The 1,127,260-nt window shown below is 43.8% G+C and overlaps 2 protein-coding genes, 6 long non-coding RNA genes, 1 other non-coding gene and 2 pseudogenes across 26 annotated transcripts; 8 read left to right on the top strand and 3 right to left on the bottom strand.

The window, feature by feature from the left end:
- The first annotated feature begins 17,003 nt into the window (after positions 1 to 17,003).
- Positions 17,004 to 17,730, top strand: LOC112868717 (succinate dehydrogenase cytochrome b560 subunit, mitochondrial-like; annotated as a pseudogene).
- Positions 17,731 to 31,206: 13,476 nt separating this feature from the next.
- RFX3 (regulatory factor X3) lies at positions 31,207 to 330,199 on the bottom strand. 12 transcript variants are annotated; one of them, XM_086684925.1, is made up of 19 exons: positions 317,269 to 323,191; positions 198,335 to 198,459; positions 158,076 to 158,173; positions 137,796 to 138,054; positions 119,683 to 119,757; positions 110,136 to 110,317; positions 106,562 to 106,681; positions 94,027 to 94,148; positions 92,143 to 92,255; positions 87,828 to 87,943; positions 87,236 to 87,390; positions 83,210 to 83,307; positions 79,989 to 80,138; positions 72,594 to 72,802; positions 60,848 to 61,001; positions 41,388 to 41,430; positions 38,064 to 38,296; positions 37,892 to 37,893; positions 31,207 to 37,803 (listed from the first exon to the last, which is right to left on the bottom strand). In XM_086684925.1, the coding sequence occupies exons 1-19, from the start codon at positions 317,372 to 317,374 to the stop codon at positions 37,740 to 37,742; spliced, it is 2,424 nt and encodes an 807-aa protein (XP_086541051.1). In that variant the 5' UTR covers positions 317,375 to 323,191; the 3' UTR covers positions 31,207 to 37,739. The 12 variants fall into 12 exon arrangements, with proteins under 12 accessions (XP_086541051.1, XP_086541041.1, XP_086541042.1 ...); XM_086684915.1 differs by lacking the exons at positions 31,207 to 37,803; positions 37,892 to 37,893; positions 317,269 to 323,191 and adding exons at positions 278,037 to 278,110; positions 329,609 to 329,875 and having other exon boundaries at positions 38,024 to 38,296; XM_086684916.1 differs by lacking the exons at positions 31,207 to 37,803; positions 37,892 to 37,893; positions 317,269 to 323,191 and adding exons at positions 278,037 to 278,110; positions 291,508 to 292,605 and having other exon boundaries at positions 38,024 to 38,296.
- Positions 330,200 to 557,290: 227,091 nt separating this feature from the next.
- Positions 557,291 to 1,061,470, bottom strand: GLIS3 (GLIS family zinc finger 3). Of its 5 annotated transcripts, none has more exons than XM_086684912.1 (12): positions 1,061,315 to 1,061,470; positions 988,333 to 988,819; positions 858,904 to 859,111; positions 850,745 to 851,870; positions 659,635 to 659,796; positions 655,860 to 655,985; positions 655,449 to 655,559; positions 624,649 to 624,793; positions 604,911 to 605,058; positions 586,718 to 586,893; positions 562,399 to 562,581; positions 557,291 to 561,557 (listed from the first exon to the last, which is right to left on the bottom strand). In XM_086684912.1, the coding sequence occupies exons 2-12, from the start codon at positions 988,718 to 988,720 to the stop codon at positions 561,421 to 561,423; spliced, it is 2,910 nt and encodes a 969-aa protein (XP_086541038.1). In that variant the 5' UTR covers positions 988,721 to 988,819; positions 1,061,315 to 1,061,470; the 3' UTR covers positions 557,291 to 561,420. The 5 variants fall into 5 exon arrangements, with proteins under 5 accessions (XP_086541038.1, XP_086541035.1, XP_086541037.1 ...); XM_086684909.1 differs by lacking the exon at positions 1,061,315 to 1,061,470 and adding an exon at positions 1,001,901 to 1,002,039; XM_086684911.1 differs by lacking the exon at positions 1,061,315 to 1,061,470 and adding an exon at positions 999,754 to 1,000,669.
- Positions 731,507 to 733,802, bottom strand: LOC112868684 (deoxyhypusine synthase pseudogene; annotated as a pseudogene).
- On the top strand, positions 818,982 to 819,088 carry LOC112868760 (U6 spliceosomal RNA). The gene has a single exon (XR_003224354.1). It is a non-coding gene; the product is annotated as a U6 spliceosomal RNA (small nuclear RNA).
- Positions 875,366 to 902,268, top strand: LOC147574695 (uncharacterized). The gene is made up of 3 exons (XR_015243419.1): positions 875,366 to 875,564; positions 876,739 to 876,867; positions 901,917 to 902,268. It is a non-coding gene; the product is annotated as an uncharacterized LOC147574695 (long non-coding RNA).
- On the top strand, positions 964,630 to 968,251 carry LOC147574694 (uncharacterized). The gene is made up of 2 exons (XR_015243418.1): positions 964,630 to 965,039; positions 967,999 to 968,251. It is a non-coding gene; the product is annotated as an uncharacterized LOC147574694 (long non-coding RNA).
- Positions 1,000,858 to 1,001,623, top strand: LOC112868675 (uncharacterized). Its single transcript, XR_003224321.2, has 2 exons — positions 1,000,858 to 1,000,975; positions 1,001,066 to 1,001,623. It is a non-coding gene; the product is annotated as an uncharacterized LOC112868675 (long non-coding RNA).
- Positions 1,025,444 to 1,040,869, top strand: LOC147574693 (uncharacterized). 3 transcript variants are annotated; one of them, XR_015243416.1, is made up of 6 exons: positions 1,025,444 to 1,025,754; positions 1,032,602 to 1,032,713; positions 1,032,798 to 1,032,883; positions 1,033,079 to 1,033,171; positions 1,038,208 to 1,038,873; positions 1,040,175 to 1,040,869. It is a non-coding gene; the product is annotated as an uncharacterized LOC147574693 (long non-coding RNA). The 3 variants fall into 3 exon arrangements; XR_015243417.1 differs by having other exon boundaries at positions 1,032,798 to 1,033,171; positions 1,038,208 to 1,038,339; positions 1,038,690 to 1,038,873; XR_015243415.1 differs by having other exon boundaries at positions 1,032,798 to 1,033,171.
- On the top strand, positions 1,042,179 to 1,043,764 carry LOC112868699 (uncharacterized). The gene is made up of 2 exons (XR_003224324.2): positions 1,042,179 to 1,043,390; positions 1,043,507 to 1,043,764. It is a non-coding gene; the product is annotated as an uncharacterized LOC112868699 (long non-coding RNA).
- A 42,566-nt stretch (positions 1,061,471 to 1,104,036) lies between the features above and the next one.
- LOC147574692 (uncharacterized) lies at positions 1,104,037 to 1,105,092 on the top strand. Its single transcript, XR_015243274.1, has 3 exons — positions 1,104,037 to 1,104,129; positions 1,104,676 to 1,104,803; positions 1,104,946 to 1,105,092. It is a non-coding gene; the product is annotated as an uncharacterized LOC147574692 (long non-coding RNA).
- Positions 1,105,093 to 1,127,260: the final 22,168 nt, after the last annotated feature.

Here is a 1,127,260-nt window from a genome sequence, read left to right as displayed (position 1 = left end):
ACTTCATATTAAAACTTAAGAGGCCTTCTCTGGCCTCCTTCGCTGTCTCGTCTCTTATCATCTAAGCACCATGCTCTTTTTACCTCATTCTCACTTCCTTACCTCATATTGTCACTTCTCACAAATCATGGCTTTGATTTGTGCCCTCAGAGCTTCCAGGAATCAGATATCCAGGAGTTGGAGCTGTGGAGAGGGTTTCTGGGGTGGGGACCACAGAGCACCTGCATGCTGCCCCACCCCCCATCCCTCACCAACCAGGCTGCCTGCAGTGCTCCCAGCCTCCTCAGAGCACTCTCCTGCCCTTCCCTCATCCTTTCCCCTTACTACCCACTGCCTGGATGGCGCTAAGTACTTTCATGCTGCTGAAGACCCCTAAAGTAGCTCTTGAACCTCCTTATCCTTCTGTCAAAAAAGCCTGTTCAGCCTTCATATGTTGTCTGAGGCTAAGTGGAAAGTAGGCCGTGGGGGGGGGGGGAATGTCTGATTTCTCCTCAAAGTGAAAGGTGGGGGCGCCTGGGTGGCTCAGTCTGTTGAGCCACTGATTTGGAGCTCAGGTTCGTGGGTTCAAGCCCCGTGTCAGGCTCGCGGCTGTCAAGCACAGAGCCCGTTTGGGATCCTCTGTCCCTCTCTCTCTGCCCCCCCATCTCTCTCTCTGTCTCTCTCTCAAACATAAAAAGAAGTGAATGGCGGATGAAAATGACTCATAAAGCATCTCTAGGGGCAGCTGGTTGGTTCAGCCAGTACAGCGTGCACTCCTGATCTCTAGGTTGTGAGTTAGAGCCCCGCATTGGGTGTAGAGATTGCTTAAAAAAAAAAAAAAAAAAAGAAAAAAGCACCTCTAAAAGGGCACTATCTTGACCTTAGTAGAACTCCCACCATACCCTCAAGAAACCAGGAGTTTTGTGACTTAAACAAAAAAACGTAATGGCAGTCTTGCCTCCACATTAATACGGGGGGCAGAGACTCAACTTCAGCTAACTGGAGCAAAATATCAAAATATTGTGATTCACTACGAAACTGGGAAAGCTAAGCTTTGGTCATGACTAGATGTAGGGACTCAATTAAGGTTACCATATGGTCTCGCCTCGCCTCTTACAGGAAGGTCTTAGTCATATGCTGGAAGCAGTCGCGGATTTCCTCCATTTCAGCAAAGGCAAGGCCCCTTCTACTCGCTCCAAATCAGCTTGGGTCAGTGGACAATAACCGGCTTGCTGTGCTGGGTCTACCCAACCGCGGCCTGGGCCAGGGAGACTGGGAGCCTTCCCGAATTTGCACCATCAGAATGAGGGATGAGCAGACACCCACCAGAGGAAGGTAGCTGGGATGCGAGCGATGGCATCTCTTCGTGCTTACCCCATGCCCGGCGCGGGCCCAAGCATATCATGTGCATTAATGCACTGACTCCTCCCCGCCACGCTGAGAGAGAGATACTGTGATTACCCTCATCTTTACTGATGAGGAAACTGAGGCACCAAAGAGCAACGCACTCGCCCGGGTTCCCAGCTGAGAAGTCGCAGAAGCCCTCTCCAACGGTTCAGACACAAAAGTAAGTTTGGAATAGCCCTTACTACCATTTTCCAACATCAGAAGCTAGGAGCCTAATTTCTTAGTATTCCAAATGGATACAGCTCAAGGCCCCACAAGTGTGGGCACAGAAATTCCTACTCTCCTTTCCTTCTTGTCTTCCCAGGCTCGTGAAGATGTCTAAGAATTCCTTAGGCTTCCCCTCCCTGGAATGTTTCACCTTCCAGCCGTTGTTTTTACGGTATCTGAGCGGTATCTGCCCGGGTCCAAGCACTGGGAGAAAGGGAGTCATTTCTTCTTACCTTTGTGTTGAACATAAGGCAGATCCACTCCATCTATTGAACCATCTAATTGAACCACCACGGCTTTCGACTCTCTAGCGTATCCCAAGCTTCTGTTTTCTGTCCGACGAGGCCGTCTCCTCGTTCCGGTCATCAGCATTTTCTTCTCGGGGCCATCCAGCTTTGTTTTACTCAGTTCGGGAGGGTGGCTGAGACGACACAGGGGCCCCACCGTGCAATGGAGCGCTCGTGGAGACCAGCTGGGCACACGCACCTGCTGAGGTCCCGTCTCTGGTGGGCCGGCCTCCGACAGTGCCAGGGGTGGGGGTGGGGGGATGTGTCCCAGCTATCCGTAGGGACTGAATGGAGGTCAGAGGATCAAATGGGGAAACCACAGCCGTGATCCAGAGTTTTCCTCTTGTTTATCCCCTAGACGGAGCAACTCCTGTCAGAAGTGAGAGGAGGACCCCCGGAACACGATTTCCCTGAAACCACCCCACCTCCATTTCCGCCTACCAATGGACTCTGTTGTCAGCGCAGCATCCAAAGCCCTGACTTTTCTCATGAGGATAATCTGTCCAAAGCTTTGAGAGATGATTTCTACCCTCTTCCTTCTCCCAATGACACTTGGAAAGCGACCTCTGGCCAACCTCTTCTGCCCGGGGCCTGTGATGGCAAGCTCGGCATCCAGAGGGACATCGCCGGACAGCTGCTGAGCTGAGAGCAAAGAAACCCAGAACTGGGTGCATTCCCGGAGGTCAGATGGTCTCTGGGTGAGCCTCTGCCCCTTTGTCTATCTCTTGCCTCCCACAGGGAGCAGCCCAATCTGGTAATGGGCTGCGATTCCATAGGTTGAAGTCTAGACCAAGGTCTTCAACACCCCCCATGGGCTCTCCCTCATACCTCTTAGCAGATCCCACCTCCTGGTCCACACGTTGCTTCAAAGGAACTCGGACCAGAGTGCCTCCTGCCCCCTTCTCCTCACTCTGAAGTGTATTATCCTCAGCAATATGGTAGCCATACCACTTGACATGGTGTTCCACAAAACTATCTGCTTCTCAGCCAAACAATTAGAAACAAATGTCTACATATCATGGTCATGCATATGGTCACACATCATGGTCTGATGTCATGCATAAGGAATTAAAACAGAATATGGTAATCTGCACATGATCTAGACCATTCAACAGTGGGATTCAAACTCTTATTTGAGGGACCCCTGGGTGGTTCAGCCGGTTAAGTGTCCGACTCATGATTTCGGCTCAGGTCACGATCTCACAGTTTCTGGGTTCAAGCCCCACATCGGGCTCTGTGCTGGCCTCATGTAGGAGCCTGCTTCGGATTCTCTGTCTCCCTCTCTCTCTGCCTCTCCCCCACTTGCCCTCTCTCAAAAATAAACATTAAAAAAAAACCCTCTTACTTGGGTTTCCCATATTTGTGAATTCACCTACTCACTGAGGTTTATTTGTAACCCTCAAATCACTATTAGCAACGTTTGATGATCATCTGCAGACACGTGTGGGGCGATGAAAACTTTGTGTCACCTGATGAGCACAGGCCCAGCTGGGATTGAATGAAGCCACGCTCTGTCTTGTTTTTTTGGTTCTTCTACTTTAAAGACTGGTCTTTTGCAGTCTACGTAGTATCACATTGTTCACATTTTATGCTCTATTTATTGGTGATTTTGCTGTGTAAAATAGTCCCCGAGGGGCACCTGGGTGGCCCAGTCGATTAGGCTTCAGCTCAGGTCTTCAGCTCAGGTCATGATCTCGTGATTTGTGTGCTCGAGCCCCTCATCAGACTCTGTGCTGACGGCTCGGAGCCTGGAACCTGCTTTGGATTCTGTGTCTCCCTCTCTCTCTGCCCCTCCCCCACTTGCACGCGCACTCTCCCTCTCTCTCTCTCTCTCTCTCTCAAAAAATAAACATTAAAAAAATTTTCTTAAACAATCCCCAAGCACAGTGTTATCCACTGCTTGTAACCGCAGTGGTTACATATCATCTTTGTTTAGGCATGGCTTATGGTGCTGTTGTTTGTGAGCTCGATGTCAGTGAATAAATAGTACATATGCAACAATGTGCCTTTAAACAGAAATACACCTAAAACAGGTCATATATTGATTTTTGGACGAAAATATAACCAGAGGCTTATAGAAACGTAACACTGTATTTCCCCTAAGAGCAATGGTTCCGTACTTGCTAACTCAGTGTTAGCAGCAGCCTTAGAGAATATAACTACTGTGAATGACAGGAATTGGCTATATTTTACAACAATAATTCATCTTAATGGTGCTTGGCAAAGAGGCCTCTGTGACGACCAGACAATGCAAGATACCATTTCAAAGCTCTGGCCCAGCTTTTGCGTTTATGACTTGGTGATGGGCACGCCTTCTATTCCTGCAGGTGTAGAATGAGGCAGTTTGAGAGAGGGGATGGGGTGCTGATTCCATTATGAAAGACGGGGAATATTATGGAGAAAGATCGTAAGGATGTTTACCTTCTTCCTTGGAAAACAAACTCTATTGAGAGAGACGGGAGGGAAAGAGAGAGAATGATCCACACTTCCTCTCTACACCCATGGGCTGCATGCCGTAGTACGTGAAGACCCAGCACGGAGGATTTTAAGGGAATGAATTTCCAGATCTACTTCCATAAGTACTTTTCGTAAAATTGATCGTCCTAAGAAATATGCATAACAAACATATTCATTTTATTAACAACAGGAGCCTCTCTCCCTTAGCCTAATCTTACTAGAACTAATTGCCACGGAGTATAAACACATCCAGGACACCAAATAAAGAGACAATTCAAAATATTGGTCTAAGTATACAGAAAGTAAAGGAATACAGTATTTTTTAAAAGTCAGGTAGGGGCGCCTGGGTGGCTCAGTCAGTTAAGCGTCTGACTTCAGCTCAGGTCGTGATCTTACAGTTCATGGGTTTGAGCCCTGCGTTGGGCTGTGTGCCGACAGCTCAGGGCCCGGAGCCTGCCTGGGATTCTGTGTCTCCCTCTCTCTCTGCCCCTCCACTCCCCCCCACTCAAAAATAAAGTAAACATTAAAAAAAATTTTTTTTAAGTCAGGTAATATCCAATTCTTTGTTTTTAATGAAATTGGAGACCTAATGGAGTTGTCAACTGAGAGATCATTAAACATAATTTGTTAATTTTTTAAATATTTACTTTAGAGAGAGAGAAACAGAGCACGAGTGGGGGATGGGTCCAGAGAGAGACGGCGACACAGAATCTGAAGCAGGCTCCAGGCTCTGAGCTGTCAGCAAAGAGCCCCACGCGGGGCTCGAACCCAAGAACTGCCAGATCATGCCGGAAACAAAGTCGGACGCTTAACTGACTCAGACACTCAGGCGCCCCTAAATATAATTTTTGACGACAGATTACCATATAACTTTTGGCAACTCCCAGCAATCACGAGGGCCATGAAGTAAGAGCCCCGACGCCTAAATTTTCTTAGCTTCCTGGCACAGTTGTACTTCTGCTGGCCCCACTGGGAGGAAGCAGCACTTTCCCTGGAAGACTGTGTCCAGGGGCACCTGGCTGGCTCAGTCATGGAGCATGCAACTACTGATCTGGGGGTCTCAAGTTCAAGCCCCACATTGAGCACAGAGATTGCTTTAAAGAAATAAAAAAAACAACTGTGCCAGGGTTACTGGTAGTTACTAGCAAGAAGGGAGAGGGACCCCCATAGCTTTGGGAATGTAAAGAAGGAATAGTTGTGCTGAGGGGAAGGCGAAGGGGTTTGGAAGGAAGCAGGTTTGGGGCCGATCCCAGGTGCATTCCTTACTACCTGAGCCATCCAGGCAAACTCCTCAGATGCCCTGAATTTATGGAAGCTTTCACAGTAAACCCAGAGTAACCCGGTACGCTTACTGTGAAATGAAATGACACTGTAGAGCAAGCCCCGGACATACAGTGACTAATATTACTACCATGACCCGTGGAAGGAAATATAAAAAAGGAAAAGTAAAAAGACCATATTCCCTGAAATAAACCATATTCCCTCACCTGAGGGCAACCTTTGGGTTTATTTTAGAAGAGTTATCTCTAACATTTTTTTTTCTTTTTTCAACATTTTATTTATTTTTGGGACAGAGAGAGACAGAGCATGAACGGGGGAGGGGCAGAGAGAGAGGGAGACACAGAATCGGAAACAGGCTCCAGGCTCTGAGCCATCAGCCCAGAGCCCGACGCGGGGCTCGAACTCCCGGACCGCGAGATCGTGACCTGGCTGAAGTCAGACGCCTAACCGACGGCGCCACCCAGGCGCCCCTAACATTTTTTTTTTTTCTATTAGTCAGCTAATCTTGGCATTAAGTCAACTTTTTTTTTTATCGAAAGAGAAAAAAAATAGTGTGAATATCCTTAGGTATGAGAGAGATAGATAGGATTGACTCCATTTTCCCCCAATAAGAGGAAAAAAAAAAGACTCATTAGTTACAAGCCATGTGAGTTGCAGCTTGTACGTATTTTTGTTTTTGTTGTTCTGTCATTTATTTATGGCTTGTGATTTATATTGTACTCATGCCCAGAGGCACATTGGCATGTTTTGTAAACTATCAAATAAACAGCTATATTCCAGATCCGTTTTGTATGAAGGTGAAAGCAAACACACACACACACACACACACACACACACACACACACACACACAAAGATTAGGGAAAACAAGCTGGATTGAGAAGGGAGTGGAGAGTGGGAGGGGCACTCTGAAAAACCAACATAATTATTATTAATCTGCCAATCCACACTTAAATCCACGGTCAGACCTGCCCCTCCCCCACCCTGCAGTTATCAGTTACAAAGAAATTACTTTGTGGATCATCAGCTTGGAGTCCTCCCCAGACAGGTGATGTGTTTGTACGAGATCTACAAATCTGTGATTTGTCACGAGGTTCTTTTCTTGAACTCCAACCAGTAATTACAAGGCGGACTAGTAAACTGACTGACCCACCTCTCATTGTCTTAGAAACTCACCAGAAGCCAGAATACACTTGTTCATCTGGTTTATTAGAGAACGCTGCAGAAGGAATAAAAGGGATGATGCCCAAAAGTGCATCAGTGTATGTTTCACTAACACACCCACACTCGTCACTCCTCGCACACCTAGAAGGAAGTCGGGAGGCCACAGTGTCTGTAGATTCCGAATAGTAGCTGATATTTATTCACGGCGGCCCCAGCTCACATTAATGCTCCCATCCAGGGGCCACAGTGTCTGTAGATTCCGAATAGTCGCTGATATTTATTCACGGCTCCACACGCACCCTTGTTTGTACGTATCACATACTTGCAGATTTACCTTTAGGCTGGTATTAGCACCAGTCCACATTCTGAAGGGCAGTGCTGGCCAACCCTCATCCAGAGTCATCATTCGATTTCTCCCAAGATCTCTGGTGATGCCCAGGCTGCCCGTGGTCCACGCTCACGGTATCTCGCTTCTCACCTTGGGAGGCGTTGCGGCCAAAGGCAGGCTGCAGGTTAAAACGTGCAGCAGCTGCGGAGGAAGCTGACAAACCGCATGCAAATGATGGGGGGGGGGGGTCACTGTCGCATTCAGTCGCAAGTGATTGGGATTTGCCGCTGCCTGGTTCTGCCACAGACATTTTAAACTGTTTCCACATCCTTCCGAAGCTGTAATAACAGCTTGTTTGTCTTTTCAGGGCGGGGGGGGGGGGGGGGGGGGAGGAGGCGGGATGTTGACACAAAATTTCCAGAGGGGTCAGATGAGGGAGAGGGGGATTGTCTTCAAGAGCCCTAACTCCATGCTTGTAAGCCAACCAATCAGCCCCTCCCTTTGATCCCTCTGCAATGGCTGCATGGGCATCTGAAGGAGGGTATGAGAAGCCCTTCTTTTCACCTCCTCCCCAGCTCTTTGAAGTCCTCCTCTGCGAAGTGAGGGTGGGGACTCCAACAGCAAAGACCTGATGTGAAGATGGAATGAGTGATGCATATAAAAGCAAGGGTCCAGCCCGGGCAAGTCACCCCTGACCACCTGCCCCCCCATTCTCTGCGGGCACCTCTTTTCTTTCAGAACACTCACCGGAGATTATACCTGTATACGTAGGGGGGCTGTGCGCGTGAGGATTTAATCCTCTCTCTCCCCCACCCTACTGGAAACCCCACAAGCCCCAGTTCCGCTCACTGGTCGAATCCACGATGCCGAACCCAGCTCCTGGTTCTTAGCGGACACTCAGAAAATATTTATTCAGTGAATGACTGCATTTGGCCCATGGTAAAAGTTCAGTGAATGTCGATTTACGACATGGATATATACGCAATATTCGGTGCAATCGCAACGAGACGTGTAGAGGAGGGAGGCATCCTTAATAATTAGGAATCTGAATCGGACGCCGGAACTGGCTACAAAGTGAACACGGCATTTGCAGGGGACTCTGAGGTTTTTCGCGGCAACCAAAGCCAAGACTGTCAACGCTTGCGCGTCAGAGCTGGGTCTTTACTTCCTAGCGAAAAACGGCTGAGCCGCTGGTCTCTTGGGTCCTCCCTGTTTGTTTAAGAACCTACTTCGTCTCTGATTCCTGCAAATGAATTGCCTGTTGCTTCTGAGTTCTCCTTCCTAATGGGAAATTTAAATCAGCGATAAGCAAGGAACCTCAGCATTTACAAGCACAATGCGGATTTGCAGCTCAAATAGCTCCTGTAGGTATGCCAGATTTGGCAAATTTATAATGATGGTCTGGGGAGGGGCGGGGAAGTGCTCAATTAGATTGCCAAGAACACTGACACCCAGAAAGCCTACACATTTTTACCTTTCGAGGATCCAAATTAATTTTTGGTACGAGGACATTATTCGTGTGACAGCTTTACTGTGCAAGTTAAAAGTAGGACTTGCCTAATAGGACAGAGACACCCTATCATTGAGCTCTTCGTCGAGGGCCACCGAGCGTTTTCTGGGAAGAAAGAGAAATACACAGCTGAGTCCCTGAGGCGGAAGTGGGACAAGGAGCCAACATATACAAACTAATTGCAGACAATAAAAATAAATCTTCAGACAATTTTTTTTATATACGCACAAATGCAAAGTAGGCCATTTTAGACAGCTCTCCCAAGCTTTGCCGTCAGATCTAAACCCGCAGCGCTTGTCCTGCTTGTCGAATACCGCGTTAGCTTGGAAAGCTTTCAAAATAAAGCCAGATCCTCTGTATTTCGCACGAAGGGTCTACTCTCCTTCTGCCACTAAGTGTTATACTTGGGAAGTTATGAAGAAAAGGCTGCAGAAGTAAGATCTCTGGATATGTATGCGTGTAGTTTTCGGTTTACTATGGTGCAGAGACAGGGGTCCAGGTCAGCACATGTGGCCCTACTCTCACACCTGTTAACCTCTCTGTGCCCCAATTGCCCCCCCCCTTACAAGAGGGGGATATAACAAAGCTAACCTCGGAAGGTAACGGCCAGGGTTATCTTCTTAATCTTTATTTACTTGCACTGATTTATTTTTTTAAAGCTTTTACTTATTTAATTTTTTTTCAATGTTTATTTATTCTTGAGAGAGAGACAGAGCATGAGCGGGGAAGGGTCAGAGAGAGAGGGAGACCCAGAATCAGAAGCAGGCTCCAGGCTCTGAGCTGTCAGCACAGAGCCCGACGCAGGGCTCAAACTCACAGAGTGCGAGATCATGACCTGAGCCCAAGTCGGACACACAACCGACTGAGCCACCCAGGCGCCCCAAGCTTTTACTTATTTATTTTGAGAGACACAGAGACAGCATGAGAGAGAGAGGGAGAGAGAGAATCCCAAGCAGGCTCTGTGCTGTCAGCATGGAGCCCAACGCAGGGCTTGAACTCATGAAGTGTGAGAGCATGACCTGGGCTGAAACAAAGAGTCGAATGCTTAACCAACTGAGCCACCCAGTCGCCCCTGCTTGCACTGATTTAAGAATCGTGTTCTGAGTGCCTGAGTGGCTCAGTCAGTTGAGCGTCCCACTCTTGATTTCAGTTCAGGTCATGATCTCACGATTCATGGGTTCAAGCCCTGCCTGGGGCTCCGGGCTGGCAGTGTGGAGCCTACTTGGGATTCTCTCTCTCTCCCTCTCTCTGCCCTTCCCCTGCTCTCACTCACTCTCTCTCTCTCTGTCTCAGTCTTTCTCTGTCAAAAATAAATAAGCAAACTTAAGAAAAATAAAAATAAAATTTATTTCCATTCCCCAACAGCCATAGTTCCATAGCATACGCATGAGGTCTGGCAATAGGAATAATATATGCAAATGTGCCTAGTAATACTAAGAACTCCACCAAGAATTTTATTAATGTTATTCTATATACCTTCACAAGGAAGGAAGGCACAAGGAGGCTGGCCATTGGCAGAAACAGCCCCAAACGGTCACCCGAGAGCCCTAGCCGCCCACAGGTTTGCTCTACCCACGCCTCCTTAGCCCTTTCCGAGTGGGCGATGTTCAGCACTTTGCATTGACCTTCAGGAGTACCTGCCAATTATCTCCCCCAGGTACCAGCTAAGAGGGGCTGCACTCTAGAGTAGCTGCAATCTTGCTCCTTAAAAATAGAAAACTACTTTAACTTGTGTAGGCTTAACACAAATGGGGACAGAGAACTACCTCGACCTTAGTACATTCGGATTTTTCCTCCTCCGTATCTTGAAACAATCTGGTTTTTTCTTCAAGTAAGAACCTGTTTCTCTGAACATCAGAAATGAAGTGGCCAGATAGCACATTTAATTGGTAAACCAATTATACATATAAATGAATAATTACTTTCCTAGTTTTTTAGGCATAGTACTACAATGGAGAGAAATCCTCAGCCTTGAGGATAATTTGATTTTTCAATTTGCAAATATCCCTTAGTGCACAAGCTATAAGCCACCAAGTCACCAGAAACAAAGGAAATACAAATGCTTTTCAGACTTAAGTTCAGATGTTCGAGTTCGATTTGGAAAATGTGAGAGAATCTTTTTTGCGCTTTGTAGAATCACAAAAGATTTTAAAAGTTGTGATGGGTAAGCATTCTGCTCGTTGATGATGGTTCGGTACATCGGGAAATTTCTTTGGAGGATAGCATCTATCAAACTTCAAACTATCTGTCTCATTACTCAGCAATTCCACTTCTAAAAATGGACTACAGACTCAAAGCTCATGAGGAAGCCCAATTTTTAAGGTCAAAATCTAAGCAATCTTTACAAATTTCCTCTGAAATCCCTTCCATACCCCTTAAGTACAGCCTACCCTCTAGAGTTCGATTATAATCTGCATATAAGAAATATGTAAATGTTAGAGATACATATGTAAAATGTAACTTTACAGTATTTCCAGCAACAAAGGATGATGAGACCGGTCACTCTATCTGCGTTAAAAAGACAAAGCTGAGTTTATTGAGGATTGTAGTAAAATAAACAAAGGGGAATTATGCACAAGCACATTGCCTCTGCCTAACAGCAGATTGCTGAGTTTCCTTGGGTTGTTTTTGTTGTTTGTGTTGGAAAGCACGGAGTTCGGGGCTTGGGGCTTTTCACAGGTGTGAGCAGACCCGATTTCAGCGGTGCTAGCCTGGCCACTTGATGGGTCAATGGGACAGTTTGTCGGTTGGATACTGAGGCGAGTCTATTGGCCTGAGTCTTGTCCCTGATTGGCTGGCTTCCAGAAGGCCAGGTTGATTGCTTGGCTTGTAAAAACATGTTCATAAGGTCGATCCTTTGGTTTAAAATGAGTTCCGATGGCTCCTCATGATCATGGCTGCAGGGCAATCCACCTTTTCCAAAATTTGTGGCAGCTTTTTCATTACTAGTTGAGCTCACACAAATGCCCTTTGCTGCAACTCCATTTCATAATCACGCAAGTGCAGATGTGTAGACAAGGATATTCGCCGTAAACAACTGGAACGAGGTGATTACATAATTTGGTAATTCTTCCTGTGGAGTACAACGTAACTGGTTTTTTTTTTTTTTAATGTTTATTTATTTTTGGAGGAGAGAGACAGAGCTTGAGTGGGGGAGGGGCAGAGAGAGAGGGAGACCCAGAATCCGAAGCAGGCTCCAGGCTCTGAGCTGTCAGCACAGAGCCCGACGTGAGGCTTGAACTCACAGACTGTGAGATCATGACCTGAGCCGAAGTTGGGTGCTTCACCGACTGAGCCACCCAGGCGCCCCAACATAACTGTTTTTAAGGAAGGAAGCTAGATGTACTGATGCCCAACAATCTCCACGATGTGGTAGTGAGTGAAGAAAAAGCAAAGTCTGTGACACGTGTTTACTATAGACACAGAACTCTCTGGAAGGGGAAGAAAGAAACTGATAAAGAGTATTTGCCACAGGAGAGAGAAACCTGGAGCCCTTGGGTGGGAAGAATAGACTTTCATTAGAAAGTCAGCATTCAAAAGCGAGAAATCTTGGGCTCCAAATGCCATTCTCTTTCCACGTGGCCCATCAATCTCCTGTCCCGCACCTCATGGTTCAGACTGCTCACAGAAGGGGACCCCCAACACAGTCCGTAGAGTGTCTTTAAGGACGCATCACGTAACACCGTCAGCCCGGATCCCCCTCTTCTCTATTCATTCCCAACTATTTGCTTTGTTCGACGGTTTGTTCAAGGTTTGGCAAGCCTGGGCGACCAGCCTACCCTAGGACTCATCCTGAGGCCGAACTGTCCTGCCGGGGGGATCACACTTGGTGAGGAGGGGCGCTCCCAGCATGACCTGCGGCCCACAGGCAGCCGGAAGAAGGTGCTGCAAGAACAAAATGTTCGCACCGCTGTGTGTGTTTCCTCTCTTGGATGGGGGTGGGTCGATTAAGTAGGCGGATTTATACATTTGTATCTGACTCCCCACAGTGACCCGGGTACTCCACGGGTGCTGTGAAAAAGCAGAAACTATGTACCAGTAAAATGAACCAAGTACAAGCCAGCAAGCCCGTGCATCCGGGGACAATTATTGTTAACATTTTGAGGCACATACTCTAGATATTTTTCTCTCTACCGCTACAGACGTTTAAATTTGCTTTTATTTTTATCTTTTTACATTTTTTTTTTTAACGTGTATTTATTTTTGAGAGACAGAGACAGAGCAGGAGCAGGGGAGGGGCTGGGAGAGGGGGAGACACAGAATCCGAAGCAGGCTCCGGGCTCCGAGCTGTCAGCTCATGTTGGGCTCGATGTTGGGCTCGAACCCACAAACCGAGAGATCGTGCCCTGAGCCGAAGTTGGATGCTTAAGCGACTGAGCCACCCAGGCGCCCCTAAATTGGTTTTTTTAATTTATATGGGATTCATTGGTATATCATAAAGGTTGAGGACTTTTTGTCATTTTGTTCCTAATTGCAGCAAAGCCTTCTTCATTGTGTGCATCTCACCCAGTGTCGGATGTGTGGTCCACCATGGGGCTCCCTCATTTGCATTTAGCTACCTCGTTACAACCTTTCTCTGTGACCGGGTGCTTTCACCCAAGAAAGAATTCACTGAAGACTGAGGCGAACAGACATTTATTTGGGCAATTAGAATTGCAATTCAGAAGACACAGATTTAGGTAGAAGCTTGGATACCGTTCCCAGAGAGACAAAGAGGGGGCAAAGTTACGAAGGAGAAAGATTAGGGTGCGGTTCTCATTTATGTTCTGCTATGCAGAAGAAATGGAAACTGGGTGCACTGGGATTGGTTGGGTCAATATGCAAAGGCTGGTTTGAAGCCTGCTGAACCGGATTAGAGGCTTTTGAAGTGAAGACCACAGATGACCCCAAGTGCCTTGGTGACGGGGGCGGGGGCTTCAGTCCAGGCTGAGGGCTTGTGGCCAGCTGCGAAGTTCAAAAAGTTCATAGTTCCTCCCATAAAGATATGCATAAGTTTCTCCTCCCTTATGGCCTACAGATCCTATCTTATCTTGTTTTACTTTATTTTTCAAGTTTGTTTATTTATTTTGAGGAGTAGGGGGCAGGGGGAGAGGGAGAGGAGAATCCCAAGCAGACTTTGCACCATCAGCGCAGAGCCTGATGCAGGGATTGGACCCATGAACTGTGAGATCGTGACCTGACCCCAAATCAAGAGTCGGATGTCTAACTGAGCCACCCGGATGCCCCGGGGCAGACCCTATTTTAGAAGACGCTCTCTCAGCTAGGCTTGACCATTCCAGTTTGAAATCTCTTTTTACGGTGCCCTCTGATGGAGGAGTTTTGTTGTTGTAGCTGTTTATAACGTGGGCAGGAGTCTAGGTGGGTATCTGTGCTTTGGAAAGTGGCATCTGATTGCTTTTCAAAGAGGACTCCCTTGGTCTTGAAAATATCATCCATGAAGGCCCTCTGGTGACCCAGATGAAAACAAGAGCCACCGTGTTTTTGTTTCGGACTGAGAAGTTACCTTCAGTGTTGTAAACGGACTTGAGAGAGGCAGGCATCTAGTTCAACATTATACATTCTGTGGTAGCTTCAGTTCGATTGTTCTAGGCAGAGGCGAAGTTTGCCCTACCAAATCAGGCTTCAGTCTGAACGGTGGCTAGACTCGGCTGCTCAGGCTGCCGTGCTAAAACGCCACAGGCTGGGCGGACAACGGAAATGTATTTTCCCACAGTTCTGGAGGCTAGCAGTCCAAGATCAAGGTTCCAGCTGATGTGATGTCTGATGAGGACTCTCCGCCTGGCTCAGAGATGGCCACCTCCTTGGGGCCACGTCCTCACATGGCTTTTTCTTCAGCGTATGCACGTGGGCAGAGACAGCAAGGGAGCTCGCTTGGTATCTTTGAAAGAAGACTTTGGCTGTCTCCATTTTGACCTGAAACTTTTTAGCTGGGTTCTTCTCTCCAGCGTGTCACCTGCCCCAGGGGCATCTTCCGTGCGCCATTTTGCTCGGGAATCTTTCTGGTCTGAAATTGATCTAGATACACCAGAATACGAACCTCTCAAGCGATGAGGACTGCCCTGAGCCAGCAACACCAGCCCCGACTGGCCACACGGCAAGCATCGATTTGACCTTCGCTGCCTCCCTGCGTGCACCCGACCTGCCCACCTCTGTCCCACGTGTTCCTTATACAAACTTGGAAGTATCTTCGGCATTCTGGAAAGACAGTCTTTGACAGGTGAGTCGCCTGTCTTCCAGGGGCCGGCCTCGCCTTTGGATTTTGTCAGCAGCAGGTGGCCAAATCTGGTCTGTTTGGGCCCCTCCCCCACCCGCCCACCCAGGGGTGTTCTTGCACCCCTGCTCTGCAGCTGTATCTTTTCTTACAAGGGCATTAATCCTATCAGAGGAGGGCCCCACTCTTAGGACTTCATTTAAGCTGAATGACTTCCTTAGAGGCCCCATCTCCACATACAGCCATATTGGGCAAAGGACACAGACCTCCAGTCCAGAAAAGCCCGGATGCCCGCCTGATGGTGGCATTTAAGACTGACTAGCCCTTGGGGGGGGGGGGGGTAATGTTAACCTGTCCGGGGGCCTTGCCCGGATAAGGGAGATTATGCTCTGAGAGCGAGCGGACATAAAGCTCCTCACAAAATTGGAGGGGGTTCTTCCCACCTGTCATGGTCAGGGAGAAGCAGCCGTGTGAGGCTGCAAAGTAGAAGTGAAGCCTTTATTTTCTACAAGCCCCTCAGCACCTGGGGTCATGCTGGGTGCTGAACAAGGATTTGGGGCGTTACAACCACGGTGAAGAGCTCTGGTTCCCAGTCAGCCGAATGCAAATGCCAACCGCACCTCTTATCTGCTGTCTAGGGACTGTCGTCCCCCGGAGGCCGGCACAACAATTATCTATGCGCGTCACGACATGAAAGGAATTAGGAACCACTAAATGAGTTTCCTCATCTCTAAAAGGGAGCTTGGCACTTAGCATGGCCCCAATTGGTTCACTGACTTCCTCCATCTTTTCCGCTAAGTGTCGAGTCTACCCGGACCTCAGTTTCGTCATCATTCTACGACGATGAAAAAAGGGAGTTAGACCAAATCACGGCCGGGGTTCTTTTTAACCCCGCAATGCTGCCACAATCACGGGTATTGAAGAGAAACCATCTTTCCACCGTGTTTAGGCGAACGTGTCAGAAACGCTTTTATCACCCACCCCCAATATAGGGGGCAGCAAACGGACAGCCAGGGCCAGCGTCCCCTGTACAATCGAGAGGGTCCACCATGAGTTTATAACCTCATAAGTGATTGACCAGAGGTTAAAAAAAAAAAATTTGAATTGTTACTAACTCTAGGACCAGCTAGGTTTCGTGACTACTCAGATCGTTCACGCATTCACTCACTGTTCTGCAGTGATATATGGGCCTTTACGAAAGGCCAAATTACTTGGGCACCTGGTGGCTCAGTCGGTCAAGCATCCGACTCTTGATTTCTACTCAAGTCACGATCTCAAAGTCTTAAGACTGAGCCCCGTGTCGGGCTCCGCGCTGGATGTGGAACCTGCTTAAGAGTCTCCTTCTCCCTATTCCTCTGCTCCTCCCCTGCTCACATGTGTATGCTGTCCTTCACCCTCTCTAAAAAACAAGTCCAAATTCCTTGACCCGCTGATGCTTACGGTGGAGGAAGTAGTCAATAAACAAATAAACAATACAGAATATGGATGTACAAAGTACTATGGGATAAATGAAACAGTGTGAGGGAGATGGGGAATGCCAGTAACACTAGATGGCTTCTCTGATGACATCTGAGTGGAGACTGAAGGTGGGTGACAGTCATAGTGTCCCAGACAGTATCAGGGGAATAGGTTCCATGACAAATCTTAATGTCCACAGGATTAGCGCTTATAATTTAAAAGACACTAAGAAGAGGGGCGCCTGGGTGGCTCAGTTGGTTAAGCGTCCGACTCCTGATTTTGGCTCAGGTCATGATCTCACAGTTGGTGAGTTTGAGCCCCATGTCAGGCTCTGTGCTGATAGGGTGGAGCCTCCTTGGGATTCTTTCCCCTCTCTCTGCCCCTCCCCCGCTTACACTTTCTCTCTCTCAAAAGTTAATAGAACTTTTTTAAAAAGACCCTAAGAATACACATACACATTTCCTACATATGAGTAAAGTTTAAATAATACTAAAATAAAACAGACGTTGAAACACCCACCACCCAGCTTGCTAAAAAATATTGGCCAGTAACTAAGAGAACCCTCACACCAGTCTTTAATGTTTACATTATTTTGCAAAAGAAGTTTTAAAGAAGAATGTTAGAGGGCAAGAGAGAAATAGTCAAGTTATATTGCTAAACGAAAGAGGCAGGTGAAAAACAGCCTTTACAGCTTCTGTTCAGGCCAGAACCCAAGATGGCCACACTCTTGTTGAGAAACAATGGTGATCATTGCTTCCGTGCCTACTTTAGTCCTTGACTCTGTATCAGAAATGCTGTTCCTTTGGAAACCACAGCCAAAAAAAAATAGATGGAGTGGTTCTGGAATAAGAGCACAGGATCAAACGGTCCTTTGTCTCCCCATATCACTTTCCCCAGCTGGTCTCTTCCCATGGTGATGCCTTACTCCCACAGCGGCCAGGAGAATGGCCTTGTTTGCAGGGGTCTCTCTTTGGCTTATCAGCTCTTTTGCTGATATGAGTATCATTTGGAACTTGTGAGGTCCCTGTGTCTGGGGAAGCACTGATACACACGGCCAAGTTCGCATCCATTTTCCCTCTTATGCATCACACCTGGAATGAGATCAGACACCCGATGTGGGACCCAGAAAAAGACCTAAAGTTACCCCAACTATACAAGTCTGGAACCGCTATCTTTTTTAAACATTATTTTAATGTTTATTTATTTTTGAGAGAGAGAGAGCAGGGGAAGGAGAGAGAGAGAGAGAGAGAGGGGGGGAGAGAGAGAATCTCAAGCAGTCTCTGTACTGTCAGCGCAGAGTCCAGTCTGGGGCTTGAACGCACAAACCATGAGCTCATGACCTGAGCTGGAGTCAGACACCCAACGGACTGAGCCACCCAGCCGGCCCCAGAACGGAAGTCTCGATGACCGTGTTATGCTCTGTAGGACCGGCCGCTATGTAAAGAGCTGAAGATTCTAACATCTTCTCCTTACAGATTATGGCACTGACCTGTCTCCTGCCTGTCCCTCTCATCTGCAGCTAGGGCAGAGCTCTCCTGGTCTGTGCAGACCTTTTGTGCTTGCGGATCCCCTTGAGGCTCAGCATCAGGAGAGTGCCTTCTAGAAGCCACAATGGTGGATTAGGGCCCAGGTTTCCCCTTGCTTCTATAGATGGTGATGGGGTTCAGACTGTGCCAAAATCAGGTACCTTGACATACTGAGCATTTTCTGCTGAAGAAATGTGAGAAACAGCCCTCACTACTGGCGAGGAAGATAGGAAGGCAGAAGCTTGCCCAGTACACATAACATGCAAATGGCAGGCGGAGGGCCATGACTTGACATTTGGCCGCCATCTTGCCAGGCATGCTGGCAAACATTTTCTTCTTTATCCCACCACACTAACCCTGTAGATTTGACACTCGTTATATCTAAGGAAGCCACCTGTTAGAAACGGGTTTTTGTTCCTCCCATGACACATATAGTCCAGGAATCAGCTTCATGGTTCTCTACCCTTGACCTGGGTGTTTGATAGTAAACATATGTAGAGTTTTTCTCTGAAGTTTTTCTCTGAAGTTGACTATGTTGTATAGGTGGAGAACGATTCTGGAATCGTCGAGAGAGGTAAACTGTGACTTTGGAAAAAACAAAGGAAGTACATATAAGGGATAAATTTGAACAAACATTTCCTGAATGATACAATAATAATTACGAATCATGGTTTTCTTTTACAAGCAAAATTACAATACACTAATATATCAATTGTAACATATAGTTTTGAAGGTAACGGTGGAGTTAAATTGTTCTAAGGCCCATGTGTTATCTAGAAAGCAAGTACAAGTGTTGACACTTTTTAAATCTTGACTCTCTGTATATAATAATGATAATATATAAAAGTGCCTCAGTGGCTCAGTTGGTTAAGTGTCTGTCTCTTGATTTCCACTCAGGTCATGATCTCGTGGTTCATGGGATCAAGCCCCACGTCAGACTCTGTGCTGACAGTGCGTACCCTGCTTGGGGTCCTCCCTCCCCCCTCTCTCTGCCCCTCCCCTGCTTTCTCTCTCTCTTCTCTCAAAATAAATAAGTAAACTTAAAACACCAAATAACGTATATTACATATCATATCATGTGCTATAATACATACTATTTCTTTCAAGAACCAATAAAAGAATAGCAAAAGAGTACATAACTTTCTTAACCAGCTGAAAGGAAGATGGAATGATAGAAATGAGCCAGTCCAACTGAAGGGACAAACCAAGAGAAAAAACACAGGATGGGGAGGGCAAATATAAGGGTCAAATAAGATGGTGGAGGAAACCTAATGAAGTCAGCAATTGTACCAACTGGAAACAGTCCCCATGCTCCAGCCGGCAGGAAAAACGCTGTGTCCGAAAACTCCAACTTTAATCTATTTACGAGAAAAACATCTAAAACATTAAAATATGTAAAAGTAGGAGGTAAAATGATGACAAAAGGGTAAGCCCCAAAACACTGGTGTATCTACATCAATTTCAGACCAGAAAGATTCCCGAGCAAAATGGCGCACGGAAGATGTGCGGTCACTTCGTGACGGTGAAAGACCCAGTCCCCAAAGCGGAGTGCAAGTGGTTGCACTCAGAACAACATTGCCTATAAATTAATTCATTAAATAATCATAGAATAACTGTAAGGGGGAATTGACAATCGGAGGGAAGGATGAAAATTCACTTGAGTCCCTTACAGAACCAGCAGACAAAACGTGCCAAGACGGATACTGAAAACACAAACGATCAGCTACCAACTTGCGCAAAATCTGTGTGCATTGCTGACTACCACACATTTTTGACGGCATGCACGCTACTGGGGGAAACCGACTATGTACCGGGTCACAAAGTAAACCTACGCAAGTCTCAAAAGATGGAAATCCTACAGAATTATTCACTGACAGCAATGTAATGAAGGGAAAAGCAATCGCAACATGACAACCAGAAAAAGCTCGTACCTGGGGAAAATATGACGCAGACTTCCAAGCTGTCCATGGGTTAATCAGGAAATGATCATAAACTAAACAATGTTTAGAAAGGAAGGACCACACACACATATCAAAATGTCCCTGAATATCTTTATGCCAAGAGAGTGAAAGACTTAGACAAAATGGAAAATTTCCTTAAAAAAAAAACAAAAACAAAAAACTTACCAAAGCCGATTTACAAAATAATTAAAACCCTGAGTCATAACATAACCATTAAATAAATTGAGCCAGTCATTTAAAATCTCCCCCAAAAGAATGGGGGCATCTGGGTGGCTCAGTCAGTTAAGCGCCCGGTCATGATCTCACAGTTCATGAGTTTGAGCCCCACATCGGGTTCCACGCTGATGGTGCAGAGCCTGCTGGGGATTCTCTCTCTCCCTCTCTATGCCCCTTCCACATGTGTGCTCTCTCTCTCTCTCTAAATTTTTTTTTCAACGTTTATTTATTTTTTGGGGGACAGAGAGAGATAGAGCATGAACGGGGGAGGGGAAGAGAGAGAGAGGGAGACACAGAATCGGAAACAGGCTCCAGGCTCTGAGCCATCAGCCCAGAGCCTGACGCGGGGCTCGAACTCACGGACCGCGAGATCGTGACTTGGCTGAAGTCAGACGCTTAACCGACTGCGCCACCCAGGCGCCCCTCTCTCTCTCTTTCTAAAATAAATTAATAAACTTTAAAAAATAAGAAAAATAATAAAATAAAATAAAATCTTCCTTAAAAGGAAACTCTAGGTCCAGGCGGCTTCATTGGTTAAGTCTACCAAGCATTCCAGAAACAAATTTAAAAAACAAGATAGGGGGAGTGACGGAGCAGCATTACTAAAAGAAAACATATCTGGGAAATCCGTATAGAGAAGAAAGACAGAAGTTAGTATTTGAGTTCCTGCACCGCACCTGAGAGGCCCTTCAAAAGAGTTCCTTATTTGCTTTCCTAGCAGTCCAGAAGGCAAGACTGGAATCCCAGGGAAAAATCATTCCCCTCCAGCGTAATTATAGCCAGGACCGACCAAGCCTATCCCCCCGAGCTGCCACGGGGACAGTGGGAGAGGGCTGCAGACCCCCCACAAGCGGGTCCCCCCACGCCTGGCCTCCGACAGAGTTCACCAGGGCGGGGGGGGGGGGCCCTGAACTCGTGTGTTAGCTCATTTAATCCTCACACACCACTGTGCTGTGGGTCCCGTTCGTAGCTTGATTTTACAAATGATGAAACTGCCCTTCAGAAAAGTGACCTTCCTGGTCACATAGCAGACGGCGAGGCCGGGTCGGAAGACAGGCCGCTGGGAAACTCAAACCCTTCACTCTTCCGCAACGATAATCCGATGGAGCTCAGCCTCCCAGCGAGATCCGTCGGGGGTGTTTGCCTGCCCACGGCCCGCCCCGTCCTGGGCATAGACAGACCGGGGCTGACTGCTTCAGGGCAGCACATGGTGCGAGGATGGACCTTGGAGAGCCGTTGGCAGAATGCCCACGCAACGAGGCGCGTGCCCTCGTGCGACCTCAGGTGGCCAGCGGTTACACGGAACAGGTGTTCGCAATTTCACTCGACAAATATTTATTATCTCCATAAAACAGGGCTCAATCATGGCAACGATCCTACAGGGGCCTGGGGATCACTCAACGAGTCAATGTATGTCACCTACCGCGAAACACACGGGCAGCGTCTTCTCAAGACTCTCGGACCATTCTATCACGGCCAGCCGGGTTCCGAGGCTTCTTGGTCTCTATTGTCTGCATCGCATGCGGCGTCCGTCTGTCCAGCCCCGCCTGCGTCTTCCATGCCGAGGGGCACTGGCCCCCCGTCACGAAGAACACCCAGATTTCACGGTGTTTGCTCCTTTTAGAGCAGAAACATCCCGCCTCTGAAAGGAAGGCCGGAGGTTGATCAATTCCATTCAATTACCGAGCGTACACTTCTCCCCAGGGCTCTTGGCTCTGGCTTCGTCACCCGGAGCCAAGGAGCTGCCAGGTGCCTTCTGGAATAAATTTCCCATCCAGACACACTACCTTCCCTCCCCCGAGAGCTACCGGGTTCGGCACTTTGATTCCTCAGGGATTTTGCTGCACGAATCAGTCGGGTGTGTAACACCACGTCCAAGGGACCGTGAGTCCTGCTTTCCACGTTTCCTATTTTTATCTCCACTCGAGTGAGGTGGGGTTTTAAAAGAGGTTGGTTCCCCTGAACCTGTGTTTTCAAATCCATTCTTAGCTTGAAAGACAAGAATTGTGAAGTCGAATATAAAGAGCAACCTGCTCGTAAACCCACGACCGAGCTGCTCCCAGGGAGCACGGACAGGCCAGGGCACTAGGGCCACCGGGACGGCAGGATGGTGATGGGCCCCCTCCCTGCCAGCTCCTCCTGTGGGTCCTTCAGTCCTGAGCGAGAACATCAGAGGGCCCAGGGGGCTGGGGCCCCTGACACGTACTGGACTGGAAGCCACAGACAAAATAACGTAACGGATTCAGCTCCTGGTAAATCCGAGCTCCGATCTAAAAAGAATGAAAATTTTGGAATGTGCTGAAGTTGAGAGAGAGGATGTGCCGGGGCCAGGAGCATCGACTCACCGCTCGGACCTAGGAGTTTTCGCATCGGGCACACATGACCCAGAAACTCAACTCTGTCCCAAAAGTATTTTTTAAAGTCTCCATTTCCAGCTCCCCTTCTGTGGTTAGCAGTCAACTGAATGGCTGTTACCGTTTGAAAGGAGAATTCGTTTGGGAGGAAGGGCTGTTTTTACTTCATACACATCCGTTGGATTTTGCTTTGCTATTTTATTTATTTATTTTTTTAAAATTTTTTTTTTCAACGTTTATTTATTTTTGGGACAGAGAGAGACAGAGCATGAACGGGGGAGGGGCAGAGAGAGAGGGAGACACAGAATCGGAAACAGGCTCCAGGCTCTGAGCCATCAGCCCAGAGCCTGACGTGGGGCTCGAACTCACGGACCGCGAGATCGTGACCTGGCTGAAGTCGGACGCTTAACCGACTGCGCCACCCAGGCGCCCCTGCTTTGCTATTTTATGAAAAAGGGTCCAGTTTCCCTAACTCCTAATGAATCCTCCTTGGACCACACCCAGGTGAGCTCCGTTACTCCACAGAAAAGCAGATGATGGATGGCGGCGCTCTAGAATGTTCTAGGTTCTTGCAGCAGAGCATGACTCACAGGTATATTCTCCCCCAGAAGCCACCCTGGAAAAGCAGATGTTAGGACTGAAATATCTAGAGTATTATCAAGAAATTGGGCCTCTAAAACATATATGGGGGCGCCTGGGTGGCTCAGTTAAGCGTCCGACCTCAGCTGAGGTCATGATCTTGTGGTTCGTGGCTTCGAGCCCCGTGTCGGGCTCTGTGCTGACAGTTCAGAGCCTGGAGCCTGCTTCCGATTCTTGTCTTGCTCTCTCTCTGCCCCTCTCCCACTCATGGTCTGCCTCTCTCTCTCTCTCTCTCTCTCAATAATAAATACACATTAAAAAAAAAAAAATATATATATATATATATATATAGAAACGTTCCAGTGCCAGAATACACAGTTGAATAAAAGCTAGAAGTTGAGCAGTGGGATCAAAAGGGAGGGCAGACAGTCAGTATGGACACCCCCAGGGGCCCCGTCACTGAGAACCAGCAAGGTCAGGGACACCTACAGGAGTGGGGTGGACAAGCCCTGGGAGAGTCCCTCTCTAGCTCTCTTCATGCGTATGACACTGCTGAGCAAAGCGCTTCTAGGCAAGAGTGTGACTGTCGCTGTTTCACTGGTCCTGAGCTGTGCGGCCTTTGGAATTCTGCAAATCATCCAGGAGGGCCACACTGCATCCCAAGTTTAACTGTCCGGGATAGGGCATCGCGCAGTGAGAGCATACCTACCCAGCAGGTAAGCCATTCTATTTCTGCGGGGCAAACGGGGTGATTTCCTGCCCAAAACATCTGCTGATTTCAGGGCTTCCCCTGGACATACTCTTGTGGTCTTGGTTTGCTGTCAAGACAAGACATGACGCCGAGGCCTCCGAATTCTAAAGCTCACCCGGCTGCTCGTCTCACACACAACACCTGTCTGTGGATGCTAATGGTCTGCATAGCCATTCGGGCAAAGGGCAAAACCATTGGACCCCCCAGACCAGTGAGAAACACTTCCACCGCATAGGGACCGCTGGTAAATCTGGGAGGCTTTCCAAAATTTCCTGTCACAGACGGTATCCTTTGCCGTTAACTGACCGGGCACTCAGAGAGTTTTAAAAGAGAAGATTCTTGGGATTGCTTTGTTCGCTCAGATCAACCGCAGCAAATAGATCCTTTAGTGATAAGATATAAGAAATCAGGTTGGCAGTATTCACTCGTGAGCACTGAAGCAGGAACGTTTCAGGGCTGCTGCTGGTTCAAGACATCATTAAATAATGGGATTAAAAGTGTAGCTGCATTTGGGGTGCCTTTCGATACGTATGCGTAAGTTAAGACATCGTTAAAGAAGAAGTCAAGTGCTTCCCAGGAGGTTTAGAAAACCGTTGGGGCGATTTGAGATTTTAAGTCACGATGCTCTGCTCACCAGTTGATCTAGACCCAGACTAGTTTTAACGTGTGTGTGTGTGTGTGTGTGTGTGTGTGTGTGTGTTCATCAGCTCTGTAAATTCTCTCAAACAAATGCGCAGATCACTGCTACACGGAACAAGAAAGCGAATGCTGTTAGCCTCCAAAAGCCTTGGGCTTTTTCTCAATTGCAAATGTCTTCTCCTCTCCAAAGGTAAACAATATATCACAATATGCTTCTTCCTGCTTTTGAACTTAAACAGAAAAAATGTAACACATTTTCCTCCATGTTTGGCTTCTTTCGCGCATGTCATGTTTGTGAGGTTTACCGTCTCGCGGCTTGTATTTGCTTTAATTTACTAACGCGTGGTTTTTCGGTAGACGAGTAGCCTGTAATTTCCTTCTTCTTTCATTTGAAGGAAACGGGTTGTTTTCAGTCTGGTGAGATTATGAGTCATCTTTCGCAGCAGAGGACTTAAAAAAAATTTCTTTTCATACTTTAAGGAACAGTCCCCTTAACAGACATAATGAGCTGTTCTGAGAATATGCAGGTATGTTTAATGGGCTACAATTAAAATGACAGAGTTGCAATAATATGGTAATGTAACTGCTTAGCATTGTATTTCCAATTCATATTCCATGGTTAATTTAAGAATAATTACTTGGGACATAATACCGAAGTGCCTATGCAATTAATACAGCAATTGTTCAAGAATGTTCCTAATAATCAATTATCATTTTGCTGAGTAATCGTTTTGCCAGATTATTGAGGATATTTTCAAGTGTTCATTTCTCTGCCTGTAAAATGACAAGTGGCCCTAGGTCAAATATAAATTGCTTTTGAGGGGCACCTGGGTGGCTCCGTCGGCTAAGCGTCCGACTTCGGCTCGGGTCGTGATCTCGCAGTTAGAGAGCTCAAGCCCCGCATGGGGCCCTGTGCTGACAGCTCGGAGCCTGCTTCAGATTCTGCGTCTCCCTCCCTCCCTCTGCCCCTCCCCTGCTCACGCTCTGTCTCTCTCTCTCTCTCTCAAAAAATAAACATTAAATTGTTTTTGAGACAGGGAAACTGAAGGAACCCCATGAGAGAAAAAGCTGTTTTTTTTTGTTGTTGTTGCTTTTTCCTTTGCTTCTTACCCGGCTTCTATCCTTGCTAGGACCTGCACCCTGCCCCACCCGACAGGTGCCTCAGAACGCAGATAGTGTGGAACCTCCTTGTAAGGGACAAGGAATTCTCGACAACAGATAACATCTAATGAAGGACCAGGTGAGAATGATGGGAGGCCACGATCACACGTGTATTCCAGCCCACAGGTGCTGGACATCTTGACACTGAGACTCCGGGTCAGGGAATAAGTGACTTATGATCGACACCTGGACCTTGTTGTTCTGACCGGTTCCTGGATGCCTGAGAGGACACGTCCGTCACACCACAACTGTGAGTAAAAACCCCAGACCCCGAATAAAGACAGAACTCTATCTTTTTCCTTTCCAAGTGTCCCAGATGCTGTGTTGCTTTTTATATATTTTCAATAAACTCTGCTCTCACCTCCTGATGGCTCACGTTCGATTCCCATCCTGCATGAAGCCAAGGACCCTCCAGGCTGAATCTGTGGGAGCCCCTCTGGGTCCTCTGACTCCAGACTCCACCTGCCTGCATCCATTTTACAACTTTTTTTTTCCCCAGTTAATTGTTTTCTAGCGATTGGATTCAGAGCCACTAAAGGAATTAGAAACTGGTTTAAGCATTCACAGTAGAGTTTCGCAAGGTGCTCCGAAACATTTTTGCCACGTATGAGCCCCCAAACTTGTCTTCTAGAAACGTGTGTAGAGAATATATGTGTATGGGAAAATCAAAATAAATGCCCATGTTCAAGGTGCATCATTAAGAATTATTCGTAAGAGCGGAAACAATATCAACCTTAAATCGTATAATCATTAGGCATAACCTTACTACCGGTTTCTTAATTCATGCCACAAATGTTTGTTGACGGAATGGTGTGCAAAGGGCCGAGCTCGTGGGAATTCTGTAGTGATCCTGACCGAAAGGTCTCTGGGGTTCAGGGCCAAGATGGCAGCTGGGAAGAGTCTGAACTCACCTCCCTCCCACAGACACAGGGGAACGCCAGCTCCTTATGGAAGCTTCCTCTGGCAGGTCGGGGGGGAACAAAACCCCTAAAGCCTGGCTGAGCAACTCCTACAGCTCCACCCGCCGAGAGGGACGCCACATGGAAGCCGGGAGGAGAGGCTGGGCCACGGCCTGGCCGTGAACCTCACCCCTGGCTCAGGGAGGAGCACCAGGCGGGAAGTGGAAACCCAGCCCTTGTCCCTGGGGAGCCAGGGGGGTCATACCCCACATCGGGAACCCCGACTTTAACCACCTGCACCTAAGAGGTGAGACCCCCTCCCCCCCAGATAGCTAAAACATTTGGAAACCCATACGGGGCTCGTGTCTTAGAGACCTGCTCCTTAAGGACTGGCCGGTGGACTTACCAGCCCGGGGCTCAGCGTAGCGGCCCCCCATCCCGTCCAGGCTTGACGTGAGAAAGGCTCCTCTGCTTCTAGGAAAGCGTGTCGGCCTGCGGAGCCATCGGGTTGACCACGCACGTCTCAGGCCGGGGCGCTCTCTGCACCTGCAGCGACGGGACTGGAGGCCGCCATCTTTGTTTCTACCCCGGTGGGTCGTGCGGTCCTTCTGCCAGCAGGGGCCGGCCTCACGCCCTCCCCCGGAGGGAGCTTTCTCTCTGGCGTCTGGTGCCTCAGCGCCTGAAGCCGCTGCCCAAGGGGTGATGCCCTTGATCCTGGCTCAGCAGGCCAGGAAGGGCTTGCATTCCTAGGTCTGTGGGACTGTGACAATCCGAGAGACAGTTCTTGGCAGCCGCCCCCCAGGGCACTGCATGCGACAGCGGACTGACACACACCCCAGTCTTTGGGGAGGGAAGCTCATTTGCTTGTCCAGGAGCTTTGGCCTGAGGGGCACGCCTCTGGTTTGGGACACTCCTTGGGGGCCCTGTGGGGGGGGGGGTGCTGCAGCTGGCCACCGTCACCCAGGAGGGAGCCTGTACCCTTGCCTGGCAACCCCGAATTTTAAGGTTGCCACCAGGGCACCTCGAAGTGCCACGGATCTGGCGGCCAACAGGGCAGAGGCTCAAGAGTCCCCCAGGACTGTAACCAGTGGAGAAAGACAGCCATCACCCCCAGGGCACAGCAAGAGAGGCAGGCATCTCATTAAAGACAGAGAGGCCCCTGAAATGATGAAGTTTGGGATTATCAAGGGAGACAGACATTAAGCAAATGTCCTTCCAAATATGAAGTTAGTGTTAAAAGTGGTGAGTGCTCTACACACACGGGTTCAACACCTTGAGTTTGGAGAGCTCTTTACATCTTTTGGATACAAGTCCTTTACCAGACGTATGCTTTGTAAGTATTTTCTCCCAAGTCTGTGGCGTCAGGGGCTGTGAAGGGTCTGATGTTTTTTTCCTGCCGGCAAAGTAACATGTGAGCCTTCTAAGATGTCCAAGATATTAGCCTTCCCAGATTTCCACGATATTGGCAGGACACACAAGGCTCCGGGGTTGGAGAGAAAGGACTTTGGAGCCTCATATTTGCCTGTTTCCTTAGCTCCCAACCCTCTACCCCCGGGACCCAGGAGGGTTGTGGAAAGACCCGGGCAGGTACTGCCGCGCACACGGTGGGTTTGTGTTGCACCTGAGACCCCAGTCTTTTAAAGAGGGCTGGTAGCAAGGCCGCCCAAACTTTGCCCTGGAGAAGATACTCTTTATTACACTGTCAGGAAGCAAATGTACCTTCTGCCCCGGAGGGAGCCTTTCTCGCTTTTTGCTAGATCAATCCTTTAAAAAACAGTCCAGAACAAAAGTGGTTAATGCGTTTGCTCCAAACACATGCCGAAAAATGAGAGACCCGAGGAAAACCTCTTCCCCGGAATTATTTTTTTCACTCTCTTAAGCTGCATCTTTTGAAGAGCAGAAAATTTATTTTTGATAAAGTCTAATGTATCAGTTTGATTTTTGTATGCATCATCCTTGGAGTCGTGGCTAAGATAGCCCTGCCTGACCCAAGATCTCAAAGAGTTTCCTGATGTTACCTTCTAAAAGGTTTATAGTTTTAGGTTTTATCTTTACGTTTATGGTCCTTTTTTTTTTTGAAGTTTATTTATTTTTGGGACAGAGAGAGACAGAGCATGAATGGGGGAGGGTCAGAGAGAGAAGGAGACACAGAATCTGAAACAGGCTCCAGGCTCCGAGCTGTCAGCACAGAGCCCGACGCGGGGCTCGAACTCTCGGAATGCGAGATCATGACCTGAGCCAAAGTCGGACGCTCAACCAACTGAGCCACCCAGGCGCCCCAGGTTTATGGTCCTTTTGAGTTCATTTTTGTATATGGTGTGATCAAACTTTTTTTTTTAAACCGATGGTATCTTTTTGAAAGATTCTCCATCAAATTGCCTATGACCATTTGTCAGAACCCAGTGGTCCATAAATGTGTGGCTCCATTTCCACACTCAATATTCTTTTCCATTGATCTATGTGATAGAGCGTATTGATCGACTTCAAGTCCGATATCGCACTATCTTGATGCGCATAGTGTATAAGAGCCTTGCGTTCAGCTGTGGGTAGTTCTCCAACTTGGTTCTTCTTTAAAAGCTGTTTTAGCTTATACTCCATCCTTTGCATTCCCATATGAATTATAAAATCAGCTTGTCATGGTCTATGAGAAGCTTGCTGGGATTCTGATTAGATTGTGTTGACTCTGTACATTAAACTGGGGAGAATTAACATCTCAGCAATATTGGGTCTTCTGCTTCTTGAACACAGTGTATCTCTCATTTATTTAAGTCTGGAGTTCCCCTGAGAGATGTTTTGTAGTTTTTAGTGTACCTGTGTTTCACCTCTTCTATCAGATTTATTACTAATTATTCCATAGAGTTTCCATTTTTTTTTTCTTTCCCTCTTTTTTGCTTTCAACCTCTGGGAGCCCTTTTTCTTGTACACAGTATAAGAGATCTGTTCTCTTTAAAAGAATCCTGGTTGACAACCTTTTCCTTTTAATTGCACTAACAGTGAACTCATATTTACTTTAATTCCAAATATATTTGTGTTCAGACAACTCGGACACAGCTTCCCATCTGCCCAGGCACACATGGGATACTTTTTAATCTTAGGGCCAGCAGGAAGCAATGAAAACCAGGTCTCATCAGGATTGGGAAGCTACGTCTAAGCTACGCGTAAGGTCCATCAGTCTAAGCGCTCGGACATCCAGTCCCTGTAAGGGGAAGCAGACTCCTCCTCCCGGTCCAGAGGTGGCTTCAGAAAGAAGCAGGCCAGAATGAGAGTGTCCTCCTCCTCCCTTCCCCTGATTTCAAATATTATCCTCCGCAATATGGCAGCCATGTTATTCATTTTGGTGTTCCATGGAAAATAATCTGTGCTTCAGCCAAATGATGAATGGCAAATTTCTACACACATTACTTTTAGACCATAATGGAAGGAAAATATTGGGTGGGTTGAATTGAATCCGCTAATGAAAACCAGTGATATTTCTCAGGCTGAGTTCAAGTCTTGAAATGTCCAAGTTCCAAAAGAGAAGGAAGAACTATTAAAAGACCTCTGGTGGGAAGAATATTGTAACCAAAGGACGTGCAGTCATTACAGGATATATTTGAAAGACCTCAGAGTTTTGAGAGAAACCAAGTACAAAAATAAGGCTAGCAAGTGGGAACTCGACTTTTCGCACAAAAGTTCCCAATATTTCACAAGTGTTTATGCAACGCAAAAAGGCCCAAAGGGGTCAGATCCATTTTCTTCCTAGCATAGTAGTGTCTCTAACACGGGCTACAATTCTGTCTGCCTTTCTCTCATGTGCTTAAGTAATGTCATTTGGTACATTTCTGTGTTACTGGATTAAATGTCCATATCAGAATGATTTTGGTGCTTCTGTGGGCTAAGATGTCAGTATTTTTGGTTTAGAAGTAACTTTGTACTATGACTTGAAAACATCACGCTGATTTCCCAAAGGCTGTTTTGTGTCTTGCATTTTTCTCTTTTCCTTTTTTTTTTTTTTTTTGAGAGAGAGAGAGAGACAGAGAAAGAAAGAAAGGCAGGGAAAGAAAGAGGGTGAGAGAATCTTAAGCAGGCTCCATGCTGAGGCTCCGTGCGGAGCTTGATCTTATGACCCTGGGATCATGCATGACCTGAGAGCTGAATTCAAGAGTCAGATGCTCAACTGACTGAGCCCCTCGGGTGCCCCTTGCCTATCTTTAAAAAAAAAAAAAATCAAAACAAATTGGGCATTTCGTATTCCAGGAGGGGGCCCTATCCACACACACGCTCTGGTTAAAAAAATGTTTGCAAGGGGAGATAAAAATGTTTTAAACTTGATTGTGGTGGCAGTTACATGCCTGTCTCCGTCAAAACTCACAGTAATGTACCCTAAAAAGAATAAATCTTTCTGTATGTAACCGTGTAATCCAAAGGAGAACAAAATGGGGGTAGGGCATCTTTTTAAGCGTGTTAAGATGCATTTTGATAAGCTATTTCAATCTAAGCAAGGAACTTGGGTGCCAAATATCAATGTGAAGTGACATAAAACAAACACATTATGAACATCCAAAAATCTGGACTTACAATGGAAATGTTGACAGCTTCTGAAATTAAATGGCACTCAATCACTAATTTTCTTTGAGGGTAAGATTTGTACCCTGCTGGGCTTATAATTCTGTTTTCTCTTTTTGCGCTGTTCATGTGTAAATATTGCTAATTTCATTTGACACAAAAACGGCAAACAACTTAATTTTGTCTCTAAGCTAGTCGATGACACAGAGGCTACCTTCTAGATGAGGCAGGCAAGCTTCGTGGCAATCATTTGCGGGCGGGGTGGAAATCAAGGCATTTCAAATGTATTTGTAACAAGGAAACAAATTTATTGATTTTAAAAGACAAGACACCATTTTGTTTTGAAAAACACAAGAAAGCTAGCCTGAGTTCAAGTCTGAAATATTCAGAAAAATCCTACTAATATCTTTAGTATGTTCCAGTCATTTGTTTAAACAACACACTAAAAGTTAATATATATTTTTATAATTATAAAAGTTCCCCAGTTATTGTACAGTACACAATACAAATCGCCCACAAACTATTATTTAACTCCTGCCAATTTTGAGAGGACATGATATACTAAAAGATTTAGCATTTCTCACAAAAATCACATCAGGAAATACGTATTTACAAAATCAAATACATTATACAAAAAACCATCACATGTTATTCGGTAAGGATGTTTTTAAATAATTAAAAAGTTTATTCAACTGGAGTCCAAAAACTGGAAAAGAACATTACATTATCTCACACATACAATCTCTACAAAAGTTGCTTACCTCATTTACATAATATATTCAGTCGATTGTAAAATAAATGTTCAAATATCTCCTAGTGTTACTATGTTTCTGTGCTTGTGGGACTGAATAATGTAATCTGCCACTTACTAAGTGAAGTTTAAATGATGGCACTTAAAAAAAATACAGTATTTTAAAAAAAAACACAATGAAAGAAGTTTTACCTAGAAGGTACGAAAGCCCTGAGTGATAGTAGAATTACTGATTGGTAAGCACTACAATTAACCTAATTAAAAGTTTACCACCCCAGGCACAAATTTCCAAGTTTTCTCAAGGCACTCACAACGCGTTGGTCACCACCATAGGGTCCCAATTGATGATGGAGATGAGTAGAGAAAAAAATTTGCTTTGGTACAAAAGATACTTTTCAAACGAATAAAATTCAATACCTCCTTTATTGGGTCATTTAAAATTGTGTTTAGCAGGTTAAAACAAGGCAATCGTTCATTCAAAACTATTAATTCGTTGAAGGAAAAATTTACTCAGTTATCAACAGTCAGTGGGAGTTTTTGTTTTTTTCCTTCCTCCCCCGGAATCAAAATTCTTCTGACAGTGATTTGTCGTTCTCATTATTGAGCCTACGCAACAATTCTTACCAAAGATTTCATTACTCAGGGCTTCCAATCCCAACATCGTAATTTATTTAAAAAACAAAGGAAAGAAGGGAGGGGGTGAAAAGAATCAAACACCAGAACCAAGTAAGAGACAAAACACAGTTCTGAAAATAAGACGGATTACCGATTACTCCAAACAAAGGAAAAAAAGAAATCCTAGGCAGTCACTTTGTAAGTGGCTTTTACTATTTAAGTAAAATTGGTAAACTAAACTCAGGTGTACTGGCACATAAAATCACTAGCAGCAATGATCAGAGCATGCAAACTGAGAAGCATTTACAGTAAATCATCATGAAGAATCCAAAAGAAGAGAGTTAAATTAAAACCCTTTGAGTATTGCATGTTAACACATGAGTAATTTGCATGGTTTGACTTCCTACGCCGTCTAAAAAAAGCCATGTTCACGGCAGACTTGCACTAAGCTACGGATGTCCCTTCCCCAGACATCGGAATAGGTCACACTCTGCCGTGCGCCCGGCCGGGCCGCCGCGCACATCTGCAGACGACACCGCTCTCAGGCTCCGTCGCGCAGGGGACAAGGGGGGACCGAGTGCACGCAGAGCGGCCCGTGAACGAAGTCGGCAACTCTGGAGGCAGACTGGCATTTACAGATCTCGGAAGCAGTCGCCACGGCCCCTCCCGACAGAGGAGCTGAAAATCAAGTGCTTTGCTCTCCATTCTATCTATGTCTACTGTTTTGGACAAAGTGTTAAAGGTTTTGGAGCACAGATAAAGATAGGCCCTGTGTGAAAGTCCCAAATGCTGTTTTATGAGAGCTCTAACTCCAAATAGCTTACCTGCCCCCGAAGAGTTCAGCTTTGCTTCACCCACTCGAACCCATTTCTTCCTAAGGCTTCGCTTAACAATTGTACTTCCTAAAGCTAAATTAACGCGATCTTTTTGTTTTGTTTGGGGAAAGAAAAAAACAAAAAAGAAAAGAAACGTAACCCTTTCTTTATCATACCTTTTAAAGGCAATCTAGGTACTTTTCGATGTGCAGAGATCAGTTAGGACATAGGTCTACAGGCCCATGTATCTGTTCTCCTTTTCTAGAGTCATGATGTGATGCTAGAAAAGTTGATTTTTTTTTTTTCTGTAAACAGTACACTTACTTAGATGGCAGTGAATATTTGGGAATAAATATATCAAGCCCTCTTGAAGAAGAAAATTAAGAGTTGTATATAAAATGCAAGTGTTCAGCATGGAAACACTTTCTCTTCCTCCCCCTCCCCCCCTTTAAAAAAACAGCATAATTAGACATTTGGATATAGAGTATATTTTACCGGTCTAACTCTAAATAAATGATCTGAAAGGCTTTTGTCCCCCATTGTATATCTTACAATGCTCAAAGGGTTAATACAAGGCATTACATCAAAGGGGTTTTCTAATACTAGAACTAAGCACTGAATTAATGCTTCTATTCCAGTTTTTTTTTTTTTTTTAAATCACCAAACTTGCAGAAATACTAGGATTCCATTCATTGATTTGTTCTAACCATATACATGGAGGTTGATCTGATCGAGTGACAAGCCCAATTTTCATAGCACTGCATGTCAACCCCTCTCCCCCATGTTCTGCTATGATTCATAGAGATCGTCAGTTCGGATTTCGATTTTTTTGCGAGTGGTTTTCTCACCAAGAATTTGGGGGAGAGAAGGTTATAACGAAGGTCAATTTGCTGTATATAACTACTGCCTCAAATCGTACAGGAAGGCGATTTGCCAAAGTTGTTTACTTTCTACTTGTGTCCACCCAGGGAGGGCCAACATCACCGTGACACTCATTTTTTTTTCCCCCTTTTACACTAATGTCTCAAGCACAGCATCGTTTTAGACATCTCAAATATATCATCTGAAGAATTTTTTCCAATTTGAAAATGCATCACGTTTAGCACTTCGAGAGAGTGCATTCATGTAAAAAGGTTCATGATTACAGTAATGAAACCGTAGTCATTCCCGGATGACTCTGACAGCGTTATTCCACGAGAAACGTGTTCATTTTTACTCACCCACTACAAATCAAAGGCAGTCAACGTTGCACGCGACTAATTTTAGGTATGCAGTGTTAAAACCATTTTCTCAAATTTGCTTTTGTTTTTTTAAAGTACACCATCTAAAGAGAGGTGCGTGAACCGTCCTATACAGTACAAGAAAAAGCACAAAAAGGAAAGCAGATTTCTGAAAAGGCAGTAAGACTTAAAGTAGTCAGTCCAAACATGGTCTGGATGAGAATCCTGAAAAAGTGACCAGCCATTTGATATCCAAAGAAAAATTTTAAAGTTGGGCCCTGTGTTCCGAGGAGATGGTCCCCCCATTTCACCCCATTGTTCACTGGCTTCATGAAACGTAAATCTTCCAGGTATGGTTCTCAAAGTATGTATGTGAAGGTCAAACCATACCCACGAGACGCAATCCTCTTATACGGAAGTATCTTTTCTAAAACTTAAAAACAGCCAACATGCCTTCCTTACATTTTCGTTGCTGAAAGTGTAGCACTTGGTCTGTGTAGATAGTTTCCATGACTAGTGGTTTGATTACAACGTCAAGAAATGTCAAGAAGTCCTTAAAGTGTAGACTTGTCACTTGTCAATACATCTACTCTGAGAGTCTTAGTGTCACGGTTACGTAGAAAAGTCACAGTTTCAATGAATGAGAGAAAAGAAAATGAAATGTCAAATCAAAGCAATACTTGGGATCGTTCGACTCTCCTCAGACGTACAAAGGGTGAGGTTTGAGTTTTCTAATATACCTCACGAGGCCAAGTCAAGATTGGCTGAGATGTCTGTGTCTGACTAGGGGTGTGTCCTATCTTACTGTGGACGACAGATCGCCAGAAGTAGCAAAGAATGAAGACGCGCTTTTGTCTGTTGGTCAAAACTATCTGCCCTTTTCACAGATGAATGCTCCCGTGTTCACAAAGGAGCCCAGAACGTGTTTAGCGAGTCAGGCTGAAAAGTGAGAATGGTTCATGCAAACCACGAACACCTAGAAGAAATGTTGAATCCTGGAGGCTCCCCAATCCCTACCTTTCATCCATCGAACTTTGCCCATTATGATCAGATCCCTCTAATGATACAAACATACCCAACGTTAAACAGTGATAATAGATACATTTAAAATCGTCCAAGAAACAAGACGAAAGCAGCAAAAACGTTTGGTCCGATACAGATGGAACACAGTTCTGGGGCTGGTGGGCGGGGGAGAGGAAAGCGAAGAAGCGTCTCAGAAAGGAGAGTTGAAATGAGGGGGGGTTCTTTTTCGTCTTGTGGTTCAAACTAATTCCACCTGTAAACGTTCCCCAACGCACGAGGAGCTAGACGTGTGGGGTTTTCGTGGTGAAGGTGTTCTGTGTGTTTGCCTTTTTTGTGCGTGTGATGGTACCAACCCATCACCTCTTTTGGGGAGAAGAATGAGGGGGAGGGCCACTCAAGTGATACTTGGGTGAGGTGATGGTCGAATGCTCGTGAAGACTTTCCAAAGAGATGCGTGAGTTGAGTCATACAAAATTACATCTGAAACGTTTCAAGCTGACTTCAGAAACTCTGTTGATCTTGGTTACGTGAATAGTGTGAGGCAATCGGGCCACCGGAGGGAAAACACACCGCGTGGTACCCGATACGCCATTTGGTATTTTTCACTTTACGGACTGGCTCATCCCCCTCTTTCCAAGCCCTCTCGCCCACCCCAGGAAAACCGGAAAGACAAACATCTTGAGTTTGAGACAGGCCTCATTAACAATCTGTAAATCATGTGTGCTTTCCCTTTCTTTTTTTTGGGGGGGGGGAGGGGGCTTTATGTGTTTATGTATTATTTTTGCTGATCAGCTTTCTAAAAACGATTAAAATGAATGGCTGTGCCTGTTTTTGTTTTTTGTGTGTGTGGCGGTTGTTAATAACTCGAGTGTTTAAAAGAACCTTGGCTTTCACGTAAATTAACATAAGGATGGATGGGGGGTGGGTCCCGTCTAGGACCTCACCTGACTTTGCAGCTGACTCCCGCCCGCGGGCACGTGTGTATGCCGTGGACACACAGACACCAAGAGGCAGACACAAACATTTAGACTGACAAGATGCACTTCGATAAGTCCCTGCTTATTTCGTCAACTTTCTTACATGAGAACTAGATACAAACGGTCTGAAACACCTGTGATGGTACGCGACAAGTTGGTAATTAAAAACCAGTCCGCTGTTCCACGCCCTTAAGCAATCTGATGGGTAATCGAGTCATAGTCAGCTCTACGAACAAAAAGTACGTCCGCGGTCACTCCAAGAGGGGAATTGAGTTTTCGTCTTTTTGCTTTGCTTTGTTCGCCCTACATTTCCTTTGAAGAGCGCGTAACCTGTCCTCACTTCGGGAATCGGAAAGGGACAGGCACACCTTGTCAAATGGATTGCGGAGGAATTCACATGAACAAAATAAGCCTTACTAAAACCTTAACTTCAGTTCTGTTTTAAGGCACCATGTAATAGCCGAGGTACGATGATCCCTGATGTACATTCTTCAATGGCACTGGTCCATCCAGCCACCTATCCAAATCCTACAGAAATGGGGATAAAGCAACAGTGTGGTGAGCCAGCTATACTGCCCTCAGGTTGTGTTTACAATTTAAAATCCACACCCTTTAGAAACCAGGAAATAGATTTGAAGGAAATAACGATATGCAGGTTGCTACATTCCTTGCGTTCTATAAATTTTCTTTTATAATAGCAGCAGAGGGAACTACTATTAGGAAAAAGACCTGGAATAAAAGAAAGTCATCCAAATGGAATGGTTTCCTGTATGTCCAGTTCAGCATAAGTAGCATGTACACTTAAAAACAAAACGAAACAAAACGAAACACAAAAAAAGTCAAGTCATTTTTTTTTTTCAGCTTCAGTATCTAACTATAACAGCCCCGCTCAACAGCAGAATGCGTCTGTGCAGTGGTCCCAAATACAGAATCAGTAGTCTTTAAACAGAGGAATCGGTATGCAAATAACGGTTAAAATGCAATGTTTAACGGAAGCTTGCGTTAATAGGGTTTAATAATTATGTACACAAATTATGTACATATTAGCATAATCTCTTGCAGGTCTGTCATTTACTCTGAACAGATAAATGCACTAGCTCCAGGTTTTTTCTCCGGAGAAAAACAGATGACCTTCCCAACCCTCTAGCGCCATGATAAAAATGCTCTGTATTCTCTCTCCGTACCAAAGAGTTACCGAAATCGTGTCTTGTGGTTCCGTCCAATGAAAAGCACCTTTCAAAAGCAAATTCAATGCATCTGCTGCCAAATGGGCATGCCTCCAGTGTAAATCAAAGGAATTCATTTCTTTTGATATTTCACAGAAGTGCATCTAATTAAAAACTCACACGTGAAATCATACACCAAGACTAACAATCAACAATCAAATATTTTAAGCTACAAAAAAATGTAAATTACTTTTTAATTATAAGAAAACGAACACATTGGCATTAAGTGTGGTAAAAATCCTTCTTGACACCTGAAACTAAAGGAAAAAAAAGAACAACTTATTATTAAGAGGCAAATGATTTTTTTTACGTTAAAAAAACAACAACAACAACAAAAAAAAAAACACCTGGCAAAATACATACATCCATTCCATTTCACAACTCCAAAAAGGTAATGTTCAGCACAGATAGAATTTGACAACAGTCGACCTTCAGGCTTATTAAAATTTCACCTTAAGCCCAATATATCAACAGGGGTAACGTTAGCTGGAAAAATACGCTTTAATATTCTTTAGACCGCAGTGTAGGTGTTTCCCGTGGCGCTGCACTGTCTGATAGTCTGACTACTTGTGACGATGTGCTCGCTGTGAATTGGATTCAGGAGACTGGGCTGCACGCCGCTCTCGAGAACGGGCTGCATACAACCCACTTGAAACGCCTGGTTCAGCTCGGTTTTCTCCCTTTTGGCTTGGGGCTCCGAAGAGTCGTCCAGTTCTTCGTCCATTTCACTTTCCACTTCGCTGCCTTCATCTGCACAAACAACACCAAGACCGTTACCGGAAGACAAACCCGGATACAGCAATCAACACGGGCTTTGGAAATTCCTCCACGGCATGTGAAGAGAGCAACTGGTGGGCGATTCTCAGGGGACGGGGCCCGTGGGTTTGCGGCCAGCGGATTTCATTTGTATCCACACTCTCTTAGGGCATCCACTGTTCTTTCACACACAGCAGAAGTAACTTACTTTTGGCTGGTTTGTGGTTGGTACCTTTAAGAGTTCTTTCAGGAAGACCTCCAGGATTTCCTGAAGTCTTTGTGCTAAGTAGTTGGCCTCATCTGAGCGACCCTAAAGTAGTCACTTCGGTACACTGTGCTGGCTTTGGGGGGAATCTATCCAGCTGAGAAATGCTTAACTGAAGAAAGGTCGGAAGGCACAACACTCTCAGTCTCCTCTGAAATCTACACTAGGGGTAAATTTCATCTGGGTGCATGTGAATGTAGGTGAGACCTCTGCTGATTTGTAAAAGAATATAATGACTGGGGCGCCCGGGTGGCTCAGTCGGTTGAATGTCCAACTCTTGATTTTGGCCAAGGTCATGATCACAGTCGTGAGATCGAGCCCCTCGTCAGGCATGGAGCCCACTTGGGATTCTCTATTCTCTCTCTCTCTCTCCCTCTGCTCTTCCCTGGCTCGTGCACATGCGCTCTTTCTCTCTCTCCAAAAAATTAAAATGAATATATATATATATATATATATATATATATATATATAAAAGACTGAGATGAGATTTACTGACTAGACAGGACGTAACGCATCGCTAAGAGGTGAACACAGAAGTGCTCTTAGATGAGACCTGGGTTGTCTTGGTTCGTCTACTTTATCCCACTCTCTTTGTGCCTCTGGGAAACGGATTCGATAATAACAGAATTTGTCAGAACAAGCACCTTCAAAGGGCTAGTGGGCTGCAGGGAAAGGGATGCGTTTGGTAGGCAGTTGCTTCCTGAAGAGGGTATCATTGATCACATTTGTACGACACATTTGCGTTTTGGTTTTGTATTTGCTTATATATAAACAAACAAAAAAAAACATCTCAAAGGATACTCACACTCAGTTCTTACTGGTCTTTCAGGGTTGTGACCACGAAGATTCACTTTTTATAGTTCCTACATCTCCGTATTATTTGAAATTTTTATATAGAGCTAGAATTACTTTTATTATCAGGGAAAAAAAAAATTGTGGAAAAAGGCCACAAAAACGCTTGGAGATTTCACATTCGAAACCCAGGCCCCGACTCATGCCAGTGTGGCCAGATCCCAAGAAGCACGGGGTCCGGGGGTGGATGGGACCACCGGGGCCACCCCAAGGTGAGGATAAATCACACTGCTTCCCGACTCCCTCTCCACCAACTTTTCTCTGCCTGAGAAATAGTATCGAGATAATAAAAGAGGCAGCATTGAAAGGAAAGAAGTCATTTTGAGCTGGTAGGGGAGAAAAGAGAGTGGAGAAGGCCCTTTCATTGGCCACGTGGTGCATGGAACCGACGATGGGATAATGGCCTGAACTCCCCTAAGTCTCCGAGGCCATTTCTCTCTAGGCCCACTTGTGGGCGACGGGGTTCCCAGGGAAACGCTACAAGGCGGTCCACGAAAAGCAAGCCCTTTCTCCAATTGTGAGGGCAAATGGAGGCAATTCCGTAGCCATTCTCTACTCTTGTACAGACTCGAAGACATGTCCTAGAAACACCCTCAAGGTTACAGGAGTTTGGTGCACAGAAACTAACGTTAGGGACTACTGAAGTTCAGTGAGGACTTTGTCTCAGTTCAGCACTTGACAGAGAAGGCTGGCGGCCATTTAGTGGCCAAGGAGGAACACCGTCCACGCTTCTGCACCGGCGACAAAAACGCTCGCGCGTGGGTCACAAGACCTGGCTCGGGGCATCCTCAGGGTTCCCTCAGGTCGGACATGGGTTTCAACTCCCGCCTGGGCGGAGGAGGCCCAGACCCACAAAGACACTGGTGCAGAACGCTCCAGAGAAGAGTGCTGTCCTTCGCGTATGGATTCCCCGAGCCCCGCCTCTTGCCTCAGTTTCCCCACCAGCTCTGGCTCTGTCCTGGAAGGGCTATTGTTCAGTATCCCCCTGCCTGTGCATTTTGTCCTTGACTCCAGAACTCAGTTCCTGGAAACCTCAGGATACCTTCACTTTTCGTTTTTTGTTTTATTGAAGAAAGGACTGTATTTTCTACTGTGCTTATCTAGTAAACATTTTACAGTTTGTTTTTTTTTTAACTGAGCTAGTATATTTTTGAGAGAGGGCAAGCGCGTGCACAAGCAGGGGAGGGGTAGGGAGAAGGAGAGGCAGAATCCCAAGCAGGCTCCGCGCCATCAGCACAGAGCCGGATGCGGGGCTCGAACCCACCAACCGTGAGATCACGACCTGAGCCGAGATCGAGAGTCAGCCGCTTAACCAACTGAGCCCCCCAGGCGCCCCTGAGCTGGTATTTTTATTAGGATGGCTTTTGCTTGCATGGGCTCTATCTATCCCGACCTCATTTTCCCTGAGCCCTATTCCTTTTTTCTGTGCGGTCTGGAAGGTCCCACGTTTCTTCAGGAATACATAGCTGAGTTGCAATGTTGTCTCTGTTGAGTAGCAAAGGTGGTTTTAAAATCTAAAGACTACGCATCTGAACCCTCTCCTCTGCCCCACTACTGATCTCGCTTTTTACCGTAAACATCACTGCTGTCTCTGACTTGTTTTTTCCAGTGAAAAGAATGAACTGGTGAGAAGGGGCGGGCTGAGAAATCTTTTCTCCTGCTGAGTGGGCCTGGAATAAAATTTTATCACTTTTCTCCAGGACTCTGGCAACGGTCAGAAATAATTTCTCGCTACCTGTGCTGAACGGCAGGCCAAAGTCAAGACGAGTTTGTGACTGCATTTACATTCAATTCCGGCACTTAATAGCCCCGACATAAAGAAGGTATAGAAATGGAGAAAGACCGCAGATTCCAAAACACATGGCGGTCATATTCATCTAGGGTTGTGTGTCGTTTCCACACACACCACAGTTTTCTCTGAGAATTTCCCAGTCAGAAAAAGTCCTTGACATTATTTTCACTTCTTACCTTTATCCAGATTTCCAGGAGATACAGCATTTAAATCACCAAACTGCAAAACAATAGTCATGTGGGCAACAGTTATTAACAGGTAGAATAAAATAACCTTCTATCACTCTGAGGCAAAAACGCCACGGTAGGACTTTTTAAAACTGTAAACCAGTGACCATTTTGATCTCTAACTACACGGGTCACCTAATTTTCCAATCAAACTTGTCGAATCTGAACAGTTTTCAACTGTGTCACAATTTAGCTGTCTGCCTTGGCCTCTTTGCAAAGGATGACAATTTCTCTCTGCCTTCTGTGCTTCGTTTTACTTTTCATTATTATTTCAACTGAGCAGTGAAGAAATAGGGGCCTGGCTGGCCTGCAGATGACGGATGTGGTGGGATAAATTTGGAAATTTGGTGACGGAGGGCAGATCAGCTCCACCCCCATGGCCAGTCCAAAAGTTCCCCGGGGAGGCAACATGACAGAAACTTGGTCCAGCTGCTTGGCTGAACTCTTTCTTTAAAGCTTTCATTAACAGAAATAAAAAGCATAGTGGGAACCCCAAAGTGTAAAGTGTTCATTTTTTAAAAAAATCTCAGAGACTTCTCTTGTAACTTGATGTTTGATAGCAGGGTCCCATCTTTAGAAAGAAAGGATGTGTCTGTTACCAATGCAACAAGAAAGACCTTAAAACAAAATGGCACCATTAATAACCTTCGGCTTAGATTTTATTTTCTGTCCTGGTTCGAAAGCTTAACTAAAGTAATAAAACTGACCTTATTTTGCAAACATACACACACACTTTTCCCCCTTAACCTACACGTGTATTATTCTTCATAGTAGCTATCGTGGGAGCGTTTACACTTATTCCGAGGTCCAAGGCTCTGGAATTCCTTTCACGATCGAGTTCAAGAGTTAGTTTATGCATCGTTCAAGAAAGCCCATCTTGTGATTTTACATCCAATTGTGACTGCAGATAACGCTCCAAACTGTAGTGATTGCCAGAGGTCCTGGGATGATTTCTGATTACTCACTAAAAAGCAAATTCACCTCTGTCACAATTCAGGATATTCAAAATAATATGTCGTGTTACTGTTATTCCTTAGCAGTTCAGAGATAGTTTAAAAAGAGGCATTCCACAGCATGTGGAGCTATGGCAGCATTATTGGCACAAGCGTGTAGTCTTCCTAGGTGACTGCTTTGAAGGGGACAAGGGCCTCCTGGATCCATAACTCCAAGAATCTGTCTTTGGGAAAAGCGTCCCATTACTTTATGGCTACATCCTGTTGGGCAACAGATATAGAATGATCAACACCGAACTGTGGTTTGGGAGTTGTTCCTGATCACGTGGTAGTCTAAATAAAAATCACAGTTTAGATTATGTAAAATGTCTTCAATTAAAGAATCTAAGCAACAAAAACAAAATCAATGGGCCTCTTCATCTATTTTTGGTGTTATTTAAATATTTTAGAACTAAAAACAGAATGCCCAAAGCTGAAGGATCCTTTATAAGTTATTTCTAACTGATGCAACACAGTAAGGTTTATACATCTTTTAAATGAATGCTTAATGACACTTAAGATCCAATTCTGGAAATATGTTGCAGAGAGGAGTCTTAAACATACCTCTATAACCTCTAAAATGTGAATATTCCTCGGGGCACATGCAACAATAGCCAAATTGTGGAAAGAGCCCAAATGTCCATCAACTGATAAGTGGATAAAGAAGATGTGGTTTATACACACAATGGAATACTACCTGGCAACGAGAAAGAATGAAATCTGGCCATTTGTAGCAACGTGGATGGAACTGGAGGGTATTATGCTAAGTGAAATAAACCAGGCAGAAAAAGACAGATATCATATGTTTCCACTCATATGTGGAACTTGAGAAACTTAACAGAAGACCATGGGGGAACGGAAGGGGGGAAAACAGTTTCAAACAGAGAAGGCGGCAAACCGTAAGAAACTCTTAAAATTTTTTTTTATGTTTATTTATTTTTGAGAGAGAGACAGAGCACAAGTGGGGGAGGGACAGAGAGAGAGAGGGAGACACAGGATGTGAAGCAGGCTCCAGGCTCCGAGCTGTCAGTCCCGAGTCTGATGTGGGGCTCGAACCCACGAACCACGAGATCGTGGCCCGGGCTTAAGTTGGACACCCAACCGACTGAGCCATCCAGGCACCCCAAGAAACTCTTAAATACAGAGGATAAACTGAGGGCAGGAGAAGAGGGGAAAATGAGTGATGGGCACTGAGGAGGGCACTTGGTAGGGGGAGCCCTGGGTGTTGTATGTACGCGATGAATCATGGGAATCTACTCCCGAAGCCCAGAGCGCACAGCGATATCTGTATGTTAGCTAACTTGACAATAAACTATATTTAAAAATAAATAAGTAAACGAATGAAATGTGAATATTCCATTTGTTTTCAAAAAAATCTCAAAAGGCTGCCTGACACTAAATTATTATTGCCATTAGTAATTAATAGTCTCACACAAAGTGGCTGACACCAAACTCTGGCCGCATCTGGAATTCTTCTTCCAAGGAACCTGCTTTTAAGTTGCTGTTTAGCTGGAAGCACAGCAACTTCCTTCATGTAAAGGTTTCCCTCTGAAAGTTTCTGCTTAACCCGAGTGAATGCATTCGGTTATTCAGGATGCTAAAAATCACCACGGCAACCAGTATTTCCACGACTGCTGTGGTCCTTCATAAATAAACACGTGCCAACTAAATACTCTGGGCTTGTGCCCCTGCGGGGTGCTGAACACGGTACAAGTAATCTCAGGGACACCGTTGGCGCCTCTCGTGTCTCTGGGATCAGTAACAAAGTCGCACGTGATGGCAAACGGAGAGAGTGGGTTCAAAATAAAAATCTTGTGAGGAGAGGTAGGATTTTGGTACCCGATACAGAAGAAGGGGAAGCTTTTTAACATGCATTTCCCATGCGAGGAAAGAATTCACATGCGATTAAGGAAAAAACCACGAGACAGGCCGTGATTTCCGGAATCGGTGCATTCACGCGTTAGTCAACGAACATTTACTGGAAGCTTCCTGCGTGCTAAGCACTGTGCCAGCCAGTTCCAGTCTATCCCCTCTTTCTGGAGGTGAGGGTCAGAAGTTGTTTATATCAGGAAGGGCAGGTGGTTTAGTCAACGAAAGGAAGCAGCCTAGGACAGCTGAGATGGTTTTAGAAGCATGGGCATCTCAGAAAGGGAAGTCAGCGGTGGGGGGTTGGGGGTGGGCCGCAGGGTCAGGGCGGCTGGACGGCAGAACATGAACGATGATGGCAGAGAAGACTGGGAGTCGGCATAAGGAAGACAGCGTCACAGATGGGGGACAGATGACAGGCGCCGAGACTAGACCGGCACAAACCAGAAACAAAAGAGAAGGAAGACTCGGAAGGATCTGGATGAACAAAATGGAGGTTCGCCAGAAAAGCACGGAGGTTGCCGTCAAGGTTTAGCTCCAGCAATTGGGAAAATGACGGAGCTTGCCAAGTTCCCTTGCTGCGCAGGGCACTGGAGGGGCCACTGCCTGGCAAGGTGACATCTCAGAGCTTATAAAGTACTTTCACGGCTCCGTGTATGATAGGCTTTCTTTCAAATATCATGACCTCCATATCACTTCCTCAAGATGGTTTCCTCAGAGAGGCTTTTCCTGACAGGTCTATCTGAGCGTCTCCTTCCCTGTCGGGTTGAATCGCTTCCTCCCAAGCATCTACAACACCCAACACTTACATTTCTTCCTCTTCTAACATCTGACTTCCCAACCCGAGTGCCGGGGCTGTGAGGGCAGGGGCCTTGTTGTTTGTCCTCTGCGTAAATGGGTCCCAGGATCTACCTCGGCACCTGATAGATACCAAAGGTGGACTACATACCAAACGAATGAATTTGCTTCTTCAGTGCAGCCTCAGAGAAAACCGACGAATTTGGCACGGTAGAGAGCTTAGGTTGAATCTTACCGCTATTAAAAACAAGGAACTGGGGCGCCTGGGTGGCTCAGTCGGTTAGGCGGCCGACTTCGGCTCAGGTCATGATCTCGCGGTCCGTGAGTTCGAGCCTCTCGTTGGGCTCTGTGCTGGCAGCTCAGAGCCTGGAGCCTGTTTCAGATTCTGTGTCTCCCTCTCTCTCTGCCCCTCCCCCGTTCATGCTCTGTCTCTCTCTGTCTCAAAAATAAATAAACGTTAAAAAAAATTTACTTAAAAACAAGGAACTGATTTGTAGAACGTTTGTAGGAAACGTGGTGGTGGGGGATAGGAGACCACATATTCTGACCCTCACTTTAGGAATCTGAGACATAGCGGGAGAGGGTAAAGGGGGAGGAGGGGGAGAAAAAGGGGGAGAGAGAGAGAGAAAAAAAGAGAGTGTGCACGATCCATACATGGAGGAAGGAAAATAAATTAAGGGGTTTAAGATGAGCTCTGGGGTTAGAAAGCATCTGGCCTTTGATGTACACAGGAAAAAAATCCTGCCAGCAGAGTGACAAATAGGGAAGGAGAAACCGAATAGAACAACAGGACGGATATCTGGTGTTTCAGGAAGAAAAGCCTCCTATCCCAGAAACCACCTCCTCCGGGTCCTGACAAGGGTCCTAATGACGCACGCCCTCCTGGACAAGAGACGACTGACCACTGTGGTGGGAGGGCGAGACCACAACTTCATGAGGAGGCTGGTAATGGCTGGGAAGCATAAGTGGGCGACACACAGGCAGGACCCTTGAGGGAGGGCCCGGGTGCGACCCTGACTTGCGGCCCATCGGCTGAAGAGTGGTTCATCACGGGACCAGTGGGTCTGCCGCCTGTCCTGGGGCACGGGCACCATGACCGGAACCGGCCACAGCTCGGGAGATGCAGCCCACACGGGCCCCGAAGAGCCCACTACCCGTTAGATCCAGCAGCTGGCAACTCTCCAGAGGGAGGGGGGTAAGGCGTGTGTGCTAACACTTGGAAACTGAAGCAAGGCGGTGGAGGTCAGGGTGCAGACGGCCAACAGGCAGGAGCCCAGGCGGGGCCACAAAGCAGAGACTGGGGACAGGAGTCAGGGACAGAAGGAAAGCTTTGAGATGAGGACTTCACCCGTGGGAACACGTTCCCTGCTGGAAGAGTTTCCCCCCATCCTGGGGGGGAGAGGATTAGGGAGTCATCATAACCACATCCTCTTGGGCAGGCAGGTAAGCATCCCCTCTAGAAACCTCGTCTTCCTAGAAAATCCGTCGGTATGTCCAGACTTACAGGTAGACAGACACAATCACACACAAACATGTTCTATTCGCTCATTGAGATATCAGCCGTCCACGTCTAAAACCACCCTGTTAACTAAGCTACTATGCTCAAAAGAGCCTAACTGATTTTCTGGTGGCATCGGATTATGAAAACATAGGATCTAGAACAACGGTTGGCAAACGTTTTTTCTCAGTGGAAGGTCAGACAGGAAGTATCTCAGGCTCTGTGGCTCTGTCGCAACTACTCAACTCTGCCACTCTAGGGCAAACACAGCCACAGACAATAGGTATGTGAAAGGGTGCGACTGTGTTCCAGTAAAACGCTAGTTACCAAAATGGACGATGGGCTGAGCCCTGGCTGGAAGAAGAGCCCGTAAACTTCTTAAGGTCCCCAGTTTACAAACAGTGAAGGGAATGGAAGGTTTTATCTTTAAGGAAGGTGTGAAGACGTTGGTCACAGGAAGGATATGGAACCAGAAAGAGCTAGCACGGCTCAGGCACATGGGCATCAACAGGTCCCAAGGAAAGAAACTGAGGTCGACTTTTAAGGATGGAAGTCCGTCAAAGGACTAATTTTCCTCTTTTTTCTCTGGAGGCTTGCACGGAGAGACAGAGATGGACCAAGGTTGGTGTTTAATTGTGGGAATTAGTGGGGGAAAAGGGAATATGTCTGGGACATGAGAAAATATTACAGGGAAGGTTGCAAGGAAAGAGATGTGGGCAAAGGTGACACGTGTTAGTAGTTCAGATGGGGTGGGGGGAGTCTCCCTAATGGGAAGCTTGTCCCAATTTGGACCAGTAGGTGAAGGTGTGAGGAGATAGTCTGACAACGTCATGTTCTCCACTGGTGAAAGCCAATGGAGACTAGTTTCTGGTGAGGACGATTTCCAGGGTGGAGTCATCAACGGAGAAATGACGTACATATGTTGAGGAGAGGAGGAAGTAAGAATAAATAATATACTGAAGGAAAAGCCTAGAACACCTAAGTCATGACTGATTTTACTCAGAATATAGCTTTCTACGGTAGTAATTTCCTATGGCTGCTGTCACAAAATGCCACAAACTCAGTGGCTAAAACAACACAGGTTTATTATTTTCTAACGCGGGAGGTCAGAATGCCAAAATGGGTCTCCCTGAGCTGAAATCAAGCTGTTGGCTGCATTGTATTTATTTCTGCAGATTCTAAGGGAGAGGTGTTTTAGGGTTTTTTCCCCCTTTTCCAGCTTCCTGAGGCTGCTTACAACCCGTGGCATGTGGTATGCCCCCCTTCCATTCTGAGAGCCAGCCACAGTTTATTTCTTTGGGGGGGGGGGGGTAGGGGAGGGGCAGAGAGAGGAGGAGAGAGAATCCCAAGCAGGCTCTGTGCTGTCAGCATGGAGACCGACAGGGCTCGAACTCACGAACGGTGAGATCATGACCTGAGCTGAAATCACAAGTCGGACACTTAACCGACTGAACCACCCAGGCACCCCCGCCTGCCTTCCACTTTTAAGGGCCCTTTGTGATCACACTGGGCCCACCCAGATAATCCATGATAATCTCATTTTAACGTCAATTAATTAGTAACCTTAATTGTGTCTGTAACCTAACACATTCACAGGTCCCAGGGATTGGGATGCAGACATCTTTGGGCGCCCCTGATATTGCCTGCCATTCATATCTAAGATATTTTGTAAAACCTGCTACATCTGCCTGAATAGAAACCATTTTACTTCCCCCCCCCCCCCCCATTATTAGGGGAAACACAGCCTCCGGGTTAAGCCGTTCAGAACACACTGATATTTTTCCTCAGTTCTGTCTTCTGTGGTCTTCACTGGGGGTGAGGTGGGATAGTACGTGGCCACGAGTTCGTCTTCTAGGACAGATTTGTCACTGGTCGGGGGGGGGCGCACGTGCTTCAGTTTTCATTGACAGACTTTGAATTTTATATATAACTTCCTATCCGTCTGAAAGTTTTTACGGCACGCTGGCTGAAATCATACGTGCATGCAAAAAGTTTACCAGGACCCCAGAGAGCCCCCGTGTATCGGGGCAACCTGATGGTTCTGCAGGGATCTACGCCGTATAGACCGGCAGCCAGATGCCAACGTGCTGGCAGGTGCTTAGCTGCTGAAGGAAGTGACCATAGGGAGCATATGCAGCAGAACCCGCAGTGAACTTTACCACGTGACCCTGGGCATGCCTGCTGACCTGGGGGCCAAGGTCATTAGCAGCTGATACGCCAAAGAGTCGAAAGTTTTCACTAGAAACGACAGCTCATATGAGGGCCTCAGCTACTCACAGGGTCAGTCGCTACATAGATTCACAAAATCTATTCAGATAAAGTGATGCTTCGATCTCATCCCGCTCCCCAGTTCTGCCACAGCGGTAACCTTTGATACACGCGTGTAGGGAAGAAATTACGTACGCGTGTGTGTAACTGTACATTTTTCCAGTTTCTGCCAATGAACTGCTTGCTCTAGGAAAGAAGATCTTTAAGCTGTCATAGGCACTAAGAATAGAGAACTGTAAAATTCTCTGAAGTGGTTTCTATCTCCTAGTTGGAATAAGATGTCTCTTTGGAACTTACTTTTACCCTTTAACTTGAATAAATTACACAGAGACAGTAACTGTATATATAACACTTTCTCCCCATTTCACAAGACCTTTCATTCATTCCTACTAGTTCAAATTTGATACAACTCTAGCTATGATTGTCTAATTATGATTATACGTCTTCCCTAATATTGCCATCTTTTTTCTAAATGACTTATTTCTACATTCTATTTGGTTGGCTCTGTTTTCCAGATCATTGAATTACTTTGCCTCTGATTACCACTTTGGCTCCAACCCAAAGAATGCTGTCGGAGTCTTCATAATTCCACGAATCATTTGTCTCAACATTCAAATTTGTGTACAGGCTATTTTTCCCCTTGCAAAATAATTTTATTAAAGCCTCCACATGCCTTTATATGATCTGTTTCATGAATTTCAGCTTCTAAGCTCATCTTTGTATGGTCGAAACCATGAAGGTCTAATGGTGTACACGATCAGCATAGAATCAATACTGAAAAATCTGCCCTGGAGTCGAAGACAATCAAAATACAGTCTCTCTGAGTAATACACACAGCTTCAGATCTACGTGTGTATGTACATATGTATGTATGTATGTATCTATCAATGACCTATCTATCTATCTATCCTTGTGGAAACGAAATGGAACCAGAAAAAAATTAGGTACCTAATATGTGCCAATCTGCCCCCCCCCCCCCGACCATCCACTCCATCCATCTACCTACCCCTACTTACCTGTGCCTAACTGCATACCCATCTAATTTTATCCTCACAACAGGCTTGGGAAGAAATTCCTCATGCTTATTTTGTTGGTGAGAAAACTAAGACTAAAGCAAGAATATATCTTGCCCAGGTTGCAAAGGCATTAAGTGGAAAACAGGCACCAGCATGGTAGAGAAGAACAACATGGGCCAGCCTGACCCGGCTTTGAACCACAAGTCTACCACTACCAGCTATGGGATTCCAGACATGTTACTCTTTGATCCTTAGATTTCCTTTTTGTGAAACACACAGGGTCTACTGGCTTCAAACTCAACTTTCCAATACTAGTGACGAAGTCTCAGAATTCCATGCAACCGTAAGGCTATAAAGATGGTGACTTCAAATAAAATGGCTGTAGCTGAGTGGGACCACAAGATGTGTTGCCTGAGAAGGGAAGTGTCCTTAGACCTTGACTTGAGAGTCTGACACTATGAGCTCCATCAAGGGCTGCAGTTGAAGATGGCTTATGTGCTGACCAAGGCTTTAATGATTCAAGCAAATACCATGAGAAGGGTGTCCTAAACATGGATGGGGTGTGTGTGTGTGTGTGTGTGTGTGTGTGTGTGTTTTATGTTTAGTAGAATGGGGATGATCACATCATGAGAAATTGCTGATGAACTCAGATGAATATCAGCATGTAAATCCTGGCCCAACCAGTTGACTCTCTCCTCTCTCTCTTCTCTCTCTCTCTCTCTCTCTCTCTGGTCTTCTGAGAAGTCAACAAAGGAATTGAGAGCTTTAAAGCTTTCCTTCCCTATAGAAGCAACAAGATAGTTCACAGGCAGGTTTGGAACTTCCTGACCCAACTCTAATCTTTCAACATTCCACACTTAACTCGAACTTCGTGAAGTTCTGAACTGTACAAGTTGAGTTTTTACAACTTCATCACGTTGTTAACTTTACAGCTCCAATGGAGCTGGGCAATCTCGTATTTCAGTTCTGCCGCCTGAAGTTCATAGAACTTATCACAAAAGGATTAGTTAGTGGCAACTCTTCTGGACGTTATGGGTGGTGGCGAGAGAGGTCTTGGAATTTTAATCTTATGATTAAGATTTTGGGATTTTGGGATTTTTGGGGGATTTGGGAGCATTATTATTTTCTTGAAATGTCTTCCAAATGAGAACCAAATCAATCAAAGCATTTTACATTTAGCATCGGTACAGGGTTTCACAACGGAGGAAAAGAGTCGCTGATTTTACAGTGATTTCCAATTTTACAAAATGTGCAAGGAATGCTTATGCTACATTTGGTAAAATCCCATGTTCCTTTGGTGACTTTTCTTTCTGTGAGTGTCTTTTCCAATGTATTTCCAAATGGTGTTGTCAATGGCCGAGATTTCTGCCAGTTTGCTTCAAACCGAAGCCAAAGGGGCCCTACAATTGCTGTTGGTCCTGCTCCTTCGGACTAGCCAGGTATACTGGCAACATGTGCTGTGGGTCGCCCTGTACGCAGGTAGCATATTTTCATCCCGGGTCTAACCGTTCAGTCATTTTTTGTTCCCCTCCACCCCCTGGGAACCCAGTGACACATGTACCTTTACCCTGTTTCCAAATCTCTAAGAAGCATTCGTGAAGTAAGAATAGAAGCCTTAGTTCCTCTTGAAGAAACAACAGGAACTATTTTCAACAACAGGAACGCTGAACGATAAGGATCGTTAGGCCAAACCAAGAAGGGCCTCTGTCCGGAGACCCATGTTATAAAGAGCCTCGCCTTGGCTTTCCTGTGGCTGTGGCCCTCTCTGCGGTGTAGGGAAATCATTGGGCCAAGTAGAGGTGTTCTCTTGGTGGCTATCTGTCCCTCCCACCCCTCAGACCATACTTGTGTTATCTAAGACCTTGGAACTCCCTATGTAAAGGCCTTGAGTTCCCTTCGTGCAGATTTCTTCTCCAAGTGCACTCTTCAGAAGAAAAAAGGGAGAGCCAACGAGGGGCAGAGGTTTGCCAAGGCTGGACACAACCTGAACGTTGGCGTGAGTTGTTCAGAGGTATTCACAGCATGGGATCGGGAGTGATGCCTAAGAGAAGTGGTCTGGGGCTGGATGCTGGGTCAGGGGCTGGCTAGGTCTATGTCATTATCTTCTCGCACAGATCCACGGGGAGCCTGAGAATCTTACATTTAAACATAGCCTTCCAAGTTGTTATCAAGGCATATTTATCAACCCAGCTGGACGGAATAGATTTTACTTAGAGTTCGACTCATAACTTTTGAAATGTTAAGACATAGGGTACCTTAGGCTCCGCAAATATTAGGGGCTGAGCTGAGAAGCATATGCTTTATGGAAATAAAACCATGGGTTCCAAAGAAAGAACCTAACTTAAGACAGGCTTCATGTGAGGCTACCTTCATCGTCTAAGAGGAAACCTTGGCATCAGTTTATTACCTGAGGGGAGATATTTCTTAATTTTAATTCTACCACCCCTCTTTTGCAGAAATTATTTTAATTTTTTTCTTTGATGTTTATTTTTGAGAGAGAGAGAATGAGAGAGACAGAAGGAGGGAGAGAGGGAGGGAGGGGAAGGGGGAAGGGCAGAGAGAGGCAGACACAGAAAAGGAAGCAGGCTCCAGGTTCTGAGCTGTCAGCACAGAGCCCGATATGGGGCTCGAACTCACAAATCGCAAGACCATGACCCGAGCCAAAGTCGGACGCTTAAGTGACTAAGCTACCCAGATGCCCACTTTTGCAGAAATTATTAACCGGACAGACAGTGGAGGCTGGCTGGGGCATGCAAACATGTCCTCTTTGTGCCAAGTAGCCTGAGTCAGGTTTGAAGTGCTTCTAGTATCAAAACATCTGGCCTACACACTTGGAGAAAATCGTATTTACGGAAGTGTATTTTATACAGTGATGGTGAAAAGTCGAAAACGACTCCTGTGAATTGAGGCACTTGTGATCTCAAACGAGAGCCGTTTCTTTATGGAAGGACCAGTAAGCACCCTCGTCGCCTGTTTGTGAGCAAAACTACCAGAAAGACAATGGCAAGGCCAGAGCCACCTGGACAGGGCAGGGGATAAGAGTGTCGAGGTGGCCAGCAGAGGGAGCTGTCATGCCTAATCTGTGCCGCAGGATCTCCCACGCCTTGCTGGCCCTGTGGTCGGTTGGGGATCTCAGGCTCACTCTTTTCCTAAGCAAAATAGCCCAGGGGTGGACTTTGCTGAAGAGAACAGGGTGCCGAGATTTCTTTCCTGATGTGTCCAATGACCATTTTAGTTCTTGAAGTACATGAAGAATTCTTGAACTATTTTATCTTCTTTTCCCACTTCTGAACGCTTTAGGGGAACTAATCTCTAGTTGAAAGCACTTATGAATGCCTGGCTTGGTACAGAGGGTCTCTGAAATGTTGACAGACACATCTTAGGGAGAAGGAGCACTTCTTGGTCTAGAAGTTTTTTTCTCCTGATAAAAGAATCCAGTAGGTAAATCATGAAATCGAGTGAGAAGTTCTACACATTGGCAATCTGTCTTTCCATCATTCTTTTGTACTTCCTTTTTTTTTTTTTTTTTTTTTTTTTAATGTTTCTTTATTTCGAGAGACAGAGAGAGTGAGGGCAGGGGACGGGCAGAGAGAGCAGTGGGGAGGGAATCCCAAGCACTTTCCGGGCTCTATCTCACAAACCATGAGATCATGACTTGAGCCTAAACCAAGAGTCAGACGCTCAACTGACTGCACCACCCAAGAGCCCCTACACCTCCTTTCTTGAATGTCTTTTGAGCACCTATTAGAAGCCTGTGTTTCGACCACAGTTATAAGCGAAAGTCTATTCTTCGAAGAGCCTAAGAGATGGGGTTACAGCCCAGAGCAAGCAGGAAGGAAATCAAGTCCAGGTTGCTAAAGAGCAGGAGTCCCAAAGGAAAGGGCTGTGGCCCTGGGCGGCTGAGTCAACAGGTGCTTTTCGCACACTCAGAGAAAGAAAGGAACAGAACGACAAACCAGGAAAGAGAAGGAAGAATGGGAGAGCTTCTACAAAGCCAATTCTTAGGAAGGTGTAGAAGAAAGGCCTCCCATGCCTCTGCTCCGGGAGGTCACTTTGATGATTTATTGTCAAGCTGTCAGAATTGAGCTCATGTAAAGGAGCACATTTACAGCTAAAAGCAAACTCCAAATTCCAAAATGATGATTCTGACTTAGGTCCGGTCTGTGGGTGGGCGCAGAGGAGCTGAAGGGTGTAATTTATCGTTGGAGCTGCTTCCCAGCAGACTAAGCTTTCCAGTTACAATTTGCTTAGGCTAATATTCCAGTGAGTTTGCATATTCTAGACGTCTACGAACAAACAGTAGGGAGGGAAAGGGTGGTGGGACCATCAGGGTGCATCCTGGAATGCAGAGAAGAAACCCTGGGACAAAACAATGAAAGCTTCCACACTAGGCATCTGGTGCGTGTGTGACGGTGAATGTGTGCATCTTTGGGGGAGCTGAACAGTACAGACGGAAGTAAGTTTGAATCGGTCTGCAAAAAAATTGTACGGTGAGATACTAAAATGTGAACGGAACGGAGCCCACATGTGGCGATTTGGAATGATACGGTCCTGCTTTCTGCCGCATGCTGGCTCTGCTTCGGGGAAACTTTCAACCTGTTTTCCCATCTTTTGCAAGGTTCTGGAGAATATTAAATAAGAATGTGAAACATTTCGCACAGTGATTATCACGAGGCAGTTCCTATATTAATTAATTAGAAAAACTTAGTACATACGAATAAACTTTATTATAAAGAATAAGTGATATCACTTTCGACAAGTATTCATTACATTTTTTAAGCTCCTGCCGTTCCAAGATAGCTTTTTGCTGCAAATGATTGTAACTTGTGGTGCAATTCATTCATTTTAAAATATTCTAGAGCACATCTATTATTCCACAGGTACGTTTTCAGTGTATTCCCTAGTTGCACTGGAGTAAAGTCACTGAAATTTATCTTTCATTAAATTGATTTTGCCTTAAGAATCCATGCTTATTTATCACGATTATCCTTCTACCAAATGGAACTTTTTCACCCAACTTTTATCCTAAAAGCTTGCCTGTGGAATTATTATTGCTCTTCTCCAATTTTTAGGTTTTGAAGATTTTTTTCTCGTCTACTTTGAGTACATCAACTTTGATAAATTCACATTTTTCTTTGGATGGTATATTCTTAAGGGATCTTCCATTTTTTTCCCTAAAAATATTACTAAAGTATCATCTTTTTTTATGTTGACATTCATATCTGAATAAGTAAAGCATCTTTTGGTTTCTACTTTTTATTTCAAAAAATTGGTTATATGGGCGGCTCAGATGTAATATTAAGTATAATGAGATTATGACAAAGAGAATTGAAATATGTTTAATAAATTAAAGGTAACAATATTTATCACAGAAAATCGTTTTACAAAGCAACTAAAATTTATAGATTCAGAGAATGTATTAATGGACTCTGTCTATTTTGAGGAAAAAAAGCACACATACCATAAACTCCCAAATTGATTCCAAAGAGTCCTAAAATTCAAATAAAAGGATAGTTTTCCACTCAGAGCTGTGCAGAAAGCCCTGAGTTTAAAAAATTTTTTATTTAACAGGTGTGCAAACAGCTGCAACTTGCTTATTCTGTTTTATTCCTGCTCCTAAAATTGCACCACTCCCAGAGAGTCTGTGGGTATATTTATAATATTAAAGTTCAAAAAGGTATATAATTTTAGCAGTAAATAAGTTCTGTTTCCTTTTTACCACCCAGGCAAAAAATATAATCCTGAAGCTCTGAAATTGCACATGCTTTAAATAACTTACTAGTCAGCATTACTGTGGCAGCTGACTGACATTTAGAAGAAAACGTGTTGGGCTGTGATGCGCTATCCGTTTCCTCTGGGGGCGCCATTGCATGGTGGTCTGCACGTCAACCGAAATGGTAGTGTTAACGGGGATGCAAAAAACAGTAGTTTTGTACACCCGTATACCGTGCTTGTGTGTGCAACGGGTATCGGTCTCTCCTGCCTGCTCAAAGCATGTAAACAATTGTTAATCCTCAAAAGTACCTGTTGAATTCTCATTAATGAAGATACATTAACTGTCCCTAAGTTGCTTTCAGGGACAACCTCTCCCCCTTGCTTCTGGATCTAGCTGGCTGTCCGCCAAATAATGTGCGCGCAAGGCAAAAACCGACGGTCCAGCCAAGTTTGTGACTACTTCCCAGGCTTCTTCTCGCTGACTTCCCAACTGTTCTTGCTCCCGTCCCCCATTCTGCAGTGTTTTTGCTCGCCCCACCCCCATTCGTGCAGCAGGTGACGAGCATGGTGGTTTAACAGCAAGAACTTGGGGGCCAGACTGCTTGGTTTTGGAGCCTGATCTCACCACTTAAGGGTTGGGTGACCTTAGGCGAGCTACCTGACGGCTCTGTGTCTCATGTCATCATCTGTAAAACAGGTATAATAAGGGGCGCCTGGGTGGCTCGGTCGGTTAAGCGTCCGACTTCGGCTCAGGTCATGATCTCGTGGTCCGTGAGTTTGAGCCCCGCGTCAGGCTCTGCGTTGACAGCTCAGAGCCTGGAGCCTGCTTGGGATTCTGTGTCCCCCTCTCTCTGCCCCTGCCCCCCCCCCTCAAAAATAAACATTAAAAAAACTTTTTAAACAGGTATAATAATTTTCATTTATAGGGTTGTTGTGAGATATTAAGTTAATAGCCACAAAGCACTTAGAACAGGGCCCGTCACATAAGTAGTATGCACGTCGCTTGAAATTTTTGGGTTTCTTTCCTGATCCAATTCGACTTCTTGTTGACTGAATTTGATGGTATATATTGGGTCTTGCTGGTGTCTGACCTTCAGATTTTCCACGAAAGCTTCCCCTTGGCCATGCTCCCTTCCATTTCAGGTAGGACCTGTGTGCCTGTGGTGGTCTCCACCCCTTATCCCCCAATTCTCACCAACTTCACACAGTTATGAACTCTTTTTGCCCTTTAGGTATCACTTCAAACATCATTTCTGGAGGGCGGGGGGGAGCCTTCCCTGGCCCTCCCAGGCTAGATGAAGGCCTCATGCTTCGAGCATTCCTATTTCTCTTTAATTCTGTAGCTCTACAGTTTTGTGAATATTTAGTAAATATAAATTCAAAAACTAAAATGTAAGCTTCTTGAATGCGAGGTCAAAATCTCTTTTGTTCATTATTATAACCTAATCATTACAGCATTTGGTCTAGAGTAGGTATGTAAGAAATATCTGCTAAACAGAGGCACCTGGGCGGCTCAGTCAGTTAAGCATCCAACTTTGGCTCAGGTCATGATCTCACAGTTCATGGGTTCGAGGCCCACATCGGGGTCTGTGCTGACAGCTCAGAGCCTGGAGCCTGCTTTGGATTCTCCCACTCTCTCTGCCCCCGCCCCTCCCTGCTCATGCTCTCTTTCTCCCTCTAGAATAAACATTAAAAAATTGCTTTTTATATAAAAAATATGTATTAAACAAATGAACAAATAAATTTCAGAGGTAAGTCTGAGAGTCAACATCGGTGAACAAGATTTGCCCAAGATTATACCACTATAAATGTCAGAACCATCAGGAGAATTCAGTTCTCCGGACTCAAAGTGCTCATTTTTTCCAGGGCATTAAATCTTTGGTTACACACATCATACAAAGAACCATGCAATTAGTGTGGTGTAGGTTCTAGAATGAAAAGTAAATGTACAGATCAGAGAGAACGGGGGTATCTAAGGTAGTGGGGGGGAGGGGGAACTGGGCTCCCCTGAGGAACTGATATTTAAGACATGATGTAGGACTTAGCATGAGCAAGGGGGAGTTGGGCAGAATATTCCTGGTAGAAAGAACCATTGACACAGTGGGCCAATGATGAGAAAAGCTTGGTGAATAAGAACAGAGCAAAGACCACTGTGATTGCAACAAAAGGAATAGGAGGAGGGAGGTTGAGGTTAATCGGAGAGGCAGGGCCAGATCATGTATCACCTCGTGCACCAAGCAAAGAATTTTGTTCCTTACCTAACGGAAGAGAATACCAATGATGGGTTTTAAGTAGGGATAACACAACCACCTTGGCCCTTTCATAAGACAATACTGACTGTACTAGGGGAGGTTTGGGAAAGAACAGATTTAGTAACAGGGTGGACATAGGGGTCCAGACAGAAAGACATGTAAAAGAGGATGCCCAGGTGTCCAGCATGATCAACTGGGAGAATCGTGGTACCATTTACTGGGAAGGAGCCATTGGTAGACAGATCAAGAGTTTGATTTCATTAAGTATGTAATGAATAAATAGTAAGAACTATTATTGGGTTTGTGGTTGCTGTTGTGACTGATGATTGAAAACCAATTGCTGCGATTGAGGGTAAGGGTGACTTTTATGGATTTCAGTGGATTTGGGCCCGAGGTGTTGCCCCCACAGGCACTTCTGGACTTGGTGTCTGAAAAGGGCAACCACCTAAGGGGCTAATGCAACTGAGCCTCAACATGCAGAAGCCCCCCCCTTTTTATTTATTTTTTAACCTCCAATCTGATTTCTAGTGTAGGCACGGGATAACATGGGAGGGACACATGAGAAAACAGCCTTTCCTTTTTCTTGAATTTCCTTCTCCTCCTTTCAAGAATTGAGAAATTTCAGAGACGCTAATATGACTATGATCTACGGGTCTATTATGGCCAACAGACGTTAGGAGTCCATCAGCGTTGTATGGGGAGAACAAACCTAGAAAACTACGCTTAATTGGCTTGGGCTGAATAATGGATGAGTAAAGACAGCTCAAAGGATTGTCCTATAAATCGGGTAAGGGAGAGAGTAGGCAAAGAAATCAAGAGGTGTGTGTATTAGATTGCGGAGCTCACACAGGTGTCTTACACCATATTTTCTGATCTAGATCTTTACTCATATTATATCTTTACCTCATGGGGGAATCTGTCATATTCATCTACATTGTTTACATATAGTAAAAAAAAAAAAGAAAAAGAAAACAGAATGCCTATGGGGATGGTTAATTGGCAGCACTGACTACGTAAGACCGTTTTGACCCTGCTGAGCCAGCAACACCCACACAAGCCTGTGAGGGGGTTTCTCAGTCTTCACACTGTGTGACCGGCACCTGCCCACTGCCCTTCTTCCCTCGAGATGTGAGGGAAGCAAAGACCACACACCTGATGATTAGTCACATGGTATTAATTAGAATCCCTGTTACCATTATCCTGACCATCTTCTTAAAGAAGTCCCCGGAACATACGAGGTGGTTGGCAGACATGTTAAACAGACCAAGAGGCATGTCTGTTTCCAAGGTGTTGGGCCCTGACTTGAGAAAACTTACAGTACTTAATCCACGCACCAACTGGGCATTTGGCAACCAGGTATCTGTAAGATAACTACTGAAAAAGGCACTAAGGGGAGGTCAAATCTAAGAAAAGGCCAGATGGTTTTGGTTCCATGAGGTCCCACCTATCTCAGCGATTCTTGCTAAATCTCACACACATATATACATCGTTGGCATCATTAAAGCAAAAGCACCATTGAGCGTCTTACAAACACATAACACATCAGCGCACAGCGAGGGATTTTAAAGAGGGACAAAGGAATCTTTTCAAGAACATTCTGAATAAGTCTGACATGTATTTTATTTGTATTAGAGCACTTATAAAGGTCCTTGAGGTATTTTAATGTATTTTTAATTTATACCTTTATTATCTTATTTCTTAAGCTAGGAAAAGGGTCTCATAATTATTTTGACTTTAAATTTAAACAAGCACATACACACAGCTTTAAAAGGCACATGTCTTCTTTACTGCTTTGGGTAATTTGTAATATGGCCAAATTTGGTGCATAATCTAGGAACGTCGGAAGGACCCCCGATTCAGTACAACAAAATACACTGCTGCAGAATTACTGGAGGATTTGTATCTATTCCTCATCATATTAACCAATCCTTGTGTAAATTTACATCAGAGTATCAGCTTTTTGACGCTCGCTGAAAATAAGATATTTTTATTTTCTATCTAAAAATTCTGAAGATGGGGCGCCTGGGTGGCTCAGTCGGTTGGGCATCCGACTTCGGCTCAGGTCATGATCTCATGGTCCGTGAGCTCGAGCCCCGCGTCGGGCTCTGTGCTGACAGCTCAGAGCCTGGAGCCTGCTTCAGATTCTGTGTCTCCCTCTCTCTCTGACCCTCCCCCGTTCATGCTCTGTCTCTCTCCGTCTCAAAAATAGATAAACGTTAAAAAAAATTTAAAAATTCTGGAGTTACTTTTTTTTTCTTTCTATCTTTAGCAATTAGAAGCCGGGGTTCGAAAATCAGAGTCTGAGTCTTTGAAACAGGTCTCCACCACGCATCAGCCACATAACCATTTCACCTGTGTCCTTAGCTTTCCACATCAACCTCAGAAACGCACTGTAGAATAGGATAACGTGGTACCTACCTCAAAAAGCTAAGTGTCCAATTCTCTGTCACCTATAAAGGTTCTCAAACTGTGCCTGACACATAGTAAGTATCCCCAAAATGTTAGCTATCCTCACCACCATCACTATTACTAGCCTTCTGAAATTGGATCATTTCTTCTGTTCCTGGGCACTTGGAGGAAGAGTCTACAAAATACATATTTAATTCTGCCCTCTGTGTTTGTAGCCCTGCACCTTACCAGAAACATCAATATTTCTTATTTTCTCTTCAATGGAGGTTCAATCACTTATTTTCTGTTCAATCACTGTTCAGGCCAGTGATTCTCAAACTTTTCCTTTCCATAGACACCTTTACAACATACTGAAACAGCCCTCGAACTTTCACGTGATATAATTTGTAATTTTAGAAATCTTTTCATTAAGAAAGTAAATATAAGAGGGATTGAAGGACCCCCCCCCCCCTTTAATAACTCTACAGTCCCTCAGGATCTTCCTCCATGGTCAGAAACAATTGTTTTCATCAGTAAATAATATATTTAAGTTAAAATGAAATTCAGTTTCTTTTCTCAAAGCCCCGTGAGTCACGGCTCTTGCGGCCTCTCTTACCTCGCCCATGACTGCAATGGGTGTTTCTCCTGTTGCCTGAGCAACACGATGCTCTACTAAGTAGAACATGTACTCGTCGTAGAGGAGACGGATCAGGTGGAAGGAGCCAAAGCTAGCAGCACTGCGTAAGGTTAAGTCCCGAATAACCATTGAGCTGTTTCAAGAGAGAAGACATATATGCAGCCAATGTTAGTGACCAGTTCAACCTACATTTCTTCCCAGACGAAGTTAAGCGAGAGGGTCTAAGAGGCCGGTGTAGCACACAGCCTGCCACACAATAATTTCATTACTGAAAGCAGTTGGCTCAACTCTTTTCAACAGAGTGGGAGCGACGCTGGGGGCGGGGGGAGGGGGGGCGGTCTCGGTTAAGTGACCGACTTCAGCTGAGGTCATGATCTCCTGGTCTGTGGTTCTAGCCCCACCTTGGGCTCTGTGCTGACAGCTCAGAGCCTGGAGCCTGCTTCTCCCTCTCTCTCTGCCCCTCCTCTGCCCGTGCCTGTCTCTCAAAAATGAAAAAATGTTTAACAAAATTTTAAAAAAAGAATAAACAGGGTGGGAAAGAGGTAGCCCTTAGTGGGTTTCGTTAGATCCTTAGCAGACCTAGACAGCTCATCACTGGGAAAAACCATTTCATTGTCACGGGCGAGCCTTCTGATTGCATTACTCTCGCAGATGGATCAGAACTGAACAAAAAAGATTTTTGAAAGACTAACAACTCATCACCACCCTAAGGAAAAGCAACTTTGAGGGAAGCCTTACTGACGGGCAAACAACACATCACCACCTCTCAGCGATAACAATTCTGGACGCACACTTGGGAAGAAATAGGTATCTGTGCCACACAAAGGTTGTGAAATATACTAAGTAATGCTCCCAGATGTGGCAATCTGGAATGGAGGTACATACGGGGACCCCTGCGAATCCCGTCAGAAGGCAAATTTATTAAGTGATTTCAACTTCTGACTGATTTCCATTTAAATTAAGGTGATTTTCCATTAGAAATAAGAATAATACAATTAATTAACAAATGCATATGTTTGAAAAAAGTGAACGTTTAATTTATAAAATATGATACCAAAGTGTGAATATTAACACTAACAATATATTGTTATAAATATATATTGTATATATAAATACAAAAAATAAATATATATATGCATATATCTATTTAGAAAGAGAGAGAGAGAGTGCACACATGAGTGCATGAGCAGAGGAGCAGAGGGAGAGAGAGAGAGAGAGAGAGAGAGAGAGAGAGAGAGAGAGAGAGAGAGAATCTCAGCTGGCTCTAGGCTCTGCATGGAGCCCAGTGCGGGGCTTGATCCCACGACCCTGGGATCATGACCTGAGCTGAAATTAACAGTCAGATGCTTAACTGACTGAGCCACCTAGGTGCGTCTTCTCTAGTATAATTAAAACAGAAAACAGTCCTAAATGATCCTGGCCTCGCTGAAGATGTGTCAGTCTTGGAGCCTGTCCATGCACTTCAAACCTCCTTAATATTTCTATCTTAGAGTCAGCGGTGGCTCTGTGTGTGTGTGTGTGTGTGTGTGTGTGTGTGTGTGTGTGCATGTGCGTGCACACGTGTGTTTCTTATCACTTTCATTTTGTGGTCTTTTTTAGAGATTTTTGGCCCAGGAAAACTCAAACAGCCATTATATTCTCGGATAGATGGAATCTATAAATGAAATCTCATAAATGTACAGGCTGATATTCCTATGGCCTGTTTTGCAACGAAGAAATGTAAAATGTCAGGCAGATGGAAAAAGACTGTGCTTCTGTTTTCTGTTTCATTGTCAACTTTATTTATGTAGGGGCTATTAATATATCAAATTCTATACATTTAATTTGGCAAGTGGCAGATCACCAGGGTACATCTGAAACTCTAAGCCCTACATTCTGAATCCGGCTCTTCATTAATTCACTGTCAACTTCAAACAAACCATTTCCCTGAGATTGGTTTTCCTCTTGGGTAAAAATAAAAGCCACATTTTTGGTCTTACCTAACTTATATGATTATTTCAAGGATGTTAAATAAACTTATGAATGAACAGATCACTACTTAAATAGAAGTGGTTACAATTATAATACACAGGAGAAGCTGAGTTTCTCAAACTCAGTTGGTTATAGCAGCAAGAACAGAAGGTTATTATATGATGATGGCAGGGGACCTCTTATTGGTGGATTTACTTATTAAAAAGAAAAGAAAAAGCAGGAATTTGGAGTGAGGCAGAGTCATGTTAACCAGAATGTGATTTTAAGTGTAAGCATGTCATTCAACATTTTAAGGTTCAAGGTTAGTCTGAGGGTCAAATGAGATAATGGATAGGAGGTCTTCAGAGAACTACCCATTATGGGGCACCTGAGTGGCTCAATTAGTTAAGGATCCAACTTTGGCTCAGGTCATGATCTCACAATTCACAGGTTCGACCCCTGCATCAGGCTCTGTGCTGACAGCTCGGAGCCTGGAGCCTGCTTCAGATTCTGTGTCTCCCTCTTTCTCTGCCAATCCCCTGCTCATGCTCTTTCTCTCTCTCTGTCTCTCACGCATAAACATTAAAAATTAAAAAAAAAGAAAACTCCATTACTAATTTCTCTGACATTGGTTGTAGCAACATTTTTCTAGGTATGTCTCCTAAAGCAAGGGAAACAAAAGCAAAAATAAACTATTGGGACTATGTGAAAATAAAAATTTTCTGCACAGTGAAGGAAATAATCAACAAAACCAAAAGACAACCCGAGGAATGGGAGAAGATATTTGCAAATGACATACCTGATAAAGGGTTAGTATCCAAAATATATAAAGAACTTATATAATTCAACACACACACACACACACACACACACACACACACACACACCCCAATCTAAAAACACACAGGCAGAAGACACAAGCAGACATTTCTCCAAAGAAATCCAGATAGCCAACAGAAACATGAAAAGATGCTCGATCTCACTCATCATCAGGGAAATGCAAATCAAAGCCACAATGAGATGTCACCTCACACCTGTCAGCATGGCTAAAACTAAAACACACAAGACACAAGAAGTGTTGGTGAGGCTGTGGAGAAAGAGGAATCCTGGTGTGCTACTGGCAGAGATGCAAACTGGTGTAGCCACTGTGGAAACCAGTATGGAAGCTCCTCAAAGTTAGAAGCAGAACTATCTTATGATCCATTAGTTGCACTACTGGGTATTTACCCACATATATAAAAACACTAATTCAAAGGAATACATGCACCCCTCTGTTTATTGCAGCAACAATAACCAAATTACGGAAGCAGCTCAAATGTCCACTGAGAGGTGAATGGACAAAGAAGTGGTGTATATATTCAATGGAATATTACTCAGCCATAAAAAATAATGAAATCTTGCCATTTGCAACAGCATGGATGGGGCTAGAGCGTATAATGCTAAACAAAATAAGTCAGGGGAAGACAGATACTGTGTGATTTCACTCCTATGTGGAATTTAAGCCACAAATGAGCAAAGGAAAAAAATGACAGACAAACCAAGAAAGACTCTTAACTCCAGAGAACAAACTAATAGTTACCAGGGGGGAGGTGCGTGGGAGGACGGGTGAAACAGGGATGGGGATTAAGAGCACACTTATCATGCATGTTGAGCACTGAGGACCGTATAGAACTGTTGAATCACTATATTGTGCACCTGAAACTACCATCACACTGTATGTTAATTATGCTGGAATTGAAAAAAAAAGGAAAACTACTCATTACCACAGTACTACATATATTAGAGTTAATAATACATTCATTGTCATAAACCGTAGTTCTAGTGAATAATTCCTTAGACTCAAATACCTTAGTGAATACCTCAAGTTTAGAACTCAGGAAGTGAGCTACTAGAAATAGATTAATTCTTTCATTCCTATGCTACAGATAAAAAATTATGTTTATAATTCTATGCACGCCTTTCCTAAAATTTAATGACACATAACCCATTTGTAAAAATAATAAATATAAACACAATACCTATTTGAAATTAAACATTTGTTTTCCTATGGAAAAATCTTAAAAGGCAGAGAAATCCCTCTACTTAAAAAAGCAAAAGCAGGGGCGCCTGGGTGGCGCAGTCGGTTGAGCATCCGACTTCAGCCAGGTCACGATCTCGCGGTCCGTGAGTTCGAGCCCCGCGTCGGGCTCTGGGCTGATGGCTCAGAGCCTGGAGCCTGTTTCCGATTCTGTGTCTCCCTCTCTCTCTGACCCTCCCCCATTCATGCTCTGTCTCTCTCTGTCTCAAAAATAAATAAACATTAAAAAAAAAAAAAGCAAAAGCAAACACAACACAAAAGTAACAGTAAAATGTTGGATAACATTTTTACCTAAACTGATCCAAACTTGATCAGCTGGAGTAAATAATTTCGAATTGACGCAGAATATTTGCTAATTGCATCTCTTGTTAAAGACAGAAAATATTCATAATATATCCCAGAGAAGACAAAAGGCTAACAAACATACAAAATTTCACTAACCTTACTCAAAATTACAAATTAAAACACCACATATCATCTATCGTACTGTAAGAGATGAAAAGGTCCGGTGCTGCCGAAAAAGATGGGAAAATAACTCTCGTTTACTGTTTTTGCGAGTATACATTCACAAAACTTTTGTGGTGAAGGGAAATTTGGCACTATGTCTCAAAACTAAAAAGGCAGAAAACCGTTGACTTACCAATTCTAATTCCATACATTCACACAAATGAACAAAGATCATTTTAACTGTAGCAGTATTTATACTGGTGAGAAACTAGGAGGGAACACTAAATATCCATTAGTTGATGGTGGTTAAATAAATGATGGCTCATTCATATATCAATTGTATGCAATAGTTTAAAGAAATGAGGGAGATTGGACATAAAGGTAGTAACATGGAAAAGTATGATATAATGATATAAAAGTATGATATAAACTATGATATAATGTCAAGTTAAAGAAGTAAAATGTGTGGGAGTCATTTTAATATAACAACTGTCTTACAATTAAAAAAAACCTTATCCTTAAATAAATGGGGATGTGTAATATTTTATTAGCATTGAGAGAGCACACTTCATTAATACTGTGTTAGTCACTTCAAAAAGTTCAACCTTTTTTACCAAAATGTGTCTGAAGATACATGGCCAATTTCATGCAAAGATAATCAAGACAGTATTTTTTATAATTGTATCATAATGCCAAAAGCCACCAAAATGCTTCAGAATGAGGGGAAAAGGTAATGTTTAAATAACACATGACACGTACACATAATAATATTGAATATTGTGAGGACATTAAAAGTTATGTGTTTGAAGATGTTTAATGATGAGAAATGCTTAAGATATAATGTTAAATGAAACTGCTTACGGAAAGATACAGATAATAAACCATGGTAAATAACTAGATTCCAATTTTATATAACACTAAAAAAACTCAACAATTTACCAGTGGTTATTTTGGGGTATTGAAATTATGATGTAAGTTTATTCCTCATTATTTTTTCAAAGATTTTTTTAAAAAGTTTATCTATTTGAGAGAGAGAGAGAGCGCACACCAGCAGGGGAGGGGCAGAGAGAGAGAGAGAGAGAAAGAGAGAGAGAGAGAATCCCAAGCAGGCTCCATGCTGTCAGTACAGAGCCTGATGTGGGGCTCAAACTCACAAGCCACAAGATCATTGCAGGAGCTGAAACCAAGAGCCAGACGCTTAAATGACTGAGCCACCCACATGCCTCTTTAAAAAAAAAGATTTTAAGTAATCTCTACACGCAACGTGGGGCTCGAACTTACATCTCCCAGATCAAGAGTCGTTGGGTCTACTGAGTGAGTCAGCCAGGCACCTGTGCTTGTTATTTTTAGTATTTCAAATATTTTCCAAAGCGAGTGCATCTTGATTTCATTTTTTAAAAATGTTTATTTTTGAGAGAGAGAGTGCAAGTGGTGGAGGGGCAGAGAGGGAAGGGAAGAGAGAGAGAAGGGGGGAATCTGAAGTAGGCTCCAGGCCCCGGGCTGTCAGCAGAGAGGCCGAAGTGGGGCTCAAACTCACGAACTGCGAGATCATGACCTGAGCCGAAGCCAAATGCTTAACCGACTGAGCCGCCCAGGCGCCCTTTGATTTCATTTAAAAATGTTTATTTTCCCTCTCTTTCTGTTCCTCCCCTACTTGCACTCTGTCTCTCTCTCTCAAAAATAAATAAACGTTAAAAAAAATTAAAAAAAAATTTTTTTTAACGTTATTTTTGAGACAGAGAGAGACAGAGCATGAACAGGGGAGGGGCAGAGAGAGAGGGAGACAGAATCTGAAACAGGCTCCAGGCTCTGAGCTGTCAGCACAGAGCCTGACGCGGGGCTCAAACTCATGGACCGCGAGATCATGACCTAAGCCGAAGTCGGACGCTTAACGACTGAGCCACCCAGGCGCCCCCCAAAAAATTTTTTAATGCTTCTTTTATGGGGCGCCTGGGTGGCTCAGTTCGTTGGGCATCTGGTTCTTGATTTCAGCTTGGGTCATGATCTCATGGTTTCTGGGTTCGAGCCCCAAGTTGGGCTCCACACTGGCAGCTCAGGGCCTGCTTGGGATTCTCTCGGTCTGTCTCTGTTTCTGCCCCTCCCCTGCTCATGCTCTTTCTAGCTCTCAAAATGAATAAAATAAACTTTTAAAATGTTCATTTTAAAAGATGGCTTTATAAATATAAAAAAACAATTCTGAGTCAGTTGAATGTCAATAAATCTTTGCAGGGATAAATATCACAGATAGAGAATGAATTATATATAATATATATTTCTAAGTTCAAATTTTAGGCCTTTATTCCCTTAAGATAGAAAAACCCTGAAATAATGTTAATGACTAAGGAAAATATTCACACTAAGTAGCTTTCTGATAATACTCTAATATGCAGAGTCCACGGATTTTTTCCAAGAGAATTTACCTCCATCCACTCAATAGATGTTTACTGCATTCCTACTCTGTGCCATGGTCTTATTCTAGAACCAGTTAGGCAAAATTTTGGTTTTAGCAGAACTCACCTTCTGGTAAAAGAAAACAGTTGAGGAAACACGAGCAGATGCAAAATATAAAGGTAGGTAAATCCTACGGACACAGTAGATCAGGGAAAAAACCATAAATCAGGAAAAAAAAATAAATCCTATAAAAAAATACAGAATCATGGGGACGAGCATTTCAGTTAGGTTGTCAGCAAGACTCTTTCTGAAAAGGTGGTATCACTGAGCAGAAACTGGAATGAAGTGAGCCAAGCGAGAACATGCGAACTTTGCTGGCAGAAACAGGAGCAAATGAAAAGACCCTGAGGCAGACCCGGGCTTGATGTGTTCAAAGAACAGCCAGGAGCCTAGTGTGGCTGGAAGAAAGTCAGCAAAGAGAGAATATACAACAGGTCTGGGGGCACTACCTCCTGGTCCGTGTCGGGTCTCCAGGACGGAGCCTTGGATTTTATTCGGAGTATTTTGTAAATCTTGCACGGTTAGGCAGTCACCTTATTTCAGCATAAAATACACATATAATCCTGAATTCTGGTGGAAAATTAAAAACAATCCGCTGACCTTCAGTTATAACACCTAGTGATTTTTAGAAAATGCTGATAAGCATGAAATTATTTTTTTAAATTTTTTTCAACGTTTATTTATTTTTGAGACAGAGAGAGACAGAGCATGAACGGGGGAGGGTCAGAGAGAGAGGGGGACACAGAATCGGAAGCAGGCTCCAGGCTCTGAGCTGTCAGCACAGAGCCCGACACGGGGCTCGAACTCAAGGACCGAGAGATCGTGACCTGAGCCGAAGTCGGATGCTTAACCGACTGAGCCACCCAGGCGCCCCAATAAGCATGAAATTATTGTCCCATGTTTAGAAAAGAATCAGTTGAATCATGTTATCGATGCTACTTTAGTATCCCCTCTATGTTGGGCCTTTGCCCTACAGGCCAAGTATTAAATGACACATTTAACAGTTTAGTTGGAAACTTTTTGTCTGACTCGGACTTCCGTAAGATATGTTGCAAAAACTGACTAAGTGAATTCCATGTTGCTAAGTTACCATGAATTCAACTTCTTGTACACTCAGACTTATCAAGTTAATTATTTTGTCATGGATGAGAGACGTATGGTCTGGGCACTGAAACACAGACCCTAACAAATGATCCTCTTCGTGTATTGGGGGAGCTATCACACCCTTCCTCAGAAGAAAAGGGAGAACATCCCTCCTGTGACCCCCATGCAAACTCTCTTTTAAAACAGTGCTTACAGTTGATTCCAAAAGAATATTACTTTTTGGAAGATTTATAAATTGTCCAGTTGTAAGCAAACTACATTCCCTGTCCCCCCTTTCGAGTCACTGTATCAGAGCTATAAATTTTGTTCTTTAAAAATGGGATATTTGGATGACTCTCAGGGTAGCTCTGAGGAATGTTCTGTTCTGTTAACCACAAAACACACAAGCTGAGAAATGGCCCACATAACTTCTCCATTTCTGCCCAGGAAAGGTGGTAATATTTTTTCCCGCCTCCTGGGGAGCCAAGAGTAGTCCTTCCAAGCCAGGTTAGCAAGGAGAGACCCCCATTTGGAGCAGAGGGTGTCTGTAGCAAGGCTTCAACCTGCTGCCGTCACAGTTCTCTGCCAGCCCATTTCCCCATTTGTATGCATGTAAATAGATACAGAGACCTTGAGAAATTATCAGATTAACTGACTTCAGAACACCAAGGGTCTGTGTGTGTGACTGCCAAACTCTTATTACAAGGCCAAAACTGTGAAGAAGAAAAAAAAAAAAAAACTCTATAATTCCGCTTCTCTGATAGTTTGTGAATGCAGTTTTCATTACTCAGTATGTTATTGAGCCCCACTAAAAAACAGTTCGGATTTAAGGGCTCTTCGTTTCTAAGCTGTGGACTTTGCCTATAAGCAGGAGGTATGCATCTGTCTGAATATGCCTTTCCTTCTGTGGTCCTGCACTCTACGCCTTTGAGTCTTTTTGAAATGAAAATAATACCCATAATAGTGTCTAATAATAACAAGCCAATTATCCCCAACTCAGGGAGGACAGAGGGCAGACAAGTGATGGTCTACGGGGTTTGTATTTCTGCAGAGAACAAGAAATACAAGTAAGTAATTTTCTCTCCTTTCAAGATACTTGCAACGGATCTCTGTGGAGACGAAGGCTCCAGGGGTATATTTCTAAAACGATATCAACTAAATATAGAAAAAAAAAAACCCACAGGAAGGAGTAAGTGCAAGTCTGACATAACAACATAAGAAAGCAGTTAGGAAGGAAAAAAAAAAACACCTTGCTTTTTTCTGATCTAGAGAATGCACCCGGCTTTTGGCCATATAGGTTTTGGAATAACTGGCTTGTATAACTGGTTTCATCCATCGTTCATGAAATACATATACCATCTGTATGACTTTCTGAGAAGAAAATGTTTGAATAAAAAAAGTCAAGTCACAAGCAAATGGGAAAATACCTGAAACCTTCTTAAGAAATGTTCTCAAATTAAAATTTGGAATTCTACCATTACTATGACTATTGCTGTATCTTCTTGGAGACACTGTGACAATGCTTTCCAAATCTTCTCCACGTAGCGGGGAAAACTTCAACAGTCCTCATCAACATTTTTCTCATTCACACCCAGATCTAAGCTAACACTGGTTTTACCGCACCGTGCCAGGGGGTCACGGAGTCAGGCAACATCTTAATAAAGCGCTTCTCAAATCACATGCGTTAAAGGTATTATTCAATGTAGGAGGCACCGAGCTGTGGAATTACGCCATTCCAAAAACAAGACAATAATAGAAAACCGGCAGGCTTCCTTTTACTGAGTTGGACCCTGGGCTAAACATGAGACCATTTTCAGGGTGTAAGAGTAAGCTAACTTGTAATTAAGCACCTATAAAGGATCTATGGTACTACTTGAGCTTCAGAAGTAAGAATTGGATGAAATCAAGTAAAATCAGCTGAAAGAAAGAAATCGCTTCCGGTAAGAGGCGAAGCAGCTGCCGACATAATTCAAAGATGCCTGGCATCTTCATGAAGGGGGTCACAATGAGAGGGTGTGGGCTTCCGGGTTAACAGGTATACCAGTTCCTAAACTCTGTTGCTTATTTATATACCTTCTCCCTGCAAAGCTAGCTCTGGACTCACCCCTGGACTCACTCATCACCATGACGACCCCAGTGTGCCCGCAGCCAGTCTGGTATGTCCTGTGGTCACTACCTTCTGACACCTACATGGGAGGACAGAATCTAAATCAGGAACCACCTAAACCTCAAGGTAGATATGGCCATCACGCCCGAGGCAGTGGGGGCATCTCCATCCAAAGAAGCAAAAAAAACCCACTAAACTCCTACCGGTAGAAAAAAAAATCCCAGGGTTAGAAATATAACTTAACTAATTCATGTTACGAAATGCAAGTCTATCCCTCCGTTCATCCCCTGTATTTCTGGTGTATAAGCCTATGTACAAGGCTCTGCCTTTAGCCCTTGCAGGAGACATATGGTCAACGACTCATCCCAACATTTGATGTCATACATCATGTAATCTGAAGGGCTTTCTCTTCTGGGGTTCCAGGTCTACTAGATTATTGGTTCTTAAACCGGCTATGCATTAGAATCACCAAGAGGAAGCTTTCTGAAGACATTTTCCCATCACCTCTATCCCTAATCACTATTACCCACCCGCCCAGATTTTGATTCATTCAGGAGGGTTTGGGGAGGTATGTAAGATTTTTGTTTATTTTACATTCTAACACGCAGCCAGGTTGTACCTGATAAAATTAAGAAATTAACTAGATGGATGTGAGCATACATCACAATCACCTAAATGACTTTTTTTTTTTAAATTTTTTTTTTTCAACGTTTATTTATTTTTGGGACAGAGAGAGACAGAGCATGAACGGGGGAGGGGCAGAGAGAGAGGGAGACACAGAATCGGAAACAGGCTCCAGGCTCTGAGCCATCAGCCCAGAGCCTGACGCGGGGCTCGAACTCACAGACCGCGAGATCGTGACCTGGCTGAAGTCGGACGCTTAACCGATGCGCCACCCAGGCGCCCCTAAATGACTTTTTTAAAAGCACAGAACAAACTGAGGGTTGGTAGGGCGGGGCGGGGGGGGGGGGAGTGGGTGATGGGCACGGAGGAGGGCACTTGTTGGGATGAGCACTGGGTGTTGTATGGAAGCCAATTTGACAATAAATTATGTTAAGAAAAAATAAAAGCACAGATTGTTGCTCCCTATCTGATTGGCTCTGCCGTTTCTGATCCTAACGGTTTGGAGGCCGGGGCCTGAGAATTCGCTTTTCGAATACGTCTCCTGATGCTCCTGGTCTAGGGACCACAGCTTGCAAATCACCTCACTAGAGAATCAAGCGAGTGGTGTTAAGTCTTCCGGAAAGAAGCCTACATAATGCCTGTCTGCAGCAGAGAGGACGACACCGGCCCTTTTCTGTCGCTGCACACGGCAGCTATGAGACGTCCCCAGGTGAGAACTCCAGGGCTGGGAGCAAGAGGTTTCCTCCTCCTGACAGGTTATTCCCGTAAAGCTCCTGGAGCGATCCCATGATGCGGGCATCACCGGGGGTGGGCGGAGCGTCATCACGACAGGGAGTCTGCACTCCAAGCCTTCACTCGTGTCTTGTCTGTTGTCTGAGAAGCAGGTACATGCACACACGCACGCACACACGCGCGCACACACACACGCGCGCGCGCGCATCCGCAGCGCGTGGAGAATAAAGCTTGGGAAAAAGTGAGCACGATACCTGTAGAAAGACCATTTTAGCAGGAACTGCCTGGCAGCTTTAGGGAAACTGGGCCTCCCCTCGTAGGGCTTCAGCGCCTGCATCATCACGTTGTCCAGCCACGCGGCCCACTGCTCCAGGGTGCTCTGCTGCTGGAGGGTCATCTTGAAGTCCGTCTCCAGTCTCTGAACCATGCTGTCGTCACACTGGCACACCCAGGAGGCCTGCTCCTGGGACGGTACACAGAAAGCAGAGGAAAAGTTCAGCCCCACACCTTTTCCTCCAACAGCAGCCTGCAAACCGGGGGCACGGCGGGAAATTAGCACGAAGGCTTCAAGCCACCAAAGGAACTGGGAAGGTGAACAACAGCTGTCAAGGAAATGAACACCGCCTGGGTGCACGAAACAGCATGACTTGGGTTTTTCCACGTCAGCTGGTCTGCGTGAAGGATCAAAATATGCGATCTCCGGGGGCGCCTGGTGGGCTCAGTCAGTTACACCTGACTCTTGATCTAGGCTCAGGTCACCATCTCACAGTATGTGGGATCGAACCGAACCCCGCATCGGGCTCTGCGCTGATAGTGCGGAGCCTGTTTGGGATTCGCTCTCTGTCCCTTTCCCAGCTCACTTTCTCTCTCTCAAAATAAATAAACATTAAAATGGTGTGGAGCCTGCTTGGGATTCTCTCTCTCCCTCTCTCTCTGCCCCTTCCCAGCTCGCTTTCTCTCTCTCAAAATAAATACACATTAAAAAAATTAAAAATAAAAATAAAATACATGATCACCCACGAAAAAGAGAATCTGAGCCAACAGTCTGCAATCTTTCCTTCTATTGTTTTTATACTGCCTTCAAAAGTTCTCTCTCTCCCTTCCTCACCGCCCCCCCCCCCCGCCCCGGCCCCCCACAACCCAATCAGATAAAACTTTAAAGTCAACCCATTTGAGAAGATTTAGGGTAAGTCGGACGGATGAACTCAATGGTACTGGGTGGAAACACATGCTGTATGAGGTTTAGGCTTTGGGAACCACACAACTGAGATACAACAGTAGCAAAAACAAAACTACTTTTGAGAAAATGCAGACATCTACCTGCCAAGGATTTCGATTACTACTGTTTTCCTTCTGGCTCTGATTGGGAAGTTTCATGGTTGGTAACAGCTGTGGGAACAAGAACTTTTAAAGCTACGTTTCAGTAGTTGCTCTAAGTTTTAGGACGTTTCCAGGGCTATACTGTATTTTAACATTAAAAAGTATATACTCTCAATGTCGAAATATAATCATTTGGTAATATAACGTTTGGCGGAGAATCAGAGGACATGGATCTTTTTATTTTTTTTTTTATTTTTTTTTTTTTAATTTTTTTTTTTCAACGTTTATTTATTTTTGGGACAGAGAGAGACAGGGCATGAACGGGGGAGGGACAGAGAGAGAGGGAGACACAGAATCGGAAACAGGCTCCAGGCTCTGAGCCATCAGCCCAGAGCCTGACGCGGGGCTCGAACTCACGGACCGCGAGATCGTGACCTGGCTGAAGTCGGACGCTTAACCGACTGCGCCACCCAGGCGCCCCAGGACATGGATCTTAATACAGGGCGCAAATCAACTAAACTGACCTCAAGTAACCCACGTAATCTATGTGGGCCTCGTGTTCCCAGCATATAATAGAGAAATGAAATGTGACAGGAACTTTTAAGCCGGGTTCACTGCATGCAGATAATGTTTTCGAGATAAGCTCCCGTGGAGGGGTGTCTGTGAAGGTCCTAATTCTACACCTAAAACATTGTGATTATGTGTGTATTTTTCTGCAAAGGGTGTTTATAGCTTCCATTCTCCGAGCTCTCAGAGGACAAGTTCATTCGCATAGATAGTTTCGGCTGAATAAACCCCTAATCTTCATTCTCTGGTTCCAGCGTCTCTTCTGATCGTATAGACATTACCTATTCAAGAGACATTTCAACCGGGAGGCATTTCAAATACAAAATGCCCAAACTGAATTTATTTTATTTCCCCAGGGAGACCTCCAGTTTCTTCTAAATTCTCAACAGATGACACCATCCCCTATCCTTCTCTTACCTAATTATTAGCCATAAAGTCTTTCAGAATTACCTCCTAAGTATCACTTTCAAATGTTTTAAGTGCACTAAGACAGAATTATAGAAAAACCTGAAAATACAAACAAGCACAAAGGAAAAAAAATATTAACGGTAGCTAAGATGTCAACGCTAAGAGCTAACTAAAACATGCTGATGTGTAAACCTTTCAAACTTTGCACATATGATATGTGCTGATGCATATATAAATACTTAGGGAAGGATCCTATTATACATTCTAGTAGAGATCCTGCTTAGTTTCACTTAACCTCCATATGATAACTGAATTTCCATGTAGGCAAATGTAGAGCTATATTTATTGTTGAATGACTGAATTTGCTGTAAGGCACGAATATGCCATTATTTACAGAACCAAGTCCATCGGTTCCAGTTTTTTACTATTAGGAAGAACGATGGAACCATCTCTCTTGAAACTATTATCTTTGCAAATTCTGCACTTACTTCTTTATGATAGAATTACATAAGAACAGCTAAGCTCCTTCAACACACCCTGTCAAATGACTCGGAAATTTTATATCAAGAGTTTTGGAGAGTACCCAGGGAAGAATTTAGGCATCAAGGAAAGGACTGGGAAGTTTGTTTTTGTTCTTTGCATTAATGTCCAAGCACTTTAAAAATTGTGGTGAAAAACACGGAACATAACACATATCTTCTTACCCATTTTTTAAGAGTGCAGTCTAGGAGTGTCAACCATCTGCTTTTTATTATGCAATCGATCTGCAGAACTTTTTCATCTTGCAAAAGTGAAACTCTATACTCACTGTAGGAGGGGGTGTTTTCTGTTTGTTTGTGCCCTGAGACTAGGGGAGGATATCGCACTGGTATCTTTGGAGGAATTTCATTTCATTTCTTACCATAAATTCAAACTCACTATCTACTTGGAAGTTAGCTGTAAGGAAAGACAGGATGATGGGGAACTGAAACCTAACTCAGACAAATAAAACCACAGGACATTGTCTGGCTTTTCAAATGACATTATACGCCATTTTACTACTCTGGAGATTGAAAACATACTGATAACAGAGTACGCTGTAAATATTCCCTTGTGAAACAATCTGGACATTTCAACTCTGTAAACGGCCAAAGCTAAGGGTGACCATTAGAGATGTTCTCAACTTACAAATAAATTATATCCAAAATGATGAGGAGTCGGTAGCTTCACAATCAGAATGTCTTTTAAATAAACAACCACAAGCGTATGCGATGATACCGCATCAGGTCGACCTACCAAACCTACTTGCCCGTAATGCAGATGGAAAACTTACACATAAAAACGGTGCCATTGTAATGCTATCGATTCAATGAAACAGAAAATCAATAATGTGGCGGTAGAAAACTCATCTTGAACGCATGCGGAAAAGAAGATTTAATTAGGGGGGAATGCAATGGTGATGAAGATTTATGGATATCCTGAAGGAAACCTGTTAGAACTTTCGAGCTCTTCGGAGCGTTATGTTATTTACACTGAAATGTAACCTCATTGTTTTACATTAAAGTCTCCTTGATGCAAGAGCCATCACCCCCACGGGTGTCCATGCTACTGAGGTCAATCTTAGAGGGGCAGGGGCAACTTCCAGGTGAACAGGAGAGGGTGATAAAATCGGAATGAGAAACGGAAGAAGAAGGAGAACTCCAGGGGACTCTAGGAAAACCCAGCAAACCTCCAAACAGAAAAGGAAAGCCAGAAGGGAGTAGAGACGGAATGTAGCACCCTAAGAAGGAGATAACTGATTAAAACGAGGGTGCCAAGTAAGGTGTAGGGGGGCATGAAGGGAATGCCACTGTTGTTCCTGGTCCCCCGAGGAAAGGAAAGAGGATAGAGGGTAGAGGGTAGAGCATACACGTCCCAGCACTAATAACTGTCACGCAGACCCGGGAAAACTTGGGAGCTGAAAGCAGAGCAAGGGAAAAACGTAGCCTCAATTGGTGGGCAGAGGATGAGAAGAGAGGAGGTATGACCCACCATGTATATGCAAAGACGGTCTCAAGGTTGGCAGTTATAACCCAGAAGAACTCACTTGCATAAATACTTCATAGGGTTACAGATGCACAAATATTACAGAAGACCCTTCTCAGCTGTTTATTATTGGGAAGTATTCTTTTTTTTTAAATGATATATAAAAAGCATGTTATTTTACTTATTTTCCCTTTAAATTTATTTATTTAAACTCAAGTTAGTTAACATACAGGGTAGTCTTGACTTTGGGGGTAGAACCCAGGGATTCTCATCACGTACATATGACACTCAGTGTTCATCCCAACAAGGGCCCTCCTTAATGCCCGTCACCCGTTTAACCCATCCCCCCACCCGCCTCCCCTCCAGCACCCCTCAGTTCGTTCTCTGTATTTAAGAGTCACTTATGGTTTGTCTCCCTCCCTGTTTTTATCTTATTTTTCCTGGGGAATCGTTCTTAAATATATTTTCTGCTATTGAACTTACATTACTTTTTGAAACTACAAGTTACCTTATTACTTCAACTTTTAAAGATACTTTTTAAAGTATCTTTTCTGAATGAAGATTTGAAAGAAACATTGTAGGAGAAATTTTAAGGGAATATGAACTTATTCTCATGAAAATCAGTTGATGTAAAATTTCAATGAACTATGTAAAGTCAATGGCTTTGCAAACCTGAGACAGTTTGCTCTTATGAACGTTTTATGTTTGCATGTGTGTATTTATATGTGTTAATACATAGATACATAGAAAGATACATCTTAAAAAATTTTTTCCCCATAACTAGGAGTTTGAGCTCAATCCATGAAAGTCAGAATGAACTTAACTAATTACTATGCCTTAGAATGAATCAAGCCCAAATACTACTTTTTGATATATTTAAGTAACGGAAATAGACCAGAACTGTGGATTAAAATTTCTAAGAAATGGGAGTCATTAATGGTTTATTTTTAAGCCAAAGTGTATTTTTTGTAAGTTTATCTATTTATTCTGGGGGGGGGGGGAGGGCAGACAGAGAATCCAAAGGCTGATGCAGGGCTCAAAATCCCTAACCATGAGATCATGACCTGAGCTGAAATGAAGAGTTGGATGCTTAACCGACTGAGCCACCCAGGTACCAGGTACCAGGGTGCCACCAGCACCCCAAGATATTGATTTTTTTTAAGTTTTATCGAGATATAACTCACGTATCATATAATTCACTTGTGTACAGTATAGCATTCAATGGCTTCCCGTAGTACATTCACAGAACTGTGTACCCGTCACAATTTTAAGACGTTTTCATTTCCCCCAAGAGAAACCCCACACTCCTTGTGTCCTATGTCACCCTTCAATTCCCGGTCCCCCAAATCCAGGCAGTCATGGATCTTTCTGTCTCTTACAGATTTGTCTATTCTGCACATTTCATATAAATGGAATCATCCACTCCGTGGTCCTTTGTGTCTGGGTTCTTTCCCTTAGCATAATATTTCCAAGGCTCATTCACACTGTAGCAGCCATCAGAACTTCATTTCTTATTATTGCTAATGATATTCCATTGGGTGGATATGCCCCACTTTGTTTATACTCTCAGGAGTGAACAGGCAGTGGGTTGTTGCCACTTTTATGCAGCAAACGTGAATAAAGCTGCCACGAATGTCCACAGACAAGTTTTATGTGGACACGATTTCCTTTCTCTCCGTAGGTACCTATGGGTGAAGTTGCTAAGTCATCTGGTAAAACTCCATGTTTAACCTTTTGAGAAATTGCCAGACCGTTTTCCAAAGGGGCTCATCGTACGTTCTAATCAGTAGTGCACGAGGGCTCCATTTTTCACCATGACCACAGAAGCGTGCCCTTCATCTCGCCCTCCATCTGACTTCTCGCACTATTTGTTTTCATCGGTAATCTCTTTCCTAGGGTAGCATAGTCCACCCTTAACTCCCTTCATTTTTTTTCTGATTACCCGCCTCATGATAGCCATTTTAGCGTGTGGGAAACAGTATCTCCTGTGGTTCTGACTTGCATTTCTGTGGTGGCTAATTACGTTAAGCATCGTTTCAGGTCCTTGTTGGCCACTGGTAGATCTTCTTTGGAGAAATGGCTATGGAGGTCGCCACCCATTTTCTACCTGGGCCATCTTTTTATTATTGGGTTGTAATAGCTCTTTACATATTCCAGATACAATTCTTTTATCAGATATATAATTTGTAAAAATCTTCTCAATTCTTTTTTCAAATGTATGTATGTATGTACGTAGGTAGGTAGGTATTTCTATGTAATAATGATTTCAGGAGTAGAAAATTTCATCAATTCTTATCAGTTGTTGTTTCAGTTTTTTTGCTGGTCTCTTGAAGCACAGAAGTTTTTGATTATGTTCAGTTTCTGCATTTCTTTCTTTTTTTGCTTGTACTTTGAGTGAGCAATGTACTATTTTTACATGGTAACAACTAGTTTCATCACCTTAGTATCTGAAATAAACTATTTGTGGGATTTCATAATATTCCTAAATTAGCTGTCTTTTTAAGTGTACCTTAAAGTACAAGTGAATAGTTTGATCACAATGTTCAAGTACGTTTTTTTTTGGACGAACAAAACAGTCAAACATCTTGCACCTAATTCCTTTCAAATGAACAAATATTTACCAGGCACTCTGAAATAGAATTTCTAAGTCTTCCTAGTTCTTTCAAGGGGGAGGACTATTTTTTTTTAATGTTCATTTTTGAGAGAGAGAGCGAGCAAGCACACAAGAGGGGGAGGTGCAGAGAGACAGGGGGACAGAGGATCCAAAGCAGGCTCTGAGCTGACAGCAGAGAGCCCAACACAAGCCTCAAACTCATGAACTGTGAGATCATGACCTGAGCCAAAGTTGGACGCTGAACTGAACCACCCAGGTGCCCCTCAAGGTGGGGCACTATTAAAAACATACACCTCTTGTATGTTACGGTGCAAAGGACTTCATGTATTCCTACGTATGTCAACAATAATTTAAGATAGGTATTATAAGGTGTGGAAGGGAAAGCCCAGAGCAGTTAAATAACTTGCCCACCGTCCCACAACTAGTAGCTAAAAGAGTTTAATCTCTTGCCTACCTGATTTCAAGGACTGTGAGCGTCCCTGCTCCATTAACTATCTAGCAAACCCTGCTGACATCTGTTCCCATCTAGTACTATAAATCTTAGCAGACTTGACTTTAACCACAAAACAGAGGAGCAGTGAAGTCTTGGCCAAGTCAAACTCTCATCTTGCAGGACAGTGTGGACATAGATGCCGTCTGTGCGCGGATGCAACTATGGAAACAAATACGACGATCCTCATGAAGAAGAATGAGGCGTCTTTCCTCAAAAGACCCATTTTGAAAGGAAACGGAGTACCTGGACATTGGCAAAGTCAACGCGGTTGAGGTCATTGAGCATCTGGTTGATCTGAGAAGTGTTCTGAAGCACTGCGCGAGCTGCCTGGGCCAGGTGATTGAGCGACGTGTATCTTCGCAGAGTCTGGGCAAAGGCACTTACAGCGGCGACCTGTAAAGAAATCCCATCAAAATCGGGTAGTTGTTTCTCTCCAGAAAAAGAAACCACTGTAATCTTCAAATCTTTATTGCCCTGCCAAATTTTAAATGCTTCCTTCTGATACTTGGTTCAAGTTCATTTCGTGCGAGAGCTTACTTGTAAATTATAGCATTTAAATCTCTAAACTCGAGTATTATTTTCCTTTTGAGTAGGTAGAGGTCAACACTAAAACAAACTCCCATGTTCTTCGACATCTGGGTGCAGCACTAATTAAACCAGTCTTGCAGGAAATGACTTTGTCTAGGGAAGCAGGAAAAATGTTGCCTTTCGTTTCTTTTTTACTCTCTGTAGGACCCTCAACGACAAACTCTGTAAATACAATTTTTTTCTTTTTTTTTAGAAAACCAAACTATATAGCCTCACTTTTTTAAATGGATAAAAAAAAATAGACTCTTCAGAGCAATGTCATTCAGATTCACTCTTATCGCCTTTACTTTGTAGAAACCTGGGAATTTTTCAGGTGAAACAAGAGTGTTCATAGCTTCTATCAGCAAATACATAGCCGATAAACTGATCAGACATAAAGCAAAAATCTCAATCTATGTGCAAAGGCTATCCAGGATTCCTCCATTTGCCCCTCATCTACCTTCTATCCTTCTTCATTTCGCTCTGTGCCCAGGAAGACTACTCTGAATGGACTACATTAACCACTTTCCTTAAACTCTGGCTTCCAGTTGGGTTCAGCCAATGATAGACACTGGGAGGGGACACAAGGATAGGAAAAAAGAGAGTTGAGTTCAAAGTATGCATTCCCCTACAACCTCTGCTCTCTCCCTGTTTTGGCAAAGCCAGCTTTCCTGGTCTAAGACCACAGTCCTGGGGCGGGGGATGGGGGGGGGTGGGGTGGGCGGGGAAGGAGATGATCTCCTAAGGCCATAGCTTTTACCTCTTTCCCCTTCAGACCTAGGGATGCTCAGGACTTCTCACTATTGTTAGTCCTGGGGTGCTTCACCATTCCTCCGGGTTTTCTTAACTCTGTTTACACCTTTGGAAACAGACCCTTCTTAAATTTTTTTCAATTAATCTCCCTTTGGATATACCATTTGCTTCCTGCTGAGACCTTGAATAAAACAGGTACATTGAAAGATATCAAAAATAATGTCAAAAAAAAAAGTCTTCAGTAAATATCTAAATCTCACGATCTCCTGGAAACTGATCACATGCAGAGGAAACCTAATGACCATTTTACCATATTGATAGGAACGTATGGTAAGCCATTAAATCACGATGGGCACGTAAGCAGCAACTGATTAAATAGTCCATACTGGTGTTCCCAGGTCAAAGGATGCTGTGTTCTGATAGACGTTTCAGGACTATGTGGAACATGGGAGGAGTCACATTCTTTCAAAAAATAAGTCTTAACACTTTCTTTCCATTTCCGTGATTTATATTAACTGAGTACATCCTGTGTGCCAGAAACCACGGTAAGTGCCTCACATATATTACCTTGTTTAATTCTTAGAACTATTATATTAGACACATGTTGTGACCTAAAGGGATTCTATAGCTTGCTCAAGGTTACACAGAAACTAAGTTACAGTGATGGAGTATGTTTGATAACAATGGCCAGTCATAACCTCATTATGCTCTTTCCCCTGTCACGGTAGATTATCTTCACTGAGGGAGTGCTCAGCTAAAAAAAAAGGCTACACGTCACTGACAGCAGAAAAGCAGAAGGCACCCTCTACCAAGGCAGGTCATCCAAATCGACTCTGGGGACCGATGAAATGGCCAATATGGCAGACTGCTACCACAGTTGCTTTGGTAATACTGGGAAGGGAGGTGTTTTTAACTGTTTGAAGTATTGTTGTGAATATGACTGACTTCGCAAATGGGAAAGCGTTCCTGTAACCATCATAATCAAACGGCACCTCTTGTCTTTGTCCACCTCAATGTGGCACTCTAGAACTTTCAGCAATGATGGAAATGCTCTATGGAAATACTGCCAAATATGGTCGCCACTGGTCACGTGGGGCTATGGCCCACTGGAAACATAGCTAGTGTGACTGAAGAACTCAAATTTTAGTTTAATTTAAAGGTAAAATTCAAATTTAAGAAGTCAATGTGGCTATCCTTAATGCATGCGTTAACAGCATAGCTCTAGAGCAGTAATCTAAGGTGGGAATACCGATGAAATGTTCCTTCAGTGTGTTTTATTTTTTTGCTTAGCTGTGTTTTGTTTTGTTTTTTTTTTCCTGCACACTTTAGAAAGTGTTATTGCAAATCTTAACTCAAAGCAGAAAGAACTGGGAGCTACTCGTGCTACCAACGAGACTGGCCAGCGACAAGAACTTCAATCTCTCAACTATGCCCCCAAATTGAAAGACAAGGTGTGTAGCCGAAGTCTGACAGTGGATACAGTCATTGAGAAAAAGCCACGAATGTAATTTTTGGTACAAAGTTTAGACAAAATCAGTCCCATCTTGCCAGAGGATATGTTCACAGATTAACCTAAAGTAGTAAGGTTAGGAGGAGACAAAGTGGAGATCAGGATTCATTTCTCTAGCTAAACAATCCACGTTCCTTATAAACACTGATCAATTATGAGACAGTTGCTCACTTTAAGAAATGACTACCTAGTCACAAAAGCATGCTCCAGTGTTGAAAAAAATAAAACATGCTGAAAATCAAAAGAGTATCAATTTACATGAACGTTTCGCAATATAATGAGTATAGTTGGGGACTTCAAAAAGCTAAAACTCACTCAAATGGAAACTACTTAACATTCTAGGTGATCCTCTTTAATTTTTGAAATTAAGCAATCTGGAACATATACTTTGGAAAAAGAGCTTATAAATACACCGCACTTGAAAAGATTCTCTAGTTTCTTTGAAAGGAGCATTATCAAACAACATCTCCTGTGAAAGTTCTTTATTACATGGTGATAAAGCAAAAATAAAAAATCGGTTTGAAAAGTTCAATATATTACGATACCAACATAATACAGAATAATTTTCTACATTGTACATAATACAGAACAATTTTCTAAATACAGAGGAAAAAGCAAAAACATAAAAACTTACCTTGGTTTGTATCATTCTCTGTGGGATATTGTTCATGGCATTGGAAAGCCAACCTTCAAGGCTTTTTGCAAAATTTCGAATGGCTTGGGTCAAGGCACCTAAATGTTAAAGAATAAAAGCAGAACGAAAAAGACACCAAAGAACATTAATCTTTATTCCAGGAGAAGAGAAAAAATGTGTATATGACATTTCAAATAACACAGAACTTATACTGCCCTCATTGACAAGACTTTTTTAACATTATTTCTAACTTTGAAAGCATCCAAGAATTGTATTTTGGGTTTTTTTTTCTTTTAAAGCTATTTTTTTCCCAGATATTTATGACACTTTGTTGGGAAATGAAAACATTCAAACGTTTCTGCTTATAGCGACATATACCAGTTGTGAATATACTTAATGGAATTTTCTATCTTAAACGAGACACTCTTTCGTTAACAGCTTTATGCTCAAAGGCTAAGTATTTTCTTTATAAATTCTTCATCTTGATTTGTTAAGCTCTTAGTCAATTTTCCTTTCTTCAGTTAAAAAGAAAATATTGCACAGCTTTCTCCCTTCCTCTACGTATTTATTCATGCTAGAACATATCATATTAGTTATCTGTTACTCTTGTTGAAAAGTAAGGAAAAAATTAAAATTGCCTGACTTGAAAATTTTGGATAACTATTCTCCATTTCACTTGGCAGGTAGAGATAAAAAGATCAATGTGATAAAATTGCTGTCACAGAGACCGGTATTCTTAAGATATTCCTAAAATAGTCCGTTCCATGTTCTTGATGAATCTGTTAAGACCTGAAAGAGGGCTGGGTCCCATGAGAGTAGTTTTTATAGTGGTCATAAAATGACTGGAAGCATCATCAGTTATCAGTAATGACTACAATTATTTTACAAGAAGGGACTGTCGTATAATAGAAAAAAAAAAAGACTTCTTCTCTTGTTCAACAAAGTAATTCAGTCAATAGCATTTTACTTCATCTGTACCCAACGCTCCTCAGTGTAGGGGACAGTTTCAGACATTTAACAGAAAAGTGTCTGAAACACCCACAACATGAAATTAACCTCTGTGGGTTCTCAATAACGTGGTAGGCATTCGAATTTGTAGTCTAGTCTAAGACACACAGAAGCTATGTTTTTCTCCAAGGCTACCAAGGATATTAATGTTAATGCTGGGATTAAATTCCTTGCTTTTTCTTCCTGTGCTCAAATGAGTCTGACATGCTTCTCTCTATCATTTTTGTTAAAGCAGGGTTAGAAATAATTTAGCTTGCTCAAGTCGCTTGCGAAAGATACAAATTTCACTATCCCAATCATAAAAACAACTGTTTTTTTTTTTTTTTTTTTAAATCCTTTCTTTCACTGGTCAAATGATAGAACAGAGGTTCAAATGACTCAATTTTGATCAGGAAAAACACTCAAGAAGTATCGACTCTTAAACATGACAATCATCTACTGGAAACATGGACTTGGAAATTTCTAGAGAATGAATCTTGTGAAATTTCCAGAGCTTCCCACTTGAGCCAAAAAAAGAAAAAGAAAGAAAAATATTTTTCTGCTGTCTTATGTATTAGAACCATGGAGGGCAGGCATGAATGGAAATGAAAAAAGAGTGAAAAAAAATTAACGACCCTTTTTGAAACTCAGTAAAATTTTGTTCAAAATTCAACTTGGCTATCTGCATTTGCATGTTTTCTACTGTTAACATAGAACGCATTACTCGATCAGCATAAAAAAAACCAAGAAGCAAGAAAAGTTACTTTAAAAAAAAATATTTAGCATGGGTCTTGTTTCATCTGGACAAATTTCATGCTAGGGAAGATTATTAGAGAAAAAGATGTTTTGTGTATCAAGTGACTGTAAGCTTTTGCTTTCTTGTACTACATGACATCGGGGGCCACCTTTACATACGCTCAAAATTGTACCTAAATGTTACTGGTTGAGTTCTTATGCAATTCTTACACTTCACTGTTTTTTCATTTTCAGATAAATGTATTTTAGAATATAGTAGCTTCAAGCTGACTTCAAATTAGTGTGATATGCAGACATTTTTTGGCTAAAAAAAGGAATCCCATCTGGACAGTAAACGGTAGAGTGAAGTACTTGTAGCCAGGAAAGTATAATTTTTAAAAATAAAATTAAGTTTGCTCTCTCTCTAGGGATTCATGTCAGATCAAATTGTGCATTCTGACTCTGACAACTTTTTCTCATGAATGGATGGTTTACAATTGAAAACGATTCCAAAGCTAACTTGTCTCAACCTGCTTGCGATTGATATTAAAAGGCACATGATCGGAAGATAGCTATTTAAGCTGTAATTTAAGTCGTATTTTCTTAAGTCTTGTTGCAGAATCAGAATTAAATCTCCAAATGTACTTTGGACGGTAGCACATTAATGTCCCTGGTAACTTCACAGAAGCTATCAAACTAACGTCAGGTGAAAATTCCTGAAGTTGAGTTGTCTGCTAAATGTAGAGACAAACTTCTGGGCAGAAGAAACGGGTTTTCGAATCAAAATTTGCACAAAACAAAGGTCAAGTGTACTGTGCGCTTAAAATGATGAGGCGTAGAGTCAATTAAAATTGATACATGACTTAGTTTAGGAAACTTGTTGACTTCAAAAGTCTTCTGGTGCTAACAGAAGCAAAAGGCTTCAGAACTGTTTAAGATTATCACTCAGAGCACAGGGAGCAAGACAAAAACAAGGAAAATCAAGATTCTGGAACATAACTCAGTAGAGAATTTACACACTGCAATTTTCCATGACAGCGTCATTTTTAATCAATTGTCAGTCAGGAAGCTTGCTGCAGATAGAGTGGAAAATACTAGCAATCGACAAAAATGTGAGACAGTGACAGTTGGATTTCTTTTTCCTAAACTTATTTCTATACAAACTTATGTGTGTTGGTTGATATTATATGCAAATGAGTATCTAAGCATATATTTTAAGATGGCGGGAAACAGGTGGAAAGCACGATCTTCCACTGTTTGCCATATTTAGGAAAAAAAGGAAATATAAACATACACATGCTGATATCTTCACCTTGCCTTCTACAAAATCCCTCCTTCAAGACTTTGTTAGGATTTAACATCAATCAACTGTGAACAGTGTACTTGAAGCACATGGTTGCCAATTTCACAAGCTAAAAGACTGCTTTTACTTTATTCATGTCATTGCAGAGTGGAAATTCTGTCCCACTTCTTGAAAAGTTAAGGTCACTAGTATGTGCTCGTCAAGGTGTTCGCATAAAATCATTTCAACTGCCTACCTCTCCCACAAGTATCCACGGTAGCATTTATATTGACACGTGCAGAAAATGACTTTGTTTGTTCCAAATATGCACCATCCCTTAAAAAAGGAAACCTAATTTATCTATGTAATTTCTACTTGCTTCATGGTGGGAATGCTCATGTATTTATATATATATATATATAGAGAGAGAGAGAGAGAGAGAGAGAGAGATTTTTCTCTCCAAATGCCAGTTAACCATTACTGTTAATGGAAACTGCATTTGTGGTTCTCAACGTGATGGAGGGTGACAAAGTAAATGCTTTTATACAGGAATTCAACTTTAGTGGAAACCAAGATGAATTCATTTCAAATCAAAAGCAACCACGAAGGAAGGAGGCTGGCCCCACAATTACAGATTTCATAAACTTTTGGCTTTCTGAAGGGAACTGTGTCCTTGGGGAGAATAATTTTTACAAGGTTGCCTGGCTTGGGAGTGTTCTGATAATAATTAGTCACTGATGGCTGTCACATCTTTAGGTTATCTTTTCTATTGAAAAGAAAATGAAAGATTGGAAAACAGATCGTGGTTTTTTTTTTTCCCCGTTTAACTACAGTTTTGCTCTAAGCTGCTTTCATTCAATATTCTTTTGTGTTGCATGGTTTTCTGTTTTTGTGTTTTTTTCTTTTATTTGGCAAATCGAAATGAGGTTAGAATCACCCTAGATCGCGACGTCGCTTCCCCAAACTTCTTGGGTGGAATGTATGAGAATAAAAGCATCCGTACTTGTCTGCATTTAACTTACTAGGAATAGGTCTAAGCACGTCGGGGATGAGAATCTCCACCAAAGCCTGGTACATCCCATGGTCACAGTTACACATCCATTTCAGGATAGACTCATGTTTGCACAGAGTTATCAGCTTTGCTTTCGGAAGTCGACTTTCTATTTCACTCAGATTGCTGGTGTGAATAAATGTAGCAAATGAACAGATGGCAAATGAGGATAAAAAAGAAAATGGACTTTAAAAATAGTTTTAGTTTATCAAATATTACTGAGGTTAGCACTATACCACCATTGCACTGGTTCCGTACGGCTGGATACATATAACACGCCCCCAGAGCTGCCTGTGCACGTTAATGCTTTCTGACGGCATGAGAGGCAGGTGTGATACTAATTCCATGAGGATGAAACAGCTCTACCGCAGTCCCCCAAATCAATAAAAATGGGAGCTACCACACACACACCGAAACCTCCAGAGAGCACTTTGTGGTTCATTTCTATCCATTCATTTAATGTCATCACGTAAGGTTCACAACTGGTATACATATCTCTCGTTTATTAGCTGTGACATCTACTCGGCCATGAAAATGAATTGGAAAAGCATATTGATTCTGACCTTGATTCGGTGATGGTAGTGCCGTCGGTTGGAGTAGAGGGAGAATAGCGCCAGAAGGTTTGCCACAGTTTTTCTATCAGGCTAAACTGAAGATTCACGACAACGTCCAATATTGCCTAAAAAAAGAAAACGGTTATATCCGCGTTACCTTACGATGCTTCTCAAGGGGATGTGCGGAGAGCGTGTTATGTGTCGGGATGGCAGTGGTGAAGACACCTGTGGTTTCGTAAGCTATACGGTGAACGTGGAGTAAATTTTGCCAACGGAAGGCAAACAGAAGAGCTCAGGCAGGGAGAACATAATGTCTGGAAAGACTGACGGGATGGCGTGTATTCCTCCAATAGTGGCCTCGTATCGTATCCCAGCCTTGCTTTACCTCTCTTTGTCCTCAACTCCCCTTCCTCTCCATTTTCTTCTCTTGCTTTTCTTTCGTTCCTTCACACACGGCTTCCTTCGGCTTCCACGGCCGCTGCCACTCTTCCTATTCTCAGACCCAACGGGCACACAGCAAAGATGCCATTCACACCAGTCCCCAGAGGGTTGGGTGTGTTCCTGGCCGTCAAAGATGGCGGAAGCAAAGGGTGTGGAGCTGCTTGGGCCTGGTGGACAGAGTCAAGGCTAAATGGGCCTGTCTAGGGCGGCTGACTAGGATTCCGGAGTGTTCCCAGGCAACCAGAGTCTGGACCAGGAACTACAATGACAATGGCCTTCAGAGGACAGCACCTGTCTGGGCAGAATAAGGGTACCTCTGTGGTCAAGCCACACCTCCATCTCAATCCTCCCTCGGCTTACTCCCTTCAGAGAGGAGCTTTAAGACCATCCCCTTTTCTGACCTTGGGGGCAGGAGCCGCATCCTCCTTCTCCTTCATTTTATCTCCCAGAACCATTTCCCAGCTGCATCAAAGATGCTTTTTTTTTTTTTTTTTGATGATGCTAAAATTTTCCCCCTTCATTAAATTTTGATGATCAGGTTTAATTTCACCCTGCCATGGCAATTAGTTTATAAATTCGTCTTCAGATAAAAGCAGTCACAAAACCAAAGAATCACTTGTTTGTGCAAAGAACATGTGATTCTGTGATTATTTTGAGCATAAAAGACAGAAGTCATCAGCATAATGTGTTTGATGCTGGCAGTACTGAGAACCAGGACAGGTAAAACAGGCCCATCGAGATCTACACAGTTCACAGAAGCAGAGGGACAACAGGGGGCAATCAGGAGAGTCCATCTGGGTATTTGAGGCAAACAGAGGAAACTGTAACCACAATTCTATAGTCTCCGCCACCTGTGTCGATCTGGCCCTACATAGGATACGGAGAAAAACTGTCCTTCTATATAAACACACTGAGACCCATTCAAATGTGAAGCAAAATACGTTTGAGGGCATGTTCTGGTAAGCAGTAGGGAATGTTACACGTCATTGCATAATGAAGACGGAGGGAAGGGAATGAATGAATGAACACACTCCTCACCCTATGATACTAAGAACAATTAAGATGCAAGTATCAGCCTTGACAGTGAAAGACAGATAGATGTCCCTCTTCCCAGGCAAAAATGTTCTCAAGAGGCAAATTATTAAACTGCTCTCCCAACTGTACCGTGGGCACAGTCTAAGAGATATCTACTAACAAAACAACTACTAACATCATATATAATACCTAGGTATCTCTATCTATGAGAAAACTAAATTTTAGGGGCGCCTGGGTGGCTCAGTCGGTTAAGCATCCGACTTCGGCTCAGGTCATGATCTCACAGTTCGGGAGTTCGAGCCGCATGCCGGGCTCTGTGCGGACAGCTCGGAGCCTGGAGCCTGCTTTGGATTCTGTGCCTCCCTCTCTCTCTGCCCCTTCCCTGCTCACATTCTGTCCGCCTGTCTCTCAAAGATAAGTGAACATTAAAAAAAAATTTTTTTTTAAATAAAAGAACACTAAGCTTGGAAAAAAAGTTACTGCTACAGCAGCTCGTGTAGAAAATTATACCTGCTCCTTACATAACAAGTGATACTTGTGAAATATCTTTGATTAACAAATCATGAGAATTCCAAATAAAATAGGGATATTAATCTTTGTTAAAAACATAAATTGTACAGTTGGGGTGCCTGGGTGGCTTGGTCAGTTAAGTGTCTGACTTCGGCCCGGGTCATGATCTCATGGTTTGTGCGTTCAAGCCCTGCATCGGGCTCTGTGCTGACAGCCCAGGGCCTGGAGCCTGCTTCAGATTCTGTGTGTCCCTCTCTCTCTGCCCCTCCCCTCCTCATGCTTTGTCTCTCTCTGTCTCTCAAAAATAAATAAACGTTGAAAAAAATGTTTTAAAAAACATAAACTGTACAGAATATGAAAAAATAAGGCAAGTAAAGAATTCAGTGCATCTGAAATGCAATCTCTCCAAATTAAATAATTTCAAATAATTCTTTTGAAAAGGACATTCCCATCAGCCTCACTTGGGACATTTTTACAAGCGAATAAAACATTTTATCATTTGTCCACCCACTTTCAAATACGTTCAGACTGAAATATACAGGCAGATGTATTTTTAAATAATCCTTATTGTACTGGTTTCGGGCAGGTGACTATTTACAGGAGAGGAGACGAGACTGAGACACCTGTACTTCAAAAGTCTGGAAGTCTGACATGAAAAAATAATCACGATTCTTCTTTTCCATACCTGCCGCCATGTCTCCCGAGAAATGGCGTGAATGTTTGTAACTCTGTGAAAACATGGGGATCATTCTATGGACCGCCATTCCCCACATATACTGATTACCATACCCATCCATCTCTCTTCAGAGACTATTTCCGGATGCTGGTATGTCAGTGAAATTTTTGTGATCCTGAAGATACTTTCGTCTCTCACCTTATTGGTGGAGCTTTTCACTTGGAATAAGCTTCCCGTACACTCCTTAGTAATACAAAGGATCGTGCTCCAACTTGTAGTTTGAACAAAGAGAAACTTCAAAAGAATCTAAATTATATTTGTGAGGGTTGGGTTGCTTTAAGAAGGATTCACCTGAACACAGAGAAGTGAGAAGTTGCTTAGAGAATCTTTACCTAAAAATCTTGAGTGAATATACGTGATATTTATGTACAAAGAAAGAATTTTTTTCTAGACACGTAAGGCTCCTCCAGGAATTCTTCCAGGTTGGGAGAATTCTTTCGAGTGTAGTCAGCTGGATACTAAGCGTCTTTATCATGCCAACAAATGTTGGGAACAAAGAGAGGACTTGCCCTTGGTTGTTAATGATCTAGCACCCTTGACAAGCACTCGGATTCACTCAAGCAGTTGGTATTTCTGGAGTGGGAAAGAAATCTGGGAACGCTGTGAGCTGAGACTTCTCACTGCATACTGCCTTGTCCGCAGTCAGGAGGGCTGTCCGTGAAAGGCAAGGGAACATCTTCTACTCCTGAGCAGATCACAAATAGCCCTGGAATAAAGCTACTTAAGTTCTAAACAGACTCCTCTTTCAAAAAGAGAGGCACTTAAGACGATTCTTACGGCGATCCCTTACGCCCTTTCCACCAGGTGAGCTACAGGTACATTAACCCGCTGTCCTGGAGACAACGAGCCAGTTGCAATGGGGCACACTGCCAAAAGGAGGAGAAGCAGGGATGGAAAATACCAAGAGAAACGTTAAGTAACCACAAAAACAAAACAAAACTAGAGCCTCATTAATCCTTGGAAGGAACACCTAAAGCGCTTCACTAAGCATTTCTAGAAAATACTCTTTTTTTTTTTCTTTTTTTAAGTTTATGTATTTATTTAAGTCACGTCTACACCCAACACGGGGCTCGAACTCACGCCCCTGAGATCAAGAGTCACATGTTCCTGGAAGAGTCACACGTTCCACATCCTGGAACTTATTCCTCATTAGTACACTTAGAAGTGTCTGTTCTTTTTAATGGCGGCACAGAATTCTGCTCAAGGGACCGTATGTACCATGTTTTATTCAGTTCCCTTGCAGATGTGGACGCTCCAACCAATCTTTTGCGCTAAAAGCCGTAATGCAATGAGTTCCTTGTACACTTATGTCTTCACCCAGGTGGCATACTTTGTCGGGTGAGTACCTAGCGGTGGTGGAATTGCCACGTCTAAGGATTCAGACTAGGAAAGGCTAAGGAGACGGAGAGTAAAACGTATTCTCGTTTTCTTGCGTCCATCATTTCTTCAGGCGGAGACCGGAAGAAAGATGAATTTCTCAGTGTTCAAAGATACATGAACTAACTTTACCTGTCCTCTAGGAATAAGCTTGATTATTTTAGTTTAGCAAGTTGTCTGGCAAAAATGTTAGCGTGCGTTCATACTGCGTTTGAAAAAACTTACCTCACAGTGCTCTCGATAAAGACTCTGCAGTGACTTGATATCCTCAAAGGTAGTACCATCTGGCAGAGAAGAGATTTCAACTTCTCCAAACTCTGGAAGTGCTCGAGATGCATCTGTTGCCATGACAACACAACAGAAAAAAAAAAAAACAAACCTCTCATGGATTGTGCCAATTACAGATTAATGAGGGAAAATTTAAGAAGACTAAAAAAAGGAAAAAAAAACACCCATAAAGGCCAGAGGTCCAACGATGGAAGAACTTCTCATAGTAGTACGTTTCAAACAAAATGTAGCAACAGCATCAGTGGAGGGGAATTGAGGAGGCACTGAAAAATTGTGGAGGAACTAAATTTTCACTACGATTATACTAGAAATAACATACCATAATGTCTCTCAACATAGGGCCTCTACTAAGAGAAAAATATCTCGAGCTGGTCACTATTGGTTTTAGTTATTATTGTGTCGTGTTACTTAGGAATATAAAAAACTAAACGTAGCTTTAAACTCAGTAGGCTCATACTTCTTATAACATCATAAACTAAAAGAGCTACGAAATGAACACACATAAAACTACAAAAATAACATTAAACTTAACAACATTAATTTGATATGATGGACGAGACTGCTGTCCTATCACGAAATTCCCGCTCGCAACATGAATACGGTATTGACTGCTGTGGCCTAGAACTTTTGAGTTTGACAGGCCTATACCAACATGTCCTTGGTGGGGCTGATTCTCCCATTATTATCCTGTATTCAAAGCTGTGGAACCTTCCTCCACAAAGCACTGGGACGTCATTTAGCCTTCCCTTGGGATGAATTACATAATTTATGTAATTTACCTGGCAAGTCTCTCCCTGTTCTTTTCTCATTAGCTCTGGACAATTCGTGCAATGCACTTCGGTGCCTGCTTTATCCTAAATTCAAATCCAGATGCGCAAACGAAAACTGCACAACGGTTTTCATTCTACTCTTCTAGATAATCCAGAAGACGCTCCTGTTATAATTTTTTTTTTTTTTTACAGATTCTAATTGAAATAAAAACAAAGTAAAAAAAAAAATCAAAATTCTCGTTGAGAGCTCAGGCTCTCCAGAATACACGTGACGACTCCAGTTTGAGAAACGCTGCCGTAATGCTTTCAACATCAGTATCTACTCTGCCCTGAGAGGCCTTGTGAATTGTTTGTCGGAAAGTCCACATCGACAAGTATACACACGCCACAGACTCACACACACGCAAACTCTTTGCTGGCTTCTGTCTGTCTTGATCTGCTGCACGGACACTATGTGTTTTCATCTCGACAAGAGTTGTAAGTTAAAGTGCCATTTTTTGCACATCTAGCTATCACAGGGATGTGCGGAATGTTCCAATTCCTAACTCTTTAAGTAATAAGAAACACGGACACCATCTACAAAGTTACAAGAATAGGACAGACTGTGATTAGTTTGAATGAACAGCTTACTTTTCCAAAGTTTCTAGCAATTTTTTTTTTTTTTTCTAATCTGGGCCTATGCGTTTGCAACGTTATCGGCAGGCAATGAGAATTCTTGTTGGTACTTGAAGTAAACTACTGAAAGTGGACACAACGCAATTTTCATCACAAAAACCCCATGAATACAAATTCTGCAAGACGAGGTCACGGCTATGAGCCTTTCATTCATAGGCACTTAGAAGTCCTACGCAGCTTGAGATTTTTTAAAAGCTCTCGGGAACATGAGAAAGTAGAAATGATCTACAGCTATCATAGGATATACACGGAGACACACAAATCTTTCTGGGTAATTAACATCTGTAACAGACACAGCACTTGGAGAAAACACTAGTATTGTTCTCTTCTTTTCAACATGCTAATAGCAACTAATACGCATTACACCTTAACATACCTAAAAACTGTTGATGATGTTGACTTTGGGCAATTACAGTTTGCTCAACAGATGTGCCTGTCTGTTGACCACTTCCTGTGAAACCATCTGCAACCCCATCCACTTTCTGCATAGGCTTGTACCTAAAATATTAGATGGGAAAAAACAAATAGACCAAATTATTCCTTGTTGGTTATGTACTACACAAAACTCCCACGGCATTCAATTTTATTCTATCTTCTGTAATGTCTCATGATAGTTGTCGGATGAATTCTCAAAAAGTTAGGGTGAAGAAATGGTTTTCAATTGTGAAAAGAAAAAGGAGAAGGGAGGGGGCTTAGGAGAGGGACCAGTTTTTGAAAATTCAGAAATTGAAGAACAAAAAGAGTTACGAGGTATTTCTCTGGACAGCAGTAGCAAAGGTGCCCACGGTTAAGTGCAGTCTGAACGTGACTCTTAATGGCCAATGGATCAAGGCGAAAACATTTTAAATACGTTGGGACTTTAATCTGAAATAAGATCGAGGAGCTGGGGCCTGAGAAACGTTAACGAATGGCTTTCAATTAAAAGTATCTCTCAAACATGATTCAGCCTACAAGCTCTACCATACTCGTTTTCATATTTCCTAAAGCCTCCCATGCATCTCAAGACATCCATCCCCAACAACCCCTATCCTCGTCTGCAAATGCAAAGACCGTAAGCATCAGCTTGTAGCAAAATAAATGCGAGGTTCCATCTACAAAGTAGGTTAGCAAATTAAAATAAATAAATAGAAAGCATCAAAGTCTGCTACAGTTACGCATTTATGTTCAGGTCCTACTTTTATACAAACTCATGAACTCTCTTGCTAAGACACAGCAAACAGGCTCCTGCACGGGAGAGAAGGAAACACTCCTCGGGAGAGAAACAGCACACATGAAAATCAGCCCGGGTGAGTCTCTTAAGACGGGCAAATACAAAATAAGAAAAGAAGCGGCAACTGTAATTTCTCCTTTTTCTAAGATTTCAATTGTTTTCCTTCATTTAGAAATTCAGAAAAACACATAACCCTAAGCCAAAAAATGAAAATCGACAATAAGCTTATTACCTAGAGATAACATTCACTTTATGTTTCTCCTCCCATTTTTCCCCATTTCTGATCATATTTCTAAACAAAACCACCTAATGTTCTCTCCACCCAGACACTTAACTCTTACAAGTCAACTGCACCACTGGTATGGAATTACTGTGAATAACAATGTCCCCGGTACATGAGCAAGATATGCGCACGGGCACTGGCACTGGGTGACAGATACGAAATGAACAGACATCGCACAAACTAAGGGTCGAGCAGTGTTAGGAAATGATTCCATCTTGAATGTTATTAATGAGCACTTAGATAAATAAACCTTCCCAGAAACAAACTGTAATCCCTCCTAATGACATTTGCGTTCATTTCTTAGGCGACAGTCTCTCACAGAGAACTACGAAAAGCAAACAAAGTCAGGGGCGCCTGGGTGGCGCAGTCGGTTAAGCGTCCGACTTCAGCCAGGTCACGATCTCGCGGTCCGTGAGTTCGAGCCCCGCATCAGGCTCTGGGCTGATGGCTCAGAGCCTGGAGCCTGTTTCCGATTCTGTGTCTCCCTCTCTCTCTGCCCCTCCCCCGTTCATGCTCTGTCTCTCTCTGTCCCAAAAATAAATAAACGTTGAAAAAAAAAAAAAAAAGAAAAGCAAACAAAGTCAGAAGACGAACAGGGTAGGAAAAGAGGACAAGTGACTTCATCCGTGTTGGCCCTGTGCCACCAAAATGTGGATTGTTATTCTGTAAGGACATCAAACAACTCAAACCGATCCTTTTATTTACCGGGAGAAAAAAAAAGAACTCAAAGTACTTTTGCATTGGGGAAAATGTGTTAGAAGTGTCACTTATGAAAAAAATGGAATGTTTTGATTTTTTTTCCTCCTTAAAAAATTATCGTGGAGAGGCAAAAAAAAAAAGACTTTGTGAGGCAAGTACTTTGAGTACTTGTGTGGGAAAGCAGTTGCCAACCATTCTGTTCTGGAAGATGTGAATGATTTTATCCTTAGGGAAGTTTCTCATCCTCTTTAATCCATTCCAGGTTTCCCTTGATTTTAGCCCCCGCTTTTAGTGCTACGAAATTTTATACCACTAATACAAGAGGCAAAAACCGTTTAACCGTGTTTCTTCCTTTAAGTTAACGGAGTTTGGGATGCAGGGAGTTAACAGACAAGAGGTTAAAAGGATCTGAATGATTTCCCCTGCAGAAGAGAAAATGGAAATATTTCCTATCAATTTCAACTACATTAAACTTAACAGAGGATTGGAGAGTAATTAGGAGAGTTTGCCTGGCTATGCTTTATCAAGCTTCCTTTGTGCTGCACAGCACCTAGTACACCACGGGTGTTGTGTAGGCACAAATGTCAAGGATAAGTATAAAAGGAAATGATGTTGGGGCGCCTGGGTGGCTCAGCCGGTGAAGCGTCTGACTTCGGCTCAGGTCATGATCTCACGGTTTGTGGGTTCGAGCCCCGCATTGGGCTCTCTGCCGTCAGTGCAGAGTCCGCTTTAGATCCTCTGTCTCCCTCTCTCTCCCTGCCCTTCCCCTGCTCACGCTCGCTCGTGCTCTCTCACAAAAATAAACAGTAAAAAAAAAAAGAAAGAAATGATGTATATTCCTGTGGGACCGAAAGTTTTCAGAGGACAGACGACGCTGTGTCGCCATCTACTTGCACACAGTACTTGTCAAGCCTGAAGCTCGCAGGCAGAATGATCTGCTTCCTCAGAAAGACGGACACAGAGGAAGTTCGTAAGGGGAAGGGACACATATGGTATTTTAAATAAGCATCCAAAATCAGAGTACATTATAACTAACGCACGATTATGCTTCCTAATAATGATATTGAGTGGGAGGGGCTGATTAGAGGTACGCTCTATTACACAGGAGATGGAAAACACATCAAGAGTAGCCTGTAGATAAAAAGGAAGGAAGTTGGTGAATTCTGAAGAGACCGTGCAGGTCAGTACTTAACAACAAATCTCATATAGGATAGGTAAAGAGAAAAAAAAAGGGGATTTATTCTAACCATAAGAATAGCAAGGTGAACGTTGGATTGAATGGATACACTCTGGTTGCCTTGTCAACGGGACCTCTGGAAGCCAGAACCTGAGGTTGTATCTCCTCAGAGAAGGGTTGGGGGGTGAGTCTGGGAGTGGTGGGTGCCATAAATGGCACCGATATGGCTCACAGACAAGAGCAGTATCCTTGGGAGCCTCGAAGTATGAGAGAGCTCCAAGGTAATGCTGATTTGCGTGCTTCGTTTTAAGTAATAAGTCACGTAGGGGCTTATGCTCAGGGTACTGCCCTGCACGGGACTGGCATGTAGAAAGAACCCCCAGAAATCACAAACACTGGTCGGAGGAAAGCTACATGTTGATCTTCCTGATGATCGAAGGAGAACATCTTATCGCTACCATCACCTCAGACTTGAGTCTCCACCACTCCAACAGGAAGTCAAGAATAGTCCGATTACAAACAGGCTGAACAACTATCTGTGGTAACTGATTCTTCCCGGAAGAAACAGTCATAGATGATATGATCTTACATTGGGTTTTGAAACCTAAACGTGTATCCGTATCCGGGTAGCTTTCCAAAAAATTCAAGAGCTAGGCTCACCCTAGGTCTAGCCAGCAAAATTTTTAAAAATGGGGCTTAGGAATTGGCCATGTTAACCTGCCTCCCAGATATGTCTTGAGTAGCCTGCACAGAACTAGTCGGCAGGAGCCTCTTGGCCCGATATAAATTCCTTCAGCCCAGGGCTGTCCACGTATACCCATAACGTCAGAGAAAAGCCATTTTTTGTACACTGAGTCACCAATTTTCAATTTGTTCCCAATAAACAATGTTTGGGACATAACTACCAGTGAGTGGATAATAAATGAATGAATGAATGAATGAATGAATGAATGCTCAAGGTCACATACTTCATTTGATCATACTACCAATTGGTCTTAACATGTATCAAATCAATTTAACAATTATTTATTGAGCATTTACTATGGGTTAAAGACTTTAGGGGCGTGGTTTTGAAAAGGCTATGTACAAACAAAATCTTTCCAGGAGATTTTTTACATTCTGCTGGCTTTCATGATAACCCAACACTATATTAACCCTGGGTGAATTTCAACTGACCTTTTAGCGTTGAAACACAGCTTTCAAATTTCCTGCCTCCTTAGCTTCTTCATAAAATACCCACTATTCACACACTAAACCGTAAAAACCCAGAGACACTTTTCTCCTGAAAAAAAATAAATTCTTTGTTGAATCTTTTAAAAAGCTGCACTTTTTAGTATTTAAGAGTATTTTCTCGGGGCGGCTGGATGGCTCAGTCGGTTGAGCGTCCGACTTTGGCTCAGGTCATGATCTCGCTGTCTGTGAGTTCGAGCCCTGCGTCGGGCTCTGTGCTGACAGCTCAGAGCCTGAAGCCTGTTTTGGATTCTGTGTCTCCCTCTCTCTCTGCCTCTCCCCCACTCATGCTCATGCTGTCTCTCTCTCTCTGCCACAACTTTAAAAAAAAATTTTTTAAAAAAGAGTATTTTCTCTATCCCATCTATTTTAGAAATCCAATAGCTTTAGATATATTTTCTTCCAGGAGATTCTTAGTGCTCCTGAGTATATGTGCTCTGAGAAAGACCTGTGCTACATCAAACGAAGAAACAGCTCTTGGTTTCAAAATTAGTAAGAGGCAAATGATAATTTTAACAGCTTGCAGCTCCATGGGCAATCAAAGCTAAAGTTGTTAATGATTAAGAAATCAAAGAAAGTCTAATGCTTTAATAGCGGAGCGTGTGCACGAAACCTGTCGCTAACATGGAAAACACGGTAAATTGTTAGGAATCTTCCCCCATGGGGTTAGTCATACCTGTGATTTAGAACTTGGACAGCTGGAACTCTACTGTAAAATAATATCTAATTCTGTCAATAATCTCACATGTGCAGACACTGAAGGAATCCAGTGAAAGGCAAAGAGTGGCCTATATTTATTATATTGACTCTCTTATATTTAGCAGTACCGGGATTTTCAGTGGGCTGAGTGCAACATTTGGAAAAGTCCCTCTGAAGCAGGTGAAAAACGCACAGGAAAAATGCAAACTCTCAACCGCACGGGCCAAGAAAGCCTTCACCATTCTAGGAAGGACACAGTCGTCTGACATGCACGAACAAATTGAAATGTTGAGCTCAGAATCAGGGACAGAGGCTCAAGTTGTCTATCGGAATCTTGAGATTCTCTTTAGAACAAGCACCTCAGAAAATCTTTAGGTGGCTCGAGGCCTGGAATGATATAAAACGTGAACAGGTCAGAGGAAAACCGGGAGGGCTGAGAACGCCTTTCTTTGAGAATACCGACTCCCTGATGTCCCACTCGGCACGTCTCTGTCTCCACGACTTCGAACATCAACCCTGCTGGTTAATGACAGTGGCTCTGTCTCTTCCCTTCTTGTGGGCGGCTCGGGAAGTACCTGTCTCTTCATTAGCTCTACATCTACCATGGGGCAAAGGAGAGGAGGGGACAATTACATTCAGATGGGGGTAGTTGTCTTAATTGCAGCGGGGTTCATGCGGAAAGGACGAGGTTGAAGCTGTTGGCTAAAATGAAAGCCCGGATCATTCGTTCACTTGACAAGTAACGTACGGAGCGCGGACAAATGAGCCAAGGGCCCTCTTTAGGTGCTGAGGCTATAATGTTGAAAGAGGCAGATGCTATTCTCATCTCACGAGTTTCTCCAGTGGGTCCTCCCAGTGGCCCTTTCCGTTACACCCATTCTAGAGGGATGTCCCCCTTCCTCCTGTATTTGGAAAATAACAACGCGACGCCACCTGACGCCAAGATGGCAACAACCACAGGAGAGAACAACCCGAGGCTCTAAGAAGCAACACATCAGTGACCTTCCTGCATACGGCAAAACTAAATGGGTCTCGATTTCCTTATCGGTAAATAGCCCACGTAATTGCCAAATGAGTTCTTGCATAGAAAGAGCTTACTGAAGGACATTTTAAATGGGCAATAAATGTCTGTCCGAAGGGGGAGTGGTAGCTGTTACCCTTAACAAACTTTACACGAATTACCATAGTTAATAATTACTGAACTGTGATTATCTGTGATTCTCTTACCGTCAGGGGAAACCGTCTTGACATCAGGGACTACATACAGCAGTGGCCTAGCAAACATTAAATATTTCAGTGCCCGAGATTCCTTATGTTTCCAAAAGCCAAAGGCAGAGCACCTGATCAACTTCCCACTAAAGATTCCTGCTACCTTTTGCTCTCTCAGACCAACCTGCCAGGTCTAGATGCTAAGCTCTGTAATGACCCCGGGGGGTTCACGTTCTAGGAAAGGGATAAGACACTATTAACATCAATCAAAGCTGAAAACCACTGGGGAAGAAAAAGGAAGGAAGGAAGGAAGGAAGGAAGGAAGGAAGGAAGGAAGGGAGGGAGGGAGGGAGGGAGGGAGGGAGGGAGGGAGGGAGGGAGGGATGGAAGACTGGGAAAGAATGGAAAGAAAGAAATGGAACCCAAAGTTGCCCAACTGCTTGGGTTCATTCTCCTCTGAAACAGCCTTATTCTTAAAGAAATATTTTTCCCTGGTACACATAGTATAATAGTACAGAATAATAGATTACATAATTCTTGAATATTTCCAGCTATTAAAAAAAACATTTATATACTTTTTTCCACCTGAACTTCAAAACAATCTCTGAGGTGGTCTACTCTTTATATTTTTATTTTGCAGATGGAGAAACCAACGTTTGGTCAAGTTCAGTTACACACACTGCAGAAATGCCAAAGCAGCCTGTACTCTGACTCTCAGTCTGTGAAGTCCAGACTAAGGAAGGTCTTCTAATGACAAGGGTTCTTGTCCTCCGTCACTGCTTCGGAACATGCGTGCTTTCACACTAGTCTACAGCAGAGCAAAAGTAGCCTTGCTCTATCATCTTTCCACCTGGCCTCAGTTTCCCCTCCTCCTAGTGCCACAAAGTTTCCTTCTTTCACAGAATCCACTTCCTGTGAAGGGACCACTCAAAGAGGCAGGAGGTGACACATTCCCTCACTAGTATGGACATACTAACGTGTTGTTATTTCCTTTTTTTTTTTTCTTTAAGTTTATTTAGTTTTAGAGGTTGGGGGGAGAAAGAGAGAGGGAGAAAGAGAATCCCAAGCAGGCTCTGTACTGACAGCACACGGAGGGCTTGAACTCACGAATCTCAAGATCATGACCTGGGCGGAAATCAAGAGCTGAACTGGCTGAGGCACCCAGGTGCCCCCTCCTTTTCTTTCATATGCAAAAATTTATCACATGTGTATGTTTCTGTTTGGGTTATCTTCCCTCTTTAAAGGTGGCATTCTTTTTCTTTCTTTAAAATTTTTTTCATATTTATTTATTTTGGGGGGCAAGAGAGGCAGAGCGTGAGTGGGAGAATGGCAGAGAGAGAGGGAGACAGAATCCGAAGCAGGCCCCAGCCTCCGAGCTGTCAGCACAGAGCCCGACGCGGGGCTCGAACTCAGAAACCGCGAGATCGTGACCTGAGCCGAAGTCGGATGCTCAACCGACTGAGCCACCCAGGCGCCCCAAGGAGGCATTCTTATAAGGACAAGCGGACTAGGTTCCTGCCCTGGTTGTTACATGATTGTGGGCAGGTTATTTAACCTGTACGGGCTTCAGTTTTCTCATTAAGAGGATGAGTTGGACTAGGTGACCTCTTCCTTCCAGCTGCACACTCTATGATTCTGTGGTATCTCTGTTGGAGGTGATGGACATATTCTCTACGCAGCTGCTGGTTGCTACGTGTTTGCTGGAGGAATGATTAATGCGCTTTAATAGTTTGAGAACAGATCAAACTGAGATCAAACCCCGCCCAGCCCACGGTCAACAGCACTGGGCTCTCTGTCCCACCACTTCTGCTACAAGGATTTGGAAACATAACTAAGATAGGTATGCCAACCTTATGCTCTTTAGGTACGTCTCTGAAATATTAAAAATAAACTGCAGCAAGCATTTTTACCTGGTGTGCACAGCTGAAGATTACTGATCTTTGGGCTCTATGATAACCTAACTTATTTATTATCTGAATGAGGGCAGGCCAATTATCCATGAGTAAATTGCCTTGAAAAATGGAAGATTACATTTAAGTGCAGAAGTTATTTTCGTAAGAAATATTTTCAACCGGGGGCGCCTGGGTGGCGCAGTCAGTTAAGCATCCGACTTCAGCCAGGTCACGATCTCGCGGTCCGTGAGTTCGAGCCCCGCGTTGGGCTCTGGGCTGATGGCTCAGAGCCTGGAGCCTGTTTCCGATTCTGTGTCTCCCTCTCTCTCTGCCCCTCCCCCGTTCATGCTCTGTCTCTCTCTGTCCCAAAAAATAAATAAACGTTGAAAAAAAAAATTAAAAAAAAAAAAGAAATATTTTCAACCGAAGATATTAAAAGAAGCTAGTACACATTCTCTTGCTTTCTTGACCAGGACACTTCAGCTCTTCTCGATTACCTAGAAGGTCACCAATATGCCAAAGGCATTACACTGTGTTAAGACTAGATTCTAGTCCCTCGACTGATGATACTCGAAGGGCTTCTGGACTACCTAGGTCTCCTTGGCCCTCCACTGAATGTGCACACGTTGTCCTGTTGGATAGCCCAAGAGTAAACAGAAGACCCTTGTCACCTCGTCACTTCTATTTCCTCTTGCCAGCTGTTATACCTCATGAATGCCTCGGAATCAAGGGGGCTCTAATCTGCTCCTTTAAGGACATGGCTTGACGATGGCTTCCTCTTTTCAATTAAGCTCAACTATGGGTTCTGTGACATCTGTTTTTTTTTTTCCAATCAGAAGCTGTTTCCATTTATTTCCAGACTCATGGCTATGTTCCATATGGTGGTGTTGCTGGGAATCGGATTTGGAGACAAGTGAAAATTTCCCCTACTACCCCAGCAAATCTTCAAATGAGACACCATATGTAAAGAGGTTCTAAAAATTATAAAGTTACACAGAACAATAATCATTAGTACTTCTACAACTACTATGATTCCAGCCTTAAGAGAAAAGTGTACAAAAACTTCACTCCTCACTGATAAAATGATCACTGCGTACGCTTGAATTTTCATCCCCTATGAACACAGAAGACATGTAAATTTATACTACGGAAGATGTGCGTCTTTCGATGCATGTACTAACGCTTGAGGCGTTTAAACCATTTGAATATTCTAAAATATCAAACACAAGAGCTGCTATAAAATATCTGAAACCTTTCACATGTCACTTGAATTTTAACAAGAATGGCAGGCTCTTCTCACGTACAATTTAGTATCTTCGATAGAATCATTTGAGTTTTATAAGCCGCAAAATGAATGCTACACAATACTTTCTTTTTCCACGGTCTTTCAACAAATACTCTTAACCCCTACATCCAGACTTGGGGCGAGAAAGACTGCCTCAGTGGCTTCTACACAATGGAGTAGGTGGCTTCAGTTAAAGCCTATGAATGCGGCCAGTTGGTAGGATCCTTCAGAGAGAGAACAGAAGCCTCCCTCTGTCCTGCTGGTCCCCACGAGGGGGCTGTTGAGGTTGATCACACTAACCGCAATCAGTTAGCAAGACACCATCACAAGAGCCCCCCGTCCACAAGCCACAACTTGTGTCATTAAAAACAAACAAAGAAATGTCGGCACAGTGTGCCCTTAACACGGATTTGAAATGCGCAGATCCACGTACATGCAAACTTTTTTCGATAAACTCAGTACTGTAAATGTATTTTCCTTATGAGTTTCTTAATAACATTTTCTTCTTTCTGCCACTTTACTGTAAGTATACACAATATCATACATATAACAAACAAAATATGCATTAACTGACCGTGATCGGTAACGGCTTCCGGTCAATAGTAGGCTATCAGTTAAGTTTTTCCGGGAGTCAGAAGTCATACCCAGGTTTTGGACCGGGTGGGGGTCAGTGCCCCCAACCCCCAAGTTGCTCAAGGGTCAGCGGTGTTTCTTTGCTCCTCTAACATCCTTATGTCACAAGAGAGCGAACACCACAGGAAACTAAAGTTGGTACAATTTATGAATATCACTGAGAATTTTATCAATACATCCACATTATGTCTTATTCTAAAAGCAACTACAATTAGACTGAGATGGCAGGGTTTTCATGGCTTATTAACCTTTAGAGCTTTGGAATCCATTTCAGAAGGAGACCTTTCTGAGTTCTAGGACTTGCTTCCCTAACCCAGGCTTTTTTTTTTTTTTTACAAAGAATGTCCCTCGAAGGCTACCATTTCCGTGAGAACTTGCTGGGATTCCCTGCAGGTTAAATCCGCTGTCTCGAGTGCAACTTATCAAGTGGTTGTCCACATTTAAGTTGGAATATATGTTAGTTTTGAATCAAACTTCTCTTTTTTTGGTTTCAACCTCCCCATCAGCTCCACTGTGCACGATGTACAACAGCAATTTATTACAATCCACACAAACTCCATCTCCATATAAGGGACTGTTCTGTGATTTATTTTACTGTATTTTTCTGAGCCCCTTTAATGTATCTCCTGGGCTATACACCCCAAAAACCAGAAATCAGCAACTTGAAAAAAAAAAAAAAGGTCGAGAAACCGTGAATTAAAAAGCTAAAAACCTGGAGATAACCTTGACTTAGCAGCCAATCTTGAACTGACTCTTCAGTCTGGGACACTCGCACCGGAAATTATGATGGTGTTAAACTATTCAACAGGCATCTTTACCTCCAGCCCGCTCCCATTAAATGTCTTACCCAAAATAAAAAAGTTATCTCTCCAGAAAAAAACTCTAAAGGTTTCACCGTTCTGCTCCAAAGCCGTACACGGCTTCCAAGCGCACAGAGAACAAACTTGCTAGCTTCGTATACAACCAAGGCCCCTAAGCCATGACCCAAAGTATGTTTTAAATCTCCTCTCCCGCTGAGCCAATCTTCTTCTCGGTTCTGCCCCTGCCATGCCAGCCTCCCCAAATCACACCGTCCTTACCAAGGACATCCTGGACTGTACCCCTGTTTACCCGCGTCCTTGTCAAACCGCACTTCCTCTATGACACTTCTCAATCCTCCTCTCTCAGGGTTTGCTTAAAATTCCTCTGTATTTCAACAGTTCCTGGATCAAAGCTTTACTTCAGCACATCACACACTGCGTTACTTAAGAAAAAAGTTTCGTGTGCCTTTCCTTCTAATTTCTGAATTCCTCAAAGTTAGAGACTGCGTCTTCTCTGGGCCCATGGGGTCTAGCAGGTAGCAGAGACGTAATCAGTGCTTGCAGACTAAACAAAGGACGGACCATCGCAGGATATATTGTTTCTCTGGCAGTGACTTGGAGCCAATGCTTCCGACTAAGCTAGTATGGATGTGAAGGAGATCTGGCCAACCATCCCAGATCAATAAAATGAGTAAAGTGAGGCAGATCATCCGACTCTCTTGTGTTCAGCCCTCCTTTCTCCTACCTAACTCTGCATGTTCAACTGAAAAGAAAAATTATGAGACACCTGGTTGGCTCAGTTGGTTAAGCGTCCGACTTTGGCTTAGGTCATGATCTCACGGTTTGTGGGTTCAAGCCCCATGTCGGGCTCTGTGCTGACAGCTCATGCTCTATTTCTCTCGGTCTCTCAAAAATAAATGAACGCTTTTCATTAAAGAAGTTTTTTAAAAGAAAAATTATAACCATTATTATGGCTGAGCTATACTGGTAAAAAGGGAGAGATTTTTCTATTATTTACTCTAAACTGTGATATAAGCCACATGAGACTAGAAGGCCCCTGGCTATATAACAGTATTATGAGCTTGTGCAAATCATTTAGCCTCTCTGGGACTGAAGTGAAAAACAGAGCTATGAAGGCTTTGATTGTCACAGGGCTGAGGGGCCAGACAAGACAGAGGTATTTTTTTCAGTTCTAAGCTCTATGATCCCACCCACACATCCATCCACCCACCCACCCATCCGTCCGTCCATCCATCCATCCATCCATCCACCCATCCATCCATCCATCCATGAATGCTGGAGATCTCTCACAGCTCTAATATCTACAATTCTCCACCTATGAAAGCTGGATTCAAAGAAAATGCAAGAAGTCCTAAACAGTTTGCCACCACCCGTGTTATGTCAAAAAGAACGACTGAGGGAGGTGCAAGACTGCAAGCGAGGAACTCACCAACACTGAAACAAGTTTCTCCAGGTGGCGTTTGCTTGGGTTCACTCCTTACGTTTTGGGTTTGGTGTCATTGGCCGAATAGTTTGGGAGGTCACAGTGAAACTTAAAAAGGGGCCAAACAGGCCAAAATTAAATAAGGAATCGCGAAAGATTTGGAAAACCGACAGGGTGAATGCAATCCTACTAAATCATATCTGAGAACGGTCCATGTGTAAAAAGCAGGCCGGCCACAGTCACATTCGCGTACGCTTCGGTATCTGCTCTATTTGCTCAGGGGAAAAAGGAGACTGAACATCTAAAGAAATATGTGGCTTTGACAGGTCAGCGATAATTCCGGAGTCTACCTTTGTTTCTGTTGCATGGGTTGCTGTCTCATAGCCATATACTGCATGTCTTCTTGCAGACGATTAAGAGGGGAATCTGGCTTGACACGGATCCCATAGTAATGGTACTTGGAGTTTCCTCTTCATAAAAGAACAACAAACATTAGAGACACAAAAAGTCAGTTAAGCCAGTATCAATCAGACAGGACGTCTACCTCACTTCACATCTGGAGAGATTAGGTAAAAGCAGCATATTCGCGTCACAGACTTACGATCTGCCTGTTCCACATCATACCTGTCCATTTTTATGGTGGCTACCGCTAAAGAATCAAAATAAGATTTCGAATCGATCAGCGCAGGGCCCTGGGAAAACTCTCTCCTTATAAACTTAGATACCAGTACAATAGCTCACTTATTCCATTGAAGTTACACTTTGAGTTTCAAATTTGCGTTTTAGATTTCATTTAGAAGGGGTAGAGGTGGAAAACACACCTGGCTGAGAAAAATCCATTAAGAGGATAAAGGGCTATACACTAGAGGGGAATTTACTATAAAGTAGTTACACAAAAGGAAGAAAAGGAATCTAATTCTGTGGTCTTGGGTAAGTCAGGTCTACATCTTTGCGACGTCTATTACTGCAGGATGGGGGAGGTAACCTGACTGATACAGAATGTTGTGGTAAAGTCTATCATGTGTTATTCTGAAACCTAAAAGGAGGCGGGCATTGAATCCATTGGTTTTGAAACATATTTTATTAGCCTCTGTTTTAACGAATTCTTATCAGTTTGCAGGCTGAATACGATGTGTCACAACAGACATGGGGAAGTTTCTCTGTGAAAATGGCAAATTTCCACCTGGATAAAAACTGTCACAATTTCCCCATCTTCATGAGAAAGACCGTGTTTGTTATTAGACATGACAAAGTTTTGCTCTGAATGAAATTTGCAAATTCTCGCAAAAATAACATCTTAAATATGTAAATTTTTGCAAAGGGAAAATAGCTTTTCACAAGTCTATATATAGCAAGACATCAGCTGCTTTTCCATTTTTTTCTTTCATTTACAAAAAAGAAATGCAAAAGTGTGGATTAAATATTTTATATAAAAATAGAACAGAATTTTACTTCCAAGATTAAAGAACATAGATTAAATGAAGCCTATATATTCAAAAGCATTACAATCTTATTACATAAATAATATTGCTAGTTTTAAAAAAAAGTAGGGCGTCTGAATATCTATATAGTTTCGGCAAAGTATGTAACAGTATGGAAACTTAAATGCGTTCCACTTGCAGAGATAGATCTTGTCTCCAAAAGTCACTGCAAAATAGAGCAAAAACACGAAAACAAAAACTCAATTAGTAGTGTTCTCCCTCACAAACTGGAGTAGGGGTAGTAGTAGAGTGGGGAGAAGAAGGGGAAGCAGGCGACAGTCCCCAGGGGATGTAGCCAATGACAGCTACAGAGTAAAACGGGGTCTCCCTTGTAGACGGAAACAGATGAAGTGTCTAGTTCCTTCCATGTTTCCTGCAAACGAGCATTTTTGTTGGGTTGGTGGGGAGCCGGTTGGGGGAGATCAGCACGTCTCACGGTCTTCTTTGCTTAAACTTAATTTGCAGATGGATCTGAACAAAAGACACCTTTTGATTTGCCTTTCTTTAGAAACTTGGTTTTCACCTAGCTCTAAAACCTCAAGAAATGGCCCAGTTCTGCCTCATGATTTATACTCACTTTCTTTCTGTTCCCTGGGTTAGGAGGAGTAAATGAGTGCTAAACCACTTTCCGTGGTAGAAAGGATCTCCCTCACCATCGGCAGTGTTTCTACCTTAGAGTTCTGCTGCCTTCATAACACAGTATTTGTTTAAACTTTCCCCATCGGATTTCTTCTCTCCTCATTTCTCTAAGGCTTTACTTTCCATCTCTCTTTGAAAATACCACATATAATTTTAAAAGGAACGGGAGACACAATTGTTACTTAGTGAGAGGGCAAAAAAGAACATCAGAAAGTAAAAGCTGTGATGTTGCGAAATGTACTTGTGGAGTATAGATTCTACTCATTCACAAACCCAAACAACCCCAATTTTGGTCCTTTCTATTTTAAAGATGTGTTTCAAGGTCTGAATGGAGCCTCAAAATAGGACCCATTGAAATCCCTTTCGACAACAAAAGGAGCACAACAATACCGCTATTAGAATGTTGAATAAAGCCCAGAGTCTCAAAATATTGGCATGGTATGCGTAACTACTGAGCCTGAGCCTTCCGCTAGCGGATAAGAGGTTAGATCCCCAAATAATGATTTTTGTGGTTCTGGCAAAAGAAACAGGAGAGAAACAAAGAGCTTTTTTCAAGGGACTGAAAGCTTTACTTCCTTTAGCCTGAAAAGACAATCATATTCTCCCGTTTAAAATATACTATCTTTTCAAGTATAGGTAGAAGAAAACATATTTATGAGAGAGCTGAACCTCTAGCAATCTGAAAGCTGGACGGTCACTTGAAACACAACGGGAATGGAGTAACTCACGCTCAGGATACTTAGAGACCTTGTAAATGACATAAAACTGACACTCCCTTTTTCTTAGCATAAGCCTACAATGAAGTCAATTAGTAAGGGTCTCTTTATTAAATAGTCTTTACTAGAATACTATGAAGCTGTGACTTAAAACCAATTAAAGGAAGAACGTCCAACGTTATATGGTGTGGTATCTTTATTTTTATACTTTTTATTAGGGATTTCTATAAGCTTTAGGAAATAAAAAACATCCATATCCTTCTGCCCAGCTTCTCAAAATATTCATGTTATGATAATTTGTAAAAACTATAGAAAGGCACAAAAATGAATCTCTACAGTTCCAACTATTATTTTCATCATATTTTGATTAGGAAAAACACTCCTTTCTCTTTCCAAAGGAAGGAAACGAGAAGCCAAGAATCTTCTTCACGTTACTGGTTTCCATGCTACGGAAGCACGCTATCTTTTTGCTTCTATACACGTATGGTTGCGTAGCCAAGATTCTAAAGAAGGCTAATAAGAGGTTAAACAGAACCATGTCATTACCGAGGGCTTCCAACACCCCAGCTTTTCAAGTTCAACAAATGATTTTTCGTTGATCTCCAAAAATGAAATGAAAAACTCAGCTTTAATTTCATACTCTATTCAAATAGAAGTTATTTATAAAGACATTTCAGTATAATTTTGCAAGAGTCAAGAAATAACATAGTTTTTCATTTACTATGTCACTTACTCATCACTTCTGGTATGATTATTTTTCAAAAGAGAAACAGGGAGATACGTTAATTTTTAAGGCACCGTGTGTAAATCTTACGTTAACAGTTTGGCTTGCTGATTTCTGTATGACGTGAGAGAATCAGTTCTCAAAGCTTTGGTCAGCTGATGTGTAAGACAATGCATCGTCCCCTTTTGCAGCATTCACTGAATAACGACCTTTCCTTTTCTCAAGAGACTGTATAAACTGAGCTATTTCCTCATTTTTTCTTTATATGTCATCTGTAATCAAGCACTTCTGCTCACGCACTGTCCCGAACTGCGTTAGTGTGAAAAAGAGGAATTCGTTTAGGATCTTATTTTTTCGTACTAACCTAGTTCCCAATCTCCTGGTTCGGAGCCCCATAAAAATTGACCTTATTAGTTTTCCAAAAGAAGCAGCATTGACTGGGTCCAGTTTGTGTTCCTGACAGTGTCGTAGGTAGTGGTTATACAGCGTGCTTCTAGGAAGGCTCACTCCTTCTGCGGTCTCGTAATTGTCCAACAGCCACTGGAGCTAGTGTAAAGAAGACAGGGTAAACACAGAGAAACCATATCATTTACCAGAATGTCTACAAGACCCTACAGATACAATGGACAGAAATACTTAGATACTCATCAAACCTTGTAAGAGGCTAAACTGTTGGAAGTCAAAGGCTGCCGTAACCAGACCTTGAAAACTCTCAGAAACGTAAATAAATAGCTGGATGTAGTTTATGACCTCGGACCACGTCCATTCCTCAAACAGTCAAGCGCACGTAAAAAGTACTCTTTTTCCCTGTATTGACTGCCATTTTGCAGACAAACACCTCTTCGGGGAATTCAAAGAGTCCCATTAACTGGTCAGATGTAAAATTTATAATTGCTACAGAACAAGACAGATTACCAAGCCTGGCAGCCTGGCACAGAGTATGTCTCTAGTGTTGGTATGTTATGAACAGCAGGGTGCCTTGTATGAGTTTTTGTATGAAGTTTCTATTCACTTCCCTAGAATTTTAATTTACTTATCTAATTTACTCACACAGGTCAGTACAACACTATTATCTACTGGGTAGGATGCTGCAAGCAGAAAGGAAAAAAACAAATTCAGTCATTTCTTCCCCAGAAGGAAAGAAACTCACTAGACATTGATTTAAAAAAAAAAAATGTAATAAAAAGGAATCATTTATTACAGTCATTTGAGTTTTCCTACCTGAGTGCTGTGTTCTTGTTTTTGTTTCATAATTTTGGAAGATACGCTATAATGGTAGTTGGTAAAGTAACATTTTCTCAGTTTATAGTTTACATTTGAAAAGCTTCTGTTGTCCTATGTGTATTTCTTTAAAGTGTAGAAAGTGCAAAGATACTTCAGAAAGTATAAACTAGGTATATATTATTAAATTTCAACATTAGGAAAATTAAGTTATTAATTCGTTCATTTATTTCTTTACAAAAGGAGAACTGAAGAACATTTAAATGACTTTCTGAAGGTCGCATGGTCTCAGAGTGCGATCTGGTTCCCAACACATATTTTCTGATTACCTGCAGACCAGTTGTTGTTTCCACAAAGCAACAAAATACTTCACAGTATTTGTCTCAACAAAATTTCCATACCATATATAAGAGATGTGATCAAGAAGTGATATTTTACGTGCAATGTAAATTAAACGTAAGTTATGGAAGCCTAAGAATTTCTTTAATGTGCATCAGTTATGAGCCGGGCAATGTGGTAGGCACCTAGGGATGCAGAAATGAATGTGATCGCACCCCTGTCCTCAGGAATTTATGATCACAGTCCAAAAAAGATAATATGGACACTCAAATATACTAAAACATTTCTCCATTTTGCTTACTTATTTTAAGATCTGTGAACAAACTCAGAACCTGAACCTTCAGACTCCTGGTATTAAAAACACTTTCAGAATTACTGCCTTTAACTATGACAAGTGAATTGTCCAGAATCATTTTAATTTCAAATATTCCTACAGGATGCTTATGTTTAATTAAAATCATGTCATTAAACTCATACTGATGTTGGCTTAGAAAATATGGCCACCAAGCCTACAAGACAGAGCAGAGTACTTTTAAAAATAAAGTTCACGTTCCCGTCAGGGAGACTTGAAGTTCTCTGCGAACCACTTAGGCATAATGAATATGTACATTTAAACATACCTGTTGCCTCTATAATGTATACAGCCCTCCCTCTTCAAAAGGTTACACAAAATAAATGTTCATTTACATAATGACAAAAAATTAAAGGTCAAAAAGAATTCTTTAGAGATGAGTCATCTGTAACCTGACTGTCAGTAAAGAAGTTTTCCAGGGGCGCCTGGGTGGCACAGTCGGTTAAGCGTCCGACTTCAGCCAGGTCACGATCTCGCGGTCCGTGAGTTCGAGCCCCGCGTCGGGCTCTGGGCTGGTGGCTCGGAGCCTGGAGCCTGTTTCCGATTCTGTGTCTCCCTCTCTCTCTGCCCCTCCCCTGTTCATGCTCTGTCTCTCTCTGTCCCAAAAATAAATAAAAACGTTGAAGAAAAAAAAAAATTTTAAAAAGAAGTTTTCCAGAGGCAATGATTTCTAAGTATTCTAAACGACACATGAAAAAGTTCACTTACACATATTCATTTGGTATAAAAGAGGAAGGGGTAAAAAGCTTGGGAAATCTAGGGACTATGGCTCAGAGTAGTATTCTGCCTACAACGGGGGGGGGGGGGGGTCAAGATGTCTCTAGCCTTTCTTTTTAAATTTTAAGATTCTGTAGCTTAGGAACACAAGCAGGGTGATGACGCACAAAATATGGCCATACAAACCTGCCTCATAGATTTCATCCACGTGCCTCAGTAAGATGACGGGAATCTGAAAGCATGGTTACCTCACTTGAACGGTGTCGGAGAAGTTCTAGGGAACCATATTGCCCAAAAGTGCTAACTCTGGCTTTGTGTGCATGTACTAGTTAGGGCCTTCCACTGGTATTCTAAATATATAAAGAATATAGAAATATAAAACAGAGAAAGTAATATTCTTTGAGAAATTCAGTTTCTGGAGATGAAGGAATAGAAAGGAAACACCAAAAATAATCCTCAGAAAGGGAAACGTATAAAAACTCTAAATATTTTGTGGAAAACAAGTATTTTGCAAATGAGTTAACAAAGCGCCCATATCCACAAGCATGGAACAAAGTTAAAAATGCCAAAGGTATGTTTGTATATATTATCTGTGCTTCCTCATACAAAAATACATGTTGTCACAGCCAAACAGTATGATTTTGTAGCAAAAAAATACTAAAAATCAAATATTCCCTCCTTTATGAATGAACAGAACATACATCTATTCAGGAAGCGAATAAAGATACAAAGCAAATAAAACAATTTGTTTAATTAATGAGATACAAATGGAAAATTTCTGTAAACTGCCTTGACTATTTACTAGTTTTCTTGCAATATTTCATAACTTAAAAGTAAAGACAGGTATCTGAAAAAAATGAGAGTTTACTAATGTTTCATGATGAAGACCACTGTCTTATAGATAAAAGAATCTGAAAAAACAAATCTAGTAATAAAATATGTGTAGGGTATGGTCTTAAGGTGCCTTTCATAAAATGAAAAGTAGTGCAAATATTAAAGTTAAACATAAAATATTTTGGGTCCAAAGGTATGTTTACATATATAAAAGAGTTAATCAGACAATTCTTTGTCAAAGAAAACTTACCACAGAAATAGATAATTCTAGCAAAAGTGGGCTTAAAACACTCGGAAGCCTAAATAATATTACTCAAGGCCCAAAAGAACAATTTAGAGAAGATGAAGTATTTATTGGATTGGCGGTATGGTCCCCTGAAAGGCTAAGCAAGTCAAATAACCTGGACAGACCGCTTTGCAAACTTACTGTTCTTTTTGGACAGTTTCACATTCATACCGATTCTTCATTTCTAAACCAGTTTTTCAAAAACCTGAGTTCCTTTGTAATATGTGTGAGTATGCGTGTCTGCACATGCATTTGTGGGCATATGTATTTCTATATGTATATAATGTTATTACACACACCACACGCTTACACACATAAAATAATCATTAGTGGGTGTGAAAACCTCCCTAAGAGTGGGTGTGCTGACGCCTACCACTCTGACGGAAGCAAAGGTGCATTTTGTTCCCTGCCTCTTATTCGCAGGAAGTTGCCAGAAGGCTGGAGATCACTTTGGAAGAGCAGAAGGAGGTCGAATGGAGGCAAAAAGCCCGGAAGGAGGGAGATGGCTACTGCTGCGGCCGTAACTCTTCCAGCTAGGAAGCCTGTCAACAACCGTGTCACCTAAGGGTAGTGCCCCGTGTCACCTAAGGGTGGTGCTCCTAGGAGCTCATGATGGAAGTAGAAACTGGAGCTACCAGATAAGATTTTGCGATCGAGCAGGGGACTATGTGCATTTTACATGCCAGGATTTAACCTTCCAGTTTGGACACAGTGATCGCACTGTAAATCAGATATTGGAGTCTGAAACACAGTATAAGAAAGGATTAATTTTATCGTACGAGCAAGTTGGTTGTTGAGTGTAACCTAAAGGCATACACTTCTTGTGTTGCCCAAGGGAAGTTCATGCCTGTTACAAAATACAGTTTGCTTGGGTTTCGTCGGACGCTAAAATTCAATACCCTTAACATTTAGTAGTTGAGATCTAAACTATTACAATTTTTTTTTTACTCTTTATAAAACGTTGTAAGATATTTGTTTACATTTATGGTTTTAAAAGCCCATAAAATACCACAGGAACTTTTAACCTTTATCTTTAAAACTTGATTATTCTACTAATGAACCAACATAAATTCACGTAAGAGTGGAAGGCATGATAATTGCATCTTTCAACCTTTGCATTTAATCTATATTAATCAGGGTAGATTAAGGAAGATGAACAGTTCCTATTTTTCCCAAAGGGAAATACTGATTGACAAATTTAAAAAAAAATACATATTGCATTCCCCAATTAACATCTAAATGTAACATTTGGCATTTTTTCCCAGATGGATTATTATCCATTAGGATTCATTTTAAGTTCAGTTCACTGATGATATGCATTTTGACAGGGCTTATTTCTGTCATAACTTATATTTACAATACAGCAGAGTTGAAGGGAAGTGAGTATAAAACTAGGGTTTGCTTTGAGCTGAATACATTTCAGTAGCTAAACCCGGCAAAAATCATAAAACAACTATTTACTAGGTTGTAAAAAGTATGTAAAATAAATGCCTAATGCTTTTTATATACTCTAAATGGAATTTAAAAAAATGTACATGTTCTAGAACGTTATGTGGGAACTGGGAACAATTAACTTAAGAACATTTCTGCACTCACATTTACAATCTAAAATATCTCACATTGGATACAAAATAATCACTAGATGCCAATTTCTATTAATTACAATGGAGAAGGAGGATAAAGTAAACCTTGAGTCTGCAGTGACACTCTGGTGCATGAGACAGACTATACACATCATTTACCCCCACAGCATCTTCACATACAAAATATTAAGACACAGAAATATTTAAATAAAAATTATGATAGCAACAGACTGAATTCCATGAAGCTAAATCACAAGCGCCATTCTAAAGACAAGGAGATAAATGAGGGCACCCTTGGCTCGTATTTTCTTGCGGGGTTAAATTATTTGGAGGGGGGGAAAAGTTGTCCACGCTTACACTGAAGGTTGCCCCTGGGGAAATGATAGAGCGATAATATGTTCTTTCACTCACGTGGTATGCAGGGAGAAAGCCACTTTCTACCAACAATGTTCATACACCAACCGACCGAGGCATGCGTGATAATAAAACAATGCATGCGGGAGTCCCCAAATAAATGCACACATGACTGGCAAAGGTACTTAGAATACGGAAGGTAAGATCAGGTCTGCTCCCTTCTACTGTTTCTTATGTTCGTCCATTTGACAAATATTGAGGAAATTTCTCCCACGTATCAGGCACTGTTCTAGGCACCAGGGATGCGTCAGGGAACAAAACGTATAAAGTCCTCACTCTCTTGGGACTTTAACTTATCAATGTATATTTACTATCTGCCTGCGTGGTGTTACTACTGAAATAATTGCCATTATGTGAATACTAACAATATAGGTCAATATTGACAATGATAGGAAAAAAAAACGGCCCTCGGTGTAACCATACTCAGTTTACAAGTGGGGCGCCATACAGGGTATGAAATTGAGAAGTTATACATGCATTTCAAGCTGGAGAATAGTAGCAAGATAATGATAAAAACAGACCAGTAGTACTAAGTATTCTTAAGAATACGCTAAAAAAGAGACACAAAATTCAACACCCCATTCCACCCCGCTCCATCTTCTCATGTGTTGAAAGGTTAAAAGCAAAGTGATTGAGTTGGATTCTAATGACAGGAGATTATTTGCTTGGACCCTAAGAAGAATTTTCTGAATTACTGTAAGCCATCAAGTGTCTAAAGAGAAAATAAGAAACCCATTCAATTCCATATTCCAAAATACAATGAGAATAGACACTCAGCTCCAAAATCATGATTCAGATGCCTCTTTAGAAACTAGCAGGGGCACCTGAGTGGCTCAATTGGTTAAGCATCTAACTTCGGCTCAGGTCATGATCTCGCAGTTTGTGAGTTTGAGCCCCGAATCAGGATGCTTCGGATTCTGTGCCTCCCTCTCTCTCTGCCCCTCCCCCCGCTCATGTTCTGTGTCTCCCTCTCAAAAATAAACTTTAAAAAAAATTGAAAAAAAAAGAAACTAGTAAATATGGGGCACAAATTATTGATCCCTTCTCCTACTTGTTTGCCTCATGAAACTGATCCTCGGTAGAAACCAGTAAGTCGGGAAATGTCATCACAAAGTTGGATTCATGTTCACTTTAAAGAATTCCATATCATGTCCTATACAGTGACGGATAAAGGATAAACTTATAGTTTGTTGACATTTAAAATATGAACAGCATATTTTTAAGAAACATTTCCATTAAGTTGGTGCAGCCACTCTGGGAAACATTATGGAGGTTCCTCAAAAAATTAAAAATACAACTACCCTACGACCCAGCAACTGCACTACTAGGTATTTATCTGAAGGATACAGGTGTGCTGTTTCAAAGGGGCACGTGCACCCCAATGTTTATAGCAGCACTATCGACAATAGCCCAAGTATAGAAAGGGCCCAAATGTCCATCGATGGATGAATGGATAAAGAAGATGTGGTCTATATATACGATGGACTATTACTCGGCAATCAAAAAGAATGAAATCTTGCCATTTGCAACTACGTGGATGGAACCGGAGGGTATTATGTTAAGCAAAATTCGTCAGTCAGAGAAAGACAAATATCATATGCCTTCACTCATATGAGGACTTTAAGATACAAAACAGGTGCACATAAGGGAAGGGAAGCAAAAATAATACAAAAACAGGGAGGGGGACAAAACCATAAGAGACTCTTAAATATGGAGAACAAACAGAGGGTTACTGGAGGGGGTGGTGGAGGGGGGATGGGCTAAAGGGGTAAGAGGCACTAAGGAATCTACTCCCGGAATCATTGTTGCACGGTATGCAAACTTACTTGGATGTAAATTAAGAAAAAATAAAAATAAAAGAATCGTTTCCACTAAAATTCTTCTTTGCAACTGAACACCACAAATTAACTTAACAGAATTTAAAATGCCCTTAGCAGGTGGTGATCAGCTAGAACACATGCAGTAGCTTATTTCAGCTTTTGGATCAATCTAACAAAAATTAGGAGCATCACTAGATTTCCAAGGACAGAGAAACAACAGGGTCCTGTTACGTGTTCAGGGAGAAACCTGACTGGTCAGCAGAAACGTGGTCCTTTCTTTACTGTTTCTATGCCATCTGCAGGATCATCTGTGTTTCAAAAGACTTGACTATATATGTGCTTTAGACGAATTTAACTACCTCAGACGTGTAATAAAAATGAATCAGGACATCTAGTGAAAGATTATCACTGCATTAGCAACATTTAAGCCCACTGTATATCCTGAAATGTCTCCGGGAGTTAGAGCCTGATGAGGGGCTCGAACTCACAAGCTGTGAGATCATGACCTGAGCCGAACTCAGACGCTTAACCGGCCGAGCCACCCAGGCGCCCGATCATTAAATATCATTTCATGAGTTACAAGAGAATGGTAATTTCAAAGAACCCCAACACATCTGAAAAGTTTCAAACAAATCAAAAAATAAAAATGTACCAAAGACCCCCCACGTTTTTATACCTATGTTACTGGTCATGAAACACTAATTAATAAATAGAGGTAATTTAGGTAAAAATTAAATATCACATATTTTACTAAACTATACAATTCAAGTGAAAACGAGGTATGAACTGAATAACAAAACACAGCTTCTTAGAAGCCTGACAGTTCAAAAAACTTCAGGTGTTTTTTTCTTCTTCTTCTTATGTCCCTGTACATTTTTGACTAAAAGTGAACAGTATTTTTAATTGCCATTTTCAAAACACAAACACCAGTTAGTCATTACCCACCTCCCAAAAACATACATCCTACTAACACACAGTACATCAGCCTTTATACACAACTATAGAGTCATGCTAACACAGCAGGGATATACTTATGAAACACATAGAAGAGTGACATATTGCACACAAATTTTCAGGCGGGGGAAAAATCACATTCCTTAAATGGTTTCAAAAAGAAAGGCCAAAGTATATATTATTTTGAAATTTACAACCTAAAATTTTTACCAAAATTGCAGGCATTCTCCAAATTGGCTAACCTGTTTTTATTTGCCATGATACTTCCCCTTGAAAAAGAAAGAACACACAATAGGCATCTAAAAACAAATGTGTAAAACACAAGGAAAGTACTTAGTGTCATGTTGGAATATAAAAATTTAAACATTTGGAGAGGCAATGATTTAAAAAGCATAGTGAAAACATTTTCTGTGAGTTAAGGTTTTCAGATTTATTGGGTGATCCAATTTTGGACTTTTCAGTCACAAAATACGGGGAAGAATTTAAAAATCCTAACAACTTATCTGTAAATTTAAGAATACGTTGTCAGATGGGAGGGAAGACTCTCTTACTGTACTATTGTACATTGATATTAATTTAACAGATTTGTCTAAAACAGATGGAAGTCATAGGTCTCTTCACTTTGCCCTGTATATTCAGAAATACGAAAACAAAATTAATTTTTATTCGACATTTCCATCGGTTCCCCCAGTTTTACAGTTTCACAAAACTGTCATTGCTCTTGTCAGACTTACCAGTGTTAAAGTGATGGCTGCATCTGATAACAAAGGCTTCAAGGCATAGCAACAATAATCCTGTTTAATATCAATTATTAGAAATGTATGGCTTATCTAGAGTCTCACTTTTCTCTGTAGGTCGCAGACCTGAGCTCATCTAGGTCCCTGTTTCCTCCCACCTTATACGGCCTTACCAGTAAATAAATAATTTTCAGACAGTTTACTACTGGGTTTGGCATTAATAATCTTTTTTCACTTAAAGAATGTTACTGGTCTTACAAGTAGACACGACTGTTTCTTTGCTTCAGACCAGAAGATGCGGATTACAATCCTTTGCTTTGAGGTAAATTAATATCAAACTAGAACACTTTAAATACTTAAAATCCCCATTAATTAATTTCCACAGGTAAATGGCAGCTTGTTATTAACTTGGAAATGTTATATCTGTACCAGAACAGTACAAAAGCCTAGTAAAGCAGTATATTGGGGGCTCTATTATTTTTAGATATCCCACTATACAAAAGAGCCATTAAGTGATACAGAGATCATAAGGGGCTGAGAAAGGAAGGTTAAGAAGCAAAATAAATAAGTAAATAAATAAAACAAGCATTTAGAAGCAAGCAACACATGCGGAACAAGCAAGAGATTAGTTTACGTGAAGAAGAGGCAACTTACATGGCTGTTGAGAAGAGAGCTTCTGTGAGTGGACAGACCGTCAGACTTTTGCAGCGTCTCAATCGCCATTTCAATCTGATAATAGATGTCATTAAAAAAAGGGCTCAAGACAAGACAGTAATAAACGGCTCACCAGAGAATTTTTGATAGATTCTTTAAAGTTCAATTTCTCCTTCAATGGTGGCTAATGAATAGCTCTCAATTAAATGTGTACTTCCCCCATCTTCCCGCCACCCCCAGAGAATAAAATAAAAATATGCACACTAATAATAAGTCTGATCACAAAAGTAAACCTTTTTTGAACATTCTGTAATTATAATCAGAATGGAGGCCTGAAAAGGAGGAACCCCAGTGGACTCTAGTTTCTAGCTATGAGGAAACAGTCTTGACTTTCAGATTTCGAGAGGTGGAGTAGTCACCACTCTCTAAACAGTATTTAATATTTGCTCTATTTTGTCATCAAAGAAAAATTACACTGCAGATCTTGTGTTTAACATGCATTAGTATTTTAATGCAAATGTACAAAGACACCCTCATTCGTGTTCAAAAGCTACTAAATCTATCCATTCCTCTCTTAACCCTGTATTAAAATTTGGACGTGGAGGGTCATTAGTATGAATAAACACTAAAATGTAATCATGGTCCCTACATTATATTTTAGGAAGTGGTGGTCAGGCAGAGCTGTTAGAAATGACAGCAGAAATGGAACACAGAAGAGAAAATAATTCAGAGTCGACAAAGAAAAGGGACAGAAACAGTCTGATTCCATGTAATCTTAGCATACCATGAGCAATCAGAACACCTTAATTAAGTAGCAGGTGCCAATAATAAATGAGATGCGCTCTTGATAACTTCATATTCAAGGATCTCTATCGCTCAGCTCCTAGCCCTAAAACACATACTGTAAATTCAGGTTCGGAACACCCTACCCTGTATTTGGTTACTGGGTTATACCAACAGTATTAACTGAAATTAAATTTTAAAAAATCACATGTGAGAAAGAAAATTGATTACATTATTTTTATTTCTACCATCTGATCAAATCAACAATTTAGTATAAGCAGCTATAAAAAATATTTAGTGCTTTCAAATGTAAACTGACTCATACTTTACAGCGGCTATGGAAATTAATGATGCTTTGAAATTCTAACACACAACATCCCCCTTCACCCCGCCCGGACCAGCACAAAAACAACGGATAGCAATGTCCATAGCAAAGTCTTTTTTCCCCCATCAATTTGCCAATTTCTTTCTGGTGGAACTTTATCCACAGAATGTTCAGTCTCATTTAGATCAACATTAAATCTAATTTTCTCCCAAACAACTTGGGAATTTAATAGCTTTAATTTTATTTTATGCTATTTCCACAAGTTACTGGTTCTTCCTCTTGAGAGTTAATAAAATAGAATACTGACAAAAATGTTAGGTCAGAAACTATAGAAACAATATTTTTAAAATAGATAGAATGCTTCCTAAGATGATGTAATACAATTTGTTTCACTGCTAATTTTTTTTTTTTTTTTTTTTTTTTTTTTTAAGAACACAAAATTAGGTAACTTGGCTTCTAAAGCATTTTCCCTGCCAGGTGGAATGTTCTATTCGTAGAGTTTACCAGCATACTTGGAAATAAACTGGAGAAGGTGATATTGTACAAGTGAAAAAAGACACATGACAGAAACAGCAATGTAAATGTAATGAGTAACCAGTTTACTAAAATGTGAACCTGGAAAACTATAAAGGACCTCAGTATTGCATCTCTTACAAGGGCATCAGTAAGTGTTCTTGTTTTCAAAGAAAACACATACATAAAGAAAAAAAAAAACAGCTGAAAAGCCTAATCCTCATGTGACATTAGATCACTTATATGAAGAATTCGCTCAAAACTCCAATTTGCTAAACTGCCTACATTTCCTTTCAAGCTTGAGTGTGGAAAATTCAAGGTTAGATTTCAGTCTGGTAAATAAAAATGAAATGACCTGTGTCGTGTGGTTTTTACACGTTTAGATGAAAGGTAAAAATTATCAGGAATGTAGCTGTCATACTGGTGGAGAAACCCATGTCTGCATTTGTTTTATTAATCAGCAATTTTAATTTCTTTAGGACTGAAAGGATTGGAGGTTGCTGTTTTTTATCATTAAAAAGGGGGCATGTTAAACAAACACTTTCCGTTTCTTCCTTAAGCCGGTTAAGCTTCAGACTGCGATTATGCATGAGGTTATTTTTTGAAAAGTCAGTTCTCTGAACGAAGGTTCGAAAGGTGCCCGGTTGCAGCTCTTACTGAACAACCATCCTTAAGGTGAGTCGCGAGTACCTCGCCTCTCTGTAGTTATCTAATGCTAGGTGACACGGGACTACTGTCTCATAATCAGATAAGAGACTATGGCAACTCTTCTGAGATCAAGTGGCGGCATGCTCCGTCCGAGAAGAGACGTCCAGCCTGGAAAGACAGGCCCTCAGAGCTTTAAGTGAGATTAGTGGGGTGAATGAGGCCAAGAGACTCCCTGTGGGAAAGAGCAGGTAAGAAACCGCTGTCCAACGCAGCCAGTCTGGGCATGTGACTCCCTAAAAAGTCTGGAAGACAAAGAAGATCCTTATCAACATACTAGGGACTATTTCAGACCTGCCAGCTTCAGCAGCTAAAACAGGACTCCCGTGAGAGTGGGAATGTACTCTGGGGGTGGTTCTCAGCCAGAGATAGGAAACTCTGGTCCAGTTCAACTGCAGACATACTTTCAGAAATGGGAGAAGAGGACTGTGCACCGTGTTTAGACAGGCTGCTGAAACATCAGAGGGATGGCAGGCTTCTGGTATGGAAAAGCCAGGAAAATCAATGAGGCGCTGTCCAGCCCTGGGAATCGTATGTGGTCCCAAAGCCTCAGATGCAGCCCAGAGACAGAATGCCTGGCCAAGTCCCAAGAGTCACAGCTCAGGTAATGAGAACTTCCTACCCCAACATGCCAGGTTGCTTTCTGACCACACATTAGCTGGAAGATACAGAGACCTCTTTCCATCGTGTCATGTGACAAGGTATCATGGAGCGTAGTGTGCAAAATCAGACCCGCTTGAAACAACTTGCTGAGAGAGTCATTTCCAGTGAAGCCTATTCAGAGAAATCAGACTTCATCAGAGAGCAACAGGGACTTCCATGAGTTTTGCTGTCAGTGAAGCTGAATTTGGGCGAAGAAAGAGGAAAGGGACCCTAGCTGCTATAAAAAAAAATCATTTGGGGCGTCTGGATGGCTCAGTTGGTTAGGCAGCCGACTTCGGCTCAGATCACGAACTCGCAGTCCGTGAGTTCGAGCCCCGCGTCGGGCTCTGTGCTGACAGCTCGGAGCCTGGAGCCTGTTTCGGATTCTGTGTCTCCTTCTCTCTGACCCTCCCCCGTTCGTGCTCTGTCTCTGTCTCAAAAATAAATAAACTTAAAAAAAAAAATCATTTGGGATTGTGTCACATTCCCATTTAGGAACTGGGGAAGTAAAGTGAATAGAGGTATAACACTCAGCTTCCCCAACCAAACGTTGAATTCTCAAAAGACGGAATCCCAGGGAACGCAGTAAGTGGGGTTCCTTCACTTGGGCACATGGCTCTCCACCCTAGGCCCGGAGTGCTAGTTAGAGACTATACCAACTACTTTCCTTCTGGTATAGAATGTGGCATGACCACAGGGCAGGAAACAGACTTTAATTCTCGTGTGATGGATTTAAGAAGGAAAAACAAGTGTGGACTCTGTAAGGGAGGGGACACCCCTATTATTTTGAGAGTATAGCAAATATGCACAATCTGTGGCAGTCTGTGCCAGAGAAGGAAATCTTTCCTGATTTCTCAGGAATCAGGATCAGAAATTCGGAAGAGGCCAGAGAGGTGCTGTATTTCATATCCAGGAGAGGAAAACAAACAAACCAACCCACAAAACCTCAGTGGCGCTCCTACAAAAAGAGAGCAAACCCTCTAAGAAGGACACCTGTTACCTGATGGGGGGATAGATACACAGTATGAGAGACGTGTGGCCTTAAGCCCAGGCGGCAAACTCTTTTCCAGTCACTTTAGTGCTAATGTCCTTGTTGGAATCAAGGACAGGTGCAGAGCCTCCATCCAACCAGCCGGGGATACCTTGAGGCTTGTGCCATACCCAGCCAAGAATCAGTGTCCCCAAAAAGGACTTCAGAGGAGAGTCCCACCCAAGCCCTTAGGAAAGGAGACTGGGAGAGGGAAGAGGGGTCAGAGAGTATCTGGAGGTCCAGGAGATACTTTGTTTGTATCCTTTTTTCCCAAGCTCAAAGAAGGGATCAATATTGTACTGTTTTTTCCCTAAGGCAGCAAATACTTATAAAGATAAAATTGAAATCGGAAAAAAAAAAAAAAACATTTTATCCGTTATTTATAGAACTCCCCATTATTACTTATAATTGGTATTTATAATTTCCCGTGATATTCTATTATGGATGGCCCCTTACTATTCTAGGATTGCCCCTTGTTTTGCAAAGTTGCTCCCAGCCTCAGGGGTCAAGAGATTTACAGAAGATGGGGACCTGGGAAGACGGAGGTCAACGTTCACCTCACATGCAGGAAGAATGGGCCGACTGTGGAGGGCAAGGTGGTGCAAAGAGGCTTCGCGTGACTGTGCTCTGGAGAGCATGGTGCTAAATCCTCAGCTTCTGCCCCGAAAAGTCTTCAGTAAAATCTAGGCCACTCACAGATACTGTGGGTACAAGTAATCAAGGCTGGCTGGAGCACAGGGTCCGCTTAGGGGCGGGCAATAATGTCAAAAAGGTATAAACCGCCATTTGAAATGCAGCCAAATGAGAAGAAATGAGTCTTTTGCATGAGTTACACGGGGCTAGAGAGAGGCTCCCCGGACATGTGATTTTTATACCCATTTATGAATGTGTATGCAATGGGTCAAACAGAGTATCTCATATGTGGACAATTAGGACTTTCTCTTAATGTAAATATCAACCAGTCAGTCATTCCATTACATGCTAATAAAGCTGAAGGAAAAAGAATAATTCTGTCACCTTATTCATTGTCTTCATAGGTCAAGGCACATTCTCTTGACTCTGAAATGGCTTTTTAATCTATTTTAAAGACTAAAGGTCAAGATTGATATATTCAACCACCACTCTAATTAAAATTTGGTCTCTTGGTAGAAACGATTTCCTTTCCAGAACTGTGAAAGAAAGGGATTTAAAAATAGAAAGAATATTATGATGCTTTCTGGTTTATAAAACTTTTTTTTTACATTAATTCTCGTCTGATCTTCATAGCAACTTTGTGAAACCAGAAAGGCAAAGAGTATCATCTCCTTTTCACAGATTAGAACACTGAGGCTCTCTGGGATTGAGGGACTTTCTTACAATTACTTACATGTTAAGTAGAAGACTCGAATACAAGACTCATTCCTCTAAATTCACTATCCTTTCCATTTTACGTAAATATAACAGAAATATAAATCATGCGGGAATTAAATCAAAATATCAAAGGTATCAAATGAAGCTATCTTCTGCAGAGTAGCCTGTAAAATTAAAATTTGCCAAATGGTTTACTGCTAACAAACAAGACTGACTTTCTAAAAGGAAAAGGGTTTAAATATGATTGAGAAGTATTACTTGAAAATGATTTCAAAATGACCAAGTTAAAGGCAACAAGTTTGAAATGGATGGTTACATTTTAATCATCATAAACGTAGCTGTCTTACATGTATAATAATTGTATTTTCTTGTCAATATAGTTTACTCTGTTAACCTCACCAATCAACACTTAGAGAAATAGCATTTTTGTTTCTGTGTCAAAGATTGGTAAATTCTCTAGAGAAACCCAATGAGGAGCACACTGAAGCCTGGAAATTTCCAGGGGCATCTGGGTGGCTCAGTCGGTTAAGCATCTGACTTCGGCTCAGGTCAGGATCTCACAATTCGTGGGTTCCAGCCCCGTGCCGGGCTCTGCGCTGACAGCTGAAAGACTGGAGCCTGGAGCTCTCTCCCTGCTCCTCCCCTGCTCATGCTGTCTGTCTCTGTCTCTCAAAAATAAATTAAGAAATCGAGACTGGAGATTTCCTTTGGGGTAATTCCTCCCCTGAACTCTAAGACTTCACATTTTGTTTGCATCTGAAATTAAGTAAGGCAGAAATATTTCTACTTGGTGGCTTTTGTCCAGAAAAGGTATGTGTGACTGCTAACATGACACAAAGCCACCACCTTCACGCCTGTTGGAAATGACATCCTTCTGCTGTATACAGGTAGGGTGGTGGGGGGACGGGCGGTTTCCTACAGGAAGCACTTCAGCCAGCAGAATCAAAGGAAAGAGCACTTTCACTTGGTATCTAGTCTATAGGATCACTCCAACACAGGGGTTTTCAAAGTGTGGCCCTGGACACCGGTTAGAAATGCACAACAACAACACCACACCTGAACACAAAACAACGGAGACTGTGGCCAGGTCTCTCATACAGGTACCGCCACGGCTCTGCTCTCCTCTTCAATTTGCCCAAAGCTGTGCTTTGCGGAATGCAAGGTGCAATCCACCAGCGGGTTATGATGTCAAATATGTGGGTCCTGGTCAGCAGTTTTCGAAGATTAATGAAATCCAAGAGAGTAGCAACTAATCAGGAGTCCCTGCCCAGAGCATGGGTAAGAACCGTTTTGTGGACCTTTGGTTTCAGTCACTGGTCTACGAATGATATATGCACATAGGTAATATATGTGTGCACATACAGATGTGTACTCAGGAATGTATGTGGGTGTGAGCACCGGGCCACAGTATAACAGTATTTCTTATTGTGGGTTGTGATCCCAAAACTTTGAATGCTCTGCACTAACCAGGTGAATCCGTTCCCTGTGGGTCACTGGATCCCTTCTTCTAAGCATCTAGAGATGTCTCTTGGGCCCAGGAGGCCTGGCAAGTTAGACAGTAATGCTCTGACTAAAATACCGCTCCCTTAGCTGTATATTTAGGCGGTACAGAAATCAACATGTAAATATGTCACACCAAAGCAATGTTCACAAGAAGCTTCACTCTGACAGAGTCAGGACATGTTGTTCTTTTAAGGCTTAAAAAAAAAAATCAAAAATGCCCAGACGACACTCCTAGCCAGCTTTGGTTTGCATCTCCTCTTAAACCAGAAAGTGGCTCAAGATGAAACCTCAATCGTACACACTGAGCATTTAGCGCCAAGAGGTTCCAAGTCTTGTAAACGTCTCAAAAATCTTCTCTATCCACATAATTCTATGACATTGAGAGAACAATTTTAAATTGCTACGCTTTCAACACGAAGTTCTGGCAGTTTTGTACCACCTGAAGCTGTTCTGAAATATTTATGAGAAAAAAAAAAAACCATTTGGATAAAAAAAAAATTGCATAAATTGAATGTGTTCTGAGAATATTTGATTTAAGTTGGTGGATTGAGACCAAGACTGTTGTTTTGGTTCCTCTGATCATTCTGTACAGCCCACATCCCTCCACCCTCACCAGGACCCAAAAGACTGGCATTATCAGTGCCTGACAATAAAACTATTTTCTAAGACATCTATTCCATAAGCACTCAGGGCTAGAATTACCCTTCAGGAACCTGCTGGGTTAGAATTCAGGGATAGGATTCAAGGCCAAGTTTATATTTGCAAATGTATAAATGAGATTTCCAATCTGCCCTTTGCAGACTATTCTCGGTATTAAGAACGTTTTTTACATTGTATTCAGCCTGTATGATCACTAAAACAGAGGATTTCTCAAAGTGTGGTCCTGGATCTGAATCACCTGAGCACCGGTAGAAAATGCAAATCGTGGGCCCTTCCCCACATGGGAGTCAAAAGCCCTGGGGAAGGGTTCCAGTGATGTCTTTAACAAATTCTCTAGAGAATGCCCTCTCAAGTTGGAGGAACACTGCACTAAAATATTCCCCCCCCCCAAATTTTTTTCTTTACCAGGGTCAGACTGCAGTAAGCAGCAAGGTGATGGGCATCCCTACAATGGTGCTGGTTAACCCTATTAAAGAGTGACTTTGAAGTCTAAGTATTATTTGGAGTTTTGCTTCTCTCTTCGTTCTCTTCCTACCCAATACAATCCAACCCAACCTTTAGGCAGTTTTGCAATTTATATATTAGCAACAGGATCAGAAGGTAATCAGAATTTTGGTGAATCTAAAATTAATCAATTTAAAACACATCAACGATTTTGTGATTTAAAAAATAATGTGGTGAGAGAGAAGATAAAAGTCCTCACTGAAAAGAAGTTTGTGGATTTCCATTTTTGCCTTTGAGGATTAAGTAGCTTTCTGGTTGACCGGAACTGGCTCCAGTACCCATCCTGTAGAAGCAGAGAGCCTGGTCCACAGGGAGAGCTCAATAAATGGGTAAGTGAGCGATTAAAGAAAATAATCAAGACACGAATAGAAACACAATACATTTACTTTCGCTCCAAAATCCCGTGTAAGAATAGATCCAAGATTCTTTACTAAATGCAATGACAGTTGCCATTTTGCGAATTTCCAACAGTCTTAATAAAGGATGACTTTTTCTGAAGCCTAGGAACAAGGTTTAATTTGAGTTGTGACACCTCATGGACAATCTTTACACGGGGCACATGAAGAAAGGGTTGTGTCGGTTACACGTATTTGGGGGACATGACCAAATAGATACGCTTAATCATCAAGGGCTTGCGTGAAATTTTTGCAAGTCATAAATCACTTTTTTTTTTAATGGATAATGTATTCACATGCCTCCGTGTGTATTTTTTTCTTCATGCATTCTTCTGGAGATATCTCTGTGCTTATATAAGCATATGCAAATGCAGGTTTCTATTTAAACACACGTAACCTCTTGCTTTTTTCCTTTTATAATACGGAGATCTTTTCATCTCTCTATATCTAAATCTATGTATGTTTCTCCCTATTCATGTAAGTACATACACTTACTTCCTCATTCTTGACCGGCCGTAGAAAATCCCACTGAATGAAGAAAAAGGCACCAAAACATATTTACCTAGCTCCCTGCTGATGGGTTAGTTAAGCCTTTTCCCAATTGTTCTATTATAAAGAACCCTCAGTGGAATACGGCTGTTTATGCATTTTATGTATGGAAGAGTATCATAGGTAGGATAAATTACTAGAAGTACACAGTACACTCTGGGGGTGAAAGGACATGTGTGTTGTCAATTTTTATACAAATGTCCACACTGCTTTCCAATCCTGTGCCAGTCTAGATTCCTACCAGCAGGGCGGGAGAGGTCCGGGTTCTCTCCACCCGCGGTAAGGCTTACTGACTCTCCTGGCTCTACCTGCGTGAAACATAAACCACAGTCTCTTTTGGGGGGTTATTTTCCATCTCCTTCTAGGGGGACTGCTCGTTCATATACTCTCCCCATTTCTTGGTCTTTTTATTTTTCTGAGGGGTTTATAAGAGTGGTCTGTATATGAAACAGATCAGTTCTTCAGATGTAATGTCTCTGAACTTTATGCCCAGTTTTTCTTGCCCCATTGCCTTTGTTTACTGCGGTTTCGGGCACATGGAATGTTTTCACTTTTATGTAGCAGATTTTATCGAGATACTCTTTGTAGCTTCTGAATTTCACATCAGCTTCACCACTACAAAAGGATAATAATAAGATGCGTTCTTCCATCCAAGCGCAATTAATTTTTGCATAAGGAGTTAAGGTACGGAACCAACCCAATTTTCTCTCCTAGTTATCCAGTTGTCTTTATGGATAATCCATTATTTCTCCACTGACAGGCAGTGTGACCTTTATCATATATTATATTCCTCCATACATTTGACCTGTTTATGGTCTTTAGTCCAGCACTGGGCTAGACTGATCTAGTCATGTGCTGACCATTCTGCCTTAATTATTATAATTTTATAATATGTTTGAATCCCACTGTAGGGCTGTTAACATTATTCTCCAGTATTTCTCTTTTTACAAAATTCCCTTCGCTATTCTTACATGTTTATTTATATAAACACGTCTTTCTCATAAACAGAGAAGAACCTATTGGTATTTTGATTGGGATCATACTGAAATATTAAAATTAACAGGATTCAAAATGTTTGATGCTGAAACTTCTTTTTAATTATTCAAACTTCTTTTTGTGCCCCTCAGGAACATAGAGAGTTTTATTAAGCTGGATCTTTTTTAAAAAATTTTTAATGTTTATTTATTTTTGACAGAGAGAGAGAGAGAGAGAGAGAGAGAGACAGAACATGAGGGGGGAGGGGCAGAGAGAGGGAGACACAGAATCTGAAGCAGGCTCCACGCTCTGAGCCGTCAGCACAGAGCCGGACGTGGGGCTCGAACTCACTGACCATGAGATCATGACCTGAGCCGAAGTCAGACACTCAACCAACTGAGCCACCCACGCGCCCCATATTAAGCTGGATCTTATGCAAATATTGTTCATTTACTGCCTGGTATATTTTAAATTTATTATAAATGAGATCTTTGCTTTCATAATATTTTCTAATTGCTGTTATTTGTATCTAGAAACCTTACTGATCTCATTGAATATGAATTTTACTAAATTCTCTTATTATAGTTTTTCATTTGGTCTCTAGGGTTTTTAGCAGGTATACAATCATATCATCTGCAATGCTAACCTCCTTATCTCCTTTGAATTTTCATATTTTCTTTTTCTTCTCTAACTACATCTTTCTTGTAATTTTGAAAGCACGGTTAAAAAACTCCCATCTTCCTTTCCTACAAGGCAGATGGGAAAGGTACTGAAACTTATAATGAGTAAATTTAAAATAAATGTGTACAATTATTTCTAACTTTCTACAGTTAGATTACAAAACTCCTAGCCAGTGAAATTTATGGGTACCGACAATTATAACCAAACACAGTAGCTAGATTTTAAAAGAAACCATATAATTCTGTGGCCAATAAAAACAACTACAGTTATGCATGCTGAGAAAGTGGTAATCAAATCACATGCTTTTGTAGGATAAATTGATAAACATGGGAACATGGAGAAATTCTCTCTCATTTGAAAACTGGTAATTGGTCATACGTATTGTGTTGTAATTTCCCTCATTAAACAAAAAGACATGGGCCAGTGGAAGAGGAAGTGTGAAAATTTTATGGGTCTAGCTACCCTACACTGCAATACTGGATATTTACCAAAAAATACAAAACAAAACAAAACACTAATTCAAAGAGATACACGCACCCCTATGTTTATTGCGCCATTATCTACGATAGCCAAGATATGGAAGCAGCCCAAGTGTCCACTGATAGATGACTGGATTAAAAAGATGTGGTATGTATAAGCAATGGAATACTACTCAGCCACAAAAAAGGACAAAATCTTGCCATGGGCAACAACATGGATGGAGCTCGAGAGTATAAGCGAAAGAAGTCAGGCTGAGAAAGACAAATACCATATGATTTCATTCAGATGTGGAATTTAAGACAAAAAACAAGCAAAGGGGGAAAAAAGAGAAACAAACCAAGAAACAGACTCTTACCTATAGAGAACAAAGTGATGGTCACCGGAGGGGAGGTGGGTGGGGGAGGGGTGAAATAGGTGATGGGGATTAAGGAGGGCACCTGCTGTGATAAGCACCAGATGTATGGAACTGGAGAATCACCATATTGTATACGTGAAACTAATATAATATTGTAGGTTAACTATACTGGAATTAAAATTAAAACTTAATAAAAAAAAACTTTATGGGTCTCATGATTCATATGTAACTCTCAGACTACAGTGTACTTTAATTACCACCAATACATTTCATATTTTATCTGGATTGCCTGGTCTTCAGGAGTGAAACATGTTTTTTTTTCTTCCTTCAAACTCTAGAGTAGTTTCGAACTAATAAATTAATTTGAAATTTCATTTATAAATACAAGGGTAAAGCAAAAGTTACTTATTCCTCTATTTATAAGAATTTACAAATATCATTAAACCTTCCTAATTGCACAGTTGTAAGACTGAGCCCTACATCGGGCTCTGTGCTGACAGCACAGAGCCTGCTTGGGATCCTCTCTCTCCCTCTCTCTCTCCACCCCTTTTCTGCTCATGCTCTCCCTTTCTCTCACAAAATAAATAAATTCATTTTTTTTTTTAAAAACCTTCCTAATCTTGATTTCACATGAAATAGAATCTAGCCATCTCTCACAGGTTATGTAACAGACCTGTGTTCTGAAATGCTGTTTCTCTAGGAAATAGCTAAAAATAAAAATAATTCATTCTATTTGTGCTTTAGAAATGGAAGGGAATCCATCAGCTAGGCTCAGGAGAGGCTGAAGGCCCCTGTCATTCTGTTTGTCTTAACCTTCTAGTTTATCAAGATTTCTAGGAGTGGAATGTCTTACAGCCTTAACCGTAAAATTACTGCCTCCAGATCTTATCAGCCTCAAGGCTGGAGTGGAGTGGAACTGACTGACGGCTGAATGGAATTTAGATGAAGCGATGGAGACCACCAGTCACTCAAAGTCCCATTTTATTAAGTGCTTCGAAAATGAGGTCCCAGAACCTTCAGTCAATTTAGGATTTAGTACAGGAAGCAGAAGATTCACGGTACTCTCTCTGAGGAGGTTCACGTGGGGGTTCAAGTTGGCCTAGAGCAAACACGGCACAGGAAAACAGAAAATGCTATGATCATAATGGACATACAGGCTTCTACCAAATAAATGGAGTGCTTTCTTTCTGTGTTTTTGTCATTGGGATTGCCTGGAAGACTAAAAAAAATCATTTAAAATAGAAATTACTATGTCTGTAATATATGAAATATGACATATAAAATAACTGATGCATGCATAATTTATGCACGCTTTTAAATTAAAAGATTTTTCTTCCAAGCATATCTTTATATATGATAATTAAACTTGGGGCACCTGGGTGGCTCAGCTGGTGACGCGTCTGACTTTGACTCAGGTCGTGATCTCGCAGTCCAGAGAGCCCCAGAGCCCTATCAGTTTGTTCTCTATAGTTAAGAGTCTGTTTCTTAATTTGTTTCTCTCTTTTTCCCCCTTTGCTTGTTTTTTGTCTTAAATTCCACATCTGAGTGAAATCATATGGTATTTATCTTTCTCAAATGTCTTGAACCCCACGTCGGACTCTGTGCTGACAGCTCAGAGCTTGGAGCCTGCTTCGGATTCTGTCTCCCTCTCTCTCTGCCCCTCCCCCACTCACACTCTGTCTCTGTCTCTCAAAAATAAATAAACGTTAAAAAACTTAAAATTAAAATGAATACTCAAAGAACTTGATGCACTCGTTGTCTCCAAGGAAAAACCCCGCAGAACAGCATCAGGAGACCACCTCACCATGCACACTCCTAGATCTTTTGAGCTGTGCTACTTAAAAATATGTAGCTAATGCATATACAAAATTGATAAAAACCAAAGGAACGAGAAGGGCAAAAGCATTTTCTGGAGGCACTAAACATATTCATTTGTCTTTAAGTCATCACTGTACCCAACATGGGGCTCAAACTTACAACCCCAAGATAGAGAGTTATTCGCGCTACCAACTGAGCCAGCCAGGCACCCCATTCATTCATCTTTTTAGAAAAAAAAAATTCTCTTACATAAAATCCATGAACATGTAAACCCAAAAATAAAGGAAAAAAGCATCTATAACTCTTAAGCAAATTCTTAACTTTCTATAAATTATATAAGCTAGACCAGACTTTTGTTTATATAGCGTCAGATGGACATTCAAATTTTCTTCCAGATAAATCAAAGAAATTAGGATATTTTACATTAATCAAAAGAAGGAGAGGTATGAACAATATTAGTTTCAATACATTTTCCTTGTGCCTTTTGGTGGGATCTACTTTTAGCAAGAGGCATTTAACATATATAATTACTAAATGTATATATAGAAAGGTATAAAAATTAGCTTTCATATCACAGTCTAAAAAATGATTAATGTAATCTTATTTAGTTAACAAGAAGAGAAAAAAAAAACCCTCCATAAATAACCATCTAATTATAAGAACACAAATGTTATTTTATAGAGAAGTGAGTAAATAAAGCTTCTTAAATTGCTAATTATTATAAAGTCTGGGATAACTATGTTGTGATGAGCACAAAAATATCACTAACTACAATCACAAGCTTCTGAGCCTCAAACGCAAATTGGGCTCAGGTTCCAAAATTCTAAACATTCTACAAATGGTATGGTTATACAGAAAAACAATGAAGAAAAATCACAGTTTTAAACGGATAAAGACATACAAGGAAACATCATGGTGATGCGGTTAGGAGAAAGGTCAGAGTATATGACGAGCTAGAGCCGTGACTGAAGCTAAGTGTTCTGCCATAATGTCCATGTGCACTGACATATTAACAATAAATAGATCCCTGGAATTACTAGTTTTATAAAATGTAAACCATTTATTCAGGTAGCAGCGTAGCTGAACTCACATCCAGTGATGTTCCAATAGAAGTGCTCATCGTTTTGACACTTATTTAATACTAGCAGTAGGAAATGCCTATTAAATGTGTGTATACACATGTTTGTGTAAGTAAAAACATATATACCTATTATATAAAGTTTATACACATGGACCCCACTGACCAAGTAAAAAAAAATAGAGTAAGTAAAAGGAGAAGTAGTATTTTGGCCAAATCTGAATGTCAGTGGTTTATACCATAATACATTCGTAAAATAAAACTATATTTGTTACTATCATAATCTTTTAGAAAATTCTGATATTTCTACGTAACTTGAAATCTGGACATTTTTACAATGCAGGGATCAAATACGAAAACATGTTATATAAAATATTTTTTCACTTAAAGGTATGAAACTAAAGGAAATCATATGCTCAAAAGCAAATCCTCTGTTAATGATGCAGAGAGCCTTCTAGTATAAGACAGATGGTTGTATACTGAGACTAGGTCAGAAAATATTTCAAGTGCTATTTCTTTATTTTTCTTAGTAACGGCGTCAATGTAAAATGATCTTTTCGTTCCCATTGGCATATCCTAGGAACTGGTTTGCACATTGGAGTAAACCTTCCTTTGATTCAGAAGTTATTCCTACTAAATTCAGATAGACGTATTTCTGTACAGACTGAGGCCAGATATAAGAGAGCGAAGGCAATGATTCTGAGAACTGGAGCAGGAAACCTTGCTACCCATAAACCGAGTAAAGGTTTGTGTTGTTCCCAAGAGCTCAAACTAGCTCCGCATCAACCAAATCAACTGACTACACATTCCACTTATTATAGCCTCTTAAGGAACAGCCCAACTGACTATTTCCCAGGAGGGAATTCTGACCACAGCAGAGGCCACTGCTACCTGGTCAGCTGTGTTAGGCATGCCACAGGTGATAGGCTGAACTCTATAGAACAGCCAGAGAAAGAAACTTCAATGGCACAGCCCCGCTCAATGTTTGAAAGAAATGCCTTGAGTCTTGGCCAACAAGTTGTTAGAGATTGTGCTCATGCACATTCTTTGTTTGGGTGTGCAGAGAATGAAAAAGCTACATGAAAATCAGTAAATTCCCTTTAAGGACATGGGCTCTCTCAAAAAATCTTGAGTTCTAGGAGTCTAAACAATCAGAAGCCACACATTTTCTAACGTTTGGCAAAAGGAGAATGGTAGAAAATCTTAAATAGGTTTCACGGCCCTTCAACTTTGTTAGCTTTACTACAGTAACAGATGTGAAACTGTGCACACAGCTGTGAATGATGGAGATGAAGATATTCAGGACTATCGGGGGGGGGGTCTAAATCAAATATAAATCTTGGTCATAGATGTAAGATAATACAATAAACACTAGCAGATGTATATTTAGACAGTATGTATCCATCACAGGACACTGTCACATGTGCTTTGAGAAGGCACCTTATGAGTTTTCCGTGCAAAAGCCATCTTTTTATTTCACTTTTTTACTCCTTTTGCTAAAAAGGAAATTTTCTTGTAAAAGAAGAAAACAAGCTACCAAAGAACATCCTTAAATATTACCCTTAAACATTAATTTGGTGAGAATAAATTAATATATACAATTAACACTATGAATTGACTATTTTTTTTAAAGAGGTTTCCACTATTCCCGGTGATTATAATTCAGTTATTTTAAGTGTTAGTTTAATTTACCAATTAAGATAATAAAAATCACACACCAAATCTGTGTGATGGATAACTTAAGGAGCAATGCCACTTCTCACGGTCTACGTAGAAAACCAACAAAACAAAACCTATAAGACTTCCTTCGTTACGTTTGCACCTGTATCACCACGACCCAGAATAATCAATTTCATTAACTCAGCGATAACGCTCATACATTTAGTAAACCCCCATCAAGTGGATGAAGATGTTTAACAGCGAGGCTGCCTTCAGTGTGAAGGCAAGCAGGAGAGCCAGGAGAAGGATTGGGGATGGACAGATGGTACGCCAGCATGGGAGAGGGTGATGAAAGCAAAGTGGGAAAGAACTCTTTCTCCCCATTCGTCAGTCTTCCTAAGGCCTTGATAAATGACAAGTGTTTCTCTTTCCACTGAAAATGACTTTTCTGGGGGGCCCTTACCAGGCGCGCTATAAAGTACCAGCACCTAATCTACCTCTTTTCCTTTAATGGTCAGGGTGGAGTTACTTTTACATCTAGAACATTTTACGATTCCTTTGTAAATATTATGATTTTTAAAGCTGGGAGGAAATCAGGAAATCACTCGGTTTAACTAAGCCCTTGTTTTGCTGCGAGGGGAACTGAGGTCCAGAGAAGCCATGATTGCGTCCCTAATCTACATAAATATCCTGGCGTGACAAAAAAAGTTTGGGGATGCCACATTTAGTGTTATTAAAAGCAAGAGACGGACACACATAAGAAATGCTTCACAACACAAAGAAAAAAAGTACAAAAAAGAGCTCTCCCTCAGAATGGCTAGGTCATCTTGTTCTGATGTTAGCAGGAAATGGTAGATTAAATATAATGGGCTTTAAGAAATGGAGTAGGGAAAAGGTACTAAATGATGAAAAGTATGAACACGTGTATTGATTACCAACCAAAAAATTACGTACAAAATACTTACCAAGTACATATTATATCTCGAGGAAAATCCATAAAATGAGAGCTATAAAGCCTCTCGTAATTATTTTCTACCAAGTGTGTTTCTATCTCTGTTTCGTTGTAAGAACAAAACATACGGTAAGATCACGAAATGCACTGAATTCAAATCCCCAGCTCCCCTTCACATGAGGCACCTATGAGCTCAATTCCATTGCCACTTCCTCCAGGCGAATATTCTCCTTACACTTAGCTGCGGTGAGCAGGGAAACCTTGGGATAGAGTTTGATGATATCGAATTCTCCACAGCTTTCGATTCCTACTTCTATGACGGCCTTTCAACACGTGACAATTTCTTGTGTCAAAATAAGTATTTTTCTTAAACTTTAAAAGCGTGAAAATTCAAATATGTAGGTGTGTTCGGCTTCCTCATGCCTATCATCAGAGCCAACGTGGATGCTTTTTTGCTGGAATCACCTAGATCAGTGCTTTCCCAAGCGTCTCTGTGGCAGAATGCAAACTGACTTTACAATATGGCACCTGGGTAAACACTTTTGTTGTCACTATTTAAGTATGGGTTTTCATGGACTTTAGAAAAAAAGGACACACGGTTTTAGAAGTGAATCCATTTTAAAAATACGTTAAGTAAATAACAGTAGAGGTGGTGTGAATATGGCCAAACTAAATATGTAAGGTTTGGGAAATGCTATTCTACATATGGTAACTTCTCCAGTGATGAGTTAACATAAATATCACTGTTCGTGAAAATTCCAAACTAAGTTGTATTTTACTCTATTACTTCCTGGCTTTTATCTCATAAAGCGGTGTCAATCCACATAATACGAAAGTAATTTCTTTCCACAGAAATTAATTTTACTGAATATCACTGAAGGAAGCCTATGAAAATCAGCATTAATGAGTAAGACACACCCATCTTTCCATTATTAATAACAACTTCCCAATTCACCTAATTGTGGGCCACAACATCAATATTGTTCTGCACAATAATACCACACGTACCACACCCTGGGTAATGCCACAGTACTCAAACTGCTCGACACAGTCTTGCCCAGCCCAGTCTGTGTTGTTTTCTCCCCTCCAGAGAGGAAAATGTACCGTAGGCGCTAGCAAGAAGCTAAATGGAACAAGTCAAAACTGAAATACTTACTGTCGCTGGGGAGGCCCGAGTAGTGTGTGTCACTGAGTGACCAGAGTTCTCCATAGAATTGCCGATAAGATAGGTTCCTCCAGAGCTGCTGATGAGTTGTCCTCCGGTGACGCCCATCTGAATCCCACCGGTGCCCACCATGCTGTGGGACGAAACCACGGTAGTCACCTGCGCAGAACTCCCTTGAGTATCAAAGTAATTCCCTCCAGTGTTTTGGCTGTACATCTGCGTTTCTGTGTAAGGGTAAGTTGTTGTTCGGCTTTAGAAGAAGAAGGAGAAAGGAAGCAATTTAGTAGCTTATTTCTATCATCTGAATGATTTTTTTTTTCTAGCGTGAATATATGTTTAAATGACATCAGTTAGCTTATTACCCTTTGGAACAAGGCAAGTTTGGCATTTTTGCATGAAACTTACTCCGGACATAGTTGGGTTGACTTCCCAAATTAGAGTACCTCAGCATTCCTCTGTACTTGAGAGCTTTTTTGCCCTCAGCTAGTGCCTACCTCCAGCGTATAGATAAGTTCAGGTCTCGTCCATGTAAGAAATCTTCCTGAACAACTTGTCCGATTCCTTACAACACTTCCTGCGGATCCCAGTTTTAGGAAGGGGGCTGATGAGTCAACTCGCCCTGCTACTCCCCATTCCTGGATGGCCGCTAAGCAGCTTTCATGACCAAGGGAGCGGGCTTGGATCTCTTTCTGGCCACCGTAAGGACCTTGTTCACTCACCCTAGACCCTCAGTCCCGCTCTCTACCCCCTTCTCTTCCTTCACACTCAGGTTTCTGTTGGAGGAGAAGACTGTGCCATCTTTGCATGCCCTCACTTTCCACTTGGCAACACGTGGAGTTAAGCTTCTGCCCTTGGCTTCTCAATGCAGTTGCTTTTAATAAGGTCACTTGTGACCAAATCTAAATACCAAGCTAAAAGGCTGCAGTCAATCCTTATCTTTTTTTTTTTTTTTAATTTTTTTTTTCAACGTTTATTTATTTTTGGGGCAGAGAGAGACAGAGCATGAACAGGGGACGGGCAGAGAGAGAGGGAGACACAGAATCGGAAGCAGGCTCCAGGCCCTGAGCCATTAGCCCAGAGCCTGACGCGGGGCTCGAACTCACGGACCGCGAGATCGTGACCTGGCTGAAGTCGGACGCTTAACCGACTGCGCCACCCAGGCGCCCCAATCCTTATCTTTTTTGACCAGTCTGTAGCATAACGTTGTTGACCGCTCCGTGGAGCCCTTTCCTTCCTTCTCCTGTTCTGATTAAGTAGCTTATTTGCCTGATTTATTTTCCATCTCCAATGGACTCTAACTCAAATTTTAACCTGACTTTGGCTTTTCACTTCTCATTCTGAAATAATTAGAAGCTCACCACAAGTTGCAAAAGTAGGACGGAGAGGTATAAAATACTTTTACTTAAAAAAATTCAAATATCAAAAAGTCAAATATTAAAATTCCCGGTTCTATCATCATTCTCTTCAACCTGCCACACTCCAGAGCTAGCCACTCCAGATAGTTTGGTGTCTATGTTCTCGGCTCCCCTCTATGTATGCATAAAGTAACTCGGTCCTAACCTCTCTCATTTCTTAAGTTTCTATAGCATTTCTTCTCCACTTTTTTCCACCATTACTTTTCAAAAACCTTTTGGAAGCTCCAGCTTTCTGGGATTTTAAATACTAAGAGTTTCTGAGGTCTCCATTTTTAGTTTTTTTCTTTCTCCTTTTTATTCAGATCACCTCTTTTTACCATGCTCATAGTAAATGACCTTACCTAAATTAATCTCTCTCTCTACTTTGTGATTATATCTTTAAGAATTTAAAATCTGGTTTCTAACAGCCACCTGGGTATCTCTACCAGGAAACCCCACGATACATGGGAAGTCCCCTGTGTAAAATTTAACATTCGACCAGAAAGAAATTCTCCATCTCTCTTGCTCCTTTTCGCATAGTCCCCCCACTTCCAGGCGGAGGGCAGCACCACCACCCTCAGCTTTGGAAATTATTACTGACTCTTTCCTTGTCCAGCCCGACATCAGTCACTAAGTCTTCCTAATTTTACCTTCTAAACAATTTTTCAATTCTCCTTTCCATTTTCATACTCACTGCCTCCACTCACAATATTCTCTTTTATAATTGCCCTCTCACTGGCTTTCTTTCCTCTAACTTGGTTCTCTTCCAATCCGTCTTCAGATCTGCGGCCAGGGGAACTAACTTTTCTAAAATTCAAATCCGAAAATAAAAGTTTTCTTAAAAACCTCTCCATGAATCTCCCTGGCCTCCAGAAGAAATTCTAAACCCTTGATCTGCCTTACAGGAAGCTGCGAGGGCCGGTTCCCCCCCCCCCCCCCCCCCCCCCCCCCCCCCCCGTGCTCTCTGGACGTGGGACTAGCCATGTCCTCAAAAGCTTTCCTCACTCACACCACGCGGACCTTTTCACTGGTTCCTCCCAGAATTATTTTTCTGCACCCCTTGCCGTCTATGGCCACTCCCAGTAGGGCTGTTCCGTTTGTTCCCTGTCGTCTCCCAACAACCTGTGCAAACCTGAAACACTTACTGCTAATTTCCAGTAATGCACTTACTGCTGATTTCCTCATGTCTCCGTACTCCTGTGAAATCACATTTTATTCCCATCTGTGCCCTCAACACTTGACGCACCTGCTGGTATCCAGCAGGCACACTAGTCAACAAATAAAAATACGATTCTATTTAAAAGTATATTTGACATAATAGCCACTTTCATCAATTTCTAAAACATAAATCCTTCTTTGTTTTGTGAACACATGAGAAGTTACGTAAACTATTCCGAGATGTTTTGGTGTCGCTGAAAGCAGGTCATTTAAACCCATTACGATGGATACTTGTAATATAATTTATAATGTACATTCTAGTAAAATAATAAAGATGTTCTAAAAGTATTCTCCACTCGGTAAAGTTACTGCTTTCCTGAAAGAGCACAGATCCAAGTACAAAATTTAGTTTGGGGTGATGATTGAAATAACTCCACAGAGAACGCTTTTTTACACATAGAAAGATGTCATTTAAAATACATATACATCACGGTTCTATTTCCCAACTGGAAGTCCATTTATATTTCAAAGAATAGCCATGTTGATTTCAAATTTAGGTAAAAAAGAGAAATGCAGTCACTTTAATTTATCCAAATATGACAATGACCCTATGTCATTGCGCTGAAAATAACCGTCTTTTGTTGCTATTTAAGTAAAGCCAAGTAAAGTGTAGAAATAAATAGGTGACAATAAATATTTCCACAAAGGTGGGTATGCTGCTGGCCTTCCTTTTCATGGTCCAAACAAAATGATTACGCGTGCTTCTAGCACTAACTTGATTTCACAAATGAAACACCCAATAGCTAATAATAGAGAATATTTCCTGACCAGTTCTGATGCAACAGGCACTATTTTACGTGCTTTTCAGATGTTAACTCATTTAATCCTCATTACAACTCTACGAGATGGGTACTATTCTAATTTCTATTTCACAGACAAGGTGAGTAATTGTTTAGAAAAGGTTAGATAGATTACATAGCCTTGCCCAAAGCAAACAGCTAAAAAAAAAAAAAAAAAAAAGATTTGGAGTCTGCACTTAGCCCATGCTTTCAACCATTTCATCACAAAGAAATAACTTTTTATGCATGTCAAAAATATTTGTGAACGACCATGGGAAGAAATCTCTACAAGGTGGTCCAGGGAATGCATGAACTTCCTGTGGCTACTGGGGATTTCCTTACACCTGAGCTCACTATCTCCTAGCACCACAATCGCAGAAGACAGACGCGCAGTGATCAACAAGGAGAGATGGACAGGGCAGGGTTGTTTCAGAGGACACATAACCGCCTCACACTTGGAGTTTAGAGGGTCTAAGATCATGGAAGAACCAAGAGTAGAGTAGAGTAGATCGCCACTCTATCATAAGAGAAACGCTCCTAGGGATCTGAATCACTCCATCTGTTGGACATGCCTCCTCGATATACTAAGTACTCAGTGAACAAGGGTAATACAAACAAATGCACCGTAGGTATACAAAATCTCTATAGCCCGCAAATCAGTATGAAAATATGGCAATTGACTTTTATTTTCATACATCCTTCTAGTAGTTAGAGATGATTCGTGAGCTAGAAAGTGAGAAAAGAACGCGAGGAGGGGAAAAGTCACTGAAGGATGTGCCTCATCCATATTTGACATCACGTGGGGGGAAAAGTCTTGGCTACTGCACAAACACATATTGGGGTAAAGACTGACAATTTCAGCTGGGGGGGAGGGGCAGGGAAGAACACATTTTATCACGAAATCAAGTGTCGTGAATGGTTTCTGAATTTGTCTCTGACAAATCAACACTTACAGTGGGAAGAGAGGAGACTCTTAAACTGGGTCACAGAGGCAGACCACAATATCCTTAGTCCTGTCCTTCAAAGGTTAAGAAGATAAGCATTAACCCAGTGCTGGATTTCTGCCTGGAGCTGGAGCCAGAGCCATGCACAGATAACTCCTAAAGTTCTCTGTCATGTCTGCATGCTCTAAACTCCTGGATAAATACTGAAAAATGTATGTAAAAAAAAAAAAAAAAAGCAGACAACAGCCAAAACAGTTCTTTCTTACGTAGTAGAAGCAACGACTCTTTAATTCTGATACCTGAGATCAGCCTATCTTTCATAACGTATCATGAATACATGTGAGTTATGGCTTGCACACTATTTCCCAACCCCCCCCCAAATTTCCAACACATACGTTCCAGAAAATGTTCCAGAAGCTTCTTCGTAGCTGACTCTTTTATAAGGTTCTGTGTGAATGTCAGGACTGATCCAGTGAATTCAGGAAATTAGTGCTGTTTGTATCCCATGATGCCTCAGCATACACTCTGGCTAAGCATGACCCTGAATAGTCCCAGCCCGCTTATTTACTAGAATGATTATGTCAATTTACCCTAGCTATAACCTATTTTCTATTTTCTTTAGCGTCAAGTGTCTTATCCGCAAGTCCAGCTATATAATATCTGCAAACTACGTGCTTTGTGTTTTACCCAGGTTTTGAATATCCTCCCACCAATAAGCCAGTCAACTACAAAATTAAGCAATGGCATGAAAATGGTAAATTAAGGAAATAAAATATCTTGCAAGTTTTTTTTTATTTTATTTTTTTTTTAATTTTTTTTTTTTAACATTTATTTATTTTTTTGGGACAGAGAGAGACAGAGCATGAACGGGGGAGGGGCAGAGAGAGAGGGAGACACAGAATCAGAAACAGGCTCCAGGCTCTGAGCCATCAGCCCAGAGCCTGACGCGGGGCTCGAACTCACGGACCGCGAGATCGTGACCTGGCTGAAGTCGGACGCTTAACCGACTGCGCCACCCAGGCGCCCTCTTGCAAGTTTTATTACATAAAATTTATTATGAAGACAGAATATGGTAATGTGGATCATGATAATATCTTACATTGGTATAATGTTTTATTCTTCACTGGCTACTCTGTACACGTTCTTGTAACAAATATTTACTGGGCATCTATTCTAGCACCCAGAATAAAAGGAACAAGACAGACAGGACATCTACTGTCATTAAGGGCTATATGATATAAGGAGTAGGTGATCACAAATATATGAAATAAGATAATTAGGAATTTTCCTAAGTTCATGAAATAAAAATTGAATACGAAAGATAATAAATGGAAGGGAGCATATCAGTCAAGTAATGTAACCCCAAAGAAGAGATATGTAGATTAAAACTAAAAGAGGAAAAGGGGTCCTCTCTATGGAAAGCGGAAAGAAAAACCTATCGGGAAGAGAGCACAGCATGTGCAAAGTCACAGCACGACAAAGATCCTGATATTTAGGAAGAAATTAGAAATGAGAAGGATATTAGAAAGAAGTGAGGTTTAAAACGTAGGTAAAATATTAAACATGCAAATAGCTTAAATATTTTTTTAAACTGTCGGTCACATTTACAGTTTTAACAGGTCACAACAGCATTACAAAAAGAGACTAGCGTGGCCAGCCGACAGGCTAGCATATTATACCTAGTGAGGCGAAGGGTTATTTTGAGGAACGTTTGTTTCTATCATATAAATACATGGTGTGTGCATGCATATGCTCACGTGTGCATTGACCTGAGGATAAAATGTACATCTAACTGTGGATGGTAGTTTACAAGTTTGAAAAACACTGTTATGAACTCTGGCAAGAAATCTGAATTTAGTACTAACGTGGGGCAGGGGTAAGGAGGCTTGGGTCCGGAAAGGTGAAGGAATGTTCCAGCCAGAGAAATAACCTGAAAAAAAAAAAAAAGCCTGAAGCCAAGGAGGTAGCTGGAAACCATGAGAAAAGGGAGTGGCAAACGGGTCCCAGTGCTGCAGGTGAGTCATGTGACATGATTCTGGAACATGTTCATCAGACATGATAGGAGGTGATCTTATTCCAGAGTGTTTCAGTGTCCTGATAGCAATATTTGATTTATTGGAGTAGACTGAGGAAATAGGTAACTGAAGGCAGCCAGAATGTCTTTTAAATATTTTCTAAAACTTTGAGAGCACCACGGAGAACTTGGAAAATTTGGGAACTAGGAGGAATTATTTTTAAATATGGGAGATATATTATCTCACTTAATCGGTATGAGGTGAATCACGTGGGTGAGGAATTGTTGGGGCACCTGGGTGGCTCAGTCGGTTAAGTGCCCGACTTTGGTTTTGGCTCAGGTCATGATCTAATGGTTTGGGAGTTCAAGCCCCGTGTTGGGCTCTGTGCTGACAGCGTGGAGCCTCCTTGGGATTCTCTGTCTCCCTCTCTCTCTCCACAATGCTCTCTTTCAAAAATAAGTAAGTAAATATTTTTCAAAAAAGAGAACTGCTACCCCTCTTACATAGTCATGAGCAGAATTTAGTGGTAGCAGAGGCACATTGGGCTTCTTGGACGGGGTTTTATCTATGGTCTGGGTGCTGCCTAACCTTTTTCAGTCATACTCTGCAGACTTCTTCAGTCACAAATACCTTTCGATAAATCCTGTGTTTTGCTGAAAGAAGCCAGAGTTGGTTTCTGTTGCTTGAAATCAAGAGCCTTGCCTTCAACAGTTTTCCATTATGAAGGTTTTATGTGCATCACAAATGCCCCGCATGGAAGGAGCCACATTATTTGGAACCTTCCACAAACTGCGTTCATACGGTATATAATCTCTGGCTGGCCGGCATGTATGATTTATTTGAGTTTCCAAACAGATCTCCTCTTGAATACTTCAAGTCAGACTGAAGCCAGAGGATGCAACAGAGGAGCGGTGACATATCCATTTTGTGAAAGACACCAGGGGGAAAACAGTAGTTCAGAAAGGAATTCACGTGACACGACACTTAACCTCTTATTATTACCCAAGAATAAAAAACAACAGATTAAAATATAAAGTAAGAAATACTACTCAGAATCACTAACAAAACACTTGGCTTGATTTACATTCAGAAGGCAAGCTTATTTCAAGTAAGTAAAAACTAAATGCATTTATTGATTTGTTGCCAAAACGACTAGGGAGGAAATGAAAGAATGAATGTTAAGCTTTCTGGCAGCAACTAATTGAACTTTCTCATTCATCCGTAGGATTTTCATTACTATACATGTTGATAATGGACAAGGTATTGGAATTGAAACTTCAAATTTGTATCATCCTATTACCATTACATGCAGATAACTGGATGTTTATACTTTGTATTTAAATTCTTTTTTTCTCTAAAAAAGGAATGTGGTTCTCACACTTGAGCATCCATCAGAATCACCAGGAGGGGTTGTTGAAACACAGATTATGAGACCCCGCTCCCAAAACTCCTGATCCTATAGAACCAGGCTGGTGCTTCTAACAAGTTCTCAGGTGATGGTCAGTGCTGTTGGTCTGTGGAACTCTGAGAACCACTGGACTGAAGGATATTAAAAATGTACAACCCCTATCTCACAGGTATGAGGGAAAAAAGTACTGTGTCACAACTATTAGCTCCTTTAGTCTGAGTTTTTTCAAAAGTCTCAAGTTGGCTGTTATAAAGGAGTTTTCTAGTCAATTGCAGCTAACCCAGAGGAGCATTACTAAAATTTCCATTGCTCCCAAGTGGTTTTTTAAGCACAGCAAAAAGGTACACGTAGTAAGTACATTTGTCCTGACAACATAAGTCAGGAAAGTGCATGTGCACTCAAAACAACTGTGGTTGAAACAGATCATAAAAGATTTTGATCCAGAGTCCCTGGTCTAAATTTATAAATAAGCAAAACCGAGCTGGATCAAAGGGTAGTTCTATTTTTAACTTTTTGAGGAAACTTCATACTGTTTTCCATAATGGCTGTACCAATTTATGTTCCCACCAACAGTGCACAAGGATTCCTTTTCTCCACATCCTCATCAACACTTGTTATTTCTTGTCTTTTTGATAATAGCATTTCCCTGATGATTAGTGGTGCTGAGAACTTTTTCATGTACCTGTGGGCTGTGTGTATGTCTTCTTTGAAAAAATGTCTATTCAGGTCCTTAGCCCAATCTCTAATTGGATTATTTGCCGTTTTTTTTTCTTTTTTTCTTTTTCTTTTTTTTTTTTTTTTTTGGCTTTTGAGTTGTGCGAGTCTCTTCTGTATTTTAGATAGCAACTTCTTTCAGATATACGGTTTACAGATATTTTCTCCCATTTGGTAGGCTGCCTTTTCATTTTGCTGATGGTTTCCTTTCTGTGCAGACAAGCCTTTTAGTTTAATGAGTATACTTTGTTTATTTTTGTTTCTGTTGCCTGTGCTTTTGGTATCAGATCTCAAACATCACTGCCAAGACTGATGTCAAGGAGCTTACACCCTATGTTTTCTTTTAGGGGTTTTGTAGTTTCAGGCCTTATACTTAAGTCTTTAATCTATTTCAATTTTTTTGAGTGCTGTAACATAGTGGTCCAATTTCGTTCTTTTTTTTTTTTTTTTTAACTGAATGAAAGGCTATTTTTTTTTTCCAACGTTTTTTTATTTTATTTTTGGGACAGAGAGAGACAGAGCATGAACGGGGGAGGGGCAGAGAGAGGGAGACACAGAATCCGAAACAGGCTCCAGGCTCTGAGCCATCAGCCCAGAGCCTGACGCGGGGCTCGAACTCATGGACCGCGAGATCGTGACCTGGCTGAAGTCGGATGCTTAACCGACTGCGCCACCCAGGCGCCCCCCAATTTCGTTCTTTTGCATGTGGACACCCAGCTTTTCTCAACACCATTTACTGAAGAGATTACCCCTTTCCTATCGTGTATTCTTGTGCCTTTGTCAAGGATTTGTTGACGGTACATGCTTGAATGTATGGGCTGTTTCTGGACACTCTGTTCTGTTTCAGAGCTGCAATATAATGTGGCGATGCCGCTCTGGGTGCACGTCTGAAGGAAATGAGACGAGTGTCTCGAAGAGGTGTCTGCCCTTGCACGTTCACAGCAGCATTGTTCGTAATAGCCAAGGCGTGGGGACAACCTAACTTGTTCATCAACAGATGAACGAATGGATACAGAAAATGTGGTATGCATAGAAACAGTGGAGTATTGTTCAGCCGTTGCAAAAACATAGATAAACTTTGAGGACATAATACTAATTACTAAGTCAGGTAGACAGAGATAAGTACTATATAATCTCCCTTATATGTGGAATATAAAAAGTTTAACTTACAAGAACAGGGAGCAGAATGGTGGTTGCCAGGGGCTGGAGCTGGGAGAAATGGGAGATGATGATCAAAAAACATAAACTTTTCAGTTAACGAGTAAGTTCTGGGGGGGTCTAATGTATGGCACTGTAATGATGGCTAATAATACCGTCTTGCACACTTGAAAGCAAAAACAAAAACTGAGCAACCACATACATGCACGTAAGCCCAAAAGTGTTTTGCAATGGAAAAAAAAGACCCTCCCCCCGCCCCCAAGAAAGCTGTGTGAATACCATGTTAACAGCATTTCCGCTTAGTTCCGATCGTTTTCCCTGATGTATTTAAAACAACCAAGTAACATTTCAGTAAAGCTGCAGGATATAAAATGAATACGCAGAAATCAGTTGTGTTTCTACACACTAATAACAAATTAGCATAAAGAGAAATTAACAATTGCATTTACAATTGCACCAAAGAGAATAAAATAGTTAGGAATACATTTAACCAAGGAGGTGAAAGACCTGTACTGTGAAACCTATAAAACACTGATGAAAGAAACTGAAGACACAAACAAATGGTGAGACCTTCCATGCTCATGGGCTGAAGGAATTAATATTGTTAAAATGTCCATCCTACCCCCTAAGCAGTTTACAAACTCAATGCAACCTCTCTCAAAATACCAGCAGTGTTTCTTATAGAACTAGGACAAATAATCCTAAAATTGTCTGGAACCACAAAAGACTCAGAGCGATCTTGAGAAAAAACAAGCTGGAGGTATCCCAATCCCAGATTTCAAGATATACTACACAAAGCTGTAGGAATCAAAACTGTATGATATGGGCACAAAAACAGACATATAGACCAATGAACAGAATAGCCCAGAAATAAGCCTATAATGTAGGCACATTTATATGATCAATTAATCTATGACAAAGGAAGTAAGAATAAACAAGGGAGAAAAGACAATGTCTTCAAAAAATGGTGATCCCCACCCCATACATGAAAATACACTCAAAACGGATTAAAGACCTAAATGTAAGAACTGACACCGTAAAACTCCTATGAGAAAACAGAGGTAGTAATTTCTTTCACATTGGCCTTGGCCTTTGCTAGATAGGTCTCCTCAGGCAAAGGAAACAAAAGCAAACATGAGACTATTGAGACTACATCAAAATGAAAGGTTTTGAACATCAAAGGAAACCATCAACAAAACAGCAAGGCAACCTACTGAATGGGAGAAGATATTTGCAAATGACATATCTGACAAGGGGTTAATATCTAAAACATATAAAGAACTTATGCAACTCAACACCACAAAGAACAAATAATCCAATTAAAAATGGGCAGAAGGCCTCAATAAACATTTTCCCAAAGAAGTTATACAGATGGCCAACAGACACATGAAAAGATGCTCAATATCACTCATCATCAGGGAAATGCACATCAAAACCACAAGGAGATATCACCTCACACCTGTCAGAGTGGATAGAATGAAAAAGGAAAGAAATGAGAGTGGTGAGGATGTAGGGAAAGGAAACCCTCGTGCACTGTCGTGGGGATGTAAGTTGGTACAGCCACTGTGGAAAATTGTATGGAGGTTCTTCAAAAAAACTAAAACTAAAATTATCATATGATCCAGTAATTCTACTACTGAGTATTTACCCAAAGAAAACAAAACAAACTAATTCAAAAAGATATATGCACCCCTATGTTTACTGCGGCATTATTTATAATAGCCAAGATATAGAACCAGCCCAAGTGTCCATCCATATAGATGAATGGATACAGGAGAAGTGGTATATATGCACAATGGGATATTACTCAGCCTTAAAAAAGAATGATATCTTACCATTTGCAACAACATGGATGGACCTAGAGGGTGTTATGCTGAGTGAAGTAAGTCATACAGAGAAAGACAAATACCACATGATTTCACTTATATGTGGAATTGAAAACACACAACAATCAAAAAGCAAAAACAGACTCAAATGCAGAGAACAAACTGATGGTAGCCAGAAGGGAAGGGGGTGGGGGACTGGGCACAACGGGGGAAGGGAGTGGGAGATCCAGGCCTCCAGTTATGGAATGAACGGATCATAGGAATAAAAGGTGCAACACTGAGAATGCAGTCAGTGATACTGTAACAGCACTGTATGGTGACACATGGTAGGTACACTTGTGGTGAGCGTCACAACAGAAAGAGATGTTGCATCACCTTGTACATCTGAAACTAATGTAACATTGTGTGTCGGCTGCACTTCCATAAAATAAATTTTAGAAGAAAGAAAAAATTCGCAACACAAAGAAAATAAAAAAGTAAACAAGACAAAAAAACTAAGTAGCCTGTTCTTGTGTTACACGTCATTAAATGCTACCTTTTAAATTTTTTTTTTCAACATTTTTTATTTATTTTTGGGACAGAGAGAGACAGAGCATGAATGGGGGAGGGGCCGAGAGAGAGGGAGACACAGAATCGGAAACAGGCTCCAGGCTCCGAGCCATCAGCCCAGAGCCTGACGCGGGGCTCGAACTCACGGACCGCGAGATCGAGACCTGGCTGAAGTCGGACGCTTAACCGACTGCGCCACCCAGGCGCCCCTAAATGCTACCTTTTACTGAATTCCTTCAACAAATATAGATTGGACACCTATCACGTATGACTATGACTGTTCTAGGTACTAGACAAGGAATGGGGAGCAAAACCAAGGTAATTAACCACATGAAACTGACATTCTGGTGGGGGAGGGGCAAAGGTTAGGTAACTTAAAAAGGGCATGAGAATGATGGATAGCCATGAAGTGTCGGGAAAGAAATGTGCTCTCTGGTAGAGACCACTTTCCCCCAGTGGGGGAAAGTACACAGAACTTAGGCCATAGAAAAATTATTTGGCCCATAATAAGAACGAAGAAGACCCAACAAGATAGGAAGAAAACAGAAGAATACAGTCAGAAAAGCCACAAGGAGGAGCATCTGGGCGGCTCAGTCCGTTAAGCGTCCGACTTCGGCTCGGGTCATGATCTCACGGTCCGTGGGTTCGAGCCCCGCGTTGGGCTCTGTGCTGACACCTCAGAGCCTGGACCCTGCTTCACATTCTGTGTGTCCCTCTCTCTCGGCCCCTCCCCTGCTTGCATTCTCTTTCTCTCTCTCTCAAAAATAAATAAACATTAAAAAAATAAATTAAGGGAAAAAAAACCCAGAAAAGTCAAAAGGAGATTGACTATTCAAGGAGAGAATAGGTGGTGGGGTTGGCTGTTTGAGATGAAGGAAATTCCATCTAGAAGAATGTCTATTAGACTTAACAGCCGGAGGTCACCGATGACGTTGACAAGTGCAATTTCACGGTAATGTGGAGAAGAAAGCCACCCTGAAGAATATGTGGCCAATCCTGAGAGGTTTTAGTATGAAGAAGAAGAGAGAGACCAGGCATTTGTCAGAGATGGAACACTCTGAAACATGGACAAAAGGAGTTAAAGCAGGTACGTGTGTTGTTGAGGCCAGAGCGCTAAGTCGAGGCAGACAGGCGGTGCTTCGTACCCTGAGTCAGGCCTGCTGTGGAACTGAAGGCAGGCCAGGGCTTCCAAGCACTCTGTGGGAGGCAGGTCTATTAGCTTGACTACTGCTGAGGGCCGGACTAAGATGTGTTGGTGCTGTCCTTTCTAGAACCTTCTTTCTGGTCATTACAGCTCAGCCTTTGTGAACCACTCTCAGACTTTTGATAGCCAAGGGCTTATACTCATATAATAAAAGACATTAATTAGCCTCCCTGTGAGGCACAACACCATGATTCCCAAATACATACCCTTTACAAACATACGCCTTCAACAAAGATTTCTCACTCCAGCTTCCAAATACAGTTTAAGTAGAGATTTTTTTTTATCAAGTTTTACTTTTGCAGTTAGTTCTATAAGAGTAGAGTACCTATACGAAAAGCGAATATATTTTTTTCAGACAATATTAATTATCCCATATCCCATTTCCCTCATTACTCCCTCCCATTCCCGTACCTGACCTGGTTATTAAGCAACGATTTTAATTATTAATTCCATTCCACAGATTAGGAAATCTGGCCACACAAATGCTGTTTGTCTGAGGTTACAATGTAGCCAGTAGAAGAACTCTTAGAACGTGGGTATCTGCAGTTCCATTAAGAAAATTGGTAACACAATTTGGTTCTACACCTAAAAAAGGGCAGGTGGATTTCTTTCATGTTTTCCTTTTTTAATAAAAGGAGGGAAGAGGAGAGGAGGAGAAAAGTTAAGTGTCTACACTCTTCCAAGTGTTATGGTCTAGAACTATTCTGGACATCAATCTAGTGGATATAAAATATCACAGAGCAAATTACCCTTAATGTGCATCATTTCATTTCTACTAATGAAAAATAACAAAAAGGGATATAGGCAGGACAGCCAGACAATAGCCTTTGTCTTGCAAACTATTTAACTAAAGTATTTGATGTTGAAAAATCATTAAGTATGGACTTTTCTATACATTTTATGAATATCCAAATAACATTATAAATGTATGAAATAAATGTAACTGTAAAAGTGTAAGACAATTTTTTAAATAAACACAAAAAGATTTTCATATGAATAACAACAGATTCTAAGTTTTAAAGAATAAAAAATATCATAAGTTCAACCATCTATCTACAGTAAGACACACAATCATGTAACTGGCCTTCCCTCCAATCTCCCAAATGACTCAGGATCAAAAGACCTTTACTTACAGATCATTGGAAAGGACCAACCATGCACTGAAGGTCAGAAAATAGGAACCCTAGACACTAGCTGGGCAACCTGTCAGGGCCTCTGTTTACTCATCTGTAAGGTGTAAGGGTTAGAATAAATGATGTCCATGACCTTCCCACTGCTGACATTTTGGAAGCCATATTTGAAAGTCTGCTTTATTTGAAAACAGGGAAATTTTTATGTTATTTATGAAATGGGCCCATCTGTAACTGGAGAGAGGCCTCAGGGAGGCAGTTCTCTCTCCAAGAACTTCCTAAGTTATCAGCGATATATTTCCTGAAACCCAAATGGCAAACCAGATCCTAGAGCAATTTGCATGTGCATATCAGGAGAAGCATACATGAAGAAAACACCCTCTCAATCTCAATTACAGAAATTCCACACCCCAGTTCTTCAGAGTAGGAAGCATTTAAATGTTCCTAAGAAAGCACAATCTTACCTGGAACCAAGAGACAAAGAAGGAACTTGAAGAGTATCCCTTTTAAGGTTTCTTATTAATCATTTTAAAAGTACATGAAAAGAAGAATTTAAGTGGCTTTGGAAAATGCACCAACTGTAAGATTTTCAAGAAGTGACCTTTTAAAATTTAGTCCTCTATGCATGCTTAGGGATTTTAAATAAATCTGCTCAGTGTCAATATATTAATGTACAACCTCTCAAAGTATACCATGTGATATGACTGCATGTTATTCAAGGTGAAAGAATTCTGAGGTTCAGTTTTTAATACACTGTCTTTCTTCTCAGAGGACTTCTCAGAGCCTTCAGAAGACTAATAGAAATTTAGAGTTCCTGAAAGAAAGAAAGAAAGAAAGAAAGAGAAAGAAAGAAAGAAAGAAAGAAAGAAAGAAAGAAAGAAAGAAAGAAAGAAATTTAGAGTTCTCAAAAAGAAAAGAAAGAAATTTAGAGTTCTCAAAAAAAAATGTAGAGTTCTCAAAAAAAAAAAAAAAAAGAAATTTAGACTTCTCAAAAAAAAAAAAAAAAAAAAAAAGAAAGAAATTTAGAGTTCTCAAAAGAAAGGCCTTTGCAGTGTTTTCCTGCTTATGAAAAGCACGGAACACTTTATAGGAATAACATTCTGTGAAACACAGTTTATAAAATTCTGTATCGGGGTTGATGAGAAATCTATAATCTAAACAGGAAGATTAAGAGAAGGCCTCCTCCAGTCTTTTCTTACTGCAACAGATATGCATACAATAAAGGCACTGTCATTTCAGAACACTGATCTTCTCTAAACAGTAGACGAGCTTCAAAGAGAGGGTGATACATGAAAATCCTTGAAAATTAAAAACATTTTTCAAAAAAGACTCTTAACTTGGCCATGATATAGTATGATGTCTTTATTTCCATTTTGACTAACACGATGAAGGAGTCATTGGTGGTGGGGGGGGGGGGGGACAGGAGTCAAAAAAGAGAGTAGGGAGAGAAAAAACAATCATTCCATTAAAAAAAAAAATGGATTTATTAGCTATGTGAAGAAACAGCAATTGCACTGGGCCGTGTCCGCATGGTATGTAATGTTCTCCAGCTGGGTTAATTACAGTGTTCTAAATTATTAGCGATCGTAAATTCTAAGAATCCGTACAAAAAGACAAGACTATGATCCAGGCTTTGGAAAAATATTCATGGGAAAACTATTAGAAGGAAAAGCAAATTAAGCTGCCTCCTCCTTTCATAAAAAACTATTCTCTAACAGCCAGCACTGGAACGTGGTCTCAAGTCCTTGGCTGAAACTAGGCATAGGAATCTGACTGGGGCCCAAGTTGGGGGTCAAACGCTACCTAGCTATTAATTCAGTGTCGTAGAGCAGAAGAATACGGGGGACTCTTTCCTAACATGCACGCAAGTGTAGCAGATAAAAGAGGGAATACCAAGACTCTAAAATGAACTTTAGAGACAAACACTGTACATAGTCAAATAACAGCATACAAAGTAATGGAAAGACTGAAATAGCTTAAGCTGAGAAAAAAAAAAAGTTTGTTATATTTGAGAAATAAATATTCATAGTCCCCTAGCTACTAAAATTTTGAGTAGAATTCCTGACGAGACAATGTGTCTTTAGTAAATATGAAAGTGATGCTACAGGATCTTGGTCAAAAATTGCACTGAAATTGAAATTTTAACGGGAGGATTTTTAAAGATGCATCTTCTCTCTCTACAGCAAGGGTTCATGCACTCTGTGATGTGACTGGCCAGAGATGCGGATACAATCTGAGCCCACACAGACCGGGTGGAAGCTAATGGGACTTTGTGGCAAATGAACTCACGACCCAGACCTCATTAGTCATGATCTAACCAACTGAGTCTGTGAGCCATAGAAAATTCATGTTGACACGAGGTATTTACTTGGAATCATTTCTGTATCTAAATGGGCTTTGTAGTTTTAGGAAGTCAACTTTAGACATGTTGTTTTTCCAAGGGTCTGTGAATGAATGAATTCACCGATCTCGCATCTACCTACGGTGTGGATGACCCTAACGGCAGTGGTGGGGTAGTTTTAAAAATGTACAAGGCAAGAGGCAGAATTCAGGGTCAAAAACACGAGTGGAAAACATAAAAAGAATAACCACAGTGCTTAATGTTACAGCAATAACTGAAGTTTACTGTTTCCTATTTATAACAATGCGACACGAAGCGCTTTTGAAAAAAGAACTCTCTGCATTTCATAGATGAAAACAGTGAGGCGGGTTGTGTAACTTTCACGAAGCCACATACCAGTAATCTCTCCGCCTTACCTTGGACCAGTGATGAAAAACTGTGTCAGACACCGTCTCAATACCCATTCCAATTGCCCCTTTTCCCCTGCTGCCTTCTGCCATACACACGGAAGCTACAGGCCAGTCTTCCCAGACTCCCTTGCAGCTAACCACCACTTTGTGACACGATTAAGATATAAGGCAAGGGACAGAAGCAAAAGAGAGCTGGACGTTTCTGGGAAAGCCTCCATGTGCTTGTGCGTGACATATATACACATATAAAAATATAAACACACACACACACACACACACACACACACACACACACACACATCCTCTTTTTCCTGTCTGAAATGTAAATATGATGATCGCAACCGAAGCAGACATCTCACAGACATACCAGAAAATTGTGGCCCTGATATTCTGCTGTGGCCCTGATTGCTGCGAAACTGATGTCAGCAATAGACTAAAGGAAGCACAGTTCTGGATGTTTCTAGAGGATCATCTCCTGTGGTCTTTTGGTAGCTTACCTCTAGATTGGCTCAGCAGATCTGAGTTAATCATGTTGCAAGACGAGGCTGATGGCAGAGTGTTTCACAGGCGCCAATCCCCACTAAGAAAGCCATCTGTCCCTACTACATACTCACTATCCCTTCTCCCTGGAAATACCTCACTCTGCGAGGCCAGACATCTACCAGAGCAATTCCCATGGTGTAGCCGGGTCCAGTTATGCTCCCTCTGCTATCTGTCAGCTTGTAAGGTTTTCTCCAATAAGCCTTTGTATTTGCACCGTGTCGTGCTCATGATTTGCACAATATGCTACCTTTGGACTTCTTATGACCCGACGAAAATAAAAGCCCTGATATTTTCAGACTTCTATTTGTCGGATTTGCTGGGATTCTCCACTGACAGAATGCTGTAATATATGTATGATAAAATGCTCCGAAATAAGACAGTAGAGTGGTAACTTAGCCCTCCACTGCAGGGGAGGTGGTTTGTTAAGGCTTTGCCTAGGATGCCTTTACTCTGGGGCTCTCGTGACAGATAAACCACAGGCACGAATGAAATGACAATACAACTGAGTGACCTCCAGCAGTGTCTAGAAACCCCTAACATTTTCCCTGGTAGAATACAAGTCCAATAGACGCAGGTGTATCTATTTCTTTGGTGAAAATGCCAACAGTCCTGTGGGTGTAGGGTAGAGATTCTAAAAGCAGGCTCCATCCAGGAGGCCCTGGTCCCACACAACAAACAGGTAAGAAACAGCCAGTGTCTACAATATGTAAAGAGTTACAGATTCGCTGGACCAGAGAAATTCACAGACCCTTTATTAGGTGCCAATCACCTCAACAGATGCAGAGAAAACAACAAAATGACAACAGTTCCCATTCGGAAAGATTTCTTCCCGGCTCGGTGCCGGAAGTGAAAGTCGGGGTACAGTGTTGTCCATACCCTAAAGGGAGAGGACAAACCAACTGTAGTGGAGAGTGAGGGTCCGTGTCACAAGGCGGGGATGATGATGAATCAGTGGATAAAGATCACACGAGGCTCCGCGTTGGGGGACTGGATAGAAGGCAGAGAAAACCGCATGTCCAGAAACAGGCTAGTAAGGGTAGTATCTGGGGAAAGATGCACAAAGCTGGTTGTTCCCAGGACAGGTGGGACAGGAAGCTGGACACGAAGGAATGGGGTGAATGCCAAGGGGAGAGCTGAATTTTATTTCATAGGTAATGGAGGGGTTAAGGCAGCGGGAATGTGGCTACAAGCGATGAGAACAGAGAAATGAGTCAAGATCAGTGAAGAGCTTTCAGTTTTCTATTGGCTATTGTCTACCAGGCCTTGTGTTAGTTGCTGTAACTGTATTTCCTCAAATCCCCACGCCAAGTAGGGTGAGATTACCATCCTCCCACCTTCCAGGGAAGAAGAATAAAAAGTCATGACTTAGTCACGACTATAAAACTCGTACAGAGTTAAACTAGGGTTCTAAGTTGTTTTGTTACAATAGCAAGAGGTAACATTAACTGAACTCCCGCCACACGTCATGCACTCTTCTGGTGTTCGATTTATTGCGGTGGGAAAAAAAAAAGAAGAGAGGGACAAAAATCCCTGCCCTTGTGGAGGTTATAGGTTGATGTCCTGGGAACCCACAAAACCAGGAGGTGCAGCAAGAATAAAGAAAGCATAGGTTTTCAACTGGGGGCACACCAACATAGAAGGGAGGCGGGCAGAAGAGAATGAGAGAACTTGAATTCATTTCAGGGACATGCAGAGATTCAACAGATTCCAGATAAACACTCAAGTGGTAAATGAAAACAATACTGGTGACCTGTAATAGTTCTTAGTCTCTTTACCTATAACATCTTGAATCTTAATCCAAGTGGCTGAAAAACACAATTGGCTGGGGCGCCTGGGTGGCGCAGTCGGTTAAGCGTCCGACTTCAGCCAGGTCACGATCTCGCGGTCCGTGAGTTCGAGCCCCGCATCGGGCTCTGGGCTGATGGCTCAGAGCCTGGAGCCTGTTTCCGATTCTGTGTCTCCCTCTCTCTCTGCCCCTCCCCCGTTCATGCTCTGTCTCTCTCTGTCCCAAAAAATAAATAAACGTTGAAAAAAAAAAATTAAAAAAAAAAAAAAAAAGAAAAACACAATTGGTATAAATTTACAAATTTACATTATTGTTGCTGCAAAGGTGATGAGTTCGAGGGGGAGGAGGGGGCGGACAGGAAGGGGGCAAGGACAAGTTCAGACAGGAAAAACAGATTTGAGTATCAGGTATTCTTATGGAGTTTAATAAATGCCCCCAAAAAACTAAGGTCCTCGTTGTGTATTGGCTTACGGACAAAAACATACACAAATCCACCTTACTTATAAAAACAACAAGTATAGGTTTTACAAGGTAGTAAGAAGATACGGAAATCACCAACAAGGAGTATACAGTTTTGTCATCCTATTGAAAACCATTCAAAGGCCTAACACTTTTCATAATTTGAAATATTCCACTGAGATGAAGGGAGAAGGAAAATCAACAGACATTCTTAACAGACACAGACTAATCTCTAAACATCAGTCTAATCTCAATAACTCTGTTCTGGTAAAAAAAAAAAAAAAAAAACTGTGAAAACAAGGGAACCATTTGGGAATAGTGGGATGTGTCAAAGAGTACCATTTCTCTCTAACCAAGCGGGAGAATTGAAAATACTCCCCCACACAAACTTACATTGCTCCATTGGTATAGACAGTATCGCTTCCTTCCACATACTGCACCTGGGCTGGGTACACATGTTGTACCTGCTGTACGGTCTGGACCTGCTGTACCTGGAAAACAAATATTAGGAGCACCGTAAGAAGCAGATACAACAGAACACACAGCCACGGCGTTAGATTTGCCTCAAGGATTTCTCTGGGGTGTTAAAACCTAGGAGCTTCAAGGTAAGTGCACGGTGGGTCCAAATCAACCGAAGCAATTATGTTGGATATGTTCTACACCATTTCTGCAGGTGTAGGTTGCGGACGTACATACTCCAAATATTTAGGGTGAAAAAATCTGGAAGCTCCTCACTTATTTTGATGATTTGTGAAGTTCTCTTCAGTCGGTCTGCTAAAGCTAAGTTCATTTTTCAATTTAAAAAATTCACGGGACACCTGGCTGGCTTAGTCAGCAGAGCACGCGACTCTTGATCTCGGGGTCATGGGTTGGAGCGCTGGGTTGGGCATAGAGACGACTTCCAAAAAATTAAAAGATAAAATGAAATAATTCACGACGGCAAATTTCATACACTCAAATGTAGAAAAAATACTACCATGAACCCCCTGGGCTCATCAAGATAAATAACTGCTACCAGCCCTCCCCTTTTAACCCCTTACAGGATTATTTAAAAGCAAGTGCAGAGATTTTTATCACTTCACTGGGAAAGATTTCATTTGGCCTCTGAGAGAGAAGGACTATTTTTAACATGAACACGATACTAGTATTACACATAAAACATTAACAATTCTAGGATATCATCTAAAATCCAGTCATTGTTAGATTCTAACTATTCCAACTTGAGCAAACCCAACTGTAATGTATAAACTGTATTTTGTATATTAGATATGTAACATAGAAATTCATTTTCATTTTAAAATTTCACTTGGGTTTGCTCAAGTCAGGATCCAAACAAGGTCTGCATATTATATTTGGCTTATATTTCCTATCGTTCTCCTCTAATCTCTAACAATCTCCCATCCTTTTTATCCTTGACTATTATTTATTGAAGAAACTGGATTATTTGTCTTGTAGAATTTCTAGAATTCAAGACTTGGCTGATAGCATCCCTGAGGTGTCATTTAATAAATTCCTCTATCTCCCGTATGACCTATAAACTGGTAGTTAGACTGAGGGCCTTGCACGGGTTCAATATTTGAAAAGCTGTGTACTACCTATCACGTCACATCAGGTGCTAACAACTGGCTGTCTCTCCTTCCGCAGTGTGACATATACTCGGTGGGGTCAGGTGTGGTCAGCTACATCCACTCATCCTCTTCATGTTTTACCTGACAATATTAGTAGCCACTGACGATCGTTTCCTAGGGCTAGTTTTGCAATTCATCAAGGCTGTAACTTTGGTAGTCTGATTCTATTATTCCTTCTTCATGTATTAGTAGGCTTCCATAAAGAAATTCCCCTCATTAATTATCTGGTTGCTTTGAAAGAAGGTTCGTATAGGAAGAAGATAAATACTCGATTCTTCTTCTTAGCAGTACTCAGAATAAGGATTTATCGCTCCCTTCCAAGGTAAGCAATGTGGTTTGGGGGCGGTTTGGTCTGTATCTTCATGATTCTTGGCTGTTAAGCATATCTGATGTTTTTCAATCACACCAGGGTTTTGGTGTGGGGGGAGGGGGAGCGATAAATTGTCCCTTCTCTTGACCCATGGTAGTCCCTTCAAACCAGATTCTGGATCTCGTGACATGATCACAGTAATCTTTCTTACCTCCCTTGCTTTCTGCTGTGATAAGATATTCTACGCTTATCTCTTACATTTTCTGTCCTAGATCTAGAAGCAACCATCTCTTCCAACAGCCTGGCTCCTAGTAGTTAGGAGTAATGTAAATACATAAAAACTGCTTAGGAAGGCAATTTACAAACAGACAAACCATTTGCAAACTCTGTGATTTCGTCTATTTCTATGTCTATTTACCCACGGAAAAGTTGCTGGACAGTATTATTAAAAGATACTGTTTATAAGAGCAAAAAGTTAGAAGGGAAAACCTCAATGTCTGAAAAGCAGAGTGATTAATTAGAAGAAAACCCTTCTGTAGATTATATGGCTAATGTTAAAAAACAAAACTGGATTCAAATTGATATGTAAGAGCTCTAACATGTTATCATGTAAAAAAAAGTACGTTGCAAAACAAAGCTTGCAGAATTTCTTTATGTTTAAAAATACGCATGTATCTAATTTGTGTGGACATGCATATATAAATGTATACAAGTATATAAAGGAAAACAGCAAGGATTCACATCAAACTCCCAAAAATGGTTACTCTGTTGAGTGACATAAAATGAGACGGGAGAGGTGAGGTAACTAGCGTCTTTTATTCTGCATATTTATATTACTCTTGGAAATTGTAAAATGAAAATGAATTCCTATGTTTCATACATAATATATAAAATACATCAATCAATATGTGGAAGAAGGACTTCCAATTCTGGCTATGATGAAATCAATACTATTAGAAATGCCCTCCCCACACCAAACAAGAAGGAAGCTGGACACCATATGTAAAACAACGTTTTCAGTCATTTGAGAAAAGACATCATAACAGCGTGATCCTTCAAAAGTAGAGAAACAAACAAGGTCACCCTTTAACGATCCCAGCTTTTGAAATGGAGGCATTTCCCAGACCGCTGAGCGGGAAGAGAGGAACCAAGTAGAGCACTGTGATCTCACTAAGGGGAGGAGACAGCTATCAGAACTGGGGAGGCTGGGGCAGCTGGAATTTGGGAGCACCAGCAGAGAGCACATTAAGCGGAGAAAGAGATCCAGAAATACTGAAAGAGATCGCCTCAATCTGATGCTGAATATGAAACTGCACACGTGTAGGGCACAGAGATATTCAGGTTCTAACCAGACAGAGTGAGGTGACCTTATTGAACATCCAGGGCATTCTGTAGAAACACCAAAAGAGCAAAGCCCTAGTAGTCGGGCTTAACTAGCTCTAGAGTAAGACTACTTCAGGGCCATCTTAATAAAACCGAGAAATAAGCCTTGAAAAGATCCAGGTGATTCACTTAACTGCCTATACAAAACAAAGTATAAAGCTTTAAAAGGAAGACAGCAAAATCCAGACGTACAAAACTGTAAGAATCAAAATGTCTAGTACCCAATAAAAAATGACTAGACATGGGAAGGAGCAGGAAAATGTGACCTACCAATAGGAGAGAAAAAAAAAAAAAATCAATCAATAGAAACAGATATAGAGGGGCGCCTGGATGGCTCAGTCGGTGAAGCGGCCGACTTCGGCTCAGGTCACGATCTCACGGTCCGTGAGTTTGAGCCCCGCATCGGGCGCTGTGCTGACAGCTCAGGGCCTGGAGCCTGCTTCGGTTTCTACGTCTTCCTCTCTCTGTGACCCTCCCCCGTTCATGCTCTGTCTCTGTCTCAAAAACTAAATAAACATTAAAAAAATTTTTTTAAAAAAGAAAGAAACAGTATAGAAATGAAAGAGAGGAAAGGGCAGAGACTTTAAGATAGTTATAAATACAAAAGATTTAAAGGAAAGCACAAATATGATGAGAAAAAAAGAAAGAAGCTATGCGGAACCAAGTAGAATACTGAAAAGTACAAGTTGAAAGACATAATATCTGAAGAGAAAAATTCACTCACTGGGTTTAAGAGCAGACTATATAATGCAGAGGCAAAGACCAATTTGAAAATCTAGCAATAAAAACTATCTTCCATGAAGAAGAGAGACAAAAAAAAGAAATGAGGAACAGAGAATCAGTGAACAACGGGACAACATGAAACGGTCAAACATAATGCAACTGGAGTCACAGAAGAAGAACAGAAAACGTAAGTTGAAGAAAGAGCAGCAGAAACTTTTCCATATTTGATTCAAACTGTAAACACGCAGATCTAAGCTCACTATACACAAATATATAGACAAAGAAAACCACATCAAAGTATATCACCACTAAAAGTGTTACAAATAGGGGCGCCTGGGTGGCTCGGTCAATTGAGCGTCCAACTCTGGTTCGGGTGATGACCTCGCGGTTCGTGGGTTCAAGCCCCGCGTCAGGCTCTGTGCTGACAGCTTGGAGCCTGGAACCTGCTTTGGATTCTGTGTCTCCCTCTCTTTCTCTCTCTCTGTCCCCCTCCCCTGCTTGCACTCTGCTCTCTCTCTCTCTCTCTCAAGTAAATAATCATTAAAAAAAATACTTTAAATAAATAAATAATAAAAGTGCTAGAAATCAATTGTAAGGAGAAAAATTTTTAAGCAGGCAGGAAAAGGACACATTGTAAACAGGACATCACATATGAGAAGGAGTGGAAGATCCCCAGTTAGAAATAACACACGCACAAGCCAAATGACATCTTTAAAGGCGTGAGGAGAAAAAATCTCAACCTAGACTTCCATAGCCAGGGAGGTGTCCCACCAAAATGAAGCAGAAATCTTTTTTCAGGCAAAAGCTGAGCAAATTCCTCTCCAGCAGACCGACCTCCGGTGGAGCTAATGACAAAGGAAGTTTTTAGAGCTGAAGAAAAATAAAACAGATGGAAACTGGGGTCTATACAAAGGAAATGAGGGTCACTAGATGTAACAGGTTTGCAGGCAAGTTAAAGCATTTCTCCTTTGTTTCCTCATCTTTTAATTTCTATAAAATATAACTGACTATGTAAATATGATAACAACGTGTAATGGAGTTCGCCACAGATGTAGAAGTGAAATGTACGTATCACTAAAATAGCACAAAGGACGGAAGAGGGAAACGAAAATAGGCTTTCGTAATATTCTTTATGTTAAGTGGTATAATGTTACATGAACACAGGTTATGACAAACTATGAGAAGTACCAAAAATCCTGGAACAAATATTAAATTTAAAAAATAGTATAGCCTGGGTGGCTCAGTTGGCTAAGCGTCCGACTTCGGCTCAGGTCACGATCTCACAGCCCGTGAGTTCGAGCCCTGCGTCAGGCTCTGGGCTGATGGCTCAGAGCCTGGAGCCTGTTTCCGATTCTGTGTCTCCCTCTCTCTCTGCCCCTCCCCCGTTCATGCTCTGTCTCTCTCTGTCTCAAAAATAAATAAACGTTAAAAAAAAAATTTAAAAAATAGTATAGCCAACAGTGGAGATGAAATGTAATAGTGAAAAACATTTAATGCATCCAAGAGAAGGCAGAAGCAGAGGAAATGGAAGAGCAAATGGAACAAATAGGAAAAAAATAACAAGATGCTAGAATTAAATGCAACCATATTGATAATCATAGTCAATATTCAACGTTTGAATCTCGATTGTCAGAATAGGTAGACGTGTGAAACCCAACTATATGGTCTCCATCAAAACACACTTTAGACGTACAGAGACAGAAAGGTTAAAAAAAAAAAAACCCAAAAGAATAAAGAAAAGATAAACTTTGCAAAGAGCAATCATAAGAAAAATGGAGCAGTTCTATTAGTATCAGCCAAGGTAGATTTCCAGACAAAGAAAATAACTGAAGATAAAGAAGACTATTTCATCCATAAAATTCTCAAGAAGAAATATCCTGTGTTTGCATCTAAGAACAGTGTTTCAAAATACATGAAGCAAAACCAGAGAGAATTGAAAGAAGAAATAGGCAACCCACAGTCACAACTGGAGATTTCAACATCCTTCTCTCCACAGTTGACAAGAAAGACAGAAAATCAGGAAGGACACTCAAGTTATCAACCGACCTGACCTAATGGCTTTCACACGGGCATCCACAGAATAGCAGACAGATACTCACACTTGCTAGTGTATGTGAGTAGGAAGCATGAAAGCTGAAATGCTGAAAAAGAAAACAAACCCTAACGAATCTAAAAGAATTAAAGCAAGAGAGTAAATTCTTTCAGCCAAAGAAGAATTCAATTTGAAGTCAATGATGGAAAGGTATGTGGAAAACACTCAAAGATGTATATGAAGAACAAAAAATACACTTTAGCCTACAGAGTCACAGAGAGAAAACTCACGAGAGAAATTTAAAACTATTTGCAGTTGAATGACGATGAAAATACAATCCATGGAAAGGTGTGGAGTGCAGGTACAGCTAGGCGTCAAGGGAAATTTATAGTTTTACATATTTTTATTAGGGGAAAAAAATCTCCAATATAATAGATCTAAAGTTTCAACTTGAAGACGCTAGAAAATAAAGAACAAATTAAACTTCAGTAAGGAGGAGAAAGGAAATAAAGGGCAAACAATCAATGAAACAGACACCTGAAAAACAATAGAAAAAAAAATCAATGAAATTTTAAACATGAAAGTAGTTTTAGGAGAAAAGTAAAGAAGACAAACTATGAATACTAGGAATGAAAGAGGAAATGCACCCGAAAGACAAAAAGAAAAATGGATAATAAAGACAACTTAATGTCAACAAATTCAACTACTTGGATTAAATGGAGAAAGTCCTTTAAAGACAAAATACCAGGGTGACTGGGTGGCTCAGTGGGTTGAACATCAGCTCGGGTCATAATCTCACAAACTCCTGAGTTCGAGTCACACAACGGGCTCTGTGCCGACAGCTCAGAGCCTGGACCCTGCTTTGGATTTTTGTGTCTCCCTCTCTCTGCCCACCCCCCCCCCCCCCCCGTCAGGGTCTGTCTCTCTCTGTCTCAAAAATAAATATAAACATTAAAAAAATTAAAAAAAAAAAAGATGGGGAAAGCAGCATCCTACAAGCATTTCATCACCATTCCCAGTAAGAGTATTTTCCATTTATCTTGGTGAAGTCTATTAAATGTCACCTTTTACTGCCTACCCTATCAAAGTTCTTGGGGAAAGGAAAAAGATGATCAAATAAATTCTACGGGAAATTAATTTTCTTTTAACTTCACTGTCTTTCTCAAAAGAAATTCAGTTGCATTTCCAAAGACAAATGTTTTTCACCACTTTCGAATTGTGATGAACAACAAAGAGGTGAAAATGTGAACTGCAAAGAGATGGACAAGGTAGAATTAGTAGGAACAATGAACTATTTCTATAGTGAACTGTTCAATGAATAGAATTGACCTTGAGCTAATTTCTGAAAGGTTACCTAGTACACCAGAATGTTGGCAGTAATGAGGTCTAACTACAGCATTCTCTACCAGAAATTTAAACATTCTCTGTCAAACGAAGGGGGGAAAACTCCCCTAAAATATAAATATATGCAACAATAGATTTACATTCATAGACACTACATGAATTAAGCAACTTACCCCTGTATCCTACTGATACACATTTAAATGGAAGCACCTCTTATTACTATTCACACATGAACTTGCTTAGTTTTGTACATTTTTATAATTCTTATTATTTATCAAGAAGTGAATACCAAAACAAAGTACAAACCACAGGAAAATTTCGACAGAATCAGTTGGTATATTTTGCGGACAAATTTATACAAGATGTTGCTTTGGATGTGCTTCAAAAAAATTAATAATAAAATGAATCACACTTCAAAACAAATCCTTTTCGATAGTAAATGAAATCATTTTTAATTGTTAAGCTTATTGGTCAGCTAAGAATAACAGTAATTTCTTCGTAAAAATGTCTTTGTTCTGTCAAGATGTTCACTGCCTTTCTAAGAGCATTCCTTATACACTTGGTTGGGACCAAACATTGCAAACCTTAGCACAGGCGGTCCTCCTAGACTTACGACGATCCAATAGGCAATAGGCACTCAGTAGAAACCATACTTTGAATTTTCAATTTCAGTCTTCTCCCAGGCTCAAGATAAGTGCTACCATGCTTTTTTCGTGACTCTGGGCAGGGTGGCTGCAGTCCTGTCGGCCACACGATCATGGGGGTAAACTGATACATTCGCCATTCCATACCCAACATCTATTCTGCTTTTCTTTTTAAAAAAAATTTTTTTTTAATGTTTATTTACTTACTTATTTTGAGAGAGAGAGAGAGAGAATGAATGAGCAGGGAAGGGGCAGAGAAAGAGGGAGATATAGAATCCGAAGCAGGCTCCAGGTTCTGACCTGTCAGCACAGAGCCAGATGTGGGGCTTGAGCTCACGAACCGCGAGATCATGACCTGAGCCGAAGTCGGATGCTTAAACAACAGAGCCACCCAAGCGTCCCCCTACTGTTCGATTTCAGTGCACTCAATATGCTACATGATAAAGCAGTCAACACTTTCTTATAAAGCAGGTTTCGTGTTAGAGGACTTTGTTCAATTGTAGGCTCATGTAAGTGTTCTGAGTATATTTAAGGCAGGCTGGGCTAACGATGTCTGGTAGGTTAGGTGTCTTAAACTCCTATCTGACTTAGGATATTTTCGACTTATGATGCGTTTTACGTGCATGTAACCCCATCGTAAGTCAGGGAAGATCTATACGAGAACTGTCAAAAACCGCATTAAGATGTCTTTAAAAGACATGTGCACAAGAGATGTGCAAGAGCTCTTAGCGGATTAAAAACATGGGATATTAGAGTAGCGACGTTACAGGATGCTATGCGAGTGACCAAGGTGAAACAGAAGGAAAAGAATCCACATCGGAACAGCTATTAATAAAAGGACAGTTGGGAAGAGGAAGACATCCAGAGTAGCGGCAGCGAATCAATTAGAAAAGCAACCTTGTGAGGAAAGAGAAGTAACAGAACTCATTCAGTATTTCTGGACCGGTAAAACTGTCGGGAATTGAAGGGACTGAGAAAAGATAAGTCATAAAGTTGAGAGAGCACGGTGTGGGTATGCTAGACGGGAAGGCTCAAGGAAAGAAAGAGTGTAAGGGAAAAACTAATTTCCTTAACACACACAGGTAAGGAAAACAGAAATCAGGAACCTGAAACCATTTTCTTTAGTCTTGGTTAAAAGTAAGTTACAGGAGATGTCAACAGGGCTATTTACTACATCTTGCAAGGAAGAACCCTACAAATATCGTGAATGTTCAAAATGATTTGCAAGTAAAAGAGGTTTATAACAGGATCACAGTGAACACGGTTAAGTGACAGGACAGACTGGGGGGAAAAATGTCACTTAAATCTCTCTCATTGGGTTTACTGAGAAAAACAAGAAGTTTCCCTAGATCTTTAACATTTGTTCACCAAGTTCTTCTGCGATAGTCAATGAGGACCACAGATCTAGGAAAGGAAGCCCTTCCACATCAAAGAATGCAGTGAACCTGAACTACTGGAAAACAGGGTGGTAGTAATTTAAATGACAGAATTCATTTTACCTAGAAAATGGAATCTGTTCACTTACACTGTAAACTCACTCACTGGCCCTGTGTTACTTGACTGACTCACTTATAAACTGTGTAGCTTCTTCTGTTTTTCAGAAACACTCAGATTTTGGGATATCGTTTTCTCTCGTAGTAGACTTACAGTAAATAAAGGATCGAGCACATTTGAATCCAATAAACATCACAAAGCCTACTTCTTCAACAGGGCTAGGGTTCAACATGAAACTTTAGCTTTATAGGAATTTTTACCAAACTGCATGGTTGCTACGGGCAACTACAAGTTGTTAGGAAAATGTAAGAATTATTGTTATACTTGGACTTCAAGTAGAATCATATGAACACTCAAGTGGTGGTAAATACAGTCCTGCCCGCACTTCTGATGATATGACAATAGGGGACTCAATTTGGAGTGAATTAGTTCAATCATCCCCGACTGTCTATGATGTATCTCCCAAACAATCACCTATCTGACTAGTAGCAAAGAGCAGAAGCTACTGGAGAGGGGTAAAGCAAGTTTCCAAAGGCCGGAGAGTGTTTCTGGGAGGAGGGAGGCGACTCAGAACAAATTTACTTTAGAACAATTTCTCAACGACATACTCGATGGATCTTACATGCAATGTATCAACCTGTTTTTGTGAGTCAAAAGGAAGAATGTAACAACTACTTCCTACAGGTAGAGGGCACTTTCTTTTTCAATTTAATTAATTAATTATTAATTAATTTTTCTCAAAGCAGAGTTGATGCGCAATGTTACGTTAGTTTCAGGTATACGACCTAGAGATTCGACAAGTCTGCAGTCATGCTAGGCTCACCAAAAGTGCAGTTACCACGTGATATGGTACAATCCTATGACCATATCATTGACTATATTCCCTGTGCTGTGCCTTTCATCCCCGTGACTCACTTACTCCACAAGTACCGGAAACCTGTATCTCTCTCTCCCCTTCCCCCATTTTGCCCATCCCCCGCCCCGTTGCCTCTGGCAACCACCAGTTCTCCGTATTTATGAGTTTGTTTTTGCTTGAGGAACACTTTTTTATTATGATTACAACACTGTCTTAAACATTATTTCCCTTGGGGCCCAGCAGGCCTCACCGATACTAAGATTCTACTAAACAAAGTAATAATTTCCGGGGCGGGGGGGGGGGGGGGGGAGGAATTTGCTAAATAATAGCCTAGTGACCAGAAAGAGCAAATGAGCTAAGGACACCAAATTTACTGAATTTACGGCAGCATTAGGAGAGGCCTTTGAACCAGAAAGATCCTCCAGTCTTTCTTGTAATAAATGAAACTACAGAAACATAAAATATCAGTAAACGTAAGCAGCGCCATCAGAAGATCTACTTCCACTGAAATCAAGTTTAGAATATGCACTTTAAATGTATTTTCTGGTGCAAATACAAAGATACAGATTCATACTTGCTCTGAGTGTCTATGATAATGATGCATCTTTCCAGGAGTAGGGATGCTCACTCCCCTGGGAGGGAGTGCTGGGAATTAGGAGAATGAGTTCTTAAGTGTTGCGAGCCGAAGGGGTGTGACCTGAGTTAACAGAAGTTCTTAGTTATAGACAGTTGTTAAGCTGGTGCTGAGACCATTAATAGTGACATGCACAGCATTTCACTGGATCCTCACCAAACTCCTGAGATGAAATAAAGGTCACAGGCATTTTTATCCCCGTTTTATAAATGGTACCGTAAATACAAAGACATGGTGATAACCCGAAGATGTGATCAATGACAGGCAGCAGTGACTCCAATCCTTGAATTCTTTCCTCACATTTGTGTTTCCCGCGGGTTTAATGACCCTGGTGGTACAGAGGCAAGGCATTAAATAATTATGAACCATACCCGCTAAGAGCTTACTCCATTTTCAATGATCTTTAAATCACTCTGATAAGGAAAACGTCTCAGTCTCTACCACTTGTGACACTTAATCTCACTCTTTTTAAAGGACAGTGAGCTTTGGTGTTGGTTACTGTCAAACAAGAGCAGCCAGTCAAATCATATGATGCTATTTCATATTTACTTTATTCCATTTACGTCAAGAGATACTACTTTTTCATTTTACACAGAAATGTAAGAGTTTCTTTTTAAATGAATTCATTTAAGTGATTTTATAGAAAACTAGGAAGTAAAAAATATATATATAGGGGCACCTGGGTGGCTCAGTCAGTTAAGCGTCCGACTTCGGCTCAGGTCACGATCTTGCGGTTCATTGAGTTCGAGCCCCACATCGGTCTCTGTGCTGACAGCTCAGAGCCTGGAGGCTGCTTCAGGTTCTGTGTCTCCCTCTCTCTAAGCCCCTCCCTTGCTCACGGTCTGTCTCTCTCTGTCTCTCAATAATAAATAAACGTTAAAAAAATTTTAATATATATATATATATATATCAATCAGACTCGGGATGGAGCAAAACCCTGAGGCAGTTTGCAAAAGACAAAACAAATGCACACTATAAATCATACTCTTTTTTTTTCAACTTTTTTTTTTTTTTTTTGGGACAGAGAGAGACAGAGCATGAACAGGGGAGGGGCAGAGAGAGAGGGAGACACAGAATCGGAAACAGGCTCCAGGCTCCGAGCCATCAGCCCAGAGCCTGACGCGGGGCTCGAACTCACGGACCGCGATATCGTGACCTGGCTGAAGTCGGACGCTTAACCGACTGCACCACCCAGGCGCCCCTATAAATCATACTCTTAATAAAGGCAGTAATATCAAAGGACTTTCCACTTTAGAGAGATTTACATTTCATTCATGAATTAAAACAGAAATAGTTACTCCATTGTACCAACTTATTAGTTAACCTATGTCCCTAAACAGAATGAGTACCAGTCATAATTCTACCATAGCAGGGGTCAAGTTACTGTTGAGGCAAGTGGTGGGTACATCATCTACTTTTTGGCAATATCGCATTTTAGTTCATCCAATTTGTGTATGTACGTATGTATATATGTATGCGTGCATTTATTTAAAAAAATTTTTGAGACAGAGAAAACAAGCCAGGGAGAAGGGCAGAGGGAGAGGGACACAGGGAAAGAATCGTGCTCAGCATGGAGCCCAATAGGGGGCTCAATCCCACAACCTTGGGATCATGACCTGAGACTAAAAGGAGAGTCAGGGGCGCCTGGGTGGCTCAGTCGGTTAAGCCGCCGACTTCGGCTCAGGTCACGATCTCGCGGTCCGTGAGTTCCAGCCCCGCGACGGGCTCTGTGCTGACCGCTCAGAGCCTGGAGCTTGTTTCAGATTCTGTGTCTCCCTCTCTCTCTGACCCTCCCCCGTTCATGCTCTGTCTCTCTCTGTCTCAAAAATAAATAAACGTTAAAAAAAAAAAAATTTAAAAGGAGAGTCAGATGCTCAGCCGATTGAGCCACCCAGGCGACCCTATCCCAATATTTTTATAATAAAAGTTGTAAATAACAACAATTTCCTAAGGGTCATACAATAAAGAAATCATCACGGTAAAATGTGATTGCCTTGTTTTATGCCCGCACTCACTTCCTGCCAGTCCCCTTCCAGGAGATCATGACCAACCATGGGACAGCATGCATCCCTCCAATCCTTGGACCCTAAATACACCTCATGTGTAGACATGTCTCTGTCCTGACCAGGACAGTTAACACTAACTGTACCAACAGACAATACCTAAATCTAAGCACTTTAACCCCTAAGTTACCCAGCCCGCAGAGGGCGAAAGAGGCGTGGCTCCCAAGGTCATTGAGAGACCTCGGTTAACCCAAGTTCTCTCCTGTGTCCTTTTATCATCCTGATACAGCCTTGCAGGAGGTGAGAGATCACAGAGGGGGAATCACAGCTCCTAAATGTCTTGCCTCACAAAGAGTACATGTCACTTTTGCTGACAATTCAATGCTCAGAATATGCACAGGGTCCAACCTGAATATAAGGGGAAATAGCTACCTGAACATTTTGTCTCTGACGTGGGATGTTTTGGTTGGAGAATACATATACGAAGCAGGTGAGATATGATGTGTTTTCCAGCTACTGGCTTTTCTTCACTTAACAATACGTCTTGGAGCTCTTCCCAAGTGTGTGTGTATGCGTGTCTGAATACACATGCAGGCACAACTATTTTTATGAGTTTCACAAGTACACCATAGTATAGATAGAGCTCAACTGATTTAATCACTCGACTAGTGATGACAATTTAGGTAACTTTTTTTTCCTAACATGAAAAAGCACTAGAAAGAAAGACTGCACCTGGTTTTTGTCAAACATTCTGTGGGGTGGATCTCTCCATATGTTTACTGGCCATTGTTTTCCATGTTTTGTGAACAGCCTATTGATATTCTTTGCCCATTTATCTACTGCATTGTTTGTCTTCCTGTAACGATTTACAGGACTCGTTAAAGATTATGGAGTTTGGGGGGGCGCCTGGCTGGCTCAGTAGGGAGAGCATGTGACTCTTGATCTCAGGGTTGTGAGTTCCAGCCCCACATTGGGTATAGAGAGTGCTTAAAAATAAAGTCTTACAAAAAAATGACATTTTTATTTGCCTGTATTTCTCATCTTTTTTTCCCTTAAACTTGTTTAATGGTGTTTATTAACTTGGCAAAATCAACCTTTCTCCTAGAAGCCTTGTGATGTTTTATGTTCCACATGAGATGATCTTCCCCTTTCGAAGATTATGAAAAAATACTTCCTGTTTTTGGTTGTATCGGTTTTGTCATTTTCAAACTGATTAGTTCTACAATCTATTTTGGATATTAAGATAGAGGTAGGACTTTGTTGTGTTTTTGTTTCCAGATACCCAATTTTCCTCAACACCATTTATGGCACAAGCCATTTATTATTTGAAATAATATATTTATCAGGAACAAAGTTCTCATTTATACATAGATCTGCCTATGTACTCCTCATCTGTCACCACTCAGTTTTTATTACTACAGCTCTGTGACAGCTTTCTGAGATCAGGTAGAACGAATTCTTTCCCCAGTGCTTTCCTTTTTGCCAAATTTTCTGGGCTATTCTCGTGTATATTCTTTTCCATTAGCTTTATAATCAGATATTCACGTTTCAGGAAAAACCCTGCTCTGTGTTTCAGCTGGATTATACTGAATTGTATCTCATTAGAGAACAGAGGTCTTCATGTTAATGGCCCTTCACATGTGGGCTACATGCTTCACCCCAGCTGGCTGGTTACGCGTGAGCTCCTATGAAGACTAATGCAGAGTGCGGTGGCCAGCAAGGTTCCAAAAATGTTCCCACCCTCAGATTCCAGTCCCACATCCCTGGAGCCCATGAATATGGTGAGGCATCTCTCCTGTGATTATGTTATGTTATATGGCACCGTTGAGCTCAAAATAAAGTAGAACTGATCTGGCCTCAGGAGCCCTTAAAGTGAGTGGAGGGCTTCCCTGGCTGATGGCCGAAGAGGAAAGTCAGAAAGTCAACGCAGGGATGGCCTGGCCATGTGACTGTTGCTGTGCAGATGTAAGGAGAGAAGCAATGCAGGCCACCTCTGGGAAGGGAGAGCGGACCCCAGGTGACAGCCAGCAGGAAAACAGAGACCTCAGTCCCGCAGCTCAAAGTAAGGAAAAAAATTCTGCCAACGACCTGAATGAGCGTGGAAGTCAAATCTTCCCCGAGACCTCTAGATAAAAGACCACGGTGACAGACACCTTAACTTCAGTCCCGTAAGACCGAGAACGGAGAACCTAGTCGAGTCCACTCAGACTTCCGACCTACAGAAAATCATGAGATCGTAAGCGGAAGTGCTTTAAGCCACTAAATGTGTAATTCGTGACACAGCAAGAGAAAACTAATAGAGTCCAGATAGACTTCAAGGCAATTGTTACCACCGTCATTCACCTCCGTGAGTTTTCAGGATTCCCAGGAAGATACGAAATACACTCAAAAGCACTTCCCCTTTCCTGGCTTATAGTGTCATGTTATTCCCTAAATAAGACCAACATATATTTCAACCTAAATCTCTAATTTCCTCTGAATTTTAAGGCGTTGGGGAAATTAAAGCCTAGTTCTTCCTCAAAACCTTCGAATATTTAAGATACAGAGTTAATCAAAACCAAAGATATCAAAGGGCAAAAAAATTATCGGGTAAAGCACAGAATAAAATTTTAGGAAAATAATAAGTATTATCAAACCCTAGGATCCCAAATCTATTTCATGAAAGGTCAGGATATGTACAATAACTAGGGTTATTTCAGTATTTATCTCCATATATGTGCTGACCATAATGTTTAAAGAAAAATACATTTTGGTAAAATGGTGATTGATAACAATCTCAATCCCACTCTTTTTTTTTTTTTTTTTTATTAAATTTTTTTTTCAACGTTTATTTATTTTGGGGACAGAGAGAGACAGAGCATGAACAGGGGAGGGGCAGAGAGAGAGGGAGACACAGAATCGGAAACAGGCTCCAGGCTCCGAGCCATCAGCCCAGAGCCTGACGCGGGGCTCGAACTCACGGACCGCGAGATCTTGACCTGGCTGAAGTCGGACGCTTAACCGACTGCGCCACCCAGGCGCCCCAATCCCACTCTTATAAACTCATATAACTCATTATATATAACTCATATAAACTCACATCAACACTGTTTATCTTTTGTTCTTAAGTGAAAATGCAAGTTTTCACATAATACATTAAATTTCTAAAACTCTCCATACTCTTAAGAAATACCGGAATCGGCTTAGAGAAATCTGAACTGATAGAAAGCTGAATTATGTAATTAAAAATAAAATTTTTTTAACGTTTATTTATTTTTGAGACAGAGAGAGACAGAGCATGACCGAGGGAGGGTCAGAGAGAGGGAGACACAGAATCCAAAACAGGCTCCAGGCTCTGAGCTGTCAGCACAGAGCCCGACGCGGGGCTCGAACTCACGGACCGCGAGATCATGACCTGAGTTAAAGTCGGACACTTAACCGACTGAGCCACCCAGGAGCCCCTGAATTATATAATTTTTAAAAAGATACCTTGAAAGAAAATTTACAATGGTCCCCCATGGCTAGACTGAAAATAAGGTAAGCTTCCCTACTTCTGTCTGCAGGCTCCTATTCTATCCCAGTCCTCTTCAATGAAACGGGTTGCGTGTAGCGCTCGTGTAAAACGTTTCAGACAAAGGAATGAATAAGGTAAAGCAAAAAAAAAGGTAACAGTGAATATGAAAAATGATGATTTCAATTTCCAGAGAATTGATAACAACACAGTAAGTTTTAGAATGAAAAAAACAAAATAAGAAAAGTAAACACAGAAAGAACTACTTAAAAATGAGAAAAGGTTCTAATACGGAATAACGACGAGCTACTTGTGAGAACTGGAAGTTGATTCTCTTCGTCAAAATAGGTTTTTAAAATTATTGACTTGTCTGCTATTGCTCTTCTCAAAATCCTAATTTTTCTGAAACAGAAGTTAAGAGAATTGTAGTGATATACTTAGGAAGCAGTATCTTTCTTGGAGCTCTGACAGATGGTCTTATCAGCAGGATAGACAAGGATCTTGTTTACTGAACTGATTTGTTTTGATGGTTTTCAAACTCAGTAAACAAAAGGTTTGTTGATCTAACTACCAAGGTGTCCCTGCGCTTTGGTAGAGCGGGTCTGCAGTTGACTTGACCATCCTCAGGAAAGCCAGCCACGCTAAAATCTATCTCCCACTTGCCAGCCAAACTGCCTGGAACCTCACGAGGGACAATGACTTTTTTGAGCTATTACTTTTCCCAACTCCTCAGGCACTGTAGTTTACAATTTAAATCTCACACTTTGTCATCCGTTCACATCTTATATAACTCACTTCCCTGCAAAAACAATGCTGGTTCTGACGTAGGGAAGAGAGGAGCGATTTTATGGGCTAAGGAAAGCCCACGAAGACAGGAACGACGTCTGTTGCCTTCCGTATCACCTGTCACAATGCCCGGCACACCGTAAATCCCCAGTAAGCATTCGTTGGAGGAAAGGAGACAGGCGCAAACTGAAACTCACCCAACAGCTCTGAGCTACCAAGGAACAACCAGGACGAAAAGTCCCACAGGCAAAGTGGGGAGGAAAACAAAGGGGAAGACAGTAGAGAAGGGAGCAGAACAATCAAATTCTCTTACTGCTCCTAACGAAAGGGGTTTCATTTTCCTTCCTTCACGACTTTCTCAGTTAATAGCTCCATCCCTATGCTATTTTAAGGAATTCATTGGAATGGGAGAAAAAATACAACAAAATTCTAGCATGAAAGGGCTGCTCCCGTACCAGTAAAAAGGTGGGTCCCTGGGAGTACTGAAGGCCCATTAGATTCCCTACCACGTTTACAGGAGCAGAGAGGCAAAAACACTTGACCTCAAGAACAAATCACTAAAGATATGGATCACAGAAACAGATGATGAATAATTTGGGGCTGAATCCATGAGTAGTTAGGTTTATGGACAAGTTGGCTTTTTGTTTTGTTTTGTTTTGTTTTGTTTTGTTTTTTGTTTTAATGGCCAGTTAGGGCATTTGAAATGGTCAAAAATGTATTAAGTGATCCCCAGAAAGTTAGTGAGTGTGTGTGTGTAGGCTGAATGTAGGAGTCAATTCAATGTTAATCCAAATTACGAAACATTTAAAAAGTCAAAAAGTAAAGAACATTAGGAATTACCGTATATTTTTCATGACAGCTTTTTAGAATCATGAAATCAATGTTCAGCTTTTACCTAATCAGTAGTTCAAGTCTTCAATTTCTTCAAATAAATAAGTAAATAATAAATTTTATTTCTTCAAATAAACTGTCAGTTTCTTTTATGAGGTACATAGTTTTTAAGAAATGAAACAAAATTTATTAATGGGTAATCTGTGAATTAGAACAGTGCTTGCTTCTTGGACTGGGGTGGGGGAGGGTAGAGTAAGACAGAGACATACTGGGGACAGGCCAGGAAATCTTGTGGGATGATAAAAATGTCCTATACCTTGATCAGAGTATAGGTCGGATGGATACAATCACTTCTCATAGACACGGACCTGTGTCTTAAGGTCTGTGTATCTCACTGTAAATACACTGTAGCTCACTAAAAACTCAAAGACAAAAAACATATGTATATAAAATACTACTGCTCTCTGTTAGATATGAAATACACTTATAGAATGCAATTAATTGCAAACAGAATAGAGGCTTTATTTTACAATGTCCAGATAAGTAATTCTGGCGTGCGTGTGTGTGTGTGTGTGTGTGTGTGTGTGTGTGTGTGTGTCTGTGTGTACGTATTTAGGGGGAAGAGTGTTTTCCCCAGAAAAGTGAAACAATAATTTATCAAGTTTCTCATAATGATATGTGGTCACAACAATACTGTAAAACATCTGTGGGAATAATGACCAAGAATCTAATTAAACAAAGGTTCTTCAAATTATTATGTTTTAACATAAAATGAATTCTATTTTTAGCGAAGCAAAATAATTACTGAATTATTTTACTCAGCTTAAGGAAGAAACCGATTAGAGGCGAAGTCATTCTAGTTATTGTTACAGCATATACAACAATGAAACGGGGTATTTCTAGCTGCTACCAGGGATGAGTTCTCCAAACATCAGAGTTCCTGTTCACAATCTATAGTAGCTTTCGTTTTGTCAGATGTTTCTCTTGTAACGCCAGCAACACAGTACTTTTTTTTTTTTTTTTTTTTTGGCCAATGGAGTTAATGAGACAAAGCAAATAAATTTAGATACTTACAAATAATGTAACCAATTCAATTTCTTCAGCATCGCAGTTAATTCCAGTGGTTTAATTTTAACTTCTATTAGAGCAAAGTACTTAGGATTAAATCAGTGTTTCCACTAACACAACTCAAAAATACATCATAATAACTATCAAATAATTGATACAGATATGCTATGACTTTGGGGATAATTTCAGTAATTTGTATAACTAAAATCACTTAAATTACCATTCAAGAGAGGGTAAATGATTAATAAACTAGGCAGTTTTACATGTGGCCAGAAACTTAAATTATATAAGACTTCAATAAATGTATTATCTTGAAAAAGCAGTTAGGGAAAATAGGCTCATCAACTTAAGCAAGATGAAGAGAAGTTGGAGAAAGTCCAGGAACGAATAATATAAATTACTAAGTGATTGGAAAATGACTTCACAAAGAAAGCCTAAAATAATTTGGGTTTGTAGGGAACAGAAGGCTGGGGTGGGAATTAATAACAGCCTTTATTCATCCAGCTGAAGCGGTACTCTGCACACAGACCTTCAGTGCTCCCTGCCCAGGAAGAAAAGGAGCTAAGAAGCTAAAACCAAGCAGCAACTAGGACAGCTATGGTTAGGTCCCAAGAAAAACTTCCCTTGCGGTTTCAGAACCTTTGAGCCTATTAACAAATATGGCTGTGAAGTCCAAAACTCTGAAAATGTTCAGCCACAACAGAAATTACCAAAGGTAGTCCTTTTTGCAATCCACGCGTAGCCTGTGTGGCAAGCGTCGCGTACCCCGTGTTCATAGGTGCCCACCGTTACCAATTCGATGCACCGTGGTCTAACTTTACACTACAGCCTCTCTTTGCCCGAGAGATTTCTCAGACCCTTAGTATCCTCTCTGGCCCCCTGCACTCCGCCGGAAATGTCAGGCTACTAACACCTGCTGTGAGGAGTTAAGGAAGTTCTCCTTAACTTTTTTAGGATAGAAAAACTATATCCTAAACTCCAGGCTTCTCTTCCCTCGGGCGGAATCACTCTCAGATGTGGCAAAACACTGGCTCCCAGACTGCCTTGCTGTGACCCGTTTCCAGTCATCTGCAGTTGGGACACGTATAATAGTAAAATCTGTATTGGATCAATTCCTTCCCTGGTTCACTTTCCCAGTATCCTACTGGCATTTCCAGGAATCATCTCCCAAATAAACGCCTAGCACTGAAATTTTTGTAACGGAGTTTGCTTCTCTCGAACCCAAACTAAGGCCACGTATATGTTGTTTCAATGTACCACCCATTTTTTTAAAAATATAGTTAATAGTTTAAGTGGTTCCTTAACTTAAATTTCTTGAAAAACTTTTACAGCTCAAAAAGAAATGGAAAACTTCTCTCTTCCCATTTTTATTATTATAATACACTCAAAATAAATAATATCCAAATAGTCATTTAATACTAGCCAGGTTCTGTTGCCTGATATCACAGAATCAGAATCCTGCTCTTTTTTTTTTTTTTAATTTTTTTAACGTTTATTTATTTTTGAGAGACAGAGAGAGACAGAGCATGAGCAGGGGAGGGGCAGAGAGAGAGGGAGACACAGAATCCGAAGCAGGCTCCAGGCTCTGAGCTGTCAGCACAGAGCCCGAAGCAGAGCTCGAACTCACAAACCATGAGATCATGACCTGAGCCGAAGTCGGACGCTTAACCGACTGAGCCACCCAGGCGCCCCGACTTTTGTTGTTTTTTTATGTGTGACTGTGGGAGTAGGGGAAGGTTAGCAAATATTTGTGAGATATTACAGATATACTGACCAAACTCACCTTGTTGATTACTTCAAGTGAGCGACAGAAAATGTAAAGGGGGAACAATTTCCTCATTCTGATTCAATGTTTTCTTAAATCTCTTTTGCAGAACGACCCGCAGTCTATCTTACCGTCTCAGACCACATAATATCACTTCATATCCCAATGGAAAGATACATTGCACACTTCAGAAACTATTAAGCTACGGAATAGATAACATTGAGAGAGCTCATTCACAATCTTACTCAGAGAAATTTATCAGAGATCTCTCAAGATTTCTCTGGCCCCTATATAATTTCAGAAACTTAAATTAAGAGTAAGGAATTGTAGTCTTCATTATCTGTGTGGTGGTGGGCAAGTCACTTCATTTTTCTGGACCTCAGTTTCCTGAACCTTAAAATAAGAAAGTCACAATGTAAAAAAAAAAAAGAGAAAAGAAAATTAAAAAAAAATGGGGTGCTGGGGTGGCTAGGTCGGTTGAACGTCTGACTGCAGCTCAAGTCATGATCTCACGGTTCATGAGTTTGAGCCTCGCATCAAGCTCTGTGCTGACAGCTCGGAGCCTGGAGCCTGCTTTGGATTCTGTGTTTCCCTCTCTCTCTGCCCCTCCCCCACTCACACTCTGTCTCTCTCTGCCTCTCAAAAATAAAGAAACGTAATAAACAAAAATTAAAAAAACAAAGTCAAAATGGATTCCTGTTTTTCTTCTCTTCTCCTTCTGGCCACTGCAGGAATACATGCGGTGAGCAAAAGGGAAGCCGTAAGATTCCCAGTCCGATTCCCTCAAAGCAGTTCTAGAAAGTTCCATCTTACATATCGATGGGTTTGCTAGATGGAAGAGGAGGGACAGACAGACATGGTAGCAAGAGAGGGAAATAGGTAGAGAGGAAAGAAGGAAGGGAAAGGGGAGGAAACAGACTAGAAAAGAAAGAACAATGTACAAACGGACTTCAAGGGGCACCTGGATAGCTCAGCCAGTTGAGTGCCCGACTTCTGACTTCGGCTCAGGTCATGATCCCAGGGTCATGGGATCTAGCCCCATTTTGGGCTCTACACTCAGCATGGAGTCTGCTTGAGTTTCTCTCTCTCTCTCTTCCTCCTCCTTCTGTCCCTCTTCCCTACTCATGTTTGGTCTCGTGCTCTCTCTCCAAAATAAAAAAAGCAAAAATAAAAAAAAGTAATAAAAACTGACTTCCAAAAACTATGGGTACCATCTTGCACTTATTGGCATGGGTGCTCTCAAAACACGGTGAGAAAACACGTTGATAAGGATGTGGAGAAACTGGAAAATCCTCGTGTACTGTTGGTAGGGATGTAAAGTGGTATAGCCACTAAGGAAAACAGTACAGCAGCTCCTAAGAAAAATTGAAAATAGAATATACCATATGATCCAACAATTCCGCTTCCTTTTTTTTAAGTTTTATTTATTTAGGGAATCTCTACCCCCCATGTGGGGCTCAAAATTATGACCCCAAGATCAAGAGCCCCAAGTTCCCCTGAAAGAGCCAGCCAGGCATCCCCAACAATTCCGCTTCTGGGTATATGCTGAAAAGAACCGAAAGCAGGGTCTCAAAGAGATCCTTGCACACCCATGTTCATAACAGCACTATTCACACTAGTGAATAGTGAACTTTGATTCACACTCGATTCCAAGTGTCTTTTGACAAATGAATGGATAAACGAAATGTGGTATATGCATGCAGAGGAGTATTATTCAACCTTAAAGGGACAGGAAATTCTGACAATGCTCCAACATGGGTCACCTTGAGGACATTATGCTAAGGGAAATAAACCAATCACAAAGAGACAAATGCTATATGACTCCCCTTATTTGGGTGTCTAGAAGAGTCAGATTCATAGGGACATAGAACAGGGGTTACCAGCGGAAATGGGGAGTTGTTTAATGGGTACTGAACTTCAGTTTTGCAAGATGAGTTGAGACACAATAATATGAAGGTAACTTAGCGACGTTGAACTGCACACTTAAAAATGGTTAAGATGCTAGATTTTAAGTTATGCTTGTTTTTCTGCAAATGAAAGTTTAAAAAATACAGGTTAAAAAACCCCACAGGACTAGAGGACTTTCCAGATCTCTTTCGGGTCCACAGTCTCTGAATGAGGATTAGTCACAATTATGTAATTTATCATGGTCATGATACAAGGGTCATGAACAAAATTAGAACAAAAAGTCATTTATCCCATAAATGTTATGCACAATAATTGCAGGAGGTGTATTACAACCATTAATCTCTATGACGCAAGGAACGAGCTTCAGTGGCTAAAACTTCCTCATGATTCTACACGATACTACAGAGATTCCCTAAACTATTACCTACATGTTGGAAAACTCGAGGCCGAATACAAAGTTCTGCAGATTGAAGATTACCATTAATCTCTCTGCAAAGCTGTCATCTCCACTTTGAAGGCCATTAATTCCCGGTCAGAATGAAGGGCGGAATAACACTGTGACCCTCTCACGGTCACTCCTGTGTCAGGATGAGAGGTACATGTCCACTACTCTACCTTGATTCTATATCCCAGTGAGGAGGACCTCACCATGCTGTAGTCCGTTTATCTTGTCTACCTCTGCCCATGATACACTGCAATCACCCCATGTTTCTTAAATGGATTTGGATTAGCATACCATCTACTCATAAATTCTCAAGTTTCTCAATACAAGCTGATGAGAGTTTTTCTAAGGTTAAAGAAGTCATTCCATGTCATTTTGTTGTATAATTCTGGTTATTTCTTACTGAAAATGTATAACCTGACCTAATTTATCATTAGATTAATGAGTTAATTTATCATTAGATTTTCTCTTTTCTTATTCCCCTGGGTTTTAACTTAAATTTTTTTAAAAAAAATTTGAACTCATCTAAGTTTATTTTAGAAATCCATTTAATTGGAGGCAAATTTTATATTTGTGGGTTTAAATGAAAGTAGAAATGGAAGAATAATAAACCACCAGTAGAGTATTAAAATATTAAAAGTAGTAATATATATATAGCTGGCGAAGAGGCACATAAGCTTCTCAACATCATTAGTCATGTGATAAATGCAAATTGCAAGCACAGTAAGGTACCACTACATAACTCACTAGCATGGCTAATATTAAGAACATTAACAATTCCAAGTTTTATAAGAACGTCAAGCAACCAGAACTCTTTGGAGACTTTTGGTAGAAATATCAAATGGTGTAACCACTTTGGAACACAGTATGGCCGGCTCTCACAATGTTAAACACCTACTGTGTGACCCAACAACTCTACCTCTAGGTCTTCACCCAAGAGAAATAAAAACATATGTCCACGTAAAGACTTAATCTATGAATGTTCAAAACAGGAAACAAACTAAATGTTCAACAACAGGTGTAAAGGATGAGCAAGCTGTGATACATTGTTATAATGGACAGTTATTCATCGGTGGGAAGGAATAAGCCACTAACAGACACAAGAACATGGATTGAATCTCCAAAGCATTATGCTGAATGAAAGAGACCAGACACAAAGGAGTGGATGTTTTATGATCTCATGTATTAGAAAAACTAGTAAAGAAAAAAACAATCTAAATGACAGAAGATCAGTATTTTACTGGAGAGAGGAGTGGGGGAAGGGAGCGACTGAGCACAAAGAGAGGCACAAGGGAGCTCTTTGGGGTGATGAAAATGTTCTATATTTTGATTGTGATGATGTCTACACAAGTATCCAAGTATTTGTCAAAAATCACCCATCTGTGCACTTAAATGGTGAATCTTATCACATGTAAACGACATCTTCCTGGAAAGTTATAGCTATGGTGGCAAGATTTTAGTTCGGAAGCTTCCAAGCTTTTGAATCATTTTTCACTCTTAAAAACAATTTATTTATAAACCACATACATATTCTATTGTATTAGAAGGATACATTTAGTAAAACATACAGAAAAATGGAAATTATACAATAAAACGCTGAAGATCAAATATTGAAGTGTCCTGTTAATTGAGGCAACTTCAGTAGTTAATCTCATGGCATAATACATACTTAGGTGAGAGGTTCATCGCTAAGATGTATGTCGAAAATCTTAGTACTAGGAACTTGTGGAGACAACTCTGAGCTGTGTAAACACATATTTGCTCTGTGACTATCAGAGAATTAGGGAAGCGTTCATTCTGCTACCTTCGTTGTTTCTGCAATTACGTGTGCTATCTTCAATCTGCAGTGTGTACGTGGGAATTTTTTAAGTTGCCTGGCCTGTCCATATTATGAAGTTAGTTTAATCAAAACTCGAGTATAGACTCCATTAATCCACCTTGTCGGAAACATAAAAAATGTAACAAACAAATGAGAAGGCTGTCATCAACCTCTCTTCCTCGGGATGCCTCCATTACCATGTGATATACATAGTTTCTTACATTTTAGCTGTGTTTCTTATTTTTAGGCAAAAATAAAATAACAGACATTCTAACATTTCTTCCTCTTCTTCTAATCTTCTTGCACAAACCTAGGAGTAGGTATTCTACTTTGGAGACATCCCATAGTGATAAATTTACACTATTCAGAAATTATAGAGTTTAAAAAACGGCACGTGTGCGTGTGCATATTTAACACTAAACATGTCATTAAGTATCTTCAGTCACTATTAATTTAGACACTCCAGTTATTAGCTAGTTCACTCATCAATTCAATAAATTGATTACTTACTGAGCACCTATTATGTGCCAGACAGGTCATGTGTATTTCGGCTGTACTATGGTAGCAGCAAAAGAAGACTTGGTCTGTGGATCATCAATTTATGATAAAGTTCTGGAGAAAGACATTAATCACATAAACCAATCAAAGTCACAATGACGAAACAGACTGTGAGGGAAAGGGACATGTGGCTCGAGCAATGTATGACAGAAAGACTCAGCCTAGTTTGGGGATCAGCCATGCCTCTCTGGTACCATGACTGCTGACCTCTAGTGTTCAATAAAATATTATTAAACATGTGCCAACATAAACCGAGGTATAAATAATGATACTTGTGGGGCCAACTAGTATGATGAAACTTCTTTTGTGTTCAGTCTATCTGTGGTCATCAATCAGCCTTGATCACTTTCATATTAAGGCTGCCTCCATTCTACCTCATTGGCCCAAGACAATTACAGCAATTCAAACATATATGAGAACACAATGAAACTGAACAGCGCTCTCAGTTATAATGCAGTAATTTGGATAATCTAGAACAAGTTCACAGTTTCACTGTAAGGATTATCTATAAACACACAAACACACACACGATTCCTGAAGAGATATCTATATCTCTTTGCCACATTCTGAGAAACACTGCTGTTCGCCATCATTTTCTTCCCTCCAGGTCCTAGCAAGAGTGTCTGATACAGTGAACCAATAATTCTGTCCTCAGACTTGCAAAATGCTGTGCACTTTACAAAGCACCATTACAAAGATTTTTCTCGTTTGATTCTACTAACAGTTCCGGGTACATCATCGGCATCAAGGATAAAGAAACAAAGACTGGGTGCTGCTCATCCAGGAAGTCCCCCCACAATTGCCTCCTCCGGCCAACTGACTCCCCTCCAAACCATACCCTGCTTCTTCTCTGTTCCTCTACCTCCTTAGGCAGTATATGCCTCACGCACCAGCACTCTCTGTGCCACCTCTGTTTACCTGCCCGTCTCTGTGCCCTAACCTTCAGGTTCCTCGTATACCCGGAGCAGGTACGGTTCCTGCCACATAACAGGTGCGCCATCACCAAGTGGAGCTCTGGGACACAGCTGTGGCAGCTGAAGGGCAGGCAGGTTGAAGTAACCTGCTCGATCCCACGTGGCGTGCAAGTGACACACGGGGCGTCCACTCACTCAACGCCTCCTGAGATCAAAGTCAAGCCACTGCTCCTTTATCCCACGTTTCTAATATTTTAGGGCGACTGTACCAGCGCTTCACAGGGAGCACCAACCACAACAGAGACATGAATATAAATTCAAACGTCAAAAACACCTCCCATGTGTGACATAAACTGTCTACCAAGACCTATTAGCATGGCAGCACTATCTATTTTTATACTGACTACTCAAAGGTGATGGGTTTTGTTTATGACACCAGCTTCTCTGGGCCACTTTCCCCCTAGATCCAGTTCCTCAACTTCTCTGATGGGGTTTTGCTTTGTTATTTTAAAACATCTATTTAAAATAAGTGCCTGAAGAAACGCTCAGTGTCTGTGAAATGCATTTATGAGATTGCTGAGAAAAATTAAGAGTAATCACGAGTTTTAAATGTATCACCGTCTACCAGATCAATGAACCACAGGCAACAGACACATTCGTGAACCTCAGTGTTAAGGCAAAGGCTCGAAAACAAGCACAATGACACAAAGGAAAAACCATTGGTAAAAAGGCTTTGTTTGCACAGAGTATGTTATCAGGGGTCATAAATGGGACTGTAATCAATGGTCTGGTCAGTTTCATAAGACACTCAGAAAAATTATTCCCACTGGGAATGAAAGCTTAGGTTCATTCCAAGTAAAATTAGTATCACTTTTCAAAAACTTCAGAAATAAGTTTGCCCTATTATTTCAACCTACAGATACGGTTTCACTTACAAAACAAAAACAACTCATATCCACGTATATTACGGTTTAATTCTGCTACTGATGACATGCAAAGTTAGCCTGAGATCCACAAATGGGACACAGTGCCTTTTGAACCTAATTTTATTAATCAGCATTTTCATTTAAGAATTACCTTTCTTCTGAGGCACTGTGTGGCTCAGTCGGTTAAGCATCCAAGTCTTGATTTCAGCTCAGGTTATGATCTCAGGATTTGTGCGTTCGAACCCCATGTTGGGCTTTGCACTGACAGCACAGAGCCTGTATGGGATTCTCTGTCTCCCTCTCTCTGCCCCGCCCCTACTCTTATTCTCTGTCACTCATTCTCCCTCTCAGAAATAAACATTAAAAAAAAAAAAATTACCTTTCTTCTTCTATTTCAAGTGCTATCTCTTCTTATTTATTTTTATTTCACTTTTCTTCTTTAACCCTAGTACTTTTAAAAAGCTAAAATTGCTAATAATAAGAAAGCACAGATTTAAGAGAATCCCAAGCTACCAAGACTTAATACACCAGAAACACCAAGTAGTAAAGGGAGAAAGAAAAAAAAAATCATGGCTTTGGATAGTGATACAGATTTATGAGAAACAGCTTGACCAACTCACAAACCAGAAATAAAAGTCCTGTATATTTCTATTTTCAGTTTCGAGGCCTATCTTTTTTGTCACCCATTAAAATGATACCTTATAGAAATAAAAGATAACCCCTGAAAGCAACCTTTAAAAATCAGGATCATAGGGATGCCTGAGGGGCTCAGCTGGTTAAGCATCTGACTCTTGGTTTGGGCTCAGGTCATGATCTCACAGTTCGTGGGTTTGAGCCCCATATCGGGCTCTGCGCTGACAGTGTGAGGCCTGCTTGGGATTCTCTCTCTCCCTCTCTCTCTGCCCCTCCCCTGTTCTCTCTCTCACTCTCTCTCAAAATAAATAAATTAAAAAACTTATTCTACCTGCTTCCCCATTCAATAGTTAATGTCGATTATAATATGAAGTTGGATGACTTTTTAAAAGCGCGCTAATCGAATGATTTGATGAGCCCAGTTTTCCTCAGAGCTGAGATGGGAGTTGTCTGGGCCTTTCTACACTTGGGATATACACTGGTACTAATTACGACAAAAATCAAAGCCACAAACAGGCCAGTCATCTTTGTTGAGTTTAAGACCTAATTTCTAACTTCTAATGCTTTTTTTTTTTTTTTTTTTTTTTGGTCTTTTTTCTGGAGAGTAATTTAGTTTGCATTTTCTAGCAACCAGAATTTTAGGCAGTCCTCAACTGTACCACCAACTCATTATACACATTTGTGTTCCTAAGAGTCTTAAAAATATCACCAGTTTTTAATTGATCTTTTTCTTTTTTTTTTCTTTTTTTTTTTTTTTTTTTTTTTTTTAATTTTTTTTTTCAACGTTTATTTATTTTTGGGACAGAGAGAGACAGAGCATGAATGGGGGAGGGGCAGAGAGAGAGGGGGACACAGAATCGGAAACAGGCTCCAGGCTCTGAGCCATCAGCCCAGAGCCTGACGTGGGGCTCGAACTCACGGACCGTGAGATCATGACCTGGCTGAAGTCGGACGTTTAACCGGCTGCGCCACCCAGGCGCCCCTGATCTTTTGCTTTATGTGTTGATCAATCCGGCTTGCTTGCATATGTATGTATGTACGTACGTACGTATGAATTTTCTTTATAGTACTTCTCAAAACTGGAGAGTTGATGAGGAATGTGGAGAGAGTGCAATAAAAATCTCAAAACCGATTTTCCTCTAGATGTTTTTCCTTTCCTTACTAGGAGCTCAAACTTAACAAACTTCGATTGGTATTGATCTTTTTTTTTTTTTTTTTAATTTTTTTTTTTCAACGTTTATTTATTTTTGGGACAGAGAGAGACAGAGCACGAACGGGGGAGGGGCAGAGAGAGAGGGAGACACAGAATCGGAAACAGGCTCCAGGCTCTGAGCCGTCAGCCCAGAGCCCGACGCGGGGCTCGAACTCGCGGACTGCGAGATCGTGACCTGGCTGAAGTCGGACGCTTAACCGACTGCACCACCCAGGCGCCCCACGAGGTGCTTTTTTTTTTTTTAATTTTTTTTTCAACGTTTTTATTTATTTTTGGGACAGAGAGAGACGGAGCATGAACGGGGGAGGGGCAGAGAGAGAGAGGGAGACACAGAATCGGAAACAGGCTCCAGGCTCCGAGCCATCAGCCCAGAGCCCGACGCGGGGCTCGAACTCACGGACCGCGAGATTGTGACCTGGCTGAAGTCGGACCCTCAACCGACTGAGCCACCCAGGTGCCCCTAGCCAACACTTATTTTTATATTATTATTTTGATAGCCACCCATATGAATGTGAAGTTGTATCTCAGTGTGGCTCTGATACGCATTTCCTAATTTCCTAACATTTATTGGACATTTGTGTATCTTCTATGTAGAAGGATAGAAGGTAACTCCTTTGCCCACAAGTTAATGGGTCGTTTGCTTTTCATGGTTGGCTTCTAAGGGTTTTTGTTTTTTTTTTTTTAATTTTTTTTTTTTTCAACGTTTATTTATTTTTGGGACAGAGAGAGACAGAGCATGAACGGGGGAGGGGCAGAGAGAGAGGGAGACACAGAATCGGAAACAGGCTCCAGGCTCTGAGCCGTCAGCACAGAGCCCGACGCGGGGCTCGAACTCACGGACCACGAGATCATGACCTGGCTGAAGTCGGATGCTTAACCGACTGCGCCACCCAGGCGCCCCGGTATTGATCTTTAAACGCTTTTTCTTTTGATAGGATTTCAGACTTCTGGAAGAGTTGCAAGAATTAAACACAATATTCCCACCTCTCCTCTCCCCAGATTATCTGAATAATAACATTTTTACTACATTGATTTTTATCATTTTTTCCTTCTCTTTTTCCCCCAAGGTTCTATCTTTACTGATGCTCATCCTTACAATCTGAGTTTAGAAAGGACTTTAGGAAGTTCAAGGTTTGTAATTTTTTTTTTTTTTTTACTTGCTAGTTATTTTGCTCGAATAGCTCCTTATACCTCAGTCGCTCTCACTTGCTTTGCCTGCGGGATTTCTCAAAACTGCACTGTGATTCACAAAGCTAACACCAATCCTTCTTGACATAAAGTATATTATGTTCCTTGCCGTGGGACCGCCGTGTTTAGCACTGGTATGTCAGCGAGCTTACACCATTTAACAGCTGATCTTGATAGAGCTCATCTGAGTGCTTTATCTCTGAGTACGCTTAGGTGCTCGGGCTGTGCAGTCAGACCCCTTGGCTACGACTCCTGGCTAAAAAGATCCTGACTGAAGGAAGGTAGATTAGTTTTAAACACCAGGTTTAGAACGTCGCACTGAGCAGCGAGGCAGCCGGGACGAAGAGGGTAGCTCAGATCTGCTTTAAACGGGGAGTCTATCAGTTAGAGAGGGCTGTGTGCGAGGAAAACAAAGCATGGGAGTCTCCGCACACACGGCCTTGACTGACGTCAACACAAATTTTTAAAGAAAATAAAGGGGCATCCCATGTGTGTCTGTTTCTAAAATCAGCCCTGGAGGAAAGGGCAAAATGATCACTTCTCGTGGACAGAAAAGATGGGCGTTAAGTGTTCCATAGAATTAACCTTTCGACGTGCTGCTTTAGTACAGGTGGTGAGACTGAAGAATTGTGATGAGCAATTCACCTGGTTGTAAAAGTGTCCGGGAGAGCAGATGACTCACCTACTGTGTTCCAGTATCCTGACAGCTTCCACAAGAGCATCTCGGGAACTGCTATCAGGGGCAAGAAAACCCGAAGTGGACATGGTTGTGACAAGTTTTAGAAATGACGGACTGATCATCAGGCACAGGGAATGGCAGACAACAGGTGCTCAGTAAATGGCAGTTACTATTATTTTTATTACTTTTAATGTCTGTTTATTTTTCAAAGACAGAAAGAGCAGGGAAGGGGCAGAGAGTGAGGGAGACAGAGAATCCGAAGCAGGCTCCACGATGTCAGTGCAGAGCCCAACGTGGGGGTTTGAACTCACGAACTATGAGATCATGACCCGAGTGGAAGTCGGATGCTCAACCAACTGAACCACCCAGGCGCCCCATGGCAGCTACTACTATTTGATTCCCTGTTTCCACTGGATTTCTGACAAAGTTGAATGGTGGTCAACTTCAAAATGAGTTATTACTGAAAACTCCAATAGCTTAGATTGTCAGACCAAGAGTCACCTAAGACCCCATCTCATCATTCACCCTTTGTTCCCCTCTCTCCTCCAGCCATTTTGACCCCACAGAAAACACTTTCATTCCCTCACTGGTTACTTCTACTCTTTAATCTTAGCTTAAAAGTCACTTCCTCTGGAAAGACTTCCTTGACTAGCTCAGACTATAAATCATTTTTATTTGGACCTTAAAATTTCTCTTTCTTTCAGATACTGACAACGAACAGGCTGAGTTGTATTGAGATCTATTATACTGGAAATGGATCTTTAGTACAGATAAAGAATTCCTCTGATTTGCTTTCGCAAACAGGACCAGAGTGCTCTGTTTAAATTTTGTGTCACCTTATTCAAAGTATATGTAAACTGAGGTGCTAGTTATCTTAAACTTTTCTACTTTCTACTCCTGTAAAACAATTTTATAGGACACATTGGATTTTCCAAGCAACAACAACAACAACAAAAAAAGTCCTGATGATGGGGCGCCTGGGTGGCGCAGTCGGTTAAGCGTCCGACTTCAGCCAGGTCACGATCTCGCGATCCGTGAGTTCGAGCCCCGCGTCAGGCTCTGGGCTGACGGCTCGGAGCCTGGAGCCTGTTTCCGATTCTGTGTCTCCCTCTCTCTCTGCCCCTCCCCCGTTCATGCTCTGTCTCTCTCTGTCCCAAAAATAAATAAAAAAAGTTGAAAAAAAAAAAATTAAAAAAAAAAAAAAAAAAGTCCTGATGTTGAAATTGATGGTTTGATAAGCAAATTAGATTTTCATAGGAAATATTACATACCTCTAATTCCATAATTATGGAATCACCTAAAATAAGTCTATACAACTAAGAGGATTATTGAAGAAGAAAATTTTCCACAATTCAATACTGGAAGGTCTTTTGGGATAGTTGCACTAAATGAATAATTCAAGTCTCTTCTAACTGGAAGCCCAAATTCCAATCAGTCTGGCTAAGATATTAATATAATATTCTTGCTTCATTTCCCAAACTCTTATATCTTACCACAACCCCACACGTGATCCAAAATTATTATATTTCATGAAGTGAATACAATTCTGGAGGTATTCTGGATATTGACTGAGAAATCCTCTGGCGTTTTCTCTAATCACTCCGGTGACCGCACTGGGTTCCGATCCAGGAGAGAGAATGCCAATGCTGCCCCTGCAGGTCAGACCAAGTTGGCGCCCATGATCTAGAGCCTGTGTCTCCCTAACTCGCAAGCCAGAGCAATACACAGAAGGACCACAGGTTTATGTTTAGTAGAGAAAATGAAAGCAACTGGTTTTAAGACTAAAATAGCTGCAGAGGAAGAGTTACTTGAGAGTGAGGGCAAAAGGGAAGACCCAAGGCCAAACCTTACGGTAAAGGGGGTCAAAAAACCCTCCAAATTAGAGGAATCAGACAATACTACTAATAACAAGGAAAAGACCAACAGGAAAAAAAAATTTTCTTACTGGAGGCTTATTATATACCAGGTACTACCTTAAATGATTTAAGAAATAGATTATTTAATATTTGCGGCCAAGTATACGCCAGATATTATTATCCCTCTTTTACATGAGGAAATTAAGTCTCAGGTAAGGTTAAGAATTTGCCCAAGATCATATAACTAGAAAGAGCTAGCAACAGGATTTGAACCCACAACTTCTAACTCTGAATCTCAGTCTCTTCACCTCTACAAAATCTGCTTCTTCCTGGACGAAGTAGCCCTCAAGAAATAAAACGGGAAGCCCAAAAGCCACAGAATATGAGAGATGAGGATAGTCAACAGTTTTCAAGTGTCAAGGAAAAAAACCAGAAAAATCCTAGAGAATATTGTTAGGTTTGGCTCCATCAAAAGTGCACATTATCCACAGTTGCATGAGTAGCATCCAAATTTCACAGGATTAAGAAGTGGTTGGACAAAAGGGAAATGTACGAGACATGTACAGATTGTCGAGAAAACTGGCAGTGGGGAAACAGAGAATGAAATACGTCAACGGAAGAGGGAAAAGAACGAAAACACTGGGGAGGGAGCACGTGTAAAAACACCACAAATACGTCATCTGACTCAACCTCCCGCAAGAAGTTCTTGGGAAACACACTCCCACATTCCTCACTTCCTAGCTCTGTCACCAACCCGTCAGACTCCCCGATTTCCCTTGGGCTCTTCCATGCCTGACTCTACCAGAAACGCTCTCCTCCGGTTTGTTTTTCTTACGCCCTCCAACTTTTCCTTCAGCACATGGCTCAAAGGTCACATCCATGGTGAAGATATTACTGATCTTTACTCCCAAGAACAATCTCCACTGTTTCCCCCTGAGGCGATCAGTATCCAATTTTGTAACAACAGCTGTCTCCCTCAAAAGTTAGCTTCCTACAGTCAGGCACTGTGTCAAATCACCTCTGGGACACCTCATGTGGATGCCAGTAAATCTCTTTGCTCGGCCATTCCAGTCGTTGCCGAAAGGGCCGATGAACCCACTGGCCATGAAAGCAGGCATGGAAGTCAAGCATGAGCTCAACAACATGGCTTCTACTCACTACAGATGATGTGGCTGTAACTATTGGATCCTAAGGTGCCATGGAATTAGAGACAGATACAACCAAGACCTCGAGACAAGATCCTGAGATAGAACCAAAGGGGAGAGGTGTTTTGCCTTCATGTGTCACTTCCTCCAGCTGAAAATCATACGCCAATCATTTTTAACATTATTTGAAGCTGATCTGTTGATTCTAACTCATGCTAAGTGTCTTATCTCAGCTGAAGAAATGAGTGAAGAAATGAGGCAAGTTTAACACAGTGCCTGGCATATTTCTCTGAAACTACAATATCCTAAACTGATCATAATGATCGAACTCCAGACGAGAAAGTATGTTTAAAGTCACTTAACAGAGAACCATTGCATATGATTACTCCACTATTTAAATAGTACTCAGCAGAGATGTTCAACTGAAAGGCCTTCATATTCGATTGGCACAATGAAATTTATTTCAATTGTAAATCAGCATGTTCCCTTGAAACACCTTTTTATATTAGATCCTAAAAATAAGCAGTTCTGGCTCTGAAAAATAAAATAAATATGCTCTTCAAGAGATAAAATCACTGCCTTTTGTTTTCCTACAAAAAGACATTCAACTGGAATTCATTTTAAAACGTAACCCCATCTTTTAGGATGTCTGTCACAGTCTTAATTAGGAGAACACTGTCCCCTTAGGTAACCAAGCCAATGGGAATCAAATCCCAAAAAAGAGCAAACCAACGAAAAATGTCTTTGTTTCTACTGATTAGATGAGATAAAGGTCTCAAATGAAAAGAATTCTATTTCTGTCCATCAAAGCTAGAATGCACAGAAAGCAACTCTATCTTGACCCTGAACAGAAAAGAAAAAGACAGGACTGATCGAGGGCACTACCTCAGGCTTAGCTCTCCAAACTAGCAAAGGGAGCCATTCGAGATATTACTGATCAGATTCTGAGCCAATACAATATTCTGTTATAGATTTAATATACTACAGACAACTTTCTGTTCCCTTTAATCACTGTTCATTGCTTCCATCACAAGAACTTTCTCACGGGCACGCTGCTAATCACAGTTTCTCGGGTTGTGACGATATATATACTACACGGAGGGAACATGGCAAACACGAGTGAGCATAAAAATGACCCCTTGTTGAAGGTGTGGTCTCATGTGAGGATCTCAGGAGTATTCGTAACAAAATTCCTTTCCTAAAATCTGCTTGCTAAAATTTGAGGCTTCGTTTTAAAGATACCTGTAATAAATAGATCTACCGGGATTCATTTAAAATCTACCCTTCTTGAAGACTGCCCCTCACCTAGAACCTAACTAACTGGCAATCCTGACTGAAGCTTGTGTCTCAAACAAAATGTCATTTATCCCTTTGACCACAGGGAGGAAATGCTCACTTGCCAGGATGTACCACAACTTATGTGGCAATGCTAAATATGTGACAGATTGACACTCACCAAAAAGAAACAATATGGCTCCAAAAGAAACCATACTCCCAGAATACGGCTATTCTATTCATTCTGATAACTCAAATTATAGAGAAGAGTCACTGCCCAGAAAGATGACTTATATAAAAACAGAGATTCTTACCTGAACATGATCTTGAAAGGAGTTTTCCTCCATCACATAAAAAAAGGTTTCAATGTCCCAGTTACATACCAAAGACCCGCTAGAAAGAAACAGAGTCCCTGGGCAGGAAACGGTAAAGACAGCAATCTCTGAATAATACAAGAACTTAAACAATGTTGACAGCTAATGTGACACAAGAGTTTTTTCTCTGAATTCAAACAGAAGCCCCTCGACCCCAGGGCTCCACTGAGCCTGGGATGTTATGTTTACAAGAAGCGGTACAGGGGCAACACTCGGATCCACTTTGACAGAAAACATGTGGGCTTTCTTCTAAGGAAAGAGGAAGATGGGCAGAGACCGTAGGCAGAGGAAGAACTGTAGTGGGAGGGGCAGTTAACACTGGGAAACATGAAAGGGAGAAAAAGTCCCGGGGCCCTGGTTCAGGGTGGATTAGGAATTCTCTTCTGAGTCAGCGCCATTATGGAATACCTGAAGCCCAAAATGAAAACAAGGAGTGTATGTTCGGACTTCTGTCTAGGTTCTGCTTTGAAAAGCATCTCAACTGGCTGGCTGTGAGAGAGAACTGAAGAGTGGAGGACATTTTCCTTCTTCCCTCTCCTGGATTTATCATTCAGTTCTAGAGCAAGCAGGGTCAAAGACCTCTCAGATTTAGGCATCTATCAGCCAAATGGAAGAACAGCCTACAAGAAACTGTAACAAATCACTCAAGGCAGGGGAAGGCAGGGGGGAACAACTCATTTCTAGCCATGGTCTATACAGTCTAAGAAGTCTTTTTATAGAGATGATAGGATGAGTAATATCAAAAGTTTAGTAACTAATCGAGATAGTGAATTTGAATATTTTTAGAGATTCTATTGAATTGGGCAACAACGTCCTTATTTGGAAGCTTGAGACTCTATGGTGTTTTGTGAAATGATGAAAAATTATAAAAGACAGGAAATTTGACAAAGTATTATATAACAAGACCATGTAGTCATTGCTCAGAATTCTCTATTCCTGAACCAGACTGTCTAAGGAAAGGTGGAAAGTTGATTCTTGAGATCATACAGAATAAATGAAAAACCACAGAAATAATTTTAGAACCAACATTTTACTTGGTACTTATTTATTACACAGTGAGATTAAAACCTTGGTGCTTTGAAGAAACAGAACTATATATATTAGATCTTAAAATTGTCTGGTCTCTCAACTTTCTAAAAAATATAGTATCACATGCCTCAACCTTAAAAAATTTTGAGCTATACACCTTGTCTTCACATCAAAGTGACCAAAGCAAAGACACAATGAAAGTTCAATCAATGTGGAGCACCCTGGATGGTTCAGTCAGTTGAGCATCCAACTTTTGATTTTGACTCAGGTCATGATCCCAGGGTCATAGGATCAAGCTCTGAGTTGGGCTCTACTCTCAGCATGGAGCCTGCTTAAGAGTCTCTCTCCCACTCCCTCTGTCCCTCCCCTGCTCACGTACTCTTTCTCTCAAATAAATAAATAAATCAAGTTGAAGCAATAGAAGTAACTACTTTTGACATCAATGCTATAATTTCAATATCCGTCATGGGTTGGTGACAAAGGTGAGAAGCTTTTAAAGGTGGGTCCCACCACGGTTTGAAAACTCAAGAATGACATCAGCACATTAACAATACAAAGGTTACACACAAGTTAAGAGCAGTAGGAAATTACTGCAGCAGCGATCTTATCAGTTATAGAAAATATATCCACAGGGACACTGTTAGAATGCACCAGGGAGTGTCAAACGTGACACTTTTCCAGGGGTGCCTGGGTGGCTCAGATGGTTAAGTGTCCGACTTCGGCTCAGGTCACGATCTCGCGGTTTGTGAGTTCTGGCCCCACTTTGGACTCTATGCTGACAGCTCAGAGCCTGGAGCCTGCTTTGGATTCTGTGTCTCCCTCTCTTCTCTGTCCCTCCCCTGCTCGCTCTCTCTCTCTCTCTCTCTTTCTCAAAAATAAACATTAAAAAATCTTTTTAAAAATGTGACACTTTTCTAGTTTCAAAAAAAAAAAAAAAGGAAGGAAAAAAAAAGAAAAGAAAAAAATGATAGAGGAGAAAAAATTCCTTCCAAATAAGCCTGGAAGGACTACATCACAGGTAACTCTGGGCAAATATCACACTAACCCACTATGTGAAATAAAACACTTTGTTGACAAAAAGAAAACAAAGAGTTCTCACCTTCTTTGCTTGGTGTAAGGGGGTGTAAAGGATCACCTGCCTGGAATGTCCTAGAGGAAAGAGCTAACTTGAGGCACTGAAAAATATGCCTGCTAAAAATGAGCCATATGGCCTAGCACAATGTTTTCCAAAGTGTGGTCCACGTGTACATGACATTATTTTCTACGAGGACACGGACAAGTTAATGTGTGCGTACATATGATCTTCTATTTATGGCTGGTGATACTGATTTTCCATTTCTGGTAGCAATTTTTTTTTTTAAGTTTCTTTATTTTGAGAGAGAGAGAGAGAAAAAGAGAGAGAGAGAGAGAGCAGGTGAGGGGACACACAGAGAGGGAGAGAGAGAATCCCAAGCAGGCTCTGCAATGTCAGCGTGGGGCCCGACACGGGGATCAATCTCACGAGCCCGAAGATCATGACCTGAGCTGAAACCGAGTCGGACGCTTAACCGACTGAGCCACCCAGGAACTCCACAATGTTTGTTTTGTAAGGTAGGTATTTCATATAAAAAGTGATTCTACTTAAGCACCAATCAGAGGCCCTCCACGAACTGCAAGCAGTGAGGGGGGTGACTGCTTTCCCTAACTTTGGTGAAAGTTCAGAGATTTATTCTTTGGCCTAATCTCTACACTAAGGAAGACCAACCGCGGGTGATACCATGTGAAAAAAAGAAGGATTAAGTGAATCGGGGCAAGAAATACCCAACTCTCGTCCCCTACTCAGCTTTCAGGAAGCCAAGTTTATGCTCCAGGGAAGAAGCTGGAGAAGTCTTCTTTAAAAATATGACAACCCGAAAAGAAAAAAAAAAAAGACAACCCAAGAGGAAAAACAAAGAACATCAGACGGTCCCCAGTTAAAAAGCCCAGTCAAATGACCCTGTATTGAAGTTAACAAGACCCACTCATGCATTCAAATCAGCTGTTTACCCTCATGCTTTTAAATATGGATAAACACCCAAAGATTAGTAGACATCTGAGAAAAGCCTCAAAAATAAAAGATAAAAAAAAAAAAACCTCACAAAACAAAAAACAAAGTAGTGTGAAGGAAACGGATTCTAAAGGAAAAACTTCCAACAAGTTTTAAAAAGTTAATAATTTCAGAGAAAAAAAAAGATACCATAAATCAGGAAATACAACATGATGTTATAAAAAGGAACATACAGATGGGGTGCCTGGATGGCTCAGTTGGTTGGGCGTCCAACTCGGCTCGGGTCATGATCTCATGGTTCGTGGGTTCAAGCCCCATGTTGGGCTCTGTGCTGACAGCTCAGAGCCTGGAGCCTGCTTTCAGATTCTGTGTCTCTGTCTCTCTACCCCTCCACCACTCGACTCTCTCTATCTCTTTCAATAATGAATAGACATTTTAAAAAAATAAAAAAGGAACATAGAGGAAAAAAATTTTTTTAACATTTTCTTTTTTTAAATTTCTTTTGTAATGTTTATTTGTTTTTGAGAAAGAGACAGAGAGCGAGTGGGGGAAGGGCAGAGAGAGGGAGACACAGAATCTGAAGCAGGCTCCAGGCTCTGAGCTATCAGCACAGAGCCTAATGCAGGGCTCAAACTCACAGACCACCAGATCATGACCTGAGCCAAGGTCACACGCTTAAGCGACTGAGCTACCCAGGCGCCCCCGGGAAAATGTTTCAAAAGCTTCTTCTTGGTGACAGCACTCTCCCTGTCCATCACACTTCTACCTCCTGAAAAGAATTCTACCTTAATCTGTCTGTCGTTTAGGAAAATACATCCCTTTCCCTAGTTACTTTTTTGGTAATTGTAAGAGCAACATTTGCTCAAGTTTCTCCTTGATACTAAGAAATTACAGGCAAATCTCAAGTCTCAAGAGAATGCTTGATACGATCTTTTTCATTTAATTTCTCACTACTCTTTGGAAGAAATGACAGGCCAAGGTGTTCACCATCCACATGACAGAACTATTATCCGGCATGAAGAGCATTTACCTCGTCAGTATCTTCCCGAAACAGACCGAGTGTCCTGGGTCTGAATAAGCTCTGTAGTAAACGTGTGATGATGAATTCATTCCCAATTCTTTACGTGGGATGAGTCAGATCTCCAGACCTTTAAGATCATTTAATTTTCATTCAACACTATTTTTTCAGTCGCCGTAATACTCAGACCTTTCCCAAAACATCACAAAGGTGAAATCCTTGCCTGTAAGGTACGCACAACCCCTCCATTAACTACCACTTACTGGGAGCCAATTATATGAAACTGTGATGGCTGATATTTCGGTAAGAGAGAAATAGGGTGTTGTGATAAAGAACAAGAGAGGGGAGAAGAGAGGGAGGATGGTCAAGTCAGAAAGCAGTGTTTTCTTTAGGAGTTAAGAGAGAGACTCTTTCAGAAGAGGGATTTATACAGTTGGGCTCCTTTTCTTTGTGTCCAAATAGCCCCACACGGAGAGAATCTGCCACATCCAGGAAAGGCTCAAGAAACATTTGCTGCATGAACCTAAGAACGGAACCAAATCAATCTTAGCACCCACAGGACTAGCAAGTGTAGTCTAAATCCCCTTTGGACACAGCTGCGTGGGAGAGTCAACACAAGGAGAGGCACAGCATTTCTCTGCGAACAGCAGCTCCTTACCTGTTGTTGTACCGGTACCTGCTGCACCACCTGGGTAGGTACCGCTGCTTGACTAGCCACAGATGTCTGTAAAGTCACTGTCGAACCTGTGTCCGACCCGGTCTCTGATGTCTGCATGATGGTCTCTGAAATACAGTATCAGAAAGAAAGTTTTAAGTGCTCTCCTTGCATGATTAGCTACATTACATTTGTTCTAAAATTCCTATACTTAGGGGCGCCTGGATGGCTCAGTTGGATGAGGGTCCGACTTCGGCTCAAGTCGTGATCTCGCGGTCCGTGAGTTTGAGCCCCGCGTCGGGCTCTGTGCTGACCGCTCAGAGCCTGGAGCCTGCTTCAGAATCTGTGTCTCCCTCTCCCTCTGTCCCTCCCCTACTCATGCTCTGTCTCTGTCTCTGTCTCTCTCTCTCTCTCTCTCTCTCAAAAATAAACATGAGGAAAAAAACCTATACTTAGAGTAACTTTCAACTCTCAGAATATTTCTTACCCCAACATACTGCCATGATATTCCAGGCAGCTTTATAGTCATTCTGTTCACTTTTTAAGTCTACACAGAAAATTACCAATTCACATTAAAAAAAAAAAATCCCCATTTACACTTCTTATTTTGAGGCTATAAAAGTTGAACTTCATTGAAATCTACCTTCCTTAGGTCTCATCTGTTAATAAAAGTTTCAATCATATTATAAACTGTAGACCAAAATTATTTTAAGATTCTCAATTTTCAGAACACAAACCCTAGCTGGATGCAAGTATGTCATAAAATTTTATTTTCTAGACACTTTTAGAGGCCATTAGCGTGTCCCCCAAAGGTGTACAATTCAGAATACATTATTCCTAACATCCTTTCCAACTTTCAAACTTACTATGCAGTGATCTAAAAAATTAATAATAATAATAATGTATATCCAAAACTTAACCAAAGGATCAAGCTCACTAATTTGCTCTGACTGTGGTATACTGTACTAAAATCAACCTTGATTTTACCCAGAGATAGCCAAACATCAACAACGTTTAGTATTTTGGACATGGGGAGGACCGCTATTATGTAAATGAGGCTGGTAAGCAAGACACGAAATTTTAGCTTCTCTCATTCACAGTTCAGCATGGCACATTTTTAAAGTTCGTATGTGCCTGATCTAGCTACACAGGTTAAATTTTGCAGTGTGTAATGTAACAGGTATGGTTTCTAAGACCTCCTGGTCTCAACATTCCCTTTTGCTACTTATAGAGTTAATGAAATAAATATTAATCTGTTACTGAGCAGGGACCAGAATTCTAATATTCTTTCCTGGGGGGCTGGGGGAACAATATTTAATTGGTAATTTAAGAAAAATACTGCACTGTGGTTTAAATCTGTGAACAGCAGGGTGAACATTAATTTACCCCAAGAAAATTCAAAAAGAGCATCCAGTTCTTTCAAGTAGAAAATTAAGCCCCAGGGGTGCCTGGGTGGCTCAGTTGGTTAAGCGTCCAACTTCAGCTCAGGTCATGATCTCATGGTTCGAGAGTTCGAGCCCTGCATCGGGCTCTGTGCTGACAGCTCAGAACCTGGAGCTGCTTCAGATTCTCTGTCTCCCTCTCTCCCTGCCCCTGCCCTGCCTGCACTCTGTCTCCCTCTCAAAAATAAACATTTTTAAAAATTAAATAGAAAAAAGAAAGAAAATTAAGCCCCTTACCATCTTTTGTCAACGCATCCCCTCTCTTCCAATGTTTCCCCCAAACCTTTTCTATCATCTCATTCAATTTTAGAAATGGACCTCTGAAGACATCTAATCTACTCTTCTCATTTTATAATGAGGACACTGAAACCCAGAGAGGTTAAGAGACTCACTCAAGGGGACAGGAACAGATGTGAGGCGAGGCCTTTTTGCTTTGAATCCATGCTTATTTTTCTTTTCTAGACCTTGACATTGGCATCTCTTTAGGTGATTTGCTTACTCTTTTTGTTAGCCAAGGCCCTCAAGCGGCACAATAAACCTTACCACTGCAACAGATACGGCAATGACAGCTAACACCGATTACATGTTCAACCTATGCTAAGGACTCTTCCAAATGCTCTACGTGTTAATTTATAAGTAAATTAATCCATGTAACACCCAGGTGTGACTGGTAGGATTATAATCTCCATTTACAGATGAGGGACCTCGGGCATACAGAGGGAAGGTGGGTAGGAGCTTAAAAAACAAAGGGAAAGTGATACAGACTGTGGCTACCACATCATTTACTTGGGTCAGCTCTTCACGCTCAGCTCTAAGACGTTGAGAATTTGTGGGAAGTCTCCCAATTATCCCAGAGAAAAAAGCTGGAAGTTCAGATTTTTATGTGAGATCTTCCAAATGGTGGCTCATTTAAAAAAAAAATCTAGCATTCATCTCCAAGCAAACACACACACACACACACACACACACACACACACACACACACACATCCCTCTGGGCTACCATTAAGATCATGGATATGCCTGAAATTGAGAATGACAGTATTCACCACACAAAGTTCTTGCCTAAGTAAGATGACTGGAGGACCCTTGGTCGTCAACATTTGGGGAAGGGATACACATGAGGAATCCTATCTGTATCTCTTCCTTTATTCCATCACAGAGGGGGGGAAATGCCCTCCCAAAAAGGAAAGCGAAACTCAACGTCCTTTGATTCACTACATGCTTATAGGCCATCAATCCCTTTTGTGCTACAGCAGAAGGGCTGTGAGTGAGGGGAGATGTCTTTCTGCAGAGAATGAGGAAGGAACCAGATGTTGCTTACCGCGTCTTTAGTGAGGTTTCCTTAGCCTCTCTAACTAATGCCAACCTAGGTGGAGGCCTCGGTCTGTTTAGTATACAAATGAAGAAAACAGAGTCGCCAATTATGTCCAATCAAAGGTGGGTGTTTCTTAGAGTGTAGTCACTCACCTAAAACTCCCTCCTATTTCTCCCAGTGCTGGCTGGGAATTTTCTCGAGGCTTTCTCGTGTGCCCATACGTTGTAATGCAGACCAGCCTACACACCCATTTTAGGCTACGACCCAACCTTGACATCGACTATTTTAGACCTAACATATGCAACAATAAAAAGAAAGATCTCTTTAAATATATTTTTAAAGCAATTCCTAAGAATTCTCCATAAACCACATGAGAAAGCTTATCAGAAGATACAGGGCATAGATCTGAAAACTGGCTTCTCAAGACTATATTATATTAGACTCCAGAGACAGGCTTTGGTTCAGAGTAACTACAAATTAAAATTCTTAATTGCCAATATTTAAATATCAGAAATCTGTGGTAAAAACCAAATTTCCAGATACAAAAAAATGTGAAGATTTAGAAAAGGTGAGCATACAGTGTATGTTTTATAGGCAAATTATTTAAATGGAAATACTCCTTCACTTGCCTGGCCTCTATAGGCATTTGAGTTCATGACACTTTTTGCGGTAACCAGAAATTCAGTCTTACCAATCCAGATTGAAAATGGAGAATTATTTTTTGGGTTTGAGACCATCTTAATAACATTTAAACTCATTCACTTCTTTTATACAGAATAGAAATACCCAGGTTTGACCACTTTACCAACAAAAATGCATAACCAGATGATTGGAACTAATATTTTCCCCATTTTACAGACGAGTCAACAGGAGACTCACAGACGTTAAGTCACTTAACCAAGGTCAAGCAGCTGGAGGTAGGAAAGGAGGGTTTGAACCTCCCACTGAAGTTCACGCACTAGACGACTAGACCAAGTGGAGAGTCCTGAATCGCACAGATAGAAGGGAGTAAAAGAAAATAATGCAAACTGGGGAGATTTTCAGAATGAGAAAGAAGGAAAAGGTCCCAACTACTTTATAGGAGCAACCTTTGCAGAACAGACTCGGGAAAAAAAAATGGATAGAAAATGATGGCTTTATAACCTCAGGTTAGAAAGTCACGACGAGCTTTCCATCCGGCCTCTGGCTCTACGCATATGCCACGTCAAAACCGGCACATAAAATCCCATCCCAGGCAACAAACAGCTGCCCCGGAACATCATCTGTTTACTCCTGAGTGGCTGATCCCCATCCTGTCTCACTGGCTCTTGGATCATAAAGGGTCATGCCAACTGATAAGAACTTAGTTTCTCCATCTTTCCTTGAAAGACACAACTTCATTCTCCTTTAATGGCATTGTCTTCCTCGGTTTTTTTTTTTTTAATTTTTTTTTTCAACGTTTATTTATTTTTGGGACAGAGAGAGACAGAGCATGAACGGGGGAGGGGCAGAGAGAGAGGGAGACACAGAATCGGAAACAGGCTCCAGGCTCTGAGCCGTCAGCCCAGAGCCCGACGTGGGGCTCGAACTCACGAACCGCGAGATCAAGACCTGGCTGAAGTCGGACGCTTAACCGACTGCGCCACCCAGGCGCCCCTGTCTTCCTCGGTTCTGAGGAAGAGGCTTTCTTTGCCAAAGCCTCATGGCTTGAGAGGGTCTCAGTCACATCCGTGGCAGAGACTGGCTCAAAAACTCATGACCATAATTAGGTCTCTCGGCTAACAAGTATCTCCCAGGTGCCACACATTATGCTGACTGCTTGAAATACTTCTCATTTAATCCTCTTAGGACTCCCATAATGGAAGCGTTCTTATTTCCACTTTAAAAATAAGGCAACTGAGGCACAAATGTACTCAATAACTTGCTGAAAGCCACAGAGCTAGTAAGGGGAAGAGCCTGAATTCAACCCCAGGTTTATCGGACTCCAAAGCCCGCGATGTCACTCTGGCTAGTACACTCTGGCAATATCATGATGATAAGGCTTCCAAATGAAAAGCTAGAGACTATTATTGATCTGAACAGCAAAGTCTTTGGGATTCTCAACCCACTGTATTTCATCTACACTTCCAATAACAACGGACAGACATCCCTTCTCTCTCCGACATCGAAATTAGGAAGTATTCTCTTTCTGCTGAGGCCATAATAAAACCTAACTAGTAAGTATTTTTCCAGAGGCATTTTAACGGATTAATTCTGAAGACCTGACTTAACAGCAGATCAATTAGAATGTTAAAGCATGTTCGAGGAGTATAACCCTCCTGCCAAATTTTGCTAAACAGATCATTTAAACCCACCGACGCATTCAGAGTATTCTGGTAGCTTTCCAACATTTCAGCAAAGCAAGAATCATCACGGAGGGTAGTGTCTGAGCAGGCTTCATTTGGAGGTTTTGTTTTAGACCCAACATAAGGTTTATGTGTACATTGGAGGTGTTCCTATTCATCTAGCAGTGGTTTCTGTGCTCTGTTTATGTTTGGGAGTAATGTGGTTAGTTTAGTTCCTTCACAGCCCCCTTTCAAGTGATATTTGTTTATCAGCCACAAATGCAGTCACATTAATCCATTCTGATAAGCTAAATAAGCCCCTGCAGCTGGTCCATGACGCAGCCCATATGTAAATGAGTTGTATATTCTTGCAGGAGAGACATGCGCGATTTCAGTTTCGTCTTCCTTGCCTCATGTGGCAGTCAGGTGTGTCAGGAGCAACCGATGCTTGTTTGACAAAGGACCTTTTTATTCTGGCTAATTAAGCAGTTGGACACACCCGCCTGTTAACGGTTCTGTTTTGCACAGCCAACTCTGGCTGAATCATGCGAATCTACAGCTAAATAGGCCACATTTTGAAAGAAGGCTAATTAACCCCTAGGAGAAGGAAAAGAATATTGCAAAAACCCAGCTGCTGAAAGCGACAAGATTAGCATTTCTTCAACCTGACGGGCAAAACCCAGGCAAAGCAAACGTGTTTGGAACAAACATGCGTTATTTGCAAGTTTCAAGGCGTTCAAACGTTCTTTATGGAACTTCCTGAAGATTATTTAATACACTCAAATTCACAGTTGGATTCCTTTTATCACACACAATATACACGCCAAATTAAATGGTTTAATAGTCTGACCTAATCAATTACTTTTCAAACAGAACTATCTAACTGGGATAGCTTAAAAATAGGTAGTATCCATCTAATTTTTATTGGGGTTTTTCAGCCTGAAATAATTTGCTTTCTAAAGAAGCAAAGTCTGCAAAGTTTGGCTCGACTACACTGACGATATTGTTTTGTGTGTGTGTGTGTGTGTGTGTGTGTGTGTGTGTGTGTGTGTTTTTACACTGAGGAATGTAACAGGTTCCAATTCAGTATAGAAAATAAAGACTTGTAATTTAATTTTCAAGTGCGACAGAGAATTTCCTTCCTTTTTCCTTAGTATGGAAAAACAAAAGATGTTCCTTCTAATTCCTAATTGAACCAAATTAACCAAAGTTAATATTACAATAGTCACTTAATGGGTGTAATAAAAATAAATCACATCTACAATGTGACATTCAACTATAAATTATTTACTTGAAAACCTGGTTCAACATAAGAGCATGGGAATTTACAAAAAAAAATTGGCATAATTTGAATTACTGTTTTAAAAATATAGAAAACTTTAACGTTGGTATGCCTTTACACAGAAAAACCCCAAATCATAATTGATGTTTTGTGACATGCAATTTTTACTACTAATATTCTGATTAAGCATCAGCATTGTTGAATAAACGTGAGAAAAAAAATAAATATTAGTATACATAATGCCCAGAGCAATTAAAATCTCTATTAAAATTAGATGACTGAAAAGAGCTGTGCTATTGGGGGGGGGGGGAGTTGACATTACTTACTTTCCTTAACATAAAATTAAATATGAAATGTATACATTTCTGACTCTTCTGGAGTAGATGGTGAAAACATTATGATTATTTCAATTCTATTAAAAAAAAGCCCTAAGGATATTAAGCAACTTTTAAAAACAACAATATAATATAAAACAGAGCATATTAGAAAGGTTATATACATAGGTAAATACTCCTAAGTTTAACTTTTTGAAACTGACAAAAACAGACTGAGCTGATTAATTTAGCTACAACTGTAAAAACACTGTGACTTTGCTTTCTTCCCCCACTTTATCCAGTACAAATGCTAGAAACTGGTAAAGCTACAGACTGCAGTCAGCCTTTTTAATTTAAAATACACCTCTGAAAGTTTATTCGTTGTAAAACACAGGGCTTTATCAAATCAATATATCAAGTAACTGAAGGGATTTATGATTTTTTATATTATAAAAGCTCTGCCTGTGTATTTAGGTTTAATGTTGTAATCCTCATGACTGTGTACAATTAATCTTTTGCACTAAATTGATCTGTAGAAAATGATGGAATGATAATAGTGTAGACTGTTAGGCAGTCATCTCTCTGTGATAGCTGATGACAGTGATTAATGTTGGCGACGATTAATCAGCACACTGGTAACATATACAGGTTGCCGGGGTAACTTTTTTCACTTTTCAAACAAAGGTTTTCGCTTAACTAATTCTTCCCTTGACTCAGAATAGAGTATGAAAAACTGTTTCTTTAGAGAAGAAAAATCAAATTACTTTAGCAGTTTTTATCTTAAAGGACCAATGCCAAAATAAAACCATCTACTAACATACTAGTAAAGCCAAACTAGTAAAATAATGTAAGAGCTATTTTATTATTTGTTATTCGTTTCTAGTCGTCAAGAGAAGCTGTCATCAGGCACAGAGGTAATTTTGGGGAAAAGAGACCCAAGTGCTTGTCCAGTCTATTGCTAGTGCCGTTCCAGCATTTTCTGCCACTCGTGGTCGTGAACAGGCAAATCAGGTCTTACCTACATGACGTACGCAAAAAAAATGACAGTGCTCAGACATCAGCTGAAAGAAAAAGGAAAGAAAACCAACCAAACAAAAACATCTAAGCATCCTACACTCTTTCCTACTGGACAGAGAGCCTGAGAACACCATGATGTAATATACAGAAAGATTCTAACCAAAATACATGAGACAAAGCTATAAATGTTTCTCCCTATTGGTCCATCCAATCCTGAGTGACCAGAACCTAATGGATGGAGCATTTAATGATGTTAACCCCCAGAACTGACAGATGATGAGCAATGAGCACTTTATTATAAATCTGTCATCTTCATTGTTAGAGATACTAATAAGAATAGCTGAGCACTTACTATGTGATGGATGCTTTGGACAGATTCAACCCTAATTTCACCCATAACGTAGACATTCCCGTTTTATGGCAGAGGAAAGTAACATTTAGAGATTAACTTGCCCAGGGCCATGAAGCTATTAAGAGATGAAGTCAGGATTCAAGCCCAGGCTTGTCTGACTCCAATAACAGCACACTGTCATTGGACCCTAGGTGGCCACACTGACGGCAGCAGCACTGAGGCTATTTTAGTGAAATCAACTTTAAAAGAGATAAAACAGTCTATGAAGACTTTGGGCACTGAGAAAGAATTCTAAATTTGAAGAGACACAAAAAAATCCCATAAATGGCAAATAGGTACTATACCTAGTATGTAACCAATACACTTTTATGAAGTCATCAAACCTGTAATTTTTATACTGGAAAAGCATACCATGGATTAAAAGAGTCATACACTGACCTTGTGTTCATAAAATATTTTATAGATGAAAGAGGTTATAATATACACTCATTTGCATTTGCATTCCAGAATTTATCCTTAAAAGCAAACAAGGGCCCAGTGAAATGAATGTGTACGTATCTATAACATTCTACATAAACACAAGGATATTCACTCAAATGCTGCATATGATAGCCAATAATAATAAGCCACCAAAATATCCATAATTGGGATACTTATAAATTGTTCTATTCTGTATCCCTTATAGTGGAGTACTACATACATCTATAAAAGCCAACATGGAAGATATTCCTATTTTAAGTATAAAAAGCAGGTTGTCAAATAATATGCAGCCCACCATGCACTCTTCTTAACAGATACATAATTGCTTTGGAAAAATGCTTGGGGAAATAGAATAACATTCATGCAACTTCTAGCTCCTGAAATACGGACCTTATCAAACCAACGACCATATACTTTGGGGGGTCTCAAGCTAACCTTGAACTTGCTGGCCAAAAGCAATATGGGCTCCAGTTTAGCCTGGGGCCATCCCAAAAAATCAGTCTTAGATTCTGTAGCCTAAAATAGACCTTATAATCTCAAACATAGCTGCAAAAATAGATTTTGATCCGTTCATTTGTGGGGCAAGAGCTCTGTCTCCCTTCCTACTAAGTGGCTCAGAACTCTAAAGGAGCTATAAAAAAAAACAAAAAACAAAACAAAACAAAAAAACACTTCAATGTTTCTGCTGGAATAGCCCATTTAAAAAATATAACTGGGGGCGCCTGGGTGGCGCAGTCGGTTAAGCGTCCGACTTCAGCCAGGTCACGATCTCGCGGTCTGTGAGTTCGAGCCCCGCGTCGGGCTCTGGGCTGATGGCTCAGAGCCTGGAGCCTGTTTCCGATTCTGTGTCTCCCTCTCTCTCTGCCCCTCCCCCGTTCATGCTCTGTCTCTCTCTGTCCCAAAAATAAATAAACGTTGAAAAAAAAATTAAAAAAATATATATATAACTGGAGATTATATCTACAGATCCATTCGTTGCTAGTTCCATGACCTATGTCATTTTCCGTTGAAGGAAAGAAACCTGGTAACATACATTCCCAAATGTCAAACAGCATCCCTTTCTCATGACACTCTCCAGTACCTACTGTCCAGTCCAGAATCGAGGCATGAATTTTAATTCTTCTCCCTTGTACACAAACTGATAAGAGCCATGGTGCTTCTTCCAAAGATTTCAAACTGAAAAGAGGATAGGGGCGCCTGGGTGGCTCGGTAGGTTAAGCATCTGACTTCGGCTCAGGTCAGGATCTCATGGCTTGTGAGTTCGAGCCCCGTGTCCGGCTCCGTGCTCACAGCTCAGAGCCTGCAGCCTGTTTAGGATCCTGCGTCTCCCTCTCTCTTACTTTCCTCTGCCCCTCCCCCCACTCATACCCTGCGTCGCTCTCCCTCAAAAATAAATAAACGGTAAAAAAAAAATTAAAAAGAAAAAAAAAAAGAAAAGGGGATGTGTAGGTGCATAATCTAGATGTTTAGTCCTACCAGGCCAACAAGTATTCCTTCCCCCTTTTTAAACTAGCTTTAGTCTCTTCTGTTCCTTCTTACTGCATACCCTAAACTTTATATACGTAACTCTACATACGTAACACACTCACTAGGATGGCTACATCCACACACATGTAAGTACCCATTCCAGCTTATGTTTTGGGATTGATAAACAGGAAAAGGCTTGCCAACAAGAGCTTCCCAACAGTCTCACTCTACTAGATGGGATGCAAACAAAGGGAAGGTAAAATGAGGCTAAAAGGCGGTATTATTTAAAGAACCACAAGAGAAAACAAGCAGGTAGTGTCACCCCTAAACAGGAGGATTTCCTCTGGGTTTGACAGGGAGTGAAGGCAAGAACAGGAATGCTTAATTTTCTTCACACCAGAGAAGGCTCCAGTAACAACTCTTGGATTCTCTTGCCTACACAAGAAAGTCGTCTATTTTTTTCTCTCATTTCTTTTTCTTTTTATAAAAATGGAAAATAGAGCCTTTTGCAGTTCCTAACTATCCTAATGACAGGCTCAGAGAGATCAACACATCTAAAAGGGGAAAATAATACTGTATAATACTACTACTAATAATGGAAATAATAAACCCCACTTTAAATGTACAGTATCTTAAGGAACTGAACTCTCATTACTTCCATTTTTTAGCAAATGTCATGAACAGGGGTGTGGGCGGACTCAGGGGGGGAAAAATCTATATATTCACACACATATAAATCCTGGAAACACTTGCTGTAAAACATGCTCTCATCAAATGAAATTTTTATATTGATTTTCACTGTAAAACACATGTGTAAACACTGGGAATAAAGGCTTGGACAAAGGATGACAAGTAAACCAGTTGAAGATTCCAGCCAACTCGGTACGTTCACGAACCTAACAGAAAAAATTGTTTATCTCTAAAAATCAGTAATTATTGAAATAAGTCAATCACACTGAATTAAAGACCCCGCCCCCTTGGAGCTTCTTTTACAGGAACTGGTAATGCGCTCCGTGTATGGCTGTCCCTCCAACTCAGTCTAAAGCATTTTCTTGGCTCCAAAAACAATAATTTCTTCTACGGTGGGTTATCTTAGGCTATCTCACAAATCTAGGGTTAACACCCCTAAGTGGTGTTATTAATCTGTTTAAAATCAACTATGCATTCTTTATGTTTAAAAGCAACTGTCGGGGCACCTGGGTGGCGCAGTCGGTTAAGCGTCCGACTTCAGCCAGGTCACGATCTCGCGCTCCATGAGTTCCAGCCCCGCGTCAGGCTCTGGGCTGATGGCTCAGAGCCTGGAGCCTGTTTCCGATTCTGTGTCTCCCTCTCTCTCTGCCCCTCCCCCGTTCATGCTCTGTCTCTCTCTGTCTCAAAAATAAATAAACATTAAAAAAAAATTTTTAAAAAATAAAAATAAATAAATAAAAGCAACTGTCATTATGTAATGTTTTATGCAAGTGTGAAATTTCACATAAGGAGTTATTTTCTGTCTTCCCTCCTCCTCTTACACTTTGATGGTGTTCCCCGGGGGCTAAAAAAAAAAAAAGGTAAGGGAGGGGCATCTGGGTGGCTCAGTTGGTTGAGCATCTGACTCTTGATTTCAGCTCAAGTCATGATCTCAGGGCTCATGGGAATGTGGGATGGAGCCCCACGTCAGGCTCTGCACTGACAGCGTGGAACCTGCTTGGGATTCTGTCTCTCCCTCTCTCTCGGTCCCTCCCCTGCTCACACTCCCACAGGGGCTCTCTCCCTCTCTTTCAAAAAAAAAAAAAAAAAAAAAGGAAGGGAATCCTTCTTTGTTCCTGAAAATACATTAATAGTAACTGTCCTATCCCAATCACTTCCTTTCTCACCATGTTTCCCTCTCACCTCCCCAACCTAATCAGTCCAAAGATTCTGCTTCCTCATAGCTCTTAAAATTCTATTCACATACCTTCCTGTCTCCGGAGCTCAGGTCACTCCCAGCAAGAGGTCCTCCAGTGCCGTCGGGATAAACTGCAAACCCCCCAACAGGGCTTCTAAGGCTCGCGAGCATACACCTCTCGCCTCCCATCTTCCGAAGACTACGTACGATCCAAACATGTTCTGCTTGTGGACTACTCTCAGGGCCCAAAACCTAGAGCCTCTGAATGAGGAGATCCCTCCAATTCAAAGCATGCTTCCTTCCTACGTTCTCTCATCTTCGCTCCAGCTTTCAGACCTCAGGATAAACTCCACTTCCCCCAGACAGCCTTCCAAACCACCACCACTCTCCTCCTTCTTCTTGGCAAATCTGGGACTGGGGTTCCCCTGGGTGCTCCTAGAGCACCTTATTTCTACTCCGTGCACAGCAAGTATCGTACCGTAGGGTAACTACCTCTCCAACCAGATTATGAACACCAGGGACACCTAGACTATGCCTCTTTCTCACCTGCAAATATGCAAGAGTGCCCTAACACACAGATCTTCAATTTGTTGAATGAAGAGGTGAATAAAAAAGGGATGCGTTAAAGACCCTACTGACACCCTAGAGTAGGCAGTATCAGAGGCAAATTCTGTAATAAATACAATTTTCTATTAGGACCATTTTCAATCAAGTTATTCATTAAGAATGTCTTCTCTTAATTTTCCAGTATGACTTTGCTTTCAATTCTCATTATGGCAGAATTTTATAACGACTCCCATACTCCAAGATGTGTAAGCCTCAACTGATTTTGTGTATAATTTAAAAAGAAAGGAAGAAAGAAAAAAGATAGGGATTAAATAAACTCAAATGAGCAAATTAAGTCTTCAGTTATAGCTCTGAACCTCCTGACACATCATTTAGTTTGTTTTAATAAGTACGCCTGATTCACTGAATTGTGGATTCAAACCCAATGCTCTAATCACGTCATCTTAGAAAAGGTGGCCTGGTATGCTTCCTTTGTTTTTATAAGACAGAAGCACTCAGAGATCTTTAATTTTCATAGCTGAAAGGCTAAGAATAAGTAATTAGCCTTAACAGTAATTGTTCTAACTTCATCATTAATTAAGCACTTGAAATTTATTTGAGCTTGGCAACATTCAACTGACATTCTTCTATGGTCTCTTAACAATCATTGAAACTTTTCACAGAACAAGGTATTTCAAGACGCCTCTAGTTACAAACTAGTTAAAACATTTTTTTTTAATTTTTTTAAATGTTTATTTTTGACAGAGAGAGAGAGAGAGAGAGAGAGACAGAGCATGAGCGGGGGAGGGGCAGAGAGAGAGGGAGACAGAATCCAAAGCAGGCTCCAGGCTCTAGGCTCAAAGCTGTCAGCACAGAGCCCGACGCGGGGCTCGAACTCAAAGACCAAGAGATCATGACCTGAGCCGAAGTCGTACGCTCAACCGACTGAACCACCCAGGCGCCCCCTAACACATTTTTTTTTAAGTTTATGTATTTATTTTAAGAGAGAGAGAGAGCGCGCGCGCGTGTGAGTGGGGGAGGGGCAGACAGAGGGAGAGAGAGAATCCCAAGAGGCTTGAACCCATGAACCGTGAGATCATGACATGACCCAAAATCAAGACATGGACACTTGACCAACTGAGCCACACAGGCACCCTTAGTTAACACATTTATGTAAGGATTCCACATGCATTACTTCATCTGTCCAGAAATCTCATGAGATAGGTACTACTATTTTCTCATTTTTATTGATGAGCAAACTTTGGCTCAAAGCTGAAATGACTCTATGACCCCCGAGGTCACACAGCTACAAAGTTGGCCAGAGTGAGGGCTTGAATGTATTATACCATCTACTAGGTTCCAGGAGAAAAATGTGGAATTTCTTCTTCTATTTTCTTCTTTTGTTTTGTTTTGTTTTTTGAACCCAGCCATATGCCGTAACAGGCTTATAACGCGACACCTTAAATGTTCTACAGATCAGCGATTATGTCGTCCCGTCTGAAGTAGCAGTCTCTTCCACATTTTAAAACTTCTACATTACAGGAATTGGACACGCTGTAATTTTTTTCACCCAGTTACTAGTTTTCCAGGATAGGTTAGCCTCTGAAATAATCTTAATTTCACTTCCCGCAACGCAAACGACACAATGGTGGTCTGTTTTATTCTGTAGAAATGGCCAGAACTAATAAAAATACTGAATCACGTGGGTTCTAACACTTGCTCTGCTGAGGTGGCAATACACATAGGCTTTTTGGAATTTGAATCACGGGTCAGAAAGTGTTAAAAAAAAAATAAAGGACACGATCTTTCCTTTCTAAAATCTTGTAGTTGAGTTCTTTGGGGTCCGCCATCAATGCCACCTCGAAAGCAACAGTTAGGACTGGGTGCAGCTTCTCAGATGCCAAAAGAAGGGACAGTCTTGATTAGTTAATTCACTAAAAAATTGATTTTTGGTGAAACCAAGGGGTCTTTGGCACAAGTGCCAGGAACTGTTGCTCCCTGACCTTTACATAGAGACACAAATTGCCTTCAGTAACTTCAAGAAAAATATATCCACTCTACGACCTAATGGCATCACACTGCAATTAGGCGCAACACCTGGGAAGCAGACAGAACTCTAAGGAACATTACTGGCCCAAGGCAGCGCTCAGGGAAACCAAGCACCTAAGCAATGAAGCCTAGGAGAGGCTTCTAGTGCAACTGCCATCTCCGTTCCTGTCTGAACACAGGACCACCTTTCCTTGACACGTGTCAAATCATTTGACCTATTTCATTGCTTCAAATAGTCACATAGGACATGTTTGGCCACAGTGATCAGAAGAGCAGAGAAAAGGGGCGCCTGGGTGGCTCGGTTGAGCGTCTGACCTGGGCTCAGGTCATGATCTCGCAGATGGTGAGTTCGAGCCCCGCGTCGGGCTCTGTGCCCTTTTTTTCCCCCTGTTTTTTGTTTTCCTTTTTTCTGGTTATAATTTTTTAATGTTTATTTATTTTGAGAGAGAGAGAGAGAGAGAGAGAGAGAGGGAAGGGGAGGGGCAGAGAGAGAGGGGGGCAGAGAGAGAGAATCCCAAGCAGGCTCCACGCTGTCAGCACAGAGCCCAACTAGGGGCTCGATCCCACAAACCGTGAGATCATGACCTGGGCCGAAATCTAGAGTCGGACACTCAACCCCAAGCCACCCAGACATCCCCCAAATACTCTGCTTCGAAAGACAGTAGTACTCTTTCATGATAGCTTCACTGTCTCCTAACCCTGGCAGAGACGAGGATCACAGGATGATGGAGTAGGTCTGTTTTGCCAAAAGCCAACTTGCTTAGGAATTTGCCGAATTGACCAATTCACTTAAGACTTGTATCTTTTTTTTTTCCACCTTTTTTTTTGGGGGGGGGGAACAGAGAGAGACAGAGCATGAACGGGGGAGGGGCAGAGAGAGAGGGAGACACAGAATCGGAAACAGGCTCCAGGCTCTGAGCCATCAGCCCAGAGCCGGACGCGGGGCTCGAACTCACAGACCGCGAGATCGTGACCTGGCTGAAGTCGGACGCTTAACCGACTGCACCACCCAGGCGCCCCAAGACTTGTATCTTTTAACCAGTGAAACTGTTGACATAATTTGTATGGTTTTAAAAAGGCCTTTTGAAGATTTCTTTGGTGCTCATGTTGATGAAGTCAAGGTTTGAATTTGTCGGGAATTCTGCTGTAAACCAGTGCCACAGCCTACTTTTACCTATATTCTGGAATTTTGCCACTTTCTGAGCCCATAACTTTTGAGAATAAGAGTCATTTATTTTAAATCAAAGGGTTGAGCGTGTCTTGAATACCAGGGAGTTGACAGATGATAATAGGGATGGTTTATTTTCTGCAACACGTTTTTCACCCATTAAGTACATTTCTGTACTTCTCTTCATTCACAGATTTGCTAACCAGTTTAAGTAGATAAATATGTCGCTTCTGTTTTAAGCAACTGAAAGGCATTCAGGATATGAAATATCACTGATAAATTTGGCACTCAGCTGAATTGGACTGATAAATATTTCTGTTGCCAAGTGTCTGCAGTGAAATTGCTATAGAAAAATTAAAAACAAATTAAAACTAATTAATGCTTCCCACCAAAAATTTCAAAAGCTTTTGCAACTATTCTATGCAGCGTGATGTGTGGTAAACTTTATATGTAGTTAACACAAACATATTTCGGGCAGTTGATAATTTGGAAAATTGCATCTTAGGCAAATTGATAAATTAGAGTACTTGGTAAGGATAACAAAACTGCCATTCAGTCTGCGTTTTAGAAAACTGCCTTTAGGAGAATTATTCCTTCAGTCAATTGATCACTCAGTACATTCTGGGTGGAGAGGTAAGGTGTGACAGGTTTTCAGATGACTGGCTTACCTCCCAGCATCACAGCAATTTAAACTCAAAGAATATCCAGAGATCATCCAGTTGGGGCCCCCTTTTCACAGGGAACCCGAGAGCAATAAACCAAACGGGCCTGTGCGTATCAGAGCTGGCGTTAGAACTCAGAACTCCCGATCCCCAGTCAACAGCTCTTTCTAACAGACTACGGTTTATAAGAGAAGAAAAAAGGAAGGCACTCAAAAAGAAGTAGCAAGGCCTGCCAGAATCTCAAAGTGCTTATTATACAATGAGAGAAATGCTCATAACACGGAGAATGAAATCCTAGAATAAGAGGGTCTCTTAGACGTTTCCAAGTTTCTTTCTCACATAAATGAATAAGGCACTGTTTGGGGGTGTTTAACAAGATTTCCAGTAAGTCAAACTTTGTGTGCGTGTGGAGATATCAACTGAAATGGTTCCCCGGATTTTATATTCTGCAGAAACTCTGGGTCATCTTGTAAAATATGGGATTTTTTTCTCGGCTACGTGGAGCATCTTAGTGATAGAGGTTCAGTATTCTATTACTATTTGGAGCGTCTGAGTGTTTCTGGCTCCCAGTTTTCTTGTTACCTCATCTCTGCATGTAACGTACAATACACAAACTCACTGTGTTTACACTGAGATAAAGATGCCAGAAAGACTCATTTCTAGTTTGCCGGGAAGAAGGGGTAAAAGCAAGATCCAACACCACGGTAATTGCCACTAAAATAAACAGGGAGCAAACTCTGAGTTTTCACTTGCAGCAAATAAGTGTAATTTCTGGGTGTGAGACAGAAACCTTTTAAATGCAATGGTTTGTGTAACAGCTTTTATAAGGTGCACTTTTCACCATCAAACAGCATAAAATGCTCATGAGGGTAATCAGTGTTGGATGGCAGGTTTACAAGCTTTCCGCGACGTGCACCCTTTATCCATGTTAAAATGTTTCGCAATTACCTTGTTCCGTATTCTGTTCATGCTTTCTTTTAAAAAGATTTTAAAGCCGTTTTGTACAAATGCAACTCCAAAACCAACCATATTGCTTGACTTCTTTACTCCCTTGATGCATACTGTTGGTTTTTATTAACTCACAAGTTGTCCACAGCTGGTTTACATAGAAGTGGTACTTCTGTAATAGCAGAGGATATTAAAGCAAGGTAGGAGCTAACGACCTCCTGATATAACCTACTCAAAAATGACGCCTTCATGTAACCGTTCCTATGAAGGTCATATAAATGATTTTCCTGTTGTACCAAAATAGTAAGCTAACAGTTACGTATTGGGTTCAAAACCATATACAAATATGTAATCAACATCTCATGGCTCATTTTTCACACAAACCAGATTTATAAGGATGGTGTTTTCTGAATGCAACTGAAAGGCTATTTACGTGCGAAAACTCCGTTCCTTTTCCTTACAAGGTTCCTTGACCTTGAAAGATAGATCCTTTTCAATTAAGGTAACAGTACAATGTTTTAAAAATGTAGGCTAGGGGCGCCTGGGTGGCGCAGTCGGTTAAGCGTCCGACTTCAGCCAGGTCACGATCTCGCGGTCCGTGAGTTCGAGCCCCGCGTTGGGCTCTGGGCTGATGGCTCAGAGCCTGGAGCCTGTTTCTGATTCTGTGTCTCCTTCTCTCTCTCTCTGCCCCTCCCCCGTTCATGCTCTGTCTCTCTCTGTCCCAAAAAAATAAATAAACGTTAAAAAAAAAATTAAAAAAAAAAAAAAGTTATGTGCAGATTTTCAACTGTGCTGTGGGGTCACCACCCTTAACCCCCATGCTATTAAAAAAAAAAATAAAAAAAAAATAAAATAAAAAATAAAAATGTAGGCTAAAAAAAAATCATTCTTCCTCACTCTCTCTTTCCGTCTCTCCCTGTCCCTTTCTCTGTCTTCTCTCCCTCTTTCCCCTACCTCCCAATTTCCCCACTCTGTTCCACCTTCCTAGAAGTGAGAATCTAGTGAGGCCCACATTTAAATAGGAGCCACACAACAGCCTCTCCAAACTGCACTCAGTATCTAAGCTGAGTCAGCAATATAGCTTCATGATACCAATCATTTTTTTCTTTGAGATTATTTTTGGGCAACTTAACAACTAATTGTGACATTAACCGTAGGCTTGACCTTAGTTACCGCACTTCAACACAGATGCCAACAGTAACAACTACACTACTCTTCACTTCTTATAGATAAGCCACATGGCCGAAGTGTTTGGTATATCAAAACAAAACTTCTTGTGAAATCGGATCACCAGGGCTGAATGTTCCTGGCTCGTACTTGTCCGATGACAGTAGAACCGCGTCATCATGAGACCACTAAAGGTTAACCCTAGTCATGATGCATTACTTTCCTTTATGTGGCTGTGTTCAGAGCAACTTAGGTTCAGAGACTCTAAGTTAGGACACACCCTTCAAGGTAAGGACCTTGAGCCATTGACTGGGCCATGATCTATCTGCTTGAATCACTATAATAAAGCACTTACCACACCACCTGACCAGGGATATTACGCACTGCAGAGTCGTGCTCTTAGCACGACCCCAAGGTAACTCTACTTATTTTGACGAACACAAATAGTAATGAGCAAGAGAAAGGCAAAAGAAGCGAACAGCTTAATAAGGACAGATTTATTAATTCATTTTGTCATCTTTCTTTTTTGAGCTTTCTCTAAAGCAAAATACCATTTTCCAGAGATAAATATATGGAGTGAAAAAAGGTACATAGGGTAGAGCTGGCATTTCAGAAGCTCAACAGTGGTTGCTCCAAATGCAAGCAGGCCAGTGGAATCAATGAGTCCTGGAGGTGGCTTCTAGAAACGCAATGCTCTTGCAACAAAAGCTATCGCCTGGCTCGGAAACGTTAAGAGGCCATCCATTTTTTTTAGGCATGCCAACCCCATTACAGAGTTATCTTTAGAAAGAGAGGGAAATTTATGACTATCTTTGAACTTCCAGAAAAAAAAACCTACAAATTTCTCACTTATTAAATTATTGTTGCTGGCAACTCTACTGTAAAATTCATTTTTCTTTCAAACTGAATATTAATAAAGCCACCATCAAGGCTGAAAACCTGTGTTTATTATTTCATGCGAGTTGAATAGAAATCAATAGAGGGAGAAAGAATAGGGCAATTTTTTAAACATAAAATTCTAACATGTTTTATATTGATGAATCTAAAAATGGTACTTCTTACGCTGGTTCTCAAAGCATGGGCTTTACATATATGAAAATTCATCTCGGTTTAACAGGAAAAACCCCAAAGCCCAAAAGACCCTTTCCTTGGGAAATACAGAAAATACACAAAGTTCTACAAAATCTGTCACTGTATATAGCAACATCCAATTTTTTTCGGTTACAACCTCTTCTAAAAAGAACTTGCCCAGAATGAAACATCTGTATCTTAGAAGAATGTTGTTAAAATACTTGTTAAAGCATCATATAACACACACCAAGCAGAACTTTTTAAGCGCAATTCACCCAATAAATTATTTTGTTGAAAAGTATGAATAAGACTGAACAAAATAACTAATAATTCATAATTTAAGTGATTAATGTTCCTTCCCAAGAGCAGATCATCAGACTATTTTTTGCCTGGGAGTTAAATTTATATTTTAGGGATATCACATTATAGCTTGTGATGGGAGCTGCTCAGGAGTGAACTCTTTGGATTTGAATTGTTCTTTTCATTCGGGATTTAGATTATACTCTTTTTCGTGAACAGGTTTAACCTGAGGGAAAAAAAAATCTCAATGCAGAAAATTATCTAAAAGGTATGGAAGATCCTGGGACACAATTTCTTTGAGGAATTCATCCACTGCTTCCCTTTCTTCTTGCTTTGAAGACAAGGAACAAATACTTCCTGAATATGGATGTCACCTAACAGTTCACTGCTTTAACACCTTCGGAGTCAAGAGAGTTGGAACAAGTATAAGCTAAGTTCTGCAGAGCTGGAGAGCAGTTCTGCCAGCAACTGTGAGGAAGGCTGCAAGTGAAAACCCTTTTATGCTTTTCTGCCTAGTATCTCAGTGTGGGAGGATGAATACTAAGTAATAAATTAGGAAACAGAAAAAAAAATGTATATCCTCCACCTAGATAAAATGAAGAAAGGTAAGGCTGGTGTTTGGGACCCAAAAGATTCTCCAGATTAATCAGGATTGTTTTATTCCGTCTTCAGCTCCTTACTCACATCCATTTTTTTTTAAGTGACCATTTATTGAATGCCTACAACTAAATTTAATACTTTAATTCTCAACAACCTTGTAAAATGTGTGTTGCTCTCAACTTCATAAAAATGGACACTGAGGTCCTCTGAGACCCAAATATTTTAAAGTTCCACGATTCGTAAAAGACACAACCAGGATCCACATGGAAACTCCATCTGACTCTAAAATCTACGCTCTTGCCATACCCCCTTCCACTTACAAGCTTGTGTTTCCCATGCTTCCACGTTAATGGAAACAAATTTGAGTTTCAAATTTGAAAGCTACCACTGGTATGAAATGGCACTCTTTTTAAAAAAAATTTTTTTAATGTTTTTATTTATTTTTGAAGGAGAGAGACAGACAGAGCATGAGCGGGGGAGGGGCAGAGAGAGGGAGACAGAGAATCCGAAGCAGGCTCCAGACTCTGAGCCATCAGCACAGAGCCCAACGCGGGGCTCGAACCCACAAACCGTAAAATCATGACCTGAGCCGAAGTCGGACGCTTAACCAACTGAGCCACCCGGGTGCCATGAAATGACACTCTTAAGACTAAAACCGTGGCCCTACAATATCAGCGAGACATTTACAAACAACATGGACTTCTTTAGTATTCATTACACGTGCCAGTTTGTAAGACTCAAAGATATATTTGCCATCTTTCCAAAAGAGCACATTATATGAGATAGGATTTTAATGGGTTCAAGAACAGTTCCCAATCTATTTAAGAACAAAACTAATAAATTATTCTCACCACTTACGTCCAACCCAAATTCAATAAATATTCATTTGCTAACTGCCACTAACGTTAGATGCTAGAAAAGACGGCAAGATGAGGAAATCATTAAATTCCCTGACCGCCTCATCTTTTATCTTTCCTTTACAAAGACTTATTCCCTTAAGACACATCCTTGTCCTGCTGTGTTTCACTCTGCACACACTGTCCCTCAAATGATATTTTGCAGTTTCAATGTTCACTTGTACACAAGTGACATACGCAAATCTATTTATGATGATTTGCAAATCCATTCTCCCAGCCCCTACTTCTCAATGACCTAAATTCTGATCCCATCATGTGAGCCGTCTCTTTGCAAATGCAACACAATGAGATCTGTGACATTCGCACTCATACCCACCCGCTTGACCTCTCTGACCCCTCAACCTCTCTCTCTGTCAATTCCTAGAAGATAGTGGGTGATGTCTCTGACTGTCCCAGCCTCCAGCCTTCATGGAACTTTCTTCACTGTCTAGGTCTCCTCTAAACTCTGAACCTATTTGGTTTAATTCTCAGACTCATTCACAGCAAGCTCATCTATATCAACAATGTCTTCCCTACATAGATACAAACATTTCTAGGTCTAAAGGACGTTTACATCTCCAGAGTTAATTGGCTGTGAAAATCAACTAAAAGCACTTACTGAGGAATTGGGCAGTAACTTCCATAATCCTTACATGGCAAGTGTTTCTGAAGTCCAACAATTGCCCAACAACCTAACTAGGTGCTTTATGAATACTACCCTGTATAATTTGGACAGCTGACATGGAAAACAAATGCTGTATGAACAGACAGAACAACAGGTGATGATTGCTACCCACATTCTAGGCATAAAACGGGATGGTTAAATAACTTGTCTAGCATCACACATCTAGCAAGCAACTGTGCTGATTCGAATCAAAGTCTAGCTGACTTCCAGACCAGGGTCTCTCACATGATGCTATGTTGGGCCTGTTTCTGCCATTTACTGCAATCACTTTAACCTGAGCCTCAGTTTTCTGATCCAGAAAAAGAAAGGATGTTATCAGTGCTCCTAGAGGAGGAATAACAAGCCAGTAGGACGGCATCTGAAGCGAGGCATTTTTCCAAGTTCCCGCATATGCACTAAACATGATTCCAGTATGGTCCTCTGTCCCATCACCCCAACTGCTGCTAAGGATCACTGGCCTTTCTTATACTACACATGAAAGGGTATAACATTATATGAAAGGAGACTGTGTTAAGTTAAAGAAGCATACTGTAAAATCACAGAGCAACCACTGAAAGAATAAAACAAAGAGGTATCACAGTAAGCCAATAAAGGAGAAAAGACGAAACCATAAAATTACTCAAGGAATCTGAAAGAAAAGAGCAAAGAGAACCAAAGAATAGGTGGGACAGATAAGAAAACAAACAGCAACATGGTAGAGTCAAACCTACCCATATCAATAATCACATAAAATGTAGTTTAAATAAACCAACGAAAAGGCAGAGATGATCAAATCAGAAAACAAAGACCAAACTAAATGTTGTTTCTAAGAAATCCAACTTAAATATAATGTCAGGGCACCTGGGTGGCTCAGTCGGTTGAGCGTCTGACTTCAGCTCAAGTCATGATCTCACGGCTTGTGAGTTCAAGCCCCACGTCAGGATCTGTGATGACAGCTCAGAGCCTGGAGCCTGCTTCATATTCTGGGTCTCTCTCTCTCTCTCTCTCTCTCTCTGCCCCTCTCCCACTCATGCTGTCTTTCTGGGTCTCAAAAATAAATATAAAAATAAACATTAAATATAACGTCACAGGCTAAAAGTATGAGGAAATGAGGGGCACTTGGGTGGCTCAATTGGTTAAGCATCCAGCTCCTGGTTTTGGCTCAAGTCATGATCTCACAGTCTGTGAAATCGAGCCTCGAGTTGGGCTCCTGCTGACAGCACAGACCCTGTTCAGGATTCTCCCTCTCTCCCTCTCTCTCTGCCCCTCCTTCGCTTGCGTGAGTGCTCCCTCTCTCTCTCTCTCTCTCTCTCCCCCTCAAAAATAAATACATAAACCTTAAAAAAAAAGAAAAAGGGTATCACTTCTCGGCCTTTTGGCCAAGATCAAGGGTAAAAAAAAAAATGGGTAAGAGGATTTGAAAAGATATACCATGCTACATTTTAATACCAAACGAAATAAATTTCTAAGCAGCAAATATTACCAGGAATAAGAAAAGCCATTTCATAACGAAATAAGAGCCAATCCATCAAGAGAATCTACAGCCCCAAATGTTTACGCACCTGTTAGCAGAACTTCAAAATGCGTAAAACAAAACCTGACTGAACCGAAAAGGAGAAATGGCAAAATGCACTCTCATCGATGGAGATTTTTAACACTCATCTTTCAGTAATTGATAAAACAATAGACAGAGAATCAGTAAGGATATAGAAAACTTGCTCATCACAGCCAACCTGACCTAATTAACATTTATGGAACATTACACCCAACAATCACAGAACACGTACCCTTCTCAACTATACACAGCACATTTACCAGGACAGATCGTATTCTGACCACCAAATAAGTCAAAGAATTCAAATGTTATCAAGAAATTTGATCACAACAGAATTAAATTCGAATCAACAACAGAAAAATATTGGGAAAATCACCCAATGCTCAGAAACTGAATAATTGACTTCTCAATAACCCATGGGCGCGAGAAAAAATAAACAAGGAAAGTAGAAAGTATTTTAACTACATTATAATATAACATGTGATAATTTATGAGATGTCTTACCACCCCAATACATAAGAGGGAAGGGAAGGAAAAAAGAGGAGTCAATGATTTAATCGACCAACAGAGTTTCAAGTAAGCAACATGAGAAATTAAGAATAAGAGAAAGGATCATGAATTCATAAAATATTAGATCTGGAAGAATCCTAGAAATCTTTCTAAAATGTGTAAACTCACAAAATTTACAGAAGAAACTGTTCCAGGAAGAACATATGATTTGCTTAATAGGATTTATAATTGTAAATATTTAAAAATGAGCAGCCTTTGCTTGGAGCTACACTATCCAGATATCTGTGTTCTTTAAAGGCCCATTTTCACCTAATAAAAGCAGATAAAGGTTTTGTGAAAACAGATGTGCACATCTGTTGGCCTGTGCCTGACTACCGCGAGCAATCTGTCAGTTCTCTGTATTTGAACGCAGAGCATATGACATTTCAGAGTACTGAATTCTCAGTCCACCTGGCCCAAATTCATACTCTGGCTTTACCCCAACGGGTGGCCATGACTTTGGGCAAGCTATTTAACTGCCAATGCCTCAGATTCCTCCACTGCAAGACAGAAATAAACCATAAAGTGAGAACACCTCCTGAAGTGTTTCTGAGGACCAAACAACTTAACGCCTTTTGTGGGCTCACAACAGCGCCTGATAGATAGCAAGAATGCAAAACACGACAACTATATTACACACCATTGTTTTATAACTACTGGAAGCTTATTAGTCAAGACAATGACTCTAATTTTTTTTAATTAGGTGACATCAATTAAAATAGGATATCAGCACAGAAAAATGGGTTGCTTCCAGTTCATAAGTGTTAAAAAAAAAAAAGAGAGCGAGAAAGAGAGAGAGAAAGAGAAGCTTAGAAATTATTTGAAAGCCGGTGTCAAAACAAAGCTGGGGCAATTTCTTTTCAAGGCAAGAGACAATGATCCAATGAAAACTGATCTATGACGTGAAGTATTTTTGGATCAACCAACAAGTTTAATACTATCACATGTGAGAGGATATTGAAGTTAGGCCTAACCTGCCGCCTTCAACTATTTCTTCTAAGTGTGTTCCATTCAACCAGAATTTATGGATTCGAATATTATAATTTTTAGAAGACAAAACATTTATTTCTAAATTTGTTTTTAAATAGATAAAAGGCAGCATTCAGCAGTGTATCATTTGAATGGATTCCATTTGGTATAAGAAAACAACAAAATAAATGTGGAACACATTTCACATTTTTTATTTTATGCAACTTCAATGCTTTCAACGCTGCATATATTACTAAAAGCACAAAAATAGATGCTGTACTATCAAATTATAAAGGATACCAAATTCGTATAATTATACTTTATAATTTCTTCCAAATTCAAAAGGACAAGCTCTTTTCTTAATTAAAATAATCTCGTACGTCTTACGTGCTCTGCAGAATAAGGTAAAACAAGTATGTTTTTACTAAGTATCTCCAAATTTTTCTATTTCAATAAAAACTATTATTTGTAACACATGCTCTGTTTTTGACCATGACCCTGCAGCTGCCTCGGCTGGGCTGAATGCGAATGAGCCTGAATCAATATGGTAATAAAATACCAAATAGGCCTGACTTTAGTCTACTGTGTTGACAAGTAGGTGGGTAGATGTTCTACACCTTTAATAACAGACGTAAAACTTCACCTACAACCTTAGTGTTTGTAAGACCATCTTCCTCTTCTCATCCCTTACACGCACTAATAAGGAAGGTTTGCCATGACGGCACACGTAGACCATGAGTGAGGCTACCAGGACGAGGCAGAAAGTACAAGGGGGGCCAAAGACACCTGCTCCTCTAAGCTGCCTCTCTGTCTCCCTTCATCCTCAGCCACCAGTACTGAATTAAAGTTCTCTCCACAGGCACGGCGCCTCCTTTGAGGGTTTTTTTTTTTTACAATGAACCATACTGACTAGTAGCTTTCCCCAGTGGAAGAAGGCTCAGGCCAGGAAAACACTCGTGCACGGGCACAGTACCAATGGGACATTCTGCGGGTCACTAAGCCCAATGCCTACGGAGAGGATGGGGCAGAAACCTGAAAACAGCAGCCCAGAGCACAAGAAGAAAGCTAAGATGATTCTGAAGGCTGAGTGTGGTCATCATTTCTCATCATTTTCAAATACTGAGGTAAGCTGGACCATTTACGGAATTTTTACGTAAATTGTTTTATTTGATTCTCACAACAGTCCTAGGAAGCCGGGGCAGAGATATTTTTATGGAAAACTATATATTTCGTGCGTGAAGAAACTGAATCAAGAAGCTTGAAAGACTTGTCTAAGGTCACTTTAACCAGTAAGTGAGCAAGAACTTGGCTTCTATTTTCCTCCAAACTAAATGCAGATTCCAGAGTTATTCCGCCACTTTGCTGTCTCACATATAGAGGAAGGCGGAGAGTTGCACTGAAAGGAGGCCGATCCCACAGTGGACAGATTCAGCAACTATCCCTGCAAACCACTGTATTTTTCCCTAATTGCCTGTAACCATCAGTCCCATCCCTTCCCTAACTTCCCCAGCCTCTTTCATTCCTGGTTCTTCTCTTCAGACAACCCAAGACATCAGAAATCATTTTGTCCATTTAAATCCCTTAGATCCTGATCTGTGCAACCAAAGATACCCCAGAGCCAACCCTGAAACCAGCAAATGTAGATCCTTCTCTTTTATGAAGTCTTGGGGCTATATCAGAAACTGGCCTAAGGAGTAAAGAAATCTGTGGAAATCAGAGGTATATATTCATCCTATGTGCATAAAAAGCAGGCAGACCACAAATAATGGATATAAGGTCTCCTGCATCTGGCCTGACTGCCCCCGATGTGTTCTGAACTCAGGGATTACGTTGTCTGGTGGAGTACGTCAAAACCCACTATGTGGAAGATGCCAGCAAAAACAATGGAGATGAAACCCCCAACGGATCAAATGCACTTGCTTAGAGAGTACTGCTTTTGCTTCAGAGCTTAAGATCCTCCTTTCACTTAAGACTTAAAATAAAATAAACTTCAATATAGAAAAAAAAAGGGGGGGGGATATGTAAAGAGCCAGACATCCAACTCCATAGAGATAACCACTGTTAACATTTTCTAGTCTATTTTATGAAAATATAGGACAGAAGGAGTATGCATTTTTAAAGCAATATCTAGTGGTTGGTACTGTACCGAAAAGCAATGGATTGAAACTCTTAGCATTCCAAGTCTTTCTCCAGTGGGAAGTCATTTAATCACCCCACTAACCCAATGACCTAAGTACTATTACCCCTATTTCACAGATGGGGAAACCAAGGCATGGAACTTGTTCACTCTAGTTGTAGAGGGGCTATAGGACCCAAATGAAATACAGAAACTAACCCTGAGAGAGTCCGTTTGTCTTCTTCACACATTTCCTTCTACTACATTTTCTCTTCGTCTCTGCCTCTCTACTCTTCTAGTGCCTGCACTGCGCACACGAGAGCCTGTCGCAAGGTCAACTCCAGCAGATGACTTGGGCCCATCGACAGGATATATGGTCCTGTTGACAGGAACTATTCACTCCAAAAGCCAAAAACAAAAAAAACAAAAACAAAAAAACCTGTGCTTTATTTCTGGAGAGAAAATAAAGAAAAGAAAGGAAGAATTTACCGAAAGAAACCTGATTTATTCTTTGGAATAGAAAAGATGCCTAAGAAAGGGCAGAAGCAGCTACAGAAAGAACCAGAGACACGGGAGGTTGGAGAAGAGCAGTCAGTTCATGGGATTTACTCCAGGTGAAACAGGTTCAGCGAAACCATCCCGGCATATGTACCCCTCCCCCGAGAAGAAGACGGGTCTTGCTTCAGCCCAGTTGACTTTTCTCTACATTGCTGAACTGGTCCTGAAATCAACTTGGGTTTTCGGTGGTGGCGGTGGTGGCAGGAGAGGCGCATGTATGTGTGTTTGTATTTTTTAAAAAAAAGTTGTCCTGAAGTCTAAGGCAAAAACACAATCACTATCTTGCCCCGGCATGGAGTGGATCTGTCCAACCTTACAGGATTCTGAGTTTACGGAATAAGTGCATTTTGAATTGCTAGTCAGTGAAGGAAAAACCCTGTAACATCTTATCAGAAGCAACCTCTTCTCTACTCCTTGATGCTAGCGGGAATAAAAGATCTTCTAAGAGATTTACAGATCAAATTCAACAACTCGAATCATCCATCATGCTAGTTAAGACAGCTCCATAATAAATCAGATTTATTTACTTGCTTAGGAAGCAAATAGCACATATTATAGAGTGAAAATATGATATTCGAGAAACCAAGAGACACTAACTGAGCACCTGCTATTTGTAAGGACCTGTTATATATGACACATTAAGAGGCAAATGGTTTTACAAAAATGAATAGCTTCAAAAGGAGAAACATATTTCAGAAATGTGATTTGTACATGATTTCAGGATGTTGCCTGACCGAACTGTTACAATGGAAATACATTAAAAACAAACACACATACAAAAAAAAAGAAAAGAAAAAAAAGCTCGGCAAAAATAGTACTCTTGTCAGAAAGCTCTAAATCCACAAGAAGCATAATAACTCTGAGAGGATAAAAAATGAAAACAGAAGTTCTTTCCTTCTTGTAGGACCATACTCCAGAACAGGCAAACATACCCTCTGGATGACTAGAGACTGCTTTCCTGACATCAATTTGACTCCATCTCAACATATGCTAAGAATTCTCTTCAGCTTTAAAAAAACAAAACCAAGCAAAACAAAAACACAACAACAACAAAAAAAAGCGAGTGGATGTGCATAAGCTAGAGTCATTATCACACGCTGCAGTGGGAATGTGAAATGGTACAACCACTCCAGAAAGTACTTGGTAAGTTTCTTCTAAAGTTAAACAGACACGAATCACATGACCCAGCATTTCCACTCATAGGTATTTACCCAAAAAGAAAACAATAAACACACTTGTCTGAATAAAGGCTTGAACACAAATGTTCACAGCAGCTTTGTTCATAATAGGCAAAAACTGAGAACAGCTACACGTCCATCAGTAACAGAAAGAACAAATTGTGGTAAATTCATAAAATGTAAGACTAATCAGCAGTATCAGCAATAAAAAGAAAAGAACTATTGATGCAACATCATGGAGAGGAATCTCAGCAACGCTATGCTAAGCAAAAAAAGAAAAAAAAAAAAAAAGACACATAAGAGTGCATACCATGATTCCATTTATGTGGAATTCTAGAAAGCGGATCACTGTTTGCCCAGAGCTGTGGATCATAGGTGGGCATGACATTGAGTAGGGGTGCAAGAAAGCTTCGTAGGGTATGAAAATGTTCTACATCTTAAAAACTCAACAGTGTTAGAGGCTATATTTCGTGTGGGTATTGTATATAATACGTGTACTTCAATTAAGGTGAACCAACATAACAAGGACCAAAACATGGAAGTCACATATTCTGAAGAGGGAAGTAAATATTCTCATTACAATAACTGTACCGTTCAGGTCACGTTAAGGGTATGGTGTCTACTTCTATGAACATGTTAAAGACAAGTGAAAATTCAAGAAGTTTAAGAGGAAGGGAAGTTCAATGGTGAGTGTATCTGGCAACGCTGTCATAGGTGAGCAGTGATTTGAGTGTTTACGCTGGTGACAGGACGATGAAATAGGGACATATAACCGCCCTCCTAAGCAGGAAGTGCTACCTTCCAAGGGGAGGAAATAGACTCGTACTGGGCGGAAGATAAACACACACAGATTCTGTCCTCCATGTATAGAGAAGCCAATTATTACTCTAATTAAAATTCACACTAAAAATCAAACCTCACTTCTTGCGTATTTACTGTATCCCAGACACAATGGCATGTGAACCTTCTCAGAAAGTAGTTACTGAGCTCTTATCACTGAGCTCTTCCTGGAGGGCATACTGGAGAGGGCAGGAGAGAGCAAGGCGGACCGGATGCCCTTTAGGAATCTTTCTGGAGTGTATTGGGTTCCCTTTACAAAACGAAGTAAATTTTCACGATTTCAAATGGCTCACCTTTAGAGGTGTTACTCGTACCATGCCTTTCACATCTGGGTGTTAATAAAGATTTCTCAAATTAAATTTTGCTTTGCTTTTAAAAATACGCTGCTGTTCATCCCTAGCATATCCAATGGGAAAATAAAATATACTTTAGAATGATTCACTTTCAGATGAAATTTCAAGTATTACTGACAACCCCCCCCCACCCCCCACAAAACAATCTGCTGACACAGGAAAAGATAACAAGGTATGTGTCCTACATGACCGGCCAGGAAAATTGGGTTGTTTCCTGCTGTCGGGGGAAGAGTTCCCTAATGGTAGGATCGAGAGAAAAGTTCAGACTTACAGTGGATAATGGCATATGTGATGGACATTAATCACCTCCCTTCACATCTACTCTCCGCTTTTCTTTTCTCAGAACCTCCGGGGATCCCCCAGGTCCCCAAGAAGTTAACTCCATCCACCCTTCACTCCAGGGAGGCAACACACAATCCATCATACAGCAGTTAGGACTTTCCACCATCATAGCCACAGCGACTAGTTCTGAGGAGGAGGTATGACGTACACTGGTTGAATCAAAACAAATTAACAGGATTTTTGTCAGAAATACGGAGACATATATTCTTTTTCCCAGGGGAGGTAAATATGGGAACAATAAAACTGAGGAGCTATCCTAGAAGTGGTCTCAGAACTGACACAGGAATACCAGAATGCAACCAACACCAGGGAGCAACAATGAAGAAGAAATCGAAGTCACCGAGCCCTGGTGACTTCCAGGTATATAAAACTCTAAGAGAGTACAGGCAACCTGGATTCTGATTCTGCTGTGTGCCTCTGAAGAGTGGTGACTTCTGCTCTCAAAACAACAGTATTACTGGCTGAACATCCTGAATTTTTGTCTTACGGGGAGGATTTTCAGGACAGCTTGAGGGGGGTTGCAAAGCCCTCTAGTTCGGCAGGATCAAACCTCTACCCTCGTCTTCCCTGTGAGGTCTAGTCTCAACTTGTTAGGGCGGATGTAGATAGAGTAAGCCTTACGCCACGACACCGTTGCCTACTCCTAAGGTGTGGACGTTTCGGTTTGACCACATTTAGAATTGGGGACTCCCGTTCCCGTACAGCTTTCTCCTTCCTGGTGCTCTGCTCCAGATCCCAGCGGCACCAAGAGCCTGAGACTGATCTCTGCCTTCTCAGTTCAAGGCATCCCTGTTGCTGCCTACACTCCGTATCCCTGTGACATAGACAGGAAACTGTCGGCAGAAAACCGGGGCAAACATGGATCTCTTCTTATTTAAAAAAAAAAAAATTTAATGTTTTTACATAGTTTTGAGACAGAGAGAGAGAACATGAGCAGGGGAGGGCCAGTGAGAGTGGGAGACACAGAATCTGAAGTGGGCTCCAGGCTCCGAGCTGTCAGCACAGAGCCCGACACGGGGCTCGAACCCACAGACCCCGAGATCATGACCTGAGCTGACGTCGGACGCTCAACCGACTGAGCCACCCAGGAGCCCCAGATCTCCTCATCTGAACTTGCCTTCTTTTTTTCTCGATAATCACAGTCCTGCACTGCCTGTTGTCTCTGCGTAAGACCAGCTGCCTCATATATTTTCTTCAGTTTTATCACTGCTCATGGAAGGTGGGTTAGACCAGGACTAGCTACTTTATCAAGGCCAGTTAACAGGAGCTCTTGTCCACGTTATTTTTAATGAATTCTTGTTTTCTCTCATTCTCTTCATCTGTATTTGTCTTCTTCTCTCCCCACCCTCAATTTCCATAATTTATGGTCCTGAGCTAAGTGCACCTACAGTGATAAATAATTCTGATATAGTATCTTATGACTTCAAGGCCTCATAATTGGATGATGGAACACTGAAAATCTTAACGTGACCCTAAGTTCTGCAGAGTTTCCAAAGTTTAAGCAAAAATGTTTTAAGTGTAATTTTAAAGGCCTTTCCTCCCATACTTATTTTTTTTTTCATGAATATGAAGAGTGCAATGAAAACCTCAGCAACACCGTGCTACCACACTGCCTTTCACATTTCATATTTCCTTTGTGGAAGTATATTTGCTCATTTCCTTTTAAGGCAAAATAAAAAGAACAGAAAAACTTCAAATTATCAGAATGATCTTCATTTCCCAGTTTCTCAAGTTGTCCCAATCTCAACCTTAACAAAGTATAAAGGTCTTCCTAGCTGTGTTTAAAGACTGTGGAAATAGCTACCTGTTCCCCAAATAAGAGAGTTAAATGAGAAATCAAACACAATAATTTTTTTTAAAAAATGTAAAACAATTATATGAAATGGTTAGTCACACAAACGAAGAATTTTTTTTTTTTTTTTACACTAAGCGTGAGTTTCTCAACTTATTTAGATCCTTGATATGCTAACACAAACAAATGCTTTAAGATAGAGCTGACTTATCATCAGGCACAGTGCCTACGGCCCATAACGCTTTCAGGGGCCCACAGCAAGTTTTGAATTTCTTTTAAAATCAATCAGAAGAAGAACTAAAAATTTAGAACAAAGAAAATGTTTAGCATTTCTTAATATATTTGTCTTTAAACCCACAGTCATTAAATATTGCTACAATTGTGTGTGTACGTGTGTGCGGGCGGGGGGGGGGGGGGGGTTGGCGGGGGAAGGACATCAATTGGCAACTGTTTTCAGATCTGCTGGGAACCTCAATTTCTCCACAGAACCTGACTCGTCTGATTTTAGAAAACGAGGCTCCCCAGCATTCTTCCGTTTAAGGTCCTGGAGGTGCTCATCTCACCCTTAAACCATTTGCCTCTGATCTTTCTAGTTTGCCTGAACTGAATTCACTTGCAAAGTGAGATGGGATAATTTGGGGTTGGATAGTACTCTGGGTAGCTGGATACCTCCAGGGTCTCTTTTAAGTTACTGTGTATCTTCCTGGCTGCTTCACATCCGGTTTACATTTGCTTTCTACCTGGACTTGCTGTCTCTTCCTATTTCAGAGCCCTCAAGCTCTTTGGAGCACCCCACAAAGTCACCGGTTACTGTCTAAGCAGTCCTGTCAACCCAAAGCCCGTCTGCAAAGCCAAGATAACAATCACGCTGAGAACCCATAAAGTCCCAAAACGAAACTGACTTAGGTTACCAGTTTCACCCACTTCTCCAGGTTCTCTATTTGATCATTCATGGGTGCTCAAGCCAGTGATGCTTTGTATTCAAATCATGACTGTATTGTTAACAATAGAAAGAGTCTCTCTGGGGACGCCTGGGTGGCTCAGTCGGTTAGGCGTCTGACTTCGGCTCAGGTCAGACGATCTGGCGGTTCCTGAGTTTGAGCCCCGCGTTAGGCTCTGTGCTCACAGCTCAGAGGCTGGAGCCTGTCTCTGATTCTGTGTCTCCCTCTCTCTCTCTCTGCCCCTCCCCCTCCTCCACGCTCGCTCGCGCTCTCTCTCTCTCAAAAATAGATAAATGTTAAAAAAGAAAGAAAGCAAAGAAATAACCTATCTGTCCACAGTGACTACCTTGGTTTTCGATGAGAGAAAAAGGCATTTTAAGAAAACAAAATGATGTTTTCAATAATGTTCAAGAGAAACCTAACAAGCAATCTAACACTCAGGATACCTAAAAGCAGAGTGCTATGGATTGAAGCTTGACATGAGAGATGGACGGCATCCAGGGAGCTAAACACTGAATCTCCTTAGATCCCTTTGTTTCAGGGAAGTTCAAGTAGTTCATCAGAAGACTTAGATCCAGGGTTCCAGCCCCATTACTGGTGCTAAAACACTGCTCATTGGCTAAACACCTGACTTTCTTGAGCAGCATCAGTTTTCTTATACATCAGGTAGACCTATAAACAGACGTCTTGGCGATGTCTGAAATACCATTAGCGTCAAAGAAACAATTTGTGCCTCAAAAAACACAGGGTAAATTTTTTTTTAAAAAACTAAGTAAACTTATATTTATTGTATTTTTTTAGAAAACGAAGTAAACCTATTACTTTTACTACGTCACCCTGCCACCAACATTCTTAAATCTCCTAGGCCTGCTCTCCATTCTTCAAGAGGGGATCCGTCACAAAGTTTGATCAGTCTTTGGATTTTTAAATATTCTTTACATATCAGGCTTCAGCGTGTGTCATTTGCATTACAGATGACAGGCTCATCATGTGTTGAACCACTGTTTTTCAGAAGAATTCAAATACGACCTATTCCATAAACTTTTCACAAACAAGTACAATTTAATCTCTGTTGTGCATTCCAAGCCATTTGTTTATACTGTAGATAACAGGGCAGCACATTCAGTCTCTAAAGGGTCAAAATGCAGTTGAGGCTTTGTGGGCCCATCAAGTCCCTGTCACGACTCCTCAAATATACCAATGCAGTATGCAAGCAGCCACAGACAATACACAAACAAATAGACGTTGGTGTCCCAAAGAAACATGATTTACAAAAACCAGCTGGCTTTGGCCTGGAGGCTGCAGTTTGCCAATTCTGCTCTAGAACTGTCCTTCTCAATCTTTACTATATATTCTAGTAACATGGGATCCAAATGCAGATTCTGAGTCAGTAGGTCTGTGTAGAGTCTGAGACTCCACATTCCTAACATTCTCCTAGTTCAGTGATGATGATGCTGGCCAAGGCATCCTATTTTTTGAGTAGCAACATTCTGATAAGCTCCATGAGAAGAAGGGATCCATCTAACTACTGTGTAGCCTCAGTACCCAGAACAGCACCTGACGCATAATAAAGCAAATATTTAGGGGCGCCTGGGTGGCGCAGTCGGTTGGGCGTCCGACTTCAGCCAGGTCACGATCTCGCGCTCCGTGAGTTCGAGCCCCGCGTCGGGCTCTGGGCTGATGGCTCGGAGCCTGGAGCCTGTTTCCGATTCTGTGTCTCCCTCTCTCTCTGCCCCTCCCCCGTTCATGCTCTGTCTCTCTCTGTCCCAAAAATAAAAATAAAAAAAAAACTTTGAAGAAAAATTTAAAAAAAAAAAAAAAATAAAGCAAATATTTAAGGCACAAATAAATAAACAAAGAATAAGCGTCTAACAGAATGTCACGCTCTGCCTTATATCGTGGCTGTGTGTCACCGAATCTTCCTTATGTTCATCCTAGCTTTTAAGCCTACCAAATCAAACAGTCTCTTTAACGTGGTAGATTTTCCAAAAAATGTAACTGAGCTAAATCGCACTCTTGGTGCATGTGGACGGCACAACAGCACAACGGTGCTGTTACAGATTCATTCCAAAGTCTTCTATGTTTCGTCCACAACAGTCACCTTTTCTGAAGAGTTCAACACTCCTTATACTTCAGTGCCTTTATACGTAAGAGTTTCTCTGTTAGAAACACCCTCCCCCAATCCATCAAGTAGAAACATAAAAGTCTTCTCTTTGGAAAACAGGGCAAAGAGGAAATGTCCTTACGCCCCCAAGACACTTCCCCACTCCCCACCTGCTCCAGATGTGCTTCCCACATTTTCATCATTTACACGGATGTGTCTCTGTCTGGGCTGGTCACTCCAACTGATTAACCAAATGGTGGTGGTGGGAGCCATATTTGGTCATGTGCATCTGAAATTAAATTTATAGAGTACGAAGAGGGAGAGACACACAGATAGAAGCAAACGTAAAAGGGGAGGAGTACACTACCTAGGTTCCTAATGGCTTTACTAATGGCAGATCCCATCCAGTTCCTCACAAGTCCACGCCGTTCTTTGGGATTGCAGGAGTTACCCTAATAACCTTCCACACTTCTGTTTTTAGGTAGACTGAAGTAGGTTTCTGATACTTAAAACTAGTAAAAGTATGTTAAAAATACAATAGTGTCTTTCTAACTGAATATATCCAGTTAATAAAGACTATACAAAAAAAAATATACACGGAAAACGTGTCAAAATTGCAAAAGGGGAAAATGTTAAATTGAGGAATCAAGGTTTTTATAACCAGAACCTAGTAATCAAAGGTCTGAGTACTATTAAACATTCTATTTTTAGTGAAAGGATAAATGTCATCAACAGATAACAGCATCGACGTGAACACGAACATATCCTAAAAGAAATAAATACTTCTATAATTCTTCCAGGGAAAAAGCTTCCCTCATGGAGCCTTTGGTTCCAAGATTTTTCAAAATACTTCATTCCAGGGGACTGATGCTAACTACACTTCACAAAGTAAAACATTAACAAATATTGGAAAGAGCCAATTAAGATGACAAATATTTCTTTAACCCAAAAGAAAAAGGAAAGAGAAAAATTCTAAGCAATATTTGGAATAGAAATGAACTTTAGAAGGGAGAAAGGGTAGGAAATTATCACATCCAAGTGGAATTCTATTACTCAGACATTCAGGGAAGAAGATGTAAAAACCAATGTGCTTGAGCCAACAAACTCCCTAAGAACCTCCTGCAAACAATCACCTCAAAATATGAATCGATTCTGCTTACCCCTGCAGCCAACTATTCCTACTTAATTTTTTACGTTAATTCCAGTTAGTTAACAAACAGGATAGTATCAGTTTCAGGCATATGATACGGAAATTCAACAACTCCATATATCACTGGCCGTTCATAACAAGTACACTCCTTAAACCCCATCACCTATTTAACCCACCCCCCCACCCCTCACTTAATTTTTTAAAAAATAATTTCTAATTGAGCAATCCTCACGTCTGTTAGGAAGTTAAAATGGAAATGACAAAATCCTAGCAGTTTGCTTTTACAGCACGATTCAAAGTAGCCATTATTTTCCAAGCAGCAAATGAAAATGTCAAAAACATTCTTGCTGTAGATATTTAGTTGTTTTCTGCCAAATTAATGAAAGGAAAATATTGCACTTTGAATCGGTTAATTACCATGAATCCTTCTGCAAAGGGCTCCTGCTTGCGGAATTAAGCCAGCTCAAGTTGGCACAATGCCCTAATATTCACGGAGACTAGACTATAGGCTCCACTGTACTCAAGAGACATTTAGTTTTTGGCATCCGTTCATCAGCTTACAAACCATCAGTCGGAACCACTATAGACACTCAACTGTCTGAAGTAAACAGGGCAGAAAGCACCTGCATTTAATAGGGATGTACCACATTCTGCTTCTTTGAAATTTTAAGAGCTAGACTTAGAATGGGGAATGAACAAGAATACCCTGATTTACATAGCTTCTAGAAATTAGAACTACTTCAACAAAAATCCTCTAGCGACAAAGCTACTCCAAGGAAATCCTCTAGGAACAAGGCAACTTCAGGAAAGGAGGAATCAGGAGTTCTTTTTCCTCAGTGCTAAGGACAGGGTGAACGGAGCTATTCCAAGTATGGGCCTCATGGGAGTCCACACAGAGAGCTCATATCTCACCATTTCCTAGGATTCAAGATAGATGAATACTGATTTTACCTATTTCCAAATGTGATAAAATAATCATAGCATTATTCAAGCCTAACCACATCTTTTCTTTCTCCCATCTTCATGCCATTCCTTTCTTTACAGAAATTATAAAGCCTGGAATACCCTCTTTCCGTGTGGATGACGCACTGAGTACGCTTCTTTAAAACTGAAGAGGAACATGTTTCTTGGCTTTTTGAAAAACATAATCCACCAAGCCGTTTATTTGGTGAAGAATGGGTAGAGGAGATGAATGACCCAACGCCAATATCATCCTCAATGAGGAAAAACTGACAGCTTTCCCCCTGAGGTAGGGAACAAGACAGGGATGTCCACTCTCACCACTGTTATTCAACATAGTATTGGAAGTCTTAGCCTCTGCAATCAGACAACACAAAGAAATAAAAGGCATCCAAATCGGCCAGGAGGAGGTCAAACTTTCAGTCTTCGCAGATGACGCGATACTCTATATGGAAAAACCAAAAGATTCCACCAAAAAACTGCTAGAGTTGATTCATGAATTCAGCAAAGTTGCAGGATATAAAATCAACGCACAGAAACCGGTTGCATTCCTATACCCCAACAATGAAGCGACAGAAAGAGAAATCAAGGAATGGATCCCATTTACAGTTGCACAAAAAAACATAAAATACCTAGGAATACATCCAACCAAAGAGGTGAAAAATCTATACACTGAAAACTATAGAAAGCTTATGAAAGAAATTGAAGAAGACACAAAAAAATGGAAAAAAGATTGCATGCTCCTGGATAGGAAGAACCAATATTGTTAAAACGTCAACACTACCCAATGCAATCTACATATTCAATGCCATCCCTATCAAAAGAATGGGTAGAGGAGAGATGCAGATAGAAAAATAACTAATGATTTATCTCTCTTTTTTTTCCTTTCTCCCTAAATAAAATGGAAGAAAACAATCCAAATCAAGGCAGATAAATACTGGTAAACCTAGGAATGCAAGCTGCCTTCTCAAGATGCTCTCCATATGGTCCTTAGAAGTAAGCACCCCTAGGCTTTCTGGGAGCCTGGCACCTTCTCACACAGAGTCTTCCATAAAGGAATGGAAAGAGCACAGAAGCCAGCAGTCGATCCTTAAAAAGGTCATTTAGCACCAATTATAATTTTAACTATATTAACATTTAAGTACTATGGCAAATATAAAACCAGCAAGAAATTTTTTAGGACAGCAAAATAACCCTTATAAATCTCTACTCAAAAACTCTTAGAAGATATTAGAAAATCAGATTTTGAGAAAGTGACATAAGTATATATATATATATATATGTGTGTGTGTGTGTGTGTATATGTAGGTGTATATATATATGTATGTATAGGTGTGTGTATATATATATTATATAGGTATGTGTATATATATATATATATATATATATACACACACACATACACACACACACTTTTTTTTTTAGGTTTTTTTAAATTTATTTTGAGGGTGGGGAGAGAGGGGCAGGAAGAGAGAATCCTAAGCAGGCTCCGCACTGTTATCACAAAGCCCAACATGGGGCTCAATCTCAAGAACTGTGAATCATGACCTGAGCCAAAATCAACAGTCAGCCGCTTAACCAACCGAGTCACCCAGGAACCCCTATATTTACTTTTAAATAAATTGATGCTAACCCAGACAATAATGAGAATGCTTAGAGTTTAGAAACTATGAAACAGTATATAAATAAACCAACAAAAGAAGGTTAAAAAAAAAAAAAAGGATAAAAAGGGAAGAAAGAATGGGCAAGACAAAGAGAACAGCAAGATGACAGACTTACAAACTGGATCAGTAATCACAGTAAATGTAAATGATCTAAACACTCCAATTAAAAGGCAGATATTATCAGACTCCTAAAAAACAAGATCCAACAATACGCTGCTTTTGAGAAATGTAACTTAAATCTAGATGTAAATAGTTTAAACAAAAGGACCAAAAGGCATATCATAACAACTAGCTAAAAATACCCAGGGTGGCTATACTAATAGAAAAAGAAATTTAGTTCAGAATAGAACTATTGCCAGGGACACAGAGGATAATTTCATGATATGGAGGTTAATTCATCAAAAGAATGCAATATTCTTAAATGTTTATGTACCTAATAAATGAGCTTCAAAATACATGAAGTAAAAACTGAAAGAAAGCAAAGGTATACAATATCCTGGCCATAAAACAAGTCTCAAATGTAAAAGGAGTCAAGATTTGTTCTATGTTTTCTGCCCACAACTGAACTAAATTAGGAAATAATAGCAAAGATCTCTGGAAAGTTCCAAGATGTTTTAGAACAAAATAAGACACTTCTAAATAACCAAAGAATCAAAGAAGATACCAAAAGTGGGGTTAAAAAGTATTTAAAACTGAATGAAAATAAAAATATACCATGTCAAAATTTTTTGGATGCTACTAAAGCAGTCCTTAGAGGGAAATCTATAGTAAAACAAACATCTGTAGTAGAAAAGAAGACAAATCTCAACCTAACGATCTCTGCTTTTACCCCATGAAACCGGAAAAACAAGTAAATTTTGTCCAAGGTAGAAGAGAGGAAATAATAAAGATCATAACACAATTCAAATAATGAAAGTTTTACCACTTCCTTATCAATGTGGATAACTTTGTTCTTTTTCTTGTCTGACTGCTGCAGCTAAGACTTCTAGAACTGTGTCAAATAAAAGTGATCAAAATAGACCTATCTGTCGTATTCCTGATCTTTCACTATTTACACGTGACATGACACTATACAGAGAAAATCCTAAAGACTCCACCAAAAAACTACTAGAACTGACAAATGAATTCAGTAATATTATAAGGCACAAAATTAACATACAGAAATCTGCTGCATCTCTAGACACTAACAGTGAAGTAGCAGAAAGGGAAATTCAGAAAATGATCCCATTTATAACTGCATCCAAAATAACAAAATAAAATATCTAGGAATAAACTTAACCAAGGAGACGAAGGACCTGTACTCCAAAGACTATAAAACATTCATGAAAGAAAAGGAAGATGACAAAAATGTAAAGACATTCTATGCTCATGGACTAGAAGAACCAATATTGTTTCTAAAGATCCATACCATCCAAAGCAATCTACAAATTTAACGCAACCTCTATCAAAATACCAACAGCATTTTCCATGTAACTGGAACGAATGATCCTAAAATTTGCATGGCATCACAAGAGGCCCCGGACAACCAAAGCAATCTTGAGCGAGAAGAACAAAGCTGGGAGGCACCACCATCTCAGATTTCAAGATACGCTACACAAAACTGTAGCACTCAAAACTGTATGGTCCCGGCACAAACACAGGCACACAGGTCAGTAAAAAAGAAAAGAGCCCAGAAATAACCCCATGCTTATGTAGTCAACTAATCTATGACAAAGGAGGCAAGAATACGCAGTGAGGGAAAAGATGGTCTCCTTGATACTTGATGCTGGAAAAACTGGACAGCTCCATGCCAAAGAAACTGAACCACTTTCCTACACCACATACACAAATAACTTTGAAATGGATTGAAGACCTAAATGTGAGACCTGAAACCATAAAACTCCTGGAAGAAAACCTAGGCAGTAATTTCTTAGACAGGGACCTTAGCAACATTTTTTTAGACATGTCTCCTCAGGCAAGGGAAACCAAAGCAAAAATAAACTACTGGGACTACACCTCGCACAGCAAAGGAGACTGTCAACAAAACAAGGCAACCTACTAAATGGGAGAAGATGTTTGCAAATCAAATATCTGATAAGAACTTAATATCCAAAATAACTAAAGAACTTATGGGCTCAACACCAACCCCCCCACACACAAGTAATCTGATTAAAAATGGGCAGAGGACCTGAATAGATATTTTTCCAAAGGAGACATAGAGATGGCCAACAGACACATGAAAAGAGGTTCAACATCACTAATCAACAAGGAAATGCAAATCCAAGCCACAATGAGATATACCTCTTTCCTGTCAGAATGACTAGAATGAAAAAGATGAGAAATAACAAGTGTCGGTGAGGAAGTGGAGAGAAAGGAATCCTTACGCAATGTTGGTGGAAAGACAAATTCGTGCAGCCACTGTGGAAAGCAGTATGGAGGTTCCTCGAAAAAAAAAAGAATAGAATTCCCATCTCACCCAGTAATTCCACTCCTGGGTATTTACACAAAGAATATAAAAACACTAATTTGAAAAGATATATGCAGCCCTACGTTTATCCTAACATTATTTTCAATAGCAAAGGTATGAAAGCAACCCAAGTATCCTTCGATAGATGAATGAGTAAAGAAGATATGGTATATATAGACAATGGAATATGATTCAGACATAAAAAGAATGAGATTTGCCGTTTGCAACAATATAGATGGACCTAGTGAGTATAATGTTAAGATAAGTCAGACAAAGACAGATACCATAGGATTTCACTCACGTGTGGAATTTAAGCAACAAAACAAATGAAAAAAGAAAACAGAGCCAAAAACAAACAAAACCACTCTTAAACAGAGAACAAACTGGTGGTTACCAGAAGGGAGGGGGGTGGGTGAATGGGTGAAACAGATAAAGGGGATTAAGATACACTTACTGTAATAAGCACTCAGTAATATAGAGAACTGTTGAACAATTTTTTAAAAAGATCATAGCAGAATTCAATAACACAGAAAACCGGGGAGCCTGGGTGGCTCAGTCGGTGAAGCATCCGAGTTCGGCTCAGGTCATGATCTCATGGTTTGTGGGTTTGAGCCCCACATCAGGCTCTGTGCTGACAGCTCAGAGCCTGGAGCCTGCTTCCAAATCTGTGTCTTCCTGTCTCTCTGCACCTCACAGCTTGTCCTCTATCTCTCTCTCAAAAATAAATAAACATTCATTTTTTCTCATTGCCATGTAGTATTCCATTGTGTATATAAACCAGTTTCTTTATCCACTCATCCGTTGATGGACAAATTCAGGCTCTTTCCATAATTTGGCTATTGTTGAAAGTGCTGCTATTAACATTGGGGTACAAGTGCCCCTATGCATCAGCACTCCTGTAATCCCTTGGGTAAATTCCTAGCAGTGCTATTGCTGGGTCATAGGATAGATCTATTTTTAATTTTTTGAGGAAATATGGCCTTCGGTAGCAACGTGGACGGAACTGGAGAGTGTTATGCTAAGTGAAATAAGTCATACAGAGAAAGACAGATACCATATGTTTTCACTCTTATGTGGATCCTGAGAAATTTAACAGAAGACCATGGGGGAGAGGAAGGAAAAAAAAAAAGGTTAGAGAGGGAGGGAGCCAAAACATAAGAGAACAAACTGAGGGTTGATGTGGGGAGGGAGGGAGGGAGAGGTGGGTGATGGGTATTGAGGAAGGCGCCTGTTGGGATGAGCCCTGGGTGTTGTATGGAAACCAATTTGACAATAAATTTCATATTTAAAATAAATAAATAAATAAATAAATAAATAAACATTCAAAAAAATTTAAATAACACAGAAAACAGAAAAATGGGAAAACTCAATGAAAGCAAAAGCTCATTATTTGAAATGGTCAGTAAAATTGATAAACCTCTAAATAGGCTGATCAGAAATTAAATGCAAAGACATAATGAGTATTCTAAAATGTTGAACCCAACAAGATCCATAAAGAATAGCACATCAAAACCACACTCAGATACTACCTCACGCCAGTCAGAGTGGCTAAAATGAACAAATCAGGAGACTATAGATGCTGGCGAGGATGTGGACAAACAGGAACCCTCTTGCACTATTGGTGGGAATGCAAACTGGTGCAGCCGCTCTGGAAAACAGTGTGGAGGTTCCTCAAAAAATTAAAAATAGACCTACCCTATGACCCAGAAATAGCACTGCTAGGAATTTACCCAAGGGATACAGGAGGGCTGATGCATAGGGGCACTTGTACCACAATGTTTATAGCAGCACTCTCAACAATAGCCAAATTATGGAAAGAGCCTAAATGTCCAGCAACGGATGAATGGAGAAAGAAACTGTGGTTTATATACACAATGGAATACTACGTGGCAATGAGAAAGAATGAAATATGGCCTTTTGTAGCAACGTGGATGGAACTGGAGAGTTAGTTATGCTAAGTGAAATAAGACATACAGAGAAAGACAGATACCATATGTTTTCACTCTTATGTGGATCCTGAGAAACTTAACAGAGGACCATGGGGGAGGGGAAAGGAAAAAAAAAAAAAAAGAGGTTAGAGAGGGAGGGAGCCAAAACATAGAGACTCTTAAAAACTGAGAACAGGGCGTCTGGGTGGCGCAGTCGGTTAAGCGTCCGACTTCAGCCAGGTCACGATCTCGCGGTCCAGGAGTTCGAGCCCCGCATCGGGCTCTGGGCTGATGGCTCAGAGCCTGGAGCCTGTTTCCGATTCTGTGTCTCCCTCTCTCTCTGCCCCTCCCCCGTTCATGCTCTGTCTCTCTCCGTCCCAAAAATAAGTAAACGTTGAAAAAAAAATTAAAAGAAAAAAAAAACAAACTGAGAACAAACTGAGGGTTGATGGGGGGTGGGGGGGGAGGGTGGGTGATGGGTATTGAGGAGGGCACCTTTTGGGATGAGCACTGGGTGTTGTATGGAAACCAATTTGACAATAAATTTCGTATTAAAACAAAAAAAAACCAAAACAAACAAAAAAGAATAGCACATCGAGACTAAGTGGGTTCAATCTCTGGATTTCAACCCTAAACCAGTTTAGGGTTTCAAGGCTGGCTTAAATGTAATTCACCATATTAAGAAACTAAGACAGGAAAACCTCATAATTATCTAAATAGACACCAAAAAAAAGTATTAGACAAAATCCAACATCCATTTCCGACAAGAATTCTCAACAAAGTAGAATTTCTTCAGCCAGATAAAGAATGTCTTAAAAAAAACCTACATTTGACATCATACTTAATGGTGAAAGTCTGAATGTTCCTCCCTTACGATCAAGAACAAAATAGGGGTGCCTGGGTGGCTTATTCGGTTAAACGTCCAACTTCAGCTCAGGTCATGATCTCGCGGTCCGTGAGTTCAAGCCCCGCATCGGGCTCTGTGCTGACAGCTCAGAGCCTGGAGCCTGTTTCGGATTCTGTGTCTCCCTCTCTCTGACCCTCCCCCGTTCATGCTCTGTCTCTGTCTCAAAAATAAATAAACGTTAAAAAGAAAATTAAAGAACAAAACAGAAATGGCAGCTGTCACCACTTCTATTCAACATCGTGCTAGACCATCTAGCCGGTGTAATTGGGCAAGAAAAAGAAATTAAATGTATCCAGATTTTAAAGGAAAAAGTAAAACTTTCTTTATTCACAAACATGATCTTCTATGTACAAAATCAGGGAGACTCTATACAGAAGCAGCGGTGTCCTCTAATACCAAATTCACACTCAATTTTTCCCAATTGTCCCCAAAATGTCTTTTGCAGCTGGCGTTCCCCCCCCAAATCAGGATCTAGTCAAGGCCCCCTCATTGGATTCAGTAGTTAAATCTTCTTTACTTTTGCTTCAAAACAGTCTCCTCCCTTTCCCCCCCTTAGTTTTTTATGACACTGAAGAGACTAGGCCAGTAGGTTGTGGTGTAGAATGAGCTACATGCTCGATTTAGTGGTTTCTGGATTGTGGGTTTAACTCATTCCTTGATCTCCTGCACTTTTTATAATCAAGAAGTTGTATCCCAGCACCATCCAAAGAAAAGAAAAATCAGACAAACCCAAATTACAGGACATTCTACAAAATGACCAGTACTGCTCAAAACTGTCAAGGTCATAAAAAAAAAAAAAAAAGAGAGAGAGAGAGAGAGAGAGAGAGAGACTAAGAAACTGTCAAGGATCAGAGAAAACTAAGGAGACATGAGGACAACACAGAAATGGGGAATCATGGATTGAATTCCAGAACAGAAAACAGGTATTAGAAAAACTGATAAAATCCAAATCAAGTCTGAAGTGAAGTGAATAGTAACGTACTAAGCTGGTTTCTTAGCGCTGACAAATCTACTGCGGTTATGTAAGATGTTAATAATAGGAGAAAGTAGATGAGGGGTGCACAGGAACTCTCTGTACTAGCTCTGCAACCTTCCCAAAAGTGTAAAATTTCCCAAAGGTAAAAGTTTATTGCAAAATTGGGTTACAGACTTAAATGTAAAAAAACATAAAGCTCCTTGAAAAGAAATACATGAGAAAAATATTTTGGACCTTCAGTAGCCCAAGTTTTTTTAACGAGGAGGCCAAGAGCACAATCCATAGAAGATAAAATTGGTAAATGGGACTTTGTCAAAATTAAAAACTTCTGCTGTTTACGACACCCTTGCTGGGCTAAAAAGACAAGCGGACTAGGAGAAAATATCTGCAAAGCAAACATCTGACAGAGGACCTGTACCCATAATAAATTCTCAAAACTCAGTAATAATAATAATAATAATAATAATAATAAGTGGGCAAAAGATGTGAACGGAAACCAGAGACGACAAAAGATGGTAAATAGGCAAACGAAAAGATGCCCCAAATCATTAACCTGAGAAGACGCAAATAAATGCCACTAAGAGAAACAACTACACACATCAGAATGATGAACATTTAAAAGACTGACCATATCAAGTGTGGGTTGGGATGCAGGGGACCCGGAACTCTCACACGATGCTGGTGGCAATGTCAAATGGTGCAACCGGTATAAAAAAAAGTTTGTGGACGTTTCTTAAAAATTTGAACATATACCTGCCATATGACCCAGCCATTCTATTCCTAAGTTATTTACCACCCAGCCACCCGCCCCCAACAAAGAAAGCGTAGGTCCATACAAAGTCTTGAACGCTAACAGTCATAGCTGCCTTAATCATAATACTCGATAACTGGACATAACTCATTTGTCCAGCGAGAGGTGACTATGTCCGTACCCCACACGATGGGATACCAGTCAACAATCAAAAGAAATGAACACTTGTTACATGCAACAGTATGGACGAATGACCAAGTAATCATGTCCCGTGAAAGAGGCTAGACAAAAAAAGAATACCTACCGGAAGATGTCATTTATAATATCAACTTCTAGGAAATGTAAACTAATTTACAGTGACTGAAAGTATGTAAGGGATCGCAGGGATGGGTAGGAGCGGTGGGCTCTGAGTTGAACGGGCAGGGAGAAGGGGAAGGAAGAAAACACAAGGAAACACAAGGAAACCACTGGTGTGACAGTATATTCAGCACCTTGACTGCAATGATGATCTCACAGACATATCCAAATATCCAAATCGTACTCTTTAATTATGTGCGGTTTACTGTATGTCAGATACACTTCAACAAAACCATTTGTTTTGTTTTGTTTTGTTTTGTAACCACCACCCCAAAACCTGGAACATCTGAGAATGCACCAAGCCTGGAAATGAGAAGCCTGAAGAAAGCCACGATGGCTTTTGGCAAATGGCCGATAGTGTGGCAAGTGAAACATGGATTAGAATTGGCCTAGAAATCCAAGCAAAGCATTTCGAACACGTAAACTCTACAATACTGCAAGACCACTATTATTCCCATTTTACAGATGAAAAATCCTAGGCTGAGGGAAGTTAAGGGGCTCTTGAGATTCAGGATCTGAAATGAAGTCTGTCTGACCCTAAAACCCAAGGATACAAGATTGCCTCCCAGTTCACTGAAGAAACAGGAGCCATCTGATGAATACTGCATGTGGTCCCTTGTTGCCCTCTGTAAACATTTTCTGTAATCCTGCCCAACTTATTTTTCCAAAATGCAAATTTTCTCCTGTTATTCACTCAGCTTCATTTCCTTCACTGCCTTACAAGTAAAGTCTGAACTCATCGAGATGGCCAGGTGAGAGATCTACCTGCCTACTTCCACAGCATCATTTCCAAAGATTTCTCCCGGATATTCCAGACATACCAAAATATTTACACGTCTTCTAAAAGCGCAATGCATTTTTTACTTGCTCTTCTCACTTTTCTGTGTGCCCTTCCTCTGATTTTCAGCCCAGTGAAGGAACTTCCATCCTTCCAGACTCAGTTTAAACACTGTCTCCTCTGCTGAAGTTTTCTCTGACATTCCAGAAACAATTAGATGTACCTTCTTTTACATGCACATCACTCTATTCGTACTGGTAATTCTTTGTGAATTTGTGGCATGCAATATATATACATACACACACAAAGATATCCTCAAAGAGTTGACTCATCTCTGTATCACAGGTACCCAAGCCCAACAGGAAAGGTTCCGTAAGTGCTTACTGAATAAATGGATGAACGACAGACAGGTGGATGAATAAGCAATTAAATGGATATGAAAACCAATGTGTGAAATTGAACAAGAATAAAGAGAACATAAGGGTTTTCCTTTCTGTGGAATATAAAGGAAATCATAATGCCTATGGCAGAAATATACCGGTTGCTATAATTATAACATATAGTATACCTTGTTAATTCTATATGTTTTCAACCTAAATTAGGTCTTAATTAAAGCAACTATTATCTAGCTTACTTGATTGTGGGGTCCTGTTAAAACACTTTATTTAATCAAAAGTAAGGTACTGTATAATTTGATGCAAGCATTAATTCTCCAGACTATAAAATGGTTGGAAACCAGGAAATCTGTGAACTACTCTGATTACTTGTCAAGGAGAAGAAAGCCAGAGGAATAACCTCTTTGTGACCCTCCTCCCACAAACAAAACTATTCACAGATTTTACCATTTCAAGATGTAACCTTGTTTAGTGCTCTCCTCCTGCAAATAACATGAGACATTAAAAAAAAAAAAAAAATCCCACCATTTAAAATTTCAGGCTCCTTTCTTCCTCGATTGTTTATGGTTTTGAAGTATTTTTATGCCTGGCAAATATATGTTTCATTAGGTTCCTAAAATTTAGTCTCAATATATAACTGGGATAATTTATGGTACCTTCTGGTTTGGGGAGGTTCTTTTATCATCTTTTTCTCTTGCCCAGAGCTCACATAAACATAATTTGGGTACCTTCTGCACACTGCTGTTTAATGTTAAAATCAGGCTAGAATGAATTCTTTTTTAAAAATGCAGAATAAGATAGAAGTGAAAAAAAAAGTCAAGAAGCTTTGAGAACTACTCTCAGCTAATGGAAAAATTATTTTAATTACATGAGAAATGTTCTAAAGCAATCTTCTGGGTGAAAACAAAGCATTACTTATTCGTTGAGGAAAATGCTTTCCCTGAAGAAAATGTTCCCATGTTCGGAAGCACTTCGTCTATGAAATTAATGCCTTATACATGTAGGTAAAAAAAAAAAAAAAAAAAAAAAAAAAGATTCACACCTTGGTAATTTTCTTCTAAAATGCTGCCTCATTATAGCAATAACATTTTGATTTACGCTAGAAAGGGTTTCTTTCCAAAGAACTAAAATGTATTTTAGAAACACACTTAAAAAAAAACAACAAAACCTGAAGTGTGCTCTATAAAGTACTAAACAAGTCCAGAGCAGTGGACTTTGCTTTAAAAGGACAAAAGAAGCCATTTTAAGCCACATTAAGTGTAATCATCTCTTTTTTTCCCTCTGAAACCTGACAGTAAAATGAACTGAATGATTTCAGAGCGCAGCAATGGAAAGTTTGGGACTGCAATATGAAAAGACAAAATTTTGAAAAAACCACCTTGGACGAAGACGTCCATTAAACACAAGGAGATATATTCCAAAAGCTGCTGTAATTTTTCTCGGATTAGCCTGAGAACACAGGATAGGCCATTTGTTTGGATTTTTCCCTTGACGATCTTCAACTTTGCTCCTGCATTTCCTTTCACAAACAAACAGGTTAACATAAGGAGGTAACTGATTGTGTAACTTATCACATTGTGATCTTTCAAGGGAAACGTTTCAGTTCATTCAAATTCTGTCTCCTCTCAACATCTCTCCTCTCCTGCATGAGAGGATGACAGTCTATAAAAGGAAAGGACACCATGTGTGAATTGAGTTAAGAAGGGTTCATGAGAGAACCGGAATCTAATTACATAAACACACTTCCCTACAGGTGGATATAAATTTGAAAATCTCTGAAATCTCATCTTTAAAGGCGAGCAGTGCTTTTTTAATTATGCTAAAAGTCCCTTGTCTGCTTGATCTCTCATGAACAATTTTAATCAGGCAAGCCTAATACACGCCGTCTCACAGACAACTTAACAGAGCTCTCAACTATGAGCTAATGGGAAGACAAGGAACCACAAGCATTTTTATTAAAAGGAAAAAAAAAGGCCAGCCTAGAGATTTGGCCAGCAATAAAGCAAGACTAAATCATGCTTTTCCCCCACTTAGCCTACTTCACTTCAAGAACTACAGACATACAATTAATTTGCTCTTGAGATTTATTTGGTAAACATAAACACACCGTGTTTAACATATTACATCCTCGCAGTTCACAGCGATTCTCCTCTCTCATTCACAAATGGCCTAACGTACATTGGAGCGACCAGTTGGCCAGAATTGAAGAATAGCCCCCACTAAAATTTATTCTCCCCGGAAGAGCCAAAAAGCACTCTCTCCCGTCTACAGGAATCCTGAGAAGGTCAAAGGGAATGTGAAATGATAATTAAAAGAACCCACCCTTCAGCCAATCCCCAAGCCCACTTGCTTAACCAGCTATGTCCAGGAGTTTTCAGCCCATTCTAAGGCTCTCCAGATAGAGCAGCCTACCAGAACCCTCATTTTTCAGCAGCTCTAAACCATCTGAACGTCACAGCCACCATTTTAAACTCCTTTCTCTTAACCAGTTCAACCCAGAACCCCCCCCTCCCCCAAAAAGTATCGTTAATCGCCCCAGGGGCTAAGAGTCTGCACCTACGCAACACTGAATTGGTTTCAGTCTATCTTGATTCCCCCAAACTGCTTGAAATGAAAACTTCCACTTTTTAAACCCTGGTCTGAGTTTACCTCCGATTAGTGGCGGTGTGATTTGCAAGCTATCCTCAAGCCACTCTGTGCCCCATTTCCTCCACCTGTAACACTGTAGTAATACTCTCCTTCAAAGGGTTGGTGTAAGAATTAAATGCCAGGAGACGGGAAAGGGCGGGTATAAAAATTAAATGACATAGTTCACCCAGCACATGGTACACCCTTCGTACACTCAAGTTTCCCTCCATTGTGTCCTAGATTAGTGTTTCCAGGTTCTTCGAGCATGGGCTTGATGGCTTCCGCTGAACTCTGAAGAAGACCCTGGGCGTCTCACGTGCTCCCTGGCAATCTGTGCCAGGCTTCAGACGCAAGAGCAACCCTTCCCCAGAACCTCGCTCTTATGATCTGCCCATCTCTATACTCAGCAACGTCCCTCTGGAGGCTTTCCAGCTATTTTCATTTGAGGGCTCCCTGGGCATCTCCAACTCACTCTGTTTTCCGGTGCCCTGAGTTAACGTTCGCTTATTCATCAGAGACTGCTTCATTTACCTTGGCTTCGGTTTTTCACCTGCCTGGCTCTCTTCCTCATTAGTGCTTCTGCTGCTTACTAATTGCAATTGCATGCAATCCATTTAAATCGAAGTTTTTCTATTTACACTGATTTAGAAGACTATTCTTTACAGTTAAGCTGCAAGAAAATTAAAATACAATAGGTGAGGACAAGTAGGCCCTGGGAAAAAAACATATGGTTAATTCTTAGAAAATGAGTTTTGTTTTGTTTTGTTTTGTTTTTACAATCAACACACATTTCACGCATTCGCCTATCAGATCTTGTGATTCTTCTGACCTGGTTGCTTGATGGGCGGTAACAATTCCGCTCTCTTACTGAAATGGTACGCAGATGCTGAAGAGTGAAAGGGGACAAAAGGCAGGGCAAAAGATAAAGAAGCTTTCAAGAAATGTTCACCAGCACCACTACGATTGCAAATACGTCCATACAAATCCTTTTCAAACCCCCCAAAGTAGTTGTCTAATCTATCTTCAAATATCTCAGAATAAGAAAATCTTAATTCTGGAGTTAGAAAGGCCAGATCTCTAATAAAGAATATTCTGAAATAACGTAAATCAGTTAGGACCACTGTCCAGATATTTTCACGATACTCAACAGTCATTTTTTTTTTGTTCCTTTTTACTTTTTTGTTCTTTTTTTTCCCTTTCACATTCTCTCCCAATCCTCTGTTGGGTACACAAATTTAAAATGCTTAGTGATGCAAAAGGAAGTATTATTCTTTACATGAATATGAATTACATGTCTTTCCGTACTCCATGCTTCTTAATTTTCCTAATGGAGTATCAAGTCTTTCCAATATCCTCAAATTAATCCCAACCTGCTTCAAATTACCATGTTTTGAAGTTCTGCCTCAGGTTCTGGTCAAGGATAAAGTGCCATCATGGGCAGGCGGCTTTCTTTAAAGTAATAGAAAAGAGTAATAAAATAATTACTTCTTAGAATTTTACTTAGAAATTCTTGTGATGATTCTACTCAACTCACTCAGGTAAAATTTCGATCCAGCAGTATTAACACAAAAATTATTTCAATAACCCAATTCATCACTACCTGAAACAATGGCAAAAACTTTCTTTTCCACTAAGTATTTGGTTTGCAAAAAGCTACTACACCTGGCACCCAGATCGTGGATTCTAACACCATTTTCCCATAAAAGGAACTAGGGCTCTTTGCAGAAATGATCCTAAGAGTGGAGTAGAAAATATAAGGGTGAATCTAATGCATCCTATAGTCCCAGACACTAAAAAAGTACTCAAAACAAAAAATAAAACTCAATGATGAGGTTATATCAGAGGGACAAGGGACACAGGGGCCATTTACAAAGCTCCCAATGATCAAAGCTGAGCCAATCGGAATAATAAAATGGTGTTGCATTATAATCCAAAGTATAAAATAAGTATCCACGAGGGGCACCTGGGCGGTCCAGTCGGTTCAGCGTCTGGCTCTTGGTTTCGGCTCAGGTCGTGATCTCACGGTTTCTTGAGTTCAAGCCCTGCGTCAGGCTCTGCACTGGCAGCACAAAGCTTGCCTGGGATTCTGTCTCCCTCTTTCTCTGCCTGTCCCCACTAGCACTCTCAGTCTCCCTCAAAACAAACAAATAAACTTAAAAAAATAAGTTAAAAAAAAATCCACGAATCCATACTTACATAAATAAATGACTGATTAAATACATACACAAACGGGGGGGGGGTAGAGACAAATCTCATGCAGAAGTATTCCAAGTAATTTATGAAGATACCCCACTCTTGTGGGAGTGGAACAGGACTCCCCACTCCTTAAGTGGGGGCCACACACAGTGCTTTCCTTCCAAAGGGGGAAAGTCTGAAAAGGGGGAGTAAAGAGTAACCTTACAGTGAGTGAGGGCAGCCATTGATGATATGGGAAACTGGGTGTGAGATATATAGGAACTCTCTGTACTATCTTCACAAGCTTTCTGTAAATCGGAACCTATTGTAAAATTTAACAATGTGTTCTAAAAGTTAGAAAAAAAAAAAAAAATCCGCTATTGCCTTTGGGCTTTCTGCAGCTTGCTACCCGGCTTACCGGCAGAAACTCTAGTCAGTTCTAGAGCACTTCGACTGTCCAATTCTCGATAGCACTCTCAAACCCAGCGGTCGCCAGCACTGCCTTGGATGGAAAGATGAGAGGCAGAGCCCTGCGTGGGAGTGTTGCTCTCCGTACAGCTCGGGGGACTCAAAGAACCAATTTCTTCATCTATACAATGGGGCAAACGTGCTTGGAGGGGTTAAGGACTCCTGGGCGGAGAGGGCTAATGCCTGGCTGCATTTCCACTGCACAACGTCTCTTCTACATCCAGTTCCACTTTCTCCCGCTTGGCCCCACTCAGATGTCAACCAGTGGCCAGACCTGGCTGCTTCCAGTTGGGTTCTGTAGACACGATGCTCAAATGTTACTTTTTTTTCCCCCCAAAATCAATTCATGTGAACTCTCTCTCTGGAAGAATAACTGGAAATTGGACACAGCGGTTGCCTCTTTGTGGGAGAAAGGGCGGCCAGAGCAGAAGGGAGCCATGATTTGCATTGTATACGCTCTCGGGCTATCTGAGTTATTTCCTACTACAGGTAAGCATTAGCTATTTAAAAACTTATGACAAAAGCAACAACAAGAAATCCATTATTACTCAAGGATTGCTATCATTTTCTTATTTCTACCTTTGTATCTGCAATCTGTGTGTTATCTCCTTTTGATATAGCACCATCCATCGCAAAGGCAAGAAGCGTGGCTCCAGGAGACTAGTCTAAAATGATTTCAATCAACTTCTTGTGTAGCAAATCAGCTGTTTCAAAATAGCATAGCAGTCTTGGAATCAGAAGTGACTTGGGATGGAACCCAGGCCTCCTTACTGAACCTCCCCAAAAGCCCAGCTTCTTCATCTATAACCCTGGAATAACAATACCCACACTTTATAGAGCTGTTGGAAAGGTTAAGTAAAGTAGATGTAAAATCCTTAGCACAGGGCCTGGTCCATCTATTACTGTCATTGTAGGTATAAATGGAAGTCTGTGGGAAGATCTGATTTCTCACTCAGATGTCTTTTCCACTCAGCTATGGATCCAGAAGCAACTTCCAAGATTCAACACCCCTAAGATGCGATCACTTTTCAGCAATTATTGTTCTAGTCTCCTAAAGAATATGTGTGAAATAACTAGAATGAACAGCATTTCAACACACGAGTCACACTATTGGTAATATAGTTAGAATTGAGGAATTCTTAAAACCATCAAAGCAACAAAATATTCAAGGACAGTAACATTTAACACCTGATTAAATGGGCAGAATGCTCCAGTTGAAGTTGTCTTTGGGATTGCGCTGGAAGATTGCATAAGTTTAAATGTTTAGATTATCTTCGCATCCTGGCCTAGTTTAATGCAAAAGGGCTTGTCCTATTTTACCAAGACACAGATTGTGGAGATTTGTAGTGATACATGTAAATAACCTTAATAAAAATGCAGGGTAGAGCGATGCATATAAACATCTTAGGTCCTTTAATGAATATTTGTTGAGTGGACTTTGTGTGCATCAATACGTGAATAAATACCATGTTATGAATGCATACTCCGTTCAGTGAGTCATTAGAAATATTATTCCGTTCCTGTCTCCAAAAAAAATAGCTATGTATTTTACCCTGATTTCCATTTTATTGTGGGTTTTTTTTTTAAATTTTTTTTTTTTCAACGTTTATTTATTTTTGGGACAGAGAAAGACAGAGCATGAACGGGGGAGGGTCAGAGAGAGAGGGAGACACAGAATCGGAAACAGGCTCCAGGCTCTGAGCCATCAGCCCAGAGCCTGACGCGGGGCTCGAACTCACGGACCGCGAGATCGTGACCTGGCTGAAGTCGGACGCTTAACCGACTGCGCCACCCAGGCGCCCCTATTGTGGGTTTTAAATGGAAAACACTTCAGGGGTGCCTGGGTGGCGCAGTCGGTTAAGTGTCCGACTTCAGCCAGGTCACGATCTCGCGGTCTGTGAGTTCGAGCCCCGCATCGGGCTCTGGGCAGATGGCTCAGAGCCTGGAGCCTGTTTCCGATTCTGTGTCTCCCTCTCTCTCTGCCCCTCGCCCATTCATGCTCTGTCTCTCTCTGTCCCAAAAATAAATAAACGTTGAAAAAAAAAATTAAAAAAAAAAAAAATGGAAAACACTTCAAAAACGAATGGTACGTTTCCACTCATAGGGTCTTTCGTGTGTTATTTGCATGGATACACACACAACAACATACACCCAGGCAACATTCTAGAGCAAAAATATACATGCATCTCTATGTGCTTGGATATAATTTAAGATACAAAAGTACTAAAGATGTATTTGACAATTTTTCATACTTTCTAATTTTTTGGCTTTAGGGCTTTGCCGTAAGATTCATTAAAGCTGCTTCTCGCTTTTGAGGTCACCGACGACAAAAACAGCTCATGTGTATCTGATTTAAAGTCCCGCTGAGCAACTTGAGGGCTGCTACGAGCCAAGTGGACGAGTGATTTTCAGGCTGCGCCTGTCAGGGAAGAATGGGATCTGAAGCTACAATGATAAAACTCTTACACAGTTCCAAACACTTAGGCTGGAGACCACTGAGGAAGCTCCATTCCATTACTAAGTCACCCTGTCCAATAATGGCCACGGTGGACACATTTTTTTTTCTCAATTCTTCCATCTTATGTTACGCTTCACCATTTGTAGGTCATTCGCAAGAACCATCTAATCCTGACAAAACGTGTGAGCCAAAAGTTGGGCAGTTACTTCAGGGACAGAAGGCCACCAAACTAGTAAGTGGCAAAACTGGGATTTGTACCCACATCCTCTGTCCCCAAATAGAGTGCTCTCTCCCCCATCCCACAGCTGAATTCCTTCCTCTTCTATGACAGGTCCTGATTCCCGGGGCACAACACCCCATCTGCCCATCCCCTCATCCCTCCATCCCCCCCCCCCCCCCCCCGCCCCACCTCTTCATCCATGGTCTGCAGTCCTCCCTTGGCCTGGGGCCGGTCAACTCAGCAGCGACACCGTCCCAAATTTAAATCAGCCTTCTAGATAAGTCCAGCAAATGCGGTTCACTTTTCCTCAACACAGAATAAACTTCTTACCCAAGTCTTCAGAGGCTGATGGTCCTGAACCCGTCTTCTTTTTCAGGTTTAGAGAGTGTCCTCTGTGCCCTAGAAAGGTTCCTTCACCCTGGGTCCCTTCCCTCCTGTCACCTAGTTAAGGTACACTCTTCCTCACCTCCAGCCTCACTGCCTCAAGCAAGCAGCAATCTCACTAACCAAACCAAGGGTCCCGACTAATCCACTCTCAGGGTGCCATGGACCTCGACTCCACTGGTGTGATCATAGCTGTAAGTCACATTTACTCATGGAATTGTCTGGTTAATGTCTGACTTTCCTCCCCAGACTGTCAGTGACACAAAGGGTAAAGATGAGGTCACTTTTTGGGCTCAGTCACTACTATATCCCCACTGCCTGGCACAATTTCCAGCCCCACAGGAAGTACGTGATACTTTTTTCTAAAGCTAAACAAATAAAGAACTAAGCAAATTCCTTTTTCAGTCTTCAAATATTTGAAAATAACTACTATTCTGACGATTCCTCACTCAACACACATACACACAAAAGTTTTGTTTGTTTTTTTAATTTTTTAAGGTTTATTTATTTTTAGAGAGAGATGGAGTTCTAGTGGGGGAGGGGCGGAGAGAGAGGGAGACACAGAATCGGAAGCAGGCTCCAGGCTCAGAGCTGTCGGCACAGAGCCCGATGCGGGGCTCGAACCCACGAACCGCGAGACTGTGACCTTAGCCAAAGTCGGTCGCTCAACTGAGCCACCCAGGCGCCCCCTCAAAAGTTAAGTCTTAATAAGGAAACCACTCTGATCCTTGGAAATATTCCTTATATGACAAAGTGCCCAGATACTTCTTAAAACCTGGAAGTATAAATGAACATATTGGTTTTTTCTCGTAAGTAGAGGCTGTACCTTTTCCATTCCACACCCTGTATTTGCAATAAAACACTCTAGGGGCACCTGGGTGGTTCAGTCGGTTAGGAGTCCGACTCTTGATTTAGGCTCAGGTCATGACCTCACTCTTCTTGAGACTGAGCCCCGTGTTGGACTGTGCACTGACAGCATCGAGCCTGCTTGGGATTTTCCCTCTCTCTCTCTGCGCCACTCCCCACCGCCCCCCACCCCCACACCTCTCAAAAATAAATTAAAAAACAAACAAACACACAAAAGTCTATGGCTGGGGCATAGGAGTAACAGGTAGATCACAAATTCCCAGGTCTTCCTCATAGGAAATGCTGTTAAAAACATGTCTGCTTGATTCTTGGCTAGTGTGATTTCAGTTTCAGCCAATCATTTCAGATGGCTAAGCCCCCCCCCCCCTTTTTTTTTTTGGTCCTGATTCCCTTACTCCAACCATTAGCTGTCACTCCCAGCTTTATGCGATATGTAAATGTGATGGACGTGTTTCATCGAAATTGGTGATATAAATGATTAACAGGACAAAGTGAAAGAAAGAGCCGAATCACGTCACCAGAAATCCCTCTCTCCAAGCTGACATCAGTTCATTCGTCACGTTTTTTCAACCGCCTAGGAATGTGCCCGTCCTCATAAAACAGCCCCTAATTTGACCATCTATCTCCTGAACACTACCACGAGACGCTCTGTCCCAACCCTTGCAAAGTCACCTTACTCCAACTGTACGGTAAAAAAGTTACACAAGCTTAACATGACACACATTTCCAGCGACCTTAGGTGGTCTCCGGAGGACCGCTTCTTTCCTAGGTCGAGTCTGCACCAAGTATCTAATAACTAATTAAAAGAATTTTCCCAAGCACAGACATGAAACAAACACGGGTTTCAAAATTCCACTTCTGGTTACATCGGTTATAACGTCCTACATTTACTCCTCTTCTTTGAAAATAAAGACAGTATCTGCATAACGATCTTTCTGGGGCGCCTGGGTGGCGCAGTCGGTTAAGCGTCCGACTTCAGCCAGGTCACGATCTCGCGGTCCGTGAGTTCGAGCCCCGCGTCAGGCTCTGGGCTGATGGCTCAGAGCCTGGAGCCTGTTTCCGATTCTGTGTCTCCCTCTCTCTCTGCCCCTCCCCCGTTCATGCTCTGTCTCTCTCTGTCCCAAAAATAAATAAACGTTGAAAAAAAAATTTAAAAAAAAAAAAAAGAAAATAAAGACAGTATCTGCATAATGATCTTTCGGCACCTTTGGTGCTGATCGTCACCGCTGAACCGTGACTGAACCGCTCGTGTCTGCACGTGATTTATTCCTGAGGCGTTAAGGGGTCAGAAGCACCAAAGAGCGTTCTCCCCGCTGCCTCGCCTTCCCTGGACTTCAGTGCCCTGGCTGCCATCCTGAGTCTCCTCTGCGGAACCCGAGGCTCGCTTCCTTGGGATAGAGAAGTTAAAACCAACCCAGGAGGAGTTCTGCAATTCTGCCTTTGTTCCGACATCCAGTATTACGCCGTCTGTCCCGAGACGTTCATGCTTCTTCTTGGTTTCCTTCACGATCTGAACACAATATGCTGTGATCCTTTCCATCTTCACAAGCCTCATTTTGAGATTCAGCCTCCTGAATGCTACTCTCTTTAGTACTACTTGTGTATTTGTGTTCCTACCCATCCTTACGTACGAGAATCATTTGTGCTCCTATTGTCGGTATTCCTTTCTGGAGAGCTTACACGTTTCATTTATTCGATTCATGTTGTACTGCTTGCCAAATATGTGCAGTTCACCACACTACAGCGAAGGATACAAAGATACCTAAGATGGGGCACCTGGGTGGCTCAGTCGGTTGAGCGTCTGACTCAGGTCATGACCAGGTCATGATCTCATGGTTCATGGGTTCCAGCCCCGCGTCGGGCTCTGTGCTGATGGCTCAGAGCCTAGAGCCTGCTTCGGATTCTGGGTCTCCCTCCTTCACTGCCCTTCCCCTGTTTGCCCTGTCTCTCTCTCAAAAATAAACATTTTTAAAAATTAAAAAGATACCTAAGATTTGGTCCCTCCCTTCAAAAAATCCAGAGAGAAAAGAGACTTTTCAGCAGAAATATAGGCTTCTCCGTTACCAAGATGAAAGCAAATGCTGAGCAAGCACAGAACACAACAGCTAGCTCAAGGAAGGGGCTGCTGAAGTCTTCACCAAGGAGATGACAGGAATTGAGTCTTGCAGAGTAAGGACGTAGTCACTGAAAAACTGGAAATATGTGCAAACAAACGGCAATATAAAAAGCACATTGTTTTCATACAAGAGCGATGAACTTCATGTAGCTGGAATTTCAGTTACATGGAGTACAAGATATATAGCCTGAAAATATGGAGTCAGTTAGAAGAAGGCCGTGTAATCTAAGTGTCCAATGTAAGATAAACAAAATGAAGCAAATACTTTCTGCAGAATACTAGGCAGCAGGTAGAAAAACACAATCAAGATGTATTCCCAAAAGTCTGGCAGCTCTTTAAAAAGTAAATGGTGTCTAGAGCACGATACCAGCAATGCAAAATTAAAACACATACGCATCCAATGTTTTGTGTGAACACACAATAAATCTACATGGTTAACAGGACACAGAACAGGATTCAGATCCAAAATAGGAAAATAGTGGGGCGCGCCTGAGTGGCTCTGTCGCTTAAGCGTTCACCTTCATCTCAGATCGTGATCTCTCAGTCTGTGAGTTCGAGCCCTGCATCGGCTCTGTGCTGAAAGCTCGGAGCCTGCAGCCTGCTTCGGATTCTGTGTCTCCCTTTCTCTCTGCCCCTCCCCTGCTCACGCTCTGTCTCTGTCTCTCTCTCTCAAAAATAAAGATTAAAAAAATTTTTTTTTTAAATATGAGAAGTTATCCATGGAGACGGAACATGAGGGGGGTGGGAAAGGAGAACCAACAGATTTCTTTTTAAATGTGCATGCACCTGTTTGAAGTCCAAAGACATCAAAAACGTAGAGTTTTCCTAGAAGTGACAGAAGTTATCAAGTTCAGGAATATGGCAAAATCGAATGCGGGTGGTTTTTAGGAAGAAAATTCGGGCCCGCATGAAGTCAAAGCTCTGTAGCTATAGTTTCTTCTGGAGTCGAGGAAGAGAAGTTCATTACCCTTTTTCTGCCTGTGCTGAGCAGGCTTTTATCATTCTGTGAGAAAAGGCAATGTATCAGACTAAACTGACCAGACTAAACCGACGGTAAGTAAAGTAAGATGCAGAACTTTCGGGAACAGGTCAAAGTGAAGACGAGCTTTGACACGGAGTCGATCACTACAGAGAAAAGCTGTATCTTAAGGCCCAAATCTGGGCTACCATCTTCTAGGAATTTCGTGTTTTTTAAACATTCCTGCACTGTGGTCAATGCCGGACTCAGGAAATATTGAGGATTTCACCAAGCTGAAGGTCTGTTGTTTTCTCAGGCGTGTGCCAGAGGGAGAGCAATGAGAAATTACGAGAAAGCCTCGCCGAGCAGGTCTCGGGAGCACAGCACGGGGATCCCTGTTAGAAACCCATTCAAGCCCTATCGCTTGAGAGAGGAATCTTGCTTTCTCAAGAACTGCTTCAGCTGTACAAACAGACTTTCTGCAGAACTGTAACTGAACACTACCAGCAGTAAGCCAGCGTTTTGAAATGTCATCAAGCTCTAGTGCCAGGTGACAATTGTTTGCTGTGACATGATTTATGCAGCACATTTCATCCACTTATCTTAGACTCAAAGGAATGTTACCAAAGGGTTCGCATTCAGATGAACAGGCATGATTTCTAGCCCGACCGTTGCGTCTGCGAAGAGTGAAAAACACACCTGGGAAGTTCCAGGACAGGATCCTACTGATTCAGTTTTGAGAGTGAAGAATTTAAGAGCCACAGCTCCGGCACCCTTAGGGGACCTCCCTCTATGGTGAGGACGTGGTTTGTCATTGGGATGCAAACAGTTGACTAAAATGTAACCGGAATCCAAATATATTGTTAATATCCTAAGTGACGTGCGCAAATGGTATGTACCATGGTTAACAATACTCTATGGATAGAACCTTCCGTTTCCACAGATGTGCTCTCGAGGGTCAGGCGTTCATGTCCCCCTTTGTGGTCTGTGCTTCAGGACCGTGAGAGGGATGTTTTTACCCTCTGACTCTCTGGCTCCTATTGAATTATCCACACCCCATCCTTCCATCTGCTCACCTATTCACGTGACGGCAATATTTTGATAGAAGAACACCTTTAAAAGAGAGAATCCTCCAATAATGACCCTAAGACAATTTCATTTTTTTAAATATTATTACCTAGAGAAGGTAATCTATGTTCTCTGTGGGTGGTGACATATGGGTATTAGGTCCCTTTCTCTATATAAAATATGTGTTGCTTTTGTAATCCAGAAAAACAGATTTAAAAATATTTTTTAAGTTTAGTTAGAGAGAGAGAGAGAGAACATGAGCAGGGGAGGGGCAGAGAGAGGGGGACAGAGAGAGAATCCCAAGCAGGCTCTGCACTGTCAGCAGAGAGCCGGACATGGGGCTCGAACCTACAAACTGTGAGATCATGACCTGAGCTGAAATCAAGAGTCAAACACTTAAGCGACTTAGCCACCCAGGTGCCCCCAAGAAAAAAAGATTTTAAACGACTATGTAGTGACATGATTAGGAAGACCTTATTATAAGAAGTTCTCATTTTAATTTTTTCAATTAGAAGTGTTTATTTATTGAGAGAGAGACCAAGTGCACGCTAGCAGGGAAGGGGTAGAGAGGTAGAATCCCAAGCTGGCTTCAGCTGCCAACGCAGAGCCTGATGAGGGGCTCGAACTCACGAACCGTGATATCATGACCCGAGCCAAAACCAAGAGTTGGATGCTTAACCTGACTGAGCCACCCAGGCGCCCCAAGAAATTCTCATTTTTAAAAGGTGGTTATATATCAAAGGACCTGGGTCTGGGATATCCCTCTTGCCTTCTGTCTTTACCCAGGCTTACAGCCCAACTTAGATGTGAATACACACACGAGCTTTGTCCTAGGATCTGTGACCGACTGGACAGTGGAAGGCAGGGGCTGAGCAAACCTAAAATTACCTATCAGCTACTCAGAAAAGACACTGAATCTAGTCGGGGCTCTAGAAATGAGATTATATTATACGAATATGCCAAATTTTCTTAGGATGAGACACACTGAATCGGCATCTCGGCAATTTATGCTCAAGACTAAATGGTTTCAAATAAACACATGGGGCGCCTGGGTGGCGCAGTCGGTTAAGCGTCCGACTTCAGCCAGGTCACGATCTCCCGGTCCGTGAGTTAGAGCCCCGCGTCAGGCTCTGGGCTGATGGCTCAGAGCCTGGAGCCTGTTTCTGATTCTGTGTCTCCCTCTCTCTCTGCCCCTCCCCCGTTCATGCTCTCTCTCTGTCCCAAAAATAAATAAATGTTGAAAAAAATAAAATAAAATAAACACAAATACTCTTATACCTCAATAGACACATGCACAAAATAACCATCTATCTATTATGTTATCTAACATAATAAATTTAACACTGTTAGAAAAAAAAGTCCTTGTTTAATGAAAAAATTATCACTCATATTTGCCCAGGTTTCCTCTATGTTATGCGCGCATCAAGATAAACATCTAAAACATTTGAAAACGTAACATTTCAACTTTTAATATTCAGCTTTACTTTTCTTAGCATTAAGCCTGAAACTAACACACTGAAGTTGTTGTAAAGCCTTACTGGTGTCACATATTCACCCCCTTCTTTGCACAATTTAACTGAAAGCAGCATTTCAGAGAGTTAGCTAGTACCTTACCTCCCATCTCAAGCTTAAAAGGATTATTAGGGGCTAAAAAAAGTCCTCAAACAGTGTATCACTAATTACATCATGAGAGGATAGTAGCTAGTGAAAAGCTACATGTGTCCACTACCAAAAAAAGCGCTAAAACATTGCTCACTATTTTCTTGCCATTTCCAAATATACAAACTTCAGTTTCTACAGCGAGAAAGGGTGATGCTTGGATATCACTTAACCAATTAATTTCCTAACAAGCAACATATTTTTACCATATGTGCAACGGAAAACTACAAACGCCTTCCAGTGCTTCTAATGTATTCTCACCCTGATGTATTGAATGTTCCCACAGATGATTTCTCTAATGTATTCTCACTCTGATGTATTAAATGTTCCCACAGATGATTTCTCTTGTAAAATGACAACGGGTCATGGTAACCTACAAAATCCAACATTTTCCAGTGAGTTCTAACACCCATTCCTGAGATCTACTTTTTTTTTCTTATATTCTTTCACTAATATTCATTTCAAATATAGGTTATAGTAACAGTCCCACTGCTGCCTTTAACAGTAATTTGTAACTCAGCTTTTTATGTCCCTCCATACAGGAAATAAATGTAAATACAGCTCATGAGGCAAGATGTTGCATAAAATATAATCATGCATAGTATCAACAATATGCTTAACGATTTAGTTTATAGCTACTGGTTCTTATATCTTATGTCATTAGGTAGGTGGTATTTACTGCAAGGTAAGCACTTTGCAAATTTACACAGGAGAGAAATTTCAAGTTCATGATTGTTATGAAAGGAAAAATAAAAAACAATCTATTTAAGCACCTTATGAGATTCTATCTCATATAATTTAAACTCTTCTGGTAGTTTTGAAATGTTATTCTAGGAAATGTTAAGAATATGCTAGGTGATTTACAAGGGCATCGAGTTTCTTGGTAGGGGGGTGGTGGTTACAGTCTGAGTTAGATAGCAAGACAGGTAGCAAATGATTTAAATCCTACAGTAAACTTTACAAGCTAATATTCTTGAAAGAACATAAGAGAATAACAAACTATTTGAATGGCATGAAAACACAAATTGAATTGCGTTTCTTTATTAAACATTATGGTTCATCATTTTTATTCACTTAATCCAGTTTCCCAATCCTCGAAGACAATTTTAACAGATACTGTGCTGGTCAGTAAATAGCATTTGGCATCATCCCAATCCTCACTTTCACAGAATATGCTTTGGATGAAGATAGATTGAACACCAACATGTAACATCCGTTCGATAAAGTCAATAAAAGTGATGACTAAGCAACGGGAACGCATGCCCCAGACTTCTCATCTCAAAAAGGTATAACTTAAGAACTATTGCACTCTCAAGGAATAGGCTCTTCCTCGGAGGAAGTACAAATAGAATATTCTGCCAGATCAAAGTTTTGAAAAAAAATTTTTTATTAACATTTACTTATTTTTTGAGAGTCAGAGAGCACGAGCAGGGGAGGTGCAGAGAGAGGGAGACACAGAATCGGAAGCAGGCTGAGCTGTCAGCACAGAGCCCCATGCGGGGCTCAAACCCACGAACTGTGAGATCATGACCCGAGCTGAAGTCAGTCGCCCAACCAACTGAGCTACCCAGGTGCCCCTGGATCAAAGTTTTTTAAAAAAATTCACCGTAACCTAATAATTAACCACTGACAAGCCTTTAAGAAGTTGAAGTACGCACAAAGCAGGACTTAATGAGCACATACAAGGGACTTTACAAAATGTTTCATGAACAAAAATAAATACAAGAATTAAAATCTCCATGAAATATACTATCATATATCATATATATGATTTATTGATATTAAATTCACACCCAAGGTTATTGAATTTGCATATCCAGTTTTACAAACACCTGTATGAACATACTGGCATAAGCTATTTTGGTTTTTGTTTTATTTCGGTTTTAGCTACAAACAACCATTTGGAGAATTTCTGAAAGTAAGAACATGCCCTTTCTCCTCGACTAAATATTTATTTCAGTAAGAAGAATTAAGTTGTCAGAGTAACAAAACTGACTGTATTTTCCAAATCATAAAGCAGTTGGTGTTTACCCTTCCCAAAAATGAAAGATGGGGAAACATTCCCCAATTCATTTTATGAGGCCAAGATTACCCTGACTTTTTTTTTTTTTTTTTTTTTATTAATGACAAAAACAAGAAAATTTAACTACTACCAATAGACCTCAGAAAAACAGACATAAAAGTGTCTGGAATAAAATGCTAACAAATCAAACCTAGTAACATATTGGGGCTCCTGGGTAGCTCAGTGGGTTAAGTGTCTGACTTCGGCTCAGGTCACAATCTCATGGTTCATGAGTTCGAGCCCCATGTGGGGCTCTGCACAGACAATGTGGAACCTGCTTGGGATTCTCTCTCTCTCCCCCTCTCTCTGTCCCTTCACTGCTCTCTCTCTCGCTCTCTCTCTCAAAATAAATAAAAATAAAACTTAAAAAAAAAACTCTAATAAACGTATAAAAAAATGTAATGAATCATGACAAAACAGGATTTACCCCAGAATTCAAAGTTGCTTTATCATCAGAATTATCAATCATAGTAATTTACCAGGTTAACAGACTAACAGAGAAAAAGCCCTGGATCATCTCAATTTAACATCCACTCATAAATATAAACTCCCAGCAAACTGGGAATAGAAAGGAACTTCCTCATCGTGATTAAGGGCATCTAGAAAGAACCTACAGCTAACATTAGATTTAATGGTGAAAGACGGAATGTTTTATTTCTAAGATCGAGAGGAGGACAAGGCTATCCTCCCTTACTATTTCTATTCAACACCATAGATCCTAATCAATGCAATAGGGCAAGAAAAATGAATAAAAGGCAGACAAATGAGAAAAGAAGACGTAAAACAATCTTTATTTGCAGACAACATGACTATCTATGCAGAACATCCTAAAGCATTTTTTAAAAATGCTATTAGGAATAGGAAGTACATTTAGTGACATTACAAGGTTATAAGGTCAATATATAAAAATTCAAATATGTTTCCATACTGGCCATATTGTATCTCATACTATTGAAATATATAGCATAAATTATTTACAATAGTGTCAAATATAGGACACACTTAGTGATAAAATTAACAAAAAATATATGCAAGAAACTAGAAAACCAGAAAGTAATAAGAGAAATTAAAGAAGACCTAAATAAATAGGTATGTCATGTTTACGGATTATAACACCCAACAGAACTAAAATATCAATTTTTGTGAAATTAATCCATAGACTCAACACAACTGCAGTCAAAATTCCAGAATTCCAGGAAGGTTTTTCTTGTGGATTTTGACAAGTTAATTCCAAAGTTTACATGCAAATGTAAAGGATCTAAAATAACCACCACAACTTTGAAACACAAGACAAAGTGGGAGAAACTACATACTATCTAATTTTAAGACTATAAAGCTACAGTAATCAAGAAAGTAGGATACTGACATAAAGTAATTAAAAAAAATGGAACAGAATACATCCATACACATACAGTCAACTGGTTTTCAATAAAGACGTCAAGATAACTCAATGGAGAAATTACAGTCTCTTCAACAAATGGTGCTGAAAAAAACTGGATACTCACATGGAATTATATGAAACTTGTGTCACACCATATATAAAAAACTAACTCAGAATGTATTATAGACCTAAAAATAAGATTACAAGCTCTTAGAAGATAACATGAGACAATGTAAGTGACATTAGACAAAAATTTTTCATATTTCACAAAAACCCCAAGAAAAAAAAATTGATACATAAAACTTCATCATAATGAGACGTATGTCCTCTGAAAGGGCAAATTTAAGAAAATCAAAGTGCCAGCCCATAGTCATGGGGAAAAAGTTTGCAAAACATATTTCTGATAAAGGATTTGTCCCCAGAATTATGTAAATATCTTAAAAGAACTAAATAAGAAGGAGACAAAAAAAAACACACATGATTTTTTAAAAAATAGGTAAATGGTTCGGACAATAACAAAAACAATATGCAAATGGCCAGTGAGCTTATGAAAAGATGCTCAACACCAACAGTCACTTTAGGGAAATACAAATGAAAACTAGAATGAGATACCACTACATTTTCACTGGAACTACAGCCACAATTAAAAGCATTGTCGATACCTTGCACTGGCAAGGACGGGGACAACTGGAACTCTTGTACCCTACCAACAGGGATATACAAGACGGTACAGCTACTTTGCAAAACAGTTGGGTGGTTACTTATGAAATTAAACATACCCTTCTCATAATGACTCAGCGATCTCTCTGCTACTCACTTACCTGAGTGAAATAAACACATATGCCCAAACATTTGTACTAAATGTACGTAACTGCTTGACTCACAATAGCCAAAAACTAGAAACAATCCAAGTACCCACCGATTAGTAAACAGAATAAACAAAGGGCAGTGCGGCTATACCGTGAACTACCATGTCACAGCGGAAAGGAACAAACTATGTGATGCACGCACCATCTAAATTCAGGTACAATCTGAAGAGAGCCAGGTACAAAAACCATATACTGTCATGTATATGCTGTGATAGGAAATTCTAGAAAAAAGACAATAATAGACATAAAGCAGATCTGTGGTCACCAGAGGCCAGGGAATGCAGTACAGGATCAACGACAAAAGGCTGGGTACAAATGTTTGGCAGTGATGAAAACGTTCTGCTTCTTGACTGTGCTAGTCGTACATGACTAGACACATTCGTCAAAATTTGCCACACTGCACACTTCACATTGGGGAATTATACTCTATGCAAACTGCACATCAATACAGCCAATTAAAAAAGGTAGCAATCAAACGTACATTGAAGATATACATTGGTGGCAATGTCGGACAGCTTACCTATCCAAGAAAGAATGGCACTTTGAATATGTAAAAATGCCAGTGCTAAACAACAACAACCAAAAACCCAAAGGGTATCAGTGGAAAAGTGAGTCTCTTGCCCAACCCTAGATTTCTAGGCTTTTTTTTTTTTTTTTTTTAACTTCATTTATACTCACAAGGAAACTATATTACAATATGAGGACCCGCTTACTAATTAAGGTATCTATATATTTTTTATTTTTTTTAAAGAGAGTATGTGTGCACCTGAGTGGGAGAGACAGGGAGACGGAGAGGGAGAGGAGAAGGGAGAGGGGGAGAAGGGGGGGCAGAGAGAGAGTGAGAGAGAGAGAGAGAGAGAGAGAGAGAGAGAGAGAGAATGAATGAATCCCAAGCAGACTCCACTCTCAGCACAGAGCCCAACATAGGGCTCGATCCCATGACCCTGGGATTATGACCTGAGCCAAAATCAAGGGTCAGATGCTCAATGAAGCTCCTAGGTATATATATTTTAAAGGATGCTTTATTAAAATAGAAGACTCTTTAACTGATAATAATACATAGCCCATTCCTTTCCAGAGGAAGACCTTCCCCAAAGGCTTTATACTCTGGAGACTTTACCCTGTAAGTCAGATTATCAGTGATCTGTCAGAATCATAGTATCCCACATTTAACAACCTGCCAATCCTTGTTCTAAACTTTATCTGCTGGCAAATACAATATAAACCATTACTTAACAATATGGCACCTTGGATATATTACAAGCCCCATTAAAACATCCTTAACGAGTAACTACAAAATCAAAGCTATTATTCCTGTATTCCAGGAGCTTACAGTACACCTGGGAAGAAAAGGCCTCCAACCTGGACATTTCTATTAAGAACCAGGATACTGTATATGCCAAAGTAGAACAGTGAGCAGTAAAGACACCAAGATTGCCATGGCTAAAAAGAAACCAAAGGGGACAGAATGAGATAGGAGACACTTGACCATTCCTGAACAAAGGGTTTGAAAAAATGAACGAGCCTGAGACTGACAGAGATGTGAATGACTACGTGAGCAACATTTTCACTGGAGAAAGTACAGACTCCTTACCGGAACTGGAAGATTAGAGACGAGTACAAGATAGGGTTGGAAAGATAGAATTCAATTATTATTATACGCCAGGCATAGTACAAAAATGGAGCTGTTTGGAAAGAAATTCTAGATTTAGGACTTTGGTCTTTTTACCCTGTAGTAGTAAAGTAATGGCAATTTCACATTCATTATCTCAACCAATCATCACAACAAATGATTTTATAGAATGGAGAAACAAAAGGCCTAGGAAGGCACATTCTTACACTTAAGGTAACACAGCCAAAGCCAGGGCAAAAAAGCCCAGTGCTCTTTTCTTTCTCTGTCTTCTATACCACTCAGCTCCTCTAGCCCAGAAAACAGTACCTCTTTTTGTTTTTTAAGTGTGATCATGAGGGGTGCCTGGGCTGGCTCAGGTGGTAGATCGTGCGACTCTTAATCTCAGGGTTATGAGTTCGAGCCCCACATTGGGCAAGAAGCCCACTTTAAAAAATTTGTAAGGTAGGGCACTTGGGTGGCTCAGTTGGTTAAGTGCCTGATTCTTGGGTTCGGCTCAGGTCATGATGTCACAGTTCATGAATTTGAGCCCCGCATTGGGCTCCACGCTGCTGGTGGGGAGCCTGCTTGGGATTCTCTCTCTCTCTCTCTCTCTCTCTCTCTCTCTCTCTCTCTATCCCTCCCCACCCTCTCTCTAAAAATAAATACACTTTTAAAAAATTTTTAAATAAAATAAATAGGGGCGCCTGGGTGGCTCAGTCAGTTGAGTGTCCAACTCTTGATTCAGCTCAGGTTATAATCCCAGGGTTGTGGGATCAAGCCCCGCTTCGGGCTCTGCACTAAGTATGGAGCCTGCTTGGGATTCTCTCTCTCTCTTTCCCTCTGCCCTTCTCCCAGTGGCAGTCTTCTTTTTCTAAGATAAAAAATTATCAAGGGAGGGAGGGAGGGAGATGTGATCAAAGCAATGTTTTAGTTAAATACATATGCTCAGGCTGTATGGGTTGAAGTAGAAGGCAAAGAACAAAGAAGCGAGGAGAGGAACTAGTACTCTACTATAATAATCCACAGACGGTGGGAACAATAGGAATGAAAGTTATCATTCATGGGCTGTTTAAGAAGATTCACTTGTTTGAAAATGCCAAGAGACTCACAAGATAACGAGGAGACCAGGAGAGCCGCTAATAAAATTGAAATGTCAATAAATAGATCCATTTTGTAGAGGAAATTAGTTACTGTTGTCAAATGATGCCCAAACACCAAGATATTAGGTCAAACATTATATGAGTCTCAACCCCCTTAAAACAAATACCCAGAGTTTACCCCTACTGGATATTTTATTTACAGATATTCGTTAATTGTCTGTACTTATAAACTCTAGACCCTCCACCAACTCTCAGAGGTATCCATATTTATAAAGCCCAGTAAGAGTTTATGCCCACTGTCTAGAAACCTTTAAAAATAGTTGGTACACCTAAATCTAAAGAATTAGCAAATATTACCTGTTTAATTAAATCTATCATTGAGTCGAGGCTTTCTTTCAGGGCATCGGGATTATCTGCCAATCCCAAGTAAACACCCAAAGGCGTGCAACTAAGAAAGTATTTTAAAATCTATAAAAAGATAAAATCTATCTTACCTCTTAGAAATTATTTCTCAGGGCAGGGTTCCATTTTTAAATTCTCCCAAGATTCTCAAGAATTCCATTCAACTATGATATTAGTTAAGGGACAAGAACACTGGACGAGTAGCTCCTTAAGAGCTGTAAGTCGATACCCCACACATCAAGTAGTCTTTAAAAGGGGTAACGAAGAGAGTTAGGACCAAGGGAGGGAGAGCTGAGCCCCAGTGAAATCCCATCCAGCCTGGAGCAAACAGAGCAGAGGTCAGTGCTGCTCTTTGCAATGGCCAGTAGAGGCTGCCAACGCACAGGGACACGAGCTCCCCGTCGACCCCACAGACACAGGAGGAGGTGTCCAAAACATAAAGCACTTCCCTGGTATAATGGGAAGACCAGCGTTTTCGGAGCTCATCACAGAGCATTATTCAACAGCAATCACCAAGAGTCTTTTCAACCATAGCTTCTGGGCATGTGTCACAGGAACAAAGGAATCGCAGTGCATCTTGAGCACTTTTGAAAGCTGATCACACTTAGCCGCTCTCTGACCAAAGGAGACCATCGAGCCTTATGGGAATACCTTTCCAGAGAGGATCCCTCAGACATGACAAAGTGGATAGTCTCACTTAGAATACCCGGATTTATCGTCTTTAAACCCTCGTCTGAATAGATGGATTAGTTGGCTTCTTCAATTAAGGTGAATCGTTTACAGCTGGAGGAAACGTTCAGTTACTGGATGCGAAGCCATAACCGGATCTCTAATTTGGAAGTATCAGTCTCAAATGACAAACATTAATATGCTTAGAAGGAACTTTCCTCCTCTTCAGCAGTCAGGTGGGATTCTGGCCGTCTGGGTCCCTCTCCCCGAGCCGGGAACAGGAGCGCTCAAACACGCCGAGCGGCGGTCGCATTTTAAAATTCACTTTGTGAATCTGCTCTGCCATTTTAAGAATTATGTATCTGGCCCTTTCTGCGCTCCAAACACTGCTATTTCGTGTGGAGGGGAACTCTGCCGTCAATCACAGCTCGCGTTCGCCTCGCAAATACACGCCGCAACTCTTACCTGTCACTGCTCTTACATGTAACGTAGGCAGCTCAGCACTAAATCAATTTAAGGAACTGCAGAAGTTAAATACATACGTTATTATTATGATGACAGAAAAGGCAATGAATGTCTTGAAGCTCCATTTGCTTTCTTTGTTAGGGAAGAAAAAGCTAATTATCTGTAGCTGTCAACCATGAAGACCCAGACCTATTTAAATCAACATTAGCCTTGGACAACTGAAACGGTTCTCATATTTTTGCCTGATTGTTTTCTTTTTTGCACCAAAAAAAAAAAAAACCCCATAATTTCATTACAAAATATTAAACATTCCGAAGGACAATGTAAAAACAAGTTGAAAGACTGTAAAACTACACATCTGTATCCCTTTTCGCAACCAATTTAATATTTCAAAAAACTGCCAGGTTTCCGTAATATCCATTCTTTAATTAGTATAGCCAAAATTTAGACAGATGTAAAGCCTCACCACACAAATTCCTATTAATAGCTATGATACTTAGAAAATTCAACTGAAAGCCCACAGACTTCTTGGTTACAATGAAATTATGTCACTGACGATCAAGGAAGAAGTCCATTTATTTAATTAACAAAAGAGAAAAAGAGAAACACAGTCCAAAGTTGAAATGCTGATAAGTGGGGCGCCTGGGTGGCTCAGCGGGTTAAGTGTTCGACTCTTGATTTCGACTCAGGTCATGATCTCACAGTGACATCGAGCCCAGGGTCAGGCTCCACATTGACAATGCAGAGCCTGCTTGGGATTCTCCCTCTCTCTTTCTCTCTGTCTCTTTGTCGCTTCCCTGCGCTTGTGCTTCTGAATGTGCATACACTCCGTCTCGAAATGAGTAAATAAATAAAACTTAAAAAAAAAAGAAATGCTGATAAGTGACAGAAAATTCACACTGGCTCATGGGCTTCTGGTGTGTATGTTATTGTCTTTAGTTCCCAAGCTTCCTTTCTCCGGTCCAGTCCTATTAGAATTTACAAGGAATAACTAGTTGGTCTTGAATTTTCTCTTTTCAGATTTAAGGATCAACTTGCATATTTCTAGACTATCAAATAAGAACTAAAAGAACATTCTTAAGAAGTCAAAGACAAATAAACCTATTATCATTTGTACATAAACTATGGTATCTCTTAACAACGTGCTCCTAAAAGTATGCAAAGATCATTATTCGTGATGAGGAATGCAAATATCCCCTGCATTTGCTCTCAGAGTTTTCCAGTGATAAACATTATTTTCTGCTATTTTCTTTAGAAGAGTCCTTCTCACACAAGTATACTTAGGAGTAGTTTACAATTTCACATTTTAAAAACTGCCTATTTAGTTTTCTGACGCATTTTTAAACACATGTAACCCCTAATATATGCAAAACACAGACAAATTGAAATGCACTCAATAACGGAAGATAAAAATTTGAGAAATGGCCTCACACAATTATAGTTTTAAAAATGATAGCTCCGGGGCGCCTGGGTGGCTCAGTTGGTTGAGCGCCCGACTTCAGCTCAGGTCACGATCTCACGGTTTGTGAGTTCGAGCCCCGCGTCGGGCTCTGGGCTGATGGCTCAGAGCCTGGAGCCTGCTTCCGATTCTGTGTCTCCCTCTCTCTCTGCCCCTCCCCCATTCATGCTCTGTCTCTGTCTCAAAAATAAATAAACATTAAAAAAAAATTAAAAAAAAAAATGATAGCTCCATACATAAATCCCTAAACCTGCCTTAAACAGAAAACTATTTCTAACTACAGCTGACTCACAACTCCAAGATTCTGATGTTCCACAACCCCTCCTTGAAATCTGAAGGAATCGCTATTGGAGACCGGGAGAAAAAGTCAAGAGCCATTAGTATCAAGAAGATAAAAAGCAAACTATCTCAAATCCCAAGAATCACATAGGAAGATGGCTAAGGTATACAGACATGGCCTATCGTGTAGGTAAGGAAGTTTAGTTAAGTAACTAACCTGCCAAAAACTAAGTACAGTTCTCACTGTCCAAAACTAGCAAGTGACAGAATCAAGACTCCATCTCAACTTTTGACAACAAAGCCCAGGTTCTTTTCACAACATGAGACTACCTCCAAGCAGAATTCTTCTCTGGCTTCACATTTCTAGAAATCTGTATCTATCAAGATTGAGAGACGGCTGACATCCTTTACAATTAATGATGCTGGTGACAGTGTTATTCTGTATGCACGCAAACATGGCAGAAATGACAGAAATATGATTAGGGGGTAGCCCTTTGTCTTAAAATAAGGAGGGGAAGATAGATGGTCTCCACGGGTCCTTCTAGCGCTAACATGCTAATATTCTTTGGGTTATTTATCTTGCTAAGATATTCGGGAACAGGTAAGAAGCCTCTGGCTATTTCTTTTCTAATTTTCCGAAATCTGTTCAAGATAACATTATAATTCCTACTTGATCACTGTTTTCTAAAAACTTAAAAACAGTATCCCTGCTAACATCATTCTCACAACTTGGTGAGAGGGATTATTATCTTATATAGGCGAGGGAAATGAGGCTCAAGAAGATTGTGGCGACCTGGCCTGAATCACCAAACTATAAATAACAGAGCAATTCCAAATGCAGGTCTGTCCTCCTCACACCTCAGGACAGCTGCCACCATGTGCCAGAGGCTACCAGAACAACAGCATTCATTTGTCCATCACCATTACTTTGTCACATCCTCCCTCCTTGGTTCTCAGAACCACCCTGTAATGAAATGAGGCAAGTAATACAATTCGGGCCCCATTTTACAAATGAGAAAATGGAGACTCAGAGAATTCATATCACTTGCTCAAGGATCCTCACAAAGGATGGCAAAGCCAAGTCTGAAACCCCGGCCTCCTGCCTCCAGAGCCCACTGTTTCTTCTGTTGTTATATTTCATTGTCAGTTACCGGTTGGCTCTTTGAAACATAGCTTTGAGACATCTCTGTGCCTACCCCGTGTAACCTGGTCTCTCTAAACCTGAACTTCACCGAGTATAATTGAGCTCACGAAGGCATTGCTTATGTGTGATACGGTGACTTCTGTTCACAATATAGATTTTATTTTCTAATCATATTTGTCTAGGCCAGTCAAAAAGATCCCCACCCGGACTTTGAATGATCAAGAATAAGATTTCTAATTATCAGGAAGATCCTACTTGAAAACCAACAGAAAAAAAGAGGCCTAATTTGGAAGCTTGTTAAATTATAAATCAGCCTTCTCTTCGTGTACATCCACTTAACAGGACAGACAGTGGTGCTGCCTCTCTGTCTTTAATTCCTCAGACTCTTTCTACCCGAATGCACTGCCATTACTGAAGGCCAGAATGATCTCATTTAGCCAAGCAGCTTCGTGCCCTTTCATTAGGCCCTAATCTAAATTATACTATAAAGACATAAGGCTCTGTACTTGTGACTGGCTCATGATAAAGGGCACTGGCTGGCCATGTGGCCTGATGAAGTCTTGGGACACAGAGGGTCTTTTTTGGACTTTATCAGTCTTAGAGCAAGCAATTTATTTTGAGCCAGAAAAATAAAATATAATCTTGGGCCATCTGGTTCTGTAACACTCTTTATTTGTTTAGAAAGGTCACTGTTGTCAAGTTATTGAATGTTATCTCTGGAATTGACAGGAAGAGAGAAGTTTCTGAAAGCAGGCCAGGAATATTAAAGCACCGGATATTAAGGTGTAAAGCAGTATTTAAAAGCCTGGGCTTTAGCGTTAAAGAGACTACAGTTCAAATCCCAGCCCCACCACCCACCAGTCAAATGACCTTGGGCAAGTCGCCAGCTTTCTTAATCCATTTTTCCTATCCATAAAACCTAGAGAGTGACACTCTAGAGGGATGTTGTATAATGGTAAAATGATGCAACATCGATACTCCTAGCTTGTAGTTACCACTCAAAATAATTATTATATATTAAATATTATATTATCATATATATTAAATATATTATATATAAAATAATTATTACATGTAATAATTATTCGATAATTGTTATTTTCTGTGTAATGTTTCGTTCTCCTTTTTCTTCAGTTTTGTATGAAACTACAATTTCCATTGCTTTTATAAATGCTTCTCTAAATACAGACTCACAATTTACGCTATGCCTGTCAAATATGTGGATCCAGAGCCTAATCCTCACAAAAACCTCATTCTACCTTAAGCGTTTCAGCAATATTCACTATTTTCCAAAATCAAATCTATGGCAGCCATTACTCTCTTGGGGGAACAACCAGGTGGCTGTGTCACCAAACGGTGAATAGTAAGAAGTATCAAACCCATAGCTGAACATCCTCAGTGGGCTGGGAGCACTGCGCCTTACTGGCCACCTGTTATCGTGTCCTGATGCTGTTATGCAATAGTTATTTTCTTTGCATTAGGTAGTCTTCTATTAACGTCTCACGGGCATCCTGAGGCCCAACTCCTGCAGGAACAAGATGATCTAGAGTTTTTGTAGACAGACTCGTTAGGCCTGGCCCCTTTGTGAGAAGAGACCGGCAATGTGATTAAAAATACGCAAATCATTAAAACCTACATCTAACAAGGCAGCTCGGTCAAAATTCCATCCAGAATGTTGCCAAAGAGCAGTGTTTTCAACTCAGCAGGCCAGGTTCCAGATCAACTTATCTAACCCCTCAGTGACCATCTCAAGGGTGGGCAAAGATTTCCCTCGCACGTTGGCACAAATGGCCGTCCTGACGTGTTGAACCGAATTATTCCCACATATGACTGGCTTCACCAGACCACAGCAGGCACTCCAAGCTAGAGCAAGGCTAGTATCAGGCTGGGAAGAACAAATCCATCTGTTTTCTACCCAGTATTAGCCGCGACACAGTTTCCTGTTTGGTGTCGACAGTTAACAGGCACACATCTTGCCTATGAACCACTGAGTTCTCTGTTTACTCCGGAAGACTGACCAAAGACAGGTGGCAGTTATGAAAGACAAACTTCAAGCTCCAAGATCTAGCAAAGACGGAGTACTTACAAACCAACAAAAATCTAAAACATACACACTGAGTCAAGGGCTACAAAGATAAACAGACCAGGGAAGTCGAGAAGCCTAGATGGAAAAACACGTAGGAGTTCTCTTGGTCAACCTTCGTTTGCCCAACTTAGCTGTAGGACACCACACCCTGCGCTTCCTCCCCAACCGTAGTAAAAGATGCCCATGGCGTGCTGAAAACTCCCAGCCTGCAGAGTCATCTCTGGGGCGCCCCTCACAGGTTTGCTACCAAGAGCTGAGTTGTGTGCACCCCCAACACCATTTTGTTCCAAAACCTCATGGGGGGGGGGGGGTATTGTTAGTGTAATTAGCTAATCTAATTAAATATTAGATAAGCCATGTAAGCAAAAATCAACAGTGTTCTGTCTTTAGAAACTAAATCAAAAGCTTAGGAAAGACTTAGAGGTAAGTCACTACACACTTTGCTGTTGAAATAGGTAAAAGTAAAAAATAGAAAAATGGGCAAAATCTAAAATATAGAATGGTGGTTCTCAAATTTTAGTGTGGAGGCCTTGTGAAAACAGATAACTTAGCCCCAGTCCCTTGGTTTCTGAATCAGGAGGTAAGGGGTGAAGCCAGAAATCTGTACACTAAGAAATTCCCGAGTAAAACTTGGGGCACCTGGGTGGTTCAGTCAGTTAAGCATCTGACTTCCACTCAGGTCATGATCTCACAGTTTGTGAGTTCGAGCCCCACGTTGGGCTCTGTGCTCACAGCTTGGAGCCTGGAGCCTGCTTCAGATTCTATGTCTCCCCCTTTCTCTCTCTCTGCCCCTGCCCTGCTCCTGCTCGGTCTCTGTCTCTGTCTCTCTCTCTCTCTCAAAAATAAACATGAAAAACATTAAGAAAAAATTCTCATGTTATGTAGAGCAGCTGGCCTGGGACCCACACTCTGAGAATCAGTGCCTTTCAATTCTCTAAATTTTAAAATCTACATTAAAGAAAGTGTAAAGTGGAAAGGGTTTGTCAGGAATGTAGATTAATGGGAGACGGGTTCCCCACAGCAAACCTACGATACAGGGAAAGGCCGGGGTCCTAACCAGAAGACAGTCTGTTATGTGCGTGATTTAAGATAAAACAGAATGTTAGTGGGATGTAGGCATCATTTTTTATGACTGACTGTTTTAAATGACTTTTTCAATTAATGGACAAGCTACGAACATCAAACTCATCAGAAGACATCCGTCAGATATGGGCCATTTAGACACCCCTGGGGTATGACAATCCATTCCCCCCCCCCCCCATCCTTCACTGGAAGAAGAAAATTCTAACTTGATAGCCTCCTTGGTTCCTAAAAACACAAGCTCACAGCATCAATGAGTCCTTTATGAAAATTAACGGAAGGAAACCTCACTGAGGATGGAGTTGGGAGGTCAGCAGGGGTAGCTCCCAGGCCCTGCCCCTCCTCTTCAACTGCAAATCCACAGTAGGAAGAGACCGGACCTGGCAGGCAGCTACCTCACTATTCCAGCCTTTTCTGCCCTGGCAACAGTCCAGCCAATGAGAGACAGTCACGACCCGGCCACTGAGAAGCCACTCTACTTGCGACCCCCAGTGTATGGCAGGGGACTTTTGGTTTCTAACAGCCCTCCCGAGTCCCCTTGCCTCTACAGAAGACCCTATCTCCCCTTTGTTCTCCAGACTTGCCAATGGTTTGACGACAGCTGGTAGCTCCCAGACTGCAATTCTCTGCTCTTCCCAAATAAACCCGTTTTTTGCCGGTAAAGAACTGGCAGTTGTGTTTTTAAGGTTAACGCCTTTAAAATGAAAGCTTAAGGGTGATGGGTATAGAGGAGGGCACCTTTTGGGATGAGCACTGGGTGTTGTATGGAAACCAATTTGACAATAAATTTCATATATTGAAAAAAAATAAGAAAAAAACACAAAAATAAAATGAAAGTTTAAGTACCACTATCCAATTTACACGAGATGTCCGACGCAGAGAGGGTAAGAAACATCTCTAGAGGTGCAAGTCAGCCTAGGGGCAGCCTCAAGCCTTCAATACGGATCTATCCCCAGATTCAATGTGTTTCACCCCACCCCCCAATTTTACGACATGGCAGTATAATCTCTGCAAGTGTCCAAGGCAGGTTAGAAACAACACTGGAGTCCCAATCACTCTAAATACCTGTAAAACATGAAATGCTCAAACGGACACAGCAGTGTGGACTAGGTGGATTATAAGCACTGCATCTGTTGTCTTGAACATCATCTAACATCATCTATAATCTGTAGAGGATCATCAAATATAGGGCACTGGAAGGTAGCTGGTCTACCAGCACTGAAGCCAAATTTTTGGCAATACAACTCCACTTAGGCAAGAAATGTGTGGAGAATGGATGCCAGAAAGATTCACAAGCAGATGCAGCAGGGCAAGTGAAATAGAGACAACCAATGTTCAGACACAAAGAAGCACATTAGGTACACAATGAAATAACGCATCTACAGATGTAACATTTAGGGCCTTCTTGGAAACAAGGGCAGAGCCAATCCAGTCATAGTAATCGCTACCTGACGACGCCTTTAAAGCAAGTTATTCATTTTAGAAACTAGAGGAAAACACATCAAAAAAAAAAAAAAAAAAAGGCAGCTTAGCTCTGTCTTCTAAGGTGGCAATGTGTTCACGTAGTATCATATGAATTCCAGAAGAGGACTAGCAGTAAATCAAGCAGCTAGGAATGATTAGAACAGCTGCTATTAAAAATAAAACAAAAAATACACAAACAGAAAATAACAAGTGTTGGCAAGGATGTGGAAAAATTGAAAGGCTTGTGCGCTACTTGTAGGAATGTAAATTGGTGCTGTGATTAGGAAAAACAGCACGGAGGTTCCTCAAAAGATTAAAAATAGAATTAGCATATATATCATCAAGCAATCCCACTTCCAGATATACACCCAAAAAAGCTGAAAACAGGATCTCAAAGAGGTAACTTGTACAGCCATGTTCACTACAGCATTATTCGCAATAGCCAAAAGGTGGAGGCAACCTAAATCCCCATCCGTGGATGTGTGGATAAAGAAAATGTGGTATACACATACAATGAAACATTATACAGTCTTAAAAATGAAGGAAATCCTGTCACATGCTACAACATGGATAAACCCTGAGGACATTCGGCTACATGAAACAAGACAGTCACCAAAAACACAGACACTGCATGATTCCACTTATATGAGATACCTAAAGTTGTCAAACTCAAAGAAATGGGAAGTAGATTGGTAGGTGTCAGGGGCTGAGGGGGAGAATTAAAGGGGAGTCATTCTTCAATGGGTACAGAGTTTCAGTTTTACAAGAAAAATTCTAGAGGTCAGTTGTACAAAAATGTGCATAGAGTTAACACTATAGCACTGCACACTTAAAAACAGTTAATATGAGTTTTAAAAACCAGGAATAAAAATGCCTGGAATACCCCAGTAAAGTGATACATAAAAAAGCATTAGAAATGTTCAAGAGACCTTGCTTAAGAAAACCAGAGTCTCACAAGATTAGATGCAGTTTTAATCATTGTAACCTCTTAATAACGCTAATTTCTGTAACACTCTAGACATCTAAGACTTCAGTGTGTTATCTGTGGTGGAAAGAAGGTATGCCACATTGGAATTACTCAGAGGTCGTTAAAAATATTACTTATTCTCACCCAGAGAGATGTTCCCAGTTGAGTGAGCCATCATTACAGATGCAACTGTGCTATATTCTTCAACTGTGCTGGGACTGAAAACAGATTGAGAATTTCATTTTTAAGTGATTGTTTAAATCAACAGTAAGAAAATTCAATTTCATCACTTTTCCCAGAATAAGGAAATTACATGTATTGTTTGATATAATTAAACTGTCTTCGTACCATAAAGCTAAACATCGGTTTTATTTTCTGAAGGCATATGTAATACATTATAATTGTGGCAGCTCTACACGACAATGAACAGTCTTTTTTTTTTTTTTTTTTTTAATTTTTTTTTTCAACGTTTATTTATTTTTGGGACAGAGAGACACAGAGCATGAACTGGGGAGGGGGAGAGAGAGAGGGAGACACAGAATCGGAAGCAGGCTCCAGGCTTTGGGCCATCAGCCCAGAGCCTGACGCGGGGCTCGAACTCACGGACCGCGAGATCGTGACCTGGCTGAAGTCGGACGCTTAACCGACTGCGCCACCCAGGCGCCCCGACAATGAACAGTCCTTGTGATGAGATTGGCTCTCCAGTGAGCTGAGCACCCATGGAGAACAGAATGAACAATATATGGAAAATGCAGATAGAAATACCTCGCAAGGCTTCTGAAATATTCTGCCCAGAACATTTCTCCAGTCAACAGCACCTTCCTATGTACATTTATCTCCAGGTACATCTTCCCAAGATCTACTCTGCCCTCCAGAGACATTGCTCATCTTTTCTTTTCCGCATTTAGAGGAAGGAAAAGAACTGAATTTTCCATACCCAAGCTTTCAGTGACAAAATAAAGGGGATCTCTCATTTCCATATATTTGCCATTTCATCTCCAGGGAAACAAAGCTACAACTTGAGAACCAAGGGTTAATGCAATCATTTCACACTGAGTTCACCTTGGTGCATCTTCCTTCTACCATGTTTTAAATATCTATGGATATAAAGTACCTGACAGTATTATAAAATTAAGCCCTGTAAGAGGATCCGTGAACCAATATGCTCTATTGGTAACATTTCCTTAAGAACAACATGAATAGGTTATTTGACCTGGAAGCTATACGTTATAATCTCTTTTCTACAAAGGTATACTGGAGCTCCATAAATCTATTTCTCAACTCTTGGTCTTTCCCTTGGTCTGTCTTTCACTCCCCTTTCTGAGTTCTTTTCTTAGCGGCTGCCCTGGAAATTACAAGGAGTATTTTTACCTTAAACATTCTAGTCTGGATTAACATTAACTTAATTTCAATAAGAATCAAAAACTTTCCTTAGATATACTTCCATTTTCTTCCATTCCTTTTTACTGTTATTGATAAGCAAACTATACTTTTACATGTTATAAGCCTGTCAATACAGGGGTTTTTTTTAATTGTTATTATTGCTTTATGCAGTTGCCTTTTAAAACACGAGAAAGACATTATGAAGACAAAGGCTTTTGTGAGTATTTTTCTGCATATGTCTCATAACTATGTAGTTACTTTATCATTTGTCTTTATTTCTTCATGTGGGTTAGTTTACTGTCTAGTCCTTTGTAGTTACTGCTTATTGTTTCATTCCAACCTGAAGGACCCTCCTTAATTATTTCTTGCAGGCAAGTCTGCTAACAACAAATTCTCCAGTTTTTTGTTTGATTTGGTATGTTGTTACTTTGTGGTTGTTGTTGGCAGCTGGTTTGGTTTGATAAATGTCTTTTTTTTTTAATGTTTATTTATTTATTTGGTGGGGCGGGGGGGAGGGGGAGAGAAAGTTGCAAGCAGGCTCCAAGAGGCCAGCACAGAGCCCAACAGCGGGGGCTCGAACTCACGAGCCCTGAGATATGACCTGAGCTGAAATTAAGAGTCGAATGCTCAACCGCCTGAGCCACCCCAGCGCCTCTCGTTTGGTAAATGTCTTACTTTCTCCTGAATCTTGGAAGGAGACTTTAGCCAGATACAGAATTCCTAACTGGGAGTCTTTTTTTTTTCTTTCAACACTTTGAAAATGTCTTCCAGCCTCCATGGTTTCTCATAAGAAGTCAGCCATTCATCTTACTGAGGATCCCTTTTATGAGATTTTTCTCTTCCTGCTTTCAAGATTTCTCTCCCACTTTTGTAAATTTGAACTAGGACGAGTCTAAGTGAAGATCACTTTGGGTTTGGGGTACACGGAGTTTCTTTCATGTGTAGACTAATATTTTTTAGCAAGTTTGGCAAGTTTTCTACCATCATTTCTTCAAATACTCTGCCTCTTTCGTTCTTCTCCTTCTAGGCCTCCCATTTTGCATACGTTGGGACCCTTGATGGTGGGTGACCCACAGGACTCCTGAAGCTCTGTTCATTTTTATCATCATTCTCCCCCTCACACTGGTTCATCTCTATGGAGCGACCTCTAAGTTGACTAATTCTTTCTTCTGCCAACTCCTATCTGCTATTGAGCAAATCTAGTGAATTGTTCATTTATCGTACTTTTAAACTCCAGAATTTCGGTATGGTTCTTTTTAGGTAATTTCTAGGTTTATGGATATTCCCTTTGGTAAGATACCATTCTCATACTTTCCTTTAATTCTTCAGATGCGGTTTCATTTAGTTCTTTGAACATATTTATAATAGCTCAAAGTCTGTGTCTGCGAAGTCCCTATCTGGGCTCCCACAGGGACATTTTTCTCTTGGCTGGTTTTTGCTTTTTCGTACCCACCGCCACCCCCCCCCCCCCCGTGTGTATGTCACACTTTCCCCTTTGTTACGTCTCACTTTTTCATTAAAAACTGGTCATTTTAGATAATATATTTTAACAACTGTGGTACCAGAATCCTCCACACTGCTCCAAGATATTTTATCACTGGTGGTGGTGTTGTCCTTTTCTCCGGTGCTGCTCGTTTGGCACTTTGATGAACTAATTCTGTAGGTTCTACAGTCCCTGTAGTGTGTGGCCACGGAGTTTTCCGCCAGATTTTAAGTTCTTGCTTTCATTTTTAAGCCTGGCTTCCAAAGAGTCACACGTGTATCTGTCTAACTCAGTGGCCAGCCACTGGTTGGTCAGATTTCCCTAAATGCCTCGCCTGGGTGTCTCCACCCTTTGCCAAAGGCATCTGTGTGAGAACTCACACTCTCAGACTTCTGTCAGGGGATAACACGGCCCTAGTTTTCACTTCCTGCTTAGGCAGAGCCTCAAGGTCAGAGGGGAACCTCCGCTTTCCTAGGTCTTTCACAGACACGTGCACAGCCTTGCACATGGCGCAGCCTTTTAGATGTCCAGGAATATGACGGGAGTTTTTCAGAGTTCCCTACAGTTGGCTAATTCTCCCAGATTTCCTTCTGAATTCCTGGCCAGGCTCTGGTTTGCCTCCACGGAAAGAAAAGCCTTAAGCGGTGGAGACACTGCCAACATTTGCTTTTGCTGCAGCAAAGCCCTAGGGGCTTTCTCTCCCCCCCCAACCGAGCAGAGCTCTGAGTCAAATCGAATAGCCAACCACTCTCTGGAAATAGACTTTTCCCAGGGAGCCGCAAGTTTGGACAAAATATGAACCGCGCTCTGGGGAAGGTGCTTTTAATGGGTCTCCAGGAGTGGCCGGATCTCTGCGTCATGTGCAACGCTGCCTGCTTCTGCTCAGCTGCCAGGCTGGGGAAGGAGGAGAGACGGAAGGAAGCACGAGTTAAAACGTCACGGACCCCGGTGTCCTCCCAGGTTTCAGGACTCTTCTCTCGGACGGAGGATCTGCGGTGCATTCGCTGGCTGCGGTTAACTGCCAGAATTCTGAAGGAGTTCACTTGGGCTGTTTTTGCTGTCGTAGCAAAACAGTTGTTTTGCTGTTGTTTCGTTTTGCTCTGTCGTAGACAGAGATCAAGTGCACGGAGGGCCTCACTCCGACCAATGTGGAAGCCAATCAACTCTGTGATATTTTAAATCTAGTTTCGCGTAGTTTTTAAGACAAAAAAGCATTTTAACCAAAACAAATTGTTTAAAAAATTATACCTTTTTAGGTCACCAATTCTTTATCTGGTGGAAACTTAAGAAAAAAAAAATCTATATTACAACAAATAGAAGAGAAACTGATCTGAGAGGGATTAAACTGCACAGACAATATCTCGCCGTACTGAATCTTTCCTGTTTAGTAACACATGCAAGGACTGAAAATAAAGATGGTCCCTGGTCTTATCCTCTCTTGGCCCCAAAGGCCTCCCAGGTCCTTTTTGGAGAACAGGAACAAGTTCACGTGAGGAAGAAAAAGGCTACTCCGTCGGGTCCTACTTGGCCGACCCAGGCCAATTCCAATTCCGTTCCGACAGGGATAAAAAGAGCCACAGAGAGTGGGAGCAGGAAACGCAGCAGAGAAGAGAAACCAGGGACCTGCACACAGGAAGGGACCTTATCTCCTGAGGTTTCTCTGGAGAACCTCCGCACAGAAAAATCACGCTTACCTCAGCATCACCCAAGTATCAGCCAGACCCATGTAGTCAGGACATGGGTCCTGACTACAAGCAAGACGAGCTTCTTGAAAGGAAGAGTGATTCATTCCTATTATCTCCCTTTAACACGGCCTGATATTGGCAAGCCAGGGAAAGTCCAAAACCATCAAAACAGGCCCCAAAAAAGTAAACACGCTTTAGCAAAAACTTTTATTTTCAAAACCATTCTTTTCCTATTTTTCCTTAGCTCTTCTTTAAGATTTTATTTCTAAGTAACCTCTACACTCAGCGTGGGGCTCAAACTTGCAACCCCAAGATCAAGAGTCATATATGCCCCACCCACTGAGTCAGGTGCTCCTTCTTTTGTCCTTCTTACTGCTGTTTAATCAACTACCCCAAAACCTACCGCTCAAAACAAACAAACAAACAAAAAAGACATTTTATTTGCTCCTAATTCTGCAATCTGGGTTGGGCTCGGCGAGGCAGCTCTCCAGCTAATCGTGCCGGCGATCCCGTGCACGGCGATCCCTTGCACGACCGCTTTCCACCGACGGGTGGGAACAGGGCTCGGCCAGAATACCAGCACGACTAGACTTCTCTCTCCATGTCGTCTCAGGGCCTCTCTCCCCCCACGTGGCCTCTTTTGCACACAGTCTCTCCAGGAAGGTAACCAAGAATCTTCCATGATGGTTCAGGCGCCCCAAAAAACCCAAAAACAAAAGCTACCTGGCCTTCTTAAGGCTTATGTCCAGACCCGGAAAAGCTTTCATTCTGTCACATTCTATTGGTCAAAGCAAGCTACCGGTTCAGCCCAGGCTGAAAGGAAAAGGACTTCCCAAGTGTGGGAATACCCAGAGGCGTGGTTCACCGTAACCGCCATCGACCCAACAGACACTGGAAACGTTTCGGCCACTTCCAGGCGGCTGGAACAGGAGCGACCACAGAAACCAGAAAATGGCGAAGCTAAATGAAGGCTGGGCAGTTAGATTCCATTCTCTGTTCCTCCCCACACTGAGGGTCAATCTGGCTTCACTGAGAATCTTAATTATGGGTAGGAGGGAAATAGAAACCTAATTAATCACTTACAAGCCACACAACCTGGGACAACTCAACCATTCTCTCACAGCCTCAGCTCCTCAAGTGTAAAATGAAAAATTACACGGGCCCTGCCCATCCTACAGTAAGACTAGAGAGGACAGATAAGACAAGAAATGAGAAGGGACGTCAAAAACCAGAATGTCAAATGACAGGATCCTATGTATTGTCAACCCAGCTAGGCTCCATTCTGTTAATAAAATTATAATAATCACAGTTAATTACCCCATATGCCAAACGACCACCACAGCAATGATACAACACGTCATAATGGGCTAAAATTAGGTTATATTGTGTTACTTATAAAGAGTAACAACACTCATACTGACTGTGGTTTATTGTTATCTAATTACACGTCAGGTGCTGTTAGGTGAACTATGACCCTTAAAATAACAACAAGGTAGGTTATTATTCCCCTTTTACAAATAAACAAAAGCCCATGGTCACCCAACTAGCACGTGAAAAATCTATTATAAATGTTTAAAGTATAATAGGCACATGATATATACCTGCTGTCTAAATTAAAAACAAAGCTAGGGCTATCTGGCTTTCAAGTAAGTCTTTCAACTACATCAAAGTATCTCCCTCTCACAATCTCTGTTTTTACATACAGCTACTGAAATTGTAATCACAGCAAACATATCTAATTAACAGAAAAAACTGATCACCTTCCTTGTCTGCAACGTGGCTTCCCATCTGAAAAGTAGCTTCATTTTTTTTAAAGCTCTAATCTTCAATCCATCTACTGAGACATTATGAGTAATAATGGCCTTATTATGATGTGGGAGTACCAAATGGGGAAAAAAAGTGACACATTTACATACCAAAATGTCTCGAAAACAAACCCCACCGAAACAGCAAATGTTTTTAAATGGCAAAATATGTACAGTATGACCAGTAAAGATCTATATCCTTATAGTTATGAGAAGACCTTGAAATTTAAAAGAGGAAGAAAAGACAATGCCCGGCAGGAAAATGGTCTAACCATACAAATGAGCCATCAACAAAAGATCTGACTAGCAAACATACTTTAAAAAAGGGTTTTTTTTGTCATTAGTTATCAAAGGAATGCAAATCCAAGGGAGACATTTTTCAACTACAGGATTGACGAAAATACAAAAAAAAAATTACAAAGATTAATCATCGTGTAGAGAGCATGCAAAGAAACAAAACATTAAAACACTCTTCTTAAAAAAACAAAACAACAACACTCTTCTTGAGAGTATACAGTGGCATGAGCTTTCTAGAGAGCAAGCTGGTGGTTCAAAAACCATTCAATACGCACCCAGCCTTTTGCCCAGCAGTTCCATCCCTCACAACTCATATAAAGGAATTAACTGGATGTTGCGCAAAGATGTATATACAACAATTCATCGTAGCACCAAACCATAGGGTACCACCTCAACGACTGGAGAACCGCTTAACTAAATCGATAACATTCATACAACGGCACCAACATGTTATTTACCACGAAAAAAATGTTGATAGGAGTGTCCAAGTTAAAAAAACAAACTGTAGGACCCAATTTTTGAGAGGAAGGGCACATATTTTTGTGTGTGAAGGGAGAGAGGGCACACGCGTGTGTGAGAAGTACGCCCAAGAATGCCAGATGCACTCGCTAAGAGACAAATCCTGAGAAGACAGAACAGTAATCTTGTGAGCACGTGGGATGTCATCTTTGAACAGAATGGTGATTCTTTTTTCGTTTCCTCTTTGTACCTTTCCGTATTTTCTGAATGTTTTACATTAAGCACGTATAATTTTTATAGCCACAACACAATAAAATAATTTTCATTTAAAATAATCTCAACCATCATTAGCTTGAGGTTCTGTTAACTTTCAGCCATTATTACTTTTACGATAAAATACTGATTAAAAAGCAGTTGATGTGGATACTGAATGAAAATTTCCACATATTCCTCTTTCAAATGACAAATGAAGACTCGTAAAGCCTTCATAGGACTGCTTCCACTCGCAAATTATTTAGAATTTGTAATTTCTTTTAAAACGTCCCTTAAAAGAGAAAAGTGGAGCGGCAATGGAGCAAGCATAAGTGTACTGCATTATGTGTCTGATAAATAACTTGCATATGTAAAGTCCTGGGCTGATTTGACTCTACAGTTCAAAGAAGAACACCATCGCTTGGTATATTAACTTGGGAGCTTAATACCTTATCCTCGTTATTTACACAGTATAATGAGAGGTCTCAATTAGCCATGGCTAAGATTATCCACAACTAATCTTGCTTCTCAGTTCAGCCCTTGTGCCCAAGTGGAAGCAGTGTAGTTATTTGCTTTGTAGATTTCTGTTCTGTTCACTTTGCATGAAGCCAGGATTCTAGAAAAAAAGAAATGCTTAAGATCAATTCTTCGACTTGGACAGTAGATGGGCAAGTGGCCAGCCACTATCCTCAGGGCTGAGAGTCTGAGTATCATCCAGATATACCACCCTGTCCTCCACCAGGGAACTTTGGAAACTCTGGGGGCCATTTTGGTTGTCACATGACTGGGGTGGGGGAGAGGTTCTAATGCCATTTTGGCCCACAGATGCCAAAACATGCTGCAACACAGGGTACCCCACCAAGAACTGTCCCGTTGACAAGGACAACAGTGTCCCTGTTGAGGGACCAAGGATTTTCTTGTGCAATGTTATATTTCTAGCCTACTACACAGCAGGCATTAAATAATTATTTGTCGAATACAGCTAAAACAAGCAACCGCCAGCACTGAGATACAAATAACATAAAATAACGAGGAGTGACAATGGAGAAGCCAGACCCACTGTGACCTGAGTCAGACTTTTGTGGCTAGGATCCATTACACTCAGGGAAATTCTACGATGAGACACGTCTGTACCCAAAACATGCAGAAAAGCCTAACAGGCCACACCCAAATACAGACGATACGAGGATTATCTTCCACCATAGATAGCCAGATATAGGTCTTCCTCTGTGAGCAAAGATCAGCAATTCTGTCAACTCAAGACACACACACGGGTGCCAACCGAGCTCCATCTTGCCTTGGCAAGCGGACGGCAAAAAGCATGTGGCTTCAGAGTAAGACTGTGGCCTTTAACTGTGGTTTTGCCACGCATTACCTGAGCAGTTACTTCACATCTTAACATACCATTCAAACCTTGGCAGTTTCCTTCACATCTTCGAAGATCAGCCTTCTCTTCTATAAAGTGGCATAATAAGGGGCGCCTGGGTGGCTCAGCTGGTTAAGCGTCCGACTTCGGCTCAGGTCATGATCTCACGATTCATGGGTTCGGGCCCCGCATCGGGCTCTGCGCTGACAGCCCAGAGCCTGGAGCCTGCTTTGGATTCTGTGTTTCCCTCTCTCTCTGCCCTTCCCCAGCTTGCATTCTGTCTGTCTCTCTCTCTCTCAGAAATAAACATGAAAAAAAAATTTACAAAGTGGCATAATGAAACGGGTTCACAACCCCCCATGCTAGGCCCCTGGGCCAGATAGGTCACATGACTCGGAATCTCTTTTGTAACTTTGGAAAGTAGTATCATATACATGTAACACCCCAGGTGTGTCTAGGGCAGCAACATATAATCATACACATTAATGTTTCCGTCGCTAAAAAGATGAATGTCCCATTTGTGGGATAAATAAAGACCCTTAAGGAGCCTTATCTCATTCAGCTCAGGTTCTGCAGCTAAATTAGCTTTCCCACAAACTTAGGGAAACTGGTGATTTTCAGAGCCTGTGGAAATCCACAAGTACGTATTAGGGATCACGGATCTGTAGTACCTACTTCCCTCGAAGAGATAACATGAGGATTAAGTTATTATACACAGAAGTTACTTACCCCAGTGCCTGACATACAGGTAGCACTTCGTATTGGTCATTGCTCTAAAATGTTAACTAGTTACTAAATGAGATACCAGGTGATGCAAGGTGGCTTAAGGGATTCGGCTGACTTGTGTTAGCTGGGGGCCGGGCTGGGCAGGGGAGGGGGGGTGATACAGGGGTAAGTACAGGTCAGGAGGTAACCGAAGACAATTACGCTAATTAAAATAAAACAAAATGACAATTTACTGCCCTTAAATTGCAAGAAAATAATGCGTCTGTAACACTGACCTCTTAGGTAAACATTTACTTCCTTTTGATAAAAGGCAGTTTCTCCAGGAGGTAAGATCTGAAGATACTTAATAATTTCTGCTTCACATGTGGTTTCCTACTTGCAACTCTAAACAGCGTTCTTCCTATAAGCGGGTCTGAAATTGAAGATTTTGCTTCAGGCAGGGCCAAAAAAACCCCGGTTTCTCCTTAGCGTAAAAGATTAAAATTAAAAAAGCAGTGAAGTTCTTATCGAGCATGGCAGGATTATAGCAAAATTTGAGAAGTTAAATGGTAAGTGCAAGAAGTATGTTGAACCCACCTCCCAAACGAGGGAAGTTCAGTTTACCCCCTTCTCCCCTCCCTGTTCTATTGGTTTTCCTGATCCAAACTCCTAGAGACGTAAGAGTCAACGGAGAGAATGAAGGGAACTATCACTTGTTAAGCACCGCTTGGTGCCATGTATCTTTGATTTATTTTCACAATTACAAGGCGACCGTCACTCTCCTCATATTAATAAGAATATTGAATTGGTAGGTGGGTAAACCATGATTCAAACTCAAGTGAGACTAACTCAAAACCCCACAGGCTACTTGGGACTAGACCCCCCCCCCTTACCAAAGGAGAGAGCGGCATCCTCACTTTCTTGACTCTTGCCTTCCTTTGTATTCTTTACCAGATATTTTCAAAGTGCATGCAATAATGTGGGACTTATATGATCTCTCAGAGTAAAGACATTGTCGTTCTTTCTATGATCCCAAATTGAAAATGTACTTTCGATGTGATCTTGTCTCTCAAACACTAAGGGGATCTCCATAAATTTCAGGCACTGTCTTTAGTGTTAAGAGCATATTTACATACGTATTGCATTGTTCCAATCAGCAGCATAATTATAATCAAAGAACCTCCAGCTTGGTAGAGATTTTAAGGATAAAACATATACTTAGTTGAATCACCGTTCTGGTCATAAAGATTTTTATGGGGTATGACCTCCCAAATATCCTTCTATTGCCACGTTAGAGTTTAATGATCTTTTCAAGAGGGTCTTCTTTATGACAAATTAGAATCACCCTTTCTAGAATTTCAGCTCATTCTACTTGGGTCTGACTTTCAAGGAGACGACTTAAGGCACGAACATACCTGTCATTTTACTTTTAGCTGAAAGTTTGCAGCACAAATTAAAAAGTACAAATATATTTCAAGACAGATTTCAAGGTCTTTCTCCCCCTTCTTCCCGTAAACTAAACAAGTGACTGCGGTGACTCGAACCTTTCCTCCCTCCTGTCAATGCCCATTCATGCTGCCCTTTCCAGTATCTCTCCAATTGTTCCGCGTCCCTAATGAGCTTTGGGGAAAATAATGGAACATTATTAAAGTGTTCAGTTTAGTAAACTAAGAGCTCAATGACTTAAGCTTTAAAAAAAATACTCCAGAGTCATGCTCATTTTTAAAAGTACAAAACTGTTGACCTATTTTCAATTTGTGGAATGCTATGATTTGCGTCTAAACAATTAGCCTCATCTTGAATTTGTGTGATTAACTTTTAACCGTTATTAAATTTCATGACGTCTTGGGTGGACCACTGAGGGGATTTATTTTTTATTTGCAGATAGGTAATTGCATAGGCTGTTACAGTAAGGTTTAAATGCATACTTGAGGAAGATGGAAACGTATTTGGAATCTATTATTGTCAAAGACTCTAGAATGCTATATGATGAAGGAACCGTGCTTTGATACTATTAACACTGTTACTGCTATAAATGCTACTATACCCTAGAATTTTCAAGGCTCTATACACACACAGTAACTAATGGAAACCACTTTTAAGAGCCACTGTACTTAACTGCCAGACTTGGGATTATGAAATACATTCAATATTTTAAATTGTATAAAAACTGATAACGCTTATCACTGTCACTTTATGGACAAGATATAATTAATACGGACAGTCTGCATTTGAGTTTTTAATAAATTTTTCTATTTTTGAAACCATCCTATCGTACTTTTTTTAATGTTTATTTTTGAGAGAGAGTGCACGCGCGTATGGTAGGGGCGGAGGGAGTGGGACAGAGGATCCCAAGCGGGCTTTGCACTGGCAGCAGTAAAAGCACGAAGCAGGGCTCAGACCCACAAACCGTGAGATCATGACCTGGTCTGAAGTTGGACGCTCAACCGACTGGGCCACCCAGGCGCCCCCAAAACTATCCTACTATTTTAAAACCAATTCTCATTGGCCCTGGTAAAAAGTGTATCCTGTGTGCTATGTTAATTCAGTAAGTACTGGTGGAGGAGAAACAGACGTAACGAAAAATGCCAAGAGGCTAATCTGTGTTTCTATCTCCACAATGCCAGTAGGAAAAGAGGTATGTAACCTGGATCCACGAGAGGCACAGTTCGTGGTTCTAATTTACAGTCCTTGCACAGAGGGAACCAGTGCAGAGCAGTAGCTGTAAAGCCCGATCTTCTAATGAACCTGCCTTTCAGGCCACCACCATTCCCAAGCATGGCTCCTGAAGAACTTTTTGACCAGAAAATATAATGTGAAAATTACTAACACAGTGGATAACAACAGAAGAAGAGTCACAAGATCTGGGTTCAAATTCCAGATTGTCTATCTACTAGCTCTGGAACCTTCAAAGGTGTTTCTTCACCTCTATAAATCTTAGTTTCCACATCCATAGCAAGGAGACAACCCCCACCCCATACAATGGACAAGCTGAGATAAATTAAATAAGATGCTGACCACACAAAACAAGTTTGTAAGGTGTGATCTGCTAAGTAAAGCATATATTATATACTATATGTAATTATTACATATACTATTATATATTATTATACGACATATATTATATTATAATTACTGTCTTACAAACTATGTTATAATATAAAAACAAACATTTTTCCTTCCTACCACTCCCCTTCCCAAGACAATTTCCTTATTTCACATACAACAAAGACACTCAGCGTTATCTGAGTGAAAGAAGGTCCAAAAATTGGATTCAAAGGAAAGAAGTGGGACGAACAGACACATTAAGAATTGTTCTCCACTGCTTCTCAGGATAACTCAAGGTAAGTTCATCTCCCACTACCTTGCCCAAGGGAAGGACTCCACCGACACACCTAGTGGTTACTTTAAATGTCCGCTGTTTTTAACAAACACTATCTGTAAGCACTTTTAGTAGCAGTATGCTATGGAAACCCGTTCTCCAGACCCAGGCTAGCTTTTGCAATTGGTAGGTGTGAGATCAACGTTCCGATCAGATGTACTCAATCATGAACGTCAAGTAATAGGGAAAAAATGTATCATATTCACGTGTTTCCTACAGACGACTCACACAGTTTGAGAAATGATAAAGTTGTAAGACTTCCTAGAGAAGCTATTTCAGAGTCGGTACTCTCTCAAACATACTATCTGTGTAAAGATTACAATAGCTCTTAAATTATAATTCCTATACATAAATGCGTGGTTTTTTGCTACAGATCATGTTACGAAGGTCTTAGACACAAAACTATTCAGTGTCTCCTTCTTGCAGCCTTATATCCATCAATAAAATATTGGAAAGTATATTTATATCCATAAATAAAATATTGGTGTACCCTGTGGAAAACTTTTATAAACGCACAGGTTTGAGATGAAGGATAGAGCTCCAGCTTATTTTTCTTGAATCTTGGTTAAGTCTCTTAACCGGTAGATTGTGTGATTATCTTCCCACAGGAGCTGAATATTGAAGAAATGCTAAAATAGCAATGTTTTATCATACTGAATGGGCTGGCAATTGCATTTCAACTATGTGGAAAAGTGAGGAAGTAACTTGGGTGCACACGTAACCTCAAAGACCAACAATGAGGCACAGCTCTACGCCTATCCCTCTGGTGCCCCCCTCCCCCCCCCCCCCCCCACTCACCTGACCCCTATCCCTGCTCCTTGCTCCTTTCTGAACACCAATGGAAGGCCTCTCTTTCAAGTGCTGTTGTACCGGAAGCAGAAGTCCCCACACCAAACTGCTGCGCCTTCCGGCATAACTAGCCCATTATTGAGTAGGAGAATTATGACATCAGCAGCACGTTAGCCAATTACTCTACCGAATAGTTCATGTCCACTGACCCACCTGCCGCCATGTCACGGGCTGGATCTCTTAAGAATAGCTGCTATAGTTTACTCTCTTTAATTTGAATTTACTGTGACACGGGCTTCACGTCTGACAATCTGTGAAACAACAATAGAAATGCATGTGGCATTCAGTTGCATTTTAGTTGACTGTCATTTTGGAATGCCACACCTAGACATCACGCAGGGCGACACGTGGGTACAAAAGGTGGGAAAAGACTAACTCAACAGTCTCATATTTACGTTCTCAGTAAAGCACCCTGAGCAGCCCCCGGAATTTCACATTACAGGGGCTCTGATGGTCTTTCTTACAATGTCTTACACATTTTCAGTGCAGGATGCCTTTAATCCTACTTAGGGCATGTTGGGGAGACAGGCGGGAGGGAGGGGTTCTCCTGTGGTTTCCAGAGCCCCACAGAAAGCTAAGCTATCCAAAACACTTAAAAATAACTACAACCAGGGGCACCTGGCTGGCTCAGGCCGTAGAGCCTACAACTCTTGATTTCGGGATTGTGAGTTCAAGCCCCATGTTGGGCACAGAGCTCACTACAAAAATAAAAAATTAAAATACGAAATAACTTTAACCACATAACGATGTGAAGAAGAGTTTAACACTATCATGTCTTAAACACATGCAAGCTGTGAAAGAAAATAAAGTTCCTCACGATGTTAACCATTGCCAACTATCAAGACAGAAAAAAACCTATCTCAAAATCTTATAAAAATAGCTCTCAAAAAATTTTGTACATGAGACCCTATACTAGATACATTACAATACTCTGCTTTGTGTACCTATAGTTCATACTTTATAGAGAACATGTGATCAATTACCTCATATTCTTTCCATGAGCCAAACTCAATGTATTCTCTACCATGAAATGCCAGAATGACCAAGTGGCCTAAAATATTAAAAGCAAAGAGAATCAGGTTAACATTAAAAATGAACTCTTTGACGTACACAAGCTATGTGGTCGTTTCATATTACTGAATCTGTGGATAAATATTAATTGCCATGTAACTGAATTATTTTCAAAGCATCTCTTTGCATGACTGCCTCTCTGTTTAGGTTTCCTATGTAGTCGAAAAAGAAATTCTTTTGACTTGACAGGGAAGGAGAGACAACTTCTGTCAAAGAATAAACATATTACTCTAATAATCAAGAAAATATAAGCGAGGAAAAATAATGGAGAGAAGGATTCTTTGAAAGAATCTGCTCTTCTAAATCGTGAAGACAAGAGACCAAACAATTTGAGACATCAGCCTGCCACTCACACTTTGTCTCTCTCTCTCTCAAAAATAAACATTAAAAACATTTTTAAAAAATTTTAGTAATAATAATTAAATAAGATTTGTTTCTTTTTTTTTTAAAATTTTTTTTCAACGTTTTTATTTATTTTTGGGACAGAGAGAGACAGAGCATGAACGGGGGAGGGGCAGAGAGAGAGGGAGACACAGAATCGGAAACAGGCTCCGGGTTCTGAGCCATCAGCCCAGAGCCTGACGCGGGGCTCGAACTCACGGACCGCGAGATCGTGACCTGGCTGAAGTCGGACGCTGAACCGACTGCGCCACCCAGGCGCCCCAAGATTTGTTTCTTAAAAATAAACAAGCAAAAACAATACATAAGCAGATCAGAAAGCTACAAAAATTAATAAGAAATGCATGATTATTCAGTCTTATGAAAATTTTAAAAAGAAATCTTCGGTTCAGCAGAGAACAAGCAAGATCGCTTTTATACTAATGATTTTTATTTGCTAATAAATTTTAGCAATACAAACATGTACTTAAGTGTACTTGCTTATTATATATGTTCATGCTTTTTTTTGCCCTAAATTTGACCCATGGGATCAGAGATCAACTTAGTACAGAATATATCTGATCACTTAGTCACTATAAACAGCATCAGAGCTACCTGGGGTGATCTAGCTTTGTTTGTTTTCTTTTTTTCTTTGAGGGTAAAGAGGACTTTAAGTGACAGTTACCATAAATTTTTATGTGGGCCCATTAAACTTAGAAAAATAACACAGAAAACAGGCACAGCTGAGTCTATATGAACAGGCAACAGTCTAAATACACATATTTGGGGTTACTTGAACGAGACAAGGATCACTAAAATAATCACAGGTGTTTGCTGTGTATTTAGTCGATGACGAGTCAGATACAGCCAAAGTGCAATCATCTACACTAATTAACACACCAGAGTTCTCAAAAAGAACTTGGCAATTTTAACGCTATTATCAGACTTTCCTGTTACTTTATCGTCATTATGAAATACAGAATATTTTCTGACCTGAGGTATTGTATAGTTATCGTCAACTAAGTGACTAGACCATACTTTGAAACAACTTTGAAGAAAAGAACTAGGACTATTACACAGCCACAATTAGATGTTTCTAAGATAACTCTCCCAGCTCCTTCAAGTTTTTTTTTTCTCTAACTACCCTCCCTTATACCTAACTTTTTCGGTGGCTAATCTACAGTTAATCAGTGTCCTCTACCCTCCTCCAAACAGGTTACAAGCATAACTTCCGGCCTGAACACCTTTCACCACCCTATCTGATACGAACACCACTGCGCAGAATCTCTTCATTTCTGGAACAGTCTCAGGTTCCTTGACCACCATCACAGTTCACTGATGGTACAAATTTGTGTTTGCCACGGGTCATTTTATTTTATTTTTTTTTTTTAATTTTTTTTTTCAGCGTTTTATTTTTATTTTTGGGACAGAGAGAGACAGAGCATGAACGGGGGAGGGGCAGAGAGAGAGGGAGACACAGAATCCGAAACAGGCTCCAGGCTCCGAGCCATCAGCCCAGAGCCCGACGCGGGGCTCGAACTCACGGAGTGCGAGATCGTGACCTGGCTGAAGTCGGACGCTTAACCGACTGTGCCACCCAGGCGCCCCGCCACGGGTCATTTTAAACTTAAAATCCAATTCGTTTCTTTAAAGCTGTTCTCATATAACATTATTCAATTATTCGTTTAAGAAAGAATGGCAACTACACTAGGTCCCACCCGTACCAGTATTAGATGTGCACAGTCCCCACACACAACTAGCTCGCACACTACCACGCCAAGCACAGCAAAACGCTTCCTCCCTCAAAGCTCTTACACTGGCCCCGCAAGAACTTATTTTCCTTCTTTATTCTATAATGCCTTTCTTCTCACGCCACTGGCGCAGCTTTTCAAGTATCTTCATCTTGCCCTTCAACATTTACTGAGTCGCAACCATGCACTTGGTAAGGTGCTAGAAGCTGATTTGGTGCCACAGGATACAACGGTGCGCAAAACGGTTACTCAGGGCCCTCCTCATCTGTCCTAACTTTCTCAGTGGCTTTATAACTCTCCTGCAACCCAGTGATCTTTCACCTTTGACGCTCTCATTTTTTCATACCCCACAACTCATCAGTAACCACATCCTGCTAATCTCATTCACGCTGGATAACTACCCAGGCAAAAGGGGCCACTTCCCTGGGATCTTCCCCATAAAATGAGAAATCTGCCCAGCCCAGGGCCATGCTCTCTGACTCCTCTGGACTCTGCCTTGGCAAATTTCCAGGAGTCGGATCCCCTCGCAGAGCCCTGGACTATCGGCCCCAGGGCAGATGGAGAGGCGGGCGTATCCACCTCCAGACCCAAGAGGTGGTCAAGACAGAGCTTGCAAGGAATAGGGCACATGGACACGTTACAGCAAAGAGCCTAGGAGACGGGGAGGAGGAGGCAGACTTCAGGACAGGGACAAGATGACAGAAGGCCAGTCCTCCCTTTGCCACTATATTCTAGAAGAGAACCAAAAAATCTGAGAATTGTTTTTTTAATTTTTTTAATGTTTATTTTTGAGATAGAGAGAGACAGAGCATGAGTGGGGGAAGGGCAGAGAGCAAGAGGGAGACATAGAATCCGAAGCAGGCTCCAGGCTCTGAGCTGTCAGCACAGAGCCCGACACGGGGTTCGAACTCACAAACCGCGAGATCATGACCTGAGCTGAAGTCGAACATTTAACCGACTAAGCCATCCAGGCACCCCTGAGAATTCTTTAATTTTTAATGTTTACTTATCTTTGAGACAGAGAGAGACAGAGACAGAGTGCGAGCAGGGAAGGGGCAGCGAGGGAGGGAGACACAGAATCCAAAGCAGCCTCCAGGTTCCCAGCTGCCAGCACACAGTGGGATGCAGGGCTCGAACTCTTGAACCGTGAGGTCATGACCTGAGCCGAAGTCAGACGCTCAACTGACTGAGCCTCCCAGGCACCCCAAAAAACTGAGAATTCTAAATGGTCATCCGTCATCTTATAAAGTTGTATCGGTCAAATTATGAGGTAAGAGCATATTTTACCTAACAGCGGATCCGCCGCACTTAAGTATGTAGAAACACAATGAGTGAGCTTCCATTTGTATTCTTATACCCATAAGGGTTAGGGCTGGGCCTGGTTTCCACATCTCATTTCCAATAACGGGTCTCCAGCTCCAATCTTCATTATAACGCATCAAACAAGGATTATTATGCCAGTAGTGTGGGGGTAGGAACAGTAAAAGGATCATAAACAGTATCTCTCACTGAAAGTCCTGGCACCGTACTGGCATCTAATCGATACTCAACTCGTCCACGCTCTTCATGTTACTTACAACCCCACTGGCTATTATATCTGCATAGTTTTACATTTTTATCCATGAACTGAAAGTCACAGAGCAGCAGCAGGATTCTAACCAACGTCTTTCGGAATTAAAAGGCCAGGTTCTTCACTCTATCTACTTCCTTTCAGATGATCAAGAGAAGTTTACCTTGCTTGACTCACTCCCTGCTCATCCACACACATCTGCCAGATTAATCTCCTTAGGGAGCACCATTTTCACCTTCACGTTTGAGCCCCGGTAAAAGTAAACGCTGGTTGGTTACGCCCTGTCCGGTGAAGTTCCAAATCCTTCGCCCGATTTTCCATTCCACTCCATCTGCTTCGTTATTTCCCAAGAAATTCTTCACACCAAGATGATGTGCCTCTACCTCTAGTACGTGCTGAACTCCTTCCTCACGGCAATACACCCATACACCCTTCAAGATGCATCTCATGTCCACCCTCCTTCCGGAAGACTTCTCTAAAATTATTCCAGACCAGAACCTTGTCTCCATTTTTCTGAGTCACCATAGTACTGATGGTCTCGAATCAGTCAACAGGTAACTAAGCTGTGTGCTCGTCACGGGGGGAACCACAAAGGACAGGGCTCTTTATAGACTTCAAATCGCTTCATGGAGTTATTCTCGTTGGAAGGCAGCATAGGAGAGACGGGTAAAGTGCCTCCAAAGGCAGAGCACCTGGCTAAAAATCTGCTTTGATCACACATTAGCATGGACGTTGGTGTGAAGTTGCATAGTAAAGTAATAAAAACCAGTTCTTTTCTAGTAAGCAGACTTTTTGGTCCTGGAACCCACTTAGGTCTTAAATTTTTTTTTGAGACCCCCAAAGGACTTTTGTTTCTGTGTGTTCTGTCTGGTGGGGCACTGATAAATGTCTGTCAGCTCCCCTTCCGACCCCTCAAAAGAGCCAGATTTGTAGCTTTTGCTCATTTCCATAGTGTAAATACTCCCAACATGACTCATTTCAAGCTAGCAATGTAACAACTGAATGTGGAATGCGGAGTTAAGAGGAGATGGGCAATGTTGACTCTCTCCAGCTAGTAATAATAAGCTTTGGTACGTCACCAGCTATGTCTATCCAGTCAGTATATTAGAAAATAAAGTAGAAAAGCAGTATTAATTTGAAAGTGACAATAAAACCATTACATCTTAACATAAACATGTTTATGAAATATACCTAAATTTTCCCAAAGAAAAAAACATTAATGAATTAATGAGAACAGTGGCATTGTTTTCTGTTTTTATAAATTTCTTTTAACATCTTGCTCAATAGAAGACAACTGGCTTCCCAGGGCACCTCTCCGACTTCGGGTCAGGTCATGATCTCATGGTTTGTGAGTTTGAGCCCTGCCTCAGGCTCTCTGCTGTCAACATGGAGCCCGCTTCAGGTCCTCTGTCGTCCCCCACTCCCCACCATCTCTGCCCCTCCCCTGCTTACACTCTCTCTCTCTCTCTCTGAAAACTAAAAACATTAAAATAAAAAACTAAAAAACTAAACAAGAAGACGATTGGCTTCTCACGTAGACTTCTCCACTCAATCTGCCATCTGGGTTGAGTATATTAAGAAAATGCAGCCTCACATACACATGGTTTTAAGAGGAAGGACCTCCTGGGGTTGGTGACCCTAGGTGTCCTCTGTTCACATGTAGAGCAGCATTTATGTACAGTATACAGTTTGCAGAAAACACGTTCATGTGAAAAGACCTTACCAATAGTGAGAGTTTAGACTAGTCTTGCAGTTTAGTTTTCTCACCTAGCAATTATCTCCATATGAGTAATTCTAACTTGAGACTGTACTGAAAAGCAAGTGTATGCTATCCCATACGTATGTGTGTATATTTACATACACATGTATATAAATGTGTATGTACACATACTATAGCTCCCCAATTCAACAACTCAAAGCAGTAAGAATCTCAAGGGGAAAAAAAAGATAACATGAAAAAGAGCAAGTGAAAACTTCTTCATTTGTAGGAGAAAAACTTCTATGCAAAGAGAGTATTTATGAAGCTAATGTATGAATCTTCACTGAGCTGGACATAATATTCAATTAAACATAAAAGGTACAATTATGTTCTACATTTTTACAAGTGGACAACTGTACCTTATGTACAAGATAAGTCAGAGTTACATATTCGTGGATGTCAAAAAACCGGCTTCTGTCAGAACAGAATTGTATTTCATTTGGCTCTGAAATTTAAAACCTGAAGATGATCTCATGGCTCATGAGTTCGAGCCCTGTATCATGAGTCTGAGCCTTGTATCAGGCTCTGCACTGACAGCATGGAGACTGCTCAGGATTCTCTCTCCCACTCTCTGCCCCTTCTCTGCTCTGTCTCTCAAAATAAATAGAACTTAAAAAAAAAAAAAAAAAACAATATAAGCACATAAATCATGCTCAGGAAAAAAAAAATTCATTGTTTTAAAATCACCAAACTACCAGCAACAGCTGGTGGTTCTGTCTAAAAGACTGTAGCTGTGTAGGGATGCCCGGGTGGCTCAGTCGGTTAAGTGTCCAACTTCAGCTCAGGTCATGATCTCACGGTTCACGGGTTTGAGCCCGCATCGGGCTCTGTGCCGACAGCTCAGAGCCTGGAGCCTGCTTCAGATTCTGTCTCTGCAACTCTCGGCCCCTCCCGTGCTCACACTCTGTGTCTGTCTCTCAGTAATAAGTAAACGTTAAAAAAAAAATAAAATAAAAAAAGACTGTAGCTGTGTAACCTTAAGTGCTATTTCCCCCTGCGTCTAAGTATCACAGTTGCTCAGTATTCTCCCTCTTAAAATATCAAGGCAACATTAAGCATTAAGCACGTTCTGTTCCGCCTCCTCTCCTTAAGCTAAGGCTGAAATTACCTTCTTCAAAGAATTGAAATAGGATAGCCATTGCCTAAACCAGTTTAATCCCACTAGCTACTTCAAACCATTATATTTCAAAGCCACTTCTATTCTTCTGAAAATACTATCTTCTCATTATATTAAATGCCTTACGGTCTCTTTAGCAACGACAGTATACGTGAAAACTTAAACTCGATTTTATAAATCAATGGTGAGCACATTGAACATTTTTTAGGGCTAGACCAAAAGGGAATGATCAGGTGTTTATGGGACTCCACTGTTGCCTTACTTCTCAACAGAAGCTGATATTCATTTTCAGATCTCCTAGATCAACAACGTCAAGTGTTAACACAAGCTTGGGCACTTCTGTCTGCTCTTACAGTTCTTTACACGCAAGAAGAACGTGAAGAGAGGCTTAAATGTTTACAGGATGTAAAGATCGCTGTACACATTTACCAAGATGAATAAACGTGCTCTATTCTTTAAATTCTACCTTTTGTGCAGGGAATAAGTATTTCATCTGTCCGGACGGACATACTGTTCCTATCAGTTGCTGCTCTTGCCACCTTTAAAGGTCACGTCCCCAGATTTGACTCTGTGAAAAGGGGTCGCTCCATAAAAGTTTTAAAAAACCCTTTCTACTGACCAATACTGGAATGACTTAACAAAATACACAGCGCATCGTAGCTCTTTGAAAACAATTTTGTTTCTAATTATATCCAGTTCCATGTTACTATTTTAGCAGCCACCCTCTTCTGCAAAACCTTCCTCATACCCTACCAGAGACTGAGCTACTGACCATCCACACCGGGATTGCGAATTCCAGATTGCCGTGCTAACTTAGCTCATTTTGTCTTCCGCTTTTTCATTCCAACCCAACTGAATAGGCAATATCTCCATACTTACATTAAAAAATATGAGATCAAAGTAGTGAAGGGATAAGTTTAAGGATAATGATCTATCAAATGACTAAACGGGAACTTGAACTCAGGTCTCTTCTACCCAAAAGACTAGGACTCACGCCTCTACCTAACAATTTTGCAAGCTGACGGTCCTCACGCAATACACATCAGGTATTTACATTTTGTAAGGTAGGGACGCGAGGAGTCATGGATATTTGTGTGTGTAGAATAGGCATGTGATTGTCTCACGTGGTACAGTTTGGGTCTTTGTGGAAATTTTACAGTTCCGTGCAAGCACTCCGACAGCCTTCTCCTAATATTGTGACGGTCCTCACAAACTTCCATATTCAAGATTAGCTGGAGCAGGTGATCTTCCCACAAGCCAGCTTCACAACGAACCTGTGTGTGTGTCTTCAAGAGTGAGCTGTGAGCTCACACTCAAGAGACGGAACTACAGTGCATCAGCAGGCTTCACCATGCAAAAGACAGGGACACAGTTACAAATGGTCAGACGGTGTAGCAGGCTCAACTACAATTCGGAATCACTGAGAGGAAGGTTCTAGAAAGTGCTATGCGGTCGCTATGCAAAATACGGATGCCACAATGTCAAGTGGCAGTAAACTTCAGAAATATCATGGAAGGTAACCACGGCCACATCGTAATTGTTTTCTCTAGAAAAACCAACAATTCCATCTTGTGAAAGTAATGCCTACATTCTCGTGTTAAACTCACTGGGACTCTACTGGCTTACTAAGGGGTAAAAAATATTAAAACTATTTCAGAAATTAGGGGCGCCTGGGTGGCTCAAGCTGCGTAAGCGTCCAACTTTGGCTCAGGTCACGATCTCACAGTTCGTGGGTTCCAACCCCATGTTGGGCTCTGTACTGACAGCTCGGAGCCTGGCGCCTGCTTCGGATTCTGCCTCCCTCTCTCTCTCTCTCTGCCCCTCCCCACTCGTGCTCTGTCTCTCTCTCTCAAAAATAAACATAAACTAAAAACGTTTTTGTAGCATTTCAGAAATTAATAATTGAGTGCTAAAACTTCCAAAAGTTTGGTTCTGCCTGCTAAAGGTAGTATTTACACTGGATTGGAATAATAATTCATCGGTTAGCAGAAAAAAGCCTCCAAGCTGATCCCTGGATCTCTGATGCCTCACAAGAAGATCCTCTCTACTGGGAAGCTAGGGCGAAGTCAGGTGGGGGCATTAAAATATCCTGATGGGAAAATGCCAATGCGGGTAAACTATTATAGAAATGCAAAAGAGCACGCCACACTCAACCACTGATAAACATCTCTACCTAAAGCAAATTTACTGTTTAAAAAAGAAATAGTTTGTATACGACGTGCTTGGTTCCATGCCATGCTCTTGCTTAAGAGGCTGATTCTACCTTTAGCTGAAGCCGTGTATTTTCTCATCTGTTTAGGGCAGCTGTCAAGTAATGAGAGTAAGCGGTGCCATTTTAATAAGGAAGTCTTTTAATGAAATATAATAGGTCACAAATACCTAATTTCTGCTCTTTACTGTAATTGCCAGTCTTTACTCTAACTGCCACTTTAACAATCTTTTCCAAATGCTGCCACAAAAGATGAACAAATCAAGGGTATTAGCGTGTGTGTATATTTACAGCTTCTTGCTGTCAAAGGCTGCGTGGCCCCAGTCCCAACTCCAGCAAGCTGTATGAGGATCTGTTTCTTTTGATGGAGGCATCCTGTTCCAGGTTATGAACGCATCTGAATTAATCTCTTTTTCATGGCTACATAAGCAAACGCACACTCAACAATGCACAGGAGAAATGCTGACAAAGTTATAGCACAGTATTACACCTTCAGGAATATCACAGACACTTTTCCCGTCACTGTGGGGGACTGTACATGTTGCCACTTCATTCTTCTTCGGTAAATCCTCTTCTCCGTCAGTTAATTCACAATTTCAAAAAACACTGTTTATGTATAGTTCAAATGGCATCTTTATAAGGTAAATTTTCAGTTCTCACGAGCATCAGGTTTATGTGCACACGCACTTAAACTACAAACAAAACTCCAAGAGCTGGCTACAAAAATTAATACGGCGGATCTCAAAGAGAGAAAACACAGCTCTGATTTTGATTTTTAAAAAGCATATTCGTTGTAACTGTTTTACCACGGCCCCATTTTAAGTTTATGGTTAAAGAGCCTTCAAGAACATAATTCCCTGGAAACTTCCTTACGTGATAATCCTTTCCTCTTTTTATGTTGAGCATCCTGTTTTTTTAACCAGTATCCTTCTGAATTTGGTAGCAGTCTTCCTACTTTAGTATCAGAAGCCCTGGGCACAAACGGTAGCAGTTTTATATGAAGTTTGCCCAGGTTTGAAAGGGGAGGCTTCCCTGAATCGGACTAGCTCACTGTGAAAAGAAAACCATGACAACTGTTTGCACCTCTCGCTTTATTATTACATCCGGCCTGGTCACTCTTAGAAATTCAGTCTATTACGGTTGCTAGGAGTCTGTTGCTGTGCAACATAGAAGGGTATGCTGTGCTGTCAGGCTAAGGAGTGCTAATAAACCTGTAGGCTTCCCTCTCGGAGTCTGACCAGTATGCTTAAAGGGCTTAACACTTTTCAAGAGTGACCGGCCCACAATTCAAGACACATCCTACTAAAAACAAGTCACACTGAGAGATTTCTCACAAAGGAACAAAACGCTAAACATACACAAATATTCAAAATGTATCCTCAGAATCCCTAACTAATTTGGTAAAACAAACAAAGAACAGATTATGATCTACATTTCAATTATACCACCTACTATCCCCAAGCTTTTATTTCCATATAGTCCCCTAAAAGGTTATAATGGACATAAATGAACAGAGAAAGTTTCAGGGGGGGATAAAAAAGCAGTACTAAGTACCTTCAACTTTGATTTAAAAGTATCTCGTACTTATATAAATTCCATTAATGGAAAAATAAACTAAACCTAGGAATCCAAAAGTACTTAAGTTAGCAAAAAACTAAACAGCATTCTCCCCACATCCCCAGGGCCACAAAAAAAATGAAAATAACAACAAAAAAAATCGAGAAAATGAAGAAATTCCAAATTTCATTTTATTATAAAAACAGAGAATTTTTTCGGGGCGCCTGGGTGGTGCAGTCGGTTAAGCGTCCGACTTCAGCCAGGTCACGATCTCGCGGTCCGTGAGTTCGAGCCCCGCGTCGGGCTCTGGGCTGATGGCTCAGAGCCTGGAGCCTGTTTCCGATTCTGTGTCTCCCTCTCTCTCTGACCCTCCCCCGTTCATGCTCTGTCTCTCTCTGTCCCAAAAAAATGAATAAACGTTAAAAAAAAAAAATTTTTAAAAAAAACAGAGAATTTTTTTCACTCCTTTGCTCAGTAATGACTTTATATTAATTCTAAACCTATCACAGGCATATTCTAGAACTTTAAAGATTAACAAATAAGTTATTCACAGAATTTCACTACAAATAGCTGGCATTACTTGAATGTAAATGAGAAGAAAAAAGTCTATCAATAAAATACTGCTAACAAATTGTGTAAAAAGGAATTTGAGAAGTGGGCAGCGGGTAAGAGAGGACTTCTAGCTACTTGAAAAGAAGAAATTTTTTGACTTTTATTGACTTATATTTGATAGGCCTTTCTCATAAAGTATTTGAAGACACAAATAGATGAAGCTGCTTTACCATAAAATACCAAAGACCATAAAGATAAATACAAATAATATAACTTTACAATAATCGTCTTAACTATAAAAATATTTCTAACATTTTCTAAGGATATTTTGGCTATACAAATAATCCCTACAACTTCTTCAAGTTAAAAACAGATTTTTTTTTTTTTTTTTTTGTTAAAGTCAGGCAACATCTTCCCTATAGCCATCGCAATATTTACTCCTTCCATCTAACTACTCTGAACTGGGAACGCTTTTTAAAATAGTGTCAGCTGCACTAGCATATTCTTTTTTAAAGAGCCTTGTATACCTGTCCTTCAAGGGTTGTTTCTATTTCTTCTTCTCATTACACACTCTGGGAAGCAGAGTAAAGGAATTTAAGTATTTTTTCTAAAGTACCAAGAAACAACAAACAGAGGAATGCAGAACACTATCCAAAAAAGAAAGACAAAGAATCCAATAATAAAGGAGAGCTGGTGCAGGCCAGGAGGTGGGAAGGCCAGCATCTGACCAAAGAACAGAGACCAAGGCAGGAAGATAAAGGCTTGGCTAAGAAGGTTTAGAACTGCAACAGCCTAAATGTAAAGCCAAGCAGAGCAGAACAGAACAAATGGGAGGAAAGAGGCAGAAAGGATGAGACAAGAGTGTGTTAGAAAGAGAGCACGTGAAAGAAAATCTGCAGAAAGAAACGGGGACTCATTTCACACGTGGAAAAAAGAAACATAGGAAAGTTTTATGTTCAATAACATCATTTTCCTTGATCCATCTTTAATTCTTAAGAGGGCATGCGTGCAACAACTCAGAAAACGTTCTTAAAGATGCGGTGATATCAATAACATTTATGATGTAAAAGCCAAGCGAGGAGTTGAAGACTCACGTTTACAATGAAGGAATTTGACCACTTTGGATTCTCATTTAGGATAAGAAAAATTTAACTTAATTCTAAAGCTGCAGGACCTAATCTACGAAAATGTTTCTGAAAGTAACAAAAATGGACTTTTCCCAAGAAGAACAAAACCTTAAAACACACACACACACACACACACACACACACACACACACACACACACACACAATGAGGTTATTAAAGCCAGATTCTACTCAGGAGTTCTACCGTTCACAGGGTATATGTGGACAGATGTGTACATTTTTAAAGCAGTTACTTAAGAGTTGGTCAGCTGCTAGTCAAGAGTATTTAAACCATACTGGACAAATCTGCTCTGAAGGAATCCAAGTTCTAAACTGGCTACATTAACACTTAGGATCCTGTCAGGCACTATTAACTAAAATGCAATGGGGCAAAATAAGGAATAAAAATTTTCTAAAGGAGAATGGATATCCCATAGCAGAAGTGTTGTTGGAAAGAGCCTTCTGGTACTTACTGGTTCCTCATGTCTTTAAAATCACAAAGCCACAATAATTAGAAAGTGTGGCATACTTAAAAGAAACCATAGGAGTATGTAACTATAGAGAATAACATACTCATCCATGGAATTAAGCCTCGTTTTTGCACGCAGCAGTTTTCTACAATTTGTAATACCCTATCATATTTGATTCATCTCCCTATACCCACCTTCAAAAAAAAAATCAAAGATCCTTCATAAATGTTGGCTATTTATTGAATTCTGAATTTTAAATTTCATAAACTTTTTGTCAAAAAATTGTAGCTTCTCTGATAAATCGCATAATCAGGGTAGGTCACCAATGAATTACAGGTTATAATTCTTTTCAGTGTCATATTTTACCAATTATAAAAAGAAATCGCAATGACAGCCATTAAAGATCACATTATTGCTCCTTCTTGCTGACAGATTTCCCAAAATACATTTTTAAAAAAATTTTTTTAACATTTATTTATTTTTGAGACAGAGAGAGACAGAGCATGAACAGGGGAGGGGCAGAGAGAGAGGGAGACACAGAATCTGAAACAGGCTCCAGGCTCTGAGCTGTCAGCACAGAGCCCGACGCGGGGCTCGAACTCACGGACCGTGAGATCATGACCTGAGCCGAAGTTGGACGCTTAACCGACCAAGCCACCCAGGTGCCCCATCCAAGATACATTTTTATATGATTTCTATCATTTCTTTGCCAAAGTCAAAAGGATATCAATATACAAAGGCAGCAGTTTTTTTTTCATTTTTTAAGTATTTAAAAAAAATTTTTTTTACATTTATTTTTGAGAGAATGAGACAGAGCGCAAGCAGGGGAGGGGCAGAGAGAGAAGGAGACACAGAATCTGAAGGAGGCTCCAGGCTCCGAGCAAGCATTCAGCACAGAGCCCAACACAGGGCTCAAACCCACAAACCGTGAGATCATGACCTGGGTCAGAGTCGGACGTTCAACCGACTGAGCCACCCTGGCGCCCCTAAATATTTTTATCGTATTCATTTTTGAGAGAGAGACAGAGCACAAGTGGGGTAGTGGCAGAGACAGAGAGACACAGAATCCGAACCAGGCCCAACGCAGGGTTCGAACTCACAAACCAGGAGATCATGACCTGAGCTGAAGTCAGATGTTTAACTGTTTAACTGACTGAGCCACCCAGGCACCCCAGCAGTTTTTTAATATTAAAATTTATAAAAGGAATGTGATACAAACATCTGACTAGAAGAGTGTTATCAATCCAAAACATATTTTAAAACTTCTTAAAAACCACTTTCACTTTGTACCTATTGCTACTCACGTTTATACATTCAAAAATTTGAAAGAAGGTATTAAGCCAACCGAAAAAAAAAAAAAAGGTACAATACTGGATCAATCAATTTCTGAAATGCTTAATTGGGCATACTGAAAAAGGCACCTTAAAATACATTCTATAAATCCAAGGGACAGTTTCAGTTACATCACATTGTAAATGCCAAAAACATCAAAGATACATATTTCACACTTTTTTTGTGATAGCAGATACACAAAAAAACGTTAGAAAACGTAAATAGAAACAAACCATCTTCATAAAGGGATAAATGTTACTCTCTCACAGAACACTAGCAAAATTCTGCAAAGCAAAGGACACAATCAACAAAACTAAAAGGCAACCCATGGAATGGGAAAAGATATTTGCAAATGACATATTGGACAAAGGGCTAGTATCCAAAACCTATAAAGAGCTCACCAAACTCCACACCCAAAAAACAAATAATCCAGTGAAGAAATGGGCAGAAGACATGAATAGACACTTCTCTAAAGAGGACATCCAGATAGCCAACAGGCACGTGAGAAGATGCTCAACGTCGCTCCTCATCAGGGAAATAAAAATCAAAACCACACTGAGATATCACCTCACGCCAGTCAGAGTGGCCAAAATGAACAAATCAGGAGACTATAGATGCTGGAGAGGATGTGGAGAAACGGAAACCCTCTTGCACTGTTGGTGGGAATGCAAACTGGTGCAGCTGCTCTGGAAAACAGTGTGGAGGTTCCTCAAAAAATTAAAAATAGACCTACCCTATTACCCAGCAGTAGCACTGCTAGGAATTTACCCAAGGGATACAGGAGTACTGATGCATAGGGGCGCTTGTACCCCAATGTTTAGAGCAGCACTCTCAACAATAGCCAAATTATGGAAAGAGCCCAAATGTCCATCAACTGATGAATGGATTAAGAAATTGTGGTTTATATACACAATGGAGTACTACGTGGCAATGAGAAAGAATGAAATATGGCCTTTTGTAGCAACGTGGATGGAACTGGAGAGTGTTAGGCTAAGTGAAATAAGCCATACAGAGACAGACAGATACCATATGTTTTCACTCTTATGTGGATCCTGAGAAACTTAACAGAGGACCATGGGGGAGGGGAAGGGGAAAAAAAAAAAAAAAGAGGTTAGAGTGGAAGAGAGCCAAAGCATAAGAGACTCTTAAAAACTGAGAATAAACTGAGGGTTGATGGGCGGTCGGAGGGAAGGGAGGGTGGGTAATGGGTATTGAGGAGGGCACCTGTTGGGATGAGCACTGGGTGTTGTATGGAAACCAATTTGACAATAGATTTCATATAAAAAATTAAATTAATTAAAAAAAAAAAAAACAGAACACTAGCAAAGTGTCTTTGTGGAGCCTGTACTAAATTGGAAGCTTTAGATTTAATTCCAACTCAAAATCTGAGACCATAAATATGAAAGGTCACTTTTTAGAATTTTAAGTGACATTTGTCTAGAAAGTCCCCTTTATTCTCTTTGTGATTATTTGTGCATCCCTCCATCCCTCCATCCACGGGACAGGGGGCAGACGGGGGTGACACAACATGGCAGAGCAGAGGAAGAGACTGGTAATCTGAGCACTAAGCATCAGTCTCTTTCCACACTGGTTCTCTTTCCACAGGTAACAAGTGAGGGAAACAGTGACAGGGTTGGGGGGAATGAAGACGCAAGTAAGGGAAACAGTGACGGGGTAGGGGGGAGTGAAGAGGTCAGTAAGGGAAACTGACGGGGTAGGGAGGAATGAAGAGGTAAGTAAGGGAAACAGTGACAGGGTAGGGGGGAGCGAAGAGGTCAGTAAGGGAAACTGACGGGGTAGGGGGGAGTGAAGAGGTAGGTACAGTTGAGACAAGATTCACCAGGAACTGTTAACTATTAAAGCAGGGTAATGGATAATGGGAATTCATTTCATTAGTTCATCAAACTATTCTATTTTTACATAGGTTTACATTTTGCCAACATAAAAAGTTGGGGGGTGGGGGGTGCAGTGGGTAAGACGGTAGACCTGCTCTTCAAAATCTTTTAGAGCTCCTACATGTTTTCGTAAACATGGTGGCAGTACAGACAAGTGATAATACTAAATTTAGCCTCTTCAACTTTTTATTTATTTATATTTTTAATGGCAGATATACCAGGAGCTCAAGTTCAAGAAACGCTGGCCTACAGGTTGCTAAAATGTGGGCACATCGGACTCCCTTCAGACCCGAACACCTGGGTATATCTGCAAGTATAATCATTTAACCAGCTTTTAAGGATGGAAAGTAGGATTAGAAATAAATATTATGCATATAATTATAGAAGTTCAAACAGAGAAAGGTAGTTTTTGTTTGTTTAATATTCCACAGCAGTTCCTGCTTCCTTAACTTAAAAATGTTAAAAATACCTCATACTATACTATACTGTATTATATTATATTATATTATATTATATTATATTATATTATATTATATTATATTATATATTTGGTACCGTTTTTGAAGTATTCCAATACAGCTACAATAGCCTCAAATACTGTCAAACTGTACGTTTCCTAATGGATGACAGGCACATAATGCTGAATATGTGACACTGAACTGAAATGGAAAATACGATTTTGACATCAGCACACTGAAAATCTCATTCTAAAAATATCAGTGTGACAATCTATTTGTCAAAATAACAGAGTTATAGACAACTTGATTCCATTAGTAACTTTTATTTATCTAAATAACCTCTCATTTATGTCTTTCTGCATATACCAAATTTTACAAATAAATGCAATTCATAAATCCATGATTAAAGGTGACTAGATAATGGCAGAACACGCTGCCACACAGATGTGACATTGTGGTTTCACATCTGGGACACTGAAGAGCATTTGATCACAGAAGCCGTCATCCGCAGATTCTCTCTCGGTCTGAATCACCCACACAGGCAAAGCGAGAGTGTAACCAACAAACTGCCATCTAGCTAATTCTAATTTCCATTTGCCCATTAATTGTGATTTTTTTTCTTTTTTTAATGTTTCACGTATCAATTCTTTCCGAATTTTTAGCACACGTTTTGTTACAAGCGTTTCAGAAGGCTCCCACTTGGAAGCAGGGAGGGTGGGCCTGAACGTTTTAATATCCGCTCCCTCCGCAAGAGAAAAACTAAACCAAACTCAAAGTGGTTTTTGAAAGAGTCTCTTACTCTGCTTGTTTCCTTCTAGAAAACAAGGTTCAGTCAAATATATCTCAAAGTAATGTATAAGTAAAAAGGCTATATATTCAGGGCAAAGCATGTAAAATCATAAAAGGCAAAAAAGGGAAAGGCAGAAAGAAAAGGACCATGTAAGGGCAAATATAAGCAACTAGGACTCTTCAGTATAGAAGACAGGCTAGCGTCAATTAGGGTGTCAATATTATAAATCTGTAAAGCCACACTTGAAGACATACACAAAATGTACTTCTGTCAGAGTTTACTCAAATGTCACCTTCTCTATCAGGTCTTCCTCATTCCTATTTGAAACTGCAACCCCTCATCACCCATCCTATGACCCCTCTTCCTTTCTTTCTGTTTCTCCAGAGCATCTGCAACCATCTATTATAAAACTCATTCATGTTGCCAACCCCCCATCCCCAGTTCTGTGAATGCAAGCCCCCCAAGGGCGGGGACCCGACCAGTTTTGTGCACTGCTGTCTCCTCCACACAGTGGGTGCCAATATTTGGTCAAGAAATAAGTGGATGAATACACAAACTGAAAATGAGCTTGTCCACTGGAATGGATTCTAAAACTGAACGGAGCCCCTGGAGTCTAAAAAGAGGGTCTCATCAACTCGAGACGGTAGTGAATGAAAACACACAGGTTAAGAGGAGAGCTGAGCTGGAGGGACCTATAGATGACAGTTCATATTTAAAAACAAAGCTTTTCCAGGGGAAAGTCTCTCCAGTAGACATCAAAGCAAATAACCCTACCTTACAACAGTGCCACCCTCAGTGGAATATCAAACGCAAACACAGACCCAACCACCGTAATAATTCTATGCTGATGCCACCAGCTGCCTTGGGGTAAGCTCGGAACTCGTGTCCTGTCTCTGCACTTTTGACATCCCAAAAGGAACAGGGACAATCGGTAGCAAAAGGTGAAACTCAAGAGTTTGGGGTATTCGAAGCAGCCCCCCCAAAAGCAAAGTTCTCACAATGCCCCCCACATTTCTCCCATAACAAGCAGCATTAGGAATTCCCATACCCTGCCACAACCAGAAAACAGGAGAAAGGTACTAGATCCTAACAAGTCACTTACCAACTTTTGAAAATAAGAAATTAGTCTTATTAGACACTAAGGAAAATCCCAGGCAAGCCTAAAATTTCATGCACACACCCATACATAGGTATGCACATGCACACACACACACACACACACACACACATACAGATATGAAATTCATGTATACCTACAGAGTTACTTCACAAAATGTCATTTGAAACGGTGAGAGGAAACCTAAGGCCAGCCCAAAACTACCATATGATGCTGTATATGAAGATACATACAAAATTCATGAATTTATGACATTAAGTCCAGTTTTTAAAAATACGAAGTAAACAAAGGTGCCTGGGTGGCTCAGTCGGTTGGGTGTCCAACTCTTGATTTCAGTTCATGATCTTCTTGTTTGGGAGACCGAGCCCGGCATCAGCTGATGCTCCAGGCTGACCGTGCGAAGCCTGTTTGGGATTCTCTCCCCCCCATCCTCTGCCCCTCTTTCTCTCTCAAAATAAATATACTTTTTAAAAAAATACTACGAAGTAAATCCATTTGGAATAAAAAACTGCATTGCTCTAATGGTCATTATAAAATCAAGGTTAGACAAAATCATAAAATGGTTAAATGTTGTTTTTTTTTTAGTTTATTTATTAGTTTTCAGGGAGACAGAGTGCAAGCGGGAAAGGGGAAGAGAGAGAGGGAAAATCCCAAGCAGGCTCCCACACCGTCAGCACAGATGCAGAACTCAAACTCAAGAAACTGTGAGATCATGACCTGAGCGGAAATCACGAGTCTGCCATTTAACCGACTGAGCCACCCAGGCGCCCCATTAAATCTGTTTTCTATAATTTGATTAGAGATGAAGATAATCTGAGATTTAGTAATTACTCATCGATTACTTCTACTAGGAAAGGACATTGGGGTTTGTGCTGAGTTAAAGAAACCATTGTGCAGTCTTCTGCCCTCAGGAAGCTTATAAACAATTTGGAAAGATCCAATGTTTACAAAAATCTAAATCACAATTCCCAATCAGTGCCAGGGTTGGTAAGACCTTCATCAGAAGTGAACTCATCAAGTTAGGAACCACTCTAATTTAGGAAAGATGAATTTAACTAGGGTGGGAAACATATCCTAAGTACCCTAAAGCATGAGAACTGTGGAGAAGAGAAAGGACAGGGCAGAATTCAAGTGACCCTAGGGGAGTAACAGCAATCGCCATGGACTCAGCACTGAAATGTCAGACACAGTGCTGTTTGCCTGTGTCCTACGATGTGATCTTTGAAACGATCTTTTAAGGTCGATTATATGAGCCCTATTTCACAGAGTTCAAGTAATCTGCCTAAGGGTAAACTAATAATCAGTAGCAGAGCTGAAATTCAAACCCAGGACCGTTCATTCTGAAGTCAGGCTCTTACCCAATCACACATCACCATACGCCAGGCTGGCCACAAAAGAGAATCTACAGGGCAGGTGGTGAAATACAAACTTGAAAATGTAGACTAGACTGTAAGCTTCTCCTCGCGGCACTGTGGTAGTTTCACAGCACTCAATACATATTGCTTACATGATTTTGATGAGGAGGCAATGAGGAACCCTAAAAGATGCTGAAGAAGCCTGAAACTCCGGGCTATCTGAAAACATCCAAAGTGCCTTCTTTTTAGAGGATTTTATTAATCCATATTTAGAAACACTTTAAGTAAAATTTTAACCAGATTGTAATTTCATAAGATACTAAGAATATATTCCATGTTTCAGATTCTTCCTCTTTACATCCAACAAATACAGCAGCCTAGTATTTAGTTACTACAGTAACTGAATCTCTGTATTCAAATCTCAGTTGAAGACTTCCCAGGATCTAGCTAGCGCTCTCTCTCTTAATATGAATTACACTCTTAATACTTGTATTTTTCGTTCCAGCCAGTAGGTTCACTGGCAGATCAGGAATATAGTTAACTCTAAAAGGAAATGATTTGAATCTCCCCCAGCCCCTCCCAAAAAACAAACAAAACAAACAAACAAACAAAAAAACGCTTTTCTCCATTTAACAGAAAGAAAAGTCAGTTTAATGCACTGTATTCTCAGTCTCTCCATTCAGATGGAACAACAGCATTAGATTTTTAAAAACTCCTCAAGACAGAGAATGAGGAACTTCTAGGCAAAACTGCAAGAGCTAACTAATATTTCATCATTCCTTTGTTTATCGCACCTCCGTTTTTATTGAAGGTGAAGATAAATCCAAAGGGAACAGTTTTACAAGAAAGGTCTGTCCATGGGGACTTACCTTGTTAAGAGCAAATGACAAATGGTTTTCCCCTATAGGAAACCTACTCCTGTTTTATATAAATGTATCCTTTCAGCTCTGGTACCACAAATGAGGCTGGGAAGAGCATCAGATTACTGCTAGAAAGTTCATTTATTTGCTATTTTCTTGGTCTGTCTTCAATGGGTTGTTTCAAATAACCAAGAGGGCTGGTGCTCAAATTGGGTACCTTTCTCACAAAACAGGATACCAAAACTAGGTGTGACCTCATAGACGTACTTACATAACACACACACACACACACACACACACACACACACACACAGACAAAATCTTGGTAATTACTTATTCCTGCCAGTCTCCTACTATTAATCAGTAAACAGCATATCCTTCCAAAAATCCAGATTAAGAAAACAAGAAGTCATACAATAGCATGGCTGCTGGGGCTGCCTCTGGTTGCTATGGAACACCGGGCAGGCCCCTGGCTCATTCCGCCGGCTCTCTGAGCGCTGCAACACCTTTAACACCCAGCCTGGGCAAGTCTCAGCTTGTACCACTGACATCAGCGGCCAGCATTTTACTTCTGTCCTGGAAGAATGACCTACAGGAAACACTGTTTCAGTTTTTAAAATTAATAATCCACCGGATTTTTACAACAATCTTTAGAATGATTAAAATCACCCTTACCCTCAAAACAGTAAAGAGGTGCGTGCCCAGTGGGAGAATTATTTACACGGATACATTCATTACGACACAGGTCACTAACATGCAGCAACCAGCAAGGAGAAATACAACGATAGGGATAAAAATATAACATTCCTTTAAAAAAAAAATCTAGCAAATATATTTCCCCTTAATATACAGCCTACTTGTGATTTGGGAAAATATTGAAAAATTTTATTTCTATGTCGTTCTAAAACAAAGCAATTAAGGAATGGCCAGTATGCCAAAACCTACAGCTGGAAATAATAAAAAATTAAGACATTTACTCAAACCTTACACAATTATAAAACTTTAATGCTTTTTCTAGAAAAAAAATAAATAAGGGGGGTGGAGGGTGGGCAGAGGAGGGGATTGGCCTAAATAACCTCCAAAATCTGTTCCAGCTTAAAAGTTCGGATTCTAAAATAAAACATCCTAATTATGTCTCCACTGGAATCCCACATATTTGTGCCATTTGGAAGCATGTGTAACTCCAGCGACAGACTTTGTCACCTCTTTAATCTCTCCCGGAGCAGCCTGGATGCCCCTCTGGGTCAGCTGTGCAGAGACAGACGAAGGAAGGGGGCTGAAGAGGAAGACAGTAGAGCAGTTAAACAGAAACAGGTAGAGAGGCTGGAGGTGAGCCCCTGAGGGACGAAGGCACTTCTCCTAGGGGGTCTGAGGTTCCAGCTCCAGACCCAAAGGCCTAGCGGCTCCACAAAAACAGGGTCGGGTTCTGAAATACCAATTCCTGAACGAAGCTCTTCTTTGGTGTTCTTCCAAATTAGAATATTAAGTTGTCTGCTAATGGGGAGTTGTTCCCATGCGGAGTAAGCGGACCAAGATTACACTTTTCACATTGGAAATGGCTTGTTTCTAAATGACGTCATGTGACATAAATGAAACGGGAGTCAATTTTTTTTTAACCTTTAAACACTAGAATTAAATTACCAGTGCTTTTATTGACACTGTATTGAATGTAAAATAATAAAAATCACAGAAAACATTATTACAAATAATGTTTACACTGATGTTGCATTAAGTTCATAATAAAATCCTCTATAAATATTAATGAAATTAACACGTATTCCATCATCTTTTGTTTTGCAGGGTTACATTTATGTTTTGTTCAAACACTGGCTAATTAAGCTTTAGAGTGGCATTCTCTTGTATACGTCACACCTTCTATCTGCTTTGGAAAGCTTAAATATGTGAGAATCTGATCATTTAGATGTTACTAGGACCTATAACTTAGATATTTCCTAATGGCAGAAGGAATTAACTACAACCCTTGGAGAAAAGAAATGGTATTTTAGCTATGGGATCAGATCGTTTAATTAGTGTGTCACTTTACCACTCTGTCTGGCTAGCAATAACCCCGTAGTAGAAATATTTTAAAAGACTGCCAAAATATTTTATGAAGTCATATACATTTCTATGGAACCTTCTGGATCAGAGAGAAGTTTAGCAATTAAAGTTACATAACCAAAAAATGCAGGCGTTATTTAATGTAATGAATTTACTCCTTCGTGCCTTATTCATCTAATTAAACAACAAGAAAACTCTGCTTTCAAGTAACGAGATTTAGGTCTACATTTTGTGCTGTTTATTAAAATGCCATTAATCATTGTTTGTTATACATATTAGTCTGCTCATTACAGAATAATTTCCAACATGAATAATGGATTTTTTTTTTTTTTGGCTATAGACTCTAGCATTGGAAAATATGCTTCTTTCACACCTGACTTCAGTCAACATTAACCTGCTGTGACTGATGCCCTAAGTTATCAGGACGTCCACTGTCACCAATGGATGGCTCTCTCTTTATAGATAGGCCATTACGTCCCACAACCGAGCAGCTAGCTCTGAAGGGAGTATCTTAGTGGTTGGTCTCTTCTCTCGGCAACTTACAAAGTGGCTTGTCACAGTTCATCCAATCTCCCTACACACAAGTCAAAAGAGTGATGTACAAAAGACAAACACCGTTGCACCTCTGAGGGGTGTGTCTCACACAGCTGTCTTCCTGTGTCCTGCAAACATGAGCTGCTGTCCTTGGGCTTGCCGCCTTTATAACGACAGGTCAAATTTCAAGTAGGAGAGCCTGGAATTACTAAGCAAAACACCTGACAAATAACTGAGAACAAACTTCCTGATTTAGAAATGCTGTGCTGAGAAAAAAATAACAGGAAGATTGATGAAGATCAATCACTCTTAATATTTTGTCTTCAACATAATGTAAGCATCTTTTCAAGCCTACATTGAGTCTTGGTTAACAAATTTAATTTTTTTCAGAGAAACACAGAATAAAGAGGGGTTCAAGTTTATTTCAATAAACAAATATTTCAAATGGTATAGCTTTAAGAACAATAGAGGGTACTAATCATTAAATATGTGTGATGAGCACAGGGGGTTCATTATGCTTTTCTCTCTACTTCAGTATGTTTTTAAAATCCCAAAATAAGAAAGTTTTAATTATATATACATTTATAGTGTACAGTTTTCCACTACCTATTGGCTTCCCAAATGGAAAGTGCTTTAGATATCAGATATGCTAATGAAATCCCAGCTGAATATATTCATTTTGGATGTTTCACATATAACTTCATAATAATAAAATAATTATGAGGAAATGGACACATCTCAACTTCATGCTTTTCTATATACAACATGAAGTAAAAGTACAACCCCAAGCAGTAACAAAGGTCCCACAGACTTACGATAAATATTTTCATCAAAATATTATATTGTCAACAAAGTACAAGCGTCTCCTATTAGTTAAAATCACAATAAGGCAAAAACAACGACTGTTCCTCTAGCCAATTATGTCACCATTCGTACTTTGATTTATCCACTTTATCTTAATCTCTCTTCTAAAAGTCTCCACTAATTTCATCTAACTGCATTTTCAGTAACTTCTTCTACCTTTCCTTTTTTGTGCTTCCAGATTCCCAAATATCAGCTCTTGTCATCTTTGTAGACTTCCACAATTTCAAACATTAAAAAATATGTTCACAAAGCTGGGAATATGTCATTTTGGTCTAATACTTTATTTCTCTCTCTTCTTTCAAAATGCTCCCTAAGGGGCGCCTGGGTGGCTCAGGTCATGATGTCGCGGTCCATGAGTTCGAGCCCTGCGTTGGGCTCTGTGCTAACCGCTCAAAGCCTGGAGCCTGTTTCAGATTCTGTGTCTCCCTCTGTCTCTGACCCTCCCCGTTCATGCTCTGTCTCTGTCTCAAAAATAAATAAACGTTAAAAAAAAAATTTTTAAAAAATGCTCCCTAAAACCCAATGGAAATCTGAGTCTTCAGGATTCCTAAATTAACCAAAATAGTATTGGCCCTAAATACAAATTGATATAAACTCTTTAATTCCTCACCCAAAAATAAAGCTAAAGGGCAACAGTGGAGAACTACAAGCTTACAGACAAACGTACCCAATTCTCTGAGGCCTCTCCTAGCATGTTTTTGAATCAAATATCAGAAATAATGTTAACAGCAGTGGTGGTAATATTGTTAGATACACTGAATATGGCAGACAGGGTTTACACAGCCCTTAAAATGACCCTTCTTTTTCTCTACACCATACTAATCATTTAGTTCATACTCTACCTTTTCCAATTATATGATCCTGCCCCGATTTACCCTCATTCTTACCCCATTCCTTCAGATCAAGGTGTTGTTCTGGGCATTGGGTGTCATCTCTTGGCATTCTTTCTAAGGTCTGTAAACCAAAAGGTAAACTGGAACTTCCAAAGCTCATGTATAATGCGTCACACAAGACTGTGCTGTGGGATTGGGAAATTCCAGACAGCAATGTGAATTAACAAAAATATAGTATAATAGAGAAAGCTATATCCTCCAAAAAAGAAGCTTTTACTGCAAAGTTGATCAAGGGCAGCAGGACTGGAGGTGAGTGAAGTTTCAGGATCGCTACGATGACCCTCTCTCATATATACTCCGATCGACATCTCCGGTCTGTGTCACCTGTGTTTCTAGCAAAACTAATAAATGCCCAAGCAGGTCTCATGCAATCAAAATATTAAAATGCATCCCCTTCCAATTTCAGAAACAAAATTCTACCTCACTTCCAAGCCATATGGCTCTCAAACCTATGCTGAAATAGAAATCCACATCTATTATAGAGCTCTACCCATTCAACATTATTTAAAAGGTTTTAAATTTCAAAACTCAGCAGACTTCTAAAAATAAAGGAACAGATCAAATGTTGATCCAGCCACATAATATCTTAATCTGCTATAATTGGAATGAATTACAATTTTTGTCTCTAACTATAATTAATTCAACTTCGGCATTCATGGCCTTTGTTAACTAAAGGTAGTCTCTACAAACCATCACATAATGTGAGGCACTATAAAAAGTTGTTTCCCAAATCACACAATGGTCATTCAAAGAACTTAAGTTAAATATTTCCCCCAATATTCCTTGCTTTGAGAAAACAGCAGTGGAGTGGTTCCAATACCATTACAAGACGTGTGCAACGCAAAAGCTAGTGGGCAATAGTCCTACTGATACAAGTTCCAAAATTGCAAACAAAACATAAATAAAAATGACTTTCTAAAGGTCTACACACAAACACATATATGGACAAAACACAATATATAAGCCAAATTCATTTTTCTTAACGTAGGTACACCCCACAAACATAAAGTAACTTTATACACAAAATGTTTTAAAACATTCTTTAGAACCATGCAATATGATCCTGACATAAAACAAAGAATCTAACTTTACGTGGTGTCTGTGTAGTGGGTTTTCACTGTGGCTCGTCAAAATACACATTGTACATTTAAAATGATAAAGGTGGTATTAAGATCACTAATATAGTATCTCTTTGTGTGTTTTTTATTAATGACCTTTACACTGACACTTCATTAAAACTCATCTCCAAGACCGTCACCAGATATAATCAGATGCCAATCGGCGAAAGCCTGATGTGACAGATTATACTCTTTGGTTCTTTAAAATGTCAGCCTAAATAGGCACAAGGGGAAAAACCGAGGTTCTACTGCAAAAAATACTTTCAGGAAACAATCTACCCAAAGCAAAATGTAAAGAGGTAGATGTAAGGCATCATTTCCATTATCTGCCACACAGACTAGATTTTCTCAATACTCCTTTATTTTATTCCCACCTTTCTAAAAAGCTGTGCACAACCAAATCACAATACAGGCTCCGTAGAAGGATATCACTGCATATCCACCAATGTACTAAGGGATAGACATAGATAGATACAGTCAGTCTTTAGGAGGAAAGGATCACCAACAAACATAAATAAGACACCTATCCTCACAAAAGCACATATAGTCTGCACAATACTACAGCAGAAAAGGAAAGAGATCTGGGAAGAAACACTGGATCAGCTGAGCCACCTCTGGCTGCCCCTGCCCATGCCTCCAGTTCCCACCCTACCCCCACCAAAGGTTGGCAGTCCAGGAAAAATAACCGCACAGAGTACGCAATGCACATGTGTTTAACAATGCAAACAGGATATGATTTGTAAATGTATCTGCTCTGCCTGCCTCTCTCCAGTATTCTCCCTCATCTACCTCCTCACAAATAAAGCAAGGAAGAGAGAAACCTTAGTGACAAGCAAGGACTTTCTAAAATGGTTTTGCATATTAAAACAAACTATGCTGACCGAGACAAAACAGGGTCAGATACATGTTTAAGAATGATAGTTAGGGGCGCCTGGGTGGCTCAGTCAGTTGAGCATCTGACTTCGGCTCAGGTCGTGATCTCACGGCTCATGAGTTTGAGCCCTGCGTCGGGCTCTATGTTGACAGCTGGGAGCCTAGAGCCTGTTTCAGATTCTGTGTCTCCCTCTCTCTCTGCCCCTCCCCTGCTCACACTCTGTCTCTCTCAAAAATAAATAACCATTAAAAAAAAATTTTAAAAAGAATGATAGTTATTACATTTGAAATTACAAAATATTAAAAACCGCTGGAATCTGGATGCAGTTCACACACTTAACTAGGTTTCTATAAATCAATAAAAATGATCATTCAAAAGTAGTCTTAAAAGCAACAATAACAATCTTTTAATCTCTCATACGCTTATCAGATTGGTAAAGGAGGGGACATCCAGCAGAACATAAGACTTATCTTGAACTCATGCAAAGAATGCTTCCTTCCACACTCTGCAATGCTCTACAATCTTGAGTCTGGTTGCCACATTACCATTAAAGTAAAATGTTATGAAAATGCACACTTCTTGACCAAAAGACACAATATTTTTCCTGCCATCAAACCTGAATTTTTAAAAAATGGTTATGTAAACATAAACAACATTCAGGGTGGGGAGGGGGAGCAGTAGGGATCACCAATGGAAAAGACAGAAAAGAATATGAGCATGAGTGAGGGGGAAGGCCCCCCCTGAGCAGGGCCCCAAAGTAATCCAAAGGCACTCGCCCAGACTCCTTGACAGGACTTCAGTTCTTTTCAAAAGCAGCTGAATAGCATGAAGAGAAGAAAAAGTCACGGCTATAATAACTGGGGAAGAAATGCTGAAAAATGAGATAAACAGAAATCTAAATTTTTATTTCTTTTGATGGGACAGCTCACATTATCCTCCCTCCCTTTCTCTCCCTCCGTCGAACTGCCTGTCCACAGACTTGGGAAACTATGTCCTGTTTTAAATATTTCATTGGTGAGCAACAGGCAGGAGCCCCAACTGTCAGACTCTTGTCTGGCACACACACACACAGAGGAGCCGGCTCGGAAGGAGCTCGGGCTGTGAGACTCAGCTAACTCCTATGTGGGTGAGGAAACCAGGGCACTTGGCCACCGCTCCCCACGGGGGCCACCGAAATGGTGGGACCTTCTGAGACTGGGTCAGCGGTGTGGCCATCGTGCTAGACCCAGGCTCCGGATTTGCTTTCTCTGCTGTTCTCACCAAAAGAAAGAATGGGCAAGCACATGCTAGCCTTTCAGTCCATCGGGAAAGGAAGTATCAATTCCCGGCTCTCTGTTATTGGTAACATTTCCCTTTGGTGCCAATCTCGCCACGGAAGCACCGACTACTGGTGCTCAGAGGGCTAGAGAGATCACATAGGCCTACTGCTTCATTTTACAGATGGGAGAAACTGAGACCCAGAGGGTTTACGTGACTAGCCTAAGGTCTGGCACTTAGTGGCAACCTGAGTACCAGAACAGACCTGCTTTCTCCTCTTTATCTTCCTTCAGCTGGCACTTTTGAGGGCTTTGTTTCCCAGCCCCATCGCCCTCTCTTCTTTCTCCTTCCACACTCCTTCTCAGCAGATCTGTCTCCCATCACCAGCTAGTACACCTTTACTTCCAGGCTAGCTGCCTCGCTCTTAGTTTTCCTGGGCTCAGCTCCGATTAGCCCTTACCCATTTTTGCCTCAACAGGAAGCATCAACATCCTCTGGTCGTCCCGACTGGGCAAAGCAAAGGCAGCGCTACTGAAAGGGCATTACAGCGTCTCTTAAGAGTCGTGAGAAAGAAGTTTCTAGGGATTAAGAGTCAGCAATGGACAGACATATGTGATGTGCAAACATAATCTTTTGGGGCTGGACTAGACATTTAAACTAAAGTGCTTAGCCAGAGGCCAGTGCATAGCCAAGACGAGGAAGGGAGCCTCCCGGAGCAAAATCATGCTCAGGTTACATCATTAGTGCAACAAGGAAATGCATTTGTTCAAGAGGGCAGTCAGACAGATAGAACTCGTAAGAAAATAATGACGGTATAACCTTGCCACCTAAGTCACGTTTCCTAGCTTTTCCCCATAAGTTCCTTTTAAAATGTGTGTGAAATTCACTGGAAGAAAAGAAGCAGAGGAGATGGCTGAGCTGGGAGTCTGCGTATTTTATATATATTAGCCTAATTATCTATAAAAAAGAATGGAAAGGGAGTCATATAATTAAACACTTAACAGGAATGGGGAGAGTGAGAACAGGTGAGACAAGGGAGGCAGGCAAAAACCCACTATTTATAAAAAGGCTTCAGGAAAAAAAAAATGAGGCGCAGTACTGAGTAAACTTTAACTGGGATGTATAACTCACATTTCCAGTTCAAGAAAGATCAGGACTATCTAGATCACTCTAAAACGAAACGAAAAAATCATTCTCAGTCAAAATGCTTAGAAAAAAAGACACATAGCAAATTACTAAATAGCAACTTCAGAGATAGTAGCCAACTAAAATGTTTCTTTAAACATCTCTAATCGCCAAAGAAAGGGAGCCAAAATGACATTTTTTCCTCTATAATTTCACATTACGTTTTACTGCATAACATTCCAAGGTTGCTTTATAGCTCAAGATTAGGGCTGGCAAATTATTCCAAAATTACTTATTGCTATAGGTCCACAAATGGTGACCTCACACATTTCTCTCCCCTTAGAGAACAATTCCAAGCAGCGCATTATGAAATTGTAGAAAAATTCTTTGATGAACTCATCTTTATACAGCTATTTATTGCCATTATATATTAATGACAACATTTTATACAAAGTCTATAAATACAGTACAAAATGTTCTCAAATGAACTCATGTATAACGTGTGCAAAAGAAAATATAAATTGGGCAATGAAATGGACAATGGGAATCCTAAGAGTGTATGAAATGCTGCATTATTAGTTCTCAGTCTGAGATCTCTGGACCAGGAGAGTTGTCCAAATGTAGGAAGGGGCGCCTGGGTGGCTCTGTCGGTCAAGCGTCCGACTTCAGCTCAGGTCATGATCTCACACGGTTTGTGTGTTCGAGCCTGGCATCAGGCTCACTGCTGTGAGCACAGAGCAAGATTAGGATCCTCTGTCCTTCCCCATCCCCCCGCCCATCCCCCACTTGCACATGCTCTCTCTCAAAAAATAAAGTAAAAACATTTTTAAAAATGTAGTAAAAGAATGCCATTGTTGTAAGGCTGCAGAGTTGAACTAAAATACAACTTTGGGCTAACATCCTATTAATTCAGTGTAATAGCAAGACTGGTTATCAAAAAGTAATCCAAACCTGTGATCGATTTTTGTCTTTATTTGTAAAAGTAGGGGAGGAGAGAATAATTATTTAATGAGGGCAAAATCTTTCAAAACTTAGGGGCCACTGAAGTGATCAGGAACATATTAAAAGAATTCTTAGGTGGGAAAAAGATTTGAATGGGCATCTTCTCAGTATTCTCTAATAGTAAGAATCAACGCATATTGATCATGTATTCTGTATCAAATACTGAGCAAAGCATCTTACAAGAATTATCTTTAATCTCCACAAAACCCCATAAGGCTGGTAAGGTGGATCCTGTTTTTCAGATGAGAAAACTGAGGCAAGTTAAGCTCAATAACTTGTCCAAGGCCTCACAGCTAATAAGATCATCTGAAATCTGACCCCAAAGCCTGTGTTCTTAACCAATTTACTTATCCCATCAATTTATTTAAAGAACAAAATACATACCAATTTGATACTCTAAATGTATTTCAATTTTTTAACTGATTTGTTTTCATTAAGTGCATCCTATACTTTGATATGAAAAATAAAACTTCAAAAATAAAGGCTCTAAAACGTCATAAATATACTTTAAAAATCTTGGGGCGCCTGGGTGGCTCGGTCGGTTAGGCATCTGACTTCGGCTCAGGTCATGATCACAGTTCATGAGCTCGAGTCCCGTGTCGGGCTCTGTGCTGACAGTTCAGAGCCTGGAACCTGCTTCAGATTCTGTCTTCCCCTCTCTCTGCCCCACCCCCGCTCACACTCTGTCTCTCTCTCTCTCTCAAAAATAAATAAGCATTAAAAAAAAAATCTTAGCGGCAGAAACTAACTGGTAAACCATAAAACCACACTGTAAAAGAAAAATGCCTAACCTATTTTAACAAAACTAGTATTTAAAAACAGTTGCTCTCAGGGCACCTGGGTGGTTCATTCACTCAGGTCATGATCTCACTGTTCCTGGGTTCAAGCCCCAGCTCCCTGCTGACAGCGCTGCTTGGGATTCTCTCTCCCCCCCTCTCTCTCTGCCCCTTCCCTGCTCTCGGGTACACCATCAATCAGTTATTCTCTCTTGATGTTTCTGGTTCTTTGACATTCCAACACATGAAGTACTTACTATCTCTTATAAAGGTACTCTGAAACATATCACATTTTGCTGATTGTAGTTAAATGTGGGATAATAGTATAGATCAACCCATACATCTATTATCTGAACAGAAAAGCTTATATGATAGACCTTTCTAAGCTTACTTGAGAAAGACGCTGGCTACCCCTGTCTCAATGTTTGTCTTTTGGAGTATATACTGCTGACAGAGGAAAGTCAATGATGCTAGAAGGGCCCAAAGATCGGATTCTATAGTTCCCCTTAAAAATTCTCGCTACACTAGGGGCATCTGGGTGGCTCAGTCAGTGAAGTGTCTGGCTCCGGCTCAGGTCATGATCCCGTGGTTCGTGAGTTCGAGCCCTGCATCTGGCTCTGTGCTGACAGCTCAGAGCCTGGAGCCTGCTTCCGATTCTGTGTCTCCCCCTCTCTCTGCCCCTCCCCAGCTCACACTCTGTCTCTATCTCTCTCAAATATAAATATGCAACATTAAAAAAAAAAAAAAAAACCTCACGCTAAACGCAGAGAAAACAATACCCAACCACTTCTAATTTAGAAGTATACGGCACAGGGCAAGTCAGAAAATCTAAAAGTTCTTAGATAATAAAGCCAAATTAAATTTTCAAACAAGACTACTCCAACAGCATCAAGTGGGGGCTGAATTCTCCAGACAATTTTAATATTATTACTGTTCTTGATTCAATTAGTCCGACAACTATTACTACCACTCACATGTTTGAGGCAGTTTTTTTTTAAATCATACAATAAAAGCATAGCATTAATTATGCCATACAAAAATGTTTTAAGAATATACAATATGTAGGGGTGCCTAGGTGGCTCAGTCAGTTAAGCGTCTGACTTCGGCTCAGGTCATGATCTCACAGTTCATGGGTTTGAGACCCGTTGTCGGGCCCTGTGCTGAAAGCTCAGAGCCTGGAGCCTGCTTCAGATTCTATGTCTCCCTCTCTCTCTGCCCCTCCCTCACTCATGTTCTGTCTCTCTCAAAAATACATAAACATTAAATATATATATATATATATATATATATATATACACACACACACACAATACGTTGATGTGTGCCAACAATACCAAATCTACAGAGCCCAGAGCCATACTGCCCAAACAGTGTGATTGTCAAGTTAACTGAAATTTTTGAGACAGAGAGATACACCTGCGTAGGAACAGGACCAATGTCCGTACCTAAAGGACTAATGCCGACATTCAAACTATGCCAAACAGATCAGTCTTGATATTTTATATTGTGCTAATATATATTATCCTAGCCAAACAGAAAGAGGCTCTGATACAAAATTGCCAATTAACATAGTATATTAAATTTAAGCTCCATAGAAATAAGACTATTATATGCTTGAATGCATATATAATTAAAATTTTTTCTTTAAATAAAAGTTCTAATCAGTTCACATTTGTGGTGATGATAATCTCATTGCTGCAAACAGCATAGCACCCCCTGGTGCATCTGTTATAAGATGTATAAAATTACCACAAAAAAAGGGATAGAATCAAAGTAAAAATGAACCTTAGAAATCAATAGGTTGATACCCTTTTATTTACTCTGGTACATATTTTTAAACATTAATGCTTAAAAACAATTTGCATTTAAAAAGACCACTTAAAAATGTTATAGAAACAACTGGAGGAGGTCAGGAAAATGTTTTCAATTAAAAAGATTTAAAATAATGAACAAACAAAATACTGGTTTCCAACATTTATCACTCATTAAAATAACGCTGTCAAAAAAAATTCTTTAAATATGACATCACAAAAGTTGTCCTGTTAACCAAATTTCACTTTATTTAAATCTGCTTTGGCTTTTCATTTCAGATAAACTTGACTGACGGTGTAAAATGTTCCAGAGTACTTTTTTCTGGATTCAAAGTGAATATACGATTACTTTTAAGAATTTTTAAGTTGTTTTGTGAAAGGATTTACAACTTATACAGTGTGAAAATAGAATGATAATCAGAAATAAAAGTCATTTTAATTAAATTACGAATCTTAACTTGAATAGTTCAAAACTTTTACTTAAAAAAAAAACTTCCTAGGAAAATAATTAACTCCGAAAGTATATTTCACTAAGGACAAAGCAAAGGATGCCACCTGCTTCAGATAGCCCTTTGTGAACCTCTACAAGTCCCAACACAATGTGCTAGAAATGAAAATGACACCTGTTTAAAGCAGCCATCTGTCCCTAACAAGCTGGATTTAGTCAAATCCACTTAATCTTGGATTTCTAAAATATGGGAACACTATGCACCTGTGAACAGAGAGGAACTTCAAATGTTCTGCCACGGCCACTGGGAATCTATACCAAACAGTTAAAAGCAAATGATTTCATTAGGGAAACTAAGTTTGGGGGGGGGGGGTTGTTGTTGTTGTTTTTGTTGTTGTTGTTTTTAAGTAACTGGAAGTGGAGCATTTTTGCCCAATGTTCAGTATAAAAACAACCAACCAGCAGGCTCTTTATAATTTAAAGGTTTACTTCCTTGAAGACTCTTCACAATTTAAAAGCTTACTTCTTTGGTTATTGTTGTTTCTTGTAACATAGTCTCACTAAAGATGCCAAGAACAAAGTAACATTTCTATAAGCCCAGTCAGGAAAAAAAAAAAAAATTTAACTCTTCTCACACACGATGCTATATACCCCCTTTTAAACATACATACACATACACACACACACACACACACACACACACACACACACAATTCCATCTACCAATTTCTTCAGTTGGAAGCTTAGAGAAAATCACTCACATCAACTTCCTCAAGAATAAAACATGTTACCGAAAGTAACATATCATCATTTAAATACATTGAATCTATCTTGACTAATAGTTCATTCATTTTCTGTTAATTTTTTAATGGGAAAAAGTCTACCATATTGAACTTGTTTAGGGTAAAAAATACCTGTTTAGTGTTAAAGGATGTTAAATGAATAAATTATAAACCCTGTGAGTCCCTGAGTACAAGACTACCTGAATACTAGAGAAACAATGTATTATTTTTTAAATTGGGCATAACTTGCTCATATAATGAAAATACTGTGGAATGATGCACTTTACAAGTGCATTTTAGCTTAGGATATTATGCGTGTAAATGTACTGCATAAATATGCCCACACCATTTAATGCAACTTACAGGCAAAACAATCAAAAAGATGTAGAGAGGCATTATGACGTACAATGGATCACAGATATTTAGCTACCGGAAACAAGTTACAATTAAGACCTATTTTAACACTTTTAGTTTTATAGCATGCACAGATTTTAGTCTAAAAACTGAGAACATAGGAGAATGCCAATACGTACTATAGTACTTCCAAGGAAAACCAGCACAGAGAGAAGAAACTAAATGCTAAGTATTCATCCTTGTGTTAAACTTTTAAAATTTATCCCTATGTTAGTACTTCTGGCGACAATTTACTCAATCCATATGAATAATGCTGACATACGTGAGCTCAAAGCATCTCTAACAGCAACTTTTATACCACCTAAGTGCTTTTAAAAGCGGGTAACAGAATTCAATTTAAGTTCTGCTCTCAAATCAACTTGTAAATGGAAAATCTCAATTAGAGAAAACTTGAGACAGCTGTAAGAAGTGAAATGCCTCGAACAAGTTCTTGGACATTGCAAATAAAAATATTAAACCATAATATTATAGCATATAATCAACTTGGCTGAAAACCTGTTATGTAAATGGCATAAAGTCTGAAACTGTCTCAAGACAGCAAAACTCCTATTAACTTTGGAGAGAGTTTATGGGACCCAGGAGCTTCACCACCCAAAAGTGTTCAGCCATTTGACACTCATCTGAACAGAAAACAAAAACAAAAACAAATTAGTATTAGAAATTTGCATGGAACCCAGGTTGGGGAATAAATATAAAGAGATTGGAGCGCTCTGAGAAAGACTTCTTCACAAGGAAATGAATTGAAAGAGAAGTTTGTTTCTTTTTTTTTTTTTAACCCCAACTCCCACTTTACAAAATATTAGCCTTAATGGCGTTACAATTACCCAACCTGGTCATTGACAATCTCAAGAATAATTAACACTGTCACATTATTCACAGGCTGCTCTGTTAGGTAAATCAATATGCATTTGCTGTGAGAAAGAAGACTGTTTAAACACGTTATTTTAAAATTCCAAATTAGAAACTTCAATATGTGCAAACAGAACAGTACATTATACGTCGTGTCTGTTTTAGCCCACGTTCATTATGAAACCCTTTACCCAATAACCTCCCAATTAAACGTGAGGCTGAAAAATGAGCAAATTTACAGGATCTGTAACACTGGGCTCCCTCTAACCAAGAGCCTAGTACTTGAGGATTAGTAAGTATTCAAAGCCACAGAGGGGGAAAAGATAGATTTTTTTTTTTTTTGGAAGACTTAAAAGGAAAAAGTTGTCTCTCGTCAGCAGGTTCCAAGTCACTGTCCAAAGAAAACCAAAAGAGTAAACAAAAAAGAGTATGTTAAGTACACACATGCCTAGATCTTAACAACCACAAAGAGAGTGAAATATACACACGTTTCAAGTTGAGAAGCTTCATACATTCTTTATGAACAACTTGACTTCGATTTCAACTCTCAAAGGAAAAGGAACAGAGAAGATGAAGAAGGGGTAAAAAAAAAAAAAAAAGAAAAGAAAAGAAAAACTCTTTAAAGTGCTACAACTGTCACAAATAACACCGTAAACTGAGTTCTCACAAGGCTTCCTTCGGTCCTGTCCCTATTCATCACACCCCAAGTCTCCTAACCACAATGAAAATTGTCAGCACTCTCCACTGCGGGGAGGGAGGTGCATCAAAGTGGAATGGAGCCTCACGACCACCCCTCCCACCCTCACAGGAAGGATAAAGCACTGTCAGTAACTACTAACCCAAGTATCACAGATGCCCTGCATCTGGTTTAAATCACAAGCGCGCGCGCACACGCGCACACACACACGCACACACGCACACACACACACCAAAAAAGAAAGAGAGCGGGGAGAGACTTGTTTTAAAAATCTTTTCCAGGGCAGCAAAGAGCCCAGCCAAGAGGCCCCTGGTTTCAATGTGTGTGCAAAGGGTCGGGGGGTGAGGGGGGGGGCGGATAGGAGGAGAAGCGGGGGGGGGGGGGGGGTGGGGAGGGAAGAGTGCTGAATGGATATTAAGACTGTTTGCAGCACAAAGAAAACACAGTTTTAAAAGAAAAGAAACAAGAAACAAGAAACCGTGCAGCTGAGGATGGCCAAAGGAGAGCAGCCCGTTTTAGCACAAGGCAAAGAGGGGCGACGAACGGAGGGAAGGGGCGGTGGGAAAAGTTCACCGTCGTACGAGGGCAAAAACAACGAAACCCGTAAACCAGGCCCCACAAGTGAACAACAACAACAACAACCACCACCACCACCACAAACCACCAGCTCTGGGGTCCCCCCGGCACGCTGCCGCCTGTTTCGGTTTTGCGACCAGCAGGAAACGAGCAGCTCGGGGGAAAGGAGGAAAACACGAGAGAAAGAAAGCCGGCCAGCCTCCTCGCTTCACCTGACCCGCCTGCTCCGAGCCGGACCTAGGGGAGAGCTCCGCCGGCCGCGCCGGGGACCCGGGGCTCCCGCTCCCGCCCGGCTCCGCAGCCCCCGGCGCTCCCGCTCCATCCCTGACGCGCGGCCGCCGAGGGCCGGGGCGGCGCGGCGCCCACACCCCCGAGCCAGCCGCCGCGCGCTCGGTCCATTGTAAACACGCCGCGGCGCCGAGCCCCTCGGCGGCGGCGCCGCAGCGGCAGCCCCCGGTGTCAGGAGTGAGACCCCCGCACAGCCACACTCGGCTCGCGCACACGGACACACACACACACACACACACACACGCGCGCGCACGGACACACGCGTTCACACGCAGCCACACGCTCCCACACACATGTACAGACCGAAGAATATTCACCTTGGCTGTGGATTATTGTGGTGTTGTTGGTGGGTGATGGAGATGGTGGTGGTGGGGAGGAGGAGGAGGAAGAGGAGGAGGAGGAGGAGAGGAGTAGTTGTTGTTGATGGGTAACAGTCGCCAGGACTACGGTGACTATGGCGCTTGATTCACAAGGCAACGGTTGCTATAACTCACAAAAGAGAGAGAGAGGGAGAGAGAGAGAGGGAGCGAGAGGGAGAGGGAGACACTCGCACGGGGAGGGGCGGGGAGGGAAGAGGGGAGGAGGCGGGCCCGGCGGGCCGCCGGAAGGGGCGGGCTCAGCACCGTGACGGACAGCCCCGACCCCGGGCCGGTGTTGGGAGGCGCGGAGGGAGGAGTGCGAGGCGGGGTTCCGAGCCAGGGCCCCGAAGAGCTGCGCTTAGCTTTGGCAGGGGCTGAGGTCACCCCACAGTCCTCTCGGAGGTGCGCTCGCTGCACGCGCCGACGAGGCAGCAGGGGAGGGGGACTTTCTGTGTGACGAAGGCTGCCAGTTCCGGCAGCCGGCTTTGTGCAGAGAAGCCCCAGAGCCGCGAGAGGGGAACGACTAACCCGGGAGAGGGGGTGTCGAGGGCCATTCCAGACACTCTTGTGGGGAGACCAACTACGGCGTAATAGAATTCACTTTCAAGAGCGCGCTCCTCCCTTTTTTTTTTTTTTTCCTGGCCTGAAACGTCATTTCCGGGGCGGGGCGGACGGAAAGTCCCGGATGTGCCGCCGCTCGCTCGCCCTTTTTTTTTTTCCTCTCTTTTCTCTCCCCCACCCCCCCCATCCCCCCGCCCCTTGGTTTGTGAGGCGCCGGCGGTGGTGTGCCCAGTTGCATCCGCCTCCCGCCTCCCAGGCGGCGCCTGGAGGCTTCGAGGCTCCGGGGCCCGCGCCGGACTGGAAGGTCCGAGCCGCCCGCGCCCTCCTGCTCGCGGCGCTCCGGCCCGCTCGCGACTCGGAGGAGCGCGGGCGGCGGGGTGTGAGCGAGCCGCCTCCGCCGCCATCTTAGAGCCAGCGAGCCCGGGGCGCGTGTGGGCCGCGCGCCGCCTCCCGCTGTCCCGCCGCGGCTTGGCGCGCGGACGGCCGGGTCCGAGCTCGCGCGGCCCCCGCTCCGGAGCCAGAGGCGAGGTGCACCCCTCGCTCCCTGCGGGGCCGGCCGCTGCCTTCGCCGGCGGAGGAGAGGCGGCCCCCCTCGGCGGAAGGCGTTGAGGGTGGGGTAACTCCCACCTGCCCGACCGAGCGCCCCGTTCGTCTCTAACCTCCCCCACCCCGAGATAAGGCGCTCTCGCCCGGCTTTCAAGCCGAGCGAACCGGGATCCGGGCTCAGCCCACCGTCCCAGTGCTGGCCTCGCTCGCCCTCGGCCCTGCTGACCACCCGCGCTGAGGGCCTGGGGTTTCCGGCCAGTGGCTTCCGCAGTGATGGATGCCGCCCGCGCCCCGCCGCGCCCACGGCTCCCCGGTCCTGGTCCGCTGCTCCGCGCCCGGGGTCCCGCAGGCACCTTCGCCCGCGCCCCCGGCCTCCAGCACGGCCGCTAAGCTGCTTATCCGAGACAATAACATTAGAACTAGAGCTCGAGGAAGTCCTCTCTCCTGAGGCTTAATTTTTGCACCTGCAAAATAAGGGCTCGGGGCTGAGATAAATTCCCGGGGCTAAAATAAGAATAGCGACCGTTCCTGAGCTCTTACACTGCCCCCAGACATTGTGCTTAGCGTCTTACATACATTATCTCATTTAATCCTCGCGGCACCGCTATTAGGTACGAAATATTCTCGTGTTAGGGAAAGCAGGCCCAGAGTCTTCATACATAGTGGTTTTATGTCACCGATCCGTGCCATGCAATATTAGATAAGGGTATTTTATGAAGCGACTCTTTAAACAATAGGCCGAAGAAAGTCATGTTGCCGTAAGGTGATCTCGTAAGGACCCCACAGAGGCTTACGCTCCTGTGTTCTAATGCAATAGTGCACGGTGGTGAGCTCGGGGCTACACCTCAAAGGTTTAGGAGGTAGACCCTTCTTTGAGCCTGAGGCAAAGGACAGTGCGGTGCCCGACAGCAGTTAAACCCTCCAGGTTGAGAAGAATCATTGTGACATCCACGTGGAAGATAAGGTACGCATTCCAGCCGTAGAAAAACTGGTAACCATTATGAATACTCGTTTCTAGTACGTTCACAGGTGCAAGACCTCTCTCCTCGTAATGGGGTGTGGGGCACTTTGCTCGCGCTGCATGGCACTGAAGGGCCTCTGCTGTTGCGGTCCAATCTTAACGGGTCGCATGTCCCTCCCCTGGCCGTCAGCTCTTGCTTCTTCACTGCTCTAAGGGAACGCAGTGGTAGTGGCCTCCCCACCCTTTTAATTGACTGCTTTCGATCTGCAGGCCAGAAAAACCGCAGAATGAAGCTTGTGCAAAACTGTGTCCCCAGAGTATAAATAGGTATTTTGAGGAACTCTTAAAAAAAAAAAAAAAACCCAAAAGTGTGTGACCTTTACATGAGGACGTTGTAACATCAGGTTTAAGCTGCTTAGAGACTTTTCTTTTTTCTTTTTTTTTCTTTTTTTTTTTTTTTTTTTTTTTTTTTTTTTTTTTTTTTTACCGACTCGATGTGACCTTTGCCAGAGTTAGGAATCAATAAACTTAAGTGAGTTCTTTAAAAGTTGGGATTTAGAATATTTCCTCCTGTTTTAGGATAATTGATGATGTGACTTGTACACCACTAGTGAGGTTCTGTAATAGGAAATTTTCGATGTGACCGCCAAACTGAATCAAATAACCAAGCTACCAGTTCTAGATTCAGAAACATGCCGGATTATACCTGGATGTATTGTTTTCTGCTGTAACTAGTTATGAAAGGACCCAGAAATCCCTTTACCTATAGCCAGTTCTTTTTTTTTTTTTTTAATGTTTATTTATTTTTGAGAGAGAGAGAGAAAGTGCAAGTGGGAGAGGAACAGAGAGAGAGGGAGACACAGAATCCGAAGGAGGCTCTGGGCTCCAAGCTGACAGCACAAGCCCCACATGGGGCTTGAACTCACGAACCATGAGCTCACGACCTGAGCCGAAGTCCGACATTTAACGCCTGAGCCACCCAGGTGCCCCCCACTGTAGTCAGTTCTAATAGGATCTTTTTGGCCATTGTTAAGCATCCTTGCACGTTCACATACGTTGTACATATATTTCTGAAACAAATTATGGGGGCGCCTGGGTGGCTCGGTTGAACGTCCAACTCTTGGTTTAGGTTCAGGTCATGATCCCACGGTTCATGAGTACGAGTCCCACATCATGTTCTGCGCTGACACTGAAGTCTGCTTAGGATTCTCCCTCTCTTCCTCTCTCTCTCTTTCTTTCTTTCTCTATGCCCCTCCCCCTCTCATTCTGTCTCTCTCAAAATAAATAAACTTAAAGAATTTTTAAAAAAGAAATTATGGAAGTCACAGAAAACACCCAGCAGTGTCTAGCATTTATCACCTGTCAGGAGGCTTAATAAGAAAAGATACCCAACCCCCAAATACTTCACATTCCTTGACACATGCAGTAAAGTGCCAGTGCAGTCACTATTTGTTGAGTATCTAAAATGGGCCAGACATCGTTCTTGTCTATAAAGTGCTCAGAGTCAGTATCTGTGAATTTAAAACATTGTGGCCTTGGGAACATGGACTGTTTTTGCTCTCAGCTCGGGCTGATTGGCAGAGACATCATTTAACGCATTTGTATCTGCACCACTTGAAAAACATGAAGCCTGGATTATGTATGGATGAATACTTTATAAATCACTCTTAAGGGTGAATTTCCTTTTCAGTATTGTCTTAGGTTATTTCCTCCTATTGGTATCTGCCGCATATTGAAAAACTAAGAAATAAACATAAATGCTTATAAAAGGAAAAGGTGAATGTGGAAAGATAAAATACTGATACGGGATAGGTTTACTTCTGAAAAATTGTAGGTATGAGAGTGTTGAAAATTAACATATTGGTCTGTGACAGCTTACCCCTGAATTTGTGGTGAATCTTTGTGTGAAGCAGAAACCACTCCTGTTTTAAACTTTTCACTTGATTATAATATCTAATTTTCTTCAATTAAGAGATGCCTAGAGTCTTAATTCTCATATGTGAAATGAATAGTTTCATCTCAACCTGTATTTATTGAGTACTGATGATATGCAGGCCACTGGGGAATTAGACTACTAGATTACTAATTGTCTTTACAAGTTCTAAAATTCTGAGTATATATGACTTATCAGTACTAATAGAGAATGGTAAAGGGCAAGGTAATTCAAAACTGTAAATAATTAAAATTGCCACTGTTCCCTGGAGAACTCCCAAATCTACCCATCCCCACCCAAAATATATTTTGGTTTTTTTTTTTTTTTAATTTTTTTTTTCAACGTTTATTTATTTTAGGGACAGAGAGAGACAGAGCATGAACGGGGGAGGGGCAGAGAGAGAGGGAGACACAGAATCGGAAACAGGCTCCAGGCTCCGAGCCATCAGCCCAGAGCCTGACGCGGGGCTCGAACTCCCGGACCGCGAGATCGTGACCTGGCTGAAGTCGGACGCTTAACCGACTGCGCCACCCAGGCGCCCCATATATTTTGGTTTTAAAAACATTGCGGGGTGCCTGGGTGGCTCAGTCGGTTAAGTATCTGGCTCTTTATTTCGGCCCAGGGCATGATGTCACAGTTTGTAAGATCAAGCCCCATGTCAGGCTCTGCATTGACACATGGAGCCTGCTTGGGATTCTCTCTCCCTCTAGGTCCCTCCCAGGCTCATGCTCATGCTCTCTCTCTCTCTCTCTTTCAAAAAATAAGTAAACATCAAAAAAAAAAAAAAATGTTGCAGTATTTTCTCTTCTGGTAGATTGGCCTTTCTAATTGTGTTTTCAGTAATACAAGCCAGGTGTTTACTCAGCAGTTTTGAGGTATGTCCATCCTTATATATAACCAGGAATGAAATTTTTACCCCGGCACGGAAAGATGGTAATAGAATCCTAAGTGGACTAACTTTTCTCGAGACCAAAATACACACATGAAGCTCTTTCCTTCAATTAATGCAGAATGTCAAATATAATAATTGCAACATTAAAAACAAATACCTGGAAACAGCCCAAATGTCTGTCAGTAAGAGGATGGAAAACAAATTGTGATACATTCACACAATGGAATACTATTGAGCAGTTCAAAGGAACTGACTCGTGAGACATAAAACAACATGGACGAATCTCAAAAACAACGTTCAGCAAAAGAAGTCAGGCACTAAGAGGACATACCACATGAATCCACTTGTGAAAAGTCCAACAACAGAGAAAACTAACCTGTATTTAGTGTTTCTCAGTGATGGCAGGGGTGATGAGATGGGATTTACCAGGAGAGCACGTAAGATAACTATCTAAAGTGATGGAAATATTCTGCGCTGTCCAACTTGGTAACCACAAGCCTCGTATGGCTATTAAAATCTTATTGTAGATCAATTAAAAATTTAAATTCAGTTCTGCAGCCACACTGGCAACATTGTAGGTACTCGGTAGCCACAGATGGCTAGTGGCCACCAAATTGGCTCACACAATTACAGACCATTTCTGTTGCAGAACTTCTACTGGAGAGTGCCGTTCCAGATTTTGTTTTAGGTGCTATTTATATGTGTGGTTGCCATTGTCAAAATTGTATACAGTAACACTGCATATGCATTATATGTTGATAATAGCTGCCCCCAAGCCCCAGACATCACCATTAGACCTATTTATTACCGTATCACCTACCCATTTGAATCCACCTTTGACATTTCACTCAACACGGCAGAGAAAACGAGAAGTAATAGTAAAATTATCCTCGGCAAATTTTCAAAAATGTGTTCAACGTGACCATACGGTAGACAATGTTGATTTGCCGCTCGAAGAAATGAGTTCTGCCACATTACAATCCTGAAAGCAACTAGAAGCCAAAGGAATTGCTTTTGAGGGCGTAAGTGAATGAATGCTAGATGAATAAAGAGATTTTTTTTTTTTCCTATTTCCCTACTGGGATGGAAATGTCCTAAACATGTTGAATGTCGTATAATCTTATTCTGAGGTAACGTTGGGAGTATTTGAGAGATATGCTGATTCTATGACCAGATTGAGGAAGCCATGTAAACTCTTTAAGTAACAGTTAAGACTCAATGCTTTTAGAGGTGGAAGAAAAGGTTCATAAATCAAGGACTGAATGATCCCAATTCTAAGCTTCTATTTTTTGTGCATTTTCATGACACACTAGGTGAATCAGTTTAAAATACTAAAAATATACGATCTTGTAATACTTTGTGAATTTAGGAAAAATTTTGGTGGAGTAAATACTTAACTATAAATAAAGTTAATAGGCATTTCCACCAGCATTTCTTAACTTTATGAACCGCTGGCATATTTTTACAAGATAATGAATGTGAACTGTATTGGAGATTATTCTTGTAACTTAATGAGCAACTAATGTCAATAATGCATGCTGGAAAGTATTCTATTTTTACTCAGCTATTATCAAAAGTTCTTTATAAAGAATGTGATTTGATTTAATCCAGTCTTTAGCTGGGAAAGAAATGCTTTTTAAGTTGGTTCTGTTTCTCCCTTTATTTTTTCCCCCCTTTAATGTACTGTACAGTCTGGAAAAAAAACATCTCCCAAGTTCCTGTAGGGCCATTATTCCTATTTTAAGTATACTAAAAGTATCTTCCCACTGGAACACGTCAAATATCTCACCTTCCCCCAACCGACATCACAATACATTATAAAGCCTACATTTAAATAGTTTTTTAAATACTTATGTCAACAGTTAAAGCATATGACTGAATTTTTTTCACCCTTTTAAATATTTTTTTACCAACTTAACTCATCCACTACTAAAGAAAAAATAAATCACAGATTCAAATTACATGAATTTGTCTCTCAGTGATGTTTTGTTTTCAAAAAGAGAATTTATGTGCATGGAATGTTTTTCCCAAAAAAAAAATTTTTTTTTGCTCATAAACATTTTTTTAAGTTTATGTATTTATTTTAAGAGAGAGAGCACGAACAGGGGAGGGGCAGACAGAGAGAGATAGACAGAATCCAAGCAGGCTCCACACCGTCAGCACAGAGCCCAATACAGGACTCAAAATCACAAACCGTGAGATCATGACCTGAGCTGAAATCAAGGGTCTGGACTCAACCAACTGAGCCAGCCAGGTGCCCCTGCTAACAAACATTTTTATTTTGAGGGACAGGGAACACAAAAATATACATTGTACAGTGGAATGTTTAAAACACTTCTCTCCAAGCACTATTTGAAATGTCATCTAGAATTTTCTCCCATGAAAGAGATTAAAGGTGGGGCGCCTGGGTGGCTCAGTGGGTTGGGCACCGGACTTCGGCTCAGGTCATGATCTCACAGTTCATGGGTTCAAGCCCCTCATCGGGCTCTGTGCTGACAGCTCAGAGCCTGGAGCCCACTTTGGATTCTGTGTCTCCCTCTCTCTCTCTGCCTCTCCCCAGCTTGCTCTCTGTCCCTCAAAAATAAATAAACGTTTAAAAAAATGTTTTTTAACAGATTAAAGTCATTTTTAAGATTCATAGATCTGGCTTAATGTGTAAAAGTTCTTATTAAAATGTGGTTTTGCAGACCTCCAGTCACATCATATCAAACATATTAAAATGCACTCATATATCACATAAAGTATAGATAACTAAGAATTGGGTTACAAATGACACATGGTAAGTTTGTAGACATCTAATTATTTGTTCATCCTGATGTATAGCTTTCTTTTCATATTTTGAAGTCAACTTTTTTTTTAGGATCACCAACATTTTCAGAGAAGCTTGAAAAATGTGTAAGTCCTGAACATAGTGCTTGATGAATAAAATGGCCCTGAAATATATAGCAGGAAAACTAAATTTAAAACAATTTGCCTCTTAATTTGTTTTTTGTTCTTCCTATGGGGGGGGGTGGTGGAGGGAGTGTTAATTAACCAAAAAATATGGAAATCCAATGAGATAACAAAATGTCAGTGAACTTTGAATACTAGTTTCATAAAGGTGAGAAAAAACTAATATACTCAAGAAATAGATTGTTTTCTAAGATGACTTAAGTGCATTTGAACTCAGTACCCTAATTTGACACAACAATCTTTACTTCATTATCAAATTACACAACTGGATTTACATTACCAGGACACCCTATTTGTAGCTTCTAATGTGTGACACCATAATTACAGACTTCTTGTTAAATGTGATATCATGCTTCACCTAGAAGAAGTAACCTTAAAGAAAGAACACTAATTTGGGTGAAGATTGATGAAAGAGAAGAAACATGAATGTGAATAATTTAAAGTGATATATAAAAAGTCTGACAAGGGGTTTTTCATAGGATTACATATGCCTATTTTTGAAAGTGAATAATTTTTTTAAGATTAAATTCTTCCTGAAATCACATCAAAAAGATAAAAAAGTAAAATCGCATAAAATAACCATGTCATTTTCTTTCAAGTCAGTGCTGATTCAGTGACCCAACAATGTAACACAAAGCACTGTGTTTCTGGAAGCACCAGAAAATACATCAGCTTCTAAGGAACCAGCTACAGAGATAGGAGAACTGAATGACACATAAATAAGAAGGTCTAAAATGGAGTTTTATCTGAGTGGGCATTCTTACTTCCTTGGTAAACTAGGGAGGTGTCCAATATAAATAAGAGTGATTCTTAGAAGAATGTTTTTAAGTTAACTTTGTTGTATAATCATAACATTACAACTTGTTAGCACTTCTTGGAAAGAAAGAAAGGAGAAAGAAAGAAAGAAAGAAAGAAAGAAAGAAAGAAAGAAAGAAAGAAAGAAAGAAAGAAAGAAAGAAAGAAAGAAAGAAAGAAAGGGAAAGAAAAAGAAAGAAAGAAAGGAAAGAAAGAAAAGAACGAAAAAGAAAAAGTGCTACATTTGGCAATCATCTTTGAGAAAGAAATATCCCAAAAGTTTATCATAGACTTCAAAAGATATAATGCCTACCTGTCAGAAACAGGTAAGGTAGTCTGGGGGTTATAACATGTTTGGAAAAGAAGTTGACACAAACTTAAATATCTGCAAACATCCTTAATCTGATGCCAACAATAATGAAGCAATACAAAGGTAAGAGAAGGAAACAAATGTAACCAGAAAATATCGTCAACTGAGATGGTTAGTATGGTCTTTTTTTTTTTTTTTCAAGTATTGTGGTTTGTGGGTTGATTTGCTCTGCTTTTTTTTTGTTTGTTTGTTTGTCTGTTGTTGTTTTTTTCATTTGTGGAGAATGAACCAACAAGAAACTATGAACCAACAAGAAACTTAACTACAGTTAAGACTTGGATTAGCACTCTAGCACGAGTGAGAGACACATTCTGAAAACCAGTAGGAAGGAAATACTGACAATATGTGAAAGTTACTGAGCATGAAAAACACTCAGTTCCCAGATATTTATTGAGGACATCCTACATATGCCATAGGAGTTATTGAGGGGAGGGGAAAGAAAGCAGGTAGGGAGCAAGAAGAAAGTAAGATACAAAAGAACTTAAAGGTGGAAGTTCCTCCCTGTACCAGCTATCTTTTATTTGTTCCTCCAGATTCACTATTCTCCACCTTCCTTTCTAGAAGGCTGACCGTCATGGGCCACCCTGTTGGAGTCCCATGCTTTCTGGTTTCCATCAGTGGGTAACACTGGCAGATTGCAGTTAGGGAGGAGAGTGAGATCTGGGTTTCCCCCTTACCACGTTGATTCAAAATAGCTGTATCCCTTGACTAAAGATTCTGATAAAGCCTCCTTCCCCATGTGCCTTTGGGTTTAGGGGTGGTTACAGTAACAGCCCCACTGCTCCCTAGGTTGATGCCCCATCCTGTCTGGCTCCCTTACACCCACCAGCTCCTTTGTCCTTTAAGTCTCCTCAAATTGTCCTCTTTCTCATGTGTGCTCTCTTTCTCTCTCTCTTTTTACGACTATTTATTTATTTAGAGAGGACAGAGAGAGCATGTCCAAGTGGGAAAGAAGGAGAGACAGAATCCCAAGCAGGCCCTGCACTGTCAGTCCAGAGCCCCACGCGGGGTTCGAACTCACGAACCATGAGATCATGACCTGGGCCAAAGTCGGACACCTAACCGACTGAGCCATCCAGGCGCCCCTGTCTAATCCTGTCTTATAAGGACACCAGTCATACTAGATTAGGGCTCAGCCTAACCAACTCATTTTCACTACAGAGCCTGTCCCCAAATACAGTTGCATTCTGAGGTAGTGGGAGTCGGGGCTTCAATATATGAATTGTGGGGTGGGGGCAGACAATTCGGCACATAAAAGACTAGTTGAAAGAGAAAGGCATGGAATAAATTAGAAAATAATCTGAAGGTTAGGAGGACAAAATACATATAAGACAAGGGTAGTATTACACTTTGAGCAGAACCTTAGAAAGGGGAAAAGAGGGGGACGAGCACAGTTTTAGGAATAAATGCTTCTGTAGGTGCTATTAAGCTCCTCCATAAGGAAACAGAGATTAAACTTCCCGAAACAACACATCTGTGGAGTCTAGGATTTCAACCAGACTAAGAATCGGGTCACTGTGTTGAGCCGCCTTCCCCTAGACTGATCTTACACCCAACAGTCCCCCTTATGGGGAATACGGTTACTTTTGAAAGTTACAGCCTAAAGGAGAGATTCGTAGTTGATTTTGCAACAGCGCTACACCGTCTACCCAAGGAGGGAAAGCAAAGGAAAGGAAAAACTTCGGCGAAGCCTTCTGCACATCCATCCTCTCATTCTGCTGCTTCTTTTAGCCTCAAATGGGCACAGTTTTGTTTACCCACAGTGTGTCTCTTTCTAAACTTAATTTCTGAGACCTTTACTTTGGAGCCCCTTGTGAAGCTCCAAAAAATGTAACATGCCTCTTCTTTGTACTTCTCCGCCTCTGATCAGCCCCAGAGGGCAAGAAGGTGTTTTAGATCTGAGCCACAAAGGAGCCTCCCTTGGCCGTATTCTGCCAGAACCCTTCTCAGAAACCCAGCTGGGATAATCTTTGGTGCCATCCAGGGGCAACTTCTGCACTTAATTGTCAGATTTCTCTTGAGAAAGACTCAGCTCTCAGTCAGGAGTCATCCTTATGGTGACAGTCCCTGTTGTGCTCCGTTTAGCAGCAGGACACCCTTTAAGAGTGTTACTGGGCTTTGTTAACCCCTCTCTTAGAGAAACCGGAGAAAAAAGGATTTTAAGGGCATCTTGATTTTTTTTTTTTTTTTTTTTTTTTTTAATGTTTGGAAAGAGGGAAAAAACTGGACCAGTGGAGACTGTTCCAGTCCCTTCCCATCTGGCCACACAAAAGGCTTCAGAAAGGCCACTGGATCTACTCGGAGGATATTAAGTCGCTATAATTCCATAAAGAAATAATGCAATAAATAAGGGACCCATTTACCCACTTGCCGTAAGAAGTTCTGAAGGCAGAACACAGAAGGCAAAGGACTTGTGATGTCTCTCACACAATTTGCTCTCAGGCTACAGATAGCACAGACCCTTACAAATGGCTTTATTAAGATGGGATTGTGAAATGAACGTATCCCTGTACGACTGCGGTTGTTAATTTCTACTCCTTCCAACCAATTTTTCCAGCTAACAGAGGCATTTGTAAAGTACATTCACACTCAGCATTATGCCGTCCTGGGGTACAAATAAATGCATATTCCTTTTTTTTTTTTTTTAAACAGCTTTATCGAGGTGTAATTCACATAGAGTAAAAGCCAACCATATTAAGTGTACAATTAGATACACTCTAGCAAGGTATGCAGTCATGTGGCCATGACCGTAATCAAGCTATGCAACATTGCTCTTACCATTAAAGTTTCCTTGGGGTTCTTTGTAGTCCATCATCTCTCACCCCCCTACACCTCACCCCTATCTGTGGCCCCAGGAAAACTTTGATCTGCTGTCATTATATTTTCCCTTTACTGGAATATTGTATAAATGGAAACATACAACATTGAAAGTTTTGGAGTTTTTTTTTTTTTTTCTTTTTTGGTCTGGCTTCTTTTACTTGTCAGGATATTTTTAAGATTTATCGGGGCGCCTGGGTGGCGCAGTCGGTTAAGCGTCCGACTTCAGCCAGGTCACGATCTCGCGGTCCGTGAGTTCGAGCCCCGCGTCCGGCTCTGGGCTGATGGCTCAGAGCCTGGATCCTGTTTCCGATTCTGTGTCTCCCTCTCTCTCTGCCCCTCGCCCGTTCATGCTCTGTCTCTCTCTGTCCCAAAAATAAATAAACGTTGGAAAAAAAAAAGATTTATCCATATGTTGTGTTTATCAGTAATTCCTTTTACTGCTGAGTAGCGTTCCATTGTATGGAATATAACAATTTGTTTTCTGACTTTTGTTATTATAAATAACGCCGCTATGATTGTTTGTGTACAAGTGTTCTTGTGGACAGATGTTTTCATTGCATTTCTGTGGATACCTAGGAGTGAAATTTCTGTGTCACGGTAAGTGTATGTTTTTACTTTATGAGAAATTTCTAGAATGCTTCCTAAGTGCCTTTATCATTTTGTACGCCCAGCAGAAATGTGTGAGGGGGCTAGAGTTACTCCACAGCCTGGCCAACCCTTTGGACAAGGGTTAATATGCCTTTTCAATTTTAGTTCTTCTAATGCAAATGTAATAATCTCATTGGGGTTTTAATTTGTGTTCCCCTAATGGCTAGCAATGGCGATCATTTTTTCACATGCTTGCTGCCCATGTGTATATCCTCTTTGTGACACGCTTGTTTATGTTTTGTATATTGTTGACTCGCTTGTTTTCTTAGTGACAAGAGTCCTTAACACAGTTGGGATGTAAATCCCTGTTTCTAAAATACTTGCAAGAAGTGTGCCTTTTCATTTCCTTAAAGTTATCTTTCAAAGAGCAAAAGAGTTTGGGGTGCCTGGGTGGCTCGGTTGGTTAAGCATCTGACTCTTGATTTCGGCTCAGGTGGTGATCTCACAGCTCATGAGTTGGAGCCCCCGCATCGGGCTCTGCGCTGACCGTGCAGGGCCTGCTAGGGATTCTCTGTGTCCTTCTCCCTCTGCCTCTCTCTCTCTGTCTCAAAAATAAATAAAAACATTTTTTAAAAAAGAGCAAAAGAGTTTAATTTTGATAAAGTTTTATTCATCAATATTGTATTTTAAGGTTTGCGCCTTTATCTAAGAATTCTTTGCCTAACCCAAGGTCATTTGACTTTTCTCCTATTAACAATAGTTTATTGGGGTGCCTGGGTGGCTCAGTCGGTTAAGTGTCTGACTTTGGCTCAGGTCATGATCTAGTGGTCTGTGGGTTCGAGCCCCGCGTCCAGCTCTGTGCTGACAGCTTGGAGGCTGGAGCCTGCTTCAGATTCTGTGTCTCCCTCTCTCTCTGCCCTTCCCATGATCATGCTCTGTCTCTCTCTCTCTCTCTTGCTCTCTCAAAAATAAACATTAAAAAAAAATTTTTTAAACAATAGTTTATTATTCTAGCTCTTAAAGTTAGGTCTATGAGACATTTTGGATTAATTTTTGTGTAGGATGTGGCGTAAGGGTTAAGGTTCACAATACCCAACTGTTCCTGTACCATTTGTGAAAAAGACTATCCTTCTCCACTGACTTGCCTTTCTACCTTTACTGAAATCAGTGGCCCAGACATGTGTGGGTCTATCTTGGGATTCTGTTCTGTTCCACTGGTATGTTTGTCTGCCTTTGCCCCCATACCACATTATCTCGATGACTGTAACTTTATAATAAATTTTGAAATCTGGTCCTATTAACCCTCCACTTAGGCCCTTTCTCAAAGTTGGTTGGGACATTCTAGGTCCTTTGCATTTCCGTGTGAATTTTAGAGTCAACCTGTCAATTTCTACAAAAAGACTTGCTGGGATTCATGTTGGTATTGCATTGAGTCTGTAGATCAATCCAGTGAGAAGTGACATCTTAATAGCAGAGAGTCTTCTGACCCACGGAAAAGACATATCTTTACTATTATTTAGGTATTCTTTCATTTCTCTTGGTAATGGGTTTTTTTTTTTCATTTTTTATATACAGGTCTTACACATCTTTGACATACTTATCCCTAAGTATATCATAATTTTTGATGCTATTGTAAATGATATTGTTTCTAATTCCTTTTATTTGTTGCTGGTGTAGAGAAATGTAATTGATTGTTTATATTGATCTTGCATCCTGATACGTCGTAAAAGTATCATTTAGTTATGGGTGTCGCTTCCATCACATAGTCTATGTAGAGAATCACGTTGGCTGTGAATCAAGACCATTTTATTTCTACCTTCGCAAACAGTAAGACTTCCTCTCCTAATTCTCCCTCCCCACTAAGGTCTCAGAGATGAACACTGTTAGCAATTTCTGGTTCTAATTCCTCTGGTAGTTCAAATTGAAATAGCGTCTATTGATACTTGACAATGAAAGATGCAAAATTTACCCTATTTTCCCCTTCCTGCATCCTGCTTTTCTCCCTGACTCCAATTTTTCAAATTACATTATACTTTTACATTGTCTAGATGTATAACAATTTTTCTTTCCATTTCTGATCATATAGTGGGGTAGGTAAGCTGAATAAACGCCCTTCAGTGAACGCCTAAGAACTCTGGGTGAAGTATTTTAAAACAGCTTATTAAATGCATTGCTGAGCTGGCAAGAAAGTAGGGGAAATTCTTAGACTTAGGAAAGAACAAAAGCCCCAATCAAAAAAAGTAAAACCAGTGTTGAAAAGAGAAATATACCATTCCTTAGTAAGCTAGAATTTCAATTTAATGGTCACTTGGAGACTGGAGACAAAGCCTTGGACCTCATGAGATGAGAATTATAATCTGAAATCCTTCCACAAAGCCAAGACCTCAAGGCTACACCCTCAATGAAAATGTGAATTAGGTAAAAGAAAACAGTCATACAAGAGAGAGGACAAAGAAGACAGAGAGGGCACGGGGGCCTTGGACAAAAGAGATCCCCATATACAATCTTTTGCAGAGTCAATTAAAACCTCCTTCATTTTTATTTATGTAATCATTATTTTCGGTGATTTTTTGATGAGTGTGGCTTCATTTTAATATTTTCTGTACTTTTCAGTTCGTCTTAGTCTCTGAATCCTTTTTCCCTGTGGTTATTGGATAGTGATGAATTTATGAACAGAAGAAGGAAGGAAGGGTAGTTTACCTTACTCTCAGCCCCGACCTTCAGTTTATCCACAGACAGCCAACATACAGTAAATACCACTGGCTGTCTTGGGCTTAAAGCAGATGAAAATGAATTTGAATTTAGTTGTTAAAATGTTTTTGTGCTTGCTAACGTGATCAGTATGCCACTCTTTGATTTTTGTTTCTCTTTGCTAGATGCTAATCTGAAATTTTAAGACGCAGAAAAATATCGGAAAGCTTTGTGTTTCCTTAAAAAAAAAATTGAAATCTCACTTCTTATATTTGTGTTTGTATGAAAAAAGTATCACTTTGACAAATACATCAGCAATAGTGAGTACGTGTCAAAAACTAGGAAGTAAAGTTATAGAAATTAAAATACAATACGAAAAGTTAGAAGTACAGTTTTTTTAAAAACCCACCAAATGCAATCCTTTGCTCCTCTGAAATATTATTCCTTATTGGTTCACAGTTTGGAATCCTTGTACGCTCCTAACTCCCCACAAATTGATTTTTCGTTCCATAAATTTCTTCCACAGACTATAGAAAAGTTTCTTGATTTCTTTTCTTTTTTTAATTTGTTTGTATTTATTTTGAGAGAGAGAGGGAGGGAGGGACAGAGTGTGCAAGTGGGGGAGGGGCAGAGAGAGAGAATCCCAAACAGGCTATCAGCACACTGCCCAACTCGGGGCTTGAACTCACAAACCCTGAGATCATGATGGGACCTGAAATCAAGAATCGGATGCTTAACTGACTGTGCCAGCCAGACACCCCAAAAGGTTCTCAATTTCTAATTTCTGTTTGGGCTATAGTTTTACTCCTTCACGAATTTGGAATTTTGTGAATTCTAAGTGGGATTTTTTTTTTAAAATTTTTTTTAACTTTTATTCATTTTTGAGAGACAGAGAGACAGAACATGAGCAGGGGACAGGCAGAGAGAGGGAGACACAGAATCCAAAGCAGGCTCCAGGCTCTGAGCTGTCAGCCCAGAGCCCGACGCGGGGCTCGAACCCACCAACTGCAAGATCATGACCTGAGCTGAAGTTGGACGCTCAACCTACTGAGCCACCCAGGCGCCCCTCAAACGGGATTTTAATTTTTTTTTTAACATTTATTTATTTTTGAGACAGAGAGAGACAGAGCATGAACGGGGGAGGGGCAGAGAGAGAGGGAGACACAGAATCGGAAACAGGCTCCAGGCTCTGAGCCATCAGCCCAGAGCCTCAAACGGGATTTTAAATGAACTTGGAGGCTATATAATTAGGCACTTTTTCTCCCTTCTCCAGTTCTGAAGGCTGCAGATGGTTACTTTTAAAGGAAGAAGAGGCATTTCCCTCTTCATCCAAATACACCTTCCTTCTCATATTAATGTGTTACTAGTGTTAGACCATCCTACATTTAGCTTTTCACCAATGGCCTCCAAAATGATTTAAAATACATTGCACTTCCTATTAAGAAAGGTGCATATTATCTGGTCAACTTCCTCCTGGCGATCTAGCATCACAAGAATTTACTCAATTTATTTTCAATTTGGGTTTTAGAACTAGCTTTATTTCAGTGTTATTTTGAGGAAATCACATCATCTCTCTGGGCTTCAGTGTTTGATCTCTAATGATCTATAAAAGGATTAGCGATGTTTAAAGTTTAAGGAATACCTCACTTTAAAGTTGATCGCCCTAAAAAGTGTGAGCAATGCAATAGTTTCACTGCAACTTTATAATTTAAAATGGTTACACGGTTTTTGGTGAAACAACCTGAAACAGTATCACGGTTTTGAGCTCCTTCTTGAATAGATACATACATATTTAAAAAAATTTTTTTAATGTTTATTTATTTTTGAGACAGAGAGAGAGACAGAACAAGAGCAGGGAAGGGGCAGAGAGAGAGAGAGAGAGAGAGAGAGAGAGAGGATGCAAAGCAGGCTCCAGGCTCTGAGCTGTCAGCACAGAGCCCAATGCGGGCTCGAACCCACAAACCTTGAGATCATGACCGAAGTCAAAGTCGGACGCTTAACTGACTGAGCCACCCAGGTGCCCTGACACATACATATTTCAGTGCAGTTTAGTTTTTGAATTTGTATAATTCCCACAGATGTTTAAAATGCTACATTCTACTTTCTATTAGTAAAACTCAATACAGGAATATTGCAATTGACATACTAGAATTTGAATTTTTACTAACTCTGAACCTTGTATAAAATATTTAACATAGTAAAATGTTGATGAAACAGCTATTCATGAAAGCAAATTTTATCCCTATTAATAGGCTTTTATGGATCTAATTAATGTAATTGTGTTTCACTATGGCAAACACCATGTGTTTGCATGGTCCATATATTTTTCTGTAAAGTTAAATGTGGCAAACTACCTTCTAAAAGCTGTGGGAAAGTTTTTGAAATACCATTGAAATTTTTCAACCATTTAGAAAAATAATTTAGACTTAGGAAATATTTTGGACTCTTTGTGCTATGTAAATCCAAAGTATTGTTTAGATATTCTTAACATATGTTCACTTTAACCACACTTGTCGCTATGTTTCTTTTATGTTTGATCTCTCAACATGTATACTGTTATTAATGTGAGATATAAATCTGTATATATATATATATATATATATATATATATATATATATATCCATCCATCCCTTAATAGTAGTTACAAATAATGATTTAAAAAAATCAATGCAGCATATAAATTTGCAATTTTTTAAAAATATGGTTTAAAAATTTCTTTAATGTTTATTTATTTTAGAGAGAGACAGAGTGCAAGTGGGGGTGGGGCAGAGAGAGAGGGAGACACAGAATCCGAAGTAGACTCCAGGCTCTGAGCCATCAGCAGAGCCTGATGTGGGACTCGAACTCACAAACCGTGAGATCATGACCTGAGCTGAAATTAAGAGTCAGACGTTTAACCCACTGAGCCATCGGGGTCCCCCTGCAATGTTTTATGCCCATGTTCAGGAGGAACATGATTTTACCTGAGGTGAAATTAAATAATGCAGTAGTGAGAGGAGATGTTTTCCAGTGGAATTTTCCTGTGTTATCCTGGATAATAATGACAACTAACATCTATTGAAGATTCTCCCTGTGCCAGTCAGTGAAATGTATATTCACTCATCCTTCCAAAAACCCTAAGAAATAAGTACTATTGTAATTCCCACTTTTGGATATTGAGAAAATGAGGCCCGGAGAGCTTAAATAATTGTTCCTAGGTCACAATTTTTGCAGCATTGTAGAGTCAGGATACATACACCTAGCTGAGGGCCTACAATTCACTCTGGTGCCCCTCCAAGGTATGGACAGTTATATAGGTTGACTAAACACAAATCCTTTTTTTTTCCCCCAAATAAATGAGTAGGCCAGCTTGAATTAATGATGAATGCAGACCTTTCAAAAATGCTTTAAAAGATATGCCTATTGGGACGCCTGGGTGGCTCAGTCGGTTAAGCGTCCGACTTCAGCTCAGGGCATGATCTCATGGTTCCTGGTTCGAGCCCTGCGTCGGGCTCAGTGCTGACAGCTCAGAGCCTGAAGCTGCTTTGGATTCTGTGTCTCCTTCTCTTGCTGCCCCTCCCCTGCTCACCGTCTGTCTCTGCCCGCCCCCCTCCAAAATAAACATTAAAAAATCTTTTTTAAAGATATGCCTATAAAGATAGCAAAAGGTAAAGTATGTGATTGCTGAACCTTTTGGTCTGATTCATTCATTAATCTAATGAAAATCAGGTACTCTAGGATCCTATAATGCCTCCAAAATCGCCAGACACTGATTTTTAGAACAGAAGAACTTCTCGTTTATGATAGAAGATATATACCTAGTCTGAAAACAAGAATCATCGTCTTCCTCCCTTTCCACGTGCTCATTTAAAAATCTGCATGTTCAGGAAGGCCCAGACTTCTCTGCTGATGGGCATCTCTACCTAGAGTCCCACAAACACCTTCAACTCAGGATATCTATCCGACACTTGACCTTACCATTTTTATCCTAAAATTTAATTTTTTTATCCTTTTCCTGATGAATGGCATCACCTCCATTCTAGTTGCCTGAGCTAGAAATCTGGTGGTCATGTTAGACTCCTACCACTAACCTCCTGTAGCCAGTGAGTCACCAAGTCCAAAACACTGTCTCTTTCATCATTTATCTCTTTCACGCTCACTGTTTTTCCTCCTTCCCCGCTGCCACTGTTTTAGAACAGTCCCGTCTCCCCGGGATTAGCTGAGCAGACATTCCCAATGGTTTTTCTTTTATCTGATCTAGAAACTGCTACTAGCATAAGCTTAAAATAGAAATCTGGGGGCGCCTGGGTGGCGCAGTCGGTTAAGCGTCCGACTTCAACCAGGTCACGATCTCACGGTCCGTGAGTTCGAGCCCCGCGTCGGGCTCTGGGCTGATGGCTCAGAGCCTGGAGCCTGTTTCCGATTCTGTGTCTCCCTCTCTCTCTGCCCCTCCCCCGTTCATGCTCTGTCTCTCTCTGTCCCAAAAATAAATAAACGTTGAAAAAAAAAATAGAAATCTGATGATGTCTTTCCTCTATGTAAACTCCTTCAGTGGTTCTTCACAGTTTTTTTTTTTTAACTTTTTTAAATGTTTATTTATTTTTGAGAGAGAGAGAGAGAGACGGAGAGAGAGAGCAGGGAAGGGGCAGAGAGAGAGGGAGACACAGAATCCAAAGCAGGCTCCAGGCTCCGAGCTGTCAGCACAGAGCCCGACATGGGGCTCGAACTCACGAACCGTGAGATCATGACCTGAGCTGAAGTCAGACGCTTAACCGACTGAGCCACCCCGGTTCTTCGTAGTTTTGAGGGTATTGTTCAGATTCCTAGCTGAACACACAACATTTACTACCATTTGGCCTAAGCCTATCTTTCTAGACAATTGGCCGGTCGTCCTCCCTGTCTGGTGGCGCAGGATGCCTCTCAGGCTAAGCTAGCGCGTACCCAGGAGGGTGACTGGAACGGTAAGGTATATCTCAGTTGTGGCTGCCGTTCATAGAGCCAGTGGGCAAATACCAAGAGCTGTGTCTTCTGGAGTGCATGGTGAGGTCTGCGATAACAGCCCAAACCTGAGAGCCAGGCTGAGAGCAGAGAACGAACCCTGGAGCCAAACCGAATTCAAAAACTGAGTAAATCAAGGATGCAGGAGGGTTGGAAGGAAGGTCCGTCTCAAGGAATTCCTGAGGCGAATCACAAATGTTTGTAGCCAACTTTTTGTGTTATTTCCATGCCAACTGCAAGGACATGCTGGGCTTCATGAAAATGGATTAAAGCAGAGGAGGTTGAAGCCGCATGTGTTTATCTAGGGATGCTACTCTGTTTCACGTGTCTGTGGCTAACCCAGGTCATTGCTTTTCCCCGAAAGTCTTCCTTCCATTTCCCTCTTCCCTAACTCCGACTCACCCCACACAAGCCTGTCAAGCATCACCTCGTCTGTCAGTAGTTAACAGCCAACATAAATTGAGCATTTCCAATCTTAGTGGCACTCCATCAAATGCTTTCGTACATCATCTCACTTAAACCTCATTAAGAAAGGTGCCTCTGTTTTCTTCACTTTGCAGATTAAGAAACTGATGTTTTGAAGGGCACCAGGGTGGCTCAATCGGTCAAGCATCTGACTCTTGGTTTCAGCTCAGGTCACGATCTCACGGTTCATGAGATTGAGCCCCACGTTGGGCTCTGAGCTGACAACACAGAGCCTGTTTGGGATTCTCTCTCTCTCTCTCTCTCACTCTCTCTCTGCCCCTCCCCTGCTCTCTCTCTCTCAAAATAAATAAACTTTAAAAAGTTAAAAAAAAAACAAACCAGATGTTTTGAGAGATGACTCAGCGTGCACAAGGTCACACGACAATTACATTATAGGGTACGGAATTAAACCCGGACATTCTGGCCCTCAGGTTTGAGCCTGTTAACCACTGCTGGCCCTTACCAATTCCCCAGGGTGATAGGAGATGCCTCCCCATGTGCATGTGTGTTTACACTCTTGTGACCCCAACCCTCTCTAATATAATCTTTTATTCATCCGTCTCTCCCAGTGGTTGAAAAACTCCTAAAAATCAGGGGTCAAATACCTATGACAAAAGTAGAATTTCAATAAGCATCAGTTTAATTAATTAATCATTACTGTCCATCAAGTCGCTAGGGTGCATAATTAAGGACTTTGGGTATTGAACCAAAAACATTCATGTCAACTAAATCTGGACTGTTGTATTATTCTTCTGTCCTTTGAGGATATTTCTTTAATAAAATCTGGGCTCAGTCCACAGGAATGAGAATATTCTCTCACTTAGACTGTATTAGATATGGATAAAATACCAATTTTCTTTGCCTTCATGCTTTATGCAATCAACCGTTTGCTTCAGGTAATCATTATCATACTACAGTTTTCAAGATAATTGTTATATATACAGTAGATTTAAGTAAAATGTTTTTCCTAACTCATTTTGTATCCAGCTTGGCCTTCATGAACTAGACTGTTTTTTCCTTTTTCTAAAAGGGTGGCTTAGTCGGTTAAGCATCTGACTTTGGCTCAGATCATGATCTTGCTATTTGTTTGTGAGTTCGAGCCCCGCGTCGGGCTCTGTGCCGACAGCTCGGAGCCTGGAGCCTGCTTCGGATTCTGTGTCTCCCTCTCTCTCTCTGCCCCTCCCACACTAGTGCTCTGTCTCTCTCTGTCTTTCAAAAATAAGTAAGTGTTAAAAAAATTTTTTTAAGATGTTTTCAACCAATTGTTTCAAATTGTAAATTTTCGGATTTTATTTCAGTCCACCAATAAGTGCCTCCCAGGCTTTTAAGGGAAAAATGGAGGCGGGGGCAAACCTGAAAATATACTACCAGGAAGGATATGCATTGTCCAGGCCCAACCAGGCTTGAGGAAATTGGCCATTAGTCTTGTTCAGGTAGGTGCCTCGAGCCCCACAGGAATGAAGCGAGCAGCAGATCTACAAGCAAGGAAAGCAGCTTGTAAGCTCTTCCACACCCTGCCTGCCCTTGCGCTCGCCCCCTGAGACGCAGCCAAGTGGTGTTCCTGTGCTTACGAAGTGGTCCGAAGGAACACGAAGAAGCTTCATCTCATTTGTTTCCAGATTTAATCCTGCTTCCATCAGTCCATCTTTTCTTTTTTCCTTTTTAAACAGGAAGTACAGACTGACAGAATAGGAATGCTCACCCAGGGGCACCCGGGTGCCTCCGTTGGTTCAACATCCAGCTCTTGGTTTCGGCTCAGGGCATGATCTCATGGTTTGTGGGTTCGAGCCCTGCATTGGGCTCTGTGCTGACAGGATAGAGTCTGATTGGGATTCTCTCTTTCCTTCTCTCTCTGCTCCTCCCTTGTTCTCTCTCTCTCTCTCTCTTTCAAAATAAATAAACTTTAAAAACTTTTAAAAAGGGGGCACCTGGATGACTCAGTTGGTTAAGCATCTGACTTTGGCTCAGGTCATGATCTCGCGGTCTGTGCTGACAGGTCTGTGCTGACATGATCTCACAGCTCCTCTGTGCTGACAGCTCGGAGCCCGGAGCCTGCTTCGGATTCTGCGTCTCCCTTTCTCTCTGGCCCTCCCCTGCTCATGCTCTGTCTCTTTCAAAAATAAATAAACATTTAAAAAAAATTTTTTAAACGAATGCTCACCCAAACAATATCACAGGGCAAAACAAAAACAAAGCAAAAAAAAAAAAAAAAAGGTTTAACATTTTTGTGAGCTAATTACAGCACTTCTATTAGAATAAAGGAGAGAAAGACATTAGGAGTTGTTCCGTCAAGGCCACGGATCTCACCAGGACACCTTGCAAGCTGGAGGAGGAGGCCCCACCTCCAAGGACGACCTCATTTCCCTTCAAGAGTAGAGGGCAGCCCTGGATCCCTGCCTTCGTCCTGGTGCTTTCCATCAGAGCAACCGTCCTGTGGCTCGTCACTCCCTTTGGATCCCCCAGCACACGGGCTAAGTCTCCAAATCTTTTCCTCATCCGTCATGATCTAGCCACACACTGAGACCTTGGAAGATGTGTGCAAGACAGCTGAAGGACAAGTGGAAGGAGACTTAGTTGGGCAAGAAACGATCACCTGTTGTGTCAAACTCCTGAGATGTTATAGCTGATCTGACCCATCAGCTGGCTCTACCCTAACCTAACTAGGTCTCCCCAGAACTGGGGTGGGTCTGCAAACCTGGGGGAAGGCTGTCTTGGGTCACTGGGTTTTTGTTCAATCTTTAATAAAAACTTTTTGAATGGCTCAGTCCTGGCTCTGTTTCCTGATATTAAAGGAAGGACCACAGGTCCATTTGGGGCCAGACTATTAAGGAAGAGCTGCTCATGTCTCAGACTAGATTTCTGGTGGTCCAGAATTAATTAGTGATACACATCAATGAAGAGACAAATCTGGGGGACAGAGCAGGACCATGTATGTGGTCCAGATCTTTGTTCCAAAGAGCAAAGTCCAGTTCCAACTCGAAATTCTAGCTTTTATGTTTTGTGTGGTTTTTTTTGGGGGGGGGGGGTTCCTTTTTTTTTAAAAAAAAAATTAATGTTTATTTATGAGAGAGAGAGAGAGAGGGAGACAGAGCGGGGAAGGGGCAGACAGAGAGGGAGACACAGAATCTGAAGCAGGCTCCAGGCTCCGAGCTGGCAGCACAGAGCCCGACGCGGGACTCGAACCCACGAGCCATGAGATCATGCCTGGAGCTGAAGTCAGAGGCTCAATGGACTGAACCACCCAGGTGCCCCAGGGGTTGTTTCCTTTAAGTTTTATTTTTATTAAGGAAGATTTTTTTTTTTTTTTACCAAGATCTTATCTGGTATACCCTTACGCATCTTTTAAAATATAAATGACTATGATTTTTTTTTTTTAATTTTTTTTTTCAACGTTTATTTATTTTTGGGACAGAGAGAGACAGAGCATGAACGGGGGAGGGGCAGAGAGAGAGGGAGACACAGAACCGGAAACAGGCTCCAGGCTCTGAGCCATCAGCCCAGAGCCCAACGCGGGGCTCGAACTCAACGGACCGCGAGATCGTGACCTGGCTGAAGTCGGACGCTTAACCGACTGCGCCACCCAGGCGCCCCGACTATGATTTTTTTTAATAAATAAATAATAATAAATAATAAATAAATAATAAATAAAATTTATTATTTTAAAAAATAAGTAAAGTTTTATTTATTTATTTTGAGAGAGACAGAGACAGTACAGTTGGGGGAAGGAAAGAGCCAGAGCCAGAGACAGAGACAGAGAATCCCTAGTAGGCTCCACGCTGCCAGCACAGAGCCCAGAGTGGGGCTCAAACCTGCAAAGTTGTAAGATCATGACCTGAGCTGAAACCAAGAGTTGGAGGCTTAACCAATTGAGCCACCCAGGTGCCCCTAACATATAAATGGCTATTATTAATGTAATATTACAGTAGCAAAAAAAAAAAAATATGTTGTCTTAAGTAGATTTCATTTCCATTGAAATATCATTTACAATTTCAGGTACATAGTTCAAAGTTAAACTCAAGTGTAGCCACTGGTCAAATTGCCACGTAACACATGTTGGTGGGATACAAATTGACTTTACTGCTATCAGTATGGTCAAGTGCTATCAAAATTTAGCAACAAAAATCAGTGAGATAGACAAATACATCTGAGAAATTAATCCTCCTACGGGAAACATTATGAAAGTTAATTGGTAAAGAAAAGTGAAATGTGTAAATGAAAATTAACTTTCACACTCAAAATTATTATGGAAGCATAAAAAGAAAGCCAGGAGAGAACGTGCTGCCACAAATAAACTTTCATCATGACATTCTGTGGCAAAATACAAAAACAAACAAATGAAAAACTACAGGGAAAAAAAAAATCTGTCTTCAAATTAAGACATTTCATATGTTGAGGTGGTCCCAAAATACAGCACATCAAACCCGTGTTGTTACAGGAGAAATCACAGGCAGCTAGAATCACAGAAAAGTTACTTTCCTTAAATATCACAACAGGAGATTCCTTTAAAAGCTCAGATTGTTTACGAACGAGGAAGAACAAGTTCCCGACTTTCTGAAGAATGTTTGGACTTTGGGTCCTGAACCCCCCCACCCCCCACCCCAAACAACACTAAACAACGTCTCAACATATTTCATTAACATCGCGTGAAGTCTTTGTTGTAGCATCTGACAAAGTTTCCGTGTTGAGCACTTCTGACATTTACGGTTCGAACGATTAAAAAATATAAAAGTGATACTCTCAGAAGCATTTGAGCGGTAAGAAAGGAAGCCTTTTCCAATGAATTTTACAATGCACCTGAATGGAATTAGCCCATCATTTTAAAGCTTAAATCATATCCAGATGGTTTTTCAGAAGACACTTAGAGCCAGAATCAACTTAGAAAACCAGGGACGCTCATATCTACACAGATTTATAGTTAAACGGTAATTGTTCCTTTGTCTTTTATAAATCACTAACAAGAATAATACTGTTAATTAATGGTGAATCAGGCTCCAGTGATCTATTCATATTCTCCAGCATGTTGCTCTGGAGGTGGTAAGCAGCGAGGGTGTTGATAACTGTATTGACTCAACTTGGAAAGAGATTAAGAATCTCAGTATGACAACTAATATGTATTTTCTTGTTATAAAAACATTTCGCTCTTCTGTTCAAAATCTACAGTGTCTTGCTTAGTCTTTTTATATAGCAGCTCAACTCCTCTGCCTAACCCTTAAGGCCCGTTGTCAATTCACACCTTATGCCCCTCAATGTCCTCGCTCAGATTCATTCTCTCTCTCTCTCTCCCCGACATAGATCTTTTTGCATCACTAAAGTTGCTCCATTCCTTCCCTTCCATCCATATCCACGCTGTCCTCCAAATCTGACTCAAAAATCAACCACAGGGGCGCCGGGGTGGCTCAGTCGGTTAAGCATCCGACTTTGGCTCAGGTCATGATCTCACGGTTCACGGGTTCGAGGCCTGCGTCGGGCTCTGTGCGGACAGCTCAGAGCCTGGAGCCTGCTTCGGATTCTATGTCTCCCTCTCTCTCTCTGCCCCTCCCCTGCTCGCACTCTATTTCTCGCTCAAAAAATGAATAAACATTAAAAAAATAATAACAAAAATATACACTTCAATGGAGGTTTGTTCCAAGCCTTTTTAAAATAAAAATTAATCAATTTTTAAAGCAGTTTTAGATTTATGAAAAACAGAAAACACATTTCTCATATCTGCTTACACTCCCCTACAATTTCCCCTGTTATTAACATCTTTCATTGTTATGGCACATATATTACAATAGAGGTGTAATGTGCATTGATGAGCGAATATTGGTACATATTAACTCAAGTCCATTGTGTCCACTAGGGCTCGCTCTTTGGATTGTACTTTCTATAGGTTTTGACAAATGTTTAATGATTTGTATCTAGCATTCCCACACCAGACAGCATAGTTTCAACGCCCTTAGGATCCTATCTTCTCCTTCATCCCTCTGTCCCCTTGATTCTCTGGAAACTGCTGATCTTTTTACTGTCTCCATATTCTCGCCTTTTCCAGAATGCCATATAGTTGGAATGTTACACTTAGGTAGCCTTTTCAGACTGGCTTCTTTTACTTAGCAATCTGCACTTAAGATTCCTCCTGTCTACTCATGGCTTGATAGCTCTTTCTTAATCACTGAAGAGTATTTCATTGTAGGAGTGTACCACAGTTGGTGAGCCCTTCGCCTATCGAAGGACCGCTTGGTTGCTTCCAACTGGGCAACTGTTAATAAAGCTGCTATAAGCATTTGTGTGCAGGATTCTGTACAGGCCAAAGTTTCCAACTCATATGGGTATGTTTCATGCCTTTTTGAAGAGACATGGCCTCGGGCGTGATGTCTTTCCCCTCCTCCCCCAACCAGTTAGAAATGGCAGATGGCATAGTCAATCTGGAAATCTTCCCCAGGTTTTCACTGAAGCCAGTGTTGCCTTGGCAGGGATTACTGAATACCCATTTGCCTTAAGAAGTCCACCTAGAGAGTATTTCCAAGGGCCAGCTCACTGGTACCTCTCACTCCTATCCACCCTTACCCAAAAAGTTTCCAGCAGGGAAAGGGCACCTCGTGAAGACACTTTAGGGAAAGCAACCAGCAGGGATAGGGGACTATGGGACGGCACCTTTAAAGATCCCTCAGGCCCGGCGGCTGTGGCGAGACGTGCCCAGCAGGTGTCTGATGGCCATCAGATGGGCCCCATGATCGAATCAGTCGCTGTACATCACCGTTGACAGGAAGCAGCCTGGGTGAACCCAAATGAAGCCAGAGCCAAGAACGGCTCTCAGACTTTAAAGGGAGGTGCCCATCTGGTACCTCATTGTCAAGTGGGACAGATGTCATCGTGGAGACCAACCAAGACAAAAGACAAGGCAGGCAGAAACACCCGCCTAAGCCTCTCATGCCCCTTATCACCAAAGAACTGCAAGGACCCCGTTGCTTCTGTCTTGAACACAGACTTCATCTTTGGAAACGGGAAGAGAAAAAGGAAAGAGATCTATAGGGATTTGAACTTTGCTCTAAAGGAATACTCCCCTGAAATGGATCTTAAGAGGCTTAATCTGCAGGATTTGGCGTTCTCCCTTTCATCTCTTGCCACTCACCCCTAATGGGAAATGAGGTCCTGTACCTGTAATGATGTCTAGGTCCTTAGAAGGAGGAGGACAAAAAGAAGGAAAAGGGGAAACGGGCAATCTAAGGGAGGGAGCTTGTTACATGTGCATTCTTTTTCTTTTTTTTTAACGTGTATGTATTTTGAGGCGGAAGGGGAGAGTGCGAGTGGAGAGAGAGAGAGAGAGAGAGAGAGAACCCCAAGCACCCTCACTTATCTTGAGCAAATTAAATAACCTGTGAGCATCCAATTCCTTCTCCATAAAATTAAAAAACAAAACAAAACAAAACCCAACTCCTAATGTCTGTTTCACGAGCTGCTGGGATGATTAAATAAGATGCATGTAAATCTCCAGCACAGTCCTTCACACCAAGTGTTATTAAGCTCTAAACTTTCCACTTGGTACAGGTCATATGGGGTATTTGACCTTAAATGTTTCATCGGTAAAATGAGGGAATTACTACCTCTTTCACACGTAGTCGTAAGGATTCAAGGGGGTAACTAAATAACGAGTGATCACATAGTAAACGTTCACAGCAAATCTGTTTCTTCCCCCCCCCCCCCCCACCTGCTCGGGACACCTAGAATTGACGAGAGGCTCTTTTAGCCCTTCCTTAAGGGTCTAAATTCACACAAGCTAGTTTCTGTTAAGAATTTCTGAAGTTTCTAGTGTGTTAGGGAGTCTGGTTAACCTCACGAACGAAGTGCACTTATAATGTGGACACATCACACCTTGTTTCTCCGTGCATTTTCCTTTTCCATTCTTACCCCACACTCCTCTCCCTTCACTTCCTGCGGTCCTCAGCCCTACCCAGACCTTTTTGCTGCAGGCCATGGGCTCCATACTTCTTTTACTAGCCAATCCTTCCCGTCTGCTGACCACTGAAGGGTTGGTGGCCTGAAAGTGGATCCCTCTTGGGTCTGCAATTAGTGATAATGTGCTAATTAGTGTGTCATTACTTCTTCCAAGGTGTCCCATTTTAACAGGCTACTCTGGTAGATTTTGTGCTATATCCCAAAGGAATATTTTTTTTTTTTTACAGTTCTGATGTCACTCTTGAGTGCTAATAATGAAATATTTTGAGGTTAGACACTCTTTGGGAGCCCCTCCTATCATACTCTGAGCTGTCTAGTCTGCCAACACATAGTATACCCTGGTCAAGCCGGTAAAAACACCGGGACACCTGAGAACGTTAATTTACCCCCATTTTACCCAGTGCCAAGGCGGGGGGGGGGGACACCTGAGAACGTTAATTTACCCCCATTTTACCCAGTGCCAAGGGGGGGGGGGGCGTGGAGCTCTGCATGCATAAACCAAACAAGGAAATTGACTAAGTGGAAGCAATTTTACTGACCTAGAGATAAAATTCTGGCCCTCAAACCCTCATTGGAGTTATATACATTTTATGTTGGAAACCGAAGAACACTATAAAATCCCCTTTGAATAGACATTTCACAAAGGGAGCGTATCAATAATGTGCTCATTGGGAACAGATTGTATTTATTCTGATAAAAGTCAGCTTTGTGCAATGATGGTGTCTGCCCTAAATTTGGGACGTTAAAACCTCCCAAATCCGTGGTGATCGTACAGGGCTTTCGTGCTTATCATCTTTGTTCTTTCCATGAAATATAGATGCAATTACCATTGCCTCTTATGTGGAGAATAAGAAAACACACTCTGCTCCCTTTGGCTCTCATCCAGAAAGGCGGGCTTTCTACTCTCTCCCCAGCCTGGCAGGGTGTCCATGGTGAGTCCTAGTATCTCTGATGAATCACTAACACTATGCATTTATTTACGTATTTTTTAAATTTCGTTTAATGTTTACTCATTTAAAAAATGTGTATTTAATTTTGAGAGAGAGAGAGAGAGAGGGAGAGAGAGAGAGAGAGAGAGAGAGAGAGCGGGGAAGGGGCAGAGAGAGAGAGAGGGAGACACAGAATCCAAGGCAGGCTCCAGGCTCCGAGCTGTCAGCACAGAGCCTGACGTGAGGCTCGAATTCACGAACCATGAGACCGTGACCTGAGCTGAAGTTGGACGCTTAACCGACTGAGCCATCCAGGTGCCCCACTAACGCTATGTATTTAGAGAAAACTTTAAGAGATCTGAGAACTGATTCATGACAGCATCTTGCCTAAAATATTTGAAAACTCCCTTCTTAATCATGAATTCATTTACTTGCAGTATTTGTTGAGCCTGCCTATTTCCTAGGCGCGAGGCTAGAAAGTGTGGTAAATACAAAGAATCCTTTCCCCGAATAGCTCCTAACAATCTATTCGAAAGGCAAGGTATACACAAGGTAGCTGGAATGTTCCTCTCACCCAGGGGATTGGCAAACTGCAGCCCCGTGGGCCAAATCTGGCTCACAGCCTGCAAGCTAAGAAAGGTTGCTCGTATTTTGAAGGGATTGTAAAAAGCAAAACAAGACAAAAACAAAGAACATGTGACAGAGTCTGTAAGTGGCCCCCAGAGTCTAAGATATTTACCATCTGGCCCTTTCCAGAAAGTTTGCTGACCCCTGCTCTACACAGTTCTGGATGTTCCTAATAGGATACAGTCCTTCTCCAAAGGCAAATGCTGGAGAACCTTCTCATGGTCCCCATATACACACCCATTACCCAACCTCCTCTCTGATGTGTTTCCAAGGGTCACATATGTTTCTTTATATCTTGAGAGAGAATTTCAGTCTGCCTGGGCACTGTGTCCTACTGCTGACTTGTGCAGAAGGACAAACGCAGCAAAATGGGAAAGCAACCTTGACCGTTAGTTGTGTCTACACTGGTAGTTGTGTCTAAAGCACAGAAATGAGGTGAATGCATGCTTTTCAAGGTTTGGGGGAAAGGCAGTTTCCCAGCTGACCTCTCCAGATGCAGCTGACAAGCAAGAGGCCAAAGTGTTGGAGCTCGTAGCCATCAGTTCTCAGTTGCCACAATGGCCACCATTTTCAGCACACGCTCCATCACAGACCCAGAATTCCTGCTCCCTTGGCCCCCAGTGTGATTCTCACCTAAGTAGTTGTGGAGGATCTTTTTATACCAGAGATCCTATATTCATCCAAACCTAGTTGCCTCGGAATATTGGCTTGCAGAGGGTTCTAAATTCAAATCCATTTTCAACGCCTACAGATCAGAAGATTTCATGAAGATCAGCCAGGGCGCTAAGGCAATGGGGCTGTGTCATGATGGCTGCAATGGAGAAAATCACCATTGCGTCACTGCTGCTTGGACCCTGAGGCTGAGTGTCTGATGCTACTTAACGTCTTCACGGGTCTGCCTCGCTTGTGCTTCGTGACCCCTTTGGTCCCTGTGGATGTTTGAGTTCGTAACTCCTGTTTTAAATCCTCAAAGTGCAAGAGATCGACTTTGCACCCATTAGGGTGGCTACTGTCAAAACCCAAAGCAAAAAAGAAAATGACAAGTCTTGGCGAGGACGTGGGGAAAATGGAACGCTCGTGCACTGCTGGTGGGAATGCAAAGTGGTGTAGCCACTCTGGAAAATAGTATGGCGGGTCCTCAAAAAAATTACAACTGCAATCACCACCCGGGTGCACACCCAAAAGAGTTGAAACAGGACTCCAGCAGATATTTGTACAATCGTATTCCTAACAGCATTATTCGTAGGGGCCAAAAGGTGGGAGCAACCCCATGACCCACTGACAGATGAACGGATGAACAAAAGGTAGTACGTATATATACGTACATACGCAATGGAATATTATTCAGCCTTGAAAAGGAAGGAGATTCTGATACGCGCCTGGGTGGCTCAGTCGGGTAAGCGCCAGACTCCAGCTCAAGTCATGATCTCACAGTTTGTGGGTTTGAGCCCCGCCCACATCGCGCTCTGTGCTGACAGCTCGGAGCCTGGAGCCAGCTTCGGATTCTGTGTCTCCCTCTCTCTTTGCTCCTCCCCCACTTGCAGTCTCTCTCTTTCTCAAAAAAAAAAAAAAAATAACAAACATTTAAAAAAATTTTAAAAAATAATACATCAAGACCACTTTCCCCATAACCGGCCAGTTAAATATTAACCACGTGATCGGGGGTAACTCAATCCCCCAATTCTATTTTCTTCCCTCCGAAACAGGCATGCTAAACCCTTAGCTCACTGCATTGTCGTGAGGCCGTGGTTTCTAAACTGCCTCATGGTGGAATCAACAGGTGAGCTTTTTCATACCCCCAACAGCAGATCGCACCTCAAAATGTTGGGGGTGGAAGCTAGACATCAGTAATTTCTAAGTGTTTCCTGGTGATTCCAATTTCCAGCAAAGCTGGGGAGTCACAGGTTAAGGAAATGAGACAACCTATAAAAAGCACCTTGCAGGTAGAAAGCGCTCAGTAAATAATCCATCTCGTTTACCAAATGTCTACTGGGTTCTCACATTGAATTGGCATTCTTTTTTTAATGTTTATTGGCTTTTGAGAGAGAGAGAGACAGAGCACAAGCAGAGGAGGGGCAGAGAGAGAAAGGAAGAGACAGAATCCCAAGAGGCTCCAGGCTCTGAGCTGTCAGCACAGAGCCCCGATGTAGGGCTCAAACCCACAAGATGTGAGACCATGACCTGTGCTGAAGTTGGACGCTTAACCAACTGAGCCACCCAGGCGCCCCTGCATTAGCTTCTATATTCATTACGTCTGTACACTCTCATCATATCCTTGTGATGTTTCATTATCCTGATTTCCCAAAGCAGGAAACCCCAAGTGATTAAGGAACTTGCTCAATGTCGATAGCTCATAATTCAGGGATGGTGATTCAAACCCATGTCGCCAGACTGAAGTCCCCACATTTCTGTCACATTGCATTAGGCTACGGACATTTTTTTCCCTTTTTTTTCTCCCTTGCTTTTCCAATCCTATAGAAACCAGTTCATCATAATGCTTTTCAAACTGACTAGGTTGCATATAAAGAAAAATTACATCTCTATTCTGTGGGGTTTCTAGCCACATCTTTAATGGTACTAATTTCCGCTCTGAGCCACAGAAAATAAGGGTTAACATGTGTGGCAGAAGCAGACTGAGCACGTCTATTTGATAAATAATGTTACTTGAGCTTCCAATGTGGGTTTTATCCCTTCACCGATAGGCCAGTTAAGTATGAACAGACTAGAAAGAGATGCATGGATGCCACTCAAGGCCCTACTGTTTTAAGTATCTTTTACATATGTAACATTTGCTATAAGAGAATTTGTACTGGCTTAAAGCGAACTAATCACCAACACTAGAGAATTAGGCACACATGTATACACATTTTATAGATGCACATAACTGTTTCGAAACAGACAAAATTCCTGGCGACACCATGATTATAACAAGGCCTGCAATCACCACGCTGCCCCAAACACGTTGTCACGACTGCCTCCATCTGTGGGTTACTTAAGACTCACGTCAATTTTTATCCTGTAGGAAGACACAGTCAACTGATTTCCCTAACTTTGGAAGTTACTCATTCCACATTTTTCTTTATTATTTTTTGGCATGGGAGGCTATTTTATTGCTCTGACCAAATGTCTATGCCTTGATAGCAAAAACATTTGCTTTCTTCTCATCTTACTTGATATTTTTGGAAGAACAATTTGACGACTCCCATGAATGATTCTGAGTTAGCGGGAGAGCATCTGTTGCAGGCCGGTCCTTCCTCTTGTCAAGTTCGCGCAGAACCTAGTTTCATCATTTCAAAAGCAAAAGCAGTGCCTGATCTGAGGTGACAATAAAAGGACCTTAGGGACGCCTGGGTGGCTCAGTCGGTTCAGCGTCCGACTCCAGCTGGGGTCATGATCTCACGGTTCCTGGGTTCCAGCCCCACCTCGGGCTCTGCGCCGACAGCTCAGAGCCTGGAGCCTGCTTCGGATTCTGGGTCTCCCCCTCTCTCTCTCTCTGCCCCTCCCCCGCTCATGCTCTGTTTCTCCTTCTCAAAAATAAATAAACATTTTAAAAAATTAGAAAAAAAAAGGACTCTGGATTCAAAGTCTTGACCCCTCACACCCATACAACCTTAACACGTTAACATCTCATTGGTAGACACCAATAAGTACTGTTTATACTAAGAAAGCATGTCTATAAATAGGACTCCTGAACGGGTCTATCTTATATCCACTTACTTAATTTGGGTCTTGACATTTATCTTTAAAAATTTTTTTTTCATATTTATTTATTTTTGAGAGAGAGAGAGAGAGAGAGAGAGAGAGAGAGACAGAGCACAAGTAGGGGAGGGGTACAGAGAGAGGGAGACACAGAATCCGACGCAGGCTCCAGGCTCCGAGCTGTCAGCACAGAGCCTGACGTGGGGCTCCAACTCACAAACCGTGAGATCATGACCTGAGCCGAAGTCAGACACTCAACTGACTGAGCCACCTAGGTGCCCTGACATTTATCTTTAAATTTTTGATATTCAGGTGGGTTCTATTTTCAAAACGTTTCAATGGAGAGACATGCACATTCATTGCATTTGATAGTACTTACGTGTTAAAATTGGTAAAAGAAGTCTTTTTCTTTTTTTTTTTTTTTTAAATTTTTTTTTTCAACGTTTATTTATTTTTGGGACAGAGAGAGACAGAGCATGAACGGGCGAGGGGCAGAGAGAGAGGGAGACACAGAATCGGAAACAGGCTCCAGGCTCTGAGCCATCAGCCCAGAGCCCGACGTGGGGCTCGAACTCACGGACCGCGAGATTGTGACCTGGCTGAAGTCGGACGCTTAACCGACTGCGCCACCCAGGCGCCCCGAGAAGTCTTTTTCAAAGAAATGTCATACTTTGTTAGTAAGGACGAAGGGGTTTATTTCTTCATTGTTCATAGCGTTAATTTTTTTCATCCAATTTTTAGCATGCCTTCAGTGGCCCATTTCTGCTACATGTTTACTTTATTGATTTTTTTTTAAAGATGTATCGATCATTAAAGATCTTTGGGAATATGTTCAAAAATGTTAAAATACTGGGCTTAATAAAATTACTACAGGCAGCATAAGCCAGATTGAGAATTATCTTGCCAAATAGTATTTCTCAGCAAGCCATTTGGAGAGACTTTTTTTTAAAGTAGCTGATACCTTGATCAAAAATATAATTTCTCCCTTCCCCCTTTTCTTAACATTAGTCTCCTTCTATACATATTAATTCCTATCTAGCCACATATTAATTCCTGTATAGCTAACAATTCTAAAGTATTCCTGGCATTTATATGCAGTCTCAAAGGGATTAAGAATTTTTCTTTAGAAAATCAATTTGGATTTCTGTTATACCTTTGGGTTCCAAAACCATGAGCTTTTTCCGAAGTAAGGAGGGGAGAGGAGAGATAATTCTCCTAGTAACGAACCCAGTATTTTTCTGAGTTTTCCTTGAGGAGAAAAGTGTATTTGAATGGCTGTTGACAACTCAGTCAGCTTTGTGATGCCAGAAAAGAAACTCTTGGCCTACTGTAGGTAACAGGTGGGTGTTGGGGTCATTGGAAATCTATCTGGATAGCGTGGCCAGGGAACGCCTCTTAGGTGGTAGATTTAAAAACTGAATTCTGAAGCAAGAAAAGGAGCAAATGGTGTGAAATGCGGAAGTGATGGAGAACTTTCTGGGCAAAGGGGAAGGCCCATAAAAAGGACTCTGAGGAAAGAGGTCCCTGTGTTTGAGGAATGCACAGTTCCTAAGCATGTCTGAAACGAAACGGGCAGGAAAAGAATGCCACGAGAAAGAATTATGATGGATAAGATGGCTCACGAGGGGCACAATAAAAAGTTCAAATGTTAATTTATTTATTGAGTAGAGTTTTAAGCAGAACAGTAATATGGTTTAACTTCAGTTTTAAGAAGATTACCGTGACCACTAGAATATAAACTAGAAGAGGCAAGACTAATTAAGAAGCTATTAAAAAACAGAAATCGGGGCGCCTGGGTGGCTCAGTCTGTTAAGTGTACAACTCTTGATTTTGGCTCAGGTCATGATCCCACGGGTGCATGAGATCAAGCCCCATTCCATGTCAGTTGGAATTCTCCCTCTACTCCTCCTGTTTGCACTTTTTCTCTATCTCTCAAAAAAAAAAAAAACCCCACATAAACATAAAAAAAAAAAAAAAAGAAAGAAAGAAAGAAAGAAAAGAAAAGAAAAAATGACCAGGGCACCTGGTTGGCTCAGGGGAGCAGATAACTCTTGATCTCAGGGTGGTGAGTTCAAGCCCCATGTTGGATATGGAGATTACTTAAAAATAAAATCTTAAACAAACAAACAAACACACAGAAATGACCTAACTGGTTCAAGAAGAGAACTATAGAACAAATCACAAAGGTTAAAGACTGATAACTTTTAAAAATTTTGAAATGTTTATTTATTTTTGAGAAAGAAAGAGACAGAGCATGAGCAAGGGAGGGGGAGAGGCAGAGAGAGAGGGAGGCACAGAATCTGATGCAGGCTCCAGGCTCTGAGCAGTCAGCACAGAGCCCAACGCGGGGCTCGAACTCACGGACCTCAAGATCATGACCTGAGCCGAAGTCAGATGCTTCACCAACTGAGCCACCCCAGGCGTGCCAAAGATTGATAATTTAAGCAGTACCAGGCACAGATGGTTTCAGAGCTGAATTCTTTCTAACCATCAATAAATATATAATTATTTTTAGTCTATCCATTCTAGACTGTAGAAAAACATGAACACTTTTGAATAAAGTTAGAATAGCTTTAATAAAAAACCAGACGGGGGCACCTGGGTGGCTCAGTCGGTGAAGCTTCTGACTTCTGCTCGGGTCATGATCTCACAGCTCGTGGGTTGGAGCCCTGCATTGGGCTCTGTACTGACCATGCAGAGCCTGCTTGGGATTCTGTCTTTCTCCCTCTTTCTGTGCCCCTCCCCCATTCGCCCTTTTCTCTCTCTCTCTCTCTCTCTCAAAATAGATAAATAAACTTAAAACAAAACGGATGAAAGTAACAAGAAAGAAGTTTCTACTTGCTGCTTTTTGAATGGAAGGTATCCATCAAGAGAGCTCAACACACCAAATATTGCAGGAGAAAAACCGCATGATTCTGTCAATGCTTTTCACAGAGTCATTTGATAAAATGCATTAGCCACTCCTAAGAAAAACTAAGTAAGACAGGAACACCAGAAAGCCATGTGGTAGGTCTTGGCAGCCGGAGGAGCAGGTAGTAAAAACAACTGTATCCACTGCTACAAAAGGACCAGTTTCTCTACCTGCCCGGCCCGTGTTCCAAGGACGCCTACCAGTGACAACCGGCATGGACACCTTCAGCACCAGTGGCAGGTGACCCAATACCAAGACCTATGACCTACTTCTGTTCCAGGGGCCTTCCAAGTGAGCAGTCCCGTTCCACCAAACACCTGTGCTCTGAGGACCAGCCCTTCAGTCCTCCTGACCGAGCCCGTGCATGGGGCAGTGGTCCCAAGGATGGGGCACTTTACAACTACTGTTGGGATATCTTCTTCCTTTTCCTCTCTCTAGGAGACAGGAGATTTTGGGGGGCTTGGCTAGTCAGGGTTTCACGACCTTGGTGCTAGGTGACGTTTTGGACCAGATAAGTCTTTGTCCTGGGGAGCTGTCCAGCAATTCTAGAAACCTTTGCAGCATCATTGGCCTTTATCCACGTGATGCCTGTAGCACGCAACCCTCTCCCCCAGTTGTAACATCCAGAAATGTCTCTGGACACTCCTGAATGTCCCCTGAAGGCCAAAATTACTGCAGTCAAGAACTGCTAGGCTAGAGGACAGCAGTATGACTGTGTTGGTCACAATTTATGGCTTTGTTGCATCTACACCAGTAAATTCTCACTTGGGAGACAAAAAGCGAAGCTATCTGTATTAGTTTGGGCTGACAAAACAAAATACTGTGGACTGAGTGGCTTAAGCAAGAGAAATTTATTTTCTCATGCTTTTGGAGGATGGAAGTCTGAGATCAGAGTACCAGCACAGTTGGGTTCTGGTGAGATCTCTTTCTGGCTTGCAGAGAACTAGCTTCTCGCTGTGTCCTCATGTGGTGGAGACAGTGCGAGCTTTTGGGTCTCTTCTTTTTCTCATAAGGAGACCAGTTCTCCACTCCCATCACCACGTTTAACCTTGATCACCTCCTTAAAGACCCTGTCTACAACACATAGCAAGCTATGGCTTCAACGTATGAGTTTGGGAGTGGCATAACTCAGTCCACAGCGACACCAATGCAAGATTTAAGAAAAACAATCTCTACTGAAACCCAACAACTACATTATATACAATGGGCATTTTTAAAATTAAAATCAGTAACAAGGCTGGGGTTTCTTCTATTATCACTATTCTTCAACACATTTTAAAGATGGATAAGGCTACAGAATAAAAGAAACAGTGTAATATGAGGAATGAAAAAATAATACTGTCTTCATTTCCAGTTGGTATGATTATGTACTTAGAAAATACAAGATATTCTGCTAAATATCTCTTACTACTAAAAAGAGAATTTGTTAATGTGACTGGCCACATACAAAATTAGTAGCTTTTCTATCAATATTATGTAATTAGAAATGAAAATAGGATATAATCCATTCATAAGCACAATTGAAAAATGAAGTATCCAAAATAAATCCAGGAAGACAGGAATTCGATCTAAATGAAGCAAATGATAACATTAAAATTTTTTTTAATGTTTGTTTATTTCTGAGACAGAGCACGAGTGGGGGAGGGGCAGAGAGAGGGTGACAACAGAATCCGAAGCAGACTCCAGGCTCCAAGCCGTCAGCACAGAGCCCAACTCGGGGTTCAAACCCACGAACTGTGAGATCACCACCTAAGCCGAAGTCAGTTGCTCAACCGACTGAGCCACCCAGGCGCCCCAACAAATGATAACATTCTATTGAAGGACATAAAACAAGACCCAAAATTGGAGAGATGGTCCTTTCTATATTAATACATTATATTTATTGCAGTTCTAATTAGAATCTCAATATAATACTTCTTTCCAATTGGTGAAAATAAGTTTTAAAATTCACATGGAAAAAGAATGTGCAGCAACTTTCCATTTTAAAAAATGACATTGGGGGGCACCTGGGTGGTTCAGTTCGTTAATCATCCATCTTCCGCTCAGGTCGCCATCTCCCGGTTTGTGAGTTCGAGTCCGTGTCGGGCTCTGTGCTGACAGCTCAGAGCCTGGAGTCTGCTTTGGACTCTGTGTGTCTCTCTCTGCCTCTCCCTCACTCACACTCTGCCTCTCTCTGTCTCTCAAAAAACTAATAAATGTTACCAAAAAAATTGAAAAATAAGTTTTTAAATGACATCAAGTGGGGACTCACTCTATCAGATACTAAAAGTACTCTGTACTCAAAACACTCGGTACTAGCGCAATAACAGACAATAGTTAACTGCATTAAAATGAAATCTAAAATGAACACAGTAAATGATAAAGCTGACATTTTGATTCCATAGAAAAAAAGGTTTTCTCTGTTAAATGATGTTTGCATTCCTAGTCAGTAACCTGAAGGAATATAAAAGTATCCCAACAATGCCTAAAGACAGAAGTATAAAAAATTTACAAGACAAAAATATCAGAAGAAAAATTAAGAGGCTTTTTTTTTCAAACCTTGGAATGGAGAGAAAGCAAGACAGTCAAGTCTTGAAAACATACAGAAAAAGCAGTAGGTTTGGTTACACGAAATTAAGAAAGAGAAGCTACTGCCGTTGCCCAGACGGGAGGGAAGAGTGGTCACAATGGTGGTGGCCGTGGCAATTGAGAGAAAAAGTTTTCATTCCCGTGGTAAGGTGGCAATAACAAGATTTCCAAAAAGATCAGATGTGGGTTTGAAAGTGGGGGAAAAACGTCAAATTAGATCACAGTTGCGTGAGATCATTTTTAAGAAAAGAAATACAAAATTACTCATCAAATTAGATGCAAAAGTGAGTATTTCTTTAGAATGAGAAAAGAAGCCACAACAAATTACAAATTTAAGAAGCTGCCAAATACTATAAACATCACTGAATCCAAGGAAATTAAAAAGACATACTATTTTTAATCAATCAACTGCTAGAAACGTTTTGGCAGTAAACTCTTTGTATCGCTTTTTATATGACAATGATTTTGTAAGATTATTTTGTAGATAAAGAAAAGGAAACTAATTCAGTCTTTGTTGTAGTCTGGTTGGTCAACTTCTGTCTTTTTATGATTGAGAAGTGGGATACATGAAACACGTGACGTCACATACAGATATACTTCTTATTTGTAGTACAGCCTCAACCTTATAGTCTATATAAAATATTCTGGTAAATTCTATTTCATGCAATTTTCATCCAAAGTATGGATTTTTTTTTTTTTTACAATTTAATATGTTTCATTATTGAGTATTTGTGGTGAGAGAACTTCTGTTTTGACGAGGCACCTTTATGTTTCAAATGTTCCAGTATTTAGCTAAGTAAATGCTCTAATATTTAGCTAAATAAACATTAAATACTACACATCTGATGACTGGAAGAATGTTCCACAGCCAAACTTCTGGGTCCCCAAAGTTCAAATATTACTTCTCCTCTCTACAAAATACCTCTCCGTGAGATAGGTCATACTCATAATACAAGACAACCATAGGTCCTGAGCCTTAGTGTCACAAAGCGAGGTGAGTCAGCATGGGGAGTGGTCAGGAACTTTCTAAAGTGCCCCCATGCAAGAATACCTAGTAAGAACTTAACTGTATGTAGGAGTATCTGTGGATAACAATGTTATCTCACTAAATCCAATCTAAATATATTCCTAACACAACTTCTTTGTAGCCACATCTCAAAAGTGTCTACGGCAATGGCATGAGGGAATATGATTAACGGTAAGTCAGAGATAAAAACAGTTTTAATTAATTGCAGATAAAATATGCTACTATTGCAAATTTAGAAAAAAATACATGATATACAAACACATTTAGGTCCCAATATCTTAGAAAAGGCTCCTGCAAATGAAGGACACTGAAACTTAAGCTTTATAATTCTTAGTAAATTCACTTCTGCTTGACAGAAGAATCATATATGATTCCAGGTTTCTGGCTAGAATAACACAAGCCAATCCCTTGTGTAAAGACGTCTCTCCTTGTTGAGGTTCATGGCATTTACCTAAAAAAACCAGGTGGCTGGGTAGCACTGGGAAGGGGAATCCTTCCATGATGGGTTGCCTGGACTACGAAGCTTCTTCCCTGTGGGTCAGAGACTCCCTTCCTCAATGTAGAGGCACCAGGCAGCCTGCCTGGGAAACTTTTCCTGCCCCTTCAGGCAGCACCATTATGGACCTTTGGATACCCTACTAGCATGAGATGAACCAAGTAGATACAATAGTACAAGAGCTCTGAAAATTAATTTGTAACTAGAACCACCATAGGGTGACTTATTGCTAAAATATAAGCTCTAAATAGGACCCAGTGTCTTCTAAAATAATAACCAAAATGTCCAGGATATGATTTTTAAAAATCCCGTTATATTCCAAGAACCCAGAAAATCACAACTCGAATGAAAAAGTGCAATAACCAAGATACATTACCCAACAAGGACTTTTTTAGAAGTAAGCTCTGTGCCCAGCATGGGGCTTGAATTCACAACCTGGAGTTCAAGAATCACATGCCCTACTGACTGAGCCAGCCAGGTGCTGCTATCAAACAGGGGTGGTAAAGCATTCATATTAAAAATACTTCAGTAAACCATTACAAATTCTGTTGAAGCAAAGTAAACAATAGAAAATCACAGAAGAGAAATAACAGTTTTTAAAAGAACGATGCTGAAAATGTAGAACTGAAAATACAATAGTAGAATTAAATATTTGCTTGATGGCTTCATAGTAGATTTGAAATGGCAGACACAGAATGAGTGAACTTGAGGACAGATCAACAAAATTTACCAAGTTTGAACAGTAGAGAAAAAAATAGACTGAAAAAAATTGAACAGAGTCCCTGAGCAAACGGAGGTAATAACAAACAAACAAAAATACATTAAGAAGGAGAGAAGAAAGAGAGTGGGCTGAAGGAATAGTGGTTGAGAACTTTCTACACTTGGTTAAAAAAAAAAGAAAGAAAGAAAAAAAGGGGGCAGGGGGGCATGGAAAGCCCTGAGACTGTATAATTAAGAAACTGAGCAAACTCCAAACATGATGAACTCAAAGGACTCCATGCAAACACATAAAATTATACTTCTGAAAACTAAGGACATAGAAAAAATCTGGAAAGCAGACAGAGAGAACTAACACATTAGCTACAGGGACCACCACTGTGAAGGTCAGTGGATTTCTTACCTGAAACGATGGTGGCCAGAAGGATGTGCCACCACATTTTTCAAATGCTGAAAGAAAATACTTGTCAATATCAAATTTTATATGTGGCAAAACTATCCCTTAGGAATGAAGAGGAAATAAAAACATTCCCAGATGAAGGAAAACTAAAAGCATTTGTTGGTAGCACACTTACTTTTCAAGATTGCTAAAGAACTTCCTTCAAACAGAAAGAAAATAATAAAAGAATCCATTTTGAGCATCAGGGGTTAAAAAGAAATGCCAATGGTAAGAACATAAATATGGGCACATACAAAAAACTATCCTTCTCTTCATGAATTTTGTAAATTGTATTCTATGATTAAAACATACTATGACCCTATCCTATACTCAAGACAATGTTACATAGAAGTGGGGAATGCAAAGGGAACTGAATGGAAGAAAGGATTCCATGTTTTACTCAAAGTAATAGAATGTTGATACCAGTAAAATGGTATAAGTTATATACATATTTTTAAAAATTTTTTATGTTTATTTATTTCTGACAGAGAGAAAGAATGTGAGTGTGGGAATGGCAGAGAGAGAAAGAGGGAAATACAGAATGTGAAGCAGACTCCAGGTTCTGAGCTGTCGGGCACAGAGCCCAACACAGGGCTAGAACCCACAAACCCTGAGATCATGACCTGAGCCAAAGTCAGACACTTAACCAACTGAGCTACCCAGGTGCCCCAGTAATATACATATTAAAATTTTTTTAATGTTTTTTATTTATTTTTTACAGAGAGAGAGAGACAGAGAGAGAGAGACAAAGACAGAGAGACAGCATGAGTGGGACAAGTGCAGAGAGAGAGGGAGACACAGAATCTGAAGCAGGCTCCAGGCTCTGGGCTGTTAGCACAGAACCCAACTCTGAGCTCAAACTCAAAAGCTGTGAGATCATGACCTGAGCCAAAGTCCAATGCTTAGCTGACTGAGCCACCCAGGTGCCCTCCTATTTTTTAATACCCAGAGCAACCACCATGAAAACTATACAAACAGATAGACTAGATAAAAACACTATAAATAAATGAAGATGGAAGGCTGAAACATGTTTATGTAACCTGCAAGAAGGCAAGAAAAGAGAGACAGAGGATCAGGAACCCAAGGAAATTAATAAAAAGACTGAAGTTCTAATACATCAGTAATTTCCCTTTAAGTGTAAATGAGTTAAATACAGACATTAAAAGTATATCAGAAAACACAAGCCAACTATATGCTGTTTACAAGAAACTCACTTAAAATTCAACAACATAGCCTAGAAGTGAAAGGATGGAAAAGTACACCATGCAAATATTAATTTTTAAAAAGCAGGAGTGGCTATGAATATTAGAAAAAGTAGACTTCAGAACAAGGAGTCTTATTAGAGGCAAAGAGGCACATTCCATAATGTTAAGAGGATTGATCCACCAGAAAGACATTTCAATCCTAATGTGTATGCGCCAAGGAGCACAACCTCAAAACACATGAACCAGAACTCAATAGAGCTGAAATGTGAAACAGACAAATTCACAATTGTTGTTTGGTCTTTTTTTTTTTTTTTTTTAATTTTTTTTTTCAACGTTTATTTATTTTTGGGACAGAGAGAGACAGAGCATGAACGGGCGAGGGGCAGAGAGAGAGGGAGACACAGAATCGGAAACAGGCTCCAGGCTCTGAGCCATCAGCCCAGAGCCCGACGCGGGGCTCGAACTCACGGACTGCAAGATCGTGACCTAGCTGAAGTCGGACGCTTAACCGACTGCGCCACCCAGGCGCCCCTGTTGTTTGGTCTTTAATACTCCCTCTTAGCAAGCAATAGAACTGATAGATAATCAGCAATAGATAATTAATACATACACAAAGAAGGTCTGAACAACACAATTAGCCAACAAAAAATTGATATGTAGAGAACACTCTACCCAACAAGAGCAGAATGGGCATTTTTCAAGCATCCATGGAACATTTACCAAATAGGTCACATCTTGGGCCATAAAACAAACGTTAATATAGTTAAAATAACTGAAATCATACAAAATACATTCTCTGACCCGATGAAATCAAACTAGACTCCAATGAGAGAAACACAACAGGAAATCTCCAAACACTTGGAAATTTAACAACGCAATTCTAAATAATGTATCAAAGAGAAAGTTTCAAAGGAAATTTTAAAATATACAGAAGTAAATTGACAATGAAAATACACTTTATTAAAATAGGTGAGATGCAGCTAAAGCAGTGCTGAGAGGTATATTTATTGCACTAAATTCTCTTTCATTAGAAAAGACGAAAGGTCTCAAACCAATAGTATAAATTCCTATCTCAAGAATTCATCAGAAAAAAGAGCAAAACAAGCCCAAAGCAAGCAAAGAGAATATATAGACCACTCTCAATTTCTTCACTTCTCTTGTTACCAGGCCTATAGTCCATTGTCCAGCATTATAATTGTTCCTGTACAACTGTCATTAATTACTTGCCTATCTCCTTGACGCTTGTACCCAGCCAGAAAAAAAAATGGTCTTCACATTTGTTAACAAGATTTCAATGTAATTGGAGAAAATCACAGTGCTATTGACCAGAGTCATTTCAAATCCATTACCATACCTCTCAGAGAGTCACTTGACACCGATATTATCCCAGTTTTCTGATGTATCTACTTTTCTACTATGTCAGCAGATGATTTCAAATCTCCAACATCCTCTTCCCCCTTTGTTCTAAGCTAATAACCTCTCTGCATGTTTTACACAAAAATAATACCATTCCAGTAAGAACTACCTACCTCGTCTTTCAACCAGATCGCCCACCAACCTATTTGTATCCGTACTCACATACTGGCCTCCCTTGTAGTTACAATAAAAAAGTCACCGCTGCTATCTGAGTTCAACCTCTCTGCTTCCCTGTTTTCCTTTTTTTTTTTTCAAAAAATGAATTTTTGCTGCCAGTTTTTCTTTCCCTACTCCATTATTACTTTCCACTGGAGCCTTCCCATCCAAACTGACGCGTACTTTAAGACGACCCATTGAAACAAACATACACACACACAAAAACAAGCAAACAAAAAACTTCCGTTGATTCCACACCCTGTCCCAGCTACGCCCATTTTTCTTTGCCTCTGTAGAAAAATAGGGCATTGTCTTACACTCACTGCCTCCACTATCTCACCTCCCATTTTCTCTTCGAATCATCTTAATTGGGTATTTCGAGACAACTCAAATTTATATCTCTAGCCTAGACCTCTCTTCAGAACTCCAAACTCCTATATTCTACTTGACATTTCAATTTAGATGTCTAATAGAAAACTTAAATGCAGTCAAACGGAATGATTAATACCCCTTCCCGATTTGCTGCTCCAAGATCTTCCACTTCTCGCCAGATCTGCCATCAACCTAACTACTCAAGCGAACACATAAAAACTTAAAGCTTTTGCAACCCTTGATTCTTCCTCTGCTCACAACACAGCCCATATCCAATCCATTGGTGCATACCGTTGGTGGTATTTTCACTATTTCCGGGACCTGCCCACTTCTACCATCTCCATAGCTACCACCTTAGTCCGCATTACCTACTCGCCTCACATTTGCTTCTTAACTGACTTTCTGAATCCACTTGAAATGGAGACATGGCTAACAGGTCATTTTAAAGCAGTAGTACCTTAAACTTCTCCAGAAGCACATATTGTGTATGACTGTTTGCTTTTACTTCGAGTCTTAAAATAACACGTTAGGGAGAAACGGCTTCAAATGTCATTTGAGACTGGAAATGTCTGAGCTTCTATTTTGAAAAGACAAAAAGCAAAAAGAGGAATAGATAACCGAAGTTTGTATAAAATAATAAGGCAAAAAGAGGGGGATTTGGAAAGTTATACTAACAAGCAAGAGAACAAATAGGAAGGGGTAGGCCCTCTGCTAGAGACAGATGGTGACAACAGATGACAGCAAGAAAGCCGGGCCACTCCGTTCCTGTTCTGCCTGTCTTCTGCATCAGAGACAATGATCTTCAGACTGGAGGGGGGAGAACAAACTAGTTTAAGAGGCACTGATGTCAAAGATAGGTGGGAAGATAGAGAACATCAAGTGCCCTGGCTGAGGTGAACTTCGTGAGAGGGTTGGAGAGAAGAGGGGGTGAATCTTCTGAATCCCCGGAAGAATGGTGGAGAAGGGGAGAGTGTCACAGGAGAGGAGAGCAGGAAATGCCGTGCAAATTTTCACTGGGAGAGAACAGGAAATTCTGCAATTATAAAGCAGTGAGCCTGACATTCATCCCTGTGCGAAATTATGGAACGGATTATTAAAATGGATGGGTTTTCAAACAGTATAAAATGAGAGCCCGTAAATTCTTACAAAGGGAAGTGATAGTCACTAAGACCCAGCATGGGCTCATTAAGATTAAGCTGTACCCGACTCACCTCGTTTTCTGTTTGGGTAGGTTAACGACTACTGTTAAGAAGAGCTAATATTCTTTTGCACTTCGTCGATGTTAGCGTCTAGGTTAAGTGCTTTATGTGCATTTTCTCATGTGGTCTTAAGTATTATTCCCTCTATTTTAGAGACGAGGTAACAGGGGTTTAGAGCAGTAACTGGCCCCAGACCACAATGCCAAAACTGGGGAACATGCATGTAAGCACAGGTTGGCACGTTTCAGAATTCACGGTCTTAACCTCTGCTCTATGATGCCCCTAAGGAGTACAGGTGTATCCCAAGAGTGCTATTCAAATGGCACACCTGGGGCACCTGAGTGGCTCCATCGTTTTAGCATCCAGCTTCGGCTCAGGCCATCATCTGGCGGTTCGTGGGTTCGAGCCCCGCATCGGACTCTGTGCTGGCAGCTCAGAGCCTGGAGCCTGCTTTGGATTCTGTGTCTCCCTCGCTCTCTGCCCCTCCCCCACTCATGCTCTGTCTCTCAAAAGTGAACAAACATTAACAACAACAAGAAATACACGAGTGGCACACCTGAATTACGTCCATGGCCACAAGATAGAAAGAGACGGAGCCACTGATGGTATGTTTGGGGTGGCCCGTAAATGATGGAATGACCATTTTCAAAGAGCAGTGGTTCATGTGTCATTGTTTTCCTGAAAAACAAATCCCCACCCATCCCAGAGCCCCATCCTTAACCAATTGTTGGTTAACATTTTCATGAACAACTGGCTAAGTAAGTAGATGGCATATTATCACATATGTGGGTGACCTGAAACCTAGCTGCCTAGTAATGGACTTCCCCAAAGATCTTAGCATAGGATGAATAAAACAGGAAGCAGTAGGTTAGGAATAAATGTAAAAATCTATCACTTGGGTTTTTCAAACTCTACCCAATATCACATAGGGGGAAAAAAAAAGACGAGCCAACAATTCATGAATAGCTCATGCGTGGTCAACGGCAACTCTGTAGTGTCACAGCCCCACGGTCAAACGTCTCACCAAGGCAGAAAGGTCAAATCAGGAAGTTTTAGACTAGATCATTGAACTCACTCTTTACAGAAAGGCTCCAGGATCACACAGGTATTACAAATAGTGCTAATAGCTGAGTTCAGAGAGTAACGCAGGGGAACATACTAGACAACAAGCTGCCAGGAAACTTAGCAATGGTACAGCTTTACAGCAGGAGACGGAGAAAGATTTCAGTTAAATCAAACTTTCTTTCTTTCTTTCTTTCTTTCTTTCTTTCTTTCTTTCTTTCTTTCTTTCTTTCTATCTTTCCTTTTTCCACTTTTTTCTTTCTTTCTTCTCTTTCTCTTCCTTCCTTCCTTCCTTCCTTCCTTTCTTTCTTTCTTTCTTTCTTTCTTTCTTTCTTTCTTTCTTTCTTTCTCTATACTGTCTTTTCCCCCTAAATGTATATAGCAGAAGGCTTCTAATTGCTGTGGGCTTTTATTATTTTCCTTTCCTGTACTGTAAGTAGGCCTTAAAGTAACTTTGAGAACAATGTTTCTTGGTTTACATCATCATTTTATTGTTTAAAAAATTAAAATGCTTTTAGGGTTTTTTAAATCTTTTCATGTGTATACTCTTTTAAAGGATTTTAGGCTTGAATATACATGTGTCCCTTGATGTTAAGGGAAATCCTTTTTCAGATTAAAAAAAAACTTTTTTAATGTTTATTTATTCATTTTTGAAAGAGAGAGAGAGAGACAGAATGTGAGCAGAGGAAGGCAGAGAGAGAGGGAGACACAGAATCAAAGCAGGCCCTAGGCTCTGAGCTGTCCACACAGAGCCATACATGGGTCTCAAACACACGAGCCATGACATCATGACCTGAGCCAAGGTCGGACGCTTGACTGACTGAGCCACCTGGATGCCCCATCCCCTTTCAGATTATTGTTGCTATACTGAAGCTTTCATTTTGTTTGGTTCCTGATAGGTGTTTGGGGAAGTACATATAGCACCTCTAAGGAGCCTGTGAAAATTGTATTTCATAGAAATACAAGTACAGAGTATGCTGTGGCCACCAAACAACATAAGATGATTTGATACTACATTAATTAAATTATGTATCCAGGAAGAAGAAATTGATCATCTCTCTATATATACAGCTAAACCCACACTTCGACTAATGCTTAGTTCTGACCCTTTAAGAGGATGCACAGACATGCCTGTATTTCCACAGGTGATCTGGGTGATGGAGAGATTTGGAATCATGTAAGATGAGCAACTTTTAAAGAAATTGGGATGTCTTTCCCGGATAAGACACTAGTCCCTATTTAGCACGCTGTAGAAGTGACAGGAGTAATAGGAGGTTATAAGAGCAAATGGAAAGATCAGAGTTTTGTCACTTTACACAGTAGTGTAGCGGTTATAGCGTTAGACTGGCCTGGGTATACAGCCCAGCTTCACTGCTTCCTAGCTGTTTAACCTTTCTCAAGTTACTTAACTGCTCTGTGCTACAGTTTTCCTATCTGTATGTGGTCAAAATGACAGTACACGTGTCATTAGGATTAAACGAATTAAGCTATGTAAAACACAGAGAACCGTGGCTGGCACCTGTTAAGCACTCAATACATTGTCATTACCGATAAAGCACAATAGAAATTTTCCTCTTGTTGGATGACAAACGGATGATTAGACTTCTGGTGGTGGTTCAATCCGGAAAGGGAATGATGGGGAAGGAAGGAATGATCAGGTCAGGTTTGAGAATTGGAGTTTGCTTGTGTTTCTCGTGGAGTAAATCTGGCTGCAGAAAAATGCACTATAATTACTCAAGTTAGGGTATTTAAAAATATCTAGTGACATCTCATAACCCAGCAAGATCAAACACAAACTCATTGCCATTTGATTTTTAACTGGACTGTCAAGAAGAAAAGTGGTCTAGCCGGCCTGGGCAAACGTCTTGGACTTTGCATGAAACAATACAACCCGCTGCAAGTATTCTGTAAAAATTACCGTGAAAGTTACCTCTCACTTTACTCTGAGCGGAGGTGGCCCGTCAGAATAAATTGCAGTCCTATGGATGATCTGATATAAGGAAAATGTGTACATACACATGAAGCAAGTTCTATCACGAAGTTAATTTTATTACATCTCTGGCCAATTGACATTTCTTTTTTTTTAATATATGAAATTTATTGTCAAATTGGTTTCCATACAACACCCAGTGCTCATCCCAAAAGGTGCCCTCCTCAATAGCCATCACCCACCCTCCCCTCCCTCCCACCCCCCATCAACCCTCAGTTTGTTCTCAGTTTTTAAGAGTCTCTTATGCTTTGGCTCTCTCCCACTCTAACCTCTTTTGTTTTTTCTTCCCCTCCCCCATGGGTTTCTGTTAAGTTTCTCAGGATCCACATAAGAGTGAAAACATATGGTATCTGTCTTTCTCTGTATGGCTTATTTCACTTAGCATCACACTCTCCAGTTCCAGCCACGTTGCTACAAAGGGCCATATTTCATTCTTTCTCATTGCCACGTAGTACTCCATTGTGTATATAAACCACAATTTCTTTATCCATTCATCAGTTGATGGACATTTGGGCTCTTTCCATAATTTGGCTATTGTTGAGAGTGCTGCTACAAACATTGGGGTACAAGTGCCCCTATGCATCAGCACTTCTGTATCCCTTGGGTAAATTCCTAGCAGTGCTATTGCTGGGTCATAGGGTAGGTCTATTTTTAGTTTTTTGAGGAACCTCCACACGTTTTCCAGAGTGGCTGCACCAATTTACATTCCCACCAACAGTGCAAGAGAGTTCCCATTTCTCCACATCCTCTCCAGCATCTATAGTCTCCTGATTTGTTCATTTTGGCCACTCTGACTGGCGTGAGGTGATATCTGAGTGTGGTTTTGATTTTTATTTCCCTGATGAGGAGCGATGTTGAGCATCCTTTCATGTGCCTGTTGGCCCATTGACATTTCTTGTCTACTGTGTTTACTGCTGTAAATCTTCTTCCCCAAAATGACTGTAAATCTGTAAATGCTGTAAATCTTCTTCCCCCAAATCTTCTTCCCCAAAATTTGAGAAACAGGAGCTGGGGAGCCATTGCCAATGTTGGGCTGGATTCTGTGGGTCCCAGAGTCTCCTGATTCCTTTATCCCTGTAGCAAATTTTTAGTGAGCTGTGTGCTAAACTCTCTCCCAAGTCCCAAGAAAAGAACAAAAAGAAGGCAGACAGTGTTGCTGCTCTCCTATAACTCACATTCTAGTGAGAAGACGCAAACAGGGAAAGGAAGGCCAGGAAGTATAGAAAGCGTTCGAAGAGAACTGAACAGGGCATAAACGTAGGACTCTCTGGATGGTTGCTTTGGACTGAGTGGCCGGGGAGGCCTCTCTAAGGAGCATCACGTCTCACCAAGACACGAATGACGATAAGTGTCCAGGACTGTGAGGCTCACCATTCTAAGGAAAGGCAGCATCTAGTACAACGATTCTAAGGTGAGAGAGAAGGCCAATTAGACTGGAAGGCTGTGGCTAGGGTGGATAATTTTTATGGGAAGTTCAGAGATGCAGAGTCCAGATCATTTACAGCATTGTAGGACAAGATAAGATATCGAGACCGTAGCTTCAATCAGAAGCCAGGCATTTGGTAGATTTTAAGCAGAGGAGTGATTTGATCTGATTGTATTTGCATACACCCATCTTGGTATTACATGGAGATTAGATCACAGAAAGCAAGAGAGCAAGCAAGGAGATGAATTGGAAGGTTATAGCAGTAGTCCAGGCAAAGATATGGAGATGACTTAGCATGAGATAGGGTAATGGACAGAAAGAGAAATAGTCAGGTTTGGGGTAGCTTTTGGTGTTAGAGTGATGGAACTTGGGAATTCTTCGGTGAAAGACAGAGAGAGCTGAATGATGGATGTGTTCTAAGCTTTTGGCCTTAGAAATCTATAGAAAGGTGCCATTTTCAGATATTTGGGAGTTTGGGGAAGGAATGGGTTTGGGTAGGGAAAACGAAAATTTCTCTTATAGACAGATTAAGTTTAAATGCCTATTAGCCATTCAAGAAGAACTGTCTAGTATGAATTTGGATATTTAAATCTAAGTTTCAGAGAAGAGGTGACAAAGGGAAGATATTGATTTGAAAGCCTTAAGCTACCTGAAACCATGAGAAAGGCTATACCACTTAAGAGGATAGGGCCAAGTTACCAGGCCAATGGGTACTCCAATATTTAGAGATCAGGTAGAAGAAAAGGAGGAGCCAGAATACAAGACTGAGAAGGCTCAACCAGTGAGTTAGGAGGAAAGGCAGGAGACATGCTAGCCAAGAGGCCAAGAGAAGAAATAATTTCAAGGAAGGAAGGATCAGTTGAGTCCAACGTTGCTACACAAAATAGAGACCACTGGATTTGGCAGTTTCAATAGAATGGTGCATTCTGAAGCTCAACTGGAGTAAACTGGAGAAGAGTATGTGAGGTGAGGAGACCAACAACTAATAGTACATCTAGACAATGTAATTAGTAGAGCCCTCTGAGACTGCAACAGCCTCCTCATGATACTGGAAGAGCTCAAAGAATGGTTCATAATTTTTTTAAAAAATTTGTTAATGTTTATTTTTGAGAGAGAGAGAGAGAGAGAGAGAGAAACAGAGCACGAGCAGGAGAGGAGCAGAGAGAGAGGGAGACACAGAATCAGAAGCAGGCTCCAGTCTCTGAGCTGTCAGCACAGAGCCAGACGCAGGGCTCGAACTCATGAACTGTGAGATCATGACCTGAGCTGAAGCCAGACACTCAACCAACTGAGCCACCCAGGTGCCCCGAGGATGGTTCATAATAATAACGAGGGGATTTGTGCACCTGTTACTGATTTGGACCAGATGACCTTGGAAATACCTATCATGTAATGGTGGTCTACGATTCTTTTATTCTCCAGGGTTTATCTGATACTGCTCTCTTGCTTGCCTAAATTGCCAGTGCGGTGTCCCCCACCTGATCCCTCCTCAACCTTATCGGGGATAGATAAATTATTTTCATTAGACTAAATAAAATACTGGAAATAGCTCTTGAATTTTTATTACCTTCACAGTAGACTCTAGACTGGGAACAATTGGCCTCATTCAACCGTCTCATAATGTAGATAAGGCAATTAAGGCTCTGAGAAGTGAAATGACCAGTCAACTACAAAATTCAAAGATAATAGCAAAGCTAGGGCTAGAACCCACGTCACCTCATTTTGGTTCTGATCATCTCATTACTTGCCCACTTTCGGTTTCTATCTCTGATTTTTATAAACTATCTGCTTACAATAGGAACTTTGAAAGTTGTGTTACAAATAGCAAAAAACAAACAAACAAAAAAGCAAACGAGAAACCAAGGAGCACCTCAAATTCTCAGCTTCGGAGAACGGAAGTTCTTTTTTTTTTTTTTTCAGGAATGAGCTAAGGCATTTGTTCCTCCAGCTGCTGGAGTAGTGACAGCGGATGGCTCGCAGCTGAGTCCCTCTCTGAGAAGTGTCAAGTCATAGGGTCGGGCAGACTCACTAGCAATCCATAAGATGGAAGAGGTAAATCCAGAACCAAGCATCGGCAGGACAGAGGGCACAATTAAGTTGCATTGGCATCTTTCCTTCAACACAAACCTATGGCCATATGACGGGTCCCTGGTGATTAGCTTACCAGGGAGGGAGAAGCCCAACAGATGGTTCACAGATGGGTCATCCTGATATGGAGCGCAAGCTAAAAATGGGCTGCTGTTGCACTAGCTACACTCAAGAGTGTCTCTGAAAGAAAAGTGTGAAGGGAAATCCTCACAATGGGCAGAGCTTCAGGCAATGCATCTGGTCATCCGCCTCGCGTGGAAAGAATGACAGACCAAAATGACCCTCTATATCAGTTCGTGAACCTAGGGAAATGGTGTAGCTCATTGTTCAAGGACCTGGAAAGAGAAAAATTAGCAGACTGGTGACCAGGGCACCTGGGGAAGATTTACATGGGTGGGCCGATGGGAATGAGCCCACGTGTGAAGATCTTGGCATCACGTGTAAAAATGCCTTCTGGAGAACATCCTCTTCTCCTTCATCATTCTTTGTAGAAGAGGCCCTAAACATTGAAAAATCCAGAATGGCATGGCCAGTTGCTAGCGGCTAGCCTCTGTTATTAGCCATTCCAGGGCTGGCATAATGGTCACATGAACAGAGAAGTCACAGTGGCAGGGACGGAGGCTATGCATGGGCCTAGAATGGCTGCCATTCATCAAGGTTAATCTTGCTACTGCCAGTGCCAGATATCCCACCTCCCAGCAACAGAGACCAGTGCTAAGTGCTGATATGGCATCATCTTCGAGGACACCAACCAGCTTCGTGGCGATAAACTGACCACTCTAAACCCCTTCCATTCTGCAATGCATCTTGGCTAGAATCAACAGATAGTCCAGGTCTGGTTTTGCCTTTGCGGTCCACAGGACCTCAGACAGCACCACAATTCAAGGGCTCACAAAGTATCTGATCCCCTGACATGGGATCTTGCACAACATTGCAATGGATTAAGGATGCGCTGGACAACAAAGGAGATGATAGCAGTAAACACATGACTGTGGTACCCACTGTTTTGATGACATACTGCACCACCCATAGGTTACCAGTCTGATAGAGTAGCCTTTTTCAAGTGTAACTGAGGCAATTGCCTTATGCTTATGCTCTAAGCATAAGCTTATGCTCTAAGACCTAGTAACTTAGGGCTTAGGGTTTATGCTCTAAGACCTAGTAACACCCTAGATCCATGACTACTATATGGTGCCATGTCCCCCGGTAGGTAGAATATATGGGTCTGGTGCCCAAGAGCAGGAAGTAGTGAGTATCCTTGCTCACCACCCCTCCAAGGGACCAACTTGTAGAATTGGTGCTTCCCGTTGCTACAATTCTAGACAATGCAGGTCTCGATGTTCTGCCCCCCCAAAGGGAGAAATGTTCTGTCAAAAGATGCAACAACAGTCCCATCAAACTTTTAGTTAAAACTACTACTGTCACTTTAAGGTCCTCATGAGGAGAAGAAAGCAAAGAAAGCAATGCAGAGAAAAAGGAGTCACGATCCTGACATGAGTGCCTGACTCTGAGCATCAGGGGGAGGCAGGGCTACTGCTTCACGATGAGGGCAGGGAAGAATGGTACCCATGTGGTTCCATTGGGAATCTCTTGATATGCTATACTGCCCAATTTTGACAATGATTGGGTAAGTGCCAACACCCATGGATTGAAAAATTCATGGTGCAGCGGTTTGGACCCACAAGACATGGGGGGGGGGTGTCACCCCATCATATACACTGGTTAGATCAGGCAGAAATGTTGGCCAAATCTGTGTGAAACCTACAATAAACAGTAGAGTAAGGACACAATGAAAACTTAATAAAATACGTAAGTGAATTCAAATGGCACAGGAAATAGACTTCAGCAAGTACTGTTATGTGTCATCTAGATTCCTTGTTCAGGACTGAGGAATTTATTACCTGAGTTGCTCGTAATATTGACAACTAATGGCTTTCAGCTGAATTTTTAGCTGTGAATCGCCCTAGCTAAAAGAGGTACTTTGCCCAAGGCCACACCTACTCCTGGGGCACAGTCCCCATTCAGTTATTGGATGATAAAGGGGTTCAAGGACTCAGGCCCTTTGCCTTAAGGAGGGACAACTCTGAAGGACCATCCCAGCTCCAGAGCTCCAGGCTCTTGTTTTTTTTTTAAAGTTTATTTATTTTGAGAGAGAGACAGAGAGAGCTAGTGGAGGAGGGGCAGAGAGAGAGAGAGAGAGAGAGAGAGAGAGAGAGAATCACAAGCAGGTTCCTTGCTGATAGCTCGGAGCCCGAAGCGGGGCTTGAACTCACAAACTATGAGATCATGACCTTAACCCAAACCAAGAGTTGGATGCTCAACCAACTGAGCCACCCAGGTGCCCCATAGCTTCCAGACTCCTTATTGCAACTTCAGTGTAGTTCCACTCCCCCCCTTGACTCAAATTTACTTCCTTTACCATCCCATTGAAGGGTTCATCCCAAGGGTGCTCACCAATGAAGTTACTACACACAACACAAATCTTTCTTAGAATCTGTTTCTCAGGGACAGGCAGTTCAAAAAGCACATGGTAGGTCCATGTGAGATAATATCTCTAATCATGAGGATTATATTGTAGTAGATAATTTCATGAAATTGGGAAAATTAGCTTAGGACAGTTGTGAAACATTTGCTCCCACTTTTATAAAACCAATGTGTACAAACATGTAAATACACCCTGAGAAGAAGTATAAAGTAGCAAAATATTAACAGAAGTTTCTTTGGGTACTAGGCTCAAGATGTTTTTCTATATTTTTAATAATCAATACTAGATATCTTTATTTTTAAGCTTATTTCTTTATTTTGAGAGAGAGAGTGCACGCAACTGGACGAGGGGCAGAGACAGAGGGAGAGAGAGAATGCCAAGCAGGCTCGGTGCTGATAGTATGGACCCCCACATGGGGCTCAATCCCACGAACCAAGAGATCATGACTTGAGCCAAGATCAAGAACTGGACACTTAACCAACTGTGCCACCTAGGTGCCCCTAGGTATGTTTATTTTTAATCAGATAATGCATTATTTTAGTGCAAAATTTTGAGTGTGCAATATACCTAGAAAAACAAAGATGCATGTATAAAACAGAAAGAAATAGAGGCAATAAACAGAGTCCAATATAATTACTATCTATTCTAGTTGACTCTTGAGTTAAGAATGGGAAATAATTTATCTCTCTTCTCTAATGCATCTACTGACTAATTGAAGTTACCGGGTAAGGTGGACAAACAGGAAACTAACACCTAGGAGTGGAGTTTCTGGGCCACACGGTCACTGTATCTGTAACCTTTTGGGGAACTGTCCGTCTGTTTACCAAAGTGGCTGCACCATTTTACAGTCAGTAGTTATAAGCCACATTATTTTTATACCCTTAGTTCAAGAAGATTTCTTTCATGGTCTGAATATTCTGCCAGATACAGATTAGTCATTTTTCTTAGATGGGTCCTAACACCAAGGAAAAGACTAGAGAAAAGCAGGAGAATTTGATTGGTTCCCAAGGCACCATCATATGGTGACAATGAGTTAAACATATTAGTTTTTCTTCAAGTTGGACACTCACCCCTTAGAGCATTTCCCTCACTGTTTCTGTCCATCCATTTAAGGTGTGCACTCATTAGCCAACCCACTCAAGAATCACTACATCAATTGTATAAATATACAATGGAATATTACTCAGCCATCAAAAAGAATGAAATCTTGCCATTTGCAACAACATGGATGGAGCTAGAGTGTATTATGCTAAGGGAAATAAATCAGTCAGGGAAAGAAAAATAGCGTATGATTTCATTCGCATGTGGAATTTAAGAAACAAAACAGATGAACATATGGAAGGGAGGAAAGAGAGAAGGAAACAAACCATGAAAGACTCTTCATGATAGAGAACAAACTTAAGGTTAATGGAGGGAGGTGCGTAGGGGATGGGCTAGATGGGTGATGGGTGATGGGTCCTAAGGGGGGCGCTTGTGATGAGCACTGGGTATTGTATGTAAGTGATGAATCACTGAGTTCTACTCCTGAAACCATGATTACACTATATGTTAACTAACTAGGATTTAAATAAAAATTTGAAAGAGAAAGAAAAAGTAGCTGGAAAATAAAAAGGATCACTACATCAAAAGTATGAATTTTTTTTTTTAGTGTTTATTTTTGAGAGAGAGAGAGAGACAGAGACAGAGACAAGAGTGTGAGCGGGGTAGGAGCAGAGAAAGGGAGACACAGAATCCGAAGCAGGCTTCAGGCTCTGAGCTGTCAGCACAGAGCCTGATGCAGGGCTTGAACCCACGAGCTGTGAGACCATGACCTGAGCCGAAGTCGGACGCCCAACCGACTGAGCCACCCAGGTGCCCCTAAAAGTGTGAACTTTTCTCATTGGCTTGTTTATCCCCAAGATCCTCTCAAAGAACCTGATTATTGTCCACTCAATTGCTTTACCTTGCATAGAGATCCAAACTTTAACTGAAACCAGAAATTGTGAAAATTGTTACCCAGGGCAAGGTTGTCTTGCTTACTTTTAAAAAATTATGCTATGGGGATGCCTGGGTGGCTCAGTTGGTTGACCATCTAACTCTCGGTTTCAGCTCAGGTCATGATCCCAGGGTTGTGGGATCAAGCCCTGCGTTGGGCTCCACACCGAGTGTGGAGCCTGCTTAGGATTCTCTCTCTCCCTTTCTCTCTCTGCCAGTCCCTTGCTCACACAGGAGCGTGCTCTCTCTCTAAAATAAAAATAATAAATAATTATGCTACGTAAATTTTATAAACAGGGTATATTTGCTTTTCCTTTCTCCTTTCCCAAGGCTGGATGATCCCAAAATTTGGAAAATTAGGAAATCTGCCATAGACTATGATTGAACATCAAGTTCAACCCCCAGGTTCTTGGCAGAAGTTCTCACCTTGTAAGAGGAAGCATACGGTTCTTAAGGTTTTTTTTTATTTCATTTTTTGAGAGATAGAATCAGAGCGTGAACAGAGGAGGGGCAGAGAGAGAGGGAGACACAGAATCCGAACCAGGCTCCAGGCTCTGAGCTGTCAGCGCAGATGCAGGGTTCGATGCAGGGCTCGAACCCACAACCTGTGAGATCATGACCTCAGCCGAAGTCAGATGCTTAACCGACTGAGCCACTCCGGCGCCCCAGGAAGCATCCGGTTCTTAAAACCATTTTTTCTGGTGCAAAATTTTAAGTGGGGAAATTATGATTTATTCAAGTGGCATCGCGGAACACAATGACCACGTCTTTAACAGATTCAAAGAAAATGCAGAAAAACAGTTTCAAGTGGGTGTCCTTGAGCAACTCTAAATAAAAGCCAAATGAATTCCATCAAAATATATTTTCAGTGAAGATTTTTTTTTGAGGAGGCTAATCAAGAACAACGTGGCTACATTTCACGGGATGTTGAACTTCCCTAATTTGAGGTGGGGAGGTTCTAAAACATTAATAAAGACTCTATGTATATATTTTGAAGTAATTCGCATCTCTTCCAATTATTAAAAATAATCAGGAATTACATAATTCAAAGCCAACTGGCTGAATACATTATAAACTGTGTTTTTGCTATTTTCTTCAAGAGGTGGCTAATTAGCTGGTGAACAGACCTGCCATCCTTTATCGGATCTAGTGACAGTTAGTTGTGAACTCCACTGATTGGAATTAAGTGATATTTCCAGGAATGTAGCATTCACACTCACGTAAGTACCCTGTGGTTAGCTTTCGGGTGTTCTACCTTCATAGAAGGAGAAATCCTTAACCTCTGAGGGATGTGACAAAGCCCTGGGTGAACATCAGACTTACCTGGAAAGTTATTTATAAGCCACATTTTGTTATGGGCATTACAGAAATACTATTTTTCAGTCCTTTCTGAATACATAATACTCTTGGGCTCAAATTTCAGAAGATACAAAAGGTTAGGCTGTGATAAAAGCTCTCTCCCACTCCTATCTGCCAACCACCCAGTTCTTGACTCTAGAGGCAAAACCCATAGTATCGTCTTTTTGTAGAAACTTCCAGAGATATTTCACACCTATATAAGCAAATACGTATATTCATCCTTCTTTTTAGCAGCACTGGGAGCAAATGATACACACTCTTGCTACTTTCAGTCCAAGTATCTTGACCATTGGCCTGTGTCTGTAGCCTAAAGTTCCTCATTCTTTATTGCAAACGCATTACGTATTATTTTATGTACGCACCGGAAGTGTTTCATCTACCTGGAAAGGTTTCAAAAATACATGTTCCTGGGCCCCCTCATCGCCCTATAGAACCAAAATCCATGGGGCTACAGTCTGGGAAGATGTATTTTCAGTAACCTCCCCAGGTGATTTTCGCCCATTCAGCCCAGCTTCTTCCTGCTGATTGGTTCCGGGGAATCGGCCTTCTGGGTTATCTATTCTGAGTATCACTATTGCCGGCTGAGCTTTTCACTGGCGTTACAAAGCAGAGGTTATATTTCCCCTACTCATCGGTAGTACATGTTTCTGACCGAAAGGAGGTATATACTATTCATTGTTAGATTTATAGAAATCTAACAGAAAAAAAAAAAAACAGAAAAAAAAAACAACCCCCCAAAAAAACAACCCCCCAAAAAACCAAAGCAGATTCCTACAGACTGGTGCCAGTAAAGTTCCCTATCGATTTACTACACCACACTCCGCTGAAATGGTTCTCCGTGATCCTCCACTTCTCCTCTGCTTTACTTAACCCCCCTCAGCCGCTCTGTCTCCCTGCCGCTCAGGGTTCTCAAGGGGAGCAGGAGCAGGAGAATGATGATGGCCACAGCGAAGGCTCTGATCAAATCGCGAGGGGAAGCGCACCTACCCAAACCGTGCAGAAAAACTGATTGTGATTCTCCAGGAAGGCCCTGAAAATCTCCTGGGTCATCACCATATTCGTTCGGCCAAGGGAAAATGATTTATTTTTTATCAAACAGAAGAATCAAAGGCAAAGGATGGCACATCTGTATCTTTTCCTTCCCCCTCTTACCAGAGTAGGACATGCTCTCTCCCCCGCCCAGAGGCTTGTGGTACAAGATAGTGTATCATCCAATGGTTTGTAATCACATCTGTATAAACTCCCCTCTCCCAACCCACCCCCGAACTGAGCCTTTCATTTTTTTTAACATTTGCTTCCCTTCTGGTGTTACCAGGTTCATCATCAGTGGGAAGGCGTAAGTAAAATGGTTCATCCCCTGAATGTGGCCGGAGGTCTTGCCAGTAGAACCCTACCGTAACGGATACGTTTTTTTTTGTCTGAGCGATTTGAAAAAAAAAAAAAAAAATTCTAACCGTTGCTTTAAATGGCTAAAATGAAAGATGTGGTGTTCCTTACTGCTTTGGAACCCTCAGTATCTTAATCAATGACAGCGACCTTTGAGATGGATTTTATGAGAGCAGGAAAGGAACCCACATGTACTGATAACATTCTCTGTCGATTACTTAGATTAATTACAGAAGGAGTGTTCATATGTCCCATTTCATAGATGGAGAGAGGAAGACTCAGAGAGTTTAAGTAATTTACCCAAATCCCACATCTGGTGAGTGACATAGCTAAGGCTGGAAACTAGTTCTGACTCCCAAAATTATGCTGCTTCTACTAAATCACGTTTACCATCTAGACAAATTACATAATTTACAGGCACATTTGCAAGAAGAAAATAGTAAACAAATTTAGATAAAACCTATTCGATATTTCATTATGAATCCCCATACTGGATAATTGAGGTGATTCAATTCCCTAGACAAGCATTTCTTTGGCTGAATGGATAATTATTGAACCCATTATGCTATCAGATCACTCAGATCGTGTGTTATTGAAGAGAGACGCTATTCTAAATATACTACTATACGTAAATTGCGCATTGAGTTTAGTTTTAGAATACTTTTAGCTATAACTGAGTATAACAGCTTCCTGAGCAAGTTCCAAACGGAAAAGTGTTTGCACATTTGTTGTTGTCGTTGTGGATCGGGAGCAGTTCTATACTAAATTTAATCAAACATTAGAAGTGGATATATGGATTTAAATATTGGCTTTAAAGATAGATCCTGATGCATACTAGGGTTCTCTAACAACATCACACTGAAAGGGATCAGCCTCAATAAGATTTTTTTTTTTTTTTTAGTCTAAAAAAATAAGATTGTTTTTTAAGGATGATGTTTATCTGTTTTGAACCTCCCTGGGTTCTGAAAGTATCTGTCCCTGTTATCAGGAACGCAAAATCTTTCCCTGTTGACTTCTGCTTTTGTGTCCCTGGTGAATACCAAGTCACATGGCTACCACAAGCTACAATAGTCTTAGGAGAGAAAATATTTTGCTTTTCCAACCTTAAAGCAGAAGTGGGCAAGTGGTGGGATGCCTGGGTGGCTCAGTCGGTTAAGCTTTTGACTTCGGCTCAGGTCATGATCTGGACATTCGTGGTTATAAGCCCCGTATCAGCCTCTGTGCTGACAGCTCAGAGCCTAGAGTCTGCTTTGGAGTCTGTGTGTCCCTCTCTCCCTGCCCTTCCCCCGCTCGTACTCCATCTCTCTCTCTCTCTCTCTCTCTCTTTCTCTCTCAAAAATACAATAAAAACATTTAAAAAATAATTAAAGAAGTAGGTAACTGGTTATGAGTTGAGTAGCCCAGCTATAGGAGTTTGCCGTGAGGCCCAGGAATCCTATGTGGCTGGGCAGAGTGACTGGGATTAACTAATGGGTTCTAGGGGATTGCTACCTTAGGTTAATCCCATAAAATGCAAAGTGCCTTCTTTGCTTATTAAGAGTCTTTAGCTCAGATTTCCCCAAAGTGTTCTCCTTGGACCACGACTTAGTGGGATGTCTCTCAAGCTTATTGATTTGATCACCATGCAATGTGGTCAAATGAGCTTGAAAAATAAGAATTGATTTACTACCTTGTTAAAATATATTTGTACAGTATTAAGTTGTATGTAATTTCTCGCTGTCTCAAAATTCCTGTTTCTGGTGTATTCCTCAGCACAGAGTTACTGCACTTTATTTTCTTCCCTGTTCATTCAGTTCATAAGCGTTACACTTTATATGAAATTATAGCATGTCAAGTCCCTTTACTCTAATTTCTGTTCCTTTATTCCAATTCCCTCGAGTAATATGAATCCAAAACATGGTTTTATTATCATTTGAGATTAAAATCACAGGACTTCTTCATCTCTTTCCTTCCAACTATTTTTATTTTTTTGAAGTTTAAATTATTTTTTTAAATGTATTACAGTCATACAGGCACATATTTATGACATCAAATAGTCCTAAAACTTTATAACAAGCACAATGTCCCCATGCCTCACCTCTCTCCTCCTCCCCAGGGACACTGTTCCCATATTTATACATCTCTCTGTCTATAAATAATATGCATATTATCTTGATTTTGTCCCCTTTTCCTCAATTATTATTTTATTAATAAAATTTCCCCATTTTCTTCAACTATTATTTTATTATTAATAATTACTTTTATTCAATAAAAATTATTATTTTTATGTTATATTTCAGAAAATTTCACACATATTTAACAGTAACAGAAAGAATACAATTAGCCCTCACGGACCCATCATTGAAATTTAACGATGGTCACCTTATAGCCATTCTTTTTGCATGTAAATCTCGTTCTTTTCTCCAGGATTATTTTTCCACTTACCGTTTTTCGCTGAAAATAGATACAGAAAAGTACAAGTGTCAAAGTGCGCTGCTCACTGCATTTTCAAAGGGAACATACCCACAAAACTAGTACCCAGATCACGAAGCAGGCAGGGCATCAGCCACCCCCAGAGTCCCTCGTTAGAGCCCCTCACTCAGGCCTCTTTCCAGTTGACAACCCCCCAAGAGTAACTACCCTTCTAACAGCACAGATTCAGTTCCTCCGTTTTTGTATATCGCATAAAGGGATTCGTACAGTATGGACTTTTTTTGTTCTGACTTCTTCCGCTCCATACTGTATTCCTGGTATTCATCCTATTGGGTGTCTGATGTACATTGTTCTTTCTTTCTTTCTTTTTTCAAATGTTTATTTTTGAGAGAGACAGAGACAGAATGTGAGTGGGTTAGGGGCAGAGAGAGAGGGAGACCCAGAATCGGAAGCAGGCTCCAGGCTCCGAGCTGTCGGCACAGAGCCCGACGCGGGGCTCGAACCCACAAGCTGTGAGATCATGACCTCAGCTGAAGTTGGTCGCTCAACCGACTGAGCCACCTAGGCGCCCCACATTGTTCTTTCATACTCCTGTTTGGTGTCACATTGTGTAAGTATGCTATGGGCTAGCCATCCCACTGTAGATGAGCGTTTCAGTAACTTTTTAGCTATTTCCAATAGCATGGCTTTGAATGCACTAAACACGCTTTTGCTGTCCATATGCTTGTGTTTTTGTTGGGTACCTAGAAGTGGAATTTCTGGGTCATAGAGTATGTATATATGTTCGGCTACAGTACATTCTTTCAAAAAGTTGTCAAAGTTTATTGTCTTAATACATACTCCCACCACACTAGATCGGAGTCCCAATTATTCCACATCCTCGACAACACTTTTTTTTTTCTTTCATTTTAGCCATTCTGGCGGGACTGAGGTAGTTTCTTATTATGGTTTTAAGTTGGACTTCTCTGTAGACTAATGAAGTTCAACACCTTTTCATATGTGTATTGGCCATTTGGATAGCTTCTTCTATGAAGTGTGTGGTCAAGTCCTTTGTCAATTTTCCTATGGACTTGGTGAAACTCCCTGTGTTTTGAATATGAGTCCCTTTTCAGATATATGTATTGACAATATCTCTTCCTACTAATTGGGTTGCATTTTCAGCCCCATAATAGTATCTTCTCATGAATGGAAGTTTTAAATTTGAAAATAGTACCGTTACTCATTAAAAAAAATTTGGCTGGTGTTTTCTATATGCTGTTTAAGAAATATTTACCTACCTCAAGTCATAAATATGGTCCCCTACGTTTAATTCTAAACTCTTTACAGTAAAGTTTACAGGTAAACTGTTTTCCCTTTCATGTTTAAAACTTCAATCTTTCTGGAATTTCATTTATCATGTGAGGTAGGTAGAGGCCAAGATTTATATTGTATACAATTGTATATATATGTGTGTGTGTGTGTGTGTGTGTGTGTGTGTGTATGTATATATATATATATACTATAATATATATAAGATATATGTTACATATGCAATATGTATAATAATATACTATTAGATATTATAAATTTATTATATATAATATATAATATATTATATAATATATAATTAATTAATTATATTATATTAATATAATATTATTATATTATATTAAATTTATAAATAATATTATAAATATAAATATTGATTCAGCACTATTTATTGACAATTTTTTCATTTTTCCACTGCATTAAAATATATCCTATTTGTCATAAATCAGTTGAGTACATGTGGATCTTTCTGGAATCACCTCTTTTCTGTAGGTTTGTTCTTACTGAAATATCACAGTTCAAGTCACCGTAGCTTTATAATAGATTTTGGCATCTACAGTGTAAGTCCTTCAGCTTTCTCCCTTTTAAAGATTGTCCCAGGGCACCTGCGTGGCTCAGTCGGTTAAGTCTCCAACTCTTGATTTCAGCTCAGGTCCTGATCCCAAGGTTTGTGGGAGCAAGCCCCATGACAGGCTCTGTGTTGACAGCTGGGAGACTGCTTGGGATTCTACCTCTCTCTCTCTCTCTCTCTCTCTTTCACTCCCTCTCTCTCTCCCTCTCTGTGCCTCCCCTGCTTGCTCTCTATATCTCTCTCAAAATAAATAAAATAAACTTAAAAAACAATAAAGATTCTAAGGTGTTTTTTTTCCAGTTCATACCATTTCCATATCAACTTGATAATTACCTTGTAATTGTTTGAAAAAATAATAATAACCTGCTGGCATTTTTATTGGATCAAATTGTGTACAGAGATTAATTTGAGGATAATGGGCCACTTTAGAAGATAGAGTCTTCTGACTCATGAACATGTTAAGTATCATCACTTACTTCGGTCTTATTTACCTTCTTTAAAACTGTGTTGTATTTTTTAGTGTCGCTGTTTTGTACTTCGTTAGATTTATTCCTTAAAGTATAAAGTATTTTATACTTTAAATTTTTTTACTCTCTCCCTTTATGTGGCTGGTATACAGAAAAACAATTGAAATTTGATTTTTTTTTTTGAGAGAGAGCATGAGCTGGGGAGGGAGAGTGAGAGGGAGAGGGAGAGGGAGAGGGAGAGGGAGAGGGAGAGAGAGAGAGAGAGAGAGAATCTCAAGCAGGCTCCACACCCAGTGCGGGGCCCGATGGTACTGTGAGATTATGACCTGAGCCGAAATCAAGAGTTGGATGCTTAACCGACTGAGCCAGCTAGGCACTCCTTGAAATTTGAACGTTGTCCTTGAACTCAGCAATCTTGTTAAGTTTACTGATCATTTAGATGCTTCTAGATTTTTCTAGATAATCACATTATCTGCAAATAATGATAGATTTCTTTCTTTCCATCCTTTTTACATTTTCTTTGCCCCCATTCATTTGCCTGGCTAGGAGCTCCTAGTTGGATAGAAATGGTGATAGCAGGCATCCTTGTCGCTTTGCCAATTTCACAGGAAACGTTGTCAGTCCTTCATGAGTATCGTATTAGTTATAGGTCTTTATAGATTTCAAAATCACATTCACTGTGATTAATGCAGTAAGTTTCTTCTATTCCCAGTTTGCCGAGATGTATTTTTTAAATCTTGTATCACAAATATTTCTCTTTAGATCAGGAGTCAGCAAACCAGAAGCCGATTGCCTCTTTTTAATAACGTTGTGTTGGAACACAGTTATACCCATTCTCTTACGTATTGTCTATAACTTCTTTTGCACCACCATGGCGGTGTTGGGTAGTTGCAGCAGAGGTCCATACGTCCTTCAAGCTTAAAATATTAAGAGTCTGGCTCTTTAAGAACAAGCTTGCCGGGGCGCCTGGGTGGCGCAGTCGGTTAAGCGTCCGACTTCAGCCAGGTCACGATCTCGCGGTCCGTGAGTTCGAGCCCCGCGTCAAGCTCTGGGCTGATGGCTCAGAGCCTGGAGCCTGTTTCTGATTCTGTGTCTCCCTCTCTCTCTGCCCCTCCCCCGTTCATGCTCTGTCTCTCTCTGTCCCAAAAAAATAAATAAACGTTAAAAAAAAAAAAAAATTAAAAAAAAAAAAAAAAGAACAAGCTTGCCAATATCTGATGTACATGATCACATACTTTTTTTCCCTTTTTCCGTTAATGGAGAAAACCACTGATAAACTGACATGGTAAACCAGTCTTGCATATGGGGAGAAGTCCCATTTGGTCGTGGCTATCCCTTTTATAATTTGCTGGGTTGGATTTGCTCATTTTTATGTATTTACGTCCCCTTTTTAACTGCCCCATTTACTTTTTAAAGTCTGCTGCCTCTTACCTTCCTTTCCACTTTTATCTGGGTTTTCTCTTTCCTCTTTCCCAGTGTCCCTGTCTTGCTCAATTTAGATTCTATTCCAAGAAGCGTCTCCTAAGTGTGACTTTGTCCCTATAGGTTTCCGGTTTTGCCAGTTACTGGGGCCATACAATTCCCAAATTTCAGAGCGTACAGTGACTCCTTTACTCATCTCAGTGCATTGGACTCTAACACTGGCTGTTTCAGATTCTGTCCTCAGATTGTCTCCTGGAACCTTCTAGCAAGTACCTGTTGGTGATTTTGAGGTTCTCCTATCCTCAGGACACCCTTTTGCCTTCCTTCAGCTTTCTCCTTCATACCACACAGATGTCGATGGAGCTACAGCGATGACTTATTTGTCACCAGTTGTTCATATTTTAGGCTCATGGGGATATTTTATTACCTAATTTAATTGTAAATGTTGTGCTTGGATTTTTCCTTTTGTTATTCTATTTGCTCTGTTTTATTATAATTCAGGGAGATTTACTGCCCACAGCAGCAGCCTGGAATCCTCCTTTATTTATTTCTAAATCAAACAACTGCATATTCTTTGTCACGTAGAAATGCGTACTTCAATTCCTGTACCACTAAAACTTTAAAATCACTTATTTAGCATGGAGTAATTCAAATACCACGCAGGATTAAGGGGGAAAAATACGTTCAATTCAATGCAGACCTCAAGTTGTAAACGCACACTCTGTAACAGGATTGGGATGTGTGTCGCAGAAAGAATCAGCTTTACCCAAAGAGAGCTCTGTCTTTTGCCTTGGCTGCTGGGAGATCTCTAGCCCCTGGAATATTTTGCCTGATAAGAGTGTTTTTGTTTGCTTGGGAGCTTTTTCTCTGAAGAGTCTACCAATGTGATATATGATAGGTGTTTTGGAATTTGCTGTATCAGTTCAAACTTCTAGAAGAACTAGAGATTCAAGGTATTCACCAGAACCTCCAGGAGTGGCTGACACCTAACGGCCAGCCACATGGGCAGCATGTGATCAAGCCCCATAAGATCCCTGGACGCCAAAAGCTCAGATGAGGCTTCCCTGTTGGGCAATACTCTGCATACTGTCACATGTGGATATGCCAGGAGGATGATGTGTCCCTGAGGCTGGTGAAAGCTTCATGTTTGGAACACTCCCAAACCTTGCCCTATGCGTCTCTCCCTTTGGCTGCCTTTGATTTGCTTTTTATTGTTGTGTTTGTTTGTTTTTGCTGTAGTAAAACTGTAACCCTACGTATGGCGCTTTCCTGAATTCTGAGTCATTCTAGCAAATTAGCGAAATTAAGGCGGGGAGTGGGAATCCTTGACTGTGTGGCCAACTGGTTAGCAGTGAGGATGGCCCGAGGAGTCCCAGGCTGGTGGCTGGTGTGTAAGGGAGGGCATTCTCGTGGAGGACTGTGCCTTTCTCCTGTGAATTGTGGTCCGATTTCCAGGTAGGAGGTAGGCATCATGACTTTTTATTTAAAAAAAAGGTTGGGCATCCACATATTGTGCAAATAAACACAGATTCAGTATAGACTAAGACAAATTAAGAAAGCATAGTCAAATGGCATATTATAGGGAGTTGAAATATACAACAATGACAAGGAATTAAAAACACATGTAGGAATTAAGGTGGCATTCGTTGCCAGTTGGATGCTATTCTTGCTGTGATTCTAGAATGCTTATCTCCTTCCTGCTTGTCATCCCCACAGGGCTCAAGATGCATCTCTAATAATGAAGATCCATAGGAAAATGGGAATCCACAGACAACAAACTGTTATTCTAATGCAGATCTGAGGGAAGTGCAAGGGTGACTGGGTCACTAACTACATAGCTGCCTGGAAAGAGGAGGAGAGAGAAGCAGATGACTAGGGAGGTGGCCTTGTCTGGCTCTCCTTGGCATGTGGAGAAAAGCAAGCAAAAAGTACAGAGTAAAAGGACATATATACTGTGCCCATGCATTTTAAGTTACACTCAACCCACCCACTAGTAATGACAGCCAGTCTTTGTGTTGGTGTACCTAGTTACATCTTCCTCCAAGTAGAGTTCTCTTTTCTCTCTTGGCCAAGTGTAGGAGGCCATGCCAGACCTACTCTACCAAAAACTCAAGCAGGTTCAATGATATGGTAAGAGACGCAACACGAAAGCATGTGCTCTGGCACAGATTCTCTTATGTGCAAATACTGTGCCTTCTACCCAGCTCAAGTAGTCCGCGAGACAACCAATGGGTCTATGTCCACCAGCCGGGAAGATGGCATATTTCATTTTGGGCCATCGTAATCACCCAGCTTCCGTGAAAGACAGCAGATGGTATTAGAGAACCCTGTCTACCCATCTGCATTCTTCATCACATATAATTTTGCACTTGATCTCCTATAATTTTGCTGGTTTGGTAATTTACAAAGTGCAAGTCACTTCGGACTGAGCCAAGTTGTCAATATTACCAGTATTTGCACTTAGAACATGTGTTCTGGTCTAGAGTTGTCTGTGGTTAATGAACAAGGTCAGTGGCAATGGGTGTGGACCATGACCGCAAGATTTTCAGGACAGACGTTCTATTTGCTCTGATACACTGCACATGAAAGGTGGCTTGTCTTCCAACCATGTCCAAGAATGTTGTCGTCTTCAATTTAGGATTATTTTCTGCATCCCTGAAGGAATGGCAATACATACAAGGATAGAACAGCAGGATGTGGGAAGCCCAGAGAACACTCAGCAATAAGGTAGTCATATACCATTTTTATCTGACTCCTCTAAGATTTTGTTAAATGTGCTGTTCTAGGATTCAGTGCACTTAGTGGCGGGGTGTAAGCGGTGCCTGGATGCAGGGAAGAAACTAAGTAAGGTCCGCCCTTCAGTGAGCCGTCCTAAAATCCTCACTTCCCTCAGAGTTACACGCATGATCATTTCCCCGTGTCCCCGGCAGCTAGGTCTGTCCCCCTCAGAATGAAGAATGAGAAGCTAAGGGCACCCACTTGGTTTGTAACTCTGACATTTGGTCATGTTACTTAGCTTTATTAGGATTTTGTTGATTGACAAGTATGGTTTCCAGGGTGTCGGTACAAGACTAGGCACTGTTTCTACTGGGTTTTCCATTCTGCTGATCATCTTTATGTGTTCCTCTAATATTTCAGCTGGGGAGGATGGTCTCGAGGACTAACAGCCATGATAGGTTCACCCTCTGATTACTTCCAGAGGTAACTACTTCCTTACTTCTTTGTGAGGAAAACCTTTCTGTTAATGGGGCACCTGTAATTATGAGAAAGCTATTCCCTGTGTTGTGACTTTCCACACCCCCCCCCCAGAACAATGTACAACAGATGTACTTCCTTTTCCAGAGGGCCAGATTTAAATGTATAAAGCCGGCTATCTACTCTTCTCTTCAGGCATTATAAACATATCCAATGACTTTATGTGTTCTGTGGTACACTTCTAGGATGTCACATTTCATAGACATCATCTAGGTAACTTCATGTCAATAAAAGGAGTTAAATGAGGCCCAGAGCAGTTGATGAAGGAAAACTCTACTTTAAATGCCAATTAATGAAAGTAGAAGGAATGAGAGAATTAGAAAAACATCATTTCAAAAACTTCTGTTAACATCAATTTGGATAAAGTGCATCAAAGTTAAAATCCTTGGGCGAATGGTTGATGGAAACCTGGACATTCATTTGGTGTCAAACTAATTCCACATAGAATACTTTCCAATCACAAGAGGTTAAGTAAAGTTGCACACAGTGGGTCCAGAGTGCAATCATTCCAATGAAGGTCAATTTTAGCAGATTAATGGTAGATCAGCTAGAAGTAATGTGTTTTCTGATGGGATACAAAACATGACGTATACAACATCATCTATGGTATTCTGTCCATGGTGTTTCACTTGAATCTATCCATTTAAAATCACTTGCAGAGGAAATACACTAAAAGAGGCTGTCACCAGATAAATCCAAAAAGGTAGAATATTCTGGAGATCAACTAGCCTTTAATGTTCAACCCAACTATTGAAGGAACTATTCTAGATTAAAAGAGACTTATGGGATATATGTATATATTTCAAAGATATACCCTAAGGTGTGGTGGGATGTGACATTCTTTTCTTTTTCTTTTTTTTTTTTTTTTTTTTTTACAATGAATATCGTGTATTCTTTCTATAACAATAAAACATCACTTAAAAAATGTATGGCCAGGGCACCCAGGTGGTTCAGTAGGTTAAGCGTCCGACTTCGACTCAGGTCGTGATCTCACAGCTCTGGAGTTCGAGCCACATGTCGGGCTCTATGCTGTCAGGACACAACCCACTTCAGATCCTCTGTCCCCTCTCTCTCTTTGCCCCTCCCCTGCTCACGTGCTCTCTTTCTCAAAAATAAATAAGCATTTAAAAAAAATGTATGGTCAACTTGGCTAAATGATTTAGGAGATTTTTTCCAGATGATTCCGTATGAGATTTTTTCCAGATCCTGCCATACTTGTCATCCTCCCCTGGCTGAATGCCTCCTCGCTATTATTGTTTTCACATGTGATTCCCATCATTTGGCAACACGCCTCAGATGTAATCTTACTGGTACACAGTGGAACTTCTGAGCTGACCATTATTATTAAGGCAACTGAAGACTACATTGCCTTTATGGAAACTCAGTCACACTGTTGACTGTATAAACAGTCTGTAGCCCCTTTAGAACACAAGTTAATGATTTAGAATAGACTATTTTAGAATATAAATTGACTATTTAGAATAGAGGTCAAGAACATGGACTCTGGGGGCGCCTGCGTGGCGCAGTCGGTTAAGCGTCCGACTTCAGCCAGGTCACGATCTTGCGGTCCGGGAGTTTGAGCCCCGCGTCGGGCTCTGGGCTGATGGCTCGGAGCCTGGAGTCTGTTTCCGATTCTGTGTCTCCCTCTCTCTCTGCCCCTCCCCCGTTCATGCTCTGTCTCTCTCTGTCCCAAAAATAAATAAACGTTGAAAAAAAAATTTTTTTTTTAAATAAAAAAAAAGAACATGGACTCTGGAAGTCTGGGAAAAATGATTTAATCTCACTAAGTCTCCATTTTCTCATCTAGAAAGCCAAAGAAACACTAGAACCTGTTTCACAGGAGTATTATGGAGGCTAAATGAGACAGCATAGCAAAGGAGTTGAGTATGGGGTCCGGTTCAAAACATGTAATAAATAAATGTGACCTAGTAAAAAAATTATTATCGTGGTTATAAACTCTTAGCATGAAGGTTGCATCATTTAGACTCCCTCTAATATTTCAAAATTACTTTGATCAAAAGTGGTGCATTTTAGCTAGGGAAAATGTCTTTTAATAAAAAAAGTAACCAAATAAGCAATTTTCTTCATTTGACAATAAACATACCACTGTATTTCTATTTTCCTTGTACTGCGAATTCTTTTGTTAACTCACCAACAACGGAACCTTTGAATGGTTAGGACCAGTGGGGTCCAGAAAGCACTCACTTGAGTGGAGTAACCCCTGGACTTCAGGGTAACACTTTAGGGGACTTTTGTGTGCACTGACATTCTGTGAGAAGACTTAGAATTTCATGAGTCACCTGGATGATCGAATGCTCTGAACTTTTCCATGCCACACAATTTGCTCTATATGGAGTTGGTATACTCACAATTAGCTAGTATAACAATGAAACCTCAAGACGCAGGAGGCAAAAATCTCAGAATTTTTTGAGAGCATTCATTAAAATGCAGAAATAAATACATGGTCACCTGCGTGAGAGGTAGGTAAAGTGATAGAGAATCTTAAGTTTAAAAACAGTCCCCAGGGCGCCCGGGTGGCTCAGTCGGTTGAGCGTCTGACTTTGGCTCAGGTATGATCTCATCATGGTTTGCAGGTTCAAGCCCCACATCGGTCTCTGCGCTGATAACTCGGAACCTGGAGCCTGCTTCAGATTCTGTGTCTCCCTCTCTCTCTGCATTTGCCCACCCCCTGCCCTGCCCAGCTCACACTCTGTCTCTATCAAAAGTAAATAAACATTTAAAAATAATAATTAAAAAAAATAAAAAATAAATAAATAAAAATAAAAACAATCCCCTGAAAATTCCAAACAAGCAGCCCAAGAACAGAAAAATATAGAGAAGTCGGATTACCTTAAAGTAAAACATTCTTTTGGAGTTTGACGTTATTTTAGTGATTTAAATGAAATCGCTAATTTTGCTATATTAATTAGGATTCTTTCCACTGCAAGTTACAGAAATTCAGGTGATTTCAATAATAATGAGATGTATTGATTCACATAACTGGTAAGTGTAGAGTAGGGCAGATTTCAGGGTTGGCTTCATCTGGCAGTATTAGCATTCTGTCCCAGAGGTTGTTCTTTGGGGCACTGTCCTCCTCTGTCTGTTGCCTTCATGAAATGGCAGACCCAGTTCTAAAACCTGTTCATCACCACTTCCAATGTTGTCATTTAAAGGTAAGAAAACATTTTCCATAAATTTCCAACAAGGTCCCCTTGACCTCCCTGGCCAGTACTGTGTCTTAGCCCCCATTCCTGAGCCAATCATTAACAAGGGGTGGGGTTACTTCTTTTTTTTTTAATGTTTTATTTACTTTTGAGAGAGAGAGAGAGAAACAGAGAACGACCAAAAGTGGGGGAGGGGCAGTGAGGGAGGGGACAGAGGATCTGAAGCGGGCTCTGCGCTGACAGCAGTGAGCCTGACTCGGGGCTTGAACTCACAAATCTTGAGATCATGACCTGAACCAAAGTCAGATACTCAACTGACTAAGCTACCCAGGTGCCCTAGGGTGGGATTACTTCTAAGGGAGCTGTGGATGAATGAATAAAAACTGGGGGATTCTTGGTAGGAGGAGAATCAGTGTTTTTAGTAGGTCACCCACAAGGAGTAGTTTTTGCAAATAGGAAGTTGGATGAAGCGGGGTATTACTTTATTTCCAGAAAATTAGTTTTTCTTACAAAACTTGGCTTTTAAACAATTATGAAGGGAAAGAATCCCATCCAAAACCAGATGGGAAGTTCTGGTTTTCCCCTTTGCTGCAATGACAATAGTAATTCTGAGCAGGAATATCAATATTGTTATATATCCTATCTCCACCAGGTTTTAGAATTCCCAAATGGCTATGAACACTTTCAAAATGTGTGTAGTTTGGAAAAACCTAAGTTTTATTACCTACGTGGTAATTTTCCCTTAATTTTTAGAATGTGGGATTTTTTAAAATGGAGGTGCAATCTGTATATAATAATCTAGACTTCAAAATGTTGTTATGTAACAGCTATTTGATGTTTGACAAGTTTTTGACACTCTTTAATGAGCTTGTTTATATCTTTAATCTTAGAAATAAATTTACCAAGTGCAAATCTAGCACCAAGTATGATGAATTCATCATTTTATCCTTGAAGAGCAGAGTGGCATCTAAATTCAGCAAGTCACTTCTTAATTTTCTTAAACTGAAAACGTACCTATGTGCCGTAATTACTTCCATCTCAGTACTTTTCTCTGGCTTTCATTTTTCTTTTTTTTTTTTTAACCAAATTAACTATCACTTTCTTATTATTTGGGACTTCTAAGCTATTGTATGTGGAGAAAAGCCTTTTTGCCTCTCTGAATCACCATTTTCTCCTCAGATCGCTAGAGTCCATGAATCATTCATTCATTCACTCAATAAACGTTTGACTGCCGATCATAGCATTAGGAATTCAGTTTTTGTTCTGTTTTGTTTTAAGTAGGCTTCACCCTCAGCACAGAGCCCAATGGGAGCCTTGAACTCACAACCCTGAGACCAAAACCTGAGCTGAGATCAAGAATTGGATGCTTGGTCTACTGAGCCACCCAGGCGCCCCAGAGTTGGGAATTTAAGAAGAAAAATTAAAAAAAGACTTGGTCCTGGCTTTCAAGGAATTTACAGTAAAATGACATCGACGGACATCTAGCACAAAGGAATTTTTAGAAGGGGTTCAGTCCAATAATGGAGATGGGAATGAGGTATTTTGGAATTACCTAGGAGAGGTAGCCTAAGTCACCTTCAATCTAGAGATGAATCAAGGGCAAGTTTTCTTGGAGATAATGATATTTGTGCTCAATACTGAAGGATGGGTGGGCATTAGCCAGGTAGACACAGATGGGAGGGGAGGTGAGGACATTCAGTGACAGAAGACCCTGCGGTCAAAGGCATGAAGTGAAAGCATAGCTTCATGCCAGGGGAAATTATAAGCTATTCATGTTATTGGAGGAACAAGTATGAAGCAGAGTGTGAGAAAAGCAAAGACGAAACAGGAACCAGGAGGCACTGGGAGATTTTCCTTCCTGTAGGTGACGAGGATTCATTGAAAGATGCTGTTTAAGGGTTAGATGGAAACATCAGTGTTTTTCTAATATGGTATTCTAGCCTTCTTTAATTCCACTTATGGATTTCATCTTCGACATTTGAAACAATCTGAAGGAAGCTGTCCCTGGTTTATCCTGGAATTTTCTACCTTCCCGACCTCACTACCACTGCACCGTGATTAGTATGGTGCTAGGATATTGACTGAATCCAAAATCCTTTCTCTTACTCAACCGAACCAAAATAGTTGTGGAACTTTCTTATGTCAAGGAAACACAACTGTGAATTAGTAAATCGTGTGTCAAAGGAGATCAGCAAAGCCCCCTCTATTACCCTGGATTATGCCACACTCAGTTCAATTTTCTTTCCATTTTCATAAGGTTAATTGTTCCCCCAGATACACAAACTTCAGAACTAGCAGAGTAATCTGTTGCCTTTGCACTCTCTGATACATACAGAATTCTGGGTATTAGAACCCATTTTCCTCCTCCTCCTCCTCCTCCTCCTCCCTCTTCTTGTACTCAGAAAAATCTCCCATTAAGATGCAAATTCTAGAAGTGGGGATTCATTAAGCTATTACCAGATAATGACAGCATGAATTTACTGACTCTTAGATGCCCAGTCGGAAGGGAAATGTATTTGTTGTCCAGGGTCAAGTGGCCAGAGGTGAAGAAGGGCCTGGAAGGCTGAGAAGGAAGGACCCAACATAAGCTCTGCCTTTTCATAGCAAGAGGGCCATTTTCAGCCACTATGGTTTTTCTAGTAAAGCAATCCAGGGTCAAGAAGTGCCTAATACTTCTTAACAAAATAATAGAAGGGTTTATTATTCAAAAGGTGTAAGTTCAAAACCATTAAACAGAAGCGCATTTCTTCAACGTGACTACAATCTTGTCCCAGAAACTAATAAAATGCTTGCCTTGTTGATGCACTAACCTCTCCTGGGTGACCAGGCAAGGAAAGTAACCACAGCTATGACAGGGAAACTGAGTTCAACTTAGAGCATCTATTATCTTCCTCCTTGCCTTGTCCATGCTGTTGCTTGAATGAACAGACGAGAGATGCCTGAAGTTCTGGCAAAGAATGGGGCACATTTCTTTCAGAGTTCCCCAGAAGGAGAGCTAGAGGCAGTAAAGAACACTGAGACAGTCCTACAGACAGTCTCTCTTGAATAAAGAGAGAGAAGAGAGGGGGCTGTGTGTCAGATAGGGAGGGAGAAAGCACACAAGAGGAGCATTTTCCTCCTGAAGCTTAAATCTGGAGAAGCTTTCCAGTAGGCTGTGTACAAGAAGGAGTGAGCCCTAGAGAACTCCTATGACCTCCAGTCTTCCTCATTGCCCTAGAAGGCTGGCGTCATGGATGCACAACCCGCGTAGGCTCGATTTTTAATTTGAACTTGATTTGGTAAGCGAAGTGACAAGGGAGCGTGAGCAGAGGAGATATTTGCAATATGGCAACATGCACGTGTGCCGCCATCGTCTGCCATCCCATTTGTGTCTAATGTTCAGGATGCCCCGTGAGCACAGCATTCCCCCGCACCCAGAGCGAGTGGGGATTTACTGGGATTCAAAGCAAGTATGTGGTAAGCTTGTTACACCCATGTCTGAATAAGCAGAGGCTCCAACAGCCGCCAATGGCCAGGCTTTCTCTTTGAACCAGAGTTTGCTTCAAATGCAGAAGGAAGGCAACGGTGTTGTAAGAAACACCAACTACCCGGTAACCTATCCCCGCCCACTTGTCTCACATCCCTGTACTAGCTAACTGCTTATGCTAAAAAGAATGTCAGTTCTTCCCTACTCATCAATCACTTAAGGTACGACGTGTTGGTAGGTTGTGCACAGATCAACAGAGGAACTAAAAACAATACTTCTGTGCCGTGGTTCCACTGTTGCAATGAGAACAAAATTCGTATGCAGATATGAGCTATGAGACAGGAATGTGTAAGTTCAGTGATCCAGCATACAGGTTCCTTGCTCTTTTATTTGCGTTTCAAGCTGGTCTTGCACAATAAAAAGAGTGGTACGATTGATGCTAATAATTAATATTTTGATTCATCTCTACTTGGAACAACATTAAAGAGCAAATTAAGAAAACGCCGTGACAATTTGAGAAAGCTTTTCAAAAGAAAAGAAAAAGCTTTAAGGTTTCATACCATTAATGATGTTCTTTTCCTGCTTTTTGCACAAGGGGCCGCGCAGTTCTGTTTTGCACCGGACTCCACAAATTACGTAGTCAGCCGTGTGGCCCTATCTCTTGAGATCTACCTGAACTTTCGGTTCAGATTTTTGTATTTCTTTTTTTTTTTAATGTTTATTTTTGAGCGAGGGAGAGAAAGAGAGAGAGCATGCAGGGGAGAGACAGAGAGAGAGGGAGACAGAGAATCCAACTTGGGGCTCAAACCCACGAACCGGGAGATCATGACCTGGGCCGAAATCAAGAGCTGGACACTTAACTGATGGAACTACCCAGGCGCTCCAAATTCTCATATTTCTTAACCGAACATGGTTGGCCCAGTGGGTCTTGCTTTCCAGCATGGCTCATCTCACTTATCTCCATCATGCTTTTTCTTGCAATCAGAAATAGGGTAGGCATAGCACTGCACTCCAGCCTCTACTCATGGTCCAACCCACTATTCTTCTTCTTTGTTAATTGGATATATCTGGCATGTAACATTATGTAAATTTAAGGTGTACAACTTGTCAAGGTGCCATATTTATATATTGTACTGTGATTGCCATTGTAGTGATTCTTAGCATCTCTAACACATTACGTAATTATTCCTCCTTCCAGCCCATGATTCTTAACACCTGTTATGAATTACCCTCTACCATTATTTGGGGGCCTTCATATTAAGCTCCAGATTTCACTAAAAAACAAAGGCTCATCTGCAATAAAATTCATGCCTCTAGCATCTTGCCTCCAAACGGAAGAAATACTATCTCTGTTGATTAAGCTTTGGTTAGGGGGCGCCTGGGTGGCTCATTTGGTTAAGCATCCAACGTCAGCTCAGGTCATGATCTCACAGCCCCTGAATTTGAGTCCAACATGGGGCTCAACATCTGGGCTGTTCTGACAGCTCAGAGCCTGGAACCTGCTTCAGACTCTGTCTGTCTGTCTGTCTGTCTCTCTTCTGCTCTGCCCCTCCCCCACTCATACTCTCTCTCAATAAATAAACATTAAAAAAAATGAAAAAGAAGTAAGCTTCAGTTCAACTACAAGTGACAGACAGCCCCCCCCCCCCCCCCCCAAATATTGGTTCCAGCAAGTTTGCAGCTCTTTCCTCTCAGAATCTGGAAGTAAGTGATTCAGGGCTGGTACATGCTCTACAGGGACGGTGGCTATTTTGTTACTTCTTTTTCTTCTCTTTTTCTTCTCCTATTTTGTTGCTCTGCTCTGCACAACCTTTCTTCCCAAGACTGCCTTGAAATTCAAGACGTCTGTAGCCATCAAACCTGTCTGTGGAATAGCTGGAATGCACAAAAGGAAGGAGAAGGGAATGCCCCTTTCCCTTAAGAAACTTCTAGAAATTACACAGACCACTTCTACCGATATCTTACTAGCCTGAATGTAGGCACTTAGCTATACTAGGTGCAACAGGGAAATTGTCACCGTTCCCAATTGAGTTTTCAGGTCCCCATAACCTTAAGCTTTCTGCAGAGTGTTCAATGAAGTCCTGTGGTGCAATGCCCCACACACAACATAGTAGGTGATTTTTCCTTTCCTTTCCCTTTCCTTTCTTTCTTTCTTTCCTTTTTAGAGAGAGGGAGAGTGTGAGCAGGGGAAGGGGGAGGGGGGAGGGAGAGGAAGGGAGAGGGAGGGAGAGGGAGGGACAGGGAGAGAGAGAGAGGGAGAGAGAGAGAATCTCAATCAGGTTCCATGCCCAGTGCCAAGCTGGACAACATGGGGCTTGATCCCACAACCTTGGGATTGTGACCTGAGCCAAAATCAAGAATTGGAGGCACAACTAACTAAGCCACCCAGGAGCACCTAATTTCTTAATGTTTGTTTTGGCTGATAAGTCAGGAGCAGATAAAAAGGAATATAATTCAAATGCAGTAACAACAATATTTAAAAAAAAGAATCGTGCTATGTTATCTGCTTTAGAAACTGGATTTATGTTTTAATAACAGATATTCTTAAAGTGGATTCTATCTGGAAATGATAGACAAACTTGAGTGTGCACAGATGCCTTTTGGGGGCAGCTTCACAGAAGACTGATTTCAGGATGCTATCAACAAATATTCTGACTCAGAACACTTGGGGTTGGGCCAGGAATCCCAATTTTCAGTAGGTACCCAGGGTAATGACCATGACAAATAATACCATAAGACATGGCAGTTTAGGTTGTCTTCACCTATAGTTGGCTCCCTCAAAGCCCAGCACAGGGCCACATCTTTTTTTTAAGTTTATTTATTTTGAGAGAGAGAGAGGCAGAGAGAGAGGGAGAGAGGGAATCCCAAGCACTGTTAGTGCAGAGCCTGGTGTGGGGCTTGAACTCACAAACGGTGAGATCATGACCTGAGCTGAAATCAAGAGTTAGAAGCTTAACCGACCGAGCCAACCAGGCATCCCTAGGACCACATCTCTAAAAGTAAGATTATGAAGTCGAGAACGTGATCATTCTTCCTGTACCTTCCATACACTACTGCTAATCCCAGGCTTAACTTATTTCTGGAGTTCCCTCTCCAAAACTACTATCTCCTTTCTATGTTTGCATTATTCCTGATTTTTTTTTCCCCATCAAGCCCCCTCTCGAGTTCTCTACAACCCAAGCCAAGAAGGCTGAGAAGCCTTGAGGACCGGCCGGGGCAAGTGCTGGGTGGTCAAGAATAAAATGGATGCTATTTGCCATTACACCCATTCGTTCATCTGATCCCTAGGTTGGTCAAACAGTAATGTCTTTACACAGTGTATTAATAGTACAGTTAATAAGCATGCATCCTAATGCAATACTTATGCGATATTTGGCTTCAGGTAGAATATACTAAGAATTAGAGTTTTGATATTGATTTTACCCTGTGATTCAATGTTTCATAAAATGTGCTATACATATCTTATATATACATGAGGTCATTTTAAGCGGTACCTCTGAAGATTTTAAATTTGAGTAGTTTCATTCTCACCTTGCATTTGTGGCACGCAGATCTAAATTTCTATTACTGGGAGTGACACGAAGTTTTCTTTTAATTGTTTTTAATGTTTTCATTTATTTGTGAGACAGAGAGAGACAGAGCATGAGCAGGGCAGAGGCAGAGAGAAAGGGAGACACAGAATCCGGAGCAGGCTCCAGGCTCTGAGCTGTCAGCACAGAGCCCGATGGGAGGCTCAAACTCATGAACCGTGAGATCATGACCTGAGCTGAAGTCCGACGCTTAACCGATTGAGCCACCCAGGTGCCCCTCTTTTAACTTTTCAAGTAAAGAAAATGACTTAACTTTAAACGAAGATATTAAGTAGAGGACTTAACAAAATGGGAATCATGTGCTTACAACAACAGAGAAAGTTATTTCTCCTTATGAAGGCAAAATAAACTATAAAAACTTGGATGCGAATTCTGGGTCTGTGTTGGGGGGTTTTGAGTGTACTTCCTAACCTCCCTAACCCTGTTTCTTCATGTGTAAAATGGGAATAATAACAACTCAGAGGATTGTTGTATTAAATGAAATAATTCATGTAGATAGTATGTTCAATATTGACAACTATTATTATTTAATATGGATCAAATTTATCTTGCCTTATCTTGATGTTCAATGTGAAATCTGCCCGGACAGTGAAAGATTCTCTGGGCTTTCCAAAAAAATTGGTTTCTCAAAAGGTGGCCTGAGAATATTTAAAAACAATTTTTTTTAATGCTTATTTATTTTAGAGAAAGAGAGAGAGAACGAGAGCAAGAGCAGGGGTGGGGCAGAGAGAGAGGGAGACAAAGAATCCGAAGCAGGCTCCAGGCTCCAAGCTGTCAGCACAGAGCCCCACGCGGGGCTCGAACTTAAGAACCACGAGATCATGATCTGAGGTGAAGCTTGCTGCTTAACTGACTGAGCCACCCGGGTGCCCCAAGATGGCTCGAGAATAAAGGTGGTAAATGTCCATCGATAGCTTACTAGGTAATTTATGATCGAGCAGCAAGATAGACGTCACATCTCTAAGGACACTAGGGACAGGAGGCACCATACCAACCCTGGCCTGCCTTTTTCCCCAGACTTTAGTATGTAAAAGACAAACAAAAAACTATGTTCTTTAAACTAAGGTTACTTTGGGTGTTTATTGTTTCCAGCTGAAGAAAACGAAAGCCTATACAATAGGTGATCGCAACATACCATACCAACAGCTTGCACAGAGGGGCTCCTGGCCCAGTCTTGGAGGATCCAGGGAGACTTCTGGAGGAGGTTGCTTCAAAGGAAATGAGATATATGAGTGCAGATCCAGTTCTAATGTATGAACACGGTGAAGGAAAATTGTGGAGGGGGGTGTGGGATATAGGACAGTATTTTAACAAATTTTCGGGCATGTAAAAAAAGGCTGTATATGTACATATATGTGTATATATAACGTAAGGAGTTATATTCTGCATAACATATATCCTATATATATAGACACGTGCACATGCAAGCAGCAAGAAGGGGAAAGCTGGGGTCAGGGGAGGGGGTGGTGAGGATCTGAAAAGACTTTATAGCAGAAATGAAGGTTGAGAGCATTTCTGAGAGTTGAGAGTGGTAGGCTAACGAAGGAAAGACCAGGTAGCTGGGACCGAAGAAGCACCTGGAACACAGGCAGAGATACAAGCAAAAGCCTGATTTTGTGAGCATGACCTCTGTGTAGAAATGCCAGCACCTCCGTGTGGCTCCGCTGCAAAGAGCCGTGAACCCTGGGGCACACCTAGAAACGAGTCTGGACGGCTGGGCACCAGATCACACAGAGGCTTAATGCCAGGCTAAGACAAGGGATCAGGGGGTGCCACGAGCGACCTTCAAGACAAGAAGTAATACCATCAGGACCGTGGGCTTGAAGGTTCACCTTGGTGACAATGCGGAGAGTGGTTTGTTGTGTGAAACGAGGGGCCATCACTACAGTCTAGACCAGAAATGGGGAAACAAAACAAAACAAAACAAAACAAAACAAAACAAAACAAACAACCCTTAGCAGGGGCGACTGCAGCGGGGGAAAGAGAGGAGGCAGCAGACAGAAGGACTGGGTGAGTAGAGGGAAACGGAGAAGCCAAGACTGATTGCCAAGTCTCTTGATGGATACAGAGTCTAGAACACAGAAAAGAACACGGCATCTAGGAGATACCAATGGTCGTTACAGAGATGGTGAACACAATTTACAATCGACTGTATTTGTAGTACCAAAGGCACATACATCCAAATGGCCATTAGCTCTGTGGGCCCGTGGGTCTAGTACTCAAGGGAGACAGGGCCATGGAGAACTGCCACCTCTTGGTTGTGAGCTCACCTCACATCAGAATGTTCCAGTGAAAACCTGTCTGAGAGAGTCTTTAATAACACAGCCCAAGATGAATCAAAGCAAGCGTGGAACGTCCTCTCATTTTTGCCTTGTGGTCTATTTCCACATCATTTGTGTCATGCTCTGGCTTCCCAAAGAGGATCTGGTCTAACTGCTCAGAGGACCCTTCCTAACAGCTCTAATTTCAGGCCCCTCTGTTTGACCCCGATTGATGGTCCAGTCTCCCCCATCAGACCAAAATGTCACAGCTTACCCCAAAAGTTCTGCCAGGAAAGGTCCTAAGACATATTTCCTATCTTGAGAGTGAGATGGCCTGTTTGGATAGGGGTGCTGAAATCAACAACAAAAAAACCTCACCTCCACAGTCCAGGGGTCTTTCTGGTACCCTGGTTATTGAATACACAGAATTCTGGATTTCTGCAGGTCTTGAAGACAGGGCTGTTTTTAAAGCTCGAGTAACATCCAGATGACTCTTTCACAGCGGGCAACTGGACGGCCCGCCTGTGAAGCCTCAGCATCACACGTGGCTCTGCCCGGTGTTCGCAGTGACCAAAGTGAATCGGGGCCAGAAGAGCCCCCAGTAAAGCTGCTCTTCTGACTCTCTGCCTCTGCCCTTCTTGCTTCTGCCACTGAGCAGATTGCAAGAGGCTGGTGCCAAGTCTACATTGCTTAATAATAATTCTCATTAGCATGCTGCCTTGGATGTGTACTGCAGAGCAAAATTTAGCTCCTCCTCGGTGTGCACCAAGAGAAGAGCCGTGAAATTCTCAGAGCGTGCAAAACGCTGGAAGTCCTTGGCGGAGGAGACCCCTCTGCTTGGTGACAGTTCCCTCTCCTTTTCTCTCCCCGACACGGTGGGAGAGACAAACAGGAATTTGGGCGCCGAACCGGGAACCTTAGGTTCCTTCTGCCTCTGCGTCTGCGCGGCCCCCACCCTGGAGATCTCAGTCGTTCCTGGCTTCCGACCACACGGTCTGATAAATTCCAAAAGCCCGCGGCCTGCGCATGCCCCGTGGCCCCGCAGAGCGGAAGTGGTCCGCCCTGGTCTGTGCATTTGACCGCGTGGCCACCGAACGCGTGCGCCGGCCACCCCATGACTTTCCTGGGGTCGCTTACGTTAGCGTTCATCATGAAAGCGACCGGGGCGCCGTTTACTCCCCTGCAGATGCCGGGGTGACCGGATGACACCTCGAGGGGGCACACAAAACCTTGTGCATTCACAGACCTCCATCGCCTCTCTAACAGGGGCCCCCTTTCCCACAAAGGCTTTCACATGCCATCTGCTGTCACATGATAGCCTGTGCCAGGTCCTTATAAGAAATGTATTTGATCACCCCGTTTCTCATGCCTTCTTTAGAAACGGCAAACTGAACAAGACATTACGGCGGCTTCCCACGGCAGGAATTATGTGCATATGAAATGCAGGGAATTAAAAAGACTTTTTATTGTAATTGCTGGCTGCCAAATGGCAAGCACACCCCCTTATGAAAAATGTACAGAAGTTATCGGACTTAGCATCTAGCAGAATAGATATTTTTCTGTGCGTGTGAATTTGCTTGCCAAGAAATGTACAAGGAGAGTCTGGGCCATTTTGTAGTTCTATATATACACACACGTATGTGTATATATACACATATACATACATATAACATATTACAGACATATATAATATATATGTTATAGATGTTTTATATGTATATGTTTTATATGCATATATGTTATATATGTGTGTTATATGTATATGTGATATATAGAATATAGAATATATATTATATATTATATAATATTATATATTATATATTATATAATATATTATATATAATATTATATATATTTGCATATTTTCTTTTTTTCCTTTTCCTTTTCATTCATGTTTTTCCTTTTTTCCTTGTCTTTTCTTTCTCCTGTTGCCACCATTGCTCTGGACTGATCGGAAGCTAAACTCCGTGGCCAAGAAGTGCCACTCTGTGAAAGCCACCAGAACAGAAGAGACAGAACGGGTACAAAGTGTCCCAGGCAACAAATGAATGAGTCCGTTCTGCCACGTCTCATTCTCGAAGAATGGCACTTCCTTTGTGAATTGAAAAGAAATGTAAAGTGGGGGAAATGGCGAAAAAGAAAATTAATAAGAAATAAAAGATTTCTGGCTCTCCTTTCTCTCTTCTCCTTCCTGACCTGTGACAGCGCACGGCCATGTTTCACAGTCTCGCATTTTCATGTATTATTCTGTTACCTGTCTGTAGGGAGCCTCGAACGGGCTGCCAGAGAGACAGTCTGTAATTGAATGTTCTTTCAAGAGAAGGACTTCTATCAGGCGCGCCAAGGGAATAGAGGCTCCACCTGCTGACTTTTTTATGTTTGCCGACTCCGAAAGAATGCAAAGCATAAAGAAATTGAATGGCAGTTATTTCTTTTATAATTTCTCCATGGAAATATAGTTTTCAAAACTATCGATGAGATACACCAGGCGAACTCGGGCTTTCAAGATGAAATTGCAATCTATAGCTTGTTCTAAGAGTGGGGATTATAGCTGGCTTCCCTGAACCAGCATAAGTAATTACTTTAATCTGTGACAACATATAAATTCATAAATTGTTGCCACCGTGGCTCTCAGGGAGTACTTGACTTTTCAAACCGTGGCTCTCGGCCGTAAATTTACACTACACGGCTGGTCCAAACGTGTGCTGTTTTAAGAAGCTACACAGTCCCTCGTTATAGTCTGGAAGCAATGCTAAGCGTTTTCGATCTGAGGAATAAAGATGAAATCCTAGTGAAAACATTAGTATTTTCAATAGCATAGACGCGATTTGAGTATTTGTTGCCCGCATTTCTGAGAGAAGCTTGGCTTCCAGACAATACCCACGTAAAATTCTAAGCCATTTGCTTGTCTTTTCCTTGGTTAAAATTGCTGTGAAAATGAGCATGGAATGCATTACTCATGTGCTTAGTTACTTAGCAGCTTGGACAGTGGGATCCTGGAGGGCAGGCACATCTCCCTACAATCTCCATGTGGTGGGTTTCATTTCTCATCGCGATTTCATTCACTGACAAATGATAATTTAATTACCTGTTGGATTCAATGAAATAATGGACCCTGTATTTATGGCCTGGGTTTTGTGCTTGGAAAGACAGCTTTACATTGTGTGTCTGTTAATTTTTTTAACGTTTATTTATTTTTGAGTGAGAGAGAGAGAGAGAGAGAGAGAGAGAGAGAGAGAGAGAGAGAGACAAGCATGAGTTGGGGAGGGGCAGAGAGAGAGACACACACACAGAATCCGAAGCAGGCTCCGGGCTTTGAGCTGTCAGCACAGAGCCAATGCGGGGCTTGAACCCGTAAACCATGAGATCATGACTTGAGCCAAACTTGGAAGTTTAACCGACTGAGCCACCCAGGTGCCCCTGCTTTACATTATTCTTAATTATGAGTATTTTTCTGTATTCTTTTCTGTACTCCTGTGAGCCACTCTAAGGGACAAAAGTGTATATACTCGAACATCCCCCCAGCCCAATGATGCTTATGGAGGTGTTAGTTAATGGGTTTTTTTGGTCTTCCCCATAACTCTTCCACTGGTGACACACTAAGTACCTCATGAGCTACGACACATCCCCACTTCTTTAGGGTTAGTCACATGACCCAGGTCTGGCCTCAACATCCTGGTCCAGTCAGAGATCTTCCCTGGGATCCATTACACTTCCATTACACATGGACAGTGGGAGGGAGAGGCTACCTCCTTTCTCAGGAGTTGTTAAGCTGTGGCTGTAGGAGGCCATGTTCTCTCCCGCGTGGTGAAAACATGGCTGACGTGGGGAAAAAGAAGCCTCAAAGCTAACTCAAGACTGACAGAGATGAGAGGCAGAGCGGGAGAGAAATACCTCAGCAGGGTCAGCTCTTGTTCCTGTCCCCGAGGCCCTGGTTCCTCCAGCCCCTTCCTTTGTTTCTGGGGGCTACCCTGGGGTCTCCCCGTGAATCCTGTCTCTGGATCACCTGACTCTGTGTTGGGTTTCTGTGGTTCACAACCGAAAGACAATTAAATACTTGCGGGGGAGTGAAGAGGCCGCGTTTTCTCTGTTTTGTAACTAGACTCACAAAGGATGGACAAAGAGGAGCAGAGACACTTCTCGAGAGTAGCAGGTAACAACACAACCCAGCATTTGGGTAGTGCTCTACAGACGGTCTTCCAAGTACTTCCATAACCATTTTCTCATTTGACCCTCGCGGTAGTTCTGTGACATGGAGAGAGGACGGTGCATAATTATACACATTTATAAACAGAACAGAGTGGCAAGTGGAAGCTTTGGCTGTGGTTCTGGAATTAGAGTGAAGGCCCACAGCCAAGAACAGAGGATCCTGAGGTGGGTTTACGTTCTGTATTCCGAGGACTCCCGGTTTGGGGACCTGGGCCCTCACTTTACAGGTTTACCGGGAAGGGAGCCAGTTTGGACAATCCACACAATGAACCCCAGATCCAGGGAGAGCCAAGAGAATCCCTTGTGAACAGAGGGGCATCCGTAAGAAGTGGTGGCTGGCGTACCCAGGCCTAGGCGGACATCCGTTTCACCAGGCTGCCTGAGTCTAAGCGGAGCACAGGAAAAAGGCAAGGCAGAGAAAAAGGGGAGTGGGAAACGGATGGCCAGAGAGGTTACTCTCCAAGGCCACAAGCCCAGGCAGCGGCTGAGCTGCGGTCTCCAGACAAACCACTGAGGTTCACGGTGTGAACACGCGTCAGAATCACGGGGTGTGAGCCTTGTACAGACTGCTCATCCGACCCCGAGTCCCTGATTCGCGAAGCCTGGTGAAAAGCCCAAGACTCTGCATTTCTAACAAGTTTCCAGGTGAGGCTGATGGTCCTGACCCGGCGATTCCGCTTTGAGGGAACCACTAATCTAGGCCAACTCACTTCGAATTCAGGATGTCTTGTGCACCGTCACAGCGCATGCTTTCACCAGCGCACCAGGAAGTGTTCGTTCCCTGTCCCACTGTGCTACTGACATATTGTCGATATTCTGAAATACGATTTTCCAAGAAAGAGGATTTCCTATCAAATATGCACTTTTAGCATACCTCTGCAATTTTGTACTATGGATCTGAAATGTGACGAAAGCTATCCTGGACAGGAGCTACCTAAGCCGATGTTGGAAGCAAATGTTCTAAACTATGAAGTCTGCGTTGCTTTTTCAGTGTACTTTAATTAAGAAACGTGCAGTTTAAAAGCAAGGCTGATTGCACCAGCATTCTTCTCAAAGCTAGAACAAGCCATCCTAAGGTTTGTACGGAACCACAAAAGACCCCGAATAGCCGAAGTAATTTTGAAGAAGAAAACCAAAGCAGGAGGCATCACCATCCCAGACTTTAGCCTCTACTACAAAGCTGTCATCATCAAGACAGCATGGTATTGGCACAAAAACAGACACAGAGACCACTGGAATAGAACAGAGACTCCAGAATTGGACCCACGAAAGTATGGCCAACTCATCTTTGACAAAGCACGAAAGATCATCCAATGGAAAAAAGACAGCCTCTTGAACAAATGGTGCTGGGAGAACTGGACGGTAACATTCAGAAGAACGAAACTAGACCACTTTCTTACACCGTTCACAAAAATAAACTCAAAATGGATAAAGGACCTGAATGTGAGACAGGAAACCATCAAAACTCTAGAGGAGAAAGCAGGAAAAAACCTCTCTGACCTCAGCCGCAGCAACTTCTTACTCAACACGTCTCCAAAGCCAAAGGAATTAAAAGCAAAAATAAACTATTGGGACCTCATGAAGATAAAAAGCTTCTGCACAGCAAAGGAAACAAGCAACAAAACTAAAAGGCAACCGACGGAATGGGAAAAGATATTTGCAAATGACATATCGAACAAAGGGCTAGTATCCAAAATCTATAAAGAACTCACCAAACTCCACACCCGAGAAACAAATAATCCAGTGAAGAAATGGGAAGAAGACATGAATAGACACTTCTCTAAAGAAGACATCCGGATGGCCAACAGGCACATGAAAAGATGCTCAACATCACTCCTCATCAGGGAAATACAAATCAAAACCACACTGAGATATCACTTCACGCCAGTCAGAGTGGCTAAAATGAACAAATCAGGAGACTATAGATGCTGGCGAGGATGTGGAGAAACGGGAACCCTCTTGCACTGCTGGTGGGAATGCAAACTGGTGCAGCCGCTCTGGAAAACAGTGTGGAGGTTCCTCAAAAAATTAAAAATAGATCTACCCTGTGACCCAGAAATAGCACTGCTAGGAACTGACCCAAGGGATACAGGAGTGCTGATGCATAGGGGCACTTGTACCCCAATGTTTATAGCAGGGCTTTCAACAGTAACCAAATTATGGAAAGAGCCTAAATGTCCATCAACTGACGAATGGGTAAAGAAGATGGGGTTTATATATACAATGGAATACTACTTGGCAACGAGAAAGAATGAAATCTGGCCATTTGTAGCAACGTGGATGGAACTGGAGGGTATTATACTAAGTGAAACAAGTCAGGCAGAGAAAGAGGGTTACCATATGTTTTCACTCATATGTGGATCCTGAGAAACTCAACAGAAGACCATGGGGGAGGGGAAGGGGGAAAGAAGTTACAGAGAGGGAAGGAGGCAAAGCATAAGAGACTCTTAAAAACTGAGAACAAACTGAGAGTTGATGGGGGGTGGGGGAGAGGAGAAAGTGGGTGATGGGCACTGAGGAGGGCACCTGTTGGGATGAGCACTGGGTGTTGTATGGAAACCGGTCTGAAAATAAATTATATTTAATATAAAAAAGTTAAAAACAATAAAAGCAAGGCTGAAGAGTAGCAGTGCACATGAGAAATGGTAGCCTTGGCTTTGCACATGAAATGTACATCAGGAGAAAAAAATAAAGCAGAAAATAAACAAGATGAACTCAAAATACTGTAGCAAATGTTGGGCTGAAACACTGCCAGGTGTGGAGGTGTAGAGAGATGAACACACATTTTGGTGGCAAGGCACAAAACTGTTTAAATCCTTTTTGCAGAAGTTTCTGAAAACTGTAATTTTGGCATGGATCTATGAGCAGAGTTACTGCTTTTATCGTGTAGGCAAACCAGCAATATTCTGTGAGAAGTGCCCTGTCCGGCCTTGAATGTTGTGTAACTTCCCAGAAACATCACCTCCACAGATGCCAAAGAATAGAACAGAGCAATGAAGTCAGAAGTTTTTTCTAGACAATAAAAATATACCAGAAGGTGTGAAGTCTCAATGAATGGTAGCTAGCTCGTGTTCTCTTAAGTAATCAAATAATGTTCCTACAAAGGACTCAAACTGTTATTTTGGGGTCTATGAGAACATGTATACATAGGTATATATAGATATGATTTTTTTTCTTTAAAATGTTTTATTAAGTTTAGCTTACTACAAATTTGAAAAATTATAACTTCTTCTTGCCAGTGTTGATGGCGGAGGAAAAGTTTGAGATGAGAGAAGACAGTATGTGTGTGTATGGTAGTGACCAGAAACTTTAAAATAAAGAACCTCAAATCTTCACTTATTGCCTAGAAAATGGTTGATGAAGGGGAGGAATGGAGGCAGGTACCCCTGAATATATTTGTCCTGCAAAGAAATAATGAAATATTCTAGCCACCACCTCGTCATTGCTCCCGTGGGAGAGGTTCTTGTCAGCCTTGAACTTCTGATTAAAGAACTCAAGGCTAATCAGGGGAGGGGAAGACAGAGAACTGTGCTCTCTGGCTTCTTCCTCCCTTTGTGACTATGGGGCCAACACCTAACCTTACACAGAAATGGAAAAGAAAGACCCTGACCCAACGAACTATCTTTATGTCTCAAAGCCCTCTCTGTGAAGTAGATTTTCTTAGGCAGGATTTCCAAACACTGAACCACGGTTTGGAAGGAAGACAGAAAAAGAAATATAGGATGCTAGGATGAGACCAGGAAGGAAGAAACCATGAGAAATTTCTATACTGGTGAGAAGGTTTGAGAAATGTCTTTGGGTTCACCCAGAGTTTTCTCCTTGGACTATTTCCAGCGGACTAAGTTTGAAGGTAACCCAACTAGATTTTTCCTGTTGCAAGCATAATAATACCAATTGTGTGTGTGTGTGTGTGTGTGTGTGTGTGTGTGTGTAAATTAGGTATGTACAGACCTTGCTCATTTCTCATCACTATTGTGTTCAGAGAGAGGTATTATCTTCATCTGACCGATGACAAAATTTAAGGGTAGGGGACAGCACAGCACTTATAAATGACTGATCTGGGGTGTTCCAAAACTGGCTCTCAGACTCCAGAGCCCTCTTGGCCTCTAATGGCCTCCCTGTATTGGGTGGGGGGGGGGGGGATTTTAGTGGAATCTAGTAAGTGAAAATATTCCTTAGTGGTTAACAACTTGTAATGGCTTTAGTTGAAAGTTGGGACGTGGCATAAACCTAGGGTAAGGGGAGGAAAGAAAGAAAAAGAGGAAGCCGTACTTAGGATACGGGCACGGCCATCCTGGAAGGAAGGACCAATAAAATTAAACCAGCTCAGCTTTTCACCCTGGTTGAGGACTGCCCTTGGCTATGTTATCCAAGGCATGTAGTACTTAATCAATTCAGCACATACTTATTTGGTGATTGGTTATTTACTGGGTGATTGGTTATTAAGCACTACACTTGGGTTCCCAAGACATAGCCCCTGCTTTTATGACTGACACTCACGCAATGGTTCTCAAACTATCACAATTAGAATATTCTGAGAATTTAAAAGGTCTGAGGCCAGGAACTATAGCTATTTGGATTCACTTGCTCTGAGGGGAGGTCTGGATACTGTTATCTTTTTAAAGCTCTCCTGGTGTTTCTAAGGTATAGCCACAAGTGCGAGCCTGTCTAATGGGGGAGACCAGTTCCCAATGGCAGGACGGGACTGGGTTATATATAGGTTTGTGGAGATAAAACGTCCCTTGGCTTTAGTAGTGGAGATACAATTGTCATTTCCTATCTACTATAGTATGTGAAAGGTTGGGAAACATTCAAATTATTAGCAAATAGATCACAGGCAAAGAGCACGGCGTATAGGCAGTCAGTATTCGTGTCCATGTGTCTCTGTGGGGGCTTGTGGAATCTGATCCATTATCTAAATAAGTGCTCCAAGCAGTCCCCTGCAGGAGCCCTCTCAGTAGGGCATAAAACAAAATTGGAAAACCGAGGGGATCTTAGAAATCTAGCCCAATATTTTTGTCTCAGAGATAAGGAAACTGCTTCAAGTCACAGAACATGTCAGGGGTGGACCCTGGCCACGGGCTCCATTCTTTCAGACCCTCCCCAAGTATCTTAATGGTAAATCATAACCATAACCCTGCATAGGATGTAGCGTTTCATTGCATCAAGTGAAAAATTAGGTGTGTGCTCAAGTCATATTTATAACGAGGCACCCCCCACCCATTGGTAAAATAATAATAATGATAATAATAATAACAAGGTAACACCCTGGGAGGACTTCACTTCTGCCTCTATCCCTATACTGCATACTGAGGAGAACCAAAGTCCAAGTGACAGAAACCCAAGCCAAAGGATCTGGGGACAGTCTGATCATTTTCTTGAGCCCCACGAGAGAAAAAAGAAGACACACAGAGCCTCCCCAGGTAGGTAAAATGCCAAGTTCCTGCCAAGCCTTCTTCACTCTCCCCGGCTGCCTCTCCATCCCTCTGCCAGATGCTGTTTTCATTGCTGTCGTTATTTATGTTTCTCTGAGGGGAGCAGAATGCTGCCAACCTGCTCGGCCCTCCTCAGACCCCCTCTTCCCACTGTTCCCTAAAGTGCCTTCCATCCAGCCTCTGGCCCATTTCTTTCTCTGGCCTTTACGTTGTTCCTCATTCTCCCCGAGGTCTTAACCATCCCGTCACTTACTTCCTGCCGCCATTGCTATCGCCGCTGCTGTGCTCCGCTGCCATTTTGACTGTAAGCACCACCATTTCCGGTGGAAATTCTGACCACTGGTCCTCAATCCCCAGTTACCTGGGGTGGATGGCTGCTAACATGGGCTCAGAACACGCATTGGGTGGAAACACTCCTGTGTTCTGCAGACACACTTACTACCAGGTTCTACTCCAGGACCACACTCTGGCACTCTGCCCTTTCTCTTTAACGCTTTCCTCAGGGGAAGAATATTCTACCTTCTTTTAGTAATAGAGGGCCACCTAGCTACAGACCGTGTCGTCCAGCCACCTGGAAAGGTGGTCCAGCTTAGGTAGTGGCTCAGTTTGGGCCAATGGATATGAGTATCACCTCATATCCACTTAGCATATTCTTAGCTTTTTAGAGTCCCCAAAACTATTCGACTGTGACCATCCCGCATAGTTGTTGAGTCTAAGGACTTTGCCCAGCATCCTGAGTTTGAATGTCAGCTATGTCACCTGCCAGGCGTGTGATCATGGGCCAATCAGTGACCCTTCCGAGCCTTTGTAAGTGGGGAACAACAGTGGTACCTACATCGGAGTGTTGGGGGGATTAGATGGAATACACATGAAATACACACGCACATGAAATACACATGCAGCACACTATTTGGGACACAGTAACTGCTCAGCGCCATCAGCTGTTGTTGGAATGTACCCTACCAATGATCCGTCTACAGGTTAGGATCTGGGTAAATTGCATACAAAATAAGAAGGTCATGGGCTTTCATCGCTCATGATGACTGATGTCTATTGATGGAAGTTTTGTCATTAGCCAGGGGTTTCCCATCACAGTTGCACATTTTGCTGGGATGCTCAACACAGCCTGGTGACCTTCGACTCTGCCCAATCTGTTCTCTATATGGCTACAAAGGCTATCCCTTTGTTTTTAGGTTAATGCCTACAGTTTTATATTTTCCCAGATTCCCATGAGGAATTCTGTCATATAAACTGTTTTCCCTTAAAATTGCCATTGCTCAGAGATCAGACCTACAGTTCCTGGCACTATTATTCTTTTTATTTTATTTATTTATTTTTTAATTTTTTTTTCAACGTTTATTTATTTTTGGGACAGAGAGAGACAGAGCATGAACGGGGGAGGGGCAGAGAGAGAGGGAGACACAGAATCGGAAACAGGCTCCAGGCTCCGAGCCATCAGCCCAGAGCCCGATGCGGGGCTCGAACTCACAGACCGCGAGATCGTGACCTGGCTGAAGTCGGACGCTCAACCGACTGCGCCACCCAGGCGCCCCACTATTATTCTTTTTAGAAAATACCCTATTTTAAAATTTTTGCGCAAGTATTTTTTCATATGATTTTAGTTAGGATATAGTGAAACTGCTGTACCAAAGGGACCCCAAATCCAATGGCTTAAATGGGATAGAAGTGTGTTTTTTCTCCCAGGTAACAGCCCAGAGGACTGTGTGTGGTCCAGGCACACAAACCACAGGTCGTCCAGGACCCTGGGTTCTTTCTGCCTTATTCTACCCTCTCCTGCGGTGTTGGCCTCATCTGCGTGCTTGAAGCTATTTCATCTTGACGTCTAAAGGGCAAAGTTCAGGATGAGTGGTTTCATCTTTATGGAAGTGACATCAAGGAAGTCTCACATATCGTTGATACTCACATCCACTGGCCCAAACTGGGTCAGCACCTGGCTGGACCACCTTTCCAAGTGGCTGGGCGATATGGTCTGTAGCAGGGTAGCCCCCTATTACTAAAAGAAGGAGGCAGAATAAATACTGGGGACAGTGAGTGGCCCATGCCACAGATACACATGATTAAAAAGCTCAGCTAGAAGGGAGGGGCGTATTATGAAAGTCACAGACACCTTCCTACCCTCTCATCTTCAACACCACTGCCCGAAGGAAACCACTAGCAGAATCCAACGTTGTGCCTTTTAGCTATTTTGATGACCGAGCTGCTTATCCCTACGTAATATCGTATAGACTCTAAACCGTCTATCAAAATCACGTATCTCTACATAACACCTCACTGATTTCCTGTAATGCCTCACTAGGTATTTTGTCCTCATGCTGTGGACAGCTAAAGAAGTTGGAGGAGCTGCACAAAGCACCTCCTTGAAAGCAGCAAAGACCTGCAAGACGGTAAGGAGACTTGGGGTTAAGATGTAAAAGAAGAGGGCAAACTAGAGGGAGGGAGAGAGACCCAACCCTCAACATGCTTTTTTACCAGAGGGCTTTTGCCAAAGTTGGGGACGCGGCTGCAAAGCTAGCACCCTTCTGGTGACATCTTGGAGATTGGCTCAGTCAGTTGAGCGTCTGACTTTGGCCCAGGTCATGATCCCATGATTCATGGGTTCAAGCCCCGCATCAGGCTCTGTGCTGACAGCTCAGAGGCTGGAGCCTGCTTTGCATTCTGTGTCTCCCTCTCTCTCTGCCTCTTCCTTGTTTGCACTCTGTCTCTCTGTCTCCCAAAAATAAATCAAAATTTAAAAAAATTAAAAAAAAATAGTGCAAGCAACTCTAACGTTGACGTTCTATTAAGGGGTTCTGGGAAGACCTTCATAGAGCAGTAACACCTACTCCTATTTGCACAAGCAAATGCATAGCTCCCCAGGAGGAAGATGTCACCATCCCAAGGCCTCAAATTTGCCTCCAAATAATTTGTAAAATATACTATCGAACATGCAATGAAAAATAACCAGGCTTGTAAGACAACAGGATGCAATGCTGAGTAACAGAAGAAACTTAAACAATGGAAAAAGAACCCCCAAACTTGAGTTATCAGAATTTTCAGAAATGGTTCATACAATAACCATGCTTGCTACATTTATTTCATAAATAGACGGTCTCACCATATCAGAAGTGAACTGGAAACTCTAAAATGCAATGTTGAGCCTTAAAACAAAACAAAACAAAACAAAACAAAACCCAAGATTAAAAACACAAAGAAGAAAACATCTGGAATGTAGCACAAAGAGACAAAGGAAGAACATTATAAAAAGAGAGGGTAAGAGGTATAGGGGATCAGTGAGAATTTCTAGCCTATAAAAGGTAGAGGGGTGCATGGGTAGCCCAGTTGGTTAAGTCTCCAACTTTGGCTCAGGTCACGATCTCACAGTTTGTGGGTTTGAGCCCCACGCAGGGCTCTATGCTGACAGCTCAGAGCCTGGAACCTCTTGGGATCCTGTGTCTCCCTCCCTCTCTGTCCCTCCCCCACTCATGCTCTGTCTCTTTCTCTCTCAAAAATAAATAAACAAACAGACAAACAAATAAAAAATCTTTTTTAAAAAGTGGAGAGAATGGGAAGGAGGTAAAATTTGAAGAAATGATAGCTCTGTCTTTTCCTTTTTTTTTTTTTTTAATGTTTATTATTTATTTTGAGACAGAGAGAGACAGAGCATAAGCAGGGGAGGGCCAGAGAGAGAGGGAGACACAGAATCCGAAGCAGGCTCCAGGCTCTGAGCTTTCAGCATAGAGCCGGACACAGGGCTGGAACTTAAAACCCTACAAACTGTGATATCATGACCCGAGCTGAAGTCGGAAGCTTAACCGACTGAGCCACCCAGGCGACCCAGCTCTGTCTTTTTCAAAAGCAATAAAGCCATCCGCACATGATCCCAAGAATCCCCATGAACCCTATGTAGGTTAAATAAAAATAAACCTGTACCTGGATACACAGACAAAAAATAAAATCTGTAGGGGCGCCTGGGTGGCTCAGTCGGTTAAGCATCCGACTTCGACTCAGGTCACGATCTTGCGGTCCATGAGTTCGAGCCCTGCGTCGGGCTCTGGGCTGATAGCTCGGAGCCTGGAGCCTGCTTCCGATTCTGTGTCTCCCTCTCTCTCTGCCCCTCCCCCATTCATGCTCTGTCTCTCTCTGTCTCAAAAATAAATAAACGTTAAAAAAATTTTTTTAATAAAAAAATAAAAAATAAATAAAAAATAAAATCTGTAAAACAGCATGAAAAAGAAAAGAAACATTTCAAAAGAAGGGCAGTTAGATTAAGCACTGACTCCTCTGCAGTAACAAAGGAAGCAGAGAAAACAGAATAATTTTAATTTTAATGTTAAAGTTTGCTATGTAAAGAAAATAAATTGTCATTTATAACTAGACCACTCCAAAAATTGCAGCAAGAGTACAACTTGGAAACTAATAGAGACAAAAAAAATCGAATTGTTACAAAGGGTAATGCAAATAAAGCAGTTGGGAAAAGTCACAGCAAATAAGACCACAGATTGAATTCAAACATATCAGTCATTCCATTGAACATAAAAGAACCAGATATTCAATTTGAATAAGGGATGTTCAGATTGCATTTAAAACTAAAGGAAAGTCAATTATACACTGGTTTATAAATATTTTATATATATTTAAAATAGAAGGATACAGAAAGCTTGAGAGTAAAAGGAAGAAAAATCATTTCAATACTAACTTAAAGAAATAACTGTAACCATACTAATACCAGAGTAGTCTTGAAGATGAAAAGCATCAGCCTAGTCTTTACAGAGAAATGGTTTCTACTTAATGAGAAGATGTCCTGCTCACTATGAAGAAATCATTTAAAATTTGAATGTACCTACTGACATGGCCTAAAAATATATGAAGCAGCATTGACCTAACTAAAACCAAAAATAGACAAAAGTGAGAAAAATTTAGTACATCTCCGTAACTGAAAGAACAAAGCAAAAGAAGGAGTATGTAAAATTTAAATAACATGATTAACAAAATAGACCTCAACGACACAACCTCAGAGTATACATAGTTCTCTAGTACACACAGCCATAACATTCTCAATAGAGAATTTATTTCCTGATAAGAGGAAATTAAAGTAGTGTGAATAAAAATCAGTAGAGCATTCCCATAAGTTTGGAAATTAAGAAACAGTCTGCTGAATAATTAATGGGTCTAAGAAGAAATCACAATGGAGAGTAAAAATCATTTTCACTTGGGGCACCTGGGTGGCTCAGTTGGCTAAGCATCTGACTTCGGCTCAGGTCATGATCTCACGGTTGGTGAGTTCGAGCCCCGCGTCGGGCTCTGTGCTGACAGCTCAGAGCCTGGAGCCTGATTCTGACAGATTCTGTGTCTCCCTCTCCCTCTGCCCCTCCCCGCCTGCACTCTATCTCAAAAGCAAATACACATCAAAAACGTTTTAAAATAAATATTACTATTTATTTATTATTACATAAATAAATAATAATAATAATAATAATAATAATAATAAATAAAACAGGGAAACTGCCAGAGATTCTACAGACATTACAAAGATTGTCAGAGGATGGTATGAGCCACTTTATGTCAATACATTTAATTTTTTATATGAAATGGAGAAATTCCTAGGCAAATTTAACTTACTGTTTAAGAAATAGAGACTGAGGAGTCATATAAAGTCGTATAAGAGTCACCAATTAAAGCCTTTCCCACAGAGCGCCTGGGTGGCTCTGTGGGTTGAGCATCCGATTGGTTCAGGCCACAATCTTGCAGTTGGTGAGTTCACGCCCCACATCGGGCTAGCTGCTGTCAGTGCAGAGCCGGCTTCGGGTCCTCTGTCCCCCCCTCTCTCTGCCCCTCCCCTGCTTGTGCTTGCTCTCTCAAAAATAAATAAAACATTTAAAAAATTCTTAAAAATTTTTTTAATGTTTTATTTTTTAAGAGAGAGAGAGAGGGAGAGCAAGTGTGTGTGAGTGGACGAGGGGCAGAGAGAGAGGGAGACACAAAATCCAAAGTAGGCTCCAGGCTCTGAGCCATCAGCACAGAGCCTGATGCAGGGCTTGACCTCATGAACCGTGAGATCATGACCTGAGCTGAAGTTGGAGGTTTAACCGACTGCGCCACCCAGGCGCCCCCCCCAAAAAAATTTTTTTTTAATAAAATAAAATAATAAAATCTTTCCCACAAATAAAACTCTAGGCCTACCCACATTGTTTCAATGGTGAGTTCTACCAAACACTTAAGGAAGAAATTATAACATGCTTAAATAACTCTTCCAGAAAATGAAAAACAGGGTATAGTCCCAAAATTTACTTTATGAGACTGGCATGACTTTGCTACCAAAACCTGACACTACAGTCAGAGAAAGGGAAAGCTTCCAGCCTTGTCACTCATGAATACAGATGCAAAAATCTGCATAAAATAGAAGCAAACATATGATCAAGTGATATTTTCCCAGGAATCCAAAGCCTAAGGTCGTTGAATTCAGCATGCATTTACAATAAAGACGCATAAAAAAGTTAAAAAGGGAACTTTCTTAGGCTGTTAGAAGATATCTACAGAGAAAAGAAATCTTTTAACAAACATTCTTAAAAAGGTTGAAAGTTTTCCTCTAAGATCGGAACAGGGTAACAGGAGAGACATACTGTGTTTCAACATCATGCCTTTTAACATTACTGACGGGTTGAGCAAGGCAAGAAAAGGAAATAAAGGGTTGGGAAAGGAGCGGGCAAGCTGTCATTATTTAAAGAATATAGAATTGTATATGCAGCAAAAAAACAATATAACTATGAATTACTCAAACTCATGAGCGAGTTTGTAACTCTGTAGGCTAAAATCCAGTACACGAAAATCAGTGTTTTCTATACATCATCAATAACAGAATGAAATATTTGAAAGGTTTAATATTAAATGACAGCAAAATACTATACAGACAGGAATAAATCCAAATAAAAAATGCCTAAGGCCCTTCCAGAAAGAACCATAAAAACATATTAAGAGACACTTAGGGAAAAAAAAAAAAAAAAAAAAGAGAGACACTTAGGGGGCGCTTGGGTGGCTCAGTCCGGCTCAGTCCGTTAAGCGTCCAACTTCGGCTCAGGTCATCATCTCATGGTTCGTGGGTTCGAGCCTGCGTAGGGCTCTGTGCTGACAGCTTGGAGCCTGGAGCCTGCTTCAGATTCTGTGTCTCCCACTCTCTCTCTCTGCTTCTTCCCCACTCATGCTCTGTCTCTGTCTCTCTCTCTCAAAAATGAATAAAAACATTAAAAAAAATAATAAGACATTTAGGAAGACCAAAAAAAAATGGAGAGTTGCCCTACGCACACAGATTGGAAGCTGAATGCAGTAAAAACTGTAATTTCTCCAAATTGATATATACAGTCAGTGTATCTCAGTCAAAATCCCAAGGGACGGTCCTCTCTGCCCTGCACTGGGTCTATGTGTCCACCCTTACGCTGCAACCACACTCACTTGGTATCGGGGGTACAAGTCCTTTCAGCTTGCTCCTCATCTTTAAGAGTATCTTGGCTTTTTTTAGCTTTTCACATTTCTTTTTTTTTTCCATGTTTATTTATTTTTGAGACATAGAGAGAGCACAAGCAGGGGAGGGGCAGGGAGAGAGGGAGACACAGAATCCAAAACAGGCTGCAGGCTCTGAGCTGTCAGCACAGAGCCTGACGTGGGGCTCGCACTCACAAACCGCGAGACCATGACCTGAGCCGAAGTCGGAGGCTTTACTGACTGAGCCACCCAGGTGCCCCAGTTTTCTGCACTTCGAAAATGCAGACTCAGTTTATCCAATTCCATTAACCAACAAAGAACGAGCCACACACACGTTCGGGCGGTAAACTTCCAACAAAGGCAGCAATGCAGGAAAGAGGGAAAAGATGGGCTTTTGGATGGATGGAACTCACGTCATTAGATATTTCAATGGGAAAAAAAGAATGAAATTGTACCCCTATGGCAGAGCATAACTAAATCAGTCATAGATGGGTTATAGAGTTTCAACGTGAAAGGCAAGACAGTAACCCTCATAGATGATACGACCGGAGAATATCTCCATGACTCCGCATTAGCGTGAACATCACACACTGCACCCCGAGTCTGTGCCGACACCCATACAACCTGTAGGTGAGTGGAGATTGGCTCCGTCTATGCTCAAACCCTTGCCGCCTTCTGGGAACAATATCCTGTCTGTAGTTTCCACGTGAGGATGCTTCCCTGCTGTGCTGAACCAGGATCACCACCGGGGGAGAGCCCCCTGCACCTTTATTTATAGCTAGGACTAGGCTTCTTCTTTTTAAAAAATTCTTTAATGGTTATTTACTTTTGAGAGAGAGAGCGCAAGCAGGGGAGGGGTGCAGAGAGATCCGCGAGATCATGAGCTGAGCTGAAGTTGGATGCTTCACCAACGTGAGCCACCCAGGTGCCCCAGAACTGGGCTTCTTGAAGTACCCGAGTCTGAGAACGTGAGAATCAGACATGAAGTTGGCAAGAAACCATGCGCCGTTAGAGGACAGACCATGGTGAATTGTTTCCACCCATTCTGAATGTTAGGTGTCAATTTTTTGGACGTGGCTTAGGGGGAAGGTATGGAATTAAGAGAAGAAAAAGGGATGGAAATAAAAAGACTTTGCTCTCTGCCAAAGCGACAGTCAAAAAAAAATTTTCTTGGTGGCTCAGTTAGCTGTGATCTCCCTGAGTTTGAGACAAGAAAAGCTTCAGCGTGTAAGCAAACGGGGCTTAGAGATGGAAGGCACGAGTCAGGTGGGTCCTGAGGGGGATCGCAGGTCAGGCAACTCTCCATCATCTCCAAAGAACTAGCTATCAAAGATAAGCCATATTGGACAGCATCTTACTGGAAAGATACAACAGCATCACAAAGCACCTCTCTCCCTTTACTCGCCCCTAAAGTTTCTCTGACCTTTCCCAACATGTCTGAAATTCCCCCTTGGAGGAATTTCTGTCGTTAATGCTTTGATCCTGATTACAACATGAGGAAAGCCACGGTTACCAGCATGTTGGTGTAAATGACTTACTGCAGAGAATAGGTCTTGATGAAGCAAAAACAGGAAGACTCACATGAGGGGAGGCAGAGGCAGAAAAGCAAGAAGCGAAACTGGAAGAACAGGTGCCCCAAGAAAAGGGAGGGACAGATGCAGTTCAGGTTTGGGGTTAAACCAACAGATCTGGGTTAGCACTGTGGCTGCATTGGACTAGTGATCAGAGCCTCGTTTTTCTTGGCTGTAAAATGGGAATATACACGACCTGCATTTGTTTAAGGATCAAAGGAGAATATCTGTTAAAACACCCGGTGGACTGTTGGACCCAGAGTGAGAATTCATTTTTAGCTCCCATATTGCCAGGGTTTCTTTTTTTTTTTTTTTTTTTTTTAATTTTATTTATTTATTTATTTTTGAGAGACAGAGAGAGAGAGACAGAGAAAGAGAGAATCCCAAGCGGGCTCTGAGCTATCAACACACAGCCAGACACGGGGCTCAATCCCATGAACTGTGAGATCATGACCTGAGCCAAAACCAAGAGTCAGATGCTTAACCAACTGAGCCACCCAGGCACCCCCAGGGTTTCATTTTTTAATTTTCCCACCAAGACCAATCTCCCTCAGAGCCAATTCCTTCATAGTACCTTACATCTATCTATTGATACGTTTAAAAACTTACGTCTGCCTGTGGCTTTTGGATTATGTAAGAAAAGATTCTTTAGGAAAAAAACCAGCATGAGTCAGTCCATTTTGTACTCCTCAGCTCTTAATATTTGTGGTACTATCTTTCAAAGGAACTATCAGGGACTGGAAGAAAATGAAAATATCATTTGCTTTCATAGTTTTTTCTTCTCAAGGTGACAGTGTTTTTTACAGCTCTCTCCTGACGAAATGTATCAAAGTATTGATAAAGGTACATGGTGATCTGAAATCATATAGGAATAGTTTGGACAGGACCCAAGGACAAGGGTATTTAGATAAAAGTCTACCTTCCCTAGAATCAATGATGCTGTCTTCGAACAAGGCCAAGAGAGAACCTAATTTATTGAAAAGGAACATAGCTATTTCTTTCCCTTTGGAGCAGTAGCTTTTAAACCTGAACCCACAGTAAGAAATATATTTTACATTGTGACCTGATACGTACACATTGTGTGTGTGTGTGTGTGTGTGTGTGTGTGCACGTGTATCAGTTTGAAATAAAAGTTTTTATGGAATAAAACTTACCCTAACTGTATTTCAAACACTCAGAAATGTTCCGTTTTACTCTGATCTTTTTAAATGCTGTGTGAGACCATTATATTGATTTTATGTTTCACACATCAAAAGCCACTGCTTCTGGATTTTACTCATTTTGCTTCTTTTGAGTGGAAAGCCGCCTCGTGTTAGTTCTAAGTGCACTTAATTTGGTCCGTTCCCATTCCTGGGATCTGTGTCTCCAGAGATAAATGTTAGCTAAGGTAGAAGAATACTGAGAAAAAGGAGTTTGTGATCGGGTTGGTTCATGGACCTGTCATGTAAATAAATGCAACAAGGAAACTCTTACCACCTTTTATATTTCCTGCCCGCTCAACTTTTATTATTCTCTATTTCCTTCTTTTCTTATTTTCCAAAGACTAATTTTCAGCTGATATTAGGCATAAGAGGCTATCGAAAGTAGGAGACGAGACTAACATTTAACGAGCATCGACTATGTCTAAGGTCCATTATTTCTTCCCGTCAATCGCTCAAGGTATTTTTGTTCTTTTATGTTTCAAAAAGAAGCTTTTACTTTTTTCCTGAGGAAAAATAAATTTCATATTTATATTACCTATATTTATATTATTTCCTTTCAATCTATAAAAAAGGGGAGATTTCTCAAGTGTCTCCTTGGACTTACAAAGTTTTACCCACACACATTAAGTATGATTCCATGTTTGCCCTTCGACTTAATATTGTGGCTCACCAGAAACAAAACATACTAGTACCCAAACATGGGTAACCACATTCATCTTGCAGCAAAAGCAAAGTAGGTTGCCCACGGTCCAAACGCTGAAAAACCCGGTTCATGGTAGAACGAAGCCACAAACCCAGATTTTTACACCAAATCCCCGCAGTGTATTTCCTTTATGTCAACATAAAGTTAAAACCATGAAAAAGAAAAATTAAACCTTATGTTTGTAATCGGCTAACTCCAGTAAAGCACACGCATATCGCTTCTCTTTGAATTATTTTGTTGTTGTTGTCAGACTCCTATATTTGCCAGTTATTATACAGAACATATGTTGAACCTTCCAGCACGTCTATGTGTATACATACTGCCAGCACACCATTTATCCATTGAGAGCACTCTGGAGCTTATAAGCTACTTCTGTCATTTTTCCCACAAGGATTCCATGTTTTCGGTTGGCCTCACAAAGAAACTCGGGATTCTAATTTATCTTTACACCACAACATTTGCTTTTATATTAACCCCCTCAACGTTGAAGAGAAAAATCAAAATAAAATGCTTTCCTTTTTAACCTCTAGATCTAAGTGAAGCCCGTCAGGGACTTTAAAATAATCACATTATAGTGGATTCTTGCTTTGGTAAACACTTTGCAGGAAGTGAAATAAGCTTTGCCTGTCCTAGGCGAGAGTGAAATCAAACAACAGTGCGTGTCACTTGCCTGAAGTGACAGGAATAAAGAATAGATTGTATCCACTTCTCTACTCCCACCGAAGCTGCCTCTTTCTCCTGAGATTGTATCGCGGAGATTCCGGGACACCTCTTAACCTACAGGAGACACTGGATCTAAAGCTGAGGCAGGGACCCCATGCCTTTTTCTAATTAACAGCTCTACTGAGATATAATTTACATACCAGAGCCCTGTAGTGATTCTCCCCATAACAAAATCTGTAACTCCGAAACTTGAAAGGCAAATAATACAAACATAAATTTCATGCTTTCACCAATTTACGCTCAACCACCCTCCCTTATAATTTTGCTCACTCCCTCTTCCCCATTTTTCTTTCCCACTGGCCCATTCTTTACTGCTCTGTACAGGCTATATTGAACACAGCAGCCCTGGTATTTTCACATGGGAGCGTTCAAGGATTCCATACCAATTATGCTTTATGCCAAGTAGGAACAACCATAGAATAGCATCATTATCCTTGAAAACGCAATCATCGCTGTGTTAGGGCAGAACTACAATTACACCTGATGCTTTCTTTTCAGAGAGAAATAAATTGGCAGGAGGGGTAGATTTCTGAGCTATGATTTTTCCCATCACCATTAACACTTAGTACCCAGGTTTCCCTCATAGCATTTGAATGGTGGCATGGATGGAGACAGATCCCAGGCCAGTGACTAAATAAAAGGCGACACTGACATCACACACATGAGCCCGTCTGTCCAAGCGAGGACTTCACATGCCAACCCTCTAACTCATTTCAAACCATCGTCAGGTACGTAAACGTTACTTTAGTGTCTGAAAGATCTTATGAAAACCCCAAGGAAGTTGACCCTCAGCTGCATTGCATCGTGAGTCTCCGAGATCCTGAGGTTGCGGTGGGAGATGCCATATGACAGAATGTCCTGCTGGAGGTGAATTAATTTGTGTTTCTTACTCTTCTATGGCAAAGGAGCATGCCCAAAAACTGACTTTGGAACTCACGTCCAGGGAGAGAGAAGATGAAGTCCTGGAATCAATGAAGTAGAGAGTGGGGCAAGGGCAAGGCATCCTTTTTTTGTGTGGAGAAAAGGGTAAGATGAGTCTTTTGTCCCCCGAAAGGTTTAATCGGGTAGAGGATGTTTTCAGGTTAGAAAAGGGACAGTTATCTAAACCCTGAGGGTATAGATTCCTGAAAGGCAAAGTTATCAGTGGAAAAGCTGATTATGAATAAAGCAACCGGGGGGTCTGGGGGTGGGGGGATGACTGTAGGGAACTTTTGGCCAAGACCAAAATGGAAAGAGCTGTATTTCTGGAAAGAGCTGGACAGGACAGTCAGGCAGCATCTCAGAGGGAACCGCGATCTCATGTGGGAGTGTGAAGGGCAAATTCACCACAGCAACAGGGCGGAAGAGCGAGACTCAACTCAGGTGTAGAAGTTGTACTGACTTCTGTTGGTCTATGTAAGGCTGAGGATTATTATCATTATCATTATGTTACAATTTATGGAAACGGGATGCATCAGCTTTCTATCGCTGCCATAACCAATTACCACAGATCCAGCAGCTTAAAACAACACGAATTGATGGCCTTACCGTTCTGGAGGTTTGGAGTCCAAAAGGGGTGTCTCAGTGGGCTAAAATCAAGGTGTTTCAGAGCTCCCTCCTTTCTGGATATTCCAGGGCAGAATCCATTTCCTCGTATGTCCCAGCATCTAGAACCTGCCCATGTCCCTTGGCTGGGAACTCGTTGGCTCTAACGCCTCACACTGAGTCCTCCTGGCACTGGCGTCTCTTTGGCTTTCTTGGTTCTGTCTCCTTTTTCCCCGTGTAAGGACCTCTGCGATTATACTGGGCTCACCCGGGGAGTTTCCTCATCTTGAAGTCAGCTGATGAGCTATCTTAATTCTATTTGCAACCTTAATTCCCCTGGGCCGTTAACCTAACACGTTCACGGGCTCCAGGGATTAGAAGTCAGGCCTCTGTGGGGAAGGGGCACTGTTCTGCCTATCCACACACAGGAACTCCAACAAGGACGTACTGAATGTCCCCGTAATGCATGCTGGGAGAAGGAGCACCAGCTAGCTGAGGATTGAATGGAACCGACCCTCGTTCTCAATACTGGCTTGCACGTGGAAGCATAAAAAAGTGCAATCGCCCTGGCTACACCCTCAAGTGTTTTTTAATTTTTATTTATTTATTTTGAGAGCAAGAGACAGAGAGAGCTTGCAAGCAGGGGAGGGGCAGAGAGAGAGAGGGAGGGAGAGAATTCCAAGCAGGCTCCACACGTCAGCACAGAGGAAGACTCGGGCCTTGATCCCACGAACCGTGAGATCGTGACCTGAGCCAAAATCAAGAGTCGGGTGCTTAAGTGACTGAGCCACCCAGGTGCCCCCACTCTCACCTGTTCTAATTTAACAGAATGGGTTTCAGACATGGTAATATGACCCAGGTGATGGTTATGTGCGGGTGGGGCTGGGAACCACTGACTCAGGAACTAGGACTTGCCATGCTAACTCCAGAGGGTGAGGACAGAAACCCAGATCACATATGTCCTAGAATTCTGGGTTCTTTCCTGACTTCTATCAGTTCAAGTACCACTTTTCTAATTTACCTCAAACCATCAAATGTAATGTGTGGGCTTTAAATACTCTTAGCAGTAAAGAAATCTTCCCCTAGGGGAAAAAAATATTATTTAAAATTGCATTTTATACATTTTAATGCACTTTCCCAATCTGTCTAAACTTGTTTTCCAAAAACGCTTTTCACTGAAAAATTACATCAAGGGTCCATCAATAATAGTTTATTTGACTATATACACACCCCGCTCACGAGTAATGAAGAGTTAAACTCTATTTCATTTACTTTAATGAAATCTATTTTCCTGAGGCTTCACTCTATAGTACTTACTTCATAAACACTTTGTGGTACTTCATTCAGTTTATGCTTTTTCTGTGTTGTTACTTTTCTTGTTTTATTTCATTCTTGCATATAAAAATTGTTGGTGGTTGCCATGGCAATTCTAATTGATTTCTTTCTGCTGTTTTTGTAGGCTTTTTAAAAGATTTGCACAATACATCACTCATATTGTTATTTTTATCTCCGTAAATTTGTAATGGTCTCTCCAAAAAAAAAAAAAAAAGCCATGTAACAAGAGCATCAGACGTTTCTTTGCTCAGTGGTGAAGGCTGGTGAGAACAGCAGAAAACAGGAAGCAAAGCCAAACTGGGAAGGGCGATGAAGAAGAGGGTTACAGTTCAGAAGTAAAAGCGTGTGCCACACAAAAGACAGAGTTCAGGTACCCAACTGAGCGGCCACGCAAGGGTGAGAGATGTGCTTTTACAGAGAATTGAACTTGTCAGTGTGAGTCAGCTCTGGAAGGACCAATAAAGATGGAGAGAGAGACAACCAGGTGACAATGTTCCCATTTTCTTTGTTTATCTCCTGATGGATCTGGAAACCATCTCTGCTACTGCCACACACACACACACACGCACGCACGCACGCACACACATATGCACGCACACGCACAGAGAAGCATGCCCTCCCAGAATGCAAAAATGTCTATTGTCAGGAGCAGCTAACATTTCCATAAACCAGAAATGTCTTCTCCGACAGGATGCTGCCTCCTTGTAGGGAATGAGCTACATTCCGTTTGCCGCCCTAGAGATCATCAGAAAAAGTAAAGAAAGATTCCTGCGGATCTGGAATGAATCGAATCAGATTTTAGGTTCGTTGTAGAACTCCAGGAAGTTTATGTTTTTTTTTTTTTTTTTTTACTTACACCACATTTCCACCCAAAAGCTAATTGCGGTAGGATACAAAAAACAAAACAAAACAAAACAAAAATACAAAAAACAGAAAAACAAAAACAAAACAAGACACCAATACAACCAAATAACAAGAAAGTAAAGGTAATTTAAAATCATTATGTTGTACACCTGAAACTAATACAATGTTATATGTCGGTTATGCCTCAATGAAAAACCGAAAGTAAGGTACACTGTGAGGTCTGCATGATGCTTAAAGACCAACTGGGAATCTGCCTCTGAGCTTCTTAGTAGCTAACGCAAGGAGGACAGCTTGATAAGAATCAAGATTCACAGGGGGGCCTGGGTGGCTCAGGCAGTTAAGCCTCCAGTCAAGCGTTCGTGAGATCAAGCCCCATTGCGGGCTTGCTCTGACGGTGTAGAGCCTCCTTGAGATTCTCTCTCCCTCTCTTGCTGCCCCTTCCCCACTCTCTTTCTTTCAACATAAATAAACTTAAAAAAAAAAAGAATCAATATTTACAGTGCCACTTATCAGGTGCACCGGAGAAACACAATCTTTCCCAGAATTAAGACAAGTAGGAGATTCCCCCGGAGGAAGGGATCATTGAATGTAATGGACAGTGGCCTCAAGAATTTCCCCGCCGTATGAAGCAACACATATCAGTCACATTGCCACTTTTCCAAAACTCCCATCGACTGAAGTCAAGAGCATAAGGCTGGAGCACTGCTCAGAGGCAGCTGCTGCATGAATGTCAAGAGTTTTGAAAGTCAACCCTACGCTCTATCTTTGTCTTGGTGGTGGAATTGACATTCCATCTGTCTTTATTGGGGAATCATCAGCTAATTCCCTGAAAGAGGAATTCACATATGAAAAAGGCGGCCACATTGTCTTAGTTCCAGAATCTAGTCTTCCTCTGGAATACTATCTAATCCCCTTCCTTATCATAGTGGGGATCTGTCTCATCTTGAGCGTCATTTTCATGATCACAAAATTTGTCCGGGTTAGACACAGAGCTAGAAGCAACAGCCTTCGTAAAGATCAACTTAAGAAACTCCCCGTGCATAAATTCAAGAAGGAATTCTTGGGAACTGGTACGGGGGAGAAGAGAAGAGAAGATTGGTTTATTTGCTAGAAAGAACTTTCATTGTTTACTCTACTAGTGAAGTAGGGAATAAGTGGCCGGGTATTTTCTCTACCAGAACAATAATTTTTGCTTTGAAGCTCATGAACCCAATTGTACATCTTCCCTGGGCAGATTATTTAAAATGTTTTCGTTATTATCTCTCGTGAAACCTGTATGTGTTTGAACCTAAATGTTCACTCTTCCATCGTTTACTTGAGGAAACGTATTCTAGTTGACTTAAGCCCTGGTCTATTTTGTTATTAAATTGCACAATTAAGTTTTGCAAAAAACCCCGCGTACTCAGAAGACAAAAGGTCTCGGGGACAGTAAACATGATTCATCTGAGGAACCCGTTGTAAAAATTACATTACACAGGCCTATGTGAAATATGCAAAAGCTTGGGAAAATAAATGCCCGGCATAACCTACCATAAAACTTTTAGATAAATTATTATGACCCTATTCCTCTGGTACAAGCGTAAATGTGTTTCCGATAAATGCATTTTATTGTGTTTTGCTTCGTAAGACCACCCTATTATAAATTCAGGATGGTTAAAAGAAAAATGCAAGATCGTCTCTTCCTTTGGCAGTCAGAACAAGGTTTTTTAAACCAAAAACATATGTTAAAATGTACCTCCACATGTGCCAGCTCGTTACTGACTGATTACTGACATGTGTTTGGGCTCCAGGGACCTCAGCTTTGCTCTCTGCTTCTCTCCTCAGCTCAAGACCATGCGTCTCTCTTTCTCTCTCTCACACACACTAACACGCACACCACACGTTGGGAATTCAGACATTTAGCAGGTAACAGGGACCTCGGAGTTCAGAGTAAACACGTTCCTTGATGGAAGAACAGTGTGGGACGAGGCACGCAGTACCTTACCCTGGTGGGGGGGGGGGGGGGGCGGGTCACGAGCGAATGGTTCTTGCCAAATTCTGAATACCCCCTCGAGCTTGTCTTGCTCGTTGGCTCGATGGTTTTCCTCTGAATGTTTCAGTCGTGTGCATGACGTACTAAAAACAGAGAATTTCTTCATCGGTTCTTCCCTACAGGTAAGTGAACCCACCATACTGCTGGTGGGACTCTCTTAGCAGCTTACGGTGAGAATACGGCTTCGCAAACAATCTAGTCTTGTTCCTCTCGGTTGCCAAACCCTGCGTCTGGTGGCCATGGGAACGGGCCACACGGACCCCCGACTGTGGGGAGCGAACCCACAAGGGCCCTCCAGCTGGTACCCTCTGGAACCCCCCCACCACATCTGGGCTTGGTGCTGAGGCCACACTTCCCAGGCTGCTCTTAGCCAGGAGCTCAGGGGGGCAGGGAACTGGGTGAGGCCCATGCCTGGGAGACCCGGGGGTCTTTTCACAGCTCCAGGACTCCTGACACCCTCGCTGAGGGGGATGCTTCAGTCCTTTTTCTCTCCTCCACTCAGAGTCAGACTAGCACCGGGCCTGAAGACACAGAACTTTTCCAGCTCCTTCCCCGTTTTCTCTCACACAGACAGTTCCCCTGAGGAAACCTTTGCCTATTTTAATCCTGGCTTGGCATCTGCTTCTTGGAGGACCAGGACGGATATAACATACTCTGTTTAGTTTCAAAGGTAGGTGATGTCACCTACGCTTAAGGAAATACATCCCCGCAGGGCGCCTGGGTGGCTCAGTCGGTTAAGCGTCCGACTGGCTCAGGTCATGATCTCACCGCTCTGGAGTTCGAGGCCCGAGTCGTGCTCTGTGCTGACAGCTCAGAGCCTGGAGCCTGCTTCGGATTCTGGGTCTCCCTCTCTCTCTGCCCCTCCCCCGCTCACACACTCTCTCACTCTCAAATATAAATAAATGTTAATTATTTTTTTTTTTTAAAGGAAAGACATCTTCCCAAAGACGGCGGCTCTCAAATAGTTTTCTGCCTGGAAGGGATGTATTACATTTTGAGCCTGATCTTGCCACACCCATAGATTTGGATCCTGAATTGAACCAGATTAAAATGCCTTATAATTGATGTTCCAAAATAAATTCCTAATTTATTCTCTTATCCCAAAAGTCACAATGCTTCCTCTAAGCCAAAAGTTATTGACAATCAATCCATTCTTCCTAAGAACGCTGAGACTTGGTTTCCTAGGGCTCTACTCTCGCATAAATCCTACCTGTAGATTTCATCAGTCGGAATGTACGAATTAGGGTATGTTCTGCGGCCTAAATCTCAGCCTTTCTCCTGATTGACAATATTGGCAATATTCAGCCTCATGTTGTTGCTTATACGAGAGATCCGTCCCGATATCATGTGGACAGGTAAGCATACATGTAAGATCACTCAAGGAAATGCAGCTTTTTGGTGTTCTTTGAAGCAGCCATCAACCCCTTCCCACCCCCCCCCCCCCCGCCACCCCTCAGAATTTGGAACCACAATGGAGTCAGATACAGATCAAAAGATCATCTTTTAATATTTGGTAGACCTTCTATCTAGACCATGGGTTGCCCATCGAACCTCCTAGTGCAAACAGATGACTGAAGGACTCCCAGCTGTGAGCCAGAGCATGGCCATGGATAGAGCACTGCATGTGGCCAACGAGTGATTCCAGAGAGAGGAGCAAATCCTTCCTGAGAACAGGCCAGCTCAGAAATAAAAGTGTCAGTCTATTCTCCCCCTCACGACTGACATAAGTTACTTTTGCTCTCTTGGGAAGTAGTGAGAGGGAGGCAGAAAGAAGCTTCCTACTTCTGCAAAGACAGCGTTTTTATTGTGTGGGCCACGATGGAAAATCAGAGAGTAAGACAGAGAAAGAGCTGGTCCCACCAAACCCCAGGCCCTGATCTACCACCGGGGAGGTCAGCCGCATTAACTCTGTGCGCAAAGGACAGAATGTCGCTGGGCCACCTCGGGTCTGGGGCTAGCCAGGGTAGACGCTGTGCGGAAAACAAAGCAGACTTTCCTTTCCTTCATTTCATTACTCTTCACATGTTTCAGAACAATTCATTCAGGATTCACATAAAGTTAGCTATGGGCTTTTCTAAATAGAGCTCTTACATCTTAAAAATAAATCCCAGGCTTTTAAAGCTCTGTAATTATCCTGTCTGTTATCTCGTCCGCTGTTTCGTCTCCCATTTGTTCCCTTGATCCTTTATCTGGATGGGGCTTTGCCATTTTTACATGGTTAAAGCACATTCGGGATATTTTCAGAGATGGGGAGGTAGGAGAACAGATATGTCACAGTTTGTATGACTTACTCATTTTTCTGGAAATTAACTCCTCAAGCACCTGATGAGTAACAGGCACCTGGGCATGTGGATTTTGAATAAGAATCTCCCTTGTATCATTTCACTGCTGTGATCACATTTAAGGATGAAAATTCCTACCATTTCCCGCTCCGTGGCACTTATATCTTTTGTTGCATTGCATTGTTTAAATTGCATATTTTTAGGGACCCCATTGTTAATGATTCATATAACTGATTGAGACCTCAGTGACCTCTGTGGAATAAGCTTGTTCTTTCGGGAAAGATGTGTAGAAAAAATGTGGATATACATCTCAGGGGGAAAAAAAAAATCATGTGTGACCGAAATACCACATAAACAGATGTAAATTTATGTAGAGTTTTCTGATTTAAAAAGTATTACATACTCATGCAGAATTTAGAAATTACAAAAAACATATAAAATGAAAAAAAGCATATAAAGTAGATTAAAAGCCATCTTTTAAATTATCATTTGATGCAACCATTAGCATTTGGGCATCTTCCTTTGCGGTGTTTTACCTCTCACACTCATACACACAATGGATCATACTAAGTAGGGCTTTATAACGAACTTTTTCAGATTGTGAGTCCTTCCAAATACCATGAAGTAGACATTAAAGTGTTTTTTAATGATGGCATACACACGAATTTATCATTAAGTATTTTATCCGACCCCTCTCCTTTTTTTTCTTTTTTTTTTTTATTATTTTATTTTTCATCATGATCCCCATCACCTATTTAACCCAATCCCCACCCCCACCCCACCTACCCTCTGGTAACCATCAGTTTCTTCTCTGTAGTTAAGAGTCTGTTTCTTGGTTTGACCCTTTCTCTCTCTCTCTCTCTCTTTTTTGTTCCTTTGCTTGTTTGTTTTCTTTCTTAAATTCTATGTAGGAGTGAGGTCATATGGTTTTTGTCTTTCTTTGACTGACATTTTGCTTAGCACTGTACTCTCTAGATCCATTCATATTGTTGCGAACGGCAAGATTTCATTCTTTTTATGGCTGAGTAATATTCCACGGTGTGTATATACCTCACGTTCTTTATCTATTCATCTATGGACGGACACGGCTTGCTTCCATATCTTGGCTGTGGTAAATAATGCTGCAATAAACATCGGGGTGCATGTATCCCTTTGAACTAGTGGGGTTTTTTTTGTATTTTGGGGCTAAATACCCAGGAGTGCAATTAACTAGATTGTAGTCTCGTTCTATTTTTTTCTTTTTTGAGGAACCTCCATACTGTTTTCCACAGTGGCTACACCATTTAGCAGTCCATTTTTTTTTCAACCAGACCAGTCTTAAACATATAATACTTGTAACTCCAAAATTTTCACCACTGTAAATAATGGTATCATAAACGTATTTATACAAAGTTGTTTTTTTTGTTATATTGCTATTTCCATAGGAAATAAAACAAAATTATGAATTACAAGACATTAATATTTGAAAGACTAAGATCAAATGGTAGGTTATTAACTTACTCTGGGGGACTACCCAATGAAGACACTTTTCTTCTGGTATCAGAATAACCCGGGAAGTCAAATGAATAGAAGTTCTTTCAAGGAACGTAGAATCAGAGCCAGTGTTGGCAGTCTTGAGGGATATTTCATCCAGGTCATGGGGAGTTCTGATACCTCTGACTTCTTCAGTTGAATTGATATCTTTATGCCAAAACATTTTGTCATCACAAACCTTATTTATGCTGCAATTTAGACAGCTCTTGGCTTGCAGTATTTACCACAGTATAAGGCACTTTAAAACTCCACCTGTGCCCAGATCCCTCCCCACCGTCAACAAAGGGCTTCATTTGTCCCAGCTGAAATGTCAGCTACCTGGCCCTTGGTGGGGCTGGGGCTTTTCCAATGAGAACGTGCTGATGTAAACAACAAAAAGACCGATATGCACTGGAGAATTAAAGTTCACAAGGGAGGAACTGAGCACCTACAGTCGCGGGGGACAGAGTCAGGTGACAAACACTGAAGAAGCAAAAGAGGCACTGATGGCTTAGATGTAGTTATGATAGATGCTGCTACTGGTAAAAGACTGTAATTTCCATTTTTTTCTCATTTTACATAAATAACTGACTTATTATATACTTCTGACTTTTCTATCTTTCTTCTGACAGTTTGAATATGTTTTCATTTCTCTTGGGAATTGGGAGAATTATCTATGTATTTCTTGAGCTCTCGTTCACCCCAACCTTCCCTCAAAGGTAGGCTTGGAGTCAGATGTGAAGTCAAATTCAAATATGCCTGGAGAGGGGTGCCTGGGTGGCTCAGTTGGTTAAGCGTCCGAATTAGGTTCCGGTCATGATTTCATGGTTCGTGGGTTCGAACCCTACATCAGGCTCCCTGCCTGAACCGATCCTCTGTCCCCCCCCCCTTCTCTGCCCCTCCCCAACTCTCTTTCTCTCTTGAAAATAAATCAAAACACTTAAAAAATGTATCTGGAGATTGAATAAGAAACTAACAAGGAAGAGGGCTTGTTACTAGGGCTACTTACAGTTGGAAAATCCAAGTTACTTTATAGTTCAACATGGATATGTCTGCATGTCTAAAAGGAACACAAGAAATTTAGGCACTCTGATGTGCAGCTCTTTGAAGGCTAAATTATATCAATTAGCTCCTCAATGACTGCCTTTTGGGAGTTTACAGGCCACGGGAGTATCCCTCAACCAGACAGATCTTTTTTTTTTTTTTTAATGTTTATTTATTTATTTTGAAAGAGAGAAAGAGAGAGAGAGATGAGATCCCAAGCAGGTTCCATGCTGTCAGCACAGAGCCCAATGCAGGGCTTGACCCCTCAACCATGAGATCATGGCCTGAGCCAAAATCAAGAGGCGGATGCTCAGCCGACTGAGCCACCCAGGCACCCCTAGACAGATCTTTAAAAATGCAGGTAACAGAACCAATATTCAACAGGTACAGAGACAAACAGTTGATGAAATGAGGAATGTTCGGAATTCTGAATTCGACTCAGTTGAAAACTGTGTTTCATGCATTTCTTCAGCACATATTTACTGAGTATCTCCTACATGGTGGTACTAAATGAGATACCATGGATTTAGGGATGGGCAAGACACACAAGATCTTTGTCCTGTTTTCTGAACTCATAGTACGATGGAGGGGATAGGACATAAGCATACACAAAGGCACTACAATTCTGTGTAGTGGTAAGTTCCAGAAAGAAAAATGAAGCAGTGTGAGGGGATAGAGGTGATGGGGTGCTGCCTTAGTTGGGGTGTCAGACTCGATGAAGTGAGGGAGTAAAGCCACGAAGAAGCACAGAGGAAGAGCTTCCCGGGTGGAGGGAACTACAGGTGGAGAATGGTGATGTGACTCCAAGAGCCTTTTGAGGGAAGAACAGGTAAAGGATGGAAGGAAATTAAGAGTTCTGTTTGTGCCGTTTTAAATTTGGGCTGCCTATTAGACACACAGCTAGAACTACCACAGAGCCAGTAAAGGTGAGTTTAGAGTTCAGAGAAGACTATCCAAGACAGAGGTAGAGATGTGGGAACCACCAAAATATAGATAGTGTTCCAAGCCGTGGGGCTGGACAAAATGACTTATGGAGAGAATTATGGGGCAAGAAGTGACAAGAGGAGAGAAGATAGGTGATGTGAGAGCCTGGCCTTGTGCCAATGTTTAGAGGTCAATGAGAAGCACTTCTGGGTTGTTGAGAAATATGGTACCAAGAAGTGACCGGGAAAGTTTGCAAGATGGAGGTCATTGGTAGGATGATTTATAGCCCATGTAATTTATAGTCCAAACCGTGGGGTTTTTTGTGAGCTATTAATAATTCTGCCAACACAACATGTGCAAACTGGGACTGTCCTGAGCAAACAAGAACATATGGTCATCGTGGCCACTGTGACCTCCATGAGACTGGTTTCAGTGGAGTAGTAGTGACGGCAGTCTGATTGGTGTGGGCTCTGGAGAGACCAAGGGTGAAGAAATGAAAACAGGAACCCCAGGCAACCTTTTGAGAAATTTTACAATAAAGAAGCCAGCGGAAAAATGGGACATGGCTAGAGGGATACGAAATCAAGGAAAGGGGTGGCTGGGTTTTTTTTTTTTTTTAATGTTTATTTATTTTTGAGAAAGAGAGAGAGAGAGCATGAGCAAGGGAGGGGAAGAGAGAGAGGGAAACACAGAATCTGAAGCAGGCTCCAGGCTCCAGGCTCTGAGCTGTCAGCACAGAGCCCAACGTGGGGCTGGAACTCACGAACCACGTGATCATGACCTGAGCCGAAGTTGGATGCTCAACTGACGGAGCCACCCAGGCACCCCAGGTTTTTTGGTTTTGCTTGGTTTTGTTTTATGGGAGATCTCATAGCATCTGTGTATGCTAATGTGAGGGATCTAAGAGAGAGGAAAAGTTTGGCGATGCAAGGGAAAGGAGGAGTAGCTTCTGGAAACAGGAGGACAAGGATGGATTCTGTGTGCAATTGGAGTGGCTGACGTCACACGCGCATGAATTCGGTTCACCCATCGCAGTGAGAGGAGGCAGACGACGTGGAGACGGGTGTACCCAGTTGCTAGAGCTGGTGGTGGGAACAGGAGTGTGCTTCGTAGACAAAGCAAGAGAGATTCTACCCTTTCCCTCCCACCAGAAGTCACGGTTTACCATTTGGGGGCAATTTTTTTCATAGGTGTTAAGGAGAGATATGCGAGCTATTTCTTCTCTCAGGAAAATGTTCCAGTATGGAGCCTTTAACAGTTTACCAGCAAATGTGGAAATTCTCTCAGGTCCAATTTAGATCTGGCAGAGAAGATGAATATTACTAGTCAGTCAGCAACTGCCTATAACAGATGTTTTTGTTGAATTGTGAACATTAGCAGTTCTATCTGGCCTTTTCAGAATTTGAATTAAGTAACAGGAGAAATAGCCAAGGATACATTGAGACCTGGGTGGGAAAAAACTCCTGTGGCCAGAAATGTGAAATACAACATCTCATGAAAACTTGAGCACCCAAGAAACGTGTGACCCTGATTATTTGCTCTGAAAGAGGGAGAGGGGGAAAAAGCTTATATTTAGCAGAATTCAGGGGTTTATGGATGTGGATAATCTCTTGCAAACAACCATTGGTAGGAATTTTAGGGAAATGTAAGCTTTCTGTGGGGCAGCATCCAATAGACCAAGCAAATGAGTATTCCCAGTGATTTCCTGTCTGGGTATAACTTGGTTCAATGGACTAAGCAGAGAAAAACCAGAATTGAATGGTTCAGATTCCAAATCGTGTTCCGTCCAGAGTTGAACCCCCTTGAATCTACCATACGGCAGGGTAACGGTAAAGACCATATTCTCTCTCTTGTACGAATTAAACTTCCATTTTCCTCACTGGCCAGATAAAGTTACTGAAAGACAATTTACTCATCTGGAAAATGGCGGGTGAGTAGTCATTTCCAGACGCGCCTCTGGTCTCTGCAGACATTGGTCCACAGCAATAGAATTATAATGGAAGTCACCCTTCGGCCTTCTCCAGGCAACAATTGCACCTGCTAAGGTAACTGCCAGTACGACCCAGCCCGCTCACCAGTGAGACCCTGTGGCTCACACTGGTACCCTACCACCTGTGCCCTCTACTGCCATTGTGAGAAATCGACCATGCTTGGACAAAACCAATGCTCGGCAAATTCACTCACTCCATGGTGATCAATGGAGTCCCTAAGAACAGGATTTTACAGAGGGCACAAATGTCGCAGTTTACGGAGAGTTGAAAGAACGACCCATAGTGGAACGGTACTTGCAAGATAGTTGCTAGAACTGATGTTCTTAGTTGATTCCACAGACCTTTCTATTATTCAGTGACTAACTTCGACCTAGGTGTGCTAGCAAGCCTTGTATCCAGAAGAATTTCCCCTTTCACACTGGGGTAAAAGCAAAGTACATTTCATAAGCGTTTGTAGACATAATCAGGTCATTCTCTTATACTGATAACCCCAGCTACGGAGAAACATTGACTACTATGTGACATATACCATCAACAGCCTTTTTTAATTGAAATATGATTTTTTTAGGGGCGCCTGCACGGCTCAGTCTGTTGAGTGTCCAACTCTTGATTTCGGCTCAGGTCATGATCTCAACAGTTCATGAGTCTGAGCCCCGTGTCCGACTCCACACTGACAGCAGAGAGCCTCCTTGGGATTCTCTCTTTCTCTCTCCCTCGCTCTCTCTGCCCTTCCCCTGCTCGTGTTCTAACTCAAAATAAATAAATAAACTCTAAAAATAAGAAATATGTTCTTTAAAATTCCTTTCTTTAAAAAAACGAACACCATGTTAACTGAAAAGATAGATTAAGTAGAGAATGTAGTGTTTCACGACAAGCTCTCATTTAAGGTTCAGTTCAGGCTCAGATGCTTAGAAACCACTGCAATTTTACAACCACATCCTCTAGACCTGGATTCACCCTTCAGAATTCCCCTGTGAGGTGCAGGGATAATGGTCAGCATGAAGTGAACTATAACTGAGTACGTAGATGAAGTTGTTTTCGTTGCTCATATATATGTATGTGTGTGTATATATATAAGAACTGGGTTGAGTTGCCTTCAACTGGTTGACCTAAAGCCACAATTTCGAGCTATTTAATGAAACACTCGTTCATTTCACTACTGTAATCATCCTTGCATATTGGGGAACAGATAAAATACTGTTTATATTTCAAACATTGTTATAGAGCTTTAAGTAAACATTTGCTAATTTTATATGCCATAATCTTTTCTTGTTTCGGAGTGATTTTTTTTTTTTTTTTTTTTGTCGGGGAGGGTAATGTATGTCTCAAACATTTTTATAGGCCCTCGGAAAACTCGCAGACCTGGGCTCGGCACCTTCGTGCTTGATGGCTATAATGGGCCTGGATGCTGACAAGGACCTTGGGCTTGAGCGATGTCTGAAACTTTAGTTCTGCCAAGTTTCAGAGAAGCTGCACCGGGATATGCATTCCTCACATGGCCTCCACATTCTAGTTGTCAGATGCAAGGGAAGTACTTCTTTATAACTTTTCCATCCAGGCTCCACTTTCCTTTTCTTTTCCCCCCACCTCTTAAAGGTCTGTGGCATCACAACAGTTACAAGACACTTTATTTGCTCTCCCCGCCCGAAGTTCTTCCCTCCAACCACAGAGGGCCAACAAGGTAGACTTGCTCAGATGACACTCAGCCCAATCATCGAGTACACTTCAATTACACAAACTAATTGATCAATTAAATTGAATGGCTTGGATGGTTTGTAGTAAGGTGCTGTGCATTTTTGCTATTTAAACATAAATGTTCGGCTTTCTCTAAAATATCTTGTAACTTTCCAACGAAGCTTTTCTACTGACTTTCCTTTGACTACGCTTAGCACATTTTTGCTGTTATTTGTTCATTAACTCAGTCATTCAGCAAACATTATTTTAAAAAATTTTTCTAATGTTTATTTTTGAGAGAGAGACAGAGCGTGAGCGGGGAAGGGACGGAGAGAGAGGGAGACGCAGAATCCGAAGCAGGTTCCAGGCTCCAAGCTGTCAGCACAGAGCCTGACGCGGGGCTTGAAACTCATGAACCATGAGATCATGACCTGAGCTGAAGTCGGACGCTTAACCAGGCGGGGCACTCAGGTGCCCCAACAAATATTATTAAGTACCTACAGAGTCCCAGACGTTGTAGTAGACACTGAGATTCCAATGATGGATAAGAGCAATCCTTGCTCTATTCCAGGGGAAGACAAAAAGTGAAATGCATACAACGGAGATGTTACAGGTTGATAGAGGTATGCACTGGCTGCAGCGAAAACCACAAAGGAAGAGTGGTCAATTCTGCCTGAGGATAGGCAGTAAGAGCAGGTGGTTCAGAGAAAGTGGGTTTCTGGAAAATCTATAACCATTTTACCTGGTATCCATTTGGACAAGGGCGTTCTACACGGAAACAGTAATAGGTGCAAAGGCACGGAGGCAGGAAATAGATTTTGAAAAAATTGTTGAAATGGCAAGTTTGTGTAGATTCTGTTGTGAGTGTAGTTAAACTATTTAAACTTAAAATAATATGAGTTTTAATATACCTACTATTCAGCTTGTCAGTAATTTTACTTTTTTAGTTATTATTTTTTAATGTTTATTTTTGGGGGGGGAGGGGGAGAGAGAGAGGGAGACACAGAATCGGAAGCAGGCCCCAGGCTCTGAGCTGTCAGCACAGAGCCCGGCGCGAGGCTCAAACCCACAAACTATGAGATCATGACTTGAGCTGAAGTCAGAAGCTTAAGCGACTGAGCCACCCAGGTGCCCACCCCTCCGCACCCCTCCCCCTCCTGGCCCGGATCTGTATTTTGAAGCTCATTCCCTCACAGTGCCGAGTGGGAATTGCTAAAGACCACTGGAGGCCTAAAGACCCAGCCTTGGTGGCTAAGACTGGCAAAACGGGGGCAAATTCAAAGTCTGTTATAATAGCGTAGGTGGAAAATGATGCAAGCTTGAACCGAGGCAACAGAGGGGAGAGAGTGGAGGCAGAAGGGAAAGAGGCGTCAGGAATGAAGAACAGGGGGAACTGGATAAAAAAAACAGGTATAGGGGAACATTCTCTATTATCAAAGCCCCACAGAGTCCCCCTCCTCCAGAAATCCTTTTAAAGCCATTACACACCATGGCAAATTCTTGCACCTCCGTGTTTTTATCTCTACAAGTAGATTCTCATCTCGCTGCAGCCAAAAACCATATTGCGTAGTTGTTTGTTTCTCCTCCAGTGTTATGGGCACAGTAAATGCTCAATAAATACCTGTTGGAGAATGAGAATCACGAGTGCTTTTTCACATGGCTCAAAGGCAGTGCCCATAAGAATTAAGCCAACAAAGGAAGAGTTTAAATCTTCTTCCTTAGATGTATTTTTAAGGTTAGGATGCTCGTTTATCTGTCCAAGATGGCATAAATGATTTCATAGGGCCCTTTCCAACTACGTGATTAACAGCCCTTTTCTGAGAAGAGCTTTATATATGTTACTGCTAATAGCAAGAGAACTTCTCCTGGGGCCTTTTTTCCTTTTTATGTGATTACGCTGATATTTTAGAGAAAATGAAATTACTGCATCCCAGCTGGGAAGTCCTTTTGAATTTATAAAGTGCAGATATTGCCAGAGGACTGGAAAGTTGAGGCAGATCTCTTATCCAATCATCAATAGATAGTTTTGTTTTTTATGATCCTTCTTACAAAAGTTCCACTGTGGTTACCAGTGTCCAAATTTAACATTAGTGTTACCCTTGACGACTGAATCCAAGAGCTTCTCTGGAAATCATTCCAGCTAGTGTAAGAAGATGATTATAGTTGTAGAAACATTTGGGGCGCCTGGGCGGCTCAGTCGGTTGGGCGTCTGACTTAGGCTCGGGTCATGATCTCGCGGTCCCTGAGTTCGAGCCCCGCGTCGGGCTTTGTGCTGACAGCTCGGAGCCTGCTTCCGATTCTGTGTCTCCCTCTCTTTCTGCCCCTCCCCCCCCCCTCTCTCTCTCTCTCTCTCTCTCTCAAAAAGAAATAAACATTAAACAGTGTGAAGGCAAAAAAAAATTTTTTTAAGATAAAAATGTTAAGGCAGCATTCTAAAAAAACTCTGCTCATTCAGAATCTCAGACAGGGATCTTTAACAATATTTGAAAGCATTTTTGGGGCATCTGTGCGGCTCAGTCAGTTGGGCGTCTGACTTGGGCTCGGGTCATGATCTCGCGGTCCGTGAGTTTGAGCCCCACGTCGGGCTCTGTGCTGACCACTGGGAGCCTGGAGCCTGCTGCGGATGCTGTGTCTTCCTCTCTCTCTGACCCTCCCCCATTCATGCTCTGTCTCTCTCTGTCTCAAAAATAAATAAACATTAAAAAAATTTAAAAAAAAAGAAAGAAAAATTTGAACTTAATGTGTCTGAGGGTGGCTTTGTCAGATTTCCGTTTGTGGTGAGATCTTGATCCATTCTGCCAGAAATTATTATTTGTTACTATCTGTTATTATTACTACTATTATTTTGAACAAGGGGCTTTTAGTAAAGCTCCTCCAAGGGGACTAGATCAGTCCTTTGTCCTCTGCTTCTCACTCCTGGATGATGGATAAAATGTTGAATGTGGCGGGCCACGGGGCAGAGCTGAAGCAGTCCTATTAGCCCCTTATTATCTACATCTAAGCTTCTCATTTCACGGGGAAAATGAAATCGTTACTATGTTTACGCTATTGTTTTTCCATTTTTTTTTAATGATTCAGAGCTGAGTATAATCTCTAATTGCAATGCGAAGGCTATGATCACAAGATACTTTAGGTTTAATTTGTATGAGTAACATTCTCTTCATCATTCTTAAGTCTAGAACATCAACACAACAATAAATCAAGCCCTCCTGTATAGTATTTGCTGATGTCCATGGTGTAAATATTCCCACTGTGGCTGATTTCGAGATGATGAGGTGACGTTACTGAGGGCAGAGTTGGGAACGTGTGCAATCTCATACCATTTTAAAACATCGCCATCCCATAGATAAGAGAGATGTATACCTCAAGAGCACAGATAATGGTAAAATGTAGAAAAACAATTGGGAAGTGAGGAATTCTGCGTACATAATACCTTCGTTTTCAGTATAATTAATTGAATTGCAAGTCTATATAATTTCACTCTTAACAATGACTGTATCTAATCCCGAAATCACAAGATTCCTGAAACTTAACAACCGGCTTCTGTGAACTGGTACAAGTCTTACTTCCACACCACTGGAAGTTTCCACACCATCTGAATGATGGGTAACAAGAGGGACAGACTGTAGTAGACAGTCACCTGCCAGATAGCTATCCTTCTATTTTCCCTTCCTAACAAAATCTGATTTTATTAAATGAAGCATATGTCACGAAATGGCATTTCTGAGTCTTCCATGTAGATGGGGTGGCTTTATCCTTCTAGCTAATAAGTTGCGAGTGGATGACATTGAATGAGATCATAAAATCTCCTTACAAGTGGGCAGGAGGAAGCTGACCTGTGCCTTTTGTCCCTTGCCCTTGCCATTGATACTGGACACGTTAGGCTAGATAATGCTCCAGTAACACTTTAGTCGCCAAATAGCAGAGGCTAACACGACAAAAGTTAATTTTTCACTTCATGGCCGCTGCAGGTTTCTGGGGCAGCTCTGATCCACGTATCACTCAGAGACCCAGATGCAGTGACTGCGCCATCTTGGAGCTGTACGACCTGGAACACGCAGGCTCCTCAGGCGACATGACTACTTTTCTATGATTCAGCCCGGAAATGAAACACTTCAATTCTGCATCCAGCCAATTGGTCAGAATTATTCATATGTTTCTGTCTAACTGCAGGAGAGGGTAGGAGGGTACCTTCCTTAATTGAGAAAGATAAAACATCAAGGTGTGCCTGGGTGCCTCAGTCGGTTGGGCATCAGACCTTGGCTCAGGTCATGCTCTCATGGTTCGTGAGTTTGAGCCCCATGCCAGGCTCTGAGAGTCTGGAGCCTGCTTTGGATTCTGTGTCTCCCTCTCTCTCGGCCCCTCTTCTGCTCTCTCTCCCTCGCTCTCTCAAAAATAAATAAACATTAAAAAAATTTTTTTAAGAAAAATAAAACATCTGATTTGTTTAAGGCCATCAATTTTGGATTTCTCTTATAACCAAATATAATTCCCAAGCAATACAATCGGTACCAAGTTTTGTAAGTGAACTATAGGTACAGTCAGTGGCATTCAGACCGTGTTATATTTTGATCCCACTGGAAGCATATACAAGAGTCAGCTAGTGAAGACAAGTGGAAGATATGGACCCAACGCCAGACTCATTTTGCCAGGGAGAAAGACCCACATTTAAAATTTTTTTTTTCAACGTTTTTTATTTATTTTTGGGACAGAGAGAGACAGAGCATGAACGGGGGAGGGGCAGAGAGAGAGGGAGACACAGAATCGGAAGCAGGCTCCAGGCTCTGAGCCATCAGCCCAGAGCCCGACGTGGGGCTCGAACTCACGGACCGCGAGATCGTGACCTGGCTGAAGTTGGACGCTCAACCGACTGCGCCACCCAGGCGCCCCTAGACCCACATTTTAACAAGAGACCCCAGTCCTCGTATACTCCCCAAGCAGAGTGAGTCATGAAGAATGCAGTTTTTCCCTAAGAAATAATTTTGAACATTCATGTGGTTTTCTCTTTTGCCTTTCTGAGTATAAGACCTTCACCCTAATCTACCCCCAGGTATCCATCTGTCTGAGAAGAGATTAGAAATTGAAGCAGAAAGTATGCAAAGGGAAGGAGGAGGTAATATTCAGCTCCTGACATCAGAAATCGGATGGTGCAACAACACAATGCCCTGTGAGCCAGGCTGTTTTCCTGACAAAGAATTTTTCCCAATTCCCGCATGCCCCATTTAGCATATCAAGGCCAAACCCAGCCTTAGGTTTGATCTGCCGTCAGAAAGAAAAATGATATGACACAAAATTCATTGAGAAACCCACCCACCTGGTCCCTGAAAACAGTAGGAAGACAGGGAAGGAAAGGAGACAGGGAGAGGGGGTGTTGTGACCAGACCTGAATGCCTGGTTTTGTCCTCGCTAGGCTTAGGCTGAAAGGCGAGGGAAGTGCACTGTATCAGCCATGACAGGTCTGAAGGTGAACCTGAGGCACAAGCACAGAAACATGACAAACAGGGGCAGAGAGAGGAGCACCCGCGGTTAGTGTTTCCAAGCTGTCCTTAGTCTATACATGGGACAGATATGGAGTTGAAGCCAGAGGGCATTCCAAGAGGTCCCCTGTGGCTGGGTGAGGTGCCAGAGGTCACCTGCCAAGTAAAAGGACAAGCCAGATGACACAGCTCGGGGCTCAGCGGGCTCTGGAGCTGCAGGATCCGAGTGAGGAGGTACCAAAACACCACAGAGCGTCACCTGAGTCAAAAGAAGGGATCCTAATAGCATTTGAGATAGTCATGCAAGGGTCACGTGTGTGGGCAAAGGACGTCCTCCCAGAGCCCCAGTGGCTCCCAGCCAGTTCACACCAAGGAACAGCATGTGTCTCTTCCCTAACCGACCTCGCACCCCAGAGAGGCACACCGGCCACCTTGCCCCTAAACACGTGGGTGTAACTTTAGAAGAAGGAACAGGAAGAAAGGTAGGCTTTTTGAGGACATTTTTTTTTTCCCCTAGAGAGACTAAATTTTACTGCAAGGTTGTGAGAAGGAGATGACTCATTTTCAGAAATCCCAAATAAAACTGTGCTGGCTAGTTAACAATAGGTTTAAACCCTATTGGAAATATGTACGAACCTCCTACCCACAACGGAGTCCCAAACCCTTAGACACTTCACTTCCTGGTTCTTCTTCCCCTCTCCATTTCCAGGGCCTATTTTTTGCCAATGAGCATGCGTCAAAGAACTGCAGTCCCCGCGACACCTCAAGGAATGTACATATGTTCTGGTCAGACTGTCTTTTGGCCTTTGGTGGGCAGAGACCACTTCCGGTAAGGCTGTAACCTCTGTAGTCCTCAGCCAATGAGGAACGAGGGGAGGGGCTTCACGCTAGGAGATAAATTGCCTGCTATAACTGCCCCCCCCCCCACCCCGCCCCGTGTGCCTGTCCATCCACACCTGGTCTTGCCAAACGTTGATTAAAGCCTGACTTCTTGGCGCGTGAGTCTGGTGTCTCTCCTTTGATGGGATCAATGGGCTTATTTCTTACAAAAGCACCGTTTAAATTATTGGATTGGCCAAAACTGAAACTAGATCAGATTAATTCATAGGCCTACTAACAAGGTAGTTTATACTGATCTTCAGGAGGCACAGGTAACCATAGACAAAATAGAGGAACTAGCCTATCTTCAGCAGTGCAACGAGTTAAACTTTGCGACCTCACCATGGAATATTTTCGCCACCAGCTACTCTCAAGGTATGCTGGTGACGCTGTTTGGGGTATAAAGTAAGCAGATTTCCAGGATCTCTTTTGCACTGCTGGTGGGAATGCAAACTGGTGCCACTCTGGGAAACAGCATGGAGGTTCCTCAAAAAATTACAAATAGAACTACCCTAGACCCAGCAATTGCACTACTAGGTATTTATCCAAGGGATACAGGTATGCTGTTTCAAAGGGGCATGTGCACCCCAATGTTGATAGCAGCACTATCAACAATAGCCAAAGTATGGAAAGAGCCCAATGTCCATTGATGGATGAATGGATAAAGAAGATGTGATATATATATATATATACAATAGAGTAGTACGTGGCAATCAAAAAGAATGAAATCTTGCCATTTGCAACTGTGTGGATAGAACCGGAGGGTATTATGCTAAGTGAAATTAGTCAGAGAAAGACAAATATCATATGACTTCACTCATATGAGGACTTTAAGACACAGAACAGATGAATATAAGGGAAGGGAAGCAAAAATAATATAAAAACAGGGAGGGGGACAAAACACAAGAGACTCTTAAATATGGAGAACAGAGAGTTACTGGAGGGATTTGTGGGAGGGGGGATGGGCTAAACGGGTAAGGAGCATTAAGGAATCTACTCCTGAAATCATTGTTGCACTAAATGCTAACTAACTTGGATGTAAATTTTAAAAATTAATTCAATAAAAAAAAAAAAGCTGATTTGCCCCCCATATAGGGCTGGTTGCTCACAGTCAAAGATGTTCAGTGTGTTTCACACACAAGTAGTTTCTAGATTCAGTACCCTTTCTCCATCTGTTTACTGTAATCATCTGGTGAACTATCTGGGATACACCACTAAACCCCCACAATTTTGCTCCTAAGTAATGAATAGGGTAGGGACCCCCCCAATGCCTAACACATATACATATTGAGTGTGTGTGTGTGCACGCACGTGTGTTTTGTTGAGGAGTGTGTGGTATAAAGATACTGTTCTTTATTCTCCCACCTCATTGTATTAGGGTTCAGATAGATCTGCATATGAGGGCCTTTTTTTTTTTTTAAATAACAGATTTTAATCTAAAATATTGGTGAAGAACATGTGAACTCTAGTTCAAGTTTCCATTCGCTGGGTGTGGGGTCATGGATACACTACTTATTTCTTCTGAGCCTCAGCTTCCCAATCTGCAAAATGGGGATACATACCTAACTGTGGAGTTATGGGTAGAATAAATGAGTTCATATATTTGGGAAGTGCCTGGAAAGATCTTGCCATAGAGTAAGCACTATGTCAAGTGTTTGTTCAAGTAAACTTTATGGAGGCTTTATTATGTGAGCTCTCTTCTCCTATTCAGGTCTATGGGACTATTAACCTTCTCCAGAAGGAACCATTTATGTCCAGAGGCTGTCTGGATCGATTTGGGAGCCTCCTAAGATGTTAATGGACAGGAACTAAGGACTTTCTTTAGGGGAAGCAGAAGATACCTTGGGGCTGACCACTCCCCATCTGCATTGATGTATCCTGCTGTTATTAAACAAAAAGGAAGTCAGGGCACCTGGGAGGTTCAGTCGGTTAAGCCTCCCACTCTTGATCTCCACTCAGCTCATGATCTCATGGTTTGTGGGTTCGAGCCCCGCACGGGGCTCTGCGCTGACAGTGTGGAGCCTGCTTGGGATTCTCTCTCCCTCTCTCAGCCCCTACCTTACTCATACTCGCTCATTCTCTCTGTCAAAATAAATAAATAAACTTTAAAAAATTAAAAAACAAAACAAAAACAAAAAGGAAGCTATCATCAACAACAAAACCGCAATCCTAGTTGTCATTCTGTGAAGGGCTAGAGTATCACAGGGAAGACCAAGCCAGTTGATTCATAAACTCTTAAGTGATGCCAGGGGCGCCTTGGATGGCTCAGTCAGTTAAATGTCGGACTTCGGCTCAGATCATGATCTCACGGTTCGTGAGTTCAAGCCCCACATTGGGCTGAATGCTGATAGCTCGGAGCCCGGAGCCTGCTTCAGTTTCTATGTCTCCTTCTTTCTCTGCCCCTCTCCTTCTCATGCTCTGTCTCTCTCTCTCTCTCAAAAATAAGGAAACATTAAAAAAATACTCCTAAGTGATTCTGTTGCTATCACGGTGCAGGAGAAGGCTGCCCACATCCACAGTGTGGAATCTGGCAACGTTGTGTCCTACCATGTCTAGACGGAGAAGAAGACAGAGTCCATGGCCCATGAAAGCAAGAGACAGAGACAGAGAGAAATTGAGAGAAAGAAGGATTGAGAGAGAGAGAGAGAGAGAGAGAGAGAGAGAGAGAGAGGAAATCTTACATTTACTGATTACCTGTGCATGTGGAGCACAGACAATTGCCTTAATCTTTCTCTATTTGACCCGTCAAGTCCCCTTTGATTCCACACAGTCGGCCTCGGGTTGGCATCTAATGTCCTCATTTCTTGTCTTCTCCCTTTACCTTGGGTCTTCAAAATGAACTTTAAATGGACTCTGTTTTACCTCAGCCTTCTCCTCCACAATGAAGAATCCATGTAACTGTGGTTTTGATGAGTTCATGTTTTTTCTCTAAAAATTATATTAAGATAACTATACAGATATTTAAAGGTTTTTTTTAAAGTTTGTCCATATGCCTCCTAAAATGATCTCCTGTTAAAGTATGGGGCTTCTGCTCTAAGAGAAGCTCGAATTTACAGAGGTTAATGCAGCTACCTGGTACCCTGAAGAGAGGAGCAAGAAGCATCTGAAAGGGATGAAGGGGCCGGGGGACTAGGTGTCACCGCCTGGCGACAGTCACCGCCTTGGAGTGGGAGATCGGGCAGGTCACTTCTCCCTTTTCTCCTTGAAGAAAGCAGATGGGCAAATGGTGGGGTGAGAGCTCACTCAGGGCTAAGAGTCTGTGGCAGGTATTGGGTAGCAAGGACAGATAAATAGCAACAACAAAAATACAGCTGGGCTAAGTCGCGTCTAATGATTGAACTAAAAAATCTCAGCGGCAACAACATGAGGGCCTCGGGAAGCAGTGAGTCTTCATAAACCTTGACCTTCAGGGTCCCTTGCTGGAGTTGCAGGAATTGTGGGAGAGCAAGAGGGTCCAGAGGGTCGAGAGACCCAGAAAGAGTGACATCAAGAGTGGTTGCCCTTGGGGTCCACACTGGGCAAGAAGCCTTGGGGACCCACAGGGGGTTGATGGACTCTGGAGAAACCACTTAGTCTGTGGGTCAGGTGGGGGTGCAGAAGGCACTCAGTGAGAACGAGCAGACGAGAAGATCAATTAAGTAATGCACACACCCTCCTTCTTTCTCTTTAAGACCATTTCTAAAAAACTTACAGACCTTCCATCTGATCCTAAATCCCCTCTTTAAAAAACAAAAGGACATCCTTATTTTGACATAGGCTCCAAAACGCATAAGAAGGTCCTTGTAAAAATCTATCGGCTATTGTAAACATTTACAGTCTCTCTTGAATGGATTTTAAAAAATATTTTCAGTTACAGATTTAATGGCAGAATGTTTCAGAGGCCTGAATTATCTATTTAATATTAAAATGATTCTTGTTGGGAGCCATCTGTTGCAGGATCAGCCATGGAAATTCTTTACAGGGCTTTAAATCAGCCCTCCTAAATGTTTGTCATGCTTCAGATATCCCCCAGCACTCGTGTTTCCGTTTAGAGGAGGGAGGTGAAGGGCTTTGAACTCAGAGGCAAGACACGATGCCTTCCTGATTATTCAGTGCTGTAACTGAAAACTCTGTGTTCATCACATGGTTTGCTAAGTTGTCTTTTTTCCTAAACTACTTTCAACATTTTCCTTTACTGTGACAAAATGATGCTTTCGAAAAGAGGACATTGCGAGAGTATCTGAATCTCCTGTCAGATCACTCTTGGCTCATTGCACTAATCAACTCATTTTTTTCTCCTGCACCATTGTTTTATCTTTGAAAAACATAATAATATACTTCTGCTCACTTTTCCCCCCAAGTGCTATTATAACTTGAGCTAACCCTATTTTACCGAGTAGGTTTCATTGCAAGGGCTCACCCGGAATCCCTGGGCTGGGAGCTGCCTGGAAAAGAGCGTTGGGAAAGATTCTGAGGCTGCATGCGCTGAGGCTCGGTGGGAAAGAGCACCGCGATCGATTACTTATGTCTGCCCTGCATTAGGCGAAGTGAGCGCGGGCCGCCGCGAATTTATTTGCGATCTCTGCCTATTTTTTTCCTCTGTCCCCCTGCTGCTGTGCTCATTCACAAGCATTGTGAAATGGCTTTCACTCTTAGGCTAAGCCTATAGAGTAAAATTAACGCCTCCATCTGGGAACCAAACTTGAACGTGACACCAGAATGATAATACTTACAATGACAATAGCAGAAGCTACATCTGCTGAGCATTTGCTCTGTCCTAGGCGTCCCCATAGGTACTTTGCCATCATTAAATAATTCATTCTTCACAAACATTCCACGTTACAGACGTTACTCCCCAATTTCAGAGAGAAGGGGACTAGAGCTCCAAGGGGTTCATAACTTGACTGAGCTCGTCCTTTTGCTCAAAGTATCCTCATAAATTCCTTCACGGAGCTATTTCCCAGAAGAAGGTTTTGGCAATCGTTTTCTAGTTTTATCAAGATGTAGTTGACATAGAGTGCTGTGTTGGTTTAAGGTGTCCAGTCTCATGAGGATACATCTGTAGTGAAATGATCACCACAATTCATTTAGTTAACATCCCAACACATCATGACAGGGTTTTCTTCCATGTACACGATTTTTTGAATTGAACAGCTTATTTGTTTATTTAGAGAGCATGAGCGGGGAGGGGTAGAGAGAGAGGGAGGGGGAGAATCCCAAGCGGGCTCCACCCTGTCAGCGCGGAGCCCAACACCGGGCTCCAACCCACCAACCGTGAGATCGTGACCTGAGCTGACATGATGAGTCGGATACTTAATCAACCGAGCGCCACCCAAGTGCCCCTGAGATGAACAGTTTAAAGAGCTGTCTTGTGCAGAAAAGATGGGGGAAGTAAACGTTTGGACTTTTATGCTTGCTGTTGTCTTTCCGAAGTGGAAACTGTGAATCAGCCCCTTACATCTCACCTCATCAAGTCATTCAAGAATTCAGGAAACAAGCCTTTCCTGAATGTTTTTTATAGGCCAAGTATTGGGATTTCAGATATATACCAGGTTCTCCTCCCAGGTAACCCGACAGGTGCTGTGTGTCCTCAGTGGCCGGCCACATGTGCCCTCCTGGGGTCACTCTTCACATCACCCCTGAACACCGCACCCTTCTGATTTCCCTTCTCTCTCACCAGCCACCTCCTGATCCTGTTGCTATCAGTTTGTCCTCTATCCAATCTTAGCCCGGCCATTTTCTCATCTCTGTTTATATGCTCTAGTGCAGGGCTGTCCAACGGAAATATAATGTGAAACCTGTTCGTGATTTTAGATTTCCTAGCAGACATATTAAAAATAAATTGAGGGGCGCCTGGTTAAGCATCCGACTCTTGAATCTGGCTCAGGTCACGATCTCACGGTTCATGAGCTCGAGCCCCACATTGGACTCCATGCTGACAGGGTACATCCTGCTTGTGACCCTCTCTCTCTCTCTCTCTCTCTCTCTCTCTCCCTGTCTCAAAAATGAACTTTAAAAAAATGGAAAAGAAAAATGTGAAATCAATCCCAACAACTTTATCTGACCCAATATAACCAAAACATTATTCAACATGTTATCAATATAAAAATTATCAGTGAAATATTTTACAGTTTTTGTATAAATCCTCAAACTCCTTTGAGGAGTATTTTATACTTTGTACTTCCTCACTTAGATGCTAAATTTTTATTGGAAATACTTGGTGTGTATTTAGATTTCACAAAATTTACAGCAGAAAAAGTAGATTCACATACCCAAGTCAATGCCAACCTTTTTTAGAAGATGCCAATAGTTGAACCAAGCATCAGCTTTTGTATTTAAATTACTGAAAACTAAATGTTGAGCTCCTCATTTGAGAAAACCAAGCGCTTAATAACCACATGTGGCTGGTGGCTACCATATTGGATAGTGGCACTCCTCTTGTGGAATGGAACTCGTGTTTCATGGCTTCAAATGCCTCATTGGCCAATGGCTCTGACAATTTTATCTCTAGCTGGACACGTCCTCTGAGTTCTGAATTGTATACCTGAATACCAACTTGGATGACTCAAATTTGATATCTCTAAAATGGAACTCCTGATTTCCCACCACAAACCTGATCCTCCCTAGCTGCCTTAGGTCGGCTTTCCAGAGGAACAGACTCGGAAGCGAAGATTTGCATAGGGGACTCCAGAGCTGAGAGGGGTCTACAGAGATGTAGCTCCTTGAGATAAGAGGGCTGGGCATGTGTAGCCCTGCATTAACTAGTCACTGGCTATGGATTGTGCCTGAAGCGGGGTGTTATTCTGGGTGAAGGCAAGGCCCAGAGAGCAATAAAGTTGTGAGGCCTCAGTGCTCACGTTCCCTGCCGCTGGGGGAATGAAGGCTACAGTTCTGTAGGGGGTTCTGAGAGGCACACCCAGCATCCACCACACCTGGGGAAGACAGGTGTGATTCCTGCTCAGCATCCTAGGAATCAACCGTTACTTCCCATGCCCATATATTTGTAGAGTGAAGGAATGCGTGAAACAACATCCAGTCTTCCCCACCTTAGCTCTTTTACTCTTCCCACACCCTGTATACTCCAGCACACCCCCGTCCACCCTCTGTCCTCTATCCAGCTTCCACCCGCCCACCCTCCTTTGCAAGTTCCAGCTCTCAGCTTCATTGCCAGATTCTGGCTGCCTTTACCTGGCTCCCTGATCCGAAATACATCATGGCGGTTTCCAAAATACATCACTGCGGTGTGCAATTCTTTTATTGTTTTCTCACCTTATTCTTTCTCTTCCACTAGAACTGTAAGCTTCATGAACATGGGTTTGTTTGCTAATGTAAGCCCCGCACCAGGAACCACACTTAGACCTTATTAGAGACTCGCGTTATGAGTTTACAGAATGACTGAAAAGACAAACAGTTGAGTCGAACAGGCAGAACGGAAAGACAACGGTCATAAATGAACACGGCCTGGTGAAGGTACGCCAGGGTGCTGTGATCTAGGGCTGGGACATGTAACTAAAGATATCCATTACCTCTCTAGGTATATCGTCTTAATATTCACTGAATATTAAGCAAATAGTGGGGATCAGGTGGACAGAGAAGGGAAGGTGAGAGGCAGAGAGGTGGGCATTCTTGGCAAAGGAAACTACCGCCTCATTTCTTCCTGTCTTTCCCAGACCAGCCCCTTTCTCATTGTTCTGGATCTGTACAACCACCTCCAGACCTTCCATACCCACACGATCACCCTCCCCACTGCACTCAAATCTCAGCTCAGTGTCTCCCTGCCTGTGACTCGCGTCACAGAGCAGAGAGAAATGCCAGCCTCCGCTCAGCCAAGTCAGACACTCTCTGAAGTTGTAATAAGCTATGAGGCATCACCCCATATGATCCATTTTCGATAATTCCAGCAAACCAGCTGTCGATTCAATTCTGCTTAAAGAATCCCTTTTAAATGATGTGGTCAATTGTCTGCATTTCGAATTTAATTCAATTGTTCTATCTCAATTGAGTGCTCAATTCAGAGCAGTTAAGTGGATCCAATCCAAGCTTTCAATCGTTGGTCAAAGTAAATAATCAATGCCATCTAGCTAATGGTCCTTCCATGAAAGGTAGTCGTGATCTTAGCGGTGATATTACGGTGAGATGGCCTTACGAGCATGTCCCTCTACATAAGAGTGAATTAATGATAATTTTATTATCGTTGTGAAGAGTGAATAATAATTTTTAAAGGCGGTTTGTCCCGTTTCCTAGGGTAACTCCTCATACCAGGACTGCTAGAAGCCCAGTGCTGGCTTCAAAAGACTCCAATGCAGGTGTGAGGCAATCATATAGTGATTTATAGACTTGAAAATGACCTCCATTTACATCTTGTCAGGAACAATAAGACTTTACTTCCTCTAGGAAAAAAAATAAACAGATATATCAAAAGGAAATTGCTTTTATGGGCCAGACACAGGATTGGATGCGTTGGGCGCTATTGTTTATGTGCACATCAAATAACAGAAAAGAAAAAAAAAAAAAGCCTAAATTAATACTCTAGGTTCTGTTCTTGTGACTGTTTCCAAGGCTGTTCTTGCTATTTTGCCTAAGCAAAGCTTTTGTTTGCCTTTTTAAGGCTTACTTTGTTTTCAGATGTTAGCACATGAAAGGGTTTGGCAAATGTGTCTCTCTGAGGCAAAAGTTTAGAAGTGAGAAATTCAGACACTTGTAAAATGCAAAGATTCGTGCTTTTACTGAAGTCCACTTCTGGATGGAATGTCCGTTCACCACCTCTTAGTTGCTTGGACAAAAGATGTGTGAACGGATCCAATTCACAACCTGAGACCTATCCTCCCAGGACGGACATCGTCTAATGTTTGAGCTTCAGTTAGACTCCAGTTCGCTCTCCCTTCTCCTCTTTTTTTGTGTATGTGTGAAAAGGAGGAAATTAAAGATGTTTGCATCTCTGCTTTCCTCTCTGTCTCTGCTTTTCCCAGGATAAAGCTCTGTATACGTATTTCTGTCTATCACTTTAGTGGTGAGTTCGATGTCTACCAACACAATGACTTTGACTTGAGGGCCCCAGCTTACTGAAAGTCTGGCACCTTTTCTTACTTTCCTCTTAAGGAAATGTTAAGCAAATCAGAGATGTTTAACACAGTCTTTTACCTTCTGTTGCTGAGTTCGTGTATTTGGATCCTTAACAAGGGCAGGGCCTTGTTTTCGTGTCTAACTACAGTACTTTTTCCCTCCCTCCTCTGCCCACAGGTACATTTCCCACTTATCAACAAGCATGTCGAGTTCTTTCATCCACTCCACTCACATTCTGCTTCAACATCCTATACAATCAAAGCATGATGAAACAAGATTTCCCATCTTTCCTACTGTTGGAGAAGTGGATAAAGTACCCCAAAGATGGCTGATGGGGCTAAAACAAACTCTGGTCTCTAGCTTAGACTTCTTTCTTTAACGTTCTTCTTCCTTTGTTTGCTGCGTGCAAGAACTCCCCCCCCCCCACAAAAGAAAATATGGAGACTGATAACTATAAATTACCCTTCCCTCTCGCATTCGGGCTCAGATCTTTGGAGAAATGGTCTCCTCTGAGCCCTCCGGTGTTAAATAAATCTCTGATCCACCAAGATCTCCGAGTGCCCATTGGTTTTTCTGCCAGCATTCCAGCCTGGTTCTGTAACACTACCACTTGGATTGGGTCATCATTTTTTAAAGATACCAGTGCCATCTTCAAGTGTTTCTACATGCAAGTCAAATTGTGTCTCGAAGTTCTCCTCCACCACCTGGCCCCAAATCCCTCCATCTGCCTTCGTTTCCCCTTTCCATTTCCGGAACCAGAGTGTTTCCCTAGACTGGGAGGGGGGACATGATTCCCTCCAAATCACCTTGACCTCTCTTGGTATGCATTCTTGCTTACTTGCCAACTGGAATGCTATGAAAAGGATTTTACGTGAATGGGGCCTCTCATTATTTCCAAATTCTTCAAAGAACTACTTATGGTTAAATAAGTTTTGAATTAGTTTAGTGGCAGCCATCACTCAAAGATAGCCTTAGAAGCCTTTAATCTATTTTTATCCCTAATTCTTTTCCATTAAAGCCGTTGTATAATATGTTAGCAGACTCAGTACATTTTCTTGACTTAGGAACTAATTATAAATGTTAGAAATCAATTTGGGGTTATGCTGCTTGGGGCTGGTAGTATGTTGCCATTGGATTTTCCACAGAACACGAAAGAAGAATACAGGTGACTTCCCTGTCTTGGGGAGGGAGGTGGAGCACCGTGTTCCTGTCTTTGGGAGTTGAAGGGGGAGTCTGTACATTTCTTGTGTCCACTGCATTGTGTATCCAAAAAAGTCAAAAATAGCCCCTCCTCTCTGTAGTTCCACAAAGGAAGTCCCCTGTGTAATCAGCTCACATCTGTGAACTTGAAAATTAAGGAACAAACTATTGGCTCATTCTCTACTTTTTGTTTCCTCCCTGTTTCTCACAATTGAAATTAAAATGATTTCATAGCTTACAACACAGTTCATCCTCCATCTAATCTATTTGATAACTCTCCTAGCTAATGCTGATAAAACGTCTTTCTTAACTCATCTTTGGTAACTCTTCCCATGGGGGATTGGAGCCAAGAGAGAATAAAAAATTTTTAAAAATAAAAAAATAAAAAAAAAAACACCTTTGGATGCTATCTTTTTGCATTTTGGGAAAAGGTTTAGTGATCCCAGCTCTACTCCAAAAAAATTATGTGGGAAGCATTTCCCTGTTGGCTGTTTTCAGCTAATCCTTTAAAGCTTTGTACAGACATTTATCTATAGATTTCTTTCTTTATCTCTTATTTATCTCTCTTTTCAAAGACATTATTTAGATAGTAAGGTACCCTTTTGATCTCAAGATAAGTCATCTTCTGAGAATAAAATTAGAGAAAATCAATAATGTTGTGGAAGAAAATTTTAAGACACAGAATGCTGCTTATGCTATATTCAGTGGGAAATGTTATAAAGCAACATGTATTGTACAATCTCATTTTTATATCTATCTATCTATCTATCTATCTATCTATCTATCTATCATCTATCCTTCATACACAAATGTAAGGAAAGCCATGTAAGGCAATATATAAAACATAAGGGGCAACATAATTATTATGGCTAATCTTTATATCTTTTTTCCCCAAATTTTTTTTCTGGAGAGGATGCGTTGTTTGTATTAAGAGTATTTTTTTTAAATAGCATTTTTACTATCCTTTATCATATGCTGTGGATTGTTACCAGCAGAAACTACATTAGAAAGCTTCCATTACTAATGACTTTGAATCATAAAAGCTGTCCTTTATTGTATCCAACCTTTTTAAAAACTTTTTTCAACTGGTGGTTTACCAAAATCAACAAGGAAAACAGGCTAACAGAAGGACAAGAGAGAGTCATTTCACTGTTCAGAAAGCACTAAACAATGAGAGAACACAGAGCTCTCTGCCAGCTGTCTGCTCTTGCAAGAGTGGCAGAGAGATGGCTGTTCTGTTCCCGACATGAAGAGAAGGTACATCAGGGTTGGAGAGGATAAGAAGACTCCTCTCATTATTCTGGAGTCCCAGCCCCAGAAATGTGATAAAAAGCTAACATTTGTTGAGCTTACTATGTGTATGCAGTGTTCTAAGAACTTTTGAATGTGTTAACTCGTTTACTCATCCCCCAAATCCTATATGGTGGGAACTATTATTATTCTGGTTTTATAGATAAAGAAACTAGGGTATAATGACTCATTAATTTGCCCAACATCTCAGCCAGCAAGGGGCAAATATGAGGTTTGAATCAGGCAGGGCGGCTCCAGAGCTCACGCTGTGAAGGTCTGCCCCTCACTGCCCCTCATTTGTTCCTACTGAATGGGGTCCGGGCTCTCCGGTAATAAGAAACACTCCTCCCATAGTGATGGCCGGTCCCACCATGAGACTCTCCATCTGACCTAGAGTTTTACCGAGATAAAAGGGTGCCCAGACAACATGATAAGTAGAGAGATGACTTTGGTTGGATTCTTCCAGTCGGACCCTGTTTGCAAGATTTGGGTGCATGTAGTTTACTTGGAGGTGGTTTTGGGAGGGGGAAGTGAGGGAGCAGAGAAAGTGAGGCCAGGAAGGAGGACAAGTCAAGAAAGAGAGCATTAGGTTTGTCATTGGCAATTGACCCTCTCTGGATCCCCTAACAGCATCACAAAGAACCTACATCAGAATTGTCCTGCTCAGGACTGGGGAGGTGTGGGTATTTATCTACCAGAAGCATTCCTTGTTGGTCAAGGAAGCAACAAATCCCCGACACTTCTGGGCTGCCCCACAGGTGGGCTGAGAGGGACTCCCTGAGCTGGAGAAAGCCTTTGGGCAGCAGTGAGGTCAGTGGACTTGAGTTGGAAGCTGTTGGCTTGCACAGTAGCTGTGCCCTGGAGCTACAGGAGAACTGAGTCAGGACGTGGGTTATGGTAGGACCTCAAACAGTGCCTCAACAGCGTGTCATTAAACTAGTGTTGGCTATAGATTTCTTCAAAATGTTGTTAGAGTTCAGGCTGATGAGGACTCAGGGGACCTCAGGGTGGTCCCCAGGCTAGCCCAACAGCATCACTTGGAAGCTTGTTAGAAATGCACATTCTTGGGTTCCTCCCCACCAGAAGTCCTGAATCAGAAACTCAGGGAGTGTTACCCAGCAATCTGTGTTTTCAGAAGCCCTCCAAGTGATTCTGAAGAACACACACACACACACACACACACACACAAAACCCCAGCAAACCAAAGTTTTAAGGTAGAAGGGGCTCCCAGTCATAAATCGGTTTATCTTCCTAGGGAAAATGGTGACTTAGAACTCTTCCAAAATGCCAAATATCTACGACACAGGCCTGCAAGCCCTAAGTTTCTCACAGTAATGATTTAGATACTCCCCACCCCCCTCTAGTTTCATGTGTTAGTTAGGGCACATATTAGACTGCTATAACAAAAGAAACCAGAGACAGTGGCTTAAACAAGATAGAAAGATATTTCTTACGTAACAGTCTAGCCCGTATAGGCTGGTGGGGCAGTTCTGCTCTAATGAAATCGTTCAGGGAGCCGAGTTCTTTCCATTTTGGCCCCCGGCCACCTCCTTGGGGGGGGTGTGTGCATCTGGGTAGTCAAAGCTAGGTTGCCGTCCTATTCAAATTCTGGCCAGAGGATGGGACAGACAGAAACAAAGTCCAGAGACAGAGGCGTGTCTTAATTTGCAAGTGACATGGGAGTTGAACACAACATATCCTCAAATATTCTGCTGTTCCAAACTTAGTCATATGATCACGTGTAACTACAGCACGTGCTGAGAAATGCAGTCTGCAGCCAGCGGCTTTGCTCCCGGGAGAAAGGGATCTGGAGGACAACCTGCAGATAGTCACAGCACGTGCCACTTACTGTTCTTGTTCTTTGTTTTGTTTTCTATTGTATTTACTTATAGCCTGCCTTGTTCCAGGAAGGTACTAAGACACCTTCAGTATGGGAGTTAGATCTCATTCAGATGACTTATTAAGACTCAGCTAATATTGTCAAGTGAGGAAGCACCACTAAGATCTTTTCTTATTATTATTTATTTATTTTGAGAGAGAGACGGAGAGGAGACAGCAGGAGAGAGGCAGAGAGAGAGGGGGAGAATCCCAAGCAGGCTCCACACCGTCAGCACGGAACCCAGTGTGGGGCTCAAACTCACGAACTGTGAGCTCATGACCTGAGCCTAAACCAAGAGCCGGATGCTTAACCGAATGAGCCACCCAGGCACCCTCCACCGGGATCTTTTAAGGAAATCTATGCTCAGGTATATTGGACCAGATATCTGTCATCTGGTGAAGAGGAAATTACTGAGAAGGGGACTCAGATCAGAACAGTTCCGAAGAAAATAAAGGTGCATGACAACGTTAAAGTTTCTAGATACAAGACAGAAAAAGCACAAAGAGGATGAATTCAAGAGAGGATATTAGCCGCAGAAAGTGAGCCTGTTCTCACTGCAATTTGCCCAGACTTGGCAGGGTCGAGGGATGGAGCTTTCTCTCTCTCATCCGTGGGCTCGCAATGCATCCCACCAGGGCACCTGTCCAGCGGGCCAGTTCCAGGGTTTGGCTCACATGGGGCTATCAGTGAGAAAGAGTCTAATCCATGGTAAGATGGGGAGGCACCAGAGGGCTAGGTCAAGGCTGGCGTGCTGTAGGACTCCAAGCATCCTTGGATCAAAGCATACTGAACTGCAAGTCTAAAAGGGAAAAGTTCAGTTGTTTTTATTTTTGTGTTTTTTAAGAGCAAAAAACCAAGTAAAGGAATTGGAAGAAGGGCACCTGGGTGGCTCGGTTGGTTAAGCGCCTGGCTTCGGCTCAGGTTGTGATCTCACAGTTCATGAGTTCGAGCCATTCGAGCCCCGCATCGGGCTCTGTGCTGACAGCTCGGAGCCTGGAGCCTGCTTTGGATTCTGTGTCTCCCTCTCTCTCTGCCCCTGCCCCGTTCACCCTCTGTCTCTCTCACTCTCAAAAGTAAATAAACATTAAAAAAATAAAAGAATTGGAGGCCGCTGGCACGTTCTGTGGGTGTCACGGCATATGGGAAAGAACCGGGGTTGGTGGGGGACAAGAAGGGACAAGAAAGCACAGGAATAATGCTTTTCTGAACAGCATAACTCTCAGAGCTAAAGGCAAATCTCTATTATTTCTAAAGTAATATGTCACCTCAACACCGTCTATGAATGGATTTAAAAATAACAATTTTAAATAAATCATAATTAGAAAGCTAATTAACGGAGGCAGTGCACAATAAAAGACACAGGCCTTGAATTGTGCCCCCGGAGCCCGCTGACTTGTGCTTCTGTGGTTTTTTGTTCCAGAAGGAGGGCCTATAGATTATATCTAAATATATCTCAGGAAACCTAACAAGTAAGCAGGAGCACAATTAAGCCACTCGACATAAGGCGAAAAGCCTCACCAATGTCACCAAGCTGCAATGTCCTTTTAAATTTAAAGCGGCCATAAAGCCTAAAAGGAAATACCAATCAGCAACCCTTTATCCTTTTAATGAAGGCCAGCGGGCTCTCATATTTTTATCTCTTTTGCTTTGCGCTACACAGAAATAGCCTGAGTATGTTGTTTTCTCTATGCACACCACAGAATTAGCAGACAACTGTACATCCAAAGCTATCACTCTCTCTTCCTTCATCATTTCCTTTAACAGACAAGAAATCTTCAGCACCGTTTAATTATGCTTCACCTGCAGATAAAACACTTTGAGTCCCAGATATGCATAAGAAATAGGCTTTAGATATTGCAAAGGTCCCAGCACACCCTGGGGTTCTATTACCACGCACAGCTTTGCCTCTGGCAAGACAGCGAGAGCCGGCCTTGGACCTCTCCTCCTCTTCCCCGTTCCTTGTCTATCCTTCCACCCTCTGCCCTGGCTCATGATATTCTCTCAGCAGGGAGGAATGATCTAGAGCTTATGCGCTGGTGCCACACTGCCTGAGGTCACCATTACAATTCTGCCCCTAATAAATTGGTGTCCATGCAAATCACAGGCGGACCTCGTAATGCAGGTTTGGATGCGGTGGGTCTGGGGTAGGGCCTGAGATTCTTCTAACGCTGCCAGGCCATGGGTCATACTTTGAATAATAAGAGGTGTGGTATCATCCAAATCTGGATTCTAATCCTCTCAAGAGCTCTGGGACCTGGGTGAGCTTCTCAGCTTCTGCCAGTCTGTTTAAGCTCGACGGTACCTCGGCGGATCACCAGGGGGGTTAAATGAATTAACGGATGTAAAGTGGTCCAGCCAAGTGCCTGGCACTTCGCGATACGCTCCCAATAACCGTTAGCTAGGAAGTTGTTAGGAGCAGGTTAGTAGACATTAATCCCAAGGGTACTTGCATTTTAGAAGAGGTGACTCCCATCAGCCCAGCCTAAGTGCTTTAATTCCAACTTGTAATATCAAATAAAGAAATTACATGGTACCCCTGACCACTGGTGTTGCTGCAGCCAAACTCCAGGCCAAGGGCAAAAATACACAGGGCAAGCTTGAGAACAGCACAGAATCTCTAACTCTCGGATCTCCTTTTGGCCATGTTAATGGAATTCGTCTACTTCAAAACGTCACCAGTGATTTCTGCTTCTGGCCAAAATGAAGTCACAGGGACTGTTATTTCCCACCTGACATAGACAGACAGACAGACAAAACATCCAAAGCAAAGGTATTCAGGACACTAGAGCCAGGCAATGAGAGAAGACACTAACTCTTGAGAGAAAGGTAACAAATGAAGTGACAGCTATGATTGTCCCCACTTACTGATTGCCTTGGGAGAATTTCCGGGCCACGGCGCAGGGAGCGAGAACTCAGGTGGAGCCCAAGAGACTCCCTCTTACAGCTGTGGAGACAGAGAGAGCTAAGAATCCAAGGAGAACTTGGTGGCTAGAGATTCTGGAACAGAGTCCCAGGGAGGAGGCAGCTGCACAGAAAGATCTCTGGACATCAGTGGAAATACGGATCAGTCTGTGTGAGCTGAGACCAGATGAAGGAATAGCAGGAAAGAAGGGATCAGAAAGGGGAACTTTGGGGGACGACGGATCGGTTCATTGTCTTGACTGTGGCTTATACGTACGGCAAAGCTTTTCAATAAGCACACGTCTGTGGTTTGTTGGATGTCCATTATACCTCGGCGAAACTGTCACACCAACAGCTTCCCCCTCGCCCCCAATTTCTGCTTGTTAGCCTTATTGTTTGGGATGCTACAGAGATCATTCCCATGGCTTTGAACTTGATCCAAACCACCTGAACCTTTCACCTGATTACCACAGCAGCTCCTCAGTGAGTCTCTCGGCTTCCACCTTCGTCCCCCGCGGTCTATGTGCAACACAGCGTCCAGAGCCCTCCTTCAAAGATAAAAGCTAGATCGAGTCAGTCTTCTACTCACAGCCTTGCCTTGGCTCCTATTTCAATTGGAGTAAAATCCAAATTCTTCAGTGTATTCAGGGACCTTCATAACCTGTTCATTGTTACCTCTGATCTCCTGTCCCGCCACTTTGCTTGTTCTCACTCTTTTCGGCTCCCCCGGCCTCTGCTCCATTCCTGGGACTTACCAGGTACACTGCTGCCACGGGACCTTTGCACTTGCTTTTCCTTTTGCCAGAAAAGCTCTTCCCACGGTCAGCAGCACAACTGACTCGTCCACCTTCTCGAAGTCATTGTTCAAATGGTGCCGTCTCAGTGAGGTCCCTCCTGACCTTCCTATTTTAAGTTACGACCCATGCCTCATTCAGTTTATTTGTTGTTTATTGTCTGTCCATAAGGGCAGGGATTTGGGGGTGTTTCATCCTCGAATACATCCCAAGCTGCTAGAAAAGAGCCTTGGCGTGTAGTGGATGCTTAATCGATATCTGTTGCACGAATGACTGATGATGTATTCCTTGACCTCAGACATGCATTAATACTTGAATGACCTTGGCCTGCCTACAGGTACATAGGCCGAGATGGCTTTCCATTAGGAGGACAGAACCTCAGTTCTGATTTTAGGCAGAGGTTAGGGTAAACAGAGGTCACCTCTGGTTGCATCTCTAGCAAGCTGGGCAGTCAAGCTCTTCGTCTTTAACCATCCTCCTTGAATTGTGTTTACAGTTTTATTTTTTATTATTATGGCTACATGGCTTGTTCCAAGAGGGGTCCATCTGTCTCATACCTCCTCCCCACTCCATCTGTCTTCCCCTAGCGTGCTCTCTCTCCCACTTTCTCTCTCTCTCTGACCTTATGATTTGAATAAGTGCAAAAAATCTTTGGCACTATCCAGAGTGAATGAAAAGCTCAAGGCTCTCTCTGTTGTTACAACATAGGGAAGCCAAGGAAATCAATTAGAGGAACTGGGTGGTGGGGGAGTGTGGCACGAGAAGTTTGCTTGTTTGTTTATTTATTTGTGTGTGTGTTTGTTTAAACTTCACTTCGTTCTAAAAAAAGAATTTAAGCTCAGCCAAGGATAGGGTTGTTTTAGTTTCTTCTTTTTATAGTGTAAGGAAGGGAGCTAATATTTTTAAACATCTACACATTGTGACAGGTGCTGTGCACGCACACACACACACACACACACACACAAATATATGTCTCATCTATAACACAAACTAAGTTCCAAATTTTTTACGTTATAAAAAATCTCAAATATTCAGAAAATTAGAAATATGAACACCCAGAAACCCACTATCCATAGTCACAATTTTTAACAATTTGGCCATATTTGTTTTATCTTTCCAGATAACTTCTGGCTGAGGCATTAAAAAATTATAGACATCATAACACATCACCCATAAATATTTTAGCATCCAATACTAAATTCCCCACATAACCCGAGACCGTTATCACGCCTAAAAATATGGTTCCCTAACATCTAATCCAAAATTTATCTCTAATTGACCATGGATTATTATTCCTTTTGATGTTCAAATTGTCCCAAATTTGGCCGAGGGGAGCCCCTTAAATCTGATGCCTTTTGACATGACCCGGTAAGTCTTTAAATACTTTGTAGCTTTGAGGCTCTCCCTATTTAATCACTGCCACATGCCAGAAATCATGTGCTTCTCAAAGGAGCTCTGATTCCTTTGAGTACGAAATAGTTTTTAGAAACCAAAATCTGAGCACTGGGGATGTTTATTACTACTGTGATGTCATTGCTTCTAATCTAGGTCCTTTCAGTGGTCCGATCAAGAACATGTATTTTTAAAAGTACATGGATTTGGGGCACCTGGGTGGCTCAGTCAGTTAAGCATCTGACTCTTGGTTTTTGGCTCAGGTTATGATTTCGTGGTTTGTGGGTTCAAGTCCCACCTGGGGCTCAATGCTGACAGCGAAGAGCCTGCTTGGGATTCTGTCTCCCTCCCTCTCTCTCTGCCCCTCCATACTTTATCTCTCTCTCTCTCTCTGTCTCTCTCTCAAAAATAAGTATATAAAACATTAAAAAAATAAAATAACATGGATTAATGATATTTTTTATTCTCATTTGACAGTCTAGCATTTTTGCTTATATTGCATGATTTTATACCTGTTATCTCTTATTTAGAACATCTTGACTCTTTTTAAAAATTTTTCTTTAATGTTTATTTACTTATTTTTGAGAGAGAGAGAGAGAGAGGCGGAAAGAGAGGGAGACAGAGAATCCCAAGCAGGCTCCGTGCTGTCAGTGCAGAGCTCAACGCGGAGCTCAATTTCATGAACCATGAAATCACAACCTGAGCTGAAATCAAGAGTGTTGCTGAAGTGACTGAGCCATCCAGGTGCCCCACAACATCTGGACTCCTAATAAATTATTTCCTTTAGCCTATCACATTTACAAAACAGCTCCAAGTTGCAATCCCAATGTTACTATAAATGACAAAATGATTGAATAAAGTGCAAGATAATTCAGCGGTATTTTTCTTGTCCTTAGATATGAGTATACTAATGCACTAGGAATTGCATAACGTGCCCAGACTTTAATCAGTTACTGGTAGAGCCAGGGCTCTAGACAGATTTATTGGACTATCGTTCCTTCCTCTCCGTCCACATCACCAAACTACAGGCAGAGCTGGAAGAAAAAAATCAGCTGAAGGAAATAGATTGACAATAAAGAGAAGAAGAAGAAGAAGAAGAAGAAAAAGCCAGAAAGGTACTTGAAATAGAAATGGGCCTGGGGGGCTGATGAAAAGTCTGGCTGGGGGTGGGTACAGTGAAACCAGCCCACTGATTCCTCGCCCACCCCACCCCCCTGGGCTTTCCCCTTTCCCTGCAACTGTGGTCCCAGGCCAGCAGCCTCAGCAGCACCTGGGAACTTGTTAGAAATGGCCCATTCTAGGCTTATTTAATCAGAAACTCCAGGGTGGGACCCAGAGATCTCTGTTTTCACAAGCCCTCGAGAGCTTCTGACTCATGCTGAAGTCTGACAGCCCGTGTGCTCTGTACCTTAAGATTTCTGTTCTGGAAAGTCAAATTCCCAGGAGCTTCCCAGGAAGAAAAGGGTTTTTATGTTTTTGCTCCTCCCCCTATCCCACATGCATATAAACTTATCCATAGAATTTTTCTGTGACTCTATTAAAAATGAATATACATGCTATTCTTCCATACATCTCTTTCCATTTCTTCCTTTCTTTCACTCAATGTTATGCCCAATATACATGAGAGGAGGTATTTTGTGATAATAAAAGGACTGGAAACGGAGGATGGGGAATGCAGAATAGACGAATAAACTAAAAGGGCAACAAACGTGCCCCTCGACTGAGGGATGTGACCATTCCGAAGCCCGTAGTCCCACTCCAGCTCATAAAACCCCAGGGGCGCAGAGGTTTTCGATCAGAGTTCTGGGCGCTGCAAAGAGCTGTATAATTGTGACGTCTGACCAGGTGGTTTCCTCGCAAAACAGACCGTCACGGAGCGAAAGCCGAGGCCCGCAGTCCAAGGTGAAGCTAAAGCTCGCTCGTCATGAAGAAGCACTTTCCTAATTTGAAGTATGTCAACGATGAGCTCGGTAGGACGCTAAGGAGCGCGGGGGTGGAATCTCAGCATCTTGTTTTGCCCTTTTAAAGCACCTGTAGTTTTTTTATGTGTGTGATTAGAAGGTTGCTATGGGTTACGTCGTCTCACTTTACACATATTTATGTTGTCGTTGCCTGCGTTCTGCTTTTCCTGTTCTCAACGGCCATTGGCGCTCAAAAATAGCATGCATGGTGGGGCGCCTGGGTGGCGCAGTCGGTTGGGCGTCCGACTTCAGCCAGGTCACGATCTCGCGGTCTGTGAGTTCGAGCCCCGCATCAGGCTCTGGGCTGATGGCTCAGAGCCTGGAGCCTGTTTCCGATTCTGTGTCTCCCTCTCTCTGCCCCTCCCCCGTTCATGCTGTGTCTCCCTCTGTCCCAAAAATAAATAAACGTTGGAAAAAAAAAATTAAAAAAAAAATAAAAAAAAAATAGCATGCATGGTGAGGAAGGAAGAGGCACTGAAGGACTCCAATTTATTAGGCAGTAAGCGAAAGCCGCCCCCGCCCCCAAATCTGCAGTTACAAATGTTCTGTCCTCATGAGGCTTCCTTCTCTACACCTTGTCGTTTGCATGGTGACAACAGTCACCTCTGTGCTGATGATCCACAAATTCACATCTCCTGTCCACACCTCCCTATTAGACTTCAAACCCACCTAGCTAACAGGTTGGTGGACATCTCTGAGTCCCAGGGATCCAGCAAACTCAGCATAGGCAACACACATGTCACCTGCCTTCCAGCCCCCGATCGTCTGGTTTCATTATTTCGGTAACATTACTCTTCCTCTGGACCACAAGGCTAGTAGCTTCTTATTCTTTCCTCTTGGCCCACCAACTGGTGGTGAAATTATTTCCATCTTACCTCTAAACTCTCATTTGAATATGATCCTTTTCATGCCTGTAGCTTGTTTCTAAACTTAGGGCTTTATTATCTTTTATCTAAACAATTGCTGTAGCTTTTGTAATTTTTGCCTTGACTTCGACCGCTTTCTACCTTATGTCTGCTTCCAGAAAATGTCCCACTATAATAACTAACATTTGCTGAGTGTTGAATGTTTACCAGTCACTGTTCCAAGGACGTTCTGTACGTCGTCTCATTCGATCCTCACGTGACGCGTGCACTGATACCACTTCGCCACTGCTCCGAAACCTTCAACAGCTCCCCATTACTTCCCCCATAAATTCCAAGTCTTTCATGAGTTGTTCCCTAATACAGATCGCCAGACAGATTTCCTCCCATCCTTTCCTGCATTCACTATGTTCCAACCCCACTGGATCGTCTATCATTTCCCTAACACATCATGTGTTCGTGGCTCTGTTTTCACCCATGTTACCACTCAGCCTTTTCCATCTCTACCACTGCTCGCCTTTTAAACTCTAGCTTGAGGGGCGCCTGGGTGGCTCAGTTGGTTAAGCACGGGACTTCGGCTCAGGTCATGATCTTGCAGTTCGTGAGTTCTAGCCCCGTGTCGGGCTCTGTGCTGACAGCTTGGAACCTGGAGCCTGCTTCGGATTCCGTGTCTCCCTCTCTCTCTCTTTCTGCCCCTCCCCCTGTTCACACTCTGTCTCTCTCTTTCTCAAAAGATAGATAAACGTTAAAAAAATACAAAAAACTCTAGCTTAAGAAGTATCTCCTCCACCAGACTTGTTCTAGCTCTTAGAATAACTATCTCATCATTGCTCTTTCTTTTTTTATTTATTCACTAAATATTTATTGCCTTCGTTATTCTTTCAATAAAAGTTTTACTGCTAGGTATACATGGTGCCATGTACTTCATATCTCTGGTACATTCCTTAGAAATCTGTCTTAGAGGGGAGGTAAGGTTAACATGTCTGTTTCCTCCCCATGATGATAATCTCCTTGAGGATAAAGGCCGTGTCTTCCTGTTTGTAGCTCAGTCTACAACCCCTTTGACACCGTGCTTAGGATTCATGCAAGCGGGTGTTCATTCATTTAAAAAAAAAAAAATGGCTTAAAAACCCATTGTGTTCCAGGAACTGGCATTGAACAACGAATAACACAGTGATTGCCCTTTGGAGTTTATGGCCTGGATGGTTATAAACATCTGTTAACAAATCATTAGAATGCAACATGGCATATGCCGGAAACATGGCGATTAATCATGCCTCCTCAGGGCAAAGGCAGGTGACAAAGGGCATTTGAGTCGGGTCTTTAAGGATGAGTAGGAGTTCACTAAAGGAGAAAGACAATCCAGAAAAGTCAAACCATCGGTCAGGGAGTACATGTATGAAACAGCATGAAGCAAAGATCAGTAATTCCAAATTATCAGAGCTCAAGTGACCGGTGGAAGGAGATCCAGCAGACCGGTAGATGTCAGGAAGATTACGGAAGGTCTTACATACCATACCAAGCAGACATTACTGTGAGGAAGTTTAAGGTAACACTGAATAGATATTTGTGGGGTGCCTGATGAATTTTTCTCCCATTTGTGTGGTTCTAGAACCTTATACCACATCATGAATCATATATCCTTTCATCTACTTGCCTTTGTGATTGAACCCAAATTTTGCAACCTCTTTTCTGGCTCCAGTGCATTCACATGACCCCACATCCACGGGCAAACACTGACATGAAACTAAGCAGTCATTTTAGGAGGGGGAGGGACATGTGACAGGCATGAAGTAGGAAAGGGAGCCTCCAAACCCAGGAGATTCGGAGTCCGTCCTCGAAGGAAGAGCAACGTAACTCATATCATCTTTCTAGAAAGCGAGCTTCAGAAGTGAGCTCTGGCTTGTTTGGGTGTTTGTTTTAACGTGAGAAGAGTTTGTTTTCAAAATTTGTTGGGCTGTCAGTTACATGATTAATTTTCAATTAGCAGTACAAGATGCAAGAAATCTAAGCCTCTGCTAATCTGCTTAGGTCAGCATTATGTTTTCACATCAATGCCTTTACCCCCAAACCTGCCCTTTTAAGAAGAAAATCTAGGATCAGTCATTTGATGCCCACCCACCCCCCTTGGCCCGCCACACACCCATACATAACGTCCAAGTGCCGCAAAGACTTTTCTAGACAAACACTCAAAGGTCCTTCCATATCTAGGTGCCAGGCTATAGCCAGTGCTATAAGCATGCCACTGAATCCCAGTCCCGCTCGGTCCAGGGGATTCTTGGTCACTCCCATGGAGATGCTCTTGCTTGGACACTATAGTGAGCTCCACGGCGAGGTCTAGCTCACATTCCTGGGCTGGGGCTCTCCACATCACTGCCCTGTAACCGGGCCCAGAACGACCGCAGGTTGTAGCCACGACATATGACAGGATCAACCTTCCTTAGCCCCCATGTCGAGCTCATTGGGCTAAATCATCTGCCCCAGGTTGCACAGCAAGAGAGGACAGATCTTGGATGCAAAGTCAAATCTCCAGGTTCCCAATGCTTTGCCCATTAAGCTCTGCTGCCTCCGGTGAGAAAATGGGATTTAGAACTGGGACATGAGCTGAATACCTATAAGGGGTTTTATGAGGTACCTGAGCCTCCGGGAGTATCAACACTTGATCACTAAGAACATCAGATCATGTCTAACAGGTCTTTGTTGTAAAAAATTTTAATGTCTACTTATTTTTGAGAGAGAGAGAGAGAGAGAGAATCTGAAGCATCCAGGCTCTGAGCTGTCAGTACAAAGCCCAATGCAGGCCTTGAACCCATGAACCCACAAGATCATGACCTGAGCCAAAGTCAGATGCTCAACCCACTGAGCCACCCAGGTGCCCCAAGGGGAGCCTTTTTAATGCAACATTTGTTCGATCGATACAAACTTCAGGGGCACCTGGGTGTCTTGGTTGGTTGAGTGTCTGACTCTTAGTTTGGGCTTAGGTCATGAGATCAAGCCTGGTGTTGGGCTCTATGCTGACAGTGAGGAGCCTGCTAGGGATTCTCTCTCTCTCTCCCTCTCTCGCTGCCCCTCTGCCACTCTCTCTCTCTCTCTCAAAATAAATAAACTTTTTTTTTTTTAACAAAAGTGTCTTAAAAGTTTTGTAACATACAAACATGAGGGATCAGCAAGCTGTAAGTATGACGTAAGGATTTTAGAGTACATCACATTGGGACAAAAAGCTTCACAAAACACGTTAAACAATCGACACGTCTAAGATACACATGCATATCCATTTTTCGTCCCTCATCCATAGAGCATAACATATACCACAATCGTAACAAGAACCATATTGTGACAAACCTCCCAAATTATAATGTTTCATATGTATAATTGAGCTCTTCATCAAAACACGGGTTTTGAGATGAAGACACTTTTGGGGCGCCTGGGTGGCCCAGTCTGTTGAGCGTCCAACTTCGGCTCAGGTCATGATCTCGTGGTCCGTGAGTTTAAGCCCCGCATCGGGCTCTGTGCTGACAGCTCGGAGCCAGGAGCCTGTTTCGGATTCTGTGTGTCCCTCTCTCTCTGACCCTCCCCCGTTCATGCTCTGTCTCTCTCTGTCTCAAAAACAAATAAACGTTAAAAAAAAAATTAAAAAAAAAAAGAGATGAGGACACTTTCTCTAATGTGAAAAAGATACTTTAAGAATGCTAAAATAAATGTATGTCCCAATTGGGCTGCTTCTCAAATTCTTAATAATGTTCCATTATATCCCCTCCCCAATGCTCCCTTTGGATTCCACTGTTTACCCGCTGTTCCCAAGGGTGATGTGGTCCCTCTCTGCAGGGACCGGTGCATTCAGCATGCCCCAAGGAAGGCAAAGTGACACAAAGCATGGATGGACGGGCGGGGGGGCAACAGATCCCGGTGCTGAGCATCAGAAATGTCACCCACTTCTAGGTTTCAACTTGCTCATTTGCAAACAGAGCGGGGACGGCGGGGGGGGGGGGGGGGGGACCGCATTGCGCAACTTCTGAGGTCATCTCCATCTCTGAAATTTTGGACGCCTAGCAAGTTGGGGAAATTCTCTGGGTACCCAGCCTCCTCCAGGAGATAAGGACTACCCCAGAGGGTGCTACTGAAGACCTCAAGGTTTTGTCACATGCCTGCTCATCTCTGCAGAGGCCCCTATCGTCCCGGCGAAGAGATGAGCTTGGCTAACCACAAGGCTTGAGGCGGACATTTGGAATATGTAATAATTCGCATTTAAAATTTTGTATTTCGTTAGTTTGAGGCGGTTCAAAAGGGAGAGGGAAGAGGAAATAAATTTAACAATTCCACACCCTGTGTACAGCAATCTTAGAGACGAAAATAGTATCTCCGGCCCAGGCAACAAAGACTTAAGAGCCAATGGATATGGTCCACAAAAGATAGGCTGACTTTCATTAGGTGTAAACTGTTTAATATTTCACCTGATGGTAACTATCAGGTATGTTCCCTTCGGGGTTACAAATAGTGGCTCGCCATCACCACTTTTAGAACGGGATGCCTGGGTGCACACTAAAAATGCCTCCTCTCCCCGTCCTCCTTATCTCTTACAGTAACAAATTTCTTTCCTCTCCTGCAAGCCGAGCAAAGGCAGTCTGCTTTCTGGCTCACACATACCACACGCTGGCCACCCACAGCTGCTAACAAATATGCAGACTTTTTTTTCGCTGCAGAGGAGAGCATTTTAGCTGGTATTCAGGAGTGATAGGCCGGCAATCGCTGGTCTCTCCATGCTGATCTTAAATTTGGGTTACATAAGAAGGTTGCTTTGTTCTTCGGAGCTCTCCCATCTAAGAGCACTAATGAGATACCTAATCTGGAAGAAAGTTACAGACCTTACTTTATGAATTCCTTCGTGTCCCCTAAATAATGACGTGTGCATCCAAGGGGTCAGAGCACAGACCTTAAAAAGGATGCAATTCCATTTCTTAAACCTATCGGTAGAGATCAATAGGGATCGCCAGTCTCAGGTTCGGTCGGAGGGATGCAGACGCGGAAAGCCCCTAATGCACGTCTGCAATGTAAATGAAATGGGCACTGGGTGCAGGGGTGGGGGTGGAAATTCTTCTGCCCCGCTTGAGAGAGAGGAGCCATCCAGGGGGTTCACCAGCAAGGGATGTCTGCAGTTCCAGCTGCATTTCAATGCAGTGCTTAGTTTATTCACCAGGGGTCATCAAAGGTCTGGATTTTCTTTGTCTACTTGTTGATTCTTATGTGCACTATGCACTTGGAACCCCTGACTTCGTTAGAATTGTGCATCAGGAAACATGGCTCGCGGTTCCTTCTTCCCAGCACGGCAGCCCGCCCCCCTCCCCGCACCACCCAGCACTGAACTGTTCCTCTTTACAGACCTCGACCAAAATACTATAGCAGGAAAGTCAGGCAGACGTGTGAGGCTAATGGCTTTTTCCAACGGAACCCACTTCTTAAAAAGGAGAGAGAAGAAACATGGTGTCTCATTCCTTCTTTTCTTTTTTCTCTTTTATATCATTGCTTCCAGTTTTCAAAGTTGGGAAAGGTAAGGCTCACCAAACTACCGTCTTCTAGATCCATGAACTGAATTGTGGGTGTGGAAAGTGTTGAGTCATGACTCCCAACTGGTTAGATTTTTGCTTGGTAAGTAGGTTCCTAGGGGGCCAGAACAGGTCAACAGAAGAACACGTTAACGTTATGCTATGAGAGTTTTTCAGCCCCAGTGAATGGGTAAATAATGGAAGTCTTCAGAGAAGATTCTGGCGCTGGTATGAGGGACCAGGATCCCACAGGTCTCGGTGTCCCTGGTAATGTCTGGATTGAACGCCTCCTTGTGAGCAGCTCAAACTACTTATCTCAGTGTTTCTGTGACAACACCCTTAAATGTCTTTAGCACGAAGCCAGTTTGATTGTTTCTTACTGTGCCCTCTGAATAAACCAAATTCCATCTTTTTTAAAAGCTCAAAAGGGAGGCATGCTTCGCCCACAGTGAAGAGTGGATTCAGCTTATAGAATTCTTCCCTGAGGCTTCATAGCTCCTACTTAAGACTCAATGGTGACTCCGAAGACCCTTCCTCCTGCCCCCAAATAGGCAGAAAACCAGCCTGGATATTCAAGTGGGAGTATCCTTTATGATCCATTTTAAATGCAATATTAGAGTCAACAGTCACGTGACCTCAAAGCCTAATCCAATCTTCTCCTAGCTCACAAGTTTGCAAACCCAGCCTCAGAGCAGGTGAAGACCACTTCAGGCCATTTGGTGACAAAAACTAGAAAACCCTTAAGAAGCAGGACTTGTTCCCTGGCCCTGTGCTGTTTTATGTGGAATCATAGAACCCAACATCAACTTCTGCAAAACGACTACTTTTCCTAAGCATCCCCAAACCAAACAGCAGGGACACTTCTTTCAAAGTGACATTTATACCGTCCGTGGGGAACTGAGTGCCTGAAGGGTAAGATAGTGATCAAGGGATTTAATCCCAAGGACCAAGGGGAGGCAGATATCTGTGAAAAAGATAAGAGAGCCCGGAGCTGCTCATGGCTTCCTATATTTAGACAATGGAAAAATACCGTAAGCACAAAGGCTTTACTAGCCTGTGTGTGTGTGTGTGTGTGTGTGTGTGTGTGTGTGTGTTTCAGGAGGAGTAAGAAAGTCTTGGCATAGTCCAATATTTCTTCTTTGTTTCTCCATTCTTCCCTCTGATGGTGGTCGATTTTCTTGTCCTTAGATACACCAGTTATGTCCCAGTCGCTCCACCCCCAGAAAATTATCAGTCAGTCAACAAGTATTTTAGTGAGCCCAACAGGTCACAGACACTATGGGGAATGTGATCTATTTTGAAAACCCACATGTCTATCTCATTTCAGGAGTCTACTCTCTCTCTACCCAAGTCATTGTTTATTTGCTACTCTGTTTTTGTTTTGGAGGGTGTTTCCATGCCTCTTATTGGATAGAGATTAAAGGTTTTTAAGGGGCTTTGAGGCAAGATGATGAAAACGCGGTAAGCTTCTGTTTTGTGACGAGAAGGCTGCAGAGGGCACTCATTGTAATCATTGACTATAAAAAGCATAATTATAGCAGATGATGACCCTCTGTTTCCTGTAAGGCTCAGCATGATGAAATGGGTTTTTGCAAAGAAAGCTGACAATTCAGGATGCGTCGATGAGCAAACAGGAAGGAGCGGCGAAGTGGGGCGGGGGGGGGGGGGGGGGCGGGGGTTGTTAGGAGCTACCTCAAAAGAAAAGTAATGGAAAGAACCAGGGCTGGTTAGCCTGAAACTGACAAGCCGTGAAGGCAACATATTCACTTTCTTAATAACCAAAAGGGCTACTGAGAGGCATTTTGGCTCTGTAGAACCATAACCCAGTAGGTGGAAGTTTTGAATAGGCAGGTTCAAAATTAACACAGGGAGTCCCCCCCATCAATTGCACTGCCTGTTAGGCCTTCCGTACTCTTTTACCAGAGTGTTTTTGCAGAGGCTGGATGACCCTGTTGTAAAGGGGACTCCAGAAATAAACAGAAGTTACATTAGATACTTACAAAGGCTCTTCCTACACTAACGTTGTAGACTCAACATCACATCAGATGTGAATAATCTACAAAAACAACCTACTGAGTATATTTCTACTCAGAGGTAACTCGGATTGGATATGGCTAAATATGACTGTCTTGCTTTTTGTAATTTGACCTCATATTGAACCTGGGACTTTTTTCCTCCCTGCCCCCCACCAACACATTGCTAATCCAACCCTGTATCGTCACCGTCTAAAGCAAGCAGTAAAAATGTACTTCAAGGTTAGAATTCTGATGCACATATCAGAAAAACCCTAGAGAAAATAGTTTTAATGGGATAATTATTTGTCTCGTAAACAAATTCAAAAAGAGACATTTTGGGACTGATATGGGAGCTCCATAGTCATGCCAAGGACCCAGATGTCGAGCCTTCTTTCCCACCATCATCAGTATGTGGCTTCACCTCGTTGCCCAAAATGGCTGCTGGAGCTCCTGCCCTCATCCCAGACAGGTGGAAGGAGGAAAGAGACAGAAGAGCATACCTCCTGCCTTTTAAGCAGCTTTACTGGAACTCTCACAGAACATTTTCACTCTGTCTCATCCACCAGATATAGATTCAAAGAAGGCAGGAAAATGTTTTATCTGGACAGCACGGGCCCAACTAAAACTCAGGCTTCTGTTACTATGGGAGAAGAAAAGAACAGCTATCGGGAAGCAGCTATCAGCTCCTCCTGAAGAGAGTTTAGGTATTGTACAAAACAACATAATATTATCTAATGTCTTGATTTCTGTTTTCCTCAATATTTTAAAGTGAATTCACTTAAAGCAGAGACCCAAGTTTTCATGGTAAATGGTGAGAGAAAAGTTTCAAGTGCAACTTTACCTTGAAAAAGGATGCTAAAATTCTGAAAATATATTTATCTTTACATTTAACAAGATCTAGATTATAATATCAATTGCTCGTCAATTTTTTTTCCAGCAGTGAAGTGCTGATTATTTCATCTGATGTCATTTTAATGAGAAAGTAGTTTGACCTAATAATAGAGCATTCTTTGTTTCCATTTGTCTTTTAAAAAAAAAATGTTTTTTAAACGTTTAGTTATTTTTGAGAGACAAAGAGAGACAGAGCATCAGTAGGGGAGAGGCAGAGAGAGAGGAAATCCAAAGCAGGCTCCAGGCTCCGAGCTGTCAGCGCAGAGCCTGACGTGGGGCTTAAACCCACAAATTGAGAGATCGTGACCTGCGCCAAAGTCAGACGCTTAACAGACTGAGCCACCTAGGCGTTCCCTACATTTGTCTTTTCTACATGACCATGGAGAGAATCTCTGTGTGAAAATATATGTTACCTTTACTAAGAGTTTCTCTTAGGTCTTTGATATTCAAATCATTCTCTCTCTCTTTTTTTAATTTTGTTTATTTATTGATTTTGAGAAAGAGAGAGACAATGCAAGTGGGGGAGGGGCAGAGAGAGAGAGAGACAGAGACAGAGAGAGAATCCCAAGCAGGTTCTGTGCTGCCAGCGCAGAGCCCGATGAGGGGCCTGAATGCTCAAAACTGAGAGATCATGACCTGAGTCGAGACCAAGAGTCTGATGCATAACCGGCTGAGCTGCCTGGGTGCCCGACAAGCCATTCCCTTGAAGAGCCTAGCCTAGCCTCAGAGTTCCAGATGTTCACTTGGAAATTCTCACTAGCTGACTTCTAGCCAGACTCTTAATTGTCAGGGACTTTGAGTGTGATAGGATTGCTTTTTCTTTTTTTTTTATTTTTAAGAAAAAAAAAATTTTTTTAATGTTTATTTTTGAGACAGAGAGAGACAGAGCATGAGCAGGGGAGGGGCAGAGAGAGAGGGAGACACAGAATCCGAAGCAGCTCCAGGCTCTGAGTTGTCAGCACAGAGCCCGACGCGGGGCTCGAACTCACAGACCGCGAGATCATCACCTGAGCCGAAGTTGGATGCTCAACCGACTGAGCCAACCAGGCGCCCCAGGATTGCTTTTTCAACATCACTTCAGTTAACTTTGTGAAATCTTGTCCCAGTTGCAAGGTCTGCGATTTCTAGATCTTTTTACTACTGACTTCTATGACCAGATAGTCACAATTCACAATCTGGTAGAAAGTCTTCTACAAATATTTGGATGGATGGAGAGAAACAAACATTCCTCTTTAGTGGGGAGGGACAGTCGAGTGAGTGTCAATATGGTAAGTAGTTCATTGGTGAATATTTTTACATTAGGAAGACTCCTTTTTCCACAATGTGATGAATATAGGATTTTAAATAACAGAGTTTTGGATAATGAGGAATTTCTCTTCTTTCTTTCTTTCTTTCTTTTTCTTTTTTTTTTTTTTAAACTTTATTTTTTTTTTTTTCAACGTTTATTTATTTTTGGGACAGAGAGAGACAGAGCATGAACGGGGGAGGGGCAGAGAGAGAGGGAGACACAGAATCGGAAACAGGCTCCAGGCTCCGAGCCATCAGCCCAGAGCCCGACGCGGGGCTCAAACTCACGGACCGCGAGATCGTGACCTGGCTGAAGTCGGACGCTTAACCGACTGTGCCACCCAGGCGCCCCTCTTTCTTTCTTTTCTTTCTTTCTTTCTTCTTTCTTTCTTTCTTTCTTTCTTTCTTTCTTTCTTTCTTTTTCTTTCTTTTACTCAGTGTGTTATAGTTCAGTTAGGAAGTCATATATATGTATGTGTATATCTATATTCATGTTTGTATCTATATCTACATCTCTATCGATATCGATATCTATAGAGAGAATCTACCGTGTATCAGGTGCTATGCTAGAAGCATTCTGCATGCTATCTCACGTAATGCTCACAAGTCCATTGAATAAAGTCTTAATTGCCATTTACAAATCAGAAAACTTAGACAATCTGAGTAATTTCTAAGTGCAGAGAGCACCGAGGAGCTCTAATTTAAGTCCAGGACTGTCTGCCTCCCCAGCCTGTGCTTTTTAGTCTAGAAATATGTTATGCTTCAAGATTTTGATCAACTTGCTTTTCAAGACTGCCATTGTTGATGGAAAGGGTGGGCCGGATAGGATGTTTCTTTCTGGTCGGCTTAACATAAATCAGGCTTGGAACTTCTTGGAAGGCAGGAGGCCTTTATACCTGTATGCCCTTCTCAGCCACGTATGCCTGTAGAGTAGGATGTTTTCAGCTGCAAATAATTGAAACTCTTGCCGAGATTGACTTTCAGGCCAGTGACGATCAACATATGATCCCTGGACCCACAGGATCAGTATAATCTGGGACCTCGTTAGAAATGCAAATTCTCACTTCTACCCCCGGGGTACACGGAATCCAAACCCCAGGGCGGGGGACCCAGCAATCTGTGTTTTAATAAGACTGCCAGGTGATTCTGCTGAATGTTCAAGGGTAAGAATTACTGTTTCAGACCACAGAGAAATGCATTTTCTCACTGAACAGGAAGTACGCAGAAAAGAGTATCTCCAGGTGCAGCAGGATTGGGGCCGGGTTCTGATTCTCTGTGATGCTATTCCTCTGTCCTTCTCAGGCTGACTCACTTGAGGGCCACAACATCCAAAGACAGTAAGTAAGCCACCTCTTCCTTTGTCTTTTTCAAAGAGCGGAGATAGACAGCATTTCTAGAAGTCCTCCTAACAGGCCTGCCCTCCGGTTTCAAAGGCCAGAATTCTGTCACCTAAGTCTTCAACCCATCACTGGCAAGTTGAATGGGACCAACGCGATTGGGTGAGCCCGATCAAGACCCACTCCCTGCACTATGGTCATACCGAGGAGGGAAGCATTCTGGAATAAAAAATGAGGTTCTTATGGAAGGGAGGAGGAGAGCAGAACGAGGAGGCAGAATGCGCGGGAAGAGATATTGCACAGGCTTCCAAGAGAGTCAGCTGCGATCATGAACACAGTTAACTCACTGCAGCAAGTTCATAGCTACCTAAGGACTTCAACCTGGATTCTGTAAATTTATTTCAATAGTCTGATCATTCTAATTTGTTAGCCTTTTATTTTTATTTATTTTTTTAATGTTTATTTTTGAGAGAGGGAGAGGGAGGGAGAGAGAGAGAGAGAGAGAGAGAGAGCATGTGAGCAGGGGAGGGGCAGAGAGAGAGGGAGACACAGAATCCAAAGCGGGCTCCAGACCCTGAGCTGGCAGCACAGAGCCCCATGTGGGGCTGCAACCCATGAATACAAGATCATGACCTGAGCCGAAGTTGGACAGTCAGCTGACTGAGCCACCCAGTCTGACTGAGCCAGCCCCTAATTTGTTAGCCTTTTAAAATTTCAGGTCAGAAACAGCAACCTAGAGATCACATTTTTAAGTTTTGGGGACATTTAGAATCAGCTAGAGGCATAATCATACACTAAACTAAAGAGTCCTTTAGTAACAGCATTTAGAGATCTGTTTCACCTACTTTAGCTGAATGTTTTATATTTTTATACCAGAGCTCTGTCTGAGATAATTATAATGGAGAGGATACCAAATCATGATCAAAATATGTATTTTCCTTCTACCGTCTCTGAACTTCTTCAAATGACAGGTGTTTCTTGCGAAAGGAAATTCTACTCATTGCTATCGTGTCTATAGCAAGGATAATTTTTAAATAATGACTCTTTAAAAGAGAGAATCTGAAATGACGGGCAGACCGCTTTGATCACCACGCTTTGCTGAACAACCCAAGAAGTTGTTTGGAGGCAGGTAGGAATACAACAAGCATTTCGTCTTCGCTTGATCCCCAGACGAAGCTATCAGTCGAGGAGGTGAGTAATTACCGCACCCTCCACTCCAGCCCACGTGAATGCCACAAAGCTCTGCAGTTGTTTAGCTGTAATATGGAACCGATCCCAGCAGATGCAGTAAACGAGTTCCTCCCCATGACAGTCTAGAAAAATCCGCACAGCCTGCATTTCATTGCTGCTCTGTACCTCAGCCCTCCCCGGCCCTCCTATTCCTTGAGTTTCTCAATTAAGCGCTTTGCTCATTTATATTCTACATCTGATCAAATACCAAAAAATGTGGATTAGTCACATTCCTACATAAATTTAAACATTATGTAACGAGCATCCCAGCCACTTGGGAAGGGGACCCTCCTGTTGCAAAGGGCCCCGGGCTGGCTCTCTGTGGCGCCTAACCCCCACCTGGGCCACCAACCTGTCATGCCTGTTACTTCAGGGTGATGCAGGGTACGATTCTGGGCTTTAGATCTCTGCAGGGAAGCGGGGCGAGGTGGGGGGGGGTTGTCTCTAAATCCCCTGCCAGTCCTACTGTCGTGACTGGAGAGAGATCGGAGGAATGTGTGCTTGGTGTGGTGTGAGAAAACCTTGGGTTCAAATCTCAGCTCGGCTACTTATTAACTGTGTAACCTCGGGCAAATTATTTAAAACCTCCGAGAGGGTTTTCTCATGGGTCGACCGGAGATAATATCACACCCCCCCCAGTTTTGGGGTTTTATGATGTTATGAGCCGTTGAGAACAACAGGTTAGAAGTGGCTGGCATTGTTGATGCCTTTTTTGCTCATCACCATCATAATCTGAAGGAAGAGGAAGGATTCCGCCTTGTCTTTTCCCTAGTCTTCACTACTAAAATTCTCGCGCCCCACCCCCCAAAACCCACCACAACACAGGTGGAGCCAATATCTCCACTTTCTTGCCCCCCGACTCATTCATTAACCCCTTACTGTCCAAACACTGACACCTTGGGGGCACCCGGGTGGCTCAGATGGTTGAGCACCCTGCTTTTGACTTGGGAGCAGGTCGTGATCTCAGGGTTGGGAGACTGAGCCCTGCTTCGGGCTCCATACTGAGCATGAAGCCTGCTTGAGATTCTCTCCCTCTCTCTCCCTCTCTGCCCCTCCCTCCCTCCCTTTCTCTCTCCAAAAAAACCAACACAAAACATTGACACCTCGGGCTAATACAAGGTTACATGTCAACTGCATCTCAATAAAACTGGAAAAAGGCCAAGTCTGGTTATGTCAGAGCATACCTTGAAATGCTATGCCTCCAAGAAAGATCCAGAAAGGGCTGGGTCTCGCCCACCCTACAAACAAACCAAAAGAAAGAAATTGACAGCTGGGTGCAGTTTTCTTCTCTGCACTCTACCTGAATGTGCTTCAGCATCGCCCGTAGGGCTTATTACAACACAGCTTATTACAATTCTGGCTCAGGAGGCCTGAGAACTTAGATTTCTTCTGTGGTCACAGGTGGTGCCGGTCTATGGGCCACACTCTGAGAACCAGTGAGCTGGTCCACACCAGGTGGATCATCAGACTTTCTTTAAGAAGTTTACCAAAGAGGGGCGCCTGGGTGGCTCAGTTGGTTAAGTGTCCGACTTCGGCTCAGGTCACGATCTCATGGTCCGTGGGTTTGAGCCCCGCATTGGGCTCTGGGCTGATGGCTCGGAGCCTGGAGCCTGCTTCCGATTCTGAGTCTCCCTCTCTCTCTGCCCCTCTCCCGTTCATGCTCTGTCTCTCTCTGTCTCAAAAATAAATAAACGTTAAAAAAAATTAAAAAAAAAGAAGTTTATGAAAGAATCCAAGTCTCTAGACACACCGTTGGAGGTTCTCACTCAGTAGGGCTGGGCGGGTCTTAGGAATCCATCTTTTCTCAGGCCCCTCAGGTGACACTCACTTTTTTTTCTTTTTTTTTTCAACTTTGGGGAAGCTGCCGTGTGAGTTGCAGCTCTGCGAACACATTTCCCCAAGATGCCCAGTGGTTTTGTTGATGCGGGACATTCCTGAAAAGATCCTTAACTCTTCTGGGCTCCTCCTCGAGTTTTCCTGTCCAGTCACCATCATTCACCCCGACTTCTTCTTGATTTCTAGATGGATGCCATTTCTCCTTGTTTTAGTCTCTGCTACGACCAGAAGACGGAAGTCCCAATGCCTTGTAATGATTTGTTTCTGCCTCTCAAGACATTTATGTTTCTACATCTCATATATGTATTGTTCATTTTTCCTCTCCCCAACTCCTCTCCCCAACAGGACTAAGAATTCTTGGTCTTTCAGGGCAGTGACTGTGTCCTACTTAAAGCACGCCCTAGTGTAAAGCCTTCCAAGTATTAGGTGATCAAAACAAAGATGGCGAAGCAAGTTGATCTCCTACGGAAGGCAGTCACACCTTCCTCCACTGCTGTTATCATAAACCCATGTTTCCCCCCAAATGTTTCGGTAGAAATAGCTAACATTTATGAAGCTAACTTTATGGGCTCTTCCAAGCACTTCGTCTGCATCAAACCATGTAATTCATTGGACTACCTCAGGGCATCTTGCAACCAGTATTGTCCCCCCCCCCCCCCCCCCCCCGTTAACCGCCCTTGTAAAGTCAGAGCAGCCATAACCCTCTTAGCAGGTGAGCAAAACCGAAGGGGCTAGATGAAGATAACTGAGGAAAAACCAGAAGTCGTAGTGGGACATGGAAGCTACGTCCCTATGCTGTGTGTCAGCACATCCTACCTTCTGCCATGCTGACCCAACACCCCTTAATACAGCCTGGAAAAACGACCTCACTTTATTTTGATATAAACATGAGCACAGGGGCAAGGTCTTAAACCAAGAACAAGAAGAGCGGGTCAACACCATTAATGGTGATGTATGTGAATCACTGAACGTCTATGGGCATAGTTCCTTATGGGCAAAAATGAAAATAATAATATACCTTATTGTGATGATCTAATGAGACGGTATCATTGGAAAGAGCCAGTTGGGAACTTACTGCACAAAACTGGAAGAATTCAACAGCTGCAGCATCGCGAGGGGTGGGTTGGGAAATCTGGAGGAACTTTGTTTTATTACGGGTTTGGACACCTATGGTTTGGGGATCGTGCAGTCGACGGGGATCAGAGATGCTACACATCCCACAATGTGCTGCAGACAGTCTTATACAGTGAAGAACTATCCTGCCTGCATTGGATTTTCTAGTCACAGACTTCTCAAGTCAAGAAGCCAGACGTTTGTGTAAGTGAAAAACTTGTTTATGATAATCGGAATGTAGATCCCTACTTGGGTTAACGTATAAACACCAACTAGTTTTGCACGGTCGAAATGCACATTGAATTTTCCAGATGAAAATTACCATGTAAATTGAGGAAATACAGAATTCAGTCTTGTTCAGAATGTTTCCAAGGATTGCTGGCCATTTTGAAATTCATATCACTGATGCTGCTTGTGGTTTTGAGTCACAAGTACCACACATGTGTTTTAGTTTGTGCCTGTAACTGTAGTATCCACAGTGATTTATATACATGTATACATGCATATACACACATATGCATCAATATATATATAAACATATACACATACACACATATATGTATTTACATAACCTTTATTTGAAAATGTGAAAAAAGTGGGGCACCTGGGTGGCTCAGTCGGTTAAGCGTCTGACTCTGGCTTAGGTCATGATCTCAGTGATCATGAGTTCGAGCCCTGCGTCGGGCTCTGTGCTGACGGCTCAGAGCCTGGAGCCTGCTTCCGATTCTGTGTCTCCCTCTGTCTCTGCCTCTCCCCTGCTTGCACTCCATCTCTCTCTGTCTCTCAAAAATAAATAAACGTTAAAAAAAAATTTTTTTTTTAATGTGAAAAAAGTTTGGGACACCTGGGTGGCTCAGTCAGTTAAGCGTCTGACTTCAGCTCAGGTCATGATCTCACAGCTCTTGAGTTCAAGCCTTGTGTCAGGCTCTGTGCTGAAATTGAGAGCCTGGAACCTGCTTCAGATTCTGTGTCTCCCTCTCTCTCTGTGCTCCCCCGCCCCCCGTTCGTACCCTGTCTCTCTGTCTGTCAATAATAAATAAACAGTAAAAAAAATTTTTTTTGAGTGAAAAAAGTTCAACTAGGACAGTACTAGTTGAATATTATTTTAATTTCAAAGTTAGGATTTGAAAAATTTTTTTAACATTTATTTATTTTTGAGAGACAGAGAAAGAGAGAGAGAGAGAGAGTACAAGCCAGGGAGGGGCAGAGAGAGAGGGAGACAGACTCCAACGCAGGCTCCAAGCTCTGAGCTGTCAGCACAGAGCCCAACACAGGGCTCAAACTCTTGAACTGTGAGATCATCACCTGAGCTGAAGTCGGACGTTTTTACAGACTGAGCCCCCAGGGCACCCCTGAAAACCTTGGAATTTGAAGTATGTGTGGGTGATTCCCTTAAGTCTTATCATACCTAAGTATTTACATGTCAAAACACATATTGGGGAACCTGGGTGGCTCAATCCATTAAACCTCTGACTTTGGCTCAGGTCATGATCTCACAGTTTGTGAGTTCAAGCCCCACAACAGGCTTTCTGCTGTCAGTGTGGAGCCTGCTTCAGATCCTCTCTCCTCCTCTCTCTCTGCCCCTTTTTCACACTCTCTCTCAAAAATAAATAAACATTAAAAAAACCCCACATATTATTTCATTATAAATTACTTCTCTCATCATGCCCTTTACACGAAGTTCGAGCATTATACTGATGTCTTTGAAATAGTGCTTGTAGGTAAGCTCTTTTACCCACGGACTTAATTTCAGAATAGTGAAAAGGCAACGCAAAGTATGTGCTTTATAAAGACAGAGCCAGGACCGAGTGGGTTGAGGGTCACTACACCAAGAATTGTGGATGATTGCTATTTGTCCTCGGTTTTGTGCAAGAGACGGACTGAAGTAGGATGAGCTGGGGATAGATGGTTCTCTGCTCTCTGTGATGTCAAGGTCATTCTATTAGATGTCTCCCTGCTGGCTTCATGGGTCCTCTACTGTGTGTCCATTAGCTATGGCTTGCTAGAGTCATCTCTGGGCAGATCACAGACAGTTTCCTGAAAGAGAAGTCAGCTGTGGGGGTGGGAGGTGATCCCACGAAGAACGGCCGCTGGCACAGCTGGACCCTGAATTTGGTACCCGCGTGTGCATTTGTGCGTGGGGGCTTAACGAGAATGCCAGAGTGTCTTTGTCGGCGGCCCGGCGAAGGGCCAATTATGGCATTTATTCTAACGCACTTATATCCTGGGCTGTGTTTTAAATATGATTCTACTTTGAACTCCTTACTGAGAAAACTTCTCCCCTCACATGTGTCAGTATGGGTGTCAAAATGTGTCCAGACGTTTGAGGAGAGCAAAGAAGACTTTGCTTGACAAAGGTCAAGAAGGAGATTCATTTCCCAGCTCCAGCCTGTGGGCTAAGGCACTTCCACAAACAACACCTTGTTCATGCTTGACCACTCTGCGGACCGTGGACTATCACCTCCATTTAAGCTCGAGGAAATAGAAATAAGGAAGAAAGGGCACATTTAGGGCTCATCGATGAGGACAAGATTTGGGAATCAAGCCCACATCATCTGATTTCGAAGCTGACATGGGTCTTTCCAAGGTATTTCCTTACTCTATGTCCCCGGCCTTCCCCAATCCATGTGTTTATCCAACTCATCTCTGAGCCCCGTACTTTATGGCAGAAGGCGGTAGCTGGCTCTCTGTAAAGATGGCTGCCATCAATTCATGCTTCCCCTTCCGCCAAGAACGGAAGTACGTCTTCCCTCCCCTTCAGTCTAGGCCACCCTTGTGGTTTGTTTTGGTGAGAGCATACACGGAGGTTCCACTGTGTCAGTTCAGCCCCTAGGCTTCCAGGCACCTGGTAGCTTCCATTTTTCCTCCTTTGGAGCCCTGAGCTACTCTGAAAAGAGGTTCAACTACCCTTCTGGAAAGTGAGACTTGGCCGTCCTCCAGATATCCCAGCCACTCCAGCTATGGTACCAGACTTGGGACGAAGCTTCCGGGCTCTCCCCATCGAAGAGCACACACAGCAGACATGAGCCGTCCCTGGTGAGCCCTGCTAAAGTTCCAGACTGACAGAATAATGAGCAATGAAAAGGTTTTGCTTTCAACCACCATTTTGGGGACAGTCCATTCTATAGAAAAAGGCATCAGAGACAGAAACACCACAGAATACTCGCAGAGCAGGAGAGACTGCAGGGAGACTCCGAGAAGGGCTCACCGAAGAAGAATTTGGGTTGAACCTCGCAGGGAGGAGCGGACCCTCAGGGGAACCTTTCTATACACCCAGACCCCCCCCCCCCCCCGCCGGAGCACCTGTCCTATCTTGGAAACAAAACACAACGAATGACAAGTTAGGGAAAGGTACATGAAAAGGGCTGAAATGACCAGAGCTTTTGCCTCTGAGATGAAGAATGCCTCCCTTCTGCATCAATCTGAACGAGACCAGTGAGGGGTAAGACCTTATTCCCTACATATGTTGAGGGAAACGCTTGCCACTCTTCACGCCCCGGTTCCATGTTCATTTTTAAGCCTTCCTCTGTGTTGAGATATGTCCTGTATTTCTCTTCAAAGATTCCCCCTCGGCCTTACTAAGTTACTTTATTTGCAGCCATAAAAACACGCTAAGAAGATTTTTTCCCCCCTCGTTAGTTTCTTAATTTTTACGACTTCCAAAGGAAGCACTTTCCAGTGCCTTTTTTTCAAGTAGGTACTCTCGAAACGGGTGTGGAATTATACGGTACCGAGCATGCAATTAATTTGTCATAAAGAAAAAAAAAATCTTTGCAAAGGAAGCTATAAAATCCAATGACTTTTGCTACATTTCTTCTCCCAGTTTCTAATGAGTCAACATGTGTTGAGAAGAAATTAGTCAGCGAAGAACGTATCCTATTATACAGCTTCACTTTTGCGAGGGTGAGTCAGAGATTCCCCCGTGGTGGTGTTCTGGGCACCTGGCTGGGCTGAGTAGCGTTAGGGGTGAAAGAGAAACTCTCAACCGACGTAAAAGGAAATGCTAGCAGAAAATCTTCCAAACAGAGTCCGACTGAGAAAAAGCAATTCGTAGCCAGACTTCGGTTCTATTACTCTGGAAAAATGCATCACGTTGTTTTCCGCTGTCCCGTAAATCCCCTCGGCTTCTAACTGGTCTGGACAAAGCCACTGCCCCACCACACGAGACAAACAGACGCGAGATAAGCATTCGACGTGATGACCTCATCGCAGGTCCCACTAGATAAAGAGTCGTTTTACCAGCGTATTCCACAAGTGTTTGGAATGCCACTACCATGTGCAAAGCACTCAGTCGGGGCGAGGGAGCCCCAGATGAGCCAAGCTCAGACAGCCTTGTGAGGCCCTGAGGCTTCTGCAGAAGGGACCAGCACACCGGCAATGCAAGAAGGGAATGAGGGGGTGCGGGAGGGGGCACGGATTGGTGGAACCCTGTTTGGGAACGGCATTTGCCAGCCTGTATTGCTCCCAAACCGAAGCAAGCGATTTTCCACTGGAGGTGCTTTTTCTTTTTTTTCACCGAAGTACAGTTGACCCAGGATGTCATGTCAGTGTCAGGTGTACAACACAGTGATTCGACGAGTCCTTACATCGTGCTGTGCTCATCGCCATCTGTCACCATGCAACGCGACTGCCATCCCAGCGGCTACGTTCCCTGTGCTGGGCCTTTCATTCCGGGACTTCCCCACTCTGCAACTGGAAGCCTGTGCCTCCCACTGCCCTTGTTGGGGATGCTTTTTAAATCGCACCCCGGGAATGTGACTCGAGGGCCAGAGAAAGGAACCCAGGCTACCTCCCTTCTTGTATTTGGACGGCCACACCTCTCCCGTAATTTCTGGAGCCCAAAGGGGGACGCTGTGACCTAACACGTTCTGACAAGACAAAATCTTTGAAGTGTGTGTCGAGGACGGAATGTTTATGTCCCCCCTCCCCAAATCCATATGTGGAAACCTTAATCCCAGTGGGATGGTATTTGGAGGTGGGGCCTTTGGGAGGTAATGGAGTCAGGGGGGTGGAGCCCACAGAAATTGGGACTGCGCGCCCTTATAAGAAAAGACCAGAGAGCTGGCTCTCTCTTCCTGCCATGTGAAGGTACAGTAAGTCAGCCAGCTGTCTGCAGCTCAGAAGAGGGTTCTCACCAGAACCGGCTCATACTGGCGCCCAGATCTAGAACTTTCAGCCTCCAAGACTGCGAGAAGTAAGTTTCTGTTGTTTATAGGCCACCCAGTCTATGGTCCTTTTTTTGTTTACTTATTTCTTTATTGTTTTTAGCAGCCTGAACTGAGTATAAGACCAAGGGTTATCGTGGCCACAGCACAATGAGGCAGAAACAAGTGTTCACCTCAAAGCCAAGTTCAGGAGCCTTGCCACTCTGTGTGTTCCTGCCCACAGTTGGAAAATGCTTTTTATAAATCCTAGCTCTCCAGTAATTAATGCTATTAGGGCAAGGATGACAGCATGTTTGGATGGTGCTTTCTTCTCCAAATCTTGAAAAAAAATTTTTTTTAATGTTTTTAATTTATTTTTGAGAGATGGAGATAGAGCACGAGTGGGTGAGAGGCAGAGAGAGGGAGACACAGAATCCGAAGCAGGCTCCAGGCTCTGAGCTGTCAGCAGAGAGCCCGAAGCGTGCGGGGCTCGAACGCACGAACCGTGAGATCATGACCTGAGCTGAAGTCGGAGGGATGCTTAAGCGACTGAGCCACTCAGGTGCCCCTCCCCCCCAAATCTTAATTATTCTTATTTTTTTAATTGTACTAGTAACGGGAAGGAGAAACATATGGGAGAGCTCGAAGTGGTAAGCAATTATTTTTAAGTCGGATACACTCAAGCCTCGCTTCGGCAAGGACCCAACCAGTATCACTGTGGGAATGCTAACATGGAAACTGGTTTCAGCTTTGTTTATTTCGTATTTAATAAACATTTATGGGGAAGCTGTGCGCAGGGTACTGTGCCTCCCACGGACCAGCTCATCCACCTGTCTGGTCAACCTTTCCTCACAGAGAGATCGCCACGACTGCGAGCTCCACGGGTCCCCAACAAAACGCATCTGGCCCCAAACCTGTTCCTCCATCTGCGTTTCTCATCCCTGTAAAGGACATCACCATCCTCCCAGATGTTCAGCCCCTCCCCCCTTTCCAAATCATCCCAGCTGCCTCCCCTGTCTCCCTCCTCACCCCCCGCAAGACACATCAGCTGTCCAATCCGACCACACTTCCTAGCCACCCCTTTCTTTCCATTTGATTATTCTGCAACTTCTGGTCTGACCGACCGCCCCCTAGATGATCTGCCCCATTGTAAATGGGTAATTCGTGCCACCCGTCATCTGTCCTCTTTTCTTTTCTTTTCTTTCCCCAGTAGCAGCTTAGCCGTGGGGGGAGAGGAATTCCAAGGATTTGAAGACAAGAGCATGGGTCATCTAGAACCATGGGCCTTAGCACCACCACAGGAGAGCCTCGTCTGACGTGGGACCGGCCCCCAGAAGGGATACTGAGTCCCAGTCCTCCGGTGAGGCTGAAATAGACTCGTGTACTGTGTTTTCCTCTTCCCCTTCCCAGCTGATCCCTACTGGACAGCCTATTGTGACTCTATCATAAATTTCCAGCCGCTCCTCTGGCCAAAGCCTAGAGTGACTCCCTGTCAGCTGAAGAATACAGTCTACACATTTTAGCGTTACCTAAAGGCCCTTTGCAATCTGACCGTGATCTGATTTTCTGCCACTTTTTAATTTCCTTAAAAAATATTCTCAGTATCTTCCACCAACTTAAGTCCTTCAAACAGCCTCTTGACTCTCACACTTCTGTCATTTTCTCCTGGGGCTTGTACCTCTTTCTGGAATGTCCTTTCTCCCACATTTCTATTTGCCGAACTCCTACTCAGGCTGTGAAGCCCATCTCAACTGCTTCTACCCAACACCGAGCCTGCTTAGCTCCAACTTGTCCTTCTCAGGTCTAACTAATAGTTTCCTCCTCTGTGTGTATCAGCCATCATAGCAGCTCCCATGTTGTGTCTGGTGTTCCTGGTTCAGGTACCCACCTTTTCCCTTAAATCGAGGGGAGAAACCATGTCTCCTGGTTTTAAGATGTATTTTATGTATTTATTTTGAGAGTGTGAGCGAGCATGAGTGCCTAAGCGGGAGGAGAGGGGCAGGGGGAGAGAGAGAAAGAGAGAGAGAGAATCTCAAACAGGCTCTATGTCCAGCGCAGAGCCTGATGAGGGGCTCGATCTCACAATCCTGGGATCGTGAACTGAGCCAAAGTCAAGAGTTAGAGGCTTAACCAACAGAGCCCCTAAAATAACTTCGCTTTTAGTAAATCTTTCTAAAGCCTCCAGTGTATACTTTGAAAAGCAAAAACAAATCCTTTTTCATAAGTTTATAAGACATCTAATTAAACTGCATGATTACAGTAAAGGTGCAAATGCCACAGTTTTGAAAATACACAAACTATAAGCAAAAAAACTTAACTAGGGGGAGAAAAAAATACACAGAGCTTGTTAGAGAGCCTCCTAGCCGCAGCTCAGTGAGCCTTGGACAGTCAATACAGTTTCAGATGAACCCGAGGGTATTAATTAATTGGGGACATTAGTTAAGAGACTTGCTAATGCGTTTACAAGGTACCCCAGAGTTCTAACACAGAGTAATCTGGAGAGTTTTATTTCACACAGTACCTTGTCTAAAGTGATTGCTAAAACTTTGTTTCTTTGTGGAGAAATGGCCTTTGTGAAAGACACTGATGATAAAAGCCAGGTAATAGCTTTACGGATTACTTTAATCTTAATAGATCGTAAGGGAAAGCATTTAAGTTTTTCTCAGTGTCATTTCATCGCATTTGATAGACAAAAATAATGCCATCATGATAGCTGACAATCTAGCCATATGCTCCCAGTTCCCAGCACCAAAGTTTTAGTTGGTATATCAAATCTGCAAGCACACTTTCGTCTGTCTGGACGATAGTCAGCGACCAAGAAATAAGTGAGGGTTTTCATCTGTCTTTGTTGCCATAATAATACTTTAAGGTAACAGGTGCATACATTTCTAGATGACTGGACTCTCTTTTTAGTAGTTTTAAGCATATATATATATATTCAATAATAACAAATGATTACATTTATTGAATTCAAAAATGGTCAGTCTGTCTGTTCTAAGTATCTTACAAGCAGTCACTCATCTGGGGACACGATATACAGCATAAGGAATAGGGTTAGTAATCCGTAGCAAGTTCGTATGGTGACAGATGGGACCTACATGTGTCACGGTGATCACCTCACAATGTATACAAACGACGAATTGCTGTGTTGTTCACCTGCACGTCAGGATGGTCAGAGATCGGAGCCCTTTCCTTGTTGTCCGTGTAAACTACAAAATCTCGGGGCAGAAGGTCTTAGCTCCTTCGCAAGTGAGAAATACGTTCTTTTTCTTTAGCTTGAACGATGTAAGATACCTGTTCTGATTACGCCCTAGGGCCTCTCTTCTTTCCCTACGTAATCTCCAAAGGGTTGTAATTTCCTAAGAAGAGAGACGCGAGGTCTGTGGAAAACCTGGCTGAGCCCCCAACCCAAGCAGCAGCAGGTGGGGGTCCGCCGGAAGTGGAGCCTCACTGCAAGTGTGGCTGCCATCTGTCACCGTACAGGGTCACTGACTCTATTCCCTATGCTGTGCCTTTCATCCCGGTGGGTTATTCATTCCCTAACCGGAAGCCTGGATCTCCCTCTCCCCTGCCCCTTCCTCCTTCCCTCTCGCAACCCCAGTTTGTGCTCTGTGTTTATGGGTCTAAGCATTCCAATCTTTCGCAACTCCCGATCCCAGAGATTCTTTGCTTTTATCATAATATCAGTGACAAACACACAGTACTCATTATGTGCCACGTACTGCTCTGAATGCTTTGTGTCTATTAAGTCACTTAATCGTCACGATGATGTGAGATGAGGTTGAGCGTTCTTACCACCCAAACGGTAGGTGTGAAGAATGAACCGCAGAAAGGTTAAGTCACTTTCACACGGTCACACAGCTAAGCTGGGAGGTGAGACTTGAACCCAGATGAAATCCAAAGTCCGCACTCCTACCGCTCGACTATCCGGCCCCTCGGGAGACTTTGAGAAAAATATCCCGGCTCTCTTTTATTGAAGCCCAAACGGTGCAAACCATTTGATAAGTTCCTTCTTAAAAACCTGATGCGCCCAAGCGCTGGTGAGGACAACCATGACGGGAACATCATTCGCTACTGGAGGTAGTAGGGTTGGAACCACCATTCTGGAAGATTCTTTGGCATCACGCAGTACGGATGAAGACGAATACACTTTGGGACCCTTCTATTTCACTGTCGGCCACTGATCCCATACACATATCCGTGCTCACGGGCATCGGGATAAAATACGCAAGACCGTTCAGGGCTGCACTGTTTGTGATGACCCAAACGTCGCCGACAGCCTTCGGCAGTTCCACGAATGAACTGCGCAACGAACTGCGACATTGCAACAAAAATACATGACCGCCCGTCTCACCCAACCACACGGGTGAAATGCTGAGCGAAAGGAGCCAGTTACAAATAAATCCATACTGTGGGATTTCATTTAGGTCACATTCAAAACCCGGCAAAACTAACCTGTACTGTTCATCTTTGGGTGATAAACTAAAAGATGAGCAAAAGAGTAATTGCTTTCGACATCAGGCAAATGGTTACCCTGAGGAAGGAGAGAACTGCAGTCGGGAAGGAGTATACCAGGAACTCCTGAGTAGCTGGCAAAGGGCTACGTCTTGACTTGGATGGTGGTTATTTATATGTGTTCGTTTAAAAAATGCTTGGCTAGGCGCGCCTGGGTGGCTCGGTCGGTGGAGCATTCGACTCAGCTCAGGTCATGATCTCACAGTTTGTGGGTTCGAGCCCCACAGTGGCCTCTGCGCTGGCAGTGGGGAGCCTGCTTGGGATTCTCTCTCTCTCCCTCTCTCCCTCTCTTCCCCACCCCCCACTCATGCTTGCTTTCTCTCTCAAAAATAAATAAATAAACTTAAACAATAAAATAAATAAAAACACTCGGTTCAACTTTGAATGTAGCACTGCCCTGCACACCAGTTAAATTCCAGAATAAGTAATTAAAAAAAGAAAAAGGCAAATGAAAGAAACCCAGGGAGAAGGAGAGAGAAAGAGAATGGGAGAACAGGAATTAGGGATGAGCGGGATTAGCTAGATCTGTCTCGTCTCCTTGTCTCTGGGTCACAGTCAAGATACAAAGTCCCAGAACAGAGCGTCCTATTGGGTCTCCTCTGCCATGTGCCTGGTGAGGTGCCAGGGCAGGGACAGGGAAGATCTGGGTTACAGTGTGGACCCCGCCCCTACACTAGAGTATTAAAGGAAAAGGGATTGGAATGCCAGAAGGTCCCCAAACCAATAATATCCTGTAGAAGTTCTAGAACTTTTTTTTTTCACCTGTTAAATAGGGGCTGGGGGAGGGGGTGTAATGGTTTGTGTCCCCATTATCTCTTCTTAGTGAGACAGAAGCCCTAAAATCACTCTGAAAATCTGAAAGCTCTGCGTAGAACTTGCATGACTCTATTCCTAACAACAACCCAGAAGGGCCCGACCAACGACGTGCTGCGTGGTATTTTATGGTAAACCCTTGACAGGGCTAACCCCATTTCTAGAAACAAGGGTGGGTTGTGGCCAAGTTGGAGGAACACGCTGACTGGAAAACAACTGTGAAACCCAGCAAGAAAATTAAAACACACACACACACACACACACACACACACACACACACACACCCATCGCATCCTTTCTGTTCCTCTTAAGCAGAGAACAATGAAGCCACAGGCCGGTGACTTTTGGCAGTCCTACCACAGACCCAACCACAGGACACGTTGCCCTATAATGCACACGATCATGGCGGTGGTTGTTTTTGAAAGTTGAGACCTGCTTGTAACAGTCATTTCAAGATGCGCGTGGGGCTTCTGCTGGCTTTATTCCCCCTTTCAACGAGAAACTAAAGGAACAACAAAATTCCGCAAATTCTGTGGTGTAAGTTATTGACCAGCTTGTAGGGTAAACCTTTGCTATGCTATAGTTATCTGGCATAAATGCACTTCCCGGAAGCCAGGCAGAAAGAAATAGATTTCCCACGGCCACAGCCTCAGGACAGGCACAGGTCACCATCCTCCCGGTGGTAGGAGACCGGAATCCTCTCTTCCCCCTCCTTCTATGGAAAGGCAAATAGGAGTATCGATTCAGTAGCCCTCGAAAGAGATCGAGACTTGTTTGTGATTTTTTTTAAAAGTGTTTTAAACTGTTTCACTTTTTCTTTGCCTCCTCTTTACTCACGTAGTTCTTCTGGCTTGGGTAGATTCAGCAAGATCTGGCAACATGAAAGAATGAACACCATGGCAAGGTCATTACCCTGTTTCAAAGGAATGTGTTGTGGGAGAATGGAAAAGGGTGGCCGTGTATGAGGCTTAGGCTTTTCAGATTGTATCACAGCACAGATACAATAATTTTCCAATAAATGACATCCTTCACTGAACAGATAGGTACGGTTTAGGCAGACTAGTGTAATAGTCCTTAAATGATGACAAGTGTTATTAGGGGAAGAATATAGATGCATTTCAGTGCTGTGGGTTGGTTGCATTTTAAATGTTTTTTGATTTGTTTGCTTGTGTTATAAAAAAAAATGTGTGCACACTGAGGGATTAGAAAAATGTAGAAAAAGAAAAAAGCACATATGAGACTAAGAAATCACTCATTACCCGACTACTCAGATAACTGCATAATTCTGTGACACACTTACCTTCCACAGTATTTACTCTTTCCTATTTCAAATTTTGTTCATTTGCTTTGTTAAGTATCTCACCGGACGTTTCAAAATATGCCTAAATAAAAATTGAAGCAGTCCCAAATGTGAACATATTAACTCATCCCATTATCAACTTCGCAAAGAGTTTCAGAAATGACGTCTCCGATCTAGTTCACGTTAGTAACAAGTCAATCAAACTACCATGTTCCCCCTCCTCAATTTCTCGCTCTGCTCTGCATCAGCCAGTGGGTTCTCGTTTGCAGTCCAGTAAGATCAGGGCTCCCCCAGACTCTGTTCTGGTCAGTCTTCCACTGGAATGGTCTCAACTGTCAGTCACTCCCAGCTATCAAAGCCCCTGGATTCATGCATTCATAAAATTCAGGCTAATCCTCAACCCCTCCAGCAATTCCCCTAAACAAAATGGAGTCCCATGCCCGCATGGTTGTGGTCACTTTGGGTCCAGCAGGCACTGATGCCGTCTGGGGGGGAAGGGAGGTACAGTTGTTGTAAACGTTCCATCTCCCCCCAACTGTACTGTCTGCCTTTTAATCTCATTTTTATTGTTTGGGGAAGGATAACTTGTTCTGTTGTGGTTGTTGTAGGTATGTATAATTGAGTCTACAGATATTTCACTCTGTGATTTTTATTCCACTGCTTAAGGTTTTTTGTATTTAATTTTCAGGCAAGTTGGAAAATGCTTATGGCTGGGTGTTGTTAAACATACCCCAGCCCACAGTACATAAAATCTATAAAGAACTCACCAAACTCCACACCCGAAAAACAAATAATCCAGTGAAGAAATGGGCAGAAGACATGAATAGACACTTTTCTAAAGAAGACATCCAGATGGCCAACGGACACATGAAAAGATGCTCAACGTCACTCCTCATCAGGGAAATACAAATCAAAACCACACTGAGATATCACCTCACGCAAATCAGAGTGGCTAAAATGAACAAATCAGGAGACTATAGATGACGGCGAGGATGTGGAGAAACGGGAACCCTCTTGCACTGCTGGTGGGAATGCAAACTGGTGCAGCCGCTCTGGAAAACACTATGAAGGTTCCCCAAAAAATTAAAAATAGAACTACCTTACAACCCAGCAATAGCACTGCTAGGAATCTACCCAAGGGATACAGGAGTGCTGATGCATAGGGGCACTTGTACCCCAATGTTTATAGCAGCGCTTTCAACAATAACCAAATTATGGAAAGAGCCTAAATGTCCATCAACTGACAAATGGATCAAGAAGATGTGGTTTCTATATACAATGGAATACCACTTGGCAATGAGAAAGAATGAAATCTGGCCATTTGTAGCAACATGGATGGAACTGGAGGGTATTATGCTAAGTGAAATAAGTCAGTCAGAGAAAGACAGATACCATACGTTTTCACTCATATGTGGATCTTGAGAAACATAACAGAAAACCATGGGGGAGGGGAAGGAAAAAAAAGTTAGAGAGGGAGGGAGGCAAACCATAAGAGAGTCTTAAGGACTGAGAACAAATTAAGGGTAGATGGGGGGGTGGGTGGAGGAGAGGGGAAAGTGGGCGATAGGCAGGGAGGAGGGCACTTGTTGGGATGAGCACTGGGTGTTGTATGGAAACCAATGTGACAGTAAAGTATATTTAAAAAAATAAATAAATGAAATAAAATATGCTACAAAAAAAAAAAATACCCCAGCCCAGATGTTTCCACTATTCAGTTCGGTGCCCTCATCACTCTCAACATAGGGATCCAGTTCTCTCTCACCCTCACCCCCCACCCCCAGACACAATTTCTCGTGACACCATAAGGACACATACGCAGGAGCGTGACAAAGACCAAGCCTAGGCTTATGGACACACGCGGGCATAACCTCTGATGTTCAGGCAACTAGTGAGCCCAGTGGGGACCAACTTCCCACCTGCACTCACTACGGGATTCACTGCCATGGGCACCTATTCTGGCAATCAAAGATTTTCACCCTTTGGGTCCAAACAGTTGCCAAAGGAACACTAGACACTAGGTTCTTCTTGGCTTTTGAGCACTGTCCCTCTAGCTGCCCCTTCTCCAGGTTGGCTAGCCTCCTATCTTTTGTATTTGTTCAAATGTTTTTTTGGCTACCTTCCCACAATCAGCTCCTGGAATTATGGCAACGTGTCTGGTGACTTTCTCGCTTGCTCCTTCTGTCCCCAACCCTGCATTCCCCAATTCCGACCTCACATTCAGAGCAGAGAAGCAGATGCTTGCACCATCATTAAATCTCCAGAGAGAATCAGGAGCAAGTGGAAAGCTATTGTTCCTCTCCTCTCCTCATCCTCATACCCCTCCAGGGAATATCTGAAGGCCAGTTTACAAGGAACGCCGTCCCCTCCCGTAACTTAAAATGGGCTAGGCGCTCCTGACGTCGTAAACGAGAGCAAAAGAAAAGCAATGTGGGTTTGTTTTCTTATTACAATCAGTTCTATAAAAATAAAAGAAAACTCACCTGCCCGGTGGAGGTGCATTTATACAGGGATTGTTTCTAAAGTCAGCATCGAAAATCCTTTCGATCACTCAAAGTAACGTTTACTAACATTAAACACAAGACCATTTGAGATTTATTTTGTAGACTAAAGGAAGGAAGGAAGGAAGGAAGGGATAATCTGTCTGCGGACGTATAGTCATTCAAAGTATGCTGCCTTTAAAATAATAATGAAATCCCTCACAATAAACGGGGGAAGGGGCGGGGAAGTCCAAAGTGTTTCTGCTCTCCTTCAGGGTTCACTGCACTCGTTTTGATACTAAACCATATAACCTTGATCCATGTTAATAGATGTGTTTGTTACTCTGAAAATTGAACGAGAGAGTTGAGTGGTTACTAGGAGTTAAATTATCAGATAAACAAGTAAATTATCTATCTAATCTACATATGTATGTATGTATGTATGTATCTATCATCTATCTATCTATCTATCTATCTATCTATCTATCTATCTATCTATCTCTATAGAGAGAATAGACAGATATACAAACTCCACTGTAATTCTACTAACAGAATATAACTACTCTTCATATACTGTTAATTATAGTTAGTATAATATACTGTTAATCTAATATTTTCTTTCCAGACTTTTACACACACATACGTACACACACACAGAGTATACATTACAGTGAATCTCTTGAAACTATGTATTTTCACATTCCCTAATTATTTCTCAGATTCGCTACCTTTGGAACGATGAAGGTTTTTTTTTTCCTATTAAAGTTTATTCATTTATTTTGAGAGTGAGAGAGAGAGAGAGAGAGAGAGAGTGCATGTGTATAAGTGGGGGAGGGGCAGAATGAGAGATGGAGAGAGAGAGAATCCTAAGCAGGCTCCACACTGTCAGCACAGATCTCAGTATGGGGCTTGAACTCACAAACTGCAAGATCATTACCTGAGCCAAAGTTGGACACTTAACAGGCTGAGCCACCCAGGCACCCCCGAACTTAAAAGTTTTAAATGTATGCCATTTCTTTTTATGCAACGTTTTTAAAAATGTCTTTGCACATGAAAAGAAAGGTAATATTAACCTGTACTTTTTCCCATGAGTTTCTTATGCCCTGTGCTTTTCCATTTATAATCCGGCTTCCTTTTGGTATACGGTGTGTGGTAGGGAAAAAAAAGCCTTTTCCCCCAAAAATGTTAGCTGATTTTATCATCGTTATTTATTTAATCATCTATTCTTTCTCCACTATTTGAAATGCTCCCTATATTACAAAGTAAACTCTTATTCTATTCTTAGAGTTTTATGACATTCTAGATTTCTTTCTGTCCATTCCTACACTGGATCATATTGTTTTAATAGAGTTTTATAATACATTTTATTATCTAGAAAACCTATTTGTCTTTCCTATACAAATATTTCCCCCTAGGCTGTAAACTTTTTAAAAACAAGGACTATGTCATTTAAATACCATATTTATTGAAACTGTACATGGGCCCGACACAGTGTTAGGCAATAAAAATACCTTTTACATGTAGGTTATTTGGTTTTCAAAGTTTTATTTCTTTATTTTTCATACGAGTTCTTTCATATCCCAATTCCTTTACCAGTATGATAAAAGTTAGATCAAATGGTCAAAAGCGCCTTCATGCCTCAAATACAGGCACATGGTAGGTACTCAGAGAATTCTCATCGGTTTCTACACCGCCTTTGGTCCTCCTCAAGGAGGCTGAGCCGAAAAGCAATGAGAATTGGCATTTACAGCCAGTGACTTAACATTTTGATGGAGTCAAGTGTAAAAGAAATTCCATCCTGAGCCTAAACACAATTAGAGACCTCCTGAGATTCTGCTAGATCTGTTGTTCTCAACTGCAATTGCCCTGAACAAACAGCAGGGGGACCCTGATGTCTGCGAAGCATCACAAAGACACCACGGGAGTGTATTGGTCTCCTATCGCTGCTGTAACAAATAACCACCAGTCTCGTGGCTTAAAGCAACACACAGTTATTCACTATAGTTCTGGACACCAGAAGTCTGAAATCAGTTTCACTGGGCTAAAGTCAAGGGCCACACACTCCTCTGGAGGCTCTAGGGGAGAGTCCATGCCTTTACCTTCCTTCCTTTCTCTAGCGCCGCATTTGCATCTCTTAGCAGTCGGCCTCTTCCCCCATCTCCAAAGCCAGCACAGCAGCATCTTGCCGCCATCATTATATTGGTTGCTTCTGCAGTAATTAAATCTCCCTCTGCCTCCCACCTCTAAGGACACTTGTGATTACATTTAGGGCCTACTCCAGATAATCCAGGAAAATCTCCTTTTAAAATCCTTTATTTGCTCACATCTGCATGGTCCCTTTTGTCATAGGAGGTAACATTCACAGGTCCCAGAGATTAGGACTGGGATGTCTCATGGGGCCATTATTCAGCCTACCACAATGAGTGATCCCAAGCTCTCTGTGTCACCGATTTTGATTAATGGGCCCGCAGAATGTATCATTCTCCAAAGGAGGCATCCCTATCCAGAAAGATGCTTCTTCCTTCACTCACAGAATAGGATGTGAACAGGAACAGAGGTTATAGAAAACTGGCATAGTCCCTGCCTTCAAGGGGGATCTACGGTTTTGTTATTGTTGTTGTAGTTGTTAAATTGTTAGACTATACAATTAATTGTAGACTATGTATCCTGGGCAGCGGAATCCATGGATGTTATCTATGTTGTAGGAAAGAGAAAAACTTTTCCTCTACCCTCTTAGGTCAGTTGCTGGGGTGTGTCAATTAAACTGACAAAAGATTCATAGAAAAAGGTCATATTCTTTGTTATGCTAGGGAGCCTCACAGAAAAGAAATGACAACCTGAAAGAACAGTTTAGCTTCTTGGGAGCTTATATACCATTTTAACAAAGGGTGCTAAATTTCGGATAAGTGACAAGACGAAGGAAAATGGATTTGGGTTTCTATGGGTGGTAAATTTTGGGAAGGTAAATATACAGAGAAAAATAAGGGGGATAAGGGTTTTTTTAAAGTAAGGTTTGTTTGTGCCGACCAATCGCAGGGTGCACTTTCTGTCCCCAGCGATGAGGGTTGTTTTTATCCCAGTACAGGAGAGGGGACGCTGCACACCTTCACCAGGAAAGTTGTTTCCTACACTTTGACAGGTAGGAGGAGGGCAGAGAATTCTTCCTGTGTTTGCTTCTTAACTGCCTTCAGCTGAAAATAATCCTTATGCAAAAGCTTCAATGCAGCTTCAGTGCAGCTGCAATGCAGTTGTCTCCAAGTCTTCTAGCCTTAAGGATTTGTTCTTTCCTATTATTTTTATCTGAGTCCTGTTCTCTTACAATTTCCGTTCTAGTTGCCAGAGAATGATAATACACAGACACATTCCCACTCACGCTCATACACACACAGACACACACACACACACACACACACACACACAACACACACACTACCCAATCCTGACCCCACACCCGTAACCAAATAAATATACATATAAAATAATAGGCAGTTGGAAGAGCTTTTTAAAAAACGTACAGTAAGGCAGATGAGAGCAACAGAGCAGACTTGATGGTAACATTCTGTGTAGGGTAGTCAGAGAAGAGCTGTCTGATCAGATTACATTTTAGCAGGAGCCAACAGGAAATACAAAGGAACAAGTCAGATGGCAACTTAGGGAAAGGGAACTCGGCGTGCAAAGGCCCTGGTACTTCGCTATGCTGCTGTGTTTAAGGAGTAGTAGTAAAGAGACCAGTGCAATTTCACCCCCCACCCCTGTATTATCCTAAAGCCACCCCCTCCTCTAGGCTCTTTACCTCTGTCTTCTTGGTCCAGCCAACTCAGCCCTTTATACATCATCGCTATTGTTCTGAGTTAGTTCCTACAGATTGTCTATTGTGTGTCAAGCAATGTGCTAATCTCAGTAAACAAATTTAATTCTCTTCAACTGAAACAGGAGAGGGTTAAGATAAATTGCCCAAAGCCATACAGTCAGTAAGTGGCTCAGCTGGGTCTTGAATCCAGGCAGTTGGATTCCTATAGCCTGACCTCCTACATCATTGTCTACCAATTCTGCAGTTGTCAAAACCTTTGTCTTTCCCTAGAATGGCCGGCTCTATGCAAGGGACTATGCTTAAGACTCAGCTTTTGTTGGTCCTCTAAATCATTCCTGTGGGATTTTCTCCCCACTCCCCTCTTCACGGACTTTAGCCCCATCTACTATGTTCAGGAGGCTCTCTGTCTTGTCCGTCTTGTGGTTCCACAGTCAATATTTTTATCTCCCTCAAAGGAACCCTAAGTTCCCTGACCCCAGAGCCACGTTCCATACCTCAGCTGTAGTATCCAGAGGTTGGCAGACAAAATGCTCAGAAAAAATAATTTTGGGGGGACTAATGACTATTTCTCATCAATTTGAAGACACATCCTTTCGTTACACTGAAACATCTCTGAAATCAGTCATTCGATTCATGGTGTGTCGGAGTTAATTGGCGGGTTTCTTTTTCTCTCCCAGAAGCCTTCTAGATCTGATAAAATACAGTAATTAAAAATCTTGACCTTGACCCTTCATTTGGTGGCTTGGTACTGTGAGAAATTTACTCAGCATGGTGGAGTGAAGAGACGACCTTATTCTTTTCTGACCACGACAGTGCTGGAGCAGAAGGCTCTTTGCTACTATTCAACATACACTCGTGAGAATTCCACTTATTAGGCTATTTATGTGACTCCTGAAGTAAAGAAAAACATGTACATGTAGAAAATGATGGTGTAAGACCCAGGACTTTAAATACCCGAGGCCCGTGTCACAGACAATAAAAAGAGGGGCCCACCGCCCAGCAGAGAAAGTTTTTGATGTCCGCAGATAACGTCTCCTATAATTTATTTTCTCTGCTGGAAAAAAAAAAAAAAAGAAGTTCGTGCAGGAAACATTTTGAAGCCAAGTAAATACAACAGAGATGCCCCACAATTTCCTGCAAGTCTGATTAAAAATAGGAACTCTGCAGTCCTGGAAGTAACTCATCTGTCAGCTGCAAGGCCATACCTTGGGAAGGGAAAATCTCTAGCAGCTGCCGAAAGCAGCGGAAAGCTGCGGGAGGCCGGTGTTCGCTCATACTGCCCTTTGAGGGGGGAAGGCTACACTGCAGAGGCTCCTATGGGCAAATATATAAGTGGCTTCTTTTTCTTTTTCTTTTTTTTTTAATTTTTTTATTTTTTTTTATTTTTTTTTTCAACGTTTATTTATTTTTGGGACAGAGAGAGACAGAGCATGAACGGGGTAGGGGCAGAGAGAGAGGGAGACACAGAATCAGAAACAGGCTCCAGGCTCTGAGCCATCAGCCCAGAGCTTGACGCGGGGCTCGAACTCACGGACCGCGAGATCGTGACCTGGCTGAAGTCGGACGCTTAACCGACTGCGCCACCCAGGCGCCCCTATATAAGTGGCTTCTTGATAAGAAAAGGTAGGGGTCGAAATATTATTTGATTTCTCATCTTATTACTTCCATGGCCACCCCAGCCCTCCAATTTTTCCCCATCCGCGTTCTCCAAAATGAATTCTAATTCCTTGCACCTAAGAGACGGACTGAAATGCGCCCCCCCGCCACGACCGAAAAAGGGCTGCAAATAACCATCAGACTTTTCACTCTCTCCCCCTTTACCTTACCAAAAATATTGCAAACCAATGCAGACGTTAGCTCCGTTACAAATATTTATGGCTGTCTTTCTTTCTCTCTTTTCTTTTCTTTTCTTTCTTTCTTTTTTTTTTTTTTTACACGCCTGAATTACAGGAACACGGATTGGATCTTCAAAGCAATATATGGGGTTTAAGCAGAGCGATTCCCATGCAAGTCTGTGGGAGGCACACAGCGAGAATCCTGTAATATCTCAGAGGATTTATTCCTTTTTAAGTTCTTTTATAAGAAGCCTTTGCTAAGGGATTTGCAAGAACTCAAGATTATTTAGTGATAATGGATGAGAAATGTTGCTGGAAGTGTAAAAGGCAGTCACATTACCGCCGAAAGAATTCCTTATAAATAATGTCATTATGGCACAAAGAATACCAAATGAATTTAATCATTACCTTCTAATTGAAGGACTCTGCCAAGTTTGCTTCTTGCACGACGTTGGCTATTTTCTGTTCAGTGGGACCCTGTCAAATGTAAATAAAGAGTAGGTGAAGGGGCATGATTAATCACAAAGCCGGTGAGACAAAGTCTGTGCCAGGGGCTTGGTGGTGGGAATTGGATATTGCACGCCTTGTGTCCCTCATGCCCCCACTTGCCCCACTCGCTCCCCAGAGGGGCCTCCTAATCCATGGATTTGGGCCAGTGGAAGTCAAACAGTGGCATATTCAGGGACGCCAGGGCAAGATTCTCTTAAACAAAGCAAGGGCCAAATAATGCTTCCAGATGGAAACAGAATACGGTCTTTGAGGAAGTGTTTTCACCGGGGGGAAAAAAGTCACTTACATTTTTAAGGTAAGCATTTTATAGTCAAACAAATACTTCTAGAATTTTTCAACAGGGCACGTATACATGCAACTTTCGATATGAATTCTCATAAAGTCTTCAATTACGCAGGAAGTTTATGGCCCAGATCAACTCAATTATGTGAATTTTTTTAACTGCTGTATTTTATTTATTGATTTGTTGGCTGGTTTCTAAGTACTGTCTATACCCAACGTGAGGCTTGAACTCACAACCCCAAGATCAAGAGTTGCAGGCTCCATCGACTGAGCCAGCCAGGTGGCCCAGTGAATCATGCAATTAATTAAACTTCGCATTTAAAATTTTGCGAACATTCCCTGAAAAGTCTTTATACATGCTTTATTCCTCTTTCCTGGCTTATTCAGCACAGAAGTACCACAGTTAATTCTTTTGGTAACTGGAGATTTCCTAGTTACTTAGTGTTATCTTTTTGACTGTCAGTTCCATTTCCACAGGAGTAGAGACTTAGAAGGCAAATCAATTTAAAGAAATGACCTGGAAATTGTTTTAACATCCTCAACATGAGTTCTTAAAGTGTCACTGCCTAAGGAAGGAAGGGAGGGAAGGAGAGAGAGAGAGAGAGAGAGAGAGAGAGAATGAGAAAGAAAGAAAGAAAGAAAGAAAGAAAGAAAGAAAGAAAAGAAAGAAATAAGGAAGGAAGGAAGGAAGGAAGGAAGGAAGGAAGGAAGGAAGGAAGGAAGAGAGAAAAAGAAAGAAAGAAAGAAAGAAAGAAAGAAAGAAAGAAAGAAAGAAAGAAAGAAGAGAAAAAAGAGAGAGAGAGAGAGAGAAAAGAAGTTCCAGTTAATTAAAGATACTGGTCAAATAGAAACTGAATGCTTATAATTCCTCATTCTTCCACTCACCCAATTCCTGTCCACACAAAACTACAGTTGAAAAATTCACCTCAAGATATTCGAATAGGTTGCATTCCCTTAACCATAGAAGGGCTAACAAAAAACCAAATCACTTGAATTTACCCGTTTGGAAAGAGAGCACCCCTAGGTGGTTGTTATTGTGTGAAATGGCTAAATGCCTTCACAGCTGAAGCCAATGCTGAATGAAGATTGTCGGCGCGTCCGCATTTTGCAAGGCCTAGAATGTTGTCCGTGGAATGGAGACAAGATGGCTGTTTCACTGGCAGTTTGGGGGAGAGCACCGTGTGCCACAGTCATCTGTTTTGGTACCCCGCCACAAGAAAAAGGGACCCTCTCTTATGAGAACACTCACAACTTGATATACTCTGAGATGAATACAATCTTTTAAGGGGCTTCATGTGGAGTGAGACAACAGACCTCACTATGTGCTCTGGCATAAAGCATTACTCACAGTGTGAAGGAGTCACTCAGGCCTGTATACCAACGGGCTTCTCAGAGAAATGGCAACACCAAACATGACAATAAAGATTTAAAGGACCAATGTTTCCAAAGTAACAATCTTCAAGCCAGTCAACGGGTAGGAAAAAATTATATGTAACACCACATTCTAGAAATTTCCATCTAAAGCCACCGCTCTGGGTTCTCTGCCACTCCTCCACAGTCTGGCTTTGCCGAAGAAGGCTTAGTCCATAGATATGAGAAATAAGAAAAAAAACAAACAAAACACAAAACGAAATTGAGAGAAATAAGCAGCCTTCTCATTCCTATTTTCCCTTTTTACTCAGAGCCCAGGAGAGTTGAAGCCCAGGAAAGTTAAATATAGGAAAAATTCAAGGATTTCTCAGGCTCTCTCACCCATACTACCAATTTCATTTGCTTTCACGCTTCTATTTGACTCTGGCTTCACTAAAGATAGAAAAGCCCCATATAATCCCCATTCCTTTCCTCTTCCGTGGTGGCAGTAATGGAAAGCCACCTTTGGGATCCCCAAAGAACGTGGAATTCAAATGGAGTCGTTTTCAGGGAGAAAAGAGGGGAAAAGAGATAAGAAGGCAAGCTGATCCTGTGAAATCATTCAGATTTGCGTAGAACTTTCTGTTTTCAGAATGCATGGGAGTACAAATGTGGTGAGAGCACCAAGGAAGCTGAGGAGCCAATGGGGTGGACTGGGTCTTGGGTCAGCTTATAATCCCCTTTCTTTTCCAGGTCCAGCCCACAGTGCCTGCTCTGTGCCAGTGGAACTTGCCCCTTTCCAGAGTTTTTCTTTGCTTTTTGTCATCATGTTTCTAGTGTGTCTGGAGGTGCCTTTATTTTTTTTCTTTCTAGTTTTAGTTCCAGTGTATGGAGGTTTTCAATGCAACCTTTTTTACTGAGATAAAATGGACATAACATGAAATTTACCATTTTAAAGTCATACCATTCTATGGTTTTTCAGTATATTCACAATGCTGTGCAACCATTATTATGTAATTCCGTGACATGTCCATGACCCCCAAAAGAACCCCTGAGACTGTTCGCAATCCCAACTGCCCCCCATTCCTCCATGCCCTGACCGCCACTAGTCTACTTTCTGTCTCTCTAGATTTGCCTATTCACACAATATGGCACCCTGCTTGTGTCTGATTACTTCTTCTTCTTCCTCTTCCTCTTCCTCTTCCTCCTCCTCCTCCTCTTCTTCTTCTTTTAATGTTTATTTATTTTCTGAGAGAGACAGAGTACGAGCAGGGGAGGGACAGAGAGAGAGAGGGAGACACAGAATCCGAAGCAGGTTTCAGGCTCCATGTTGGCCTCACAGAGCTCAATCGATGTAGGGCTCAAACTCGCCAACAGTGAGATCATGGTTGGATGCCCAACTGAGCCACCTAGACTCCCCTTGGCTTCCTTCATGTGGCATGTCTTCAAGTTTCATCCATGCTGTAGCATGTAACAGGCACCTCATTTTTTTAAAAAAGAATGTGGCTGAATATTTCATTGTATGGATACACCACACGTTTTTGGTCTACATTTTTGTTTATGCAGTTGATGGACATTTGGGTTGTGCCCACTTTGGGGCTAGTATGAGTAAAGCTGCTATGAACATTCACGTTCAAGTACTTGTGTGAACGTTTGTTTTCAATTTTCTTAGGCATATGCCTAGGAGCGGAACTGCTAGGTCATGTAGTAATTCTACGTTTAACTTTTCTGAGGAAATGCCAAACTGTTTTCCACAGCAGTTTTCCCACTGGTAATGTGTGAGAATTCCAATGACTTCCCATTCTCCCCAACATTTGCTATTTTCTTTTTGATTGCTGCCATCCTAGTGGGAAGTGATATCTCATTGTGGGTTTGATTTGCATTTACCGGGGCGCCTGGGTGGCGCAGTCGGTTAAGCGTCCGACTTCAGCCAGGTCACGATCTCGCGGTCCGTGAGTTCGAGCCCCGCGTCAGGCTCTGGGCTGATGGCTCAGAGCCTGGAGCCTGTTTCCGATTCTGTGTCTCCCTCTCTCTCTGCCCCTCCCCCGTTCATGCTCTGTCTCTCTCTGTCCCAAAAATAAATAAACGTTGATTTGCATTTACCTAATGACTAATGGTGTCCGTATGGTTTTAATTTTGTTTTTTGAACTATCTTTAGGCTTACAGAAGAGTTTCAAACATAGTACAGCGAGATTCCGTACGTATTTGGGGCCAACTCTGAGCTTTCTATTCTGTCCCACTGGTCTATAGTGTTTGTCTATCCCGTGTCATACTGCACTATTGTCATTAGAGGAGCCTTACATTACAAGTTAATGTCTCATAGTTCTAGTCCTCCCTCGTAGGTGTTCTTCTTCAGCGGTCCCCAGTGATTCTCACGTGTCTGTTTTTCTATGTGAACTTCAGTATCAACTTAAAAAGAGTTTCTTGGTATTTTTTTTTTTTTTTTGGAGTTGCACTGAATTTATAAACTTAGGGGAAACTGATATCTTTTGAATGGTATCATCCTAGCCAAGAACAGGGAATAGATTTCTAGTTGATCAAATCTGCTTTTGTGTCTTTCGAGACTGTTTCAAAGTTGTCATTGTATAGGTTTTGCCCATTTCTGGTTAAATGTATTGCTGAGCATTTCATCTTTCTTTTTTTCTTTAAAGCAGTTTGCCTGCCTTCATTCATTCATTCATTCATTTTTAAAGTAAGCTCTATGCCCAATGTGGGGCATGAACTCACGACCCCAGACCAAGAGTCACATGCTCTATTGTCTGAACCGGCCAGGTGCCCCTAAGCATTTAATCTTTATATCCTGCTACTTCAATGAATTCTTTTATTGTTTGAGTTGGCTTTATCATTGATTCTCTGCATTTTTCAAAGAAAACTATCACGTTGTCTTCAAATAGACGTAGTTTTACTTCTTTTCCCATCCTTAGGCCTCTGATTGGTGTCTCTTGTCTAATTGCATTAGCTAACACATTTAGTGTGATGTTTGATTCTTGCCTCTTTTCCAATCTTAGTGAAAATACCTCCAATATTCCCTCTTTAAAGAGAATATTAGCTTTAGGACTAAGGTATATATATTTTATCATATTGAGAAGGCAGCCCTCATTTCCTATTTCCATGAGTTTTTTCATCATGAATGGGTGATGCATTTAGCCACAGGCCTTCTCAGCATCAACAGAAATAGTGCATCCCTTGAATATATCCGCCTTGGTCATATGACATCATTTTATTTAACGTAATATTGGATTATGTTTTTAATAATGTGTTTGTTTATTCCTTTAATTTTTCTCATTCCCCTATAAAGACTGAATTCAATAAATTTTCTTGCATCTCCTCTAGATTGGGATTTTTTTCTTGTTTAGAGTTTCTGCATTAATATTTATGAGTGATACTGGTCTATAGTTTTCTTTCTTTGTATCGTCTTTATCTAGTTTATATATAATGATGTACTTGCTTCAAAAAAGGCATCAGGAATTGCTTCTATGTTTTCAGTGTTCCTCAAAATTTATAGAACATTGGGACAATCTCATCTTGAAGATTTGGTAGAAATCACTTACGAATCCAGCTGAGCATGGCAACATTTTTTGGTGTGGGTTAGTTTCTTATAAACACTGTTTCTTCCATAGAAATGAGTATGTTTGAACTTTCAAATTCCAATGGCATCGAATGTGAATATTCTGGATTTTCTTAGAAATTATCCACTTCATCTAGGTTTCCAAATTGAATTGCATAGAGATCTGCAGTTTCTTATCATTGTTTTTAATTTTTTCTGCTTCCCCCATCATTTTAATTTGTATGTTTGTGCTTTTTCTTTCTTTGTTGTTGTTGTTGTTTTTAATGTTTATTTATTTTTTGAGAGCAAGCAAGTGGGCACACAAGCTGGGGAGGGGCAGAAGAGAGAGGGAGACCCAGAATCCGAAGCAGGCTCCAGGCTCCGAGGTGTCAGCACAGAGCCTGACACGCGGCTCCAACTCACAGATCGTGAGATCATGACCTGAGCCGAAGTCGGACGCCCAACCGGCTGAGCCACCCAGACGTTCCTTACTCTTTCTTTTCTTGATCCACTTAGCTAGTGGTCTATTTTGTTAACTTTTTTAAATTGCAATTTTGATTTGTTAATCAGATCTGTTTTTCCCTTTCTCAGGCATTTGACCTCAGCCCTAGGGATGTGGCTGTTGCTTATATCTGCTATTCCTCTATTCTTTCCAGGTCTCCTTACTTCTTACTAGCCAATTCCCCATTACCTCCATCTCTTTTTATAGATAACAATAATTTTTTATTAGCTAACTTTACTTATTAGTAAAGGGTGCTCTATACTTTATTATTTTAGACAGAGAGACAAAATGCGAGTCAGGGAGAGGGGCACAGGGAGACAGAGAATCCTAAGCAGCCTCCAGGCTCAGCATGGAGCCCAACATGGGGCCTGATCCCACAACCCTGGGATCATGACCTGAATCGAAATCAAGTGTAGGACGCTCAACCAACTGAGCCACCCAGGTGCTCCCCCCGCTTTATTTTTTCTTTTTTTTCCACTATTTTTAACTTTACCTCCAATATGGGGCTTGAACTCACACCCCCAAGTTCAAGAGTCACATGCTCTCCCAGCTGAGCCAGCCTGGCACCCCTAGATAATAATCCTTTCTATTAAGGTTTTCCCATTCAAATGACACCCTGATACATGTGCCACCTCTTGGGTTTGTTCCCTTTCCCACCCACTCAGCTACCAGCGACCTGCAGCCTTCTCAAGTCTACATAAACGCAATACTCTTGTAGTATCTCATTGATCTGCAAGTCTCTAGTTATGGCTCCCTCTAATCTAGCATTTATGATGACATCAGATTACTCTAGAGTGTTATTAATCTAATCGTGCCACTTCCCCATTTTAAAGTCCTCAGGGGTACACCACCCTAAACATGAACCGTGAGCTCCCAGGCAGGGAACCCAAGGCCCTCTATGCTCTTGCCCCTTCTCAACTGTTGTGAGCCAACCCTTTGGTCTTGTCCCCTTTCCTTCCCCTTTCCTTTAACATTGTAGGTAGAATAGGCATTTTGAGGTTCCCTGAACAATTGGGTTACTTCTCTCTCCTTTTCCAACCATTGTTAAATTGCTCCTTCTGCACAGAATTCTGTCTCTGACTTCAGTTTGGTGAACGCACCCATTGTTCCTCAAGAATCAGCTCAAGGATTCATTGATTTCGTCTATTTTCGCCTGCCAGAATGACACATTTCCTCAAAGACAGGAACCATGTCTCACTTGTCTCAAATTGCCAAGTTCTTCCCCAAAGTAGGCAATGAATACATGTATATTGAATGTTGAATGAATGGATGAATTTTTATAAATGTGGTCTTGGTACAACACTGTGAGGTTGAGGTACTTTCTAAGAAACAGCTAAGGACACAAGAGGGCATTGTTATTCTAAGACATTTTCTATCCTCCCTGAGGTGACTCGATGAGGGTGTCGAGTTTCAAGTTTTGAGGCCAGTTCCTGGCTCCTCTATATTAGAAGTTGGGTGTTCTTCCGTAAGCCACCCTGGGAATTTTACTGTCATGTCACAATTACCTGCATGACGTGGGGTCCCGACGAGAAACAAAAGGTACACTCAGCTTGGATTTTGAAGACAATTAATTACTAGAGTCTTTACACAGGTACGAGGAGGATTAAGGAAACCAACAGGGAGTGTTGGGGCACATAGCAATTTCCAACAGTGAGAAGCCATTACCGCCAAGTCCTAATGGGGGAAGCGGAAAGAACTGTTCCCGGAGTCTGACAAAAACTGGAGCTATAAAGAGAAGCTTCTGGACCGGAGGTGGAGACTTAGAGATGCAGTGACTGTCAGAACAAAGCACACTTCCGAAATGCAGCAGGGGAAGAAGTACCCTGACTCTCTCCTCTGTCCTCCAAGCTCATGGTGGTGCTTTCCCTTGGTTGCACCCAACTGGGAGCTAGAGTCAAGGGCACCTGGGTATGCAGTCTGGAGGGTCAGTCTCATCCCCTCCAAGCACAGGGCAGGGTGGAAAAGGGGGGGGGTGCAAGGGAGGAAAAACCAGCAAACCTTACCTCATCTATTTTGTGGGGGGGGGGGGTAAAATACATATGAAAATGATACGTAATTCAGAAACTGTATGCAACAAAGATTATTTCCCAAATTCAACATTGTCGGAAATACCGAAGAATCGACAGTTTATTTTCCTCTAGGAGGAATGCTTAGGACAACTCTGATTATTTGGGTCCTATCTGCAGTTGGGTAGCTCTCCTCAGAGCCTGGTGTGGATGTGGCCAAATTAAGACATTTGGGCATGTGAGCACGGTGTCACATGGGCGCGGGCTACGGTCCATTTTTACGAGGAGGACTGTGCACCTCCTTCGCCACTGCCTCCCAAATAATTTGTAGCCGTGTGCGTCCTCCTGTAGGTCTGTGTTAGAGGTGGGACGCTCAGGCATTAGAAACAATTTTTATGCAGTGCTTTTAAAAGCATAAAAGCCATGCCTGGTAATTATCCAAAAATCCTTCAAACCACCCAATTCGATACTTCCTATGATAAACGCAAAGAACAGTGAATGCCTCACAGAGGCTGTCAGAGTGCAATCCCGGGTATGATTTGAGCGATACGCCAAGGAACTTCCCCCAGAAGGATCTATCCCATTCGCTCTCCTCGCATTCTAACGTGAGAACCCCCATGATTCTCGCACGAGCAACCCCCCACTTTAGGTTATTTACAATCGCTTCCAAGGTCCCATTTTAAAATACATACAAGGTACTTAGGACTGGTGGCAAATTTGCACGCGGCCCCATGATTTCATTTGTCAGATTAGCCAGATCATACGTTCACTCATTTAACACGGACTTGCTGAGAATTTACTCTGTGCTGGGCACTATACCAGGTGTAGTTACACAAACCAAGAACAGCGCAGTGGTGTAGGTTATTTTGGGATGGGAGATGGGTGGAGAGAGATTACACAATGTCCGGAGCTAGGGGTCTTACCAGAGAGGACGCATGTGTGCTTCACCAGCCTAAACGAAAGGAGCTAAGAGAGAGACAAGAGAAAGCTGTGGCATTGGGGCATAGATGAATAATGTGGGCTCGCTTTGACAAAGAGACACGTGGGTCTGTGGATAGTGGGTACGTTGGAATGATAGTCACGCGAACCCTTATTATATGCCCCACCGAGTGCTAAAAATTTAGTGATTTCTTTACTTCTGTTCTTACGTGGTGGTCATTGTGATGCCCACCCTTTCGATGAGAAACTTGAGATTCAGAAAGAAGGTGGGTCCCCTATGTCCAAGCAGCTGGTACATAAAAGAGTCAGGAATCAAATCCGATTCTATCTCCAGAGTCTGAACTTTCTCCACTGTGTAACATCATCCTCCTGTAGGGCTGAATTAGTAAAACATCTTCTCCTTCACCTAAAACTTGACAATTCTAAAAAAATACAAAACAAAACAAAACAAAACAAAACCTGCTTAGGCTTTAGTGGTCTCCTGAAAAGAGCAAATACTAAAGGGGAATCTCTCATCCTTACAGGATGTTACATCCTACCATCCTTACTATCTTCATGGTTTTGCACCCCCCCCCCCCCCCCCGGCTCAGTTTTGTTTTCTGAGGAAAAGCTGTGAAGACACACAGATTACTCAACAAATGTTTGGTGAGTGAATAGCACCATAATTAAACAGTTAGAAGTCACACAACACTTTACAACACATAAAACACAAGTAGATGTCTCAATTCCTCCTCCCTAAGACTCATTTCCCATTAAATCCCAATTTTCCACTTGATGAACTGCAGACCCTCCCAGTATCAACAAGGATTAGGCTGTGTTTCCTTGTCAGACTCTGACGCTTCTGAGAAGCAAATTGTAACCAATTGGGGCTGGACCAAACAAAAGCCCAATAAATGAGTAACTTCGCTCAACGACCTGCTGGCTTTCTTAGCTTGTCACTTTCCACAGAGAAACAAAACAAGGCAGAGAAGATGACCTAAGAGCTTCGGGAAGTTTTGGCCTCTTTTTTGGAATTTGTCAATGGAGCTGGTTTCCATGAATGAGCTGTCTTTCTCTTAACTACACATCAACAGGCTCAGGACCGTGCACTTCCAAGGTGGGCTGACAGATAAACGTTTGTTCCTTCAGCTGGCCTGATGAAAACCACCAGGGCCCTGCCCATCTAGACCACAACAGGAGACAAACAAAAGCCTAGGTCGGTTGCTTCTGAGGTGTAGTGGCTCCCAACACCCACTGTTTGTCTCCACACGTGGCTGATGTGATTCAGTGGCAAGTGTCCACTCAGTGTGAAAGGGAGAAGAGGAGAACACAACCTTCCGTCTCCCCAAATTAGCAAAGCCTGAAGAAGCCTCCAAATCATGACCTTGCCTAGGTTTTTGGTTGAAACACCATTTCAGCTTCCACCCTGTGGAAAGCAGAAAATAAATCCAGGGCGGTCATCATGCCTCCCCCTGTGTATTTCTACCTACGATGCATCATGGTGAGCATGTTCTGCTTCTTGCTTGAAGGAGGTGGGAAAAAGAAGAAGCCAGCGCATTCCTACTTTCCTTACTTGTCTTCTGTCTACACCTACGTGGTTTCCAGTGATAGCTGAGCCTCCTCGTCTGTGGTTCCCACTAGACAGGCCCGCGATGGTCGCAGCTGCTATCGGGTGACCCCTATCACCACCTCCCCTTTTGTCTTTCCAGCCCTAGAGGTGGCCGCGGATTCCGACATTACTAACCTCTGGGGTGCCTCACCATCTCACTTGGTGCTTCCCCTCCTCCATCACCTACATAACCAATTCCCTGAATGAATTCACTCTGTTGTCAACCCACGAGGCTGTTCCCTGTTTTTCTGGTTAGACCTTGATTGATACATGTGCATTCTTCCCTCTATTGTGATGGTGGTACCTGGAAGGCAAGACGTCAAACACAATCTCAAGTCCAGTATGTCCAAAGCCCATCCTTTTCCTGTTCCACCTTCCTGCCGGCTAGACTGGGGGTTCACATCAAGGGTGTGAGAAGCTGGAATTGCACTTAGAGGGCTTTCAGAGAATATCTGTTGAGCAAACAAGTCTCCCTGGCATGTTGTGGCATCCTGAGTTTCTTGCATCCTTGTGGTCAGCTTTTGGCCAGGATGGAGGTGATGCCATTCTATAATGAGGAAATATGGCCCCATTCCCCTCTGTGACTTAGGGTAATGGAAAGAATTTGATAATAGCATCAAATGCTCTATAAATAAAACTTACTTTTGGGCACGTTAGGACACTTTCCTGCAACAAGAGATAGAAACGAAATCAAATTGGGGCCCCTGGGTGGCTCTGTCGGTCAAGTGCCAGACTTCGGCTCAGGTGGTGATCTTATGGTTCGTGGGCTCGAGCCCCGCATTGGGCTCTGTGCTGACAGCTTGGAACCTGGAGCCTGCTTCGGATTCTGTGTCTGCCTCTCTCTCTATCCCTCCCCTGCTCATGCTCTGTCTCTGTCTCTCAAAAATAAATAAATACTAAAAAATATTTTTTTAAAGGAACTAAATCAAATTAATTTAAGCAAAAAGAGGAAAACTTATTGGCTCACAGGACTGAGAAGCACAGAGGTCACACAAGCTTTGGATACGGCTGGGTCCAAGGGTTCAAATGATGCCTTCAGGAATCTGCTCTCTCTCTTTCTTCACTCTCTAACGTGCTTGTCTCTGTCTTGGGTCCCTTCTCAGACAAACCCTTCCCCATGATCGTAACAGGGCCTCCAACAGCCCCACGTCCCATGGGATCTTAATGCCCTCAGTCTCAGGATAGACATTTTCTCTCTCTCCGTGTCACTGCCACGGCTCCAGAGAGGACTCTGGTTGGTCCTGCTTGGATCTTTACCCACCCCTGGAACTGTCACTCCATCCTTCGTGACCAGAGGCTCTGGGAGGATGCCACCCTTCGGCCACCCGGAGCAGAGGGTGAGGGCAGAGCCCCTGGCAAATGACCACAGGCAATGTGGTGCTGGGAGGCTGTCAGGCACCGAGGGAAAAGTACCTGAATCAGAAGACTGGAAATGGAGTTCTAACCCCCAACAGCGATTTGCCCTGAGAGCCCAGGCAGGCTGATTCACCTCTCACCCTGTTCTCCTTGTCGGTAAAAGGTGCAGCTTGGGCTTGCAACAGTGATTGGCAGGCACCTTTAACCCCCAAACGCTCTATGTAAGTCACCTGCCATGCAAAACATGTAGAACCTTAGTGAAGCTGGCTGGAGAGGTGATGGGGGGCTGGGGCCCCACCTGCTCTCCTCCTCCTTCCAACCCGATGGGCCGCCTAGGGCTCTTTGGAACACCGTTTGAGAAACCTTGAGGTAGCTGATCTCCAAGGCCTCTCCCAGCCTGAACTTTGGAGAATTCTATGTAGATTGTCCAACCCTCTTTAATCTAATTTTTCTCACTTTCCCTCTGTTTACTTTTTGGCTAAAATCATGGACATTGGCTACGTATGAGAGGCCACTTAGGAAAAATAATCATTTATTTAAATGCCCAGCCAATTTACTTTGGCCCGTTTGGAGCTTGTTTTTCCTGACGGAGAGGGAATAAATTTCTAAAACCCACTTTTAAGTTCGGGCTAGAAAAGGTGAGTGTAGGAGCGAGGAAAAGCGGGCAGCGGAAGTTGCCAAAGCCGAGCAGAGCCGGAAGCAGTAAATCCAAACCACCTCCATCCCGTCAAACGTGTGCCCCACTGGGCATCCAAGGCCAAGTGCGCTCTCTGGAACGGATGGCAGAGGAGGATGTGGTGGGTTTTGGCCTCGCCACTTGTGAAAACTTGCTTTCGGGGAGACACCTTCGGCTCCAATATGAGTGTCTTTTATTGCAAGAGGGGATCAGGCAAGAGGAAGGAGAGAGGCCGGGGACGTGGCCTTCCTACAGCCAGGAGCAAGGTGGGGGGAGGGGTCCTTTGATCCGGGCGTTTCAGTGGACGCCAGGGCCTTTGCTCCTCTCCTCCCTGTGACTGTTTATTCAGGAAATACCTACAGGGAGTCTGGACGGCAGACACCGTTTTGGGGTTTGGAAGTAACTGAGAGGTGGTCTGAGAGCCGGTGGGACCTTAGGAGGAAGCGGGGAGGCGGGCAAGGCGATGCGTGGACACGGCGTGCGAAGGGAAGGCCGGTGCCGGGCTGTCGTGTGCAGGCTGGCTGTGGCTGGGGTCCGACCGGACAGGTCCGCGTCTGGGCCATACCGACTGTGAAATATTTTAAACAGCGTCCCTGCCCTGTGATGTGTGAGAAGTGAGGGCAGATACACGTGCACCGCACATCCCAGCGGCAACACGACTGGTGGGGTGAAGACAGCTTTGCTGGGAAGGCGGCATGTGGTCTGTAGGAAGAGGGAAGGGAAGGGGAGCCTTCTAGGGGACAGGGAGAGTGTGACCACGTTCCGTGGCCACGTACGCGCGGTGAGATTAGCACACGGTTGCTGGGAATGAGCACAGCGCTGGGCGGTGAGTACGGATGGGGTCACACAGGGTCGGGATGGGTCTGCTGACACTGCTTGAAAACCTGGCCTCGAGGGGCGCCTGGGTGGCTCAGTCGGTTAAGCGTTCGACTCTTGGTATCGGCTCAGGTCATGATCTCACGGTCTGGGGGCGCGAGCCCCACGTCAGGCTCCATGCCAACGGTGCGGAGCCTGCTGGGGATTCTCTCTCCTTCCCTCTCTCTGCCCCACCGCCGCTTGCTCTCTCTCGGCCTCAAAATGAATACAGAAACACTTGAAAAATAAACAATAAACACCTGGCCTTGATCCTGGTGCAGTGACTTGGGCAGGGGGTGGAGACCAATCACTCACGCCCAACTGGCCAACAACCTGCTATGTTCTGTTTCATAGGAACCGACATTTGCTGAGCATTTACTCTGCTCTAAGCCCTTTCAAAATGCTTCTCCTGAACCCTCAGCGTGTGCCCAGCTCCACCGGCCCCCAGCGAAAGACACATGCAGGGGTGGTCGCCGGCCCCCCGGGGAGGCAGTGTGAGGAGGCGGGAGCAGAGTGACTCAGTCGCTCTTAGAGAGGAAAGGAACATTCAGGAAAGAGCCCACTGCGCGCCAGTCTCTGTGGGACACGCTTTCCACTGAGTTCTCACAAAACAGTGGCTCAGTTGATGGCTGCTACACTCTCACAGGTGCTCACAAGGCCGAAAACTTTGGAGACACCCCCTGTGTCTCACGCCCCAAGTCCAGTCCATCTGGAAGTTGCGTTGGTGCACTACTTTCAAAACACATCCAGAGTTCAACCCCTTCTCTCCCGTCACTGCTGCCGGCCTGGCCCAGCCCATTATCCCTCCCAGATTCTGCCCCCTGCAGGCTGGCCTCCGGGCTTCAGCCTGGGTGACTCATTTAGAACCCAGATCGGGTCGCCTGATGGCTCTGCTTAAAGTCCTGCAATGACTGCCCACACCACTGCCATAAAGCCAACACCCTACCATTCGTCTCCAACGACCAAGCTCATTCCACCCTTCTGTTACCCCCCAACCTCCTATCTTCTTCTCCCTCCCCCTCCCCCACTCCACGCAGAGCTCCTGCTTCCTTCCTTTTCCTCAAACTCACCAAGCATGCTCCAGCCTCAGGACCTTTGCCCTAGCTGTGCCCTCTGCCTGGAACACTCTTCCTGAAGGTATTCCGCTCATCTAACTCTCTTATCTTCAGGTCTGTGCTCTTGGAAGTTGTGCTGACTCCCCCATCGAGTGCTGCAAGCTGATACTCCATCACTCAGTGAGTCTACCCGCCTTGACCTGGTCTCTGCCCTTTGGCACAGCACTTCTCGCTTCCTACCGTAGTATTTCCTTTTTCATTCTGTTTGTTGTTTATCCTTTCTTGCGAGAAATAAGCCCCACGAGGGCAGAGATCCTTGTTTGTTACATTGACAGATTCCAAGTCGTCCAGTGAGTGCCACTTAGTAGGTGCTCAAGAAACACATACTGGATGTAAGGGATAGGGATGTAGCCGATTATTCACATCAGTGGTGGAGCCCGCGTGTGGACTCCGGTCTGCTCGATGGCAAGTCCTGGGCTCTTGCTGCCACACACGAGTAGGAATAGAAAGCCAGTGGGGCTCATCCGGGCAGGCAGTCTTCTACACAGATTTTACACCAGTCACGCCGACATGGGGCAGCACGGCCGATGCGGCGACATAGAATAAAGCGAGCTTTTCTAGCTCAATTTTGTTGTCACTGTAGTCTTTAAAAGATCAACAAATGAATAAAACTCATGGCTGAGAAGACATCCTGAGTATGTTCGTGTGCGCGTGCATGTGTGCGTGTGTGTGTGTGTGTGTGTGTGTGTGTGTGTAGGCATTGGCCACTATCCTACAGCCTTACCTCATTCAGCAGGCATTTAACAAAGGCAGCATTATTGAATACCAACTAATTATCTGGCAGCAGCAGTAGAGACTGAGAGATGGATGGGGACAGAGCGCACCTGACAGGATGAAACGTTAGTCACTCACAGATGTCTTTCAGGAGGAGGACTGGCCAGCAACCGCTGCTGTGGGAGCACCCCGTGGAAACCCTTTATATCCCGTAAGGTTTCAGACCTGAGAGGCGAGGCTGAGTGTGCAACACGGAGCCTCTGAAGTAGGCAGCGCTTCTGGATTGCCCCCCGATTGCTGCCCTGGACCGGGTCCCGCCACCGCCACCTGCTGGTGGGGTTTAGAGCTGGGAACTGGTTAGCTGTCTCTCTATGCTCCAAATTAGCACTGTGCCTTCAGCAGTTAATCCTGAAGACTGTTCCCTGTTCCCAAGTCTGGTGAGAATGTCGCTACCACCGCAATCCTCTCTAGAAAGAAGAAAGCTGGACGGGGAGAGACTGAGGGCAGTCCTCACCCCAACCAAGGGAGTTACATCCTTCACCCAACCGGATGCTCCCTCTTAAATGTTCAGGCTCAGATATATGCCCCAAGAGGGATGTTTGGCTCAAATACATGGGCTCTACTGAATGCTTTGTTCAGAAATGAGCCACAGCTACTCCAGGTGCAAGGACTCATTAAGTGAGTAAGGCGACCGAACACTCTTAGCAATCGAGAGACATAAGGGGTGTCCTCTTGGTTCCTTCCAAATCACAGGCAGCAGGAGAGGGTAGGATGCAGTTGGACAAGCTGCTGTTGTAACAGAGACTACGTTTATTTTGCACAGAAATCAAATGATTACCTCCCCAACCCCCCAAATTACTAAAGCTGAACTCCAGAGATGATACCAACATGGGATCTCCCGAGAAATTTATTTTCTTGTAAAATAGCTGCTTCACAAAGTGGTTTCTGCCACAGAAGAAACATCCAAATCTCTCTGCCTTTTATTCCTCTTTCCCCAGCTCACTTGTATTGATTGGTGTGCAAAGATGTTTAGGGGTCCGTGATGTCCGAACCCTGTCGTGGTCTCCGCACTTGACAGATGTCCTATGTGGGTGGCCTACTGCTCCGCCTGGAATTTGCAGTTTGTGTGTCATAAACCATTTCTCAGAAGATACCATCCAGGTCTTACGATTGCTTTGTCAAATGTGCTCATTGTAAAAGCCGATCCTGCGCGCTCTACAGTCTCCGGTGACTTGGGACCTCCTCTAGGCCACTAGTTCTCAGGCTTCAGCATGGCCAAGCTGGTTACAATACCGTGCGCTCCGAGCCCCACCCCGAGAATTTCTGACCCCAGAGATCTGGGTGGCGATGGAAAACGTGCATTTCTGACAAGTTCCCAGGTGGTGCGGATGCTGCCGGTTCTGGGGTCACACACTTTGAGAACCTCCGTTCTGTGCTTTCTACTTTGTTCCTTGAAGAAAAACAAACAAACAAACAAACAGCAGTTGTCTTGGAACTGAACCCATGTGGAAGTAGCAAAGTTGGCACAGCTGTGAGGCCAAAGGCAGCTGGAGAACCAGTTGGGAACTGAGGGCTGGGTACGGAAGTGAGGGGAGGTGTAGTTCACGTTCCTCATGGGTCCTCGGAAGATCCTTCTCCGTGAGGAAGAACCCAACGGTGAAATGATCTGTATCAGTTGGATTCTTTTAGTCGCAAATAGCACAAAAAGGGGGGGGGGGGGCAAAAAAACAGTGGGCATTTATTGGCTCCTATAAACCAAAAGCCTAAAGATTGCTGATTTCAGGTATGGCTTGATCCAGAAGCTCAAATGAGTTTTTCTCTGTAGCCCCGTCCTCTGCTTCCTCTCTATTTGCTCCATTCCATTCTCAAATGGCCTCTTAGATTCTGGTGACAAAATGAATGAGAGCCAGTCTCTCCCGTTGGTCAAACTCTTTAGGAAGTGTGCTGTCACAGCTGTTTGGAAAATAGCCTGTGAGGTCACCCCCCTCCCTATGTTCCAGAATACAGAAGAAGAAGTGCAAGGCATTGACCAATCCACAATATATTAACCATAATGGCCATTACCACTTGAACACTGAGAAAAGCTTATGACAGTTTAAAAACAGCACAGTCCTATGTTTATTATCAAAGCTTCCTGTTACGCAAACCCACTCCTGGAGAAAATTAAAAATTTCACCTTGGGAACTATGATACAACTGTTCTCTCCTTGGCCTCCATCACGCACGAAGTGGCGGGCTTGGTGGTGGACACCTGTCATCTTAATGGGAGAATTTGCCAGAAGGAGTGGCATAGGCAAGACAAAATTGTAGCCATCATTTTCCCCCAGATCTCCAGTAAATTAAAAAAAAAAAAAATCTTTCCTTCTGCTGAAAAACACCTGGCTAGCTGCAGAGTCAAATAGGAGACTCTGAGGGGACATAATGCTATTCTAAGTGCTATTTTCAGTCCCGTGGAGTTTTCATTTAGCTCTTCATGTAATAGGCACATGTACAAAAGCAATTAAACTAGAACAAAGCGGAAAATAACAGCAGGCAACTTGCTGCCTTCAGTTACAGTGCTCCCAATCTGGAACACTGTCAGTCACCGGTGGGGACTGCAGAATGAAATTAGTTGAGGGGGAAAAAAAAATTTTTTTTTTTGGCTGAGTCAGCATCCAAATATAGGAATCCTTCTGAAGGATTGCAGGTTTCTCAGAGGGCTAGGCTGGAGGCAAGGAGTAGATTGATTGTGAAAAGTCTGTCCAGGAACAAAGACTTTCTGCAAAAGGTACTCGTTTTCTGAGTTGGGCTCTGGAGAAACCATTTCTGGGCCCTGGAATCTTGCCTCCCTCTTTGTGACCCTGCACTTCGTCTTTATGTCATTCTGCTGTGCCATTACAGTCATGACCTTCCAAGGATGATAGGGGCCAAAGGTGGGGGGTGGTTCCAGTTGTGTTTTAGTTGAGTTATATGACAACTGATGGGGCCCCAACCTCACTTAAGTATCAAAGAGTGTGTTAGAAAAACACTGGAGGCTAATAGGACCAGAGGGAGAGAACCTGCTGGACCTCAGAGACTGGCTACAGTCAACGCCCACCCATGGACTCTCTCTCCCCCCATCTCCCTGCCTCCACTCTGTCCCTGCTTGCTGAAGACAGATTCCCACAGATGATGGATGACGGTCACCAATGGCTTCTGATTCATGTCCTCTAATATCTATGACCCAAAAGGACAAACTCCACAGAAGAACGAGTCCACGGAGGAGGTGAGAGGGGGATCACTTGTGAGTAGAGCACCAGCAGAGAACCAGGTCCCAGAAAGCAGAGCGGGAAGGAGCTCCAAAGAGGAAGCAACGGTCCAAAGGATTGAATGTCAAAGAGCAATCAAGTAGAATGTGATGGAAGACTTCCTGATGACATTTGTGACGCACAGAAGTCAACGTCACCTTTTTCTGGGCACATGACCTGTGGAGGTGTAGACATGGACATCATAGTCCTTCTCCCGAATTTTGGTGCCCTAGTGTTGTCACAGAACGCATTAATGTGGGTGACCGCCGAGACCTTTCTGGCTCCATGTGAAGGTGGTTCACATGGTTAACATGTATGAATAAACATAAAAACAAAATTTGATATAGGACCCGTGAACAACAATGAAGTAAATCTTAGAGAAGAACCATGACGGGTCTAGCTTGGGTCAAGGTCACATGCCTCCCTCCCCCACCATGTCACTGGGAAAAGATGCTGAAGTAAAAAGGTGGGCCAGGCTGAGTCACATCATGGCTACTCCTGCGGACAAGGGGCTGAGCGCTACGACCCGCAGCCCCCCTGGAATGACATAACTGGAGCTGGAGAGAAGCTGTTTCCCAAGGAAGCGAAGGAAGAAAGGTGTGCATACAATCAACAAACACGGTTACTGGAGCGCAGTGAAGTGTAAACATATACCCAGTCATCCAGTAACGATTATTGGCTATTCATATCAACATTTATGTTGCACGCACTATTCATCATATCTGTGATGGGTCTTGGGTTTCTAAGAAGTGGGAAAAGGCTGGACAGGTCGCTGGGCAGACCTGTGGAGATAAATCGGGTTCTGTGGGATGAGCGCTAGGGTGGAAGAATTTACAAAGTGCTGTAGGAGAAGAGAGAAAGGTATGGATTCTCCCGGGGAAGATGGACGGATCTGGGTGAGCTTTGTGGGGAATCAAAATTTAGAAGAGGGCCTTGAAGGAGGCATACATAGGAGGTTTCTAAGGGGGCAAGATGGCTTCCCAAAGAAGTCTCCCCAACTTACCTGACCCCTAAGCCCAATTTTATTGGAAAGCATTTCAGATTTGCATTACATAGGCTAAGTCTTGGGAAATACGGAAATAGTCCTAACGTCAAAAAGAGAAACTAAAGCTTACAGAAATCGATTTGACCAAAGTAAGACAGCCCGACAGGGCAAGGCCAAGGTCAGAACCCAGGCTTCTGACTACCTGCAAAGTGTTTCTTCCATTCCTCCACATAAAATCCTGAGTATCAGGGGTCAGGAAGAAGGCTGAGCCCACCCTGGTGTTCAGCAGGATGATCTGGAGTGCCAGACCCAACCACAGTTATTGTGTGTCCGGGCATTACCGACTCACTAGCCTCGAACAATTCCAAGTAGCAAGTGCTCACGGTGATTTGCAAAGTCACGAACAAGTTGTTGGACCAAATCTGTTTCAGAAAAACACAACTGGCCCCCACAGACCCGTGAGCGCCCTACATGCTACATCCAATAACGAATGGATGTTGAATTGCCTTTACATTAAATTGGTGAGGGCCGCGTTTTAACCCAGGCTGTTTCCTTGGTAGAGCAGTGACTCACAGTGAAGGCGGGCCCGCGGTTGCCATCAGAAAACACAATGCTGGACCGAGAGGCCCTCTTCTACTTACATGACCTGGTAGGACCCACAGGCAGAGCTCGAGAGAGAGGAGAACCTGGAAGTCACTGAGCTGAGTCGGCCGCTGGGGTGCTGGTGGTTTCCCATGGAAGGCTGAGCTGCAGACCCTTCGGATTTCCGGAGCAGAGGCACAGGGCCCTGTGCGAAGCCCGAGCAGGGCTGGGCTGGGCTGGGCTGCCGGGCCAGGTGGGCGAGTGGTGCGGCCCGGAGGCAGTGACTCGAAGGGAGAGTAGCAGCAGCATCAGCCGGGCCCAGAGACCAGGCGCGGGAGTCACCACCCCTTCCCTGTGGCCTGCTTGTTACAGGCCGCCGGGGCTCCATGAACTTAATTCCCCACCAGCCACGGACCGAGGCCAGCAGGTGGGCCCTATCTGGAGTGTGGCCTCACCTGTGGGAACGTGATCCGAGCCGGAGCGTTGGGAGCTTCCTCCTAGTCACCTTTCAAAATGGAGAGGCCGTTACAGGGGCAACAGAGGAATACAGACAAAGCATCACGGGCTCGTGGGTGGCTGGGGACGGGGAACACGTGCCTCCCCACAGTCCCAGCGTAATACCCTGTCATTCCCGAGGAAAGATCAGTACCGACGCCTGTGACGAGTGGGGGGAAAACAACATCCAAAGCACAGTAAACCAGCCGTGTAAGACGTGAAACGAACCGTCACCTTCCACAGTGGGGTAAAAATTCCAAATTGTCATCACGGTGGAAAATCAAAACAGGGTCAATGAGTGCCACCTGACAGACCGAGGCCGCCCACGCCCAAGGTTTCCGCGGGCCTCTCCTGCTCACCACTGCTAACAACATGCACGGTTTTTTTTCTTTTCTTTTCTTTTTTAATATTTTTTGTTCATTTATTTATTTATGAGACAGTATGAGCAGGAGAGGGGCAGAGAGAGAGGGAGAGAGAGAATCCTAAGCACTCTCCGTGTTGCCAGCACAGACCCCCTCACGAAACCACGAGATCAGGATCCGAGCTGAAACCAAGAGTCGGAGGCTTAACTGACTGAGCCACCCAGATGCCCCAACATACACGTTTTTCATGTTGCAATTGTATCATCAGTGTGCAACAGGTCAGAGAACTCAGAGTCATTCTTGGGAGGGACTGGGCCATCTAGTAATATTTGCTTGGTTATTTTTTGTGGTTTTATAGGAAGACTCTCCATGACATGAATCCTGGCTCTGCCATTAACTGGTTGTGTGGCCTTCATGACTTGACTTATTTAACCTCTGTGAAACGTAACTCGAGAATCTTAGAAAATGATAATTCCGTGAGATAAATCTCTGAAGTACAGAGTATAGCCCTGGAACATCGCAGGTGCTCAAAATGGTGGCTGTTAATGTCATTTTTATTATTAAAACACAATCCTTGCTTTTGAACAGCTCGCAGTCTAATGGGAAAAGTAAGACCTAGGTGTGACTCATGCAGGGTGTAATAGAACAGGTAAGTGTAGGTTGTGGTTATTTCTAGGCTTAAGACCACTTTTGTATGATCTGGTCTCTCTGGAGGTTTCTGTCCAGCTTGACAGTGATTTGCAAAAATTCCAGGAAAAAAATCACAGACTCTCATCAGGCTAGGAGAGCGTTCTGGATTTTGGAGCACATCGAGATTTTTGCCTAATATGGAAAGGCAGAAGAGACCTTAGTGATGCCAGCACTAGGCAGCTTGGATCTCAACTTTGCCTGCATCGGGAGACCTTAAATTCCAGTGCCCATTCAACCAAGATGCCAAGACAATTCAAAAGAGAGAGAAGAGTGTCATCGGTAAATGGTGCTGGAACATTTAGATTTCCGTTAGCAAAACCCCACACCATACACATAAATGAATTCGAAGTCGATGCCGGACCCAAATGTAAGAGCTAACACTGTAACACTTCTAGAAGAAAACATAAGAGAAAAGCTTCATGACTTGAGTTGGCCAAAAAGGTTTTTATTTATTTATTTATTTATTTTTTTAAATTTTTTTAACGTTTATTTATTTTTGAGACAGAGCATGAACGGGGGAGGGGCAGAGAGAGAGGGAGACACAGAATCGGAAGCAGGCTCCAGGCTCTGAGCCATCAGCCCAGAGCCCGACGCGGGGCTCGAACTCACGGACCGTGAGATCATGACCTGAGCTGAAGTCGGACGCGCAACTGACTGAGCCACCCAGGCGCCCCCCAAAAAGGTTTTTAGATATGTATGACAAAAAAGTATAATCCGTAAAATGGAAATTTGATATTTTATGCTTCATCAAAATTAAAATATGAATGAAAAGACTGGGGTAGGATATTTGCAAATTATATATCTGATAAAAGGCTTATTGCTAGAATATGTAAAGAACCCTTGGGGCGCCTGGGTGGCTCAGTCGGTTAAGCGTCGGCTCAGGTCATAATCTCATGGTTTGTGGGTCTGATCCCCGTGTCGGGCTCTGGGCTGCCAGCACAGCTCTGGAGCCTGCTTCAGATTCTGTGTCTCCCTCTCTCTTTGCTCCTCCTTGACTCGAGCTCTGTCTCTCTGTCTCTCAAAAATAAACATTAAAAAAAAAAAAAACTCGTACACTTGTAGAAGAAATCAATCTGATTAAAAAATAGGCAAAACATTTTAATAGATATTTTGTCAAAGAAGACATATAAAGGGCTAATAAGCACTTGAAAAGATATTCAATATTATTAGTCATCAGGGAAACATAAATCAACAATTGAAAACAGTGACAGTGCTAACTGATGGCAAAGATGTAGAGAAAATGGAACTCTTAATCGTTGTTGGGAATGTAAAATGGTACACAATGGAATGTAGTTTGGCAGTTTTTTAAAAAATTAAACATAAACTTGAGGCGCCTGGGTGGCTCAGTCAGTTAAGCGTCCGACTCTTGGTTTCGGCTCTGGTCACGATCTCAGGGTTTTGTGGGTTGGACCCCTGCGTCAGGCTCCATGCTGATAGCGCGGAACCTGCTTGGGATTCTGTCTTCCTCTCTCTCTGCCCTTCCCCCACTCGTGCTGTCTCTCTCTCTCAAAATAAATACACTTAAAAAAATTAAACATAAACCTATCATATGATCCAGCAATTCTGCTCTGTATATTTGTAGAAAGATACCTAAGAGACATGTATATTTCCACACGAAGGCACGTATGCCAATGTTCATAGCAGTATTGTTCATAATCGCCCCAAACTGGAAACAACCCAAATGTCTGTCAACTGCTGAACAGATAAACTGTTGTATATCCATACAGTGGAATACTGCTCATCAATAAAAAAAAGAACATACTGTAACATCAATGAGCCTCAGCACTATTATGAGATGTAAGAGAAGCCAGATGCAGAATATTATACATGGTCTGATTCTATTTATATGGGTACCCACAAAAGATAAATTCATAGAGACAGAAAGCAGATTAGTTGGCTATCAGTCTAGAGGTAGGAGCAAGGATTAACTGCACATTGGTAGGAGAGAACTTTTGGGGATGATGGGAATGTTCTAAAACTGGATTGTGGTGATTAACTGCACAATGCTATAAGTGTATTTTTTAAGTAATTGAATTTATAAACAATTAGAATGGGTAAATTTCATGCTATGTAAATTAGAACTCTATAAAGCTAGCTAAAAAAATCCCAGTGTTTAGGGGCGCCTGGGTGGCTCAGTCGGTTAAGTGTCCGACTTCAGCTCAGGTCATGATCTCACGGTCCGTGAGTTCGAGCCCCGTGTCGGGATCTGTGCTGACAGCTCAGAGCTTGGAGCCTGCTTTGGATTCTGTGTCTCCCCCACTCTCTGCCCCTCCTCTGCTCGCACTCTGTCTCTTTGTCTCTGAAAAATCAATAAAGATTTTTAAAAAGTCTTAAAAAAAAACCCAGTGTTCAGGGACACCTGGGTGGCTCAGTGGTTGAGCTTCCAGCTCTTGACTTTGGCTCAAGTCATGATCTCGTGGTTTATGAGTTCAAGCCCCGCATCAGGTCCTGGCTGACAGCGTAGAGCCTGCTTGGGATTCTCTCTCTCTCTCTCTCTCTCTCTCTCTCTCTGCCTCTCCCCTGCTCACACCTTCTCTCTCAAAGTAAATAAAATTTAAAAAAAAATCCCATTGTTCAAACTTCTCTCCAGAACCATTATCAGAATCTTTGGGGCTGGGACTCAGGCACCAGTATTTTTAAAGCTCCCTGGGATATTTCAGTGGGAAGCTAATGGGAACGTCTGAGGTAGAGGAAATAGTATGGATTTGAATTGCTTTTTCATAACTCACCAGCTGTGTGACTTCGTGCATATTATTTAATCTCTGCAAACATTATTTTCCTTGTTTGCAAAATGGAGAAATAATACCTACCTCATGAAGTTTCTCTGAGGCCCAGATGAGACGATGAGTATAAAAGACTACAGAATAATGTCAAGTGGGAGAAGTGTTACATTTTGTATATTCTCTGGGAATGGCAGTCTAGAGTAGAGATGACAGACATGTGATGTGAGCCAGGACCCCCGAAGGCAGCCACAGGTGCATCAAGAGACTGAGTACCGTACATCCTTACGTCAAGACACCCTGTGAGGCTAAGCTCCAGGGTATAGATGGCTACTTTGACCTATGCCGATCTGTGATAATTTAGTAGTCTCCCAAAGAGCACATCAGTGAGACCAGGCTTCCAACACCCACAGGCCAATCTATCTGAAAGTTGGCTTTGGATTAAAACTATCCAGATGTCATCAATAATTCAGGAGAGCTTTGCAACTGGAAAGAGGGTCAGATAGTTGAGTTCCTGACACATCAACATCCTTAGCGGAGCAGCCTTTCACAGCTGCTCCAAAGACATTCAAGTTGTATCAGTTAGGGTGTGTTCAGCTACAAGTAACAGAACACCTGATTTTTAAGGCCCTAAGTCATGCCTGTTTTTTCCTGTAGCAGATGGTCTGGAAGTAAGCGATCCGAGTTCGTTTGGGAGATCCAGTGGTGTCTGTGAAGGACCAAGGCTCTTTCTGTTCCGGAGCTTGGTCATTCATCCCCATCGTGTTAGCAACTTCTCTCCTGGGGGTCAGAAAGTGGCTGTGGGATCTTGCAGCCACTCGTTCTCACATGACAGCATCCCAAGGAGGAAGCTGGGGGGTGGGGAGGGCAGAGACCCAAAGGCATTCTCTTCACACACCTCTCTTATTAGGAAGGAATGAACACCCTTTCCCAGAAGTCCCAAGATACCTACCCTTCCTCTTACCTTAGCTGAAAGCAGGTCAAGTGTCCACCCCATTAAGGAGGAAGAAGGAGAGATGGTGGTTGGAGAAGCAACAGGGAACATCCGCTATATCCCTTATCTTCATATGCTGTTTTACAGCTATGCATATGTAGGAGACAATGTTCCTAATTACAGGCAACAGAAAATGTTCCTGGCTAATTTAACCAGAAAATGACTTTATTCATAGGAATTTGAGTAATTCAGAGTTGTCGGGACATCTGAAGAATGAAGCTTGAGGTTAAGCTGCCAGAAACAATGTCCAAATACATCAGAACTATTCTGATGAAGAAGCCTCTGCGGCTGTCAGTCACCACACGCAGAATCTACAGCTCGCGCTATTGCTGTCTCTCCGACGAGAACTTGGTCTTGGGCTCACTGATACCGCCACGGCCATCAGAGACCGAGCCCACGTGTGCTCTCTCATCTTGGCTGTCGGGTCGCTAGCTCCCAAGTCAAAGTATACTGTGAGGGCATCTGATTGGTGGAGCCCAGGTCATTTTGCCTGGCTGCAGAGGAGTCTGGGAAGGTGAGCGTCTGGCATTTTGGGTACTTCTAATGGAAGGAAGTCTTTGCGCTCAACCAAGACTCAGAAAGTAGAGCCTCAGACACGGGGCAGCTGGAGTGAATTACACATGCCTACCTCAAGGTTAATAATCTCCTCTAATTCACAGCCTTCTGTAGCCGTCCTCATGTTATAGAAACAGCAACTGAGGCTCAGAGGCAACTTGTCTCATCCAAAAGTCTAAGCTCTACAGAGACACATAAGTAAGCAACAATTAATGTCCAAGGATATTCACTGTGCATTGTTATAGCACATTAATTGAAAACAAACCAGATGCCCAACATCAGGTGCTTGTTACTAGGTATTTGTTGATAAATTGTGGTATATTTACAAAACAGAATATTATGCAGCCCATTTTATTTTATTTTATTTATTGTTTAGATGTTTATTTATTTATTTTTATTTTTATTTATTTATTTTTTATTTTTTTTTCAACGTTTATTTATTTTTGGGACAGAGAGAGACAGAGCATGAACGGGGGAGGGGCAGAGAGAGAGGGAGACACAGAATCGGAAACAGGCTCCAGGCTCTGAGCCATCAGCTCAGAGCCCGACGCGGGGCTCGAACTCACGGACCGCGAGATCATGACCTGGCTGAAGTCGGGCACTTAACCGACTGTGCCACCCAGGCGCCCCTGATGTTTATTTATTTTTAAGAGAGAAAGAGAGAGAGCACAAGCAGGGGCGGGGCATAGAGAGAGGGTGAGAGAGAATCCCAAGAAGGCTCTGTGCTGTCAGTGCAGAGGTCAACATGAGGCTCTATCTCACGAACTGTGAGATCATGACCTGAGCCAAAATCAAGAGTCAGATGCTTAACCAACTGAGCCATCCAGATGTCCCAGTAGTCTTTTGAAACATGGAGATTTATTTGGGCTGATAGAAGAAGCTGTTCAGGGTGTTCCAAAACCATATGTAGAGTAGAAGTCCACTACTGTTTCAAGAAACTCAAGTTATACATCTACACAGCTCTACGTATTCCAAACTGTTAAGGGTGGTTGTCTCATGGGGTGTGACTAACGGCAACCTTTGCTTTTTCTGTTACATATTTTTTTGCAGTTTGGGGATTTTTTACTCTAAGTGTGTATCATTTGGTAAACAAACTATTTGATAAATGCATTAATCGAGCCAACCGAGTAGTCACTCTAGTCAGTACCTCGTCCACGTAGGTAAGTATTTCCCCTGTTTAGAGGATGACAGGTGGAGGCTTGTCCACGTTTAAGGGCATGTGGGGCTCTAAGGCTGAGATACCGAGGTGAAGATTAATGAGTCACTCAAAAAGTATGGTCAGTGGGAGCAGAAAAAGGGCAAGGAGGTCAATTTCTCACGAGAGGCTGGGCAGGAGGGGTCCATCAATGGCAAGAGTTGAGGGAGGGCATGGATAATGACAGGGTTCCAGGCAGCTGCAGAGTTTGGGACAAATACTTGGTCCCCGATCAGTGTAGGATCCCGTAGGCCAAGGCACAGTCAGGCGGAGGGACCAAGACCAGTGCAGTGTGTCCCACGAGGCTGGACGCTAGTCAGAGATTGGGGTAAGAGAAGTCTGGGAGGCAGAGACCAGGGACACTGGGCTTTATTCTGAGGCACGGACGGGCAGCTAGCTGCAGGGTGCATTGTGCAATACCTGTTTTCTTCTTAACGGTAAATATCACTAATAATTTAGTATTGGTGAAAACCGTTCTTAGCTACAGGAATCCTACATTCCAATACCAGAAAGGGTACGACTAAATGCACAAACACTGAAAGAGAGGCAATGGACATGAGTGTGACGACGACTTAGTGATTTCTCAGCCAGTGTAGACAAAGAGGGGCCCTTGGATGACTCCGGGGGAGACCCTCTAGTTGAATGCTTTGGCTTCAGTCAAGTCCCCTCAAGAGAAATGACTTCAGTATTGATGAGGACATCCCAACCCGGGCTTCCCCCATGATCTGCGTTTGTCCTGGACGTCAGCTGTGGGAATCGTGGCGGGGAATCCATCACGCTCTGGCCCTGAACTCCTTGGAGGATGCTCTGCCGTAGGAGAGCAAAGGAAGACCAAGTACAATGAGCCGAGAGCAATGCAGTTGGTGCTGTAAATCCTGGCGATGTGTCCAAGTGAGCAATATTGCTTGTTCACAGCAAGAATGCCTGGCTCCCACTGACCACAGAAGGACAGCTGAGGAAGGAGACCCTCCCGGGCCGAAGGGGCCACGATGTTGTCCTCTTCCCTTGTGTGGGTGGCTTGATGTCGGTAGCTCGCTCTCCACACTCCCCAGCACATGCGACGTGTCAGTGCAGGTATCACAAACCCCTGGTGACGAGGCGTGCGTGCGGAGGCGGGAGTCTAGCAGGATCGCTTGAGCCAATGAGGGAGTGTCGCCCCTGGAATGATCCTTCAACGTCCATGCGGCTTTCTGGCTGAGGCTCCTGGGTCAGTCCCCACGCTGAATACATGACTTTGGGGGCAGTTTGCAGAGCAGCTTGGCACGTACCACATGGGTGGGTCGTTTTTTCCTTCCCCATTTTGTTTTCTTTTGCTTTCCAACATCAAGGCACTCTAAGCCACTGGACACAGATTCTATCCAATAACTTCATATGAACCCTTTCCGGATGGGCTGTTGGTAGTCTGTCCAACGTACAAAAGTTGCAGAGCAAAGAGAGAAAAGTCATCAGTCCCTCGAGGCGCTACAGCAAAACACTCCAAGGGGCAAGCTGGAAGCCGCACTGCCTGGGATTGAATCCTGACCCTACCCCTTGGGCGGGCTTCTTAGCTTCTTTGCGCCTCAGTTTTCTCATCTGTAAAATGGTGTTAAATGTAGTGCCGCCCCATAGGGATGCTGTGAAGATTCCATTAACTTTCTTTCTTTTCTTTCTTTCCTTCCTGCTTGCTTTCTTTTTACAAAAGAGTATGTAGAATAGTGCCTATCATACACTAAGCGCTGGATACATGGTAAGCCTTGTTAGTATTCAAAAATCTTGTTGGCAACTTCTACGGGACCTCACAGGATGGGAGTAAATGGATGGGTGGCCTTGAGCAACATGGTGGGATGCTCAGCATTATCGATGGAGAAAAGCGGTCGTCGAGCCGCAATCCCGGTTAAGCGGGCCTAGGAGATTATCTCCCACGGACTACACTCACAAAAGGGTTTACTGCCCCTCTACCAACGTGTCTGTTTACAGCAAGGTTTAGAACGGGACGTGGGGGCACCCAGACATTCGTGTCAGCAGATCACTGTGTCCTTCCCGAATGTGAAAATCGACGCGGGCGATGGGAGTGTTCGTTGGTGAGCCTGGAGGGAGAAGCGGTAACCTCAGGTGGTGCAGATGTCTTGCGGCCGTCGCACACAGAACGTCCCATTGGGATAATCTGCTTTCCCGGGATTGTGGAGGATACGGAGGGGGCGGGGCGGGGTCAACAGATGTCGCCTTGCTGACACAGCGCTTGGGGAACCGCATTAAAGTCAGGCCCTGGGCGTCTCCGAAACTCTTTGGACATCGTGGCTCCAGATGAGTTTCCTCCAAACTGAACCGGTGCGGAGTAGAGTCTGGTCACTGAGTCAAGAGGTGAAGCTGTCTGATGTGGAAGAGGATGGACAAATGTGTACTTACCCGAAGTCTCCTGAAGGCCTTTATGAAGAGTATTTCATAAGTCCCTTGGGTTCCCGCATGCAGGGGGCGGATATGCTCCGGAGGCACCCGATGGTCAGTAAACGGCATTGTAAGGAGGGCGGTTCTACTCACCACAGGCCTTGGAGCTTACAGATTCTGAAGTGAGCACAGGGAGGGGGGCTCAGGAGGAGAAGGGGGAGCACTTATCAGACACACGGCCTGGGAAACATGGAGGCGGATGCAGACAGTGGTAGGGGTCCACCACGGTGCGGGATGGGGGCGAGTGGGGATGGAAAGCGAGAACCCCCTGTTTTGCTCCTGCCACCTTCAGTGACGCCCGACCTGCATCAGGTAATGAAGTGCATGTGTGGCTGTGGAAGTGACCTAGGGCTGGAGGTCCACCAGGAACACCCAAGCCTCTAAGATGGTGCTCCGGGGCGGGGATGGGGGAAGCAATGGGGTTGAAAATGCTGTTCCTTGAAGCTTGAGCAGAACTCCGTCTTTTGGATTGGCTCTTTCATTCTGCTCTTCCTCTGCTCTCTCCATCCTTCCCCTTCCCCCCATCTCTCTCTCCCTGTCCCCCATCTCCTCCCTAAGTCTCCCTCCCTCCCCCAGCAGCATCTGTCTTACCCGACTCTCCCTGCACCTGTGGTACCCATGGCCCTGCCCCTCTGGAATTCTGCCTATTTTCTGAGCCCTGTTCTCCAACCTCCTCAGCAATTTGGTGAGCTAGACAAATGGCTTCCCACGGATTCCTTTTTTAATCAATTAATTTATGGTGAAGCTAATTAGAATGGATATCTGTTGTTTGCAGCCAAGAATTTGGAACGATAAATTCTCATTTTCAAATATCCCTCCCTGGTAATTTACACAAACATAACAGCAACAAGGAATACGCGAGAAAATCACAGCAGAGAGAAAATTATGGTAAGCGTAGGACAAAGCCGGAGGGACCTTAATACACAAAATTCATGTTATATATTTCCATGCCTTTTGTTAAAGGTGGGTAGCAAATTTGGATCTTAGTTTCCTAGTAGTCAAAGCAAAGATAGGAACACAATGTGTTATACAATTCTGTGCTCATAACAAAAAGCCAAAACCCAGTAGCTCCAGGAGGTCGTAACTGATACTAACTCTTGAGAACAGTTTCTTCCATGGCTCCTCCTAAAGAGATCACGTTAGGAAAAAAGGGAACAAAATCCTGCCTGATATCCACGCAGTAAATAGAATACGGTTTCCTAAAACCACAGATGAGGAAAACAGAAGCCCTTTTAGCAAAGCAGAACTCAGAGAAATCACTTCTATGGATGCTAGCACAATCCAGTTATTGGGATGAGCTCTGGCATAATTTAGGGATAGATTTTGGAAGAGTAAACTTTCCAGCAGCTCTTGTTTCACAAGGTGTGTTTCTCAACTGATCTTTTGAAGGTGCTGAGCTGCATTAAATTTCAGGAATCATAAATTCCTGTTATCAACGGTGGACTGCACTGGGCTTACAATTAACTTTTTTTGGGGGGGGTGAGATGTTAAGAATCTTGGGGCGCCTGGGTGACTCAGTCAGTTGAGCGTCTGACTTCGACTCAGGTCATGATCTCATTTTCTGTGGGTTCGAGCCCCGCATCTGGCTCTGTGCTGACAGCTCAGAGCCTGGAGCCTGCTTCCGATCCTGTGTCTCCCTCTCTCTCTGCCTCTCCCCGACTCTCACTTTGTCTCCCTCTGTCTCTCAAAAATAAATACATGTAAAAAACAAAAAAAGAATCCAATGTGACATGTTTGGAGGGAAAAACCAACCCAGCTGTTATCGGAGATGACCAAAGAAGTACCTGTGAAGACAGTTAAATCTTTTTCTAAAAAAAATAAATTAGGGGGGTACCTGGGTGGCTCAGTTGGTTAAGCTTCCAACTCTTGATTTTGGCCCAGGCCATGATCTCATGGTGAGTTTGAGCGCTCTCTCTCTCTCGGATTAAATAAATGAACTTTAACAAATAAATCAAGTAGGTACCCACCCAGTTTCATAGCAGCATTACTCACAACAGCCGAAAGGCTGATGCGACCCATGTGTCCACCCATAGATGAATGGATAAACACCATGTGGTCTGTCCATACAATGGCATGTTATGCAGCCTGAAAAAGGAAGGAAATCCTGACACGTGCTACAACACGGATGAACCCTGAAGACACTACATGGAGAGAAATAAACGAGGCACGAAAAGACGCATATTGTATGCTTTCACCTCTATGAGGTTCCTAGACTAGTCAAATTCGTAGAAGCAGGAAGGAGGACGGTGGTTGGCGGGAGCTGGGGAGATGAAGGATGGGGAGTGAGTGTTGGGTGGGGACAGAGTTTCACTTCGGGAAGATGGAAAGAGTTCTGGGGGTCCATGGCAGTGATGGTGCGCAACAATTTGAACACGTTCAATTTCTCAAAGCCGCACGCTTTACTATGACTTAAGGGGTAAATTTTATGCTGTAAATATTTTACTACAATGAAGAAAAAAAAAGAATGGGGAAAACAACCCAATTTGGAATACTCCAAAAAAAACAAAAACAAAAACAAAACGGATGAATGGCCTCAAAGTGTGACAGTATAGAGCCTCTCCACAAAAATTTTAACTTGAAAATCGTTAAAGGTAGGCACTGATAAATGCCTACCTTGGCCATAAAAAAAAAAAATCCCCCCCCCCCAAATCTCCCAGGTTTGGAATGTCTAATTTGGAGCAATAAGGTGCCCTGGTGAGTCTTCCAAGTTAAACAGATTCCAAAACACACGTTTCGGTAAATGAATTTATTAGCTTGCTGCCTCTGGTTGTTCCCTATAGCCATCTGAGGCCGTGATCTTATTAATTCCTACAACAAGCCCGTATAAGTCAGGTCCATTGTGCAGATGAGAAAATCAAGACTCAAGAGAGATCAAGTGGCTTCCTGAAGGTCACATAGATAGCAAGTCAGGGATCTTGGATTTGATCCAATCGTCTCCCGTACATCTGTCCACGCAGACTTACAGGAAGCCCACGGACTTTTATTACATCTAACGGATCCTCCCCCAGGGCAAGTATCACCCCGGTTTCCCTGTGCCCGACTTTAGGGGCTGTTTGGGGCCAGTACGAGACAACTGGAAAGGCCTCACTCTAACCGAAGGCGCCCTGCTCCTTCTCTGTCAACACCCTCAGAACTGATGGAGGGGATTAGGACCAACAGCAAAGGCATGAATTTCCTTTGCAAGTTCATTTCACTTTATTTCCTCGTTAGCAAACATTATGGAAAATCTGTGTGTCACACTGGCCTCGAAACGGGGGCTGGGCGTGGGGTTAAAACAATTCATGGAGAAAATACTTGGAGAATCTCTGCTTTTCCACTCTCCGACCTGCAGCTCTTGAGCACAGAGCCTGTGGTGAACTCGGTTCAGAAAAGCCCTAAGCAGGCCGCCTTGCACGATTCCCCGGGGAAGTTATTACCCAATGAAGCCCGTTCCACATTCTACCTTGCTCCCCTCCAGCCCTTGCTAATTGCTCCTAATTATATACCTCCTGGATCCCTCTCCCCCTGGGGTGTGTGTCCGGAAAACACATGGTGTTTTGTCTTCTCGGGGGCTAATTAGGATTTGCTGAGGGAAGAGGCAGAGCTTGGAGGCCTCTGATCTTCCAGAAAGGCCTGCACTCCTTTGTCTTCCTCACTGAAGTTCCTTGACTCTGTCTTTCTCTGTTTGGACATATCAGCTTCATTAGAAGCCAGGTGCAGCCGTCCTGCGGTTGGAAGAAAGGGGTCTCTTCCCTCTTCGTTCAGGTACCTCGTGTGTGGGCGGCCTGAAAGAGCGTGTGCAGAGCTCGCTGAAAGCCCTATTTAGTCCAAGGTCCCCCTTCTACATTCCTTCCGAGCAAGCCACATTCTAGGAAGATTCAGTGGCATTTCTCCAAGTGGAAAGGAAGGGGTCTCCCTATATTCTCCCTATGTGGCTTGCGAGGATTTTTTTCCCACCGAGTCGTCCGCCACCTTGGTGCACGCGGTATGTGTTCAATAACAACAAGTATGTATTTCAGCAACTCTTTGAGTGATCTCCTCGGTGGTCAGTAGAGGCCTAAGTAAATGAGGCGCCCGTCCGTGTCTTCCGGTCGTATCTTGCTTTGTCGGCCCCAGCTTCCTCTTGCTATTTCTGCAACAGTACTGCCCATCTCGGTGACGTTGAGTTGCGGGGCCGGATGGAATTTGGGGGTCCCGCCCTGCGTGTGTTCTGATGACCCTCAAAGAAACAACACAGTATCTTGGACAGGCCGAAAAGTCAGGGGCCTAAGGTGCAGGCCAGGATGCCACGATCCAGATCCTCGGCGGACTTACGTCCCTTCTCCGCACCTCAGCTGTTCCACCTCCGAAACGAAGATGTTTTACTAGATGACATCCTGTCAGCGGTCTTCATTTGGTTCCTCAACCACTTGTTCACTTTGAGTTGCAGCGATTTGCTGAGTGTTGTGAGCGAGGAAAACTCACGTTGGTCTTTGGTGAGGCGTATTCTACTCCCAACACATGGTTGCCTGGAATCACCTACTTCAATGCAGCCAACTTTAAAAAAAAAACTGGGGGTGCCTGGGTGGCTCGGTCGGTTAAGCATCCGACTTCGGCTCAGGTCATGATCTCACAGTCCGTGAGTTCGAGCCCCGCGTCGGGCTCTGTGCTGACAGCTCAGAGCCTGGAGCCTGTTTCAGATTCTGTGTCTCCCTCTCTCTCTGCCCCTCCCCTGTTCATGCTCTGTCTCTCTCTGTCTCAAAAATAAATAAACGTTAAAAAAAAAAAAAAAAAAAAAAAAAAAAAAAAAATTTTTAAAAAAAAAACTGACCACGAGCGAAAAGTCCCTTCTGCTGCACCTGGAATTGCGACTTTCCTTCTCCACCCTCTGCCTCCAAGGCTCTCCTGGCCCTGGATCACTGCCCTTTCTCTTGGGGGACTTGGTCTCTGCTTTTTCTCCTCTGGGAGTTCATCCTATTCCTTCTTCAATGTCAATTTCACTCAAGAGCCACTCACTCACTCGCCTTGCTCTGAAGGATCTTTAAGATTCAGAGTAGTCTATGAAGGTGTAACTCACAGTAAACTCTTACAAGCATTTGATATTAATCACAGGGCTCCAGAAATAGACTCCCCTTTTAGAGAAGAAATGTACCTGCTATAATTGCGCCACTTGCCTTGGCTTGGAGGTTGCCATTTTGGACAGCAATGTGAGTTTCCTTTCTTCTTGCTTCCTGCTTATGTGAATGAGGAAATGCCAGAGACCTTCCCACCCCCTCAGCCAACCCAGTACTCCCTGTTCAGGTGCTTCTGCCAACTAATTAACACCTCCTTCACAAGCTGTAAATTGGACAGCAGGTGCACATGAATGCAGAACCCAGTGGGGAGTCTCATGCTTTCTCTCAACATATATTGCATGAAAGGCAGGAAGTGAAGTCAAGTGGGCTGATGGGAAATTCATGTTGCCAAAATGGCCGCCCCCAGAATCTTAAAGACATGTATGGGCTTTTGACACAAAATAAATTTTGCCTATCTTTGGTGGCTTTTCAAATGTACTCCAATGGGCTCTTGAAGTCCTGCAAAAATTATTGGACACCTTTGGGCAGCCCTCGGGTGGTACCAGGAGTGTAGGCACTTTGCACACCTACCCTGGGCCCAGTGAACATTATCCTCCCAACCTTCCAAGGACCAGGGTCCTGATCATTAAATCCCTGCCTCTGGTCTCAATCTGCTCCAATCTGTCCTTTATTTTTCTGCCAGTGTTCTGTCTGTGAGTCACGTAGGATCATATCACCAGTTTAAAATAGTTCTTTGCTTCTCCGGATCGCACAGGATATATCCTCAACTATTTGGTGGGGGCCCAAAACCCCCAGGATGTGTCTCCTGCTTACTTCTCCCTCTCTCCCGATGCACACTCACACCATACGCACCAACCAGACCGAACTTTCCATAGCTCCTGCACGGGCAGTCTTTCCCCACAGCACGGCATTCTCGATCTGTCTCAGTCCTGTTCTCACTCCAGAAGCCACAAATTCTTACTTTCTCCAAAGAGCTCAGAAATAATTTTTCATTGGCCTTCAATTCAATCCACTTCAATCCAGTTCTATTCAATTCAACAAAGCCTACTGACCAACTAACTTTTCTATGTCAAACACTCTGCTATGCTCAGGACATTCAAAGATAAGTAAGTCGTTAGCTCTCCCTCCCAGGAGCTTACAACATAGTGGAGTAGAGGAGACATCAGTAAATACCTGTAATAAACTCTGATGGATCCTTCTAGATGGTACGCCTCAAGGTCTGTGGCAACACAGAATAATTTGTTCTTCAGACATGGTAGCCAGGCTCGGGGAGGGCACATATGTTGACCTCGGAGCAGGGGCTGACATTGGAATGGACCCACCATACCTTTCTTCTCTCTTTGCTTCGGCTTCATGCTTCCTGGTGCATATAAGACAGCTCTTTGTGTAACATGAGAGGAAAACAACACAGAGATGGATAAACCAAATCCCGCGTGATGGGCCCACAGTGCTGGGAATATTAAGTGTAACGGATACTGGGAGATGTGAAGAAACAGGCTTTGCAATATGTCAGAAGTTGGCTAACTTTCCTTTAAGTAGAGCAGGTCCTCCTTTCAGAGGGGGAAATCTTTTTGTACACACACACGATAATAGGGCTACAGCAAGCTGCTAAACATAGTCTGGTATGTGTGCAAACAAAACCGTAGAGGTTTGCAATTTACTGCTGAAAGTTTTAATCAAAATTTCAGAAAGTTCTGGACTTCTAGGTAATATGTGAAATAATGGAATAGGCAGGTGGCAAAAATGTAAGAGGGGAACATTCAAGACTTCGCTTTCTCCTCCCCGAGAGGCAATGATGACTTTAACCAGGATGTGCCAGGGAACAACTGGTGTGTGGCCAGTGTCTTTGTGTGTGTGTGTGGCCCGTGTCTTTACATGTGTGCGTGTTGGTCTGTATGGTGATGCCCACTTCTTGATTTAGGTGTCGGTCTTTGTAATCGGTTTTCAAAGTGTGGCCCCTGATCAGGAGCAAGAACATGACCTGGGAGCTGGTTAGAAATGCAGAAGCTCAGGCCCTTCCCCAGACAGACCCACTGAGTCAGACTGTGTTTTCTCAGGATCCTCAAATAACTCAGATACACATTAAAGTCTGACAAGCACTGTGTTACCTCGTTCAGACTTCACAGCATCTCCACGGGGTTCTCAATGCTCAGCTTCAGGCTTCAAGCACACAGGAGATGCCTGATCACATCCCCTTGTCGTGCGTGTATCACGCGTGTAAGCGTAATAGTGAGGGGGGCACCCGGATTGCATTTACTGCTTTCTTCCCCGAGCACATACGTATGCCACACCCATTTGAGAAGTAAATCCATAGAAAAAATGGTTTCTCCGTGAAAACTTCCCTGACTCCCCGCACGCACGCACGCACGCACACATGCATGCATGCACGCACGCACACACTTGTTGCCAACTTCGAAACGGCAATTATAAAGCCAGTAGGCAGCCAGGGAGGGGAACATCTGTCAAAGGAGCACCTGATGTGTCTCAGAGGAATAAAGAAAAGCTTCCATTACTGTACATAGAGTGTATCAAGAAGGGAAGTCTAACTAGACTTCCCACTTGTCCATTGTTTGTTGTGGTTTTTCTTTTCTTTCTTTCTTTTTTAAATGTTTATTTTTGAGAGCGACAGAGACAGGATGTGAGTGGGGGAGGGGCAGAGAGAGAGAGGGAGACACAGAATCCGAAGCAGGCTCCAGGCTCTGAGCTGTCAGCACAGAGCCGGACGTGGGGCTCGAACTCACAAGCTCTGAGATCATGACCTGAGCCACCCAGGCGCCCCTGGTTTTTCTTTTAAATGTTACCCTCTCAATAGAATGGACCTGCCAGCTCACCTCTAAGCCCACTAAACAGGAAAGAAACAGAGGGCGCCAATGACCCTACTTCTTCCTCTGTCCACTGATGCTTGCTCTCCAGACCATACTTAGAAAAGATAATGCATATAGAAGGTAGACAGCCCCATCGACCGCTCGCAAGTTCTATGCCCTCTTTCTCAAAATCTCACTCCCCACCCTTTCTTCTTAAAGCAGTTTTATTTATTCCTCAAGGGGCGAGCCGAATGCCGGGGAACGACTGGAAGAAGCAGCTTGGTCTGACAGTAGTCAGTGATGTCAGGGTTTTGATAAGCGTCGTGTTGGTTAAGGTCCAATATCCGTTAGTTATTCATATATGGTAATCCTGGAACTGGGGTCCTCTTGACGTTCCAGAGATGGTTCTGGCTTTCAGAGAGGCCCCACTGGTTAGGCTTCCGTGCACCTTTTAGGGCATATGCCAGGGTCACAGAGACCCCTTCTCCCCCCTGCCTTACTCATCTGGAGAACCCGGTGCAGGAATATAGCAAGCACTGGGAGTCATTGGTCCGACCAGGAGCGGGTACCTGGGCCAAGATGGGAAATGCAGAAGCTCTTCTTCGTGGATTACAAGTCCAGATTGATAGGATATATATCCATATGTCTAGATTTACATGTACATATCCATCTATATTTATCTGCTTATCTATATGTAGAGAGAGACTGACTGGCTGGTGTACTCTCTTTTCTTTCTTTATGCTGCTAAAGCATAAGCCTTGGAATGTGGGATGGGCATCATATGCTAGCTATGTGGCTCAGAGAAGCAGAGGAGGCTGCACAGATAGAAGAATAGAACAGTCTGGCCAAAACGAGTAGATGAAAGATGGGAGACAGACAGAGACAGAGAGAGAAAGACACAGAGACACAGAGAATGCCCGAGCTGGGAGTGGTACCTGCTTACATTTGTACTCTGTGTTCTTTCTTTTTTAAAAAATGTTTATTTATTTTTGAGAGAGAGAGAGAGAGAGAGAGAGCAAGAGAGACAGAATCCAAAGCAGGCTCCAGGCTCTGAGCTGTCAGTGCAGAGCCCAATGCGGGGTTTGAACCCACGAACTGTGAGATCATGACCTGAGCTGCAGTCGGACGCTTAATTGACTCAGCCCCCCAGGTGCCCCCGTACCCTGTGCTTTTTCAATAACTTCCCCTTCCCTACTTCAGCAGCCTCAGGTTGGCTTTGCTACTTTACAGACAACAGACTTGCTGCTTCCTCTCTGTCCGTGTAGAACTGTTCTTTCCCTTCTGGAGCTTGGCTTTAACCACCCCCCACCCGACTCTGCTCTCTCTGCACCAGTCCTGAGGTCGCAGCCCAGAGAGAGTGAGGCGGAGAGAGGAAGTCTTGGTACTGTGTGTTCTGTGCAGCTACAGCGTCATCGTGGCTGCATGGTCCCTGTGGTCCCCACGCATCAGGATGGCATGTCCTACCCACTTCAGAGCTCTCCTGGAACCTGTGTCAGGCAGTGCAGGAGGCAGTCTTATCATAGGTCACTTTCTGGATCCGTCTTCTTGGCGAACCATTAATAGTACTAACTGCCAAGAGGACTGACTAGATGCAAAGTCCTTCATGGCCAGGGGGTTGGGGGGGAGGTTAGGGGCAACAGTTTTACAGCAAACTTTTCAACAAACATAGGTGGGCTGAGGAGGGAGGTGACCCGAGAGGGATATCAATTGTGGATCCTGGAGAAAACTTGGAGAAAGGCAGCCAAGGGACAGCACCAAAGCCTAGCAGAACTGCTGGGTCATCTGCTTCGACCCCTTGAATTTTACAGGTGGGGAAGGGAAAGCAACATTTATAAGGGCCAGCCATGTGACAAGCACGTGAGTCGTCCACGAACCCTGTCATCTGGGTATGATCCTTATTGGGTAGATGAAGAAACTGAGGTTCAGAGTGGTCTGGTCATTTGCATAAGTGGTGAAGAAGGAGGGGATTCCGAGGCCCTCTCACTCCCAAGCTCAAGCTGTAGTCAGAAGTGGCTTGGCCACATCACCTGACTAGAGCCTGGTCTTCAACTGCCAGAGCAGCGCCTTCCGTATGTCACCACGCTGCCTCCACCGTGGTGCAGTCTGAATGGCCGAAGCAGCGCTGATCTCAGTCAGAGCCGGAGCTGTGCCTGATAATCTACATGCTTGTCCCACTGCCTGTGAGATAAGCATGACTATTCCTGCTAAGAAGAAACGGGCCCAGAGCAGCGTTGTTTAGGAATTTATTTCTGATGCCGCGAAGTATGTAAGTGGCAGAGAACAACCATGTGTAACTGACACCGAAGTCCGTGACCTTCCTTGATGCCCTCCCAGGATGTGAGAAAAAGTAATAGATCATCCACTTCCTCATCCTCTGCTCCCCAGAGGGGAGTGGTCTAGCCTTAAGAGAAATCCCAGTGACTGTATGTGTGTGTGTGTGTGTGTGTGTGCGTGTGTTTGTGTGTGTGTGCATGTGTGAGCAAGCTAGCAGGGGAAGGACTGAGTCAGGAGTCTATTTTCAAAAGTGTATGTGAGTGTATATACCTAGTGCCCTCTTCCTGGCAAACTGGGAAACATACTGATGGGGGACCTGTGTTCCCCCCCAGTACCCCATGTGGCAGGCACAGAAGTATCCTGCCCCAATGCACTGCCACAGGGTCTGTGCTGGGCTGACAGCATTAACTTCATTGGAGTCTCTGGAGGGACCTCAGCCAACAAATGACCAAGACAGCAACAGCCAAGACACGGTCCTCTCAGGGTGGCATTGTCCAGTGAACTTCTTGCACTCCCAACTCTGTTTCAGCATCTGCTTCCTGGAGGAGGCAACCCTCACTACTCACAGCCTCATACTTCATAGGCAACCAGACTGAAACACCAGCCTGCTAGAATATCATGCCATGAAGTCAGGGATGAGCATGCGTGTCTGCGTTATCCCCAGCACCCAGAATAGTCACTGGCACATAGAGTGGGGTGTGGAGCTCAGGAAACAAATGTTAAATGAAGGAACGAAATCCAAATCTCTGTATTTGCTCACACTGGGATTGGTTGGGTCTGTACTAGTGCTGCTTTACCCATCTTCTATTAAACTGGCTACCTCCTCCTTCAGCGACACCAACATCCAGGCCCCTTCCTTTCTCTCTCTGGCTCAGTTACTGAGATTTTATGCCAGCACAGGGCTCCAGATCCAGAGCCACCTTCTGCAGTTGCTCCAAACCATCTGCCCTCTTCTCTTCAGTTCTCCACTTCCTCTGCTCTCTCAGCCAGACAGGTGCCACGTTCACCTGTCGGGTGCTCTATGCTCACTTGTCCCAGAGCCACGCTCCCAAAGTGTGTCCCTGAAGAGCACTTACCCAGCAAGGTTCCAAAGTCCTAGGTGTCAGGCACCCTCTATTTATTTACTTATCTATTTATTTTTTATATCTTTTATATATGTAACACAGGGATGCCTGGGTGGCTCAGTCGGGTGAACCCAACGCTTGATTTCAGCTCAGGTCATGATCTCATGGTTCATGGGTATGAGCCCCGTATTGGGCTCTGCATTGACAGTGCAGAGCCTGCTTGGGATTCTCTCTCTCTCCCTCTCTCTGTACCTGCCCTGCTCGTGCGTGCATGCTCTCTCTCTCTCTCTCCCTCAAAATAAATAAAATTAAAAGAAAATAAACATGTAACATAAAATTTACCATTTTAACCATGTTTAAGAGTACAGTTCAGTGACATTAAGTACATGTGCTCTCATACCATACACAGAAATAAATTCAAAATGGATTAAAGACCTAAATGTGAGATCTGAAATAATAAAACTCCTAGAAGAAAAACATGGGCAGTAATCTCTTTGATATCAGCCATAGAAACTTTTTCTAGATATCTCTCTTCAGGCAAAGGAAACAAAAGCAAAAACGAACTACTGGGACTCCACCAAAATAAAAAGCTTTTGCGCAGTGAAGAAAACCATCAACAAAACAAAAGACAACCTACTAAATGGGAGAAGATATTCACAAATGATGTATCTGTTAAGAGGGTAATATCCAAAATATAAAAAAAAGTATACAGCTCAACACTGAAAGAGTAAATAATCTGATTAAAAAATGTTCAGAGGACCTAAATAGACATCTTTTTTCCAAAGCAGACATGCAGATGGCCAACAGACACATGCAACACTCATGATCAGGGAAATACAAAAAAAAAAAAATGCAATGAGACACCACCTCACGCCTGTCAGAATGACTAGAATCAAAAAGACAAGAAATAACAAGTGTTGGTGAGGATGTGGAGAGGAAGGAACCCTTGTGCGCTGTTGGTGGGAATGTAAATTGGTGCAGCCACTGTGGAAGACAGTGTGGAGGTTCCTTAAAAAATTAAAAATACGATCCGGTAATTCCACCACTGGCTACTTACCTCCCACAAAGAAAAATACTAACTCAAAAAGATCTATTTACTGAAGTGTTACTGATAATAGCCAAGATGTGGAAGCAAGCCAAGTGTCCATCAAGAGATGAATGGATAAAGAAGAGGTGCTATGTATAGACAATGGAATGTTACTCGGGCACAAAAAAGATCTTGCCGTTTGTGACAACATGGATGGATCTACAGGGTATTGTGCTAAGTGAAATACATCATGTAGAAAAAGACAAATACCACTTGATTTCACTTCTATGTGGAATCTAAAAAAAAAAACAACAAACGAACAAACAAAAAACAGAAATAGACTCAAAAAGACAGAGAACAGGTTGATGGTCGCTAGAGAGAAGGGGCGGGGGAATGGGCAAAAAAGGTGAAGGGGAGAGGGCGATCCTGGCTTCCAGTTACGGAATGAGTAAGTTGTGGGGATGAAAGGCACAGCATAGGGAATATAGTCAGTGGCATTGTGATAGCGTTGTATGATGACAGACGTCCTCCATACTTGTGCTGAGCAGAGTATAGACACGTTGAATCACTGTGTTGCACACCTGAAGCTCATGTAACGTTGTGTCAACCGTACTTCGATTCACAATGTTCGGCAACCATCATCACTACAGAACGTTTTTATCGTGTCAAACAGAAACTCCGTACCCATTGAACGATAAGTCCCCATTCTCCCTTTCCCCAGCCTTTGGTATCCTCTATTCTTTCTGTCTCGAAGAACTGGCCTGTTCTGGGTACCTCACACACGTACGGTATTCGTCCTTGTGTGTCTGGCTTGTTTCATCGACCACGATGTTTTCAAGGTCCATCCACGTGGGGGTACGTCAGAACTTCCTTCCTAAGGCTGAATAATATTCCATTGTGTGTATAGGCCACATTTTGTTCATCCATCCGCTAGTTGATGGGTATCTGTGTTGCTCCTACATTTTGGCTACTGTGAGTAAGGCTCACAGTAGGAACTGTGGTGGGTCAATATCTGTTTTTAGTCTGTTTTCAATTCTTTTGAGTATAATAGTGGAATTTCTGTATCACGTGGTAGGTGTATTTTTAAGTTTTTGAGGGCCTACCCAACTGTTTTCCATGGGGCTAAAAGGTACTCCGTGGTCCATAGACTTCATCCTCCAGCTCTTTCTTGAAGAGCCACAATGTACTTCTTACTAGCAGAGTAAAGGCTCTGACAGGTCCTGAAGTAAAGAAATCTGAGTAACCTACACCCACCGTTCTCCTAACCAATTTGACCTTTCTTTGCAGAACATACCATCGTCTGCTGGTTTGGGAAACAGTTCTCTGAGCTCAGCAGGTGGACATAGTAAGAGCTGGGGCTCAGGACCAGTGCAGAATCAATCAGAGCCCAGAGGCAGGGTCCTCTCCAACTCTCTAGCTGGCCTATTGGGCCACCCTGGCAAGTTCGCTTCCTTCTCCTGGGGCTCTGCACATGCTCCATTGTCTGCCTGGTCCACTTTCCTCTGCTTCTCTGCTTCTCGGAGATGAAGCTGGCCTTTAGGACTAGCTCAGGTACCCACTCTTCTGCTTAGCTCTTACGAAACTGTGTTGCCCTCTTAAAGGGCTGCCGCCTCCACTATACCGAGGGTCACATTTTGTTTGCAAAAACCAGCACGTGGAGAGCTTATTAAAAACGCAGACGTCTCCATCTCACCCCCAAAATTCCAACTCAGTAGCTCTGGGGTGTGCATTTTTAACAAGCACCCCAGGCAATGTTCTTGGGCAGATGATTCTTGGAATGTCCCTGTTGTTAGCTCCGTGAGGCTAGGAGCCACTTCTGCTTCTGTTTCTTGTACGCAACGAGTGTTTGAATGAGCGAAGGAAGGAGCGTGTGCATACGTGCATGGATCAAACAGCCTCTGTCTCCTCTTCCGTAAAAGAAGAAGCTGGAAGAGATGTTCTCTAAGCTGTCTCTTCGTTCAACTTCTCTTTATAAAGTTCAGGTTATTTTGGCCCCAAGACACTTTATCAGAACCATACACAGCACACAAGCCCAAGCACATGGAACCACCCGGGAGACCCGGTGTAGAGGACTCAGTCTGCGCGAATGTTTAGCAAATGACCCAGGACTCACAGTAATCGTATTTTTGAAACTGTTGACTTTAGCCTAAGCTAGGGATCCAAAGAACGGCAGGTGCTTCTGCCCCTGTGAATTCAGCCTCACTCTCCCTAAGGGCAAGTAGCTGAGAGGCAACATTGGAAGAGCTGAGAACCCCTTAAGTGTGAGGGCTGGGGGGAGGCACATGGGGAACCAGGGCCCGTGGCGGGTGCTGGGTGCTGAGTGGCCTCCTTGCTGCTTATAGGGGGCACAGACCGTTAGCCTTGGCGGGGCCCCCGAGCCGAAAGAATGCTCCCACCATTTTTCGGTGGAGCCTTTGGACGTAAAACCCTGACTCTCCTCTCCCTGTGGACCCTGGAGGTTTTGAGAGGCAGCTCTAGCTTCTCGTAAGAACTACAGCCTGAGAAAAATGAAGTCTCCCGTTGCTTCTAACCTCTCAGCGTTTCAGAGGAAAAGGTTAGGCTAGGACTGCCAACATCCAGCAAATATTTGGTTAGCTTGGAGAGAATGGGTGCTCGTTTTCCAACTCCCACAGACTTCTGTGTGCCCAGTTCCTTTTATTAAAAACTTCAAATCCAGAGATAGAGTCGAATGGCGCTCCAAGCTCCAAGCATTCATCTGTATCCCGGGGAGCAGGACCCAGAATCTAAACAAAGAAATCTTAATCAATAGAACTCATGACTTTCCTCCAGGAACAGGACCCCACGTAGCGGAAGGATCAGCAGAGGGTCCTAACTGTGGTTTTCTTTGCGTTGATGTTTATGGGAAATGCTGGAGGACACTCCTTCGGTCGACTAGGGTCAGCAAGCTACGGCCCACGGGACATCCTGCCCGCTGCCTTTTTTGTATGTTTTTTGTACAGCCTGTGAATTAAGAATGTTTTTTTAATTTTTTTTTTCATTTTTAAATAGTTGAAATAAATCAAAAGAAGAAAAACATTTCAGGACATCTGAAAGTTGTGTGAAATTCAAATTTGCGTCCATAAATACAGTTTTATTAGAACACTGCCACACCCATTCCTTGGCGTGTCGCCTGTGGCTGCTCTCGAGTGACGGGATTGAGGAGTGGACACCGAGCCCATTATCTAAAATATGTACTATCTGGCCATTTCCAGAAAAAGTGTGCGTACCCCTGGGGTCGGGGAAGCAAGACCTGGCTATCAGTAGTATTTGTGCTAAAGGCTATGAAACACATACACACAGGTGAAGAATTATAAAGCAGGCACCTGTTTACCCTAACAAGAGGGTCAGGAAATAAAACACTGCTGGTCAGCACCCCAGGAGTCCTCTGTGTGTCCTTTCTTCCCGATCAAAGTTCATCAGTATCTGGACCTTTGTGAGAATATCTTCCGCGTGGTTCTTGTATATTTCCACCACCTCAGGCTTGTAAATGAATCACGCGCGTTTTCAAACTCGTTATAATAGAACACTATCCCTCTTTTTTGTGGTTGTCTTGCTTCTTTCCATTTAGCGAAGCTCATCTATTCATTTGACCGTTGATGGACAGTTGGGGCATTTCCAGCTCGGGGCTATTGTGAATGGCACTGCTGTGAACATCGTGTATCCGAACCATCGCTGACTTATGCAAGAGTCTCTCCCTCGAGAGGAGTGGGATTGTTGGATCGCGGGTTATGTGTACCTTCAGCTCTACCCGTTAATGCCAAACTGTTCCCCAAAGAGACCGGACCAAATCGCGCTCCCACCAGCCGCCTCCTTACTTAAGGAGCACAGAAACTCTCTGAGTCTTGTCAGCCGGCACTATTTGCATCTTCAAACCCTGAACCACAGTCCCCTGGAGAGCCAGACAGGGTGCGTGAGAGCCTTTATCCCTTCTGCCCTGCACCTCGTGTCTTACAAATGTAGCAACAAAACGGTCAATTTTCCAAGAGTGACCCTGGAGGGAACATGAACTCTTTTAGGTCTTGGCTATACAGGTCAGCCAGGGTGAGGATGCCCTGACCACCCTCCCCTCTCCCTCCCTAACCGCTCCAACTCCCGTGATGGGCGCTAAGGAAGGAGGCTCATCACAGCCCAGGGGTCAGGTGGTCTCCCAAAGCCTGTGGAGTGGGCGGGCGGGGCGGGAGCAGGGAACGGTAACTGCCCCTTCCTCCTCTGGCAGACGGGAGGACTTCGAAGGTCGGGGCGTCAGCTCCCGGGAAGCAGATGCTTTTGTCTTTTTCTGCAGGGTTTTAGGAAGACTGGGCAGCCAAGGCCTAATCCCCAGCGGCCAGCGCGCCGTAACCCCCTCACCTGAGGGACCAAGCACTTAGCGGCATTTCCGAGGCCTGATGTAGCTTCACACTGAACGTGCACCAGTAAGCCCCAAGCCCCAGCGCATTTATCCAGTTCGGGAAGTGGATTAATAGAATAACCAATAAAACATGTATAAAAGCTTTAATTAAATCTGATGAAATAAAACTTCATGTTTTATTTATGGACACTCCCAACATGTAAAGGATTCAGGGACACATCATTTTTACTGCCATTTCGTCCTCATATCTATAATTAAATCCAGGCTGCAGCTCTGGGCCAAAGCAATGCGGCATTTTAAAGCCGGCCTTGGACCGGCCCTCCCCCACCCCCATCTGCTTTTAATTATAATTACCATCCCCATAAAGGAAGGAGGCTTGCGGCAAAACAAAACAATAAAACAAACAAACAAACAAAATGGCTGTTGCCATTGTGTTTTGAAAGGGCATGCCGAAGGCAGATTGCAGGCAGGTGGGCGTCCTATTTCCAGTTTTATTCTGTACCAAGTGCACAATCCCTTCATTTTACTTTTGACATAAAAAAAAAAAAGGACTTCATGAAACAAGACAAAATAACTTATGATTATACGAAACATAACTGTGACAAATCACAAAACTATACATATTAATAGAAAAAAAGTGTACCTAATTCTTTAAAAGATTTATGACAATAAGCACCAGATGTGTGCCCCTAAAGTAAAATCGGCCCCATATCCAGTTTGATATACGCAGTTCATTTCTCTACGTGAGTGTATATAACTATGTACAAGAGTCTGTGTGATTTATGGAAAACAGATTTCCACTCCCCCCCCCAAAGTGCTTTATGTCAGCAACATTACACAGGATGTTCTGCTGTCTGTACAAAATAAATCTTTTCTTCTTCTTCTTCTTCTTTTTTTTTTTTTTTTTTTTGCTTTATCCATTGCAAAAAAAAAAAAAAAAAAAAGGTAACCGCAGAAATTCCACACCACCAACAAAAAGTGCCATTAAAAATGCTGCTATAAAATGACATGGTCAAAACAGACAAATAAAATAGCAAATAATTGAATTGGACATTTACAGTCACTATTCCCAATACTTCAAGACAACTGGAAAGTCCAGGTTCTGGGACAGACAGGGGAGTTGAACGTTTACCTCTGCTCGAGTACACTAATGTGCTCGACAGCTGGTAAGTGAAACACGACAGAACCACACCACCCCTGTTCTATCAGGGGGTCCCCTGAAGGCCTTCCGTCCACTTCGAGTCACCTGTGCAATTTGGGGGAGACATGGTTAAAGGGAGACACCCCACAGGACCAGCAAATACTTAAATAATATTTAACGGCTGATCAGAGGCTAAATTACAACTGACATTTTGAAATGGTCCCTTTAGGGAATTAAGACAATGCAGCAAATGAAATGTCTCTAAGCAGACTGATTTTTTTTTTTAATGTAATAGGATAATTGGCTTTGCGCTGTGTGTATTTCACCAGTTTTTTTCAAAACAGGGGAATGACAATCTCTGCTCAGATGTTGATGAAAATGGTTACAATATCGAGACTAAAAAGGCCAGGAAATGGAAGGGAGTGAGTTTCTCGAAGTTTCTACTTTCACTGCTACAGACATGATGATGAATGCAGATATAAATCTGGCACGACACTGGAAGCAAGCAAGGGGCAGATTTTAAGGTCAGGGGAGACTCTGGACTCTGAGGACAGCCTGTGCCGTCTATAAGGAACCCGAATGTGTCATGCCCTGAGGCCCCGACTCCAACATGCAGCCCCTGGGATACGCTTGACGGGTGTGTGAGAGGGCAGCTGACCTCGCGGGTCGCACTTGACTCTGCTTCCTGTGTGCTCCCTCTGCTAACACCAAGGTCCCTTGGTGGGGGGTGGGGGGGACTGGCTTCCATCCTGCTGAGGGAGGAGGCCCTGAGGTGCTGCTGCTGTCCCCTCCCCCCACAAGCGGCGACAGGGCCACCGTGAGGCCGGGCTAACACCAGAGGCGGGCACAGGGGCATCTCCCCCAGGTGAAGAGGATGATGACACCCAGGGGTTTGTGAGGTTCAGCCTCTGGCTTCGCCTTCCTTCCCTCCCTCCCGGTAAATCATGTAAAAGCCGTGAGGCACGGAGGCATCACTGCATTAACCCTGCTTTTTGTCAGCTTCTCCCTCCCTCATCTCACACATGAAGAATGTTCTGAGTTCCCCACGCAGGCCTCAGAGTTTGAGAATGGCCGCGCTGCCTCCCTAAAGACACCGGATCTCTACCTTCCTTTGCAGAGTGTGACAAAGGACACGCAAGGGATGGCAGGTAGCACGCACGTGTCCTCCTTTAGGCCAAGTGACCTAACCCACAAAGTCTGCAGGGGGGGACGCCCGAGGGCTCATCTGGAAGGGAAGCCTTTCGGAAAGCAGCGCAGATCTTTGTCAAGTGGGTAACTCGGCCCTCTCGCGGGCCTGGCCTTTCTCAGATCGGAGCTCAGCGGTCGGCGGACCTCGCCCACCGTAAAAGCGACCCCACACGCGGCTCTTTAGTCCCCTCTCTCCGTGACGTGTTGGGATCCGGTCCGCGTCAAGCAGCACGTGAGCGACTGCCGAGCCCGACTGGAAGGACCTGTCTGTCTGGACACAAACTGTCCCGGGACACCCAGCTGTTAACCCTTCTCGAAGACCGTAACGATCCCAGTTGGACAGACCACATTGTTTCATTTGTGTTCAGAACCCATTCTTAAGGACAGAGAAAAGAAACGTTGAAACGCGATAGTTCTGGAACGCCAGAGTTTACCAGGGGGTCTCTGGGGTGTGGCTAATTTTTATGACCTTACGCGCACGACTTAAGATCTCTTTGAATAGCTTTGTAAACGCATCACAGAAAGTGGCTTCCTATTCAGGTTTGCTATCAAATGACCAAGAGCTCTGTGGAAATTCCAGGCTAGGGTTACATGAAAAAAGCGAACATCTGCTGCCCCAGCCTTCCCTCTGCCCGCTCCTTGGGAAGACCTTGCCAAGGGTGCTCAGGCAGTGGCGGTGGGCGAGCGGGAACAGAGAAGAAGGTGACAAGAGCGAGGAGGGAGGGGAGAGTATGGGGGAGGGACAGACGGATGAGTGGACATCCTAACGGAGGCGAGCAGAGGCTGTGCAAGATAACTGGACATCAGGCACCTCTCGTGTGGTTTTTTGAGAGAGCCCGGGATCTCAACTCAGCGTGTCCCTGTTCCACATCTTCTAGCACGACCTGGGCACGGCATTCCCCGAGCAGAGGCGAAGGGTCAACGAGTCAAGTGATCTTTTCCACTGAACAAGGTCTTCGAGGTGGAGTCGCCTCACGCAGTCAGCCCACCAGGGTTTCTGCTACGGCACTGGGAAGGGGTTGGGCCCACCCACTTCCCGCCGGTGCCTTTCGCTCAGTGCAAAACTGCGACTCTGGGGGGGCTCCCAGGCGCTGCGAGGTGGGACCAGGAGGGGCCACGGGCTGTGGCTAAAATGGATGTAGCTGGGGTGATTAAGATAACTATTTCCATCCAAAGAACAGACCTCTAAATATTTTTCTTCCTTTAAAAGTAGATGTAAATAACAAGTCTTTAGCATAAAAGAACTAAGATAAGTTGATGGAATATAAAACAGGTTGTAGTGCCTTTTAAGGGACTGTGCTTGATAGAACCTCATTTTGCTTCTGGAGAAATACTGAAAAGCGACTGGTTAGCACAGGGACGGGAAGAGCAGAGAGGCACCAGCTCGCCGGGGTGCCAGGCCGGTGCAGTGCCAGGATCGGGGGGGGGGGGCTCCTCCGCGGGCTGAGCCCAAGCGGTGCTTTGGATGCAGATTTCCCTCATCGGGTCCTGCCGGAGCCAGTGGGGGGAGGATGCGTACGGGGTGAGGCAGTTCTCTGTGCTTCTGGTAACTTGGGTTTTCCTTCCCTACTTGGAGTTCTGTGCAAGGGTGGTCCCCGAACTACACTTCGACGTGTGCGTCATTTCACTGGTGTCCTTTGAGAGTGGACAGCTGGAAGGAACAGGTGTCCAGTAGAGTGACTCTAAATTCCCTTTGAAGAGACAGTCCTGTGGGCCACCAGCAAATCCAGACAGAGCAGCAACCACACGCAGCCCTGGGACAGCCGGCCCTGACCAGTCCCGCCTTCCAGAGACACGCCTGGGACTTTGCAGGTTCCACGGAAGCGGCTGGCATCCTCTTCGTGCAGTCAGTGAGGGTGTGAGAGTACAAGGTGGCGAGCGACGAAAAGGTTCCGGATGCCAGTGGTAGTGGAGGCCAGGGGAGATTTTAGCCTTCGGTATAGACAGAGGAGAGCTGGCTAGGACAGCGGTCCACAGCGCTGATCTGCAAGAACGTGGCGTCTTCAGGCCCGCCACGCACAGAATCCCCGAAGAGGCCGGGGGACCCCGACGGCAAATCATACACTGGAAGAGAAGGAGAAAGAAGTCAACGGTCCCACCTGTCTCTACCCACCGTGTGTGCCCTACGGCCAGTGCTGAGTGGGGGCCCAGGGTTAGGACCTTCAACGGCTCTCTGTCCCCGGGGCCCTCAGTGGGGAAGGAGGCTGACGGACTTGCAGGCCTACGGTCAAGGTAAGTCTTGGCAGGAACAGTCAAGGTAAGTCTTGGCAGAAAATACGGGCTGAGTGCAAATAAAAGTCAAGTGTTCGAGGGAAGGGTGAGGGTGGCCTGAGAAAGGAGATGACTGCAGTTGAGCCATAAAGAAAGATGGGATTCTCACAGATGGAGAGGTAAAGAAAGAACATTCTAGAAGGAGGAAACAGAGCACAAAGACGGAGAGCGAGGGACTGTGGGGCCACGTGCACGGGCAGTGCACGTGGGGAGACAGGTGTGAGGTGCGGCCTGGAGCATCTGACCAGGCCTATCTCGTGGCTTTGACTGCCTTGCCAAGGAGAAGACTTTATTCTTTAGACAACTGGAGGCTAAGGTATTCAAGGAGGACAGGGGCTTATTCTGTCCTTCATTTTTGGAAGGCAATGCTCACGGTGGTGCAGAGGGAAGAATGGTAAAGGTAGAGTTGACGCAGGGAACACGCTGGAAGGCTACAGCTGTTGTCACAGACCGGGAGGGACACTGTGGCCCCTGAACCAGGGTGGCGGAGGTGGGCCTGGAGAGGAGCGTGAAGGTGCGAGATACGACAGGGGCGGATTCAACGGGATTTGCTGCGGTCACGTGCAGGGTCAAGTCTAGTCCCGGTCTCACCTGCTAGTCTGCCGGGGTTTCTAAGTGACAGTCATCAACATACCTGCAATGCCCGAGTGAGCCGAGAAGGCCCTGTGGAACACGTCAAAGCCAGCCTGCCCCATGGGCGTGGGGGCCAGGCAGTCCTCGAAGGAAGGCACCACACTGCACGAGCTGCTGGGCAGCACGGCTCTCTGGGGGTCCGGGTACTGTGGGGGGCAGAAGGTCTGGAGCTGCCCATAAAATCCTGAAATACAAACATGGCAGTGATCTACCGCAGGAGGCCGTTCCAAACACCACCCCGGCACAGCCAGACCCTTGCTCAGCCTGACTCATGCGACAAAATGCCTTCAACTCTTAAGCCCACCTGTAAAATCTCATAAGTGAGCCTCCGAAATGCACTATTTCCGCAGAAGCTCTTCTACCTTCAGGGGCCAACAAAGCTTGTTGGCTTTTGACATTTTTACCTCCTGCTCCAGGACTGGAAGCTGAATGAAGGGCTCCTTACCTTCCCCAGATGCTCTACAGAGTCCTGGAGACTGCGAACTTGACCTTCAGAGAACATGCCTACCCAGACCCTCCCACCGCATTTGGGTACATCGTCATCACCTCCTTTACCTTACATTCTGTTCTGCTTTTCACATTTGGTAAAGCCTGAAGCATGCTCTTAACAAGGCCCACTTACAAAGAAAAAAAGCAAAATCGATCTGTCCATCCATCTGTCCTTCTAACGGATACGTTCAAACTCCTTAATAACTTTTTCACTATGTTGAATAGGTATGGGGTACCCATAAGATGGAATGTGCTAGAATATATTACTGTTGTTGATCTTTGCGGTAAATGGGAAAACTGGAAGTGAAGACACAATGTAATGAAGAAATAGGATGAAAGGTTTCTTAATATTTGAACGTAATCATCGACATTCTGCTGATCTTGTTTCACTGATGGCTTTCAATTTTTCTTTTCTCGTGTAATGGAGTTTTCCTTGGGGCGTCTGTGGTCCTTTCCCATGATCCTCTACACCTTCCAAGATATCTTACCTTTTCTGCCTTCCTTCTTGCCTCGTGATACACTTAAGTCAATGGATTGTTTTCCCGGAGCAGAAGAAGCTTTTAAAAATCTAATAATGAAATCTTCACTTGATGCTTTATTGAAGGGAAGGTTGTACTTCTTTGTGTCTGTTCCCTCACCTGTAAACTGTGTCGGTTTCACTGGCTATAGTGAAGATTAAGGGATAGGAAGACCATATATAGCATTTTAAGGTGCTTTAGAAACATCGGCTATTCTTAACATCACTACTGTGTTTCGGGTAGGAAAAAAACACGAGAGACTCGTAGAGAAAGTGACCCAGGGCTCATATGAAATGATGGAGAACTCGGGACTAATTCATTGGGCTTTGGGTCCCCAGTCCTGTGTGCCTTTCTCCACTAGAACTCCCCCTTCTCACTGATCAATAGGTAGGGGAGGTGTTACTGGGTTCTTTCCAGCTCTCTTTAAGCACAACCAGGGCACATGGCCACATCCAGTCTACTATACTCTTAACCCTTCTCACTTCTGTTTCATACTCTCAAGGTGCCTGTATAATGCTCCCATCACCTTCAGCCAGGAGGCCTGTTCTGTGGTTGCTGGGGACGTCACCAAAGAAAAGTGTGCCTAACTGCTCAAAAAGACACAGGCTGGCCCTCCAGGAGCTTATGATCCAAGACGGAGGGACCAATGCAGATTTAGGCATGGAGCACACTCACAGTAGAAAATGAAATAATAACCCTTTACAAGCAGACAGTAGTATATTTTGTATAGGATCCAGAGAAAAATGCACATAAGGTTTTGGGGGATGGTTAAATGCATACATTACAGTAGAGACTGGGAAAATACCCAGGGAAATATCATGTTCAGGCAAGAGAAGAAAGAATGGGAAACCACTGGCCTTTCTCTGTTTGACCCCCAAAGGCTTCCGTCTGATCTTGACAGACACATGGGCAAAGGACCCAACCAGACTACTCAAAGATTCCTATAATTGATCCACCAATATGGACAAACTCAATCCTCTAGCCAACAAAGAAATAAAATCAAGACAATATTCTACCTATCACATTAGCGAAGATTTCTAGAAATCATTCTCGGTGCTGGTGTGAGAATGACAATCACTTCTGTCCAGCGCTGTGGACACCGGGAAAGTACAAGCCTCTTGGAAAACCACTGGACAACCTGGGTGTAGATCCCTAGAAGTGTTCACATACATACACCCGGACTTGAGGATTTTACTTCTGAGTACGTATTCTAAAACTCTTTTCCAAAGCACAGAAGGGGGCGCCTGGGTGGCTCAGTCCTTAAGTGTCTGTCACTTGACTGTGTTCAGGTCACGATCTCACAGTTTGTGGGTTCGAGCCCCACATCCACTGTATGCTGACGGTGTGGAGCCTGCTTAGGATTTTCTCTCTCTCTCCCTGCCCCCCCCCTCCACTCCCATTTGCTCTCGCACTCTCTCTCTCTCTCAAATAAATAAACTTAAAAAAAAAAAAAAAAGAAACAAAGAACAGAGGAAATTCTGCACAGAGACAGTCACCGCAGTGCTAGTTGTCAGAACAGAGGACCCAAGAGCCAAACGGGCCTCCATAAGGGGATGATTAAGCAAAGAGTGATATGCTTATACGATGGAAACATTAAGTAGGCATTAAAACAATATTTACAGGGGGTTTTTAATAACATGGAAAGACCATCATATAAGGTTCAGAAGAAAACAAAAGCAAGATATGAAGCGGAATATGGAGACTAGGTGTAGTCACGTGGGAGCCTATGCAGAGCACAGACATCAAAGCAACGTTTCTATAGTTGTCGTTGTGCTGGTTTTTTCGGGCTTTATATTTTTCTTTTCTTTTTTTTTTTTTAAGTATAATTTATTGTCCAGTTAGCTAACATGCGGTATATACAGTGTGGGCTTTATATTTTTCTGAACTTTAATAGCAGTGAAGGGAAAGTATGCTGGAACCAGACTTCCTGGGTTCAAGTCCCTGTGTAACCACTTACCAACTGTGTAGTCTTACTGAATTACTTAGCCTCCCGATGTCTGTTTTCTGATCTGTAAAGTGGGGTTAAAAGTAGTACCTACACCTCACTGAGTTATGATGAACATTAGAGAAGTTAATATTTACATATTATAGAATATAATTCGATAATTATGTAATTGATATTTGTATATTTTAGTTTACATAGTATGTGATGCGTTTGTTAAATAAGTAAAATTAAAAAGTGAAATTTTATAACAACCGAGTTCTCAAAAAAAACCACAACCTAATTATTAAAAGAAAGAAAATTTTCGGAAAGGCAACAAGTTAAGTCCTTCAACAATAACCAAACGGAAAGAGCAGCAGGCATGTGGCACATACCCACTTCCCTGGTAAAATCCTCTGGAACATTCTTGGCCCTGTGGGGACCTGAGCTGTGCACATCTTGCCCATGTTGGTTCCCACGTCTTGCACTGACACACGTCCTGATTTCCTCGCTCACCCCCGGCACAAGCTCAAAACAACAACATGTCTGAGTGATCTGAAGGAAACTCGAACGAGCAGCTTCATGGTTTGGGAGGTTCCTTGGACTGATCTTGACTTTGGCTATCTGGTGGCCAGTCATCTATAGTAGGATGAAAACAGGGCTGTGGACCACACTGTTGGTTTATTAGAGTGTAATGTCTCCTCACTGAGAAGAATAGACACTATCTGCTATTTATATCACTAGGCTGGCTCTGCCCACATTTGTCACCCATAAATTCCCTGACAGCATTCCTCAGTGTACTGTTACCCTTCCAAGAGGAGAAGACATTTCTCACTAAGCTCCCTCAACTCCCCAGATAGGGACATTAATCATTCAGGTATGTCAGGAACAGTGATGCAGACCTTCACTGACCTTTCGTGAAAACCACTTCTCTCTCTTCTCTATCTTCTCTCATGCTTCTAAGAGAGCAGAAATGTTACCTGGCTTCAGCCTACCTCTGAGTATCGTGATGTGCGAGTGTAAAAGGTACGTCGTGTGGTGAAACACACCCGGTGAGGTTAACTCGTAAACCCAACATCCTGGGCTCCATCCCCCAGGCTCCCCCGTCGGCCTGGATCGGAGTGAGAAGGCGGAGTGGACTGTAATTCCTGCCTGTGGCTGTCTTGGCTGACACAAGAACAGTGGGAACCAGAAAATGGCCCCACAAGCATGTCTGATCACTCTCACAGCCAACCCAGGGGAAGAAAATCCTCTTTATTAAATCCATCCCTCCAAGAAGCCAGTCACTAGAGATGCCAAATCCACTGGTGTGGATGGCCGTGGTCAGTCAAATCAAAGAGCTTTAACATATCCTCTTTCCAGGGCTGTTTTCACAAAATGAACGAAATTTTAAAAAATTCCATTAGGGTCTTGCCACACACACGAACCCTAAGGAAGCCTAACTCGTTTCTGATGAATGGCTCCTGTATTCCAGCTGTTGGACTTCGTGTAGTGAATTTGGATGGAATGCTACCTCTCAGACCAAAAGCAAAATGAGGCAAGATGTTAACACATTTCGTGGGCCTAAGACAAGAGTGATGGCAAGGTCAGCCAATCTGTCAGTCAGTCAATCAGTCAATGACTATCATCGGGCGCTGGCCAAGGTGCTATCCGAGAGACCAAAGAAACAGAAGATAATACCTCGCGCCCTTGAGGATTGATAATGCCCTCAGAGCGAGAGCGCACACACAGTTATAACAGCGTAGGAACAGACACGTACATTCGGGTTGGCAATAAATGTTAGCTGTCACCTTTAGTTATAAAATCACCTCTCCCCCGTTTTACAAGTTACTTTGCTTCTAAAAATGGAGGAGGTGGCAGGCAGGGAGGAATCTGCAGATAAACTGGATCTACCCAAGTTGCAGCTCCTGAAGGTCAAGGAGAATCATTCCTCCTCTTGTCAACTTTGGGGAAGTGTTTTCCCTTTTAAAAACACACCTGGGGGCACCTGGCTGTCTCAGTTAGTTAAGCGTTCGGCTTCAGTTCCGGTCATGATCTCCTGGTTTGTGAATTCGAGCCCCGCGTCGGACTCTCTGCTGTGAGCTCCTGGAGCCCATTTCAGATCCTCTGTCCTCCACTCTCTCTGCCTCTCCCCCACTCACTCTCTCTCTTTCAAAAATAAACATTAAAAAAATAAAAATCTACCTTTTTTTTCTAATTATGATTTGTATCTCTAAATTCTCCTGAAATCAATATTACTCTATGTTAACTAACTAGAATTTAAATAAAAACTTGAAACAAACAAAAATTATTTGAAATTAATTTTACCAACTAGAAAATGTAGAACAGTATAAACAAAGAAAGGAAAAACTTTATTTCCACATTCAGATATGGCCAGATATATATATATATACACAAAGCTGGCACGTTATATATATTGCTTTGTTTTCTTTTCTCTCCTAATATTCTCTATGGGCTACACGCATCACTAAACTTCTTTTCGTTTTTAATGTTTCTTTCTTTATTTAGAGAGCACGAGCGGGGGAGGAGCAGAGAAAAAGAAAGACAGAATTCCAAACAGGCTCCACACTGTCAGTGCTGAGCCCAACACGGGGCTCGAACCCACAAACCGTGAGATCCTGACCTGAGCTGAAATCAAGAGTCGGACGCTCAACAGACTGAGCCACCCAGGCGCCCCTCACTAAACTTCATTCTTAAAAAAACTGCCTCTTCGGTTTGTCACATGGGGGTCACTGAGGCCTCTGTGATGACAGGTTTGATCAGGAGTTCACAGTCACTGTGGCTGCTAAGGAACAAATCAGCCCCATGAAGCTGGGTGTTGGTTTCCTTCCCAAAGTGGAAGGGGTGGGGCGAGTGGGGGGAGCCAGAGGCGAGAGGAATTGCATGACTACATAAGATCACAGAAAGGTGTTCTCTAGGGCCGTCTTTCTTCGATGACGGAAACGATCTCTTTCTACCTGTATCTCGCTGTCCAGCTAACCGAGAGCTTGAGATGGGCTAGTGCTACAGAAGAACCGGCCCTTTACTTTTATTTAATTTTAATTAGTTGAAATTTAAACAGCCATCTGCCCTTCCCAGGGTTAGCACACTTTGTTTCAGAAAGGTCTCCAGTGATGGGGCGCCTGGGTGGCTCCGTCGGTTAAGTGTCGACTCTTGATTTCAGAGCGGGTCATGATCTCACGGGTTTGTGACTTCGAGCCCCACATCGGGCTCTGCGCTGACAGTATGGAGCCTGCTTGGGATGCTCTCTCTCCCTCTGTCTGTGCCCCTCCTCTGCTCGTGTTCTTGCTCTCTCTACCTCTCTCAAAATAAACAGACTTTAAAATAAAAGAAAAGGAAAAAAAAAAGAAAAAAGCAATGTTTCTGGTTAAATTCCTGAAGGAAAAACACATGGCCCACCACCCAGGGTTTAAATAAAAGCCAGACGAGGCTTCTTAGACTCATGGCCTTCAAGATAGGAAATATATTAGACCCTTTATTGCATTTATCTTTTCCTTGAAGATTTACCACTCCAATCTTTGTGGAGGAAACCAATATATAAATAAGTGAACGACGGTCAGCCAACTTGCAGCCCTCAAGAGGGCGGATGAGCACTGTTCGAAGCTAAACCTCCAGGGCATTTCAGGTCTCCTGAAGGTGCGAGCCACATTCCCCTTTGGAAGTAGAAGGAAGAGGAAACATGTCGCCCACTTTCTTTCGTGCAGACTGTGGACACAGCTGGCCGTGCCCACTGGGAGCGGCAACAGGCACTGGCCGGTCCCCAACATCCCATCTGCATGATGGTGGAGTAAAGCTTGACACAGAGGCTCTACCCAACAGTTCAGCCCCATGGAAGGGGAGGGAAACCATCAGCCTACACCTTGTCAAGCCTCTGTGTCGGGAGCTGTGTACCCAGTGGGTTCGTTTATGTGGCAGATGGCTTTGCAAAGCCCAATTCTTGTTTTCCTCGAAGGTGAGGGTGGGAAGCACCACCAAACTCTGGGCACCAGGGAAAATGCTGGGTGGACGGTGTTCAGAATCAAGACCGACCCCTCCCTGTGGCAAGCTGTGCCCTGACCATGATGACAGCTTAGAGGGGCAGGCAGCCCATAGGGGCAGTCCCACACGGGCAACAGCAAGGTTCCTGAGAACTACTTCTCCAACCAGGTGTGGCCTGAGCAGGCTCAGAAGCATCCTTTGTGAGGGCCCTTGGAAATAATGCCGACAGCCATCACCTCCGTGTGACCTGAGGACATTGTTTCAGGGGTCAGGCCAAGCACTGCTGTGGCCAGCCATGGCCAGGCTTCTGGGGCCGGCTGCGTCTTGACCTTCCAGAAGGAACACGGATTACTGTGTGTGTCTGCCCCTGTCGCAGTATTTCTGTAAAGGGGTTCACGGTATCTAGTGGATAAGGTAAGAGCAAAAAATCAAGAGGACTGGAAGAGAGGGCCCATGTCACACAGTTATCGGCACTCCACAAAAGCCGCTTTTTCCTTTTCTTCAGCCAACACAAGCATTTCCAGTTTTCTGCTTTTATTTCACTCAACAACTATTCACTAAGCACCTGAGCGCTGGATACACGATGCTGGCTAAAACACCCTGCGTGCTGTCTTGGAGATTATGTTTTAGGGAGAAAGAAAGAGAAACATATAAATGAGAAACCAAGTAATATAGTTTCAGACTATGTATGACGACAATAAAAAGGGCATTTTCTTTAAGGGATGTATACTCTTTTCTCCAGTATGCATGCAGGGTGAGAAGCAGAAAAGGCAGCAGAGGAGACAGAAGTTTGGATTCTCTCACAACTTTCAACAGAGTTTTGAACAGCGGTGCCCTCCGTCTGGCCCTGGCTCGTGATGGCAGGTCCCACGAGGAGCCCATCCCGCGGCTCTGCTGGGGACCAGCCCCGGGGACTCTTTCTCCTCCAGTGGCTCTGACTGATTCGTGCCTGGGAGGAGGGTAGGGGGGTATCGGAGGCACAGGCAGGGCTGGTGGCATCTCAGCCCTTTGGTGGCACAGTTTGTTTGGTAGCCAAGTGGAAGGAAAGCTATGTATTTATGAGCTTTATGGCTCTAATTATTTTTCCGCAGAGACTATAATTTTGTGGGTTACTTTAGGAAATGTGGAGGGTTTTTTTTTCTTCTGTCTCGGTTCTAGAATTGCTGCATGATCAGGGGCATGGATGAAACCTAGGCCATGAAAGAGACAGCCCAAACCAGCAGGGACAAGGACAAACAGAGAAGACATGTGACCCTACTCCCTTCGGCTCCCCTGATTTCTCTTTCTCCAACTCTCTTAGGGCTCTTCGTGCATTTCCTTCTACTCTCTCAGGACCCTGGAGCTGCCCCCTTTGAATACCTTCTAAGACCCATAACACAAGCCAACCAGAAGAAGAGGGGGAAGCCTCTGCTAATGCTCCTGGAAGGTGACAAGCACGTGATCTTTGGCATCTCTGTTCGTTAGCCTGACTTTATTTTATTGATTTTGCTTATTTTTTGACATTTTTATTTATTTCTTTTGAGAGAGGGAGAGGGAGCACAAGCAGGGGAGGGGTAGAGAGGGAGGGAGAGGGAGAGGGAGAGAGAATCCCAAGAAGGCTCCACACTGTCAGCACGGAGCCCAACGCGGGGCTCAAACCCACGAACTGTAGGATCGTGACCTGAGCTGAAATCAAGTCGGACACTCAACCGACTAAGCCCCACAGGTGCCCTATTAGTCTGATTTTATACGCTGCAACCTAACTGAAAGAAGGGCCCAGGGAATCACACGCTTATGACTCACAGGGCACCTTGGGAGAATACTTGTAGGATTCCTTGTCACGTAGACAGCTGATTCCTGTCTGGTAAGCAAGCAGGGGATTCAAACAAATGTTCCCACTGCAGAGACAAACAGACGGACGCAGAGGAGTTGTTGCGTTCCCTGCGTTTACAACCAGGACTTTGCTTATACGATGCCACGCAAAGAAGAGAAAAGTGGCAAATTCATGCAACCATTTTAGTATTTCCCAACATCCAGGTATTTGGAATTATTCAAGGATCCAGCCTTTATCTTAAAAGCAAATGGGCAGCAGAAGTAACACGGCCACCATATTAGTTCCTACTAAGTTCAGAACTTTCTCATTTACAGTTCCCTTGCTTTGGCATTTTTTTGCAGAACACTCTGGTTAGTGATACACCAACCAGTCAGGGAATTCTATCAGAAGGAAGGAGACGGACTGGTATTTATTTGCTCCAAGTCAACCACCGCCCTATGGGCTTCGTATAGAAAATCTTCATCCTGTCAATAACTTTGGCGTTAACGGCATGGTCCCCAGGTTGAGCCAAAGAAGCAGAGAAGTTAAAGTAACTTGCCCAAATCCTCAGAGCTACCAAGGTACAACACAAAGACTCAAACCCTGATCTGTTTGTTGACACGGTTCATCCAGACTACCAGGACTTGAGCTCACGGGCCAAATGAGTTTAAACAGAATCTTGCCACGTTTGTGGACGTACCTTATTGCCAGATCAGAGGCAACTTATTCACACTGGACCAACATTTCATAACATATACTTTCAATAGGGAGAAAAGCATTGGATAAATTAATAAAAATCAATAAACATCACCTAACCACCAAAAAAACCCTCTAAAAACCCTCAAAAGTAAAAACAGCAACAGTTTAGAAATTTCTTCTGGCCAATTTTCTGATTTAGTCACTATTTTATTTCTATCCATTGCACGGACAACTTGGATCTGGGTTTGAATCCTGGATGGCCCGTTAACCAGCTGTGTTCATTTATCCAGTTTGGATACCTAATTTTCCTGCTTGGGCCTCATTTTCTTTTAAAATAATACCTACTTTATGGGGTTGTGGAAAGCATTATATACGAGAGTGCATATAAAAGCATCTATCGCCTTCCCTGGGGTGCAGAAGGCCCTTCGTAAACAGGAGCAATTATTATTACCACGAAATAAGATCAGAAGTATTTCTAGGTTCTGTAGAATGCACAAACAATTCTTCAGCAGTTTTTCACTCCTAACCCTTAAGTATAAAATGACACTGCTCTTCAAAGCAGAATCTCCACAATTTGGTTGTCACTTTTGGGCTCCTGGTCGTGGCCATCAACGCCACTCAGGTCTTCATGTAGCTAGAACTCTGCTAAGTCTCCTCCCTGGACGCGGTGGAGAAAATGACTCTTCATTTTAATACAGAGTCTATAAATGGGGAAGCTTTAGGAGCGGCTCACAGACTGTGTGAGGAAGACAGATTTTTCTTCGGGCTGAGAACTGAACCAGCTTGCAAAGCACTTGAGCTATTTACGACTGACATTTAAGCAGCTACTGTACCAGGAAAGAGGAAAATAATGGAAATAATAACCCTTAAAATTCCCATTGGACACATTCCTGTTGTAGGAACCATGGGGCCGTGGCTCAAATATTGACCACCGGAGCAAATGCCTGGTCCCCTTGCCCTGGGTCAGGTGGGGTGCAGAGCTGAGAGCTTCTACTTAGAAAAGTCCAACTGGATCCAAGAAGGGGCGCCATTGTCATCTGCACCCTCTGCGGCCGGCCGACATGCCACAGTGAGACATGCTCGGAACATTCTGAGCGCTTTCCTGTGCTCACACCCCGTACAGCAACCCAAGGTGTTTGACGTTCTTGCCCACGGAGTCGGGTTCAGGGCCAGGGTGGGGAAAGAGGGAGAGGGTCTGCTGGAGATGTCCACAAAGGGCCAAACAAGGGGCTGGGAGTGGGCAGAGCCTGTTGCTGACCGGGGCACCAGGGAAATGGGACACGGCAGGGTGGGAGGGAGGGAACGCTCCGGTGCAGAGACGCCATCCATTTTCATTTAAAATATCCTCAACCCACCCAAAACCCTAACGCGTGGTGGCCTCTGGCTTCCAAATTCTCAAAGTGATAAGCTGCCAAAGTAAACTAATTGCAATGTGTCTCTGTAATTGCCATGTGTGGGTAGCTACAGCGATAGTAAAATGGTTCAGTGAATTCTGACGGTGATAATGAAACATTTGGAGATGACATAAAATGAAGGCTCTCAAAACCAGAAGACCCAGAGAGTCCAAAATGGATTTGAAAGCCTGGCTTTGTGGCCTGGAGGAAACCATAACCCCTCTGAGCCTATGAGTCCCTGTTTCCAAAAGGGGGGTAACAGTCCTCATGCGGCAGCATCATCATCCCCACAGAAGGAAGGGGAAGAAGCAGCGGGAACAAATGGATGGGGTGCAGGGCCCAGGTGCCCATGAGTTGCCGCTCACACCCAACACCTGCCTGTGACTCAAAAAGCCTGGATCCGTGTGAGGCCCTGGAACGGAGGGTTCAGGATCTGGACACTGTGTCTGGTGGTCATGTGACGTGAACACCTTGGCCACTGCTTAGGGTTGAGGAGAATGAGCTGGGAATTTCCGTATGAGTGGGGGCCACCCTGTTGCTGGTGTATGTCCCCCGACTGAGGGGCTGTAAGGATCGCACGAAACGGTAAGCGTGACGGTATTTGGCAAACAGTAAAACCCACTGAGAATCCTAGCCCCTCTTGTCCCAACAGCCCGGTGCCACTTACCCTCCTACATTCTCTGAGTACAAAGGTGTATCTGTCCTGGTCGAGGAGAGCTCTGCCCCATAACGCTCACAAGCAACTGACTCGGGGGTACTCAGGCCGAAAGCAGAACAAGGAAAGAATGGCAAAGAATGAAGATTTAATCCCCTGTGCCTTTGTCCTTCCAAGCTAGCTCTGTTCTAAGAAAGGTCTGGCAGAGAAGAGGATTCCAGACACAGGTAAAGTGCTGCAGCCCCCGCTGGGGTCCGTGCGAGCCACCCTGGCTCTTGGCACGTTTTGGATTGTGCTACATTTACAGGACTTCCCCGGGAAGTAGAGGAAGAAGAAAGCTGGCAAGTATTGACTTTCTCCGCCACTGGCCAATTGCTTCCTCTGGATGACCTCTGACTGGGGAAGCACGGCAAGGGAGCACTGATCCTACGGTTGGGGTCTAGGCCAGTGACTCTTAAAAGTGGGTACCATGGCATCAGCTCTAGCTCAGCTCCGGGCAGACCTGGTGAATCAGCACGCCTGGGTGAACCACCTGGAAATCTTCATGTCTAACAAGGTATTTCTTACACTAAAGACTAAGAGGTACTAAGAGCACCTTTAGATGATTTTTAACCTTCTGAAAGTTTTCCAAATGAAATACACCAATAGGAAAACACAGAACAGCTCGGATTTCGTTTGCAATGGAAGAAGAGAGGACTTCTGACGGGCATCTCCTTTCCTGGGCTGGTCCCCTGCCCTTTCTGCTGGACTCTGAGAACCCTTGGGGATAAAGTCACGATGACTGCCCTTAAGTGACTTTGGATTATACTCTGAGCAGATATGGATCAAGATGGCCTCCCTCCCCACCCCCGGGGCCCTTTTTGCATATTTAAGTTCTTGGTCAAGGTGAAATCATGGGACCTCATCTGAGTGACTCTGAAGTCTTGGTCTTACTGTGGGCTTCATACTTATCTTGTGACACAAACTTCTGTTGTCCGGCTGTAACCAGATTTCCACAATATATCCAGTCCACTGACTAGGTGACTTCTTGCTTGTTTGAACCCACATCCGTGATTACACAATTTCCGAGCACTCTCATCTAAGAGTGGGCCCCATCTGGTGCCAATGGTTTGAGTATTTCTCCTGCTGAGCCTCTGCCTCACAGTGAAGTTCCTGTTCTATACTACTAGGCCTCCCCCAAATCTATTCTCTTGAATGTTGAGATGACATCTGGGCTTGAAGTCAATCAGTAAAGAAATATATATAAGTGGGTTTGAGATAGCAGAGGGGACACTACCTTTATGAAACCTTAAGAACATCACTGGATTCCAGGATCTGTGTCCCCCCTTCCACCTGACTGCCAGGAAACTTGCCTTTTTATCTTGTTAGACCTTGCGGTCACTGACTACTAATCCGGACCACCAAATTTATGACCTGCTGTCTCCACTCCACTCCTTTGGCTAGAAAGAGTTCCTCCCACCACCACCTGGGGGTCCATGCTCCGATGGGTATGTATAATCCACAGGGTCCTTCCTTTCCTGCTCAATCGCATTCCACGGCACACTGAAGTCCTGAATTTTGAGTATTAAGCATCTAAAAAATGTGCCGAGAGCTACAGGGAATAAATAGATGGCATGATTGCTTGCCTACACATAGACCATAAGGAATATTCTCTGAGTTCAAAGGTTTTGCTTGCCAAACATCACCCCTTGTATATAAGCTCAGGACAGGCAGGAGTTGTGTCTGTTCCCTCTACCTAGATAGCTTTAGCACCCCAAAGAGGATCCAGCACATAACAGGAGCAGAGTATCTGAGAATGAGTCAATGACACCCACACTGGAGCCTCCTGTGCAAATACCAATGGTGAGAGGGAGCATAACGAAGCTCAAAGATTCTGATCGTCTACACAATAGCCCATCAGTGTGACTTCCTGTTCTAACATGGATTTCCTTTTTTTTTTTTAATGGAGGAAGAAACAAAGATGATGAAGGTTTGACTGGCCTGGTGCAGGTGCCCTGAGAGCTGTGCTTCTCCAGGCCACCTTTTTGTGCAGCTGCCTGAGAGGCCACTGAACATGAGGAAGTGAAAGACTGGGCAGAAGAATTAGGTAACTTGACCCATCCATAGAATGCCCTGCTCTCTTTTAGGAAACCATCCCAAGGTCAAGGAACCTGATCCACTACTCTGAGTTCCATCTCTAAACAGGGGCAGAAGTGTATTTCCTACTCTCCTCACAAAGTTACAGTGAGAATTCAGGGATTCCTCCAACAAATATCTTACTGAGCACTTCCATTATAGTTACTGATATAACTTACTGATATAACTGATATAACATATAGTTACTGATAACACTTTTGTACCTAAGAGTAATTTATAAATTGCAAGATAAATGCAGGCACTGTCCTTCACCTCACCGGTATGAATAAAAACACCACAGCAGCCCAGATCCACAGATGCCAAAGACCTTGGGTAAATGTTTGGCTCATTCAGATCTCCTGAATCATTTGGCCATCATGACAAGAAAATTTAACAACTCAAAAGAAGTTGTGCTTTGGGATGTGTGATAAGAGACTGGGTTTGGTGGAGGAATGCAGGAGGGAAAGGCTGGCTGTTAAATGATCCAGAAAAATGTCTGAATGTTTTTACTTCAATCAATGGCCACATCTTCTAAGGTCTAGTTCTCCGAGACCTTGCTAGAGAACGAAATAGAGAGGTTAGTCAGAACATTTTGGAAATCTGGAAAGGGAAATTTTCTGTAATCAGAAAGGGTGCTCACAATCGTAAGTAAACCACCTAGAAGTCCTAAGGAAACTGGGTTGTTTTGCAACATGATCTGGGCCCAGATGATCTGAGGGAGCACAGATCAAGGCAGTTCTGGCGTTTCGTTGTTATTTTGTTTTCTTAACACAGTGGCCTCATTACCAGTAACCCATATGTTCCTGATGTTGGCTCCCCCGACTTTATTTTAAGGAAACTCCACCCACAGCTATTCACATTCTTTCTTTAAACCATCAACTGCTTATCATGTTTACAAGGAAAATTCCAACTAAAAATACAAGAATTACAAGACACAGATTGCCATTAATATGTTCATCCCTGAAGAGTCCAACTAAGCAGCCTGTAAAATAGAGTTATAAGAAAATATTTAACTTGAGTTTAAGAGCTCCATTCAAAGAGAGGCTAAACTTCATGAGTTGCAGATATAAGACAGAACATTCGCTTCTGGAAAAAAAAATGTCATTAATTCCCCCAAAGAATGAAAAAGCCCTGTATCTGTAATAATGCTCCTCACTTTTCTATAAATGCTTTTAAGGTAACTGACAGGAACGTCACAATAGTCAATGAAATGGAAATTTTCTGGATATTTTCCTTCTCTTCGATACATTTTTGGGTTCCAATTAAGAAAACAAACCATCATTGCCGGTGACATGGCCTGCCCAGCAGGGTGAAGAGTAAGCAAAATGCTCAATAAATAATAGAAACACCCAAGTAGCAGTTATGGCCACTTCATCCCTCTTAGAATGAAAGCACCTTTAGAGCTCAATAAAAAAATGAAAAGCTGCTGAATCACAGTCGTAGCCGAAGGAAAAAGCAAAACAACTTTGTTGCACAAGCTGGTGAGAATTAAAATGCTTTGATGATGTCTAGGGTGGGGAAACAGGGGCTGTGCACTGTGGTGACATCTAAACCAGCAAAGCCTCTGGTGAGGGATCTATGGCATCACCTATCCAACTTTACAGTGTGCACATCCACCAATCTGGCAACTTCTCTTCCAGAAATAATTCCTGGAGGAAGCGTGCAAAGAGATACATGTGTGTGTGAGAGTGTTCGTGTAAACATTCTTATGTGCACGAAGAGATTTAATACAGCATTGTTAATGAAAGCAAAAAAAAAAAAAAAAAAAAAGGCCGTCAGTAGGGGAATGATTAAAAAAATGACACGTTCCTATAGGTACTGTATAGTTTTTTTAAAAAGGAGTTGCTCTGGGGCGCCTGGGTGGCTCAGTCGGTGAAGCGTCCGACTTCGGGTCAGGTCATGATCTCATGGTTCGTGGGTTCGAGCCCAGAGTCAGGCTCTGTGTTGACAGCTCGGAGCCTGGAGCCTGCTTCGGATTCTGTGTCTCCCTCTCTCTGCACCCCCCCCCCCCACATTCACGCTCTGTCTCTCAAAAATAAATAAATGTTAAAAAAAATTTTTAAAAAGGAGTTGCTCTACATACATATACCTAGAAAGCAGAAGCATGTATATATTTTTTTTTTTAAATTTTTTTTTCAACGTTTTTATTTATTTATGGGACAGACAGAGACAGAGCATGAATGGGGGAGGGGCAGAGAGAGAGGGAGACACAGAATCGGAAACAGGCTCCAGGCTCCGAGCCATCAGCCCAGAGCCTGACGCGGGGCTCGAACTCACGGACCGTGAGATCGTGACCTGGCTGAAGTCGGACGCTTAACCGACTGCGCCACCCAGGCGCCCCTATATTTTTAAATTAAAAAAAAAAAAGTAAGTCATAAAATAAAATGCAGAATGTGAGCCCATTTTTCTAACAGGGCATGTGTGTATTCACATGGATACGTGTAAGTATATTTAAATACACATACACACACACATTTCATTTCTGTAAACATTTAAAAAGTCATTGTCTTCATAGTCATTATCTCTCATCAGTGCTGGAGGCAACTTAAACTCTTTATAAGCTTAAGTACCCTAAGCACATTAAAAAAAAAAAAAAGGAACAGGTAAATTTTTTCTTTTCTAATTTAAAATAGTCGGTGAGAATTCTTAAAGTGTATTTTAAGGACTGTGGTAAGAGACCAATAACCCTGGTTTGTTGAGTTAGTAATCAGTCTTCCAAGTGACCTGGGGTGCAGGTGCTGGAGAGGCAAACGCTCCCCCCACCACCCCTGCCCCCGTGAGGACAGAGAGCGAGCGCTCCCTTCCCTACACCCACAGTAGACGCATATCCACTGACCCAGAGCACAGACTGTCATCAGACGGTCCTGGGTGTAGTTTCCAGCTCCACCATTTCGACAGTAAGAAATCGAGGGCAAGTTACATAATGTTTCAGTGATTCAGATCCCTCAACTATAAAATGGGATTAAACAATCCCTTTCTTCCTTCCTTCCTCTTTTCTTTATGAGAGAGAGAGAGAGAGAGAGAGAGAATCTTAAGCAGGCTCTACAGTCAGCACAGAGCCCGACACGGGGCTTGATCTCACGACTACAAGTTTATGACCAGAGCCAAAATCAAGAGTCAGTTGCTCAACCGACTGAGCCACCCAGGGCCCCAACGTACACCCACCCTCACGAACCATCGTCCCTGAACTGCCAGCAGAAGCTGAGCCCTGGGAGAACCGTCATTAACCCTTCCACACTTAAAACTTTACACAGACAGAATTCCCAAGCCACTAAAAACTTCCATAGCACTGTATGCACGGGCACCATCCCGAAGGAGAGTGAGTGTGGGACTGGGGTGAGACTGTTCCTCAAACCGGCTCTGATATTCCCTAGGTATGTGACCCGGAGCAAGGTGCTTTATCTCGCAGCCTCGCGTGGGAGGGGAGGGTGTGTTGGCGTTTTTACTAATGTTATTCTGAGGGTTAAACAACACAAGTGGAGGTATCCGGAGCGCCCAGCATCTGGAACACAGCAGAAAAAGCACAACAACCAACAACAGTTCCAATCAACTGGGCATCTACTGTGGGTGAGGCATTTGTCTCTCATTCTTACACCAACTCTGAAAGAGAGGTATCGCTACCTCCCTATTAAGAGCCAGGAAACGGAGATTCGGGGCATCACATGACTTGTCCTTAGGGTTCCCCTGCAGATCCGCCTGACTCTGAAGTTCTTTTCATCTCCTTTTTTTTTTTTTTTTTTACCCCCCTACAGTTCATTATTTGTCTCCCTGTATCATTTGGGCAAGTCACAATGTCCTCTTCTGGTGATCCCTTCTGAGATAATATGACCGATTTCAGGGTATGTAAGCTAGTGGCTATGAATACTTTTGAGAACTGAAAACAACGCTTTGGCAGCCTGGGGAAACAAGGGACTTTTACCTATGGGAAAGCCTCCAAACACCTCTTCCACCGGCTGCCCCAGCTTCCCCTGCTCACAGGGCGGCCCCTGCCTCCCTCTTCACTGCCGGACACTCAATCCCAGCTGCACAAAGACTCATGGGAAGGAACACTTCCTATACTAAGCTAACCTTAATGTGTCAGGGAATCACTGGACCGTCCCCTTTCCTCCAGGGAGAGGTCCCAGGAAGTTGGGTGAGCCCGGATATGTAACGAGAGGGGCAGAAAACAGGAGCAAGTGCTCAAAGAAGGGCCCCGAAAACTTGACTCCTAATCACGGTTTTGCCAAGGGCTGGCTCTACCAAAAGGTTGAAGGAGTCATAGGCAAAAGTCCCTTTCCTTCTCCTCCCCCTCCATCCTTTTGCTCATTCTTATTTATTCCATGGGCTTTTATTAAGCATTTACTGTGGGCAAAACATTGCATGAGAATACAGTTCCTGTCCCAAGCACACTTAGTTTAGTGATGGCTAGTTGACTCAGTCATTTTTCTTTTAATGTTTATTTTTGAGAGAGAGAGAGAGAGAGAGAGAGAGACAGAGCATGAGCAGGGGAGGGGCAGAGAGAGAAGAAGGCACAGAATTCGAAGCAGGCTCCAGGCTCTGAGCTGTTAGCACAGAGCCCCACACAGGGATCGAGCCCATGAACCTCAAGATCATGACCTGAGTCGAAGTCGGACTCTTAACCGACTGAGCCACCCGGGTACCCCTGTTGACTCAGTCATCTTAACTATTCTTATGGGTATGTGGATTTAATCTGTGTGTGTGTGTGTGTGTGTGTAGATACTTAGCTACGAATACAGACTACTCACAGTTCATTTCCATAACCAACCATTCAAACAGCTCTTCTGATGAAGAGCCCCTCCCACAAAGCCCAACATGCTTTGTGCCAACTACATCCCATACACGCACCTAAATTTAACTTTTGTTTCATAGAATTAGCACAACTGTCAGAATTCATCAAGTACTAGTTATGGAAAACTGCTCTTGGGGCAATTCTGTAGTAATTAAGTGTATAAGAGTAATTAAGAATTTCTCCGGATCTAATACTCCATCGCTAGGACTATATGAACATTAATAACCTCATGGCTGATACCAAAAATGAGTCCTGATTGGGGCTGCTGATGGTACCATCGGAAAGACATCACCGGCTCACGCTCCTTCAGCTTCCTCGGTGAAGATCTGATTTACAATCAATCTTATCGGTTTTCCAGAGATTTCAAGGGGAAGCGGTGACACACGCTTAAATTCTAAGCAATACGATTTCTAGGCTTGCGATGTATTATTTCACAACTGCACGAACGCAGATGTGACTAAATTTCCTGTGGGATGGGGTATGTTTATTGTCTCTACCATCTGCCTTCAAAAACACTAACCTTTAAACAGTTCACATTAACCCCCGGCAATGAGATCAGCCACGGTGGTAACCCATAGGACTCTTCTGGAAAGTGCCATTGCATAATCGCTGTAAGTAAACAGGGGAGTGTAGAGGAAGAAGGTAAACGTCCTCATTCCATTTAAATATCAATGCTCTGAGGGTTCTTCAGCTTGGAAGATGGTTGGGCCATTTGGTAGGACAAGCCATTTACAAACGTGTTTTGTTCCGGGAGGCCTGTTGGTGGCTGGAAACCTTTTGTTTCCTGGTGTAGTCAATTTCAATGGGGCTGTCAGCCTTACCACGCCACACTGGGGAGGGAGAATGCCACCAGCGTCTGGGAGCTGACCGGCCAGCTCCTACAGGGCCAGCAGGCAGGGCAGTACTCAATCACGAGAGAGAACCACAGGAGCCAGGACGGACAGAGAAGGCTCCCGCTCCCCACCAGTGCCCTGCTATCAGCCTGCTAGGGCTGGGAGGCAGCTCTGTGTTGTTTTCCCAATGAAATCTAATGACTGGGTCATGTGTGATGGAAATCTGTGCGTTGGCAACTGGCAATTCCAGAGGTGACAACAAGAGCAAGCCGTGGAAAACACAGAGACCGAAGCGACTGGGAGGCAGAATCCCCAGAAAGCCTCTACTCTGGATTTCTCAGAGGCGATCTGTGTGAAGGAATCTGTGAGACAGTTCCATTTCACAGATCGGAAAACCGGCCCAGGGAATGTTTGGCAGGCCCTGCAGCGTGGCTACCTGATAAAGATCATTAACAGAACCGCAATTTTGTTAAGCCTGGCAATGCACCGAAATAGCCTTCCTCCCAGAGATCCTTGCATGTGAGGGTAGCCACGTGACAAAGTGCGGGGGCGGGGGGGGGTGCTTGTCCTTCACTGCTCTCTTGCCCTCTGCCTGACACTGGGACAAGACACAGAGAACGTCACACCGATGCTGTCACCAGGCGGATGGAAGCCACAGATGCCAAAGCCAGAAGCTGGCAGGGGCGGGCACATCGTGGGCTCCGTGGGCCACCCCCGCACCAAGCAGTGTCTACAACCGGGCATCATGCAAACCCATACACTGGGGGTGCTGCTCTAACACAAGAAGCAAACTCAGAAAAGTCTCGTGCTCTGTGCCCCGTGGGTTACAAAGAACAGGCTCTCTGGGAAAACTTGGGATTGGGACAGGCCACTCAAACTCGACAAAAGCTTCCAACTACAGCACTAACAACATAATCAAGAGGGAACTGGAGCAGCCAGTTCCGGGTGGCAGGAGGCTTCTTGGTGGTTCCAAAATGCACAACAGTGGCAACTGGAAACGTGGGCTGGCAGGAACTGAGACGACAGGTGCTAGAACCGGCTGGGCCAGTAGCCAGGGGCCGCGTGAGGCCAGGTGCGCTCCTCCCTGGGGAAGGAGCCCTTAAGGTCGTGCTCATTTCCAGTTGTATTAAGATTGGGCTAAAGGGGCTCCCGCCTCTGCGGCAGCTGGGCTGAAGGCTTTTTCATCCTCTTCTTTTGCCACTCCAGCTCGTCTTGCCTAGAAAAGACTGCGGGCGGACAGACAAAATTCCGCGCTATTCTGACATCATTCCTCTACTTTACCAGCTGCACCTGAGTGAACCAGACTGTTTATTCAGGTCACTGTTATTTGGCTGCTCTATGGGGATGGTCTGATATAATCCCAGCAGTTCGCATGTAACATTTCTACCTCTCCAGTTCCGGTCCCCACACAATGCCCTGGCTTACTTTCCTAAAATGGCGGGATGGCTTCTCCACTCAGTGGTATTACACTTAGCACGGCCCCAATCCCTCCCTGAGCTCCTCTTGCTGGTTGCCAGCCTCCTCTCCCTCTCTCGACTCCAAGGCTTAACCTGTGCCTCCCAGCCGCAGACAAACTGCCTTTGGCTCTACTCTCTGACATGCCATGCTGTGGTCTGCGTTCCTGCCTGTGCACTTCACTTTCCCCTGCCCGGAAGGCCTCTGCCCACACAGCCTACCCAATGAGCTACTCATCTTCAAAAGCCTACTCTGGAGTCCCCTCTAGGAACGCTTCTCTGACACCCTCCTCTGAGTTAACTGGGTACTTCTTGATATTAGTAGTGGTGGTATTGCCTGTATCACTGCATCGATTAAATGACATTCATGTCATTTGCGGAATTGAATGTGGCCTCTCCTTGATGGGTCCAGAAGCAGGAGGGTTGTGAAAACCCTGTTCTAGGAATTCCCATGGCATTCTAACAGCCCGGAATGAATAGGGCATTTAAAAATAAATTATCCATTAGCACCATAACAAAACGTACAAATATCAACTCTCAGGCAACTAATCCAGGCAAAATTCTGAAGCTTGCCCGGGCAAGAGAATGGTCCCAAAGAGAAAGAAAAGACTGAGGAACAAGCTTACATGATTGGAAAGGGTTGTTCCTCTGTTTACATCTAAAATAAAGACTAAAATGTACTTACAAGTTGCCTTGGAGATACCACCCAAACAGACGCCCGTAAATGCTATCAACACTCAAACATGAAAAGAAATGACACCTTATCCACCTTCCTCATGAAGGCATTATCAATGGACAGAATAGATGAAGAATTGACAAAACTGAGCTCTAGTCCTAGGTCATTCACCAGGCGAGGGAACTCGAAAAAGCAATACTATTCATCTTTTCAAAGTACGCCTTTTACAAAACACTCATTAATGTCGTAATAATGTTGTATGGTGACAGATGGTAAGTACACTTATCACGGTGAGTGCAGTGTAACATACAGAATTGTCCAATCACTACATTGTACACCTGAAACTAATATAACATTGTATGTCAAGCATACTTTGATAGTAAGTAAACAAAGACACACACACACACACACACACACACACACACACACCACAAGGCCGAAGCGCTATATCAATTAATATGGCGGGAGTGAAACTCAGTGGGACCTCATTTTCATCCACATCTGTAGGACCAAAGGCCTTTGAATTCTAAGGCTCTCTGTAAGGCAATAGCATCTACATACAAATATATTTCCTCATGGAAAGATGCAGACACATATTTTGGTGTGCCTTTGATTTAGAAACACGTAGATGAAGAACGTGGCTTGGAAATGTACACCTCTTGTAAAAGACATCCAAGGGCTTTGCCAAGAAGGCAGCAATGCCTAGACATTTGATATTCTTCTAGGTCTCAGTTCCCATCTCTAAAAATATACTGACGACATTTTCTCTGACCTCTACCTACCGCAGGGAGTACGGAAAGGATGGGGGGGACGGCACTCAATAAAGCCATGACCTTCTTGAAAGACAGGACACTCACTCATTGTGGCTGTTGTGTTAGCAACTGTGACACAGTGCTTGGGCTTTTAAAGACCTAGTTTTATTAGGGGATGAAGTTCCCCGTGACCAAGATGCTGTATGACGTCACCCAGCAGACTAATCCAACCGAAGCTGAAAGGCACGGCCAATAATTACAACTCATTTAGAAGGTCTCTGCACCTCCTCTTGCCCCCAGCACTGTATCACCCACTTGAAAAATATTAGATCAATTTTCTCCTCATCCTAAGGAGCAGTTGACGAGCAATGCTCGTGCCTAGCAAGTTCCAGAAAAACATTTTCAGACAAAATGCTTGGAGGATGAAGTAAGGCTGTGTCTGGATGCCTACTCCGTCATTCCCAGCAGTGGCCCAGTGGCTAAAGCATGGACACTCCCTTTGCAAGCCCATCACAGCGGGCCACTTGCCCATCTTCTACGAGAGAGTTATGATTTCCCAGTTTGCACAACCGTAGCCTGATCTATTCCAGAAAGACTCACCATATGTATTTATTTTTAGGCTTCTGTTAGCAGTTTCTGATTGGCCATGGGAATTTTTAACAATTAAAGTCAAAGTTAAAAAAACAAAACAACTCAACAATTTCAAGTTGATGATGTATTCATGATTCCACTAAAGAAGAGGAATATGGAAAAAGAGCCTTTGGCCAAGAGGTAGGGCAAAATCACAAGGTAGATCTCATTTTCTGGGTCTTGTTTCATTTTGCATTTGTTGAATGCGAGAGTGTCAATCATCTATTCAGTAAATATTTACTAAATGCCTACTTTGCACCAAGAGTTATGCTTGCTCTAAGACTAGAAACATTATCCCTCTTCTCAACGAGTCCCATAAAGGCAAGGGAGGGAGGGGCACCTGGGTGGCTCAGTCGGTTAAGCGTCCGACTTCAGCTCAGGTCATGAACTTGTGTGAACAAATTGAGGAATCAGCTAGAGACAGATGGAGGAGAATCTTAGTTTTCAGAAGGAGTTGAAACTCTTATTTAAATGAATAGTATCCCCTTTGCCCCCAGGAAGCAAAAGGTTGTGCATGGTCTGACTCTACATGACTTGGCATCTGAACTCTAGGGATGTTCACAGAAACAGGTGCCTGAGTCAGCAAAACTGGTGTAAAGAAAGAAATTAAGCCAAACTTAGTTCTCCACGTATGTTCCAAGTTACACAGCAGATCTGTACATTTTGTGAACACCATCATGATTTTTCTTGCTTTCCTTCTCTCCTCTTCTTTCTCTCTGCACTTCTCAAGTATCTACGCATCTTCACAACGTGCAGAGTACTGTGCGAAGTTCTTTCCGAGAAAGAATGAGTCAGAAAATTCTGACCTCGGGAGGAAGTAAAGGCAGGTTTTCCTCACAAAGTAGTAATGCACGAGGTAGAGAGAGAGAGCCAGAGTGCCATCAGAGAGATGCAGGTGACGTGCAATCAGAGTCCAGAGTCAGGAGAGATGAAATCCAGCTAGGAAACCAGGGAGGGCTGCTGAGAGGAAGTGTCATTTCACCTGGGCCTTGAAGGATGGAGAGGCTCTGGGGATATGGGGCCTGTGGGAGGAGGGGCACGCCTGGGCAAAAGCATTCCTGTTCCCTTTTATGTGACTGTTTTTTGTTTAGGAAGCGAGATGCTGTCGTTAGGGCCTATCTGTGAGGTGTTGAATTCCCGGCCAATGAACAGATCACCATCTTGGGCTGACCACTTTGGGGTGTCATAAGTTATATCAGCTTAGCGCCAACACCAGGAAAATACTATGAGAGTTCAGGATGATGAAGGGTGACATTCTATTTTATTTTACAAAAAGTTTTTGAAGTTTTTATGCATTTATTTTGAGTGGGGGAGGGGCAGAGAGCGAGAGGGAGGGAGAGAGAATCCCAAGCAGGCTCCACCATGTCAGCACAGAGCCTGACACAGGGCTTGATCCCACAAACCAGGAGATCGTGACCTGAGCCAAAATCAAGAGTTGGACGCTCAACTGACTGAGCCGCTCAGGTGCCCCAAAGGGTGACATCTGAGAGGAAAGCCGTTAAAGCCAAAGCCTGGTGTGTGACAGAACCACAGAAACTCACCCCTGGTAACTAAGACATCTGTCTAAAAGCGACAGCACAACATCGCCATTCAAGACTCAAGGCGGTGGCTGGCTCCCCACTTACCATGAACATGGATCCCATTTGGTTGAAAGGAAGCATTTGTTTCTGGCTGGTAAGACTTCAGGTGCGACGCGCCCGCTGGCTGCTGGGGGTGGGGGGGCTGCGTCCTCTGCATGACCGAAGAAGCAGCTGGAACCCTCCGGGGGCTGATGTGAGGGGACGGGGCAGAAGGTACAAACCTGGGAAAAGGATCGTAAGAGGAAGCGTGAGGGACATTAAAAAGCAGGAGCAGAGGCAAACTCTTCAAAGCTGAATTCTAATGTCCACAGTGGCTGGATGAGAGCGTGACAAAAAGCCCTCAAAAGAAATTGGTGAAGACTTTCCTCTCCCCTTTTCAACCACTGACTTCTCAATGGAGATACTGAGGGGATGAAAGAGATCAACAAAGGGAAAATGCAGTCACAGTTTGGGTCTGTGAAGCCTCTCCAAAGGCATTTCAAATACTCTGGCTTTGGTGAAATGCAAAGCACGTCTTTTGCCAGGCCCCCTTTTTTCCTGCTAATTTTTAAATTCGTTTGCATTTCAGGGGAAATTTGATCCTTATGTTTCTGATTCATTTACACTTAGCTCATAAACATTTTGTCGCGAGAGGTAAGCCTCTCTAACCCTGTTCTCTTTCAACAATACATTTTCTTCTGCCAAGAATGCGTGGATTTGAGCCTCAAAGGTCGAGTGGGGGACCCAGAACCCAGGCTACCTGCGTGGGTTCCGCGCGTGGTAGAGAACACTGCCCAGGGCACAACGGGAACACGATGTGGGACATCTTTCACAGTCACGCGTGCTAATCGTAATAGAACTGTCGGCAGCTTTCTGAGCAGGGACATGCAGATGTTCAAACAAGGGGACACGGTCAACTAACCTGAGATCCAAGCCTGACAGCTTTCTGCCAGTCTTCTAAGTGTAAGGGGGCAAGTGGCAGGGTCTCACTCCCTGGGTTCCAAATGACAGTTCGGACCTGCCAGCGCTAAAGGGAAGGTGTGCCCGAGAGTGCAGGGTTAAGGTTTACCGGTGTCCATGGACTGCCGTCACGAGTGGGGCGGCCCGGGGAACCCGTCGGTGTGGTGAAATGAAGCCGCAAAGTAACCGGGGAGCAAACTGTGTCAGCAGTGGATTGGTCAGTCCCCCCCAAAAGGTCCAGTAAGCTGAAAACTTCCAGTGGGTTGTTTCTGACACCGGGTGAAAAGACAGGCTTTGTTTTACGCCAACCTGTAGAGGTTGCCCGCCCAAGGATGAATCCCTTCACTTTGCTGGGCTCTTGTGTAGGGCCATGGATGGTAGAAAGGGACACGGAACCGGTCAGATTTATAAAGTGACCTGCAATGCTGTGAATCGGGGCAGTTAACAGGGCTCAGCCTGGGCGTTCGTGCTGCGGCAGTAATAAAGCGTGGGCCAAAATTCCCCTGAGGAGGCTGTGAGGGAAGGGGGTGCGGGAACCAGGGAGGGGGGTTGGCACTCGCCAACCTCTGGAGAAGAGAAGTCTCTGGACGAGGCCAAAACACGCTGGCTGGGTCAGATGCTTATTTTCACTTTGCTGAAGGAGACCGGTAACCGAGCGCCCTGGGGTCGGGGAAATACGTATCTTCGAAGTGTCTCATCCTAATTGGAATTAGCCTGAAAAGACGTGCTGAACTGAATGGCTCTGAAAGCCATTGAGCCCTGGCCAGCAAATGAGCCCTGGCATTGCCCTGAGAACATCTAGTGAGAACTCGCAGGCCGGGATTCCTCATATGGAGGCGATTTTCCTGGGGAGTATGTCTCTAATGTGTCTGGCAAGGCTGTCTGAGGTCGTGGGAGGGGGCTGAGGAATTGTGGGATCGCAGGCTTCAGGGCTAAACGGAGTCCACACCACCACCCAACCCCCTGAGCCCCGTGGGCAGGAGGCCCTCAGGGAGAGGGGGGAGGATTTGGATTGCAAGACAACCTGTGTCACGGGCATCTCAGTTCCAGTTCTGAGCAAGGCAGCGAGCTCCTCTGCCTTGCTTCCTAATTCTATTTCTTCATCTGGGAATAAAAGACGCGGCACACTCTTGATGGTTTTCTGGTCTTTTCTCTGGTGCTTCAGCCGCTTTTCCTTTCTGTCGAGGTCCAATGGGGCAGAGATGTGTGGATGGCACAAGTCACAGTACGGAGAAGTCTGAGCCTGATATTGGCGGCTTGATGGAAGAAAGGGATTCCGTTTCCCCTGTCCCCCAGCAAGTGAGTCAGGCTCATACACAAGGGTTTGATTAACAAAGAGAGAAAAGGCAGAGGGGGAGGGGGAAGGAGGCAAAGATTGTCAGCAATATAAAATCTCATCTTTCTGTAATTAGGGATGATGTGGCTATAGGGTGAACTGTGATTACTTGCTATAAAGAGGGGAGAATTCAACCAACTAAAAGGACAGAATCCATTAAGGAGTCATCCAGAATTTACATTCCTACAAACCAACTCTATAGCTATACATAGATTATATATCTACCTACAAATGATACATCCATGTATCTATCTAGGGAATATATAATTATACGGTAATTATACATCATTCTTACCTATTCATTCACACAAGTTCCAAACTTTGGCCATGCCCTCTTGGCTACCACATATTACATAAAGTACTGATGGTGAGCAAAGGAAGACAGATGTGGGGGCTATTACATCAAGGTGTTAGCAATGCTGATCGCAGAGACGTTCGGAGGGAGTAAAATATACCTACTGAGCCTTCAACTCACTCCACATTTGGCTGTTTGCTAATTCTGACTAAAGTTTTCTCCATGTTCAAACAAGTAAGATTACATGGCATTAAATTAACATAATTTTAAAATATACTATGTCCCTTCATATAAAGTCCTAATAAAAATTTAAATGTAAACTATTCTGGCTGAGATAAATGAACACCTTGAGAAGTCCTTGATTTGGAAAGGGAAGGGACTCCAACAGAAATCTTAACTTTTACGCATACATAGAAAAGGTGAAAAGTGACAAGATGTGATTATGATTATCCAACAATTGCTAGGAACCAGGGAATAAGAATTCAGCACGGAAAAGCCCAGTGTAAGAAACGAGTGTGTAAATGTGGTTGATTTTCAAGTACAGCACGTAGATTTAATTTTGTCACTGCTGAAAAATGGTACATGGGATGTTATTGAAAAATCTCTCCCAATCTCGCTAATTTAAATTCAATTTTTATAGACCTGCTTACTAGTTAACCAGCCCAAGGTAGGCTAGAATTAAGCACATCAAAATCAGAGGGGTGAGGGGGCAGGGGAGGAGGGCAAAAGTGGGGAAGTCCCTCTGTTAGAGGGAAGGTCCTGGGAGCTTCTGGAACAATCACTGACAACTTGTAACAAGACAGATGTCAGAAATGTTTTATTTATTTTTTTAAAATTTTTAAATGTTTATTTATTTCTGAGAGAGGGAGACAGACTGTGAGCGGGGGAGGGGCAAAGAAAAAGGAAGACACAGGATCCGACGCAGGGTCCAGGTTCTGAGCTGTTAGCACAGAGCCTGACGCAGTGCTCAAATTCATGAACCACAAGATCGTGACCTGAGCCTAAGTCAGACGCTTAACTGACTGAGCCACCCAGGCGCCCCAGGAAACGTTTTTTTCTTAAAGCCAAAAGGACTCAAGAAACTTGAGTGGTTTGAGGCCATTCACTCCAGAAACGAGTGAAGAACCAAGAACACGCACACTTAAACGGGAGCTCATTACGCCAAAGGTGGAAAGTTCTGTTACTGGAGGTCGGGTGTGGGGCCTCACGATCTCTTTGTCTTAGCGTCCTCGCTGATTTTCCAACCTTGGTTTTTGAACACATGCTCACACACCTACCACAATGGATATGATCTGAGTATTCTGCCCAAAACAGGCAATCTTTTTTTAAATCCAAAGCCAGGGAATTAAAATATTTTGATGCTAAAATAAACAAGTTTGATGCTGAGTCTAAGTTGCAGTGATTTACAATTTTCCTCCCATGGAACAGCTCATCCCCCATCACGTCAGGACAAGATGACGACGTCACTCTAATTCATTCTGAGTTACGGCAGTGTCCAAGAGCCAGAGGAGAGAAGGTCTGAAATCTTTCTAGGTCCAACTCTGTCCCCCCCTGCTGTGGATCCACAGTTGACATTTCACAGATTTCATTTAACACAGCTCACCAGTCTCTTCTTTGAAACATTAGAAGATTGTTAATGTCAGAACGCACACAACGGACTAGAATTTTTTTTTTGAGAAATCACTGCTTACCAGAAACACTTCACACAAAAGCAAACCAGAGAACTGAGTCAACCGTTTGTACTCATTCAGTGGAGGCGTTTATGTAACCTCAGCAGGAGCCATGGTTCAATGGTTTGTACCCTTCCCCCAACCTCCTGCCAAAAAACAAAACAGAACAACACAACAACAACAAAACCCAGGCAGGAAACAGGTTTTAAAGGGTTCATCAAAAAGCTTCTGGGAAAAAAGGACTTAAAAAGGCTTCTATAGCTACGTGTCTACACACATCTTAGGAAACGTCTGGTTGTTCGGGGTAGCTAGTCGGTTACAGTCCTTCCATTCTGTGGTCTGCTCCCACCCTCGGCTCATACTGGTCTCCCAACCTTGCAGTGAGGTGGGCCAGAAGCAAAGAGGCCATCTTCCCTGTAAATACAGTACTCAGAAACAATCTTACATCGTTTCACAGAACGGTAGGTCCCAACGGAGAAACACAGAACGAGTGAGGTTCACGTGCAGAAAAATTGCAGATGGCGGGAGAAGGGGACAGATATTGCTGAAGACCCACTGGGGTTGGATTCTGGCTCTGTTCCTCACTAGCTGGGTAATCTTGAATAAATTCCCCGACTTGTCCCAGCCTCAAATTCAAGTACAAAGTAAAGATAATCTTAGCCCCTACTGGGGATCGTAAAATCTGAGATAGCATATTCCTTTCTTCATCCAAGAGATATTTACTGAGCACTGACCCAGTGTGTGGCTCTATTCTGATCACTAGGGACAGCGAAAGACATGACCTGTATCCCTGCCTTTGTGGGGCCTATATTTTGGTGAGGGGAGGCAGACAATGAACAAAGTCAAATAAGCAAACTATACATTGTACTTGGGACACGAGTACCAGGGAGAAAAATCAAGAATGGAAGGTGAAGGCTGGGGGTAGATTATGAACAATTTTAAATTGGGAGGTCAGAGATCTCAGAGTATTTTAGAATGAATGTCTGACACTTTCCAGCTGATCAATACGTGTTTATGGAAGGACTGCTCTCAACAGAACGTGCACTTAAGGTAACTGTGACATTGACCCATACCCAGTGCTTGACAGCTGTGTAAGACTGTGGTTCCAGCACGGCATTCTATTTCTATTGAGTTCTTGAAAGAAAAAATATTAGAGGACTCTCTCCTCTCTTGACTACTCAGATACGGATACCGTGGCTCAAAGAAAACAAGGCATTTGGTCAGTTGGCTAATTTTCTAGTTCTAAGGGCAGATATGGTGGCCTTGTGTAAGAGTCTCATTTCTCGGTACTGGGTTTCCCAACAGAGTATCCTGAGTTCACAAATTCATACAATCATATAATGTTCTAGCTGAAGGGCACTGGAGCACCACCTTATTTGGATGACATAAAGTAGGCCCAAAGACACAAAATGGTTGCCCAGTCACACAGCTAGTTCTCCAGACCTCGCTTTATCCTAATAAGGAAAGATGCCCTCTAGTGGAGATGCAGGGCAAGGTGAATGGGCGGGGTGAGGGAGGGGGATAGGGGACTCCTGTGAGCGTCTGAGATTCTGAACCTTATCATCAGCTGATGGGGATGGGTGGATCAGCAACCCACTGCCTTTAAGAAACTTGGCAATGAGTGTCCCAGTTTGCTTGGGTGAACTCACTCTGTTAGGCGCTATGCTCTTCATATGGCCAAGCTGGGCTTACACCTTTTGTCTTTTCCAACTGGATAAGTGCTTTCAGATAACGCTCTCTCTCTCCTGTCTCTAAGTCCAAGGTATTTCTGTGTCAACTACATACTGTATTTCTTCAAACAAAATTGACTAACAGACCATGTTGCAGGTTAAGCACATGTCATAAGTACGTCTTACTTTTCTTCATTTGTGCTGTGTATGCAAGCAGCTGTAACCAGCAATATAGGACTGAGCGTCTTAGCACCGCGTTGGGGGTTAATACTTTGAAAAGAGGGGTTTCCATGATCAAATGGATTAAATGTTGGTTGATATGTGCTTTGGACAGTTCTCCCCCCCCCTCCCCCGGGGGGTAACAGACCTCCCAAAGAAGGAAGAATGCATCAGAACAACTTGTTTCATTGTATTCACACGGAAAATATTATTGATTTGCTGCTAGGGAGTAGAAATAATGGATACAAACTGGTCTATGGTGGATTTGGGGAGGTATTTGTTATCCCCCAGAGAACTGCGGTGGTTTTTAAATTCATCTGTGAAAACCGATCAATAAAAAATGGCTTTAGCAGTTGGCCAACTACAGAGGGGGGAAAAAAGGAATCCTTTTCAAAACCTAAAAAGAAAAGCACAGTTTTAAGGATTTCACATCTGATTTAACATCTAAAAAAAACCCCCCAATGATAATACCCCACTTTGTATAGCCAGACAGCACTCCATTTTAGTAGACTTTAGTGGTCTTTATAACGATTTATGAATCACTTCATGAATTCCTGGCTGACTCATCTGGGTGACTATAGTATCTACTTATACTTCCCTTCTGTCTCACAAAAGAGACACTTGGACTCAGTTCAATCCAGATTTGTCCCCGAATGAATCACAGCACGTTACTGGGGGAACTGCAAATTGAATTCTGCTTCTGAGACAATCAAGACCAGCTTTCAGTAATGAAGAAACAGCCGCTGGGAAGTGTGGGTAATTGCAACACTGTCCATCTGGGCAGGGCCAAAGCAGGCCAAGAGCTGTACGTCCGTCCGAGGATTCTGTTCCAAACCAGTCAAAGAGCTGAATCCATCTCCTGGAAGGGCTTAGCGTTTCATTCTCCTCACGAGAGGCTGGGTCAATATTAACTGCAGATAATTTATCACAGTGGACAAGACCAGAACTCAAAAATGATTGCCTGTGCCTCCACAGACCGTGACAAAATGAGGGCTGTGAATCGGGCTGTAGGTGAAATGATCACCGAGGCTTTTTAAAGAAGACCCACGTGTATATTCTGATGAGTGAGTGTTTCTGGGAAGTAGAAAGGATCGTGTTCTAGAGGACACTTGGCTCCGTTTGGGGAGAGGGGGTCAGTTCTCACTCCAGAAAACAAAGTTATCAGTGCCCAAGGCAGAGAAGTGTTTTTTTTTTTTTTTTCCGGGTGTAGACTGAAGCAGGGTTGAGGGCATCACAGTATCTCCCCACTGTGGAAACGAACAGGGAGGGGGAGAGGACACCCGGATATGTCAGAGAAATGAATTATGCAGGACACATTTAACCAAGAGCCGGAATTTTTTGGACTATCTTGACTGCAGAATTGGCTGTGACTCAGTTGTTTGTCTATTTCAGAATCTGATGTGATGGGGAGAAAGGGAAGAAAAGTCTGATTCTGCCAAATCCTCTTTACAAAAAAAAAACAAAAAAAAAACAAAAAAAAAACCACCGACCAGAAGAGAATTTATCCTGAGTGGTCTTAGACATTTGATGTCAAAAATGCTGCAATTTAAAAAACCAAAAATCAAACAAAACAAAACAAAACAAAAAACCTTCTGCAATGACACCATCCTTTGGGCAGCTCTGAGCAGGTCAAAGCAAAGGGATTAACTCATGGCCCTGTGGCAAAGAGAAGACTCTCTCTTGTTCGGCTCGGTGTTAGGCACAGAGTGCAGTCTGCTTTGCCACGGAGTGCATCGGATGAAAGAAAAACGTTCAGAAGGGAGAGTAATGAGAAAGCCAGATGAAAAACGAGGGAGAAAAATGTTGTTTGGGGGTACACTCGAGAAAGGGAGGCGCGGGCAGATAAAAAAACCGCCCCTTCCGTGCCTTTCCCCTGGTCTCAAAATGTGAACACGAGTCTCCTGACGACATCAGAAGAACTTTACTTCTAGAATTAACTTCAGATGCCATCCTGCTGCCCAGGGTGGCCAGGTGCCTTTGAAAGCCACTGCCAAATGAGACCCTGAGAGTCAATATAATGCATCAATTTGAAAAGGAACTAACTGGGTGGTGATTTGGTCAGTAATAACATGTGCTGTTTATCTGTGATTTATTGTTTTCATCTTCAGGATGCCAGGTTACTATTGTAGTAACCACAAAGGAATTTTCTGTACCTTCCCCTGAATACAAGGCTCAACATCTGGTTGGAGAAATGAATGGGAGGAAAACACATCTAGTAAAAATTCCCAAGTAGAGAAGGGCCCTTGGCTCTTATACACAGGAAGAGCATCAAATGCTTGGGGGTGTTTGCTACCATTTTGTATCTCCTCATCCAGTCCTACACAGAGATAAGTACAGTATATGATAAATGTTGGTCACTGCTGTTGACAAATTACTCTGTTGAACAGACTGAGCTCCCGGGCAGGTGCCAGTTTCTGTGTCCAGGTAGACGGTACCTTTGCCCAGTTGGTGCTGATGTCCAGTTGTATATTCTATCTGCCCAGAGACCACAGTTTCTGTTTCTGAGGGGAGATCATCTTATTCAAGAGAACGATTCCAGTCATTTACTGTGAAGAAGATGATTAAAACAGAGAAAGGTGTTTCTCCTTTCAACAAAACAGAAAAGCAACTGACGACTATTTTTTTCAGTAAAGGAAGCAAAGAACCTTTGTCTCTTGGCTTCTGCTCCCCTCAGTGGTCTCCTCACCACTAACAGGCAGATGGACCTTCACTTGGAAAAGGACACAATACAGTTTCTTCCCAGCCAATCCCCCCCCCCGCCCCCACACAAGAGGGGAAAAGATAAAGTTGATTTCCATATCCCACTAGAAGCACTCAGGAAAGGCTTTCCTTCGAACAGCCTTTTCTTTGTCAGACACCAGGCACTTTGTAATGGGCCAATGTCTTGAGACTCAGGCTAGAAAGGCTCGTGGGCTTTCAGTTTAGGAATTCTGCCTCCCTAGGACTTGTTTCAGAGAAGCTCTGTGACAGGAACACACAGATACATGTCAAGAACATAATGGCTTAGTTTGAACTCCATGTTGCCCCGTGCCAACGCACTAAAGTAGAGGTTGCGAGAAAAGGAATTCTATTTTACCTCAAGCCTTCCTTGTTATTGTCATGACTCACTTTCCTGACTGAAAATCCAAGGGGACTAAAAAAAAAAAAAAAAAAACATCGTCTTGGGCTTTGCATGAGGTGGATTTGTTTGGAATGTGGGAACAAAATAAAGATGGCTGACTTGGCCTTCAGGGGTGAAATGAACGAGACCTCTTTAAAATGAAGAATGAGTGTACTTCAAAATTAAAAAGAAATACATGGAAAGCAATCTGATGTGAAGGGATATTTGAACCAAGAGTCAAGCTATTTGTTTGGTGTAGTGACACATGTGTGCTCGCATCAGCGTCTCCTGCTTTGCCCTGAGGTGACGCAGAGGAGAACGTGCACTTGGAAGACCAGTCATCACCTGCCCCGGATTCCGGTTACCTTTCCCAGAAATGATAAAGGAATCATAGCTGCAGTCCTCCCTTCTGTTCACATCCTGTTCATTCCACACAATTCCCAAGCGCTGAGGGAGGTGGGGGAAGAGCTGTAAGCATGACATCGTCTCTGCTCTCAGGGAGCTACGGCTCTAGTGGATTGTAAGCCAATCAGTAAGCAGACAGTGTAATCTCAGGGGCTGTTAAATCTATGAAGAGAAATAGAGTTAACAGAAGAGAGTGGGGTTGGGGGGTGTGAGCAGGGGGTGGGGGTTGAGGTGAAGTGGTCAAGAGAGGCCTTTCCAAAGCGGTTCGCGTTCGAGCAGACACGGGAAACGAAGGCACAGATCATGTTAACTTCCGGTGAAGGTGCCTTTCAAGTTTCAGGAACAGCAGGTACAAAGGCCCCGAGGCAAGGTGAGCTGGTGTTTTCCAGGAATCGCAAGAAAGCCAGTGTGGCTGGGGCAGAACAAGCAGGAGGAGCAGTGGTAAATGGATGTGATTAAGGCCAGACCACAGAGGGCCCAGCAGCCTACAAAAAGGAGTTCAGACTTTATCCAAGTGTGGTGGGGGAAGGGCCCCAGTAGGAAATCGTCAGACATTCCATTTACATTTACATTTTAATACAAGTTTTTTTTTTTAATGTTTATTTATTTTTGAGAGGCGGAGCAAGCGCGGGGGAGGGGCAGAGAGAGAGGCTCGGAATCCGAAGCAGGTTCCTGGCTCTGAGCCATCAGCACAGAGCCCGACGCGGGGCTCAAACCCAGGAGCTGTGAAATCATGACCTGAGCCGGAGTTGGGTGCTTAACGCACTGAGCCACCCAGGTGCCCCTGGGTGGCATATTTAAGAAGCTGTTAGTAAGGCGAGTATCTCTGTGAGAAGAATGCTCAGTCCAAAGGCCAATAACTCAACTGATATCTGCTATAGAGGATAAAGCATGGCTGCGGTCATGGATCAGAACTGAAGAAGTTTAAAGACTCGTGGGCTACTCTGCCCTGGAATAAAGATCGAAAAGTACCGGAAACTTTCCACAGATACAAAGAAAAAAAAAGCACTAGGACCCCAAGCTTTTCCAGTCTAAGACCCAATATTCTAATCTCCATCTTTAAGGCTAGGATACTGGGATTTTCTGCTGCTTCTAGGCTCACAGCATAGACGTGGGGAACAACGTTCATCACATTCAGTGATTCTCAAATAAAACGTGTGTGCGTGTGTGTGTGTGTGTATCGTGGGTGGATTTTAAACACCACCTCTCTTGACCTCGATTATCTGTGGAAGTCACTTTCCTAGAAACTGACCCCTTCATGGGACACTAAATGAAGATAACTGTTTTCAGTATAGAAAGTGCTACAACCCAAAGAGACAGGATGAGTTATGCGATCACGTGGCGTTGGGAGAGCAGACGCCAAGGTGCTGGCGGACTAAATGGCCATTTGAAGCCTCTGTTTTTCAACCACGGCTCTTCCCAGTTATTTCAATGGTGAGGGCTGACAAGCTTTATTTTTGGGCCAGTGCTTAATAATTGCCCTGTAAAGGGGCACCAGGGTGGCTCAGTCGGTTAAGCGTCCGACTTCGCCTCAGGTCATGATCTCACAATCTTTGAGTTCGAGCCCCGTGTTGGACTCTGTGCTGACAGCTTGGAGCCTGGAGCCTGATCCGGATTCTGTGTCTCCCTCTCTCTCTGCCCCTCCCCCTGCTTGCGCTCAGTCTCTATCTCAAAAATAAATTAACATTAAGAAAAAAATAGTCGCCCTGTAAGTCACGTACCCTTCCATACCTGTGGGATGGGTCTGTGACCTGTCAGAGGAGTGATTGCTCAAGGGGAATGGTTTTTTTTTTTTTTTTTAAACACTAAGTGACTCTTCAAAATCCTCGAATATAGGTCATGACTACATAAAATACAAGCTTGGGATTATAAGGGACGAAACTTGTCGTGTCAAATTGTATTAGAAACAGAAAATAACATAAAACCTGTGCTGCCTTGCTGGTTTAGCCTTTACAAAGGATAGCCTTTGTCTCTTGGGGACCAGACAAACTGGTTGTGTATTGTCATTTTTTCTTCTGTTGGGCATAGAATATGTTCTGAACTCTCGCTGCGTGGGTAACAGGATAGGGAGGCCTCGGGAATGTATGCCCGAATCACCAGGGTACCCATCCTGGGCAAATACACAAATCCCTGTCCTCAAGAGAAAGCCTAGTGTCCCAAGTGCCCTTTAAGAGGCTCCTCCCCCATTCACACACAAAGCTCCGCCCATTGCTGACATTGCCTCCTCTTAGCTTTTGGGCATACCCGTGGCCAGGTCCGACGGGCTTTCCGATTTCAGGCAGATGTTCCTTCTTCTACTTCTATTTTTGGGTCATTCCTGTGTATCTTCACAGCCTCTCCTGGCATCACTTCACAATAGCCTAAGTGATGCTTGCCTGTTGATCTGGTCGTCTCTTGTGAAGGCTGGACACTCTGATGGGTGCCCTCATGGCTCATTCGGTTGAGCATCCGACTTCAGCTCAGGTCATGATCTCATGATTCATGAGTTCGAGCCCCCGTCGGGCTCTGTGCTGATAGCTCAGAGCCTGGAGCCTGCTTCAGATTCTGTCTTCCTCTCTCTCTGCTCCTTCCCTGCTCATGCTCTCTCTCACTCTCAAAAATGAATAAATGTTAAAAAGAAAAAAAAAAAGACCAGACACTTTGAGAGGGCAGGGTTCTGTCAGTCGTGTCGACCACTGTGTCCTCAGTGTTTAGCATTATCGCCTGGTACCCAAAGGGCAGCTGAGTAAGTGACTCAAAAAATGAACGTACCCCAATGCTGGGATAGATTTTGATAAACGTGAATGTTTCATATGATGCTTCTGAGTTTAGCCATTATTGCACATATACTAGGAGATTAACAAGAGAGAGGGAAGATTACGTGGGGTGCGTGCGTGTGCACACGCATGTGTGTGTGAGGCTGAAAAAAAAAAAAACCTGGGTGGGTGTTCTTCCCGGGGAAGAAAGGACAGCAAAGCTAACAGACCTAGTTTTGAGCTATTCAGACGCTACAGATGGAGACAGGAATGGATGGTGAGTAGCAGGCTTCTCGTAGTGAAGATCACAGAAAAGCAACGTAGGGAACCCCCACAGCGGATGACAGCAGGGGGGGTCCTAGCAATGTGTGCGTGCGCATGCGTGTGAACATACACATGAGAGCAATTGTGTGTTGTAGCAAAGTATGCGGGTTGCACGAAATGGCTGGAACCCGAAGAACTGGTCCACCACTGTCCAGACCAACGAATCAGGGGGGACCGTTCTTTTCTAGGAGCCTCCCACCTGGACAACGGTAGCCGGCAATGGCCTTTTGTTTCCTAGGCATTCCCCCATGGGTCCTTCTTCCCTTCAAACCCTCCTTAGCACCTAGCACTGTGGAGCACCGGGCACGCGGTGTGGAGGCTGTAAGGAAATTTTACGTTCCTGCCCTCGGAGAACGAGTAATTCACTTAGCAAGGCAACATCTGGGAAATGACAAATAAATAAAACAGATGATAATAACCAAGAGATGTAACAGGGGAACTTGTCTCTGCAAACTGTAAGAAGCCAGGGGGCTTTCTGGGTTGAGAACTAACCCAAGCTCCAGGTTGGGTGATGTTTACTCAAGAATAGGACAATAATGGAAGGTCCTTATTGTCTTTTTAGGTAGAAAAGATCCTGAAACAAGATGTAGAAACAAACGAACTAAGACAGTGAACAGGCTGTTTTGACAGGAGCAGAACTGTACAGAATTGCAAAGAAGATACACAGAAAACAGTTGCTGTCCTTAACCCCTTAGCATCCAGAAAAGCTACAACAGGTTTCCGATGCTGGCTTAGAAAATGGTATCAGTGAAGACCAGTCCTGGTTACTCAAAGGCATGGAAAGACTGTACATATACATACCTAGAACTGGAGCAATGTCACATCTGCTTTGAATAAAAAACAGTATGGCTTCCCAATACTTGACATGGACTCAAGAAACCAATATTCCTTTTTTTTTTGGTTAAGGTATTTTGACTACCTCCTCAAAAACAACTGTCCCTAACATTCCCTGCTGTGGATTCCTGTACTAGGATTGTGTACTCCCAGAGGAGGCCACATCGTTTCTCTATTTTCGGTCTTCCCTGGTTCAGAGACGGAGCTCATCGGAGTCGCTCCATGTGGTCGATCCACAGGTCTCCTTAAGCTCTGTCACTTGTACTACAGAGCACGCCATGTCTGGGCACTTCTGCCGAATGGAGAGAGGCAGCTGTGTTGGACAAGATGAGTGACACAGATCCAGATGACTTTTCTTGGGACTGTGAAGATTTCTCCGTCTGAGGAAGGGATTTGCATCAATATGTTTGTTTCCTCTGCTCTAACAGACATACTATGAAACAGTATGAATAGACCTTTCCAAAGACACGGGGTTCCTCTTATGGGAAGCCACGGTCATTAAGTACCACTGGCTCGCTCAACGTGACATAGTCAAACACCCCTTCCCTTAATAATGCTTAAATCAACATTCGGTGACGTAGTGTGGTACTGCTTAAATCACTGAAATGATGTATCATCCAGATACTATTTCGAAATAAAAATGGATACTCGTCAAATTGAGAGAACTTGCGTTTATTTTATTTTACGACGGTAAGGATCAAAGAAGCTGATGCTAACTGGATAGACGCGGTGGACTGTTCCTGACTTCTGACAGTGACTCAGCTCATTTTATTAACAAGTTAAAGCTAAGTAAATGATGAATCAATGCCCGCGAAGCAGGAAAGAATGCCAGTTTCCCACTAAAAATCGCAAAGTGTGATAAACCTATTTCCGTTAAGAAAACTGCTGGAGTTTTTACTGGGGGATTTCCCAGGCAAACAGAGGCAAAGATACATAAACCAGAAGCGGAAGGTAAGCACATTTCCTCTTCGTGTTTTTATGCTGCACACTAATGCAAACACAGGGCATAATTCAGGGCTATTTCACATTATCCTCCTCTCCAAAACCCGATCGGAAGAGATAACCTTTCATACACTTGCCCAGTCCAGTTGGGTTGGCAAAGGAATGGGCACACATCTGGTGGGAAGGACACAGCAGCATGGCAAAGCCACAGACGTGAGAAGGCTTCATCGCTCAGCCATATAAAGGACCGTCGTGTCCTTCTCCTTCCTCTCCCTCCTCCCTCGCACGCTGGTCTACCTCATCAACTACTGTCATTACTCAACAACACCCTCTGGCTTCTAAACCTCAATCTCAGTGATGCCAAGGTTGCCTGTCTTCACACCATGTCACATGACACTGTCACATGCTGTGGTCCATTTCATCTTAACTCCCCATGGAGCGCAGACAAAGGCTCGAAAGAGTGAAGGGACACCGCATTCCCTAAGAGGTGGTCCTGATGAGGAAGGTGCCTGTAGAGGAGGAAAAGACCAGGCAAGTCTCAAGTCTGGAACATTCTGCAAAACAGATGTGCTGAGCTCTTCATAAATTGCTAATGTCATGAAGCACAATGATGATGATGATGATGGTAACTTTCTAAAAGGTGAGGAACTTCATTAGATTCAAGAGGACAAAAAAAAAATGAGAATTGTGATCTTACTAAAATCCTGGATCAGAAAAAAAAAAAAAAAGATGAAAGGAAAGAAAAAAAAAATCCAGCTAGAAAGAACGTTATTTACACAGTCGAGGAAATTTCATATTGACTGCATGTTAGATAATGCTTTATTGATGTTAACTTTCTGAAGTGTGATAATTACATTGTGATTATGCAGGAGAAATGTCCTTCTTAGGAGAGCTTTCCTGAAGTAATTAGGGTTAAAGCTCAATGATATTCACAACAATCTCTCGGAGGGTTTCTGAAACAACAGGCAAGCAAACAAACAAAGGATCTCTGGAAGCAAAAAGAGAAAGAGATAAGACAGACAGAAACAGAAGATGGAAAAATATTCACAGTGGGTAAATATGGATGCAGGGCGTATGGGTGCTCACCCGTACTATTCTGGCAGTTTTTTATATGTTACCAACTTTCAAAGGAGGGAACTGAAAAAAATTAAAATTATGCAACAAGATAAAATATTAAAAACAAACAAAGCCAAGCGGCAGGAGCACCTACGGAACACATTCCAACAGCCTTCGTTGGAGCTGGGCTTTCCAACATCAGGTATTTGGGTGGTTGTTGTTAACTCCAATAATGGCGAAGATATTTTTCTACATATACTCTTTTTAGGCTGTGTACAAGAAGAAGATACACAGATTGCTTTTCTCTTGTATTCCTGTAAAGAGTCATCATGAGTATTCATAAGAAGATGGGACGAAGGAGACGAGGTCCCGAGAGATGGGCTTCTCAGCTGTGCTACCTTGTGGAGTTAAGATTCTCAACCAGGCAGGAGGAAATGAGATGATGAGAAGCCCATGGCTTACATCACTTAAAACCCAACTGGAAGGGCGCCTGGTGGCTTGGTTGGTTAAGTGTCCAACTCTTGGTTTCAGCTCACATCATGATCTCGTGGTAGTGGGATCAAGTCCCGTGTTGGGCTCAGTACTGAGTATGCAGCCTGCTTGGGATTCTCTCTTTCTCCCTTTGTCCCTCCCCTGCTCATGCTCTCTCTCTCTCTCTCTCTCTCTCTCTCTATTTCTCTCTCTCTCTCTCTCTCAAAATAAAAAAAAATAGTAAATTAAAAAAACAACAACAACTGGAAACTTAATAAAATGCTGCAATGGATAAGCTCATCTCAACCTTCAGCAATACATCAGAAAACTGGCAGGACTACCTGTCCCCAGTATCCAGGAACTTAAGAGCTGGTGACCGTTTGTACTGTTCTGCTGATAGATCCTGGAGGAGGAGGAGGCTTGGAGCTGTTTGCACTTGACCACATATGCAGAACAACGAAAAGAAGTCTACCATCTTCCGATCTATATTTCTAACTACTAGACACAGCCGCCTAAAACCCCAACCCTAAAGCCCATTTATTATCATTCTTTCTCTCCCACTCTCCCTTCTCCTGAACACCCCTTTTGCTGCTGTTAATGACACACTTTTCCACCTATGTCTAGAGGTGTAACTCACAAATGAATCCAGCCCTTCCTCTTTACTCCATATAGACATAAATAATTAGCGATTCTCCTCTTAAATAACAGCCCTTGGATAAATTCTCCATCCTAACCACTTCACCTTAGTTCAAGTTCTCATCTTACTCACGAGAACTCCTGCAACAGCCTCTTTCTTGTTTTCCCCATCCCCTGTCCCTGCACCCAGCCTCAATTACTCTGCCATCTGAGTTCCTTCCCTACAATGACAATCTGATGTGTCTCTCCCCTCAGAGATAGGCTAGAGGGATTCTTCGCTTCCAGTAAGAGGTAAATAATCCCTTACCATAAAATATAAAGCTCCACACGAGCCAACCTACTCTGAACTGACTTCTTCAGTCCTGTCCGCTGTGGATGATGGCACCTGAGCACATGGGCACCTCCTTCCACGAGTGTCCTTGCCCCTCTCGCGTCTCGTACGTGTTCCTCTGGCTGCCTTGGATGCTGTTCCCCATTCATCCGTCTGGGAAGTGTGACTCTTCCTTCCATGCCTAGATCACTCTTTCTTTCCCTCTCTACCTGAGGCAGAATTAGGGACGCCCTCCTCTTCAGGCTCCTGTGGCATCTCTACTACGTCACTGATCCAAAGAGCATCACCATACTTGGATTATACGTCTGTCCTCGCCACTAAATCCTAAGGGCGGCATCATGTTTTAATAATCTTGGCATCTCCAGCACCCAGAACAATGTCCGACATGTAGTATTCCACAGAAGTTTATGAAACAGAGATGTATCGTTAAGTGAAGAGTAGAGGTATGTAAAAAAATATACTGTTTATCAAACTTGAAAACACACATCTAAAAACTCATAGACGAGGCCAACACCAACGAAACCAAAGATCGCTGGTGAAATTCCAGACTTCCAAGATTGAAAACCTTTGCTCCCACTGCCTATTCAACCCGTTATTAGTCCCCCAAATGCCTAAGACCACAGCACCGGGGTCCCCACAATAACTTTTTTTTACCGTGGATGTCTGGGAGTAACCCCCACGTAGGTCAATTCGAGCCTGCTGACACGTGGAGAGGAAAACAAGAGGAACCGTGTGCTGTCCACGCCACTGGCGGGTTCGGAGGGCCACAGACGGACCGAAATATCAAGATTTTAAAAACTGTCCCCAAAACTCTTTATGAGGATGGCATCAACGCAGAATCTTCGGTAAAAAGCCCTTTTCTGGTCGCCCACATAAAATCCTGTGCCCTTTAACCCTATACTCTCAAAGCTGTCACCGATCTACGGGCTCAAGGCACCGTCTTGCACCTGGAAGGCTTTCCAGCCTGTGGGGACACTGCCTTAAAGAGGAGCCCCCGAAACAGACTGAGGACAGTGTGAGAGACAGAAATTTGGATGCGTTTTCCCAGCATCGGACACTTCAGTGCCTTCTCGTTTTCCCCCCCACGGAAAAGACGACAGGTAATGAGCTATTTGGTCCACGTGCTTTTTGCACGTGTACTCTTGACACGTCCCCTCTGGAGGACTCAACCCACCACCGATGGATGATCAACAAAATTCAGCAACTGTCACAGCGCTTCTCCGCGCGGCGGACTTCAGCGGCGACACCTACTAGAAGAGAGCCGGCTGGCCTTACCTGTCGGCTCCCGTGTCCACGGCCGCGAGCGGGGGTAGCTGGGGGGCGGGGTGGTGGGGGCTCCCCTGCACGCTGTGTCCCGGAGAAGGGTGACCGACAGTGTGCGGGGCTCCGCTTCGGCTCGAGTGACTGCTGGAGAAGACGGAGGCTGCAATCAAGGAGAACAAGCATCAGACGGCGCGTGTTTAGCCCCGAAGGCTGACCGCGAGTGTGTTTTAGGGGCCTGCTCTCCTGTCGGTGGCGTTAAGGGGACAGTTCCTGGCTCACTGGATCTACACGGCTTCTGTTTTCATGGTGGAACAGGCTCCCCGGCGGGTGAGCCCTTCCTGCTGCCCGGGGAGCGCATGAGCAACTGCCCTGAAGTTCATGGTTCGCCTCCTGAGCGGTGCCCTGCCCTCCCGCCAGCTCCCAGTGTGGGCACCATAAAGTCGGTCGATCCTGTAATGTCTGCATCTGCAACAAGGTCGCTGTACAAGCACTTTTCAGTCACAGGGGACGACAGGGGACAGAACACTTGGTGTGCTGACCCACAAGGGGCAGGACACAGGCCGCCTGCCTCTTCTCAAGGCTGCCGCGAGCCTCCGTGGGTCAGCCTGGCTCTCTCTTGTGTCCCTGCTGAATCAGGGGTAATAGGATATCTTGTCCTGGTCGTAGCCCCCGGGCAGGATCTGCTACCCTCTTAACCCCAGAGACTGACTGACCCCGGGCATTTCCCTGATGGTGTGGTGGATGGACACACTTGGTCCCCACCAGTGATGAGCCCATGCCCGGCACCACAAAACACGAAAAGGGGCCTCAGACACAGCTCTGGCTTTCCCCCCGCCACTGTTGCCCTATTACGACACAGAGACTGAGTTGCGGCCTCATTCATAGGGGCAGCCTAGCCTCTGAGAAGTGTACATGACCTCAGACTTAAATACGTGCCCGTTTAGATCAGCTAATTGGTACAATGTCACAAAAGAGACAGGGCTTGTCACTTTCAGAGTCTATCGCTATCAGAGAGGCTCTCAGTGTCTGGGACCTACGCAGCAGACATCTCATTATGCTGCAATCAACCCAGCATCATTACTCTGACTCCCTTCAACTTCCTTCTCTATACAAAGCGATGCTGAGCTTTCTACCCATCTCTGCTCTTTTTGAACTTACTCCACTGATGTCAAAGAATAAATGGATCTAAAAAAAAAAAAATAAAAGAAATCAGGTTCAGGATTAAGAAGAAGCAGCCACATAATCAAAGAGATTTGAGGGTTTAAAAGTTCAGGGAGCGATACTTTTAGACCAGGACCACTTTTCTCCAACCTCTTCAGGTTAGAATTAATACCCCAGATGACCCCGCCCCCCAAAGCTTAACCCAATGGAACGAGAGTTCAAGCACTTAAAGGAACATGTGAAGAAGCAGAATTACCATCTTCCTGCTCAAAAGCTACTGACAAGGGTGTGATCTGATGGGAAGGGTTTATTTCTGGAAAGTCAGCACTGTGTCAGGTTAACTCTTGTCCTCAGAAAACTGCTGCCTCCACAGCCCCCCAAGTCTGAAGAGGTGGTGAGACTAGAAAGTGCTTAGTAGCTCAAAAAGGCACTCACGGTGCGTCAGCCTCCAGAAAAGTTGCACGTTTGCAAACTCGCTAGAGTCACCTTATGAATCACTACTCTCATTTGTGCTCAGCTCACTCGGGCAACCACAATTCTGCTTGTATTCCAAATAATAATTTTACCCAGGGGAGAAGGCTGTTTGGAGTGACTGTGGCAACGGTTTCAATGCTGGTGTTTGTCAGCACGGAGCTTGGTGTTTTATATACTATTCCAAAAACTAATGGAATAATAAGAGGTCACAGAGACGCTGTGGAAGCACAGCTAATTTTTTTCCTGCCTTAGCGTAGAAACATGAGCTCTCCTATTTATTCTGCTGGAGTTGCTGAACGCGCCCACCGCTTACGATCCCCTGGAGGTGTTCCTGTATGTATGTGTTCCTCACAAGGGAAGCAGGGCCCCTGCTGCTTCCAACCCCATGGGCAGCAGGGTCTCTTGGTGCGCACACTCTATGCTCTACTCTACGGCAAACAGAAAAATGTGGTGCTTCCCGGAGGTCTACGTCAGCCGAATCAGCTACATTTTTGCATTGGCTGCAATCAAAGAGGTTGGGAAATTCAGTATGGTTTGCAGCCTGCCACACACCAAAAGTTAGGTCCGGTTAGGGCCTCTCCTTCAACTAATAGCCAGGACCAACCGTCTCGCCATTCCTCCATCCGTCTATCCACCTGTCCATCCTCCAACCATTATTTTTTCCTACGTGCCTACTATATGCTAGCCATTCTACTATATGTGGGTCCCTAACCTTGAGGAGGCTGCGGTTAAGCGAAGGGAAGAGGTCTCTATATGTCAGTGCTACCCAAATGCTGAGAGCCGCTAGGAGAGATCATCAAGTGGTGTGCAAAGTGCTTTAATGCACTGTCTTCCCTTCGGTCCCATGATGTGCCCTATGCTCTGGCCAAATCAGACAACTGGCCCGGCCTCAAATATACCACAGCAACTTGTGCCACTGTGCTTTTGACTATAATATCCTCTACCTATTTTAATACTTTTGCTCTGAATGCAGTTACCTATGTTCCTCTGATTCCTCTCTCCGCAGCCAATCATTCCACAGGTACGGATGGAGTATGTATGTGTGGCCGCACTGAGCCAGGTCCTGGGACACACTAGGGAACAAGGTGGCCTTGAGGCCAGCTATCTCCAACAGTACCATTCATGCTTGTTTGACTAAACAGATACGAACACAAACTCAATGTCAATGGAGTCCTTCTTGGGCTCAAGGAGCAGGACAGGAACAGAAAGAAACATGTACCCGCCCAATCCTGTTGATCGCTGGTCATAGACTGCTCTCGGGTGTGGCTTGTCTCGTATCTCCAAGTAGGCACGTATTCCAGAGTGGCTAAAGCTCTCCCAGATACCCAAGAGCAGGGCATCCGAGAAGCCTGTGGGCAGAAGGCCAGAGACACAGGGTACAGTTGAGGGGAGGTGCTTCTAAGTTCTACCTGGTGCAAATGGTTTCCACAGCAGCGTCTGCCAGTAGGAATAAGTGGTGGAGGCTATGTGGTGGGGCGTGAGAGGTCCACGAGACAGGGCAGAAGACTCAGAAACCTGCCCTCCTGCTGTGCGGAGGCTGTGTTGACCGGCCAGCAGTCAAACACATATGGATAGCCCTTTCTTCCGCTGCTAACCCTGGTGAATGGCACTGAGACAGGCAGGGACCCTTTGGCTGGGGGCCCCACGAGAATAACAAAGAGGGGTGCTTTAGGGTTCGATTTGAAGTCTGAATTTAAAAGTATACAGAACAGTTTCTTACGTTGGTTGTAAGAAATCCCCTGTGAGCAAACCGAAGCCTGTGACTTGTCTCCGTTGCCTAACAGATGGGATGAGAAGTACGGGACAAAATCTCTCCCGGTGAGGTAGGGAACCTAGTAGAAGCTTCTAGTCCAGTGTCTACACAGAGCCCTTTGTGTGTAGTCCCGGGCAAGACTGCTGCTTGTGGATGCTTCCCGTGACCATTGTAATGACCACAGACTTAGAGGAAGTACAAACAACACGGCTTACCAACATTCACCCAGCCCCATGTCACGAACCCTTCTGATAAAATGGACAAAACTCTGGAATGAGATAACTGTGACTTGGGTAGGATTGCCCTTGGCCTCTACCAGAGATCCACATTTCTCAGTAATCGCCACTGTGGCACAGGTAGTATCTCTCCTACTTACACTGACTTCTAGGAATTTCCAGCTCTGTCAGTCATATGTCCAGGCTTCTATATTAGCAAAGTCTAAGAACTTCCTTCCTTCCTTCCTTCCTTCCTTCCTTCCTTGCTTCCTTCCCTCCTTCCTTCTCTCCTTCCTCCTTCGTTCATTCCTCCCTCCCTCCTTCATTCATTCCTCCCTCCCTTCCTCCTGCCTTCCTTCCTCTCTCCCTCCCTCCCTCCCTTCCTTCCTCCCTCCCTCCCTTCCTTCCCAATTTTCCAGCCCCTACTCCACCCGAGGCAGGTGCTGGTCTCTCTTAAATTTTTTTTTTTTTTTCTCAACGTTTATTTATTTTTGGGACAGAGAGAGACAGAGCATGAACGGGGGAGGGGCAGAGAGAGAGGGAGACACAGAATCGGAAACAGGCTCCAGGCTCCGAGCCATCAGCCCAGAGCCTGACGCGGGGCTCGAACTCACGGACCGCGAGATCGTGACCTGGCTGAAGTCAGACGCTTAACCGACTGTGCCACCCAGGCGCCCCAGTCTCTCTTAATGTTTGAAGCTGAATATCTGCTGACTTCACACATAATGTTTTGCCAAGTGACTTTTTAACCTCCAGAAGAAATCTCCAGGTGAGAGCGCAATAGTAAGGTTGTTTACAAAAGGAAACATTTCCTTCCATACGCACTCAAAATGATTTTTCGAACTCAGCCAATGGGGCACACAACTATCGATCAGAGTGTAAGGAAGGGAAGTGACCCCTCTAGAATCTAGAGCAATATTAACAAAATTGTTGTGATCCAATCAGCTGGTGCACGCAGGCTGCCCACGGGGGTGGCCTTCATTGCCCCGTGTCACCACGGGGGTTAGTGCTGCTTTCAAGGCTGGAAGAGAGCTTTTAGGGGACTCTCCAAACACGCTGGTGACTGACAGCCAGAACAGGTGATTAGGCATGGCGGAGGAACATATTGGAAATTCTTATTGCTTTTGTGATTAAGAGATGGTGGAGTCCCCGAGGAAATAAAAGCCTGGTGTTGAGATGAAGTCTGTGAGCTCTGCCCTCAGAGGAGGACCCAGAAGCTAGCCTCCCTGCTCCTCTGGGCTTTCTCTCTGGAGCAGAGCTTACTGAAGTCTCCCCACCTGTCTCCTGTAGAGGGGGGCGCAGGTAAGTAACTCAGTTGGGCTTTAACGCACTAACAGAGCAGCACGGGTTGACACGTGTGGTCCCCAGATGCGATCTCACCAGCTACTGGGAGCAGGGCATTCTAGGCTAGAGCCTCTAACTAGCTCAGGTTAATCTGGGTTAATCAACAGCCCTCTCTCCATCCACATGAAAACAATTAACCTGTATCTCTATGGGTACGGACAGGGCACCCTCGGGGATACGTTAGCTGTCATGTGCGAGTGGAGGCAGGCAAGGAGTGTTCCCGAAATGAGGCCAACTTATCTCAGGCCCTTTTCCCAATGCCACAGAAGGCTACCATGGGCCTTGCTTGGTGACTATGTTTTCGTCATTTTAGAGGGCAGGGAGGAAGACCTCCCTTGTCGGGCTGAGGTGTATTGAAAATAGCCGACTGGAGGGCATAGTCCTGTTCGAAGCCTTGTGGGCGGTCAGAGCCCTACTTTTCAAGCTTCACCTTACAAACCATTCATCCAGGGTCGAATGTCGATTCAGATTCACCAGGTCTTGGATGCAGGGAGGGCTGAGGTTCTGAACCTCGACCAAACTCCCAGAGTGCCTGCTGAGGCTGATCTGGGGAGTGCACTTGGAGTATTAGGTGCCAGACCATATCTCAGCTGCATTTCGTCGTCCCGCTGCCCTACACCTCAGAGCCAAGTTAACATTTGCTGAGTACTTTGCAAACCCCTCCCTGGTTTACTGATGAGAAACTTGAGGCCTTACTGGGTTCCTGACTAGGGTACCCGGTCTAGGTCACGGGGCTGAATTCAAACCTAGGAACACAGATCTCAGATCACATGCCTAAGAGTGTTGATCCTGTCTCAGAACTCCCGCGCACCCCATTTGCAAAGACTGGAGTCACTAGGCGTTCTTCCCTCCCACGCACAATGCACCCGGCCGGCTTCAGCCACCAAAATGCTGGTTACAACGCAAGAGGGATCCTCCCTCTTCTGCTTCCGCCCATGCTGAGAGCACCGGAGTGACCTCAGCACGGCCGAGAGAAATTTTCCAGCTCTGAAAATTAACGGAGGTGACAAGTTAAGTAAATTATTTGGTTTGGAAAACAAACAGCTGGTAGGAAATGTGCTTTTTCCCAAATAAAGATTTCAGATGCCTGTCAGGGGTGTATTGATCTACTGGTGGGAACGAAGGCGGGCAGGGAGGGGTTATTCATGAGCAATGAGATATATGCACCTGTTCCCACAAGTGGCCACAGTGTGGTAGGCTGAGAGGCCACCACCTCCGTCAGTCACGCACAAAAGCGGATTTGCCGTGCAGATCCGTTGAGTCTGAGCTCTTGCGGTAAATGTGCATTTGGAGTCATTTGCACTTGCTTAAAAAGCCACTGCGTTGTTCTCTGTAGCGGGCCTACTCTCGTAGGAAAGGGGGAACCGGTGTCACCCACAGGCTGTGAACTCGCTTACAGTGAGTGCTTGAGTGACGCCATAACCCTGAGACGTGACAGTTAATGCTTGGTAGCCGATGCCATGGAGGAGGTGTGGGCTCACCACCCATCTCCACAGCAGTATTTCCAGGTCTGAGCACAGAAGGCTCTGCTAAGCAATGAAACCAGGCTGAGTTGGCTTTCACAGAGATATTAAAAAAGAATTCGAGGGGCGCCTGGGTGGCTCAGTCCGTTAAGAGGCCAACTTCGGCTCAGGTCATGATCTTGTGGTTGGTGAGTTTGAGCCCCATGTCGGGCTCTGTGTTGACCGCTCAGAGCCCGGAGCCTGATTCTGATCCTGTGTCTCCCTCTCTCTGACCCTCCCCCATTCATGCTCTGTCTCTCTCTGTCTGAAAAATAAATAAACATTAAAAAAAAAAAAGAATTCGATTCCCATGCAAATGGGAATGCTGAGGTCAACCCTGTGTCTGCCTCCCCCATCCATGCCCCCACATCCCCCAGAAGAAATTTGAGCCTGGGAAGGATTGAGGAAACTGTTGAACTGCAATGGAAATGTTAACTCCTTTGGCCTCCCTAGAAGTTGGGCACTCAAGACAGACAGTATCAGAGTGGTTCTTAAAAGAACAAAGCAGAAACAGCGGGAGTCAGACGGACTCGGCTTTGAATCTAAGCTTTACCAATTCCTAGCAATGGGTCTTGGGCAAGTCACTCAAGCTCAGCTCAGTTTCTTCATCTTAAATAAGGAGACTATGTCACAGTATGACTAAAAACACTTAGCACAGTGCCTGGACTGTGTTTAACTACCCAATAAACCACTGTCGTTATTCTTTGGTTATCTTTATTATAATGATTCTTATCCATAGGCTGGTGGGGGGGGGGGGGACAAAGGCGTGTGGTGCCCCGCAAATGGTAAATCTCCAATCCGGTGTGGCCTCTTACTTAAAGATGCATATAAACTGTGGCCTTGAGTCATTTGAAAACACAAAGGAGTGTATATACATCACGCTTTCTACTAATAAGCGTTTTCTATTCAATTTTTCTATCACAAGTGCTGTAAAGTCTTCGGGGTCTGCAGAAGAACCCCCACAGGGTTAAAATGTTGTCCTTTATTGTACAGGGGGTAGGGCACACCTGTGAGTTACAACCCCTAATGCGGTTCAGTTTAAAGACAACAAAGTCATTTTCATGCATGACTGCTCTTCGCTTCGTTAAGGAGTGAGAACGGGCTGTTACTAGAATGTCAACACAACCAGCCCTCTCTGAAGCTTAGTGTATCTGCAAGTATTTTTACATTTCCAGTGCTTTTTATTTGTTTCTCCAAGCGCATAAAGATGCGGCCGTGGTTAATTCTCAGGATTCGAAAAACACTTCCCTTCAGTCTTTCTGGAGAAAGCCACTACCGCTGGGGGTGACTGGAGCTTCGCTCCCCAACAGTGAAAACCTGGGCCCCCATACCTTCTGTGGTTGTTCGCATTTCACCATGGAATGATTTAATTGCTCTCATGACCCGAGTTCACGAACCAGGGAGAATTTTCCAGCAAGGAAAAGGGCCTGTCAGCTGGTAAGTGGCAGAGATGCCGCGGTGGCTCCTTGCCTGTGTGGCCCATGACTAGCGGGGGCCTTTTTCTCTCCCCTCCCCGCTTTGCTGGGCATTCTCCCTCCCCGACACCCTCCCCCGGGGTGGGCGAGCGGCTTCCTTCCACATTCCAGCTGCATTAGGAAAGCAGAGCTTCTTATGGGTTCACGCAGCCATCTCTGTAATCTTTCTCTCCTCCTGGAGGCATGAATAATTTTAATATTGCCAATCCCTAAAAATCTATTCTTTCTTGCCTGTCTTTTCTCTCCCCTCCCTCTTTGCAGTGTGGAGTATCATTATCCAGCAGTACTGATAAGAGGATAATGAAACAATCCTTTCTCAACCGGCTCAGGTGGCTGTCAGACTAAAATGACACCATCCGTACATCCTTGACATGCTACCCCAAGCTAATTGATGGCAAACAATGGTAACTGTCACCTGTGCACTAAGACAAAGAAAACACACTCGTGTCACCTGATGGGAGAGCTACCTGGCAACCGATGAACAAATGTGTTAGAAAGACGTTCCATTAAGGTAAGAGAGGGTACATCTCTGAAGAACATGCCTATTAACTTTGAGCTTAAGAGCGCTGCTGTTCACTGGGGAGCAGAAATAAATAAGGTAAAATGAGAATTTATTGATGTCTGGACAGTTACATGAATATTCAGGTTCTCTTACAAATAGATATTCCCACATGAGCTCCAAACTTCTGTGTAGGCTGCCCAATTACATTTCCACATCATGCAGCTGGATTTACAGCCAGGGAAGAGGTTATTAGTATTTGGAAGAGGACTTATGCTTACATGCCCTTCTGGAAGACACTGCGATACAACCAGAAGATAATGGCTGAAGTCATCCAGGCAGATGCCAAAGGTTACCATCAAATGTCCTGAAATACCAGGTGTAATTAACTGCATGTCGGAAAAGCTCATGTGCCTTTCAGAACAAAGCCGTTTTGTTACAAGTGAAATGGCGTTTTCTGGCACCTCTCTCAACTTCTCGGACCAACATTTCAGGCAGCCCCTCTTGGGTCTTTCCAGACAATGAAGGACTTATCCAACCTCAAATCTCATACCTTATCGTTCTTCCCTTCACCTCCCAACCCACTTACTCACTCACAGAGAGTCAGTTACACAGCAAGTCAGGAAGATAACGTGAACAAGGAGTACCCTCGGAGAAATTCGGTACTGCCACTATGTGTTACGTCATCCCCCATTTTGAAGAGAGGAGGAGAGCAGTCAGAAAGGAGAAAGATGGAGCAGGTATGGAGAACCATTCCTGGAAGCTCTCACGGGAATGTCCCTCATCTCCATTTTTGGAATAAAGTCTGATTTGGCCACAAAAACCCATGTTAGTAAAAAAAAAATACTTGGTTCTCTAGCTCCTCATTACTTATCCCTTAGTTGCCTCCTACCTGTACCTTGTTGACCCCAAAAGAGGTCTCCTCCCTTTTAGATGCTACCAAGACAATCCCGCCCACTCCACCTCTATGCGGTTTCTAAAATCATTTCACAGAGAAGGCTTCTTGGAAACAGATACAGAGCACATACAGCCAATCCAATTTGTAACGCAATTTTCTGCTAGCCAACTCAAGGGCTATTTACCAACCCTGAGCTCTCCCAAGAGACCGCTCGGTAAAATGGAGTCACAACAGCCCTTTTGGGGAATTTAGGAACCACGGTTTGCAATGACCACTGGCCCTGGGCAAAAATGCACAGAAGAGGAACATGGTTTTGTTAGGACTCCAGAGAAGCCAAAGAACCCCCTTTCCTCCTTTTCTATACTTTGCCCACAAAGTGGACGATTTTCTCACTTCTCCTTCAGGTGCCCAGTATTACCTCCTAGATTACTCTCAGGGTAGACAGACTCTGATAAGTCATTGACATGTTACCAGGAATTATGCCCATTTATAACCTTTCTTAAGGAACTTAAAAGCTTTTCCCTACCTGTTGAATGGAGTGCTCAGTCTCGGGTTATATGAATTTCAAGCATCCTTATTGTTAGTTAGAAAGTGTATTTTGAGGAAGTAAGCATGCTTCCTAAGCTTTATCTTTCAAAATTTTCCTTTTCTCCTGGGCATTAATGTGTAAGTCTACAAGAGGCCCGAATCCTAGAAAACACACTCCTTGATATTTGAGGGTTTAAGCCTCTTCTCTTTTTAGGAAAAACAGACCTTAGTAGAATTTAACTGTGACAACTCTCTGTGATATCCTTGTCAGCCCTGGGCTCACCATAACCAGAACTGAGTCCTGCCTGTCTTCCGGCAGCTTCTTCCTAAGTGGTGGCCACATTACTGAGGGCTTAATTCCCACCATGGCCCAAGGTTGTCTCTGCAGATAGCTGCTTACAATGGGAAGACTTTAACAGTAGTAACTCCATTGCGGAGCCCCTACCTTTGGGCTTCCACAGACTATCTGGGGGAGGACAGGAGCGCTGGGTAACAGGCAGCACAGGTGGTATGGGTCCCTTCAAATGAAAGAGCTCTGCTGTGTGACCCGTTTTAAATATTGGGTCTTACGCGAAGCTCTGCAAACCCAGGGGCTGGAAGACTACTCAGGTATTTGCTAAATCGAAAATACTATGGTGATCAAAAAACCTATGTGTACTGGCAGACTTTTAAGACAAAATGTGATCAGACATATGGAAGCCACAAGCTTCTTTGATTTCAGTCAGTCATTGACGAAGGTCCCAGATATAAGTGGAAAGCAGAATTTGGCAAACCTGTTGTGTAAAGGGCCAGAGACTAAATATTGCAGGCACTGCTAGCAACAGGCAATGTCCTCAATTCTGTGAGCAACTATTCTCACCTAAGAGCCAAGAGTCTTTTTTACATTTTACATTTAAAAACCTTAAAAACATCCTTAGCTCTCAGGCCATGCAAAAACAGGAGGCAGGCGGGCCATATATGGCCCGTGGTATAATAAATTATCTGTTGCATGCCAACTCATAAGAACCATCATGAAAAGACTGTGGAACTATTTTTGAAATATGGAAACCAAATTTGAGGGAAGCAAATAGTCAAGAATAGTTTTCTAGACACCTTAGGGTCTATTTTGAGATAAATTGCATGGCCTGGAGAGTCTATTTACAAAACGGGATCAGGAAGGACCAAGGCTATGCCTCAGCAAGGCTGACATAATGATGGTGTAAAACTGCACTGATTGAGGCCATCAATCCTGCTTCTTCCTTCTGCCATCTACCCCACCCTCACCAACCCACTGCTGAGTAAGTTTGCTTCTCAACCCAGCGCCCTGGGACTCTGTATGACCAGCCCGTGCGTACTTCCACTCTTCATAGCAACAACCACCAAAGAAGTCTAAGTCAGGGGCGCCTGGGTGGCTCAGTCGGTTAAGCGTCCGACTTCGGCTCAGGTCATGATCTCACGGCTCATGAGTTCGAGCCCCACCTCGGGCTCTGTGCTGACAGCTCAGGGCCTGGGGGCTGTTTTGGATTCTGTGTCTCCCTCTCTCTCTGCCCCTTCCCCACTCGTGCTCTGTCTCTGTCCCTCCAAAATAAACAAACGTTAAAAAAAATTATAAAGATCTGAAAACACGTCTCAAAATATGGGAGTTCTAAGTCCTCATCTTGACTTGAATTCTTCTCAAAAGGAACACTTTATCTTAGGACAGTGATTTCTGAACTTCAAGTGGTGGTACCCAGGACTATGAGGAATGGAGAGGAGGGGTTCTGGTCTCCATCACAGACATGGGCTCAGTCTAGGGGTCATTCTCTAAGTGTTTAAGCAAAGAGGACGGAAAAGAGAAAGGAACATATGCCAGCTACAGAGAGCATACCGAACTCTTACGTGCGTTCTCCCTTAATGCCTGTTTCAGTCCTAGGGAGCCACTATTCTTATCACCGATTTAGAGAAGAGGAGAAGTAACCTCTCCAGAGTGGAGAGCCAGGATTGGAGCTCACATCTAGCTCCGCGTTCTTCCTGCCAGACCACACTACCTCTAAAACACAAACACAAACAGAAAACATACTACATTTGAATTAAAACAATCAATACTTATCAAGACACAATTTTGACAGTGTGATTTCAGAGGCACTGCCGCCCAAGTGATGGGCTTCTGATTCCAATTTGTTTTTCTTTAGAGACCTACAGTGCATTTCCTTAACTCATAAAATGTTATGTGAAGTACCGAACAAATAAAAATATGAAGAACCGTATTTCAGTTTTCTTTTCATCTACTCAATATGCCGGTCAAATTCCCAATCTGTTCAGGCTTCCATAGTTTCCCTGTTTCTTAAATGGGACTGACAGGTAATTTCTGGCACCTTTTCCCTATCTGCTTGACAGAACTGTAACATATATTGTCCTCGGATCTGGATAAAAGCAACAACAAAAATTACTAATAGGCGCTGAACACGTGCCATGCGCTAATACTATTACAAGAGCTCTGTCATTTAATCCATCAACTGACCTCAGGAAGAGAGAAATAAATTTGAATTGGAGAAGTAACATGCCCACTTGTAAGTGTTCTATTTGAGCATAGATGGACTACATAGATGGTTAGAGGTATTATTAAAAAAAAAAAAGTGGCCAATGATATGACTTAAGAAAAGAGATACTAGGGGTGCCTGGGTGGCTTAGTTGGTTAAGCGTTTGATTCCTGATTTCATCTCAGGTCATGATCTCATGGTTCATGAGTTCGAGCCCCGCATCGGGCTCTGCGCTGACGGCATCAAGCCTGCTCAGATGCTCTCTCTCTCTCTCTCTCTCCCTCTCTCTCTCGGCCCCAACCCCTGATCGCACTCTATCTCTCAAAAGAAATAAATAAACTTTAAAAAGAAAAAAGAATAGATACTCAATATTGCCCATCCTTACATTTGTACAGATAAATATGACCCCAAACTGCCTTAGTACTTCAGAACTATGGACCTTAGATCGCTACCTTACCAATCAGAACATCTTCAGGGGCAGCTGACACATGACATTTTTCATGAGGTGCATCCCTGTCTCAGAAAAATGTGACAAGCATCCCCGTGGGCCAGTCTGAGGAGCAAGCTCCTACGCGTGCTGACGACAGCCTTTCCCCTTTTCCCTTGAATAGTGAACCAACAGCCCCTCCCCAAAGGCAGAAGCAGGACTTTCATGGAATCCCCAGGGAAAGGTTGCAGTGAAGATTGTAAAACTCGATTTCTTAGGGTGTGAGTGGGCGTTAACAGAGCTGCTGGACAGAGCAGAAGCCAAGGCGGGAGCAGCTAAATCCACGGAGACCTGGGCTGGAGTTGGAAGAGGTTGAGGCCGAGGCAGCCACTAGAAATGGTGTCATGAGCGTGAATGAAGCTAGCACAGCCTTGAAATGTAGTGGGAAAACTGAGTTAAGAGGCTAAGGAGGAAGCTGAAACTTCTGAGAAGTCAAGGCGGGCTGTTAAGGCGGCCTTGACGGTGTGAGTCATGGCCAGGGCACCTGAGTGGGGCAGATCATTCTCTGACAGCATTAAGGAAGATACAATAAAAGCCAGCCTTCCGAGACACGGCTGTTGGTCACCTGGAACGAGTCGTTTCCACAACTACTCTCCTTACGCAGTGCCTGCAAGATGTTTTCTTCTTTTGTTAACAGTAAATCATGGCAAATAATGTCCAAGCTGATTCAGTAATGTCCTTCACTTTTGAGTTTTATGCTATTCACATTTATTTTCAGGGCTAAGACAAGTGTAAAGAAATGAACTCTTGGGGCGCGTGGGTGGCGCAGTCGGTTAAGCGCCCGACTTCAGCCAGGTCACGGTCTCGCGGTCCATGAGTTCGAGCCCCGCGTCGGGCTCTGGGCTGGTGGCTCGGAGCCTGGAGCCTGTTTCCGATTCTGTCTCTCCCTCTCTCTCTGCCCCTCCCCCGTTCATGCTCTGTCTCTCCCTGTCCCAAAAAGAAATAAAAAACGTTGAAAAAAAAAAAATTTAAAAAAAAGAAATGAACTCTCACTGCGACTACAAGCACCCGGAAAAGGCCCACTTTCCTTTTTTCTTTATTCTTCACAGGAAAGAGACAGGTCTACCCGTTCCTCTCTTTCCTCGGAAGGTTCAGTTGAAGCAGAAGGTCAGGACTTCAGACCCGGAAGTTGGGCCCAAGCCTTCCTCACTGCAAAGCTAATGAGCTCCTCATTCCAGGAATTCTATCCTGAATTCTCCGTCTTGCCCTCTGCATCCGTCTCCTAAAACCTATTTGTGGGTACACTTCGAAGTAAACACAACCTTTCCTTCTCACACCCATTTGAATGCCAGCAAAATAACATGGAATGAGAAAAGAAGAAATAGTAGTATAAAGACAACCAAGACTTTGTTCAATGGGGATAAAGCCACAACCAACCCAGCGTCATGACTTTCCTTTCCTCCACGAGGTGTGGAATTATTTTTGCTCAACCACAAAAAATAATTTTACAGCAAAAACCTGTACGTATCATAAAACTGAATAATTCAGCTTAATCTTGCGTGAAAAACTAACATCAATACAAGGGAGTAAGTGGATATGGAAAACGGAAGCACCAAATTAAGCAGCTTGCAAACATATAAAGTCATTAACATTAGCCTGCATACATACAAATGTGCCCTGTGCTGGCTGGGAATCAGAATTTTAATTTTCTTCAGTTGAGCAGTTACAAGATCTCACTCTTAATCAAAATATGAGTAATGCCGTTGTAACAGTGGTGGGGGTGGGGGGAGACGAGCTTAATATCCACTGATAGATTTTCCTTAATGAGAAACAGAAATATATACTATGGGGCAATTTTTTTTTCACTATTTGATTCAGTTGTATTATCTTTGTAAGTATTTAATCATAAGTTCCAGAGAAGCATTATTCTATTTATCATTGCAAATATATGGCATATCACCTATATGTTAAACTGTCTTTTGTGGACAGATTTCCATCACATGGTTTTCATGCGTAAATTTTAAGATTATTATTTTTTAAAGTTTCACCTTTACTGACATATAACTGCTATATAAGACTGTAAGGTATTTCCAACTGTACCTCGTGGTAATTTGGTATACTAACTATCTAGACACTGTGAAAGGTTCTCTCCATTTAGTTAATGATGGGCAATTCTTATTGTAACTTCCACCAGTCAAAACTGAGATTATATTCTGCTATTAACACTCCCACATTTCATGATCCAGAGCAATAGTTTTTGAAGAGTTGTTCCTGGACAAGCAGGACCCAGTGCCGCCTGAGAGTTTCTTAAAAATCCCCAGCAGAAATTCAAATTCTTGGGACTAGCTCAGAGCTACTGAAACAGAAATTCTGGGGGTGGGGCTCAGAAATCTGTATTTTCACGGGTCTTCCAGGTGACCTAATGCACATAAACAGACTGGCTCAGGGCCAGGGAAGGTGAAATCTACAGGTTAATGCTGTCATTGCCTGCAACGGAGAAGAGCGAGGCTTCCTCCTACCGTTACGGATTTTCCAATTCAACTTGGTAGATAAACCACAGATGTGTGGGATGTTAAGAACAATACAAGAGTTTGACGAGCAATTCAAGGCAATGTCAGAAGAGACGCGGAAAAGACACTGCCAAATGTTTCCCTTTAAATCACTTCTGTAACCCCAGTGTCCACCTCCTTCTGTCCACTGCTGGGTCCAAGTCATTCTGTCCCTTTTTCACCTCTAGTGAATTCTAAGCAAATCACTGCTTTTGAAGATCGTGCAAGCAATATCTATTGCATTTTTTATAATGCTCTATGCCTGCTTTTTATATAGATCATGTTATTTGATCTTTGCAATTCTGTAAAGTTTAACCCATTGGGAAATTCGTGTGTCAATTTAGAACTCCTAATAAAGTCCCTAAGTTAACAACCACTTTTTGAGAGTAGACTGTACGAGGCACTTTCCTATAAAAATATTTCTAGCCCCTACAATTCTGTAAGCTGTCCTGAGATAGCAAATATATTCAACCTAAGAATACAGAAAAGGTATTAAAACATATACCATAAAATCACATTAAAATACAACATTAACCATTTCATGAAGTATGTCAAATCTCGCATGGATTTCTTATGGTGCTATTTATTACAAAATGTGGTGATATTGTGAGCGGGAAGGCTTCATTTCCCCATAATAAGGGTGAGGGGAAGGGAATGACAATATATGACTTCAAAATTCCTGCCCTAAAATAAGCCTATTTTTCCTTCAATAATTCCCTATAATATCTGAGCATCGCACTTCTATATCCTCCTGAGAAATCTAACGTTGCATTCAAAATTTTAAAAATTCAAAAGAACTTGCAAGCTCTAACACAGGATCATTTTATATCTCAGTATTAGTGGTACCAATAAAATCCCACCATTCTTGCATATTTCCTTGTTCTAGGTGCATTAGTTCCTCACTCGATGGGTGATTTCCATGGGACTCAAACACCTCAACCACACTGGCCTCTACGGTGTCTTTATGGCTCAGGCCATCGGCAAAGACCACGTTTTATTGAATCTGTAGTACAGTTTCGATCTGGAAGGAGCCATAAGCTTGGTGACCACCTATGGTACAGATCACCCGCCATACAGCATGCTTTGTTAGTGAACAGACTCTCAACCAAGAGCAGGCAGTGGTCCAGGCTGTCCACGGTGCTGCAGACTCGTTATTCGTGCATTCCTCTGCTTCATGAGTTCATCGAGGAAGCTGACGAGACCTTCTTCACAGGCATTAAGCCTTGGAAGTGGCAGTCACCCCTTGATCTACTGGCTGTGAAATACTTCTCCCTCAGATTATCAGCTAAATTACCTAAATTTATAGGCTAGCCTAGAGCATTATCTAGATATCTAGGGCACAGAACTTCTGAACAACAGGGCAGAAGAGGTGAGGGAGCCATCCTTGAGAATTGCTCATCACTGTCCCGGCCTTCCCATTAGGTCACAAGATTGCTCTCAGTTTGGCTCAGGATCGGGTCTAGGGACCCCGGGATTTTCAGGATAGTAGGCAAGTAAACACCTCAATTGAAAGTAGTCCTCAGCGTGAACTCAAGCGATATTTTGGCTGCTTGAACCTGGAACGCTATTTCCTTCCACGGAAATAAAAGCCTTTTCTGGAAATCCTTTCCAATCACATTCTCTGGAAACGCTGTCTCAATAAGGGAAGCCAACATGTTAGGAGACTTGTAAGATTTGCAGGTGTGAGAACTGCCACCTTTCCTGTTCTTAGTGCTCTGCAAACCATCCCTCTCTCGGAATCTCACAGATGGTTGTTTACTAAGCCAGTACAAAGGTCCATTTCCAAATCATGACTTCTGCAAACTGAGTCCTCAGTCTTGTGGCTTCTAGAAAATCCTGGTGCTCACTGCTGAACTGCTTCTGATCCTACATCCATACGTATTCAACAGGTTTCCCTCAAAATATTTTTCTGATACATCACTTTACTAGCACTTGGAATTGTAAGTGCTTAACAATCATTAAACAAATATTTTCTCGACTTTGTGTAACAGAACGTGAAAGGAAGGGCTCCGAGGGCTTTCACCATTTAGCCAAGTCTTTATCTTTGTCAAATTCCCTTAACACTTAGGAGTTTACGCTAAACAAATTGATGAACCGCTTCAGTTTCCTTTGGCATTTTTCACTGTTTGGCTTCTTTCCACAGATCTGTAGTACAGGTTTGAAACTGGTAGGAACATGCACTCCTGGCACGTGCATTTCTAGCACTTTTTTTCAGGGAGGTTTAACATTTTCCTTGTGTGGTTTTCCCTCCTGCTTTGTTCTGCTCTGGGTTTGCTGTGTATTCAGCAAAACAGAAGACTTCATCAATTTTCCAAAAGAGCGAGAACAAAGGAAGTAAAGTAGGACCCAAGGGACACAGGCATGAAGGGAGAAGGAGGGGGCATAAACTTTCACGGCAGTGCACTAACTACAGGAGCAAAATTCCAAGAACACGGTTCAAGCCTGATGGTCACCTGCCTGTTCCAAACGTCTCCAGAGTCACAGAAAATTCAAGTCAACAGAAGATGCTCTGTTGATACTATGGCAGCTCGGGTTCCTATGCCCATCACGGAAGCTTGCCCACCACGGCTGGAGGCTCAAAGCTGGGAGCTCATAATCGTTTTGAAGACCACACACGGAAAAGTGTCAGGAGGAAGAAAAAAAAAAAAAAAAAGGAAATCTGTCTGGAGTGACGAAGCTGGTTCAACACAAATCTTTAAAAAAAAAAAAAAAAAAACTTTGACCACACTCCCAGACATACAAAACACACACCAAGACAAACGTGCCTCCTCCGTTTGGAAAGTGAGCCATATCCTAGATGCTACACAGGGCAAAGGTACTAGTGTTTTCCAAAGATAGAGATATCATGGCTTCCCAAACCCATTTCCAAGTTAAATGCAGTGAGACTAGCCCATTACCATCAACTCTCCATAGTGGATGTTGGGCCCTCTTTTCAATCGATTCTGGTTGGCTTCCACTCTTAACTATAGGGTCCCAGGTCTTTACAAAGGTCATGGATTTATGGACTGAGGGACTAGGAATTGCTATGTAGCCTGTCATAAACTGGTTGCTAATTTAATGTGCTAGAATAAATGTTCCTATATCAAATATTTGGCAAATCAAACAGACATATGTGCAAACAAAAACGAGTCACGCTTTCTCACGTATATATCTAACACAAAATATTTATATGAGTTGGTAACACTGTACTCTGGTGTATTTCATGTGTTTCTATGTACCTATAGCCGAAACGTCTGTAAGACTGGGTCTGCCCCTCAGATCTCCTAGGGTCTCAAATAGCAGAGGCTTTGTTTTCTCTAAGAGAAAGTACCCAGAACAGCTGATAAAGGGCCACCAACAATGGGACAACATTAAGAATGTCCTGATGACGGACCCTCTCCAAGTATTTGCGTAACGCCCTTTGCCCTGAATTTGGATCAACTGAGAACTATCCAGTTAAGAAAAAGTCCTACAAACATGGCTTTTCCTAGCCTACAGTCATGCATCAGTAAGTTCTTAATTCTTTATGGCTTATGAGTACTTTTAAAAAGAAAAAAAACCCCAGTTTTCTGCCAAAGTCTGGCTCCAGAATCAGATGGGGGTGGCTGTGGGACTTGTGATCCACAGATAATAGAAAATCCCCATTGTCTGGAAGGTGGGACTGGGGGAACTTTCGCTTTCATATTCAGCATGACAGCAAGGGCTTTCCACGTGTGAGGGATGGCAACCAATTAGTTTGCACAGGTACATCATCATTACAGAGAGTGGAAAATGCACAAAAATCCAGGCGAACAAAGTAAACGGAAACAAATGACTTCCTTATTGCATATTAATCCTTTCTTATTTTTCCTTACGTAGATGAAAGTTTCCAAATATGGAGTCAGCTACCATTCAAACCCAGGCAGAAGGACACCAGGCTGGGAGGGCCCTCTCATCCCCCCCTCCTCCCCGCCATCCCAGTGGTCCACAAACCATTCTTAAAGGGCGGCTTACTGATGTGAAATTCTTCTTAGAGACCTGGGGCTTCCTTTTGAAATGCAAAGATGACAATAACTGTTCCATTAAGAAATCCACATGCAGCCTGTTACTTGCTTACAGCGGGGGGGGGGGGGGGGGGGGGGGGGGGGGGCACTTTTCCTTTGGGTCTGAGTCAAGTTAATAAATTTAAGATACCTGGGAGAGCTGGGTGCCCTGGACTTTTGGCAGATGTCCAGAACTAAAAGAGCTAATGCATTATTTTACTGTGTTTCTTTATGAGAAAAAACAGCCTGCTGCCAGCTCAGCTCAGGAATCAGATGGGGAGCAGGGGTGGGGGGCAACGTGGAGCCCCTGGATAAGGCAAAATACAGATGATCTTAGGAGAATTTTTCTCATGTGAGCATTCCCTTCAACCAGAGGGAAGGGCCTGGGGGAGGACAGTGGCCGTGGCCTCGGCCGGCCCTCGTTACCTGGATAGAGGTCAGGCCCGGGCCCCGGGGAGCGTCCCACCGCACTGTCGGCAGCGGCATCTCGCGGGGAAGTGGCCGAGGGCAGGGGCTGCACGGTGAGGCAATCCGTGAGCAGGTCGGGATGTAGCTCTGTGCTGGACCGCAACTAGGAGAAAGAGAAAACAGAAGACAGATGAGAAAGGAAAGCCGTTCCTAGGAACACTTCCCTGCAAAGGCATTGTGCCCTAAGGTTCGATGCGATGCAATTCAGCACACATATATTTATTAAATAGCAACAACCGTGGGTCAGCCATTGGGCTTAACAGAGAGTCAATAGGATGGTGACTTCTCTAGGGCTGATAACACCTGGCAGGTGATTCCGGAAAAGTACGCAGCTTAGAGGCAGATTTGACTTCGGTCTTTGATGTGTTTCTACTTCTGGGAACCCAGCTTCCAATTATATTTCCGTTTATTTGGTCTGTATCTTATCAGAACTTGTAGTGATAACAAATACAGACTCAAGTATATTTGGTCCAGATTGGAAGGTGCTTTTAAAATAAAGAGGTATGACCAAGAAAATATCTCAGAGATAACTGAGAAACGCCCATTGAAATGTGGTGCCTACAGATTTTACATGAGAAGAAAATATGTAGGTTAAATTTTAAAATATTATGGAGCATGATTCAAAGGAAAACTAACGTCATTAGCAGCAATAAAAACCCAACAGTCAGTTGCACATGCACGCACGCACACACACACACACACGCACACACACACACACACAAATAAAGCACCACAATTTAGATCTTCATTTAATCATAATAGCAAAATACTTCTTTACATATTTTTTTTTTTAAATTTTTTTTTCAACGTTTTTATTTATTTTTGGGACAGAGAGAGACAGAGCATGAACAGGGGAGGGGCAGAGAGAGAGGGAGACACAGAATCGGAAACAGGCTCCAGGCTCCGAGCCATCAGCCCAGAGCCTGACGTGGGGCTCGAACTCACGGACCGCGAGATCGTGACCTGGCTGAAGTCGGACGCTTAACCGACTGCGCCACCCAGGCGCCCCAATACTTCTTTACATATTAAAGAGTTATATGTTTAAAAAAAAAGGCAGGGATGCCTGGGTGGCTCAGTCGATTAAGCCTCTGACTTTGGCTCAGGTCATGATCTCACAGTTTGCGAGTTTGAGCCCCATATGGGGCTCTGTGCTGACAGTTCAGAGCCTGGAGCCCGTTTCAGATTCTGTGTCTCCCTTTCTCTGCCCTTCCCATGCTCACGCTCTGTCTCTCGCTCTCAAAAATAAACATTAAAAAAAATTTTTTTTAAATAAAGGCAAAATATCTAAGACTAAAGAATAGGTGAAAAATTATCTGATCTCTTTATGAAAAAGAATTCTGGGAGTGTAATCTGAATGGGGAAAATCACAACGAGAAGTTTAGCTACAGGAAAAATACAAACCTCTGCTTCTATAAAGACATAAAACCTTAAAAATATAGAACTATATTTGTTACATATACTGAGAATAGCATCTTCCGTGTTTAAAGAGAGCATATGAATTCATTTTGCCTTTATCAAGACAGAACTAAACCTTCAGATCTAGGGTTGAAGTACACTAACTCAGCCAACAAGTATTTATCGAGTGTCAGCTGCTCCTCTAGGCTCTGGGAATACTGGTATGGAGCTTCTCCTCGAGAGTGAACCCGGAAAATCCATGATGTCAGGGGGCACTGCTGGTGGGGAAGACCAATATGCAGAGAAGGGAGACTGTGGGTAGGAAGGACAGCGACCTTAGGGAGACAGCCTCTTGGAGAGGGCTCTGGAAAGGAGCCTGGGAAAGGGGGAGGGACTGAGTCCTGAAGATACGTCAGGGAAGAACCCACCGGCCCTGGGGTGCCTGGATCATCAGAGAAGAGTGAGACCGGAGCTGCACCAGCTTGGGTCTTGGAGAAGGGTAACAAGACAGAACCAGGGACATAAGTGGGGAGAGATGGAATATGTTTACCAGAGCAGGAAAGGGCCTTCCAGATCATTTAAGGCTCTTAAACATTCTCTAGTCCAGAAATTACCTAATGAGTGGGGCAGGAAGCACACAGAGATTGCCTCACTGCGCAGCCCTTGATAGGAAGAAAACATGTAAAAAAGGAGAACTACCAGGGTGCCTGGGTGGCTCAGTCGGTTAAGCATCTGACTGGCTCAGATCATGATCTTGCCATTCGTGAGTTCAAGCCCCGCTGTGGGCTCTGTGCTGATAGCTCAGAGCCTAGAGCCTGCTTCAGATTCTGTGTCTCCCTCTCTCTCTCTCTCTCTCTCTCTCTCTCTCTCTCTGCCCCTCCCCTGCTTGCACTCTCTCTCTCTCTCTCTCTCTCAAAAATAACTAAATAAATAATAAAGTTTAACTGACTGAGCCACACAGGCGCCCCTCCTCTGTTTTGTTTGTTTGTTTAATCCTTTCCTCCGCTTTCCAAGTTTTCTACATTCCGATGATGAGTTAGAACTGGCTTGCACCCATCTAAGAGAGCTGTTCGTGTGTATCTTTCCCAAACCGTCCAGGCAATGATGTCAAACTTCGAGCTTGAACTTGGTCAGGTTGAGAATATTTACACCATGGAAATTGGCAAATGCTACAAACTGGGCCTTTTTCATCTGGAGAGCTGGTTAACTACTACTCTGATCAGAAAGAAAACCAGACACGCACACGAAACATCAGTAAGTCGCTAGGCAGTAACTTCAGCATTCCTTGGACCTCAGCAAGCTTCATAAAGAGACAAACATATGTCCAGGTCTTAGTCCAAGAATATACAAATGGCATCGTGACCCCGAGTACAGAGAAAGAGCATTTAACACATGTAGTGAACGAGACGTAATTGCATTATAATTTCCTCAGCTTTGCTACATTGGAATCTCTGACCAAGACCGTCTGAATTAGTGGCTAACCTTACTCTTAGGGCTTTTGGAAGGTATGTTTGTTATTTTGGTACTAACCTAACACATGCTGCGTAAGAAAAACTGGAAAAAAAATCCAGGCTTCGAATGAGTTCTGGTGATCACTTTTAATTTACATTTCATCATTACAACGTGATCTGGGGCCCACATGTTCTATGAAGCACAGACATGAACATCTCTCTGCTTTCTATTACTCTAGGGTTTTGTAGTTATAGCTACCAATTCGGTCTTTCCAAAAAATTTCATGGCCATGGACACTCCCAGAGTCAAAGGCAGGCAACTCTTCCTTAGCTTCAACACGTACTCATAGTTGCTAAGAGTGTGATTCCACATGACTTTGTGGGGAGCGTTAATTTGGTTTTCTCTGGGATTAGGCATGGTTCTAGAAAGTGCTTCTTAAATTGAACAAGCCTTGAGGAACTTATGTGTAATTTCCAAAGGAAGACCACATGCATAGAAACACAGCAACAATATGTAAGGTTAGTATTATTCTCTCCCTTCTGGATTATTTAAGGCTCTTAAACGTTCTCTAGTCCAGGGATTATCTAATGGGTGAGGCAGGGAGGTATAGCACGAGCTCCGGGGAGGGCTGTCATTCTATATAAAAGTTTTATATTCGGAGTAAGAAACCCAACTATTTATATAAGACAAATTACACAATGTATATTTCAGCATCTTCTTAGTTGCTAGGAACGTAAAGAAGATAGAAAGAGATTCTCCAATGAGGGATGATGTCTAACTATGGTTCTCCAATCTGGACGTGCATGAGAACCACCTGTAGGCCCCACCATAGAGCTGTTGACTTATTAGGTCTGGGGTACATTTACAACAAGTTCCCAGGTGGTGATGACGCTGTTGGTCTAGGGACCAGGCTTTCAAAACCATTGGTCTCTACGAATCCTGATGAGTGGAGCTGAGACCTTTCTGTTTAAGGGAAGAGGAAATGAATTGTAGAAATAAGGAATCCTAAAAACCGAATTGTCTTTAAGACCCGTGCCTCACGTGACAGCTGCTTATTATGTCTCCCTTGAGACCACGTAACAAGCAATGGTTACATGAGGTGTGGGTCTTAAACACAATTCGGATTTTTACTTCTTTCACAGGAGTAAAAAAAAAAAAAAAGTTAGGAAAATTTTTCATTACAGTCTAATCACCTATCCTTAGGAGATAGCAAAGAACTTGCCCTTTATGGAAACTTTATTGATCTTTACAGAAAGAAGTAGAATGTGACCCACTAATCATCAATTCGTCTACTTTAAAGGCCTGCTGTGTCTCATAACCAAGGGACCTCTATTTACGTCACAGAATGTGAAAGGCACTCCTGGAGTCGTTCAACTCCGTTGCCCTAACCAACACCCCTTAGTTCCAGAGTGCCACTGCCTGTCTTGATCCTTCTCGTTCATTCGCTGGAAAAATATTTCTTGGGCCTCAACCACACGCCAGGCACCATTCTAGTGGCCTGACGTACATCAGCAATCGAAGCAGACAAACAGGCCTCCTGAGGAGTCCCCATTCTGGAGGCAGCGAATGGTAAACAAACTAACCAGACAAGTAAATCGAACAGAAGGTGGCAACTGCTATAGAAAAAAAGAGAAAAGGGTAAGGGCAGCTGCACTGGGCCGGAATGGGAATGTAGGGGGACTGTGGCCTCACTGGGAAGATATATTCGAGTCTGAAGGAGCTGGGGAAATGAGCTAAGTGCCTATCAAGGGGAAGAGAGTTCTAGAAGGAGAGAAGTAGGCAGAGCATGGCCTTGCTGTCTGCAAATAGCCCATCTATCATGGCTGCTCCCTCCTCCTGCCTGGCCTTCCTCCCCCCAGTGTAACTTCTCCAAGCCCCGGTTTCTGGCTAGCTGCCTGAAGGAAGCCTCTCACGACCAGGCCGGCCCACAGTGCCTCCCATGGTACAGGGACAGCTGCAGGACCTGCTTTCAACAATCCCGCGACTGGACATGTGTTTGGGGCTTTGTTTCCTGTTACGACTTCCATCTGCACAATTGTGTTAGGAAGTCCGCGAGGACCTGGCTGACTGGCTGCCCTTTTACACTTTGGAAACTCTACAGCCGGTGTCAGGGCAGACCATTCGGTGAGGACTAGGTCTGTAAGAACGAGACACAACGCTTCGTCTAAAGGAGGTTATGATCTCTAGTGGTGTGTGCGTGTGTCTAGAAAATACGATGTGGCCATGTCTCAGTTACCCCTAATGATGGAGGATCTGGAAAGACACAGATGATCGTAACTATAGCAGAAAGGCTGATGATGTTTGGCCCACGTCCATCCCGCCCCCTGATCCCTTTGATTAGCCCTGTGCTGACCCCCTGCCCCAGCTTTGGTGTCCCCATCCCCTGGTCTCCGTGTACTTTCCGGCCAACAGCTGGCAGACCACTCCCCACCCCAAACACACATATGAATGGCTGACGTGTGCTCCTTTGTCTCTCAGCGGGGTAAACTTTGAGGCATAATTTGTGCTCCAGAACCCCCTATGGGGCTCTAGAGCTCCTGCCTAGCCCCTTTCCCTTCCCCATCCCTGTCCCAGGTTCTCCCGGGAGCACTCCTTTAAGAACTCATGCACCCCAGCCCTTGGCCCACAGTCTGCTTCCAGGAGCACCCAACTTAGTAGACACCCCCAAATTCATCTCATTTGGTTCAGGAATGCACCAGCCCATCAGCAGCACTGAAAGGAGGCTCGGATGCCCACCTTTTCCTCCTCTCCAATGCCTGCTCTGCCCACACCCTGGGGGTATGGTAAACTGATGATTCCTGAAAGTGGGGTGTTCTGGGCCTTTACCATAAGGCTAAAAGCATGACCAGGGAGTCTAATTTACAAGAATACTCAGCATCCAAGGGGCCTCATGTGTCCCTGGGGCCAAACCTTCGTCTGACGCGTGACTCCCCACTGCAACCTGGCTAAGGGGCTCTCAGACTCGGCTTGGCTCCTGACGGTAGCGGGCAACTTACTTCAGCTTGGCAGGAAGCTTCAACTTTAGACAGGGCTGATTGTCGGGAAGTATTATTATTGCAGATGGAGTCCTGATCCGGGTCTAAGCGGTTTTTAGGACTGCATGCGTGCGTCTTTCTCTTCATGGAGAAAGGCTCGTGGACATACTGGGAAGAAAGGAGACATCTCCACGTCTCGGAAACCAATCTGTGAGTCTTGGAGTATTAATGATCCTCATCTTCAACGACCCATTTTAGGGCTTACTTTCTCAGCCTATCCAGGTGCCAAGTAAACAAATTGGCTCCTTAGCTTCTGTGCAATCTCCCATTATGAAATATTTGTTCCAAATGATAGTTTTTCAACGTTAATAATGAAATCACCCATCAAGGCTTGACAAGGTTCCTACATTTGGAAACTTGAGCTGCTTCCCTAACAATGCAGGGATTTTTCCTAATATATAAAAACGAGGCACCGTCAATTGTGATTTGTATTTGTTTTTTGTTCAAGACTATTCTGTTAATGTTTATAAGCTCTCGAAACAAGAGACGGAAATTCTACTCCCGTCATTTTCTCATTTCAGATATGATTGAATAATCGTCCAAGATTAAGTGAGTCAAGTGGAAATAATTAGGAAAGGGAAAAAGGCCCAGATTCTCCAATTTTCAGTTCCATTACATTTTATTCCAAGAGCAAAGGCATTCTGTTGGTCTCAAGCGAGACATACTTCCAAAGAAAACGAGGCACAATCAAAGGCCTTTTGTTTTCCTGTTCTCCAATGAGCACAGTCTATCTGGGCTATGCATGTTTATGCATCACCTTATAGGGATTCCTTTGTTCTCCAGAAATCAAATGCCACCAAAATATGTTTCTGAAGAAACTCAGCCAGAAGGAAAGACAAGTAGGATTATTTTTCCAGAGGGTTAAGGTTTAGTACCAGAACATTCTCATCAAGCATTCTCTATGACGCTTTGAGCAATGTGGATCTTGGGGAATTAACTCATTGCCAAAAGCCTTAAAAATAATTACAACGAATTAACCTATTATATTAATTACAATTAATTTCCAGTTGAATCTAAAAACTCTCTCTCTAGGGGATTCCTCAGCACTGACATTTATGAAGTGGCTTTGGCCTATCATAGGTAATTAATCTCCAACAATCTGCTATCAAATTCGTTTCCTTCGGGAGTGACCAATTTACAAAAGCAAAAGAAATGATAGTGAAGACTTAGAAAAACAGAACTGGAAGAAACCTCTTTGGGAACATGAGGTATTGGCCAGTTAGGCACCTGAATTTCTGTAACCTATTTACTTAGCAGTGACACCAAAGGCCCAAAATTTTGTCCACGGCCGATTAACGAACATGCCGAAATATCCGAATAGATACACTTTGTAAGCGACGTAAAAAAAATCTGTCCCAGTAGAGATACAACAAAACTACTGGTTATTCAGCCAAAAATGGTGGTTGAGGGAAACTATTCACAGAAATAGAATTTCAGAGTAAAAAGGAACCAGGGTCCAATCTTCCTACGCATCCGCTCTGTGACCGTGCCGTCCAGGAGAGCTTGCTTCCATAATGGAAGTTCAGCTCTGTCCTAATTAGTAGCCACTAGTCACATGTGAGCGATGGACACTTGAAATGTGGTTCGTGCAACTGAGGAACCAAATTTTAAGGTGATTTAACTTAATTTTAATTAATTTAAATTTCAATGCATGGTATCGACGTGCCCGGTAACAATACTGCACAGCACGGTGGCAGCCTGGCCTTTGTCTAAATGCCTCTGACAACTCATTTCCCTACAACTTGGGTTCAACGGGTCTGATCATTAGAAAGTTTTGCCTCCCATGGAACTGTGATCTGTCTCACCGCGATTCCCACTCACAGGGGCTCACCTCTCCCCTTCTCCCACAGACCTCACGGAGTCACTTAGCTCACTGTCTGCTTTATGGCTCTGTGAATATTTGAGAAGCCTCGAAATGCTGCAGTTATCACAGAATTTCAGCCCTGAGAGGGGCCGTGCTTTAGTGTATCTGAACATCTATAGATTTTATATAGGTAAGAGAATACGTATGCAAGAGGAGTTTGGGTGTTTCAGTTTAACAAACTGTGGTTCAGCTACTGTGGGGTCCTGGGCGGGTATATTCACTAGCCTGAGTGTAGTTTCCCTTCTATGAAATCAGGCTGATAGCACTGAGCTGTGTCAGTTGTAGATTCAGAAAGGACTTAATGCCTGACTCACAGAAGTCACTCACCTAAAATGTCAGTCCCTGCTCTCCCATACAGATTATTCCACTCATCACCCCACTTACTCTCACCACCAGACCTAACTGGACGTGCAAACGTGTAAATGACATCCCAGTACTGATGGACTGAACTAGCCGTCTGACCAGGACAAACACATCCCGTGTTCTAGACTCTCCACTTTTATCCTTGCAGCCTAGAAGAATCAGTAGCTTTCAAAACTCCACGTTACACACACTCTCTCTCATTCATTCATTCGGCACATTTACCGAGCCCTTACCATGCGTCCAAAACTATGATAGGTCTAGCAGATAAAGGAGTGTACAAGATAACTCAGCTCGGTGTCCTTGTGGAGTTAATGGCTCAGATAAAACTTGCTACTAAGTAAAATCCCGACGTCTTTTCTCACATGGGAAGCTCTGTATTTCTGGGGGTCCTTTATATTCAGATGCTGACTCTTCAAAGCCCTGTTGTCATTGGGGGGGGGGGGGACAGGATCTCTCGGCTGTATACTACGTGATTCTGTCGCTCAGCTGGCTGCTTCATTTCCTACTTCAGTGCCATTTGCAAACGGGATCAAAGTATTCGCTGGCACCAGAATTGATGTTAAATCTCAGTCCCAGAGGGAGTTATCTCTGAAAAATAGCACATGCCCTACTGACATGAAGCCATTAACAGCCACTTACACAACAGCTTATCTGTGATACAGATCATGAAAGGTAAGAGTGTAGGCTCTGGACCCAGAATACCTGGGTTTGAGCTTCCGTATCCTTACTTATGAAATGTTAGACAACAATAAACAAGTTGTTTCACATCTCTTTAGCTCGGTTTTCTCTGTAAGACGTGGCTAATGCCACATAATTTACAAGGTGGTTGTTGGTGGTAGGTATCATGAGATAAGTATTTCACTAACACATGGTTTAGAGCATTCAATAATTTCTATTGTTTCTTTTTCCATTAATATCCAGTGTGGAAGCACCACAGCACTGTTTAACATGTACTTTATTTTTCTTTTTCTCCTATTGTTTTAGGTATTTCCCTCTCTCTCTTTTTGTATCATATGGGGGTCATATGGATCAAATTTGAATTCAAATTCAAATTCACAAGTTCAAAGTTCAGTTCCCCCACCTACTGATGTGCGGCCTTTGGCACAATGTGTCACCTCAAAAGGCTTCAGTAGCATCCTCTGCAGAATGGGTGTGAGAACACCAACTCTGTGGGGTTATTACAGTATGACATGAGGTGACCCACAGAAAGTGGCTCACGTAACACATAGTTAACTTTCCTTTCCTCACTAGAAGCTATTACAGTTGTCGGGAGGGATACCTGGTAGAATTCCCTGGGGTCTCGTTCATCTTCAGAAGACAGAGTCTGGGGCCACACGGTATCTGGATCAAGATGTTAGCGTAGTTTTCACGCACAAATATCACCCTGAAATTATTCTATCTCAGAAGAATACAGCTAGCTCTCATTCTCTTGGAAAAGTCTAAAATAAATTAGAAATCGAAACCAACAAGACCTTTCCAGAACCCTGGTTGGGGGGAAGTGGCGGGGGGATTTCTACCTCTACATGTCGCACTTATGAGTCGGTAGTACTCTCTAGAAATCCCGGACAGAGGTGGGGGTGAGCTTTGAGAGGATGTTGAAATCAGGAAGGCAGGCGGCTTGGATTTTCTGTATCACTACGTTTGTAAAAGCACCATTTTCTTCCTAAGTCAATATTATTCTAAAACTCACACCGAGAATCTTATGGGGTTTTTTTTTCCTGAGTGAAAAACGATATGCAAATGGACACAGTCTAAGCTGGATTCAAACTACATTTGGAGGAACATCGCAAAAGCAGAACGTGAAACCGAAGGGTGGATTGGGTATTTAAGACAATTAGAGAAATAGTAATTAGGAATTTCACATGTCACCAAAAAACATCCTCCTTCACCCTTCGGGGCCTGGTTGTGAGGTCCTGAAGATGAAGACCTTGTCCCTCCCACAGCTTCGTGACTCCCCCTGACAGCGGCTCCGTGCGCTAATGTGCCCACACACATGCTATCCCATCCAGCCAAGTGTAGCATTTTTCTTCCTAGTCAAGTGTCCTCCAAGTTTAATTAAAGCAGCCAGCTATCTAGCAATTACTTCCCCCGTCCGTCTTACCGCATCCGTATTGTCTCCCTTTGAATTGATTTCTGACTCCAGCCCCTGCCTGTGCTACAGCTGAGCCAATGTGGGGAGAGACTAGCGGCAGAACTCATCCCCCACCCCGCCTTTCACTGCATTAAAATGAATTGTCGGAAAAAGATTTAAAGCTGATTTTAACCACTGTTTGGACCATTTTTAAAATGCCTGCTTGTAACAGTTGAAGGCTGTCATTTGCACGGAGAGGCCCTGCTCTCTGTTCTCCCACCGGAGCCGTGCTCCGCACTCGGGTTAATTTCCCCAAGCTCAGGGCTGACCGTGCCAGGCCCCCACCCGCAAAGCCCTGTGGGGTCCCTCCACCAAGCATCACCTACAGCCCCGACCGTCGGCTCTGCCAGGCTGGCTCTCGCTTGGCCCTCGTGGCCCATGTCCCAGGCCCGCGAGCCACGTGGAGCCCAGACGCTCTCCTCCATACCGCTCTTCCACATCTCCCACTGTACTTCCGGCCACAAGCCTCCTGTACCTGGAGTCCCCTTCGCGCCAGACTCTACAACCTGCAACACATCGTGCGTGCTCTCCGAGGCCCTCTTCCTTGAAGCGTCCCCGGGTCTTCCAATCCCAAAGTCACTTGTTCATTCTCAAGTGGCAAGGGCAATTTCTATCACCCTTGATGGGACTTGTGGTTTCCTACACTGTATAGTAACTTATTTATAAATTGTGTGTGTGTGTGTGTGTGTGTGTGTGTCATAGAAGACAAAAAAGCTCCTTATAAACAGAACGTGTCTGTTTGCTCATGTAAGCTAAAATAGTGCTTCTTTTCACGTGAAAGGGACTCTGTAAATGTTTGGGGAGATGGGTCAACAATGAACAAATCAACAAATGAATTAACAGGTGCTAAGAATTCGTTAATCCACGCTTATCCTTAAGAGCGGCCCCTAAAGACAGATAAAATCCTGTCTTCCCGAGATACAAAGGGAACACGAGCGGAGCAGTTTAAGCACGCTGAGATGATCAACTAAGAATAAAACAGGAAGTAGCCAAGCGAAACCTTAACAGAAGTTGAAAAAAATAGACACTTGGGAAGTTTATTTCCTCATACTGTTCAGTCCCTGCTCATGCCAAATTTCACCAGATAACATGATTCCTCTCTATCTACTGCCTCTTGGAATGTCCAAACGAGCAGTCTTTCCAATTGGAAATGCTAGTTCCTTACCTTTTCCCTCCCTGTCTCTCATTCATCTGGAAGGGCTGGGAACAAATCCAAATTGCTACCTTTGCTTTTAAAGACTCGACATGTAGCACGTATCTGGGAAGCAGAAAACGGAAATTTTGAGCCGAGTAGGCCCCAGATACACCCCAGCCCCCTTGGTGACCACCTACGCAGGCAGAACAATAGCTTCTATCTTCTGACATCTGGCTGAGTGAGTGACCAGCTATGGCCCTGGTTCCTCTGGTCACCACACAGCCTAACATTCTTCCAGAGTCTTTTTCCCCCTGAGGTAATGTCGTCAACGTAAGAGCTCACCCATGGTGTTATTTTTGTCAATGCAGAGAAATATTTTACTGAAAGTAATTTCCCCTCTCTCGTCCCAGGACCGTATGCCTTAGAGTGGTCCATGAATCATGTGACCTTTGACTCCTTTGGTGAAACGATGCTCTTCTCTCGAGTCATCAGAAAGGAGGCCTGGTTCAGAGAAGTTCTCTAGGGTGAAACCCCGGGCGGCAAGTGGAGTCTTCTAGAGGCTTCCTGTAGTCTCTACAGCTCCCGCCAAAGTGATTTCCATGTTCAGAATCTACCATTCCTCCTTTGGACACCGACAATACTTGGTCTTTCGGCTTACCATCCATGAACTCTAATGAGCTCCAATCTCCTCTCAAAAAATTAACCCTGTCCCAGAAATCCAGACTAGGCAGACATAAGTCCAAGGGAAGCTTGGGGGTGGGGGATGATGAGGGCTGCCAGCAGTGACTCGTGGTGCAAGGGTTCCATCTCTGACGCTCTGTCCTAGACTAGATCAGTCCTGTTGCTTCTGACAGAACAGGGAGAAAGAACACTGGGTCAAGATGAGGGATTAGAAGCAGGTCGTTGCCAATGCTGCACGCACTCCTCTAAGCTAGACAGCACGGACGCCGTTTCTCTTCCCCACATGTCCTGCAATCTGGAGGCCTTAGCGTGGACACTTTTGTTCCCAAGGTCTGCAAGGAGCTTCAAACTCGGCGGTCAGCCGTGTCTATCTCCACTCTCACACACTCTCACATCTGTCTTCACGATGAGCACCCCCTTGGGAAGATGCTAGTCTTGGAAGTAATTTCACATTCTGACACTGCAGAAAGCTAGCACAAGCTACAGCTACTTCAGATCTCTGCAAAGAGCGCTGTGCACTGGTAACTTTTAGTCCGCTAGAAACGGAGGCATCAAAGCACTACTCCGTATATGCTGAGAGAAGGAAAAGTGCCACGAAAAACATGTCTTCCTGCAGTCCCCAATAATTCTCCTGAGTAGAACGAGGAAAAACCGATGGGCCGTGGAGTCAAACAACCAACACCGGAAGCCAGTGGCGGGGGCATGTTTTGGGTCTGACTTTAAAGACAGAAAATCAGGTTATGTTCATTTCGCCAGAAATCAACAAGTCAGTGGTACCCCATGTAAAAGAAAATCTTAAGAGACAAAACACGAGACGCTGAGAAAGAATAATTATCTCTCCTTCTAAGAACTCTGTTTTACTGTTCACAAAAACTAAAGCCTGGGATTTTCAGCAGAAACCCAAAAGTCTGTTGGCAATGGAAAAGCTCACGTCTCCGTAAAACTCCCAAAGCAATCAAACATCAAGGAAAGGAAGTATGTGACATATCGGTGACTTACTTTTCCCCCAGCGTTTTGAAGATCAAAAGAATATCTCTATTTGACCAACAGGACACTCTCCCCCGCCCCCACCCAGTCTCCAACCGCCTCACTGCGGGGGGCGGGGGGTGGGGAGACTAAGCAAATTCCTTGGTTTCTCAAGTCATTACCGTGGGCTAAAATGATGTGACAATAACAGCAAACAGAGGTGCCGCCTACACCAACCCTCTCATCAGTTTCAAAGTATGTTTTGTTGGTTTTCGTTGACGCCACTCAAAGGAACTGGTCACTCATGGTCTCGAAAGTTTGACAACAAATTGTGTGATTAAATTCCTTAAACACGTCTGTCCATTACTAATCCTCTTTTGCCAACATCCCTTTCAGAGAAAAATCACCGCTCCACGGTGCCTGATTTATATTTCATTTTGAGAACAGGAAGTAAAGGGATTAAAGTTAAGGATTAAAACACTTACTCTTTACTGCATTTTTGCTCCTCCCGAATGGCTTCCTGGTTGCTATGGCTACTGTTCACTGGTCCTTAGCCCTGAATGCACGTCTTTGCATTAATAAAATATTTTAAATGAGACTTCACGGAAAACAATAGGGAAAGTAGTTTAAGTTCAATTGCTCTTGAGAGAAAAAGCTAACATTTTTTAAGAATCTTTTTTTTTTTTTCCTTTGTCTCTTTATTGGTATCCTCGAGAGTGAAGCTTGAGCTGGAAGACAGCACGGGAACAATCTGAAGACATGCAGTGTGAAATCAGAATTCCGCGGCAGGGGCACAAGAAGGTTACTCTGAGATGGTGCGTTGGTCCTGACTTTACAGACCAGCGTTTGTAGGGAGATTAAGGATCCCTGGGAATTCCTCCAATGTTGCGACACCACAGAACGTTTTAAAGGCAAAAATGCACGTAAATGTGGTGTTGCAATTCCACATCGCAAATACCAGCCAGGAAATGAAAAGCTGAGGAGTTTACCGCCACAAAGTCAAGTTAGGCCTATCCGTGTACGTATCGCTGTTTTGTAACCGAAGTCACTGGCGTGCTTGGGGGGCAGCATCTGCACAGGAGTGTGGCCAAAGAGGTGACAGCCACGAGCAACATATGCCTCCGGGGCTGAAGGCGTCTGCGCGTATAGTGCACACAGCTGATGCAGAGCTGGGTGTCGAGAAGGGAGGGTGACAGTGACAAGTGAGCAAACACAACTGCGTTTGAGTTGCTCCTTTGAAAACACTCCCCTGACATTCGTTTTAGAATATACTGCCTACATTCCTTTCAAAAGCCAAGGAAAACTAAGGAGATGGAAAAGTAAAACTCCATTTTAAGATCTATTCTCAAAGCCCAATAGCAGGATAGACTCCAGGATAAAGTGGAATGACTTCTAATACACCACCCCATCCGTTTTTCCCCCCGATGCTTGGTTTTTCTCTGCCTTGATATCAAGTAGTTTCAAACTATTCTTCTGCCCCCCAAGAGACCCTACTGAAACTACCTCCCTGAGGTCCAAATACCCTCATCATTTCTCACTTCCTCCGATTCCACGTTCCTCACATAATATCCACAGAGGACAGACGTAGATGCTACTTGAAAATGCGTAATTAAAGCCATATTAATAGATTAATGGGAACAAAGGGACTGATACATTTCCTTTGCCATACAACAAAAGCAAATTTTATAGGGATCTTCCAGAGACAATCCCCTAACTGGAAAGAACGATGTCATGGTGACCACTCTAAGCGTCATAATACACAGGCTAGTGGTATGGATAATTTTAAGCAAAGGTGAGTAGCTCCCACATCATACCATAAGCTAAATGGTGCTGCCCATGGACAGGACTGTAGAATCTGAAACTAACCTGGATGGAAATGGTCAGAGTTCAATGCAGACCCACAAGGTAGAATCATGTCTTTCCCAACACCTGTGTTCCTTCTTTCCTGGCTTTGGTCTTTTCTTTTGGAAACCACTTTTATTTAGGGATAATCCTGAGGACTTAGGGTCATTCCAGGGCAGGCTGGGGTTCCTGTCTGTTGTTCTTGTGCATTTGCGATCAAGACGGGGCAGAAGGAACCTACCCTTCAGAGGCAATTCTCCATGAGTGTCTCAGGTTTCTCCACGTGTTGGGAGCAGAGGAACTGGCTGTCTTTCTGAACTACCTTTTAAAGGACGTCTCTATACTAAACAGCTTTGGAAAACGGACTGGGGTAGTCTCTTCCTCCTGAGCAAAATGTCAAGCATGCTTTCATCCATTAGAAAGGATTTGGGTTCCCTGAGCTCAGAATTTCCCTCTGGTAACACAATCCACTGAAAGTGCCAGTGTTGCCTGGCCCTTTCTGTGTCACCTTGTGGGAACTGTGACTTAAGAAAAATGCACGAGAAAATGATTGTACTCTGGCTACTGCTATGGCTATGAGTAATAAGCTCTCCTTTTGTCTCTGACCCAGGAAGTTCGTGTCTTTGGCCAACATCCATTAAACTACAGCAGGCTAACTTATTAGCTCACACCTAGAATCAAATCTCAGACCCTTGATACTTGATAGTTCCTGACAAACACAGAACCATCCCTAGATGTGCAAAATAGTTTTGCCCAGAATATTTTTATAATCAACGGGAGTCACTCCAAGTCAGTCCACATCACATTAGCGGTCCAATCTCAAGTGATTCAGCTAAAGAAATGTTACACTGGGCATATGCTCACCAGGACACTCTAGTGGAATTAGGGGTGGCTGTAGGGCTCCAGAATGATCCCACAGTCATGTGTCCCAGGGCTCATTAAGGCACGTGTGTGGTCCCACGTATGGGGTGGAGGGTGGGACAGAGCCCCGAACGAGAAGAATGGGGGCTGGCACCCTTATGGGTACTAGTGTGGTCTCAAGGATGCCCACCTCAATAGTAGGGCTGGCCCAGCCCCCGAAAGGAAGCCAATGCAAAACGTGTGGGCCCTCAAGGGGCAGGGTCCCAGTCAGGGGCCACGCCACCACCTTCTAACAGAAGGCTGCTAGAGAGCTTCTGCAAATGATTGTCACGCAACAACTTGCTGACAAGTTACAAAACCTCCCGTGGTGGAAAATCAGACAGCCCTCAGTAGAAACGGTAGCGTCCAAGGAGCACTGGAGGTAGAGTCAGAAGATCCCAGCTGATGACCCACTGTGCTTTGGAAAGTCATGTAGCTTCTCTGAACCTTCTGTATCTCTAAAATGGGATTAGACTAATAACTATAATACTAACCCTGGACAACTGCTGTGAAGAACAGAGGTAAACAGACATAAAGATGCCCAGTAACCTGTGCTACACACGTATTTGGGAGTTATTATTTCTCTTCCTTTTCTTTTATCTCTTATTTCCTAAGGGGAGAAAATAAAAATGGGTAATTCTATCTTTTATGTCATTACTGGATATTTGAAACACCAGCGTGCCGCCTCTCGCTATCAGTGATGGTCGAGAAGCTAGAAGTAGTGTTGAGCTTGTGAGTGTTTTACTGTGTTAATGTCCTGGTCCATTTCACTCCTAATACCCTGATAGGGGAAGGGGCTCACAATCGGGGCGGACATGGGAGGCTCGTTAGGTGGGACGAAGGGTTAGCTTCCTCTGCTCCTTTATGCCATGATTTAGAGAACCTTAATAGGTCTGCCTTTATGCCTGTGGGAACTTGTACATATTTTTCCATAGAAAAGAACAAGATTATTTAAAGAAGAAGAAGAAAAAGAAGAGGAGGAGGAGGAGGAGGAGGAGGAGGGGGAAGGAGGGAGAGGAGGAGGGGGACGAGAAGGGAGGAGGAGAAGAGGAGGGGGGGAGGGGGAGGAGGAGGAGAATAGATCCTTTGATTGCTACTCTGAGTACACAGAAATGAAATCTGATTTTTGTATTCGCTTATGTACAGATGAGGAAATGTCAAGGATGCCCTTTGTACTATCATCTCAAAATACAATTTATCCAACGACCACGGTGGGTAAGTATTACCCAAATTCCTTCAGCCAGTGCCTGTATGCTAGGTTAGCCCAGAGCACTACTGTGATGCAGAGGTTCTCGTCTGACGTGCTCTGCTCTCTCTTCACCAGTGCCTTCCGCACTGACCTTCCCTTTTCAGAGCCCAGGGATGTCCTTGCAAATACTGAGTAAGGAATGCTTCTCACGGCAATGGTCTTTCCTATACACTTTTGAGTAAAAAGAATAAAAACAGAAGGGCCCCACAATAGGAGAAGACATGCACCAGTGTTAAGCCATTGTGACAACATTTACGTGCTACGACCTGGCTTTAAAAAAATTTCTTTTTATTTGAGAGGGAGGGAGGGAGGGAGGGAGGGAGAGAGAGAGAGAGAGAGAGAAAGCAGAGGACACAGAAGGAGAGAGAGAATATTAATCAGGCTCCTCATACAGCCTGATGTGGAGCTTGATCTCATGACCCTGGGATCACGACCTGAGCCAAAATCTAGAGTCGGGCACTCAATGAACTGAGCCACCCAGGCGCCCCACCACTACCTGGCTTTTCTATTTCCCATAGGGGAGGGTGCCAAATGGGAAATATTAGAAAAACAATTGCTGGAAGGAGGGTGGGAGAGGGGAGTGAAGCCTAGCACAGGAGAGGACGAGGCAAGAGAGCTCACCTAGCTGGTCAGGGAATACAAAGTTCTAAGGCCAAGGAAACCCTACTGCCAAAAACACTTGTGAATATGGCTATAAAAGTAACACTTTGAGAAAGTGCCAGGAGTCAGGCCCGGAAAATGGAGAAAGAGAAATCCATACCTCAAATTTCGACAAGGCAAAAAAAGAGATAGAGCCTAGAAATGCCACGCGTCACCACAACACTTAGAAATCATGCGTGAAAGATTCTAGAAAGAATCATCGGTTGGTGAGCAGTTCAGAAAGAAAACGGTCAGTAGGAGCCAGGAAATGGACATTGAGAACAACCAGAGAATCCTCCTTTCCTTTTCAGATGCCATTATGTGAAAGCCGCACACGTAATGAGTGCAGAATTCACCAGGACATTTAGCAAAGTCTCTTCGTGATAGCATCTTGGACAAGACTGAGAATCCAGGAGCTGAAGACAGCCCAGCTGGGTGCAGTCATAATTGGAGGAGCTGCTGTATCTAAAGAATATTGATTAATGGAAATATGCCAACCTAACTAATTGCCTTGTCTCCTTTCACCCTAAATCCCTAATTCGTCCCCCACGTTACCACCATAATGATCTTCGATCCGACCACAGTCTATGTTCAAACATCTGAGCATGGCATATAAGGTCTGTTAACATCACTTCCCTTGTCAACTTTTTCAACCTCCATGCTTGCCTCAACAGCCAATAAATGACACTGCAGGTCTCAGGCGACCCTAGCTGACACGAGTCTGTGGCGTGAACAACACGGAAAGAGTAGAGAGGCATGCGATCCATGTGCTTATTACCCAGAAGCTGGGTAATAAGAAAAAAATCGCAGGGAACCAGTGATATTAAGGCAGAATCTCTGCATACATCAGTGAGGTCGTTAATGGAAAAGAAGGATCCTGGAAAGGCAGGGGGACCAGCTCACACGTGGGTGTTCCAGGAAGGGACGTTTTTGAGCTAAAAAAAAATACACATATGTAAAGAATGTTTGGACGTATTACTTTTTAAATAACAACGACAACAAAAAGAGATTGCCTTCGTTGTCAGAAAGCTTCAGACGAACAGGCTTTACGAATATCTTTTGGGACTTTCTAAATGTGATTCCCCAAGCTGGAGGATGTGATTACATTTAAAAACTCTTGTAACTCTGATGGGCTACAGCTGTGCCCACAGCTGGCCCCATGGAGGGGCTGTGTAGCAAGCACCCACCCCGAAAAGCCACTCAGGAAAAACATCCTTCTATTCCAGTTAAAAGAGACGCCCCACGGGGGCCATGACTATCTTTAGTCCTTTAACAGTTAACTCAAGAGTTAGTCTGTACTCGACCAACAGCGGAAACAGTGAGCATTTAAGATGTCACATGACGCTTTGCGAGCGTTTATAAAGAGGGCTCCGGACTGTCGGTTGGGGTGGGGGGTGGTGGAGAATCATCTTTTGCCAAGACGTTTCGTGGAATGCCAAGACTGCAAACAGTATGTCAAGACTTAGCGGACAGCTCTGCATTGGGCCGTATTAACTCTGCCGCACATTTCTGTAAGCCTTTTGGCGTGTACGAAAACCAGCACCTTTGGGCATCGTACTTGGCTTCCTTTCTGCTTCTAAACTTTCTCACTTCTCAGAAACAAACTAAAGACAGCAGAAGGAGCAAAAAAAAAAAAAAAAAAAAAAAAAAAGCATCCTGACTCTAAAAGGACGGAATAAAAGGAGATGATGTACACGCCATGGCTCGGAAAGGTCAAGGCATTAAGTGTGGTGCAGTGAGATCCTTCCTTTACTATCGCTACTTCCCCAGTCACTAGGAAAGCACGGGAATTACGGAGACTGGATTCCACCCGAGGAGGCCCTCAAGGGGAGCCGAGCCGGGGGTTCAAATGTCTGCTACTCCCGTGACTTGTCACGCAGGAATCCAAGGGAGCCAGCGGGGGCAGGGAGAAATCTCCTCTCCCCTTGCACGATTCGTGCTATTTTCTGACTCGCACCTTCTGGCACCACTCAGACGAGCCAGTTTCCTCGGCAGCAATGCAGGAGGCCAGGCTGGTCTTGCTCTGGACGGCAGCCCCTCTGGGGTCAACTCCCACCTCTGCGGCCATGAGCTACCTCCTCCCAGGGTGGACTGTCTATGTGGAGGGCTGCAGCTAGCCCTGTGCTTGTGTCTTCTCACTGATGCCCACGGCAGTTCCCACAGAAGGTTTTTAAACAGCTAAAATCTCTTGGAGGGAAAAAATACATTAATGGAAGAGTCTGGAGTAGAGAAAACCAACTTCCTACAACTGCAACAATCACCTGTCTTCTCTCTTAGGAAACTATTTACAAAAAAATTTTTTTAATGTTTATTTATTCTTGAGCGAGAGACAGAGAGACCGTGAGAGCGGGGAAGTGACAAAGAGAGAGGGAGACTCAGAATCTGAAACAGGCCCCAAGCTCCGAGCTGTCAGCACAGAGCCTGACGCGGGGCTCGAACTCACGAACCAGGAGACCATGACCTGAGCGGAGGTCGGACGCTTAACTGACTGAGCCACCCAGGCACCCCTCGAAAACTCTTAACAGACAACATGATGTAATTCTAACAGTGATGTCTAACCTTTACTTGGCACATATAATGTGGCGGGCACCACGCTAAGTGTTACTGTCATTATTTCATTTAATGACATAAACACACTGTATTAACAAGCATTACATGACATAAAATTAGGATAATAATGACTGATTTAAAAGTTAGCATATTATTGGGGCACCTGGGTGGCTCAGACAATGAAGCACCCGACTCAGTCGCATCATGACTTCGGCTCAGGTCATGATCTCACAGTTGGTGGGTTCGAGCCCCCACGTCGGGCTCTGTGCGGACAGCTCAGAGCCTGGAGCTGCTCCAGATTCTGTGTCTCCCTCTCTCTCTCTGCCCCTCCCCCGCTCGTGCTCTGTCTCTGTCTCTCAAAAATAAACGTTACAAAAAAAAAAAAAGTTAGCATATTATGATAAACTTGTACGATCCTGTAAATTCTCGGATATATAAATCAAAATGTTTTTTAAAAGTATCTGCTTATTTGCTTGAAGTATCATAATCTTTTCCTCTTAGCACAGTGTCTGTAAATTAGTTGGCATAAACATATTTGCTTTGAACAGTCAAGTGTATAACACAAAGGGGCGGGACCAGGTATATCAAATAATTAATTTCCTTCTGTTTTCGTAGAGAACATTCAATTTGCACTAATATAAATTACACGTCGAGGTTCGCCATTACCCATTTCCATGTGGTTAATATTACCTTCAAATAAAGTAACTTTAATTTTTTTTTTTAAAAATTTTTTTTTCAACGTTTTTATTTATTTTTGGGACAGAGAGAGACAGAGCATGAACAGGGGAGGGGCAGAGAGAGAGGGAGACACAGAATCGGAAACAGGCTCCAGGCTCCGAGCCATCCGCCCAGAGCCTGACGCGGGGCTCGAACTCACGGACTGCGAGATCGTGACCTGGCTGAAGCCGGACGCTTAACCGACTGCGCCACCCAGGCGCCCCAGTAACTTTAAATTTTAACATAAAGGATTCTAGTTTGTGGGTGTGATGGTTAGTTTTCTATGTCCACTGGGCTAGCCTCTAGTCCCCAGTTAAATACAATAAGACACTAATCTAGGTATTGCTGTGAAGGCATTTATTTATTTTTGAGAGAGAGAGAGAGAGAGAGACCGAGAGACCAAGAGACAGAGAGACAGAGCATGAGTTGGAGATGGGGAGAGAGAGGGAGACACAGAATCCGAAAGAGGCTCCAAGCTCGGAGCTGTCAGCACAGAGCCCGACATGGGGCTCGAACTCACGAACTGTGAGATCATGACCTGAGTTGAAGTTGGATATTCAACCGACCGAGCCACCCAGGCGCCCCGTGAAGGTATTTTTTTAGACGTGACTAGTGTCTACAATCAGCTGATTTTTAAGGAAAGGAGATTATCCTGGATAATCTGAGTGAAGCTGATCCAATCACCTGACAGGCCTTGAGACCAGAACTGAGGTTTCCCTGAGGAAGAATCCACCTGCGGAGTGCTCATCCGATCCTGGGGCCAGGAACCCGGGTACCACCTGGACTCTTCACTTCCCCTTGCCCCTGGCATTCGATCCACCATTACTTCCCGCTGACTCACTTTCATCCCAGCGGCCCGCTAACCCTTCCCCAGGCCTCCATTCTATCTTGTAAAAGTGCACACCCCTCTGCCTGGTGCAAAGGCTTCCCGTCTGTGTCTACTCCACATGCCGATTCCCCATCTATCAGCCCACCCCTTGTCAAAATCCGGCTTTGACATCTCTGATTGCCTCAAGGGAACGGAGTGTATCTCACCTTTTTTTTTTTTTTTTATACCAGGCACTTAGCAAAATATCAGATCCGTGGTAAATGTCGGGTGAGTAGGAGGCAGTCCCCCAAGGCATGTGGAGCACAGATTCTCCTTAGTTGGGTACTGTAACCAAAGCCAGGTGAAACAGTCACTAGGAGCCCTGCATTTCTGTTGGCACGGAGGGTCTTTATCCCCTTTTTAAACTTTTCTTCTTTTATATAGACTGGTACGTGATACACACAGACCTGCACGTATTTAACGAACACGGTTTGATTTTGATGTATGTAGACACCCATGATGCAATCACCGTACTCAAGGGAACAGAAGGTAAGGGACACACACAGCACCTCCCAGAGTCTCCCTTGTCATGTTATGGGGTTTTGGGGGTCTATTTCTTAAAATTTTTCTTGTCATCAGAGGATCTTAATTTTGGAGAGTCCGTGAAATCTCTAGAGCCTCTACCTAGAAAACATTTAGTATATCGGTCCTGCGACTTTGTAAGTTTCCTGAAATCCATCCGGCCGTGGAGCTCCCACTTATGGTTGGTGGAGCCCAGGTTAATAACCCCTGAATGGGACCAAATACCACAGGTTCAAGTCTGTTTTTAATTCCCTCTGGTTTGGGTCTCGGCTGCCTTTCCCTTGTTTGGATCTCTCTTGGACCGTCATCCAAGAGTCCACATGACCCAGAAAGACTGGCTATCGGAGCCACTGGAAGATTATTCAGTGCTCAGGAAGGAACGTATTGGTGAGGACTCTTGTGTGGGTATTTACACTATCCTGGACTGCAGGTCTGTGACAGAACAATGCCTTCTGTTGAAGCAGCTCTCCTTTCATCTTGGAGGCCCTGCATTTGCCTTTCAAGCTAGCTGGAAGATGGGAAATGGAAAAACTAGGGGCGTGTCACGTAAGCTAAGTCAGGAGGCAAGTCATGGCGCTGCTTAAAAGGAGCCCCTGCCTCCTGGCATCCAACCCAAACACGACTCTGAAGACACGGCCACCGGCCCGGGACCCACCGCGACAAGTTTCTACATCAGGCTTATCCAAGCCCTTGTGTGAAGTCACCCCGAAAATAAACCTCCACGGCTCAGAGAACCCAGAGACAAACGAATGGGAACACGTTGCCCATGGATGTCAAAGGCAAAGCTCCAACGAAAGGGGAAGACGAGGGAACTGGTGGAGGGAGCAGTAATTCCTCGGGGGATGTGAGTACTTTAAGAACCGAGACGAAGAACAAAGCCCCAGAAGAGCTGTGGGGAGCTGTGTCATGATATTTGAGGACATCTATTAAGGCAGAGGAGTCTGAGCTAAATGCTTTTTATTCCAAAACCATTTTCATCGAGAATTCACACAATCTAATAAGGGAAAGGGAATGAGAAGCTTAGAAGGCTTCTGTCAATCAATCAAAAAAGCAATTACCTAGGAACTATTTCCATAAGGTAGCTGTGCTAGGCACTGTACAGCCCAAACTGGTTATTAAAACGCCCACCAGAGGGTCCTCATTCCTTACACGGTTGGCCAGAGCTGTGCCGAACACCCCCATTTTTGGTCACAAGTAACAATTTTCAGGGGGGGACAGAAATAAAACCACTTTGCCAGGTATGACAAAGTAGACTGAAGTCATCAAGGACAATCTAAAAACCAACCCACGGTGGGGGGGGGGGGGCGCATGGGTGGCTCAGTCGGTTAAGCGTCTGGCTTCAGCTCAGGTCATGATCTCGCCATTCGTGAGTTCGAGCCCCGCGTCGGGCTCTGTGCTGATGGCTCGGGGCCTGCAGCCCGCTTCCGATTCTGTGTCTCCCTCTCTCTCTGCCTCTCCCCCGCTCACACTCTGTCTCTCTCTCTCTCTCTCAAAAATAAATAAACATTGAAAAAAAATTTAAAAACCCACAGGGCTCCTCTTGGCTTTCAAACAATAGAACCTAAGACTTCACTCCTTAAGAATCTCTAGCCTTTGCAAAGGAGCTCTCAAGATACCATGTTCCAGAACCACTCTCTGTGTGACGTCATCCCAGCCGTTCTCCTAGGGTACTGAAAGCACAGGAGTCCCTGTGTCTCTGGTCAGGATGTCATCTTCGGGAGGGCAAGTTCAGGTCTTACTTGTTTCTAAATCCTCAGAGCTGCACCTGTGCTGCCTGTGGGCCCCGCCCAGTGAGTCACTGATGCTGACCTCCCGAGTCATATTCTTAGGTGGGAGAGGAAGGCTATGCATTTCATGGTCTGGCACCCAGTCCCTCTAATGTCACTGTGATTAAGGACAGGCTGCAGAAAAGTGCAATTATAACAACCTAAGGTAATCCTGACACCTACTGCTGTGCCCTTCCTGGTACCAGGTTCTTTTAAAAGAAGTTCAAGCGGAAAGGTACAGTATTTTTTTTTAAGTAGGCCCCCTGGCCGACATGGGGTTTGAGCTCATGACCCCCTGATCAAGGGCTGCACGCTCTACCTGCTGAGCCAGTCAAGGTGCCCGAGAAGGTGGAGTTATTTTGACCTAAGCAGTGCTTTTTAAAACATTGCAGCTAGCGCCTTTATTCTCGTTTCTAAAATGACTACTGAAATGTGCACCCAAGCATTACACCTGAGTAGGTCCTTCTTTGTCATCTCCGTATCAACTCCCACCCTGTTTCCTTGCCTGCGTTTGCATTACTTATTTTCTGTTGACCTTCTTTTTTTTTTTTTTTTTAATTTTTTTTTCAACGTTTATTTATTTTTGGGACAGAGAGAGACAGAGCATGAACAGGGGAGGGGAAGAGAGAGAGGGAGACACAGAATCTGAAACAGGCTCCAGGCTCTGAGCCATCAGCCCAGAGCCCGACGCGGGGCTCGAACTCACGGACCGCGAGATCGTGACCTGGCTGAAGTCGGACGCTTAACCGACTGCGCCACCCAGGCGCCCCTTTCTGTTGACCTTCTTATCATTGTTGGGTTTCATCAAGACAGTGTGGCTCTATGAAGACAGAAGATATGAGTCTGTCTTGTATACGCTGGGACGTGTGGGTCTAACCCAGTGCCTGGCACACAGCAGGTGCCTAAGAAATATTTGCTAGATGAAAGAAATGAAATCGCGTGAGATTATTTCTCAAATAATTTACTGGAAGAGTGTTTTGAGGACATGCTCTAGAGGATAAAGACGGTTTTGTTGGCCAAGTGATTTTGAGCAGGGCTTAATGTTCCGTTTCCTCCACAGTATCAGATAACCCAGGCTCTGAGAATTCTTGTGAGAAGAAAGCCTTGAATATTATTTAGCTCTGCATTTCCCAGGACAACAACAAACTTTTTAAAAGTAGTATCTGATAGGGGCGCCTGGGTGGCTCAGTCGGTTGAGCGTCCGACTTCAGCTCAGGTCATGATCTCACACTCCGTTGAGTTTAAGCCCCGCGTCAGGCTCTGTGCTGACAGCTCGGGGCCTGGAGCCTGCTTCGGAATCTGTGTCTCCCTCTCTCTCTGCCCCTCCCCTGCTCATGCTCTGTCTCCTTCTGTCTCAAAAATAAATAGAAACATTTAAAAATTTTTTTTAAAAAAGTAGTATCTGATAACATCCTGTGGCATGTGTTTCAAAGAACCCACTTAGGGCAACACTGCTTTAAGAGCTACAGAAAGACCCTGGGCCTCTAGGCCCAGAGACGCTGGAATTTTCTGTATTTACAAGGCTGAAGGCAGCTTTTCCTGATCTCTCCAGAAAGAAAGAGAAGCTTTTTCTCACAAACTGCTTACTTTATGGACAAGTGACCCCGCCATTCCACTTCCCACACCCGACACGGATTCTCAACTCCTTCTCAAGGGCTCCAGAACCTGGTGGTAGACCAATGCTCTCAAAAGCGTGGCTGGGACCACTGGGCCTCACTAAGACAGAAGCCTCTGCACAACTGGCTTCAACTTCCGATCAGCTGCTTTGAGTATGAGCTTAAATTTAAGAGGACTTATTTCTATCATTTACATTCAATTAATTAACACCGCTACTTTGGGCCACAATTGTTTGCCTTACCAAAGCCAAACCAGGGGCCTTCTCAAAATCGGTTACCCTCAACAGAGGCATCAGGACAGTCGGGCAGGGTAGCAGGTGCCATCATCGTTCTCAGGGCAGATACAAGCAACACCAACAGCCATTAAAGTATGGAAGTGGGTAAATGACTCACTTAGAAAAATAACCATTTTAGTGCCCTTTTAACGTGAACAAAGCATCATGACTCTTCCAATACGATTTCCAATGTGATTTATCACATGAAAGGAAAACAGGTTAGCACATCTTGAAATCACGTGTCCATGACAGGCGCCTACTACTGACATTCCATTGAGGGTCAGAGGGACTTTTCATTTATTCCTGAGAAGGAAGGAAGGAAGGAAGGAAGGAAGGAAGAAAAAGAAATAAAGAAAGAAAAGAAAGAAAGAAAGAAAGAAAGAGAGAGAGAGAGAGAGAAAGAAAGAAAGAAAGAAAGAAAGAAAGAAAGAAAGAAAGAAAAAAAGGAAGGAAGGAAGGAGGGAGAGGGGAAAGGAGAGAAGAGAGGGAGAGAAGACAGGGAGGGAGGGAGGAAGGGAGGGAGAAAAAACGAAAAAGAAAAAGGAGAGTCACAACCTGGAAGGCTCTGTGTGGCCCACTGTGCACGCCCTGTGCCAGGCAGATGTACGGAAAACAACACCCATACCGGTAACACCAGCAACTGTAATATGGGCCTCCATGTAGGGGAAATGGATTTTTTCACACAGCTTTTTAAGATTCCAACAACCGCACACAGCAAGGTGAGCTTTGTGGCACTCCGTGGAATCATTTATAGGTTTGAGTCTCCATGTGTGTGTGTTGGGGGTGGGGGACGGCTCTGAACAGATTCCATCTCCCGGAAGAGAGAGGTATCCCTAAGCTGCTCTGTCTTAGCCAGAGAGCTATTGTAAGAGCTGACCTCTCAAGAAGGAAACACGAGCGCACGTGGGGTTCGTCCGCATTTCAGATGCTGTGCTGGGTTTATAACAGACTGCGCCCAAGTTGCAAAACTGAAAGTCATCAACCAGGGTGGGCCGGAGGTGAATGTTAACAGTCTTCCGGGAGCTGTGAAATGGACGGCACATTCGTGCCATCTCTGACTTCTGGCCCCCCATTCTTTTGCGTTCTCTTTAAGAAGTCCGCTTCGAGGACAAGCCAGAGGCGAAGGGAGACCGCCCCCCCCACCCCCGCCACTTATGCCACTACCAGGGTACGAATGAAAAATTCTGATAAAGCTCACAGCCTTGAAGAAAGTTTCAAGCTGCCTTGGTTTTCTCTTCTTCTGCCACTCATTATCGGGCAGAACTGAAGGACAGATTCTGCCTTTTGCTCTGCAGGCTAAGTTCTATTCTCGCTGGAGACCATCGCTGGGGAGTGGAATGTCTCGCTACTCGCTTATTCGCGGAGCCCTCTATTTAATGGACTCGCGATCGGGAAGGCGCATTCCGCGGAAGAAGTCAGCTCTCCCCTGATGGAGTGAGTGGGTGTGCACACGTTAGGCAATGAGAAAAGTTATTTTCTGCATGCCATGAGCCAAATTATCCCAATTCCTTTGCCGAAGAGCTTCCCCCGCCCTTCTCCTTTTTTCTCTTCGTAGCTTGAATAATATTTAGCTAAGATTTCAGGTTCCTGGTTTTCAGTAGGATCCAACAGGTGTGGGGAAGGGTCATATGCCCACGGCCAGGGTCGTGAGGTCTCTGCCGTATGATGAGCGTCTGTCTTCGGGCTCGGGGAGCCTTCTCACTGGCCCGAATTTCAGAGCAGGGCCTCATAAAGCCGGCAACGTTAAGACCCAAATAATGTCATTTAGTGTCTAGGGGGAGGTTAAAAAGAGGATTAGAGGAAAGCAGGCAGGCAGGGTATATTAAACGAGTCCATGACTAGCAGGGTGTGACAGAAAAGGGTTTTATTCTTTTCAACAAAACAATTCCCCAGGGCTGGGATCATTACTCCACTGTGCCTTTATCACCTTGGAATTTTTATGGTTATTTTTGATGAATTCACATTTTTGTAAAGGCTTTTTTGAAATGATGCCAGTTTTCAATTTTTAATTAAAGTCGTAAATAATCTTAATTCTGCCTTAAAAGGTTTATTGTTTCTTACTTTTTTTTTTTTTTTTTTAGTTTATTATTGCTGCCAGGAAATATTTCAAATACCAAGCACTGATGTGAGTTAGCAATTAGAATCTCTCCAAGGTCTAGTAACAATGTTGTACACCATGTAAATATCACAGACCAGTTTACCCCACGAGGTCTGAAAGTGTGGATTGGCTGCTTTCAGGTTTATTCACAATGCTTCTCCCGGGGGTGGCATTTCCTCTTTTTATCGGACGGGGCGACTTTCATCATTTTAATTTCCACAGATTAATTTGTCACTGATTCGGAACAGATTTTAAGAATCTTTGGATTAAAAAAGACAGGTCACTAAGGTCTGGGCAATGAAAGGCAGCCACATCAGTTCAGCCATTTGCAGGAAACAAGGTGCACATTAAAAGCTAAATGAGCACAGAGTACCTCACTTTAAAGAAGACAAAATTAAGAGCATAATGCAGTATTTGATATTAGGCTATTGCACAGCTCCTTGAAAGTACACCCTGGCTACCCAGCCTCACTGCTGAAGGGTGTCTGCACAAATTGCCCATCAATTTCTATTTTGTAGCCTCAGGTCCAGTTTTCGTTTTCAAATTGGTGCTTCAAGAATCTTTCACACACTCCAAACTAAGTCTTCCTTTATATAGAGGCTGAGACAGACCACGTCTGAACAATAGAAACCAATTAATTAATGATCCCTGAAAATATCTCATTATGTTTCCATACCTACTGTCAACCTAGGTGACCTTCTTAAGTTGACTACACAACGTGATGCTTATTTGTCTGGATGCGGCACTTATATTCCCTCATGTCCATGGCAGGTGTTACTCTCTGTGAAGGTGAAGGTGCTCTCCAGTCTTAGGATAGATTTCCTAGTATGGTAAAACCCCACACATTTCAGACAACGTGGGAGGTGGATGGTCAGATTTAGGAGAAAAAACTCTCAAGAAGGTTTTTGTTTTTTTGAATTTTTTATATGTTTGTTTATTTTTGATGGAGAGAGAGCGAGCAAGCGAGGGAGAGAGAGAGGGAGAGTGCGTGCACAAGCAGGGGAGGGTTAGAGAAAGAAGGAGACACAGAAACCAAAGCAGGCTCCAGGCCATGAGCTGTCAGCATAGAGCCCGATGGAGGGCTCGAACTCATGAACTGCGAGCTCATGGAGATCACGACCTGAGCTGAAGTTGGGATGCTTAACCGACTGAGCCACCCAACCGCCCCTGTTTTTTGTTTTTTAAACAAAGACAACTTATCAGTTCAAGTTCACAAGATACACACGGAGATAATGGCAAAAGCCGTTAGACCGTGGTCCCGCAACACAGTATGCAACGTTGGTGTTGTTCAAATATTAAGTGTCCTCCTTAGAGCTTTAGATTATTAATTCACTTAGCAGTTCCTTACTCTTCTACGGTACAGGAATATCTTCAGTGTGGGTTTAATGGTCATCTGTTATCAGTTTACTGTATTCCAATAGAAGAGACTTACAGAAAAAAGAAATGATTTAACAACTGACTTACAAGAGTGGGTTTACATACAATTAAGAGCATCTATCAAATCCTTCCAACTGGGCATTTTTCTAATTCGCAGGGAAGAGGTCAAATTCTTTCCATATATGAGCCTTCAACTGGCACTGTGCTAACACCTCTCAAGAAGAAAAACCTCAAGTAAAAAAAGACTACACAGCATTTCCCAACATAAAAGCATTAAATCCCTATAAACCAGGAAAGAATGCACGATTCTAGTTAACTAGAAGCCACAGTGACCTGAACACCAGGGTCATGGGGTTCAATCACATCATGGGGACTTGAAGTATTGTGAATCTTAAGACTTCCCTTAAATTTGTTACGAAGGGCCCTTACATGAATCAGGTACCATCTCAACACAAATGAGACACTCATAAAGCTAAGGTCAGCTCAGTGTGGTTTTCTGCCATGGTCAGAAGTTGCTTATTGGTCCAAAAAGTTAGAAACTCAGTTATTGGGACCTCGAAAGCTGCTAAACTCCTTGTCACCATGGGGCCAACCACTTGCTGGAGATCTTACGAGATCACGAGAGAGAGGGAGAGAGAAAGAGAGGGTGGGGTGGGGAGAGAGAGAGAGAGAGTCAGTCAGTCAGAGTCAGACAGGTTGGCTGGTTGATCTTTAACATTTCTCCCAAATCCAAAACTCTATGATTTCTATGTGCGCTAAAAGCCACATTAATTCCTCACCGATATCAAAGTCATTTTAGGTTCAGTTCCTCTCTCAGATTTCCATACACAGCACCTAGTAAGAAACGTGTCTTTTTCTAAGCTTAAAGGGAGGGATATTCTGCACTTAATCATCCTGGAGATACACCTACCTTCTCCATCAGAACTAACAGGGTTTTGACCAGTTGATATTTTAGGAAAAAGCACTTACCTCCAGAAAGGGTTTCTGTTGTGCTCTTTTTCCCAATTCAATTTTCTTTAGCTATTTGGACTTAATCTCCATAAAAGCCTTTTGTTACTCTCCGGTTTAGGTGACTTTTACTAATTTCCTCTGATTCTTATCATACAGGCCCTCCCCCAGAAATTCCTATCTGGTCATACGAGCTATGCAGACCACAGCACTGCTGTTACTTCGGGGAAGATGTCCCCCTCAGAGAGTCTAATGCATGAAACTACCTTGAGAAGTCGAAGAATTCCAGGGCCCTGCACAAGTTCCAGTACTGCCAAGAGTAACTTAAATGTGCCTTTCCTGGCTAGATCCATTCTCTTTCGAAGTTACCTTTTTTCTCGCTTGTTGATCTTTGGAAGAATGTGCCTTCACGTGCTTTCTGAGGGAGCTTGGGTCTGTGTAGCGTTTGGAGCATCCTGGAATTTGACAAGCATAAGGTTTCTAAATGAGAAAGAAAAAAAAAACAAAACAGCTGTAGTTAAATCATAGAGGTGACCAGGGAAGATTTACTCAAGACTACTGACTTCAGAGCATGAACTGTTACCAACTGACTGACATGAAATGCTGGGTAATACTTGTGGGTTTTAATTAGAAAGCCCAGTAAGTTTGCATCAAGGCAAAGGGGAGAGTCAACTTTCAAGAAACGAGGAGGCAGCGTTTAGGGGTGTGCTCTCCCCGCAAAACGTCTTGTGGCATTTCTGGATGTGGGAATCATTAGTAAGCATCTCTAGTCATACTTACAGTTCTGTTCCCCTGAAAACAACCTCTGGTATTGTCAGAAACTAGGAAACACACATTCTCTAAGAGTTCGGGTATAAAGAAGCTGCAGAAAAGTCCAGAAAGGACTGGGAATGTTTCAGAGGAAACCTGATTCAGAGAGAAGGAGAGAATTAAAAGGGAGTGTTAGTGGAAAGTGAGCGAGAGACCATAGGTTTCAAACAACAGACACATGCAAACTCAGCCAGAGAAACATTAATCTTATTATAGGTATGACAGGTATAGGGGAGGCCCGGTGCTCAGCTGGGTTACACGCGTAAGCTCTTGGCTGAGTGTAATGAGACCACAAGTTTTGGCCACCTGCAACGCCCCCAGGCTCCTGAGATGTGAGGTACAGAGCCTAAGGCTGAGTCCAGAATCTTTTTAATTTTTGCACCCCTGGTGACGGGTATACAATTATGAGGAATGAATGAATGGGAGCACGCCATACATCAGTTCAAATTTTAGCACCTATGCCTACTGTGACAACAGAATTCATAGCAAGGGTTTGAGAGTATTGGCTTTTATGTTACGAAATAAAGCGAAACTGTTTACTCAAAGAACTAAAAGAAGAAGTCGCAAGGTAAACTATGTAAGTCACAGCGTAGAGTCACTTTGTACCTCTCAGTGGGTGACGTTAATTGGAGTTGTGCCCTCGTGATTGGAAACGTAAGCAGGAGAAGTGAAACCCTGCCCCTAAAATAGGATTCTTGCTCTAGGAACCTGCTCTTCCAATGACCAAAAAGAAAAAAAAAAATTCAGATTTTTAAAAATTATTATTTCCAGTTTGCTCCTGTTTTCATGTGGATGTTTGTCATTTTGGGAACCAACATCTACGTGGATTCTTGCCCCGCTGGAAGCTGTATTTATGCTTCACTTTTTTGTTTCTGCCCTTTTTGATTGCAAGCACAACGTAAAGTCATGAATATATAATTTAGTTGGACACTCCCAATTTGAATTCGGTTTGATGTCTCTGTTCCTTGAGTGACTGATTGACTGAATCACCCAACAGGTCTGAACGGTTTCATGGTATGCTGGGTCCTGCGTCACATGTAAGAATGCTAACAATGAACATTGGAGGCACCAGGCTCTCCGTATCTCAGGTTTTGCCAACGGCGAGCCAACATGGGCTGAAGTCACTAGTCAACGAGTTTCCCTCGGGCAAACAAAAGTTTTCTTTCACCTGGGAATCTCTTCTGGGTTCGCACAGCGGTCTTGCCATAGCCTTCCCCACCCGGCCCTGGCTTTAGGGCAACAACCAGCTGCTATCTCTATGAGCGGTCATGTTGTGACCACATACACTTGCATTCTGGGCACTAGAGGAGATGTGGCATGTTCAAAAAAAAAAAAAAACAAAAAACAAAGAAACAAAAAAAAAACAACTTTGGGAACATTAACACATTATATAAACCAACCCTATTATTATTACGATGGTCACTAATATCTGCGTTGAAAAGAAAAGGAATGGGTAATGTCACTTTGTATTTGAGTTTGGGATGTTCTTGAAACATCTCACCATCCCTCCCAGCTGGCCTTCACTCTCTCCCCTGCTGTTAGCCACCTGGGATCAGTGTGCCAAAATAGCAATGTCAGGGGAGGGTCCAAGTGGTGTACTGGTAATTTGATCTCAGGTTACCCCAGCTTTAAATGGCATGCTATACTTTATTAAACTATATTTTCCATGTGCACTGTAAAATCACTTCCCCTGTTTAGACAGTAAGATGCTAATAGGGAAATAAGTTAATAAAACTTTTCAGGGTTAGAATTTTGAACTTGGGAAAAATCATTTTCCTGTAAGAATCCCCTGAGTTGAAGAAAAGATACTTTATCCAAAATTCTGACAGCATTAGCATAAGGAGTGGTTAATGAAAGGAAATGGGGGCCTAAATTTAAATAATACATTCTTCAAGCAGCTACAGTTTGCTTTTTAAAACAAATGCTTAATTTCTGCACGATTTAAAAAGAGCTTAACAATTCCTTTAACGCAATAAAAATTTAAACAGGAGGTAGGTTTGCATCTTAAAAGGAGGAACGATGGTTTTAAAAGATTTAATAGAGAGGTAGTTAAAAAAAAATAAAAATGGCTGGGTTTTAAAAGCTACTGCATTGAACTGAATCATGAAATTATTATCTGTGGTAGCTTTCCTCAAAAGTTTTAAAACGTGATTTTTTTTTTTTTTTTGAATTCCAAAATGATTTTAGAAAATGCTCATAGTCTGATTAGCTAAAATTAGCTCCAGGTAAAGAAGGGTATTGTAGAGCCGTAACACTCAGGCTTACAATAGTTCTTACAAACTACAGATAACTAGCTAGAGTGGAGGCAATTTCTCAAGACAATCTTGTCTTGTGAACGCTCTTTCTCCCATGATAAAGTTTAATGACAAATTGGAAAATTTATTAGATTCTACCAAGGCCATTTTAGACTTACAAAATAGGGCATTTTAACATAATTTATTCTTTTTTCCCCCTACTTCTACCTTTAAGAATCCTGCTATTCACCAAATTTATTCACTTAACATTCCACTCTGGTGGTCCTAAGATCACGGGATTCAATCCAGCTAGAGCAGGAGGGGGCTATGCTGTGTCCGTATTGCTCTAATTATATTTCGGCTACTTACCAGGCAAACCCTCACATTTATGTATCTTAGGAGATAATGCTGTTTAGAAAGGTTATGTGACATATAGCTAAAATGACTTCTATCAATATGACTAATAGAGACTAATATAAAATTTAATAAATATGTCAACTGTAACATCAGAAGCATCTTAAATATGTATGAGAAGGTGTGTAGAAATAACAGTATCTTCTCAAAATTCAAATTCTGGTGTAGTTTAATAATAGACATCAGAATGTTAACACTGAAAAAGTACTGCCATGAATATATTATTTGCAAGCACGTGGGATAAGAGCTCTGGCATGTGTACGAGACATCCGTCCTGATGGCTTTGTTGAGTGAAGCGAAACTGCACGGAGTCTACCTGGCCCCGTGTAAGGAAAATGGCATCGAAACTTGAGAAATGCCAAGGAGGACCATCAACAGAACTGAGAAAATAAAAGAGCCTCAGAGAACGAGCAAAATGTTACGGCACTGAGAGAGTTAAGGTGTAATAATGGCAATCAGTCGTTCTCACAGGAGTTATGCCAGTGGATCTGTGGCTGTTAACACAACAGCGGCACGGGGAAACTTAACCCTGGGGAAAGATGTGCGGATTCTTTGCAGATCGCCTGAAGGTGAAAATGCCAGGTGGCTTCTCTAAAGCAAAAGGCCAGAGTCCCTCAGTCTCCATGCCAGCCTCAAAGTTCTTATGGCAAAAAGAAAAGAACCAGGGTAAAAAAACAAAACAACAACAATAACAAAAACCCAAAAACCACAATGCTTCCTCTCCAGCAACAGTATATATGATCTACTTCAGCAGCCCGATATTTAAATACTTATGATGACGTCCAATCCCCAGCAGTCATTCTCTGTACTAAAACCTGTTACGCGACAGCCCCTGAAATGCCTTTATTTCATACACACAGCTCTGTCTCAGGCGGTTGTAATATTTAGGGTAACCTGTGACTACAGAAAAATGAGGAAAGAGCCAGGCGGGGCCCCTTCTGGACCTTTACCAAGGTTCCACTGCTGCCCTTGGCATTGTCCCTATAACCTGCAGACCATAAAGCAAACACCTTCCTGTCCCACTATCACGTGGGCCCTTCCTCACACCGGGGCTCAGGGCTCGGGGCTGGCAGCTGGAAAGCCCATGCTGTCCTTACAGTGTCCAGATGTGTCCTCTGGTGCTTGGCACGGTCACTGGAGTTACTGAACGCCTTCTCACAGCCCGGGTGCTGGCACAAATAGGGCTTCTCGCCTGTGTGGCTCCGCAAGTGAATCTTGAGATTCTCAAGCCTTGAAAAGGCCTTCTTGCAACCTTCAAACTGCGAAGAGAAAACAAGTTTCAGCTGTTGAGAAGGACTGTTTGGGTCTGGGGGGACAGGAAAGAAAAAAAAAAAAAAACAGGTCCTTAGTGTGTATTTAGCCGAAACCAAAACACAAAAATAATAAAATAAAATGAAATCCAAACAGTAACAAATATTCTATAAATATCCACATATTTATGTGAACTGCATTTTTCCACTAATATACATGCCACTTTCCACACCAGATCTGGGTCCCAACCTGATTTCTGTGATTACTTATGTCAGAGAAAATTTGCTGTGAACCATCTGGCTCAGTTAATAAAAATACAGTAATGCGTGTCTTAAAGATTTATGAAAAAATTAACACACTTTTCCATTTCCAAATTGGTCTAAATGGAAGGAACCAGGAAGGAAGAAACTTCTGACAACTAATAAACTAACAACGACAACAAAAAATCAAAGTGATGTATGAGAATAAAGGTGAGCAGCAGATCCCACAGTCCAAGATGAAAATGGCCTGTTTCCGTGGAATCGTTACGATCGTAGCTCTACGAACAATCTTAAGGAGTTTTTCGACTCCCCCCAAAGAATGACTCCGTTAACGTCCACTGTGACGCCAAGCCTAATGAGATGGAGTCTTTTTAGCATGCTTTTAAAAGCAGAACTGGAACACAATTCATTTCAGTGCTGGGAACGTTTTCCAAAGAGTGATCGTTTTGCTTGTTTTTGTTTTTCTAAGAAATGTTGTTACCTAGTTCATGAAGAGAGGAATTGAAAGTGAAGGGCTGAGGATTTCAAGAAATGCTTTACTGGCTTGTCAATAATATTTATTGATGGTACTATTTATTTCATGTCTTCTGTGGGTAAAGTAACAGCTGCTGTGTAAGAGGCTCACAGTGAGTCCAGTCCTGAAGTGGCCATCTAGTAAAGAGAACGTGTAAGAGAAAGCCTGTAAACGAAGCATAAGTGTGAGGTGGGCACACCCCCTCGGACTCGCTCTTCACTGCCAAGCCCTAGAATGCTGATGCCGCTTTGACAATCTGAATCCCATTTGAGTCCCCGCTGCAAAGGAAACGTAGAAATATGGAAAAGGTAACAGAACAAAGCCTAGTAGGTTTCAAGCGATCCAGAAACCTCATTTCTTGGAGAGGAACATGGGACGATGGGGGGAAGGACAGAATAGGAGTAAAGAAGGTAACTTTAAGAGGGTTTCCATTCAAAACCAGCAGGTATTCATTAACCTTACCAGAAGACATTTTCTAAAATTCCTCGGTTCTCTCACTTATCGTGAGAGATGATGGAGCGCGGGGTACATTGTTTAGGAAGGGATGACCCAGGGCTGGCCAGGCTCTGGCTATCTGAGGTTTCATCTTTAAGTGAAGGATGAACTGAGGAGAAAGGATAATCACACATGTCATAACTCCATCTATTGAAGTCGTCCACATTTTGCGTGCTGGAGTATTTTAAGAAATTTATGAAAGTTGCACTTACGCTTGATTGAGAGTTATACATGTTTCACAGACATATGTTGGTTTATTTCAATTTTGATATTTTGCTTAAAATAATTTTGGTGTTTTCCTGATTTCGATTTCACATAAAAATAAATTTAGCCTGAACAGAAGAGGATTTGCTGATGAAGCCACTGCTTTTTGAACAGAGTGAAAGGCATATGATGATACGCTGCTTGGGACAGACAGAGGAGTTAAGTGGCTTATCTCTGCAGGTTTTCGAGTGGGTCTCAAATCTGAGAGTAAAGGGGCTCAATGTTGACCCCCCAATTCATGGCTAAGAGGCCTCTCCCGACCAAACCTCTGTTTTTAAGGTTCTCTCCAAATGACAACTCGGAGCAATGTGCTGGAGCTCAGCCGATCTGACGTGGGAGTCAGCCGGTGGGCCCTACTGGGGTCTGAGATGAGCTTGTGGTCTTGGACCCCTCAAGCCTGTAGTCTAGTTCCTAGCAAGGCTCTTTTGTAGGAGAGATGCTGTTCCAGGACCAGCTCCAGGGTGCAGACCCAGACCCAGGGAGGCCCCAGCCTCCACCCTGTGGTCCAGTCGTCCCAGATACTGGTCAGAGAGAAGGCTACGTTGTCGAGGCACCAACATGGGGGTTGGAGAACCCCTTTAGAACAGGTGAATGAGGTTTCTCCAAGCACCAAACAAGACACTCCCCCCTCCCCGATCTACTGCAGAGTGATTAGGGGGATCTCAAACACGTCCTAGAACTAAATCAAACCGTCCACCTGATGGCACATAAACTGGATGTCAGACTGGTGTTTCCACGCTCTCTCCTGTTAAATGTCCAGTAAAATGTCCAGTTAAAATCAACCAATATGCTATTATTACTATTAACGGGGGCAGTGACCAAAGACTAAGCGGCTTGTGGCATTCGGAGGAAATGAGTGAAGAGTGACCTGCATCTCAGAACATCCTGACCATGTTTAAAGAGCAAAGACGGAAGAAACTATGAGCGCCTAGACCGCAAATGACAACCACAAGATTATCTACAAAACCCTGAAAATCCAGCTGGTCTCAGATGTCTCCTTGGCAGCAAGAAAGGCTGGAAGGTAACAGTGTCTGTGGTACCTGCACTAGCATTAGAGTATTTTTAGGGGAAAAGATTAACAGTGAAGGGGTTTGACCCTACTGACTTGTATGAAGAAAGGCAAGAGAAGGGCAACTTCTTGGACTCAGGGGCTCATAATATACACCACCCACCCGTTCCTGCTGAAAAAGTTCACCCGAAACCATGAACCCCAAACCAGTAGAGTCAGGCTCCGAGAGATCGACAAGTGCCTCCTTGGGGGGCCTAGCACCCAACGCATCACGGCCGGTTGGCCTGATGATTGAACACCTGATTGAACCTGCCACACCAATAATTCTCCAGAAGAGGAAGGAGGTGCTGTTCGTTTGTCTAATGGTGTCTGGATGAGACTTGAAAGCAAACCATTTTGTAATGAATGATTATCACTCATTATGGGAATAACCCTGTAATTCAACACAAGAATTTCCTTTCCCTCAGGGCAATTTTACCCCTAGATTTATAAATTCAGTTAAATGCAAATGCATTAAAAATAAACTAACATTTAGATACAACTATAAAAGACTGTTACGGAATACTCCAAAACTGGATGCTTTGGGTGTCTGGGCAAATGGATGCCTTTTTCCTTATTATTATGTTGTTATTCCTTTTTGGGTTTTTTTCATGTTTTCTAAATCTTTAATGAGTTTCACATTGTGAATGAACATCTACACCTAGGAAAGCAAGGACCACAAAAAGACTGTTTCCTTGGGTAGCCAAGTGCTTTCCTATCAGGTTTCCTAAAGTACAACGTCCATCCTGAGACCTAAGGTCCAAAGTGTCACCTGCATGCTTGGGTCACTGTCACCAAGCAAGCCTTACACTAGACTTGACCAACAGACTACTCTCAGGTCCTCTCCTTTCCAGACTGGCTGGAGGGCTGGTAGAACCAGACCACCAAGCCCGAGGTTCCCTGTGGTTCAAGGCAGCATGGAAAAAGAGAAAAACAAACTCTGAGAATCCAAGGGGGTTAGCAGAAGGAGGAAACACAGGAAGCAAAAGAAAGACAAATACAGGATGGTAATGTGGGAGGGAGGGAGTGGGGGTGGGGCAGGGGTCTGATATATGCTAGTTAATGACAGGTAAATAACCTTCTTTCTTTGCCCCCAGCAAACACTGGGCAAGCCCTCTGAGCAGGGTACTATGTGTTAGGCACTGGGAGGAGGAATATGAATGAAACTCAAACTTCACTCCTGGGAAGAAGGAAGCAGCCACTTACATACTGATGAACCTTGAGCAGGGATTCTCAGAGAGGCGCTGCAGGAGCCAGCAGCATCCCAAGGCCTTGAGAGTCTGCCAGAAATCCCGGAATTCCCAGCCCCACCCAGACATACAGAATAGAACCCCCGGCTGGGTGGGGGGCAGCCACCTGAGTGTCGATAAGCCCTCCAGGAGATTCTGACGTTCTATCCTACCCATGAATGCCATTCACATCTTAACCACCGTCGATTTGCTTCAAATCTCCTGACAGAAGTCAACCGTCTTGCAGGATTCACCCACTTCTCACTGGGGCCGAGAGCTCTGCGAACCAGCAATGGCCCTGGCCTGGAAACATCTCTGTTGTGGAGGGAAGGCCGGTTCTCTCTAGTCACCCGGCAAATGGCGCAAAATTTCAGAATGCCGGTCTCGTACTAGAGATTCTTTAAAATTCCTGACTCTTGAATCTGCTGCCAGGCAGATACCTGGTTCTGAAAGAGGTTATTGCCTACGGGTTCCCTCAGTAGCCTCCTGACCAGCGCAACTTTCTGGTTTCTAGCAGCCCTTGCATTATCCCCCCGTTGAGAGAAAGCATCGTTTCCCATTTGCACATTTCGGTGACTTTACAGAGCGTGGAAGAACAATGCAAGAAACTGGCAGTGACAGATCTTTAAATCTCGTGGGTTTTGGAAATACTGCATTGCGCGAAGCCTCACTCTGAGAAAAATCTCTAACTCTGAGGCCGTTTTCAAGTAACAAACTTTAATTAAAAAGTATAAATTGCCTCAAACCCAGAGAACCTGAGCTTACGCCACTTTGCTAATTTAGGAGATTATTTCATATTTAAAGGATCACAACTGGACTGTAATCACCATCCATATATATTGGCTTGATTACAGATTGTTGACATTAAGTGGTATTAAGATGACCTTTGAAATATTACTTTCCCTTTCTATTAGAGGCTTTTGTGTAAGGTTTTGAAAATGAAAGGCTCATTAGACACCATTAAAATAGGATTTATTCCATATGTGTAACCAATAATCAAGTCGAATATTACTCCCTCCCCTAATCAGCTACTTAAAGTACTAAGAAGCCCAGTTCATATTCAAAGCCGTAATAACAGCAAACCTTTCCTGATCAGATTTCTATACCATCACTAATGTCAACAAAATCCAAAAAGAGAGGAGTCTAGGATGCTGGCAAGGTTTTCTAAAATATACATTTGATTTCAATTAAGGCGCAGTGTTTATGACCCTTGGAGGTATATGCTTTTACAATTTCATCAGTCAAAACCAATTAATCCCATTAGTGACGGCTGCTGCTATGATGTGTGGGCAGCTCCAGAAACGGACCCATGAATTACGGCTAGTTTACATCTTCCCCTTACGGCTCAAAGACAACAATGATGAAAGGCATTGGCGGAAAGGTCAGCAAATATTTCTAATGCCATGGATACAGTCAAGGTGACTTTCACGGTAAGACCAAGAGTTCAAGTCCACTCGAATCATGGACATACCTATAAAAGGTGTAAATGAGAGAGAGGGCTGAAGCTGGAGCGGAGGAGGCGAGAAATCTGAAGGAGGCAAGAAATCTGCATCCAGTATTCAGCCAAGCTTTACCAGTTTCCTTCTGGGACAGAGATGCCCCAGCTCAAGCAGGAGTCACTAGCCACCCAGGCATCTTGTTAAAATGCAGATTCTGATTCCTAAGGTGTGGAGTGAGGCTCCGGGTAGATCTCCTGGGTGATACTTCTAAATGCTGAATGTTCCAAGATTACCCTTTGAGAAACCCAGTTTTGGGATCGTTACACTGCCCTGAGCTTAACGGGATTTTTTTTTTTTTTTTTTTAAAGACGAGAGAAAATACACAAAAGAACTGTGGCAAGAAGAAAGAAAGGGACAGCTTTTGATGAACCAAACTGTGGCAGCCTCATCCTTCAAAGTGTGGAAGAGTAAAATCTAATTTTAAAATTTAGGGTGGGAAGATAACAGAAAGTGTTGTCTGGGAAAAAAAAAAAAAAAAGAAGAAGCAGAAGAAGAAAAGTCAGAAAAAAAAGGGAGGGGGGAGAAAGATACAAAATGGAAAGACGGCGGAGGACCACGGGGCCGTGTGATTTTGTTTCTCCTGCCTCTGCCCTCCGTGCCTGGACACACGCCTGACCTCGCCGCGGCCCTGTGGTCTCTGTGCCCCGCGCATTCTTATTAGCCCCGGATGCTCTCGCAAATTCTTAATATTGACAGCACACCAGTCTGCAGCTAGTGTGACATAAAGGGAGAAGAGGGAAATAATTCAAATGTTTTGAGGCTTTTTCAAGGTATCTGGTTCACGCATTCACTACACTGAGAAATGGGGAATTTCTTCCCCTCGGTGTTTCCTGCAGACTGCCAATTCTGGGGCGAGGACGCAGAAGAGGCCTCCCGTGTGCTCGCTTCGTGATCTTCCTCATGTTTTCCGTCTAATCACCTTCTTATCTGTAATGGGACAACTTAACCGACAGAAAAGGGATTTCCGTGTTTCCTTTTGGCTGCCGAAAGGTAATAATATCTGACGTTAAGAGTTTTTCAAAGGTTCCACCCAGAGGCACAGGGGCCTCCCTGGGAAACGGTCTGAAGTCTTGGTAGGGTGAGCCCTGCTTCCTTCGAGAATTCTCTGGACGTCAGAGAGAGGGGGGCGCCCCGGACTGATTTTCCAAAGATTCCAAATATCTACATCGACGTGCACTTGCACCTCCTGAGACAGCCTCCCAAGTTTCCCTGCCGGTGGGGTCTGGATCCGGCAGCAAGAGGGGAGAAGGCGCTTCACACCTGGGGGTCCTGAGCCACCCTTCCCGTGCGCCACTCATCTGGCGTTCCGAAGTGACCTACGGGACTCATGTATCCAGATCTTGTGGAAACATTACAAGTTTTGCAGAATTAATATAAAACCCTTTCTGTAATGTTTTCCTAACCCGGAATAAAGGGATCTCAGTTACTGTGGGTTTTTTTTCCCTGTTATTCTGATGTACACAACGAATCTATTAACTAGCTCATAAATGCAACTTCCCGGCTTCTTGCGCCTCTTGGTTTTGATTAAGAAATGTGTCTAAAACAAAGTTTTACCCAAATGGGCATTACGCATGTATTTCTTGCTGGCTTAAGGCAAGTCGTTGCTTCCTAACATTGTGGGCTATGGGTAGTAGTCGATCCTCAAAAGGGTCCTTACTCTGCAAGAGGTGGCAAAGCGAATGAGGGTCCAGCTTAGAAAACAAAAATCAAAGCGATGTTTTCGAGAAGCCACATGACCATGTAGAGAGAAGTATGTTGTTTCTGTGCCAACATTTGAACCATATTAAATTTTTATGGAAATTATCAAGTGTCTGGTGTGTAACGCTTGAAACTTGCTGGGGACAAGTGGGACCTCATCCCACTGTATTTGCAATCAGAAAGCGAATATACCCCACAGTGCAACACGGGTATTGAAGTCAGATCATATGGCCCTCTCCAGTTAGTCAACAAATATAAGGTATCATATGTTACTCATGTTGTGTCCGTACAATGCCAGAAAGCTATAATCTCAAGCAAATAATTATTCTGTGAGCGGGCAAATAATGAACAAGGTTGTCTGGCGTGGTTTAAATATAATAATAAGTAAGTTGCCTGAGCCCGCTGTTATTATTAGCGTTGATTTCGTGCAATCTGCAAATACATATCCACTAGAGCATGTATGTTTCCCAGGCTGACAGTCAGATCTCCGTAAATGCAGTATGATTACACATCAGTAGAGCAAATATATTTAGGGCCTGTAATTGGTCCTGCGTAAATGTACCTGAAAGAGATCAAATTACTTCATTTTCTTTGTATCTGTGTTTCTGATCTCCACATGTCATATATGATTCCTTCCACACACATGGTTCCCACACAAGCACCGCAGAGTATCAAAAAGCAACATTCAGATGTTGTGCGACTCTGTATTAATGAAGACACTGGTTCCAAATCTTCCAGTGCCAGTCTGTATACCAAAGTGACCAAGCCCCTGCTCCTCAAAGGCACTGGGAAATTCGGAGTTTCTTGCACATGCGGTACTAACTGGGCTCTGCGGATGATACAACAGAATCATCAGGCCCTATGCTGCCTTCTCTGCCTTCACAGGGCATTCCAGGAGACAGACGGATGGCAGAGTAAATCTGGGATCTGACCCAGCCCGCTCCGACACCCCCCACATTATTTTCTACGTACTAAACTAAGGAAACTGACAGGTGAGAGAATCCACCTTTGGATTTTAGACATTATTTTTCACTTTTTTTTTTTTAAATGTCAGAAACATTCCCTAAAACTCTCGTTTTTCTAAAAGGTCGCTCGAGTTTCAGGTCTTTCAGGACAGAGAGGGATAGACGAAGTAAAAGGCAACTAAATTAAGCAGAAGGAAGGGGAAGGGGAGAAACAGAAACGAGAAGAAAGGCTGAGCGCATGCGCGGTGAGGCCCGCTCCCCCTCTCGGTCCCCCACCCCGGGCGGCCGGCCAGGCCAGCTGCGGTTCCTTAATGAAGCAGCATGCTCCTTTCTGTGTCGGCCTCTGCATGTGCTAGTCCCCGTAAGTGGTGACATACGACTGACCCTCTAGCCTGGAGTCACCTCCTCCGTGACACCTTCCTTTATGCTTTCAGCAAGGCCCAAAAGGTCGCTTCCCACATGCCCACCAGGCCTCGCCCGCTGCCCTGCTAACACGCGGCCCTACCCTAATTGGAGGAGTGTGTGTCTCCCCCCGCTAGGCCGTGAGCTTTAGGAGGACAAGGGCCTGAGTTTTAGCACTGGGTACAGGGCTTGGCATGTACTCAAGTGACTGCAGATTATTTGCTAAATAAATGCTGAACGAAATGGAGAGAATGAACTCTTTGTAAAAAAAAAACCCAAAAAACCAAAAAACCAAAAAACAACCATATTGATTTCCTAGACTTCCCTGTGTAGTAAAGCTCATTAAGGCCTTCTAATTAGGTAGGGCCAGTCAGCTTTCATGGTGATGTCAAATAATCAACATCGCAAACGCTATAAAAACGTATTTGTGGGGGCGCCTGGGTGGCGCAGTCGGTTAAGCGTCCGACTTCAGCCAGGTCACGATCTCGCGGTCCGTGAGTCCGAGCCCCGCGTCAGGCTCTGGGCTGATGGCTCGGAGCCTGGAGCCTGTTTCCGATTCTGTGTCTCCCTCTCTCTCTGCCCCTCCCCCGTTCATGCTCTGTCTCTCTCTGTCCCAAAAATAAATAAACGTTGAAAAAAAAAAAAATTAAAAAAAAAAAAACGTATTTGTGGGTTCTGCCGGATTTGAAAGTTCTATACGACTACTGTAAAATATCGATGTAATTATTTTGCTATCTAACCATGTGGGGAAACAATACTAATACCAATACCCACATGTGGTTGTATCTTTTTATTTTTTCGCGGACACGACGCACTGACCTCTTTGTTAATGTTCTGAGAAATGTGCAGCAACACTGGCGAAGTGAGTGAGTGAGCAGCTTTCCTACCACACCCTTTTCCAAACTTGAGCTAAACATACACAGGCCCATTGGGAACACGTTATCAGCAATAATTCGAGGCACATAAATGTGTGCCTTCTTCATACACAAAGGAAAAGAAACTTTTTAAATTGCCCTTTAAAAGCTGAGCTAATAAGCTCTCAAATATGCCAGGAAAGAGACTCTCATCAGGGCTTCTCGTGCAAAGAAACAAGATCTTTGGGACCGTGCCCTGAGTTGCCCCGAGTCAAGTATGCCCAAAGAGCAGGTCAAGTAATTTCGCATGACGCCCTGCCCCTGCCCACCACCCGACAGCTCTCCAGGTGGGAGGCAGACGCTGCCACCCCATATGATCCCAGGTGACAAGGACACCGAGCTCCAGAGCTCTCTGTGTTCAGAGTACGGGGGCCGTAGCAAGGCCTTGGCTCTGCCTTTCCCTTTGGCAGTGGACTGGCTCCCCTGTAATCGTCTTTGACTGCAAAGATGAGAAACGCCACCGCTTGCCTTCAGTTCTATTAAGAATTGGCATGCTTCGTTTAACAGAGCTAAGCAATATATTTATTTACTATGGTGTTTCCCAAAATGATTGCTGAATTCTGTCATCTTTTGACTGAGAAACTGTTTGCGGGTTGCAACAGAATGTATGCTAACATACATACAGCAACACAAACCTCCAAGACAAACTGTTTAAGTCAATTTGCTATCATATAAGCACATAGGTGCAAATATGTGCATATGCACTTGTGGGTACAGCCATGGGCACACACTTTAACACTTACACACATAGCCCACACAGATTCTGTAATAAATGTGTGTGTTTAAGATCTGTGTGCAGGGGTGTAGAGGCAAGCATGAATTTGCCAAGAGAGAAAAGGAAATTCACACACGAAGAGAATAATTTACCATAAATTGGCCCACACGGAGTCTATTCCAAAAAACAGAGTGCAAGATGCCAAATTTTTAATGGCTCTTACTATTCTAGATCTGGCCCTGACAAGCTTTGGAAGAGATACAAGTGGGCAGGAAAGATGGGATTAAAAAATTATATCTTAAGCCTTTTCACTTTCAAATGTAAAATTTCCACCACCATGACAGGGGGAAAGAGAGTGATAGGGATATTTTCCTGACACTGTGCTTTTCTCAACAAAAAGCCGTCGATTTTCATTATGCACTGCTTAAATATAAATTCTGTACTTGCTAAAAGTCATCTGTGTCTGGCTGCTTAAAAAAAGCAGCAGATATGGAAATAATGGAACTCAAACCTTAGCCCCAGCAGCCATTACAAAGGTGTGAGCTCAGCGTGACTCGCATGGCAGCTCCAGGGTCCTAGGACTGACAACCTTTTGTGACAACCCGCACTGTTTCATCAAAGCCACTCACTCGCCTGCTTCCAAAACGCATCCCTTCCAGTTTTCTTCCTTTCACAGCTGAGCTTGTCCACGTGGCCGTCCCTGCACACACCTGACTGGCACATAGCAGGTACCAAGGGCTTCGTGCCTTCAGCTTGCTCTTCTCTTTCCTTGCTCTGACTGCAAATTACCTATTGCCGCTCTGAGCCCTTCCTCCCCTCGGTTGTTGAGAAAATCGCTCTCACGCCTTGCCCCTTCTTCATTATCCCTTGGTTCACCCATGGGCAAGCAGCTGTCACTCAATCTATTTGCCCTTTCCAATCATGACCGTTTAGGTTTTGTGACCCACAGGATAGCCAATCGCTGTATGCATACACTGAGTTTCAAGATCCCTGTAATTCTTAAGAAAATACTCTGGCTAAGAATCATAATCCTAATTCCCTTCACTTAACGCCATTTCTACCCTCTCTTTGGAACTTGACTCCATTGATCCCAAGAATGACAGGTCTACATAAAATTCTACCTAAAACTGTCAAGCCTGGGTAGGATGTGGATCATCTGAGGTGTATTCACTTGATGAGAATACTGGCCTATTGTTCGGAATAGTTAGCCTTTTTGTTAAATTTAAACTTTTATGGTTTCTTACACTGCAAATAGTTACAAAAAGATGAGTGAAACATGTTCCGTCTAAGACACGTTTCTTCCTTTATTTCATCTCTCTGATTGTCTTATAGAGCCAGTAATCCTGACATGAAAGAATTTAGCACACAGTAAGTTCTCCAAAAATAGTTAGCCATTATTATTGTTATCGTCTTTTAGGCGACCACATTTTCTCCCTCTTTTACAAGTGAAGGAAGGGAATTAAGGCCAGAAAGGTTGAGTGGCTTGATAAAGTTGCACAGCTGAACATGGCCTTCTGGTTCAATTATTTAACCAAGTTTTCCCTCCATGTAACTCCAAGGGAATGTTCCTTCTCAAAAGGTCAAGGAGAGAACGAAAGAAACGTGTCTTGGAAGGAATCCAAACACATTTTTTTTTTCTTTTGTTTCCTCATGAAGTGAAAAATAGTAATAGTTTAAAGTTACTACAGCGAATAGGGTCAACCATCCTAAATTATACCAATCATTCTCACCAAAGTCTGAGCACAGAGCGAACCATTAGTGATGACTGAAAAGTACCGTAAGCCTTATGTTCTTGGTTCTGATCTTCTTTTGTGAGACGTGACACGAAACACTCAACCTGAGCATTCTACAAGGACCTCAAGGTTGCAAACAATGAAATACCTTACAACCTAAACGCTTGCTCATTTCATCCAGCGAAGGGGTCCCTGTATTTACCACCAATTTATCGACGGTGACAAGTATTTGTTGTAGTGCTTCTAATTCCATCTGGAGCAAAATTCCTCAAGAAGGAGGAAATAGTTCATTTTACTGTTTTCCTCGGCAGTACAGAAGAATCCTGCGTCACATCAGAACCCGTGTCACATGAGAAGGCACGTGGCTATCAGCTGTTAAACCTGGCCTAGGCCTCTCCTCTGAGCTCCAGGCCTACCGCCTAGTCAGCATCACCATACTGATGGCTCACAGACACCCGAAAGTAAATTCCAACAATGACCTTTCCCAAAACGAGAGTCTTCAGTCCCTGCTCCCCATTCACCCAGCAGTGTAGGCCCAGAGTCTGGACATAATCCTTGACACATTCCTCTTTCCCAGACCCACGTCTACTCTCCAAGTCCTCAGAAGTATCTCTCAAACATGCCTATTCTCTCCATCAACATTTGACCTTCCTGATCTAAGCCACCCTCTCCCACGTGGTCTACTTTAACATGTTCCTAACAGGTCCACCCGTTTCCCTCTCCCCCCACCCCCATCTAGTCTCCACACTGCTACCAGAGTTCTCTGTTAGAAACCTGAAATCTTAGGGTGTTGCTCTCCTGTGGTACAGTCTTCAGCCTACAGTCTCCTACCTCGTCCTCTTCACCGCGCCCTCCTTCCCTCTCATCCCTCTGCTCCGTCCACACTGGTCTTGCAGTTCCTCAAAGGTGCCATGACCTTTCTCACCGCAGGGCATTTGCACGTGCTATTTCCTTTGCCTAGAAAATGTTTGATTCCTATTTGCCTGCTTAAATCCTCATCTTTTACAGTTTAGCTGAAATATCCCTTTTTCAGGAAAGCATTCTCTGTCCCCAAGCTTAGGTTTAGTCTCCTTCTTCTAGAACATCCTCACAGAAGGTGAGCCCCTTCAGGACAGGGGCCAGCCTGGGCCTCTTCATGATGTACGAGTGTGCACGCTGAGCTTTCAATGCAGATTTGTTGATTAATGGACAAATGAGTTATTCTATACTGAAATGCAAGTTATTTACATTCTAATGTTTCTTTCCCTCCCTCCCTCCCTCTCTCTTTTTTTAAAACTACGTTTCTAGGGCTTAAAATCTACTCAGAAAAACTGTACACTCATAAGCACGGGGCTTGTTCTAACAAACAATGGGGAATACTAAAAGATGAGTAGAACTCAACAGACCCTCAGGTCTGGAGGAAAAAAAAAAATATTTGTGAAGCCCTCTATAATTTCTAAGTGCTATATGAAATGCAAATGTTTTCTAGATTCCAACTGCACACACAGAAATATCTCAACTCATTTTGACAAAGTTATTCACCAGGGAGATGAATAAATAGCTTCACTAAATACATATGGTGCAATTATACCCGGCAATAAGTGACAATAGGTCTTGCTTTATAGTGATCTAAAAATTCAAAGCCCAATTCTTTCAGCTGCTCAGTAAATAATACTGAAAAGACGTGGTGGTAAAGCAACTGAAGAACAGGCTGTATTAGTAAACGCTAATGATCTCTTTATGATCGTCAGAGCCACTTCTCTTTCTTCCGAGGGAAGGAAAGCTTCTCGTAAATTAAGAAGAAAAAAAAAATAGACATCCACGAGCTACAGCCAAGAACAAAATGAAAGCAGGGAGTCCTTCTTTTGATCTTTCAAAAGTAGTATTTAGTTAAAGAATGTATGCTGTACTACAGAAAAACATGACCAGAAACATGAGTGTTTGGGACCTGAAAAATACAGTCATTGGCAGCTGGCCTTTAAAAAATACATTTATAAGAGAAGAAGAAGAAGAAGAAGAAGAAGAAGAAGAAGAAGAAGAAGGGAAGAAGGAGGGGGGGGGAGAAGGGGGACAAGGAGAAGGGGGAGGGGGAAGAAGAAGAAAAAATGTATTTGTCTCCATAGCTCCAAAATTCAGGGCAAACGGACACTGACTTTAATGAAAGGGGTCAGTTTCAGACTTTGTAGAATGCAGAAGCCTTGCAAGTAATTGGTGTAATTAGCAGGTTAGATATGCAAATCCAATTCAAACTTGAAATGTCTGAGATGGAAAAGCAACATCAACAGGAAAGAGAGAAGGAAGGAGGGAAGGAGGGGAGGAAGCATGAGGCCCGCACCCTCGTCCCTCATCCCTCGGGACAACCTGAGGTCAGCCGAAGCCACAGTTGAGACAGAGGAGGGCCCTCGGGGGCAATTGAAGACAACAGGGGGAGAGGGTCCACCCAGACGGAGAGAATTTAGAGAATGACAATCATCAAGATCCCTAACTACTGCCCTATTTAGAGCTCTTGTTTGCATGCTCTCTGAACTTGTGGTATTTATTATTTTTCTAATTTGAGCAAACCATGTAAGCTTTTTGGCACCTCAAAAAAACAAAATCATATGGCCAATAAAAATGTTTATTCAAGGGGGAAAGAGTTAGCTTAACAGCATTGGTGTCCTACTTTACTGGCCATCTGACTGCTGGGAGTTGGTGGTCGGCCTTGCTGCCCTTCTGCCTGTCTGGGGTCCATTGGGTTGAGCCCCCCCCCCCCCCCCCCGCACCGCCCCCCTGCCGGAACCAGGAGCCTCCAGAGGGCAGCACCCCCTGCAGGGGATCCCATGGCACTCTCTGATCTGGATCGGACCACAAGCTCACCCGACTTGAACTTTCTTTGCACGCTGTGTATTTCCTTCATAATGATTTACTCATATGTCATTCAATAAGCATTTCAGGGATCATCCGTGTAATGTCTGCCTCCCGCGTTCTGCATCTGTCTTGTCTACCCCTCTGCTTCCAGAGCCTAGCGTAGTCCCCGGAGCCCGCCGGGTGCTCAACGAATGAAAATGACAAAATCTGGGACTGATGTGTAATATGAGGTCAGACCATCCAAACGGCAAAGCTATTCCGCATCATCCTTGAGTGAGTGATCAAAAATCAATGATCTGAAGTTGTCAAGTAATTATCCTGCGGTGACAATGAGGAAGGCTGGAAACAAGCATATAATAAGTGTTATCGAGGACAATGCTTCTCAGACTTTAATGCGCACACAAATCTGAGATAATCACTCACAACTCTCTGACTGGGTAGGTTGGGTTGGGACCTGAGGGTCTACTCACCTAAAAAAAGCAAACAAACAAACAAAAACCAAAAAACAACTGCTGCTTATCCTCAGGCCATGCTTTAGAAGGTCAGGTCCCAGGAGGCCGAAGGGACAACCCAAACACAGCCTTTCCTCCCTGTGAAATCTTACTTATTTTGCCTTAAAAAGCTCCACATTGTGATCCTTGTTCATGTAGTTCCTGGCTTAGATACACAGATGTCTGTTTGGAAGGGAAGAAGGATCACCATTTCTTGGTTTTCTCTGGGACCTGGGATCTGCACTTACGTAGGTTCTCTGGTGAATTCTGCATCTTGCTAGAAAAGTAACCGTGTCTTTACTATTCTGGTGGAAGTTTCAGTCGTGTGAAGGGAATGTGGCCAGAAAAAAAAAATCAACTTGGGTTTTTCTAGAGAGCATTCTTTTTTATGATAAACGATTTCGAGAATATTTGCCTTTTTTTTTAGTTCTTTGGAGAAATTAGCACATATACAGCACTTAGGTGTTTCTAAAACGCAGAGGGTCCTTTTTATCAGGATTTCTTTCCATTTCCGCGATCAAGGTCACACGGATCATTTTTCAAGTTGCTAAGTCATTGTGAAAGCCTGAAATGGGCTGATGGTTATTGACACTTTGATCTTTCACACCAACTTCCCTATCTTAATATTCAGTGACTTCTTCATGAAGTGATAGAGTTTGGGTCGTTCCCCCAAACAGTGACATAATAACGTAGATATTTTCTGCAGGAAATGTCTGAATATGTCTTCCTAAACATGGTCTTGCTCCACACCGCGATGCAAACAGCTGAACCACATTCATTCTTCTATGGATTAAAGATAAATAGTTTGAAATATGTTTTTGATAACAGTTCTTCTGCTAGCACTCGATGTGGCTCTCCTGGAGGAGTCCTGCCAATGGTAATTAAATTTGTTCATTATGTATATGCCTCGTCTACCTCCAGCATCACACACGCACAGGCACTTGCTGAGAAGTCAAAATGTGGCTTTATGTCTGTAGTACACCCATCAACATATCAAAATCCAAATTTAGAATCCTAATTCACAATACCATTTTTTTCCCCTTTTTTTTCCTCCTCACTTGGAGTAAATTAAATTCAGTCTTTGTTGGAAGGAAATGTAAAATGTGTTTCACACATACATTTAACACTAATCTGTTCTCCCTACCTTAATTATGCTTTGAATTTCTGTGGGATCTGATATTCCAGGGACTCAATTTACTTTGATAAATATTCATTGATTCTCCTCCCCCCATCTCCATGAGTGCTGCTAAACATCATCCTCCATTTTGCATTTGGAGAAACTGAGGCACCAAGGAGGAATCTCAGGGTTGCCACTTACCACAACCGTAGAGCTGGAAATGTGACTTAGAAGCCCCCTCTGACAAAGGGGCAACCCTCCCGCAAAGTTGAGAAATAGCAGGACAATGTTCCAGGATTAAACCAGAGGTAGCCTGCTCATATTCTAGGCACAGCTATGTTCCTATTTTTTCTTTTCCCTCGTACAAAGTGCAAGAACAGAATAGCTGCCCTGTGGTTAAAGAGAAATGATTACAGAAAAGAACAGTTGGAGAAAACAAGGCAAAAGTACTTGGATTTTAGTCAGTGGGAGTCCATCACAGTAACTAATGGGCTGAGAATGTTTCTATTTTTTCACCAAGTAATCCATATGCAAATTTCCTGCAGTATTCAATATGCACTTCCAAGCTCAGTAAATGTTTTCTATTCTTTTCTGCTTAGCTCTCTCAGCTTTTTCCAATTAGGCCCTGTTTATTTAGAAAAAAAAGAAAATGTCTAAAGAAAGGATTAAGCTCTGCATCTTATGGAAAAAGAATGAATATCAGAAATTCTTTCAGGATCTAGAGGACGCATTCTTTACGCATCCTCCCCACTGGGATGGGTAATGAGAATAAAGTAAGAGGAGGATGAAGCTTTTTACTCCATTTGGTTTGTTCAGCTGAAAACATGCCTTTGACTCTCTGGAATTAAATCCAAAATTCATGACAATTCAGACAACGGTGCACACGGACTAAGCCTGTGGGCAAAAATAAATAAATAAAAGAGAGATGGGGAAGCTCAAAAGGACCCACCTGGAGAGCAGAAGTTCCACAAAAGCAGAAGAATTCACTATGGGAGGAGGGGACGAGGGGACAGGCTGTGGGGGGAGGAAACACACAAGGCTGATGCCAGCAGCTGCTTAGGTGAAGGTGACCCAGGAAGCAGCACTGTGAGTCCCAGGGATGACTCAGAAAACATGGCCCCCCAGGGGTGTGGGAGGGAGCGTCACGAGTGGAAGTCCGGTCTTTCCATCCTGGATCACAACACTCGTGAAGACAGGTGGTGTTCTGCCTGGCTCTCTCAGGATTGAAAATGAAAGTGAAAGGCCATTTTGTGCTTAAAAAAAAAAAAAGGCAGTTCCATCAAAGTTTATCAATAAAACCTCTGCACTTGAATTTCCTGGAAGACACAGGGTTTGAGGTGTCATGGCGCCTGAGAAAGAATTTCTGCTACTGAGAAGGGCCTGCTTCGAAGGGCCGTTGTGAAACTCAAAGAGGTAACATATATACCATATTTTTACAAACTTAAAAGCATCGTACCAATGAAAGAGGGCTCACGAGCAGTGGCTGTGGTTGGCGTTACATTAAAGAACAGGAAGTACCCAAGGTGCCTCTGGGATCTCAGAACAGAGTCTTAGCAAACGTGGTCATGAAGAGCTAAGTATAAAAAAAAAAAAAAAAAAAAAAAAAAAAAGCCAAAACGTCAGATCATTTCATCTCCTGGCATTTAGAGATTCAAGAGCCAAAGGGAAAAAAAAAAAAAATTGATAAATTATATTTAAGGACTAACTGGTCCCCTGGTGACTGAATAATATATCTAGTTCTTCAAAAATCCCTATGTTGAGTTTGGTTGCTTAAGAGGTAGAACATAAAAAAGCAAAATCTAGGGACACCTGGCTGGCTCAGTGGGTGGCATGGGTGACCCTTGATCTCCAGGTCGTGAGCTGCAGCCCCACATTGGGTGTAAAGCTTCCTTTAAAAACAAAATGCGGGGCGGGGGGGGGGGGGGGGGCGCCTGGGTGGCTCAGTCAGTTGGGCATCCCACTGCGGCTCAGGTCATGATCTCACAGCTTGTGAGTTCGAGCCCCGAGTCCGACTCTGCTGACAGCCCGGGGCCTAAAGCCTGTTTCAGATTCTGTGCCTCCCTCTCTCTGTGTTCCTCCCCTGCTTGCACCCTGTCTCTCTCTCTCTCTCAAAAATAAATAAGGATTTTTAAAAAATTTAATAAATAAAAGGAGAATCTAGGGAAAGGAAGGTGTCAGTATAATCAGCAGGAGAAATTTAAGTTTCCCTTTAATTGCAGCTAGGGGAAGACCTGGAATGCAGTACACAAACAAGCCAGTGGTTAAGTCCATTCCGTGGTCTGCTCTGCCCATGAATATTTCTTACTACAATCTATATTCTCTGGATTTAGGAAAAACAAAAAAAAAGACGGAGGAGAAGAATAACAAGAAGAGAAAAAAGACTTCCAACTCTGGTCGTACCACCTGCTTACACTGTCCTTGAAAAAAAAAAATCTTGTGGTTAACATTACCCAAAGGTCATTTATAAAAGTTAAATTCTATTCTTCACTGCAGCAGTTGAAAGAAAAAGAGATCACCTCCAATAGCTTTCTAAATTTTATTTTTAAGTTTCAAGACACAGCAATGCTCTCAAATTTCAATTCCTTAAATCGCGAGCTTAGAGAAAAATAAACCAAACAAAAGCCTGCCAAAAATCCAGGCGAACTATTAAAATGTTACGAGCAAGTGCCCTGGGTTTGAGACTATAGTTGGTATCCAAATCAACAGAAATGTCCTGGACAGAAGCCTTCAGATCACCATGGAACAGGCTTTGATGCCCTTTGTCTAATTCTGTGGAGACCCAACCCTCAAGCGGAATATTTTTGGCCCATCAAATAAAGGCCTTTCCCAGAAAGCCAGAGGGCTTGGAGACATCATTCTGATTCTCAGCCCATTCTTAAGTAACTCGACACACTGGATCTGGCTTCTAGCTTTAGGATGCACCAAAAGACATTACATGGAGGGGTTTTTTGTTTTGTTTTTTTTCTTTCTTATTTTTTTCTTTTGATCCCATGGACCCATTATACTCTTTTCTTCTTTGATTACCAAACTGGCTTCTGCCTTCGGCCAACTCTGAATAAACCCCCAAAGAGTCATTCTGTTACAGGAACAGCCTTGCACACGAGAGGGCTGACCATGCTTGAACAACTCTGGGTGGATATTTAGTCTTTGGCTGGCTGTTTCTCCTGCAGTATCGCTGAAACCATCGGAGCTCCCCCCACCCCCCAAAAAGGGAAGAGTTCTGCCTCACCTCTCAGGCACATCAATAACAGGAACAATCTACCCGTGCAGGCTTGAGCTGATTAAGCCCCCACATCTTCCCTGGCAAATTGTCTAAAAACTCCATCCTGAGAACCCGCCCTGGAGCTCAGCGTGGCTTTATGCAGCTGGAGCTAAAACCTGAAAACTCTCTACTGGGCCTCCAAGCCCCCCTGCCTCCCACGGTGCTACGGAATGGGAAGAAAATCTCCAAGTGGCTCCGTATCTGCGGGTCTCGTTCCTCCTTTGAAGGTGTGGCCTAGGGGTCTCAAATGGAAAAGCAGGATAAAAGCGTCCACAAGCGGTGGGTTTGGAGTCCTCGCCCGAGCGTTTTACGCTGCCCACACGCCAAACCTGTTCTTGTTTATGCACTAATCAATGTATTTGGACTGAATAACACTTCTCCAGTTTGGCGGCCTTGCCAATTAATGTCTTTGCCTCCACCTTTATAATTAGCACATCTAAAAGAACACTGTAAGAGTTGCTATCGAGGTGGCTCTGAGACTGCGTGTGCGGGAGGAACAAAGGCCCAACCACATGGAGCTCCAGACGAGCCCCGAGACAGAATGCGTGTACTGTGGATATGTCAACCAAGAGACTTCTGGAACCGCCCTAAGGATATACCACCAGGGCAGCACTGACACAGAAAATGAGATCCTCACCCCAGAGGAAACACGAGAAGAATGGTGATTTTAAATAGAAACCATTTATAAAACCTTACTGTTAGGCACACAGAGATACTACCATTCTGGAAAACACACCAAGAAATCTCAGCACCAGCAGACCTCTTGGTGAAGTTTCTTCAACGCTCACCCCCAGTCTGGCTCAGGTGCCTATAGAGGAAAGTTTCTTAGCGTGTTTCCTTTTGTCTTCAAAATTCAGTGTTGACGTCCCCCCGCATGGGTCCACGCAAAGGCTCACGCGGTAGATGCTACGAGACCGCGCACGATGTCCTGTGTGAAAGGCCCAGGCTGCGAGGGCAGCCCTCCCCACCCTGGCAATGGGAAATGAAGGGCCAAAGGGATCAGACCTTTGGTGCTGGAATATTCTGTGGTAGGCAATGTTATCCTCCTGAAGTTCTTCATAAAGGGCTGATTGGCAGTGGAGGGTTCTGACTGCTCCATTGCCCCCAAGTCCCTGGTTTTCCACAGCAATGCTGCACAACGCTGCCTTCCGTTCTCTCAGTTCCCTGAAAACGTATTTTGCAGGTAAATCTCTGCCGTGCACAACCACCAAGCCCTCAAGTGAACACGGTTCAGAAGAGTCTTCCTAAACCTCCACGCGCTTCCCCCCCCCCGCCCCCCCCCGCCCCACAGGGCTTCCTGAAGCCCTTCCTGACGTGGATGTGTCTACACAGCCCCGTATTCTTCCCATTCCACTCCTCGAGTCCAGGAGCTCTTGGTTGGGCTTCTCTTAAGTGCAGGGCCCAGGCCTGTATGTCATGGAATCTTTCATTTGATGAGCAGGGTGGGGCTCTGACTCTGGGCTGCGGGCCGTAGGCTCGCAGCACGTGCACATGAGTGGGGCTGGGGTCCTTGCCCCCAGAGAGCTCACCCACTATTTGGTTAGGTGGGCACGGGAACAAAAAGAGGCAACACGATGGCATATAATGAAAGACAGACATGGGGGCATGATTCTGGGATGACACCATCCAGGAAGTGGCTTCGGAGATGGGTGTCAAAGTACGAATAGGAGTTCAGGATGTCTAGTAGGTGCTTCGGGATATCCGGGCAGAAGAGATATCACCAGCAAAGACCTAGAGGTGGGAAATCAGACAATGTGCTGTGGGACCTGGCCTTGAAAGAGCAGCAAGAAGCCTTTGGTGGTTCAATACAGAGTTAGAGGTCCAGGACAGGCTGTGGTAAGGACTGTGGGAAAGCCTTGAGCCCCACTCTGCACTGGGTACATTGCTTCGTTTACAGTAGGCACTCGATCAATATAGGTTTTACCATGAAAAGCAGAACACGAATCTTCCCTGACTAAAACGCTCCACTGGTTTCCTACTCAGAGTAAGATCCGAATTTCTCTCCACAGCTGGACAGCAAGGCCATGGGATCTGGTGGCTGACATGTCCCTGGCCCACGTCCTCACAAACACTCTATCTGCCTCTTCTAAAGACACACAAAGCCCTTCCCGCCTCACCGTCTTCTCCATGCCATGTCTCCTGGCCTCCAACCTCTTCCCAGGAATGGCCTCCATCCCTTCCGAGGAATAGTTATGTCTTCTCAGGTCTCAACACCATTAACCCCTCCTCCAGGATGTATTCCCTGACCACGTTCTCTTGGGTAGCTTAACTGCTGCAATGAATGGAACTGCATGCCCCCAAAACTCCATGTTGGAATCCTGACCCCCAGCTCCTCAGAATGAGACTTTATTTGAAGACAGGGTCTTTACAGAGGTAATCGAATCAGTGAGAGATCACTGGGAGGAGGTGAGGGGGGAAGGCTGATCCAATGCAACTGGTATCCTCATAGAAAGGGGGGGAGGCTGAACATAGAGACTCACATGGAGGGAAGACCAAGTAAAAATACAGGGAGAGGGCAGCCATGTGTAAACCCAGGTGAGAGGCTTGGAACAGATACTTCCCCCACAGCTCTCAAAAGGAATTAATCCTGACGATGCTTGGATTTCAGACTTGCAGCCTCCAGAAATGTGAGGCAACACATTTCTGACAACACATTTCTGTTATTTAAGCCATTCAGTTGGTGACACTTTGCTATGGCAGCCCTAGCAAATGAATCCATCTGCCACATCCATAGGACTTGCCGCCATCTTGTGGAATCATACGGCTTATTGATTTGTGTATCGCCATATCTGCCCCTTACGATGCAGGCTCTGTGCAGCCAGGGGTCTTCTCTTGCTTTGTTCATCCTATTCCCTGACACCCAGAATGGCCCCAACACATAGCAGTTTCACAATAAATTTCTTGTTGCTTAAGTTAGTGAGTAGGTTGTGTTTGGGCGGGCTGTCACTGCCAGTCTACGACAGCACGCCCTATACTGAACTGATGCTTATTTAAAGGGCCTCCCCATCCAGGGCAGGAGAGCTGAGCCCGCACTGTACCCGCAGGACCTGCCAACGGGGATGGCAGCATCATCCGCTGGTGCCTTTACAAAAATTCTCATCTTGCTCTCTGCCCAAGCGTTTTGTACGAACATAGTTTGAAAGATCCAGTTGTTTCTTTCCATGTCCCGTTGTCCCGCCAAACCAAATTCAACTGATTGAAATATAGCCTGCTGATGCTTTTGTAGAGCTGGAGAAGGAGGTGGCAACCTTCCACCCCTTAGCTGAATGGTGTAATTGGCCTGCCATAGAGAATTGGGGAATTTTAACACATTCCCCATTTGGCTGAGCTCACCAATTATTCCCCAGTTGCTATCAGAGCCACAGACTTTTCTTCTTTGGGGTCATTAGGCTTGTCAAAACTAATTTGTCACCACAACTGCTGACCCTCATTGCTCTGACAGCAGCACAAGCATCACCCTAAACAGGCTCTTGCGATACGAGAAAGTAAATGGTTCATCAGAACTCACCGGGTGCCTGCCGTATGGCTTTAATGGCCTTTTGACCCCAGAAGATGTGGAAACTATCCCACAAGTGGCCAGGTCTCAAGGTCTGCATATTAATCACTTTGTTGTTAATATATATATATATATATATATATAGACACACACACACACACACACACACACACACACACACACACATACATACATATAAAATGAGTAGATGCTTGGAATACAGACTCAAATCTGCTATGTGGCAAAAAATATGCTATTCTTGGGCTTGAACAAAACCCGAATACATTCCATGTTCTCTCCACTGCAACCACCCGACGGAAGTCAGGTGGAATTAAACACGCCATAAATCATGGATCCCTAATAAGCCAGTCAGAATAACATTCTTTGAAAGTTTCTTGATTGTAAATGCAAAAATATTCCAAAATCAAGGTTGCCAACATTCAGCAGAAAGGAGGATACGTGCCGTGAGGAAACAGCGTTCCGTTCTGAAGCGGTACTCTGTGGGCTCACCCATATTGAGACTGGTTACTAACCATTTGCCAGAGTTGGCAGGTTTAGTGGGTCTCCACACAAATCCCTGCACAATCAGACAAAGGTAAGAACAAGTCTATTAATTTCACAAACGCATGGGGGGAGATCGGTACAGATCGCAAAGCAGGCGGTGTGAAAAAGCTACGTTAACGCTTTCAGGCTCGAGGGTCCCATTTAATACGTGAACTAGTGTAACCTTTCCAAGTAAGTTATGATCTCAAAGTACCTTGATATAAATGTGTCATATGGAAACGGTACTCTCAAAGGACCTTTGTCTTGTCTTCTTAAAGAGATTCAACCCTAAGTATAACTGACTTTGGAACAACTGGCTCCCGCTAGGTTTTCTTGGTCGCGCTATGGATCAGACACAATGGTAACTTTTGTGAAGAATAAAGGGAAGCTGGACGTGCCCGATGCCCCCACTCATGCCTCATGCCATTTCTTCCCCAGAAATATTAACTCTCTCCTTTTAAAATGGACACCGGTTCCCTGATGAAAATTAACACTGTAAGGGTACAACTTGCGAAAAGATTAAAGGTCTCAAAAACACGCCAAGTCTTTGGTTGTTTATTTATATTTATTCAAACAAATTGGACAGGCTCATAGTTGGTCGCTGATGTCATGCCTCTGAGCACTGTTTTGTTTGCTTTCAGGTTGAGAACGGACTGGACAGGACCGGTTGAAGGCCAGCGAAGCGGGCTGAGACAACAAAAACAAGGAGGTGGAGGGAGGCGCCGAGGCCAGAATCTTCCAGGAGCCACAGATGTAGCTGAGTCCTAATGATGTCACTCCATTTGTACTCTAGCTACAGGGATCCCCCACCCCCAGACTCTGCATTTTCAGCAAGGAGTAAGCTGAAAACTTGGCAAATCTCAGAGTCACAAAGTCCTGAATTGGCAGCCAAGATCTGGATGTGAATTTTAAGTTGTTTTCTCCCCAAATGTCCAACAAGATCTGCTGTGATTTAAGAAAGGGGGGTGGGGGGGGGAGATTTATTGATACATAAAAAGCTGCATTTCAGAGTTGCCAGGGCTTCAATAAGTGGAATTTCACAAAAGACCACGTTAGGGTCAGTAATGGAAGGGACCCGCAAATAAAGGCAACTATAATTACATGGTATAAATGAGGAGAGGTTGCCAGCGTCTGCACGTTGCCAAATGCCTCAAATATTCATGTTCTTTGAAAGACTTATTTTTGTGTCTATGGAGGATGAATAAACCTCGCTAAAAAAATAAGGCTCTTCCCAAACCTTTGCTCATTTCTGGAAGTGAACCCTTTTGCAGGTTCTGAAATGTTTAACTTTGTTTCTCATTAATGTGACATGTTCACACATCCCCTGCACTTCTGCAGCTCGTCACAAAACCGGGAGCAGGAGTGTGAGAACAGTGGGGCAGGGACTGTGCACCCCCCACCCCCCAGCTCTGCTGGCCCCACGGGAGAGGTGCAGCTCGTTTTTGTAAGACGTGGGGTCAAACTCTGTACCTCTGTGAAGTGTGAGTTATCACAGAAAAGCAGAGGCTTTTGCGGGGTTGGCCAAGTGCGATCCTACCTCCAACCAGCCAGAGTTCAAGTCAGCTCTGTGCTCGGGCCTATCCTTTGATAGAGACATTGAGAAGGAAGAACACGCTGAATAAAGGGGGCTTTCTCCTAGGTCCTCGCATCACGTCGCTAGAGCAGAAGAGCAGTATGAGTCAACTTCTGCTCTGTGGCTCAGCTTTAGAAACACTGGGAAAGCAGAGGCTGGGATCTCTGCCCACCGAGACTGACAACATCGTGGTGGGGCTTCGTTCGGCTGGGTGGGGGCCGTCCTTTGGGGAGACACCCATGGACAGTGTTTGCAGTAGAGAGCGTAGAAAAGGACAAGTCCTTTGGAGACAGTGCACGGCAGGGCCTTCTGTGTCCCCCTAAGTCCGTTTTTGGGTTTGTTTCTCAATCTGGTTGCCACGAAGCTGCCATGAGCTGGATGGGACACCCTGCTCTTTGAGATCCGTGCAGGTGCACGAAATATTTCAGGCTGCCATGCTCATCATAAGCGAACAATTCCATCCGTGCGCTAACTGGGAAAAGTCCCTGGAAGCTGGAGGGGCCACAGAAGGCGCACAGAGCCCGGTGGGCTGCGAGGCATCACGGCTGGCCCCAGCGTTTACGGCAGATTGATGGGGCTAATTTACGGAATCATCAGTAAAAGCTTCGTATCTCCTCAGACTCTCACACAGCCCTTTGTAGACAGAAAGATAAATCTGAGGCTCAGAGCAAGCTCATTTAATTTTCACCTGACAGCCAGTAATAACAGAAGCATCATATAAAGGTTATGTTTCAATGAAAAAATCTATTACTGGGCGTACAAAACACACTCGCATTAATTACATTTTCTTTGCACTGCATTTGACAAAAGGTCAAGAAATTACAAAAAAAAAATAAAGAGAAAAAAAAGCAAAGCCAGGGAGAACTCTACTTATCATCTGAAATTTTCTTTTTCTGATTCCCCAGGAATTCAATCACACACTCTGTACTTTAATGCATGACTATGTTTAATTAAATCAGGTGTTCTAAAGATGCCTAGCCAAAAATATTATCAGGCATACTGCAAGGATCGATTCTTCTCCAAGAGAAGAATTCTTCCTCCACGTTTGCAAAGTTGCCTGTGTCTACAGCAAACCTTGTCTGTCAGGCTGGGCTATTTGAAAAGAACAAGAGACAGGAAAAGAATCTTTTCATATTTTGTCTTCACAAAAGGTTATCAGGTGAAATGACTTAGACAATGTTGAGGCCTTGGTATTTTCAGAGTTTCAGGGCAGAAGTGGGTTATGAGGGTGAACTGATGTTTTGTTTTGTTTTTTAAGCAAATTATGACCCTTCAACTTCCAAAGTTGTAACAATTGAGGGAGATCTTAAGAGACAAGACATTTTCCTTCACTAATAACTCCCCAGGAGCATAATAGGTTCTGGGGTTTGTCGCCTTTGAGAAGTCAGGTACAGATAACTCTGTTTCCCTAATCTTGGTCCTGCTAACTGCCTCTTGTGTGATCTTAGATAAACTTAAAACTCAGCAACATACCCTGAGGGCAACAGTTTTCACTCTTGAAAAGGAAAATAACAATGAATCCCTCTTAAGGTTTATGTATCACAGAATGCTTAAAGGTACACAGTAGGCACTAAAAAAAAGTAGTTTCCGCACATCTCAACAAAATAAAGGCCATATATAAAAAATTCACAGCTAACATCATACTCAATGATGAAAAACTGGAAGTTTTTCCTCGAAGGTCAGGAATAAGACAAGGATGTTTATTCTTGTCACTTTTACTTAACACAGTACTGGAAGTCGTAGCTACAACTATCAGATAAGAAAAAAAAAAAAGGGCATCCAAATCGGTCAGGAAGAAGTAAAACTGTCACTATTTGCAGATGACATGACACAGAAAATTCTAAAGAGTCCACCAAAAACCAATCAGAATTAATAAATGAATTCAGTAAGGTTGCAGGATACAAAATTAATATATAGAAATCTACTGCATTTCTGTACACTAACAACACAGCAGCAGGAAGAGAAATTAAGAAAATAATCCCATCTAAAATTGCACCAAAAAGAATAAAATACTTGGAACAAATTTAACCAAGGAGGTAAAAGACCGGGACTGTGCAAAGTATAAAACGCTGATGAAAGAAATTGAAAACCACACAAGTGGAAAGACATTCCGTGCTCATGGACTGGGAGAACCAATACTGTGAAAATGTCCACACCGCCCAAAGCAATCTACAGATTCAATACAAACCCTATCAAAACACCAGTAGTATTTTTCACAGAACTAGAACAAAATAATTCTAAAATTGGTATGGAACCACAGAGGACCCAGAATAGTCAGAGGAGTCTTAAGAAAGAAGAACAAAGCTGGAGGCATCACAATCCCAGATTTCAAGACATACCACAAAGCTGTAGTAATCAAAAGAGTGTGGTATTGGCATAAAAACAGACATACAGATCAACAGAACAGGACAGAGAGCCCAGAAATAAACTATACGATCCATTAATGTACAACAAAGAAGGTAAGACTACACAGTGGGGAGAAAAATCTCTTCCATAAATAGTGTTGGAAAAACTGGACAGCTATATGCACAAGAATGAAATTGGACCACTTTGTTATACCACATACAAAAATAAACTCAAAATGGATTAAATAGAAGACCTAATGCCATAAAACTCCTTAAAAAAAACCCCACCACAAGCAGTAATCTTTGGACATCATTCTTAGTAATATTTTTCTGGATATGTCTCCTGAGGCAAGGGCAACAAAAGCAAAAATAGACAGTTGGGACTACATCAAAATAAAAGGGCTTCTGCACAGCAAGGAAACCATCAACAAAACAAAAAGGCAACCTACTGAATGAGAGAAGATATTTGCAAATAATATATCTGATAAGGGGTTAATATACAAAATATATGAAGAACTTACACAACTCAACACCAAAAACCCAAATAGTCTTGTTAAAAATGGGCAGAAGACCTGAACAGACATCCCTCCAAAGAAGACACACAGATGGCCAACAGAGACATGAAAAGATGTTCAACATCACTCATCATTAGGGAAATGGAAATCAAAACCACAATGAGGTATCACCTCACACCAGTCAGAATGGCTAGTATCAAGAAAACCCCCCCAAAATTAACAAGTGTTCGGGAGGATGTGGAGAAAAGGCAACCCTCATGCACTGTTGGTGGGAATGCACACCGGTGCAGCCACTGGGGAAAACAGTATGGAGGTTCCTCAAAAAATTAAAAATAGAACTACCATATGATCCAGTGATCCCACTACTGGGTATTTAACCAAAAGGAAACAAAAACACTAATTCAAAAAGGTAAAGTGCTATGTGTATTGCATCATTACTTACAAGAGTCAAGATACGGAAGCAACGCAGGTTTCCACTGATAGATGAACGGATGTACACATATACACACACATATGGGTGCGTGAGTGCACACGCACACACACACAATAGAATATTATTCAGCTATAAAAAGGAATGCACTCTTGTGACAACATGCATGGACCTAGAGGGTGTCATGTTAAATGAAATAAGACAGACAGAGGAAGAAAAATACCAGGTGATTTCACTTTTATGTGGATTCTAAAAACAAAAAACAAATAAGCAAACCAGAAACAGAATCGTAAACACAAGAAAACAAACTGGTAATCGTGAGGGGTAAGGGGGTTAGGGTGCTGGGTGAAACTGGTGAAAAGGATTAAGAGGTACAAACTTTCATTATAAAATAAATAAGTCACAGGGATAAGAAGTACAGCATAGGGAATACAGTCAATAATACTGCAACATTGTTACCAAATAACCTCTGTTGTATGTGGTAACAGAAGGAACTACACTTACTGTGGTGAGCACAGGGTAACATAGAGAGTTGCCCAATCACTATATTGTATATGTGAAATTAACATAGCATTGTATTTTGACTTCACTCCAATAAAAAACACATCTATTAATTTCCTTTCCTAATTCAATCACTATAACCCATTGGTTCATAACTTTTACTCGCATGCTAGATTTTAATCATCAAGAACCTAGAGGAGAGCTCTAAAAAATCTGGAGAAAAACATCAAGCCCCCTAACCTCCAGATCTGATGTGTGGACAGAAGGCCAGTTGGTGGCCAGAAGATGCTGCTTCCAAGACCACCTGTGCTCCTCGTCTCCGCCGTGGGCAACACCACTCGCATCCAGTGAAGGACATGCTAAAGAGGTACCAACTAACGACCAAGAGCCACTGGCCATCAACCTTCCCAATGCCATCTGTGTTATTTATCTGGATCCCAGGAAACGGAGGGAACTGGGGAGAACACAGAGTAGTACCTCCTATAACCATGACCATCGTGTACATGCGTGTCATTGTATGTTAAAACCTTCTTGGGGCGCCCAGGTGGCTTAGTTGGTTGAGCATCTGACTTCGGCTCAGGTCATAATCTCGCGGTCCGTGAGTCCGAGCCCCACGTCGGGCTCTGTGCTGACAGCTCAGAGCCTGGAGCCTGTTTCGGATTCTGTGTCTCCCTCTCTCTCTGACTCTCCCCCGTTCATGCTCTGTCTCTCTCTGTCTCAAAAATAAATAAACGTTAAAAAAATTTAAAAACAAAAAAACCCCTTCTTCCTCAAAGTGTGGTCTTCAGGCCATCAGCATCAGCATCACCTGACTGCTTGGTGAAAATCTAGAATTCCAGATCCCCAGCCCCACTGAACCAGAATCTGCATTTTAAGAGAAACATAGGTAATTTGTTTGGGAAGCCATGGGTCAAACATGCAATAGTGGTCTTCTCTCCTTTCTCAGACTTTAAGCTAGAGTATAAGCTCCGGGAGAGCAGGGAACTTTGACTTTCTTGGACACACATATATATCCCTAATGGCTAGAACAGCTCCTGGCACACACTGTGTGCTCAGTTTATATATAACTGTTGCGTGAATGTCTAAACAGCACTGAGAAAATTCACCAGTGTCTAAACAAGATTATGGCTTTCTTCAATGCCATCCCGGGAAATGACTACTGTAATTGGCAGGAATAAAAAAGTTTATTCAATTAAATGCAGAAAAATATTTATTAAGCAAATTCCAAAAAAGTCTGGGGCTGTAATAAAAGTGACAGGTGTTAGTGGGCTGAAATTGGCTTTACAGAAGCCAAGCTTTTTTTCTCAGATAATGCTCAGTGACGATAGAAGAAAAAAATGTCCCATGAACTGCTTTAAGAATTTATCCCTTTGAACAACTTTACTGAGGTATAGTTTGCATACCATAAAATGCACCCAATTTAAGAGCTCCCGGGGGTGTATGAAGTTCAGTAAATATACTGAGCTGTACAACTGGCCACAGTGTGGTTTTAGAACACCGTTGCCATCCCAGTGAAATGCTCTATGCCCATGTTCTCTGTTAATCTTTTTTCCTACCTGAGCCTCAGGCAACCTCCATTCTACTCTGCAAAAAATTGATACCTTGAGGACTCTTCGGTCAGGTACACGATTTATACTGCATGTGTGACCGTCCTTGGGCATTTAGCAAAGAAGCCTGGGAAGAATCTCCCCTGGCACATAGCTAACTCACCTTCAGTTACTATAATGCACCTGAAAATAGTTTTTTAAGTCCACTTTTCTTTAAAAGTTCTCTATCCTACTGAAATACCAATATCAGTATATAAGAATAAATGGACCAGTGGGGCACCTGGGTGGCTCAGTCAGCTAAGCATCCGACTCTTGGTTTCAGCTCAGGGCATGATCTCATGGTTTGTGAGTTCAAGTCCCACGTCGGGTTCTGTGCTGACAGTGTGGAGCCTGCTTAGGATTCTCTCTCTCCCTCTCTCTCTTTCCTCTTCTCTCTACCCCTCCCCCCACTCGCTCACTCTCTCTCAAAAATAAACTTCAAAAGTTAAAAAAAAAGAATAAATGTACCAATGTGTTTATTGCTTCATTTGTTATAGGGACAGAAAAATAGGGCACAGCCTGAATCCTTAGTTACACTACCTTAATATTACAGGCTGTGATGTGTCTATAAGAAGTATGTGTTATGGTTACATTCACGCACTTGGAGAAATGTCCACAAAACACTGCTAAACGAAAAGCAATGTGCTGAGAAGTAAGTATAGTATGATCCTATTTTCATAATAAAAAAGGAAAAAAAATCGTATGTGTGCACGTTTGTATGTTTGTATAACCATCACGATTTCTATCACCATCACGAACATACAGACAGACAGGAACCAAAATGTTAACACTTGTTACATCAAGGGGGAGGGTTACTGGGGGAAGGAGGCGAGAGGAAAACACTTTGTACACTTGGGATGAGCAAACATTGCTTTGCTGTTTGAAAAGAAAAAATACCATAAATTGTATCTTTCAAAAGTACAGTTATGTTTTCTGTTTTTCAGAGTAGCTTCCTTATCCCTCCCCACCCCCTACCATAAATCTAAATTCATATGGTTTTACTAAATGTGTGGGTGAAAATATTATGTGGATTGTGGAGACTTCTGGGTTATAACTTAAGTTTCAGAGTTGGATTTAAAATTCACAGTGCTGGTGTTAAGGGAACGAAGACGTCGGCAATCATGACTTTATCATGGAACAGGAGAAGCCGGACATTCAGGACAAAACCTCACCTTCACTGGCTCTCAACATTTTCATGGAAATACAGTAAATGCTTAGTCTCACTATGGCCCTGATGAATGACATACAGTCCAATGCTCACTGTAGTCTAAGTAAGACAGAAAACTCATCAGTAAAGCAACAAAGAAGATTTCCTTTAAAAAGCATTTCCAGCATCACAAAATGAAACTGACTATGCACATCTATGAAAAATATGTATTTGTGTGACAAGCCTCCTCTAAAAATGCTCCTTAAAGGTACATTTTGCAAAGATGTTTGATTAAACCACACAAATGCATGTGGAACCTCACTAAGGTACCACGGTTCTGTTTTTTCACCCTGGCTAACTCTTTTCCTCTTTTGTGAACTTTTGGTGTTTTTGTCAATCTCACTGTTATTCTTTTTAAAATAGATCTTTTAAGTGTAACACCCAGAAAGCCACACAAATGATAGGTGTACAGGTTGATTAATTGTTGCAAATTGAACACACTCACGGAACCACCACGTAGGATGGAGAACGAGAACATTTCATCATGAATTCTAAAAGAAATCCAATCTCTAATTCCAGGGAAGAAAGCCTGAATTACCAAATACGTGTGGTGTATTGAGGTAGTTATTCCATCTGCTGGGATTTAGACCGGGCTGTCTGGGTAAAATTTAAATATGAGTGAGCGAGCACATTTAAATATGACTCCACAGAGTCTAGAGACAAAACAACTCTGGAAAATGTGTGAGGGCTCCATCGACATGGCTTGCCACAGGTATTTTCCATTGTGTCACAGGACAGCCTGTCAGGACCAATGACTCGCTCATGTTTGAGTCACAGAACTCAAGCCAAGCTTTTGACTCATCTCTGGGTTCGTTTTTACCCCTCAGCTGCCCTTGTCACCAAGGTGTAGCGTAATGAATGCGTGTGACCCGGCAAACTGAACAGAGCCTCACTGTTCAAAGAAGGGAAAACAGACGATTAATTTGTCAGCACAAAGTGAAGACTCAGAAGGCTGGAATATCAATCTCTTGTTCAATCTGTTATTCTTTCTTTGAGTAAGAGGTTGCTTAGAATCCACATTCAGGTTACCAATGCAGAAGTTCAAAAGGGAGCAGACCTGTAGACTCCGTATACTTGACAAGAGAGATCTCCAGAGAAGAACAGGTCTCGGGGAAGGATTGATCAATGCCCGACGTTTCTGCCCAAAGGAGACCCTCTTTGGGTCTTGAACCTACCAGACGCACAGGAATTCGTTGGCTCGGTCGGAATGGATATAAGGCAGTCAGAACCAACCCCATGAAAAGCAGAGATCTCAAGAGTTTACAGAGAACTTCCGTGACTGTTGCTTACAGCCAGTGGGGTGCTTTTCAGCTATGTGGACGCTTTGGAAAGCCCAGGACAGCTCTCTGATTCGGCAGATCCCTTCCTCCCAACCAAATGGAACAACTGTGAAAGACTCAGCTTGCTGTGTATGAAGTAACCACAATAACTCGGGCCCTTTAAGTTCCATACCCACTTTGTTAGAAGCCCAAATGGTTGCTTTCAGAGTTACCCCTGATGATGGGAAAGTTAGGCGACGAGTATGCCTCTTCCAGAAATGGGAGTTAAAGTCAAAAGGAGGCATTTTGAGAGTACACTTTCAGGGAAGGAAGCTGGGTGAGGGGCTTCACGTGATTCTGTTATTTCCTGCTTCAAGACATGCCTTATAACTCGGTGGATAAATTCTACCGATGGTGAAATATTTTATTTAGAATTGTAGAGTAGTTTTGGATTCCCAATGAACAACACGCACAGCACGGACACACCCTCACTTTCAATCAGGAAGTCGGTAAATTCAGTTTCAGCTTTCCCCTCTGCTTAAGTGCAAAAAGCTGGCACATCAGGCAATTTGAAAACAATTATTAAGGGTGGTTTTCGGAGCTGATACACATATATAACCACCAAAGAGCTGGCACAGATCCTTCTACTTAAGCTCTGAGATTTCCTGACGCAGACGATAAAGAAGGCCTTTGCTGTTCCACTGATGCTGGTAAAGATCTGGGACTCAAATTACCATAAATAAGATATTTTAATGGTGAAAAACGCAAAAGTAACTTGATCTTCTAGTCCTGATATTATGAGAAGACAGTTTTGATTCTTCTTTGACAGACAATTCTGGTAATTTATGGAACATGAAGTCCAAAATGCAAATTTTTCTCTTTCCCAGTCAACTTGGGAAAACAAAAGAAATCACGTTTTTTTCAACCTGAAAGCCTGCCATAGCCATCTAGCCCACCGGTGTTAAACCCTAGAGCAGTGATTCTGAACCTGGGGAGATTTCACCTCCGAGGAAACATCTGTCAATGTCTGGAGACATTGTTAAGTTGTCATAATTGAGTGTGTGTGCATGTGGGAGGCAGTGGGGTCACAGCTGGCACCTGGAAAGAGACTAGGGATGCTGGTAAAACACCCTTCGATGCACAGAGTGGCACCCCCAACCAAGGAACTGACCGGCCCAAAATGTACTGAGGCTGAGAAACCGTACCCCCGAGCATGGGGATACAAGAGTATTGGCAGGAGCAGAAAACGAGCCTGCCTTCAACGCTGAAATGCACATAAAACCCCCACTACAGTCAACGTGGTTCAACTTCTGGCAACACTCGAGTGACCACTCCCGCCCAGCACTGGCAATTAAAGGGGAGGGGGGCAGGCAAGCGTGCCCCAAGTTGGGTAATGAACTCAAAGTAGGTTGAGAGGTTCAAAGTTGGCTGTATTTGCCCTGCGGTCCTGCCTTGGTCTTTTGCAGTAAAATAAAAAATGGAGAGAGGAGAAGATTGCAAGGGAGGAAGGAGGCTTACGGTTTCCACCCTCCCTGAAGCAAGCACCGTGGCACAATGGCCATGTCACTTCTCTTAAAGCAAGGACATCTGGGGGCTCATTTCAGACTCTTCCCGTCCACACTCAGCACTTCCTGTGTGAGGTCACCTACCCTAGAAGGAGCTTGAGGCTGAATTCTAGTTTGCGTTTTAAGTGTCCCACTGTCACAAAGCAAGACTGGCTCACGATAAAAGTGACCCGGGATTGAAAAAAAGGAGTCATTATCTGATTTCTATGCAGTCATCACTTGCACCTAAAAATAGCATTCTTCAGAAATGAGAAATTTCTAAATAAGCCATTTGGGGGAACTAATAACAGGTTTGTGAGGAGGAGAGAGGAAGGGAAATGAAAAGAGATCGGTCGCACAATTAAGACACAGACACAACCGACATGCCTGGATGCTGCTGCCACCACGACAGCCAGGACGCAAAGCGGGGTCTAAACACAATAAATTAATCTGTGGCACACGCAATAGAGAGGATGCCCCCGTTTTGACTGGCACCTGTTTGCCGACATGAAAACACTTGAAAAGCGGGCATGCTCCTGCTGTCCGTGGTACAAGCAGAGGCTTTTGTGCACAAAGGCGTGTTAGGACACTTCCCTTTCATGCGATACAGTATCGCGGGGTAGCATTTCATACCCCCACTGGTTTTCCTATCCAGATTAGAACGACAGGCTTGATCTTCTATGGAACACCGCACGAGTACTTTACTTACCAAAGGGGGAAGAAAAGAGAAGCCGGTTTTGATGAGCAGTGCCTGGTTTGGGAAGAATGAAACCGGAGACCGCTCCCTTTCCTCGCCCCCTCCCCAGTATGGCTTTTAGGGCTCCAGACTGTTCTCTGCTTTAGGATGAAATTTATGCAGAGAACCAACCACCCCAATCCTTTATGCCTCTAGTGGCACTTGAAACTTCCCTCGTTCCACACCCTCACTAGTAGGTTAGCCCTGGATCCTGCGAATGCCTGGGGCGGGGTACAGCTGTTCAGTTTTGGAGGGCATGTTAACTTCTTCAGGCTGTGTCACACATAACGATGGGGGCTCCCCAAGGAAGCATGAACTTTCTCATCACTACTTCAGTATCTGGGGCCGGCAAACTTCCACCTTATTTCTGAATATTTGAAAATACTTGAGGGGTGCCTGGGTGGCTCAATCGGTTGAGCATCTGACTTTGGCTCAGGTCACGATCTCGCTTGTCGGTTCGAGCCCCGCATCAGGCTCTGTGCTGATGGCTCAGAGCCTGGAGGCTGCTTCAGATTCTGTGTCTCCCTCTCTCTCTGCCCCTCTCCTGCTCACTCTCTCTCTCTCTCTCTCCCTCTCTCTCTCTCAAAATAAATAAACATTAAAAAATTTTTTTAAATACTTGAGAAGAATTTATTATTATGGAAAAACCATAAACATCCACAAAAAGGAGAAAGAATAGGGTGATGAAGCCCCAATTCCGTTCAACCAACAATTATTAAAAATTTCTACATATGCTTCACCTATCCTTTTTTTCTTTTATTTCTAATATACATATACGTTACTACAAATCCTGTATAACTTGCCATTTCACTCCCAGATATTCAGTGTGCATCTTAAAAGTATGTATGTTGTTACATAACTACAATGCTATTATCAAATTTAGCAAATTGTTGTGGGATTTTTCTAAAACAGGTTTTTTTTTTTAAATTCAATTCTAACAATTAAAATTATCTGAAAATTATCTTTTCAACAGAGGCTGTCTGAATCAGTTCCTTAAAAGATATGAACATTGCATTTTGTTGTATCTTTAGTGTATTTCTAGTTTCTCGACTGAAGTTTCAGAAGGGCTCCTGTCTCACTTCCGATTAATGTTGTCATGGGGGCTGGTCACTTATCAGATGAGCTATCTATCTGATAGCTCTTCCTTTGTTGGAAAATATGAAATGTGACAGGGAAGGAGCCCTTATGACTCAATGTTATATTACTGTGAGAATATTCTTCCTACCTGTGAGTTTAGCTTCCACCTTATACTTTCCTAGCATTAGTAAGTATACTTGTATTTATGTATTCCTCAACTTGTTTCAAAAATGATTGAAGAGAGACTTCACTTCTACAAAAGCAGATTCTGATTTTTGTATTGTAATAATTCTCCCCAAAACACATGCTTCAGTAAGTCAGGGTTGCTCTGGAGAATTCTGGCTTCTGATAGTAAATGTGCATTAACCAAACTGCAAAGTTAGAGGGCACAGTCCTCCGAGAGATTGTCCTCATTTCTGACACTATCTGCAAGTTTAGACGGTTCTCAAGAAGCATCCTCAGCTTTGGTAACTTGCTAGATGGATCCAGAGAACTCACTGAAAGCTATTGTACTCACGATTATGGATCATTCCGAGAACGAATACAGATGAAAATCATCCAAGGGACAGACTTACACAGGGAAGCGACTGAGAGGGTTCCAGATCAGAAAACTTGAGCCGCCCTCAGAATGCACCCGTTACCCTCTGCTCTGATATGAGACAAGCCACATGGAGTATCACCGTCCCAGTTACCTGGGCTTTGGTGTCCAGAGTTTTTACTAGGGCTCCATTCTGACCGAGGGCACCAGGCTGACTGGTGTCACCAGACCCAAAGCCCTCATCCTAAATGGCGCGATTGGTCTTCCTGGCCTGGCCAGCCCACCCTAAGGTCTGAGGTGGCCACCTACCCCTCTAAAATAAAGACACTCCTATCACGTATGACACAGACTACCTCCGAGAATCCGAAGGCAAAGGGGACCTCTCACTGAGCAAGGCCAAGTTTGTTTTAGTACACAAGTATCTATCTGTTCTACCTATTTTCATACGCAAATAATCCACCTGTTCTTACTCACCATGCTAATCCTACCCATTGCTCTTACTATGATCTTTACCAGGGAGTAGTTTTCACACAAAATTGCCAGGAAATTTTAAAAAGAGAAGTAAATTATACCCACCAATAAATATCTCTGATAATATAAGAGTATCAAAACAAGAAGGTGACCTCCACATAATAGTTAAGAATGAGAGTCATGGAATAACAGCTTGAAAAATATATACCATTTCCAAGTATGCAATTAAGAAGGGGGGAACGTAAAAGTTTGCAAATTTTTATTTTCGAACTGACTTTTTAAACTTTCACCTGTCTACTTCGCCGTTGAAAGCTAACCAAGGTTTTGACTGTAATCCATCGCAAGCCCTTACGGACCGAGGTGAGATTTCTTAACAGAAAATAAGCTTCTTATAAAAATTAACATTCTACGAACTCGGATCACTTGTGATTCCTGTAAGTGAGAAAAATAAGTGGACATATGGTACAAATTCTCACTCGTTCCTATTTTATTTTGCAAGTGAAATGTGTAAAGCTCTTCAAGACCTTCCCTACCATACATGAAAACAGACTAAAGAGTTCTGGATTTACACTTTTTTTTTTCTTTCTCGACATGAAATTTTATGAATTACATACAGTGGCAGGTCAAACACTGGGTTGGATACATTAATGGCTGCTTTCTGCGGCACTAAACACATGGATGAATATGAAGGGACCATGGTTTAATTTCATCTTTTTTCTTCCTTACGAACTACTTCCTGCATCCACACCCTTCCTCTGATGCACAGCCAGCCGACAGTGGGGTTCCATTTCTATTCGTTCGAAACTTCTGGATCACCTTCCCTCCATACATGAAGGAGGGGTTACTTCCTTAAAAAATCTCTGTTCCATTTGAAACGTTTCTTTCTTAGTGATTTTACTGCAGTTAAGGCACTGAGTAGAGCTAGAAAACTTCCTAACGGACACACGTGGTCTCTCCTAGTCTCCAAAAGTCAGCTCCCTTTGTGTCTTCAGAGAAAGTATTTGCACGCTGGCTAGTTCAGAGGGCAGGAAGTACGTGGGAAATTTACAATGGAACTGTTACGAGTTTAAAAGAACAGCTTTCGCATGTGTTTTTCCAACTTGAAAGTGTTAAAGACTATAGATTGCAGCTGAGGGAGAATTAAGGTCCCTATTTACACGTTTCACGGTACCTGCGAAGCTCAAAAAGAAACGAACTCAGCTGCAGAAAGTATTCAGTTCGCTCAGGCAATTTCCTTGTCTTCATGTAGGGGAAAAGGTCTTTTGATGTCATCAGCTAGACAAAGGTGCATATGCAGGAACCAAACAAGCAGCCAGAAATTTTAATGTGAAAAAAGAGAGAGGAAGAAGGAAAAGGAAAGAAAAGGTGCCGGGCTTAGAAAACATGGTAATGCATAGGGAGGAGAGGAAGAAGCAGGTGTGGGGAGAGAAGCTTCCTGAATCAGGGATCCCCAGGTGGGGTGGGGGGAGGCTAGAATGTCCTAGGGAGGCAATGCATTCTGAAGAAGGGTGCTCAATATTATAATCTTACATTCTGAATATTGACAAATATCTTTCATTTGGTCACACAAACCTTGGTGAGTCCAGCCCTATAAAATCTTCTTGGCTGGTGGAGGCAGGCCTGTTCTAAGCCAGCAGCCAAGAAGATTCTCAACAGGAGAGGGGGTGAGCAGTCAGAGGAGGGAAGTGCATCCCCAGAGGGCACAAGGAAGAGAGGGAAGGGCTGGGATGGGGTTTACGCTCTTCAATAAAGGGCATTTGGTTTTAAAAGACTGAAAACCTGAAAAATATTACGAACACTTTTAGAACCCTGCATAGTAAGAACCCTTACTGAAATGTCAAGGTAACCTTGGGGGCACCCTTGGGTGCCATTTACAATTCTGGAATACAGTCAACCTGTGATACTTTCTGGAACCTCACTGACCTCAGTGGGGGGCAGGGGGTGGAGGGGTCGGAGGGGGCATTCTGTTTTGTTTTTGCATTCATAGGGCATCTCTCTTTTGAAAAGCTCAAAGCATTTAATAGGTGTTTACTTTTTTTAATTTTTTTAAATGTTTATTTATTTTTGAAAGAGAGAGAGCACGAGCAGGGGAGGGGCAAAGAGAGAGGGAGACACAGAGTCCAAAGCAGGCTCCAGGCTCTGAGCTGTCATCAGAGAGCCCAACCCAGGGCTCGAACTCATGAACCACGATATCATGACCTGAGCCGAAGTCAGACACTTCACCGACTGAGCCACCCATGTTCCCTGGTGCTCACTTTTTCAAATTCTCCAAGAATCTGAAATAAACTAGAATCCAGTAACATATAAGGCTTTACATGCACTCTCCAAGTCAACACATTTGGCTCTCTTTTACGTTCCTGGTCATTGTCCTCGTTGACAAGCCTCCTGGATGCACCAGAGAGCAAAGCTATAATCACGTGAAGACCCCACAAAAAAACATCAAGATGTTCCAAACCTCTCTGCATCCACAGCCTGCATTAACACATTGCAGCCGTCAATGAGCACAGATAAATTAGGTGGCTGCAAGGGAAAACTGCTAAGGTGTATCAGTAACTTAAAAAAAAAAAACAAACAACAACCCAAAAAGCCAAAAACTAAATTGCGTGTAGGTGATACACCCTAATTCTGTCGCTGGCTCATCGGATCAGTAGCCAATCGGGTCCTGGCGGGCCATATGTGTATTTATAAATATATCTGCTAATGTAAAGGTCGCGCTGTTCACTGCTCAGGGAAATCAGGCACATTTGGAACCATCCCTAGAAGATTTTGGTTCCTTAAAAAAAATATTTTGACAATTTGTGACAAATGCAATCCTGCCCCCATATGTGTTGTACTATTTAAAGGGAAATGACACCCAGTTGCCTTCACATCAACACGTGAATTCTTCTCTTTTAATAATGACATGAGAAGGCGACGAGGGGGTCACCTTGCACACAGATTTAAAGGATGTAAGCATCTTTTCAAACTCTGTATTTCCACACTTGGAGAAGACGGAGCCTCTAAAATCTGTGTTACTGTTCATAACACAGGAAGTAACAGAAACCTCTCTTCCAAATCCAAGGAGGAAGTGGGAATATCATGAACGGCAAGAAAATGGTGGTGGATTCTTGCATGGAACGTGGCCTTCTGCCCCCCATGCTCATTTACTCTGCCCAGTACTTCCTGCCCACTTTTCCCGGGGCAGGGGGGCAGGGGACTCTGCTTAAATGTTCCCCTCTGCCAACCTCTGCAGAAATCTCTCACGGACTACGTCAGGACGCCCAGGCATCTCAGTCGGGGCTGGGAACCACACCATGAGGCCAGAACACCCAGAAGTCCAGAACCACCTTTATGCATCATTCACTCACCTGCTTGTATCCCACACTGTTTTTTTTTTTTTTTAATTTTTTTTTCAACGTTTTTATTTATTTATGGGACAGAGACAGAGCATGAACGGGGGAGGGGCAGAGAGAGAGGGAGACACAGAATCGGAAACAGGCTCCAGGCTCCGAGCCATCAGCCCAGAGCCTGACGCGGGGCTCGAACTCGCGGACCGCGAGATCGTGACCTGGCTGAAGTCGGACGCTTAACCGACTGCGCCACCCAGGCGCCCCCACACTGTTCTTTAATACCAACACAATGACGAGGTTTCCCCATGGTACGGAAGACAGAAATTCAAAACACACACACACACACACACACACACACACACACACACAAACTCACAACAACACTTGGATGACATCTTTGGTGGGAAAAAAAAAAGCTTCTGACAAGAGGGAAAGGTATGAAAATATTTTGAGAGAACTTGTTTAATCGCTCAGCAATGCCTTCCGCTCAATCTAGCCCTCGAATCTGAATAACCATGACAGATGGCTCCTGCTAGTTTAAAAAAAAAAAAATTAGCTAAATTTTCAGATAACGCAGCCTTCTGTCATGTTCTCCTACTCCGAGGCTTATGTGGTTTGATTCACAGGCTCGGAACCACAGGCCGCTCGCGGGCGACCAGCTTTCGCTCAGTAGCCACAGAATTCACACCACTCGATTCCTCATGGTCAGCACCCCAAGGTGGGGGAGAGATAATGACAGTTTGGATGACAAAAGACCTTGAGAGGCCATCAGTCCCCAACCCAGGTATTAGATCTGCATTTTACGCACAAAGCAATGTTTGAAACGCGAGGGCCGAGAGGAGAACTTCTGACTCTGTCAGCCTCGCTATCTCTTTGTAGCAGAATAAACTCATATCTGATGCTATAATTACAAGCCTAATGGACACACTTAATTTATTTTGGAGAACTGAAGTTGATATCCACGAGTGCTATTATTGAAAAGACTAATGAGAGCTGCTCGGTAAGAAAATAAAAGATTTATTGAATTCCTTTTAGCACCCGGCACAGCTTAGCAATTTTGAGAGCCCATCAAAACAGCAGACACATCCCCTGCTCAGATGTGCTGCATGGGATGTGAGCCGGGTTTCAGATTTTCAATAACAAATCTGTCACTCCGATTTTAATTAGACGGCTTAAAGCAGCTCCATCAATAATGGCAGAATGGCGGCTTAGTTCAAAGATCATAGAGATGTTACTCGACTTTAATAGTTCTTTTATACAAGTACATATTTCAGAAGTTTGTGAGCCATTCATCTTGACTACCCCTTTCACCAAGGAGAAGGAAAATCATCCCTAATTGAATTGAACCACGAACACTAGCAGTCATCACCGTTTCTGCGCCAGGCGGTTGCATCCAGCTGGTTAGGAGGTCTAATTTCACACCACACGGCAATGAAATGCTGCTAACTTTTATTTGCGAGTGTAAAACGGTAATCTTTCATGACAGCAAAAGGCCAGTTGATGCCGCGGGTGCACCCTCCACCGGTCTGAGGCTGAGAGACGGACGGCGGTCTTGGTGGAGTAGAGACAAACTAGCCTTTCCCGTGTACGGCCCTCAGGAGCAAGGTGGAGGCCTGCCTGGGAAGGGCGCTGGCGGCTGGGGACGCTCCTCAGCCCCAGAGAAGGTGGGTGGCGGCCGGCCTCCCGGGGGAGGATGTTGCCAAAGGCCTAGCCGTGTCTACAAGGGGTTGGGGGCGTGTACGATTACCACCGCATGTCTTTCCACGGATTCTTGTTACATGTTGATGTACATGTTGATCTACATAAACACGGTTAATGCAGTGACATATATGTTTCTGTACTTTATGCCACGGAAATATACACATGGAAATACACACACACACACACACACATATGCACACTCTTTTCTTTAGAAAATAAAATCAGGCTACATATACTGTGAGTTGTTTTGCTTAATAACTCATGATAATTCTCTTTCCGTGTCAATACGTCCATCTCCAAAGCATGATTTTTAACGAGCACATAATATTCCATGATGGATTGCCCATCTTATTCAACCAGCCCCCTCTTGGTGGATGTTTAGATCATTTCCAATGATTTTGCAGTAACTCGAGAATGTTTATTTATATGCATTAATACTAATATAGAGTACATGAACATGCTCTCTATTATAACATGTACCATGCATACACATATAATTTAATTATGATGTTAGAATAAATTACCTTAGGATAAATTCTTAGAACTGGAATTCCTAGGTCAAAGCATCTACATCTACAACATTTTTTGGCATATAAGATAGCCACTGTTTTATTTATGTATTTATTTATATGTATATGTATTTATGAATTTGTTTATGTATTTATTTGGACAGTTCTGTATCTTTTTTAAGCTCTGACGTACGTTCCAGTGAGTTAACCCACAGTGTAGTATTAGTTTCAGGCGTACAATATAGTGATTCAACACCTCCATACAACACCCGGTGCTCATCTCGGACAGGTGCAGCCCTTAACCCCCCATCACATATTTCACTCCTCCCCCACCCACCTCCCCTCGGGTTACCGTCAGTTTGTTCTCTATAGTTAAGAATCTGTTTCTTGGTTTGTCTCTCTCTCTCTCTCTTTTCCCTTTGCTCTTTTGTTTTGTTTCTTAAATTCCACACAGGAGTGAAATCACACGGTACTGGCCTTTCTCTGATGGACTCATTCCACTTAGCATAGTACCCTCTAGCTGCATCCGACTCACTGCAAATCACCCAGCCACTGTTTTAATGCCTGGACGAGGAGTGTTTTGTTTTAGAAGCACCTTCTCCTGAATCAGATCCTGACAAAGCCCCAAACCTGCTACTGTCACTTTCACAGCATCAAACAAACCCATAAGGTCATCTCTTCTCAACTGTGCTGTCACTCTCCAGAATAATGTGAACATTCCCTGGACCCACTTGCTGAAAGTCCTTCCATCTGATGAGTCTGCGGTGACGACTCAAGTCCTGACGCTGATGCAGCATCTAAGTATCACACGTTCAGAAGGGAGACCAAGGACCTGGGGACAGCACTATCTCGTTGCTCTGTATCAGCTCTGCCACTTTTGAGTCTGTCTGCCCTCGGGGCAGTGACTTCGCCTCTTCGTGCCTCAGTTTCTTTTTTTTTTTTTTTTACATTTATTCATTTTTGAAAGGCAGAGAGAGACAGAGTGCGAATGGGGGAGGGGCAGAGAGAGAGGGAGACACAGAATTCGAAGCAGGCTCCAGGCTCCGAGCAGTCAGCACAGAGCCCGATGCGGAGCCTGAACTCACGGACCGTGAGATCATGACCTGAGCCGAAGTCGGACGCTTAACCAACTGAGCCACCCGGGCGCCCCATCTTTGTGCCTCAGTTTCTTAAGGACTCATGTTTCCTCCCCCAGGAAGCTTCCCGGACCTTGCTTCTCTGAGTGAGAGGCCTTCCTTTGGTTCTCACATTCCATACTTCACCCAGCACAACACTGAGCACACAGTTCAATGGCTGCCTGCCCTTCCCCAAACCTAGATGGGCAAAGCAGGAACGGTGCATACCAGTATGGGCAGCTTCTCATGTACCGTTCATCGTGGAAGGTAATTACTGAGTGCCTACTTTGTTCCAGGTTCTAGGTACAGATACCTCTTTACTGGGGACATAGTAGAGAATACAACAGCTGAAGTCCCTGCTCTCATGTGACATGTATTCTAGTTGGGAGGGGGGCAGACCAATGGCCGAAGAGGTCAATCAGCAGTCTAGCAGATATGGTAACTACTCTGGAGAAAAATAGGACAGAGTAAGGGGAAAGGAATGCCAGAGGCTGGGGGGTGGGGGTAGGGAAGGCTTTGAGCTTAGGTGGGGTGGGGTCAGAGAAGGTGTCCCTGGACAGTTGCCACATGATGGTGCCTACCATTGGGAAAGGTCACTCTCACTCTCTGGAGGGGACTCCATTCCTTTCATCAGTTTATATTTTGTTCAATAAAAGGGATCTGTTGCTAAAGGTAATACGAATGACAAATAAAAAATCAATACAGACGAAATTTTTTTTAAAAAAAGATGTTTTAAGTATTTTTTTCTACTGTAAACAGCTCTGTGCAAGGCACTAAATAAAGTGACTTTGTGACTAGCCTAAGTCCTCAAAGAACAAAAGCTTCTCAAAGGAAACTTTAAGTGTTTCAAGCTCTCAGTGTTGAGGGAACTCCTACACACACACACACACACACACACACACACACACACACACACACACACACACGTCTAAACTCAGCAGCAAAGGGGCAGGGCCCGTAATAGAAGCCTGGTCCGCAGCCTGGAAGAGCCCACCTCTCTCCACTCCAGCTGAGACAGAAGAGAGACCAGCAGGCTGCCGCGTCCTATGAATTCCAATGTGACACAGCCCCGAGGGCACAGGCGCTGCTTTGTCCCCGTGACTGTGCTGTGCATCTGGACACCTCGGACAGGCCGCACTGACCATCATCTAGAGTGGCTTTCACCGCTCAGGCCTCTGGTATTCCGAGCGGTGACTTTTTTTTTTTTTTAAGCTGAAAGCATTTTCATTGAGATTTCTTCTCAAAAACGAGGCCATTCTCACAGCCGGTGCACGGTGAGTGTTTTTTCGGGGTGCACCTGGGAAGGACTGCCCCTGCATCAGATCGCTGTCCAGTTCTGCCTTCTGCTCCTCGCTTGCCTTTTCTCTTTTTTCTCCTGCCTGCTCCCTGCTTCCAGCTGCCAGCAAGTCAGATAATTAAATGCCAAAGCAGTGACACTTGGCATTTCAATGAGCGCTCTGTATTTACTACAGGATCCCTCTCCACAGCCCTCCTGCTCAGCGTGTGTGCGGGCTCCCTGCTGTCCTGCCCCCATGGAGGGCCCCTCTGGTGCACAGCCGGACCCACTGAAGAGGGAGGAACTCGGGCGGCAGCCCAGGACCGAAAGGGGGGGGGGGCGCGGCGCATTCCCCAGCTTCTCTCCTGAGTTTATGTCCTCCATGCAATGAAACAAGCATTTGTTAAGTCCTTAGCCCTCTGGGCTCACCCTCTGCTGGGATCCTTTTGAAGTAGATTCTGCATGAAAGGGAAAAGAGCTTTAGGTCTGTCCACATCAACCAGGCGCTGCCAGGATACCGCCCTGCACATGACTGGGAGGTGATGTCACCTTTACAGCCCACCCAACCTTATATGAGACTTATTAGAACAGAAGTGGACACGACACGGAAGTCTGACTTCGGCTCCCAAGGCTGTGGTTTAGACCCTGGAAGAACTGCACTCAAAATCTGCTTCTTCGCCTGCAGGCATCATGTGCTCAGGCAGTAGCTCAGACATCGCTTCTTCCTGGAAGCCCTCCCGGACCCAGTGAGTCTGGGGTAAGTGCCCTCCTAGGTGCTCTGACACAGCTAGTACCTCACACAGCTCTAGGCCACAAGCTCTGAGGATAGGAACCATGTCTCACTCACTGCCACGGCCAACAGTGCAAAGACCGGTGCCTGGAGTGTATCGATGGTGCAATCCAGAAGTCCAGTTCAACTGCTTTGCAAGTCAGATGGAAAGGTACCTTCGAATCCCTTCACGCCATACAGAGCTCACTATGGTCCTAAAATCATCAATATGATTATTAAATTGGCAGATAGTTTTTATTCTTTCATCATCTCTTCAGATACTATGTATGTACTGAGTACCTACTGTTTTCCAAGCTCTGTCCAAAAGACTTGCTACTCAAATATTCTCTTATTTCCTCCTCTAAGGGCCTCTGTTTCTCCCATTCAAGAAGGCAACGCGTGGGCCACCTTCAAGAAAGTTGCTCACAAGTGCTTTAGGGGAAGTTTTCTTAATTTTTTTAAATGTTTATTTATTTTTTTAGAAAGAGAGAGAGAGGGTGTGTGTGTGTGTGTGTGTGTGTGTGTGTGTGTGTGTGTGTGTGTGTATGAGAGCGGGGAAGGGGCAGAGAGAGAGGGAGACACAGAATCCAAAGCAGCTCCAGGCTCTGAGCTGTCAGCACACAGCCTGACGCGGGGCTCCAACTCAAGAACTGCGAGATCATGGCCTGAGCCGAGGTCGGACGCTGACCCGAAAGAGCCACCCAGCCACCCCTCAGGGAAATTTTCAGTCAATGCCCACATTAGTCTGAGTCTGAGGCAGGAAGCAACACATCACTGTTTATACCGTGGGTGCCTCTTAGCTCAGACGGCATCTACTAGGTGCTCAATGAGCATTTGTGGGAAAGTGAACAAACGAGCAACCCAAACATGCAAGCTGCTGCTGCATTAAGAAATCTGTGGGCAAAATCAGTAACTAATATGCAAGGAGACTATGAAATCCTTGAGTGGTACCTTTTCCACATCTGCCTCACTTCCTGTGAACGTAGTCAAGATGGAGTAAGAGAGACCAGATTTACCCTGACCCGAAACACACACCCGCCCCCCAGACAAAATACATAGAATAATCCTTTTCACGATATTGGACATCAGGCAGTAAGACACAGGGGTCCTCGAGACAAAGAACAAGCAGGCTGGGGCCCATCGCCCCAGCTTACCGCCTCGAGAAAATTCCCAGGTGGCAGCACAAGGGAGAAGGACTCAGGAAGAAGGCACAGACTCCCTAGATTGCGAAAATCGAGCAAGGGGATACCAAGGCAGCTAGAGTTTACAGGACTGAGTAGAGACGCCCACAGAGAACAATCCAGAAAGAGAAGACGTGCAGAGGGTCCCGTCAAGCATTCTTCAGAGAACTAATAAGGAAGCATGTGCACGTGAATAAACTCCCTGGGTGCGAGGGACACACCGAAGGACTAGAGAGAACAGAGTGGAGCACTCACAGACGACTCCTGACAGTTCTACCAACCAGAATGGAGGAACTCAGAGTCCACTGGGCATGGGGTGGATGGTTCAAGAGGGTTGTGACTCGGGGGTGGGGGACAGTTAGCTGTAGACTGACCACTGCTCACAAAGCAAGACCTGAAGGGTCAGGCTGTGTTTAGGTGGCTGAACTCTACCCCAGAGCAAAGCTGAAGAATATTCACAGGAATGCAAAAGTAGGAAGCGCCCAACAAGACAGAAGTCACATCGTGTGGCCGCGTTGTCTGGCATCCAACAACTACCAGGCATCCAAAGGATCAGGAAAACGTGAGCCACGGGGTGAAAACAAAAATCAACCTGGTTTTGATGGACTGACGACTGACAAAGATGTTAGAGTCAGCAAGCGAAACCATTCCAGTAGCTGTTACAACCATATTCCCTACATTCAGAGAGTAAGAAGGGACACGAAGATACCGCAAAGATCAAACTTCTCGAGATGAAAACTTCACTGTCTGCTAAGAAAATCACTGGAAGGGACGAAGAGCAGATCCGACATCGTAGAAGGAAAAGATCAGTGAGGTTGAAGACAGAGTGACAAAGAACATCCAAAATGAAACACAAAGAGAAAAGAGAAGTTTTGAAGAAAGAGGAGAGTTTTTGATGGGATGACAGTGTGTCTGGCTTCAAAGTCCCATCACACTGCTTCCTGCCGCACGTGACCAGTAACACCCCAACTACTGAGTCCGACTGCCTAGCTGAGGTGGCGACTCAGGGTCCTATTCACCGTCAAGCCCTAAAAAGGGGAAAAAATGGGTGGGAGTGTATACATGCACAAATATCGGATCTGGACTGAAATGTGTGAATAGGTGGGGGTAAAACACTCAATCCTACTTGTGCTGGTTATGGCTAAAGTGACTGGAGCAGAGAGCTGCTTTAAAAGATTTGTTTTTAAAGTTTACTTATGGGGGCGCCTGGGTGGCGCAGTCGGTTAAGCGTCCGACTTCAGCCAGGTCACGATCTCGCGGTCCGTGAGTTCGAGCCCCGCGTCAGGCTCTGGGTTGATGGCTCGGAGCCTGGAGCCTGTTTCCGATTCTGTGTCTCCCTCTCTCTCTGCCCCTCCCCCGTTCATGCTCCGTCTCTCTCTGTCTCAAAAATAAAAATAAAAAACGTTGAAAAAAAAATTAAAAAAAAAATAAATAAAGTTTACTTATGGATTTTGAGAAAGACAGAGAGAATGAGCAGGGGAGGGGGAGAGGGGCAGAGAGAATCCCAAACAGGATCCACCCTCAGTGCAAAGCAGACGCAGGGCTCGATCTCATGAATTGTGAGATCGTGACCTGAGCCGAAATCCAGAGTCGGACGCTCAACGGACCGAGCCACCCAGGCGCCCCCACAGAGAGCTGCTTTTACACAATAAATTCCCGTAAAAACCCAACAAGTTCCGAATTTACTCTTCACACATTAGTATGGCCCAAAGGCATCTGAAAAACCAGCATCTAATTAAAAAGAAAATAAAGTTTTTACTACGCCCCACTACCCCACACATAAAATTCTTTTCCCATGAAAATGGCTTACTTAACATGGCAGTTAGCTCAACTACCTTTTTTTTTTTCCCCTTAAAGGAAAACAGGCTTTGCTTCCTGTCTCCTTTCATGTGGTAGGTTCTCGGGGCCCAGGGTGTGGACCTAGCATCTGGGTCATCCCAGCTGCTGGCGCTGGACATTTGGCATGAACTCAATCACCAGTAATTCATTTAATCGCTCAACCAAAAGATAGCACAGAATCACCAAGTCACAAAATCCTGTGGCTGGAAGTAACAGATCATCAGTCCATTTATCATTTCTAGTTGCCCAGTATTTACGCTCCCTTCCTAACTTGCCCACTGTCTTCTGGGAGAACCGGTCCTTCGTGAGTGTGAGGTATAGAATGAAGACAAGGGTCAACCCGCGAGCTGGCTGTCCACTACAGAAACCACAGGGGTTCCAGCCAGGGGTTGGGCATGTTATCGACTCAGAGTTGGGCCAATACTGGATATATGTCCTCTGGGTACTTCATTTTGAGTACGTGATTCAATTGTTAAAGAACTGGTTGAAGACTGTCCTAAAGAAAGTGTGCTGACCAACATTAGGACTCATTCACAAACTCTGAGAGGTGCTTTGGATTCCATTCAATCCCATGCATGGTCCTCAGGCCTCTTATAGATCCTGCGAGTGCCCCGCTATCTGCCTTTGTTTGCTGGCCTTTAAACTAGGGTTAATAATAGTTCCTACCTCAAAAGTGCTTAGGACAGTATCTAACACACAGTAAACAATAAATGTAGCAACAAGAAGTAATATTTTAATATTATTATGGATTATTTTACAGCTATTGAGTGGGAGAAATATACCTACCATGTGAGTTTATTTGGGATCACATGGTGTACTGTAAGATGTCACCAACCATATAGTGACATATACCAATTTACATGGTACTCATCGTAAGTTAAGGAAACTTGTTCTTACACTCCATGCATGGGATTCAGAGGATCCACGGATCCCCTGAGATGCCATGCAAAGCTGTGTGAGTGTGTGTGTGCTTGTATGCCTCTATATTTCGATCTGGGGAGGGAGGAGTGGTCCAGAGCCTTCTCAGAGTCTTAACGCCATCCATGCCCCCGAAGGACACGCACCATTGTTTTAGAGCTTCTGGAGAGAGATATAAGGTCCCTTTGACCTTGCCTAGTGTCCTTTCAAACTTCTGGGACAGGGCTTACGATGGTAACAGTCACTGCAGCTGCTCACAGCCAATTCCTTGAGCTTGCCCAACATGACAAGAGCTTGCAAGATACTGAACCTGGGGGCTAGCCTAAGAGGCTGGCGATTCAACCGAGGGCCTGTTGGCAGAGGGAGGTAGCCTGCTCTGATTACAGCTTGCATCGCCAGCTGTAAAGGGGAGGGGACCACACTGGAAGTGACCACTTTGGGGCTGTCTGGAGAAAAAATGGCGAGAAGCTGCATTTCTAGTATAGCGAAGGCTCCAAAATTATCTCTGGATTGATTAAAGCCCTGCTGGTGTGTAAGGATGTGATGATAACTTCACTATTAGAATAACGTGAGATGGGGTAGGGCAGGAGAAGGTGGGCGAAAAGGAGGCCTTCCTTGCATTAGTATAGGTTTCAAAGGGAGGGATGTTTAGGAAGGTTTTAAAGAAGCTATCTCTTTTGTACATGGTACCACAGGAATTTGAGAATAGAGATCAGGGCTTTGCTTAGTCAAGGGCTCATCCATTCTCTGTACCTCAGTTTCTTCACCTGTCAAGTGACGCGGCTGTGACAAATAAGCTCTTGTGGTCCCTTCAGCTCTATCAGTTTGAAATTAGTGGGAAAAAGACAGTGTTATACATACAAAGGCCAAACATTTTACTCAGTGTCAATCACAAACTGGCCAGCCCTAACTTATCACAAATCTAAAGCAACAGCATCCAAATTAATGTGTTTTCACGGCATGAAAAACCGTCAGTGTCGGCCCATGCCCCGACCACAGTTCTACCAACCGAGCAGCATGCCGGACCCCCGCCTCCAAAGGGCACCAAAATCGGAGTTTTCAAAAATGACAGGGAAGGCGAAAATGGAGGTCAGAGGGAAACAGATCTAAAACGATCCCCAAATAGAGGTGAGAAAAAGCTGAGAAAATTAAAATTCCACTTGTAAATAAAACGAGGCCATTTCCTTATGAGAATAACGTCTGCAGGTTTTAAAGTAATTTAACTTGAAATTCATTTCCCTTCTTAATTAAAAACCCAGAGTATGTCACATATAATTTTAAAATGCAAAGTGGATGAAGAATGCAAGCGGGGGAAGAAGGAGAAAGATCCTCTTTCGGGGAATGACCGATAACCTAACTTCTGCCTGAAGTTGGCCATCTTGTCTACAGGGACGGGGGAAGGCTGGCTTTGGAGGTGTGTAGAGTTATATGCTCCACATGGGGCCTTGAAACCACCCAAGATCTGAGCCACATATGAAGTCCAAGTGTTTTTCTAAGACCTTCCTAGAGAAGTCAGCCCTTTGGAGCAAGTTTAGAAACCAGTCCTTGACTTGATGCCCAAACCATTGATTTCATCTGCTGGTTTCTCCTCGGTCTCACATGAACCTGTGGGCCATTCTGAGTGCACACATACCCCACAACTACACTTCCAGTCTGGGCTAACTAAAGAACAAACAAACAGTAAAATACAATTAAAGTTTCATTAAATAGTTAAAGGCCCTCTTGACTAAATCAATCAGTAAATAATTTTATGCTTCTACTGTTGCTAAGACACAGTGAACGACAGAGGCCATTAAGGCATACAAAAATGCATACAACACAGTCCCTGCCTTTGGAGAGTTTACAACCCAACAGAGCAGGTAAGAGAGAGAACTCAGAGACTGTGCAAAGCGGTCGTGAGGGGCAGAGGGGTTGAGAGGCGGGCCTGGTTCTCAGTGGAGAAACACCCCAATGGTGGAATACTGAGGTTGATGGCCAACTGGTGATGTGCTGAAGGGAGAAAGTGAGGGAAGGCGACTTGGGCCCTCCAATGTTCTCTACTGCTGGGAACTAAGGAAAAGGGTGTGGTCGCTAATGAGGATACAAGGAAGGGAGACAGACATGCAACCAGGAGACAGGGGCTCTGCTTGGGACCTTCCGTTTCCGGCAGGCCCATGAGAAAACCAAGAAAGGTTTCCATGGGGGTGGTGGGTAGAGGGCTGGAGACGGCGGGCCTGGGCGGACTGCCTAGCTTCTTAGGCACAACTTCTTCCGCACAGCGGAGATGATATCAATACCTCGAACAATTGCTCTGAACCAAGGATCAAGAAATCGCACCAGTAGCATGGCTGGCATAGAATAACAAACTTGAAATAAAACCTTTCATCATAGGCTCTGGAGCTCAGGAGAAAGGTCTCAGATTCCTGGTCCCAGCTCATGACTTCCCCTGGTGCCCTGCTCTGTGCGGGCCTCCTGCAGGGAGCATGCTGCCTCTCCCCTATTTGCTTCCCTTGCTGATGAAGGCTCTAACCATGAGCACTCCCAAGGACCTCCTCACTCACTCCCACCTCCTTCCCCCACTGCCGCACAAGGCCCGAGGTTTCTAGCAGCTCCCACCTCGGCTCCGACATAGTGCTTATTGACTCTGGTTTCTCACCTGCCACCAGAATTCTCTGAAAAGCCAATGTGATTCTCTCCTTTTCCTACTTATAAAGCCCACAGGTATCTTCACTGCTTTCAGGAGAAAGGCTGTCCCATCATCCCCCTGACCCACCCCTCCTGGCCGCGACCTCCCCTGTAGGCATCCCTAACCTTGAGGTGTTTCCTCAAGGGGGACGCCGCGCACCCTTCCCTCTGCACACACTGTTCCCTTCGCAGAGAAAACTCCCGTGTCCGCCTCTGAGCTCTGGGCGTGACCTGGGTGTCCCGCAAGATACAGCTCCAATGTCACCCTCTGCAGCAAAGCGCCTCCTCTTTTCCTCACTGAGACAGTCCCTCCCTCCTCATTTCAGGTCTCATACGGGGTCTGGCTTGGAGGGCTAGCCCTCCTGGGAGCGGTGATGCTGTATCCGGTTTCATGCACTCCCTAAGAAAAGCCCAAAGAAGGCCCCCCCCCATGCTGAACGGAAGGTCTGAGACCCCCAAAATGCTGCTGTGTGAAGACACTCCCCTCTGCACAGAGAAAACCAGGATGAGGCTTACGGATGAGCTAGAGGCGATCTGTGATTTTTTTTTTTTCTGTCAAGAGCCCGACAGCACTTTTTACCCAGAGCTTTCCTATGAGGAACTGTGCCCCAAATCAAATCGCCTTGATTGTTCCTGGGAGCTGATGTAAGTTAGTCAACAGGTGGGATTTCACTTTACCGGACTCCCCAGCCCAATTAGCTGCACAGCCAAGGGTCGGTCTCCACCGATCTTTTCTTCACAGTCTTCCATTTTCTTTTTTTTTTTTTTTTTTTTTAAACATTTTTTTTTTCAACGTATATTTATTTTTGGGACAGAGAGAGACAGAGCATGAACGGGGGAGGGGCAGAGAGAGAGGGAGACACAGAATCGGAAACAGGCTCCAGGCTCCGAGCCATCAGCCCAGAGCCCGACGCGGGGCTCAAACTCACAGACCGCGAGATCGTGACCTGGCTGAAGTCGGACGCTTAACCGACTGCGCCACCCAGGCACCCCCAGTCTTCCATTTTCATATCATATTTGAGGTTTCAAATATTCAAATGTGAATAATGCCGTTCTTCCACAGCAAGGTATGCCTTCCCTCTTATGCCCAGAAAGAACACGGAACATGTTCTGGAACATGCAGCATCCCGATAACATTGAGCATCCCCGCACTCCCCAGGGTTAGAACGGACACACTGTTCTCGAACACAAATTCTTCCTTGTGCCCTGTCTTCAGCTCCCCACCTGCCACTGCCTCCTCCTTTACCCACCATTCACCATCGGCAGGAAATGAAATGGAAGAAGGAAGAGGGAGACCTTGACCCCCGCAGATGGGGGATGAGAACTCAAGCCGCCTCCCCTTCCCCCCGTAACAACCTGCTGTCAGGGGTGTATCGAGAGTCTAAAAAAAATGGCCTGCCATCATCATCGTTCAAAAAACACAAACGAGACCGCAGAATTAAGCTTCTCAATCGGTTACCAACATCCAGTGCCAAGGTCTAGAGCTTTATATATGGCACCAGCTGGCCCAGAGAAGTACCTCCGGACTCCAGGGCTTCTGGGGACGCTGTGCCAACGGTGAGCCAACGGCACAGCCTCCATCCCAGCTCACCCTGCTCTGCGGAGATGGGGGCCACAGGACGTCTGGCATCAGTGCTGCCACAGCCGGCGACGAATGGGAGATGCTTCTGGGGAGCAGGCTGCACGAAAGATGCTGCTCGACAAGTTGACGTTAAAAAAAAAAAAAGGGCTATAAATATGCCATGGGTTCCCAGTGCTGGAAAATTCTTCCTGACGGGAGTATGATGTTTCTCACTGATGCGGAGGAAAAGTACTTCAGACTCGCGTCAGGCCAGCTGGATCTGGATGCCTCTCTCAGAGGAACTCCTGGGTAGAAGCCTGCCTCCCCTCAAACAGCCTCCAAGCCCCCTGTTACTTTTCTCGTATGACTCTCAGCCCAGTTTAGGTAAATAACGGCGTATCATTAGTTTCTGTCGTGGGGCTGTGAGCACCAGGGACAGAGGTCCTACCATCGCCAGCTATTAGCGGGGCCCCTCCAGACAGCAGGCATTCAATAACTATCTGTGGGCTCAAAGTTTCTGCAAAATAGCCTTCTATCCATCAAGCTCCTACTACCTCTGTCCTTATCCGCTGTCTGTCCTGCCCCGTGGATGGAGTATCATGAGCTCTAGGCGAGGCACCATTGCTGGTCCCAAGGTTGAGAAGGACAATGCGGACACTCGCTTTGCTGGCACGTTGAATACGGAATCAGCAGAGTTGGTGACACCAGAGACACCATACTCCAAGTATACCCGCCTTCACAGGAAGAGCAGTGATTGGCATTAGGGAGGCATAGCCATTACTCCCAATGAATGTACGATTTAGTAAGAAAGATAAATCTGAGAAATTATGTCAAGAATAAATATGGCCACACATAGAAGGTGCTTCCGTGATGCAGAAAGAGGGAATATCTCAAGGAAATGGAGATATGAGAGATGTGAAAATTACTGGTGCAGGTGTATCTTATTAAAAGTTACCTGGCTTAAGGCGATTTCACATTAGGAATTTTCATGCTTTAAAAAGGGATCGAAATTGATTCTGGTGAGTAGGGTACAATCCCGTTACTAATCATAAATCTCCATCAGTACTTACACCCAACTTGCCTCATTCTCTCCAGGGCCTCTAGAGAGTAGGGAGAAGAGGCCACATTAATATGGTGGGTCCTCTCCCTCATCAACAGAGAGGCCCTTCGGAGGCAGGAATGGGGTATCACAGCCATGGGGACAGGGCCCCAGTTAGTCAATACCCGGTGGGCACCTGCCACCGGGCACAATGGAGTCAACGCTCGAGCCATCTTAAAGAAGAACGACCTCCTTCCTTTCCTCTAACAGCTTACGATGCCATTAAGGAGACAAAATTACAGCATAGGAAACATGGAGAAAAGAGCTAAATGTTAAGAACCAGGGGATTTTAAGGTTAAGGCAGTAAGACATTAAGAGAAGGGAGAGGACAGGAAATCAGAGGGGTCATGGAGGAGTCAGGATTGAGGAGGCCTCAAACAACTTGTTAGGACAGGGGACCGGGGAGAAAGTTCACGGCCACTGGGAAGCAGAGCCCTAGGGAAGGCGGGGGCTGGGCAGGTGTTGGGAGTGTGCACCTAGGGGGAAGGGAGGGTGAGAGGGGACCTACAGCCACAGAGGAACAGGACACATGAGCTGATGAGAACACAGGACTCATCAGGTCTAGGGAGCTGAATCCCTAGACCACAGCAAACCTGCGGGATCCCACACAGGGAAAAGAGGCCTTCTCTGGAATTATCTCTGGGAGGAAGTCCTCTCTTCATGTCCCCCAGGCCTTGACTTTTATCCACGCTTGAACGAAAAAGATTACAACTCGAGTGGTTCAAGGCGACACCTGGAAACCTACGCATAGTAAATATGTCGGGGGGAGGGGGCCAGTGGCTGGGGTCAGAGTCCCTTGCTAGGGGACTGGGAAGGGGCACATAAAAGCAGTGGCACTGGCTCACTGGAGCAAGGAGAGTGCAACAGGCACCGAATCAGGTAAAACGCAAGGAGACGAGGGGCAAGGAATCAAGTCAGACTCTGGAGACCTCGTGGTTGGTTCACCCAGGCTCACCTTCCAGTGGCTGAGACACAGCGGAGCGAAGCTGGGGGGACCTTTGTCCTGCTTGCCGGGGGGGCGGGGGGCAGGCGGGAAGCTCTGCTTCCCAAGATGCATGAAGGACAGCTTATCCATCCTAGGGCTGGTCTGGAGTCGTATCACTTGGCAATTTGTCAGTTTAGGAGCCTATCTATTACTCTGAATATCAGGAAGTATGTGGAAACTGACCTCACGTGCTGTTTAAATAAAACACACCTTATTAACAGTTAATTCTAATAGTTACATGGAGCGCTTTTGTGGGGGGGGCCTGACTCCTTGGGTTGTGAACACAGCACTGCTACACAGGTGGCATGACGCAAACATTCAAGGCTGTCTATGGCTCCCTGATGACTTAATAAAGTTGGTGTATTTTCCCAAGACTTCGAACAAATAAGGAATTCAAAACTCATGGGCTGAATGGCTGAGCTCACGGACACACGGATGGAGGCTAGGACATCCCACATAAGCTAATCCTTGTCATGAGACATCTTCTATCCCAACACTCTACCAGGCGGGCCCAGAAGACTGCAACCTGTCCAACGGGATGACCAACCGCCCGCCGGCAAATTTCTTTCCCAGAAGGACATTCAAAGCCCTGAGAGATATGGTTAAAGTGTCTAGAGAGCTCTGGCAGGCTCTGGGCTCTGCATGTCTACTAAAGAGGGAGGAATCCTCAGACAGCTTTATTCTTACTCCACCTGCATAGTGACTGCTTATACTTCAAAAATAAAGTCCCGGATTGGCCTGTCTGATTTTATTATGCCTTTTAGAATGGCGCATTTCAATTCTTTTGTTGTTTCCAGGCAGTGCTACCGTATTTACTTGCTAATGCAGAGAACAGAAAAGAAACGTGACATTCCAAAAAGTACTCTTTCCCATGATTCTGCCCTTCCTCTACCAGCATGGGGTTCGTTTGACTTCAGTTTTTTGCCTACACAGCTGCATAAATTAAAAAAGAAATCATCCGACAACAATGTCTCTTTTTTCCCCCCCTCCTTCACAGTAAACCCCTATCCCAGGTGCTCTGAGCACGGAGACTCCAACTCCCCACCGAGGTACCCCAGCCCCAGTCAAGTCCCGCTTACTCGTGCCAGGCTCTGCACGCTTGTTACGGTTCTAGCCATTCCGACTGCAAAGGTCAGATGTCTGGCTACACGACCGCAGCGTTTGTGCGTCTGACTGCACTCCTGTTTAACAAGTGGTCACTGACAGAAAACAAAGAAGTTTCTCTCTCGCTCTCTCTTTTTTTTCTTTTCCTTCTGGATAAAAGCTGGGGCCCTCTATGAACACAGGAAAAGATGCTCCATAAATTTCCTATCCAAGTAAGTGCAAACCAATAAATATGTGAGATTCTTTTAGGTTCTGGTGAGTCGAGAAAAACCAACGCTGAAAATGATAATCTATATCTGCTGACCTATTTAGCCAATGGATAGTTTCAAACTCTTTTCTTTACCAACACTTTCCTCAGAAATAGAAAAAACAAACAAACAATAATTGGCTTGCATCTTGAATTCCTTTATTGCCCCTGTCATCTACAGAAGGCTTCAGGCAGCTAGCCAGAAAGAAGGTAGGACAGTCAAGGTCTAGGTCACTGCAGGGGTCACTGGCTCTCAAATATGAGCAGAAACGGCACAAAACCCAAACTTGCCTGAATTAGAAGAAATCAGAGTCAAAATCAAGGTGAATGGCCATGACTGAGGCCCCTTGGCTAGTAAACAACATTCTCTCGTGCTTGGTACAGTCCCTTTACACGGAGTGTCATTTACAAGGCAAAATTTTCATCGTGTCCGTCAAAACTAGGTATGATGTTTCTGTCAGAAAGGAGATTCCACAATTTTAGGATTTGTTAATTGCAAGGTGCTGGTTCCTGGTGTGTGGATATTTGAGGCCAGAAGGCAGAGCTGTGTTTTTCTCTAGAACACAGCTAGTGTGGACAGAGAGCACCTGCCACTAGGTCCGTTGATTTTTTTTTTTTTTTAATGAAGTGGGTCATCCAGCAATAGCAAGGGATCTTCCAAGTAATAAAACATTTTGGCAAAGAGAGCAAGGTTCGCTTTCCTGAAAGAAAAGCCACACTTGCTCTGGAAAAGTAAGGGATTGTTGATATGCAACCCCCAAGAGAAGCAGAGGTCATCTGTGTTAGGGATTTTAAGTACAAACCCAAACCACTGAGTGCTGCAACAATCTAGCTCCATAAAAATTCTTTCTTCATGTCCCCTAGTAGTTTTTGCCATTGCCAATTTAAATGAAAACTTTATAACGTTACTAAACTATAAACTGCATAATGTGTTCTACCCACATCAATTATAAATTCATTTGCAGAGAAAAAGAAGAGAAATAAACCAGTCACGATAATTAAAATAAATTAAGTGAGGAGCTGTCAAGAATGACTTTCCTGAAGGAAAACAAAGTCTTCTTTTAGTTAAATTACAGAATGATTTATAGAAGATTAAAACCACCAAACAGATTCTCAATACCTGGGAGCCACGGGGCCCACTGAGCAGGGTGTTCTGCATTTCTACAGCACGGGCCGCGCTCCACCCAACAAGAGACTACCTTTGGCCAGTACCTCGTGTGAGCAGACAGGGTCACCCGGGCTGGTTCCGCGGTCCAGGACGCCCAGGAGCCTGCGGAGGCCGGGAAATGGAGGCTAAGAGTGTTGCTGAAGATGGTCTGCTCCGGGCCTTTGATGGTTGCATGAATCAAACTTTAAACATGGACTGAAGCAAGGGGCACCTGGGTGGCTCAGTCGGTTAAGCGTCTGACTTTGGCTCAGGTCATGATCTCATGGTTCGTGGGTTCGAGCCCCACGTTGGGCTCTGTGCTGACAGCTCGGAGCCTGGACCCTGCTTCGGATTCTGTGTATGTGTCTCTCTCTGCCCCTCCCCCACTTGTGCTTTGTTTCTCTCTCTAAAATAAACGTTAAAAAATTAAATATGTACTGAAGCTTCCTTGTGTGATAATAAACGATTCACACAATTCCAGCACCACCTCCGTTCCCCACCTCTATTCTGATCTCTCAAGCAGATTTACTGCAAACTCATGTATAATTAGGAATATCATACTATTAATCCACCATCTGATTTTTCATCCCCAGGGCCATATGTACCACTGAGTCTCTGATTAATGTAAGCTATTCCTTGAAGCTAGCTATATTTTGAGGCAGAGGGCTGGTCTCCTGATAAAATATGAGTAAAGTCTCGAGATCAGGCCCAACGTTCAGTAAAATGTGGTAACTGGTAAACAAGGTAACGCCACTTGCATAGACCAGGAGGGAGCTTCAAATTGGCAGGTCACTTGTTCACATGAGGTCACCCAAGTGAATAGGCCATTTAACTCACTCCAGCTGCACTGTGGCCTGGAGAGGGGAACAGAGATGATAGGAGGGTGTGGGGTAAGAAAACAGGACCAGATCCAGCAACACAAATACAATCAAAAGCACAGGGGGATAGGGTAGCAGATTATCACAAATCAACCTGGCTCTGGTCCTATACGCCTAATGCCACTTACTCGACCTAACATAACCACTGACTTCCTTGGAACTTTTGCCCCAAGAAGGGAAGACAGCACGAGGCCCAGAAATGCCCAAAGAATTTAATACCAGCAATTTATAAAAAGAAAAATCTTTAGGAAGGAGACTGTTTATACACTTTAAACTAGATACTTGTGTAGGCAAACGGAACCAGTAAGAGCGGTCCAGATACAGCCTGTGACCCAATCTGGGAAAGTTCTTTGTTCCCATGCGTCTGACACTCTCCTCCTAAAGCTGGGAAAATGGACAGGGGAAACCAACCACACCCTTCCCCCACTGAGAGACGTCCAGTGGGGAGACCCCTTTGACCCCTCAGGCAGCACCAGCCACACCAGGGGGATCCCCAGTGGCACCAGATAAACCAACCCAACCAAAATAGCTCCCCCGAAGGTCTGAAGAACCACAGCCTACTAAAGTACTCAAAGACCCATATGCTAAACCTAAATAGGGTGACTGCCTACTAAAAAAAACAAAACAAAACAAACAAAAAAACAAAAACAAAAACAAAACTAAAATACAATCTGGAGTTTCCAAACATGAATGACAAAATATCCAGGATCTAATAGAAAATCACACATCAACCAAGAACCAAGAAAATCCCAACGCAAATGAAAAAGACAATCAAGTAAAGCCAATACTAAAAAGAATCCGAGAAATCAGATATTGGAATTTTCTGAAAAGGACTTTAAAGCAGCTTTCATAAAAACACTTGAGTCAATTATAAATTTTCTTGAAATAAATGAAAAAATAAAAAATCTCAGGAAAGAAACAGAAGCTACAAAGAAGAATCGAATGGGAATTACAGAGCTGAAAAACAAAGTAACAGAAATTTTAAAACTCACTGGATAGAGTCGATCATGGAGACCAGAGAGGACAGAACAAAAGAATTCATCCCATTTCAACAAAAAGGGAAAACATACTGAAAAACTAACCCAAAGAGCCTCTGGGGCCTGCAGGGCAATAATAAAAGGCTAGCATTCTCAACAGCAGAATCTCAGAAGGAGAGAAGAAAGTGGGAATGGAAGAATGTATGAGGAAATTATGGCCAAAAACTTCCCAAATTTGGCAAAAGACACAAACCCACAGACCCAAAGAACTTAGTGGGTGCAGACAAGATGAACTCAGAAAAATCCACATGAAGAAACATCATGATTAAAATTTTAAAAATAAATTAAGAAATCTTAAAAGCAGCCAGACAGAAAGGCTATACTGATTACACGTGAACATCAATTCAAACGAGTGGATTTTTTTTTTTTTTTTTTTTTTTTTGTCAGTAACCATGGAGGACAGAACCAAGTGGTTTCACGGGCTAAAAGGGAAAAGAACTGTCAACTGAGTGTCCTATATCCAGAGAAACTATCTTTCAGGAGTGAAGGGAAAATAAAAACACTCTCAGATGAAGGAAAACAAAGAATTTAATGCAACCAAAGCCACCCTTAAAGATTAGCTGAAGAAGTTTCTTCAAACAGAAAGGGGATGATTAAAGAATCCTGGGACATCAGAAAGAAAAAAATAAAAGGAAAAAAAAAGAGAAATATTGCTACATACAACAGATTATCATTTACTCATGAGATTTCAATTAAGATTTGATGACTGAGACCAAAATTACAACATCATCGGATACTCAAGATGATGCTATTTAAAGGCAGGGAAGGTAGAAAGACTTCTAAGTGAGGTTTCTACACGTCACTCAAAACTTGCAGGAAAGGCACAGGCCCTAGAATAGCTAAAATTGTCTTAACGAAGAAGAACAGAGTGAGGAGAGTCACTGTCTTGGCTGTGAAGGGTCACTCAAGACAGTGCACTACTGATGACAGGACAGACGCACTGATCAACGGTGCAGAATGTAGAATCCAGAAATCAGCCCATACAAAATGTTCAATGGACAGTTAACAAAGGTGCAGAAACAACCCAGTAAAGGAAGGGAAGGATTTTCAACAAATGGCGCTGGGGTACCATGGATAAATGGATATCTATGGATAAAAATGAGTCTTGACCTAAGCCTCATACCTCATACAAAAATGAAGTCAAAATGGATCAAAGGTGTAAGTGTACACCATAAAACTATAAAAATTTTAGAAAAAAAATAAGACAAAATCTTTGGTGTCTAGAATCAGACACAGAGGTCTTTCTTAGACTTCAACATCAAGAGCACAATCTGTAAAAAGAAATACTGATGAATCTTTCCTCATCACACTTAAAAACGTTTGCTCCGTGAAAGCCCGTGGGAAGAAGATAGGAAAATAAAAGCTATGGTCAGAGAAAATGTTTGTAAACGTGTATGCATGGATTATGTGTATTTAAATAAAAAACCTGAAATTCATGGTAATAACACAAATAATCCAATTAGAAAATGGAAAAAGAGATGTACAGACATTTCACAGAAGAATACAGGGGGAGGACAAGAAAACACATGAAAATATTTCAATAGCATTAGCCATCAGGAAAATGCGAACTGAAACCAAGAGATATCACTACTTGCCTACCAAAATAGCTAGGAATAAAGAATAGTGACAACACCAATTGCTGACAAGGATGTGGAGAATTTGGCACAGTGATACACGCTTGTGGTACAGCCACTATGGAAAATGGGTTGGTAGTTTCTTAAAAAACTAAACATAAGGGGCATCTGACTGGCTCAGTAAATACAGCATCTGTCTGACTCTTGATCTTGGAGTCATGAATTCAAGCCCCACATTGGGTGTAGAGACTACTTACATTTTTTTTAAATTAACAGATGACCCAGAAATTGCAACAGTGGCTATTTATCCAGAGAAACGAAAACTTTTATCCATACAAAACCCTACACACAAAATGTTCCTACCACTGTTATTTGTAACAGCCCCAAACTGGATTCAGGCCAGATGTCCTTCACCAGATAAATGGTTAAACCAAGTATGGAATACTGTGAAATAAACATACGATGCAATATTACTCAACGATAAAAAAGAATAAGATATTGATACAACAAATTGAATGAATTCTGAATTGAATGAATTGAATTTTCAGTGAACTAGGGTGCGTGAAAAAGGCCAATCCAAAGAGGTCACATATTGTGCGTTTCCACTTGGGTTAACACTTGTGAACTGAAAAAATTTGAGCAATAGAGGACAGATTAACGGTTGCCAGAAAAGTTAAGGAAGGGGGCGGGGGAGGCAAGTGAGCATGGTTATGAAAAGGAAACAGAGATCCTTGTGGTGCGGGAAATCTTGATTGTAATGGTGACTACAATCTACCCAGGCAATACAACCGTATAGAACACACACACGTACACATGAGTGTATTTCTGTATTATTTCTTACAAGTGTATGTAAATCCACAACGATCTCAAACATTTCAATTCTAAAAACCTGAATGGTGTCACCATTCGAAGGATGAGACCAGGTAGTACTTCCACTATAAAGCTAGTTATCAAGCATGGCATGTGACAACCTCGGCCAGGTGCACAGCATGGAAAGGGCCTTGGGTACACTACTTTTGTGGGTAGTTTTTCGTCAGTCGGCTCGTTGGCACTGAAAAGTCACTGTTTTATGAGAGAAAGAGGGCGGGCATGTTACATTCACATAGCATGAGAAGGCGTCACGAGGAAGAAAGATGTCAGTAAACACCCTATCAGTCTATTACCCATTACTGATACCAAGAGGTCTTAAATTTCGGAGCCCAGTGAGTGACACATATGTTTTCTTCACCAAAGGCTGACTGGCACCTGGCACAGTCCCTGACTCAGGACAGGCACTCAGTAGGGCTGACCAGAGAACAAAGAACAAATTCACACCTATCACAGAGTCACCAAAGGAAGGAATCCCTGCCAACTCGGAGTTTGCAATGCTCTAGCTCTGGAGGTCAAGTAGGGATCTCCTGGCCCACTGGCCATCCCCTAAGTCTGAGCTTTCGACTACACAGAAGAGCGAAAGTAGCTTGATGAAGTGACCAAAGCTGTTCCTAAAGTCAAAATTCATTTTCAAATGCCATATCTATGTTTGATATTTAAAAATATGTTCAATTTCATACAAATTAGATTTCATACAAGTCCAAGAACTGAGCACACCCCCATTCCTTCAACAACAACAACAAAAGTTCATCCCTTACAGTGTGCATGCCCCAAAATGTGAAAAAAGGAAAGATCTACCTCACGAAGGGGTTCTTCAAAGTATGCGATGTCCAAGTGAAACCGTTTCATTTGGCAGGGAACCACACGGAGGTCTCTGATGGAGAACATGAAGGCTTTGGAACTTGACAAGAGTCTCCACGGTATCTCTACCCCGAGTGGCTCTCACATACAAGTAGCTCCCAGCAGCCAGTGGAGGCGCCTGCTCCCACGACCACTTGTACGGACAGGGCGTTAACGGGGAGAAGTGGTACATCGGACATCGTGTGACAGGAAGTGATGTCGGCTCTTAGAACTTGGAAGGCATTTTATTGAGATGCCTTGGAGGTCGGTGTACCAACTGGGAGGTCAGTAGCCATCATGACAATGGGCGTCCCTTTTACTTTTACTTTTTCCTTCCCCACAAAGCTTCTTTTTTTTTTTTTTTTTTTTAAATTTATTTATTTTTGGGACAGAGAGAGACAGAGCATGAACGGGGGAGGGGCAGAGAGAGAGGGAGACACAGAATCGGAAACAGGCTCCAGGCTCTGAGCCATCAGCCCAGAGCCTGACGCGGGGCTCGAACTCACGGACCGCGAGATCGTGACCTGGTTGAAGTCGGACGCTTAACCGACTGCGCCACCCAGGCGCCCCCCCCACAAAGCTTCTTAAAAGAAGACGCAAAAGAGTTTTGGTGGAAGGGACCGGGCTCAAATCTGTAGCAAGATTAAGAAATGCAAAGGATAGTAGAAGTAAAACAAAGCGAATCATGTAATCAGACAACCTGGACATTAACAACTGAAGTTATGATTCCATCTGAAGGTTCAATATGCTGGGAACGCTTAGGAAAATTACACAAGTCCTGGGGTCTGATCACTCCACTTGGTATATATCTTCATCTGTCATACTCCGCATGGTGGCGAACGCAATTACCAATACTTTCATTTTTGTTTTAATTTAATTACATTTTTGTATTTTAACTGAGGCTTAACTTGGGAGTTGACAGTATTTTATTATTATACAGTTTGTCAACTTTAAGTGGGGTGCATTTTTTTAAATTATTTTTGAGAGAGAGACAGAGCGTGAATGCGGGAGGAGCAGAGAGAGAGGGAGACACAGAATCCAAGGCAGGCTCCAGGCTCTGAGCTGTCAGCACAGAGCCTGACACGGGGCTCGAACTCACGGACCGCGAAATCATGACCTGAGCCGAAGTCGGCCACTTAACCGACCGAGCCACCCAGGCACCCCTAAGTGGGTTGAATTTTTAATTAAAATTTTATTGTAAATTAAGGCCAATTACTTTTAGAGGAACTGAGGCCAGATTTTATAGCACAAAGTCAGTGAGACAACAGGACTCCCCACTGAAAACCTTGCCTCAGGCCAGCTTTGCTGTTCACACCACAGCCCCAACTAAGTGATGTTAGAATGAGGACATTCAGAGGACAAGAGCAGTGGCATTCGCTTTATTCTTACACGGTACCTAGGCTGATGCTTAGTGTTAAGAAAAACAAACAAACAAACAAACAAACATGTTTTCCAGAAGTAGTTTTGGAAGGGAAAAGTGACTTTTCTTTTCAGCTATTCAATATATCAAAGCATGGAACCAAAGAAGAGGGATTAGTGAAAATTAGTTGTCCATATATCTTAATGCTAGATGCTTAATGCCGGTTGCTTCTTTGAGAAAGGGGGCAACAAAGAAATGCTTTTCCTTGTTAAAGGTTCTGCTGAAAAGTGTTCAAAGCAAACTGCACTCACTGCTTTATGCATGGATAAACGATGGAAATCAGTGTCGGCTCTTAAAACTTGGAAGGAATTTTACTGAGATGCCTTGGAGGTCAGTGTACCAACTGGGACATCAGTAGCCATCATTACAATGGGCGTCCCTTTTACTTTTTCGTTCCCCACAAAGCCTCTTGAAAGAAGACGCAAAAGAGCTCCAGCGGATGGACAGAGGTTCTGAACCCAAACCCTTCTCACCATAAAGGAAGGCATGTTCGTTTATGGGATAGAGTTGGTAAGATTTTCAACCCAGAAGCTCAAAATATTTCTCCCATTACCAAGGAGTAAATGGCATTTAAAGCTGGGCGATGGGCATGTGTATTATAATTCTTCTTTTTCCTTTTGATAATTTTTTTGTGAACTTCTATAATAAAAGTAGGGAAAAAAAAGTTAACAGTGGATTTTCTGTCTTCGTCAAAGTATTCCTGGCCTCTAAGTATTATTCTAGTTTTAATTTGGCCAGTGTTAAACCAAAAGACCAGGCTGTGTGATATCCAATAATCTCTACTTTGACCAATCCTGATCAGGTCAAACACTTTTATCCCCTAGGAGGTGCCTTACAAAATTGTCTCTAGTTTAATTGGATGTGTGTGCAGATTTTCCACTTGGGAATAAAATGCTCAGCAAATCCTCGCAAAGTGTTTTCCCTGTGTGTCATAGAGCCAACCGGCTAAGGCTCTCGGTAAGGCCGGCTGCCAGTGGAAACCGTAGCTTTCCTGGCTTCACACGTGAGCCAGATGTTGGGGATTTTCTGAGCTGCAGAATCGTGGGGAAGGAGGTTTGTGCATGTCCTGTGTTCTCATTCCAGCTCTCAAACTTGCAGGATTTATGGCCGGTCAGCAGTGTCACGAACTGGCCCGAAAATATCCCCAGAGGAAAGCCCACTGACAATGCACCTGACTCTGCCATGGCCCCATCCCATCTGCCAGATCAGGATCTCTTTGTACCGCTTCTTCCCCCAACTGCTCTGCAGAAATGCAGCAAGGCAGGTGCAATCTTTAATTTTCTGAAACCCGCAATTCAAAGCAATTCTGCTACAACTTAAAAAAAAAAAAAAACAGTTTATTTCCTTCTAGCATTGTATGAAATTAATACTTGCCTATTCTAGACAATTTACAAATACATGAAATAAGAATGCATATGTGTTATTATAGGTATATGTAAAAATATCTCGGAATCTCACTATCCATGGAGAACCAATTTTGTTCTCGTTGATTTTCAAGGACAACTAAGGAATTCCTGGGACCACAATGAATGTCTACACTTGCCATCATCAGAATGTATGTTTGCAGAGGGATGCGAATATACATTTAAACACTTTTGTAAGCATTTTCCTTATTATTAAATGTCCTTAAGTAACTTTGATGGCTGCATAATTTCATCGAATGGTTACACCATTTCATTTTCCTAGTCCGAGACCACTGGACATTTAGTTTTTTTGTGTCTGTTATAAATAATTTGCTTGGAGACAAATGTAGTTTGACAATGGAGAATCCAATTGAAAATGAACTGTTTTCTGAACAATCACATCCACTCTATTTCAACCAGCCTTCTTAATGTTTATTTATTTTTGAGAGACAGTGAGAGAGAGAGAGAGAGAGAGAGACAGACACACCATGAATGGGGTAAGGGCAGAGAGAGAGGGAGACACAGAATCTGAAGGAGGCTCAAGGCTCCGAGCTGTCAGCACAGAGCCCGATGTGGGGCTCAAACTCATGAACCGCGAGATCATGACCTGAGCCGAAGTCAGACACTTAACCGACTGAGCCACCCAGGTGCCCCTCAACCAGCCTTCTTAGGAGCTGCCCTTCTCAAGCTCTAGTACGCATGAGAGTCAGCTGGAAGGTGTGGTAAAACACCAATCTCTGGGCCTCGAGGTGGATCTGAGAATCTCCTTTCTGACAAATCCTGTGGTGTGGACCTCGCCTTGAGAAGCACTGCTCTGGAGAAGCCCCCTGCTGCATTTAGGAAATGGACAGAAAGGGGCTTCTCACTGTGGGCTCATCTCTTTTTGACCCTCCCAGCGAGAAATGAAAAGCTGCTTCAGTTGACATCCCCCAGCGCGGTCCACAGCCTGGCATGTGCTCAGGTGCTCTCCTTATGTTGAAAAATGTTTGGCAAATAAGTAATGCTGGCAGGAACCGTTCTGACACCTACACCTCAATTTGGGATTCATTTTCCTCGCTCAAGATTTGGCAAGTGTATCCCTTCCTTAAGGTTAGGCTGTGAAAATACACTCTGACTCACAGACCTAGTTTAAAATACCACAAAAAGTCATCAACGATTTCCACAACTAATGAGTCTTAAATACCTTCATTTCGAGTTGTTTTATGTGTGCTGCCTATGGGACGAGATCTAAGTATTTAGACCGGGGTTGTGCATAATTGTGTGAATAAATCACGAGAACAAAAACTGTCTCCCTGTATCCAGCCTCTGCCCGATGTCCAGTGATGATCAATCCTGCCATTTATGTTGTCTTCCTAAAAATCATTCCTTACCTACTGTTTATTTCTGTTCCCAGCAATATGGCAAATGAGATGTTCAGAGAACTTACCTCTGATGTGGCCCATCTAAAAATGCCGGTGAAAAATTTTTAAAGAGTTTTTTTTTAATGCATGGCTGCCTTGGCAACAGAATAAGGGAATTCTTTAAAAGCCAGAAACACATACACATACACAAACGAAAAACCCCAGCAATCAAGGGTAAGCAAGAACTGGGGATATTCTGCTAATCCCAGGTACCCTAGAGCTTGGCTTCTAAAGGGCCAGGTGGGAAAAACGACAAAGCACGGATCCAGATTTCCATTCGAGTTCAGAGAGAGACTCATGTATAAAGCAGGGGCTTCTGAATGGCCACACGGTCAGCAAATGAGTTGGGAAAACAATATGTGTAAATAAGCCTGACCTACAGAGTGAGACACTGGACACAGAGGTCTTACCTCTTGAGAAAGAGAGAAAAAAAAAAAACGCTGCCTTACAAAATTCCTAACCCCAAAACCTGGATTTGGATCCAGAATTTACATTATTTGAATGATCCCAAACACCCCAAAGCTGATCATTTTAACTGACTGATAGAGTCTCAGAGATTTTAGAAGTGACAAACATTCCCCGGAAGAATGCATTTTCGACCCAGGCCTGAAAGAATCCCCAAAGGTGAAGTTTTTAAAGAGTGTCAGCGCACAGTCAAGATTATCCAAGTGATAGTCAGTAGACACTACGCATGACAGAGCGAGACCTGAGAAGCCTGCCAGCTATAGAAATATTGAAATGTCACATCTAGTAGGGTTTAAATATTTGAAGAAATAGAAGAGAAACAAAGAAAAAAAGGAAACAAGAAATTTTAAAAATTGAGTAAGCAGTTCTGAAAAATGAAAACTACTTCTGAAAATTAAACAGGCAATCACCAAAAATAAAAATACAATTTATGAGGGGCGCCTGGGTGGCTCAGTCGGCTGAGCATCCGATTTCGGCTCAGGTCATGATCTCATGGTTGGTGAGTTCGAGCCCCACGTCAGGCTCTGTGCTGACAGCTCGGAGCTTGGAGCCTGCTTCAGGTTCTGTGTATGCCTCTCTCTCTGCCCCTCCCTCACTTGCACTCGGTCTCTCTCTATCTCTCTCAAAAATAAATAAACGTTAAAAAATTTTAAAATATATATATATATAATTTATGAGTTAAAGAGCAGAGGAGATGTGGCTGCAGAAAGACTTTGTAACTTGGAAAATGGATGCATGTAAATTAGATGGAATAGACAGAGAGACAAGGTGATAAAAAAAATTAGAAGAGCTTAAAGGATATAGGATGGAAACTGAAAACACATAACAAATAGACTTCTAATCAGAGTTGCAGGAGATGATAGCACAGTGATGGAGGGAAGTCAGTATTTTGAAAAAGAACCTTCCTGAACTGAAGCAGACAAAATGCCATGTTGTAGGAACCACAATGATGTCTAAGCGGGGCAAGTAAAATCAAATTCATCGCTAGGCACACAACACCCTAGGCAGCAAAACACCAAAGACAAGGAAGAGAAGTTAAAAGCAGCTGAAAGGAGAGACAGATTCCTTACGAAGGAATAGCAGTGAGACTCAACAGCAATACTGGAAGCTAGGCAGAGAAGGAGATCGCCAAAATGCTGCTGTGAGACACAACTATCTACCTAAAATTACACATGGGGTGTAAATATCTTTCATGAACAAGGAGGAAACAAAAATGTTACCAGAAAGACAAAAAAAAACTGAGAGGTTCTCCCTGAAGGAACATCTAAATCATGTACTTCAGGGAAAAAGGAAAATGATCTCAGGTTAAGTTCTGGTTTTTTTTTTTTTTTTAAGTTTCTTTATTTATTTTTGTGAGAGAGGGGCAGAGAGAGAAAGGGAGAGAGGGAATCCCAAGCAACCTCGTGCTGTCAGCACACAGCCTGACGCAGGGCTTGAACTCACGAACCGTGAGATCGTGACCCGAGCTGAAGTTGGATGCTTGACCAACTGAGCCACCCAGGTGCTTCACAGATTAAGTTCTGATAACAAGAAAGACTGGGGACAAAAGAAAACGGGGAAATTGTGGGAAAATACACATATGGACTATTAGTATAGCACTGAGATTTAACTTAGGGATTAAGAAATTTAAAAACATCAATCAACTCTGGAGGATGGCATATAATCCTGATGGGGAGTGAATGAAGTTCATAAAAGTGCTGTTTGGAAAAAAGGTACAGATATTGATTGGCTTTACTTTAAGTTGAGGTAAACACACATACTATGATGTCAAAATCTGTGGGAAATAGCTACAGCAGTTCTTCAAGGAACACTCATAACCCTCCATGCTTATGTTAACAAATAAGAAATTATTATTATTTAAAAAAATTTTTTAAACATTTATTTGTTTTCTGATAGAGACAGAACGTAAGTGGGGGAGGGGCAGAGAGAGAGGGAGACACAGAATCAGAAGCAGGCACCAGGCTCCCAGCTGTCAGCACAGAGCCCGACGCGGGGCTCGAACTCACAAACCGTGAAGATCATGACCTGAGCCGAAGTCAGACGCCTAACCGACTGAGCCACCCAGGCACCCCAACAAATAAGAAATTATTAAGAGTTGGGGGAAAAAACCTGCAGAATTAGCCCAAATTAGTAGAAGGAAAAAATAATATGGGTAAGAAAAAAATTTAATACAATAGAAAACAAAACCACAAAATAGAGGATAAATGAATCAAAAATTATTTTTTTTCAGATAAATAATTAAATAGACAAGTCTCTGGCAAGATTACTGGGGAGGTGGAGAAAGATGACATAAATTAACGATAATAGGAATGAAAAGGGGACATATTTACAGATGCAGCAGAGATTAAAAAGGTGATGATGCTTTATGTCAATACATCTGTAAATTGAGATGAAAAAGGCAAGTGTCAAGAGTAACATAAATTACCAAAACAGAGTTAAGAATAAACAGAAATCCTAAATGATACAACAGCCATTAAATAATTCAATCAGAAATCTAAAATTGTCCCACTTGGTCTAGATGGCTTCGCAGTTGAGTTCTATTTACATTCAAGGACCAGAAAAGTTCCAGTTTCCATAAAATCTATCAGAGAACGGAAATGAGATAAGACTAGCACAGGAAATTAAAGTTTTAGGTGATCCACATTAACATCAATGCCAAAATCTTGAAATACTGACTGGCAAACTAACTCATTCAATACGTAAAAAATACAGCACGTCATGACCAAGCTCAACATGTTTTTTTCTAGGAATTTAAGGTTCATTGACCATGTCACTGAGCAATTAAGGAGAAAATCATATGACTATCTCTACAGGAAAGAAAGAAAAAACATTCAGGATAAAAACTCTTAACAAACTAAGCAGATAAAAGAATTTGGTAACCCGTTAAAAACATATAACCAGTAGCATTCTCAACTGTGAAATATTTTCAAACATGACCTTAATGGAAACAGGAATAAGAAGAAGGCATGTACTATCAGCATTTCTATTCTGCATCACATGGAAGGTTCTCACCTATACAATCAAACGAGGAAAAGAAGTGAAACGTATCAGGACTAGAAAAGAAGACAAAATAATCGTCACGTGTAGATTATACAATCTTGCCCCCTAAAGAATCTACAAATTACTGGAATTAGTAAATTTAGAGAAACTTTGTTTATTCTCTTTTTATATATACACAATAATCCACGGTTGTCACTGTTTCTCTGGGTGCTTAAATTCACCCAAATACCTGTGGAAATTCCTATAGGCCAGTACCTGTATTCTGTTAACACGATCCCCATGACCGTTTGAGCAGTTCCTTGCTTTCTGGCTCCAAAAAGACAATCCAGGTTCACTTTGGTCTTTCTCTGCTCCTGATCTGGAATTAGCCACTTCTGTAAGGAGTCCTGTCTCATTTTAGTGAAGAACGACGCTAGAAACTAAGACTGTTTGCTGAGTGTGCTTATTGCTAAAGGGTTATCACTTTCCAGGTCCTTTCAATGCACAGAGCTAGGAAATATATGAAATCATGAGTTCCTCTGATAGAACCAATTCAAAATTTAGTACCACAGAGTTTTTTTTTTTCTTATCTTCTTTTATTGCATAATTGTATCTCTTTCCTCTTACAGTTAAAATATTGTGGTTTGTAATTATATATAACAGATATGTATTAACTTAAAAATTTTTAATATATATATTTACCATGTTTATTATTTATCTGCTTATCTACTTTATCCTATAATATATAAAATTTTTCATCATACTATAAATATTAACACTAACAACAGACCTACTAAGTAGGGTTTCAGATTTCTTTACAGTTCTTTTTGCCTTTAGTAAATATTTCATAAGAATACATGTATTGAGTACTGTTGTAAAAGAGCGTGAATTAATTATTTGCTTATGTTACCTATTTGATATGCAGTTAGGATTCTTTTGTTTTTGTTTCCATTCACTTTTAAGGTCTGGTATTTTTTCATCCTTTATGGTTTCATTTTTATGAAGTAACATACACACATAGTTCAAAATTCAAAACTATATAAATAGGTATTCTCCAATCCCGATCATCTTCCATCCAGTTATTTAACCCAGCCCATCGAGTCAGCCGTTGTCATTACTTCTTCATTGATCCTTCCTGTGTTTCTTTTTACAAGATTAAGTATAGGCACACCCACAGCTGCATACATGCACACGTGCGTGAACGTATTTCCCTTTCCTCATGAAACAAAGGGTGGCATACGACACAGATTATTTTGTACCCTACTTTTTTTCACTTAAAACCTATCCTGGGGGGCGCCTGGGTGGCTCTGTCAGTTAAGGGTCTGACTCTCAGTTTCGGCTCAGGTCATGATCACACCAGGTCATGGGATCGAGCCCTGCATCGGGCTACCACTTTTTTTTTTCAAGGATCACTGAGACCATTTATTCTAGACACGATGCTTACCAAGGAGTGAGGGAAGGACTGGGTGTGCAGGCTAATAAACAGAGGAGAGGGAGGACTTCCCTGGAGCTGTAGCCATTCCGTCCGCATTCTTCTCAGGGGTGAAGGCATCTGTCTCTTTTGGACAAAGGTTCCAGCTACAAGCAGGGGGAAGACCAGGGGAGGCATAGGCACACAGACCTTGACAGGCTGTGCCTCCACCCGGATCTTGCCCCAAGAGACAGCTTCGTCCAGCCCGGCACCAGAGTCAGATTCATCAAATTCCTGGGCCATGTGGATGTCGACAGCTTAGTCGGCCCCATTCCCCATGAGGCTGGCATTGGCGGTGTGGTGCTTGACCACACCCCCACCCGGGATGATCATCTGAGTGTGCCTGGCAAAATGGCCTGTGTGTTCCTGAGCCTCACGTCCTCAATAATGTCCAGGACCAGCTTGGGTTCTTGTGGGAATCAAAAAAGATCACGTTGCCCAGGGAGCCATCTGTGAGCACTGGGCTCCACACGGGCATGTGGTTCTTCTGAGCCCAGTAATATACTGATTCCGTGTTGTTGATCTCCTCGCCCAGCCCGGCGATCATCTTGGAAGGTGTCCACTTCACGCCCTCCATGTTCCGCTCCGGCACCATCCAGTCCATGATGGGCGTCAACCAGTCCTCAAACTTGCAGCAACTGTCACTGGGCACCAGGAGGTTTCCAATCCTGTTGATCCCGTCCTCACGCAGCTCCTTCCCCCTGAGACTGAAATCACCCAGGTACGTGGTACCAGGCACTTCTTCGTCCACACTGCCAGCTGTGGTCACTAAGATGTCCACCGTGTTGTATGCTGCATGAGGTAATGGATGCGACAGCTGACGGTACAGAGCCTGCTCGGGATTCTGTCTCTTCCTCTCTCTCTGCCCCTCCCCCCCTCCAAAATAAATAAATAAACTTAAACCTGCATTAAAAAAAAGAAAGAAAAAAAAAAGCTGTCCTGGATATCACATCGTACCAGTTCATGGAAATATTCCTCATGATTTTACAGCTTTATGGGATTCAATTATACGCACGAGCCAGGGTTATTCAACTATTCTCTAGAGTTAAACATTTGAATTTCATATCTTGCCATGGCAAAGAATACCGCAACAAATAACTGTATGTTGCTTCAAATCTACGGAGGTGTTTCATAAAGGTAAATTTTTAAAAGTGCAATTGTTAGGTCAAGGGTAAAGAAATACGTAGGTTTGTTGACTACCATGAAGTACCCTGTCATGGAGGTTAAATCATTCTGCATTCTCCATAGCAATGAGTGAGAATCCTTGTTTTTCTGTATTCTCCGGGAGAATGCTTTCTTAAGAAAGGATGCATTTCCATCCACTCAAGAATTTAAAATACAAATCTGTTAAAGTTATCATTTATAAAAGCAACAACAAAAATATACATCATGGGGGAAACATACTAACAAGAGTTGTGTAAGATTTTTAGGTTAAAAGAAAAAGCATAAAACTTCCTGAAAGAACTTCGAGACGATATAAATAGAGAGATAAGGCATATACTGGAATAAGAAGGCTCACTGTTGTAAACGTGGCTATGCTCCTCTAACGGAGCTAGTATTCAATGAGCTTTTAATCAAAATCTAAATAGGATTTTTCAAGGACATTGACGAGCTTATTCTAAAATGTATATAGAAAAGCAAACAGCCCAGAAAGAGAGGCCAAGACAGGCTTAAAGAAAAACTAGGCTGGGGGGCTTGTTCTATCAAATAACAAGTCTTAGTCATTATGTAATTTAATATTTAAGCATGAGGATAGAAAAACAGACCCATGGAAAAGAAGAGAGATCCCATAAACAGACCCATTTATATATGGAAACCTGATACACTACAGAGTAGGCAAAGTATGGATTGTTAAAAAATGCTGCTAGAACAACGGATCGTCCACAGGGGGGAAGAAGATTCCAAACCTTAAAAGTGATTTCAAGAACTTAAAAGTGAAAGATAACAGGTTAACACATGTAGGCAAAAATACAGGACATTATTTTGAAGATCGTAACGCAGGAAAGGTGTCCTAGGTAAAATAAAGAAAAACACAAGCCACAATGAAAAAAAAAATGCTGTTTAACTTCAAATTAAGAATGCACATCGAAAGATGTTACAGTGAATAAAAACCCAAGTCACGAACTGGCAGAAGATATCCACCAAAGGATAGTATTCAGAATAAATGGAGGGCTCCTTCAAATCAGTAAAAGACAAACAACCCTCTTTAAAATAGGCAGAAGGACTTGTATTTCACAGAAGAAATACAGTCAGCCAATGAGCATATGAAAAGAGGCTCAGCCTCACGAGTATGCAGAAAAATGCAAATTGTGACTCTAGGGAGAGAAGATTTTATACCCAACAAATGGGCAAAGATTAAAAAGGCAATGAGAAAATTGGATGTGTGATCCACTAGGACTCGGTGATTTCTCTCCCAGAGAAACTCTCTGCACGTGCCTCCCGTACACAAGTATGAGAACAATTAAAACAGGGCTGTCCACAGTAACAAAATACTTGACATGACCCAAATTTCCACGATGGTAAGCGGGATCACCGAACCTGGTACAATCATTTAATAACTATTACACAGCTGTGAAGATTAATGATCCATAGGTTCACAGATAGAAGTGGAGAAATCTTGAAAACAACAGGAGGCAATAAAGAAAGTCATCAAAGAAATGCATTCAGCATGATTGTATTACGCACACTTGAAAAGCAGACAAAACCAAACAATATATTTTTAGGGATGCATAAACACGTGGTAAAACTTTAAGGAAAAGCAAGAGAGATATTAATACAGTATTAAAGTGGCAATTTCCCCTGATGGGGAGAGAGGGTGAAGGAGCCACCGGAAGATTCACAGACGTAGACGATCATCTGTCTCATAAGCTGGATGTTCGATTCATCAGTCATGTTATTATCACTTTCATTTAAAATATCCATCTATGTTATACTCACTCTCTGGCAGATAAGATCTATTTCACGATGCTAAAAAGTTTAATGGAAAGGAAGAAAAGGTGGTCTTCTCAGTCCTTTACCTAAAAGCTTCTAGTGGCTTCCTGTTGCCTCCAGGATAAAACCTAGCTTCCTAGCAAGGGAGGCTCTATGCTCTTCCCCACCAGGCCTCCAGCTACTTCTGCAACCTTGTCTCCTGCCATCTGCCCCCTCAGTCCTCACCTGACTCACCTGTATTCTAGCGACGCCCTGTATCATCAGAGCCCCGTGCTCACGTCTGAGCCACGCCCCTCCGTTCCCTCTGCCTGGCACGCACTCCTCCTGGGTCGACTTGGCCGATTCCCCTACTTTCAAATTCAGCAAACACCCGATACTTAGGACAGTGTCCCCTGAAACTGCCAATGGATATTTGTTTCTGGGCTTTCACAAGGCTGTGTTTCAGTTCGTCTGTTTGTATGTCCCAGCTCACTTGCCTTCGAGATCTCTGCAAGGCAGGGGCTCTATTTTCATTTCAGTCCAACCAACGTTTCCCGAGTGTTAACGTTATGTCATGACTGTGCTAGGCATTGGATCTGTTGGATTCATCAGCAGCAAGCCCTATTTCCTACCCTCACAGAGCTTGCAATTGAGCTATACTTATGTACATACTTAGGCTCCCTGCAGTGTCCCACATATGGCACGTTACACAGTTATGTCTGACGAATCAGCGAAGGAACACTCAGTGAATGAACAGACCAAGGCACAAATAAGAACTGTTCTTTTCCTCTTTAAACAAATAAACACGGGGCACCTGGGTGGCTCAGTCATCTAAGCGTCCAACTTCAGGTCATGATCTCATGGTCTGTGAGTCTGAGCCCTGCGTCGGGCTCTGTGCTGACAGCTCAGAGCCTGGAGCCTGTTTCAGATTCTGTGTCTCCCTCTTTCTCTCTCTCTACGACCCCTGCTCACACTCTGTATCCCTTTCTCTCAAAAATAAACATTGAACAAACAAGGCTTTTTGGCAATAAATCATCATTTTAGTGGCTTTTATTTATTATGAACTTTAAGGCTGTAAATTCAAGGCTACCTGTCAAAAACTAAACTTTTTTCTTCAAAAAAACCTGCCAAATACGTACCTAAATGGAGATATTTTATTCTTATGAAATTTTCAGAAAGGATTAAACTAAACCAACCAATTAAAATCCAGATTCATTACACAACATGATGCCAAGCAATAATACAGATTGTGCGTGGAAATAGAAAGTATTAATCCAAGAATTCCTTTTTGATCTCTCCCACGTGAAGCTGTTTGTAAACACGTTTATTTGCTGTGCACTTTTCTTTAAAATGAACAAATTCCCAAGAAAGAGTTCGAATCAAGCATTCTCTTAAATTTATAAATTTCGTAATAGCTTCAGGCATCCAAGTAAGCCGTCTCCAGATCTGCCACTTATGATTAGATGCCAAGAAATACTTAAAATGATTCATCTCTCAGATACTAGCTTTCAGCAAACCACACAGAAAAACGAGTAAGGATCATCTTCATAACACAGCTACGCCACTCAGATGCAACTTTATTCTCGCTACGCTGGCCCCTATTCTTTGGTGGACAGATGCACTATCATTCTCCCAGGGACATCTTTTTGTGGCCTTCCTGGGTGGTTCCTGCTCGTCCCACTGTGGCCGGATGAACACTGGCCCCTCCGGCCATGTCCGCGTTCTACCCCCGCAACCTGTGACACATTCCGTGCCATGGTCAAAGGAACCTGCAGGTTGATTAAAGGAAGCGTCTTGAGCTGGAGAGATGATCCTGCATTCTCTAGGCAGGCCTCATGTCGTCACAAGGGGCCTCCCAATACAAAGGCAGGAGGATCTGAGTTAGGAGAGGCTGTGACGATGGAAGCAAGAAGTTGGAGGAATGTGAGGAAGGCATCACGAGCCGTGGAATGCAGTCACCTCTCCGAAGCTAAAAAGGGCAAGGATTCTTTCTTCAGAGTTTCCAGAAGGAGCAGGCCCTGTGACATTCTCCCAGTAAGCCCACTACAACTTGTTTTGGATTTCTGATCTCCAGAAAGGTGGCAGATGACAAATCTATATTGTTTGAAGAGACTAAGTTTGCGGTAAATGTTACGGCAGCAATAGAAAACTCAGCGACTCCTTTTAGACTTCATTCCTGGCTGTGCTATCTTGCCCCGGCAGTGTTCCGGCAAACACTCAAATGCTCTCATCTCTGAAACGATCTTCATGCCTCACCGGCTATCCCTTTGTACTCTGGTACGATCTGCATTAACGGGATATTTGTTGGCTGTGGCAGACAATGCTGGTTAGCTACCCGGAAGCCATTCCCAACTCACTCCCTTGCTGCCTCATCCTGCAGTGGCCAGAGAGTCAAACACCCTTCCCCAGACTCTCTTGCAATGAGGGACGGCAGCATGACCCAGTTCTGGAAGAGCAGGTGTATGCCGATGTCTGCTGGGAGAAAGTCTGAGGAAAACTTCAGCTTCCCTGAAAAAGGGGAAGATGTGACCAGTGTGACCATTTCCTTCTTACTACCTTGAAAATGGGCGGTGATGGTTAAGCCTCCATTCACTGTGTCGCTATCGTGAGCAAAAGGCCAAGAGAACGTCAAAGACAGGCTCTGATATTGCTGAGTCATGGAGCCAAAGCCAATAATTGCCTATCCCTGGAAACTTCTGGTTTTGTGAGAACAATACAGCTCCTGTTTGTTCAAGCCCCTGCAGTGTGGTTTGGTGTTACTTGCAGCTGAGGGCACGCCCAACTAGTACATGACCTTTCTCGGGTAGCACCTGTTACCAAAAGCAGCCAGAACACTGAGGCTTCAGAAAATATAACAGAATCCTCCTTAGCACATAGTTCTACGCATTGCTACATACAAAAAGGAAAAAAGTAAACAAAGAAAATAAGAAGGAAAAAGAGAGAGGGGGGAGGGAGGGAGAGGGAAAGGGACAGAGATGGAGAGAATGGGGGAAAGGGGGCCAGGAAGGAGAGAAGAGGGCATGAAAGGAGGAAGCAACTGAAACCCAAACTTCAGTCACTGCTATCCAACTACACATTGAAAACAAAATGCTGAAAAATTAGAAACATCCACCTTCATTGCCTCGGTCTCACGGAATTACATGCTATAAACACACATTGAAGAACAGGCAGTGGCAATCAAGTTGAGACTTTCAAGCACCCAGTTGCTCCTTCTGACATGAAGGGACCACCTCTAAGTCTCCCCCTCGTCATTCTGCAAACCTGAAAACCAAATCAACTCAGAGCACTATTAGAGGAGATTACAAATAAAATGCTCCCATATTTGGGACACTACATGTAACGTAAAATTCCTAGAGCAATAATCCGGATCACAGTGAACTGTCTAGAGGAAATCAATGTCAAGGAGATCGAAGCTTACTCCAAAAATGAAATTCATCTAGCCACTTCCTACAATTGTCTCTTTGGTGCGCACGTCATAAAATATAAGATTTCAGATTTGTGAAGGTTTTTTGGTAAATCTTTTGTGGCCAAGACAGAGATCTAAAATGAGCCTTTTCGTTAGAAGATTCCATTTATGATGGCTATTATTACTATGGTGGTGTCCAAGGGAGCCAAAACGTTTAGAGGCTGAAGTCACGACCTATGTGGACAACCTACTGAAAGACAGGCATAGTTCTAGAAATGGAGACAAAGAGAAATCCCAGTTCTTGTCCTTGTGAGGCCCAGATTTTTATTAAGTAACAGACACTAACAAATAAATACAAGTTATAGGATATAAAAGGGGAATTACAAGTTCTTTCAGGGGAATGAAGGAATAATTAAAAAAAAAAAAAGAGCCAAAAAACCCCTCCCTTCTTCATGCTCATGTTTTGGAAACACTGTTATTGTGAAAATGTCCATACTACCCAAAGCAACCTATAGATTCAATGCAACTGCTACCGAAATACCTGTAGTGTTTTTCACAGAACTAGAACAAATAATCTTAAAATTCATATGGAACCACAAAAGACCCCAAATAGCCAAAGCAATCTTGAGAAAAAAGAACAAAGCTGGATGTATCACAATCCCAGATTTCAAGCTATATTACAAAGACACAGTCATCAAAACAGGATTGCACTGGCACAAAAACAGACACATAGATGAAGAAAACAGAAAAAATGTCCAGAAATAAATCCATGCTTATATGGTCAATAATCTATGACAAAGGAGACAAGAATATATAATGGGGGAAAGATAGTCTCTTCAACAAATGGTGTTGGGAAAACTGGACAGCGACATGCAAAAGAATGAAATGTGACCACTTTCTTACACTATACACAAAAATGAACACAAAATGGATTAAAGACGTATGACCTCCCATCCAAGTACTAACCTGAGAAACTTAACGAAGACCATGGGGGAGGGGAAAGAAAAAAAATGGTTAGAGAGGGAGGGAGCCAAAACATAAGAGACTCCTAAAAACTGAGAACAAACTGAGGGTTTACGGGGGGTGGGAGGGAGGGGTGGGTGGGTGTTGGGTGTTGAGGAGGGCACCTGTTGGGATGAGCACTGGGTGTTGTATGGAAACCAATTTGACAATAAATTTCATATTAAAAATAAATAAATAAATAAATAAATAAATAAACAAACAAACAAACAAACATTAAAAAAAAAAGACATATAACCTAATATAATAAAACTCCTAAAAGAATACATAGGCAGTAAACTCCTGGGTATCAGCTCTAGCAACAGTTTCCTGTTTATGTGTCTGCAGGCAAGGGACACCAAAGAAAAAATAAACTATTGGGACTACATAAAACTAACTTTTGCACAGCAAAGAAAACCATGAACAAAACACAGAGACGACCTACCGAACAGAAATATTATTTGCAAACAAGTTTTTCAATAAGGGGTTAATACCCAAAATATATAAAGAACTCATATAACACCAAAACAAAACAAAACAAACTCCTCACAAATAATCTAATTTAAAATGGGCAGAAGACCTGAATGGGCATTTTTACTAAAGTTATAAAGACGGCGGCCAACAGACACATGAAAAGATGCTCAGCATCACTAATCACCAGCGAAATGCAAACCACGAGATACCCCCTCACACCAGTCAGAATGGCTACTATCAAAAAAACAAGAAATAAGTGTTGGTGAGGATGTGGAGAAAAGAGAACCATCCTACACTCTTGGTGAGAATGCAAACTGGTGCAGCCACAGTGGAAAACAGTATGGAGATCCTCAAAAAATTAAAAATAAAAATACCACCCAATCCAGTAATTCCACTGCTGGGTATCTACCCAAAGAAAGTGAAAACACTAATTTGAAAAGATACATACATCTCTACGTTTACTGCATCATTATTTACGATAGCCAAGATACGCAAGCAACCCAGGTGTCCATTGACAGACGAATGGATAAAGAAGATGTGGTGTATATAGGCAGTGGGATATCACCAGAACATAAAGAGAATGAGATCTTGCCATTTGTAACAACAGGGATGGACCTAGAGGGTATTATGCTCAGGTGAAATAAGTCAGACAGAGAAAGACAAACGCCGTATGAGTTCACTTATATATGGAATCTAAAAAACAAAACGAATGAACGGTAAAACAGCAACAGACTCATATATATGTAAAATGCTGGTTACCAGAGGGGAGGGGGATAGGAGGATGAGCAAAATAGGGGAAGGGTATTAAGAGTTATAAACTTCCAGTTATAAAATCAGTAAGTCATGGGGAGGAAAAGTACAGTGTAGGGAACAGAGTTGATAATATTGTAATAACGTCATACGGTGACAGATGGTGACCACACTTGTCACGGTGAGCGCTGTATAATATACAGAATTGTTGAATCACTCTGTTGTATACTTAAAACGTGTAATATTGTTATATTAGTATACCGAAGTAATATAATTCAATTAAAAAAAACAAAAACAAAAAAACTCTCCCTTTTACTGATGGATTGGAGACCAGACCAAGGATGGTAAGATGAAGAAGTTCCTTGACATTTTGACAGGTCACCAGAGAAGGGCTGTTTCAGGTGATGGAGTAGTGGGACGACTTTAATACATGAATTATTCAAATTCCTCCACCAACACCAAAAACGTCTTCAGAGACAAAGTTGGAGAATGAGTTAACAGCTAGTAACAAAGTCATCCAAAAGACGAAGGCTTAAGGGAGCATCCAGACAGATACTATAGTGTGAACAGAGCTTGCAATTTTTTGGGGAGAGACTGGAAAGACCGGTTTACAGGGAAAGTACGGTTTGGGGACGTTCTGTGTCACCGAGCAAATTGTTAGTGCAACCAGGGGCGGCAGTCCACTGTGTGGGTCTTTCGCTTTGGTCGGGGATACTGGAAAAGGGGGCACTGCTGATTGGCTGTGGGGCTTCAGAGAGCACCTGACAGAGCTACGGACTGACGTACTGAGCAGGTACTGTGAGATCCTTACATGTTAATCCCTTCAATCCTTGCCATGACCCTGTGAGATATCGATCAGTGTCCCTCAATCTACTAGAATTAGAATATGGAGTTTTGAACACACTTAGATCGGAGTCCTGGCTCTCTCGTGTAGTCCATCTGTGATGACATAAAATTTAAAATGAGACTGAAGGAATAAATGACGTCAAGTCACCCTCCCAAGGAATCACGACAAGGTCAAAGTAGAATTAAAAACCACAGGTCCTCCCTCTACAGGCTGTGGTTCTAACCCTCTGGATGACGACGCTCCCGTGGTGATCTCTCCCATCTCCTCGGGACTGCCGTCAGAAAGATGCAAACTTCAGCTCCTACCTTCACACATTTTTGTGTTGCCACTTCTGCATTCAATATTCTCTGTGGCACCTAGCACAGCAAAATATGTCTTGAAATAACTGTTGTAAGAGAGTAAATTGGTGCATTCTATTTTCGGGGGTTGGAGAGGAGCAGGAAATTTGGCAATAATTATCAAAATTTCAAACGCGCCCACCCTTTTTGGAACAATGTCACTGCTAAGAATTTAACCTCCTGCTAGACACTAAAAGTATGCCTTGCCATTCACATAGGGATATACCCACAAATACACACTCATGCACACAACAGGCTGATAGGAGCCAGAGTAGCAGAGTGGGTGAGAACATGGCCTCAGGAGCGTCACTGCACCAAGTTCAAATCCTACTTCTTCCCGCTTCCGCCATTTTCTACCTGTGACCCTGGGCTTCCTGGATCTCTATTCCTCAGTTTATTCACCAGTAAAATGGTGCTAAGAATAGTAACTACCTCATAGACTTGTTGAAAGAATTCAATTAATTACCTTTACAAAGGCCTTGGGCCAGCAAGTATTAGGTACTGTTTAAATGTTAGCTGTTATTGGGATTTCCCGTCAAACACTGTAAGAGCAAAACAATCTGAAAATAACCTAAACGTGAGCCAAGCATAAAATGTCTGAATTCACGGTGGTACCTCCGTATCAAGGAGAATGACACTGTCACCGAAGATCCTGAAACATCTGCAGGAGCTTCTCGTCCAGAAGAGAGAGAACATACATGTGTCAGGCAACCAAGTCTATCCGGGGATCTGTGGGATTTTTCTTCCATTCATTTGTCTGGTAGCCATTTGTGGAATCAGTATAGTACTAACTACGGTCTGAATGCTCCAGGATGGGCAGAAACGTGAGACAACACAAAGATCAAAGTCATGCACATGTGCACATGGACAGTGCACCTTTACAGACCCACACCGGCCCTTCCTGCCCGCCGCCTCACCCCTCAATTCCCAGCTATTATGGGAAGAAAACATGGGAGCTACCTTCCTCCCGTCCCTGCTTCCATCAGACTTCCCACAAAAGCTGCCAAAATAATTCGGGAGAACTCATATTCTCCCGCCCGGATCTACACTGTTAGGCCCTTTGCCGTGAATTCCGTCTTTCACACTCCTTGCCTGACAGGTAAACTGCATGAGAGCTCTTTTTATGGATTTTTTGGAGCTCTTTTTACTGGTTTTAACTAGCGTTAGTCACATGCTTCAAGAAAACTGGAGTATGTCCACATCACATTGAACTGTCCATATGGAAATTTTGGAAATAGAGCAGAGGGTCAAACCAGCCAATGAGAACAGAACTTAGCTGTGGGCCAGATTATTAAAAAATGTGTCATCTCTGAATTCAAGTCATGTCGTAAGCGTATTTCTGAGATGAACAGCTGATGACCTGGGGCAGCCTGTGGGTGACGAGTGGGGAAAGGGGGGAGAAGCAAGACGTCGCTCCTTCACTACCCAATGTCTGGCGCTCTATAGTCACTGGGTCCTCAGACCAACCCTGTGAACTAAGAGTCACCAAGCCCACGCTGACCATGAAAACGTCGGGGGTGGCAAAGAACTGCCCACACTTATTGAGCGGGCAAGTGATGGAGCTAGGATTTAAAATCCAGGTGGGTTGGTCCTCAAACCACACTCTTTCTTCTAAAGCTCAACAGTTCCGGGCAGTGTTCCAATTTCAGTAATGGTAAAGGAAAGGGTATCAGAGTAAACAGAGGTCTGTCGAAACTCCCAGTGGTGCTCCTTGACCCACGAAAACACTGCAGGGTGACAGATGTTCCAGGAAGTCCTTCTGGATCCAAGGGTCTGCGTGACCGAGGGTCTGACTCATATTCCTAGAGGAAAGCACTGCTGGGAGAAAATCTCGGGAAACCAGCTGTCAATCCAAGTACCCAACAGGGTCTTCTGGTACTTGGCTCAGCCCTGCCTGAGCCTGATGGGTGCCGCCCTACCCCGGGGCCCCCAAAAGACAGGGGACATCTAGGATTAGGGTAAGTAGTAGCAAAGAGCCCTGACTGGACAGCGAAACAGCCAAGATCTGAGCTTGAGATGGTGTGACCCTTGCCCCCCACGTCTGGCACACTAACGTGAGAAATAAAGTCCAACGTCTCTGTGTCCCTTTCTCTCTTTCCGGTTCAAAGGCGCTCCCCCTTCATCCTGGTGCCAGCTTCAACCCTGTCTGGATGCCACCCCGCTCAGTTCTCCCCCAGCACACATCCCCCCCGGGATGGTCGGGATTTCAATGGGGATTCACTGACCGTTTAAGACAAGCCTAAAGAAATGAAGGGAATAAATACCTAGTGGTAGAATTTCAGAGCCTACGGAAAAATTGAAGATACGGTCAAATCCTGCACGCATACAGGCCCACATGTACAAAGCAGACAGACATAAAAGAAAGAGAAGACACACGGATGTATAATTAAAAGGAAAGTATATCTATCCATAGCATTTAATCAAGAATATCTACGTGGGGGCGCCTGGGTGGCTCAGTTGGTTAAGTGTCCGACTTCAGCTCAGGTCACGATCTCACGTGAGTTCGAGCCCCACATCAGGCTTTGTGCTGACAGTTCGGAGCCTGGAGCCTGCTTCAGATTCTGTGTCCCCTTCTCTCTACCCCTCCCCACTCGTGCTCTGTCTCTCTCTCTCAAAAATAAACATTAAAAATTTTTTTTAAAAAAGGTATCTATGTGTACTCTTGCTGTGGAGAACTGAGACCTGGGAGGCAACGGCAGACTTTTGAGGGTTACCTCCCACCTCGCACGCCGCCGGGTGTCACCCCAGCCCTCTGTGAGGCCAGCCTGGTGTCAGTGTGCCTTTCTCTGCACACACCAGGGCTGTTATGTCCATGCTCCCTCTGCAGCTAAGCTCCTACGTGACCAAGAAAACCCTTTCATTCCCCGGCTGCTTCCGTTCTATTTTACACTTAACTCTGACCAACTCTTCCCAGTCTCTGAAAAGTCCACTGACAGTAAAAGCCCTGTGGGTGGCTGAGAGGGGGTCTGGCCTAGTCTGTATGGGGCTCGGAAGGGCACGCCACCAGACGGCTCAGGGTCATTTCCACAAGCCCAGTGCAAAGCACGGTCCCTGGCTCACAGCAGGCCCTACAGGTAGATCTGTTTGGCGTCTCTGAACCGCTTGGCCAGGACAAGTCCAGTCCTTCAGGCAGGCTTAGAAGCTGCCATCAGCCTTCAACACGAGCACTGATCCTGACCACAGTGGGCAGCACCTTTCCCTGCATTCGTTCTGTGCCTGGGTGAAGAGGAAGGCAGAAGCTTCCAGAGGCTCAAAGCCCAGCCCCTCACACAGCACCCCCGCATAAAAGGAGCAGCTCCTGTAGAATTCTGTGTGGGTTACCCCACCTTCCAGCGCTCCTTCAGGTTCAACTTGACATCTTGAACACGGGGGGCAAAGACTGATCTCTGTGGGTGACTCTCAGAGCACTCTGTGGTCATCTCTCCATCCAGACCGTGAGCAATTCACATGGGACATGCTCGGCATGTCTGCTTATGTAAGCCCTGCGACATGGTCCAAAGGACCGTGGGTCGGGGAGCCGGGAGCTTCCCGCCCTCGCCTCAACGCCACGAACTCTAAAACCACTGATGTTTAGAGCTGGGAGCAGCGTGTGAGATGATGGTATCTACATTTTACAAATGAGGACATGGGGAGAAGGAGAAGTGAGGTGATTCCACCACGATCACGCACTTGACCCCAGCAGAGGGGTAACTCAGCCCAGCGTACTTCGCAGCATCACGGGTCTCGACAGGTTGACATTCTGAGCTTACAAGAGACATTCCTGTTCTTCACAAGAAGATGGATGAATCTGGAGATGAATCTCAGAGAATCTAAGTGAAAACACTGAGTCAGTCCGTCTCTCCCTCTCCCTCTCTCTCTCTCTCTCTCCCACCCCACTCCTTCCAGAGCTGTTCCCGAACACCATGTGTGAGAGAAAACAACAGAATGGAAATTGCTCATATGGAGCATGAGAAGGCTGTCCACCTCCCTCGCACAGCCCGTGCACAAAGACAGCCCCTCAGCTGTGCCGCAGACACAAGGTGGCTCGTGCTCATTGTTTATTGTGACAGCTGACAGGCCAGCTGGCACGGATCACTCCTCACTTCCAACAGAGATGCCACCAGGACACGTGTGACAGGTGCCAGCTGCCGCTCAAGAAGGTGGGTGGTGTCCTTGCCCGTCAGCGGGGTGCAGTCCGTGGTCCAAGCCCCGCGTCCTATAGCCCGCCACGAGGCCACGGCCGCCCGGCAGAGCACAGAAGTGGGACCGGCCCCAGGCGCACCGTCCTTGGGAAGGGGTGGCCACCCACTCATGCTAGCTGGGTCGCCAGAGCCACGGGGGGAGCCAAAGTTGGCTCTGATGCTCCCAGCAGGTCTGCGTTATATCCGGCAGAGGACCGGCGGTTCTGGACAGAGTGAGGAGGAGAAGGAAGAGGCCAAGTGTTGCCTGTGAAGACCACTCTGGGCGCCCCTGGAAGTGGGGGCCGGACCTGAGGGATCTGGCAGTCTCAGGAACGGGGGTGGGGGGGTGGTCCCATCCCCAACCTCGGCCAGGTCCACCTGGATTCACTGCAGACAGAAAGCAGCTCCTTGCAGGGCTGGGGGAGGGGGAAGGGAGAGGGGTTTGCTCTCTGACCCAAGGCACAGGACACAAAGGGGGCTCTCAAGTGGCGGGCGTGAACCAACACAACAAACCCCTTCGGCGCTCAAGTTTTCCTTCGCCATCCTGCTCAGCGGGGTGCAGAGGACATGTTCTCAACCTCAGCGCCAGATAATTCTTCATTGTGGGGGGCTGTCCCGTGCACTGAGAGACGGCCAGCAGGTCCCCGGTCTCGCCCCACTAGACTCCAGCAGCAAAGCCACCCCCAACTCTCAAAAACATCTCCAGACGTGGCCCCTGTCCCCAACGGAACTCCCAACTGAGAAACCACTGGCATCAAGGTCAAGAGCCCAGGCCCGAGACTGCAATGGAATCCCAACTCTGTCGCTCACTAGACAGATACCTTTGGCCATGTCGTTCAACCTTTGTGCTTGTGTCCTCAGCTGTAAAATGGGAGTGTAATAACAGAACACAACCTTATGAGGTGGCCCCAAATGGCAATTATTTCATACAGGGAAAACTCTCACGGTGCCATGGCTCACGGTCGGGCATCCCTCTACCCCAGAGGAGCCCAGGAAAGTCTCCGTTCTCCCACAGTCCCTACTGGCAGGGCTCCAGCCTACAGCCCACCTGTGAGGGGCATCTGTGCACAATTTGGAAAACAGAAGAGAAGGAGAAGCCATGATTCCCCTCCAGGACAGACCAACGCAGCCGTGTGCGGGCACAGGTGGGAAGTCGCCTCAGCTTCCAGACCTCCTGCAAATCACCTGCTTTGGTGCCATGAGCGATGGAGGTCATCTGTGGCTGTCTCTGTTCATTTCTGCAGCCTCTTCGTTTTTGGAAAGCCAGATGCACTCTTTCCTGACCCTTCCTCCACCAGCCTGTCCAATGGGTGTGTAAGACATAACTTCCTGTATGAAATTCCCTCCCGCTTAAAATAGCCGGAGCAAGTCCTTTTTTTTCCAGACCAAATGCTAACTTAGGAACCAACTGACTCGATCAAGATACTAAAATCGTACTGTCAAGAAAGTGTTCCTGGGAGTAATGATGCACTGGTATGTATGTATGTATGTATGTGTGTATATATATATATATATATATATATATATATATATATACACATACACTGTGTAAGTGTGTGTGTGTATGTATGTATCTACAACAGAGCATTTATTTCCAAAGAAAATTCCAAAACATGAACCAGGTAGAAGTGGAGCCTTTCAAGATGGCCAGGCGTGTGGAGAAGGGGTGTGCCCAGGGGGTTCACCACTTGCTCACACTTCTTCCCACACCCGCAGAACCCTAAGGCTTTGAAAGACCCTCTTTGCAAATCTCCGCAGTAAGAGAAGAACCCTAAAATACATGCCAGGCCCACGCACGCCAAGTGCTAGCATGGAAGTTTGCATGAAGTGTTCCCAGGGCCAGAGAAAGGAGCGAGCGACTGCTGACCTGATCGCGGAGCAAATCTGTTGTGTGTTTGAGTGTGTGTATGTGCGTGTGTGTGTGTGCACGTGTGTGCAAGCGCACTGTGCTCGGCCTGGGGAGAGAAAGGCTCATTAAGAAGCAGGGTCCCTGTCCTTAAGGACTTCATAGTCAGACGGCAGATGAAAGCAGAAGCAAGACGGAAAGACCCAGAAGATATGGTGCCGTGTGTTGGGAGAGGCACGCGGCGTTGAACGTGTCCTATGAACACGGCCTCGGCGAGCAGATGCTGGGCTGGGCTGGGCTGGGCTGTGCAGCACAATGTGCTCCCTGACCCCCACATGTGACAGGAAGCCCACCCCCAGGGCGCTGAGAATATACAGTTGCCCAGGCAGGGGAGGGAGCCAGAAGCTGGCATCCCACCCCCCGGGTGAGTCAGGAGTTGTGCTGCTCCGGGCCTGGGTCTCCCACCCGGGGCAGGCCCATCGATTAGGAGGGAGTTGCCATATGGTCGTTATTGTCGAATCGATTTTTGGTGAATTGCTTTCATCTGGTGGCTTCGGTTTGGGTGGGCCAGACACCTTGTTCCCGTACTCCACGTTTCATCCGCTATGACTTTCAGAGAACTCAAGGTTTTCATGGGAAACTGGGCAGATCTGCTCTGAACACTTTTTTTTTTTTTTTTTTTTTTTATTGTTTTGACACACCCGCCAAGAGACTGGTCTCTCTTTCCAGCACTGCTTTCAAAAGTCAGATTTTTACGGTTGAGAATTCTCATTAAAAATGATTACTTTTGGCAGGAGAAGTCGGAAAGGTGACAGCAGAGGGGGAAGTATCAGAGGCGCTGAGATTTTTTTTTTTTTTTCCCTTCCATTTGCAGAAATGCCTGTAAAACAAACCTGCCTGTAAAACAAACATCGTGGGGAGAATGAAAAAAAAAAAAAAAAAAGTTTGAAACACACAACGAAACCCCTCCTAACCTTCACAGGTGGCATTCAAAGCAATCTCCTAAATACAGGGGTTCACCCACGGTCCCCATTACCTACTCCTCCCGACTCGGTAGGCTGCAAACCCGCCGGGTGTGGGGCCGTGTCTGCCCCAGCTCCGGTCTCTCTCTCTGCACGGTCTGAAGGGCCTGGTGCGTGAGAGCACCAAAGACACCTCGCGAGGTAAAAAGGCAACGGCTGATGGTTATTCGAGGCCTGGGGGTGGAAGAAGCCAATGCACAGTATGGACACCTAATGTAGGGACTAGAAATCCAGGCGAACCCAATTCTTCTCAGTAATGCTGCATTTATGCTTCCGCCTGTGTCATGGGCCACAAACAACAACAACAACAAAAATCATTCCTAACTCTGCAATCATTCTCTAAAGGAACTGAACGTACAGACTTTTCTTGATGCTTCTGTTTAGACATACAATTTCTTGAGGACATTGAGATTCCAATCTTTTTTTTTTTTTTTTTTAGTTTTTTTTTTTAATGTTTGTTTATTTTTGAGACACAGCACGAGTGGGGGAGGGGCAGAGAGAGAGGAGACACAGAACCGGAAGCAGGCTCCAGGCTCTGAGCTGTCAGCACAGAGCCCGATGTGGGGCTCGAACTCGTGAACCACGAGATCATGACCTGAGCTGAAGTAGGATGCTTAACCGACTGAGCCACCCAGGTGCCCTGGGATTTGTGTCTTTTTAACTCTCGTGCAAAAATATCCCTCCTCACATTTCTGTGCAAACTAAGACATCCCCTTGTGACCTGTCAGGAAATGTGGGGACCTGGTGGGTCCCAGCCCCATTTCTCCTGAACTTTGCTTCCTTCCAATACCTGTTCACATGCTGGATCTTCTCCCTGGTTTCCTGTATAGGATTAGAGTAAAAATGTGGCCTTTCTTTGGGGACTCTCCAGCTCTCTGTGATAGTTTGGGCCACAGTGTGGTGACACCCATCAATTATTTGGGGTCCTTTGGTGGCCCATGATGTCTCATGTCCTCAACCCTCCAAACACCAGTGCATCCCTCTCAGAAGAAGTGACAGACTTCAAGGTAGCTACAAGTTTAAAAACCACGTCCACAGCAGACTCCATTTTTCCTTGTATATTTTCTATTTTGATGACAGTGTTGTGATTTTTATTGCCCATAACCAAGGAAGCAGTCACGATTAAAATTCAAAGTACTGGGGGCGCCTGGGTCGTTCAGGCGGTTGAGTGTCCGACTTCAGCTCAGGTCAGGATCTCACGGATCGTGGGTTCAAGTCCCGCATCGGGCTCTGTGCTGACAGCTCAGAGCCTGGAGCCTGCTTCGGATTCTGCGTCTCCCTCTCTCTCTCTGCCCCTCCCCTGTTCATGCGCATGCTCTCTCTCTCTCAAGAATAAATAAACATTAAAAAAAAAAAAAAAAAAAGGAAGAGGCAAGGAGGGATTTTCCCTAGAACTACCAGGGCCAGCTCAGCCCTGCTAATGCCTTGATTTCACACTTCCAGCCTCCAGAACCGTGAGAGAGTTATTTTCTGTTATTTTAAGCCCCCCAATCGTGATGCTTGGCTGTGGACACAGAAAACTAATACAGAAATCAGCCAGTCCAGTGCCTTCAAAGTGCAGACGTACATGTGCACCGAAACCCAGGGACACCTGGAGACGGACCCAGTGGGACAGGGCTGAGTCCTGGTGGAGCTGAAACAGTTCAGCTGTTCACTTACTTGTCCGTGCACTCCCTCAACAAACATTCATCGAGCGCTTTCTTTTTTTTTATAAGTTTATTTATTTTGAGAGAGTGAGAGAGTGAGTAGGGGAGGCACAGAGAGAGAGAGAGAGAGAGAGAGAGAGAGAGAGAGAATCCTAAGCAGGTTCTGCACTGTCAGTGCAGAGCCCGGCGTGGGGCTCAGACTCACGAACTGTGGGATCATGACCTGAGCTGACGTCACGAGTTGGACGGTCAACTGACTGAGCCACCCGGGCGCCCCTCATCAAGTGCTTTCTTACTCAGAAGATGTCACTGTGTACTGGAAAACTCGAAGACAGACCTGTCCCTGTTGGAGCTGTCCTTCCAGCAGAGTTGACAGATGATCAACAACCGTCTATACAGTCCATGATTTAATTACAAGTAAGGTAAACGCTACAGAGAGAGAAACAGAGTCTAGGGATGAGAGCACAGGATGGTGATCCTGGAAATTAGGCAAAGGTCCCCCCGGAAGTGGCGTCTGAGAGGAAATCTAAGGGACACATTAGAGTTAGCTCACCAGGCCACATAAGAGTGTATGTGCGGGCACGTGATGAAAGGGGTTTTGAGGGGGTGACAAGGTAGAATGAGAGGAGAACATTCCAGATAGAGATTGTGACCTTGTCATCAACCTTCCGTCCACCATGCTGCCTTTCCTGGAAACCCATACAGGACCAAGAGAATGCACAGTCCTGTCAAGTTCTGTTAACCAGATAGTAACCATGAACCACAGCAGCCTAGAAAGACGAAGGAAACTCGTTTGCGGTATCCCGTGGACTACACAGGTCCACTCTAGAAATATCACAATGTTCTATCTGAAATATTTCACCTTTTGCGAAGCCACAAACACCCTCTCTCCATTCTCCCCTACCCTATAGATAAAGTTACGTTGTGTTTTTCCCCCCCTGTCTACAAAGAAGTTCAACAACAATCACAAAGACTTCCCTCCACAAGAACTGGCATAACCAATCTGGCCCTGATAAATAGGAACTTGGTAAATACTGTACAGCTGATAAATTCTGTCCCAATTATACAGGCCTATCAAATTCAAAGGTGGTTTTGTGGTAGGCTATTAAATGCATGGTTCAATTACAACCTTCCTGCACATAACATTTCTTCTCTGGTTAAGGCACCAAATGCTAATTCAAAGATTGGTCATATTTTCCACTCGAAGTTCATTACTTTCAGAGTAAATTGAGTGCAGTGAATGACTGGCTGACCCCAACCAACCCTCACCCAGAAAGTCAATGGCCACACAGCACCGTCATCCAAGAAAAAGCTCCACACATCTGAAGCTAGTTTATATGGAGTCGGCCACGAAGTCAGGGAGGACCAGAAACTACTGGAATTTCCATTGTTTCTGCAAGAGAGCTCCTGGCCAAACCGTCTCATTTTCTTTCAACAGGGGGACCTTACGTTTTGTGATTCCTTTACTTTCTCGTTTCCACTTCACACTAAATCAACGAGAAGAATTATATGCTCCTAAACAGAACAAAGGGCCAGAATGAGCGTCAGCAGCATACATCAGACCAGAAGCGCCACGGGGGCGTTTTACAAGACTTCACGTGAAGTGACAGTGTGGCTCCCCAATGCGGAAAAACGACGCAAGTCCCCTGCCTTGAGATTCCCGAGCTCGTTTGCAGTAATTGCCTTGGCCCACCCATCCCATCTCATTCGGGGAAGGCTCTGATGTTTTCCTGCAATTTCTCTGCTCTGATGCTGACTTGAAAAAACTCCTCCACATGGATGCACTCAATCACCCAGCATTAAATGAGACATCTAAGGGTTCTGCCACTCACCATTCCTGTCATGTTTTCTCAGCCCTTGGAGGACTCCATTGTTGTGCAAAGCCACTACAATCCCATTACCAGCTGGCATACGATCAGATGATAACTAAAGTGAACACAAACACTTAACCAGCACAGGGAACCGCGGAGGCCTCCCTCTTGGGCAACGCGGCCCAGGAGATTTTCTGACACCAGATCCACAAGCCAAACAATCACATTGCAAAACACTTTCAGTGTCGAGCAACGACCATTCAATCAGCCCTCACATGCCTGTCATCTGGTCCCCAGGGCTGAAGAAACAGTCAGCTTGGCCTTTATTCTTCTCTGAACACTTTTTCAGAAACCGCTAAGTCGTTCCAGTCTCCTTCCCCCCGTACCACGACTCAGATGTTTGCGAAGGCCGGTTATTAGCGCCTGGCCTTGCGCTGGTCTCTGCACGGCAGTTAGGAGTTGGCTTGGGCGGACTAAAGAGAGACGCCGGTCTGGTTCTAGGGAAGCAACTACAACCAGTTCAAAGAGTTGTTCTGACTGTTCCTTGACCCCTCTTTGCTCTGCAGCAGGACGGAGCAGGCACTGTGCCCTTCAATCAACAGATGATGCAGTGTGGGCCCTGTGCGCCGTGGAGCAGACAGAAGGTACACCCTCCCTGCCTTCAAGAAGCTGGCGGTCTATTTGAGGGCGCATACGCATGCTTGCGCATGCGCACACACACACACACACACACACACACACACACACACACTATTAGTAAAAGGCGATATATAAATGTAATGTGAGGGATAGAAGGAGAGGACAAGCACTCAGAGAAGCCTGAGAAGGCAGAAACCTCGGGCGGAGGTGGTCCCTAAGTCTTTCCAGAGTGCAGATGACCAAATAGGGTCTATAAAAGCGGGTAGGGTTGACTTCCCCAGCTCTGAAGTTTGGGGAGATTCCCAGTGGGGAAGTGTCCCAAGCAAGGACAGACCTCTCAGGATGAGCAGCCTGTAACAGAGGGAGTCAGTGGGGAAGCTGCGGAGGAGAGGAGGAATGTCCCCTCCTTAAAATACATGCTCAGAAAGCGGTGCCCTTTCTTCAGTATTTAGGCGTCGGCACTAAGGCTGAGAATCACTTTGGCAGTAACTCTGACTGCAAGGGTCAGCGGGTGGCGTGTGTGCCCGGAACATCAGCAATAAGGTTGTGAGACGCGTTGGCCAAACTGACTGCAAGTAACATGGCTTCTAATGTGGTTGCTCCCAGGCCGGCTGCCTGGGTAGGACGGTTCCAGACCCAGCCCCAGCCCACGGAAAACATAGGTTTCCGATAGGAAAACATGGTTACACGTCACACGCTGGTGCTGTGGTATCTTCACAAACACCTGATTTCTGAACGCTTGGATTGAAACGGGAGCAAAACTCTTCCTGGGAAGTGATCACAATTTTCAAGCGCATCCTGCTGGGAAGGAAGGGAGGCAAAAAGGGAGGAACGGACAGAAATAAACTTGGCTCCTTGCCAGTGGCCCCTGTCATGTCGTGCCGGGAGGGATGCGGGACACAGAAAGGGCAAACTGGGATGAGGTGGGCAGACACAGTCCAGCCGGTGCTCCTCACCACCCCCCACCCCATCCTTGCTCCCACAGGATTGGGCTCCAGCAGCCCAGGGGGTGTGCACCTGTCCCCGGAACCCACGGTCGAAGGAGAAGTCACTGAGGACTGAAATAAGGTGACTCACCCCCCAGCGGTTGTTCTTCATGAATTAAAAGAACGTCTGGGAAGTTCTTTCTCAGTATAATTTACCATCTCTGAATTGAACTGAAACAGATGGAAAGGTAGGGGGTTTTGTGCGTTCTCGGCCGTAAGTGGGATCTTGACCGGGACTCAAGAAGGGAAAAGCTGGTGAGGACGGCTTACAGAGTGGCTCTCCCACTGTCCGACCTCCGCTCTGGGAGCGGACAGTCCCCCGGGTACCAGCTGTGGCAGAGAGGCCTGGGCCCTGGGGAGGCAAGTACGTGCACACCTGGAAAGGGCCCCCCACGTGAGGCTGAACATGCCCCTCGGGATCCCCGCGACAGTGGGACGGCCCACACGGCAGCGAGCTAATGAGACCAACCGTCCCTGACGAGAAAAGAGACGTGACGCCGTCTCACTCAGGGGAACGAGCGTGGAGGATCCCGGAGGACACAGGCTGAGGTTCAGGCTCACGTTCAGGCCGCCCCGCCTACCGTGTGCGCGGAACTGTGCACGGCGCCCCCTGGCGGGCAGCTGACAGGCGCTGGTGCCACCCTCTAGTGCAGCACGGAGCACAGAGTGTAAGAATTAGAAGAATTAGGGGACAACAGAAATAATCTTGGCTCTTCGGCACACAAAAACTCAACAGCAAAGGCTGCAGGCGTATATGGGAGGTGTAAACAGCGCTTCCACGTTTGTGACTTCTCAGTCTCTCGCACGCATCCTCGGGGGACCACGCTGGCCTGACCGCACACGTCTCGCGAAGAACGAGGCAGACACCGGCCCCGTGTGCACATCTCTTGGATTATATCACACGGCCCAGGAGTCAAGCAACCTAACCACCCAGGATAGATGCATGTATTTTTCCAGCGCTCCTGACACCGATTTGTTCACTTAGCAAATATGCCTATGAGATGCCATTTGAACCCATCAGTGACCAGTGCGGCAAAGAACCCTGTCGTCGGGGAGGGGATGGGGGAGGAAAGGCCAACAGTGTGCAGGAGACGTATAAAGTAGGACGCGAATGCGTTCTACAGCACGCTGGGACTTGGTGAGCGCTAGGGGAAAGAGAGTGGGGCGGGGTCAGGGTCAGGTAGGCCTAGTGGGGATCCAGGGATCGGGAAGGGTGTGTGGGCTGCTGATTTGAATAAGGCGACAGGAGATTTCACGAAGAAGGTGACGGCTGAGCGAAGCCTTGGAGGAGGGGAGGGTCCGCACATGACTGGAGGAGAGAGCTCCAGAGAGAGGGGGCAGTCAGTGTGGGGCCGCTAAGTCGGGGGCGAGTCTTGGGCGCAGGAGGAAGGGCCAGGGGCTCTGTGGCCAGGGTGGGGTGACAGGGGGAGGTCCGTCCGCTTGTTGTTAAGATGCCCACCAGAGGTCTGCATGCTGGGAGGAGACTGCAGTTCCCCCTTGTAAGGACTGCCCCTGCCAAGGCCCCCGCCATCCAAGGGTGCCCTTGTCTGTTCACATCCGCATCACAGCCAGCCACCTGGGCAATCCGGGGATAGTGTCACCCACCCTTCGTTTGGTATTAGAGAACCCTGACTGTTTTTAATGCTGTACTTTCCACCCTTGAAACCAACAGGGTGGCTTGTCTAAGACCTTTACGAAGAGTCACCCACCGCCTCTAGGAGACTCTTTTTCGATCTCTCCCCGGTCACTTACATGGGGTCAGGTTACAAATGTCTGATATTGTGGGAATTAGCGTAGAGCCCCACGAAGCAAAGCAAGTAAATTAGCAGCAGCACGCATGGTGAATTCATTTCAAATTCTCTCTTGCTGTCACCCTGAGAGAACCAACGACAGTGGCCACGCATCTCCCTAGCACGGCCGCTGCAACACTCCCCACAAATCAACCTCCACCTGCTCGCCGTGCCAAAAATAGAGCAGCTCAGAGATTTCTGTGCACTGGAGAAAGCAGTGGTCTCGGGGACTCACAAGGACACAGACCTGATGCAGAGCTCATCCAAGAGTAAAAGGAACAGGTACGTGCAGTTCTTGGACAAGCCCCTGGGAGGATGTAGAAGTTTCTGAGACCATTACCTAAGCATCTCACTGTGTTGTATGTAATATACGAAGGTCATACTTTGCTCCACTGGAATGTATGTCCTATCCTTTACTTAGGAATAAAGGTCAAGTTTGGAGCATGGTTCAGAACAGATAATGCAGGCTATCAAAGAACAAACCAAATTATTAACTCACATTCGTTTTTCAATGATTATAACATTTTACATGTAGTTTTGATGCAATTGGATAAGAAATTTCTCTGCTGTTTGCAAAAGCTCTCGGAGTCAAACCTGCCTAACGCCTAGTTTAATGAGTTAGTATCACCAACAGCAAGACCTAAGATTCTACACCCCGCACAGCAAATCTGCGCAGCCCTGACAATCCACGGCTCCAAATTTCCCTGATACGAGGTAACTTCAAGCCTCGGGTAGCTTCCCAAGGTTTTTATCTCGTGCTTTGCAAGCACAAGCCTCTGCTGAGCCCCAGTCAACCTTCCTGTTCAACAACGTAACAGAATCTCGTTAATTAATATGATCCAACGCTGCATTTCACACAAAGAGGCTGTTTCCGTGTTTCTAACAGCATGTACTCGAGACTTTCCCCGAGCTAGCTCTCAGAAGCCTCTGGTCTTCTGTCAGAAACAATCCGCGGAAGCACCTGTCAACCTGTACTTCCGGAACGAAGCATGCGACCAGCGAGCCTCCGCTGGCGTGGAGGCTCCAAAGGGGAGCCATGGAATATATAAAATCACAAACAAAAATGCTGAACAATAGTTCTTCTTCTTCTTTTTTTTTTTTTTTTTTTTTTTTTTTTTTGTCTTTCATGCAGCTAAGACGCTTCTTAAAGAAGTTTGCTTAAGATACCTGCTTAAATACGAGAAAGATGAGGACAACTCAAGGTCTGAGGACGCGCTATGGCCAGGCCCTGTGCAAAGACCATTAGAAGGACTTTCTCCTTTAACTGTTACAGCAACCTGCTAAAAGGCCACCCCACAACTACCTTCCTCGTTTCAAGGATAAGCGAGTGAAGCACTCAGAAAGGGTGAGTCCCACAGCCAGGAAATGGTGGCACTCAAGCCCCAGGCCCTGTGCTTGGCTTGATGTTTTTATGAGTAGAATCTACTCCATTCAGGGACAAAAGATAAGAGACTCTTCTTTTTTTTTTTTTTAATTTCTGTTTTATGTTTATTTTTGAGAGAGAGAGAAACAGACAGAGCACCAGCAGGGGAAGGACAGAGAGAGAGACACACAGAATCTGAAGTAGGCTCCAGGCTCTGAGCTGTCAGTGCAAAGCCCGGTGCAGGGCTTGAAATCACAGACTATGAGATCATGACCTCAGCCAAAGTCAGATGCTTAACCAACTGAGCCATCCAGGTACCTGATAAGAGACTCTTAAATACAGAGAACAAACAAAGGGTTGCTGGAGGGGTTGTGGGAGGGCGGATGGGCTAAATGGGGAAGGGGCATTAAGGAATCTACTCCTGAAATCATTGTTGTACCATATGCTAATTATCTTGGATGTAAATTAAAAAGTAAATTAATTAATTAAAAATAAGGAATTTACTCTATTAATATCTCAAACTTCCCCCGTCCTGAGAGTCTATTTTATAAAAGCACATTCCAGCATGCACTTTTACAGAATATTCTTACCATCCCCCACCCCCAACCTGGTTCTATCCATTTAGGTAGAAAAATTAAACTTCCCAAGTCACAAATGGGTATGCGTTCGTTGGCAGCTGAATTTAGCAAAAATGCCCTGTCCTGATTTCTTAGAAGGTTAAAGCAATGCTTGCCAAATGACCCTCACACTTTATTCCCACCTATGTGCCCAGGAGAGATACAAACACATGTGCACACTGGGTGAGACTTGTACACAATGTTCATGGCTGCTTCATTCACCACAGTCCATAACCAGTAACAGTCCAACAAGGAAGTGGATAAATAAATAGGTCGTCTCCACAGACTGGAATACTATTCAGCATGGTAAAGGGACGAACTATAGACACACACAATACTATGACTGAATCTCAATTAGAGCGGTGCAAGAAGCCAGCCACAAACAAGTGTGTGCAACAAGATACCATTTATTTAAAATCCTAGAAAATGTAAACTGAGCTGCAGTGACAAAATCCAGACCAGGGGCTGCCTAGGATCACGGGCGGAGAGAAGAACAGATCACAAAGGAGCACGTGGAAACTTTCGGGGCTGAGGTGCGTGCTCTCTGTATCTTGTTTGGGGCAATGATATCACACATGCCTGACTCAGATTCTCTCTTTAAAAGGATATACTTGGGTTTTTTTAAATTAATTAATTTATTTTTGGAGAGTGTGAGCATGCATGTGTGTGTGAGCAGGGGAGGGGCAGAGAGAGAATTCCAAGCAGGCTCCACACTGTCAACTCAGAGCCTGATGAGGGGCTCGAACTCACGAACGGGGACACCATGACCTGAGCCCAAATCAAGAGTCGGGCGCTTAACCAAATGAGCCACCTAGGCGTCTCAAAAGGATATACCTTATTATGTACAGGATATACCTCAATAAATCTGAAAATAAGTATATCGGTTTACAAAAGGAATCATTTATATACTGAACTCTAGTTAATCAAATCTTTTTTAAAAACATAGTCATAATTTTTGAAAAGTGCCCAGTCCTTACCTGGTACAACATGCAGTTTCAACGAGCTATACTGTTTATTTCAGATTCTGAACTCCTGGTAGTCAAGATCAAGTTCTCATTTTTAGCTTAAGTTCTATGCAGTTCCCAACACAGCATTAGGCATTGCAGCTGTTCAGAACACTGAGTCTAAACACATCTCCATTCTGTTTTTCCTTGCTTTCCAAAGAGATCCTGGGAGCAGAATCTACAGTGAGCCTGCTGGCATGGCCATTAGATCCTGAAAGAGTGTCACCAAGGAAATGTGTGCGAGGTTGTGTGGCCCCTACAGGTTGTGTTGCCTCTGAAAGCTACATGCAGTCCTGAGCTTGAACTTCAGGTTTTCTGTAAGACCAGGTATAAGGGGAAGGGCTGTGACGGGACTGAGTTTAGCCTACAAGAGGTTAGAGACTAGAAAGTACTCTAAGACCTAGATATCCTCCCACCTCCTTCCTGTCTCAGGGAAACTAAAGCCTCTAACATTAGACTACAGGCACCGGTTCAAACTCTGTGTTACCGACCCTCAGAGAGACAGGTACTGAAATTGTGAGCGTTCAGAAGCTCATACAGCAATTTGACATTGCTGTGATCTGTGGACTCAATTCTCATTGAACAGGGTATACACCAGTCTGATATTGTCAAAAACTTAGGGTGAACCCAGTCATGGGCAGTTTCATTATAGTGGCTTAACATATAAAAAGAAAAAAAAAAAACTAGTCTTCCTTCACACAGGGTTTGAGAGCATAATTTTATGGCATGGCTTACCCAGTGAAGGTTAGTTTTTCCCACAATGAGAGTGAGAGCCAGAAAGAGGCCACTCTATCATCCAATCCAATCCATACAACCCTCAGCCTGTCTGTAGGTGTTAGGGACTGAGACTGTAAAATGAAATAAAATAAACCTTCTCAAAGAGGAAGTTTGTCAAAAGCGCTGTGTTTCCATTCTAATTAGTATCATGGCCATACAAGCTGCAAATACGGCTGTCATCACGTCAAGGATCAAAACGTAGGTCATGATAATGGCTGTGTGGATATAATTAATTTTTTTCCTTCCTTTTTTGTCTTTCTTGCTCCCTCTCTCTTCTTCTTCTTCCTTCTTATTCTTATTCCTCTAAGGGGAAACTTAGGACCGCACTTATTTCTGAATCAGCCCCATTCGTGTTTGGAGCAGCAAAGGTGGCTGACCCAGATGGGGCTGTTCTATGTGGCCACTGCTTACATCTAATCGGGGGGGACCGAATGCAGCCCAGGAAACTCTGGCTCCTCGTTTCTAATGTTTATCACAAAGGTTGGCTGGTGGGGAACTCAGAGAGCATGACGGACGGGCTGCATCACACCACATGGTTCTGGCGGGGTTGGGGGGAGGGGCACGTGAGAGCCCCCAAAACTGTAACACACTGAAATGGGCAACAATGGAGGCCAAGCTCTTGAGTTTATATGCAAGGTCTTCTTGATGTTTATTCTTCCTTCCTATCTCAGCTCAGTCGTCAGTTTCCCAGACAGCCATCCCAACTCTCTCCTGATTGGACCACTTCTTCCGGTTCATTACAGACATCACGAATTCAGTCCTGTGAATCTTTGACTGGTGTCTACCTTTCGTTAGTAAGTTCCACAGGGCAACAGCCACGCCCGTCCCGTCTTGCTAAGCACTAGTCCCTAACATTTAATCAAGCACAGTGATGAGCAACAGAGTACATCCAACAAATGTCTGTTGGAAGAAGGGATGGATGAACAAATGGATGAATGAATGAAATCTCTAGATACTAGATATTAGCATCTATATATCATGCTTTGGCCCTGTTTTTAGATAAAAAGTTAAAACTAATCATGAGTCTCACAGAATCATTACACTGTTTTTTTAGGTAGGCTCCACAGCCAGCACAGAGCCCCACACAGGGTTTGAACTCATGACCCCAAGATCAAGACCTGAGCTGAGATCAAGAGTCGGACACCTAACCAACTGAGCCACCTGGGTGCCCCAATCATTATAATTTTTAAAAAGACTGGGTAGCCCATGAAAGCCTTATTATCAACTCAAAAGGAAATAAAAATCTCTAAGACTCCAGAGGTGAGAAATATACTGAGGGTATATAAATCATAATTCTTGCCCATGGGGAGTTTTATAAATGAAATAGCTCTTTTCTTCTGGAAGGGGTGGGGAATAGAGAAAGAAATTTAGGTTTTTCTGTACTTCAATTAGGATAAAATGTTACAGGGCACCTGGGTGACTCAACTGGTTAAGCGTTGGACCTCAGCCCAGGTCATGATTTCATGGTTCATAAGTTCAAGCCCTGCTTTGGGCTCTGTGCTGACAGCTCAGAGCCTGGAGCCTGCTTCGGATTCTGTGCCTCCCTCTCTCTCTGCCCCTCCCCCATTTGCACTCTGTTTCTCTCTCTCAAGGATAAATGAACATTAAAAAAAATTGTAATAAAAATTAAAAAAATAAAAGGATAAAATGTTACAAATAATTTCTGAAAACAAAAGTCATGGTAGAGAAGAAGAAATTTTATAATATACCCTTATTTCTGCTTTGGGTCAAACCACGATCCCAAGAACATTATCGGTTACAGATAGTAAAAACCTGAGAGAATATGGTTAACCTATGCTGTAGACAGAATGTGTCCTCCCAGAGTTCGTATAGTGAAACCTAACCCCCAATACGATGGCATTTGGAGGTGGGGCTCCTGGGAAGGGATCAGGTCCTGAGGGTGCAGCCTTCATGAATGGGATGAGGGCCCTCGCAGCAGTCCCCAGAGACCTCTTGCCCCTTCTGCTGTGTCAGGATGCAGCAGGAAGACGGCTGTCTACGAACCAAAAGAGTCAGGCTCTCACCAGACATAAAATCTTTTTTTTTTTAATTAACATTTATTTCTTGAAAGAGAGACAGAGCACAAGCAGGAGAGGGGCAGAGAGAGAGGAGGACACAGAATCCGAAGCAGGCTCCAGGCTCTAGGTCTGAGCTGTCAGCACAGAGCCCAACGCAGGGCTCGAACTCACAAACTGTGAGAATATGACCTGAGCCGAAGTCGGCTGCTTAACAGACTGAGCCACCCAGGCACCCCTCAGACATCAAATCTTGATTTTGGACTTCCCAGCCCCCACAATTATGAAGAATACATTTCTATTGTTTCTAAACCATCCAGTCTGGGGAACTGTGTTATAGGAGCCCAATTGTCTAAGACAACAAAGGCTTTCTTCCAACATCAAGATTATCAGTGCACAAGTCCCTTACCAAAGAGGGCCTCGAAATCACTGGAGCTAGAAACGAGGGGATTTACCCAGGCAGTACTTATTAAGACAGCGACGGTAAGTCATTAGATTTGCCACAGAAGATTCTTATTGATCAAGCCCTGTAAGCAAAGGTCTGTTGTTGGGTTTTTGTTGTTGTTGTTGTTGTTGTGGTTTTGTTAGCAAACATACAATTACTTTTATTATTTTTTTATCTCATGAATAACAATGATTTTCTGCCCATTCAAAGCAGTGATGACACAGTGAGTTTTATTAATGTGCATTTAAGTACGAAGGCTCAATGAAAGTTATCAAAACAGATCTATTTTATATTTCTTCACTGTCTTCCATTTTCCAAAATAGAAGTTTGAGGTGGCCCCCAAAATGCACACATACGTGTACACACAGAGAGGGAAAAAAATCATCTGTACATCCAATGCTGTTCAAGGAAAATAATGCAGTAAGATGGAAATCATTTTGTAATAAATAATAAAAACTTCTAAAACCTCAGAGTTCCCTCACTAGAAGCCATTTAACATCTGTTTCCTTTAAGTATACTTCTTAGGCTCCATTTTAAGTAAGCGTTAAAGGCACTTTTACCAATATTATTTCATCCATTCAAATGAGCAGGTGAGACAGAAAGCAGCAGAGGAAGAGTAACTAACACGTCACACAGCTGGTAAAAAGCGGGGTTGGATTCAAAGCCAGATCTGACTCCCAATTCCATGGGTTTCCTGGCTCTGAGGACGCACCTGCAGGGGAAGAGGAGGGGTCCCCAGCGAGGTTGCTTCCAATCTCACCTCTGCCCCATCTTTAGCTCAACGATGAGCACAGTGGAACCTCTGCACAAAAACATGCACTTGATCTGCTACCTTGTAATTAGTTCCACCAGTACGATGGGGAGCCGACCACCATGATACAATGTCAGTAATAAGCCAGCTAAAAGGACACATCTACTTAACTAAACAAGCCTTAGTCCTTTCCCAGTTGCTAAAATGATTTCAGAAGATATTCCAAGATCTATCCAAACAGGTCTTTAAGCCGCAAGAAAAACAAGGTAATTCGGCAGTTGTTCACAGCAGGGGTTTTGCGAAAATGGTTCACAAATGGATACACTACAATGCCTTTAGCGTTCCCACAGCTGGTAAAGGACAACCAGTTCATTTGAGGATTGAAACATTTTCAAATTGCACTGTAAAATCAGACAGATTTCTCTCGAGTGCTCTCTCTCCCGCTTTCCTCTAAATGTGAGGCTCCTTCTTGTCTTTCAAATCTATTGTTCGGTTAATCTGTGCACGCCAGAATATTCTAATTTAAATCTGAGCCTGGGACATGCTATATTTTGTTTCTAGCTGCAAGAGTGTGAAAGCCATAAATAGCATGTACTGTGCTTGTTCTCTGTTCCTAAACAGTCTGATAAGCTCATATTGAAACCATTTCAGCGATCACATTTGACAGCTCGCTAGGAACCTGTTCAATCCAGCCTCCCAAGCAGTCCATTACCGCTGCCAGTTTGCAGGCGGACAAGGCACTCAGACACCAGGCTCTAAATGAGACGAACCCTGGCGGAACCCTCATAGGAGAGGTGCACTCTGGCTAACGGGCCGTCAATCTGTCAGTAGCTCTTAAGATTCCTCAGCCTCGTCCAACTGCAGGTCGGCTCCGTGCTGAGAGGAAGGGGGAACACGGTGCACAGAGGGGTCCTGTCAACTCCATTTCCAGGGACCTGTCTGCAACCTTGCATGTCGGACCGAATCAGCACAAACCAGAACCGAATCAGCACAAACCAGCTGCTGCAGGGCCCTTTCCTTCCCTTAAGTCCCTCACTCATCCATTAAATAAACAGTGATCAGAAATCAAGGAGGTATAAAGACGCCTTGTACCTAGAGAACTCTGAACCCAGACGGCTCTAGGGCCAATCGCGGGGGTCATCACACACAGCAATATGACTCTCTCCACATTTCTTAAATGTTCTGGGCCTCAGTTTCTCCATTTGCCACATGGGCATTATGTAACAGAACACTGGACTCCAGAGGAAATACTCAACAACAAATCAGTCCTCCTCCTCCTCCTCTTCCTTTCATTGGGACTTAAGATTTTCTCATTTTCTCAAATCAAGAAATTTTCTTATTTACATTGAAATAAAGAACCTATAAGACATCGAGGAAGAAGCAGGGTTTCTTTTTTTCCTTCTTTTTATTTTTCAGTAGAATGTTTACTGAAGTGTGACATACAGAAGGGTATAAATCATAAGGTTCCAGGCCCCTGAATTTTCACCCAAGGCAATACGTCCAGATCGGGGCAGAACATAACCAGGCCTCCGGGAGGCCCCTCCCACCCACCTCCTGCGGCTTCTCCCCGCAACGATAACCTCTTCCCTGAATCCCAATCCCACAGATTACTTTTGCCTGCTTCTGAATCAATCAAGTAACATGTTAATAACGTGGACATGTACCAACTGCAAACGGAAATGCAGGAGACCATAGAGATTGACAGCCAATGAGCTACGTCAGAGGGACAGCATGTGACAAAAAGAAGTATACACGCTGACGGCAACAGAGGTAATAAAGGTAACATGTTAAAACTGTGCTGGGCTCTCTTCTCTCCTTATTTTTAATCCTAACACTGTAGAGCAAAAATGAGAAAAATCTTACACATTCCAGGGCTAGGGCTCATTTTACTTGCTTTCTAGAGCGGTACTAATTTGAGAAGGCAGAATACTACAAAACAATGAGGAAGAAGGAGATGTATTTTATAGAAAAGAAGAATCCATTAATTTTGAAAGGGACTGCCATCACCCGAGCTTAAAATACAGATCAGTAATTTCCCCAGAAGACATCTAAAACTTAAACCTCACTGACCTCTTCCTTAATACTCTAAAAACCATCTTTGAAATCCTTGGGATCCTTGGACAATAAATTTTAGAAATTCTCATCTACTCAAGGGTAATGCTATTTTCCCCTTGGGATTAGAAATTAGAAAAGATCAGCAGCCCTTTTCTTCCCACTAGACCAGAATGGGTGCCCCCTCCTGTTCTGCCCTGCAGACCTGGGATACACTCCCCCCTCAAGTGAACGAACCAGAGAGATTCCAGAGAAGACCCTCAAAGAAGGCACTAGGCATTTGGGCATGAAACTCTAGGACAAGTCCCTTACAGCAAAGTCTAGGAGGAGGGGTCCAGACTGTGGATCCTCACATCCCCTTGGACCCATGGATTCCTTGTCTCACAGGGAAGGAATAAGGTGGGGAAGGGCCCCCAGAGTGGGGCCTATCAGAGCTGTGCTCCATCAACAGGAGGGTGGACACCACTCGGAGCCTGCTAGAAATGGAGAATCCCAGGAACCCCCCGCCCCTGGGCCTATTCCATCAAAATCTCCTGGCGATCCCCATGCACATTCAAGTTCCAGTATGGGTGCTGGCACAGGGACCCCTTTTGTCCAAATTGAAGCATGGTGCTGCATCTGACAACTGTCCGTTCCTTGAATATACTCCTTAACCAACTTTAAAAATGAGAGCCAGTGACTTCAGATGAAATGGTATCCCATTCATGTGCACGACAACACGAGGACCTGTTTCATTCTCTGACGACTCAGGCAAAGGATCCGAGAAAAGTGGAATGACATGGGTCCTAGGTCCTAGGTCCTTCTGGGTTCAGACTGAGTCGTGAAGTTTCAAAACACTGCTACAGATCCCCCAGAAATTTTTATTAATTCTGTCAGGGCATAATACCATCAGAAAAGAAATAGACCCTGAGAAAAACCTGGCTCTATAATGAAGGGTAAGATTGCACAATCTAATTACTATATTTTCAATTAAGGCTGAGCTCTCGGTGTGTTTTTCCGCTGTTTCTTGAATTAGCAGAGACCTGTGAGCATGTTCAGAGAAGGGATATGTTAATTAGAGAGAGAATTCCCCAATAAGAAGCTGAGCCCATGATACCCAGGTAATTAGGAATATTATAACAATTCACTGACCCTTCGGAGGCCCTCTCCTACCGCCAGCTGCCCTCGGGGACCCACAGAAGGCCACAACGCCATTTCCACTGCCTGTCACTTTCGCTGCTGCTTTTGCAGACGGTCCCATTTGCAAGTGTTCAACCACTAGCTTGGGGAGCCCAGGGGCACCGGTAACTGCTGGCACTCCCCCTTCCAACAGCGTCTGCTCTTCTGTCCTCGGGGACACTTGGTTGAAGAGTTGAGTAGTACAGTTGCTCACACCCAGAGTTCTGAATCTTGTCCTCAGAACCGGAACGTCACCTGGTACCCTGGAGCGTCCCTCCTCACCTAGTGGTGGGGGGGGCACCAACACACCAATGCGGGGGCGGGGCGGGGGAATTCACCAGATCCTCGGGCAGCAGCAAGATGGCGCCCGACCTCACCGTATTGCTGTGGGTGAGGCAGGACACTGAGCCCCGCATGTGTTTGGGAAGCAAACGTCGCCGACAGAACTGTAGATGAGACAGTAAAGCGGAAGCACAAGGCTAGGAAGGGAAACAAGTCCAGCCTAAAAGTACCGGGAGTAGAAATAACCCCCATGAGACTGCTTACTAAGGCATTATAGTGTGCAAAGTGCTTTCCAAATGTGCACATTGTCCTTCAATCTTTACCACAACCACTCGTGGTTGATGTGACCCCCATTTCACAGATGGAAAAATGAAGGCTCGGATTCCTTGTGGAAGAACACATAGCTAGTGAGCCATGGCTCAACGTGAATGTAGTCAAGAGAAGCCAAAGTTCTGGACCAGTTCTTGACTGCAGTCAAACCAGAGAAGACTGGTTTTGTCAGATCCCCGTGAACTGGATAACCTCAGCATATCCCAAACCTACCTCCTGATTTCTCATGTTCTACATTCTATCAGTCTCCTAGTTCAACCTCCACATATGACCCAATCTTTTTACATTTGTCTCCCACAGACTCCCCACATTTCTGCTTTTCATTTCCACCGCCACTGGCCCAGCTGGGGCCCGGCCACTTCTCTGTTGTTGCAACTCTGCCCTAACTGACATCCCTCCGTCAGCCCCCCGCAGTCAGCCGGGTGACAGAATGAGCCTCCCGCATGAGGTCAGGACACAGTCCTTCCCCAGCAATCATCCAACTCCCTCAAAGGCACAGCTTCCCACTAACCTCCCTTCCCATCTTGCCTTCCTCATCCGTCTCCTCCTGCGTGACCCAAAACTCGGTCTCCTTGTTGCATCCCAAACACAAGCCCCGCAGCCCTGACCACGTCTCCTAACACTCCCTACGGCCTGAATGCCCATCTCTTCATTCTCCTCCAACCAAGAGCAAATCCTCCCTTGGAGGCTCAGTCAGGTGGGATTTTCAGGCACCTTCCCAGACCCCCTGTCAGGGTGAGTCTCTCTCCCCCTCACACACCACACTGGCTTGCCCTTCAGCTTCTCTTATTTTATCCGTAGGCTTTAATTTGCTTGACTCACCTGCTAGACTGAAAGATTCAAGGTCACCTTCATACCCTCCGTGCCTACCACACTGTTCACGCAGAATTACCATCTAAAAGGAACCTCAGTGAGAATTTTCCTTTATAGGCTTTTTTTTCCCTTCCTCATCAACAAGAATTCTGGAATCAACTGCATTTTGCATTCTGTTTTTGTTTGTTTTCTAGCTGAGAAGCTAAAAGTCAAATCTCTTATCCTCAGGCCTCGCCCTATTCTCGTTTTCTATCTTCTCTCACCCTGGTTTTCTACTTTCTAGTTGTATTTTTCTATTTTGTGTTTCCTTTAATTTACCTTAACTTCTGTGGAACAAGATGAAATATAAACAGACATGTAAAGAAAGATTCGGTTTTTTGAGAAAGGACTGACAACTTGAACTGAACGGGAGATTCCCACTGGGAAAGAAGTGGAGAAATCAGCCCAAATTCATTACACTTTCTGTCAATAGCCAGTACAGGCCTGAAACAAGAAAGCAGTTTGCTCCTTGAGACACGAAGGGTGCTATGGTGGAAAGCAGGGCCGGGGACTACTCTGCAGCCCTGTAGCTTGAAGCCCTGGGGTCCATGTACTCAACAGGTGCCCAGTACACAGAACATTACCCAAGACCGTTTTACTTAACTCTGACTTCCCAAATCCATTCCCCCCATAGCAAGTGACTGTTACTTGTTCACAGAGCAGGGACTAGAGAAGAACCATACGTCATATACCAGGAGGAATTGCAGAAAAGCTGGTATTTGGAGGAACCGTCCTTGATGCAAACACCCGTCCACACTCCTTCTATTTGAGTTAACTACTGACTCAGGAGAAATGAAAGCCAGAAGGAGGTGGGCTGGAAATAAAAGGGGTTCAAGTGGATGCCTGCTCATGGGAGTTACTACTCCACGGCAGCTAAGGCAGAAAGAAAGCCAGAGCTGAAGCCAGGGGGCATCCAGGTTCCCACCTTCGCCCCTATAATTCGCTAGCCTTTGGGAAACTCATCCACTTGTCCGAGCCCCCATTTTCCCTGTCCTGAAATGGGAAGAGTTATGGCCTCTTTACTGGTACTTTGAGGATCAAATGAAATGACATGGGAATTTGCTTTATAAACTCTTCATAGATAAGACTTCTTTCCATTTCAACAAAGATTTATCGAGCAAAGCAACACAGGAGCATAGATCAACGGGCTTCCAAATCACAAGGCCTGGGATTTAAATTCCAGTCTGTCACTTCCTAGTTTTGTGACCTTGGGCAAATTACTAACCTCTCCAAGCCGCCGTTTTCTCGTTTGCAAAATGGGACAGGAGTGCCTGCCTATCTGACAGGTTTATCATGAGGATTAAGTGAGCTGGTTTTTTATCTAAAAAAGTAGCTGCCATCTAATGCGTGTTATACATGTGTTTCATAAATACGCCAATTATGAATGTCTCATAAGCCAGGCTACGGTGCATGCTGTAGGGATGGACACACACACATACACACACACACACACACACACACACACACAGAATAACAGTGGATCCGGGCAGACCTTTCACGGCCCAGGCAGTACTGTAACCTATGACCCTAGGAGATAACCAATAAGCTTCTCAGGAACAGAAAAAGAAATGACCACCTTGACGAGGGAATCCTAGCTGGAATTCTCTTGAGTTTCAAATTGCAGATTTTCATCCTGCCCTGTGGTCACTTGATTAATGTACAGTATCTTTTTCCAAGAGTTGTTGTGATTCACTCATGCTCATGAAATATTCAAGCAGTTTAACAAAACAAAACAACCAAAAAAAAAAAAAACCCACATTTATTTAATGAACTATTATAACGACAGCTGTGGAGAACTTTCACTGCGTTCAGTGTTTCAGGAGTATTTTATACACACCTTTCAGCCTGCCCACATTCAAGGAAGACACGAAATTCAGGAGGGGCAAAATAAAAATCGCTTCATTGGATAAAAACTTTTACAAGATCTCCTGTCCATCACTGCGAGCTCTGTAGCTTTTTGTTTTTGTTTGTGTGTTTGTTTTAAGTGGAACGTTCACGAAGGAGAACCTCTCTTCCCTCTTCCTGTTCACCCGGCCTGGAAGAGGTGACCTGGTAAGACTTCAATGAGGCCCAAGTAACTTCTGTCACTCTTGGATAATTCATTTTGTAATTAATCAGAGGTCTTATTTAAGGATGATTAGCAGGCGGCCATTTTCCAGTTCTGACATTCTAAAAATACGGTCCCATGATTGACTACTTCTTTTGAAGTGTGGCAGAAAAGTCGTCCAACTTGTTACCAAGCTCCAGAAATCCTCTCTGTTGACACAGAAGGAAACCTCTAATTACATGAGTCACTGTAGTTTTACAACTGAATAAACTGTTAACTAAATTGGAAAAATTGTCATCAAGATGATAAAGGCCATTCTGGGGCTCCCTGCCAAGCACCCCTGACTTGTACCTTTCAGAGAATGACCTCTTGTAAAGAGACTGACGTGCGGGAGATTAAAGGTGAAATCCAATACACTCGCCCAGGTCTCAATAGGCTGCTTTGTCCTGATTAAAAGGAAAAAGAATTTCCTGGGCATGTTCCTTTAATGTTTTTATCTCAGGAGTGGGCACGGGAATCCACTCTGTAAACCACTGCTATGTGCACATTACAAAGATAACCGGCCTGTTGGCTTGTGACAGAGTTTCACCACATGTATTCAACCCTCCAGTGCTCTTTTGCTCATTCTTTTTCTTCCAAGTTTACATTTGCACAGCTTCCTTAATCTTTATTTCTAAAAGGGGTGAGCCCGGCCTTAAATGCATTAAACACGATGCAGACAAGTGTTCGTGTCTGTGGAAATATCAGGAAGACGACACCTTAGGCTCCCTCCTGACTCTGCTCACCTGCTCCCCGCCTCCCGGTGATCCCCACATACAACCGAGGAACTTACCCCACACCTCCCTGCCTTCTCTCGCTGTGAGCCTCTGCGTAAATCCAGAGAACCCACCACATGAGGAGCTATTGCTCTCCTACAAACTTGGGCAAGACAGAAAAAAAGAAAAGCAGTATAACTGGGGCTGGGCACCAGACCTTACTCTCATCCTGCCCTGTTGGAAGATTTTAAGAGCAAACATCTTTAAGGATCCTTTCTACCCCTAGGGTGATCCCATATGCTACCTGCTTAATACGGAATTTGCCAGGCCACCTCGTTATCCCGGTAGACGGTCCGGCCTACGTACCTAGTAAGGTATTTTTGCGTATATAAAAAATGCCTATGAGGAGTAACATTCAAGGGCTTGAATGAAAGAAAAAATTTTTCCTAGCTGCCCGCTGCAGTATTCTTTAGCCACCGAAGGGCAAAACAGAGAGGCGGCCACCCACCGGTCTTTGCCTCTTCCAACCAATGTACGGCCTTGACATGCCAACAGTGGGGACAAGCCCAGGGTTCGCTTCCCTGGGGCAGTTCTGTTCGTGCGGGCCCGCAGCCTAAGAACAAACACATCACGTCTCATAATCACGGGGCACCGTCTCATCACATCTCATCATCAGTAGTACCAGAGGGAGGCTTCTAGCCTGCCCGGCTTAACTCCCTCAACTTTCCAGACCAGGAAGGTGAAGGCAAAATAAACGAAGAAGCGACTTGTCCAAGGCCACACCACCGGTTGGTCCCAAAGCCTGGGTGACAGCCCGCTTCTAGCTTCCCTGTCTGAAGCTCATTCCCACTGGATTTCCTAAGGCATATTTGCTTTCTTCCCAAACACATCCCAACAGCGTCTGTTAGGGTCACAGAAAGGTCTGCGAGAAGGTGACTCTGCAAAGCCGAGGGGCAGATACCAAACACAGGGATGGTCCGTCTCAAAATGTTTGGGAAGATTTGTGTGTCAAGAGGAAAGACAGAGCCAGGCAGCCCTGCTTCAAAGGATTCCAAGCAGCGGGTAACAGAGACCTCCTGTTTAATGAAGTGACCCCCTCTGGTCACCTTGCAGAAAAGCCCTCTGCATAACCCTGGGACTTAAGTCACCAAATATGTACCCATGAATACCTTCTTTATTTCTGGATGGACAGTCATTTTAATGGGAGACAGAAATAGGGACATGTGGGTTGGCCTTTGTCTTCCAAGAGGTTGAACCTTCTAGAGCAACACAATCATGTTTTAAACAAGGTGTTTAAATCATGGAAGCTTGGACCTCGTAAGTTTAAAAAAAAAAAAGAAAGAAAGACCTGCTACATTGAATATATAGTCTCCCAATTCCAAAGGTTTTCTGTCAAAAATTCATTGTTTGAAAATGGTGGTATATTTCTAAGTTAGCCCCCCAAATTGATTTCAATAACAAAGTGTTACAACATGATACATTGAAAATGGAAGAAATCCCCATTGATGGTTTATCACCAAATAAGGGCAATCTGAAAACAATAAAAGTAAATAAAAGGTATTTCCCTAAGATCTTTAATGCTAGGCAAATGGAGAAAAACAGATTCAATGACTATGGATAGGGAAGGCATGAGAAATTTCTGGGTGGAAATTCTGAGCACTCGCACGGACTGTTAAGGTTGATAACAGGAGAGAGCCTTCTCTAGAACTAAGTGGGCCATGAATCACGCAAGATGGAAAAAAGAGAAAACACCCTGAGAAGATGAAGGGGTGAGGGAACAAGGGTGCTTGGTGAGTACTTCTGGGTCTGTCATCGGGGTGGTGCTGTTGACTTGGGACATTGGAGCCCCTGCTCCTCAGGTAAGAAGGTTCACATTGAGGGTCATCAGCAGGGGTTCTCAAAGGCGCTTTGATGGTCCAGTCACATCAGCACCACTTGGGAACTTGTTAGAAATGCAAAACATCAGGCCCCACCCCAGACCTAATGAAGCAGAAAGATTTCTTTCTCAACAGGTAGCCCTCCGGGTGACTGTGATGCAAGGTGAAGTTTGGGAACTACTGGTACAGTCAGGAAGTGGTCAGTCACATGGGACATCTGCCAGCCAGGCAATGTGACCGCACCTTAACTAGTGACTGTACTTTAAGGCACTGGTTCTCACATCTGGCTGCACGCTGGAATCCCTAGGAAGCTTTAAAAACCCCGAAGGTGCGGTTCTCCCCTCCGAGATACTGATTTTAACTGACACTGGGGTGTGGCCAGGGCATGAGAATTTTTAAAAGCCCCCAGATGATTCTAACACGTGACATTTGGAAGCCAACGTCTGAAACAGCTTCAGTCCCATTTTGCACTCGATTTAAAAAGGCTTCTTCTAGATTCTCTCCTCACGGGTCCATGACCCAGCTTGGGCTTCGTAACCTGGTTACCACTGGGAAAACCCAGACCAGTTAGGGTTTGCTTCCCATAGGCCGGCAATCCTCAGCTGGGGTGGGGGGGGGGGCAATTGTACCCCAGGGGAGGCTCGGCAATGTATGCCTGGAGACGTTTTGGTTGCCAACACTAGGGCGGACGAATTTCACTACTGAAATCTGGTGAGGAGAGAGGCCAGGAAGACTGCCAGACATCCTATCCTGCCCAGGACAGCCTCCCACAACAGAGAATTAGAAATGTCATTCGTGCCGCTTCCGAAAAGTCCTGCCGTAGACAAGTCAACCGTTGTCCTCAGTCCGCTTTAGCTCTTGCACCTCGGACTGGGTGGAAGAAAGGATGGGTCTGTTCCATAGGCACACCCATTCTGACGCACTGGGGGCCCAGCAAGGCCCCCTTTCTTGTGCGGGTGATTCTGTGAGGTTGTCAGGTGTCTGCTCCACTGTTCATGACATAGCGCTTCCTTTCCGATTTGAATACGCTTCCTTTTGTAGATGCTCTGTGGGTCAGGATCTCTAGCGGGAAGAAATTACAAGTAGAGGGTCTGGGTGCCAGCGTCTCGCCTGACACCCTAGCGGTTCCCATGGCCAGCCTTGACTCTGCTGCAACTCTCCAAGCTTGAAAACATATCAAGCCCGGGGGGACGCGGGGGGGGGGGGGGGGGCCTGGGTGGCTCAGTCGGTTGATCGTCTGACTTCAGCTCAGCTCAGGTCATGATCGCTCAGTCCGTGAGTTCGAGCCCCACGTCGGGCTCTGTGCTGACAGCTCGGAGCCTACTTCGGATTCTGTGTCTCCCTCTCTGTCCCTCCCCTGCTCACGCTCTGTCTCTCTCACTCTCCAAAATGAATAAATGTTAAAAAAAATTTTTTTTTAATGTATCAAGCCCAATGACTGGCAGAATAGGGAAGTGAAATGGAAACAGGGTCAAACGTGGACTAAACCTGAGCGATCTACATTCAGACACAAGCTCTGGAGCCACTGCGGGTTAACCTGCGCCCGAGTGATAATGCCTGCTGCAGGCAATAAACTCTAAGGAGCCCGACGCCTCCTCGTCTGGTTTTATTTTGCCTCACAAAACGAGGAGAGCATAAAACCTCTCGCCATCTACTCTCTGTTTTATCCCAAATCTTCAACACCCACTGTTCCGAGATTTCCACACGGATTCAGAGCAATTTATGGCGGCCCAGGTGTTTAAAGTTCCAGGTTGAAACATTTGGTTAATTAACATCATGCTGCAAATGCTCAAAATCACTTCAGCCGCCACTAGAATGGTACAAAGCTACCAAAAACAAAAACTGTAGGGAAAATACAAACAAATGGTGGTATCCTGTGCAAAGCGATACAGGATTAGAGCGACAATAAAAGCTGCGAGAGCTCTCTTGAATTAATGCTGTGCTCCTGGAAAATGCTTTTCCAAAAGGACAGTCTTTCAGTAAAGACTTGAGAACACATTTATAAAGAGGCTGCAGCTAAGTGCCAGGACACAGAACCACTAGCACTTTCTTGGAAAGAGAAACGGTGCATGAGAAAACAGGGCAAACCCAAGAGTGACGATTTTGGAAATATCAAAAGAAATGGCCATTTTTCTAGGGAGAGCCCCATTTCGGGACCATGACGCTCTCAGCAGAAGTTCTCTACACTCACAGGTCAGGCCCCTCTCCCACCCAAAGGTCTAGGTTAACTCCTGTATCTTAATTCTTGTGAATGCCTACCTGTGCCTTTCTTTCCGATCGCTTTCAGTAAAACATTACTTCTTTGGAAAGGGTCCTGAAGTGGTTCTGTCAGACTTCATTTTTGTAAAGTATGACATAATGGGAGAAGATGCTTGCAAATCACATATCAGCAAAAGGGTTGGTATCCAAAATCTATAAAGAACTTATCAAACTCAACGCCCAAAAAACAATAATCCAGCAAAGAAATGGGCAGAAGACATGAATAGACACTTTTCCAAAGAAGACATCCAGATGGCCAGCAGACACATGGAAAGATGCTCAACATCACTCATCATCAGGGAAATACAAATCAAAACCACACTGAGATACCACCTCACCCCTGTCAGAAATGGCTAAAATTGAACTCTGGAAACAACAGATGCTAGCAAAGATGTGGGGAAAGGGGAACCCTTTTGCAAGACTGGTGGGAATGCAAACTGGTGCAGCCACCCTGGAGAACAGTATGGGGGTTCCTCAAAAAATTAAAAATAGAGCTACCCTATGACCCAGCAATTACACTACTAGGCATTTATCCAAAAGATACAAAAATGCTAATTTGAAGAAGCACATGCACCCCAATGTTTATAGCAGCGCTATCAACAATGGCCAAGTGTGGAGAAAACCCAAATGTCCATCAACTGATGAATGGATAAAGAAGATGTGGTTTATATATACAATGGAGTATTACTTGGCGATCAAAAAGAATGAAATCTTGCCATTTGTTACAACCTGGATGGAACTAGAATGTATTATGCTAAGCGAAATATGTCAAGTCAGAGAAGGATAAACATCATATGATTTCACTCATACGTGGAATTTGAGCAACAAGACAAATGAACATAGGAGAAGGGAAGGAAAAATGAGATAGAAACAGAGAAGAAGGCAAACCGTCAGAGACTCTTAAACACAGAGAACAAACTGGGGGTTGCTGGAGGGGAGGTTGGGTGGGAGGATGGGCTGAGTGGGTGATGCACATTAAGGAGGACACTTGTCTGGATGAGCACTGGGTGTCGTACGTAAGTGATGAGTCACTGGGTTCTACTCCTGAAACCAATACTACACTGCATGTTAACTCAAGTTTAAATACATACATTTTAAAAATAAATAAAATATTGCAAACAACTCTTAAAAAATAAAGTATGAAGTGTAGAGAGTTGGAAAGAAATACAGCTTTCCTAGTTTTGAGGCAGGGGTCAGGCTGAGGTACATTGAGTTTTCTGTGTCTTTTCTTTCCAAGTATTGGAGGGTGGGGAGGGTGGGGAGGGTGGGGTGGGTGAGGGGTCAGTTCTGGCTTGCGCCCTGGCTGGGTCCCAGGTGGTATCCAGGTGTGGCTGGTCTAGGCTCCACAGGGTCAGTCTGCAGGAAGGGCTGGGGAGGGCTGTCACGTACGATTAAGGAAAGAGACTATGAGGTCACAAGTTGGTCCTCAACAATGCCTCGGTTGTTGGAGGGCCGGGAGGGCATGGTTTCAAGCACTGTATTTCATCTGTCATTCAGATTGCTCTCAGGAAAATCTTCTTCCCCCGCAAGTCCCGGCTGCCATAGATCTGTGCATGAAGCCCAAACGAATAATCAGAAAGATAAGTTTTGCTTATATGTCTGAGCTACTGGGAACTGAGACAGTACCTCTTTAGGAGAATGTAACCGAGTAACACAAAAGGGAGACAAGACCCTCATTTAAGACGAGAACAAGATGCAGCTCCAATTCATCTGTGGTTCCAGAAACGCAATACAAATTTGGTGGAGTGAAGGCTGACAAAGACTCTCTCCTTGACCAAACGTCACACGGGCTCCTCCAAGCCCTCTTTCCGACAAGGCCTCATCACGGAGCCCCATCCTTGGCTTGTCTGGTCCACTGTAGTAAGAATCCCTCCATCCTCGATGGTCCCTCTTGGTCATTTTCCACCTACTGCTTCATTTTCCCCTTCATCCTGCTCCTTGGCTATGACCTCCCACACATATTTGGACTTGAGCCCACTTCTACACTGGCGTCTCTTCTCCTCGATTGCAATAGTTACCGAATAAAATCTGTCTTCACCACTTTAGCTAGTGTCCAGCTCTGAAACGCTCCGACAGGGCTCCAGGTGTAGCAACTGTAGGAGAGGCAGAGCCTAGCACCTGGAGCCCCGGCCAGCACCCACAGCCCGCTGGAGTCCGCAACACTAGGGGACAGTTGAGAGTACAGATAAGGCCAAGAGGCGAAGCAGGCAAACGTCACCAAAAGGGGCCAGCGTGGAAGAAGAAAAGGAGCAGGCACCCCTTCCACATCTCAGAGGAGCCAGAAAACCGCCAGGGGATGCCCAGCAGCACGGATGGGAGAGAGGGGTCTACTCAAGAGGGAAGTGGAGCTCCTACAATAGAAGAAAGAGTGAAGTCTTTGAATCAGTGTATGGCTCCTAACTCGCCTGCAAAACGCCCCATTTTCATCCTCATGTGCCAAGTTCTATGAAATAGGCATACAGTATTTATGTATAGGAATATATGGATCTGTCCAAACGGACATGAAATACACCTGGCCCCTTTCCCTTAGGCAAAGAGCACTAGTCACTCCCTGGTCTCTCAGAGTTTCTCTCTGGGTTTTTATCTCCCTCTCCTGTTTGCCTGGTCCTAGTTCCGTTTTCAGTTAAGAGCCTTCAGAGAGAAATAATCTGATTGGCCCATCTCGTCCCTGTGTGGGAAGAACTTTCCGCTGGCCAGTCCACAGACTGGCTGTCTTCGGGTCAGGTGCATGAGTGTCATCCAGCCAGCCATGTTGGAGCCAGGGTCAAGGGGAGGGGAACGTGGCAGTCTGGAAGGTAAGCGGTTTTCCTCAGAAAGAGACTGTGTGTGTGACTTAGGCTGTGACTGCTCACAAGACTGTCAAAGAAGTAGAGACATTAGCAAGTTTTCTCAGATCTGTTTGAAGAGAAAAGCAAAACCCCCAAAAATGCTCTGCTCTACTAGGACAAATACAGATGACTTAATTTCTCAAAGACTTGGAGCAGGCTTCTCCCTAAATTACCACAGACGCCGTCTTAAAAGGCCCCCCTGGACAAGAGAAGGGGTAAAGAAATCAACCACAAGATGCTATTGATGAGGCAAAGCTTTGGCTGAGTCAAAAAGACGAGGAAATATAAATTCTGAGGTAGAGAAAGAGACACTACATTGGTATCATACCAGTAAGAGACAAGGCAAAGAAAGGAGCTGAGGAAAATAAATAAATAGATGATATATAGGTAGGTAGGTAGGTAGGTAGGTAGATAAATAGATAAGATAGATCGATAAATAGATAAATAAATAAATGAATAAACAATTAAGGTCTGAGATTGGCTGTAGGGGCCGGGGGGAAAAAAGGAAAAGAAGTTGGATTTACTCTTGATATAGAGCTGCTGCTCCTGCGGTGACCACAAGCCCAGCCAGCACTCAGAGGGGCCACAGATCTCCCAATTCCAAGACCTGGCCATTTCTTGATTCCATTTCATGTTTCTAAGGAACAATCTTTTGCTGGTCTTGCCCCTCACATCCTTATAATAAGCTCTTTTACTTGAAGAAAGACACTCGCAAATCAAAGAACCCAAAGCACACACTAGATCTTGTGCATTTAACCTAACTAGAAAGTTGTGTGAGGTATAGTGTTCTGGATTTTTTTTTTTTTTTGCTATAATACTGATTTTTTTTTTTTTTTTAACTTCTGTACATGCAGTGTAACAACTGGGAATACAGAGTGAGTTCTGGTCCCGGCAGCCAAGGCCTGGAAAAAAATCTGACAGCAGGCTTAAGGTGAAATTAAACATAGCTTCAGAATCACAGCCTAGATATTCGAGTCCCAGCAGTAGAGACCGCCAGAGCTCCAGCACCCTCAGAAACCTCTGAGTAATCATGGAAAATGGAAGATGTGCCAAAGGCTCGGAGGGGGCTGGGGGTGGGTGAATGGCAAATGTCACTCATGTTTTCAAAATGAAGAAGAAGGTAGATTCAAAAACTGTATACAGGTCACCTCGGGAAATCTTGGGCAAAATCAAAAACGGTTTATTAAAAGGAATTTTCACGGGAAGCCAGAAAAAGAAACTGCAATCACCAAGAGGCAGCAAAATTGTACTCAGAATTGGCCGTATCTGCCCAAGCTCATTTTCCCCTTTGATTATACCCAAATGCAGACTTCAGTGATGCATTTTATAAGGCCCGTTATGATAGTCTTATAAATTATGGGGTAGGGATGTAAGTCCTAAGTCATTCTCAAAGTTGACATCCACCTCAAGAGCGGTTTCTAGCAGTATGCCACAGAACTCTGTCCTTGGTCTATCCAGCTTAACATCTTCATATGAACTTGGATAAAGACAGTAACAGGAAGGCGCATCCTCCTCAAATCTTGGGAGGTCACAGTGCTAAGAAAGGTAGCAAATACGCTGAATGGCATGGTATGGAACCAGAGAGGTTTGGGAGATATGAGAGATGGGCTGGCAGGATGTGATGTTCTCTGCTTGGGTCCCAACAAGCAACTACATCAGGAGAGGCTGGTAGCTACCTGGCCTCAGTCACAGCACAGGAAAATACTATGTCTTCATCAACAGAAAGCTAAATATGACTCAGAGATGGGTCAGGGTCATCAACAGAGCTAATGAGTTAGGTTGCATTTAATGTGCATATGGTTTCTGGAACCAGAGAGGTAATAAACTCTTTCTATGCTGGACCATACCTGGAATATCCTTTTCAATTCTAGTGATGTATTTTTTGAGGAATGTGCATTCACTGGACCACATTCAGAAGACAGCTACCAGGGTTGTGCAGGAACTGTAAATTATACATATGAGGAACGGCTGAATGAACCAGGTGTGTTTATGTGACAAGTGTGGGTAGGGAAACATGCCCATTTTTCGTGAAATTAATGAAAGTCTGTCATGGGGAAAAGAAGCAGTACTTTCTCTAGGTATCTCCAAGGGACAATATTGTGGATTAAGCTATAGACGGTATTTTGGTTTATTGTGAAAATAGAATAGGCTCCCTGGGCAGGTGTTCAAAGGCCCAATAACCACTACAAGGAAAGTTCTAGAAGAGTCAGCTGTAGAATCTGTAGATGGGTTAGGTCATCTTTTAAGGTCCTTTTAAATCTCAAGAGTCTCTGGCTTTTCTCAAATACTACATTTTTAGTCTTGTATTCCAGTTCTGATCATGTCAATCCACTAAAACCTGCTACTGTTTCCAATTACAAACGGCCTCAAATCCACACCCTTGCATCTACCACTTAAAGACCTCTAGCAGCTGGCTGAATGTGCCTTTCATTTTAGTTTCACAAATATTTACCGAGGACCTACTACAATCCAGGCACTATGCTAGGAGGCAGAGATATAAAAATGACAAACATACGGTCTCTGGCTTCAAGGAGCTCACAATCTAGGGGGAGAAAGAAGTTTAATCTAACGCCGTCAGGGTGAAAACAGAGCGGGCTCAGTGTGCTCCCCCACAGGAGCACCGGAGAGGGGTCCCCTGGCTCAGCCAGGGAAGGCCTCGTGAAGAATCTCGACTTGGCATTTTGGCTCCACAGTTGCATCTGATCGTGTCTGGACACTCTTGCTGTTACGTGGGAAAGTAACTCCGAGTAGTTTAGACAAAGCCAATGGGCTTCTCTGGGATGGACTGTGCTGGGACAGAAGGGGTCTCTGCATCCCCATCCCCGTACATTCAAGAGAAGAGAGCAAGGTCCTCCTTAGGAGGGAGCTTTTCCATGGAGGATTCTGGTCCCCCTGGCCACTCCTTGGGGAAGAAGAGGGACTAACGCCAAGGACAGTGTGACATCCGCTGAAGCCGGTCAACTAGGGAGTCAGCCACGCCCTCCACAGCCAGAGCTACGAAGGCCTCTGTTCTTGCTTCCAACTTTTCCAGCAGTCTCCCCAGAAAGGAAGTCTGGGTAAGTCTCAAGTCTCAGGCAGGGAGGGAGGGGGCCCCACTGTGCTCTCCAGTCTCACCTATGGCCACGGGAGCCTAAATAAAACCGACGCTCTGCCCCATGTACCGCAGGTCTGTGTGTTCATACCGAAGTCAGCCAAATCCGGAAAACGAGGGGTGAGCGGGAACATCTGACCCTCAAACCCTACTCTGACCCTCTAGTAAATTCTATCATGAAAGGCATATTAGAGTTAAACGCAATGCAACATTTAAGCCAAGGCATGGAAAGCAAACTTTTTATTTTTAATTCAGAATGACTTCCGTGAGGATCAAGGGAAGAGAATGTTATATTTAGGAGAAGAGGTAAGGCTGCACGTGAAGCTGTGAGATGGCTCGCACGCTGTGAGGGATCCTGCTGAAAACTCATTTCCCTGCGGATCCACTCCAACTGGCCACCTTAAATGCGGATATTATATGGGGGATCATATAGTCAGGCCACGGCTCAGTACATGCATAATATAATGTAAGTCAGTCTCGCAAATAGAAAAAAGGTTAGTTTGCACAGTCAGAAACAGCTTGCTTAACCACTTTATGGTATTCAACTGTGTGCTTATTTTTAAATTCTATTAAATTGCTCTGAAGGCAATGACCAATACGAGGAGAGGCATCTCTTCATGGGGCGCATGAAAGCTTCTTTTACGACGAGGATAGAAAGGTGGCATCGTCCCTTTTGGAACTGAGGTCCTCTCTGGGGTGATCGGACGTCCCAGCTGCAAACTTTCTCGGGAATTTCACCCCACTCAAATGCTGTCCTTCCAGCCACCCATCACATAACCAGACCTGGCCCGTCCACCAATTCAGGCTCCTGCACAAAATCTCACCAACTTTTTTACTGCCAACATCTTTGCCCGTTTCTGGAAATAGGCAGTGTAGTCCTCCTAAAAAACCAACTTTGGAGTGCCAGTAACTTTACTGTATTCTTTCACTCTGCAAGAGTCCCCAACAAGCACGAAGACGGGTTCAGAGCAGGCTAGGACTCAAATAGCTTCGGGTTCCTGATGGAGTCAGCAGGCTTCTGCCTGTACTGAACGTCACAGGCACAGAGATCACGGGGGATGAATGGCCGGGTTCTAACCAGCTCAGATGAACACCAAGGATGTCTGAGCAAATTCTCACACGAGCACACTGATCAAGACACAAACATTTAACAACAATCATCACCACCAATAGCTGCCTTAGATCCCAAGTGGGTTATATCTTGATAGGAACTGCTTCAGAAGTCTGGGATACAGAGTCCCAGAGCTGCGGCTCATGTGTCGATTGTTGAAATATTCACACGCATCCGCACAGGCTGGTAAATAACCACAGTCCTGAGTTCCCCTTCTACTAGGTCCTCCTGGAGGACCCGTCCACCACCTTCCCCACAACATGATGGCCCAAGAAAGCCTCGCACAAAATGTATTGTCCAGGACCCTGCTCTAGTGACATAGGGGGCATTCCGACTGGCCAGTGCCCATGCCAGGCCAGCTATTAAAGACTGGGACTGTCACCGATGCTCATAGCTCAGGGGGATTCTAGAAGGAGTGTCCCGTGCTGAGCCCAGTCTAATAATCCAATTCTTTCCCTCATTATCTTTCATACACGTCTCTCCACTTTTAACACGCATGCACCTAGGAATAGCTGTCTGCATAAGGATCCTCTGAGGAAGGTCTTAAGGTCACAGAGTATATGTCTCTATAGAGAAAAAGCTGTGCCACGCTAGGAATCTTTCATACCTTTCTTGCAGGATTCAGATCCTTAAGTGGTGAGACTTTTTCAATCTGCAAATATTAGCGTCCACTGAAAGTCACTGACATCGCTTTTATTAGCCTGGTGAGGCTCTTACTCCCACACCCAATCAGATACAGGCCTCCATGTAAGAGGGGATAAAGAGAATAAGCCTTCACACCTGCAGATGAAACCCTAAACCTGCCATCGGGGTCCTTGTAGCTGGGGAAAGCTGAACATTTCACAATAAACTACAAAGATTTATTTTTCCTCCTGTTCGAGAACAATAAACTCCTTCTGGTGAATGTAGGATCCTAGGCAAGTAATTACTACCCAGGCACACGTTTCAGAGGACCGTCTGAAAGCATCCATTGATAATCTCCGGTGAGGCCTAAATTTCCCTCTACTCCCAGTCCCAGAAGAAACTGGGTCAGAATGAAAACAGACAATGGGCCTCAAACAAACAGAACAGAATGTGGCTCACTTCTCTCACGTGCTTGTGAGGGAATTCAAACATTACTTAAGCAAGACATAGCATTGCTTATTTCTGATGCGGAGTGTGGTAGGAAAAGCAGACGAAGACAAAGGAAAAGTTCTGTGGGGGGAGAGGGGAGGAAGGGAGGTTGACATGCACAAGAGGTTGGGAAGACAGAACCAGTATGGAACATTCTGGATGGTTGGAAACTGTGAGAGTCCCAACATTTGCTAACCCTGTCTGGTGGAGTACTTTATACCTACACCTAAATATATCAAAACCCACCTCTTCAAAGACCTAGCAGTAACCTCCTAGTAACTGTAGAGCAGAGGAATTGATGGAAGAAACAAAGAGGCCTAGCAAACATTTTTTTCCATGTCACTCAAAAAAAAAGAAAAGAGTCATACTGATTTGAGATGCTACATAAGTATCACTTGAGAAATAACCTTTAAAAAAAAAAAGAGCATAGCAATCATCCTAACCAGAGGTTTGAAAACTCTTTAGATGTCATCAGTAATTTTTCTGGGCTCCAGAATTTTCACCAATTTCTCCCACGCTAAGAAATGTCGGATGGACGCCATGCCAAACTCAATGAAGAAATAAGGGACTAGTGCTGAGGCTAATATTTTAAAGTTAGATCAGAGGTGTTTATTTTTCCCCATATGTATTTACTTTAGGTAAACAGGCTTGAGGAAGGTACCAATTTTTATAGATAACACATACGTACGCATGTACGTGAATGGAAATGACATGTTGGGGGCACAAAGCTGGTTAGTGCTCTCGCCCTGCCTCTACTCCACTTCTCTGTACTGTCGCATCTTGAACTTAGTCTTGGGGGACCTGTCCAAACCCTCTCCACCTGTTTTAACTCCAAGGCTGGTGCTCTTTATAAGGAATGCCACCCCCTACCTACTCCTCATCCCCAGAGTAAGACCCCAGGAGCATTCGGCAAGTTGGCAGGTGAGAATGTTCCTCATGTACAAAAACAATTAGAGATGAGAGTGCATCAGGGGGGAGGGAGGCCCGTGTATAAAACACATCCTGTTCACCTCCAAATACTTTACAGCTTTAAAGAATGGATTCATTGGAGAGATGGGCACACCTGTATATTTGCACACCTGTATTTGTACTCAGTTCTATTTTGATAAGTCCCTGAAAGCCCCATTTCAGAGGGTGTGGGCCTAAACAAATACCAAATAAAACTTTTCCTCCCTGAAGTAAAGGGCTAAGCTAGACAGTATACGGTTAGTCTTCAGGATACGTTTCAAGCGTATATAAATGTCCTCTCAGTCTGAACTGGTGTCAAACATCATACTTGGGTTTAAGTTTGTTGTTTATTTTTTTAACCGCGGTAAAATACACATGACATTTTAACCATTTTAAAGTCTACAAGACATCTGTATTAAGTGCATTCGCAGTGTTGCGCAAACATTACCGCTATCTGGTTCCGGAACATGTTCATCCCCCCGAAGGGAAAGCCCGCAGCCGTTAGCGTTTGCGCACATCCCTCACTCTCCCCAGCCCCCCGGTCAGCCATGCGTGTCCCACCCGCCTCTGTGGATTCACCCTATTCTGGACACATCGTATAAGCGGAGTCACACAGTATGTGGCCTTTTGTGTCTGGCTTCGTTCACATGGCGTGTTTCCAAGGTTCACTTGTGCCGGGGCATCCATCGGCACTTCATTCCTTTTGACGGCTGAATAATATTCCAGTTTGGCTAATTACCACATCTGGTTTATCCGTTCGCACGCCGACGGACATTTGGGTTTCGTCCTCCCTTTCGCTCTTAGGAGTAGTGCCGCTGATGAACATTCACGTGAAAGCTTTGGTCTGAACCTCCGCAAACCCCAACCAAAGCGGCGACTCCTGCCTACGCACCCCCGGCACAACTCTCTTCACGGCCCTCTCAGGTTCTCTGAAATTATTAATCTGTTCATCTGCTTGTTAATTCCCACCTCTCCTTTCTAGAGTATGAATCCCACGAGAGCAGGATGCTCCTTGTTTTGTTCACAATTCCATCTGCAGTGCCTACAACAGTGCCAGGCCCAGAGCAGAGGTTTCTTTAGTGGAGAAATGTCTGAGTAGTGCTCAAAGCTAAAATGAATTCCTGCGACTGAGCCAGATTCTGTGCCTGTTAACTTTCTTCTCAAAGGAGACAAAATTCTGGATGGCAACGGGCTCTGAAGCCCAAAGAAGAGAAAGGAATGTGGCCCCAAAGAAATCTGGCCAAGTGAACACCGCCAGGGATCAACAGTAGAGTGCTCAGATTTCAAGTGTTCATTTAAGGCTCTGCCTTTCCTTCAGAGACCAGTCAACACTGCCATTGGCTGTTTCTGCTCCTGGGGTGAAGCCAAAGGAGTTTACTAGGAGTCCTTAAGGTAAGTTCGCTTAATCGTTCCGTTCTGTTGTGTTCATCAAATAGAAGCCTCCAAGCACTTACTTTCCCATCAAAGCAAAAAGTCACGTTATCTACAAGATCCTTCAACTTGCACAGGCTCACACTTTACCCAGTTTGGATCCTATTCACAGCGATCAGATTCTTGCCGTTTGAACGAGAGAGAAAGAGGGACAAAGGGGAAATGGGTGAATCGAGCACGAAGCCTTCCAAGGATCTCACTCTAGCCTTCAGGAGATGAAAACACGCCCCGGCACAGAGAGGTTACAGTGCTTCCTCACGGTCACAGAGCTCCCGGGGGGGCAGAGCAAGGAGCCCATCTACACTGGCCAGCGGAACATCGGCTCCGCAGGGGCAGAGACCTCGCCTTTTGTGGTCACAGTTCGACTGCAGAACAGACTGGTCCTGGCAGGGTGCTCAGCAGCCGCTCCCACAACTCCACAGTGTTGCCACATTTCCGAGCTCTCGAAGGCACAGCACAAATAAACATATTTTCCCAGCCTCCGAGGAACCACCTGAATTTACGGGTTGACAATAAACACCTTGGTTAGAGTCACGTGAGGATGTGCCCTGGAGCGAATGCAATAGTTGGAGCCTGTGGGTTGTGCAGGTGCAGAAACGGCCGTCTACAGAAGAAGGAGGCCAACACGGGCCTCGTCAGGGGCTCAGGTGGAACGGGATCACAGAGTGACAAATTCAAGGTCTGAGGACGTCATCTTCTTTGTTGCTGGAACAGGTCTATGGTTACGGACCTGCACTGCCTCCCAGCTAGAGTAAATAAATCAAGAGCACATCATGGAAAGCCAAACTATTTTGAAACAAGAGATTTTTTTTGTTTAATTTTGTTTTGTGTGGGGGTGCGTGTGTGTCTTCTTGACCAAATCATCTGAAAAACAGCAGTTTTCAACACCTCGCTCGTAGGCGCTCCTGACCACTATGGCCTTCAGGACTTGGAAGATTCCATTTCTTTAAAAAATGAAATCCATATTGGTCCCGATGAGGGGCTCCCAAGGCTTTTTCCATACGAGCTACTAATTAACCTTTCTGGGATTTAAAAAGGACCACCCTGGGGCGCCTGGGCAGCTCAGTCGGCTGAGCGTCCGACTTCGGCTTAGGTCACGATCTCACGGTGTGTGAGTTCGAGCCCCGCGTCCGGCTCTGTGCTGACAGCTCAGAGCCTGGAGCCTGCTTCCGATTCTGTGTCTCCCTCTCTCTCCACCCCTAACCCACTCGCATTCTGTCTCTGTCTCTCTCAAAAATAAATAAACATTTTAAAAAATGTAAAAAAATAGTAATAAAAAATAAAAAGGACTACCCTAACACTGATATCTAGGACTTTTTAAAAATGGCGATCACGCCACCTTGATTTTTAAAATTCGATTTTCTTCTCTTCCTGGTCTGGTGGGGAAACAGGGGAAAAAAGTGATGCCAGACAGGCTTCATCTTTCTCCCTTCCATTGCTTCTGCATCCTGGACCGAGAGTGAACAGTTCAACTGGGGCTTTCTGCTTCTTAGCATATGGAGTTGTCATCCTTGACATCAACAGATTTGGCAGGAGCCTCCGTGTTCTCTTTGCTGGGCTATTCTGAGAAATGCAGCCACAGATGTCGAGTTTGACTAAGCAGAATTCGGCCTCGCGTTACTCTAAATTCCAGGTGAGACTAAACCCCAGGGTGCCTCTGCGCAGCCCTGTTCCGGATCTGACTGCTGAATGTCTTAGCATCACCAGCGAACTCCTGGACAGGGCACCTGCCACGTGCCCAATCCGGGGGCAGACAGCGGGGGGCTCCGAGATGATCGAGACAGAGAAGCTGCCTGTCAGGGGCTTGCAATCTTGAGACAGAGGAATGATTAAAATGGGTAATTACAAGACCGAGAATGTGCAGTGTTAAACCTTCCAGGAAGGCCGGCGGAACCTTCTCATGAACTGGAGGCAGACACGTTGCTCTGTGACCCTGCTAGAGATACAAGGAGCACACAGGCCTTGGTGATCAGGTTCAAGGCAGAACGTGGAGAAGCTTTCGTTTTCTCCGGAGCAGCAACAGTCGGCTCGTGTCCAAGCACGGAGTGTTTTCCAATAATGGCCAGCCCGCAGCTTTGTTGTGGGGAATAAAGGAGCCCTACAGACAGTCTGGCTTTTCGTCTTCCTTCTTGAGAACATTTCTCCTGTAGGTAAAACTGGGTGACAACGAACGTCATAGGGCAGCCCCGAGGAAGGGGAGAAGTCTTTTCTCTGGAGAGCGCGAGCAGGCAAACGAAACCGTCCTTGCCCTGATGCCCGGGACAACGGTGAAGGGATGACAGGATGGGTGATGAGGTGTGCAACTAGCCCTGTGTCCTGTGGTTGGTCAGCCACATCCACCTCTGTCAGAGTCCTCATCCAGCAACACCCCTGGGGTTGGCCCGGGTTATACGGACCTCAGACAGGCTCCGGCGGAAAATCTAGAGCACTGGACGGGCTACGAGTGGGGCTCATGACAGCCCCTTCTCATAGCGTGGGGCCCCGCAAAGTGGAACCTCTACTCTGTCTCCAAGATCCCCTCCAGCTCAGAGAACCTATGCTCGAGGCCTCACCTTGAAGGCCTGGGGATCGGACTGTCCTCCTGGGGATTCTATTCCTATTCCCCTGTCATAGAATGAACTCCCCAGGGATGTAGTTTCAAATTCCTGACTCCTTTTTAAGCGACTGGCTTTAAGGGTCGCTGAGATGGGTACCATCTGTTCACAGGGTTTCCTTTAAATTGTTATAGATCTCCCCTCTCCCATTTAGAACTGAGGATTTTAGAAGGCACAAACTGAATAAAATTCAGCCTGAGATTCGAATGCCTGTGCCTCAGGAGACTTTCTATGGATCCAGGTTTCTGGGAGCCAAAGTAAAGGCTAGAGAGAGAAAGGGGAGTGGAGGTGGGGAAGGAAAAAGCAGGACAGAGAGAAGAAACAAGAGAAAAGACAGAGAGACATGGGTCTGTGAGGTCACGTGGGCACTTACAGTCACAAAGACAAATTACATCTGTACAAGAAAGAGAAAATCTTAACGGGTAGGGAAAAGGAAGGTGGCGAAAATAGCTACCTATTGCCCAAACAGCATCTTTGTACGCTATAGAAAGCCTTCCTTCTGTCCTTGGGACCATCTTTGGCATGTGCCAGGAAAAAAAAACAAAAACAAACAAACAAAAAAAAAACGCCATAATAATCGTCTAAAGCTAGGAGGACTCAGAATGTAAATGGTACTCCCTCGAATTGTGCAGTGTAAAACCTGCACAGCCTTACATCCTGGCCATACAACCTTCCTAATAACTAGACTCCAAAACTTCATCTCCCTCAATGAACACCATGATTCTAAAATACCTGGATGAGCATCCTCGTGGAAGGTCAACAACATCCTAAGGAACCAGAAGCTGAGATCATCCTAACTGCAGGGCTGGCTTCACAGGCATGCAAGCTGTCACACAGGACCCCAGACTTACAAGGGCTCCACACGTGGTTCCATGTTCTGCTGTCACATCTCAAAGAGCCCTAATAATTTTGAATGAGGGGTCCCCTATTTTCATTTTGCTCTGGGCCCTGCAAACTACACAGATGGTCCTAATTTCCAACCAAATTTTCTCTGGTTGGGTCCACCCCCAAGAACAACATCTAATAAAGATTTAACACTTTTATTCTAAAGAGCTGAACACGGAAGCATAAAAATGGGTGACCACGACCAATTTTCAAACTGGGTAATCGCAGGTAAATAAAGAGAAGCACCTTTTCCATTTCCCAGAAAAGGCTTAAGTTCAGCAGGCACTTGGGGTCTGTTTCAGACTCATTATTTGTCCTTCCCTGAAAGGCACAACGTAAAGTCACGTCTTGTGTGGACCAGTTCACTCCTCTTCAAATGAAAGAAAATTGAAAAAGAAATGAAAAAAGAAAGAAAGGTCAAACCGACTTCCTAGGGAAGAGAAGAATGCAGCTTGGGGGGAAAAAAAAACAAAACAGTTTACTCAATTTTTCAATGATACCAAGAGGACCCTTTGACACTTCTTGGCAAAGACATTACAGTACTTCTAATGCTGTAAAAAGAAAGGGGGGAGGGGTGGTCTTCACCGAGAAAACTTCAGAAAAGAGGCCTTCATGATGGACGTATGCAAAAATGCACAAGCCCATGGCTATGAACCTTAACCTCTGTTACGTTTAAAAAACAAACAAACAAAAAAAAACTGTAAAGAAAATAAAATATTCTCAAAATATCTATAGAGGCTTTGGAACTCAGACATTCTCTTCTGGTGCATCTGCCCTTTCGAATGAGTGACTTCGCCGAAGCTGAGGAAAAAACACAAAGAATCATCACCTGATGCGTGGACTGGCACCCGACCACAGACACACCTACTCAGAGAGAAAAGGAAGTGAATCCAGGATTGAGCTGTGCTTCCTCCAGCCCAGGAACTGCCTGAGGGGCTTTGCTTTTTAGTTTTGTTTTCTTTTGCTTTGTTTCTGTTTTTCTATATTTAACAACTAGGAACCACACAGACACAACAGGCAGAGTAAGTACTGCTCTCAGGTACGAAGTCCTACCCCTAAGTATAGTGTCTTACTTTGACTTTCTAGATTCTCCCGCCCCTACACGCATGCGTGCGCGCACACACACACACGCACACATACACACAGACCAAAACAAAAAACAAAAAAAAGGTTCCCATTGCTGCTGAAATTCCATACCTGTTTCCGCATGTTATCCATTGATCCTTGAATATGCTTAGCATAACCATCTAAATCTTGCCTGATACATTCCAAAATTGGACCCTCTCCGTGTCTACCTCTGGCCAGCGACTATTTCCCCTCATGGGCAAGAGTCACATTCACTTGTTTCTTCATATATCTTCTAACTTACTTTGTGGTGAACGTTTTGTATAGAGGAACAGCGGAGACTGAATCAATAATGTTTATGCACAGAAAAGGGCTCGCCCCTTCTTTGGCAAGGTCGCTGTTGGGGACAGGGGCACAGAGTCAGCCCTCCACAGCTGATTTGGGTCTGGAGTTACTGCAGCTTTCATTTCAATTCACCACTGGCTTCAGTAGTTTAAGGGTGGGGTCAGGACTCTTTTAGCACGACTTGAGATCTGAGCACTGATGAGATTCCAGAGATCTCTTTATGCCTTGCAGTCAACCCATCGATTTTCCAAACTGGGGTATGTCTCTTTCAGCTTTCAAGTCAGCCAGGCATCTTTCTGGGTCATGAAGAAACTCCCTTCCTTCTCCATCACAGCTCCTCACTTTCTGCACTGCTGACCATCTCCCTGCCCTGCTTCAGGATGCCCTCAACCTTTGGATGGTGAGTACAGAACACTCCAGAGCCACGACAGGATTTCTCTCGGCTCTCCTGCCCTGTTCCCAGTGAGCCTTCACCAGGCGGCTGCCTTGCTCTCAGCAAAGGCCACACACACCTTAATGGGAACCTCTACGTGCTTCTCTGCCCTACTCTCCCTACAACCCCTGCGTGCCTGGAAAGACCCAGAAGGTGGTGGAGGCTTCTTGGTGGCTGGGGATCTTGCCTTTCTAAAGAAACAGGCAGGCACCCAAAGTTGGCTAAAATTTGGGCTAGTCTCTTCTCACTCTGCCTGTGACAGGCTTCTCCTCCTCCTACCACTCTGCCAGGGGTGAGCAGCCCTGGGCTTCTTCTCTCCTAGGAAGGGCTTGTCACTTTCTGAAATTTCATTTATGTAGATTTCTTTGTGTCCTTGGCTCTCTCGCTGGTTTAAAAACATCTGTGTTTGTGTTGCTTTTTCTCATTGTTAGAGGAGGTGTGAAGGTCTCTTGCAATTTTCTACACATGAACCAGAACCTTCCTCATACTTTTAAGGCCACGTTGAATTCTAGATGCATCCTTCTTCCGTGGCCCTCAGGCTCCTGGCCAAGCTGGCTGGCACCTTTGAGCCCACTGGCCGGCACCTGCACACACACAAACTCCCAACAGGTACACAGCAGACACCTGGCTGGAGATGTCTTAGCCAAGCCTCCAGTCTGGAAATTCCAGCCTACCGGAGCCTCTCACTTAATGCAATTTGAACTCTTCACTTCATTCTGTCCTCAGCTCTCCAAAACGAAGTGCCTTTCACTTCTGTCTTTACTTCAACTTACCAGTTTAACAAGCACTGTCTTTCCAACTATGAAACTGGATCCTGATTCTCCTCCCAGCCAACCTCTTTCTTATCACCTTGGGTAATGGTCCCTCTCAGTTCACCTAATGCTTTGTCCTGTCACCAGGGGGGGCCCGCTTCTCCATAAGTCAACCAACCTCTGCCCCAGAATCAAAAGTCTCAACCTGCCCACAGGTACCATTCTTACACCCTACCCCTGACTGTGGGTTTTCTCAACTCAGAGCCTGCCTGACGGTCCCTACCTTTTGGCCTATTCCTTGTATGGTCAGCTCCAGTTTCTACGCCAGTCTTCTGGTACATTCAGTTAGACTCGCACACCATCCTCTGTCTGCCCGCTTTATGACGGCTGCTTCTCTACTGTTAACATCATGTTGCAACATAAGAAGGAGGAAAAGAAGGAAGACTTTCCACTCTCTACTCAGACACTCATATAGATAGCCAGACAATGGTTTCACTAGACCCTCTAACGTCTAACATTTAACTCTAGTAAAGACTTGAACTACACAGCATACATATCAGCATAGCTTAGGGTAAAAAGGAGATCCCCACAATTCCTTTGAAAACCTAACATTTGCATAACAGCCCAGTAAAATATCTGAATTACCAAAAGCACCAGGAAAACCAACATCACGATATCTTTGGACGCTTTTTTAAAGGGAGAAAGCAGCACGTTATGCTTTCTCCAAGCTTGTCCTGTGCCATTCTAGGAAGAAGAGTTAACACGGGGAAGCCACGCATGCGGGCTAAGGAGCGGCCACCGCACACTTCACCTGGGTGACCAGGGTATCCTGAGACACACTCCTGTGCCCGGGACAGCCGAGGTGCTTGAACTCGGCTGTGGGAACAAGGGTCACGGGAAGCAGAGGCTGCCAGGCCCTTGCGGTCCTGTCACGGCACTTGTCCCCAGGCGGTCCCAGCACCTCTCCCCGACAGGACCGCAGGACCACAGCACTCGTTGCTGTTCCACACTAAGCAGCCGGATGTGAACATCAGTGTCCGCGCGGGACTGTGCGCTCCTCGATCCCAAGGAGCCCAACGCACAAAGTCGTGTGAAATTGCTACATTGCCCCTGCGGCTTAGTGACTACCTTAATTTAGGAGACAAAGAAAAGGCAGTTCAAAATGTAAATCTTGATGATGCTGTAGAAGGTATTCCTCGAGGAATCCTTGCCGGTTTCCTCACACTGGAGCTCCTGGCCCGAGTGGGCGAGCGGTGAAGGGGAAAGAATGGGTTCAAAACTCGCTTTGCCTCTGTGCCGGTTTCTGCCACTTGGAGGGTCTATTTTTCATCATTAAAAACTCCGAGGCAGAGACGGGATGGAGACTGGTTTGAGGCTAAGAAGACTTAAGGTCTAGTTTCCACTAGATCTCTTACTTGCCGTGTGGCCTTGGCTGTGCCATGTATCCCCTCCGAGCCTGTTTCACACTCCCACAGAATGGGGTGCCGACAGCCCCACTGCTTGCCCCCCAGCACTGCTGTGAACACTAATTTGGGTGGCGGGTGCTAAGGACGCCATGCACACAGTAGGTCCCATGTGCGTGATACCAATCTCGTTGTTGTTCCGCTGACTAAGCACTTGAAATAAACTCATTTATATCCCTCGCATCCTTATCTCACCACACTAATACACTGATGATTAAAAAAAAAAACAAGTTCCATTTCTGCAAAAAACGACACACAAAGAAAAATACTATTTCTGAGCCGACACCATCCTAGGTCTGTTGAGAGATGTGATTTGTACATTTTGACAATATTCCCAGGAGCAAAATGTGTGAGACGGTCGTTTCTAACTTCTACCTTTTACTTCTTTTTTATTCCCCACTTAGTGAAATTCTAACTCTTACAAAACATGTAACACAATGGATAACTGGGACAGTGTGGCACAGACTTTTAGAAGTATGTAACAGATTATAGTAGAAAGAGGGGAGACGTACTTGACCTATTGATGCAGGAAAGCATAATATTATTGAAAACCAAATCCTACCAAATGGTTTACCCTAGGAATGAACAATGATTAAACATCTGGAAATCTAGTCATGTAATTCAGTACATTAACAGAGTCAGAAATTCAACCAGATGACTGTCTCAATACAGGTTAGAAAAGCTCTTGGTAAGATTCAACCTCAATTCATGATTTAAAGAAAAAAAGACGAAGAATTCTAAAAATGGCATTGTATCAGAAGCATATTCACTGAAATCAGAAGCAAGGCAGGCATACTTGCTTATCATTACCTCACCACTAAGAACTCAACCACGTATCGAAGGTCTTGAATAAGGCGCCTACCCAAGAAAACAAAGGAGGTACGAATATTAGAAAGGAATACCCAGTAAATTAGGAAAATCACCTAAAAAGAATTATTAAGGCAAATAAGGCAACAGGTTGGGTCAGCCACAGGGTGATCATAGAAAAAAATACCTTTTCTACTCACAACTAACCAATTAGAAAAACTATTCACAATGTGTGTGTGTGTGTGTGTGTGTGTGTGTCCAATATCCAGTAATAAACCTACTGATAGAAGTGAAACAAAAATGTAAAGAAAGCCACAGTACATAAAGGAAGACATAAACAGGTAAAATGCAAACCAAATGGTGAGACTCAATATCATTCTGTGAAATGAATGCGATTCCTATCAAAATCAAAAGATTTTCTTACAGAACTTATCAACTGAGTCTGCAGCCCATCAAAACTAAAAAAAAAAAAAGAAAAAAATCGGTAAGATCAACAAAATTTTGAAAAAGACTAATAATGAGAGGAAACATCTTGTCCAGATGTCAAAACATATTTTAAAGCTATAAGACATTTCTTATAAACTCTGAAATGTAGAGACTCAATAACTAACAGGCTACTGAGAGAGAAAACCAAATAAAAGAAAAAGGCAAAAATCAGAATGCAGTTTATGCTAACGGTAGCATATTATCTCAGTCGGAAAAGAACAGACTTTATTTAATGATGCCAAATCAACTGACATTTATTGAAGAAAAAAATAGATTTGTACCTTGTATGATACATGGAAATAAATGCTACAGAAAATAGAGACAAAACTGAGGAGAAAAATTAAACAAGTATTAGAAGACCACACCAGAGAATTCTTTTAATATTAGGATAAAGCAGGCCTTCTTAAATAAGATAAAAATCCACAAATAGAAGTGATTGAAGGATGTGACTGTAAAAACTGTAAAGCTTTTATTCAACAAAGCACAGAGGTATTACTTACATAAAATTTATACATTAGTTCAAGGTTTTCCTTGACTGTCACTACTGCACCACTAATTTTTATTTCAGAAAATATATCTGTTGGATTTATAATAAGGCTTTCGCAAGATTCGCATCCATTTGGCTAATGCCTTTCCTATCAGTCCTCAATTCCAGACCCTTTGCTCAGAGAAGATGGATAAAAATTAACCAGTGTCAGAAAGGAAACTACTCAACTCTTACTTCGTTTCCATTTTCTCATATAGGGAAACGGGCTTGAAACTGTGAAACTGAAGACTAATTTGGAAGGAAAAAAAATAGCAGAAGAGCATGTGGCCATGTTAACTGGGTCCCAGTGTCCCAGGGCAGATGGGTCCTAACCCCCCAGGGAGTCACATCTACAAATGTGACTGGTGGGGCACCACCGTCCATGGTCTGGGAGCAGAGCAGAGACAGCTGAAGATGAAAAGTTGTACTGGTCTGGGGCACCTGGGTGGTGCCGCTGGTTGAGCATCCAACTTCCTCGGGCCATGATCTCACGATGCGATTTGGGAGATCAAGCCCCGTGTCAGCCCCGTCTCAAGCCCTGTGCCGTCAGCACAGGGACTGTTTGGGATTCTCTCCCTCTTGCTCCCTCTGTCCCACCCCCGCTCATGCCCTCTCTCTTTCTCTCTCTCAAAATAAACAAACATTAAAAAAAAAAAAAAAAAACACCTGGTACTATTCCTAGGAATTTGCAAACCAGTGCCTCTCAGGGACAGGGCACCTACCTCTGGCCCCTTCTCAGGTTTTCTCCAACTCAGAGCGGTCCCTCCACAGGGTCCAGCTGGGCGAGCAACACAGCCCAGACAGAAAATGAAACATCGGGAGACACTGAACAAAGGATGAGTCAAGGGCAAGTGGAATGGCTTCTTTTTTAAGTGGTATAATATTTGTTTCATTTCCACATGCTACATAAAGCCCTTCACTTTTCATTTTATTGCTTTTGAATCTTTTCGTACCAATACCATGCAACAGCCAAAGTGAGAAATTTTCTGTCGTTTTTCAAAATTTAATATCAAATTTGTTTGTTTTGTACAAATTCCCAACTCCTCTGCCTTAATGTATTAAGTAACACAAATGTCATGTTCTACCAATTAGTAAACAGGCTTACTAAAATAGAAAGCTCTCTGTATTAACCTTATACATTTCCTGCAGGCCAGAAAAAAATAAGTAGCAGAACCCAAATGCTTCTAAATCCACAAGTCAGTGTGATGCTAATTAACTGAACTGAGAAGCATGGAATATTCCAGGTGAAGAGTTCTGTTTAAGATGCTAGATTGGCTACACTGTGTGTATAGATGGCACTCATAAAAATTGAACGGTTAGAGCATGCTGTATATTTTTAGCTCCGAAATGGGATCATGCAGTTCTAGATTCAATTAGAAAGGGCACAGAAAATACAGACGAAGAGACTGGACTTTTAATTTTTTTTTTTTTAGAGAGAGAAAGCATGAGCAGGGAGAGAGAGAAAGCAGAGGGGGAGAGGAGAGAGGGAGGGAGGGATGGAGGGATGGGGGAGACAGAGAGAGAGAAAGAGAGAGGGAGAGAGGGAGAGAGGGAGAGAGGGGGGGGGGGGGGAGAGAGAATCTTAAGTAGGCTCCATAACCAGCATGGAGCCCGACCTGGGGCTCAATCCCACAACCCTGTGATCTTGACCTGAGCCAATATTAAGAGTTGGACACTCAACTGACTGAGCCACCCAGGCGCTCCTGGACCTTTTAATGTAAAGTTAAAATAAGTATAGGAAGACAGATTTGTGGTACATTTAGAAATGCGAGACTTCCTGGTGATTAAGTACCACATATAACTCTACCTCCTTCCATAATCTCATTAAAGTGACCCAAAGAATAGAAAAAAAAAACAAAAAAACAAAAAAGTTAAATCCTTTAAGGCAATTAGAAGGGGTAACTTTCATACACCAGAAATTTCAAGGCATTTCTATTTAATAAAAGAGCAAACAGCACTGGTCCGGAGGGAAGGCTGGCCATATACGCAACTCCCTGGTGCAGTAGTCCAAGAGGCTCCAGCAGGAACTCATTAACACCCATAACTGTGGGGGCAGTTGGGAACCTATCTGACCCCCCACCAGGGTTTCTAGAAGCATCCAGGTAGGGAGGACCCCTGGGTGGGAAACCCTCTGGAGTGAGTGCTCCCCGTCTACCCTCGAATGCGGATGTCCCCACCATTTGCAGAGCAAGGCATCGTCCCAGCCACCTCTGGGTTGTCAAACAAGAATGAAAAAGAAACTTGCTGGCGCAAAGCTGAAGCTCCTCACCACCAATGCTACCTACAGCTCTCCCCCTGCTACTCCAGGCTGCTCGGTTTCTGACCAGGTAGTATAAAAATACCAAAACTACGCCCTCCTTCTTTGTTTAATATGAAATTTATTGTCAAACTGGTTTCCATACAACACCCAGTGCTCATCCCAACAGGTGCCCTCCTCAATGCCCATCACCCACTCTCCCCTCCTGCCCACCCCCATCAACCCTCAGTTTATTCTCAGTTTTTAAGAGCCTCTTATGGTTTGGCTCCCTCTCTCTCTAACTTTTTTTTTTCCTTCCCCTCCCCCATGATCTTCTGTTAAGTTTCTCAGGATCCACGTAAGAGTGAAAGCATATGGTATCTGTCTTTCTCCGTATGACTTATTTCACTTAGCATAACACTCTCCAGTTCCATTCACATTGCTACAAAAGGCCATATTTCATTCTTTCTCGTTGCCAAGTAGTATTCCATTGTGTATATAAACCACATCTTCTTTATCCATTCATCAGTTGATGGACATTTAGGCTCTTTCCATAATTTGGCTATTGTTGAAAGTGCTGCTATAAACATTGGGGTACAAGTGCCCCTATGCATCAGCACTCCTGTATCCCTTGGATAAATTCCTAGCAGTGCTATTGCTAATAATGAAGCAACAGAAAGACAAATAAACTGATCCCACTCACAACGGCACCAAAAATCATAAAATACCTAGGAATAAACCTAACCAAAGATGTAAAAGATCTGTATGCTGAAAACTATAGAAAGCTTATGAAGGAAACTGAAGAAGACACAAAGAAATGGAAAAACATTCCATGCTCATGGATTGGAAGAATAAATATTGTTAAAATGTCAATACTGCCCAAAGCAATCTACACATTCAATGCAATCCCAATCAAAATTGCACCAGCATTCTTCTTGAAGCCAGAACAAGCAATCCTAAAATTTGTATGGAACCACAAAAGACCCCAAATAGCCGAAGTAATTTTGAAGAAGAAGACCAAAGCAGGAGGCATCACAATCCCAGACTTTAGCCTCTACTACAAAGCTGTAATCATCAAGACAGCATGGTATTGGCACAAAAACAGACACATAGGCCAATGGTATAGAATAGAGACTCCAGACTTGGACCCACGAAAGTATGGCCAACAAATCTTTGACAAAGCAGGAAAGAATATCCAATGGAAAAAAGTTTCTTTAACAAATGGTGCTGGGAGAACCGGACAGCAACATGCAGAAGAATGAAACTAGGCCACTTTCTTACACCATTCACAAAAATAAACTCAAAATGGATAAAGCTCCCGAATGTGAGACAGGAAAACATCAAAAAAAAAAAAAAAAAAAAAAAAAAAAAAAAAAAGCCCTAGAGGAGAAAGCAGGAAAAAACCTCTCTGACCTCAGCCACGGCAATTTCTTACTTGACACATCTCCAAAGGTAAAGGAATTAAAAGCAAAAATGAACTATTGGGACCTCGTCAAGATAAAAAGCTTCTGCACAGCAAAGGAAATAATCAACAAAACTAAAAGGCAGCCCACAGAATGGGAAAAGATATTTGCAAATGACATATCAGACAAAGGGCTAGTATCCAAAATCTATAAAGAACTCACCAAACTCCACACCCGAAAAACAAATAATCCAGTGAAGAAATGGGCAGAAAACATGAATAGACACTTCTCTAAAGAAGACATCCAGATGGCCACCAGGCACATGAAAAGATGCTCAACGTCACTCCTCATCAGGGAAATACAAATCAAAACCACACTCAGATATCACCTCACGCCAATCACAGTGGCCAAAATGAACAAGTCAGGAGACTATAGACGCTGGCGAGGATGTGGAGAAACGGGAACCCTCTTGCGCTGTTGGTGGAAATGCAAACTGTTGCAGATGCTCTGGAAAACAGTGTGGAGGTTCCTCAAAAAATTAAAAATAGACCTACCCTATGACCCAGCAATAGCACTTCCTTCTTTCATCTGAGCCGCAGACAGCCCAGCTTACTGAGTACCAGCTTACTGACTGTGAACTCCAAATCTACCCTGTTTTGCTCTGCTGGACATTGCTATAAATTTCTCCTTTGCCAAGTGGTGTAATATTATGCTTTGCCAATAGAAAAAGCTAGACGGTCATAGCAGAAGAAGGGACTTCTCTTCCCACTTCTGATGCTTTGACTGGTTAATAATATTTTACATTAAATTTTCTCTATTCAAATTACTGGTGCGGTTTTTCTGCTGCCCGAACCCTGCCTGATGCACTGTCTCGGCACTATTCTACGCTGATACAAAGCAGCTCCTTTACAGGACTGAACAAGGAGAGAAAGAGCACAGAACAAAGGAAAAGATGGTTTGTTAAAAAAAAAAATGCTAAAAAAAAATGCTATATAAAGTTGTTGTCAAAAGAAGGAAATAGCCATGAAGGATCGGAGGAAAAGCATTCCTGTGAAATAGTTTTACTTCAAGAACCACGAGAATATTTCTGAGAATTTCCGACATGTCTTTGCAACAAGATTCAGGTAGGCACTGCGTGTATGAAACTGCAGAGCAAATCCTCATGGAGAGAAAACTGCTAGGAACGGCCCAGGGTTGGAAACCAAACTTGCCCAACTTTTAAGCCCCAAGTAAGACAGGGAAGAGCAAACTGCATTCTGGGAGAGAACACACATTAATAATGTCTCGTTTCAAGGAGAAAAACAACAACAACAACAACATAAGCATCAAAGCAAGAAAAGAACCACAGTACTAGCAAAGACTGATCCCAGACTTTTCCTCTACGATATCAATAACTGGAAATAAAATGAGGCAACGACCAATGAACTTTGAAAGAAAAAGATTATGATATAATCCCTCGAGATCCCGTAAAGTCATCTCTATTGAGTAAAGATAACAGGAAAACTCCTCAGAAAGCATTATGCTACATATTCTTCCTGAAAGACTTCTCAAAATACCACCAGCTGGTAAAGAAAGGACTCGAAATGAAGAACTCAAAAATGGAGAAGTATTAGCACGAAAGGGCTGGTGGTAAGCATGAGTGTAGAAACTAAACATTCCGATTGAAATTCAATGTCATTTATAAGATTATAGAAATATAAAGCAAATTCTTAAAACTGTTTCTGAATTACCAATGCAACATGTAGGGGGCGCCTGGGTGGCTCAGTCAGTTAGGTTAAGCATCAGACTCTTGGTTTTGGCTCAGGTCATGACCTCATGGTTTCTGAGATCGAGTCCCTGCATTAGCAGCACAGAGCCTGTTTGGGATTCTCTCTCTCTCCCTCTCTCTCTCTTGCCACTCCCCCACTGGCATGCATTCTCTCTCTCTCTCCCCCTCTCTCTCAAGATAAATAAATAAACTAAAAAATGTAAAATGTAATAAAAACAGTCATTTTCAAATTGTCATTTTCAAATTATCATAATGACTGAATTCTAAACTTCCAGTTGCAGGGAAGTTGTTCAAAGGATGTTATATTTCTTACATTATGTAAGTGGAGAGAATCGAGAGAGTATTTCATTCATGATTTTGATGACTGGAGAAAAAATTCTATTTAATTATAAAATTAATCTTAAGCTAAAAACAGGATTTTTCAACTTCCAAATCACAAAAGAAAAAAAAGGGCAGACAAACAAATACATACTAAAAAAAAAAAAAAAAAAAAAAATGACTAAACTGATATCCAAAAACTGTTCAGTGTTTTTCTGAATGGTGAATTTAGCCTTTGTCCTCCTTTAGATTTTTCTGTACCTTCTAATTTGTTTACAATGACCAAGTCTAATCTTCATAATCAGAAACAAGAGAGTAAATATTGGGAGAAAACCCTGGGCCTCCAAGAGCAAGAATTTCAGAAGAGACACTCCCTTCTGTCACTGATGTCAGTCAGTCCAGTCCACACGCTACAACAGCCGCCAGGAGACAAGAGGAGTCTGACCAGCCACACGGAGAAGCCGTGAGAGAGAGTTCCGTCGGGGGCGTGTTTTCTTTCTTGCCTACAGGGTTTTGGGGGGTTTTGCTGTGTGTGTGTGTGTGTGTGTGTGTGTGTGTGTGTGTGTGTGTGCGAGCAATATGTCCATTCGATTTCTCTCCTCAATGCAGATTTGACCAGTAAATCAGGTCTGATCACGGATTAATAAAGAATATCAGAATAATGGATTTTAGAACCCCTAGATAATCCAACCTCCCGGTCTCACTCATAGAGAACTAAGGACCAGAAAAATAAATGACTTGTTCAGGTCCAGCCAACAGAGTTAGTTCCAATAAATGTATGGGATTAGCAGAAATACCATAAAACTCAAAGTTTTATGAAGCCTGGAGGGCCTCGGATAAGGCTCAATAAAAATGCCTTGTTGAATATGTAGGAACTTGCTGAGCAGAGTAGATTTCTCAGATACCGGCCAGCTCTACAACTTTACGGTTGAGGAATTAATTGGCGACCTTGTCTTCCAGATATTGAGACTTGCAGGTTGCTCCTTTGGGTCTCCTTACTGCCTCTGGACCTAAAACCATTGGAGGGGCGGCCCGGCTGGTAGCTAAGCTTCTGGAACAACTCCTCAGCCCTCTAAACCCCAGGCTCATAAACCTTCCAGCTGCTATCCCCAGGAGGGAGCAGGATTAGAGATAAGATATTTACATATAAAAATCATTAATAGGTTTAAATGTGCATGGCCTACAAGCACACCAAAGGCCCCAGTCCCTGTGTGTGTCACAGTCCACAGTGGCTTTCACAGACACTTACTGTCTGAAAAACCTAAAGTTTCTTCTTAACCTACCTGTCAAACACTGAGCTATTTTTTTCCACCGAACATCAAAAGGTTTGGTTTTTTTTCCCCCCACTGCAGGCCTACTTCAGATTGAGGCAGAAAGTACCTTGAAATGAAAGTGTGTGCGGAGGGGTGCTTTTTGGTCTACGGTGCATACTTACAGGGAAATTAAGCCATTAAATTTACTCCAGGGCCTTTTACAGCTGTTTTGCTGTTTTGCCAAAGCTCTTTTATGAAAGATTTGGGAATCGTTCTAAAATACCACGGCGGATTTTAAAGACAAACCAACCCCAAGGACACTATGCGTCTTCCAGCATGCAGTGTAACGCTCAAAGTTCCCATCGGGGAAGTGAAGCCTGTGGATGACAGGAGAGAAACTCTGGGCATGCCCTAGCCACGTGTGACGTCCCTGTCGAAGCGAGGCAGGGACCCAGGGAACATGGTTCCAGGGCACTCAAGCAGCCATTTCACCCACTGTCCAGTTGGTCCGATTTGCATTTGCGTGTAACCAAGATACTCAAGCGATGCTGTCTGATTCAAAACATTAGGCACATGCACACACATGCACACACTCCATACTGTATTGTGTATATACATATGGTTTACGTATTGGATCTCAATTCTGTCCTCACTATCTCTGCTGGAGTTGAGATTTCATAGCTGAGATTCCTTTAGAGAAAAGTGCTTCAGATACTTTAGTTAGCTAACCCACTCATTATAAGAAGGTTCTAGACAGATCCATTCTGTGCCAAATTCCTCTCCCTTGAGTATAACAATTTAATGGATAATGACTCAGGATCAGTTCAGATTTCCTCCGGGGAAGGATAATGAACAAACTGAAAAATAAGGACAATTTCTTGGGGAATTCTGTTTGTTTCTGGGACCTCTCTGATACAGGTGACTATGTCCCCAGACACAAATGTGGTGTCTCTAAACCCTCTGGGGCCAAAAGCGACCCCAGAGGAGGTGGTGGTCCCTTTGTGCGTGTGTGTGCGTGTACTCACCCACTCGGGTGAGAGAGTAGGAATGGAGTTTTTACTCTGCCCCAAATATTCAGATTCTTGTACCCCAAGTAATCAGCACTCAAATATTTAAACAATGAAGTAATCAACTAATTAATCTGGTGCCAGTGAGTCTCCAATTATTTACTAGGAAGCTTTTTACAGTTCCTTTATGAGCCAGCCAGAGCAGCCCTGCTAAGAGAGAAAAGAGCTTTGCAACATGGCAGCAAGGTTAACCAACCCCCCCCCCCCCCCGTCCTTTGTGCATCTATACTTTACTACTGAGAGATACATACAGGTACACTCACAGGAAACAGCTATCTTTGTCATCATTTTTTCCTTTCACCACCGGGATCTTTTTTCTTCCCCTAAAACTGGCTTGTGATACTTTGACCAATATTATGCAAAGAGATCTGTAAGGCCTTTCAATTTCAAAGCATGCTAATACACCAAAAGCTCCCACTCAGGAATTAGCAATTGTCACAAAGCATTGCTTGAATTTAAATCAGGAGACAATGCATCACAGGAAGGCATGGGCTTCAAAAGCCTATGGGTACATTTCAAAAGGACAACGTGATGGGAAATATTCACAGCAGAGATCTGCTAGGTAACCGCGGGGCCAATGTGAATAAGGAAATAAAGTCATAAGTACTCATCTTTCATCAAATTCTTGTAGTTCTTCTTTCTTCAAGGTATAGAAGAACCCCGTAAACAATCCAGAAATGATCTGAGGGAAACGCAAGTAGGATCGATTCACTGTCCCGACATGAAACCATACCAGCGTTGCCACACAGCGTGCTGGGGTTGAATTAGAATAAGGGTCTGAAATGCGCTATTCCTAATTTATCCGTGGCCTTGAAGTCTCTACCAATGTGCACTTCTGGTCTTGGACCTCAGATTTTGACTCTTAAAAGGAGTACATGGATATCTGTCAAGTGTTAAGCAACGGAGTACTAGGGAAAACCTTAAGAGACAGCTGCCAATACGGTTACCTTTAAGAAGCTCTTACTGCTTCCTGTGGATCTGCTCCTGGGACTGCCAGGATGGATCAAGTTCAGTGCTCCCTTTGCCATCCTCCTTGGAACCCAGAATTCCTGATTTGGCATTTTTACTCTTTGGAAAACCTACTAAGGTGGTGTTATACCTTATAATTTCTTAACAGATCTTTTTAAAAGTCAGTCGTCCTAGGGGGCGCCTGGGTGGCTGCTTGCATCTGACTGTTAACTTTGGCTCAGGCTGTGATCTCACCGTTCATGAGATCGAGTTCCGCGTCAGGCTCTGCACTGAGAACACTGAGCTTGCTTGAGATTCTCTCTCTCCCTCTCTCTCTGTCCCCTCCCTGCTTGTGTGTGTTCTCTCTCTCTCTCTCAAAATATATAAACATTTTTAAAAAAACTCATCCTGAGAGTTTTATAAAAACCATACAAACTCATCCATCACAAAGCAAGATAGAATACAATATCAAGAAACAGACCTGAAAAGGACCAGCAACAAATGGGTAGCATTTCCCCGCCTTGGTAACACCCTTTTAGGCAGAGAATGAAGCCAACAGCTCTTGCAACATAAAAGATAGAGCTCAACATATACTCTCCTGCTGGATCATCCAGTCATCTCAGATGCTAGAGAAGGCCAGGCAAAGCTAGGCAGGGATGCCTTCTCTAATCATGGAAATAGTCCCCTCATCCTCTACTTCCAGTTCTGAGCCTCTCTCAGGGCTTCTTTATTCTATGGGCTGTTTCCAAGCTACACAGCTTCTCTGTTAGAGTTCACCTCAATGATATTTAGGCTTGACCATTTTCTGAACGTAGGCTCACGCACAACTCCAATCCCTCAAAGATGGACCGCTCAGTGCTATTCACGACCACTGCACGGTTTGGGCTATTATGAAAAGGGTCAAGCCATGAAGTCGTTAGTTGATCACTGCACAAGGACCAATATACAATGTTCCCACATGGAGAGCGGGTAGAGTTTCAGGGAGGGTCCATTCTTCCTGGACAGTGGAGTCAGAATGTCTTCAATCCATCAACGATGTTTGGGCAATAGTGGGTTAATTTTCAGGGAACAGAAAGAGTTTTCTATAAAACTTACAGGGACATTTTAAATAGCCACTACTGAGCTATCGAGATTTAGTTCCTATGTATGAAATACATTCGGTGTAAATAAAACATGACATTTTTTTCTCTTTACAATTTACTGAGAAGTCTAGCCAAGCATGAACTTTTTTTTATGACATCCTGCTTATTACAGAGATTTCTATACATTACAGAGAACTGGCTTTCGAGACAGGACTGTACCTTCTTGTTGTGGTATCACTGTGCAGATGCCGTGATTATTTCGTTTCTCTCTTCTATAAAAGTAGAGTGGATTCAACAAGAGAACCCGGTGGGGCACCTGGGTGGCTCATTCGGTTGAGCATCCAACTTCGGCTCAGGTCATGATCTCGCAGTTTTTGAGTTCGGGCCCTGCATCGGGCTCTGGGCTGTCCAGCTTGGAGCCTGGAGCCTGGAGCCTGCTTCGGATCCTGTGTCCTTCTCTCTGCCCTTTCCCTACTTGTTCTCTCTCTCTCTCAAAAATAAATAAACATTTAAAAAAATCATTTTACAAAGAGAACCTGGTGATATACAGGAGCAGCCTAACAAAGCTACAGGCATCATTTTATAGCTCACATATAGCCCCAAATAGAACTGAAAGCCCAAATTAGTAGTAAAATAACTCTTAAATAAAAGCATATGCTTTAGCCACAGAGCATGGTGTGTGTAGTCATAATCCATTTTTGCTTGGGTTTATTGCTTTGTTTTTTCAAATATTGGCCCCTGAAATAAGTGCTTTTCTCTCTCTTTTTTAAATGGCTGCCAATCTCAAATTGGAAACCAGCTTTATAACCCTGTAGCCACTACATCCCTGCTCTACACCTGTTCCTCTAATACCTACCACCTGACTTCTATAGTACAGTAGAGACAGAGATACATTCGTCCGCAACAATTTACAAGAATGATCACTACAGTCGGGCTTGCATGAGAGCACTGATGGGTAACATTCATCTACATACAGGATGCTTAAAGCAGTGGCTCTCAAATCTCATGTACTCCCACATCACCTGGGGCTATGTTACACCTTCCGATCGTCGGGTCTCACACCTCCCAAGCTTCAGATTCGGAAGATCTTGGATGGGGCTCAGAATTTTGAGTAAGCACTCCCGTCACTCTGAAACATCCACGAGTTACCATACTTTGGGACTCACTTGTAAAAGGAGCCTGCCTCTCCATTCCCAGGCTTAAAGAGCTGATCCATAGACCCTTGTGGTATGACAAGGGCAGAACTGGCTGGGAGATACAATACATAGCCACAAAGCAGAAACTCAGGATGGTCCCCCCAGCCCTGACCAGGACTTACCAGGTACAGGGTAACATAACGCAGTGGTGGACAGTGTAAGTCATGGTCAGGCTGCCTGGGTTCAAATCCTCCCTAGTTAAGGACTTAACTTCTCTCTACTTCAGTTTCTTAGTCTCTGATGTGGGAATAATAATGAGCATCTACCTTAAAGAATTAATGGGGAGTTCCAATAAATGAAAACATGCACAGTATACAGAGCAGCCCCTGGCACCCAGGAAGTGTTTAGTGATGGGTCTGTACATATCTGATGTGTTTTACAGAAACCCCTGCTTACGATGCAGAACACAAAATAGTTGCTGAAAAAGTAACTCACAGAATCCCATTATACAAACTGAGCGCCAAAGTATGGGTGTCCAGTTTTCTTCACTGAACTTTGTACAAGGAGGGTGCTGCAATCCTTTCTGTCCACTCTCTAGCATTTCTTTGTCTCTACCTCCCCTCTAGCTGGCTATCTCCTCCTTCCTTCTCAACCCAGGGGGTTAGGGTCTTCTTGACAATATACTGTCGAGCTATACCCAGGCTGGGGACGGTCAACGTTGTGAACCAGGAAGTCTCTAGAGAAGCAGGGTCATTTCCAAGTGGGTCCACAAACCACACTTTGATTTGAGGTTGGAACAGTGCCCCACCTAAGCCATGATGTGGTATCCTCATCACCTGGGCTTTGTCACAGAAATTCTAGGAATTTAGTTATCTTTTCTGAACACTTCCTTTCTTATTAGCCCTTTGTGGCTCATATGCCTCCGAAAACACTCAAGTTCTCCTCCTCATAGTACTTTCTAGATATTGCCAAACCCCACCATCTTGGGAGACTCAGCCACATCCCTGTTCTCCGTCTCTTCAGTTGTCAATCTCTAAACTCTTTCCGTCCATTGTCAGATTTGGAGATTCTACCCAACTAATTACATCCTCTTGTGACTCTATATTTTATAAAGTGATCCCTTATTACAACAAAGATTTATTTTGTTTTCCCTATTACAATCATTTGGAAATGCCACGAAGAGCCATGTTTGGGGCCCTATCCCTGTTCCAAGATCTCTTCTTAGATGGCATTTGTTTAAATCATCAACACAGGACCCAGTTATATGTCAGTCACCTGGTCCTAGCCACCTATGTCACCTACAGAGCAACCATGATCTCGGTAAATGGGATTTTGCTTCCATTTGGTCCATCAGGCATTTTCACCAAACCACAGAATCTACCGCTAACGCCAGTCTAAGAAGGATCATCGACTGCAAACTTCTGGACTTTCCATATACAGAAATTTAAGTTCTTATTTAAGAGACTTGCTTACAGTCATACAGTCAGGGGGCAGCTTCCAGTGTCCTGGCTGTTCCAGTAATTTTTCTGCCTATGCATTGCCCAGTGAAGATATAAAAGACATATTCGTCAACAAATGTAGTCGACACATGATGAGGATGTGTCTTTTACCTAAAAACACAATTGGACTTTCTTCTCATGTTGTTAAACTTTCTTCCTCATCATCACTTATACTACCTGCCGGGTACCCCACAGTACAACCAATCTCCCATTCTTGAACATTTCTGGTTTCTACGAAATTAAAAAAAAATTGTCAGCAACTTTGAAAATTAATACCCTCATAGTTAAATCTCTATGCAGAACCATGAAAAATTCGTAAGGATAAATTCCTAGAGGTAGAACTGCTAAGACAAAAAGTATGCACGGTCTCGAGCCTTCCAGCAGCTGCCGACAAACTGAGAACTGTATTTACAAGAGACACTAACATACTGGAAGGTGTCCAGAGGATGACAACCGAAATGTCTATTCAACACGTCCTCCAGGCAGGCTGAAGGGGTTGGGTGCACCTAGAATTCTTAGGGAGGGAGCCTAATTCCCTCCAAAGGGAAAGGACTTTTGTTTTCTTGTCTGCTTCTATGTTTCTCATTTAACTCTGATTCAACAATATCAGAGGAAACCTTGGGGGAAAGTGGGTTCCTGTGCCAGTTGTTAAGCTCCTACCTCTCAGCTTCTGTGCTGTGCTTTGTGATGCTGGGGCTGGGGACCTGCAGCCACACCCCGCCTTTGCCGGGCTGGTCTGGGGGCCCCCCCATTGGCCTCCACCTACAGGAGTGCCAGAGGAAAACCCCAAGAGGGAGAAAGGCTGGCTCCTTCCACATTCCTCTGTCCCCTCCAGCATCTCCCCAGGAACAGTCCCCCATCTTGGCAGCCGCAAGTGATTGCACTTTGAAGTGTTTCCAGGGCTCTTGGGACCAGCCTCATGAGCGCACTTTCCTCCTCAGAGACCTGGTTCCCAGCTCTTCCCTGAGACCCTTTCCTGAGCTCCTCAGTTCTCATCACTCTGACTTCTTCTCCTTGCCCCCACCTCCAGGGGTGACAGCTGCTTCGTCCTCCTCTGTACCTTTTCATTCCCCTAACACCCAGTTAACAATTCTATAGGATGGATTCTCTCTGTTAAAATGACTGGTGGGATTCCGGTGTCTTTAGTGGACCCTGGCTGATACAGTTTCCCTATCGCTGGGGCGGGTAAATTCAGAAGCATTTCCCTCACATCTAGAATATAGTAAAGGAAATTCCTGAACGGAGAGAAAGTTAAACCAGGTCAGCCATCTTAAAAGTATTTTTGTCAATGAAATCCTTTTCACAAATACAGCCTTGGGCCAAACTCAATATATATAAAAGCACAGGTGCTTTGGCTAAATTGTGAGCCTGCAGCATCCTGCCCCTTACCTGCCTGGCCCCACCCCCTGCCTGCAGCTTCTCCAGAGCCCTGCCCCCACCTTCCCTACCCACATCCTTCTGTGAAACTCTTGGGTTCAGTGGAACCCTGTCTGGCAACCACTCATCTATACAACTTGAGTTCTCTTCCAAATCTTATGACTCTATAACTAGGTAATTCTTCTTGCACGGTCCCAGGGCTCTCTGGACATCTGCGTGGCCCCAGGAATAGCTCAAACAAAACACAAGATCTCAGCCACGCACATAACTGTCCCATCCACAGCCCCATCTTCCGACCACAAAAGGAAACCCAGAGGAATCACTGTGTCACTGCCATCCCTACCGTTAAGAATACGTCAGCGTCTTTCATTACAACTGTCCTTCTTTCAGAGGTTTCTAACATGATTTTAAAAATCTGCTCCAGCTTGAAGTTTGGCATGAGAGTTCTTGGCTCCTCTTTCTTTCAGTGAAGCCACTAAAAGTGTGTTTAGCTACTTCAGAGCTCAGAGAGAGCCTTGACAGTCCTGAGTAAGAGAAATCTCAAGTTGGAAATGCCTCCTTCCCACCCCCCAAATCCATTAAGCTTCCTTTTCTTAAAAAAAACAAAACAAAACAAAACAATGTCCAGGCTATTCGCTGAACATGTAGCTTTTCTTTTTCAATTGTTAAACTGAACCAGGTCTTGGTGATACTCAAACTCTTCAAACATGAAAGAGTTTAATGCAAACAAGATATTTCACATTAGAGGTGGTTTTCCTGTATCCATCTTCCATGATAGCTAGGTTTTCCACTTATGTCTTTATCTTCTTTGATCCCCCGAAAATGGGGTCATATTGCTTTTGAAGCAAATCCCAAATATTTTGCATAGGTGATATTTATGACGTGCAGATACTTTTTTCTTTGTGCCTTCTCAACGACTGACAACAAAGGGGGTAAGTGAGAAGTGTCAGAATTATTCCCTCTTCACAGAAGAAAAGATGAAAGTCCAGAGAACTTGACTTGTTTAAAATCCTGGTCAAAGCCTGACTAGGAAGTAGACGGCCTCAATGCCTACCCTGTGCTTGCTCTGAAAGGCAGGCTGCTTTCGCAAACTCCTGAAGCACATGCAAAGCAGGGCGAAGCCAGCGAGAAAGGGAGGCCACCCGATCCAGAACCGTCTGCAGACCTGGAGGGCCTTGTTCCACTGATGGGGTTTCTCTCTCCAGGAAAGTTCCTCTGTTCCTCTGCTTTGGGGACACAGTTCAGGTCACAACCTGGAAAATACCTTCATCCCCAAGCCTGACCTCAGTGCCGGGAAGAGCCTGGGCTCTGGAGAAACCCAGAGAAGCCAGGACTGAAATCCTAGCTCGACCACTCTGAACCAGGGTCAGAAGAGGTTCCTCCTCTGATACACACATAAAACAAAAACAAAAACCAAACAAAAAAAATCCAACCCACTACCTCAAAAGGTTTCTGCGATCATGAAAAAAAAAATCCAACACACAAGAGAAATTCAATAAACCGTAGCTACTGATAAGCAAATATAAACATTGCCCCCCAACACACACGCAAAAAAAAAAAAAAAAAAAAAAAAAGGAAAGAAGAAAAAAAGAGAAAGGTAGGTATTTGACAGATATCTGTTGATAAAAGAGGAGATACTATAAGTACTGTCCTTCCTAAAAGATGAAAAATATGCACAATCATTTAAGACTACAAACAAGGATCCATCTGGAAAATACTGTTGTAAAAGTGTGTAGGAATCTGTCAGCTGGTGAGACCCAGTGACTCTGGGCTCGCTGGGCCACTCCGCAACCTGGCTTTGCGATTCAGCCAGTGACTGCGTGCTGTGAGTCCCAAACCCTCCTATCCTTTCTTCCAATTCCAAGATGCCTCACCTGTTAGTTTACCCATTTATTTTTCCAATATTCTTGCATTCTTGAGCATCTCCCAAGCATTGTGTTAGGCACTGGGGATACAGAAGAAAGTAAACCAAGGCTCAGTCTAGGATAAGCTGTGAGGCATTCATCTCAAATATACAATTTAAGGGGCCTCGAAAAACAGTAATCAAAGTAAGTAACATTTTGGCGCAATACCTTCAATAATCAACATCAATACAAAAGAGCCCACGATAAACAAAATATCAAAATTTTAAGTAACGACAATATCATGAACAGGTTGTGCTGATCCATACTGGAGCTGGGGCAAAAGGAAAAATCAGGGGGCGCCTGGGTGGCTCAGGCAGTTGAGCATCTGACTTTGGCTCAGGTCATGACCTCATGGTTTGTGAGTTCGAGCCCCACGTCGGGCTCTGTGCTGACAGCTCAGAGCCTGGAGCCTGCTTCAGATTTTGTGTCTCCCTCTCTCTCTGCACCTCCCCCACTCATGCTCTATCTCTCTCTGTCTCTCAAAAATAAATAAACATTTGAAAAAAAAAGGAAAAATCAGGAATACCGATTCTGTCCTATTTTAAGACTACGAACAAGGATCCATCTGGAAAATTTTGATATTTTGTCCAACATGGATTTCTTGGTATTAATATTGATTACTTCAAATATTACAGTAAAATATTCTTTATTTGGATGAATGGGCTTCTGGCATCCCCTTAGATTTCTGACTCTAATCTTGGCCCTAAATAAGACGCATCTTATAGTCAGCTGAAACCTGAAATCCCACTGAGTCACCAACAGAAGCAATCTAAAGGCATCGAGGATGTATTATGGATGTCAAGGCTGAGAAAGATCAAGTGGGGAGGCCCGCGGCACAAGGCTGGTCAGCAGTGACACCCAACACCAGGCCTTCTGTTGGATCTTCTTTGCCATTCACGGCCCCTGTACACACGCAGGTCCACAAACCAACCAGAGTCCCACAGCCAGGCTCTGTGGAGCATTTTTCCAGCCTTGGCCGGCTGGCTCTCGGTCATGACGCCAGAGTCTGCTCCAAGACTGAGTGACTGAGCCCGCCACGGTTCCCGTAGCTGCGCCTGGGTTACACAATGAGCTTCATGTTCAATCCAAGTCCAAACGCTCAAATCCCAACACAGCACCAAGGATCGCCACGCTACGCGGGAACATGACTGCCAGACTCAACTGGTATAAACGTGACCTGCTTGATTTCTTCTCAAAATATTCTAAGGCATCCAGTTCCTCTCTCCCAGGCTTCTCCAGGCAGGGCTTTGCCCCTTCTGCCCTAACCACATTCAACTCTTTCTACTCTGTGGCACATTCCTGCTATAAGCAAGTACACCTCTGGGGACAGAGGCTGTCGGCTTCACCGTATCAGACTACATTCCCTGGCCTCCCTTGCACCTGCATTTGGCCATGCGCCTCCTTTGTAGCCGACGAAGTAGGAACAGTAGGGACTGTTTTCAGACCTCCCATATGCAATCCTCTTTTCCTTCGCTCCTCATCTGGCTAAACGGAGAGAGCACTGTAGGCTTCCAGGGTAAAGGAGCCAAGGCGGGTAGAGCATGGGTCCCTGGATGAGTGTACGAAAAGCGCCCAACTAGATGGAAATAAACGCTCATTGGAAACTCAAATGTGAGCCCGTTGAGATTTGGGGGTCTCTGATAGCAACTAGCTTATCCTAACATACTTCCCCAACTAGACTGCAAACTTTTCACTGGCTGGCTCTGTATCTGACGCACCTCTGTATTCTCAACAGTGAGCACACCCAGTAGGTGTGCAATACAATCCTGTGGCAATTAGCCACCTGTATTTCCTTCTTGAAGCTATTGTAAAAAAAGTGCCTCCGCCACCATTACCGGCAGAATGACTAACGACGAATTGCTCTCTGTCTCTTTATACTGAAAATGAAGGCACAATATTCCTAGGAACCCCTGTTAATTATGATCACTAAATAGAATGGTTCATGCTTCTTAAATGCCCCTTCCTAATCAGCTAATAATCTAAATATAAACAAACATACAATGGCAGAGGATGGAGTCAGACTGGGAGCCCCAGACACGTACTTGAGTTTTCCTCTGGAAAGATCTTTAATGCACTATAGTGTCTTAGGATATGTTTGTGCTCTGTGCATATCACAGCTGACATCTTGTCAAAACCAAGGGAAATAATTGCATCCCCGGGTAAGAGTATCATGCAGGCAGCAATTTAAATGTGGCACGGCTTATCAGCACCGATTTACTAACATCTTACTGTATATAACCACGCGTGGTAGGAGAAAACTTATACATCCTTACCAAGATTTAGGCATGAAAACAAAATCTGTTATGCCTCCAATTCAAAAGAAGAAAGAACAAAGGAAAAGGGCATGAAATAAGCTGTGTGTCTTCCTCTTAGGAACAAACTTTTAAAGAAATCTAAATCCTGGTCTGCTCACCTTCGTTTGAGTTGGGTGGACAAGACATAAGCCAGTCTGCTCAGGTCTTGAGGGAGAAGAAAAACAACCCATCTTATGAGCTTATTAAGCCAAACACCTCAGCAAGCCGCAGGCATGCTACTCATTTATTACACAAAACCGAAATCTTCTGACAGTCCATAATTATGTGCTGAGAACTCTAATGAATAACTCTGCATCAGAAGGATTCACCAAACTTTGATCAGTGTCCCGAGAGACAGCGGGTCAAGATGAACCTTGAAATCTGATTTACATCACCCGTCCCCTTCTAGCATTCTAAAACCACTGGGGTGTTTTGTTGTTGTTGTTGTTGTTGTTGTTGTTTTTAGCTCTCCATTCTTCACCTGGGTACATTTTGAAAACATAATTTTGTCAAACATCCTAGAGCAATTATAAAAAAACGTTAGTAGTCGCCTGTGAAACAGACTTAAGGCAGAGTTTATATAACTTCCCGTATGTAATTCTCCATACCTTTTTGATCCTAGGGCCACGATCATAAAAAAGTCACATTTTAGGGCTCAATGCTATATTAGATTAGAGGGGTAACTAGCTATAATTTTGTATCCGATCCTCTGCAAGTGACCAAGGTTTTGGTTTGAAGTAGTGATGTGTTTCAAATGAGCAGTCCACACACCCTTTTCTCTATTCCCTTTGGTTTTAAGACATATGAAGCAGGAAACAGAAATCTGATTTAACTGAAGCTAAATAATCCAGAAAAGGAAAAGAGCACATGCTGAGGGTTTTCATCAACAATTTGGTGCAGATGACAGGGGTGTATGTGTGGTGGTGGGGGGCGGTGCATGCTAAATGAAAACACAACTGCCTTATGGACTTTCTTAGTAGGGTTAGAGAAGGAATAGTAAAACACACACACACAGACACACACACACACACACACACACACACACACAGAGGCCACCACCCCTAATTGCTGCATTTAAGGCAGACATCACTAATCAATACCACACTCTTTCCAACTGAGCCTATCAGTCTATCACCCCTACCCTCAGCCCTCTCGGTACCTGCTACCAGACCTGTGGAACTGAAATACTAAGTGAAATCCAGTTTCCAGCTCTGAATCTGTCCAATTACTAATCGATGTTTGAAATGGAGAAGACATTAGGGTTGCTCAGAGCCCCCTCCGTTTACAGGTAAAGAAAATGAGCAATGGAGATGTTAATTGACTTTTCAAAGGGCACACAGCCAAGCCACAGGGATTTTTTTCCAGTGAAATCTCTAGACTGCTAACATCTTGTTTCTTGGGATGATTTATATCATTGAAGACACGTACAAGTTTTCAGAGTAAAGGGATTTGAGGGAAAAAAAATGCAGTGTGTTTCAGAAACCTAGCCAAACAAACAAAACTCCACCGCACAAAGTATAAGGACAGCTATAAAATCACTCTCAGCCTTGAAATTGATGCAAGACCATTAGTAAAGCTCACTGGAGACCCTTGTCTCAGATATCCTTTGCCTACGTCGACAATTTCTGGTCTCACCTGCTACTTCGCGCCGGAATACAGGAGAAGGCACATAGAAATTACCTCTAGAGAAAGAGAGCGCCTCTGTTTGACCACTCTGGGTTCACAGCCATTTGCACCACGGTCACATCTGATCTCCCACCTCTCTCCACGGGGTCAAAGTCACTCAGGGCCCAGTTACCACTCAAAGTCCAAGGTCAGGTTTTTAAGAACAAAACAAAACTTTTCCAGGCCCAGTTTAATAAAGGTTACTCTGTGTTTGGGGCTTAGTAGCCTTGAAAACTCAGCAAGGAGTCCCTCTGGGAAGAGAGACAACTCTGAACCCCTCAAAACCTGTGATCTAACATCCCTGTCATCTCTCTCTCTCTCTCTCTCACACATACACACACACACACACACACACACACACACACACACACACACACACACATGACCCACCATCTTGGGGGCTCTCTAAATGTGAAGAACCCCTCGCGAGAAAGGTATGCGCGCGGAGAGGGAAAGACAGTGGCCGACTGCTAATGCTGCGAAAGCCAAAAGCCTCCAGCAGGTTCTCCGCGGTGGAGGAGACACAGCCACGGGGAAGGACTTCCCACAAGGAGCCGGGGAGGAAGCAGCTGGGGAGGGGGTGGAGGTGGGTGACAGAGACGTGGAGCCAGAAACGGAGCTGTGAGGAAGAAGGGGAAAAAAGGCTGAGCAGCCGAAAGCCGGTGGTTAAAATAACTCGTGCTAACAGAGTGTTCTTTGTTACCATACACTGCTCCTTGTTATCACACATTACAGAAAGTTACGAACAACAGAAGCGCGCCACGCACTCCAACCGCTCCTGCAGCCCGGGGCTCTGGTGACCCGAGGGACCCCCTGGCTTCCCCCCGGGGGGAGGCGGCTGCTGTGTCCAGAAGGCCCTGTGGGGACCGCGGCCGCCAGCCGCCCGGCTCCCCGCACCGGCCGGAACCTTCTCCGCGGCCCGGCCTCGTCTCTTCCCCGCGGCGCGGTCCGTGCGGGTCAGGACGGCGCGGACACGGCCGGTCCCGTGGGGGACGACAGGTGACTCGGTGAGCTTTACGGGCAAAGGGAGGCACAACTTTCCCGGGGGAATCAAAAAGCCCAGAGAAAGTGATCTCATGTGGGTTTAGGCACAGAATTAGACGCCCTGCAGCCAACGAAGCAAACAAAACGGCTCGCCTGTGAAGGCAGCGGGCAGGCACGGCCCGGGTTCGGGGCCAGGCACGGACGCCCCGGGGTGGGGGGCTCTGAAGAACCTTCTCCCTCTCCCCGCCTCCATCACCGGCTTCCTCGACTGAGGAGACGGCAGGGGCAGGAGAGCCCCCCCCTCCCCGGCCCATCCTCTGCCCAGGCTGCCCGCGTCAAGGCCAATGGAGCCAGGCGCTTCACCCCCGCCCCCACCCCTCCACACACACCCCCACCCCCGCTCCCTGCAAGGCCTCCCACTCGGACCTTTCATTCCCCGCCACACTGGTCATGTGTGCCCCTACAAGTCATTGCGTCCTTCGGGCGCCTGGGGGGCTCAGCTGGTTAAGCATCCACCTGTCGGTTTCTGCTCAAGTCATGATCTCACAGTTCATGAGTTCGAGCCCTGCGTCAGGCTCTGAGCCGACAGTGCGGAGCCTGCCTGGGATTCTCTCTCTCTGCCCTCTCTCTCTGCCCCTTCCCCACTTGCACTCTGTCTCTAAATAAATAAACTTAAAACAATGTTATGGATGTCAACTCGGCCGCTCTCTCTGCGTCTCCACTCGATTTCTCGCAGCAGTGGTCAGATGCTAAGAGGCACTTTCTCCCTGCTCAGACTCCCGCCGCAGCCCTATTCTAGACCGTGTCCCATCCGCCTGTATGATCGATCACTTTTCCTCTATCGTTGATGGCTTTTTATACGTCCACTGCTCAAGTCTTGATGTGTTCTCATGGTTGCCTTTTCTTCTCATCTCTTACTTTTGCACCATGAGAGTGTGGTTTCTCACTAGACGGCAGGCTCCTTCGGCACAAAGACTGTGTCTAGCTCACTCGTCTCTGACTTCCTCTTAGCAGGTGCACGAATCCTGAAACAGCAGCGTGCCTGATCCCTTCCTGTCATCATCAGAGCATGTCATGTGTCCCTCTGTGGGATCTCTCAGGTGCGTTTCCTCATCATTCCCACTGCCACCTTCTCATTTCATCCTGTCCAGGTGACAGCCAGGGTTATAACCTAACTGATCCCCACACCTGTACATCCTCCCCTGTCGTTCCACACATCAAGAAGTGGAACATCCTTCTGAAGACAGATACGCCTCACCTCCCTCCCAACTCCTTCAACCTCTTCCCTTCACCCTTACACGGGATGATTGATGTCCAAATTCTGCAGGATGAGAAAGTCGATGTTCTTGATAATTTAGCCTCAACCTCCCGATGTTATCTGCCACTGCACATATCCTACACCCTACCCCTACTGATACACTCAACACAGATTTCCAGCCTTCTCTTTCTTTGAGCATATGGTTCTTTGGGCCAAAGATTTACTTACCTACCCCCCAGTCCCATGGTCTCTGTGAAGCGGCCCCAGCCCCACCTGAGAGTGGGGAGTCATTCGTCCCGTCCCTGGGTTATCAGAACACTTAGCCCATATCTCCATTATACCACAGAACATGTTATAGACTAAGTTATATCTTCACGTGTACCAGACTGTGAACTCCCACAGATCAGAATCCTAGTCTTGGTGTTCCCAGTACTTAACACAGCACCTGGCACATTCGACACTGTTTAATACACTGGGTTGAAGTCAATGAAATTTCGAAAGAATCTATCAGCAACACATCTTCAGCAATTAATCACACACAGGAAATTGTGAAAAGTGGGTGTCTCTAGAGAGAAAAAAATGACGGAACGTGTTAAGAGACGGACTTACTTTCCACTGCATATCCTTTTAATGAGTTTTGGACTTCTTACCACATGTGTACTATTTTCCAACACACTCAGAGGAGGTGTTACAGTATGTGCCCAGCACTGTGCACAAGGAGGCTTTCAGGCACCGTGGAACAACTCCACTAACCAAAGAAATTCATGAACGTGGGGTAACTTCTGTGTAGATTTTCTATTTGCCCACCCATGCCCACAGAGCCGTGATGTTTATCAGTTGCTGAGTTCTGTGCTGCCTGATAACAGAATGATTTATGGACACGTCCCCTCTCCTGGATCATGAGCCCCTGGAAGGCAGAGACCCTCCACTCCTCCCCTCCATGGCCTCTACCAGCTCCTAGTGTAATGCTCTGCACACACTTGGCCATCAACTTGCAACTGTTGAGTTGAAAACACAGCGAAGTTTGGGGTACCTGGGTAGCTCGGGGCACATGGGGCACCTGGGGTTCGTTGAGCATTCGACTTTGGCTCAGGTCATGATCTCACAGCTTGTGAGTTCGAGCCCCACGTTGGGCTCTGTGCTGACAGCTCAGAGCCTAGAGCCTGCTTCAGATTCTCTGTCTCCCTCTCTCTCTGCCCCTCCTCCACTCGTGGGATCTCTCTCTCTCTCTCTCTCTCTCTCTCAAAAAAAAAAAAAAAGCATTAAAAATTTTTAAAAGAAAATACGGCATAGTTGCAAATTTGAAAGAAAAGCAATAATGATATTAGTTTGCAGCTAATAATCCGTGTTAAGCCACAGCAAGGAAAAAAAAAACGCTAAAATACGGCTAACAGGTAACAGCAATAAATATTAGGTTTACTATGGTCACACTGAATACAGAGCTAGAATAGCTACAGAAAGTATCGTATTTTGTCATTCCTTATTTAGGTCATGGATTGATATATATTATTCCTTCTCCACTTACGCTAGCAAAACAAGTATTATCCTTTGATGTGAGAGCCTTGAATACATACACAGCCACAACCGTCCAGAACCACTGCTCGGGAGATGAGAAAAAGTTCTGAGACGAAAGAGGGAGAAAGGAAAAGGGGCTCCGAGATGATATCCTTATAAACAAAATAGGACAACAATCAGCAATTTCCAGATAGATCGAAACCTAACTCCCCTGGGGAAAATAGTCCAACTAAATCCTTTAGTGCCTGGGAAGCAGCCTGAAAGCCGCCTGCCGTGAAAAAGAACAAAACACACAGGATGTACACTCCATCCTCACAAAGCCGAAGGGACAGTCATATCGACAATCACATTAGAAGTCAGAAAGCAGTGCTCGCTTCGACAGCACATCCACTAACACTGGAACGATACGCAGAAGATCAGCATGGCTCCTGCACGAGGGTGACACGGAAAAGTTAGAAAACAATAGGACATTTAAGGGGAAAAAATACAACAACACAGGATTCATCTAAGTGAGATGAATGTGTACCGAACGCCAAACACAGAAATACGCGGTATCCGCGTGCCTACGTGAGACAACAGATTACCAGCGCCCCAGTCCGTCACGCAGCCCAAGCCTCACCATTTCCTCCCCTTTCTTCCTCCCTCTCCCCCCCGCCCCACGTAATCGTTCTCTCTGGCCCCTGAACACACCCAGAGATTGATCCAGCTCTGCCTATCCCTTTTTACCACTGTCCATCCTGTATCGTGGTCAGTGACAGCTATATAATCAACCCAATGAACCTCAGGTCACTTGCACAAAGACTCCGCAACCCATTTGCTCTCTAGTCAACTCTACTAGTTGATGCCGCACAAAACACAGCCGACTAGCTAGACCACGTCTGAGCACAGCCTTGTGGATCTGGCTTTGTCCTCTCTCCCCACGCGCCCTAGGAGCATTCTACCTCTCAAAGGGAGAAAGACAAATGAATATGGGAAAGAGAAGATAATAAAAGAGAGGTTAGTGGCATACAGATAACTCCTTCCAAGGTCACTTAGAACAATGACTTTATTGACCTGTCTTCTTTGGGAAGCGAGTATTAGATTTTATTTACTTCTGTAGTCCCACAGCTTAGCCCAATCAATCATATAAAACATATGCTAAATAAATTGTTGGTGACTTGGTTAGTTAAATAAAGGGAACAGAAAGGTAAGAAAAGGAAATGTTCTCAATTAGTACTCAATGAAGTGAGAAACAAGTAAGGTCAACAGAAGAGAAGCATAATTCTCCCTTACTTTTCCTGACCTAAGCGTGTCCTGAAGTGATTCAATATGGCGTCTGTCTCTTATACAAATTTTAAAGGATATTAAAAGTTCATAGGACACATGGCAAAGGAAACAAACAACAAAACAAAAAGACAACCTACTGAGTGGGAAAGATATTTGCAAATGATATATCTGATATGGAATTCATGTCAAAAACTATAAAGAAATTCCACAACTCAATTACCAAAAAAACCCCCAAAAATCCAATTAAAAAATAGGCAAAAGACAAGAACAGACATTAGCCCAAAGAAGACATCCAGATGGCCAACAGATACATGAAAACATGCTCAACATCACTCATCATCAGGGAAATTCAAGGCCATGATGAGATACCACCTCACACCAGTCAGAATAGCTAAAATTAAACACACACACACACACACACACACACACACACACACACAAGAAACAAGAACTGTTGGTGAAGATGTGCAGAGAAAGGAACCCTTGCACACTGTTGATGGGAATGAAACTGGTGAACAGTGTGAGGGTTCTTCAAAAAAATTAAAAATAGAACTACCATATGATCCATAATTATACTACTAGTTATTTGCCAAAAGAATATGAAAACACTAATTTGAGAAGATCTATGGTCCTCTGTGTTTATTGAAGCATTATTTACAATAGCCAAGATATGGAAGCAACCCAGGTGTCCATCAATGGACTTACTTCTAAGTGAAGTAAGCCAGTCAGAGAGAAACAAATACCATATGATTTCACTTATACATGGAATTTAAGAAACAAAGCAAATGAACAAAGAAAAATAGAGACGAACAAAAAATAGACTCTTAAATATAGAGAACAAACTGGTGGTTACCAGAGGGGAGGTGGGTGGGGGGATGGGTGAAACAATTTTAGATTGATTTCACCACAGTAAATATTTACTGAGTACCAACTATATATAGGGTTTGTTTCCAAAGCAGGGAGAAAAGAGATAAATAAGGCTTCTTCTTTCCCTCAAGGATCTCACAATCTAGTATCATGTTCCTTGAAAACTGCAGTGCCTTTTACTACGATGTAAAAAAAAAAAAAAAAAAAAATCCCAATGAAATTTCACAACATTTATAAAGTCATACGCCTTTAAGGCCATAGCCAAAAGAGACATACAGTATTCCATTTCAAAAAGCCCAAATACTTTATAGCCAAATCCTACAGGGCCTGCCAATTCAAAGGGCCTCACCCTGAAAGACCCATCTTCATTCCTAAGAAAATGAAATAGACCAGTCTTCAGAAGGAGTTTACTAATGACTTAACTCTGACAAAAACATCCATATCCATATGTCCATGTTAAGAGGAAAAAAAAAAATCTGATGTTAAGGCTATCCCCCACAACTTCCTTTAAACAAAATGTAAGTGTTTGCTACTTTTATTTTTATGGGCTGCTCCCAGAGATTTTGATCTGGGCTAGTTTTTCATGTTTCTTAACCCAAGTATTCAGGTCTGTCACACTGCAGTGTGGCTGCTGAAGCTCAAGTTATTAGGGATGCATCACTCCATTATACCATGGGGACAGATGCCACCTATGAAACAGCTCATCATAAATATATCTCAAAAATTAAAAGTAAAGATGTCTGAAAAGTCTAATCTTGTATAGAGAATAATATTTTTCCCTTCATATGAGTTTTGAGAGACAACAAATTACATGCATATGTGTATGTGTTTTTACGTTAAAGATAATACACAACTACATGCTTACATATATAGCTTTAAGAATTCAAACAATATATGACTAAAGGGGAAAGGAAAACAGATTACTATTTCAAAATTATTGGGGAATTACTGAGGAAGAATACTGCCGAAACATAAAAATATTAAAAACGTAAAACATTAAACTCTCATGTGTCTTCACTAATAAGGTAGTGAAGAGGGAAAAATCCACACTTCCCTGTGACCACAAAGAAGAGTATTTCTTCTTAGTCAGACAAAATGGCACCTCCCCTTATGTGTCATGTCCTTGGCATGAGGGGTGTGACGTCCAAGGACGCTGCTCTTTGTCTGGTCTCGTGTGCCCTGCGTCAGTGAGCGTGGCCCTGTCTGGGCTCCGGGGGACTTCAGGATTCGTACTTCCCATTCCCACCCCACCTGGGCCACGGCACTTCTTCCAGAAACACGCATCAGGTGGAGCTGTCATGCAGACCATCTGTGCCACTGCCACCCTTCTGCAGAGGCCCAGGGCCCGCGCCCTCTTCTGGAAAACACTGCACTTCTCCTTATTGCTGGTTTCCTGCCTAAACCCCCACCAGATCCAAAACTGTGGTCCAGGCTTAATCAATATTTGATATGAGTTTAAGAAAACCCTTTAAATTCATTCATGTTGAGGATTATTAAACTGACCCACACTCAACAAAAACAAAACAAAACAAAACAAAATAGGACTTTATTACAGTTGCTGTGGTGTGTCCCAGAAGAACTTGTAATTTAACCTTCTTTGGGACTTAAAAAAAAAAAATTAGAGTCGGGTGAGAGAGACCTAAGAGTAGAAGGCACGAAGAAACCTTCCAAGTTCACTGAACGCACAAGTCTGTCCTGCCTGACGCACTCTGGCTGCCTGGTCTAGGACATGGAAATCAGGCTGGAGGCATTCAGGATGGTTTTCAGGCCAAGGACACTGGAATCAAGCAAGTTTACACTCAAACTGTGGCTCAGTCCCATGACAGCTGCCACAGTAGCAGTGTTTCTCGGCTTCTGCATCTGTAGGGACTGTAATACTGCCTCCCTCACAAGGCACAGGGAGCAGTAGGCAATGACACCTGGCATACACTGTGCCCTCTCGCCACTCAGCTGAGGTTATTACTGTCACTGACATTGCCAGGACCACCAATGTCACCACTGCCAGCCTGTTAGAGTCAATATATTATACTTTCTGGGAAGACTAGTTTCATGCACAGCAGTTATAACCACAAGCTCTGAAGTCTGAGTTCTTTGAACAGTTTATTTAAGATCTCTGGGTCTTAGCTTCCATGCGTGAAAAGGGGATGATGGCATCTATGGAGTTATCTGAGTGTAGGTAATATGTGTGAAGTGTTTGCAAGAGTTGTACATAGTAAGCATTTTTTCCACTTAACCTTAGAGTGTCTGAAATTTTTTTAAGAAACGATTCATGATAATAAGCATACAGATAACTTATTGTAAGGTAGGCATTTTGATAAGCTACATGCATCCACACCCATATAGGTACACATGTGTACCGTCTGTGTATTTAATTAGCCTCATTTACAGATGAGAAAACTGAGGCACAGAGTATGGAAGCAACATAGCTGAGTGGCAGAGTCATGATTTAAACCCAGGCAGTCTGGCTCTGGGCCCCATGTACTTAATCACTATGCTGTGCTGCCTTAAAAAATGTTGAAACAATGAATGAATGTTCCTGCTGGAAAAATACTGAAAAGAGTCAATGACCTTGACCCGCCTGTTTTCAATGAGCAGGGACAGTTCTTGCAAAGTGCGCACAAAGGGAGGACAAAGGCATGTGGAGGGCAGAGGAGGGCAGACTCAGCGTTGCCTCTGCAGGGCTGGCAGGGGTTTTCCAGCCAAAGTCGGAACGCAAGAGTGGCCTCAAGATTCAAAAAGGAACCCAGGGTTTTGGCCCCAAATCCAAAGTCACTTAGTTTACAGCAAGTTTTAAACTGACAAGGAACAAATGCTTATTATAGGCTTGGCCTTCCGTGGTAACACGAGGGATGTAAATAATCAGAAGACTCAATTTGGGTCTCTGAGGAAGCTTACTCAAGGCCAAGGTATCTTCAACTTCCCTCCTCACCCAGTGGTGAGGTCAATCTGTCCATCTACAACTTCTCCAGACTTCGGAGGGTGCATGGGACTTGGTAGCCTAAACAGCCTCCAGTTGACCTTTAGGCTATTTGAGGTCAAAGACATATTCCACTACTGGACAAGGTGACCAGAAGGCCTCGTCAATTCATCAGTATCCCTAAGGCTTCATCTCATAAAATCCTACTCCAAAAACCTAGGAATTTTAGGTCAACTGTGTATTGAATCAGTGTTGTGCTATTGACTAATTCTTGGGAGTGATTCTTTGCTTTCCCAGCCTGTTTGAATTCAACTTCCTGTCAGTGTCTCAACTTCTGGTCCCTCTAGATCTCCTTTTCAATGGATGTCTCCCAATACGAGACTTTAAGCAACCCAAAATCTCAACCCAAAACACCAAAAGTGGACATAAAGAGATGGGGAATAAACATGGTAGGGAGGGCAGAGGGGCTGAGGAACAAGGGAGAAAATCAAAATGGGTCACTGAATTCTTGAAAGGATGAACATTTTTCAGCTACCAGATTAACAAATACTGTGTTCATAAGGTGTGGGAGCAACGGGCACTCCCATGTACCGCTAGTGAGAGTGCCCGTCTGTACAACCGCCTGTGGAGGTGAAATCTGCCAACATTTGCCCGATTTGAAATGCACACACCCTTCAGACAAGCCATTCCCTGGACACAAATCTTACAACTGGGTGCCACCTCATGCTACCTGAAAAAGACATCCAAATGGCGAGTACTTCTAAATTTCAGGCGAGATTAATGAAAGGGTTTCCTGATAACCAAAGGACAAACAAATTATACGCAGCATAAGCTTATATGAACTCACAAGCTATGTTACAACAAACATGAAGTCCACGTAGACAGAGCTCGTATTTGCTGGTCCCTTTGGTGACTGTTTGTTTAGGTGCTGCCACATTTTACAGAATTCAAGAGCTTACTGGATCACAGGCCAGGTCATACCACAAGAGGAAAGGTCTGCATTTGAGAAAGGGGGACACAGGAGTTCTAATCTCTCTTCTGCCAACAAACTATCCTCTTGAAGAAGACACTTCACTCCTCTGATTTCTTTTGTCCATGAATGGCAAATGTGAACTAGCTATAAATTTGCTTCACTTTTAATGATCCATTTATACTGCAACTAAACTGAGCTGAACCTCAATCCAGCCACACAAAAGAAAAAAGGAAAGAACATTTAAGAAACGGGTTCCAAGTAACTGATGGGCGTCGTAGCTGTTGGTTACAGTTGACCTTGAACAATGCAGGGCCTAGAGGGGACAACCCCAATCGGTTGAAAATCCATGTATAGTTTGTGATCCCACCGAAATTTTACCAATAGTCTACTATGGATTGTAAGTCTTACTGGCGATATAAGTAGTCAATAACATATAATTTACAATAACTTTGTAAATTATATGTGTTATAAACTATCTTCTTACAATAAAGTGAGCTAAAGAAAGGAAATGGTGTTAAGAAAATCATAAGAGAAACTACATGTACAGTCCTGTACTATAAAAAATCTGCACATAAGTGGAATCATACAGTTCACACCCGTGTTGGTCAAGGGTCAAGTGGACTTCTCTAAACCCCGCCAACAACTTCATAAGGTAAGTATTATTATCTTCCTTTTTACAGTTTGAGAAACTGAAACTTGGAGGAGTTAGTGATTTTCTGGGTTCCAGAGCCACCAAGAGAAAGGGCAAGGAATTAGACCGAACTGGATTTTACCCCAAACCTGGGTTCTTTGCTCTTTGCTGTATTTCCTCTATACCTGGTAACCCAAACTTAAAGAAAAAAGTTGCCATCACTGATTTTGTCAAACCAGGGAATGCATGTGAATGCAAACCAAAGAGAGAAATACATTTTTACGGGAAAATAAAGAGAAAGAATAAAGATAAGTTTGTTCACCAAAGGACTAAATAGATAAAAATAAAAACTTCTCTGAATCACCATAAATGACTTAAAATCTACGTTTCTACCTAGTGCTAAAATAACCAGATGACCTGTTGTTAATTGACTCTATTTAGACTAAGGTAAATATGGGTGGTTTTCTTTTTTCTTTTTTTTTTTTTTTTTTTTTTTGCCCATCGGTTGTGTTACAAAGACATAGACTGAATCACTCCTACACCTAGTCCAGGAATAGTTCCAAGTAAAAGGTCATTTGTATTGTTAACTCATACCAAAAAAAAAAAAAAAAAAAAAAAAAAAAAAAAAAAAGTAACACACATTCATCCTATGAATAACTCCAGAACTCTAAGTTCTCAATGGTCCTTTCTTTAACTTGGTCACCATTTATAATTTTTAAAAAGCAGGGTTAGGGGTAAGGGGGTGCAGCCCTTATTTAATGTAGTCAAATCCATCTAGCGGCCGAAGGACTAAACTAAAAATTAAAGATGAACATAAAACCTGGAATCATAACACTCCTGGAAGAAAACTCAGGCAACAAGCTCCCTGACACAGGTCTTGGAGATGAGTTTTTTCTCAATCTGACATCAAAAGTGAAAGCAATAAAGCCAAAAATAAACAAGTGGGACTACATCAAAGCAAAAAACAAAATAAAACTAAACAAAACAACAACATCAACAACAAAGACCTTCTGCACAGCAAAGGAAACCATCAACAAAGTAAAAAAGCGATTTACTGAATGGAAGAAAATACTTGCAAATGATGTATCCGATACGGAATTAATATCCAAAATATATGAAGAATGCATACTACTCAACCCCCCAAAACCCCCATACCAATCCAATTTTAAAAAGGGCAGTTTAAAAAAGGGTGGTTTCCAAAGAAGACACACAAATGGCCACGAGACACGTGAAAGACGCTCAGCATCACCATCAGGGAAACGCACATCGAAACCACAATGAGGTACCACCTCACACCTGTCAGAATGGTTGTCTCAAAATGACAAGAAATGTCAAATCTTGGGAAGGACGTGGAGAAAGGCGAACCCTCGCGCACTGCTGGTGGGACTGTCACTGGTGAGGCGACTGTAGAGAACAGGACGGAAGCTCCTCAAAAAATTAAAAATAGAATTATCATACAATCCAGTAATTCCACTTCTGGGTATTTATCTGAAGAAAACAAAAACACTAACTCAAAGAAAATATATGCACCCCCCCCCCCATGCTCACTGCGACTTTATTTATAATAACCACGATACGGAAATAACCTAAGTGTCCATGGACAGATGAATGGATAAAGAAATCATCACACACACACACACACACACACACACACACACACTGGAATATTATTTTTTCATAAAAAAAATGAAATCTTGTCATTTACAACATGGATGGTCCTTGACAGCATTATGTTAGGTGAACTAAGTGAGACAGAGAAAAACAATACTGTATGATCGCTCATGTGTAGAATCTTAAACAACAACAACAACAACAACAACAACAACAACAACAAATAATAACCTCATGGATACAGAGAGCAGACCGGTGGTTCCCAGAGGCTGGAGGCAGGGGCGGAAGAAACAGGTGAAGGTGGTCAAAAAGGGTTTTTTTTTTTTTTTTAAGGAAAATATTGCCTAGATATTATAAATTGGCGAAAGTTGAGGGGAAAAAATGCCTTGCTGTGGGCTGTGGAAAAATTCTAACATGACTCAGGTGGAAACAATCTGTTGTTCATAGAGGCTATATGAAGTGCTGAGGGCCTTACATGCATTATGTCTTTTGGTTCTCCCAAGACTGTCCTCATCTTACGGATGAATACAATGAGGCATGCTGCTGGCCTGTGGCATAACTGAGATTTATACCCAAGGGTATCTGGCTACAAAGGGTACTTGCCCCTGTGGGAACAACGCAGGGGTTAAAATCGTTGCCACTGGAATAAGGCAGAAGTGTAGATACTGAGACACGAAGTCCAACCTAGCATGAATATAAGTTTAGCTGTGTTAATTCGAAGTGTTAATTCTGACCTCCCTACATCCCACCCCTCCCTCTCATGCTTCCACTGGCTTAAGAACCATATTGTTTCTAAAATCTTCAAAGAGGGGCACCTGGGTGGCTCAGTCGGTTGAGCGTCCGACTTCAGTTCAGGTCATGACCTCGGGGTTCTTGAGTTCGAGCCCCATGTCAGGCTCTGTGCTGACAGCTCAGAGCCTGGAGCCTGCTTCGGATTCTGTGTCTCCCTCTCCCTCTGCCCCTCCTCTGCTCGTGCTCGGTCTGTCTCCCTCTCAAAACTAAATTTAAAAAATACTTCAAAAAAATAAAATCTTCAAAGAAAAGGAAAAGGAGAGGAAGGAAGGAAGGAAGGAAGGAAGGAAGGAAGGAAAGGGTAATAAGCTATCATAGAGGGACCTTAAATGCGGATTACTAAGTGAAAGAAGCCAGTGTGAAAAGGCTGTATTCTGTATGGTTCCAACTCTATGACACTGTGGAAAAGGTGATACTATGGAGACAATAAAATCAGCACTTGCCAGGGGTTTGGAGGAGGGACAGACGAATAGAGCGCAGGCTGTTTAGGGCAGGCAAACAATTTGGATGATACTATACTGATGGATACGTGTCACTTTCCATTTATTGAAATCCACAGCACGGACAACACCAAGAGTGAACCATGATGCAAACTATGAATTTAGGGAGATTACAATGTGTCCATGTCGGTTCATCTATTCTAACAATTATACCACTCTGGCGCAGAAAGTTGATTAATGCCGGAGGCAGGGAGTATATAAGAACTTTGTACATTCCATTCAATTTTTTTGTGGACCTAAAATTGCTCTAAAAAATAAAGTTTACTTTTTTATTAAAAAAAAAAAAAGGTAATTATGAAGTCCAGAGAAAAACAAAATTTGTTTAGAAAAGAATGGGCACTCACAGCTCACCTTATGGCTCAGCGGGGGTCACATCCAGGTTTTGTGGGGCCTGAAGCTTAGACAATTGGGGTGGGTGGGCAGTGAGAGGGGGGCTCTTTAAGAAAAGAAAAACACTGGGGCACCTGGGTGGCACAGTTGGTTAAGCGTCCGACTTCAGCCAGGTCACGATCTCGCGGTCCGTGAGTTCGAGCCCCGCGTCGGGCTCTGGGCGGATGGCTCAGAGCCTGGAGCCTGTTTCCGATTCTGTGTCTCCCTCTCTCTCTGCCCCTCCCCCGTTCATGCTCTGTCTCTCTCTGTCCCAAAAAATAAATAAACATTGAAAAAAAAAAAAAAGAAAAGAAAAACACTAAATCAGAAACAAATCAGAGAATTTCTAGCATTGTTGTTCACTGTAAAAAATAACAATACAATTGCAGGGGCGTATCCTTCGTCTGAGGGTACTGGCAGTGGGGACCACTCTCTCCCTGAGTTTCTCGACATTTTCAAAGCTATGACCCAGCCTTCTAAACAAGGCTGGAGGGAGGGGGAGGGAAGAGGCAGAGATGCCGTGAGGGTAAGGCGGCTTATAAACCGACCAAGGAAAGGAAACAAAGGATGGAAGAAGCTAGAAAGAAGTCACTCATTGCTCCAAAGGAAGGGGTCTACTTGCAGAAATCTTTCTTCCCAGAGGGATCCACAGGTCTGGAGAGCAGCCCATCTCCGATCTGTGGGGGCGGGAGCATCCGCTCCTATAATCTCCTGCCATCTAGGGCCACTTGGAACCAAGGCTGCCTCTACTGTAAATGATGAGACAAAAGGAAAAGACTCTTCCAGGGTTGAGAGGAAAAAGATGCGAGTGGACCTCTGCTTGAATGAAGACCTATACCACTAACACGACATCAACCCCATAAGGGGGAAGAGGGCGAGACACGAGCCTCCGTGAACTCCTGGGCTTCCGGGCTCACCTGCGGGCAGAAGGGTGGACCCACTTGGTGCTTCCGTCACTTGCTCTTAGAGGTCATCTGGGTGGTCTTCAGTGAGAAGGGAGCTGGAAGAGGTAGCAATCTGCTATGACCACTTCCAGCCCCTCCCTCTTCTGGAACTTCGGACTGAACACTTCAGAAGTTAAGTGGACAATCCAGAGCCAGATGTCCTAGACTCTACCGGCAAATGTTGCCCTCACGGAGCAAATGTTTTGCCAGGGTAAATTATTTCCGAAGAAAGACGACCAGGGACATGTGACGTTCTGTGGTTGTAGTATGTGAAGCACTTTGCCCGATGTCAGTAAAGAGTCTCTTCATTACGTCCTGATTCTCATCAGCTTGGACAGTTTATTGGGACCATGTCCCAAGAACCCAGTGGTGCTGGATTTGCAACATCCTCAAAAGCAGCAGGAAGGCCTGCCACTCAGTTAAGGCAAACGGAACGAAACACAACAAACACACCAACAGCAACCACAGAAAAGTGACGTTCTGAACAATTAAGTGTCCGCTGACTGGTGGGTCATGTCTGGGCCCTGCTCTGATCCAGTGCCCTCTTTGGACGTTTGCTGTGTTATCCTTACAGCTTCACGTGTGTAAGGAAAAGTTCATAACTTTTTAAAAACAGGGTTTCAGTATCACACTGAGAAGCCCACAGATTCTTTGCCACAGCAGGACGCTGGATGATTAAAGAAGGAAGGGCTGGTGTGGTTGAGAGATGCGGAAATAAAAAACCAAATTTCTGTCTCTCGGAATTTGGTTTCTCACTGAAACTAAGGAACAGATCCATTTAGAAGACTTGGTAAAACTTTCTTACGTGTTAATTCCCTCTTGCAAGTGTGAATAATGACTGCCTTTTAAAATCCTGCAGCAACACACAGAGCCCTGCCGTTCGCTGACCTTGGAATATCCCCAGTGAGGTGTCCCTCTGTGATACAAGAGTTATTAGTGGGGGATGAGAATAACGAACAGGGGAGCAGAAGTTGAATGATATACGGGGGACACCGTTAACATTTTCCACCAGCAAGATCGATAACGCTGTGTAACAGAAACAGAACAAATCGCTCCATCAACTAACCCTCACGCCTGAAGAAAGCAACTCATAAGTTTGGCGGCAGAAGTCAGTAAGCAAATTACCCTGAGAGATTAATTGGATATGTACTGAGGTCTCTGTAGCATTTCTGTCTTCCAACTGTACATAGTACGACTATGCCTTAAAACTACCAGGATGGCTCTAAACTCCATCTAATTTCTGACCTATTGAAACATTCTGTCTTATCCCCTCTGTAACATCGCACTTCACCTTTTTACTTTCCCCTTCTAGGAAAAGACCATGATCAAAGTTGAGACAGAGAATTACAGGGATCTTGATTCAAGTACAGATAAACTCAGGATTCAATTTCCCTTAGGGGCTCACTCACTCGTCTTTCCAAGTTAGCTCTCACGTACCGCTGGGAGACAGGATATGGACGTGCTTGCTGAGCTCAAAGTGAGGGATGCCTGTGTCCAGGGCAGAGTGGGATCATCCCCAAACTCCCAAGAGATGGGCTCAGAAGATACATAGCCCAAGTATGTTTGGGACCCTGATGCATGACAGGCCAGGATGTGCCCCCGGGAGACATCTGCTCTACCCAGCTCCGGCCCACAGGCTGAGAGGCTGAGATGAACATTCTAGAAACCTCAGGAATGAAGGATGAGTTCAATGCCTCCTCACCTTAGGTTGTGCCCTCACTGTCCCTCCAGTATAAAAGTGGATCAGTATAAAACTCTCCTTACTGGTCCATAGTCTTGCTCCCAGCGTGCTTCCTAAAGCCATCCTCCACGCAGCGGCAAAAGTGAGAATTTATAACACAAGTGTGATCAGTTCCTTCTCCTCTTCCGTACTGTGGCTGCCCAGTGCTTCGAGATCAAGTCCAGGACCCCACTGAGCGGCCTGCTACAGTCCTGCCAGCAAGGAAGAAAACCACCAGCTGTGCACCCGGGCAGTGGCCGAGGACAGACGTGGGGCACAGTCTGTATTAGGATGTTGTGACAAAGTACCACAAAGGGGCGGCTTAAAATAACAGGAACTCAACGTCCTCCAGCCCTGGAGGCTCAAAGTCCAAAATCAGGGTGTGAACAGGGTTGGGGGGGCCAGCTCTGTGCTCTCTCCTGGCCTCTGGAGGTGCGCTGGCCCTCCGTGGCTTCTAGACGCATCACCTGGTCTCTGCCTGTCTTCCCAGGGTCTTCTCTGTGTCCCTCTCTTCGTATCTTCTTCCTTGCACGCATGTCTGTCTTTGTGTCTGACTTTTCCCTTTTCACGAGGACACCAGTCACACTGAGTGAGGGCCCACCCTAATGACCTCATTTGAACTTGACGGCCTCCAGAAAAGGGCTTACTTCCAAACAAGGTCACATTCTGACCACTGGGGATAATGATGGCAGTGTATCTTTTTTGGGGGGGACACAACTCAACCCAGAACAAAGTCCTGCTCCGAGAGGAGGCCTGACTCTCTACACCCCCTCCAACCCTAATTTCTCTGTTTCTGTTCTGCAGGGCACATCGAATTACATATTAAGCACACCCAGAAACACGTGACTTTGCATTTTAAAATGCTGTTTGCATTTTATTTCACCTGACCTCAGCCCACAAAGAGCTTAAATTGCTTGAGATGTGTTTTCAGCCTCCAGTTCCTCCCTCACCTTCCAATGTAAGGAAGGCTGTTGTGTAACTGATCACCTTGGGTAATTCTCTCACGTAACTTCACTGAGCCTCAGTTTCCTAGCCTGTGAAGTGGAAACAGTAGGACTTCCTGTTCTGCCTTCTCTACTGAATGTGGCCACAATAAAACGGCATAGAGTGTAGAAGAATGATTTGAAAAGGTATGAACTAATATTAAGGGGAAAGACTGTGGCATTCCAACGCTGACTTAGTTTTCTCTGTGTTGTATGTTAGTACCAGGAATCAGAGCTCTTAACAGAGAAACTGGAACAAGTGAGGCAGTGCAAGCCTAGGAGGTTTACACTGGAAGGTCGTTTCTCCCCCGTCTGAACTGGCCTCCCTCCCCGCCAGGTCTGACCTGTTACCCCACACACTCTCCTGGTCACAAATTCATCTTCTAACACGCATCCTGGTCCCGCAAAATAAGATCACTCATGAGATGAGGGCAGATAGCTTCTGGAAAATGTGAGACAGTATTTTAGTATATATCTTCTTAAAAGGATGTCTACAACAAAACCGGGTAAAAGACAGCTGACTAATTAAGAAAAACAAGTAATTTTCTTAAAAGCTCACTTCCAATAGCTCTTGATAACATGAGTAAGAGTATGATACAGAATCATGTTGTATTAAGTGAAATGGGCTTTTTCCAGAATAAAATAAATCAGAAGACAAAATTACATCATCTTAAATGAAATAAGGTTTCTGGGTATAATTAGTTGATTTTAACCAGAGGAATAAAATCAATGGTGTCTTTTTATTTTAATTTAGCAGGATTTCAGTGGTCATTTTCACAAGTGGACTTAGAGTTATATGGTGTTTAAATGGTATAATATTGGGGGAGGGTTTGGGACACTGAGTCTTGTAAAGCTTCCAGGCATAGACAGCCATTTACTCATCCAGCGGATCACTGTACAGCTTTAACTCACACGAACAGAAATTGCCCAATGGATGGAATTCTATGGAATTCTATACGGCCCAGGTGCCTGGTGCTCCTCCAAGGGCCTCTAGTTGTACAAGACCACACGGCATGCAAAAGGAATGGTGCCCCCTGAGGTGTGCAGTATGGTGGTCCTAATGAAGAGGAACTAGGATTGGGGGCCCTAGGAAATAGCAGAGTATGGAGTGGAGTAGACATAACTCACAGTAACCTCATGGAAGGCTGTGGGGGGATGGAAAAAAAGCTCTGGTCTAGGAGTCCAATGGACTTGGGTCCTGGATTGCAATCCAGTACTTACTGGCTGTATAACTTGAGATCAAGTCATGTGAGCTTTTAAATAGGAATGAAAACCACAACTACCTTTTCTACCTCAGAGGATTACTGTGAGACTCCAATGAGATTATGCATGGGACAGTGCTTTGTAAACTCAACCTAACAAATGGAAGATGTTATTATCTCCAGTGGAGTTCAGCCTCCTTACAGTCTGTCTCAAACAATGAAAACTCTTTTTCTCTCAGGGTCCAAAGGTAAATATTCAAATACAGCTGTTCCTACTTAATTTTATTCTGTCATGAACATAGTGGGTTTTTTATTATTATTCTGCAGAAACCATATGAGGTGGCTTTCATTTGTCATTGTCTATTATCACCGCCACAAGTCATTCCATATAAAATATCTCCAAACCAACTCTTGACTCAAAAAGTCTCCTGGGTAGAACAGGCTGGCTCAACAAGTGATGTCTATACCTACTGCCTTCCCGGTGAAGATCCAGAAAGCTGTTGAAACTGCTACTAATTAGAGCTGATGGCAAAAGAAGTTTAATCATACAAGCACTGCTGCCTTGACAAAGATCTACAAGTCTCAAGCTTCTTGTGGCTCTTCTTATCAAAGTCGGGTCACGAGAGGAAGAGAACTCCCTTTCCTGCTAATGAGTCATTATATCTAGTGCCATCTTGGGTACCAAAAGTGCACCCTTGCTGGGACTTATTCTAAATGGAAGAGTGAAAGGAGTTTCACTTCCAAAATCGAGAGGCAGAACATTCAAGGGCAGATCCTGGGAAAGTGCAAAATTAGGCCTCTAAATTTCCATATATTTTCAGTACACCATGGTTTCATCATGAGCGCTGAAACTGGTGAGAAGTTAAACATAGGTAGGGATTATTCTCACCTCAGGCTCAATTTCTGCTTTAGAAGATCCCACTCTGTCTCCGTTAGATGCTTCCCCATCAGAACACGATAGATTCTAGGTACAACCATTCTTCTAGGACAAGGAACTAACCCTCCGTTTATATCACTATTTCTTTAAGAAAAGGAAATCCCAGGGGCGCCTGGGTGGCGCAGTCGGTTGAGCGTCCGACTTCAGCTGGGTCACGATCTCGCGGTCCGTGAGTTCGAGCCCCGCGTCAGGCTCTGGGCTGATGGCTTAGAGCCTGGAGCCTGTTTCCGATTCTGTGTCTCCCTCTCTCTCTGCCCCTCCCCCATTCATGCTCTGTCTCTCTCTGTCCCAAAAATAAATAAAAAACGTTGAAAAAAAATTTTTTAAAAATAAAAAAAAAAAGAAAAGGAAATCCCAGTAACAACTAGGTACTTGGAAAAATTTACAGCCCCTTCTACTACAATTCTGGACACATAAAGGATTGCTTCTTTATCAACTAGGCATCACACGTTGTCCAGGCCATGGCCAGGGAAGGAAGGAAGAGGCTCCTACAAGCTCTCACTCGGCAATGCCAAGTGACACGAGGTTTTTGTTGCTGTTGTTTTTGAGGCTTTTTTTAACCCAAGTGTTTGTGTTTCGGGCACTGGCCGTATTCTCAAAATAACTGCCCTGTGCCCGTATAAATAAGGCTGATAAATTCAGGTTCCCCTAACTCAGTGGTTCCCAACCAGGGACAATTTTGCCCTCCCGGGAGATATACAGCAATGTCTGGAGACATTTCTGTCACCATTGGGAGTAGAGGGGGTGCTACTGGCATCTAGTGGGTAGAGGCCAGGGGTGCAGCTAAACATCCAGTAGTGCCCAAGACAGTCCCTCCACCACAGATAACTCCCCGTTCCCAATGTCGACCGTGCGAGGCTGTGAAGCCCTGCCCTAACGAGTAGGACAGCACACCTTGCTAGACGATGGAAGACAGCCCCTGGGACAGACAGAAACTCCATCAAATACAGACTTAAATAGTAAAGCACTGAATATGCTTTCTTTCACAGTCATTGGATAGAAACGTGCACACACAGAGCTTTTAAGCACGGTTATAATCTCCATTTTCTCTCTGCAGTTACCCTCAATAGCTCAGCACAGAGAGAAAAAACAAAGGAAACGAGCAGGTGCCAGAAAGATGGGAGACAGGAGGCAACAGAAGGGAAAATTAAATGTAAAGAGAGAAAAAAAAAAAAGTCCCTTCCCTGGATGGAGCGTGACATAACACTTCAGTAAACCAGAAGAGGCATCCCTTTGGAGCCAGTGAAGTTTTACTGCCATCGACATGAACATCATAAAATCTTCCAAAAGCTGAAACGTTAAGGTTTTGTTCCCGACTTATCCTAATTCACAGTAAACAAACCCAATCCACGGTACAGAAAAGGTTTCCCGTTAAGCAGTTTCTATAGTAAAGAGAAATGTAATCGTATGATCTTAAAATTAAAATTATTTTCGCAGACTCAAAGGGCTTCCCTGGCCCGGAACAGAGTCCCTGAGCCTTCCATACAACGCGTACATTTAGGACGTGAACTAGAGTGAAACCCCTGAGAGACCCCAGCCAGTCGTCTTTCCTACTGCTCCTTCTCAGCACTTATTTATAAAGACCTTCTTAGAGCAGGTTCTCGAAGCAGAAGTCAGCCAAGCACGTGAGAAGATGCATTTGGGAACACCAGATACCATCAAATTCACTGAGAAATTAATTTATTAAGAGACAGAACCTCAGCATCTCACTGCTGGAATGGTAGAAAAAAAATACTACCCGCTGCTGTGTCCCCTCAACACACACTGACCAACAAGTCACCCAGTCTGTTCCTCAACTCCTGTCCCCTCAATGCCATCCCAATGGCAGCACTGACTGAATGTTATTTTTCAGTGTCTGCTCACATACCGTTAAGTTCTATACGAGCGAAAATATACAGATCCTGCCACTAACATTCCCTCGATTCAAAAGCATAAAACCATGATGGGAGAAATCTGTAGATTCTCTTGGAACATTCCACCTTGTCTTCTGTCTGCCTCTCTTCCAGGCTGGAGACAAGACACAGGAGTGCCAAAGGCAGGCCCGTCTGAAGCAGACTCTCCAATCCTGTCTTTTTCTCTTCAATGGCCCCTTGAGATTCTTACAGGCAGATGGGAGGTGGTCAGGACAACATAACAAAGCCGGGGAAAGGGGACACAAGGTATCTATCCGGTAGAGAAGGGTTCCCCTTTCCTTTCACCCAGCCCTTGGGGAACCCAGACATACAGACATCAATGTCTTCACGTCTCTACTTCTCACTTCGCTTTGTATCTGGTCAGCTCATCTCAAAGCCTTAAATACTGTCAGCACACAGGTGACCCCGTGATCATGCCAGACTCTATGTTTTTCTTACCTCCAGACCCGCCACGGGGGCTCATCACAGCTTCCTTAAAACCAACTCTGAAACTGAACCCTCTGCTTCCTCCCCAAACCTCCTCCATCTCAGTTCAAGGTAACTCCCACCCTCCCAGATGTGCAAGCCAAACCCTGGGGTCCTCCCTGACCCTTCCGTCTCCCACACTCCATTTCCAACCCATCGGAAAATCCTGCCACGTCCAGCTTGTTTCTACACAGCCAGAACGCCACTGCTTATCCCAACTTCCACCTCTGGACATAAGCAGGAAGACCAGAGAGAGGGCGACTGCAATGACCCTACTCCTGGAAGTCTGGTCCTCCTGTCCCTGCCTCTTGCTCCACTTCAATACACTCTCCATATGGCACCCAATAACTGTATTAAAACACAAATCCAATTGTCTCCCCCTTCTACTCAAAACAAGGCCCTAAACAACTTAGCCCCCATTTTTTTCCCTCACCTCGTCTTCTGTCTCCAACTTGCTCACTTCTCTCCAGTCACCCTGGGCTCCTTGATGTTTCCAGAATTTGTCAGGCTGACACTCCTGCCTCATGGCCTTTGGACTTCCTGTTGTCTCTGCCCGAAACTTTCTTCCCCCCAGATATCTGCATGACATATTACCTCCCCCTCTAGAGCCTAAGCCCCAAGGGGACAGGGAACTTGGGGGTGATCTGTTCACTGCGGTATCCCCGGGGCCTAAATGTGACATCGGCATGAAATAGTTGCTCACTTTCAGAGACCGCAGAGAAGACACACACCTCTAAGCAGATGAATGACCCTGCCCTAAGATGTAAATGTAAACTAAATATTTAAATTTATCTAAAAGATCTTTAAGGGACACTGTTACAAAATAACCTTATTATAATATTTTTTCCGTACGAACGCAATGTTTTTATTGAACCCTTGTCACAGAATTGAGATTCAACATATGATATACGTATGTGAGTAAAAAAATGAGAAAACACAATCAGGCATTTTAGAGATGGTCAGTACAACATATTTTAGAAATACACGAATTCTGTACTTAGAGATTTATACTGCTCCCCTCCCCCACCCCCACCCCCTTCAATTAAGCCTGTTCTAATCTTGGCCAAGTGAGAATCCAGCTTCAGAATTTCATTCCCAGGCACAGCTGTTTGACAAGTGCAGCAGGAGCTTGTCAAGACAACTGGAAGCATCAATCCTTTGGAACACAATGGGCTTCTTTTCCTTTCTTTCTTCCTTTTTTTTTTTTTTTTTTTTTTGTCGTCAGCCCCTATTACTCGCCAATGGTAATTAGCCAGCCAATCTTTGGAGGAAACGTACTATCAGGCAACTAAAAATGCCTTTTATGAAACTCCTCCCTGAAAATAAATCACTGACACTGCAAATGGTCAATAGACACTCTTTAATTTTAAATGAAATGTCCATTGATTTACCAGGGTCTGTGTTCCTGACCCTGTGGTCTAGCGAAATTCATTTCTCCCCCGAAATTCTGAATCCAAGAAAAGTGACAGTGACACGGCTTTTGGTTTTGATTCACTATCTCGACGGAATAAAGCAGTGAGAGTGATTTCTCCATCATTTGCTCAGATCATCCGGCTCCTTCCTTGGCCGGTGCCGGCGTGAAGGCCCCGTTTCCCGGACACGGCAAAGAACCAGGGTTACGGTCAAAGCTGGCCTTCCCGGGGCCCACAGTGGGGCAGACTCAGGGTGACCCAGACACAACTCAAGCTGCCAGAGTCTTCCCCAGGGGTGGCTGCATGCTCTGGGCTTGAGGAGGGACACACCTGCTCCACAGGGACAACCAGAGACGGTGACAATAAACTCCAGCCCCGTGCCAAGAACCCAGATACGCCCCACATCCATTTATGATGCAGCTTGGGGCTCGCAGGAGAACAAAACAACAGTACCTGCCTCACGGTCACAGCTCTATAACAACACCCCACACAGCTCCCACCAACGCCTTCGACAAGTTTCGACAAGTGCAGCTGAATCACTTGAGATGGGCCAAAAGGTCAGGGCCCTGAAACTTCGCCAGCCTGATTATCTAAAGCCACTGGAAAGCACTCCCTGTGTTTCAGAGAACAGGTAGACTTTCCACTACACAAAAGCAGCTTTGTTTCTGTATCGGCGACGCCTCCTAATTAGAATCGATGATTTTTTTTTTTATTGTCGCTCCTGATAAGCTTGTTTACCTAGCTTCATTTTCCTAAAACACTTGAAACGTTTCTAGGAAGGGTGAATGTCGGCAGAACGCTGAGACAGGCCTTGAACCTGGGCTGTGGCACTGCATGATGTTTACAATTTGTCATCCTTGGGGGTAATTCTGCAAGCTTAAACACACCAAAGGACAGAGTGTAAAGAGCCAGGCAATTTCATTTTGTTTGAATATATTTATGGAAATGGACCAAAAGTGTCCATAGAGGCACATTGTCATTTTTTCCTTGAGTGTGTGCCAGTCCATGACCAAAGGCAAGCATTCAGAGACTAGAAGAGCATTTATGACCACACTGTGTGTATCAAACAAGCTGCTTTATGAACAGATGGGGAATATTGTGTTTCAGGGTCTTAGTAAAATAGCCCTTCACACCAAATTTCTGTTCACAGTGGTGGATCTCTCAGTGATTCACTCATGACCTTGCCCTTGATAATGAGCAGATCTCCCTCAAGGGTGAGTGCCTGTGGGACATGAAGACATCAGGCATCCTCATGACTTAGACAGATGATGAGCAGTAGGGAATTATGCACCAAGAACATGTAATTTGGACAAGGTGGGAAAAAACTGAGTAATTCACTTGAGATAACAAGAGTTTTCCCAGCAGTGGTGACTGTATGGTGATGGAATCCTTGGAGAGTAAAAAAAAAAAAAAAAAAATGGTTGGGCTGAAAAAGATCCACTAAGTTGAAAAGCAAGCCATAGGAGCCAGCACTGGTAAGAAAGAAGAAATGGTCTTTCACGAGACCACTTTGACCACGTGGGGTCGCCACTCACGGAAAGCTCAAAGATCAAAACTAAAATGCATCTTCTTTTCACGGGGATACAGAGAACCAGGAGAAGTCAGGGGTGTGTTCAACCTCCTCCTACGCACACAGAAAGACCATCCTCTCCAGCCTCCCTTACATTTAGCTGGGGTCAAGTGACTGATTTCTGGCCAATGGGATGCAGAAAAAAGTAAAGCATGTCACTTTCAGACCCGGCTCCTAATTTCTGTTTCTCAACATCCTGTCTTTCACACTGGACTCAGAGTGCCATTCGATGGAAGGATCCTGAGTCACTGTAGGATCACAAGCTGTATTAGAACATGAGTAAGAAATAAACCTTCATCATACCAAGTCACTGAGACTTGGGGCTGCCTGTTACAGAAGTTATCTTAATATATTATAATAATGATACTTCCTTGTTAGCAATTGCCTTTTCGAATGTCATGTTATTGCCTAAGAGTTATGTCTCATCTCGTTCTCAGGCAGGATGATTTCAGAGCCCTGCAGGAGCAATGACAGAAATTAATTTGTTTTCAGATCAGGAGAACACAGGTTATCCATGGGGGAGGGGGGCACATGGCATCATTTTCTAAGATTTGAGAGAGAACAAACTATCCTTCTGTTTCCTAGAAGCTCACTCAAAGAATTTTTTAGCTTCTTATTATGAGAAATTTCAAATCATCATACAAGCAGTAACAACACAATAATGGACCTCCATGTATCCATCACCTAACTCCAAGCATATGGATATACAGATATATGTATCTGTATATGCACATATACTGATCCACACACACACACATATATACAGGTAGATAAACAAGTATGTATGCATATATATTTGAGGTCTACTATATGTTAATCTAATCACTGAGCTGGGCACTGCGGGCAGGACTCAAAGGTGAATAATGACCTTGGAGTTTATAGTAGAAAGAACAGAGTATAAATCTCAAACTCCATGAATTACTTCACTCTGAGGGCTACAGTGAGGATTAAAGTAATCTAGTAGCTCAGAGTTTGTAGCATGGTTATTTGCCTCTCCAACACATGTCCCTGAAGGAGTTTCTCTCCAAGGGAGAGGTTTACTTCCTTCCTAGTGAAAACTGGCTAACCAACCCCTGGGAGAACCAGCCCTGCATCTTTTCTCAGCCATTCACCATCTATATGTATGAATTTTATCTTTGCTGAAGTTTTTTCCCCAAAGCAAAGCTTGGAAAGGTAGAAAGAAAAATATGATGCAAAGCAAGGGGCCCTGACGCAACATGGAAATTCGCAGGGAAGGGGAAATAGTAGGAGTCCCCACAAACACAACAGAAGATAAATTTCCACTTTTGCTGAAGGTGGGGACCCCCACTTTCCCTTCATTAAAACTGCTCACACCCACCCCCAAGTCTATTCTCTTGGCAACAAAGCACCATTTGATCTTTTCACTCCAGAAACTGTTGACAGGGAATGGAAGAAAGGAACAGTAGAAGAGAAAGAGTTTAGAAGTAGCCATGTTTCTCATCAAAGGATAGGATTACCAGGCCTGATATCCAGGCCAATTTAAAGGACTTTCAAATAAACATTCTAAAACACAGAAATCATTCTGGAAGAGAGAAGCCTGAGACGCCGCCTTCTAAGTTTTAAGAGCAAGACTAATCAGATGCTCTATCTGGAACCCTCTGAACACCTGTGCCCCCTGTGGTTGGCACTGCACTGTGCTGGTCACACAGGCAAACGGCCCGACCTGGCGAGGCGCGATCCCCAGGCGACTGCTAGAGCAGGCAGCTCAAGAAACAAAAGGCCCATCTCTCCTTCCACTGCCCTCCCCTCTCTAGAGGTACGAGGCCCTACAGTGTTGAGCCAGAATCACTGGGGATGGGCACCATTTTGAGAACTGATTTAATTTGTACCCCTCTAACCATCTCAACACGTGGAGCTCTGTTCTGCATTGATTCAGTCTGAGCAGAAAACAATTCCAAAGTAAATCAGTCTGAGCAGAAAACAATTCCAAAGTAAATCTTAGCAGTGGGAGGAAAGTCTTGAAAGGGTTGACAGGCTCAGCATAAGGAACACCCGTCCAAAGCTTTGCTGAACACCACTTCACTCTCTTTACAGATTATAAAAAGGAAACATTTAACTAACAGAAGGTTACTCATACACAGGATAATGTATGCGGCCTCTGTCCACATCTTAATCATTCTACATAACTGATCAAATAGCTCTGGTCTCTGGTCTCTCCCAGATATAGTTTTTTCTTTCTTTAAAGTCCATCACAGAAAATGCTTTCATGCTTGTCTTCACTTACGTGTTTCCCTGGCTGATCACTTCGCCTAACAAACTTTCTGTTTCACGTGATAGTGGCCAAGAGATACATTCTAATGAAGTTTTAAACTAGAAACTTTAAGAGACAACGAGATGGTTTGGGGGAGGCAGTTTCATTTCACAAGCATCAAAGTACAGGACTTGCTACCTCGCTGATGCTGCCTCCTAAGTTTTGTTTGTTTTGTTTTTTTGTATTAACTGGATTTGCAATACTATTAACTAAGTGTGTAATTCTTTCTAATTTTCAAAACATTATCCCTATTTGGTACTTACAGATCCTTTATTATTGGTCCAAGGTAAATTTCCGGCCTCCTTTCCTTCTCCTACCTACTCCTGGACCAAACTACTTGGGAATTGTTTCTTTTCCTGGGCTCTTTCACACCACTGTGTTATTAGCACATATTGGGGCCCTTCCCTTGAATGGCCTCCTTCCCTTTCTCTGCAAGAACTGCTGTCTTCTTTCAAGATGCAGTTACCTTCTCCAAGAAGCCTGCCCAGACTCTACAAATAGTTGGAAGCTTCTTCCCCTGTTTCGACATGAAAACAATTTGCATGGATCTCTATCAAAGCCTTGTTTCACTACTGTGTAAATAACTATTTACACAGTTATCACCCCTAGAAGACTATAAGCTCCTCAAGGAAACATCTCATTTATTTCTGTAACTCCCAGCTTCCAGGACAGGGCATGACACATGGCTTGTACAAAGTGACCAAATAAATGAATGGACACACACTGATTGACCGGATACATCAGTGCATATTCTATTTGGGGAGGACAGCTCTACATGTTGGTTTTCCCAGGACAAGCCTTGTAATATACTGATATTCTAGCGACACAGAACCCCTTCCGCTCTCAAAAGCGTCCCTATTTGAATAATAAATGAATTCTACGGTCACCCTAAGTTTGGAGCCTGGTATCATTACTCATGCAACTGCCCCTGCCTACCCAGAGCCAGGTCATCTTATTTTCCAATTTCTCAACAACTTTTCAAACTAACTGTGTCTTAATTCTTCAAAATTCTCCCTCAAAAGGGTTAGTCATTCTCCCTACTCAAGCCCAGTGTCTATGGCCCAAGAAAATAAAAGTAGATACTGCGTCACAACGTAAGCACACCCAGGTTTCATTCTGTTTTCTCACCAAATTCCTATCTACGCCAACTTCCTCTATGAGCGATGAGACCTATTAAACCAACCCATCTCCCCTCTGGACGAGGCTGCCCATAGTTTGAGCCGACGGGGCATCCAGCTCACCCAGCCAGGTACTGTGCTCGCCAGTCGTACATCCACTGCCTGGCGTTGGAACGTTCATTGTCCTATTGATAGTCCATTGTCCTATTGATAGTCTAGATGCCCTACCTAGTAATTATAGTAGAAACTAATAAATCTGCACGGAAAGAAAAATAAAACATCTCTTTTCCACATCCTTCTCCCCGGAGCTTGAAGAAAACACTTCTGGAAAGATCAAAGAGAATCAGACTACCTCTTTTTTTTTTTTTTTTTTTTTTTTTTGAAAAATAAACGTGTTTGGTCTTTCACTCTACACACTCAGATTCTGTCTGGACTCCGAGATGTCAGCAAGACCAAAGGTAATCAAGACATATTCCAAAGGTCACAGAAGACATTTCTAATAAATTGCCAAACTAATTTTACACTGGTGCAGTCTGAAGGAACTAAGAAAAACACACTTTAGAATCCATATAGGAGCAAACGTCAAAAGGTTTGAAATACATTCCCCTAATCAGATTGTTCATGCAAAGATTTACATAATTCTTTCTAATTTTAAAAACATAATTTCGGAGCATGAAATCAGAGAAAAACCACAAAGCAAATATGAACTAAAAGGAACATCAACCGTCATGTAGTTAATGATTTTGTTTTATGGGGATAAAGCCTCCAAATATTTAACCTCTTAGGATTCCTCTCATTATCTATTGTTTTTCATTAATCCTAGAATTGCAGGGCAAAGAAACAGAAACCACGATTCGCTTTGAAACGTTTGCCCAAATCTGCTACGAATTTATTTTCAGGACAGAGTTCATGAAAGGCCAGCTCTCCAGGTAAAATGGATTAAATGCCTTCTAAAGGGAAATAAAATTAAACCACTACCAAATGGAAGGCTTCTAAACTGTGTTTTGGGATGTGAAATTCAATTTGACAGACGCCTTATAGACTGTGGTCGATGCCGATCTGATGAGAATTTCTGTGGTTTTACATTTACCTGCACCAAGGGGGTTGTAATTTATGGTAACATATATATGTCTACAGTATGTTGAACATGTAAATATGCCAGTATCTCTTTCTTAGGTAAAATCAATGGGAAAAAAAAAAACTTGCGATTTAGAATTTCTTTTTTCTTTTTTTTAATCACAGAGCTCGCATTAACTATTTGACAGACTGATGCCTCGTGGGATAGAACTTGGAAACCACACTCTCTCTGATCTTTACCAGATGTTTCGCTGGTGGTGTTTCAGCCTCCAGAGACAAAGAGGATATTAATGTTAATTTTATTTATTTAATCACATCAGGCAGATTTGATAAAAGGGAAAATTCAATATTTTGGTAATTTACCAACTCTTCAGAAACGTCCCTGGTAGCAAAAGTGTTTTGAAGACCATTTTATATTAAAAGCAGAAAGGCTGCATTACCTTACCTTTAAAAATGGGAACAAGGTGGCAAATTCGTCTGTTGCACTTTTAACTCAGGGGGGCAGGAAGGGGCGATGACATACATCGCTCAGCACAGTCTCATCCCAACTTTCGCCTGACTATTAATTGCAAAGGAAGAGTACCCTGACACGAAAAGGATGCTCAGCTGAAAGCCTTCTGCCACTACCAGAGTCCCTCGGTTATCATCGTATTTCTTGTGTCCGAATGTTATTCCAAGGGAACAAGAAATTACCCTAATCACTGTCGGGACGGTAGAGATAATGAAGATGTGGTCGCTACAAAACACTGCCTCCCCACACCTTAACTGAAATGACAGAGCCGGCCTTCATTTCCTTAGAGTTCAATGTCAGAACGCGGAAGCTTTCAGAGCACCGGTGCCCACCCTTGGCTCCACTTTAGAATCACCTGGGAAGCAGCCCCCGGGACCAATGACATCACAGGCTCCGGGGTGGGACCCAGGTCTGGGTCCTTTATAAAGCCTTTCAGGCAATTCTAATGTCAGCCAAGGTTAAGAACCACCTGCTTGCAGGTGCTAAGTAGGCAAGAGGCAAACAACTTAGTAGTCTAAGAAAAATCACGTTAATTTCTCCAGCTCTGTTCTCGTCATCTGAAAAAAAAAAAATGATATGTATGGAAGGGAGGTGGAGTGTTAGACTCATTATTGACTTTCTTTTATTTGTAGATAATTCATACTTACAGTTATGAAATATTTCAAACAGCATAGCACAGAAAATATTTTAAGATACCTATGACACCTATATTACTACCACCCAAGCTAAAAAGAACTTAATATTTGTTTCCACTCTCTCACTCTTGGAAAACAGATGGGGCGACATACCTATCCCATTTCTTCTTACTTCTTTCCTCTCTAGAAGTATCCACTATTCTAAGGTTACTGATTGTCCTGCCCAGTCCAATTTTATTATTTAACCAAGTAATTATATGTCTGCAACAACTATATAACACTGATTAGTGTGTGTCTAAATCTATACAAATTGTATTACACTGCATATACCCTTGTATGCATTTAGTATTTTTCATGCAACATTGTTTTCTGAGATGTATCCACACTGATATCTATCTATCCATCTATCCTATCCATCCATCTACCTATTCATCTATAGAGATTTATACACAGTTCGTTAATTTTAAACTCCTTTCTATTATTTCATTAAGAATAAATCACAGTTTATGGATTTATTTCATCTATGGACAGATCATTTACCTTTTCTTTTTTAAAGAAACAGAAGTACAATAAACATCTTTTTGCATATGGCCCTGTCACCATATGCAAGAGTTTCTCTAGGGTAGACATATAGACATGGTTTTGTTGGATATGCTCACGTTTTTTAACCTTAAATTTTTTCATTTAATTTCAGAAAGAGAAAGAGCATGAGAAAGCAGGGGAGAGTGTCAGAGGGAGAGGGAGGGAGAGAGAGAGAGAGGGAGAGAGAGAGAGAGAGAGGGAGAGAGAGAGAGAGAGAGAGAGGGAAAGAGAGAGAGAGAGAGAGAGGGAGAGAGAGAGAGAGAGAACGAACTCGTAAGCAGGTTCTGGCTTAGCAGGAAGCCAATGCAAGGCTCAATCCCACGACACTGGTGTCATGACCTGAGCCAAAATCAGAATCGGATGCTCAACCGACTCAGCCACCCAGGCGCATCTGGATATGCTCACTTTTACCTTTACTAAATATTCCCCAATTGCTTTCCCAAAGTGGTTACACCAATTACTCTTACCAGCTAACTTAATGCATTCCTCGTTCTCTCTGTCCTCACCAATACTTGACATTATGAGGATTTATTAATTGCTCCCAATTTGAAGATTATAAAGTGGTCACGAATAGTTATAGTTTCCTACGGTCTCTTCCGCTCATTGAACTGTGGCCACCGCATCAGTGCCAAGCCTTATCAAAATAACAAAAGAAAGGATGTGATTGAAAAAGCTTCCTCCAAAGTTTACAGTGAATTTACTTTTCCTCAAGAAATGTCTTACATGGCTAATGCTGGCCCATGAACCCATAAATCAGGCCATTAAAGAGGAATGGGGACATGGCCCCGGCTCTGTATTTATTTTCTTGTATTCCATAATCCAATGTTACTTAAAAAGCAAACTGCCCAATATTCTAGCCAAAGCAAACAGTCCGGACTTTGCCAGGCAAAATGCCTGTGGAGAAATGAGTCAATTCATACAAAATTCAAAGCTGTCTTTGGTCAGTGACATTTTCGTGAAAATCTGTGGGTGGGTCAAGGTCTTGCAAAATTCCTTCTTGCCATTGGACAAAATTCATCCAGGAAAAATAAGCAAAATTAAGTGGCGACCCACATTCCCCCTAATTCCCTTCTTAACACTCCCTAACCTCCCAGCACAACCGCTTGCTGTTGTATGCCAAGGCTAGCCATCAGTGTTTCTGATGCTGGCAACAGAGCGGCTCACTGTCCCCCTTTTGCCCCTGCTCGGTCTGCTCCCATCAGATAGGCTTTCTCACGAGAAGTACTGGCAGACAGAGTGTGCCTGATCTCATTCAGAATACACCTTCCTGGGAACGCTACCCGGGCGTTAACACATTCTTCAACTTCGTGGCTAAAAGACCTGTGGTCGAGACATTCTCAGTGGGCGCTCTATTGGAACCATTGCGATGGCTGCTGTTAGAGATGGTTAATGTCTATCAATAATTTGGGATGATACTTTATGTTGCCTTTTTAGGACTGTGAAACAGGGGTTTGAGAAAGAAAGAAATTCTGAGGCTCCGTGACTTGTTCTGACTTGAGTGAGCGAACCCTTCTCATCTCAGAAAAACATAAAAGACTTCAGCACAGTCGTACCTGGGAATGCTCAAAAGTTTTGGTGAAATCTGAGATTCATCAGTGTTGGGATTGGTCTACCGTCTGGAAGGTCGAAACAGAATGATTCAGCATCTAGGAATGGCTTCAGTTAGTAGACGGCAGTGAGCGGACTCAGGTATTTTTAATAGAACGTTGCCATATGCCGGTTTCTGATTTAATGGAGGGTCTGTCTGTCTGACTGCCCGCCGAGGACTTCCCTTCTCCAGGCCCTTGCCACTGGCTGGGAATATCTCTGTCATCGGGGCCAGGCCTGGAAAGAGAGCAGCCGGTCTGGCTTTCCACAGAAGAAGAAGAATGAGATGTAGAGAAGGGTGGAGTTGTTTGGGTGGGAAAGAGAAAAGAAACCGTTCTCTTCTTCCAGTAAGTTAACCAAATAATAAATGAGCAATCCTCCCCCCGTTCTGCCACCTCAAATCCAGAGTGATCCGGATGCCAGAGTTCTGGGTGAGACAGACGAGTTACAGTCAGAGATTCTGAGAGCACGTTCTCCTCATGCGTGAGCTGGAATGTGGCATCCAGAGAGAACACCGGCGCTAGTCTCTTACCGTAAGCACGCTGTCGCTGAATAGCCCCGTCACACACCCTTCTGCCACCATGACTTCCAGAAGCACAGTGTGCTGCTTGTAGCCATGGTCACCAAACACAATTGGGTCATCACATCTTTCTTGGGTCAAGAAGCTAAGTGAGTGAAAATGATGACTAACTCTAACTATGGTTCAGAGAAAATTAAGAGCAGTTAAACATACGTGAAACAAAAGTGAACTGGGGCCTATAATTTAAGCTGCTCCTAGCCTTTGTGGCATGTGACACGGCCACAAAAACCCAAAGATCACTTCATGTCTCTAAGAGATGAATGTGGTCATTTGACTTGGCAACCATCTGGAGCTTTGAATCAACTACCATCAGATTTCAAAGCAGTGGGAGATGAAATATTTCAGTGTTAACAACTCTTTGTGTCTGGATTCCAAGAGTGTAGAGACTGGTTTTGCAAAAGGCAGAAAATGCATCCTTTCAGATGAGTATCCACGTTAAGTATGGCGTCTTCTCCCCGTGGCCACAGCCCGAGTGGACCACCGAGCTCCACAGCAAAGGTATTTGCTGCCCCTCAGCTAGAACCCTACAAATCAAGCAGATGACATACGGCGACATAATAGTTGTGAAAGACAAAGTGCTCACACTGTGTACGTTTTGTATGAAAACGGATACCTTCCTGCTAAAAACATACAGTCCCGAGACTAGAATTGCAGTATTAGTCGTCTCCAAAGAAACCCTGTTTTGTAGAAATACATTTGCACTGTAGCATGTGTGACTTAATGCGCTGTGGGTCTAGATTTGATAGGCCAGCATCAAATCTGGCAATCTGAATTTTTTGGTTCCATCCAGAAGTGGGAAGTACACAGACTAGGGAAGAAAAGAATTCATCTCCCGTACCCATCCCGAAAAATACAATGAAAAGCTATCCAGAGGTCTGCAAATGCTCACTTCTCAGCTTATTCTTTCACCGAAGTATTTCTATTTTTAATAGTCATCGTGCACTTTAGCAAAAGTCAACTTTATAAAGTTATACGCCGCTGCAAAGTCTGGGAACAGTGGGAAAATGGGGAAACCTGACTGCACAAAAATTAATTTTGCAATGCAAAAAATATTTTTTGGATAATTCAAGCCTTTATGTTTATTTCAGCGAAGCCAAATCCAGCAAACTATTTTCAGCCAGGATTAGTCAGAACTAAAAGGTTGGACTGTTTTCCTTCAGAGACCGAATGTCTTTCCTGCCTGCAATAGGCCCGTGTGTTCCAAACGGAGTAAATGGAATTGCCTTCAATTGCTTGTCTCTTTCTGGCATTTTTAATGCAGAACCCTACTGACAGAGCAAGGTTTTGCTGCCTGAAATGTAATTATTCTTTTCACTCATATAACCTGGCGTTCTCACAACGTATCAGCTTCTGGTTTTCCTCAAGAAAAATCGCAACGTGGGGCAGAAGGTAACGGCAAGAAATGCAATTTCATTGCACCAGAAATTCTTAAAACTCTTTCAGAAATACCTACTGGATTGTAAAAAGGTGCTTCTAATACCTGCATTACAGCTATCACCTGTTTGGTTTGCTTTTACAAAAATCGGACAACGGGACCAATCTACAATCAAACACAAACATGGCCCAGGTTCTTTCTCATCAAGACCTACTATAGCGAGGAGCGACTCCGGCCAGGGTCTGAATCAGTTCCTTTTCGAGATGATTTATACATTTCACGCATTCGGTGAGCGGCGGCATATCCAATATCCGGGGAGCACCTACAATTCTCTCTTGGATTTTAACTCTGAAAGAAATAGTCCTGTCCATCTAAGCTAATATAAAACACATGTTCTTCTCCTTCAAAGAGTTAAGCGAGCTGTCTGAGATTGTGCAAAGCTGCCCTATGATCCCAAGGGTGATGTCCTGCTTGTAAACCCTCAGGGTTTCTGCTAGGTGTGAAATGATTGTGAAATCACTTAAGGGTCCTATTATTCAAAAATAGTAAGTTTTGCCAAGAAACAGACACAGTTCCAGGATCGATGTCGTGAAAAGGGGAGGCAGGGGAGAAAGACACGCTACGCCCGCTCCCTTCCACACCGAAGTCCCCTCTTGCTTCCTTCTTCTTGTACTTCCCCACAAAATTGTCTCTCCTTAAAATCCAGCAAGATCCTGTGAGATCCTGCTTCTGTGGGATCCCCTGGGTGTTGTTATGCCGGCTATAAATCATTAACTAGTCTCACAAGCCCGGAGTGCCGCGGTGTGGGTGTATGCGGCAACATTTTTACTAGCCAAGTCGCTAAGTGTGAGTTCCTTTCCAAATATCAGAACTACACCCTCCTCCAACCCCAGTGCTCGCCCAAGTTATTGGAGGGGAGGAAAGAATCACTGACTATTTGCTTTGGAAAAAAAGCTGAAGCTCGCTGGTAGGCAGTGTGTGTTTCTCTGCCCTGCACATTTCAGCAACTTCAAGCTGGTGCCTGGGAGGCAGGGATTTTCCAAGATTCTGGACAGCGCGGCCGATATCCACCTCCCCCTGACGTTTTGGGATCACGTTACGTCTGCAGAAGAGCACCGCGAAGTGGAGAGAGACCACCGCCGCTAATAATTTAAAACAACCTTTCCTGTCCCGGGGCTGAAGGGAAGTCACCTTTCATGGATCCCTAGGCCCGCACGTATCCAAATTCCGAAACGCCGAGGAGGAGCCCCGACTGGCGGCCAAGTTCGGAAAGACCCCCGTGCACCTGCAGCGACCCCCTGCGACCCTGAGGAGACTCACCGTGCACTTGTTGGGCTTCTCCCCGGAGTGGACCCGCATGTGGATCAGCAGTTTGTACCGGGCGTTGAACGGCTTGTACCTGCGAGGACAGCCGGCCCAGAAGCAAGTGAAGTCTTCCCCTTTGCGCTGGTCGATGTGAACCTTCTCGATGTGGCGCACAAGTTCCTCCTGCTGCTCGTACAGGGCGCTGCAGTCGATCCAGCGACAGCAGTGTTTGCCCCCCGCGTCTTCCACGTCGCCGTCCTCGTCCAGCGCGGCCCGCGGCAGGGCCAGCGGCGGGGCGCGGGGGCCCAGCTCCGGGTGGTGCAGGTGTGGGTGGGCGTGGTAGGGGGGCGGGGGGCCCTGGGGGGCCGTCGGCAGCGGGGGCAGCGGGGCCGCGGGGGGCAGGTCCAGGGCGCCCCCCGGGAAGTCGTCCAGGCGCTCCGTCTTGAGCAGGCCGGCCGGCTGGCCGTCGGGGTCGGGCAGGCCGTGCTGCACCACCGTGTTGGCAACCAGGCCGGGCTGCGGGCCCCCGTGCTCCAGCTGCTGCATGCGCTCGTACTCCAGCGTGCCTTCCTCACCGTAGGCCGGGGGCACAGGGCCCCCGCCCCCGCCCGCCCCCCGCACGCCCTTCTGGCCGCTGGGCCCCGAGCACGGCGAGGGGATGCAGCTTCCGCGCACGCCGAGGAAGTGCCCGTAGACCTCGGGCTGCGGGGACACGTTGGCCGGGGAAGCCCTCGACCCGTTGATGTAGGCCACCAGCGACGTGGGCGAGGTGCGGATGATGGTATTGAAGTCTATCCCAATGCCATCGGACAGCGGGGACAAGGACAGTGCTCTCTTCTTGGAGCGGGCCGAGTGGGACCTGGCCGACGAGTGCCGGGGGCTCGGGTAAGGAGAGTGGCTGTTGTCCACGCCGAAAAGGTAGGACGGCAGTGAGTTAGAGACATTATTGCTGGACATGGCTGTCCCCGGAGGAAGGCTAAGGAGGTCCCCTAGATCGATGCCATTCTGGGAGCCGTGGCTGGAGGGCAGCGACGGGACAGCCCTGTAGCCATGAGACCACTCTTGTTTCACGCTCAAGGCCGACTGACTTTCCGTCAGACTCAAAGTCGTGGACGCCAAAGACTCACGAGAAGTAAGGGACCTGGAACAGCAGCCAGAAAGGGGGGGGAAAAGACAAACATTTTAGCAGGATATGGATTGCTTAAGAGCTAAAAGAACACTGCATTGACAATCCCTTAAGTATTTCCCCTAATTACATTCTCGGCTAAACACACATTCTTTGGCTAAGATAAAACCCCAGGCTTTTAGTTCCAGGTAAATAACATTTTACCAAGAAGAACAATAGCGGCTAATGCTCACTGGAATCACAAAACAAAAGATCTATTGTTATAAATAATCTTAATACTTTAATGATAATAAATAGCCCTTGCTTTGTTTTTAAATATCTTTTTTAATGTCAGGGGAAAAATTTAGAGACCTGGGAATAATTACTGATGCCATTTCATGGCAAACCAAATAAGCAAGTATTTATTAAGCACTTACTGTGCACAGCACACTACAGATAGACATTGCAGGGGATACGAGTCTAAACAGAGTTCCACCCTTTGAGCATATTCTATTTGGCTAAGTAAAACAGAAACCCGTGCTTCATTTGGGGGGAACAGAAGTGAATCCTCAAAGTCAAACGGTCATCCAGGGGACCCAATACTAATTTCACAACATTTCACTGATGATCAGGAATTCTAAAGATTTCTTGAAGAGATAGCAACTCACTCCATCAGCGCTCAGTGACAACATCAAATCAACCCAGGAAATGAAAATATACAAAAGACAGCTATGATACATAAGGGAATGACAGCCTGAAAAATCAAGCCCTATTTGGAATTATGCACTTGGGCCATGCAGGGTTTAACGACGCTTGCTAGTCTGGGGTTTTCCATGAGTCCCTGTACTTAATCAGAGCAGCCCTGGGACCAAGAGCAGATTTTCTGCATTTAGGAGAGTCCACTTTGGCAACAATCTGTCTCCTGTTCTTCTTACCCTTTACGAAACATGCCCCACGGGTCACAGTCTTTACCTGCATCTCAAAATGGCTTGTAACGTAGTCTGGCCACTTGAAAATTTGTTTCGCTTTACTGGGACACCACTGCCTTAAAAAGCGTTGAAAGGAAATGTCCAACCCTTGGACGTAAATTCGTCACGAAGAGGTTAGCCATATCACTCACTTGATTTCCTGATGCAGACAGGGTATCTATCAGAAAAACCTGGCTCATTCTGATGTACCTGCACTGGCTTTCTACGGAGATCCCCCCCCCCCCCGCCCCGCCAAAAATTAACCAAAACCAGATACTCAACAGAGCATCTCTCTTCCCAGAACGAACCCATTTACTATACTACAGCTGTGGTACAGCAACCTGTTGCAAAGAACTGAGGGAAAGGAGAGAAGCATTCCCATCCCATCTGTTCCTCCAGCTCCTTCTCACTAAATGGGAGCCAGGAACACTGTTTCCTATAAGCATGAGATATCAGTAAGAAAACATCTTGACTCTCAAATGCACAGGATAAGGTGATAGATAACACCGTTATCGATGTGATGTTTCCATCGAGTGAAGTAATGTTTACCAATGACAAACACAGCAGGAATTTACGTCCAGTTGCCCTTGACACAGATTTTTTTTTCACCATCCCCATTTTTATATTCGGGCTGAAGTCCTTTTGCAAGCCCCAAAGTGGTTTCTGAACTATCCGTGTGTTTTTTTTTTTTTTTAATTCCCCGTGGACATTTTCAATTATTTCCCTCCCGCACACCTGCAGCATGCAAGGACTCCTTGCAGAAATCAGCTCAGGGCTCCTGGTGATGGGATGTCAAGGGCCTTTTGGTCCCTTCCCCAGAGAGATTCCGGAATTGCTTTCTGACCCAAGCCAAATCAGTAGTCATGTCATATATGAGGCAAAGACAACTGACTTTGCTTTACACCCTGAGGTCGAGAAGGTTTACAGAACATTCTCAAATGGTCCATTTGCCTGGTCACTGTCATACTGGAGCATTTCAGATTTTTAAGCAGTGAATATCGGGCAGAAGGTCTTTTACCCACCCGCATATACTTTGCATGTGAGATTACATTATTTAGTTTGAGGGCAGCCTACAGTGAGACATGTTCATTTATTCCACTGTCGAGAGATATTTCTTATTTTTTCCAAATTACACCTAATTATGGCATGATTCAAATCTGATCATAACCCCACGCAGGCACGTCCTTTGGCTCTGTGGACATCTCAGTTTCCTAAGACAGTTACCATATACTTTCCAGAAAGCAAATGCTATATTCTGTTTTCTATGGCAATAATATGAACAGAGAACTCACTCTTCTATATGAAACACCTAATACGAACAAAACTTCCAACAAATGAGCTTTGCCTAGCCACCAATCTCCCCCATGTGCAATTATCCAGCTATTTCCATCATTCAAAGTTCTAATCCATGAAACTTCTCCCAAATACACCAGCTCTCAGAAGAGACCTCTTTCCAAAAGAAGTTGTATACTGTCTGTACTGTGCCTTAAATGTAGCCTCCGCTATAGGCATCTGTGGGTGTTATCCTTCTCAGTGAAATCCAAAACCCTTCCACATGAGGAATCATTTTTGTCTCCCTGGTACCCACCAGACTATGAGATATATCATAAGTTTTCAAAAACTGTTGATTAAGAAGGTGAATAATCAGTATGATGATATGTCACCATCATTTATAGCTTACAAGGCATCTTCCCTGCACATAATCACATGTGATACAACCTGTGAGGTGAGTAAACTGGATTTTTAAAATAACTTCTATATTACAGAGAATAAAACTGAGGTTCTGTGCAATTCCCCCCACTGATACCCAACAAACACACACAGAAACTCCTTATGGAAATACAAATGAAGTCGCCTTGGACAGGCAGTCACCTAGCCAGATCACATATATCTCCGTTTTGTCCACATCATACCCCAAATGTGGTCCAGAATGCTCTGCCTGGTTCACAGACCTGGTATAACAAGCTTAAGGTCCTACAAGCTAGGATTAGAACCCATATTTTCTGTTCTCCTTCTGCAACAAGGCACTAAATGATCGTGAGAAGAGTCCCAACGACTCTCTCCTATAGCCCCTGATGCTGGGCACACCAGGCCCACGGGGAAGAAACTGACAAAGGGCTGTGGATCTATCACCATACAAGACAGTCTCCATTTCCGTATGTTCACCTGCTCCTATGGGTATTATTGCTGGTGACTGGTTAATTTGGAGCTCTATAGGAAAGGAAAGAGACAGAGCTCAAACCAAATAAAACCATTATGAGAAACTCCATCAGTGAAACAGGTTAGGGTGGCTGGTGAGGCAAGAGATGAGTAACCGTCATGGCACCATAAGGGGTGTGATGGCCAAGCTGGATGGCTTGGTTCAACACCAAGTTCAAAAGAAATACTAACTTACAGATCACATTGACTTCCTCAAACTGATCCTCAAGAGAATATATGTTATATACGACATGGGAAACACGAGCCCTAGTCTATCTTTAAGTTCTCATCTTTGAGCATGGGCAAATGCCCCAGAAGAATTAGCACTCCATCTGAAGGCAGTATGACTTTATAAAATACTAGAACTTACCGAGAGCCCACAGTCCATCCTCAATCCCCTTGGCCTCCTCTGAGCTTTGTGGAGACATTCCAACCCAAAAGGAAACCCTAAGAAACTCCACCACCAGTAATCACCTCCAAGTATCTCCGGTTTACTAGCTCTAGTATGACCTAGATCACAGATCTAGAATGACATTATTAGACTGATGGTCGCACTCTGTAACCGACAACAGGCTAAGTGACACGAGGCAAAGCATTTAGACTTTATGGGTCTTGGTTCCACCATCTATAAAACAGAGATAATACTTGCAGATGGTTTATGAATATTCAATCATAAAATGCAGAATCACAATATATGTGAATGCACTAGGAAAGCTAAACACATACAAAACCCATGCAAGTAGTGTCTAATCTCTCCTGTGGCCCAACTTTTGCTACACTGGCACATGGAGCCACTGTGGAGGCTATCCTATCAGCACTTGTCATTTTAGACGAAATACACACGATACAAAAAAACTCTGTCTTACAGAGTTTTGGCAATGCCTAAACCAAGAATGGCTGCTGGGTCTTCGAGAAGGTAAGGTATAGTTTGCATTTGTCAGTAACTGGGGCTAGTCAGAAATGGTTGGGAAACTGACAGAGGCAAATACACAGCATCAGGGCACGTTGTGCATCCTGGATTAAACAGAACCCAGCAAAGCTACAGAACAGTGCATTTTCCAAAATGAGCACTCCGGAAGAAAAGTACTCAAATAAGGTCCAAAGAAGAAATACACACAGCAAATCTATGGGGGACTAGTCAATATTATCAATCATTAAGAGAATTCGGATTAAGATCAAGTAACAATTTGCACACCAAACTGGCAAAAGGTACCAAAACAATAAAACCTAGTACTTAATAAGAAATCAGGAACTCTCAGATTACTGGTGAGTCTATCAATGGGTAGACCTTTCCTGCAGTGCAATTTGGGAATACATATCAAAAGCCTCAAAGCTGTACATCTCCTTTAACTCAGCCACTTTGCTTCTAAGAATTTATTCTAATAACCAGGGCCCCCGGGTGGCTCAGTCGGTTAAGCATCCAATTTCGGCTCAGGTCATGATCTCATGGTTCACAGAATCAGACCCCTGTTTCGGATTCTGTGTGCTTGTCTCTCTCTCTCTCTCTGCCCCTCCCCCACTCACACACTGTCTTTCTCTCTCAAAAATAAAATAAACATTACAAATTAAAAAAAAATTGTTCTAATAACCAGAGATATGCAACAGAAGATTTACAGAATCGAGCCAATAAAGTATTACTTATAATATTTAAACAAAGGGAACCAACTAAAACTGCTCAGTAATAAGAGACTGATAAAAATGCTAGTTTTTAAAAAAAAAATAAAATGGAATCTTGGGCGGGAAGAAACCATTATATGATGCTGAAGGTTTTTATTACAAAACAAAGTGTTTCTATTAACTAAAAAAAAAAAAGGAAATTATAACACTATGTAGATAATTATAGATCAATTTGGTGGAAAGAAAAACCTAGGCCTCTGATGATGTGTTTGCACATAACTGGAAGGGTGTGTCTCATAATCCCCCCCATGGTCGCCTGTGGGTGGTAGGGTCCCGGAGAACTATCATTTACTTGTGCTTTTCCATATTTTCCATCACGAATAACAACTACATAGATAATCAAGAGAAAACAATAAATTTTACAGCTTTCTATAGGACAGCCATCGCTCTGTCTGAACAGTTCATTCCCCCTCACCCACTTCCCCCGGGCATGTCTCCAGTGGATAAAACACACAGATGATTCTGTCTCCGTCTTCTCTTTATCTCTAGACAGCAAAATGCCTTCAAGTTCAACGGCTGCCTCCTACCCTTTCTCTCCTCTGATGGAACACACAAACCAACTTAAGGATCACAAATAAATGCAACCTTCCCAAATTGCTAAAAGTAATTTCCATACTTCACCAAGCCACCCCACCTCCCAACTCCTGTTCCTTTGCTCACCCTGCCAAAGAATTATTTCCATAGAAGGACTCACAGAATACAGAGTCCAAAAACATATGTCAATGCACCTTTAAGATGCTGTCCTTTAAGGATACGAAATTATGCTAAGGAATCAGATATGCCAGAAAACACTGAGATAATGACCCTTCTCTGGCCGACCCATGAAAGGGACTGCATCAGGTGCGTGGCTGAAGCCGCCTGTGCCCTGCCTGCCGTCACTTTCTCCATTAATTATGACTCTCTGCCTTCAAGGCATGTGCTGGACTTGCCACAGACGGGAAGCTGAAGGTTTCCCAATGACACCTATCCCAGAGCACAGTTAATTTTACATGCAATACTCAGCAAGTGTGAGGAGTCCCTCCAGGCATAATCATCGATGGGAAAATGACAGCAGCAGTTTCCCATCACAAAAATTCTCAGGTGAAAAACAAGTTTCCATCTCATGGAAAAACTGGCATGAAATAAAGGATCCGGGAACTCTGATTTCTGAGTCTCAAGCAGTGGCTGGGAGGACGGTGCAGACAGGTGAGAGGGAAAAGGGACAGAGGGGAAGCGGGGGGAAGGAGAGCAAGGAGGAACGGGCCCCCACGACTCTGAGACACGTCAGCAGATTCCGTCCCCCGGGAAGAGGAACAGAGGTCTGAGAGTCCAATTCCTTTCCAAAATCACAGTTACAGCAGGGCCAGGATGAAGAGGCAAAAACTCCAGATTGTGTGTCTCAAGGAAGGCTACTTAAGGAAGATGAACCCAATCATTTCAAGCACAGAAATGGACTTTAGGCATTGCACGGTATTTTGATTTTAGGTTCCCTATCGTATCAACCTTGAGAGATAACAAAGATTTGTCCGCAGGGGTGATTGCCCCTTCGTATTCGATTCTCTCCCACAGAGACTGACACACAGCCCTTACTGGAGCCACATATTCCGGCACCGGAGGAGGCACTGTGGTGAAATGCTGTGTAATTCGTACCTGAAAGCGTGTCTTCCCCGACACGTGGTAAAGTCTGGAAATGATAACTTCTATCTTTACTTCTACCATCTCCCTCAACTTCAACTGTTGCATTATGCAGACGGTAGGTACTTCATCGATATCTGGGTGGACATGCGGATGCATGGACAGACAAAACAGAGGAGAAAGCAGCCTGGGGACACTGCCGCACATACACCGAAAATGAGCAGCTCAGAGAGATGTAGACGGCACGTTTCGCTTCTCCAGCCATGACAGGACCCAGCCTCCCCAGGAGTTGCCGGATTTACACACGAGGCCTTAGTCACTAAGGCCCCCAAATCTCAAACTGGGCACTAATTTCACTCGCGCTATGAGACAGCAGGTATTAAACCATTCTTCCCAATTAAGATGATATTATGACACATTCTTAGTTTTTATACACATTCCCCTACAAAGCTCAAATCCAAAGAGTTGCTTAAGTGAGTATATGTGTGTGTGTGTGTGTGTGTGTGTGTGTGTGTGTGTGTGTGTGCGCATGTGTTCAGGAAGGGAAGGGAAAGCACTCGTGGGGTGTGATTATACCATAAGAAGGGGGGAAAAAAAAAGTAACTTGAGACCTGGTATCTGAAGGAGGTATATTCAGGTTGGCAGCATTCATTGCCCTCTGTAAGCTAGGACTGATCTGGTTGCATGCTGTAGAGACCTGGCTTGCTGGAGGTGAACTGGGTCCCAGTCGCTGAACCATCATGGGACTGCTGGTGACCACTAGATTGTTGCAGCTGCCTTTTCCAATGGACTTGCACTGAGGCCCAAAGCCAAGAGCCCCTAAAAACAAATGAATCAGGTTAGCTTTCATGTCCCTTACATCAGAAATCAGTCAATACACACACGTGCACACTTACGTCGGGACTCCTCTTTCAAGCCAGTCCTCGGATCATCTTTTTGTTCATTTTTAGGATTAGTGATACCAAAAGCATTCTGTAGTTCCAATTAAAAAGCCATTGCTGCAATAAAAACCCTACAATAAAAATCACCATTGATACAAAATGTGCTTACATTTCGCTCCTTCTACATAGAAGTACCCAGTTATTCAGAACCATATTCTATCATGTCCTTCCCTAAAGGGTTAAGGTGGTAAGTAGACGGGATTACTTGCATCTAGAAGTTTCTTCTAGAATAGTCCATGTTTTGGATCACCCAGCAAGGAAAGTTGACACTACTGAACAAAACACATTTAACTGGTTTACTTCCTTCCAACTCTGGCCTTCTATGACACCTCTTTTAAGGGAGATAGTCTGGCCATGTCTTTCCAATTCTGATTCTGATTTCTCCTCTTCATCCCAATACATTGTCATCGGACATATACCCTATTAAAAAAAAAATCAGGATGAAAGAGTAGCAAACAAAACACTCATTCTAAAAACAGGATGGTAACCAAGTCCAACATAGACTTCTCATTTCATTAGTAACAATCTCCAAACGCAGTAAAATTTGGTACGTACCCCAAGGAGAAAGGGGGAAAAAAAGAAACCCACAAAAATCTGTGTCATGATGGAAAAGTGAAAAGCATCAAGAGAAAGTCGAACACCGCCATGAGTCACTTATAAAAAAAAAAATAATCGTGGTTGGATCATTCTAGACATTCTTTTCACATGGATGTACTTTTTCAAACATTCTTTGCAAACTACCTGGTCAAGTCTCAGTGACTGTACACTCTGTTCCCATTTCAGGCAAAAATAAATATGATGTCAGATTTTAACAAATTAGGCTCTAAAATCTTTTTCACCAAGTTCCCCATACTCCTCATTAATCTATCTGGGATCAAAGTAAGTAGAAAATCATCATGGTAACTTTCCTTAGCCCTAAGGGACATAATTTCCTATTTTGTTTTCCAGAAATTAAATCAACAACCAAAAAATGACTTTGTCATCTTTTGTAACATTCTCTTCTAAGAGCCCACAAAACTAAAGGATAAACAAGAACTCGGAGCAATGACCATACTCTCATCAATGAAACCACATCTCAAAAATGCTGAGAGAGTCACAGTGTTTTTAGCTGGCGGGAGCCTGCTTTTTAGTCCAGCCCTCTGGGAAATCTCAGTGGTAATTCGCTTGCCCAAGGCCACACGGGGATTTCATGACAGAGCAGAAATGGATTCCACTCTGGTGTATTTTCATGGTACCTGTAAGCTTAAGTTTAGATACTGGATGCTTAGTTTCCTCCTTGGATACTTGCCAAGACCATTAGCTCCAACAGAAATTTCTCTAATTTTTTTTTTTTCTCTCTACTCAACCACTGCTGCTTATACCTGATGTATCTTCTCGTGCCTTGAAAGACCTATCACAGATAGTCTCTCTTCTCTCATAAACTCATACAACACTGTGCCCTCAGGCCCCCATCTTGACACCAAAAGCAGTGGATGTGTTCTCGTGCAATGATCGTAAACTTAGTATTTTTGCAGTTTCCAACAAGCTACATGCCATTTGCTTTTCAAACTCTCTTTTCACCTTGGAAAGTGGCAATGTGATGGTTCGTGGCCTAGCCCGGTGTGGAAGACACTTGAAATGCCTCCCCAGGTTCCATCACTAAAGCCACTGCTACTAAAAGATCTAAACATCAGATGTCAGGTATTCAGTCAAACTCAATGTCACACATCGTCTGATTCCTTCTCCACAAAAAGGTACTAATACCTACCTTTAAAACAAAGACATATTAGCAGCTGGAACAGCACAACCAAAGAAATACTACCTGAAGACAAAGCATATTGATACTTTCTTTCATCAAAGCTAAGAGGCCGTATATTGTAAGGCACAGTATTCTTTTATATGAGGTAAGAACACGCTGCCGGAGAAACTCGTGTCGAGGTTTCAGAGACACTCTGATGTGGAAACACGCATACCTTAGAATCAATAAATACAAACATGATGGGGAGCACCTTTCCATTTTCACTGCCTCAACTCAGAGGTCACCTCCTCCCCCCTCCCCTCCCCCACTGCCAGCTGGGCAGATGCGACCAGTGCTTTTCCTCCCCCCACCACCTCTCACAACACATCTGCCTCAGCGCCTTTCGGGAACTGTAATGTTTACATGCCTGTCACCTCCTCCTCTTTTATACCTTATGGCTCTTTAAAGACCTTGGCTGAGGCAGTTCTGCTTCTGGGGCACCTAGCGAGAGGGCCCGATGACAGTACCCACCGAAGTGTGTCACTGAAGTTAAGAAGGAATGAATGAATGTGGACACAGAGAACAGGTTAATGGTTCCGGGGGAGGGGTGGTGAAGGGACCTACAGTTCCACTGACAAAATAAGTAAGTCATGGGCATGTCCTGTACAGTGTGGTGACTATGGGTAATAATACTGTGTCGCGTATTTGAAAGCTGTTAAGGGAGTCAATCTTAAAAGCCCTCATTGAAAGAAAGAAAGAAAGAAAGAAAGAAAGAAAGAAAGAAAGAAAGAAAGAAAGAAAGAAAGAAGGAAGGAAGGAAGGAAGGAAGGAAGGAAGGAAGGGAAACGAAGGAAGGAAGAAAGAGAAAGGAAGGAAGAAAAGAAGGAAGGAAGGAAGAAAGAAAGAGAAAGGAAGGAAGGAAAGAAGGAAGGAAGGAAGGAAGGAAGGAAGGAAGAGAAAGAAAGAAAGAAAGAAAGAAAGAAAGAAAGAAAAGGGAGGAAAGAAGGAAGAGAAAGAAAGAAAGAAATAAAGAACGAAAGAAAGAAGGAAAGAAAAAAAGGAAGGAAGGAAGGAAGGAAGGAAGGAAGGAAGGAAGGAAGAAGGAAGGAAGGAAGGAAGGGAAGGAAGGAGGGAAGGAAGGAGGGAAGGAAGGAAGAAAAAGAAAGAAAGAGAAAGAAAGAAAAACAGAAACGAAGGAAGGAAGGAAGAGAAAGGAAGGAAGAAAAGAAGGAAGGAAGAAAAGAAAGAAAGAAAGAAAGAAAGAAAGAAAGAAAGAAAGAAAGAAAGAAAGAAAGAAAGAAAGAAAAGGGAGGAAAGAAGGAAGAGAAAGAAAGAAAGAAAGAAAGGAAGGAAGGAAGGAAGGAAGGAAGGAAGGAAGGAAGGAAGGAAGGAGGGAAGGATGTGTGTAAGTACGTGTGGATGGTAACCGGGCTTCCTGGGGGAATCATTTCACAGTGCGTGTAAATACAGAATCCCCGTGTGGCACACCTGAAACCAATATGGCGTCACATGGCAGTTACACCTCAATGAACAAAAATTTTGATGAATGAATGAAAAATAAAAGACAGTTGCACATGAATATTAAAGAGTCACACATTATTTCCACTGAATCCCTCCTGGTTTTCAAAAATAAACTCCAACTAAGTCCCCCTTGATGCTTCTCCACAGCACTGCCGACTAGGTCTGAGCCAAAGACGAAGCCGGTGGGAATAATTAGAAACCCGTCCTCCCGGGTGACAACTGCCTCTGTAACCCTCCGCCCTGGCTTCGCACAGTCAGACCATCTCCTCGCTCTGTAACACAGAGACATTAACCCTCCCTTCCCCAGTGTCGCCTCATTGTTACCACACCACTTCCTCCTCCCAAACTCCCTGGCCACCTTGAATCTCATCTAACCACAGAGGAATGGCAGCGTCTGAAAGCACGAGGGTGAACAGTAAATGTATGGGAAACAGGCCACGATTGTGGCGCAGCCGTGAGAACGTTCTGGAAAATGGTACTGTCCCTCTCATGAGGGGAGGCAGACGATACTTTGACCAAGGTCCACGGTGCTCAATGCAACCATCCAACTCCAATGTTGTTTTCATGGTGCCAGACAGAAGGAGCACCCCCAGACCGCTCAGAAGCACGCTGTGCTCTGGAGGCAGCCTGACTTGGGGTGGCCCGCCTCCACCCCCGGTGGTCATGTGACTCGGGCAATTACTGCAGCGTTTGTAGGCCTTGTCCCTATGTCCTCTCATCTGTAAAATGGGAAGAGCAATAACACTACCTCACAGGACTGCTGTGCGTCCAGCACCGATCACACACGTAAAGGACCCCGCACATTTTCTGGCACATAGTAGGTAGTCGGTGGATGTCAGGTGTCAGTGTAGTCCCTGCTGCTATTATTATTCATGCCTCACACTGCTTTTTTGTTCCCTTCTCTTTCTTGAAGAAGAAAACACTTTCTTATAATTCCTTGCGCAAAACAAGATAGTAAATGATGCTATTTAATTCTCTACCCACTTCCAATATTCTCTCTGCTTTGAGGCCAGAGCCAACTTTTTAAAAACCAGGTGTCATCGCAGATAGAAGAGAAGCTTGCATTTGGCCAAGTTTGAATGTTCCTTGGCTTGTCACTCCCTGAAAACAAACTGCACAACTTTTCTGTCTCCCAGATGTGCCAACCACTTGTGTGCTGGTTTTCGTTTTGAAATACCGCTTATTTTTAGAGACTGCATGATGTTTTTTAAAAACGTGTTTACGGCTCAAGGAAGGATCCGAGGATGGCATTCTGAGTACTACATACGTTCTAGCCAAAATCACTGCGTGCTGGTGAGGAATGCAAAAGTACTGCATTTTTGAGTCTCAGAACCGAGAAGTAATCTTCGCAGGGGCATGTTTTTAATTAACGTCTTCGTTAGTTAAAAGGGTTCTCTTGAAGTCCAACAGTGGATGGTGTCACCATTCTCCCTGCTGAGGCTACGCCCCTCAGAATGACTGATGTTTACCCACTGGTTCCTCTAGAAATGACAGAGATATGGAGGGGGGACAGAAACGGCATATATGTGGGAGGGTCTTAGGGAGAAGTACACGAAGTTTGTGGTTGTTATTATTCCTTTAACTGAACCTTGCTGAATGCCTAAGCCAGGGAGCCCCTGGAGACAGATGGACAGGGTCTTGGCCTCCATGAAGCCCTTATTCTGGCTTGAGATGAATACCAAACCAACTATCCATTACAAAAGTGGCGATCCCTGCTTCTAGGCTGGGTCGTATGAAATGGCTTTCTCTACAGGTCAAATATGACCAAATAAAAACAGTTTCTATATGGTTCAACCTAACACAAATGCAGGTTGTTATGGAAACAGAAAAATAATACACATCGGGATTTGAGTCCTGTCTCCCCAACGCACTGGCCGTGACACTGGGCAAGGGCTCTAATGTCTCTGTGCCTTGATGTCCTATTCCCTAAAATGGGGACAGTGAAAGGGTAAGTATCTATTAATATATGCCTTTCCATCTCTGAGGACCAGGGTTTCCTTCCCATCCTTTCACTTTAAAACATTTCAGAACTATAGAAAAATTGCAAGAACAGTACAATGAAGTCTGCTTTGTCTCTTGATAAACTGTATTTACCGCTTTATCCATCCAGCTCTCTATCTCTATATAAGATTACTGTTACTACTATTAATTTGTTGAACCATTTAAAAACAGTAGAGATTTTTGTCCTTCACCCCTAAATACATAAAACCATAGAATAATCATCAAATTCAAGACATTTGGCAATGACATATTAGCATGAAATATACCACTTATATTCAAATATTACCAATTATCCCAATAATACCCTTCAGAGCAGTTGTTTTGCAATCTAGGATCATGCATTTCAAGGAAAGGTTTTGCGACTCATGCTGAGGTAGGTTAGTAAATCACTGCACATCAGGGCACTGAAGGAAGATGAAAAAGTAGAAAAATGGAGGGAAAAAAAAAAGTACAAATTAACAGCACGTAAGCACTACAGTGAGTACGGTTAGCACCCCAGCTCCACCATGGACTGCCTGTGTGACCTTAGACAACCTACTTAACCTCTCTGTGCCTCACCGTCCTGATCTCTAAAACGGAACTAATACGAGTACACACCTCACTGAGTTGTTTTGAGGATTAAAATATCTACGACAGGTCGTATATTTAGGGCTTGGCACTTAAGAAATACATTGTAAGTGTTAATTTTATTTTATTCAAGGGTTTCCCTCATACCTTTCTGAAGTTGTTTTTAACACCTCTTCTCTCCAGAGTGACAAAGACTACAGGCTGGCACCCCCCTTTCCAAGACCTTCTCAACACACAGTAGACTTCTCCCCCTGTGGACGGGCCCCGGCTCCAGGGCTCCCTCTTTCGTTCATATTCCACCCGAAGACTGGAAATTAAAAAAGCTTGCATACTAAGCACACTCCACTTGCCACGTAGTATAGTAACAACTTAGCGCTTGTATGTGTGTAGCGTGTGACTCTGAACACGTCGAGGCACGGGTAAATGGCCAACACCACCAAATGATGAGAATCGGAAAGACATAACTGGCTTTTCTACCCAGGGCAAAGCATCTCAAGCTAGCAAATGTGACAAATGCTCAAAACTGCACGAAACCCTATGGACGGTAAGGAATACTGGACATGGCGTCCTGCCTCCACGGAGCTTACCATCTGTCGAGACAAGACATACTCGCCTGGGAACCATCAGATAATGAGACTGGACTTTATAGGATTAAGCAGGAAGCTGAATTTCAGAGATGGGAGTTCAGAGGAGGGAGAGATCTCTGTGTTCCAGACAATTCATCGAAGAAGAAGAATTTTAACCACAAAGGCATTTCCCAGAGTTCTTCAGGAAGTCGAAGGGTATTCAATGGTAACAAATATGGCAAGGTCACGGAGAGATCCATAGTCAAACAGCTTTGGGAAACCCAATGTAACAAAGTTAAATGTATCTTTCTATTACAGAGCCTTTACCCTTAGAGCTTTCAAAAGTGCGCATGCATATAATAACACTCCCAGAGGAGCAAATAAAAGGAAGGACGAGCGAACGGACGAGAAGGAGATGCCTGAGTGTAGTCATGGAAACAGCAGGAGCAGGCAAGGCGTGTGCTGGGGCGAAAGGAAGAGGAGTCAGGGCTGCCTGTAGGAGGAGGCTCTGTCTGACCAGGAGAACGGGCGGAGACAGACTCAGGACTGCTTTGTCGTCCTGGAGAACTTGCTCTAACAACCTGCCCGTAGGTATTCATCAATGGCTCCAAACCCAGCTGCGAATCAGTGTTTCCAGATTCACAGGCTCCCCCTGTGAATTACTGCAGACTCACAGGTTCCCCCTCCCACCAACAAGGTCAGAAGCTACTGGTGCAACGGGCCAGCCGGCAGCCACCTGGACCCTGTGCCGTGGTGGTGGTGCGCCCGCTGAAAGCCAGCCCTGCCCAAGAATAATCGGGAGGCCTCGGGGACAAAGCCGGAGGTGCACGTGAACCAGAAGCCGGGGACAAAGCCGGAGGTGCACGTGAACCAGAAGCCGCCCGCGGGCTGGTCAAGGACAGAAATAAGGAGGCGCCGCTCATGGAAGCAAGAATATGGTGGAGGGTTTCCTAATTGGTTGACAAAGATCCAGGAGACGGAATTTAAAAAGGAGGGGGGAATCACATAAAGACTAGTTTGGGGGAACTCCACTGCAAAGTGAGGTACTTCATCCCAGCCAGTAAACGGGCCAAACCTGAATCCAGAGTAATGAAGGTTCCCACGAGGGCGTGCACTTCTCCCACTACTTTGCCCTCAGGAGCGCAGCTGGTATCCACCAAGTTTACCCCACAAAGAATACAACTTTCACACCAACACTCTTTGTCAGCATTCTGGAATGTTGGCCCCCTAGTACAGAATCACCAGCATTACTCATTGCATTTGATCCCTGCATTAAACGGGATCGTATTTATACCCCGAGAGATTAAAAAATATCATATTCCTTTCTGTACCACTCAGGGGCCCAGATTCCTAGACATGAAGCCTCAGTCTTGCTCCCCACCACCAGGCACTGCTGCTAAGATGTTATTAATACACAGCTCTGAACCACCTCACAAAGATGTAAAGATACATTAAACAACATTCCCGAAGCGTATATGCTAAAGTCCCATCAGTCAGCTATTGTACATCAATTATCAACTAATTAGTACAGAGTGCTTATGCTGACCCTTCTGTTCTCCCTTGTAATGATTTGCCAAGTTAACTGAGAGCTGCTATGCTCCGTAGAGACTCTGACTTTAGCAAGAGTGTTAAATAAAGTTCACCAACAATTAGCCTAGAAAACCAAAGAGGAAATGTAAGCACATTTTACTGCTTTTCCCTCGACAAATTTTCTAACAATCCCCATGGGAAGAAAGGAGATATATTTGTTAAATAAGCAAATGATTACTCTGAAATATGGTAATACCAGTGCAGGCATGTTTAGGAATGTACTGCTCGGCGATCAGGTATTTATTTCCCGTGTCCCTGCACCGTGCTACAGTGTATACGCCAGGGAGGGCGGGTCCACAGATGGTTCTGGCTTACAATCTAATGTGATGGGCTTAAACCATGGGAGTAATCTTTAAAAATAAAGGAGTTCAAGATGAAATAATTACACTGGCTCTATGAGGAGAAGGCTTCCATAAATAGTAAGAAAGGCCGGGAGCAAAGAGGGGAGGGCGCAGACTCTAATGGGAGAAAACTGCCTCTGTCCCGCCTCGAGCAGGTCACATTTATAACCGCCACCTGCGGGCTTGGGGCCTTGCCGTACGAATGGAGCCCTAGTGTTGGGTTAGCCTTCAAAGAGCATCTGACCAGCTGGAGAGAACTGTAACCAATGCAGGAAACGATCAGGAAACACCCAATCTTAAACTCAGTTGCCATCATGCTGAGCGCATAAAGTGTCCAAACAAGAAAAACATCTGCATAAACTGGAGGGGGCTTGGTGGAAGGGGTAAGGCTGGGTCTCAGCCTCTTGATGCTGGCGGGGAGAGGGCAGCACAAAGAGTGGGCGGGCCACAGCGAGGAGGGAAAGTGGTGTGGAGGCAGCACGGTGAAGCAGAAACGAATGGGAATACTGGCGCCAGCCGTGTGACCTTGGGCAAGTTCCTTAAACTCTCTGTGCCTCTGTCTCCTAATCGGGAAAGTGGGGATGGTAAATGTACCTATCTTCACGAGGCTGTTTGGAGAACTAATAAGTCAATGGGTGTAAAACACTTAGAATAGTGCCCAGCGCACAGAAAGTACTCTATAAGCCACAGGGGTTCACATTCTGATTAAAGATTTTCAGATTATATGGGACCTCCTAGGCCAGCCCCCTGTCCCCCTCGAGAAAGCTATAGTGTTTGGGCACACCTGTGATGTGCTGAGGAACTACAAAGGGGACGGTCTAACTATTTATAGCACATATGGAAACAGAGCAAAGACTGAAGACAGGAAGCCAAGCTAGGACACTGTGGCTACGATCTCAGGATGCAGTGATGAGGCTTGGGACAAGTCGGGCAGAAGCAAACACAGAGTAACCTCAAATGACCTTAGAAAGAAAGCAGAAAGGAAGGTTCTTGAAGGGCCTATAAGAAGTACTAGATTACAAAGTCTTCTCCAAAAATCAAGGTCATGTTTTCCCTGAGCTGTCATACGCACCCCCCTCCCCGACAGCCCCAAGTCAACCGGAAGCAACGATGGAAGGAGAAATGGAAAGCAGCCCACTGGTGAGACCCCTCCCCGTATGGACCAGTGACTGGGGCCCCTCTGTCAGAGAGCAGGTGCCCCACATGTATTTGCTGGGCGAATGAATACAGAAAAAAAACCTTCAGGGCAACCCATAAGGCAGGGCGAGTTCAAACCACAGATGTAGTTGAGAAGTCCCCACTTAAATGTATCATAAATGGAAGAAAGACAATAATCCTTGGTGAACACAACCGTTGGAGACACTGGTCTCCAAGGTACTGAACAGCTGGGAACATTACTAGTTTGCCTCCCTTTCTCCACACTCCCTACACACACACACACACACACACACACACACACACACACACACACACACACACACACACACACACACAACATGAAAGGAGCGTAGTCTAAATCACTCAATACAAATCAATAGAATTTTTTTTTTCAGCATATAAGAGCTGGTTCAGAGGCAAAATCCCATTCAATCCTTCGTATTAGAGATAGCTTCTTAGTTCTAAAAGGCAAGTCTAACACAGCCATCATTAAGAGCTGCTAGGCTCTCTCTGTTTTCCCTCAAACCATAATTCCTCAGAACTGTCCGAAGAGACACATACTCTACCATAAATATTTTCTGTTACATATGCTACATGGGCTGGCAAGTCCAGATGGGATGCCCAGAAGCATCAGACCCAGAGAAGAGGCAATGATTATGGAGATTACACTTTCCTACATTAAAAATTCAGTCACCCATCTTCTAAGAACCAGACAGCACCCAGCTTCCTACACCCAGAAGTCCCCAGGGCTAAGAGACTGCCTCTAGGCCATAGCCTCTGGACACTGTGCTCCAAAAAAGCCCATGAGCAGTCCAGGTATATGGCAAGAAGATGTGCTGAGCTATGATTTATCACTTGTGTTCCTTTGTCCCAGAGGGGTTATTGTAACAGAGCTAAAAGTAGATGCTGTTCAATTCCATCCTCTCTCCTAGTCCTGTGTAGAACCGTAACCCCACTGAGATACCCAGGTGCTCTGAGGAGGAAGCCAGGAGGAGGGGAGAGTGCCCAAAGTCAAGGAAGGCAGTGGGGGTGGGGCTCATGGCTGCACGACAAACCTACAAAGACCAGACTCTGCATCTGGGACTCCGGCCCCTGCAGGTGCTTGTGGCCGAGCAATGCACAGACCAACACACTTCTGGAGACCCTATGGGCCTGGTCAGTGGGCACCTCAGCAAGAATCTGTGGACCACGAACCAGGAAAGCTCTTGGAATGTTCTGCTCTGTACAAAGATCCTGGGATCTTGCTTCACCCCAGCAAGATAGTAGGCATCCCCAGGCAACGATGACTGACTAAAGTTCCTACTCACCAACAAGATGGGGTCTTGGAGTCTGATTTGTTTTGATTTAAAGGAGATAGTTCAAAAAACCATTTCTTGTACATGCATTGGTGAAATAAATTATGAAGGTATCTCTAAAATATTTTCAGTAAGGATGACTGTTCAGACACTAATCTTAGCAAGACCATTCTAACTCTAAATTATCAAAATACAGTCCATACAATTTGCTTCCAAATAAACTTACCCCATCTAAGTACATAAAGTCACGTGGCACTTAGAGATAGGCAGGTTTCAGAGTCACAGAACTTTGAGAAATCAAATTAGGTTTTAAGACTGAGGAATTAGGGGGCGCCTGGGCGGCGCAGTCGGTTAAGCGTCCGACTTCAGCCAGGTCACGATCTCGCGGTCCGTGAGTTCGAGCCCCGCGTCGGGCTCTGGGCTGATGGCTCAGAGCCTGGAGCCTGTTTCCGATTCTGTGTCTCCCTCTCTCTCGGCCCCTCCCCCGTTCATGCTGTCTCTCTCTGTCCCAAAAATAAATGTTGAAAAAAAAAAAAAAAGACTGAGGAATTAGTGAGAAAATAAATCACCTCTGCCAAATTTCACGGAGTATCCCTTCTCTTTCTTCTTATAGCTGTTAAATACTAGTCAGCCAAATCTACTCTCCTAGGTATTCATCTTGAAATGATGGATATATCCAGAAAAAAAATAATAAAAGGAATTCATATCTTTTCTTTGGTCTTCTTCCATCCAGCACACCAAGCTCTCTGTGGTGAACCACCTCAAGGTTCAGAAGAGATTCTGCTCCCCGTTCAGAATTCTAGGACCAAGGAAATGGACAACTTCTTCCCTCCTTGTTTCAACACAGTGGGAGTCTTTGTTTGCAAAGACTTTCCCACTACCTTCTTTCAAAAATGTGTCAGTCAGAGCGATCTGGGGGAGGGTGCAAAAACATGGCGGCTGGGATGGTTGCTGTTACACCTCAGGTGAGGTGTCAGAGGGATGAAGATTGAGAAATCTTGCATGAATACCGGCTGTTCTGTCATGGGACACCAGCGGCGCGGGGAATGGTGGTAACACCTCCGTCCAGAGGAGGAAAGAACAGAGTCAGAAAGAAATTTGTAAAGAAGACATATAATTCAGCTCGACTGATTTGTTTTTTGACACGTAGCCTTGAAAAGAACAATTCTACCTCAGATTCTTGGCAACTGCACACTGATTTTTTGATAAGTTTTAACATGCATTTCACTAAATGCGTGAAGGGAGAGTGAGGGAGAGAAAGGCCAGGTATCCAAAGACAGGGAGGCTTGTCAGATTTCTCTTTTCTGTGTCATTTTTGTGTAGTCGGTCAAATGAAAATTCAAAACCATATAATTAGATGGTTGTTTATACATGATTAAGCATGAGCTCACTGGACTTTACATGCCAAAAAGTCAGAGATGTGGTTAAGGGCAAGAAGGAACTATTAATAAAAGGAAATAAAGCTGTAATACATTTTTCACTTATGAATAAAAATAATCCAAAGGTCTCTAGATGGAAAGAGAAAGAAAAAAATCAACCATGAGTAGGGGCAAGAAACCAGATAATTTTGTAAATGGCTAGAATTCATGTGATGTAAAACATAAGCTGCTGGGAGGAAAAAGCTTTTCCTCCTCTATGAGTCTAATCCGATTTTTGTTTCTTGTAAACATAACTCACAATGAGAACATAACAAAACTTACCTGTATTATATTTCTTTAGAATTGTTCTGGGAAATAGTTAAGCAAGGAGATGCCATGCGCTCAAAAGAGTTACTTGTTCTCTTCATGACCGTCCCCACCAGTAATTCTCCCCAGAGAAACCAAAAGCTGTCTGCTTCCTTCAAAAAGGCAAGCGTCCTTCCATTTATCACAGATGCAGAATTTTTCTTCCCAAATGAAGTGACCCCAACAAGAGCAGGGTTTAGCTGCCCATAAACTTCACACGCGGGAAGAGATCCCCCAGAGAATCTGTGATCTTAGCTTGGGGCTCTCAAAGGTGGTGAATCACCTGCTCCCAGAGATCAAACACCAAGCTCTGGATGAGGTCAGTGGGCAAGCCTTTTAGAAGACACAGGAATGGAGTGATCCAGGATCAGCCGACTTCTTCCCCCTTAGGTAAGGTGTTTGAGCCATTACTATCACCCTCTCCCTGCGGTGAAAATACACCAATACAGGTCATCCCCGGAGGCCACCTCGGCAAATGCAAAACCCTGACATGGTTTGACAGTGGGTCCTATTGCTGCCCTACAACCACACCAACTCTTTGGGTTGACAATGACTGGTACCTTCACACACGAATGCTGTGACATACACAAGAGCCGACCGATCAGAACGAGCAATGCCCACAGGAAACCCAACGTACCGTCCTTAAGACTGAGACTGAAACAAATCTACTAATATTCAAAAAGCCCACAATGCCTAAGAAGCATTGACTTTTACAGCCTCTGAGAGCAAGGTCTCCAAGTCACTTCAGTTCGCAATCTGTCAGAGAGAACTTCCATCTCTCTCTCTCTCCCCCCGCTTCTCCTCCTCTGCACCGCCCCCCACCTCACACACATAATATGAACATCAACCAGCTCTGATTCCCAGACCTATCTTCAATCCTGTACGTACATATCTGCCCGCTGAAATCTGAATGGAATACACTTCATTTAAAGCTATGTGGCAAACTACACAACATAGGAACTCCTTAAAAGTTCGTTTCCAAGAAACTAAGATGATCACAGAATATATACCTAAAAAGGCCCAGACACTTGAGACAACAGCACAATACTCACAACTAATTTGGCCACGTTAACCTATAGAGCCTTATGTATTACCTATGCGTCTTACTTATGAAATATGGACTCTGCTCTAAAGATACTTTTTAATTATTGACCTAATTTGGTCAAATAAAGTTCTTAACAGTATTCACTTCCATGAGCCAGAAATTCATGGCTTTTTGTCTGTATCATTGAAGGAAGGGGGAAAATCTTGCTAAAGTAATATACGCTGATGATTTGAAATAGTTTAATATCTACCATAGTCCCAGATAAGAAATGTGACGATTTATTTCTAAACAATGTGTGGCATGTAACTCAAAACCGCTTTTCATCAATAATTAATATTAATAATTAACAAGTATAAACAACAAAAATACCTCTTGGAAATGTTTCAACCCGGCCCTTTCCTCATTCCACAGCCTGCCTACTGCCCCCCTTTACCCTCTACGTGGGGTTAATGACTAAACTTCCCTCCTCTCTGACATGCAACACTACCCAGCAGCAATCTTCCCAAGAATGTGTGCACAGATGCACAAGACCGAAAAGAATAAAAGTCTTATCAAAGTCACCTGAATCTGGCAAACACATTTCTAAATTAGCATCTGCGGTTACAATCCACTCAATAGAGAATTAGGTTTTCCTCCAGGACAGAAATCCACCCCAAACATCTACGCTCCTGCTTACAGATGGAATGTTTTACGCCTTTAATCCAGGGATTAGCCTAGTAATAAAAATTAAACACTCCTCTAGATAAACATAGCGGAAGGAGACCATAATGCAAAAAAACTGCCCATTTAAAAAGAGGCCAGAGCCACCGTACCAGGAATTTACTTAGCAGTCATTCTGAAGAGCAGTCAGTTGGACTGTTTAAAACGACATGGTTGTCCTTTCTACATCTTGATGGTTTTGCAGCAAAGCGTCTTCAGAGTCAAACACATCTCTTATACCAAAGGTGTTTTCACCATCTGCCTCTTCAACCTTTCCGGCCACCTGCCCTAGCACTTGGCATTTAAATTTGTCAGTCCCAGGGGCGCCTGGGTGGCGCAGTCGGTTAAGCGTCCGACTTCAGCCAGGTCACGATCTCGTGGTCCGTGAGTTCGAGCCCCGCGTCGGGCTCTGGGCTGATGGCTCAGAGCCTGGAGCCTGTTTCCGATTCTGTGTCTCCCTCTCTCTCTGCCCCTCCCCCGTTCATGCTCTGTCTCTCTCTGTCCCAGAAAAAATAAATAAACGTTGAAAAAAAAAATTTAAAAAAAAAAATAAATAAATAAATGAATAAATTTGTCAGTCCCCTGAAATTCCTCTCCTCCGGCCACTCCTTCCCTCGCCGAACTAAACACTAGCCAGGTCGTATCCCGAGTTCCTGAAGTTCAGAGTCACGTCGTGTTGTAATTTCTTACAGCGCATACAGATTCGACCAGCCCTGACCCCCTTCCTCCACATACCTCCAGCCTCCAGCCTCCGATCCAGACGTGACCATTATTCCTCCTGGAAAGCGGTCGGAACCCCCAGCAAATCACCTCCCGCTTAAGCTAAGTTGTTCATGTTCCCAGGCTGTTTGGTCACTGACATTCAGAAGGGCTGGAAGCAAGAGGCCCTCCCCACTAGGGAGTTCCCAGACCACAGGCAGCGTCTGTCTGCGTAAAGGTGCAGGGATAAAGGTGTTTACATCTTTTTCTTGGCTGGGGACCTCAGACAGACAGCTGTGCAGTGTATTTCACATACACTTCCAGGGCTACCTGCTCCCTGGCTTCACAATGTCCTGGCAGGCACACTCAGGGACAGCTAGGACCTTGAGCAAAGGCTGGTGTGCCCAGAGAAAAGCATCTGACACAGGCAGCCTAAGAAAGTATGTCTCAGGGCGCCTGGGTGGCTCAGTCAGTTAAGTGTCCAACTTCAGCTCAGGTCATGATCTCGCAGTCTGTGAGTTCGAGCCCTGCGTCAGGTTCTTTGCTGACAGCTCAGAGCTTGGAGCCTGCTTCGGATTCTGTGTCTCCCTCTCATCCTGCCCCTCCCCTCCCCGCCCCCACCTCTCTCTCAAAAATAAACACGAAAAAAAAATTTTTTTTAAAAAGTAAAAAAAAAGAAACAATGTCTCCCTTCAAGTGGAAACGCTGGTGAAGTCAGCCAGCCCTGCCGCACAAACAATACTGGGCAGGTCATTAACTTGCGTGTTTCAGACGGCCGCGATGAGCTCACCCACCTTTCTGGAAGTGCTATTTTAGCTGCTGAGTTTATACAAATAAAACCCGTAATTTTCTAATGGCTAAACTAGGAATGTGTTCGAAAATAGCTAACTCGCAGAGAACCCTGCAAAAGCCACACAGGGAACTCACGAAGGTGAGCCTGCGCAGTCTGCTGTTCAAGTTCACATACATCTTCATAATTGCTACATATGTATTACCTTGACAGTAAGCAACCACAAAGGCGACCCGGGGACTTTTTTTTTTTTTAAAGTTAGGCGGTTACTGCTGCATTGTGTTTTCTCCCTCTCTTTTTTTCCTTTTGCAAGAGAAAAAGTAAGTTAGTCGTTAACTACACAAAGGAGTTAACATTTAACTTGAACACTGTGAGTGCTTTAGCTCTCGACCCCCACCCCCTTTCTTATTAGAGTGAAAATAGGTTCAGGAAGTCTCTTACTAATTGTCACAGATACTGGATGAGATCTGACTACATCATTTTGCTGGCTGCACTCACAGGAGGCCCCGGGGGTCGTTCATCCACAGGCCCCTCCAGGCTGCCCAGAATCCCTGCCCGCCCCCTCCCACCCCACACTCCCATCGGTGACGGTGCTCTATCTCCCCTGTAAATCCTCAGGTAATGTTATTTTTGCGTCTTCCGTGTTACTGATCACTTCTGCCTTATGTATCAGGTCCGTCGCTCCCCCTACACTGGCGGGTCTATGAGGACAGACAACATCCCGCCCCTCAGCCCCAGAGTGCCAGGCCTCAGCGCCAGGCACAGGGCACACGCTCACGAAATGTCCAGGGACAGGGAGTGCCCAGACCACGCCCACGCAGTGGGGACCATTTCAGCAGGGGCCTCTCTCCACAGGTGGCTGGGGGAAAGGCGCCTAGGAGAGTGGTGTTTTATTATTTAAAATAGGGCGGGTGCTGGGAGGCCCAGACATGGGGTGGCAGAGGGGATGTCTCTTTTCTGAAGCCCCTGCATTCCTAAGCTGTTCCCTCTCTCACTCCCCAACTGACAGGGGACCCCTCACTGCACACACAGCCCGCCCTATGGGGGCAGCGACCGTCTGACCAACCTGCCACCTCTTCCGTGAAGCCCCCTATGGAAACAGGAGTCTCTCACACTTGTCGCCCCTCTCCCCGTCCTTAGCCATCCAGAAGCCCCGCGATGGAGGTGCACAGGCTACCTGGATACCCACATGGTGATCAGATTTCCTCACCAAGAACTGATGACACTCTTCCCGCGGCTGCTGCTATTACTACTATTTGCTAATAATAATACACCGATGCATTAAAAGCACACGAAAGCTAATGTTAATGGAAAGCGTACTCGGTACTCGGTAGCAGGGAAGGATGTCTGGCCCTAGGCCTGGATGAACCCATTCACCTCGCAGAACAATGCTCAAGACTACCATCCCATGTCACAGAGGAGGCAAACCGGGAGTTCAGAAAACACAGTGACTTGAGAAAAGTGAGGATTCAAAGCCGGTTAGTCCCACTCCAGAAACACGCAAGGACATCTGAGGGCTCACACGTTCTTCCCCATCACCCTTCACACAACTGGACAAGTCCTACTAAGCGGGGAGGAGAGGGGACAGACGGTCACTGATCCCTCTCCCAACGCTACCACACTCACCCAAACACCTTCGTTTCCACACGTGAGCAGAGTCAGGAACGACACCTTCAACCGTTCCATGCAGGCTCCACAAAGAGTGTCATGTGTGCAAGCACAAGCAAGTGACATTCTTCTAACCTCCACGGTAGCGGCTAAATGTCTATCATATAAGCCTCCTCACTTTCAGGAATTTTCGGGAGATGACGTCAACTTCGTGTGTTCGCTCGTTCATCCGGCGGGTGAACCGTACTAGGTGAGAGCAGGTAACACGCAGATCACAAGAATTACAGCGCACACGGAGGTCTGATAACACGAGGTAAGACCACAAAGCTGTCGGGACACTGAGGGGGAGAACATGACGATAATGACAGTGGGTGGCATTTAGGAACACAGTGTGAAAACACTCGTCGGCATAAATCTTACTACAGGAGGGACTCACTCGTTCTCTGTCCCTTTAACAGTGTTGGGTGCACACGACTCATCAGGACATAAATTAAGGATATAAACAGGACATGTGTGTGCACACACGCGCCCAAAGAAGCACAAAGATAACCACACCACGTACCAGGTGCCACGAGAAGTAAATAGGAGGTGCCCTTAAGGGACAAGGTGCCACACCCTTTCTACTAGAAATCAACCAATGCTTAGAGCGGTACAAGTAACATTAAAGGGGGTCTTTTCTAAAATTCTGCCACGGTAGGGGCGCCTGGTGGCTCAGTCGGTTAAGCGTGTGACTCAATTTCAGCTCAGGTCATGATCTTGAGGTTCGTGGGTTCAAGCCCCTCATTGGGCTCTGTGCTGACAGCATGGAGCCTGCTTGGGATTCTCTTTCTCCCTCTCTCTCTGCCCCTCCCCTGTTAGCTGTCTCTCTCTGTCTCTCTCTCTCTCTCGCAAACATAAATAAAACATTAAAAAATTAAAACTAAATCATGAGATTCTACCTCAGTAACACAAGATTTGATCTTTCAAAACTGCACAGACCTAAAAGCAGAGTCTGATCAGCCATCAACTGTCCCCAGGCATGTGACTGCTCTCTCCTTTCGCTCTGCAGTAAAACCAGTCACAGGAGAAGGAGAGACATGTGGATGTATGGGTGGGTGTGGTCAGTGGTATGGGGACGAGAGGGTGTAGGCCAGAGTCAAGTCACAAGGCCAGGAAAGCCAAGCCTCGTCTGTGGCTAAGCAACTGTGTGAACTTGACCAGACCACTTGGGCTAAACCTCCCTGTCAAGCCTGGCTTGGTGAAATCATAATAAATTATCTAGCCCCTGGTGGGGCATAAACCCGATACTCAGTAAGTGTTAATTTTCTTTCGTATACCTGCAGATCACAATGAAAACCCTTCATCTCTTGTAATCTAAAAGACTAACTGTAAACCAGAATAAATAATGAAATCATTTGAAGGACATCCTTCATGAGAAAAAAGGCATTCCTGTGCTCACCATGCTTTGAATGCAGAGATTTACACGCCAAGAAAGAGTAACAGAAATCACGTTTCCAACCTCCTTTATCATACGGGTGGTAAAATTCAAGTCCAGAGATGGAAAGTGACTTTCTCCTGAACACACAGCCAGTTAATGGCTGAATCAGGACAAAATCCCAGTAATCAGCCGCCCAACTAATTCCCCATTCTACTGTATCCTTCTAGATCCACAGGACTGTCAGTTATAAATGATGCTTAATGGCACCAATGCCTCTGTGGCCATTAAAAATGTCTCTCACCTTCAAATTAGAGTGAAGATGGAAAATGGTAAGTTCCTCCCACACAATGGGCACTGAATGCGGGACAGAAGCGTTGAGGAAGAGATGGGCGGTTGGGGGAGAAGAGGAGTGAGCACAGAAGAAGGGATCGGGAGTGAAGAGGGACACAGAGGCCCCTACTTTACAACTGTGCCTAAACGGAAGCCCCCCTTCAGCCCAAAAGCTGAATCTGAAAATGCCCCCAGACGGATTTCTCCTTCCCTCTGTCTAGAAGCCTCTTAGAGGAGACAGAAGACACCGCTCTCCCAGATTAGACAAAATCTATGAATGCTCAGGCGGAAAGGGAAACGAGACTGTTTACCTGCAATAGTTTAAAAGACAGGTTCGGTTGGAGTTTTCTTAAATCCCTTCAACCTTAGGTTTTGGCAGAAGCACTTCCAGACCGCAGGTTTCGGGGGATCCCAAGCCTGCTTGTTTATCCGCCAGACGTGAGCCTTCACAGAACCAGTACCCGGGCTGCTCTGGGACAGCAAGCATCCAGTTAAGGAAGAGGGGCGAAAAATCTAATTCTAACCTATCAAACTCGACAGCATCATTTTAAAAAAGATTCCCATCTCAAAGAAAGTCTACAAGCAACGAGTGAGGCTACAAGGCCATGATTATGTCCCGGCATCGTAATAATTGCGGAAGAATTGTCCAATTAGCAATCCCACACTTAGGGAGTTCCATCGTGTTGTGGCCTGTCTTCATCTGTTTTGAGGGAAAATTCAGCCTTCGGGAGTCCGAAATAATGACAGAACTCTTCACTATGTCTGTGAGTTTGGATGGAGTCCCCAGGGTACACGGCAACCTTGCCTGGTAATGAAGCAGAGAAATCACCTGTTCCTGCTTAAACCTGCTCACACCCTCCACAGCCAGGAGAGGCCCTGGCTGATGTCCTGGAGGAAAGGACAACCTCTGGAAGGTGACAGAACCAGGAGCATCTGGGGTTAGGATCCTCAGTCCTTCTTGAGCCAAACTCTTACCTACAGGCCTCGTAAAAAAAAAAAAAAAAAAAAAAAAAAAAAAGGGTCTAGAAAACATAGAAACATCATCTGAGGTTCTGTAAAATTCTGTTTCACAAGTATTTATGCGATGCCCAGTTCACATGGGTCTTGGACACCTGGAAACCGAACTTCGAAGCCTTCCTCCTCAACCAACCAGCAACAGTCTTCTTCCCCCTGCCCTTCAAACCTCCGTTAGTTGCCGCTTGAACAGCTGGGAAAATGCCGCTTCCTCCAACGCGGCTCTGCCCGACCGTAAAGGGTGCGTCAGCCTCAAAAGGCAGAGAACGGCCCCGCCGAAGGAGAAGCTTCTAGCAAGCAGAAGTGACTTGGGGATGCTGCGTGAGGCAGAGTTGTGGCCCCGGCAAGAGGACGTGTGGGGGCTGCCGGGACACTGCAGACGAGGGAGGGGGAAGGGACCGGACAAGAACGTTTCTAAAGTCATTGCCAACGCACCGTAAGTGGCCTGAGAGGCTTTAAAATCCGGCGTCAGGTTCTCAATGTTTATAGAAGCTACGAGAATTTTCAACACACTCATCCAAAGGCTGTTGTTGTGTGCGCTGCTCTCCTGTCCTCCGCTGTGTGCCACGAGGCAGGTAAACGACCTTTTCTCGGCTTCAGATTTACCGTCACTTAAAGGAAGGCGAGGGATTAAGTAACCTCTCCAGTCCCTTCTAGCTCCAACATTTTCTGAGTAACGCTGGAGTATACTCTCCCCACTTGTTACCAAATTAAATCCCAGGAATTCCATCTACCTATAAGATGCAACAGAATCTGCTAAAAATCCCTACGTGTGAAAAGAAAATTAGGTGACAACTCACAGGTAAACAGGGCGAAAGCAACAGATTTCCTATATACTCTCGATTATGAGTTTTAAAGTGTAAAGGGAAAAAATGAGGTTAAAAATACCTAGGAATAGCATGTAATACGAAGAAAACTATTTTTTTTTCTGAAGACATGAATAAACGTAGACACATACATGTTCCTAGGTGAGAAAACTAAATAGACTATGTCGACCCTTCCAAACTATTTCATTCTCTTAACGCAGGGCTTCTCAGCTTCTCGTTACTGACGTTTTATGCCAGATAATTCATGGGTGTGTGTGCGTGTGTGTGTGTTTGGGGGTAACCTGTACATTGTGGGATGGTGAACAGCATCTCTAGCCTCTGCCCCGTAGATGACAGTAGACCTCCCCCGGCTGTGGCATCTAGAACTAAAGTCTGCCCAGACATTGCCAAATATCCCTGGTGGACACCACCCTTCGGGTTGGGAGCCACAACTGATGGCAAAGTGCTAAAGGGCTCTTCCGCATTCACCACCTCGACGATGGATTCTCAAGTTCACCTGGAAGAATAAAGTCTCCTCACCGTCCAAAAGGCTTTGGGAAAGAAAAGAAATCTGTTACAGAGCTATGAAAGCGAAAAATGTGGGACACGGAAGGAAGACTACAGGGCTGAAGAGAAGCAGGACAGAAGCAAAAGACCACGACCCCAAATATACAATGACCGTCAGCATATGAGGGCATTACAGACGAGTGGGGGAAAGGAGGTTGTCCAAGTAAACGATAGTGGAGCCAACTATTTATTGTTTGGGGGAAAAATCAAAGCTAACTCCTTATCACATTATGTATGTTCTGATTGTGTACTTACTACATAACAAACAACCCTAAGACTCCGTCTTTAAAACGACGATTTATTATTACCACGTACGATTTAGAGCTAAGGTCGACTGGGCTCAGCAGCGGCTTCTCGACTGGGGTCTCTCACACACTCCAGCCCGATGTCAGCGAGAGCTGCGGTCATCTGGAGGGCAGAGTGCATGGACTTCTCACAGGCTGGCCGTCAACGGGGACACCTCAACACGGCCACTCCACAGGACTTGGGCTTCTAACGGCATGGCAGCTGACCTCGAAGAGGCTGCTCTCGGGCCATTAAGGACCATTCCTGTAGCGGGCACAGGATCACTTCTGCCACCTGTTGCTGGCCAAAGTAATCTTGGGTTCATCCAAATTCAAAGGGGATAGAGAAAGAAGCTCCACTTTGTGAGAAGACAGCACAGCAAAGTCACACCAGCAAAGAGCATACGGAACGGGAGAGATGGTCTCAGTCGTCGGCGGGAGATATGATCGCACAGCCAAACTATACCAAAATAAACTCCAAGCAAATTCAGAGCTAACTACTGAAATATAAAACAACGAAAAGAAAATACGTGAGTTTTTCTTAAATATCAGGATGGCGAAGGCAAAGATAAACAGATGTAGCTGCAAAAATATTTTAGCTCAAAAAGCACCAAAAGCAAAATGAAAAAGCAAACAAAAGACTAGTAATATACTAGCTTTCTATATAACAAAGGGGTGAGGGCTTAATATGTAAAGAGGCCTTACGAATCAATAGTAAAGACGAACATTCCTATGGCGGGGAAGGCCAAAGGACATAAACAGTTCACAAAAGAAAAATCCAGCAGATAAGACCAAAGATAGACACTCTCCCTATTCTGCTACTAGACTGAGTAGGGTATAAAATGTGATCTAGCCCATTTCGTAATACAGTCAAGAGTATTTAAAATGTTCATTTGACCCAGTAATGTACCAACATTTTAAAGATACTTGTTGATAACACGGTTTTAACAACAACAGCAACACAAAGCAAACTTGGTTAAATAGAGCACACTTCCCACACACATAAAAAATTTCTGCTGTACTTAAAAACCCTATTTCCAAAGAGTACTGAAACTCATGGAGGAAAGTCCACAGCAATGTAAGAAAGAGAACACAAAACTTTATTTACATATTAATCATCGCTACTATCTATTGCAAAATAGCCACACATGTTTATCTCCTAAAATATTAACAGTGGATATCTCTGTGTCTGGGGAATACTGGAAGGTAATCTTATTGTATTCTCTGGGTTTTTTTTTTTCAGTATTTAAATATTTTTTGCACTGTAAACATGTTTATTTTTATACTCAGGGGAAAAAAATGTTAGTTAAAGAAAAAAGTACCAGTACTAGTGGGTAAAAAAACTGAAAAGGTCACATGTTACGAAGTTACTGCTGCAAGAATAAAAAGCCAGTTTAAAACCAGGAGAATAAGCGTGACAGGGCAGCCAGTGACATCAGGGGTTATCACACCTGGAATCACTGACCCATTACACAGCCCATTCCGTCCTCGAACGAGTCACTTTCTCAGGCTCCTGACCCGGTCATGGCGTAGATTCTCACGTATTTGTTCAATGTGACTGTTTGATACATTTTTCTTTTTCCTCTTTCAATATTCAGCCCATTTGTTTTCTTTGCAAAGCTCAACATTTCTGTCTTCAGAGGCATTTCAAATGATGAAATACTGAAGAAAAGTCGGTACTCACACAGGAAAACATTTGCCTCTGCTCTTCTTTGGTTCAGTTTGCCCCCCTGAATGTCAGAGGGTCCCGCACACGTACAGCCTATACTGTTCCTTCATTTCACGAAGGAACCGTGAGGATAGTGACTCCCTAGTCCCTTGGCTCTCAAGCTGGAGCGTGCATCAGAATCCCCCTGGAGGGCCTGTAAAAACACAGAATGCTGGCCCCACCCTCAGAGTTTCTAGGTCAGTGGGTAGGCGTTTATCTGTAGTTCTAACAACTTCCCAGGTGATGCGGACGCTACTGGTCTGGGGACCCCCACTTTGAGAACCACGGCTCAAGATCACATGACCAACTAAGCATCTTCCCCCCAGGTGTAATGTCTATTCATTTGTCCCTATTATTCACACAAGAATATGTATGTGTACACACACACACACACACACACACACATATTGTATTTGCTGACACAATGAATCACTCACAACCCAAATAAATCCCAGGACCCTTCACTCCACATTCAGATGGAGGAGTCCTTTCAAAGAAACACACTTTTAGTTTATTTATTTTTGAGAGAGAGCACACAAGTGGGGTAGAGGCAGAGAGAAAGAGAGAGAGAGAGAGAGAGAGAGAGAGAGAGAGAGAGAGAGAGAGCCCAAGCAGGCTCCACACTGTCAACGCACAGCCTGATACGCAGCGCGAGTTCACAAAGCACAAGATCGTGACCTGAGCCAAAGTTGGACGCTTAACCGACTGAGCGAGCCACCCAGGTGGCCCCCAAAGACACAAACTTCTGCAATGCCTATAAACGTCACCTTCTCTGCCACAGCTGTCTGCCACTCCCCTTCACAGACAACTCTTCCCCCCTTCGGCAGCCCAAAGCCTTCCTTCACTCGTCCGCTCCCCCACAAAACAGAATGAACTCTCCCCAGGGTTCCCGAAAAAATAAGGTTCTTCCCTCCCTTCTATCCTGCTCTTCTCTCTCAACACCAACTTACCTGCTTCCATTCCTGTTTGACTCTCCTTACTATGCGCTTATTAAAAACCCCAAAATAGGTAGAGGTGGGTGGGGGGCCCCAGGGGAACCATGGGATTTCTTTCTTTTCAAGCAACACTGCGTTGTCCTTCAAGAGCCAGAGGGGAGAGATGCACTCAGTCACACAATTAATCACGTTTGTCCCTGTCACACTCCATCCTTCCACCCATTCAGTATACACTTGCCACGTGTCTGCCATGTAACAGGCCCTGTGTCAGGGAATCAGAGAACCTGCAAGCGAAGGTGGGCTCATCTGAGAGGGCACAGGGACAGAAGGGTGCTTCATGGACAAACACATGAGCTGGCCTGAATGGTGTGAGTTCAAATCTGAACTTGGTGTCCCTTAAAGCCCACTGGCAGATATGCGACATATCTTTTCCAAGAGCTGAATTCCTCTGATTTCACCCCATTAAAAAGCACACATCCTTGTGAAGGGCAGGTCCTTTAAGTCACCAAGGGTCCCACCTGAGTGTGAGCTAAGTTTCAAGCCCTTACCTGAGAAGAGCGGCCCTGGATCTCTTAGAGAAAGAAGACAAATGTGTTGGTTTTGTTTTGTTTTGCTTTTAAGGAAATAAAGAAAATAGGATGGGAATCGAGAGGGTACCTGAGGCAAACCACACCCCTCCCTGGTTGTGACTTCTCAGAAGGGTGTCTCCGAAATGCCCTTCCCCACCCTGGCCTGGGTATCATCTGCAAAGGTTCCCCAACTGTGATGGCAGAGCCAACAGCATCGGCATCACTGGGGAACTTGTCAGAAACCCAAGTTCTCAGGCCCCACCCCAGCCGTGCGGAATCAGAAACTCTGGGGGTGGGGCCAGCCACTGGCATTTTCACAGGCCCTTTGGGAGATTCTGACACGGGCTCAAGTTTGACAAGTACCGCTCTGGCACCTGGTCGGGTGCCTGCCTCTCGGCCATTAGTACGCACTGTTACTGTGGGTCTTAATGATGTGTCAGACTCCCTCATGAGCGTCGGAACACCACTGTCAGAGAGGTGCGTGAGGAAGTTACCAACCACTCACGAAGAGCTAAGCTCTGTGATAACGGGCCAGAGAGCAGGTGCCTGGGGCCGAGTCCAGAGCCGGTGGCTAAAAGGGAAGCCGGTCACTGACAAAGGTCAACGTTACTAGCGCTGTCAGGGTAAGTAGTCTGTCTCCCAAACCGGGGCAACCTGTAATGACCCAAGCGGCATGGCCGGGCACGGTTTTGCCTTCTTTTGTCAATGCTCAGAGTGCTCGACCTGGCCTGTCTTCACATGCAGTTGACAAGGGCCCACAAGAATCCTTGTTGCACCATGAAATGTTCAACTCATGCTATTTACCATCCTTGGTCTCTCTTGGGAGAGCAAAGGGGAGGGAGGACGATGCATATTTTTAGAACCAGGGACGATTTATCATTCAATGAAACAGCACACGCAGAGGCCTAAATCAAGTGTGTGGAAATAATATGTTGTTATTACTAGTCTTAACTCTGCTAAATTATAACCTATAAACCCTGTGACGCTTGACTTAAACATCCCATCCACATGTGCAGGAAATCTAAATGATTATTTCCTTCTTTATTGCACGCGTTACGGGAGGATTTACTGTTGCTTCCACAAAGCGTATGTGAGGAGCGTGTCCTCCAGGATGTTGGTGTAACCAGGCACCACGGATAAGCGCACAGCCCCCATCACGCGTGTATTCCGGGAGCCTTTATGTGCACTTAATTAGTTCAGCTATTGCTTTCGTGGTTCATTTAGAAGCATCACGCTTCATTAAATATCAATAAATTTTATCCTTAAAAAACCCTTTCAGTAAAAATACGATTGTCTCTTCAAGTGATAATCTTGTTAATGGATATATGTATTGCAACTATGTCTATCAGAACCGAGCAAATTCTGAATCGCCGTGGTTGCGGCGCCCTGAAGCTACACGCAAATTGCGTTCTATAGTTTAAAACACATGCCTCATCCACACGTATTTTCTTACACAGGGGGAAAAAATCTTTCTTAACTTTTCCCCAACGATGCGTCTTTTAAGCTTCTATTTTTATTTTGTCAAGAATGCCTACTTCTGTTTCACGAGCTCCTTTTATCCGTTACATCAATTCCAAGTTCTCTTTATTGGAAAAACAGCTTTTAGCAACTTTTCATAGCATGAAGGAGTTTTCAGGAAACATGTGCTCCTCGCTTCCTTGATACCTGTGTCCAAAGAGGGCAGGGGTCACAATGAAGGGCTCACCCTGTCAGGTGTTAAAGGGTCGACTCTCTCGGCAGATCATCTGGGCCGTTGGCAGAGAGCCAGGGGCAGGGGGGTCAGCTGGGGAGGCTCAGGGTGATGAGGGAAGAGCTGCACCTACCCAAGAAGAAAGAGCAACTGCTGATGGACCTCCCCTGCCTGCCAGGTCCGGCTCACAGGTCTTCTCCGTGGAGACAACCTACCCTGCTCAGTCAGGGAAGCTGTCACTCGCGTCCTCATTTCCCTAGAGCGCTTTGTGAGCGCGCCCATGATAGAATACATTATAATGTAGTATAGTGATCCATTCATTCTCATCCATCCATCCATTCAACAAAAATGTATTGCCAAGGATACGATGGAAAACAAGACAAGGAAGATCCGCCTTTTCAAAGTGTACGTTCTAGTGGGAAGGAGATACACAATAAAACAGGTGAATGAATAACTGAACATGGTCATTTCAAACAAGAGCACGTGCCACCAAAGAAAGCAAGCAGGTAGGGGGGCTGAGAATCACACGGGCCACGTGGTGACTTTGGACTGAGTGTCAGGAAGGCCTGGGGAAGAGAGTTCATAAACTGAAATGGTGTAAAGAAACCAGTCACCTAGGGGCTGATCCCACTGGGTGTGTTGCAGGCACAAAAAAAAAAAAAAAAACCCAGGCTGGAAAGGACTCAGCAACGGGGAGCGTGACACCAGATAAATTTGGAAATGACTTCACAATTTTTTGACTTGAGACCACAAGATCCTAGGAAGCAGGGTCTGTGTCTCACCACAATCTACACCTCTGGTCTGACTTAGTCGCACCCCTGACACGTGGTCAACAAGCATGTGTTGAATGAGGGAAGTGAATGAGCCACTTCCCAAGGTCACGTACAAAACACTGAGGATGGTTTTCCAGCACTCTGCACAATCTTCCTTCTCTCAGCCGTCTCTTTCAACATGGATGATCGTGTCTAGCCTTTCTATAAAGATAACGTATCGTGCGCTCTTACTGCTAGAGAAGGTTCTTTTCGTTGTTTTTCCATCAGAGATAATAAATTTGTGCCTACAGGTCCACGTGGTTTCACCGATGGCCCTTGTGGCTGAGAGCGAAATACATTCAAGAGGGGAGAACCGGGAGGTGAAAAGGGCCGTCCGATGGGGTTTCAAGAAGTAGTTGAGACAACTTCAGACTCACCTCCCAGGTCCAGTTTATTCAGCCAATAACACACAACCGAGAATGAGCATTAATATTAGTGTCACCTCGTATCATCATCATCGTCTCTTTGAATACAAAATGATACAAATGAACTTTCCCAGTGAACTCTGTTATCATGATGGATGAGAAGAAAGAAAAAAAGGAGACAGCCTGCTGAAAATACTTTCATTTCCACCCTGCAGAACGTTTTCGGTCCTTCTGGTCAAAACTGGGTTTATGTTGCCTCCTCTGTTTCTTCCTCACAGCAGGCAAAGTAGATGGGAGACGGTTTCTGAATAATGGATGAGGGAACACCTGGTTTCATTTCTTCACAATAACTCCCAGGAGTGATCAGGAGTGGGCCATGTCAGCACTGATGGGCCTCGAGACCACCACAGATCCAGAAAGCCAAGCGTGATCACATTGGGCATGCGTGGGGAATGCAAACTTGCTGGGTTTATGCACACCAGCAAAAATCCCAAAGGGGCCTGATGCCAGGAAAATGCCTTATTTTGTCAGAAGGGACATCTCCCACACAGCAGCGGGTCTGGCACCGCTTGAGCCACATGTTAAAAACAAAGCAAAGTGACATGTGATACGGGCCTCACTGCCTGATGACAGAATTCACGAGCTGTCTTCACTCTGAGCTTTCCTGGAACAGACCGAACCCACATAGCCTAAGCCTGTTTGATGGCTTTGTCTTATTGTCATGTTGTTTTCTGCCAAGTTCTTGCCTTGTAGAGGTAACTAAGACTTATTTTTCTTATCACAATTTTAAGGTTTATTCCCAAGTTATTATTAAATGATCATCAAATTCTAAGGAACTCTGTACTTTCCAACCTATGCCATAGCCATGTTCGTGTTTCGAACATACCGACCCTTTTTCAACTTCTGGAAGCATGTACGTGACTTCAAAAAATACCCTCATCTACTGTTAAACCATGGGGAGGCACCTCTCTGAATATTCAGTGTGGACGACCCCTCAGAACCTCCATGGGTGATCATCATAGTCTACAGTATACTGGTTTTAAGAAATTGTATTTTTAAAAAGGTTGGCCTACTAAAACTCTGGGGGATTTTTGGGTCAAGTTCTTTGGTCACTTCCATGACACCTGTTCTGACCTGGATCCTAAGAGTAAAAAGAGCTTAACTTAGAGTGGGCAGAGGAACCACGATGATAGTAAATGGCTTCCCAAACACCCTTCCGTGGAATCACTGTATTTTCTTTTCCCCTTTAGTATCTGTTTGTCTCTCTCCCTCTTGTCTAACCCTGACTATTATGGCTTAGAAACAGGTATCTTTCATGCTGTATTAGTTTCCTGGGACCACTGCAACCAAAGTACCACAAACTGGGTGGCTTTAGACAATTGAAATTTATCCTTTCACAGTTCTGGCTGCAAGTTCTAAACCAAGATGTTGGCAGGGCCGTGCTCCCTCTGAAGGCTCTCAGGGAAGATCTTTCCCCGCCTCTCTCTAGCTTCTGGCATTCCTTGGCTTGTAGACACATCGCTACAGGCTCGGCCTCTGTCATCACTTGGTGTTCTCCCTGTGTGTCTTCTGAGTTCAGTGACATTCTCATTTCTGTGTCCGTGTCCAAATTGCTTTCTTTTTTTTACACGGAAACCAGTTATCGCATTAGGTCCCACCCTAATCCAATGTGACAACACCTTTCAACTTGATTACATCTACAAAACCCTATTTCCAAATAAGGCCACATGCTGAATTCCAGGTAGGTGTGAATTTGGTGGGGGACAGTACTCAACCCTGTGCAACTGCTGAGCCGGCCCCCTTTCAATTACCACCTGCTCCCCGGGGTATGAAGAACATTCACAGACAATAACCATTACTCACGGAAGAACAGTGAAAGGAAGGTGACACGATTCAATGAAGAAGTCTCGCAGGAAAAAGGCCAGCAGCCTGGCGGTTTCAGGAACCACCCCTGAGGTCAATTACCAACAGATCCATCATGCAAAAGTACCCTCCAAGCATCTCTTCGGGAAAATACCCCTTCTGGCTCCACCAACCTCTTCTCTGCCCCCAGCTTCTGATGGGGGCATCTTCTATCCGCCTCCCACACCAGCTACATGAGGATAAACAGGAGAGTGACCTGCTTTGCAGGCATCACGAGAGGCACTCAGACATATAATGTCAACTCCTCCATCAGGGAATGGAAGAAATTAAACTTCACAGAGATAAAGCCATCAGCCAAGTCGGACCGGAGAGTTAGGGTCTGAACACAGACCTGCCCGACCCCAAAGCTGATGCCCCATTTTTTTTAATGTCTGAGCGAGACCACATGCACACCTGCCCACACACGCCCCTCAGAAACGACCGCTCCATTTACCCTGCATCTGAGACACGTCATTTTTTCAACCCGTAAGATCTGAGAAGCGGAAGACACCTTAGATAACACCTACTGCCATAATTTCATTTTACAGATGAAGACGTTGAAGACCAGAAATGGTAATGGAATGACCTGTGTCCACGATCACAGGAACTGGGAACAGAGCCTCCGACTCCCCGGCTCCTACCCCGGCCTGGCAATATCTGGCCTCTCCTGCGGTAGGACTGTACCTCGCAGACAGGCCGTTGGGAGCACGGACACTGGGAGGGGACTGCACGGATTCCCATCTCGGCTTGGCACTTACACATGTGCGCCAGCCACTTCCTGTCTTAGCTTCAGTCTTCTGAACTGTAAAACGGGGGGAATAAGGACAGGAGTCGCACCGTATCCAGCGTCCAGCAGGGCTGTCGAGAGGACTAAACGTGCTCAGAGCTGCGCCTGGCATACAGTAAATGCTCCAATCAGGCCACTTGTTGGTAGCGGTCGTGCTGTGGTTTTATCGCGACACAATTATTGTGTCACTATCATCATCATCATCCAATAAAAAGCTACAAATTGAGTGACTTCGGTGTTTTTGTTATCGCCATACGTTTCTGGCAGCCACACCGGTTCCAAGTCCTCATTCAAGGACACGAGGATACAGAGATTTCCTGGTCCCTCCTAATAATTAACTTCAACCTCACTCCATAATCTACTGTGTGTCCTGTTTTCCTATAAACACGAACTGTGCAAAGGGTCTCTATCCTGGCTTTAATTTCCCCGACTGTCTGAGCCTGCATTTAACTGCCTTGTTCCAATGACGGTGGGTCATTTAGTGTCCTGAAAAGCCAGCAACGTTATTACATCCTGACTCTGGACTCCAACAAATCCTCGCTCCCGTCCCTCTCGTCTTATCTCTTTGAGTCTCAGGAAGGCAAACCCTGGGAAAATTATACAAACAGCCCCAAATATTTGAAATCAGCATTGTCTTCATATGCGTACTCCTCTCCAAAAGCTTAGAGCGTTTCTCTTTCAGTTTTATTCTTTCATTAGCCCAAGGCTTGCTAATTAATTGGAATTTTCCAGGGCTTTTGTTGCTGTGACAAAGGCGAACAATGCGAAAGCTCATTCCTTCTTGTTAAAGGGGTCTATCCACCCTGCAAAGTGTAGCATTGGAGAGGGAGGGGATGAGAGGGAGGATTAAGTCGACTTTGAAAGGGTCAGACTTTGTGGGTTCCTGGCCCCCCCCTCCCCCACAGCTGCCTTCATCGTCACCAAACCTGATTTATGGGAAGTGACATCTTAACCATGGCTTTTATCCCTCCAAAGGAGAGGCTGCTCGGAGGGCATTACGTAGGATGTAAAATTAGATGGCAAAGAACATCCTATAAGCTTGGAGCAAACAATATTGGGAAGCGAAAGATACTGTATTCGTTGAGAGGGCTGTGCGAGAACAAAAATCCACAGAGCAGGAAGGAACCAAAACCTAAATGAACACTCCCAAGCGAGGCACAGACCAGACCTGAAGGAAATAAAAAGATGCTTAATCTTGGCAAAAATAGCACCACTTAAACCAAAGATAGCAGAGCAGCTGGGGGCCGGGAGTAGAGAAAGGGAACGAAGAGAGATTAATTCTGAATTTTGTTCCTGGCTCCCCTTCCCGTGTGTCACGCCACTTACTGCTCCATCCACTGGGTCCCTGGAACTCGCGGAGATGCCCATGGGCTGTGTGGCATCCACACTGTGAGGAGTTCCGGGAATGCAGGGCAAACGCGGCTGGAGGGGCCCTTGAACACGGTGACCAGGCCATTCCCGACATCGCCCCGCGAGTTCCTATGCTTTTGGGTGACAGAACCTGGAGGGCCTTCAGGACGTCTCCTGCGCCAGGCTGATGCCTGAAGGGCAGTCACCTGTCGCGCAAGGGACCGCTTGCTTCTGAACGGGTTGCGTGCGAGGTGCCTGTGCAGGTGTCCAGATAGAACTGCACAGGCGGTGGAAAGGAGGGACTGGGAGCAGTCTGGCGGTATCGGTAAGGTGCACGTACGCAGGGGACAGAGCTTGGGGACAAGGATGGAACTCTGAGGGTCCCCTATGTTTAGGGCCTGTAGGCAAAAAGGAATCTGCACAAGAGGGAGAGAAAGTGTGTCTGGGGCGGTGAACAAGAGGTGGCGGGAGGACAGGGAGGTGCCACAGTATTTAAAGGCACAGGTGCTGCCGTGAGGGCACTTGGCTTCAAATCGTGGCACCTCGAAGCACAGAACTTCTCCGCACCCCACTCCCCTGCTGCGCCACGGGGACCACGACAGCACATCACGCAGTTGCTCTGATGCAGGGTACGTGACGCGGTGTCTTGCTTCTCTGAAGTATTCAGAAACCGTTGGCCGTGATTCATGTTTACGAAGCAGACAGGACTAGACACGTCAGGTCACGGGTGACTGAGAGCATCTCAGCTCCTTCCCTGGAACTTCTCTGAATATACTGAAGAGAATCAAGGAAAGCCTCGGCCCACGGGATGCCGGGGAGAACTCCAGAAGACCACGAGGGGCCACAGGACGAGGAAGATGGGCGCCCCTACATAATCTTCGCCAGAGAGCTGGCGCATGGCGTTCTGGGGCCTGAAAGGTGACGTAGATCACAAACCATAAAACGGCCACTGTTACACCAGCGGTGGTGGGGGGCGGGGGGGGAAGGCGGCCGCACCCAAGGCCAGAGTTCCAGCCCGGGGCTGGCTACTGACCTGCTGCTCACCCTCAGGAAGGTCCCTTCTCCTTCCAGAACGGTTTTATACATGCGAAGGGGCCATCCAGGTCCCTTCCGGTCCTCACCACATGTGATTCTGTAAGTTACCCCGAGGCTCAACAGCTACACAGAGAGCAGTGACCCTGCTGAAGACATCGGGGGTCCAAGCGAGAAACAGAGAACCAGGAGTCACCCAAAGTTCGGCAAAAGGGGACGACGGTAAGGTGTGGAGACAGCCCTCCTCCTCGGTTTCCTCCTCCATTTGCTCCAAAACCAGAGGCGAGAGGAAGGAGCAGGAGAAAACCAACCCAATCAAGGCTGAAATGAAAGCACTGCTTCTTCTGCTCCCCAGAAGCTCTAACAGAGCTTTGAGGATGGGGCGGGGAAGGCAGGGCTAAGAAAGACACAGTGCAGGGAACACTGATTCAAGTGGACAATCAGAAGCAAACTCGGGGCGCCTGGGTGGCTCCGTCGGTTGAGCATCCAACTTCGGCTCAGGCCACCATCTCGCGGTCTGTGGGTTCGAGCCCCGCGTCAGGCTCTGTGCTGACGGCTGAGAGCCTGGAACCTGGTTCGGATTCTGTGTCTCCCTCTCTCTGCCCCTCCCCTACTCATGCTCTGTCTCTCCCTCTCCGTCAAAAATAAGTAACATTAAAAAAAAAAAAAAAAGAAGAAGAAGCAAACTCAATTACCGCTGGATCCCGAAGGATAAAGACCGCGCCTACCTACCCCACAAGCCTCATTTCACCAGGGAGAGAAACGACTCCCACGGTGCCGTGCATGGCGTAAGAGTGAACAGTCAGTGACACAAAGCTGCTCTGGGAGCTCATGTTGGCTGAGTCAGTCTTATACCAATTCTGTAGAAGTATGCAACTAACTGGTCAAATTCCAAACTATGACATTTCCTAATAGGAGATTTTTGTGTGGGACATAAGAGGAATGAATGCCTATGATTGCTAAATTCTTGGGAAAGCCTGGATTTCCCCCATTTTCATGGAAAGCTGAGAAGACAACCAGGAAAAGAAGAGAAAATACATGAACTCCCCCACTACGGGCCAGAAATGCTGCCAGGTGATTCCACGTATGTTCTCGTGCAAGCCTCACCACTCCGTGGGTCTTCTATGTTCTGAGCTCGCTGAGGAGAGGAACGTCATACTCATCCATGAATCCTCAGTGCTGGACAGAGGGCTGGCATACAGTAGGCGCCCAGCGGACGCTTGCCGAACGAGTGTAAGATTTTCCTGGTGCATGAAGTGCGGATCAGAGAGATTAAGAGGTCTACCTAAGAGGGTCACCTCGCTGATACAAGTGGCAACACTGGACCTGGGAATTGGGATTATCCGACCCCCACAGCATATTCATGTTCCTCTTGCTACATGGCCTGCCCTTCAGATACTTCTCTCCAACCCCCCAAAATACTTATTTTCTAAAAGACAGACTGGCTGATGTGAATCGCACTTGGTGCTAACGCGTTCCCTTCTTTAATTCCTAGGCTGCTTTCAAAGTGACACCATTCCTGGTCTGGTTGCTCCTCTCCACTGGCCAAGCGTGGTCACGATCCCCAAAGGCACTGATGAGAACACAGTCTTAAGGGACTGCAACCCCGGGGGGTGCTCGCTGGTCTCCTGAGATCCGTCCCTATCCCTCAGAAATAACATAACTGGCCTGGTCAAATGCATCCCTTCCTTCCCTACGTGAGAGCAAAAGGTTGCAACACAAAACTCAGCAAGCAGGTCAGACCAATCATGGTCTTTCTCCTCTCTCCCTCTCTTTGTCTGTCTGTCTGTCTCCTCTCTCACTTGCCAAAGCTTCAGACTAGCTCTCTGCTGTAAATGACTGTCTAAAGTATATCCAAAAATGAAGGTCTTTTTTTCCCCTAATTATATATATGTAAGAGAAGTCACGTCTTTCAGACATTTTTACTTGAAGCTGTTAACTGGACTCTATTTTTCCATCCGAGAAAGCCCAAAGAAATGAATAATGAATGATCCAAAACAGACTACATTGGAACAGTTCTGTATATTATATGCAAAGAAATGTTCCCACAACAAAGTCACTAAATGAATGTCACTATGCCTGAATAGAGGAATAAAATTAAATTGTGATAAAAGCAAGTTGTTTAAAGGATCTTTAGTTCGTGTCTACCAAATTACTCTGAACATTATGTGCTGAACAAAGGCTCTGATACCCATAATATTAAGTCTTAACGGAAACATTTTGAGAAAGAAGCCAACATTTTTACTTTAAAAAAGATTTATGTATCATTTTCCGATTTTATGGGTATTACAACTGTCCTCCAAACCTTTGAATAGTGTCAAATTTTTTTCCAGCTGAATATTCTGCTATATTATGTTCTCTTTAATGCTGGAGGCCATGTTAGGATGTCTTACAGTAAATTAAACAAGGAACTCCATGGCAAGAGACGTAAGCCTTTGTCCCCGGCTGGGCCTAATCACTGAAACATCACTATGTTTCATATAGATTCCCTAACTGGCATAGAAGCAGAAGGTCTGGTTAATGAAAATCATGGCAACCAGGTAGGAATATATTTAATTTATAAGTGATGAGCTATTTAAACTAAATCTCAGCAATCGGATAGTTTTTCCCCTGGAGTCAAAAATCATCACCACCATCTTCAATGAGGAGTCTCGTCTCCACACTTCAGGCATTTCCCACCCTGAGTTCATTCTTGGCCAAGGTTCTGCTTCTGTCAAACATGGTCTACTGCCAGTTCTCTGAATTTTAATCTCATAAATGAGACTTCTACAGCTTGGCTTACACAAGGGAAACATGAGGAATGACATCAAGATTTCTACTTCGCATCCACTGATCTTTAATAAAGTAACAGCATTATTGGCCTCGTTTCTGGAAGTTCCTGAAAGTCCTGAGACGTTTACCAAGGCTTTGAGTGAACTCCGTGATGTTGTCAGAGGTGACGTCTGAAGATGTTGTTTAGTGTAGAGACGCAGAAAAAACACAAAAGAATGAGCTCAAAGGTCTGGCTCTTGGTCTCACAGCTGGACCACATACGATCTAGTATCTTCCTTTGCCACAACAGACCGTGGGACAATCAGTGAAATCACCAAGGTCCGCATTAGATAATAGGGTATACTGATACTAATTTTCTGATTTTGATACTATACTGGTTACATAGAGAATCTTCTTGTTTTTAGGAACTACACACTAAAGAATTTAGGAGTAAAATGGTACTTACCATGTCTGCAACCTACTCTAAATGGTTCAGAAAAAAAATAGAATAATGGAGAAAAGTTAACATTTGGGAAGTGTGAGTACAGAATCCAAAGGAATTCTTTACATTACTCTTGACATGTTTCTGAAAAGTCTGAAATTGTATCAAAATAAAATTTACAATAAATCCTGGCTATATAATTGGCAATTAGTAAATATTCACAGAAAGCCACTTTAACTTCTTTTGCACATGGTAGCCTCACACATAAAATGGTGGGGAGCTGAGCTATCCCCAAGTGGTCCTGATTCCATGATAAGTACTCTTAATAACATATAGCAATTTTCTTGTAACATACAGAGAAAACGGGAAGAGCTGTAGACATGATTCCTGCCTTCAAGGAGGCTGAAGTGATAAAATGGGGATAAGTGCTCAAGATGAGTTAAAGCTAATTGGGAAAACTTTCTAGAAGATATGTTTCAAACGGGATCTTAAATGCAGTAAGGATATGAACAGGCAACGAGGTGAGAGGAAACTTCATGGGAGGAACACTCTTTCGAAGACGTGTGGAAACAGGCCTGAGGCCGCTTCCTGCCAGGAACACCGAGAAAGTTTGCTGGCTAGGATGCACGAAGAGGGGCTCGTCAACAGGTCTGCACTGTTTGGAACAGTTTTGCAAAACCTCAAGCGAGGACGCAACGGAGGCACGTGAGCTGGTGTTAGAGTACCTTACCGGCCTGGCAGGAAGCCTCTAGCCCACCGTGCCATGAATAGCAAATCAAAGTCTCCGAGACAGTCATCCAGGACCACGCGTCCATCTTGTTCCCCAAACACGTGCCCGGTAGGACATCCCAAAGATCAAGCACCGGGTACAGTCAACACGTTGCTCTCAATCCAAAGTGGGCAAGTCTCACTCAGGACACGACATACAGTGGAACTCCTCCCCCCACTCTGCAAAGTCTTCAGAAAGATATCTGTGTTCTATCCAACATTTGTAGGTTCTGAGGGTGTGTTTTCATAGCAACTACCTAAATTCACATAAGCAGGGGTATTCCAAAAATTTCCACTATAAATACTAAGTAAAAAAAAATCCATGAACTTCTCATAACTAGGGAGCATATACAGAGGCAAGGGAACACAGTGACATAGAAAAATGAATTGCTTACGTGCGCCTAGGTGGCTCAGTCAGTTGAGCGTCTGATTCTTGATCTTGGCTCAGGTCAAGGTCCCAGGGGTCGTGGGATGAAGCCCACTATCAAGCTCCCCACTGAGCATGGAGTCTGCTTAAGATTATCTCTCTCTCTCTCTCTCTCTCTCTCTCTCTCTCCCTCTCCCTCTCTCTCTCTGCCCCTCTCCCCTGCTCACACTGACTCTCTCTAAAATAAATAAAAATAAGTAAAATTAAAAAAAAAGAAAAATGAATTGATTAATTAAAATGACTTAACTAAGAAATCATGTAGCTAGAACTGTGCTCGGGATCCTTAGCACAAATGGGTCACACAAAGGGAGTCATAGGAGAGTGATTCAGCTTCCATCTAAGGATGAGGTTTATCACCACCCACGTACATGGTTAATGCACTTTTATTAGAATCACCTGGAAGTCATATTTAGCATACCAGGCATTCACTCCTGAAATGCTATGACTTTCCATCATGGAAAGGATATTTATTAAATTCAGCTCTGCGAGGACAGACATGACAATATACATATAAGTACAATATTCACCCAAACAGTATGGAGATAAAAGGTAGTTTTGTGTTGTTGTTTTTCTTTCACTAAAAGAGGGTCTGGGGAGTAGCTTAAGTTAAGCCTTCAAAAATGAAATGTGTTATACCCACGCCTCGTAATAAAGATCCCATAGAAGCTGCTTAGAGAGAAATTAGATTACAATTTAACCTCTCATGGTCTGTTCTTCACCTTACAAGAAACGATAAACTCTTCAGCCTTCTATTTTTATTGAGGAAGTAAGAAAAGAGGGAGGGAGGTAGGAAGGAAGGAAGGAAGGGAAGGGAAGGCAGGGAGGGAGGGAGGGAGGGAGGGAGGGAGGGAGGAAGGAAGGAAGGAAGGAAGGAAGGAAGGAAGGAAGGAAGGAAAGGGAGGAAGGGAGGAAGGAAGGAAGGGAGGAAGGTAAGGGAGGGAGGGAGGAAGGAAGGAAAGGGAGGGAGGGAGGGAGGAAGGAAGGGAGGAAGGAAGGAAGGAAGGGAGGAAGGAAGGAAGGAAAAGGAGGGAGAAAGGAAGGAAGCAAGGAAGGAAGGAAAGGGAGGGAAGGAGGCAGGAAGGAGAGGGAGGGAGGGAGTAAAGGGAGGGAGGGAGGAAGAAGGAAGGAAAGGGAGGGAGGGAGGAAGGAAGGAAGGAAAGGGAGGGAAGGAGGCAGGAAGGAGAGGGAGGGAGGGAGTAAAGGGAGGAAGGAAGGAAGGAAGGAAGGAAAGGGAGGGAGGGAGGAAGGAAGGAAGGGAGGAAGGTGAGGGAGGGAGGAAGGAAGGAAAGGGAGGGAGGGAGGGAGGGAGGAAGGAAAGGGAGGAAGCAAGGAAGGAAGGAAAGGGAGGGAGGGAGGGAGGGAGGGAGGAAGGAAACAGAGGGAGGGAGGGAGGGAGGGAGGCAGGAAGGGAGGGAGGGAGGGAGGGAGGGAGGGAGGAAGGAAGGAAGGAAGGAAGGAAGGAAAGGGAGGGAGGGAGGGAGGGAGGGAGGGAGGAAGGAAGGAAGGAAAAGGAGGGGGGGAGGAAGGAAGGAAGCAAGGAAGGAAGGAAGGAAGGAAGGAAGGAAGGAAAGGGAGGGAGGAAGGAAAGAAAGGGAGGGAGGAAAGGGAGGAAGGAAGGAAAGGGAAGGAGGGAGGAAGAAAGGAAGAAGGAAAGGGAGGGAGGAAGGAAGGAAACGGAGGGAGGGAGGGAGGGAGGGAGGGAGGGAGGGAGGGAGGAAGGAAGGAAAAGGAGGGAGGGAGGAAGGAAGGAAAGGGAGGGAGGAAGGAAGGAAGCAAGGAAGGAAGGAAAGGGAGGAAAGGAGGCAGGAAGGAAAGGGAGGGAGGGAGGGAGGGAGGGAGGAAAGGGAGGGAGGGAGGGAGGGAGGCAGGAAGGGAGGGAGGAAGGAAGGAAGGAAGGGAGGAAGGAAGGAAGGAAGGAAAGGGAGGGAGGAAGGAAAGAAAGGGAGGGAGGAAAGGGAGGAAGGAAGGAAAGGGAAGGAGGGAGGAAGAAAGGAAGAAGGAAAGGGAGGGAGGAAGGAAGGAAACGGAGGGAGGAAGGAAGGAAACGGAGGGAGGGAGGGAGGGAGGGAGGGAGGGAGGGAGGGAGGGAGGAAGGAAGGAAACAGAGGGAGGAAGGAAGGAAAGGGAGGGAGGGAGGGAGGAAGGAAGGAAGGAAAGGGAAGAAGGAATGGAGGAAGGAAGGGAGGGAGGAAGGGAGGGAGGGAGGGAGGGAGGGAGGGAGGAAGGGAGGAAGGAAGCTGGAATAAACCACATTCACTTAATCTGAAAATCAGATGCAGACTTCAAAATGTGGAATAAGGAAAGAATCTTGCTGGGTGACTTCTTTAAAAAATTTATCCTTAGCTATCCGGGAGGGGAACTGTGTACATCATCCAGTGTGATCTTTAATGGACTGATAAGTCATCACATGATATAAAGCTTTATGACAAAAGCAGTCATATGGAAGGAATCTGCCTAAGATGGTTTGACGTCTTTTTCTTTTAACGTAGATTAAGCTTAAAATTGGGTCTCCAGTGTTTGGACTTCCCAGGGTTTCAACGGGTGTAAGTAAAACTCAGCACCAGACACAGCACAAACAGCCCCATGTCAACTGGCTGAAGGGTTAAATGGCTGAAGAGGGCTGGCTCCCAAGGAATAAAATTTTCAAAGTCATTTGAAAAGAAACCAGCGACCAAAGGTTGAGAAATCATTACATTTTGTTTGTATTGGAGGTAACAATGACCAAAAGAGCTGATGATGTTGTTGTTAATCCCGACAACTAATAGACTTGCTGAACATTTCTTTTTTATAAAATATCTCCTTTCTACTAGGTACTTGGTATTTAAGGGTATATGAAAACTGAAGTTTAGCTCCGCTTCCAAGTGCTAGGATCTGAGGGAAAACAAAACAAAACAAAACAAAGCGTGTCTCCCAAATGAATCACATTCAGGCTTGGAATAAATCCACCTAATTGTCTTATTTACTTGAAGAGCCTTGTATTTACATCGGTCTTTCTTACTATCGACGAGCTTTCTCTTCTGGAGTATGGCTCAGCTCCAACCCTCAGTATCTGCAGACTCTTAGCTTATTCCGTCCCGAAGAGGAAGCTGGGCACTGGCAGGAGTGTGGGGTCACCTAGCCCACCGAGGTCATTAGGTGCCCAGACTGAGTCAATGACACGGTTTCTTCCGGTGAGAATTCAGAGTTGATTTAAGCATCTCCGATCATCCCAAATCCCGATGTACAATATTTCTAAGGCACTGTCTAAAACCTCAACAACGGATAGCACTACCCGGACCTGAGTTTCGGTAGTAAACGCGATATAAAAGTTTTTGTAATAAATGATGAATGAAGGAGTGAGTGAATGAATGAATAATGAACGAGGATGTATCATCTGAGAGGAGTTATGGCACCAAGGGCTTTGTGTGTCCTCTGCACAGGTAGGGGTGAGGGAAGTCTCTAGCAAGGCAAACATCATGTGCCAATCTCCAGCCAACATGCTAGATCTGTGCAATACCAACCCCGACGCACTGTTAGAAAGACTTCCAGCTCTCTGCAAGCAGGCTGTCTGAGTCAGGGGTCTCACAAATGCCCTCCATGGCCAGGCAGATGGGAGGAGCATAAAACACCCAGAGGGCAGCGGCTGACTGTTGTCACGTAGGACAGAAGGCCATCTAGCTGGCTGTTGTTTCAACTTTCCAGGGCAGCCGAGAGTCTGAATTTTCATGTGCCATCCTCTTGTTTCTAAACGTTACCTCTGTTATTCTTCCTTAACACTGTGCGGATTTAACAAAGCACGGCTCCTGGCCACCGCACTCTGCCATGGACTCTACTCCCTTAATCTCCCATCCAAATCTTTCTACCTATCAGCGAGAACTCACTGCTTATTCTTACCTTCCCTTCGAGTCTGGCAAAGGATGGGTGCTGGGAGTGGCAAACCAGTATCACTGAAGAAATCACCCAAAACAGAATGGGAAAATCAAGTAGAGCCTTTACGTGGCCAACTTCCAGTTCCAGTAAGGACTCACGCACCACGAGGTCCTGAATGCCCTCAGCAATTACGCTCACGCCTCAGTAAGCAACCTGTTTCCTCCTATTCTATCACCCGTATTCTCACCCCACTACAGTTTGTCCCTAACTCTTCCTATTTCTGAATCATGCCATGTACGTCTTTTCTTTTTGTAAATAGCTTCAAATTCTTTTTGAAAAGAGGTGGGTGTGAGTACATTTCAAATAAATAAAGCCTTCCAGATGTTCACGATATTCCAATTACAGTCAAATGTATTACTATATTTAGGGGCTATATATTTTTAACACAAGGAATGATTCCTGAAGGGTGATATTTTCAACAAACGGTATTGAAAACTTCTATATTCAAAGTTATCATTGGAAAACACTGGAAGATACTTATTTCAAACGATTTATGTTCTTAGGCCTTTAGCAAAACACAGGAATCTTAGTCTGAATACCCAGTTAACACACACACACACACACATTTTCATATAGAAAAATAACCTAAGCCCTCCTATAAATTAAAAAAAAAACAAACACTTAGACCTCCACATCTCTTAGTTTTAGCCCTCATATTCCAAAATATCTGGACTTCTGCAAGAAATTCTACAGAAGTACGCGAGACCATGAAAGACATTTGAGAAGGGACATCTCTAGAAGGAAAAGCAAATAAGACTTTGTCCCTGTAAAATGAAGGTAAATACAAAGATGCAAAGTATGAAGCAATGGCGTGCGCATTTCTTCATATTACAACTTGTTATCAGGAAGTTAAACAGTCCTCCTGTATTACATCTACTTAGAAAAACAACGCAGCCCGTGAACCTCAGCTCAAATATATTGCTTGGTAACACCAAGGAAAATACACAAATAGACAATTTTCAATTCACTGACTTAAATTAAAAAAAAAATGAATTCCAGAAATTCTGATGACAAAATGGCATGCAAAAAAAAAAAAAATCTTTCAACTTAGAATATTTAATTCTTAAAAGACATAGGGTGTAAAGTAGGGACGCATCCTGTTCTAAAACAACACCTCAGTGAGGATCAAAAGAGAGAAGAAAGAATTGGATTGTGCAGAACTGGGTTAGCACATCTATCATAAATTATCTAACTGACATTTTCATAGACCTGCCACTACTTTCCTTTTAACGCATATGCTCAACACACAGATGCTACGTCTATAAACTGTGAATTAAGCTCCCTTTTAAATTAACTGTTCCTTTGAAATGAATGGTGGTTAAACCCGTCCTGTGGTTCCTTCATCCTAGAGACGCATGCCCATCTCTCATCCAGGTTCCCAGGCTATGATCTAGGAGGCAGCAAACGTTGATTCCAATTTTTATTATTTAGTGAGTTGTTGGCATTTTATTTATACATTGGCACCTGACCTGACTTAATTTTAGGTTCTTCCAACAGGAGCCCTCGGACGTGCAAGGATCCGTATCTGACCATCATCTTCACAGCAAATACGGCCAGTGGCGCTTGCAGAAGTGAGATAACCTGGGAACCGGCCAAGGGCATGAGGGAATGAGAGCCAGAGGACAACCAATGACAGCGATGGCCCTCCCTAAGCACTTGGGGCTTCTGAGACCAGCATTCCTTCCTTCCTTTAAAAAGCCAAGAGTCCAAACAGGAAGCCTCCTCAGAAGTTAATTCAAGGCCTTTCTAGATGGTCTCCCTATGTCCAAACTCCTCTCGTGCTAACTGGACCTTGGGATTCCTCCATCAGAACCCCATACTCTTAGCTACAAGCCTTCTAATTAAAGGCAAATCACCTAAGAAAAGTCACATCGAAATCTGTCAGTGGTGTCCCTCTTTCCAACATGGAGGATGCGGATTTGAAAGCAGAGGGGTGGAGAGGGAGGCAGTTTTAGGGCACCGGGCACTGGGTGGACAGAAGTGGTGTGGGAAGGGAGGGGACTCCTCCGACACTCTGGAACTCAGTGGGTGGGGCACCTCCTCCTGGTCACCAAGAACATGGTAAAAAGTTGGACCTCCAGCTACTGAAGACAAATGACTGTAATTTTCATATATCCTCTGAGATACACACATAAACATGTGCCAGGTTCTTACCCATGGCGGTCCACAGGCCCTGCACACACAGGAACTGCCGTCTGTCGTTGCCCTGCAAGTGCCCAGCACGACCCACTCAGCTAGGACTATCCTTCTGAGGCTTAGGGCTATATCCACCCAGGTCTCTGCCACACAGTTTCAAAGCCCAAGTGCCTTCCCCCCCAAAGAACTCCTGTAACGAAGGGAGGAGACTCAGAAGAACAAAACACCGCAACAAACAAGAGACTGAAGGTTTCTTTCACATCAACATCAGGCATTAGGTTACCCACATTACCTGCCTTTTCTTGTTTTAATAACACCATAAAGGAGGTATCATCATTCTCATTTGGCAGATGAAAAAAAAAAAAAAAAAACTGAGGCTCAGAGAGTTTCCAAATTTGGTCACAGTTGCATAGATAGGAAATGATGTAGCCAGGACTGAAACCCTGGGCTTGTCCTTTTTGCGTGCTAGAAGCAAGTGGCTCTATGTTGATGAATCCTCTTTGAGCCCCAACACTGCCACTGCACTTTCCCTAACATAAAACCAGAGTTCCTTGATGCTAACTTGAAAGACTCAGGGCACAATTGTTGCCAGCAGACAACCCTAAGTCTGCTGAACAACAAAGGACAAAGGACGTGAACACAGAACCAGAACAGCGCAGTGGAGGGCAGACTCTGGCCCTTTCTTCATGCCTGGGTTGTATCAGAAAACACCCCCGAACCTGGATTTGGGTGGCACCCTCAGTGGGCTTGTTAAAAAGAGAAAAAAAGGGGCGCCTGGGTTGTGCAGTCGGTTAAGCGTCCAACTTCAGCCAGGTCACGATCTCGCGGTCCGTGGGTTCGAGCCCCGCGTCAGGCTCTGGGCTGATGGCTCAGAGCCTGGAGCCTGTTTCCGATTCTGTGTCTCCCTCTCTCTCTGCCCCTCCCCCATTCATGCTCTGTCTCTCTCTGTCCCAAAAATAAATAAAAAACGTTGAAAAAAAAATTAAAAAAAAAGAGAGAAAAAAAAAACCTCATTCTCCCTCTTTAAAAAGTACCATGCAATGTAGAACACTGGGGAGATATTTTAAAAGTCAAAGAATAAATTAATAATCACTCGAAATCTCACTGCCCAGGGACAATCACAGCATTTCAGGCTCTTCTCTCTAGACTTCTCTGTATCTATTCATATCTTGAAAGCAATTCAGCCTATACCTTATATGAACTAATGTAAGTTGTTATTTTAACACTTCTCAAAAAACTATTCATAAACTTAATTTCAGTATTTCACCATACAGACATTACCAGTTTGCTTAACTTTTCCTTTACTGTTGTGCCTTGATTTCCTTTTCGTAAGTTGTAACAATACAAAAAAAGACAGGAGGGGCACAGGCTCGGGACACATATTCCAGCCCTAGTCCTTGGAACACTTGGAGCTGATCCCTTCACAAAGACCAAAGCTATCCGTTTTGAGTGGATGTGACGGACAGAAATCGTACACAGAGCTACATGTATGAAACAGATCAAAGCCAAGGTGTTGGCACCAATGGAAGGGGATCAACCTTCTTAACGCCCCCAACCCCCCACAGCTTCCCGGACAACCTTGGAGGAACCCTCGTGTCCTGAAGAATAAAATAAAACCTCACTGAGTGCACTGCACTGGTTTCTAAGACCTCTTTCGGCTTCTATGAAACCAACGTTGCCCAGGATGCAAGAGGAAAACAACACTAAGGCTTGGTGGGTTCAGGAAGCCAGCCCCCCCAGAAAAATTGTAAGAAGACGTCACATGGAAAGTATCTGTGGTCAGTGTGAAGTGGTTTTTTTTGTTTGTTTTTTTCCTTTATCTTTCTCTCTCTCAAATTGCGATTGATACAGAGGAAAAAAAGAGAGGGAAAAAAAAAAAAACACCACAATACCGAATAAGCTATGGGACCCAAAGACAGGAGCATTCCAAACCCTGAATGTTTCCAGCAGATGTATCAGCCATTCTTCAGAATTCGCTAACTCCCATCACAGCTTGGGCCCTGGATGAGACAAATCAATGTGAAATATTTCCTCCCTGATTCTGCCTGCTGACGCTAAGTGTCAAAGCACATTGATTATCGCCACCTTCAGGGAAATATAGTGATTTATGGAGCAAAGCTGGCAATCGCTGTGTGTCCCTTCTCGAAAGCCCCACATTTCAGTAAATCTTTTCACGGGCCTGTTTCTTATTCTTAAAGGTATGCTCTGGTTTCCGAGTGAACTGGAATGACTCCGGTCAGTTGCGTAATGCAAGATGGGTAGACACTCACGTAAGGAGATCTGAGGGGTGCTGAGAAAAACGCCCCCCGCCCCACCAAATTCCTGTCTCATAACTGACTTCGCCACGGTACCTGAGAGAACCACTCACTCTAAGTCGCTTTGGTAAAAGATACTTTTCAAAGTAAAAAAAAAAGAAGGTGGCATAGGAGAACACGTGAACCAGAATCACTTATTCACAGCCTTTAGGTTGAGCAGAGATCAGAATCCTAAGGCAAAGAGATGGAACAAGGCCAAGTTGAGAAGCAGAAGGGAGATGGATACACAGAAAACCTGGAGCGAGGCCTAGAGCGTCCAGGGCCCAGAGTGTTGAAAACAAACAAATAACCACTGAGTGTTGTTGCATTTTACCTGTTTCATGGTTTGGCCTGCAGCTTGTCCTAACCACACCTCACATATTCCAACCTCATAAGCACATATAATTCACGTCAGAGGAATCACAGTTTAACTACGATTACAAGCAGGAAAATATGAGCCCCAACTTTCTAAAGAGATGGAGAAGGTCTGATACATCATTGTCTAGCGTACAGAACTGTTCCTGACGTGTATCGACTTATCAGAAGTCTTTCATGAAAGACACGTTTCAGTTATGCAACCCTCACCCATTACCCATTAATAGTATTTCTTAAGATTGAGAAGAAAAGAAACAAACATCTTTCAGGCTACCTGGCATAAACACCAGTCATTTAAATAAACTTAAGAACTTGCAGATGAGGGAGGTTTCACTATTTGGGTTTTTTTATTTTACAGTTTCTACCAACTTAAAAATAGCCGTTTAAAGATAATATATGAATTATCTAGGGCTGTAATTACCAAGGTGTTCTGTTATACGCCTTGGCAAACAGCCACTCTGCGGTCACAAAGAGCCACACTTCAGTCTGAGTTATGGATGTTGCCATAATTCACACCTTGGACGCTGTTTCGCCCCCACTATCGTACTGCTTCATTAAAGATGTTTATATTTGGATAGTTTGCAAATGTTCAGTATGAAAGACAGAATCCAAATGTGTGAACCAGACAAGAGAAACTTACTGGCAATTTGAAAGCATGGAGGCTATTAATAACGAGCAAGCCAGAAAGTTACTTTTCCTTTCACTAATGTTTAGAAGTTTGCCCTGGAGACATGCATGTATTTTCTCTAAAATTATTAAGACACTACCTTAAGACAGCTTGTCATCAAATGATAAAATATGCATAAGGAGTCCCCAGCTTTCAAAGGTGTTGCATCCTAAAATTCCCTTACGCAGGGTCACTATGCATCCTTGTTTATCTGGGATAGTCCTGGGGTATTATTAATAGCACCCTCTTCCACTCTCAAAACTGCGCGGTTTGGATGACAAATTATTTGGAAACACTATTTATTAAGTCTCTCTAGGTTTTAACCTGGGCTACAACCTCCCATAGAGCGGGAAGAAATCTAAGCTTTTTTAAAAACCACCCTTTTTAAAATTAATTTCCAGCAACAGAAACAGACTACCCATGTCATAGCATTTCTGTGAAAAAGCAGGCTTGAAATTCAAACTTGACATTTCTCCAGGAGCCCACGTCATTTTCTTGGACCTACAACAACATTCTTTTTGCCACTGGGCAGATACCTGACTTCAGCTCCAAGTTACCAACGGTTACCTGTTCAAGGCCAAGTTGTGGGGGCCAATGAGGAGCAGAGACGGAAATCCTAAGACAGGGAACGAGATGGGGGATCCTGGGGACCAGGCATAAGGAGAGGGGGTGGACTGGGGAGAATTAAGGGCAAAGACTTAAGGGGTAGAGCCCCCTCCCAGCAAGGTCCCCAAAGCTACTTCAGTCCTAGGTCAGCAATAACCCCACACCATCCAGTGCATCCTCCTGGCTTGGCCTCAGATCAGAGTCACAGGGAAAAACCAAGGCTTCCCCTCCTCACCCTAGTTCAGTGGGTAGGCTTGGGGTGTTCAGCTGCTCTGGGCCTCAGCTCCCTCACCAATAATGAGGAAACCCTTCCGTAAGTTTTGAGGGTTATTTTGCAATCAAATTAAACACTCTTGCTACATCTTCCCCAGTATTACACACGGCTAGCACTCAACAAATGTCAGGCCTATCATCAGAAATCTTTTTTTTTTTTCCTTAGAAACCTTTTCTTTCTGATTTTCATTAAGGAAATCTGCCCTTCCTGCCCACCAGAGAAAAGACGCCATTCGTGTAGCTTTTTCCCACTCCCCCTTCTCTAAGGCACACCAGCAGATTTAAAAAACAACAGCCATACGTTCCTCCTGTCTTATATGCAAGGCGCTGGGTTGGTGGGGTGGCGGGAGCCAGTGAATAAAACCTGAAACTGATTTGTTCAGATGGACCCGAGTATGGTGCTGGGTGGGTGGCATCTCCTCCACTCCATGAGTGCCACCTTCTCCCTGGCTGTCCAGAATGCCACTCTCTGTTCTTGAGGGAGGAACAAGGGGGCTTACAGGTGCCCTTGGATGCTGAAGCAGCATGTCCACCCCACAGATGAGCAAGTACAGTCATAGGTACAGGAGGGTGGCAGTCTTTCTGGAAGATGAGTAGATGCCTGGCCATGAGCCATCCTGGGGCTGCTTTCGCCTGATGGTAATGAGAAGGGCTCATAGCTCCTCTCTACAGGCATCATTCAAAGATGCTCCCCTAAGCATCCCACATCTGTGGGTACTGTTCGGGCTCCACCTCACTTCTGGACATTGGAGCTGACCATGGACAGCACTCATGCCGTGCAGACACCTGTTTTTCCTCTGGTCCTCCTTGGTCCACAAGGCCCACAGTCACCATCCCTAGGCTCCCTCCAGCCATCCGAATCCTCTGCCGGCTCCTCTCAGTCGCTCTGAGTCCAGATAACAGCCAGGGACCCGAGCATGACTGTGCTCCATGGCATGTGGGCCACAGCCACGCTGTGCCAGTAAATACTGTAATGGGCATTCGTCCTTTCTGCCTAACCAGCACCCAAATCTCCTTCCGTCATATATATGTATATACAGGAATGTATCAACAATACCCACAAATGAATCCACTTTGAAGGATAGGTATGGTGAGCTATGATGTGCCAATGGGAAGACAGGAAGGAAATAAAAAGGTTCTAGTAAGGACTGGGGTTTGTTAACATGGTTGTCCATTTTGATCAGTTATTGAATTGGTGCCATCTGAGCACTTCGTATTGAGTACTAAATCTTTTCTTTTCTTTTCTTTCTTTCTTTCTCTTTCTTTCTTTCTGTCTCTCTCTCCCTCCCTCCCTCCCTACTTATTTTTTTAATTTTTTTAAATGTTTTTATTTATTTTTGAGAAGAGAGAGACAGAGCATGAGTGGGAGAGGGGTAGAGAGAAAGAGGGAGACACAGAATCCATAGCAGGCTCCAAGCTCTGAGCTGTCAGCACAGAGCCCGACGCGGGGCTGCAACTCACAAGCCGTGAGATCATGACCCAAGATGAAGTTGGAAGCCCAACCACTTGAGCCATCCAGGCGCCCCTCTCTCTCTCTCTTTTAGAATGTGATTCCCTTGAGATACAGCAGGTACTATCTGCCACAGCCCTCACGCTTTACGGCATTACGGTATGCCTCCTTCGACACAATAAACTTATATGCCTGGCTTCTAGAAACATTCGATTTCCCCCAAATTTTGACCATTTACAGTGATAAACTATGGGTCACTGGATACAACTGGAGCCTCCTCAATACTCTTGGGGGTATTTGATCGTCAGTGACAGGACAAAGCACAGATATGAATTAAAAAGTGAATTAAAAGGTAATGAGAAGTCACAGAGATTTGTAGGAGAACGTTCACCAACTATAAACTTCAAGAGCTCACTCTTCATGTTCTGCTTCTACAGGGGATAGTTCTCCGTAAGTCCCAGTTTCCCCAGTGAAGAAATAAAAAATCAGAACGACAGACTGGATTAGTTATCTATTCCCACATAACAAATTACTCTAAAGCTTGATGGCTTACAACAGCAACCCATATTCATTATTCATCATACTTCCTGTGGCAGGAATTTGGGAGAGGCCCAGCGAGGCAGGTCTGTCTCAGGGTCTCTCATGAGGCCGCAGAGACCTACGGTCATTGGAAAAAGTCGTCTGAATTGGACCTGCTTCTGAGGTAACTCACTGACACGGCTGACAAACTAGCAGTGGTGGTTAGCAAGAGGTCGCAGGTTCCCACATGAGATTCTCCAACATGGCTGCTTGAGCGTTCTCACAACATGGTGCCCTGCTCCAGGGTAAGTGATTCAAAAGACCAAGACAGAAGCTTCGTCATCTTTTTTAATGACCTAACTTCAAAAGTCACACACCGTCCACAATACTGTATTGGTCACACAGGCCAGCCCCAATTCAAGATGGAAGGGGACTGACTACACAAGGTATAACCCCTCGGGGCCCTCTTGGAAGCTAGCCACCACTAATGAAATTGTGACGACAATTGCTATCATTTACTGAACACCTACTGTGTATAACAGCATTGTTCTAAAGTGCTCTGTATCTGTCATCACATCTGCTTCTCCCCACCAAAGAGCACAGGTGAATGCAACTCACCAAAAGCCACACACAAGTTAGCAAATGGCACCCAGTCGATCCCACTGTGATGCCTTGAAGGCTGGGCATGGGTGGCTGAGACAGAGAGGGGTCAGGCCAGGAAGGCATCTACCAGGGTGCTATTTGGCCTGGAGAGTCTGGGGGAGACAGCTGACTGTCTTTGGGTTGTTAAGGCAGTGCCATAATGTAAGAATTGTATGTGACTTCTGTGTTACTCCTAAGAAACAAAGCTGAAACCAGGTGGTAGATGTCTTAGGCCAAAAATTTAAATTCAACACAGAACTTTTTTTTTTTTTTTTTAATTTTTTTTTTTCAACGTTTATTTATTTTTGGGACAGAGAGAGACAGAGCATGAACGGGGGAGGGGCAGAGAGAGAGGGAGACACAGAATCCGAAACAGGCTCCAGGCTCTGAGCCATCAGCCCAGAGCCCAACGCGGGGCTCGAACTCACGGAGTGCGAGATCGTGACCTGGCTGAAGTCGGACGCTTAACCGACTGCACCACCCAGGCGCCCCTACACAGAACTTTTAAAGACATATCAGTGGATGCTGGGGGTTACATCAACCATGAGTGTCCAGGGTTCTGTTAAAGGAATACTAGCCATGTAGCTCAGCAATTCTGCAAGGAACCCCCATTTCTACACCCAGATGTTTCCATGCCACTCACTGTTGCTTTGATGGATTTCCTGAGCAAAGTACTCCATGTCTTTCTCATTAACTTAATTTAGCTTCGTTTACATGGTCTAGTATGCTACCGAAAGAAGCAACAGTCTTAAAAATCTATGGATTTTCACGTGAGTCCTGGCTCCTTTATTCCAGTCCGTGTGACCTTATACTTCAATAAAGTCGTTTTTGTAAAAGTACATGTTGGGTATTCTTTTCAAGTCAGTAGCTATGGCTATAACTGTAACCCGTATGTTTAATGCTTTCGTGTATAATTTTGTTTTCCTGCCATGCAATACAAATGCACAGCCTCAGCCCCTTTCCACATTCCCTGCCCCGCCCCCAAATAATCTACTTGCATAAAAGCACTGAAAGTGCTATAAACCCTATCAGAGATTCTACAGGGGAGAGTTAGTATCCAAGCAGAGAGGTCTGCTATCCCAAGTCATTCTAGGCCTCTCCTCCAAACAGGGGTTCCCCATCCATGAAAAACTGGCCCCCCCACGCTGTGCCAACCTGGGGTGCTCTGCCCTCCCCTTTCTCCCTGCCTTCCCCTCGCCTCCATCCGCCTGCCTCCCTTCTTTCCTTTCCCTCACTGTCTCAGGCAAACACATTATAGATCATGCTTACTGCAGAACGGTTCTCTCTTGGGGGTCGGGGCATTCTACTATAGTTGCTAAGAAAAATAAGATTATGTTATTACATTTCTGATTCTGTTCAATTGCTGCATGGTGCTTCATTCTATGGATGAAATAAACTTTTTACCCAGTTTTCTTCTTCTTATGTTTATTTATTTTTAAGAGAGAGAGAGACAGAGTGTGAGTGGTGGAAGGGGCAGAGAAAGAGGGAGACACAGAATCTGAAGCAAGCTCCAGGCTCCGAGCTGTCAGCACAGAGCCTGATGCAGGGCTTGAACTCATGAACTGTGAGATCATGACCTGAGCGGAAGTCGGATGCTTAACCAGCTAAGCCACCCAGTGGCCCCTATCTAGTTTTCTTCTGAACAAGTTCCTTGTGCAATCCTGTATCTTCGCATAAGAATGTAAGGAGTCCCTTACATTGTTAAATCAAGATTAGATTTAGATTAGATAATATTCATCCACAAGTGTGCTAACCTCAGCCCCTCCCACATTGCTAAGGAGAATCAAGAGTTGGCTTGATAACTTCTACTTTCACTTTGATACTTCTACTTTGATTTGGAAGTGTGGCTAATTATATATAAATATTATTTCCTATTAATTGGTGTTTTTAGTATAAATGGCCTGAGTTAATTTCCCCCCCCCCCCCAGGGCTTATTTTATAACCAGAAGGTCAACTTTTCATTTTCCCCATTGGTTTCCTATGGCAATAAAAATACAGGTACTGAAATGTGTTATACGAATTTGAACTGCGATTGGATTTAATGTAACCAAGTAGTTTAAGTGAGGTACCCACTAGGCTGGGCAGTGGCAGTGCTTTAGAAGAATCATTTCCAGTTTTCTGCCCTCAAGGACTTGTAAGGCTAATAGAAAGCCAGACATGTCAAAAAACAAACAAACAAACAAACAAACAAACAAAAAACTAACCTATATATGATCCAAAGAAAATGTCAGGGTCCCGACAAGGTAGAAACAAATAGAAGGAACTTCTTAATCAGTTGGCATGTAAAGCTAGCCCAGTTGGAAGTGGTTTGGGAAGTATTACTTTAAAAAAAAAATTAGGGGCGCCTGGGTGGCGCAGTCGGTTAAGCGTCCGACTTCAGCCAGGTCACGATCTCGCGGTCCGTGAGTTCGAGCCCCGCGTCGGGCTCTGGGCTGATGGCTCAGAGCCTGGAGCCTGTTTCCGATTCTGTGTCTCCCTCTCTCTCTGCCCCTCCCCCGTTCATGCTCTGTCTCTCTCTGTCCCAAAAATAAATAAACGTTGAAAAAAAAATTTAAAAAAAAATAAATAAATAAAAAAAATTAAAAAAAATTAAGATAAATTAACATAAGAAGAAGATGGATCTGAAAGAGACCTTTGAAACAAATCTAATCATTATTTTACAAAGGGAGAAACTGAGGTGGAAACTGATAGGGGGACTTTTATAAAGTCACAAAGATTGGAATAAAGGAGCCAGGCCTCACATGAAAATTCACAGATTTTTAAGCTGTTGCTTCCTCGGGTAGCATGCTAGACCATGTAAATGAAGCTAAATTAAGTTAATGAAAAAGACATGGAGTACTTTGCTCAGGAAATCTATCAAACCAACAGCGAGTAGCATGGAAACATCTGGGTGTAGAAATGGGGGTTCCTTGCAGAATTGCTGAGCTGTAAGGCAGGTGTTGCTTTCGTGCAACGAACTCTGGACTGTCGTGGTTGAAGTAACCCCCAGCATCCACTGAATACATATACCATAAAATTCACCCGTTTTACGTGTACAACTCAAGGATTTTTGGTAAATTTGCCAGGTTGTGAAACAATCACCAGAACACAGAATTAGAACATCACCGTCACCTCAGTAGTATCCATTGTGCCATACAGTTAACCTCTGTTCCTATCCCCGACCCTAGGCAACTTTCTGTCTACACCGATTTGACTTTCTGAACGTTTCATACAACTGGAATGACACTGTGTGGTCTTCTGTGCCCGGCTTCTCACACTTAGTATAATTTTTTCAAATTTATCTTTGATAAATCATGTTTCAAAATTCATTCCTTTTTGGGGCGCCTGGGTGGCGCAGTCGGTTAAGCGTCCGACTTCAGCCAGGTCACGATCTCGCGGTCCGTGAGTTCGAGCCCCGCGTCGGGCTCTGGGCTGATGGCTCGGAGCCTGGAGCCTGTTTCCGATTCTGTGTCTCCCTCTCTCTCTGCCCCTCCCCCGTTCATGCTCTGTCTCTCTCTGTCCCAAAAATAAATAAATGTTGAAAAAAAAAAAATTTAAAAAAAAAAAAAAAAATTCATTCCTTTTTATTGTTGAATACTATTCCATTATATGGGCGCACCACGTTTGCATTCATTCTCCAGCTGATGAATCTCTGGGTTCTTTCTACTTCCAGCTATCAAAAGTGGTGTAAACATTTGCATGCAAGTCTTTGTGCTAACATACTGACACAGACATTATGATGAGGGGGGAAACGTTGTAAAACTCCATCAATTCCAAGAGCTTTATCTCACAAATTAGGATGCATCTTACAATCGATCATTTATCTATCAAGGTCCCAAAAGGAAAAAGATGGCACACTCAAGCTAGGATAATCTGAGGAACGTTTAATAAGGAAATTGAATGTAAAGGTAAAAACAGAACCAAAGATGGAGGCCAGGAAGGCGACAGTCACGTAGGTAAGAGTTTGCCACCTCGAATGCAAACTGGTGCAGCCCCTGTGGAAAACAGCATGGGTATTCCTCAAAAAATTTAAAACGGAATTAACATACGATCCAGGAATTCCACTACTGGGTATTTACCCAAAAAGTATTAAAACACTAATTTGAAAAGATATGTTTACCCTTAGGTTTATTACAGCATTATTTACAATAGACAAACTATGGAAGCCTCCCAGTGTCCCTCAATGGATGAATGGATAAAGATGATGCACTACGTACATGTATATGTATGTGTATGTGTATACGTATAATAGAATATTACTGAGCCATCAAAAAGAATGAAATCTTGCCATTTGCAACAACATGAATGCATCCGAAGAGTATAATACAGAGACCAATAAAAAACAGACTCTTAACTATAGAGAACTGGTGTTTATCAGAGGGGAGGTGGTGGGGGGTGGATGAGTGAAGTAGGCGGATGGGATTAAGAGTACAATGACAGTGACAAGTACTAAATAATATATAGGATTGTTGCATCCCTATATTGTACACCTGACACCAATATCACACTGTATGTTGGGGCGCCTGGGTGGCTCAGCCAGTTAAGCGTCCGACTTCGGCTCAGGTCATGATCTCGCGATTTGTGAGTTCGAGCCCCGTGTCGGGCTCTGTGCTGAGAGCTCAGAACCTGGAGCCTGCTTCCAATTCTGTGTCTCCCTCTCTCTCTCTGCCCCTCCCATGTTCATGCTCTGTCTCTGTCTCTCAGTAATAAACAAACGTTAAAGAAAATTAAAAATATTACACTGTATGTTACACTGGAATTTAAAAATACATTTTTATTTTATTTATTTTTTATTTCTATTTAAATCCAAGTTAGTTAACATAGAGCGTAACAATGATTTCAGGAGCAGAACTCAGTGATTCATCATTTACATATAACACCCAGGGTGCATCCCAACAAGTGCCCGTCACCCATTTAGCCATCCCCCCCAACACCCTGCCAGCAACCCTGTTTGTTCTCTGTATTTAAGAGTCTCATGGTTTGCCTCCCTCTCTGTGTTTATCTCATTTTTTCCTTCTCTTCCCCTGTGTTCATCTATTTTGTTTCTTAAATTCCACATGTGAGTGAAATCATATGGTATTTGTGTCTCTGTGACAGACTTATTTCACTTAGCTTAATACATTCGAGTTCCATCCACAATGCTGCAAATGGCAAGATTTCATTCTTTTTGATCACTGAGTAATGTTCCATGGTGTATATATGCCACATTTTCTTCATCCATTCGTCAGTCAACAGACATGTGGGCTCTTTCCATACTTTGGCTATTGTCGATAGCGCTGCTATAAACACTGGGGTGCATGTGCCCCTTTGAATCAGCATAAGAAGGACATTTTAAAAAAGAGTTTGCCATCCTGAGGAAAAAGCCCCCTTCTATCAAGGAGCACATTCAGCACAAGGTTCCCTGGGAGAGAGCTAAATGAATAAATCCTGCTTCCTCTCTCCTCTCCTCTCCTCTCCTCTCTTCTGATCTCCAGCAAGGGTTCTCCACCGGCCACACCCAACCGGAAGACAGAGAACAATGGTCATGGACACAGTCCATATAGACCAGCCTTCCAGGGCAGGGAGCAGGTGGAGAAGAGTAAAGGATGAACATGGAAGGGTAATCAACCTACATATCTGGCAGTGTGTCAAAGTTAAATTGGCAAAGTTTTCTTCTTTTTTTTAGCAATACACAAAACAATGGTGCACCTTCATTTGAGAACATTAGCCTTGATGAAATTAGACAGGATCCCAATTTGGCAAGAATCATGTGTTCACATATACATGAAAAAATCTGGACATAAATATCTCATGTTCATGGGGGAGTTTAAGAGGAATCCTTCTTGTCTACGTTAAGATGTCCTGTAACATTAAGATTTTTTTTTACAGTGAATATATCCTATTACCAAGACTTAGATCTTCATGGTTTCTGAATACCAAGCCTCATTTTTGTTCTTCAAGCTTCCTTTCATGCCTACTAACTCCCCTTTGTCCACACTGCTTTCTCTCATATGGAATATGGCCTTCTGCCTTCTATTTAGAAAGTGTTTTAATAATAGTGTGTCGTAGAGGAAAGATTTAATAAACAACTCAATGAATAAATCAAAGTGTCCTGAAGCTAGTTGTCTCATCTAGCTCACTGATCACACTGGTGATCTCTTAGCCAAGTTACAAGGAAATTAAATACCACAAGAAAAATACTGATGAATCAGAGAAAAAATGAGGAGTAAATGGAGGAAAAAAGGAGAAACAAAATTCTAAAAGCAAGAGAAAAAGTCAAGAAAAGATAAAATGGAATTTTTCTCAAGAAGGTTAAAGTAAGTGGCTAGGGTTTTATCTTTTTGGCCTCTAAAATGTGTATCATTTATATGTAAGTGAAAAAAATGGACATAATCTTTTCTGACGAGCCCAGAAGTTCTAATAATAAACATTTATGATGCCAAAGAAAACAATAAGTTTTTAAGGGGCAACAAAAAGCAAAGAAATGATGCTCTTGAAAACATTCAGTTTCCCATAGAATATTTCAGAATCTCTCCATCCACCTTCTTTATCCACACTAAACCTTCACCAGCATTCAGTGTTGTTTTATTTAGAATACTATAAAATGCCAAGAAACACCTTTTCAAGTTTCTTGAGATGAACTGTGTGCTGATAATATTTTAATAACATTTAAAAGGTGACACATCAGTTGTTATTTTCTAACTTATAAAAATTTCAATCCCACAGTATTTCCGTGACACGACGCATCAAGCGATCTTTTGTGAACAAGGGTGAACAGTTAAGCATAATTTATAACATCATTTATACGGGAAAATGTGTTCCAAGTTCTGAACAACCAACTTACAAACAAACTTTTGGAACCCGACCCATTCCTCCGCTAAAAACTGCCTGACTGGTTTCAACCTGTCTAACTATCCCATTCCACTTACTCACTTGTCCATTCATTCATGTATGCGTGCATGGTGCGTGCATTCAGCAAATATTTACTGAGTGCTTACTCTACCAGTGTGCTGGGCTGGAAGTGACATGATGGGGACACAGAGTTGAGCGACACACGGTCCTGCCAGCCGAAAAGAAACTTCTGAGCGGACCAAGCTAGCCAACGACCCTAATGCATTGTGAAAAGGCAAGGGAGGGAGGGAAAGAGGGAGGGTGGGAGGGAGGGAGGAAGAAATATAAAGGAGAAGACATTTCAAGAAGAGAGGCCAAGGCCCCAACAACAAATAGCTCGGTGTGGGCAAGGAAGCACCAGGAGAACAGTATTCTGAAGAGTACAGTGCCAGACCACACTTGTGCAGTACGAGGATCGACCCGTGATCACGAAGGAATTAACAGACCATTTCAAGGAAGAAACTCCTTCATTTCTGGCCCCTGTTGGCCAACCTTTGAGGATGGGTTTAAGCACGCAGACAAAACGTTGAGATTTTGATTAGCTCATTCTGTAACCCTCCGGGACCTGGGTCAGCAAACTATAGGCTGTAGAACTCTGTGGCCTTCAAGCTCAGAATAGATTTTACATTTTTGAATGGCTTTTTAAAAATCAAAACAATAGGAATATACTGTAGCACATGAAAATTAGAATGAGATTCAAATTTCAGTGTACATAAGGTTTTACCGGAATAGTCATATCCATCCGTTTACACAGCATCGGTGACTGCTATCGCAAAGGCAGAGATGAGCCGGAAACGGTGGGGACCATATGGCCCACAAAGCCCAGAGGATTTACTATCTGGCCCTTGACAGTCTGCTGACCTCTGACACAAAAGATGGACGAACGAAGGAACACCTGTACGATGGTTTCTGTGACTGAACAGACCAGTCGTGACGTGACCTGGGGCTGAACTAGGGTGAGTGGTAACAGGGACGGAGAGAGCAGAGCAGGTTCAGGACACGACGTATCAAATCAGCAAGGTGCATGAATGGAATCAAAAGTCACGTCAGGGATCATTTCAGGTTTCAGGTTTGAACAACTAGGGAGGGGGCTGTTGTCTCCACCTGAGCGAGAAGACTCAGGACAGATGCTGGAAGGATGAGGTGCCCGTGAACACAGTTCTGGGGAGATGTCTTGGAGACCAGCTGGATATACATGGGCTGGAAACGGAGGCTGCGATAAATCCTTACCCGTTTCACCTCTGTACACTGAATTCCACAAATCACTTCTCAGATGCCAAATATGGACTCTGCTTCCACAGCAGCTGAATGAGTATTTTGAGCAACCGTGTGGTGACCGTGTTTCTCAGCCAGATGTTCAGCCCTGGCCGCAGCAGCAACACATTCAAATAACAGTGTTTGTGTAATTGTTTCGTTCCTGGGGTATACGACATTTGGGGCTGACTCTTTTATTAACCATAAGAAAAACAGGCAAAAAGAGAGGGAAAATTAAGGTGTTGACACTAATGGTAAGAAAAATAAGCATCATTAAAGGTGGAAATTATTAAGCGTGCCCAGATAGTCCCTGGATTTAAGCTGATGAACACATGATTCATTGTGAAGGAAAAACAGTAAATTAAGGAAAACAGGTGTACATTGGGGGAAATACCTTCCAGTCGAAGACAATGTCTAAAAAGAGAGGTATAATTAGGGGCTCTATAACCGTTTTTTCACACACATATCCCAAGGCTCCCAGAGTGTATTTGACTTCTGTATGTGTAACCACCTGACACATTTTCAGGAACTCATTATTCTGAGAGTAGGAGACTCCTTGCGTTAATCTGGGAGAGGCTGAGAAGCTACACAGGATAAAAGTAGCCAAAGAGAACAGAAGGAATGAGAAGAAAGGGTTGCATCCTGAAGAAACCAGTGTTTACTGGTTAAGCCAGGTGAAGAGAGCCCACAAAAGACACTGAAATAAGACAGCCCGGGAAATATGCAGAGAACCAGAAATCCCACGATAGAAGGGAGTAGATACCCAAGGAGTCAGTTCCAAGAAGGGTTAAGTTATGAGCATTTCAATGACAGCAGCCACTGCTGTCTCTGCCCCAGACCTTCTTCACTCTTTTTGCTAATAGCACCCCAACTCTGCCTTGGGAACCTCTCTTTCCCCACTCCCGGTCACGTGATCTGAATGTACTGATCCCACCCATCGCTCCAAAGATGGGCCATGACCATGACTGGCTTCGGCCAACCCTCATATTGACCAGAGTGACTGGTTCGAGGCTGGGCAGGAACCCCAGCAGAGACACTGGAGTGCAGGGTGGTATTCCCTGGAGCTTCGGAGAAAAACACATTTTCTCTGCCTTTCCTGGAAGGTTTACCATGAGGACGTGAAGTCTACAACAGCTCGCAGACATACTGCCGTGAGAGGGGAGATCTGGAGCCGGGAGGAGGGGTGAGTAGCAGGTTGGGGGGCGTGGAGAGGTGAGTAACTGCCGCTGAGGAGTGCCAGGGTGAAGCCAAACCATGGGAGGCAAAGCAAGGACATGGAGGGAATCCAGGTCCCTGGTGAATCACTTCAGGCACTGGATTAAGCCTCAGCTAAGGCCAGCACTCACTTCAGGATTTTCAGTCGCATGAGCCAAGAATTCTCCATTATGTTTAAGTCAGAGTAGGTTCAAGCAGACGAGACAACGAATCCCAGTTGACACAGAGGGTCACTGGTGACCTCAAGGAAGGCGATTCCAATCGACTGGCAAACACATTAAATGTGATGGATTTCTCCTAGAAGAAATGTGGATGGAAGAAAGAAGTGTGGGCGCACCCAGAAGAGGATGGGGTATGGTCAAAAGAGGACTGTGTTTAGTTTTGTTGTTGTTGTTGTCACTGGCTGCCTGTTTGCTGGCTTGTTTTGAGACACAAGATACCTGAATCTGATTTGAGAACGAACCGTAAGGATCTAAAACGGAGGAGAGAGCTGAGGGTATAGAAGGGAAAGTGAATGGCTGCAAATTCCGCTTTCAAATTAGGGAGGGAAAGGCTTTATGCTTTCTGGTCACTCAACTTCAGGAAATCTCTGACAGGACTGTCTGGAAAGGGGATCTTAGAAGCGTTCGAGAAAATGTACAGATCAGTTTTATTTCCTGTACTTTTACTAAAGACTTTTTTTTTCCAGATCAAAGTCTCTACTCTGCAAAGAAGAAAGCTTGAGGAGGCTATAAAGAGGGTCTTCCAAAAATGTACAACACGACCGGCCAAAACAAGATTGCGTTCACCAAATTTCACTAGGCAAAGACTAGCTGGCATCCCTGAACCTTCAAAGGGATTTATTTTCTACAAATAAAAAGTACTGTTTCCAACAGAAACTATGGTCGAACAGTGGGATGTTTAAAGAAACCACCATATTCCCAGGCCTTTGAGGTCTACGAAATAACAAAAGATAATCTCTCCCGCGGCATGTTGCTGGGCTAGAAGAACCCTGGGCCTCACACCTCAAATTCTCAGGTCTAATGAGGAGTTCGAACCATCCACAAATGAAATGATATATCTGTGAAAAATGCAGAACTGAATGCCTGGATGAAGATCTTTGATAGATATGAACTCCGGGTCAATTTACGCCAAAGCTGAACTGTTTAACTGTCTATTGAAATGCGACCTGTCAAATCTGAGTACAATTGAGAGATTAACACAGTTTTCACATTTCAATGTAGATACTTGGCATGTAGCACTGGGAGGAAGAGGGGTGGGGCTAAATCCTTCATACTGACAAACAACAACTGTATGACACCTTCATCTGGACATTCACGTCGGCAGAAACAAAATACTTTTGTGTGTGTGTGTGTGTGTGTGTGTGTGTGTGTGTGTGTATCCAGAGGAACTGAAAGCTGATGAAGAAGCCCTTTGAAAATGACAGACTCTTAGACAGACTTAGAGGACTAAAACTCATCACACTCATTCCGACCTCTGGCTCACACTTCCCAATGCACAATGATACAACCCAGCTCAATTTTTTTTAATTTGTTTTTTAAAGTTATTTTTGAGATAGAGAGAGAGAGAGGAGAGAGAACAAGCAGGGGAGGGGCAGAGAGAGGGGGAGACACAGAATCCGAAGCAGGCTCCAGGCTCCGAGCTGTCGGCACAGAGCCCGACGCGGGGCTCGAACCCACGAACCACGAGATCATGACCTGAGCCAAAGTTGACCGCTTAACCGACTGAGCCACCCAGGCGCCCCCAACCCAGTTCAATTTTATGATCTAATGCCAAATCCACTCGTTGTGCAGAGCAGCCCCTTGCTGCAGCCGCCCCCCCGATCCCCCCACTGCGGTGAGGGGACGTGGCCACTGCCAGCCTAACCTAAACTCTCAGAATGTCGAAGAAACACCTGCAGAATTAAAATGTACATTTTTTTCCCCCAGGATGCCTTTACCTCAAAACAATGCTTACAGAGTGATTTAGAGACTGGGGGGATTAATGATTTTTCGTGTTTAAAGTTAATAATGACAGCTAACACATTACTACGTGCCTCCCACATAGTAAAGTCTTTATGGGTAGTTTTTCATTTAATCGTCACGGCAATGCAAGGACATCAGCGTCATTTTTCTCCTTGTGCCTGTGCTGCAGATGAGGAAACAGCAGCACAGAAGGGCTAAACAGGTTGCCCAAGACCACCCGGCTCATGAGAGGCAGAGGCGGCCTGCAGGGTGAACAGCCTGGCCCACCACCCTGGGCCACCTCTGCGCGGGCCGGAGACTAGGAAGCCAGCGGAAAGATAACTGAAGATCACTTTTAGGTCAGGGATTCTCTGACTCTACCCTTGCTTTATCTGGCTAAAGCCAAGTACTTCCAGGTCAACCGCCACAGGAACACTATACGTACCTTGAGCACAGCTGGAAACAGCAGGGTTAGCATGTGCGGCTCAACAAGCAAACTGTTCACCAACGGCAAACGCACTTCTATTCTATCAACGTCACATTCCCCTCTCGGCCTGCCAAGTGCGGGCCTGACCAGGCCTACGGTTTTCATTTTCGCTCAGTCCCCAGGGAGACAAGCCCTTATGGGTCAAGGCAGATTTCTGCCACACAAAGGTAACCTAAGAGACTAGCCGATCTCTAAAATACGGCTTCTCTCTATGGCCGTCAGCACATGCCCCCCCCCCCCCCCCCCCCCAGTGAATGACCAAAGGAGAAGTGATCTGGAAGAGGCTTGAGACGGGGGGCGGGGGGGCAAGGACTTCTATTTTAAATCCTGAGACCGCAGGGGCCGTGGACAACTTGTGGTCCTCGGTGCACACGTCTCCCTGCCCCCCAGCCTGACGTCAATGGGAAGGAGACTGTGCGAGAACCAGGCCTCTGGGCGGCATCCAGAGAGTGGTCTTAAGAACATAAAGTCTTTACTAAGTTGCTCAACCTGGTGTAGCACGAGTGTCTGAAAACAAGCCTGCGATTCTGCCTGGGCTCAAGTGGGCAGGATTGGAAGACGCCGTTTCTACTCTGGGCCCTTTTGTTGAGCCGCGATTGTGCAATTCAGCCATGTCCCCATGCTCTCTGTAAAGTGTGAATCAAATTTTCTGTCAGGGAATAGTATTTTCCACACTCGCGGAGAGCATAATTTGAGAAACCCTGGTTGCTTGCCAGTTTTTAAAAATTCTGACTGTCTGTGACAAGGGAATGTATCATTTTTTGCCCAGAGCCCTACGCCAATCTCCACATGCCGGGAGACTGGCCTCTGTGGGTGGCTGCTTTGTGGTGACACCGGGGTCCATCACCTTGTATGCCCTTCAGCAGAGGCGAATCCAGGGCTAGAAAGGAAGGCCATTCCTTCCCGTCACACCGGCGGCCAGAACGGGAAGAGGTCTGGGTCCCCAACTTCTCTGACGGTGCACCCTTCAAGTAGAAGACTCGTGATCATGCCCCTCACAGACGTACATTGGTTTTTATACAGATTACACACCCACATTACTGGTCCATGCTAGTTCCATTATGAAACACACAAAAGTGCCACTTTAGGAGAGGACATGAGAAAAAAACAGATGTAATTATAGAAGTTCTAAGATTTTCTCCCTACGCTAAAATGGGTGCCCACACTCCATTCTGGAGATCCCGATCTAACTCAATCCTCTCATTTTGTAGATGATGACACTCCATTCAAAGAGGTAAAATTACTTCCAATGGGAGTCGCCGAGTTCATGGAGAACCCGCAAATCCTGAGCCCGGATCAAGGCTCCTTCCTGAAGGTTGTCAACAGCAGCTTGAGCTCTATCTCCCTGCGGGGCATCTGTGCGCACATCGGGTGTCTGGGTTTGTCCTAATGCCCAGGCACGTCACTGGCACTCACGGTGCGGGCCAGGGATCCCAAACCTCCCCCAGACTCTAGCAGGGCACCCCACACAATGAATGCCCTACTCCGCGTGTCAACAGAGCCCCTGCTGGGAGCGACCCTCTCAGGACGGGCTTCCTTTTCGTGACAGAAACTTCATCAGTGACAAGTCCGTGCTATGCTCACCGCGCCAGCCGCGCTCTCGGATCCTTATGAGTCATTAATTCCATTTCACTTTGCTCCACAATATTAATCACAGTATCTGTCAAAGAGAAACTCACTGCTAGAGCCTTTGTATAATTCCTGTCATTTTATGTTCTGCTCTGCCCGAGTTTCTTAACCTCCGTGCTAGTGACATTCGGTGCTGGAAAATTCCTTGTTGGGGGGAGCAGTCCTATGCACTGCAGATGTCCACCAGCACCCCTGTCCTCTACCCACCAGAATCCAGCAGCATCCCTCTAGTCATGACAATCGGAATGCCTCTGGGCACTGCCCAAATCACCGGTAACCAGAACCTCTGCTCTAAGGCCAAGGCTGGAAATGAGAGAGCTAAGCTACATGGGCATAAAGAACAGGAGACATCCCATCGCCTCGTCCTTAATTTCTTCTGTCAATATCAGCCTACGGCTTGGCATGAAGACACAATGCACAGTTCACAGAACATGGGGGCTGATGCTCCGTCCGTCAGCTGTGTGCCTCCCGTCCAACAACAATGCCTGGCATGCAGCAGACACAGCTCAGGTATTTACTGAATGAAAGGAGCCTCCTTCCGCACAATACAGACCTTAGTTAACTCAAGCCTGAATAAGTGAGCCTGATTCCAGTAACAGAAGCCCCAAAGACCTTCTTGAGAAAACATCAGAAAGTACCCATTATGATAGCTTTGCAGTATCTGAAGGATTTGTGGTGTGGTTAATCATTCCATCTTGGAACGACCCAACCAGAAAGTAACCATCAGATTATCTTGCCTCTTGTTATCAGCAAGGTTCGGCATCCAATTGCCTTTCCTATTTTGCGGTGGCCTTAGTTTATCTTAACGTCCTTCGGTATTATCTGGGAAAGCATTTGAATTGCCAATCTGAAAACAGGGCTGTGCAACATGCTTTGAATTAGAATAGAATTTCAAATTTGGCCTGCTTAAATTCATATCCAGCAAGCTATTTATGACTGCTAAGCAGGGATTTTTTCTTTCTTTCTTTTTTTTTTTTTTTTTTTTTTTTTTAAGAGCGAACTTCAGTGAGCTGCCCTGGGGATTTTTTTTTTCCTTTGGTTGGGATTTTATAATCCAGAAAACCTAAGTCTTCAGTTTAAAAATAAGCAAGGCTCCCTGGAAAATAACAGAGCCTCGAAATACAGAAAGAAATGTACCAGTTACCCTGCGAGCCTCGGGAAAGAAGGCAGGCGCAGGCCCCCACTGGGCTCATCTGGATGTGGCTTCACTTGCCCGGTCCCATTGCCTGGGCTCTGACCAAGGCAGCCTCCTCATGGTCTCACCAAAAGGCCACAGGTCCACTTTGGGCCTCCTCTCACGTTAGAACAGGCCTCAGTTCCCTCTCCCCAGGTAAACCCCATCTCTCTTACATTCCTCCACCCAGAAAGCCTTCTCTGATACCTCCGTCAAAATCACGACCACACTCATAATCCAGACCACACCCTTCCCCACTTAACCAAACCTTGTCTCGTAGGGCTTGGCTATGGCTTCCTACAGATGAAGCTGGTCTCCCCATTTAAGACTAAATTCCTTGAGTGTCCACATGCCTAGGCCCACCAGCAGCTAGCTCAATTCTGGCCCTGTGGGGAGGGCCCAATAAAAACTTGTTCACTATGCTATTCCAGACTGTCCTACGTGTATGACTCTGTGCCCTGTTCTTTATGTACAATATTTTGGGGGTTCTTTGTGATTTGTATAAATGCAAGGTCCACCTGGCCCTATTCTTAACAAAACCCACAAAATGGATTCTTGTCGGGATGGCTGTGGGCAGTGGGTTTTCCAGCAGGCTCCTAAGACAGAGGAACCCTAAGGAGATGGCATGCACACTCACTGCAGAAAGAGACCCAGCAACCACACCACCATCCCACTCGTCCCTCGTTCTCTAAGCAGACAGACGCTATGTTACTAACTGCCGGGCTCACAACACCAGCTAGTGGGGACGAAAGGGGATATAGCCTCGGCTGAAGTCAGCTCTCAGGAACGAAGGTCACCAATGGTAGGAATGTAAAATGGTGTCGCAACTTTGGAAAACACTTCGATAATTTCTTAAAGAGTTAAACATCACACTCCTTAGGATGGCTCTATAAACAAACAAACAAACCTTTTAACAGAAAATAACAAGCGTAGGCGAGGAAGTGGGGAAATTGGACCCCGGTGCAGCCTGTATGGAAATGGAATGGAGTCTCCTCAAAAAATTAAACACAGAACCACCCTATGAGCCAGGAAGTCCATTTCTGGGTATATACACACAGAACAATTGAAGGTAGGTTTGCAAAGAGCTATTTGTACACCCATGTTCATAACACCATTATTCATAATAGACAAAAGGTGGAAGTAATCTGAGTGTCCATCTACAGATGAACAGATCAACAAAATGTGTCTGTACTTACAGTGAAATATTATCCAGCCTTAAAAAAGAAATTCCGGCATATGCTACAACACGGATGAAGCTTGAGGACATCACGCTAAGTGTAGTCAATCAGTCACAAGAAGACAAACACTGCCCGAGTCCACTCACATGGGTACAGAGATCAGTCAAGTCTACTGAGCGTGAAAACAGAATGGTGGTTGTCAAAGGCTGGGAGGAAGGAAGAAAGGGGAGTTGCTTAATGGGTATAGAGTTATAGTTTTGTGGGAGTGTTTTGGTTTTTTGTTTTTTTGGTTTTTGGTTTTTTTTGAGAGAGAGAGAGAGAGAATGAGTGAGCACAAGCAGAGGAGGGGCAGAGGGAAAGGGAAGGAGAGAATCCCAAGCAGGCTCCATGCCCCATGCAGGGCCTGGATGCAGGGCTCGATACCACAGCTGTGAGATCAGGACCTGAGGCAAAATCAAGAGTTGGATGCTCCATCCACTGAGCCACCCAGGCGCCCCTAGAGTTTTCGTTTTTTAAGATGAAAAAGATACTGGTTGCACAACAAATGTGAATTCATTTAACATACTGAACTATAGACTTCAAAATAATTAAGAGGGTAAATTTAATGTCCTGTGAGTTCTACCACAATTAACATTTAAACAAATTTTTTGATCCAGCAATCCCACGCCTCATATCTTCCCAGGAGACACGAGAGCAGTATCTGTAATAGCCAAAACGTGGGAACAACCCAAATGTCTACCAACTGAGAAACAGATCAACGAAAAGCGGTATGTCCACAGAACGTAGTACCATCAAATATAGGAAGAAGTAAATACTGACACTTGCTACAACATGGATGGCTCTCGAAAACATTTGCGAAGTAGAAGTCTGACACAGAAGACCACACTTTATATGACCCTACTGACATTAAGTGGCCAGAAGAGGCGAATCTGCAGAGACACGACACAGACTGAAGGGTGCGGGCGCCCGGCAGTGGGACCAGGCGGCGCCTGTAAACGCACGTGAGGACCTTTACGGGGGTGACAAGCATGTCCCCAAACTGGATTATGGTCACAGTTGCACAATTCTCTAAGCCTGCCAGAAGTCACTGGATTGTACGCTTCGAATGAGTGAGTTATATATGAAATTATACCCCAATAAAAAAGTTACATATAAAAACAAACCACAAGGCCCACTGGTCTGTTTTCTTCACGAACTGATGTCCACCTCTCTTCCCCCAAATGTTTGCGTTTTAGGAGTTTCCCCTAATGAGACACAGCTTCATTTCAAAACCCTACTCGCGGCTGATCACACCTTTGAAACAGAGATGCATCATCAAATCCATTCATCCACTCAAGAAGCAAATACGTACCGAGGAACTATGCCGGGCACTGGGAGCAAAACCCACAAGAAGGCAGATGTGGTCTCCTACAGTCCCAGGTTAAGAGTTACAGACACAGAAGCACGCAAAATAAAAGAGGGTGGTGTGATCTACAATAGAGGACACAGAGGTGCGACAGGGCACACGGGTGGGGCACGTCAGCTTGATTTCAATATCAGTGCATCCGGAAGAGGTCATGTAAGCAAAACAAACAGCTCCAGAGAGGCAGGTTCTATTAACAAAATAACAGAAGCCAAGGGAGGGGAGGTAGCAGGTGATGGAGAGAGGGTGTCGGTTTTAGTGACACTGCATCTCACTGAGCGTATTTGCCAGACTGGCTGCCCCAGCACATATCAAACAAAACTCACCACGGAAGTTAATGGAACAAACTTTAACGGAAAGTAAGATAATTGCTCAGAAATAAATTCTGCTCTCTGATCATCTTGTCATAAAAGCTTTCAAGTATGCATTTTTGCGGAAAGGAGGCAGTGGCAAAACTGACCCATATTCTGTTTCAGAGCTATTAATGTGTCAAATGGTTAGCCCCGGCAGGCAGAGAATTTCTGCAAACTCGCGGAGAAAACCTCTTCTGAATTACTTAATGTCACAACATGTGTCAGAAGCAGGGGCCAATCAAAATCTCCATCTGCAGCTTATATCTTCTGTTTCACAATTAAATTCACCCCACATCTCCTGAGCATCTCCCTAAGTGAGAGGGCTGTGCTAAGCGTCAGGATAGAAACCCACTGGTGTCTCCCCTCCAAGAGCTCCCACCCTAGGAAAAACAAGAGAAACCACACATTTCAATCAATCAATCAATCAATACATTTAAAATAAATTTAAAATAAAGTTAAAATAAAAGGCCCATATGGGCAGAGTCTGTCGCACCATTTTCCTTCTTTTGGTTTTCCTGTGGCTTCCTGAAAGTTCTTTATCCGTGGTCATAAAGTCTCCAAGGGTGCTGTATTTTCTCCTAAGACCAAGGTTATTTCATAACCCCGCATCTTGCATGCAATGAAATCTTCCTTCGCTACTGCAGCATCTAACACCATTGAGATTACAAATCATGTTGCTGGGAAACATGTCAGAATATGGAGTGCGTTTTGTAGGCTGGGAAAAAATTTTTGAGGCTGGTCAACGGCTGACAACATATACTAGTCACTTAGCCAGGAGGAGATTCCCCAGTAGGATTATCTGGACTTTAAAAATATTTGCCTACCTCTCCTCCTCGTTGTGCCGGTTAAAGGGAAACTGGGTGGGACCGCACCCCCTAGTTTAAAAAGCCCTGTATAAATGGTCATTTGAATAAAAATGGAGACTCTGCCCTCATAGCAGGAGCTGACTGGTGCGCAGATAAGCCAGTATGCGAGAACGGAGAAGAGAGATTGAGAACTTGGCCTCACAAACGTCGAGGCACAACGCTGCTGGGCTCACCCCCAGGCCCCGCCCTGGAGGAGGGGACTAACACACAAGCAAATGATGTGCACGTGTGTGCACGTATACGTATGTGTGCATATGTATAGACATACTCACTTTCAGGTGGAAAAGCGGCTCACCTCCCTTGTTAATTACGACAGCGAGCTTTTGTGGAGGGCGACACAGGGCTTATCATTCATGGTGAGGAAAAAGTCTGTTGGGCCCGAGTGCCGCTCTGCTGAGAAAAGATTCCTGAATTTTCTCATGCTCTGCTTTCACGGATTTTCACTATAATGCCACCACCTGGGTCTATGCCATGGACCCATCTCTCTATGATTCAGTTTCGATGCAGTGAACGTTCCCGTCATCAGCTCCCCTTTCCAGTACCTCCGGAAAGTTCTAGACTCTGAAAACACGTCTGTATAATTGAACCACTTCAAAGTTTCCTCATGACACTGTGTTACTACAAAGTCATGTTCCAGCTTTCAATGTTTTTTTTCTTCAACACCACAATACTTGGTTGGTATCTGCTTGCCTTCAAAAGAAAGGCAAACTCGGTCGTTCAAAATCCTTTTCTTAAAATGGTTCTGCAATATAGGGATAGACACAGGAGACTTTAAAAATCAAAAATCTGGTTCTAATGCAATCCTAAATTCAAATAGAACTCTCATTTTGATGCTGGACTCTGTGTTCTTTGGTGTGATGGTCCCGCTGCGGCCCTCCTAATGTTTGAGAAAATCATGTCCGTATAAATTTATTACATATGCTTAAAGAAGACAGTTTTTTAAGAAAAAGTCTTTGACTTTCCTTTCTATTTAAACAGCCAGATGCCAGGACAGTGTTTCTTTCTTGGTTCCAAATTAATTCCATGTAAGGACAAAATGTGGATTCAATTGCCAAACTCGCTGGACTCGGAGAACCCCACCAGGGTTCTGAAGGAAGGCTGGGGACAGCCGGTGTGGACCGGCCACACGTGAGTTCACCACGATGCACACGCTGGTTCTGTTTTCGGTCCTCCCCTGACGTTTCTGCGGTCTCCGGCCCACCCGAAGGCCACTGTGGCCTAGGACTCGGGTTTCAGAACGCCTCACGCTTTCCTGGTATGTTTATTCCTACGACAGCCTCAGATCTGCAAATATTCGTTCCCTATCTGAGGAGCAGGATGTGGGGGAGGGGGCTGTCACAACAAAAAGAGATGAAGCAGACAAGGAATGTCACATGCATTATATTAAAAATCAAAACTCCTCCTCTCCTGAATAGCAAATTGGAATCAATCTGATTTGCCCAACAGCGTAAGAATGGAGACCCCACTACATTAAAGGGTGAGCAGTCAAAGGGGGACGGAGCCATGCGCTACAAAACGCGTGAGCGAAGCGAACAAAGGAGAGCGTGACATTTCCCGAGTCAAGTCCGGTTTGCTCCTGTCAGTCCCTCTGTGAGCGGTGCCCCTGCACGGAGCCGTTACTCAGGGTCTGGAAACGGGCTCATGGGTTGGGTCAACCCAACGCCCGGCAGCCAAAGACGACTTCGGTGCTTTCTCTGGAAGAGTGCGTCCGGGGCTGTGCACGGAGTGTGGCTGGGACTTGTTTCACTCGGCCCAGACACTACACCTGCTTGCAGGCCATTAGCCATAAAGGCATGGCAGCATTTAAAACAGAACAAGGGGCTCCTGGGTGGCTCAGTCGGTTAAGCGTCCGACTTCGGCTCAGGTCACGATCTCGCTGTTTGTGGGCTCGAGCCCCACGTCGGGCTCTGTGCTGACGGCTCAGAGCCAGGAGCCCGCTTCCGATTCTGTGCCTCCTCCTCTCTGCCCCTCCCCTGCTCATGCTCTGTCTTTCTCTGCCTCTCAATAATAAGTAAACATTTAAAAAAATAAAAATAAAACAAAACCCTAGATTAGCCTTCCCCCCTTCGCTATAGGGCCTTCACCCTAAACGTGGGCGGGCAAGTGACTCGTTCCTGAAAAGGGGCAACACTGGCAGAGACTTCAAAGAAGGAAACACTGCACGTGTGTGCACAGCACACAGCCAGGACTCCTATCTGAAGGCACCGCCCTTGTGGAAAGAGATTAAGAAATGTCATCTAGTTTTAAAAGAGGCCACTTGCGGGGCGCCTGGGCGGCGCAGTCGGTTAAGCGTCCGACTTCAGCCAGGTCACGATCTCGCGGTCCGTGAGTTCGAGCCCCGCGTCGGGCTCTGGGCTGATGGCTCAGAGCCTGGAGCCTGTTTCCGATTCTGTGTCTCCCTCTCTCTCTCCCCTCCCCCGTTCATGCTCTGTCTCTCTCTGTCCCAAAAATAAATAAATGTTGAAAAAAAAAAAAAAGAGTCTGCTTTGCTAAAGGACTCTAATCTTTGAGAAAAAATAAAAAATAAAAATAAAAAAATAAAAGAGGCCACTTGCTGCACCCTCATCCCCCAGAGGCTCCCCGTTTAGAAGATTTGCCTTCCTTCTAGCTCTTAAAGGGTTAAGCTCCAAAAAGGTAAGGCTAGTACAGTTTGATTTACCTGTCAGAAGCCTGGGCGGGGGCCCTATACCTGTGGTGCCTCAGTAATAAGTAAGTCTTCAGCCAATAATCAAGAGCAAACTCCCACTTTCTGGTCACTTTCCGTTGGCATCTCGAAATCACAATTCAAACAAAATTAAAATAAACAAAGGGATTTCTGTGGAATTAAATCTCGCAGCAGCATGAAATAGTATTTAATAAAACAACCAACAGACAATAATGGCCTCTCTAAAATTAAAGCAAGATGAGGACTTACAAACATATGGGACTTATTTAGCATCTTTTATGAGACTGAAAAGCTCATCAAAACGGACTTTTCCTTCTCCCTCCACCTCCATTAAGATTTATTTAGATTCTGCTCTAGAAGACATGGTACCATTCGCCTAAAGCACAACTCTCTTGATTCAGACGCCGGACTCGGTTCTCTTCAGTCTGATCTAGTCCACACCCCACTGCTCAAGCAGAAAGGCCACACGTCATCCTTCTTGTGTCGCTTCCCTTCTAAGAACCACCATAACCTATCAGCCAACAAGTCCTACTGGTGATAGTTCCCGATTCCACCCCCAATCCGTCCACTTCTCCTCAGTACCGTTAACAATCACACAGTCTACACCAGAGCCGTTCGACAGACTTTCTGTGACGGAACCATTCCAACAAGGTGGACACCAGCCACAGGTTTGTACCAAGCATGGGAAACGTGGCCAGTGCAACTGAAGAAAACTGTGAGTTTCAGGTTAATTTGTTTGGGAAGGGGGGGTGGCGGGGGGGGGGGGGGGGGGAGATATACATAAATGTTTTTAATTGCCTTTTCATATGCTATTTCCTGGGATATGCTGGGTTAGATCTCTCTCCGCCTCTTCCAACCCTGGTCTCGTGCCCTCTGGCTACTCTTTTCAAGCCTTGCTCTCCTCTCATCCTTCCCCTACTCCACAAACTTCTTCTCTCATGTTCTCACACAGAAAATGTTGGCTGGTTCTTTTTTTCTTACCTTTCCTTTTAATTGTGGTAAAATGTACCACCATCATCCAGTATACAGTTCAGAACTGGTAAGCACATTCACATCATTGTGTGTCGACCTCCAGAAGTCTTTCATCTTGTCAAACTAAAACTCTACCCGTGAAACTACAAGTCCCCACCCCCTCAGCCCCTGGCAGCCACCAGTCGACTTTTTGTCTCTAGAATGTGACCACTCCAGGGACCTTGTGTAAATGGAAGCACACAGTACTTATCTGTGTGTGGCTCATTTCAGTTAACACAATGTCCTGAGGTTCATCCATGTTGCTGCACGTGCCAAATATGTTCATTAATTTGGAATCAAACTGGAACCACCACATATGGCTAATGGCTACCATATTGGACAGGCAAGTCTAAATCATCATCATCTTTCCCCGGTCTTCCACAGCCACTCTTTCCCCCATTATCCGTGCCCCACATTATCAGCCAAACTGATCTTTTTGAAAAACCAATCACAACATACTCAAACAACCCATGTGCCCACCCCACCACGACCACCATCTTAAAACACCCCTATGGCTTTACTTTTTTCACAGCAGTCATGGCTATCTGAAATAACTCTTCCTTATTATTTATTTCTTTATTATCTGCTTCCTCTTCTAAAATATGAGCCCCAAGAGAGCCAACATTGGTCATCACTGCATCCTTATTAACTCAAACAGTGCTTGGCACATGAGCAGAGCTCAATAACTAACTGTTGAATGAATACATGAATTTGTGAGTTTGGAATAGACATGTTTTTTTATTTAATTTCTTTTTCTTTTTTTTTTTTTTTTGGCTTTACAGCAATCCTCCACTAATGAAGGTGATTAGTGAATCCTCCTCGAATGTGACCAAGTGCTTTGAGCTTCTGCACCTAACATGACAGGGGCTTATTGTCAGACATCCACTTCCTCTCACACGGTCCCCCTGTGACCAGTGGTGCAAATCTGACAGACAACTAACCACCTTCAGGTACACGGGCTGCAGACACCAGCATGAGGTCCTCAGAGTATCTCAGCAGCTTAGGAGTGCCATGCTCTAAACCAGAGCTTTCAAAATTGTGGCCTTACTGGGTGACAGCTGTACCAAGACAAGGGAAACCTAAAGACCCACGGCCCCAGGCCTGGTGGCTGCATCCTCTACAAATCTTACCCACTTAACTTTGTGTGCCGTGCAAACACCACCACATTCTATGCCTCCAGACACAAAAAGGGCTGCGAAGCACTGTTAACCCACTGAGCCCACTCCTCAATAAAGGAGATCAAGCCCCAAACTCTCGAAATATCATTCAGATATTTAGATATCGGTTACTTTTCTCATACCCATACTGAACAGGGAGGAAGATGAAAAAATACCACGTACGAATTTTACCTTAATTGCTATTCTACGCATCTTTCAATGAAAAAGAAGTTAGTATTTTTTTTTTTTTAATCTCGTAAGTCATACAGCTGAGCTGAGGGAAGGGAGAGTCCTTGGGCGGTAGAGTCAGCGCGTGCAGCAGGCCCACGGTAGGCAGGGAGGAGACGGGGCTGCCCCACGTGACTGTTATGGTGAAGAGGTGAGGGCCCAGGAGGCACCCACGTGGCCAGGAAATTGAGGGGGAAAAGGAAATAAACTAAGGATAATAGAAGCAGGGCTCTCATTGTTGGCGAAGGGAGATACAAATACACTAAGGGATAAAACCAGAACAAGCACTGTGGTGTTGGACCGGAACCGAAAGTAGCGATACGAACTCGGTTTTAAGTTTTTTATCTTGAGAGGGAAAGCGAGAGAAAGAGTGAGTGTGCACGCACGAGCAGGGGAGGGGCAGAGGGATAGGGAGAGAAAGAGGGAGAGAGAGAGGGAGAGAGAGAGGAAGAGAGTGAGAGAGAGACTATCCCAATCAGGCTCTATGCTCAGAGCAGAGCCCAATGTGGTGCTCGATCCCATGACTCTGAGATCATGACCTGAGCGGAAACCAAGAGTAGGACGTTTGACTGACTGAGCCGCCCAGGTGCTCCTGAACTCAAGTCTTTAACATCTACAGATGGACAAACACAGGAAGATAGAAACGTGTCTGTGTGTGTTTTCTACTCCTTCCTGCGGCAAGAGCCCAGATGCGATGATACCTCAGCAGTAAGCACACCTACACCCAAACCCTGGCTTCCGAACGCCACTCCCAACCAGAAGGAACTATGGCTCTTTGGAGAAATGACTGGTTCCAAGGATGGGGCAAGAAACTACTAGATGAGCCCGGAAGATCTAATTATGGCAGAAGGTAAAAAACTGCTCAAAGAGTGGTAGGGACATTGCCAAAGGAGTCAGGAGACCGTCTGAAAGCACGACCACTGGCCAAATCTGGAACGTTTTGAATATCAAAATAAATATTGATAGCAATGGATTATAACATATTGGACAAAAGGAAAATCCATGTTACACTGTATGTGTAAATGAATTTTTTTTTTTTTTTTTACCGTTGAGTTAAACTAATAAATTTAGAAGGAAAGTTGGAGTTAGAAAGTAATCAGTACAAATAAACGCAGAGGGTAAGAGTTTGATGAGGAATAGGATATTTAAATAATCTCAAAATATTTCCATATCAAAAACTTATTAGGGGTGCCTGGGTGGCTCAGTCGGTTGAGCGTCTGACCTCAGCTCAGGTCACAATCTTACAGTTCATGGGTTCGAGCCCCGCGTCGGGCTCTGTGCAGACAGCTCAGAGCCTGGAGCCTGCTTCGGATTCTGTGTCTCCCTCTCTCTGCCCCACACCTTCTCGCTCTGTCTCTATCTCTCAAAAATGAATAAACGTTGAAAAGAAAAAAAAAATTTAAGAAAGATGCAGATATATGTCAAAACTCAACATTTTCGAAGAGCAGAGAGAAGGATAAGGTAAAAATGAGATACACTGTTAACATTGGGGGGATCTGGGTAAAGGGCGAATGGGAATTCTTTGCATCACTCATAACTGTAAGTGCCAAGTTGTTTGAAATTTAAAAGGAAACCAAAAATGCATGGGTAACAGATGAGAAATAAAATATGTTATTTTTCATCCGGCATTTTCGTGGAACCCTAAAACACGTGCAAAATACATGACTAATGCAGGGCCCATGAATTAGCCGGAAAAAAATTTTCTCCCGTTCCCCTCAGATGAATGGAAATACAAAGATCAATTAGCGAGGCAAGAGGCTTTGAAATTTCTCTAGATTTAATTCAGGTACCTGACCTGATTTTTTTTCCCACAACTCCCCTTTGATATCAAAAAACGTCTGAAGACAAAGAACTATGAATGCACAGCATAGAAAATCTAATACTTGCCTTTGGCTAACACGAGGAAAAGGGGCAAACATAACATAGGGAAATACCAAGGGGCAGGACAGAGGAGAAAAGCACTGCCTGTACTGATGATGAAGGGAAAAACAGGCCTCGGCAAACGAGATGATAGGAATCAGACAGTCTGAAAGGGCATCATCATCTGTCCTTAAGCAAGAAGCCCCAGGGCCGGGAACCAACTCTAAGAGCTCTTAAAAGGGACCTGAGGTCAGCCAGGCAAAATTCCCACCGTAAAGAGAAGGGGACTGATAACCAGAGCTGGGTCACCGCCTGTCCAAAAACCCAGAGCCCCTCAGGCCACCGCATCTCCATCTTCTGGGCACAACAGTCCCCTTGAGACAAAGGTGATCCGTCTGCACGGCAAGCCCGCGGGGATTTTACGTCACATATTCAGGAGACCAGTGTCTACCTTACGTGTGGCTCTGGGGGAAATGTCAGGACCAGATCGGCTGCCTGTGGACAGAATCGGGAAGGGAACCAGGGGGCGAGATGTGTGTGACACCACTTTACAAGCTCTAAGCTTTTTGCCCACGTTCGGGACCACACGCTCTCTAAACCCCGTGGCAAAGTGTATCTTCCTTCTCTCTCTTCTCCTGTTGCCACTCCCAAACTAAATACATCCTGGCTATCCCACTTGCCACCCATCAGAGAGGCAACCTCTCTCTGCATCCCATTCCTCATGACTCACTTCTTCTGGGAAGCCTTACACTGACTCACCTTAGGACCTGGAAAGTGGACACGCAGAAATGGGCTGCTTAGAAGGGCCCCCCTACTTCGCCTTGCATTCAGCCTTTTCTTTTGCGAACCACTGAACACTCCTCACCTACAACAAACATAAACAGAACCGGCCAAGACTGTGCTTAACCCCAAAACACTGAAGCTTGCCAAATGTTTCAAGTCACAGTGTCAGTACTTAATGTCGAGTGCTCGCACAGATCACTAATCCGGGAGGCAACTTTTGAGACACGAGAGTCAAAAAACAGTACTACTTAAGAAAAAAAAAAAGTATAAAGGCATCACCCAAACCAAGCCTGGTCAGTACCAAGTTCACGGAAACGTGTTATACTTTAACCACGTGCTAGCCATTTGAGTAAAAAAAAAAAAAAAAAAAAAAAGAAATGCAGTATATGTTTTGTATCTTAACACATTGGCTTAGCAAGTGCACATGTTTGAGATAAAAGACATCAAATTCATTTTCCTGTCAGTAAGATGAATGAAAAAGACGTGGCGTCCCACTCCTCGGACTACCGTGCTCCTTCACAGGCTGTACACAACGAAAGGCAGGTAACAGATTATGCCTCCACTCTGTTTAGCTCAGGAGCCTTCAGGTTTACTCCTTTAAGTGCTGTTCCTTAGAAAATTCGGGAAAAAACACTTTTTTAAGTAGACCGGGGTGTTTGGGTTTGTTTTGTTCTTTTTGTTTTTAAGAAGGAGAAAGATTACTTTTAAAGCACTTAACATCTCCCACACCTACACTTCCCAAGAAGAATTCTTTTTAGATTTATGAACTTGCTTTGAGATAATGTGGTCCCAAGTTTTAATTTTGCACATTAGGAGACAAGAAGACAGATGGAGAAGGGGGTTAACATCTGCCCTGCCTCTTCTTCCTCTCCACCCCAGCACATACCCACACGTCTCCAAGGTGGAGAACACTCAAGTCTTGGTCTCCTACTTTGTGACTTTGGTAAAGTCATTTAACCTTGTAGGGGAGACAGATAATGACAGATGACTTCTATCACAGCTTCCTGAGTTTATTGCCCATGAATCACCACCCTCAGGTCAAAAGTTCATAAGCACGCCTCTCTCAATGACACAAGCAAATTGCCCCACAAACTGACCATAAAGAATCAAATTCCTCTAAAATCCCCAAGCCCACTGACTGATCCTTTTGGAGGCCCAACTTTATTTTCTCTAGTACCTGGGCCCCTTGAATTCCCATGGCTGATCTCATGGTTCCTTGATGAAAGAAGTTTTTTTAATCGGCCCCTACAACACCCACAGGAACCTCTTGAACAATTGCTACTCACATGAGAACTTTCCATGAACGTGCGCAAATACGTTCACCAAAGAAGCCAACCTAAAACTCCCTTAGGCTTTTAGCCAATGTTTTTAAACTCCAACTATGTTCCGAAATTAAGATTTGGGGTTTGATCTTAATTTTCTTAAAATACTGATGCTTTTCTACATTTTCTGGTCATGTCTTTGACAACAGTCCTGAGGATGCCTTATGAGGATGGGTTTCCCAGGTGGTACAATGGCAAGTTTTAGAAACTTTACATATTGAGACCTATTCTCTCTAAATTCCTGATCCGATCTGTCAGGCTGATCAGTAACTCCCACAGAGGAAACAAAACAAAATAAGCAATAGAGGAAGACGCCGTCGAGTCCCATAGCTTCTACACTTCTACAACAAACAGCCAGAAAAAACCCACCAAAGTAAACTGCTAAGCTCACAACCGGACGCATGTTCAAAGTACCAAATGGTATTTATACCAAGGCAAGGAAAGTTCCCACCATCACAAAGAAGGGTCTCAGAGCAAACTACTTTGACTCGGAGCTCCCTGAACTGATCAAAGCACACGGGATGCTGAGCCGACACTCGCCTCCTTCAGGACACTGGTCCCGAACCCACAAGACAAAAGGGGGGCACCAAGGTGGTCTCAGAGATTTACTTCTAGTCCTAACATACATTCAGTCATGATCATAACCAAGCAACTAAAAGCATGGTACCAGACCATGAATTTGTCCGTGTTCCATCTGGCAATCACACTGGTAAGAATTTCAAAAAACGTTTATCATCAAGACGTCTTGTAGGATGCCGTTCCTCACGCACCACGCTCTTTATGAGGATTCTGGGAAAAATCACTGTCTTGTGTCTCATTATTAGAAATAGCCCTGCTTCACTATTTAACCTTGAGGGCACCATGATTCACACTGCTGACTGTGTTTCCCTCACTGCCCTGCCTCCAGGAAAACTCAGACCCCAATCTCTGACTCATCTCTAACAAACGGCACAGGGCCTCGTGCGACGCATTTTGGGTCCTACCTTAACCCTTTGCTTCATCCCACTTTCCCTTTCCTCCCCATTCCTCACTTACCATGTCTTTCCATCTTTTTCTATAGCTTAAATCTTCAAAAGCTGCTTTTAACCATTTTTGAAACAAAGGAGGTATTTCAAGCTATTTTCATTTACTGATGTCAATGCTGAACAGCAAATTCGTTCCTTCAGTGACTTCCACTTCTCAAACACTGAACACTGTCACTATACCAACACATGAAAGCATCCAAGCGCCCATGTAATGTTCTCTCACACATAATTGTATGCCAAGAATTAGAGCACAATTGTCACTTTGAGTTGCCTTATCATTACTGCAATATTTTTAAGCCCTCACATTGACACAGATCTTCACAGATATTTTTCTAGTGAGCCTTTATCTCATGTGATTTTCTCAACAACCATACGAGGTAGTTACAGCAGATACTATTATGACTATCTTCATGTTTACAGATGAGGAAAACAGCCTCAGTGAGGTTAAGTAGCTCGCCCACATGGACAAAGTCAGTAAGCTAATAAAGCAAGACCACAGGGTTTTTTTTTTTTTTCCTCCAAGCCTAGCATTTTTGCCCATAACTATAAACTTTTGTCTCTTCTATAGTTTACTGTGAAAGCCTGTCCTGGGATGTATGACTCAGATGTTTTGTTTAGTTGGTTTTGTAAGCAGTATCAGCCTGCTCGTCAAAATCACATCAATTACTCTTTGGTAATGGAACCTGGGCACGATGAGAACGAGACAGCCAAGACTCTGGAAAATTTCTCAGCCATTAGAAAATGCATGAGTAACTTACTTCCTCCATTGGAATTCAGTGATGGCATTAAGAAAACTCATTCCTGCAACCTAGCAGGGAACACGGAGGCTTTAATGTGGTCTGCTAACGTAGTCACAGAGTAAAACTGCCTCTTGAGTCACTAGAACTAGTAAAGCCGGGTAGCAAGAGGAGCAGATGAGCCTTAGACAACGCAGGCTGGAGACAAGAGCTAACTGCTTCTCGATGATGAGCTCACACTACTTCAGCCACATCTAAGGGAAAGAATCATGAAGTTCACATCATGTTAATTTCCAAGCCACTGACATTGCTAATGTATGAGAAGGGTGAGATGTTGACAACTTGAACTCCTGGGACCTTGAATAAACCAGAGTCGATGTATCCTACGAGTCCTCAATTTGGGGAGGAAGGGAACACTGCACATGCAGCTTCTCTGAGTTTTAACTTCTTCAGGGAAATGAGGAAGGAGAAGGTCACACGTCTTTAAACGCCACATTCTATGACTGCGTGAATACCTATTAGCACCACCTACCTGAAACAGTATTGCTTTAACAATTGGCCAGGATTCTAAAATATATTTATATAATGTGTGGGTAATGGGTAATGTTCCAGCACATTTAAATCATTATTCTGGAATCTGAGTATTTTCCTTTAATCAACTTCAAACATATACTGGTTTGAATTACTAATTCCTAACTCTGAGACAATGTATTCATACACGTGTCTTTTCCCAACAGATCTGGCAGTGGGTGCTCAAGTTCATTCTGCTTTCCAACGTTTTGACGGTAAGAATGAAGAAAAGTAAGTTGGCCTCTTACGTGTTTATTTTTTATCTACAGATAGCATGAACGGTCCCCAACTAATCTATAAAATTCTATGGAGACAGGAGCATATACGCGTTTGTAACATCCGCACGCTCAGTGCTTTGCGCGCAGTCATCAAGATAAATTTAAAAATTACCAACAGAGACAACTTACAAAACTCAACCATAAACAGTATTTCTTCCCTAGAGGGTGCTATGCCTGGGCTCAAACTCCGGATCGCAAGCAGCCTGTGGCTAAGGGCAAGTGAATGATAAGAAAGAGTTCGGCAAGGACAGGAGAGCAACGTGGCTTCCTGTTTCTTTCCGAAACAGCCCTTTACAGCATTACCTCCAAGTGTGGAGTTAGCAAGGTATGAAGGAGACAGCCAAGTGGACTTCTGGCTACTTCGTATCTGTATAACCTTGGGCAAGTTACTTAACTTTCCGGGACCTTGATTTCCTCCATTCCAAAACGGGGCAGGAGCCACAGTATTTACTTCACAGAGTTGTTGATCAGGACTAAAAAGACAATGGGTGCCCAATGTCAGGCTATTGCAAGACCTCAAGAAGTAGTGACTCTTATTATGAATGAGTTCGAAGTAAATTCCCAGAGTATCAACCCACCCAGTTGTAATGGGAATCAGAATTATTCATGCCTAAGAGGAACACAGCCGATCCTGCGATCCTGGAGACAGACAGACACATACACACACACACACACACACACACACACACACACACACACACACCTCGCACAAATCTGGTGAGAATACGCATTAGGAGCATCCTTGGAAGAAAAGCAAAAGTCCTACCACACAATTAGGAAGCCTGGTGTGGGGACCGATCTGCAGAAAGACAGCACAGGAGCTCTGTCCCTTTGCTCTGCCGATAAGGAGAGGCGCAGAAGGGGACAGCGTGCTCTACAACAGCCAGCAACCTCACCAAGCACCTCTAGGTTTCTCTTCCTCCCTTTCTTGGGTATTCTTCTCTGAGGCAGGTGACCTTTCCTGCTCCCTGAAAGACAGGGCTGAGTTTGCCGGACTCCCAAGGATAGTTCTGGGTCATGTTATGTTACAAAGGGAAAAAAGCTATTAAGTTAGGCCCACATAACGACAGTCTTAAATGGAAAGACAGGATGAGCTACTAGAGGTTTTAAAGCAGGATTTGTGGAGGAGGGGGTGACTCCAGGATTGTACTGGCGTCTTTGGTATGGATCCCTGTCCTAGGGCAATGGCAAGATATGGGGCAGATCAGTGCAGAGCTTTGGGCACAAAGAACACTCATAATTCTGAATGCGTGCTCTGGGGTTCCCATGGGAATTTCATACTACTGACGGAGAGAGTCACTCGAACCATCCACTGAAATACCTGAATGATATCTGAAAAAGCCAGTATCTCTAAGAGTCAATGCTGATTTACAGAAGACAAAGGAAGATTCAGGAACTCAGGAATCTGCAAAGTCTTGGCAGAAAGATACAAGCCTATCTGGAACTTCTACAAGATCAAAAGGTTCCATGAAGACAGAAACCGACAGGTGTTCATCGTGGGAGGAAACCAAAGCCTGATCTTAGTGAAGGCTAAGCAGTTCTGAATTCCCTTCAGGAAGGGGAAAAAAAAAACAAAAGGAGATGCGATGCAGATTCAATGGAAAAACACACTGTTAGGGGTCCTAGAGCCTCCTTCATTTCGTCAAAGGTTTCCCCTGGAGCCCAGGGATGTCGGCAAAGGGGCAGTGACATCAGAATGTGTGGCACGACTGGACCAGACCACATCGTTTGTTGGGATCAGTACAGGTTTAACTTAGAAAACCTTGGTAAGGCCCCTCTATCATTTTTCCCTCCTGCAGCCAGCAGGATTATTCTTCCTATTCTTAACAAGAACAGAAGGGGAGTGGGCAGGAGAATTACACGGTTATAAAGTGACCAAAGCCTTGTACTGCCAGGGAACAAAAATAAAGAACATTTTCTGAAAGACAAAAGGCTGAATGAGAAATTGGTGGAGGGAATCTAAGGCGGCAATTAAAAGGAAAAGGGGACCGCTCCCTGGGGAATTAGGAGAGAGATTCAATTTTTTAAATGCTGTGTTTTAAAAGCTGGTGGGACATCCTAGGCACGACAGACAGAGCACCCGGGGCCGCGGGAGGGGCTGAGGCAGAGATGAAACTCAGAGGGGACAGGGTATGCCATGAGGACGTGCGACTCCTCAGTGTGGCCATGGGCCAAGTTCCAGCACCATCAACCTCCAAAACATTCACGTACAAAGATGTATTTTGTACACACGAACTCACATTCATAGTCAGCGAAGTCACACACGTCCACTCACTGTCTGGTCTCACCGAATGCCTGCCACGGGCAGGGGGCAAGGAGAGGGGGGTAGCATGGAACCCCAGGCACCTTTCCGCAAGGCGCTTCCTAACCCCCACATTCCTACGCCTGCTTGCGCAAGCCCCTCGGCCTTCAGGTAAACACATCTTTGTTCTTAATAATCTGTGAACACAACGATAGGAAATGAAAAATGGTCAAAATAATGATGCTTCACATCTACATACAGCCCAAATTGAGAAATTGCTGGTGCCACCTATTGTTGGAAACACAGAACTGAAAGGCGACTTGGTAACTGACAGCCCGACGGAGAAGCTCTCGCTCTGCTGTCGCCTCGAGCATGAAGTTCAAAATCCACCTGTCAGGAGAACCACATCAAGAAAGTCCACGCTGCTTTAAAATACAACAAACCCACAGTGGACATTCACAGCTCCCACATAATGCTCTGTTCAGGACAAGAAGATTTTTTGAGCAATAGTTAACAGTTTCCATGTGAAAAATCATCAGACAGCTTTATATATGCTGACCGAGGAGGAGCTCCAAAGCAAGCTGTTAGACATCAAAGACCAGGCTCCGAACGGTGTGTGTGACATGTGACTGTTCGCTTTTACAGAAAGGGAACGTGCACGTGCAGGCCTGGGTCACCTCAGCCCCGGTGCACGAGACAATAGCGGCAGTGGCCCTCCCTGGGGGAGGCCTGAGGGAGTGAAACCGAACTGGGGGAAGAGACGTGCTTTTACAGAACATGCCTGGTGTGGAAATTTTTCCTTGTATACATGATATCTTTGCAAAAGGCTTTTTCAAAAACAACTAAAAATAAGTAAATGATAATTCTGAAAACAACAAAAGTTGATGTTAAGCTGTTGTGTGTAGAGAGGGCATTTCAAAACAGATCTAAGCTAGGGAGGTTACCAGGACCAGTCAGTCCCCAGAGGCGAGGATCTGAGCAGAAGAGCACTAGCTGCTAGCATGACAGAAAAGTTACAGTGGGCCCAAAAAGCCTTTCTGGGGGTCTGGAGAAGTTGTCTATAGCACAGTAGCACCCTTTACACCCTGAAAAAGTGTCCTGAAGTAGGGACAGTTTCTGGTTCTTTGAATGTATTAAGATGTGAAAACAATAAGTTACTTGCAGTTTTATTAACATTTGCTTTTTTGAGAAGCGTCGATATAAATCAAAGTCTGTACCACAATGCTGTTTCTTATTTCAGAGAAAAAGAAAGACAACCCTAACACTCGTGAAGCTTTTTCAGCTATTTCCTAACGACACACATGAGAGCTAGGTGGAAGTTTGTGCTTGGGTACACAGCCTATCAAATGTCACATCTGCTGAAAACTGGTTCTGGAGAATAATTTCTGTAAACTTACTTATTTCTTAATACTGTTCTCCTTAACTCGAGATAATACTGACATTTACACTGAAGGTGGAGCCTTGAAATGTATTCTGAATATTTGCCCAATCGAGGTAATACCAGGAAGAAAGTAAATCCCTTAATTTCTGAAGCAGTTCTGCAAGAGAAGGAAGGAGGCACAGGCAGGCCGCAATACAACAGTACTAGGCATTCCTGGGAAAACTACCGTGAGACAGGCAAGCTGGCAAAGTGAGCACGGGGCACGGCAGGTCAGCTCAGCCCTGCAGCTCCAAGCACTGAAACAGGGCCTCCGATCCAAATATGTATCTCACATTTTGAAATCTAGTTTTTAAAAAAGAAAATCCATAAGGTATTATTGGGTAAATCTCCACTGACTGGGAGAGGAGAGGGGAGGGGAGGGGAGGGGAGGGGAAGGGAGGGGAAAGGAAAAAGGGAAGGGAGAGGAGAGGAGAGGAGAGGAGAGGAGAGGAGAGGAGAGGAGAGGAGAGGAAGAAGGGAAGGGAAGGGAAGGGAAGGGAAGGGAAGGGAAGGGAAGGGAAGGGAAGGGAAGGGAAAGGAAAGGAAAGGAAAGGAAAGGAAAGGAAAGGAAAGGAAAGGAAAGGAAAGGAAAGGAAAGGAAAAAGGAAAAAGGGAAGGGAAAGGAAGGGAAGGGAAGGGAAGGGAAGGGAGGGGAAGGGAGGGGAGGGGAGGGGAGGGGAGGGGAGGGGAGGGGAGGGGAAAGGAGAGGAAAGGAGAGGAAAGGGGGTTGGAGAGAAAGAAAGAAATAAAAAGGGGCTGGGATTAAAGAAATGCATGACTTCCAAGCCAGAGATGGCACAGAAAGAACTGGACTTTGGTGGCGGGGGAGGCAGGGGGCAGATCTGACTGCCACGGGCTAGAGGGAGATGGGCCCAGCTTACTGCCTGCAGCTCTCCTCTGCAAGTATGCAAGTACCCACACTTTTGTGAAAGTAAGCTACACGAAACAATAGAACATCTGCTGCCGGAGGCTCCAGTTTTATCAGCAGCCATGAGGAAATCTTTGGAGAGAAATTGAGTCATTTTGCCTGCTTGCCGTGTTAATCCATGATGTTCCCCAAACCATCACAGAGCCAGCATCACCGCCATATAATACTCGGTCACGGACAGGGCCCGAGGCACCAGGTGAAGGCAGCCGCAAAACCACAGAAGCATTAGTCAAGGAAGGAGAATGAGAGACCGAAAAAATACAAAAAAGCAAAAATCCCTCCCATTCTAAAGGAAACCACAAAATCGAATTCCAAACATATAAAAGGATCTGATTCTGAGAAAGTCAAATCAACCATCCAGTTATGAATTCGGCCCAAATGAAAGTAATTTCATAGAACAGTCAAAGTGTAAAACAAATAGGTTTAGGATGATTAAGAAGAAAAAGAAAGAAGCAATATCCATCAAAAATGCACAAGCATTCATGAACAAAAAGGAGAATGCGAACAGGCAGACATTTTAAAAAGCAATTAAAAGTCTTGGAGAGTGTAAGTATACTCACTGAACTAGAAAAATTCAACAGATGAGGTAAAATCTATATGTAACACACCCAAAAACAACAGTGAACTAGGAGGTATTACTTTACTTCACCTACAAGGAAGAACAAGGGGAAAACTTATTTTTCTTTAAAATATTAAGATTCAATTAGGAGATTCAGAAGATAAAGAGGCTCTGTTACACATCGAACAACAATTCCAGAAAAAAGAAAAAAAGAATGGAGGGAATTACAAAGATGGGGTATTTGGAGAGATCACCCACAATTTCAGAAACAAATCCTCAGAGTGAATGCATGAACAGGACAAATAAAGATAAATCTGCACCTGTATCACACTGACATAACAGAAAAACATCAGAATAAAGCAAAACTCTTAAAGGAACAAATTAGATGGTTAGCAAACTTGAAAAGCAAAATAGAGGCCAATAATGCTAAAATCTTCAAAATACTAAGTAAAATTGCTGACAATCTAGAATTTTATGCCCAACTAAACTATCATTTAATCAGTCAGACAAAACAAGATATTTCCAGACAATGACAGATCAAGATTTTATCATTCATAGAGACTCCCAGGAAGTATAAATGTGAACAGATACTCCTGCTCACAGACCCTCATGGGAAATACTATTAAAGTATATACTGCAAAGGAACCTAACAGAAGGCATGGGATCTAGAACAGTGACATCTACCAGGCCAATGAAGGCCTTCTGGTTGTCATCATTCTCCTGTTAAAGCCCTTCCCTTTCTCTGGTCTACAAAAGTTAGTTTGCCCAAACAATACTTCTCTTTTTTCTAGTTACCAGAAATTAAGATGTTGAAACAATTTCTTTAAATCTTTAGCTTTTTAAAACGATTGATATTAATTTGTTTTTTAATTCACTGTTTTATATTTCAAAAAAATGTTTAAAAATGAAACAAAGAAGGGGAGCCTGGGTGGCTAAGTCAGTTGTGGGTCCTACTTGATTTTGGTTTGGTCATGATCCCAGGGCCAGGGTGGTGGGATCGGGCCCTGAGTCGGCTCTGCACTGAGCATGGGACCTGCTTAAAAAATTCTCTCTCTCTCTCTCTCTCTCTCTCTCTCTCTACCCCCCTATTCCCCACTCATGCTCTCTCTCTCTCTCTCTCAAAATAAAAACAATTTTTTCAATTAAAAGAGTTTTTAAAGATGAAATAAAGGAGTCTAACTTTAGCACTATATTTTCTGAGTTTCCTGCCCTCACTCTGCCACTAGCTGTGTAACTTTAAGCAATTAGATAACTTCTCTGGATCTCCATGTGCTAACTAAAATATAGATAATAATCTCCAACTTATTTGGTTTGTTCAGGAGTTAAAATCCAAGAAACTTTCTGAATGTTACATAGGGACTGATAACGAGTAGAATACTATAAAATAATAGCCACTATCATCAATGTCATCAACAGAGGTTTCTGGAAGAAGCCATAATAAAGATAAAGAAGTTGGAAGAACTAGAAAGGACATCTAAAATTAGGAGACCATCTGTATTATTCCTGTTCTCTTTTTTTTTCTTCTATTACTTCCATATACGAAGTCATGTGTAAACATCTGACACTAAGATGTCAGTGAGTGATAGGTTAAAATTACCCAGGACACTGTGACCCTACCAAAGAGTAGACTGTCGATCCTAATATACCTCAGTGCCATCAGTGTGTAAGCAAAATGCTTTTGTGTTTGAGACCATTTCTTTTCTACTCTAATCATCACAACTCTGCTTCCAAGATCACCGCATGACAGTAATCTCTATATTAACAAAAAGGATGAGTCCCAATGGCCAGTTCCATAATTTTGGTACCAATGGTATAATTACACTGCTGATGTGCTTTTTCAAAGAGAGCGTGTTCCCAAATTATCTTCCATCTTTAACACTGGGAGACAAGATGACTCCCTGATCCTCTTGGTTAACTACTGTTTCTCTCGTGACAATCTCCAGTCCAACACCCAGAAGTTACAGCTGGCGGCTATTACCACAGAAACCCCGGATCTGGGCACTAGACAGGTCTCCTCCCAAAAAGCCTATGTTTACAGCAGGACTTCCCCCTCCTACTTAGGTACTATCCCAGGTTTGCCTTTCTTAAGGAGTCTAAAACCTTCAACTCCCTCCAGCCTTGGCTAAGGGAAGCTCTGCTTAAGGAAAGTGAAGTCTTCGGGGCTTAGACTATGTTCCAAGGGGCACTTCCAAAGACTCACACTCCAGGACTTCTTGTGACGGCTAGAGTTCAGCTGCACCAACCGAACTCTAGTCTCAGCACCTCAGTCTCCGCACCAACCTCAGTCTCTGCACTCAAAGACCTTTGACTAAAGTGACTCCCTAGACCCCCGCATGGGTTTTCCTGTATTATCACTCCTATTATTACTTCATAGACCCTCCTGGAGGGAAGTCTGTCTACGGAATGCCTCAGCCTTTTGTAGCCTTTCCAGTTCTTCATCACCCCTAAACCACTTGCCGGAAACGACTTTGACCAGTGATTAGTTAGAATGCTAGTTCTCAGAGATCTATCCTCCCCCCCCCCACCCTCCCGCCGACCCCTGCTCCCCAACCATTAAAGGTTAGAAGTGAGCATGAATCCAAAATCTGGGAGAGCTCCTTGGTCAACCGTCTCAATCTCATCTATTCAATCTTCCAGAAGCAGAAATCCTGGTATACCAGACATCACACCAGGCAGGGCACTTCGGGAGAGGCAGGATGGTCTGCTGGAATAAATGTGGCTCAAGAGATAGAGTTGTTCGACTGCTGCGTACCCACCTTGTCACCTACAAGATTATTTGTAACCTCTCTGGGTCTCGGTTTCCTCGTTTGTAAAATAACAATATAATAGGATGTACCTCAGCGTACTGTCACGAGGATTTCAAGAGATAGCACATGAAACGTGTGTAAGCACAGTACCTAGTATACTGTGAGCGTTCAATTCACGTTAAGCTCTTATCGTGTTAACCTATTATTTATATACCCATTCTTAATGTTGAGAGATTAACTGGCTTGCTCGAGTTCATACGCCTATAGAGAGACTATGTCAAAATTAGAACACTGCTCCCTCTGACTTTTAGACGCCCAGGTCCAAGCTCTCAGGCATTGCCCTCTTCACCCCTCACAAGGCTCTCGAAAGCTGAAAGGACTGGAAACTATGCCCCTCCGGACCCTCCCTGGTGTCAGCCTGGTCCGCCTCAGTGAGGCGTGAAAGCTGCACCCCATTGGACGTCATAAAAACGTGATGGGGGGGGCCCTAAGTGGGCAGGGTTGGGGCGGGTCTCCCAGAACGCGGGTCCAGGGAGAAGGCTGGCACGTGCGCCACAGCTTAGGACTCAAATCGAAACTTTCATCAAGCTCCACGTCTTTCCACTTGCTCTGGGTGATTCAGCCGTGCTGGGAGTGAGCTCAGGACGCTTCTTGTAGTGATTCGGTCCTTTCGGTCGGTGCCAAACAGAGCAGAAGAATTCATTCACCCCCAGTTCCTCCTACTGGCTCTGGGCGAGCACCCTTTCTAACGGCCAACAGCCGTCCTTTCTGTGCTTCTCGGAATCAAGGTCCTCTGTGAGTGTGAGGGCTGTGTGTGAGTGTGTGAAAAGGGCACTCCAGTCCAGGGCACTGGAGTGTCCCCATGGCTAGAAATCTCTGTCATCTCAGATGCAAACCAAGATCATTATCGCTTAATCACTTGGCTGTACTTGACCGTCAACAGTGGCGGGGCTGTGGGCTGGCGAAAACAGATTAAAGAGAAGCAAAGAAAGGAACAGAGGACTGAGTCAAGCTTTCTGCGCAGAGAGCATCCCGGCATACTGATGAACTTCTTTTTCAGAGGGTGCCAACGGACAGAGACAACAATCACCCCTCAAGAGCAAAATAACCATGTAAAAGAGATTTTGAGTGTGGCTCAAGCTGCTTACTGATTAACGCTTTTGCACACAACACTCTCCACAAAGCTGCGCAGTCATTGTTCCCAGTAAAACAAACCTTTGTTGACAACTGGAGACAAATGATCCTTGCTGACCAAGTTCACTGTTCTCACACAGCTTAATAGCTGGAGCGCTGCTCCCTGGCCGCAGCCAGGAAAACTTGACGCGGTTGTAAAAGAGAGAGAGAGAGAGAGAGAGAGAGAGAGACTGGGGAAAGAAAGAAAAAAAGCAAAAACCAGAGAGAAAAGAAAACCTTTTGTTTTGAAGGTGAGAAGGAGGCTGAATGATCTCATGTGCTAAACATGTCTGTGGTTTTACATCACCACGTCTCTTTCACTTATTAAAGTTGTGAGTTTTTAAAAAGTTCCTGCTCCAACCGAACAATTTCTAATATTAAGAAGTCCCACTTTCGGCAAGTATTTCCCTTTCCACATGGGTTGGGATGTGACAGACTGAATATTTGTTTTCATGTTTAAACAGTTTTTTGTTACAGTTATTTGCAAATATTGGCTGTAGCACCGAACTGTAGAAGCATACCTCATTTTAAGAAAACCTGGGTGGAAAAACATCTGAAATTTCAAGCAGAACAGCCTAATTGCCACCACATGATCAAAAAACATTCACTTCAGGGCTACTTTCAATGACAAGGTTCCCACGGCATTTCATTTACTCACAAATATTATTGAGCCCCGCTATGTGTGAGGCAATTTTAGGTGCTATCTTATGGGGAACAAAATTCAATGTATTGATTTTTTTTTTTTTTGCTTCCTAGTTTGGGGGCCACTTGAATGGGGTAGACCCACGTTCTGGGAGACAACGTAAACCTGAAATAAGAAATCCTTCCATCGGAGGCGATCTAAAGTTCCAATCGGTGGTTGCTTTTCTTTCTTTTCTTTATAGCAATTCATTAAAAATATTTTTTGAGACCAGGATTCCCTTGGGAGATGACTCACCAGCACCTCTGGTGAGAGTCATTTCCAGTTCCATTAAATCTAGGGAATCCTTCACGCAGCATAACCCCATGAGGCACAAGTGGCCACATCCACGTTTTCTGCACCATGTGAAAATCGTGGAGAGGTTTTAGAAAGCAATTTGACAAAAAGGATAAAGAGTCAGCAAGATATTCGTTTCCTTCACTCATCCTATTTAAAAACAATTTTAAGGAAATAGTCCAAACTCGGGGGAAAAAGTGTATTCTGCAGAGATGTTTGCAGATTATTTATAAGAGCAGAGATGCCTTTTGAAATAACCTGAATATCTAACACAAGGGGTCTCTGGGTGGAATATTACACAGTCATAAAAATTATGAAATACAAAGAATGACTAACCACTCAGGGCAATTTTACATTAACTAAAAATAAAAAACAAAAACAAACAAACAAAAAACCAAACAGAATATAACATCAAGTCTATACCATGACTACAGTTATTTTAAAAGTAAATATGCAAAACAAACAAACAAAACAAAAATAGTTTCAAGTTAGAGCCTGAAGATACTTCTATATCAAGCTCATTGGTAAAGCCCCAGGCAAAGCTGAAAACCTCTAAGTGGGATCTTTCTCAGCCCGGATTAATTATTTTTTCAAACCACAAGTAGTTATTTTAATGTAGCACTTTCATTATCAAATTCTGTTAGCTTTTTTATCCCCAACTTCATAAAGGTTAAGTTTTTTAACAGGGTTTATCAAGTTGTTGATTCTCATGACTTGATTAACCCTCTTGTAAGACACGTCTTCTGTTTTGCAGTACTTTTTTCACTGCTTCCCATGAGATTAAATTAAGAGAGTAACAACTGGCAGGTTCATTTCTCTCTTCCTGTTTTTGGAAACACTGGAAGCATATTTTCTCTTTTCTAGTCCCCAGCTACTCCAGCGCTGCGGTGTGGTTTTAAATAACTTCCCCTTCCTTCGTTAATGTCCTAGCCCAGCAGGTTTCACATGGGCAGGCTGGGTCTCTCACGTGCTCTCTTTATTCTACCTTTGACCAGTTATTGTCCAGAATTTCTTCCTGAGAACGCTCCAGAAGAATATTCCCCAGGAATTCCTGTTGCTGCCCTGTCTTATTTCTATAGCCCCGACACAGTGTAGCCCGGGGAAAGGAACTGGGGACTCCTCTGCCTGCTTCTCATGAAGCTGATTCCCCCACAGAGCTTTCTAAGAGCCAATGTGACACAATGTGGCTACAGGAAGACCACAGGGAGGGAGGTGATCCCTTCACACATGCTCAGTGTCTATCCCTCCCCCCATCCCCGACCTCTGCCAGCATGGAACTGACACATGAAGAGACAGAACTGTTACTTTGCTAGGAAGCCAAGTATGAATGTGAATATTTTTCTGATTTGAGACTGAGAGAGCCTATTCACATGAAAGAAGATGTTAATCTCCCCCAACATTCTAACTTTCTTCCTGAAATACACCTAGATCTACCAGTTTACAATCAAAAACCAAAAACAAAACCCAAGCACCAAAAATTCCCTCATCCTGCAGTGCTACCTGAACTCAGAAGGCCTCTATGAAACATCCAAAGAGACCGTAAGCATTTGCGGGCAGCACGATAAACGTGCCACCCGTGTTCTCAGTTCCTGGCGCAGGAAAATGGACAATTTCCTGAAGGAGCGTTCTCCCCGTGTGCCATTCCTTGTGAGTCAGGCACCTCCTACCCGCTGCATTGTGTGCCCACTTGACATCTTTCTTCCAGAGTCGGCTTTCTTTAATTAAACCCTTAAGCACTCACGCCCCAAAACAGTCTGTGAGTCAGGCTTTCCCTGGGGTTCAGAGGTTTGAAATGACCAGCAGAGAGAGACACATTGCAAATGCCGTGAGGAGTGCTGCCTCCACTGCGAATTCTTCTTCCCCATGAGGAAGCCAGTTCAAAACAAATTATTAGACAGTTGTTCTCTCTCACCACAGAGTCGCAGCCTCTTCTCCTCTGTGCCCGGGGAAGATGAAGTTCTCCAACTTCTGCATTCCCATGCAGAGCTAGCCTATGGGCTCTGTGTCATTCCTCGGGGGCTGGGAGCCAACTCCAGCACTTTTCACCACCGAGGAGAAAACATGTGGGCCAACCCTCCCAACAAGTGACAGTCACTGAGACCCTGGCATCAAGGCTGAGAAGCGTTACACTCGGGCTATCTTCCCTTAAATTCAATAGAACAGAAGGCCTGGACTTCAGGGGATCTGATAATCGTTAGATTCCATCCTTTCCTTTTCAGACGGCATTACCAAAAAATAACCTAAAGGTTTTCTTTGGCTTTCTATTGCCTGTTCCCCTTCTCTTATTACACTATATCTAGCATATTAAATAGGTTTCCACTCGACTATACCAACGGCCGATTAAACAGTATTGACAGGCTATTGCCCAGCACAGTGAAAAAGAGAACCATGGCAATGAGGGCTGTTGCCATGATCGCCAGGTTTCAGGAGTGTCAGCAAAGAGCGTCATGAGTTCCCTAACTCTGAACCACCAGAACTCCACCACGATCAGTTGTGACAGCCCCTGCCTCGTTCATCAGCATGATGTTACTCTCTAAGTAACTTTTCTTAGCCTGTTTCTTTTTCATGCCGAATTACTCCTATGACCATTTAACTTTGACCATTTTTGCTAATCCAATTCTAATTGATAGATAAGATTATAGTATGTCAGTAGAGGACATAAGTTTTATATGTTTTATGATTACTTTGTCATCTCAAGCATCACTCTGACCCTCTGTTTCTAAGGTTTCCCCTCCGGAATTTTTTTTTTTTTTAATAGGAAGGGGCACCTGGGTGGCTCAGTCAGTTAAGCGTCCAACTCTGGATTTCGGCTCAGGTCATGGTCTCACAGTACTGAGATCAAGCCCCTTGATGGGCTCCATGCTGGGTGTGGAGCCTGGTTAGGATTCTCTCTCTCTCTCTCTCTCTCTCTCTCTCTCTCTGCTCCTCCCCTGCCCACATGCTTGCTCATACTCTCCCTCTCTCTCTCTCTCTGCCCCTCCCCTGCTCACATGCTTGCTCATACTCTCTCTCTCTCTCTCTGCCCCTCCCCTGCTCACATGCTTGCTCATACTCTCTCTCTCTGCCCCTCCCCTGCCCACATGCTTGCTCATACTCTCCCTCTCTCTCTCTCTCTGCCCCTCCCCTGCTCACATGCTTGCTCATACTCTCTCTCTCAAAAAAAAAAAAATAGCAATCATCATAAACAAGATTGTAAGATGGCACTAATATCACAGCACTAATAGGTAACTGTATCTTCATACAATCAGAACACATTAGTTTTATAATCAGAGTAAAGCAAAAAGATTTGAAAAGATGTAAAACACAAGTGGGAATCCTAGAGGGAACAAAACAACTGTCAAAATCATATAGCCCTGGTTCATCAAATTTCACTACAAGAAATATTCAAATAAAAGCAATACATGGTCAGGGGAAGAGAACTTGGGCCATTCTAAAGAAAAGAATATGTTGGGGCGCCTGGGTGGCTCAGTCGGTTGAGCATCCAACTTTGGCTCAGGTCATGATCTTGCGGTCTGTGGGTCTGAGCCCCGCATCAGGCTCTGTGCTGACGGCTCAGAGCCTGGAGCCTGCTTCGGATTCTGTGTCTCCCTCTCTCTCTGCCCCTCCCACGCTCATGCTCTGTCTCTCTCTCTGTCAAAAATAAATAAAAACATTAAAAAATTTAAAAAAACAAAAAGAAAAGAATATGTGTGTGTGTATACACACATATACATACGCATACACATATATAGGTATATGTATATAATACATACATATCCATGTATAACATATATATCCACATATACAATATACATATATGTCCACATACATAATGTATATGATAATATATATTAAACTAAATTTTTACTGAAATTCATCTTAACAGGCATTTCTTGTCCTTTTCTTTCAAAATATTGATTTCAAATGAACTCCTCCTCCACCACCAGAAAATCCCCCTTCATAACTGTGGTCTCATCAGAGTTTGCCTCTCGTACAACTCCAGAACGTGAAGGTGCACTGAACTCAAGACCGGCGCCAGCGTGGTGGGTTAAGTGGGTGAGGCAGGGCCAGCAGGGATTCCTGACGAGCAAGGCAAAATGAGCTCCAAGCCCAAGGAAAAAGATGGTGGGGTGCCCCGACACCATTCTCCGTCAACGTTTTCCTTTTTACAAGACTTGTGTTTTATGTTTTAAAATGCAAGGCAATTTTGCATTACACTCATAATACGGCCACATCTGCTTTAATATAAAAACATCATTGCTGTTCTTTTCCTAAGTCTTAGAGCAGAAGTATAGCATATTTATCTTTGGCTCTGGGTCCCTCAGCAATGCAAAGGAAGCGACAGAGGACCCCAGGGGTCTGAGCAGTGGGGAAGGCTAGTTTGCTGCTGGGGACACAGGCCCATCCATGGTGGCCCTCTGAAAACAACTTCTGACCGGGTCAGCCTCGGGAGCAGGGTGTCTCTTACGGTCCCCGCTGGGACACACACTGGTTTTCACCATCTCATTCTAGGGCACCTCTAGGAAGTAATAAAAAATGTGTACCAACCAAGCTATAGAAAACTCGCTCAGACTTGGCCACTTTCCAGGAAATCCTATACCTTTGCTCAACATCTCTCTTTCTAAAGAACACTTCTCTTTATTTAGAGCTCCACAGGGATCGGTCTGCTCCTTTTGAGGTGAAATCAAACACACAGTGGCATTCCAAAGCCCCATGCTCCACAAAATGCTCTGACTCCAGCTACTTACTGGGCATGACCAATATATACCACGGAATCGCCGGGCTGGTGGCGGCCATCTAACAGGCTCCCTGTCTCTTCTGGGATCCAACACGCGGAGATGACGTGCTCCTGTCCTCACCAGGGGCACTCTCTACACCTGCACCAGCCAACAGTGTAGTCACCAGCCAACCGCAGCTCTGGAGCCCTTACCATGTGGCCAGTCCGACCGCAGATGCACCGTACAAAGTCCACGCCAATACCGAAGACTCGGCACGTGAAAAAGGTAAAACATCTCAACAAACTTCTCACATTGATTATACGTTAACATAGTATTTTAGATAGGATGTGTTAAATAAAACATCATTAAAATTAATGCCATTTGTTTTCACTTTGTTTAACATGGCCACTAAAAAACTTTTCATTACATGTGTAGCTCTTATGTGTGGCTTGTACGTTACATTTCTACTAGACAGCACTGCTCTTGATAAGCCACATACAGAAAAGCCCACGTTGCATGCACACCAGTAAAACGACAGTGTGTTTCAGACAAACCACCCTGGCTGACCCTGCAGCCACGTGGTTCCACATTAGAGATTCCAGGCCTTTGGTCTTCAAGACCTTCTGTCTTCAAGGCCTTCCACCTCTAAGAATTCTCTCTTAAAAATAAAGAACCCAGGGGCGCCTGGGTGGCTCAGTCGGTTGAGCATCCAACTTCGGCTCAGGTCATGATCTCACAGCTCATGAGTTTGAGCCCCGCGTCGGGCTCTGTGCTGACAGCTTGGAGCCTGGAGCCGCTTCTGCTTCTGGGTCTCCCTCTCTCTCTGCTCCTAACCCACTCACATTCTGTCTCTATCTCTCTCAAAAATAAACAAACATTAAAAAAAATTTTTTTTTTAAATAAAGAACCCAAAGGAGACCAATACTTTAATCCATTCTTAGCAGCAAACCCATTTAATAGAAGGAGCTTAGCAAACTGATAGGAGAGTCAGATCTTATCCAATCTGTGACAGCCCAGGGCATAGGAAGGAGTCAGAAGTGGCCAGAAAGGATCTGCCAGTAGTGACTGAGGTGAAAAGATATCAAACAATCAACATTCCCTTCTGCCAGGTGATCTCAGCAGACACAACCCTGACATTCTGACATTCAAGTTACACTTGTAAGACCGTGCTTGTGTTTAAATCCAACTCTCTCTCAAAAGCTATGCTGTCTACGGATGTATGTGAGTGTCTTTGTGTGTGTGTTATATTTACACAGTGCCTTAGACACATATTCACATTCACACATGCACACACACACATACACAGCACTATCACAGATCTGTAAGTACAGTACTGACACCCTTCGTGGCTGATTTGAAACTGTAGATGGGAAATCTACGCTTTGTAATTTGCCCTTCTTTCTACATCATGCATGTAGAATAAACAGTGTGTGGCATGATGGTTCTATCACTTGGGATAATCCAACCTAGACACTGAAAGACAGAGCTAGTCATCATTTTTAGATACGTGAAGGGCTACCACAGATGGCCTGAGCATCACAGTGGATTGCTAAGGGAAATCATAAATGCCTCCCTGGCAGTTTTCTTAAACTAGGGATGGATCTGTCTGGAATGGATTATGTACAGTCTACACTGGCGGGGACACTCTGAATAACTGTCTTAAGTATCTAACTACCACAACGATTTTACCTGCATTAGGAGGTAAATCAAAATCTTCACCAAACCCACGTGATATGAGGACATTTCCTTCATGAGGCAACATTTAGAAGAGGATTTTGAAGAGAGGAAGTTGGTCTATCTGACTATCCACTTTTTTGTATTACAAGAAAGTGGATTTCTTTCCTTGGCTGAGAATACCTGGTGGTTCCCTGCTTACTCTTCGTCTCTCTCTCTCTCTCTCTCTCTCTCACACACACACACACACACACCCCAAAACTCCTCATCCTATATCCTAGCCATTTTTCTAGCCCCAACTAGCATTCTAAGCCATCCATAAATCTTTCTGGACCACCTCAACCCACGTGCACTCTGAACTTATTTGGTGCTTATAAACTGCTGTAGGTAACAGTGTAGCTGAATCCCTCTGAACCATCTCATCACCATGACTGGTGCCTTCCATTCGTTCCCCGAAGTACACCATGGAATAGTCAATGCTCTGGCCGGGAACCTACCTTCTAATATGCCAGGCTACTTCAGCTCCCACCAGTGGCGCTGGATATTTACCAAGAGTCATTATGTTTGTTCTCAAACCCATTTATGACAGACATGTTTATGACCTATATGTGGTTATATTTACATACTCTAATTAAAGATTATATAAAACGAGTAGAAAAAAGAAGGCAGGTTGTTTCTCTATGAAACACTGGAAAGAGTCCAAAAAAAAAAAAAAAAAGGTGACTACTTTTTAAAAACTGCTGCTAGGGGTGCCTGAGTGGCTCAGTCGATTGAGCATCCAACTTCAGCTCAGGTCATGATCTCATAATTCCTGAGTTTGAGCCCTGCGTTGGGCTCTGTGCTGACAGCTCAGAGCCTGCTTCAGATTCTTTGTTTTCCTCTCTCTCTGCCCATCCCCCACTTGCTCTCTGTCTCTCTCAAAAAGAAACAAACATTAAAAAAAAATAAAAAAATAAAAATAACGGCCGGTAACTTAGGTGTGAGGTAAGTATCTGTCAAAGCTCTTAGGTGGGAGCTGGAAAATCTACAATGGGTCTATACTCAAGATCGCTTCACAAATGTGTCTACATTCTCACTATGCATTAAAGAAACCAATACTTTTAAATTATAGAAGAGTTATGCAAGACAAATGATTGAGGTGGAATCCCAAGAAGACAGCCCTTACTCACAGAAAAGACCTTGGTCCTACATCAAAAGACTGGCAGATAAATATGCATTTAAATACTTTAAACTGCTCTAACAGGCTGAAGACACACATAGCAACTTTAGGATTTCCCACTTGAACCAATGTTTTCAATTATCTAAACAATTACCAGTCCAAAGCATGCTGGGTGAGAGGAATTCTACTGCTTGGTAGGTGTGTGACCTCAGACCCCACAAACACTGTCCCCCCGCTCCGCAAACAGATAATTGTGGCCTACAACTTGAGCATTCTGCCCAGGATTACGTGCTGCACAAAAGCAAGAAGCCACATCTGTTTAAGAAATCAGGAGACCAAAATTCTGGTCAGAACTTACCACTTTCCAGCTTTTGACAGTAAGCAATTTTCAGGTTCTGTATCTATCAAAGAACAAAACCACCCCCACTAACTTTGTAGTGTATTTATAGGAAGTAAGATAGACTATTTTGTAAAGGTGCTTTAACAAGTACCCAGAGCTGTATACCCACAAAGGGTATGACGGTGGACAGCGAGCATTTTTTCCGGAGTGAAGGAATACACAAGGGGAAGAAGGGTGGAAATACAGGAGTAACTAAGTAAGACCCTAATGACATCGAGAAAGGGATGTCTGCGGCGGGGGGGGGGGGGGGGGGGGGGGGAGGGAAATAGATAGAATGTGTAAACGCAACCCAAATGGGTTGTTAGTCTTTCCCCAAATGCATGGGCATTTGCTGCCAAAATGGTCGTCTTTCAACACAGTTCGAATCATGGCATCTCCACCGACACAGTAAAGGCGGCATCGAAGGATGTGGTGGTGTGGCCTCACAGCTGAACGCCTCCAGGCCCCCAGGCTCCGCCCCTGCAGGTACCCTTGTCCCGGAAGGGACTTCTTCCACAAATCCATCTCTGGAATGAAAAGCTCAACAACCCTTCGCCTCTTCCATTTCTGCAGTTCCTCTGTGGACTCCCAAAATACTTGATATTTCTTACTATAAACCAAATTCTGCCCTTTGTTACGGTGAAGTGTTCCCTGCTTGTTAACTGCCTCGGGAATAGGGACCTTCCTTTTCAGCTTTAAGTCACCACAGAGCATCTGTCCATGTGCCCCATACGGAGCAGGGTAGGCCTGAATGAGAGTTCCCATGATTAGAGGAGTTCTAAAGCCCATAGGTTGTGTTCATTCTCATATCTTCTTTTCCTTACTCTGCCATTATTTTGCCTCTTTCAGTTTGACTGGCAACCTACGTAAAAAGAAACACCCCACTGCAGGTAGGAGTCCATTTAATACCGGAGTCCAATACGTAAGAAACCCTCTTAAAATGCTTCTTCCATTTTAGATGGTTAATCAGCCTTTGAAGGGCTTCCGCGCACATGTAAACCAGTGTGTATGAAGTCAGTCACTGCCGACGAGACGAAATAGGCCATCCTGTGTTCCCATATGGGCAGGTACAAAGTGGGCCTCTCCAGATCTTGTTTAAGATAAAATATTTCCACGACTCCATAGGGGATCCTGTGTGAGAACAACTTACATGCATTTTTCTCGCAGTGCCACTTTTGGTTGTTTTGGGATGTCGATGGCTCCCACCAAAACTTAAGTCGTGAGTCCTGGCTGAGGAAGCCACCACGGTAGTCATGTATTTTCCAAACGAGGGCCGGACTTAGGGATCCCCACTAACCGCTGCTGGCTCAAGGCAGCTAGCTGATGAGAAATTTGCTAAGGTCAAAGGTAAGAACTGGCATCATCCCTTTCCTCCTATCATTTCCTAAAACAAATGTGCATTGCGGCCCATCATAGAACCTACCTGGGGCTCTTAAACCCGTCAAGTGCTATCCCTTCGAACGCCAGACATAGGCTATAAATGACATTTCATTTGTTTTAATGTATATTGTCCAATGAAATCGTCTGTGTCACTTCCCTTGGGTTTTTTTTTTGTGTGTGTGTGTGTGTGTGTGTGTGTGTTTACATCCTTTACTCACACAACCAACACCAAAAAAAAGTCAAAGCAGCTTCACCCTAAATAAATCAGTTCACAGTTAGTTTGGCTTAAGCATAAAACAACACATTTGTGAGAAGTGGTTAAATTCTCTATTCAGTATGTTCTATCTGTCACTCAAACACCTTGTCGTTGCTCCCTGCCTTGGTCTTCCTGAGCGCAACATGTACTGAGACGCCACTTAAGTAGCTTCCCTCTGCCATTTTGTAAGTATCTCCAGCCTCACACAGAGTTTAAATCCCACAACAGCTTCAACTCTCTCAATAGCTGCTCTCCCTCTGCTAACGGTATTGTCAGTCGAACCAGCTACTCCCATGGGACGGATCCTTAAATCTTAAAGAGCTGCTGTTTTCAAACAGATACAAAGAAAGATGAACTCGAAAAAAAGGATAATAATCTCATGATAAAAAGAAATGGAAGAATAAAGGGATATATCATTTACATGATTAAAATTATAAATCTAAGTATAATATAAAATATATTAAAATATATAATTTTACAATATGTAAGAACAGATATATAAATATAAATACTTTTACACATACAATCTCTCACATCACATCAAATTTGCATATATATCTAGGAGTCAACAGCATTACTTGGGGGATATAGACATTCCAAAAAGATATGAAACAAAACATTTAAATATCAAAAGAAGACAAAACAACTGTTACTTACGGAACATGACAGCATACTGAGAAAATCCAAGATTACGAATGAAAAGGCTAATTGAATTAAGAGAATTCAACAGTGACCGGATAACAAAGTAAATTTATGAAAGTTAATTATTCATTTCACCAAACATTCATTTACCATTTACCAGTGTCAGGTAAGGAGCTAGGCACAAGGGGTACAAAGAAAGATAAAGTTCAAAGTATGTAGTGACTTCTACCAATAAAAACCAATCAGAAGACATGTGGAAATGAAGATTCCATTCATAACAGCAACAACATCAACAACAAAGCGTAGTATAACTTTAACAAGAAACGTGTTGGATCGACTTGAAGAAAATTACAAATCACCTTGAGAAATAGAGACTTTTTTAAAAAGACTGACCATAGAAACATGCCATGTATGAGAAGACTAGCAATTATAAAACAATTCCAATGAACTTGGAAACTGAAAAGGAAAAAAATGTTCCGAAGTTCATCTGGAATGGCTGGAAAAGCTAAAACATTTTTGGAATAAAAAGATAAGGAATTTTCCCAAGCTCTTAATAAAAGAATTCTAAAGGTAAAATAATAATGGTACTGGCCAAAGATGAAGAGAAGCCACTGGAACAGATGAATGACCCCAGATAGAGACACTCTTATAAAAAAAAAAAAATAACATCACAGTTCAGTGAAAACAAGATAGGCAGTATTCATTTATAGCTTTGGGGAACACTGACTACGTAGAAAAAATCTTTGCAGAACTTTATATCCTACTATTCAGTAAATCTAATCAATGATGATTCAAAACATTAAATATAAAATGTTAATTTATATAAGCTGAGAAAATATAGGTGAATATTTATCTGGTCAATTTTAGTAACAGAGAAATGCAAACTCAAATAATTAAGATATCCGAGCTTTCACCTATCCAATTGTGAAAGATGAGAAATTACGCTGTTCCATGCTAGTAAAACTGAACTACAGTGAGTATCTCAAAGGATACTTTGCGACTATGAATTGGTACCATGTTTCTGGATGGTAACTTGGCAACACACACCAAGGGAGGCCCCCTGATCCAGCGATTCCAATCCTAGAAATTTATCCTGAGAACATTTTCAGAGTAGTGGCAACAGATAGATGTACATAACACTGTTCACATCGAATGTAACTTACAGTAGCCAAAATGAGAAAGAGCCTAAAGGCTGTTTACCAATAGGGGAATGAATAATTACACATTTGATTTAAAGATTTTTTTTTAATTTATTTATTTTTGAGAGAGATGGAGACAGAATGCAAGTGGGTTGGGGCAGAGAGAGAGGGAGACACAGAATCTGAAGCAGGTTCCAGGCTCCGAGCTGTCAGTACAGAGCCCGACACGGGGCTCGAACTCACGTGCCGTGAGATCATGACCTGAGCCGAAGTTGGACACCCAACCGACTGAGCCACCCAGGCGCCCCAATTTAAAGATGTTTAATTAAACAAATTTCTCCTAAGGTAATATTATATGAAAAATGTGCAAACTCAAAGCTATACTGCAGACTATTATAATAAACTTCATTTGCTTTAAGTCAGGGATGGAACTACAATTAATCTTATTTTATTTTTTATGTGTTTCAATATTTTCCTAATTTCTACAATGAAAAAATTATATATATTTTGTTTTCAGATGGAAAAAAACATTTAAATAAATAAAGCGGTATCACCAACAATAGCAAGCTTTTTTTTTTTTTTTTTTACAAGATCAAACTTTTAAAAATAACTTCAAGAAATTCACACACAGAAGATCCACAATGAACTCGTGAAATCCAAATAAAGTCTGGAGTTTAGTTAGTAGTAAAATACCAATACTGGTTTCTGGGTTTTAACAAATGTAATGGAAGGTAGTTTAGATACTGTTGACCAGCATAAGGTCACTGGAAAATACTTTAAAGTTCATTATGAGCCCATATATAACCTTAGTCAGACAGCGGGCCTGCTAGGGGGTAACAGAGGCCTGTCTTTGAGGCTTTGTCTCTGATTATATTTGCAACCTTTCTATACATCTGAAATTATTCCAAAGTAAGAAGTTTACTTTAAAAAGAAAAAGAAGAAGATTCATAGCGGCTAAAGAATTTGTGTCTTTGGAAGATGGCCTTTTGCTTCTAAGGACCTCATCACCAAGAGGACCATGTTCATTCATAAATCACCTCCTGGAACTCTCAGAAACTACAGAAAACTAGGCCAGTTGATTTTAAGCAGCAGGATTAGGGTGATTTTATGTTTTCGTTCGCCCATTTTTAAAAAATTGCTATAACAGTAAACGTAAGTACACTAAAAAATTTGAAGCCACTTGAAGACAAAACACTAGGCTACCCTAGATAACATTACTTGGATTCTTTTCTTTCTTTTCTCTTTTATCCAAGCAACCTTCCACATTCCTAACATGTGGTAATAATTTAACCTCTGTACTTCTCCAATCCTATTATTAAACATAGTTCTTCAGCTTTACCATCACAAAGCCCCAGATGTCAGCCAGCAAACAAACTTACTCTGGCAAATGGACTCTCGTGAGATGGCCATTTCCCACCTGCCTCCTGCTTCGCTGCATAACCTCTCCCCAGCATTCTAGGTACTTCTCTGCCTATCGTTAATGGAGACCCCACCACCTATTTGTTACCAGAGCACAGAGGCACAACACTTCAAGAAATCGCCAAAGCTCTGAAACTCAGAAACAGGACTACCGAAAGACCTGAGATTTCATGAGACCCAAGGGTCTCCGGTTGCACGCTTCTAACAGAAGCCAGAGAATCCACTGCAGAACCACGGTCCCCAATCCACCACTGGTGCGTTCAACACCTTCCCCAATGCACACAGAGAATAGAAAAGAGACCTTCTTTATGAAAAACACTGGTGATTCTCCATCTAATCAAACTTCCCATTTCAAAGTAAAGAAAACAGATGGAACGTTAGGGGTGGGGGGATTTAGGTGGGAGGAGTTAAAGTTGACTGGATTTTCACTTTGTGTGCCTGGTTATGGACAACTTACCAACTCCCTACCCCCACAACCCCGGCCCTTCTTCCTCAAGGCTCAGACTCAGACCAAAGTTAAATGGGGGCGCTTTCAGTTTACGCTTGCGATGGTGTTACGCAAGACCAACCCAAAGAACAAAAGATAATGCTTAACCACGGAGAAAGAAGCAGGGCCTGTTCAAACTTGTCTCTATTCACGGATGGGGGGCTGGGGTGGGCAGCACCTCCCTGTCACTGTGACATGCAAACCATGAAAGCGTATTACTTAGATTTGCTGGCATGCGAGCCTTCCTGGAATAAAATGTCACTTGGTAATTTCAAGGCAACGGGTAAAAACTCCTCCTTCTCCACGTGACCAAGGTATAAAAAAAGAAGAGAAATGTGTTTTGGAACTTAAAGCACCTACTTGAGCTCTTAACTACTGAGTTAATTTTACAAGTAAGACTAGTCTTTATTTGTTTAAGTCCTGGACTTCCAAAGGGATGTCTAAGCATGGCAGGTAGACATGGAGAGGGAGACGGAACTGGCTGGCTGTATAAAGACTGCTGCTGACTCCTGGGTTTCTATCCCTTCAGGTCACGTCCCCATTCCCTCTATCTGATTAAAGTAATTCAAAGACTGCCATTGAATTTGAGGGTCCTTCTCCAGCCCATCTTATTAGCCAAGCACCTGTTCTATTCACTCAGCATTCTGGAAGCATAAAGCTAAAGACATACTTTTGGTTCATTAACTGTCTAAAAACCTCTCTTTCTTTCCATGTCTTACCACCTGGAGCGCACCGTCTGAGACAGCAGGCACCAGCACACGTGGCTTATCCAAAGTGCTTTAACTTTATAAAATGCACGCTGGATTTTGAAGACTTAGCAGGGAAAATATCTCATTGATAATCCCTTTTTATACTGATTACATGTGGGGATAATAGTATTTTAATTACGTTTGGTTTAATTAAATATATTATTGAAATTAATTTCACTATTTGAATTCTTATTTTTTTAACAAGTCTGAGAAACAGTTTTAAATTGTATCTATGGCTCACATTTGTGGCTACCATAGCATTCCTACAGAGCAGCACTGCTCGGGAGATAACGTGGTACCAGGACTAGAGATGTTTACGCCAAGCAGCAAGCACAGGCTGAATTTTCTGGAATTCTGGAAATTGGAGGGGGAAATGAGATCTCAAGAACTCATCCCAACATAAAACTCATTCCTAGAGATCATCCGAGTCCCATCCACAAGTGCAGCAGAGAAAATATTGCAAAGTTCAGATGCTCCATCCAGGTCTAGGGCAACACGCACAATCCAATGTGAGCACCTCTCTCCCTTGGGGATACTTCAGGTGAGGCCTGGCTCCTCAAGTGAGGAGTTCACTGCTGCTGGAAGCAATGAAGCGGGGGGGATGGGGTGGACGAAGAGGGAAGACTTGAGGAGAGGGAGAGAAGGGGAAGGGACAGACTGAGATAGGAAGTGGAGGGGATAGTGAACATATGGATGGGAAGATAAGGAAGGCTATCTCTACAATGGAAAGAAACAAACCCCCTTCCCCACTGCTCAGGGTAATTCGAAGGCTAAGACTGAGAAGGCCAGTATCAACAATGAAGTTGACAATGCCCAGGGAGGTAACTCAAGAGGGTCGCTCCACTCAGCAGAGAAAGGCACAAAACTGAAGATAAAGGAGACGCCCCTGGGCACACCGAGGCCTTAGAATACCCCTATGCCAAATGGACAAAGCCACATCCTGGAACTCACTCACTTCTCAGCCTTTCATCTTTGTCAGCGGTCATAAACCCACCGTTTCGCTAAGTGCAGTTCCCTTTTCAGGGAGTCTTAAAGCCCATGGCACTACCTCGTGACTCCATGAAGATGGGTCTCTTTCACACTCTTCTCTTAAATCTCACAAAATAAAATTAAAATTAAAAAAGCATACTCCTCTTATGAGAAAATATGGATTTCTTTTTGTCTTTCAGGGCCAAATAGAGTCCATCAGAACCAGGGTGCCTTCTAGGAAGACCTCCAGCGATGGCTCTGCATGGATGCATCCAGGTGGTACCCATGTCACAAAGGACCGTATTCTGAGAGTTCACGTGTGGGGTGGTTGTCTCGTGCTCAGAACACACTGTCACGGAAAAGGAAATTAAGCAGAAGCAAATGGCTAGAGAAAGACCCAGGCTAGCCCAAAAGGTCTCTTTAACCATAAACCTGAACGACATGACGGAGTAGTCCTGGTTTGAGGAGCCACGGTGCGGCGCTCAGCGGAGAGAAGGAGGGAAAGGGGACAAAAGTGCTTTCGTTCTATCGAGGACAGGAGGGAACCCTGTCAGCAGGAACCAAAGACCGGGCTAACGGCTAACGGAACAATGTTTATCAGGACCTGTTACTCCGGCAAACGCGCCCAGTCAAGCTCACAGGAAGAGAGAGGGGGGCAAGGACTTAGATACAAGCAGGTGAAATGCATGTGGACTTAGGTGAAATGCAGGCCAACAGGCCAAGCTGGGGATGGCGGCAGAACGGCTCCCCCCCACTCCTATCTCCTCCTCACTGGAGGCCCAAGAGGCTAAGCCACAAGTTCCTGCTACCTTGTTGTTGTAATACTATTTCGTGGCACCCCTGGGCCAAGAGACATACCCAACATTCTGTCTATTAAATAGGTCGATTCTCACACTTTGGAATCAGTCTGAACTCTGCCACCCCGTTTCCTGCTCCACTTAACTTTTACACAGTACTGGCTTTTTAAGGGTAGTAAACCCCAAAAGCCTAGCTTTGCAAAGATATGATATCATTCGAAAGGAATGCAGTGACCTAATACTGAAACTATGAACTACCTTGAGCCAGTAGTTCACAGGGGAGCTGACACATTATTTGTTTTCCTAAAAAAAAAAAAAAAAAAAAAATTAAAATATCACACAGCCTCCCTGTGAATCACTGTGGCACCCCACAGTGCCACAGAGAGAACAGTTTGGGAAACTGTAAGTTTAGACCATGCCACTGTAATCAAGAGTGTCCTTGCTGGTTTTCATTTAAAACAAACAAACAAAAAAAATCTACGTGGCCCATTGTAACCTCTGATCTATTCTCTGTTAAGGATTCTACATCTAAGCCACAGCCGCCTTTGGGTAACTGATAAAGCCCAGGGCGACCCAGAGAGATTCTGCAGAGGCACAGACAGGGGGCGCCGTGGCAACGGACCAATCAATCCGTCCCCTTTAACTACTTCACCCTACAGTAGAAGTGGGACAGGGAGAAGTGTCTGAGGCAGTATGTATGTTTTTCATTAATTAACAGGTGAGACAAGTGTTGGGTCAATATTACAGACTGCTCACGGGAGGTGGGTGCTTTATGTATGTTTAATGATAATCACGTGATTTTTGTCCCTGCTAAGGCTAAGAAACTAAACTCTAAAATAAGCAAAGACTGTACCGAGACCAAAATAGAGGAAAGTCAAGTCTGTCCAGTCATTCATTCATCCCTCCGGCATTCTACACATGTTAAGTTTCTTTCATGTCCCAGGGCCCTGTATACTTTACAGGGACCAGAGCAATGAACAAGCCAGACCCAACGTGGCCTCTGTCGTGTCTAGGGCAACAGTGATTTTTTCCATCTGCCCCACACCAAGAGAGAATCTTCAGGCTTCATCTTACCTGACCTCTTAGCAACATGTGGTGAGTGATCACCTCCTCTTTCCTGGAACATTTTGTTCACTTGGCTTCCACGACCTCTTCTGTCCTCGTTGTCTTCTTACCTCACTGGCTGCATCTTCCCTGTTTCTCCCTCTTCTCGGCCTCCAAAGTTGGTTGCCCTGTGGCTTGGTTCTTGGCCATTTTCTCCACCCTTACTCTCTCCCTGGATGTTTCCTTGTGGTCCCATGACATCCAATATCATCTCTATACTGTTAACTCCCACATTCCTATCTCTGGCTCCCACTTTACTCTGGAGTTCTAGACCCGTGTATCCAATTACGTACTTGAAACCCTCACTTTGAGACTAACAGGTATCCCAAATGTACTATGTTCAGAACAAAGTCCCGATCTCCTCCGACCCCTAAACCCTGATTTCCCCATCCCAGGAAATGGTACTTCCATTCACGCTCAGGCCAAACACCCAGAGCTCTTTCTTGATTCTTCTGTTTCTTATCACAACACTAATCCCTCAGCAAGTCCTGTTGGCTCTACCTTCAAAACCTATCCTGAATCTAAACGTCCCACACCATCTACCCCACTTGCTGCAATACACTAATGCTCTCCCTACCTATCTCCACTCTTCCCTACTCAGTCTATTCTCAGCACAGTAACCAGAAACGCCTCTTTAAGATATGTTAGACACTATCAATCCTTTACCTACTATCCACTCCCTTCAAGGAGTTCCCATCACACTTGAAATCCTTGAGCTCCCTGTTGCAGTCTCTAAGGACCTAAATGATCTGGCGACACTACAATCACATTAGGGCTCCCGTTGCTTTTACCTCCTCTAGGAACCCTTCTCCTTAGATCTACAGGTGACTCAGTCCTCACTTGAATCAGAGAAGCCTTCTCTGGACACCCTTTCTAAATATTCTTCCCCTCCTTCTGAACCCCATCATTCTGCTCTGTTTCTCTCTGTAGCACTCACTACCCCATAAAATTACATCTGAGGTAGGAATTGTTGACTGTTCCTCCCATTAGAACATGAGATGAGTGCACGTACTCTGTCTTGTTCATGCTGGCACTCAGTGCGCTCTCGAATACTTAGTGGAATAACAGTCTTCTGACTTCGCCTAGTTTACGTACGGTGAACGATGACACAGAAGAGACCTGGGTATATGCTACCTCATTTATCTTTTTAAATTTCTGTGAGGTGGGTACAAGTATCAACCCTAAGAGAGGGTTAAGTCTCTTGCTCAAGATCCCAGAGGTGATCAGAGGGAGGGTCTGGATTCATCTCAGACCCATGGCACTACTGGGCTGTACCCTTAAGCCACCAGGCTATGCTAAGTATACCGCCTGTATACCGTCCTCTGGGAAGGGGTGGGCTGAGCCCCAATGACGTCCAATGCTTCAATTCTACCTCCCGTCACAGAAAACAATGTCGTCAATTTGTACTGCTTGAAACTGAATTTCTCCATTAAGTCACAAGGACTCTTTTACCCCAATACAACTCGGTGATGACAACTGGCAACAGACCAAGGCCGAACAGGTGCATACAGAGACCAGGTGGTGTTGGGGGGGGGGGGGGGCTGGGGCATCACATGCGACACTGGCCATGCTAGTTCACTACCCAGAGTACCCACAGTATGAATTTCCCCCTTCTAAAGATTTACACATTTGAACGAGAACCGCTAGAGGTGACAAGTTCACGAGTCTGGTTGGATTCAACCAAAGCAGAATACTGCAGCAAACACCTCGTCCTTGGTTCTTTATCTGTCACCAGGAAAATCAGTTGCCTGGCTGGTGCAGAAACGCCAAATGAACTCCTTGCCTTAAACTTTGCATAACTGATTGTGCCTGCTATGGTGCCTCAGATGGACCCCACTTACAGCCTGATACAACGCTAAGAAAATTTTCTGGAAGCCCCCGGCTCAATTCTGGAACAGCACAAGACCTAAAAACAGGTACCACAAGATCAGAGAGACATTAAGGTGACATCACTTCTTTCCTCTACGATAATAAAATTAAAAACTGCCCATCTGTGCACCCTATCAAGATATCACCGGTTCTCACTGTTCAGGCCACACAGCACACATACAGACCTTACTCACACACCTGTACACACTCCCTCCTTATTCGGCCCGGTGGTTCCTAACTACACAGAGGGCAAAGAGCACTGGCTATGAATAATGATGCATAGTTACTTCCCTGCAAATATTACAAATGCGAAAAAAAATCCAGACTCATTCCAAAAATTATAAAGAATTATTTTAAAAAACAAACTAAGTATATGTCTTCAACTCTACTACTGAACAGGAGCCAAAATTACTCTTGTGTTCTAAGTTTACCAAAAATAATACAAATTGTGACATTTGGCAACACTGAGAACCTAATTTAAAATCACTTTTGACTCTAAACCCATAAATTTTATAAAACTGGTAATAAGTGCTCCTTGCTGTGAGATGACCCATTTACGTAATAGCTTTGAGAACTCCATTCTTTCCTAAAAATCAAGGCTTAGAAAATGTGGGTGGGCGGGGAGGAACAGAAAGGAAAAAAGCAGAATGTCTGAGGGTGACAGGGAGTTTCACTGCTTACAGAACAAGAGAAAAGCTGTCCCCCCCATGCATACGCCCACCCCACACACACCCATCTTCCCTCCTTAACCCCGGGAGAAAGTTTTTTAAGCCAACACCACTCGTCTCCCATCTACTTTCTCAGCTGGCAGTATTTTCGCTGGACTTTTCTAGTTCCTGGACATTGTCTGGTCTCTGGACTCCAGGTCTCCAGTCTTCAGAGGAAAGATGAGTCTACAGATGGGCTGAGAAGGCAGCCAACCCCTAGGAGCAAGGAAAGCCGGAAGAGGGGACCATCCTCCCTTGACTAAATTCCTAGAGATGAAATGACTTCTAAGTAGTGCTTTGCAAGATCCTGGCAACATTGATTTCTGGACACAGAAAAATGAAAATTAAGCAAAAAAAAAAAAAAAAGGAAAGGTGGGGTTAGATTCAAACAATAGCCACCATCGCAATGCTCAAATGTCTGAAGAAAAGGAGTCCCTAATCTCTTCGTCCTTGACACTCCCCGGCTGGTTAGCCGTCAACAGCATCACCAGCACTAAGGCCCACAGGCCTAGTCGGACACTTTTTAGGAAAGAGACTGTCCTTTCACCCTGCAAGTCAGACAACAGCTCCAGCTCCCAGTTCCTACAAGGTGACCAGGCTCCTTAGGAACCAGAAACCAAGGAGAGTTAGAAATGAGGCTCCAAAAAATCATTTCACTCAACCTCTTCATTTTACAGGGTCCAGATTGCTAAGCCAGCTCTCTTAAATCTCTCTACGGCAGTTAGTGAAGGACCTGGGTTTTGAGCCTCATTCTCCTAAATCCCCAATCTACTGCATCTTGCTGAAAAAAATGAACGGATTGGCTGTCCATCCTTCCATAAATAAATAAGAACACAGGTTTAAAAACCATATATATGGCCAATATGCCTTAGTGGTTAAGACTATGTACTCTGAAGCCAAACTGGCTGGTTTATGTCTTGGCTTTACCCCTTACCAGCTATGTGACTTTGGGCAATTTATTCAACTGTACCTCAGTGTCCTCATCCATAAAATGGGAAGAAGAATAATAGCAACAACAACCAGCATGAGGGTACCTACTTCATTGGGTTTTGGGGCAACTTAAATGAGATCATATGTCTTATTAACCTATTTTAAAATGAGCAAACACTGAAGATAATGTCTACCACATCGCAAGTGCTATGTGAGTACCAGGTGAGTACCAGTATTCTTTCAAATTTGATTAAGACTATAAAGAAATAGGAAAAAGAGGCTACGGTCTCACTCTGCTTTATTTCTCCGGGCTCGTTCTAAATAGTTCTCAAATACACAAGCTTCGTTTGATAAGAGCATTTGGCAAGGAATTCAATAGTGTGCTTTCGTGTATTGCCTAGATCTAATTAGTGCAATTATTCTAAGCAATTTAAGAATAAGAATAAAAGTGGGGACAGATCCTACTGGTATTTAGCTCTAATCCATGACTTCTGGTTTGAGAATTGCTATCGATTGGACATCTGTATACTGTACTCCAGGATCCTTGGTGATGCTCGAAGAGCTCATGCTTGTCGGTCTGATTCTGGAAGCTCAGTCCATCCGTCCCAGGGCACACAGCAACTCCTGAGAGTCTGGGTCCCAGCCCCGAGGGCTCCTCCTCCCAGCTTCTGGGTTCTGGGAGCTTCCAACTCCCTCCTTTTGATCCTCCGGCCCCAGGGCCATAGCTGCCTCCGGCAATTACTATCTTTATTACCTCAAAGCTCTCCTTTGTGCCTTTTTAGTCTTCCCAGTCCTGCTTAACAAATTTCTGATACTGGAATCTCTCCATTACAATAACTGAAGTGGCTTCTCTTTTCCGGACTCGACCCTGGCTGATGCACCACTGGGCGGGCACTGGGCAGGCACTGGGCTCCAGCTTTCTCACATGACACAAAATCACCCCTTGTGAAAATCGACAGAGAAAGCCGCTCCAACTTTCACCTGGAATGTTAAAATCCTTCGTGCCCCTTACAGTGTTCTCTGCTCAATGTCTTTTTTTTTTTTTTAAGTTTATTTATTTTGAAAGAGAGAGAGAGAGAGAGAGATGAGACAGAGAAAGAGAGAGAGCAAGCAGGGGAAGGGGAGAGAGAGAGAGAGGGAGACAGAGAGAATCCCAATCAGGCTCCATGTCGTGCAGAGCCCGATATGGGGCTCGAACCCACAAACCGAGAGATCATGACCTGAGGCCAAATCAAGAGTCAGGGACTTAACCTACTGAGCCACCCAGGTGCCCCTTCTCTTCTTAATGTCTAAGTTCAGTTTATCCACTTGAGATTATGGGATCTTCTTCAATTAGTTAGTTGTCAGTGCAAACTAAAGACACGCTCCCCACTGCCCGGACATACTCTATGTACGAAATTTCTTATAATCCCTACTACCTTTCCGATTTTCTCTCTTTCCTTTGGGTTTGTAAAATGAGCTTCCAACTCTAAAAGACACCATCTAAAAGTATCTATGTATGAAGATATGTTTCTAATACCTAAGAGTGGAGGAAAACTTGCCTCTGGGCATGTTTGCTTATTAATTTAATAAAAGCATTTATATATAAACTGTAATATATATAATATGGAATTGTACATGACCTATAATACACATAGTACATCACAGAGCATATATAATATGTATCATTTTCAAGGATGCCTGCCTGGATGACTCAGTCGGTTAAGCACCGGACTTTGGCTCAGGTCATGATCTCACAGTTTGTGGGTTCAAGCCCCACATCAGGCTCTGTGCTGACTGCTTTCTCGGAGCCTGGAGGCTGCTTCAGATTCTGTCTCCTCCTCCTCCTCTCTCTGCCCCTCCCCCGCTCACGCTTTGTCTCACTCTGTTTCTCAAAAATAAATTTAAAAAAAAATGTAAAAAAAAAAAAAAAGTAAAAACATTAAAAAAAATTAAAAAAAAAAAGCTACATATCAGGTTCTGTGCTGACAGCTCAGAGCCTGAAGCCTGCTTCAGATTCTGTGTCCCCCTCTCTCTGCCTCTCTCCTCTCTTTCTCTCTCTCTCTCTCAAAAATAAACATTAAAAAAATTAAAAAAAAAAAAAAGGAAATATAAAGAGGACGTTACGCCATGCAGTTTAAGGGTTGCGAAAGGGGATCCTCTAGCCCTTCACCTTGCCACTTCCCTGCCCCCTACTAATTCTACCATGAACAGTGTCGTTCTTCGGCCCAGTTAAAACACAAACACCTCTGAAAATTATGGTACTTTAGTCAGTTGACCGGCTCTTTTACTGAAACCAGTTTAGATTTAGATTAGTGGGTCTGGACACTAGCCCTGAGAGACATCTGGACAGTCCAGGGCATTCTGGGCTGTCACCATTGGTGGCATTCGGTGGTGAAGGCAGGGATGCCACCTGGGCCCGCACACAAAGAATCACCCACGTCCCACACGACTTTCAAGTATCCCCTCAGACATTCACGTAGGTAAAAACCTGTTTACCATTATCTGAGCTTAAAACCTAAGTCCACTTTACTTTCATGATTCCTATTTGCGCTAAGTTATCTAAAATGAAGTCACATCACAAATCAAAGGAAGACTGATCACTGTCTTGATAGAAGTATCCTAGAGTTTTGTCCACTGTTTCATAAAATCGTTTATCACTGGAAGTAAAGGAATTAGACATCTGAACCACCCACCGCTACAACCGATACAGTTCTGGGTCGTCAGAATTCTAGCTAAAGACGTGATTCCTTCCTCGTGCCTTCTGGTATATTTGTGCTGAAACATTTTCATATTTAAACCCACGTGTGTTATAAATCATATTCCTTTTTTTTCCCCTTGTATTTCATTTATGAAATTATATTGACTTTTTAAAATTACATGCACAGGTAGATAATACTGTCTATGAATTTTGTTTGAGAATAATAAAGAGGGCAATAAAAAAAAAAGTTTAGAGGGAGGGAAGGAGGAGAACAGCAAAAAGGTATTCTGGTGGGAACGCTACCGAGAAGAAAGAGAGTGAGGTCTGGCAACAAGCCCACAGAAGGTATCCGACGAATGCGTAAAAATGAATGGACTTTGTTTAATCCTTCTTTCTAGGCGAAAACGCCACATGGGTGTTTGTCATGGCTTACGGGACTTAGCCAGATGCATGGAGGGAGGATAGACCAGCCCTCAAACCTTGGCTCTGCCTCTTACGAGTCATGTAAACTTGGGCGAATACTTGCAATTCTCTGAATGCTGATGCTCACATTTGCAAAATGGGAGTAATAAAAAAGGCTTTACAAGTTGGCCTTCCTGAATCTTAAAGGTCTATCACCATGTCCAGCATATCATAGGCCTTTGATAGAGATTAATTCCTGCCCTCCCAGATGTTGCTTCATTTTCTAGTATGCCCAGAAAGAGGGAAAAGCCAAGACAGTAACTGTGTTAGGTATCTACCGCAACGTAATGAACTACCACCAATTTAGTGGCTTAAAACAACACATGTCCAGCTGACTCTTGAACAATGCAGACGTTAGGGGTGCTGACCTCCTGCACAGTCAAAAATCTACGTATTTAACTTCTGACTCCCCCAAAACTCAACCACTAATCATCCTGCTGTGGGCCAGAAAAAGCCTTACCTGTAACAAACAAGTTTTTGAACACCTATTTGCATGTTCTGTGTGTTATATACAGCGTCCTCACAATCAAGTAAGGTAGAGAACAGAACACGTTAGTAAGAAACTCATAAGGAAGAGAAAATACATTTATAATACCGTATTGCAAAACACCTCTGTTTAAGGGGACGTGCACAGTTCAAACCCGTGTTGTCCAAGGGCCGACTGTATCATGTCAGTTTCTGTGGGTCAGGAACATGAGCGTGGCTGAGTGGGCCCTCTGATTCAGGCTCTATGGTAAGGCTGCCATCAAGGCATCAGCTAGAGCTAGAGCCTTCTCTGAAGGCTCAACTGGTAAAGATCACCTTTAACACTCATGTGGTTGCTGGCAGAATTCAGTTTCTAGAAGGCTGTTGGGACGGAGGTCTCCAGGTCTTTCCTGTCTGTTGGTCAGATGCCTCCCACAGTTACCTGCCACATGGGCCTTTCCAACATGGCAGCCTGCTTTTATCAAAGCATACAAGCCCAGGAGACAGTAGAGTCTGACAGCAAGACAGAAGTCCTATCTTTTGTAATCAAATGATGAAAGTGACATTGCATCATCTTTGTAATATGTATAAGCAAGTCACTATAGCCAGCCCACACTCAAGGGGTGGCACATACAGAAAAGTCTGAATTCCAGGAGACAGGAATGGTGGTAAGCAGGGAGGCGCCTTAGAACTTGACTGTTACAAAATAAAATAGGGACCTGTACAGAATTCTTTTCTAGATAAGTGAAAAAATTAGCTGAGTCAATATGTATACAATGTATGTTACCTAACTTGACAATAAATTATATTTTAAAAACATAAGTAAAGAAAATGTTTTCAGTACCCAATCCATGTATCTCAACTGTTAAAAATTTAACTCACTGAATGGTGCCTGGATAGCTTGGTCGGTTAAGCATCCGACTTCGGCTCAGGTCGTGATCTCGCGGTTTGTGAGTTCGAGCCCTGTGTCCGGCTTTGTGCTGACAGCTTGGAGCCGGATCCTGCTTCGGATTCTGTGTCTCCCCTGCTGGTGCTCTGTCTCTCTGTCTCTCAAAAATAAAAATTTAACTCACCAGTTAATGTTATAGGTTTTGTGTCTGATAGATTCCTCTTAAAAATCTGGCATAAAAGCCAGGAATATTCAAATCACAAAAGGATGCCCTTAGATTATATAACCCTACAGGAAAACAACGATGCTAAAAATGTTCAAATATGACAGCCAAACCCCTTCTAATTGCTGTATTGTTCAAAGTGATTTCAAATAGAAATCATGGGTCTGTGTACTTGAACTGAAGCCTGACAATCCTCCCCTTCACTAAACTCTAAATACAAAATGAACCTAAAGGCTTAATGGATCATCCATTAAATGTTCTTTCTTAATTCCCACATCCCAGAGTGAAAGTCTGCATTACCTTAAAAAACAAAAAAAAAAAATGAATTCCCTTAGAAAATGCAGTGGCCAGCACTGAAAAACTGATGCAAAACACCGGTGGTTAATCTTTTAAGAAGAAAAATAAATTTACAAAAATTAACTCTCTAGAATTAACTTCTGTTGGTGGCCATACCTGTAAAATTTTGCTTTAGAATCGCACCGGCTGAAGAACGTGATTTCTGGAACAACTTTGGAAATGTCACTGTTGTTTAAGACATACACCCCAAAACTGCCTTTATGTAAGGGACTAAGTCCCAGGTGTCACCCCACACAAACTGCCCTTCTCTGAGCAGGTGGAACCCACGTTTATTCTATGAGGCTCTGCCCCCACCTCAGCTGGATGAGCTGGGGCTAACACACACTGGACCGATCAGACTCTTTCCAAGGAACCTGAAAATGGTATACAGGGACACGACCCAGCTGACTTGTAGCACGGAAGTTCTGAGTACATTACATGTTTCAGGCTGGAGAAGAAAACCATGTTGAGCCCATGGATACCATGATGGTTAATTTCACGCGTCAACTTGATGGGAGCCACAGGGTGTCCAGATGTCTCGTCAAACATTACTCTGGGTATGTCTGTGAGGGTGTTTGTGGATGAGATTACACTGAACTGGTAGACGGAGTCAGGCAGAGTGCCTTCCCCAGTATGGATGAACCTCGTCCAGTCAGTAGAAGGCCTGAACAGAACAAAATGGGGGTCTCTCCCACAAGTAAGGGGAACTTTCCTGCCTGGCTGCTTTGAGCTGGGACAGCAATCTTTTCCGGCCTTCAGAACCAAACTGAAATATCAGCTTGTGTGGTTCTCCAGCCTACCAGCTTTTGGACTGGAACTTACACCATTAGCTCTCCTGGTTCTCAGGCCTTTGAACTCTAAATAGAACTAAACCATGGGTCTCCAGCTTGCCAACTGAGGTCCTGGGATTTCTCAGTCTCCACTGGCTCCAAGTGAGCCCATTCCTTATAATAAATCTCTTTATACAAATATCACACACACACACACACACACACACACACACACACACACACACACAAATAAATACCCTATTGGTTGTATTTCTCTACAGAACCCTAATACATATACTAAGAAATACAGAAAAGCAGGGGCAGCCGGGTGGCTCAGATGAGCGTCCAACTTCAGCTCAGGTCATGATCTCAGTTTGTGGTTTGAGCCCTGCGTCGAGCTCTGTGCTGGCAGCTCAGAGCCAGGAGCCTGCGTCAGATTCTGTGTCTCACTCTCTCTCTGCCCCTCCCCCGCTCGTATTCTGTCTCTCTCTCTCAAAAATAAACATTAAAAAATTAAAAAAAAAAAAAAATAGAGAAAAGCAATATGGAGGGAGAAAAATGAAGTGATGTGTAAAGAAAAGCAGAAATAAAAGATCATGTTGTGTGCAGACAAAGACCGTGGGGTAGTGCCGTGTCCTTAGACTTTCAAAAGATCTAGTTGGCCATCCTGTCGTTGGGTACCATGAAACCCTCCTGATCCCTTACGCTAAATCCCCTTTTACATAAGCCAGCACAATGGGCTGCAGCTGACTGCAACCAAAAGAGTCTCGAATGATGTACGTGATGAACCAGAGCTCTGGCGGTGCAAAGCCCCGATCTCCAGCTTGACTCCCTGACTCGTCCAGACAGAACACAGCAGGACAGTTGAGACACAAGACCCTGGGGTCAGAAAGAAACTGCATTCACTCCCCTGCTTCCACACCTACGAGCCATGTGACTGCTGCTAAGTTACTCTACTTCTCCAAGTCTTAGGTTTCCTGATCTAATGACACAGGGGGCTGCTAGGAGAATGAAGAGAACTCCGAGCTCCAGGGCCATCACTGGAGGCCTTCCAGATGGCGCCCCAGTTGTGTGGCCCAGGAGCTCTGCTTCACGCAGCAGGCAGACCAGAGGAAGGGCTCAAAAGTTAGCCTTTACCGTATCTTTCTTTTTTACGTCACGTTCCCTACCTGATTGTCACCAAAGCCACTGTCTTCAGCAAGTGAGGAGGGGCACTTTCAACACAAATTGATACAAACACCCGAGACCATCTATTTGTGAGTGGTTTTTCTGCTTCAGCTCACTCTACTTTTCAAAATAAATATATGCCAGGCACTACACCACCACACGTAGTAAAAATTATGGCAGAAATACTGTGTCTTTCAGGAAATCATTCTCAACTGCCAAGAACCCAGCCTTCCGAAGCAAGCATTGTACCAAAAGACCAAACAAAATCCTAAGAAGTACACAGGGCTCTGGAGTCAGTGGGACATGGGTTAAAATCTTGGTCAAGTTTCTCATTCTTCCTAAGCCCCTCTTTTCTCATATTTTCAAGGGGATACTTCATAGGGTTGGGAAGCATTAAAGTAAGATATGCAAAGGCAAGAACTAAAAGAAGTACTAAATAATTGCTAACTTCTTTCCAACTCTAGAATAAAAAACTGAAGTGCTAAGTACTTGCTAGCTTACTTCCAACTCTAGAATAGCCAGGAACTAATTAATGTATTCTACTTAATAATATACTAATAATCACCCAATGGCCCCATGAAAAAATGTTGCTATTAATTAACTTAAATGGGTCTAATCCTGTCAAGTAGGTTGGACCACTTTACCTTAATGCAGGTGGGTAAGATTCTGCACCTACATGCCATTAAACCTCCCCCTCAATGCAGGGTGGCCCTGCACTCTAGCTCATCCAGGATAGTCCTGGCCGTAAGTATTAATAGGGCCCCATTTCTCTCTTGAAAGTCTCCTGGTTTGGATAATAAATTATAGGATCACCTTCCCTAAATAAAGTAAAAATTTTAGATGAAAGATACACTTCTACAATTTGTTATTTCACATCCATGTTTGTTTACTGTGGTTTATGATGATGTAAGTTTTTTCCGTCCAGCCTTTGAGACAAACTGAAAACAAGACCATTCGGGGCTCTATATCTACATACCAAGTAGCTTTTCAGACTGCCCAGACTCGGGAGTTATGACTGGGCTGTCAGCCTTTATCTCACAGGACAAGTCGCACAAACAAACAGAGTGGCAGGACAGGGCCATCCCACTCAGCAGCGGTTGCTGTGGTTTATGGAGGCCCGCACAGCCCCACACTGACAGACAATCGGGGAGCAGAGTAAAAGGGACGCCTCTGGCACTCTGCGGTATAAAATGCACTCTCACGCTTACCGTCCAATGTGACTCTCAAAAGCAAACACCATTTTCTACCCCTGCATCTCACAAGATGCCTGCTGCCTGCCACACAGCTGGGGGACACCTGGAAAGCCGATGCATTTGCTCACAAGTTCCCTGAAGCTCACCTTCTCTCTACCTGAGATCCCCAGAACCTGCCTGCCTCAGTGTCTTGACCCTCGCCTGCCACCCACTACCATGGATTCGAAGACCGATTCTGGGCCTTCTCCCCCATTGTGAGCCCTGCCCTCTACCTCCATCCATAACGTCCAGCTTTGTTCATCAGCATCATGAAACCAAAACCAAAGATGAGACGCTCCCTGGCCACACTCCTCCTCAAGGCTACGTGGCCAGGTCTGCCCTCTGCCTAGACCCTGCCCATTTGGAAAGAGGGATAAAACTTCACTCGCCACTCCATTTTACACATGAAGAAACCGAGGCAGGGTAGACAAGTGGCTTCCCCGAGGTCACACACCAGCTGTGCTTGAAGAGGAGCGTGGGTCTTCTGAGTCCAGGGTCCACCATGTTTCTCCTCCAACAGTGCTTCTCAAATTTCAGTGTGTACTCACAAGGTCAGCTACATAATTGGCAGGGATCGGTGAAAATGAAAATGAAAATGAAAATGTTGGGTCCCTTGTACAAAAAGCAGGAGAAAATGACTCTCCACTCTTATCTAGTCCCTCTCTTGACTGGTCATGGTTTTGTTTTCTGGTTTGGGGGGAGGGGTTGTTTTTCATTTTGGTTTGTTTTTTTTTTTTTTTTTTTTTTTTGCTATTTACCACTTCTGCAGGGGGAGTTACCCAGAACGTCACATGGGATGGGGCATCCTGAGCACATGTACCCAGCCCTGACCTCCCCACCCTCATGGCCGGGTCCCTGGAGGTAGAGGGCAGCAGTGGGTACCGGGTGGGGGCAGGGGAGCCAGCAGCTGTCCTGGCAGCACGTGGGACCACACATGCATGAACGGAGACTCCCGGCACCCCGCACATGCTCCAGCGTCCCATCGGGTTTCACTTGCAACCTACAGCTTCAAAGATAAAATCAGTAAGAATGTCAAGACAGCGATCACAGAGCACTGAAGTCCAAGCACGGGGCGCTCCTTCTGAGCTCGGGCCCCTGGACAGTCACTGCTCACGCGGCCAGGACACTGGTCTTGTGCTGGATCCTGTTAAAAGGCACAATCTGAAGAAGTCAGTCTGGGGTGGGCCTGAAACTGCGTTCCTAACCTGGTCCTCAAGGATTTGGACTATCCTTGGACAGCAAGGTCCCACACCACAGGTCTCATTTGTCACCTTGCTTATTATGTCAGAGCCAATTACAGGCCTTCTATTTCTTTCATTATTCAAATAAGGCAGCCATAAAAGTAGGTATTAAATACAAGTCACCATCCATTGTATCCTTAAGTTTTGATGGGTCAGAATTAGCAAATCTATTCTTATCCATGACATCCTCCTGCCTGGGGTTCAAAGACTTCACAGAGGTGTGCAAAGCGACCTCTGCAGGTACTGATGTCACTCAGGCGGCCCTCAAGCAAACACGGCCTGATTCCTGCCCAGGTAGGCAATGCCCCCCACCTCCCCCACGCTCAGAAGGGCCTATTATTGGAAATCACCAAGTACAAGATGGAAAGGGCAGCTGAACGGCAGTGAGTTTTACAGGTGTACCTGTTCCCGAAGGCAGCAACCAGAAACTCTGAGGGAGAGGGGAACAGGGTTTCTCAGAACTCCTGTCGCAGGAGCTCTCACACCGTGGAGGCCTACCAGGCATCAACCCGCGCACAGTACGCAGAGGATGAGATCGCCAGCAAACCGAGCCTCAGTCTCTTAATCCCTAAAATGGGGCCAGTCACACCTGCCCTGCCCCATAGGATGGAACCTTTGCTCAAATCATAGGGGACCATCAATATGCAAGTTTGTGAACTCTAAAGCACCGTGCAAGTCCGAAGCTGTTACTATTTAACAGTCTTAGAAAATGCTACAGCGGATGCTATATTCCAGCTTCGCATTCTACAGTATCAGAGGCACTTCTAGGGGGCAGGGAGTGCTAATGGAATACGTTCTTTGAAAGGGGGAATATCGTGGGATTGAAAAATCACTTTTATAACTAGAACAAACCATGCCTGCTGTTCAGTAATACTTGGAAATCCATCATCAATTTGATTTACACGCTGCAACAATAAATCACACAAAGTATAGACCGTGTAGCCCAAAGAGGAAACAAAAGTAAACAGGGTGTTTCACCTGTGCTGTTGGCAAGGCGAAATGAAAACCCTGGCTACCTCAACTGGAATAATGCCTCTGGTCTCTGGCTGGTTTGGTTATTTCTGGAACCTTTTATGGAATATTAACTTTATTTGCTCTAATTCTACAGGAAGCCACATTGGAAGTGCAAGGAAATACAAGTGATTAAAAAGCAGAAGTGAAAAAAAAAAAAGTAACCAAGTATTTTGCCCCAACTTTCAGTAGCGAATGTATCAATCGATATATCAATGCATAGAATTAACTGATTGATAGATCAGTCAATCTATCAATGCACTGAATTAACTGATTGAATATATCAATCAATACATCAATGCATCTCTTCAAAAATGCAAGACCCCATTTGCTATTCTTAACCCAGCGCTAACATAACAACATTCGACATGATTCACTCACTGCTGTCAGCAGAATTTTTTTTTCATGGTTTGTCCAGGAATAAACATGAGTGAAGGAATGATAAGGAAAGTAACATTTTAAATCAGTGGCAGCATTTTAAAATTTATAATGCGGCGGTGGGGGAAAAAATATGAAGCTAACTGACCCACTAAGGAATCAAACAGTAACCTAAGCTCCAGGTTATAACCAATTGAATTAGCAAACCACAAACAGTAAAAAATCAAAATAAAATCTGATGTATTATTTAAAGTACAACTAGTCTCTAGACCTCCCAGGTTCACACATTTAAAGAAAAAAAAAACCAGGTCTTTACAAGAGACACCAACCTTAAGTTATACAAAAGAGTTTTTTAATCCCAATTAGTGTCCTTTGTTGATATTATTCTGCTTTTTCTGACCAACAATAATGAATAACCCACAAGTGCTAATAAATAACTAACTCCCTTTGTCTCCAAGGACAGCAGAGCCCAACAAGAAATGTCAGAGGCCCTCAAGTAAAATAAAAAACCTTTACAATGAAAATCTTCCCAATTATATGGTCCTACAGGGACTGCGAATGTGGAGTTGTCTTAAATATTTAAATAGCTGTGTCAAATGTGCTTAAAGTGAGGATCATAAAGCTGATTTCCCAGATGCTTTGAAAAATGCATTTCCACCAGTCTAATTACAATCCATAACTATGAAACAGCAAGTAGGGAGAAATGCCATTACGGGTACAAGATAAGTGAGGTTCTGTACTCCCCAATCTTAGCAGGGCCAGGAGGCGGCCAGCTAGGGAACATCCCGCAGCTCAGGCAGTAGCCCAGATAAATACAAACATTCTCACCTCAGTACATTAAACATTCACATGTAGAAAGAAATCATTGTTAAAACTAACCTCTACTATCTGAGAAAGGTAAAGCTAAAAACACCCTTTTATGGTAGCACAGAGCCAATCAACAGACACACGGACACTGTGGAGAACCAGGGATCCCACTGACGAGTGAATGTGTGAGGAAGGGCTCCATTCTGTTACCTTCTTCCAATAGATCTCCTAACTCTGTGCACACATGGGGCCTAGAAGCAAGGGCACCCCAGAGCCAATAAAAGCACGCTTCGTCCAGTTTTCCAAATATTTCCCACTAAAAGGGACCCGAGCTTTTTGGAAAAAAGGCGGATTCCGAGTCTAGGGCAGAGAAGTATAAGTGGACCTAGAACATCCTGTCACGCGTGAATGCAAGGAAGTGCTTAATGGGAACTTATCAAAAGGCCACACGAACTGGCATGAAGGGGCTCGCACCTGCCAGGGCTGGGACAATTTGAACATCAAAAAGATAAGTGATGGTAAGGAATCACAACACAGTGGATTTTTAAAAAGAATACATGAGGTCTAGAGTGATTCTCGAAAAAAAGGAGAGAGAGGAATTCTTCTTGCAAGAAGAATACCAACTAATAAGCAGAGAAGGGATACCGGAATCAGAAAATCACCATTAGGCAATTAATAACATGATGACTGACTCACACAAGCATTGCTGATGGAGAACAAGATATCTGCATGATATTATGCATCAGGTTTGAAAGGGGAAGGGTCCACAATGTGGAGATCCTGGGACCCCACCTCGGCCAAATGATCAAAGCAGCACCACCAACACCAGGATACATGAGCCTTCCGGGCTCGTGGTGTGATGCACCAGGGCCCGCACAAACACTCTGTGGAGTCCTCCTGCCGGAAATGTTGAACCAGAACCTGATCACAAAGAGATGATTAGACAGCCAAACTGGGAGACAAAACAAGTGACCTGAACTTGAAAATATCGACATGGTCTGCCATGAAACACAAAGGAAAGACAGGGGCACAGGGCCATTCTAGAAAAAAGGAGACTAAAGAGACATGACAACCAAATGTAACGCAGGATGCCTGACTGGATGCGGGACCAAAGGAAAAGAACAGCTAACAGAGGACACATAGGTTACAAGTGGGGGAAAAACAGTATGACACGTAAAATAAAACATAAAATAACGTTATAAAAATTGCTCTGAATATGAGCTTAAACATGTATTCTATTTTAAGATGTAACTATATACAAGCGATACTACTGGATCAAAGTTAAATTCCTTGGTCGTGATTAACGTATTCTGGCTGTAAACGTGAAAGACACCTGCTAAGGAATTTGGGGGTGAAGTGTCAGAATGCCTGCAGCTTACTTCCAAGTGGTTCAACCTGCTTGAGGAAGAGAAAGTGAAAGGTAGCAAATACTGAAAGCGAAAGGCGAGGTAATAGAACATAATACAAAATAAGATAAAATCTAACTTTTTTTAGAAAGATAAACTCAGGAGAGAAGAAGGAGTCTTATTTATGAAGGGAGTTACGTAGGACTAAGTAGGAATAGTTGGGCGGGGCTCCTGTGGGTGTGATTTGGGAGGACTTGTCCGTTCCTCCTTTTGCCTTTTGTCCTCCTTCCCCCCCAACCCCACCCGCAACCCCCTACACCCTTCTCGGAAGACAGACTCCAGGGCAAGAGCAGGGAAAGTTGGGGGGAAGCCCCGCGATCGTGGGCCCGACATTCCTGAGCTTCTAACCATGAGCAGTACCACCTGCCCGGCTGCTCTTTGTGCGAGAAAAATTAACTCCTGTGACAGAGGCTCCCACAACGTTCTCGGTTCGTGGCACTCTTAGTGTCTCAGTAATTTCCTCATGGTGCCTCCAGGCCAAAAGGAACACCTAACACTACCCTTTATTAAGATGTTAAGTGTCAACAACTTAATAGTATTTATGCACTAACAACTTATTAGCTGTTTGAAAAAAATAATATGCATACTATTAAGAATAAAAGTACCTTGGGGCGCCGGGGTGGCCCAGTCGCTTAAGTGTCCGACTTTGGCTCAGGCCATGATCTCACGGTTTGTGGGTTTGAGCCCGGCGTGGGCATCTGTGCTGACAGCTCGGAGCCTGGAGCCTGCTTCGGATTCTGTGTCTCCCTCTCTCTCTGCCCCTCCCCTGCTCATGTGCTCGCTCGCTCGCTCTCTCCTCTCTCTCTCAAAAATAAATAAATACTAATAAAGTTGTTAAAAAATAAAAGCATCTTTATTTCGTTCTTAAACGGACACTGCTACTGATGGGATGTGCACTCTGCTGATGCCCTCTGAATACCACAGCTCTCAGAATTGGCTCGAATACCACCATCACCTTCAGCTCCTCCTCGATCCACACGGATTTTCACTTAGTACTTGCTTGTTTGTATTATGATAAAATATACCTAACATAAAACTGACCACCTTAACCATTTTTGTTTTGCTTTAAAGTTTATTTAAGTAATCTTTCCTCCCCAACGTGGGGCTCAAACTCACAACCTCGAGATCAAGAGTCACTCACCACTGACTGAGCCAGCCAGATGCCCCCCTCCACGTGAAACAGTTGTATTTATTTATTTATTTATTTATTTATTTACTTACTTATTTATTTGAGAGAGAGAGCACAAGTGGGGGAGGAGCAGAGAGAGAAAGAGAGAGAGGTGGAGTAGTGGGGGGGGGGGGGGGAGGATACCAAGCAGGCTCCACACTGTCAGCACAGAGCCCGACGCGGAGCTCGAACCAATGAACTGTGGGATCATGACCTGAGCTGAAGTCGGACACTTTACTGGGCCACCCAGGAGCCCCTTAACCATTTTTTAAGGGTGTATTTAGTGCATTCACACTGCTGTGCAAGCATCAGCGTGCATCTCCACAACTCCCCATTGCCCCTCCCTCCAGTCCACAGCCACCACCAGTCTACTTTCTGTCTCTGTGATTTCACTCTCCTAGGAACCTCATATAAGAACAGCTATGTAGCATCTATCTTTTTGTGCCTGGCATGATTCACTCAGCATCGTGTCTTCAAGGTTCACCCATGTTGTACTGGGTGTCAGAATTTCCTTCCTTTTTAAGGCTGAAGAATATTCCGTTGTGTGCATGAGACATAACGTACTGTTTACCCATTCATTCGCCTCCACTTGGGCTGTTCCCACCTTTTGGCCCACCAAGCGCCGGCTCTGTCATCACAACTACTGAAAGGGTAGCTTTGCAAAGATATGACACCACTAGAAGCAGCACGGGCAATCTAATGTTCAAAGTCTGAACCTCCTCAAGCTAGCGGTTTGCCTGGTGTCCAAAGGACGCCACATCTTCTCTGTTTCCCTCAAGAGTAAACATACCCCACGGCTCCCCGAGTTTGCTGGGTGCTCCAGGGCCCTTGGCACACGACCCGAGAACCATGCTCTGTGATGGGAAAGACACTGTTACGTGAGTCTTCAGTTGAGTGGAACTTACTCCTTAAGTAACATAAACACTACAATTAAGTTTATATTTCTTACAAGGCTCCCACTAGATACGGCTTGGAGTCAGATATGTGTTTGTGTGGCAATCCTTAGAGAACGTATTTTCTGTACAAAGTTCCGCTGGATTCTCTCTCAAGGCCTAGAAAGTGTGTTTTCTTCGCCACCCTGTAAACGGCACTTGGCCCCAAAGTAATGGTACCCCACTGTGACAGTTTTACGTCAACTTCAGCGGGTCATGAGGGGCCCGGATATTTGGTCAGATATCATTATGGGTGCTCCTGTGAGTGTTTTTGGATGTGACGCACATTTAAATCAGCGGACTGAGTAAAAGAGATTGTTCTTCCTAATGCGGATAGACCTCCCCAATCAGTTGAAGGTCTGAAGGGAATAAAAGGCTGACTTTCCACCAGGCAAGAGAGAACTCTTCCCTGAATGACTGCCTTCACACCGGGACGTCAGCATCTTTTCCTGCCCTTGGACTCAAACTGAAACGCTGGTTCTTTGTGGGTGTGTTTCCCACCTGCTGGCCTTCAGAAAGGGGCTACGCCAGCCATCAGCTTTCCCGCGTCTTCAGCTTGCTGACTCGTCTTCCATTTCTTGGCAACGGTCAGCCTCCACACTCTATTCAGATACAGGTACAGGTACAGACACAGGCAGAGATGCATTTCCTATAGGATCTATTTTGCTAGAGAAGCCCCTGACTAATATACCCACAGAGTCACAGGCTCTTTGGTACCTCTCTCTCTGGGTCATGACAATGTCAACAACGCATAAGAAAGCGATGACAAATCCCGGGAGAGATGTCGACCTCAAGTTTATCACACCATTCCATCACATCGTCCCCAGGGCTAAAACCCTTCCGCAACTCGCAGAGGGTCAAGGTAGATCCGAACTCTTCAGCACACCATTCATAACCTTTATCTGGCCTCTGCTTATTCCTGTCCCAGTCTCGTCTCCTACCACAGTCTGTACACTCCCCAGGGTAGAATCAGGCAGAAGTTAATGAAATGCACCATGATCTCTCTCTCCAGGTTTTGAGGGTGTTTGTCTCTCTATCCAGAATAGGTTCTGGACGGCATCCCTCGCACACATACCTACACATGTGCACAGACGCACACACGCGTGCACACACACACGACATACAATCTGCATGACTGCAAGGCTAGCTACTTATCCCTCAGGTTCCGCCCAGATATCCTACTCTCCTTCCAAATCCACTCATCGAGCACAGGCTGGGAACCCTCCAAATGTGGCCCTAGTGCCCTCAGTGTATCGCTACCAGAGCCCGAATTGTGCTTTAACTGCCCATTCATTTGTCTGAATTCTCCTAACTCCTTGAGGGCCGGACTGTGTCCCACTGGCTACTGTAACCCTAGGACAGTGGCTCACCTATAGTACATGCTCAATAATTCTCTGTTGAGTAAACGATTGGATGGAGTTCAAACGGTCCAGGACACCATCTTCAACCAGTTATTGGCTTAGCTTAGGAACTGTCAACTGAGATCTGAAAGAGACACATTCAGCCACCGCTGGCACCATCTAGAGTGGCCAAGCTACCGAGGCCAGAAAGGATGGTAACACGGCTGTCCTCAACCCCTGGCCCATGCTCATGCACACCCCATCCATTCACATCCAAAACAGATGCCACGAGCTCAGAAGCTGTGCAAGGAGCCAGAAAGTTAAAAAGAGGAGACTTGGGGGCGGGGGGTGGGGGGGGGAGGGAGGCAGGTAAACTAATGCTTACATTTTACCTGAGTTCCAGGATGTATTAACCCTGAGAGTTCACGGTCCCTGGATTACTTGAAGCATTTTTCCTAAACCACGTGTACACTTATAACCACTTCTGGTCACCATCAAAGTAACATCCCCAAACTCCTGACCAGCTGGCAATGCTGAAGTCACTTCTACTTCCTAGACCTTAGTTCCTGTATCAGTCAATTAACAGTAGCGTCCGACTCAGGGCCATCGTGGGGAATAACTGAGATCGCATATTGGAAGTCTTCGACATATTGGAAGACTTCTACTATCGTCGCCAGTCAGGCTTTCAACACAAGTATAGACGAAAGCAAGCTACGGCATACTAGACCAGCAGGGGCTGAAAGATTTTACTAGGTCTTGGCCCCTGAAAACCCAAGCACGTGAGCTTGACATCAAGGAACATAGCTTGTCACACCAGGGACACGGCACCCTGACAACAATGGGGTTTGGAAGCAGACCCAGGAGAAGTGTTTCCTATACTCATACTAAACATCAGCAGGTGTAAGAAACAAAACAACCTCAAACCAACCCTAAACCAATAAATAAATAAATAAATAAATAAATAAATAGGAAAAAAGCGACATACATGTTTCAGGCTTTTCCTTAATTGACCCATTTATACCATGGAGAGGAGTACGGAGACACTAAAACAACTTTTTGGTTATTTGCCTGATACAAATAATTATTCACCCTAACTGGGTGAGCTATCAGTTAAGTGGGTGAATGGCCACTTGGGCTGCTAGCAATTCCGTTTCGTAGTGCAAACACTTTAAATATAAACATTTAAAACCAAATGCTAAAAATACCTAAAGGAACAGATAATTGTGCTATTTTACATAACAAAGCTGTAGTTCACAGGAGATACAGGTCTTTCTCTTTCTAGCCCAAATACACATCTCATTTGCAATATAACTCATTAAGTCAACACCGGTTTCTAGAGAGAGTTTCATTCAAATAATCTGCTATTCTCCAACAATTATTCTTTCATTTCAAATGCACATTAACCAAATACTGCTGAATTAAAAGCACATTCTCTCCGCATTTCAATTAACCCAGTTTTCCAGTTCTCCACAGGCCCCAACACATACCCCTTCACCTTCTCTTCTAGCTTTTTTCACTCTTGTCACCAGCTTTGTTACAAAACTTACGGGTTCTGCTCTAGGAATAATTTTTTATCATTTCTATGTACTAATTCTTCACTTTATTGGCTATTAAAATCTCTCCTCTTTTATCCTTTTCCTTCCAAACCTGTCTTCTGGCACCCAACTAGCACAATGACCCTTCTGGCCGCCCCCCCCCCCCAACCTTCCACGGCCTTCGGCATCCAGCCCCTTTGTGTGTCCAGAGGGCAGGATCTCTCTCAAGTCACCCTTACACCTTCCACCGCCCACCCACCCTCATCCATGTTTCTGATCTGTCTCGCCTTCCACTCTGCTTCACGGTCCCACAAGGTGTCACGTTTGCCACTGTGGCCTCCGCACCCTCACACACACATCCACACCCACCCCCTGGCCAAGTAAGCTACCTACTGTGAGACCATCAGCTCTGACCCTGACACTCAATCACCTATTTTTCCATATGATTTGCTGGCAGAGGAGGAACCGGGGGAGAAAAAACTAGTTTCCACTTGTAAAAGATCCCAGAAAGACAATCCTACCTTTCCCAGGATTTGGAGGAAAAGGACTTCCAAACTCCTGATGCTTTGGCTTTAAAGTGTGTGGCCCTGACATGCCTCCAGCCTGGGTGACCTGGAATCGTGGCTTCCCATTGGTGAGCACTTGTCTCCGGGGGCTCAAGGCGGGCAGACGGAGGGGGCTCTCGGCCATGCTGCTCTGAGGAGCCAGCCCTCCTCCCGAGGGCATCTTGAGATGCAGGCTGTTAGCAAGGCTTCCGATGGCAGAGCTCAACGTGCTGCCACAGGACGAGGGGCCAGGAGTCCCAGAGTGGGCTCGGATGGGAGGAATGTGTTGGCCACTGACCATCCCAGGCCCCTGCGGGCTTCCTGATGTCCGGTGGAGACTCATGCTGCATGACCTTCCATTCATTCTGAAAAAACCCGTGGCCAGGATGGTCAAGTATCCAATGGAACTAATGAGTCCTTTCAGGCAAAGTCCAATAAGTTATCCATGGTGTGGGTTATTAGCCTGTTTAAAAAAATAAATGCAGGCATTTTTAAAGGTAAAAATGAAAATAAGTCACAGTGAATTTTCAACCTGTGTAGCATTCACATAAGGAGGAAAAGAAGCAGTCTTAGCAAAACAGCCTTTTATGCAAGGCAGGGTCATCAAATACATGGTTCATTGGCAGGCACTCTCCCTTCCTGCATTCACGGTAGACATGGGTTATGGATCACTGCATTGTTGTATTTACCACTGAGCCCTTCTCAATACAGGGCTCTTGGCAACTACAGCCAATCAACTGGTGCCAGCTTGCAGGATGAAACTTATTTTGCTCCCCAGAGGATCTGTCCATCCTAGTTCACTTCTGCTACAGTGAGTCTTAGGAAACCCAAAGCATCACCTCGTGAGCTATGAGACCAATGCTTCAACGTTTCCAGGAAACAAACCAAAGATATGGCCTCTGAAAAGGATGTCAAACCACCTCTGATTTTTACTGTAAGAGCAAATTTTTCACAGTCCCTGGATTTACAAAAGATAAAAATACGGGCCTGGGATTCTCGCAAAGACGTCATATGCCCATATATCCAAACACAGCAACATGATGATTCTGAGTTATGGCGATGGCAAAAGAATCGACATCACCATACCCTCACCTTCTATGAAGGCCCTAGAAAAGGAAAAAGTCTGTGCAAAACACTTTATGGAAAGCATAACAAAAGAAGAGCCCCTCTAACGGTAAGTATGTCCACCATACTCCACATACAGTAAATCAGCCATTCACCACCCCTTTCCTCAAGCAGCAAAGAGAGAACCAAGGACTGATAAGACCATAGGACGTCATTACGCATCTGTGCATCATAAGGTCAGTACTCTCTGCTTACAAATCTTTAGAAAAGGCCATTCCCTGCCTTGATCTGTAACAGCCCTCCGAAATGTACACAGACTCAATGAGGTGATTAAGTGTCACTACTCCAAATGAGTGACAGACACAGTCACAATCCGCATTCTTTTCCACAGACAGGATAGTCATGAAAAGAAGCCAAAGCTGAACAAATGCAGGAAACAGGACTGAGTGCAAAGCAGCAGTGGTCAGATATTCTCAACTGGATGATTCCTGCTTTTTCTATATGACCCACTCAGTGTCTTAGACAAGTATTTCCAACCAAATCCTAAATGAGTGGCTCCATCGGTCATCAAGGGCAGAACATCACATAGAGAAAACTCTCTACAAAGAGTTTTTGTTTCTTTGATCCTTTTAGGAAAGCAAAAATATTTGATTTTCAAGTCAAGCACTCGCTGTGCCCTCAGAATTATGTGTTCCCATATGTTGAAAAACTTCAAAAATTATTAACAATACAACATTTGGAAAGTTTTCCTCATCCTTACCAATTCTCTACCTTATGAAGAATTCCAGGGATGCCACGGTGGCTCAGTCGGTTAAGCGTCCGACTTCAGCTCAGGTCATGATCTTATGGTTGGTGGGTTCGAGCACTACATTGGGCTCTGTGCTGACAGCTCAGAGCCCGCTTCCCATCTTCTGTCACCCCTCTCTCTGCCCCTCGCACATGTGCATTTCTCTCTCTCAAAAAATAAGTATTGGGGAAAAAAAAGAATTCTATTAGTCTAAGGCACCCAGGTGGCTCAGTTGTTAAGTGTCCAACTCTTCATTTCAGCTCAGGTCATGATCTCACAGTTCAAGAGATCAAGCCCCGCATCAGGCTCTGTGCTGACAGTGTGGAGCCTGCTTGGGATCCTCTCTCTCTCTCTCTCTCTCTCTCTCTCTCTCTCAAAAATAAATAAACATTAGAAAAAAAGAATTCTGTCACATTTCATACTACCAAGCCAAGCATTCTTGAGAAATACTCTGATATCGAACTCCCGCCCTTCCCTCCATTACAGTCCCCAAGAATGGACAAGCAAATCCAGCTTACCCAAACCTTATCATTTAAGTTGTTTTATGGAACAATAAGAAATGAACCCTGGTATCAAACTGGTTGTAAGATGCTGGTTTTTCACGGTGAAAAACTTCTAATGCGTTTTCTGCTGTGTCCATTTAAAAAGAACTCCAGTGTATTATCTTCCGGTCTATTGATTCCTGGGTTGATTATGAGCAAGAGTCATTTGATGTCTCTGTGCTTTGCCAGAGGATATTGGCCATCTATTCTCCACTAATTCATAAAGTAGTGTTTTCCGGGGGCGCCTGGGTGGCTCAGTCGGTTAAGCGTCCGACTTCAGCTCAGGTCATGATCTCACAGTCCATGAGTTCGAGCCCCGCGTCAGGCTCTGTGCTGGCATCTCAGAGCGCAGAGCCTGCTTCCGATTCTGTGTCTCCCTCTACTCTCTGCCCCTCCCCTGCTCATGCTCTGTCTCTCTCTGTCCCAAAAATAAATAAAAAACATTAAAAAAATATTTTAAAAAGTAGTGTTTTCTGAGTACTCTGAACCCTGCAGAAGAGAGCCCTCATTCAATACCAACCTAAATAAATAAACAAAAGTATACATATGTTGTATCGGCAATTTGTTGAAAATACGGAATCATCCAACATGACTGGCATTATGAGTCACTATGAGTCCATGTGACCAGTGTCTGAAGATTTGCAGACTATGCCCATTTCCAGGCTTTTAAAAATAAAGGAGTCATTTCTTTGGCAGCAATATCACATGCAAGCAGGAATTCTCATCAAATATCTGAATAAAAACACATAAGTAGGTACTTAGTATTGGGTCAGATCATCAAAAAGGTCAGTGTGCAGGAAAAATAAAGCATTAAGAAGTTAATTAAGTATCAGACACTCATACTTGCCTGTCAACCTGGACTTTCATTTTATTTTATTTATAAACTGTGCCCCTGTTTTAAATCACTTTAGGTCGGAAGTAACAACAATAACAAAAAATGCACTTAAATTTTATTACCAGAAAAGCAACAGCCAGAAAGTAAAGCGGTTGATACCATAAAGAAACGCCAGTGGGGCAGTGGCTTATGAGCTGAGAAAACCAGCCTCAAGTCAAAAATAAACTGTATGTGAAAATATGCTTAATAATCCAGTTTTCACATTAATTATGCCAACAGATTTTTCAAGCATTAGAGACCAGAATTTAAAAATCAATTTTATCTACCGATACCATAAAACTTTATATACTTTTTAGCTAGGCCATATGTTCATTTATAATCCTAGGTCCACTTGGTAACAAAAAAGGAATGAACTGCTAACTTTTAAGAAAGACGCTTCCTCATTGAGTCAGAGTGGGGGAAAAAAAAAAGCACTCAATTAGAAGGCAGGACACCAGAGTTCTACCTGTGGCACATCATTTATAACTTCTTTGGACTCAGAGCTTTCATCCATAAAATAAGGAAGTTGGTCAGAATCACTGAGGTCTCTTGAAATTCTGATCTTCAAAATAATTAAGATAAGGAAGATGATCCAACATACCTACTGATGGGGCGCTTGGGTGACTCAGTTGGCTAAGCATCCAACTTGGGCTCAGGCCATGATCTCATGGTTCATGAGTTAGAGCCCCACATCTGGCTCTCTGCTGTCAGCACAGAGCCCAGAGCCCACTTCGGATCTTCTGTCCCCCTCTCTGCCCTTGTCCTGCTTGTGCTCTCTCTCTGTCTCTCTCAAAATAAATAAACTTTAAAAGAAAATACCCACTTATAGAGATCAAGCATAAATATGTAGATTTTATACCTATGACGTTTAAATCGAGGGGACAGGGTAAACATGGAAGCAAAAATAATAATCTCCATCCACTCCATCAAAGCAAGAGCTGGTAGGAGGCTCACACACCAGCAGTGTGCCGAAAGACAACACTTAAAAGACAACCTTGAAAAATGGTATCCGGATTAAGTTTGCCTACGCTTTGACGAAAAGTGAAATCATAACTCATCAGTATCAAAATCTAAGTGGTAGGATTCCACTGGTAGAGCATCCTTCTATTTAAAAACTGACTCAAGTTTCCCAAATTACTTCTTCTTTCATCCTCTATCCAGTACCTTTCCCCGAGGTATCAACAGAAAAAAAAAAAGAAGAGAAAGGAAAAGCAAGGAACATCCAAAAGTACAAATTTATGGTATTCTGAATCTGACATATTGATACATTTAGAGTTTTTAATGCTCCATCGGTTCAAATAATAAAAATGTTCATTTTGTCAAATGAGTCAATGTGAGTTAATATATTCTTCCTTTGACCACTTTCAAACTCCTAAAACATCCTCCTTTAAGTCAGGTCTAAAAGGAAATTACTTAACTGCTAAGGAAACTCAGCCACAAAACCATTTAATGATTTCACTAGTTTTCTGGAAAAGCTATGACTTTGATCAAAATACAAAATCATGACTCTACCTTCTACCCAAGACTCTAGGCACTGCGGCTCACAGATTAAAAGATTCAACAAATGAAAAGCAATGTTAACTCATCCATTCAAGAGCATTCCAAAAACATGAGTTCCATAATGCCTATTTACAGCCAAGAGCTCTTTCTTAGTAAATATCATTAATAAACTCATCTAGAGTCATAATTCATCTGATGAGCCAGTTAATTATTAATTTTCATACATCATTTCATTTCCTTAGGCTACATTTAGCCTTTGTTACATTTTCCATTCCTTATGCCACAAGCGTTATTCTTACCCCGCACAGAAAACCTGATAATGAGGCACAAAATACTGTCAGCAAACAAACTGCTCCTGAATTGGTTTCTTTATATACATCTAAGCCATCTAAAATAGAGGTTTTATTGATTCTTTTTATTCTTTTCCCTTCAGGTTAATGATTGTATAATTTCATTAACTGCTTTTTCAACGTCTCTGCCTTGATCATTAATAGACCCGAGCTATTCCCCTGCACTTCTCCGGTTACAGCGTTTGTAGCCTGAAGAATATAGAAATGAAAAGCCTATTGACAGATAATGTAAGTTATTCTCATGCACGGCTGCGGTGTGAAGCACATTTTGCAATTCAATCAAGGACAGATAGAGCTGAATGTTCTTAGATCCCAGGAGTTCATTTTAATAAGCAGAATGTACCTTGTCCTAACACAGGTGACTGACTCCTCAGAAAAGACTGTATAAACAAAAACCAATCGTGTAAGTCATTTTATTGGCAACAATATAAACACAGCTATATTAGATGAAACCAATAAATCAAAATTATTCTTGTCTCCAATTTTAACGAGAGGAGAGTGCAAACATGTGCCCGTGAACCTGGAGGATATTATAGAGGAAATGCCTTGGATGTGTACAATATCGTTTCTCTAAATTGGAAGGGAGGGTACTGAATTATGATAAAGTAACCCACAACAAGGGAGGGTTGACCATTTCTGTGGTTTTATAACTTTATTCAGTGAGACCGACAGATTCACAGACTTCACAACAGAAGTTACACAGGAACAGAGGGGGATGTTTCCACATCAGTGAGACGTGGAACACAAACTTAGGGAGGTTACACCTCGTAACCACCACATGTAGACCACACAGTCGTGCAGGCAATGCCAAGGTCTGATGTTGGTAATGCTAAGAATATTAACATATTTATTCTGAACACTATGATGTACAGATATTACTCAAGCAATGTAATCACCAATAAGATACAATCTTAAAAAAATCAAAGCAGTGAAGCACTGAGTTCTATCAATTAAAAAATATGAAGATAAACTACTGTTCCCTCCAGAGATTCAAGACCTTTCTGTCATTCAAGACCACTCAGAAAAGACAATATAATGAACATTATGGATCTCATCTAATAGGACCCCTGACTGTCTTATCTTTGGATTCATTTCAACCCTTACCTATCTAGAAATACACATATCCTAATTTTTCTATTTTTCTATGTTGTAAAAATTTCCTCAATGAACATCATCTTCCCTAAGTGTGGTGTAAAATATCTGGCAGTACCCTTCTAAACTTAAATTAACAGCTAGGATATTCAAAACGCAGGTAGTAAATACAGACAAAGGTAAGAAAAAGGGGGAAGGAGGATGGACGTAGGAGAAAAAGAAATGATCAAGTCCAATTCAGAAATTTATTCTCTAAGTCAATCCTAACCTAAAAATCAAAGCAGAATCGAGAACCTTCCACATAAAACCAATAATTACAGATTACCAAAAGAAATTCAGAACCTTCAGGAAAACACTACTGGAAGGCAACATTAAAAGTTCAGTAACCTCTCTTAGAATCCCCGCTCCATACTTCAATCCATCTATATAACTCTCATACACCCTTAGCTCACTAAATGTCACTACTTTTAGTAGTAATTACCTACAAATGTTTCATTTACCTTGCCTCAATCATGAACTCATCAAGGAGTAGGAAAAGTTCTAGAAATCTGTGGCCCTATCACAAATGGCAAGGGAGAAGGAAATAATTAGGACTGTAAGAAATCACACAAAATGAGAATGAGCTTGGAAGCAAAAGGATTTTTTTAAGACAAACACAGGTATGTTCAGGAAGGTAACCATGCCGTGGCCGTAAGTTTAACAAAGCACTAAAGTTTCTAAAGCAGCGTTTTTCAAACTGGTGGCAGACTGATAGTAGGCCCTGCAATCAATTATTCAATACTGAAAGTGTTTTGTAATGAAACAGAACTGACTAGAATAAAAGAGAAACTATCAGAGTACATCAGATGTATTAATGGTTAAGTACTGTTTTACTTCAGTTCACTTGTGGGTATACGTGTCTGTAGATCTTAATGCATATAGTGTATTCTGGGTAAGATGAGAAAAATGTAGTTTATTGTGCATTACAGTCAAAAAGGCACAAAAGCCACTGTTATAAAAGCATTTAGACTATCTGCCTGCCCAGGCATCTACAAAGAGAAAAACCTACAGGTATAGATAGAGCTGAATCGCCAAAGTCAAACAAATATCAAAATATAGCTGCATTAAATAAGTATTATTTATTTTAATTAATTAATATAAATTATATATATGTACACATATATATATAAAGTAGATCTATAAATTTGACATTTTTGGCTTTGTAAAACATTAGGATTAAATAATAAAAGGCTGTCCTACCACTGCTATCTTTCACTGTGTATTTGACTCACTAAATATCATTCGATCAACATCAAACAGATCGACCAACTAACAGAATTAGGATCAAAATGACCCACAATTTTAGTTCTTCTTCATTGTAGAAGAGGGAAGACCTTCCCTGAAATAGAACTTTATTCTCACAATGCCAAAGGGGAACAAGTTTAAATTAACACATAACTGCCCTTCAGAACTGAGTTTTTCCAAACGGGCTCTTAATAGGAGTTAACCATCAGATCCCATGAAGAGGAATTTGAAATGGAAAAATGAACACATTCCTTATGATGTCACCACTGAATTAATTACCTGAATTGCAAAGGGTGAACACCACATGGCCATGGTCTGAGACACAAAGGCTTCTTCAGAAATATAAAGGAAGAGTAACTGGCTGGAGTTTTTTCTTTAAAAACAAAAACATAAACAAACCTCCACCTTTATACAAGAAGATACAAAGGTAGTAAAATTTGGCAAATGAAAAAGACATTCTTTGTCAGTCTTTGAGGACAAATGACTACTCGGTCTGTGTGAATAGCTATTTACACAGCTAAAGATCACAATCCTTTCAAAAAAGTAATAAATATCTACTTATGGAAGATTCTAGAAGTAAAACTGAATTTATCACTCACTAAACCAAATATTCAAGCATATTAAAGTGTCCCCCATGCCATGTATCACTGAACGATTTCTTTCCTTCAGTGTAGTTATTGCTTAAAAGTGACCAATAAAACTATTTTTAGTGTTGGTAGACAAAAGTTTTACACAAGTTAAATTATGTTCGCTGACATCACTGCAGAAGTATGAACATTCGCAACAATGACTAGTCCCTTAACCAACATGACAACATATTTATTTAAAAAAAAAAAAAAGGGAAGGAGAAAGAAAAAGAAAAAGAAAAAGAAACAAAGAAAGAAAAGAGAAAAAAAGAAAAAACCAACATGAATGACTCAGTCAAGTTACAGAAAGAAGTGGAATCTACTGGTCATGCTGAAAAGGTTGGGAAAACATTAATCCATTTCTTCACACACAAGAAAAACAAGAACTTGTACACAGCCCTGGCATCTGGTTAGCTTTCTGTGTATAGTATTCAGCAGGCCTAGAAAGGAAACTTCTTAGATCTGGCTCGGAACTTGAGGAATAACTGATATTCAGAAAGCCTGAGCTCTATCGAGGCCCCTGGCACGGGGTCTGACCTCGTGCTGTAGCCCTACCTGCCCATCTGCAGTCCCGCAAGGCTTGCTGCACCTGAAGGAATGTGCGGCTGCTCCCATTCTTGGCCTTGAGGAGATCTGATCGGACGAGAAGGGCCCCATCGGCTTCCTCCATCTCGGGTCTGCACTCAACTATGGACAGCCCTCACGATTCCAGTCTTCCAGACAAATCCCCTGATCCTGTTCCCAACGTGGATCATAATTGGATCCTTGTCTCTGTTCTTACTTACTGCTTTCGAGTCCACGTGGGTGGTCCTTCCCCTCCTCACTTCTCTTGCCCCCTTTTTCCCCAAACCCACATCCTCTGTACCCTCCAGGTCCACCCCAAATACCCACTTTAGGCCTTCCCCCAACCTCTGTTAATATCTGTACCTGTTTGTAAAACGGTTAGAACTACGCTATTGTACGTGGTTCACGGAATTACTCACAAACAATGAAAACTCGTAGCTAAAAGCTGGGAAACAAATACAGTAATTTCGGCCCTGAGACCAGGCACTCCTTTTGATGGGGGGGGGTGGGTGGGCCCTCACAGAGGAACTGTCAAATGCATCTGGAGATGGATGGTGCAAGGCGCATTCTCCTTGCTCACCCCGCACTGGCTCCGTGCTGTATGCTTCGCTCCTGTCTATGGTCTCCCTATCAGGCCCTCATCGGGACAGAAAACACAGCTTCTGTTCTGCTAGTGTTTTCCTTGATTCTATCCTGTTAAGTGACGCCTGGCCAACTAACTCTGCAATCTCAACTGTTCTCATCATCTTTAAAAATTTTTTTTAATGTTTTTATTTTATTTTTGAGAGAGAGAGAGAGAGAGCGTGCACACGAGTGAGCAGGGGAGGGGCAGAGAGAGAGATCATGAGATCGCGACCTGAGCCGAAGTCAGAAGCCCCTGAGCCACCCAGGCGTCCCTGTTCCCACCGTCTTTAAAGGGAAATCCAAATTATCTGACCGACTAAAACGTTGTTATGTCAGCAAAGAAGACAGCCCCAGGAGTACATATTGAATCATCCAACTTACATAAGGTATTTTTAAAGACAGGCAAAATTAATATATCTGTTAGAAGTCAAGGCTGTGGCTAGGGAACACGGTGACTGGAGGGCAGTGTGAGAGATGTTTCTGGAGTGTTGACAACATTCTATTTCTTGATCTGAACACCAGTTGCTCAGTTGTGTTTAGCTCATGAAATTTCATCAAGCTTAAGATACGTGTGCTTTTCTGTATGGATATTTTATTTCACCCCAATAAAGAAAAAATGGGTTTAGTGTCAACTCTGCCTGGAGTAAATGGAAAACCTGGAACTGGGGCATCTTTTATCAAACGACAGGTTAGAGTCATTTAAAGATTCTGTCATACGCTTCATCCTCCAGGACGGAGTAGGGCAGCACATTTTTTTTACCGCATAGATTTCCTACATGCTTGTTTATTTTTAAATTTGATTTTCAATCTTAACGGATCCTGTGAAGCAACCAAACAAGTGAAAAGTTGGAGTCAAGTCCCGTCTTTCTACCTTCTTTCTAATACCCTCTACAGAGAATAATTACAGAAACACAGAAAATGACTTCTCCAGGGAAGCGAGTGTGGCCTGGATGCCACTTCCTGAATTATCTTCTTCAAGAGGTACTTCATCTATATTCGGCAAGAATTACAAACTAACATTCCAACTCCAGAGATCACTACCTACAATACGCGAGGGACCAAAGTGAAAAGATTGTCCTCAGATTTAATTTACTACCAAGGAAGAATACTCAGAGGAAAAAAAAGACTGAGGACACTCAGCTCCCTTTCGAAACAATGGAAAGACCCCTTTCTGCCCTATGAATGAAGGCAAGGATGGTAACAAATGTTAGTTTGCTATTACCTAACCTCCCCCACCCCGCCTATTTTGGCCCAATAGGAATTTCACCTACTAGGTGAACACTGGAGTCCACCCCACCTGCCCCCCTCCCCTCAAAAAAGGTTGCTTTTCTTATTTGGAACGAAGATCACTTCCAAGCAAACCAGCAACAGACCTCAGGTATTCGGTCTCTGACAAACCGACCACCCTTAAGTAACTTGGGTGGAATCAGGCATCAGAGAAAAGAGGCCCTCTCCCAACTGGCCTACCGTGAACCAGGAAGACAGGGAGCGACAGCAGCACTGGGACTTAAGTGCTCAGGCTCAAGAACTGTTAAGTCCTTCCAGCAACAATGACGACTTCAACAGCCAGTAAGAAAAAGTGTTTTTGGAAAGTAACTGGGAAAGAACTGTCCCCTACTCCTCTCAAAGGCACTGTAGGGTCTAGTCCGGCTGCCACAGACGACTAATGGCAACTGGAGTGCATTCGCCTGTGACCCTTAAACTTCAGCAAGTTCCCAACTGCAACACATGATATATAACATCACACACTCCGGTCTCTACGTGGCTGCAAGCTTCCCCCTAGCCTTCTTTGTGAGCAGATTCTCTTTTCGCAAACCTTCGCAGGACGCACTTGTTCAACACGTTACCAAGGAAGTAAAATCCGAGGAGGGACAAGAGGAGAAATGGGAAGATTTAAACCAAACAAGTCAATTTTGTACAAAAGAAAAAAAAAGAAAAAAAGCTTCCCAGCTTAGCGTAACAGAGGGTGCTCTAATGGAGAACGTGACACAGGGGGAAAGGGATGTCTGGCTGACTCCCAAGGCAGAAATCATGACTCATCAAAGCTTTCAGTGGGGACACAGAGACTTCACATTAGTCTGGAGCTCACCTTCAGGCCAAGAAACGCTCTCTGCGCTGGAAACTAGGAAACTGCAGTGTGTGTCCGGCATCGGTACCAACCGGCTGTGAGCAACTGGACAAAACCCTGCGAGTCTCTGGCTCTCGGTTTCCCCGTTCACAGGTGACCCCATCCATCGCCAAGGTCCCTTCCAGCGTTCACCGTCTATACTTGATAGTCCCCGGTCCTTTTCCCAAAGGGAACTGGTCCGCTGGGGGGAGCTGCGGTACACCCCTCCCCCCACCCAGCCCGACCCAAACTCCGCGGAGATACTGAGGTTCTGGAAGTACGTGACCAGGCGGTGCAAAGCCCTTTTCTCTGCAAAGGGGGCCCGCAGTTACAAGAGTCCCGTCCCCACAGATGCTGCTGCCCGTGATTCCGGAAGTACCCTCCACCCCAGGCCCCAGGCCCGAGTTCAGATGCTCCGGGGGATCCGGGCCTCCCAGATGCCCGGGAAGCCTAGCCGCGGGGTGGGGAAGACGCAGCAGAGGGGCGGGGGCCTCTCCAGGCGGGAGGAGGACTTGCGAGATCCGGAGAGGTGCTGGGGACCCACTGGACGGGGAGACGCGCCTGGGGCAGGGCTGGAGGAGAGCAGCGCTCATCTGACCCCGGCTGCCCTCCCGCCCTAGGTCCCAGGCCCGAGTCACCAGGCTCCCCCGGCGGAGGGGCGGGTCTGAGCGGGGAGGCGACAGGGACCGGCTGGGGTGCGCTGCTGCGACCCCGCCACTCTCCGGCCGCCTCTGACCCCAGCCCTCGGCCCAGTCCGCGAGCTAGCGCAGCAAAACAAAACAAACTCGCGCTGGTTTCCTGTTGTGCAACCCAGTCCTGAGTAAGTCCGGGCCGAAAGGGCGCCGCCGCCGGCCCGAGGCGGGGAGCCCGGGCGGCGGGGACCGGCGCGCTGTCCTTCCCGGCCGAGCTGGGACGCCCGGGCAGCCGCGGGCCCCGCCAGCCGCAGCGCCCACGGAACCGGTGCCCCAGCCCCCGGGTCTCCTTCCGCGTCTTTCCTCCCAAACACCCCGGCGAGTCGAGGGCGCGACCCGCGAAGCCAGAAACCACCTTCTCCCAAAGCGTGGCCCTCCAGGTACCTAATTGAATCATCCATAGGATGACAAATCCGTCCGGGCCAAGTTTTCCAGACACTTGGGCAACTTCCTCGTCCCCGGGGTGATTTGTCAGCTCCAGTGAGTAACTTGGAAGTGTCGCTCGGGGCAAGGTGTGTGTCTAGGGGAGAACCTGGTGCTCACTCACGCTTTCCAGAGAGCAGCCCCGACCGACTGCAAAATATACACAGGGTCATTTACAGGGACGGGAGCCGTGAGCAGGACAGAGTGCCCGAGACTGAGACATTCTCCAAACAGTGCTGACATTCTGTCGGCCCCAGAGAAGTGTAAACGCGGAGTGACGAAGCCGAAGCCGGCGGGGAGTGCGAGCGTCTGGGTACGTCTGCGCATTCTGCGGCGTGGGAGGTGATAGTTATAGACCTGGCGGCTGCGGGTGGCGGGACCGTCCCAGCGACAAGTTCAAGGACCCCCAACCGAAGGGCCTCCTGGAGCAGTGGGGACCTGGTCTCGGGCGAGGTGCGAGCGTGCAAAAAAATGCCCTTGGTGGAGCTTCACAAACACGTGGGAGCTGGAAAAGGCAGCTTCAGCCCCGTGTGTGTGCGCGCGCGGGACCTCACGTCACCCCACCAACTCTCACTTCTCCAAAGTTTCCCTTCAGTGGGGACTCCTGGGTGGCATGCAGGACCACAGCCTCGCGTCCTGTAACTTGCCTTCATTGTGTGGCCCTCTGGCCCCTGCTGTTCAAAAGAAAAACCAAAAACAAAATCTCCTCCTAATTAAAGAAACTTTAATACCTTGTGGATTTCCTCTCCGTCTTCTACACCAGGCGCTCTTAGGCAACTGACAACAACACGGCTTGATCACTAATTGAGGGCTGCCAACAGATCTTTCCGAAAATCTGGGGCTTGGGGGGCGGGGTGCGCGTATCCTTAAACCCGCGCAAACGCCACTGGCTCCTCGTGGAAAACTAATTCTAATCCCTAGTTTGTATCTCGGAGCGTTAACTCCCCCGCACTCTCAAGCGCCGGTTTCTCCCGACTCTCGCCTGCGAGCAAAGTTCCTATGGTAGCCACTTACCAGGTAACCCGGATTTCCACAACAAAGCCAGGCAGGCGTGTGGGTCCCTTCCCCTGCCAGCCTGTGAGTGACAGCGGTGGCCAGCGCTGGCGAAGAGTAACTTGGGGCTCCAGCCCTTCAGCGCGCTCCGCGGGTTCTGCCTCCTTCGGAAACGAAAACTCCCATCCAAGCCGGGGGACGGTGCGCGGAAACCCGGCCCCGGTGCCGTGTGTGCGCGCGCGTGTGCGAGGGCAGCGGCAGCAGGGGGAGGAGAAGGCAGAGGGGGGGTGGCTGGACCCTCGGCATCAGCGCATTCTCCCCCCCACACAGACATACACACACGCAAATGTTTTTAAAAAGTTGAGTTTCGACTTTGTGCCTCGCCTGTCCCGCTCATCCTCGCCCTGGGCCGGGGGTTGCGTCTGGGGGGCGGTGCGGGATGCTGGCTAATTGCTTTCGGCGGCGGTTCCGTGGGGGGGGGTGGAGGGGAGCGCTGGTGCGAGCTTGGACGACTGCGGGCGAGCGTGGGGGGGTGGGGAGGGGCAATGGCCCTGGCGCTGGTGCCCTTGCGCGCCGCGCACTGGGCTGCAGGGGCGGCGCAGTGTGGACACGGCTGCAGGGGGAGGGAGGCGGGAGGCGGAGAGCGGGGGTGAGGGAGGAGAGGCAGCCCTGAGAGGAGCGTGGATAAGTGTTCATCGGCGCAAGGGCCGGCCTGTGGCCAGCTGCTTCCTGAGTGTGAGCGCTGGTGGGGGGCGGGGAGGGGGGCGGGGAGGGGGGGAGGAGAGGGAAGAGGGTGGAGACGGGCTCGCTGGTCACCAGGCTGGCCAATTCGATGGCTGAGCTTATGTCTCCCTCTCCACGCGTTCACACACACTGTCCCTCCCTTGTGCCTGAGCGTTTAGGAACTCCAGAACAGGGTACAGCAGCCAGGCACTCGGCCGCCTTCTTGGGCCTTATTTGTTGAATTGGCTTTTTTTTTTTTTTAACATGAAAAATGTGTCAGCTTTTCGACAGGATCTGATGTCAAATGGTAAAGAACAAGTGAAAAAAAAAAAAAAAACCCAAGAGTAAAATGGAGAGAGAAAAACTTTTTAAAAAGTGGTAAATGGCAAAAGTATCTTCTAATATACAGTATTCGATGAACACAACTTCAAAAATGGCTAGATGAGGCACAGAGGCCGCCCTTGGCATCTTTTCTAAGTAAAGGATAAACAGAGAAGAAATGGAAATGTTACTCGAATATAAAATTCTAACAACAGGCTGTTAGAAATGGAGGCACACTCCCTGCATACAGTGAGTGCATCTATACAGTGGCACTTTCTCCTTAAGAATTCAATACCCTCGCCTTCATACCCCACCTAGGCTGTGACCCCAGCTTTTCTGAAGAGGTTGTCCCCAGAAGGCCAACTATCCTCAGTGGTACAGCTGGAGATGCACAGACTTCCATCTCGGGAAGCAAGGTATATTTAATGTACAAATACCCTCTAGTTAGGCCTTTCTGTGGTGACACTGAGAATTCCACTAGTCCTCATATTCTATTCTAGGGCTTTCGCTCAAATATAAATTGACATTCAAGTAGTAGATGCTAATGATCAAGACAGAAGCCCTCAAGTACACAAATGACTGTCCCCAGAAAACCAAATAAAATGCTGACAATTTTTATTGTCAACCAATTTCATTTCAAATGAAAATTTCATTTCGTTCTTACTTCAGAAAGAATATTACTGGAGTGGGTCTGTATCCAAGATATTGACATCACACACAAAAAGTCCATTTTCACAATACTTAGGTCTCGTTATGATCTGCTTTTCAAGACTCCCTTTAGGGAAGGCATTTTTTCCCTCTCCTAAAGACACAAACTCATCAGAATATTAATCACCAGAATATCTGTCAGCAGAAGTGGAGGGAGGGAAATAAATTTGTAAGTGCTTAGGATATGTCATTTGGTCAATGTAACAGTTTCTCTCTGTTCTTCATGTCCTTTTAAATACAAGTATCCTAGTCCAAGATGGCAACAGAAGGGTTCAACCACACACAAGAAAAGACTCATAAAATAGAAGCATGCAGCACCATCACAAAAACAAAGAAACCCAGTGGAAGAAGTTGCCCTGACTAGCCCATTGTGGCTACTTCTTGCAACATGCCTGACATTCACCAAAAAAACTCTTCCTCATTAACTCCAGCCTTCAGGCACAGAGCACCATGGGGACACTGACCCTTTAATACGTCTCGGGAAATTCTCTTCATCCCGACTCTTGTACGGAGGGCTCCCCAGGAACAAGACAAGCCTGGGTGGAAACTGCAAAAAAAAAACAAAACAAAACAAAACAAAACAAAACAAAACAAACAAAAACCCTACCATCTCATGATTCTAAATATGATGGTTTTCATGCATGATATGGTATCCTGGGGGTCTGAAGAAGGTTCCAAACCCCCCACTTGATGGGAACAGCTTAGCTGGAAGAGAAAAATATTGTGCTACACCCTACTGTAATCAATGGCTCATGGAAATAAAACATTGGGAAAGCTCTGAGTCACCAACCTGGAGATCCCCAAAATTCTCTTCGCTTATAAAGAGCCCCGGGATGGGAATGTCATTTTTTATTTAGGTGGGATTTTCATGAGCCTCTAACATTCCTAAGACCTTTCCTACTAAATACGTACAGCACATTGCTTGACTTTTTTTTTCTTTTTTTTTTTTTTTTTTTTTTGCGGCCAAGAATGTAATCTGCAATGTCCTTATGTTCCATGGCATATAGTAAAAATGCAGCATTCCCAATAAAGCCCTGGAGTGACTCAGAATGAGATCTGCACCTCTTCTAGACTAAATTGGTCAGCAGGGGGAGGGGAGAGTAAGAAATGGTGGGAAAGGAAATAGTGTAGTGCAGTTATGACACCCTCTCCCTTCCCCATAAGCTCTCAATCATGGTCAGGCATCACGCCCTTCCAGCCAGAGCTGGGAACTACAATCTAGTTGGTATCTTCCAACTAGATTGTTAGATCTAGATACGTACAAGCTTGTATGTATCTCTCAACTGCTGACTCAGGGCAGCTGACTCAGCAGACAGAACCCTGCTGCCAGCTCCAGTCCAGTTCTCATTCATTTGAGAAATATTCAGTGAGCACTCTGTCCCAGGATGGTGGGGGCCGGGGGGAGGGGGGGGGGGGTAAAGGAATGAACACTTGCAAGCATTGTGCAAGGGAAGATGTCACATGAAGCATTTTGCCCAGTGCTGGGGATACAGCAAAGCCTCAAGAAATGACGGCCCCGCCCACTGCACTTCATCGTGGCAATCACGTGGGATTGCCACTAGTAGTCTCCCAGAGGAAGCCACGAAGCTGGAGCTCGGGAAACACTCAGAGTGAGAGGCAGTGCCAGGTGCAGCAGTCGTGAAGCCCCAAGCCCTGACAACAATGCCATCCTGCAAAATAATAGTGCCAACTCTATGAATGTGTGCAAGGCACACTGCACGTGTACAAAGTGTAAGGCATCTTGTGATCGATGTCAGAGAAGCGCAGTTAAGTGTGGAGGACCAGGAATAACTTCCTATTCCATGCCACAGGCAGTAGCTTGGCTGTTTCAGCCGGACCTTAAAGGAGGGGCACCTGGGTGGCTCAGTCGGTTGAACTTTCGGCTCAGGTCATGACCTCACGGTTCTTGAGTTCGAGCCCTGCATCAAGTTCACTGCTCTCAGCTCAGAGCCCACTTCCGATCCTGTGTCCCCCTCCCTCTCTGCCCCTCCACTGCTCATGCTTTCTCTCTCAAAAATGGATAAACATTAAAAAAAAAAAAGGAAGGGGTAAGAGAATTAATAAGCAAAGAAGACTGTTGCAAGTGGAAGAACCAGCATCAGAGAGACACAAAAGATCCCGTGTATCTGCTCACACCAAGCAGGAGTACAAAATAGGAACATTCACCATCTCACAGCTACAGTAGCAGAACACAGTGGACTCTCGGAGGGAACATCCTAACAACTGCAAACCTTCAGGAGAACTGTTGTTTGTGTCCGTCTGAGCGATCTGACAGCAAACCATTTACAAACTTGCAAAGAACTATGATCAGACTTCTACTCCTGTAAAGTGTCTATAGAGAGAAACAAGCTTTAACCCCCAAAGGCAGATAAGCTGAGCTAACAGCCCCAGTGACAGTATGCCTAGCTATTAACACACACACACACACACACACACACACACACGGGAGCTGGCAAGAGTCCAGTTATGTAGAAAAGCAGTGGAAAAAGTCAGTGTTTGCCAACTTAAAGAGGGGAAATAAATGTGTCAGATGGAAAATTTCCATTTTACCTTCCTAAGCGAACAGTACAAACAGCGGAATGCTATCAGTGCTCGATACCATAATGTAACTGTTAAATTGATCTTTCTACTAATTCTGCCACGAGTGCAGTCAGCCCAGACTCTCCTGCTTCCACAACAGCGATGCGATGTTTGGAAATTATTATTTACACCCACCACATTCATGGCATCATACCTCTTTTCCTTTCTAAGTTCAAAACTGTAAATCAGAGTCTAAAATGTATCACTCCACATGCGACTGACCAAATGAATTATTTTCACCATATAGTCCCTCTTCCTCTTTTTTTAATTGGTAACATTTTTCTTCCTATTTTATACAAACCTGATTCAGATGCATCTAAGGTTCTGCAAAGGTTGACAGGGTATTTCTTGACATACTGCTAACATCTATCGACAAAGAGCTTACCAAAATAAAGAATAAAGGGGCACCTGGGCGGCTCAGTCAGTTAAGTGTCTGACTTCTGCTCAGGTCATGATCTCACAGTTAGTAGGCTCGAGCCCCACATCAGGCTCAGAGCCTGGAGCCTGCTTCATATTCTGTGTCTCCCTCTCTCTCTGCCCCTCCTCTGCTCACTCTCTGTCTCTCTCTTAAAAATAAATAAAAACATTAGAAAATCTTTTTAAATAAAGTTTGTAGACATACACAATACTCCACAGGCAGCCAGTTTCCTACTCTTTACCACTTAAATCCACACTGGCCACTTCTATATGATACATAATATAAAATTAATTACCTCATCGTAATGCTATCTATGCATAACCTGCCTTCTCTAAGTGCCTTCTAACAGGTAGAATTTACATTTCTTCATAAGCCTTTCATGGCCAAGCAATACTGGTGAGCACTAGTAGGTAATTAATGCTAAGGGAATGTATGCATGCATGAGTGAATGAATGAATGAATAAATGAATGAATGAATGAATGAATGAATGAATGAGGAAGCAAAAGAATGGCTTTTTCTACCTTGAGAGTTGGTGGACAGCACTGACAATTGTCTTGGAGCATCCATGTGATCATTCCAATACTCCAGGAGAGTCTAAACACCTGTCATTCTCTTTCTGTGCCCCAAGGCTCTTCATTGTCAACTGAAGCTTCTTCTTGGGAAAGAAAACTCGCTGGGTAAGCAATGCTTACAAATCAGGGGGTGAGCCCCCCCTGCACTGCCCCAATGATCCTTCCCCAGCTGACACCCCACACCTCCTTCGTGCCTCCAAACCAGGTCATTTGCATCACACCCTGAATTCTGCCAAAGGGAAAAAAACATATTATGTACTAAATTCTGTGGAGAAAAAAGAGGGAAAGCATGGAACGAGGGTGCGGAGAGGAAGATGGATTGTTTCAAAACAAGAGGAGGCCAAGAAGGCAAGACAGCGGTGGGACATCATTAGCATAAGCGAGGACTGGGAGTAAGTCGAGGACAGAATTAAGCTCTACAAAAAAACTGATTCGGTGGCTTTTCGAACTCCTCCCCAACTCACCTCAGGTTCTGCACACACCTACCCGCAAGGGGGTTTCAAGGCACTCGGAAATTTTCTACAAGGTCTAAGTCCCCGTGACCCTGAAGTACTCAGGGGGCTTTCACACCCATCCACACTTCCTTTTGCCGCTGGAGAGGACGGACGAGTCCGTGTCACTGCCCACCAGACACATGAGCAGCAGCATCTAAGGAGACCTGCCCTGGGTAAGGTGCCGACTCCCTTCAGGCCGGACCAAGGTTCCAAGTTCATTGTCTGCATTCCTTCCCTGACCCTCACAACACCCCAGGGAGGTACGATGCAGCACAATTTCCATTGTGCAAATGAGGAAACAGAGGCAGAGACCGGTGGGTGACCTACCCTTCTGGCGTCACCCGGCTCCTAGGGGAATGCCCAGGCTTCAGGGCGATAACCATTAAGCTACTATTCTTCCGGTGCGGGGCGCCCGCTCCCACCAGACGGTTCATTCACTCAGGCAGGGTGGTGTGCCGGCAGGGGGGTGGACTCTGGAATCAGCAAGACCAGAAATGCTAACTCTACCCCTTCCTGGGAGAGCGTGGGCTGGTTCCCGAACCACTGAGGACCTCGGTTCTGCTCCCTGAGTTCCTGCACAGACTGACTGGGAATTGCGCTACTGGCCAGCACACACCCCCAGTCGGGGGCTTCCTCTCCTGTTAGAGGATGCAGCACAGGAACTCCCCTCCTGTTAGAGGATGCAGCACAGGAACTCCCCTAGACCCGGCTCCAGGAACGGGCTTCACGACTCTGAGAGAAATCTCTCCCTGCTGGCCAAACTGTACGGCTCATAAATTCAGACCTAAGCCAATCAGGCATTCCCCTGGCCAGAGACTGGTTCCTAATTTGAGCCAATACGATGGGAAGAAGAAAGTCCTGGCTGCAGGGGTGGGTTCAGTGATGGGCGGATGAGCCAGCCTGGGCCAATGAGACATTCTCAGGAAAGTTCTTTGGTAGCTTCTGAGGAATGTGGCTTCTCCTCTTTCTAGGGAGCCACTGGAAAGGGGCTCTCCTCTTCTATGGGTTGTGGAGAAACAGAAACGAAGCTGTTTTCCTCTCAGCCTGCCAAGGAAGGTGATACTTTGTGAGGGCAGGGTGGAGAAGGTAGCGGAAAACAGACCCAGAGCTCCGATGGAACCCTACCTGATCTCCATCTCTGACCTCTGCACGGTTTCATTTGTGGGAGCCAGCAGATCCCTTTTATTTTTTTCAAACAAATAGCTGCCAACAACTTCCAGAAGCAACCGAGGTGTTCACGGTACCACAGAGGACGCAAAGACAAGCAAGACAAACTTAAAGGGGCTCGCCACCTGTCATAAATAGTTTTTGTGATACCATTTTAGCCTGGTAATTTAAAAAAATTAACATGACGGCTCATGTTCTTTTCAAGATCCTCCTACCATTTGGTCAGTATAATATTAAACAAGAGACATTCCACTTCCCCAGTAATTACACAATGCCCCCTTTCAGACCAGCTGGTCAACCTCTGGAGGTCAGATAGAGTAGCTCATCCACTTGGTTGTCACACAACTGCCTTGAAAACCAGGCCATTTCTACGTGTCCTGTTACTGGTTAACAAATGCAGCCCCAGAACTCAGCACCTCGTAGGAAGTGTGTGCATTCCCAGATTCCTGTTGAAATTGGATTTCATCTCACTCCCAGATAAGACAGAGTCAAGGTTTTCCTGGAATGACGTTTAGAAATAAGACAGATTTGCGTAGAAGTGACTTCCCAGGCATCTCTGAGTCCCGCCCATTTCTGTTATTGCTGTTGTTATTAATCACCTTAGAAGGTTTCGGTTCAGCCTGGAACGCCGCCTTCCCCCAGCCCCCATGCTTTTCCGTCTTGTGTTTTGCAACCAAATGTCATTTCAAACTCAGCTACAGACGCCATTTGGGGCTACTGCTGTAAGCGGGAGGAGCAGAGAGTCCTTAGATTCTAGATTGAATTTCGGGGCCAGCAGTTAGACAGTCTGAGCTTGATAATAAGATGCTATCTCAGCTGGTTGCACAGGTCAGAAATGTTCTTCCTCCGCTGCTTTCATTTTCCTTCCAGCAAGAAGTGGTCATTAAGGAGAAACTGGTGAGTGGCAAGTTATAAGCTGTAAGCTTAAGACACAGCTTAATTATGGCAATAATAATAGCTCATAGTTACCAGAAGCTTATTATGTGCCAGGGGCTGAGGTAAAGTACTTGAGACTCTTGATCTCATTCAATCCTCATGGATCTCAGTCTAGTAAGTGGCAGTGGTGGGACTAGAACCCAGCTCCCTATGGCTCCAGGGCACATGCTCTTGGCCACAACACTCTACTGCCCCCACAGAGTCCCGCTTTATTGGAAGACATTTTGATGAGATATGTGGTAAACACAATTATACGTAAAACTTACAAATAAAATATACTGTACAAACGGAATGGGTCACGGCCAGTTATGTGACACTTCCAAGTGATGCTAAACTCCTATAGGTCCTCAAAACCTGCCTTGAACACTCTCCCAAGTCCTCAAACTTCTGTTCTTATGTCTACACTGAATGACCCTGACTGTCCACTTCTTCTGCTCTGCGAGGCTTTCTATTGCAGGGAAGATAATATCCATCCCCCTACTGCAAAACAATGCCCGTATCCTGATCCCTGGAATCTGTGAATATGTCAGCTTAGAGGGCAGAAGGGAATTAAGCTCCAGATGGAAGTGAAGTTGTTAATAAAATGACTTTAAAATAGGTAAGTCTGGAGTATCCAAGTGGGTCCAACGTAACCACAAGAGTCCTGAAAAGTGGAAGAGGGAGGCAGAAGAAGAGAGTCCGAGAAAGTGACTTGGGTGCAACCGCGGAAGGGCCAGGGAGATGCCGTGTTACTAGCTTTGAAGATGGAGGGAGGACCCACAAGCCAAGGACCTCGGGCAGCCAATGGAGGCTGGAAAAGGCGATGCAACAGAGTCTTCCTTAGAACCTCCAGAAGGAAAGCAGTCTGCCACCGTGTGACCTCAGCCTCACCGACACCCGTGTCAGACTTGTATCTTACAGAAACCTGAGATGTGAATCCGGTCATTTAAGCCACTCTGTTGAGGGTGATCTGTCTCAGCATCAATAGAAAACAAAAACACCTTCCAAGCTCTCCTTTCTCCCGGCAGCCCCAGGGCCAGGCGCCACCAGCTCAAGGTCCCCAGGGGATACGGCCCTGGCCAGGATAAAACGTGAAATGTACTATTTGGGAACTGGGTCTACACATCCCAGGCCTTCCCTCTGTGCCCCTGGAGCACCGCAAATGAGCATGGAGATTCACCCGAAGCCACATCTCTGCCTCTGCCCATCTTCCCGTGGGAAGAGGGGTGAGGTCAAGTGAAATGACCAAAAGGCAATGAAGTGGAAGGCAGAGGTGGACAGGAGAAGGAGGAACTAAGAGAACAGCAGGGGGATGCAGGAAAGGAGAAAGTAAAGGATTGACAGGAGAGGAGGAGAGGAGGAAAGAGGAGTTAGGAAACAAAAAAAAGAGAAGAAAAAGGAGGACAATGAGGAGAAAGAAGGAAGCCCCAGAGCCTCGCGGTGGAGAAGAGGCAAAGAGTAAGGAGCGGGGACCTTGTTCTCTGCCTCCTCCCACCCCACCAAGTACCTGGCCACCCTCGCCTCGGCCTTCCAGAGCTCCTGCCCACTCTGGGGGGTCCACTTGGAGCTCCTTCTCCCTGCACTGGCCTCTCACGACGGCTGCCCTTCAGATGCCCGGGAGTGCCCTTCACGAACCTGGCCAGGCCTCCTCCCCGACGTTCTGATGTAATGGCCTGGATGAGATCCGGGCATCGGGACTCTAACTTCCCAGTGACCATGATGGGTAGCCAGGGTGAAGGGGCTCTGTCCCAGAGCCCTCTCTGCCCTCCCCAGCTCACCGGGAGTGGATCCTACCCTCAAATCAGACCCCGTCTGGGTCCTGCATTTGACACTCGTCCTAAAGCTGAAGACACCACATCAAGCTGCTTTAAGGACGTGGATGCTGGGGCCAAACTGCCGAGATTCAGTCCTGGCTCCACACTTACTGGCCAGGCGACCCTGGGGATGTCACCCTCTGCGCCTCTCTCTCCGTCTGCAGAAGAGGAACGGACATGGGAATAGAATTAGAGCCTTGTTCTGAAGACTGAGTGAGTTGATATTTGAGGAACCCCTAGAACAGTGTCTGCTACACTGAGTGCGTGAAATACGCCTCGGAGAAGATAAAATCAGCTTACTTCATCTCTGAACCGTCACTCTGTGTGCATGACCCCTGCCCTCTCCACTGACATCTGGGCCCTCCTATGGTTCCCATGACACCAAAGCCACTGCACTCTGCACAACAGAAACTGAATAAGGTCTGTTAAGTGGACAAAACAACGTTGGAAAATCATTTTCAAAACATATAATCTGTTCACTAACATCAAGAACTGGCTACGCGTTAACAATTTTTATCGAAGAAGGGTCACCTAAATCGTTCTCACCTAGCCTTGGGCTCCTCCTGGATGAGTGCCACCCGCAGGAGAGGGACAGGGGACACACATGGTTGAAGGGAGAGCCGGAGAGCAAGGGACTGCAAGGCATCAGGAGGGGTCCTGAGCTGGGTCCTGAAACCAGGGCATTTCTGCTTCTCTAACAGGTTCAGAAGGATGGAAAAGAAGACTGAGAAAGAACAGGGGTGGAGGTGCTGGGGAAAATATCCAGGTAAGGGGCAAAGAGAGGCCACAGAGAACAGACTTGGCTACTCGGTAACCGAGCCTAGGGCTGGCCCGGCCTAGATCTCTGTTTGGATGGCTGATTTGCATACACATTCATATACATTTTAGTTCTGCAAGTAGACTGTCCATATGTGTTTTATTTACTCGCATGTCTTTTTTATCTTTACCAGTTGGCCTATATTTTTTCTCTTCACATTACATCAGGAGACCTTCACTGCAACAAGCCACTCGGCTCCGGGGATGGTGGAATAACTCCAAAAGGGACATTTGAGACAAGATGTAAAAACTTTGTATTAGGGTACAATAACATTTACAAGGCGCAAATTTGGCGGCCAAAAGATTTCTCTCAAAGGTATGAAAAAATGTCTGTGCTCTATTTTCAAAGAAACCAAATAAGACATGGTCCCTGAATCACTGTCTGAATGCAAACAGCATTTGGCTTTGATCTGAGTTGTTGAGAACTATGACCAATTTATCCCACGGATGCCAAACCATCAGAGAATGTTTTCAAGTCTGGATTTCCATATCGGGATTCAGCTACATGCTTTCTCTCTTCATTTCACATTACACAGGGCCAACCCAAAATACTGTTTCCAACAATGGATGTAGTTGGGATGATGATTTTGTATCTAGGAGCAGAAAACGTCTTAGTAGCAAGGAGTGGAAAAGCTCTTTTCCTATAGACACACTCCTGTGACCTGGGAAAAAGTACACAGTCGTAATTGAACAGTAAATGGGATTATTTGATGGGAAAATCTTCCTCTGCTGTATTAACGATGACTTCACAGGCAGGCTCGGCCAGTTTCTGATTAAATGGTTGATAGAGAAAATCTCCAAAACTCATTTTTCTAGTGTATGTGCCCCAACAAATCTTCCCTGGGCCATCCTGCCTTCTGCCTTGTCCAAAGAGAGCCCGTGGTGATTTTCTGAATTTTACTTGTAAATTTAAACCCCAAATACGCTCACATGGGGGGTGAGGGGAACGATCAGCCCCATAGGAAAGCACATCCGCCATCTTGCAAGCCTGTGGAACATACCAAGAACCTCCTGTAATGAGTCAATAACCCAGGGCTGCTCGCCCCTGGGGTCTCAGTGGAATTTCTTTTTTTAACACTATGAGGACTTCATCAGCACATAAAGTCTCCAAAGTACTTTTCACTCTGCCAACATCCTTCTGAAATAAGCAAATGGGGGTGGTGATGTTGATGTTTTACATAACTTCTCTATGCTTCAGGATTCCAAACCACCTGAAGATAAGTCTAAAGCCACAGTCTGAACCTAGAGAACTGACTCCTTCAGAATTCTGGGTACATCTTTGGGGTTCACAAGCTTTAGAGGATTTAGACAGCTTCTAAGGACGGAGTCTCCACAGAAGAGCCACTTCCTAAAGCTGGAAGTGTCTTTACAGGAGTTCCGAATTCCAAAGGGTCTGGAGATACAAGTGTCTACCTTCTGTTAATCCCACGTCTTTTATTTTGGGCACCTTATTCTGAGAAGAGGTCCCTAAGCTCATCAGACTCCCAAGGGCATCCACAGCACAACAAAGTTTCCTGCCCCCGTAACTCTCCGCCCCAGCCCCCGTGTTCTGGAGCTCTGTCCACTCCCCCTCCCTCCCACAGCAGATTCGCTCCAAACCTCGTTAACGACTCCTACTAGGCCCCTGACACCTGCCCTCTGCCCGGCCCAACGCCAAGGAGGCCCTGACCCTCCTGCCTCTGGCCTTATCAAGCACCTCTGCTCTTTGCGGCCATCTCCCCTGCTCTCTATGATCCTCTAGCAAGGGCTGGCTGGCGGGAACAGGGAAGATGGCTAGACCACAGATCACAGGAACTTAGCTCTAGACATTTTAGGTTTTAGAGTGAGGCCGTTCTAATTGAACAATCAGAAAACCAGAAAAGACTTTTTTGAAGCTCTCTAATCCCGTCCTTCCCCCAAACGTCTCCTTGTGGCTTCTGGAATTCTTCTTCCTCCTGCCACCTGCATATGCTGTTCCCACAACCCTCTTCCCTTCCTGCTCACCTCCGAGAGCACCCGCTCTCACCCCAACACAGCCCAGGGGCAGTACGGAGGCCTTGGAGCCAGGAGGGCCTGAATTTGAACCCCAGCTCGCCCAGCTGTGCGTCCTCAGCCCGCCGGCCCAATTCTCCGCTGCTCCGTTTACTCATCAGGAACAGCCCCCGTTTCCTACGCGCTCACTCAGGCCAGGCACTTTATATATCTTAACTCACTTCATCCCCACGACAGCCCTATGGGGTGGGCAGTGCTGTCCCCACTTAACACATGCACACACCGACGCCCAGCAAGATCAAATTCCTTGCCAAACTAGTCAGTAGCTCCTCTCCTGAGCCTCGTCTTCGGGCTTCAGAGTCTGCACTATGCGAGGCTGCCTGTTCGCGGAAGGAAAAAATCCTCTAAGATGAAAGTCACACAATGTGGAGTAGTCTTGTGCTGATGAGAGAGAACATGGGTGTGGGGGGGAGGGGAGGGTGCCTGGCACGTCACTGTCATCATCATCTTCCTCTAAAGATCATTACTCTGACCTTCAACCAAATAAATCCACTAACTCAGGCCAAACTCGTCTGCCTACAGAGTCCACAGGAATCTGAGGTTGAAGAAGTCAGCAACCAAATTGTCCTCTTTTGCCAGCCACTGTCACCCTCTCACTTAAACTTTCCACTCTCCGCACCCACCTCCTCTCTCCTTCACCCCCACCATCCTGCCTGTCCCAAGTCTGTGGCATCTGGCCACTGTTCAGTCCCCAGCACAAAGGTGACTTACATACTACTTGAGATATGAATGGTCCTGGACGTGACTCCTTAACCGTAGGCCTCGCTCCCTCCCTCTGGCAGTGTCCCCTGCCCAATTACTTCTGCCTGTGATGCCCTTTCTGGACCAGTACCCGGCCTGAAGATCAAGTTCCAAAACCAGCCTCTCCCGCAGTCTTTCCTGGACCCCCTCTCCTTTGCATTTTGCGCTGGGTGTGAGTAGGCTGGGGGCGTGGAGGGAGGTGGGGAAGGAGTCTGTGCACATGGTCCTTCCCATCTCTACCTGATCTGTAATGTCCTACACAAGCTTAGAGCTCAATGTTTATTAAACAAACAAACAAACAAACAAACACCCATGAACTTCTCAACGGGGAAAACTAAAGCCCGGAAAGGTTAACTGACACAAGGTAGAGACAGCATTATGTAATAGTTAATGTAGTAAACCAGACTGCCTGAGGCTAAGCCAACTTCCTATCATTTATTAGCTGGTGTGACCTGGGGAAAGACACTTAACCACTATGTGCCTCAATTTTCTTAGCAGTAAAATGGGAATAATAATAGTACTTATCCCTACCATGGTCATGAGGATTAAGTGAATGAATACGTATGAAAGGTCTGGAAGGTCTCAGCCCATCGTAAGCACTCAACTATCAGCTGCTGCTGCTGCTGCTATCAATGGCAGAGCCGGAATTAGAACTGAGGACCCCTGGCTTCCAGTTCCGTGTTCTGCAGACAACCTCCATCTTCCAGCCCTGTGTCCCTACCCTTGGTTCAACCTCCCTGCTCCATGCAAAACTGACACACGCACGCCCATGTGGGTAACACTCAAGTCAACAGGTAAACATTTCGTTTCCATTTAAGGTGGTCTAGAACCTTGAGGAAGCTACAAAATCTCTAGTCAAAACAAAAAACAAAAAAAAGGGGGAGAAGAAAGAAAGGAGGGAATCCTTGTCAATCACAGTGCAGGAGCGCCTCTTAAATCTAAGACGGACGTAAGTCCTGGGGTCCTTTGTGGCTCCTCCAGCTCCAAGATAATCCCGCTAGCAACTTCTGAAACCCCACCATGACAGGTTTAGAATGTCACCCGGAAAAGATCACTGATTCTGGGTCCAGGCAGAACGGGGTTCAGATCTGAGCCCCGTCACTCCCACCACTGGGACAGCCCGCGAGTTCCGAGAGGACGCCGTTGCTCCTTCACCGAGAGGGAGCATCCAGGAACTCACATGTGGGAGGCACGTAGCCCAGCACCTGGCACCCCAAAAGTGCTGAGTCCTAGTCCTCCGGGAGAAGCGCACCCTCTTCCTCTCATTCCTGGTTAGGTCAAAGCCTCCTGAGAGCACGTCTCAATGGGGAGCTAGTGTCATGTGACTTTGTTGATCAGCATCCGGAGAGCTGGAATTTCCCTAGGGATTAAGTGCTAGGGGTGAAAGCAGGAAGTCCCAAAAGCCAATGCGTCAACACGCAGCTTGTGAAGTCCTCTGGCTGCTGGAGAACACTGCCTTCTCCTCCCTCATAGCCCCTCCACACTCTCCCATCCCTCTGTACCCTCGCTCCTTCAAAGCGTCTTCTCCTTCAGACACCCCTCCACCGAGGAAGGCCAAGAGTCGAGTTCTGGCTCTCACCTGATTAGGAAGTGGCCTCTCTCTCACTTAGCATCATGTGTCCTCGATGCATGTTCCTGGTGAAGGGAACAAATCCTATCTGACCCGACAGAATGTGGAGGGGACAAGCGACTATGACCGTCCCCTAGATGAGGAGCCGGAAGCTGAATAGCTTATCACCTGCCAGTGTCTTCTCTCTGCAGTCAATGTCCTGCAACTACCACATATGTAATGACACTCTCCCGGTGTCAATGCCCCAACTACTAATGTGGCAGAGAAGAAGGCTTCATTTTTAAATGAAACAAATTTCTATTTTTTTAATATTTTATTTAAATTTCAGTTAGTTAACACACAGTGCAATATTGGTTTCAGGAGAATTCAGGGATTCACCAGTTAGATACAATACCCAGTGCTCATCGTAACAAGTGCCCTCCTTAATACCCGTCTATGAATTTCTATTTTAAAAGCCTTTAAAGAGATTCTAACCCTTCTAAAACAGAACTAAGTCCTAAATTTCCCCCTCTTTTCCGTCAACCCCTCAACCATAGAGCTGTCTTTGAAATCAATGTGGTAGAACCATAACTTTACCTAACAGTATTCAACCAACCAAATATTAGTTCTATCGCTTTCTGCACCAAGGCTGCTGATAACTTTTCCTCAAGGGAGAACTCTTTTCATGATAGAGATTATTATAGAAGAGGTAAACTTGGAATACCATACTTTGTGTGCCTATATCCTCACAAACTTCCCCATGAGACATGGCGGGTGCTGGCAGAGAACTTTCCCCGGCCCTCGGGGCCAACCTCTTTGGACACCTCCTCTGAGCCAAACCCGACAGGAGGTTCCTGGTAGGAAAAAGTCTGACTATGGCTGGTCAGTAGGTGGCGCCCTTTCCCTAGTGTTGGTCCTGACCCCTGGCTCAGAGGTACCTGGACATGTTCCTCCAGGTCTAGGCTCCAGAATGCAGGACTTTGTCTCATGTCACCTCTTAGGATGCTATTGCCCCAAAACGCTATGCTACCCTAACATCTGGAAGGGAACCAGAATAGGCATTACCCATTGCATTTTTTAAAGAAAATACATTATCATCTCTAATGATGACCACAATGAAATTAACAAAAAGAAAAAAGCCATTCCCCCCTTACAAAGATTATACTATACCTCTACCTGCTCCCCCAATGCCAATGTCACTCCATCCCCACCAAACAAGATTTCCCTGGCTTTTTCTGGGTTTGGAAGAGAGGGGAGGAGTCCTACAAACTAAATTCTAAGGGATAATCCTTATTCATCTACCCTTGCAAACCCAATAACTGGTCACGTGAGTCAGTGTAACTGTGTCACAGATTCTCCCATTAAGTTCCACTACTTGTCTTTCTCACTTTTAACATCCACCTTCGTTTTCTGTGGATCTTTGTTTAGCTAGATTGACTTTATTACAGATCAACAGATATTTTAGCTGCTCCCACTGTTGAGCCAAAAACCGAGGCGTGCCTTGAGAGCCTTCGACTTGCTTCATCTAAATGAAAGATGATGATGCTTACGCAGGGCACTCCTCGTTGGGGACCAGATAAAGGATGCGTGCCAAGAGCACCCTGGTGAGTCCCCGAGAGGAGAGCTCACTGAGGCCTGGTGTGGTCAGGGACGCTTCCCAGAAGACACTAGACCAAGAGTCTTGAGGCATGGCTGAGTTTGGGACTGTTAGAAAAGAGCAAGGGCGGTTCTTTCGGGGGTAAAAGTAAGGAAAGAGTAATTAAGAGGACTGGAAGACAAGGTGATGGGGAAATCTCGTCAGTAAAGGTACACTGACTACAACAGCAAAGGCAGGAGGGAGCAAAGCGAGGTCATGGATGAGGGGTCAAGTGGCCTTGTGGGAGGGGACAATTCATGGTGAGAGACAGTGGGGAAGAGAGTCTGCCAAGCTAGGCTGGGATTACAGCTGGCAATTCTTCACTTCTGAAGCAAGGAATGCCTCTGGGCAAGTGTCTATCACCAAGGCTGCACTATACTGTAACAACGAGGACGAGGATTTGCACGCAAACCTTAGAACAGTTTAAGAACAAACCTCTGGTGTCAGCAAGTTCCTGGTTCGAGTCCCGGCTCTCTGGTTTACTATCGATATGACCCTAGATGTGCTTTTTAAGTTCTCCAAATATCCGTTTTCTCCTCAGTAAAATGGGTCTGAAAACAATATCCATTTCATAAGGCTGTTAGAAAATTTAAATCTTATAATGAACATAAAACCCAAAGACAGCTCCTAAATGGGGGATGGAAGACAGTGAATTGGCACAGCCTTGGCTTTTCCTTCTTGCTACTTCCCAAATTTATCTGCACGTAAGAGTCGCCTCAGATGCTTGGTAATATACAGAATATCCAGTGTCCCCTTGGAATGTTCCCCCCTTGGAATTGTAATTCAACAGATTTGGGATGGAACCTAGATTTTGTGGAGTTTTTTTTTTAACTTTTTAAATATTTATTCATTTTTTGAGAGACAGAGAGCAAGCGGGGGAGGGGCACAGAGAGAGAGGGAGATACAGAATCTGAAGCAGGCTCCAGGCTCTGAGCTGTCAGCACAGAGCCTGACAAGGGGCTCAAACCCACGGACCATGAGATCATCACCTGAGCTGAAGTCGGACACTTAACTGACTGAGCCACCCAGGTGCTGCAGATTTTGTGTCTTCAGAAGTATGCTAGGTGATTCTTACCATCAAGGAAGTATGGGAATACTAGCAGTATTTCTGAAAACAGTGGTTCTTAAACTTTATCCTACATCAGAATTTCTGGGTGCAGGTGAAAATACAGACTACTGGTCCCCAGGTCTAGGGAAGGGTCTGGGAACAAGCATTTGCAAGTAGCTCCTAGGTGATGTTGATACAACCGTAGAGGGGGTGGGGAGGACCACACTTTGAAAATGGCTGCTCAAAGCAAAGTCCAAGGACCTGGTGACTCAGAATCACGTGGGGTGCTGGTTAACCCAGGTCCTTACACAAGGGCCAAAACTGGCCTACGATTCCACATCTATAACAAGCACTCCAGGTACTTCTGATGAATACTGGGTTTTAAGAACCCTGCTCCAGGTACAGCTTTGGAATGTTACAATGAGCCTGTGCCTGTGCACACACACCCCCCTTAATTTCAGGTCATAACATAATTTCAGAAACATGAAAATGTGAACATCACGTAATTCTTAGAACAAAGAGAGTACGACTGGCTAATAAAAATTCAGTGCCTTTAACTGCTAGGTTAAGTTCACAATATACCCTTGCCTACTTGAAGTATCAGTATTTAAATCAGAAATCAGGCCCAAATCAAGCTCCCTTGTGTTTAGCTGTGACTGAAGCTGCTCTCTCCACAATGACGCAGCCTTTCCTCAGCCACACAGTGGCAGCCCACTGAAATCTCGACCGTTAAAAAGAAGTGATGCCCACCCTAAAGATGCTGACCTAATCAGTGAGAGGGGCAGCACTCACTCAGTCTCCCCAACTGATTCTATCTGCGGCCATGTTTCAGAACCACTGCTTTAAAGGCATTTGTAACTCATTGTATATTTAGGAAGAAGATACCCTTTAAAAAATGTCAATCTGTAGGAGCGCCTGGGTGGTTCAGTCGGTTAAGCGTCCGACTTTGGCTCAGGTCATGATCACACGGTTCGTGAGTTTGAGCCCTGCGTCGGGCTCTGTGCTGACAGCTCAGAGCCTGGAGCCCGCTTCAGATTCTGTGTCACTATCTCTCTCTGTCCCCCCAACCCCGTTCATGCTCGCTCTCTCTCTCTCAAAAATAAACATTAAAAAAAACGTACATTAAAAATATCAATCTGTGGGGTGTCTGGGTGGCTCAGTCAGTTAAGTGTCCAACTCTTGATCTCAGCTCAAGTCTTGATCTCAGGGTCATGAGTTCAAGCCCCACGTTGGGCTCTATACTGGGCATGGAGACTACGTAAAAAAACAAACAAACAAACAAACAAAAACTATCTGAGGAAGATATGAAAATTCCTACAAAATAACAAAAGCAAACAATGCTTATGTGAATTTAAAACATTTTAGCTTATCTATTACTGAGGATTATCCATGCTTTTATCTGATACCTGCTTTAATCAGTCATAGGTTCTAAATGCATCTTTTTTAAAAAGCAGCAGGTTTTAGGGGTGCCTGGGTGGCTCAGTTGGTTAAGCATCTGACTTCGGCTCAGGTCATGATCTCATGGTTCATGAGTTCGAGCCCCGCATCAAGCTCTGTGCTGACAGCTCAGAGCCTGGAGCCCGCCGGATTCTGTGTCTCCCTCTCTCTCTGCCTCTCCCTGACTCATGCTCTGTCTCTGTCTCTCAAAAATGAATAAACATTAAAAAAATTTTTAATAAAAAAAAGCAGGTTTTATTTGAATCCTACTACGTGAAACAGTCATGAAGATATGGGTTTATTTATCTGTTGTTCATTTCACCTGGGACCCAAAGACTTCACACCATTATGGGAAAAGTAGGAATGCGAAGAAGTACCTGGGTAAACTGCCAGCTGCCAAGCACATGGAAGTTATTACCAACAGCCTCCATTTCAGCTTGGATCAAAGCAACAACTCTTCTTTGTGTGATTTACAACAGATAATATTAATATAATACTTCTACATGGTGAAATCGCTGCGAAGACATGCTGAGAGAAACCTCAACATGCTTATGATGTGAGAAAATTAACTAGAAAAAACTACAGAAATGGAAGAATGTCAAAATAAGTTACCTCTGCAGCTAGAAAAGAAGGGAGGAGAAGAAGGAAACTCAACTGCTTCCAAATTTACGCTTTAAATGAGCAAATAGGTTGGTGCTGTTAGGAGCCAGGGGTACTCACCGTGGGCAAAGGAAGACCGACCTACAGACAGAATGAGGGAAGGGTAGGGAAGGCCCTCTAGGACTGGACTAGATTTGCAAGTATGAGTGTGAACCTCTGAATTTTTAAGAACATAGGCCTCCTAAAAAAAAAAGAAAAGAAAAGAAAAAAAAAAGAACATATGCCTCCTAGTTCTGTCCCCTGGAAGCACCCAGAATGACATTTCAGTAAAGGTGCGCACACCTAGTTTTAGTTTCTAAAATATTTTCGTTTCTAAATACGCTCCCCACTATAAGGAAGCAGTGCCCCTTGGGTAAACAGCTGATTACAGGGCTGGGGCTGGGAAAGTACTAAGAAAGCCAGAAACATCTCGTGGCAGAAAGTACATCCTCCACAACCGATGCAGACAGGCAAGGAGCACAGAAGCAGCCGGAAGGGCTCCCTCTAGCCAAGTGTGGGCAATGCTGGCATCACAAGAGGATAGAAGACACGGGAAACAAAAAGAATCCAGGTGTCCACTGGGATACAGAAAGATGTAAGTAGGAACTAAAGAAATGGGGGAGAGAAAGCTCTTCGTCTTTACGGTGGAATTCTAATAAATACAGAAGAAACGTCAGTTTTAAAAAAGGTCACAGATCTGTAACTTCCATAGTAATGACAGATGCAGATGGCAATTTTCAATGGATTCTGAACTACCAGCTGAAAGTTTGTTGGTGAACAGGCTATCTGGAGAGTCTCAAACCATCTCCTCAGAGTACTTGCTGATGATAGAGGGGATAAGTTCCTGAAAGGGGGGACACCTGCCAGACAAAACCTTCCCTCGATCATCAAAGTGACCTCATGTGTCTCCCAATGTGATGTACTGAGGACACGATGCACACACCGGACTGCAGCCTGACCACGATCACGCGGACCCCAAAACGCAGAACCTGACCCCAACCGCGAGGACCCCATCCAGCAAGTTCACAGCGAGGGGCATTCTACAAAACAGCTGGCCTGCACTCTTCCAAGATATCAATGTCATGAAAGACACGAGGAGCTGCTCCAGATTGAAGGAGACTAAATACACACGGCGACCAAACACGATGAGTGATCCAGACTGGATTCTGGGTCAGAAAAGAGCCGCAGAATTGAATTGTGACTGTATATTAGACCTTAGTATCATATCAATCCTGAATTTGATCACATTGTGGTTGTGTGAGAGAATATCACTGTACTTCGGGGATACACGTTGAGGTATTAGAGGGTCACACGATGTCTGCAACTTACTCTGGAAAGGTTCAGAAATGGGGGGCAGGAGCTCAGGTGGTGGGGGAAGAGATCTCCAAATTTGAAAGATGTACAAGCAGTAAATCTGAGTGAAGGTATACGGGAGTTCATTATTCTATCTGAACTGTCTTCCTCAGCATTTAAAATTTTTCAAAATGAAAAATTTTTTATTTTTTTATTTTTATTATTTTTAATTTTTTTCAACGTTTATTTATTTTTGGGACAGAGAGAGACAGAGCATTAACGGGGGAGGGGCAGAGAGAGAGGAAGACACAGAATCCGAAGCAGGCTCCAGGCTCTGAGCCATCAGCCCAGAGCCCGACGCGGGGCTTGAACTCACGGACCGCGAGATCGTGACCTGAGCTGAAGTCGAACGCTCAACCAACTGAGCCACCCAGGCGCCCCTGAAAAATTTTTTAATTAAAAAATGGGGGCACCTGGGTGGCTCAGTCAGCTAAACATCCAACTTTGGCTCAGGTCATGATCTCAAGGTTTATGGGTTCCAGCCCCGCGTCGGGCTCTGTGCTGACTGCTCGGAGCCTGGAGCCTGCTTCGAATTCTGTGTCTCCCTCTCTCTCTACCCCTCCCCTGCTCACACTCTGTCTCTCTCTGTCTTTCAAAAATAAATAAATGTTAAAAAAATTTTTTTAATGATGTTCTAAAATTGAGTGTATCATAATACATTTTGGTAAAAGGCAAATGCCAGTAGCTCTTCATAATGCTGTTATCAGAAAATTTCAATCCCAGTAATTGTTTTAAAATGTACTTTACCAATAATGCGATGAGTAAATTTGTGTTAATGAATGATTTAGAACCAAAACTCTATAAACAAGCTATCCATGGGTCCCAGATTGGTTGTGCTTGATCCACAGGACTGGGCCTTACAAGTCTTTTTTTTTTTTCAAGCATTGAATGAGTTACTTTTTTTTGGCTCTTCTTGAAAACCACTTGGCCTCCCAGTAGGTTAAGCCAAGTCACAACTACGCTATGGGTCATGCTCTCAACGGGTCACTCAAGCTCCCTCCATCCTGAATATCTTCCCGACCCAGCCAGCTCTACTCACTCCAGTTACCTGCCTGGCCCCAGAAAGAAGTTGAGTTTGTGAGCTCTCATCTACACGACAAAGAGGGAAAGTGAGATCACCGTCCCTGGAAAGGAGTTGAGAAAGAGGTGGAGTCTGAAAAAGCATCTGGAACTCAGCGTGCCCCAAACTGAATTATTGAGTTCTCCTTCCTGTTCCATCCCTACTTGACTGACAAGCCAAAACCTAGCAATTATCCTTGATGCCCTCCTCTCCACGAAGCAAATCTATCCCTCCATTCTACAGAGTTTACTTCCTAAGTATTCTCAAATGCATCCATTTAGCTCTGTTTCTGATACCAAAGCCATCGGCATCACTAGAACCACCACCACCATTGTCATTACCCCCATCATCGTCACCACCATCACCATGACTGTCATCATCGTCACCGCCACTGCCACTACAACCTCCACCCTATTCTGAGCTCTCACCGTCTTACTTCTACATTTTTTTTAACGTCTATTCATCTTTGAGAGACAGAGACAGATAGAGCAGGAGCGGCGAAGGGGCAGAGAGAGAAGGAGACACAGAATCCGAAACAGGCTCCAGGCTCCGAGCCGTCAGCACAGAGCCCGGCGCAGGGCTCGAACTCACAGACCGAGAGATCATGACCTAAGCCGAAGTCGGCCGCTCAACCGACTGAGCCACCCAGGCGCCCCTCACCGTCTTACTTCTAAACGAAGCTTTCTAAGTAGTTCATCCACAGTCATTCCGGCCTCTCTTCAATTTGGTCACTACACCGAAAGCAATGTGACCTTTTGCAAAATGCAAATCTTGAAGCCTGCCTCCTGCTTACAAATCCTTCAACGGCTCCCACAGCTCTTGGATAAAGGGAAAACCACCTTAGATAAAGGGCCTGCAAGGCTCTGCATGGTCTTGGAGCCCAGCCATCCCTAGAATCTCATTTCTTGTCTTTCCCCCCTCTGCTTTTCTATTCCAGCCATCCTGATATTCTTTCAGGCCCTAATACTCAGCATAATCTCTTCAAAAAAAAAAAATCCCAGTGCCTAGAATTGTATTAATCTTAATTCTTGGTTTATCACACCATTTAAATTGGCTGACGCACGGCCCTCTTTATTTATGTATTTAAAACAATACAATGAGCTCTTCAGAGCTCAGTATCTGAAACCTTACCAATCATTTGCACGTCCCTTTACGAACCTCCCCCACACCTCACTGCCAGTCCCTCTGAATTTCTACTCTTTTTAAATTCGGGGATTATTTTCATTGACTTTTTTCTTGTTTTAGCACACACACTGTACTTGTATACCTAAGCAATCTACTGTTTCGGGGTTTTTTTGCTTTCAAACTTTTTAAGAAGGCATCATGCAGGATACGGTCTCTAGGACCTGCTTGTTTTCAGCCAGCATTATGTTGCCAACTTCACCCGCGAAGCTGTGAGCAGAGACTCACCGACCGCTACTGCTGTGTAATATTCGTTAGGCGAACGTCCCCCGCCTGCTCTGCTCTTTGTCCTCCTGGCCTCGTTGACTCTTATTTACCCAACAGCTCTGGGCACACGTGTCACTTCGTCAAATGTTTCCTGACCTTCACCACCAGATTAGACCCCTGGTTTCTGACAGGCCTTCCGAGAGCCCTGCGTGCCTCCTTGGCCAACAACACCGCAGTAGTGATTCGACACCATGGTGGTTTGAATTCATCTGTCCTCCCACCCACTTGGCCGGAAGGTCCTGGGGAACAGGCACCATGCCTGTGCTTCATCTCCAGCAAATCCCCAGCTCCTAGGACGTCATACGACTCAACAAACACTGTTGCCTGAATGAACGCATGAATCGTGAAAGGAAGGGTTCATCTCTACAAAACAGTCCGCCCAACTGAACACGTTCAGAGATAAGTAAGTGTAAAACCAGTCTCTCTTCCCGACTTTCACATCTCTTTGACGGCATCATCATTCTTTCATTTACCTAGCTTAAAAATGTTGACATCAGGTCTGATTCTGGTCTTTCCCTGACCCCTTACATTGGATTGTTCAGTCATTTCTGTTCTTTCTGCTTTGAAAAGGGCCCTTAACCCAACACATCATCCCAACCTTATATGACTTCCACATTTTCTATTTTTAGCTCCCTAAAGTGTACTGGATCATTTCTCATCACCTTATCTTTGTTTATGCTGTTCCCTGTCCCCAGAGAGTCCTTCATTTCTGGGCTGTACATTTCTACCCAATGCCTACTGCAAATGCTACATCTTGCCCCCCCCCCAAATACTTCCCTGATTTCCCAGATGGAATGATCTCTTCAGTCTCTAGCCATTATCACCCTGTACCTAGCCCCATGCTTGTCTGTGCCCAATGAGAAGTTCTTCTTAGTGTACAGGAACAAACATGGGCTCTGTATTCAGACCCGACTACAAATCCTTTGGCTATCTGACCTTCGGAAATCATCTATACAGGAACAATCACACCCAACTCTCGGAAACGTTGCTGACATTATAGCCAATAAATACCTGGCAAATGCTAGATAGGAATCTACCTGTGTTTTCCTGGTGTAACGCTTTTGGCTTCAGCCCCCGCCTCTTACTCACTTTTCCCTTGGGAAGGAGGGAGTATGATTTACCAGATTAGTGAACTTAGGAGAAAGAAGTGAACATCCTCACTTAACTACTTTCCTCTCTACTCCTCCTCCCTCCTCCTCCGCTTTCTCTCTATCCCTCCACCTCCTCTGCCCTGTCCACTCATCACCAGCTCTCTTCTGCACGATTCTCACATTCCGTTCTGTCCCTTGGTGCCTAGAGAGACAGGCTCCACCCTGGGGGGAGGGGGCGGGTGCTGGGAGCTGGACTAGGGGGTGAAGCTCTAACTTGGGGCTGGGTTGTTGGCAACCCTTTTGGCCACACTTCTCAGGCCAGTTCTGTCATTAGCTTATCAGTGATAAAGCTCATACTTTGACCTCCATCTATCTGCCCACTTTCCCTGTCTTATTTCTCAACCGGTACTGAACTCAGGTGGGGAAGAAAGGGAGTTATTTATTGACTTCCCCAAACCACAACCATGAAGTAATATGACGCCTGTGTTCAAACAAACACACCAGAACTTTCACACCCAAATAAGAGATGCCCTTCCAAATAGTCCCCTGAGGAAGTGACACATCTATTCCAATATATTCCAACGTATTCCACTCCAGTTTAAAATCTCTTACATGTCTCACTGGAGTCTGTGGATTTTATACGAATATCTTCACTGGTCTCAAGTCACATCTGAAAAGGGCAGATTTGAGTAACAGCATTCGAAAATAGCAAAAAGTCGTTTGGCACCAAGGCTAGTGAATAAGCATTTGAGATCAACAATGGAAAGGCATTAAAAAATGAGATGTGTGTGTGTGTCTTGTAATTGGGAAGGAAGGCGTATTCAAGATGTTTGCACGGCACCCGTAAGTGACCACTGTGAACAACAACACTCACCTGGCCACGTCCAAAGGACTGTGTTTACTACTCGTATCACTTCGTAGTGAGGCCAGTAGCATCAGATGCTGACTTCTTCTAAAGGATGGGGAGTCATGCCTCTGGATTTGACTTTCTTTCTGTGTCATCTCGGACAACTAAACTCGTTCAACATCCTTCAACTCTGTGTTTTCATTGGCAAAATCGGATTAACAATAACACCCACCACAGACACCTCACAGGATGACTGTGAGGGCCGCAGGAGCGAGAACAGGTGAAAAGGCTCCTTGTCAACTCCAGCGACAATACCAGTGTCGGCTGTAGTTATTGTTATGATTAATATTCTTCCTCGAGCGTTTCAGCCTTTTCCCCCTCCTTTCACCCATATGCTTGGCAGCAGAGTTGGATTCTGAAATATCTTCTCATAAAGAGACTGAGGTCAATCTGAACACTTATTCCAGGATTCACACAAACTGCTAAGGAAAATGCAAGGAAGCAGGAAGACTGCCAATGACTCAGTGAGCACCATTTTCTGGAAATCACTTGCTTTTTTTGCCCCGTTTTCTGTAAGTCACTTGATTTGCTGTAGCTTTGGGTGATTTATTACAAGTTTCTACAGAAAAAAAAAAAAAAAAGGATTAACCTTGGCCATTGTCTTCTCTTACCTCACTTTAAAGGCTAAACGATGTACCCTATAGCCTCAAACTGCCCCTGCATGCACTGAACAGCAATTAACATTGAGGGAGAGCACACTGTGTGCCAGGTAATATGTTACATATTTTAATCCTCAACAACAGCCTGATGCTCAGCGTACTATTTTTGCATCCATTTTGTAGACAAGATCGTGGAATCACAGAGAAAGTAGATAAAGTGCCCAACCACCCAGCCAGGCCGGTGAGACCGCAAAGCCCGTCTTCTTCAGCGCACTCTCGACCTCTGAACGCACAGGCCTGGGGTTTCCAAACTGCAAACCCAATCACAGTTTTTCTCCTTTAGTTTTTGTTTTGAGGCCAGAATAGGTCCTATTCTAGGACTGTCTGTGTGTTGGTGATGAGTGAAAAGTTCTCCTTGAAACCACTTTAAAGAACAGAGGACCCCCTAATGTGGTGGCCTGGATCCTGAGAAATGTGCTAGGGCATTAACATCTGGGCAGGCATTAAAGAAAGAAAGGTTTAACAAACTACATACAGTTCATCTTTAACTCAGCATTTGCAACGGATGTTCAGAGCCTACTAGAAATTTTTACTAAACCCAAGGCCCTCAAAACTCATCTCCACTTAGTGTTCTGGATGCTCTCCATTCTCTGGTATCGATCCCTTTCCTGGAAAACACATGTTTCTGCAACCACTTCCAGAACAAAGGATGTGTCTTCTGCCTTCTCCAATCTTTGTCCACACTGGAACCAGACAAACACACTTTAGACCCACATTCACCTACTGTTGGCACCAGAAACAATGCCTTTATTTTTTTTTAGATAAATACCAGGTTTCGTTTTAATTTTTTTTCAACTATAAAAGTAATCTTGTTTGTGGTATGAAACTTGATAAAGAAAAAAATATGACATCTGGGTGGCTCAGTCGGTTAAGCATCTGACTTGAGCTCAGGTCATGATCTCAGGGTTTGTGAGTTCGAGCCCCACGTCGGGCTCTGTGCTGACAACTCAGAGCCTGGACCCTGTGTCAGATTCTGTATCTCCCTCTCACCCTTCCCTTCCCCCACTAATGCTCTCTTTCTCTCTCAAGAAAATAAACAAACATAAGAAAGAAAGAAAGAAAGAAAGAAAGAAAGAAAGAAAGAAAGAAAGAAAGAAAGAAAGGGAAAGGAAAGGAAAGGAAAGGAAAGGAAAGGAAAGGAAAGGAAAGGAAAGGAAAGGAAAGGAAAGGAGGAAGGAAGGAAGGAAGGAAGGAAGGAAGGAAGGAAGGAAGGAAAAAAGAAAAATACACCCTGGGTGAAAGGGCTATATGTCGGTTATGTGTCCACGAAGCCTGACATTGCTCCTGGCACTTGAAGGTGCCTAATAAACGTAGACGATGAGTGAGTTTTGTAAAGACCCGTGAGCATTCATTGCCAATGATCTCCACTGCTGTGCCTCCAGCCACCAGGGCACTGCTCACTGTCAGAGACACTTAGTGGGCACTTGAACAACCCACAATACTGAAACAGGTGCAGGGAGGAGGGTCCAAGCTCGCAGTGCACTCCACGTCCATGTCTGCTCAATCATGCACAGGAAGATGCAGTGACACCTACTGTCTAGATGGAGGGAAGACTACACAACGCACATCTACCTCGTCACAAGAACATCATCCCCACCTGCCTCTCCTACCTTGCAGGCCAACCGTGAAGGCCAGCCCACATGCTTCTACGGAAAGCTTTCTGTGGTCTGCTGAATGATGCCCCCCCCCCCCAAAGATGTCCATGTCCTAATCCCCGGAACCTGTGAATACATGATTCCACATGGCAGAAGGGAATCTGCAAGGGTGATTAAGTTAGAGGTCCCCAGGTGGGGAGACTATCTGACATTACCCGGGAGGGGCGGATGTAGTCCCAACGGTTCTTATAAGAGGGAGGCAGGGAGAGTCCGATTCAGAGCAGAAGGCAGCGCAGTGACGGAAGCAGAGACTGGACTGAGGCACTTTGAAGGTGAAGCAAAGGGTCACAAGCCAGGGAGCACAGACAGCCACCAGAAGCTGAAAAAGGCAAGGCAACAACTGTCCCCTCAGAACCTCCATTAGGAACCAGCCCTATTGACACCTTGGCTTTAGCCCCATGAAGCAGGTTTTAGATCTGTGGCTTTCAGAACTATAAGAGAATAAATGTGTGTTGCTTTAAGTCCGTAACTTTTTGGTAATTTGTTACAGCAGCAACAAGAAACTAATACACCTTCTCTAACCCTCAGGTCCACACTGATCTCTCCCCCCGCCCCCATCTCTCTGAATTCTAATTAAGTCTGAATACACAACGTAGCATTCAAAAATCCCCAGAACCTGTTTCCTCATCCAAGTGGAAGTCCCTCGGGGCACAGTCCCCTAGGCCTGTGTAACGTCTCGTGGACGAGGGATATCTAACCTGGAGCCAGCTCGGGAAAAGGTTTAGCAGATACTTGCTGAGAGGAAGTAAACGCACAGCTCAAGACTCCGTTGTACATGATGAGGGAGAGATCACCCTTTGATCTTAGAATTACAGCATGTCAGTAGAAATGGAGCGTGTTGCGGGGGCGTCTGGGTGGCTCAGTCAGTCAAGCACTCAACTCTTGATTTCAGCTCAGGTCATGATCTCACAGTCGTGGGATCGAATCCAACACTGGGCTCGGTGTTGGACATCGAACCTGCTTAAGATTCTCTCCTCTCTCTCTCTCTCTCTCTCCCCCTGTCTCCTCCTCTCTGCCCCACCCCCACTCATGTTCTATTTCAGAAAAACATTTTAAAAAAATGGAGTCTCTTGAACAGACTTTTGTATACCAGTGTTCATAGCCCAACAATGCAATATTACTCAGCCTTTAAAAAGAAGGAAATTCTGACACGTGCTACAACAGACATGGATCTTTTTTTTTTTTTTAATTTTTTTTCAACGTTTTTTTTATTTATTTTTGGGACAGAGAGAGACAGAGCATGAACGGGGGAGGGGCAGAGAGAGAGGGAGACACAGAATGGGAAACAGGCTCCAGGCTCTGAGCCATCAGCCCAGAGCCTGACGCGGGGCTCGAACTCACGGACCGCGAGATCGTGACCTGGCTGAAGTCGGATGCTTAACCGACTGCGCCACCCAGGCGCCCCCAGACATGGATCTTAAAGACATGATGCTGAGTGAAATAAACCGATCACAAAAAGACAAACACCGCATGACTTCCCTTATATGAGGCACTTAGAAGACTCAAAGTCACAGAGACAGAAAGGAGAATGAATAATGGTTACCAGGAGAGAACAGGAAGAGGGGAGTTCTTGTTTAACGAGTACAGAGCTTTAATTTGGGAAGACGAGAAAGTTCTAGAGATGGATGGTGGTAATGGTTGCGTTACAGGGTGATTATACCTACTGCCGCTTAAATGCATACTTATAAATGGTTAAAATGGTCATTTTTACATCATATACATTTTACCACAGTTTTTTAAAAAATTGAGTCTACAACCTCAGGACAAAGAACAAGAGAGATCTGGAAACATACTCAGGCTGGAAGCACCTGAAAAAGCAGGAGGTGTGGGGCTCAATTGGGAAGACGGAGGGGCCGGCATTGGTGTGGAAGATCTGTGTATGTGGGCTTACCCCAACTCTTAACGGTGACAAAGTTTTCCCTCCTCCCCACCAAAAGGCAAAGCAAATCCTTCAACGACAACAAACCGGTAATGAGTTCTCTGTGCTCATTCTGGGGGTCCAGCACTAAACAAGATGTGCAGCTCAGGGTCACGTGGGGGAGACACACAGGACACAAACAATCACTTATATAAATGGAGGCTACAATGGTCAAGGAGGTCAGCGGAGGTCAAGGAGGTCAAGGAGGTCAGACGAGGAAGTGACGCATGAGCTGAGTGGGGAGTGGTTGAGATTGACGGTGCAGTGGGTGAAGGTGGAGGCAGACAGCACAGCAGGTTTCCAAGACCCGAGCAGAGCACAGGGGAGAGAACAAAGGGGGCAGTGCACTTCTGGGGAGGTGGGCAGGGGACAGACATCAGGGCCAGGGGTCATGTTCAAACCCATGGTCTTGTCCTTGGAGCAAAGAGGAATCGGTAAAGTCATACTGGGATGCGGAGGCGGCGTTAGGAGGAGGTTGGGACACTGTGACCAGATCTGCATTCTGGAAAGAAGGGACAAGAGAGTTGTGGGGAGGGCAGGTAGGAGGCCACTTCAACGGCTGAGGGCCCTAGAGAAGTGCTGGAGGAGACGAGACGCTAGGCAGATCCAGGTGGGATTCAGAACTGGAGATGATCAGGTGTTATGGCATTACAGTTTATAAAAAATTGTTGTATCAATTAAAACAAGAGGTCATCAGACGGATGTGACTCTGATGCCATGGCTGGCTACATAAGAAAACTAAAATCCAAACCTATAAAGGTTTCAAGGTCACAAAATTAAAACCGCTAAGGACAACCAACACGCACAGCCAACTAGGCTTTGAGCTATAGCCAGTCAACAATCTCCTTACCTTTCTTCTATCTTTTCTCTACTAAAGACTCTCCCCAAGCTCCTGTTGGTACAGCACTCCTAACCACTTCCAGCTTGGTGCTGCCCAGTTTGAATCAACTTTTGCCCAAATACACTCGTAAAATTGTTAATATGCCTCAGTTTATCTTTTTATGGTTCTGATGTCATTAGAGGGAACCAATGGAGAACCCTCACGGCCTCCAGGAGTGACGAGCAGCCACGGGAAGGTACCTGCTGAGCCCCCTTGGGCTCCCTGCTTTGTCGCTGCCTCCGGAGGTGATGGGTAAGTCCCTCTCAGATCCTAGCTGCACAGTTTTTGTATTATGAGTTTTCAGACTTTATTTGAGCATTTCTTTTCCTGACCTAGGTCTGGAAACCACCTGGAGTCGGACTGGATCCAGGGTCATACTGGTCCAACTTGGCAACCAGACTGAGACCAGGGTGAAGACTCTGGTGAATAAAATTTTGTTTTAAGGCTGAACCAAAAGGTTAACTTAACCAAAGAGAATTTTGAATTACAGTGACCACAGTGGAGAACCTTTAACCTAGAGAAGCTTATCCATTCAGGAGATGCCCTAGAGGAAACGGGGTCTCAGCCAAGGACTCACCATAAAAAGTAGACAGAAGTTTCTTTATCCCCCTCTACAGTTTCTGTGACCAGGATGAGACCCACTGGGACACCTCACATGCTTCGGAGCCTGCAGATGGGATCCTGGGAAAACGCGCACAAGCCAGGAAAGGGTGAGAATTCCTACCGAAGTCAACTCTTCCACATCTCCACCTGTGGTGCCTGGTTGTGAGAGGAAGGTAAGATTTCACACTGTCACTCCCTTCCCAAATTCACATTGACAGGCAAAACACACACACACACACACACACACACACACACACACACACACACACACAAAACAAAACAAAAATAACATCTGTAAGAATAAGATCTTTGAATTGTGACTCGTGGATTTACCTTTGGGAATGCATCAGTGCGGACCCCTACTCTCCTAGGGACGGCGACTACCTCTCGTTTGTCCTGTTGGTGTTCTGAGAACTTGGCTTCAGTTGGTTAAGCAGCTGACCTCAGCTCAGGTCATGATCTCACGGCTCGTGAGTTCAAGCCCCACATCGGGCTCTGTGCTGACAGCTGGGAGCCTGGAGCCTGCTTTGGATTCTATGTCTCCCCCTCTCTGCCCCTCCCCTGCTCACGCTCTGTCTCTCTCCCTTTCAAAAATAAACACTTAAAAAATTAAGATAAAATATAATAAAAAATTGTTTCTTAAAGACAGCAGCAAGTTATCTGTTCAGATGGCTTTAAATGTTTTTACCAGGGGCGCCTGGGTGGCGCAGTCGGTTAAGCGTCCGACTTCAGCCAGGTCACGATCTCGCGGTCCGGGAGTTCGAGCCCCGCGTCGGGCTCTGGGCTGATGGCTCGGAGCCTGGAGCCTGTTTCCGATTCTGTGTCTCCCTCTCTCTCTGCCCCTCCCCTGTTCATGCTCTGTCTCTCTCTGTCCCAAAAATAAATAAACGTTGAAAAAAAAAATTTTAAATGTTTTTACCAGTATTTGGAGAGATCTTTAAGATTTTCACCTATTTTCCAAATAACCCTCCATTTTTTTTTTCTTTTTCTTTCCTTCTGGTAAGAATCCCTTACTGGATTTTATATTTCAGGGATGGTCCTCACTTCCTAGAGAAGGCTGGGAGGCCCCAAAATATGGATGAACAAAATTATGGGTTGCACTCCATCCACGGGTAGGGTTTCCTCTTTGCTGCCAGCTCTCAGGGGAACTGTCTAAATCTTTTCTTCCTTTGGCTATCTTTGGGAGTGACTCTGGATCCTGGGAGGACTGTTTCTTCTATACCTCTTTAGGGGTACCTCTTGCATCCTTGGGGTTGTTCAGGAAACCTGACAAGAGATTCAAGAGAATTTAAAATAACTCTATGGGCAGAAGCTGGCCAAATTGGAAGCCGGTACTCAGAGCCTAAGAGAACGGTTTTTTTAAAGGCCTTCTCCCCTAAGTTAAATGAAACTATGTACCCAAGGGAAAGAAAACCATTCCAAAGACTAACAGCTCTAAATCTAGAATCTAGAAGCCTGTGATGGCCATCTCAGTTGAACATCTTCTTCCTGATTCAGAGAAGCAAACTGAAGGTAATATAGTTGGATGGGGGGTCAGCCTTGAGATCATCGAGGTTACAACCCAAGTCTGGGAGGAATTAAAAACAACTGTACTCGTGTTACATATCAAGTCTTTACAAGAACAGAAATACTGCTCCAGAAAGAATTCAAAGCCCCCCACCCCCATCGTTTTTACCAATCCCAAAACCTTCCCTATTCACCTCCAAAGGCTTGCAAGTATTGTCAATTCCTTGATTTAGGATCAAAAGTCCTTAGCGGAACTTGTATTCTTTCCCTGTGCTTTGAGAAGTCAATATTGTACCAACCTTCCCTAGGAACTGAGGGCCATCTCTGAAATACAAACTCCAGTGAGGGGATTCTTATCAGAAGGGAAAGAAAAGGAAAAGAGGAAAGGGGTGCTATTTGGAAAATAGGTGAATTAAAAATCTTAAAGATCTTCTCTACAGATGTAAAAACGCTAAAGCCATCTGAACACAAGATAAACTTACTGTTTATCTTGTGTTCAAAAAACACAATTTTATTTGTTTATTTTTTTAATGTTTATTTTTGAAGGAGAAAGAGACTGGGCACGAGCATGGGAGGGGAAGAGAGAGGGAGACACAGAATCTGACACAGGCTCCCAACTCCAAGCTGTCAGCACAGAGCTCAACGCGACTCACAAGCCATGAGATCAGGACCTGAGCTGACGTCCACCGCTTGACCGACTGAGCCACCCAGGCTCCCCAAGAAACACAATTTTAGATCCAATTGTTCTCTTATAAACTAGTGACTTTTACATTAATAATGCCCGTTTCATGGCTAAAACTTTAAAACAAAAGCTATAGGTCTCTGTTTATATGTCTTTATGTTTATGTGTATCTATGTATGTATTTTACTGATGTGTGATATTTTTCTACCACATTGGCATTGCCAACATCAACTTGTAAAGGGCTCTATTTAATTGGCTTAAACACAAACAACCTCAAGGACAGAAAAGCACTCTACAAATTAAGTATGTTCTCAGAAATATAAACACTAACCCAAATGTTTTTCAAGGTCACACGATCTGAGATAATCTACAAATGAAATTTTCAAGAATACTGATGCTTTACTGTATGTGTACTTAAAAATAGTTTCCAGGGCACCTGGGTGGCTCCGTCAGTTAAGTGTCCAACTTCAGCTCAGGTCATGATCTCATGGTTTGTGAGTTCGAGCCCCGTGTCAGGCTCTGCGCTGATAGCTCAGGGCCTGGAACCTGTTTCAGATTCTGTCTGTCTGTCTGTCTGTCTCTCTCTCTCTCTCTCTCTCTCTCTCTCTCTCTCTCCCCCCCCCCCATGCTCGCTCGCTCTCTCTCTCTCTCTCTCTCTCTCTCTCCCCCCCCCCCATGCTCGCTCGCTCTCTCTCTCTCTCTCTCTCTCTCTCTCAAAAATAAGTAAACATTGGGGCGCCTGGGTGGCGCAGTCGGTTAAGCGTCCGACTTCAGCCAGGTCACAATCTCGCGGTTCGTGAGTTCGAGCCCCGCATCAGGCTCTGGGCTGATGGCTCGGAGCCTGGAGCCTGTTTCCGATTCTGTGTCTCCCTCTCTCTCTGCCCCTCCCCCGTTCATGCTCTGTCTCTCTCTGTCCCAAAAATAAATAAAAAATGTTGAAAAAAATTAAAAAAAAAATAAGTAAACATTAAAAAAGTATATTTTTTAAATAGTTTCCAAAATGTTTCTGGTAACTTGAAACAAAAGTATACTGAGATAAGTTACATGATGGATATTCACTGAGTATCTCAGATCATTTCCAGATAAGATAAAATAATGAAACATTACTGAACACAGGTTTTATCTACTTTTGGCTTCTTATTACAGAGAAACTAAAAACATTTGGGTGTGTTAATAAACACGTCCTCTGCATCACTGAAATGATGTACTACTGAGGAAGCATATGCTTCTAGAAATCAAGAAATATACTCATGAATCTGCCGATACAAAGAATGCTGATTTCTTACTTTTCACTAGAAATTAAGGTTCCTAAGGGTTAAAAACTCTAATTAATATGGAACTGTTAACTACTAGAAATAATAAGGGAAAAAACTCTGTATGCAAGGAAAGTAAAATGTGTTTTGGCCAAGAAAAGGTCAGGAGGCATGAAGATGCTTTTTTGTTAAGGGAAATGAAAGGAATTTTTCCCTAAACTAAAAGCTGGTTCCTTCAGGGGCACCTGGGTGGCTCAGTCGGTTAAGTGTCCAACTTCAGCTCAGGTCATGATCTCCCGGTCTGTGAGTTCAAGCCCCGCATCGGGCTCTGTGCTGACAGCTCAGAGCCTGGAGCCTGCTTCCGATTCTGTGTCTCCCTCTCTCTCTGGCCCTCCCCCATTCATGCTCTGTCTCTCTCTGTCTCAAAAATAAATAAATGTTAAAAAAAAAAATTTAAAAGCTGGTTCCTTCAGAATGGGAAAGAGGAGAACAAAGGACAAACTGAATGGATTATGGAAAGCTGGGAACAGAGAGACAGAGGGAATTTTTACCTTGTGTACTCAAGCTGGCCAAAACTGAATTGTTATTCCAAGGGTTTTAAACGTAAGCTTTAATACAATAGGGTACTTACGTAAAACTAAAAAGTTTCTTTCATCTACCTAAAGGACAAAGTTGTCCTAAACTCTTAGTCTGTTCTTGACAATGAGAGATTGTGAAAGGACTTCCTTTACCTTGTAAGTAACACACCTGGAAAGCAAAGCTTTCGTGTTTCCCTAAATTAATTTCCTGTGCTTCGTGTTGCCTTTATCAGGTCTTTGATGCCTTAAGAAAACTGAGTCTTCTCAGTACTCGAAGAGCTAAAGCTTTCCTCACAACTATGTAACCTTCTGTATTTGCCTTTGAAATGTTCTGTCACTTTGGTGAAATAGATAATTGAGTATATTCTTTCACAATGGTCTGTGATCCTACTTAGTCAAGCATCCAAACTTCCCAAAATCAAATTCTAAGTAAAGACTTTTTGACCTGGAAGTAAGTTTGGGATTTTCTAGAAGGTCCCTGGAACATTTCAAAAGATTTGTTGTCTCTCCTCATAAAAAGACAGATATTAATTAGGTAACTAATTAGCCTTATTTGCTGTTAAATTACATGAGAAGCACTGTCAAGTAAGAAGTAATAATTATGTTATATTTGTATGCATGTAGGTTATTAATATAAGTGTTCCAGGGGCGCCTGGGTGGCTCAGTTGGTTAAGCATCCGACTTCGGCTCAGGTCATGATCTCATGGCCCGTGGGTTCGAGCCCCGCATCGGGCTCTGTGCTGACAGCTCAGAGCCTGGAGCCTGCTTCCGATTCTGTGTCTCCCTCTCTCTCTGACCCTCCCCCATTCATGCTCTGTCTCTCTCTGTCTCAAAAATAAAAATAAACATTAAAATAAATAAATAAATAAATAAATAAATATATATATATATATATATATATATATATATATATATATATATATATGTGTGTGTGTTCCAGCAATTATATAAAATTCCTAGAAATCTGATATATGTCCTGGTATAATACTATCACTTACAATTCTAGTTATTATCTCAAACCCTGTATGCCACAGAAATAACCAAATTTTCTTGTTGACAGCATTATAATGAACTTTGAACAACTCTTTAACCATGGCCATTTTTAAATCTTTTTTCCCTTACAGAAACTTACTTTTCTACTCTGATGCTTTTGCAAATAAATGTTCCTACAAAAGTGCTTCTTCATCTTCCAGACGACTCATGGGAAGGACTCTAACAAGTACAAGTTTCTGATAACTTCCAGACCACACCACTGAGTAAGAATTGGCAGAGCTCTAAGGGAAAGACTGACAGTTTCATAAAACTAACAAAAGATCAAGATCAACAAGAATTAGTTACATTGGACTGAATGAACTGATAGAGATGATTTTATAATTTTTATGACTTTTGTTTGAAACACTGTGGTGTTGTTTTTCTAGAGTTAGGAAAATCTGTCTTTTCTCTTAAACTATCATTAGTTTGGTAAAATGTACCTTTGTAAACAAAGATGAAACATTTATCTTTTCTCCTTATCTGATTCCTCCAGAATTTGGAAACTCCATTCTTATTTTCATGGAGATACAGTTATTTGCTTAAGTTCAATAGGAATCTGTTCTCCTTGCAACAGGACACAATTGGAAACATTGGTTATATGACCAAGACTTTGATGAAATGTCGTATTTGAGAATATGCATAAAATCAGATGTGAGAAGATAGTTTGAAGGAACTAAAGTTGACTTATGGAGCCAAAAAAGTCCCTGGGAACAAAGAGCCTGGCACCTTGCTTACAGAGTTCTCAGCAACCTTAGCAGGTGAGTAAGGCAGGTCACTTCCTGGCAGGCCCAGGAACTTCAAGATATCCTGAGGACCTCATGAAGAGAAGAATTCACCCAAACAGATAGGTATTGCAAGTGAAGTCTGATGGTGAGTTCTTGGCATGGCTTCTTAGCCTGGAGAGGCTATAAAAGTCCTATCTAAGACTCCCTCTGAAAAGTTCCAGAAAAGCAGATTTTTAAAAGGTCTAATATGGTCAATCGCTATTCTTGCTGCACTTATGTAAATAATCAGGCCAACTTTAATAAGATTAGATTTATTATGCAAACAAATTAGTCTTACTGTAATTATCTTTATTAGAAATAGGGGTGCCTGGGTGGCTCAGTCAGTTAAGTGCCCGACTTTGGCTCAGCTCACGATCTCACTGTTTGTGAGTTCGAGTCCCGCGTCAGGCTCTGTGCTGACAGCTCAGAACCTGGAGCCTGTTTCAGATTCTGTGTCTCCCTCTCTCACTGTCCCTCCCCCACTCACACTCTGTCTCTCTCTCTCTCAAAAATAAAGGTTAAAAAAAATATTTTTTAAAGAAATGAGGGTGATGTAGAACAAACACTGTGTTTTAGTAGAGGATTGTAACACAACCTATAGATATCAGATTCGACTCCTGTTCATTGTCTTTGAGGTTTTATTTTATATATATGTATGTATATGTATATATATATGTATACGTATATATGTGTATATGTATATATATATTTTGTTTTTTAACGTTGATTTATTTTTGAGACAGAGAGAGACGGCATGAATGTGGGAGGGTCAGAGAGAGAGAGAGAGGGAGACACAGAATCCGAAACAGGCTCCAGGCTCTGAGCTGTCAGCACAGAGCCCGACGTGGGGCTCGAACTCACGGACGTGAGGTCATAACCTGGGCCGAAGTCGGACACTTAACCGACTGAGCCACCCAGGTGCCCCTATATATATATTTAAAATATCCCCTGTTTTCTCCCACCCTTCTGATTTGGATCACAGAGACTGCCCTTGAAGAGCCTTATAAGGGACCAGACCTCAGGCTCTCTCCACAACCCAACAGCAGCCGTACTTTAGGGATTTGAACCTTGGGTCCCATCCCCCAAATGAAAGGGACTCATTTAGACACTTGGATCTGCATACCAGCTGGAGATCTTAAATTAAAATTAACTAGGGAGGTTCCTTCCCAGAATTAGAGAACATCTTGAGACAGACAGCTCTCCCAAGGTCATGAATCAAGATTTTCAACCCCAATATGAAACTTTTACTCCTTTCGCCTTTTTGCTCCTTGCTTCTTCTCTGTGTTAACGCACAGGAAGGCAACACTCCTTCACTCTGGCAGCTGTCACTGAATCTACTGCTGAGTCCACAGCTGTACAACCAAAGTCCCCAAACACTCTTGCTAAGGTGGGTTTTTTTTAATGTTTGTTTATTTATTTTGACAGAGAGAGGGAGAGAGAGAGAGAGCACGCACACAAGTGGGGGAGGGGCAGAGGAGGAGAGGGAGAAAGAGTCCCAAGCAGGCTCCGCTCTATCTGTGGGGAGCCTGATGCGGGGCTCGATCCCAAGAACCAGGAGATCATGACCTGAGCCGAAATCAACAGTGGGAAGCTTAACCAACTGAGCAACCAAGTTGGTCACCCAGGTGCCCCGAGGTGGTTTGGGGTAACAGAATTGCTTTATGTCACTTACTGGATGAACAAAGAGGAAGCTGGATCATTGTACCTGGACCATTACCTCCGGTACTGCAACACATACAAGAAATTAACAAGTCACTTGGTTAAAACAGGTTGATGACCCCCACCCCATGTACATTCTGTGATTTATTTGATATCAGCTGGGTGGTTCATGGAGGCCCTAGCTAAGGAGGAAACTTCAGTCTCTTGGTACCAGCCTCCCAACAGTCATCACTGGAGTCTCCCTGGAGCACCAGGTTCTCTCCAAGGTCCTAAATGCATGTTCACAGCCATCCGCAGTATATCACATGGTCTCTCTGAGCGTGGAGAAATAGAAAAAAGGAAGCAACCAGATGAACAAGATGAAAAACAATTCTTCCACAGATCTGCCCTCACAACTTAGGAGTGTCACAAGGACACAAGAGCCACTTAACTCTCACGGTGACTGGAGGGTGGTGCCCATATCAACTTTTTGGTCAATCTCTCATGGATGAGAGGATGGCCAAAAGAGGGAAAGTGTTTAATTAAACAAGGACAGTAGACCAATAATGCTCTCAGGCCATGGCAGCCTACATAAAAAGCAAACCAAAACCTAAGCCTCTAAATGCCTCAAAGTTACAAAATCAAAATGCTAAAAGCAACCAATCATGAACAGCTAACTAAACTCTAAGCTATAGCCAATCAATTAACTTTCTCACATTTTTCTGTTACCTTAATTTTCTTCCTCATGTTCCCCAAACTCCTGTTGGTGAAATACTCCTAATCGCTCTTGGTTCAGCACTGCCTGATCCAAGTCAATCCGTGTTCAAATAAACTCAAGATGTTTAATATGCTTCAGTCTACCTTTTAACAAAATGGATATTTGGTCTTCCTCCCTGTTCCCAGCACAGAGCCCCTAAAGCCCTTAAAATTTTTTCCTAAATGATGAGAGGCCTAAAGGTGTCTTTTGCTGTGTTAATGAAGTGACTTTTGGACCACACCTAAGGAAGGGGCCGGATGCCAGGAGAATCAAGCCTGTGATTAGAAGGCTGGACCTTTTAGTCCCCTCCTGAGCCTCTGCAGAGGAAAGAGGGGCTGAAGGCTGAATCGACTGGCAAAGGCCAATGACTTCATCATTCATGCCCGTGTAATGAACTCTCCATGAAAACCCAAAAGGATGGTGTTCAGAGAGCTTCTGGGCTGCTGCTGAATCTGGGACCTGGGGAGCCTGGCTTGCTCGGAGAGGGCTCAAGAAGCTCCTCACCCCTTCCCCATACCATGTCCTCTTGGCCTCCTCCATTTGACTGTTCCCGAGTTACAACTTTTTAAGATAAACCTAGAATCTAGTAAGTAAAATGTTTCTCTGAGCTCTGTGAGCCTCTCTAGCAAACTAACTGAACCCAAGGAGTAGGTCACTGGAACCCCCGGTCTACAGTCAGCTGGTCAGAAGCGCAGGTCACAACCTGGGCTTGTGACTGGCATCTGAAATGTAGGGGAGACGGTCTTGCAGGACTGAGCACTTAGCCTGTGGGATCGTACTCCCTCTCCAGGTAGGTAGTATAATGACTGAGCTAAATACCCAGCTGGGTACCCAGCCGGTGCCTGAGAACTGCTTGTTACTGAGAGAGGCAAGGGGAACCCACAATGGAACTGGGTGCAGAATCTGGAGGTACGAGCGATGACAGAGAAGGAAGGGTCTCAAATCTATCTGAGCTTTGTGTTTTGTGACACTAGATGGATGGGGCCTTCAAACTCACTGACTAAAGGTGTGATCGGTGTTACCACACTGTAGCACTCAAAGGTGCACCCTCCACCTTGAAGTCAATGCCGGTGGTGTCCCCTGGACTTGTGCACAAGCAGCTACCCCGTGAGACATGTGACCCACAGACAAGATGTGGTTGCCTGGCCTGGGCCCAATTTCCCCCTATCATTTTCCTCCTAGTGCACCTGACGGCTGTCATCAATGAAACCTGTGCCCAAAGCCCAATGGAATCAAGTGTTTCATGTTTCCCTGTTCAAGTTAAACCCCGCCCACTGAAATCACATGACGAGCCTGGCCTTTCAGAGGGATCTGGACAAAAGGAAAGCAGGAAGAGGAAAGCCTCTGTGCGCCCATGACTCACGCCGGAGGCATGCTGGAGGGCTGTCTGCTCTCTCCCCACTCATCGCTGTCGTCAACGTAATGCTCACGTAGCCCAGCGCATACGGTTTTCTGGACATGTGGCCTGTGGCTGGGAGGAGCCGTGGATGCCGCTGCTCCCCGGCCAACAAGTCACACTCCACAGAATTAACCGGAAGCCCAAGACGGCCTCACCCCTTGCAGCTTGAGAAGGCTGGAGCAAGGAAACAAAGATCTCTTCAGGCCTCCCCCAGAGACTCCAAGGCAGCCCAGATGACGCCAGGGCCCCTAAAGAATGAGGGGGCCACGCCTCTGCCAGGGGTTCCAGTCGAGTAAAGCCAGAGAGGAACCCACTCTACCCAGTAACTGGCAGCAGGGGGAGGCGTTCACACCTCAGAACATCACTGCAAAACAGACGGCACTGGGTGGCATCCAGGGAACCTCACCTGCCCTTCTGCCCTTCTGCCTCCCCCCTGCTCACCTCTGCGGACAAGTACACCGGGGCTCTGCCCCACACCCTGGCAGATCAGCCCCCAGGAGGCGGGGACACCCAGAGAAGCCAAGCCCTGGGTCGCAAGAAAGATGAAGCCTCCTGAATCCTGAAACCAAATGAGACTACGTATGTCAAGAAGTAATTTACAGGGGCGTCACTGTGACGTCGGGTTGGAATTCTGCTCTATCTTTGGCTGTGGGACCTGGGAGGAGATTCTAAACCTTTCTGTGCCTCAGTGTTCTCATCTGTGAAAGGAGGATGATGGTGAGTAGCTCTATGCGCGGAGCACTGTGAGGATACAAAGTGTCAGACCAGCGCCTGGCACGTGGGGAGCAAACAACATCATCCAGTAAGAGCGTCTCCTATTATTATTCTTTTAGGACAGGAGCCTGACAAGCCGCTCCCAGGCTACAAGCAGCAGGCTGACAGCGTGCAGTTCCTGCCTGCTTCCCGTAAGCTCCGGCCGCCACCGTGCGTGAGGGGGTGCCGAGCGCCCCCGGGGAGGACAACGTTTTGTTACAGAGGCTTACGATGATGAATATGATTCTCAACTCTTGCCTTTTGCCAAGCTATAGCTTTAACACTTAAAGAAGTGGCCTGAGCCTTTCTCATTTCCCCCAGTAAATATATTGAACAGCTGTGTGGGGTCAAGAAGTTTTCCATCTCCATAGGCCTGTCTCCTTGACTGTAAACCAAAAGCTCTCTGAAGTCCCTTCCAGCAGCCACATTCTAGAAGGGTCCTTGACGCCAGGTGTTCATAAAGCCAGCCAGGGACCTCTGCACTTGTGTGTGAAGTTCCCCTTTTCCCACTTAGGGTCTCGTCTTTGCTTTTTCGTCTTGTGTCTAGAAATCAACATTTCAACGTTGCAGTCAGAGTAACTCTCCAAATTTATAAATGTGATAGCTAAAAAAAGATACCTCTGAATGGTAAAATGCTTCCCAATAGGTATTTCTAGTACCTCACAATTTGTCCTGGGACTAAGTGGTGTCCAGGAGCTTGTAAGAGTCACCGTAACCCCACCTACCCCACCCTCGGTGAGGAAGTCCAAAGGCCATAAACATTTACCAGTAAGAACGTGCCAGACGCTGTGTCCAAAGGCCATAAACATTTACCAGTAAGAACGTGCCAGACGCTGTGGCCGGCCCCTCCTTCTCTCTCTGCAGAGTCCCATCACAGGGGATTATAGCACTGAGGGGTCAGAGAGAACTTTAAAGTTCGTCTAGTCTGACCACCTCCCTGATACAAAAACCTCCTCTGTAACATCCCCGCATCTTCCCTGTGCTTAAGCGCCTCCAGGGATGGGAACTCGCAACCTTTATAATTTATTAGTTTTTGCATCTTTTCAACAAGTGGCTAAGTGCTGCTAATCCAGCGATGAAGCAGATTGAAACAGTCCCTGCCCTCAGAGGGCTTATGGTCTAGACAGAGATACAGGGGAGTAAAGGAATGCAGTGAAATATTAATCTTTGTGCTTTTGTTTTCCACACTTCCTTGAACAGCACCTTCCCCCAGGTCGACCAAAGGTTTTTACGTATCTTTGATGAACATGGGAATTATTTCAGCAGAAATGCTAATAGACAGAAACAGTTAGAACTCACTTTTGTGATGTCCGGCATAGGCTCCAGAAGCCCACAGAAAAAACAGTTTTGAAAGACAAATCATTTTGATTCATGTCTAGATTCTTCCCAGAGAAGAAAGGCTCCCAGAAATCAGGAGTCTGGGTCTCAGGCCGGGAAGGTGGAGAATCACCAAGCTTTGGGGCACATCAGAACCCCCCGGCGGGCCAGTGTAGACACAGGGTGCTGCCGGCACCCACCCAGAGTTTCTGACCCCGCAGGCCTGGGGGGGAGTCTCTGCACCACGAGAACCTTCCTAGGTGACACTGCTGCTCCAGGGACCACGCTTTGACAGTGGACGGGAAAGAGAAAGATCCAGGTTCAGGTCCCGGGGGACTATGTGTGACACCCCCCCCCCCCCGCACCCCGCCTGGGCGGGAAAAGCACAGTGGCCACGGGGTGGAAGCTGACCCCTGGGGAAAGGGTGGAGCTTGCTGAGAAGAGGGACCAGACTCCTCGGGATCATCCGGGGAAAGAAGTGACATCGATAGTGAGAAATGTTTCGTTGTCACCCACCAACGGCACTGGAGAGGGGCCGGGGGGGGGGGGGGGGCGGGGAGCCAAGCCAACGTCTACAGACCATTGGCTGCCATCCGAGCCAGGACTGAACGTCACATCAGCTGTTCCCCCCACTGCTGTGCGGTTAGGACGCTCTACTGACCGCTCCTGCATAACAGCCTGAGACAGTCTGGCACAAAGGGGGCTGCCTTGTTGCCCTGGACCATCTTCTGCATTCGCTTCCTAGAGTGAAGGTCAACTGACCAGCACAAACAGTGCAGCTTGGAACAACAAAAATGTATTCTCCTCCAGGTCTATAGTCTACAAGTCCAGAGTCACGTTGCGAGCAAGCCCTCATCCCTCTGAGGGCTCTTAGGATTCTTCCCTACCTCTTCCAGCCTCCAGAGGCCCCAGGCGTTTCTTGGCTTGTGGTGGCACAACCCTAATCTCTGCCTCCGGCTTCACATGGCCTTATTCTCTAGGTTTATCCACGTCCTTTCCTCTTCTTGTAAAAACACCAGCCATTATGTTTAAAACTCATCCAATCCAGGATGGCTTCATCTTAATGTAACTAATAACACCTGTAAAGACTATTTCCAAAGAAGGCCTATTTAAGGTTCCAGGTGTACATCAATTTGAGGCGGGGGGGGGGGGGGGGGGGGTGAACTGAATCCAATTGCAGAACTTCCCTCACTCCCCTTTGCAACAGCTCAGGACACTTATAATTCAAGGACACGTCCCTTGAAATAGAAGGTGGGATTCTTGACAGATACAAAGTAGGATCCAGAGAAGCGATTCAGTGGCAGGAAAACCCCTCAAACCTGCACCTGGGTGGGAGCTGGTCAGCAGTAAAGCCCACGAGTTACACAGTTACGGGCGCGCGTGACAGGTGATGATGAGGAGTGAGGGTGGGGGGAGCCGCGGGGACACAGAAGGCAGGCACTGAACACAGACTTGGGTGTGAGGCACGGCTTCCTGATACTTAGAAAGTCTCAGGTGAGATCTGAAGGATAAACAGGAAATCCTCAGAGGAAAGTCTGGGTGGGAAAAGAGACAGTGGGGAAGAGTGTTCTGGAAAGGGGGAACAGCTGGGCAAAGACCTAGACGTGATGGAGAAATACCATTTATTCCAGGAGCTCAAGCACATTCAAACTGGCTGGCTTGTAGCCTGGTGCAAGGGTGGTGCAAGGGGGTGGGGGGCGACTGGGGGACTGAAGTGTGAGGCCATGGCTTTCACCTCTTGGAGTCACACAGAATGATCCCAACCATTCTTCAACTCGCAAATCCTTATGTCCTTCTAGCACTTTAAAGACAGATCTCTTATTATCTTTAAATACTCTCTTTTCCAAGTTAAATACTTATTTACTCCAAGGACTTCTCGTATACTTTGGAGTCCCATCTCAATCCTGACTGTCCTGAAGTCCCGCGAGAACACTCCAGCTCGTCTACATTTCTACAGGCAGAACCCCTAAATGGAAGAAAAAACGCCAACCCGACATCACAGGATCCGTGTTTACCGACGGCATCTTTCCTTCCTAGACCTGGGTGTACAACTGAGGCAGGTCTTTGCAACAAAGATGCTAAGGACCTCGATGTCCACCATTAATTTCTTCCTCTTTACTGCACCCTAGATTTTAGCTAAGCACATGGTTGGCCAACTAGAGCCTAATCCCCGTCTTCTTTGTATCTGAGTATGAGACTGTGTGGCTTAACCACGTGACTAAGTTCTGGTCCACACGATCTTCTTTTTTTTTTTAATGTGAAATTCATTGCCAAATTGGTTTCCGTACAACACCCAGTGCTCGTCCCAACCAGTGCCCTCCTCAATGCCCATCACCCACTCTCCCCTCCCTCCCACCCCCGTCTTACTAACAAAGCCATTTATTCTGGTCTTCCTGCCTCCCCTGCTGGCGGGAAAGGGAGACAGCTGTAGCAGCCCTGTGTTCAGAGACGGAGGAGAGCAGAGAACACCAGCCCGTCTGGGTCTCTGGATGATTTCCTGAGGCAGAGAGCAGTCTACTCACCCTAGATGGCCCAGCCACCTCGGACCGTCACATGAGGCAGAAAGAAATTTCCATAACCTCTGGGTCACTGTAACAACAGCAGGGGTCATCCTCATGTGGACCCCACTGCCTTCGGGGTTCGTCCACATAGGTATTCAGGAAGCACATCAAGCACCCGCTAGGCACTAAGACGCTCTGTATCTGGCACCTGGCCCGTGGCAGTATCATTATTTCCGAGATGGGCAGTATATTGTCCTTTGTTCACAATCTGTCTTGTGACAGCAGGAAACCGGGTTCAATGTTAGTCTTTTCAGCTCCCTGTTGGGCCTTGTGACACCGGTCACGAGCTCGATGGCCACTGCCTCATCTAGGCTGCCTCCTTCGATCCCCAGAATAACTTTACGAAACAGGTTGCTACTACTCTCCGCTTACAAATTTAAAAAAACTAAGCCTTTAAAAAAAATGATTTCAATTTTCTTAAGAATCAGCAAATAATATAATCTAAAAAAGATAGCAAGGGGCGCCTGGGTGGCTCAGTCAGTTAAGCATCTGACTTTCGGTTTCAGCTCAGGTCATAATCTCATGGTGGTGGGATGGATCCCCACATCGGGCTCCACACTGGAAGTGGGGAGCCTGCTTGGGATTCTCTCTCTCTCTACCCCTCCTCAGTTCACTCGGTCTCCCTCCCTCCCTCCCTCTCTCTCTCTCTCTCTCTCTCTCTCTCTGCCCCTCCTCTGCTCGCTCGGGGTCTCTCTCTCTCTCTCTCTGCCCCTCCTCTGCTCGCTCGGTCTCTCTCTCTCTCTCTCTCTCTCTCTCTCTGCCCCTCCTCTGTTCACTCGGTCTCCCTCCCTCTCTCCCTCTCTCTCTCTCTCTCTGCCCCTCCCCTGCTCGCTCGCTCGCTCTCTCTCTCTCAATAAATAAATATTTACAAAAAAGTAAAAGAGACAGCAAGAAATCTCTAACATTTTCTGAACAGTTGACAGTGACAGAACAACATCTTGCTCTGTGACCTCCCCATTCGGCTCTGAATTAATTTCCCAAATTCAATCCACTGAGCAACAGACCTTCTGCTCCGTGGAAGAAAACATGCTGCTTTTTGTCAAACAAGTTCGAGGACTACAGCGTAATAGGGAGATTCACACTATGCATTTAAATATTTAAGTCTCTGATAAGGCCTGCAGAAAAAAGACCTGACCGACTTGATTTAAACATGAATGCTTCCTGGGGCGCCTGGGTGGCGCAGTCGGTTAAGCTTCCGACTTCAGCCAGGTCACGATCTCGCGGTCTGTGAGTTCGAGCCCCGCGTCGGGCTCTGGGCCGATGGCTCGGAGCCTGGAGCCTGTTTCCGATTCTGTGTCTCCCTCTCTCTCTGCCCCTCCCCCTTTCATGCTCTGTCTCTCTCTGTCCCAAAAATAAATAAAAAAACGTTGAAAAAATAAATAAATAAAAATAAACATGAATGCTTCCCAAAGGAGACCCTTTTATTCAAGAAATGCCATCAACTTCCTCTGGGACTTGGAGCAGGGCTGCTCTAGACAAAAGCGCAGTGCAGTGGGATGGGAGGAACCCTCCTGCTTTACCTGCTGGGATTCCCCATCACTTCCAGATTTTACACCTGGTCGGAAATACCTTCCCAAGAGAAATTATGTTATTATAAAGCTCCAAATGATGCTTTACAAAAAACGTAGAATTTCAGGCAAACCAGGGAAAACTATTTTGCTTTCAAAGCCCTCTTGAATTCCTTAAATCCTACCTGGAATGCTTGCCTGCTCTGCTGACCTTTTAGGGGCAGGAAAGGACTAGATTTACTGTCCAGGCTTAAACACTTAGAAACAAAAGTGAAGCAGGCAACATGAGGTCTCGTAATTCAGGAGCTCTGAATTTGAAGCTCAGGACAGTTACAGCAAGTATGACTCAGCAGTGTCGAATCAGGCGGGTTCAGTCAAATTTGGGAAACGGGAATTGATTTTTGCACAGGTGATTCAAGGGGACAGTTAAAGACCGTCCGCATGGGGTAAGTCCCAGGCAGGCTCTAAATCTTCCATTTCTAAAGGAGCTTTCCAGATGCAATATTCAGACCTTCTACAAATTAAAAAAAAAAAAAAGAAAGAAAGAAAGAAAGAAAGAAAGAAAGAAAGAAAGAAAGCAAGCAAGCAAGCACGAAACCAGCTCAAAACAAGCAACTGTAAAAACAGGCAGTCCGGGGTATGCGGATGGACAGAAAAGGCAGGGTTGTCAAGGAGCTGATAGCTGGAGAGGCTGGGAAGCTGGTGAGTGCCCTCTGCCCCCTCCACCCTTCCGGAAATGATTGCAGAGCAAATGCATGCACATTAACAGCAGGCCTACTGGAGGGCCAGACTTTTCTGGCCCTGTCTGCAATGCCAGGGACCTCTCTCCAGTGTTGTCATGGGGAAGTTACTGCTGTTCTCCTGACAACAGGTTACCCCGGTGAACGCCAAACAGGCCGGCCTGGCCCAGCGAGCAGCGGGTCTGGCACAGCATGCTGGCCCCAGGCTGCCTCGCCCACCCCCTCCCTTCACTCGCCCACTCCCTCGCCCACTCCGCCACCTATGCATGAGGTGGCATCCACTCCTGTGCACGAAGACATGACAGGAGGCCATGTGTATGAGGCAGAAGGGTGTCCACAGCCCTCTCCTGCTTCTGACCTTCAAAGGCCATGGCCAGCCACAGGCAGTCACCCCCACTCCCTTCAACCCACAACTAAAACGAGAACAGCTCTCAGAAGAAAACACCCTCTCCGCCTGTTTTTACCGGAGAGCTCAGTGCCATAATCAAAACAAATCAGAAGCATAAGAAATACCTCGATGACGAGCGTCGTGATTGAAGTCTATAATACAAAGCGAAATGAAGCCCTAGGTCAATTAACCTGTGAATTTGATCAATTAAAAACAGACAGCTAAACAAAAAGATTCCGTTAAAGCAGATCCTTAATGGCTCATAGGGTTGTCGGATTTAGCAAATAAAGATAACCGCCAATGCAACTCAGCAAAGGGTCTTGGCTCAAATTGTCTGAAGGGTCCCCTCAACTTCACGTGCTTCCTGTATCCACCAGGCCCGCGGGGGTGGAAAACAGAGGGGCAGAACGCAGTGACTCCAGGGGCGCCCGCACCCCACCCGCCGAGGCGTGGTGCTGACCCAGCCCGTGTCCAGCACCTACCCTGCAGGACCCTAGAAACATCAAGAAACAACAAGATCTCTTTAGGCTTGTCCTACAGGGCTCCAGGAAGTAGAGCCTGGGTCCCCCGTCCTTTGCTGAAGTGCCCCACGCTCCCTTCCCCGACTGAGCCAGGTGTAAGGGACATGGCCAGGTGGCTGAGTGGCCCTTCCCCTCATCCTGTCCTTGGTGTCTGGATCCAGTTCCAAGAAATTCAAGTAGTTAATACAGTACCATGAGCACCAAATGTAAAAATCTGCTGACTCAGAAAAATCCCCTTGGTGACAAGATGGCCAAGAACAGTAACTGGTGAGTCAGGAGACCTGTGTCTGAAAGCGATGGGCCATGTGATCCTGAGCAAGTCCCTGCACCATTTCCCCATCTGTTATCAATAGAGCACAGCGTGTTGTTAAAGCGGGGTCACAATAGCAACAGAAAACAATACTTCTCTGGCTCTAGCCCACTGCAAAATCCTCTCCCCGCTCTAATTTCAGGAACCTCCAAACAGTCTCTCATGTGGGTTCAAAATTAGTCCCGTAGCATGCACGGCTTTCCTCATCTTCGGCTCTGGGTCCTTTAAGAGATCCCTGTGCCCAAGGCTCCCCACTAAACCCCTACCACTTGTACAACTGGCATGGCTCCACAGGGCCAAAGCCACCGTGCCACAGCAGGCCACCAATCCTTGGGGTGACAGTCTTGGGTCGGGGCCCTCAATACCTTGGTATCCTTGCTTCCACTGCTGGTGCCTGACCCTGATGTGTGCATCAGGCTGTTTATATAAGCACCATTTCTCTGATTCCTCACACATCCCCTGCAAAGTAGCTGTAAGAAGTTCCATTTCATGGAAGAGGAAGGTGAGACTCAGAAAGATTAAGGAGGAAAATCACGCCCATGAAACCTATAAGGGGCAAAACCAGAATGTGGACGCAGGTCCATATACCTCCAAACCCCACCATTCCATCAAGCCCCCACCTAAGGGAACGTGGGGCTCTAGCTGCTCTGAGTTACCATCCCAAGTCCTACACAACGTGTGTGGTATTTCCCTTAGTGGGTAAGCCTTTATGACAACAGACAGATGTGCACACAAACTGCACTATAGCTGGTTGAAAGATCTGTGAAAAGAGGTTTACAGAATCACCCGTCACCTATATATATAAATGCTTGTGCAAACAGATTGAGAAAACATTAAATTCCAAGAGAAAAAAAGACCAAGTTAACAGATAGTCCTCAGGGAACAAACTACACACGATTAATAAATATGTAAAAATCCAGCATTACTAATAAATGTCTTTAAATGCACCAAAATAAGATTTTTTTTTTTTTTTTACCTGTGGAATTAAGGGGAAAAAATACTCAAAGTTGGTTATGCCACCGGCTTCTGGGGCACAAGCCGGCACAACTTTCCAAAAGGTGATCTGGCAACTACTTAGCAAGAATCTTTATTATTTTTTTTTTAATTTTTTTTTTCAACGTTTATTTATTTTTGGGACAGAGAGAGACAGAGCATGAACGGGGGAGGGGCAGAGAGAGAGGGAGACACAGAATCGGAAACAGGCTCCAGGCTCTGAGCTGTCAGCACAGAGCCCGATGCGGGGCTCGAACTCACGGACCGCGAGATCGTGACCTGGCTGAAGTCGGACGCTTAACCGACTGCGCCACCCAGGCGCCCCTAGCAAGAATCTTTAAAAGCACATATCCTTGGGGCGCCTGGGTGGCTCAGTCCCTTGAGCATTTGATTCGATTTTGGCTCAGGTCATGATCTCACAGTCGTGAGATTGAGCCCCGTGTCGGGCTCCACACTGAATATGGAGCCTGCCTGGGATTCTCTCTCTCCCTCTCTCACTGCCCCTCCCTCCCATGTGCACATTCTCTCCCTCTCTCTCAAAATAAATAAACTTTAAAAAAAAAAAAAACAAATAAAAGCACATATCCTTTAACACCAAACTCTTCACTGCAGGTCTTTATGCTGAAAGAATCATCAGAAACTTCATAAAAGACTTATCTACAGACATCCATCAAAGCATTAATTATTGTAACAGAAAGCAAAACAATACAGCGTCTAAAAATCAGAAAATGGGGGGCGCCTGGGTGGCGCAGTCGGTTAAGCGTCCGACTTCAGCCAGGTCACGATCTCGCGGTCCGTGAGTTCGAGCCCCGCGTCAGGCTCTGGGCTGATGGCTCGGAGCCTGGAGCCTGCTTCCGATTCTGTGTCTCCCTCTCTCTCTGCCCCTCCCCCGTTCATGCTGTCTCTCTCTGTCTTAAAAATAAATAAACGTTGAAAAAAAAATTTTTTTTTAAATCAGAAAATGGTTAATTAAATGCAGCCGTATGACTGGATACGGTTCAGCTATGAAAGTGACAGAGTCAAAAACTTAATGACAGAAAAGTGCTAACATCATCATTAATTTCAAAGTAAAAATACAAACTCCTACATACAATGTGATAATGCTCTGAGTGTAAAGACCGAAGGCAATATTTTGCAACGATTCTAAACGTTTCGAGTGCCTTCCACAATGATGTGTATTTCAGGTGTAACCACAAAAACGTAGCTAACAAAATTTCAGGTGCCTGCAGGTCTTTTTTTTTCCTCTAACATGCTGAGTTGGATGAGGGCCTCCAGCATCACCAGACTAAAAGAACATGGTGGGTCCCTCCTGGGCAATCATTCTGGCTTTCCTTTCCTCATATCACAAAGCCAGACAGGTGCTGAACAACATAAATAGTAATAATAATAGAAACAGTAGCAACCGGTTTTGAGGCTTTACTCAGCCGCCAGGTTCTACACTCAGCTCTTTATAAACAGTGTATCATTTAATTCTCCCCAAACCCTAGGAGACCAGCAGTACTCTGTTGGAAAGATGAAGACACAGGCTCAGGGAGAGGAAAACACTTACCCCAAACCTCACAGTTAATGTGAGGCTAAGCAGGGGCTGGAAACCAGATATGACTTTCAGGAATGCTTTGCTCTTTCCCTAATGTCTGACTGGTAAGGACTGGAAATTAAATTCATTGGGGGTTTTGTGTGCGTGTGTATGTGTGTATGTGTGTAAATACAAAAATTATATTTTGCCATAGCATGACTTCTTTTCACAGAAGTCGGGACACCCGATTCTAATCCTGTCTCTTTTCCTGACAAGCCAAGAGGCACTGAACAAGTCACATCCCTTCTGAGATTCTCTTACCTTTACGTATGGGAGGTTTCACTTGTTAAAATACAGCTTTCCCGGTCATTCTCCAGACCTACAAAATGCGACCCTCTGGGGTTGAGCCTAGTATATAATTTAACAGGCTCCCTGGGTTATTCTTATTCAGAAGAGTTACTCTCTGGGCTGATATTTTGGAACCAACATACTAAACAATCTATGAGTTCTCTTTCACATCTACCAGTCAATTACTGCATGGCTGGGGCCTCAAGCCTGAGGTCAAGGGTAGTGATCTGAGATGATGGGCATAAGATACTAAAGATGGGCCCACCTGGTCTGCAAGAGTAGAACTCAGAGAGAAAAATCAGAAGAAAGCAGTGTGAATACTGGACCTCGGTCCCTGCACCCGAGCGAGCCCCAGGGACTAGGGTCTGAACTGCAGGAAAGAGGTGGAAACAGAGAGTAAAGGAACCAAAGGGATGGCTTCACATGATCACCTAAGGAGTTTTAAAAAGTACTGTTGGGGCGCCTGGATGGTTCAGTCGGTTAAGCGTCCAAATTTGGCTCAGGTCATAATCTCACGGCACATGGGATTATCTACAGACATTCATCAAAGCGTTAATTACTGTAACAGAAAGCAAAACAATACTGGCATCTAAAAATGAGAAAATGGTTAATTAAATGCAGCCATATGAGTGGATACGGTTCAGCTACGAACCTCTCTGCCCCTCCCCCATTCTCTCTCTCTCTCTCTCTCTCTCTCTCAAAAATAAACAAAAACATTTTTTAAAAATTTAAAAAGTACTGTTGACTGGGTCCCACCTCCAGATCCTTACTTAATTGGTTTAGGGTATGTGCCTGAGCCGTGGGATTTTTAAAAGCTTCCCAAGTGACTCCATTTTGAAGCTAAGCTTGGGATTCTCACATTAGCAAATGAGACACAAAGCCCTCGAAATCAGGTAGCCTTATGTGCTACAGACATACCCTTAAAACAGCTGAAAATTGATACTTCAAGGACGCTCCTGATGAGCTCCCCAGGAAAAAAAAAAATCATCATCTTTTGGGTTAAAGAACAATTGAGACTCTCAATACAAAACTTCCTCAATATATTTAGGGGGATAAACTCAACACCTCAGTCCTGCTTCACTAGCTTGCTCGGCTTACATACAGGTTTGGCTGCATAGGAAGGATTCAGTCTCCAGGTAGATGAGTCACATGAAGCCTATGCTGACTGGCTGGGTTTTTCTTCTTCACTGGAGGGAGGGAGTTGATCTGTTGTTTTGTCACTGCCTAGCTGAAGCCAGTGGGAGGGTGCCACTTAGCACTTAGAGAAAAGGTATCATTTTGAAGTACCGAAGACAGCGGATGAATTGTATTCACGAAATAGATGTTTCGGTCTACTTTTTAATTTGTTCCTGTTTGAGTTAACTGAGAGTTTCATCTTTATTTTTAAAGAATGACATTTACACAGCCGCTCAAACTGCCAATCTGTTACATAAACAGCCTTGTTTTCTAAAAAGCTAGCACCGTCTAGAGGCCAAATAGTGTGCAGCGTTTCGGATTTCTCTTCTCGAGGGGACTCTCTTCAACCTGTTGCCTCCAGCCACTTGTGATGTGCCCCCAGTCCCGAGCAATTAGGGTCAGGTAGCACAAACTGGATTTGTCACACAGCAGAATTTCCTAAGCCAGGGGAGCGGACAGGGAAGGGAGGACCAGAGTGACAGTGCGAAGCCAGACTGCACTGCAGTGATGGGGCCGGGGGCCCTAGAACAGAAGAAGCTTCTCACTGACCTCAAAAGTTAAGCTTTGGAACCGGGCCCTGGGCTTGGCCAGCGACTTCACCCAGTGACCTGGCTCTGCTACCCATACATCCAGGGAGGAGCCCAACCCTTCGGAATCCAAGCCAGGGCTAAAAACTGCAGGTCTCGTAAGTTGGTCTCACCAAGCATCAAGATGACAAACAGCCCGCTCAGTTTGCCTTACACGCCATCCCACGCTGACTTTAGTATCGGCATCATCATAGGTACCTGTGGGAAATGCCCAGATCCACAGAAGCAGAACCTGCTGGTGCAGGGCCGGGGAAGCTGAATTTTAACAATCCCTGCACCTGGGGGCTCAGGTTCATTCTCACCAAAGCTCGCAGCAGCCCCCGGGGTTACCCCTGGGCGGGGATGGGGGTGGGGGGGTAGCTAGGCTCTCTTTCCATAGATCCTGGCTTTTCAACGGAGGAAGGGTGGTGTGTTCAGGGCTGACCTCAGAGCTGCTCGGTTCCCCACATGTCCCAGAGGCTGACCTCCCTGGAGGGGAGGTTCGCTCTTCAGGGCTGCAGCTGGAAGCCTTTCCCACTGTCTCAACTGAACCCGATGGGGCCAAACCCCTTGCACTGACGTGCCAACCAACTAACCTGACCCATTAGTCCTCACTAAGTGATCTGTGCTAATCAGCAAGCTCTGGTCCCCTGGTTGTCAAACCTCAGTGTGCACCAGGAGCACTTGTTAAAATACAGATCACTGGGCTCCGCGCCCAGAGTTCCTGACTCAGTAGGTCTGGGAGGAGGCCCAAGAATCTGCGTTCCTTATAGGTTCCCAGAAGATAATGCTGATGCTACTGATCTGGGGACCGCTGGCTCTCAAGTATTTGCTGGATTTTAGAATCACTTAGAAAGATTTAAAATGTTTTAATGAGCAGGCCACACCCCATCCCAATTCAATCACAGTAACTGGGGGGGTGAGACCAAGCTGTCAGCACCTTTTAAATTATCCCAGGGGATTCCAACGTGCAACCCAATTTGAGAATCTTAACACCGTTTCTGCATCAGAGCCTGGGTAGTTTGCTAGGCTTAAGACCCCTGGGCCTCCACCCAAAGCAATCTGGCACCAGTGGGCACCGGTGCGCCTGGGTTTCTGACAAGTAGCTCAGACGACGATACAAACCGAAGTTCAGAACTTCTAATGGCACATTAAAATCCACAGAGAGCCTTTGAGACAGTAGACCCCATCTGCCCAGAGATTCTGACTCAGTCGGTCCACATTGCGGCCCTCGTACCTGTCACTTTCATAGCTCCCCAGTTATTTTAATATACAACTGGGGCTAGGATCACCCGTGGAACTTTGTTAAACTACACGGATGGATGCCCACTCCCTACCCCAAAGTTAGCGAATCAGAATGTTGAGTACTGACAACAGGGTATGTGTTTTTAACAAGCCTCGGAGAATATTCTGAGCATGGCCAGATTTGAAAACCGGTGGTCTAAATTAAATTTCCCTTTTTTTAACCATGGACTTCTGAGAAAATCTGTGAAAACTACTGGCTTAGATTAATGCAATTCCCATTATTTCTGTTAGTGATAGCAAGCATTTCTTCGGCACCTCGATACGCTATCCCTGATCCTTATAGCAACCTGGCAGGACTGAAGTTTGGGAGGAAAGCAGGGATAGCAGATTCGTGCAAATCCAGATGCCACGCAACATGACAGCTCCGATTCTAAGGTGGAACGTGGTGACATGCCAGGCTCTTGGGAAAGATGGAGGTGGGGCCCAAGATGATTCTGGATGACCCCCTCCCTCAGGCGCTGGCACCTTAAATTCCACCGGGAAGCTTCCCCGTGGCCCTCGCCTGCCCACAGGCCACTTGCGAACACGTGATTCTGCACACCGCACCCAGCCCTTGGGAAACCCACTTTCCCCTCATTTCCCCTCTACCCTTAGAGTACCCATAATTCTCCTCGGCTGCAGTGGCCTTTGGCTTGGACTGGGAAAAAAGGCAAAAATCCTCAAAGAGCTGCAGCGCTGTGGAACTACAAGACCCTGCCCGTGCCGGTGCAGGCGACACTGGTAGTCGGGGCAAGGGAACCAACAACGCACTCCAGGGTCAAAGTACAAACCGGAAATCTCCTGATGCAGGTGATGCAGAAAGCTCTCAAGACAAGCTAGGGAGAGGAGGGCAGGCAAGGGCCGGGGAGGGGAGGGGAGGGGAGGAGGGGCATGTTTTTGGTGGCAGAGTGGACTTCTCAGATGTCGTCCATGAGGAGACTAGGCTGATCTTCTCCCTGGACCCATGAACCTGCTGACCATTGTAGGGACCCGATCCCACCTGATTCTTCTGGAAACTGTGCTAACACCCACTGCTAGAGACTGTTATCCTTGAGGTATCTATCCTCTGGCCGTGAGTCCTGCCTGCTCATCTCTCATACTTTCTGGTCCATTCGTTCCCTGAGCGTTCCTGTGCTCCCTATGCAGGGACACATTCTCCTAGTTGTGTTCTCTGACTCCACAGGCATGTGCCACATTCTGTGAGTCAAGACTGCACCAATGTGATTTCGTCCATGGTTCCCCTCCTTCCCCCCTGGCACCACTCCACTGAAATTACTCCTTTCAAGTCCACTGGTCACCTCCATGTTGCCCAACCTAGTGGCCAATTCTCAGTTCCCATCCTATGTCCCGAATCAAGCAGGACTGGACAGCCGACAGGGTTTTCTCCTTGAATTACTTTCTTTTTGGCTTCCTAAAACTCCTCCGTTGTCCACTCTTCTCTGACTCCTCCCCCCACCCCAACTAGGGAGTGACCCAGGGCTCAGGCCTCAGGCCTATTCTTCTCTTCTCCTGCCTTCTCCTTTGTACTCATTCCCACGGTGACATCTAGTCTCCTGGCTTGACGTACCACCTTTGCTAAGAGTCCCAAATGTCATCTTAAGTCCCAACCTCTCCCACAGGCTCTGGATTCCAATATCCAACTGCCTAGTCTGCAGTCTCCTCTGGATAACCCACAGGCAGCCCCAACCTGACCTGTCCACAACTCAATTCTGCTCTTCCCACCTCAAACCCACTCGTTCTATGAACTTCCTCAACACACAGAGTAGCAATTCTCTCCTTCCGGCTCCTCTGGCCAGAATGCCTGGTCTCTTCTCTTCCTCTCAGATCGCCAAAGTTCATCACTGGCCATCTTATTGGCTCTATCCTCAAAATCCAGAGCTCACACTTCTGGCTTCACTGCCGTAACTCTGCTCTCACTCACTCCTACCTGTGCTTGGATCAGCATTAGTCACCTGGCTGGACTCCTTCTACCACATTCTGCCTCCCTCCAGCCTGTTCTCAATACAACGGCCAGAAGGATCCCTTTAATCCGAAGTCAAATTAGGTCACTCCTCTATTCAAAAGCCTCCAGAAGTTTCCACCTCATAGTAAAAGCCAAAGTCCGTACAAGGTCCTACCCAATCTACTCTCACCATTTCCTGCCAATGGGCCCCTCTGTTACCTCACCAACCTCATTTCCTCCCTCTGCCCTTCCTTCACTTGGCTCTTCCTGGAACACCCTTAGGCAGTTCCCTCACCCACTTCAGGGGTTTATGCAGATACTGCCTTCTCAGGCCTTCTATCTAACCTGGTAAAAACAAAACAAAACAAAACAAAAACAAAAAACACCACAAGCCCACCCCCCCGCCCCACCTCTTTGTGCTGTCCGTCTCCTTGCTTTGTCTTCTCCATAGCATTTTTTGTTTTTAACCACTGGATATGCAGTTTACATATTGGCTTATTGTCTGGCTCTCTCAAAACAATGCAAGCTCATGATGGCATTTTACTACAACAGTCCGTACTCAATAAATATTTTTTTTAATTTTTTTTTTTAACGTTTATTTTATTTTTGAGACAGAGAGAGACAGAGCATGAACGGGGGAGGGTCAGAGAGAGGGAGACACAGAATCCGAAACAGGCTCCAGGCTCTGAGCTGTCAGCACAGAGCCCGACGCGGGGCTCGAACTCACGGACCGTGAGATCGTGACCTGAGTCGAAGTCGGCCACTTAACCGACTGAGCCACCCAGGCGCCCCCTCAATAAATATTTTTGAGTATATCTTATTAATTCTAATACCCACTACCCTCCTCCCTGCCAACTGGGGTTTGGAACCTGCAGAAGAGGAACCAGGGTCCATAGGTCTCACCACTTGCCTTTGTTTCTCATTTTCCAAAACCCTCCTCGAAGATTGTACGTGTGGCAGACTGAATATAGGTATTTATCTCCATTTCTCCCCAAACTCATTTCCCAGGGTAAAAAGCCCATAGGTAATATTTAAAATTTAAAAGTCAAAGTTACATGTGATCTTGCAATATGGAGGAAGATAAAGCAGAGAGGAAAGCGCTTGTCTCTGGGGAGTAAGAATCTGGGGGTGGGGGGAGTAAGAGATGTTGTTGTTGAATTTGTTGTTTTGTTTTTTAAATCTTAGGGTACAATTTGATTTCAAAAATTTTAAAGAAACAGATAAAATACAGTAATGGGAGAAGATTTTAATATACTTTTTTCAAACCGGTGAGATCCAGAAGATAAACACAGACAAAGACTGAATATTACAATCAACTCACTTGTTTTAATTGCTAAAGAATTTGACACCCGCTGAAGGAAAGACACATAAAAATCAATCACGTACATGACTGCAAACAAAACCTCAAGAAAATATGGAAAGGAGAGATTTTATAGATCTCATTCTCTACTGAGAAGCCAGTAAGACTAGAAATAAATGATATATAAAGGGAGCTTTAGAAATATAGAAATTCCTTTTCTCTCTTGACGGAGCTAACTTTCAACAGCACTTGCTCCCTGGGGACACAATACATAAAAAGCTTCATTTGACAGTCAAAGCTGAGCAATGACTTTGGTGTTGTAGCCAATGACTACCCAGCCCCTGAAGCACTGAAATTCATTGATTAAAAGGATGAGGACCCATATGGCATCTTGATTTAAGAGGAATAAAAAATACATTAAACAATTCCTAAAATATCGTATCCATTATTCATAAGCGTGGTCATTACTTTAAATCCAGAGCCACGAAATGTCAATCAGCTGATGGAAAGGACGAGAACTGCCAATGTCTGTAGCACCTCTATGCCCATCTCTGGTCAGCGGCTCTGGAAGGACTGAGGACCAGTAGGCAATAAGATTTACTGACGGACGGGATTTCAGCCAATAGCTGAAAAAAATCTTTCAAGTATCTGGATAAGTGCTTCTCAAAGTTGTGTGTCAGTTCAAAAGTGTGGTTCTGGGCCCCACCCCTGACCAACTGAATCTGAATACGTGGAGAAATTTTAAAAATCTACCTTTTCCAATAGGGCTTTTTTGCTGCAGTTTGAAAAAAACTAGATTTACATAATCTACTAACAATGACCTCCCAGTAATCCAGAGTGAACTAAAATCATGGAAGATAACTGACTCAGCATAGTAGCTCTTTTGGGGGGGGTGGGGGCGGGGGGAAGGGGTCTACTGCTCTATAGTTTAATTAAAATGAAGTCTTGACAGTAACTACCTGACAGGCTTGACACACAACTATTTTTTGGGGTTATCTTTTATAATTTTGACTTTGATTCACCAAGGGAACGACAGTTTCCACTCGACACGGGTATCACGTCAACCACTGCCCAGCACCACACCTCCCATCCGCGTATTCCCACCCCATTTGTTCATCACCCAGGAAGATCCTCCCTAAGAATGCCCTCCCAAGTTAGGCGAGGTATTTCACAGAACAATAAAAAATGTGTGTGAATCTTTTCATTGCTAATTCGACTTCTGGGAACATATTCTAACATTTCTCAGACTGATACGCAGAGATGTTTGGGCCACTATGCTAGCTGGAGCATAGCTGGTAACAGCAAAAAAAATGAATCGGCCTAAGTATCTGTAACAGTTAGAATGAAGTGTGTCTGACTATAAGAGAAAGTTTAAAATACTCACCACTTAACCAAACAGGAACACATTTCTCTCTCACCTGCAAGAATTGCAGAAGACGGAGACCATCCAGGGCTAAGACAGCATCTCCGTGGCGTCATCAGGGACCGAGGTTCCGGTCTTGCCGATTCACCACCCTCAGGAAGTGGTTTCCATCCTTCAAGGTCCAGTGCACAGCCACATGTTCCCTACATCCTTCGGGATCACCACTCACCACCTGGGAGAGTGATGGGAAAACGGGAAGATCTGAGCACCCGGGCATGTTGAAATCAAGAACAAAAATTAGGCTTAAAGAGATACTGCAGTGGACCAGGTTTACTGGATTCAACTTAAAATTTAGATTCTTCCTCCTACTTCTATATAGATGGGAAGGAACCCTTCATGAAATGTGCAGGATGGAAAATTTCTTTAAATTACATTTTCTCTGTTCACCTGAGTACAGTGGGAGTAAATTTACAATCCTACTGAGCTGTACTCTTGAAAAATTGTAAAACTTTTTTTATTTTAACGTCTCCTTCAGATTGCTTTACTATCTGAGTTTTGGAGGTAGGGGACTGAATTTTCCTTCCTTACTCCAAAGCATTAAATGAGACAAAAGGCCTCCACCTCTGATGTTCCTCTCAAGTCAAATAATATCCTCCTTCCTGGACCAGAGAGGAAGGGGAATCCATGTGTCTCGCTCACTTTCTCTCCTGCCTCTTCTACCCACAATGTCCTAAGATCAATGAAGGTCAGTTTTTCTTCGGCTTCCTCCTCCTGTCTCCTAGGACTTCCCTTAGTACCAGAACCAGCCATATAATTTTTGGAACCCGATGCAAAAGGAATAAGGGCCCTGTGTTCAAAACTTATTAGGAAATTCAAGATGGTGATGGCAGAACATCTAAACCAAGTACCGGGCCCTTCTAAGCACAGGGCCCTGTGTGGCTGTGCACGCGGCACGCCCACATGGCTGGTCCTGTGGCTGACCCCATGGCTGGCCCCACATCTACCCAAAGCCTTGAAGTGATGGCTTTGGGGCTTTCACCCTCCCTACAGAATAACTTCCTGCTTTCTGATGCTGGCTTATCACTTAGACCTTACGGGTGATAAAAATAACTTCTCTAGATGTGAAGGAGCCTGGACTTCAAGCTTACTTCCCTGTTGTGGGTTCAAACAGAATCTGACTTGATGACTAAAGCTGAGTAATGTCTTTTTAAAAACTAGGGGGTGTTTCCTCTCCCCTTTCCTAGAAGCCCTGCCAATCACACTGCACTGTGGGTGCAAACACTTTTGGGATAGAAAAACAAAACACCTGAAAACATTTTTAAAATAGTATTCTTGTCACAAAGGGGAAACACACAAATCCCTAATCTAAGAACAGGAGCTTCTGAAACAAGAACAACTGAATTTGAAAAACAACTGAGTAGAAATCCAAAAAATGAAAATATGCTCATTTAAATTAAAAAAAAAAAAACTGCAAAGAGTATTAGCAAACTGAGAGTTGGAAAAACAAGACCAAACAGACCCAGAGAAATAAAGAAATTAAGAATATGGACAAGAGGGGCGCGTGGGTGGCTGTCCGACTTCAGCTTAGGTCATGATCTCGTGGTTTGTGAGTTCGAGTCCTGCATCAGGCCTGCTGCCATCAGCATGTCAGCGCAGAGCCCGCTTCGTATCCTCTGTCTGCCCTCTCTCTGCCCCAGCCCCCGCTTGTGCTCTTTCAAAAATAAACATAAAAAAAAAACAAAAAAAAAAACAAGGTATAAACGAGATGCTAGGAGACATGGAGAAAAGAAAGGGGACACTTCGGTATATGTCTGGTCAAAATTCCAGAAGAATGGGATAGAGAAATTTGAAAAGAGGCAATAAAGAGACAATTGATAGGAATTTTCCAGAACTGAAAGAATTAGAGTAAGTAAAAACCACAATGAGTCATAAGCAGGGTAAGTAAGAACAATTTCAAATACACTGTAGTGAAACTACAGAACATTGGGAGAAATTCTGCAAATTGCAGAAGGCAGATTATCTCAAAATGAAAAACCACACATTCAGACTGGCTGCAGGATGGCCTCAAACTTCCGGGAAGCAACAGGGGCTAGAAGACAATGAGATCCACCTTCACAGGGTTCAGAGGGAAAACCACCACAGCAGAATCCTACCCACAGATCAATGACCATTCTAGAGTGAGGGGAACGTAAAAGCATTTGTTATACATCCCAAGCCCAACAGAAATAACTGACCCTCACCAAAAGCACTAGTGCAAGAAAGACTGGCAAGAAAGATCAGGAAGCCACAGTGACAGGTAACATTCAAGAGCAATGGTACGAAAAGAGAGAGAAAACTGGCACAGAATATGCAAACAATAATAACTGCTCTTTTGCATTTCAGAACAAACAGGCAGGGCTGGAACTCCAGACAACAGGGAACTTGGGAGGCTGAAGACGGTTGTTTGCAGTAGAAACAAGACGTGCTAAATTCCTCGCCTGCTTAGAAAGAGAACAGAAATGAACCTTAGTATATATTTAAAAAAATTTTTTTTTCAACGTTTATTTATTTTTGGGACAGAGACAGAGCATGAACGGGGGAGGGGCAGAGAGAGAGGAAGACACAGAATCGGAAACAGGCTCCAGGCTCTGAGCCATCAGCCCAGAGCCTGATGCGGGGCTCGAACTCACGGACCGCGAGATCGTGACCTGGCTGAAGTCGGACGCTTAACCGACTGCACCACCCAGGCGCCCCACCTTAGTATATATTTTAAAGTAACAACACTGTAAAGGCACCTACTAAAGAGCTAGACCCAGAATTCATTAACTTTCAAAGTAGGTGAAGAAAGAAGAAAGGGAGATAACTTGACCATCCCACCAAACAAGAGAAGAGGTGGGTGCCTGGTGGCTTAACTGATTAAGCATCTGACTTCAGCTCTTGTCAGATCTCGCGGTTCGTGGGTTCAAGCCCCACGTTGGGCTCTGTGCTGACAGCTCGGAGCCTGGAGCCTGCTTCGGATTCTGTGTCTCCCTCTCTCTCCCTGTCCCTCTGCTGCTTGTGTGCACGCTCGCTCACTCTCTCTCTCAAAAATAAATAAATGTTTAAAAAAGAAGAAGAGGGGCGCCTGGGTGGCACAGTCGGTTGAGCCTCCGACTTCAGCCAGGTCACGATCTCGCGGTCCATGAGTTCGAGCCCCGCGTCAGGCTCTGGGCTGATGGCTCAGAGCCTGGAGCCTGTTTCCGATTCTGTGTCTCCCTCTCTCTCTGCCCCTCCCCCGTTCATGCTCTGTCTCTCTCTGTCCCAAAAATAAATAAACGTTGAAAAAAAAATTTTTTTTAAATAAAAAAGAAGAAGAGAAGAAGGGGGGGAAGCAAACAAAATGGAAAAACCAAAGCAAACAGAAACCAACTAAAATGATATAAGTAATTCCAAGTAGGTCACATCAATAGATAATACATACAAATAAGACTCATTCACTAACAGAGATGTTCACAGATAAGTCAATGTTGAATGAGAAAAGCAATTTGTCATAGGATATATACAAAGAAATCCGTAGAGCAAAATGTCCCTTGTGTACATTTAAAACACACACATACACTAACACATACTGCCCTCTGATACCTAAGTAGGCATATTAACATATTAACAATATTTTAAGAATACATCTCAAATTCAATGATCTCTGGGATTGGAACAACACAGAGAATGGGGAATAAGGAGGACTTCAATTTTATCTGAAATGTTTTATTTTTTTTAATTTAAAAAAAGATCAAAAGCAAATATAATAAAATGCTAATGGACAATGGGTATAGTATAGTTTACTATTCTTCAGACTGTTCTGTATTTTTTTTATTTCAAAAATTAAAAACAACTAAACAAAATATAAATCAAAATTGGGAGGAACGGGAGCGAGAAGAAATCTTTTTGCATGTGTCAGAAAATATTTTTTAGTGTTTTAGTGCTAATTATAAGTATTAGAATATATATTTAAAAAACATAAAAATATGTTTCTCTAAGAATTCTCCGTTAGATTTTACAGTGACTGAAAATCAACTTCCCACTTAATTGGTCAGAATTAGTGAAGTTTTCATAGGCAAAAAGTATGTAATCTGGATTGCCTAATGATGGACATCAGAGGATAATGGAAGATTTTGTTTTGAACAAAATATTGTGGTTCCTTCAACTAGGGAGCAGGAAGTGGTACCCAAAGGACTCTCTGTCATTTATTGATGGGCCTTAGGTTTTTCAAATTAGTTTCTAAGCCTCTTCAAAGAATCCAATTTTATCACAGAGCTGGAAATCTGGAGCACAAATTGTCATTTTCAGAGAAAATGAATGTACAGTTTTATTTTAAAAAAAAATTCAGGATTCTGAATCTGGAGAAAAAATAAAAATTATAGTGCTTCTACTTGAGTTGTGTTTTGGAACTAAGAAGTTTGATTTAACCCCCAGAGGGTTAATAGCTGTTCTTGGTTAAGAATAAATGAGACCATTTTGTAAAATATTCTCCTTTTCATAAAATAAGTGTTCAGTGTGAGCCTGAAGCATCGCGTTCATGAAGTAAGGTTCACAACTGGGATGGAAAAGAGAGTTCTGTAGTTACAAAAGAAGCCTGTCTCATTCACCCTATTCCTTCCTTTAAATAAAAAATGCGGCCATTGTTGAGCTTTGCTAACATCAGTAAAGCTCAGGAGACACCCAGAAGCACCCTCTTTGGGGTGGCTAACTGATTTTCTCAAGGTCATGCAGGGATATGGCTGAGTAACAAGGGGAAAACCTGAGGTTTGCCTGTGACTAGTAAACTTATACTGGGCTCTTTGTGTGAGATTCCTCGGTCATTGATCTCCAAATTAAAAATAGCTCACCATTCACCTTGGGTCCTTCTGGCCTGCGAGAGCATGGAAACGTGAACGGCTGAGGCATGGTGTGGTGTATCCTGGGTAGAACCAAGAGCCTTTCCTCACCCTCGGTATTAAAGAGCACAGATGATAACCAAGGAGCCACTCCTCTTACAGATGACCATTAAAGTAAATTCTGGCTGGGTTAGGCTCTGTGTAGGGAAATTTCTTCCAGTGACCACCCATAGGCTTTAATGGGCAGAGAAATTACCAGGACCAAGGCAACCAGAGGGGAGACGGTCAGGACCACGGCCGGCCTGAAGGGCAAGGTGTGGTGTCGAGCAGCTCAGCGTACCCTTGTTCCCTTGTGGCAACAGACCCTGGGAAACAACATTTGGATGGAATGGTCGAAAGAATAAATTGGTCCTAAATGAATGTTCTCAAGCATTGCCCAACAATGACTACTGTTTGTTTGGCGAACCACAGAATGACTTTGTGAACTGTAAAAGAAAAACATATCCCCTGGTACACAAAGCAAGTTCTGTTTTCCACACATTTAGCAGGTGTAAGTGACAGCCCTTCAGGCTGAAATGTGGGGTCCCTGCACGGCTTCAGAGCTCCAGTCCTTAATGGTTTGTTGGTTCACTGGTTTGGTCAGGAGGTTAGTTAGCTCTTTGGAAAGTTATGTCAGCCTGGATATGGTGGCCACCTCCCAAGACTCGGATTTATCTTTGATCCCGGATGAACAAGCGCAACTTGACCCAATTTCTCTGTCTTCTCCAACTCTGAGAAGCATTCTAGCCTGACATCCCTATGCCATTAAAGGCAGAAACTGCTGAGGCAAAGGTGACCAGATTTCTTTGTCCCACCGATCAGGCAGAACCACAAGCTGGGTGCAGACTGCTGTAGCCAAGCAACCCCTCAAAGCCTCCACTGTCTTGCTGCACGTGAAACTGCTTGCTATATGATCTCCTTTTATAAAGCCTCAGGTCTCTGACCTCAGGCAGCTTTCTTTAAAAGATGAAGAGCAGGGGTGCCTGGGTGGCTCAATCAGTTAAGCGTCCGACTTCGGCTCAGATCATGATTTCACAGTTCGTGGGTTCGAGCCCCGCGTCCGGCTCTGTGCTGACGGCTCGGAGCCCGGAGCCTGCTTCAGATTCTTTGTCTTCCGCTCTCTCTGCCCCTCCCCCACTCACGCTCTGTCTCTCTCTCTCTCTCTCTCAAAAATAAAGAAAATAATAATAATAAACATTAAAAAATAAATACACAAAAATGAAAGATGAGGAGGTGGTGTGGGGTTCACCAGCACCAAAGCTCACCAACCCCACTGAGCACTCCAAAGTCCAGGGGCCCTAGTTTGTCTCTGCACTGAGCCCAGCTCAGAAACAACTAAGGCATTTCCAGAACTGTCCCCAGGTATTGGCCAAAGGCAGCACGTTTATCTCTGTGTTACCAACAATTCTGTGTGTTACACTGATTCCTCACCTAACAGTGTCTCTCAGCAGGTCCAGCTAAAAAGTTACCGAAAAGGGCCGCAAGTGGGAGCAGGCTGGAGCCGGGGACACTCCTGAGACAGACTCAGGTCCCTTCCCGAAGCTCCACAGCAGAACGGTGCTCGCCTATGCCCTGCACAAGACGTATGTTCTGAATTATATGTGCTGTACTTAATTTGGCACCCACAGCTGCTGAGTTGTTTTCCTTTCTCACAGTCTCTGCTGCACCACTTCAGGAAAACCCTTCGTAGCTAAGGGGGCCCTCTAAAAGACCAGTATGCTAAACTTGCAAGTCTGACAATGACAAGCAGAGGTATACGAATGAAATTAGGTGCCTTAACCGGAACGCCATGCTTCCGAAGCATTTTTCTTTGCAAGATTCAGTTCACACCCTTAAGCCAGGACGCCTCTGTTCATGCTCTGGGGAGAAGGAAAGAGCACCCCTTTAGCGGGCATGAGGTCCCTGGACAGAGTTATTTCCCTGAATGAGTAAGTGATAATTCCTTTCCCTTTCGCTATAATTAACACATAGTTGTGCACTCTGGCCTGGAATCCCCCTTTTTATAGCCAATATTGTCTATAATAACTGCCTGCCCTCAAGAACCCATCTGCCCCATCGTATTGAAGCCAAGACCCCAGGGCATCGATCGCCCCAACATGGTTAAGCATAGCTGCACCAACACAGGCAATATGCTGTTCACTTTGTCAGGCCTCTCACACGGTGGTCCTGGAACCAGGAGGACGTCACAGGCAGCACTGGGATGACGCAGAAGCTGTCCATGAACTCCCTGGGCAGCTGTCCTTCTCCCTCCAGGAGGATATGCTACAATTCCACCCTCAAAGAGGCATCCCTTTGGGCGAAGGCACTGTCATCTCCAAAAAGTTCCCCAGAGGCAAAGGAACGGAGTGGAAAGTGTCCTGACTTTGGAGTTGTGCTGATCTGAGTCCCAATAAAACCTCTCCTAAGGCTGCAGGCCAGACACTTAACCTCCCCAAGCCTCAGATGGCCTTATGTAAAACCCCACAACTTTACAGGGCTTGTATAAGGCAACATCTATTTAGGCAACGTGTACAGACTACTGAAACTGATGCCTGATACAGGGTAGGTCCCAATCAACTATAGATGTCACCACAATTATTCAATACAAGTGCTTCCAGGAACAGGGTTATTAATAACCTTGACACTTTGTGATGTTATCTAGACTACCTCAAAACCAGTACAGAATCAAGTAGGAGCTAGCTAGAGCAAGTGACACTTTATAGCCCAGGAATTAGAAGAAGGTTCTCAGAAGGGTAGGAAGAACGAAAAGCAAGCCTTATCACCTTTATTTATAATCTGGCCCTCCGTGTGTACCCCATCCCCAGCAGAGACACTGACTCGGTGAAACTGCTGGCCTAATATCCTTCAGTTCATCGAGCAAGAACTAGAACAAGAGCCCAGGTACTCTATTTCCAGCCCCAGGCTCTCTCCACCAAATGACGCATGTACATATACACTGATGAAAGGGTCTATGGTAGCAAAACACTAGATCAGGAATCAAAAACCTACTTCTATTTTTTTTAAGTTTATTTATTTATTTTGAGAGCGAGAGAGGGAGAGAGAGAGCACGCGCACATGTGCACATGTAAGTGGGGGAGCAGCAGAGAGAGAGGGAGAGAGAGAATCCCAAGCAGGCTCCATGCTGTCAGCCAAAATCAAGAGTTGGGACGTTGAACTGACTGAGACACCAAAGTGCCCCTTAAAACCCTGCTTTATTTTTTTGTTAAGTTTATTTTGAAAGAGCGAGGGCACATGCAAGCCCGTGGGGCAGGGGCAGAGAGAGAAGAGAGAGAGAATCCCAAGCAGGCTCCGCACTGTCAGCACAGAGCCTAACACGGGGCTCGATCTCACAGTGAGATCACGACCGGAGCTGAAATCAACAGTAAGGCGCTCAACCAGCAGAGCACCCAGGCACCCCACAAAAATCTACTTTAAAACTAGAAAGAAGCATTGAGCAATTCCTGAGGGCAATGAAACGTTCCAGATCCTGACTGGTGTGTTGGCTACAGTTACATAGATACGTACATTTTTCAAAACGCATCAGCTGGATACTTCAGTTCTGTGCATTTTAGGGTATGCAAATTACACCTCAGTTAAATTAGTTGTGAATCCGTATTTATGCTTCCCGGCCCCAGCTCTGACACCAGTGAGCTGGGTGGTCTTGGCCGAGTCAGTACCCCTTCCGGGACCTCAGCTTTCTTGCCTTCATGATGAAGGGTTATAATCAGAAAAAACCTAAAGTCCCTTCCAGCTCAACACTGTGATCTGATAAACATGACCTCCTCCCTTCATTTCAGCGTCTTTTTTATGCCCACTGGGCTCAGCACTAGGCTCAAAGAGACTGGCACACCATTCAGGGGGACGAGGGGGTAACAATGGTGTGTGCAGGGAATCCAGGGTCTTTCTATTGCATCATTAACTCTGCAGCCACACTTGAAAGAACACGAGTGGTTTTGCACAGGGATCCAGCAATGCAACATGACTGAGCTGTGGGATGAGAATGATCTGGCCCCAGAGAAGTGTATCTGCCACCAGAGATAACAACTTTCACATGGAGAGTGGAGAGAATGTTTCCTGGACAATAAGAATGACTGACAGATATTAAACGGGAGGAAATTGAAGGCTCTGCCAAGTTTCGTGATAAAATGCTATTTCTCACGGTAAGGTCAAGCTGTCTCTAGTGCAGCTCCTGCTTTTAGAATACAAAGGGAACACAGCAGATTCAATAGAGTGCATCAGGCTTTGCAAAGAGTATGCGATCAAAGGCCACTTGTTTCATTTCTAAATGAAATTGAATGACTATTACGGCAATAAAAATCATCAAGGATGAGTTTGGAATTTGCTGATGAACTAAAAGCTGAGAAACATCAGTAAGAAAATCGCTAAAGGTTTGATCCCGAAGCCCTTTGGATATAAAGTGCCCATGATGTTTTCAAGATTACACACGTAAAAGGAAGGCTAAACTGGACTTTCATGGAGAGCATTATGCCAGCCACTACGGTTGGCATTAACATATTAATGAGTGCTTAAAAAGGTGGAATATATTTACTGGCATTAAATCTTATAGCTTCCAAAGACTAAGGATCTAAAAACAAAATGTAACGTGTATGAATCATTGAGTATTAGTGCACTTACTTATGCAAATGGAACAGAAACAAAAGTCATATTTTAGTCTCACGTTGCATTAAAACAGAGAATCGTATTTGTTCCTCATTTTTAATCTTTGGGGAATGATCTTGTGATGGTTAGCTTTATGTGCCAGCTTGACTGGACCACAGGGTGCTCCGATGTCTGGTTAAACATTACTCTGAGTATGTATGTCTGTGTGGTTCTGGATGAGATTAACATTCGAACTGATAGACTGCGTAAAGCAGATGGCCCTCTCCAATGTGGGTGGACACCACCCAATCTGGTGAAGGCCTGGACAAAAGGCTAAGTAAGATTCTTCAAGCTGGGACATCCAGCTCCCACCTTCAGACTCAGACTTGGACTAGAACTTACACCTTTGGGGCTTCTGTTGTCAGGCCTTTGGACTCAAAGGAAATACAGCATAAGTTCTCCTGGGTCTTCAGCTTGGCTACTACAAATCTTGGGAATTTTCATCATCTGTAATCACATGAGTCAATTCCTTATAATAAATCTACTCATGTGTAAATATTCTATATTTGTGTGTATATATATAATACATACATACATATATGTGCATATATACACAGAACCAGTAAAATATATATATTCTGTTTTTCTGAAGCTCTCTAATGCAAACCCCCTCAAATGATTCATCAATTGATTCATGTTAACATGATCCAACATTTTGGGGATTAGATATCAAAATTTACGATGAGTGTAGCCTTTGATCCAGCAGTTGTCCTTCTAGGAATTTATCTCACAAAAATACTTAGACACGTATGCAAAGAACGAACTATAAGGATCAGGGCCACCATGTTGCACGATGTCAGGTTCAGAGGCATCATTATCACTGAGGCTATGTCGATGGTGTCCTTCAAGCATGACAAAGACATTCACTATCACGTTGTTTGAAACGGCAAATAATTCCTAACAATGAAAATTTGGAGGATGATTAAATAAGTTATGTTACAGGGGCACCTGGGTGGCTCAGTCGGTTAAGTGTTGGACTTCGGCTCATGTCATGATCTCACGGTTCATGTTCAAGCCCTGCATCAGGCTCTGTGCTGACAGCTCAGAGCCTGGAGCCTGCTTTGGATTCTGTGTCTCCCCCCCCCCCCCCCGCCGCCCGACCCTCCCTCGCTCACATTTTGGCTCTCTCTCTCAAAAATAAACGCTAACCCTTTTAAAAAAAAATTAGTATGGGGGCGCCTGGGTGGCGCAGTCGGTTAAGCGTCCGACTTCAGCCAGGTCACGATCTCATGGTCCGTGAGTTTGAGCCCCGCGTCAGGCTCTGGGCTGATGGCTCAGAGCCTGGAGCCTGTTTCCGATTCTGTGTCTCCCTCTCTCTCTGCCCCTCCCCCGTTCATGCTCTGTCTCTGTCTGTCCCAAAAATAAATAAACGTTGAAAAAAAAAAAAATTAAAAAAAAAAAATTAGTATGTTACATCTACATGATAGGATTCTATGGATATAATGCCTTTGTTGATCTATATGATCTGATGATCTGTATGATCTATCAGATCTATGTAATCTGAAAAGGAACACTACGGTAAGAAAACCAAGGGCAAAACAATGTAGAGTATGTTCCCACATCTGCATGTATATGTTTTTGTTTACACACACCACACACACGCACACACACACAGAAAATTTCTGGAAGGACATATAAACCATTAATACTAGTTGCTGCTGAACAGTCACCATGACAAGGAGTTCTACTTTCAGTTGTACACCGTTTTTTAGGGGGTGTGTGTGTGTGTGTGCACGCACATGTGTTTACCATGGACAAGTATTATTTTTGTAATTGCAAAAAAACTAGACTAATACAAAGTGCACCCATTCATTCAGTAATTCGGGATTATGTACTGAAGAGTGTGCTGAGTCCCAACCCAGGCAAAGGGCTCATCGTCCAGAGGGATTCTCTACTTTGTTCCTAGGAGTGTCAATCTTGCTGCTGTTTTAACTGGTAAAATACAGCCTCTTTCATTCCACAGGTATTTATGGGGCCCCCACTCTGTGCCGGGGATGTATGAGGGACCAAGGAGACAAAAGTCTTTGCCTTCATAGTTCTTACAGTCCCCCTACTTAGGTCCACAGGGCTGTGGTCTGTGCATCACACTCATGCGGCCGTAACAGACCTCATACGAGCAGTCATTCCACAAGTGCTCTCAGAGGGCGGGCACAGCGGTGCACGTGTACACGAGGCATGGGTGTGCACACAATGTGGCTGGGTTCCCTGGCCAGCCTTCACACAGACAAGCCTATACAGCGAGGTCTCTCTTCAGAGCAGATGAGACCAGCGCGTAAAAGGTCCCTGTAACAAGTAAGGTCTTGGGAACAACCAGACTCATCTTACAGAATTGCTTCCTCCGCTGCTCCCTCCACTCCTCTGCTCCAAAACCCTCCCAGGCTGGCTGCAATTCAGCAGACAGCTAGGTTCCTAAATCCCAGGCTGGCTGGGCGCCTCAGTCCTTAAAACTCGTCACCAGTTTGACATTTCCACCCGGTGAGACCATAGCAGCCTACAGAGACAGGAGGCTCGCACAGTTCACCAGAGGGAATCATTCTGGACAGTCATCTTAGTTACCATTCTCCGGGAGTTCAAAGCGGCTTCTCCCGACCAAGTCAAGGGCTACCGTTGTTCTGGTATCTACCAAACCCCAAACGTCCGGGAACGCCCACGGCTGTGCACTCGCGCATCTCCCCACACACCTGCTTCTTCACAGCTCTCACTGGCTCCACTGCTGCTGCGGCTGAACCGGCATGGGACCCATCAGACCTTCTCTTTTCTTTCCTGCTTTGACCTTGCAGGTTCGCCTGGACCGCTTTTGGAACCAGCAGCCCAAGGCAGACAGAAACAGCTACTGATCCTCCTTTACCACAAAGATCAGGACGCATTTCTGATTGTTATTTCTATTGTACTGAGACCAAGCCCTACCGTCTTTCTGGCTGACTCCTTGGAGTAGCAGCTGCTCACCTTATAATGATTCCCTCCCATGTGCAGAGCAGTAATAGCTTCTGCCTGGTGACAGCAGCAAGAGATCCAATAAATGGTTTATTTAACATTTTGTAGAAAGAACCCAGGAGTACCCAGTACCCACGAGATGCCAAGACCCAGATTTTAATTTAATTTTAGAAGTAAAATTTATTTTAAAAGGTAGAGTTGCCTGCTTTGGCCCTTGGGAGTACAATAAGGAGACATTGATTTCCGCTGAAGAAATCATCAAGAATTATTGAGCTGAAAAGCGCAGGCTTGCCCTGGTCTCCACCTCAGTCAATATTCACCTTGAAAAATAATTAATCTTGATGGTAAGGAAAAGCAAGCACCAGTATGTATTCTTACTTTTTCCATGTTGAGACAAATGTTGAATACACACACACACACACACACACACACACACACACACACACACAGGACTGCCAGAAATGGCAAAACCTTGAAGTACAAAATTAAAGCCCACCTAAGATCTTCTCCACACCCCAATGAAGTCAGCATTCCCTCTGCCACACCTGCTCAGACTTCCTCACTTGCCTTATGCACACAGTGCTCTTTGCTCCCAAAGAGGCAGCAGGGTTCACACGACTCGAGGCATCACCTAAGCGACTGACTGCCACAAAAGGGTCCTGTGTCTCGGTGTGTCTTCCACGAGTAAGAAGGAGCAACAGCAGAAGAGCAGGTGACTGAGTACGCCTGGTTATCGTAAGAGAAGCAGGATTCACCTCAGAGCCACAGTCATTCTCCCACAGCCCGCATGCATCTGCAACCCAGAAAGCACCACTCAATAGCTCCACAAATGTGGCTGATGGCTAAGAATGCTGGTACAAAAATTACCAGTAATATCCAATTGCTGTCACTTAAATAATAACTGCTAATGTGCATTGAGCTCTTGGCATTTACCAAGTCAAGTTCCGCCTTTCACAAGGATGATCTCATTTATTCTTTACCTTAACCTCATGAAGTTGGTATCATTGGCTATATCTTAGAAATGGGGAAAAAATTTAAAAAAATTAAAAAAAGCCCTCACTCCTATGAAAGACGTTGCTGGCAACGGTGGCTGCTGACAGCTCCCAGCTGCCCCTCTTCAGGAGCTGGCCTCTGCACAAGGGGCTGCTTCTCTCAAGGTGATATCCCACCCTGGGGACAGCCTTTATGCAATAACCATAGATGTAGGGGAGTGCCGAGGCCTGGCCCTGTCGTCTGCAGAACGGACCCCTCCGACCATCCCAGGGATTGGCTGAAATCTCTCTTGCAACTGCAGGCAGTTCAGCCCCTCCTTCTGCGCAACCCTGCTTCCCTCACTCCCATAAAGGTGATGCCCCCTTTCCTAGGGAGTCCAATCTAAGCCAACGGTTGTCATAAAAAAACAATCTGATGGTTGGGAGACTTAGACTTACAAAGCTGTGGTGTGTGAACCATTCCTCACCAGATGCCTCACCTAAGGGGCCAAGATCAACCCCAGGACAGATTCTGGCTGGAAGCCCAAGCTTCCAGATGCCCACATTTGTATGGAGCAACTCTGAAAGCTAATCCTGACTTGGCATCAAAAGTCAGTGAAGGCTCCTAACCACATTTCCTGACCTTGTCGTAACATGATGATTTTATTGCACCTTAAAACCCTAAATTCGGGGGCTCCTGGGTGGCTCGTTTGGTTAAGCGTCCAGCTCTTGATTCTGGCTCAGGTCATGATCTCATCATTTGTGGTATCGAGCCCCATGTGGGGCTCTGTGCTGACAACGGGGAGCCTGCTTAAGACTCTCTCCCTCCCTCTCTCTCTCTGTTCCTCACCCCACTTGCGCTCTAACTCAAAATAAACACATAAAAAGAAACCCTACATTTGACTAACTATCAGCAGAAAATCTACAGCCTAATCCGAAGCTCCCACCCTAATGGTAAAGGCAAAGACCTTGCAATCTTTCAAGTTTTTATTTTGTTTTTGCAAGTTAGGGAGGTTAACTCTCCTCCCCCCACCCAAAAGAAATAAAATGTGTGAACAATTTAATGAGAAAAATCTGAGTGAAATTCCAATGATCCACTGATATTCTCTTTCTAGCTTATAAAGCAGAAATAAGGAAGAGACAAATGGTCAGCGAAGGAGGATACATTTACTCACACCATACTGAATCACTAAGAAGTACTCATCAGTCCCCCCTAAGAGCCCTGTCTTCCTGGAGAGGCAACTGCTAAGACAAGATCTAAGACAGCTCATTGTGTATCAAACTAATCTCTTTTCCCTGAAACCCGCCAAGGAGTTTTTAAATGTTTTTGCCATGGATTTTTTTCCCCCTATTACTTTCCTTCTTCCTTCTTTTTATCTGTGTTTCATTCTTTTAAAAAGAATATTCTCTCAGCTAGGAAGGAAAGCAAAGTCTCATTTTTCTGCTGACTGGCTTGTGCACAACTGGAAATTATAAAAGAAATTGCTGTATCATTGATGTAGTAAGAAAACAGGAAGACAATTTTCATCCCAAAATGAGCCCTCTCAGCTGAAGCTCCCTTTGTAGTTGATGACACACGCTTTCCATCTCGGCATGGGGCCAGTTTTATTAAAATCCTATAGCAACAGCTTATTTTTCAAACAACACTCAAAAAAAGGCACTTTATGATGAATTTCCTTTAAAATTGCTCATGGTCATGTGTTTGCCACCTTCAAGGACTCCAATGGGAAAGGGATCTTACTTCACAGGGACAAAGTCTGAACATTATTCTTGTGATGAAAAGTACTCGCTGGGCCCGCAGGTGACGCCCAAGAAAAGAGGTGGATGGGTGTGAAAGCACAGAAAAGCTGGGGATCCAGCTCTCCGCACATCACTTCACTAAACAAAAAGAGTAAACTCTGCGGGACCTAAAGAGCGTGCCAGGCAACCCGGCTATTATGCCAGGGAATGACACGAAAACATAAAAGATGCCTGTATCTGAGAAACTGGACCAGAGATGCCTATTGAGGAGGTAAAGAAAGTAAGCAGAGAAGAGGGTAGTGATGTAGAAATGTTGATGCCCCAAAGAGAAGACGAAGGCCGGGGAGAAAGAAAAGGTGAGAGGAGAGATGGACACTGACTCCTTATTTACTCTGTCAACTGGAGATCAGTTTCATTAATCCCAAGAGACAGCCTTCATCTAGGAAACCACCAGGAACAGAAGAACCAATAAACCGAAGATGGCCTTAAACAACTTGACTGCTTTAGCACCAAGCGACTAGAGACCTTTAGGGCACAAATGATCAAAATTAACCTGCCTCCATCCATCCAGTGACTTCTCTACTTATTAATCTGTGACCCAATGCCTGCCACACACACACACACACACACACACACACACGCACACACTGAAGAAGAATATGGGATAAGATCAAAAAAGTAGTGACAACTTTGGAAAGTAAGTGATGGAGTTATTATTTTATAAAAATAATAATAATAATAATAAAATGATTAAACTGCCCCGAGCATAATTAAGGAGCACAGAAGTCAAACACATGTTGGAGCAGAAATCTCACATACTGTAGTAGCAACAGTCCTGTCCAACAGGCATTTCCTAGCATCTGAGCTGCTAGCACTGAAAAGCACCTTGGGGCACCTAGGTGCACTGACAGTGCAGAGCCTGCTTGGGATTCTCTGTCTCCCTCTCTTTCTGCCTCTTCCTCCCTCTCTCTCTCAAAAATAAATAAGTAAACAAGAAAAGAAAGAAGGAAAGAAAGAAAGAAACAAAGAGAAAGAAAGAGAGAGAGAGAGAGAGAAAGAAAGGCATCGTAGTGGTCAGCTTCTGTAACACTGTTCCATCCAGAATAGATTCTTTCCACCTGTATCACATCCTCAATAAACATTTCCAAGTATACATTTCCAGCAACATTTCCAAGCACACCAGTTTTTCATCTGTATCTCTGCTCTACCCACAGTGAGTTCATTTAATTCTTCTGCTCTAAAAATGCATACACACATGCTACTAACACTGATCGACCCTTTGTGCCAGCTAAAATAATCTCCCAAGAGTGGGATGCCTGGTGAAGTTAATAAACTTCAGGTTACAATGCCCTGTGGCAATTCTTCACGCGAGGCTCCCACAGTGTCGCCAGTTACCAGGAAGCAGAGCAAGCATGGGGTCTTGTACTGTGTTACAAAAGAGGTTTCTATAGTCATCAAACCTTTGCTTCAATTCCCCTTTAAGTAACTCCAGTTCGATAGCAGTCTGGATAGAATTCCTATAGAGACTTGCGTATTAAATATTGAGAACACCCAGAGTTGACACAAAATGCGTGGTCAAGTCATAAAATCTGCCCTCCCACGTTACAGTTGGCTGGAAACTGAATGGAATACTCATGGTGCTCACTGTGAGGGTGGAAACGCTGGCTTACTCTCACTGGATCTTAAGATACCCTTGAGTCTACTGAACAACTAGCACCAAACATGATAGCCAATCCCTCTCCAAACCTCTGTGTGCCTTGGGTCTCTGTCTTTAGTGAATTCTGAACCCCTAGATGAAACTGAGGACCACAGTACTTTTGGTTAACATCTACATATTCCTTCCCTCAAAAAGGGTAAATCTCAGGGTAGGACATTTGGCCATTTTTAAGTGTGAAGTTCCATCAGTGGGAGATTGGTTACATCGCTTCAGTCAATGATGGTACTTTCAGGCAAAGGAATGGTGTACTTCCAATTAAAATGAGGGTATAAATGGTGCTCACAATATGTAATTAAGTGAATAAAATCAGGTTACAAAGTAATAATCATAATACAGTCCCACTCATTTGTTTGAAAAATGTCTGTGTATGCAGAGAAAAGTAACTGAAAAGTTCCAAATGTTCTGAAACACCAATAGTTCAAGAGTGATTATTCTCTAAAAATGGGATCGTGCTCATCTTTTTTATTTTCTTCTTTATATTCTGTATCTTTATACTGTCATCATGTATTGCTTTGAAATATGTCTTTTTTAATGTTTATTTTTTAGAGAAGGAAGGAGAGAGAGCGCACACACACATGCACAAGCAGGGAGGGGCAGAGAGAGAGAGGGAGACGAAGGATCCAAAGCGGGCTCTGCGCTGAGAGCAGAGAGCCTGATGCGGGGCTTGAACTCATGAACCACGAGATGACGACAGGAACCAAGGTTGGATGCTTAACCGACTGAGCCACCCAGGCGCCCTGATCATGTATTGCTTTTAAAATATGAAAACTATAAAGTTTTGGAATGAAAAGAAGTGAGGTATTCTTCACTTACAAAAAAAGATCCATGTCCTTACAAGAGGATTTCTTTATAAAAGAGGAATTCACTTCTTTGGAAGATTTTGTATCTGCTGTAGGTCTTTTCCAGACACTACCATCAAAGAGCAGTTCTGCTTTCCATAGACATGACAAGGGTTGTATATGGGGCGGGGAAGGCAGGTGAAATACGCACAGCTTAAGCATATGAAAACCACCACCTGCAGATGAGACACAGCAGATCAAGTGCAGGGAACTCCTGTGCTGCCTCTTTCACCCTGACTTGTTCACGTGGATGGACAATGGTCGAGACTCCAAAAACACCATCAATCAATCATAGATGACTAACCCACAGGCAGCGCTGTGAAGTCCTGCTCCAACTCGCCCCACTGCCCCAGCCACCGAAGTATTTATTTTCCACAATATGGGGGGGTGGGAATCATTTTGTGATTCTTGTTTTGAAGATCTAGAATGCCTACACCAAGAATTCATTTGGGCCATCAAAATCTTCATGTAGATTGCAACACCCATCCCCCTCTCCACAAGGGTCAAGGAGCTAGAAAGTATGCTGGGTGCTCCTACATTCACATATTAGACTCTATTATAATCTTACAGTATTTCTTATTTTATAAATATGAAATTTATTGTCAAATTGGTTTCCGTACAACACCCAGTGCTCCTCCCAAAAGGTGCCCTCCTCAATACCCATCACCCACCCTCCCCTCCCTCCCACCCCCCATCAACCCTCAGTTTGTTCTCAGTTTTTAAGAGTCTCTTATGCTTTGGCTCTCTTCCACTCTAACCTCTTTTTTTTTTTTTTCCTTCCCCTCTCCCATGGGTTTCTGTTAAGTTTCTCAGGATCCACATAAGAGTGAAAACATACGGTATCTGTCTTTCTCTGTATGGCTTATTTCACTTAGCATAACACTCTCCAGTTTCATCCACGTTGCTACAAAGGGCCGTATTTCATTCCTTCTCATTGCCACATAGTATTCCATTGTGTATATAAACCACAATTTCTTTATCCATTCATCAACTGAAGGACACTTAGGCTCTTTCCATAATTTGGCTATTGTTGAGAGTGCTGCTATAAACATTGGGGTACAAGTGCCCCTATCTTACAGTATTTCAATGCAATCAAATTTCTTTGTTTCAAACTCAGGAGCTCTAAGGATTCACTCAAAAGTGTAGAAGAAAAATCTGGCAGGCCAGGAGACATCCTTGGAAATGCCATGGTGGGCAAGTGAAGTCTCATCTTGGGTCTGAAAGTACTGGGCACCCAGAGGACAGGAAGAAATAGGCCAAAGGGGCAGGCAAGAACATGGAAAAGGTGATAAGGACAGTTAAAGATAAACCTCACAACTTCCGAAGGCTCTATCCTATCCTTATGCTGTATGTAGCCAACCAAAGAAAATCAGACCATTTGAATCTTTTAATAGGATTACTTTGATCATATACCCAGCCCGTACCATTAGCTTCCAATAATTTAAAACAGAAAAAAGAAACCTTGAATTTCTTCAACTGGTTACCTAAGCCAGAGTACTCTCAAGTGAATCCAATGCGACAAGTTGAAAAGTGAAAAAAAAAAAAAAAAATTACAACCTTTTCTTTGGAGGGGAGGCTAAGGGGGTCTACACCATGCCAAATAACTGGTTTGACTAGATTTTTCCTGCCTGAGATGACCCACAGTTTGGGTGTCATGAAGACACAGCCTCTCTGTTTCTTTCCTGTACTCGGAGAAGGAACGTTCCATTCCACGCAATTCATGAATTTTAAAAACCATGAACCTTCCTTCACATTCCGGAGGAACACAAACGTTTTCCTGTCAGAGAGCTGTTTTGAGCATAAATGCTCAAGTGATTGCGATGGTGACAGGGAGAGGCCTTTTCAGACTGAGTCTTTGTTCTGAGCTGGCTGGAGACTCCAGCAGTAGGACTGCCAGTAGGGTCTGGACATATGGTTGAGCACAGAGAGCAGGGACGGAATTTACCAACCACCAACTGCCATAACGGCCCCGCGCCTGGAAAATGGCCAACAGTTGAACCAACTGCCAGTGCTGCCATGTTGTCATTAGACAAGGAGCCAACAGAAAAATTACATGACCACGGAAGACCACTAGCTCCCCCTTGTGGTGGAGCACAATGGCTAAGTCCTGCCAATTCTCCACTAGAAAGACAGCCCTGAATTCCATGAACGAAAGGATGAAGTCCCTTTCTGGAACAATCCTATCGGCCCATTCGAATAGCTGCCTTTATCTACACCTTTCCAAAGAGCTAATATTTACAGCCTTCTAATTTTGATGACAAAAATCATATCACTCAAACTCAAAGCTCTCTAAGGATTCTCCACTGCCCTTAACATTAACTTCCTGGGCACCTGGGTGGCTCAGTCGGTTGAGCATCCAACTCTTGATTTGGTCTCAAGTTGTGATCTCACAGTTCATGAGTTTGAGCCCTACATCGGGCTCTGCACTGACACTGGAATTCTCTCTCCCTCTCTCTCTGCCCCTACCCCACTCATGCTCACTCACTCTTCCTCTCTCAGAATAAATAAACTTAAAAAAAATTAAACTAAAAAAAATTAACTTCCAAAATCATGACCATGGCTTTTAAGCCCCTGAGGATGTATCTCCTATGCACCTCTCAACCATCACCCTCCCCCTCACTTTACATTTCCTGGACTTTCTCTTGAGACCTTCAGTATTCTCACACTTGATGGCTGTCTTTGTTAGGAATAACTGTGACTCCCCTTTGCCACCTTCACCCCATCTCATCTGGCTAAATCTGTTCAGATTTCACTTAAATACCACCTCCTCCTGGAGGCATTACTTTATCCCTAGACTAAATAGATCTCTCTGTTCAGTCTGAACTTAGCACCCTGAATTTCCTTACCTAAGCACTCCTGACAATCATAACTGCTTATTTAAACTCTTTCTTCCCCATTAAAAGATGTTCTCTATAAGGGCATGTACTCTGCCTGTAGTTCACCCCTCTACCCTCCACACCCAACACAGAGACTACAGATATTCATTGAGAGAATGTGTCTGAAGCAGTAAATTCTAGAATGGAAAAAAGAAGTGACATATTAAGACACCAAGGAAAGTATTATCATCTTCAATTTATAGTAAGGAAAGTGAAGCTCGGAGAGATGTACATGGCTTGGCCGACACTATAAGGGAGAATGTGCCAAATCCAAAATCCACACCCAAGTATAATTCCAAAGCCAATGAACTTTCTACTGCACGATGCTTCCTGTTAGGCAGCCCAAGTCAACCACAGTCAACTCTTGCTTAATTGCGTCAGTGAAAGCATCACATGGCATGGCTGTTCTCAAATAGTGAATAATCCTAAAATCATTTCTATCAGGCTTTAGGTGGTAATTCTTTAAGGTGGTGCTTTTGTTCTTCCATTTTAAAAGAGATTTCTTTTGATGTTCCCAATATCGCCAAAGAAAAGAACTCTGTCACTCTGAAAAGCCCTTACTAGTGAGCTTTACCAACCGGAAAGCAACACTGAACATCATGAAGCAGAAAACAGAAAGAGCATTAGGTGAGGTGTCCACAAGACCCTGGCGCTAAGGCACACCCTGGCCCAAGCCTGAAGGATGACCTTGCCTAGACTACTCCATGTTTCTGAAACCTGGTTCCTCATCTTTATTTCTTTTTACAATTTTTTTAAGATTTTATTTTTTTTTTACAATATAATTTATTGTCAAATTGATTTCCATACAACACCCAGTGCTCATCCCAACAAGTGCCCTCCTCAACGCCCATCACCCACTTTCTCCTCTCCCCCACCCCCATCAACCCTCAGTCTGTTCTCAGTATCCAAGAGTTTCTTATGGTTTGCATCCCTCCCTCTCCGTAACTTTTTTTCCCCCTTCCCCCCTTCATGGTCTTCTGTTAACTTTCTCAAGATCCATATATGAGTGAAAACATATGGTATCTGTCCTTCTCTGACTATTTCACTCAACATAATACCCTCCAGTTCCATCCACATTGCTGCAAATGGCCAGATTTCATTCTTTTTCATTGCGAAGTAGTATTCCATCGTGTATATAAACCACAATTTCTTTATCCATTCGTCAGTTGATGGACATTTAGGCTCTTTCCATAATTTGGCTATTGTTGAAAGTGCTGCTATAACACTGGCGTACAAGTGCCCCTATGCATCAGCACTCCTGTATCCCTTGGGTAAACTCCTAGAGAGATAAAGGTTTTCCCAAACAAACACAGAAGGAATTCATCACCACTAAACCAGCCCTATAAGAGATCCTAAGGGGGACTCCGTGAGTGAAATGTTGCAAGGACCACAAAGTACCAGAGACATCACTACAAGCATGAAACCTACAAATACCACAATGACTCTAAACCCTTACCTTTCGATAATAACACTGAATGTAAACAGACTAAATGCTCCAACCAAAAGACATAGGGTATCAGAATGAATAAAAAAAAAAAAAACAAGACCCATCTATTTGCTGTCTACAAGAGACTCATTTTAGGCCTGAGGACACCTTCAGATCGAAAGTGAGGGGATGGAGAACTATGTATCATGCCACTGGAAGTCAAAAGAAAGACAGAGTAGCCATACTTATATCAGACAAACTAGACTTTAAATTAAAGGCTATAATTAGAGATGAAGAAGGGCATTACATAATAACTACAGTGTCTATCCATCAGGAAGAGCTAACAATTATAAATATCTATGCACCAAATTCAGAAGTCCCCAAATATATAAAATAATTAATCACTAACATAAGCAACCTTATTGATAAGAATGTGGTAATTGCAGGGAACTTTAATACTCCACTTACAACAATGGACAGATCATCTAGACAGAGAATCAATAAAGAAACAAGGGCCCTGAATGATACATTGGACCAGATGGACTGGACAGATATATTTAGAACTCTGCATCCCAAAGCAACAGAATATACTTTCTTCTTGAGTGCACATGGAACATTCTCCAAGACAGATCACATACTGGGTCACAAAACAGCCCTCAATAAGTATAAAAGAATCGAGATCATATCATGCACACTTTCAGATCACAATGCTATGAAACTTGAAATCCACCAAAGGAAAAAGCCTGGAAAACCTCCAAAAGCATGGAGGTTAAAGAACATCCTACTAAAGAATGAATGGGTCAACCAGGCAATTAGAGAAGAAATTTAAAAATATGTGGAAACAAATGAAAATGAAAACACAACCATCCAAACCCTTTGGGATGGTTCCTCATCTTAAAAAAAAAATAAAAGAAAAGAAGCTGGAAGCATGGACCATAACAGGCTTTTAGTTACCAAATTATATTCTGTTTTAAAGTGGAGGTGGTCTCCACAAACTTGCTGATTTATACTGCATAAGGCAATTAATTCTGTTTGGTGTGAAAAGACCTCTTCAGGCAGCTTCAGCTAGAAAGCTCAGGATCTTGTTTACGTTAACAAAGTCTTCATTAAACAGGACAACTGACGCCCAAAAGAATGTTGTTTTCTTTTTTCCTGAAAATTCTCTCCAACTTCTCGAGTTCTGAATGCAAAGAACTAGACTCAGAATTCTAATCAGATCCCAAATGGTGCCTACCTGCTTCCTTGCTGCGCATCTCTTCGGAAATTAGTTTCATCTTTGAATTTTTGTACATCATAAAAAGATTCTCTAGTATCCTGACCAAGCAGACCATGAGGCCCTCCCACAGTGACAATTCCCGATGGCTCGTTCAGCTTCTCTTCTAGGTCTTCTAAAGAAGTATCCCCAAAGATGTTTTAAGAATCTCAGGAAGCAAAGACCTCTATCAAACCTAAGTGTCCTCTGCACTGACTGATACACAGTGCCCAGTTTGCTCTCGGATCTTAAAGACAAAGAACCTTCCAAGGCCTCTCCTCCGTCATATGAGAGCAACAATACCAACTCTACAGTTACTAGAAGAACTGGGTACGATCTCCTTACGTAAGCAGTACTCAAAGGGCAAATCTCTGTTACCCTGTGTCGAGGGCTTCTAACCAGAAGTTCTACCATAAATTGTAAATTGTCTTGAAAGAGTATGGTGCCATGAAAAACAAACCAACAAAAAAACCACTGACCTGAGAAGCAGAAGGCCCAGGTGTAGTAACTGGAAGAGTTGGCTTAGATGCTCACGGAACACATCAGAATCCCAAACCGATTTTGACAAGTTGGAACCACGAACCAGATCAACAGAGAGTTTGTCTAATAAAGGCTTTGTTCATGGCCAAAAAGCAAACAACAACCAAAAAGGAAGCATGTGGCTGCAGGAAAAGATGGATGGGGAAAGAATGGAAAGAACTGGAAGCAGGAGCTAAAATGCAAACCAACAGCACACTGTGGTTACCCAAAAGTTAATCTTTTCATGGACTCCTGGACCCGTGGAAAGCGTCCTCGTTTCCGTGAGTCTTGAGACAAGAAGCAGCATCATGTCCTCAGATTCTGCCATGATGGGCAACCCTCCTCCTCCAAACCTTCCCCTTACACACACATGTCACATCACCACACCAGATCCCTGCGCTTCCTCTGTGGTTCTTGCTGGATTTGGGTTAATAGGACCTTATCTCTCCTGGACAAATAGCTCTAGTTTTGGTTCACACGGCCCATCATCCCAGACTGTCAAAATCTTTGGGGACTGTGATCTGCTCACAGCCCCTTCTCTCCGGATGGTGATGGGATCTCAAACAGTGGCTCATGGGGAAGGACGGGAACATGGGAGCTGCACAATGTCACATGTACTAGACTGAAAATATATATTTCATGTGTATTCTATACATAATAAACATATATTGAATTATTTTATATTAATAAATATAAAATGGAAATATCTTGTATTTAAGTCATTATTGTATCTTCCTTCCAACTAAGGAATAGCGATCAATCATACTCCATGTACATTTCTCGAGGTAATTAGTCCTCAAGCCAACAGGACTCTGGAGAAGGAATCAGAATGCTGTGGGGAACTAAAAAATAAACAACAGACCTGGCCCTGCTTCCAGAAATGTGGACTTGACATAAACATATAGGAATATATAGGAATCACAAATAAGTGATCTCCTTCAAAGGGGAAAAGATATAACTCCTCCAAACTAGATTCAGCGTAAAAGCCACACATTTTTGTAAATTAAGGGGGGAAACTGCAAAGTTGAGTTACTGAAGGTCCATATTCCCAAATGTTAACAGTGACCCAGGACAGGCAGAATTATACTTTGCACTGACTTTTCATTTCATTCATCCGTATTGTCTACAATTCTGACTTCCGTGGTAAGAAAAAATATAACTGTTGGGTTCTTAGAAAGATTCCTACACAAACCGTGGTGAGGGCCGGTTCCCGTGACTGGCATCTCCTCTGTTCCTCATGAGAGGAAACACAATGCGTCCCCCTGCTGACTCACTCAAGGCAGGCCCAGGACAGATCCTGATGGACTGGGGCAGAAGACACGTAAGTCGCCCCAGTGCACTGTCTGGAACTGCCGAGTGAATCCCTCTCCCAGGCTGACCTCCCAGCTGCACCCACGACAATCCTCGGCCCCAGGCATCAGTTGATTCTCTCCCTCTGGGTTCTGTCCGTGGACAGACACTGTCAGCTCCAGGCACTCTGACCCAAGGGCTGGAGTTCTGCCCACAAAGTCCCAACCCAGTGAGAGCACTTCTGGTGCTCTTCCCTGCCTGGACTTGTCGTTAGGACACCCCGCCATCCCCAGCGAGTGGCCCTCCTTGCTGCCCTCTCATTAGGATCTGCTCGATGCTGGACTATTGCTATACCGTCTGACTGGCCACACCCCTTGCCTTGTCTTAGTCACCTCCTGCTAATGCCCTGTGGCCAAAGTCATCTTTACAAAAACAGAATCACCGCATGCTACCTCTCTTAATGCTTTTCGGTGGTTCCCCATTCCCAAAATGAAGTTCAAATCTATTGCCTGGCTCAAGTCTCCCTGAGGACCTGACCCTGTGCTTTGAGGGTACAGGCCACTGCTTAGTCCTCTTGTATCTTGTACAATAAATGTGGATGGAACTGACCTGTGCTTCTTTGGATGCTCAACTCTGCCTGTCTATTTTTTTTTTTAGCTATCCCTGCACCTGGTCTGTTTCAGTCCCTATTTAGTCCAGCCTCCATGGTAGGTCTGGTGTTGGGTCCTCCCCCCTCCCCTCCTGTAGGATCCCTGCTATTTTGAAGATATAGCTGGGTAACTTCCATTCAATATACTCTGCTTATGCTATGAAGGGTGGCTGGAGTGTCCTGAGACAGAAGGAATTAGTCTAGAAGGAATTCATGGGTACACCACCTATGCAGCTGCCCAGGACCTACGCTCCACAGGGCTCTACTGTTGCCACCTCGAAATGTGTTTTCTAAGTTTCTTTTTTTGTTACTGAAGTGCAGTTGACACATAACGTGACATCAGTTTCAGGTGCACGGCATAGTGATTTGACAACTCTATACCTTATGCTACGCTCACCACAAGTGTCCCTGCCATCTGTCACCATGCAACACTATGACAGTACCATTGCCGACATTCCCTAGGCTGTGCCTTTCATCCCCGGATTTATTCCTTCCGTAACTGGAAGGCTGTACTTCCCACCCCACTTCACCATCCTCCCACCTCCTCCCTCAAGCAACCATCGGTTTGTTCTTTGTATTTATGGGTCTGTTTCTGCCTTTTTAAGTTGGTTTTGCTTTTTAGATTGCACATATAAGTGAAATCATATGGTATTTGTCTTTCTCTGTTCAAGTTCACTTAGCATAATACTCTCTAGGTCCATCCATGTTGTTGCAAATGGCAAGATCTCATTCTTTTCTATGATTGAGTGCTACTCCCGTGTGTGTGTGTGCGCACGTGCACATACCACAGCTTCAACATCCATCAATGGGGTTCTTTCCATTATCTTGGCTATTGGAAGTAATGCTGCAATAAACATAGGGTGTATATATCTTTTCAGACTAGTGTTTTCATTTTTTCTGGGTAAATACCCAGTAGTAGAATTCGTGGATTGTATAGTCCGTTTTTAAACTTTTTGGGGAACCTCCATTCTGTTTTCCATAGTGGCTACAACAAAAATTCCCACCAACAGTGCACAAGGGTTCCTTTTTCTCCACATCCTTGACAAAATTTATTATGTCTTGTCTTTTTGATATCAGCCATTCTGACAGGTATAAGGTATCTCACTGTGGTTTTGATCTCCATTTCTTTAATAATTAGTGATATTGAGCATCTTTTCACGTAGCTGCTGGCCATCTTTATGTCTATTTGGTTCCTCTGCCCATTTTTTAATTGGGTTCTTTGTTTCTTTAGTGTTAAGTTCTATAAACATATATATGTTACTTATTTATATATTTTTAGATATTAACATTAATCACTTACTGGATAGATCATTTGCAAATATCTTCTTCCATTCAGTAGTTTGTCTCTTTGTTTTGTTGACAGTTTCCTTCACTATGCAAAACCTTTTTACTTTGGTGTAGTCCAAACAGTTTATCTTAGTTTTTGTTTCCCTTGCCCAAGGACACAGACCTATAAATATGTTTCTAAGGCCAGTGTCAAAGACACCTCTGCCTATGTTTTCTTCTAGGAGTTTTATGCTTTAGGTCTCACATTTACATTTTTGATCCATACTAATTTTAGCTTTGAACTTCTGTTACGTAAGTGAAATCTGATGGAACAATGGAGCAGAAGCATGAGCAGAGGAGACACGTTCAGCATGCGTGTCTGCCGCTGTTTCTTGCTGCTGCGTCTGCACTTAGCATGTGTGACACCCCGTGAGTATAGAGTCCTGGTAAATCTACATGCACGGAAGTTCAGGAAGACTCAAAGTGAGTACAAGGTGAGCAAGTTACATCTACAGTTGAGTAAACTGACACCTTAGAGAGGCCGCTTTTCCACCTGAACCAGAATTTGCTTTGAACATAGAAAGACAGAAACACAAATGACCAAGGACCCTATCATATTCTTTCTTTTCTTTTCTTTTTTTTTTTAGGAAGCAACTTTATTCATGCCAGCATGGCTCAACTGGGTTCGTACCCAAAGAACTGAGCCCCCAATGCCACATGGCGCAGTTTTTTATAGATTTTCTTTTTTTTTTTTTTTTTTGTCTCCCATATATGGTAACACACAAACATGCCGTCTGATTAAGTGGTCTCATCATATTCTTTCTTCATCATGTTACTTCTCAGGATTGGCCAACCACTTATGCTGAAAATGATGTCACAGAAGGAAAGGAAAAGTAGGGCAACCCTTAGCTCCTTTTCCTTCAATTTCTTCCTTATTTATCAGGAGAGAATGTTGGTAGAAGGTGCATATATCAAGAAGTGATTAAAAAGCTGAGTTAGTTTTGTGCAGTGATTCCACTGTTCCGGTAAGAACAAAATGCATATGCGTGTATGAGCTCTGAAATACAAACCGTATATGACTACACTGATTCAGCATACAAGTTAAAACTTCATATTTACACTTACAACTGGCATGAAAACATGTCAGAGACATCCCAAATGTATTTCAGAGTCACCTGGGGAGGCTGGGGTTCTTGCGGTCCACTGAAAACCTACTGAAGCAGAATTTGGAAGTGGCTTGGGGGGTGAGGGGAGGGTTAAAGCTCTTCAATGTGATTCTGATAGAGTCGATCCATAAACCAGCCTCCGGGAACCACTGCTCTAGGATGATGAACCGTTAAAGCCACGTATGTTTCCGAGGCCCATCTCAATTCACAAGAAGAATCCATTCAAACTCTACAAATGTTATGCATGACCCCTGGACAAACTCTCTTTCTGGAGTCTATAAAAGACTTCCTAACACTCAGAGTGAAATTAATGATTTTTCGTTATCTGGAGGAAAGACGTGACTTTCAAAACTGTAACTATGGAAGAATTTCTAGCACGTGTATACACCTTTGTGACAGAGATGTTTCACATCTCGCAAGGAGTGAACGGGCGGCAGGATGCTTCCCCCGGTGACACAAGAAACCTCGGTCCAGATACATACATACCTCTGCTATCTGATCTTCCACGGACGCACAGAGAAGGGCCTGCCCATCGCAGCCACCTCAGTGATGCTGCTTTCTGATTAGATGCTGGAACTTCCAAGTACTGCTGCTCCCAGAGCAGTTACAAAAGGAGTTGGAACAGCTCCCCTCCTCTGAAGCAATAGCCTTGATGGGCTAAACCCTCTACTCCACCCACCCCTCCAAAGGAAAAAGACAGAAGGTGCTGGTAGCCGACTTTGACTATCCTGAAACTTCCACCTCACAGCATATTTTAAAAGAACCAATAGTAGGCCTTCCAGCCAATGAGTGACCACTCCCTAAGAAGACATCTCACGCAGACCCAGTCTGAGGCCCTCAAGACAGCTAGGCCTGTGCAGGCCAAGCTCCTTCTTGGAGAACTACCCCCCGCCCCCATTCTGATGAGGCTGTCGATCCAGATATCACATGTACCCCAGCATGAGGACAGAAATGAGACCTCTGTTAGCAGCAGGGCCTTCCCGCTGGCCCTCCGGGATGACTGAGTCCACATCACAGAAAATGCAGGTAACGCTCAAAGGCCAAAAAAGTTAGCTACGCTTTTCAGAGAGAACCAGAACCAGTGTTATTGTGCATATCCTTCTCGACACACACATACACACACGCGCGCATACATGACTGAATACATGGGTTTGAAATCCACGTTTTACCTGAATACGCCTTGAGCATTTTCCCAAGAGATGGAACATTCTTCTATAATTTGCCGTTGATCATCTGCGACAGCACGCCCTTAGATGAGCTATCCCAGCCTGCTCCCCACTGTTGAGCATGTACATCGCTCTGACTTTTCATTATTGTAAATAATGCTCTGATTGCTCTATCTGCTTGATCTTCAAGGCAAAGCCTGTCTTCTCCTGACACAAGACACCGTTCTTAGTCCTTTACCATTCTGTAAAACTGACCCCTACCGTCAGCACTCTCCGAAGGAGAAGGAATGCTCCCAGGTTTGGAGGGAAGGGGGGTTTCAATCAAGCCTGATCGACCCCCGAATTTCTCCTTCACCAGAAGCGAAAGGGATCTGAATGTTCTTGTAGAACAGAACCTGGGTTTTCTGTAGGGCACGAGCATGGGTATAAAGAAAAGGGGTGTACCAAATTACAACATATACAAATCTCCTTTTTACCTGTGATGAAGGAGAACAACTTTTGTCTATTTTAGCACATAAAGACACGACCTGTGTGCTTGTGCTACATTTAACCTAAGATAAACCCCCGAATTCTCCCACATCTGACCCGTGCTCTCTCTGGGCTGTGCAAGGGTACCATCTTGTGGCTGATACAAAAGATAATCAGAAGACACTTAGCTTCCTAGCGTGTGATCGTATGAGAAATACCAGCTAAGTACAACAGCAAGACCCTCTTTAACAAAATGTTTGCTTCTACAGGAACAGAATATACACGTCACCGTTTATTGGCTTTTTCAAAAATGTGTGCATATACAGCAAATGCTCAGAGAGCTTCCTGTCCCCAAGTGATACCATTCTGATATGAGCCGAAGTGTTTCAGAACCTTCTAAACACTAATACTTGAGAGAAAAAAATGACATTGTGAGTATTTAGCTCTCTGGTTTTGACAAGAAGTCATTTATTTAAAAAAAAAAAAGGGGAGGGGCACCTGGGTGGCTCAGTCGGTTAAGCGTCCGACTTCAGCTCAGGTCATGATCTCGGGATTCATGAGTTCGAGCCCTGTGTCAGGCTCTGCACCAACAGCTCAGAGCCTGGAACCTGCTTCGGATTCTGTGTCTCCCTCTCTCTGCCCCTCTCCTGTTCATGCTTTGTCTCTCTCTCAAAAAAAAAAAAAAAAGATTAAATAAATAAATAAATAATGGACCAGGGAGTAGGGTCCCGGTGGATCCATGATTTAAGAAATAAATACATACATACATACAAACTCTGGAGCAGTGAAAAGATCACACGGGAAGGTGTTAGAATAACCGGGCTGTAATCCTGGCTGCATAAGTTTCAGAGATCTTGGGTCACCTAACTCGCTAGTTCCTGATCCTTCCTGTGGAAAAGGCAAAGACTACATCTCACAGAGATGCTGGGGTCACACGCAGACGCACTGGAGTCAGCTAAAGCAGCAGACAGAATGGAAAGCCTTATTCATCCATTCAGAACAGCTGGATTAGCAACCTGGATTGCTCTAAAGAAATCATTTAGCCTTGCTCCTTAAATATTCTCAGATATGATCCTACCAGAGAGACCGTCCCTCAAAGAGGGGCAAAGGGTTCCGCTCAGAGCAAGTTAGGAGGGAAAGGGGTCAGCAAGGAAAGGTTCAGAAAGAAAAACCGACCATCTTTTAGGGGTCAAGCGCCTGAAGTGTTAGGAGAATCTGCAGACGATTTTCCGAGGCTGAAGACAGTCATTCTAAAACAAACCTTTAAAAAAGCAATGGGTTACAATGTCCAGTAAAATGCTGGACCTGTGACAGCTTGGAGCCTGGAGCCTGCTTCTGATTCTCTGTCTCCCTCTCTCTCTCTCTCTCTCTGCCCCTCCCCTGCTTGTGCTCTCTCTCTCTCAAAAATAAACATTTTAAAAAATGATAATAAGTAATAAATTAAATAAAATCCTGGATCTCTGCTCTCTAAGCACAAGAGCAACAGAAGAAATCACAAAAGACAAGACTGACCTACTTCCTTCTCTTTACTGTTATACTTCATAAGCCAAAGGTCCAAACACAAAACTGAAAGATGGAAAATTTTATTTTTTTAAGTCATTTGCAACACATGACAGTAGGGCTCATGTAACTGGTTTGTTTAGCACTATACCAAAGGGTATAGATGTAAGTAGACGCCTTATAAGAGAAGAAATATAATTTCTTAAACCATATGAAAAAGAAAGCTCAACCTTTTGTAGTCAAATAAGTACAGGGGGCACCTGGGTGGCTCAGTTGGTTAAGCGTCCGACTCTGGCTCAAGTCATGATCTCGCGGTTCATGAGTTCAAGCCCGGCATCTGTTGTCAGCGTAAAGCCCACTTGGGATCCTCTGTCTCCCTCTCTCTCTGCCCCACCCACACTCGTTCCCTCTTTCTCTCAAAAATAAGCTTTTAAAAAATAATAAAACTTTTTAAAAATTAAAACTACTAGATACTATTTTGCACCTATCAGACACAAAAAGAAAAAAAAATTTTTTTTTTCATGAGAATACCCAATGCTGAAAAAGCTGTATTGAGACAGTCATGAATCCCTGCTAGAAGAGGATACAAGCACAATCTTTCCAGGAAGCATTTTGGCAACGTGCATCAAGATGCTTACAGATGTGCATGTTCTCTGAGTCATCACTGATTCTACTGCTGGAGTCTGAATAGTGCAAAGGACAAGAGTGCAGGCTCTAAGCCAGGTCACCTGAAACTCTCCCAGCCCCACCGCTTACTGGCTAAACAACCGGGCAAGAAAATACCTAACTTCTTCGTGCCTCAGATTCCTCATCCGTAAAATAAGGCCATAATGTTACCCTATTTCACCAAGTACTATGAAGATTATACCGGTAAATGTAAGCCACCTAGAATACGGCTGGTACTTCATAAGATGTATTACTATTATTAATATTATTGCTATTTTCATCATTGGAAGAATCCAGCAGTAATCTGGAAGTTGCACTGGTTGAGGACACATGTACTGAGCAGTATTTTTGGTTGGGCAATGGAGTACACAACAGTTATTGTCTCTGACTTAAAAAGCTCATTACACAGCTGCAAAAAAACAAAAACGAAAACAGAAAACTACACGTCTATTGAAGTAAAAGATTGAATAGCATACTGTGGATTACTCTACCGTCAGTAAAACTTATCTTTATGAGGCTTAATTTCTTCATCTGGTACATGGATATATCACAGATTCCTTAAGAGGATCAGAATACTCATGAATACGAGGTAGTTTTGGAAATAGTAAAGTAATATGTAAATGCCAGTTATTATTTGTTAGGGTCTACAGAAGGTCAATTATGAAAATAATTTTAATATTCACTGAACATTTGCTATGTGCTAGATATTGTACACACATTATCTCATATAACTCCTTAAAAGCTACCTGGTTTACAATACAAAAGTACACAATGCCAATTAAATTAGAATTTCAGAAAAATAATGAATAATTCTTTTAGTATAAACATGTCCAAAATGCAATTCTTCAGTGTTTATCTGAACTATTTGAAACATACTTGTATTAAAAATTATTCGTTGTTTATCTGAAACATTTGAAACGTACTTATACTAAAAACTTATTTGCTATTTACCTGAAATTAAAATTTACCTGGGCATCCTGTAAATCCCACATCCTTGCAACCCCACATCGATCCTATGAAATAAATACAATAATTACATATGTGAGAGAGAGTCAGAAACAATTTTAGTTGGTCCAATGACAGATCACCCATCACTCCTACTATGGATCAGAAAGAGAAGGAACTGTTAAGTCAAAAAGCAGAACAAGAAAGCCCAGAAATTATTTCCCGGTTCTCACTGCTGTGTTATCGTTGCTTAAAATGTTACAATTTCTCAGAATACATTAAGCCCAAATTCAAACACTAAACATAAAAACCTGTTGCAAAGCCAAATCTAAATGACTTTGGAATTATCAGCCATTTTGGAAGATTGACAATATCCGTCCCTTCTTTTAGTGCGAATTATCTAGAGATGGGAGAATAAACATGTAAACGCTTATAAGCTGTTTTGAGTTGATGAGGTTTCAGGTTCCGGGAGCAAAACCTAGGGTTGCTTCATTTCTATTGGATGGTGGCAATTGACTTGTTTTCTGCTGTTTCAGTGAACCCTGAAATTATCATGACTGTTTGCTTCAGTCACATCAGTGTGCCTCATCCCTCACCATTTGCAATGAGCACCACTCAGGGAATAAACTGTTAATTCACAGTGGCCTTGGTGATGAGAGAGGCATTTTCAAACATATTTTTGCTCTTGGAGAAAAGATGTCACTGTACTTTTGCAAAAGGCAGGTGCCAATATTCAGTATGTGTCACGGTACATTGCAAAGGGTGGAATCAAGAGTGTGTGTGTGTACGTCTTGTAACACTAATACCAATCAAAAAAGAGAGAGAGAGAAAGACATAGAGATCTGAACTGGCTTCCAATCTCAACTCTAGAATTAACTAGTCGTGTGACCTTCAACTAGTCCCTTACTCTTTCTGAGCCCAATTTTCACCATCCATAGCCTGACATCAATATCTGCTCTACTCCACAGGAGTACTTTGGCGCAAGGTTGTAAATCTAGAAAGCATTTTGGCTGTGTTCTACTAAGAGAAGAAAGATTATAACTGGTTCAAAGCAAAGTGATTTCAGAAACAAGAGGCAAACTTCAAATCATTACTGCCCATCTGCAAAGTCTGATAATACAGTATTCCATTAAAGACAATACTTTTAAAAGCACCAAAGGAGATGAGAATAAAAATGTCAGAGCTGAAGGCAAAGGTCTCTATCAGCGCATCTCTCTTTAATGTGATCAGTCATCCAGGGAATCTGTTAAACATGTGTATTTCTGGGCCACACACCAGAGATCATAAATCAGTAGAACTGGGTTTAGCCAAAGAATCTGCATATTTAATAAGCTCCCTGGGTGATTGAGAAGCAGGTGGTCTATTTAAAACACTTGGAGAAACACTGGTCATTATCAATCAAATACAAACACATAGTTAAGGTTTTTAAAGACAATAAAGTAAAATAAAACTGGTAGAAAGCAAAAAGTAGACTTGATTCAATATAAAGTTCTGGAACAGGAGAGACAAGACATCCCAACAGTAGGGCAGGAGAGAGGAAGTCACAGCGTATCTATTCTCTCAAAATGTCTCTCAGGTTGATCTACAAGAGCCAGCTGGTGAAGACGATGGAGGAAAATGGGCAAACCGAAGAGTCAAAGAGGCAATACAAATTGGAAGAAAAACAGGGGAAGACAGAAATTGCCACAGGATGCACAGTCTTTGGAATAGTAGTGCTGTTGAGTCCTGCAAATATGGGAGAGATTCAGGACAGTCACTGGTCAGAGGAGAAAATCAATTCATCGAAAAGGAGGTTAAACAGTGAAAACATCACTGTCCTTATAAGAAAATGATATACAATGTTCATGGAAAGGTTGTTGGTGTGAAATAAATCAAAGTATGTTCAACATGAAATTACCTTTTAAAAATATCCCACGAGAATTTCAGGAGATGAAAAAGCACTTTGAAGAGCATAAAGGGGGCACCTGGGTGGCTCAGTCAGTTAAGTGTCCAACTTCAGCTCAGGTCATGGTCTCCCAGTTTGCAAGTTCAAGCCCCACGTTGGGCTCTACACTGACAGCTCAGAGCCTGGAGCCTGCTTCAGATTCTATCTCCCTCTCTCTCTCTCTGCCCCTCTCCCATTCTCACTCTGTCCCTATCACCCAAATATAAACATTTTAAAAATTAAAAAAAAATAAAATCATAAAGAATAAATGATACAGTTATTACTTGTAGTATTTTTTGTGACTATCAAATTCATTCACTGCTGGTGTGCTTTGGAAGCTAGCTAAGGAGGGCTGTATGGTATTATCATTGGATCCCCAGTGCCTACCACAGTGTCTAACATATAACAGGCACTAACCAGGTGGATCAGTGGGTGGATGGGTAGATGGACGGGTGAGTGAATCAGGTTAACACAAAAGACAAGGGAAGAGGTGCAAGTTCACATGGCATTCACCAAACTTCACAAGCATCATTCTCTACTTGGATGGCACTGCCCAGTTGTTGTCACGAGACTTGGGCACATTTTAGTACTAAACCCTGCTGGCAGTCATGCATGAACCTCTGACTGAGGTGTGTTTATGGTCTTCCTGAAGGAAGTACATCTTGATTCATTTAACCTGATGTGCCCGTTACCTAACTGCTGTCCCCCAGCTCCACACCTACGTTCTTCCATCAATTCTATATGGCTGGGTCTTGCTTACTACAAACTCCATCCCCCAGACTCCCCCAGGAGCTGGTTTTCTGTTAAATTCTAGCAAGAGAAAGAGACATTATTTCCTTCTCATATTCTTTTGCTTCTGGTGTTTCTGGAAACAGCTGCAGCCTCTCCGTGATCTAAGCTCCTGCTGTTAACTGCCCTTCTTTGGTGGTCCACGTACTGGCCAGGGATTCCACTCTCTGCAGTCCTCGTACTGGCTACATGGAACCCCTAGAAACCCGCTCTTGGGCTTTTACAACAATCTCTGTTCCCTTTTATTTCCCTAGTCCCCAGAATTACTAGCTGCTTCCTACAGATACCTACTTCTCTGAGTATTCTTCTATTTGCTTCTCAAGTCCGCCTCTTTAGCTCGTCCAACCCTTCAAACATCCATAAAACCAACACGTGTATTAAATTCCCCCTATTTGAAAATTCTTTTGAAACAGAACTGGTTTCTGTTTTTCTGCCCATACTCTGACTGACACACTTGGTAAAAATCAGGGTTTTTTTTTTTTTTTTTAATGTAATAGGATTACACTAGGTTTTGAAAGCACAGGTTCCAGAACATTTAATTTGTTCCCTAAGGGTCCAGAATAGAAACTGAAATTAAATTGTAGAATTAGATTATGGTGAAATCACATATATAGGGGATAAAATGCCTTCCCCTTATCCTGTTTTGATTACTTTACTATTGTTATTTTGCAACCCCATTTGCTTTTTTACACAGACCTACAGTTATCTCCTCCTCCTGGAAGCCTCACCTGATTACCCCAGCTAACCTTGATCTAACTTGATCTTACTCTGAATTCTTTTGGTTCTTCGGTTCTCTGATTTAGTGACTATTTCTCTGGGTATGTTATCAATCAGTCTTGCCCTGACTCACTCCCCACACCCAAGCAATCATGGGAATTCTCAGAAAAACTGGTACAGATACCAAGACCTCACTCCCCCTCCTAACCTCCTAAACCACAATTTCTGGAGTGAGGAAACCAGGAGGCAGGGTAGAGAAGGCATGTATATGTTTTTTACAGTCCTCAGATAATACACCCCTCAAGATCAGGGCCCTTCCATTTCTCATGCAGCATTTACTGTGCCTAACAGTTTCAGCAGATGCAGTAAAAATATGTCTCTTTTTCCAATGAAGTGACTGAGTGAAGATTCCTAGGAAGACCAGGTGGTGTCACTCCTGCCTAATTAATATTTCTGGGCCAATGAAAAGCATCTCATGTAGCAAAATTTGATCTTCCCTGGACACAATGGCTCTGTACCTGAATCCACCCTTCCATTGGTTTTCTGGCCTCAGAGAGAACTGCATAAACTTCACCAAGAAAACAGAGCGAAACGTCAACAATGCAGCCAACTCGGGTTCTCTGAAAAGAAGTGATGGCAAGTGCTGAGACTGCGAGACTTCCTGCCAGGAGGTAAGCCTCCCCCTGCCCCTGAGGCCCGAGAGCTCACTGCATTAGGTTCTGGGCATTAGCATTCTAGAGAGCAAGCTTAGGTAACAAATGCTTAGTGAGCTAGCGAGGTAACACCAAACAGACTGCATTTTATTCACCTCCTGCCACCCCATTCGTTTTCAATGACATTTGGAGTTGTTATTTGAAAATTTAATTTTCCTTTTACGTCTACTACTCTCACGTTGTGGACTTAAATTATTCCTCATTGCTAGATGAGCAACCCAATCTAGGTTTACCGTGAGCCATTTATTAGGCGACTTCTATGGCGATATATAACCCTCACCTATGACAGAAGCTGTTTAGTAACTACTTCTAATTACTAACAGGCTGAGAATGGCATGTTTTCCAAAAGCGGTTTCCACACAAACTCAGACCTAACTACATTTTAACATTTCTGAATTCGAATTATCCAGTTGTATTAAAAATCCATGAAGATGGTTAAAAGGAAACGAACTCTAGATTTATGGGTCCAAAGGAGGCCTCCAAATGTCCCCTATAACCCTTCTTAGGTTACACCTTGATCTCCCCCATTTGAGCATCTACCTCCAGAAGAGGCACATTTGGATAATCAGCCCTTTCTTCATACTAAGTGGCCACCAAATTATTGTGTTCACAGACTTAAATTTCAATGAAGAGGGAAGTACTGAATGGCGAACAAATCTCCAGTAGTAGAAACTGCACCCCCCCCCCATTCTTCACTAGCTGGGTGGTCCTTGAATCCCTAACCATCCCCAGACCCCTCTCCTTCAAACCTACCGCCTACACTGACCCTGCTTTCCCAGCGAACAGCCAGCTTATGCTAACATTTCGTAATAACCTGCTGGAGTGTGTGTATCCTTTGCTGCCAGCCAATCAACCATTTCACCTACAGGCATCCAGCTTGTTCCCTCTGTTCCCCACTTAACGCTGAAAAAGCTGTGCGCATTTGGGGTTACCAGCTATCTTCCAACACTCTGTTCAGGGGCTGTGTCAAAGATGTTTCGAAGTTTTCCTCCCACTTTGTGGGACACATGCTTAGTGGTGAACTCAGGTTGCGGAACCTCGATGACTTCTGGGTTTCAGTAATTGGGGGGAGGGGGAGAAGGGGGGGCTTAGAAACAGCCGCCATGCTGCCAGGCAACAAATATGGAGCAGCTGTTTAGACAATACTCTTCATTTGGCCAGGACTATCATGGGAAAAGAACTTTCTAGAGACTCCATATGACGATGAAAGTTAAGTTTCTAAGTTGCCGATATCAGCTCTGCATTCTTTTTTTTTTTTTTCCAACGTTTTTATTTATTTATGGGACAGACAGAGACAGAGCATGAACGGGGGAGGGGCAGAGAGAGAGGGAGACACAGAATCGGAAACAGGCTCCAGGCTCCGAGCCATCAGCCCAGAGCCCGACGCGGGGCTCGAACTCACGGACCGTGAGATCGTGACCTGGCTGAAGTCGGACGCTTAACCGACTGCGCCACCCAGGCGCCCCAGCTCTGCATTCTTTAACAAGGACTACTGCCCACGGTCAAGTGTGTGCCAGCAACAATGCAATTCATTCCTCCTTCCCTGCCATCTTGTTTTCCTTCTGTTCCTTTCTCTTCCTTTCTTTTGCTCCCTTCCTTCCTTCTTTCCTTTCTTGTTCTCCTGTTACAAACTTCTTTCTTAACAAATTTCTTTTTGAGAAGTCTGTAACGCCAGCTGGTTACTATCTACTAACTTGTGGGTCCTCCTCTCACCACGACCCCTTCCCCCTCACTCCCACCCACTCAACCTCCACCTACCAACACAACCCTGGTGTTCAAAACACGTCATATGAAAGACTTTGCATTCCTTGTACCAGAACTGGAAAACTGAGCCTCAATCGAAATGCTGTTGCACAACACTGGGTTGTGACCGTTACCACTATTTGAGATCACGTGGCAACGTCCGGCTCTCCCATTTCCTGATATTGCCCTGCAGAGAGCCAGAAACCAAGGGCAGGCCTCGGCCTTTTAGAAGACGCTTGCAGAATGGCAACGGAGTAAGAGATCTGGAAGTGTGTTTCCAATTTCTAAATAAAGAAAACTCTCCGGACACGCATCAGGGACAGTGTACTGTCCCCGGTGAAGTGACAGCGGCTAGAGTAACATTTGTCGCAGTTTGACAGGTCTGTTTCTGCAAGCCCTTGCGCCCCCCACACTCATTTTCTCCTCCACCTCCCTCTGCAAACAAAAACTTCAGAGATTCCCAAAAGCCCAAAGATAGGACCTGCTACCTGCTACTCAATAGCTACGTCTTCAAAGCCATACAGATGTTAGGTTCCTTCATGGACTTTAGACCTGGCCTGGGATTCTCTCTCTCTCTCTCAAAAATAAATAAATATTAAAAAATTTTTTTTTCTTAAGTTGAGTCCAATGGGAATAAAAAGCAGAACACAAAGAATATAATCAATGATATTTTAACAGCTGTGTAATGGGATAGATGGTAGCTATTACTAGTGAACACAGCATAACGTATCAACTTGTCAAATCACTGAGTTGTACATCTGAAACGAATTTAACATTGTGGGTCAACTATACCTCCTCAAAGAAAGAAAGAAAGAAAGAAAGAAAGAAAGAAAGAAAACCGGAAGTTGAGTCATGCCCCTGACACCATAAAAATCCTAGAAGGAAAACACAGGCAGTAATCTCCTAGACTTGGATCCTGGCAACGATTTTCTAAACCTGACTCAACTTCACAAGCAAAGGCAACAAAAGCAAAAATAAACAAATAGGATGACATCAAGCAAAAAAGTTTCTGCACAGCAAATTAAAGCATCAACAAAATGAAAAGGCAACCGGCTAAACGGGAGAAAGCATTTATAAATCATACATCTGATAAGCAGTAAATACCCAAACTCTACAAAGAAATCATACAAATTTACAGCAAAAAGACAAACCATTTAAAACTCTCAGTGTCACTAATCATCAGGGAAATGTAAATTGAAACCACCATAAGTCATCATCTCACACCTGTCAGACTGGCTGTTATCAAAGACAAGAAATAACAAGTGCTGGGCCGGGTACGGATAAAAGGGAAAGCTGTGGGCTGTTGGTGGAATGTAAATTAGTACAACCACTATGGAAAATAGGATGGGGTTCCTCAAAAAATCAAAAATTAAAAAGAGAAATACTGTATCATTCTACTTCTGGGTATTCATCTGAAGAAAACAAAAACACTAATTCCAAAAGATAGATAGATTCTTCAATGTCACTGCAGCATTACTGACCACAGTCAAGATGTGGAAATAACCTAAGTGTCTATCGATGAACGAATGGATCAAGGAATTGTTGTACATACATACACATATATGCAATGGAATATTATTCAGCCATAAAAAAGAATGGAATCTTGGGGCACCTAGGTGGCTCAGTCAGTTAAGCGTCCGACTTCAGCCCAGGTCATGATCTCGGGATTCATGAGTTCGAGCCCTGTGTCAGGCTCTGTGCTGACAGCTCAGAGCCTAGAGCCTACTTCTGATTCTGTGTCTCCCTCTCTCTGCCCCTCCCCAGCTCAGGCTCTGTCTCCCTCTCTCTCAATAAATAAACGTTTAAAAAAAATTTAAAAAAAGAATGGAATCTTGCCATTTCCAACAACGTGGATGGATCTTAAGAGCATTATGCCAAGTGAAACAAGGCAGAGAAAGACAAACGCCGTATGATCTCACTTACATGTGGAATCTAAAAAACAAACGAAAAAACAAGCACACACATACAGAGAACAGATTGGTGACTGTCAGGGTGGGGGTGGGGGTGGGGGTGGGGTGAAAGGGGTCAAAAGGTACAAATTTCCAGTTATAAAATAAGTCAGTCACAGGGATGTCACGTACAGCATAGTGACTATAGTTAACAATACTGTATTGTGTATTTGAAAGTTGCTAAGAAAATAAGTCTGAAAAGCACTCACCATAAGAAAAACATGCTTTGAAGCTTTGTATGGTGACAGAGAATAACTAGACGTACTGTGGTAACCATTTTGCAACGTCAGCAAATTACCGAATCATTATGTTGCACAGCTGAAACTAATATAATGTTATATGTCAATTACACCTTAGTAAAAAAAAAAAACACACACACACAAAAAAAAAAACAAATTAAAAAAAAAAGAAATTGAGCCTTGCCAAGGTAAAGGCAACTGGGCAACATCCTGGGCTTTCCACCTGTTTTCTCTAACAAGGTATCAGGACAACAACAAACAAAAAACTCACTGGAACGACTTAGCAGATTGGAGATGGCAAAAGAATCTGCGACCTTTGACACAGATCAATAAAACTTATCTTAAGATCAGAGAGGGGGAAAAAAAAAAACAAGATTAGCCAGCGATTCCAAAATCTATTCTAATGACTGCTATCCTGCCTCCCTCTAGGGTGCTCCCTCGTGTGGTCTTTTCCCTTTCAAGGAAGCTGTGCCCATATTCCAGAATCCAAAGGCTGTGGGGGAAAACAACTTACCTTGTGTGGACATCCCACAGTGCACAGGCCCACTTCAGGACTTCCAAACGCTGCTGAAATTCATATGAAATATGGGCCTTTACAGTCTGTATTCCCAAAGGCTCTTTGGATATTGAACTAATTAAAAAATTTAGAGTTCAAGACAACGATCTGAACAAAAAAAAAATAACCAGCTGAATATACACTCCTTGGTCCTGGATCGATGACAGTATCTGGACTTCCACACAGGACAATCACATCACGTGAAGCCAGAAAACCACACGGTAAAGATGCTTGCCCTCGAGAACTGTACGCACACTGCACTGGTTCCAAAGTGCGGTGGGTATGCGGTGGATATGTGAACAGAGGTTCAAGTCAGTTCAAATTTATTGAGCACCTACTACATTTCAGGCACTGTTCTGATCCTACAAAAGCACAAATAGCGCACGTCATCAGAAGTCGGCCTGGGCTCACAAAGAGTCTATCAGGAATGCGCATCATGGGAACTTCGCGGGCCTGGTGGGCGTGAGTTCCTGGTGAAAACAGGCACCATCTCCACCTTCGCGGCTTCGAGCTTGCTGGCGGTGACGTTCAGTGCGAGCCCCGTCATCGGGGTCAGCGGAGGGGCTGAAGCAGCTGGGCCAGTCGAACCCGGCTCCCACCCTGCGCAGAGAGCATCATCAAGGAGCCCGGGGAGCACACCATGGCGGGTGCCGATGAGCTGCACCTATTAGCCTGAACGACCTGGAGGAAGCCCACACCTGCATCCCCACCAAGAAATCCAATCCGGTCGTGTAGTGCTGCAGCACAATCAGCAAGGCGTTGCACGTGCCGTGTCTCCCCAAGTCCTCCCCACAAGCAAGCACGGTGACTGCGACGCAAGGCGAGGCCCCTCCCCGACGGTGGATCGAGGGCATCGACAAGGCGTGGGTGTCCGCCCGCCAGGAACTCAAGCAGCCGCCCACGCCTGGCCGAGAGCGCGAGTGGGCGGTGGCCGAGACCTGCCAGATACTTGACCCCAACACCCTTCCTGGCTTCAGCCAGCGCGCGCTGCGCCTCCCCCCGCCAGCAGGGGGCGCGGCGGCGAAGCCCCAGTGGGCCTGCGCGGAGCTTAGGCGCTTAGACATCTGCCACGGGGCGCTGCGCGCAGGCGCCCTCCGGGTCATCGTCACGCCACGCGGCCTCTGCGTAGGCGTGGTGATGGCGCCGCCCCGGCTGGCGGAGCCCGTCGGCCTCGTGGAGGCCTCGCGTCAGGCTTGGGGGGTTGGCTGCATCTACTGCACCCTGAACGGGGAGCGGAGTCCCAGGCGGCGGGCGCCCGGGTGTTGGTCGTGGACGCCCATCGAGCCCGCTGGCTTCACCGCAGACCTGAGGTCCCACGCGGCGGCCAGGCCTTCCCCTGCTGTGGGTTTGACCTCTGGCAGGTCCCGCCCAGAGGCCCCTCCCCCAGGATAGCAGCCCCAGCCAGAGGGTGCCCTGATCGAAGGCATCCTACCCCCCGGGGCCCTGGGCGGGACACAGCACAGCACCACGATCACCCACAGGAACAAGCCCATCACGCCCGCAGAGACTGTCCAGACGCAGGGTGCCCCCCCCCCGACAGTTATGCGGGGCGCACTCCGTGTCATTGCGCAACGTGAACGCTGGATGCCATTTCCTTCAATATTTATTTCAGGATTGCAAGGGCAAGACGAATGCCCTCAGCAGTGCGGGGAAGGAAGGGATGCGACGCCCAACACTTTTATTTATTTATTTATTTATTTATTTATTTATTTATTTATTTGTGTGTGTGTTTATTTCATTTCGTTTCTTCAGAGGGAAACTCAAATGCCCAAAAAATAAGTAAATAAACGCATTAAGAGGTTTATTTGGGTAAATGGCCCCTATTGGATTTTTCCCCCAGAAAAAGAGAAGGAACAAGCAAGCAGGTGGGCTTTTCTGTTTGGACAGAAACTTCGAGGCAGGAAATCTTGTGCCATGTCACATTGAGCACCTCCAGCTGTGATGGTGCCAGTGGAGTCATAAATTTGAGATGACGGTAAAAGAAAAAAGACAATCTGTCCGGGGCGGAGAGACCGGTAAATAGACAGCATAGCGTGATAAGTGCAACAACACAGAAGGTTGTAGGATAGCGCAGAGACAGGAGTGGTTAACTCCGTGTTGGGATGGAGTATTTCATTCATCCCTTCATTCTGTAAGCATTTCCTGGACACACACTAGGTGCTGCAATGGACAAAAACCCGGACAAATACGTTTTCCAGCAGAAAGGAAAAGAGACATTTCAAGCAGAGGAGACCACATACGTGCATAGATGTCTGAAAGATTATGGTGTGCGTGAGGAACTGTAAGACACTCCAAATGGAGAATAAAAAGTGGAGAAAAGCAGCAGATGTGGCTGAAGTGTGCAATTACTCATACTATGGATTCAAAGCAATAATTCATACTATATGCAGGAAACAGCATGAGTGAGTTGTGTGGAGGCTCTAAACCCCAGACAGTGTTTCTGCATATTAGGTGATCGGTAAAGTCTTAAGCTTCTAGTAGAGTCTAGGTGCCTGTACCGTGGGAATGCTTAACATTTCTGGCCTCAGCCTGCACCCTTGGAGGTGGGAAGGGCCCTGTTAAGTGGCGTCAGAGAATCACCTCACTCTCTCTCTTGGGCGGGAGGACCCTCAGCTGGTGGTGTCTCTTCCCCACCCGACGGTCCACCAAGGGGCAGGACAAGTGCCATCAGCTGTAGCGTGGCTACTTCTCCTTATGCTAACTTCCTCACCTTTCCTGAATTCCCCTGGGAGATTTAGGTTATTCTTTTCCTAAAGCATTTCACGTGTGACCCAAAGCAGTAGGAAGTTGGGGGCAGAAACAGAAATTACGCCTTTAAAAAAAAAAAATAGTGGGGGCAGCTGGGTGGCTCAGTCGGTTAAGCCTCCGACTTCAGCTCAGGTCACGATCTCGCGGTCCATGGGTTCGAGCCCCGCGTTGGGCTCTGGGCTGATGGCTCAGAACCTGGAGCCTGCTTCCGATTCTGTGTCTCCCTCTCTCTCTGCCCCTCCCCCGTTCATGCTCTGTCTCTCTCTGTCTCAAAAATAAAAATAAACGTTAAAAAATATTTTTTTTTTAAAAATAGTGAACACTGTTATATCTCAGAAGGAGAACAAGTGTCTATTTGGGCTTTTAGAAAGAAAGTATCTCCAGTAGGCTCATGCCCTTCCTCACTCTTCCTCAGTTTCCCCTTATTCATGCCCCACTCCTTCCTGTCTACCTCCCCCTCCCCTTTCTATCACTGCCTCCTCTGCCAGCCACTTCCTGAGTCTGGAATATTCTACAACCTCGAGTTTCAGCTGGATACCAGTCGAGGCTTCCTCTGACCCACCACCCTCCATACACTCCTTCTGTAGGGTGCACTCTCTTGTGGAAGGGACATGCCCCGAGGGTACCTCACCTCCAGTGGGCCTGCCCCCAATTTGCTTTCTGACTTTCCTTAAAGACCAAGAAACCTCATCTGTGAGAGAAGTTGTTTCTTCTAAAGGCTACCCTGTTTATATATATAAAGAGTGTGTTCTCTTATTAATATAGCTTTAGCCTTGCTCCTTGTGAATTAGTAACAATAGACTAGATCTCTCTCCTGGTATGGTCTTTATTAAGTCTTTCCACATTAACTGGAAATTCACTCTGCCTGGATCACCTAAAACAATGGACTGTACTCCAATAGTTTCTTCCTCATTCCCAGGTTTCTTCCTGATAAAAGTCTAAGAGGTAGGTGAGTGACTGTGTGTGTGTGTGTGTGTGTGTGTGTGTGTGTGTGTGTGTGTGTGTTGGGGTAGGTAAGGTGTGACAGTTTGTTGAACCAGATATGTAAATATTTATTTGAAATTTAAAAATAATCCCATTTCTCCATCTCCATTGAGAGCAGGAAAACCAGAGAGAGGCTTGCATTGTTAAAGGATTTCAGTAAAGCACTTAGCACAAGGAAACACACATTCAATACCTGAAGGCTATTATTCCTACAAAAAGTGGATCTCCTTTTGCACCCCTGGGGCCTTAGGATGGGCTGGTCTAGGTAGAACCTATCTCTTCCCTGGCTTAGCTGGGGTTTTATGGCCCCTCTTGGAGAAAAGCGTCTAAAGTTATTTACCTCTCTCAGTACAGCCTGGAACTGATTCTAATAGGAAACATGGTTGCAGCTTTTTTTTTTTTTTTTTCTCTATCGGCTCCCCTCCAAGACTTGAATATGTTCTCTTCTCCCAGGATCGCCCCAAAAATGCAACATCCATTGGAAATCTTGAAGCTAAGGCAGGAAGGATACACTTTATGATATACTTTTGTTTCTGATATACTTTTGTTTCTGGATGAATTAATCATTTACTTCTGTCAGTGGTGGGAGCACCTCAAAGCAGCCCCATTCTCTGAGTCAATACTATGGCACTTAACGTGACAAATGCAAACACACCAGAGTACACAGAGATGTCGCTTGCCAGAGTGAAATAACTGGAGTAACTGGAAAAAACCCAGAGCTATTTTAGGTCACTATTCCTCCTGAAGCATTGCTTCCACTTTATTGCTTACATATTGGAGCTTAATTTGTTTTTTTTTTTTTTAATTTTTTTTTCAACGTTTATTTATTTTTGGGACAGAGAGAGACAGAGCATGAACGGGGGGAGGGGCAGAGAGAGAAGGAGACACAGAATCGGAAACAGGCTCCAGGCTCTGAGCCATCAGCCCAGAGCCTGACGCGGGGCTCGAACTCACGGACCGCGAGATCGTGACCTGGCTGAAGTCGGACGCTTAACCGACTGCGCCACCCAGGCGCCCCTTAATTTGTTTTTTAAAGTGAGGGGGTTTTGGGGGGCAGCTGGGTGTCTCAGTCGGTTAAGCGTCCGACTTCAGCCAGGTCACGATCTCGCGGTCCGTGAGTTCGAGCCCCACATCCGACTCTGCTGACAGCTCAAGCCTGGAGCCCACTTTGAATTTCTGTGTCTCTTCCTCTCTATGCCCATACCCCGCTCACACTCCACCTCTCTGTCTCAAAAATAAATAAACATTAAAAAATAAATAAAAATAAAAATAAAGTGAGGGAGTTTTTCCTAATCCAGCAATCCCACTCGGGGGAATTTGATAGAAATAAAAGCACCTTTGCATCGTGGTGCATGTAAACCTTGTTTAATGCAGCATTATTTATAAGATCAAATTTAAAAAGTAAATTTTTCTTTTACATTAGCTTGCTGTTGCTAGATTTTGAAGGAAAAGCTAATAGGGAACATGATTTGTTTTAATAATGAAGATAGCAGGGGTGACCAGGAAAAAAAAAACTTCAAGATGACATTATGACTCAGTGGACTTGTTATGGTTTATTGTCTAACTTGGCCTTTCAACAAAAGGCTAATATATACCAGAACTGGCAGCAGGAAATATCTGATGCCAGGCAAGTCTTTGTTTTCCTTTGGACAAGGAAGAAGTGTTTGGTCAATAATTCAGAACCTCAGAAAAACAGCCTCCAAAACAAAACGTCATGCTGCCAGCTCCCAGTTCATTTATGCTCCAAGCACATTCAGTCGGGTGGCAGAGATTTATTAAGCAACTATTATGTGTCAGGCAGGGTGCTAGGTAAGATGACTAAGAGTTGGGTCAGCTCTCAAGGCAGTCTAGTTGGTTGGAGATGGGGAGGGCGACAGACACGTGCACGAAGAGGATGCTGGTGATGACGACAACGGGACTAATGTGTGGAGAGAAGAGCATCACTGGTCATAGGAATAAAGGTGTGGGTGTGTACGGGTGAGCCTGTGGACATTCGGTACGATCAGGGTAAGAAATGCAAGATAAGGCGAGGTAGGAGAACCTGTGTAACCAGGTAGGAACTGTGAAGACCAGTCTTTGCCAGACCACAGAAGATTTTTGTCCTATTCTATGGGACTTGGAGGTTTTTTTGTAGGCAATGAGAAGCCACTCAAAGATGTTCCAAAGGAGAAGCTGGAGTTGGAGGCAAAATTTGCATTTCAAATAGATCACTCCAGACTCGGATAGGCACATGCCCAAAGGCAGATCCAGGTAGGTGACAAAGGGAAAAGTCTCAGTAAGAAATGGTGGGGCCTGGGGCACCTGGGTGGCTCAGGCTCAGGTCACGACCTCACAGTTTGTGGGTTCGAGCCCCACCTTGGGCTCTGTGCTGACAGCTCAGAGCCTGGAGCCTGCTTCGGATTCTGTGTCTCCCTCTCTCTCTGCTCCTCCCCCACTCATTCTCTCTCTGTCTCTGTCTCTGTCTCTCTCTCTCAAAAATGAATAAAAATGTAAAAAAAAAAAATTTTTTTTTTGAAAGAAACGCTAGGGCCTGCTTGTGGGCAGCGGTAACAGGGATGGAGAGGAAGAAGTGCTGCCTCAGAGATTTACACTGAAACAAGTAGGACGATGTGACTGATTGGACACAGAGGATTCCTAAGACGACTCCCAGGATTTTGGTTCAGTGGCCTGGGTGGATAAAGGTAAATAATAGAGCAAGACAGGTGCATTCTTTAAGGGCCAAGTCCTGCACTTGACTCTCTGTATATCGTGACGTACTAAATATTCATGGTTCCTGTTCTCATAGTTAACCATCTAGAGGGGGAGACAGACATTAATCCAAAAAGTCACATAAAGATGTCATTGCAAATTGTCCTTGTGCTAGGTACTATAATGGAAAAGGGAGGCTACTACAAGACTGTAAGTACCTGGTGTGCAAGCAACAGGAGGTCACGGAATATGGAACATAATATATATTATTTCTCAGGAAATAATATATAGCGGGTAAAGTCACCCAAGAAAAGCGGTAGGCCAAGGATGAAACCCTAGGTAACACCAAATGGGAGAGGAGGACTGAAAAGGAGGTAAAAGGCGGAAAGATGGACGGAAAAAAATAGAAGCAAAGTTTGTTATGGAAGACAAGCAGAAAATTTCAAGAGACAATATTCCAACAGTTAAATTTAGCCCAGAGGAAAAGGAACATAAGGACTAAAAAGTCCCACCAATTGTTACGTATGGAGGTGACCAGTAATCTTGACAAGCAGTTCCCGTAGAATCAGAAGCCAGATCGTAGTGAGTGGAAGAGTGAGAGGTGAGAAACTGTTGAAGGGAAAAGAGAAAGACCTTGCAGGGCTGTTAGAGGGGCGTTGAAGGAAAGGACGGCTGGACTTCAGGAGTAGAGAAACTTAACAGCAGGCTGAAATTACAGGGAAGGCGAGCAAGGGTCCCAGAGGAAATGAAAAGGCTGGGACCAAAAGAACAAGCAGAAGGGGTGGCTTTGATTTGCAGGAGAGCATCCTATCCTTCTAGACCGGCAGGGAGAAGTAAAGGTGGGTGCAGAGGTGGGTGTGTTTGTAGAGAGAAGCCGGGAACGTGAGGGTTCGTGACCAAAGACCTCACCCCGGTGCATTGTGAAGGCGATGACTTCTCTGCTGGAAACCGGGACCTGAAGGAAGTAGACAGGTGAGCAGCAGTTGCCGAAAGGAAAAGAAGAGAAGCTGGCAGGGGACAAGTAAAAGGGCTGAGCTGCCAGGCTGTCCCTGGCTTTGCAGCAGAGCCAACCCAGCCAGAGATGTGATTTTCTAAGTGATGTGTTAACGCCACTTAACAACCTGGGTTCTGAAGGAAACTCACCTTGCGTGAATGATCCCGAGACTGAGTTTTGCCTGGAGGCTGTGGCGAAAAGCCAGGCTGCGGGAGAATTCAGAGATTGAGTGGGTTCGCAGTTTAGGTGATTGACCATGTGGGCCAGATCAAGGAAGGAAGTGAGTGACGTGAGGAGAGGAATGATTGCGATAATACCCTGAGATTGAAGGAGCAGAGAACGCTAGGACGCTGAAGGACAAGAGTGTTGAGAAAGGAAGTGCAAGAGATCGGAGAAGATTTGAGGTGTGGTCAGAGAACGGGCTGCTCAGGATTTATGGTCTGGAGTGGTTCTGAGCCAAAGATGGACGTGGCTTCAGCAGAGTGGAGTTTACTGGAGTTGGGATTACGACACCGGGGCTCAAGTGTTGGGTGGCTCATCCACACAGGCATCTCAACACCTGCAGGATCAGCAGATAAGGGGCAGGGGTGGAGAAGCAAAGGGCTCAAGTGTGGTGAACTCGTGGGATTGGTCAGGGGTCTATAATTTACAGTGATCAGAAGGGGAAGAAAGCACAGCCTCCTGGCAGGGCCCTGAAAGGAACAGGGATTTTTATCCATTAATGTAGGGGTGACGTTTGAAGCAGCCCTGGGGTCTTACTTTCCTAGGGTTGCCATTACAGTACCACAAAATCAGGTGCCTTAAAACAACAGAAATGGACTCTCTCGCAGTTCTGGAAGCTTGAACTCTGACATGAAGGTGTCAGCAGGGTTGGTCCCTTCTGGACGCTCTGAGGAAGGGACGGCTCTTCTAGTTTCACGTTGCCACTGGCAACCCTTGGTCCTCCTTGGCTTGTAGATGCATCACTCCAACCTCGGCCTCCAGCATCGCCTGGTGTTCTCTTGTGTCTTCACATCTTATAAGGACACCAGGCTGGATTCAGGGCCCACCCTACTCCACTACTCCAATATGACCTCATCTTATCTTAACTCATATAACGATCTTATTTCCAAGTAAGATCACATTCTGATGTACTTTGGGGTGGGCGGAGGTTAAGACGTCAACATATCTTTTGCGTGGGATACAATTCAGCCCATTACACTTGGGCAATTGGGAAAAAAAAAAAAATTCTATCACTAGACCATGAGTCACATGAGGAACAGAATGTACATCTTTTTTGGAAAGGGACATTGGGGCAGCAAGCCCCTCTGTCACTTCACAATCACTTATCTTCTCTGAGTCTCAATTTCCTCCTCTATAAAATAGGGCATTCCTACTTCAGAAATCAATTGCAGGGATTACATGAGGTAATGTATATATAGAACCTAGGGCATGGCTTCACACATGCTCAATAAATGGCAGCCTTTTTATATTATAAAACAACTCTTCAACTGCAATAATAATAGAAAGAACTCCTGTTATACCTTTTTCACAGATCCACCTATTGCTTACGATATCCATTTTTCTCCATTTGTTTCTTATACATGTATGTCTATCTCTCTATACATACACACACGTTCTATTTCTATTTCTATTTCTATTTCTATTTCTATTTCTATTTCTATTTCTATTTCTATTTCTATCTCCACGATTTTTCGTCCCTAAACCATTTGAAAGTAAGTTTGGAGGCACTGTGCCCTTCACTGATAATCAGTGCATATTTGGGGGCACCTGGGTGGCTCAGTCGGTTGAGTGTCCAACTTTGGCTCAGGTCTTACAGTCCATGAGTTTGAGCCATTCGAGCCCCACATTGGGCTCTGTGCTGACAGCTCAGAGCCTGGAGCCTGTTTCAGATTCTGTGTCTCCCTCTCTCTCTGTCTCAGTCTCTCTCTGTCTCTCAAAAATAAACAAACATTAAAAAAATAATAATCATAATCAGTGTATATATCATAAGAACAAGGATGTCCTCTTACATAACCACAGTGTGATTATCGAAAACAGTAATTCCACTTGATACGATACTGTTATATAGTCCATATTCTTTTTTTTAAGATCGTACTTTAGGTTTACAACAAACTTGTGAGGAGGGTACAGAGATTTCCCATATATCCACTGTCCTCACATATGCATAGCCTCCCATTATCAACATCATTCACTAGAATGGTACATTCTTTACCAAGGATGAACTTACATCGACATGTCATAGTCGCCCAAAGTCCGTTGTTTATCTTAGGGTTCACTCTTGGTATTATATGCTCTATGGGTTTTTTTTTTTTAATGTTTAATTATTTTTGAGAGAGAGAGAGAGCGAGAGAGCAGAGCGTGAGTGGGGGAGGGGCAGAGAGAGAGACACACCCACAGAATCCAAGGCAGGCTCCAGGCTCTGGGCTGTCAGCACAGAGCCTGATGCGGGGCTCGAACCGACCAACCATGAGATAATGACCTGAGCTGAAGTTGGAAGCTTAACCACGAGAGCCACCTAGGTGCCCCTTTGACAAATGTGTAATGACATACACATTGTATGTCACCATCATGATAATCATCATAACATCATACGGAATTTTTTCACCCCCCTAAACACCCTCTATGCATCTCTCTCCACCCCAACCCCTGGCAACCACTAATATTTTTTATTGTCTCCATAGTTTTGTCTTTTACAGAATGTCATGTAGGTGTAATCATAACATATATGGCCTTTTCAGATTGGATTATTTCACTTAGTAATATTAAGGTTTGTCCACGCCTTTTCGTGACTTGATAGCTCATTTCTTTTTAGTGCTTAATGATATTCCATTGCCATTTACCTACTAAAGGACATCTTGGTTGCTTCCAAGGTTTAGCAATTATGAGTAAAGTTGCTATAAACGTATGTGTGCAAGTTTTGGTGCAGATCGAAGTTTTTAGCACCTTTGGGTAAATACCAAGGAACATGATTGCTGGATTGTCTGGCAAGGGAGTGTGAGTTTTGTAAGAAGTCACCAAACTGCCTTCCGAAGGCGCTGTACTGTTTTGCGTCTCCATCAGCAACAAAAGAGAGCGCCTGGTGCTCTACGTCCTTGGCATTTGGTGCTGGCCATGTTCAAGTTGGCCGTTCCAGACTGGTACCTCATTGTTTTAATTTGCGCTTCCCTGATGACATATGATGTCCAGAGCCTTCCATATTCAGATTTCATCCGTTATGTAATGCTATATTTTCAATTTGGTTTTTCCCAGTCCAGGATCTAATCCTGTATCATACGTTGCATTAGTTTCATGTTTCTTTCATCCTCTTTGATCTGGAGCGGTTTCTTCACCTTTCTCTGTGGGACGTGGCCTGATATCTACCAAGAGTACAAGCCAGTGATTTCTTGAGTGTCCCTCAGGTTGGGTTTGCCTGAAATTTCTTCATGCTTAGATTCAGGTTATTCATATTTATCAGGAAAACCAAAGAAGTAATGTTGTGTCTTTCCTGGTACATCACATCAGGAGGTACGTGATGTTAGTTTGTCCGTGTTTAGTGATTAACTTTGATCACTTAATTAATACAAGACAGTTACTTTTTTGGTCATTGGTGTTGTTAAAAATTCAAAAGGGTCTCTGTTTTCATCTGATTCTATTTTAACTGACAATAAAATCCCTATCTTTCCTGTGACCTTTATAGCTCAGTGGGCCTGAGTTTGGAGTTTTTACCCTAATCACAGAGTAACCGAAACTGGGACAGAAAACAGCCCTGATGGCTGAACCAGTCCACCTAATGGATGCACAGGCTGAACATGGTTCCATTGAAGGCTCAATGCCAAGAAAATAGTTCCCAATTTTTAGAAAAGTCTCTTCCATATTCTGCATTTACCTTTGACTGCACTTCTTTCTGAATTTATTGTGTCTGCCCTTGGCCACTGACCCTGGAGACTCACGATTCTTCCCAAAGAATGCATAAAGCACGAGGTTTGCAGCTTTCCTATCTTTCTTCTGGGAGAGTTCAATTCAATTACATTGTTTATCATTATTATTATTTCAGAGCCCCTAACTCAGACTAAACGAGGGATCTGGGGCTGTTCTGAGCCTTTAGCCTCTCAGGAAACATGGAGTTAGGCTTCGGTACCTATGCTTCAAATACACAAGAATTCTTTATGGTTATAGTTCTTGAACAATCACCAAAGGAAAACAACCTTCAAGATTTAATTTGATGAAGGGGCACCTGGGTGGTTCAGTCAGCTAAGCGTCTTGACTTTAGCTCAGGTCACGATCTCACGGTTTGTGAGTTTGAGCCCCGCATCAGGCTGTATGCTGACAGCTCGGAGCCTGGAGCCTGCTTCGTATTCTGTGTCTCCTTCTCCCTCTGCCCCTCTCCCCCTCATGCTCTGTCTCTCTCTCTCTCTCTCTCTCTGTCTCTCTCAAAAATAAACATTTTTTAAAAAATATTTAATTTGATGGTACTGTGTATCGTTGAGTGGAGTGGAAGGAAGAAGAGTTACCTTTAACTCAGATGAAATAGATCTGAGAAATAATCCCTTCCGTTCAAAGGTCAGCTTTGCACGTCATGCCAAAGTATTTCAGAAACGGTGGCCCACTGCATTCGTTTGATTTTCCCAAAGAGAACCTGATTTTGCACATCTGACTCCATGTTTGTTTTCACAGAGTACAGGCTAATGCAAGCACACTTTTGATTCCATTCACCACTAATGAGAAAAGAGTATCACTCGAACAGCTCTTCCTGTATTACAGAATGGCAGAACACTACCAAATATAGCCATGTCTAACTATTATGAATATCTTTAAGCTTGGGGACCAGGGGCACAATAGCTAGCACTATAATTAGCTGCTTAATCAGCCTGGCTTGGGAAAACACACTGTGAGTGCACTATTCTTGCACTAGCTGACTAACTCCCCATTTAAAAATGCAGGCCCACGACTCTGGAGAACGTCTGTAACAGTGTCAAATGCTTTCTGATTGTTCATTAAGAATAAAACGGGCATCTATTGTGTTTCTCCAACCTACAAAAGGTTAATGTCGAGGGTTTTATGCCGGCCGTGTTCATAAATTTACAAACTGTGCCCATGAATTTAAATCCTGGTAATTCAGCTTATTAAACTCCAGCCACATCTCCTCCCTTAAAAGCCAGAATTTCCTAAGTAGAATATAAATGCATTCATTGGCTTGTGATTACTTCTCTGACTTCTAAAACAAGGCAAGCTGCACGTGTCGTCTGATAATTTTGTTAGGTTCTGACATGATTTTCTATTTCCCCTTTCTCATGCACTATGATATTTCAGTGTGAACATGTGACTGTCAGAGAGATTTTAATCTGCTTTCTTTCTGATGCATCTGAGATCTGTGATGGTGTCTGCCATCCAAGCCTAGCTCGGATGCTCCAGTCCAGAGGAAAGGACCCCCGCACAACCCATGAGTCACTTGGGTATTGTGCTTGGAACGGTGATATCTCCCCCTTCCAAAAGGGGCTGAGCCTACTCCAAACTGGTTCCTGGGGAGGCTCCTATGGAGGATACCTAAGTAGGGATTGCTGTTAGTTGCCAGCCGGCTATTGCCACCAATCAGGCTAAATTCCACGCCAGGTAATTGCCTTCCTATGTAAATTTCCCAATGATTTCAGTATCATAAACTACGCTTATCCTTCCTATCAAGAAAGGCATCTGACCCTAGAGGCTACTGAATTCGTGGCAGGTCATTGGAAATGGGAAGATCCATAGACATTTTTATTCATTCTGTAGACACTAAGTGACTGCTGCATACTAAGAACTGTGAGGGCACGAAATTCAAAGAGATCTAGCCTCCTTTCTCACAGTAGGTCTCCTCCACAGACTGCACCATCACCTCTGCAGAAAATGATGGTGTTTTGCCAGGTAGGGATGGAGTCCTTAATCATTAAAAAGCTCACAGAAAGAAATTCCACCATCCCTAAGTTACCTATTTCAATTATTTATACTTTTCATAGCCAGAAAGTCTTCACTTATTCTAACTGCTTGGTTTCTCAGCCTCAGCCCTCCTGCCATTTTGGACTGGATAAAATTCTTTGTGGTGGGGGGGCTGTCCTGTGCACTGCAGGATGTTCAACAGCTACACAGGCCTCTACCCCCTAGATGCCAGCAGCACCCCCACTACTGGAGACAACCAAAAATTTCTCCACGCATTGCCAAATTTTCCCTGGGGGAGAAAACTTTGGCTCTACCTTGAATTTTTTCTTTTACAATTCGATGACAGGCTTTTGTTGTTGTTTTGTTTTATGGAGATAGAGAATAACTGGCCTCCATTTTCTATTGAATCATATCAGGGGAAGCTATTTTTACTTTCATAAACAAATATAAAAATGTCATCATCTGCTGACTGGATTTCACTATTTTTTTTAATGTTTTTATTTATTTTTGGGACAGAGAGAGACAGAGCATGAATGGGGGAGGGGCAGAGAGAGAGGGAGACACAGAATCTGAAACAGGTTCCAGGCTCTGAGCTGCCAGCACAGAACCTGATGAGGGGCTTGAACTCATGAACTGAGATCATGACCTGAGCCGAAGTTGGACACTCAACCGACTGAGTCACCCAGGCATCCCTGGATTTCACTATTTTTAAAATTTTTTTTTTCAACGTTTATTTATTTTTGGGACAGAGAGAGACAGAGCATGAACGGGCGAGGGGCAGAAAGAGAGGGAGACACAGAATCGGAAACAGGCTCCAGGCTCTGAGCCATCAGCCCAGAGCCCGACGCGGACCTCGAACTCACGGACCGCGAGATCGTGACCTGGCTGAAGTCGGACGCTTAACTGACTGCGCCACCCAGGCGCCCCTGGATTTCACTATTTTTAAGTGAATGACAGTGTACCATTGAACCAACTGTTTCGATTTCTTATTGACAAGATTCCTAGTTTCCTTTCCCCATTTTTTAAAATTATTTTCATAGGCAGGCATATCAAAGACAGATTTCTATGTGGCTTTCATTTTGAAGTCAATGATTCTCAACCATTTTTATATGACCCTTCGATATTCAATTCCATGAAAGCTAGGTAGCCACTCCTTACAGACATGCATAGGCACACACATATAATATTTGGACATAATTATAGCAGCTTCAAAGTTACCGCCTCTCCAAGCCCTTTCACGGGCCCTAGGTTAAAATTCCATGTTTTTTTTTTATGTTTTTATTTATTTTTGAGAGATAGAGAGACAGAGCAAGCAGGGGAGAGGCAGAGAGAGAGAGGGAGACACAGAATCCAAAGCAGGCTCCAGGCTCTGAGCTGTCAGCACAGACCCCGACGCGGGGCTTGAACTCGTCAACTGCGAGATCATGACCTGAGCTGAAGTCGGACGCTCAACCAACTGAACCACCCCGGCACCCCAACATTCCATGTTCTAAAACATAGTTCTTTGAGTTCTGATTTTTGTGAGGTTATCAAATAAGGTCGGAAAATGGCCGATCAAGTTCGATCATCACAAAACCTTTGCTCTTTTCTAGGTAAACACCGTTAACTTTTTCCAAAGCATCCAAGCATCCTACTTCTTACCAGCCCTGTCATTGTTCCTTCTGTGTTTTCCAACCCATTATTGCTCTTTGCTTTAATTACTGATTTGGATAGCGGCAGAGCTGTATTACCCAACAATAGAAGCTGGCGTGTGTCCCACCCTCGCTCCTGTGCACCCGTCACCCAGCAGCTGCTGAGGCGAACCTGGCGGGGCCTTCGAAGCTAGTGTGACCCTGCTGTGAGCCGCCCCTCATCCACTTCTTCAAGCCCACTCTCCTGCAAAGAAAGGGAGGAAGAAATCACATGCACAAAAGCCTTGGCAAGCGATCCGAACGATTCCTTGGAAGGGGTGAAAGACAATGAGTATATCGTCAAGCAAATAACTTCTAATTATCTATATAGACATTTCTCCAAGGGGGTCCTTATTTCCCTCCTTCCCCCTGGCGCCCCTCTCCTCCTATGCAGAACAGTTAGGCTCTCCTCAAACCCAGAGACTCCACTCCATCCCGGCCCACAGAGAAAAAGGCCTTGGGGTTAATGGGGCCTCCCCTCCAGAGAAGGCAGTTTAAGATCATCAATTATTACTTCAACACGAGCTTTGGTGAGTCACCCTCCCAATCCCAAGCCCCTGTGACTTATCGGAGTATTTCTTCCAAACACACAGAGTATTCCTCCCCTAAGGAATTCTCATGCTACCTGCTAAGAAGCTAATAGTTTTTCCATGCCATCACACCAGTAAGAGCTCGCTTAAGTGGTTATTTTCTACATCTTGCTGCTCTACGTGTGCTCCCTGAAGGAGCAATGTTAGCATAACCTGGCCGTTTGCTAGGAGTGAGCAGCATCTCAGGCTCCCCCCAAGATCTACCGAACCCGAATCGGCATTCTAACAACATCCCAGGTGATCTGTGTGCACACCGACGTGGCCTCTGTCACCATGTTCCCATCCCTACTGCCTATGCTGGAGTTGCTTTGGGGTCCTGGCACTGTGCTGGGGATCGTAGAGTGCTCCCTATTAGGGACGTGTCAGTAGATTTCCCTCCAGCTAAGAGTGCCTCGACACCGGCGCCCTTCCCCCACCCGCTCCCCGCTACCACCCTCTGGACTTTGAAATGTTTGTTCAAGCTCATCCATTTACCTCACGCTTTGTAGGAAAGGAGAGATCAGGACATTTTATGATAGCAATCACCTGTTCTAAGTAGTCTAACACGTACCAGGCATTGTGCTAAGTTCTTTTGTATGCATCAGTTCACTGAACTTCTTACAATCACCCTGAAATTTACAGATGAGGAAACACATTTATAGATGAGGAAACACAGGCTCAGGAAGATCAAACAACTTGTGCAAGTCCTCATAGCCGGTCAGGAGGCAGAGGCAGGATCAAGCCCTGGTCTGTCCTTTCCCCTGAACCATGATGCCAAGTGTAATTAGTTACCAGGTACCCAGGGTGGATCTATCTAATCTAATCTATCTATCTATCTATCTATCTATCTATCTATCTATCTATCTATCTATTCATGTATATATCAGAGTGATTTCCCCCTTCATCCCCTTCCTTAAGCAGCCCACAGCTGGAGGCTGTCACTGACGAGGAAATTGACAATATAGTGGGACATATGCTATCATGGTGCTAAGTGTAGGGTGCTATGGGCACCCACAAGAGGATCAACCAACTCAACATTGGGTATAAGGTTCAGTTTACTGTGAGGCATGACGCTGTAGCAAAAACCTGAAGGAAAAGATGAGAGGAATATGTGAGCGGAAGAAACAGTGTGAAGGTCAGAAGCAAGAGACTACGTGGTCAGTTTAATGAATGAACAGAGAGAAATACGGTTGGGCTGGAGCAGAATGGGGGGGGGGGCTGGAGTCAGGTAGGGAGAAGGGAGGACAGGCAGTCGGATGAGAAAAGGCCCAGAGGCGAGCGGGAATCCTACGCAAAAGAATCTTAGGAGCCACAGAAGGAGGTTGCTCCAAATTCTGAGAACAAGGAGTGTCGTCTAAGCACGGGAGGAGCACGACCACATTTGTCTTAGAAAGACTGCTCTTCCGTGGGGTGATGGGTCGAAGGGAGAGCCAGAGAAGACGATGAAGGGTGAGAAGGCAGTGGAAATAATACGGATGACAGATGATGGTGGACTGAGCTAAAATAATACAGCAGGAAGGATACAGAAGCAAAGGGTAGGGCACCTGGGTGGCTCAGTCAGTTAAGCCTCTGACTCTTGATTTCAGCTCAGGTCATGACTCATGGTTGGTAGGTTTTAGCCCAGTGTCGGGCTCTGTGCTGACAGCACAGAGCCTGCTTGGGATTCTCTCTCTCTCTCCCTCTCAAAAATAAATTTAAAAACAGAAAAAGAAAAGAAAAGAAAAGGGTAGAGCTATTTAGGACTTGAGTAGGGCTTGATGGATCAGATGTGACAGTGACAGGGATAGGGGTGTCAGGATGATGTCCTCCATGTTTTGCTTAGGCAGGGGTGTGGATATGAATACCATATATGTGGGTATGTTAGCAAAACTATCCCTACAGATCATCTCTAAATTAAGACATGAACACCACTTTATCTCCTAATAAACTTACAGCTGATTTCCCCTTATGGTTACAAGAAGCCTCCTCAGTTATTTATTATCAGGTAAACACACTTACTGGTGTTAACTGGGTCATTCCAGGACATACGCAGGGAAGATTATTAATTGTCACAGCATGATTTTCTAAACAAAGATCACTGGGCAAGGGGTCTAGTCACTTCAGCTAAGTTACGTTTCTCGCTGCAAACAGTCATTTGGTTGGAGGATTATCAAACACAGGTTAAAACCAAAGAGGAAGACGTAATAAACCACACACTATAGAAAGAAGGGGACCAGTCATAAAACAAAGAGTGTCAAGGAAAAAAATATTGGCCACAGATAACCCAAACCTAGAAGCCTGCCTAAGAAACATGCTTATTACTGACTAGTTCAAATTTCAGACACGATTACTGAAAGTTTCTCGATCCCCAAATGCCTATAAATGATTTTCAGTATCTTTTCTGACAGCACACATATTAAAAATAGGAACGGGGGTGCCTGGGTGGCTCAGCTGGTTAAGCAGCTGATTCTTGATTTTGGCTCAGGTCATGATCTCACACAGTTCATGGGATCAAGCCCCACTTTGGGCTCTGCGCAAACAGCACGGAGCCTGCTTGGGATTCTCTCTCTCCCTCTCTCTCTGCCCCCACCACTGCTCAGGCACATTCTCTCTCTCTCTCTCTCTCTCAAAATAAATAAATAAACTTTTAAAAATATAGGAATAATTTCTTGAAAACCCTAGGTACTGTAAATCTGAAGGACTAGGTTCTATGTAAGTTATTTTTTTCTAGATATTAAGATTAAGATAGAACACAGAGAAGCAATTGTTTTTTCTCTCTAGTACAGAGACAGGTAGAAAAGGCAACCTTATTCTTTTAGTTGCAGTTGTAGACCAAAAGGGAAAAATGAATGATGAAGATAATATTAGGGTTTCACATTTGTATAAGGAATTTATGCATGTATTGAAACTAGGATTGAAAAACATTCATAAGGGTTGCACATAAATCACCTATAACGTTGTTTGAATTAGTGGTACACTTGCTTTGGTCCATCACAGATGCATTTTAATAGGCATGGATCCTCCTTAGCCTTGCACCAAAGGATGCTACGGAAATATCAGTGTTAAACAGGATGCTTCAGGGATAAGGGGGGTGGTCAAGGATACCTTCCGCTGCTCGGTATCCCGTTCATAGGTACTCCCCGGCGAAATTCTGCTCATGTTTAACTGCCAGCAAAACTTCTCCATCCCCTGAGCAAATGATTGATCTGAGAGACAAGATGAATCTTTCGCTGATCAAATTTCTCTTTCTTTTCACTTTGGCCCCCGGGAAGATCGGAATGCAGAATTTGGGGCCCAGCGTTAGTCCCTGTCCGGGACATAATCGTCACAAACCCTTGGGTTTTTTCTCAAATTGTGGATGAGCCTAAAAAGGCTTACAAATTCCTTCTATTTACAGCCCTTATACAATTACAAGTATTGGAACAAGTACACAAATTTTAATGCAAACAAAACTGTTAGACTACAATTCATTTTACTGGAGTTTGCACATATGACACACGAAGCTGTGTCGTCCAAACTGATAAGCACTCACTGTGCTCTCGTTCCCTGTGCCCATTACTATGGTGTGTGGTGTGATGGCTCAATCTCCTTACTCCTTTTCTCCATTAAAATTACTATGAAACCATTGGGGGCACCTGGGTGGCCCAGTCAGTTAAGCATGCGACTTCGGCTCACGTCATGATCTCACAGTTCATGGGTTCGAGCACCACGTGGGGCTCTGTGCTGACAGCTCAGAACCTGGATGGAGCCTGCTTTAGATTCTGTGTCTCCCTCTGTGTCTGCCCCTCCCCTGCTCGTTCTCTCTCTCTCTGTCTCTCCCTCAAAAGTATATAAAAACGTTAAAAAAATTTTTAAAAACATTACTGTGAAACTGTCAATGGTAGGATGTATTGTAACGACATTTGGCTTTTGTTTGATGCAAACAGATCTTTTAGATTTTAGGTCTATCTTGATGCTTTTCTCATTAGTCCCATGACCATCCAACTAGAAACACACACTCAATCCCCAAGATGAAGTACTGAATGATCCTACAGATGACCCAGAGTGTTCTTACACTATTTTCCAAATTACCATTAAAATAAAAAAGCAGAAGTATTAAGTGCTCATAGAAAACTAACATTCCCTGAGAATACGTGTGGTATATTCCTGGTTGAGAACCACTGACTTAGGGGTTAGTGGCATATCAGTTTTCTCTCTGGTCCCATCTTTCCATCCTACTTTTATTTTCTACTTGGCCTCATTTTTAGAAAATCCATATTCTTGGTTTATGGTGCTGTATGCTCTTTTGTAAACTACCTAAGCTTTTCTGAAGCAGAAGAGAATAAAAACCCACAGCTCGTGTTGCCAGTGAAATCACAGGTAGGCAACGGGATTAAGACACCATCAGCCACAGTTTCAGGCTGCAATTTTTGCCTTTTAATCTGCAGTCCTTCTCGTCTATCAGCTTTTGATGGGCATTCTCAAAGCCATAGAAAGCTAAGGAAATAATTTCTAAAATTGTTTTCTGTTAAAAAAAATGCCATTTAATATCTTGGCTCATTAGGGTCCTAACTAGGGTAGGCGAAATAAGTTGGCCTAATACCAAATGCACTTTATTTTTTTTTTTTATTTTTTTTTTTAACGTTTATTTATTTTTGAGACAGACAGAGACAGAGCATGAACGGGGGAGGGGCAGAGAGAGAGGGAGACACAGAACTGGAAGCAGGCTCCAGGCTCTGAGCCATCAGCCCAGAGCCCGACGCGGGGCTCGAACTCACGGACCGTGAGATCGTGACCTGAGCTGAAGTCGGAGGCTTCACCGACTGAGCCACCCAGGCGCCCCCCAAATGCACTTTAAACATTAAAAAAAAAAAAATACGTTAAGAAGTGGCCCCCAAATCTTAATATGGGTATGGAGAAAGAAGGTTGTCAAATCTTGTAACAAGATTGCCTAAGTCTCTAAAGAGCATCGCTGTCCTCAGGGACTTTCTGAGAATAACTTGTTCATCCTACTGCCCACACAGCCCGGTGGCTGGCTCAAGGTTAGGTGGCTCTCTTCCAAGAAACACTCCTTCAGGCCCAGCCAGGTAGAATGTGTCTCCTGCTGTGAAAGGCAATTGTGGGCAGTGCACAATGTGGCTTTTGTGTTGTCTTGGGGAGCCTACGGATGGGTTCCTTTAACCAAAGTTGTTTAAGAGGGGAAAACCTACCCCAGCCTGGCATCTAAGTTCAGATCCTGCAGCAGACATTTCTAGGAACTCAAAAGGAGCTGAATCAGTCATTCTGAACTAGAGAGTATAGTTACTCTCTAGTCACTCTAAATACTCCAGAACAGATATCTATAGAAGAGTGCCATCCATCTCACCCTGGGGGTGTGCTTCTGTCTGTTGCCCCACTAGACTTGGGGATGTGGATTCAGTCTTACTCATTTTTAAATCCTCAGAACCTGGCGTGGTATTTGATGCTTAGTAGAGGACAACATTTATTTACTACACTTAAATTCTGGTAACTACAGAAAAACACAAGCATAGCAGATACTGGCTGGCTCTTCACCAAATCGCTTTTCCTTTCCTCTGGGGCCTACAATTAGTTTTTATTTCCAGCAGACTCTCTTGTAGGTAAACACAGTCACATGACTGAACCTAACCAGTAAATTACGGACAAAAATGGATGTACCACTTCCAGGCCTGGCCCATAAAAATTCATCTCCCCCTGTCTCTCTCTCCGCATTTGCCTCTGAATGCTGGCACCCCCGGTGACCTTGGCATCCAGTGTCAAAGATGGCAGACAGAGCCCACGTCAGCTTGGATCCCTGAATGACCGCGTAGATACAACCTCCTTTGCCGGCCCCTTGGTGCCAAACAGACTTAACATGAGTAACAAATAAAATTTTGTTTTGGCAAAATTTAGGGTTTATCTGTCTCAGCAGCTAGCACTATCCTAACACAACACGTTAAATAGATGATGCCTTATTAGCATTGTTAAAGGCAAGCTATCATGATGTTAAGTGTGCTATTTAGAGTCCAACCTGGGCTTGAGTTCTTTAATTTAACACCCACTCACTCAGAGGCCTTAGGTACACATTTAACACCCCAATCCCAATTCCGGGCTCTTGTGAGGATTGAATGAGCTCTCGGATGTCTATGCCCTAGCATAGCTCCTGACTGATGGAACCACAACATTAGTGTGTGACTGCATGGCTATGGGAGATGTAATCCTGTCTGTTGGACTCCTTCTTGCTCTCTTCCAATACCACGGTCTCATTCTTAATCCCTTTCCTAATCAAGGGAGGAATTTCTATCAGACTGGGACTTGCCTTTTGAGTCTGCACATTTTATGTTCTGGTTATTTTTCAGGTATGAATTACCTCAAAGGCGATGCAAGTTCCAATTTCTACCCCTAAAGAATCACCCTTTTTGCTATGTCCTGTTTGTGAATACTTGGTAGATTGTCAAACTCTTCAATGCTCTGACAAGCAAAGATCTGCAAAGGGCCCAGATATGACTCTCTTATTTAGGAAGGAACACCAGAAACATCCTGGACGTTGCCACCCGGACCCAGCATGACCTTACATGATCAGGTTCCCAAGTCTTCTAACCGGCAGGGAATGTTTTCCACTGCCCACTTTAACCACTACTTAAACACCCTAAAAGAATACAATTTCTTGAATACCAGAATTTCAAGAATACAAAAGAATACAATTTCACTTTTCAGATGATTAATTGAGACCGTAGAAGGTTTAATCCGGCTGAAAACCTGGATTTTGCTAAATGAAGTTCTGGCCTTCCAAACAGGGCTCGATATATCCAGATGATAGACTTCCACCCTGCCCAACTTGCCACCATTTTCACTTACAGACCTGTGGTCAGATGTTTCTTATTTGTAGGCATACAAGTCTCTGCCAGGTCAGTAGAAGCCAGAACCACACCATCCTTTAAGGGGAACTGCAAAGGCTCACGTACACTTCTTCTGAACCAGTTGGAACGTGAAGTTGGCAAAAACCAAAGATGGTCCCCAGCCACCCAGGCCATATGTGAGAGATACAACAGGGTGAAAACCAGGGTCAAAGGCTTGAATGCCCACAATAACGAGCACGAGGCCAGTAGGGTTCAGAACAGTAAAGCAGGGCTGGGCAGATTTTAGATTAGATAATCTGGGCTTAGCAAGATTTCCGATAAAAGGAAGATACAGCAAAGCATGTACAGCCCAGGGGTGTTTCCAAGTACTTCTGAAACATCTAGCTCAACGGCGATGTGCACAGCTTCAGGAATTAGACTTCCACTCCTAGTCTACCACCTGCCCTCTATGTGGCAATGTTATTTGAAGCTATTTAATCCCCCTGAACGCAGTTGAACCTCAGTTTTCTCATGAAGGATATGGGGGGGGGTGGTAAAAAACAATCATAGGATGGTTTTAATGGTTACATGAGATAATGCATGTGAAATGCTGACGGAGGGCTTGTATCCTGGGGGGCTGCAGGATTGCCTGGCCATGCCCGCTCACTCCCTAGACGTCCAACAGCTTATTGATTAGAATAAGTTTACACCTTCTGATGGCCCTCCTCAACTATCCAAGAGGCCTCAGGGAGTGCGACAGAAGATGGAAATCTATCGTTTCAGTGGATTTAGGGATCTGTCAGGATCTTTGCACCCCATGGACTCCCTCAACCCAAGTCCTGGGTGTTCATCCTGCATCAGGGGTCAAGTCCTCAAGGCCTAATCCCAGTTAGACTCTTCATTCTCTGAGTACCCTGGTTCCGGCAGGGTAAATACACCGGTAGCCTCAACATTATTTTTCCAAACACTCCTTCCCATGGATTTGGCATTTTGTTTGCTAGCCAGTAAACCTTCATGGTTGTGCACAAGGTCACACTTGGCTGCCTTGTAAACAGATGCATGTTCGGTCACCAGCCACGGTGGAAGCATTTTGTTTAGGGCATCTGTTTGCAAACTGCACTTGAGTCCAGCATCAGGTGAACTCGTTTGCAGGCCAATTCTCCCTATAGACAAATGAAATCAATAACTCACATCATATTCATGTTTGAAGAAACTGCGTATTTTGCGATCTCTCTGCTTGGGAGCAGAGTAAATGCACCTATAGGTATGGATTTTAACCTTTTTGGTGTCGTGAATTCCTTTGAAATTCCAAAAGAAAGCTTTGGATGATCTCCCCAGCAGGGGGGAGAAAAAAAGCAAAAATCATGTACACAAAACATTTTCAATGTTTTATTAAATTATCCTTGACTTTATATTTCTTTTTATCAGTTAGGTTTTATATCAAAAAGTAATACACTCTAAAGGAAAAGTAGTCAAACAGTTTGGAAGGGAAGAAAATGAAAACAAAATTTCCCTTTGCTACCGCTCTCCCTCAGTTGCACTCCTCAGAAGCCACAACTGTTAATAATTCTTTGTATATACTTCCATTTAAAAATACATATCTAGGGGCGCCTGGGTGGCGCAGTCGGTTAAGCGTCCGACTTCAGCCAGGTCACGATCTCGCGGTCCCTGAGTTCGAGCCCCGCGTCGGGCTCTGGGCTGATGGCTCAGAGCCTGGAGCCTGTTTCCGATTCTGTGTCTCCCTCTCTCTCTGCCCCTCGCCCGTTCATGCTCTGTCTCTCTCTGTCCCAAAAATAAATAAACGTTGAAAAAAAAAATTTAAAAAAAAAAATAAATAAAAAAAAATAAAAAAAATAAAAATACATATCTATACATGGACATATTTGGATTTTTTTAAGTTTATGCATTTATTTTGAGAGATAAAGACAGTGTGAGCAAGAGAGGAGCAGAGAGAGAGGGAGAGAGAGAATCTCAAGCAGACTCCATGCCGCCCCCGTGGAGCCCGATGTGGGGCTCGAATTCATGAGACCGTGAGATCATGACCTGAGCTGAAGCCAAGAGTCAGTTGCTCAACCAACTGAGCCACCCAGGCATCTCTATATTTGTATTTTATATATACGGGCAGTCTTTGCT

The sequence above is a fragment of the Puma concolor genome, chromosome D4 (assembly GCF_028749965.1).
Source record: "Puma concolor isolate L17-30 chromosome D4, mPumCon1.1.hap2, whole genome shotgun sequence".
Lineage (NCBI taxonomy): Eukaryota > Metazoa > Chordata > Mammalia > Carnivora > Felidae > Puma > Puma concolor.
This window is presented reverse-complemented; position numbering and strand designations above follow the sequence as displayed.

What these genes read in the sequence shown, in the direction of transcription:
- GLIS3 (XM_086684912.1), bottom strand. Translation starts at nt 988,720, where the DNA reads ATGAATGGAAGGTCATGCAGCATGAGTCTCCACCGGACATCAGGAAGC. An exon ending in AGAGGACACATCTGGACACT is followed by an intron (nt 655,986 to 659,634) that starts GTAAGGACAGCA and finishes TCTCTGAATCAG; the next exon opens with GTTTCCTCTGAAACATTCCC. An exon ending in ATCAACAAGCGAGAAAAAAG is followed by an intron (nt 624,794 to 655,448) that starts GTAACTTCGAAA and finishes TCTTTCTCCTAG; the next exon opens with TTGCGGTCCAGCACAGAGCT.
- RFX3 (XM_086684925.1), bottom strand. Translation starts at nt 317,374, where the DNA reads ATGAGCTTTGGAAGTTCCAGTTTACCTTTTGGTTTACAGACCTTAGAA. An exon ending in GCTCTCTTCTCAACAGCCAT is followed by an intron (nt 110,318 to 119,682) that starts GTAAGTTGCCTC and finishes TCTTTACACTAG; the next exon opens with CTCCAGTGGCTGTTGGACAA. An exon ending in TTTATCGAGAGCACTGTGAG is followed by an intron (nt 87,944 to 92,142) that starts GTAAGTTTTTTC and finishes TTCTTTTTTTAG; the next exon opens with GCAATATTGGACGTTGTCGT.